The sequence below is a fragment of the Hyperolius riggenbachi genome, chromosome 11, assembly GCF_040937935.1.
Source record: "Hyperolius riggenbachi isolate aHypRig1 chromosome 11, aHypRig1.pri, whole genome shotgun sequence".
In the NCBI taxonomy this organism is placed as follows: Eukaryota; Metazoa; Chordata; class Amphibia; order Anura; family Hyperoliidae; genus Hyperolius; species Hyperolius riggenbachi.
Window position 1 is genome coordinate 98,185,249 of NC_090656.1, and position 1,044,107 is coordinate 99,229,355.

The window sequence follows — 1,044,107 nt, forward strand, 5'->3', positions numbered from 1 at the left end:
GTCTGAAGTATAAAACAATAATAACACAGTAGTAATCTGGCTCAGTGTGAATTCCCAGGTCCTCCTGGTTCAAACACACTGTTGGATCTGACTAAGGTCTGAGTGCTTCCACGTAGTGTTCGCAACGGCAGACAACTTGTGACTGTCCAGCCGTAACTATATATAGAGTAGCGCTCTCTGGCGCCACCCCTACGTGATAGACCAATAGCCACTTGCTCTGAGGTCAGCTGACCAGCCTGGTCAGCTGATCCCTCCTTGGCCATCATAAAGGTTCTGCCTCTCAGCGCGCACGTGCGTATTCCTGAATCTGTGTGAACTAACAGACCCAGCCACACCAGACGCATGCTGCTGCGTGCACACCGTCACACTGGACGCGGAACCAGCCGCCTTGCTATCAGTACACGCGGCGGCTTTTCCGCGTTCTCTCACAGTACCAGACGCATGCTTCTGCGTGCAAACCGCCGCGCTGGACGCGGAATTAGCCGCCTTGCTGTCAGCACACGCGGCGGCTTTTCCGCGTTCTCTCACATCCTGCCTTTGTATATGTTGTATATAATTCCTATGTGTATATATTAGTCAGGTTCGGGGTTCAGTGTGCACACTATTGTTATGCTCGGGATTCCCTTGCCTATTCTCCTATATGCAGGGGGTTCATAGCATATGCAATCCCTGATAGTCTTCTGCTACTGTGTTGGTTTTTGTTTCCAGTTGCACTACTGCTTATACTGATTGCCTGACTATTGCATGACTTCTCTGCATAAACTTAATGCCAATTGTTTATGTGTTCTGATTGTAGGATTCTATGCATAAACTTAATGCCAATTGTTTATGCGTTCTGATTGTATGATTCTATGCATAAACTTAAGGCCAATTGTTTATGCGTTCTGATGGTATGATTCTATGCATAAACTTAATCCCAATTGTTTATGCGTTCTGATTGTATGATTCTATGCATAAACTTAATGCCAATTGCTTGTGTATTCTGTTTGACAGTTTATTTGCATAACTCTGTCCATGAGCTTTAATGTACAACATGTATGCTGTTTATCTCTTGAGTCTGTTTGCAATAAATCTTTATATTTATTCCTTTAATTCCAGTCTCAGGGTTTCTTGGATAGTGACAAAACAATCTTCCTTGCGATTCCCTTGCATTGCATACCAATGCATTAGAATCATGACACCCGCAATTTAAGAGCACGAATAGCCGAACATTATTGCGGTACACACTAGGGGTGCTCGGAAAATTCCGCGGAATTATTAATTCCGCGATTCCGGCCGGAAATGGATTAATTCTGATTCCGGTAGTCAAAACAGAATTTCTATACCTCTCAAACGGAATTCTCTATCTCCTCCATCCAGATCGGAATTGCAGATTTTCAAAACAGCTTATATACCATAGCTGGGATTTGAACCCAGGACTCAGTGTGTAGTAGGTATCTGTCTTACCCTCTAGACCATGAACCACACTACATGCTAAAGCTGGCCTAGCATAAAGCATACTACCATTATAATCAATTCGATAGTAAAAGTAGCATGATTAAGGATTTGTACTTTTTGAAAAGCATGCTTATATACCATAGCTAGGATTTGAACCCAGGACTCAGTGTGTAGTAGGTATCTGTCTTACCCTCTAGACCATGAACCACACTACATGCTAAAGCTGGCCTAGCATAAAGCATACTACCATTATGATCAATTCGATAGTAAAAGTAGCATGATTAAGGTTTAGTACTTTTTGAAAAGCATGCTTATATACCATACCTCTAGAGTCTAGGGGGTAAGACAGGTACCTACTACACACTGAGTCCTGGGTTCAAATCCCAGCTATGGTATATAAGCTGTTTTGAAAATCTGCAATTCCGTACTGGAAGGATGAAAAAGAGAGAGAGATTTTAAAATTTTTCCGACGGAGTTCCGAATACCGCGGAATTCCGCGGAAGTGGTCCAGAATACCGCCGGAATTAAATGGAAGCGGAATTTGGGATCGGCGGTGTGCGGAATTACCGCGAAACGGAAAAATTGCAATTCCGAGCATCCCTAGTACACACTGGAAAACTTTTCAAAAGTCAACGGTCTCTAAACATTTTGAGACTGTACATAAAGGTGATTTAAAATCGTTTAGTTTTCAAGGAGTTGAACGAGTTAGTTTTCCTACCAGAGGAGGTGATATACAGAGGCTTTTACTGAAACGCGATGCCTACTGGATTCATAGGCTAGGCACTCGTACACCCTCTGCTCTAAACAAATGCTGGGATTTAAATCTGGTGTATATTCACTGACTTGTGTAGATAGTTTGGCTGTCTTTAATCTATTTTCTCCTTTTTGTATTTGCCTCTCTTTAAATATGCTTTTGTAGCAATACCGTTGTCCAAGTGGTTATCTTTTTTACATTACTTTTATCTTTTTATACATTTTGTAACATCTTGCAAATTGTAGTTTGCTTTTATTATTTGTATGTAATGTTTCCTTTAAGGACCTGACTGTTAGGTGTGAGGGGTGGGGTCATATCCGCTCCCAACCACTTATAAGCTGCCTCCTTAACAGGCTCACCTTAACTATGATTAAGGGCAGATTATAGGCCCGACACGCGTTAGTTGATCCTGTAACTTTATTACACCATTTATTGTCATGTGGAATTTTCTAATAAAGAACAGATATTTTTCATCAAGCCAAGTCTGGTTTTTGGATCCTTTCCTCATAATAAGGCATGTAGTGGTGTGACAACCAGCGGTGGCATTGCATTGTGTGGGTGCTGTGGCTTAGTTGGTTAAAGCGCCTGGTCAGTAAACAGGAGATCCTGAGTTTGACTCTCAGCAGTGCCTTTGCTCATCTTATTATCACCAAGTCATTGCCTGCTGTTTCCTCTGCTGGAAGCCGGAAAGGCTTTACATCCCAGTTTTTCGGGATCACGTCTTTGAGCTTCACCCATATTTGCTCACAGGAAAGACATTTTCTTATCAGTTTGGTTTGACGTACTACCTTCCATCTCTGACAATAGGTAAAGGTCACTAACAAGTCTTTTGGGATGCTATGCTCAACATGGATGGGGCTTAACCCGCACTTGCCTAGCCAAGACTTCTTCAAGTAAAATTGCTGCTTCTACAATAAGAAACATTGTATAAAACTTAATTACTAAGCCACAGCACCTACATGAAATATAATAATGACTGGCTTCTGTACCACAAAATTCATCGGTTTTGCCACAGCTTTGACTATCATATTTTGGAAGTTGCACAGCATTCTTTTCAACAATTTTGTCCTAAAAGTTTTCCATTTCCTTTTAGGTGGACTATGTGTATACTCTTAGGCAGAGAAAAGTAGGTCTGAAAAACTATTAAAAAAAAAAAGTTAAAAAACTGAGAATGGTAATGCAAAGAAAAAAGAGTGCTGTGGCACGATAACCAATAACTGCATCTCAGGAATGTTCCTGATCTGCTTTCTGGCTTCCAGCACCTTGCTTAAGGTATCAGAGGTAGAGCGGGTTTTCTCTATTGTATTTCAATAACTGCATCTCAATAACTGCATCTCAGTGTAAGGGTGCTGTGGCTTAGTTGGTCAAAGCGCCTGTCTAGTAAACAGCAGATCCTGAGTTCAACTATCAGCAGTGCCTTTGCCAGAGCCAGATTAAGGCTAAATGGGGCCCTAAGCAAAGTAACTGATTTGGGCCCCCCATCATGTCTTAATAGAATCAGAAGATGCAGCTGCACAGCAACATGCCGCACTCACTGGGGAAGCCGAGCTACTGGTTGCTATGGGCAACAGCCTGCTTTCCTCTGTGGGTGCACAATGCAGGGAATAGCAGTGGCAAAATGCAGAGTGAGAGATGAATGGCTGGGTCATTTGCACTCAGGGGCTGGGGCACTTCTGTAAAGAGGGTGCCAGATATCACAGCAGCAGCACTTTCCCCCTGCATCTCCAGCCTGGCAATAGCAGAAAGCTCTGGACACCGCCAAAGCGGAAGCCGTTCCCCAGACAGAATTACATAACCACCCCCACCACCGAACAACCGATTTCCTCCCAAACTAGACAGCCACCATGCAGCCTCCATCCCAGTGAATACGATAGTCCAGCAGAGAAGGCAGCCGCAGCGGGGGAAAATGACAGCACCAGATGACTCACATTCATCTATTGCAATCCAAGCAATAGAGGTCCCGTCATCCGGAGCCCATCTGTCTCCTCTAGAGTGCTGCTGCTCTATTATTACTACTTCCTACTTCCTGTCTGATCTGAGAATCGGGAAGTTCAGAGCGAGCGGCTGCACTGAAGAAGAGAAAGATGGGTTTCAGATGACGGGATCTCTATCGCTTGGATCATGGATAGGTGAGTGAGCGTTTGCCATCTGCTGCTATCATTCTTGCTGCAGCTGTGGTTCTCTGTGGGAAGGGAGGGAGGAGTGGGCAGTGACAGAGCGCACAGTAGCAGGAGCTGGCTCTGAAGACAATCAGCAGTGCACGGCATCATTTGATGAGACAAGACAAATAACATTTATATCGCGCTTTTCTCCTGGCGGACTCAAAGCGCCAGAGCTGCAGCCACTAGGACGCGCCCTATAGGCAGTAGCAGTGTTAGAGAGATTTGCCTAAGGTCTCCTACTGAATAGGTGCTGGCTTACTGAACAGGCAGAGCCGAGATTCGAACCCTGGTCTCCTGTGTCAGAAGCAGAGCCCTTAAAGGGACTCCAAGCAGTGCCTGTGGGTATGCCTTTAAGCATACCCACAACTAATTAATTACATCCTCACACCTACCAGCATGATGTTTGTAATTATATCCCCCTGGGTTCCTTATATTTCATTGCATTGTGCTAAATCGAGCTGCCAACTTTGGAGTAAAGTCGTCCTGTGTAATACAATGTAACTATGGAAAGATGAATATCATTTTGAAGCTCTCTTTCTCCTCTTTCCAATGATAGATAAACTGCCACCCTACGCCTTTTAGTTTTGCAGTGGCCGCGATTTCGATTACGAAAATAGCGAAAACTAAAAGGCATAGGGCGGTGGTTTGTACATCATTGGAAAGAGGAGAAAGAGAGCTTTAAAATGATATGCATCTTTCCATAGTTACTGCACTGCTCAGAGTCCCTTTAACCAATATACCATCCAGCCACCGCTGACAGGATGGCGAGGGCTAGTTTATGTGCTGATGGGGCCCCTTTGGCTCTGAACGGGGCCCCAAGCGACTGCTTTTGTTGCCTGGTTGGTAATCCGGCCCTGGCCTTTGCTCATCTTATTATCACCAATTCATTGCCTGCTGTTTCATTGCTGCAAGCAGGAAGGCTTTACATCCCAGATTTTTGGTATCACGTTTTTGAGCTTCACCCATATTTGCTCACAGGAAACTTGCATTCACTATGCCCACTGTTTCCACCACATCTGAACAAAGACATTTTCTTATCAGTTTTTTTTGATGTACTACCTTCCATCTCTGACAATAGGTAAAGTTCACTAACAGGTCTTTTGGGATGCTATGCTCAACATGGATGGGAGATTAAACCGCACTTGCCTAGCCAAAACTTCTTCAAGTGAAATTGCTGCTTCTACAATAAGAAACATTGTATAAAACTTAATCACTAAGCCACAGCAGCTACATGAAATATAATAGTGACTGGCTTCTGTGCCACAAAACTCATCGGTTTTGCCACAGCTTTAATTATCATATTTTGGAAGTTGCACAACATTCTTTTCAACAATTTTGGCCTAAAAGTTTTCCATTCCCTTTTAGGTGGATTATGTGTATACTCTTAGGCAGGGAAAAGTAGGCCTCAAAAACTATTGAAAAAAAAATGTTAAAAAACTGAGAATGCTAATACAAAGAAAAAAGAGTGCTGTGGTATGATAATCAATAACTGCATTTTAGCTTATGGGCGCTGTGGCTTAGTTGGTTAAAGCGCCTGTCTCGTAAACAGGAGATCCTGAGTTCAACTCTCAGCAGTGCCTTTGCTCAACTTATTTTCACCAAGTTATTGCCTGCTTTTTCCTCTGCTGCAAGCCGGAAGGCTTTACATCACAGATTTTCGGGATCACGTCTTTGAGCTTTACCCATATTTGCTCACAGAAAACTTGCATTCACTATGCCCACTGTTTCCACCACATCTGAACAAAGACATTTTCTTATCAGTTTGGTTTGATGTACTACTTCCATCTCTGACAATAGGTAAAGGTCACTAACAAGTCTTTTGGGATGCTATGCTCAACATGGATGGGAGCTTAACCCGCACTTGCCTAGCCAAAACTTCTTCAAGTAAAATGTCTGCTTCTACAATAAGAAACATTGTATAAAACTTAATTACTAAGCCACAGCACCTACATGAAATATAATAGTGACTGGCTTCTGTGCCACAAAACTCATCGGTTTTGCCACAGCTTTTATTATCATATTTTGGAGGTTGCATAACATTATTTTCAACAATTTGGTCCTAAAAGTTTTCCATTCCCTTTTAGGTGGACTATGTGTATACTCTTAGGCAGGGAAAAGTAGGCCTGAAAAACTATTGAAAAAAAAAATGTTAAAAAACTGAGAATGCTAATGCAAAGAAAAAAGAGTGCTGTGGAATGATAACCAATAACTGCTTCTCAGCATATGGGTGCTGTGGCTTAGTTGGTTAAAGCGCCTGTCTAGTAAACTCTAGAGTTAAACTCTCAGCAGTGCCTTTGCTCATCTTATTATCACCAAGTCATTGCCTGCTGTTTACATCCCAGATTTTCGGGATCACGTCTTTGAGCTTCACCCATATTTGCTCACAGGAAACTTGCATTCACTATGCCCACTGTTTCCACCACATCTGAACAAAGACATTTTCTTATCATTTTGGTTTGATGTACTACCTTCCATCTCTGGCAATAGGCAAAGGTCACTAACAAGTCTCTTGGGATGCTATGCTCAACATGGATGGGAGCTTAACCCGCACTTGCCTAGCCAAAACTTCCTCAAGTAAAATTCCTGCTTCTACAATAAAAAAACATTGCATAAAACTTAATTACCAAGCCACAGCACCTACGTGAAATATAATAGTGACTGGCTTCTGTGCCACAAAACTCATTAGTTTTGCCACAGCTTTCATTATCATATTTTGGAATTTGCACAACATTCTTTTCAACAATTTTGTCCTAAAAGTTATCCATTCGCTTTTAGGTGGACTATGTGTATGCTCTTAGGCAGGGAAAAGTAGGCATGAAAAACTATTGACAACAAAATATTAAAAAACTGAGAATGCTAATACAAAGAAAAAATAGTGCTGTGGCACGATAACCAATAAAGGCATTACAGATTATGGGTGCCGTGGCTTAGTTGGTGATAGTGCCTGTCTAGTAGACAGGAGATCCTGAGTTCAACTCTCAGCAGGGCCTTTGCTCATCTTATTATCACCAAGTCATTGCCTGCTGTTTACATCCCAGATTTTTGGGATCACGTGTCCACCACATCTGAACAAAGACATTTTCTTATCAGTTTGGTTTGATGTACTACCTTCCATCTCTGGCAATAGGCAAAGGTCACTAACAAGTCTCTTGGGATGCTATGCTCAACATGGATGGGAGCTTAACCCGCACTTGCCTAGCCAAAACTTCTTCAAGCAAAATTCCTGCTTCTACAATAAAAAAACATTGCATAAAACTTAATTACTAAGCCACAGCACCTATGTGAAATATAATAGTGACTGGCTTCTGTGCCACAAAACTCATCGGTTTTGCCACAGCTTTCATTATCATATTTTGGAATTTGCATAACATTCTTTTCAATGTCCTAAAAGTTATCCATTCCCTTTTAGGTGGACTATCTGTATACTCTTAGGCAGGGAAAAGTAGGCATGAAAAACTATTGACAAAAAAATATTAAACTGAGAATGCTAATACAAAGAAAAAAGAGTGCTGTGGCACGATAACCAATAAAGGTATTATAACTTACGGGTGCTGTGGCTTAGTTGGTTAAAGCGCCTGTCTAGAAAATAGGAGATCCTGAGTTCAACTCTCAGCAGTGCCTTTGCTCATCTTATTATCACCAAGTCATTGCCTGCTGTTTACATCCCATATTTTCGGGATCACGTCTTTGAGCTTCACCCATATTTGCTCACAGGAAACTTGCATTCACTATGCCCACTGTTTCCACCACATCTGAACAAAGACATTTTCTTATCAGGTTGGTTTGATGTACTACCTTCCATCTCTGACAATAGGTAAAGGTCACTAACAAGTCTCTTGGGATGCTATGCTCAACAGGGATGGGAGCTTAACCCGCACTTGCCTAGCCAAAACTTCTTCAAGTAAAATTCTTGCTTCTACAATAAGAAACATTGTATAAAACTTAATTACTAAGCCACAGCACCTACGTGAAATATAATAGTGACTGGCTTCTGTGCCACAAAACTCATCGGTTTTGCCACAGCTTTCATTATCATATTTTGGAACTTGCACAACATTCTTTTCAACAATTTTGTCCTAAAAGTTTTCCATTCCCTTTTAGGTGGACTATGTGTATACTCTTAGGCAGGGAAAAGTAGGCCTGAAAAACTATTGACAAAAAAATATTAAAAAACTGAGAATGCTAACACAAAGAAAAAAGAGTGCTGTGGCACGATAACCAATAAAGGCATTACAGTTTACGGGTGCCGTGGCTTAGTTGGTGAAAGCGCCTGTCTAGTAAACAGGAGATGCTGAGTTCAACTCTCAGCAGTGCCTTTGCTCATCTCATTATCACCAAGTAATTGCCTGCTGTTTACATCCCAGATTTTTGGGATCACGTCTTTGAGCTTCACCCATATTTGCTCACAGGAAACTTGCATTCACTATGCCCACTGTTTCCACCACATCTGAACAAAGACATTTTCTTATCAGTTTGGTTTGATGTACTACCTTCCATCTCTGGCAATAGGCAAAGGTCACTAACAAGTCTCTTGGGATGCTATGCTCAACATGGATGGGAGCTTAACCCGCACTTGCCTAGCCAAAACTTCCTTAAGTAAAATTCCTGCTTCTACAATAAAAAAACATTGCATAAAACTTAATTACTAAGCCACAGCACCTACGTGAAATATAATAGTGACTGGCTTCTGTGCCACAAAACTCATCAGTTTTGCCACAGCTTTCATTATCATATTTTGGAAGTTGCACAACATTCTTTTCAACAATTTTGTCCTAAAAGTTATCCATTCTCTTTTAGGTGGACTATGTGTATACTCTTAGGCAGGGAAAAGTAGGCCTGAAAAACTATTGACAAAAAAAATGTTAAACTGAGAATGCTAATGCAAAGAAAAAAGAGTGCTGTGGCACGATAACCAATAGCTGTTTTGCAGCATATGGATTCTGTGGCTTAGTTGGTTAAAGTGCCTGTTTAGTAAGCAGAAGGTCCTGAGTTCAACTCTCAGCAGTGCCTTTGCTCATCTTTTTATCACCAAGTCATTGCCTGCTGTTTACATCCCAGATTATCGGGATCACGTCTTTGAGCTTCACCCATATTTGCTCACAGTAAACTTGCATTCGCTATGCCCACTGTTTCCACCACAACTGAACAAAGACATTTTCTTATCAGTTTGGTTTGATGTACTACCTTCCATCTCTGACAATAGGTAAAGGTCACTAACAAGTCTTTTGGGATGCTATGCTCAACATGGATGGGAGCTTAACCCGCACTTGCCTAGCCAAGACTTCTTCAAGTAAAATTGCTGCTTCTACAAGAAGAAACATTGTATAAAACTTAATTACTAAGCCACAGCACCTACATGAAATATATTAGTGACTGGCTTCTGTGGCACAAAACTCATTGGTTTTGCCACAGCTTTCATTATCATATTTTGGAAGTTGCACAACATTCTTTTCAACAATTTTGTCCTAAAAGTTTTCCATTCCCTTTTAGGTGGACTATGTGTATGCTCTTAGGAAGGGAAAAGTAGGCCTGAAAAACTATTGAAAAAAAAATGTTAAACTGAGAATGCTAATGCAAAAAAAAAAAGAGTGCTGTGACACGATAACCAATAACTGTATTGCAGCATATAGGCGCTGTGGTGTAGTTGGTTAAAGAGCCTATCTAGTAAACAGGAGATCCTGAGTTCAACTCTTAGCAGTGCCTTTGCTCATCTTATTATCACCAAGTCATTGCCTGCTGTTTACATCCCAGATTTTCGGTATCACGTCTTTGAGCTTCACCCATATTTGCTCACAGTAAACTTGCATTCGCTATGCCCACTGTTTCCACCACATCTGAACAAAGACATTTTCTTATCAGTTTGGTTTGATGTACTACCTTCCATCTCTGACAATAGGTAAAGGTCACTAACAAGTCTTTTGGGATGCTATGCTCAACATGGATGGGAGCTTAACCCGCACTTGCCTAGCCAAGACTTCTTCAAGTAAAATTGATCCTTCTACAAGAAAAAAAATTGTATAAAACTTAATTACTAAGCCACAGCACCTACATGAAATATAATAGTGACTGGCTTCTGTGGCACAAAACTTATCAGTTTTGCCACAGCTTTCATTATCATATTTTGGAAGTTGCACAACATTCTTTTCAACAATTTTGTCCTAAAAGTTTTCCATTCCCTTTTAGGTGGACTATGTGTATACTCTTAGGCAGGGAAAAGTAGGCCTGAAAAACTATTGAAAAAAAATGTTAAACTGAGAATGCTAATGCAAAGAAAAAAGAGTGCTGTGGCACGATAACCAATTGCTTTGTTGCAGCATATGGGTGCTGTGGCTTAGTTGGTTAAAGAGAATCTGTATTGTTAAAATCGCACAAAAGTAAACATACCAGTGTGTTAGGGGACATCTCCTATTACCCTCTGACACAATTTTGCCGCCCCTCGCCGCATTAAAAGTGGTTAAAAACAGTTTTAAAAAGTTTGTTTATAAACAAACAAAATGGCCACCAAAACAGGAAGTAGGTTGATGTACAGTATGTCCACACATAGAAAATACATCCATACACAAGCAGGCTGTATACAGCCTTTGTAAGGCTTGGTGGTGTATTCTCCACAGTCAGCATGCAACGCATGAGCTGACGTGGAGGAGGTACACACACTAGCACAAGGAAACAGGCTATCCCTAGTATAGTGGAGGGGAGGACTGACTCCAATAGGAGATTGTGGCGCACAGAGCCGGTGCAGATCTGACAGCCACAAACAATGCTTTCGTTATAACGTCTCAGCGCAAAGTAGCGCTGAGCGCATAAACCAGAACTGAGGAGATCAGGACAGGTAAACAGAATGAACACTTGCTTAACTAGCCACTACTTAGTGACAGCAAGCGTCCACAATAACACAGACTGGAATGAGGCAGCCAATGCGTTGCGGCGATGGCGTGCCTCACAAAGACAGGACAGGATAGTCAGGAAATAGCAGGATCAAGATAGGTGAACGTAACACAGACAAATATACAATAAGTATGTTTTCCTAGCGTATTACAATTACAGCTATCAATGAAACTATTTGTAACGTCTGACTAACATATGTATATATCGGCAATGAACCGATATATGACATAAGCAGGAACGCTGACTAGGACTGGAGTAATACAGGGAACAGGACTCAGAAGGATTCGCTATCTCTTCGCAGAGATGAACGCAATCCACAAACGGTAACAGAACAGGATTCAGAAGAATTCGTTATCTCTTCGCAGAGATGAACGCAATCCACAAACAGTAACAGAACAGGATTCAGAAGGATTCTGTGAGAAAGCGCGGAGGAGCCGCCGCCATGAGCCGGCGGCGGGCGGCTCCTTCCGCACTCAGCCTTGTCTCGCACGGAGAGGCAGCCGCCTCCTCGCATCATGAGGCGGCTGCCTCCGTGCATGAGGCCGCAGAACGCGGCGAAACCGCCGCGTTGGGTGCGGCGAGTAGCCCGCAGGTCCCCGCTGCGGAGTCACCGCTGAGCGGGGCTGCGCTGGCTGGGACTCGTAGTCCCTCTAGTTTTAGAGTGACGCGCGCGCGCGCACTCAGGCAGGGGATATATGGCAGCAAGGAAGGGGTCAGCTGACCAGGCTGGTCAGCTGATCCTGGCTCCACACCTCATTGGTCCAGCACTTAGGGAGGTGCTGGAGAGAGGAGATGTATATATACTGCTAGCTGTTCATTTGTTCCTTGTCTGGCGTTGCGTTCACATACGTGGGAGCACCCAGATCCGTTAGTCAGATCCGTTAGTGTGCCGGGACCAGCTGGAGCTGTAATCCTACACTAAGCTAGATTTGTTGATAGCTTAAAGTACTAGTTTGATTGTGATTATTTGTTATGACCTTTGCCTGCCTCGACTATCCTTCTGAACCTTGACCTTGTACCTCGTTATCTCTGATACTCCGTTGCTGAACCCAGCCTGTACCTTGACTCCGCCTCTGCCTCCTGATTTTGTACTCCGATATTTCTGATACCCCTGTTGCCGAACCCTGCCTGTACTTTGACTCCGCCTCTGCCTCTCGATCTTGTACTTTATCTGTCTGTGTGTGTACGACCTGGCTTGTCCGACCTCGAGAACCGACCTCACCATTGGAGGAGGTTCCTCGTTCTGTTAGTAACCCTTCCGCCTGAGGGTGACTTTCAGAAGATACTTCCTGCTAGCAGTCTGACTCCTCCCGTCTTGGAGAGCTCAGGGTTGCGGAAGTAATCTGTACAGTACGTCTTACTGTACTGAGGCCTAGTCCTCTAAGTGTTACTGTTACACCTAAACACTACACTCTACTCCGGTGAACAGAGGTTAGCTAGTATATTGGATTATCGGTGATACTGCAGATCACATATAATCTAGTATACGTCTGTATTCCCCGTGACGCTGCAGGTCACCGGTAATCAGACCTCTCTGCGCCCACCGATCGTTACAGATTCGTTATCTCTTCGCAGAGATGAACGCAATCCACAAACGGTAACAGGACAGGATTCAGAAGGATTCGTTATCTCCTCGCAGAGATGAACGCAATCCACAAACGGTAACAGAACAGGATTCAGAAGGATTCGTTATCTCTTCGCAGAGATGAACGCAATCCACAAACAGAACCAGGAGCAGGGTAACTACCTCAGCACGGGTGGTCACGGTATGCGCAACCTACCAAAACGTGCTGGAAAGCTGACTAACTGAACACAGGAAATAAACAGTTCATGTACGTATATATCAGCGACACTGATGTATCAACATAACACGAATACAAGGAAAATAATAAACGTGCTGGTATGCATATATATTGGCAATGAACCAATATATGATGCAAAGACCAGCAAAGTATCTTTAGAACAAGAAACACGATCGGGGGCTGAAGCGACAGCAAGACTAGCTTAAACTGAAGCTATGAAAACCCAAGGAAACCCTGCAGGAAGCAGATCTTTATACTGAGGTCATCCAATGGGAGCAGACATGCAGATTCCCACACAGGTGAATGATAATCAGTCACAAGCTGACAGCAGGGAAAGACAGACAAAGCTATGCAGCTTGCATGGAAAGACATCAGAACTGCCTGAGCTGCAGCACTACTACTTCCAGCAACACCTGCTGCAGCAGCGATCATTACAGTACCCCCGCCCTTAAAAACGGATTCCAGACGCTTTTCAAAACTGAAATTCCCAACAAAATAGTCTGACTGATAATTCATGATGACCGGGACAGCCCGGCAAGACCGAATTCCAGAATCAGTCCCCACAAGACTGGACCCATCAGAACCAGAACCTACAGAACCATGCCCATCAGTACTACAAGCCCCAGTGTGACACCCATCAGAACCATGATTTCCAGAAGAAAGCCCTCCGAAACTCCCTGAGCGATACCCACCGCCTTCCAGGAACCGTTCAAAAACGCCAACGCCTTTGCAATGCCCACCGGGACTGTCTTTACCAACACAAAACCCACTGTTGAACCAGTCCAAGGCACCAGGACAAGTTTTCTCAGAGACCTCCCAGAACACCTTGAAGCTCCAAAGAGATCCCCATAGGTCAGAACGCCCCTTAGGCTCACATGGAGAACTATCAAGAACCCCTATGGAACCTAGGGCAATTCCCGAGTCAGGGCCACAAGGACAAACATCAAGATCAGGGCTTTCAGGGACCAGAACCATCTCTGGGCATGCAGGCAGACTGGCAACATCAGAACATGTTCCCACTAAGGAAGCATCAGAGCACGCTAACACCATAGACACACTTGGGCATTCTGGCACACAAAGAACATCTGGGCACACTGGCACAAGAGAAACCTCTGGGCATGTCAAGGAACTGTGAGCCTCAGGGTCAGCCAAGACAGGACCAAAACCAGGACTGGCCAAAAAAAAATCATCATGACTAGACTTCGCAACTACTGGACTTTTACACGAGAATGCAGGATCAGACTTAGATGTCGCTGATTCCAGCAAAGTCAGTAACAAATCAGATTCAGGGGCACTAACAAGACAGGACAAATCTTCTGATGTATGCACTGAACCAGATAGGGACTCCACAACTACCTCTGGACTGGACAGAGACTCATCTAATACACTGGATTGGAGCTCATGAGGCGCTGCAGAACAAGTCAGTATTGCAGCAGCCCCCACTGGACTAGGCAAAACTGAGGAATTCCCTGGACAGGAAGGGGACTCTGGAACCTCTGCCACAGCGGCCAGAGAACCAGAATCTTTCAGGATACAGGGCTGGGTTTCAGGAACACTCATCAGACCGGACTGAAATTCTGAGATTTCTATTATTTTGACCAGAGAATCAGAATTATCCATGTTACAGGGCAAGACTTCTGAAACATTCAGAGGACAGGGCTGGAGTTCCTCGGCTGTTACAACACTGGAAAGGGACTCAACAACATTGGTTAAATCAGACTGTGTACAGGGCAAGGTATCTAACACACTTGCTGACGAGGACAATATTTCAATGGCTTCTGCTTTGCTGGGCAGAAATTCATCAAGTTTTATTAGAGCAGACTGTAATTCCAAAACAGCTGCTAGACAAGTGAATATTACTGCAACACCAACTGAGGTAAGCAGTGCCTCAGACTCCTCTGCTAGAGGGTTTGAAGTATCCAAAGTACTGGGTGAAGCATAAGACTCTGCGACCACAGCTTCACTGGACAGGATTACTGAACAGTCCATATTGCAGGGCAAAACCATGGAAGCACCTGCTGGACAGCATAATGATTCTGTGACCTGAGTTTCATTTGAGAGATCTACTGCACAATTCATGGTACAGGGCAAATTTACTGGAACATTTTCTGAACAAGGTAATAATTCTGCGATTTCAGGTTCACATAGCAGATGCTCTGAGCTATTCACAAAACTAGAGCGAGGTGTAGAAACAGGAAGATCAAGACACAATGTTTGCGCATCTGAATCACCATTCATTTGTAAAATTGGAAAATTCAGATGCTGGGGTTCTGAGGTTTCTAGACAGGATTGCTGGGACTCGGAAATTGATGTAGTGCATCTATTGGCATCTGCTGGATCAGACAGGAGTTGAACTTTATTAACACAGGTAATTTCTGCAGAAGTGTTTGCAGAGGCAGGCAAGATTTTTCTGGTGTCTGTTTCACTGAACAAAGAGTCATGAGTACTGGCTAGGCTGGACTCGGAAGTCAGCAGGACCTCTGGATTCTCTGCTGAGAAATTTGTGCAGGGCAAGGTTAAGAATGTATCAGTGGCTTCTGTTTTACTGGTAAGTAACACTGAGTTATCCATGGTACAGGGTGGAATTGCAGGAACTTCAATTTCACACAAAAAGAGCTCCGAATCACCTGCTGAATCAGCCAAAGGTGCTGAAGCAGGCGGGTCAGAACGCCAAATTTGCGAATTCGGAGTCACATAAAAATCATCCAAAATCAGTTCCCACACATCAATCAATGGAGCCACAAAGTCATACTCACACACACCAGTTTTTATTAGGTTATAGGCAGACTTAATGCATGCATTCAATACTAATTCACTTTTTGCACTGTAAAATTGACAAAATGAACTTGAATCATTCTTCCATTCATTGACCAGAGCTTCCAGCTCTCCTTTCTCAAATGGAGGATTCCAAGCATACTTAACAGGCAGATCATGGTTTGCAGATATGATTGTAGCAGGGACATATATTGGGTTAATTAGCAGGTGATTGGCAGATTCCTTATTCCTAAGAATCTCCAGTACCTGTAGCAAGTGCTGAACTGTAGTGTATGCAAACTTACCTTTCTTCACAAATAAGTTGATTTGTTCAATACTCTGTAATATCTCCTCATAATCATACTCAGATAATTCTTTTAAACAAAAATCTTTATTTTCCCTAGCCAGGGAGGAAAGTTCATTAGTAGTTTCATAAGTCCATTTAACTCCCCTGAAAGACAATAGCATTTCATTATCTGTTAATGGCAGAATCTCATTATAGGTCTCAGTCGCTAAGGATAACGACTCTGCAGATCGGACACGTTTCTTAGAACGTTTGCGTTTTGCCTTAGACCCTGCTGTTTTTGGTGATTTATTCAAGGCTGCAGAAAAATTATCAGTAACACTTTCTGCTTGCTGAACATTTTTGCAAGCAATTGAAGGAGAAGCTGATTGGCCTGCTGCCAGGAGTTCATTAAGGGGAAAAGGCAATGGATCTATGCGCAACCAGTTATGGATCACAAACGCTAGAAATTCCAGCGGTCTCTCTTTCAAATCGGAATGATTGAGAACATCAAATGCCCACTGGAATAATTCCCCTTTAAACAAAATATAACTTAGTTGGAGTGCCCAGGTTGAAACAGGAGTCGCTTGGAGATCGGGATTGGCCAGGAACCTGGCACATTCAGAGGAAAACTCATTTTCTGTTTCAGAGTTAAGTTCTTCAAATTTCCTAAAGGAACAGGAACCATAATTAACAGTGTCATACTTTCTGGGAATCCCCCCCACAATGGGGATTGGTAATGGGGTTTTCATAATGTAAGGCTTGGTGGTGTATTCTCCACAGTCAGCATGCAACGCATGAGCTGACGTGGAGGAGGTACACACACTAGCGCAAGGAAACAGGCTATCTGTGAGAAAGCGCGGAGGAGCCGCCGCCATGAGCCGGCGGCGGGCGGCTCCTTCCGCACTCAGCCTTGTCTCGCACGGAGAGGCAGCCGCCTCCTCGCATCATGAGGCGGCTGCCTCCGTGCATGAGGCCGCAGAACGCGGCGAAACCGCCGCGTTGGGTGCGGCGAGTAGCCCGCCGGTCCCCGCTGCGGAGTCACCGCTGAGCGGGGCTGCGCTGGCTGGGACTCGTAGTCCCTCAGTATTCAGAGTGACGCGCGCGCGCGCACTCAAGGGAGATTTATGACAGGTAGAGGGGAGTCAGCTGACCAGGCTGGTCAGCTGACCCGGATTCTGCACCTCATTGGCTCATCACTGAGGGAGGTGCTGGGGGAACATTTGAGTATATATACTGCCGGCTGTTCACTTCTCTGGTGTCTGGCGTTGCGTTCACATATGTGGGAGCACCCAGATCCGTAGTTAGATCCGTTAGTGTGCCGGGACCAGCTGGAGCTGTAATCCTACACTAAGCTAGATTCTGTTGATAGCTAAAGTACTAGTTTGATTGTGATTATCTGTTATGACTTTTGCCTGCCTCGACTATCCTCCTGAACTCTGATCCTGTACCTCGTTATTTCTGATACGCTGTTGCCGAACCCCGGCTCGCTCCTAGACTCTGTTTCTGCCTCCTGATTCTGTACCCCGATATATCTGATACCCCGTTGCCGAACCCTGCCTGCACTTTGACTCTGCCTTTTGTCTGCTGATCTTGTACCTTATCTGTCTGTGTGTTTACGACTTGGCTTGCCCGACCTCGAGAACCGACCTCACGATTGGAGGCGGTTCCTTGTCCTGTGAGTGGCACTTGCGCCTGAGTGTCACTTTCGGACTTTCCTTCCCACTGTCAGTCTGACTCCTCCCGTCTTGGAGAGCTCAGACCTGTGGAAGGAATCTGTGCAGTTTTCCTTGCTGCACTGAGGCTTGTCCTCTGTATTACTGTTGCACCAATCACAACACTCTACTCAGGTGACCAGAGGTTAGCTAGTATTTTGGATTATCGGTGATACTGCAGATCACATATAATCCGATATACGTCTGTATTTCCCGTGATACTGCAGATCACCGGTAATCAGACCTCTCTGCGCCCACCGATCGTTACAGAACGCCAGACCACATAAACGATGGAATCACGCACTGATCCTCTGACTGTGCTTGCCACTTCGGTGGATAACATTCATCAAGCACTAGGCCAGCACAAAGCCTTAATTGATGCCTTATCAGGCTCTGTGAAAACCCTACAGACGTCAGTTGATTCAGTGCGATCCCCTCCTAGTGATGACATACGTATGCCTGTACCTGATAAGTTTTCCGGCCACAAGTCTGACTTCCGGAATTTCAGGAGTAGAGTGCTGTCATATTTCGAGTTGAGACCCCGATCCTCGGGGACTGAGGCTCAACGGGTCATCTTCATTAAAACCCTGCTGACTGGCGACTCCCAGTCCTGGGCATATAACCTGCCCTCTACCGATACAGCTCTAACCTCGGTAGAGGAATTCTTTAAGGCTATGGCCGTAATTTACGACGACCCTGACCTTGCTGCATCCTCTGAGCGGAAGCTCAAACTTTTGCGGCAAGGCAGAGGTTCGGTTGAGGATTATGCGGCAGAATTCCGTAGGTGGTCAGTCACTACTAGGTTTGACAACTTTGCCTTAATGGATTACTTCTTGTCTGGGTTGTCGGAGGAGGTCTCCGACTTAATGTTAACCGTGCCTGAGCCCAAGACGGTTGATGAGGCCATATCATCGGCCATTCGAGTGGATCGCAGGTTGCGCCACCAGAGGCAGGCTAGGGGCAGTCACCGTGTCAGGGTGACATCGTACGCGGCACCATCCGCTACACCCCTAGTGACACCTTCTCCGCCTGTCTCACCCTCCCCGGCCTTACCGCCGCCCGAACCAATGCAGATTGGTCGGTCAAGGCTGACCCAGGTGGAACGAAGGCGGAGAATGACAGAACAGCTGTGCCTGTATTGTGCAGCAGCAGGGCATAGAGTGCGAAACTGCCCTAACAAGTCGGGAAACGAGTTTGCCTAGGAGTAGTGGGGGGTGACACCCTGGGCACGCAAATTGCACCCCTTAAAGAGAAGAAATTACTTCTCCCTTGTACGGTTACATGGGAGGATAAATCTGTATCCACTGAAGCCTTTATTGATTCTGGCTCAGCGGCTAATTTTATGAACTTCGAATTTGCTCAGGAGTTGGGCCTCCCACTCACTCCTGTGAGACCCCCCATTCAGGTTACGGCAGTGGACGATTCCCCTCTGCAACGGAATCGTCCCCTGTCACAGACTCCGATGGTGAGACTTACCATAGGGGTTCTGCATGGGGAAGAATTACAATTTTTTGTGCTGCACATGTCAACCTCCACTATTATCTTGGGCATACCGTGGTTGCAAGTCCATTCACCGCACATCGACTGGGCCACGGGTCAGTTAACTTCCTGGTCTCCCCATTGTTTTCGTCAGTGTTTGGGGAAGCTAACATTGGGGCAAACCAGAATTCAGGTGGAGGGGGTACCAGACCAGTATGCTGAATATTCGGATGTTTTTTGCCCTAAAGCTGCCGATAAATTGCCTCCACATCGCCCTTTCGACTGTCCCATTGATCTCCGTTCTGGTTGTGTACCCCCCCGGGGTCGTTTGTACAATTTGTCGGGGCCCGAAAAATTGGCGATGCAGGAGTACATTAGGGAGAATCTGGCCAAAGGTTTTATTCGGCCGTCCCGGTCGCCTGCTGGGGCAGGCTTCTTCTTTGTAAAAAAAAAAGACGGAGGTCTGCGGCCTTGCATTGACTACCGCGGTCTCAACAAGATTACAGTAAAGAATCGCTATCCGCTACCCTTGATAGACGATCTTTTTACACAAATCACTGGCGCCCAGATCTTTTCTAAGCTGGATTTGCGGGGTGCGTACAACCTGGTACGCATAAGAAAGGGCGATGAATGGAAGACGGCCTTTAATACACCAGACGGGCATTATGAGTATCTGGTAATGCCCTTCGGGTTATGTAATGCCCCGGCCGTCTTCCAGGAACTCATCAACGAGGTCTTCAGAGAGGTGTTGGGAAGATTTGTTCTAGTTTATCTAGACGATATTCTTATCTTCTCCAACAGTCTCTCTGAACATAGAACCCATGTGAGGTTCGTTTTGAACAGACTAAGGCAGAATCTATTGTATGCAAAATTAGAAAAATGTATCTTCGAGGTAACATCTGTCGCTTTCCTGGGATACATAATATCTACTACAGGCCTGTCCATGGATCCGGCCAAGGTCTCCGCTGTGTTGGAATGGCCTCAGCCGGTAGGCTTGAAATCGCTTCAGCGGTTTCTTGGCTTTGCCAACTACTATAGGAGGTTCATAAAGGGGTACTCTACGGTGATTTCTCCACTTACCAGCCTCACTAAGAAGGGTGCAGATACTACTCACTGGTCTCCCGAGGCGTTACAGGCTTTTGCCACCCTGAAGGGCTTATTTTGTTCTGCACCCATCCTCAGACATGTGGATACGTCTTTTCCTTTTATTGTTGAGGTGGATGCCTCAGAGGTCGGGGTGGGGGCTGTGCTGTCTCAGCGATCTGGCTTGCAGGGTAGAATGCACCCGTGTGCCTACTTCTCCCGTAGATTCTCCCCTGCGGAAAAAAACTACGATATTGGCAACAGAGAGCTTTTAGCCATTAAGTTAGCCTTCGAGGAATGGCGACACTGGTTAGAGGGAGCGGAGCATACGGTCACGGTTTACACTGACCATAAAAATCTAGAATACATCGAGGGAGCTAAGAGGTTGAGCCCTCGCCAGGCTCGTTGGTCATTATTTTTTTCTCGATTCTCTTTCATTATTACGTATACACCGGGTAGCAAGAACACTATGGCGGATGCCTTGTCCAGGTGCTTTGAGTCAGAGACAGCACAGCCCTCCATTCCAGAGACTATTATTCCCCAGAGGTTGGTACTGGCCGCAACAGAGACTTGGGAGGATTGGAAGGGAACTTTAATTCCCTTCCAACAAGACATTCCAGAAGGAAAGCCCGCAGGGGTGCTGTTCATTCCGCTACCGTTCCGTCTCCAGGTTCTAGAGATGTTCCATACGCATAAAAATGCTGGGCATCCTGGAGCATCTAGAACACAGGATCTGGTAGCTAGATGTGCTTGGTGGCCTTCCTTGGCAGCTGATTGCAAGGAATTCGTGAGGGAATGTGCGGTTTGTGCCAAGAGTAAACCCTCCCGGCTGGCACCTGTGGGTACCTTGCAGCCTTTACCCACCCCGAGTGAGCCATGGACCCATTTGTCCATGGATTTTGTAGGTGAACTTCCCAAGTCAGAAGGCATGTCGGTCATTTGGGTGGTAGTCGACCGCTTCAGTAAAATGGCCCATTTCGTGCCCTTGAAAGGACTCCCCTCGGCCCAGGAATTGGCTGACCTGTTTATCACACATGTGTTCCGGCTGCACGGTATTCCGGAAAACATAGTGTCGGATCGGGGAGTCCAGTTCATTTCTAAATTCTGGAGGGCATTCTGCCAACAAATGGGCATGAAGTTGTCATTTTCATCGGGCTACCACCCACAGACCAATGGGCAAACGGAGAGAATCAACCAGTCTTTGGAGCAATTCTTGAGGTGCTATGTTGCGGAAACACAGAACGACTGGGTCAAATTTCTGCCTTTCGCGGAGTTCGCACAAAACAATTTAAAAAGCTCCTCCACCGGATTCTCTCCGTTCCAGGTGGTGTCTGGAAGATTGCCCAAGTTCTCACCATTGCCAGTGGTCTCCTCTCCGTTTCCAGCTTTGGAGGCCTGGCAGAGATCTTTCAAAGATATTTGGTGCACAGTGAGAGATAATTTACGAAAAGCTTTTGTTAATCAAAAGGGTCAAGCTGATAAGAGACGTTCAGTAGAGTGGAACTTCAAACCTGGAGACTTGGTTTGGGTGTCTACACGTCATTTGGCTCTGAAACAACCCTCTGACAAACTCGGTCCCAGGTTCGTGGGTCCATTCCCTGTGACTAGGAAGATCAACGATGTCACATATACCGTTGATCTTCCCACCAGCATGCGGGGAGTGAGGTCTTTCCATGTATCACTTCTCAAACCCGCAGTCCAGCTGGGTCCCACTCCTCCTCCTCCTGTCTTAGTCAATGCCCAACCCGAATACGAGGTGGAGAAGATAATTGATTCACGTACTGTACAGAACTCGGTGCAATATCTCGTACATTGGAAGGGGTACGGCATTGAGGAGAGGCAATGGGTGCCTGGGAACCGCATGCATGCGGACGAGTTGGTGAGAGAGTTCCATGCTGCACATCCAGGGAAACCTGGAAGGAGCTGTCCGGAGTCCACTCCTCGGGGGGGGGGGGGTACTGTGAGAAAGCGCGGAGGAGCCGCCGCCATGAGCCGGCGGCGGGCGGCTCCTTCCGCACTCAGCCTTGTCTCGCACGGAGAGGCAGCCGCCTCCTCGCATCATGAGGCGGCTGCCTCCGTGCATGAGGCCGCAGAACGCGGCGAAACCGCCGCGTTGGGTGCGGCGAGTAGCCCGCCGGTCCCCGCTGCGGAGTCACCGCTGAGCGGGGCTGCGCTGGCTGGGACTCGTAGTCCCTCAGTATTCAGAGTGACGCGCGCGCGCGCACTCAAGGGAGATTTATGACAGGTAGAGGGGAGTCAGCTGACCAGGCTGGTCAGCTGACCCGGATTCTGCACCTCATTGGCTCATCACTGAGGGAGGTGCTGGGGGAACATTTGAGTATATATACTGCCGGCTGTTCACTTCTCTGGTGTCTGGCGTTGCGTTCACATATGTGGGAGCACCCAGATCCGTAGTTAGATCCGTTAGTGTGCCGGGACCAGCTGGAGCTGTAATCCTACACTAAGCTAGATTCTGTTGATAGCTAAAGTACTAGTTTGATTGTGATTATCTGTTATGACTTTTGCCTGCCTCGACTATCCTCCTGAACTCTGATCCTGTACCTCGTTATTTCTGATACGCTGTTGCCGAACCCCGGCTCGCTCCTAGACTCTGTTTCTGCCTCCTGATTCTGTACCCCGATATATCTGATACCCCGTTGCCGAACCCTGCCTGCACTTTGACTCTGCCTTTTGTCTGCTGATCTTGTACCTTATCTGTCTGTGTGTTTACGACTTGGCTTGCCCGACCTCGAGAACCGACCTCACGATTGGAGGCGGTTCCTTGTCCTGTGAGTGGCACTTGCGCCTGAGTGTCACTTTCGGACTTTCCTTCCCACTGTCAGTCTGACTCCTCCCGTCTTGGAGAGCTCAGACCTGTGGAAGGAATCTGTGCAGTTTTCCTTGCTGCACTGAGGCTTGTCCTCTGTATTACTGTTGCACCAATCACAACACTCTACTCAGGTGACCAGAGGTTAGCTAGTATTTTGGATTATCGGTGATACTGCAGATCACATATAATCCGATATACGTCTGTATTTCCCGTGATACTGCAGATCACCGGTAATCAGACCTCTCTGCGCCCACCGATCGTTACACTATCCCTAGTATAGTGGAGGGGAGGACTGACTCCAATAGGAGATTGTGGCGCACAGAGCCGGTGCAGATCTGACAGCCACAAACAATGCTTTCGTTATAACGTCTCAGCGCAAAGTAGCGCTGAGTGCATAAACCAGAACTGAGGAGATCAGGACAGGTAAACAGAATGAACACTTGCTTAACTAGCCACTACTTAGTGACAGCAAGCGTCCACAATAACACAGACTGGAATGAGGCAGCCAATGCGTTGCGGCGATGGCGTGCCTCACAAAGACAGGACAGGATAGTCAGGAAATAGCAGGATCAAGATAGGTGAACGTAACACAGACAAATATACAATAAGTATGTTTTCCTAGCGTATTACAATTACAGCTATCAATGAAACTATTTGTAACGTCTGACTAACATATGTATATATCGGCAATGAACCGATATATGACATAAGCAGGAACGCTGACTAGGACTGGAGTAATACAGGAACCAGGACTCAGAAGGATTCGCTATCTCTTCGCAGAGATGAACGCAATCCACAAACGGTAACAGAACAGGATTCAGAAGGATTCGTTATCTCTTCGCAGAGATGAACGCAATCCACAAACAGTAACAGAACAGGATTCAGAAGGATTCGTTATCTCTTCGCAGAGATGAACGCAATCCACAAACGGTAACAGGACAGGATTCAGAAGGATTCGTTATCTCCTCGCAGAGATGAACGCAATCCACAAACGGTAACAGAACAGGATTCAGAAGGATTCGTTATCTCTTCGCAGAGATGAACGCAATCCACAAACAGAACCAGGAGCAGGGTAACTACCTCAGCACGGGTGGTCACGGTACGCGCAACCTACCAAAACGTGCTGGAAAACTGACTAACTGAACACAGGAAATAAACAGTTCATGTACGTATATATCAGCGACACTGATGTATCAACGTAACACGAATACAAGGAAAATAATAAACGTGCTGGTATGCATATATATTGGCAATGAACCAATATATGATGCAAAGACCAGCAAAGTATCTTTAGAACAAGAAACACGATCGGGGGCTGAAGCGACAGCAAGACTAGCTTAAACTGAAGCTATGAAAACCCAAGGAAACCCTGCAGGAAGCAGATCTTTATACTGAGGTCATCCAATGGGAGCAGACATGCAGATTCCCACACAGGTGAATGATAATCAGTCACAAGCTGACAGCAGGGAAAGACAGACAAAGCTATGCAGCTTGCATGGAAAGACATCAGAACTGCCTGAGCTGCAGCACTACTACTTCCAGCAACACCTGCTGCAGCAGCGATCATTACAGCCTTCCTTTTGAATCTCAAGAGATTATTTGTGTGTTTCTTTCCCCCTGTTCTCATGCACTGAAGTTTCAGGCTGCTTGTTTCTTCCTGCAAACAGCTTTGCCCTTGTCTGTAATTCTTCAGTATGTGAAAGCCCAGCCAGCTCAGAGGACGATTTATCCAGCTTGTAAAAGATAAGAGAGAAGAGAGAAGCTGCTCTAATCCTAAATAACACACAGGCAGTGTGCAGAGAGGGGCCTGAAAGGGGGAGTTCATAGCAGAACCACAACACTGAAGAACTTGGCAGCCTTCCAGACACAGGCTGACAAGTCTGACAAGAGAGAGATAAGTTCATTTATTACAGAGATGGTGATAGTAGAACGTGCTGCAGTAAGCCAGAACACATTAGAATAGCTTTTTGAACTTGTAGGATGATAAAAAACAGGATGCAATTTTTGTTACGGAGTCTCTTTAAAGTGCCTGTCTAGTAAGCAGGAGATCCTGAGTTCAACTCTCAGCAGTGCCTTTGCTCATCTTATTATTACCAAGTCATTGCCTGCTGTTTACATCCCAGATTTTCGGGATCACGTCTTTGAGCTTCACCCATATTTGCTCACAGGAAACTTGCATTCCCTATGCCCACTGTTTCCACCACATCTGAACAAAGACATTTTCTTATCAGTTTGGTTTGATGTACTACCTTCCATCTCTGACAATAGGTAAAGGTCACTAACAAGTCTTTTGGGATGCTATGCTTAACATGGATGGGAGCTTAACCCGCACTTGCCTAGCCAAGACTTCTTCAAGTAAAATTGCTCCTTCTACAAGAAGAAACATTGTATAAAACTTAATTGCTAAGCCACAGCACCTACATGAAATATAATAGTGGCTGGCTTCTGTGGCACAAAACTCATCGGTTATGCCACAGCTTTCATTATCATATTTTGGAAGTTGCACAACATTCTTTTCAACTATTTTGTCCTAAAAGTTTTCCATTCCCTTTTAGGTTGACTATGTGTATGCTCTTAGGAAGGGAAAAGTAGGCCTGACAAACTCTTGAAAAAAAAATGTTAAACTGAGAATGCTAATGCAAAGAAAAAAGAGTGCTGTGCCACAATAACCAATAACTGTATTGCAGCATATGGGTGCTGTGGCTTAGTTGGTTAAAGCGCCTGTCTAGTAAATGCGAGATCCTGAGCTCAACTCTCAGCAGTGCCTTTGCTCACCTTATTATCACCAAGTCATTGCCTGCTGTTTACATCCCAGATTTTCGGGATCACGTCTTTGAGCGTCACCCATATTTGCTCACAGGAAACTTGCATCCCCTATGTCCACTGTTTCCACCACATCTGAACAAAGACATTTTCTTATCAGTTTGGTTTGATGTACTACCTTCCATCTCCGACAATAGGTAAAGGTCACTAACAAGTCTTTTGGGATACTATGCTCAACATGGATGGGAGCTTAACCCGCACTTGCCTAGCCAAGACTTCTTCAAGTAAAATTGCTGCTTCTACAAGAAGAAACATTGTTGAAAACTTAATTACTAAGCCACAGCACCTACATGAAATATAATAGTGACTGGCTTCTGTGGCACAAAACTCATCGGTTTTGCCACAGCTTTCATTATCATAATTTGAAAGTTGCACAACATTCTTTTCAACAATTTTGTCCTAAAAGTTTTCCATTCCCTTTTAGGTGGACTATTTGTATACTCTTAGGCAGGGAAAAGTAGGCCTGAAAAACTATTGAAAAAAAAATGTTAAAAAACTGAGAATGCAAATGCAAAGAAAAAAGAGTGCTGTGCCACAATAACCAATAACTGCTAATCAGCGTATGGGTGCTGTGGCGTAGTTGGTTAAAGCACCTGTCTCGTAAACAGGAGATCCTGACTTCAACTCTCAGCCGTGCCTTTGCTCATCTTATTATCACCAAGTCATTGCCTGCTGTTTACATCCCAGATTTTCGGGATCACGTCTTTGAGCTTCACCCATATTTGCTCACAGGAAACTTGCATCCCCTATGCCCACTGTTTCCACCACATCTGAACAAAGACATTTTCTTATCAGTTTGGTTTGACGTACTACCTTCCATCTCTGACAATAGGTAAAGGTCACTAACAAGTCTTTTGGGATGCTATACTCAACATGGATGGGAGCTTAACCCGCACTTGCCTAGCCAAGACTTCTTCAAGTAAAATTTCTGCTTCTACAAGAAGAAACATTGTATAAAACTTAATTACTAAGCCACAGCACCTACATGAAATATAATAGTGACTGGCTTCTGTGGCACAAAACTCATCGGTTTTGCCACAGCTTTCATTATCATAATTTGGAAGTTGCACAACATTCTTTTCAACAATTTTGTCCTAAAAGTTTTCCATTCCCTTTTAGGTGGACTATGTGTATACTCTTAGGCAGGGAAAAGTAGGCCTGAAAAACTATTGAAAAAAAAATGTTAAAAAATTGAGAATGCAAATGCAAAGAAAAAAGAGTGCTGTGCCACAATAATCAATAACTGCTAATCATCGTATGGGTGCTGTGGCTTAGTTGGTTAAAGCGCCTGTCTCGTAAACAGGAGATCCTGAGTTCAACTCTCAGCAGTGCCTTTGCTCATCTTATTATCACCAAGTCATTGCCTGCTGTTTACATCCCAGATTTTCGGGATCACATCTTTGAGCTTCACCCATATTTGCTCACAGGAATCTTGCATTCGCTATGCCCACTGTTTCCACCACATCTGAACTAAGACATTTTCTTATCAGTTTGGTTTGACGTACTACCTTCCATCTCTGACAATAGGTAAAGGTCACTAACAAGTCTTTTGGGATGCTATACTCAACATGGATGGGAGCTTAACCCGCACTTGCCTAGCCAAGACTTCTTCAAGTAAAATTTCTGCTTCTACAAGAAGAAACATTGTATGAAACTTAATTACTAAGCCACAGCACCTACATGAAATATAATAGTGACTGGCTTCTGTGGCACAAAACTCATCGGTTTTGCCACAGCTTTCATTATCATATTTTGGAAGTTGCACAACATTCTTTTCAACAATTTTGTCCTAAAAGTTTTCCATTCCCTTTTAGGTGGACTATGTGTATACTCTTAGGCAGGGAAAAGTAGGCCTGAAAAACTATTGAAAAAAAAATGTTACAAAACTGAGAATGCAAATGCAAAGAAAAAAGAGTGATGTGAAACAATAACCAATAACTGCTAAGCAGCATATGGGTGCTGTGGCTTAGTTAGTTAAAGCACCTGTCTCGTAAACAGGAGATCCTGAGTTCAACTCTCAGCAGTGCCTTTGCTCATCTTATTATCACCAAGTCATTGCCTGCTGTTTACATCCCAGATTTTCGGGATCACGTCTTTGAGCTTCACCCATATTTGCTCACAGGAAACTTGCATCCCCTATGCCCACTGTTTCCACCACATCTGAACAAAGACATTTTCTTATCAGTTTGGTTTGACATACTACCTTCCATCTCTGACAATAGGTAAAGGTCACTAACAAGTCTTTTGGGATGCTATACTCAACATGGATGGGAGCTTAACCCGCACTTGCCTAGCCAAGACTTCTTCAAGTAAAATTTCTGCTTCTACAAGAAGAAACATTGTATAAAACTTAATTACTAAGCCACAGCACCTACATGAAATATAATAGTGACTGGCTTCTGTGGCACAAAACTCATCGGTTTTGCCACAGCTTTCATTATCATATTTTGGAAGTTGCACAACATTCTTTTCAACAATTTTGTCCTAAAAGTTTTCCATTCCCTTTTAGGTGGACTATGTGTATACTCTTAGGCAGGGAAAAGTAGGCCTGAAAAAACTATTGAAAAAAAAATGTTACAAAACTGAGAATGCAAATGCAAAGAAAAAAGAGTGCTGTGCCACAATAACCAATAACTGCTAATCAGCGTATGGGTGCTGTGGCTTAGTTGGTTAAAGCGCCTGTCTCGTAAACAGGAGATCCTGAGTTCAACTCTCTGCAGTGCCTTAGCTCATCTTATTATCACCAAGTCATTGCCTGCTGTTTACATCCCAGATTTTCGGGATCACGTCTTTGAGCTTCACCCATATTTGCTCACAGGAAACTTGCATCCCCTATGCCCACTGTTTCCACCACATCTGAACAAAGACATTTTCTTATCAGTTTGGTTTGACATACTACCTTCCATCTCTGACAATAGGTAAAGGTCACTAACAAGTCTTTTGGGATGCTATACTCAACATGGATGGGAGCTTAACCCGCACTTGCCTAGCCAAGACTTCTTCAAGTAAAATTTCTGCTTCTACAATAAGAAACATTGTATAAAACTTAATTACTAAGCCACAGCACCTACATGAAATATAATAGTGACTGGCTTCTGTGGCACAAAACTCATCGGTTTTGCCACAGCTTTCATTATCATATTTTGGAAGTTGCACAACATTCTTTTCAACAATTTTGTCCTAAAAGTTTTCCATTCCCTTTTAGGTGGACTATGTGTATACTCTTAGGCAGGGAAAAGTAGGCCTGAAAAACTATTGAAAAAAAAAATGTTAAAAAACTGAGAATGCAAATGCAAAGAAAAAAGAGTGCTGTGCCACAATGACCAATAACTGCTAATCAGCATATGGGTGCTGTGGCTTAGTTGGTTAAAGTGCCTGTCTCGTAAACAGGAGATCCTGAGTTCAACTCTCAGCAGTGCCTTTGCTCATCTTATTATCACCAAGTCATTGCCTGCTGTTTACATCCCAGATTTTCGGGATCACATCTTTGAGCTTCACCCATATTTGCTCACAGGAAACTTGCATTCGCTATGCCCACTGTTTCCACCACATCTGAACAAAGACATTTTCTTATCAGTTTGGTTTGATGTACTACCTTCCATCTCTGACAATAGGTAAAGGTCACTAACAAGTCTTTTGGGATGCTATACTCAACATGGATGGGAGCTTAACCCGCACTTGCCTAGCCAAGACTTCTTCAAGTAAAATTTCTGCTTCTACAAGAAGAAACATTGTATAAAACTTAATTACTAAGCCGCAGCACCTACATGAAATGTAATAGTGACTGGCTTCTGTGGCACAAAACTCATCGGTTTTGCCACAGCTTTCATTATCATATTTTGGAAGTTGCACAACATTCTTTTCAACAATTTTGTCCTAAAAGTTTTCCATTCCCTTTTAGGTGGACTATGTGTATACTCTTAGGCAGGGAAAAGTAGGCCTGAAAAACTATTGAAAAAAAAAATGTTAAAAAACTGAGAATGCAAATGCAAAGAAAAAAGAGTGCTGTGCCACAATAACCAATAACTGCTAATCAGCGTATGGGTGCTGTGGCTTAGTTGGTTAAATCGCCTGTCTCGTAAACAGGAGATCCTGAGTTCAACTCTCAGCAGTGCCTTTGCTCATCTTATTATCACCAAGTCATTGCCTGCTGTTTACATCCCAGATTTTCGGGATCACATCTTTGAGCTTCACCCATATTTGCTCACAGGAAACTTGCATTCGCTATGCCCACTGTTTCCACCACATCTGAACAAAGACATTTTCTTATCAGTTTGGTTTGATGTACTACCTTCCATCTCTGACAATAGGTAAAGGTCACTAACAAGTCTTTTGGGATGCTATACTCAACATGGATGGGAGCTTAACCCGCACTTGCCTAGCCAAGACTTCTTCAAGTAAAATTTCTGCTTCTACAAGAAGAAACATTGTATAAAACTTAATTACTAAGCCACAGCACCTACATGAAATATAATAGTGACTGGCTTCTGTGGCACAAAACTCATCGGTTTTGCCACAGCTTTCATTATCATAATTTGGAAGTTGCACAACATTCTTTTCAACAATTTTGTCCTAAAAGTTTTCCATTCCCTTTTAGGTGGACTATGTGTATACTCTTAGGCAGGGAAAAGTAGGCCTGAAAAACTATTGAAAAAAAAATGTTAAAAAACTGAGAATGCAAATGCAAAGAAAAAAGAGTGCTGTGTCACAATAACCAATAACTGCTAATCAGCGTATGGGTGCTGTGGCTTAGTTGGTTAAAGCGCCTGTCTCGTAAACAGGAGATCCTGAGTTCAACTCTCAGCAGTGCCTTTGCTCATCTTATTATCACCAAGTCATTGCCTGCTGTTTACATCCCAGATTTTCGGGATCACATCTTTGAGCTTCACCCATATTTGCTCACAGGAAACTTGCATTCGCTATGCCCACTGTTTCCACCACATCTGAACAAAGACATTTTCTTATCAGTTTGGTTTGATGTACTACCTTCCATCTCTGACAATAGGTAAAGGTCACTAACAAGTCTTTTGGGATGCTATACTCAACATGGATGGGAGCTTAACCCGCACTTGCCTAGCCAAGACTTCTTCAAGTAAAATTTCTGCTTCTACAATAAGAAACATTGTATAAAACTTAATTACTAAGCCACAGCACCTACATGAAATATAATAGTGACTGGCTTCTGTGGCACAAAACTCATCGGTTTTGCCACAGCTTTCATTATCATATTTTGGAAGTTGCACAACATTCTTTTCAACAATTTTGTCCTAAAAGTTTTCCATTCCCTTTTAGGTGGACTATGTGTATACTCTTAGGCAGGGAAAAGTAGGCCTGAAAAACTATTGAAAAAAAAAATGTTAAAAAACTGAGAATGCAAATGCAAAGAAAAAAGAGTGCTGTGCCACAATAACCAATAACTGCTAATCAGCATATGGGTGCTGTGGCTTAGTTGGTTAAAGCGCCTGTCTCGTAAACAGGAGATCCTGAGTTCAACTCTCAGCAGTGCCTTTGCTCATCTTATTATCACCAAGTCATTGCCTGCTGTTTACATCCCAGATTTTCGGGATCACATCTTTGAGCTTCACCCATATTTGCTCACAGGAAACTTGCATTCGCTATGCCCACTGTTTCCACCACATCTGAACAAAGACATTTTCTTATCAGTTTGGTTTGACGTACTACCTTCCATCTCTGACAATAGGTAAAGGTCACTAACAAGTCTTTTGGGATGCTATACTCAACATGGATGGGAGCTTAACCCGCACTTGCCTAGCCAAGACTTCTTCAAGTAAAATTTCTGCTTCTACAAGAAGAAACATTGTATAAAACTTAATTACTAAGCCACAGCACCTACATGAAATATAATAGTGACTGGCTTCTGTGGCACAAAACTCATCGGTTTTGCCACAGCTTTCATTATCATAATTTGGAAGTTGCACAACATTCTTTTCAACAATTTTGTCCTAAAAGTTTTCCATTCCCTTTTAGGTGGACTATGTGTATACTCTTAGGCAGGGAAAAGTAGGCCTGAAAAACTATTGAAAAAAAAATGTTAAAAAACTGAGAATGCAAATGCAAAGAAAAAAGAGTGCTGTGTCACAATAACCAATGACTGCTAATCAGCGTATGGGTGCTGTGGCTTAGTTGGTTAAAGCACCTGTCTTGTAAACAGGAGATCCTGAGTTCAACCCTCAGCAGTGCCTTTGCTCATCTTATTATCACCAAGTCATTGCCTGCTGTTTACATCCCAGATTTTCGGGATCACATCTTTGAGCTTCACCCATATTTGCTCACAGGAAACTTGCATTCGCTATGCCCACTGTTTCCACCACATCTGAACTAAACATTTTCTTATCAGTTTGGTTTGACGTACTACCTTCCATCTCTGACAATAGGTAAAGGTCACTAACAAGTCTTTTGGGATGCTATACTCAACATGGATGGGAGCTTAACCCGCACTTGCCTAGCCAAGACTTCTTCAAGTAAAATTTCTGCTTCTACAATAAGAAACATTGTATAAAACTTAATTACTAAGCCACAGCACCTACATGAAATATAATAGTGACTGGCTTCTGTGGCACAAAACTCATCGGTTTTGCCACAGCTTTCATTATCATATTTTGGAAGTTGCACAACATTCTTTTCAACAATTTTGTCCTAAAAGTTTTCCATTCCCTTTTAGGTGGACTATGTGTATACTCTTAGGCAGGGAAAAGTAGGCCTGAAAAACTATTGAAAAAAAAAATGTTAAAAAACTGAGAATGCAAATGCAAAGAAAAAAGAGTGCTGTGCCACAATAACCAATAACTGCTAATCAGCATATGGGTGCTGTGGCTTAGTTGGTTAAAGCGCCTGTCTCGTAAACAGGAGATCCTGAGTTCAACTCTCAGCAGTGCCTTTTCTCATCTTATTATCACCAAGTCATTGCCTGCTGTTTACATCCCAGATTTTCGGGATCACATCTTTGAGCTTCACCCATATTTGCTCACAGGAAACTTGCATTCGCTATGCCCACTGTTTCCACCACATCTGAACAAAGACATTTTCTTATCAGTTTGGTTTGACGTACTACCTTCCATCTCTGACAATAGGTAAAGGTCACTAACAAGTCTTTTGGGATGCTATACTCAACATGGATGGGAGCTTAACCCGCACTTGCCTAGCCAAGACTTCTTCAAGTAAAATTTCTGCTTCTACAAGAAGAAACATTGTATAAAACTTAATTACTAAGCCACAGCACCTACATGAAATATAATAGTGACTGGCTTCTGTGGCACAAAACTCATCGGTTTTGCCACAGCTTTCATTATCATAATTTGGAAGTTGCACAACATTCTTTTCAACAATTTTGTCCTAAAAGTTTTCCATTCCCTTTTAGGTGGACTATGTGTATACTCTTAGGCAGGGAAAAGTAGGCCTGAAAAACTATTGAAAAAAAAATGTTAAAAAACTGAGAATGCAAATGCAAAGAAAAAAGAGTGCTGTGTCACAATAACCAATAACTGCTAATCAGCGTATGGGTGCTGTGGCTTAGTTGGTTAAAGCACCTGTCTCGTAAACAGGAGATCCTGAGTTCAACCCTCAGCAGTGCCTTTGCTCATCTTATTATCACCAAGTCATTGCCTGCTGTTTACATCCCAGATTTTCGGGATCACATCTTTGAGCTTCACCCATATTTGCTCACAGGAAACTTGCATTCGCTATGCCCACTGTTTCCACCACATCTGAACTAAACATTTTCTTATCAGTTTGGTTTGACGTACTACCTTCCATCTCTGACAATAGGTAAAGGTCACTAACAAGTCTTTTGGGATGCTATACTCAACATGGATGGGAGCTTAACCCGCACTTGCCTAGCCAAGACTTCTTCAAGTAAAATTTCTGCTTCTACAATAAGAAACATTGTATAAAACTTAATTACTAAGCCACAGCACCTACATGAAATATAATAGTGACTGGCTTCTGTGGCACAAAACTCATCGGTTTTGCCACAGCTTTCATTATCATATTTTGGAAGTTGCACAACATTCTTTTCAACAATTTTGTCCTAAAAGTTTTCCATTCCCTTTTAGGTGGACTATGTGTATACTATTAGGCAGGGAAAAGTAGGCCTGAAAAACTATTGAAAAAAAAAATGTTAAAAAACTGAGAATGCAAATGCAAAGAAAAAAGAGTGCTGTGCCACAATAACCAATAACTGCTAATCAGCGTATGGGTGCTGTGGCTTAGTTGGTTAAAGCGCCTGTCTCGTAAACAGGAGATCCTGAGTTCAACTCTCAGCAGTGCCTTTGCTCATCTTATTATCACCGAGTCATTGCCTGCTGTTTACATCCCAGATTTTCGGGATCACATCTTTGAGCTTCACCCATATTTGCTCACAGGAAACTTGCATTCGCTATGCCCACTGTTTCCACCACATCTGAACAAAGACATTTTCTTATCAGTTTGGTTTGACGTACTACCTTCCATCTCTGACAATAGGTAAAGGTCACTAACAAGTCTTTTGGGATGCTATACTCAACATGGATGGGAGCTTAACCCGCACTTGCCTAGCCAAGACTTCTTCAAGTAAAATTTCTGCTTCTACAAGAAGAAACATTGTATAAAACTTAATTACTAAGCCACAGCACCTACATGAAATATAATAGTGACTGGCTTCTGTGGCACAAAACTCATCGGTTTTGCCACAGCTTTCATTATCATAATTTGGAAGTTGCACAACATTCTTTTCAACAATTTTGTCCTAAAAGTTTTCCATTCCCTTTTAGGTGGACTATGTGTATACTCTTAGGCAGGGAAAAGTAGGCCTGAAAAACTATTGAAAAAAAAATGTTACAAAACTGAGAATGCAAATGCAAAGAAAAAAGAGTGCTGTGAAACAATAACCAATAACTGCTAAGCAGCATATGGGTGCTGTGGCTTAGTTAGTTAAAGCGCCTGTCTCGTAAACAGGAGATCCTGAGTTCAACTCTCAGCAGTGCCTTTGCTCATCTTATTATCACCAAGTCATTGCCTGCTGTTTACATCCCAGATTTTCGGGATCACGTCTTTGAGCTTCACCCATATTTGCTCACAGGAAACTTGCATCCCCTATGCCCACTGTTTCCACCACATCTGAACAAAGACATTTTCTTATCAGTTTGGTTTGACATACTACCTTCCATCTCTGACAATAGGTAAAGGTCACTAACAAGTCTTTTGGGATGCTATACTCAACATGGATGGGAGCTTAACCCGCACTTGCCTAGCCAAGACTTCTTCAAGTAAAATTTCTGCTTCTACAAGAAGAAACATTGTATAAAACTTAATTACTAAGCCACAGCACCTACATGAAATATAATAGTGACTGGCTTCTGTGGCACAAAACTCATCGGTTTTGCCACAGCTTTCATTATCATAATTTGGAAGTTGCACAACATTCTTTTCAACAATTTTGTCCTAAAAGTTTTCCATTCCCTTTTAGGTGGACTATGTGTATACTCTTAGGCAGGGAAAAGTAGGCCTGAAAAACTATTGAAAAAAAAAATGTTAAAAAACTGAGAATGCAAATGCAAAGAAAAAAGAGTGCTGTGTCACAATAACCAATAATTGCTAATCAGCGTATGGGTGCTGTGGCTTAGTTGGTTAAAGCACCTGTCTCGCAAACAGGAGATCCTGAGTTCAACTCTCAGCAGTGCCTTTGCTCATCTTATTATCACCAAGTCATTGCCTGCTGTTTACATCCCAGATTTTCGGGATCACATCTTTGAGCTTCACCCATATTTGCTCACAGGAAACTTGCATTCGCTATGCCCACTGTTTCCACCACATCTGAACTAAGACATTTTCTTATCAGTTTGGTTTGACGTACTACCTTCCATCTCTGACAATAGGTAAAGGTCACTAACAAGTCTTTTGGGATGCTATACTCAACATGGATGGGAGCTTAACCCGCACTTGCCTAGCCAAGACTTCTTCAAGTAAAATTTCTGCTTCTACAAGAAGAAACATTGTATAAAACTTAATTACTAAGCCACAGCACCTACATGAAATATAATAGTGACTGGCTTCTGTGGCACAAAACTCATCGGTTTTGCCACAGCTTTCATTATCATATTTTGGAAGTTGCACAACATTCTTTTCAACAATTTTGTCCTAAAAGTTTTCCATTCCCTTTTAGGTGGACTCTGTGTATTTTCTTAGGCAGGGAAAAGTAGGCCTGAAAAACTATTGAAAAAAAAATGTTACAAAACTGAGAATGCAAATGCAAAGAAAAAAGAGTGCTGTGCCACAATAACCAATAACTGCTAAGCAGTGTATGGGTGTTGTGGCTTAGTTGGTTAAAGCGCCTGTCTCGTAAACAGGAGATCCTGAGTTCAACTCTCAGCAGTGCCTTTGCTCATCTTATTATCACCAAGTCATTGCCTGCTGTTTACATCCCAGAGTTTCGGAATCACGTCTTTGAGCTTCACCCATATTTGCTCACAGGAAACTTGCATCCCCTATGCCCACTGTTTCCACCACATCTTAACAAAGACATTTTCTTATCAGTTTGGTTTGACGTACTACCTTCCATCTCTGACAATAGGTAAAGGTCACTAACAAGTCTTTTGGGATGCTATACTCAACATGGATGGGAGCTTAACCCGCACTTGCCTAGCCAAGACTTCTTCAAGTAAAATTTCTGCTTCTACAAGAAGAAACATTGTATAAAACGTAATTACTAAGCCACAGCACCTACATGAAATATAATAGTGACTGGCTTCTGTGGCACAAAGCTCATCGGTTTTGCCACAGCTTTCATTATCATATTTTGGAAGTTGCACAACATTCTTTTCAACAATTTTGTCCTAAAAGTTTTCCATTCCCTTTTAGGTGGACTATGTGTATACTCTTAGGCAGGGAAAAGTAGGCCTGAAAAAACTATTGAAAAAAAAATGTTACAAAACTGAGAATGCAAATGCAAAGAAAAAAGAGTGCTGTGCCACAATAACCAATAACTGCTAATCAGCGTATGGGTGCTGTGGCTTAGTTGGTTAAAGCGCCTGTCTCGTAAACAGGAGATCCTGAGTTCAACTCTCTGCAGTGCCTTAGCTCATCTTATTATCACCAAGTCATTGCCTGCTGTTTACATCCCAGATTTTCGGGATCACGTCTTTGAGCTTCACCCATATTTGCTCACAGGAAACTTGCATCCCCTATGCCCACTGTTTCCACCACATCTGAACAAAGACATTTTCTTATCAGTTTGGTTTGACGTACTACCTTCCATCTCTGACAATAGGTAAAGGTCACTAACAAGTCTTTTGTTATGCTATACTCAACATGGATGGGAGCTTAACCCGCACTTGCCTAGCCAAGACTTCTTCAAGTAAAATTTCTGCTTCTACAATAAGAAACATTGTATAAAACTTAATTACTAAGCCACAGCACCTACATGAAATATATTAGTGACTGGCTTCTGTGGCACAAAACTCATTGGTTTTGCCACAGCTTTCATTATCATATTTTGGAAGTTGCACAACATTCTTTTCAACAATTTTGTCCTAAAAGTTTTCCATTCCCTTTTAGGTGGACTATGTGTATACTCTTAGGCAGGGAAAAGTAGGCCTGAAAAACTATTGAAAAAAAAAATATTAAAAAACTGAGAATGCAAATGCAAAGAAAAAAGAGTGCTGTGCCACAATAACCAATAACTGCTAATCAGCATATGGGTGCTGTGGCTTAGTTGGTTAAAGCGCCTGTCTCGTAAACAGGAGATCCTGAGTTCAACTCTCAGCAGTGCCTTTGCTCATCTTATTATCACCGAGTCATTGCCTGCTGTTTACATCCCAGATTTTCGGGATCACATCTTTGAGCTTCACCCATATTTGCTCACAGGAAACTTGCATTCGCTATGCCCACTGTTTCCACCACATCTGAACAAAGACATTTTCTTATCAGTTTGGTTTGATGTACTACCTTCCATCTCTGACAATAGGTAAAGGTCACTAACAAGTCTTTTGGGATGCTATACTCAACATGGATGGGAGCTTAACCCGCACTTGCCTAGCCAAGACTTCTTCAAGTAAAATTTCTGCTTCTACAATAAGAAACATTGTATAAAACTTAATTACTAAGCCACAGCACCTACATGAAATATAATAGTGACTGGCTTCTGTGGCACAAAACTCATCGGTTTTGCCACAGCTTTCATTATCATAATTTGGAAGTTGCACAACATTCTTTTCAACAATTTTGTCCTAAAAGTTTTCCATTCCCTTTTAGGTGGACTATGTGTATACTCTTAGGCAGGGAAAAGTAGGCCTGAAAAACTATTGAAAAAAAAATGTTAAAAAACTGAGAATGCAAATGCAAAGAAAAAAGAGTGCTGTGTCACAATAACCAATAACTGCTAATCAGCGTATGGGTGCTGTGGCTTAGTTGGTTAAAGCGCCTGTCTCGTAAACAGGAGATCCTGAGTTCAACCCTCAGCAGTGCCTTTGCTCATCTTATTATCACCAAGTCATTGCCTGCTGTTTACATCCCAGATTTTCGGGATCACATCTTTGAGCTTCACCCATATTTGCTCACAGGAAACTTGCATTCGCTATGCCCACTGTTTCCACCACATCTGAACTAAACATTTTCTTATCAGTTTGGTTTGACGTACTACCTTCCATCTCTGACAATAGGTAAAGGTCACTAACAAGTCTTTTGTTATGCTATACTCAACATGGATGGGAGCTTAACCCGCACTTGCCTAGCCAAGACTTCTTCAAGTAAAATTTCTGCTTCTACAATAAGAAACATTGTATAAAACTTAATTACTAAGCCACAGCACCTACATGAAATATAATAGTGACTGGCTTCTGTGGCACAAAACTCATCGGTTTTGCCACAGCTTTCATTATCATATTTTGGAAGTTGCACAACATTCTTTTCAACAATTTTGTCCTAAAAGTTTTCCATTCCCTTTTAGGTGGACTATGTGTATACTCTTAGGCAGGGAAAAGTAGGCCTGAAAAACTATTGAAAAAAAAAATGTTAAAAAACTGAGAATGCAAATGCAAAGAAAAAAGAGTGCTGTGCCACAATAACCAATAACTGCTAATCAGCGTATGGGTGCTGTGGCTTAGTTGGTTAAAGCGCCTGTCTCGTAAACAGGAGATCCTGAGTTCAACTCTCAGCAGTGCCTTTGCTCATCTTATTATCACCGAGTCATTGCCTGCTGTTTACATCCCAGATTTTCGGGATCACATCTTTGAGCTTCACCCATATTTGCTCACAGGAAACTTGCATTCGCTATGCCCACTGTTTCCACCACATCTGAACAAAGACATTTTCTTATCAGTTTGGTTTGATGTACTACCTTCCATCTCTGACAATAGGTAAAGGTCACTAACAAGTCTTTTGGGATGCTATACTCAACATGGATGGGAGCTTAACCCGCACTTGCCTAGCCAAGACTTCTTCAAGTAAAATTTCTGCTTCTACAATAAGAAACATTGTATAAAACTTAATTACTAAGCCACAGCACCTACATGAAATATAATAGTGACTGGCTTCTGTGGCACAAAACTCATCGGTTTTGCCACAGCTTTCATTATCATAATTTGGAAGTTGCACAACATTCTTTTCAACAATTTTGTCCTAAAAGTTTTCTATTCCCTTTTAGGTGGACTATGTGTATACTCTTAGGCAGGGAAAAGTAGGCCTGAAAACATGAAATATAATAGTGACTGGCTTCTGTGGCACAAAACTCATCGGTTTTGCCACAGCTTTCATTATCATAATTTGGAAGTTGCACAACATTCTTTTCAACAATTTTGTCCTAAAAGTTTTCCATTCCCTTTTAGGTGGACTATGTGTATACTCTTAGGCAGGGAAAAGTAGGCCTGAAAAACTATTGAAAAAAAAATGTTAAAAAACTGAGAATGCAAATGCAAAGAAAAAAGAGTGCTGTGCCACAATAACCAATAACTGCTAATCAGCGTATGGGTGCTGTGGCTTAGTTGGTTAAAGCGCCTGTCTCGTAAACAGGAGATCCTGAGTTCAACTCTCAGCAGTGCCTTTGCTCATCTTATTATCACCGAGTCATTGCCTGCTGTTTACATCCCAGATTTTCGGGATCACATCTTTGAGCTTCACCCATATTTGCTCACAGGAAACTTGCATTCGCTATGCCCACTGTTTCCACCACATCTGAACAAAGACATTTTCTTATCAGTTTGGTTTGATGTACTACCTTCCATCTCTGACAATAGGTAAAGGTCACTAACAAGTCTTTTGGGATGCTATACTCAACATGGATGGGAGCTTAACCCGCACTTGCCTAGCCAAGACTTCTTCAAGTAAAATTTCTGCTTCTACAATAAGAAACATTGTATAAAACTTAATTACTAAGCCACAGCACCTACATGAAATATAATAGTGACTGGCTTCTGTGGCACAAAACTCATCGGTTTTGCCACAGCTTTCATTATCATAATTTGGAAGTTGCACAACATTCTTTTCAACAATTTTGTCCTAAAAGTTTTCTATTCCCTTTTAGGTGGACTATGTGTATACTCTTAGGCAGGGAAAAGTAGGCCTGAAAACATGAAATATAATAGTGACTGGCTTCTGTGGCACAAAACTCATCGGTTTTGCCACAGCTTTCATTATCATAATTTGGAAGTTGCACAACATTCTTTTCAACAATTTTGTCCTAAAAGTTTTCCATTCCCTTTTAGGTGGACTATGTGTATACTCTTAGGCAGGGAAAAGTAGGCCTGAAAAACTATTGAAAAAAAAATGTTAAAAAACTGAGAATGCAAATGCAAAGAAAAAAGAGTGCTGTGTCACAATAACCAATAACTGCTAATCAGCGTATGGGTGCTGTGGCTTAGTTGGTTAAAGCACCTGTCTCGTAAACAGGAGATCCTGAGTTCAACCCTCAGCAGTGCCTTTGCTCATCTTATTATCACCAAGTCATTGCTTGCTGTTTACATCCCAGATTTTCGGGATCACATCTTTGAGCTTCACCCATATTTGCTCACAGGAAACTTGCATTCGCTATGCCCACTGTTTCCACCACATCTGAACAAAGACATTTTCTTATCAGTTTGGTTTGATGTACTACCTTCCATCTCTGACAATAGGTAAAGGTCACTAACAAGTCTTTTGGGATGCTATACTCAACATGGATGGGAGCTTAACCCGCACTTGCCTAGCCAAGACTTCTTCAAGTAAAATTTCTGCTTCTACAAGAAGAAACATTGTATAAAACTTAATTACTAAGCCACAGCACCTACATGAAATGTAATAGTGACTGGCTTCTGTGGCACAAAACTCATCGGTTTTGCCACAGCTTTCATTATCATATTTTGGAAGTTGCACAACATTCTTTTCAACAATTTTGTCCTAAAAGTTTTCCATTCCCTTTTAGGTGGACTATGTGTATACTCTTAGGCAGGGAAAAGTAGGCCTGAAAAACTATTGAAAAAAAAAATGTTAAAAAACTGAGAATGCAAATGCAAAGAAAAAAGAGTGCTGTGCCACAATAACCAATAACTGCTAATCAGCGTATGGGTGCTGTGGCTTAGTTGGTTAAAGCGCCTGTCTCGTAAACAGGAGATCCTGAGTTCAACTCTCAGCAGTGCCTTTGCTCATCTTATTATCACCAAGTCATTGCCTGCTGTTTACATCCCAGATTTTCGGGATCACATCTTTGAGCTTCACCCATATTTGCTCACAGGAAACTTGCATTCGCTATGCCCACTGTTTCCACCACATCTGAACAAAGACATTTTCTTATCAGTTTGGTTTGATGTACTACCTTCCATCTCTGACAATAGGTAAAGGTCACTAACAAGTCTTTTGGGATGCTATACTCAACATGGATGGGAGCTTAACCCGCACTTGCCTAGCCAAGACTTCTTCAAGTAAAATTTCTGCTTCTACAATAAGAAACATTGTATAAAACTTAATTACTAAGCCACAGCACCTACATGAAATATAATAGTGACTGGCTTCTGTGGCACAAAACTCATCGGTTTTGCCACAGCTTTCATTATCATATTTTGGAAGTTGCACAACATTCTTTTCAACAATTTTGTCCTAAAAGTTTTCCATTCCCTTTTAGGTGGACTATGTGTATACTCTTAGGCAGGGAAAAGTAGGCCTGAAAAACTATTGAAAAAAAAAATGTTAAAAAACTGAGAATGCAAATGCAAAGAAAAAAGAGTGCTGTACCACAATAACCAATAACTGCTAATCAGCATATGGGTGCTGTGGCTTAGTTGGTTAAAGCGCCTGTCTCGTAAACAGGAGATCCTGAGTTCAACTCTCAGCAGTGCCTTTGCTCATCTTATTATCACCAAGTCATTGCCTGCTGTTTACATCCCAGATTTTCGGGATCACATCTTTGAGCTTCACCCATATTTGCTCACAGGAAACTTGCATTCGCTATGCCCACTGTTTCCACCACATCTGAACAAAGACATTTTCTTATCAGTTTGGTTTGATGTACTACCTTCCATCTCTGACAATAGGTAAAGGTCACTAACAAGTCTTTTGGGATGCTATACTCAACATGGATGGGAGCTTAACCCGCACTTGCCTAGCCAAGACTTCTTCAAGTAAAATTTCTGCTTCTACAAGAAGAAACATTGTATAAAACTTAATTACTAAGCCACAGCACCTACATGAAATATAATAGTGACTGGCTTCTGTGGCACAAAACTCATCGGTTTTGCCACAGCTTTCATTATCATAATTTGGAAGTTGCACAACATTCTTTTCAACAATTTTGTCCTAAAAGTTTTCCATTCCCTTTTAGGTGGACTATGTGTATACTCTTAGGCAGGGAAAAGTAGGCCTGAAAAACTATTGAAAAAAAAATGTTAAAAAACTGAGAATGCAAATGCAAAGAAAAAAGAGTGCTGTGTCACAATAACCAATAACTGCTAATCAGCGTATGGGTGCTGTGGCTTAGTTGGTTAAAGCACCTGTCTCGTAAACAGGAGATCCTGAGTTCAACCCTCAGCAGTGCCTTTGCTCATCTTATTATCACCAAGTCATTGCCTGCTGTTTACATCCCAGATTTTCGGGATCACATCTTTGAGCTTCACCCATATTTGCTCACAGGAAACTTGCATTCGCTATGCCCACTGTTTCCACCACATCTGAACAAAGACATTTTCTTATCAGTTTGGTTTGATGTACTACCTTCCATCTCTGACAATAGGTAAAGGTCACTAACAAGTCTTTTGGGATGCTATACTCAACATGGATGGGAGCTTAACCCGCACTTGCCTAGCCAAGACTTCTTCAAGTAAAATTTCTGCTTCTACAAGAAGAAACATTGTATAAAACTGAATTACTAAGCCACAGCACCTACATGAAATGTAATAGTGACTGGCTTCTGTGGCACAAAACTCATCGGTTTTGCCACAGCTTTCATTATCATATTTTGGAAGTTGCACAACATTCTTTTCAACAATTTTGTCCTAAAAGTTTTCCATTCCCTTTTAGGTGGACTATGTGTATACTCTTAGGCAGGGAAAAGTAGGCCTGAAAAACTATTGAAAAAAAAAATGTTAAAAAACTGAGAATGCAAATGCAAAGAAAAAAGAGTGCTGTGCCACAATAACCAATAACTGCTAATCAGCGTATGGGTGCTGTGGCTTAGTTGGTTAAAGCGCCTGTCTCGTAAACAGGAGATCCTGAGTTCAACTCTCAGCAGTGCCTTTGCTCATCTTATTATCACCAAGTCATTGCCTGCTGTTTACATCCCAGATTTTCGGGATCACATCTTTGAGCTTCACCCATATTTGCTCACAGGAAACTTGCATTCGCTATGCCCACTGTTTCCACCACATCTGAACAAAGACATTTTCTTATCAGTTTGGTTTGATGTACTACCTTCCATCTCTGACAATAGGTAAAGGTCACTAACAAGTCTTTTGGGATGCTATACTCAACATGGATGGGAGCTTAACCCGCACTTGCCTAGCCAAGACTTCTTCAAGTAAAATTTCTGCTTCTACAATAAGAAACATTGTATAAAACTTAATTACTAAGCCACAGCACCTACATGAAATATAATAGTGACTGGCTTCTGTGGCACAAAACTCATCGGTTTTGCCACAGCTTTCATTATCATATTTTGGAAGTTGCACAACATTCTTTTCAACAATTTTGTCCTAAAAGTTTTCCATTCCCTTTTAGGTGGACTATGTGTATACTCTTAGGCAGGGAAAAGTAGGCCTGAAAAACTATTGAAAAAAAAAATGTTAAAAAACTGAGAATGCAAATGCAAAGAAAAAAGAGTGCTGTGCCACAATAACCAATAACTGCTAATCAGCATATGGGTGCTGTGGCTTAGTTGGTTAAAGCGCCTGTCTCGTAAACAGGAGATCCTGAGTTCAACTCTCAGCAGTGCCTTTGCTCATCTTATTATCACCAAGTCATTGCCTGCTGTTTACATCCCAGATTTTCGGGATCACATCTTTGAGCTTCACCCATATTTGCTCACAGGAAACTTGCATTCGCTATGCCCACTGTTTCCACCACATCTGAACAAAGACATTTTCTTATCAGTTTGGTTTGATGTACTACCTTCCATCTCTGACAATAGGTAAAGGTCACTAACAAGTCTTTTGGGATGCTATACTCAACATGGATGGGAGCTTAACCCGCACTTGCCTAGCCAAGACTTCTTCAAGTAAAATTTCTGCTTCTACAAGAAGAAACATTGTATAAAACTTAATTACTAAGCCACAGCACCTACATGAAATATAATAGTGACTGGCTTCTGTGGCACAAAACTCATCGGTTTTGCCACAGCTTTCATTATCATAATTTGGAAGTTGCACAACATTCTTTTCAACAATTTTGTCCTAAAAGTTTTCCATTCCCTTTTAGGTGGACTATGTGTATACTCTTAGGCAGGGAAAAGTAGGCCTGAAAAACTATTGAAAAAAAAATGTTAAAAAACTGAGAATGCAAATGCAAAGAAAAAAGAGTGCTGTGTCACAATAACCAATAACTGCTAATCAGCGTATGGGTGCTGTGGCTTAGTTGGTTAAAGCACCTGTCTCGTAAACAGGAGATCCTGAGTTCAACCCTCAGCAGTGCCTTTGCTCATCTTATTATCACCAAGTCATTGCCTGCTGTTTACATCCCAGATTTTCGGGATCACATCTTTGAGCTTCACCCATATTTGCTCACAGGAAACTTGCATTCGCTATGCCCACTGTTTCCACCACATCTGAACAAAGACATTTTCTTATCAGTTTGGTTTGATGTACTACCTTCCATCTCTGACAATAGGTAAAGGTCACTAACAAGTCTTTTGGGATGCTATACTCAACATGGATGGGAGCTTAACCCGCACTTGCCTAGCCAAGACTTCTTCAAGTAAAATTTCTGCTTCTACAAGAAGAAACATTGTATAAAACTGAATTACTAAGCCACAGCACCTACATGAAATGTAATAGTGACTGGCTTCTGTGGCACAAAACTCATCGGTTTTGCCACAGCTTTCATTATCATATTTTGGAAGTTGCACAACATTCTTTTCAACAATTTTGTCCTAAAAGTTTTCCATTCCCTTTTAGGTGGACTATGTGTATACTCTTAGGCAGGGAAAAGTAGGCCTGAAAAACTATTGAAAAAAAAAATGTTAAAAAACTGAGAATGCAAATGCAAAGAAAAAAGAGTGCTGTGCCACAATAACCAATAACTGCTAATCAGCGTATGGGTGCTGTGGCTTAGTTGGTTAAAGCGCCTGTCTCGTAAACAGGAGATCCTGAGTTCAACTCTCAGCAGTGCCTTTGCTCATCTTATTATCACCAAGTCATTGCCTGCTGTTTACATCCCAGATTTTCGGGATCACATCTTTGAGCTTCACCCATATTTGCTCACAGGAAACTTGCATTCGCTATGCCCACTGTTTCCACCACATCTGAACAAAGACATTTTCTTATCAGTTTGGTTTGATGTACTACCTTCCATCTCTGACAATAGGTAAAGGTCACTAACAAGTCTTTTGGGATGCTATACTCAACATGGATGGGAGCTTAACCCGCACTTGCCTAGCCAAGACTTCTTCAAGTAAAATTTCTGCTTCTACAATAAGAAACATTGTATAAAACTTAATTACTAAGCCACAGCACCTACATGAAATATAATAGTGACTGGCTTCTGTGGCACAAAACTCATCGGTTTTGCCACAGCTTTCATTATCATATTTTGGAAGTTGCACAACATTCTTTTCAACAATTTTGTCCTAAAAGTTTTCCATTCCCTTTTAGGTGGACTATGTGTATACTCTTAGGCAGGGAAAAGTAGGCCTGAAAAACTATTGAAAAAAAAAATGTTAAAAAACTGAGAATGCAAATGCAAAGAAAAAAGAGTGCTGTGCCACAATAACCAATAACTGCTAATCAGCGTATGGGTGCTGTGGCTTAGTTGGGTAAAGCGCCTGTCTCGTAAACAGGAGATCCTGAGTTCAACTCTCAGCAGTGCCTTTGCTCATCTTATTATCACCAAGTCATTGCCTGCTGTTTACATCCCAGATTTTCGGGATCACATCTTTGAGCTTCACCCATATTTGCTCACAGGAAACTTGCATTCGCTATGCTCACTGTTTCCACCACATCTGAACAAAGACATTTTCTTATCAGTTTGGTTTGACGTACTACCTTCCATCTCTGACAATAGGTAAAGGTCACTAACAAGTCTTTTGGGATGCTATACTCAACATGGATGGGAGCTTAACCCGCACTTGCCTAGCCAAGACTTCTTCAAGTAAAATTTCTGCTTCTACAAGAAGAAACATTGTATAAAACTTAATTACTAAGCCACAGCACCTACATGAAATATAATAGTGACTGGCTTCTGTGGCACAAAACTCATCGGTTTTGCCACAGCTTTCATTATCATAATTTGGAAGTTGCACAACATTCTTTTCAACAATTTTGTCCTAAAAGTTTTCCATTCCCTTTTAGGTGGACTATGTGTATACTCTTAGGCAGGGAAAAGTAGGCCTGAAAAACTATTGAAAAAAAATGTTAAAAAACTGAGAATGCAAATGCAAAGAAAAAAGAGTGCTGTGCCACAATAACCAATAACTGAATAGCAGCATGTGGGCGCTGTGGCTTAGTTGGTTAAAGCACCTGTCTAGTAAACAGGAGATCCTGAGTTCAACTCTCAGCAGTGCCTTTGCTCATCTTATTATCACCAAGTCATTGCCTGCTGTTTACATCCCAGATTTTCGGGATCACATCTTTGAGCTTCACCCATATTTGCTCACAGGAAACTTGCATTCGCTATGCCCACTGTTTCCACCACATCTGAACAAAGACATTTTCTTATCAGTTTGGTTTGATGTACTACCTTCCATCTCTGACAATAGGTAAAGGTCACTAACAAGTCTTTTGGGATGCTATACTCAACATGGATGGGAGCTTAACCCGCACTTGCCTAGCCAAGACTTCTTCAAGTAAAATTTCTGCTTCTACAATAAGAAACATTGTATAAAACTTAATTACTAAGCCACAGCACCTACATGAAATATAATAGTGACTGGCTTCTGTGGCACAAAACTCATCGGTTTTGCCACAGCTTTCATTATCATATTTTGGAAGTTGCACAACATTCTTTTCAACAATTTTGTCCTAAAAGTTTTCCATTCCCTTTTAGGTGGACTATGTGTATACTCTTAGGCAGGGAAAAGTAGGCCTGAAAAACTATTGAAAAAAAAAATGTTAAAAAACTGAGAATGCAAATGCAAAGAAAAAAGAGTGCTGTGCCACAATAACCAATAACTGCTAATCAGCATATGGGTGCTGTGGCTTAGTTGGTTAAAGCGCCTGTCTCGTAAACAGGAGATCCTGAGTTCAACTCTCAGCAGTGCCTTTGCTCATCTTATTATCACCAAGTCATTGCCTGCTGTTTACATCCCAGATTTTCGGGATCACATCTTTGAGCTTCACCCATATTTGCTCACAGGAAACTTGCATTCGCTATGCCCACTGTTTCCACCACATCTGAACAAAGACATTTTCTTATCAGTTTGGTTTGATGTACTACCTTCCATCTCTGACAATAGGTAAAGGTCACTAACAAGTCTTTTGGGATGCTATACTCAACATGGATGGGAGCTTAACCCGCACTTGCCTAGCCAAGACTTCTTCAAGTAAAATTTCTGCTTCTACAAGAAGAAACATTGTATAAAACTTAATTACTAAGCCACAGCACCTACATGAAATATAATAGTGACTGGCTTCTGTGGCACAAAACTCATCGGTTTTGCCACAGCTTTCATTATCATAATTTGGAAGTTGCACAACATTCTTTTCAACAATTTTGTCCTAAAAGTTTTCCATTCCCTTTTAGGTGGACTATGTGTATACTCTTAGGCAGGGAAAAGTAGGCCTGAAAAACTATTGAAAAAAAAAATGTTAAAAAACTGAGAATGCAAATGCAAAGAAAAAAGAGTGCTGTGTCACAATAACCAATAACTGCTAATCAGCGTATGGGTGCTGTGGCTTAGTTGGTTAAAGCACCTGTCTCGTAAACAGGAGATCCTGAGTTCAACCCTCAGCAGTGCCTTTGCTCATCTTATTATCACCAAGTCATTGCTTGCTGTTTACATCCCAGATTTTCGGGATCACATCTTTGAGCTTCACCCATATTTGCTCACAGGAAACTTGCATTCGCTATGCTCACTGTTTCCACCACATCTGAACAAAGACATTTTCTTATCAGTTTGGTTTGATGTACTACCTTCCATCTCTGACAATAGGTAAAGGTCACTAACAAGTCTTTTGGGATGCTATACTCAACATGGATGGGAGCTTAACCCGCACTTGCCTAGCCAAGACTTCTTCAAGTAAAATTTCTGCTTCTACAAGAAGAAACATTGTATAAAACTTAATTACTAAGCCACAGCACCTACATGAAATGTAATAGTGACTGGCTTCTGTGGCACAAAACTCATCGGTTTTGCCACAGCTTTCATTATCATATTTTGGAAGTTGCACAACATTCTTTTCAACAATTTTGTCCTAAAAGTTTTCCATTCCCTTTTAGGTGGACTATGTGTATACTCTTAGGCAGGGAAAAGTAGGCCTGAAAAACTATTGAAAAAAAAAATGTTAAAAAACTGAGAATGCAAATGCAAAGAAAAAAGAGTGCTGTGCCACAATAACCAATAACTGCTAATCAGCGTATGGGTGCTGTGGCTTAGTTGGTTAAAGCGCCTGTCTCGTAAACAGGAGATCCTGAGTTCAACTCTCAGCAGTGCCTTTGCTCATCTTATTATCACCAAGTCATTGCCTGCTGTTTACATCCCAGATTTTCGGGATCACATCTTTGAGCTTCACCCATATTTGCTCACAGGAAACTTGCATTCGCTATGCCCACTGTTTCCACCACATCTGAACAAAGACATTTTCTTATCAGTTTGGTTTGATGTACTACCTTCCATCTCTGACAATAGGTAAAGGTCACTAACAAGTCTTTTGGGATGCTATACTCAACATGGATGGGAGCTTAACCCGCACTTGCCTAGCCAAGACTTCTTCAAGTAAAATTTCTGCTTCTACAATAAGAAACATTGTATAAAACTTAATTACTAAGCCACAGCACCTACATGAAATATAATAGTGACTGGCTTCTGTGGCACAAAACTCATCGGTTTTGCCACAGCTTTCATTATCATATTTTGGAAGTTGCACAACATTCTTTTCAACAATTTTGTCCTAAAAGTTTTCCATTCCCTTTTAGGTGGACTATGTGTATACTCTTAGGCAGGGAAAAGTAGGCCTGAAAAACTATTGAAAAAAAAAAATGTTAAAAAACTGAGAATGCAAATGCAAAGAAAAAAGAGTGCTGTGCCACAATAACCAATAACTGCTAATCAGCATATGGGTGCTGTGGCTTAGTTGGTTAAAGCGCCTGTCTCGTAAACAGGAGATCCTGAGTTCAACTCTCAGCAGTGCCTTTGCTCATCTTATTATCACCAAGTCATTGCCTGCTGTTTACATCCCAGATTTTCGGGATCACATCTTTGAGCTTCACCCATATTTGCTCACAGGAAACTTGCATTCGCTATGCTCACTGTTTCCACCACATCTGAACAAAGACATTTTCTTATCAGTTTGGTTTGATGTACTACCTTCCATCTCTGACAATAGGTAAAGGTCACTAACAAGTCTTTTGGGATGCTATACTCAACATGGATGGGAGCTTAACCCGCACTTGCCTAGCCAAGACTTCTTCAAGTAAAATTTCTGCTTCTACAAGAAGAAACATTGTATAAAACTTAATTACTAAGCCACAGCACCTACATGAAATATAATAGTGACTGGCTTCTGTGGCACAAAACTCATCGGTTTTGCCACAGCTTTCATTATCATAATTTGGAAGTTGCACAACATTCTTTTCAACAATTTTGTCCTAAAAGTTTTCCATTCCCTTTTAGGTGGACTATGTGTATACTCTTAGGCAGGGAAAAGTAGGCCTGAAAAACTATTGAAAAAAAAATGTTAAAAAACTGAGAATGCAAATGCAAAGAAAAAAGAGTGCTGTGTCACAATAACCAATAACTGCTAATCAGCGTATGGGTGCTGTGGCTTAGTTGGTTAAAGCACCTGTCTCGTAAACAGGAGATCCTGAGTTCAACCCTCAGCAGTGCCTTTGCTCATCTTATTATCACCAAGTCATTGCCTGCTGTTTACATCCCAGATTTTCGGGATCACATCTTTGAGCTTCACCCATATTTGCTCACAGGAAACTTGCATTCGCTATGCCCACTGTTTCCACCACATCTGAACAAAGACATTTTCTTATCAGTTTGGTTTGATGTACTACCTTCCATCTCTGACAATAGGTAAAGGTCACTAACAAGTCTTTTGGGATGCTATACTCAACATGGATGGGAGCTTAACCCGCACTTGCCTAGCCAAGACTTCTTCAAGTAAAATTTCTGCTTCTACAAGAAGAAACATTGTATAAAACTGAATTACTAAGCCACAGCACCTACATGAAATGTAATAGTGACTGGCTTCTGTGGCACAAAACTCATCGGTTTTGCCACAGCTTTCATTATCATATTTTGGAAGTTGCACAACATTCTTTTCAACAATTTTGTCCTAAAAGTTTTCCATTCCCTTTTAGGTGGACTATGTGTATACTCTTAGGCAGGGAAAAGTAGGCCTGAAAAACTATTGAAAAAAAAAATGTTAAAAAACTGAGAATGCAAATGCAAAGAAAAAAGAGTGCTGTGCCACAATAACCAATAACTGCTAATCAGCGTATGGGTGCTGTGGCTTAGTTGGTTAAAGCGCCTGTCTCGTAAACAGGAGATCCTGAGTTCAACTCTCAGCAGTGCCTTTGCTCATCTTATTATCACCAAGTCATTGCCTGCTGTTTACATCCCAGATTTTCGGGATCACATCTTTGAGCTTCACCCATATTTGCTCACAGGAAACTTGCATTCGCTATGCCCACTGTTTCCACCACATCTGAACAAAGACATTTTCTTATCAGTTTGGTTTGATGTACTACCTTCCATCTCTGACAATAGGTAAAGGTCACTAACAAGTCTTTTGGGATGCTATACTCAACATGGATGGGAGCTTAACCCGCACTTGCCTAGCCAAGACTTCTTCAAGTAAAATTTCTGCTTCTACAATAAGAAACATTGTATAAAACTTAATTACTAAGCCACAGCACCTACATGAAATATAATAGTGACTGGCTTCTGTGGCACAAAACTCATCGGTTTTGCCACAGCTTTCATTATCATATTTTGGAAGTTGCACAACATTCTTTTCAACAATTTTGTCCTAAAAGTTTTCCATTCCCTTTTAGGTGGACTATGTGTATACTCTTAGGCAGGGAAAAGTAGGCCTGAAAAACTATTGAAAAAAAAAATGTTAAAAAACTGAGAATGCAAATGCAAAGAAAAAAGAGTGCTGTGCCACAATAACCAATAACTGCTAATCAGCGTATGGGTGCTGTGGCTTAGTTGGTTAAAGCACCTGTCTCGTAAACAGGAGATCCTGAGTTCAACCCTCAGCAGTGCCTTTGCTCATCTTATTATCACCAAGTCATTGCCTGCTGTTTACATCCCAGATTTTCGGGATCACATCTTTGAGCTTCACCCATATTTGCTCACAGGAAACTTGCATTCGCTATGCCCACTGTTTCCACCACATCTGAACAAAGACATTTTCTTATCAGTTTGGTTTGATGTACTACCTTCCATCTCTGACAATAGGTAAAGGTCACTAACAAGTCTTTTGGGATGCTATACTCAACATGGATGGGAGCTTAACCCGCACTTGCCTAGCCAAGACTTCTTCAAGTAAAATTTCTGCTTCTACAAGAAGAAACATTGTATAAAACTGAATTACTAAGCCACAGCACCTACATGAAATGTAATAGTGACTGGCTTCTGTGGCACAAAACTCATCGGTTTTGCCACAGCTTTCATTATCATATTTTGGAAGTTGCACAACATTCTTTTCAACAATTTTGTCCTAAAAGTTTTCCATTCCCTTTTAGGTGGACTATGTGTATACTCTTAGGCAGGGAAAAGTAGGCCTGAAAAACTATTGAAAAAAAAAATGTTAAAAAACTGAGAATGCAAATGCAAAGAAAAAAGAGTGCTGTGCCACAATAACCAATAACTGCTAATCAGCGTATGGGTGCTGTGGCTTAGTTGGTTAAAGCGCCTGTCTCGTAAACAGGAGATCCTGAGTTCAACTCTCAGCAGTGCCTTTGCTCATCTCATTATCACCAAGTCATTGCCTGCTGTTTACATCCCAGATTTTCGGGATCACATCTTTGAGCTTCACCCATATTTGCTCACAGGAAACTTGCATTCGCTATGCCCACTGTTTCCACCACATCTGAACAAAGACATTTTCTTATCAGTTTGGTTTGATGTACTACCTTCCATCTCTGACAATAGGTAAAGGTCACTAACAAGTCTTTTGGGATGCTATACTCAACATGGATGGGAGCTTAACCCGCACTTGCCTAGCCAAGACTTCTTCAAGTAAAATTTCTGCTTCTACAATAAGAAACATTGTATAAAACTTAATTACTAAGCCACAGCACCTACATGAAATATAATAGTGACTGGCTTCTGTGGCACAAAACTCATCGGTTTTGCCACAGCTTTCATTATCATATTTTGGAAGTTGCACAACATTCTTTTCAACAATTTTGTCCTAAAAGTTTTCCATTCCCTTTTAGGTGGACTATGTGTATACTCTTAGGCAGGGAAAAGTAGGCCTGAAAAACTATTGAAAAAAAAAATGTTAAAAAACTGAGAATGCAAATGCAAAGAAAAAAGAGTGCTGTGCCACAATAACCAATAACTGCTAATCAGCGTATGGGTGCTGTGGCTTAGTTGGTTAAAGCACCTGTCTCGTAAACAGGAGATCCTGAGTTCAACCCTCAGCAGTGCCTTTGCTCATCTTATTATCACCAAGTCATTGCCTGCTGTTTACATCCCAGATTTTCGGGATCACATCTTTGAGCTTCACCCATATTTGCTCACAGGAAACTTGCATTCGCTATGCCCACTGTTTCCACCACATCTGAACAAAGACATTTTCTTATCAGTTTGGTTTGATGTACTACCTTCCATCTCTGACAATAGGTAAAGGTCACTAACAAGTCTTTTGGGATGCTATACTCAACATGGATGGGAGCTTAACCCGCACTTGCCTAGCCAAGACTTCTTCAAGTAAAATTTCTGCTTCTACAAGAAGAAACATTGTATAAAACTGAATTACTAAGCCACAGCACCTACATGAAATGTAATAGTGACTGGCTTCTGTGGCACAAAACTCATCGGTTTTGCCACAGCTTTCATTATCATATTTTGGAAGTTGCACAACATTCTTTTCAACAATTTTGTCCTAAAAGTTTTCCATTCCCTTTTAGGTGGACTATGTGTATACTCTTAGGCAGGGAAAAGTAGGCCTGAAAAACTATTGAAAAAAAAAATGTTAAAAAACTGAGAATGCAAATGCAAAGAAAAAAGAGTGCTGTGCCACAATAACCAATAACTGCTAATCAGCGTATGGGTGCTGTGGCTTAGTTGGTTAAAGCGCCTGTCTCGTAAACAGGAGATCCTGAGTTCAACTCTCAGCAGTGCCTTTGCTCATCTCATTATCACCAAGTCATTGCCTGCTGTTTACATCCCAGATTTTCGGGATCACATCTTTGAGCTTCACCCATATTTGCTCACAGGAAACTTGCATTCGCTATGCCCACTGTTTCCACCACATCTGAACAAAGACATTTTCTTATCAGTTTGGTTTGATGTACTACCTTCCATCTCTGACAATAGGTAAAGGTCACTAACAAGTCTTTTGGGATGCTATACTCAACATGGATGGGAGCTTAACCCGCACTTGCCTAGCCAAGACTTCTTCAAGTAAAATTTCTGCTTCTACAATAAGAAACATTGTATAAAACTTAATTACTAAGCCACAGCACCTACATGAAATATAATAGTGACTGGCTTCTGTGGCACAAAACTCATCGGTTTTGCCACAGCTTTCATTATCATATTTTGGAAGTTGCACAACATTCTTTTCAACAATTTTGTCCTAAAAGTTTTCCATTCCCTTTTAGGTGGACTATGTGTATACTCTTAGGCAGGGAAAAGTAGGCCTGAAAAACTATTGAAAAAAAAAATGTTAAAAAACTGAGAATGCAAATGCAAAGAAAAAAGAGTGCTGTGCCACAATAACCAATAACTGCTAATCAGCGTATGGGTGCTGTGGCTTAGTTGGGTAAAGCGCCTGTCTCGTAAACAGGAGATCCTGAGTTCAACTCTCAGCAGTGCCTTTGCTCATCTTATTATCACCAAGTCATTGCCTGCTGTTTACATCCCAGATTTTCGGGATCACATCTTTGAGCTTCACCCATATTTGCTCACAGGAAACTTGCATTCGCTATGCCCACTGTTTCCACCACATCTGAACAAAGACATTTTCTTATCAGTTTGGTTTGACGTACTACCTTCCATCTCTGACAATAGGTAAAGGTCACTAACAAGTCTTTTGGGATGCTATACTCAACATGGATGGGAGCTTAACCCGCACTTGCCTAGCCAAGACTTCTTCAAGTAAAATTTCTGCTTCTACAAGAAGAAACATTGTATAAAACTTAATTACTAAGCCACAGCACCTACATGAAATATAATAGTGACTGGCTTCTGTGGCACAAAACTCATCGGTTTTGCCACAGCTTTCATTATCATAATTTGGAAGTTGCACAACATTCTTTTCAACAATTTTGTCCTAAAAGTTTTCCATTCCCTTTTAGGTGGACTATGTGTATACTCTTAGGCAGGGAAAAGTAGGCCTGAAAAACTATTGAAAAAAAATGTTAAAAAACTGAGAATGCAAATGCAAAGAAAAAAGAGTGCTGTGTCACAATAACCAATAACTGCTAATCAGCGTATGGGTGCTGTGGCTTAGTTGGTTAAAGCGCCTGTCTCGTAAACAGGAGATCCTGAGTTCAACTCTCAGCAGTGCCTTTGCTCATCTTATTATCACCAAGTCATTGCCTGCTGTTTACATCCCAGATTTTCGGGATCACATCTTTGAGCTTCACCCATATTTGCTCACAGGAAACTTGCATTCGCTATGCCCACTGTTTCCACCACATCTGAACAAAGACATTTTCTTATCAGTTTGGTTTGATGTACTACCTTCCATCTCTGACAATAGGTAAAGGTCACTAACAAGTCTTTTGGGATGCTATACTCAACATGGATGGGAGCTTAACCCGCACTTGCCTAGCCAAGACTTCTTCAAGTAAAATTTCTGCTTCTACAATAAGAAACATTGTATAAAACTTAATTACTAAGCCACAGCACCTACATGAAATATAATAGTGACTGGCTTCTGTGGCACAAAACTCATCGGTTTTGCCACAGCTTTCATTATCATATTTTGGAAGTTGCACAACATTCTTTTCAACAATTTTGTCCTAAAAGTTTTCCATTCCCTTTTAGGTGGACTATGTGTATACTCTTAGGCAGGGAAAAGTAGGCCTGAAAAACTATTGAAAAAAAAATGTTAAAAAACTGAGAATGCAATTGCAAAGAAAAAAGAGTGCTGTGTCACAATAACCAATAACTGCTAATCAGCGTATGGGTGCTGTGGCTTAGTTGGTTAAAGCACCTGTCTTGTAAACAGGAGATCCTGAGTTCAACCCTCAGCAGTGCCTTTGCTCATCTTATTATCACCAAGTCATTGCCTGCTGTTTACGTCCCAGATTTTCGGGATCACATCTTTGAGCTTCACCCATATTTGCTCACAGGAAACTTGCATTCGCTATGCCCACTGTTTCCACCACATCTGAACTAAGACATTTTCTTATCAGTTTGGTTTGACGTACTACCTTCCATCTCTGACAATAGGTAGAGGTCACTAACAAGTCTTTTGGGATGCTATACTCAACATGGATGGGAGCTTAACCCACACTTGCCTAGCCAAGACTTCTTCAAGTAAAATTTCTGCTTCTACAATAAGAAACATTGTATAAAACGTAATTACTAAGCCACAGCACCTACATGAAATATAATAGTGACTGGCTTCTGTGGCACAAAACTCATCGGTTTTGCCACAGCTTTCATTATCATATTTTGGAAGTTGCACAACATTCTTTTCAACAATTTTGTCCTAAAAGTTTTCCATTCCCTTTTAGGTGGACTATGTGTATACTCTTAGGCAGGGAAAAGTAGGCCTGAAAAACTATTGAAAAAAAAAATGTTAAAAAACTGAGAATGCAAATGCAAAGAAAAAAGAGTGCTGTGCCACAATAACCAATAACTGCTAATCAGCGTATGGGTGCTGTGGCTTAGTTGGTTAAAGCGCCTGTCTCGTAAACAGGAGATCCTGAGTTCAACTCTCAGCAGTGCCTTTTCTCATCTTATTATCACCAAGTCATTGCCTGCTGTTTACATCCCAGATTTTCGGGATCACATCTTTGAGCTTCACCCATATTTGCTCACAGGAAACTTGCATTCGCTATGCCCACTGTTTCCACCACATCTGAACAAAGACATTTTCTTATCAGTTTGGTTTGATGTACTACCTTCCATCTCTGACAATAGGTAAAGGTCACTAACAAGTCTTTTGGGATGCTATACTCAACATGGATGGGAGCTTAACCCGCACTTGCCTAGCCAAGACTTCTTCAAGTAAAATTTCTGCTTCTACAAGAAGAAACATTGTATAAAACTTAATTACTAAGCCACAGCACCTACATGAAATATAATAGTGACTGGCTTCTGTGGCACAAAACTCATCGGTTTTGCCACAGCTTTCATTATCATAATTTGGAAGTTGCACAACATTCTTTTCAACAATTTTGTCCTAAAAGTTTTCCATTCCCTTTTAGGTGGACTATGTGTATACTCTTAGGCAGGGAAAAGTAGGCCTGAAAAACTATTGAAAAAAAAATGTTAAAAAACTGAGAATGCAAATGCAAAGAAAAAAGAGTGCTGTGTCACAATAACCAATAACTGCTAATCAGCGTATGGGTGCTGTGGCTTAGTTGGTTAAAGCACCTGTCTCGTAAACAGGAGATCCTGAGTTCAACCCTCAGCAGTGCCTTTGCTCATCTTATTATCACCAAGTCATTGCCTGCTGTTTACATCCCAGATTTTCGGGATCACATCTTTGAGCTTCACCCATATTTGCTCACAGGAAACTTGCATTCGCTATGCCCACTGTTTCCACCACATCTGAACAAAGACATTTTCTTATCAGTTTGGTTTGATGTACTACCTTCCATCTCTGACAATAGGTAAAGGTCACTAACAAGTCTTTTGGGATGCTATACTCAACATGGATGGGAGCTTAACCCGCACTTGCCTAGCCAAGACTTCTTCAAGTAAAATTTCTGCTTCTACAAGAAGAAACATTGTATAAAACTTAATTACTAAGCCACAGCACCTACATGAAATGTAATAGTGACTGGCTTCTGTGGCACAAAACTCATCGGTTTTGCCACAGCTTTCATTATCATATTTTGGAAGTTGCACAACATTCTTTTCAACAATTTTGTCCTAAAAGTTTTCCATTCCCTTTTAGGTGGACTATGTGTATACTCTTAGGCAGGGAAAAGTAGGCCTGAAAAACTATTGAAAAAAAAATGTTAAAAAACTGAGAATGCAAATGCAAAGAAAAAAGAGTGCTGTGCCACAATAACCAATAACTGCTAATCAGCGTATGGGTGCTGTGGCTTAGTTGGTTAAAGCGCCTGTCTCGTAAACAGGAGATCCTGAGTTCAACTCTCAGCAGTGCCTTTGCTCATCTTATTATCACCAAGTCATTGCCTGCTGTTTACATCCCAGATTTTCGGGATCACATCTTTGAGCTTCACCCATATTTGCTCACAGGAAACTTGCATTCGCTATGCCCACTGTTTCCACCACATCTGAACAAAGACATTTTCTTATCAGTTTGGTTTGACGTACTACCTTCCATCTCTGACAATAGGTAAAGGTCACTAACAAGTCTTTTGGGATGCTATACTCAACATGGATGGGAGCTTAACCCGCACTTGCCTAGCCAAGACTTCTTCAAGTAAAATTTCTGCTTCTACAATAAGAAACATTGTATAAAACTTAATTACTAAGCCACAGCACCTACATGAAATTTAATAGTGACTGGCTTCTGTGGCACAAAACTCATCGGTTTTGCCACAGCTTTCATTATCATAATTTGGAAGTTGCACAACATTCTTTTCAACAATTTTGTCCTAAAAGTTTTCCATTCCCTTTTAGGTGGACTATGTGTATACTCTTAGGCAGGGAAAAATAGGCCTGAAAAACTATTGAAAAAAAAATGTTAAAAAACTGAGAATGCAAATGCAAAGAAAAAAGAGTGCTGTGTCACAATAACCAATAACTGCTAATCAGCGTATGGGTGCTGTGGCTTAGTTGGTTAAAGCACCTGTCTTGTAAACAGGAGATCCTGAGTTCAACCCTCAGCAGTGCCTTTGCTCATCTTATTATCACCAAGTCATTGCCTGCTGTTTACATCCCAGATTTTCGGGATCACATCTTTGAGCTTCACCCATATTTGCTCACAGGAAACTTGCATTCGCTATGCCCACTGTTTCCACCACATCTGAACAAAGACATTTTCTTATCAGTTTGGTTTGATGTACTACCTTCCATCTCTGACAATAGGTAAAGGTCACTAACAAGTCTTTTGGGATGCTATACTCAACATGGATGGGAGCTTAACCCGCACTTGCCTAGCCAAGACTTCTTCAAGTAAAATTTCTGCTTCTACAAGAAGAAACATTGTATAAAACTTAATTACTAAGCCACAGCACCTACATGAAATGTAATAGTGACTGGCTTCTGTGGCACAAAACTCATCGGTTTTGCCACAGCTTTCATTATCATAATTTGGAAGTTGCACAACATTCTTTTCAACAATTTTGTCCTAAAAGTTTTCCATTCCCTTTTAGGTGGACTATGTGTATACTCTTAGGCAGGGAAAAGTAGGCCTGAAAAACTATTGAAAAAAAAAATGTTGAAAAACTGAGAATGCAAATGCAAAGAAAAAAGAGTGCTGTGCCACAATAACCAAAAACTGCTAATCAGCATATGGGTGCTGTGGCTTAGTTGGTTAAAGCGCCTGTCTCGTAAACAGGAGATCCTGAGTTCAACTCTCAGCAGTGCCTTTGCTCATCTTATTATCACCAAGTCATTGCCTGCTGTTTACATCCCAGATTTTCGGGATCACATCTTTGAGCTTCACCCATATTTGCTCACAGGAAACTTGCATTCGCTATGCCCACTGTTTCCACCACATCTGAACAAAGACATTTTCTTATCAGTTTGGTTTGATGTACTACCTTCCATCTCTGACAATAGGTAAAGGTCACTAACAAGTCTTTTGGGATGCTATACTCAACATGGATGGGAGCTTAACCCGCACTTGCCTAGCCAAGACTTCTTCAAGTAAAATTTCTGCTTCTACAAGAAGAAACATTGTATAAAACTTAATTACTAAGCCACAGCACCTACATGAAATATAATAGTGACTGGCTTCTGTGGCACAAAACTCATCGGTTTTGCCACAGCTTTCATTATCATAATTTGGAAGTTGCACAACATTCTTTTCAACAATTTTGTCCTAAAAGTTTTCCATTCCCTTTTAGGTGGACTATGTGTATACTCTTAGGCAGGGAAAAGTAGGCCTGAAAAACTATTGAAAAAAAAATGTTAAAAAACTGAGAATGCAAATGCAAAGAAAAAAGAGTGCTGTGTCACAATAACCAATAACTGCTAATCAGCGTATGGGTGCTGTGGCTTAGTTGGTTAAAGCACCTGTCTCGTAAACAGGAGATCCTGAGTTCAACCCTCAGCAGTGCCTTTGCTCATCTTATTATCACCAAGTCATTGCCTGCTGTTTACATCCCAGATTTTCGGGATCACATCTTTGAGCTTCACCCATATTTGCTCACAGGAAACTTGCATTCGCTATGCCCACTGTTTCCACCACATCTGAACAAAGACATTTTCTTATCAGTTTGGTTTGATGTACTACCTTCCATCTCTGACAATAGGTAAAGGTCACTAACAAGTCTTTTGGGATGCTATACTCAACATGGATGGGAGCTTAACCCGCACTTGCCTAGCCAAGACTTCTTCAAGTAAAATTTCTGCTTCTACAAGAAGAAACATTGTATAAAACTGAATTACTAAGCCACAGCACCTACATGAAATGTAATAGTGACTGGCTTCTGTGGCACAAAACTCATCGGTTTTGCCACAGCTTTCATTATCATATTTTGGAAGTTGCACAACATTCTTTTCAACAATTTTGTCCTAAAAGTTTTCCATTCCCTTTTAGGTGGACTATGTGTATACTCTTAGGCAGGGAAAAGTAGGCCTGAAAAACTATTGAAAAAAAAAATGTTAAAAAACTGAGAATGCAAATGCAAAGAAAAAAGAGTGCTGTGCCACAATAACCAATAACTGCTAATCAGCGTATGGGTGCTGTGGCTTAGTTGGTTAAAGCGCCTGTCTCGTAAACAGGAGATCCTGAGTTCAACTCTCAGCAGTGCCTTTGCTCATCTTATTATCACCAAGTCATTGCCTGCTGTTTACATCCCAGATTTTCGGGATCACATCTTTGAGCTTCACCCATATTTGCTCACAGGAAACTTGCATTCGCTATGCCCACTGTTTCCACCACATCTGAACAAAGACATTTTCTTATCAGTTTGGTTTGATGTACTACCTTCCATCTCTGACAATAGGTAAAGGTCACTAACAAGTCTTTTGGGATGCTATACTCAACATGGATGGGAGCTTAACCCGCACTTGCCTAGCCAAGACTTCTTCAAGTAAAATTTCTGCTTCTACAATAAGAAACATTGTATAAAACTTAATTACTAAGCCACAGCACCTACATGAAATATAATAGTGACTGGCTTCTGTGGCACAAAACTCATCGGTTTTGCCACAGCTTTCATTATCATATTTTGGAAGTTGCACAACATTCTTTTCAACAATTTTGTCCTAAAAGTTTTCCATTCCCTTTTAGGTGGACTATGTGTATACTCTTAGGCAGGGAAAAGTAGGCCTGAAAAACTATTGAAAAAAAAAATGTTAAAAAACTGAGAATGCAAATGCAAAGAAAAAAGAGTGCTGTGCCACAATAACCAATAACTGCTAATCAGCGTATGGGTGCTGTGGCTTAGTTGGTTAAAGCACCTGTCTCGTAAACAGGAGATCCTGAGTTCAACCCTCAGCAGTGCCTTTGCTCATCTTATTATCACCAAGTCATTGCCTGCTGTTTACATCCCAGATTTTCGGGATCACATCTTTGAGCTTCACCCATATTTGCTCACAGGAAACTTGCATTCGCTATGCCCACTGTTTCCACCACATCTGAACAAAGACATTTTCTTATCAGTTTGGTTTGATGTACTACCTTCCATCTCTGACAATAGGTAAAGGTCACTAACAAGTCTTTTGGGATGCTATACTCAACATGGATGGGAGCTTAACCCGCACTTGCCTAGCCAAGACTTCTTCAAGTAAAATTTCTGCTTCTACAAGAAGAAACATTGTATAAAACTGAATTACTAAGCCACAGCACCTACATGAAATGTAATAGTGACTGGCTTCTGTGGCACAAAACTCATCGGTTTTGCCACAGCTTTCATTATCATATTTTGGAAGTTGCACAACATTCTTTTCAACAATTTTGTCCTAAAAGTTTTCCATTCCCTTTTAGGTGGACTATGTGTATACTCTTAGGCAGGGAAAAGTAGGCCTGAAAAACTATTGAAAAAAAAAATGTTAAAAAACTGAGAATGCAAATGCAAAGAAAAAAGAGTGCTGTGCCACAATAACCAATAACTGCTAATCAGCGTATGGGTGCTGTGGCTTAGTTGGTTAAAGCGCCTGTCTCGTAAACAGGAGATCCTGAGTTCAACTCTCAGCAGTGCCTTTGCTCATCTTATTATCACCAAGTCATTGCCTGCTGTTTACATCCCAGATTTTCGGGATCACATCTTTGAGCTTCACCCATATTTGCTCACAGGAAACTTGCATTCGCTATGCCCACTGTTTCCACCACATCTGAACAAAGACATTTTCTTATCAGTTTGGTTTGATGTACTACCTTCCATCTCTGACAATAGGTAAAGGTCACTAACAAGTCTTTTGGGATGCTATACTCAACATGGATGGGAGCTTAACCCGCACTTGCCTAGCCAAGACTTCTTCAAGTAAAATTTCTGCTTCTACAATAAGAAACATTGTATAAAACTTAATTACTAAGCCACAGCACCTACATGAAATATAATAGTGACTGGCTTCTGTGGCACAAAACTCATCGGTTTTGCCACAGCTTTCATTATCATATTTTGGAAGTTGCACAACATTCTTTTCAACAATTTTGTCCTAAAAGTTTTCCATTCCCTTTTAGGTGGACTATGTGTATACTCTTAGGCAGGGAAAAGTAGGCCTGAAAAACTATTGAAAAAAAAAATGTTAAAAAACTGAGAATGCAAATGCAAAGAAAAAAGAGTGCTGTGCCACAATAACCAATAACTGCTAATCAGCGTATGGGTGCTGTGGCTTAGTTGGGTAAAGCGCCTGTCTCGTAAACAGGAGATCCTGAGTTCAACTCTCAGCAGTGCCTTTGCTCATCTTATTATCACCAAGTCATTGCCTGCTGTTTACATCCCAGATTTTCGGGATCACATCTTTGAGCTTCACCCATATTTGCTCACAGGAAACTTGCATTCGCTATGCCCACTGTTTCCACCACATCTGAACAAAGACATTTTCTTATCAGTTTGGTTTGACGTACTACCTTCCATCTCTGACAATAGGTAAAGGTCACTAACAAGTCTTTTGGGATGCTATACTCAACATGGATGGGAGCTTAACCCGCACTTGCCTAGCCAAGACTTCTTCAAGTAAAATTTCTGCTTCTACAAGAAGAAACATTGTATAAAACTTAATTACTAAGCCACAGCACCTACATGAAATATAATAGTGACTGGCTTCTGTGGCACAAAACTCATCGGTTTTGCCACAGCTTTCATTATCATAATTTGGAAGTTGCACAACATTCTTTTCAACAATTTTGTCCTAAAAGTTTTCCATTCCCTTTTAGGTGGACTATGTGTATACTCTTAGGCAGGGAAAAGTAGGCCTGAAAAACTATTGAAAAAAAATGTTAAAAAACTGAGAATGCAAATGCAAAGAAAAAAGAGTGCTGTGTCACAATAACCAATAACTGCTAATCAGCGTATGGGTGCTGTGGCTTAGTTGGTTAAAGCGCCTGTCTCGTAAACAGGAGATCCTGAGTTCAACTCTCAGCAGTGCCTTTGCTCATCTTATTATCACCAAGTCATTGCCTGCTGTTTACATCCCAGATTTTCGGGATCACATCTTTGAGCTTCACCCATATTTGCTCACAGGAAACTTGCATTCGCTATGCCCACTGTTTCCACCACATCTGAACAAAGACATTTTCTTATCAGTTTGGTTTGATGTACTACCTTCCATCTCTGACAATAGGTAAAGGTCACTAACAAGTCTTTTGGGATGCTATACTCAACATGGATGGGAGCTTAACCCGCACTTGCCTAGCCAAGACTTCTTCAAGTAAAATTTCTGCTTCTACAATAAGAAACATTGTATAAAACTTAATTACTAAGCCACAGCACCTACATGAAATATAATAGTGACTGGCTTCTGTGGCACAAAACTCATCGGTTTTGCCACAGCTTTCATTATCATATTTTGGAAGTTGCACAACATTCTTTTCAACAATTTTGTCCTAAAAGTTTTCCATTCCCTTTTAGGTGGACTATGTGTATACTCTTAGGCAGGGAAAAGTAGGCCTGAAAAACTATTGAAAAAAAAAATGTTAAAAAACTGAGAATGCAAATGCAAAGAAAAAAGAGTGCTGTGCCACAATAACCAATAACTGCTAATCAGCGTATGGGTGCTGTGGCTTAGTTGGGTAAAGCGCCTGTCTCGTAAACAGGAGATCCTGAGTTCAACTCTCAGCAGTGCCTTTGCTCATCTTATTATCACCAAGTCATTGCCTGCTGTTTACATCCCAGATTTTCGGGATCACATCTTTGAGCTTCACCCATATTTGCTCACAGGAAACTTGCATTCGCTATGCCCACTGTTTCCACCACATCTGAACAAAGACATTTTCTTATCAGTTTGGTTTGACGTACTACCTTCCATCTCTGACAATAGGTAAAGGTCACTAACAAGTCTTTTGGGATGCTATACTCAACATGGATGGGAGCTTAACCCGCACTTGCCTAGCCAAGACTTCTTCAAGTAAAATTTCTGCTTCTACAAGAAGAAACATTGTATAAAACTTAATTACTAAGCCACAGCACCTACATGAAATATAATAGTGACTGGCTTCTGTGGCACAAAACTCATCGGTTTTGCCACAGCTTTCATTATCATAATTTGGAAGTTGCACAACATTCTTTTCAACAATTTTGTCCTAAAAGTTTTCCATTCCCTTTTAGGTGGACTATGTGTATACTCTTAGGCAGGGAAAAGTAGGCCTGAAAAACTATTGAAAAAAAATGTTAAAAAACTGAGAATGCAAATGCAAAGAAAAAAGAGTGCTGTGTCACAATAACCAATAACTGCTAATCAGCGTATGGGTGCTGTGGCTTAGTTGGTTAAAGCGCCTGTCTCGTAAACAGGAGATCCTGAGTTCAACTCTCAGCAGTGCCTTTGCTCATCTTATTATCACCAAGTCATTGCCTGCTGTTTACATCCCAGATTTTCGGGATCACATCTTTGAGCTTCACCCATATTTGCTCACAGGAAACTTGCATTCGCTATGCCCACTGTTTCCACCACATCTGAACAAAGACATTTTCTTATCAGTTTGGTTTGATGTACTACCTTCCATCTCTGACAATAGGTAAAGGTCACTAACAAGTCTTTTGGGATGCTATACTCAACATGGATGGGAGCTTAACCCGCACTTGCCTAGCCAAGACTTCTTCAAGTAAAATTTCTGCTTCTACAATAAGAAACATTGTATAAAACTTAATTACTAAGCCACAGCACCTACATGAAATATAATAGTGACTGGCTTCTGTGGCACAAAACTCATCGGTTTTGCCACAGCTTTCATTATCATATTTTGGAAGTTGCACAACATTCTTTTCAACAATTTTGTCCTAAAAGTTTTCCATTCCCTTTTAGGTGGACTATGTGTATACTCTTAGGCAGGGAAAAGTAGGCCTGAAAAACTATTGAAAAAAAAAATGTTAAAAAACTGAGAATGCAAATGCAAAGAAAAAAGAGTGCTGTGCCACAATAACCAATAACTGCTAATCAGCGTATGGGTGCTGTGGCTTAGTTGGGTAAAGCGCCTGTCTCGTAAACAGGAGATCCTGAGTTCAACTCTCAGCAGTGCCTTTGCTCATCTTATTATCACCAAGTCATTGCCTGCTGTTTACATCCCAGATTTTCGGGATCACATCTTTGAGCTTCACCCATATTTGCTCACAGGAAACTTGCATTCGCTATGCCCACTGTTTCCACCACATCTGAACAAAGACATTTTCTTATCAGTTTGGTTTGACGTACTACCTTCCATCTCTGACAATAGGTAAAGGTCACTAACAAGTCTTTTGGGATGCTATACTCAACATGGATGGGAGCTTAACCCGCACTTGCCTAGCCAAGACTTCTTCAAGTAAAATTTCTGCTTCTACAAGAAGAAACATTGTATAAAACTTAATTACTAAGCCACAGCACCTACATGAAATATAATAGTGACTGGCTTCTGTGGCACAAAACTCATCGGTTTTGCCACAGCTTTCATTATCATAATTTGGAAGTTGCACAACATTCTTTTCAACAATTTTGTCCTAAAAGTTTTCCATTCCCTTTTAGGTGGACTATGTGTATACTCTTAGGCAGGGAAAAGTAGGCCTGAAAAACTATTGAAAAAAAATGTTAAAAAACTGAGAATGCAAATGCAAAGAAAAAAGAGTGCTGTGTCACAATAACCAATAACTGCTAATCAGCGTATGGGTGCTGTGGCTTAGTTGGTTAAAGCGCCTGTCTCGTAAACAGGAGATCCTGAGTTCAACTCTCAGCAGTGCCTTTGCTCATCTTATTATCACCAAGTCATTGCCTGCTGTTTACATCCCAGATTTTCGGGATCACATCTTTGAGCTTCACCCATATTTGCTCACAGGAAACTTGCATTCGCTATGCCCACTGTTTCCACCACATCTGAACAAAGACATTTTCTTATCAGTTTGGTTTGATGTACTACCTTCCATCTCTGACAATAGGTAAAGGTCACTAACAAGTCTTTTGGGATGCTATACTCAACATGGATGGGAGCTTAACCCGCACTTGCCTAGCCAAGACTTCTTCAAGTAAAATTTCTGCTTCTACAATAAGAAACATTGTATAAAACTTAATTACTAAGCCACAGCACCTACATGAAATATAATAGTGACTGGCTTCTGTGGCACAAAACTCATCGGTTTTGCCACAGCTTTCATTATCATATTTTGGAAGTTGCACAACATTCTTTTCAACAATTTTGTCCTAAAAGTTTTCCATTCCCTTTTAGGTGGACTATGTGTATACTCTTAGGCAGGGAAAAGTAGGCCTGAAAAACTATTGAAAAAAAAAATGTTAAAAAACTGAGAATGCAAATGCAAAGAAAAAAGAGTGCTGTGCCACAATAACCAATAACTGCTAATCAGCGTATGGGTGCTGTGGCTTAGTTGGGTAAAGCGCCTGTCTCGTAAACAGGAGATCCTGAGTTCAACTCTCAGCAGTGCCTTTGCTCATCTTATTATCACCAAGTCATTGCCTGCTGTTTACATCCCAGATTTTCGGGATCACATCTTTGAGCTTCACCCATATTTGCTCACAGGAAACTTGCATTCGCTATGCCCACTGTTTCCACCACATCTGAACAAAGACATTTTCTTATCAGTTTGGTTTGACGTACTACCTTCCATCTCTGACAATAGGTAAAGGTCACTAACAAGTCTTTTGGGATGCTATACTCAACATGGATGGGAGCTTAACCCGCACTTGCCTAGCCAAGACTTCTTCAAGTAAAATTTCTGCTTCTACAAGAAGAAACATTGTATAAAACTTAATTACTAAGCCACAGCACCTACATGAAATATAATAGTGACTGGCTTCTGTGGCACAAAACTCATCGGTTTTGCCACAGCTTTCATTATCATAATTTGGAAGTTGCACAACATTCTTTTCAACAATTTTGTCCTAAAAGTTTTCCATTCCCTTTTAGGTGGACTATGTGTATACTCTTAGGCAGGGAAAAGTAGGCCTGAAAAACTATTGAAAAAAAATGTTAAAAAACTGAGAATGCAAATGCAAAGAAAAAAGAGTGCTGTGTCACAATAACCAATAACTGCTAATCAGCGTATGGGTGCTGTGGCTTAGTTGGTTAAAGCGCCTGTCTCGTAAACAGGAGATCCTGAGTTCAACTCTCAGCAGTGCCTTTGCTCATCTTATTATCACCAAGTCATTGCCTGCTGTTTACATCCCAGATTTTCGGGATCACATCTTTGAGCTTCACCCATATTTGCTCACAGGAAACTTGCATTCGCTATGCCCACTGTTTCCACCACATCTGAACAAAGACATTTTCTTATCAGTTTGGTTTGATGTACTACCTTCCATCTCTGACAATAGGTAAAGGTCACTAACAAGTCTTTTGGGATGCTATACTCAACATGGATGGGAGCTTAACCCGCACTTGCCTAGCCAAGACTTCTTCAAGTAAAATTTCTGCTTCTACAATAAGAAACATTGTATAAAACTTAATTACTAAGCCACAGCACCTACATGAAATATAATAGTGACTGGCTTCTGTGGCACAAAACTCATCGGTTTTGCCACAGCTTTCATTATCATATTTTGGAAGTTGCACAACATTCTTTTCAACAATTTTGTCCTAAAAGTTTTCCATTCCCTTTTAGGTGGACTATGTGTATACTCTTAGGCAGGGAAAAGTAGGCCTGAAAAACTATTGAAAAAAAAAATGTTAAAAAACTGAGAATGCAAATGCAAAGAAAAAAGAGTGCTGTGCCACAATAACCAATAACTGCTAATCAGCGTATGGGTGCTGTGGCTTAGTTGGGTAAAGCGCCTGTCTCGTAAACAGGAGATCCTGAGTTCAACTCTCAGCAGTGCCTTTGCTCATCTTATTATCACCAAGTCATTGCCTGCTGTTTACATCCCAGATTTTCGGGATCACATCTTTGAGCTTCACCCATATTTGCTCACAGGAAACTTGCATTCGCTATGCCCACTGTTTCCACCACATCTGAACAAAGACATTTTCTTATCAGTTTGGTTTGACGTACTACCTTCCATCTCTGACAATAGGTAAAGGTCACTAACAAGTCTTTTGGGATGCTATACTCAACATGGATGGGAGCTTAACCCGCACTTGCCTAGCCAAGACTTCTTCAAGTAAAATTTCTGCTTCTACAAGAAGAAACATTGTATAAAACTTAATTACTAAGCCACAGCACCTACATGAAATATAATAGTGACTGGCTTCTGTGGCACAAAACTCATCGGTTTTGCCACAGCTTTCATTATCATAATTTGGAAGTTGCACAACATTCTTTTCAACAATTTTGTCCTAAAAGTTTTCCATTCCCTTTTAGGTGGACTATGTGTATACTCTTAGGCAGGGAAAAGTAGGCCTGAAAAACTATTGAAAAAAAATGTTAAAAAACTGAGAATGCAAATGCAAAGAAAAAAGAGTGCTGTGTCACAATAACCAATAACTGCTAATCAGCGTATGGGTGCTGTGGCTTAGTTGGTTAAAGCGCCTGTCTCGTAAACAGGAGATCCTGAGTTCAACTCTCAGCAGTGCCTTTGCTCATCTTATTATCACCAAGTCATTGCCTGCTGTTTACATCCCAGATTTTCGGGATCACATCTTTGAGCTTCACCCATATTTGCTCACAGGAAACTTGCATTCGCTATGCCCACTGTTTCCACCACATCTGAACAAAGACATTTTCTTATCAGTTTGGTTTGATGTACTACCTTCCATCTCTGACAATAGGTAAAGGTCACTAACAAGTCTTTTGGGATGCTATACTCAACATGGATGGGAGCTTAACCCACACTTGCCTAGCCAAGACTTCTTCAAGTAAAATTTCTGCTTCTACAATAAGAAACATTGTATAAAACTTAATTACTAAGCCACAGCACCTACATGAAATATAATAGTGACTGGCTTCTGTGGCACAAAACTCATCGGTTTTGCCACAGCTTTCATTATCATATTTTGGAAGTTGCACAACATTCTTTTCAACAATTTTGTCCTAAAAGTTTTCCATTCCCTTTTAGGTGGACTATGTGTATACTCTTAGGCAGGGAAAAGTAGGCCTGAAAAACTATTGAAAAAAAAATGTTAAAAAACTGAGAATGCAATTGCAAAGAAAAAAGAGTGCTGTGTCACAATAACCAATAACTGCTAATCAGCGTATGGGTGCTGTGGCTTAGTTGGTTAAAGCACCTGTCTTGTAAACAGGAGATCCTGAGTTCAACCCTCAGCAGTGCCTTTGCTCATCTTATTATCACCAAGTCATTGCCTGCTGTTTACATCCCAGATTTTCGGGATCACATCTTTGAGCTTCACCCATATTTGCTCACAGGAAACTTGCATTCGCTATGCCCACTGTTTCCACCACATCTGAACTAAGACATTTTCTTATCAGTTTGGTTTGACGTACTACCTTCCATCTCTGACAATAGGTAAAGGTCACTAACAAGTCTTTTGGGATGCTATACTCAACATGGATGGGAGCTTAACCCACACTTGCCTAGCCAAGACTTCTTCAAGTAAAATTTCTGCTTCTACAATAAGAAACATTGTATAAAACGTAATTACTAAGCCACAGCACCTACATGAAATATAATAGTGACTGGCTTCTGTGGCACAAAACTCATCGGTTTTGCCACAGCTTTCATTATCATATTTTGGAAGTTGCACAACATTCTTTTCAACAATTTTGTCCTAAAAGTTTTCCATTCCCTTTTAGGTGGACTATGTGTATACTCTTAGGCAGGGAAAAGTAGGCCTGAAAAACTATTGAAAAAAAAAATGTTAAAAAACTGAGAATGCAAATGCAAAGAAAAAAGAGTGCTGTGCCACAATAACCAATAACTGCTAATCAGCGTATGGGTGCTGTGGCTTAGTTGGTTAAAGCGCCTGTCTAGTAAACAGGAGATCCTGAGTTCAACCCTCAGCAGTGCCTTTGCTCATCTTATTATCACCAAGTCATTGCCTGCTGTTTACATCCCAGATTTTCGGGATCACATCTTTGAGCTTCACCCATATTTGCTCACAGGAAACTTGCATTCGCTATGCCCACTGTTTCCACCACATCTGAACAAAGACATTTTCTTATCAGTTTGGTTTGACGTACTACCTTCCATCTCTGACAATAGGTAAAGGTCACTAACAAGTCTTTTGGGATGCTATACTCAACATGGATGGGAGCTTAACCCGCACTTGCCTAGCCAAGACTTCTTCAAGTAAAATTTCTGCTTCTACAAGAAGAAACATTGTATAAAACTTAATTACTAAGCCACAGCACCTACATGAAATATAATAGTGACTGGCTTCTGTGGCACAAAACTCATCGGTTTTGCCACAGCTTTCATTATCATAATTTGGAAGTTGCACAACATTCTTTTCAACAATTTTGTCCTAAAAGTTTTCCATTCCCTTTTAGGTGGACTATGTGTATACTCTTAGGCAGGGAAAAGTAGGCCTGAAAAACTATTGAAAAAAAAATGTTAAAAAACTGAGAATGCAAATGCAAAGAAAACAGAGTGCTGTGTCACAATAACCAATAACTGCTAATCAGCGTATGGGTGCTGTGGCTTAGTTGGTTAAAGCACCTGTCTTGTAAACAGGAGATCCTGAGTTCAACTCTCAGCAGTGCCTTTTCTCATCTACAACATTCTTTTCAACAATTTTGTCCTAAAAGTTTTCCATTCCCTTTTAGGTGGACTATGTGTATACTCTTAGGCAGGGAAAAGTAGGCCTGAAAAACTATTGAAAAAAAAATGTTAAAAAACTGAGAATGCAAATGCAAAGAAAAAAGAGTGCTGTGTCACAATAACCAATAACTGCTAATCAGCATATGGGTGCTGTGGCTTAGTTGGTTAAAGCACCTGTCTCGTAAACAGGAGATCCTGAGTTCAACCCTCAGCAGTGCCTTTGCTCATCTTATTATCACCAAGTCATTGCCTGCTGTTTACATCCCAGATTTTCGGGATCACATCTTTGAGCTTCACCCATATTTGCTCACAGGAAACTTGCATTCGCTATGCCCACTGTTTCCACCACATCTGAACAAAGACATTTTCTTATCAGTTTGGTTTGATGTACTACCTTCCATCTCTGACAATAGGTAAAGGTCACTAACAAGTCTTTTGGGATGCTATACTCAACATGGATGGGAGCTTAACCCGCACTTGCCTAGCCAAGACTTCTTCAAGTAAAATTTCTGCTTCTACAAGAAGAAACATTGTATAAAACTTAATTACTAAGCCACAGCACCTACATGAAATGTAATAGTGACTGGCTTCTGTGGCACAAAACTCATCGGTTTTGCCACAGCTTTCATTATCATAATTTGGAAGTTGCACAACATTCTTTTCAACAATTTTGTCCTAAAAGTTTTCCATTCCCTTTTAGGTGGACTATGTGTATACTCTTAGGCAGGGAAAAGTAGGCCTGAAAAACTATTGAAAAAAAAAATGTTAAAAAACTGAGAATGCAAATGCAAAGAAAAAAGAGTGCTGTGCCACAATAACCAATAACTGCTAATCAGCGTATGGGTGCTGTGGCTCAGTTGGTTAAAGCGCCTGTCTTGTGAACAGGAGATCCTGAGTTCAACTCTCAGCAGTGCCTTTGCTCATCTTATTATCACCAAGTCATTGCCTGCTGTTTACATCCCAGATTTTCGGGATCACATCTTTGAGCTTCACCCATATTTGCTCACAGGAAACTTGCATTCGCTATGCCCACTGTTTCCACCACATCTGAACAAAGACATTTTCTTATCAGTTTGGTTTGATGTACTACCTTCCATCTCTGACAATAGGTAAAGGTCACTAACAAGTCTTTTGGGATGCTATACTCAACATGGATGGGAGCTTAACCCGCACTTGCCTAGCCAAGACTTCTTCAAGTAAAATTTCTGCTTCTACAAGAAGAAACATTGTATAAAACTTAATTACTAAGCCACAGCACCTACATGAAATATAATAGTGACTGGCTTCTGTGGCACAAAACTCATCGGTTTTGCCACAGCTTTCATTATCATATTTTGGAAGTTGCACAACATTCTTTTCAACAATTTTGTCCTAAAAGTTTTCCATTCCCTTTTAGGTGGACTATGTGTATACTCTTAGGCAGGGAAAAGTAGGCCTGAAAAACTATTGAAAAAAAAAATGTTAAAAAACTGAGAATGCAAATGCAAAGAAAAAAGAGTGCTGTGCCACAATAACCAAAAACTGCTAATCAGCATATGGGTGCTGTGGCTTAGTTGGTTAAAGCGCCTGTCTCGTAAACAGGAGATCCTGAGTTCAACTCTCAGCAGTGCCTTTGCTCATCTTATTATCACCAAGTCATTGCCTGCTGTTTACATCCCAGATTTTCGGGATCACATCTTTGAGCTTCACCCATATTTGCTCACAGGAAACTTGCATTCGCTATGCCCACTGTTTCCACCACATCTGAACAAAGACATTTTCTTATCAGTTTGGTTTGACGTACTACCTTCCATCTCTGACAATAGGTAAAGGTCACTAACAAGTCTTTTGGGATGCTATACTCAACATGGATGGGAGCTTAACCCGCACTTGCCTAGCCAAGACTTCTTCAAGTAAAATTTCTGCTTCTACAAGAAGAAACATTGTATAAAACTTAATTACTAAGCCACAGCACCTACATGAAATATAATAGTGACTGGCTTCTGTGGCACAAAACTCATCGGTTTTGCCACAGCTTTCATTATCATAATTTGGAAGTTGCACAACATTCTTTTCAACAATTTTGTCCTAAAAGTTTTCCATTCCCTTTTAGGTGGACTATGTGTATACTCTTAGGCAGGGAAAAGTAGGCCTGAAAAACTATTGAAAAAAAAATGTTAAAAAACTGAGAATGCAAATGCAAAGAAAACAGAGTGCTGTGTCACAATAACCAATAACTGCTAATCAGCGTATGGGTGCTGTGGCTTAGTTGGTTAAAGCACCTGTCTTGTAAACAGGAGATCCTGAGTTCAACTCTCAGCAGTGCCTTTTCTCATCTACAACATTCTTTTCAACAATTTTGTCCTAAAAGTTTTCCATTCCCTTTTAGGTGGACTATGTGTATACTCTTAGGCAGGGAAAAGTAGGCCTGAAAAACTATTGAAAAAAAAATGTTAAAAAACTGAGAATGCAAATGCAAAGAAAAAAGAGTGCTGTGTCACAATAACCAATAACTGCTAATCAGCATATGGGTGCTGTGGCTTAGTTGGTTAAAGCACCTGTCTCGTAAACAGGAGATCCTGAGTTCAACCCTCAGCAGTGCCTTTGCTCATCTTATTATCACCAAGTCATTGCCTGCTGTTTACATCCCAGATTTTCGGGATCACATCTTTGAGCTTCACCCATATTTGCTCACAGGAAACTTGCATTCGCTATGCCCACTGTTTCCACCACATCTGAACAAAGACATTTTCTTATCAGTTTGGTTTGATGTACTACCTTCCATCTCTGACAATAGGTAAAGGTCACTAACAAGTCTTTTGGGATGCTATACTCAACATGGATGGGAGCTTAACCCGCACTTGCCTAGCCAAGACTTCTTCAAGTAAAATTTCTGCTTCTACAAGAAGAAACATTGTATAAAACTTAATTACTAAGCCACAGCACCTACATGAAATGTAATAGTGACTGGCTTCTGTGGCACAAAACTCATCGGTTTTGCCACAGCTTTCATTATCATAATTTGGAAGTTGCACAACATTCTTTTCAACAATTTTGTCCTAAAAGTTTTCCATTCCCTTTTAGGTGGACTATGTGTATACTCTTAGGCAGGGAAAAGTAGGCCTGAAAAACTATTGAAAAAAAAAATGTTAAAAAACTGAGAATGCAAATGCAAAGAAAAAAGAGTGCTGTGCCACAATAACCAATAACTGCTAATCAGCGTATGGGTGCTGTGGCTCAGTTGGTTAAAGCGCCTGTCTTGTGAACAGGAGATCCTGAGTTCAACTCTCAGCAGTGCCTTTGCTCATCTTATTATCACCAAGTCATTGCCTGCTGTTTACATCCCAGATTTTCGGGATCACATCTTTGAGCTTCACCCATATTTGCTCACAGGAAACTTGCATTCGCTATGCCCACTGTTTCCACCACATCTGAACAAAGACATTTTCTTATCAGTTTGGTTTGATGTACTACCTTCCATCTCTGACAATAGGTAAAGGTCACTAACAAGTCTTTTGGGATGCTATACTCAACATGGATGGGAGCTTAACCCGCACTTGCCTAGCCAAGACTTCTTCAAGTAAAATTTCTGCTTCTACAAGAAGAAACATTGTATAAAACTTAATTACTAAGCCACAGCACCTACATGAAATATAATAGTGACTGGCTTCTGTGGCACAAAACTCATCGGTTTTGCCACAGCTTTCATTATCATATTTTGGAAGTTGCACAACATTCTTTTCAACAATTTTGTCCTAAAAGTTTTCCATTCCCTTTTAGGTGGACTATGTGTATACTCTTAGGCAGGGAAAAGTAGGCCTGAAAAACTATTGAAAAAAAAAATGTTAAAAAACTGAGAATGCAAATGCAAAGAAAAAAGAGTGCTGTGCCACAATAACCAAAAACTGCTAATCAGCATATGGGTGCTGTGGCTTAGTTGGTTAAAGCGCCTGTCTCGTAAACAGGAGATCCTGAGTTCAACTCTCAGCAGTGCCTTTGCTCATCTTATTATCACCAAGTCATTGCCTGCTGTTTACATCCCAGATTTTCGGGATCACATCTTTGAGCTTCACCCATATTTGCTCACAGGAAACTTGCATTCGCTATGCCCACTGTTTCCACCACATCTGAACAAAGACATTTTCTTATCAGTTTGGTTTGATGTACTACCTTCCATCTCTGACAATAGGTAAAGGTCACTAACAAGTCTTTTGGGATGCTATACTCAACATGGATGGGAGCTTAACCCGCACTTGCCTAGCCAAGACTTCTTCAAGTAAAATTTCTGCTTCTACAAGAAGAAACATTGTATAAAACTTAATTACTAAGCCACAGCACCTACATGAAATATAATAGTGACTGGCTTCTGTGGCACAAAACTCATCGGTTTTGCCACAGCTTTCATTATCATAATTTGGAAGTTGCACAACATTCTTTTCAACAATTTTGTCCTAAAAGTTTTCCATTCCCTTTTAGGTGGACTATGTGTATACTCTTAGGCAGGGAAAAGTAGGCCTGAAAAACTATTGAAAAAAAAATGTTAAAAAACTGAGAATGCAAATGCAAAGAAAAAAGAGTGCTGTGTCACAATAACCAATAACTGCTAATCAGCGTATGGGTGCTGTGGCTTAGTTGGTTAAAGCACCTGTCTCGTAAACAGGAGATCCTGAGTTCAACCCTCAGCAGTGCCTTTGCTCATCTTATTATCACCAAGTCATTGCCTGCTGTTTACATCCCAGATTTTCGGGATCACATCTTTGAGCTTCACCCATATTTGCTCACAGGAAACTTGCATTCGCTATGCCCACTGTTTCCACCACATCTGAACAAAGACATTTTCTTATCAGTTTGGTTTGATGTACTACCTTCCATCTCTGACAATAGGTAAAGGTCACTAACAAGTCTTTTGGGATGCTATACTCAACATGGATGGGAGCTTAACCCGCACTTGCCTAGCCAAGACTTCTTCAAGTAAAATTTCTGCTTCTACAAGAAGAAACATTGTATAAAACTTAATTACTAAGCCACAGCACCTACATGAAATGTAATAGTGACTGGCTTCTGTGGCACAAAACTCATCGGTTTTGCCACAGCTTTCATTATCATATTTTGGAAGTTGCACAACATTCTTTTCAACAATTTTGTCCTAAAAGTTTTCCATTCCCTTTTAGGTGGACTATGTGTATACTCTTAGGCAGGGAAAAGTAGGCCTGAAAAACTATTGAAAAAAAAATGTTAAAAAACTGAGAATGCAAATGCAAAGAAAAAAGAGTGCTGTGCCACAATAACCAATAACTGCTAATCAGCGTATGGGTGCTGTGGCTTAGTTGGTTAAAGCGCCTGTCTCGTAAACAGGAGATCCTGAGTTCAACTCTCAGCAGTGCCTTTGCTCATCTTATTATCACCAAGTCATTGCCTGCTGTTTACATCCCAGATTTTCGGGATCACATCTTTGAGCTTCACCCATATTTGCTCACAGGAAACTTGCATTCGCTATGCCCACTGTTTCCACCACATCTGAACAAAGACATTTTCTTATCAGTTTGGTTTGACGTACTACCTTCCATCTCTGACAATAGGTAAAGGTCACTAACAAGTCTTTTGGGATGCTATACTCAACATGGATGGGAGCTTAACCCGCACTTGCCTAGCCAAGACTTCTTCAAGTAAAATTTCTGCTTCTACAATAAGAAACATTGTATAAAACTTAATTACTAAGCCACAGCACCTACATGAAATTTAATAGTGACTGGCTTCTGTGGCACAAAACTCATCGGTTTTGCCACAGCTTTCATTATCATAATTTGGAAGTTGCACAACATTCTTTTCAACAATTTTGTCCTAAAAGTTTTCCATTCCCTTTTAGGTGGACTATGTGTATACTCTTAGGCAGGGAAAAATAGGCCTGAAAAACTATTGAAAAAAAAATGTTAAAAAACTGAGAATGCAAATGCAAAGAAAAAAGAGTGCTGTGTCACAATAACCAATAACTGCTAATCAGCGTATGGGTGCTGTGGCTTAGTTGGTTAAAGCACCTGTCTTGTAAACAGGAGATCCTGAGTTCAACCCTCAGCAGTGCCTTTGCTCATCTTATTATCACCAAGTCATTGCCTGCTGTTTACATCCCAGATTTTCGGGATCACATCTTTGAGCTTCACCCATATTTGCTCACAGGAAACTTGCATTCGCTATGCCCACTGTTTCCACCACATCTGAACAAAGACATTTTCTTATCAGTTTGGTTTGATGTACTACCTTCCATCTCTGACAATAGGTAAAGGTCACTAACAAGTCTTTTGGGATGCTATACTCAACATGGATGGGAGCTTAACCCGCACTTGCCTAGCCAAGACTTCTTCAAGTAAAATTTCTGCTTCTACAAGAAGAAACATTGTATAAAACTTAATTACTAAGCCACAGCACCTACATGAAATGTAATAGTGACTGGCTTCTGTGGCACAAAACTCATCGGTTTTGCCACAGCTTTCATTATCATAATTTGGAAGTTGCACAACATTCTTTTCAACAATTTTGTCCTAAAAGTTTTCCATTCCCTTTTAGGTGGACTATGTGTATACTCTTAGGCAGGGAAAAGTAGGCCTGAAAAACTATTGAAAAAAAAAATGTTGAAAAACTGAGAATGCAAATGCAAAGAAAAAAGAGTGCTGTGCCACAATAACCAAAAACTGCTAATCAGCATATGGGTGCTGTGGCTTAGTTGGTTAAAGCGCCTGTCTCGTAAACAGGAGATCCTGAGTTCAACTCTCAGCAGTGCCTTTGCTCATCTTATTATCACCAAGTCATTGCCTGCTGTTTACATCCCAGATTTTCGGGATCACATCTTTGAGCTTCACCCATATTTGCTCACAGGAAACTTGCATTCGCTATGCCCACTGTTTCCACCACATCTGAACAAAGACATTTTCTTATCAGTTTGGTTTGATGTACTACCTTCCATCTCTGACAATAGGTAAAGGTCACTAACAAGTCTTTTGGGATGCTATACTCAACATGGATGGGAGCTTAACCCGCACTTGCCTAGCCAAGACTTCTTCAAGTAAAATTTCTGCTTCTACAAGAAGAAACATTGTATAAAACTTAATTACTAAGCCACAGCACCTACATGAAATATAATAGTGACTGGCTTCTGTGGCACAAAACTCATCGGTTTTGCCACAGCTTTCATTATCATAATTTGGAAGTTGCACAACATTCTTTTCAACAATTTTGTCCTAAAAGTTTTCCATTCCCTTTTAGGTGGACTATGTGTATACTCTTAGGCAGGGAAAAGTAGGCCTGAAAAACTATTGAAAAAAAAATGTTAAAAAACTGAGAATGCAAATGCAAAGAAAAAAGAGTGCTGTGTCACAATAACCAATAACTGCTAATCAGCGTATGGGTGCTGTGGCTTAGTTGGTTAAAGCACCTGTCTCGTAAACAGGAGATCCTGAGTTCAACCCTCAGCAGTGCCTTTGCTCATCTTATTATCACCAAGTCATTGCCTGCTGTTTACATCCCAGATTTTCGGGATCACATCTTTGAGCTTCACCCATATTTGCTCACAGGAAACTTGCATTCGCTATGCCCACTGTTTCCACCACATCTGAACAAAGACATTTTCTTATCAGTTTGGTTTGATGTACTACCTTCCATCTCTGACAATAGGTAAAGGTCACTAACAAGTCTTTTGGGATGCTATACTCAACATGGATGGGAGCTTAACCCGCACTTGCCTAGCCAAGACTTCTTCAAGTAAAATTTCTGCTTCTACAAGAAGAAACATTGTATAAAACTTAATTACTAAGCCACAGCACCTACATGAAATGTAATAGTGACTGGCTTCTGTGGCACAAAACTCATCGGTTTTGCCACAGCTTTCATTATCATATTTTGGAAGTTGCACAACATTCTTTTCAACAATTTTGTCCTAAAAGTTTTCCATTCCCTTTTAGGTGGACTATGTGTATACTCTTAGGCAGGGAAAAGTAGGCCTGAAAAACTATTGAAAAAAAAATGTTAAAAAACTGAGAATGCAAATGCAAAGAAAAAAGAGTGCTGTGCCACAATAACCAATAACTGCTAATCAGCGTATGGGTGCTGTGGCTTAGTTGGTTAAAGCGCCTGTCTCGTAAACAGGAGATCCTGAGTTCAACTCTCAGCAGTGCCTTTGCTCATCTTATTATCACCAAGTCATTGCCTGCTGTTTACATCCCAGATTTTCGGGATCACATCTTTGAGCTTCACCCATATTTGCTCACAGGAAACTTGCATTCGCTATGCCCACTGTTTCCACCACATCTGAACAAAGACATTTTCTTATCAGTTTGGTTTGACGTACTACCTTCCATCTCTGACAATAGGTAAAGGTCACTAACAAGTCTTTTGGGATGCTATACTCAACATGGATGGGAGCTTAACCCGCACTTGCCTAGCCAAGACTTCTTCAAGTAAAATTTCTGCTTCTACAATAAGAAACATTGTATAAAACTTAATTACTAAGCCACAGCACCTACATGAAATTTAATAGTGACTGGCTTCTGTGGCACAAAACTCATCGGTTTTGCCACAGCTTTCATTATCATAATTTGGAAGTTGCACAACATTCTTTTCAACAATTTTGTCCTAAAAGTTTTCCATTCCCTTTTAGGTGGACTATGTGTATACTCTTAGGCAGGGAAAAATAGGCCTGAAAAACTATTGAAAAAAAAATGTTAAAAAACTGAGAATGCAAATGCAAAGAAAAAAGAGTGCTGTGTCACAATAACCAATAACTGCTAATCAGCGTATGGGTGCTGTGGCTTAGTTGGTTAAAGCACCTGTCTTGTAAACAGGAGATCCTGAGTTCAACCCTCAGCAGTGCCTTTGCTCATCTTATTATCACCAAGTCATTGCCTGCTGTTTACATCCCAGATTTTCGGGATCACATCTTTGAGCTTCACCCATATTTGCTCACAGGAAACTTGCATTCGCTATGCCCACTGTTTCCACCACATCTGAACAAAGACATTTTCTTATCAGTTTGGTTTGATGTACTACCTTCCATCTCTGACAATAGGTAAAGGTCACTAACAAGTCTTTTGGGATGCTATACTCAACATGGATGGGAGCTTAACCCGCACTTGCCTAGCCAAGACTTCTTCAAGTAAAATTTCTGCTTCTACAAGAAGAAACATTGTATAAAACTTAATTACTAAGCCACAGCACCTACATGAAATGTAATAGTGACTGGCTTCTGTGGCACAAAACTCATCGGTTTTGCCACAGCTTTCATTATCATAATTTGGAAGTTGCACAACATTCTTTTCAACAATTTTGTCCTAAAAGTTTTCCATTCCCTTTTAGGTGGACTATGTGTATACTCTTAGGCAGGGAAAAGTAGGCCTGAAAAACTATTGAAAAAAAAAATGTTAAAAAACTGAGAATGCAAATGCAAAGAAAAAAGAGTGCTGTGCCACAATAACCAATAACTGCTAATCAGCGTATGGGTGCTGTGGCTCAGTTGGTTAAAGCGCCTGTCTTGTAAACAGGAGATCCTGAGTTCAACTCTCAGCAGTGCCTTTGCTCATCTTATTATCACCAAGTCATTGCCTGCTGTTTACATCCCAGATTTTCGGGATCACATCTTTGAGCTTCACCCATATTTGCTCACAGGAAACTTGCATTCGCTATGCCCACTGTTTCCACCACATCTGAACAAAGACATTTTCTTATCAGTTTGGTTTGACGTACTACCTTCCATCTCTGACAATAGGTAAAGGTCACTAACAAGTCTTTTGGGATGCTATACTCAACATGGATGGGAGCTTAACCCGCACTTGCCTAGCCAAGACTTCTTCAAGTAAAATTTCTGCTTCTACAATAAGAAACATTGTATAAAACTTAATTACTAAGCCACAGCACCTACATGAAATTTAATAGTGACTGGCTTCTGTGGCACAAAACTCATCGGTTTTGCCACAGCTTTCATTATCATAATTTGGAAGTTGCACAACATTCTTTTCAACAATTTTGTCCTAAAAGTTTTCCATTCCCTTTTAGGTGGACTATGTGTATACTCTTAGGCAGGGAAAAATAGGCCTGAAAAACTATTGAAAAAAAAATGTTAAAAAACTGAGAATGCAAATGCAAAGAAAAAAGAGTGCTGTGTCACAATAACCAATAACTGCTAATCAGCGTATGGGTGCTGTGGCTTAGTTGGTTAAAGCACCTGTCTTGTAAACAGGAGATCCTGAGTTCAACCCTCAGCAGTGCCTTTGCTCATCTTATTATCACCAAGTCATTGCCTGCTGTTTACATCCCAGATTTTCGGGATCACATCTTTGAGCTTCACCCATATTTGCTCACAGGAAACTTGCATTCGCTATGCCCACTGTTTCCACCACATCTGAACAAAGACATTTTCTTATCAGTTTGGTTTGATGTACTACCTTCCATCTCTGACAATAGGTAAAGGTCACTAACAAGTCTTTTGGGATGCTATACTCAACATGGATGGGAGCTTAACCCGCACTTGCCTAGCCAAGACTTCTTCAAGTAAAATTTCTGCTTCTACAAGAAGAAACATTGTATAAAACTTAATTACTAAGCCACAGCACCTACATGAAATGTAATAGTGACTGGCTTCTGTGGCACAAAACTCATCGGTTTTGCCACAGCTTTCATTATCATAATTTGGAAGTTGCACAACATTCTTTTCAACAATTTTGTCCTAAAAGTTTTCCATTCCCTTTTAGGTGGACTATGTGTATACTCTTAGGCAGGGAAAAGTAGGCCTGAAAAACTATTGAAAAAAAAAATGTTAAAAAACTGAGAATGCAAATGCAAAGAAAAAAGAGTGCTGTGCCACAATAACCAATAACTGCTAATCAGCGTATGGGTGCTGTGGCTCAGTTGGTTAAAGCGCCTGTCTTGTAAACAGGAGATCCTGAGTTCAACTCTCAGCAGTGCCTTTGCTCATCTTATTATCACCAAGTCATTGCCTGCTGTTTACATCCCAGATTTTCGGGATCACATCTTTGAGCTTCACCCATATTTGCTCACAGGAAACTTGCATTCGCTATGCCCACTGTTTCCACCACATCTGAACAAAGACATTTTCTTATCAGTTTGGTTTGATGTACTACCTTCCATCTCTGACAATAGGTAAAGGTCACTAACAAGTCTTTTGGGATGCTATACTCAACATGGATGGGAGCTTAACCCGCACTTGCCTAGCCAAGACTTCTTCAAGTAAAATTTCTGCTTCTACAAGAAGAAACATTGTATAAAACTTAATTACTAAGCCACAGCACCTACATGAAATATAATAGTGACTGGCTTCTGTGGCACAAAACTCATCGGTTTTGCCACAGCTTTCATTATCATAATTTGGAAGTTGCACAACATTCTTTTCAACAATTTTGTCCTAAAAGTTTTCCATTCCCTTTTAGGTGGACTATGTGTATACTCTTAGGCAGGGAAAAGTAGGCCTGAAAAACTATTGAAAAAAAAATGTTAAAAAACTGAGAATGCAAATGCAAAGAAAAAAGAGTGCTGTGTCACAATAACCAATAACTGCTAATCAGCGTATGGGTGCTGTGGCTTAGTTGGTTAAAGCACCTGTCTCGTAAACAGGAGATCCTGAGTTCAACCCTCAGCAGTGCCTTTGCTCATCTTATTATCACCAAGTCATTGCCTGCTGTTTACATCCCAGATTTTCGGGATCACATCTTTGAGCTTCACCCATATTTGCTCACAGGAAACTTGCATTCGCTATGCCCACTGTTTCCACCACATCTGAACAAAGACATTTTCTTATCAGTTTGGTTTGATGTACTACCTTCCATCTCTGACAATAGGTAAAGGTCACTAACAAGTCTTTTGGGATGCTATACTCAACATGGATGGGAGCTTAACCCGCACTTGCCTAGCCAAGACTTCTTCAAGTAAAATTTCTGCTTCTACAAGAAGAAACATTGTATAAAACTTAATTACTAAGCCACAGCACCTACATGAAATGTAATAGTGACTGGCTTCTGTGGCACAAAACTCATCGGTTTTGCCACAGCTTTCATTATCATATTTTGGAAGTTGCACAACATTCTTTTCAACAATTTTGTCCTAAAAGTTTTCCATTCCCTTTTAGGTGGACTATGTGTATACTCTTAGGCAGGGAAAAGTAGGCCTGAAAAACTATTGAAAAAAAAATGTTAAAAAACTGAGAATGCAAATGCAAAGAAAAAAGAGTGCTGTGCCACAATAACCAATAACTGCTAATCAGCGTATGGGTGCTGTGGCTTAGTTGGTTAAAGCGCCTGTCTCGTAAACAGGAGATCCTGAGTTCAACTCTCAGCAGTGCCTTTGCTCATCTTATTATCACCAAGTCATTGCCTGCTGTTTACATCCCAGATTTTCGGGATCACATCTTTGAGCTTCACCCATATTTGCTCACAGGAAACTTGCATTCGCTATGCCCACTGTTTCCACCACATCTGAACAAAGACATTTTCTTATCAGTTTGGTTTGACGTACTACCTTCCATCTCTGACAATAGGTAAAGGTCACTAACAAGTCTTTTGGGATGCTATACTCAACATGGATGGGAGCTTAACCCGCACTTGCCTAGCCAAGACTTCTTCAAGTAAAATTTCTGCTTCTACAATAAGAAACATTGTATAAAACTTAATTACTAAGCCACAGCACCTACATGAAATTTAATAGTGACTGGCTTCTGTGGCACAAAACTCATCGGTTTTGCCACAGCTTTCATTATCATAATTTGGAAGTTGCACAACATTCTTTTCAACAATTTTGTCCTAAAAGTTTTCCATTCCCTTTTAGGTGGACTATGTGTATACTCTTAGGCAGGGAAAAATAGGCCTGAAAAACTATTGAAAAAAAAATGTTAAAAAACTGAGAATGCAAATGCAAAGAAAAAAGAGTGCTGTGTCACAATAACCAATAACTGCTAATCAGCGTATGGGTGCTGTGGCTTAGTTGGTTAAAGCACCTGTCTTGTAAACAGGAGATCCTGAGTTCAACCCTCAGCAGTGCCTTTGCTCATCTTATTATCACCAAGTCATTGCCTGCTGTTTACATCCCAGATTTTCCGGATCACATCTTTGAGCTTCACCCATATTTGCTCACAGGAAACTTGCATTCGCTATGCCCACTGTTTCCACCACATCTGAACTAAACATTTTCTTATCAGTTTGGTTTGACGTACTACCTTCCGTCTCTGACAATAGGTAAAGGTCACTAACAAGTCTTTTGGGATGCTATACTCAACATGGATGGGAGCTTAACCCACACTTGCCTAGCCAAGACTTCTTCAAGTAAAATTTCTGCTTCTACAATAAGAAACATTGTATAAAACTTAATTACTAAGCCACAGCACCTACATGAAATATAATAGTGACTGGCTTCTGTGGCACAAAACTCATCGGTTTTGCCACAGCTTTCATTATCATATTTTGGAAGTTGCACACCATTCTTTTCAACAATTTTGTCCTAAAAGTTTTCCATTCCCTTTTAGGTGGACTATGTGTATACTCTTAGGCAGGGAAAAGTAGGCCTGAAAAACTATTGAAAAAAAAAATGTTAAAAAACTGAGAATGCAAATGCAAAGAAAAAAGAGTGCTGTGCCACAATAACCAATAACTGCTAATCAGCGTATGGGTGCTGTGGCTTAGTTGGTTAAAGCGCCTGTCTCGTAAACAGGAGATCCTGAGTTCAACTCTCAGCAGTGCCTTTTCTCATCTTATTATCACCAAGTCATTGCCTGCTGTTTACATCCCAGATTTTCGGGATCACATCTTTGAGCTTCACCCATATTTGCTCACAGGAAACTTGCATTCGCTATGCCCACTGTTTCCACCACATCTGAACAAAGACATTTTCTTATCAGTTTGGTTTGACGTACTACCTTCCATCTCTGACAATAGGTAAAGGTCACTAACAAGTCTTTTGGGATGCTATACTCAACATGGATGGGAGCTTAACCCGCACTTGCCTAGCCAAGACTTCTTCAAGTAAAATTTCTGCTTCTACAATAAGAAACATTGTATAAAACTTAATTACTAAGCCACAGCACCTACATGAAATATAATAGTGACTGGCTTCTGTGGCACAAAACTCATCGGTTTTGCCACAGCTTTCATTATCATATTTTGGAAGTTGCACAACATTCTTTTCAACAATTTTGTCCTAAAAGTTTTCCATTCCCTTTTAGGTGGACTATGTGTATACTCTTAGGCAGGGAAAAGTAGGCCTGAAAAACTATTGAAAAAAAAAATGTTAAAAAACTGAGAATGCAAATGCAAAGAAAAAAGAGTGCTGTGCCACAATAACCAATAACTGCTAATCAGCGTATGGGTGCTGTGGCTTAGTTGGTTAAAGCGCCTGTCTCGTAAACAGGAGATCCTGAGTTCAACTCTCAGCAGTGCCTTTGCTCATCTTATTATCACCAGATTTTCGGGATCACATCTTTGAGCTTCACCCATATTTGCTCACAGGAAACTTGCATTCGCTATGCCCACTGTTTCCACCACATCTGAACAAAGACATTTTCTTATCAGTTTGGTTTGACGTACTACCTTCCATCTCTGACAATAGGTAAAGGTCACTAACAAGTCTTTTGGGATGCTATACTCAACATGGATGGGAGCTTAACCCGCACTTGCCTAGCCAAGACTTCTTCAAGTAAAATTTCTGCTTCTACAAGAAGAAACATTGTATAAAACTTAATTACTAAGCCACAGCACCTACATGAAATATAATAGTGACTGGCTTCTGTGGCACAAAACTCATCGGTTTTGCCACAGCTTTCATTTTCATAATTTGGAAGTTGCACAACATTCTTTTCAACAATTTTGTCCTAAAAGTTTTCCATTCCCTTTTAGGTGGACTATGTGTATACTCTTAGGCAGGGAAAAGTAGGCCTGAAAAACTATTGAAAAAAAAATGTTAAAAAACTGAGAATGCAAATGCAAAGAAAAAAAGAGTGCTGTGTCACAATAACCAATAACTGCTAATCAGCGTATGGGTGCTGTGGCTTAGTTGGTTAAAGCACCTGTCTCGTAAACAGGAGATCCTGAGTTCCACCCTCAGCAGTGCCTTTGCTCATCTTATTATCACCAAGTCATTGCCTGCTGTTTACATCCCAGATTTTCGGGATCACATCTTTGAGCTTCACCCATATTTGCTCACAGGAAACTTGCATTCGCTATGCCCACTGTTTCCACCACATCTGAACTAAACATTTTCTTATCAGTTTGGTTTGACGTACTACCTTCCATCTCTGACAATAGGTAAAGGTCACTAACAAGTCTTTTGGGATGCTATACTCAACATGGATGGGAGCTTAACCCGCACTTGCCTAGCCAAGACTTCTTCAAGTAAAATTTCTGCTTCTACAAGAAGAAACATTGTATAAAACTTAATTACTAAGCCACAGCACCTACATGAAATATAATAGTGACTGGCTTCTGTGGCACAAAACTCATCGGTTTTGCCACAGCTTTCATTATCATAATTTGGAAGTTGCACAACATTCTTTTCAACAATTTTGTCCTAAAAGTTTTCCATTCCCTTTTAGGTGGACTATGTGTATACTCTTAGGCAGGGAAAAGTAGGCCTGAAAAACTATTGAAAAAAAAATGTTAAAAAACTGAGAATGCAAATGCAAAGAAAACAGAGTGCTGTGTCACAATAACCAATAACTGCTAATCAGCGTATGGGTGCTGTGGCTTAGTTGGTTAAAGCACCTGTATTGTAAACAGGAGATCCTGAGTTCAACTCTCAGCAGTGCCTTTTCTCATCTACAACATTCTTTTCAACAATTTTGTCCTAAAAGTTTTCCATTCCCTTTTAGGTGGACTATGTGTATACTCTTAGGCAGGGAAAAGTAGGCCTGAAAAACTATTGAAAAAAAAATGTTAAAAAACTGAGAATGCAAATGCAAAGAAAAAAGAGTGCTGTGTCACAATAACCAATAACTGCTAATCAGCATATGGGTGCTGTGGCTTAGTTGGTTAAAGCACCTGTCTCGTAAACAGGAGATCCTGAGTTCAACCCTCAGCAGTGCCTTTGCTCATCTTATTATCACCAAGTCATTGCCTGCTGTTTACATCCCAGATTTTCGGGATCACATCTTTGAGCTTCACCCATATTTGCTCACAGGAAACTTGCATTCGCTATGCCCACTGTTTCCACCACATCTGAACAAAGACATTTTCTTATCAGTTTGGTTTGATGTACTACCTTCCATCTCTGACAATAGGTAAAGGTCACTAACAAGTCTTTTGGGATGCTATACTCAACATGGATGGGAGCTTAACCCGCACTTGCCTAGCCAAGACTTCTTCAAGTAAAATTTCTGCTTCTACAAGAAGAAACATTGTATAAAACTTAATTACTAAGCCACAGCACCTACATGAAATGTAATAGTGACTGGCTTCTGTGGCACAAAACTCATCGGTTTTGCCACAGCTTTCATTATCATAATTTGGAAGTTGCACAACATTCTTTTCAACAATTTTGTCCTAAAAGTTTTCCATTCCCTTTTAGGTGGACTATGTGTATACTCTTAGGCAGGGAAAAGTAGGCCTGAAAAACTATTGAAAAAAAAAAATGTTAAAAAACTGAGAATGCAAATGCAAAGAAAAAAGAGTGCTGTGCCACAATAACCAATAACTGCTAATCAGCGTATGGGTGCTGTGGCTCAGTTGGTTAAAGCGCCTGTCTCGTAAACAGGAGATCCTGAGTTCAACTCTCAGCAGTGCCTTTGCTCATCTTATTATCACCAAGTCATTGCCTGCTGTTTACATCCCAGATTTTCGGGATCACATCTTTGAGCTTCACCCATATTTGCTCACAGGAAACTTGCATTCGCTATGCCCACTGTTTCCACCACATCTGAACAAAGACATTTTCTTATCAGTTTGGTTTGACGTACTACCTTCCATCTCTGACAATAGGTAAAGGTCACTAACAAGTCTTTTGGGATGCTATACTCAACATGGATGGGAGCTTAACCCGCACTTGCCTAGCCAAGACTTCTTCAAGTAAAATTTCTGCTTCTACAAGAAGAAACATTGTATAAAACTTAATTACTAAGCCACAGCACCTACATGAAATATAATAGTGACTGGCTTCTGTGGCACAAAACTCATCGGTTTTGCCACAGCTTTCATTTTCATAATTTGGAAGTTGCACAACATTCTTTTCAACAATTTTGTCCTAAAAGTTTTCCATTCCCTTTTAGGTGGACTATGTGTATACTCTTAGGCAGGGAAAAGTAGGCCTGAAAAACTATTGAAAAAAAAATGTTAAAAAACTGAGAATGCAAATGCAAAGAAAAAAAGAGTGCTGTGTCACAATAACCAATAACTGCTAATCAGCGTATGGGTGCTGTGGCTTAGTTGGTTAAAGCACCTGTCTCGTAAACAGGAGATCCTGAGTTCCACCCTCAGCAGTGCCTTTGCTCATCTTATTATCACCAAGTCATTGCCTGCTGTTTACATCCCAGATTTTCGGGATCACATCTTTGAGCTTCACCCATATTTGCTCACAGGAAACTTGCATTCGCTATGCCCACTGTTTCCACCACATCTGAACTAAACATTTTCTTATCAGTTTGGTTTGACGTACTACCTTCCATCTCTGACAATAGGTAAAGGTCACTAACAAGTCTTTTGGGATGCTATACTCAACATGGATGGGAGCTTAACCCGCACTTGCCTAGCCAAGACTTCTTCAAGTAAAATTTCTGCTTCTACAAGAAGAAACATTGTATAAAACTTAATTACTAAGCCACAGCACCTACATGAAATATAATAGTGACTGGCTTCTGTGGCACAAAACTCATCGGTTTTGCCACAGCTTTCATTATCATAATTTGGAAGTTGCACAACATTCTTTTCAACAATTTTGTCCTAAAAGTTTTCCATTCCCTTTTAGGTGGACTATGTGTATACTCTTAGGCAGGGAAAAGTAGGCCTGAAAAACTATTGAAAAAAAAATGTTAAAAAACTGAGAATGCAAATGCAAAGAAAACAGAGTGCTGTGTCACAATAACCAATAACTGCTAATCAGCGTATGGGTGCTGTGGCTTAGTTGGTTAAAGCACCTGTATTGTAAACAGGAGATCCTGAGTTCAACTCTCAGCAGTGCCTTTTCTCATCTACAACATTCTTTTCAACAATTTTGTCCTAAAAGTTTTCCATTCCCTTTTAGGTGGACTATGTGTATACTCTTAGGCAGGGAAAAGTAGGCCTGAAAAACTATTGAAAAAAAAATGTTAAAAAACTGAGAATGCAAATGCAAAGAAAAAAGAGTGCTGTGTCACAATAACCAATAACTGCTAATCAGCATATGGGTGCTGTGGCTTAGTTGGTTAAAGCACCTGTCTCGTAAACAGGAGATCCTGAGTTCAACCCTCAGCAGTGCCTTTGCTCATCTTATTATCACCAAGTCATTGCCTGCTGTTTACATCCCAGATTTTCGGGATCACATCTTTGAGCTTCACCCATATTTGCTCACAGGAAACTTGCATTCGCTATGCCCACTGTTTCCACCACATCTGAACAAAGACATTTTCTTATCAGTTTGGTTTGATGTACTACCTTCCATCTCTGACAATAGGTAAAGGTCACTAACAAGTCTTTTGGGATGCTATACTCAACATGGATGGGAGCTTAACCCGCACTTGCCTAGCCAAGACTTCTTCAAGTAAAATTTCTGCTTCTACAAGAAGAAACATTGTATAAAACTTAATTACTAAGCCACAGCACCTACATGAAATGTAATAGTGACTGGCTTCTGTGGCACAAAACTCATCGGTTTTGCCACAGCTTTCATTATCATAATTTGGAAGTTGCACAACATTCTTTTCAACAATTTTGTCCTAAAAGTTTTCCATTCCCTTTTAGGTGGACTATGTGTATACTCTTAGGCAGGGAAAAGTAGGCCTGAAAAACTATTGAAAAAAAAAAATGTTAAAAAACTGAGAATGCAAATGCAAAGAAAAAAGAGTGCTGTGCCACAATAACCAATAACTGCTAATCAGCGTATGGGTGCTGTGGCTCAGTTGGTTAAAGCGCCTGTCTCGTAAACAGGAGATCCTGAGTTCAACTCTCAGCAGTGCCTTTGCTCATCTTATTATCACCAAGTCATTGCCTGCTGTTTACATCCCAGATTTTCGGGATCACATCTTTGAGCTTCACCCATATTTGCTCACAGGAAACTTGCATTCGCTATGCCCACTGTTTCCACCACATCTGAACAAAGACATTTTCTTATCAGTTTGGTTTGATGTACTACCTTCCATCTCTGACAATAGGTAAAGGTCACTAACAAGTCTTTTGGGATGCTATACTCAACATGGATGGGAGCTTAACCCGCACTTGCCTAGCCAAGACTTCTTCAAGTAAAATTTCTGCTTCTACAATAAGAAACATTGTATAAAACTTAATTACTAAGCCACAGCACCTACATGAAATATAATAGTGACTGGCTTCTGTGGCACAAAACTCATCGGTTTTGCCACAGCTTTCATTATCATATTTTGGAAGTTGCACAACATTCTTTTCAACAATTTTGTCCTAAAAGTTTTCCATTCCCTTTTAGGTGGACTATGTGTATACTCTTAGGCAGGGAAAAGTAGGCCTGAAAAACTATTGAAAAAAAAAATGTTAAAAAACTGAGAATGCAAATGCAAAGAAAAAAGAGTGCTGTGTCACAATAACCAATAACTGCTAATCAGCGTATGGGTGCTGTGGCTTAGTTGGTTAAAGCACCTGTCTCGTAAACAGGAGATCCTGAGTTCAACCCTCAGCAGTGCCTTTGCTCATCTTATTATCACCAAGTCATTGCCTGCTGTTTACATCCCAGATTTTCGGGATCACATCTTTGAGCTTCACCCATATTTGCTCACAGGAAACTTGCATTCGCTATGCCCACTGTTTCCACCACATCTGAACTAAACATTTTCTTATCAGTTTGGTTTGACGTACTACCTTCCATCTCTGACAATAGGTAAAGGTCACTAACAAGTCTTTTGGGATGCTATACTCAACATGGATGGGAGCTTAACCCGCACTTGCCTAGCCAAGACTTCTTCAAGTAAAATTTCTGCTTCTACAATAAGAAACATTGTATAAAACTTAATTACTAAGCCACAGCACCTACATGAAATATAATAGTGACTGGCTTCTGTGGCACAAAACTCATCGGTTTTGCCACAGCTTTCATTATCATATTTTGGAAGTTGCACAACATTCTTTTCAACAATTTTGTCCTAAAAGTTTTCCATTCCCTTTTAGGTGGACTATGTGTATACTCTTAGGCAGGGAAAAGTAGGCCTGAAAAACTATTGAAAAAAAAAATGTTAAAAAACTGAGAATGCAAATGCAAAGAAAAAAGAGTGCTGTGCCACAATAACCAATAACTGCTAATCAGCGTATGGGTGCTGTGGCTTAGTTGGTTAAAGCGCCTGTCTCGTAAACAGGAGATCCTGAGTTCAACTCTCAGCAGTGCCTTTGCTCATCTTATTATCACCAGATTTTCGGGATCACATCTTTGAGCTTCACCCATATTTGCTCACAGGAAACTTGCATTCGCTATGCCCACTGTTTCCACCACATCTGAACAAAGACATTTTCTTATCAGTTTGGTTTGACGTACTACCTTCCATCTCTGACAATAGGTAAAGGTCACTAACAAGTCTTTTGGGATGCTATACTCAACATGGATGGGAGCTTAACCCGCACTTGCCTAGCCAAGACTTCTTCAAGTAAAATTTCTGCTTCTACAAGAAGAAACATTGTATAAAACTTAATTACTAAGCCACAGCACCTACATGAAATATAATAGTGACTGGCTTCTGTGGCACAAAACTCATCGGTTTTGCCACAGCTTTCATTTTCATAATTTGGAAGTTGCACAACATTCTTTTCAACAATTTTGTCCTAAAAGTTTTCCATTCCCTTTTAGGTGGACTATGTGTATACTCTTAGGCAGGGAAAAGTAGGCCTGAAAAACTATTGAAAAAAAAATGTTAAAAAACTGAGAATGCAAATGCAAAGAAAAAAAGAGTGCTGTGTCACAATAACCAATAACTGCTAATCAGCGTATGGGTGCTGTGGCTTAGTTGGTTAAAGCACCTGTCTCGTCAACAGGAGATCCTGAGTTCCACCCTCAGCAGTGCCTTTGCTCATCTTATTATCACCAAGTCATTGCCTGCTGTTTACATCCCAGATTTTCGGGATCACATCTTTGAGCTTCACCCATATTTGCTCACAGGAAACTTGCATTCGCTATGCCCACTGTTTCCACCACATCTGAACTAAACATTTTCTTATCAGTTTGGTTTGACGTACTACCTTCCATCTCTGACAATAGGTAAAGGTCACTAACAAGTCTTTTGGGATGCTATACTCAACATGGATGGGAGCTTAACCCGCACTTGCCTAGCCAAGACTTCTTCAAGTAAAATTTCTGCTTCTACAAGAAGAAACATTGTATAAAACTTAATTACTAAGCCACAGCACCTACATGAAATATAATAGTGACTGGCTTCTGTGGCACAAAACTCATCGGTTTTGCCACAGCTTTCATTATCATAATTTGGAAGTTGCACAACATTCTTTTCAACAATTTTGTCCTAAAAGTTTTCCATTCCCTTTTAGGTGGACTATGTGTATACTCTTAGGCAGGGAAAAGTAGGCCTGAAAAACTATTGAAAAAAAAATGTTAAAAAACTGAGAATGCAAATGCAAAGAAAAAAGAGTGCTGTGTCACAATAACCAATAACTGCTAATCAGCATATGGGTGCTGTGGCTTAGTTGGTTAAAGCACCTGTCTCGTAAACAGGAGATCCTGAGTTCAACCCTCAGCAGTGCCTTTGCTCATCTTATTATCACCAAGTCATTGCCTGCTGTTTACATCCCAGATTTTCGGGATCACATCTTTGAGCTTCACCCATATTTGCTCACAGGAAACTTGCATTCGCTATGCCCACTGTTTCCACCACATCTGAACTAAACATTTTCTTATCAGTTTGGTTTGATGTACTACCTTCCATCTCTGACAATAGGTAAAGGTCACTAACAAGTCTTTTGGGATGCTATACTCAACATGGATGGGAGCTTAACCCGCACTTGCCTAGCCAAGACTTCTTCAAGTAAAATTTCTGCTTCTACAAGAAGAAACATTGTATAAAACTTAATTACTAAGCCACAGCACCTACATGAAATATAATAGTGACTGGCTTCTGTGGCACAAAACTCATCGGTTTTGCCACAGCTTTCATTATCATAATTTGGAAGTTGCACAACATTCTTTTCAACAATTTTGTCCTAAAAGTTTTCCATTCCCTTTTAGGTGGACTATGTGTATACTCTTAGGCAGGGAAAAGTAGGCCTGAAAAACTATTGAAAAAAAAATGTTAAAAAACTGAGAATGCAAATGCAAAGAAAAAAGAGTGCTGTGTCACAATAACCAATAACTGCTAATCAGCATATGGGTGCTGTGGCTTAGTTGGTTAAAGCACCTGTCTCGTAAACAGGAGATCCTGAGTTCAACCCTCAGCAGTGCCTTTGCTCATCTTATTATCACCAAGTCATTGCCTGCTGTTTACATCCCAGATTTTCGGGATCACATCTTTGAGCTTCACCCATATTTGCTCACAGGAAACTTGCATTCGCTATGCCCACTGTTTCCACCACATCTGAACAAAGACATTTTCTTATCAGTTTGGTTTGATGTACTACCTTCCATCTCTGACAATAGGTAAAGGTCACTAACAAGTCTTTTGGGATGCTATACTCAACATGGATGGGAGCTTAACCCGCACTTGCCTAGCCAAGACTTCTTCAAGTAAAATTTCTGCTTCTACAAGAAGAAACATTGTATAAAACTTAATTACTAAGCCACAGCACCTACATGAAATGTAATAGTGACTGGCTTCTGTGGCACAAAACTCATCGGTTTTGCCACAGCTTTCATTATCATAATTTGGAAGTTGCACAACATTCTTTTCAACAATTTTGTCCTAAAAGTTTTCCATTCCCTTTTAGGTGGACTATGTGTATACTCTTAGGCAGGGAAAAGTAGGCCTGAAAAACTATTGAAAAAAAAAATGTTAAAAAACTGAGAATGCAAATGCAAAGAAAAAAGAGTGCTGTGCCACAATAACCAATAACTGCTAATCAGCGTATGGGTGCTGTGGCTCAGTTGGTTAAAGCGCCTGTCTCGTAAACAGGAGATCCTGAGTTCAACTCTCAGCAGTGCCTTTGCTCATCTTATTATCACCAAGTCATTGCCTGCTGTTTACATCCCAGATTTTCGGGATCACATCTTTGAGCTTCACCCATATTTGCTCACAGGAAACTTGCATTCGCTATGCCCACTGTTTCCACCACATCTGAACAAAGACATTTTCTTATCAGTTTGGTTTGATGTACTACCTTCCATCTCTGACAATAGGTAAAGGTCACTAACAAGTCTTTTGGGATGCTATACTCAACATGGATGGGAGCTTAACCCGCACTTGCCTAGCCAAGACTTCTTCAAGTAAAATTTCTGCTTCTACAATAAGAAACATTGTATAAAACTTAATTACTAAGCCACAGCACCTACATGAAATATAATAGTGACTGGCTTCTGTGGCACAAAACTCATCGGTTTTGCCACAGCTTTCATTATCATATTTTGGAAGTTGCACAACATTCTTTTCAACAATTTTGTCCTAAAAGTTTTCCATTCCCTTTTAGGTGGACTATGTGTATACTCTTAGGCAGGGAAAAGTAGGCCTGAAAAACTATTGAAAAAAAAAATGTTAAAAAACTGAGAATGCAAATGCAAAGAAAAAAGAGTGCTGTGCCACAATAACCAATAACTGCTAATCAGCATATGGGTGCTGTGGCTTAGTTGGTTAAAGCGCCTGTCTCGTAAACAGGAGATCCTGAGTTCAACTCTCAGCAGTGCCTTTGCTCATCTTATTATCACCAAGTCATTGCCTGCTGTTTACATCCCAGATTTTCGGGATCACATCTTTGAGCTTCACCCATATTTGCTCACAGGAAACTTGCATTCGCTATGCCCACTGTTTCCACCACATCTGAACAAAGACATTTTCTTATCAGTTTGGTTTGATGTACTACCTTCCATCTCTGACAATAGGTAAAGGTCACTAACAAGTCTTTTGGGATGCTATACTCAACATGGATGGGAGCTTAACCCGCACTTGCCTAGCCAAGACTTCTTCAAGTAAAATTTCTGCTTCTACAAGAAGAAACATTGTATAAAACTTAATTACTAAGCCACAGCACCTACATGAAATGTAATAGTGACTGGCTTCTGTGGCACAAAACTCATCGGTTTTGCCACAGCTTTCATTATCATATTTTGGAAGTTGCACAACATTCTTTTCAACAATTTTGTCCTAAAAGTTTTCCATTCCCTTTTAGGTGGACTATGTGTATACTCTTAGGCAGGGAAAAGTAGGCCTGAAAAACTATTGAAAAAAAAATGTTAAAAAACTGAGAATGCAAATGCAAAGAAAAAAGAGTGCTGTGCCACAATAACCAATAACTGCTAATCAGCGTATGGGTGCTGTGGCTTAGTTGGTTAAAGCGCCTGTCTCGTAAACAGGAGATCCTGAGTTCAACTCTCAGCAGTGCCTTTGCTCATCTTATTATCACCAAGTCATTGCCTGCTGTTTACATCCCAGATTTTCGGGATCACATCTTTGAGCTTCACCCATATTTGCTCACAGGAAACTTGCATTCGCTATGCCCACTGTTTCCACCACATCTGAAAAAAGACATTTTCTTATCAGTTTGGTTTGACGTACTACCTTCCATCTCTGACAATAGGTAAAGGTCACTAACAAGTCTTTTGGGATGCTATACTCAACATGGATGGGAGCTTAACCCGCACTTGCCTAGCCAAGACTTCTTCAAGTAAAATTTCTGCTTCTACAATAAGAAACATTGTATAAAACTTAATTACTAAGCCACAGCACCTACATGAAATATAATAGTGACTGGCTTCTGTGGCACAAAACTCATCGGTTTTGCCACAGCTTTCATTATCATATTTTGGAAGTTGCACAACATTCTTTTCAACAATTTTGTCCTAAAAGTTTTCCATTCCCTTTTAGGTGGACTATGTGTATACTCTTAGGCAGGGAAAAGTAGGCCTGAAAAACTATTGAAAAAAAAAATGTTAAAAAACTGAGAATGCAAATGCAAAGAAAAAAGAGTGCTGTGCCACAATAACCAATAACTGCTAATCAGCGTATGGGTGCTGTGGCTTAGTTGGTTAAAGCGCCTGTCTCGTAAACAGGAGATCCTGAGTTCAACTCTCAGCAGTGCCTTTGCTCATCTTATTATCACCAAGTCATTGCCTGCTGTTTACATCCCAGATTTTCGGGATCACATCTTTGAGCTTCACCCATATTTGCTCACAGGAAACTTGCATTCGCTATGCCCACTGTTTCCACCACATCTGAACTAAACATTTTCTTATCAGTTTGGTTTGACGTACTACCTTCCGTCTCTGACAATAGGTAAAGGTCACTAACAAGTCTTTTGGGATGCTATACTCAACATGGATGGGAGCTTAACCCACACTTGCCTAGCCAAGACTTCTTCAAGTAAAATTTCTGCTTCTACAATAAGAAACATTGTATAAAACTTAATTACTAAGCCACAGCACCTACATGAAATATAATAGTGACTGGCTTCTGTGGCACAAAACTCATCGGTTTTGCCACAGCTTTCATTATCATATTTTGGAAGTTGCACAACATTCTTTTCAACAATTTTGTCCTAAAAGTTTTCCATTCCCTTTTAGGTGGACTATGTGTATACTCTTAGGCAGGGAAAAGTAGGCCTGAAAAACTATTGAAAAAAAAAATGTTAAAAAACTGAGAATGCAAATGCAAAGAAAAAAGAGTGCTGTGCCACAATAACCAATAACTGCTAATCAGCGTATGGGTGCTGTGGCTTAGTTGGTTAAAGCGCCTGTCTCGTAAACAGGAGATCCTGAGTTCAACTCTCAGCAGTGCCTTTTCTCATCTTATTATCACCAAGTCATTGCCTGCTGTTTACATCCCAGATTTTCGGGATCACATCTTTGAGCTTCACCCATATTTGCTCACAGGAAACTTGCATTCGCTATGCCCACTGTTTCCACCACATCTGAACAAAGACATTTTCTTATCAGTTTGGTTTGACGTACTACCTTCCATCTCTGACAATAGGTAAAGGTCACTAACAAGTCTTTTGGGATGCTATACTCAACATGGATGGGAGCTTAACCCGCACTTGCCTAGCCAAGACTTCTTCAAGTAAAATTTCTGCTTCTACAATAAGAAACATTGTATAAAACTTAATTACTAAGCCACAGCACCTACATGAAATATAATAGTGACTGGCTTCTGTGGCACAAAACTCATCGGTTTTGCCACAGCTTTCATTATCATATTTTGGAAGTTGCACAACATTCTTTTCAACAATTTTGTCCTAAAAGTTTTCCATTCCCTTTTAGGTGGACTATGTGTATACTCTTAGGCAGGGAAAAGTAGGCCTGAAAAACTATTGAAAAAAAAAATGTTAAAAAACTGAGAATGCAAATGCAAAGAAAAAAGAGTGCTGTGCCACAATAACCAATAACTGCTAATCAGCGTATGGGTGCTGTGGCTTAGTTGGTTAAAGCGCCTGTCTCGTAAACAGGAGATCCTGAGTTCAACTCTCAGCAGTGCCTTTTCTCATCTTATTATCACCAAGTCATTGCCTGCTGTTTACATCCCAGATTTTCGGGATCACATCTTTGAGCTTCACCCATATTTGCTCACAGGAAACTTGCATTCGCTATGCCCACTGTTTCCACCACATCTGAACAAAGACATTTTCTTATCAGTTTGGTTTGACGTACTACCTTCCATCTCTGACAATAGGTAAAGGTCACTAACAAGTCTTTTGGGATGCTATACTCAACATGGATGGGAGCTTAACCCGCACTTGCCTAGCCAAGACTTCTTCAAGTAAAATTTCTGCTTCTACAATAAGAAACATTGTATAAAACTTAATTACTAAGCCACAGCACCTACATGAAATGTAATAGTGACTGGCTTCTGTGGCACAAAACTCATCGGTTTTGCCACAGCTTTCATTATCATATTTTGGAAGTTGCACAACATTCTTTTCAACAATTTTGTCCTAAAAGTTTTCCATTCCCTTTTAGGTGGACTATGTGTATACTCTTAGGCAGGGAAAAGTAGGCCTGAAAAACTATTGAAAAAAAAATGTTAAAAAACTGAGAATGCAAATGCAAAGAAAAAAGAGTGCTGTGCCACAATAACCAATAACTGCTAATCAGCGTATGGGTGCTGTGGCTTAGTTGGTTAAAGCGCCTGTCTCGTAAACAGGAGATCCTGAGTTCAACTCTCAGCAGTGCCTTTGCTCATCTTATTATCACCAAGTCATTGCCTGCTGTTTACATCCCAGATTTTCGGGATCACATCTTTGAGCTTCACCCATATTTGCTCACAGGAAACTTGCATTCGCTATGCCCACTGTTTCCACCACATCTGAACAAAGACATTTTCTTATCAGTTTGGTTTGACGTACTACCTTCCATCTCTGACAATAGGTAAAGGTCACTAACAAGTCTTTTGGGATGCTATACTCAACATGGATGGGAGCTTAACCCGCACTTGCCTAGCCAAGACTTCTTCAAGTAAAATTTCTGCTTCTACAATAAGAAACATTGTATAAAACTTAATTACTAAGCCACAGCACCTACATGAAATATAATAGTGACTGGCTTCTGTGGCACAAAACTCATCGGTTTTGCCACAGCTTTCATTATCATATTTTGGAAGTTGCACAACATTCTTTTCAACAATTTTGTCCTAAAAGTTTTCCATTCCCTTTTAGGTGGACTATGTGTATACTCTTAGGCAGGGAAAAGTAGGCCTGAAAAACTATTGAAAAAAAAAATGTTAAAAAACTGAGAATGCAAATGCAAAGAAAAAAGAGTGCTGTGCCACAATAACCAATAACTGCTAATCAGCGTATGGGTGCTGTGGCTTAGTTGGTTAAAGCGCCTGTCTCGTAAACAGGAGATCCTGAGTTCAACTCTCAGCAGTGCCTTTGCTCATCTTATTATCACCAAGTCATTGCCTGCTGTTTACATCCCAGATTTTCGGGATCACATCTTTGAGCTTCACCCATATTTGCTCACAGGAAACTTGCATTCGCTATGCCCACTGTTTCCACCACATCTGAACAAAGACATTTTCTTATCAGTTTGGTTTGACGTACTACCTTCCATCTCTGACAATAGGTAAAGGTCACTAACAAGTCTTTTGGGATGCTATACTCAACATGGATGGGAGCTTAACCCGCACTTGCCTAGCCAAGACTTCTTCAAGTAAAATTTCTGCTTCTACAAGAAGAAACATTGTATAAAACTTAATTACTAAGCCACAGCACCTACATGAAATATAATAGTGACTGGCTTCTGTGGCACAAAACTCATCGGTTTTGCCACAGCTTTCATTTTCATAATTTGGAAGTTGCACAACATTCTTTTCAACAATTTTGTCCTAAAAGTTTTCCATTCCCTTTTAGGTGGACTATGTGTATACTCTTAGGCAGGGAAAAGTAGGCCTGAAAAACTATTGAAAAAAAAATGTTAAAAAACTGAGAATGCAAATGCAAAGAAAAAAGAGTGCTGTGTCACAATAACCAATAACTGCTAATCAGCGTATGGGTGCTGTGGCTTAGTTGGTTAAAGCACCTGTCTCGTAAACAGGAGATCCTGAGTTCAACCCTCAGCAGTGCCTTTGCTCATCTTATTATCACCAAGTCATTGCCTGCTGTTTACATCCCAGATTTTCGGGATCACATCTTTGAGCTTCACCCATATTTGCTCACAGGAAACTTGCATTCGCTATGCCCACTGTTTCCACCACATCTGAACAAAGACATTTTCTTATCAGTTTGGTTTGATGTACTACCTTCCATCTCTGACAATAGGTAAAGGTCACTAACAAGTCTTTTGGGATGCTATACTCAACATGGATGGGAGCTTAACCCGCACTTGCCTAGCCAAGACTTCTTCAAGTAAAATTTCTGCTTCTACAAGAAGAAACATTGTATAAAACTTAATTACTAAGCCACAGCACCTACATGAAATGTAATAGTGACTGGCTTCTGTGGCACAAAACTCATCGGTTTTGCCACAGCTTTCATTATCATATTTTGGAAGTTGCACAACATTCTTTTCAACAATTTTGTCCTAAAAGTTTTCCATTCCCTTTTAGGTGGACTATGTGTATACTCTTAGGCAGGGAAAAGTAGGCCTGAAAAACTATTGAAAAAAAAATGTTAAAAAACTGAGAATGCAAATGCAAAGAAAAAAGAGTGCTGTGCCACAATAACCAATAACTGCTAATCAGCGTATGGGTGCTGTGGCTTAGTTGGTTAAAGCGCCTGTCTCGTAAACAGGAGATCCTGAGTTCAACTCTCAGCAGTGCCTTTGCTCATCTTATTATCACCAAGTCATTGCCTGCTGTTTACATCCCAGATTTTCGGGATCACATCTTTGAGCTTCACCCATATTTGCTCACAGGAAACTTGCATTCGCTATGCCCACTGTTTCCACCACATCTGAAAAAAGACATTTTCTTATCAGTTTGGTTTGACGTACTACCTTCCATCTCTGACAATAGGTAAAGGTCACTAACAAGTCTTTTGGGATGCTATACTCAACATGGATGGGAGCTTAACCCGCACTTGCCTAGCCAAGACTTCTTCAAGTAAAATTTCTGCTTCTACAATAAGAAACATTGTATAAAACTTAATTACTAAGCCACAGCACCTACATGAAATATAATAGTGACTGGCTTCTGTGGCACAAAACTCATCGGTTTTGCCACAGCTTTCATTATCATATTTTGGAAGTTGCACAACATTCTTTTCAACAATTTTGTCCTAAAAGTTTTCCATTCCCTTTTAGGTGGACTATGTGTATACTCTTAGGCAGGGAAAAGTAGGCCTGAAAAACTATTGAAAAAAAAAATGTTAAAAAACTGAGAATGCAAATGCAAAGAAAAAAGAGTGCTGTGCCACAATAACCAATAACTGCTAATCAGCGTATGGGTGCTGTGGCTTAGTTGGTTAAAGCGCCTGTCTCGTAAACAGGAGATCCTGAGTTCAACTCTCAGCAGTGCCTTTGCTCATCTTATTATCACCAAGTCATTGCCTGCTGTTTACATCCCAGATTTTCGGGATCACATCTTTGAGCTTCACCCATATTTGCTCACAGGAAACTTGCATTCGCTATGCCCACTGTTTCCACCACATCTGAACTAAACATTTTCTTATCAGTTTGGTTTGACGTACTACCTTCCGTCTCTGACAATAGGTAAAGGTCACTAACAAGTCTTTTGGGATGCTATACTCAACATGGATGGGAGCTTAACCCACACTTGCCTAGCCAAGACTTCTTCAAGTAAAATTTCTGCTTCTACAATAAGAAACATTGTATAAAACTTAATTACTAAGCCACAGCACCTACATGAAATATAATAGTGACTGGCTTCTGTGGCACAAAACTCATCGGTTTTGCCACAGCTTTCATTATCATATTTTGGAAGTTGCACAACATTCTTTTCAACAATTTTGTCCTAAAAGTTTTCCATTCCCTTTTAGGTGGACTATGTGTATACTCTTAGGCAGGGAAAAGTAGGCCTGAAAAACTATTGAAAAAAAAAATGTTAAAAAACTGAGAATGCAAATGCAAAGAAAAAAGAGTGCTGTGCCACAATAACCAATAACTGCTAATCAGCGTATGGGTGCTGTGGCTTAGTTGGTTAAAGCGCCTGTCTCGTAAACAGGAGATCCTGAGTTCAACTCTCAGCAGTGCCTTTTCTCATCTTATTATCACCAAGTCATTGCCTGCTGTTTACATCCCAGATTTTCGGGATCACATCTTTGAGCTTCACCCATATTTGCTCACAGGAAACTTGCATTCGCTATGCCCACTGTTTCCACCACATCTGAACAAAGACATTTTCTTATCAGTTTGGTTTGACGTACTACCTTCCATCTCTGACAATAGGTAAAGGTCACTAACAAGTCTTTTGGGATGCTATACTCAACATGGATGGGAGCTTAACCCGCACTTGCCTAGCCAAGACTTCTTCAAGTAAAATTTCTGCTTCTACAATAAGAAACATTGTATAAAACTTAATTACTAAGCCACAGCACCTACATGAAATATAATAGTGACTGGCTTCTGTGGCACAAAACTCATCGGTTTTGCCACAGCTTTCATTATCATATTTTGGAAGTTGCACAACATTCTTTTCAACAATTTTGTCCTAAAAGTTTTCCATTCCCTTTTAGGTGGACTATGTGTATACTCTTAGGCAGGGAAAAGTAGGCCTGAAAAACTATTGAAAAAAAAAATGTTAAAAAACTGAGAATGCAAATGCAAAGAAAAAAGAGTGCTGTGCCACAATAACCAATAACTGCTAATCAGCATATGGGTGCTGTGGCTTAGTTGGTTAAAGCGCCTGTCTCGTAAACAGGAGATCCTGAGTTCAACTCTCAGCAGTGCCTTTTCTCATCTTATTATCACCAAGTCATTGCCTGCTGTTTACATCCCAGATTTTCGGGATCACATCTTTGAGCTTCACCCATATTTGCTCACAGGAAACTTGCATTCGCTATGCCCACTGTTTCCACCACATCTGAACAAAGACATTTTCTTATCAGTTTGGTTTGACGTACTACCTTCCATCTCTGACAATAGGTAAAGGTCACTAACAAGTCTTTTGGGATGCTATACTCAACATGGATGGGAGCTTAACCCGCACTTGCCTAGCCAAGACTTCTTCAAGTAAAATTTCTGCTTCTACAATAAGAAACATTGTATAAAACTTAATTACTAAGCCACAGCACCTACATGAAATGTAATAGTGACTGGCTTCTGTGGCACAAAACTCATCGGTTTTGCCACAGCTTTCATTATCATATTTTGGAAGTTGCACAACATTCTTTTCAACAATTTTGTCCTAAAAGTTTTCCATTCCCTTTTAGGTGGACTATGTGTATACTCTTAGGCAGGGAAAAGTAGGCCTGAAAAACTATTGAAAAAAAAATGTTAAAAAACTGAGAATGCAAATGCAAAGAAAAAAGAGTGCTGTGCCACAATAACCAATAACTGCTAATCAGCGTATGGGTGCTGTGGCTTAGTTGGTTAAAGCGCCTGTCTCGTAAACAGGAGATCCTGAGTTCAACTCTCAGCAGTGCCTTTGCTCATCTTATTATCACCAAGTCATTGCCTGCTGTTTACATCCCAGATTTTCGGGATCACATCTTTGAGCTTCACCCATATTTGCTCACAGGAAACTTGCATTCGCTATGCCCACTGTTTCCACCACATCTGAACAAAGACATTTTCTTATCAGTTTGGTTTGACGTACTACCTTCCATCTCTGACAATAGGTAAAGGTCACTAACAAGTCTTTTGGGATGCTATACTCAACATGGATGGGAGCTTAACCCGCACTTGCCTAGCCAAGACTTCTTCAAGTAAAATTTCTGCTTCTACAATAAGAAACATTGTATAAAACTTAATTACTAAGCCACAGCACCTACATGAAATATAATAGTGACTGGCTTCTGTGGCACAAAACTCATCGGTTTTGCCACAGCTTTCATTATCATATTTTGGAAGTTGCACAACATTCTTTTCAACAATTTTGTCCTAAAAGTTTTCCATTCCCTTTTAGGTGGACTATGTGTATACTCTTAGGCAGGGAAAAGTAGGCCTGAAAAACTATTGAAAAAAAAAATGTTAAAAAACTGAGAATGCAAATGCAAAGAAAAAAGAGTGCTGTGCCACAATAACCAATAACTGCTAATCAGCGTATGGGTGCTGTGGCTTAGTTGGTTAAAGCGCCTGTCTCGTAAACAGGAGATCCTGAGTTCAACTCTCAGCAGTGCCTTTGCTCATCTTATTATCACCAAGTCATTGCCTGCTGTTTACATCCCAGATTTTCGGGATCACATCTTTGAGCTTCACCCATATTTGCTCACAGGAAACTTGCATTCGCTATGCCCACTGTTTCCACCACATCTGAACTAAACATTTTCTTATCAGTTTGGTTTGACGTACTACCTTCCGTCTCTGACAATAGGTAAAGGTCACTAACAAGTCTTTTGGGATGCTATACTCAACATGGATGGGAGCTTAACCCACACTTGCCTAGCCAAGACTTCTTCAAGTAAAATTTCTGCTTCTACAATAAGAAACATTGTATAAAACTTAATTACTAAGCCACAGCACCTACATGAAATATAATAGTGACTGGCTTCTGTGGCACAAAACTCATCGGTTTTGCCACAGCTTTCATTATCATATTTTGGAAGTTGCACAACATTCTTTTCAACAATTTTGTCCTAAAAGTTTTCCATTCCCTTTTAGGTGGACTATGTGTATACTCTTAGGCAGGGAAAAGTAGGCCTGAAAAACTATTGAAAAAAAAAATGTTAAAAAACTGAGAATGCAAATGCAAAGAAAAAAGAGTGCTGTGCCACAATAACCAATAACTGCTAATCAGCGTATGGGTGCTGTGGCTTAGTTGGTTAAAGCGCCTGTCTCGTAAACAGGAGATCCTGAGTTCAACTCTCAGCAGTGCCTTTTCTCATCTTATTATCACCAAGTCATTGCCTGCTGTTTACATCCCAGATTTTCGGGATCACATCTTTGAGCTTCACCCATATTTGCTCACAGGAAACTTGCATTCGCTATGCCCACTGTTTCCACCACATCTGAACAAAGACATTTTCTTATCAGTTTGGTTTGACGTACTACCTTCCATCTCTGACAATAGGTAAAGGTCACTAACAAGTCTTTTGGGATGCTATACTCAACATGGATGGGAGCTTAACCCGCACTTGCCTAGCCAAGACTTCTTCAAGTAAAATTTCTGCTTCTACAATAAGAAACATTGTATAAAACTTAATTACTAAGCCACAGCACCTACATGAAATATAATAGTGACTGGCTTCTGTGGCACAAAACTCATCGGTTTTGCCACAGCTTTCATTATCATATTTTGGAAGTTGCACAACATTCTTTTCAACAATTTTGTCCTAAAAGTTTTCCATTCCCTTTTAGGTGGACTATGTGTATACTCTTAGGCAGGGAAAAGTAGGCCTGAAAAACTATTGAAAAAAAAAATGTTAAAAAACTGAGAATGCAAATGCAAAGAAAAAAGAGTGCTGTGCCACAATAACCAATAACTGCTAATCAGCGTATGGGTGCTGTGGCTTAGTTGGTTAAAGCGCCTGTCTCGTAAACAGGAGATCCTGAGTTCAACTCTCAGCAGTGCCTTTTCTCATCTTATTATCACCAAGTCATTGCCTGCTGTTTACATCCCAGATTTTCGGGATCACATCTTTGAGCTTCACCCATATTTGCTCACAGGAAACTTGCATTCGCTATGCCCACTGTTTCCACCACATCTGAAAAAAGACATTTTCTTATCAGTTTGGTTTGACGTACTACCTTCCATCTCTGACAATAGGTAAAGGTCACTAACAAGTCTTTTGGGATGCTATACTCAACATGGATGGGAGCTTAACCCGCACTTGCCTAGCCAAGACTTCTTCAAGTAAAATTTCTGCTTCTACAAGAAGAAACATTGTATAAAACTTAATTACTAAGCCACAGCACCTACATGAAATATAATAGTGACTGGCTTCTGTGGCACAAAACTCATCGGTTTTGCCACAGCTTTCATTTTCATAATTTGGAAGTTGCACAACATTCTTTTCAACAATTTTGTCCTAAAAGTTTTCCATTCCCTTTTAGGTGGACTATGTGTATACTCTTAGGCAGGGAAAAGTAGGCCTGAAAAACTATTGAAAAAAAAATGTTAAAAAACTGAGAATGCAAATGCAAAGAAAAAAGAGTGCTGTGCCACAATAACCAATAACTGCTAATCAGCGTATGGGTGCTGTGGCTTAGTTGGTTAAAGCGCCTGTCTCGTAAACAGGAGATCCTGAGTTCAACTCTCAGCAGTGCCTTTTCTCATCTTATTATCACCAAGTCATTGCCTGCTGTTTACATCCCAGATTTTCGGGATCACATCTTTGAGCTTCACCCATATTTGCTCACAGGAAACTTGCATTCGCTATGCCCACTGTTTCCACCACATCTGAAAAAAGACATTTTCTTATCAGTTTGGTTTGACGTACTACCTTCCATCTCTGACAATAGGTAAAGGTCACTAACAAGTCTTTTGGGATGCTATACTCAACATGGATGGGAGCTTAACCCGCACTTGCCTAGCCAAGACTTCTTCAAGTAAAATTTCTGCTTCTACAAGAAGAAACATTGTATAAAACTTAATTACTAAGCCACAGCACCTACATGAAATATAATAGTGACTGGCTTCTGTGGCACAAAACTCATCGGTTTTGCCACAGCTTTCATTTTCATAATTTGGAAGTTGCACAACATTCTTTTCAACAATTTTGTCCTAAAAGTTTTCCATTCCCTTTTAGGTGGACTATGTGTATACTCTTAGGCAGGGAAAAGTAGGCCTGAAAAACTATTGAAAAAAAAATGTTAAAAAACTGAGAATGCAAATGCAAAGAAAAAAGAGTGCTGTGTCACAATAACCAATAACTGCTAATCAGCGTATGGGTGCTGTGGCTTAGTTGGTTAAAGCACCTGTCTCGTAAACAGGAGATCCTGAGTTCAACCCTCAGCAGTGCCTTTGCTCATCTTATTATCACCAAGTCATTGCCTGCTGTTTACATCCCAGATTTTCGGGATCACATCTTTGAGCTTCACCCATATTTGCTCACAGGAAACTTGCATTCGCTATGCCCACTGTTTCCACCACATCTGAACAAAGACATTTTCTTATCAGTTTGGTTTGACGTACTACCTTCCATCTCTGACAATAGGTAAAGGTCACTAACAAGTCTTTTGGGATGCTATACTCAACATGGATGGGAGCTTAACCCGCACTTGCCTAGCCAAGACTTCTTCAAGTAAAATTTCTGCTTCTACAATAAGAAACATTGTATAAAACTTAATTACTAAGCCACAGCACCTACATGAAATATAATAGTGACTGGCTTCTGTGGCACAAAACTCATCGGTTTTGCCACAGCTTTCATTTTCATAATTTGGAAGTTGCACAACATTCTTTTCAACAATTTTGTCCTAAAAGTTTTCCATTCCCTTTTAGGTGGACTATGTGTATACTCTTAGGCAGGGAAAAGTAGGCCTGAAAAACTATTGAAAAAAAAATGTTAAAAAACTGAGAATGCAAATGCAAAGAAAAAAGAGTGCTGTGTCACAATAACCAATAACTGCTAATCAGCGTATGGGTGCTGTGGCTTAGTTGGTTAAAGCACCTGTCTCGTAAACAGGAGATCCTGAGTTCAACCCTCAGCAGTGCCTTTGCTCATCTTATTATCACCAAGTCATTGCCTGCTGTTTACATCCCAGATTTTCGGGATCACATCTTTGAGCTTCACCCATATTTGCTCACAGGAAACTTGCATTCGCTATGCCCACTGTTTCCACCACATCTGAACTAAACATTTTCTTATCAGTTTGGTTTGACGTACTACCTTCCATCTCTGACAATAGGTAAAGGTCACTAACAAGTCTTTTGGGATGCTATACTCAACATGGATGGGAGCTTAACCCGCACTTGCCTAGCCAAGACTTCTTCAAGTAAAATTTCTGCTTCTACAAGAAGAAACATTGTATAAAACTTAATTACTAAGCCACAGCACCTACATGAAATATAATAGTGACTGGCTTCTGTGGCACAAAACTCATCGGTTTTGCCACAGCTTTCATTTTCATAATTTGGAAGTTGCACAACATTCTTTTCAACAATTTTGTCCTAAAAGTTTTCCATTCCCTTTTAGGTGGACTATGTGTATACTCTTAGGCAGGGAAAAGTAGGCCTGAAAAACTATTGAAAAAAAAATGTTAAAAAACTGAGAATGCAAATGCAAAGAAAAAAGAGTGCTGTGTCACAATAACCAATAACTGCTAATCAGCGTATGGGTGCTGTGGCTTAGTTGGTTAAAGCACCTGTCTTGGAAACAGGAGATCCTGAGTTCAACCCTCAGCAGTGCCTTTGCTCATCTTATTATCACCAAGTCATTGCCTGCTGTTTACATCCCAGATTTTCGGGATCACATCTTTGAGCTTCACCCATATTTGCTCACAGGAAACTTGCATTCGCTATGCCCACTGTTTCCACCACATCTGAACTAAACATTTTCTTATCAGTTTGGTTTGACGTACTACCTTCCATCTCTGACAATAGGTAAAGGTCACTAACAAGTCTTTTGGGATGCTATACTCAACATGGATGGGAGCTTAACCCGCACTTGCCTAGCCAAGACTTCTTCAAGTAAAATTTCTGCTTCTACAATAAGAAACATTGTATAAAACTTAATTACTAAGCCACAGCACCTACATGAAATATAATAGTGACTGGCTTCTGTGGCACAAAACTCATCGGTTTTGCCACAGCTTTCATTATCATATTTTGGAAGTTGCACAACATTCTTTTCAACAATTTTGTCCTAAAAGTTTTCCATTCCCTTTTAGGTGGACTATGTGTATACTCTTAGGCAGGGAAAAGTAGGCCTGAAAAACTATTGAAAAAAAAAATGTTAAAAAACTGAGAATGCAAATGCAAAGAAAAAAGAGTGCTGTGCCACAATAACCAATAACTGCTAATCAGCGTATGGGTGCTGTGGCTTAGTTGGTTAAAGCGCCTGTCTCGTAAACAGGAGATCCTGAGTTCAACTCTCAGCAGTGCCTTTTCTCATCTTATTATCACCAAGTCATTGCCTGCTGTTTACATCCCAGATTTTCGGGATCACATCTTTGAGCTTCACCCATATTTGCTCACAGGAAACTTGCATTCGCTATGCCCACTGTTTCCACCACATCTGAACAAAGACATTTTCTTATCAGTTTGGTTTGACGTACTACCTTCCATCTCTGACAATAGGTAAAGGTCACTAACAAGTCTTTTGGGATGCTATACTCAACATGGATGGGAGCTTAACCCGCACTTGCCTAGCCAAGACTTCTTCAAGTAAAATTTCTGCTTCTACAATAAGAAACATTGTATAAAACTTAATTACTAAGCCACAGCACCTACATGAAATGTAATAGTGACTGGCTTCTGTGGCACAAAACTCATCGGTTTTGCCACAGCTTTCATTATCATATTTTGGAAGTTGCACAACATTCTTTTCAACAATTTTGTCCTAAAAGTTTTCCATTCCCTTTTAGGTGGACTATGTGTATACTCTTAGGCAGGGAAAAGTAGGCCTGAAAAACTATTGAAAAAAAAATGTTAAAAAACTGAGAATGCAAATGCAAAGAAAAAAGAGTGCTGTGCCACAATAACCAATAACTGCTAATCAGCGTATGGGTGCTGTGGCTTAGTTGGTTAAAGCGCCTGTCTCGTAAACAGGAGATCCTGAGTTCAACTCTCAGCAGTGCCTTTGCTCATCTTATTATCACCAAGTCATTGCCTGCTGTTTACATCCCAGATTTTCGGGATCACATCTTTGAGCTTCACCCATATTTGCTCACAGGAAACTTGCATTCGCTATGCCCACTGTTTCCACCACATCTGAACAAAGACATTTTCTTATCAGTTTGGTTTGACGTACTACCTTCCATCTCTGACAATAGGTAAAGGTCACTAACAAGTCTTTTGGGATGCTATACTCAACATGGATGGGAGCTTAACCCGCACTTGCCTAGCCAAGACTTCTTCAAGTAAAATTTCTGCTTCTACAATAAGAAACATTGTATAAAACTTAATTACTAAGCCACAGCACCTACATGAAATATAATAGTGACTGGCTTCTGTGGCACAAAACTCATCGGTTTTGCCACAGCTTTCATTATCATATTTTGGAAGTTGCACAACATTCTTTTCAACAATTTTGTCCTAAAAGTTTTCCATTCCCTTTTAGGTGGACTATGTGTATACTCTTAGGCAGGGAAAAGTAGGCCTGAAAAACTATTGAAAAAAAAAATGTTAAAAAACTGAGAATGCAAATGCAAAGAAAAAAGAGTGCTGTGCCACAATAACCAATAACTGCTAATCAGCGTATGGGTGCTGTGGCTTAGTTGGTTAAAGCGCCTGTCTCGTAAACAGGAGATCCTGAGTTCAACTCTCAGCAGTGCCTTTGCTCATCTTATTATCACCAAGTCATTGCCTGCTGTTTACATCCCAGATTTTCGGGATCACATCTTTGAGCTTCACCCATATTTGCTCACAGGAAACTTGCATTCGCTATGCCCACTGTTTCCACCACATCTGAACTAAACATTTTCTTATCAGTTTGGTTTGACGTACTACCTTCCGTCTCTGACAATAGGTAAAGGTCACTAACAAGTCTTTTGGGATGCTATACTCAACATGGATGGGAGCTTAACCCACACTTGCCTAGCCAAGACTTCTTCAAGTAAAATTTCTGCTTCTACAATAAGAAACATTGTATAAAACTTAATTACTAAGCCACAGCACCTACATGAAATATAATAGTGACTGGCTTCTGTGGCACAAAACTCATCGGTTTTGCCACAGCTTTCATTATCATATTTTGGAAGTTGCACAACATTCTTTTCAACAATTTTGTCCTAAAAGTTTTCCATTCCCTTTTAGGTGGACTATGTGTATACTCTTAGGCAGGGAAAAGTAGGCCTGAAAAACTATTGAAAAAAAAAATGTTAAAAAACTGAGAATGCAAATGCAAAGAAAAAAGAGTGCTGTGCCACAATAACCAATAACTGCTAATCAGCGTATGGGTGCTGTGGCTTAGTTGGTTAAAGCGCCTGTCTCGTAAACAGGAGATCCTGAGTTCAACTCTCAGCAGTGCCTTTTCTCATCTTATTATCACCAAGTCATTGCCTGCTGTTTACATCCCAGATTTTCGGGATCACATCTTTGAGCTTCACCCATATTTGCTCACAGGAAACTTGCATTCGCTATGCCCACTGTTTCCACCACATCTGAACAAAGACATTTTCTTATCAGTTTGGTTTGACGTACTACCTTCCATCTCTGACAATAGGTAAAGGTCACTAACAAGTCTTTTGGGATGCTATACTCAACATGGATGGGAGCTTAACCCGCACTTGCCTAGCCAAGACTTCTTCAAGTAAAATTTCTGCTTCTACAATAAGAAACATTGTATAAAACTTAATTACTAAGCCACAGCACCTACATGAAATATAATAGTGACTGGCTTCTGTGGCACAAAACTCATCGGTTTTGCCACAGCTTTCATTATCATATTTTGGAAGTTGCACAACATTCTTTTCAACAATTTTGTCCTAAAAGTTTTCCATTCCCTTTTAGGTGGACTATGTGTATACTCTTAGGCAGGGAAAAGTAGGCCTGAAAAACTATTGAAAAAAAAAATGTTAAAAAACTGAGAATGCAAATGCAAAGAAAAAAGAGTGCTGTGCCACAATAACCAATAACTGCTAATCAGCGTATGGGTGCTGTGGCTTAGTTGGTTAAAGCGCCTGTCTCGTAAACAGGAGATCCTGAGTTCAACTCTCAGCAGTGCCTTTTCTCATCTTATTATCACCAAGTCATTGCCTGCTGTTTACATCCCAGATTTTCGGGATCACATCTTTGAGCTTCACCCATATTTGCTCACAGGAAACTTGCATTCGCTATGCCCACTGTTTCCACCACATCTGAAAAAAGACATTTTCTTATCAGTTTGGTTTGACGTACTACCTTCCATCTCTGACAATAGGTAAAGGTCACTAACAAGTCTTTTGGGATGCTATACTCAACATGGATGGGAGCTTAACCCGCACTTGCCTAGCCAAGACTTCTTCAAGTAAAATTTCTGCTTCTACAAGAAGAAACATTGTATAAAACTTAATTACTAAGCCACAGCACCTACATGAAATATAATAGTGACTGGCTTCTGTGGCACAAAACTCATCGGTTTTGCCACAGCTTTCATTTTCATAATTTGGAAGTTGCACAACATTCTTTTCAACAATTTTGTCCTAAAAGTTTTCCATTCCCTTTTAGGTGGACTATGTGTATACTCTTAGGCAGGGAAAAGTAGGCCTGAAAAACTATTGAAAAAAAAATGTTAAAAAACTGAGAATGCAAATGCAAAGAAAAAAGAGTGCTGTGCCACAATAACCAATAACTGCTAATCAGCGTATGGGTGCTGTGGCTTAGTTGGTTAAAGCGCCTGTCTCGTAAACAGGAGATCCTGAGTTCAACTCTCAGCAGTGCCTTTTCTCATCTTATTATCACCAAGTCATTGCCTGCTGTTTACATCCCAGATTTTCGGGATCACATCTTTGAGCTTCACCCATATTTGCTCACAGGAAACTTGCATTCGCTATGCCCACTGTTTCCACCACATCTGAAAAAAGACATTTTCTTATCAGTTTGGTTTGACGTACTACCTTCCATCTCTGACAATAGGTAAAGGTCACTAACAAGTCTTTTGGGATGCTATACTCAACATGGATGGGAGCTTAACCCGCACTTGCCTAGCCAAGACTTCTTCAAGTAAAATTTCTGCTTCTACAAGAAGAAACATTGTATAAAACTTAATTACTAAGCCACAGCACCTACATGAAATATAATAGTGACTGGCTTCTGTGGCACAAAACTCATCGGTTTTGCCACAGCTTTCATTTTCATAATTTGGAAGTTGCACAACATTCTTTTCAACAATTTTGTCCTAAAAGTTTTCCATTCCCTTTTAGGTGGACTATGTGTATACTCTTAGGCAGGGAAAAGTAGGCCTGAAAAACTATTGAAAAAAAAATGTTAAAAAACTGAGAATGCAAATGCAAAGAAAAAAGAGTGCTGTGTCACAATAACCAATAACTGCTAATCAGCGTATGGGTGCTGTGGCTTAGTTGGTTAAAGCACCTGTCTCGTAAACAGGAGATCCTGAGTTCAACCCTCAGCAGTGCCTTTGCTCATCTTATTATCACCAAGTCATTGCCTGCTGTTTACATCCCAGATTTTCGGGATCACATCTTTGAGCTTCACCCATATTTGCTCACAGGAAACTTGCATTCGCTATGCCCACTGTTTCCACCACATCTGAACAAAGACATTTTCTTATCAGTTTGGTTTGACGTACTACCTTCCATCTCTGACAATAGGTAAAGGTCACTAACAAGTCTTTTGGGATGCTATACTCAACATGGATGGGAGCTTAACCCGCACTTGCCTAGCCAAGACTTCTTCAAGTAAAATTTCTGCTTCTACAATAAGAAACATTGTATAAAACTTAATTACTAAGCCACAGCACCTACATGAAATATAATAGTGACTGGCTTCTGTGGCACAAAACTCATCGGTTTTGCCACAGCTTTCATTTTCATAATTTGGAAGTTGCACAACATTCTTTTCAACAATTTTGTCCTAAAAGTTTTCCATTCCCTTTTAGGTGGACTATGTGTATACTCTTAGGCAGGGAAAAGTAGGCCTGAAAAACTATTGAAAAAAAAATGTTAAAAAACTGAGAATGCAAATGCAAAGAAAAAAGAGTGCTGTGTCACAATAACCAATAACTGCTAATCAGCGTATGGGTGCTGTGGCTTAGTTGGTTAAAGCACCTGTCTCGTAAACAGGAGATCCTGAGTTCAACCCTCAGCAGTGCCTTTGCTCATCTTATTATCACCAAGTCATTGCCTGCTGTTTACATCCCAGATTTTCGGGATCACATCTTTGAGCTTCACCCATATTTGCTCACAGGAAACTTGCATTCGCTATGCCCACTGTTTCCACCACATCTGAACTAAACATTTTCTTATCAGTTTGGTTTGACGTACTACCTTCCATCTCTGACAATAGGTAAAGGTCACTAACAAGTCTTTTGGGATGCTATACTCAACATGGATGGGAGCTTAACCCGCACTTGCCTAGCCAAGACTTCTTCAAGTAAAATTTCTGCTTCTACAAGAAGAAACATTGTATAAAACTTAATTACTAAGCCACAGCACCTACATGAAATATAATAGTGACTGGCTTCTGTGGCACAAAACTCATCGGTTTTGCCACAGCTTTCATTTTCATAATTTGGAAGTTGCACAACATTCTTTTCAACAATTTTGTCCTAAAAGTTTTCCATTCCCTTTTAGGTGGACTATGTGTATACTCTTAGGCAGGGAAAAGTAGGCCTGAAAAACTATTGAAAAAAAAATGTTAAAAAACTGAGAATGCAAATGCAAAGAAAAAAGAGTGCTGTGTCACAATAACCAATAACTGCTAATCAGCGTATGGGTGCTGTGGCTTAGTTGGTTAAAGCACCTGTCTTGGAAACAGGAGATCCTGAGTTCAACCCTCAGCAGTGCCTTTGCTCATCTTATTATCACCAAGTCATTGCCTGCTGTTTACATCCCAGATTTTCGGGATCACATCTTTGAGCTTCACCCATATTTGCTCACAGGAAACTTGCATTCGCTATGCCCACTGTTTCCACCACATCTGAACTAAACATTTTCTTATCAGTTTGGTTTGACGTACTACCTTCCATCTCTGACAATAGGTAAAGGTCACTAACAAGTCTTTTGGGATGCTATACTCAACATGGATGGGAGCTTAACCCGCACTTGCCTAGCCAAGACTTCTTCAAGTAAAATTTCTGCTTCTACAATAAGAAACATTGTATAAAACTTAATTACTAAGCCACAGCACCTACATGAAATATAATAGTGACTGGCTTCTGTGGCACAAAACTCATCGGTTTTGCCACAGCTTTCATTATCATATTTTGGAAGTTGCACAACATTCTTTTCAACAATTTTGTCCTAAAAGTTTTCCATTCCCTTTTAGGTGGACTATGTGTATACTCTTAGGCAGGGAAAAGTAGGCCTGAAAAACTATTGAAAAAAAAAATGTTAAAAAACTGAGACTGCAAATGCAAAGAAAAAAGAGTGCTGTGCCACAATAACCAATAACTGCTAATCAGCGTATGGGTGCTGTGGCTTAGTTGGTTAAAGCGCCTGTCTCGTAAACAGGAGATCCTGAGTTCAACTCTCAGCAGTGCCTTTGCTCATCTTATTATCACCAAGTCATTGCCTGCTGTTTACATCCCAGATTTTCGGGATCACATCTTTGAGCTTCACCCATATTTGCTCACAGGAAACTTGCATTCGCTATGCCCACTGTTTCCACCACATCTGAACTAAACATTTTCTTATCAGTTTGGTTTGACGTACTACCTTCCGTCTCTGACAATAGGTAAAGGTCACTAACAAGTCTTTTGGGATGCTATACTCAACATGGATGGGAGCTTAACCCACACTTGCCTAGCCAAGACTTCTTCAAGTAAAATTTCTGCTTCTACAATAAGAAACATTGTATAAAACTTAATTACTAAGCCACAGCACCTACATGAAATATAATAGTGACTGGCTTCTGTGGCACAAAACTCATCGGTTTTGCCACAGCTTTCATTATCATATTTTGGAAGTTGCACAACATTCTTTTCAACAATTTTGTCCTAAAAGTTTTCCATTCCCTTTTAGGTGGACTATGTGTATACTCTTAGGCAGGGAAAAGTAGGCCTGAAAAACTATTGAAAAAAAAAATGTTAAAAAACTGAGAATGCAAATGCAAAGAAAAAAGAGTGCTGTGCCACAATAACCAATAACTGCTAATCAGCGTATGGGTGCTGTGGCTTAGTTGGTTAAAGCGCCTGTCTCGTAAACAGGAGATCCTGAGTTCAACTCTCAGCAGTGCCTTTTCTCATCTTATTATCACCAAGTCATTGCCTGCTGTTTACATCCCAGATTTTCGGGATCACATCTTTGAGCTTCACCCATATTTGCTCACAGGAAACTTGCATTCGCTATGCCCACTGTTTCCACCACATCTGAACAAAGACATTTTCTTATCAGTTTGGTTTGACGTACTACCTTCCATCTCTGACAATAGGTAAAGGTCACTAACAAGTCTTTTGGGATGCTATACTCAACATGGATGGGAGCTTAACCCGCACTTGCCTAGCCAAGACTTCTTCAAGTAAAATTTCTGCTTCTACAATAAGAAACATTGTATAAAACTTAATTACTAAGCCACAGCACCTACATGAAATATAATAGTGACTGGCTTCTGTGGCACAAAACTCATCGGTTTTGCCACAGCTTTCATTATCATATTTTGGAAGTTGCACAACATTCTTTTCAACAATTTTGTCCTAAAAGTTTTCCATTCCCTTTTAGGTGGACTATGTGTATACTCTTAGGCAGGGAAAAGTAGGCCTGAAAAACTATTGAAAAAAAAAATGTTAAAAAACTGAGAATGCAAATGCAAAGAAAAAAGAGTGCTGTGCCACAATAACCAATAACTGCTAATCAGCGTATGGGTGCTGTGGCTTAGTTGGTTAAAGCGCCTGTCTCGTAAACAGGAGATCCTGAGTTCAACTCTCAGCAGTGCCTTTTCTCATCTTATTATCACCAAGTCATTGCCTGCTGTTTACATCCCAGATTTTCGGGATCACATCTTTGAGCTTCACCCATATTTGCTCACAGGAAACTTGCATTCGCTATGCCCACTGTTTCCACCACATCTGAAAAAAGACATTTTCTTATCAGTTTGGTTTGACGTACTACCTTCCATCTCTGACAATAGGTAAAGGTCACTAACAAGTCTTTTGGGATGCTATACTCAACATGGATGGGAGCTTAACCCGCACTTGCCTAGCCAAGACTTCTTCAAGTAAAATTTCTGCTTCTACAAGAAGAAACATTGTATAAAACTTAATTACTAAGCCACAGCACCTACATGAAATATAATAGTGACTGGCTTCTGTGGCACAAAACTCATCGGTTTTGCCACAGCTTTCATTTTCATAATTTGGAAGTTGCACAACATTCTTTTCAACAATTTTGTCCTAAAAGTTTTCCATTCCCTTTTAGGTGGACTATGTGTATACTCTTAGGCAGGGAAAAGTAGGCCTGAAAAACTATTGAAAAAAAAATGTTAAAAAACTGAGAATGCAAATGCAAAGAAAAAAGAGTGCTGTGTCACAATAACCAATAACTGCTAATCAGCGTATGGGTGCTGTGGCTTAGTTGGTTAAAGCACCTGTCTCGTAAACAGGAGATCCTGAGTTCAACCCTCAGCAGTGCCTTTGCTCATCTTATTATCACCAAGTCATTGCCTGCTGTTTACATCCCAGATTTTCGGGATCACATCTTTGAGCTTCACCCATATTTGCTCACAGGAAACTTGCATTCGCTATGCCCACTGTTTCCACCACATCTGAACAAAGACATTTTCTTATCAGTTTGGTTTGACGTACTACCTTCCATCTCTGACAATAGGTAAAGGTCACTAACAAGTCTTTTGGGATGCTATACTCAACATGGATGGGAGCTTAACCCGCACTTGCCTAGCCAAGACTTCTTCAAGTAAAATTTCTGCTTCTACAATAAGAAACATTGTATAAAACTTAATTACTAAGCCACAGCACCTACATGAAATATAATAGTGACTGGCTTCTGTGGCACAAAACTCATCGGTTTTGCCACAGCTTTCATTATCATATTTTGGAAGTTGCACAACATTCTTTTCAACAATTTTGTCCTAAAAGTTTTCCATTCCCTTTTAGGTGGACTATGTGTATACTCTTAGGCAGGGAAAAGTAGGCCTGAAAAACTATTGAAAAAAAAAATGTTAAAAAACTGAGAATGCAAATGCAAAGAAAAAAGAGTGCTGTGCCACAATAACCAATAACTGCTAATCAGCGTATGGGTGCTGTGGCTTAGTTGGTTAAAGCGCCTGTCTCGTAAACAGGAGATCCTGAGTTCAACTCTCAGCAGTGCCTTTTCTCATCTTATTATCACCAAGTCATTGCCTGCTGTTTACATCCCAGATTTTCGGGATCACATCTTTGAGCTTCACCCATATTTGCTCACAGGAAACTTGCATTCGCTATGCCCACTGTTTCCACCACATCTGAACAAAGACATTTTCTTATCAGTTTGGTTTGACGTACTACCTTCCATCTCTGACAATAGGTAAAGGTCACTAACAAGTCTTTTGGGATGCTATACTCAACATGGATGGGAGCTTAACCCGCACTTGCCTAGCCAAGACTTCTTCAAGTAAAATTTCTGCTTCTACAATAAGAAACATTGTATAAAACTTAATTACTAAGCCACAGCACCTACATGAAATGTAATAGTGACTGGCTTCTGTGGCACAAAACTCATCGGTTTTGCCACAGCTTTCATTATCATATTTTGGAAGTTGCACAACATTCTTTTCAACAATTTTGTCCTAAAAGTTTTCCATTCCCTTTTAGGTGGACTATGTGTATACTCTTAGGCAGGGAAAAGTAGGCCTGAAAAACTATTGAAAAAAAAATGTTAAAAAACTGAGAATGCAAATGCAAAGAAAAAAGAGTGCTGTGCCACAATAACCAATAACTGCTAATCAGCGTATGGGTGCTGTGGCTTAGTTGGTTAAAGCGCCTGTCTCGTAAACAGGAGATCCTGAGTTCAACTCTCAGCAGTGCCTTTGCTCATCTTATTATCACCAAGTCATTGCCTGCTGTTTACATCCCAGATTTTCGGGATCACATCTTTGAGCTTCACCCATATTTGCTCACAGGAAACTTGCATTCGCTATGCCCACTGTTTCCACCACATCTGAACAAAGACATTTTCTTATCAGTTTGGTTTGACGTACTACCTTCCATCTCTGACAATAGGTAAAGGTCACTAACAAGTCTTTTGGGATGCTATACTCAACATGGATGGGAGCTTAACCCGCACTTGCCTAGCCAAGACTTCTTCAAGTAAAATTTCTGCTTCTACAATAAGAAACATTGTATAAAACTTAATTACTAAGCCACAGCACCTACATGAAATATAATAGTGACTGGCTTCTGTGGCACAAAACTCATCGGTTTTGCCACAGCTTTCATTATCATATTTTGGAAGTTGCACAACATTCTTTTCAACAATTTTGTCCTAAAAGTTTTCCATTCCCTTTTAGGTGGACTATGTGTATACTCTTAGGCAGGGAAAAGTAGGCCTGAAAAACTATTGAAAAAAAAAATGTTAAAAAACTGAGAATGCAAATGCAAAGAAAAAAGAGTGCTGTGCCACAATAACCAATAACTGCTAATCAGCGTATGGGTGCTGTGGCTTAGTTGGTTAAAGCGCCTGTCTCGTAAACAGGAGATCCTGAGTTCAACTCTCAGCAGTGCCTTTGCTCATCTTATTATCACCAAGTCATTGCCTGCTGTTTACATCCCAGATTTTCGGGATCACATCTTTGAGCTTCACCCATATTTGCTCACAGGAAACTTGCATTCGCTATGCCCACTGTTTCCACCACATCTGAACTAAACATTTTCTTATCAGTTTGGTTTGACGTACTACCTTCCGTCTCTGACAATAGGTAAAGGTCACTAACAAGTCTTTTGGGATGCTATACTCAACATGGATGGGAGCTTAACCCACACTTGCCTAGCCAAGACTTCTTCAAGTAAAATTTCTGCTTCTACAATAAGAAACATTGTATAAAACTTAATTACTAAGCCACAGCACCTACATGAAATATAATAGTGACTGGCTTCTGTGGCACAAAACTCATCGGTTTTGCCACAGCTTTCATTATCATATTTTGGAAGTTGCACAACATTCTTTTCAACAATTTTGTCCTAAAAGTTTTCCATTCCCTTTTAGGTGGACTATGTGTATACTCTTAGGCAGGGAAAAGTAGGCCTGAAAAACTATTGAAAAAAAAAATGTTAAAAAACTGAGAATGCAAATGCAAAGAAAAAAGAGTGCTGTGCCACAATAACCAATAACTGCTAATCAGCGTATGGGTGCTGTGGCTTAGTTGGTTAAAGCGCCTGTCTCGTAAACAGGAGATCCTGAGTTCAACTCTCAGCAGTGCCTTTTCTCATCTTATTATCACCAAGTCATTGCCTGCTGTTTACATCCCAGATTTTCGGGATCACATCTTTGAGCTTCACCCATATTTGCTCACAGGAAACTTGCATTCGCTATGCCCACTGTTTCCACCACATCTGAACAAAGACATTTTCTTATCAGTTTGGTTTGACGTACTACCTTCCATCTCTGACAATAGGTAAAGGTCACTAACAAGTCTTTTGGGATGCTATACTCAACATGGATGGGAGCTTAACCCGCACTTGCCTAGCCAAGACTTCTTCAAGTAAAATTTCTGCTTCTACAATAAGAAACATTGTATAAAACTTAATTACTAAGCCACAGCACCTACATGAAATATAATAGTGACTGGCTTCTGTGGCACAAAACTCATCGGTTTTGCCACAGCTTTCATTATCATATTTTGGAAGTTGCACAACATTCTTTTCAACAATTTTGTCCTAAAAGTTTTCCATTCCCTTTTAGGTGGACTATGTGTATACTCTTAGGCAGGGAAAAGTAGGCCTGAAAAACTATTGAAAAAAAAAATGTTAAAAAACTGAGAATGCAAATGCAAAGAAAAAAGAGTGCTGTGCCACAATAACCAATAACTGCTAATCAGCGTATGGGTGCTGTGGCTTAGTTGGTTAAAGCGCCTGTCTCGTAAACAGGAGATCCTGAGTTCAACTCTCAGCAGTGCCTTTTCTCATCTTATTATCACCAAGTCATTGCCTGCTGTTTACATCCCAGATTTTCGGGATCACATCTTTGAGCTTCACCCATATTTGCTCACAGGAAACTTGCATTCGCTATGCCCACTGTTTCCACCACATCTGAAAAAAGACATTTTCTTATCAGTTTGGTTTGACGTACTACCTTCCATCTCTGACAATAGGTAAAGGTCACTAACAAGTCTTTTGGGATGCTATACTCAACATGGATGGGAGCTTAACCCGCACTTGCCTAGCCAAGACTTCTTCAAGTAAAATTTCTGCTTCTACAAGAAGAAACATTGTATAAAACTTAATTACTAAGCCACAGCACCTACATGAAATATAATAGTGACTGGCTTCTGTGGCACAAAACTCATCGGTTTTGCCACAGCTTTCATTTTCATAATTTGGAAGTTGCACAACATTCTTTTCAACAATTTTGTCCTAAAAGTTTTCCATTCCCTTTTAGGTGGACTATGTGTATACTCTTAGGCAGGGAAAAGTAGGCCTGAAAAACTATTGAAAAAAAAATGTTAAAAAACTGAGAATGCAAATGCAAAGAAAAAAGAGTGCTGTGCCACAATAACCAATAACTGCTAATCAGCGTATGGGTGCTGTGGCTTAGTTGGTTAAAGCGCCTGTCTCGTAAACAGGAGATCCTGAGTTCAACTCTCAGCAGTGCCTTTTCTCATCTTATTATCACCAAGTCATTGCCTGCTGTTTACATCCCAGATTTTCGGGATCACATCTTTGAGCTTCACCCATATTTGCTCACAGGAAACTTGCATTCGCTATGCCCACTGTTTCCACCACATCTGAAAAAAGACATTTTCTTATCAGTTTGGTTTGACGTACTACCTTCCATCTCTGACAATAGGTAAAGGTCACTAACAAGTCTTTTGGGATGCTATACTCAACATGGATGGGAGCTTAACCCGCACTTGCCTAGCCAAGACTTCTTCAAGTAAAATTTCTGCTTCTACAAGAAGAAACATTGTATAAAACTTAATTACTAAGCCACAGCACCTACATGAAATATAATAGTGACTGGCTTCTGTGGCACAAAACTCATCGGTTTTGCCACAGCTTTCATTTTCATAATTTGGAAGTTGCACAACATTCTTTTCAACAATTTTGTCCTAAAAGTTTTCCATTCCCTTTTAGGTGGACTATGTGTATACTCTTAGGCAGGGAAAAGTAGGCCTGAAAAACTATTGAAAAAAAAATGTTAAAAAACTGAGAATGCAAATGCAAAGAAAAAAGAGTGCTGTGTCACAATAACCAATAACTGCTAATCAGCGTATGGGTGCTGTGGCTTAGTTGGTTAAAGCACCTGTCTCGTAAACAGGAGATCCTGAGTTCAACCCTCAGCAGTGCCTTTGCTCATCTTATTATCACCAAGTCATTGCCTGCTGTTTACATCCCAGATTTTCGGGATCACATCTTTGAGCTTCACCCATATTTGCTCACAGGAAACTTGCATTCGCTATGCCCACTGTTTCCACCACATCTGAACAAAGACATTTTCTTATCAGTTTGGTTTGACGTACTACCTTCCATCTCTGACAATAGGTAAAGGTCACTAACAAGTCTTTTGGGATGCTATACTCAACATGGATGGGAGCTTAACCCGCACTTGCCTAGCCAAGACTTCTTCAAGTAAAATTTCTGCTTCTACAATAAGAAACATTGTATAAAACTTAATTACTAAGCCACAGCACCTACATGAAATATAATAGTGACTGGCTTCTGTGGCACAAAACTCATCGGTTTTGCCACAGCTTTCATTTTCATAATTTGGAAGTTGCACAACATTCTTTTCAACAATTTTGTCCTAAAAGTTTTCCATTCCCTTTTAGGTGGACTATGTGTATACTCTTAGGCAGGGAAAAGTAGGCCTGAAAAACTATTGAAAAAAAAATGTTAAAAAACTGAGAATGCAAATGCAAAGAAAAAAGAGTGCTGTGTCACAATAACCAATAACTGCTAATCAGCGTATGGGTGCTGTGGCTTAGTTGGTTAAAGCACCTGTCTCGTAAACAGGAGATCCTGAGTTCAACCCTCAGCAGTGCCTTTGCTCATCTTATTATCACCAAGTCATTGCCTGCTGTTTACATCCCAGATTTTCGGGATCACATCTTTGAGCTTCACCCATATTTGCTCACAGGAAACTTGCATTCGCTATGCCCACTGTTTCCACCACATCTGAACTAAACATTTTCTTATCAGTTTGGTTTGACGTACTACCTTCCATCTCTGACAATAGGTAAAGGTCACTAACAAGTCTTTTGGGATGCTATACTCAACATGGATGGGAGCTTAACCCGCACTTGCCTAGCCAAGACTTCTTCAAGTAAAATTTCTGCTTCTACAAGAAGAAACATTGTATAAAACTTAATTACTAAGCCACAGCACCTACATGAAATATAATAGTGACTGGCTTCTGTGGCACAAAACTCATCGGTTTTGCCACAGCTTTCATTTTCATAATTTGGAAGTTGCACAACATTCTTTTCAACAATTTTGTCCTAAAAGTTTTCCATTCCCTTTTAGGTGGACTATGTGTATACTCTTAGGCAGGGAAAAGTAGGCCTGAAAAACTATTGAAAAAAAAATGTTAAAAAACTGAGAATGCAAATGCAAAGAAAAAAGAGTGCTGTGTCACAATAACCAATAACTGCTAATCAGCGTATGGGTGCTGTGGCTTAGTTGGTTAAAGCACCTGTCTTGGAAACAGGAGATCCTGAGTTCAACCCTCAGCAGTGCCTTTGCTCATCTTATTATCACCAAGTCATTGCCTGCTGTTTACATCCCAGATTTTCGGGATCACATCTTTGAGCTTCACCCATATTTGCTCACAGGAAACTTGCATTCGCTATGCCCACTGTTTCCACCACATCTGAACTAAACATTTTCTTATCAGTTTGGTTTGACGTACTACCTTCCATCTCTGACAATAGGTAAAGGTCACTAACAAGTCTTTTGGGATGCTATACTCAACATGGATGGGAGCTTAACCCGCACTTGCCTAGCCAAGACTTCTTCAAGTAAAATTTCTGCTTCTACAATAAGAAACATTGTATAAAACTTAATTACTAAGCCACAGCACCTACATGAAATATAATAGTGACTGGCTTCTGTGGCACAAAACTCATCGGTTTTGCCACAGCTTTCATTATCATATTTTGGAAGTTGCACAACATTCTTTTCAACAATTTTGTCCTAAAAGTTTTCCATTCCCTTTTAGGTGGACTATGTGTATACTCTTAGGCAGGGAAAAGTAGGCCTGAAAAACTATTGAAAAAAAAAATGTTAAAAAACTGAGAATGCAAATGCAAAGAAAAAAGAGTGCTGTGCCACAATAACCAATAACTGCTAATCAGCGTATGGGTGCTGTGGCTTAGTTGGTTAAAGCGCCTGTCTCGTAAACAGGAGATCCTGAGTTCAACTCTCAGCAGTGCCTTTGCTCATCTTATTATCACCAAGTCATTGCCTGCTGTTTACATCCCAGATTTTCGGGATCACATCTTTGAGCTTCACCCATATTTGCTCACAGGAAACTTGCATTCGCTATGCCCACTGTTTCCACCACATCTGAACTAAACATTTTCTTATCAGTTTGGTTTGACGTACTACCTTCCGTCTCTGACAATAGGTAAAGGTCACTAACAAGTCTTTTGGGATGCTATACTCAACATGGATGGGAGCTTAACCCACACTTGCCTAGCCAAGACTTCTTCAAGTAAAATTTCTGCTTCTACAATAAGAAACATTGTATAAAACTTAATTACTAAGCCACAGCACCTACATGAAATATAATAGTGACTGGCTTCTGTGGCACAAAACTCATCGGTTTTGCCACAGCTTTCATTATCATATTTTGGAAGTTGCACAACATTCTTTTCAACAATTTTGTCCTAAAAGTTTTCCATTCCCTTTTAGGTGGACTATGTGTATACTCTTAGGCAGGGAAAAGTAGGCCTGAAAAACTATTGAAAAAAAAAATGTTAAAAAACTGAGAATGCAAATGCAAAGAAAAAAGAGTGCTGTGCCACAATAACCAATAACTGCTAATCAGCGTATGGGTGCTGTGGCTTAGTTGGTTAAAGCGCCTGTCTCGTAAACAGGAGATCCTGAGTTCAACTCTCAGCAGTGCCTTTTCTCATCTTATTATCACCAAGTCATTGCCTGCTGTTTACATCCCAGATTTTCGGGATCACATCTTTGAGCTTCACCCATATTTGCTCACAGGAAACTTGCATTCGCTATGCCCACTGTTTCCACCACATCTGAACAAAGACATTTTCTTATCAGTTTGGTTTGACGTACTACCTTCCATCTCTGACAATAGGTAAAGGTCACTAACAAGTCTTTTGGGATGCTATACTCAACATGGATGGGAGCTTAACCCGCACTTGCCTAGCCAAGACTTCTTCAAGTAAAATTTCTGCTTCTACAATAAGAAACATTGTATAAAACTTAATTACTAAGCCACAGCACCTACATGAAATATAATAGTGACTGGCTTCTGTGGCACAAAACTCATCGGTTTTGCCACAGCTTTCATTATCATATTTTGGAAGTTGCACAACATTCTTTTCAACAATTTTGTCCTAAAAGTTTTCCATTCCCTTTTAGGTGGACTATGTGTATACTCTTAGGCAGGGAAAAGTAGGCCTGAAAAACTATTGAAAAAAAAAATGTTAAAAAACTGAGAATGCAAATGCAAAGAAAAAAGAGTGCTGTGCCACAATAACCAATAACTGCTAATCAGCGTATGGGTGCTGTGGCTTAGTTGGTTAAAGCGCCTGTCTCGTAAACAGGAGATCCTGAGTTCAACTCTCAGCAGTGCCTTTTCTCATCTTATTATCACCAAGTCATTGCCTGCTGTTTACATCCCAGATTTTCGGGATCACATCTTTGAGCTTCACCCATATTTGCTCACAGGAAACTTGCATTCGCTATGCCCACTGTTTCCACCACATCTGAAAAAAGACATTTTCTTATCAGTTTGGTTTGACGTACTACCTTCCATCTCTGACAATAGGTAAAGGTCACTAACAAGTCTTTTGGGATGCTATACTCAACATGGATGGGAGCTTAACCCGCACTTGCCTAGCCAAGACTTCTTCAAGTAAAATTTCTGCTTCTACAAGAAGAAACATTGTATAAAACTTAATTACTAAGCCACAGCACCTACATGAAATATAATAGTGACTGGCTTCTGTGGCACAAAACTCATCGGTTTTGCCACAGCTTTCATTTTCATAATTTGGAAGTTGCACAACATTCTTTTCAACAATTTTGTCCTAAAAGTTTTCCATTCCCTTTTAGGTGGACTATGTGTATACTCTTAGGCAGGGAAAAGTAGGCCTGAAAAACTATTGAAAAAAAAATGTTAAAAAACTGAGAATGCAAATGCAAAGAAAAAAGAGTGCTGTGTCACAATAACCAATAACTGCTAATCAGCGTATGGGTGCTGTGGCTTAGTTGGTTAAAGCACCTGTCTCGTAAACAGGAGATCCTGAGTTCAACCCTCAGCAGTGCCTTTGCTCATCTTATTATCACCAAGTCATTGCCTGCTGTTTACATCCCAGATTTTCGGGATCACATCTTTGAGCTTCACCCATATTTGCTCACAGGAAACTTGCATTCGCTATGCCCACTGTTTCCACCACATCTGAACAAAGACATTTTCTTATCAGTTTGGTTTGACGTACTACCTTCCATCTCTGACAATAGGTAAAGGTCACTAACAAGTCTTTTGGGATGCTATACTCAACATGGATGGGAGCTTAACCCGCACTTGCCTAGCCAAGACTTCTTCAAGTAAAATTTCTGCTTCTACAATAAGAAACATTGTATAAAACTTAATTACTAAGCCACAGCACCTACATGAAATATAATAGTGACTGGCTTCTGTGGCACAAAACTCATCGGTTTTGCCACAGCTTTCATTATCATATTTTGGAAGTTGCACAACATTCTTTTCAACAATTTTGTCCTAAAAGTTTTCCATTCCCTTTTAGGTGGACTATGTGTATACTCTTAGGCAGGGAAAAGTAGGCCTGAAAAACTATTGAAAAAAAAAATGTTAAAAAACTGAGAATGCAAATGCAAAGAAAAAAGAGTGCTGTGCCACAATAACCAATAACTGCTAATCAGCGTATGGGTGCTGTGGCTTAGTTGGTTAAAGCGCCTGTCTCGTAAACAGGAGATCCTGAGTTCAACTCTCAGCAGTGCCTTTTCTCATCTTATTATCACCAAGTCATTGCCTGCTGTTTACATCCCAGATTTTCGGGATCACATCTTTGAGCTTCACCCATATTTGCTCACAGGAAACTTGCATTCGCTATGCCCACTGTTTCCACCACATCTGAAAAAAGACATTTTCTTATCAGTTTGGTTTGACGTACTACCTTCCATCTCTGACAATAGGTAAAGGTCACTAACAAGTCTTTTGGGATGCTATACTCAACATGGATGGGAGCTTAACCCGCACTTGCCTAGCCAAGACTTCTTCAAGTAAAATTTCTGCTTCTACAAGAAGAAACATTGTATAAAACTTAATTACTAAGCCACAGCACCTACATGAAATATAATAGTGACTGGCTTCTGTGGCACAAAACTCATCGGTTTTGCCACAGCTTTCATTTTCATAATTTGGAAGTTGCACAACATTCTTTTCAACAATTTTGTCCTAAAAGTTTTCCATTCCCTTTTAGGTGGACTATGTGTATACTCTTAGGCAGGGAAAAGTAGGCCTGAAAAACTATTGAAAAAAAAATGTTAAAAAACTGAGAATGCAAATGCAAAGAAAAAAGAGTGCTGTGTCACAATAACCAATAACTGCTAATCAGCGTATGGGTGCTGTGGCTTAGTTGGTTAAAGCACCTGTCTCGTAAACAGGAGATCCTGAGTTCAACCCTCAGCAGTGCCTTTGCTCATCTTATTATCACCAAGTCATTGCCTGCTGTTTACATCCCAGATTTTCGGGATCACATCTTTGAGCTTCACCCATATTTGCTCACAGGAAACTTGCATTCGCTATGCCCACTGTTTCCACCACATCTGAACTAAACATTTTCTTATCAGTTTGGTTTGACGTACTACCTTCCATCTCTGACAATAGGTAAAGGTCACTAACAAGTCTTTTGGGATGCTATACTCAACATGGATGGGAGCTTAACCCGCACTTGCCTAGCCAAGACTTCTTCAAGTAAAATTTCTGCTTCTACAATAAGAAACATTGTATAAAACTTAATTACTAAGCCACAGCACCTACATGAAATATAATAGTGACTGGCTTCTGTGGCACAAAACTCATCGGTTTTGCCACAGCTTTCATTATCATATTTTGGAAGTTGCACAACATTCTTTTCAACAATTTTGTCCTAAAAGTTTTCCATTCCCTTTTAGGTGGACTATGTGTATACTCTTAGGCAGGGAAAAGTAGGCCTGAAAAACTATTGAAAAAAAAAATGTTAAAAAACTGAGAATGCAAATGCAAAGAAAAAAGAGTGCTGTGCCACAATAACCAATAACTGCTAATCAGCGTATGGGTGCTGTGGCTTAGTTGGTTAAAGCGCCTGTCTCGTAAACAGGAGATCCTGAGTTCAACTCTCAGCAGTGCCTTTGCTCATCTTATTATCACCAGATTTTCGGGATCACATCTTTGAGCTTCACCCATATTTGCTCACAGGAAACTTGCATTCGCTATGCCCACTGTTTCCACCACATCTGAACAAAGACATTTTCTTATCAGTTTGGTTTGACGTACTACCTTCCATCTCTGACAATAGGTAAAGGTCACTAACAAGTCTTTTGGGATGCTATACTCAACATGGATGGGAGCTTAACCCGCACTTGCCTAGCCAAGACTTCTTCAAGTAAAATTTCTGCTTCTACAAGAAGAAACATTGTATAAAACTTAATTACTAAGCCACAGCACCTACATGAAATATAATAGTGACTGGCTTCTGTGGCACAAAACTCATCGGTTTTGCCACAGCTTTCATTTTCATAATTTGGAAGTTGCACAACATTCTTTTCAACAATTTTGTCCTAAAAGTTTTCCATTCCCTTTTAGGTGGACTATGTGTATACTCTTAGGCAGGGAAAAGTAGGCCTGAAAAACTATTGAAAAAAAAATGTTAAAAAACTGAGAATGCAAATGCAAAGAAAAAAGAGTGCTGTGTCACAATAACCAATAACTGCTAATCAGCGTATGGGTGCTGTGGCTTAGTTGGTTAAAGCACCTGTCTTGGAAACAGGAGATCCTGAGTTCAACCCTCAGCAGTGCCTTTGCTCATCTTATTATCACCAAGTCATTGCCTGCTGTTTACATCCCAGATTTTCGGGATCACATCTTTGAGCTTCACCCATATTTGCTCACAGGAAACTTGCATTCGCTATGCCCACTGTTTCCACCACATCTGAACTAAACATTTTCTTATCAGTTTGGTTTGACGTACTACCTTCCATCTCTGACAATAGGTAAAGGTCACTAACAAGTCTTTTGGGATGCTATACTCAACATGGATGGGAGCTTAACCCGCACTTGCCTAGCCAAGACTTCTTCAAGTAAAATTTCTGCTTCTACAATAAGAAACATTGTATAAAACTTAATTACTAAGCCACAGCACCTACATGAAATATAATAGTGACTGGCTTCTGTGGCACAAAACTCATCGGTTTTGCCACAGCTTTCATTATCATATTTTGGAAGTTGCACAACATTCTTTTCAACAATTTTGTCCTAAAAGTTTTCCATTCCCTTTTAGGTGGACTATGTGTATACTCTTAGGCAGGGAAAAGTAGGCCTGAAAAACTATTGAAAAAAAAAATGTTAAAAAACTGAGAATGCAAATGCAAAGAAAAAAGAGTGCTGTGCCACAATAACCAATAACTGCTAATCAGCGTATGGGTGCTGTGGCTTAGTTGGTTAAAGCGCCTGTCTCGTAAACAGGAGATCCTGAGTTCAACTCTCAGCAGTGCCTTTTCTCATCTTATTATCACCAAGTCATTGCCTGCTGTTTACATCCCAGATTTTCGGGATCACATCTTTGAGCTTCACCCATATTTGCTCACAGGAAACTTGCATTCGCTATGCCCACTGTTTCCACCACATCTGAACAAAGACATTTTCTTATCAGTTTGGTTTGACGTACTACCTTCCATCTCTGACAATAGGTAAAGGTCACTAACAAGTCTTTTGGGATGCTATACTCAACATGGATGGGAGCTTAACCCGCACTTGCCTAGCCAAGACTTCTTCAAGTAAAATTTCTGCTTCTACAATAAGAAACATTGTATAAAACTTAATTACTAAGCCACAGCACCTACATGAAATGTAATAGTGACTGGCTTCTGTGGCACAAAACTCATCGGTTTTGCCACAGCTTTCATTATCATATTTTGGAAGTTGCACAACATTCTTTTCAACAATTTTGTCCTAAAAGTTTTCCATTCCCTTTTAGGTGGACTATGTGTATACTCTTAGGCAGGGAAAAGTAGGCCTGAAAAACTATTGAAAAAAAAATGTTAAAAAACTGAGAATGCAAATGCAAAGAAAAAAGAGTGCTGTGCCACAATAACCAATAACTGCTAATCAGCGTATGGGTGCTGTGGCTTAGTTGGTTAAAGCGCCTGTCTCGTAAACAGGAGATCCTGAGTTCAACTCTCAGCAGTGCCTTTGCTCATCTTATTATCACCAAGTCATTGCCTGCTGTTTACATCCCAGATTTTCGGGATCACATCTTTGAGCTTCACCCATATTTGCTCACAGGAAACTTGCATTCGCTATGCCCACTGTTTCCACCACATCTGAACAAAGACATTTTCTTATCAGTTTGGTTTGACGTACTACCTTCCATCTCTGACAATAGGTAAAGGTCACTAACAAGTCTTTTGGGATGCTATACTCAACATGGATGGGAGCTTAACCCGCACTTGCCTAGCCAAGACTTCTTCAAGTAAAATTTCTGCTTCTACAATAAGAAACATTGTATAAAACTTAATTACTAAGCCACAGCACCTACATGAAATATAATAGTGACTGGCTTCTGTGGCACAAAACTCATCGGTTTTGCCACAGCTTTCATTATCATATTTTGGAAGTTGCACAACATTCTTTTCAACAATTTTGTCCTAAAAGTTTTCCATTCCCTTTTAGGTGGACTATGTGTATACTCTTAGGCAGGGAAAAGTAGGCCTGAAAAACTATTGAAAAAAAAAATGTTAAAAAACTGAGAATGCAAATGCAAAGAAAAAAGAGTGCTGTGCCACAATAACCAATAACTGCTAATCAGCGTATGGGTGCTGTGGCTTAGTTGGTTAAAGCGCCTGTCTCGTAAACAGGAGATCCTGAGTTCAACTCTCAGCAGTGCCTTTGCTCATCTTATTATCACCAAGTCATTGCCTGCTGTTTACATCCCAGATTTTCGGGATCACATCTTTGAGCTTCACCCATATTTGCTCACAGGAAACTTGCATTCGCTATGCCCACTGTTTCCACCACATCTGAACTAAACATTTTCTTATCAGTTTGGTTTGACGTACTACCTTCCGTCTCTGACAATAGGTAAAGGTCACTAACAAGTCTTTTGGGATGCTATACTCAACATGGATGGGAGCTTAACCCACACTTGCCTAGCCAAGACTTCTTCAAGTAAAATTTCTGCTTCTACAATAAGAAACATTGTATAAAACTTAATTACTAAGCCACAGCACCTACATGAAATATAATAGTGACTGGCTTCTGTGGCACAAAACTCATCGGTTTTGCCACAGCTTTCATTATCATATTTTGGAAGTTGCACAACATTCTTTTCAACAATTTTGTCCTAAAAGTTTTCCATTCCCTTTTAGGTGGACTATGTGTATACTCTTAGGCAGGGAAAAGTAGGCCTGAAAAACTATTGAAAAAAAAAATGTTAAAAAACTGAGAATGCAAATGCAAAGAAAAAAGAGTGCTGTGCCACAATAACCAATAACTGCTAATCAGCGTATGGGTGCTGTGGCTTAGTTGGTTAAAGCGCCTGTCTCGTAAACAGGAGATCCTGAGTTCAACTCTCAGCAGTGCCTTTTCTCATCTTATTATCACCAAGTCATTGCCTGCTGTTTACATCCCAGATTTTCGGGATCACATCTTTGAGCTTCACCCATATTTGCTCACAGGAAACTTGCATTCGCTATGCCCACTGTTTCCACCACATCTGAACAAAGACATTTTCTTATCAGTTTGGTTTGACGTACTACCTTCCATCTCTGACAATAGGTAAAGGTCACTAACAAGTCTTTTGGGATGCTATACTCAACATGGATGGGAGCTTAACCCGCACTTGCCTAGCCAAGACTTCTTCAAGTAAAATTTCTGCTTCTACAATAAGAAACATTGTATAAAACTTAATTACTAAGCCACAGCACCTACATGAAATATAATAGTGACTGGCTTCTGTGGCACAAAACTCATCGGTTTTGCCACAGCTTTCATTATCATATTTTGGAAGTTGCACAACATTCTTTTCAACAATTTTGTCCTAAAAGTTTTCCATTCCCTTTTAGGTGGACTATGTGTATACTCTTAGGCAGGGAAAAGTAGGCCTGAAAAACTATTGAAAAAAAAAATGTTAAAAAACTGAGAATGCAAATGCAAAGAAAAAAGAGTGCTGTGCCACAATAACCAATAACTGCTAATCAGCGTATGGGTGCTGTGGCTTAGTTGGTTAAAGCGCCTGTCTCGTAAACAGGAGATCCTGAGTTCAACTCTCAGCAGTGCCTTTTCTCATCTTATTATCACCAAGTCATTGCCTGCTGTTTACATCCCAGATTTTCGGGATCACATCTTTGAGCTTCACCCATATTTGCTCACAGGAAACTTGCATTCGCTATGCCCACTGTTTCCACCACATCTGAAAAAAGACATTTTCTTATCAGTTTGGTTTGACGTACTACCTTCCATCTCTGACAATAGGTAAAGGTCACTAACAAGTCTTTTGGGATGCTATACTCAACATGGATGGGAGCTTAACCCGCACTTGCCTAGCCAAGACTTCTTCAAGTAAAATTTCTGCTTCTACAAGAAGAAACATTGTATAAAACTTAATTACTAAGCCACAGCACCTACATGAAATATAATAGTGACTGGCTTCTGTGGCACAAAACTCATCGGTTTTGCCACAGCTTTCATTTTCATAATTTGGAAGTTGCACAACATTCTTTTCAACAATTTTGTCCTAAAAGTTTTCCATTCCCTTTTAGGTGGACTATGTGTATACTCTTAGGCAGGGAAAAGTAGGCCTGAAAAACTATTGAAAAAAAAATGTTAAAAAACTGAGAATGCAAATGCAAAGAAAAAAGAGTGCTGTGCCACAATAACCAATAACTGCTAATCAGCGTATGGGTGCTGTGGCTTAGTTGGTTAAAGCGCCTGTCTCGTAAACAGGAGATCCTGAGTTCAACTCTCAGCAGTGCCTTTTCTCATCTTATTATCACCAAGTCATTGCCTGCTGTTTACATCCCAGATTTTCGGGATCACATCTTTGAGCTTCACCCATATTTGCTCACAGGAAACTTGCATTCGCTATGCCCACTGTTTCCACCACATCTGAAAAAAGACATTTTCTTATCAGTTTGGTTTGACGTACTACCTTCCATCTCTGACAATAGGTAAAGGTCACTAACAAGTCTTTTGGGATGCTATACTCAACATGGATGGGAGCTTAACCCGCACTTGCCTAGCCAAGACTTCTTCAAGTAAAATTTCTGCTTCTACAAGAAGAAACATTGTATAAAACTTAATTACTAAGCCACAGCACCTACATGAAATATAATAGTGACTGGCTTCTGTGGCACAAAACTCATCGGTTTTGCCACAGCTTTCATTTTCATAATTTGGAAGTTGCACAACATTCTTTTCAACAATTTTGTCCTAAAAGTTTTCCATTCCCTTTTAGGTGGACTATGTGTATACTCTTAGGCAGGGAAAAGTAGGCCTGAAAAACTATTGAAAAAAAAATGTTAAAAAACTGAGAATGCAAATGCAAAGAAAAAAGAGTGCTGTGTCACAATAACCAATAACTGCTAATCAGCGTATGGGTGCTGTGGCTTAGTTGGTTAAAGCACCTGTCTCGTAAACAGGAGATCCTGAGTTCAACCCTCAGCAGTGCCTTTGCTCATCTTATTATCACCAAGTCATTGCCTGCTGTTTACATCCCAGATTTTCGGGATCACATCTTTGAGCTTCACCCATATTTGCTCACAGGAAACTTGCATTCGCTATGCCCACTGTTTCCACCACATCTGAACAAAGACATTTTCTTATCAGTTTGGTTTGACGTACTACCTTCCATCTCTGACAATAGGTAAAGGTCACTAACAAGTCTTTTGGGATGCTATACTCAACATGGATGGGAGCTTAACCCGCACTTGCCTAGCCAAGACTTCTTCAAGTAAAATTTCTGCTTCTACAATAAGAAACATTGTATAAAACTTAATTACTAAGCCACAGCACCTACATGAAATATAATAGTGACTGGCTTCTGTGGCACAAAACTCATCGGTTTTGCCACAGCTTTCATTTTCATAATTTGGAAGTTGCACAACATTCTTTTCAACAATTTTGTCCTAAAAGTTTTCCATTCCCTTTTAGGTGGACTATGTGTATACTCTTAGGCAGGGAAAAGTAGGCCTGAAAAACTATTGAAAAAAAAATGTTAAAAAACTGAGAATGCAAATGCAAAGAAAAAAGAGTGCTGTGTCACAATAACCAATAACTGCTAATCAGCGTATGGGTGCTGTGGCTTAGTTGGTTAAAGCACCTGTCTCGTAAACAGGAGATCCTGAGTTCAACCCTCAGCAGTGCCTTTGCTCATCTTATTATCACCAAGTCATTGCCTGCTGTTTACATCCCAGATTTTCGGGATCACATCTTTGAGCTTCACCCATATTTGCTCACAGGAAACTTGCATTCGCTATGCCCACTGTTTCCACCACATCTGAACTAAACATTTTCTTATCAGTTTGGTTTGACGTACTACCTTCCATCTCTGACAATAGGTAAAGGTCACTAACAAGTCTTTTGGGATGCTATACTCAACATGGATGGGAGCTTAACCCGCACTTGCCTAGCCAAGACTTCTTCAAGTAAAATTTCTGCTTCTACAAGAAGAAACATTGTATAAAACTTAATTACTAAGCCACAGCACCTACATGAAATATAATAGTGACTGGCTTCTGTGGCACAAAACTCATCGGTTTTGCCACAGCTTTCATTTTCATAATTTGGAAGTTGCACAACATTCTTTTCAACAATTTTGTCCTAAAAGTTTTCCATTCCCTTTTAGGTGGACTATGTGTATACTCTTAGGCAGGGAAAAGTAGGCCTGAAAAACTATTGAAAAAAAAATGTTAAAAAACTGAGAATGCAAATGCAAAGAAAAAAGAGTGCTGTGTCACAATAACCAATAACTGCTAATCAGCGTATGGGTGCTGTGGCTTAGTTGGTTAAAGCACCTGTCTTGGAAACAGGAGATCCTGAGTTCAACCCTCAGCAGTGCCTTTGCTCATCTTATTATCACCAAGTCATTGCCTGCTGTTTACATCCCAGATTTTCGGGATCACATCTTTGAGCTTCACCCATATTTGCTCACAGGAAACTTGCATTCGCTATGCCCACTGTTTCCACCACATCTGAACTAAACATTTTCTTATCAGTTTGGTTTGACGTACTACCTTCCATCTCTGACAATAGGTAAAGGTCACTAACAAGTCTTTTGGGATGCTATACTCAACATGGATGGGAGCTTAACCCGCACTTGCCTAGCCAAGACTTCTTCAAGTAAAATTTCTGCTTCTACAATAAGAAACATTGTATAAAACTTAATTACTAAGCCACAGCACCTACATGAAATATAATAGTGACTGGCTTCTGTGGCACAAAACTCATCGGTTTTGCCACAGCTTTCATTATCATATTTTGGAAGTTGCACAACATTCTTTTCAACAATTTTGTCCTAAAAGTTTTCCATTCCCTTTTAGGTGGACTATGTGTATACTCTTAGGCAGGGAAAAGTAGGCCTGAAAAACTATTGAAAAAAAAAATGTTAAAAAACTGAGAATGCAAATGCAAAGAAAAAAGAGTGCTGTGCCACAATAACCAATAACTGCTAATCAGCGTATGGGTGCTGTGGCTTAGTTGGTTAAAGCGCCTGTCTCGTAAACAGGAGATCCTGAGTTCAACTCTCAGCAGTGCCTTTGCTCATCTTATTATCACCAAGTCATTGCCTGCTGTTTACATCCCAGATTTTCGGGATCACATCTTTGAGCTTCACCCATATTTGCTCACAGGAAACTTGCATTCGCTATGCCCACTGTTTCCACCACATCTGAACTAAACATTTTCTTATCAGTTTGGTTTGACGTACTACCTTCCGTCTCTGACAATAGGTAAAGGTCACTAACAAGTCTTTTGGGATGCTATACTCAACATGGATGGGAGCTTAACCCACACTTGCCTAGCCAAGACTTCTTCAAGTAAAATTTCTGCTTCTACAATAAGAAACATTGTATAAAACTTAATTACTAAGCCACAGCACCTACATGAAATATAATAGTGACTGGCTTCTGTGGCACAAAACTCATCGGTTTTGCCACAGCTTTCATTATCATATTTTGGAAGTTGCACAACATTCTTTTCAACAATTTTGTCCTAAAAGTTTTCCATTCCCTTTTAGGTGGACTATGTGTATACTCTTAGGCAGGGAAAAGTAGGCCTGAAAAACTATTGAAAAAAAAAATGTTAAAAAACTGAGAATGCAAATGCAAAGAAAAAAGAGTGCTGTGCCACAATAACCAATAACTGCTAATCAGCGTATGGGTGCTGTGGCTTAGTTGGTTAAAGCGCCTGTCTCGTAAACAGGAGATCCTGAGTTCAACTCTCAGCAGTGCCTTTTCTCATCTTATTATCACCAAGTCATTGCCTGCTGTTTACATCCCAGATTTTCGGGATCACATCTTTGAGCTTCACCCATATTTGCTCACAGGAAACTTGCATTCGCTATGCCCACTGTTTCCACCACATCTGAACAAAGACATTTTCTTATCAGTTTGGTTTGACGTACTACCTTCCATCTCTGACAATAGGTAAAGGTCACTAACAAGTCTTTTGGGATGCTATACTCAACATGGATGGGAGCTTAACCCGCACTTGCCTAGCCAAGACTTCTTCAAGTAAAATTTCTGCTTCTACAATAAGAAACATTGTATAAAACTTAATTACTAAGCCACAGCACCTACATGAAATATAATAGTGACTGGCTTCTGTGGCACAAAACTCATCGGTTTTGCCACAGCTTTCATTATCATATTTTGGAAGTTGCACAACATTCTTTTCAACAATTTTGTCCTAAAAGTTTTCCATTCCCTTTTAGGTGGACTATGTGTATACTCTTAGGCAGGGAAAAGTAGGCCTGAAAAACTATTGAAAAAAAAAATGTTAAAAAACTGAGAATGCAAATGCAAAGAAAAAAGAGTGCTGTGCCACAATAACCAATAACTGCTAATCAGCGTATGGGTGCTGTGGCTTAGTTGGTTAAAGCGCCTGTCTCGTAAACAGGAGATCCTGAGTTCAACTCTCAGCAGTGCCTTTTCTCATCTTATTATCACCAAGTCATTGCCTGCTGTTTACATCCCAGATTTTCGGGATCACATCTTTGAGCTTCACCCATATTTGCTCACAGGAAACTTGCATTCGCTATGCCCACTGTTTCCACCACATCTGAAAAAAGACATTTTCTTATCAGTTTGGTTTGACGTACTACCTTCCATCTCTGACAATAGGTAAAGGTCACTAACAAGTCTTTTGGGATGCTATACTCAACATGGATGGGAGCTTAACCCGCACTTGCCTAGCCAAGACTTCTTCAAGTAAAATTTCTGCTTCTACAAGAAGAAACATTGTATAAAACTTAATTACTAAGCCACAGCACCTACATGAAATATAATAGTGACTGGCTTCTGTGGCACAAAACTCATCGGTTTTGCCACAGCTTTCATTTTCATAATTTGGAAGTTGCACAACATTCTTTTCAACAATTTTGTCCTAAAAGTTTTCCATTCCCTTTTAGGTGGACTATGTGTATACTCTTAGGCAGGGAAAAGTAGGCCTGAAAAACTATTGAAAAAAAAATGTTAAAAAACTGAGAATGCAAATGCAAAGAAAAAAGAGTGCTGTGTCACAATAACCAATAACTGCTAATCAGCGTATGGGTGCTGTGGCTTAGTTGGTTAAAGCACCTGTCTCGTAAACAGGAGATCCTGAGTTCAACCCTCAGCAGTGCCTTTGCTCATCTTATTATCACCAAGTCATTGCCTGCTGTTTACATCCCAGATTTTCGGGATCACATCTTTGAGCTTCACCCATATTTGCTCACAGGAAACTTGCATTCGCTATGCCCACTGTTTCCACCACATCTGAACAAAGACATTTTCTTATCAGTTTGGTTTGACGTACTACCTTCCATCTCTGACAATAGGTAAAGGTCACTAACAAGTCTTTTGGGATGCTATACTCAACATGGATGGGAGCTTAACCCGCACTTGCCTAGCCAAGACTTCTTCAAGTAAAATTTCTGCTTCTACAATAAGAAACATTGTATAAAACTTAATTACTAAGCCACAGCACCTACATGAAATATAATAGTGACTGGCTTCTGTGGCACAAAACTCATCGGTTTTGCCACAGCTTTCATTATCATATTTTGGAAGTTGCACAACATTCTTTTCAACAATTTTGTCCTAAAAGTTTTCCATTCCCTTTTAGGTGGACTATGTGTATACTCTTAGGCAGGGAAAAGTAGGCCTGAAAAACTATTGAAAAAAAAAATGTTAAAAAACTGAGAATGCAAATGCAAAGAAAAAAGAGTGCTGTGCCACAATAACCAATAACTGCTAATCAGCGTATGGGTGCTGTGGCTTAGTTGGTTAAAGCGCCTGTCTCGTAAACAGGAGATCCTGAGTTCAACTCTCAGCAGTGCCTTTTCTCATCTTATTATCACCAAGTCATTGCCTGCTGTTTACATCCCAGATTTTCGGGATCACATCTTTGAGCTTCACCCATATTTGCTCACAGGAAACTTGCATTCGCTATGCCCACTGTTTCCACCACATCTGAAAAAAGACATTTTCTTATCAGTTTGGTTTGACGTACTACCTTCCATCTCTGACAATAGGTAAAGGTCACTAACAAGTCTTTTGGGATGCTATACTCAACATGGATGGGAGCTTAACCCGCACTTGCCTAGCCAAGACTTCTTCAAGTAAAATTTCTGCTTCTACAAGAAGAAACATTGTATAAAACTTAATTACTAAGCCACAGCACCTACATGAAATATAATAGTGACTGGCTTCTGTGGCACAAAACTCATCGGTTTTGCCACAGCTTTCATTTTCATAATTTGGAAGTTGCACAACATTCTTTTCAACAATTTTGTCCTAAAAGTTTTCCATTCCCTTTTAGGTGGACTATGTGTATACTCTTAGGCAGGGAAAAGTAGGCCTGAAAAACTATTGAAAAAAAAATGTTAAAAAACTGAGAATGCAAATGCAAAGAAAAAAGAGTGCTGTGTCACAATAACCAATAACTGCTAATCAGCGTATGGGTGCTGTGGCTTAGTTGGTTAAAGCACCTGTCTCGTAAACAGGAGATCCTGAGTTCAACCCTCAGCAGTGCCTTTGCTCATCTTATTATCACCAAGTCATTGCCTGCTGTTTACATCCCAGATTTTCGGGATCACATCTTTGAGCTTCACCCATATTTGCTCACAGGAAACTTGCATTCGCTATGCCCACTGTTTCCACCACATCTGAACTAAACATTTTCTTATCAGTTTGGTTTGACGTACTACCTTCCATCTCTGACAATAGGTAAAGGTCACTAACAAGTCTTTTGGGATGCTATACTCAACATGGATGGGAGCTTAACCCGCACTTGCCTAGCCAAGACTTCTTCAAGTAAAATTTCTGCTTCTACAATAAGAAACATTGTATAAAACTTAATTACTAAGCCACAGCACCTACATGAAATATAATAGTGACTGGCTTCTGTGGCACAAAACTCATCGGTTTTGCCACAGCTTTCATTATCATATTTTGGAAGTTGCACAACATTCTTTTCAACAATTTTGTCCTAAAAGTTTTCCATTCCCTTTTAGGTGGACTATGTGTATACTCTTAGGCAGGGAAAAGTAGGCCTGAAAAACTATTGAAAAAAAAAATGTTAAAAAACTGAGAATGCAAATGCAAAGAAAAAAGAGTGCTGTGCCACAATAACCAATAACTGCTAATCAGCGTATGGGTGCTGTGGCTTAGTTGGTTAAAGCGCCTGTCTCGTAAACAGGAGATCCTGAGTTCAACTCTCAGCAGTGCCTTTGCTCATCTTATTATCACCAGATTTTCGGGATCACATCTTTGAGCTTCACCCATATTTGCTCACAGGAAACTTGCATTCGCTATGCCCACTGTTTCCACCACATCTGAACAAAGACATTTTCTTATCAGTTTGGTTTGACGTACTACCTTCCATCTCTGACAATAGGTAAAGGTCACTAACAAGTCTTTTGGGATGCTATACTCAACATGGATGGGAGCTTAACCCGCACTTGCCTAGCCAAGACTTCTTCAAGTAAAATTTCTGCTTCTACAAGAAGAAACATTGTATAAAACTTAATTACTAAGCCACAGCACCTACATGAAATATAATAGTGACTGGCTTCTGTGGCACAAAACTCATCGGTTTTGCCACAGCTTTCATTTTCATAATTTGGAAGTTGCACAACATTCTTTTCAACAATTTTGTCCTAAAAGTTTTCCATTCCCTTTTAGGTGGACTATGTGTATACTCTTAGGCAGGGAAAAGTAGGCCTGAAAAACTATTGAAAAAAAAATGTTAAAAAACTGAGAATGCAAATGCAAAGAAAAAAGAGTGCTGTGTCACAATAACCAATAACTGCTAATCAGCGTATGGGTGCTGTGGCTTAGTTGGTTAAAGCACCTGTCTCGTAAACAGGAGATCCTGAGTTCAACCCTCAGCAGTGCCTTTGCTCATCTTATTATCACCAAGTCATTGCCTGCTGTTTACATCCCAGATTTTCGGGATCACATCTTTGAGCTTCACCCATATTTGCTCACAGGAAACTTGCATTCGCTATGCCCACTGTTTCCACCACATCTGAACTAAACATTTTCTTATCAGTTTGGTTTGACGTACTACCTTCCATCTCTGACAATAGGTAAAGGTCACTAACAAGTCTTTTGGGATGCTATACTCAACATGGATGGGAGCTTAACCCGCACTTGCCTAGCCAAGACTTCTTCAAGTAAAATTTCTGCTTCTACAAGAAGAAACATTGTATAAAACTTAATTACTAAGCCACAGCACCTACATGAAATATAATAGTGACTGGCTTCTGTGGCACAAAACTCATCGGTTTTGCCACAGCTTTCATTTTCATAATTTGGAAGTTGCACAACATTCTTTTCAACAATTTTGTCCTAAAAGTTTTCCATTCCCTTTTAGGTGGACTATGTGTATACTCTTAGGCAGGGAAAAGTAGGCCTGAAAAACTATTGAAAAAAAAATGTTAAAAAACTGAGAATGCAAATGCAAAGAAAAAAGAGTGCTGTGTCACAATAACCAATAACTGCTAATCAGCGTATGGGTGCTGTGGCTTAGTTGGTTAAAGCACCTGTCTTGGAAACAGGAGATCCTGAGTTCAACCCTCAGCAGTGCCTTTGCTCATCTTATTATCACCAAGTCATTGCCTGCTGTTTACATCCCAGATTTTCGGGATCACATCTTTGAGCTTCACCCATATTTGCTCACAGGAAACTTGCATTCGCTATGCCCACTGTTTCCACCACATCTGAACTAAACATTTTCTTATCAGTTTGGTTTGACGTACTACCTTCCATCTCTGACAATAGGTAAAGGTCACTAACAAGTCTTTTGGGATGCTATACTCAACATGGATGGGAGCTTAACCCGCACTTGCCTAGCCAAGACTTCTTCAAGTAAAATTTCTGCTTCTACAATAAGAAACATTGTATAAAACTTAATTACTAAGCCACAGCACCTACATGAAATATAATAGTGACTGGCTTCTGTGGCACAAAACTCATCGGTTTTGCCACAGCTTTCATTATCATATTTTGGAAGTTGCACAACATTCTTTTCAACAATTTTGTCCTAAAAGTTTTCCATTCCCTTTTAGGTGGACTATGTGTATACTCTTAGGCAGGGAAAAGTAGGCCTGAAAAACTATTGAAAAAAAAAATGTTAAAAAACTGAGAATGCAAATGCAAAGAAAAAAGAGTGCTGTGCCACAATAACCAATAACTGCTAGTCAGCGTATGGGTGCTGTGGCTTAGTTGGTTAAAGCACCTGTCTTGTAAACAGGAGATCCTGAGTTCAACTCTCAGCAGTGCCTTTTCTCATCTACAACATTCTTTTCAACAATTTTGTCCTAAAAGTTTTCCATTCCCTTTTAGGTGGACTATGTGTATACTCTTAGGCAGGGAAAAGTAGGCCTGAAAAACTATTGAAAAAAAAAATGTTAAAAAACTGAGAATGCAAATGCAAAGAAAAAAGAGTGCTGTGCCACAATAACCAATAACTGCTAATCAGCGTATGGGTGCTGTGGCTCAGTTGGTTAAAGCGCCTGTCTCGTAAACAGGAGATCCTGAGTTCAACTCTCAGCAGTGCATTTGCTCATCTTATTATCACCAAGTCATTGCCTGCTGTTTACATCCCAGATTTTCGGGATCACATCTTTGAGCTTCACCCATATTTGCTCACAGGAAACTTGCATTCGCTATGCCCACTGTTTCCACCACATCTGAACAAAGACATTTTCTTATCAGTTTGGTTTGATGTACTACCTTCCATCTCTTACAATAGGTAAAGGTCACTAACAAGTCTTTTGGGATGCTATACTCAACATGGATGGGAGCTTAACCCGCACTTGCCTAGCCAAGACTTCTTCAAGTAAAATTTCTGCTTCTACAATAAGAAACATTGTATAAAACTTAATTACTAAGCCACAGCACCTACATGAAATATAATAGTGACTGGCTTCTGTGGCACAAAACTCATCGGTTTTGCCACAGCTTTCATTATCATATTTTGGAAGTTGCACAACATTCTTTTCAACAATTTTGTCCTAAAAGTTTTCCATTCCCTTTTAGGTGGACTATGTGTATACTCTTAGGCAGGGAAAAGTAGGCCTGAAAAACTATTGAAAAAAAAAATGTTAAAAAACTGAGAATGCAAATGCAAAGAAAAAAGAGTGCTGTGCCACAATAACCAATAACTGCTAATCAGCATATGGGTGCTGTGGCTTAGTTGGTTAAAGCGCCTGTCTCGTAAACAGGAGATCCTGAGTTCAACTCTCAGCAGTGCCTTTGCTCATCTTATTATCACCAAGTCATTGCCTGCTGTTTACATCCCAGATTTTCGGGATCACATCTTTGAGCTTCACCCATATTTGCTCACAGGAAACTTGCATTCGCTATGCCCACTGTTTCCACCACATCTGAACAAAGACATTTTCTTATCAGTTTGGTTTGATGTACTACCTTCCATCTCTGACAATAGGTAAAGGTCACTAACAAGTCTTTTGGGATGCTATACTCAACATGGATGGGAGCTTAACCCGCACTTGCCTAGCCAAGACTTCTTCAAGTAAAATTTCTGCTTCTACAAGAAGAAACATTGTATAAAACTTAATTACTAAGCCACAGCACCTACATGAAATATAATAGTGACTGGCTTCTGTGGCACAAAACTCATCGGTTTTGCCACAGCTTTCATTATCATAATTTGGAAGTTGCACAACATTCTTTTCAACAATTTTGTCCTAAAAGTTTTCCATTCCCTTTTAGGTGGACTATGTGTATACTCTTAGGCAGGGAAAAGTAGGCCTGAAAAACTATTGAAAAAAAAATGTTAAAAAACTGAGAATGCAAATGCAAAGAAAAAAGAGTGCTGTGTCACAATAACCAATAACTGCTAATCAGCGTATGGGTGCTGTGGCTTAGTTGGTTAAAGCACCTGTCTCGTAAACAGGAGATCCTGAGTTCAACCCTCAGCAGTGCCTTTGCTCATCTTATTATCACCAAGTCATTGCCTGCTGTTTACATCCCAGATTTTCGGGATCACATCTTTGAGCTTCACCCATATTTGCTCACAGGAAACTTGCATTCGCTATGCCCACTGTTTCCACCACATCTGAACAAAGACATTTTCTTATCAGTTTGGTTTGATGTACTACCTTCCATCTCTGACAATAGGTAAAGGTCACTAACAAGTCTTTTGGGATGCTATACTCAACATGGATGGGAGCTTAACCCGCACTTGCCTAGCCAAGACTTCTTCAAGTAAAATTTCTGCTTCTACAAGAAGAAACATTGTATAAAACTTAATTACTAAGCCACAGCACCTACATGAAATGTAATAGTGACTGGCTTCTGTGGCACAAAACTCATCGGTTTTGCCACAGCTTTCATTATCATATTTTGGAAGTTGCACAACATTCTTTTCAACAATTTTGTCCTAAAAGTTTTCCATTCCCTTTTAGGTGGACTATGTGTATACTCTTAGGCAGGGAAAAGTAGGCCTGAAAAACTATTGAAAAAAAAATGTTAAAAAACTGAGAATGCAAATGCAAAGAAAAAAGAGTGCTGTGCCACAATAACCAATAACTGCTAATCAGCGTATGGGTGCTGTGGCTTAGTTGGTTAAAGCGCCTGTCTCGTAAACAGGAGATCCTGAGTTCAACTCTCAGCAGTGCCTTTGCTCATCTTATTATCACCAAGTCATTGCCTGCTGTTTACATCCCAGATTTTCGGGATCACATCTTTGAGCTTCACCCATATTTGCTCACAGGAAACTTGCATTCGCTATGCCCACTGTTTCCACCACATCTGAACAAAGACATTTTCTTATCAGTTTGGTTTGACGTACTACCTTCCATCTCTGACAATAGGTAAAGGTCACTAACAAGTCTTTTGGGATGCTATACTCAACATGGATGGGAGCTTAACCCGCACTTGCCTAGCCAAGACTTCTTCAAGTAAAATTTCTGCTTCTACAATAAGAAACATTGTATAAAACTTAATTACTAAGCCACAGCACCTACATGAAATATAATAGTGACTGGCTTCTGTGGCACAAAACTCATCGGTTTTGCCACAGCTTTCATTATCATATTTTGGAAGTTGCACAACATTCTTTTCAACAATTTTGTCCTAAAAGTTTTCCATTCCCTTTTAGGTGGACTATGTGTATACTCTTAGGCAGGGAAAAGTAGGCCTGAAAAACTATTGAAAAAAAAAATGTTAAAAAACTGAGAATGCAAATGCAAAGAAAAAAGAGTGCTGTGCCACAATAACCAATAACTGCTAATCAGCGTATGGGTGCTGTGGCTTAGTTGGTTAAAGCGCCTGTCTCGTAAACAGGAGATCCTGAGTTCAACTCTCAGCAGTGCCTTTGCTCATCTTATTATCACCAAGTCATTGCCTGCTGTTTACATCCCAGATTTTCGGGATCACATCTTTGAGCTTCACCCATATTTGCTCACAGGAAACTTGCATTCGCTATGCCCACTGTTTCCACCACATCTGAACAAAGACATTTTCTTATCAGTTTGGTTTGATGTACTACCTTCCATCTCTGACAATAGGTAAAGGTCACTAACAAGTCTTTTGGGATGCTATACTCAACATGGATGGGAGCTTAACCCGCACTTGCCTAGCCAAGACTTCTTCAAGTAAAATTTCTGCTTCTACAATAAGAAACATTGTATAAAACTTAATTACTAAGCCACAGCACCTACATGAAATTTAATAGTGACTGGCTTCTGTGGCACAAAACTCATCGGTTTTGCCACAGCTTTCATTATCATAATTTGGAAGTTGCACAACATTCTTTTCAACAATTTTGTCCTAAAAGTTTTCCATTCCCTTTTAGGTGGACTATGTGTATACTCTTAGGCAGGGAAAAATAGGCCTGAAAAACTATTGAAAAAAAAATGTTAAAAAACTGAGAATGCAAATGCAAAGAAAAAAGAGTGCTGTGCCACAATAACCAATAACTGCTAATCAGCGTATGGGTGCTGTGGCTTAGTTGGTTAAAGCGCCTGTCTCGTAAACAGGAGATCCTGAGTTCAACTCTCAGCAGTGCCTTTGCTCATCTTATTATCACCAAGTCATTGCCTGCTGTTTACATCCCAGATTTTCGGGATCACATCTTTGAGCTTCACCCATATTTGCTCACAGGAAACTTGCATTCGCTATGCCCACTGTTTCCACCACATCTGAACAAAGACATTTTCTTATCAGTTTGGTTTGACGTACTACCTTCCATCTCTGACAATAGGTAAAGGTCACTAACAAGTCTTTTGGGATGCTATACTCAACATGGATGGGAGCTTAACCCGCACTTGCCTAGCCAAGACTTCTTCAAGTAAAATTTCTGCTTCTACAATAAGAAACATTGTATAAAACTTAATTACTAAGCCACAGCACCTACATGAAATATAATAGTGACTGGCTTCTGTGGCACAAAACTCATCGGTTTTGCCACAGCTTTCATTATCATATTTTGGAAGTTGCACAACATTCTTTTCAACAATTTTGTCCTAAAAGTTTTCCATTCCCTTTTAGGTGGACTATGTGTATACTCTTAGGCAGGGAAAAGTAGGCCTGAAAAACTATTGAAAAAAAAAATGTTAAAAAACTGAGAATGCAAATGCAAAGAAAAAAGAGTGCTGTGCCACAATAACCAATAACTGCTAATCAGCGTATGGGTGCTGTGGCTTAGTTGGTTAAAGCGCCTGTCTCGTAAACAGGAGATCCTGAGTTCAACTCTCAGCAGTGCCTTTGCTCATCTTATTATCACCAAGTCATTGCCTGCTGTTTACATCCCAGATTTTCGGGATCACATCTTTGAGCTTCACCCATATTTGCTCACAGGAAACTTGCATTCGCTATGCCCACTGTTTCCACCACATCTGAACAAAGACATTTTCTTATCAGTTTGGTTTGATGTACTACCTTCCATCTCTGACAATAGGTAAAGGTCACTAACAAGTCTTTTGGGATGCTATACTCAACATGGATGGGAGCTTAACCCGCACTTGCCTAGCCAAGACTTCTTCAAGTAAAATTTCTGCTTCTACAATAAGAAACATTGTATAAAACTTAATTACTAAGCCACAGCACCTACATGAAATTTAATAGTGACTGGCTTCTGTGGCACAAAACTCATCGGTTTTGCCACAGCTTTCATTATCATAATTTGGAAGTTGCACAACATTCTTTTCAACAATTTTGTCCTAAAAGTTTTCCATTCCCTTTTAGGTGGACTATGTGTATACTCTTAGGCAGGGAAAAATAGGCCTGAAAAACTATTGAAAAAAAAATGTTAAAAAACTGAGAATGCAAATGCAAAGAAAAAAGAGTGCTGTGCCACAATAACCAATAACTGCTAATCAGCGTATGGGTGCTGTGGCTTAGTTGGTTAAAGCGCCTGTCTCGTAAACAGGAGATCTTGAGTTCAACTCTCAGCAGTGCCTTTTCTCATCTTATTATCACCAAGTCATTGCCTGCTGTTTACATCCCAGATTTTCGGGATCACATCTTTGAGCTTCACCCATATTTGCTCACAGGAAACTTGCATTCGCTATGCCCACTGTTTCCACCACATCTGAACAAAGACATTTTCTTATCAGTTTGGTTTGACGTACTACCTTCCATCTCTGACAATAGGTAAAGGTCACTAACAAGTCTTTTGGGATGCTATACTCAACATGGATGGGAGCTTAACCCGCACTTGCCTAGCCAAGACTTCTTCAAGTAAAATTTCTGCTTCTACAATAAGAAACATTGTATAAAACTTAATTACTAAGCCACAGCACCTACATGAAATATAATAGTGACTGGCTTCTGTGGCACAAAACTCATCGGTTTTGCCACAGCTTTCATTATCATATTTTGGAAGTTGCACAACATTCTTTTCAACAATTTTGTCCTAAAAGTTTTCCATTCCCTTTTAGGTGGACTATGTGTATACTCTTAGGCAGGGAAAAGTAGGCCTGAAAAACTATTGAAAAAAAAATGTTAAAAAACTGAGAATGCAAATGCAAAGAAAAAAGAGTGCTGTGCCACAAAAACCAATAACTGCTAATCAGCGTATGGGTGCTGTGGCTTAGTTGGTTAAAGCGCCTGTCTCGTAAACAGGAGATCCTGAGTTCAACTCTCAGCAGTGCCTTTTCTCATCTTATTATCACCAAGTCATTGCCTGCTGTTTACATCCCAGATTTTCGGGATCACATCTTTGAGCTTCACCCATATTTGCTCACAGGAAACTTGCATTCGCTATGCCCACTGTTTCCACCACATCTGAACAAAGACATTTTCTTATCAGTTTGGTTTGACGTACTACCTTCCATCTCTGACAATAGGTAAAGGTCACTAACAAGTCTTTTGGGATGCTATACTCAACATGGATGGGAGCTTAACCCGCACTTGCCTAGCCAAGACTTCTTCAAGTAAAATTTCTGCTTCTACAAGAAGAAACATTGTATAAAACTTAATTACTAAGCCACAGCACCTACATGAAATATAATAGTGACTGGCTTCTGTGGCACAAAACTCATCGGTTTTGCCACAGCTTTCATTTTCATAATTTGGAAGTTGCACAACATTCTTTTCAACAATTTTGTCCTAAAAGTTTTCCATTCCCTTTTAGGTGGACTATGTGTATACTCTTAGGCAGGGAAAAGTAGGCCTGAAAAACTATTGAAAAAAAAATGTTAAAAAACTGAGAATGCAAATGCAAAGAAAAAAGAGTGCTGTGTCACAATAACCAATAACTGCTAATCAGCGTATGGGTGCTGTGGCTTAGTTGGTTAAAGCACCTGTCTCGTAAACAGGAGATCCTGAGTTCAACCCTCAGCAGTGCCTTTGCTCATCTTATTATCACCAAGTCATTGCCTGCTGTTTACATCCCAGATTTTCGGGATCACATCTTTGAGCTTCACCCATATTTGCTCACAGGAAACTTGCATTCGCTATGCCCACTGTTTCCACCACATCTGAACTAAACATTTTCTTATCAGTTTGGATTGACGTACTACCTTCCATCTCTGACAATAGGTAAAGGTCACTAACAAGTCTTTTGGGATGCTATACTCAACATGGATGGGAGCTTAACCCGCACTTGCCTAGCCAAGACTTCTTCAAGTAAAATTTCTGCTTCTACAATAAGAAACATTGTATAAAACTTAATTACTAAGCCACAGCACCTACATGAAATATAATAGTGACTGGCTTCTGTGGCACAAAACTCATCGGTTTTGCCACAGCTTTCATTATCATATTTTGGAAGTTGCACAACATTCTTTTCAACAATTTTGTCCTAAAAGTTTTCCATTCCCTTTTAGGTGGACTATGTGTATACTCTTAGGCAGGGAAAAGTAGGCCTGAAAAACTATTGAAAAAAAAAATGTTAAAAAACTGAGAATGCAAATGCAAAGAAAAAAGAGTGCTGTGCCACAATAACCAATAACTGCTAATCAGCGTATGGGTGCTGTGGCTTAGTTGGTTAAAGCGCCTGTCTCTTAAACAGGAGATCCTGAGTTCAACTCTCAGCAGTGCCTTTGCTCATCTTATTATCACCAGATTTTCGGGATCACATCTTTGAGCTTCACCCATATTTGCTCACAGGAAACTTGCATTCGCTATGCCCACTGTTTCCACCACATCTGAACAAAGACATTTTCTTATCAGTTTGGTTTGACGTACTACCTTCCATCTCTGACAATAGGTAAAGGTCACTAACAAGTCTTTTGGGATGCTATACTCAACATGGATGGGAGCTTAACCCGCACTTGCCTAGCCAAGACTTCTTCAAGTAAAATTTCTGCTTCTACAAGAAGAAACATTGTATAAAACTTAATTACTAAGCCACAGCACCTACATGAAATATAATAGTGACTGGCTTCTGTGGCACAAAACTCATCGGTTTTGCCACAGCTTTCATTTTCATAATTTGGAAGTTGCACAACATTCTTTTCAACAATTTTGTCCTAAAAGTTTTCCATTCCCTTTTAGGTGGACTATGTGTATACTCTTAGGCAGGGAAAAGTAGGCCTGAAAAACTATTGAAAAAAAAATGTTAAAAAACTGAGAATGCAAATGCAAAGAAAAAAAGAGTGCTGTGTCACAATAACCAATAACTGCTAATCAGCGTATGGGTGCTGTGGCTTAGTTGGTTAAAGCACCTGTCTCGTAAACAGGAGATCCTGAGTTCAACCCTCAGCAGTGCCTTTGCTCATCTTATTATCACCAAGTCATTGCCTGCTGTTTACATCCCAGATTTTCGGGATCACATCTTTGAGCTTCACCCATATTTGCTCACAGGAAACTTGCATTCGCTATGCCCACTGTTTCCACCACATCTGAACTAAACATTTTCTTATCAGTTTGGTTTGACGTACTACCTTCCATCTCTGACAATAGGTAAAGGTCACTAACAAGTCTTTTGGGATGCTATACTCAACATGGATGGGAGCTTAACCCGCACTTGCCTAGCCAAGACTTCTTCAAGTAAAATTTCTGCTTCTACAAGAAGAAACATTGTATAAAACTTAATTACTAAGCCACAGCACCTACATGAAATATAATAGTGACTGGCTTCTGTGGCACAAAACTCATCGGTTTTGCCACAGCTTTCATTTTCATAATTTGGAAGTTGCACAACATTCTTTTCAACAATTTTGTCCTAAAAGTTTTCCATTCCCTTTTAGGTGGACTATGTGTATACTCTTAGGCAGGGAAAAGTAGGCCTGAAAAACTATTGAAAAAAAAATGTTAAAAAACTGAGAATGCAAATGCAAAGAAAAAAGAGTGCTGTGTCACAATAACCAATAACTGCTAATCAGCGTATGGGTGCTGTGGCTTAGTTGGTTAAAGCACCTGTCTCGTGAACAGGAGATCCTGAGTTCAACCCTCAGCAGTGCCTTTGCTCATCTTATTATCACCAAGTCATTGCCTGCTGTTTACATCCCAGATTTTCGGGATCACATCTTTGAGCTTCACCCATATTTGCTCACAGGAAACTTGCATTCGCTATGCCCACTGTTTCCACCACATCTGAACTAAACATTTTCTTATCAGTTTGGTTTGACGTACTACCTTCCATCTCTGACAATAGGTAAAGGTCACTAACAAGTCTTTTGGGATGCTATACTCAACATGGATGGGAGCTTAACCCGCACTTGCCTAGCCAAGACTTCTTCAAGTAAAATTTCTGCTTCTACAAGAAGAAACATTGTATAAAACTGAATTACTAAGCCACAGCACCTACATGAAATGTAATAGTGACTGGCTTCTGTGGCACAAAACTCATCGGTTTTGCCACAGCTTTCATTATCATATTTTGGAAGTTGCACAACATTCTTTTCAACAATTTTGTCCTAAAAGTTTTCCATTCCCTTTTAGGTGGACTATGTGTATACTCTTAGGCAGGGAAAAGTAGGCCTGAAAAACTATTGAAAAAAAAAATGTTAAAAAACTGAGAATGCAAATGCAAAGAAAAAAGAGTGCTGTGCCACAATAACCAATAACTGCTAATCAGCGTATGGGTGCTGTGGCTTAGTTGGTTAAAGCGCCTGTCTCGTAAACAGGAGATCCTGAGTTCAACTCTCAGCAGTGCCTTTGCTCATCTTATTATCACCAAGTCATTGCCTGCTGTTTACATCCCAGATTTTCGGGATCACATCTTTGAGCTTCACCCATATTTGCTCACAGGAAACTTGCATTCGCTATGCCCACTGTTTCCACCACATCTGAACAAAGACATTTTCTTATCAGTTTGGTTTGACGTACTACCTTCCATCTCTGACAATAGGTAAAGGTCACTAACAAGTCTTTTGGGATGCTATACTCAACATGGATGGGAGCTTAACCCGCACTTGCCTAGCCAAGACTTCTTCAAGTAAAATTTCTGCTTCTACAAGAAGAAACATTGTATAAAACTGAATTACTAAGCCACAGCACCTACATGAAATGTAATAGTGACTGGCTTCTGTGGCACAAAACTCATCGGTTTTGCCACAGCTTTCATTATCATATTTTGGAAGTTGCACAACATTCTTTTCAACAATTTTGTCCTAAAAGTTTTCCATTCCCTTTTAGGTGGACTATGTGTATACTCTTAGGCAGGGAAAAGTAGGCCTGAAAAACTATTGAAAAAAAAAATGTTAAAAAACTGAGAATGCAAATGCAAAGAAAAAAGAGTGCTGTGCCACAATAACCAATAACTGCTAATCAGCGTATGGGTGCTGTGGCTTAGTTGGGTAAAGCGCCTGTCTCGTCAACAGGAGATCCTGAGTTCAACTCTCAGCAGTGCCTTTGCTCATCTTATTATCACCAAGTCATTGCCTGCTGTTTACATCCCAGATTTTCGGGATCACATCTTTGAGCTTCACCCATATTTGCTCACAGGAAACTTGCATTCGCTATGCCCACTGTTTCCACCACATCTGAACAAAGACATTTTCTTATCAGTTTGGTTTGACGTACTACCTTCCATCTCTGACAATAGGTAAAGGTCACTAACAAGTCTTTTGGGATGCTATACTCAACATGGATGGGAGCTTAACCCACACTTGCCTAGCCAAGACTTCTTCAAGTAAAATTTCTGCTTCTACAAGAAGAAACATTGTATAAAACTGAATTACTAAGCCACAGCACCTACATGAAATATAATAGTGACTGGCTTCTGTGGCACAAAACTCATCGGTTTTGCCACAGCTTTCATTATCATAATTTGGAAGTTGCACAACATTCTTTTCAACAATTTTGTCCTAAAAGTTTTCCATTCCCTTTTAGGTGGACTATGTGTATACTCTTAGGCAGGGAAAAGTAGGCCTGAAAAACTATTGAAAAAAAATGTTAAAAAACTGAGAATGCAAATGCAAAGAAAAAAGAGTGCTGTGTCACAATAACCAATAACTGCTAATTAGCGTATGGGTGCTGTGGCTTAGTTGGGTAAAGCGCCTGTCTCGTCAACAGGAGATCCTGAGTTCAACTCTCAGCAGTGCCTTTGCTCATCTTATTATCACCAAGTCATTGCCTGCTGTTTACATCCCAGATTTTCGGGATCACATCTTTGAGCTTCACCCATATTTGCTCACAGGAAACTTGCATTCGCTATGCCCACTGTTTCCACCACATCTGAACAAAGACATTTTCTTATCAGTTTGGTTTGACGTACTACCTTCCATCTCTGACAATAGGTAAAGGTCACTAACAAGTCTTTTGGGATGCTATACTCAACATGGATGGGAGCTTAACCCACACTTGCCTAGCCAAGACTTCTTCAAGTAAAATTTCTGCTTCTACAAGAAGAAACATTGTATAAAACTTAATTACTAAGCCACAGCACCTACATGAAATATAATAGTGACTGGCTTCTGTGGCACAAAACTCATCGGTTTTGCCACAGCTTTCATTATCATAATTTGGAAGTTGCACAACATTCTTTTCAACAATTTTGTCCTAAAAGTTTTCCATTCCCTTTTAGGTGGACTATGTGTATACTCTTAGGCAGGGAAAAGTAGGCCTGAAAAACTATTGAAAAAAAATGTTAAAAAACTGAGAATGCAAATGCAAAGAAAAAAGAGTGCTGTGTCACAATAACCAATAACTGCTAATTAGCGTATGGGTGCTGTGGCTTAGTTGGTTAAAGCGCCTGTCTCGTAAACAGGAGATCCTGAGTTCAACTCTCAGCAGTGCCTTTGCTCATCTTATTATCACCAAGTCATTGCCTGCTGTTTACATCCCAGATTTTCGGGATCACATCTTTGAGCTTCACCCATATTTGCTCACAGGAAACTTGCATTCGCTATGCCCACTGTTTCCACCACATCTGAACAAAGACATTTTCTTATCAGTTTGGTTTGATGTACTACCTTCCATCTCTGACAATAGGTAAAGGTCACTAACAAGTCTTTTGGGATGCTATACTCAACATGGATGGGAGCTTAACCCGCACTTGCCTAGCCAAGACTTCTTCAAGTAAAATTTCTGCTTCTACAATAAGAAACATTGTATAAAACTTAATTACTAAGCCACAGCACCTACATGAAATATAATAGTGACTGGCTTCTGTGGCACAAAACTCATCGGTTTTGCCACAGCTTTCATTATCATATTTTGGAAGTTGCACAACATTCTTTTCAACAATTTTGTCCTAAAAGTTTTCCATTCCCTTTTAGGTGGACTATGTGTATACTCTTAGGCAGGGAAAAGTAGGCCTGAAAAACTATTGAAAAAAAAAATGTTAAAAAACTGAGAATGCAAATGCAAAGAAAAAAGAGTGCTGTGCCACAATAACCAATAACTGCTAATCAGCGTATGGGTGCTGTGGCTTAGTTGGTTAAAGCGCCTGTCTCGTAAACAGGAGATCCTGAGTTCAACTCTCAGCAGTGCCTTTGCTCATCTTATTATCACCAGATTTTCGGGATCACATCTTTGAGCTTCACCCATATTTGCTCACAGGAAACTTGCATTCGCTATGCCCACTGTTTCCACCACATCTGAACAAAGACATTTTCTTATCAGTTTGGTTTGATGTACTACCTTCCATCTCTGACAATAGGTAAAGGTCACTAACAAGTCTTTTGGGATGCTATACTCAACATGGATGGGAGCTTAACCCGCACTTGCCTAGCCAAGACTTCTTCAAGTAAAATTTCTGCTTCTACAATAAGAAACATTGTATAAAACTTAATTACTAAGCCACAGCACCTACATGAAATATAATAGTGACTGGCTTCTGTGGCACAAAACTCATCGGTTTTGCCACAGCTTTCATTATCATATTTTGGAAGTTGCACAACATTCTTTTCAACAATTTTGTCCTAAAAGTTTTCCATTCCCTTTTAGGTGGACTATGTGTATACTCTTAGGCAGGGAAAAGTAGGCCTGAAAAACTATTGAAAAAAAAAATGTTAAAAAACTGAGAATGCAAATGCAAAGAAAAAAGAGTGCTGTGCCACAATAACCAATAACTGCTAATCAGCATATGGGTGCTGTGGCTTAGTTGGTTAAAGCGCCTGTCTCGTAAACAGGAGATCCTGAGTTCAACTCTCAGCAGTGCCTTTGCTCATCTTATTATCACCAAGTCATTGCCTGCTGTTTACATCCCAGATTTTCGGGATCACATCTTTGAGCTTCACCCATATTTGCTCACAGGAAACTTGCATTCGCTATGCCCACTGTTTCCACCACATCTGAACAAAGACATTTTCTTATCAGTTTGGTTTGATGTACTACCTTCCATCTCTGACAATAGGTAAAGGTCACTAACAAGTCTTTTGGGATGCTATACTCAACATGGATGGGAGCTTAACCCGCACTTGCCTAGCCAAGACTTCTTCAAGTAAAATTTCTGCTTCTACAATAAGAAACATTGTATAAAACTTAATTACTAAGCCACAGCACCTACATGAAATATAATAGTGACTGGCTTCTGTGGCACAAAACTCATCGGTTTTGCCACAGCTTTCATTATCATATTTTGGAAGTTGCACAACATTCTTTTCAACAATTTTGTCCTAAAAGTTTTCCATTCCCTTTTAGGTGGACTATGTGTATACTCTTAGGCAGGGAAAAGTAGGCCTGAAAAACTATTGAAAAAAAAAATGTTAAAAAACTGAGAATGCAAATGCAAAGAAAAAAGAGTGCTGTGCCACAATAACCAATAACTGCTAATCAGCGTATGGGTGCTGTGGCTTAGTTGGGTAAAGCGCCTGTCTCGTCAACAGGAGATCCTGAGTTCAACTCTCAGCAGTGCCTTTGCTCATCTTATTATCACCAAGTCATTGCCTGCTGTTTACATCCCAGATTTTCGGGATCACATCTTTGAGCTTCACCCATATTTGCTCACAGGAAACTTGCATTCGCTATGCCCACTGTTTCCACCACATCTGAACAAAGACATTTTCTTATCAGTTTGGTTTGACGTACTACCTTCCATCTCTGACAATAGGTAAAGGTCACTAACAAGTCTTTTGGGATGCTATACTCAACATGGATGGGAGCTTAACCCACACTTGCCTAGCCAAGACTTCTTCAAGTAAAATTTCTGCTTCTACAAGAAGAAACATTGTATAAAACTTAATTACTAAGCCACAGCACCTACATGAAATATAATAGTGACTGGCTTCTGTGGCACAAAACTCATCGGTTTTGCCACAGCTTTCATTATCATAATTTGGAAGTTGCACAACATTCTTTTCAACAATTTTGTCCTAAAAGTTTTCCATTCCCTTTTAGGTGGACTATGTGTATACTCTTAGGCAGGGAAAAGTAGGCCTGAAAAACTATTGAAAAAAAATGTTAAAAAACTGAGAATGCAAATGCAAAGAAAAAAGAGTGCTGTGTCACAATAACCAATAACTGCTAATTAGCGTATGGGTGCTGTGGCTTAGTTGGTTAAAGCGCCTGTCTCGTAAACAGGAGATCCTGAGTTCAACTCTCAGCAGTGCCTTTGCTCATCTTATTATCACCAAGTCATTGCCTGCTGTTTACATCCCAGATTTTCGGGATCACATCTTTGAGCTTCACCCATATTTGCTCACAGGAAACTTGCATTCGCTATGCCCACTGTTTCCACCACATCTGAACAAAGACATTTTCTTATCAGTTTGGTTTGATGTACTACCTTCCATCTCTGACAATAGGTAAAGGTCACTAACAAGTCTTTTGGGATGCTATACTCAACATGGATGGGAGCTTAACCCGCACTTGCCTAGCCAAGACTTCTTCAAGTAAAATTTCTGCTTCTACAATAAGAAACATTGTATAAAACTTAATTACTAAGCCACAGCACCTACATGAAATATAATAGTGACTGGCTTCTGTGGCACAAAACTCATCGGTTTTGCCACAGCTTTCATTATCATATTTTGGAAGTTGCACAACATTCTTTTCAACAATTTTGTCCTAAAAGTTTTCCATTCCCTTTTAGGTGGACTATGTGTATACTCTTAGGCAGGGAAAAGTAGGCCTGAAAAACTATTGAAAAAAAAAATGTTAAAAAACTGAGAATGCAAATGCAAAGAAAAAAGAGTGCTGTGCCACAATAACCAATAACTGCTAATCAGCGTATGGGTGCTGTGGCTTAGTTGGTTAAAGCGCCTGTCTCGTAAACAGGAGATCCTGAGTTCAACTCTCAGCAGTGCCTTTGCTCATCTTATTATCACCAGATTTTCGGGATCACATCTTTGAGCTTCACCCATATTTGCTCACAGGAAACTTGCATTCGCTATGCCCACTGTTTCCACCACATCTGAACAAAGACATTTTCTTATCAGTTTGGTTTGATGTACTACCTTCCATCTCTGACAATAGGTAAAGGTCACTAACAAGTCTTTTGGGATGCTATACTCAACATGGATGGGAGCTTAACCCGCACTTGCCTAGCCAAGACTTCTTCAAGTAAAATTTCTGCTTCTACAATAAGAAACATTGTATAAAACTTAATTACTAAGCCACAGCACCTACATGAAATATAATAGTGACTGGCTTCTGTGGCACAAAACTCATCGGTTTTGCCACAGCTTTCATTATCATATTTTGGAAGTTGCACAACATTCTTTTCAACAATTTTGTCCTAAAAGTTTTCCATTCCCTTTTAGGTGGACTATGTGTATACTCTTAGGCAGGGAAAAGTAGGCCTGAAAAACTATTGAAAAAAAAAATGTTAAAAAACTGAGAATGCAAATGCAAAGAAAAAAGAGTGCTGTGCCACAATAACCAATAACTGCTAATCAGCATATGGGTGCTGTGGCTTAGTTGGTTAAAGCGCCTGTCTCGTAAACAGGAGATCCTGAGTTCAACTCTCAGCAGTGCCTTTGCTCATCTTATTATCACCAAGTCATTGCCTGCTGTTTACATCCCAGATTTTCGGGGTCACATCTTTGAGCTTCACCCATATTTGCTCACAGGAAACTTGCATTCGCTATGCCCACTGTTTCCACCACATCTGAACAAAGACATTTTCTTATCAGTTTGGTTTGATGTACTACCTTCCATCTCTGACAATAGGTAAAGGTCACTAACAAGTCTTTTGGGATGCTATACTCAACATGGATGGGAGCTTAACCCGCACTTGCCTAGCCAAGACTTCTTCAAGTAAAATTTCTGCTTCTACAATAAGAAACATTGTATAAAACTTAATTACTAAGCCACAGCACCTACATGAAATATAATAGTGACTGGCTTCTGTGGCACAAAACTCATCGGTTTTGCCACAGCTTTCATTATCATATTTTGGAAGTTGCACAACATTCTTTTCAACAATTTTGTCCTAAAAGTTTTCCATTCCCTTTTAGGTGGACTATGTGTATACTCTTAGGCAGGGAAAAGTAGGCCTGAAAAACTATTGAAAAAAAAAATGTTAAAAAACTGAGAATGCAAATGCAAAGAAAAAAGAGTGCTGTGCCACAATAACCAATAACTGCTAATCAGCGTATGGGTGCTGTGGCTTAGTTGGGTAAAGCGCCTGTCTCGTCAACAGGAGATCCTGAGTTCAACTCTCAGCAGTGCCTTTGCTCATCTTATTATCACCAAGTCATTGCCTGCTGTTTACATCCCAGATTTTCGGGATCACATCTTTGAGCTTCACCCATATTTGCTCACAGGAAACTTGCATTCGCTATGCCCACTGTTTCCACCACATCTGAACAAAGACATTTTCTTATCAGTTTGGTTTGACGTACTACCTTCCATCTCTGACAATAGGTAAAGGTCACTAACAAGTCTTTTGGGATGCTATACTCAACATGGATGGGAGCTTAACCCGCACTTGCCTAGCCAAGACTTCTTCAAGTAAAATTTCTGCTTCTACAAGAAGAAACATTGTATAAAACTTAATTACTAAGCCACAGCACCTACATGAAATATAATAGTGACTGGCTTCTGTGGCACAAAACTCATCGGTTTTGCCACAGCTTTCATTATCATATTTTGGAAGTTGCACAACATTCTTTTCAACAATTTTGTCCTAAAAGTTTTCCATTCCCTTTTAGGTGGACTATGTGTATACTCTTAGGCAGGGAAAAGTAGGCCTGAAAAACTATTGAAAAAAAAAATGTTAAAAAACTGAGAATGCAAATGCAAAGAAAAAAGAGTGCTGTGCCACAATAACCAATAACTGCTAATCAGCGTATGGGTGCTTAGGCTTAGTTGGTTAAAGCGCCTGTCTCGTAAACAGGAGATCCTGAGTTCAACTCTCAGCAGTGCCTTTGCTCATCTTATTATCACCAGATTTTCGGGATCACATCTTTGAGCTTCACCCATATTTGCTCACAGGAAACTTGCATTCGCTATGCCCACTGTTTCCACCACATCTGAACAAAGACATTTTCTTATCAGTTTGGTTTGATGTACTACCTTCCATCTCTGACAATAGGTAAAGGTCACTAACAAGTCTTTTGGGATGCTATACTCAACATGGATGGGAGCTTAACCCGCACTTGCCTAGCCAAGACTTCTTCAAGTAAAATTTCTGCTTCTACAATAAGAAACATTGTATAAAACTTAATTACTAAGCCACAGCACCTACATGAAATATAATAGTGACTGGCTTCTGTGGCACAAAACTCATCGGTTTTGCCACAGCTTTCATTATCATATTTTGGAAGTTGCACAACATTCTTTTCAACAATTTTGTCCTAAAAGTTTTCCATTCCCTTTTAGGTGGACTATGTGTATACTCTTAGGCAGGGAAAAGTAGGCCTGAAAAACTATTGAAAAAAAAAATGTTAAAAAACTGAGAATGCAAATGCAAAGAAAAAAGAGTGCTGTGCCACAATAACCAATAACTGCTAATCAGCATATGGGTGCTGTGGCTTAGTTGGTTAAAGCGCCTGTCTCGTAAACAGGAGATCCTGAGTTCAACTCTCAGCAGTGCCTTTGCTCATCTTATTATCACCAAGTCATTGCCTGCTGTTTACATCCCAGATTTTCGGGATCACATCTTTGAGCTTCACCCATATTTGCTCACAGGAAACTTGCATTCGCTATGCCCACTGTTTCCACCACATCTGAACAAAGACATTTTCTTATCAGTTTGGTTTGACGTACTACCTTCCATCTCTGACAATAGGTAAAGGTCACTAACAAGTCTTTTGGGATGCTATACTCAACATGGATGGGAGCTTAACCCGCACTTGCCTAGCCAAGACTTCTTCAAGTAAAATTTCTGCTTCTACAAGAAGAAACATTGTATAAAACTTAATTACTAAGCCACAGCACCTACATGAAATATAATAGTGACTGGCTTCTGTGGCACAAAACTCATCGGTTTTGCCACAGCTTTCATTATCATAATTTGGAAGTTGCACAACATTCTTTTCAACAATTTTGTCCTAAAAGTTTTCCATTCCCTTTTAGGTGGACTATGTGTATACTCTTAGGCAGGGAAAAGTAGGCCTGAAAAACTATTGAAAAAAAAATGTTAAAAAACTGAGAATGCAAATGCAAAGAAAAAAGAGTGCTGTGTCACAATAACCAATAACTGCTAATCAGCGTATGGGTGATGTGGCTTAGTTGGTTAAAGCGCCTGTCTTGTAAACAGGAGATCCTGAGTTCAACCCTCAGCAGTGCCTTTGCTCATCTTATTATCACCAAGTCATTGCCTGCTGTTTACATCCCAGATTTTCGGGATCACATCTTTGAGCTTCACCCATATTTGCTCACAGGAAACTTGCATTCGCTATGCCCACTGTTTCCACCACATCTGAACTAAACATTTTCTTATCAGTTTGGTTTGACGTACTACCTTCCATCTCTGACAATAGGTAAAGGTCACTAACAAGTCTTTTGGGATGCTATACTCAACATGGATGGGAGCTTAACCCGCACTTGCCTAGCCAAGACTTCTTCAAGTAAAATTTCTGCTTCTACAATAAGAAACATTGTATAAAACTTAATTACTAAGCCACAGCACCTACATGAAATATAATAGTGACTGGCTTCTGTGGCACAAAACTCATCGGTTTTGCCACAGCTTTCATTATCATATTTTGGAAGTTGCACAACATTCTTTTCAACAATTTTGTCCTAAAAGTTTTCCATTCCCTTTTAGGTGGACTATGTGTATACTCTTAGGCAGGGAAAAGTAGGCCTGAAAAACTTTTGAAAGAAAAAATGTTAAAAAACTGAGAATGCAAATGCAAAGAAAAAAGAGTGCTGTGCCACAATAACCAATAACTGCTAATCAGCGTATGGGTGCTGTGGCTTAGTTGGTTAACCTTCCTGGCGGTAAGCCCGAACTGAGTTCGGGCTATGCCGCCGGAAGGCACCGCTCAGGCCCCGCTGGGCCGATTTGCATAATTTTTTTTTTGCTGCACGCAGCTAGCACTTTGCTAGCTGCGTGCAGTGCCCGATCGCCGCCGCTACCCGCCGATCCGCCGCAATTCCTCTCGCCGCGGCCGCCCCCCCCCCAGACCCCGTGCGCTGCCTGGCCAATCAGTGCCAGGCAGCGCTATGGGGCAGATCGGAGTCCCCTCTGACGTCACGACGTCGATGACGTCGGTGACGTCATCCCGCCCGTCGCCATAGCGACGGGGGAAGCCCTCCAGGAGATCCCGTTCTTTGAACGGGATCTCCGGATCTCCGATCGCCGGCGGCGATCGGAGGGGCTGGGGGGATGCCGCTGAGCAGCGGCTATCATGTAGCGAGACTTTGTCTCGCTACATGAAAAAAAAAAAAAAAAAATTTAAAAAAAAGATTTGCTGCCCCCTGGCGATTTTTTTGCAAACCGCCAGGAGGGTTAAAGCGCCTGTCTCGTAAACAGGAGATCCTGAGTTCAACTCTCAGCAGTGCCTTTTCTCATCTTATTATCACCAAGTCATTGCCTACTGTTTACATCCCAGATTTTCGGGATCACATCTTTGAGCTTCACCCATATTTGCTCACAGGAAACTTGCATTCGCTATGCCCACTGTTTCCACCACATCTGAACAAAGACATTTTCTTATCAGTTTGGTTTGACGTACTACCTTCCATCTCTGACAATAGGTAAAGGTCACTAACAAGTCTTTTGGGATGCTATACTCAACATGGATGGGAGCTTAACCTGCACTTGCCTAGCCAAGACTTCTTCAAGTAAAATTTCTGCTTCTACAAGAAGAAACATTGTATAAAACTTAATTACTAAGCCACAGCACCTACATGAAATATAATAGTGACTGGCTTCTGTGGCACAAAACTCATCGGTTTTGCCACAGCTTTCATTATCATATTTTGGAAGTTGCACAACATTCTTTTCAACAATTTTGTCCTAAAAGTTTTCCATTCCCTTTTAGGTGGACTATGTGTATACTCTTAGGCAGGGAAAAGTAGGCCTGAAAAACTATTGAAAAAAAAATGTTACAAAACTGAGAATGCAAATGCAAAGAAAAAAGAGTGCTGTGAAACAATAACCAATAACTGCTAAGCAGCATATGGGTGCTGTGGCTTAGTTGGTTAAAGCGCCTGTCTCGTAAACAGGAGATCCTGAGTTCAACTCTCAGCAGTGCCTTTGCTCATCTTATTATCACCAAGTCATTGCCTGCTGTTTACATCCCAGATTTTCGGGATCACGTCTTTGAGCTTCACTCATATTTGCTCACAGGAAACTTGCATCCCCTATGCCCACTGTTTCCACCACATCTGAACAAAGACATTTTCTTATCAGTTTGGTTTGACGTACTACCTTCCATCTCTGACAATAGGTAAAGGTCACTAACAAGTCTTTTGGGATGCTATACTCAACATGGATGGGAGCTTAACCCGCACTTGCCTAGCCAAGACTTCTTCAAGTAAAATTTCTGCTTCTACAAGAAGAAACATTGTATAAAACTTAATTACTAAGCCACAGCACCTACATGAAATATAATAGTGACTGGCTTCTGTGGCACAAAACTCATCGGTTTTGCCACAGCTTTCATTATCATAATTTGGAAGTTGCACAACATTCTTTTCAACAATTTTGTCCTAAAAGTTTTCCATTCCCTTTTAGGTGGACTATGTGTATACTCTTAGGCAGGGAAAAGTAGGCCTGAAAAACTATTGAAAAAAAAATGTTAAAAAACTGAGAATGCAAATGCAAAGAAAAAAGAGTGCTGTGCCACAATAACCAATAACTGCTAATCAGCGTATGGGTGCTGTGGCTTAGTTGGTTAAAGCTCCTGTCTCGTAAACAGGAGATCCTGAGTTCAACTCTCAGCAGTGCCTTTGCTCATCTTATTATCACCAAGTCATTGCCTGCTGTTTACATCCCAGATTTTCGGGATCACATCTTTGAGCTTCACCCATATTTGCTCACAGGAATCTTGCATTCGCTATGCCCACTGTTTCCACCACATCTGAACTAAGACATTTTCTTATCAGTTTGGTTTGACGTACTACCTTCCATCTCTGACAATAGGTAAAGGTCACTAACAAGTCTTTTGGGATGCTATACTCAACATGGATGGGAGCTTAACCCGCACTTGCCTAGCCAAGACTTCTTCAAGTAAAATTTCTGCTTCTACAAGAAGAAACATTGTATAAAACTTAATTACTAAGCCACAGCACCTACATGAAATATAATAGTGACTGGCTTCTGTGGCACAAAACTCATCGGTTTTGCCACAGCTTTCATTATCATAATTTGGAAGTTGCACAACATTCTTTTCAACAATTTTATCCTAAAAGTTTTCCATTCCCTTTTAGGTGGACTATGTGTATACTCTTAGGCAGGGAAAAGTAGGCCTGAAAAACTATTGAAAAAAAAATGTTACAAAACTGAGAATGCAAATGCAAAGAAAAAAGAGTGCTGTGCCACAATAACCAATAACTGCTAATCAGCGTATGGGTGCTGTGGCTTAGTTGGTTAAAGCGCCTGTCTCGTAAACAGGAGGTCCTGAGTTCACCTCTCAGCAGTGCCTTTGCTCATCTTATTATCACCAAGTCATTGCCTGCTGTTTACATCCCAGATTTTCGGGATCACATCTTTGAGCTTCACCCATATTTGCTCACAGGAATCTTGCATTCGCTATGCCCACTGTTTCCACCACATCTGAACTAAGACATTTTCTTATCAGTTTGGTTTGACGTACTACCTTCCATCTCTGACAATAGGTAAAGGTCACTAACAAGTCTTTTGGGATGCTATACTCAACATGGATGGGAGCTTAACCCGCACTTGCCTAGCCAAGACTTCTTCAAGTAAAATTTCTGCTTCTACAAGAAGAAACATTGTATAAAACTTAATTACTAAGCCACAGCACCTACATGAAATATAATAGTGACTGGCTTCTGTGGCACAAAACTCATCGGTTTTGCCACAGCTTTCATTATCATATTTTGGAAGTTGCACAACATTCTTTTCAACAATTTTGTCCTAAAAGTTTTCCATTCCCTTTTAGGTGGACTATGTGTATACTCTTAGGCAGGGAAAAGTAGGCCTGAAAAACTATTGAAAAAAAAATGTTACAAAACTGAGAATGCAAATGCAAAGAAAAAGAGTGCTGTGAAACAATAACCAATAACTGCTAAGCAGCATATGGGTGCTGTGGCTTAGTTGGTTAAAGCGCCTGTCTCGTAAACAGGAGATCCTGAGTTCAACTCTCAGCAGTGCCTTTGCTCATCTTATTATCACCAAGTCATTGCCTGCTGTTTACATCCCAGATTTTCGGGATCACATCTTTGAGCTTCACCCATATTTGCTCACAGGAATCTTGCATTCGCTATGCCCACTGTTTCCACCACATCTGAACTAAGACATTTTCTTATCAGTTTGGTTTGACGTACTACCTTCCATCTCTGACAATAGGTAAAGGTCACTAACAAGTCTTTTGGGATGCTATACTCAACATGGATGGGAGCTTAACCCGCACTTGCCTAGCCAAGACTTCTTCAAGTAAAATTTCTGCTTCTACAAGAAGAAACATTGTATAAAACTTAATTACTAAGCCACAGCACCTACATGAAATATAATAGTGACTGGCTTCTGTGGCACAAAACTCATCGGTTTTGCCACAGCTTTCATTATCATATTTTGGAAGTTGCACAACATTCTTTTCAACAATTTTGTCCTAAAAGTTTTCCATTCCCTTTTAGGTGGACTATGTGTATACTCTTAGGCAGGGAAAAGTAGGCCTGAAAAACTATTGAAAAAAAAATGTTACAAAACTGAGAATGCAAATGCAAAGAAAAAAGAGTGCTGTGAAACAATAACCAATAACTGCTAAGCAGCATATGGGTGCTGTGGCTTAGTTGGTTAAAGCGCCTGTCTCGTAAACAGGAGATCCTGAGTTCAACTCTCAGCAGTGCCTTTGCTCATCTTATTATCACCAAGTCATTGCCTGCTGTTTACATCCCAGATTTTCGGGATCACGTCTTTGAGCTTCACTCATATTTGCTCACAGGAAACTTGCATCCCCTATGCCCACTGTTTCCACCACATCTGAACAAAGACATTTTCTTATCAGTTTGGTTTGACGTACTACCTTCCATCTCTGACAATAGGTAAAGGTCACTAACAAGTCTTTTGGGATGCTATACTCAACATGGATGGGAGCTTAACCCGCACTTGCCTAGCCAAGACTTCTTCAAGTAAAATTTCTGCTTCTACAAGAAGAAACATTGTATAAAACTTAATTACTAAGCCACAGCACCTACATGAAATATAATAGTGACTGGCTTCTGTGGCACAAAACTCATCGGTTTTGCCACAGCTTTCATTATCATAATTTGGAAGTTGCACAACATTCTTTTCAACAATTTTGTCCTAAAAGTTTTCCATTCCCTTTTAGGTGGACTATGTGTATACTCTTAGGCAGGGAAAAGTAGGCCTGAAAAACTATTGAAAAAAAAATGTTAAAAAACTGAGAATGCAAATGCAAAGAAAAAAGAGTGCTGTGCCACAATAACCAATAACTGCTAATCAGCGTATGGGTGCTGTGGCTTAGTTGGTTAAAGCTCCTGTCTCGTAAATAGGAGATCCTGAGTTCAACTCTCAGCAGTGCCTTTGCTCATCTTATTATCACCAAGTCATTGCCTGCTGTTTACATCCCAGATTTTCAGGATCACGTCTTTGAGCTTCACTCATATTTGCTCACAGGAAACTTGCATCCCCTATGCCCACTGTTTCCACCACATCTGAACAAAGACATTTTCTTATCAGTTTGGTTTGACGTACTACCTTCCATCTCTGACAATAGGTAAAGGTCACTAACAAGTCTTTTGGGATGCTATACTCAACATGGATGGGAGCTTAACCCGCACTTGCCTAGCCAAGACTTCTTCAAGTAAAATTTCTGCTTCTACAAGAAGAAACATTGTATAAAACTTAATTACTAAGCCACAGCACCTACATGAAATATAATAGTGACTGGCTTCTGTGGCACAAAACTCATCGGTTTTGCCACAGCTTTCATTATCATATTTTGGAAGTTGCACAACATTCTTTTCAACAATTTTGTCCTAAAAGTTTTCCATTCCCTTTTAGGTGGACTATGTGTATACTCTTAGGCAGGGAAAAGTAGGCCTGAAAAACTATTGAAAAAAAAATGTTACAAAACTGAGAATGCAAATGCAAAGAAAAAAGAGTGCTGTGAAACAATAACCAATAAGTGCTAAGCAGTGTATGGGTGCTGTGGCTTAGTTGGTTAAAGCGCCTGTCTCGTAAACAGGAGATCCTGAGTTCAACTCTCAGCAGTGCCTTTGCTCATCTTATTATCACCAAGTCATTGCCTGCTGTTTACATCCCAGATTTTCGGGATCACATCTTTGAGCTTCACCCATATTTGCTCACAGGAATCTTGCATTCGCTATGCCCACTGTTTCCACCACATCTGAACTAAGACATTTTCTTATCAGTTTGGTTTGACGTACTACCTTTCATCTCTGACAATAGGTAAAGGTCACTAACAAGTCTTTTGGGATGCTATACTCAACATGGATGGGAGCTTAACCCGCACTTGCCTAGCCAAGACTTCTTCAAGTAAAATTTCTGCTTCTACAAGAAGAAACATTGTATAAAACTTAATTACTAAGCCACAGCACCTACATGAAATATAATAGTGACTGGCTTCTGTGGCACAAAACTCATCGGTTTTGCCACAGCTTTCATTATCATATTTTGGAAGTTGCACAACATTCTTTTCAACAATTTTGTCCTAAAAGTTTTCCATTCCCTTTTAGGTGGACTATGTGTATACTCTTAGGCAGGGAAAAGTAGGCCTGAAAAACTATTGAAAAAAAAATGTTACAAAACTGAGAATGCAAATGCAAAGAAAAAAGAGTGCTGTGAAACAATAACCAATAAGTGCTAAGCAGCGTATGGGTGCTGTGGCTTAGTTGGTTAAAGCGCCTGTCTCGTAAACAGGAGATCCTGAGTTCAACTCTCAGCAGTGCCTTTGCTCATCTTATTATTACCAAGTCATTGCCTGCTGTTTACATCCCAGATTTTCGGGATCACGTCTTTGAGCTTCACTCATATTTGCTCACAGGAAACTTGCATCCCCTATGCCCACTGTTTCCACCACATCTGAACAAAGACATTTTCTTATCAGTTTGGTTTGACGTACTACCTTCCATCTCTGACAATAGGTAAAGGTCACTAACAAGTCTTTTGGGATGCTATACTCAACATGGATGGGAGCTTAACCCGCACTTGCCTAGCCAAGACTTCTTCAAGTAAAATTTCTGCTTCTACAAGAAGAAACATTGTATAAAACTTAATTACTAAGCCACAGCACCTACATGAAATATAATAGTGACTGGCTTCTGTGGCACAAAACTCATCGGTTTTGCCACAGCTTTCATTATCATATTTTGGAAGTTGCACAACATTCTTTTCAACAATTTTGTCCTAAAAGTTTTCCATTCCCTTTTAGGTGGACTATGTGTATACTCTTAGGCAGGGAAAAGTAGGCCTGAAAAACTATTGAAAAAAAAATGTTAAAAAACTGAGAATGCAAATGCAAAGAAAAAAGAGTGCTGTGAAACAATAACCAATAAGTGCTAAGCAGCGTATGGGTGCTGTGGCTTAGTTGGTTAAAGCGCCTGTCTCGTAAACAGGAGGTCCTGAGTTCAACTCTCAGCAGTGCCTTTGCTCATCTTATTATCACCAAGTCATTGCCTGCTGTTTACATCCCAGATTTTCGGGATCACATCTTTGAGCTTCACCCATATTTGCTCACAGGAATCTTGCATTCGCTATGCCCACTGTTTCCACCACATCTGAACTAAGACATTTTCTTATCAGTTTGGTTTGACGTACTACCTTCCATCTCTGACAATAGGTAAAGGTCACTAACAAGTCTTTTGGGATGCTATACTCAACATGGATGGGAGCTTAACCCGCACTTGCCTAGCCAAGACTTCTTCAAGTAAAATTTCTGCTTCTACAAGAAGAAACATTGTATAAAACTTAATTACTAAGCCACAGCACCTACATGAAATATAATAGTGACTGGCTTCTGTGGCACAAAACTCATCGGTTTTGCCACAGCTTTCATTATCATATTTTGGAAGTTGCACAACATTCTTTTCAACAATTTTGTCCTAAAAGTTTTCCATTCCCTTTTAGGTGGACTATGTGTATACTCTTAGGCAGGGAAAAGTAGGCCTGAAAAACTATTGAAAAAAAAATGTTACAAAACTGAGAATGCAAATGCAAAGAAAAAAGAGTGCTGTGAAACAATAACCAATAACTGCTAAGCAGCATATGGGTGCTGTGGCTTAGTTGGTTAAAGCGCCTGTCTCGTAAACAGGAGATCCTGAGTTCAACTCTCAGCAGTGCCTTTGCTCATCTTATTATCACCAAGTCATTGCCTGCTGTTTACATCCCAGATTTTCGGGATCACATCTTTGAGCTTCACCCATATTTGCTCACAGGAATCTTGCATTCGCTATGCCCACTGTTTCCACCACATCTGAACTAAGACATTTTCTTATCAGTTTGGTTTGACGTACTACCTTCCATCTCTGACAATAGGTAAAGGTCACTAACAAGTCTTTTGGGATGCTATACTCAACATGGATGGGAGCTTAACCCGCACTTGCCTAGCCAAGACTTCTTCAAGTAAAATTTCTGCTTCTACAAGAAGAAACATTGTATAAAACTTAATTACTAAGCCACAGCACCTACATGAAATATAATAGTGACTGGCTTCTGTGGCACAAAACTCATCGGTTTTGCCACAGCTTTCATTATCATATTTTGGAAGTTGCACAACATTCTTTTCAACAATTTTGTCCTAAAAGTTTTCCATTCCCTTTTAGGTGGACTATGTGTATACTCTTAGGCAGGGAAAAGTAGGCCTGAAAAACTATTGAAAAAAAAATGTTACAAAACTGAGAATGCAAATGCAAAGAAAAAAGAGTGCTGTGAAACAATAACCAATAAGTGCTAAGCAGCGTATGGGTGCTGTGGCTTAGTTGGTTAAAGCGCCTGTCTCGTAAACAGGAGATCCTGAGTTCAACTCTCAGCAGTGCCTTTGCTCATCTTATTATCACCAAGTCATTGCCTGCTGTTTACATCCCAGATTTTCGGGATCACATCTTTGAGCTTCACCCATATTTGCTCACAGGAATCTTGCATTCGCTATGCCCACTGTTTCCACCACATCTGAACTGAGACATTTTCTTATCAGTTTGGTTTGACGTACTACCTTCCATCTCTGACAATAGGTAAAGGTCACTAACAAGTCTTTTGGGATGCTATACTCAACATGGATGGGAGCTTAACCCGCACTTGCCTAGCCAAGACTTCTTCAAGTAAAATTTCTGCTTCTACAAGAAGAAACATTGTATAAAACTTAATTACTAAGCCACAGCACCTACATGAAATATAATAGTGACTGGCTTCTGTGGCACAAAACTCATCGGTTTTGCCACAGCTTTCATTATCATAATTTGGAAGTTGCACAACATTCTTTTCAACAATTTTATCCTAAAAGTTTTCCATTCCCTTTTAGGTGGACTATGTGTATACTCTTAGGCAGGGAAAAGTAGGCCTGAAAAACTATTGAAAAAAAAATGTTACAAAACTGAGAATGCAAATGCAAAGAAAAAAGAGTGCTGTGCCACAATAACCAATAACTGCTAATCAGCGTATGGGTGCTGTGGCTTAGTTGGTTAAAGCGCCTGTCTCGTAAACAGGAGGTCCTGAGTTCAACTCTCAGCAGTGCCTTTGCTCATCTTATTATCACCAAGTCATTGCCTGCTGTTTACATCCCAGATTTTCGGGATCACATCTTTGAGCTTCACCCATATTTGCTCACAGGAATCTTGCATTCGCTATGCCCACTGTTTCCACCACATCTGAACTAAGACATTTTCTTATCAGTTTGGTTTGACGTACTACCTTCCATCTCTGACAATAGGTAAAGGTCACTAACAAGTCTTTTGGGATGCTATACTCAACATGGATGGGAGCTTAACCCGCACTTGCCTAGCCAAGACTTCTTCAAGTAAAATTTCTGCTTCTACAAGAAGAAACATTGTATAAAACTTAATTACTAAGCCACAGCACCTACATGAAATATAATAGTGACTGGCTTCTGTGGCACAAAACTCATCGGTTTTGCCACAGCTTTCATTATCATATTTTGGAAGTTGCACAACATTCTTTTCAACAATTTTGTCCTAAAAGTTTTCCATTCCCTTTTAGGTGGACTATGTGTATACTCTTAGGCAGGGAAAAGTAGGCCTGAAAAACTATTGAAAAAAAAATGTTACAAAACTGAGAATGCAAATGCAAAGAAAAAAGAGTGCTGTGAAACAATAACCAATAAGTGCTAAGCAGCGTATGGGTGCTGTGGCTTAGTTGGTTAAAGCGCCTGTCTCGTAAACAGGAGATCCTGAGTTCAACTCTCAGCAGTGCCTTTGCTCATCTTATTATCACCAAGTCATTGCCTGCTGTTTACATCCCAGATTTTCGGGATCACGTCTTTGAGCTTCACTCATATTTGCTCACAGGAAACTTGCATCCCCTATGCCCACTGTTTCCACCACATCTGAACAAAGACATTTTCTTATCAGTTTGGTTTGACGTACTACCTTCCATCTCTGACAATAGGTAAAGGTCACTAACAAGTCTTTTGGGATGCTATACTCAACATGGATGGGAGCTTAACCCGCACTTGCCTAGCCAAGACTTCTTCAAGTAAAATTTCTGCTTCTACAAGAAGAAACATTGTATAAAACTTAATTACTAAGCCACAGCACCTACATGAAATATAATAGTGACTGGCTTCTGTGGCACAAAACTCATCGGTTTTGCCACAGCTTTCATTATCATATTTTGGAAGTTGCACAACATTCTTTTCAACAATTTTGTCCTAAAAGTTTTCCATTCCCTTTTAGGTGGACTATGTGTATACTCTTAGGCAGGGAAAAGTAGGCCTGAAAAACTATTGAAAAAAAAATGTTACAAAACTGAGAATGCAAATGCAAAGAAAAAAGAGTGCTGTGAAACAATAACCAATAAGTGCTAAGCAGCGTATGGGTGCTGTGGCTTAGTTGGTTAAAGCGCCTGTCTCGTAAACAGGAGATCCTGAGTTCAACTCTCAGCAGTGCCTTTGCTCATCTTATTATCACCAAGTCATTGCCTGCTGTTTACATCCCAGATTTTCGGGATCACATCTTTGAGCTTCACCCATATTTGCTCACAGGAATCTTGCATTCGCTATGCCCACTGTTTCCACCACATCTGAACTAAGACATTTTCTTATCAGTTTGGTTTGACGTACTACCTTCCATCTCTGACAATAGGTAAAGGTCACTAACAAGTCTTTTGGGATGCTATACTCAACATGGATGGGAGCTTAACCCGCACTTGCCTAGCCAAGACTTCTTCAAGTAAAATTTCTGCTTCTACAAGAAGAAACATTGTATAAAACTTAATTACTAAGCCACAGCACCTACATGAAATATAATAGTGACTGGCTTCTGTGGCACAAAACTCATCGGTTTTGCCACAGCTTTCATTATCATATTTTGGAAGTTGCACAACATTCTTTTCAACAATTTTGTCCTAAAAGTTTTCCATTCCCTTTTAGGTGGACTATGTGTATACTCTTAGGCAGGGAAAAGTAGGCCTGAAAAACTATTGAAAAAAAAATGTTACAAAACTGAGAATGCAAATGCAAAGAAAAAAGAGTGCTGTGAAACAATAACCAATAAGTGCTAAGCAGCGTATGGGTGCTGTGGCTTAGTTGGTTAAAGCGCCTGTCTCGTAAACAGGAGATCCTGAGTTCAACTCTCAGCAGTGCCTTTGCTCATCTTATTATCACCAAGTCATTGCCTGCTGTTTACATCCCAGATTTTCGGGATCACGTCTTTGAGCTTCACTCATATTTGCTCACAGGAAACTTGCATCCCCTATGCCCACTGTTTCCACCACATCTGAACAAAGACATTTTCTTATCAGTTTGGTTTGACGTACTACCTTCCATCTCTGACAATAGGTAAAGGTCACTAACAAGTCTTTTGGGATGCTATACTCAACATGGATGGGAGCTTAACCCGCACTTGCCTAGCCAAGACTTCTTCAAGTAAAATTTCTGCTTCTACAAGAAGAAACATTGTATAAAACTTAATTACTAAGCCACAGCACCTACATGAAATATAATAGTGACTGGCTTCTGTGGCACAAAACTCATCGGTTTTGCCACAGCTTTCATTATCATATTTTGGAAGTTGCACAACATTCTTTTCAACAATTTTGTCCTAAAAGTTTTCCATTCCCTTTTAGGTGGACTATGTGTATACTCTTAGGCAGGGAAAAGTAGGCCTGAAAAACTATTGAAAAAAAAATGTTACAAAACTGAGAATGCAAATGCAAAGAAAAAAGAGTGCTGTGAAACAATAACCAATAAGTGCTAAGCAGCGTATGGGTGCTGTGGCTTAGTTGGTTAAAGCGCCTGTCTCGTAAACAGGAGATCCTGAGTTCAACTCTCAGCAGTGCCTTTGCTCATCTTATTATCACCAAGTCATTGCCTGCTGTTTACATCCCAGATTTTCGGGATCACATCTTTGAGCTTCACCCATACTTGCTCACAGGAATCTTGCATTCGCTATGCCCACTGTTTCCACCACATCTGAACTAAGACATTTTCTTATCAGTTTGGTTTGACGTACTACCTTCCATCTCTGACAATAGGTAAAGGTCACTAACAAGTCTTTTGGGATGCTATACTCAACATGGATGGGAGCTTAACCCGCACTTGCCTAGCCAAGACTTCTTCAAGTAAAATTTCTGCTTCTACAAGAAGAAACATTGTATAAAACTTAATTACTAAGCCACAGCACCTACATGAAATATAATAGTGACTGGCTTCTGTGGCACAAAACTCATCGGTTTTGCCACAGCTTTCATTATCATATTTTGGAAGTTGCACAACATTCTTTTCAACAATTTTGTCCTAAAAGTTTTCCATTCCCTTTTAGGTGGACTATGTGTATACTCTTAGGCAGGGAAAAGTAGGCCTGAAAAACTATTGAAAAAAAAATGTTACAAAACTGAGAATGCAAATGCAAAGAAAAAAGAGTGCTGTGAAACAATAAGCAATAACTGCTAAGCAGCATATGGGTGCTGTGGCTTAGTTGGTTAAAGCGCCTGTCTCGTAAACAGGAGATCCTGAGTTCAACTCTCAGCAGTGCATTTGGTCATCTTATTATCACCAAGTCATTGCCTGCTGTTTGCGTCCCAGATTTTCGGGATCACGTCTTTGAGCTTCACTCATATTTGCTCACAGGAAACTTGCATCCCCTATGCCCACTGTTTCCAGCACATCTGAACAAAGACATTTTCTTATCAGTTTGGTTTGACGTACTACCTTCCATCTCCGACAATAGGTAAAGGTCACTAACAAGTCTTTTGGGATGCTATACTCAACATGGATGGGAGCTTAACCCGCACTTGCCTAGCCAAGACTTCTTCAAGTAAAATTTCTGCTTCTACAAGAAGAAACATTGTATAAAACTTAATTACTAAGCCACAGCACCTACATGAAATATAATAGTGACTGGCTTCTGTGGCACAAAGCTCATCGGTTTTGCCACAGCTTTCATTATCATATTTTGGAAGTTGCACAACATTCTTTTCAACAATTTTGTCCTAAAAGTTTTCCATTCCCTTTTAGGTGGACTATGTGTATACTCTTAGGCAGGGAAAAGTAGGCCTGAAAAACTATTGAAAAAAAAATGTTACAAAACTGAGAATGCAAATGCAAAGAAAAAAGAGTGCTGTGCCACAATAACCAATAACTGCTAATCAGCGTATGGGTGCTGTGGCTTAGTTGGTTCAAGCGCCTGTCTCGTAAACAGGAGATCCTGAGTTCAACTCTCAGCAGTGCCTTTGCTCATCTTATTATCACCAAGTCATTGCCTGCTGTTTACATCCCAGATTTTCGGGATCACATCTTTGAGCTTCACCCATATTTGCTCACAGGAAACTTGCATTCGCTATGCCCACTGTTTCCACCACATCTGAACAAAGACATTTTCTTATCAGTTTGGTTTGATGTACTACCTTCCATCTCTGACAATAGGTAAAGGTCACTAACAAGTCTTTTGGGATGCTATACTCAACATGGATGGGAGCTTAACCCGCACTTGCCTAGCCAAGACTTCTTCAAGTAAAATTTCTGCTTCTACAAGAAGAAACATTGTATAAAACTTAATTACTAAGCCACAGCACCTACATGAAATATAATAGTGACTGGCTTCTGTGGCACAAAACTCATCGGTTTTGCCACAGCTTTCATTATCATAATTTGGAAGTTGCACAACATTCTTTTCAACAATTTTGTCCTAAAAGTTTTCCATTCCCTTTTAGGTGGACTATGTGTATACTCTTAGGCAGGGAAAAGTAGGCCTGAAAAACTATTGAAAAAAAAATGTTAAAAAACTGAGAATGCAAATGCAAAGAAAAAAGAGTGCTGTGCCACAATAACCAATAACTGCTAATCATCGAATGGGTGCTGTGGCTTAGTTGGTTAAAGCGCCTGTCTCGTAAACAGGAGATCCTGAGTTCAACTCTTAGCAGTGCCTTTGCTCATCTTATTATCACCAAGTCATTGCCTGCTGTTTACATCCCAGATTTTCGGGATCACATCTTTGAGCTTCACCCATATTTGCTCACAGGAATCTTGCATTCGCTATGCCCACTGTTTCCACCACATCTGAACTAAGACATTTTCTTATCAGTTTGGTTTGACGTACTACCTTCCATCTCTGACAATAGGTAAAGGTCACTAACAAGTCTTTTGGGATGCTATACTCAACATGGATGGGAGCTTAACCCGCACTTGCCTAGCCAAGACTTCTTCAAGTAAAATTTCTGCTTCTACAAGAAGAAACATTGTATAAAACTTAATTACTAAGCCACAGCACCTACATGAAATATAATAGTGACTGGCTTCTGTGGCACAAAACTCATCGGTTTTGCCACAGCTTTCATTATCATAATTTGGAAGTTGCACAACATTCTTTTCAACAATTTTGTCCTAAAAGTTTTCCATTCCCTTTTAGGTGGACTATGTGTATACTCTTAGGCAGGGAAAAGTAGGCCTGAAAAACTATTGAAAAAAAAATGTTACAAAACTGAGAATGCAAATGCAAAGAAAAAAGAGTGCTGTGCCACAATAACCAATAACTGCTAATCAGCGTATGGGTGCTGTGGCTTAGTTGGTTAAAGCGCCTGTCTCGTAAACAGGAGATCCTGAGTTCAACTCTCAGCAGTGCCTTTGCTCATCTTATTATCACCAAGTCATTGCCTGCTGTTTACATCCCAGATTTTCGGGATCACATCTTTGAGCTTCACCCATATTTGCTCACAGGAAACTTGCATTCGCTATGCCCACTGTTTCCACCACATCTGAACAAAGACATTTTCTTATCAGTTTGGTTTGATGTACTACCTTCCATCTCTGACAATAGGTAAAGGTCACTAACAAGTCTTTTGGGATGCTATACTCAACATGGATGGGAGCTTAACCCGCACTTGCCTAGCCAAGACTTCTTCAAGTAAAATTTCTGCTTCTACAAGAAGAAACATTGTATAAAACTTAATTACTAAGCCACAGCACCTACATGAAATATAATAGTGACTGGCTTCTGTGGCACAAAACTCATCGGTTTTGCCACAGCTTTCATTATCATAATTTGGAAGTTGCACAACATTCTTTTCAACAATTTTGTCCTAAAAGTTTTCCATTCCCTTTTAGGTGGACTATGTGTATACTCTTAGGCAGGGAAAAGTAGGCCTGAAAAACTATTGAAAAAAAAATGTTAAAAAACTGAGAATGCAAATGCAAAGAAAAAAGAGTGCTGTGCCACAATAACCAATAACTGCTAATCATCGAATGGGTGCTGTGGCTTAGTTGGTTAAAGCGCCTGTCTCGTAAACAGGAGATCCTGAGTTCAACTCTTAGCAGTGCCTTTGCTCATCTTATTATCACCAAGTCATTGCCTGCTGTTTACATCCCAGATTTTCGGGATCACATCTTTGAGCTTCACCCATATTTGCTCACAGGAATCTTGCATTCGCTATGCCCACTGTTTCCACCACATCTGAACTAAGACATTTTCTTATCAGTTTGGTTTGACGTACTACCTTCCATCTCTGACAATAGGTAAAGGTCACTAACAAGTCTTTTGGGATGCTATACTCAACATGGATGGGAGCTTAACCCGCACTTGCCTAGCCAAGACTTCTTCAAGTAAAATTTCTGCTTCTACAAGAAGAAACATTGTATAAAACTTAATTACTAAGCCACAGCACCTACATGAAATATAATAGTGACTGGCTTCTGTGGCACAAAACTCATCGGTTTTGCCACAGCTTTCATTATCATAATTTGGAAGTTGCACAACATTCTTTTCAACAATTTTGTCCTAAAAGTTTTCCATTCCCTTTTAGGTGGACTATGTGTATACTCTTAGGCAGGGAAAAGTAGGCCTGAAAAACTATTGAAAAAAAAAATGTTACAAAACTGAGAATGCAAATGCAAAGAAAAAAGAGTGCTGTGCCACAATAACCAATAACTGCTAATCAGCGTATGGGTGCTGTGGCTTAGTTGGTTAAAACTCCTGTCTCGTAAACAGGAGATCCTGAGTTCAACTCTCAGCAGTGCCTTTGCTCATCTTATTATCACCAAGTCATTGCCTGCTGTTTACATCCCAGATTTTCGGGATCACATCTTTGAGCTTCACCCATATTTGCTCACAGGAATCTTGCATTCGCTATGCCCACTGTTTCCACCACATCTGAACTAAGACATTTTCTTATCAGTTTGGTTTGACGTACTACCTTCCATCTCTGACAATAGGTAAAGGTCACTAACAAGTCTTTTGGGATGCTATACTCAACATGGATGGGAGCTTAACCCGCACTTGCCTAGCCAAGACTTCTTCAAGTAAAATTTCTGCTTCTACAAGAAGAAACATTGTATAAAACTTAATTACTAAGCCACAGCACCTACATGAAATATAATAGTGACTGGCTTCTGTGGCACAAAACTCATCGGTTTTGCCACAGCTTTCATTATCATAATTTGGAAGTTGCACAACATTCTTTTCAACAATTTTGTCCTAAAAGTTTTCCATTCCCTTTTAGGTGGACTATGTGTATACTCTTAGGCAGGGAAAAGTAGGCCTGAAAAACTATTGAAAAAAAAATGTTAAAAAACTGAGAATGCAAATGCAAAGAAAAAAGAGTGCTGTGCCACAATAACCAATAACTGCTAATCAGCGTATGGGTGCTGTGGCTTAGTTGGTTAAAGCGCCTGTCTCGTAAACAGGAGATCCTGAGTTCAACTCTCAGCAGTGCCTTTGCTCATCTTATTATCACCAAGTCATTGCCTGCTGTTTACATCCCAGATTTTCGGGATCACATCTTTGAGCTTCACCCATATTTGCTCACAGGAATCTTGCATTCGCTATGCCCACTGTTTCCACCACATCTGAACTAAGACATTTTCTTATCAGTTTGGTTTGACGTACTACCTTCCATCTCTGACAATAGGTAAAGGTCACTAACAAGTCTTTTGGGATGCTATACTCAACATGGATGGGAGCTTAACCCGCACTTGCCTAGCCAAGACTTCTTCAAGTAAAATTTCTGCTTCTACAAGAAGAAACATTGTATAAAACTTAATTACTAAGCCACAGCACCTACATGAAATATAATAGTGACTGGCTTCTGTGGCACAAAACTCATCGGTTTTGCCACAGCTTTCATTATCATATTTTGGAAGTTGCACAACATTCTTTTCAACAATTTTGTCCTAAAAGTTTTCCATTCCCTTTTAGGTGGACTATGTGTATACTCTTAGGCAGGGAAAAGTAGGCCTGAAAAACTATTGAAAAAAAAATGTTACATAACTGAGAATGCAAATGCAAAGAAAAAAGAGTGCTGTGAAACAATAACCAATAAGTGCTAAGCAGCGTATGGGTGCTGTGGCTTAGTTGGTTAAAGCGCCTGTCTCGTAAACAGGAGATCCTGAGTTCAACTCTCAGCAGTGCCTTTGCTCATCTTATTATCACCAAGTCATTGCCTGCTGTTTACATCCCAGATTTTCGGGATCACGTCTTTGAGCTTCACTCATATTTGCTCACAGGAAACTTGCATCCCCTATGCCCACTGTTTCCACCACATCTGAACAAAGACATTTTCTTATCAGTTTGGTTTGACGTACTACCTTCCATCTCTGACAATAGGTAAAGGTCACTAACAAGTCTTTTGGGATGCTATACTCAACATGGATGGGAGCTTAACCCGCACTTGCCTAGCCAAGACTTCTTCAAGTAAAATTTCTGCTTCTACAAGAAGAAACATTGTATAAAACTTAATTACTAAGCCACAGCACCTACATGAAATATAATAGTGACTGGCTTCTGTGGCACAAAACTCATCGGTTTTGCCACAGCTTTCATTATCATATTTTGGAAGTTGCACAACATTCTTTTCAACAATTTTGTCCTAAAAGTTTTCCATTCCCTTTTAGGTGGACTATGTGTATACTCTTAGGCAGGGAAAAGTAGGCCTGAAAAACTATTGAAAAAAAAATGTTACAAAACTGAGAATGCAAATGCAAAGAAAAAAGAGTGCTGTGAAACAATAACCAATAAGTGCTAAGCAGCGTATGGGTGCTGTGGCTTAGTTGGTTAAAGCGCCTGTCTCGTAAACAGGAGATCCTGAGTTCAACTCTCAGCAGTGCCTTTGCTCATCTTATTATCACCAAGTCATTGCCTGCTGTTTACATCCCAGATTTTCGGGATCACGTCTTTGAGCTTCACTCATATTTGCTCACAGGAAACTTGCATCCCCTATGCCCACTGTTTCCACCACATCTGAACAAAGACATTTTCTTATCAGTTTGGTTTGACGTACTACCTTCCATCTCTGACAATAGGTAAAGGTCACTAACAAGTCTTTTGGGATGCTATACTCAACATGGATGGGAGCTTAACCCGCACTTGCCTAGCCAAGACTTCTTCAAGTAAAATTTCTGCTTCTACAAGAAGAAACATTGTATAAAACTTAATTACTAAGCCACAGCACCTACATGAAATATAATAGTGACTGGCTTCTGTGGCACAAAACTCATCGGTTTTGCCACAGCTTTCATTATCATAATTTGGAAGTTGCACAACATTCTTTTCAACAATTTTGTCCTAAAAGTTTTCCATTCCCTTTTAGGTGGACTATGTGTATACTCTTAGGCAGGGAAAAGTAGGCCTGAAAAACTATTGAAAAAAAAATGTTAAAAAACTGAGAATGCAAATGCAAAGAAAAAAGAGTGCTGTGCCACAATAACCAATAACTGCTAATCAGCGTATGGGTGCTGTGGCTTAGTTGGTTAAAGCTCCTGTCTCGTAAATAGGAGATCCTGAGTTCAACTCTCAGCAGTGCCTTTGCTCATCTTATTATCACCAAGTCATTGCCTGCTGTTTACATCCCAGATTTTCAGGATCACGTCTTTGAGCTTCACTCATATTTGCTCACAGGAAACTTGCATCCCCTATGCCCACTGTTTCCACCACATCTGAACAAAGACATTTTCTTATCAGTTTGGTTTGACGTACTACCTTCCATCTCTGACAATAGGTAAAGGTCACTAACAAGTCTTTTGGGATGCTATACTCAACATGGATGGGAGCTTAACCCGCACTTGCCTAGCCAAGACTTCTTCAAGTAAAATTTCTGCTTCTACAAGAAGAAACATTGTATAAAACTTAATTACTAAGCCACAGCACCTACATGAAATATAATAGTGACTGGCTTCTGTGGCACAAAACTCATCGGTTTTGCCACAGCTTTCATTATCATATTTTGGAAGTTGCACAACATTCTTTTCAACAATTTTGTCCTAAAAGTTTTCCATTCCCTTTTAGGTGGACTATGTGTATACTCTTAGGCAGGGAAAAGTAGGCCTGAAAAACTATTGAAAAAAAAATGTTACAAAACTGAGAATGCAAATGCAAAGAAAAAAGAGTGCTGTGAAACAATAACCAATAAGTGCTAAGCAGTGTATGGGTGCTGTGGCTTAGTTGGTTAAAGCGCCTGTCTCGTAAACAGGAGATCCTGAGTTCAACTCTCAGCAGTGCCTTTGCTCATCTTATTATCACCAAGTCATTGCCTGCTGTTTACATCCCAGATTTTCGGGATCACATCTTTGAGCTTCACCCATATTTGCTCACAGGAATCTTGCATTCGCTATGCCCACTGTTTCCACCACATCTGAACTAAGACATTTTCTTATCAGTTTGGTTTGACGTACTACCTTTCATCTCTGACAATAGGTAAAGGTCACTAACAAGTCTTTTGGGATGCTATACTCAACATGGATGGGAGCTTAACCCGCACTTGCCTAGCCAAGACTTCTTCAAGTAAAATTTCTGCTTCTACAAGAAGAAACATTGTATAAAACTTAATTACTAAGCCACAGCACCTACATGAAATATAATAGTGACTGGCTTCTGTGGCACAAAACTCATCGGTTTTGCCACAGCTTTCATTATCATATTTTGGAAGTTGCACAACATTCTTTTCAACAATTTTGTCCTAAAAGTTTTCCATTCCCTTTTAGGTGGACTATGTGTATACTCTTAGGCAGGGAAAAGTAGGCCTGAAAAACTATTGAAAAAAAAATGTTACAAAACTGAGAATGCAAATGCAAAGAAAAAAGAGTGCTGTGAAACAATAACCAATAAGTGCTAAGCAGCGTATGGGTGCTGTGGCTTAGTTGGTTAAAGCGCCTGTCTCGTAAACAGGAGATCCTGAGTTCAACTCTCAGCAGTGCCTTTGCTCATCTTATTATTACCAAGTCATTGCCTGCTGTTTACATCCCAGATTTTCGGGATCACGTCTTTGAGCTTCACTCATATTTGCTCACAGGAAACTTGCATCCCCTATGCCCACTGTTTCCACCACATCTGAACAAAGACATTTTCTTATCAGTTTGGTTTGACGTACTACCTTCCATCTCTGACAATAGGTAAAGGTCACTAACAAGTCTTTTGGGATGCTATACTCAACATGGATGGGAGCTTAACCCGCACTTGCCTAGCCAAGACTTCTTCAAGTAAAATTTCTGCTTCTACAAGAAGAAACATTGTATAAAACTTAATTACTAAGCCACAGCACCTACATGAAATATAATAGTGACTGGCTTCTGTGGCACAAAACTCATCGGTTTTGCCACAGCTTTCATTATCATATTTTGGAAGTTGCACAACATTCTTTTCAACAATTTTGTCCTAAAAGTTTTCCATTCCCTTTTAGGTGGACTATGTGTATACTCTTAGGCAGGGAAAAGTAGGCCTGAAAAACTATTGAAAAAAAAATGTTAAAAAACTGAGAATGCAAATGCAAAGAAAAAAGAGTGCTGTGAAACAATAACCAATAAGTGCTAAGCAGCGTATGGGTGCTGTGGCTTAGTTGGTTAAAGCGCCTGTCTCGTAAACAGGAGGTCCTGAGTTCAACTCTCAGCAGTGCCTTTGCTCATCTTATTATCACCAAGTCATTGCCTGCTGTTTACATCCCAGATTTTCGGGATCACATCTTTGAGCTTCACCCATATTTGCTCACAGGAATCTTGCATTCGCTATGCCCACTGTTTCCACCACATCTGAACTAAGACATTTTCTTATCAGTTTGGTTTGACGTACTACCTTCCATCTCTGACAATAGGTAAAGGTCACTAACAAGTCTTTTGGGATGCTATACTCAACATGGATGGGAGCTTAACCCGCACTTGCCTAGCCAAGACTTCTTCAAGTAAAATTTCTGCTTCTACAAGAAGAAACATTGTATAAAACTTAATTACTAAGCCACAGCACCTACATGAAATATAATAGTGACTGGCTTCTGTGGCACAAAACTCATCGGTTTTGCCACAGCTTTCATTATCATATTTTGGAAGTTGCACAACATTCTTTTCAACAATTTTGTCCTAAAAGTTTTCCATTCCCTTTTAGGTGGACTATGTGTATACTCTTAGGCAGGGAAAAGTAGGCCTGAAAAACTATTGAAAAAAAAATGTTACAAAACTGAGAATGCAAATGCAAAGAAAAAAGAGTGCTGTGAAACAATAACCAATAACTGCTAAGCAGCATATGGGTGCTGTGGCTTAGTTGGTTAAAGCGCCTGTCTCGTAAACAGGAGATCCTGAGTTCAACTCTCAGCAGTGCCTTTGCTCATCTTATTATCACCAAGTCATTGCCTGCTGTTTACATCCCAGATTTTCGGGATCACATCTTTGAGCTTCACCCATATTTGCTCACAGGAATCTTGCATTCGCTATGCCCACTGTTTCCACCACATCTGAACTAAGACATTTTCTTATCAGTTTGGTTTGACGTACTACCTTCCATCTCTGACAATAGGTAAAGGTCACTAACAAGTCTTTTGGGATGCTATACTCAACATGGATGGGAGCTTAACCCGCACTTGCCTAGCCAAGACTTCTTCAAGTAAAATTTCTGCTTCTACAAGAAGAAACATTGTATAAAACTTAATTACTAAGCCACAGCACCTACATGAAATATAATAGTGACTGGCTTCTGTGGCACAAAACTCATCGGTTTTGCCACAGCTTTCATTATCATATTTTGGAAGTTGCACAACATTCTTTTCAACAATTTTGTCCTAAAAGTTTTCCATTCCCTTTTAGGTGGACTATGTGTATACTCTTAGGCAGGGAAAAGTAGGCCTGAAAAACTATTGAAAAAAAAATGTTACAAAACTGAGAATGCAAATGCAAAGAAAAAAGAGTGCTGTGAAACAATAACCAATAAGTGCTAAGCAGCGTATGGGTGCTGTGGCTTAGTTGGTTAAAGCGCCTGTCTCGTAAACAGGAGATCCTGAGTTCAACTCTCAGCAGTGCCTTTGCTCATCTTATTATCACCAAGTCATTGCCTGCTGTTTACATCCCAGATTTTCGGGATCACATCTTTGAGCTTCACCCATATTTGCTCACAGGAATCTTGCATTCGCTATGCCCACTGTTTCCACCACATCTGAACTGAGACATTTTCTTATCAGTTTGGTTTGACGTACTACCTTCCATCTCTGACAATAGGTAAAGGTCACTAACAAGTCTTTTGGGATGCTATACTCAACATGGATGGGAGCTTAACCCGCACTTGCCTAGCCAAGACTTCTTCAAGTAAAATTTCTGCTTCTACAAGAAGAAACATTGTATAAAACTTAATTACTAAGCCACAGCACCTACATGAAATATAATAGTGACTGGCTTCTGTGGCACAAAACTCATCGGTTTTGCCACAGCTTTCATTATCATAATTTGGAAGTTGCACAACATTCTTTTCAACAATTTTATCCTAAAAGTTTTCCATTCCCTTTTAGGTGGACTATGTGTATACTCTTAGGCAGGGAAAAGTAGGCCTGAAAAACTATTGAAAAAAAAATGTTACAAAACTGAGAATGCAAATGCAAAGAAAAAAGAGTGCTGTGCCACAATAACCAATAACTGCTAATCAGCGTATGGGTGCTGTGGCTTAGTTGGTTAAAGCGCCTGTCTCGTAAACAGGAGGTCCTGAGTTCAACTCTCAGCAGTGCCTTTGCTCATCTTATTATCACCAAGTCATTGCCTGCTGTTTACATCCCAGATTTTCGGGATCACATCTTTGAGCTTCACCCATATTTGCTCACAGGAATCTTGCATTCGCTATGCCCACTGTTTCCACCACATCTGAACTAAGACATTTTCTTATCAGTTTGGTTTGACGTACTACCTTCCATCTCTGACAATAGGTAAAGGTCACTAACAAGTCTTTTGGGATGCTATACTCAACATGGATGGGAGCTTAACCCGCACTTGCCTAGCCAAGACTTCTTCAAGTAAAATTTCTGCTTCTACAAGAAGAAACATTGTATAAAACTTAATTACTAAGCCACAGCACCTACATGAAATATAATAGTGACTGGCTTCTGTGGCACAAAACTCATCGGTTTTGCCACAGCTTTCATTATCATATTTTGGAAGTTGCACAACATTCTTTTCAACAATTTTGTCCTAAAAGTTTTCCATTCCCTTTTAGGTGGACTATGTGTATACTCTTAGGCAGGGAAAAGTAGGCCTGAAAAACTATTGAAAAAAAAATGTTACAAAACTGAGAATGCAAATGCAAAGAAAAAAGAGTGCTGTGAAACAATAACCAATAAGTGCTAAGCAGCGTATGGGTGCTGTGGCTTAGTTGGTTAAAGCGCCTGTCTCGTAAACAGGAGATCCTGAGTTCAACTCTCAGCAGTGCCTTTGCTCATCTTATTATCACCAAGTCATTGCCTGCTGTTTACATCCCAGATTTTCGGGATCACGTCTTTGAGCTTCACTCATATTTGCTCACAGGAAACTTGCATCCCCTATGCCCACTGTTTCCACCACATCTGAACAAAGACATTTTCTTATCAGTTTGGTTTGACGTACTACCTTCCATCTCTGACAATAGGTAAAGGTCACTAACAAGTCTTTTGGGATGCTATACTCAACATGGATGGGAGCTTAACCCGCACTTGCCTAGCCAAGACTTCTTCAAGTAAAATTTCTGCTTCTACAAGAAGAAACATTGTATAAAACTTAATTACTAAGCCACAGCACCTACATGAAATATAATAGTGACTGGCTTCTGTGGCACAAAACTCATCGGTTTTGCCACAGCTTTCATTATCATATTTTGGAAGTTGCACAACATTCTTTTCAACAATTTTGTCCTAAAAGTTTTCCATTCCCTTTTAGGTGGACTATGTGTATACTCTTAGGCAGGGAAAAGTAGGCCTGAAAAACTATTGAAAAAAAAATGTTACAAAACTGAGAATGCAAATGCAAAGAAAAAAGAGTGCTGTGAAACAATAACCAATAAGTGCTAAGCAGCGTATGGGTGCTGTGGCTTAGTTGGTTAAAGCGCCTGTCTCGTAAACAGGAGATCCTGAGTTCAACTCTCAGCAGTGCCTTTGCTCATCTTATTATCACCAAGTCATTGCCTGCTGTTTACATCCCAGATTTTCGGGATCACATCTTTGAGCTTCACCCATATTTGCTCACAGGAATCTTGCATTCGCTATGCCCACTGTTTCCACCACATCTGAACTAAGACATTTTCTTATCAGTTTGGTTTGACGTACTACCTTCCATCTCTGACAATAGGTAAAGGTCACTAACAAGTCTTTTGGGATGCTATACTCAACATGGATGGGAGCTTAACCCGCACTTGCCTAGCCAAGACTTCTTCAAGTAAAATTTCTGCTTCTACAAGAAGAAACATTGTATAAAACTTAATTACTAAGCCACAGCACCTACATGAAATATAATAGTGACTGGCTTCTGTGGCACAAAACTCATCGGTTTTGCCACAGCTTTCATTATCATATTTTGGAAGTTGCACAACATTCTTTTCAACAATTTTGTCCTAAAAGTTTTCCATTCCCTTTTAGGTGGACTATGTGTATACTCTTAGGCAGGGAAAAGTAGGCCTGAAAAACTATTGAAAAAAAAATGTTACAAAACTGAGAATGCAAATGCAAAGAAAAAAGAGTGCTGTGAAACAATAACCAATAAGTGCTAAGCAGCGTATGGGTGCTGTGGCTTAGTTGGTTAAAGCGCCTGTCTCGTAAACAGGAGATCCTGAGTTCAACTCTCAGCAGTGCCTTTGCTCATCTTATTATCACCAAGTCATTGCCTGCTGTTTACATCCCAGATTTTCGGGATCACGTCTTTGAGCTTCACTCATATTTGCTCACAGGAAACTTGCATCCCCTATGCCCACTGTTTCCACCACATCTGAACAAAGACATTTTCTTATCAGTTTGGTTTGACGTACTACCTTCCATCTCTGACAATAGGTAAAGGTCACTAACAAGTCTTTTGGGATGCTATACTCAACATGGATGGGAGCTTAACCCGCACTTGCCTAGCCAAGACTTCTTCAAGTAAAATTTCTGCTTCTACAAGAAGAAACATTGTATAAAACTTAATTACTAAGCCACAGCACCTACATGAAATATAATAGTGACTGGCTTCTGTGGCACAAAACTCATCGGTTTTGCCACAGCTTTCATTATCATATTTTGGAAGTTGCACAACATTCTTTTCAACAATTTTGTCCTAAAAGTTTTCCATTCCCTTTTAGGTGGACTATGTGTATACTCTTAGGCAGGGAAAAGTAGGCCTGAAAAACTATTGAAAAAAAAATGTTACAAAACTGAGAATGCAAATGCAAAGAAAAAAGAGTGCTGTGAAACAATAACCAATAAGTGCTAAGCAGCGTATGGGTGCTGTGGCTTAGTTGGTTAAAGCGCCTGTCTCGTAAACAGGAGATCCTGAGTTCAACTCTCAGCAGTGCCTTTGCTCATCTTATTATCACCAAGTCATTGCCTGCTGTTTACATCCCAGATTTTCGGGATCACATCTTTGAGCTTCACCCATACTTGCTCACAGGAATCTTGCATTCGCTATGCCCACTGTTTCCACCACATCTGAACTAAGACATTTTCTTATCAGTTTGGTTTGACGTACTACCTTCCATCTCTGACAATAGGTAAAGGTCACTAACAAGTCTTTTGGGATGCTATACTCAACATGGATGGGAGCTTAACCCGCACTTGCCTAGCCAAGACTTCTTCAAGTAAAATTTCTGCTTCTACAAGAAGAAACATTGTATAAAACTTAATTACTAAGCCACAGCACCTACATGAAATATAATAGTGACTGGCTTCTGTGGCACAAAACTCATCGGTTTTGCCACAGCTTTCATTATCATATTTTGGAAGTTGCACAACATTCTTTTCAACAATTTTGTCCTAAAAGTTTTCCATTCCCTTTTAGGTGGACTATGTGTATACTCTTAGGCAGGGAAAAGTAGGCCTGAAAAACTATTGAAAAAAAAATGTTACAAAACTGAGAATGCAAATGCAAAGAAAAAAGAGTGCTGTGAAACAATAAGCAATAACTGCTAAGCAGCATATGGGTGCTGTGGCTTAGTTGGTTAAAGCGCCTGTCTCGTAAACAGGAGATCCTGAGTTCAACTCTCAGCAGTGCATTTGGTCATCTTATTATCACCAAGTCATTGCCTGCTGTTTGCGTCCCAGATTTTCGGGATCACGTCTTTGAGCTTCACTCATATTTGCTCACAGGAAACTTGCATCCCCTATGCCCACTGTTTCCAGCACATCTGAACAAAGACATTTTCTTATCAGTTTGGTTTGACGTACTACCTTCCATCTCCGACAATAGGTAAAGGTCACTAACAAGTCTTTTGGGATGCTATACTCAACATGGATGGGAGCTTAACCCGCACTTGCCTAGCCAAGACTTCTTCAAGTAAAATTTCTGCTTCTACAAGAAGAAACATTGTATAAAACTTAATTACTAAGCCACAGCACCTACATGAAATATAATAGTGACTGGCTTCTGTGGCACAAAGCTCATCGGTTTTGCCACAGCTTTCATTATCATATTTTGGAAGTTGCACAACATTCTTTTCAACAATTTTGTCCTAAAAGTTTTCCATTCCCTTTTAGGTGGACTATGTGTATACTCTTAGGCAGGGAAAAGTAGGCCTGAAAAACTATTGAAAAAAAAATGTTACAAAACTGAGAATGCAAATGCAAAGAAAAAAGAGTGCTGTGCCACAATAACCAATAACTGCTAATCAGCGTATGGGTGCTGTGGCTTAGTTGGTTCAAGCGCCTGTCTCGTAAACAGGAGATCCTGAGTTCAACTCTCAGCAGTGCCTTTGCTCATCTTATTATCACCAAGTCATTGCCTGCTGTTTACATCCCAGATTTTCGGGATCACATCTTTGAGCTTCACCCATATTTGCTCACAGGAAACTTGCATTCGCTATGCCCACTGTTTCCACCACATCTGAACAAAGACATTTTCTTATCAGTTTGGTTTGATGTACTACCTTCCATCTCTGACAATAGGTAAAGGTCACTAACAAGTCTTTTGGGATGCTATACTCAACATGGATGGGAGCTTAACCCGCACTTGCCTAGCCAAGACTTCTTCAAGTAAAATTTCTGCTTCTACAAGAAGAAACATTGTATAAAACTTAATTACTAAGCCACAGCACCTACATGAAATATAATAGTGACTGGCTTCTGTGGCACAAAACTCATCGGTTTTGCCACAGCTTTCATTATCATAATTTGGAAGTTGCACAACATTCTTTTCAACAATTTTGTCCTAAAAGTTTTCCATTCCCTTTTAGGTGGACTATGTGTATACTCTTAGGCAGGGAAAAGTAGGCCTGAAAAACTATTGAAAAAAAAATGTTAAAAAACTGAGAATGCAAATGCAAAGAAAAAAGAGTGCTGTGCCACAATAACCAATAACTGCTAATCATCGAATGGGTGCTGTGGCTTAGTTGGTTAAAGCGCCTGTCTCGTAAACAGGAGATCCTGAGTTCAACTCTTAGCAGTGCCTTTGCTCATCTTATTATCACCAAGTCATTGCCTGCTGTTTACATCCCAGATTTTCGGGATCACATCTTTGAGCTTCACCCATATTTGCTCACAGGAATCTTGCATTCGCTATGCCCACTGTTTCCACCACATCTGAACTAAGACATTTTCTTATCAGTTTGGTTTGACGTACTACCTTCCATCTCTGACAATAGGTAAAGGTCACTAACAAGTCTTTTGGGATGCTATACTCAACATGGATGGGAGCTTAACCCGCACTTGCCTAGCCAAGACTTCTTCAAGTAAAATTTCTGCTTCTACAAGAAGAAACATTGTATAAAACTTAATTACTAAGCCACAGCACCTACATGAAATATAATAGTGACTGGCTTCTGTGGCACAAAACTCATCGGTTTTGCCACAGCTTTCATTATCATAATTTGGAAGTTGCACAACATTCTTTTCAACAATTTTGTCCTAAAAGTTTTCCATTCCCTTTTAGGTGGACTATGTGTATACTCTTAGGCAGGGAAAAGTAGGCCTGAAAAACTATTGAAAAAAAAATGTTACAAAACTGAGAATGCAAATGCAAAGAAAAAAGAGTGCTGTGCCACAATAACCAATAACTGCTAATCAGCGTATGGGTGCTGTGGCTTAGTTGGTTAAAGCGCCTGTCTCGTAAACAGGAGATCCTGAGTTCAACTCTCAGCAGTGCCTTTGCTCATCTTATTATCACCAAGTCATTGCCTGCTGTTTACATCCCAGATTTTCGGGATCACATCTTTGAGCTTCACCCATATTTGCTCACAGGAAACTTGCATTCGCTATGCCCACTGTTTCCACCACATCTGAACAAAGACATTTTCTTATCAGTTTGGTTTGATGTACTACCTTCCATCTCTGACAATAGGTAAAGGTCACTAACAAGTCTTTTGGGATGCTATACTCAACATGGATGGGAGCTTAACCCGCACTTGCCTAGCCAAGACTTCTTCAAGTAAAATTTCTGCTTCTACAAGAAGAAACATTGTATAAAACTTAATTACTAAGCCACAGCACCTACATGAAATATAATAGTGACTGGCTTCTGTGGCACAAAACTCATCGGTTTTGCCACAGCTTTCATTATCATAATTTGGAAGTTGCACAACATTCTTTTCAACAATTTTGTCCTAAAAGTTTTCCATTCCCTTTTAGGTGGACTATGTGTATACTCTTAGGCAGGGAAAAGTAGGCCTGAAAAACTATTGAAAAAAAAATGTTAAAAAACTGAGAATGCAAATGCAAAGAAAAAAGAGTGCTGTGCCACAATAACCAATAACTGCTAATCATCGAATGGGTGCTGTGGCTTAGTTGGTTAAAGCGCCTGTCTCGTAAACAGGAGATCCTGAGTTCAACTCTTAGCAGTGCCTTTGCTCATCTTATTATCACCAAGTCATTGCCTGCTGTTTACATCCCAGATTTTCGGGATCACATCTTTGAGCTTCACCCATATTTGCTCACAGGAATCTTGCATTCGCTATGCCCACTGTTTCCACCACATCTGAACTAAGACATTTTCTTATCAGTTTGGTTTGACGTACTACCTTCCATCTCTGACAATAGGTAAAGGTCACTAACAAGTCTTTTGGGATGCTATACTCAACATGGATGGGAGCTTAACCCGCACTTGCCTAGCCAAGACTTCTTCAAGTAAAATTTCTGCTTCTACAAGAAGAAACATTGTATAAAACTTAATTACTAAGCCACAGCACCTACATGAAATATAATAGTGACTGGCTTCTGTGGCACAAAACTCATCGGTTTTGCCACAGCTTTCATTATCATAATTTGGAAGTTGCACAACATTCTTTTCAACAATTTTGTCCTAAAAGTTTTCCATTCCCTTTTAGGTGGACTATGTGTATACTCTTAGGCAGGGAAAAGTAGGCCTGAAAAACTATTGAAAAAAAAAATGTTACAAAACTGAGAATGCAAATGCAAAGAAAAAAGAGTGCTGTGCCACAATAACCAATAACTGCTAATCAGCGTATGGGTGCTGTGGCTTAGTTGGTTAAAACTCCTGTCTCGTAAACAGGAGATCCTGAGTTCAACTCTCAGCAGTGCCTTTGCTCATCTTATTATCACCAAGTCATTGCCTGCTGTTTACATCCCAGATTTTCGGGATCACATCTTTGAGCTTCACCCATATTTGCTCACAGGAATCTTGCATTCGCTATGCCCACTGTTTCCACCACATCTGAACTAAGACATTTTCTTATCAGTTTGGTTTGACGTACTACCTTCCATCTCTGACAATAGGTAAAGGTCACTAACAAGTCTTTTGGGATGCTATACTCAACATGGATGGGAGCTTAACCCGCACTTGCCTAGCCAAGACTTCTTCAAGTAAAATTTCTGCTTCTACAAGAAGAAACATTGTATAAAACTTAATTACTAAGCCACAGCACCTACATGAAATATAATAGTGACTGGCTTCTGTGGCACAAAACTCATCGGTTTTGCCACAGCTTTCATTATCATAATTTGGAAGTTGCACAACATTCTTTTCAACAATTTTGTCCTAAAAGTTTTCCATTCCCTTTTAGGTGGACTATGTGTATACTCTTAGGCAGGGAAAAGTAGGCCTGAAAAACTATTGAAAAAAAAATGTTAAAAAACTGAGAATGCAAATGCAAAGAAAAAAGAGTGCTGTGCCACAATAACCAATAACTGCTAATCAGCGTATGGGTGCTGTGGCTTAGTTGGTTAAAGCGCCTGTCTCGTAAACAGGAGATCCTGAGTTCAACTCTCAGCAGTGCCTTTGCTCATCTTATTATCACCAAGTCATTGCCTGCTGTTTACATCCCAGATTTTCGGGATCACATCTTTGAGCTTCACCCATATTTGCTCACAGGAATCTTGCATTCGCTATGCCCACTGTTTCCACCACATCTGAACTAAGACATTTTCTTATCAGTTTGGTTTGACGTACTACCTTCCATCTCTGACAATAGGTAAAGGTCACTAACAAGTCTTTTGGGATGCTATACTCAACATGGATGGGAGCTTAACCCGCACTTGCCTAGCCAAGACTTCTTCAAGTAAAATTTCTGCTTCTACAAGAAGAAACATTGTATAAAACTTAATTACTAAGCCACAGCACCTACATGAAATATAATAGTGACTGGCTTCTGTGGCACAAAACTCATCGGTTTTGCCACAGCTTTCATTATCATATTTTGGAAGTTGCACAACATTCTTTTCAACAATTTTGTCCTAAAAGTTTTCCATTCCCTTTTAGGTGGACTATGTGTATACTCTTAGGCAGGGAAAAGTAGGCCTGAAAAACTATTGAAAAAAAAATGTTACATAACTGAGAATGCAAATGCAAAGAAAAAAGAGTGCTGTGAAACAATAACCAATAAGTGCTAAGCAGCGTATGGGTGCTGTGGCTTAGTTGGTTAAAGCGCCTGTCTCGTAAACAGGAGATCCTGAGTTCAACTCTCAGCAGTGCCTTTGCTCATCTTATTATCACCAAGTCATTGCCTGCTGTTTACATCCCAGATTTTCGGGATCACGTCTTTGAGCTTCACTCATATTTGCTCACAGGAAACTTGCATCCCCTATGCCCACTGTTTCCACCACATCTGAACAAAGACATTTTCTTATCAGTTTGGTTTGACGTACTACCTTCCATCTCTGACAATAGGTAAAGGTCACTAACAAGTCTTTTGGGATGCTATACTCAACATGGATGGGAGCTTAACCCGCACTTGCCTAGCCAAGACTTCTTCAAGTAAAATTTCTGCTTCTACAAGAAGAAACATTGTATAAAACTTAATTACTAAGCCACAGCACCTACATGAAATATAATAGTGACTGGCTTCTGTGGCACAAAACTCATCGGTTTTGCCACAGCTTTCATTATCATATTTTGGAAGTTGCACAACATTCTTTTCAACAATTTTGTCCTAAAAGTTTTCCATTCCCTTTTAGGTGGACTATGTGTATACTCTTAGGCAGGGAAAAGTAGGCCTGAAAAACTATTGAAAAAAAAATGTTACAAAACTGAGAATGCAAATGCAAAGAAAAAAGAGTGCTGTGAAACAATAACCAATAAGTGCTAAGCAGCGTATGGGTGCTGTGGCTTAGTTGGTTAAAGCGCCTGTCTCGTAAACAGGAGATCCTGAGTTCAACTCTCAGCAGTGCCTTTGCTCATCTTATTATCACCAAGTCATTGCCTGCTGTTTACATCCCAGATTTTCGGGATCACGTCTTTGAGCTTCACTCATATTTGCTCACAGGAAACTTGCATCCCCTATGCCCACTGTTTCCACCACATCTGAACAAAGACATTTTCTTATCAGTTTGGTTTGACGTACTACCTTCCATCTCTGACAATAGGTAAAGGTCACTAACAAGTCTTTTGGGATGCTATACTCAACATGGATGGGAGCTTAACCCGCACTTGCCTAGCCAAGACTTCTTCAAGTAAAATTTCTGCTTCTACAAGAAGAAACATTGTATAAAACTTAATTACTAAGCCACAGCACCTACATGAAATATAATAGTGACTGGCTTCTGTGGCACAAAACTCATCGGTTTTGCCACAGCTTTCATTATCATATTTTGGAAGTTGCACAACATTCTTTTCAACAATTTTGTCCTAAAAGTTTTCCATTCCCTTTTAGGTGGACTATGTGTATACTCTTAGGCAGGGAAAAGTAGGCCTGAAAAACTATTGAAAAAAAAATGTTACAAAACTGAGAATGCAAATGCAAAGAAAAAAGAGTGCTGTGAAACAATAACCAATAACTGCTAAGCAGCATATGGGTGCTGTGGCTTAGTTGGTTAAAGCGCCTGTCTCGTAAACAGGAGATCCTGAGTTCAACTCTCAGCAGTGCATTTGGTCATCTTATTATCACCAAGTCATTGCCTGCTGTTTGCGTCCCAGATTTTCGGGATCACGTCTTTGAGCTTCACTCATATTTGCTCACAGGAAACTTGCATCCCCTATGCCCACTGTTTCCACCACATCTGAACAAAGACATTTTCTTATCAGTTTGGTTTGACGTACTACCTTCCATCTCCGACAATAGGTAAAGGTCACTAACAAGTCTTTTGGGATGCTATACTCAACATGGATGGGAGCTTAACCCGCACTTGCCTAGCCAAGACTTCTTCAAGTAAAATTTCTGCTTCTACAAGAAGAAACATTGTATAAAACTTAATTACTAAGCCACAGCACCTACATGAAATATAATAGTGACTGGCTTCTGTGGCACAAAGCTCATCGGTTTTGCCACAGCTTTCATTATCATATTTTGGAAGTTGCACAACATTCTTTTCAACAATTTTGTCCTAAAAGTTTTCCATTCCCTTTTAGGTGGACTATGTGTATACTCTTAGGCAGGGAAAAGTAGGCCTGAAAAACTATTGAAAAAAAAATGTTACAAAACTGAGAATGCAAATGCAAAGAAAAAAGAGTGCTGTGCCACAATAACCAATAACTGCTAATCAGCGTATGGGTGCTGTGGCTTAGTTGATTAAAGCGCCTGTCTCGTAAACAGGAGATCCTGAGTTCAACTCTCAGCAGTGCCTTTGCTCATCTTATTATCACCAAGTCATTGCCTGCTGTTTACATCCCAGATTTTCGGGATCACATCTTTGAGCTTCACCCATATTTGCTCACAGGAAACTTGCATTCGCTATGCCCACTGTTTCCACCACATCTGAACAAAGACATTTTCTTATCAGTTTGGTTTGATGTACTACCTTCCATCTCTGACAATAGGTAAAGGTCACTAACAAGTCTTTTGGGATGCTATACTCAACATGGATGGGAGCTTAACCCGCACTTGCCTAGCCAAGACTTCTTCAAGTAAAATTTCTGCTTCTACAAGAAGAAACATTGTATAAAACTTAATTACTAAGCCACAGCACCTACATGAAATATAATAGTGACTGGCTTCTGTGGCACAAAACTCATCGGTTTTGCCACAGCTTTCATTATCATAATTTGGAAGTTGCACAACATTCTTTTCAACAATTTTGTCCTAAAAGTTTTCCATTCCCTTTTAGGTGGACTATGTGTATACTCTTAGGCAGGGAAAAGTAGGCCTGAAAAACTATTGAAAAAAAAATGTTAAAAAACTGAGAATGCAAATGCAAAGAAAAAAGAGTGCTGTGCCACAATAACCAATAACTGCTAATCATCAAATGGGTGCTGTGGCTTAGTTGGTTAAAGCGCCTGTCTCGTAAACAGGAGATCCTGAGTTCAACTCTTAGCAGTGCCTTTGCTCATCTTATTATCACCAAGTCATTGCCTGCTGTTTACATCCCAGATTTTCGGGATCACATCTTTGAGCTTCACCCATATTTGCTCACAGGAATCTTGCATTCGCTATGCCCACTGTTTCCACCACATCTGAACTAAGACATTTTCTTATCAGTTTGGTTTGACGTACTACCTTCCATCTCTGACAATAGGTAAAGGTCACTAACAAGTCTTTTGGGATGCTATACTCAACATGGATGGGAGCTTAACCCGCACTTGCCTAGCCAAGACTTCTTCAAGTAAAATTTCTGCTTCTACAAGAAGAAACATTGTATAAAACTTAATTACTAAGCCACAGCACCTACATGAAATATAATAGTGACTGGCTTCTGTGGCACAAAACTCATCGGTTTTGCCACAGCTTTCATTATCATAATTTGGAAGTTGCACAACATTCTTTTCAACAATTTTGTCCTAAAAGTTTTCCATTCCCTTTTAGGTGGACTATGTGTATACTCTTAGGCAGGGAAAAGTAGGCCTGAAAAACTATTGAAAAAAAAATGTTACAAAACTGAGAATGCAAATGCAAAGAAAAAAGAGTGCTGTGCCACAATAACCAATAACTGCTAATCAGCAAATGGGTGCTGTGGCTTAGTTGGTTAAAGCGCCTGTCTCATAAACAGGAGATCCTGAGTTCAACTCTTAGCAGTGCCTTTGCTCATCTTATTATCACCAAGTCATTGCCTGCTGTTTACATCCCAGATTTTCGGGATCACATCTTTGAGCTTCACCCATATTTGCTCACAGGAATCTTGCATTCGCTATGCCCACTGTTTCCACCACATCTGAACTAAGACATTTTCTTATCAGTTTGGTTTTACGTACTACCTTCCATCTCTGACAATAGGTAAAGGTCACTAACAAGTCTTTTGGGATGCTATACTCAACATGGATGGGAGCTTAACCCGCACTTGCCTAGCCAAGACTTCTTGAAGTAAAATTTCTGCTTCTACAAGAAGAAACATTGTATAAAACTTAATTACTAAGCCACAGCACCTACATGAAATATAATAGTGACTGGCTTCAGTGGCACAAAACTCATCGGTTTTGCCACAGCTTTCATTATCATATTTTGGAAGTTGCACAACATTCTTTTCAACAATTTTGTCCTAAAGTTTTCCATTCCCTTTTAGGTGGACTATGTGTATACTCTTAGGCAGGGAAAAGTAGGCCTGAAAAACTATTGAAAAAAAAATGTTACAAAACTGAGAATGCAAATGCAAAGAAAAAAGAGTGCTGTGAAACAATAACCAATAACTGCTAAGCAGCGTATGGGTGCTGTGGCTTAGTTGGTTAAAGCGCCTGTCTCGTCAACAGGAGATCCTGAGTTCAACTCTCAGCAGTGCCTTTGCTCATCTTATTATCACCAAGTCATTGCCTGCTGTTTACATCCCAGATTTTCGGGATCACGTCTTTGAGCTTCACCCATATTTGCTCACAGGAAACTTGCATTCGCTATGCCCACTGTTTCCACCACATCTGAACTAAGACATTTTCTTATCAGTTTGGTTTGACGTACTACCTTCCATCTCTGACAATAGGTAAAGGTCACTAACAAGTCTTTTGGGATGCTATACTCAACATGGATGGGAGCTTAACCCGCACTTGCCTAGCCAAGACTTCTTCAAGTAAAATTTCTGCTTCTACAAGAAGAAACATTGTATAAAACTTAATTACTAAGCCACAGCACCTACATGAAATATAATAGTGACTGGCTTCTGTGGCACAAAACTCATCGGTTTTGCCACAGCTTTCATTATCATATTTTGGAAGTTGCACAACATTCTTTTCAACAATTTTGTCCTAAAAGTTTTCCATTCCCTTTTAGGTGGACTATGTGTATACTCTTAGGCAGGGAAAAGTAGGCCTGAAAAACTATTGAAAAAAAAATGTTACAAAACTGAGAATGCAAATGCAAAGAAAAAAGAGTGCTGTGAAACAATAACCAATAACTGCTAAGCAGCGTATGGGTGCTGTGGCTTAGTTGGTTAAAGCGCCTGTCTCGTAAACAGGAGATCCTGAGTTCAACTCTCAGCAGTGCCTTTGCTCATCTTATTATCACCAAGTCATTGCCTGCTGTTTACATCCCAGATTTTCGGGATCACGTCTTTGAGCTTCACTCATATTTGCTCACAGGAAACTTGCATCCCCTATGCCCACTGTTTCCACCACATCTGAACAAAGACATTTTCTTATCAGTTTGGTTTGACGTACTACCTTCCATCTCTGACAATAGGTAAAGGTCACTAACAAGTCTTTTGGGATGCTATACTCAACATGGATGGGAGCTTAACCCGCACTTGCCTAGCCAAGACTTCTTCAAGTAAAATTTCTGCTTCTACAAGAAGAAACATTGTATAAAACTTAATTACTAAGCCACAGCACCTACATGAAATATAATAGTGACTGGCTTCTGTGGCACAAAACTCATCGGTTTTGCCACAGCTTTCATTATCATATTTTGGAAGTTGCACAACATTCTTTTCAACAATTTTGTCCTAAAAGTTTTCCATTCCCTTTTAGGTGGACTATGTGTATACTCTTAGGCAGGGAAAAGTAGGCCTGAAAAACTATTGAAAAAAAAATGTTACAAAACTGAGAATGCAAATGCAAAGAAAAAAGAGTGCTGTGAAACAATAACCAATAACTGCTAAGCAGCATATGGGTGCTGTGGCTTAGTTGGTTAAAGCGCCTGTCTCGTAAACAGGAGATCCTGAGTTCAACTCTCAGCAGTGCATTTGGTCATCTTATTATCACCAAGTCATTGCCTGCTGTTTGCGTCCCAGATTTTCGGGATCACGTCTTTGAGCTTCACTCATATTTGCTCACAGGAAACTTGCATCCCCTATGCCCACTGTTTCCACCACATCTGAACAAAGACATTTTCTTATCAGTTTGGTTTGACGTACTACCTTCCATCTCCGACAATAGGTAAAGGTCACTAACAAGTCTTTTGGGATGCTATACTCAACATGGATGGGAGCTTAACCCGCACTTGCCTAGCCAAGACTTCTTCAAGTAAAATTTCTGCTTCTACAAGAAGAAACATTGTATAAAACTTAATTACTAAGCCACAGCACCTACATGAAATATAATAGTGACTGGCTTCTGTGGCACAAAGCTCATCGGTTTTGCCACAGCTTTCATTATCATATTTTGGAAGTTGCACAACATTCTTTTCAACAATTTTGTCCTAAAAGTTTTCCATTCCCTTTTAGGTGGACTATGTGTATACTCTTAGGCAGGGAAAAGTAGGCCTGAAAAACTATTGAAAAAAAAATGTTACAAAACTGAGAATGCAAATGCAAAGAAAAAAGAGTGCTGTGCCACAATAACCAATAACTGCTAATCAGCGTATGGGTGCTGTGGCTTAGTTGGTTAAAGCGCCTGTCTCGTAAACAGGAGATCCTGAGTTCAACTCTCAGCAGTGCCTTTGCTCATCTTATTATCACCAAGTCATTGCCTGCTGTTTACATCCCAGATTTTCGGGATCACATCTTTGAGCTTCACCCATATTTGCTCACAGGAAACTTGCATTCGCTATGCCCACTGTTTCCACCACATCTGAACAAAGACATTTTCTTATCAGTTTGGTTTGATGTACTACCTTCCATCTCTGACAATAGGTAAAGGTCACTAACAAGTCTTTTGGGATGCTATACTCAACATGGATGGGAGCTTAACCCGCACTTGCCTAGCCAAGACTTCTTCAAGTAAAATTTCTGCTTCTACAAGAAGAAACATTGTATAAAACTTAATTACTAAGCCACAGCACCTACATGAAATATATTAGTGACTGGCTTCTGTGGCACAAAACTCATCGGTTTTGCCACAGCTTTCATTATCATAATTTGGAAGTTGCACAACATTCTTTTCAACAATTTTGTCCTAAAAGTTTTCCATTCCCTTTTAGGTGGACTATGTGTATACTCTTAGGCAGGGAAAAGTAGGCCTGAAAAACTATTGAAAAAAAAATGTTAAAAAACTGAGAATGCAAATGCAAAGAAATAAGAGTGCTGTGCCACAATAACCAATAACTGCTAATCATCAAATGGGTGCTGTGGCTTAGTTGGTTAAAGCGCCTGTCTCGTAAACAGGAGATCCTGAGTTCAACTCTTAGCAGTGCCTTTGCTCATCTTATTATCACCAAGTCATTGCCTGCTGTTTACATCCCAGATTTTCGGGATCACATCTTTGAGCTTCACCCATATTTGCTCACAGGAATCTTGCATTCGCTATGCCCACTGTTTCCACCACATCTGAACTAAGACATTTTCTTATCAGTTTGGTTTGACGTACTACCTTCCATCTCTGACAATAGGTAAAGGTCACTAACAAGTCTTTTGGGATGCTATACTCAACATGGATGGGAGCTTAACCCGCACTTGCCTAGCCAAGACTTCTTCAAGTAAAATTTCTGCTTCTACAAGAAGAAACATTGTATAAAACTTAATTACTAAGCCACAGCACCTACATGAAATATAATAGTGACTGGCTTCTGTGGCACAAAACTCATCGGTTTTGCCACAGCTTTCATTATCATAATTTGGAAGTTGCACAACATTCTTTTCAACAATTTTGTCCTAAAAGTTTTCCATTCCCTTTTAGGTGGACTATGTGTATACTCTTAGGCAGGGAAAAGTAGGCCTGAAAAACTATTGAAAAAAAAATGTTACAAAACTGAGAATGCAAATGCAAAGAAAAAAGAGTGCTGTGCCACAATAACCAATAACTGCTAATCAGCAAATGGGTGCTGTGGCTTAGTTGGTTAAAGCGCCTGTCTCATAAACAGGAGATCCTGAGTTCAACTCTTAGCAGTGCCTTTGCTCATCTTATTATCACCAAGTCATTGCCTGCTGTTTACATCCCAGATTTTCGGGATCACATCTTTGAGCTTCACCCATATTTGCTCACAGGAATCTTGCATTCGCTATGCCCACTGTTTCCACCACATCTGAACTAAGACATTTTCTTATCAGTTTGGTTTTACGTACTACCTTCCATCTCTGACAATAGGTAAAGGTCACTAACAAGTCTTTTGGGATGCTATACTCAACATGGATGGGAGCTTAACCCGCACTTGCCTAGCCAAGACTTCTTGAAGTAAAATTTCTGCTTCTACAAGAAGAAACATTGTATAAAACTTAATTACTAAGCCACAGCACCTACATGAAATATAATAGTGACTGGCTTCAGTGGCACAAAACTCATCGGTTTTGCCACAGCTTTCATTATCATATTTTGGAAGTTGCACAACATTCTTTTCAACAATTTTGTCCTAAAGTTTTCCATTCCCTTTTAGGTGGACTATGTGTATACTCTTAGGCAGGGAAAAGTAGGCCTGAAAAACTATTGAAAAAAAAATGTTACAAAACTGAGAATGCAAATGCAAAGAAAAAAGAGTGCTGTGAAACAATAACCAATAACTGCTAAGCAGCGTATGGGTGCTGTGGCTTAGTTGGTTAAAGCGCCTGTCTCGTCAACAGGAGATCCTGAGTTCAACTCTCAGCAGTGCCTTTGCTCATCTTATTATCACCAAGTCATTGCCTGCTGTTTACATCCCAGATTTTCGGGATCACGTCTTTGAGCTTCACCCATATTTGCTCACAGGAAACTTGCATTCGCTATGCCCACTGTTTCCACCACATCTGAACTAAGACATTTTCTTATCAGTTTGGTTTGACGTACTACCTTCCATCTCTGACAATAGGTAAAGGTCACTAACAAGTCTTTTGGGATGCTATACTCAACATGGATGGGAGCTTAACCCGCACTTGCCTAGCCAAGACTTCTTCAAGTAAAATTTCTGCTTCTACAAGAAGAAACATTGTATAAAACTTAATTACTAAGCCACAGCACCTACATGAAATATAATAGTGACTGGCTTCTGTGGCACAAAACTCATCGGTTTTGCCACAGCTTTCATTATCATAATTTGGAAGTTGCACAACATTCTTTTCAACAATTTTGTCCTAAAAGTTTTCCATTCCCTTTTAGGTGGACTATGTGTATACTCTTAGGCAGGGAAAAGTAGGCCTGAAAAACTATTGAAAAAAAAATGTTAAAAAACTGAGAATGCAAATGCAAAGAAAAAAGAGTGCTGTGTCACAATAACCAATAACTGCTAATCAGCGTATGGGTGCTGTGGCTTAGTTGGTTAAAGCGCCTGTCTCGTAAACAGGAGATCCTGAGTTCAACTCTCAGCAGTGCCTTTGCTCATCTTATTATCACCAAGTCATTGCCTGCTGTTTACATCCCAGATTTTCGGGATCACATCTTTGAGCTTCACCCATATTTGCTCACAGGAATCTTGCATTCGCTATGCCCACTGTTTCCACCACATCTGAACTAAGACATTTTCTTATCAGTTTGGTTTGACGTACTACCTTCCATCTCTGACAATAGGTAAAGGTCACTAACAAGTCTTTTGGGATGCTATACTCAACATGGATGGGAGCTTAACCCGCACTTGCCTAGCCAAGACTTCTTCAAGTAAAATTTCTGCTTCTACAAGAAGAAACATTGTATAAAACTTAATTACTAAGCCACAGCACCTACATGAAATATAATAGTGACTGGCTTCTGTGGCACAAAACTCATCGGTTTTGCCACAGCTTTCATTATCATATTTTGGAAGTTGCACAACATTCTTTTCAACAATTTTGTCCTAAAAGTTTTCCATTCCCTTTTAGGTGGACTATGTGTATACTCTTAGGCAGGGAAAAGTAGGCCTGAAAAACTATTGAAAAAAAAATGTTACAAAACTGAGAATGCAAATGCAAAGAAAAAAGAGTGCTGTGAAACAATAACCAATAACTGCTAAGCAGCGTATTGGTGCTGTGGCTTAGTTGGTTAAAGCGCCTGTCTCGTAAACAGGAGATCCTGAGTTCAACTCTCAGCAGTGCCTTTGCTCATCTTATTATCACCAAGTCATTTCCTGCTGTTTACATCCCAGATTTTCGGGATCACGTCTTTGAGCTTCACTCATATTTGCTCACAGGAAACTTGCATCCCCTATGCCCACTGTTTCCACCACATCTGAACAAAGACATTTTCTTATCAGTTTGGTTTGACGTACTACCTTCCATCTCTGACAATAGGTAAAGGTCACTAACAAGTCTTTTGGGATGCTATACTCAACATGGATGGGAGCTTAACCCGCACTTGCCTAGCCAAGACTTCTTGAAGTAAAATTTCTGCTTCTACAAGAAGAAACATTGTATAAAACTTAATTACTAAGCCACAGCACCTACATGAAATATAATGGTGACTGGCTTCTGTGGCACAAAACTCATCGGTTTTGCCACAGCTTTCATTATCATAATTTGGAAGTTGCACAACATTCTTTTCAACAATTTTGTCCTAAAAGTTTTCCATTCCCTTTTAGGTGGACTATGTGTATACTCTTAGGCAGGGAAAAGTAGGCCTGAAAAACTATTGAAAAAAAAAAAAAAATGTTCTAAAGCATATTGGAGGAGAATATGGGATAAGTTAGAATTAATAATAGGTAAATCCGTACCATTTGATCCCACGATCGTACTTTTAGGCAACAAACCCACGGGCTTACCTTACGCCACCCACAAATTCATCCAATTTATAATGGCTCAGGCCAAAAGACATCTAGCCTCGAAACGGAGGTCCTCAACCCTACAAGTAAATGCTGTATTCCAGTCTCTAAATGATACGATGCAGTCAGAACACATCCTCGCCAAACTGTATGATAGGATGGATAATTTCTTTAAGATCTGGGACAACTGGATTACATGGCAAGAAAACCAAGGTCTGACTTATACTCTACATTCATTCTAGGTCTCAGGTTGTAGACACCACTTATATGGATTTTACTAAGGTCATCAGGGTACTCAGTATTCAGGACAAGAATTATTAATATGTTCAAACTAGCATTATTTGTTCTCCCCTGTTCCCCTACCCTACTCTTCCTAATCTTTTCTCCTTCTGGTCCCCAAGGCCTGCTCAGTTCAGGGTCGGCCGGAATGATGTGGAACCCCCACCCTCGGCCCTGACTGTCCAGACAATACTCTTCCTTCCCCCTCTTTCCTCTACCTCCCTTCCCCCCCTATATACACTAAGGAAGATTCACATGTTTTTTCAAGACACAACATGTTAGGATATGTTATTTGTTTATATAAGACTTATACTTTACCTGATTGCTAGTACTGCATTCTCCCCTATGTGGGGCTCATGATGTTTATGACTGTTATAACACTTTGTACTGTGCATTTTCCTTTCAATAAACACCCTTGAAACGAAAAAAAAATGTTAAAAAACTGAGAATGCAAATGCAAAGAAAAAAGAGTGCTGTGTCACAATAACCAATAACTGCTAATCAGCGTATGGGTGCTGTGGCTTAGTTGGTTAAAGCGCCTGTCTTGTAAACAGGAGATCCTGAGTTCAACTCTCAGCAGTGCCTTTGCTCATCTTATTATCACCAAGTCATTGCCTGCTGTTTACTTCCCAGATTTTCGGGATCACGTCTTTGAGCTTCACTCATATTTGCTCACAGGAAACTTGCATCCCCTATGCCCACTGTTTCCACCACATCTGAACAAAGACATTTTCTTATCAGTTTGGTTTGACCTACTACCTTCCATCTCTGACAATAGGTAAAGGTCACTAACAAGTCTTTTGGGATGCTATACTCAACATGGATGGGAGCTTAACCCGCACTTGCCTAGCCAAGACTTCTTCAAGTAAAATTTCTGCTTCTACAAGAAGAAACATTGTATAAAACTTAATTACTAAGCCACAGCACCTACATGAAATATAATAGTGACTGGCTTCTGTGGCACAAAACTCATCGGTTTTGCCACAGCTTTCATTATCATAATTTGGAAGTTGCACAACATTCTTTTCAACAATTTTGTCCTAAAAGTTTTCCATTCCCTTTTAGGTGGACTATGTGTATACTCTTAGGCAGGGAAAAGTAGGCCTGAAAAACTATTGAAAAAAAAATGTTACAAAACTGAGAATGCAAATGCAAAGAAAAAAGAGTGCTGTGAAACAATAACCAATAACTGCTAATCAGCGTATGGGTGCTGTGGCTTAGTTGGTTAAAGCGCCTGTCTCGTAAACAGGAGATCCTGAGTTCAACTCTCAGCAGTGCCTTTGCTCATCTTATTATCACCAAGTCATTGCCTGCTGTTTACATCCCAGATTTTCGGGATCACGTCTTTGAGCTTCACCCATATTTGCTCACAGGAAACTTGCATTCGCTATGCCCACTGTTTCCACCACATCTGAACTAAGACATTTTCTTATCAGTTTGGTTTGACGTACTACCTTCCATCTCTGACAATAGGTAAAGGTCACTAACAAGTCTTTTGGGATGCTATACTCAACATGGATGGGAGCTTAACCCGCACTTGCCTAGCCAAGACTTCTTCAAGTAAAATTTCTGCTTCTACAAGAAGAAACATTGTATAAAACTTAATTACTAAGCCACAGCACCTACATGAAATATAATAGTGACTGGCTTCTGTGGCACAAAGCTCATCGGTTTTGCCACAGCTTTCATTATCATATTTTGGAAGTTGCACAACATTCTTTTCAACAATTTTGTCCTAAAAGTTTTCCATTCCCTTTTAGGTGGACTATGTGTATACTCTTAGGCAGGGAAAAGTAGGCCTGAAAAACTATTGAAAAAAAAATGTTACAAAACTGAGAATGCAAATGCAAAGAAAAAAGAGTGCTGTGCCACAATAACCAATAACTGCTAAGCAGTGTATGGGTGCTGTGGCTTAGTTGGTTAAAGCGCCTGTCTTGTAAACAGGAGATCCTGAGTTCAACTCTCAGCAGTGCCTTTGCTCATCTTATTATCACCAAGTCATTGCCTGCTGTTTACATCCCAGATTTTCGGGATCACATCTTTGAGCTTCACCCATATTTGCTCACAGGAAACTTGCATTCGCTATGCCCACTGTTTCCACCACATCTGAACAAAGACATTTTCTTATCAGTTTGGTTTGATGTACTACCTTCCATCTCTGACAATAGGTAAAGGTCACTAACAAGTCTTTTGGGATGCTATACTCAACATGGATGGGAGCTTAACCCGCACTTGCCTAGCCAAGACTTCTTCAAGTAAAATTTCTGCTTCTACAAGAAGAAACATTGTATAAAACTTAATTACTAAGCCACAGCACCTACATGAAATATAATAGTGACTGGCTTCTGTGGCACAAAACTCATCGGTTTTGCCACAGCTTTCATTATCATAATTTGGAAGTTGCACAACATTCTTTTCAACAATTTTGTCCTAAAAGTTTTCCATTCCCTTTTAGGTGGACTATGTGTATACTCTTAGGCAGGGAAAAGTAGGCCTGAAAAACTATTGAAAAAAAAATGTTAAAAAACTGAGAATGCAAATGCAAAGAAAAAAGAGTGCTGTGCCACAATAACCAATAACTGCTAATCAGCGTATGGGTGCTGCGGCTTAGTTGGTTAAAGCGCCTGTCTCGTAAACAGGAGATCCTGATTTCAACTCTTAGCTGTGAGAAAGCGCGGAGGAGCCGCCGCCATGAGCCAGCGGCGGGCGGCTCCTTCCGCACACGGCAGCTACTCGCACGGAGAGGCAGCCGCCTCCTCACATCATGCGGCTGCTACCTCCGTGCATCAGCCGGCAGAGAGCGGCGAAACCACCGCGCTGGATGCGGCGGTTAGCCGGCAGGTCCCCGCTGCGGAGACACCGCAGAGCGGGGCTGTGCTGGCTGGGACTCGTGGTCCCTCAAGATTCAGAGTGACGCGCGCGCGCACTCAGACAAGATTTATGACACCAGGGGAGAGTCAGCTGACCAGGCAGGTCAGCTGACCATAGCTCCACTTCCCATTGGTCCAGCAATCAGGGAGGTGCTGGGGGACACCTAATGTATATATACTGCTGGCTGTTCATTCATCTGGTGTCTGGCGTTGCGATCACATACGTGGGAGCACCCAGATCCGTAGTCAGATCCTTAAGTGTGCCGGGACCAGCTGGAGCTGTAATCCTACACTTAGATAGATTTTGATAGCTAAAGTACTAGTTTGATTGTGATTATTTGTTATGACTTCTGCCTGCCTCGACTATCCGCCTGAACTCTGATCTTGTACTTCGATATTTTCTGATACCCTGTTGCCGAACCTCGGCTCGTTCCTAGACTCTGTTTCTGCCTCCCGATTTTGTACCCCGATATATCTGATACCCCGTTGCCGAATCCTGCCTGTACTTTGACTCCGCCTTTGCCTACCGTATTTGTACTTTATCTGTCCGTGTGTTACGATCTGGCTTGTCCGACCTCGAGAACCGACCTCACGATTGGAGGCGGTTCCCAGTCCTCATAGTGATACTTCCTTCTGAGGGTCACTCGTGGACTTTCCTTCCTACTGTCAGTCTGACTCCTCCCGTCTTGGAGAGCTCAGGTCTGCGGAAGGAATCCGTGCAGTTCTCCTTGCTGCACTAAGGCCTCGGCCTCTTAGTGTTACTGTTACACCAAACACTACACTCTACTCAGGTGAACAGAGGTTAGCCAGTATATTGGATTATCGGTGATACTGCAGATCACATATAATCTGGTATACGTCTGTATTCCCCGTGACGCTGCAGGTCACCGGTAATCAGACCTCTCTGTACTTCACCGATCGTTACAGAACGCCAGACCAAAATACTGATGGAACGCACTGATCCTCTGACTGTGCTTGCCACTTCGGTGGATAGCATTCATCAATCACTAAGCCAGCACAAAGCCTTAATTGATGCCTTATCAGGCTCTGTGAGAACCCTCCAGACATCAGTTGATTCAGTGCGATCCCCTCATAGTGATGACATTCGTATGCCTGTCCCAGATAAGTTTTCCGGCCACAAATCTGACTTCCGGAATTTCAGGAGTAGAGTGTTGTCATATTTTGAGTTAAGGCCCCGATCCTCGGGGACTGAGACCCAACGGGTCATTTTCATTAAAACTTTGTTGACTGGAGACTCCCAGTCATGGGCATATAACCTGCCGGCTACCGATACTGCCTTGACCTCAGTGGAGGAATTCTTTAAGGCCATGGCCATAATCTACGACGACCCTGACCTTGCTGCATCCTCAGAGCGGAAGCTCAAACTCTTACGACAAGGCAGAGGGTCGGTCGAGGATTATGCGGCAGAGTTCCGTAGGTGGTCGGTCACCTTGAGATTTGATAATTTTGCCCTCATGGACTACTTCCTGTCTGGGTTGTCGGAAGAGGTTTCCGACCTAATGTTAACGGTACCCGAACCCAAGACAGTTGATGAGGCCATATCATCGGCCATTCGAGTGGATCGCAGGTTGCGCCATCAGAGGCAGGTTAGGGGCAGTCACCGTGTAAGGGTGACATCGTACGCGGCACCGTCTGCTACACCCCTAGTAACACCTTCTCCGCCTGTCTCACCCTCCCCGGCCTTACCACCGCCCGAGCCAATGCAGATTGGTCGGTCGAGACTGACTCAGGTGGAGCGAAGGCGGAGAATGACAGAACAGCTGTGCCTGTACTGTGCAGCAGCAGGGCATAGAGTGCGAAACTGTCCTAACAGGTCGGGAAACGAGTTTGCCTAGGAGTAGTGGGGGGTGACACCCTAGGCACACAAACTGCACCCTTTAAGGAAAAGAAATTACTGCTCCCTTGTACGGTTACATGGGAGAATAAGTCTATGGCCACTGAGGCATTTATTGATTCAGGCTCAGCGGCCAATTTTATGAATTTTGAGTTCGCGCAGGAGTTGGGTATCCCCCTCACTCCTGTGAGACCCCCCATTCAGGTCACGGCAGTAGATGATTCCCCTCTACAACGGAATCATGCACTGTCTCAGACTCCGGAGGTGAAGATCACCATAGGGGTACTACATGGGGAACAATTATCATTTTTTGTTTTACACATGTCCACCTCCACTATTATCCTAGGCATGCCTTGGTTGCAGGTTCATTCCCCACAAATAGACTGGGCCACAGGACAGTTGACAGCATGGTCTCCTCATTGTTTCCAGCAGTGTTTGGGAAAACTGACATTGGGCCTAACTAAGGTACAGGTGGAGGGTGTACCAGAACAATACGCAGATTATGCCGATGTGTTTTGTCCCAAGGCCGCGGATAAGTTACCCCCTCATCGTCCATTTGACTGTCCCATTGACCTTCGTTCCGGTTGTATGCCTCCTCGAGGCCATTTATATAACTTATCCGGCCCCGAGAAACTTGCCATGCAGGAATACATTCGTGAGAACTTGGCTAAGGGCTTCATTAGGCCGTCTCGGTCGCCCGCTGGGGCAGGCTTCTTTTTTGTTAAAAAGAAAGATGGGGGTTTACGGCCTTGCATCGATTACCGAGGCCTCAATAAAATCACTGTGAAAAATCGCTACCCGTTACCACTTATAGACGATTTGTTCACACAGGTCACAGAGGCCAGCATATTTTCAAAACTGGACTTACGGGGGGCATACAACCTGGTGCGTATAAGGAAGGGCGATGAATGGAAGACGGCCTTCAATACCCCGGATGGGCACTACGAGTATAGAGTAATGCCCTTCGGGTTGTGTAATGCCCCGGCCGTCTTCCAAGAACTCATCAATGAGGTTTTTCGGGAGGTCTTGGGAAAATTCGTTTTAGTCTATCTAGACGACATTCTCATTTTTTCTAGCAACCTCCCAGAGCACAGAACCCATGTCAGGATGGTATTAGACAAACTGAGGCAGAATCTCTTATATGCCAAACTCGAAAAATGTATTTTTGAGGTCACATCGGTTGCCTTTCTGGGGTATATAATCTCCACCTCAGGGTTGTCTATGGACCCTGCCAAAGTCTCCGCGGTCCTGGAGTGGCCGCAGCCGGTGGGGTTAAAATCATTGCAACGATTCCTGGGGTTTGCGAACTATTATAGAAGGTTTATAAAGGGGTACTCCACAGTAGTCGCCCCGCTCACTAACCTTACTAAAAAGGGGGCAGACACCACTCATTGGTCTCCCGAGGCAGTACAAGCGTTTTCTAAGTTAAAAAGGTTGTTCTGTTCAGCACCCATTCTCAGACACGTGGACACTTCTGTTCCATTTATTGTTGAGGTAGACGCCTCAGAGATCGGGGTGGGGGCTGTGCTGTCCCAACGTTCTGGTCTACAGGGTAGACTTCACCCATGTGCCTATTTTTCCCGAAGGTTCTCTCCGGCAGAGAGAAACTATGACATAGGCAACAGGGAGCTCCTAGCCATCAAATTGGCCTTTGAAGAGTGGCGCCATTGGCTAGAGGGAGCTGAGCACTCTATCACAGTTTATACCGACCACAAAAACCTAGAATACATCGAGGGGGCTAAAAGGTTAAGCCCAAGGCAGGCTCGATGGTCTCTATTTTTCTCGAGATTTTCATTCTTGATCACGTATACGCCAGGGAGTAAGAATACCAAGGCAGACGCACTTTCTAGGTGTTTTGAGCCAGAGACAGCACAGCCCCCTGTTCCTGAGACCATTGTCCCACGTAGTATGGTGTTGGCCGCCACCGAGACTTGGGAGGACTGGAAAGAGACTTTAAGTCCTTTTCAGCAGGATATCCCAGAAGGGAAACCGGACGGGGTATTATTTGTTCCGTTATCATTCCGTCTCCAGATCTTGGAGATGTTTCACTCCCATAAGAACGCGGGGCATCCGGGAGCGGCTAGGACGCAGGATCTCGTGGCCAGATGTGCATGGTGGCCTTCGCTAGCCGCTGACTGTAGAGAGTTTGTCAGGGAATGTGCGGTGTGCGCTAAAAGCAAGCCCTCCCGGCTGGCATCTGTAGGTACTTTGCAGCCTTTACCCACCCCGAGTGAACCATGGACCCATTTGTCCATGGATTTTGTGGGAGAGCTTCCTAGATCTGAAGGCATGTCAGTTATTTGGGTGGTGGTTGACCGTTTTAGTAAAATGGCCCACTTCGTGCCTTTGAAAGGACTCCCTTCGGCCCAGGAACTGGCCGATTTATTTATTATCCATGTCTTCAGGTTACATGGCATTCCAGAAGACATTGTATCTGATCGGGGAGTTCAGTTTATTTCGAAATTTTGGAGGGCATTTTGTCACCAAATGGGCATGAAATTGTCGTTTTCCTCGGGGTACCATCCACAGACTAATGGCCAGACAGAAAGGGTCAATCAGTCGTTAGAACAATTTCTGAGATGCTACGTTGCTGAGGCACAGAGTGATTGGGTTAAGTATTTACCTTATGCAGAATTTGCCCACAATAACTTAAAGAGTTCGTCCTCAGGTTTCTGCCCATTTCAGATTGTGACAGGTAAACTGCCCAAATTCTCCCCATTACCAGTTGCGGCCACTCCGTTCCCAGCCTTGGAGACGTGGCTAAGGTCATTTAAGGATATGTGGTGGATCATCAAGAATAATCTTGTAAAAGCATTCCAGAGCCAGAAAAGTCAGGCTGACAAGAGATGCTCGTTCGAGTGGAAATTCCAACCAGGAGATTTGGTTTGGGTGTCAACCCGTCACCTGACCCTGAAACAACCCTCTGACAAACTTGGTCCCAGGTTCGTGGGTCCTTTTCCGGTTACTAGGAAGATTAACAATGTCACATACTCCGTTAATCTTCCCACCAGCATGCGTGGAGTAAGGTCTTTCCACGTATCACTTCTCAAACCCGCAGCCCAGGGGGGTCCCACCCCTCCTCCTCCTGTCTTAGTCGATGCCCAACCCGAGTATGAAGTGGAAAAGATCATAGATTCACGTATGGTACAGAACTCGGTGCAGTATCTCGTACATTGGAAGGGGTACGGCATTGAGGAGAGACAATGGGTACCTGGGAATCGCATGCATGCGGACGAGTTAGTGAAAGAATTTCATACTGTACATCCAGGTAAACCTGGAAGGAGCTGTCCGGAGTCCACTCCTCGGGGGGGGGGGGGGGGGGTACTGTGAGAAAGCGCGGAGGAGCCGCCGCCATGAGCCAGCGGCGGGCGGCTCCTTCCGCACACGGCAGCTACTCGCACGGAGAGGCAGCCGCCTCCTCACATCATGAGGCGGCTACCTCCGTGCATCAGCCGGCAGAGAGCGGCGAAACCACCGCGCTGGATGCGGCGGTTAGCCGGCAGGTCCCCGCTGCGGAGACACCGCAGAGCGGGGCTGTGCTGGCTGGGACTCGTGGTCCCTCAAGATTCAGAGTGACGCGCGCGCGCACTCAGACAAGATTTATGACACCAGGGGAGAGTCAGCTGACCAGGCAGGTCAGCTGACCATAGCTCCACTTCCCATTGGTCCAGCAATCAGGGAGGTGCTGGGGGACACCTAATGTATATATACTGCTGGCTGTTCATTCATCTGGTGTCTGGCGTTGCGATCACATATGTGGGAGCACCCAGATCCGTAGTCAGATCCTTAAGTGTGCCGGGACCAGCTGGAGCTGTAATCCTACACTTAGATAGATTTTGATAGCTAAAGTACTAGTTTGATTGTGATTATTTGTTATGACTTCTGCCTGCCTCGACTATCCGCCTGAACTCTGATCTTGTACTTCGATATTTTCTGATACCCTGTTGCCGAACCTCGGCTCGTTCCTAGACTCTGTTTCTGCCTCCCGATTTTGTACCCCGATATATCTGATACCCCGTTGCCGAATCCTGCCTGTACTTTGACTCCGCCTTTGCCTACCGTATTTGTACTTTATCTGTCCGTGTGTTACGATCTGGCTTGTCCGACCTCGAGAACCGACCTCACGATTGGAGGCGGTTCCCAGTCCTCATAGTGATACTTCCTTCTGAGGGTCACTCGTGGACTTTCCTTCCTACTGTCAGTCTGACTCCTCCCGTCTTGGAGAGCTCAGGTCTGCGGAAGGAATCCGTGCAGTTCTCCTTGCTGCACTAAGGCCTCGGCCTCTTAGTGTTACTGTTACACCAAACACTACACTCTACTCAGGTGAACAGAGGTTAGCCAGTATATTGGATTATCGGTGATACTGCAGATCACATATAATCTGGTATACGTCTGTATTCCCCGTGACGCTGCAGGTCACCGGTAATCAGACCTCTCTGTACTTCACCGATCGTTACATTAGCAGTGCCTTTGCTCATCTTATTATCACCAAGTCATTGCCTGCTGTTTACATCCCAGATTTTCGGGATCACGTCTTTGAGCTTCACCCATATTTGCTCACAGGAATCTTGCATTCGCTATGCCCACTGTTTCCACCACATCTGAACTAAGACATTTTCTTATCAGTTTGGTTTGACGTACTACCTTCCATCTCTGACAATAGGTAAAGGTCACTAACAAGTCTTTTGGGATGCTATACTCAACATGGATGGGAGCTTAACCCGCACTTGCCTAGCCAAGACTTCTTCAAGTAAAATTTCAGCTTCTACAAGAAGAAACATTGTATAAAACTTAATTATTAAGCCACAGCACCTACATGAAATATAATAGTGACTGGCTTCTGTGGCACAAAACTCATCGGTTTTGCCACAGCTTTCATTATCATATTTTGGAAGTTGCACAACATTCTTTTCAACAATTTTGTCCTAAAGTTTTCCATTCCCTTTTAGGTGGACTATGTGTATACTCTTAGGCAGGGAAAACTAGGCCTGAAAAACTATTGAAAAAAAAATGTTACAAAACTGAGAATGCAAATGCAAAGAAAAAAGAGTGCTGTGAAACAATAACCAATAACTGCTAAGCAGCGTATGGGTGCTGTGGCTTAGTTGGTTAAAGCGCCTGTCTCGTAAACAGGAGATCCTGAGTTCAACTCTCAGCAGTGCCTTTTCTCATCTTATTATCACCAAGTCATTGCCTGCTGTTTACATCCCAGATTTTCGGGATCACGTCTTTGAGCTTCACCCATATTTGCTCACAGGAAAATTGCATTCGCTATGCCCACTGTTTCCACCACATCTGAACTAAGACATTTTCTTATCAGTTTGGTTTGACGTACTACCTTCCATCTCTGACAATAGGTAAAGGTCACTAACAAGTCTTTTGGGATGCTATACTCAACATGGATGGGAGCTTAACCCGCACTTGCCTAGCCAAGACTTCTTCAAGTAAAATTTCTGCTTCTACAAGAAGAAACATTGTATAAAACTTAATTACTAAGCCACAGCACCTACATGAAATATAATAGTGACTGGCTTCTGTGGCACAAAACTCATCGGTTTTGCCACAGCTTTCATTATCATAATTTGGAAGTTGCACAACATTCTTTTCAACAATTTTGTCCTAAAAGTTTTCCATTCCCTTTTAGGTGGACTATGTGTATACTCTTAGGCAGGGAAAAGTAGGCCTGAAAAACTATTGAAAAAAAAATGTTACAAAACTGAGAATGCAAATGCAAAGAAAAAAGAGTGCTGTGCCACAATAACCAATAACTGCTAATCAGCGTATGGGTGCTGCGGCTTAGTTGGTTAAAGCGCCTGTCTCGTAAACAGGAGATCCTGAGTTCAACTCTTAGCAGTGCCTTTGCTCATCTTATTATCACCAAGTCATTGCCTGCTGTTTACATCCCAGATTTTCGGGATCACGTCTTTGAGCTTCACCCATATTTGCTCACAGGAATCTTGCATTCGCTATGCCCACTGTTTCCACCACATCTGAACTAAGACATTTTCTTATCAGTTTGGTTTGACGTACTACCTTCCATCTCTGACAATAGGTAAAGGTCACTAACAAGTCTTTTGGGATGCTATACTCAACATGGATGGGAGCTTAACCCGCACTTGCCTAGCCAAGACTTCTTCAAGTAAAATTTCTGCTTCTACAAGAAGAAACATTGTATAAAACGTAATTACTAAGCCACAGCACCTACATGAAATATAATAGTGACTGGCTTCTGTGGCACAAAACTCATCGGTTTTGCCACAGCTTTCATTATCATATTTTGGAAGTTGCACAACATTCTTTTCAACAATTTTGTCCTAAAGTTTTCCATTCCCTTTTAGGTGGACTATGTGTATACTCTTAGGCAGGGAAAAGTAGGCCTGAAAAACTATTGAAAAAAAAATGTTACAAAACTGAGAATGCAAATGCAAAGAAAAAAGAGTGCTGTGAAACAATAACCAATAACTGCTAAGCAGCATATGGGTGCTGTGGCTTAGTTGGTTAAAGCGCCTGTCTCGTAAACAGGAGATCCTGAGTTCAACTCTCAGCAGTGCCTTTGCTCATCTTATTATCACCAAGTCATTGCCTGCTGTTTACATCCCAGATTTTCGGGATCACGTCTTTGAGCTTCACCCATATTTGCTCACAGTAAAATTGCATTCGCTATGCCCACTGTTTCCACCACATCTGAACTAAGACATTTTCTTATCAGTTTGGTTTGACGTACTACCTTCCATCTCTGACAATAGGTAAAGGTCACTAACAAGTCTTTTGGGATGCTATACTCAACATGGATGGGAGCTTAACCCGCACTTGCCTAGCCAAGACTTCTTCAAGTAAAATTTCTGCTTCTACAAGAAGAAACATTGTATAAAACTTAATTACTAAGCCACAGCACCTACATGAAATATAATAGTGACTGGCTTCTGTGGCACAAAGCTCATCGGTTTTGCCACAGCTTTCATTATCATATTTTGGAAGTTGCACAACATTCTTTTCAACAATTTTGTCCTAAAAGTTTTCCATTCCCTTTTAGGTGGACTATGTGTATACTCTTAGGCAGGGAAAAGTAGGCCTGAAAAACTATTGAAAAAAAAATGTTAAAAAACTGAGAATGCAAATGCAAAGAAAAAAGAGTGCTGTGCCACAATAACCAATAGCTGCTAATCAGCGTATGGGTGCTGTGGCTTAGTTGGTTAAAGCGCCTGTCTCGTAAACAGGAGATCCTGAGTTCAACTCTCAGCAGTGCCTTTGCTCATCTTATTATCACCAAGTCATTGCCTGCTGTTTACATCCCAGATTTTCGGGATCACATCTTTGAGCTTCACCCATATTTGCTCACAGGAATCTTGCATTCGCTATGCCCACTGTTTCCACCACATCTGAACTAAGACATTTTCTTATCAGTTTGGTTTGACGTACTACCTTCCATCTCTGACAATAGGTAAAGGTCACTAACAAGTCTTTTGGGATGCTATACTCAACATGGATGGGAGCTTAACCCGCACTTGCCTAGCCAAGACTTCTTCAAGTAAAATTTCTGCTTCTACAAGAAGAAACATTGTATAAAACTTAATTACTAAGCCACAGCACCTACATGAAATATAATAGTGACTGGCTTCTGTGGCACAAAACTCATCGGTTTTGCCACAGCTTTCATTATCATATTTTGGAAGTTGCACAACATTCTTTTCAACAATTTTGTCCTAAAAGTTTTCCATTCCCTTTTAGGTGGACTATGTGTATACTCTTAGGCAGGGAAAAGTAGGCCTGAAAAACTATTGAAAAAAAAATGTTACAAAACTGAGAATGCAAATGCAAAGAAAAAAGAGTGCTGTGAAACAATAACCAATAACTGCTAAGCAGCGTATGGGTGCTGTGGCTTATTTGGTTAAAGCGCCTGTCTCGTAAACAGGAGATCCTGAGTTCAACTCTCAGCAGTGCCTTTGCTCATCTTATTATCACCAAGTCATTGCCTGCTGTTTACATCCCAGATTTTCGGGATCACGTCTTTGAGCTTCACTCATATTTGCTCACAGGAAACTTGCATCCCCTATGCCCACTGTTTCCACCACATCTGAACAAAGACATTTTCTTATCAGTTTGGTTTGACGTACTACCTTCCATCTCTGACAATAGGTAAAGGTCACTAACAAGTCTTTTGGGATGCTATACTCAACATGGATGGGAGCTTAACCCGCACTTGCCTAGCCAAGACTTCTTCAAGTAAAATTTCTGCTTCTACAAGAAGAAACATTGTATAAAACTTAATTACTAAGCCACAGCACCTACATGAAATATAATAGTGACTGGCTTCTGTGGCACAAAACTCATCGGTTTTGCCACAGCTTTCATTATCATATTTTGGAAGTTGCACAACATTCTTTTCAACAATTTTGTCCTAAAAGTTTTCCATTCCCTTTTAGGTGGACTATGTGTATACTCTTAGGCAGGGAAAAGTAGGCCTGAAAAACTATTGAAAAAAAAATGTTACAAAACTGAGAATGCAAATGCAAAGAAAAAAGAGTGCTGTGAAACAATAACCAATAACTGCTAAGCAGCGTATGGGTGCTGTGGCTTATTTGGTTAAAGCGCCTGTCTCGTAAACAGGAGATCCTGAGTTCAACTCTCAGCAGTGCCTTTGCTCATCTTATTATCACCAAGTCATTGCCTGCTGTTTACATCCCAGATTTTCGGGATCACGTCTTTGAGCTTCACTCATATTTGCTCACAGGAAACTTGCATCCCCTATGCCCACTGTTTCCACCACATCTGAACAAAGACATTTTCTTATCAGTTTGGTTTGACGTACTACCTTCCATCTCTGACAATAGGTAAAGGTCACTAACAAGTCTTTTGGGATGCTATACTCAACATGGATGGGAGCTTAACCCGCACTTGCCTAGCCAAGACTTCTTCAAGTAAAATTTCTGCTTCTACAAGAAGAAACATTGTATAAAACTTAATTACTAAGCCACAGCACCTACATGAAATATAATAGTGACTGGCTTCTGTGGCACAAAACTCATCGGTTTTGCCACAGCTTTCATTATCATAATTTGGAAGTTGCACAACATTCTTTTCAACAATTTTGTCCTAAAAGTTTTCCATTCCCTTTTAGGTGGACTATGTGTATACTCTTAGGCAGGGAAAAGTAGGCCTGAAAAACTATTGAAAAAAAAATGTTAAAAAACTGAGAATGCAAATGCAAAGAAAAAAGAGTGCTGTGAAACAATAACCAATAACTGCTAATCAGCGTATGGGTGCTGTGGCTTAGTTGGTTAAAGCGCCTGTCTCGTAAACAGGAGATCCTGAGTTCAACTCTCAGCAGTGCCTTTGCTCATCTTATTATCACCAAGTCATTGCCTGCTGTTTACATCCCAGATTTTCGGGATCACGTCTTTGAGCTTCACCCATATTTGCTCACAGGAAACTTGCATTCGCTATGCCCACTGTTTCCACCACATCTGAACTAAGACATTTTCTTATCAGTTTGGTTTGACGTACTACCTTCCATCTCTGACAATAGGTAAAGGTCACTAACAAGTCTTTTGGGATGCTATACTCAACATGGATGGGAGCTTAACCCGCACTTGCCTAGCCAAGACTTCTTCAAGTAAAATTTCTGCTTCTACAAGAAGAAACATTGTATAAAACTTAATTACTAAGCCACAGCACCTACATGAAATATAATAGTGACTGGCTTCTGTGGCACAAAACTCATCGGTTTTGCCACAGCTTTCATTATCATATTTTGGAAGTTGCACAACATTCTTTTCAACAATTTTGTCCTAAAAGTTTTCCATTCCCTTTTAGGTGGACTATGTGTATACTCTTAGGCAGGGAAAAGTAGGCCTGAAAAACTATTGAAAAAAAAATGTTACAAAACTGAGAATGCAAATGCAAAGAAAAAAGAGTGCTGTGAAACAATAACCAATAACTGCTAAGCAGCGTATGGGTGCTGTGGCTTATTTGGTTAAAGCGCCTGTCTCGTAAACAGGAGATCCTGAGTTCAACTCTCAGCAGTGCCTTTGCTCATCTTATTATCACCAAGTCATTGCCTGCTGTTTACATCCCAGATTTTCAGGATCACGTCTTTGAGCTTCACTCATATTTGCTCACAGGAAACTTGCATCCCCTATGCCCACTGTTTCCACCACATCTGAACAAAGACATTTTCTTATCAGTTTGGTTTGACGTACTACCTTCCATCTCTGACAATAGGTAAAGGTCACTAACAAGTCTTTTGGGATGCTATACTCAACATGGATGGGAGCTTAACCCGCACTTGCCTAGCCAAGACTTCTTCAAGTAAAATTTCTGCTTCTACAAGAAGAAACATTGTATAAAACTTAATTACTAAGCCACAGCACCTACATGAAATATAATAGTGACTGGCTTCTGTGGCACAAAACTCATCGGTTTTGCCACAGCTTTCATTATCATATTTTGGAAGTTGCACAACATTCTTTTCAACAATTTTGTCCTAAAAGTTTTCCATTCCCTTTTAGGTGGACTATGTGTATACTCTTAGGCAGGGAAAATTAGGCCTGAAAAACTATTGAAAAAAAAATGTTACAAAACTGAGAATGCAAATGCAAAGAAAAAAGAGTGCTGTGAAACAATAACCAATAACTGCTAAGCAGCGTATGGGTGCTGTGGCTTATTTGGTTAAAGCGCCTGTCTCGTAAACAGGAGATCCTGAGTTCAACTCTCAGCAGTGCCTTTGCTCATCTTATTATCACCAAGTCATTGCCTGCTGTTTACATCCCAGATTTTCGGGATCACGTCTTTGAGCTTCACTCATATTTGCTCACAGGAAACTTGCATCCCCTATGCCCACTGTTTCCACCACATCTGAACAAAGACATTTTCTTATCAGTTTGGTTTGACGTACTACCTTCCATCTCTGACAATAGGTAAAGGTCACTAACAAGTCTTTTGGGATGCTATACTCAACATGGATGGGAGCTTAACCCGCACTTGCCTAGCCAAGACTTCTTCAAGTAAAATTTCTGCTTCTACAAGAAGAAACATTGTATAAAACTTAATTACTAAGCCACAGCACCTACATGAAATATAATAGTGACTGGCTTCTGTGGCACAAAACTCATCGGTTTTGCCACAGCTTTCATTATCATAATTTGGAAGTTGCACAACATTCTTTTCAACAATTTTGTCCTAAAAGTTTTCCATTCCCTTTTAGGTGGACTATGTGTATACTCTTAGGCAGGGAAAAGTAGGCCTGAAAAACTATTGAAAAAAAAATGTTAAAAAACTGAGAATGCAAATGCAAAGAAAAAAGAGTGCTGTGAAACAATAACCTATAACTGCTAATCAGCGTATGGGTGCTGTGGCTTAGTTGGTTAAAGCGCCTGTCTCGTAAACAGGAGATCCTGAGTTCAACTCTCAGCAGTGCCTTTGCTCATCTTATTATCACCAAGTCATTGCCTGCTGTTTACATCCCAGATTTTCGGGATCACGTCTTTGAGCTTCACCCATATTTGCTCACAGGAAACTTGCATTCGCTATGCCCACTGTTTCCACCACATCTGAACTAAGACATTTTCTTATCAGTTTGGTTTGACGTACTACCTTCCATCTCTGACAATAGGTAAAGGTCACTAACAAGTCTTTTGGGATGCTATACTCAACATGGATGGGAGCTTAACCCGCACTTGCCTAGCCAAGACTTCTTCAAGTAAAATTTCTGCTTCTACAAGAAGAAACATTGTATAAAACTTAATTACTAAGCCACAGCACCTACATGAAATATAATAGTGACTGGCTTCTGTGGCACAAAGCTCATCGGTTTTGCCACAGCTTTCATTATCATATTTTGGAAGTTGCACAACATTCTTTTCAACAATTTTGTCCTAAAAGTTTTCCATTCCCTTTTAGGTGGACTATGTGTATACTCTTAGGCAGGGAAAAGTAGGCCTGAAAAACTATTGAAAAAAAAATGTTAAAAAACTGAGAATGCAAATGCAAAGAAAAAAGAGTGCTGTGCCACAATAACCAATAACTGCTAATCAGAGTATGGGTGCTGCGGCTTAGTTGGTTAAAGCGCCTGTCTCATAAACAGGAGATCCTGAGTTCAACTCTTAGCAGTGCCTTTGCTCATCTTATTATCACCAAGTCATTGCCTGCTGTTTACATCCCAGATTTTCGGGATCACGTCTTTGAGCTTCACCCATATTTGCTCACAGGAATCTTGCATTCGCTATGCCCACTGTTTCCACCACATCTGAACTAAGACATTTTCTTATCAGTTTGGTTTGACGTACTACCTTCCATCTCTGACAATAGGTAAAGGTCACTAACAAGTCTTTTGGGATGCTATACTCAACATGGATGGGAGCTTAACCCGCACTTGCCTAGCCAAGACTTCTTCAAGTAAAATTTCTGCTTCTACAAGAAGAAACATTGTATAAAACTTAATTACTAAGCCACAGCACCTACATGAAATATAATAGTGACTGGCTTCTGTGGCACAAAACTCATTGGTTTTGCCACAGCTTTCATTATCATATTTTGGAAGTTGCACAACATTCTTTTCAACAATTTTGTCCTAAAGTTTTCCATTCCCTTTTAGGTGGACTATGTGTATACTCTTAGGCAGGGAAAACTAGGCCTGAAAAACTATTGAAAAAAAAATGTTACAAAACTGAGAATGCAAATGCAAAGAAAAAAGAGTGCTGTGAAACAATAACCAATAAGTGCTAAGCAGCGTATGGGTGCTGTGGCTTAGTTGGTTAAAGCACCTGTCTCGTAAACAGGAGATCCTGAGTTCAACTCTCAGCAGTGCCTTTGCTCATCTTATTATCACCAAGTCATTGCCTGCTGTTTACATCCCAGATTTTCGGGATCACGTCTTTGAGCTTCACTCATATTTGCTCACAGGAAACTTGCATCCCCTATGCCCACTGTTTCCACCACATCTGAACAAAGACATTTTCTTATCAGTTTGGTTTGACGTACTACCTTCCATCTCTGACAATAGGTAAAGGTCACTAACAAGTCTTTTGGGATGCTATACTCAACATGGATGGGAGCTTAACCCGCACTTGCCTAGCCAAGACTTCTTCAAGTAAAATTTCTGCTTCTACAAGAAGAAACATTGTATAAAACTTAATTACTAAGCCACAGCACCTACATGAAATATAATAGTGACTGGCTTCTGTGGCACAAAACTCATCGGTTTTGCCACAGCTTTCATTATCATAATTTGGAAGTTGCACAACATTCTTTTCAACAATTTTGTCCTAAAAGTTTTCCATTCCCTTTTAGGTGGACTATGTGTATACTCTTAGGCAGGGAAAAGTAGGCCTGAAAAACTATTGAAAAGAAAATGTTACAAAACTGAGAATGCAAATGCAAAGAAAAAAGAGTGCTGTGAAACAATAACCAATAACTGCTAAGCAGCGTATGGGTGCTGTGGCTTAGTTGGTTAAAGCGCCTGTCTCGTAAACAGGAGATCCTGAGTTCAACTCTCAGCAGTGCCTTTGCTCATCTTATTATCACCAAGTCATTGCCTGCTGTTTACATCCCAGATTTTCGGGATCACGTCTTTGAGCTTCACCCATATTTGCTCACAGGAAACTTGCATTCGCTATGCCCACTGTTTCCACCACATCTGAACTAAGACATTTTCTTATCAGTTTGGTTTGACGTACTACCTTCCATCTCTGACAATAGGTAAAGGTCACTAACAAGTCTTTTGGGATGCTATACTCAACATGGATGGGAGCTTAACCCGCACTTGCCTAGCCAAGACTTCTTCAAGTAAAATTTCTGCTTCTACAAGAAGAAACATTGTATAAAACTTAATTACTAAGCCACAGCACCTACATGAAATATAATAGTGACTGGCTTCTGTGGCACAAAACTCATCGGTTTTGCCACAGCTTTCATTATCATATTTTGGAAGTTGCACAACATTCTTTTCAACAATTTTGTCCTAAAAGTTTTCCATTCCCTTTTAGGTGGACTATGTGTATACTCTTAGGCAGGGAAAAGTAGGCCTGAAAAACTATTGAAAAAAAAATGTTACAAAACTGAGAATGCAAATGCAAAGAAAAAAGAGTGCTGTGAAACAATAACCAATAACTGCTAAGCAGCGTATGGGTGCTGTGGCTTATTTGGTTAAAGCGCCTGTCTCGTAAACAGGAGATCCTGAGTTCAACTCTCAGCAGTGCCTTTGCTCATCTTATTATCACCAAGTCATTGCCTGCTGTTTACATCCCAGATTTTCGGGATCACGTCTTTGAGCTTCACTCATATTTGCTCACAGGAAACTTGCATCCCCTATGCCCACTGTTTCCACCACATCTGAACAAAGACATTTTCTTATCAGTTTGGTTTGACGTACTACCTTCCATCTCTGACAATAGGTAAAGGTCACTAACAAGTCTTTTGGGATGCTATACTCAACATGGATGGGAGCTTAACCCGCACTTGCCTAGCCAAGACTTCTTCAAGTAAAATTTCTGCTTCTACAAGAAGAAACATTGTATAAAACTTAATTACTAAGCCACAGCACCTACATGAAATATAATAGTGACTGGCTTCTGTGGCACAAAACTCATCGGTTTTGCCACAGCTTTCATTATCATAATTTGGAAGTTGCACAACATTCTTTTCAACAATTTTGTCCTAAAAGTTTTCCATTCCCTTTTAGGTGGACTATGTGTATACTCTTAGGCAGGGAAAAGTAGGCCTGAAAAACTATTGAAAAAAAAATGTTAAAAAACTGAGAATGCAAATGCAAAGAAAAAAGAGTGCTGTGAAACAATAACCAATAACTGCTAATCAGCGTATGGGTGCTGTGGCTTAGTTGGTTAAAGCGCCTGTCTCGTAAACAGGAGATCCTGAGTTCAACTCTCAGCAGTGCCTTTGCTCATCTTATTATCACCAAGTCATTGCCTGCTGTTTACATCCCAGATTTTCGGGATCACGTCTTTGAGCTTCACCCATATTTGCTCACAGGAAACTTGCATTCGCTATGCCCACTGTTTCCACCACATCTGAACTAAGACATTTTCTTATCAGTTTGGTTTGACGTACTACCTTCCATCTCTGACAATAGGTAAAGGTCACTAACAAGTCTTTTGGGATGCTATACTCAACATGGATGGGAGCTTAACCCGCACTTGCCTAGCCAAGACTTCTTCAAGTAAAATTTCTGCTTCTACAAGAAGAAACATTGTATAAAACTTAATTACTAAGCCACAGCACCTACATGAAATATAATAGTGACTGGCTTCTGTGGCACAAAGCTCATCGGTTTTGCCACAGCTTTCATTATCATATTTTGGAAGTTGCACAACATTCTTTTCAACAATTTTGTCCTAAAAGTTTTCCATTCCCTTTTAGGTGGACTATGTGTATACTCTTAGGCAGGGAAAAGTAGGCCTGAAAAACTATTGAAAAAAAAATGTTAAAAAACTGAGAATGCAAATGCAAAGAAAAAAGAGTGCTGTGCCACAATAACCAATAACTGCTAATCAGAGTATGGGTGCTGCGGCTTAGTTGGTTAAAGCGCCTGTCTCATAAACAGGAGATCCTGAGTTCAACTCTTAGCAGTGCCTTTGCTCATCTTATTATCACCAAGTCATTGCCTGCTGTTTACATCCCAGATTTTCGGGATCACGTCTTTGAGCTTCACCCATATTTGCTCACAGGAATCTTGCATTCGCTATGCCCACTGTTTCCACCACATCTGAACTAAGACATTTTCTTATCAGTTTGGTTTGACGTACTACCTTCCATCTCTGACAATAGGTAAAGGTCACTAACAAGTCTTTTGGGATGCTATACTCAACATGGATGGGAGCTTAACCCGCACTTGCCTAGCCAAGACTTCTTCAAGTAAAATTTCTGCTTCTACAAGAAGAAACATTGTATAAAACTTAATTACTAAGCCACAGCACCTACATGAAATATAATAGTGACTGGCTTCTGTGGCACAAAACTCATTGGTTTTGCCACAGCTTTCATTATCATATTTTGGAAGTTGCACAACATTCTTTTCAACAATTTTGTCCTAAAGTTTTCCATTCCCTTTTAGGTGGACTATGTGTATACTCTTAGGCAGGGAAAACTAGGCCTGAAAAACTATTGAAAAAAAAATGTTACAAAACTGAGAATGCAAATGCAAAGAAAAAAGAGTGCTGTGAAACAATAACCAATAAGTGCTAAGCAGCGTATGGGTGCTGTGGCTTAGTTGGTTAAAGCACCTGTCTCGTAAACAGGAGATCCTGAGTTCAACTCTCAGCAGTGCCTTTGCTCATCTTATTATCACCAAGTCATTGCCTGCTGTTTACATCCCAGATTTTCGGGATCACGTCTTTGAGCTTCACTCATATTTGCTCACAGGAAACTTGCATCCCCTATGCCCACTGTTTCCACCACATCTGAACAAAGACATTTTCTTATCAGTTTGGTTTGACGTACTACCTTCCATCTCTGACAATAGGTAAAGGTCACTAACAAGTCTTTTGGGATGCTATACTCAACATGGATGGGAGCTTAACCCGCACTTGCCTAGCCAAGACTTCTTCAAGTAAAATTTCTGCTTCTACAAGAAGAAACATTGTATAAAACTTAATTACTAAGCCACAGCACCTACATGAAATATAATAGTGACTGGCTTCTGTGGCACAAAACTCATCGGTTTTGCCACAGCTTTCATTATCATAATTTGGAAGTTGCACAACATTCTTTTCAACAATTTTGTCCTAAAAGTTTTCCATTCCCTTTTAGGTGGACTATGTGTATACTCTTAGGCAGGGAAAAGTAGGCCTGAAAAACTATTGAAAAGAAAATGTTACAAAACTGAGAATGCAAATGCAAAGAAAAAAGAGTGCTGTGAAACAATAACCAATAACTGCTAAGCAGCGTATGGGTGCTGTGGCTTAGTTGGTTAAAGCGCCTGTCTCGTAAACAGGAGATCCTGAGTTCAACTCTCAGCAGTGCCTTTGCTCATCTTATTATCACCAAGTCATTGCCTGCTGTTTACATCCCAGATTTTCGGGATCACGTCTTTGAGCTTCACCCATATTTGCTCACAGGAAACTTGCATTCGCTATGCCCACTGTTTCCACCACATCTGAACTAAGACATTTTCTTATCAGTTTGGTTTGACGTACTACCTTCCATCTCTGACAATAGGTAAAGGTCACTAACAAGTCTTTTGGGATGCTATACTCAACATGGATGGGAGCTTAACCCGCACTTGCCTAGCCAAGACTTCTTCAAGTAAAATTTCTGCTTCTACAAGAAGAAACATTGTATAAAACTTAATTACTAAGCCACAGCACCTACATGAAATATAATAGTGACTGGCTTCTGTGGCACAAAACTCATCGGTTTTGCCACAGCTTTCATTATCATATTTTGGAAGTTGCACAACATTCTTTTCAACAATTTTGTCCTAAAAGTTTTCCATTCCCTTTTAGGTGGACTATGTGTATACTCTTAGGCAGGGAAAAGTAGGCCTGAAAAACTATTGAAAAAAAAATGTTACAAAACTGAGAATGCAAATGCAAAGAAAAAAGAGTGCTGTGAAACAATAACCAATAACTGCTAAGCAGCGTATGGGTGCTGTGGCTTATTTGGTTAAAGCGCCTGTCTCGTAAACAGGAGATCCTGAGTTCAACTCTCAGCAGTGCCTTTGCTCATCTTATTATCACCAAGTCATTGCCTGCTGTTTACATCCCAGATTTTCGGGATCACGTCTTTGAGCTTCACTCATATTTGCTCACAGGAAACTTGCATCCCCTATGCCCACTGTTTCCACCACATCTGAACAAAGACATTTTCTTATCAGTTTGGTTTGACGTACTACCTTCCATCTCTGACAATAGGTAAAGGTCACTAACAAGTCTTTTGGGATGCTATACTCAACATGGATGGGAGCTTAACCCGCACTTGCCTAGCCAAGACTTCTTCAAGTAAAATTTCTGCTTCTACAAGAAGAAACATTGTATAAAACTTAATTACTAAGCCACAGCACCTACATGAAATATAATAGTGACTGGCTTCTGTGGCACAAAACTCGTCGGTTTTGCCACAGCTTTCATTATCATATTTTGGAAGTTGCACAACATTCTTTTCAACAATTTTGTCCTAAAAGTTTTCCATTCCCTTTTAGGTGGACTATGTGTATACTCTTAGGCAGGGAAAAGTAGGCCTGAAAAACTATTGAAAAAAAAATGTTACAAAACTGAGAATGCAAATGCAAAGAAAAAAGAGTGCTGTGAAACAATAACCAATAACTGCTAAGCAGCGTATGGGTGCTGTGGCTTATTTGGTTAAAGCGCCTGTCTCGTAAACAGGAGATCCTGAGTTCAACTCTCAGCAGTGCCTTTGCTCATCTTATTATCACCAAGTCATTGCCTGCTGTTTACATCCCAGATTTTCGGGATCACGTCTTTGAGCTTCACTCATATTTGCTCACAGGAAACTTGCATCCCCTATGCCCACTGTTTCCACCACATCTGAACAAAGACATTTTCTTATCAGTTTGGTTTGACGTACTACCTTCCATCTCTGACAATAGGTAAAGGTCACTAACAAGTCTTTTGGGATGCTATACTCAACATGGATGGGAGCTTAACCCGCACTTGCCTAGCCAAGACTTCTTCAAGTAAAATTTCTGCTTCTACAAGAAGAAACATTGTATAAAACTTAATTACTAAGCCACAGCACCTACATGAAATATAATAGTGACTGGCTTCTGTGGCACAAAACTCATCGGTTTTGCCACAGCTTTCATTATCATAATTTGGAAGTTGCACAACATTCTTTTCAACAATTTTGTCCTAAAAGTTTTCCATTCCCTTTTAGGTGGACTATGTGTATACTCTTAGGCAGGGAAAAGTAGGCCTGAAAAACTATTGAAAAAAAAATGTTAAAAAACTGAGAATGCAAATGCAAAGAAAAAAGAGTGCTGTGAAACAATAACCTATAACTGCTAATCAGCGTATGGGTGCTGTGGCTTAGTTGGTTAAAGCGCCTGTCTCGTAAACAGGAGATCCTGAGTTCAACTCTCAGCAGTGCCTTTGCTCATCTTATTATCACCAAGTCATTGCCTGCTGTTTACATCCCAGATTTTCGGGATCACGTCTTTGAGCTTCACCCATATTTGCTCACAGGAAACTTGCATTCGCTATGCCCACTGTTTCCACCACATCTGAACTAAGACATTTTCTTATCAGTTTGGTTTGACGTACTACCTTCCATCTCTGACAATAGGTAAAGGTCACTAACAAGTCTTTTGGGATGCTATACTCAACATGGATGGGAGCTTAACCCGCACTTGCCTAGCCAAGACTTCTTCAAGTAAAATTTCTGCTTCTACAAGAAGAAACATTGTATAAAACTTAATTACTAAGCCACAGCACCTACATGAAATATAATAGTGACTGGCTTCTGTGGCACAAAGCTCATCGGTTTTGCCACAGCTTTCATTATCATATTTTGGAAGTTGCACAACATTCTTTTCAACAATTTTGTCCTAAAAGTTTTCCATTCCCTTTTAGGTGGACTATGTGTATACTCTTAGGCAGGGAAAAGTAGGCCTGAAAAACTATTGAAAAAAAAATGTTAAAAAACTGAGAATGCAAATGCAAAGAAAAAAGAGTGCTGTGCCACAATAACCAATAACTGCTAATCAGAGTATGGGTGCTGCGGCTTAGTTGGTTAAAGCGCCTGTCTCATAAACAGGAGATCCTGAGTTCAACTCTTAGCAGTGCCTTTGCTCATCTTATTATCACCAAGTCATTGCCTGCTGTTTACATCCCAGATTTTCGGGATCACGTCTTTGAGCTTCACCCATATTTGCTCACAGGAATCTTGCATTCGCTATGCCCACTGTTTCCACCACATCTGAACTAAGACATTTTCTTATCAGTTTGGTTTGACGTACTACCTTCCATCTCTGACAATAGGTAAAGGTCACTAACAAGTCTTTTGGGATGCTATACTCAACATGGATGGGAGCTTAACCCGCACTTGCCTAGCCAAGACTTCTTCAAGTAAAATTTCTGCTTCTACAAGAAGAAACATTGTATAAAACTTAATTACTAAGCCACAGCACCTACATGAAATATAATAGTGACTGGCTTCTGTGGCACAAAACTCATTGGTTTTGCCACAGCTTTCATTATCATATTTTGGAAGTTGCACAACATTCTTTTCAACAATTTTGTCCTAAAGTTTTCCATTCCCTTTTAGGTGGACTATGTGTATACTCTTAGGCAGGGAAAACTAGGCCTGAAAAACTATTGAAAAAAAAATGTTACAAAACTGAGAATGCAAATGCAAAGAAAAAAGAGTGCTGTGAAACAATAACCAATAAGTGCTAAGCAGCGTATGGGTGCTGTGGCTTAGTTGGTTAAAGCACCTGTCTCGTAAACAGGAGATCCTGAGTTCAACTCTCAGCAGTGCCTTTGCTCATCTTATTATCACCAAGTCATTGCCTGCTGTTTACATCCCAGATTTTCGGGATCACGTCTTTGAGCTTCACTCATATTTGCTCACAGGAAACTTGCATCCCCTATGCCCACTGTTTCCACCACATCTGAACAAAGACATTTTCTTATCAGTTTGGTTTGACGTACTACCTTCCATCTCTGACAATAGGTAAAGGTCACTAACAAGTCTTTTGGGATGCTATACTCAACATGGATGGGAGCTTAACCCGCACTTGCCTAGCCAAGACTTCTTCAAGTAAAATTTCTGCTTCTACAAGAAGAAACATTGTATAAAACTTAATTACTAAGCCACAGCACCTACATGAAATATAATAGTGACTGGCTTCTGTGGCACAAAACTCATCGGTTTTGCCACAGCTTTCATTATCATAATTTGGAAGTTGCACAACATTCTTTTCAACAATTTTGTCCTAAAAGTTTTCCATTCCCTTTTAGGTGGACTATGTGTATACTCTTAGGCAGGGAAAAGTAGGCCTGAAAAACTATTGAAAAAAAAATGTTACAAAACTGAGAATGCAAATGCAAAGAAAAAAGAGTGCTGTGAAACAATAACCAATAACTGCTAAGCAGCGTATGGGTGCTGTGGCTTAGTTGGTTAAAGCGCCTGTCTCGTAAACAGGAGATCCTGAGTTCAACTCTCAGCAGTGCCTTTGCTCATCTTATTATCACCAAGTCATTGCCTGCTGTTTACATCCCAGATTTTCGGGATCACGTCTTTGAGCTTCACCCATATTTGCTCACAGGAAACTTGCATTCGCTATGCCCACTGTTTCCACCACATCTGAACTAAGACATTTTCTTATCAGTTTGGTTTGACGTACTACCTTCCATCTCTGACAATAGGTAAAGGTCACTAACAAGTCTTTTGGGATGCTATACTCAACATGGATGGGAGCTTAACCCGCACTTGCCTAGCCAAGACTTCTTCAAGTAAAATTTCTGCTTCTACAAGAAGAAACATTGTATAAAACTTAATTACTAAGCCACAGCACCTACATGAAATATAATAGTGACTGGCTTCTGTGGCACAAAACTCATCAGTTTTGCCACAGCTTTCATTATCATAATTTGGAAGTTGCACAACATTCTTTTCAACAATTTTGTCCTAAAAGTTTTCCATTCCCTTTTAGGTGGACTATGTGTATACTCTTAGGCAGGGAAAAGTAGGCCTGAAAAACTATTGAAAAAAAAAATGTTAAAAAACTGAGAATGCAAATGCAAAGAAAAAAGAGTGCTGTGCCACAATAACCAATAACTGCTAATCAGCGTATGGGTGCTGCAGCTTAGTTGGTTAAAGCGCCTGTCTCGTAAACAGGAGATCCTGAGTTCAACTCTTAGCAGTGCCTTTGCTCATCTTATTATCACCAAGTCATTGCCTGCTGTTTACATCCCAGATTTTCGGGATCACATCTTTGAGCTTCACCCATATTTGCTCACAGGAATCTTGCATTCGCTATGCCCACTGTTTCCACCACATCTGAACTAAGACATTTTCTTATCAGTTTGGTTTGACGTACTACCTTCCATCTCTGACAATAGGTAAAGGTCACTAACAAGTCTTTTGGGATGCTATACTCAACATGGATGGGAGCTTAACCCGCACTTGCCTAGCCAAGACTTCTTCAAGTAAAATTTCTGCTTCTACAAGAAGAAACATTGTATAAAACTTAATTACTAAGCCACAGCACCTACATGAAATATAATAGTGACTGGCTTCTGTGGCACAAAACTCATCGGTTTTGCCACAGCTTTCATTATCATATTTTGGAAGTTGCACAACATTCTTTTCAACAATTTTGTCCTAAAGTTTTCCATTCCCTTTTAGGTGGACTATGTGTATACTCTTAGGCAGGGAAAAGTAGGCCTGAAAAACTATTGAAAAAAAAATGTTACAAAACTGAGAATGCAAATGCAAAGAAAAAAGAGTGCTGTGAAACAATAACCAATAACTGCTAAGCAGCGTATGGGTGCTGTGGCTTAGTTGGTTAAAGCGCCTGTCTTGTAAACAGGAGATCCTGAGTTCAACTCTCAGCAGTGCCTTTGCTCATCTTATTATCACCAAGTCATTGCCTGCTGTTTACATCCCAGATTTTCGGGATCACGTCTTTGAGCTTCACCCATATTTGCTCACAGGAAACTTGCATTCGCTATGCCCACTGTTTCCACCACATCTGAACTAAGACATTTTCTTATCAGTTTGGTTTGACGTACTACCTTCCATCTCTGACAATAGGTAAAGGTCACTAACAAGTCTTTTGGGATGCTATACTCAACATGGATGGGAGCTTAACCCGCACTTGCCTAGCCAAGACTTCTTCAAGTAAAATTTCTGCTTCTACAAGAAGAAACATTGTATAAAACTTAATTACTAAGCCACAGCACCTACATGAAATATAATAGTGACTGGCTTCTGTGGCACAAAACTCATCGGTTTTGCCACAGCTTTCATTATCATAATTTGGAAGTTGCACAACATTCTTTTCAACAATTTTGTCCTAAAAGTTTTCCATTCCCTTTTAGGTGGACTATGTGTATACTTTTAGGCAGGGAAAAGTAGGCCTGAAAAACTATTGAAAAAAAAATGTTAAAAAACTGAGAATGCAAATGCAAAGAAAAAAGAGTGCTGTGCCACAATAACCAATAACTGCTAATCAGCATATGGGTGCTGTGGCTTAGTTGGTTAAAGCGCCTGTCTTGTAAACAGGAGATCCTGAGTTCAACTCTCAGCAGTGCCTTTGCTCATCTTATTATCACCAAGTCATTGCCTGCTGTTTACATCCCAGATTTTCGGGATCACATCTTTGAGCTTCACCCATATTTGCTCACAGGAATCTTGCATTCGCTATGCCCACTGTTTCCACCACATCTGAACTAAGACATTTTCTTATCAGTTTGGTTTGACGTACTACCTTCCATCTCTGACAATAGGTAAAGGTCACTAACAAGTCTTTTGGGATGCTATACTCAACATGGATGGGAGCTTAACCCGCACTTGCCTAGCCAAGACTTCTTCAAGTAAAATTTCTGCTTCTACAAGAAGAAACATTGTATAAAACTTAATTACTAAGCCACAGCACCTACATGAAATATAATAGTGACTGGCTTCTGTGGCACAAAACTCATCGGTTTTGCCACAGCTTTCATTATCATAATTTGGAAGTTGCACAACATTCTTTTCAACAATTTTGTCCTAAAAGTTTTCCATTCCCTTTTAGGTGGACTATGTGTATACTTTTAGGCAGGGAAAAGTAGGCCTGAAAAACTATTGAAAAAAAAATGTTAAAAAACTGAGAATGCAAATGCAAAGAAAAAAGAGTGCTGTGCCACAATAACCAATAACTGCTAATCAGCATATGGGTGCTGTGGCTTAGTTGGTTAAAGTGCCTGTCTCGTAAACAGGAGTTCCTGAGTTCAACTCTCAGCAGTGCCTTTGCTCATCTTATTATCACCAAGTCATTGCCTGCTGTTTACATCCCAGATTTTCGGGATCACGTCTTTGAGCTTCACTCATATTTGCTCACAGGAAACTTGCATCCCCTATGCCCACTGTTTTCACCACATCTGAACAAAGACATTTTCTTATCAGTTTGGTTTGACGTACTACCTTCCATCTCTGACAATAGGTAAAGGTCACTAACAAGTCTTTTGGGATGCTATACTCAACATGGATGGGAGCTTAACCCGCACTTGCCTAGCCAAGACTTCTTCAAGTAAAATTTCTGCTTCTACAAGAAGAAACATTGTATAAAACTTAATTACTAAGCCACAGCACCTACATGAAATATAATAGTGACTGGCTTCTGTGGCACAAAACTCATCGGTTTTGCCACAGCTTTCATTATCATATTTTGGAAGTTGCACAACATTCTTTTCAACAATTTTGTCCTAAAAGTTTTCCATTCCCTTTTAGGTGGACTATGTGTATACTCTTAGGCAGGGAAAAGTAGGCCTGAAAAACTATTGAAAAAAAAATGTTACAAAACTTAGAATGCAAATGCAAAGAAAAAAGAGTGCTGTGAAACAATAACCAATAACTGCTAAGCAGCGTATGGGTGCTGTGGCTTAGTTGGTTAAAGCGCCTGTCTCGTAAACAGGAGATCCTGAGTTCAACTCTCAGCAGTGCCTTTGCTCATCTTATTATCACCAAGTCATTGCCTGCTGTTTACATCCCAGATTTTCGGGATCACGTCTTTGAGCTTCACTCATATTTGCTCACAGGAAACTTGTATCCCCTATGCCCACTGTTTTCACCACATCTGAACAAAGACATTTTCTTATCAGTTTGGTTTGACGTACTACCTTCCATCTCTGACAATAGGTAAAGGTCACTAACAAGTCTTTTGGGATGCTATACTCAACATGGATGGGAGCTTAACCCGCACTTGCCTAGCCAAGACTTCTTCAAGTAAAATTTCTGCTTCTACAAGAAGAAACATTGTATAAAACTTAATTACTAAGCCACAGCACCTACATGAAATATAATAGTGACTGGCTTCTGTGGCACAAAACTCATCGGTTTTGCCACAGCTTTCATTATCATAATTTGGAAGTTGCACAACATTCTTTTCAACAATTTTGTCCTAAAAGTTTTCCATTCCCTTTTAGGTGGACTATGTGTATACTCTTAGGCAGGGAAAAGTAGGCCTGAAAAACTATTGAAAAAAAAATGTTAAAAAACTGAGAATGCAAATGCAAAGAAAAAAGAGTGCTGTGCCACAATAACCAATAACTGCTAATCAGCATATGGGTGCTGTGGCTTAGTTGGTTAAAGTGCCTGTCTCGTAAACAGGAGATCCTGAGTTCAACTCTCAGCAGTGCCTTTGCTCATCTTATTATCACCAAGTCATTGCCTGCTGTTTACATCCCAGATTTTCGGGATCACATCTTTGAGCTTCACCCATATTTGCTCACAGGAATCTTGCATTCGCTATGCCCACTGTTTCCACCACATCTGAACTAAGACATTTTCTTATCAGTTTGGTTTGACGTACTACCTTCCATCTCTGACAATAGGTAAAGGTCACTAACAAGTCTTTTGGGATGCTATACTCAACATGGATGGGAGCTTAACCCGCACTTGCCTAGCCAAGACTTCTTCAAGTAAAATTGCTGCTTCTACAAGAAGAAACATTGTATAAAACTTAATTACTAAGCCACAGCACCTACATGAAATATAATAGTGACTGGCTTCTGTGGCACAAAACTCATCTGTTTTGCCACAGCTTTCATTATCATATTTTGGAAGTTGCACAACATTCTTTTCAACAATTTTGTCCTAAAAGTTTTCCATTCCCTTTTAGGTGGACTATGTGTATACTCTTAGGCAGGGAAAAGTAGGCCTGAAAAACTATTGAAAAAAAAATGTTACAAAACTGAGAATGCAAATGCAAAGAAAAAAGAGTGCTGTGAAACAATAACCAATAACTGCTAAGCAGCGTATGGGTGCTGTGGCTTAGTTGGTTAAAGCGCCTGTCTCGTAAACAGGAGATCCTGAGTTCAACTCTCAGCAGTGCCTTTGCTCATCTTATTATCACCAAGTCATTGCCTGCTGTTTACATCCCAGATTTTCGGGATCACGACTTTGAGCTTCACACATATTTGCTCACAGGAAACTTGCATCCCCTATGCCCACTGTTTCCACCACATCTGAACAAAGACATTTTCTTATCAGTTTGGTTTGACGTACTACCTTCCATCTCTGACAATAGGTAAAGGTCACTAACACGTCTTTTGGGATGCTATACTCAACATGGATGGGAGCTTAACCCGCACTTGCCTAGCCAAGACTTCTTCAAGTAAAATTGCTGCTTCTACAAGAAGAAACATTGTATAAAACTTAATTACTAAGCCACAGCACCTACATGAAATATAATAGTGACTGGCTTCTGTGGCACAAAACTCATCTGTTTTGCCACAGCTTTCATTATCATATTTTGGAAGTTGCACAACATTCTTTTCAACAATTTTGTCCTAAAAGTTTTCCATTCCCTTTTAGGTGGACTATGTGTATACTCTTAGGCAGGGAAATGTAGGCCTGAAAAACTATTGAAAAAAAATGTTACAAAACTGAGAATGCAAATGCAAAGAAAAAAGAGTGCTGTGAAACAATAACCAATAACTGCTAAGCAGCGTATGGGTGCTGTGGCTTAGTTGGTTAAAGCGCCTGTCTTGTAAACAGGAGATCCTGAGTTCAACTCTCAGCAGTGCCTTTGCTCATCTTATTATCACCAAGTCATTGCCTGCTGTTTACATCCCAGATTTTCGGGATCACGTCTTTGAGCTTCACCCATATTTGCTCACAGGAAACTTGCATCCCCTATGCCCACTGTTTCCACCACATCTGAACAAAGACATTTTCTTATCAGTTTGGTTTGACGTACTACCTTCCATCTCTGACAATAGGTAAAGGTCACTAACAAGTCTTTTGGGATGCTATACTCAACATGGATGGGAGCTTAACCCGCACTTGCCTAGCCAAGACTTCTTCAAGTAAAATTTCTGCTTCTACAAGAAGAAACATTGTATAAAACTTAATTACTAAGCCACAGCACCTACATGAAATATAATAGTGACTGGCTTCTGTGGCACAAAACTCATCGGTTTTGCCACAGCTTTCATTATCATATTTTGGAAGTTGCACAACATTCTTTTCAACAATTTTGTCCTAAAAGTTTTCCATTCCCTTTTAGGTGGACTATGTGTATACTCTTAGGCAGGGAAAAGTAGGCCTGAAAAACTATTGAAAAAAAAATGTTACAAAACTGAGAATGCAAATGCAAAGAAAAAAGAGTGCTGTGAAACAATAACCAATAACTGCTAAGCAGCGTATGGGTGCTGTGGCTTAGTTGGTTAAAGCGCCTGTCTCGTAAACAGGAGATCCTGAGTTCAACTCTCAGCAGTGCCTTTGCTCATCTTATTATCACCAAGTCATTGCCTGCTGTTTACATCCCAGATTTTCGGGATCACGTCTTTGAGCTTCACTCATATTTGCTCACAGGAAACTTGCATCCCCTATGCCCACTGTTTCCACCACATCTGAACAAAGACATTTTCTTATCAGTTTGGTTTGACGTACTACCTTCCATCTCTGACAATAGGTAAAGGTCACTAACAAGTCTTTTGGGATGCTATACTCAACATGGATGGGAGCTTAACCCGCACTTGCCTAGCCAAGACTTCTTCAAGTAAAATTTCTGCTTCTACAAGAAGAAACATTGTATAAAACTTAATTACTAAGCCACAGCACCTACATGAAATATAATAGTGACTGGCTTCTGTGGCACAAAACTCATCGGTTTTGCCACAGCTTTCATTATCATAATTTGGAAGTTGCACAACATTCTTTTCAACAATTTTGTCCTAAAAGTTTTCCATTCCCTTTTAGGTGGACTATGTGTATACTCTTAGGCAGGGAAAAGTAGGCCTGAAAAACTATTGAAAAAAAAATGTTAAAAAACTGAGAATGCAAATGCAAAGAAAAAAGAGTGCTGTGTCACAATAACCAATAACTGCTAATCAGCGTATGGGTGCTGTGGCTTAGTTGGTTAAAGCGCCTGTCTCGTCAACAGGAGATCCTGAGTTCAACTCTCAGCAGTACCTTTGCTCATCTTATTATCACCAAGTCATTGCCTGCTGTTTACATCCCAGATTTTCAGGATCACATCTTTGAGCTTCACCCATATTTGCTCACAGGAAACTTGCATTTGCTATGTCCACTGTTTCCACCACATCTGAACAAAGACATTTTCTTATCAGTTTGGTTTGATGTACTACCTTCCATCTCCGACAATAGGTAAAGGTCACTAACAAGTCTTTTGGGATGCTATACTCAACATGGATGGGAGCTTAACCCGCACTTGCCTAGCCAAGACTTCTTCAAGTAAAATTTCTGCTTCTACAAGAAGGCACAAAACTCATCTGTTTTGCCACAGCTTTCATTATCATATTTTGGAAGTTGCACAACATTCTTTTCAACAATTTTGTCCTAAAAGTTTTCCATTCCCTTTTAGGTGGACTATGTGTATACTCTTAGGCAGGGAAAAGTAGGCCTGAAAAACTATTGAAAAAAAAATGTTAAAAAACTGAGAATGCAAATGCAAAGAAAAAAGAGTGCTGTGCCACAATAACCAATAACTGCTAATCAGCGTATGGGTGCTGTGGCTTAGTTGGTTAAAGCGCCTGTCTCGTAAACAGGAGATCCTGAGTTCAACTCTCAGCAGTGCCTTTGCTCATCTTATTATCACCAAGTCATTGCCTGCTGTTTACATCCCAGATTTTCGGGATCACGACTTTGAGCTTCACACATATTTGCTCACAGGAAACTTGCATCCCCTATGCCCACTGTTTCCACCACATCTGAACAAAGACATTTTCTTATCAGTTTGGTTTGACGTACTACCTTCCATCTCTGACAATAGGTAAAGGTCACTAACAAGTCTTTTGGGATGCTATACTCAACATGGATGGGAGCTTAACCCGCACTTGCCTAGCCAAGACTTCTTCAAGTAAAATTGCTGCTTCTACAAGAAGAAACATTGTATAAAACTTAATTACTAAGCCACAGCACCTACATGAAATATAATAGTGACTGGCTTCTGTGGCACAAAACTCATCTGTTTTGCCACAGCTTTCATTATCATATTTTGGAAGTTGCACAACATTCTTTTCAACAATTTTGTCCTAAAAGTTTTCCATTCCCTTTTAGGTGGACTATGTGTATACTCTTAGGCAGGGAAAAGTAGGCCTGAAAAACTATTGAAAAAAAATGTTACAACACTGAGAATGCAAATGCAAAGAAAAAAGAGTGCTGTGAAACAATAACCAATAACTGCTAAGCAGCGTATGGGTGCTGTGGCTTAGTTGGTTAAAGCGCCTGTCTTGTAAACAGGAGATCCTGAGTTCAACTCTCAGCAGTGCCTTTGCTCATCTTATTATCACCAAGTCATTGCCTGCTGTTTACATCCCAGATTTTCGGGATCACGTCTTTGAGCTTCACCCATATTTGCTCACAGGAAACTTGCATCCCCTATGCCCACTGTTTCCACCACATCTGAACAAAGACATTTTCTTATCAGTTTGGTTTGACGTACTACCTTCCATCTCTGACAATAGGTAAAGGTCACTAACAAGTCTTTTGGGATGCTATACTCAACATGGATGGGAGCTTAACCCGCACTTGCCTAGCCAAGACTTCTTCAAGTAAAATTTCTGCTTCTACAAGAAGAAACATTGTATAAAACTTAATTACTAAGCCACAGCACCTACATGAAATATAATAGTGACTGGCTTCTGTGGCACAAAACTCATCGGTTTTGCCACAGCTTTCATTATCATATTTTGGAAGTTGCACAACATTCTTTTCAACAATTTTGTCCTAAAAGTTTTCCATTCCCTTTTAGGTGGACTATGTGTATACTCTTAGGCAGGGAAAAGTAGGCCTGAAAAACTATTGAAAAAAAAATGTTACAAAACTGAGAATGCAAATGCAAAGAAAAAAGAGTGCTGTGAAACAATAACCAATAACTGCTAAGCAGCGTATGGGTGCTGTGGCTTAGTTGGTTAAAGCGCCTGTCTCGTAAACAGGAGATCCTGAGTTCAACTCTCAGCAGTGCCTTTGCTCATCTTATTATCACCAAGTCATTGCCTGCTGTTTACATCCCAGATTTTCGGGATCACGTCTTTGAGCTTCACTCATATTTGCTCACAGGAAACTTGCATCCCCTATGCCCACTGTTTCCACCACATCTGAACAAAGACATTTTCTTATCAGTTTGGTTTGACGTACTACCTTCCATCTCTGACAATAGGTAAAGGTCACTAACAAGTCTTTTGGGATGCTATACTCAACATGGATGGGAGCTTAACCCGCACTTGCCTAGCCAAGACTTCTTCAAGTAAAATTTCTGCTTCTACAAGAAGAAACATTGTATAAAACTTAATTACTAAGCCACAGCACCTACATGAAATATAATAGTGACTGGCTTCTGTGGCACAAAACTCATCGGTTTTGCCACAGCTTTCATTATCATATTTTGGAAGTTGCACAACATTCTTTTCAACAATTTTGTCCTAAAAGTTTTCCATTCCCTTTTAGGTGGACTATGTGTATACTCTTAGGCAGGGAAAAGTAGGCCTGAAAAACTATTGAAAAAAAAATGTTACAAAACTGAGAATGCAAATGCAAAGAAAAAAGAGTGCTGTGAAACAATAACCAATAACTGCTAAGCAGCGTATGGGTGCTGTGGCTTAGTTGGTTAAAGCGCCTGTCTCGTAAACAGGAGATCCTGAGTTCAACTCTCAGCAGTGCCTTTGCTCATCTTATTATCACCAAGTCATTGCCTGCTGTTTACATCCCAGATTTTCGGGATCACGTCTTTGAGCTTCACTCATATTTGCTCACAGGAAACTTGCATCCCCTATGCCCACTGTTTTCACCACATCTGAACAAAGACATTTTCTTATCAGTTTGGTTTGACGTACTACCTTCCATCTCTGACAATAGGTAAAGGTCACTAACAAGTCTTTTGGGATGCTATACTCAACATGGATGGGAGCTTAACCCGCACTTGCCTAGCCAAGACTTCTTCAAGTAAAATTTCTGCTTCTACAAGAAGAAACATTGTATAAAACTTAATTACTAAGCCACAGCACCTACATGAAATATAATAGTGACTGGCTTCTGTGGCACAAAACTCATCGGTTTTGCCACAGCTTTCATTATCATATTTTGGAAGTTGCACAACATTCTTTTCAACAATTTTGTCCTAAAAGTTTTCCATTCCCTTTTAGGTGGACTATGTGTATACTCTTAGGCAGGGAAAAGTAGGCCTGAAAAACTATTGAAAAAAAAATGTTACAAAACTGAGAATGCAAATGCAAAGAAAAAAGAGTGCTGTGAAACAATAACCAATAACTGCTAAGCAGCGTATGGGTGCTGTGGCTTAGTTGGTTAAAGCGCCTGTCTCGTAAACAGGAGATCCTGAGTTCAACTCTCAGCAGTGCCTGTGCTCATCTTATTATCACCAAGTCATTGCCTGCTGTTTACATCCCAGATTTTCGGGATCACGTCTTTGAGCTTCACTCATATTTGCTCACAGGAAACTTGCATCCCCTATGCCCACTGTTTTCACCACATCTGAACAAAGACATTTTCTTATCAGTTTGGTTTGACGTACTACCTTCCATCTCTGACAATAGGTAAAGGTCACTAACAAGTCTTTTGGGATGCTATACTCAACATGGATGGGAGCTTAACCCGCACTTGCCTAGCCAAGACTTCTTCAAGTAAAATTTCTGCTTCTACAAGAAGAAACATTGTATAAAACTTAATTACTAAGCCACAGCACCTACATGAAATATAATAGTGACTGGCTTCTGTGGCACAAAACTCATCGGTTTTGCCACAGCTTTCATTATCATATTTTGGAAGTTGCACAACATTCTTTTCAACAATTTTGTCCTAAAAGTTTTCCATTCCCTTTTAGGTGGACTATGTGTATACTCTTAGGCAGGGAAAAGTAGGCCTGAAAAACTATTGAAAAAAAAATGTTACAAAACTGAGAATGCAAATGCAAAGAAAAAAGAGTGCTGTGAAACAATAACCAATAACTGCTAAGCAGCGTATGGGTGCTGTGGCTTAGTTGGTTAAAGCGCCTGTCTCGTAAACAGGAGATCCTGAGTTCAACTCTCAGCAGTGCCTTTGCTCATCTTATTATCACCAAGTCATTGCCTGCTGTTTACATCCCAGATTTTCGGGATCACGTCTTTGAGCTTCACTCATATTTGCTCACAGGAAACTTGCATCCCCTATGCCCACTGTTTTCACCACATCTGAACAAAGACATTTTCTTATCAGTTTGGTTTGACGTACTACCTTCCATCTCTGACAATAGGTAAAGGTCACTAACAAGTCTTTTGGGATGCTATACTCAACATGGATGGGAGCTTAACCCGCACTTGCCTAGCCAAGACTTCTTCAAGTAAAATTTCTGCTTCTACAAGAAGAAACATTGTATAAAACTTAATTACTAAGCCACAGCACCTACATGAAATATAATAGTGACTGGCTTCTGTGGCACAAAACTCATCGGTTTTGCCACAGCTTTCATTATCATATTTTGGAAGTTGCACAACATTCTTTTCAACAATTTTGTCCTAAAAGTTTTCCATTCCCTTTTAGGTGGACTATGTGTATACTCTTAGGCAGGGAAAAGTAGGCCTGAAAAACTATTGAAAAAAAAATGTTAAAAAACTGAGAATGCAAATGCAAAGAAAAAAGAGTGCTGTGAAACAATAACCAATAACTGCTAAGCAGCGTATGGGTGCTGTGGCTTAGTTGGTTAAAGCGCCTGTCTCGTAAACAGGAGATCCTGAGTTCAACTCTCAGCAGTGCCTTTGCTCATCTTATTATCACCAAGTCATTGCCTGCTGTTTACATCCCAGATTTTCGGGATCACGTCTTTGAGCTTCACTCATATTTGCTCACAGGAAACTTGCATCCCCTATGCCCACTGTTTTCACCACATCTGAACAAAGACATTTTCTTATCAGTTTGGTTTGACGTACTACCTTCCATCTCTGACAATAGGTAAAGGTCACTAACAAGTCTTTTGGGATGCTATACTCAACATGGATGGGAGCTTAACCCGCACTTGCCTAGCCAAGACTTCTTCAAGTAAAATTTCTGCTTCTACAAGAAGAAACATTGTATAAAACTTAATTACTAAGCCACAGCACCTACATGAAATATAATAGTGACTGGCTTCTGTGGCACAAAACTCATCGGTTTTGCCACAGCTTTCATTATCATAATTTGGAAGTTGCACAACATTCTTTTCAACAATTTTGTCCTAAAAGTTTTCCATTCCCTTTTAGGTGGACTATGTGTATACTCTTAGGCAGGGAAAAGTAGGCCTGAAAAACTATTGAAAAAAAAATGTTAAAAAACTGAGAATGCAAATGCAAAGAAAAAAGAGTGCTGTGTCACAATAACCAATAACTGCTAATCAGCGTATGGGTGCTGTGGCTTAGTTGGTTAAAGCGCCTGTCTCGTAAACAGGAGATCCTGAGTTCAACTCTCAGCAGTGCCTTTGCTCATCTTATTATCACCAAGTCATTGCCTGCTGTTTACATCCCAGATTTTCAGGATCACATCTTTGAGCTTCACCCATATTTGCTCACAGGAAACTTGCATTCGCTATGTCCACTGTTTCCACCACATCTGAACAAAGACATTTTCTTATCAGTTTGGTTTGATGTACTACCTTCCATCTCCGACAATAGGTAAAGGTCACTAACAAGTCTTTTGGGATGCTATACTCAACATGGATGGGAGCTTAACCCGCACTTGCCTAGCCAAGACTTCTTCAAGTAAAATTTCTGCTTCTACAAGAAGGCACAAAACTCATCTGTTTTGCCACAGCTTTCATTATCATATTTTGGAAGTTGCACAACATTCTTTTCAACAATTTTGTCCTAAAAGTTTTCCATTCCCTTTTAGGTGGACTATGTGTATACTCTTAGGCAGGGAAAAGTAGGCCTGAAAAACTATTGAAAAAAAAATGTTAAAAAACTGAGAATGCAAATGCAAAGAAAAAAGAGTGCTGTGCCACAATAACCAATAACTGCTAATCAGCGTATGGGTGCTGTGGCTTAGTTGGTTAAAGCGCCTGTCTCGTAAACAGGAGATCCTGAGTTCAACTCTCAGCAGTGCCTTTGCTCATCTTATTATCACCAAGTCATTGCCTGCTGTTTACATCCCAGATTTTCGGGATCACGACTTTGAGCTTCACACATATTTGCTCACAGGAAACTTGCATCCCCTATGCCCACTGTTTCCACCACATCTGAACAAAGACATTTTCTTATCAGTTTGGTTTGACGTACTACCTTCCATCTCTGACAATAGGTAAAGGTCACTAACAAGTCTTTTGGGATGCTATACTCAACATGGATGGGAGCTTAACCCGCACTTGCCTAGCCAAGACTTCTTCAAGTAAAATTGCTGCTTCTACAAGAAGAAACATTGTATAAAACTTAATTACTAAGCCACAGCACCTACATGAAATATAATAGTGACTGGCTTCTGTGGCACAAAACTCATCTGTTTTGCCACAGCTTTCATTATCATATTTTGGAAGTTGCACAACATTCTTTTCAACAATTTTGTCCTAAAAGTTTTCCATTCCCTTTTAGGTGGACTATGTGTATACTCTTAGGCAGGGAAAAGTAGGCCTGAAAAACTATTGAAAAAAAAATGTTACAAAACTGAGAATGCAAATGCAAAGAAAAAAGAGTGCTGTGAAACAATAACCAATAACTGCTAAGCAGCATATGGGTGCTGTGGCTTAGTTGGTTAAAGCGCCTGTCTCGTAAACAGGAGATCCTGAGTTCAACTCTCAGCAGTGCCTTTGCTCATCTTATTATCACCAAGTCATTGCCTGCTGTTTACATCCCAGATTTTCGGGATCACGACTTTGAGCTTCACACATATTTGCTCACAGGAAACTTGCATCCCCTATGCCCACTGTTTCCACCACATCTGAACAAAGACATTTTCTTATCAGTTTGGTTTGACGTACTACCTTCCATCTCTGACAATAGGTAAAGGTCACTAACACGTCTTTTGGGATGCTATACTCAACATGGATGGGAGCTTAACCCGCACTTGCCTAGCCAAGACTTCTTCAAGTAAAATTGCTGCTTCTACAAGAAGAAACATTGTATAAAACTTAATTACTAAGCCACAGCACCTACATGAAATATAATAGTGACTGGCTTCTGTGGCACAAAACTCATCTGTTTTGCCACAGCTTTCATTATCATATTTTGGAAGTTGCACAACATTCTTTTCAACAATTTTGTCCTAAAAGTTTTCCATTCCCTTTTAGGTGGACTATGTGTATACTCTTAGGCAGGGAAATGTAGGCCTGAAAAACTATTGAAAAAAAATGTTACAAAACTGAGAATGCAAATGCAAAGAAAAAAGAGTGCTGTGAAACAATAACCAATAACTGCTAAGCAGCGTATGGGTGCTGTGGCTTAGTTGGTTAAAGCGCCTGTCTTGTAAACAGGAGATCCTGAGTTCAACTCTCAGCAGATCCTTTGCTCATCTTATTATCACCAAGTCATTGCCTGCTGTTTACATCCCAGATTTTCGGGATCACGTCTTTGAGCTTCACCCATATTTGCTCACAGGAAACTTGCATCCCCTATGCCCACTGTTTCCACCACATCTGAACAAAGACATTTTCTTATCAGTTTGGTTTGACGTACTACCTTCCATCTCTGACAATAGGTAAAGGTCACTAACAAGTCTTTTGGGATGCTATACTCAACATGGATGGGAGCTTAACCCGCACTTGCCTAGCCAAGACTTCTTCAAGTAAAATTTCTGCTTCTACAAGAAGAAACATTGTATAAAACTTAATTACTAAGCCACAGCACCTACATGAAATATAATAGTGACTGGCTTCTGTGGCACAAAACTCATCGGTTTTGCCACAGCTTTCATTATCATATTTTGGAAGTTGCACAACATTCTTTTCAACAATTTTGTCCTAAAAGTTTTCCATTCCCTTTTAGGTGGACTATGTGTATACTCTTAGGCAGGGAAAAGTAGGCCTGAAAAACTATTGAAAAAAAAATGTTACAAAACTGAGAATGCAAATGCAAAGAAAAAAGAGTGCTGTGTCACAATAACCAATAACTGCTAATCAGCGTATGGGTGCTGTGGCTTAGTTGGTTAAAGCGCCTGTCTCGTAAACAGGAGATCCTGAGTTCAACTCTCAGCAGTACCTTTGCTCATCTTATTATCACCAAGTCATTGCCTGCTGTTTACATCCCAGATTTTCAGGATCACATCTTTGAGCTTCACCCATATTTGCTCACAGGAAACTTGCATTCGCTATGTCCACTGTTTCCACCACATCTGAACAAAGACATTTTCTTATCAGTTTGGTTTGATGTGCTACCTTCCATCTCCGACAATAGGTAAAGGTCACTAACAAGTCTTTTGGGATGCTATACTCAACATGGATGGGAGCTTAACCCGCACTTGCCTAGCCAAGACTTCTTCAAGTAAAATTTCTGCTTCTACAAGAAGGCACAAAACTCATCTGTTTTGCCACAGCTTTCATTATCATATTTTGGAAGTTGCACAACATTCTTTTCAACAATTTTGTCCTAAAAGTTTTCCATTCCCTTTTAGGTGGACTATGTGTATACTCTTAGGCAGGGAAAAGTAGGCCTGAAAAACTATTGAAAAAAAAATGTTAAAAAACTGAGAATGCAAATGCAAAGAAAAAAGAGTGCTGTGCCACAATAACCAATAACTGCTAATCAGCGTATGGGTGCTGTGGCTTAGTTGGTTAAAGCGCCTGTCTCGTAAACAGGAGATCCTGAGTTCAACTCTCAGCAGTGCCTTTGCTCATCTTATTATCACCAAGTCATTGCCTGCTGTTTACATCCCAGATTTTCGGGATCACGACTTTGAGCTTCACACATATTTGCTCACAGGAAACTTGCATCCCCTATGCCCACTGTTTCCACCACATCTGAACAAAGACATTTTCTTATCAGTTTGGTTTGACGTACTACCTTCCATCTCTGACAATAGGTAAAGGTCACTAACAAGTCTTTTGGGATGCTATACTCAACATGGATGGGAGCTTAACCCGCACTTGCCTAGCCAAGACTTCTTCAAGTAAAATTGCTGCTTCTACAAGAAGAAACATTGTATAAAACTTAATTACTAAGCCACAGCACCTACATGAAATATAATAGTGACTGGCTTCTGTGGCACAAAACTCATCTGTTTTGCCACAGCTTTCATTATCATATTTTGGAAGTTGCACAACATTCTTTTCAACAATTTTGTCCTAAAAGTTTTCCATTCCCTTTTAGGTGGACTATGTGTATACTCTTAGGCAGGGAAAAGTAGGCCTGAAAAACTATTGAAAAAAAATGTTACAACACTGAGAATGCAAATGCAAAGAAAAAAGAGTGCTGTGAAACAATAACCAATAACTGCTAAGCAGCGTATGGGTGCTGTGGCTTAGTTGGTTAAAGTGCCTGTCTTGTAAACAGGAGATCCTGAGTTCAACTTTCAGCAGTGCCTTTGCTCATCTTATTATCATCAAGTCATTGCCTGCTGTTTACATCCCAGATTTTCGGGATCACGTCTTTGAGCTTCACCCATATTTGCTCACAGGAAACTTGCATCCCCTATGCCCACTGTTTCCACCACATCTGAACAAAGACATTTTCTTATCAGTTTGGTTTGACGTACTACCTTCCATCTCTGACAATAGGTAAAGGTCACTAACAAGTCTTTTGGGATGCTATACTCAACATGGATGGGAGCTTAACCCGCACTTGCCTAGCCAAGACTTCTTCAAGTAAAATTTCTGCTTCTACAAGAAGAAACATTGTATAAAACTTAATTACTAAGCCACAGCACCTACATGAAATATAATAGTGACTGGCTTCTGTGGCACAAAACTCATCGGTTTTGCCACAGCTTTCATTATCATATTTTGGAAGTTGCACAACATTCTTTTCAACAATTTTGTCCTAAAAGTTTTCCATTCCCTTTTAGGTGGACTATGTGTATACTCTTAGGCAGGGAAAAGTAGGCCTGAAAAACTATTGAAAAAAAAATGTTACAAAACTGAGAATGCAAATGCAAAGAAAAAAGAGTGCTGTGAAACAATAACCAATAACTGCTAAGCAGCGTATGGGTGCTGTGGCTTAGTTGGTTAAAGCGCCTGTCTCGTAAACAGGAGATCCTGAGTTCAACTCTCAGCAGTGCCTTTGCTCATCTTATTATCACCAAGTCATTGCCTGCTGTTTACATCCCAGATTTTCGGGATCACGTCTTTGAGCTTCACTCATATTTGCTCACAGGAAACTTGCATCCCCTATGCCCACTGTTTCCACCACATCTGAACAAAGACATTTTCTTATCAGTTTGGTTTGACGTACTACCTTCCATCTCTGACAATAGGTAAAGGTCACTAACAAGTCTTTTGGGATGCTATACTCAACATGGATGGGAGCTTAACCCGCACTTGCCTAGCCAAGACTTCTTCAAGTAAAATTTCTGCTTCTACAAGAAGAAACATTGTATAAAACTTAATTACTAAGCCACAGCACCTACATGAAATATAATAGTGACTGGCTTCTGTGGCACAAAACTCATCGGTTTTGCCACAGCTTTCATTATCATAATTTGGAAGTTGCACAACATTCTTTTCAACAATTTTGTCCTAAAAGTTTTCCATTCCCTTTTAGGTGGACTATGTGTATACTCTTAGGCAGGGAAAAGTAGGCCTGAAAAACTATTGAAAAAAAAATGTTAAAAAACTGAGAATGCAAATGCAAAGAAAAAAGAGTGCTGTGTCACAATAACCAATAACTGCTAATCAGCGTATGGGTGCTGTGGCTTAGTTGGTTAAAGCGCCTGTCTCGTAAACAGGAGATCCTGAGTTCAACTCTCAGCAGTGCCTTTGCTCATCTTATTATCACCAAGTCATTGCCTGCTGTTTACATCCCAGATTTTCGGGATCACATCTTTGAGCTTCACCCATATTTGCTCACAGGAAACTTGCATTCGCTATGTCCACTGTTTCCACCACATCTGAACAAAGACATTTTCTTATCAGTTTGGTTTGATGTACTACCTTCCATCTCCGACAATAGGTAAAGGTCACTAACAAGTCTTTTGGGATGCTATACTCAACATGGATGGGAGCTTAACCCGCACTTGCCTAGCCAAGACTTCTTCAAGTAAAATTTCTGCTTCTACAAGAAGGCACAAAACTCATCTGTTTTGCCACAGCTTTCATTATCATATTTTGGAAGTTGCACAACATTCTTTTCAACAATTTTGTCCTAAAAGTTTTCCATTCCCTTTTAGGTGGACTATGTGTATACTCTTAGGCAGGGAAAAGTAGGCCTGAAAAACTATTGAAAAAAAAATGTTAAAAAACTGAGAATGCAAATGCAAAGAAAAAAGAGTGCTGTGCCACAATAACCAATAACTGCTAATCAGCGTATGGGTGCTGTGGCTTAGTTGGTTAAAGCGCCTGTCTCGTAAACAGGAGATCCTGAGTTCAAGTCTCAGCAGTGCCTTTGCTCATCTTATTATCACCAAGTCATTGCCTGCTGTTTACATCCCAGATTTTCGGGATCACGACTTTGAGCTTCACACATATTTGCTCACAGGAAACTTGCATCCCCTATGCCCACTGTTTCCACCACATCTGAACAAAGACATTTTCTTATCAGTTTGGTTTGACGTACTACCTTCCATCTCTGACAATAGGTAAAGGTCACTAACAAGTCTTTTGGGATGCTATACTCAACATGGATGGGAGCTTAACCCGCACTTGCCTAGCCAAGACTTCTTCAAGTAAAATTGCTGCTTCTACAAGAAGAAACATTGTATAAAACTTAATTACTAAGCCACAGCACCTACATGAAATATAATAGTGACTGGCTTCTGTGGCACAAAACTCATCTGTTTTGCCACAGCTTTCATTATCATATTTTGGAAGTTGCACAACATTCTTTTCAACAATTTTGTCCTAAAAGTTTTCCATTCCCTTTTAGGTGGACTATGTGTATACTCTTAGGCAGGGAAAAGTAGGCCTGAAAAACTATTGAAAAAAAAATGTTACAAAACTGAGAATGCAAATGCAAAGAAAAAAGAGTGCTGTGAAACAATAACCAATAACTGCTAAGCAGCGTATGGGTGCTGTGGCTTAGTTGGTTAAAGCGCCTGTCTCGTAAACAGGAGATCCTGAGTTCAACTCTTAGCAGTGCCTTTGCTCATCTTATTATCACCAAGTCATTGCCTGCTGTTTACATCCCAGATTTTCGGGATCACGTCTTTGAGCTTCACCCATATTTGCTCACAGGAAACTTGCATCCCCTATGCCCACTGTTTCCACCACATCTGAACAAAGACATTTTCTTATCAGTTTGGTTTGACGTACTACCTTCCATCTCTGACAATAGGTAAAGGTCACTAACAAGTCTTTTGGGATGCTATACTCAACATGGATGGGAGCTTAACCCGCACTTGCCTAGCCAAGACTTCTTCAAGTAAAATTTCTGCTTCTACAAGAAGAAACATTGTATAAAACTTAATTACTAAGCCACAGCACCTACATGAAATATAATAGTGACTGGCTTCTGTGGCACAAAGCTCATCGGTTTTGCCACAGCTTTCATTATCATATTTTGGAAGTTGCACAACATTCTTTTCAACAATTTTGTCCTAAAAGTTTTCCATTCCCTTTTAGGTGGACTATGTGTATACTCTTAGGCAGGGAAAAGTAGGCCTGAAAAACTATTGAAAAAAAAATGTTACAAAACTGAGAATGCAAATGCAAAGAAAAAAGAGTGCTGTGCCACAATAACCAATAACTGCTAAGCAGCGTTTGGGTGCTGTGGCTTATTTGGGTAAAGCGCCTGTCTCGTAAACAGGAGATCCTGAGTTCAACTCTCAGCAGTGCCTTTGCTCATCTTATTATCACCAAGTCATTGCCTGCTGTTTACATCCCAGATTTTCAGGGTTCACGTCTTTGAGCTTCACTCATATTTGCTCACAGGAAACTTGCATCCCCTATGCCCACTGTTTCCACCACATCTGAACAAAGACATTTTCTTATCAGTTTGGTTTGACGTACTACCTTCCATCTCTGACAATAGGTAAAGGTCACTAACAAGTCTTTTGGGATGCTATACTCAACATGGATGGGAGCTTAACCCGCACTTGCCTAGCCAAGACTTCTTCAAGTAAAATTTCTGCTTCTACAAGAAGAAACATTGTATAAAACTTAATTACTAAGCCACAGCACCTACATGAAATATAATAGTGACTGGCTTCTGTGGCACAAAACTCATCGGTTTTGCCACAGCTTTCATTATCATAATTTGGAAGTTGCACAACATTCTTTTCAACAATTTTGTCCTAAAAGTTTTCCATTCCCTTTTAGGTGGACTATGTGTATACTCTTAGGCAGGGAAAAGTAGGCCTGAAAAACTATTGAAAAAAAATGTTAAAAAACTGAGAATGCAAATGCAAAGAAAAAAGAGTGCTGTGTCACAATAACCAATAACTGCTAATCAGCGTATGGGTGCTGTGGCTTAGTTGGTTAAAGCGCCTGTCTCGTAAACAGGAGATCCTGAGTTCAACTCTCAGCAGTGCCTTTGCTCATCTTATTATCACCAAGTCATTGCCTGCTGTTTACATCCCAGATTTTCGGGATCACATCTTTGAGCTTCACCCATATTTGCTCACAGGAAACTTGCATTCGCTATGTCCACTGTTTCCACCACATCTGAACAAAGACATTTTCTTATCAGTTTGGTTTGATGTACTACCTTCCATCTCCGACAATAGGTAAAGGTCACTAACAAGTCTTTTGGGATGCTATACTCAACATGGATGGGAGCTTAACCCGCACTTGCCTAGCCAAGACTTCTTCAAGTAAAATTTCTGCTTCTACAAGAAGGCACAAAACTCATCTGTTTTGCCACAGCTTTCATTATCATATTTTGGAAGTTGCACAACATTCTTTTCAACAATTTTGTCCTAAAAGTTTTCCATTCCCTTTTAGGTGGACTATGTGTATACTCTTAGGCAGGGAAAAGTAGGCCTGAAAAACTATTGAAAAAAAAATGTTAAAAAACTGAGAATGCAAATGCAAAGAAAAAAGAGTGCTGTGCCACAATAACCAATAACTGCTAATCAGCGTATGGGTGCTGTGGCTTAGTTGGTTAAAGCGCCTGTCTCGTAAACAGGAGATCCTGAGTTCAAGTCTCAGCCGTGCCTTTGCTCATCTTATTATCACCAAGTCATTGCCTGCTGTTTACATCCCAGATTTTCGGGATCACGTCTTTGAGCTTCACCCATATTTGCTCACAGGAAACTTGCATCCCCTATGCCCACTGTTTCCACCACATCTGAACAAAGACATTTTCTTATCAGTTTGGTTTGACGTACTACCTTCCATCTCTGACAATAGGTAAAGGTCACTAACAAGTCTTTTGGGATGCTATACTCAACATGGATGGGAGCTTAACCCGCACTTGCCTAGCCAAGACTTCTTCAAGTAAAATTTCTGCTTCTACAAGAAGAAACATTGTATAAAACTTAATTACTAAGCCACAGCACCTACATGAAATATAATAGTGACTGGCTTCTGTGGCACAAAGCTCATCGGTTTTGCCACAGCTTTCATTATCATATTTTGGAAGTTGCACAACATTCTTTTCAACAATTTTGTCCTAAAAGTTTTCCATTCCCTTTTAGGTGGACTATGTGTATACTCTTAGGCAGGGAAAAGTAGGCCTGAAAAACTATTGAAAAAAAATGTTACAAAACTGAGAATGCAAATGCAAAGAAAAAAGAGTGCTGTGCCACAATAACCAATAACTGCTAAGCAGCGTATGGGTGCTGTGGCTTATTTGGGTAAAGCGCCTGTCTCGTAAACAGGAGATCCTGAGTTCAACTCTCAGCAGTGCCTTTGCTCATCTTATTATCACCAAGTCATTGCCTGCTGTTTACATCCCAGATTTTCGGGATCACGTCTTTGAGCTTCACTCATATTTGCTCACAGGAAACTTGCATCCCCTATGCCCACTGTTTCCACCACATCTGAACAAAGACATTTTCTTATCAGTTTGGTTTGACGTACTACCTTCCATCTCTGACAATAGGTAAAGGTCACTAACAAGTCTTTTGGGATGCTATACTCAACATGGATGGGAGCTTAACCCGCACTTGCCTAGCCAAGACTTCTTCAAGTAAAATTTCTGCTTCTACAAGAAGAAACATTGTATAAAACTTAATTACTAAGCCACAGCACCTACATGAAATATAATAGTGACTGGCTTCTGTGGCACAAAACTCATCGGTTTTGCCACAGCTTTCATTATCATAATTTGGAAGTTGCACAACATTCTTTTCAACAATTTTGTCCTAAAAGTTTTCCATTCCCTTTTAGGTGGACTATGTGTATACTCTTAGGCAGGGAAAAGTAGGCCTGAAAAACTATTGAAAAAAAAATGTTAAAAAACTGAGAATGCAAATGCAAAGAAAAAAGAGTGCTGTGTCACAATAACCAATAACTGCTAATCAGCGTATGGGTGCTGTGGCTTAGTTGGTTAAAGCGCCTGTCTCGTAAACAGGAGATCCTGAGTTCAAGTCTCAGCCGTGCCTTTGCTCATCTTATTATCACCAAGTCATTGCCTGCTGTTTACATCCCAGATTTTCGGGATCACGACTTTGAGCTTCACACATATTTGCTCACAGGAAACTTGCATCCCCTATGCCCACTGTTTCCACCACATCTGAACAAAGACATTTTCTTATCAGTTTAGTTTGACGTACTACCTTCCATCTCTGACAATAGGTAAAGGTCACTAACAAGTCTTTTGGGATGCTATACTCAACATGGATGGGAGCTTAACCCGCACTTGCCTAGCCAAGACTTCTTCAAGTAAAATTGCTGCTTCTACAAGAAGAAACATTGTATAAAACTTAATTACTAAGCCACAGCACCTACATGAAATATAATAGTGACTGGCTTCTGTGGCACAAAACTCATCTGTTTTGCCACAGCTTTCATTATCATATTTTGGAAGTTGCACAACATTCTTTTCAACAATTTTGTCCTAAAAGTTTTCCATTCCCTTTTAGGTGGACTATGTGTATACTCTTAGGCAGGGAAAAGTAGGCCTGAAAAACTATTGAAAAAAAAATGTTACAAAACTGAGAATGCAAATGCAAAGAAAAAAGAGTGCTGTGAAACAATAACCAATAACTGCTAAGCAGCGTATGGGTGCTGTGGCTTAGTTGGTTAAAGCGCCTGTCTCGTAAACAGGAGATCCTGAGTTCAACTCTCAGCAGTGCCTTTGCTCATCTTATTATCACCAAGTCATTGCCTGCTGTTTACATCCCAGATTTTCGGGATCACGTCTTTGAGCTTCACCCATATTTGCTCACAGGAAACTTGCATCCCCTATGCCCACTGTTTCCACCACATCTGAACAAAGACATTTTCTTATCAGTTTGGTTTGACGTACTACCTTCCATCTCTGACAATAGGTAAAGGTCACTAACAAGTCTTTTGGGATGCTATACTCAACATGGATGGGAGCTTAACCCGCACTTGCCTAGCCAAGACTTCTTCAAGTAAAATTTCTGCTTCTACAAGAAGAAACATTGTATAAAACTTAATTACTAAGCCACAGCACCTACATGAAATATAATAGTGACTGGCTTCTGTGGCACAAAGCTCATCGGTTTTGCCACAGCTTTCATTATCATATTTTGGAAGTTGCACAACATTCTTTTCAACAATTTTGTCCTAAAAGTTTTCCATTCCCTTTTAGGTGGACTATGTGTATACTCTTAGGCAGGGAAAAGTAGGCCTGAAAAACTATTGAAAAAAAATGTTACAAAACTGAGAATGCAAATGCAAAGAAAAAAGAGTGCTGTGCCACAATAACCAATAACTGCTAAGCAGCGTATGGGTGCTGTGGCTTATTTGGGTAAAGCGCCTGTCTCGTAAACAGGAGATCCTGAGTTCAACTCTCAGCAGTGCCTTTGCTCATCTTATTATCACCAAGTCATTGCCTGCTGTTTACATCCCAGATTTTCGGGATCACGTCTTTGAGCTTCACTCATATTTGCTCACAGGAAACTTGCATCCCCTATGCCCACTGTTTCCACCACATCTGAACAAAGACATTTTCTTATCAGTTTGGTTTGACGTACTACCTTCCATCTCTGACAATAGGTAAAGGTCACTAACAAGTCTTTTGGGATGCTATACTCAACATGGATGGGAGCTTAACCCGCACTTGCCTAGCCAAGACTTCTTCAAGTAAAATTTCTGCTTCTACAAGAAGAAACATTGTATAAAACTTAATTACTAAGCCACAGCACCTACATGAAATATAATAGTGACTGGCTTCTGTGGCACAAAACTCATCGGTTTTGCCACAGCTTTCATTATCATAATTTGGAAGTTGCACAACATTCTTTTCAACAATTTTGTCCTAAAAGTTTTCCATTCCCTTTTAGGTGGACTATGTGTATACTCTTAGGCAGGGAAAAGTAGGCCTGAAAAACTATTGAAAAAAAAATGTTAAAAAACTGAGAATGCAAATGCAAAGAAAAAAGAGTGCTGTGTCACAATAACCAATAACTGCTAATCAGCGTATGGGGGCTGTGGCTTAGTTGGTTAAAGCGCCTGTCTCGTAAACAGGAGATCCTGAGTTCAACTCTCAGCAGTGCCTTTGCTCATCTTATTATCACCAAGTCATTGCCTGCTGTTTACATCCCAGATTTTCGGGATCACATCTTTGAGCTTCACCCATATTTGCTCACAGGAAACTTGCATTCGCTATGTCCACTGTTTCCACCACATCTGAACAAAGACATTTTCTTATCAGTTTGGTTTGATGTACTACCTTCCATCTCCGACAATAGGTAAAGGTCACTAACAAGTCTTTTGGGATGCTATACTCAACATGGATGGGAGCTTAACCCGCACTTGCCTAGCCAAGACTTCTTCAAGTAAAATTTCTGCTTCTACAAGAAGGCACAAAACTCATCTGTTTTGCCACAGCTTTCATTATCATATTTTGGAAGTTGCACAACATTCTTTTCAACAATTTTGTCCTAAAAGTTTTCCATTCCCTTTTAGGTGGACTATGTGTATACTCTTAGGCAGGGAAAAGTAGGCCTGAAAAACTATTGAAAAAAAAATGTTAAAAAACTGAGAATGCAAATGCAAAGAAAAAAGAGTGCTGTGCCACAATAACCAATAACTGCTAATCAGCGTATGGGTGCTTTGGCTTAGTTGGTTAAAGCGCCTGTCTCGTAAACAGGAGATCCTGAGTTCAACTCTCAGCAGTGCCTTTGCTCATCTTATTATCACCAAGTCATTGCCTGCTGTTTACATCCCAGATTTTCGGGATCACGACTTTGAGCTTCACACATATTTGCTCACAGGAAACTTGCATCCCCTATGCCCACTGTTTCCACCACATCTGAACAAAGACATTTTCTTATCAGTTTGGTTTGACGTACTACCTTCCATCTCTGACAATAGGTAAAGGTCACTAACAAGTCTTTTGGGATGCTATACTCAACATGGATGGGAGCTTAACCCGCACTTGCCTAGCCAAGACTTCTTCAAGTAAAATTGCTGCTTCTACAAGAAGAAACATTGTATAAAACTTAATTACTAAGCCACAGCACCTACATGAAATATAATAGTGACTGGCTTCTGTGGCACAAAACTCATCTGTTTTGCCACAGCTTTCATTATCATATTTTGGAAGTTGCACAACATTCTTTTCAACAATTTTGTCCTAAAAGTTTTCCATTCCCTTTTAGGTGGACTATGTGTATACTCTTAGGCAGGGAAAAGTAGGCCTGAAAAACTATTGAAAAAAAAATGTTACAAAACTGAGAATGCAAATGCAAAGAAAAAAGAGTGCTGTGAAACAATAACCAATAACTGCTAAGCAGCGTATGGGTGCTGTGGCTTAGTTGGTTAAAGCGCCTGTCTCGTAAACAGGAGATCCTGAGTTCAACTCTCAGCAGTGCCTTTGCTCATCTTATTATCACCAAGTCATTGCCTGCTGTTTACATCCCAGATTTTCGGGATCACGACTTTGAGCTTCACACATATTTGCTCACAGGAAACTTGCATCCCCTATGCCCACTGTTTCCACCACATCTGAACAAAGACATTTTCTTATCAGTTTGGTTTGACGTACTACCTTCCATCTCTGACAATAGGTAAAGGTCACTAACAAGTCTTTTGGGATGCTATACTCAACATGGATGGGAGCTTAACCCGCACTTGCCTAGCCAAGACTTCTTCAAGTAAAATTGCTGCTTCTACAAGAAGAAACATTGTATAAAACTTAATTACTAAGCCACAGCACCTACATGAAATATAATAGTGACTGGCTTCTGTGGCACAAAACTCATCTGTTTTGCCACAGCTTTCATTATCATATTTTGGAAGTTGCACAACATTCTTTTCAACAATTTTGTCCTAAAAGTTTTCCATTCCCTTTTAGGTGGACTATGTGTATACTCTTAGGCAGGGAAAAGTAGGCCTGAAAAACTATTGAAAAAAAAATGTTACAAAACTGAGAATGCAAATGCAAAGAAAAAAGAGTGCTGTGAAACAATAACCAATAACTGCTAAGCAGCGTATGGGTGCTGTGGCTTAGTTGGTTAAAGCGCCTGTCTCGTAAACAGGAGATCCTGAGTTCAACTCTCAGCAGTGCCTTTGCTCATCTTATTATCACCAAGTCATTGCCTGCTGTTTACATCCCAGATTTTCGGGATCACGTCTTTGAGCTTCACCCATATTTGCTCACAGGAAACTTGCATCCCCTATGCCCACTGTTTCCACCACATCTGAACAAAGACATTTTCTTATCAGTTTGGTTTGACGTACTACCTTCCATCTCTGACAATAGGTAAAGGTCACTAACAAGTCTTTTGGGATGCTATACTCAACATGGATGGGAGCTTAACCCGCACTTGCCTAGCCAAGACTTCTTCAAGTAAAATTTCTGCTTCTACAAGAAGAAACATTGTATAAAACTTAATTACTAAGCCACAGCACCTACATGAAATATAATAGTGACTGGCTTCTGTGGCACAAAGCTCATCGGTTTTGCCACAGCTTTCATTATCATATTTTGGAAGTTGCACAACATTCTTTTCAACAATTTTGTCCTAAAAGTTTTCCATTCCCTTTTAGGTGGACTATGTGTATACTCTTAGGCAGGGAAAAGTAGGCCTGAAAAACTATTGAAAAAAAAATGTTACAAAACTGAGAATGCAAATGCAAAGAAAAAAGAGTGCTGTGCCACAATAACCAATTACTGCTAAGCAGCGTATGGGTGCTGTGGCTTAGTTGGTTAAAGCGCCTGTCTCGTAAACAGGAGATCCTGAGTTCAACTCTCAGCAGTGCCTTTGCTCATCTTATTATCACCAAGTCATTGCTTGCTGTTTACATCCCAGATTTTCGGGATCACGTCTTTGAGCTTCACTCATATTTGCTCACAGGAAACTTGCATCCCCTATGCCCACTGTTTCCACCACATCTGAACTAAGACATTTTCTTATCAGTTTGGTTTGACGTACTACCTTCCATCTCTGACAATAGGTAAAGGTCACTAACAAGTCTTTTGGGATGCTATACTCAACATGGATGGGAGCTTAACCCGCACTTGCCTAGCCAAGACTTCTTCAAGTAAAATTTCTGCTTCTACAAGAAGAAACATTGTATAAAACTTAATTACTAAGCCACAGCACCTACATGAAATATAATAGTGACTGGCTTCTGTGACACAAAACTCATCGGTTTTGCCACAGCTTTCATTATCATATTTTGGAAGTTGCACAACATTCTTTTCAACAATTTTGTCCTAAAAGTTTTCCATTCCCTTTTAGGTGGACTATGTGTATACTCTTAGGCAGGGAAAAGTAGGCCTGAAAAACTATTGAAAAAAAAATGTTACAAAACTGAGAATGCAAATGCAAAGAAAAAAGAGTGCTGTGAAACAATAACCAATAACTGCTAAGCAGCGTATGGGTGCTGTGGCTTATTTGGTTAAAGCGCCTGTCTCGTAAACAGGAGATCCTGAGTTCAACTCTCTGCAGTGCCTTTGCTCATCTTATTATCACCAAGTCATTGCCTGCTGTTTACATCCCAGATTTTCGGGATCACGTCTTTGAGCTTCACTCATATTTGCTCACAGGAAACTTGCATCCCCTATGCCCACTGTTTCCACCACATCTGAACAAAGACATTTTCTTATCAGTTTGGTTTGACGTACTACCTTCCATCTCTGACAATAGGTAAAGGTCACTAACAAGTCTTTTGGGATGCTATACTCAACATGGATGGGAGCTTAACCCGCACTTGCCTAGCCAAGACTTCTTCAAGTAAAATTTCTGCTTCTACAAGAAGAAACATTGTATAAAACTTAATTACTAAGCCACAGCACCTACATGAAATATAATAGTGACTGGCTTCTGTGGCACAAAACTCATCGGTTTTGCCACAGCTTTCATTATCATAATTTGGAAGTTGCACAACATTCTTTTCAACAATTTTGTCCTAAAAGTTTTCCATTCCCTTTTAGGTGGACTATGTGTATACTCTTAGGCAGGGAAAAGTAGGCCTGAAAAACTATTGAAAAAAAAATGTTACAAAACTGAGAATGCAAATGCAAAGAAAAAAGAGTGCTGTGAAACAATAACCAATAACTGCTAAGCAGCGTATGGGTGCTGTGGCTTAGTTGGTTAAAGCGCCTGTCTCGTAAACAGGAGATCCTGAGTTCAACTCTCAGCAGTGCCTTTGCTCATCTTATTATCACCAAGTCATTGCCTGCTGTTTACATCCCAGATTTTCGGGATCACGTCTTTGAGCTTCACCCATATTTGCTCACAGGAAACTTGCATCCCCTATGCCCACTGTTTCCACCACATCTGAACAAAGACATTTTCTTATCAGTTTGGTTTGACGTACTACCTTCCATCTCTGACAATAGGTAAAGGTCACTAACAAGTCTTTTGGGATGCTATACTCAACATGGATGGGAGCTTAACCCGCACTTGCCTAGCCAAGACTTCTTCAAGTAAAATTTCTGCTTCTACAAGAAGAAACATTGTATAAAACTTAATTACTAAGCCACAGCACCTACATGAAATATAATAGTGACTGGCTTCTGTGGCACAAAGCTCATCGGTTTTGCCACAGCTTTCATTATCATATTTTGGAAGTTGCACAACATTCTTTTCAACAATTTTGTCCTAAAAGTTTTCCATTCCCTTTTAGGTGGACTATGTGTATACTCTTAGGCAGGGAAAAGTAGGCCTGAAAAACTATTGAAAAAAAATGTTACAAAACTGAGAATGCAAATGCAAAGAAAAAAGAGTGCTGTGCCACAATAACCAATAACTGCTAAGCAGCGTATGGGTGCTGTGGCTTAGTTGGTTAAAGCGCCTGTCTCGTAAACAGGAGATCCTGAGTTCAACTCTCAGCAGTGCCTTTGCTCATCTTATTATCACCAAGTCATTGCCTGCTGTTTACATCCCAGATTTTCGGGATCACATCTTTGAGCTTCACCCATATTTGCTCACAGGAAACTTGCATTCGCTATGTCCACTGTTTCCACCACATCTGAACAAAGACATTTTCTTATCAGTTTGGTTTGATGTACTACCTTCCATCTCCGACAATAGGTAAAGGTCACTAACAAGTCTTTTGGGATGCTATACTCAACATGGATGGGAGCTTAACCCGCACTTGCCTAGCCAAGACTTCTTCAAGTAAAATTTCTGCTTCTACAAGAAGGCACAAAACTCATCTGTTTTGCCACAGCTTTCATTATCATATTTTGGAAGTTGCACAACATTCTTTTCAACAATTTTGTCCTAAAAGTTTTCCATTCCCTTTTAGGTGGACTATGTGTATACTCTTAGGCAGGGAAAAGTAGGCCTGAAAAACTATTGAAAAAAAAATGTTAAAAAACTGAGAATGCAAATGCAAAGAAAAAAGAGTGCTGTGCCACAATAACCAATAACTGCTAATCAGCGTATGGGTGCTGTGGCTTAGTTGGTTAAAGCGCCTGTCTCGTAAACAGGAGATCCTGAGTTCAACTCTCAGCAGTGCCTTTGCTCATCTTATTATCACCAAGTCATTGCCTGCTGTTTACATCCCAGATTTTCGGGATCACGACTTTGAGCATCACACATATTTGCTCACAGGAAACTTGCATCCCCTATGCCCACTGTTTCCACCACATCTGAACAAAGACATTTTCTTATCAGTTTGGTTTGACGTACTACCTTCCATCTCTGACAATAGGTAAAGGTCACTAACAAGTCTTTTGGGATGCTATACTCAACATGGATGGGAGCTTAACCTGCACTTGCCTAGCCAAGACTTCTTCAAGTAAAATTGCTGCTTCTACAAGAAGAAACATTGTATAAAACTTAATTACTAAGCCACAGCACCTACATGAAATATAATAGTGACTGGCTTCTGTGGCACAAAACTCATCTGTTTTGCCACAGCTTTCATTATCATATTTTGGAAGTTGCACAACATTCTTTTCAACAATTTTGTCCTAAAAGTTTTCCATTCCCTTTTAGGTGGACTATGTGTATACTCTTAGGCAGGGAAAAGTAGGCCTGAAAAACTATTGAAAAAAAAATGTTACAAAACTGAGAATGCAAATGCAAAGAAAAAAGAGTGCTGTGAAACAATAACCAATAACTACTAAGCAGCATATGGGTGCTGTGGCTTAGTTGGTTAAAGCGCCTGTCTCGTAAACAGGAGATCCTGAGTTCAACTCTCAGCAGTGCCTTTGCTCATCTTATTATCACCAAGTCATTGCCTGCTGTTTACATCCCAGATTTTCGGGATCACGTCTTTGAGCTTCACCCATATTTGCTCACAGGAAACTTGCATCCCCTATGCCCACTGTTTCCACCACATCTGAACAAAGACATTTTCTTATCAGTTTGGTTTGACGTACTACCTTCCATCTCTGACAATAGGTAAAGGTCACTAACAAGTCTTTTGGGATGCTATACTCAACATGGATGGGAGCTTAACCCGCACTTGCCTAGCCAAGACTTCTTCAAGTAAAATTTCTGCTTCTACAAGAAGAAACATTGTATAAAACTTAATTACTAAGCCACAGCACCTACATGAAATATAATAGTGACTGGCTTCTGTGGCACAAAGCTCATCGGTTTTGCCACAGCTTTCATTATCATATTTTGGAAGTTGCACAACATTCTTTTCAACAATTTTGTCCTAAAAGTTTTCCATTCCCTTTTAGGTGGACTATGTGTATACTCTTAGGCAGGGAAAAGTAGGCCTGAAAAACTATTGAAAAAAAAATGTTACAAAACTGAGAATGCAAATGCAAAGAAAAAAGAGTGCTGTGCCACAATAACCAATAACTGCTAAGCAGCGTATGGGTGCTGTGGCTTATTTGGGTAAAGCGCCTGTCTCGTAAACAGGAGATCCTGAGTTCAACTCTCAGCAGTGCCTTTGCTCATCTTATTATCACCAAGTCATTGCCTGCTGTTTACATCCCAGATTTTCGGGATCACGTCTTTGAGCTTCACTCATATTTGCTCACAGGAAACTTGCATCCCCTATGCCCACTGTTTCCACCACATCTGAACAAAGACATTTTCTTATCAGTTTGGTTTGACGTACTACCTTCCATCTCTGACAATAGGTAAAGGTCACTAACAAGTCTTTTGGGATGCTATACTCAACATGGATGGGAGCTTAACCCGCACTTGCCTAGCCAAGACTTCTTCAAGTAAAATTTCTGCTTCTACAAGAAGAAACATTGTATAAAACTTAATTACTAAGCCACAGCACCTACATGAAATATAATAGTGACTGGCTTCTGTGGCACAAAACTCATCGGTTTTGCCACAGCTTTCATTATCATAATTTGGAAGTTGCACAACATTCTTTTCAACAATTTTGTCCTAAAAGTTTTCCATTCCCTTTTAGGTGGACTATGTGTATACTCTTAGGCAGGGAAAAGTAGGCCTGAAAAACTATTGAAAAAAAAATGTTAAAAAACTGAGAATGCAAATGCAAAGAAAAAAGAGTGCTGTGTCACAATAACCAATAACTGCTAATCAGCGTATGGGTGCTGTGGCTTAGTTGGTTAAAGCGCCTGTCTCGTAAACAGGAGATCTTGAGTTCAACTCTCAGCAGTGCCTTTGCTCATCTTATTATCACCAAGTCATTGCCTGCTGTTTACATCCCAGATTTTCGGGATCACATCTTTGAGCTTCACCCATATTTGCTCACAGGAAACTTGCATTCGCTATGTCCACTGTTTCCACCACATCTGAACAAAGACATTTTCTTATCAGTTTGGTTTGATGTACTACCTTCCATCTCCGACAATAGGTAAAGGTCACTAACAAGTCTTTTGGGATGCTATACTCAACATGGATGGGAGCTTAACCCGCACTTGCCTAGCCAAGACTTCTTCAAGTAAAATTTCTGCTTCTACAAGAAGGCACAAAACTCATCTGTTTTGCCACAGCTTTCATTATCATATTTTGGAAGTTGCACAACATTCTTTTCAACAATTTTGTCCTAAAAGTTTTCCATTCCCTTTTAGGTGGACTATGTGTATACTCTTAGGCAGGGAAAAGTAGGCCTGAAAAACTATTGAAAAAAAAAATGTTAAAAAACTGAGAATGCAAATGCAAAGAAAAAAGAGTGCTGTGCCACAATAACCAATAACTGCTAATCAGCGTATGGGTGCTGTGGCTTAGTTGGTTAAAGCGCCTGTCTCGTAAACAGGAGATCCTGAGTTCAACTCTCAGCAGTGCCTTTGCTCATCTTATTATCACCAAGTCATTGCCTGCTGTTTACATCCCAGATTTTCGGGATCACGACTTTGAGCTTCACACATATTTGCTCACAGGAAACTTGCATCCCCTATGCCCACTGTTTCCACCACATCTTAACAAAGACATTTTCTTATCAGTTTGGTTTGACGTACTACCTTCCATCTCTGACAATAGGTAAAGGTCACTAACAAGTCTTTTGGGATGCTATACTCAACATGGATGGGAGCTTAACCCGCACTTGCCTAGCCAAGACTTCTTCAAGTAAAATTTCTGCTTCTACAAGAAGAAACATTGTATAAAACTTAATTACTAAGCCACAGCACCTACATGAAATATAATAGTGACTGGCTTCTGTGGCACAAAACTCATCGGTTTTGCCACAGCTTTCATTATCATATTTTGGAAGTTGCACAACATTCTTTTCAACAATTTTGTCCTAAAAGTTTTCCATTCCCTTTTAGGTGGACTATGTGTATACTCTTAGGCAGGGAAAAGTAGGCCTGAAAAACTATTGAAAAAAAATGTTACAAAACTGAGAATGCAAATGCAAAGAAAAAAGAGTGCTGTGCCACAATAACCAATAACTGCTAAGCAGCGTATGGGTGCTGTGGCTTAGTTGGTTAAAGCGCCTGTCTCGTAAACAGGAGATCCTGAGTTCAACTCTCAGCAGTGCCTTTGCTCATCTTATTATCACCAAGTCATTGCCTGCTGTTTACATCCCAGATTTTCGGGATCACATCTTTGAGCTTCACCCATATTTGCTCACAGGAAACTTGCATTCGCTATGTCCACTGTTTCCACCACATCTGAACAAAGACATTTTCTTATCAGTTTGGTTTGATGTACTACCTTCCATCTCCGACAATAGGTAAAGGTCACTAACAAGTCTTTTGGGATGCTATACTCAACATGGATGGGAGCTTAACCCGCACTTGCCTAGCCAAGACTTCTTCAAGTAAAATTTCTGCTTCTACAAGAAGGCACAAAACTCATCTGTTTTGCCACAGCTTTCATTATCATATTTTGGAAGTTGCACAACATTCTTTTCAACAATTTTGTCCTAAAAGTTTTCCATTCCCTTTTAGGTGGACTATGTGTATACTCTTAGGCAGGGAAAAGTAGGCCTGAAAAACTATTGAAAAAAAAATGTTAAAAAACTGAGAATGCAAATGCAAAGAAAAAAGAGTGCTGTGCCACAATAACCAATAACTGCTAATCAGCGTATGGGTGCTGTGGCTTAGTTGGTTAAAGCGCCTGTCTCGTAAACAGGAGATCCTGAGTTCAACTCTCAGCAGTGCCTTTGCTCATCTTATTATCACCAAGTCATTGCCTGCTGTTTACATCCCAGATTTTCGGGATCACGACTTTGAGCATCACACATATTTGCTCACAGGAAACTTGCATCCCCTATGCCCACTGTTTCCACCACATCTGAACAAAGACATTTTCTTATCAGTTTGGTTTGACGTACTACCTTCCATCTCTGACAATAGGTAAAGGTCACTAACAAGTCTTTTGGGATGCTATACTCAACATGGATGGGAGCTTAACCTGCACTTGCCTAGCCAAGACTTCTTCAAGTAAAATTGCTGCTTCTACAAGAAGAAACATTGTATAAAACTTAATTACTAAGCCACAGCACCTACATGAAATATAATAGTGACTGGCTTCTGTGGCACAAAACTCATCTGTTTTGCCACAGCTTTCATTATCATATTTTGGAAGTTGCACAACATTCTTTTCAACAATTTTGTCCTAAAAGTTTTCCATTCCCTTTTAGGTGGACTATGTGTATACTCTTAGGCAGGGAAAAGTAGGCCTGAAAAACTATTGAAAAAAAAATGTTACAAAACTGAGAATGCAAATGCAAAGAAAAAAGAGTGCTGTGAAACAATAACCAATAACTACTAAGCAGCATATGGGTGCTGTGGCTTAGTTGGTTAAAGCGCCTGTCTCGTAAACAGGAGATCCTGAGTTCAACTCTCAGCAGTGCCTTTGCTCATCTTATTATCACCAAGTCATTGCCTGCTGTTTACATCCCAGATTTTCGGGATCACGTCTTTGAGCTTCACCCATATTTGCTCACAGGAAACTTGCATCCCCTATGCCCACTGTTTCCACCACATCTGAACAAAGACATTTTCTTATCAGTTTGGTTTGACGTACTACCTTCCATCTCTGACAATAGGTAAAGGTCACTAACAAGTCTTTTGGGATGCTATACTCAACATGGATGGGAGCTTAACCCGCACTTGCCTAGCCAAGACTTCTTCAAGTAAAATTTCTGCTTCTACAAGAAGAAACATTGTATAAAACTTAATTACTAAGCCACAGCACCTACATGAAATATAATAGTGACTGGCTTCTGTGGCACAAAGCTCATCGGTTTTGCCACAGCTTTCATTATCATATTTTGGAAGTTGCACAACATTCTTTTCAACAATTTTGTCCTAAAAGTTTTCCATTCCCTTTTAGGTGGACTATGTGTATACTCTTAGGCAGGGAAAAGTAGGCCTGAAAAACTATTGAAAAAAAAATGTTACAAAACTGAGAATGCAAATGCAAAGAAAAAAGAGTGCTGTGCCACAATAACCAATAACTGCTAAGCAGCGTATGGGTGCTGTGGCTTATTTGGGTAAAGCGCCTGTCTCGTAAACAGGAGATCCTGAGTTCAACTCTCAGCAGTGCCTTTGCTCATCTTATTATCACCAAGTCATTGCCTGCTGTTTACATCCCAGATTTTCGGGATCACGTCTTTGAGCTTCACTCATATTTGCTCACAGGAAACTTGCATCCCCTATGCCCACTGTTTCCACCACATCTGAACAAAGACATTTTCTTATCAGTTTGGTTTGACGTACTACCTTCCATCTCTGACAATAGGTAAAGGTCACTAACAAGTCTTTTGGGATGCTATACTCAACATGGATGGGAGCTTAACCCGCACTTGCCTAGCCAAGACTTCTTCAAGTAAAATTTCTGCTTCTACAAGAAGAAACATTGTATAAAACTTAATTACTAAGCCACAGCACCTACATGAAATATAATAGTGACTGGCTTCTGTGGCACAAAACTCATCGGTTTTGCCACAGCTTTCATTATCATAATTTGGAAGTTGCACAACATTCTTTTCAACAATTTTGTCCTAAAAGTTTTCCATTCCCTTTTAGGTGGACTATGTGTATACTCTTAGGCAGGGAAAAGTAGGCCTGAAAAACTATTGAAAAAAAAATGTTAAAAAACTGAGAATGCAAATGCAAAGAAAAAAGAGTGCTGTGTCACAATAACCAATAACTGCTAATCAGCGTATGGGTGCTGTGGCTTAGTTGGTTAAAGCGCCTGTCTCGTAAACAGGAGATCCTGAGTTCAACTCTCAGCAGTGCCTTTGCTCATCTTATTATCACCAAGTCATTGCCTGCTGTTTACATCCCAGATTTTCGGGATCACATCTTTGAGCTTCACCCATATTTGCTCACAGGAAACTTGCATTCGCTATGTCCACTGTTTCCACCACATCTGAACAAAGACATTTTCTTATCAGTTTGGTTTGATGTACTACCTTCCATCTCCGACAATAGGTAAAGGTCACTAACAAGTCTTTTGGGATGCTATACTCAACATGGATGGGAGCTTAACCCGCACTTGCCTAGCCAAGACTTCTTCAAGTAAAATTTCTGCTTCTACAAGAAGGCACAAAACTCATCTGTTTTGCCACAGCTTTCATTATCATATTTTGGAAGTTGCACAACATTCTTTTCAACAATTTTGTCCTAAAAGTTTTCCATTCCCTTTTAGGTGGACTATGTGTATACTCTTAGGCAGGGAAAAGTAGGCCTGAAAAACTATTGAAAAAAAAAATGTTAAAAAACTGAGAATGCAAATGCAAAGAAAAAAGAGTGCTGTGCCACAATAACCAATAACTGCTAATCAGCGTATGGGTGCTGTGGCTTAGTTGGTTAAAGCGCCTGTCTCGTAAACAGGAGATCCTGAGTTCAACTCTCAGCAGTGCCTTTGCTCATCTTATTATCACCAAGTCATTGCCTGCTGTTTACATCCCAGATTTTCGGGATCACGACTTTGAGCTTCACACATATTTGCTCACAGGAAACTTGCATCCCCTATGCCCACTGTTTCCACCACATCTGAACAAAGACATTTTCTTATCAGTTTGGTTTGACGTACTACCTTCCATCTCTGACAATAGGTAAAGGTCACTAACAAGTCTTTTGGGATGCTATACTCAACATGGATGGGAGCTTAACCCGCACTTGCCTAGCCAAGACTTCTTCAAGTAAAATTGCTGCTTCTACAAGAAGAAACATTGTATAAAACTTAATTACTAAGCCACAGCACCTACATGAAATATAATAGTGACTGGCTTCTGTGGCACAAAACTCATCTGTTTTGCCACAGCTTTCATTATCATATTTTGGAAGTTGCACAACATTCTTTTCAACAATTTTGTCCTAAAAGTTTTCCATTCCCTTTTAGGTGGACTATGTGTATACTCTTAGGCAGGGAAAAGTAGGCCTGAAAAACTATTGAAAAAAAAATGTTACAAAACTGAGAATGCAAATGCAAAGAAAAAAGAGTGCTGTGAAACAATAACCAATAACTACTAAGCAGCATATGGGTGCTGTGGCTTAGTTGGTTAAAGCGCCTGTCTCGTAAACAGGAGATCCTGAGTTCAACTCTCAGCAGTGCCTTTGCTCATCTTATTATCACCAAGTCATTGCCTGCTGTTTACATCCCAGATTTTCGGGATCACGTCTTTGAGCTTCACCCATATTTGCTCACAGGAAACTTGCATCCCCTATGCCCACTGTTTCCACCACATCTGAACAAAGACATTTTCTTATCAGTTTGGTTTGACGTACTACCTTCCATCTCTGACAATAGGTAAAGGTCACTAACAAGTCTTTTGGGATGCTATACTCAACATGGATGGGAGCTTAACCCGCACTTGCCTAGCCAAGACTTCTTCAAGTAAAATTTCTGCTTCTACAAGAAGAAACATTGTATAAAACTTAATTACTAAGCCACAGCACCTACATGAAATATAATAGTGACTGGCTTCTGTGGCACAAAGCTCATCGGTTTTGCCACAGCTTTCATTATCATATTTTGGAAGTTGCACAACATTCTTTTCAACAATTTTGTCCTAAAAGTTTTCCATTCCCTTTTAGGTGGACTATGTGTATACTCTTAGGCAGGGAAAAGTAGGCCTGAAAAACTATTGAAAAAAAAATGTTACAAAACTGAGAATGCAAATGCAAAGAAAAAAGAGTGCTGTGCCACAATAACCAATAACTGCTAAGCAGCGTATGGGTGCTGTGGCTTATTTGGGTAAAGCGCCTGTCTCGTAAACAGGAGATCCTGAGTTCAACTCTCAGCAGTGCCTTTGCTCATCTTATTATCACCAAGTCATTGCCTGCTGTTTACATCCCAGATTTTCGGGATCACGTCTTTGAGCTTCACTCATATTTGCTCACAGGAAACTTGCATCCCCTATGCCCACTGTTTCCACCACATCTGAACAAAGACATTTTCTTATCAGTTTGGTTTGACGTACTACCTTCCATCTCTGACAATAGGTAAAGGTCACTAACAAGTCTTTTGGGATGCTATACTCAACATGGATGGGAGCTTAACCCGCACTTGCCTAGCCAAGACTTCTTCAAGTAAAATTTCTGCTTCTACAAGAAGAAACATTGTATAAAACTTAATTACTAAGCCACAGCACCTACATGAAATATAATAGTGACTGGCTTCTGTGGCACAAAACTCATCGGTTTTGCCACAGCTTTCATTATCATAATTTGGAAGTTGCACAACATTCTTTTCAACAATTTTGTCCTAAAAGTTTTCCATTCCCTTTTAGGTGGACTATGTGTATACTCTTAGGCAGGGAAAAGTAGGCCTGAAAAACTATTGAAAAAAAAATGTTAAAAAACTGAGAATGCAAATGCAAAGAAAAAAGAGTGCTGTGTCACAATAACCAATAACTGCTAATCAGCGTATGGGTGCTGTGGCTTAGTTGGTTAAAGCGCCTGTCTCGTAAACAGGAGATCCTGAGTTCAACTCTCAGCAGTGCCTTTGCTCATCTTATTATCACCAAGTCATTGCCTGCTGTTTACATCCCAGATTTTCGGGGTCACATCTTTGAGCTTCACCCATATTTGCTCACAGGAAACTTGCATTCGCTATGTCCACTGTTTCCACCACATCTGAACAAAGACATTTTCTTATCAGTTTGGTTTGATGTACTACCTTCCATCTCCGACAATAGGTAAAGGTCACTAACAAGTCTTTTGGGATGCTATACTCAACATGGATGGGAGCTTAACCCGCACTTGCCTAGCCAAGACTTCTTCAAGTAAAATTTCTGCTTCTACAAGAAGGCACAAAACTCATCTGTTTTGCCACAGCTTTCATTATCATATTTTGGAAGTTGCACAACATTCTTTTCAACAATTTTGTCCTAAAAGTTTTCCATTCCCTTTTAGGTGGACTATGTGTATACTCTTAGGCAGGGAAAAGTAGGCCTGAAAAACTATTGAAAAAAAAAATGTTAAAAAACTGAGAATGCAAATGCAAAGAAAAAAGAGTGCTGTGCCACAATAACCAATAACTGCTAATCAGCGTATGGGTGCTGTGGCTTAGTTGGTTAAAGCGCCTGTCTCGTAAACAGGAGATCCTGAGTTCAACTCTCAGCAGTGCCTTTGCTCATCTTATTATCACCAAGTCATTGCCTGCTGTTTACATCCCAGATTTTCGGGATCACGACTTTGAGCTTCACACATATTTGCTCACAGGAAACTTGCATCCCCTATGCCCACTGTTTCCACCACATCTGAACAAAGACATTTTCTTATCAGTTTGGTTTGACGTACTACCTTCCATCTCTGACAATAGGTAAAGGTCACTAACAAGTCTTTTGGGATGCTATACTCAACATGGATGGGAGCTTAACCCGCACTTGCCTAGCCAAGACTTCTTCAAGTAAAATTGCTGCTTCTACAAGAAGAAACATTGTATAAAACTTAATTACTAAGCCACAGCACCTACATGAAATATAATAGTGACTGGCTTCTGTGGCACAAAACTCATCTGTTTTGCCACAGCTTTCATTATCATATTTTGGAAGTTGCACAACATTCTTTTCAACAATTTTGTCCTAAAAGTTTTCCATTCCCTTTTAGGTGGACTATGTGTATACTCTTAGGCAGGGAAAAGTAGGCCTGAAAAACTATTGAAAAAAAAATGTTACAAAACTGAGAATGCAAATGCAAAGAAAAAAGAGTGCTGTGAAACAATAACCAATAACTGCTAAGCAGCGTATGGGTGCTGTGGCTTAGTTGGTTAAAGCGCCTGTCTCGTAAACAGGAGATCCTGAGTTCAACTCTCAGCAGTGCCTTTGCTCATCTTATTATCACCAAGTCATTGCCTGCTGTTTACATCCCAGATTTTCGGGATCACGACTTTGAGCTTCACACATATTTGCTCACAGGAAACTTGCATCCCCTATGCCCACTGTTTCCACCACATCTGAACAAAGACATTTTCTTATCAGTTTGGTTTGACGTACTACCTTCCATCTCTGACAATAGGTAAAGGTCACTAACAAGTCTTTTGGGATGCTATACTCAACATGGATGGGAGCTTAACCCGCACTTGCCTAGCCAAGACTTCTTCAAGTAAAATTGCTGCTTCTACAAGAAGAAACATTGTATAAAACTTAATTACTAAGCCACAGCACCTACATGAAATATAATAGTGACTGGCTTCTGTGGCACAAAACTCATCTGTTTTGCCACAGCTTTCATTATCATATTTTGGAAGTTGCACAACATTCTTTTCAACAATTTTGTCCTAAAAGTTTTCCATTCCCTTTTAGGTGGACTACGTGTATACTCTTAGGCAGGGAAAAGTAGGCCTGAAAAACTATTGAAAAAAAAATGTTACAAAACTGAGAATGCAAATGCAAAGAAAAAAGAGTGCTGTGAAACAATAACCAATAATTGCTAAGCAGCGTATGGGTGCTGTGGCTTAGTTGGTTAAAGCGCCTGTCTCGTAAACAGGAGATCCTGAGTTCAACTCTCAGCAGTGCCTTTGCTCATCTTATTATCACCAAGTCATTGCCTGCTGTTTACATCCCAGATTTTCGGGATCACGTCTTTGAGCTTCACCCATATTTGCTCACAGGAAACTTGCATCCCCTATGCCCACTGTTTCCACCACATCTGAACAAAGACATTTTCTTATCAGTTTGGTTTGACGTACTACCTTCCATCTCTGACAATAGGTAAAGGTCACTAACAAGTCTTTTGGGATGCTATACTCAACATGGATGGGAGCTTAACCCGCACTTGCCTAGCCAAGACTTCTTCAAGTAAAATTTCTGCTTCTACAAGAAGAAACATTGTATAAAACTTAATTACTAAGCCACAGCACCTACATGAAATATAATAGTGACTGGCTTCTGTGGCACAAAGCTCATCGGTTTTGCCACAGCTTTCATTATCATATTTTGGAAGTTGCACAACATTCTTTTCAACAATTTTGTCCTAAAAGTTTTCCATTCCCTTTTAGGTGGACTATGTGTATACTCTTAGGCAGGGAAAAGTAGGCCTGAAAAACTATTGAAAAAAAAATGTTACAAAACTGAGAATGCAAATGCAAAGAAAAAAGAGTGCTGTGAAACAATAACCAATAACTGCTAAGCAGCGTATGGGTGCTGTGGCTTATTTGGTTAAAGCGCCTGTCTCGTAAACAGGAGATCCTGAGTTCAACTCTCTGCAGTGCCTTTGCTCATCTTATTATCACCAAGTCATTGCCTGCTGTTTACATCCCAGATTTTCGGGATCACGTCTTTGAGCTTCACTCATATTTGCTCACAGGAAACTTGCATCCCCTATGCCCACTGTTTCCACCACATCTGAACAAAGACATTTTCTTATCAGTTTGGTTTGACGTACTACCTTCCATCTCTGACAATAGGTAAAGGTCACTAACAAGTCTTTTGGGATGCTATACTCAACATGGATGGGAGCTTAACCCGCACTTGCCTAGCCAAGACTTCTTCAAGTAAAATTTCTGCTTCTACAAGAAGAAACATTGTATAAAACTTAATTACTAAGCCACAGCACCTACATGAAATATAATAGTGACTGGCTTCTGTGGCACAAAACTCATCGGTTTTGCCACAGCTTTCATTATCATAATTTGGAAGTTGCACAACATTCTTTTCAACAATTTTGTCCTAAAAGTTTTCCATTCCCTTTTAGGTGGACTATGTGTATACTCTTAGGCAGGGAAAAGTAGGCCTGAAAAACTATTGAAAAAAAAATGTTAAAAAACTGAGAATGCAAATGCAAAGAAAAAAGAGTGCTGTGTCACAATAACCAATAACTGCTAATCAGCGTATGGGTGCTGTGGCTTAGTTGGTTAAAGCGCCTGTCTTGTAAACAGGAGATCCTGAGTTCAACTCTCAGCAGTGCCTTTGCTCATCTTATTATCACCAAGTCATTGCCTGCTGTTTACATCCCAGATTTTCGGGATCACGTCTTTGAGCTTCACTCATATTTGCTCACAGGAAACTTGCATCCCCTATGCCCACTGTTTCCACCACATCTGAACAAAGACATTTTCTTATCAGTTTGGTTTGACGTACTACCTTCCATCTCTGACAATAGGTAAAGGTCACTAACAAGTCTTTTGGGATGCTATACTCAACATGGATGGGAGCTTAACCCGCACTTGCCTAGCCAAGACTTCTTCAAGTAAAATTTCTGCTTCTACAAGAAGAAACATTGTATAAAACTTAATTACTAAGCCACAGCACCTACATGAAATATAATAGTGACTGGCTTCTGTGGCACAAAACTCATCGGTTTTGCCACAGCTTTCATTATCATAATTTGGAAGTTGCACAACATTCTTTTCAACAATTTTGTCCTAAAAGTTTTCCATTCCCTTTTAGGTGGACTATGTGTATACTCTTAGGCAGGGAAAAGTAGGCCTGAAAAACTATTGAAAAAAAAATGTTAAAAAACTGAGAATGCAAATGCAAAGAAAAAAGAGTGCTGTGTCACAATAACCAATAACTGCTAATCAGCGTATGGGTGCTGGGGCTTAGTTGGTTAAAGCGCCTGTCTCGTAAACAGGAGATCCTGAGTTCAACTCTCAGCAGTGCCTTTGCTCATCTTATTATCACCAAGTCATTGCCTGCTGTTTACATCCCAGATTTTCGGGATCACGTCTTTGAGCTTCACTCATATTTGCTCACAGGAAACTTGCATCCCCTATGCCCACTGTTTCCACCACATCTGAACAAAGACATTTTCTTATCAGTTTGGTTTGACGTACTACCTTCCATCTCTGACAATAGGTAAAGGTCACTAACAAGTCTTTTGGGATGCTATACTCAACATGGATGGGAGCTTAACCCGCACTTGCCTAGCCAAGACTTCTTCAAGTAAAATTTCTGCTTCTACAAGAAGAAACATTGTATAAAACTTAATTACTAAGCCACAGCACCTACATGAAATATAATAGTGACTGGCTTCTGTGGCACAAAACTCATCGGTTTTGCCACAGCTTTCATTATCATAATTTGGAAGTTGCACAACATTCTTTTCAACAATTTTGTCCTAAAAGTTTTCCATTCCCTTTTAGGTGGACTATGTGTATACTCTTAGGCAGGGAAAAGTAGGCCTGAAAAACTATTGAAAAAAAAATGTTACAAAACTGAGAATGCAAATGCAAAGAAAAAAGAGTGCTGTGCCACAATAACCAATAACTGCTAAGCAGCGTATGGGTGCTGTGGCTTAGTTGGTTAAAGCGCCTGTCTCGTAAACAGGAGATACTGAGTTCAACTCTCAGCAGTGCCTTTGCTCATCTTATTATCACCAAGTCATTGCCTGCTGTTTACATCCCAGATTTTCGGGATCACATCTTTGAGCTTCACCCATATTTTCTCACAGGAAACTTGCATTCGCTATGCCCACTGTTTCCACCACATCTGAACAAAGACATTTTCTTATCAGTTTGGTTTGATGTACTACCTTCCATCTCTGACAATAGGTAAAGGTCACTAACAAGTCTTTTGGGATGCTATACTCAACATGGATGGGAGCTTAACCCGCACTTGCCTAGCCAAGACTTCTTCAAGTAAAATTTCTGCTTCTACAAGAAGAAACATTGTATAAAACTTAATTACTAAGCCACAGCACCTACATGAAATATAATAGTGACTGGCTTCTGTGGCACAAAACTCATCAGTTTTGCCACAGCTTTCATTATCATAATTTGGAAGTTGCACAACATTCTTTTCAACAATTTTGTCCTAAAAGTTTTCCATTCCCTTTTAGGTGGACTATGTGTATACTCTTAGGCAGGGAAAAGTAGGCCTGAAAAACTATTGAAAAAAAAATGTTAAAAAACTGAGAATGCAAATGCAAAGAAAAAAGAGTGCTGTGCCACAATAACCAATAACTGCTAATCAGCGTATGGGTGCTGCGGCTTAGTTGGTTAAAGCGCCTGTCTCGTAAACAGGAGATCCTGAGTTCAACTCTTAGCAGTGCCTTTGCTCATCTTATTATCACCAAGTCATTGCCTGCTGTTTACATCCCAGATTTTCGGGATCACATCTTTGAGCTTCACCCATATTTGCTCACAGGAATCTTGCATTCGCTATGCCCACTGTTTCCACCACATCTGAACTAAGACATTTTCTTATCAGTTTGGTTTGACGTACTACCTTCCATCTCTGACAATAGGTAAAGGTCACTAACAAGTCTTTTGGGATGCTATACTCAACATGGATGGGAGCTTAACCCGCACTTGCCTAGCCAAGACTTCTTCAAGTAAAATTTCTGCTTCTACAAGAAGAAACATTGTATAAAACTTAATTACTAAGCCACAGCACCTACATGAAATATAATAGTGACTGGCTTCTGTGGCACAAAACTCATCGGTTTTGCCACAGCTTTCATTATCATATTTTGGAAGTTGCACAACATTCTTTTCAACAATTTTGTCCTAAAGTTTTCCATTCCCTTTTAGGTGGACTATGTGTATACTCTTAGGCAGGGAAAAGTAGGCCTGAAAAACTATTGAAAAAAAAATGTTACAAAACTGAGAATGCAAATGCAAAGAAAAAAGAGTGCTGTGAAGCAATAACCAATAACTGCTAAGCAGCGTATGGGTGCTGTGGCTTAGTTGGTTAAAGCGCCTGTCTCGTAAACAGGAGATCCTGAATTCAACTCTCAGCAGTGCCTTTGCTCATCTTATTATCACCAAGTCATTGCCTGCTGTTTACATCCCAGATTTTCGGGATCACGTCTTTGAGCTTCACCCATATTTGCTCACAGGAAACTTGCATTCGCTATGCCCACTGTTTCCACCACATCTGAACTAAGACATTTTCTTATCAGTTTGGTTTGACGTACTACCTTCCATCTCTGACAATAGGTAAAGGTCACTAACAAGTCTTTTGGGATGCTATACTCAACATGGATGGGAGCTTAACCCGCACTTGCCTAGCCAAGACTTCTTCAAGTAAAATTTCTGCTTCTACAAGAAGAAACATTGTATAAAACTTAATTACTAAGCCACAGCACCTACATGAAATATAATAGTGACTGGCTTCTGTGGCACAAAACTCATCGGTTTTGCCACAGCTTTCATTATCATATTTTGGAAGTTGCACAACATTCTTTTCAACAATTTTGTCCTAAAAGTTTTCCATTCCCTTTTAGGTGGACTATGTGTATACTCTTAGGCAGGGAAAAGTAGGCCTGAAAAACTATTGAAAAAAAAATGTTACAAAACTGAGAATGCAAATGCAAAGAAAAAAGAGTGCTGTGAAACAATAACCAATAACTGCTAAGCAGCGTATGGGTGCTGTGGCTTAGTTGGTTAAAGCGCCTGTCTCGTAAACAGGAGATCCTGAGTTCAACTCTCAGCAGTGCCTTTGCTCATCTTATTATCACCAAGTCATTGCCTGCTGTTTACATCCCAGATTTTCGGGATCACGTCTTTGAGCTTCACCCATATTTGCTCACAGGAAACTTGCATTCGCTATGCCCACTGTTTCCACCACATCTGAACTAAGACATTTTCTTATCAGTTTGGTTTGACGTACTACCTTCCATCTCTGACAATAGGTAAAGGTCACTAACAAGTCTTTTGGGATGCTATACTCAACATGGATGGGAGCTTAACCCGCACTTGCCTAGCCAAGACTTCTTCAAGTAAAATTTCTGCTTCTACAAGAAGAAACATTGTATAAAACTTAATTACTAAGCCACAGCACCTACATGAAATATAATAGTGACTGGCTTCTGTGGCACAAAACTCATCGGTTTTGCCACAGCTTTCATTATCATATTTTGGAAGTTGCACAACATTCTTTTCAACAATTTTGTCCTAAAAGTTTTCCATTCCCTTTTAGGTGGACTATGTGTATACTCTTAGGCAGGGAAAAGTAGGCCTGAAAAACTATTGAAAAAAAAATGTTACAAAACTGAGAATGCAAATGCAAAGAAAAAAGAGTGCTGTGAAACAATAACCAATAACTGCTAAGCAGCGTATGGGTGCTGTGGCTTAGTTGGTTAAAGCGCCTGTCTCGTAAACAGGAGATCCTGAGTTCAACTCTCAGCAGTGCCTTTGCTCATCTTATTATCACCAAGTCATTGCCTGCTGTTTACATCCCAGATTTTCGGGATCACGTCTTTGAGCTTCACTCATATTTGCTCACAGGAAACTTGCATCCCCTATGCCCACTGTTTCCACCACATCTGAACAAAGACATTTTCTTATCAGTTTGGTTTGACGTACTACCTTCCATCTCTGACAATAGGTAAAGGTCACTAACAAGTCTTTTGGGATGCTATACTCAACATGGATGGGAGCTTAACCCGCACTTGCCTAGCCAAGACTTCTTCAAGTAAAATTTCTGTTTCTACAAGAAGAAACATTGTATAAAACTTAATTACTAAGCCACAGCACCTACATGAAATATAATAGTGACTGGCTTCTGTGGCACAAAACTCATCGGTTTTGCCACAGCTTTCATTATCATATTTTGGAAGTTGCACAACATTCTTTTCAACAATTTTGTACTAAAAGTTTTCCATTCCCTTTTAGGTGGACTATGTGTATACTCTTAGGCAGGGAAAAGTAGGCCTGAAAAACTATTGAAAAAAAAATGTTAAAAAACTGAGAATGCAAATGCAAAGAAAAAAGAGTGCTGTGTCACAATAACCAATAACTGCTAAGCAGCGTATGGGTGCTGTGGCTTAGTTGGTTAAAGCGCCTGTCTTGTAAACAGGAGATCCTGAGTTCAACTCTCAGCAGTGCCTTTGCTCATCTTATTATCACCAAGTCATTGCCTGCTGTTTACATCCCAGATTTTCGGGATCACGTCTTTGAGCTTCACCCATATTTGCTCACAGGAAACTTGCATTCGCTATGCCCACTGTTTCCACCACATCTGAACTAAGACATTTTCTTATCAGTTTGGTTTGACGTACTACCTTCTATCTCTGACAATAGGTAAAGGTCACTAACAAGTCTTTTGGGATGCTATACTCAACATGGATGGGAGCTTAACCCGCACTTGCCTAGCCAAGACTTCTTCAAGTAAAATTTCTGCTTCTACAAGAAGAAACATTGTATAAAACTTAATTACTAAGCCACAGCACCTACATGAAATATAATAGTGACTGGCTTCTGTGGCACAAAACTCATCGGTTTTGCCACAGCTTTCATTATCATAATTTGGAAGTTGCACAACATTCTTTTCAACAATTTTGTCCTAAAAGTTTTCCATTCCCTTTTAGGTGGACTATGTGTATACTCTTAGGCAGGGAAAAGTAGGCCTGAAAAACTATTGAAAAAAAAATGTTACAAAACTGAGAATGCAAATGCAAAGAAAAAAGAGTGCTGTGAAACAATAACCAATAACTGCTAAGCAGCGTATGGGTGCTGCGGCTTAGTTGGTTAAAGCGCCTGTCTCGTAAACAGGAGATCCTGAGTTCAACTCTCAGCAGTGCCTTTGCTCATCTTATTATCACCAAGTCATTGCCTGCTGTTTACATCCCAGATTTTCGGGATCACATCTTTGAGCTTCACCCATATTTGCTCACAGGAATCTTGCATTCGCTATGCCCACTGTTTCCACCACATCTGAACTAAGACATTTTCTTATCAGTTTGGTTTGACGTACTACCTTCCATCTCTGACAATAGGTAAAGGTCACTAACAAGTCTTTTGGGATGCTATACTCAACATGGTTGGGAGCTTAACCCGCACTTGCCTAGCCAAGACTTCTTCAAGTAAAATTTCTGCTTCTACAAGAAGAAACATTGTATAAAACTTAATTACTAAGCCACAGCACCTACATGAAATATAATAGTGACTGGCTTCTGTGGCACAAAACTCATCGGTTTTGCCACAGCTTTCATTATCATATTTTGGAAGTTGCACAACATTCTTTTCAACAATTTTGTCCTAAAAGTTTTCCATTCCCTTTTAGGTGGACTATGTGTATACTCTTAGGCAGGGAAAAGTAGGCCTGAAAAACTATTGAAAAAAAAATGTTACAAAACTGAGAATGCAAATGCAAAGAAAAAAGAGTGCTGTGAAACAATAACCAATAACTGCTAAGCAGCGTATGGGTGCTGTGGCTTATTTGGTTAAAGCGCCTGTCTAGTAAACAGGAGATCCTGAGTTCAACTCTCAGCAGTGCCTTTGCTCATCTTATTATCACCAAGTCATTGCCTGCTGTTTACATCCCAGATTTTCGGGATCACGTCTTTGAGCTTCACTCATATTTGCTCACAGGAAACTTGCATCCCCTATGCCCACTGTTTCCACCACATCTGAACAAAGACATTTTCTTATCAGTTTGGTTTGACGTACTACCTTCCATCTCTGACAATAGGTAAAGGTCACTAACAAGTCTTTTGGGATGCTATACTCAACATGGATGGGAGCTTAACCCGCACTTGCCTAGCCAAGACTTCTTCAAGTAAAATTTCTGCTTCTACAAGAAGAAACATTGTATAAAACTTAATTACTAAGCCACAGCACCTACATGAAATATAATAGTGACTGGCTTCTGTGGCACAAAACTCATCGGTTTTGCCACAGCTTTCATTATCATAATTTGGAAGTTGCACAACATTCTTTTCAACAATTTTGTCCTAAAAGTTTTCCATTCCCTTTTAGGTGGACTATGTGTATACTCTTAGGCAGGGAAAAGTAGGCCTGAAAAACTATTGAAAAAAAAATGTTAAAAAACTGAGAATGCAAATGCAAAGAAAAAAGAGTGCTGTGTCACAATAACCAATAACTGCTAATCAGCGTATGGGTGCTGTGGCTTAGTTGGTTAAAGCGCCTGTCTCGTAAACAGGAGATCCTGAGTTCAACTCTCAGCAGTGCCTTTGCTCATCTTATTATCACCAAGTCATTGCCTGCTGTTTACATCCCAGATTTTCGGGATCACGTCTTTGAGCTTCACTCATATTTGCTCACAGGAAACTTGCATCCCCTATGCCCACTGTTTCCACCACATCTGAACAAAGACATTTTCTTATCAGTTTGGTTTGACGTACTACCTTCCATCTCTGACAATAGGTAAAGGTCACTAACAAGTCTTTTGGGATGCTATACTCAACATGGATGGGAGCTTAACCCGCACTTGCCTAGCCAAGACTTCTTCAAGTAAAATTTCTGCTTCTACAAGAAGAAACATTGTATAAAACTTAATTACTAAGCCACAGCACCTACATGAAATATAATAGTGACTGGCTTCTGTGGCACAAAACTCATCGGTTTTGCCACAGCTTTCATTATCATATTTTGGAAGTTGCACAACATTCTTTTCAACAATTTTGTCCTAAAAGTTTTCCATTCCCTTTTAGGTGGACTATGTGTATACTCTTAGGCAGGGAAAAGTAGGCCTGAAAAACTATTGAAAAAAAAATGTTACAAAACTGAGAATGCAAATGCAAAGAAAAAAGAGTGCTGTGAAACAATAACCAATAACTGCTAAGCAGCGTATGGGTGCTGTGGCTTATTTGGTTAAAGCGCCTGTCTAGTAAACAGGAGATCCTGAGTTCAACTCTCAGCAGTGCCTTTGCTCATCTTATTATCACCAAGTCATTGCCTGCTGTTTACATCCCAGATTTTCGGGATCACGTCTTTGAGCTTCACTCATATTTGCTCACAGGAAACTTGCATCCCCTATGCCCACTGTTTCCACCACATCTGAACAAAGACATTTTCTTATCAGTTTGGTTTGACGTACTACCTTCCATCTCTGACAATAGGTAAAGGTCACTAACAAGTCTTTTGGGATGCTATACTCAACATGGATGGGAGCTTAACCCGCACTTGCCTAGCCAAGACTTCTTCAAGTAAAATTTCTGCTTCTACAAGAAGAAACATTGTATAAAACTTAATTACTAAGCCACAGCACCTACATGAAATATAATAGTGACTGGCTTCTGTGGCACAAAACTCATCGGTTTTGCCACAGCTTTCATTATCATATTTTGGAAGTTGCACAACATTCTTTTCAACAATTTTGTCCTAAAAGTTTTCCATTCCCTTTTAGGTGGACTATGTGTATACTCTTAGGCAGGGAAAAGTAGGCCTGAAAAACTATTGAAAAAAAAATGTTAAAAAACTGAGAATGCAAATGCAAAGAAAAAAGAGTGCTGTGCCACAATAACCAATAACTGCTAATCAGCGTATGGGTGCTGTGGCTTAGTTGGTTAAAGCGCCTGTCTCGTAAACAGGAGATCCTGAATTCAACTCTCAGCAGTGCCTTTGCTCATCTTATTATCACCAAGTCATTGCCTGCTGTTTACATCCCAGATTTTCGGGATCACGTCTTTGAGCTTCACTCATATTTGCTCACAGGAAACTTGCATCCCCTATGCCCACTGTTTCCACCACATCTGAACAAAGACATTTTCTTATCAGTTTGGTTTGACGTACTACCTTCCATCTCTGACAATAGGTAAAGGTCACTAACAAGTCTTTTGGGATGCTATACTCAACATGGATGGGAGCTTAACCCGCACTTGCCTAGCCAAGACTTCTTCAAGTAAAATTTCTGCTTCTACAAGAAGAAACATTGTATAAAACTTAATTACTAAGCCACAGCACCTACATGAAATATAATAGTGACTGGCTTCTGTGGCACAAAACTCATCGGTTTTGCCACAGCTTTCATTATCATATTTTGGAAGTTGCACAACATTCTTTTCAACAATTTTGTCCTAAAAGTTTTCCATTCCCTTTTAGGTGGACTATGTGTATACTCTTAGGCAGGGAAAAGTAGGCCTGAAAAACTATTGAAAAAAAAATGTTAAAAAACTGAGAATGCAAATGCAAAGAAAAAAGAGTGCTGTGCCACAATAACCAATAACTGCTAATCAGCGTATGGGTGCTGTGGCTTAGTTGGTTAAAGCGCCTGTCTCGTAAACAGGAGATCCTGAATTCAACTCTCAGCAGTGCCTTTGCTCATCTTATTATCACCAAGTCATTGCCTGCTGTTTACATCCCAGATTTTCGGGATCACGTCTTTGAGCTTCACCCATATTTGCTCACAGGAAACTTGCATTCGCTATGCCCACTGTTTCCACCACATCTGAACTAAGACATTTTCTTATCAGTTTGGTTTGACGTACTACCTTCCATCTCTGACAATAGGTAAAGGTCACTAACAAGTCTTTTGGGATGCTATACTCAACATGGATGGGAGCTTAACCCGCACTTGCCTAGCCAAGACTTCTTCAAGTAAAATTTCTGCTTCTACAAGAAGAAACATTGTATAAAACTTAATTACTAAGCCACAGCACCTACATGAAATATAATAGTGACTGGCTTCTGTGGCACAAAACTCATCGGTTTTGCCACAGCTTTCATTATCATAATTTGGAAGTTGCACAACATTCTTTTCAACAATTTTGTCCTAAAAGTTTTCCATTCCCTTTTAGGTGGACTATGTGTATACTCTTAGGCAGGGAAAAGTAGGCCTGAAAAACTATTGAAAAAAAAATGTTAAAAAACTGAGAATGCAAATGCAAAGAAAAAAGAGTGCTGTGCCACAATAACCAATAACTGCTAATCAGCGTATGGGTGCTGCGGCTTAGTTGGTTAAAGCGCCTGTCTCGTAAACAGGAGATCCTGAGTTTAACTCTTAGCAGTGCCTTTGCTCATCTTATTATCACCAAGTCATTGCCTGCTGTTTATATCCCAGATTTTCGGGATCACGTCTTTGAGCTTCACCCATATTTGCTCACAGGAATCTTGCATTCGCTATGCCCACTGTTTCCACCACATCTGAACTAAGACATTTTCTTATCAGTTTGGTTTGACGTACTACCTTCCATCTCTGACAATAGGTAAAGGTCACTAACAAGTCTTTTGGGATGCTATACTCAACATGGATGGGAGCTTAACCCGCACTTGCCTAGCCAAGACTTCTTCAAGTAAAATTTCTGCTTCTACAAGAAGAAACATTGTATAAAACTTAATTACTAAGCCACAGCACCTACATGAAATATAATAGTGACTGGCTTCTGTGGCACAAAACTCATTGGTTTTGCCACAGCTTTCATTATCATATTTTGGAAGTTGCACAACATTCTTTTCAACAATTTTGTCCTAAAGTTTTCCATTCCCTTTTAGGTGGACTATGTGTATACTCTTAGGCAGGGAAAAGTAGGCCTGAAAAACTATTGAAAAAAAAATGTTAAAAAACTGAGAATGCAAATGCAAAGAAAAAAGAGTGCTGTGAAACAATAACCAATAACTGCTAAGCAGCGTATGGGTGCTGTGGCTTAGTTGGTTAAAGCGCCTGTCTCGTAAACAGGAGGTCCTGAATTCAACTCTCAGCAGTGCCTTTGCTCATCTTATTATCACCAAGTCATTGCCTGCTGTTTACATCCCAGATTTTCGGGATCACGTCTTTGAGCTTCACCCATATTTGCTCACAGGAAACTTGCATTCGCTATGCCCACTGTTTCCACCACATCTGAACTAAGACATTTTCTTATCAGTTTGGTTTGACGTACTACCTTCCATCTCTGACAATAGGTAAAGGTCACTAACAAGTCTTTTGGGATGCTATACTCAACATGGATGGGAGCTTAACCCGCACTTGCCTAGCCAAGACTTCTTCAAGTAAAATTTCTGCTTCTACAAGAAGAAACATTGTATAAAACTTAATTACTAAGCCACAGCACCTACATGAAATATAATAGTGACTGGCTTCTGTGGCACAAAACTCATCGGTTTTGCCACAGCTTTCATTATCATATTTTGGAAGTTGCACAACATTCTTTTCAACAATTTTGTCCTAAAAGTTTTCCATTCCCTTTTAGGTGGACTATGTGTATACTCTTAGGCAGGGAAAAGTAGGCCTGAAAAACTATTGAAAAAAAAATGTTACAAAACTGAGAATGCAAATGCAAAGAAAAAAGAGTGCTGTGAAACAATAACCAATAACTGCTAAGCAGCGTATGGGTGCTGTGGCTTATTTGGTTAAAGCGCCTGTCTAGTAAACAGGAGATCCTGAGTTCAACTCTCAGCAGTGCCTTTGCTCATCTTATTATCACCAAGTCATTGCCTGCTGTTTACATCCCAGATTTTCGGGATCACGTCTTTGAGCTTCACTCATATTTGCTCACAGGAAACTTGCATCCCCTATGCCCACTGTTTCCACCACATCTGAACAAAGACATTTTCTTATCAGTTTGGTTTGACGTACTACCTTCCATCTCTGACAATAGGTAAAGGTCACTAACAAGTCTTTTGGGATGCTATACTCAACATGGATGGGAGCTTAACCCGCACTTGCCTAGCCAAGACTTCTTCAAGTAAAATTTCTGCTTCTACAAGAAGAAACATTGTATAAAACTTAATTACTAAGCCACAGCACCTACATGAAATATAATAGTGACTGGCTTCTGTGGCACAAAACTCATCGGTTTTGCCACAGCTTTCATTATCATATTTTGGAAGTTGCACAACATTCTTTTCAACAATTTTGTCCTAAAAGTTTTCCATTCCCTTTTAGGTGGACTATGTGTATACTCTTAGGCAGGGAAAAGTAGGCCTGAAAAACTATTGAAAAAAAAATGTTAAAAAACTGAGAATGCAAATGCAAAGAAAAAAGAGTGCTGTGCCACAATAACCAATAACTGCTAATCAGCGTATGGGTGCTGTGGCTTAGTTGGTTAAAGCGCCTGTCTCGTAAACAGGAGATCCTGAATTCAACTCTCAGCAGTGCCTTTGCTCATCTTATTATCACCAAGTCATTGCCTGCTGTTTACATCCCAGATTTTCGGGATCACGTCTTTGAGCTTCACTCATATTTGCTCACAGGAAACTTGCATCCCCTATGCCCACTGTTTCCACCACATCTGAACAAAGACATTTTCTTATCAGTTTGGTTTGACGTACTACCTTCCATCTCTGACAATAGGTAAAGGTCACTAACAAGTCTTTTGGGATGCTATACTCAACATGGATGGGAGCTTAACCCGCACTTGCCTAGCCAAGACTTCTTCAAGTAAAATTTCTGCTTCTACAAGAAGAAACATTGTATAAAACTTAATTACTAAGCCACAGCACCTACATGAAATATAATAGTGACTGGCTTCTGTGGCACAAAACTCATCGGTTTTGCCACAGCTTTCATTATCATATTTTGGAAGTTGCACAACATTCTTTTCAACAATTTTGTCCTAAAAGTTTTCCATTCCCTTTTAGGTGGACTATGTGTATACTCTTAGGCAGGGAAAAGTAGGCCTGAAAAACTATTGAAAAAAAAATGTTAAAAAACTGAGAATGCAAATGCAAAGAAAAAAGAGTGCTGTGCCACAATAACCAATAACTGCTAATCAGCGTATGGGTGCTGTGGCTTAGTTGGTTAAAGCGCCTGTCTCGTAAACAGGAGATCCTGAATTCAACTCTCAGCAGTGCCTTTGCTCATCTTATTATCACCAAGTCATTGCCTGCTGTTTACATCCCAGATTTTCGGGATCACGTCTTTGAGCTTCACCCATATTTGCTCACAGGAAACTTGCATTCGCTATGCCCACTGTTTCCACCACATCTGAACTAAGACATTTTCTTATCAGTTTGGTTTGACGTACTACCTTCCATCTCTGACAATAGGTAAAGGTCACTAACAAGTCTTTTGGGATGCTATACTCAACATGGATGGGAGCTTAACCCGCACTTGCCTAGCCAAGACTTCTTCAAGTAAAATTTCTGCTTCTACAAGAAGAAACATTGTATAAAACTTAATTACTAAGCCACAGCACCTACATGAAATATAATAGTGACTGGCTTCTGTGGCACAAAACTCATCGGTTTTGCCACAGCTTTCATTATCATAATTTGGAAGTTGCACAACATTCTTTTCAACAATTTTGTCCTAAAAGTTTTCCATTCCCTTTTAGGTGGACTATGTGTATACTCTTAGGCAGGGAAAAGTAGGCCTGAAAAACTATTGAAAAAAAAATGTTAAAAAACTGAGAATGCAAATGCAAAGAAAAAAGAGTGCTGTGCCACAATAACCAATAACTGCTAATCAGCGTATGGGTGCTGCGGCTTAGTTGGTTAAAGCGCCTGTCTCGTAAACAGGAGATCCTGAGTTTAACTCTTAGCAGTGCCTTTGCTCATCTTATTATCACCAAGTCATTGCCTGCTGTTTATATCCCAGATTTTCGGGATCACGTCTTTGAGCTTCACCCATATTTGCTCACAGGAATCTTGCATTCGCTATGCCCACTGTTTCCACCACATCTGAACTAAGACATTTTCTTATCAGTTTGGTTTGACGTACTACCTTCCATCTCTGACAATAGGTAAAGGTCACTAACAAGTCTTTTGGGATGCTATACTCAACATGGATGGGAGCTTAACCCGCACTTGCCTAGCCAAGACTTCTTCAAGTAAAATTTCTGCTTCTACAAGAAGAAACATTGTATAAAACTTAATTACTAAGCCACAGCACCTACATGAAATATAATAGTGACTGGCTTCTGTGGCACAAAACTCATTGGTTTTGCCACAGCTTTCATTATCATATTTTGGAAGTTGCACAACATTCTTTTCAACAATTTTGTCCTAAAGTTTTCCATTCCCTTTTAGGTGGACTATGTGTATACTCTTAGGCAGGGAAAAGTAGGCCTGAAAAACTATTGAAAAAAAAATGTTAAAAAACTGAGAATGCAAATGCAAAGAAAAAAGAGTGCTGTGAAACAATAACCAATAACTGCTAAGCAGCGTATGGGTGCTGTGGCTTAGTTGGTTAAAGCGCCTGTCTCGTAAACAGGAGGTCCTGAATTCAACTCTCAGCAGTGCCTTTGCTCATCTTATTATCACCAAGTCATTGCCTGCTGTTTACATCCCAGATTTTCGGGATCACGTCTTTGAGCTTCACCCATATTTGCTCACAGGAAACTTGCATTCGCTATGCCCACTGTTTCCACCACATCTGAACTAAGACATTTTCTTATCAGTTTGGTTTGACGTACTACCTTCCATCTCTGACAATAGGTAAAGGTCACTAACAAGTCTTTTGGGATGCTATACTCAACATGGATGGGAGCTTAACCCGCACTTGCCTAGCCAAGACTTCTTCAAGTAAAATTTCTGCTTCTACAAGAAGAAACATTGTATAAAACTTAATTACTAAGCCACAGCACCTACATGAAATATAATAGTGACTGGCTTCTGTGGCACAAAACTCATCGGTTTTGCCACAGCTTTCATTATCATATTTTGGAAGTTGCACAACATTCTTTTCAACAATTTTGTCCTAAAAGTTTTCCATTCCCTTTTAGGTGGACTATGTGTATACTCTTAGGCAGGGAAAAGTAGGCCTGAAAAACTATTGGAAAAAAAAATGTTACAAAACTGAGAATGCAAATGCAAAGAAAAAAGAGTGCTGTGAAACAATAACCAATAACTGCTAAGCAGCGTATGGGTGCTGTGGCTTAGTTGGTTAAAGCGCCTGTCTCGTAAACAGGAGATCCTGAGTTCAACTCTCAGCAGTGCCTTTGCTCATCTTATCATCACCAAGTCATTGCCTGCTGTTTACATCCCAGATTTTCGGGATCACGTCTTTGAGCTTCACTCATATTTGCTCACAGGAAACTTGCATCCCCTATGCCCACTGTTTCCACCACATCTGAACAAAGACATTTTCTTATCAGTTTGGTTTGACGTACTACCTTCCATCTCTGACAATAGGTAAAGGTCACTAACAAGTCTTTTGGGATGCTATACTCAACATGGATGGGAGCTTAACCCGCACTTGCCTAGCCAAGACTTCTTCAAGTAAAATTTCTGCTTCTACAAGAAGAAACATTGTATAAAACTTAATTACTAAGCCACAGCACCTACATGAAATATAATAGTGACTGGCTTCTGTGGCACAAAACTCATCGGTTTTGCCACAGCTTTCATTATCATAATTTGGAAGTTGCACAACATTCTTTTCAACAATTTTGTCCTAAAAGTTTTCCATTCCCTTTTAGGTGGACTATGTGTATACTCTTAGGCAGGGAAAAGTAGGCCTGAAAAACTATTGAAAAAAAAATGTTAAAAAACTGAGAATGCAAATGCAAAGAAAAAAGAGTGCTGTGTCACAATAACCAATAACTGCTAATCAGCGTATGGGTGCTGTGGCTTAGTTGGTTAAAGCGCCTGTCTTGTACACAGGAGATCCTGAGTTCAACTCTCAGCAGTGCCTTTGCTCATCTTATTATCACCAAGTCATTGCCTGCTGTTTACATCCCAGATTTTCGGGATCATGTCTTTGAGCTTCACCCATATTTGCTCACAGGAAACTTGCATTCGCTATGTCCACTGTTTCCACCACATCTGAACAAAGACATTTTCTTATCAGTTTGGTTTGATGTACTACCTTCCATCTCCGACAATAGGTAAAGGTCACTAACAAGTCTTTTGGGATGCTATACTCAACATGGATGGGAGCTTAACCCGCACTTGCCTAGCCAAGACTTCTTCAAGTAAAATTTCTGCTTCTACAAGAAGGCACAAAACTCATCTGTTTTGCCACAGCTTTCATTATCATATTTTGGAAGTTGCACAACATTCTTTTCAACAATTTTGTCCTAAAAGTTTTCCATTCCCTTTTAGGTGGACTATGTGTATACTCTTAGGCAGGGAAAAGTAGGCCTGAAAAACTATTGAAAAAAAAATGTTAAAAAACTGAGAATGCAAATGCAAAGAAAAAAGAGTGCTGTGTCACAATAACCAATAACTGCTAATCAGCGTATGGGTGCTGTGGCTTAGTTGGTTAAAACGCCTGTCTCGTAAACAGGAGATCCTGAGTTCAACTCTCAGCAGTGCCTTTGCTCACCTTATTATCACCAAGTCATTGCCTGCTGTTTACATCCCAGATTTTCGGGATCACGACTTTGAGCTTCACTCATATTTGCTCACAGGAAACTTACATCCCCTATGCCCACTGTTTCCACCACATCTGAAACAAAGACATTTTCTTATCAGTTTGGTTTGACGTACTACCTTCCATCTCTGACAATAGGTAAAGGTCACTAACAAGTCTTTTGGGATGCTATACTCAACATGGATGGGAGCTTAACCCGCACTTGCCTAGCCAAGACTTCTTCAAGTAAAATTGCTGCTTCTACAAGAAGAAACATTGTATAAAACTTAATTACTAAGCCACAGCACCTACATGAAATATAATAGTGACTGGCTTCTGTGGCACAAAACTCATCTGTTTTGCCACAGCTTTCATTATCATATTTTGGAAGTTGCACAACATTCTTTTCAACAATTTTGTCCTAAAAGTTTTCCATTCCCTTTTAGGTGGACTATGTGTATACTCTTAGGCAGGGAAAAGTAGGCCTGAAAAACTATTGAAAAAAAAATGTTACAAAACTGAGAATGCAAATGCAAAGAAAAAAGAGTGCTGTGAAACAATAACCAATAACTGCTAATCAGCGTATGGGTGCTGTGGCTTAGTTGGTTAAAGCGCCTGTCTCGTAAACAGGAGATCCTGAGTTCAACTCTCAGCAGTGCCTTTGCTCATCTTATTATCACTAAGTCATTGCCTGCTGTTTACATCCCAGATTTTCGGGATCACGTCTTTGAGCTTCACCCATATTTGCTCACAGGAAACTTGCATCCCCTATGCCCACTGTTTCCACCACATCTGAACAAAGACATTTTCTTATCAGTTTGGTTTGACGTACTACCTTCCATCTCTGACAATAGGTAAAGTTCACTAACAAGTCTTTTGGGATGCTATACTCAACATGGATGGGAGCTTAACCCGCACTTGCCTAGCCAAGACTTCTTCAAGTAAAATTTCTGCTTCTACAAGAAGAAACATTGTATAAAACTTAATTACTAAGCCACAGCACCTACATGAAATATAATAGTGACTGGCTTCTGTGGCACAAAACTCATCGGTTTTGCCACAGCTTTCATTATCATAATTTGGAAGTTGCACAACATTCTTTTCAACAATTTTGTCCTAAAAGTTTTCCATTCCCTTTTAGGTGGACTATGTGTATACTCTTAGGCAGGGAAAAGTAGGCCTGAAAAACTATTGAAAAAAAAATGTTAAAAAACTGAGAATGCAAATGCAAAGAAAAAAGAGTGCTGTGCCACAATAACCAATAACTGCTAATCAGCGTATGGGTGCTGTGGCTTAGTTGGTTAAAGCGCCTGTCTCGTAAACAGGAGATCCTGAGTTCAACTCTCAGCAGTGCCTTTGCTCATCTTATTATCACCAAGTCATTGCCTGCTGTTTACATCCCAGATTTTCGGGATCACATCTTTGAGCTTCACCCATATTTGCTCACAGGAATCTTGCATTCGCTATGCCCACTGTTTCCACCACATCTGAACTAAGACATTTTCTTATCAGTTTGGTTTGACGTACTACCTTCCATCTCTGACAATAGGTAAAGGTCACTAACAAGTCTTTTGGGATGCTATACTCAACATGGATGGGAGCTTAACCCGCACTTGCCTAGCCAAGACTTCTTCAAGTAAAATTTCTGCTTCTACAAGAAGAAACATTGTATAAAACTTAATTACTAAGCCACAGCACCTACATGAAATATAATAGTGACTGGCTTCTGTGGCACAAAACTCATCGGTTTTGCCACAGCTTTCATTATCATATTTTGGAAGTTGCACAACATTCTTTTCAACAATTTTGTCCTAAAAGTTTTCCATTCCCTTTTAGGTGGACTATGTGTATACTCTTAGGCAGGGAAAAGTAGGCCTGAAAAACTATTGAAAAAAAAATGTTAAAAAACTGAGAATGCAAATGCAAAGAAAAAAGAGTGCTGTGCCACAATAACCAATAACTGTATTGCAGCATGTGTGCGCTGTGGCTTAGTTGGTTAAAGCGCCTGTCTAGTAAACAGGAGAACCTGAGTTCAACTCTCAGCAGTGCCTTTGCTCATCTTATTATCACCAAGTCATTGCCTGCTGTTTACATCCCAGATTTTCGGGATCACGTCTTTGAGCTTCACCCATATTTGCTCACAGGAAACTTGCATTCCCTATGCCCACTGTTTCCACCACATCTGAACAAAGACATTTTCTTATCAGTTTGGTTTGATGTACTACCTTCCATCTCTGACAATAGGTAAAGGTCACTAACAAGTCTTTTGGGATGCTATGCTCAACATGGATGGGAGCTTAACCCACACTTGCCTAGCCAAAACTTCTTCAAGTAAAATTGCTGCTTCTACAATAGGAAACATTGTATAAAGCTTAATCACTAAGCCACAGCACCTACATGAAATATAAGAGTGACTGGCTTCTGTGGCACAATACTCATCGGTTTTGCCACAGCTTTTATTATCATATTTTGGAAGTTGCACAACATTCTTTTCAACAATTTTGTCCTAAAAGTTTTCCATTCCCTTTTAGGTGGACTATGTGTATACTCTTAGGCAGGGAAAAGTAGGCCTGAAAAACTATTGAAAAAAAAATGTTAAAAAACTGAGAATGCAAATGCAAAGAAAAAAGAGTGCTGTGCCACAATAACCAATAACTGTATTGCAGCATGTGTGCGCTGTGGCTTAGTTGGTTAAAGCGCCTGTCTAGTAAACAGGAGATCCTGAGTTCAACTCTCAGCAGTGCCTTTGCTCATCTTATTATCACCAAGTCATTGCCTGCTGTTTACATCCCAGATTTTCGGGATCACGTCTTTGAGCTTCACCCATATTTGCTCACAGGAAACTTGCATTCCCTATGCCCACTGTTTCCACCACATCTGAACAAAGACATTTTCTTATCAGTTTGGTTTGATGTACTACCTTCCATCTCTGACAATAGGTAAAGGTCACTAACAAGTCTTTTGGGATGCTATGCTCAACATGGATGGGAGCTTAACCCACACTTGCCTAGCCAAAACTTCTTCAAGTAAAATTGCTGCTTCTACAATAAGAAACATTGTATAAAACTTAATTACTAAGCCACAGCACCTACATGAAATATAATAGTGACTGGCTTCTGTGGCACAAAACTCATTGGTTTTGCCACAGCTTTCATTATCATATTTTGGAAGTTGCACAACATTCTTTTCAACAATTTTGTCCTAAAAGTTTTCCATTCCCTTTTAGGTGGACTATGTGTATACTCTTAGGCAGGGAAAAGTAGGCCTGAAAAACTATTGAAAAAAAAATGTTAAAAAACTGAGAATGCAAATGCAAAGAAAAAAGAGTGCTGTGCCACAATAACCAATAACTGTATTGCAGCATGTGGGCGCTGTGGCTTAGTTGGTTAAAGCGCCTGTCTAGTAAACAGGAGATCCTGAGTTCAACTCTAAGCAGTGCCTTTGCTCATCTTATTATCACCAAGTCATTGCCTGCTGTTTACATCCCAGATTTTCGGGATCACGTCTTTGAGCTTCACCCATATTTGCTCACAGGAAACTTGCATTCACTATGCCCACTGTTTCCACCACATCTGAACAAAGACATTTTCTTAGCAGTTTGGTTTGATGTACTACCTTCCATCTCTGACAATAGGTAAAGGTCACTAACAAGTCTTTTGGGATGCTATGCTCAACATGGATGGGAGCTTAACCCGCACTTGCCTAGCCAAAACTTCTTCAAGTAAAATTGCTGCTTCTACAATAAGAAACATTGTATAAAACTTAATTACTAAGCCACAGCACCTACATGAAATATAATAGTGACTGGCTTCTGTGGCACAAAACTCATTGGTTTTGCCACAGCTTTCATTATCATATTTTGGAAGTTGCACAACATTCTTTTCAACAATTTTGTCCTAAAAGTTTTCCATTCCCTTTTAGGTGGACTATGTGTATACTCTTAGGCAGGGAAAAGTAGGCCTGAAAAACTATTGAAAAAAAAATGTTAAAAAACTGAGAATGCAAATGCAAAGAAAAAAGAGTGCTGTGCCACAATAACCAATAACTGTATTTGCATGCATGTGGGCGTTGTGGCTTAGTTGGTTAAAGCGCCTGTCTAGTAAACAGGAGATCCTGAGTTCAACTCTCAGCAGTGCCTTTGCTCATCTTATTATCACCAAGTCATTGCCTGCTGTTTACATCCCAGATTTTCGGGATCACGTCTTTGAGCTTCACCCATATTTGCTCACAGGAAACTTGCATTCGCTATGCCCACTGTTTCCACCACATCTGAACAAAGACATTTTCTTATCAGTTTGGTTTGATGTACTACCTTCCATCTCTGACAATAGGTAAAGGTCACTAACAAGTCTTTTGGGATGCTATGCTCAACATGGATGGGAGCTTAACCCGCACTTGCCTAGCCAAAACTTCTTCAAGTAAAATTGCTGCTTCTACAATAAGAAACATTGTATAAAACTTAATTACTAAGCCACAGCACCTACATGAAATATAATAGTGACTGGCTTCTGTGGCACAAAACTCATTGGTTTTGCCACAGCTTTCATTATCATATTTTGGAAGTTGCACAACATTCTTTTCAACAATTTTGTCCTAAAAGTTTTCCATTCCCTTTTAGGTGGACTATGTGTATACTCTTAGGCAGGGAAAAGTAGGCCTGAAAACTATTGAAAAAAAAATGTTAAAAAACTGAGAATGCAAATGCAAAGAAAAAAGAGTGCTGTGCCTCAATAACCAATAACTGTATAGCAGCAAGTGGGCGCTGTGGCTTAGTTGGTTAAAGCGCCTGTCTAGTAAACAGGAGATCCTGAGTTCAACTCTCATCAGTGCCTTTGCTCATCTTATTATCACCAAGTCATTGCCTGCTGTTTACATCCCAGATTTTCGGAATCACGTCTTAGAGCTTCACCCATATTTGCTCACAGGAAACTTGCATTCGCTATGCCCACTGTTTTCCACCACATCTGAACAAAGACATTTTCTTATCAGTTTGGTTTGATGTACTACCTTCCATCTCTGACAATAGGTAAAGGTCACTAACAAGTCTTTTGGGATGCTATGCTCAACATGGATGGGAGCTTAACCCGCACTTGCCTAGCCAAAACTTCTTCAAGTAAAATTGCTGCTTCTACAATAAGAAACATTGTATAAAACTTAATTACTAAGCCACAGCACCTACATGAAATATAATAGTGACTGGCTTCTGTGGCGCAAAACTCATTGGTTTTGCCACAGCTTTCATTATCATATTTTGGAAGTTGCACAACATTCTTTTCAACAATTTTGTCCTAAAAGTTTTCCATTCCCTTTTAGGTGGACTATGTGTATACTCTTAGGCAGGGAAAAGTAGGCCTGAAAAACTATTGAAAAAAAAATGTTAAAAAACTGAGAATGCAAATGCAAAGAAAAAAGAGTGCTGTGCCACAATAACCAATAACTGTATTGCAGCATGTGGGTGCTGTGGCTTAGTTGGTTAAAGCGCCTGTCTAGTAAACAGGAGATCCTGAGTTAAACTCTCAGCAGTGCCTTTGCTCATCTTATTATCACCAAGTCATTGCCTGCTGTTTACATCCCAGATTTTCGGGATCACGTCTTTGAGCTTCACCCATATTTGCTCACAGGAAACTTGCATTCGCTATGCCCACTGTTTCCACCACATCTGAACAAAGACATTTTCTTATCAGTTTGGTTTGATGTACTACCTTCCATCTCTGACAATAGGTAAAGGTCACTAACAAGTCTTTTGGGATGCTATGCTCAACATGGATGGGAGCTTAACCCGCACTTGCCTAGCCAAAACTTCTTCAAGTAAAATTGCTGCTTCTACAATAAGAAACATTGTATAAAACTTAATTACTAAGCCACAGCACCTACATGAAATATAATAGTGACTGGCTTCTGTGGCACAAAACTCATTGGTTTTGCCACAGCTTTCATTATCATATTTTGGAAGTTGCACAACATTCTTTTCAACAATTTTGTCCTAAAAGTTTTCCATTCCCTTTTAGGTGGACTATGTGTATACTCTTAGGCAGGGAAAAGTAGGCCTGCAAAAACTATTGAAAAAAAAATGTTAAAAAACTGAGAATGCAAATGCAAAGAAAAAAGAGTGCTGTGCCACAATAACCAATAACTGTATTTGCATGCATGTGGGCGCTGTGGCTTAGTTGGTTAAAGTGCCTGTCTAGTAAACAGGAGATCTTGAGTTCAACTCTCAGCAGTGCCTTTGCTCATCTTATTATCACCAAGTCATTGCCTGCTGTTTACATCCCAGATTTTCGGGATCACGTCTTTGAGCTTCACCCATATTTGCTCACAGGAAACTTGCATTCGCTATGCCCACTGTTTCCACCACATCTGAACAAAGACATTTTCTTATCAGTTTGGTTTGATGTACTACCTTCCATCTCTGACAATAGGTAAAGGTCACTAACAAGTCTTTTGGGATGCTATGCTCAACATGGATGGGAGCTTAACCCGCACTTGCCTAGCCAAAACTTCTTCAAGTAAAATTGCTGCTTCTACAATAAGAAACATTGTATAAATCTTAATTACTAAGCCACAGCACCTACATGAAATATAATAGTGACTGGCTTCTGTGGCACAAAACTCATTGGTTTTGCCACAGCTTTCATTATCATATTTTGGAAGTTGCACAACATTCTTTTCAACAATTTTGTCCTAAAAGTTTTCCATTCCCTTTTAGGTGGACTATGTGTATACTCTTAGGCAGGGAAAAGTAGGCCTGAAAACTATTGAAAAAAAAATGTTAAAAAACTGAGAATGCAAATGCAAAGAAAAAAGAGTGCTGTGCCTCAATAACCAATAACTGTATAGCAGCATGTGGGCGCTGTGGCTTAGTTGGTTAAAGCGCCTGTCTAGTAAACAGGAGATCCTGAGTTCACCTCTCAGCAGTGCCTTTGCTCATCTTATTATCACCAAGTCATTGCCTGCTGTTTACATCCCAGATTTTCGGAATCACGTCTTAGAGCTTCACCCATATTTGCTCACAGGAAACTTGCATTCGCTATGCCCACTGTTTCCACCACATCTGAACAAAGACATTTTCTTATCAGTTTGGTTTGATGTACTACCTTCCATCTCTGACAATAGGTAAAGGTCACTAACAAGTCTTTTGGGATGCTATGCTCAACATGGATGGGAGCTTAACCCGCACTTGCCTAGCCAAAACTTCTTCAAGTAAAATTGCTGCTTCTACAATAAGAAACATTGTATAAAACTTAATTACTAAGCCACAGCACCTACATGAAATATAATAGTGACTGGCTTCTGTGGCACAAAACTCATTGGTTTTGCCACAGCTTTCATTATCATATTTTGGAAGTTGCACAACATTCTTTTCAACAATTTTGTCCTAAAAGTTTTCCATTCCCTTTTAGGTGGACTATGTGTATACTCTTAGGCAGGGAAAAGTAGGCCTGAAAAACTATTGAAAAAAAAATGTTACAAAACTGAGAATGCAAATGCAAAGAAAAAAGAGTGCTGTGAAACAATAACCAATAACTGCTAAGCAGCGTATGGGTGCTGTGGCTTAGTTGGTTAAAGCGCCTGTCTAGTAAACAGGAGATCCTGAGTTAAACTCTCAGCAGTGCCTTTGCTCATCTTATTATCACCAAGTCATTGCCTGCTGTTTACATCCCAGATTTTCGGAATCACGTCTTAGAGCTTCACCCATATTTGCTCACAGGAAACTTGCATTCGCTATGCCCACTGTTTCCACCACATCTGAACAAAGACATTTTCTTATCAGTTTGGTTTGATGTACTACCTTCCATCTCTGACAATAGGTAAAGGTCACTAACAAGTCTTTTGGGATGCTATGCTCAACATGGATGGGAGCTTAACCCGCACTTGCCTAGCCAAAACTTCTTCAAGTAAAATTGCTGCTTCTACAATAAGAAACATTGTATAAAACTTAATTACTAAGCCACAGCACCTACATGAAATATAATAGTGACTGGCTTCTGTGGCACAAAACTCATTGGTTTTGCCACAGCTTTCATTATCATATTTTGGAAGTTGCACAACATTCTTTTCAACAATTTTGTCCTAAAAGTTTTCCATTCCCTTTTAGGTGGACTATGTGTATACTCTTAGGCAGGGAAAAGTAGGCCTGCAAAAACTATTGAAAAAAAAATGTTAAAAAACTGAGAATGCAAATGCAAAGAAAAAAGAGTGCTGTGCCACAATAACCAATAACTGTATTTGCATGCATGTGGGCGCTGTGGCTTAGTTGGTTAAAGTGCCTGTCTAGTAAACAGGAGATCTTGAGTTCAACTCTCAGCAGTGCCTTTGCTCATCTTATTATCACCAAGTCATTGCCTGCTGTTTACATCCCAGATTTTCGGGATCACGTCTTTGAGCTTCACCCATATTTGCTCACAGGAAACTTGCATTCGCTATGCCCACTGTTTCCACCACATCTGAACAAAGACATTTTCTTATCAGTTTGGTTTGATGTACTACCTTCCATCTCTGACAATAGGTAAAGGTCACTAACAAGTCTTTTGGGATGCTATGCTCAACATGGATGGGAGCTTAACCCGCACTTGCCTAGCCAAAACTTCTTCAAGTAAAATTGCTGCTTCTACAATAAGAAACATTGTATAAATCTTAATTACTAAGCCACAGCACCTACATGAAATATAATAGTGACTGGCTTCTGTGGCACAAAACTCATTGGTTTTGCCACAGCTTTCATTATCATATTTTGGAAGTTGCACAACATTCTTTTCAACAATTTTGTCCTAAAAGTTTTCCATTCCCTTTTAGGTGGACTATGTGTATACTCTTAGGCAGGGAAAAGTAGGCCTGAAAACTATTGAAAAAAAAATGTTAAAAAACTGAGAATGCAAATGCAAAGAAAAAAGAGTGCTGTGCCTCAATAACCAATAACTGTATAGCAGCATGTGGGCGCTGTGGCTTAGTTGGTTAAAGCGCCTGTCTAGTAAACAGGAGATCCTGAGTTCACCTCTCAGCAGTGCCTTTGCTCATCTTATTATCACCAAGTCATTGCCTGCTGTTTACATCCCAGATTTTCGGAATCACGTCTTAGAGCTTCACCCATATTTGCTCACAGGAAACTTGCATTCGCTATGCCCACTGTTTCCACCACATCTGAACAAAGACATTTTCTTATCAGTTTGGTTTGATGTACTACCTTCCATCTCTGACAATAGGTAAAGGTCACTAACAAGTCTTTTGGGATGCTATGCTCAACATGGATGGGAGCTTAACCCGCACTTGCCTAGCCAAAACTTCTTCAAGTAAAATTGCTGCTTCTACAATAAGAAACATTGTATAAAACTTAATTACTAAGCCACAGCACCTACATGAAATATAATAGTGACTGGCTTCTGTGGCACAAAACTCATTGGTTTTGCCACAGCTTTCATTATCATATTTTGGAAGTTGCACAACATTCTTTTCAACAATTTTGTCCTAAAAGTTTTCCATTCCCTTTTAGGTGGACTATGTGTATACTCTTAGGCAGGGAAAAGTAGGCCTGAAAAACTATTGAAAAAAAAAATGTTAAAAAACTGAGAATGCAAATGCAAAGAAAAAAGAGTGCTGTGCCACAATAACCAATAACTGTATTTGCATGCATGTGGATGCTGTGGCTTAGTTGGTTAAAGCTCCTGTCTAGTAAACAGGAGATCCTGAGTTCAACTCTCAGCAGTGCCTTTGCTCATCTTATTATCACCAAGTCATTGCCTGCTGTTTACATCCCAGATTTTCGGGATCACGTCTTTGAGCTTCACCCATATTTGCTCACAGGAAACTTGCATTCCCTATGCCCACTGTTTCCACCACATCTGAACAAAGACATTTTCTTATCAGTTTGGTTTGATGTACTACCCAGAGGCGTAGCTAGGGTTTTCAGCGCCCGGGGACAAAGACTATTAATGCGCCCCCTAAGGTGAAGGGGCATGGCCAAATATGGGCGTGGTTATGGGTGGAGCCAAATGTACATGGAGGTTAGCAGGCTCACACTCACCCACCCTCCCTCAGTAGGTACCTTCCAGCATGTTCCAAGACAAATTCAGCAATCATGAGCCCCCCCCCCCCATCAAGACAAATTCCGCAATCATGAGCAAACATGACCAACTCAGCAATCATGAGGCCCCTAACAAGACAAATTTAGCAATCATGAGGCCCCCAACAAGACAAATTCAGCAATCATGAGGCCCCTAACAAGACAAATTCAGCGATCTTGAGGCCCCCAACAAATCATGAGACCCCCAACAAGACAAATTCAGTAACCATGAGGCCCCCAACAAGACAAATTCAGCAGTCATGAGGCACATAAATAGACAGCATTTCACATAAATAGGCAGAATGCCCCCTTAATATGGTAGACACCTCTCACCTGGCAGCAGTTCCCCAAAATACACTCAATCTGACAGCAGTGGTTCCCCAAAAATAGGTAGCCCCAGAATAGGTGGCCAGCAGTATAGATGTCCCCAGAACAGGTAGCCAGGAGTAGAGATGTCCACAGAACAGGTAGTCAGGGGTATATGTGCCCAGTATATGTAGGCAGGGGTATGTGTCCCCAGTATATGTAGCCAGAGGTATATGTGCCCAGTATATATAGTCAGGGGTATATGTGCCCAGTATATATAGTCAGGGGTATATGTGCCCAGTATATGTAGCCAGGGGTATATGCCCAGTATATGTAGTTAGGGGTATATGTGCCCAATATATGTAGGCAGGGGTATATGTGCCCAGAGTAGGTAGCCAGGGGTATATGTGCCCAGAGTAGGTAGCCAGGGGTATATATGTGCCCAGAGTAGGTAGCCAGGGGTATATGTGCCCAGAGTAGGTAGCCAGGGGTATATGTGCCCAGAGTAGGTAGCCAGGGGTATAGGTGCCCAGAGTAGGTAGCCAGGGGTATATATGTGCCCAGAGTAGGTAGCCAGGGGTATAGGTGCCCAGAGTAGGTAGCCAGGGGTATAGGTGCCCAGAGTAGGTAGCCAGGGGTATAGGTGCCCAGAGTAGGTAGCCAGGGGTATATGTGCCCAGAGTAGGTAGCCAGGGGTATAGGTGCCCAGAGTAGGTAGCCAGGGGTATATATGTTCCCAGAGTAGGTAGCCAGGGGTATAGGTGCCCAGAGTAGGTAGCCAGGGGTATAGGTGCCCAGAGTAGGTAGCCAGGGGTATATATGTGCCCAGAGTAGGTAGCCAGGGGTATAGGTGCCCAGAGTAGGTAGCCAGGGGTATATATGTGCCCAGAGTAGGTAGCCAGGGGTATAGGTGCCCAGAGTAGGTAGCCAGGGGTATATATGTGCCCAGAGTAGGTAGCCAGGGGTATATATGTGCCCAGAGTAGGTAGCCAGGGGTATAGGTGCCCAGAGTAGGTAGCCAGGGGTATATATGTGCCCAGAGTAGGTAGCCAGGGGTATATATGTGCCCAGAGTAGGTAGCCAGGGGTATATATGTGCCCAGAGTAGGTAGCCAGGGGTATATATGTGCCCAGAGTAGGTAGCCAGGGGTATATATGTGCCCAGAGTAGGTAGCCAGGGGTATATATGTGCCCAGAGTAGGTAGCCAGGGGTATAGGTGCCCAGAGTAGGTAGCCAGGGGTATATATGTGCCCAGAGTAGGTAGCCAGGGGTATATATGTGCCCAGAGTAGGTAGCCAGGGGTATATATGTGCCCAGGCCAGAGTAGGTAGCCAGGGGTATATATGTGCCCAGAGTAGGTAGCCAGGGGTATATATGTGCCCAGAGTAGGTAGCCAGGGGTATATATGTGCCCAGAGTAGGTAGCCAGGGGTATATATGTGCCCAGAGTAGGTAGCCAGGTCAGGTGTCCCCCTCCCCAGCAGGAGGGGAGCAGCGCAGAGAAGAGGAAGAGCTGCTCTCTCTCCCTCGCTGTCCCCTCCAATGTCTGTCCGGGACGGTGCTGGCAGCCGCGGGCGGAACTTACCTCCGTCTCTCGCAGCGCAGGATGGATCTGCCGCTACTCTGGTCTGGTCCAGACCAGAGCAGCGGCTGCGCACCCGAACTTCCGGCCGGCGCTGGAGCGAGACGGAGGTGAGTTCCGCCCGCCGCTGCCAGCACCGTCCCGGACAGACATTGGAGGGGACAGCGAGGGAGAGAGAGCACCTAAGGTGAGGGAAGGAGGGGGGATATGGCCCCCCTTCCCCACCGTCCGCACAGCTCTCTCTCTTCTCTGCGCTGCTCTCCTCACGTCTCCGCAAAAAAAAAAAAAAACCCAGAAGCTCAGCTGGGCGCCCTTGGGGACCCGGCGCCCCGGGGCACTTGTCCTACCCCGACCCCCCCTAGCTCCGCGCCTGGTACTACCTTCCATCTCTGACAATAGGTAAAGGTCACTAACAAGTCTTTTGGGATGCTATGCTCAACATGGATGGGAGCTTAACCCACACTTGTCTAGCCAAAACTTCTTCAAGTAAAATTGCTGCTTCTACAATAAGAAACATTGTATAAAACTTAATTACTAAGCCACAGCACCTACATGAAATATAATAGTGACTGGCTTCTGTGGCACAAAACTCATTGGTTTTGCCACAGCTTTCATTATCATATTTTGGAAGTTGCACAACATTCTTTTCAACAATTTTGTCCTAAAAGTTTTCCATTCCCTTTTAGGTGGACTATGTGTATACTCTTAGGCAGGGAAAAGTAGGCCTGAAAAACTATTGAAAAAAAAATGTTAAAAAACTAGGAATGCAAATGCAAAGAAAAAAGAGTGCTGTGCCACAATAACCAATAACTGTGTTGCAGCATGTGGGCGCTGTGGCTTAGTTGGTTAAAGCGCCTGTCTAGTAAACAGGAGATCCTGAGTTCAACTCTCAGCAGTGCCTTTGCTCATCTTATTATCACCAAGTCATTGCCTGCTGTTTACATCCCAGATTTTCGGGATCACGTCTTTGAGCTTCACCCGTATTTGCTCACAGGAAACTTGCATTCCCTATGCCCACTGTTTCCACCACATCTGAACAAAGACATTTTCTTATCAGTTTGGTTTGATGTACTACCTTCCATCTCTGACAATAGGTAAAGGTCACTAACAAGTCTTTTGGGATGCTATGCTCAACATGGATGGGAGCTTAACCCGCACTTGCCTAGCCAAAACTTCTTCAAGTAAAATTGCTGCTTCTACAATAAGAAACATTGTATAAAACTTAATTACTAAGCCACAGCACCTACATGAAATATAATAGTGACTGGCTTCTGTGGCACAAAACTCATTGGTTTTGCCACAGCTTTCATTATCATATTTTGGAAGTTGCACAACATTCTTTTCAACAATTTTGTCCTAAAAGTTTTCCATTCCCTTTTAGGTGGACTATGTGTATACTCTTAGGCAGGGAAAAGTAGGCCTGAAAAACTATTGAAAAAAAAATGTTAAAAAACTGAGAATGCAAATGCAAAGAAAAAAGAGTGCTGTGCCACAATAACCAATTTGCATGCATGTGGGTGCTGTGGCTTAGTTGGTTAAAGCGCCTGTCTAGTAAACAGGAGATCCTGAGTTCAACTCTCAGCAGTGCCTTTGCTCATCTTATTATCACCTAGTCATTGCCTGCTGTTTACATCCCAGATTTTCGGGATCACGTCTTTGAGCCTCACCCATATTTGCTCACAGGAAACTTGCATTCACTATGCGAACTGTTTCCACCACATCTGAACAAAGACATTTTCTTATCAGTTTGGTTTGATGTACTACCTTCCATCTCTGACAATAGGTAAAGGTCACTAACAAGTCTTTTGGGATGCTATGCTCAACATGGATGGGAGCTTAACCCGCACTTGCCTAGCCAAAACTTCTTCAAGTAAAATTGCTGCTTCTACAATAAGAAACATTGTATAAAACTTAATTACTAAGCCACAGCACCTACATGAAATATAATAGTGACTGGCTTCTGTGGCACAAAACTCATTGGTTTTGCCACAGCTTTCATTATCATATTTTGGAAGTTGCACAACATTCTTTTCAACAATTTTGTCCTAAAAGTTTTCCATTCCCTTTTAGGTGGACTATGTGTATACTCTTAGGCAGGGAAAAGTAGGCCTGAAAAACTATTGAAAAAAAATGTTAAAAAACTGAGAATGCAAATGCAAAGAAAAAAGAGTGCTGTGCCACAATAAACAATTTGCATGCATGTGGGCGCTGTGGCTTAGTTGGTTAAAGCGCCTGTCTAGTAAACAGGAGATCCTGAGTTCAACTCTCAGCAGTGCCTTTGCTCATCTTATTATCACCAAGTCATTGCCTGCTGTTTACATCCCAGATTTTCGGGATCACGTCTTTGAGCTTCACCCATATTTGCTCACAGGAAACTTGCATTCACTATGCCCACTGTTTCCACCACATCTGAACAAAGACATTTTCTTATCAGTTTGGTTTGATGTACTACCTTCCATCTCTGACAATAGGTAAAGGTCACTAACAAGTCTTTTGGGATGCTATGCTCAACATGGATGGGAGCTTAACCCGCACTTGCCTAGCCAAAACTTCTTCAAGTAAAATTGCTGCTTCTACAATAAGAAACATTGTATAAAACTTAATTACTAAGCCACAGCACCTACATGAAATATAATAGTGACTGGCTTCTGTGGCACAAAACTCATTGGTTTTGCCACAGCTTTCATTATCATATTTTGGAAGTTGCACAACATTCTTTTCAACAATTTTGTCCTAAAAGTTTTCCATTCCCTTTTAGGTGGACTATGTGTATACTCTTAGGCAGGGAAAAGTAGGCCTGAAAACTATTGAAAAAAAAATGTTAAAAAACTGAGAATGCAAATGCAAAGAAAAAAGAGTGCTGTGCCTCAATAACCAATAACTGTATAGCAGCAAGTGGGCGCTGTGGCTTAGTTGGTTAAAGCGCCTGTCTAGTAAACAGGAGATCCTGAGTTCAACTCTCATCAGTGCCTTTGCTCATCTTATTATCACCAAGTCATTGCCTGCTGTTTACATCCCAGATTTTCGGAATCACGTCTTAGAGCTTCACCCATATTTGCTCACAGGAAACTTGCATTCGCTATGCCCACTGTTTCCACCACATCTGAACAAAGACATTTTCTTATCAGTTTGGTTTGATGTACTACCTTCCATCTCTGACAATAGGTAAAGGTCACTAACAAGTCTTTTGGGATGCTATGCTCAACATGGATGGGAGCTTAACCCGCACTTGCCTAGCCAAAACTTCTTCAAGTAAAATTGCTGCTTCTACAATAAGAAACATTGTATAAAACTTAATTACTAAGCCACAGCACCTACATGAAATATAATAGTGACTGGCTTCTGTGGCGCAAAACTCATTGGTTTTGCCACAGCTTTCATTATCATATTTTGGAAGTTGCACAACATTCTTTTCAACAATTTTGTCCTAAAAGTTTTCCATTCCCTTTTAGGTGGACTATGTGTATACTCTTAGGCAGGGAAAAGTAGGCCTGAAAAACTATTGAAAAAAAAATGTTAAAAAACTGAGAATGCAAATGCAAAGAAAAAAGAGTGCTGTGCCACAATAACCAATAACTGTATTGCAGCATGTGGGTGGTGTGGCTTAGTTGGTTAAAGCGCCTGTCTAGTAAACAGGAGATCCTGAGTTAAACTCTCAGCAGTGCCTTTGCTCATCTTATTATCACCAAGTCATTGCCTGCTGTTTACATCCCAGATTTTCGGAATCACGTCTTAGAGCTTCACCCATATTTGCTCACAGGAAACTTGCATTCGCTATGCCCACTGTTTCCACCACATCTGAACAAAGACATTTTCTTATCAGTTTGGTTTGATGTACTACCTTCCATCTCTGACAATAGGTAAAGGTCACTAACAAGTCTTTTGGGATGCTATGCTCAACATGGATGGGAGCTTAACCCGCACTTGCCTAGCCAAAACTTCTTCAAGTAAAATTGCTGCTTCTACAATAAGAAACATTGTATAAAACTTAATTACTAAGCCACAGCACCTACATGAAATATAATAGTGACTGGCTTCTGTGGCACAAAACTCATTGGTTTTGCCACAGCTTTCATTATCATATTTTGGAAGTTGCACAACATTCTTTTCAACAATTTTGTCCTAAAAGTTTTCCATTCCCTTTTAGGTGGACTATGTGTATACTCTTAGGCAGGGAAAAGTAGGCCTGCAAAAACTATTGAAAAAAAAATGTTAAAAAACTGAGAATGCAAATGCAAAGAAAAAAGAGTGCTGTGCCACAATAACCAATAACTGTATTTGCATGCATGTGGGCGCTGTGGCTTAGTTGGTTAAAGTGCCTGTCTAGTAAACAGGAGATCTTGAGTTCAACTCTCAGCAGTGCCTTTGCTCATCTTATTATCACCAAGTCATTGCCTGCTGTTTACATCCCAGATTTTCGGGATCACGTCTTTGAGCTTCACCCATATTTGCTCACAGGAAACTTGCATTCGCTATGCCCACTGTTTCCACCACATCTGAACAAAGACATTTTCTTATCAGTTTGGTTTGATGTACTACCTTCCATCTCTGACAATAGGTAAAGGTCACTAACAAGTCTTTTGGGATGCTATGCTCAACATGGATGGGAGCTTAACACGCACTTGCCTAGCCAAAACTTCTTCAAGTAAAATTGCTGCTTCTACAATAAGAAACATTGTATAAATCTTAATTACTAAGCCACAGCACCTACATGAAATATAATAGTGACTGGCTTCTGTGGCACAAAACTCATTGGTTTTGCCACAGCTTTCATTATCATATTTTGGAAGTTGCACAACATTCTTTTCAACAATTTTGTCCTAAAAGTTTTCCATTCCCTTTTAGGTGGACTATGTGTATACTCTTAGGCAGGGAAAAGTAGGCCTGAAAAACTATTGAAAAAAAAATGTTAAAAAACTGAGAATGCAAATGCAAAGAAAAAAGAGTGCTGTGCCACAATAACCAATAACTGTATTTGCATGCATGTGGGCGCTGTGGCTTAGTTGGTTAAAGCGCCTGTCTAGTAAACAGGAGATCCTGAGTTCAACTCTCAGCAGTGCCTTTGCTCATCTTATTATCACCAAGTCATTGCCTGCTGTTTACATCCCAGATTTTCGGGATCACGTCTTTGAGCTTCACCCATATTTGCTCACAGGAAACTTGCATTCGCTATGCCCACTGTTTCCACCACATCTGAACAAAGACATTTTCTTATCAGTTTGGTTTGATGTACTACCTTCCATCTCTGACAATAGGTAAAGGTCACTAACAAGTCTTTTGGGATGCTATGCTCAACATGGATGGGAGCTTAACCCGCACTTGCCTAGCCAAAACTTCTTCAAGTAAAATTGCTGCTTCTACAATAAGAAATATTGTATAAAACTTAATTACTAAGCCACAGCACCTACATGAAATATAATAGTGACTGGCTTCTGTGGCACAAAACTCATTGGTTTTGCCACAGCTTTCATTATCATATTTTGGAAGTTGCACAACATTCTTTTCAACAATTTTGTCCTAAAAGTTTTCCATTCCCTTTTAGGTGGACTATGTGTATACTCTTAGGCAGGGAAAAGTAGGCCTGAAAAACTATTGAAAAAAAAATGTTAAAAAACTGAGAATGCAAATGCAAAGAAAAAAGAGTGCTGTGCCACAATAACCAATAACTGTATTGCAGCATGTGGGCGCTGTGGCTTAGTTGGTTAAAGCGCCTGTCTAGTAAACAGGAGATCCTGAGTTCAACTCTCAGCAGTGCCTTTGCTCATCTTATTATCACCAAGTCATTGCCTGCTGTTTACATCCCAGATTTTCGGGATCACGTCTTTGAGCTTCACCCATATTTGCTCACAGGAAACTTGCATTCCCTATGCCCACTGTTTCCACCACATCTGAACAAAGACATTTTCTTATCAGTTTGGTTTGATGTACTACCTTCCATCTCTGACAATAGGTAAAGGTCACTAACAAGTCTTTTGGGATGCTATGCTTAAAATGGATGGGAGCTTAACCCACACTTGCCTAGCCAAAACTTCTTCAAGTAAAATTGCTGCTTCTACAATAAGAAACATTGTATAAAACTTAATTACTAAGCCACAGCACCTACATGAAATATAATAGTGACTGGCTTCTGTGGCACAAAACTCATTGGTTTTGCCACAGCTTTCATTATCATATTTTGGAAGTTGCACAACATTCTTTTCAACAATTTTGTCCTAAAAGTTTTCCATTCCCTTTTAGGTGGACTATGTGTATACTCTTAGGCAGGGAAAAGTAGGCCTGAAAAACTATTGAAAAAAAAATGTTAAAAAACTGAGAATGCAAATGCAAAGAAAAAAGAGTGCTGTGCCACAATAACCAATAACTGTATTTGCATGCATGTGGGCGCTGTGGCTTAGTTGGTTAAAGCGCCTGTCTAGTAAGCAGGAGATCCTGAGTTCAACTCTCAGCAGTGCCTTTGCTCATCTTATTATCACCAAGTCATTGCCTGCTGTTTACATCCCAGATTTTCGGGATCACGTCTTTGAGCTTCACCCATATTTGCTCACAGGAAACTTGCATTCCTTATGCCCACTGTTTCCACCACATCTGAACAAAGACATTTTCTTATCAGTTTGGTTTGATGTACTACCTTCCATCTCTGACAATAGGTAAAGGTCACTAACAAGTCTTTTGGGATGCTATGCTCAACATGGATGGGAGCTTAACCCACACTTGCCTAGCCAAAACTTCTTCAAGTAAAATTGCTGCTTCTACAATAAGAAACATTGTATAAAACTTAATTACTAAGCCACAGCACCTACATGAAATATAATAGTGACTGGCTTCTGTGGCACAAAACTCATTGGTTTTGCCACAGCTTTCATTATCATATTTTGGAAGTTGCACAACATTCTTTTCAACAATTTTGTCCTAAAAGTTTTCCATTCCCTTTTAGGTGGACTATGTGTATACTCTTAGGCAGGGAAAAGTAGGCCTGAAAAACTATTAAAAAAAAAAAATGTTAAAAAACTGAGAATGCAAATGCAAAGAAAAAAGAGTGCTGTGCCACAATAACCAATAACTGTATTGCAGCATGTGGGCGCTGTGGCTTAGTTGGTTAAAGCGCCTGTCTAGTAAACAGGAGATCCTGAGTTCAAATCTAAGCAGTGCCTTTGCTCATCTTATTATCACCAAGTCATTGCCTGCTGTTTACATCCCAGATTTTCGGGATCACGTCTTTGAGCTTCACCCATATTTGCTCACAGGAAACTTGCATTCACTATGCCCACTGTTTCCACCACATCTGAACAAAGACATTTTCTTATCAGTTTGGTTTGATGTACTACCTTCCATCTCTGACAATAGGTAAAGGTCACTAACAAGTCTTTTGGGATGCTATGCTCAACATGGATGGGAGCTTAACCCGCACTTGCCTAGCCAAAACTTCTTCAAGTAAAATTGCTGCTTCTACAATAAGAAACATTGTATAAAACTTAATTACTAAGCCACAGCACCTACATGAAATATAATAGTGACTGGCTTCTGTGGCACAAAACTCATTGGTTTTGCCACAGCTTTCATTATCATATTTTGGAAGTTGCACAACATTCTTTTCAACAATTTTGTCCTAAAAGTTTTCCATTCCCTTTTAGGTGGACTATGTGTATACTCTTAGGCAGGGAAAAGTAGGCCTGAAAAACTATTGAAAAAAAAATGTTAAAAAACTGAGAATGCAAATGCAAAGAAAAAAGAGTGCTGTGCCACAATAACCAATAACTGTATTGCAGCATGTGGGCGCTGTGGCTTAGTTGGTTAAAGCGCCTGTCTAGTAAACAGGAGATCCTGAGTTCAACTCTAAGCAGTGCCTTTGCTCATCTTATTATCACCAAGTCATTGCCTGCTGTTTACATCCCAGATTTTCGGGATCACGTCTTTGAGCTTCACCCATATTTGCTCACAGGAAACTTGCATTCACTATGCCCACTGTTTCCACCACATCTGAACAAAGACATTTTCTTATCAGTTTGGTTTGATGTACTACCTTCCATCTCTGACAATAGGTAAAGGTCACTAACAAGTCTTTTGGGATGCTATGCTCAACATGGATGGGAGCTTAACCCGCACTTGCCTAGCCAAAACTTCTTCAAGTAAAATTGCTGCTTCTACAATAAGAAACATTGTATAAAACTTAATTACTAAGCCACAGCACCTACATGAAATATAATAGTGACTGGCTTCTGTGGCACAAAACTCATTGGTTTTGCCACAGCTTTCATTATCATATTTTGGAAGTTGCACAACATTCTTTTCAACAATTTTGTCCTAAAAGTTTTCCATTCCCTTTTAGGTGGACTATGTGTATACTCTTAGGCAGGGAAAAGTAGGCCTGAAAAACTATTGAAAAAAAAATGTTAAAAAACTGAGAATGCAAATGCAAAGAAAAAAGAGTGCTGTGCCACAATAACCAATAACTGTATTTGTATGCATGTGGGCGCTGTGGCTTAGTTGGTTAAAGCGCCTGTCTAGTAAACAGGAGATCCTGAGTTCAACTCTCAGCAGTGCCTTTGCTCATCTTATTATCACCAAGTCATTGCCTGCTGTTTACATCCCAGATTTTCGGGATCACGTCTTTGAGCTTCACCCATATTTGCTCACAGGAAACTTGCATTCCTTATGCCCACTGTTTCCACCACATCTGAACAAAGACATTTTCTTATCAGTTTGGTTTGATGTACTACCTTCCATCTCTGACAATAGGTAAAGGTCACTAACAAGTCTTTTGGGATGCTATGCTCAACATGGATGGGAGCTTAACCCACACTTGCCTAGCCAAAACTTCTTCAAGTAAAATTGCTGCTTCTACAATAAGAAACATTGTATAAAACTTAATTACTAAGCCACAGCACCTACATGAAATATAATAGTGACTGGCTTCTGTGGCACAAAACTCATTGGTTTTGCCACAGCTTTCATTATCATATTTTGGAAGTTGCACAACATTCTTTTCAACAATTTTGTCCTAAAAGTTTTCCATTCCCTTTTAGGTGGACTATGTGTATACTCTTAGGCAGGGAAAAGTAGGCCTGAAAAACTATTGAAAAAAAAATGTTAAAAAACTGAGAATGCAAATGCAAAGAAAAAAGAGTGCTGTGCCACAATAACCAATAACTGTATTTGCATGCATGTGGGCGCTGTGGCTTAGTTGGTTAAAGCGCCTGTCTAGTAAGCAGGAGATCCTGAGTTCAACTCTCAGCAGTGCCTTTGCTCATCTTATTATCACCAAGTCATTGCCTGCTGTTTACATCCCAGATTTTCGGGATCACGTCTTTGAGCTTCACCCATATTTGCTCACAGGAAACTTGCATTCCTTATGCCCACTGTTTCCACCACATCTGAACAAAGACATTTTCTTATCAGTTTGGTTTGATGTACTACCTTCCATCTCTGACAATAGGTAAAGGTCACTAACAAGTCTTTTGGGATGCTATGCTCAACATGGATGGGAGCTTAACCCACACTTGCCTAGCCAAAACTTCTTCAAGTAAAATTGCTGCTTCTACAATAAGAAACATTGTATAAAACTTAATTACTAAGCCACAGCACCTACATGAAATATAATAGTGACTGGCTTCTGTGGCACAAAACTCATTGGTTTTGCCACAGCTTTCATTATCATATTTTGGAAGTTGCACAACATTCTTTTCAACAATTTTGTCCTAAAAGTTTTCCATTCCCTTTTAGGTGGACTATGTGTATACTCTTAGGCAGGGAAAAGTAGGCCTGAAAAACTATTGAAAAAAAAATGTTAAAAAACTGAGAATGCAAATGCAAAGAAAAAAGAGTGCTGTGCCACAATAACCAATAACTGTATTGCAGCATGTGGGCGCTGTGGCTTAGTTGGTTAAAGCGCCTGTCTAGTAAACAGGAGATCCTGAGTTCAAATCTAAGCAGTGCCTTTGCTCATCTTATTATCACCAAGTCATTGCCTGCTGTTTACATCCCAGATTTTCGGGATCACGTCTTTGAGCTTCACCCATATTTGCTCACAGGAAACTTGCATTCACTATGCCCACTGTTTCCACCACATCTGAACAAAGACATTTTCTTATCAGTTTGGTTTGATGTACTACCTTCCATCTCTGACAATAGGTAAAGGTCACTAACAAGTCTTTTGGGATGCTATGCTCAACATGGATGGGAGCTTAACCCGCACTTGCCTAGCCAAAACTTCTTCAAGTAAAATTGCTGCTTCTACAATAAGAAACATTGTATAAAACTTAATTACTAAGCCACAGCACCTACATGAAATATAATAGTGACTGGCTTCTGTGGCACAAAACTCATTGGTTTTGCCACAGCTTTCATTATCATATTTTGGAAGTTGCACAACATTCTTTTCAACAATTTTGTCCTAAAAGTTTTCCATTCCCTTTTAGGTGGACTATGTGTATACTCTTAGGCAGGGAAAAGTAGGCCTGAAAAACTATTGAAAAAAAAAAGTTAAAAAACTGAGAATGCAAATGCAAAGAAAAAAGAGTGCTGTGCCACAATAACCAATAACTGTATTTGCATGCATGTGGGCGCTGTGGCTTAGTTGGTTAAAGCGCCTGTCTAGTAAACAGGAGATCCTGAGTTCAACTCTCAGCAGTGCCTTTGCTCATCTTATTATCACCAAGTCATTGCCTGCTGTTTACATCCCAGATTTTCGGGATCACGTCTTTGAGCTTCACCCATATTTGCTCACAGGAAACTTGCATTCCTTATGCCCACTGTTTCCACCACATCTGAACAAAGACATTTTCTTATCAGTTTGGTTTGATGTACTACCTTCCATCTCTGACAATAGGTAAAGGTCACTAACAAGTCTTTTGGGATGCTATGCTCAACATGGATGGGAGCTTAACCCACACTTGCCTAGCCAAAACTTCTTCAAGTAAAATTGCTGCTTCTACAATAAGAAACATTGTATAAAACTTAATTACTAAGCCACAGCACCTACATGAAATATAATAGTGACTGGCTTCTGTGGCACAAAACTCATTGGTTTTGCCACAGCTTTCATTATCATATTTTGGAAGTTGCACAACATTCTTTTCAACAATTTTGTCCTAAAAGTTTTCCATTCCCTTTTAGGTGGACTATGTGTATACTCTTAGGCAGGGAAAAGTAGGCCTGAAAAACTATTGAAAAAAAAATGTTAAAAAACTGAGAATGCAAATGCAAAGAAAAAAGAGTGCTGTGCCACAATAACCAATAACTGTATTTGCATGCATGTGGGCGCTGTGGCTTAGTTGGTTAAAGCGCCTGTCTAGTAAACAGGAGATCCTGAGTTCAACTCTCAGCAGTGCCTTTGCTCATCTTATTATCACCAAGTCATTGCCTGCTGTTTACATCCCAGATTTTCGGGATCACGTCTTTGAGCTTCACCCATATTTGCTCACAGGAAACTTGCATTCCTTATGCCCACTGTTTCCACCACATCTGAACAAAGACATTTTCTTATCAGTTTGGTTTGATGTACTACCTTCCATCTCTGACAATAGGTAAAGGTCACTAACAAGTCTTTTGGGATGCTATGCTCAACATGGATGGGAGCTTAACCCACACTTGCCTAGCCAAAACTTCTTCAAGTAAAATTGCTGCTTCTACAATAAGAAACATTGTATAAAACTTAATTACTAAGCCACAGCACCTACATGAAATATAATAGTGACTGGCTTCTGTGGCACAAAACTCATTGGTTTTGCCACAGCTTTCATTATCATATTTTGGAAGTTGCACAACATTCTTTTCAACAATTTTGTCCTAAAAGTTTTCCATTCCCTTTTAGGTGGACTATGTGTATACTCTTAGGCAGGGAAAAGTAGGCCTGAAAAACTATTGAAAAAAAAATGTTAAAAAACTGAGAATGCAAATGCAAAGAAAAAAGAGTGCTGTGCCACAATAACCAATAACTGTATTTGCATGCATGTGGGTGCTGTGGCTTAGTTGGTTAAAGCGCCTGTCTAGTAAACAGGAGATCCTGAGTTCAACTCTCAGCAGTGCCTTTGCTCATCTTATTATCACCAAGTCATTGCCTGCTGTTTACATCCCAGATTTTCGGGATCACGTCTTTGAGCTTCACCCATATTTGCTCAACGGAAACTTGCATTCGCTATGCCCACTGTTTCCACCACATCTGAACAAAGACATTTTCTTATCAGTTTGGTTTGATGTACTACCTTCCATCTCTGACAATAGGTAAAGGTCACTAACAAGTCTTTTGGGATGCTATGCTCAACATGGATGGGAGCTTAACCCGCACTTGCCTAGCCAAAACTTCTTCAAGTAAAATTGCTGCTTCTACAATAAGAAACATTGTATAAAACTTAATTACTAAGCCACAGCACCTACATGAAATATAATAGTGACTGGCTTCTGTGGCACAAAACTCATTGGTTTTGCCACAGCTTTCATTATCATATTTTGGAAGTTGCACAACATTCTTTTCAACAATTTTGTCCTAAAAGTTTTCCAATCCCTTTTAGGTGGACTATGTGTATACTCTTAGGCAGGGAAAAGTAGGCCTGAAAAACTATTGAAAAAAAAATGTTAAAAAACTGAGAATGCAAATGCAAAGAAAAAAGAGTGCTGTGCCACAATAACCAATAACTGTATAGCAGCATGTGGGCGCTGTGGCTTAGTTGGTTAAAGCGCCTGTCTAGTAAACAGGAGATCCTGAGTTCAACTCTCAGCAGTGCCTTTGCTCATCTTATTATCACCAAGTCATTGCCTGCTGTTTACATCCCAGATTTTCGGGATCACGTCTTTGAGCTTCACCCATATTTGCTCACAGGAAACTTGCATTCCTTATGCCCACTGTTTCCACCACATCTGAACAAAGACATTTTCTTATCAGTTTGGTTTGATGTACTACCTTCCATCTCTGACAATAGGTAAAGGTCACTAACAAGTCTTTTGGGATGCTATGCTCAACATGGATGGGAGCTTAACCCGCACTTGCCTAGCCAAAACTTCTTCAAGTAAAATTGCTGCTTCTACAATAAGAAACATTGTATAAAACTTAATTACTAAGCCACAGCACCTACATGAAATATAATAGTGACTGGCTTCTGTGGCACAAAACTCATTGGTTTTGCCACAGCTTTCATTATCATATTTTGGAAGTTGCACAACATTCTTTTCAACAATTTTGTCCTAAAAGTTTTCCATTCCCTTTTAGGTGGACTATGTGTATACTCTTAGGCAGGGAAAAGTAGGCCTGAAAAACTATTGAAAAAAAAATGTTAAAAAACTGAGAATGCAAATGCAAAGAAAAAAGAGTGCTGTGCCACAATAACCAATAACTGTATTTGCATGCAAGTGGGTGCTGTGGCTTAGTTGGTTAAAGCGCCTGTCTAGTAAACAGGAGATCCTGAGTTCAACTCTCAGCAGTGCCTTTGCTCATCTTATTATCACCAAGTCATTGCCTGCTGTTTACATCCCAGATTTTCGGGATCACGTCTTTGAGCTTCACCCATATTTGCTCACAGGAAACTTGCATTCCTTATGCCCACTGTTTCCACCACATCTGAACAAAGACATTTTCTTATCAGTTTGGTTTGATGTACTACCTTCCATCTCTGACAATAGGTAAAGGTCACTAACAAGTCTTTTGGGATGCTATGCTCAACATGGATGGGAGCTTAACCCACACTTGCCTAGCCAAAACTTCTTCAAGTAAAATTGCTGCTTCTACAATAAGAAACATTGTATAAAACTTAATTACTAAGCCACAGCACCTACATGAAATATAATAGTGACTGGCTTCTGTGGCACAAAACTCATTGGTTTTGCCACAGCTTTCATTATCATATTTTGGAAGTTGCACAACATTCTTTTCAACAATTTTGTCCTAAAAGTTTTCCATTCCCTTTTAGGTGGACTATGTGTATACTCTTAGGCAGGGAAAAGTAGGCCTGAAAAACTATTGAAAAAAAAATGTTAAAAAACTGAGAATGCAAATGCAAAGAAAAAAGAGTGCTGTGCCACAATAACCAATAACTGTATAGCAGCATGTGGGCGCTGTGGCTTAGTTGGTTAAAGCGCCTGTCTAGTAAACAGGAGATCCTGAGTTCAACTCTCAGCAGTGCCTTTGCTCATCTTATTATCACCAAGTCATTGCCTGCTGTTTACATCCCAGATTTTCGGGATCACGTCTTTGAGCTTCACCCATATTTGCTCACAGGAAACTTGCATTCCCTATGCCCACTGTTTCCACCACATCTGAACAAAGACATTTTCTTATCAGTTTGGTTTGATGTACTACCTTCCATCTCTGACAATAGGTAAAGGTCACTAACAAGTCTTTTGGGATGCCATGCTCAACATGGATGGGAGCTTAACCCGCACTTGCCTAGCCAAAACTTCTTCAAGTAAAATTGCTGCTTCTACAATAAGAAACATTGTATAAAACTTAATTACTAAGCCACAGCACCTACATGAAATATAATAGTGACTGGCTTCTGTGGCACAAAACTCATTGGTTTTGCCACAGCTTTCATTATCATATTTTGGAAGTTGCACAACATTCTTTTCAACAATTTTGTCCTAAAAGTTTTCCATTCCCTTTTAGGTGGACTATGTGTATACTCTTAGGCAGGGAAAAGTAGGCCTGAAAAACTATTGAACAAAAAAATGTTAAAAAACTGAGAATGCAAATGCAAAGAAAAAAGAGTGCTGTGCCAAAATAACCAATAACTGTATTGCAGCATGTGGGTGCTGTGGCTTAGTTGGTTAAAGCGCCTGTCTAGTAAACAGGAGATCCTGAGTTAAACTCTCAGCAGCGCCTTTGCTCATCTTATTATCACCAAGTCATTGCCTGCTGTTTACATCCCAGATTTTCGGAATCACGTCTTAGAGCTTCACCCATATTTGCTCACAGGAAACTTGCATTCCCTATGCCCACTGTTTCCACCACATCTGAACAAAGACATTTTCTTATCAGTTTGGTTTGATGTACTACCTTCCATCTCTGACAATAGGTAAAGGTCACTAACAAGTCTTTTGGGATGCTATGCTCAACATGGATGGGAGCTTAACCCGCACTTGCCTAGCCAAAACTTCTTCAAGTAAAATTGCTGCTTCTACAATAAGAAACATTGTATAAAACTTAATTACTAAGCCACAGCACCTACATGAAATATAATAGTGACTGGCTTCTGTGGCACAAAACTCATTGGTTTTGCCACAGCTTTCATTATCATATTTTGGAAGTTGCACAACATTCTTTTCAACAATTTTGTCCTAAAAGTTTTCCATTCCCTTTTAGGTGGACTATGTGTATACTCTTAGGCAGGGAAAAGTAGGCCTGAAAAACTATTGAAAAAAAAATGTTAAAAAACTGAGAATGCAAATGCAAAGAAAAAAGAGTGCTGTGCCAAAATAACCAATAACTGTATTGCAGCATGTGGGTGCTGTGGCTTAGTTGGTTAAAGCGCCTGTCTAGTAAACAGGAGATCCTGAGTTAAACTCTCAGCAGCGCCTTTGCTCATCTTATTATCACCAAGTCATTGCCTGCTGTTTACATCCCAGATTTTCGGAATCACGTCTTAGAGCTTCACCCATATTTGCTCACAGGAAACTTGCATTCCCTATGCCCACTGTTTCCACCACATCTGAACAAAGACATTTTCTTATCAGTTTGGTTTGATGTACTACCTTCCATCTCTGACAATAGGTAAAGGTCACTAACAAGTCTTTTGGGATGCTATGCTCAACATGGATGGGAGCTTAACCCGCACTTGCCTAGCCAAAACTTCTTCAAGTAAAATTGCTGCTTCTACAATAAGAAACATTGTATAAAACTTAATTACTAAGCCACAGCACCTACATGAAATATAATAGTGACTGGCTTCTGTGGCACAAAACTCATTGGTTTTGCCACAGCTTTCATTATCATATTTTGGAAGTTGCACAACATTCTTTTCAACAATTTTGTCCTAAAAGTTTTCCATTCCCTTTTAGGTGGACTATGTGTATACTCTTAGGCAGGGAAAAGTAGGCCTGAAAAACTATTGAAAAAAAAATGTTAAAAAACTGAGAATGCAAATGCAAAGAAAAAAGAGTGCTGTGCCACAATAACCAATAACTGTATTTGCATGCATGTGGGCGCTGTGGCTTAGTTGGTTAAAGCGCCTGTCTAGTAAACAGGAGATCCTGAGTTCAACTCTCAGCAGTGCCTTTGCTCATCTTATTATCACCAAGTCATTGCCTGCTGTTTACATCCCAGATTTTCGGGATCACGTCTTTGAGCTTCACCCATATTTGCTCACAGGAAACTTGCATTCCTTATGCCCACTGTTTCCACCACATCTGAACAAAGACATTTTCTTATCAGTTTGGTTTGATGTACTACCTTCCATCTCTGACAATAGGTAAAGGTCACTAACAAGTCTTTTGGGATGCTATGCTCAACATGGATGGGAGCTTAACCCACACTTGCCTAGCCAAAACTTCTTCAAGTAAAATTGCTGCTTCTACAATAAGAAACATTGTATAAAACTTAATTACTAAGCCACAGCACCTACATGAAATATAATAGTGACTGGCTTCTGTGGCACAAAACTCATTGGTTTTGCCACAGCTTTCATTATCATATTTTGGAAGTTGCACAACATTCTTTTCAACAATTTTGTCCTAAAAGTTTTCCATTCCCTTTTAGGTGGACTATGTGTATACTCTTAGGCAGGGAAAAGTAGGCCTGAAAAACTATTGAAAAAAAAATGTTAAAAAACTGAGAATGCAAATGCAAAGAAAAAAGAGTGCTGTGCCACAATAACCAATAACTGTATTTGCATGCATGTGGGCGCTGTGGCTTAGTTGGTTAAAGCGCCTGTCTAGTAAGCAGGAGATCCTGAGTTCAACTCTCAGCAGTGCCTTTGCTCATCTTATTATCACCAAGTCATTGCCTGCTGTTTACATCCCAGATTTTCGGGATCACGTCTTTGAGCTTCACCCATATTTGCTCACAGGAAACTTGCATTCCTTATGCCCACTGTTTCCACCACATCTGAACAAAGACATTTTCTTATCAGTTTGGTTTGATGTACTACCTTCCATCTCTGACAATAGGTAAAGGTCACTAACAAGTCTTTTGGGATGCTATGCTCAACATGGATGGGAGCTTAACCCACACTTGCCTAGCCAAAACTTCTTCAAGTAAAATTGCTGCTTCTACAATAAGAAACATTGTATAAAACTTAATTACTAAGCCACAGCACCTACATGAAATATAATAGTGACTGGCTTCTGTGGCACAAAACTCATTGGTTTTGCCACAGCTTTCATTATCATATTTTGGAAGTTGCACAACATTCTTTTCAACAATTTTGTCCTAAAAGTTTTCCATTCCCTTTTAGGTGGACTATGTGTATACTCTTAGGCAGGGAAAAGTAGGCCTGAAAAACTATTGAAAAAAAAATGTTAAAAAACTGAGAATGCAAATGCAAAGAAAAAAGAGTGCTGTGCCACAATAACCAATAACTGTATTGCAGCATGTGGGCGCTGTGGCTTAGTTGGTTAAAGCGCCTGTCTAGTAAACAGGAGATCCTGATTTCAAATCTAAGCAGTGCCTTTGCTCATCTTATTATCACCAAGTCATTGCCTGCTGTTTACATCCCAGATTTTCGGGATCACGTCTTTGAGCTTCACCCATATTTGCTCACAGGAAACTTGCATTCACTATGCCCACTGTTTCCACCACATCTGAACAAAGACATTTTCTTATCAGTTTGGTTTGATGTACTACCTTCCATCTCTGACAATAGGTAAAGGTCACTAACAAGTCTTTTGGGATGCTATGCTCAACATGGATGGGAGCTTAACCCGCACTTGCCTAGCCAAAACTTCTTCAAGTAAAATTGCTGCTTCTACAATAAGAAACATTGTATAAAACTTAATTACTAAGCCACAGCACCTACATGAAATATAATAGTGACTGGCTTCTGTGGCACAAAACTCATTGGTTTTGCCACAGCTTTCATTATCATATTTTGGAAGTTGCACAACATTCTTTTCAACAATTTTGTCCTAAAAGTTTTCCATTCCCTTTTAGGTGGACTATGTGTATACTCTTAGGCAGGGAAAAGTAGGCCTGAAAAACTATTGAAAAAAAAATGTTAAAAAACTGAGAATGCAAATGCAAAGAAAAAAGAGTGCTGTGCCACAATAACCAATAACTGTATTTGCATGCATGTGGGCGCTGTGGCTTAGTTGGTTAAAGCGCCTGTCTAGTAAACAGGAGATCCTGAGTTCAACTCTCAGCAGTGCCTTTGCTCATCTTATTATCACCAAGTCATTGCCTGCTGTTTACATCCCAGATTTTCGGGATCACGTCTTTGAGCTTCACCCATATTTGCTCACAGGAAACTTGCATTCCTTATGCCCACTGTTTCCACCACATCTGAACAAAGACATTTTCTTATCAGTTTGGTTTGATGTACTACCTTCCATCTCTGACAATAGGTAAAGGTCACTAACAAGTCTTTTGGGATGCTATGCTCAACATGGATGGGAGCTTAACCCACACTTGCCTAGCCAAAACTTCTTCAAGTAAAATTGCTGCTTCTACAATAAGAAACATTGTATAAAACTTAATTACTAAGCCACAGCACCTACATGAAATATAATAGTGACTGGCTTCTGTGGCACAAAACTCATTGGTTTTGCCACAGCTTTCATTATCATATTTTGGAAGTTGCACAACATTCTTTTCAACAATTTTGTCCTAAAAGTTTTCCATTCCCTTTTAGGTGGACTATGTGTATACTCTTAGGCAGGGAAAAGTAGGCCTGAAAAACTATTGAAAAAAAAATGTTAAAAAACTGAGAATGCAAATGCAAAGAAAAAAGAGTGCTGTGCCACAATAACCAATAACTGTATTTGCATGCATGTGGGCGCTGTGGCTTAGTTGGTTAAAGCGCCTGTCTAGTAAACAGGAGATCCTGAGTTCAACTCTCAGCAGTGCCTTTGCTCATCTTATTATCACCAAGTCATTGCCTGCTGTTTACATCCCAGATTTTCGGGATCACGTCTTTGAGCTTCACCCATATTTGCTCACAGGAAACTTGCATTCCTTATGCCCACTGTTTCCACCACATCTGAACAAAGACATTTTCTTATCAGTTTGGTTTGATGTACTACCTTCCATCTCTGACAATAGGTAAAGGTCACTAACAAGTCTTTTGGGATGCTATGCTCAACATGGATGGGAGCTTAACCCACACTTGCCTAGCCAAAACTTCTTCAAGTAAAATTGCTGCTTCTACAATAAGAAACATTGTATAAAACTTAATTACTAAGCCACAGCACCTACATGAAATATAATAGTGACTGGCTTCTGTGGCACAAAACTCATTGGTTTTGCCACAGCTTTCATTATCATATTTTGGAAGTTGCACAACATTCTTTTCAACAATTTTGTCCTAAAAGTTTTCCATTCCCTTTTAGGTGGACTATGTGTATACTCTTAGGCAGGGAAAAGTAGGCCTGAAAAACTATTGAAAAAAAAATGTTAAAAAACTGAGAATGCAAATGCAAAGAAAAAAGAGTGCTGTGCCACAATAACCAATAACTGTATTTGCATGCATGTGGGTGCTGTGGCTTAGTTGGTTAAAGCGCCTGTCTAGTAAACAGGAGATCCTGAGTTCAACTCTCAGCAGTGCCTTTGCTCATCTTATTATCACCAAGTCATTGCCTGCTGTTTACATCCCAGATTTTCGGGATCACGTCTTTGAGCTTCACCCATATTTGCTCAACGGAAACTTGCATTCGCTATGCCCACTGTTTCCACCACATCTGAACAAAGACATTTTCTTATCAGTTTGGTTTGATGTACTACCTTCCATCTCTGACAATAGGTAAAGGTCACTAACAAGTCTTTTGGGATGCTATGCTCAACATGGATGGGAGCTTAACCCGCACTTGCCTAGCCAAAACTTCTTCAAGTAAAATTGCTGCTTCTACAATAAGAAACATTGTATAAAACTTAATTACTAAGCCACAGCACCTACATGAAATATAATAGTGACTGGCTTCTGTGGCACAAAACTCATTGGTTTTGCCACAGCTTTCATTATCATATTTTGGAAGTTGCACAACATTCTTTTCAACAATTTTGTCCTAAAAGTTTTCCAATCCCTTTTAGGTGGACTATGTGTATACTCTTAGGCAGGGAAAAGTAGGCCTGAAAAACTATTGAAAAAAAAATGTTAAAAAACTGAGAATGCAAATGCAAAGAAAAAAGAGTGCTGTGCCACAATAACCAATAACTGTATAGCAGCATGTGGGCGCTGTGGCTTAGTTGGTTAAAGCGCCTGTCTAGTAAACAGGAGATCCTGAGTTCAACTCTCAGCAGTGCCTTTGCTCATCTTATTATCACCAAGTCATTGCCTGCTGTTTACATCCCAGATTTTCGGGATCACGTCTTTGAGCTTCACCCATATTTGCTCACAGGAAACTTGCATTCCTTATGCCCACTGTTTCCACCACATCTGAACAAAGACATTTTCTTATCAGTTTGGTTTGATGTACTACCTTCCATCTCTGACAATAGGTAAAGGTCACTAACAAGTCTTTTGGGATGCTATGCTCAACATGGATGGGAGCTTAACCCGCACTTGCCTAGCCAAAACTTCTTCAAGTAAAATTGCTGCTTCTACAATAAGAAACATTGTATAAAACTTAATTACTAAGCCACAGCACCTACATGAAATATAATAGTGACTGGCTTCTGTGGCACAAAACTCATTGGTTTTGCCACAGCTTTCATTATCATATTTTGGAAGTTGCACAACATTCTTTTCAACAATTTTGTCCTAAAAGTTTTCCATTCCCTTTTAGGTGGACTATGTGTATACTCTTAGGCAGGGAAAAGTAGGCCTGAAAAACTATTGAAAAAAAAATGTTAAAAAACTGAGAATGCAAATGCAAAGAAAAAAGAGTGCTGTGCCACAATAACCAATAACTGTATTTGCATGCAAGTGGGCGCTGTGGCTTAGTTGGTTAAAGCGCCTGTCTAGTAAACAGGAGATCCTGAGTTCAACTCTCAGCAGTGCCTTTGCTCATCTTATTATCACCAAGTCATTGCCTGCTGTTTACATCCCAGATTTTCGGGATCACGTCTTTGAGCTTCACCCATATTTGCTCACAGGAAACTTGCATTCCTTATGCCCACTGTTTCCACCACATCTGAACAAAGACATTTTCTTATCAGTTTGGTTTGATGTACTACCTTCCATCTCTGACAATAGGTAAAGGTCACTAACAAGTCTTTTGGGATGCTATGCTCAACATGGATGGGAGCTTAACCCACACTTGCCTAGCCAAAACTTCTTCAAGTAAAATTGCTGCTTCTACAATAAGAAACATTGTATAAAACTTAATTACTAAGCCACAGCACCTACATGAAATATAATAGTGACTGGCTTCTGTGGCACAAAACTCATTGGTTTTGCCACAGCTTTCATTATCATATTTTGGAAGTTGCACAACATTCTTTTCAACAATTTTGTCCTAAAAGTTTTCCATTCCCTTTTAGGTGGACTATGTGTATACTCTTAGGCAGGGAAAAGTAGGCCTGAAAAACTATTGAAAAAAAAATGTTAAAAAACTGAGAATGCAAATGCAAAGAAAAAAGAGTGCTGTGCCACAATAACCAATAACTGTATAGCAGCATGTGGGCGCTGTGGCTTAGTTGGTTAAAGCGCCTGTCTAGTAAACAGGAGATCCTGAGTTCAACTCTCAGCAGTGCCTTTGCTCATCTTATTATCACCAAGTCATTGCCTGCTGTTTACATTCCAGATTTTCGGGATCACGTCTTTGAGCTTCACCCATATTTGCTCACAGGAAACTTGCATTCCCTATGCCCACTGTTTCCACCACATCTGAACAAAGACATTTTCTTATCAGTTTGGTTTGATGTACTACCTTCCATCTCTGACAATAGGTAAAGGTCACTAACAAGTCTTTTGGGATGCCATGCTCAACATGGATGGGAGCTTAACCCGCACTTGCCTAGCCAAAACTTCTTCAAGTAAAATTGCTGCTTCTACAATAAGAAACATTGTATAAAACTTAATTACTAAGCCACAGCACCTACATGAAATATAATAGTGACTGGCTTCTGTGGCACAAAACTCATTGGTTTTGCCACAGCTTTCATTATCATATTTTGGAAGTTGCACAACATTCTTTTCAACAATTTTGTCCTAAAAGTTTTCCATTCCCTTTTAGGTGGACTATGTGTATACTCTTAGGCAGGGAAAAGTAGGCCTGAAAAACTATTGAACAAAAAAATGTTAAAAAACTGAGAATGCAAATGCAAAGAAAAAAGAGTGCTGTGCCAAAATAACCAATAACTGTATTGCAGCATGTGGGTGCTGTGGCTTAGTTGGTTAAAGCGCCTGTCTAGTAAACAGGAGATCCTGAGTTAAACTCTCAGCAGCGCCTTTGCTCATCTTATTATCACCAAGTCATTGCCTGCTGTTTACATCCCAGATTTTCGGAATCACGTCTTAGAGCTTCACCCATATTTGCTCACAGGAAACTTGCATTCCCTATGCCCACTGTTTCCACCACATCTGAACAAAGACATTTTCTTATCAGTTTGGTTTGATGTACTACCTTCCATCTCTGACAATAGGTAAAGGTCACTAACAAGTCTTTTGGGATGCTATGCTCAACATGGATGGGAGCTTAACCCGCACTTGCCTAGCCAAAACTTCTTCAAGTAAAATTGCTGCTTCTACAATAAGAAACATTGTATAAAACTTAATTACTAAGCCACAGCACCTACATGAAATATAATAGTGACTGGCTTCTGTGGCACAAAACTCATTGGTTTTGCCACAGCTTTCATTATCATATTTTGGAAGTTGCACAACATTCTTTTCAACAATTTTGTCCTAAAAGTTTTCCATTCCCTTTTAGGTGGACTATGTGTATACTCTTAGGCAGGGAAAAGTAGGCCTGAAAAACTATTGAAAAAAAAATGTTAAAAAACTGAGAATGCAAATGCAAAGAAAAAAGAGTGCTGTGCCAAAATAACCAATAACTGTATTGCAGCATGTGGGTGCTGTGGCTTAGTTGGTTAAAGCGCCTGTCTAGTAAACAGGAGATCCTGAGTTAAACTCTCAGCAGCGCCTTTGCTCATCTTATTATCACCAAGTCATTGCCTGCTGTTTACATCCCAGATTTTCGGAATCACGTCTTAGAGCTTCACCCATATTTGCTCACAGGAAACTTGCATTCCCTATGCCCACTGTTTCCACCACATCTGAACAAAGACATTTTCTTATCAGTTTGGTTTGATGTACTACCTTCCATCTCTGACAATAGGTAAAGGTCACTAACAAGTCTTTTGGGATGCTATGCTCAACATGGATGGGAGCTTAACCCGCACTTGCCTAGCCAAAACTTCTTCAAGTAAAATTGCTGCTTCTACAATAAGAAACATTGTATAAAACTTAATTACTAAGCCACAGCACCTACATGAAATATAATAGTGACTGGCTTCTGTGGCACAAAACTCATTGGTTTTGCCACAGCTTTCATTATCATATTTTGGAAGTTGCACAACATTCTTTTCAACAATTTTGTCCTAAAAGTTTTCCATTCCCTTTTAGGTGGACTATGTGTATACTCTTAGGCAGGGAAAAGTAGGCCTGAAAAACTATTGAAAAAAAAATGTTAAAAAACTGAGAATGCAAATGCAAAGAAAAAAGAGTGCTGTGCCACAATAACCAATAACTGTATTTGCATGCTTGTGGGCGCTGTGGCTTAGTTGGTTAAAGCGCCTGTCTAGTAAACAGGAGATCCTGAGTTCAACTCTCAGCAGTGCCTTTGCTCATCTTATTATCACCAAGTCATTGCCTGCTGTTTACATCCCAGATTTTCGGGATCACGTCTTTGAGCTTCACCCATATTTGCTCACAGGAAACTTGCATTCCTTATGCCCACTGTTTCCACCACATCTGAACAAAGACATTTTCTTATCAGTTTGGTTTGATGTACTACCTTCCATCTCTGACAATAGGTAAAGGTCACTAACAAGTCTTTTGGGATGCTATGCTCAACATGGATGGGAGCTTAACCCACACTTGCCTAGCCAAAACTTCTTCAAGTAAAATTGCTGCTTCTACAATAAGAAACATTGTATAAAACTTAATTACTAAGCCACAGCACCTACATGAAATATAATAGTGACTGGCTTATGTGGCACAAAACTCATTGGTTTTGCCACAGCTTTCATTATCATATTTTGGAAGTTGCACAACATTCTTTTCAACAATTTTGTCCTAAAAGTTTTCCATTCCCTTTTAGGTGGACTATGTGTATACTCTTAGGCAGGGAAAAGTAGGCCTGAAAAACTATTGAAAAAAAAATGTTAAAAAACTGAGAATGCAAATGCAAAGAAAAAAGAGTGCTGTGCCACAATAACCAATAACTGAATTGCAGCATGTGGGCGCTGTGGCTTAGTTGGTTAAAGCGCCTGTCTAGTAAACAGGAGATCCTGAGTTCAACTCTCAGCAGTGCCTTTGCTCATCTTATTATCACCAAGTCATTGCCTGCTGTTTACATCCCAGATTTTCGGGATCACGTCTTTGAGCTTCACCCATATTTGCTCACAGGAAACTTGCATTCCTTATGCCCACTGTTTCCACCACATCTGAACAAAGACATTTTCTTATCAGTTTGGTTTGATGTACTACCTTCCATCTCTGACAATAGGTAAAGGTCACTAACAAGTCTTTTGGGATGCTATGCTCAACATGGATGGGAGCTTAACCCACACTTGCCTAGCCAAAACTTCTTCAAGTAAAATTGCTGCTTCTACAATAAGAAACATTGTATAAAACTTAATTACTAAGCCACAGCACCTACATGAAATATAATAGTGACTGGCTTCTGTGGCACAAAACTCATTGGTTTTGCCACAGCTTTCATTATCATATTTTGGAAGTTGCACAACATTCTTTTCAACAATTTTGTCCTAAAAGTTTTCCATTCCCTTTTAGGTGGACTATGTGTATACTCTTAGGCAGGGAAAAGTAGGCCTGAAAAACTATTGAAAAAAAAATGTTAAAAAACTGAGAATGCAAATGCAAAGAAAAAAGAGTGCTGTGCCACAATAACCAATAACTGTATAGCAGCATGTGGGCGCTGTGGCTTAGTTGGTTAAAGCGCCTGTCTAGTAAACAGGAGATCCTGAGTTCAACTCTCAGCAGTGCCTTTGCTCATCTTATTATCACCAAGTCATTGCCTGCTGTTTACATTCCAGATTTTCGGGATCACGTCTTTGAGCTTCACCCATATTTGCTCACAGGAAACTTGCATTCCCTATGCCCACTGTTTCCACCACATCTGAACAAAGACATTTTCTTATCAGTTTGGTTTGATGTACTACCTTCCATCTCTGACAATAGGTAAAGGTCACTAACAAGTCTTTTGGGATGCCATGCTCAACATGGATGGGAGCTTAACCCGCACTTGCCTAGCCAAAACTTCTTCAAGTAAAATTGCTGCTTCTACAATAAGAAACATTGTATAAAACTTAATTACTAAGCCACAGCACCTACATGAAATATAATAGTGACTGGCTTCTGTGGCACAAAACTCATTGGTTTTGCCACAGCTTTCATTATCATATTTTGGAAGTTGCACAACATTCTTTTCAACAATTTTGTCCTAAAAGTTTTCCATTCCCTTTTAGGTGGACTATGTGTATACTCTTAGGCAGGGAAAAGTAGGCCTGAAAAACTATTGAACAAAAAAATGTTAAAAAACTGAGAATGCAAATGCAAAGAAAAAAGAGTGCTGTGCCAAAATAACCAATAACTGTATTGCAGCATGTGGGTGCTGTGGCTTAGTTGGTTAAAGCGCCTGTCTAGTAAACAGGAGATCCTGAGTTAAACTCTCAGCAGCGCCTTTGCTCATCTTATTATCACCAAGTCATTGCCTGCTGTTTACATCCCAGATTTTCGGAATCACGTCTTAGAGCTTCACCCATATTTGCTCACAGGAAACTTGCATTCCCTATGCCCACTGTTTCCACCACATCTGAACAAAGACATTTTCTTATCAGTTTGGTTTGATGTACTACCTTCCATCTCTGACAATAGGTAAAGGTCACTAACAAGTCTTTTGGGATGCTATGCTCAACATGGATGGGAGCTTAACCCGCACTTGCCTAGCCAAAACTTCTTCAAGTAAAATTGCTGCTTCTACAATAAGAAACATTGTATAAAACTTAATTACTAAGCCACAGCACCTACATGAAATATAATAGTGACTGGCTTCTGTGGCACAAAACTCATTGGTTTTGCCACAGCTTTCATTATCATATTTTGGAAGTTGCACAACATTCTTTTCAACAATTTTGTCCTAAAAGTTTTCCATTCCCTTTTAGGTGGACTATGTGTATACTCTTAGGCAGGGAAAAGTAGGCCTGAAAAACTATTGAAAAAAAAATGTTAAAAAACTGAGAATGCAAATGCAAAGAAAAAAGAGTGCTGTGCCAAAATAACCAATAACTGTATTGCAGCATGTGGGTGCTGTGGCTTAGTTGGTTAAAGCGCCTGTCTAGTAAACAGGAGATCCTGAGTTAAACTCTCAGCAGCGCCTTTGCTCATCTTATTATCACCAAGTCATTGCCTGCTGTTTACATCCCAGATTTTCGGAATCACGTCTTAGAGCTTCACCCATATTTGCTCACAGGAAACTTGCATTCCCTATGCCCACTGTTTCCACCACATCTGAACAAAGACATTTTCTTATCAGTTTGGTTTGATGTACTACCTTCCATCTCTGACAATAGGTAAAGGTCACTAACAAGTCTTTTGGGATGCTATGCTCAACATGGATGGGAGCTTAACCCGCACTTGCCTAGCCAAAACTTCTTCAAGTAAAATTGCTGCTTCTACAATAAGAAACATTGTATAAAACTTAATTACTAAGCCACAGCACCTACATGAAATATAATAGTGACTGGCTTCTGTGGCACAAAACTCATTGGTTTTGCCACAGCTTTCATTATCATATTTTGGAAGTTGCACAACATTCTTTTCAACAATTTTGTCCTAAAAGTTTTCCATTCCCTTTTAGGTGGACTATGTGTATACTCTTAGGCAGGGAAAAGTAGGCCTGAAAAACTATTGAAAAAAAAATGTTAAAAAACTGAGAATGCAAATGCAAAGAAAAAAGAGTGCTGTGCCACAATAACCAATAACTGTATTTGCATGCTTGTGGGCGCTGTGGCTTAGTTGGTTAAAGCGCCTGTCTAGTAAACAGGAGATCCTGAGTTCAACTCTCAGCAGTGCCTTTGCTCATCTTATTATCACCAAGTCATTGCCTGCTGTTTACATCCCAGATTTTCGGGATCACGTCTTTGAGCTTCACCCATATTTGCTCACAGGAAACTTGCATTCCTTATGCCCACTGTTTCCACCACATCTGAACAAAGACATTTTCTTATCAGTTTGGTTTGATGTACTACCTTCCATCTCTGACAATAGGTAAAGGTCACTAACAAGTCTTTTGGGATGCTATGCTCAACATGGATGGGAGCTTAACCCACACTTGCCTAGCCAAAACTTCTTCAAGTAAAATTGCTGCTTCTACAATAAGAAACATTGTATAAAACTTAATTACTAAGCCACAGCACCTACATGAAATATAATAGTGACTGGCTTATGTGGCACAAAACTCATTGGTTTTGCCACAGCTTTCATTATCATATTTTGGAAGTTGCACAACATTCTTTTCAACAATTTTGTCCTAAAAGTTTTCCATTCCCTTTTAGGTGGACTATGTGTATACTCTTAGGCAGGGAAAAGTAGGCCTGAAAAACTATTGAAAAAAAAATGTTAAAAAACTGAGAATGCAAATGCAAAGAAAAAAGAGTGCTGTGCCACAATAACCAATAACTGAATTGCAGCATGTGGGCGCTGTGGCTTAGTTGGTTAAAGCGCCTGTCTAGTAAACAGGAGATCCTGAGTTCAACTCTCAGCAGTGCCTTTGCTCATCTTATTATCACCAAGTCATTGCCTGCTGTTTACATCCCAGATTTTCGGGATCACGTCTTTGAGCTTCACCCATATTTGCTCAACGGAAACTTGCATTCGCTATGTCCACTGTTTCCACCACATCTGAACAAAGACAGTTTCTTATCAGTTTGGTTTGATGTACTACCTTCCATCTCTGACAATAGGTAAAGGTCACTAACAAGTCTTTTGGGATGCTATGCTCAACATGGATGGGAGCTTAACCCGCACTTGCCTAGCCAAAACTTCTTCAAGTAAAATTGCTGCTTCTACAATAAGAAACATTGTATAAAACTTAATTACTAAGCCACAGCACCTACATGAAATATAATAGTGACTGGCTTCTGTGGCACAAAACTCATTGGTTTTGCCACAGCTTTCATTATCATATTTTGGAAGTTGCACAACATTCTTTTCAACAATTTTGTCCTAAAAGTTTTCCATTCCCTTTTAGGTGGACTATGTGTATACTCTTAGGCAGGGAAAAGTAGGCCTGAAAAACTATTGAAAAAAAAATGTTAAAAAACTGAGAATGCAAATGCAAAGAAAAAAGAGTGCTGTGCCACAATAACCAATAACTGTATAGCAGCATGTGGGCGCTGTGGCTTAGTTGGTTAAAGCGCCTGTCTCGTAAACAGGAGATCCTGAGTTCAACTCTCAGCAGTGCCTTTGCTCATCTTATTATCACCAAGTCATTGCCTGCTGTTTACATCCCAGATTTTCGGGATCACGTCTTTGAGCTTCACCCATATTTGCTCACAGGAAACTTGCATTCCCTATGCCCACTGTTTCCACCACATCTGAACAAAGACATTTTCTTATCAGTTTGGTTTGATGTACTACCTTCCATCTCTGACAATAGGTAAAGGTCACTAACAAGTCTTTTGGGATGCTATGCTCAACATGGATGGGAGCTTAACCCGCACTTGCCTAGCCAAAACTTCTTCAAGTAAAATTGCTGCTTCTACAATAAGAAACATTGTATAAAACTTAATTACTAAGCCACAGCACCTACATGAAATATAATAGTGACTGGCTTCTGTGGCACAAAACTCATTGGTTTTGCCACAGCTTTCATTATCATATTTTGGAAGTTGCACAACATTCTTTTCAACAATTTTGTCCTAAAAGTTTTCCATTCCCTTTTAGGTGGACTATGTGTATACTCTTAGGCAGGGAAAAGTAGGCCTGAAAAACTATTGAAAAAAAAATGTTAAAAAACTGAGAATGCAAATGCAAAGAAAAAAGAGTGCTGTGCCACAATAACCAATAACTGTATTTGCATGCAAGTGGGCGCTGTGGCTTAGTTGGTTAAAGCGCCTGTCTAGTAAACAGGAGATCCTGAGTTCAACTCTCAGCAGTGCCTTTGCTCATCTTATTATCACCAAGTCATTGCCTGCTGTTTACATCCCAGATTTTCGGGATCACGTCTTTGAGCTTCACCCATATTTGCTCACAGGAAACTTGCATTCCTTATGCCCACTGTTTCCACCACATCTGAACAAAGACATTTACTTATCAGTTTGGTTTGATGTACTACCTTCCATCTCTGACAATAGGTAAAGGTCACTAACAAGTCTTTTGGGATGCTATGCTCAACATGGATGGGAGCTTAACCCACACTTGCCTAGCCAAAACTTCTTCAAGTAAAATTGCTGCTTCTACAATAAGAAACATTGTATAAAACTTAATTACTAAGCCACAGCACCTACATGAAATATAATAGTGACTGGCTTCTGTGGCACAAAACTCATTGGTTTTGCCACAGCTTTCATTATCATATTTTGGAAGTTGCACAACATTCTTTTCAACAATTTTGTCCTAAAAGTTTTCCATTCCCTTTTAGGTGGACTATGTGTATACTCTTAGGCAGGGAAAAGTAGGCCTGAAAAACTATTGAAAAAAAAATGTTAAAAAACTGAGAATGCAAATGCAAAGAAAAAAGAGTGCTGTGCCACAATAACCAATAACTGTATAGCAGCATGTGGGCGCTGTGGCTTAGTTGGTTAAAGCGCCTGTCTAGTAAACAGGAGATCCTGAGTTCAACTCTCAGCAGTGCCTTTGCTCATCTTATTATCACCAAGTCATTGCCTGCTGTTTACATTCCAGATTTTCGGGATCACGTCTTTGAGCTTCACCCATATTTGCTCACAGGAAACTTGCATTCCCTATGCCCACTGTTTCCACCACATCTGAACAAAGACATTTTCTTATCAGTTTGGTTTGATGTACTACCTTCCATCTCTGACAATAGGTAAAGGTCACTAACAAGTCTTTTGGGATGCCATGCTCAACATGGATGGGAGCTTAACCCGCACTTGCCTAGCCAAAACTTCTTCAAGTAAAATTGCTGCTTCTACAATAAGAAACATTGTATAAAACTTAATTACTAAGCCACAGCACCTACATGAAATATAATAGTGACTGGCTTCTGTGGCACAAAACTCATTGGTTTTGCCACAGCTTTCATTATCATATTTTGGAAGTTGCACAACATTCTTTTCAACAATTTTGTCCTAAAAGTTTTCCATTCCCTTTTAGGTGGACTATGTGTATACTCTTAGGCAGGGAAAAGTAGGCCTGAAAAACTATTGAAAAAAAAATGTTAAAAAACTGAGAATGCAAATGCAAAGAAAAAAGAGTGCTGAGCCACAATAACCAATAACTGTATTTGCATGCATGTGGGCGCTGTGGCTTAGTTGGTTAAAGCGCCTGTCTGGTAAACAGGAGATCCTGAGTTCAACTCTCAGCAGTGCCTTTGCTCATCTTATTATCACCAAGTCATTGCCTGCTGTTTACATCCCAGATTTTCGGGATCACGTCTTTGAGCTTCACCCATATTTGCTCACAGGAAACTTGCATTCCTTATGCCCACTGTTTCCACCACATCTGAACAAAGACATTTTCTTATCAGTTTGGTTTGATGTACTACCTTCCATCTCTGACAATAGGTAAAGGTCACTAACAAGTCTTTTGGGATGCTATGCTCAACATGGATGGGAGCTTAACCCACACTTGCCTAGCCAAAACTTCTTCAAGTAAAATTGCTGCTTCTACAATAAGAAACATTGTATAAAACTTAATTACTAAGCCACAGCACCTACATGAAATATAATAGTGACTGGCTTATGTGGCACAAAACTCATTGGTTTTGCCACAGCTTTCATTATCATATTTTGGAAGTTGCACAACATTCTTTTCAACAATTTTGTCCTAAAAGTTTTCCATTCCCTTTTAGGTGGACTATGTGTATACTCTTAGGCAGGGAAAAGTAGGCCTGAAAAACTATTGAAAAAAAAATGTTAAAAAACTGAGAATGCAAATGCAAAGAAAAAAGAGTGCTGTGCCACAATAACCAATAACTGAATTGCAGCATGTGGGCGCTGTGGCTTAGTTGGTTAAAGCGCCTGTCTAGTAAACAGGAGATCCTGAGTTCAACTCTCAGCAGTGCCTTTGCTCATCTTATTATCACCAAGTCATTGCCTGCTGTTTACATCCCAGATTTTCGGGATCACGTCTTTGAGCTTCACCCATATTTGCTCAACGGAAACTTGCATTCGCTATGCCCACTGTTTCCACCACATCTGAACAAAGACAGTTTCTTATCAGTTTGGTTTGATGTACTACCTTCCATCTCTGACAATAGGTAAAGGTCACTAACAAGTCTTTTGGGATGCTATGCTCAACATGGATGGGAGCTTAACCCGCACTTGCCTAGCCAAAACTTCTTCAAGTAAAATTGCTGCTTCTACAATAAGAAACATTGTATAAAACTTAATTACTAAGCCACAGCACCTACATGAAATATAATAGTGACTGGCTTCTGTGGCACAAAACTCATTGGTTTTGCCACAGCTTTCATTATCATATTTTGGAAGTTGCACAACATTCTTTTCAACAATTTTGTCCTAAAAGTTTTCCATTCCCTTTTAGGTGGACTATGTGTATACTCTTAGGCAGGGAAAAGTAGGCCTGAAAAACTATTGAAAAAAAAATGTTAAAAAACTGAGAATGCAAATGCAAAGAAAAAAGAGTGCTGTGCCACAATAACCAATAACTGTATAGCAGCATGTGGGCGCTGTGGCTTAGTTGGTTAAAGCGCCTGTCTCGTAAACAGGAGATCCTGAGTTCAACTCTCAGCAGTGCCTTTGCTCATCTTATTATCACCAAGTCATTGCCTGCTGTTTACATCCCAGATTTTCGGGATCACGTCTTTGAGCTTCACCCATATTTGCTCACAGGAAACTTGCATTCCCTATGCCCACTGTTTCCACCACATCTGAACAAAGACATTTTCTTATCAGTTTGGTTTGATGTACTACCTTCCATCTCTGACAATAGGTAAAGGTCACTAACAAGTCTTTTGGGATGCTATGCTCAACATGGATGGGAGCTTAACCCGCACTTGCCTAGCCAAAACTTCTTCAAGTAAAATTGCTGCTTCTACAATAAGAAACATTGTATAAAACTTAATTACTAAGCCACAGCACCTACATGAAATATAATAGTGACTGGCTTCTGTGGCACAAAACTCATTGGTTTTGCCACAGCTTTCATTATCATATTTTGGAAGTTGCACAACATTCTTTTCAACAATTTTGTCCTAAAAGTTTTCCATTCCCTTTTAGGTGGACTATGTGTATACTCTTAGGCAGGGAAAAGTAGGCCTGAAAAACTATTGAAAAAAAAATGTTAAAAAACTGAGAATGCAAATGCAAAGAAAAAAGAGTGCTGTGCCACAATAACCAATAACTGTATTTGCATGCAAGTGGGCGCTGTGGCTTAGTTGGTTAAAGCGCCTGTCTAGTAAACAGGAGATCCTGAGTTCAACTCTCAGCAGTGCCTTTGCTCATCTTATTATCACCAAGTCATTGCCTGCTGTTTACATTCCAGATTTTCGGGATCACGTCTTTGAGCTTCACCCATATTTGCTCACAGGAAACTTGCATTCCCTATGCCCACTGTTTCCACCACATCTGAACAAAGACATTTTCTTATCAGTTTGGTTTGATGTACTACCTTCCATCTCTGACAATAGGTAAAGGTCACTAACAAGTCTTTTGGGATGCCATGCTCAACATGGATGGGAGCTTAACCCGCACTTGCCTAGCCAAAACTTCTTCAAGTAAAATTGCTGCTTCTACAATAAGAAACATTGTATAAAACTTAATTACTAAGCCACAGCACCTACATGAAATATAATAGTGACTGGCTTCTGTGGCGCAAAACTCATTGGTTTTGCCACAGCTTTCATTATCATATTTTGGAAGTTGCACAACATTCTTTTCAACAATTTTGTCCTAAAAGTTTTCCATTCCCTTTTAGGTGGACTATGTGTATACTCTTAGGCAGGGAAAAGTAGGCCTGAAAAACTATTGAAAAAAAAATGTTAAAAAACTGAGAATGCAAATGCAAAGAAAAAAGAGTGCTGTGCCACAATAACCAATAACTGTATTGCAGCATGTGGGTGCTGTGGCTTAGTTGGTTAAAGCGCCTGTCTAGTAAACAGGAGATCCTGAGTTAAACTCTCAGCAGCGCCTTTGCTCATCTTATTATCACCAAGTCATTGCCTGCTGTTTACATCCCAGATTTTCGGAATCACGTCTTAGAGCTTCACCCATATTTGCTCACAGGAAACTTGCATTCCCTATGCCCACTGTTTCCACCACATCTGAACAAAGACATTTTCTTATCAGTTTGGTTTGATGTACTACCTTCCATCTCTGACAATAGGTAAAGGTCACTAACAAGTCTTTTGGGATGCTATGCTCAACATGGATGGGAGCTTAACCCGCACTTGCCTAGCCAAAACTTCTTCAAGTAAAATTGCTGCTTCTACAATAAGAAACATTGTATAAAACTTAATTACTAAGCCACAGCACCTACATGAAATATAATAGTGACTGGCTTCTGTGGCACAAAACTCATTGGTTTTGCCACAGCTTTCATTATCATATTTTGGAAGTTGCACAACATTCTTTTCAACAATTTTGTCCTAAAAGTTTTCCATTCCCTTTTAGGTGGACTATGTGTATACTCTTAGGCAGGGAAAAGTAGGCCTGAAAAACTATTGAAAAAAAAATGTTAAAAAACTGAGAATGCAAATGCAAAGAAAAAAGAGTGCTGTGCCACAATAACCAATAACTGTATAGCAGCATGTGGGCGCTGTGGCTTAGTTGGTTAAAGCGCCTGTCTAGTAAACAGGAGATCCTGAGTTCAACTCTCAGCAGTGCCTTTGCTCATCTTATTATCACCAAGTCATTGCCTGCTGTTTACATCCCAGATTTTCGGGATCACGTCTTTGAGCTTCACCCATATTTGCTCACAGGAAACTTGCATTCCTTATGCCCACTGTTTCCACCACATCTGAACAAAGACATTTTCTTATCAGTTTGGTTTGATGTACTACCTTCCATCTCTGACAATAGGTAAAGGTCACTAACAAGTCTTTTGGGATGCTATGCTCAACATGGATGGGAGCTTAACCCGCACTTGCCTAGCCAAAACTTCTTCAAGTAAAATTGCTGCTTCTACAATAAGAAACATTGTATAAAACTTAATTACTAAGCCACAGCACCTACATGAAATATAATAGTGACTGGCTTCTGTGGCACAAAACTCATTGGTTTTGCCACAGCTTTCATTATCATATTTTGGAAGTTGCACAACATTCTTTTCAACAATTTTGTCCTAAAAGTTTTCCATTCCCTTTTAGGTGGACTATGTGTATACTCTTAGGCAGGGAAAAGTAGGCCTGAAAAACTATTGAAAAAAAAATGTTAAAAAACTGAGAATGCAAATGCAAAGAAAAAAGAGTGCTGTGCCACAATAACCAATAACTGTATTTGCATGCAAGTGGGCGCTGTGGCTTAGTTGGTTAAAGCGCCTGTCTAGTAAACAGGAGATCCTGAGTTCAACTCTCAGCAGTGCCTTTGCTCATCTTATTATCACCAAGTCATTGCCTGCTGTTTACATCCCAGATTTTCGGGATCACGTCTTTGAGCTTCACCCATATTTGCTCACAGGAAACTTGCATTCCTTATGCCCACTGTTTCCACCACATCTGAACAAAGACATTTTCTTATCAGTTTGGTTTGATGTACTACCTTCCATCTCTGACAATAGGTAAAGGTCACTAACAAGTCTTTTGGGATGCTATGCTCAACATGGATGGGAGCTTAACCCACACTTGCCTAGCCAAAACTTCTTCAAGTAAAATTGCTGCTTCTCCAATAAGAAACATTGTATAAAACTTAATTACTAAGCCACAGCACCTACATGAAATATAATAGTGACTGGCTTCTGTGGCACAAAACTCATTGGTTTTGCCACAGCTTTCATTATCATATTTTGGAAGTTGCACAACATTCTTTTCAACAATTTTGTCCTAAAAGTTTTCCATTCCCTTTTAGGTGGACTATGTGTATACTCTTAGGCAGGGAAAAGTAGGCCTGAAAAACTATTGAAAAAAAAATGTTAAAAAACTGAGAATGCAAATGCAAAGAAAAAAGAGTGCTGTGCCACAATAACCAATAACTGCATAGCAGCATGTGGGCGCTGTGGCTTAGTTGGTTAAAGCGCCTGTCTAGTAAACAGGAGATCCTGAGTTCAACTCTCAGCAGTGCCTTTGCTCATCTTATTATCACCAAGTCATTGCCTGCTGTTTACATTCCAGATTTTCGGGATCACGTCTTTGAGCTTCACCCATATTTGCTCACAGGAAACTTGCATTCCCTATGCCCACTGTTTCCACCACATCTGAACAAAGACATTTTCTTATCAGTTTGGTTTGATGTACTACCTTCCATCTCTGACAATAGGTAAAGGTCACTAACAAGTCTTTTGGGATGCCATGCTCAACATGGATGGGAGCTTAACCCGCACTTGCCTAGCCAAAACTTCTTCAAGTAAAATTGCTGCTTCTACAATAAGAAACATTGTATAAAACTTAATTACTAAGCCACAGCACCTACATGAAATATAATAGTGACTGGCTTCTGTGGCGCAAAACTCATTGGTTTTGCCACAGCTTTCATTATCATATTTTGGAAGTTGCACAACATTCTTTTCAACAATTTTGTCCTAAAAGTTTTCCATTCCCTTTTAGGTGGACTATGTGTATACTCTTAGGCAGGGAAAAGTAGGCCTGAAAAACTATTGAAAAAAAAATGTTAAAAAACTGAGAATGCAAATGCAAAGAAAAAAGAGTGCTGTGCCACAATAACCAATAACTGTATTGCAGCATGTGGGTGCTGTGGCTTAGTTGGTTAAAGCGCCTGTCTAGTAAACAGGAGATCCTGAGTTAAACTCTCAGCAGCGCCTTTGCTCATCTTATTATCACCAAGTCATTGCCTGCTGTTTACATCCCAGATTTTCGGAATCACGTCTTAGAGCTTCACCCATATTTGCTCACAGGAAACTTGCATTCCCTATGCCCACTGTTTCCACCACATCTGAACAAAGACATTTTCTTATCAGTTTGGTTTGATGTACTACCTTCCATCTCTGACAATAGGTAAAGGTCACTAACAAGTCTTTTGGGATGCTATGCTCAACATGGATGGGAGCTTAACCCGCACTTGCCTAGCCAAAACTTCTTCAAGTAAAATTGCTGCTTCTACAATAAGAAACATTGTATAAAACTTAATTACTAAGCCACAGCACCTACATGAAATATAATAGTGACTGGCTTCTGTGGCACAAAACTCATTGGTTTTGCCACAGCTTTCATTATCATATTTTGGAAGTTGCACAACATTCTTTTCAACAATTTTGTCCTAAAAGTTTTCCATTCTCTTTTAGGTGGACTATGTGTATACTCTTAGGCAGGGAAAAGTAGGCCTGAAAAACTATTGAAAAAAAAATGTTAAAAAACTGAGAATGCAAATGCAAAGAAAAAAGAGTGCTGTGCCACAATAACCAATAACTGTATTTGCATGCATGTGGGCGCTGTGGCTTAGTTGGTTAAAGCGCCTGTCTAGTAAACAGGAGATCCTGAGTTCAACTCTCAGCAGTGCCTTTGCTCATCTTATTATCACCAAGTCATTGCCTGCTGTTTACATCCCAGATTTTCGGGATCACGTCTTTGAGCTTCACCCATATTTGCTCACAGGAAACTTGCATTCGCTATGCCCACTGTTTCCACCACATCTGAACAAAGACATTTTCTTAGCAGTTTGGTTTGATGTACTACCTTCCATCTCTGACAATAGGTAAAGGTCACTAACAAGTCTTTTGGGATGCTATGCTCAACATGGATGGGAGCTTAACCCGCACTTGCCTAGCCAAAACTTCTTCAAGTAAAATTGCTGCTTCTACAATAAGAAATATTGTATAAAACTTAATTACTAAGCCACAGCACCTACATGAAATATAATAGTGACTGGCTTCTGTGGCACAAAACTCATTGGTTTTGCCACAGCTTTCATTATCATATTTTGGAAGTTGCACAACATTCTTTTCAACAATTTTGTCCTAAAAGTTTTCCAATCCCTTTTAGGTGGACTATGTGTATACTCTTAGGCAGGGAAAAGTAGGCCTGAAAAACTATTGAAAAAAAAATGTTAAAAAACTGAGAATGCAAATGCAAAGAAAAAAGAGTGCTGTGCCACAATAACCAATAACTGTATTGAAGCATGTGGGCGCTGTGGCTTAGTTGGTTAAAGCACCTGTTTAGTAAACAGGAGATCCTGAGTTCAACTCTCAGCAGTGCCTTTGCTCATCTTATTATCACCAAGTCATTGCCTGCTGTTTACATCCCAGATTTTCGGGATCACGTCTTTGAGCTTCACCCATATTTGCTCACAGGAAACTTGCATTCCCTATGCCCACTGTTTCCACCACATCTGAACAAAGACATTTTCTTATCAGTTTGGTTTGATGTACTACCTTCCATCTCTGACAATAGGTAAAGGTCACTAACAAGTCTTTTGGGATGCTATGCTCAACATGGATGGGAGATTAACCCACACTTGCCTAGCCAAAACTTCTTCAAGTAAAATTGCTGCTTCTACAATAAGAAACATTGTATAAAACTTAATTACTAAGCCACAGCACCTACATGAAATATAATAGTGACTGGCTTCTGTGGCACAAAACTCATTGGTTTTGCCACAGCTTTCATTATCATATTTTGGAAGTTGCACAACATTCTTTTCAACAATTTTGTCCTAAAAGTTTTCCATTCCCTTTTAGGTGGACTATGTGTATACTCTTAGGCAGGGAAAAGTAGGCCTGAAAAACTATTGAAAAAAAAATGTTAAAAAACTGAGAATGCAAATGCAAAGAAAAAAGAGTGCTGTGCCACAATAACCAATAACTGGATTGCAGCATGTGGGCGCTGTGGCTTAGTTGGTTAAAGCGCCTGTCTAGTAAACAGGAGATCCTGAGTTCAACTCTCAGCAGTGCCTTTGCTCATCTTATTATCACCAAGTCATTGCCTGCTGTTTACATCCCAGATTTTCGTGATCACGTCTTTGAGCTTCACCCATAATTGCTCAACGGAAACTTGCATTCGCTATGCCCACTGTTTCCACCACATCTGAACAAATACATTTTCTTATCAGTTTGGTTTGATGTACTACCTTCCATCTCTGACAATAGGTAAAGGTCACTAACAAGTCTTTTGGGATGCTATGCTCAACATGGATGGGAGCTTAACCCGCACTTGCCTAGCCAAAACTTCTTCAAGTAAAATTGCTGCTTCTACAATAAGAAACATTGTATGAATCTTAATTACTAAGCCACAGCACCTACATGAAATATAATAGTGACTGGCTTCTGTGGCACAAAACTCATTGGTTTTGCCACAGCTTTCATTATCATATTTTGGAAGTTGCACAACATTCTTTTCAACAATTTTGTCCTAAAAGTTTTCCATTCCCTTTTAGGTGGACTATGTGTATACTCTTAGGCAGGGAAAAGTAGGCCTGAAAAACTATTGAAAAAAAAATGTTAAAAAACTGAGAATGCAAATGCAAAGAAAAAAGAGTGCTGTGCCACAATAACCAATAACTGAATTGCAGCATGTGGGCGCTGTGGATTAGTTGGTTAAAGCGCCTGTCTAGTAAACAGGAGATCCTGAGTTCAACTCTCAGCAGTGCCTTTGCTCATCTTATTATCACCAAGTCATTGCCTGCTGTTTACATCCCAGATTTTCGGGATCACGTCTTTGAGCTTCACCCATATTTGCTCAACGGAAACTTGCATTCGCTATGCCCACTGTTTCCACCACATCTGAACAAAGACATTTTCTTATCAGTTTGGTTTGATGTACTACCTTCCATCTCTGACAATAGGTAAAGGTCACTAACAAGTCTTTTGGGATGCTATGCTCAACATGGATGGGAGCTTAACCCGCACTTGCCTAGCCAAAACTTCTTCAAGTAAAATTGCTGCTTCTACAATAAGAAACATTGTATAAAACTTAATTACTAAGCCACAGCACCTACATGAAATATAATAGTGACTGGCTTCTGTGGCACAAAACTCATTGGTTTTGCCACAGCTTTCATTATCATATTTTGGAAGTTGCACAACATTCTTTTCAACAATTTTGTCCTAAAAGTTTTCCATTCCCTTTTAGGTGGACTATGTGTATACTCTTAGGCAGGGAAAAGTAGGCCTGAAAAACTATTGAAAAAAAAATGTTAAAAAACTGAGAATGCAAATGCAAAGAAAAAAGAGTGCTGTGCCACAATATCCAATAACTGTATAGCAGCATGTGGGCGCTGTGGCTTAGTTGGTTAAAGCGCCTGTCTAGTAAACAGGAGATCCTGAGTTCAACTTTCAGCAGTGCCTTTGCTCATCTTATTATCACCAAGTCATTGCCTGCTGTTTACATCCCAGATTTTCGGGATCACGTCTTTGAGCTTCACCCATATTTGCTCACAGGAAACTTGCATTCCCTATGCCCACTGTTTCCACCACATTTGAACAAAGACATTTTCTTATCAGTTTGGTTTGATGTACTACCTTCCATCTCTGACAATAGGTAAAGGTCACTAACAAGTCTTTTGGGATGCTATGCTCAATATGGATGGGAGCTTAACCCGCACTTGCCTAGCCAAAACTTCTTCAAGTAAAATTGCTGCTTCTACAATAAGAAACATTGTATAAAACTTAATTACTAAGCCACAGCACCTACATGAAATATAATAGTGACTGGCTTCTGTGGCGCAAAACTCATTGGTTTTGCCACAGCTTTCATTATCATATTTTGGAAGTTGCACAACATTCTTTTCAACAATTTTGTCCTAAAAGTTTTCCATTCCCTTTTAGGTGGACTATGTGTATACTCTTAGGCAGGGAAAAGTAGGCCTGAAAAACTATTGAAAAAAAAATGTTAAAAAACTGAGAATGCAAATGCAAAGAAAAAAGAGTGCTGTGCCACAATAACCAATAACTGTATAGCAGCATGTGGGCGCTGTGGCTTAGTTGGTTAAAGCGCCTGTCTAGTAAACAGGAGATCCTGAGTTCAACTCTCAGCAGTGCCTTTGCTCATCTTATTATCACCAAGTCATTGCCTGCTGTTTACATCCCAGATTTTCGGAATCACGTCTTAGAGCTTCACCCATATTTGCTCACAGGAAACTTGCATTCGCTATGCCCACTGTTTCCACCACATCTGAACAAAGACATTTTCTTATCAGTTTGGTTTGATGTACTACCTTCCATCTCTGACAATAGGTAAAGGTCACTAACAAATCGTTTGGGATGCTATGCTCAACATGGATGGGAGCTTAACCCGCACTTGCCTAGCCAAAACTTCTTCAAGTAAAATTGCTGCTTCTACAATAAGAAACATTGTATAAAACTTAATTACTAAGCCACAGCACCTACATGAAATATAATAGTGACTGGCTTCTGTGGCACAAAACTCATTGGTTTTGCCACAGCTTTCATTATCATATTTTGGAAGTTGCACAACATTCTTTTCAACAATTTTGTCCTAAAAGTTTTCCATTCCCTTTTAGGTGGACTATGTGTATACTCTTAGGCAGGGAAAAGTAGGCCTGAAAAACTATTGAAAAAAAAATGTTAAAAAACTGAGAATGCAAATGCAAAGAAAAAAGAGTGCTGTGCCACAATAACCAATAACTGTATAGCAGCATGTGGGCGCTGTGGCTTAGTTGGTTAAAGCGCCTGTCTAGTAAACAGGAGATCCTGAGTTCAACTCTCAGCAGTGCCTTTGCTCATCTTATTATCACCAAGTCATTGCCTGCTGTTTACATCCCAGATTTTCGGAATCACGTCTTAGAGCTTCACCCATATTTGCTCACAGGAAACTTGCATTCGCTATGCCCACTGTTTCCACCACATCTGAACAAAGACATTTTCTTATCAGTTTGGTTTGATGTACTACCTTCCATCTCTGACAATAGGTAAAGGTCACTAACAAATCTTTTGGGATGCTATGCTCAACATGGATGGGAGCTTAACCCGCACTTGCCTAGCCAAAACTTCTTCAAGTAAAATTGCTGCTTCTACAATAAGAAACATTGTATAAAACTTAATTACTAAGCCACAGCACCTACATGAAATATAATAGTGACTGGCTTCTGTGGCACAAAACTCATTGGTTTTGCCACAGCTTTCATTATCATATTTTGGAAGTTGCACAACATTCTTTTCAACAATTTTGTCCTAAAAGTTTTCCATTCCCTTTTAGGTGGACTATGTGTATACTCTTAGGCAGGGAAAAGTAGGCCTGAAAAACTATTGAAAAAAAAAATGTTAAAAAACTGAGAATGCAAATGCAAAGAAAAAAGAGTGCTGTGCCACAATAACCAATAACTGTATTGCAGCATGTGGGTGCTGTGGCTTAGTTGGTTAAAGCACCTGTCTAGTAAACAGGAGATCCTGAGTTCAACTCTCAGCAGTGCCTTTGCTCATCTTATTATCACCAAGTCATTGCCTGCTGTTTACATCCCAGATTTTCGGAATCACGTCTTAGAGCTTCACCCATATTTGCTCACAGGAAACTTGCATTCGCTATGCCCACTGTTTCCACCACATCTGAACAAAGACATTTTCTTATCAGTTTGGTTTGATGTACTACCTTCCATCTCTGACAATAGGTAAAGGTCACTAACAAGTCTTTTGGGATGCTATGCTCAACATGGATGGGAGCTTAACCCACACTTGCCTAGCCAAAACTTCTTCAAGTAAAATTGCTGCTTCTACAATAAGAAACATTGTATAAAACTTAATTACTAAGCCACAGCACCTACATGAAATATAATAGTGACTGGCTTCTGTGGCACAAAACTCATTGGTTTTGCCACAGCTTTCATTATCATATTTTGGAAGTTGCACAACATTCTTTTCAACAATTTTGTCCTAAAAGTTTTCCATTCCCTTTTAGGTGGACTATGTGTATACTCTTAGGCAGGGAAAAGTAGGCCTGAAAAACTATTGAAAAAAAATGTTAAAAACTGAGAATGCAAATGCAAAGAAAAAAGAGTGCTGTGCCACAATAACCAATAACTGAATTGCAGCATGTGGGCGCTGTGGCTTAGTTGGTTAAAACGCCTGTCTAGTAAACAGGAGATCCTGAGTTCAACTCTCAGCAGTGCCTTTGCTCATCTTATTATCACCAAGTCATTGCCTGCTGTTTACATCCCAGATTTTCGGAATCACGTCTTAGAGCTTCACCCATATTTGCTCACAGGAAACTTGCATTCGCTATGCCCACTGTTTCCACCACATCTGAACAAAGACATTTTCTTATCAGTTTGGTTTGATGTACTACCTTCCATCTCTGACAATAGGTAAAGGTCACTAACAAGTCTTTTGGGATGCTATGCTCAACATGGATGGGAGCTTAACCCGCACTTGCCTAGCCAAAACTTCTTCAAGTAAAATTGCTGCTTCTACAATAAGAAACATTGTATAAAACTTAATTACTAAGCCACAGCACCTACATGAAATATAATAGTGACTGGCTTCTGTGGCACAAAACTCATTGGTTTTGCCACAGCTTTCATTATCATATTTTGGAAGTTGCACAACATTCTTTTCAACAATTTTGTCCTAAAAGTTTTCCATTCCCTTTTAGGTGGACTATGTGTATACTCTTAGGCAGGGAAAAGTAGGCCTGAAAAACTATTGAAAAAAAAATGTTAAAAAACTGAGAATGCAAATGCAAAGAAAAAAGAGTGCTGTGCCACAATAACCAATAACTGTATTTGCATGCATGTGGGCGCTGTGGCTTAGTTGGTTAACGCGCCTGTCTAGTAAACAAGAGATCCTGAGTTTAAGTCTCAGCAGTGCCTTTGCTCATCTTATTATCACCAAGTCATTGCCTGCTGTTTACATCCCAGATTTTCGGGATCACGTCTTTGAGCTTCACCCATATTTGCTCACAGGAAACTTGCATTCCTTATGCCCACTGTTTCCACCACATCTGAACAAAGACATTTTCTTAGCAGTTTGGTTTGATGTACTACCTTCCATCTCTGACAATAGGTAAAGGTCACTAACAAGTCTTTTGGGATGCTATGCTCAACATGGATGGGAGCTTAACCCACACTTGCCTAGCCAAAACTTCTTCAAGTAAAATTGCTGCTTCTACAATAAGAAACATTGTATAAAACTTAATTACTAAGCCACAGCACCTACATGAAATATAATAGTGACTGGCTTCTGTGGCACAAAACTCATTGGTTTTGCCACAGCTTTCATTATCATATTTTGGAAGTTGCACAACATTCTTTTCAACAATTTTGTCCTAAAAGTTTTCCATTCCCTTTTAGGTGGACTATGTGTATACTCTTAGGCAGGGAAAAGTAGGCCTGAAAAACTATTGAAAAAAAATGTTAAAAACTGAGAATGCAAATGCAAAGAAAAAAGAGTGCTGTGCCACAATAACCAATAACTGAATTGCAGCATGTGGGCGCTGTGGCTTAGTTGGTTAAAACGCCTGTCTAGTAAACAGGAGATCCTGAGTTCAACTCTCAGCAGTGCCTTTGCTCATCTTATTATCACCAAGTCATTGCCTGCTGTTTACATCCCAGATTTTCGGGATCACGTCTTTGAGCTTCACCCATATTTGCTCACAGGAAACTTGCATTCGCTATGCCCACTGTTTCCACCACATCTGAACAAAGACATTTTCTTATCAGTTTGGTTTGATGTACTACCTTCCATCTCTGACAATAGGTAAAGGTCACTAACAAGTCTTTTGGGATGCTATGCTCAATATGGATGGGAGCTTAACCCGCACTTGCCTAGCCAAAACTTCTTCAAGTAAAATTGCTGCTTCTACAATAAGAAACATTGTATAAAACTTAATTACTAAGCCACAGCACCTACATGAAATATAATAGTGACTGGCTTCTGTGGCGCAAAACTCATTGGTTTTGCCACAGCTTTCATTATCATATTTTGGAAGTTGCACAACATTCTTTTCAACAATTTTGTCCTAAAAGTTTTCCATTCCCTTTTAGGTGGACTATGTGTATACTCTTAGGCAGGGAAAAGTAGGCCTGAAAAACTATTGAAAATTTTTTTAAAAAACTGAGAATGCAAATGCAAAGAAAAAAGAGTGCTGTGCCACAATAACCAATAACTGTATAGCAGCATGTGGGCGCTGTGGCTTAGTTGGTTAAAGTGCCTGTCTAGTACACAGGAGATTCTGAGTTCAACTCTCAGCAGTGCCTTTGCTCATCTTATTATCACCAAGTCATTGCCTGCTGTTTACATCCCAGATTTTCGGAATCACGTCTTAGAGCTTCACCCATATTTGCTCACAGGAAACTTGCATTCGCTATGCCCACTGTTTCCACTACATCTGAACAAAGACATTTTCTTATCAGTTTGGTTTGATGTACTACCTTCCATCTCTGACAATAGGTAAAGGTCACTAACAAGTCTTTTGGGATGCTATGCTCAACATGGATGGGAGCTTAACCCGCACTTGCCTAGCCAAAACTTCTTCAAGTAAAATTGCTGCTTCTACAATAAGAAACATTGTATAAAACTTAATTACTAAGCCACAGCACCTACATGAAATATAATATTGACTGGCTTCTGTGGCACAAAACTCATTGGTTTTGCCACAGCTTTCATTATCATATTTTGGAAGTTGCACAACATTCTTTTCAACAATTTTGTCCTAAAAGTTTTCCATTCCCTTTTAGGTAGACTATGTGTATACTCTTAGGCAGGGAAAAGTAGGCCTGAAAAACTATTGAAAAAAAAATGTTAAAAAACTGAGAATGCAAATGCAAAGAAAAAAGAGTGCTGTGCCACAATAACCAATAACTGTATAGCAGCATGTGGGCGCTGTGGCTTAGTTGGTTAAAGCGCCTGTCTAGTAAACAGGAGATCCTGAGTTCAACTCTCAGCAGTGCCTTTGCTCATCTTATTATCACCAAGTCATTGCCTGCTGTTTACATCCCAGGTTTTCGGAATCACGTCTTAGAGCTTCACCCATATTTGCTCACAGGAAACTTGCATTCGCTATGCCCACTGTTTCCACCACATCTGAACAAAGACATTTTCTTATCAGTTTGGTTTGATGTACTACCTTCCATCTCTGACAATAGGTAAAGGTCACTAACAAGTCTTTTGGGATGCTATGCTCAACATGGATGGGAGCTTAACCCGCACTTGCCTAGCCAAAACTTCTTCAAGTAAAATTGCTGCTTCTACAATAAGAAACATTGTATAAAACTTAATTACTAAGCCACAGCACCTACATAAAATATAATAGTGACTGGCTTCTGTGGCGCAAAACTCATTGGTTTTGCCACAGCTTTCATTATCATATTTTGGAAGTTGCACAACATTCTTTTCAACAATTTTGTCCTAAAAGTTTTCCATTCCCTTTTAGGTGGACTATGTGTATACTCTTAGGCAGGGAAAAGTAGGCCTGAAAAACTATTGAAAAAAAATGTTAAAAAACTGAGAATGCAAATGCAAAGAAAAAAGAGTGCTGTGCCACAATAACCAATAACTGTATTGCAGCATGTGGTGCTGTGGCTTAGTTGGTTAAAGCGCCTGTCTAGTAAACAGGAGATCCTGAGTTCAGCTCTCAGCAGTGCCTTTGCTCATCTTATTATCACCAAGTCATTGCCTGCTGTTTACATCCCAGATTTTCGGGATCACGTCTTTGAGCTTCACCCATATTTGCTCACAGGAAACTTGCATTCCCTATGCCCACTGTTTCCACCACATCTGAACAAAGACATTTTCTTATCAGTTTGGTTTGATGTACTACCTTCCATCTCTGACAATAGGTAAAGGTCACTAACAAGTCTTTTGGGATGCTATGCTCAACATGGATGGGAGCTTAACCCACACTTGCCTAGCCAAAACTTCTTCAAGTAAAATTGCTGCTTCTACAATAAGAAACATTGTATAAAACTTAATTACTAAGCCACAGCACCTACATGAAATATAATAGTGACTGGCTTCTGTGGCACAAAACTCATTGGTTTTGCCACAGCTTTCATTATCATATTTTGGAAGTTGCACAACATTCTTTTCAACAATTTTGTCCTAAAAGTTTTCCATTCCCTTTTAGGTGGACTATGTGTATACTCTTAGGCAGGGAAAAGTAGGCCTGAAAAACTATTGAAAAAAAAATGTTAAAAAACTGAGACTGCAAATGCAAAGAAAAAAGAGTGCTGTGCCACAATAACCAATAACTGGATTGCAGCATGTGGGCGCTGTGGCTTAGTTGGTTAAAGCGCCTGTCTAGTAAACAGGAGATCCTGAGTTCAACTCTCAGCAGTGCTTTTGCTCATCTTATTATCACCAAGTCATTGCCTGCTGTTTACATCCCAGATTTTCGGGATTACGTCTTTGAGCTTCACCCATATTTGCTCAACGGAAACTTGCATTCGCTATGCCCACTGTTTCCACCACATCTGAACAAAGACATTTTCTTATCAGTTTGGTTTGATGTACTACCTTCCATCTCTGACAATAGGTAAAGGTCACTAACAAATCTTTTGGGATGCTATGCTCAACATGGATGGGAGCTTAACCCGCACTTGCCTAGCCAAAACTTCTTCAAGTAAAATTGCTGCTTCTACAATAAGAAACATTGTATAAAACTTAATTACTAAGCCACAGCACCTACATGAAATATAATAGTGACTGGCTTCTGTGGCACAAAACTCATTGGTTTTGCCACAGCTTTCATTATCATATTTTGGAAGTTGCACAACATTCTTTTCAACAATTTTGTCCTAAAAGTTTTCCATTCCCTTTTAGGTGGACTATGTGTATACTCTTAGGCAGGGAAAAGTAGGCCTGAAAAACTATTGAAAAAAAAATGTTAAAAAACTGAGAATGCAAATGCAAAGAAAAAAGAGTGCTGTGCCACAATAACCAATAACTGTATAGCAGCATGTGGGCGCTGTGGCTTAGTTGGTAAAAGCGCCTGTCTAGTAAACAGGAGGTCCTGAGTTCAACTCTCAGCAGTGCCTTTGCTCATCTTATTATCACCAAGTCATTGCCTGCTGTTTACATCTCAGATTTTCGGGATTACGTCTTTGAGCTTCACCCATATTTGCTCAACGGAAACTTGCATTCGCTATGCCCACTGTTTCCACCACATCTGAACAAAGACATTTTCTTATCAGTTTGGTTTGATGTACTACCTTCCATCTCTGACAATAGGTAAAGGTCACTAACAAGTCTTTTGGGATGCTATGCTCAATATGGATGGGAGCTTAACCCGCACTTGCCTAGCCAAAACTTCTTCAAGTAAAATTGCTGCTTCTACAATAAGAAACATTGTATAAAACTTAATTACTAAGCCACAGCACCTACATGAAATATAATAGTGACTGGCTTCTGTGGCGCAAAACTCATTGGTTTTGCCACAGCTTTCATTATCATATTTTGGAAGTTGCACAACATTCTTTTCAACAATTTTGTCCTAAAAGTTTTCCATTCCCTTTTAGGTGGACTATGTGTATACTCTTAGGCAGGGAAAAGTAGGCCTGAAAAACTATTGAAAAAAAATGTTAAAAAACTGAGAATGCAAATGCAAAGAAAAAAGAGTGCTGTGCCACAATAACCAATAACTGTATTGCAGCATGTGGGCGCTGTGGCTTAGTTGGTTAAAGCGCCTGTCTAGTAAACAGGAGATCCTGAGTTCAACTCTCAGCAGTGCCTTTGCTCATCTTATTATCACCAAGTCATTGCCTGCTGTTTACATCTCAGATTTTCGGAATCACGTCTTAGAGCTTCACCCATATTTGCTCACAGGAAACTTGCATTCGCTATGCCCACTGTTTCCACCACATCTGAACAAAGACATTTTCTTATCAGTTTGGTTTGATGTACTACCTTCCATCTCTGACAATAGGTAAAGGTCACTAACAAATCTTTTGGGATGCTATGCTCAACATGGATGGGAGCTTAACCCGCACTTGCCTAGCCAAAACTTCTTCAAGTAAAATTGCTGCTTCTACAATAAGAAACATTGTATAAAACTTAATTACTAAGCCACAGCACCTACATGAAATATAATAGTGACTGGCTTCTGTGGCACAAAACTCATTGGTTTTGCCACAGCTTTCATTATCATATTTTGGAAGTTGCACAAGATTCTTTTCAACAATTTTGTCCTAAAAGTTTTCCATTCCCTTTTAGGTGGACTATGTGTATACTCTTAGGCAGGGAAAAGTAGGCCTGAAAAACTATTGAAAAAAAAATGTTAAAAAACTGAGAATGCAAATGCAAAGAAAAAAGAGTGCTGTGCCACAATAACCAATAACTGTATAGCAGCATGTGGGCGCTGTGGCTTAGTTGGTTAAAGCGCCTGTCTAGTAAACAGGAGATCCTGAGTTCAACTCTCAGCAGTGCCTTTGCTCATCTTATTATCACCAAGTCATTGCCTGCTGTTTACATCCCAGATTTTCGGAATCACGTCTTAGAGCTTCACCCATATTTGCTCACAGGAAACTTGCATTCGCTATGCCCACTGTTTCCACCACATCTGAACAAAGACATTTTCTTATCAGTTTGGTTTGATGTACTACCTTCCATCTCTGACAATAGGTAAAGGTCACTAACAAATCTTTTGGGATGCTATGCTCAACATGGATGGGAGCTTAACCCGCACTTGCCTAGCCAAAACTTCTTCAAGTAAAATTGCTGCTTCTACAATAAGAAACATTGTATAAAACTTAATTACTAAGCCACAGCACCTACATGAAATATAATAGTGACTGGCTTCTGTGGCACAAAACTCATTGGTTTTGCCACAGCTTTCATTATCATATTTTGGAAGTTGCACAACATTCTTTTCAACAATTTTGTCCTAAAAGTTTTCCATTCCCTTTTAGGTGGACTATGTGTATACTCTTAGGCAGGGAAAAGTAGGCCTGAAAAACTATTGAAAAAAAAATGTTAAAAAACTGAGAATGCAAATGCAAAGAAAAAAGAGTGCTGTGCCACAATAACCAATAACTGTATTGCAGCATGTGGGCGCTGTGGCTTAGTTGGTTAAAGCGCCTGTCTAGTAAACAGGAGATCCTGAGTTCAACTCTCAGCAGTGCCTTTGCTCATCTTATTATCACCAAGTCATTGCCTGCTGTTTACATCCCAGATTTTCGGAATCACGTCTTAGAGCTTCACCCATATTTGCTCACAGGAAACTTGCATTCGCTATGCCCACTGTTTCCACCACATCTGAACAAAGACATTTTCTTATCAGTTTGGTTTGATGTACTACCTTCCATCTCTGACAATAGGTAAAGGTCACTAACAAATCGTTTGGGATGCTATGCTCAACATGGATGGGAGCTTAACCCGCACTTGCCTAGCCAAAACTTCTTCAAGTAAAATTGCTGCTTCTACAATAAGAAACATTGTATAAAACTTAATTACTAAGCCACAGCACCTACATGAAATATAATAGTGACTGGCTTCTGTGGCACAAAACTCATTGGTTTTGCCACAGCTTTCATTATCATATTTTGGAAGTTGCACAACATTCTTTTCAACAATTTTGTCCTAAAAGTTTTCCATTCCCTTTTAGGTGGACTATGTGTATACTCTTAGGCAGGGAAAAGTAGGCCTGAAAAACTATTGAAAAAAAAATGTTAAAAAACTGAGAATGCAAATGCAAAGAAAAAAGAGTGCTGTGCCACAATAACCAATAACTGTATAGCAGCATGTGGGCGCTGTGGCTTAGTTGGTTAAAGCGCCTGTCTAGTAAACAGGAGATCCTGAGTTCAACTCTCAGCAGTGCCTTTGCTCATCTTATTATCACCAAGTCATTGCCTGCTGTTTACATCCCAGATTTTCGGAATCACGTCTTAGAGCTTCACCCATATTTGCTCACAGGAAACTTGCATTCGCTATGCCCACTGTTTCCACCACATCTGAACAAAGACATTTTCTTATCAGTTTGGTTTGATGTACTACCTTCCATCTCTGACAATAGGTAAAGGTCACTAACAAATCGTTTGGGATGCTATGCTCAACATGGATGGGAGCTTAACCCGCACTTGCCTAGCCAAAACTTCTTCAAGTAAAATTGCTGCTTCTACAATAAGAAACATTGTATAAAACTTAATTACTAAGCCACAGCACCTACATGAAATATAATAGTGACTGGCTTCTGTGGCACAAAACTCATTGGTTTTGCCACAGCTTTCATTATCATATTTTGGAAGTTGCACAACATTCTTTTCAACAATTTTGTCCTAAAAGTTTTCCATTCCCTTTTAGGTGGACTATGTGTATACTCTTAGGCAGGGAAAAGTAGGCCTGAAAAACTATTGAAAAAAAAAATGTTAAAAAACTGAGAATGCAAATGCAAAGAAAAAAGAGTGCTGTGCCACAATAACCAATAACTGTATTGCAGCATGTGGGCGCTGTGGCTTAGTTGGTTAAAGCGCCTGTCTAGTAAACAGGAGATCCTGAGTTCAACTCTCAGCAGTGCCTTTGCTCATCTTATTATCACCAAGTCATTGCCTGCTGTTTACATCCCAGATTTTCGGAATCACGTCTTAGAGCTTCACCCATATTTGCTCACAGGAAACTTGCATTCGCTATGCCCACTGTTTCCACCACATCTGAACAAAGACATTTTCTTATCAGTTTGGTTTGATGTACTACCTTCCATCTCTGACAATAGGTAAAGGTCACTAACAAATCGTTTGGGATGCTATGCTCAACATGGATGGGAGCTTAACCCGCACTTGCCTAGCCAAAACTTCTTCAAGTAAAATTGCTGCTTCTACAATAAGAAACATTGTATAAAACTTAATTACTAAGCCACAGCACCTACATGAAATATAATAGTGACTGGCTTCTGTGGCACAAAACTCATTGGTTTTGCCACAGCTTTCATTATCATATTTTGGAAGTTGCACAACATTCTTTTCAACAATTTTGTCCTAAAAGTTTTCCATTCCCTTTTAGGTGGACTATGTGTATACTCTTAGGCAGGGAAAAGTAGGCCTGAAAAACTATTGAAAAAAAAATGTTAAAAAACTGAGAATGCAAATGCAAAGAAAAAAGAGTGCTGTGCCACAATAACCAATAACTGTATAGCAGCATGTGGGCGCTGTGGCTTAGTTGGTTAAAGCGCCTGTCTAGTAAACAGGAGATCCTGAGTTCAACTCTCAGCAGTGCCTTTGCTCATCTTATTATCACCAAGTCATTGCCTGCTGTTTACATCCCAGATTTTCGGAATCACGTCTTAGAGCTTCACCCATATTTGCTCACAGGAAACTTGCATTCGCTATGCCCACTGTTTCCACCACATCTGAACAAAGACATTTTCTTATCAGTTTGGTTTGATGTACTACCTTCCATCTCTGACAATAGGTAAAGGTCACTAACAAATCTTTTGGGATGCTATGCTCAACATGGATGGGAGCTTAACCCGCACTTGCCTAGCCAAAACTTCTTCAAGTAAAATTGCTGCTTCTACAATAAGAAACATTGTATAAAACTTAATTACTAAGCCACAGCACCTACATGAAATATAATAGTGACTGGCTTCTGTGGCACAAAACTCATTGGTTTTGCCACAGCTTTCATTATCATATTTTGGAAGTTGCACAACATTCTTTTCAACAATTTTGTCCTAAAAGTTTTCCATTCCCTTTTAGGTGGACTATGTGTATACTCTTAGGCAGGGAAAAGTAGGCCTGAAAAACTATTGAAAAAAAAAATGTTAAAAAACTGAGAATGCAAATGCAAAGAAAAAAGAGTGCTGTGCCACAATAACCAATAACTGTATTGCAGCATGTGGGCGCTGTGGCTTAGTTGGTTAAAGCACCTGTCTAGTAAACAGGAGATCCTGAGTTCAACTCTCAGCAGTGCCTTTGCTCATCTTATTATCACCAAGTCATTGCCTGCTGTTTACATCCCAGATTTTCGGAATCACGTCTTAGAGCTTCACCCATATTTGCTCACAGGAAACTTGCATTCGCTATGCCCACTGTTTCCACCACATCTGAACAAAGACATTTTCTTATCAGTTTGGTTTGATGTACTACCTTCCATCTCTGACAATAGGTAAAGGTCACTAACAAGTCTTTTGGGATGCTATGCTCAACATGGATGGGAGCTTAACCCGCACTTGCCTAGCCAAAACTTCTTCAAGTAAAATTGCTGCTTCTACAATAAGAAACATTGTATAAAACTTAATTACTAAGCCACAGCACCTACATGAAATATAATAGTGACTGGCTTCTGTGGCACAAAACTCATTGGTTTTGCCACAGCTTTCATTATCATATTTTGGAAGTTGCACAACATTCTTTTCAACAATTTTGTCCTAAAAGTTTTCCATTCCCTTTTAGGTGGACTATGTGTATACTCTTAGGCAGGGAAAAGTAGGCCTGAAAAACTATTGAAAAAAAAATGTTAAAAAACTGAGAATGCAAATGCAAAGAAAAAAGAGTGCTGTGCCACAATAACCAATAACTGTATTTGCATGCATGTGGGCGCTGTGGCTTAGTTGGTTAACGCGCCTGTCTAGTAAACAAGAGATCCTGAGTTTAAGTCTCAGCAGTGCCTTTGCTCATCTTATTATCACCAAGTCATTGCCTGCTGTTTACATCCCAGATTTTCGGGATCACGTCTTTGAGCTTCACCCATATTTGCTCACAGGAAACTTGCATTCCTTATGCCCACTGTTTCCACCACATCTGAACAAAGACATTTTCTTAGCAGTTTGGTTTGATGTACTACCTTCCATCTCTGACAATAGGTAAAGGTCACTAACAAGTCTTTTGGGATGCTATGCTCAACATGGATGGGAGCTTAACCCACACTTGCCTAGCCAAAACTTCTTCAAGTAAAATTGCTGCTTCTACAATAAGAAACATTGTATAAAACTTAATTACTAAGCCACAGCACCTACATGAAATATAATAGTGACTGGCTTCTGTGGCACAAAACTCATTGGTTTTGCCACAGCTTTCATTATCATATTTTGGAAGTTGCACAACATTCTTTTCAACAATTTTGTCCTAAAAGTTTTCCATTCCCTTTTAGGTGGACTATGTGTATACTCTTAGGCAGGGAAAAGTAGGCCTGAAAAACTATTGAAAAAAAATGTTAAAAACTGAGAATGCAAATGCAAAGAAAAAAGAGTGCTGTGCCACAATAACCAATAACTGAATTGCAGCATGTGGGCGCTGTGGCTTAGTTGGTTAAAACGCCTGTCCAGTAAACAGGAGATCCTGAGTTCAACTCTCAGCAGTGCCTTTGCTCATCTTATTATCACCAAGTCATTGCCTGCTGTTTACATCCCAGATTTTCGGAATCACGTCTTAGAGCTTCACCCATATTTGCTCACAGGAAACTTGCATTCGCTATGCCCACTGTTTCCACCACATCTGAACAAAGACATTTTCTTATCAGTTTGGTTTGATGTACTACCTTCCATCTCTGACAATAGGTAAAGGTCACTAACAAGTCTTTTGGGATGCTATGCTCAACATGGATGGGAGCTTAACCCGCACTTGCCTAGCCAAAACTTCTTCAAGTAAAATTGCTGCTTCTACAATAAGAAACATTGTATAAAACTTAATTACTAAGCCACAGCACCTACATGAAATATAATAGTGACTGGCTTCTGTGGCACAAAACTCATTGGTTTTGCCACAGCTTTCATTATCATATTTTGGAAGTTGCACAACATTCTTTTCAACAATTTTGTCCTAAAAGTTTTCCATTCCCTTTTAGGTGGACTATGTGTATACTCTTAGGCAGGGAAAAGTAGGCCTGAAAAACTATTGAAAAAAAAATGTTAAAAAACTGAGAATGCAAATGCAAAGAAAAAAGAGTGCTGTGCCACAATAACCAATAACTGTATTTGCATGCATGTGGGCGCTGTGGCTTAGTTGGTTAACGCGCCTGTCTAGTAAACAAGAGATCCTGAGTTTAAGTCTCAGCAGTGCCTTTGCTCATCTTATTATCACCAAGTCATTGCCTGCTGTTTACATCCCAGATTTTCGGGATCACGTCTTTGAGCTTCACCCATATTTGCTCACAGGAAACTTGCATTCCTTATGCCCACTGTTTCCACCACATCTGAACAAAGACATTTTCTTAGCAGTTTGGTTTGATGTACTACCTTCCATCTCTGACAATAGGTAAAGGTCACTAACAAGTCTTTTGGGATGCTATGCTCAACATGGATGGGAGCTTAACCCACACTTGCCTAGCCAAAACTTCTTCAAGTAAAATTGCTGCTTCTACAATAAGAAACATTGTATAAAACTTAATTACTAAGCCACAGCACCTACATGAAATATAATAGTGACTGGCTTCTGTGGCACAAAACTCATTGGTTTTGCCACAGCTTTCATTATCATATTTTGGAAGTTGCACAACATTCTTTTCAACAATTTTGTCCTAAAAGTTTTCCATTCCCTTTTAGGTGGACTATGTGTATACTCTTAGGCAGGGAAAAGTAGGCCTGAAAAACTATTGAAAAAAAATGTTAAAAACTGAGAATGCAAATGCAAAGAAAAAAGAGTGCTGTGCCACAATAACCAATAACTGAATTGCAGCATGTGGGCGCTGTGGCTTAGTTGGTCAAAACGCCTGTCTAGTAAACAGGAGATCCTGAGTTCAACTCTCAGCAGTGCCTTTGCTCATCTTATTATCACCAAGTCATTGCCTGCTGTTTACATCCCAGATTTTCGGGATCACGTCTTTGAGCTTCACCCATATTTGCTCACAGGAAACTTGCATTCCCTATGCCCACTGTTTCCACCACATCTGAACAAAGACATTTTCTTATCAGTTTGGTTTGATGTACTACCTTCCATCTCTGACAATAGGTAAAGGTCACTAACAAGTCTTTTGGGATGCTATGCTCAATATGGATGGGAGCTTAACCCGCACTTGCCTAGCCAAAACTTCTTCAAGTAAAATTGCTGCTTCTACAATAAGAAACATTGTATAAAACTTAATTACTAAGCCACAGCACCTACATGAAATATAATAGTGACTGGCTTCTGTGGCGCAAAACTCATTGGTTTTGCCACAGCTTTCATTATCATATTTTGGAAGTTGCACAACATTCTTTTCAACAATTTTGTCCTAAAAGTTTTCCATTCCCTTTTAGGTGGACTATGTGTATACTCTTAGGCAGGGAAAAGTAGGCCTGAAAAACTATTGAAAAAAAATGTTAAAAAACTGAGAATGCAAATGCAAAGAAAAAAGAGTGCTGTGCCACAATAACCAATAACTGTATAGCAGCATGTGGGCGCTGTGGCTTAGTTGGTTAAAGCGCCTGTCTAGTACACAGGAGATCCTGAGTTCAACTCTCAGCAGTGCCTTTGCTCATCTTATTATCACCAAGTCATTGCCTGCTGTTTACATCCCAGATTTTCGGAATCCCGTCTTAGAGCTTCACCCATATTTGCTCACAGGAAACTTGCATTCGCTATGCCCACTGTTTCCACCACATCTGAACAAAGACATTTTCTTATCAGTTTGGTTTCATGTACTACCTTCCATCTCTGACAATAGGTAAAGGTCACTAACAAGTCTTTTGGGATGCTATGCTCAACATGGATGGGAGCTTAACCCGCACTTGCCTAGCCAAAACTTCTTCAAGTAAAATTGCTGCTTCTACAATAAGAAACATTGTATAAAACTTAATTACTAAGCCACAGCACCTACATGAAATATAATATTGACTGGCTTCTGTGGCACAAAACTCATTGGTTTTGCCACAGCTTTCATTATCATATTTTGGAAGTTGCACAACATTCTTTTCAACAATTTTGTCCTAAAAGTTTTCCATTCCCTTTTAGGTAGACTATGTGTATACTCTTAGGCAGGGAAAAGTAGGCCTGAAAAACTATTGAAAAAAAAATGTTAAAAAACTGAGAATGCAAATGCAAAGAAAAAAGAGTGCTGTGCCACAATAACCAATAACTGTATAGCAGCATGTGGGCGCTGTGGCTTAGTTGGTTAAAGCGCCTGTCTAGTAAACAGGAGATCCTGAGTTCAACTCTCAGCAGTGCCTTTGCTCATCTTATTATCACCAAGTCATTGCCTGCTGTTTACATCCCAGGTTTTCGGAATCACGTCTTAGAGCTTCACCCATATTTGCTCACAGGAAACTTGCATTCGCTATGCCCACTGTTTCCACCACATCTGAACAAAGACATTTTCTTATCAGTTTGGTTTGATGTACTACCTTCCATCTCTGACAATAGGTAAAGGTCACTAACAAGTCTTTTGGGATGCTATGCTCAACATGGATGGGAGCTTAACCCGCACTTGCCTAGCCAAAACTTCTTCAAGTAAAATTGCTGCTTCTACAATAAGAAACATTGTATAAAACTTAATTACTAAGCCACAGCACCTACATGAAATATAATAGTGACTGGCTTCTGTGGCGCAAAACTCATTGGTTTTGCCACAGCTTTCATTATCATATTTTGGAAGTTGCACAACATTCTTTTCAACAATTTTGTCCTAAAAGTTTTCCATTCCCTTTTAGGTGGACTATGTGTATACTCTTAGGCAGGGAAAAGTAGGCCTGAAAAACTATTGAAAAAAAATGTTAAAAAACTGAGAATGCAAATGCAAAGAAAAAAGAGTGCTGTGCCACAATAACCAATAACTGTATTGCAGCATGTGGTGCTGTGGCTTAGTTGGTTAAAGCGCCTGTCTAGTAAACAGTAGATCCTGAGTTCAGCTCTCAGCAGTGCCTTTGCTCATCTTATTATCACCAAGTCATTGCCTGCTGTTTACATCCCAGATTTTCGGGATCACGTCTTTGAGCTTCACCCATATTTGCTCACAGGAAACTTGCATTCCCTATGCCCACTGTTTCCACCACATCTGAACAAAGACATTTTCTTATCAGTTTGGTTTGATGTACTACCTTCCATCTCTGACAATAGGTAAAGGTCACTAACAAGTCTTTTGGGATGCTATGCTCAACATGGATGGGAGCTTAACCCACACTTGCCTAGCCAAAACTTCTTCAAGTAAAATTGCTGCTTCTACAATAAGAAACATTGTATAAAACTTAATTACTAAGCCACAGCACCTACATGAAATATAATAGTGACTGGCTTCTGTGGCACAAAACTCATTGGTTTTGCCACAGCTTTCATTATCATATTTTGGAAGTTGCACAACATTCTTTTCAACAATTTTGTCCTAAAAGTTTTCCATTCCCTTTTAGGTGGACTATGTGTATACTCTTAGGCAGGGAAAAGTAGGCCTGAAAAACTATTGAAAAAAAAATGTTAAAAAACTGAGACTGCAAATGCAAAGAAAAAAGAGTGCTGTGCCACAATAACCAATAACTGGATTGCAGCATGTGGGCGCTGTGGCTTAGTTGGTTAAAGCGCCTGTCTAGTAAACAGGAGATCCTGAGTTCAACTCTCAGCAGTGCCTTTGCTCATCTTATTATCACCAAGTCATTGCCTGCTGTTTACATCCCAGATTTTCGGAATCACGTCTTAGAGCTTCACCCATATTTGTTCACAGGAAACTTGCATTCGCTATGCCCACTGTTTCCACCACATCTGAACAAAGACATTTTCTTATCAGTTTGGTTTGATGTACTACCTTCCATCTCTGACAATAGGTAAAGGTCACTAACAAATCTTTTGGGATGCTATGCTCAACATGGATGGGAGCTTAACCCGCACTTGCCTAGCCAAAACTTCTTCAAGTAAAATTGCTGCTTCTACAATAAGAAACATTGTATAAAACTTAATTACTAAGCCACAGCACCTACATGAAATATAATAGTGACTGGCTTCTGTGGCACAAAACTCATTGGTTTTGCCACAGCTTTCATTATCATATTTTGGAAGTTGCACAACATTCTTTTCAACAATTTTGTCCTAAAAGTTTTCCATTCCCTTTTAGGTGGACTATGTGTATACTCTTAGGCAGGGAAAAGTAGGCCTGAAAAACTATTGAAAAAAAAATGTTAAAAAACTGAGAATGCAAATGCAAAGAAAAAAGAGTGCTGTGCCACAATAACCAATAACTGTATTGCAGCATGTGGGCGCTGTGGTTTAGTTGGTTAAAGCGCCTGTCTAATAAACAGGAGATCCTGAGTTCAACTCTCAGCAGTGCCTTTGCTCATCTTATTATCACCAAGTCATTGATATACTACCTTCCATCTCTGACAATAGGTAAAGGTCACTAACAAGTCTTTTGGGATGCTATGCTCAACATGGATGGGAGCTTAACCCACACTTGCCTAGCCAAAACTTCTTCAAGTAAAATTGCTGCTTCTACAATAAGAAACATTGTATAAAACTTAATTACTAAGCTACAGCACCTACATGAAATATAATAGTGACTGGCTTCTGTGGCACAAAACTCATTGGTTTTGCCACAGCTTTCATTATCATATTTTGGAAGTTGCACAACATTCTTTTCAACAATTTTGTCCTAAAAGTTTTCCATTCCCTTTTAGGTGGACTATGTGTATACTCTTAGGCAGGGAAAAGTAGGCCTGAAAAACTATTGAAAAAAAAATGTTAAAAAACTGAGAATGCAAATGCAAAGAAAAAAGAGTGCTGTGCCACAATAACCAATAACTGTATTGCAGCATGTGGGCGCTGTGGCTTAGTTGGTTAAAGCGCCTGTCTAGTAAACAGGAGATCCTGAGTTCAACTCTCAGCAGTGCCTTTGCTCATCTTATTATCACCAAGTCATTGCCTGCTGTTTACATCCCAGATTTTCGGAATCACGTCTTAGAGCTTCACCCATATTTGCTCACAGGAAACTTGCATTCGCTATGCCCACTGTTTCCACCACATCTGAACAAAGACATTTTCTTATCAGTTTGGTTTGATGTACTACCTTCCATCTCTGACAATAGGTAAAGGTCACTAACAAATCGTTTGGGATGCTATGCTCAACATGGATGGGAGCTTAACCCGCACTTGCCTAGCCAAAACTTCTTCAAGTAAAATTGCTGCTTCTACAATAAGAAACATTGTATAAAACTTAATTACTAAGCCACAGCACCTACATGAAATATAATAGTGACTGGCTTCTGTGGCACAAAACTCATTGGTTTTGCCACAGCTTTCATTATCATATTTTGGAAGTTGCACAACATTCTTTTCAACAATTTTGTCCTAAAAGTTTTCCATTCCCTTTTAGGTGGACTATGTGTATACTCTTAGGCAGGGAAAAGTAGGCCTGAAAAACTATTGAAAAAAAAAATGTTAAAAAACTGAGAATGCAAATGCAAAGAAAAAAGAGTGCTGTGCCACAATAACCAATAACTGTATTGCAGCATGTGGGCGCTGTGGCTTAGTTGGTTAAAGCACCTGTCTAGTAAACAGGAGATCCTGAGTTCAACTCTCAGCAGTGCCTTTGCTCATCTTATTATCACCAAGTCATTGCCTGCTGTTTACATCCCAGATTTTCGGAATCACGTCTTAGAGCTTCACCCATATTTGCTCACAGGAAACTTGCATTCGCTATGCCCACTGTTTCCACCACATCTGAACAAAGACATTTTCTTATCAGTTTGGTTTGATGTACTACCTTCCATCTCTGACAATAGGTAAAGGTCACTAACAAGTCTTTTGGGATGCTATGCTCAACATGGATGGGAGCTTAACCCGCACTTGCCTAGCCAAAACTTCTTCAAGTAAAATTGCTGCTTCTACAATAAGAAACATTGTATAAAACTTAATTACTAAGCCACAGCACCTACATGAAATATAATAGTGACTGGCTTCTGTGGCACAAAACTCATTGGTTTTGCCACAGCTTTCATTATCATATTTTGGAAGTTGCACAACATTCTTTTCAACAATTTTGTCCTAAAAGTTTTCCATTCCCTTTTAGGTGGACTATGTGTATACTCTTAGGCAGGGAAAAGTAGGCCTGAAAAACTATTGAAAAAAAAATGTTAAAAAACTGAGAATGCAAATGCAAAGAAAAAAGAGTGCTGTGCCACAATAACCAATAACTGTATAGCAGCATGTGGGCGCTGTGGCTTAGTTGGTTAAAGCGCCTGTCTAGTAAACAGGAGATCTTGAGTTCAACTCTCAGCAGTGCCTTTGCTCATCTTATTATCACCAAGTCATTGCCTGCTGTTTACATCCCAGATTTTCGGAATCACGTCTTAGAGCTTCACCCATATTTGTTCACAGGAAACTTGCATTCGCTATGCCCACTGTTTCCACCACATCTGAACAAAGACATTTTCTTATCAGTTTGGTTTGATGTACTACCTTCCATCTCTGACAATAGGTAAAGGTCACTAACAAATCTTTTGGGATGCTATGCTCAACATGGATGGGAGCTTAACCCGCACTTGCCTAGCCAAAACTTCTTCAAGTAAAATTGCTGCTTCTACAATAAGAAACATTGTATAAAACTTAATTACTAAGCCACAGCACCTACATGAAATATAATAGTGACTGGCTTCTGTGGCACAAAACTCATTGGTTTTGCCACAGCTTTCATTATCATATTTTGGAAGTTGCACAACATTCTTTTCAACAATTTTGTCCTAAAAGTTTTCCATTCCCTTTTAGGTGGACTATGTGTATACTCTTAGGCAGGGAAAAGTAGGCCTGAAAAACTATTGAAAAAAAAATGTTAAAAAACTGAGAATGCAAATGCAAAGAAAAAAGAGTGCTGTGCCACAATAACCAATAACTGTATTGCAGCATGTGGGCGCTGTGGCTTAGTTGGTTAAAGCGCCTGTCTAATAAACAGGAGATCCTGAGTTCAACTCTCAGCAGTGCCTTTGCTCATCTTATTATCACCAAGTCATTGATATACTACCTTCCATCTCTGACAATAGGTAAAGGTCACTAACAAGTCTTTTGGGATGCTATGCTCAACATGGATGGGAGCTTAACCCACACTTGCCTAGCCAAAACTTCTTCAAGTAAAATTGCTGCTTCTACAATAAGAAACATTGTATAAAACTTAATTACTAAGCCACAGCACCTACATGAAATATAATAGTGACTGGCTTCTGTGGCACAAAACTCATTGGTTTTGCCACAGCTTTCATTATCATATTTTGGAAGTTGCACAACATTCTTTTCAACAATTTTGTCCTAAAAGTTTTCCATTCCCTTTTAGGTGGACTATGTGTATACTCTTAGGCAGGGAAAAGTAGGCCTGAAAAACTATTGAAAAAAAATGTTAAAAACTGAGAATGCAAATGCAAAGAAAAAAGAGTGCTGTGCCACAATAACCAATAACTGAATTGCAGCATGTGGGCGCTGTGGCTTAGTTGGTTAAAACGCCTGTCTAGTAAACAGGAGATCCTGAGTTCAACTCTCAGCAGTGCCTTTGCTCATCTTATTATCACCAAGTCATTGCCTGCTGTTTACATCCCAGATTTTCGGAATCACGTCTTAGAGCTTCACCCATATTTGTTCACAGGAAACTTGCATTCGCTATGCCCACTGTTTCCACCACATCTGAACAAAGACATTTTCTTATCAGTTTGGTTTGATGTACTACCTTCCATCTCTGACAATAGGTAAAGGTCACTAACAAATCTTTTGGGATGCTATGCTCAACATGGATGGGAGCTTAACCCGCACTTGCCTAGCCAAAACTTCTTCAAGTAAAATTGCTGCTTCTACAATAAGAAACATTGTATAAAACTTAATTACTAAGCCACAGCACCTACATGAAATATAATAGTGACTGGCTTCTGTGGCACAAAACTCATTGGTTTTGCCACAGCTTTCATTATCATATTTTGGAAGTTGCACAACATTCTTTTCAACAATTTTGTCCTAAAAGTTTTCCATTCCCTTTTAGGTGGACTATGTGTATACTCTTAGGCAGGGAAAAGTAGGCCTGAAAAACTATTGAAAAAAAAATGTTAAAAAACTGAGAATGCAAATGCAAAGAAAAAAGAGTGCTGTGCCACAATAACCAATAACTGTATTGCAGCATGTGGGCGCTGTGGCTTAGTTGGTTAAAGCGCCTGTCTAATAAACAGGAGATCCTGAGTTCAACTCTCAGCAGTGCCTTTGCTCATCTTATTATCACCAAGTCATTGATATACTACCTTCCATCTCTGACAATAGGTAAAGGTCACTAACAAGTCTTTTGGGATGCTATGCTCAACATGGATGGGAGCTTAACCCACACTTGCCTAGCCAAAACTTCTTCAAGTAAAATTGCTGCTTCTACAATAAGAAACATTGTATAAAACTTAATTACTAAGCTACAGCACCTACATGAAATATAATAGTGACTGGCTTCTGTGGCACAAAACTCATTGGTTTTGCCACAGCTTTCATTATCATATTTTGGAAGTTGCACAACATTCTTTTCAACAATTTTGTCCTAAAAGTTTTCCATTCCCTTTTAGGTGGACTATGTGTATACTCTTAGGCAGGGAAAAGTAGGCCTGAAAAACTATTGAAAAAAAAATGTTAAAAAACTGAGAATGCAAATGCAAAGAAAAAAGAGTGCTGTGCCACAATAACCAATAACTGTATTGCAGCATGTGGGCGCTGTGGCTTAGTTGGTTAAAGCGCCTGTCTAGTAAACAGGAGATCCTGAGTTCAACTCTCAGCAGTGCCTTTGCTCATCTTATTATCACCAAGTCATTGCCTGCTGTTTACATCCCAGATTTTCGGAATCACGTCTTAGAGCTTCACCCATATTTGCTCACAGGAAACTTGCATTCGCTATGCCCACTGTTTCCACCACATCTGAACAAAGACATTTTCTTATCAGTTTGGTTTGATGTACTACCTTCCATCTCTGACAATAGGTAAAGGTCACTAACAAATCGTTTGGGATGCTATGCTCAACATGGATGGGAGCTTAACCCGCACTTGCCTAGCCAAAACTTCTTCAAGTAAAATTGCTGCTTCTACAATAAGAAACATTGTATAAAACTTAATTACTAAGCCACAGCACCTACATGAAATATAATAGTGACTGGCTTCTGTGGCACAAAACTCATTGGTTTTGCCACAGCTTTCATTATCATATTTTGGAAGTTGCACAACATTCTTTTCAACAATTTTGTCCTAAAAGTTTTCCATTCCCTTTTAGGTGGACTATGTGTATACTCTTAGGCAGGGAAAAGTAGGCCTGAAAAACTATTGAAAAAAAAATGTTAAAAAACTGAGAATGCAAATGCAAAGAAAAAAGAGTGCTGTGCCACAATAACCAATAACTGTATAGCAGCATGTGGGCGCTGTGGCTAAGTTGGTTAAAGCGCCTGTCTTGTAAACAGGAGATCCTGAGTTCAACTCTCAGCAGTGCCTTTGCTCATCTTATTATCACCAAGTCATTGCCTGCTGTGTACATCTCAGATTTTCGGAATCACGTCTTAGAGCTTCACCCATATTTGCTCACAGGAAACTTGCATTCGCTATGCCCACTGTTTCCACCACATCTGAACAAAGACATTTTCTTATCAGTTTGGTTTGATGTACTACCTTCCATCTCTGACAATAGGTAAAGGTCACTAACAAATCTTTTGGGATGCTATGCTCAACATGGATGGGAGCTTAACCCGCACTTGCCTAGCCAAAACTTCTTCAAGTAAAATTGCTGCTTCTACAATAAGAAACATTGTATAAAACTTAATTACTAAGCCACAGCACCTACATGAAATATAATAGTGACTGGCTTCTGTGGCACAAAACTCATTGGTTTTGCCACAGCTTTCATTATCATATTTTGGAAGTTGCACAACATTCTTTTCAACAATTTTGTCCTAAAAGTTTTCCATTCCCTTTTAGGTGGACTATGTGTATACTCTTAGGCAGGGAAAAGTAGGCCTGAAAAACTATTGAAAAAAAAAATGTTAAAAAACTGAGAATGCAAATGCAAAGAAAAAAGAGTGCTGTGCCACAATAACCAATAACTGTATTGCAGCATGTGGGCGCTGTGGCTTAGTTGGTTAAAGCGCCTGTCTAGTAAACAGGAGATCCTGAGTTCAACTCTCAGCAGTGCCTTTGCTCATCTTATTATCACCAAGTCATTGCCTGCTGTTTACATCCCAGATTTTCGGAATCAGGTCTTAGAGCTTCACCCATATTTGCTCACAGGAAACTTGCATTCGCTATGCCCACTGTTTCCACCACATCTGAACAAAGACATTTTCTTATCAGTTTGGTTTGATGTACTACCTTCCATCTCTGACAATAGGTAAAGGTCACTAACAAATCGTTTGGGATGCTATGCTCAACATGGATGGGAGCTTAACCCGCACTTGCCTAGCCAAAACTTCTTCAAGTAAAATTGCTGCTTCTACAATAAGAAACATTGTATAAAACTTAATTACTAAGCCACAGCACCTACATGAAATATAATAGTGACTGGCTTCTGTGGCACAAAACTCATTGGTTTTGCCACAGCTTTCATTATCATATTTTGGAAGTTGCACAACATTCTTTTCAACAATTTTGTCCTAAAAGTTTTCCATTCCCTTTTAGGTGGACTATGTGTATACTCTTAGGCAGGGAAAAGTAGGCCTGAAAAACTATTGAAAAAAAAATGTTAAAAAACTGAGAATGCAAATGCAAAGAAAAAAGAGTGCTGTGCCACAATAACCAATAACTGTATAGCAGCATGTGGGCGCTGTGGCTTAGTTGGTTAAAGCGCCTGTCTAGTAAACAGGAGATCCTGAGTTCAACTCTCAGCAGTGCCTTTGCTCATCTTATTATCACCAAGTCATTGCCTGCTGTTTACATCCCAGATTTTCGGAATCACGTCTTAGAGCTTCACCCATATTTGCTCACAGGAAACTTGCATTCGCTATGCCCACTGTTTCCACCACATCTGAACAAAGACATTTTCTTATCAGTTTGGTTTGATGTACTACCTTCCATCTCTGACAATAGGTAAAGGTCACTAACAAATCTTTTGGGATGCTATGCTCAACATGGATGGGAGCTTAACCCGCACTTGCCTAGCCAAAACTTCTTCAAGTAAAATTGCTGCTTCTACAATAAGAAACATTGTATAAAACTTAATTACTAAGCCACAGCACCTACATGAAATATAATAGTGACTGGCTTCTGTGGCACAAAACTCATTGGTTTTGCCACAGCTTTCATTATCATATTTTGGAAGTTGCACAACATTCTTTTCAACAATTTTGTCCTAAAAGTTTTCCATTCCCTTTTAGGTGGACTATGTGTATACTCTTAGGCAGGGAAAAGTAGGCCTGAAAAACTATTGAAAAAAAAAATGTTAAAAAACTGAGAATGCAAATGCAAAGAAAAAAGAGTGCTGTGCCACAATAACCAATAACTGTATTGCAGCATGTGGGCGCTGTGGCTTAGTTGGTTAAAGCACCTGTCTAGTAAACAGGAGATCCTGAGTTCAACTCTCAGCAGTGCCTTTGCTCATCTTATTATCACCAAGTCATTGCCTGCTGTTTACATCCCAGATTTTCGGAATCACGTCTTAGAGCTTCACCCATATTTGCTCACAGGAAACTTGCATTCGCTATGCCCACTGTTTCCACCACATCTGAACAAAGACATTTTCTTATCAGTTTGGTCTGATGTACTACCTTCCATCTCTGACAATAGGTAAAGGTCACTAACAAGTCTTTTGGGATGCTATGCTCAACATGGATGGGAGCTTAACCCGCACTTGCCTAGCCAAAACTTCTTCAAGTAAAATTGCTGCTTCTACAATAAGAAACATTGTATAAAACTTAATTACTAAGCCACAGCACCTACATGAAATATAATAGTGACTGGCTTCTGTGGCACAAAACTCATTGGTTTTGCCACAGCTTTCATTATCATATTTTGGAAGTTGCACAACATTCTTTTCAACAATTTTGTCCTAAAAGTTTTCCATTCCCTTTTAGGTGGACTATGTGTATACTCTTAGGCAGGGAAAAGTAGGCCTGAAAAACTATTGAAAAAAAAATGTTAAAAAACTGAGAATGCAAATGCAAAGAAAAAAGAGTGCTGTGCCACAATAACCAATAACTGTATTTGCATGCATGTGGGCGCTGTGGCTTAGTTGGTTAACGCGCCTGTCTAGTAAACAAGAGATCCTGAGTTTAAGTCTCAGCAGTGCCTTTGCTCATCTTATTATCACCAAGTCATTGCCTGCTGTTTACATCCCAGATTTTCGGGATCACGTCTTTGAGCTTCACCCATATTTGCTCACAGGAAACTTGCATTCCTTATGCCCACTGTTTCCACCACATCTGAACAAAGACATTTTCTTAGCAGTTTGGTTTGATGTACTACCTTCCATCTCTGACAATAGGTAAAGGTCACTAACAAGTCTTTTGGGATGCTATGCTCAACATGGATGGGAGCTTAACCCACACTTGCCTAGCCAAAACTTCTTCAAGTAAAATTGCTGCTTCTACAATAAGAAACATTGTATAAAACTTAATTACTAAGCCACAGCACCTACATGAAATATAATAGTGACTGGCTTCTGTGGCACAAAACTCATTGGTTTTGCCACAGCTTTCATTATCATATTTTGGAAGTTGCACAACATTCTTTTCAACAATTTTGTCCTAAAAGTTTTCCATTCCCTTTTAGGTGGACTATGTGTATACTCTTAGGCAGGGAAAAGTAGGCCTGAAAAACTATTGAAAAAAAATGTTAAAAACTGAGAATGCAAATGCAAAGAAAAAAGAGTGCTGTGCCACAATAACCAATAAATGAATTGCAGCATGTGGGCGCTGTGGCTTAGTTGGTTAAAACGCCTGTCTAGTAAACAGGAGATCCTGAGTTCAACTCTCAGCAGTGCCTTTGCTCATCTTATTATCACCAAGTCATTGCCTGCTGTTTACATCCCAGATTTTCGGAATCACGTCTTAGAGCTTCACCCATATTTGCTCACAGGAAACTTGCATTCGCTATGCCCACTGTTTCCACCACATCTGAACAAAGACATTTTCTTATCAGTTTGGTTTGATGTACTACCTTCCATCTCTGACAATAGGTAAAGGTCACTAACAAGTCTTTTGGGATGCTATGCTCAACATGGATGGGAGCTTAACCCGCACTTGCCTAGCCAAAACTTCTTCAAGTAAAATTGCTGCTTCTACAATAAGAAACATTGTATAAAACTTAATTACTAAGCCACAGCACCTACATGAAATATAATAGTGACTGGCTTCTGTGGCACAAAACTCATTGGTTTTGCCACAGCTTTCATTATCATATTTTGGAAGTTGCACAACATTCTTTTCAACAATTTTGTCCTAAAAGTTTTCCATTCCCTTTTAGGTGGACTATGTGTATACTCTTAGGCAGGGAAAAGTAGGCCTGAAAAACTATTGAAAAAAAAATGTTAAAAAACTGAGAATGCAAATGCAAAGAAAAAAGAGTGCTGTGCCACAATAACCAATAACTGTATTTGCATGCATGTGGGCGCTGTGGCTTAGTTGGTTATCGCGCCTGTCTAGTAAACAAGAGATCCTGAGTTTAAGTCTCAGCAGTGCCTTTGCTCATCTTATTATCACCAAGTCATTGCCTGCTGTTTACATCCCAGATTTTCGGGATCACGTCTTTGAGCTTCACCCATATTTGCTCACAGGAAACTTGCATTCCTTATGCCCACTGTTTCCACCACATCTGAACAAAGACATTTTCTTAGCAGTTTGGTTTGATGTACTACCTTCCATCTCTGACAATAGGTAAAGGTCACTAACAAGTCTTTTGGGATGCTATGCTCAACATGGATGGGAGCTTAACCCACACTTGCCTAGCCAAAACTTCTTCAAGTAAAATTGCTGCTTCTACAATAAGAAACATTGTATAAAACTTAATTACTAAGCCACAGCACCTACATGAAATATAATAGTGACTGGCTTCTGTGGCACAAAACTCATTGGTTTTGCCACAGCTTTCATTATCATATTTTGGAAGTTGCACAACATTCTTTTCAACAATTTTGTCCTAAAAGTTTTCCATTCCCTTTTAGGTGGACTATGTGTATACTCTTAGGCAAGGAAAAGTAGGCCTGAAAAACTATTGAAAAAAAATGTTAAAAACTGAGAATGCAAATGCAAAGAAAAAAGAGTGCTGTGCCACAATAACCAATAACTGAATTGCAGCATGTGGGCGCTGTGGCTTAGTTGGTTAAAACGCCTGTCTAGTAAACAGGAGATCCTGAGTTCAACTCTCAGCAGTGCCTTTGCTCATCTTATTATCACCAAGTCATTGCCTGCTGTTTACATCCCAGATTTTCGGGATCACGTCTTTGAGCTTCACCCATATTTGCTCACAGGAAACTTGCATTCCCTATGCCCACTGTTTCCACCACATCTGAACAAAGACATTTTCTTATCAGTTTGGTTTGATGTACTACCTTCCATCTCTGACAATAGGTAAAGGTCACTAACAAGTCTTTTGGGATGCTATGCTCAATATGGATGGGAGCTTAACCCGCACTTGCCTAGCCAAAACTTCTTCAAGTAAAATTGCTGCTTCTACAATAAGAAACATTGTATAAAACTTAATTACTAAGCCACAGCACCTACATGAAATATAATAGTGACTGGCTTCTGTGGCGCAAAACTCATTGGTTTTGCCACAGCTTTCATTATCATATTTTGGAAGTTGCACAACATTCTTTTCAACAATTTTGTCCTAAAAGTTTTCCATTCCCTTTTAGGTGGACTATGTGTATACTCTTAGGCAGGGAAAAGTAGGCCTGAAAAACTATTGAAAAAAAATGTTAAAAAACTGAGAATGCAAATGCAAAGAAAAAAGAGTGCTGTGCCACAATAACCAATAACTGTATAGCAGCATGTGGGCGCTGTGGCTTAGTTGGTTAAAGCGCCTGTCTAGTACACAGGAGATCCTGAGTTCAACTCTCAGCAGTGCCTTTGCTCATCTTATTATCACCAAGTCATTGCCTGCTGTTTACATCCCAGATTTTCGGAATCACGTCTTAGAGCTTCACCCATATTTGCTCACAGGAAACTTGCATTCGCTATGCCCACTGTTTCCACCACATCTGAACAAAGACATTTTCTTATCAGTTTGGTTTGATGTACTACCTTCCATCTCTGACAATAGGTAAAGGTCACTAACAAGTCTTTTGGGATGCTATGCTCAACATGGATGGGAGCTTAACCCGCACTTGCCTAGCCAAAACTTCTTCAAGTAAAATTGCTGCTTCTACAATAAGAAACATTGTATAAAACTTAATTACTAAGCCACAGCACCTACATGAAATATAATAGTGACTGGCTTCTGTGGCACAAAACTCATTGGTTTTGCCACAGCTTTCATTATCATATTTTGGAAGTTGCACAACATTCTTTTCAACAATTTTGTCCTAAAAGTTTTCCATTCCCTTTTAGGTGGACTATGTGTATACTCTTAGGCAGGGAAAAGTAGGCCTGAAAAACTATTGAAAAAAAAAATGTTAAAAAACTGAGAATGCAAATGCAAAGAAAAAAGAGTGCTGTGCCACAATAACCAATAACTGTATTGCAGCATGTGGGCGCTGTGGCTTAGTTGGTTAAAGCGCCTGTCTAGTAAACAGGAGATCCTGAGTTCAACTCTCAGCAGTGCCTTTGCTCATCTTATTATCACCAAGTCATTGCCTGCTGTTTACATCCCAGATTTTCGGAATCACGTCTTAGAGCTTCACCCATATTTGCTCACAGGAAACTTGCATTCGCTATGCCCACTGTTTCCACCACATCTGAACAAAGACATTTTCTTATCAGTTTGGTTTGATGTACTACCTTCCATCTCTGACAATAGGTAAAGGTCACTAACAAATCGTTTGGGATGCTATGCTCAACATGGATGGGAGCTTAACCCGCACTTGCCTAGCCAAAACTTCTTCAAGTAAAATTGCTGCTTCTACAATAAGAAACATTGTATAAAACTTAATTACTAAGCCACAGCACCTACATGAAATATAATAGTGACTGGCTTCTGTGGCACAAAACTCATTGGTTTTGCCACAGCTTTCATTATCATATTTTGGAAGTTGCACAACATTCTTTTCAACAATTTTGTCCTAAAAGTTTTCCATTCCCTTTTAGGTGGACTATGTGTATACTCTTAGGCAGGGAAAAGTAGGCCTGAAAAACTATTGAAAAAAAAATGTTAAAAAACTGAGAATGCAAATGCAAAGAAAAAAGAGTGCTGTGCCACAATAACCAATAACTGTATAGCAGCATGTGGGCGCTGTGGCTTAGTTGGTTAAAGCGCCTGTCTAGTAAACAGGAGATCCTGAGTTCAACTCTCAGCAGTGCCTTTGCTCATCTTATTATCACCAAGTCATTGCCTGCTGTTTACATCCCAGATTTTCGGAGTCACGTCTTAGAGCTTCACCCATATTTGCTCACAGGAAACTTGCATTCGCTATGCCCACTGTTTCCACCACATCTGAACAAAGACATTTTCTTATCAGTTTGGTTTGATGTACTACCTTCCATCTCTGACAATAGGTAAAGGTCACTAACAAATCTTTTGGGATGCTATGCTCAACATGGATGGGAGCTTAACCCGCACTTGCCTAGCCAAAACTTCTTCAAGTAAAATTGCTGCTTCTACAATAAGAAACATTGTATAAAACTTAATTACTAAGCCACAGCACCTACATGAAATATAATAGTGACTGGCTTCTGTGGCACAAAACTCATTGGTTTTGCCACAGCTTTCATTATCATATTTTGGAAGTTGCACAACATTCTTTTCAACAATTTTGTCCTAAAAGTTTTCCATTCCCTTTTAGGTGGACTATGTGTATACTCTTAGGCAGGGAAAAGTAGGCCTGAAAAACTATTGAAAAAAAAAATGTTAAAAAACTGAGAATGCAAATGCAAAGAAAAAAGAGTGCTGTGCCACAATAACCAATAACTGTATTGCAGCATGTGGGCGCTGTGGCTTAGTTGGTTAAAGCACCTGTCTAGTAAACAGGAGATCCTGAGTTCAACTCTCAGCAGTGCCTTTGCTCATCTTATTATCACCAAGTCATTGCCTGCTGTTTACATCCCAGATTTTCGGAATCACGTCTTAGAGCTTCACCCATATTTGCTCACAGGAAACTTGCATTCCTTATGCCCACTGTTTCCACCACATCTGAACAAAGACATTTTCTTAGCAGTTTGGTTTGATGTACTACCTTCCATCTCTGACAATAGGTAAAGGTCACTAACAAGTCTTTTGGGATGCTATGCTCAACATGGATGGGAGCTTAACCCACACTTGCCTAGCCAAAACTTCTTCAAGTAAAATTGCTGCTTCTACAATAAGAAACATTGTATAAAACTTAATTACTAAGCCACAGCACCTACATGAAATATAATAGTGACTGGCTTCTGTGGCACAAAACTCATTGGTTTTGCCACAGCTTTCATTATCATATTTTGGAAGTTGCACAACATTCTTTTCAACAATTTTGTCCTAAAAGTTTTCCATTCCCTTTTAGGTGGACTATGTGTATACTCTTAGGCAGGGAAAAGTAGGCCTGAAAAACTATTGAAAAAAAATGTTAAAAACTGAGAATGCAAATGCAAAGAAAAAAGAGTGCTGTGCCACAATAACCAATAACTGAATTGCAGCATGTGGGCGCTGTGGCTTAGTTGGTTAAAACGCCTGTCTAGTAAACAGGAGATCCTGAGTTCAACTCTCAGCAGTGCCTTTGCTCATCTTATTATCACCAAGTCATTGCCTGCTGTTTACATCCCAGATTTTCGGAATCACGTCTTAGAGCTTCACCCATATTTGCTCACAGGAAACTTGCATTCGCTATGCCCACTGTTTCCACCACATCTGAACAAAGACATTTTCTTATCAGTTTGGTTTGATGTACTACCTTCCATCTCTGACAATAGGTAAAGGTCACTAACAAGTCTTTTGGGATGCTATGCTCAACATGGATGGGAGCTTAACCCGCACTTGCCTAGCCAAAACTTCTTCAAGTAAAATTGCTGCTTCTACAATAAGAAACATTGTATAAAACTTAATTACTAAGCCACAGCACCTACATGAAATATAATAGTGACTGGCTTCTGTGGCACAAAACTCATTGGTTTTGCCACAGCTTTCATTATCATATTTTGGAAGTTGCACAACATTCTTTTCAACAATTTTGTCCTAAAAGTTTTCCATTCCCTTTTAGGTGGACTATGTGTATACTCTTAGGCAGGGAAAAGTAGGCCTGAAAAACTATTGAAAAAAAAATGTTAAAAAACTGAGAATGCAAATGCAAAGAAAAAAGAGTGCTGTGCCACAATAACCAATAACTGTATTTGCATGCATGTGGGCGCTGTGGCTTAGTTGGTTAACGCGCCTGTCTAGTAAACAAGAGATCCTGAGTTTAAGTCTCAGCAGTGCCTTTGCTCATCTTATTATCACCAAGTCATTGCCTGCTGTTTACATCCCAGATTTTCGGGATCACGTCTTTGAGCTTCACCCATATTTGCTCACAGGAAACTTGCATTCCTTATGCCCACTGTTTCCACCACATCTGAACAAAGACATTTTCTTAGCAGTTTGGTTTGATGTACTACCTTCCATCTCTGACAATAGGTAAAGGTCACTAACAAGTCTTTTGGGATGCTATGCTCAACATGGATGGGAGCTTAACCCACACTTGCCTAGCCAAAACTTCTTCAAGTAAAATTGCTGCTTCTACAATAAGAAACATTGTATAAAACTTAATTACTAAGCCACAGCACCTACATGAAATATAATAGTGACTGGCTTCTGTGGCACAAAACTCATTGGTTTTGCCACAGCTTTCATTATCATATTTTGGAAGTTGCACAACATTCTTTTCAACAATTTTGTCCTAAAAGTTTTCCATTCCCTTTTAGGTGGACTATGTGTATACTCTTAGGCAGGGAAAAGTAGGCCTGAAAAACTATTGAAAAAAAAATGTTAAAAAACTGAGAATGCAAATGCAAAGAAAAAAGAGTGCTGTGCCACAATAACCAATAACTGTATTTGCATGCATGTGGGCGCTGTGGCTTAGTTGGTTAACGCGCCTGTCTAGTAAACAAGAGATCCTGAGTTTAAGTCTCAGCAGTGCCTTTGCTCATCTTATTATCACCAAGTCATTGCCTGCTGTTTACATCCCAGATTTTCGGGATCACGTCTTTGAGCTTCACCCATATTTGCTCACAGGAAACTTGCATTCCTTATGCCCACTGTTTCCACCACATCTGAACAAAGACATTTTCTTAGCAGTTTGGTTTGATGTACTACCTTCCATCTCTGACAATAGGTAAAGGTCACTAACAAGTCTTTTGGGATGCTATGCTCAACATGGATGGGAGCTTAACCCACACTTGCCTAGCCAAAACTTCTTCAAGTAAAATTGCTGCTTCTACAATAAGAAACATTGTATAAAACTTAATTACTAAGCCACAGCACCTACATGAAATATAATAGTGACTGGCTTCTGTGGCACAAAACTCATTGGTTTTGCCACAGCTTTCATTATCATATTTTGGAAGTTGCACAACATTCTTTTCAACAATTTTGTCCTAAAAGTTTTCCATTCCCTTTTAGGTGGACTATGTGTATACTCTTAGGCAGGGAAAAGTAGGCCTGAAAAACTATTGAAAAAAAATGTTAAAAACTGAGAATGCAAATGCAAAGAAAAAAGAGTGCTGTGCCACAATAACCAATAACTGAATTGCAGCATGTGGGCGCTGTGGCTTAGTTGGTTAAAACGCCTGTCTAGTAAACAGGAGATCCTGAGTTCAACTCTCAGCAGTGCCTTTGCTCATCTTATTATCACCAAGTCATTGCCTGCTGTTTACATCCCAGATTTTCGGGATCACGTCTTTGAGCTTCACCCATATTTGCTCACAGGAAACTTGCATTCCCTATGCCCACTGTTTCCACCACATCTGAACAAAGACATTTTCTTATCAGTTTGGTTTGATGTACTACCTTCCATCTCTGACAATAGGTAAAGGTCACTAACAAGTCTTTTGGGATGCTATGCTCAATATGGATGGGAGCTTAACCCGCACTTGCCTAGCCAAAACTTCTTCAAGTAAAATTGCTGCTTCTACAATAAGAAACATTGTATAAAACTTAATTACTAAGCCACAGCACCTACATGAAATATAATAGTGACTGGCTTCTGTGGCGCAAAACTCATTGGTTTTGCCACAGCTTTCATTATCATATTTTGGAAGTTGCACAACATTCTTTTCAACAATTTTGTCCTAAAAGTTTTCCATTCCCTTTTAGGTGGACTATGTGTATACTCTTAGGCAGGGAAAAGTAGGCCTGAAAAACTATTGAAAAAAAATGTTAAAAAACTGAGAATGCAAATGCAAAGAAAAAAGAGTGCTGTGCCACAATAACCAATAACTGTATAGCAGCATGTGGGTGCTGTGGCTTAGTTGGTTAAAGCGCCTGTCTAATACACAGGAGATCCTGAGTTCAACTCTCAGCAGTGCCTTTGCTCATCTTATTATCACCAAGTCATTGCCTGCTGTTTATATCCCAGATTTTCGGAATCACGTCTTAGAGCTTCACCCATATTTGCTCACAGGAAACTTGCATTCGCTATGCCCACTGTTTCCACCACATCTGAACAAAGACATTTTCTTATCAGTTTGGTTTGATGTACTACCTTCCATCTCTGACAATAGGTAAAGGTCACTAACAAGTCTTTTGGGATGCTATGCTCAACATGGATGGGAGCTTAACCCGCACTTGCCTAGCCAAAACTTCTTCAAGTAAAATTGCTGCTTCTACAATAAGAAACATTGTATAAAACTTAATTACTAAGCCACAGCACCTACATGAAATATAATAGTGACTGGCTTCTGTGGCACAAAACTCATTGGTTTTGCCACAGCTTTCATTATCATATTTTGGAAGTTGCACAACATTCTTTTCAACAATTTTGTCCTAAAAGTTTTCCATTCCCTTTTAGGTGGACTATGTGTATACTCTTAGGCAGGGAAAAGTAGGCCTGAAAAACTATTGAAAAAAAAATGTTAAAAAACTGAGAATGCAAATGCAAAGAAAAAAGAGTGCTGTGCCACAATAACCAATAACTGTATTTGCATGCATGTGGGCGCTGTGGCTTAGTTGGTTAACGCGCCTGTCTAGTAAACAAGAGATCCTGAGTTTAAGTCTCAGCAGTGCCTTTGCTCATCTTATTATCACCAAGTCATTGCCTGCTGTTTACATCCCAGATTTTCGGGATCACGTCTTTGAGCTTCACCCATATTTGCTCACAGGAAACTTGCATTCCTTATGCCCACTGTTTCCACCACATCTGAACAAAGACATTTTCTTAGCAGTTTGGTTTGATGTACTACCTTCCATCTCTGACAATAGGTAAAGGTCACTAACAAGTCTTTTGGGATGCTATGCTCAACATGGATGGGAGCTTAACCCACACTTGCCTAGCCAAAACTTCTTCAAGTAAAATTGCTGCTTCTACAATAAGAAACATTGTATAAAACTTAATTACTAAGCCACAGCACCTACATGAAATATAATAGTGACTGGCTTCTGTGGCACAAAACTCATTGGTTTTGCCACAGCTTTCATTATCATATTTTGGAAGTTGCACAACATTCTTTTCAACAATTTTGTCCTAAAAGTTTTCCATTCCCTTTTAGGTGGACTATGTGTATACTCTTAGGCAGGGAAAAGTAGGCCTGAAAAACTATTGAAAAAAAATGTTAAAAACTGAGAATGCAAATGCAAAGAAAAAAGAGTGCTGTGCCACAATAACCAATAACTGAATTGCAGCATGTGGGCGCTGTGGCTTAGTTGGTTAAAACGCCTGTCTAGTAAACAGGAGATCCTGAGTTCAACTCTCAGCAGTGCCTTTGCTCGTCTTATTATCACCAAGTCATTGCCTGCTGTTTACATCCCAGATTTTCGGAATCACGTCTTAGAGCTTCACCCATATTTGCTCACAGGAAACTTGCATTCGCTATGCCCACTGTTTCCACCACATCTGAACAAAGACATTTTCTTATCAGTTTGGTTTGATGTACTACCTTCCATCTCTGACAATAGGTAAAGGTCACTAACAAGTCTTTTGGGATGCTATGCTCAACATGGATGGGAGCTTAACCCGCACTTGCCTAGCCAAAACTTCTTCAAGTAAAATTGCTGCTTCTACAATAAGAAACATTGTATAAAACTTAATTACTAAGCCACAGCACCTACATGAAATATAATAGTGACTGGCTTCTGTGGCACAAAACTCATTGGTTTTGCCACAGCTTTCATTATCATATTTTGGAAGTTGCACAACATTCTTTTCAACAATTTTGTCCTAAAAGTTTTCCATTCCCTTTTAGGTGGACTATGTGTATACTCTTAGGCAGGGAAAAGTAGGCCTGAAAAACTATTGAAAAAAAAATGTTAAAAAACTGAGAATGCAAATGCAAAGAAAAAAGAGTGCTGTGCCACAATAACCAATAACTGTATTTGCATGCATGTGGGCGCTGTGGCTTAGTTGGTTAACGCGCCTGTCTAGTAAACAAGAGATCCTGAGTTTAAGTCTCAGCAGTGCCTTTGCTCATCTTATTATCACCAAGTCATTGCCTGCTGTTTACATCCCAGATTTTCGGGATCACGTCTTTGAGCTTCACCCATATTTGCTCACAGGAAACTTGCATTCCTTATGCCCACTGTTTCCACCACATCTGAACAAAGACATTTTCTTAGCAGTTTGGTTTGATGTACTACCTTCCATCTCTGACAATAGGTAAAGGTCACTAACAAGTCTTTTGGGATGCTATGCTCAACATGGATGGGAGCTTAACCCACACTTGCCTAGCCAAAACTTCTTCAAGTAAAATTGCTGCTTCTACAATAAGAAACATTGTATAAAACTTAATTACTAAGCCACAGCACCTACATGAAATATAATAGTGACTGGCTTCTGTGGCACAAAACTCATTGGTTTTGCCACAGCTTTCATTATCATATTTTGGAAGTTGCACAACATTCTTTTCAACAATTTTGTCCTAAAAGTTTTCCATTCCCTTTTAGGTGGACTATGTGTATACTCTTAGGCAGGGAAAAGTAGGCCTGAAAAACTATTGAAAAAAAATGTTAAAAACTGAGAATGCAAATGCAAAGAAAAAAGAGTGCTGTGCCACAATAACCAATAACTGAATTGCAGCATGTGGGCGCTGTGGCTTAGTTGGTTAAAACGCCTGTCTAGTAAACAGGAGATCCTGAGTTCAACTCTCAGCAGTGCCTTTGCTCATCTTATTATCACCAAGTCATTGCCTGCTGTTTACATCCCAGATTTTCGGGATCACGTCTTTGAGCTTCACCCATATTTGCTCACAGGAAACTTGCATTCCCTATGCCCACTGTTTCCACCACATCTGAACAAAGACATTTTCTTATCAGTTTGGTTTGATGTACTACCTTCCATCTCTGACAATAGGTAAAGGTCACTAACAAGTCTTTTGGGATGCTATGCTCAATATGGATGGGAGCTTAACCCGCACTTGCCTAGCCAAAACTTCTTCAAGTAAAATTGCTGCTTCTACAATAAGAAACATTGTATAAAACTTAATTACTAAGCCACAGCACCTACATGAAATATAATAGTGACTGGCTTCTGTGGCGCAAAACTCATTGGTTTTGCCACAGCTTTCATTATCATATTTTGGAAGTTGCACAACATTCTTTTCAACAATTTTGTCCTAAAAGTTTTCCATTCCCTTTTAGGTGGACTATGTGTATACTCTTAGGCAGGGAAAAGTAGGCCTGAAAAACTATTGAAAAAAAATGTTAAAAAACTGAGAATGCAAATGCAAAGAAAAAAGAGTGCTGTGCCACAATAACCAATAACTGTATAGCAGCATGTGGGCGCTGTGGCTTAGTTGGTTAAAGCGCCTGTCTAATACACAGGAGATCCTGAGTTCAACTCTCAGCAGTGCCTTTGCTCATCTTATTATCACCAAGTCATTGCCTGCTGTTTACATCCCAGATTTTCGGAATCACGTCTTAGAGCTTCACCCATATTTGCTCACAGGAAACTTGCATTCGCTATGCCCACTGTTTCCACCACATCTGAACAAAGACATTTTCTTATCAGTTTGGTTTGATGTACTACCTTCCATCTCTGACAATAGGTAAAGGTCACTAACAAGTCTTTTGGGATGCTATGCTCAACATGGATGGGAGCTTAACCCGCACTTGCCTAGCCAAAACTTCTTCAAGTAAAATTGCTGCTTCTACAATAAGAAACATTGTATAAAACTTAATTACTAAGCCACAGCACCTACATGAAATATAATATTGACTGGCTTCTGTGGCACAAAACTCATTGGTTTTGCCACAGCTTTCATTATCATATTTTGGAAGTTGCACAACATTCTTTTCAACAATTTTGTCCTAAAAGTTTTCCATTCCCTTTTAGGTAGACTATGTGTATACTCTTAGGCAGGGAAAAGTAGGCCTGAAAAACTATTGAAAAAAAATGTTAAAAAACTGAGAATGCAAATGCAAAGAAAAAAGAGTGCTGTGCCACAATAACCAATAACTGTATTGCAGCATGTGGTGCTGTGGCTTAGTTGGTTAAAGCGCCTGTCTAGTAAACAGGAGATCCTGAGTTCAGCTCTCAGCAGTGCCTTTGCTCATCTTATTATCACCAAGTCATTGCCTGCTGTTTACATCCCAGATTTTCGGGATCACGTCTTTGAGCTTCACCCATATTTGCTCACAGGAAACTTGCATTCCCTATGCCCACTGTTTCCACCACATCTGAACAAAGACATTTTCTTATCAGTTTGGTTTGATGTACTACCTTCCATCTCTGACAATAGGTAAAGGTCACTAACAAGTCTTTTGGGATGCTATGCTCAACATGGATGGGAGCTTAACCCGCACTTGCCTAGCCAAAACTTCTTCAAGTAAAATTGCTGCTTCTACAATAAGAAACATTGTATAAAACTTAATTACTAAGCCACAGCACCTACATGAAATATAATAGTGACTGGCTTCTGTGGCACAAAACTCATTGGTTTTGCCACAGCTTTCATTATCATATTTTGGAAGTTGCACAACATTCTTTTCAACAATTTTGTCCTAAAAGTTTTCCATTCCCTTTTAGGTGGACTATGTGTATACTCTTAGGCAGGGAAAAGTAGGCCTGAAAAACTATTGAAAAAAAAATGTTAAAAAACTGAGAATGCAAATGCAAAGAAAAAAGAGTGCTGTGCCACAATAACCAATAACTGTATAGCAGCATGTGGGCGCTGTGGCTTAGTTGGTTAAAGCGCCTGTCTAGTAAACAGGAGATCCTGAGTTCAACTCTCAGCAGTGCCTTTGCTCATCTTATTATCACCAAGTCATTGCCTGCTGTTTACATCCCAGATTTTCGGAATCACGTCTTAGAGCTTCACCCATATTTGTTCACAGGAAACTTGCATTCGCTATGCCCACTGTTTCCACCACATCTGAACAAAGACATTTTCTTATCAGTTTGGTTTGATGTACTACCTTCCATCTCTGACAATAGGTAAAGGTCACTAACAAATCTTTTGGGATGCTATGCTCAACATGGATGGGAGCTTAACCCGCACTTGCCTAGCCAAAACTTCTTCAAGTAAAATTGCTGCTTCTACAATAAGAAACATTGTATAAAACTTAATTACTAAGCCACAGCACCTACATGAAATATAATAGTGACTGGCTTCTGTGGCACAAAACTCATTGGTTTTGCCACAGCTTTCATTATCATATTTTGGAAGTTGCACAACATTCTTTTCAACAATTTTGTCCTAAAAGTTTTCCATTCCCTTTTAGGTGGACTATGTGTATACTCTTAGGCAGGGAAAAGTAGGCCTGAAAAACTATTGAAAAAAAAATGTTAAAAAACTGAGAATGCAAATGCAAAGAAAAAAGAGTGCTGTGCCACAATAACCAATAACTGTATTGCAGCATGTGGGCGCTGTGGCTTAGTTGGTTAAAGCGCCTGTCTAATAAACAGGAGATCCTGAGTTCAACTCTCAGCAGTGCCTTTGCTCATCTTATTATCACCAAGTCATTGATATACTACCTTCCATCTCTGACAATAGGTAAAGGTCACTAACAAGTCTTTTGGGATGCTATGCTCAACATGGATGGGAGCTTAACCCACACTTGCCTAGCCAAAACTTCTTCAAGTAAAATTGCTGCTTCTACAATAAGAAACATTGTATAAAACTTAATTACTAAGCTACAGCACCTACATGAAATATAATAGTGACTGGCTTCTGTGGCACAAAACTCATTGGTTTTGCCACAGCTTTCATTATCATATTTTGGAAGTTGCACAACATTCTTTTCAACAATTTTGTCCTAAAAGTTTTCCTTTCCTTTTTAGGTGGACTATGTGTATACTCTTAGGCAGGGAAAAGTAGGCCTGAAAAACTATTGAAAAAAAAATGTTAAAAAACTGAGAATGCAAATGCAAAGAAAAAAGAGTGCTGTGCCACAATAACCAATAACTGTATAGCAGCATGTGGGCGCTGTGGCTTAGTTGGTTAAAGCGCCTGTCTAGTAAACAGGAGATCCTGAGTTCAACTCTCAGCAGTGCCTTTGCTCATCTTATTATCACCAAGTCATTGCCTGCTGTTTACATTCCAGATTTTCGGGATCACGTCTTTGAGCTTCACCCATATTTGCTCACAGGAAACTTGCAATCCCTATGCCCACTGTTTCCACCACATCTGAACAAAGACATTTTCTTATCAGTTTGGTTTGATGTACTACCTTCCATCTCTGACAATAGGTAAAGGTCACTAACAAGTCTTTTGGGATGCCATGCTCAACATGGATGGGAGCTTAACCCGCACTTGCCTAGCCAAAACTTCTTCAAGTAAAATTGCTGCTTCTACAATAAGAAACATTGTATAAAACTTAATTACTAAGCCACAGCACCTACATGAAATATAATAGTGACTGGCTTCTGTGGCGCAAAACTCATTGGTTTTGCCACAGCTTTCATTATCATATTTTGGAAGTTGCACAATATTCTTTTCAACAATTTTGTCCTAAAACTTTTCCATTCCCTTTTAGGTGGACTATGTGTATACTCTTAGGCAGGGAAAAGTAGGCCTGAAAAACTATTGAAAAAAAAATGTTAAAAAACTGAGAATGCAAATGCAAAGAAAAAAGAGTGCTGTGCCACAATAACCAATAACTGTATTTGCATGCACGTGGGCGCTGTGGCTTAGTTGGTTAAAGCGCCTGTCTAGTAAACAGGAGATCCTGAGTTCAACTCTCAGCAGTGCCTTTGCTCATCTTATTATCACCAAGTCATTGCCTGCTGTTTACATCCCAGATTTTCGGGATCACGTCTTTGAGCTTCACCCATATTTGCTCACAGGAAACTTGCATTCCCTATGCCCACTGTTTCCACCACATCTGAACAAAGACATTTTCTTATCAGTTTGGTTTGATGTACTACCTTCCATCTCTGACAATAGGTAAAGGTCACTAACAAGTCTTTTGGGATGCTATGCTCAACATGGATGGGAGCTTAACCCACACTTGCCTAGCCAAAACTTCTTCAAGTAAAATTGCTGCTTCTACAATAAGAAACATTGTATAAAACTTAATTACTAAGCCACAGCACCTACATGAAATATAATAGTGACTGGCTTCTGTGGCACAAAACTCATTGGTTTTGCCACAGCTTTCATTATCATATTTTGGAAGTTGCACAACATTCTTTTCAACAATTTTGTCCTAAAAGTTTTCCATTCCCTTTTAGGTGGACTATGTGTATACTCTTAGGCAGGGAAAAGTAGGCCTGAAAAACTATTGAAAAAAAATGTTAAAAAACTGAGAATGCAAATGCAAAGAAAAAAGAGTGCTGTGCCACAATAACCAATTTGCATGCATGTGGGTGCTGTGGCTTAGTTGGTTAAAGCGCCTGTCTAGTAAACAGGAGATCCTGAGTTCAACTCTCAGCAGTGCCTTTGCTCATCTTATTATCACCAAGTCATTGCCTGCTGTTTACATCCCAGATTTTCGGGATCACGTCTTTGAGCTTCACCCATATTTGCTCACAGGAAACTTGCATTCGCTATGCCCACTGTTTCCACCACATCTGAACAAAGACATTTTCTTATCAGTTTGGTTTCATGTACTACCTTCCATCTCTGACAATAGGTAAAGGTCACTAACAAGTCTTTTGGGATGCTATGCTCAACATGGATGGGAGCTTAACCCGCACTTGCCTAGCCAAAACTTCTTCAAGTAAAATTGCTGCTTCTACAATAAGAAACATTGTATAAAACTTAATTACTAAGTCACAGCACCTACATGAAATATAATAGTGACTGGCTTCTGTGGCACAAAACTCATTGGTTTTGCCACAGCTTTCATTATCATATTTTGGAAGTTGCACAACATTTTTTTCAACAATTTTGTCCTAAAAGTTTTCCATTCCCTTTTAGGTGGACTATGTGTATACTCTTAGGCAGGGAAAAGTAGGCCTGAAAAACTATTGAAAAAAAAATGTTAAAAAACTGAGAATGCAAATGCAAAGAAAAAAGAGTGCTGTGCCACAATAACCAATAACTGTATTGCAGCATGTGGGCGCTGTGGCTTAGTTGGTTAAAGCGCCTGTCTAGTAAACAGGAGATCTTGAGTTGAACTCTCAGCAGTGCCTTTGCTCATCTTATTATCACCAAGTCATTGCCTGCTGTTTACATCCCAGATTTTCGGGATCACGTCTTTGAGCTTCACCCATATTTGCTCACAGGAAACTTGCATTCGCTATGCCCACTCTTTCCACCACATCTGAACAAAGACATTTTCTTATCAGTTTGGTTTCATGTACTACCTTCCATCTCTGACAATAGGTAAAGGTCACTAACAAGTCTTTTGGGATGCTATGCTCAACATGGATGGGAGCTTAACCCGCACTTGCCTAGCCAAAACTTCTTCAAGTAAAATTGCTGCTTCTACAATAAGAAACATTGTATAAAACTTAATTACTAAGCCACAGCACCTACATGAAATATAATAGTGACTGGCTTCTGTGGCACAAAACTCATTGGTTTTGCCACAGCTTTCATTATCATATTTTGGAAGTTGCACAACATTCTTTTCAACAATTTTGTCCTAAAAGTTTTCCATTCCCTTTTAGATGGACTATGTGTATACTCTTAGGCAGGGAAAAGTAGGCCTGAAAAACTATTGAAAAAAAAATGTTAAAAAACTGAGAATGCAAATGCAAAGAAAAAAGAGTGCTGTGCCACAATAACCAATAACTGTACTGCAGCATGTGGGCGCTGTGGCTTAGTTGGTTAAAGCACCTGTCTAGTAAACAGGAGATCCTGAGTTCAACTCTCAGCAGTGCCTTTGCTCATCTTATTATCACCAAGTCATTGCCTGCTGTTTACATCCCAGGTTTTCGGAATCACGTCTTAGAGCTTCACCCATATTTGCTCACAGGAAACTTGCATTCGCTATGCCCACTGTTTCCACCACATCTGAACAAAGACATTTTCTTATCAGTTTGGTTTGATGTACTACCTTCCATCTCTGACAATTGGTAAAGGTCACTAACAAGTCTTTTGGGATGCTATGCTCAACATGGATGGGAGCTTAACCCGCACTTGCCTAGCCAAAACTTCTTCAAGTAAAATTGCTGCTTCTACAATAAGAAACATTGTATAAAACTTAATTACTAAGCCACAGCACCTACATGAAATATAATAGTGACTGGCTTCTGTGGCACAAAACTCATTGGTTTTGCCACAGCTTTCATTATCATATTTTGGAAGTTGCACAACATTCTTTTCAACAATTTTGTCCTAAAAGTTTTCCATTCCCTTTTAGGTGGACTATGTGTATACTCTTAGGCTAGAAACCCACTAGGAGAGCTTTTCTGAGCGCTTTGTGATTTGAAAAGCTCTAGCTAATGTAATGCTATGGGTGTGATCCCACTTGAGTGATGTGATTTTATAAAAATCCCCCATAGGATTGCATTACCAAGAGCTTTTTCAAATCACTCACGCTTACAAAGCGCTCCCAGTGGGTTTCTGGCCTTAGGCAGGGAAAAGTAGGCCTGAAAAACTATTGAAAAAAAAATGTTAAAAAACTGAGAATGCAAATGCAAAGAAAAAAGAGTGCTGTGCCACAATAACCAATTTGCATGCATGTGGGCGCTGTGGCTTAGTTGGTTAAAGCGCCTGTCTAGTAAACAGGAGATCCTGAGTTCAACTCTCAGCAGTGCCTTTGCTCATCATATTATCACCAAGTCATTGCCTGCTGTTTACATCCCAGATTTTCGGGATCACGTCTTTGAGCTTCACCCATATTTGCTCACAGGAAACTTGCATTCACTATGCGAACTGTTTCCACCACATCTGAACAAAGACATTTTCTTATCAGTTTGGTTTGATGTACTACCTTCCATCTCTGACAATAGGTAAAGGTCACTAACAAGTCTTTTGGGATGCTATGCTCAACATGGATGGGAGCTTAACCCGCACTTGCCTAGCCAAAACTTCTTCAAGTAAAATTGCTGCTTCTACAATAAGAAACATTGTATAAAACTTAATTACTAAGCCACAGCACCTACATGAAATATAATAGTGACTGGCTTCTGTGGCACAAAACTCATTGGTTTTGCCACAGCTTTCATTATCATATTTTGGAAGTTGCACAACATTCTTTTCAACAATTTTGTCCTAAAAGTTTTCCATTCCCTTTTAGGTGGACTATGTGTATACTCTTAGGCAGGAAAAAGTAGGCCTGAAAAACTATTGAAAAAAAAATGTTAAAAAACTGAGAATGCAAATGCAAAGAAAAAAGAGTGCTGTGCCACAATAACCAATAACTGTATTGCAGCATGTGGGCGCTGTGGCTTAGTTGGTTAAAGCACCTGTCTAGTAAACAGGAGATCCTGAGTTCAACTCTCAGCAGTGCCTTTGCTCATCTTATTATCACCAAGTCATTGCCTGCTGTTTACATCCCAGGTTTTCGGAATCACGTCTTAGAGCTTCACCCATATTTGCTCACAGGAAACTTGCATTCGCTATGCCCACTGTTTCCACCACATCTGAACAAAGACATTTTCTTATCAGTTTGGTTTGATGTACTACCTTCCATCTCTGACAATAGGTAAAGGTCACTAACAAGTCTTTTGGGATGCTATGCTCAACATGGATGGGAGCTTAACCCGCACTTGCCTAGCCAAAACTTCTTCAAGTAAAATTGCTGCTTCTACAATAAGAAACATTGTATAAAACTTAATTACTAAGCCACAGCACCTACATGAAATATAATAGTGACTGGCTTCTGTGGCACAAAACTCATTGGTTTTGCCACAGCTTTCATTATCATATTTTGGAAGTTGCACAACATTCTTTTCAACAATTTTGTCCTAAAAGTTTTCCATTCCCTTTTAGGTGGACTATGTGTATACTCTTAGGCTAGAAACCCACTAGGAGAGCTTTTCTGAGCGCTTTGTGATTTGAAAAGCTCTAGCTAATGTAATGCTATGGGTGTGATCCCACTTGAGTGATGTGATTTTATAAAAATCCCCCATAGGATTGCATTACCAAGAGCTTTTTCGAATCACTCACGCTTACAAAGCGCTCCCAGTGGGTTTCTGGCCTTAGGCAGGGAAAAGTAGGCCTGAAAAACTATTGAAAAAAAAATGTTAAAAAACTGAGAATGCAAATGCAAAGAAAAAAGAGTGCTGTGCCACAATAACCAATTTGCATGCATGTGGGCGCTGTGGCTTAGTTGGTTAAAGCGCCTGTCTAGTAAACAGGAGATCCTGAGTTCAACTCTCAGCAGTGCTTTTGCTCATCATATTATCACCAAGTCATTGCCTGCTGTTTACATCCCAGATTTTCGGGATCACGTCTTTGAGCTTCACCCATATTTGCTCACAGGAAACTTGCATTCACTATGCGAACTGTTTCCACCACATCTGAACAAAGACATTTTCTTATCAGTTTGGTTTGATGTACTACCTTCCATCTCTGACAATAGGTAAAGGTCACTAACAAGTCTTTTGGGATGCTATGCTCAACATGGATGGGAGCTTAACCCGCACTTGCCTAGCCAAAACTTCTTCAAGTAAAATTGCTGCTTCTACAATAAGAAACATTGTATAAAACTTAATTACTAAGCCACAGCACCTACATGAAATATAATAGTGACTGGCTTCTGTGGCACAAAACTCATTGGTTTTGCCACAGCTTTCATTATCATATTTTGGAAGTTGCACAACATTCTTTTCAACAATTTTGTCCTAAAAGTTTTCCATTCCCTTTTAGGTGGACTATGTGTATACTCTTAGGCAGGGAAAAGTAGGCCTGAAAAACTATTGAAAAAAAAATGTTAAAAAACTGAGAATGCAAATGCAAAGAAAAAAGAGTGCTGTGCCACAATAACCAGTTTGCATGCATGTGGGCGCTGTGGCTTAGTTGGTTAATGCGCCTGTCTAGTAAACAGGGGATCCTGAGTTCAACTCTCAGCAGTGCCTTTGCTCATCTTATTATCACCAAGTCATTGCCTGCTGTTTACATCCCAGATTTTCGGGATCACGTCTTTGAGCTTCACCCATATTTGCTCACAGGAAACTTGCATTCCCTATGCCCACTGTTTCCACCACATCTGAACAAAGACATTTTCTTATCAGTTTGGTTTGATGTACTACCTTCCATCTCTGACAATAGGTAAAGGTCACTAACAAGTCTTTTGGGATGCTATGCTCAATATGGATGGGAGCTTAACCCGCACTTGCCTAGCCAAAACTTCTTCAAGTAAAATTGCTGCTTCTACAATAAGAAACATTGTATAAAACTTAATTACTAAGCCACAGCACCTACATGAAATATAATAGTGACTGGCTTCTGTGGCGCAAAACTCATTGGTTTTGCCACAGCTTTCATTATCATATTTTGGAAGTTGCACAACATTCTTTTCAACAATTTTGTCCTAAAAGTTTTCCATTCCCTTTTAGGTGGACTATGTGTATACTCATAGGCAGGGAAAAGTAGGCCTGAAAAACTATTGAAAAAAAAATGTTAAAAAACTGAGAATGCAAATGCAAAGAAAAAAGAGTGCTGTGCCACAATAACCAATAACTGTAGTGCAGCATGTGGGTGCTGTGGCTTAGTTGGTTAAAGCGCCTGTCTAGTAAACAGGAGATCCTGAGTTCAACTCTCAGCAGTGCCTTTGCTCATCTTATTATCACCAAGTCATTGCCTGCTGTTTACATCCCAGGTTTTCGGAATCACGTCTTAGAGCTTCACCCATATTTGCTCACAGGAAACTTGCATTCGCTATGCCCACTGTTTCCACCACATCTGAACAAAGACATTTTCTTATCAGTTTGGTTTGATGTACTACCTTCCATCTCTGACAATAGGTAAAGGTCACTAACAAGTCTTTTGGGATGCTATGCTCAACATGGATGGGAGCTTAACCCGCACTTGCCTAGCCAAAACTTCTTCAAGTAAAATTGCTGCTTCTACAATAAGAAACATTGTATAAAACTTAATTACTAAGCCACAGCACCTACATGAAATATAATAGTGACTGGCTTCTGTGGCACAAAACTCATTGGTTTTGCCACAGCTTTCATTATCATATTTTGGAAGTTGCACAACATTCTTTTCAACAATTTTGTCCTAAAAGTTTTCCATTCCCTTTTAGGTGGACTATGTGTATACTCTTAGGCAGGGAAAAGTAGGCCTGAAAAACTATTGAAAAAAAAATGTTAAAAAACTGAGAATGCAAATGCAAAGAAAAAAGAGTGCTGTGCCACAATAACCAGTTTGCATGCATGTGGGCGCTGTGGCTTAGTTGGTTAAAGTGCCTGTATAGTAAACAGGATATCCTGAGTTCAACTCTCAGCAGTGCCTTTGCTCATCTTATTATCACCAAGTCATTGCCTGCTGTTTACATCCCAGATTTTCGGGATCACGTCTTTGAGCTTCACCCATATTTGCTCACAGGAAACTTGCATTCACTATGCCCACTGTTTCCACCACATCTGAACAAAGACATTTTCTTATCAGTTTGGTTTGATGTACTACCTTCCATCTCTGACAATAGGTAAAGGTCACTAACAAGTCTTTTGGGATGCTATGCTCAACATGGATGGGAGCTTAACCCGCACTTGCCTAGCCAAAACTTCTTCAAGTAAAATTGCTGCTTCTACAATAAGAAACATTGTATAAAACTTAATTACTAAGCCACAGCACCTACATGAAATATAATAGTGACTGGCTTCTGTGGCACAAAACTCATTGGTTTTGCCACAGCTTTCATTATCATATTTTGGAAGTTGCACAACATTCTTTTCAACAATTTTGTCCTAAAAGTTTTCCATTCCCTTTTAGGTGGACTATGTGTATACTCTTAGGCAGGGAAAAGTAGGCCTGAAAAACTATTGAAAAAAAAATGTTAAAAAACTGAGAATGCAAATGCAAAGAAAAAAGAGTGCTGTGCCACAATAACCAATAACTGTATTGCAGCATGTGGGCGCTGTGGCTTAGTTGGTTAAAGCGCCTGTCTAGTAAACAGGAGATCCTGAGTTCAACTCTCAGCAGTGCCTTTGCTCATCTTATTATTGCCTGCTGTTTACATCCCAGATTTTCGGGATCACGTCTTTGAGCTTCACCCATATTTGCTCACAGGAAACTTGCATTCGCTATGCCCACTGTTTCCACCACAACTGAACAAAGACATTTCTTATCAGTTTGGTTTGATGTACTACCTTCCATCTCTGACAATAGGTAAAGGTCACTAACAAGTCTTTTGGGATGCAATGCTCAACATGGATGGGAGCTTAACCCGCACTTGCCTAGCCAAAACTTCTTCAAGTAAAATTGCTGCTTCTACAATAAGAAACATTGTATAAATCTTAATTACTAAGTCACAGCACCTACATGAAATATAATAGTGACTGGCTTCTGTGGCACAAAACTCATTGGTTTTGCCACAGCTTTCATTATCATATTTTGGAAGTTGCACAACATTCTTTTCAACAATTTTGTCCTAAAAGTTTTCCATTCCCTTTTAGGTGGACTATGTGTATACTCTTAGGCAGGGAAAAGTAGGCCTGAAAAACTATTGAAAAAAAAATGTTAAAAAACTGAGAATGCAAATGCAAAGAAAAAAGAGTGCTGTGCCACAATAACCAATAACTGGATTGCAGCATGTGGGCGCTGTGGCTTAGTTGGTTAAAGCGCCTGTCTAGTAAACAGGAAATCCTGAGTTCAACTCTCAGCAGTCCCTTTGCTCATCTTATTATCCCCAAGTCATTGCCTGCTGTTTACATCCCAGATTTTCGGGATCACGTCTTTGAGCTTCACCCATATTTGCTCACAGGAAACTTGCATTCGCTATGCCCACTGTTTCCACCACATCTGAACAAAGACATTTTCTTATCAGTTTGGTTTCATGTACTACCTTCCATCTCTGACAATAGGTAAAGGTCACTAACAAGTCTTTTGGGATGCTATGCTCAACATGGATGGGAGCTTAACCCGCACTTGCCTAGCCAAAACTTCTTCAAGTAAAATTGCTGCTTCTACAATAAGAAACATTGTATAAAACTTAATTACTAAGCCACAGCACCTACATGAAATATAATAGTGACTGGCTTCTGTGGCACAAAACTCATTGGTTTTGCCACAGCTTTCATTATCATATTTTGGAAGTTGCACAACATTCTTTTCAACAATTTTGTCCTAAAAGTTTTCCATTCCCTTTTAGGTGGACTATGTGTATACTCTTAGGCAGGGAAAAGTAGGCCTGAAAAACTATTGAAAAAAAAATGTTAAAAAACTGAGAATGCAAATGCAAAGAAAAAAGAGTGCTGTGCCACAATAACCAATAACTGTATTTGCAAGCACGTGGGTACTGTGGCTTAGTTGGTTAAAGTGCCTGTCTAGTAAACAGGAGATCCTGAGTTCAACTCTCAGCAGTGCTTTTGCTCATCTTATTATCACCAAGTCATTGCCTGCTGTTTACATCCCAGATTTTCGGGATCACGTCTTTGAGCTTCACCCATATTTGCTCACAGGAAACTTGCATTCCCTATGCCCACTGTTTCCACCACATCTGAACAAAGACATTTTCTTATCAGTTTGGTTTGATGTACTACCTTCCATCTCTGACAATAGGTAAAGGTCACTAACAAGTCTTTTGGGATGCTATGCTCAACATGGATGGGAGCTTAACCCGCACTTGCCTAGCCAAAACTTCTTCAAGTAAAATTGCTGCTTCTACAATAAGAAACATTGTATAAAACTTAATTACTAAGCCACAGCACCTACATGAAATATAATAGTGACTGGCTTCTGTGGCACAAAACTCATTGGTTTTGCCACAGCTTTCATTATCATATTTTGGAAGTTGCACAACATTCTTTTCAACAATTTTGTCCTAAAAGTTTTCCATTCCCTTTTAGGTGGACTATGTGTATACTCTTAGGCAGGGAAAAGTAGGCCTGAAAGACTATTGAAAAAAAAATGTTAAAAAACTGAGAATGCAAATGCAAAGAAAAAAGAGTGCTGTGCCACAATAGACAATAACTGTATTGCATCATGTGGGTGCTGTGGCTTAGTTGGTTAAAGCGCCTGTCTAGTAAACAGGAGATCCTGAGTTCAACTCTCAGCAGTGCCTTTGCTCATCCTATTATCACCAAGTCATTGCCTGCTGTTTACATCCCAGATTTTCGGGATCACGTCTTTGAGCTTCACCCATATTTGCTCACAGGAAACTTGCATTCGCTATGCCCACTGTTTCCACCACATCTGAACAAAGACATTTTCTTATCAGTTTGGTTTGATGTACTACCTTCCATCTCTGACAATAGGTAAAGGTCACTAACAAGTCTTTTGGGATGCTATGCTCAACATGGATGGGAGCTTAACCCGCACTTGCCTAGCCAAAACTTCTTCAAGTAAAATTGCTGCTTCTACAATAAGAAATATTGTATAAAACTTAATTACTAAGCCACAGCACCTACATGAAATATAATAGTGACTGGCTTCTGTGGCACAAAACTCATTGGTTTTGCCACAGCTTTCATTATCATATTTTGGAAGTTGCACAACATTCTTTTCAACAATTTTGTCCTAAAAGTTTTCCATTCCCTTTTAGGTGGACTATGTGTATACTCTTAGGCAGGGAAAAGTAGGCCTGAAAGACTATTGAAAAAAAAATGTTAAAAAACTGAGAATGCAAATGCAAAGAAAAAAGAGTGCTGTGCCACAATAGACAATAACTGTATTGCATCATGTGGGTGCTGTGGCTTAGTTGGTTAAAGCGCCTGTCTAGTAAACAGGAGATCCTGAGTTCAACTCTCAGCAGTGCCTTTGCTCATCCTATTATCACCAAGTCATTGCCTGCTGTTTACATCCCAGATTTTCGGGATCACGTCTTTGAGCTTCACCCATATTTGCTCACAGGAAACTTGCATTCGCTATGCCCACTGTTTCCACCACATCTGAACAAAGACATTTTCTTATCAGTTTGGTTTGATGTACTACCTTCCATCTCTGACAATAGGTAAAGGTCACTAACAAGTCTTTTGGGATGCTATGCTCAACATGGATGGGAGCTTAACCCGCACTTGCCTAGCCAAAACTTCTTCAAGTAAAATTGCTGCTTCTACAATAAGAAATATTGTATAAAACTTAATTACTAAGCCACAGCACCTACATCAAATATAATAGTGACTGGCTTCTGTGGCACAAAACTCATTGGTTTTGTCACAGCTTTAATTATCATATTTTGGAAGTTGCACAACATTCTTTTCAACAATTTTGTCCTAAAAGTTTTCCATTCCCTTTTAGGTGGACTATGTGTATACTCTTAGGCAGGGAAAAGTAGGCCTGAAAAACTATTGAAAAAAAAATGTTAAAAAACTGAGAATGCAAATGCAAAGAAAAAAGAGTGCTGTGCCACAATAACCAATAACTGTATTGCAGCATGTGGGCGCTGTGGCTTAGTTGGTTAAAGCGCCTGTCTAGTAAACAAGAGTTCCTGAGTTCAACTCTAAGCAGTGCCTTTGCTCATCTTATTATCACCAAGTCATTGCCTGCTGTTTACATCCCAGATTTTCGGGATCACGTCTTTGAGCTTCACCCATATTTGCTCACAGGAAACTTGCATTCACTATGCCCACTGTTTCCACCACATCTGAACAAAGACATTTTCTTATCAGTTTGGTTTGATGTACTACCTTCCATCTCTGACAATAGGTAAAGGTCACTAACAAGTCTTTTGGGATGCTATGCTCAACATGGAAGGGAGCTTAACCCGCACTTGCCTAGCCAAAACTTCTTCAAGTAAAATTGCTGCTTCTACAATAAGAAACATTGTATAAAACTTAATTACTAAGCCACAGCACCTACATGAAATATAATAGTGACTGGCTTCTGTGGCACAAAACTCATTGGTTTTGCCACAGCTTTCATTATCATATTTTGGAAGTTGCACAACATTCTTTTCAACAATTTTGTCCTAAAAGTTTTCCATTCCCTTTTAGGTGGACTATGTGTATACTCTTAGGCAGGGAAAAGTAGGCCTGAAAAACTATTGAAAAAAAAATGTTAAAAAACTGAGAATGCAAATGCAAAGAAAAAAGAGTGCTGTGCCACAATAGACAATAACTGTATTTGCATGCATGTGGGTGCTGTGGCTTAGTTGGTTAAAGCGCCTGTCTAGTAAACAGGAGATCCTGAGTTCAACTCTCAGCAGTGCCTTTGCTGATCTTATTATCACCAAGTCATTGCCTGCTGTTTACATCCCAGATTTTCGGGATCACGTCTTTGAGCTTCACCCATATTTGCTCACAGGAAACTTGCATTCCTTATGCCCACTGTTTCCACCACATCTGAACAAAGACATTTTCTTATCAGTTTGGTTTGATGTACTACCTTCCATCTCTGACAATAGGTAAAGGTCACTAACAAGTCTTTTGGGATGCTATGCTCAACATGGATGGGAGCTTAACCCGCACTTGCCTAGCCAAAACTTCTTCAAGTAAAATTGCTGCTTCTACAATAAGAAACATTGTATAAAACTTAATTACTAAGTCACAGCACCTACATGAAATATAATAGTGACTGGCTTCTGTGGCACAAAACTCATTGGTTTTGCCACAGCTTTCATTATCATATTTTGGAAGTTGCACAACATTCTTTTCAACAATTTTGTCCTAAAAGTTTTCCATTCCCTTTTAGGTGGACTATGTGTATACTCTTAGGCAGGGAAAAGTAGGCCTGAAAAACTATTGAAAAAAAAATGTTAAAAAACTGAGAATGCAAATGCAAAGAAAAAAGAGTGCTGTGCCACAATAACCAATAACTGAATTGCAGCATGTTGGCGCTGTGGCTTAGTTGGTTAAAGCGCCTGTCTAGTAAACAGGAAATCCTGAGTTCAACTCTCAGCAGTCCCTTTGCTCATCTTATTATCCCCAAGTCATTGCCTGCTGTTTACATCCCAGATTTTCGGGATCACGTCTTTGAGCTTCACCCATATTTGCTCACAGGAAACTTGCATTCGCTATGCCCACTGTTTCCACCACATCTGAACAAAGACATTTTCTTATCAGTTTGGTTTCATGTACTACCTTCCATCTCTGACAATAGGTAAAGGTCACTAACAAGTCTTTTGGGATGCTATGCTCAACATGGATGGGAGCTTAACCCGCACTTGCCTAGCCAAAACTTCTTCAAGTAAAATTGCTGCTTCTACAATAAGAAACATTGTATAAAACTTAATTACTAAGCCACAGCACCTACATGAAATATAATAGTGACTGGCTTCTGTGGCACAAAACTCATTGGTTTTGCCACAGCTTTCATTATCATATTTTGGAAGTTGCACAACATTCTTTTCAACAATTTTGTCCTAAAAGTTTTCCATTCCCTTTTAGGTGGACTATGTGTATACTCTTAGGCAGGGAAAAGTAGGCCTGAAAAACTATTGAAAAAAAAATGTTAAAAAACTGAGAATGCAAATGCAAAGAAAAAAGAGTGCTGTGCCACAATAACCAATAACTGTATTTGCATGCACGTGGGTGCTGTGGCTTAGTTGGTTAAAGTGCCTTTCTAGTAAGCAGGAGATCCTGAGTTCAACTCTCAGCAGTGCTTTTGCTCATCTTATTATCACCAAGTCATTGCCTGCTGTTTACATCCCAGATTTTCGGGATCACGTCTTTGAGCTTCACCCATATTTGCTCATAGGAAACTTGCATTCCCTATGCCCACTGTTTCCACCACATCTGAACAAAGACATTTTCTTATCAGTTTGGTTTGATGTACTACCTTCCATCTCTGACAATAGGTAAAGGTCACTAACAAGTCTTTTGGGATGCTATGCTCAACATGGATGGGAGCTTAACCCACACTTGCCTAGCCAAAACTTCTTCAAGTAAAATTGCTGCTTCTACAATAAGAAACATTGTATAAAACTTAATTACTAAGTCACAGCACCTACATGAAATATAATAGTGACTGGCTTCTGAGGCACAAAACTCATTGGTTTTGCCACAGCTTTCATTATCATATTTTGGAAGTTGCACAACATTCTTTTCAACAATTTTGTCCTAAAAGTTTTCCATTCCCTTTTAGGTGGACTATGTGTATACTCTTAGGCAGGGAAAAGTAGGCCTGAAAAACTATTGAAAAAAAAATGTTAAAAAACTGAGAATGCAAATGCAAAGAAAAAAGAGTGCTGTGCCACAATAACCAATAACTGAATTGCAGCATGTGGGCGCTGTGGCTTAGTTGGTTAAAGCGCCTGTCTAGTGAACAGGAAATCCTGAGTTCAACTCTCAGCAGTCCCTTTGCTCATCTTATTATCCCCAAGTCATTGCCTGCTGTTTACATCCCAGATTTTCGGGATCACGTCTTTGAGCTTCACCCATATTTGCTCACAGGAAACTTGCATTCGCTATGCCCACTGTTTCCACCACATCTGAACAAAGACATTTTCTTATCAGTTTGGTTTCATGTACTACCTTCCATCTCTGACAATAGGTAAAGGTCACTAACAAGTCTTTTGGGATGCTATGCTCAACATGGATGGGAGCTTAACCCGCACTTGCCTAGCCAAAACTTCTTCAAGTAAAATTGCTGCTTCTACAATAAGAAACATTGTATAAAACTTAATTACTAAGCCACAGCACCTACATGAAATATAATAGTGACTGGCTTCTGTGGCACAAAACTCATTGGTTTTGCCACAGCTTTCATTATCATATTTTGGAAGTTGCACAACATTCTTTTCAACAATTTTGTCCTAAAAGTTTTCCATTCCCTTTTAGGTGGACTATGTGTATACTCTTAGGCAGGGAAAAGTAGGCCTGAAAAACTATTGAAAAAAAAATGTTAAAAAACTGAGAATGCAAATGCAAAGAAAAAAGAGTGCTGTGCCACAATAACCAATAACTGTATTTGCATGCACGTGGGTGCTGTGGCTTAGTTGGTTAAAGTGCCTTTCTAGTAAGCAGGAGATCCTGAGTTCAACTCTCAGCAGTGCTTTTGCTCATCTTATTATCACCAAGTCATTGCCTGCTGTTTACATCCCAGATTTTCGGGATCACGTCTTTGAGCTTCACCCATATTTGCTCATAGGAAACTTGCATTCCCTATGCCCACTGTTTCCACCACATCTGAACAAAGACATTTTCTTATCAGTTTGGTTTGATGTACTACCTTCCATCTCTGACAATAGGTAAAGGTCACTAACAAGTCTTTTGGGATGCTATGCTCAACATGGATGGGAGCTTAACCCGCACTTGCCTAGCCAAAACTTCTTCAAGTAAAATTGCTGCTTCTACAATAAGAAACATTGTATAAAACTTAATTACTAAGCCACAGCACCTACATGAAATATAATAGTGACTGGCTTATGTGGCACAAAACTCATTGGTTTTGCCACAGCTTTCATTATCATATTTTGGAAGTTGCACAACATTCTTTTCAACAATTTTGTCCTAAAAGTTTTCCATTCCCTTTTAGGTGGACTATGTGTATACTCTTAGGCAGGGAAAAGTAGGCCTGAAAGACTATTGAAAAAAAAATGTTAAAAAACTGAGAATGCAAATGCAAAGAAAAAAGAGTGCTGTGCCACAATAGACAATAACTGTATTGCATCATGTGGGTGCTGTGGCTTAGTTGGTTAAAGCGCCTGTCCAGTGAACAGGAGATCCTGAGTTCAACTCTCAGCAGTGCCTTTGCTCATCTTATTATCACCAAGTCATTGCCTGCTGTATACATCCCAGATTTTCGGGATCACGTCTTTGAGCTTCACCCATATTTGCTCACAGGAAACTTGCATTCGCTATGCCCACTGTTTCCACCACATCTGAACAAAGACATTTTCTTATCAGTTTGGTTTGATGTACTACCTTCCATCTCTGACAATAGGTAAAGGTCACTAACAAGTCTTTTGGGATGCTATGCTCAACATGGATGGGAGCTTAACCCGCACTTGCCTAGCCAAAACTTCTTCAAGTAAAATTGCTGCTTCTACAATAAGAAATATTGTATAAAACTTAATTACTAAGCCACAGCACCTACATGAAATATAATAGTGACTGGCTTCTGTGGCACAAAACTCATTGGTTTTGTCACAGCTTTCATTATCATATTTTGGAAGTTGCACAACATTCTTTTCAACAATTTTGTCCTAAAAGTTTTCCATTCCCTTTTAGGTGGACTATGTGTATACTCTTAGGCAGGGAAAAGTAGGCCTGAAAAACTATTGAAAAAAAAAAGTTAAAAAACTGAGAATGCAAATGCAAAGAAAAAAGAGTGCTGTGCCACAATAACCAATAACTGTATTGCAGCATGTGGGTGCTGTGGCTTAGTTGGTTAAAGCGCCTGTCTAGTAAACAAGAGATCCTGAGTTCAACTCTAAGCAGTGCATTTGCTCTTCTTATTATCACCAAGTCATTGCCTGCTGTTTACATCCCAGATTTTCGGGATCACGTCTTTGAGCTTCACCCATATTTGCTCACAGGAAACTTGCATTCACTATGCCCACTGTTTCCACCACATCTGAACAAAGACATTTTCTTATCAGTTTGGTTTGATGTACTACCTTCCATCTCTGACAATAGGTAAAGGTCACTAACAAGTCTTTTGGGATGCTATGCTCAACATGGATGGGAGCTTAACCCGCACTTGCCTAGCCAAAACTTCTTCAAGTAAAATTGCTGCTTCTACAATAAGAAACATTGTATAAAACTTAATTACTAAGCCACAGCACCTACATGAAATATAATAGTGACTGGCTTCTGTGGCACAAAACTCATTGGTTTTGCCACAGCTTTCATTATCATATTTTGGAAGTTGCACAACATTCTTTTCAACAATTTTGTCCTAAAAGTTTTCCATTCCCTTTTAGGTGGACTATGTGTATACTCTTAGGCAGGGAAAAGTAGGCCTGAAAAACTATTGAAAAAAAAATGTTAAAAAACTGAGAATGCAAATGCAAAGAAAAAAGAGTGCTGTGCCACAATAACCAATAACTGTATTTGCATGCATGTGGGTGCTGTGGCTTAGTTGGTTAAAGCGCCTGTCTAGTAAACAGGAGATCCTGAGTTCAACTCTCAGCAGTGCCTTTGCTCATCTTATTATCACCAAGTCATTGCCTGCTGTTTACATCCCAGATTTTCGGGATCACGTCTTTGAGCTTCACCCATATTTGCTCATAGGAAACTTGCATTCCCTATGCCCACTGTTTCCACCACATCTGAACAAAGACATTTTCTTATCAGTTTGGTTTGATGTACTACCTTCCATCTCTGACAATAGGTAAAGGTCACTAACAAGTCTTTTGGGATGCTATGCTCAACATGGATGGGAGCTTAACCCGCACTTGCCTAGCCAAAACTTCTTCAAGTAAAATTGCTGCTTCTACAATAAGAAACATTGTATAAAACTTAATTACTAAGCCACAGCACCTACATGAAATATAATAGTGACTGGCTTATGTGGCACAAAACTCATTGGTTTTGCCACAGCTTTCATTATCATATTTTGGAAGTTGCACAACATTCTTTTCAACAATTTTGTCCTAAAAGTTTTCCATTCCCTTTTAGGTGGACTATGTGTATACTCTTAGGCAGGGAAAAGTAGGCCTGAAAGACTATTGAAAAAAAAATGTTAAAAAACTGAGAATGCAAATGCAAAGAAAAAAGAGTGCTGTGCCACAATAGACAATAACTGTATTGCATCATGTGGGTGCTGTGGCTTAGTTGGTTAAAGCGCCTGTCCAGTGAACAGGAGATCCTGAGTTCAACTCTCAGCAGTGCCTTTGCTCATCTTATTATCACCAAGTCATTGCCTGCTGTTTACATCCCAGATTTTCGGGATCACGTCTTTGAGCTTCACCCATATTTGCTCACAGGAAACTTGCATTCGCTATGCCCACTGTTTCCACCACATCTGAACAAAGACATTTTCTTATCAGTTTGGTTTGATGTACTACCTTCCATCTCTGACAATAGGTAAAGGTCACTAACAAGTCTTTTGGGATGCTATGCTCAACATGGATGGGAGCTTAACCCGCACTTGCCTAGCCAAAACTTCTTCAAGTAAAATTGCTGCTTCTACAATAAGAAACATTGTATAAAACTTAATTACTAAGCCACAGCACCTACATGAAATATAATAGTGACTGGCTTCTGTGGCGCAAAACTCATTGGTTTTGCCACAGCTTTCATTATCATATTTTGGAAGTTGCACAACATTCTTTTCAACAATTTTGTCCTAAAAGTTTTCCATTCCCTTTTAGGTGGACTATGTGTATACTCTTAGGCAGGGAAAAGTAGGCCTGAAAAACTATTGAAAAAAAAATGTTAAAAAACTGAGAATGCAAATGCAAAGAAAAAAGAGTGCTGTGCCACAATAACCAATAACTGTATTTGCATGCATGTGGGCACTGTGGTTTAGTTGGTTAAAGCGCCTGTCTAGTAAACAGGAGATCCTGAGTTCAACTCTCAGCAGTGCCTTTGCTCATCTTATTATCACCAAGTCATTGCCTGCTGTTTACATCCCAGATTTTCGGGATCACGTCTTTGAGCTTCACCCATATTTGCTCACAGGAAACTTGCATTCCCTATGCCCACTGTTTCCACCACATCTGAACAAAGACATTTTCTTATCAGTTTGGTTTGATGTACTACCTTCCATCTCTGACAATAGGTAAAGGTCACTAACAAGTCTTTTGGGATGCTATGCTCAACATGGATGGGAGCTTAACCCACACTTGCCTAGCCAAAACTTCTTCAAGTAAAATTGCTGCTTCTACAATAAGAAACATTGTATAAAACTTAATTACTAAGCCACAGCACCTACATGAAATATAATAGTGACTGGCTTCTGTGGCACAAAACTCATTGGTTTTGCCACAGCTTTCATTATCATATTTTGGAAGTTGCACAACATTCTTTTCAACAATTTTGTCCTAAAAGTTTTCCATTCCCTTTTAGGTGGACTATGTGTATACTCTTAGGCAGGGAAAAGTAGGCCTGAAAAACTATTGAAAAAAAAATGTTAAAAAACTGAGAATGCAAATGCAAAGAAAAAAGAGTGCTGTGCCACAATAACCAATAACTGGATTGCAGCATGTGGGCGCTGTGGCTTAGTTGGTTAAAGCGCCTGTCTAGTAAACAGGAGATCCTGAGTTCAACTCTCAGCAGTGCCTTTGCTCATCTTATTATCACCAAGTCATTGCCTGCTGTTTACATCCCAGATTTTCGGGATCACGTCTTTGAGCTTCACCCATATTTGCTCAACGGAAACTTGCATTCGCTATGCCCACTGTTTCCACCACATCTGATCAAAGACATTTTCTTATCAGTTTGGTTTGATGTACTACCTTCCATCTCTGACAATAGGTAAAGGTCACTAACAAGTCTTTTGGGATGCTATGCTCAACATGGATGGGAGCTTAACCCGCACTTGCCTAGCCAAAACTTCTTCAAGTAAAATTGCTGCTTCTACAATAAGAAACATTGTATAAAACTTAATTACTAAGCCACAGCACCTACATGAAATATAATAGTGACTGGCTTCTGTGGCACAAAACTCATTGGTTTTGCCACAGCTTTCATTATCATATTTTGGAAGTTGCACAACATTCTTTTCAACAATTTTGTCCTAAAAGTTTTCCATTCCCTTTTAGGTGGACTATGTGTATACTCTTAGGCAGGGAAAAGTAGGCCTGAAAAACTATTGAAAAAAAAATGTTAAAAAACTGAGAATGCAAATGCAAAGAAAAAAGAGTGCTGTGCCACAATAACCAATAACTGTATTTGCATGCACGTGGGTGCTGTGGCTTAGTTGGTTAAAGTGCCTTTCTAGCAAGCAGGAGATCCTGAGTTCAACTCTCAGCAGTGCTTTTGCTCATCTTATTATCACCAAGTCATTGCCTGCTGTTTACATCCCAGATTTTCGGGATCACGTCTTTGAGCTTCACCCATATTTGCTCATAGGAAACTTGCATTCCCTATGCCCACTGTTTCCACCACATCTGAACAAAGACATTTTCTTATCAGTTTGGTTTGATGTACTACCTTCCATCTCTGACAATAGGTAAAGGTCACTAACAAGTCTTTTGGGATGCTATGCTCAACATGGATGGGAGCTTAACCCGCACTTGCCTAGCCAAAACTTCTTCAAGTAAAATTGCTGCTTCTACAATAAGAAACATTGTATAAAACTTAATTACTAAGCCACAGCACCTACATGAAATATAATAGTGACTGGCTTATGTGGCACAAAACTCATTGGTTTTGCCACAGCTTTCATTATCATATTTTGGAAGTTGCACAACATTCTTTTCAACAATTTTGTCCTAAAAGTTTTCCATTCCCTTTTAGGTGGACTATGTGTATACTCTTAGGCAGGGAAAAGTAGGCCTGAAAGACTATTGAAAAAAAAATGTTAAAAAACTGAGAATGCAAATGCAAAGAAAAAAGAGTGCTGTGCCACAATAGACAATAACTGTATTGCATCATGTGGGTGCTGTGGCTTAGTTGGTTAAAGCGCCTGTCCAGTGAACAGGAGATCCTGAGTTCAACTCTCAGCAGTGCCTTTGCTCATCTTATTATCACCAAGTCATTGCCTGCTGTTTACATCCCAGATTTTCGGGATCACGTCTTTGAGCTTCACCCATATTTGCTCACAGGAAACTTGCATTCGCTATGCCCACTGTTTCCACCACATCTGAACAAAGACATTTTCTTATCAGTTTGGTTTCATGTACTACCTTCAATCTCTGACAATAGGTAAAGGTCACTAACAAGTCTTTTGGGATGCTATGCTCAACATGGATGGGAGCTTAACCCGCACTTGCCTAGCCAAAACTTCTTCAAGTAAAATTGCTGCTTCTACAATAAGAAACATTGTATAAAACTTAATTACTAAGCCACAGCACCTACATGAAATATAATAGTGACTGGCTTCTGTGGCGCAAAACTCATTGGTTTTGCCACAGCTTTCATTATCATATTTTGGAAGTTGCACAACATTCTTTTCAACAATTTTGTCCTAAAAGTTTTCCATTCCCTTTTAGGTGGACTATGTGTATACTCTTAGGCAGGGAAAAGTAGGCCTGAAAAACTATCGAAAAAAAAATGTTAAAAAACTGAGAATGCAAATGCAAAGAAAAAAGAGTGCTGTGCCACAATAACCAATAACTGTATTTGCATGCATGTGGGCGCTGTGGTTTAGTTGGTTAAAGCGCCTGTCTAGTAAACAGGAGATCCTGAGTTCAACTCTCAGCAGTGCCTTTGCTCATCTTATTATCACCAAGTCATTGCCTGCTGTTTACATCCCAGATTTTCGGGATCACGTCTTTGAGCTTCACCCATATTTGCTCACAGGAAACTTGCATTCCCTATGCCCACTGTTTCCACCACATCTGAACAAAGACATTTTCTTATCAGTTTGGTTTGATGTACTACCTTCCATCTCTGACAATAGGTAAAGGTCACTAACAAGTCTTTTGGGATGCTATGCTCAACATGGATGGGAGCTTAACCCACACTTGCCTAGCCAAAACTTCTTCAAGTAAAATTGCTGCTTCTACAATAAGAAACATTGTATAAAACTTAATTACTAAGCCACAGCACCTACATGAAATATAATAGTGACTGGCTTCTGTGGCACAAAACTCATTGGTTTTGCCACAGCTTTCATTATCATATTTTGGAAGTTGCACGACATTCTTTTCAACAATTTTGTCCTAAAAGTTTTCCATTCCCTTTTAGGTGGACTATGTGTATACTCTTAGGCAGGGAAAAGTAGGCCTGAAAAACTATTGAAAAAAAAATGTTAAAAAACTGAGAATGCAAATGCAAAGAAAAAAGAGTGCTGTGCCACAATAACCAATAACTGGATTGCAGCATGTGGGCGCTGTGGCTTAGTTGGTTAAAGCGCCTGTCTAGTAAACAGGAGATCCTGAGTTCAACTCTCAGCAGTGCCTTTGCTCATCTTATTATCACCAAGTCATTGCCTGCTGTTTACATCCCAGATTTTCGGGATCACGTCTTTGAGCTTCACCCATATTTGCTCAACGGAAACTTGCATTCGCTATGCCCACTGTTTCCACCACATCTGATCAAAGACATTTTCTTATCAGTTTGGTTTGATGTACTACCTTCCATCTCTGACAATAGGTAAAGGTCACTAACAAGTCTTTTGGGATGCTATGCTCAACATGGATGGGAGCTTAACCCGCACTTGCCTAGCCAAAACTTCTTCAAGTAAAATTGCTGCTTCTACAATAAGAAACATTGTATAAAACTTAATTACTAAGCCACAGCACCTACATGAAATATAATAGTGACTGGCTTCTGTGGCACAAAACTCATTGGTTTTGCCACAGCTTTCATTATCATATTTTGGAAGTTGCACATTCTTTTCAACAATTTTGTCCTAAAAGTTTTCCATTCCCTTTTAGGTGGACTATGTGTATACTCTTAGGCAGGGAAAAGTAGGCCTGAAAAACTATTGAAAAAAAAATGTTAAAAAACTGAGAATGCAAATGCAAAGAAAAAAGAGTGCTGTGCCACAATAACCAATAACTGTATTGCAGCATGTGGGCGCTGTGGCTTAGTTGGTTAAAGCGCCTGTCTAGTAAACAGGAGATCCTGAGTTCAACTCTCAGCAGTGCCTTTGCTCATCTTATTATCACCAAGTCATTGCCTGCTGTTTACATCCCAGATTTTCGGGATCACGTCTTTGAGCTTCACCCATATTTGCTCACAGGAAACTTGCATTCCCTATGCCCACTGTTTCCACCACATCTGAACAAAGACATTTTCTTATCAGTTTGGTTTGATGTACTACCTTCCATCTCTGACAATAGGTAAAGGTCACTAACAAGTCTTTTGGGATGCTATGCTCAACATGGATGGGAGCTTAACCCACACTTGCCTAGCCAAAACTTCTTCAAGTAAAATTGCTGCTTCTACAATAAGAAACATTGTATAAAACTTAATTACTAAGCCACAGCACCTACATGAAATATAATAGTGACTGGCTTCTGTGGCACAAAACTCATTGGTTTTGCCACAGCTTTCATTATCATATTTTGGAAGTTGCACAACATTCTTTTCAACAATTTTGTCCTAAAAGTTTTCCATTCCCTTTTAGGTGGACTATGTGTATACTCTTAGGCAGGGAAAAGTAGGCCTGAAAAACTATTGAAAAAAAAATGTTAAAAAACTGAGAATGCAAATGCAAAGAAAAAAGAGTGCTGTGCCACAATAACCAATAACTGTATTGCAGCATGTGGGCGCTGTGGCTTAGTTGGTTAAAGCGCCTGTCTAGTCAACAGGAGATCTTGAGTTGAACTCTCAGCAGTGCCTTTGCTCATCTTATTATCACCAAGTCATTGCCTGCTGTTTACATCCCAGATTTTCGGGATCACGTCTTTGAGCTTCACCCATATTTGCTCACAGGAAACTTGCATTCCCTATGCCCACTGTTTCCACCACATCTGAACAAAGACATTTTCTTATCAGTTTGGTTTGATGTACTACCTTCCATCTCTGACAATAGGTAAAGGTCACTAACAAGTCTTTTGGGATGCTATGCTCAACATGGATGGGAGCTTAACCCGCACTTGCCTAGCCAAAACTTCTTCAAGTAAAATTGCTGCTTCTACAATAAGAAACATTGTATAAAACTTAATTACTAAGCCACAGCACCTACATGAAATATAATAGTGACTGGCTTCTGTGGCACAAAACTCATTGGTTTTGCCACAGCTTTCATTATCATATTTTGGAAGTTGCACAACATTCTTTTCAACAATTTTGTCCTAAAAGTTTTCCATTCCCTTTTAGGTGGACTATGTGTATACTCTTAGGCAGGGAAAAGTAGGCCTGAAAGACTATTGAAAAAAAAATGTTAAAAAACTGAGAATGCAAATGCAAAGAAAAAAGAGTGCTGTGCCACAATAACCAATAACTGTATTGCAGCATGTGGGCGCTGTGGCTTAGTTGGTTAAAGCGCCTGTCTAGTAAACAGGAGATCCTGAGTTCAACTCTCAGCAGTGCCTTTGCTCATCTTATTATCACCAAGTCATTGCCTGCTGTTTACATCCCAGATTTTCGGGATCACGTCTTTGAGCTTCACCCATATTTGCTCACAGGAAACTTGCATTCCCTATGCCCACTGTTTCCACCACATCTGAACAAAGACATTTTCTTATCAGTTTGGTTTGATGTACTACCTTCCATCTCTGACAATAGGTAAAGGTCACTAACAAGTCTTTTGGGATGCTATGCTCAACATGGATGGGAGCTTAACCCACACTTGCCTAGCCAAAACTTCTTCAAGTAAAATTGCTGCTTCTACAATAAGAAACATTGTATAAAACTTAATTACTAAGCCACAGCACCTACATGAAATATAATAGTGACTGGCTTCTGTGGCACAAAACTCATTGGTTTTGCCACAGCTTTCATTATCATATTTTGGAAGTTGCACGACATTCTTTTCAACAATTTTGTCCTAAAAGTTTTCCATTCCCTTTTAGGTGGACTATGTGTATACTCTTAGGCAGGGAAAAGTAGGCCTGAAAAACTATTGAAAAAAAAATGTTAAAAAACTGAGAATGCAAATGCAAAGAAAAAAGAGTGCTGTGCCACAATAACCAATAACTGGATTGCAGCATGTGGGCGCTGTGGCTTAGTTGGTTAAAGCGCCTGTCTAGTAAACAGGAGATCCTGAGTTCAACTCTCAGCAGTGCCTTTGCTCATCTTATTATCACCAAGTCATTGCCTGCTGTTTACATCCCAGATTTTCGGGATCACGTCTTTGAGCTTCACCCATATTTGCTCAACGGAAACTTGCATTCGCTATGCCCACTGTTTCCACCACATCTGATCAAAGACATTTTCTTATCAGTTTGGTTTGATGTACTACCTTCCATCTCTGACAATAGGTAAAGGTCACTAACAAGTCTTTTGGGATGCTATGCTCAACATGGATGGGAGCTTAACCCGCACTTGCCTAGCCAAAACTTCTTCAAGTAAAATTGCTGCTTCTACAATAAGAAACATTGTATAAAACTTAATTACTAAGCCACAGCACCTACATGAAATATAATAGTGACTGGCTTCTGTGGCACAAAACTCATTGGTTTTGCCACAGCTTTCATTATCATATTTTGGAAGTTGCACATTCTTTTCAACAATTTTGTCCTAAAAGTTTTCCATTCCCTTTTAGGTGGACTATGTGTATACTCTTAGGCAGGGAAAAGTAGGCCTGAAAAACTATTGAAAAAAAAATGTTAAAAAACTGAGAATGCAAATGCAAAGAAAAAAGAGTGCTGTGCCACAATAACCAATAACTGTATTGCAGCATGTGGGCGCTGTGGCTTAGTTGGTTAAAGCGCCTGTCTAGTAAACAGGAGATCCTGAGTTCAACTCTCAGCAGTGCCTTTGCTCATCTTATTATCACCAAGTCATTGCCTGCTGTTTACATCCCAGATTTTCGGGATCACGTCTTTGAGCTTCACCCATATTTGCTCACAGGAAACTTGCATTCCCTATGCCCACTGTTTCCACCACATCTGAACAAAGACATTTTCTTATCAGTTTGGTTTGATGTACTACCTTCCATCTCTGACAATAGGTAAAGGTCACTAACAAGTCTTTTGGGATGCTATGCTCAACATGGATGGGAGCTTAACCCACACTTGCCTAGCCAAAACTTCTTCAAGTAAAATTGCTGCTTCTACAATAAGAAACATTGTATAAAACTTAATTACTAAGCCACAGCACCTACATGAAATATAATAGTGACTGGCTTCTGTGGCACAAAACTCATTGGTTTTGCCACAGCTTTCATTATCATATTTTGGAAGTTGCACAACATTCTTTTCAACAATTTTGTCCTAAAAGTTTTCCATTCCCTTTTAGGTGGACTATGTGTATACTCTTAGGCAGGGAAAAGTAGGCCTGAAAAACTATTGAAAAAAAAATGTTAAAAAACTGAGAATGCAAATGCAAAGAAAAAAGAGTGCTGTGCCACAATAACCAATAACTGTATTGCAGCATGTGGGCGCTGTGGCTTAGTTGGTTAAAGCGCCTGTCTAGTCAACAGGAGATCTTGAGTTGAACTCTCAGCAGTGCCTTTGCTCATCTTATTATCACCAAGTCATTGCCTGCTGTTTACATCCCAGATTTTCGGGATCACGTCTTTGAGCTTCACCCATATTTGCTCACAGGAAACTTGCATTCCCTATGCCCACTGTTTCCACCACATCTGAACAAAGACATTTTCTTATCAGTTTGGTTTGATGTACTACCTTCCATCTCTGACAATAGGTAAAGGTCACTAACAAGTCTTTTGGGATGCTATGCTCAACATGGATGGGAGCTTAACCCGCACTTGCCTAGCCAAAACTTCTTCAAGTAAAATTGCTGCTTCTACAATAAGAAACATTGTATAAAACTTAATTACTAAGCCACAGCACCTACATGAAATATAATAGTGACTGGCTTCTGTGGCACAAAACTCATTGGTTTTGCCACAGCTTTCATTATCATATTTTGGAAGTTGCACAACATTCTTTTCAACAATTTTGTCCTAAAAGTTTTCCATTCCCTTTTAGGTGGACTATGTGTATACTCTTAGGCAGGGAAAAGTAGGCCTGAAAGACTATTGAAAAAAAAATGTTAAAAAACTGAGAATGCAAATGCAAAGAAAAAAGAGTGCTGTGCCACAATAGACAATAACTGTATTGCATCATGTGGGTGCTGTGGCTTAGTTGGTTAAAGCGCCTGTCTAGTGAACAGGAGATCCTGAGTTCAACTCTCAGCAGTGCCTTTGCTCATCTTATTATCACCAAGTCATTGCCTGCTGTTTACATCCCAGATTTTCGGGATCACGTCTTTGAGCTTCACCCATATTTGCTCACAGGAAACTTGCATTCGCTATGCCCACTGTTTCCACCACATCTGAACAAAGACATTTTCTTATCAGTTTGGTTTGATGTACTACCTTCCATCTCTGACAATAGGTAAAGGTCACTAACAAGTCTTTTGGGATGCTATGCTCAACATGGATGGGAGCTTAACCCGCACTTGCCTAGCCAAAACTTCTTCAAGTAAAATTGCTGCTTCTACAATAAGAAATATTGTATAAAACTTAATTACTAAGCCACAGCACCTACATGAAATATAATAGTGACTGGCTTCTGTGGCACAAAACTCATTGGTTTTGTCACAGCTTTCATTATCATATTTTGGAAGTTGCACAACATTCTTTTCAACAATTTTGTCCTAAAAGTTTTCCATTCCCTTTTAGGTGGACTATGTGTATACTCTTAGGCAGGGAAAAGTAGGCCTGAAAAACTATTGAAAAAAAAATGTTAAAAAACTGAGAATGCAAATGCAAAGAAAAAAGAGTGCTGTGCCACAATAACCAATAACTGTATTGCAGCATGTGGGCGCTGTGGCTTAGTTGGTTAAAGCGCCTGTCTAGTAAACAAGAGATCTTGAGTTCAACTCTAAGCAGTGCCTTTGCTCTTCTTATTATCACCAAGTCATTGCCTGCTGTTTACATCCCAGATTTTCGGGATCACGTCTTTGAGCTTCACCCATATTTGCTCACAGGAAACTTGCATTCACTATGCCCACTGTTTCCACCACATCTGAACAAAGACATTTTCTTATCAGTTTGGTTTGATGTACTACCTTCCATCTCTGACAATAGGTAAAGGTCACTAACAAGTCTTTTGGGATGCTATGCTCAACATGGATGGGAGCTTAACCCGCACTTGCCTAGCCAAAACTTCTTCAAGTAAAATTGCTGCTTCTACAATAAGAAACATTGTATAAAACTTAATTACTAAGCCACAGCACCTACATGAAATATAATAGTGACTGGCTTCTGTGGCACAAAACTCATTGGTTTTGCCACAGCTTTCATTATCATATTTTGGAAGTTGCACAACATTCTTTTCAACAATTTTGTCCTAAAAGTTTTCCATTCCCTTTTAGGTGGACTATGTGTATACTCTTAGGCAGGGAAAAGTAGGCCTGAAAAACTATTGAAAAAAAAATGTTAAAAAACTGAGAATGCAAATGCAAAGAAAAAAGAGTGCTGTGCCACAATAACCAATAACTGTATTTGCATGCATGTGGGCGCTGTGGCTTAGTTGGTTAAAGCGCCTGTCTAGTAAACAGGAGATCCTGAGTTCAACTCTCAGCAGTGCCTTTGCTCATCTTATTATCACCAAGTCATTGCCTGCTGTTTACATCCCAGATTTTCGGGATCACGTCTTTGAGCTTCACCCATATTTGCTCATAGGAAACTTGCATTCCCTATGCCCACTGTTTCCACCACATCTGAACAAAGACATTTTCTTATCAGTTTGGTTTGATGTACTACCTTCCATCTCTGACAATAGGTAAAGGTCACTAACAAGTCTTTTGGGATGCTATGCTCAACATGGATGGGAGCTTAACCCGCACTTGCCTAGCCAAAACTTCTTCAAGTAAAATTGCTGCTTCTACAATAAGAAACATTGTATAAAACTTAATTACTAAGCCACAGCACCTACATGAAATATAATAGTGACTGGCTTATGTGGCACAAAACTCATTGGTTTTGCCACAGCTTTCATTATCATATTTTGGAAGTTGCACAACATTCTTTTCAACAATTTTGTCCTAAAAGTTTTCCATTCCCTTTTAGGTGGACTATGTGTATACTCTTAGGCAGGGAAAAGTAGGCCTGAAAGACTATTGAAAAAAAAATGTTAAAAAACTGAGAATGCAAATGCAAAGAAAAAAGAGTGCTGTGCCACAATAGACAATAACTGTATTGCATCATGTGGGTGCTGTGGCTTAGTTGGTTAAAGCGCCTGTCCAGTGAACAGGAGATCCTGAGTTCAACTCTCAGCAGTGCCTTTGCTCATCTTATTATCACCAAGTCATTGCCTGCTGTTTACATCCCAGATTTTCGGGATCACGTCTTTGAGCTTCACCCATATTTGCTCACAGGAAACTTGCATTCGCTATGCCCACTGTTTCCACCACATCTGAACAAAGACATTTTCTTATCAGTTTGGTTTGATGTACTACCTTCCATCTCTGACAATAGGTAAAGGTCACTAACAAGTCTTTTGGGATGCTATGCTCAACATGGATGGGAGCTTAACCCGCACTTGCCTAGCCAAAACTTCTTCAAGTAAAATTGCTGCTTCTACAATAAGAAACATTGTATAAAACTTAATTACTAAGCTACAGCACCTACATGAAATATAATAGTGACTGGCTTCTGTGGCGCAAAACTCATTGGTTTTGCCACAGCTTTCATTATCATATTTTGGAAGTTGCACAACATTCTTTTCAACAATTTTGTCCTAAAAGTTTTCCATTCCCTTTTAGGTGGACTATGTGTATACTCTTAGGCAGGGAAAAGTAGGCCTGAAAAACTATTGAAAAAAAAATGTTAAAAAACTGAGAATGCAAATGCAAAGAAAAAAGAGTGCTGTGCCACAATAACCAATAACTGTATTTGCATGCATGTGGGCGCTGTGGTTTAGTTGGTTAAAGCGCCTGTCTAGTAAACAGGAGATCCTGAGTTCAACTCTCAGCAGTGCCTTTGCTCATCTTATTATCACCAAGTCATTGCCTGCTGTTTACATCCCAGATTTTCGGGATCACGTCTTTGAGCTTCACCCATATTTGCTCACAGGAAACTTGCATTCCCTATGCCCACTGTTTCCACCACATCTGAACAAAGACATTTTCTTATCAGTTTGGTTTGATGTACTACCTTCCATCTCTGACAATAGGTAAAGGTCACTAACAAGTCTTTTGGGATGCTATGCTCAACATGGATGGGAGCTTAACCCACACTTGCCTAGCCAAAACTTCTTCAAGTAAAATTGCTGCTTCTACAATAAGAAACATTGTATAAAACTTAATTACTAAGCCACAGCACCTACATGAAATATAATAGTGACTGGCTTCTGTGGCACAAAACTCATTGGTTTTGCCACAGCTTTCATTATCATATTTTGGAAGTTGCACAACATTCTTTTCAACAATTTTGTCCTAAAAGTTTTCCATTCCCTTTTAGGTGGACTATGTGTATACTCTTAGGCAGGGAAAAGTAGGCCTGAAAAACTATTGAAAAAAAAATGTTAAAAAACTGAGAATGCAAATGCAAAGAAAAAAGAGTGCTGTGCCACAATAACCAATAACTGTATTGCAGCATGTGGGCGCTGTGGCTTAGTTGGTTAAAGCGCCTGTCTAGTAAACAGGAGATCCTGAGTTCAACTCTCAGCAGTGCCTTTGCTCATCTTATTATCACCAAGTCATTGCCTGCTGTTTACATCCCAGATTTTCGGGATCACGTCTTTGAGCTTCACCCATATTTGCTCACAGGAAACTTGCATTCCCTATGCCCACTGTTTCCACCACATCTGAACAAAGACATTTTCTTATCAGTTTGGTTTGATGTACTACCTTCCATCTCTGACAATAGGTAAAGGTCACTAACAAGTCTTTTGGGATGCTATGCTCAACATGGATGGGAGCTTAACCCACACTTGCCTAGCCAAAACTTCTTCAAGTAAAATTGCTGCTTCTACAATAAGAAACATTGTATAAAACTTAATTACTAAGCCACAGCACCTACATGAAATATAATAGTGACTGGCTTCTGTGGCACAAAACTCATTGGTTTTGCCACAGCTTTCATTATCATATTTTGGAAGTTGCACAACATTCTTTTCAACAATTTTGTCCTAAAAGTTTTCCATTCCCTTTTAGGTGGACTATGTGTATACTCTTAGGCAGGGAAAAGTAGGCCTGAAAAACTATTGAAAAAAAAATGTTAAAAAACTGAGAATGCAAATGCAAAGAAAAAAGAGTGCTGTGCCACAATAACCAATAACTGTATTTGCATGCACGTGGGTGCTGTGGCTTAGTTGGTTAAAGTGCCTTTCTAGTAAGCAGGAGATCCTGAGTTCAACTCTCAGCAGTGCTTTTGCTCATCTTATTATCACCAAGTCATTGCCTGCTGTTTACATCCCAGATTTTCGGGATCACGTCTTTGAGCTTCACCCATATTTGCTCATAGGAAACTTGCATTCCCTATGCCCACTGTTTCCACCACATCTGAACAAAGACATTTTCTTATCAGTTTGGTTTGATGTACTACCTTCCATCTCTGACAATAGGTAAAGGTCACTAACAAGTCTTTTGGGATGCTATGCTCAACATGGATGGGAGCTTAACCCGCACTTGCCTAGCCAAAACTTCTTCAAGTAAAATTGCTGCTTCTACAATAAGAAACATTGTATAAAACTTAATTACTAAGCCACAGCACCTACATGAAATATAATAGTGACTGGCTTATGTGGCACAAAACTCATTGGTTTTGCCACAGCTTTCATTATCATATTTTGGAAGTTGCACAACATTCTTTTCAACAATTTTGTCCTAAAAGTTTTCCATTCCCTTTTAGGTGGACTATGTGTATACTCTTAGGCAGGGAAAAGTAGGCCTGAAAGACTATTGAAAAAAAAATGTTAAAAAACTGAGAATGCAAATGCAAAGAAAAAAGAGTGCTGTGCCACAATAGACAATAACTGTATTGCATCATGTGGGTGCTGTGGCTTAGTTGGTTAAAGCGCCTGTCCAGTGAACAGGAGATCCTGAGTTCAACTCTCAGCAGTGCCTTTGCTCATCTTATTATCACCAAGTCATTGCCTGCTGTTTACATCCCAGATTTTCGGGATCACGTCTTTGAGCTTCACCCATATTTGCTCACAGGAAACTTGCATTCGCTATGCCCACTGTTTCCACCACATCTGAACAAAGACATTTTCTTATCAGTTTGGTTTGATGTACTACCTTCCATCTCTGACAATAGGTAAAGGTCACTAACAAGTCTTTTGGGATGCTATGCTCAACATGGATGGGAGCTTAACCCGCACTTGCCTAGCCAAAACTTCTTCAAGTAAAATTGCTGCTTCTACAATAAGAAACATTGTATAAAACTTAATTACTAAGCCACAGCACCTACATGAAATATAATAGTGACTGGCTTCTGTGGCGCAAAACTCATTGGTTTTGCCACAGCTTTCATTATCATATTTTGGAAGTTGCACAACATTCTTTTCAACAATTTTGTCCTAAAAGTTTTCCATTCCCTTTTAGGTGGACTATGTGTATACTCTTAGGCAGGGAAAAGTAGGCCTGAAAAACTATTGAAAAAAAAATGTTAAAAAACTGAGAATGCAAATGCAAAGAAAAAAGAGTGCTGTGCCACAATAACCAATAACTGTATTTGCATGCATGTGGGCGCTGTGGTTTAGTTGGTTAAAGCGCCTGTCTAGTAAACAGGAGATCCTGAGTTCAACTCTCAGCAGTGCCTTTGCTCATCTTATTATCACCAAGTCATTGCCTGCTGTTTACATCCCAGATTTTCGGGATCACGTCTTTGAGCTTCACCCATATTTGCTCACAGGAAACTTGCATTCCCTATGCCCACTGTTTCCACCACATCTGAACAAAGACATTTTCTTATCAGTTTGGTTTGATGTACTACCTTCCATCTCTGACAATAGGTAAAGGTCACTAACAAGTCTTTTGGGATGCTATGCTCAACATGGATGGGAGCTTAACCCACACTTGCCTAGCCAAAACTTCTTCAAGTAAAATTGCTGCTTCTACAATAAGAAACATTGTATAAAACTTAATTACTAAGCCACAGCACCTACATGAAATATAATAGTGACTGGCTTCTGTGGCACAAAACTCATTGGTTTTGCCACAGCTTTCATTATCATATTTTGGAAGTTGCACATTCTTTTCAACAATTTTGTCCTAAAAGTTTTCCATTCCCTTTTAGGTGGACTATGTGTATACTCTTAGGCAGGGAAAAGTAGGCCTGAAAAACTATTGAAAAAAAAATGTTAAAAAACTGAGAATGCAAATGCAAAGAAAAAAGAGTGCTGTGCCACAATAACCAATAACTGTATTGCAGCATGTGGGCGCTGTGGCTTAGTTGGTTAAAGCGCCTGTCTAGTCAACAGGAGATCTTGAGTTGAACTCTCAGCAGTGCCTTTGCTCATCTTATTATCACCAAGTCATTGCCTGCTGTTTACATCCCAGATTTTCGGGATCACGTCTTTGAGCTTCACCCATATTTGCTCACAGGAAACTTGCATTCCCTATGCCCACTGTTTCCACCACATCTGAACAAAGACATTTTCTTATCAGTTTGGTTTGATGTACTACCTTCCATCTCTGACAATAGGTAAAGGTCACTAACAAGTCTTTTGGGATGCTATGCTCAACATGGATGGGAGCTTAACCCGCACTTGCCTAGCCAAAACTTCTTCAAGTAAAATTGCTGCTTCTACAATAAGAAACATTGTATAAAACTTAATTACTAAGCCACAGCACCTACATGAAATATAATAGTGACTGGCTTCTGTGGCACAAAACTCATTGGTTTTGCCACAGCTTTCATTATCATATTTTGGAAGTTGCACAACATTCTTTTCAACAATTTTGTCCTAAAAGTTTTCCATTCCCTTTTAGGTGGACTATGTGTATACTCTTAGGCAGGGAAAAGTAGGCCTGAAAGACTATTGAAAAAAAAATGTTAAAAAACTGAGAATGCAAATGCAAAGAAAAAAGAGTGCTGTGCCACAATAGACAATAACTGTATTGCATCATGTGGGTGCTGTGGCTTAGTTGGTTAAAGCGCCTGTCTAGTGAACAGGAGATCCTGAGTTCAACTCTCAGCAGTGCCTTTGCTCATCTTATTATCACCAAGTCATTGCCTGCTGTTTACATCCCAGATTTTCGGGATCACGTCTTTGAGCTTCACCCATATTTGCTCACAGGAAACTTGCATTCGCTATGCCCACTGTTTCCACCACATCTGAACAAAGACATTTTCTTATCAGTTTGGTTTGATGTACTACCTTCCATCTCTGACAATAGGTAAAGGTCACTAACAAGTCTTTTGGGATGCTATGCTCAACATGGATGGGAGCTTAACCCGCACTTGCCTAGCCAAAACTTCTTCAAGTAAAATTGCTGCTTCTACAATAAGAAATATTGTATAAAACTTAATTACTAAGCCACAGCACCTACATGAAATATAATAGTGACTGGCTTCTGTGGCACAAAACTCATTGGTTTTGTCACAGCTTTCATTATCATATTTTGGAAGTTGCACAACATTCTTTTCAACAATTTTGTCCTAAAAGTTTTCCATTCCCTTTTAGGTGGACTATGTGTATACTCTTAGGCAGGGAAAAGTAGGCCTGAAAAACTATTGAAAAAAAAATGTTAAAAAACTGAGAATGCAAATGCAAAGAAAAAAGAGTGCTGTGCCACAATAACCAATAACTGTATTGCAGCATGTGGGCGCTGTGGCTTAGTTGGCTAAAGCGCCTGTCTAGTAAACAAGAGATCTTGAGTTCAACTCTAAGCAGTGCCTTTGCTCTTCTTATTATCACCAAGTCATTGCCTGCTGTTTACATCCCAGATTTTCGGGATCACGTCTTTGAGCTTCACCCATATTTGCTCACAGGAAACTTGCATTCACTATGCCCACTGTTTCCACCACATCTGAACAAAGACATTTTCTTATCAGTTTGGTTTGATGTACTACCTTCCATCTCTGACAATAGGTAAAGGTCACTAACAAGTCTTTTGGGATGCTATGCTCAACATGGATGGGAGCTTAACCCGCACTTGCCTAGCCAAAACTTCTTCAAGTAAAATTGCTGCTTCTACAATAAGAAACATTGTATAAAACTTAATTACTAAGCCACAGCACCTACATGAAATATAATAGTGACTGGCTTCTGTGGCACAAAACTCATTGGTTTTGCCACAGCTTTCATTATCATATTTTGGAAGTTGCACAACATTCTTTTCAACAATTTTGTCCTAAAAGTTTTCCATTCCCTTTTAGGTGGACTATGTGTATACTCTTAGGCAGGGAAAAGTAGGCCTGAAAAACTATTGAAAAAAAAATGTTAAAAAACTGAGAATGCAAATGCAAAGAAAAAAGAGTGCTGTGCCACAATAACCAATAACTGTATTTGCATGCATGTGGGCGCTGTGGCTTAGTTGGTTAAAGCACCTGTCTAGTAAACAGGAGATCCTGAGTTCAACTCTCAGCAGTGCCTTTGCTCATCTTATTATCACCAAGTCATTGCCTGCTGTTTACATCCCAGATTTTCGGGATCACGTCTTTGAGCTTCACCCATATTTGCTCACAGGAAACTTGCATTCCTTATGCCCACTGTTTCCACCACATCTGAACAAAGACATTTTCTTATCAGTTTGGTTTGATGTACTACCTTCCATCTCTGACAATAGGTAAAGGTCACTAACAAGTCTTTTGGGATGCTATGCTCAACATGGATGGGAGCTTAACCCACACTTGCCTAGCCAAAACTTCTTCAAGTAAAATTGCTGCTTCTACAATAAGAAACATTGTATAAAACTTAATTACTAAGCCACAGCACCTACATGAAATATAATAGTGACTGGCTTCTGTGGCACAAAACTCATTGGTTTTGCCACAGCTTTCATTATCATATTTTGGAAGTTGCACAACATTCTTTTCAACAATTTTGTCCTAAAAGTTTTCCATTCCCTTTTAGGTGGACTATGTGTATACTCTTAGGCAGGGAAAAGTAGGCCTGAAAGACTATTGAAAAAAAAATGTTAAAAAACTGAGAATGCAAATGCAAAGAAAAAAGAGTGCTGTGCCACAATAGACAATAACTGTATTGCATCATGTGGGTGCTGTGGCTTAGTTGGTTAAAGCGCCTGTCTAGTGAACAGGAGATCCTGAGTTCAACTCTCAGCAGTGCCTTTGCTCATCTTATTATCACCAAGTCATTGCCTGCTGTTTACATCCCAGATTTTCGGGATCACGTCTTTGAGCTTCACCCATATTTGCTCACAGGAAACTTGCATTCGCTATGCCCACTGTTTCCACCACATCTGAACAAAGACATTTTCTTATCAGTTTGGTTTGATGTACTACCTTCCATCTCTGACAATAGGTAAAGGTCACTAACAAGTCTTTTGGGATGCTATGCTCAACATGGATGGGAGCTTAACCCGCACTTGCCTAGCCAAAACTTCTTCAAGTAAAATTGCTGCTTCTACAATAAGAAATATTGTATAAAACTTAATTACTAAGCCACAGCACCTACATGAAATATAATAGTGACTGGCTTCTGTGGCACAAAACTCATTGGTTTTGTCACAGCTTTCATTATCATATTTTGGAAGTTGCACAACATTCTTTTCAACAATTTTGTCCTAAAAGTTTTCCATTCCCTTTTAGGTGGACTATGTGTATACTCTTAGGCAGGGAAAAGTAGGCCTGAAAAACTATTGAAAAAAAAATGTTAAAAAACTGAGAATGCAAATGCAAAGAAAAAAGAGTGCTGTGCCACAATAACCAATAACTGTATTGCAGCATGTGGGCGCTGTGGCTTAGTTGGTTAAAGCGCCTGTCTAGTAAACAAGAGATCTTGAGTTCAACTCTAAGCAGTGCCTTTGCTCTTCTTATTATCACCAAGTCATTGCCTGCTGTTTACATCCCAGATTTTCGGGATCACGTCTTTGAGCTTCACCCATATTTGCTCACAGGAAACTTGCATTCACTATGCCCACTGTTTCCACCACATCTGAACAAAGACATTTTCTTATCAGTTTGGTTTGATGTACTACCTTCCATCTCTGACAATAGGTAAAGGTCACTAACAAGTCTTTTGGGATGCTATGCTCAACATGGATGGGAGCTTAACCCGCACTTGCCTAGCCAAAACTTCTTCAAGTAAAATTGCTGCTTCTACAATAAGAAACATTGTATAAAACTTAATTACTAAGCCACAGCACCTACATGAAATATAATAGTGACTGGCTTCTGTGGCACAAAACTCATTGGTTTTGCCACAGCTTTCATTATCATATTTTGGAAGTTGCACAACATTCTTTTCAACAATTTTGTCCTAAAAGTTTTCCATTCCCTTTTAGGTGGACTATGTGTATACTCTTAGGCAGGGAAAAGTAGGCCTGAAAAACTATTGAAAAAAAAATGTTAAAAAACTGAGAATGCAAATGCAAAGAAAAAAGAGTGCTGTGCCACAATAACCAATAACTGTATTTGCATGCATGTGGGCGCTGTGGCTTAGTTGGTTAAAGCACCTGTCTAGTAAACAGGAGATCCTGAGTTCAACTCTCAGCAGTGCCTTTGCTCATCTTATTATCACCAAGTCATTGCCTGCTGTTTACATCCCAGATTTTCGGGATCACGTCTTTGAGCTTCACCCATATTTGCTCACAGGAAACTTGCATTCCTTATGCCCACTGTTTCCACCACATCTGAACAAAGACATTTTCTTATCAGTTTGGTTTGATGTACTACCTTCCATCTCTGACAATAGGTAAAGGTCACTAACAAGTCTTTTGGGATGCTATGCTCAACATGGATGGGAGCTTAACCCACACTTGCCTAGCCAAAACTTCTTCAAGTAAAATTGCTGCTTCTACAATAAGAAACATTGTATAAAACTTAATTACTAAGCCACAGCACCTACATGAAATATAATAGTGACTGGCTTCTGTGGCACAAAACTCATTGGTTTTGCCACAGCTTTCATTATCATATTTTGGAAGTTGCACAACATTCTTTTCAACAATTTTGTCCTAAAAGTTTTCCATTCCCTTTTAGGTGGACTATGTGTATACTCTTAGGCAGGGAAAAGTAGGCCTGAAAGACTATTGAAAAAAAAATGTTAAAAAACTGAGAATGCAAATGCAAAGAAAAAAGAGTGCTGTGCCACAATAGACAATAACTGTATTGCATCATGTGGGTGCTGTGGCTTAGTTGGTTAAAGCGCCTGTCTAGTAAACAGGAGATCCTGAGTTCAACGCTCAGCAGTGCCTTTGCTCATCTTATTATCACCAAGTCATTGCCTGCTGTTTACATCCCAGATTTTCGGGATCACGTCTTTGAGCTTCACCCATATTTGCTCACAGGAAACTTGCATTCGCTATGCCCACTGTTTCCACCACATCTGAACAAAGACATTTTCTTATCAGTTTGGTTTGATGTACTACCTTCCATCTCTGACAATAGGTAAAGGTCACTAACAAGTCTTTTGGGATGCTATGCTCAACATGGATGGGAGCTTAACCCGCACTTGCCTAGCCAAAACTTCTTCAAGTAAAATTGCTGCTTCTACAATAAGAAATATTGTATAAAACTTAATTACTAAGCCACAGCACCTACATGAAATATAATAGTGACTGGCTTCTGTGGCACAAAACTCATTGGTTTTGTCACAGCTTTCATTATCATATTTTGGAAGTTGCACAACATTCTTTTCAACAATTTTGTCCTAAAAGTTTTCCATTCCCTTTTAGGTGGACTATGTGTATACTCTTAGGCAGGGAAAAGTAGGCCTGAAAAACTATTGAAAAAAAAAATGTTAAAAAACTGAGAATGCAAATGCAAAGAAAAAAGAGTGCTGTGCCACAATAACCAATAACTGTATTGCAGCATGTGGGCGCTGTGGCTTAGTTGGTTAAAGCGCCTGTCTAGTAAACAAGAGATCCTGAGTTCAACTCTAAGCAGTGCCTTTGCTCTTCTTATTATCACCAAGTCATTGCCTGCTGTTTACATCCCAGATTTTCGGGATCACGTCTTTGAGCTTCACCCATATTTGCTCACAGGAAACTTGCATTCACTATGCCCACTGTTTCCACCACATCTGAACAAAGACATTTTCTTATCAGTTTGGTTTGATGTACTACCTTCCATCTCTGACAATAGGTAAAGGTCACTAACAAGTCTTTTGGGATGCTATGCTCAACATGGATGGGAGCTTAACCCGCACTTGCCTAGCCAAAACTTCTTCAAGTAAAATTGCTGCTTCTACAATAAGAAACATTGTATAAAACTTAATTACTAAGCCACAGCACCTACATGAAATATAATAGTGACTGGCTTCTGTGGCACAAAACTCATTGGTTTTGCCACAGCTTTCATTATCATATTTTGGAAGTTGCACAACATTCTTTTCAACAATTTTGTCCTAAAAGTTTTCCATTCCCTTTTAGGTGGACTATGTGTATACTCTTAGGCAGGGAAAAGTAGGCCTGAAAAACTATTGAAAAAAAAAATGTTAAAAAACTGAGAATGCAAATGCAAAGAAAAAAGAGTGCTGTGCCACAATAACCAATAACTGTATTTGCATGCATGTGGGCGCTGTGGCTTAGTTGGTTAAAGCACCTGTCTAGTAAACAGGAGATCCTGAGTTCAACTCTCAGCAGTGCCTTTGCTCATCTTATTATCACCAAGTCATTGCCTGCTGTTTACATCCCAGATTTTCGGGATCACGTCTTTGAGCTTCACCCATATTTGCTCACAGGAAACTTGCATTCCTTATGCCCACTGTTTCCACCACATCTGAACAAAGACATTTTCTTATCAGTTTGGTTTGATGTACTAGCTTCCATCTCTGACAATAGGTAAAGGTCACTAACAAGTCTTTTGGGATGCTATGCTCAACATGGATGGGAGCTTAACCCACACTTGCCTAGCCAAAACTTCTTCAAGTAAAATTGCTGCTTCTACAATAAGAAATATTGTATAAAACTTAATTACTAAGCCACAGCACCTACATGAAATATAATAGTGACTGGCTTCTGTGGCACAAAACTCATTGGTTTTGTCACAGCTTTCATTATCATATTTTGGAAGTTGCACAACATTCTTTTCAACAATTTTGTCCTAAAAGTTTTCCATTCCCTTTTAGGTGGACTATGTGTATACTCTTAGGCAGGGAAAAGTAGGACTGAAAAACTATTGAAAAAAAAATGTTAAAAAACTGAGAATGCAAATGCAAAGAAAAAAGAGTGCTGTGCCACAATAACCAATAACTGTATTGCAGCATGTGGGCGCTGTGGCTTAGTTGGTTAAAGCGCCTGTCTAGTAAACAAGAGATCCTGAGTTCAACTCTAAGCAGTGCCTTTGCTCTTCTTATTATCACCAAGTCATTGCCTGCTGTTTACATCCCAGATTTTCGGGATCACGTCTTTGAGCTTCACCCATATTTGCTCACAGGAAACTTGCATTCACTATGCCCACTGTTTCCACCACATCTGAACAAAGACATTTTCTTATCAGTTTGGTTTGATGTACTACCTTCCATCTCTGACAATAGGTAAAGGTCACTAACAAGTCTTTTGGGATGCTATGCTCAACATGGATGGGAGCTTAACCCGCACTTGCCTAGCCAAAACTTCTTCAAGTAAAATTGCTGCTTCTACAATAAGAAACATTGTATAAAACTTAATTACTAAGCCACAGCACCTACATGAAATATAATAGTGACTGGCTTCTGTGGCGCAAAACTCATTGGTTTTGCCACAGCTTTCATTATCATATTTTGGAAGTTGCACAACATTCTTTTCAACAATTTTGTCCTAAAAGTTTTCCATTCCCTTTTAGGTGGACTATGTGTATACTCTTAGGCAGGGAAAAGTAGGCCTGAAAAACTATTGAAAAAAAAATGTTAAAAAACTGAGAATGCAAATGCAAAGAAAAAAGAGTGCTGTGCCACAATAACCAATAACTGTATTTGCATGCATGTGGGCGCTGTGGTTTAGTTGGTTAAAGCGCCTGTCTAGTAAACAGGAGATCCTGAGTTCAACTCTCAGCAGTGCCTTTGCTCATCTTATTATCACCAAGTCATTGCCTGCTGTTTACATCCCAGATTTTTGGGATCACGTCTTTGAGCTTCACCCATATTTGCTCACAGGAAACTTGCATTCCCTATGCCCACTGTTTCCACCACATCTGAACAAAGACATTTTCTTATCAGTTTGGTTTGATGTACTACCTTCCATCTCTGACAATAGGTAAAGGTCACTAACAAGTCTTTTGGGATGCTATGCTCAACATGGATGGGAGCTTAACCCACACTTGCCTAGCCAAAACTTCTTCAAGTAAAATTGCTGCTTCTACAATAAGAAACATTGTATAAAACTTAATTACTAAGCCACAGCACCTACATGAAATATAATAGTGACTGGCTTCTGTGGCACAAAACTCATTGGTTTTGCCACAGCTTTCATTATCATATTTTGGAAGTTGCACATTCTTTTCAACAATTTTGTCCTAAAAGTTTTCCATTCCCTTTTAGGTGGACTATGTGTATACTCTTAGGCAGGGAAAAGTAGGCCTGAAAAACTATTGAAAAAAAAATGTTAAAAAACTGAGAATGCAAATGCAAAGAAAAAAGAGTGCTGTGCCACAATAACCAATAACTGTATTGCAGCATGTGGGCGCTGTGGCTTAGTTGGTTAAAGCGCCTGTCTAGTAAACAGGAGATCCTGAGTTCAACTCTCAGCAGTGCCTTTGCTCATCTTATTATCACCAAGTCATTGCCTGCTGTTTACATCCCAGATTTTCGGGATCACGTCTTTGAGCTTCACCCATATTTGCTCACAGGAAACTTGCATTCCCTATGCCCACTGTTTCCACCACATCTGAACAAAGACATTTTCTTATCAGTTTGGTTTGATGTACTACCTTCCATCTCTGACAATAGGTAAAGGTCACTAACAAGTCTTTTGGGATGCTATGCTCAACATGGATGGGAGCTTAACCCACACTTGCCTAGCCAAAACTTCTTCAAGTAAAATTGCTGCTTCTACAATAAGAAACATTGTATAAAACTTAATTACTAAGCCACAGCACCTACATGAAATATAATAGTGACTGGCTTCTGTGGCACAAAACTCATTGGTTTTGCCACAGCTTTCATTATCATATTTTGGAAGTTGCACAACATTCTTTTCAACAATTTTGTCCTAAAAGTTTTCCATTCCCTTTTAGGTGGACTATGTGTATACTCTTAGGCAGGGAAAAGTAGGCCTGAAAAACTATTGAAAAAAAAATGTTAAAAAACTGAGAATGCAAATGCAAAGAAAAAAGAGTGCTGTGCCACAATAACCAATAACTGTATTGCAGCATGTGGGCGCTGTGGCTTAGTTGGTTAAAGCGCCTGTCTAGTCAACAGGAGATCTTGAGTTGAACTCTCAGCAGTGCCTTTGCTCATCTTATTATCACCAAGTCATTGCCTGCTGTTTACATCCCAGATTTTCGGGATCACGTCTTTGAGCTTCACCCATATTTGCTCACAGGAAACTTGCATTCCCTATGCCCACTGTTTCCACCACATCTGAACAAAGACATTTTCTTATCAGTTTGGTTTGATGTACTACCTTCCATCTCTGACAATAGGTAAAGGTCACTAACAAGTCTTTTGGGATGCTATGCTCAACATGGATGGGAGCTTAACCCACACTTGCCTAGCCAAAACTTCTTCAAGTAAAATTGCTGCTTCTACAATAAGAAACATTGTATAAAACTTAATTACTAAGCCACAGCACCTACATGAAATATAATAGTGACTGGCTTCTGTGGCACAAAACTCATTGGTTTTGCCACAGCTTTCATTATCATATTTTGGAAGTTGCACAACATTCTTTTCAACAATTTTGTCCTAAAAGTTTTCCATTCCCTTTTAGGTGGACTATGTGTATACTCTTAGGCAGGGAAAAGTAGGCCTGAAAAACTATTGAAAAAAAAATGTTAAAAAACTGAGAATGCAAATGCAAAGAAAAAAGAGTGCTGTGCCACAATAACCAATAACTGGATTGCAGCATGTGGGCGCTGTGGCTTAGTTGGTTAAAGCGCCTGTCTAGTAAACAGGAGATCCTGAGTTCAACTCTCAGCAGTGCCTTTGCTCTTCTTATTATCACCAAGTCATTGCCTGCTGTTTACATCCCAGATTTTCGGGATCACGTCTTTGAGCTTCACCTATATTTGCTCACAGGAAACTTGCATTCCCTATGCCCACTGTTTCCACCACATCTGAACAAAGACATTTTCTTATCAGTTTGGTTTGATGTACTACCTTCCATCTCTGACAATAGGTAAAGGTCACTAACAAGTCTTTTGGGATGCTATGCTCAACATGGATGGGAGCTTAACCCACACTTGCCTAGCCAAAACTTCTTCAAGTAAAATTGCTGCTTCTACAATAAGAAACATTGTATAAAACTTAATTACTAAGCCACAGCACCTACATGAAATATAATAGTGACTGGCTTCTGTGGCACAAAACTCATTGGTTTTGCCACAGCTTTCATTATCATATTTTGGAAGTTGCACAACATTCTTTTCAACAATTTTGTCCTAAAAGTTTTCCATTCCCTTTTAGGTGGACTATGTGTATACTCTTAGGCAGGGAAAAGTAGGCCTGAAAAACTATTGAAAAAAAAATGTTAAAAAACTGAGAATGCAAATGCAAAGAAAAAAGAGTGCTGTGCCACAATAACCAATAACTGTATTTGCATGCACGTGGGTGCTGTGGCTTAGTTGGTTAAAGTGCCTGTCTAGTAAACAGGAGATCCTGAGTTCAACTCTCAGCAGTGCTTTTGCTCATCTTATTATCACCAAGTCATTGCCTGCTGTTTACATCCCAGATTTTCGGGATCACGTCTTTGAGCTTCACCCATATTTGCTCATAGGAAACTTGCATTCCCTATGCCCACTGTTTCCACCACATCTGAACAAAGACATTTTCTTATCAGTTTGGTTTGATGTACTACCTTCCATCTCTGACAATAGGTAAAGGTCACTAACAAGTCTTTTGGGATGCTATGCTCAACATGGATGGGAGCTTAACCCGCACTTGCCTAGCCAAAACTTCTTCAAGTAAAATTGCTGCTTCTACAATAAGAAACATTGTATAAAACTTAATTACTAAGCCACAGCACCTACATGAAATATAATAGTGACTGGCTTCTGTGGCACAAAACTCATTGGTTTTGCCACAGCTTTCATTATCATGTTTTGGAAGTTGCACAACATTCTTTTCAACAATTTTGTCCTAAAAGTTTTCCATTCCCTTTTAGGTGGACTATGTGTATACTCTTAGGCAGGGAAAAGTAGGCCTGAAAAACTATTGAAAAAAAAATGTTAAAAAACTGAGAATGCAAATGCAAAGAAAAAAGAGTGCTGTGCCACAATAACCAATAACTGTATTGCAGCATGTGGGCGCTGTGGCTTAGTTGGTTAAAGCGCCTGTCTAGTAAACAAGAGATCCTGAGTTCAACTCTAAGCAGTGCCTTTGCTCTTCTTATTATCACCAAGTCATTGCCTGCTGTTTACATCCCAGATTTTCGGGATCACGTCTTTGAGCTTCACCCATATTTGCTCACAGGAAACTTGCATTCACTATGCCCACTGTTTCCACCACATCTGAACAAAGACATTTTCTTATCAGTTTGGTTTGATGTACTACCTTCCATCTCTGACAATAGGTAAAGGTCACTAACAAGTCTTTTGGGATGCTATGCTCAACATGGATGGGAGCTTAACCCGCACTTGCCTAGCCAAAACTTCTTCAAGTAAAATTGCTGCTTCTACAATAAGAAACATTGTATAAAACTTAATTACTAAGCCACAGCACCTACATGAAATATAATAGTGACTGGCTTCTGTGGCACAAAACTCATTGGTTTTGCCACAGCTTTCATTATCATATTTTGGAAGTTGCACAACATTCTTTTCAACAATTTTGTCCTAAAAGTTTTCCATTCCCTTTTAGGTGGACTATGTGTATACTCTTAGGCAGGGAAAAGTAGGCCTGAAAAACTATTGAAAAAAAAATGTTAAAAAACTGAGAATGCAAATGCAAAGAAAAAAGAGTGCTGTGCCACAATAACCAATAACTGTATTAGCATGCATGTGGGCGCTGTGGCTTAGTTGGTTAAAGCACCTGTCTAGTAAACAGGAGATCCTGAGTTCAACTCTCAGCAGTGCCTTTGCTCATGTTATTATCACCAAGTCATTGCCTGCTGTTTACATCCCAGATTTTCGGGATCACGTCTTTGAGCTTCACCCATATTTGCTCACAGGAAACTTGCATTCCTTATGCCCACTGTTTCCACCACATCTGAACAAAGACATTTTCTTATCAGTTTGGTTTGATGTACTACCTTCCATCTCTGACAATAGGTAAAGGTCACTAACAAGTCTTTTGGGATGCTATGCTCAACATGGATGGGAGCTTAACCCACACTTGCCTAGCCAAAACTTCTTCAAGTAAAATTGCTGCTTCTACAATAAGAAACATTGTATAAAACTTAATTACTAAGCCACAGCACCTACATGAAATATAATAGTGACTGGCTTCTGTGGCACAAAACTCATTGGTTTTGCCACAGCTTTCATTATCATATTTTGGAAGTTGCACAACATTCTTTTCAACAATTTTGTCCTAAAAGTTTTCCATTCCCTTTTAGGTGGACTATGTGTATACTCTTAGGCAGGGAAAAGTAGGCCTGAAAGACTATTGAAAAAAAAATGTTAAAAAACTGAGAATGCAAATGCAAAGAAAAAAGAGTGCTGTGCCACAATAGACAATAAATGTATTGCATCATGTGGGTGCTGTGGCTTAGTTGGTTAAAGCGCCTGTCTAGTAAACAGGAGATCCTGAGTTCAACTCTCAGCAGTGCCTTTGCTCATCTTATTATCACCAAGTCATTGCCTGCTGTTTACATCCCAGATTTTCGGGATCACGTCTTTGAGCTTCACCCATATTTGCTCACAGGAAATTTGCATTCGCTATGCCCACTGTTTCCACCACATCTGAACAAAGACATTTTCTTATCAGTTTGGTTTGATGTACTACCTTCCATCTCTGACAATAGGTAAAGGTCACTAACAAGTCTTTTGGGATGCTATGCTCAACATGGATGGGAGCTTAACCCGCACTTGCCTAGCCAAAACTTCTTCAAGTAAAATTGCTGCTTCTACAATAAGAAATATTGTATAAAACTTAATTACTAAGCCACAGCACCTACATGAAATATAATAGTGACTGGCTTCTGTGGCACAAAACTCATTGGTTTTGTCACAGCTTTCATTATCATATTTTGGAAGTTGCACAACATTCTTTTCAACAATTTTGTCCTAAAAGTTTTCCATTCCCTTTTAGGTGGACTATGTGTATACTCTTAGGCAGGGAAAAGTAGGCCTGAAAAACTATTGAAAAAAAAAATGTTAAAAAACTGAGAATGCAAATGCAAAAAAAAAAAGAGTGCTGTGCCACAATAACCAATAACTGTATTGCAGCATGTGGGCGCTGTGGCTTAGTTGGTTAAAGCGCCTGTCTAGTAAACAAGAGATCCTGAGTTCAACTCTAAGCAGTGCCTTTGCTCATCTTATTATCACCAAGTCATTGCCTGCTGTTTACATCCCAGATTTTCGGGATCACGTCTTTGAGCTTCACCCATATTTGCTCACAGGAAACTTGCATTCACTATGCCCACTGTTTCCACCACATCTGAACAAAGACATTTTCTTATCAGTTTGGTTTGATGTACTACCTTCCATCTCTGACAATAGGTAAAGGTCACTAACAAGTCTTTTGGGATGCTATGCTCAACATGGATGGGAGCTTAACCCGCACTTGCCTAGCCAAAACTTCTTCAAGTAAAATTGCTGCTTCTACAATAAGAAACATTGTATAAAACTTAATTACTAAGCCACAGCACCTACATGAAATATAATAGTGACTGGCTTCTGTGGCACAAAACTCATTGGTTTTGCCACAGCTTTCATTATCATATTTTGGAAGTTGCACAACATTCTTTTCAACAATTTTGTCCTAAAAGTTTTCCATTCCCTTTTAGGTGGACTATGTGTATACTCTTAGGCAGGGAAAAGTAGGCCTGAAAAACTATTGAAAAAAAAATGTTAAAAAACTGAGAATGCAAATGCAAAGAAAAAAGAGTGCTGTGCCACAATAACCAATAACTGTATGTGTATGCATGTGGGCGCTGTGGCTTAGTTGGTTAAAGCACCTGTCTAGTAAACAGGAGATCCTGAGTTCAACTCTCAGCAGTGCCTTTGCTCATCTTATTATCACCAAGTCATTGCCTGCTGTTTACATCCCAGATTTTCGGGATCACGTCTTTGAGCTTCACCCATATTTGCTCACAGGAAACTTGCATTCCTTATGCCCACTGTTTCCACCACATCTGAACAAAGACATTTTCTTATCAGTTTGGTTTGATGTACTACCTTCCATCTCTGACAATAGGTAAAGGTCACTAACAAGGCTCTTGGGATGCTATGCTCAACATGGATGGGAGCTTAACCCGCACTTGCCTAGCCAAAACTTCTTCAAGTAAAATTGCTGCTTCTACAATAAGAAACATTGTATAAAACTTAATTACTAAGCCACAGCACCTACATGAAATATAATAGTGACTGGCTTCTGTGGCACAAAACTCATTGGTTTTGCCACAGCTTTCCTTATCATATTTTGGAAGTTGCACAACATTCTTTTCAACAATTTTGTCCTAAAAGTTTTCCATTCCCTTTTAGGTGGACTATGTGTATACTCTTAGGCAGGGAAAAGTAGGCCTGAAAAACTATTGAAAAAAAAAATGTTAAAAAACTGAGAATGCAAATGCAAAGAAAAAAGAGTGCTGTGCCACAATAACCAATTTGCATGCATGTGGGCGCTGTGGCTTAGTTGGTTAATGCGCCTGTCTAGTAAACAGGGGATCCTGAGTTCAACTCTCAGCAGTGCCTTTGCTCATCTTATTATCACCAAGTCATTGCCTGCTGTTTACATCCCAGATTTTCGGGATCACGTCTTTGAGCTTCACCCATATTTGCTCACAGGAAACTTGCATTCCCTATGCCCACTGTTTCCACCACATCTGAACAAAGACATTTTCTTATCAGTTTGGTTTGATGTACTACCTTCCATCTCTGACAATAGGTAAAGGTCACTAACAAGTCTTTTGGGATGCTATGCTCAATATGGATGGGAGCTTAACCCGCACTTGCCTAGCCAAAACTTCTTCAAGTAAAATTGCTGCTTCTACAATAAGAAACATTGTATAAAACTTAATTACTAAGCCACAGCACCTACATGAAATATAATAGTGACTGGCTTCTGTGGCGCAAAACTCATTGGTTTTGCCACAGCTTTCATTATCATATTTTGGAAGTTGCACAACATTCTTTTCAACAATTTTGTCCTAAAAGTTTTCCATTCCCTTTTAGGTGGACTATGTGTATACTCTTAGGCAGGGAAAAGTAGGCCTGAAAAACTATTGAAAAAAAAATGTTAAAAAACTGAGAATGCAAATGCAAAGAAAAAAGAGTGCTGTGCCACAATAACCAATAACTGTAGTGCAGCATGTGGGTGCTGTGGCTTAGTTGGTTAAAGCGCCTGTCTAGTAAACAGGAGATCCTGAGTTCAACTCTTTTAGCAGTGCCTTTGCTCATCTTATTATCACCAAGTCATTGCCTGCTGTTTACATCCCAGGTTTTCGGAATCACGTCTTAGAGCTTCACCCATATTTGCTCACAGGAAACTTGCATTCGCTATGCCCACTGTTTCCACCACATCTGAACAAAGACATTTTCTTATCAGTTTGGTTTGATGTACTACCTTCCATCTCTGACAATAGGTAAAGGTCACTAACAAGTCTTTTGGGATGCTATGCTCAACATGGATGGGAGCTTAACCCGCACTTGCCTAGCCAAAACTTCTTCAAGTAAAATTGCTGCTTCTACAATAAGAAACATTGTATAAAACTTAATTACTAAGCCACAGCACCTACATGAAATATAATAGTGACTGGCTTCTGTGGCACAAAACTCATTGGTTTTGCCACAGCTTTCATTATCATATTTTGGAAGTTGCACAACATTCTTTTCAACAATTTTGTCCTAAAAGTTTTCCATTCCCTTTTAGGTGGACTATGTGTATACTCTTAGGCAGGGAAAAGTAGGCCTGAAAAACTATTGAAAAAAAAATGTTAAAAAACTGAGAATGCAAATGCAAAGAAAAAAGAGTGCTGTGCCACAATAACCAATAACTGTATTTGTATGCATGTGGGCGCTGTGGCTTAGTTGGTTAAAGCACCTGTCTAGTAAACAGGAGATCCTGAGTTCAACTCTCAGCAGTGCCTTTGCTCATCTTATTATCACCAAGTCATTGCCTGCTGTTTACATCCCAGATTTTCGGGATCACGTCTTTGAGCTTCACCCATATTTGCTCACAGGAAACTTGCATTCCTTATGCCCACTGTTTCCACCACATCTGAACAAAGACATTTTCTTATCAGTTTGGTTTGATGTACTACCTTCCATCTCTGACAATAGGTAAAGGTCACTAACAAGGCTCTTGGGATGCTATGCTCAACATGGATGGGAGCTTAACCCGCACTTGCCTAGCCAAAACTTCTTCAAGTAAAATTGCTGCTTCTACAATAAGAAACATTGTATAAAACTTAATTACTAAGCCACAGCACCTACATGAAATATAATAGTGACTGGCTTCTGTGGCACAAAACTCATTGGTTTTGCCACAGCTTTCCTTATCATATTTTGGAAGTTGCACAACATTCTTTTCAACAATTTTGTCCTAAAAGTTTTCCATTCCCTTTTAGGTGGACTATGTGTATACTCTTAGGCAGGGAAAAGTAGGCCTGAAAAACTATTGAAAAAAAAATGTTAAAAAACTGAGAATGCAAATGCAAAGAAAAAAGAGTGCTGTGCCACAATAACCAGTTTGCATGCATGTGGGCGCTGTGGCTTAGTTGGTTAATGCGCCTGTCTAGTAAACAGGGGATCCTGAGTTCAACTCTCAGCAGTGCCTTTGCTCATCTTATTATCACCAAGTCATTGCCTGCTGTTTACATCCCAGATTTTCGGGATCACGTCTTTGAGCTTCACCCATATTTGCTCACAGGAAACTTGCATTCCCTATGCCCACTGTTTCCACCACATCTGAACAAAGACATTTTCTTATCAGTTTGGTTTGATGTACTACCTTCCATCTCTGACAATAGGTAAAGGTCACTAACAAGTCTTTTGGGATGCTATGCTCAATATGGATGGGAGCTTAACCCGCACTTGCCTAGCCAAAACTTCTTCAAGTAAAATTGCTGCTTCTACAATAAGAAACATTGTATAAAACTTAATTACTAAGCCACAGCACCTACATGAAATATAATAGTGACTGGCTTCTGTGGCGCAAAACTCATTGGTTTTGCCACAGCTTTCATTATCATATTTTGGAAGTTGCACAACATTCTTTTCAACAATTTTGTCCTAAAAGTTTTCCATTCCCTTTTAGGTGGACTATGTGTATACTCTTAGGCAGGGAAAAGTAGGCCTGAAAAACTATTGAAAAAAAAATGTTAAAAAACTGAGAATGCAAATGCAAAGAAAAAAGAGTGCTGTGCCACAATAACCAATAACTGTAGTGCAGCATGTGGGTGCTGTGGCTTAGTTGGTTAAAGCGCCTGTCTAGTAAACAGGAGATCCTGAGTTCAACTCTCAGCAGTGCCTTTGCTCATCTTATTATCACCAAGTCATTGCCTGCTGTTTACATCCCAGGTTTTCGGAATCACGTCTTAGAGCTTCACCCATATTTGCTCACAGGAAACTTGCATTCGCTATGCCCACTGTTTCCACCACATCTGAACAAAGACATTTTCTTATCAGTTTGGTTTGATGTACTACCTTCCATCTCTGACAATAGGTAAAGGTCACTAACAAGTCTTTTGGGATGCTATGCTCAACATGGATGGGAGCTTAACCCGCACTTGCCTAGCCAAAACTTCTTCAAGTAAAATTGCTGCTTCTACAATAAGAAACATTGTATAAAACTTAATTACTAAGCCACAGCACCTACATGAAATATAATAGTGACTGGCTTCTGTGGCACAAAACTCATTGCTTTTGCCACAGCTTTCATTATCATATTTTGGAAGTTGCACAACATTCTTTTTAACAATTTTGTCCTAAAAGTTTTCCATTCCCTTTTAGGTGGACTATGTGTATACTCTTAGGCAGGGAAAAGTAGGCCTGAAAAACTATTGAAAAAAAAATGTTAAAAAACTGAGAATGCAAATGCAAAGAAAAAAGAGTGCTGTGCCACAATAACCAATTTGCATGCATGTGGGCGCTGTGGCTTAGTTGGTTAAAGTGCCTGTATAGTAAACAGGATATCCTGAGTTCAACTCTCAGCAGTGCCTTTGCTCATCTTATTATCACCAAGTCATTGCCTGCTGTTTACATCCCAGATTTTCGGGATCACGTCTTTGAGCTTCACCCATATTTGCTCACAGGAAACTTGCATTCACTATGCCCACTGTTTCCACCACATCTGAACAAAGACATTTTCTTATCAGTTTGGTTTGATGTACTACCTTCCATCTCTGACAATAGGTAAAGGTCACTAACAAGTCTTTTGGGATGCTATGCTCAACATGGATGGGAGCTTAACCCGCACTTGCCTAGCCAAAACTTCTTCAAGTAAAATTGCTGCTTCTACAATAAGAAACATTGTATAAAACTTAATTACTAAGCCACAGCTAGAGTTGGGCCGAACCTCCGATTTTAGGTTCGCGAACCGGGTTCGCGAACTTTCGCGGAAGGTTCGGTTCGCGTTAAAGTTCGCGAACCGCAATAGACTTCAATGGGGATGCGAACTTTGAAAAAAAAAAAAAATTATGCTGGCCACAAAAGTGATGGAAAAGATGTTTCAAGGGGTCTAACACCTGGAGGGGGGCATGGCGGAGTGGGATACACGCCAAAAGTCACCGGGAAAAATCTGGATTTGACGCAAAGCAGCGTTTTAAGGGCAGAAATCACATTGAATGCTAAATGACAGGCCTAAAGTGCTTTAAAACATCTTGCATGTGTATACATCAATCAGGGAGTGTAATTAAGGTACTGCTTCACACTGACACACCAAACTCCACTGAACAGAACAGGTATGCAGTGGCGGGTTCACTGAACAGAACAGGTATGCAGTGGCGGGTCCACTGAACAGGTATACAGTGGCGGGTCCACTGAACAGAACAGGTATGCAGTGGCGGGTTCACTAAACAGGTATACAGTGGCGGGTCCACTGAACAGAACAGGTATGCAGTGGTGGGTTCACAGAACAGGTATGCAGTGGCAGGATCAATGAACAGGTATGCAGTGGCAGGATCACTGAACAGGTATGCAGTGGCAGGATCAATGAACAGGTATGCAGTGGCAGGATCAATGAACAGGTATGCAGTGGCAGGATCACTGAACAGGTATGCAGTGGCAGGATCAATGAACAGGTATGCAGTGGCAGGATCAATGAACAGGTATGCAGTGGCAGGATCAATGAACAGGTATGCAGTGGCAGGATCAATGAACAGGTATGCAGTGGCAGGATCAATGAACAGGTATGCAGTGGCAGGATTAATGAACAGGTATGCAGTGGCAGGATCACTGAACAGGTATGCAGTGGCAGGATCAATGAACAGGTATGCAGTGGCAGGATCAATGAACAGGTATGCAGTGGCAGGATCAATGAACAGGTATGCAGTGGCAGGATCAATGAACAGGTATGCAGCCAGGGACAAGCTAAGGCTAACTAATCTTTCCCTATGAGAGACTGCAGTAGCTCGCCCTACTCTAACTAATGCAGGCACACGAGTGGCCACGGCCGCCGCTGCCTGCCTATATAAGGGGGGGTGGGGCTCCAGGGGCTAGTGTAGCCTAATTGGCTACACTGGGCCTGCTGACTGTGATGTAGAGGGTCAAAGTTGACCCTCAGTGCATTATGGGGCGAACCGCAATGGGGCGAACTTTTCCGCAATAAAGTTCGCGTGCGGTACCCGCACGCGAACCACCTAGGTTCGCGCGAACCAGGTTCGCCGGCGAACCGTTCGGCCCAACTCTAGCCACAGCACCTACATGAAATATAATAGTGACTGGCTTCTGTGGCACAAAACTCATTGGTTTTGCCACAGCTTTCATTATCATATTTTGGAAGTTGCACAACATTCTTTTCAACAATTTTGTCCTAAAAGTTTTCCATTCCCTTTTAGGTGGACTATGTGTATACTCTTAGGCAGGGAAAAGTAGGCCTGAAAGACTATTGAAAAAAAAATGTTAAAAAACTGAGAATGCAAATGCAAAGAAAAAAGAGTGCTGTGCCACAATAGACAATAACTGTATTGCATCATGTGGGTGCTGTGGCTTAGTTGGTTAAAGCGCCTGTCTAGTAAACAGGAGATCCTGAGTTCAACTCTCAGCAGTGCCTTTGCTCATCCTATTATCACCAAGTCATTGCCTGCTGTTTACATCCCAGATTTTCGGGATCACGTCTTTGAGCTTCACCCATATTTGCTCACAGGAAACTTGCATTCGCTATGCCCACTGTTTCCACCACATCTGAACAAAGACATTTTCTTATCAGTTTGGTTTGATGTACTACCTTCCATCTCTGACAATAGGTAAAGGTCACTAACAAGTCTTTTGGGATGCTATGCTCAACATGGATGGGAGCTTAACCCGCACTTGCCTAGCCAAAACTTCTTCAAGTAAAATTGCTGCTTCTACAATAAGAAATATTGTATAAAACTTAATTACTAAGCCACAGCACCTACATGAAATATAATAGTGACTGGCTTCTGTGGCACAAAACTCATTGGTTTTGTCACAGCTTTAATTATCATATTTTGGAAGTTGCACAACATTCTTTTCAACAATTTTGTCCTAAAAGTTTTCCATTCCCTCTTAGGTGGACTATGTGTATACTCTTAGGCAGGGAAAAGTAGGCCTGAAAAACTATTGAAAAAAAAATGTTAAAAAACTGAGAATGCAAATGCAAAGAAAAAAGAGTGCTGTGCCACAATAACCAATAACTGTATTGCAGCATGTGGGCGCTGTGGCTTAGTTGGTTAAAGCGCCTGTCTAGTAAACAAGAGATCCTGAGTTCAACTCTAAGCAGTGCCTTTGCTCATCTTATTATCACCAAGTCATTGCCTGCTGTTTACATCCCAGATTTTCGGGATCACGTCTTTGAGCTTCACCCATATTTGCTCACAGGAAACTTGCATTCACTATGCCCACTGTTTCCACCACATCTGAACAAAGACATTTTCTTATCAGTTTGGTTTGATGTACTACCTTCCATCTCTGACAATAGGTAAAGGTCACTAACAAGTCTTTTGGGATGCTATGCTCAACATGGATGGGAGCTTAACCCGCACTTGCCTAGCCAAAACTTCTTCAAGTAAAATTGCTGCTTCTACAATAAGAAACATTGTATAAAACTTAATTACTAAGCCACAGCACCTACATGAAATATAATAGTGACTGGCTTCTGTGGCACAAAACTCATTGGTTTTGCCACAGCTTTCATTATCATATTTTGGAAGTTGCACAACATTCTTTTCAACAATTTTGTCCTAAAAGTTTTCCATTCCCTTTTAGGTGGACTATGTGTATACTCTTAGGCAGGGAAAAGTAGGCCTGAAAAACTATTGAAAAAAAAATGTTAAAAAACCGAGAATGCAAATGCAAAGAAAAAAGAGTGCTGTGCCACAATAACCAATAACTGTATTTGCATGCATGTGGGTGCTGTGGCTTAGTTGGTTAAAGCACCTGTCTAGTAAACAGGAGATCCTGAGTTCAACTCTCAGCAGTGCCTTTGCTCATCTTATTATCACCAAGTCATTGCCTGCTGTTTACATCCCAGATTTTCGGGATCACGTCTTTGAGCTTCACCCATATTTGCTCACAGGAAACTTGCATTCCTTATGCCCACTGTTTCCACCACATCTGAACAAAGACATTTTCTTATCAGTTTGGTTTCATGTACTACCTTCCATCTCTGACAATAGGTAAAGGTCACTAACAAGTCTTTTGGGATGCTATGCTCAACATGGATGGGAGCTTAACCCGCACTTGCCTAGCCAAAACTTCTTCAAGTAAAATTGCTGCTTCTACAATAAGAAACATTGTATAAAACTTAATTACTAAGCCACAGCACCTACATGAAATATAATAGTGACTGGCTTCTGTGGCACAAAACTCATTGGTTTTGCCACAGCTTTCATTATCATATTTTGGAAGTTGCACAACATTCTTTTCAACAATTTTGTCCTAAAAGTTTTCCATTCCCTTTTAGGTGGACTATGTGTATACTCTTAGGCAGGGAAAAGTAGGCCTGAAAAACTATTGAAAAAAAAATGTTAAAAAACTGATAATGCAAATGCAAAGAAAAAAGAGTGCTGTGCCACAATAACCAATAACTGTATTGCAGCATGTGGGCGCTGTGGCTTAGTTGGTTAAAGCGCCTGTCTAGTAAACAGGAGATCCTGAGTTCAACTCTCAGCAGTGCCTTTGCTCATCTTATTATTGCCTGCTGTTTACATCCCAGATTTTCGGGATCACGTCTTTGAGCTTCACCCATATTTGCTCACAGGAAACTTGCATTCGCTATGCCCACTGTTTCCACCACATCTGAACAAAGACATTTTCTTATCAGTTTGGTTTCATGTACTACCTTCCATCTCTGACAATAGGTAAAGGTCACAAACAAGTCTTTTGGGATGCTATGCTCAACATGGATGGGAGCTTAACCCGCACTTGCCTAGCCAAAACTTCTTCAAGTAAAATTGCTGCTTCTACAATAAGAAACATTGTATAAAACTTAATTACTAAGTCACAGCACCTACATGAAATATAATAGTGACTGGCTTCTGTGGCACAAAACTCATTGGTTTTGCCACAGCTTTCATTATCATATTTTGGAAGTTGCACAACATTCTTTTCAACAATTTTGTCCTAAAAGTTTTCCATTCCCTTTTAGGTGGACTATGTGTATACTCTTAGGCAGGGAAAAGTAGGCCTGAAAAACTATTGAAAAAAAAATGTTAAAAAACTGAGAATGCAAATGCAAAGAAAAAAGAGTGCTGTGCCACAATAACCAATAACTGTATTGCAGCATGTGGGTGCTGTGGCTTAGTTGGTTAAAGCGCCTGTCTAGTAAACAGGAGATCCTGAGTTCAACTCTCAGCAGTGCCTTTGCTCATCTTATTATCACCAAGTCATTGCCTGCTGTTTACATCCCAGATTTTCGGGATCACGTCTTTGAGCTTCACCCATATTTGCTCACAGGAAACTTGCATTCGCTATGCCCACTGTTTCCACCACATCTGAACAAAGACATTTTCTTATCAGTTTGGTTTGATGTACTACCTTCCATCTCTGACAATAGGTAAAGGTCACTAACAAGTCTTTTGGGATGCTATGCTCAACATGGATGGGAGCTTAACCCACACTTGCCTAGCCAAAACTTCTTCAAGTAAAATTGCTGCTTCTACAATAAGAAACATTGTATAAAACTTAATTACTAAGCCACAGCACCTACATGAAATATAATAGTGACTGGCTTCTGTGGCACAAAACTCATTGGTTTTGCCACAGCTTTCATTATCATATTTTGGAAGTTGCACAACATTCTTTTCAACAATTTTGTCCTAAAAGTTTTCCATTCCCTTTTAGGTGGACTATGTGTATACTCTTAGGCAGGGAAAGTAGGCCTGAAAGACTATTGAAAAAAAAATGTTAAAAAACTGAGAATGCAAATGCAAAGAAAAAAGAGTGCTGTGCCACAATAACCAATAACTGTATTGCAGCATGTGGGCGCTGTGGCTTAGTTGGTTAAAGCGCCTGTCTAGTAAACAAGAGATCTTGAGTTCAACTCTAAGCAGTGCCTTTGCTCTTCTTATTATCACCAAGTCATTGCCTGCTGTTTACATCCCAGATTTTCGGGATCACGTCTTTGAGCTTCACCCATATTTGCTCACAGGAAACTTGCATTCACTATGCCCACTGTTTCCACCACATCTGAACAAAGACATTTTCTTATCAGTTTGGTTTGATGTACTACCTTCCATCTCTGACAATAGGTAAAGGTCACTAACAAGTCTTTTGGGATGCTATGCTCAACATGGATGGGAGCTTAACCCGCACTTGCCTAGCCAAAACTTCTTCAAGTAAAATTGCTGCTTCTACAATAAGAAACATTGTATAAAACTTAATTACTAAGCCACAGCACCTACATGAAATATAATAGTGACTGGCTTCTGTGGCACAAAACTCATTGGTTTTGCCACAGCTTTCATTATCATATTTTGGAAGTTGCACAACATTCTTTTCAACAATTTTGTCCTAAAAGTTTTCCATTCCCTTTTAGGTGGACTATGTGTATACTCTTAGGCAGGGAAAAGTAGGCCTGAAAAACTATTGAAAAAAAAAATGTTAAAAAACTGAGAATGCAAATGCAAAGAAAAAAGAGTGCTGTGCCACAATAACCAATAACTGTATTTGCATGCATGTGGGCGCTGTGGCTTAGTTGGTTAAAGCACCTGTCTACTAAACAGGAGATCCTGAGTTCAACTCTCAGCAGTGCCTTTGCTCATCTTATTATCACCAAGTCATTGCCTGCTGTTTACATCCCAGATTTTCGGGATCACGTCTTTGAGCTTCACCCATATTTGCTCACAGGAAACTTGCATTCCTTATGCCCACTGTTTCCACCACATCTGAACAAAGACATTTTCTTATCAGTTTGGTTTGATGTACTAGCTTCCATCTCTGACAATAGGTAAAGGTCACTAACAAGTCTTTTGGGATGCTATGCTCAACATGGATGGGAGCTTAACCCACACTTGCCTAGCCAAAACTTCTTCAAGTAAAATTGCTGCTTCTACAATAAGAAATATTGTATAAAACTTAATTACTAAGCCACAGCACCTACATGAAATATAATAGTGACTGGCTTCTGTGGCACAAAACTCATTGGTTTTGTCACAGCTTTCATTATCATATTTTGGAAGTTGCACAACATTCTTTTCAACAATTTTGTCCTAAAAGTTTTCCATTCCCTTTTAGGTGGACTATGTGTATACTCTTAGGCAGGGAAAAGTAGGCCTGAAAAACTATTGAAAAAAAAATGTTAAAAAACTGAGAATGCAAATGCAAAGAAAAAAGAGTGCTGTGCCACAATAACCAATAACTGTATTGCAGCATGTGGGCGCTGTGGCTTAGTTGGTTAAAGCGCCTGTCTAGTAAACAAGAGATCCTGAGTTCAACTCTAAGCAGTGCCTTTGCTCTTCTTATTATCACCAAGTCATTGCCTGCTGTTTACATCCCAGATTTTCGGGATCACGTCTTTGAGCTTCACCCATATTTGCTCACAGGAAACTTGCATTCACTATGCCCACTGTTTCCACCACATCTGAACAAAGACATTTTCTTATCAGTTTGGTTTGATGTACTACCTTCCATCTCTGACAATAGGTAAAGGTCACTAACAAGTCTTTTGGGATGCTATGCTCAACATGGATGGGAGCTTAACCCGCACTTGCCTAGCCAAAACTTCTTCAAGTAAAATTGCTGCTTCTACAATAAGAAACATTGTATAAAACTTAATTACTAAGCCACAGCACCTACATGAAATATAATAGTGACTGGCTTCTGTGGCGCAAAACTCATTGGTTTTGCCACAGCTTTCATTATCATATTTTGGAAGTTGCACAACATTCTTTTCAACAATTTTGTCCTAAAAGTTTTCCATTCCCTTTTAGGTGGACTATGTGTATACTCTTAGGCAGGGAAAAGTAGGCCTGAAAAACTATTGAAAAAAAAATGTTAAAAAACTGAGAATGCAAATGCAAAGAAAAAAGAGTGCTGTGCCACAATAACCAATAACTGTATTTGCATGCATGTGGGCGCTGTGGTTTAGTTGGTTAAAGCGCCTGTCTAGTAAACAGGAGATCCTGAGTTCAACTCTCAGCAGTGCCTTTGCTCATCTTATTATCACCAAGTCATTGCCTGCTGTTTACATCCCAGATTTTTGGGATCACGTCTTTGAGCTTCACCCATATTTGCTCACAGGAAACTTGCATTCCCTATGCCCACTGTTTCCACCACATCTGAACAAAGACATTTTCTTATCAGTTTGGTTTGATGTACTACCTTCCATCTCTGACAATAGGTAAAGGTCACTAACAAGTCTTTTGGGATGCTATGCTCAACATGGATGGGAGCTTAACCCACACTTGCCTAGCCAAAACTTCTTCAAGTAAAATTGCTGCTTCTACAATAAGAAACATTGTATAAAACTTAATTACTAAGCCACAGCACCTACATGAAATATAATAGTGACTGGCTTCTGTGGCACAAAACTCATTGGTTTTGCCACAGCTTTCATTATCATATTTTGGAAGTTGCACATTCTTTTCAACAATTTTGTCCTAAAAGTTTTCCATTCCCTTTTAGGTGGACTATGTGTATACTCTTAGGCAGGGAAAAGTAGGCCTGAAAAACTATTGAAAAAAAAATGTTAAAAAACTGAGAATGCAAATGCAAAGAAAAAAGAGTGCTGTGCCACAATAACCAATAACTGTATTGCAGCATGTGGGCGCTGTGGCTTAGTTGGTTAAAGCGCCTGTCTAGTAAACAGGAGATCCTGAGTTCAACTCTCAGCAGTGCCTTTGCTCATCTTATTATCACCAAGTCATTGCCTGCTGTTTACATCCCAGATTTTCGGGATCACGTCTTTGAGCTTCACCCATATTTGCTCACAGGAAACTTGCATTCCCTATGCCCACTGTTTCCACCACATCTGAACAAAGACATTTTCTTATCAGTTTGGTTTGATGTACTACCTTCCATCTCTGACAATAGGTAAAGGTCACTAACAAGTCTTTTGGGATGCTATGCTCAACATGGATGGGAGCTTAACCCACACTTGCCTAGCCAAAACTTCTTCAAGTAAAATTGCTGCTTCTACAATAAGAAACATTGTATAAAACTTAATTACTAAGCCACAGCACCTACATGAAATATAATAGTGACTGGCTTCTGTGGCACAAAACTCATTGGTTTTGCCACAGCTTTCATTATCATATTTTGGAAGTTGCACAACATTCTTTTCAACAATTTTGTCCTAAAAGTTTTCCATTCCCTTTTAGGTGGACTATGTGTATACTCTTAGGCAGGGAAAAGTAGGCCTGAAAAACTATTGAAAAAAAAAATGTTAAAAAACTGAGAATGCAAATGCAAAGAAAAAAGAGTGCTGTGCCACAATAACCAATAACTGTATTGCAGCATGTGGGCGCTGTGGCTTAGTTGGTTAAAGCGCCTGTCTAGTCAACAGGAGATCTTGAGTTGAACTCTCAGCAGTGCCTTTGCTCATCTTATTATCACCAAGTCATTGCCTGCTGTTTACATCCCAGATTTTCGGGATCACGTCTTTGAGCTTCACCCATATTTGCTCACAGGAAACTTGCATTCCCTATGCCCACTGTTTCCACCACATCTGAACAAAGACATTTTCTTATCAGTTTGGTTTGATGTACTACCTTCCATCTCTGACAATAGGTAAAGGTCACTAACAAGTCTTTTGGGATGCTATGCTCAACATGGATGGGAGCTTAACCCACACTTGCCTAGCCAAAACTTCTTCAAGTAAAATTGCTGCTTCTACAATAAGAAACATTGTATAAAACTTAATTACTAAGCCACAGCACCTACATGAAATATAATAGTGACTGGCTTCTGTGGCACAAAACTCATTGCTTTTGCCACAGCTTTCATTATCATATTTTGGAAGTTGCACAACATTCTTTTCAACAATTTTGTCCTAAAAGTTTTCCATTCCCTTTTAGGTGGACTATGTGTATACTCTTAGGCAGGGAAAAGTAGGCCTGAAAAACTATTGAAAAAAAAATGTTAAAAAACTGAGAATGCAAATGCAAAGAAAAAAGAGTGCTGTGCCACAATAACCAATAACTGGATTGCAGCATGTGGGCGCTGTGGCTTAGTTGGTTAAAGCGCCTGTCTAGTAAACAGGAGATCCTGAGTTCAACTCTCAGCAGTGCCTTTGCTCATCTTATTATCACCAAGTCATTGCCTGCTGTTTACATCCCAGATTTTCGGGATCACGTCTTTGAGCTTCACCTATATTTGCTCACAGGAAACTTGCATTCCCTATGCCCACTGTTTCCACCACATCTGAACAAAGACATTTTCTTATCAGTTTGGTTTGATGTACTACCTTCCATCTCTGACAATAGGTAAAGGTCACTAACAAGTCTTTTGGGATGCTATGCTCAACATGGATGGGAGCTTAACCCACACTTGCCTAGCCAAAACTTCTTCAAGTAAAATTGCTGCTTCTACAATAAGAAACATTGTATAAAACTTAATTACTAAGCCACAGCACCTACATGAAATATAATAGTGACTGGCTTCTGTGGCACAAAACTCATTGGTTTTGCCACAGCTTTCATTATCATATTTTGGAAGTTGCACAACATTCTTTTCAACAATTTTGTCCTAAAAGTTTTCCATTCCCTTTTAGGTGGACTATGTGTATACTCTTAGGCAGGGAAAAGTAGGCCTGAAAAACTATTGAAAAAAAAATGTTAAAAAACTGAGAATGCAAATGCAAAGAAAAAAGAGTGCTGTGCCACAATAACCAATAACTGTATTTGCATGCACGTGGGTGCTGTGGCTTAGTTGGTTAAAGTGCCTGTCTAGTAAACAGGAGATCCTGAGTTCAACTCTCAGCAGTGCTTTTGCTCATCTTATTATCACCAAGTCATTGCCTGCTGTTTACATCCCAGATTTTCGGGATCACGTCTTTGAGCTTCACCCATATTTGCTCATAGGAAACTTGCATTCCCTATGCCCACTGTTTCCACCACATCTGAACAAAGACATTTTCTTATCAGTTTGGTTTGATGTACTACCTTCCATCTCTGACAATAGGTAAAGGTCACTAACAAGTCTTTTGGGATGCTATGCTCAACATGGATGGGAGCTTAACCCGCACTTGCCTAGCCAAAACTTCTTCAAGTAAAATTGCTGCTTCTACAATAAGAAACATTGTATAAAACTTAATTACTAAGCCACAGCACCTACATGAAATATAATAGTGACTGGCTTCTGTGGCACAAAACTCATTGGTTTTGCCACAGCTTTCATTATCATGTTTTGGAAGTTGCACAACATTCTTTTCAACAATTTTGTCCTAAAAGTTTTCCATTCCCTTTTAGGTGGACTATGTGTATACTCTTAGGCAGGGAAAAGTAGGCCTGAAAAACTATTGAAAAAAAAAATGTTAAAAAACTGAGAATGCAAATGCAAAGAAAAAAGAGTGCTGTGCCACAATAACCAATAACTGTATTGCAGCATGTGGGCGCTGTGGCTTAGTTGGTTAAAGCGCCTGTCTAGTAAACAAGAGATCCTGAGTTCAACTCTAAGCAGTGCCTTTGCTCTTCTTATTATCACCAAGTCATTGCCTGCTGTTTACATCCCAGATTTTCGGGATCACGTCTTTGAGCTTCACCCATATTTGCTCACAGGAAACTTGCATTCACTATGCCCACTGTTTCCACCACATCTGAACAAAGACATTTTCTTATCAGTTTGGTTTGATGTACTACCTTCCATCTCTGACAATAGGTAAAGGTCACTAACAAGTCTTTTGGGATGCTATGCTCAACATGGATGGGAGCTTAACCCGCACTTGCCTAGCCAAAACTTCTTCAAGTAAAATTGCTGCTTCTACAATAAGAAACATTGTATAAAACTTAATTACTAAGCCACATCACCTACATGAAATATAATAGTGACTGGCTTCTGTGGCGCAAAACTCATTGGTTTTGCCACAGCTTTCATTATCATATTTTGGAAGTTGCACAACATTCTTTTCAACAATTTTGTCCTAAAAGTTTTCCATTCCCTTTTAGGTGGACTATGTGTATACTCTTAGGCAGGGAAAAGTAGGCCTGAAAAACTATTGAAAAAAAAATGTTAAAAAACTGAGAATGCAAATGCAAAGAAAAAAGAGAGCTGTGCCACAATAACCAATAACTGTATTTGCATGCATGTGGGCGCTGTGGTTTAGTTGGTTAAAGCGCCTGTCTAGTAAACAGGAGATCCTGAGTTCAACTCTCAGCAGTGCCTTTGCTCATCTTATTATCACCAAGTCATTGCCTGCTGTTTACATCCCAGATTTTTGGGATCACGTCTTTGAGCTTCACCCATATTTGCTCACAGGAAACTTGCATTCCCTATGCCCACTGTTTCCACCACATCTGAACAAAGACATTTTCTTATCAGTTTGGTTTGATGTACTACCTTCCATCTCTGACAATAGGTAAAGGTCACTAACAAGTCTTTTGGGATGCTATGCTCAACATGGATGGGAGCTTAACCCACACTTGCCTAGCCAAAACTTCTTCAAGTAAAATTGCTGCTTCTACAATAAGAAACATTGTATAAAACTTAATTACTAAGCCACAGCACCTACATGAAATATAATAGTGACTGGCTTCTGTGGCACAAAACTCATTGGTTTTGCCACAGCTTTCATTATCATATTTTGGAAGTTGCACAACATTCTTTTCAACAATTTTGTCCTAAAAGTTTTCCATTCCCTTTTAGGTGGACTATGTGTATACTCTTAGGCAGGGAAAAGTAGGCCTGAAAAACTATTGAAAAAAAAATGTTAAAAAACTGAGAATGCAAATGCAAAGAAAAAAGAGTGCTGTGCCACAATAACCAATAACTGTATTGCAGCATGTGGGCGCTGTGGCTTAGTTGGTTAAAGCGCCTGTCTAGTCAACAGGAGATCTTGAGTTGAACTCTCAGCAGTGCCTTTGCTCATCTTATTATCACCAAGTCATTGCCTGCTGTTTACATCCCAGATTTTCGGGATCACGTCTTTGAGCTTCACCCATATTTGCTCACAGGAAACTTGCATTCCCTATGCCCACTGTTTCCACCACATCTGAACAAAGACATTTTCTTATCAGTTTGGTTTGATGTACTACCTTCCATCTCTGACAATAGGTAAAGGTCACTAACAAGTCTTTTGGGATGCTATGCTCAACATGGATGGGAGCTTAACCCACACTTGCCTAGCCAAAACTTCTTCAAGTAAAATTGCTGCTTCTACAATAAGAAACATTGTATAAAACTTAATTACTAAGCCACAGCACCTACATGAAATATAATAGTGACTGGCTTCTGTGGCACAAAACTCATTGGTTTTGCCACAGCTTTCATTATCATATTTTGGAAGTTGCACAACATTCTTTTCAACAATTTTGTCCTAAAAGTTTTCCATTCCCTTTTAGGTGGACTATGTGTATACTCTTAGGCAGGGAAAAGTAGGCCTGAAAAACTATTGAAAAAAAAATGTTAAAAAACTGAGAATGCAAATGCAAAGAAAAAAGAGTGCTGTGCCACAATAACCAATAACTGGATTGCAGCATGTGGGCGCTGTGGCTTAGTTGGTTAAAGCGCCTGTCTAGTAAACAGGAGATCCTGAGTTCAACTCTCAGCAGTGCCTTTGCTCATCTTATTATCACCAAGTCATTGCCTGCTGTTTACATCCCAGATTTTCGGGATCACGTCTTTGAGCTTCACCTATATTTGCTCACAGGAAACTTGCATTCCCTATGCCCACTGTTTCCACCACATCTGAACAAAGACATTTTCTTATCAGTTTGGTTTGATGTACTACCTTCCATCTCTGACAATAGGTAAAGGTCACTAACAAGTCTTTTGGGATGCTATGCTCAACATGGATGGGAGCTTAACCCACACTTGCCTAGCCAAAACTTCTTCAAGTAAAATTGCTGCTTCTACAATAAGAAACATTGTATAAAACTTAATTACTAAGCCACAGCACCTACATGAAATATAATAGTGACTGGCTTCTGTGGCACAAAACTCATTGGTTTTGCCACAGCTTTCATTATCATATTTTGGAAGTTGCACAACATTCTTTTCAACAATTTTGTCCTAAAAGTTTTCCATTCCCTTTTAGGTGGACTATGTGTATACTCTTAGGCAGGGAAAAGTAGTCCTGAAAAACTATTGAAAAAAAAATGTTAAAAAACTGAGAATGCAAATGCAAAGAAAAAAGAGTGCTGTGCCACAATAACCAATAACTGTAGTTGCATGCACGTGGGTGCTGTGGCTTAGTTGGTTAAAGTGCCTGTCTAGTAAACAGGAGATCCTGAGTTCAACTCTCAGCAGTGCTTTTGCTCATCTTATTATCACCAAGTCATTGCCTGCTGTTTACATCCCAGATTTTCGGGATCACGTCTTTGAGCTTCACCCATATTTGCTCATAGGAAACTTGCATTCCCTATGCCCACTGTTTCCACCACATCTGAACAAAGACATTTTCTTATCAGTTTGGTTTGATGTACTACCTTCCATCTCTGACAATAGGTAAAGGTCACTAACAAGTCTTTTGGGATGCTATGCTCAACATGGATGGGAGCTTAACCCGCACTTGCCTAGCCAAAACTTCTTCAAGTAAAATTGCTGCTTCTACAATAAGAAACATTGTATAAAACTTAATTACTAAGCCACAGCACCTACATGAAATATAATAGTGACTGGCTTCTGTGGCACAAAACTCATTGGTTTTGCCACAGCTTTCATTATCATGTTTTGGAAGTTGCACAACATTCTTTTCAACAATTTTGTCCTAAAAGTTTTCCATTCCCTTTTAGGTGGACTATGTGTATACTCTTAGGCAGGGAAAAGTAGGCCTGAAAAACTATTGAAAAAAAAATGTTAAAAAAATGAGAATGCAAATGCAAAGAAAAAAGAGTGCTGTGCCACAATAACCAATAACTGTATTGCAGCATGTGGGCGCTGTGGCTTAGTTGGTTAAAGCGCCTGTCTAGTAAACAAGAGATCCTGAGGTCAACTCTAAGCAGTGCCTTTGCTCTTCTTATTATCACCAAGTCATTGCCTGCTGTTTACATCCCAGATTTTCGGGATCACGTCTTTGAGCTTCACCCATATTTGCTCACAGGAAACTTGCATTCACTATGCCCACTGTTTCCACCACATCTGAACAAAGACATTTTCTTATCAGTTTGGTTTGATGTACTACCTTCCATCTCTGACAATAGGTAAAGGTCACTAACAAGTCTTTTGGGATGCTATGCTCAACATGGATGGGAGCTTAACCCGCACTTGCCTAGACAAAACTTCTTCAAGTAAAATTGCTGCTTCTACAATAAGAAACATTGTATAAAACTTAATTACTAAGCCACAGCACCTACATGAAATATAATAGTGACTGGCTTCTGTGGCACAAAACTCATTGGTTTTGCCACAGCTTTCATTATCATATTTTGGAAGTTGCACAACATTCTTTTCAACAATTTTGTCCTAAAAGTTTTCCATTCCCTTTTAGGTGGACTATGTGTATACTCTTAGGCAGGGAAAAGTAGGCCTGAAAAACTATTGAAAAAAAAATGTTAAAAAACTGAGAATGCAAATGCAAAGAAAAAAGAGTGCTGTGCCACAATAACCAATAACTGTATTTGCATGCATGTGGGCGCTGTGGCTTAGTTGGTTAAAGCACCTGTCTAGTAAACAGGAGATCCTGAGTTCAACTCTCAGCAGTGCCTTTGCTCATGTTATTATCACCAAGTCATTGCCTGCTGTTTACATCCCAGATTTTCGGGATCACGTCTTTGAGCTTCACCCATATTTGCTCACAGGAAACTTGCATTCCTTATGCCCACTGTTTCCACCACATCTGAACAAAGACATTTTCTTATCAGTTTGGTTTGATGTACTACCTTCCATCTCTGACAATAGGTAAAGGTCACTAACAAGTCTTTTGGGATGCTATGCTCAACATGGATGGGAGCTTAACCCACACTTGCCTAGCCAAAACTTCTTCAAGTAAAATTGCTGCTTCTACAATAAGAAACATTGTATAAAACTTAATTACTAAGCCACAGCACCTACATGAAATATAATAGTGACTGGCTTCTGTGGCACAAAACTCATTGGTTTTGCCACAGCTTTCATTATCATATTTTGGAAGTTGCACAACATTCTTTTCAACAATTTTGTCCTAAAAGTTTTCCATTCCCTTTTAGGTGGACTATGTGTATACTCTTAGGCAGGGAAAAGTAGGCCTGAAAGACTATTGAAAAAAAAATGTTAAAAAACTGAGAATGCAAATGCAAAGACAAAAGAGTGCTGTGCCACAATAGACAATAACTGTATTGCATCATGTGGGTGCTGTGGCTTAGTTGGTTAAAGCGCCTGTCTAGTAAACAGGAGATCCTGAGTTCAACTCTCAGCAGTGCCTTTGCTCATCTTATTATCACCAAGTCATTGCCTGCTGTTTACATCCCAGATTTTCGGGATCACGTCTTTGAGCTTCACCCATATTTGCTCACAGGAAACTTGCATTCGCTATGCCCACTGTTTCCACCACATCTGAACAAAGACATTTTCTTATCAGTTTGGTTTGATGTACTACCTTCCATCTCTGACAATAGGTAAAGGTCACTAACAAGTCTTTTGGGATGCTATGCTCAACATGGATGGGAGCTTAACCCGCACTTGCCTAGCCAAAACTTCTTTAAGTAAAATTGCTGCTTCTACAATAAGAAACATTGTATAAAACTTAATTACTAAGCCACAGCACCTACATGAAATATAATAGTGACTGGCTTCTGTGGCGCAAAACTCATTGGTTTTGCCACAGCTTTCATTATCATATTTTGGAAGTTGCACAACATTCTTTTCAACAATTTTGTCCTAAAAGTTTTCCATTCCCTTTTAGGTGGACTATGTGTATACTCTTAGGCAGGGAAAAGTAGGCCTGAAAAACTATTGAAAAAAAAATGTTAAAAAACTGAGAATGCAAATGCAAAGAAAAAAGAGTGCTGTGCCACAATAACCAATAACTGTATTGCAGCATGTGGGTGCTGTGGCTTAGTTGGTTAAAGTGCCTGTCTAGTAAACAGGAGATCCTGAGTTCAACTCTCAGCAGTGCCTTTGCTCATCTTATTATCACCAAGTCATTGCCTGCTGTTTACATCCCAGATTTTCGGAATCACGTCTTAGAGCTTCACCCATATTTGCTCACAGGAAACTTGCATTCGCTATGCCCACTGTTTCCACCACATCTGAACAAAGACATTTTCTTATCAGTTTGGTTTGATGTACTACCTTCCATCTCTGACAATAGGTAAAGGTCACTAACAAGTCTTTTGGGATGCTATGCTCAACATGGATGGGACCTTAACCCGCACTTGACTAGCCAAAACTTCTTCAAGTAAAATTGCTGCTTCTACAATAAGAAACATTGTATAAAACTTAATTACTAAGCCACAGCACCTACATGAAATATAATAGTGACTGGCTTCTGTGGCACAAAACTCATTGGTTTTGCCACAGCTTTCATTATCATATTTTGGAAGTTGCACAACATTCTTTTCAACAATTTTGTCCTAAAAGTTTTCCATTCCCTTTTAGGTGGACTATGTGTATACTCTTAGGCAGGGAAAAGTAGGCCTGAAAAACTATTGAAAAAAAAATGTGAAAAAACTGAGAATGCAAATGCAAAGAAAAAAGAGTGCTGTGCCACAATAACCAATAACTGTATTTGCATGCATGTGGGCGCTGTGGCTTAGTTGGTTAAAGTGCCTGTCTAGTAAACAGGAGATCCTGAGTTCAACTCTCAGCAGTGCCTTTGCTCATCTTATTATCACCAAGTCATTGCCTGCTGTTTACATCCCAGATTTTCGGGATCACGTCTTTGAGCTTCACCCATATTTGCTCACAGGAAACTTGCATTCCCTATGCCCACTGTTTCCACCACATCTGAACAAAGACATTTTCTTATCAGTTTGGTTTGATGTACTACCTTCCATCTCTGACAATAGGTAAAGGTCACTAACAAGTCTTTTGGGATGCTATGCTCAACATGGATGGGAGCTTAACCCGCACTTGCCTAGCCAAAACTTCTTCAAGTAAAATTGCTGCTTCTACAATAAGAAACATTGTATAAAACTTAATTACTAAGCCACAGCACCTACATGAAATATAATAGTGACTGGCTTCTGTGGCACAAAACTCATTGGTTTTGCCACAGCTTTCCTTATCATATTTTGGAAGTTGCACAACATTCTTTTCAACAATTTTGTCCTAAAAGTTTTCCATTCCCTTTTAGGTGGACTATGTGTATACTCTTAGGCAGGGAAAAGTAGGCCTGAAAAACTATTGAAAAAAAAATGTTAAAAAACTGAGAATGCAAATGCAAAGAAAAAAGAGTGCTGTGCCACAATAACCAATAACTGTATAGCAGCATGTGGGCGCTGTGGCTTAGTTGGTTAAAGCGCCTGTCTAGTAAACAGGAGATCCTGAGTTCAACTCTCAGCAGTGCCTTTGCTCATCTTATTATCACCAAGTCATTGCCTGCTGTTTACATTCCAGATTTTCGGGATCACGTCTTTGAGCTTCACCCATATTTGCTCACAGGAAACTTGCATTCCCTATGCCCACTGTTTCCACCACATCTGAACAAAGACATTTACTTATCAGTTTGGTTTGATGTACTACCTTCCATCTCTGACAATAGGTAAAGGTCACTAACAAGTCTTTTGGGATGCCATGCTCAACATGGATGGGAGCTTAACCCGCACTTGCCTAGCCAAAACTTCTTCAAGTAAAATTGCTGCTTCTACAATAAGAAACATTGTATAAAACTTAATTACTAAGCCACAGCACCTACATGAAATATAATAGTGACTGGCTTCTGTGGCGCAAAACTCATTGGTTTTGCCACAGCTTTCATTATCATATTTTGGAAGTTGCACAACGTTCTTTTCAACAATTTTGTCCTAAAAGTTTTCCATTCCCTTTTAGGTGGACTATGTGTATACTCTTAGGCAGGGAAAAGTAGGCCTGAAAAACTATTGAAAAAAAAATGTTAAAAAACTGAGAATGCAAATGCAAAGAAAAAAGAGTGCTGTGCCACAATAACCAATAACTAATAACTGTATAGCAGCATGTGGGCGCTGTGGCTTAGTTGGTTAAAGCGCCTGTCTAGTAAACAGGAGATCCTGAGTTCAACTCTCAGCAGTGCCTTTGCTCATCTTATTATCACCAAGTCATTGCCTGCTGTTTACATTCCAGATTTTCGGGATCACGTCTTTGAGCTTCACCCATATTTGCTCACAGGAAACTTGCATTCCCTATGCCCACTGTTTCCACCACATCTGAACAAAGACATTTACTTATCAGTTTGGTTTGATGTACTACCTTCCATCTCTGACAATAGGTAAAGGTCACTAACAAGTCTTTTGGGATGCCATGCTCAACATGGATGGGAGCTTAACCCGCACTTGCCTAGCCAAAACTTCTTCAAGTAAAATTGCTGCTTCTACAATAAGAAACATTGTATAAAACTTAATTACTAAGCCACAGCACCTACATGAAATATAATAGTGACTGGCTTCTGTGGCACAAAACTCATTGGTTTTGCCACAGCTTTCATTATCATATTTTGGAAGTTGCACAACATTCTTTTCAACAATTTTGTCCTAAAAGTTTTCCATTCCCTTTTAGGTGGACTATGTGTATACTCTTAGGCTGGGAAAAGTAGGCCTGAAAAGCTATTGAAAAAAAAATGTTAAAAAACTGAGAATGCAAATGCAAAGAAAAAAGAGTGCTGTGCCACAATAACCAATAACTGTATAGCAGCATGTGGGCGCTGTGGCTTAGTTGGTTAAAGTGCCTGTCTAGTAAACAGGAGATCCTGAGTTCAACTCTCAGCAGTGCCTTTGCTCATCTTATTATCACCAAGTCATTGCCTGCTGTTTACATCCCAGATTTTCGGGATCACGTCTTTGAGCTTAACCCATATTTGCTTACAGGAAACTTGCATTCCCTATGCCCACTGTTTCCACCACATCTGAACAAAGACATTTTCTTATCAGTTTGGTTTGATGTACTACCTTCCATCTCTGACAATAGGTAAAGGTCACTAACAAGTCTTTTGGGATGCTATGCTCAACATGGATGGGAGCTTAACCCACACTTGCCTAGCCAAAACTTCTTCAAGTAAAATTGCTGCTTCTACAATAAGAAACATTGTATAAAACTTAATTACTAAGCCACAGCACCTACATGAAATATAATAGTGACTGGCTTCTGTGGCACAAAACTCATTGGTTTTGCCACAGCTTTCATTATCATATTTTGGAAGTTGCACAACATTCTTTTCAACAATTTTGTCCTAAAAGTTTTCCATTCCCTTTTAGGTGGACTATGTGTATACTCTTAGGCAGGGAAAAGTAGGCCTGAAAAACTATTGAAAAAAAAATGTTAAAAAACTGAGAATGCAAATGCAAAGAAAAAAGAGTGCTGTGCCACAATAACCAATAACTGTATTGCAGCATGTGGGCGCTGTGGCTTAGTTGGTTAAAGCGCCTGTCTAGTAAACAGGAGATCCTGAGTTCAACTCTCAGCAGTGCCTTTGCTCATCTTATTATCACCAAGTCATTGCCTGCTGTTTACATCCCAGATTTTCGGGATCACGTCTTTGAGCTTCACCCATATTTGCTCAACGGAAACTTGCATTCGCTATGCCCACTGTTTCCACCACATCTGAACAAAGACATTTTCTTATCAGTTTGGTTTGATGTACTACCTTCCATCTCTGACAATAGGTAAAGGTCACTAACAAGTCTTTTGGGATGCTATGCTCAACATGGATGGGAGCTTAACCCGCACTTGCCTAGCCAAAACTTCTTCAAGTAAAATTGCTGCTTCTACAATAAGAAACATTGTATAAAACTTAATTACTAAGCCACAGCACCTACATGAAATATAATAGTGACTGGCTTCTGTGGCACAAAACTCATTGATTTTGCCACAGCTTTCATTATCATATTTTGGAAGTTGCACAACATTCTTTTCAACAATTTTGTCCTAAAAGTTTTCCATTCCCTTTTAGGTGGACTATGTGTATACTCTTAGGCAGGGAAAAGTAGGCCTGAAAAACTATTGAAAAAAAAATGTTAAAAAACTGAGAATGCAAATGCAAAGAAAAAAGAGTGCTGTGCCACAATAACCAATAACTGTATTTGCATGCATGTGGGCGCTGTGGCTTAGTTGGTTAAAGCGCCTGTCTAGTAAACAGGAGATACTGAGTTCAACTTTCAGCAGTGCCTTTGCTCATCTTATTATCACCAAGTCATTGCCTGCTGTTTACATCCCAGATTTTCGGGATCACGTCTTTGAGCTTCACCCATATTTGCTCACAGGAAACTTGCATTCCCTATGCCCACTGTTTCCACCACATCTGAACAAAGACATTTTCTTATCAGTTTGGTTTGTTGTACTACCTTCCATCTCTGACAATAGGTAAAGGTCACTAACAAGTCTTTTGGGATGCTATGCTCAACATGGATGGGAGCTTAACCCACACTTGCCTAGCCAAAACTTCTTCAAGTAAAATTGCTGCTTCTACAATAAGAAACATTGTATAAAACTTAATTACTAAGCCACAGCACCTACATGAAATATAATAGTGACTGGCTTCTGTGGCACAAAACTCATTGGTTTTGCCACAGCTTTCATTATCATATTTTGGAAGTTGCACAACATTCTTTTCAACAATTTTGTCCTAAAAGTTTTCCATTCCCTTTTAGGTGGACTATGTGTATACTCTTAGGCAGGGAAAAGTAGGCCTGAAAAACTATTGAAAAAAAAAATGTTAAAAAACTGAGAATGCAAATGCAAAGAAAAAAGAGTGCTGTGCCACAATAACCAATAACTGTATTGCAGCATGTGGGCGCTGTGGCTTAGTTGGTTAAAGCGCCTGTCTAGTAAACAGGAGATCCTGAGTTTAACTCTCAGCAGTGCCTTTGCTCATCTTATTATCACCAAGTCATTGCCTGCTGTTTACATCCCAGATTTTCGGGATCACGTCTTTGAGCTTCACCCATATTTGCTCACAGGAAACTTGCATTCCCTATGCCCACTGTTTCCACCACATCTGAACAAAGACATTTTCTTATCAGTTTGGTTTGATGTACTACCTTCCATCTCTGACAATAGGTAAAGGTCACTAACAAGTCTTTTGGGATGCTATGCTCAACATGGATGGGAGCTTAACCCGCACTTGCCTAGCCAAAACTTCTTCAAGTAAAATTGCTGCTTCTACAATAAGAAACATTGTATAAAACTTAATTACTAAGCCACAGCACCTACATGAAATATAATAGTGACTGGCTTCTGTGGCACAAAACTCATTTGTTTTGCCACAGCTTTCATTATCATATTTTGGAAGTTGCACAACATTCTTTTCAACAATTTTGTCCTAAAAGTTTTCCATTCCCTTTTAGGTGGACTATGTGTATACTCTTAGGCAGGGAAAAGTAGGCCTGAAAAACTATTGAAAAAAAAATGTTAAAAAACTGAGAATGCAAATGCAAAGAAAAAAGAGTGCTGTGCCACAATAACCAATAACTGTATTGCAGCATGTGGGCGCTGTGGCTTAGTTGGTTAAAGCGCCTGTCTAGTAAACAGGAGATCCTGAGTTCAGCTCTCAGCAGTGCCTTTGCTCATCTTATTATCACCAAGTCATTGCCTGCTGTTTACATCCCAGATTTTCGGGATCACGTCTTTGAGCTTCACCCATATTTGCTCACAGGAAACTTGCATTCACTATGCCCACTGTTTCCACCACATCTGAACAAAGACATTTTCTTATCAGTTTGGTTTGATGTACTACCTTCCATCTCTGACAATAGGTAAAGGTCACTAACAAGTCTTTTGGGATGCTATGCTCAACATGGATGGGAGCTTAACCCACACTTGCCTAGCCAAAACTTCTTCAAGTAAAATTGCTGCTTCTACAATAAGAAACATTGTATAAAACTTAATTACTAAGCCACAGCACCTACATGAAATATAATAGTGACTGGCTTCTGTGGCACAAAACTCATTGGTTTTGCCACAGCTTTCATTATCATATTTTGGAAGTTGCACAACATTCTTTTCAACAATTTTGTCCTAAAAGTTTTCCATTCCCTTTTAGGTGGACTATGTGTATACTCTTAGGCAGGGAAAAGTAGGCCTGAAAAACTATTGAAAAAAAAATGTTAAAAAACTGATAATGCAAATGCAAACAAAAAAGAGTGCTGTGCAACAATAACCAATAACTGTATTGCAGCATGTGGGTGCTGTGGCTTAGTTGGTTAAAGCGCCTGTCTAGTAAACAGGAGATCCTGAGTTCAACTCTCAGCAGTGCCTTTGCTCATCTTATTATCACCAAGTCATTGCCTGCTGTTTACATCCCAGATTTTCGGGATCACGTCTTTGAGCTTCACCCATATTTGCTCAACGGAAACTTGCATTCGCTATGCCCACTGTTTCCACCACATCTGAACAAAGACATTTTCTTATCAGTTTGGTTTGATGTACTACCTTCCATCTCTGACAATAGGTAAAGGTCACTAACAAGTCTTTTGGGATGCTATGCTCAACATGGATGGGAGCTTAACCCGCACTTGCCTAGCCAAAACTTCTTCAAGTAAAATTGCTGCTTCTACAATAAGAAACATTGTATAAAACTTAATTACTAAGCCACAGCACCTACATGAAATATAATAGTGACTGGCTTCTGTGGCACAAAACTCATTGGTTTTGCCACAGCTTTCATTATCATATTTTGGAAGTTGCACAACATTCTTTTCAACAATTTTGTCCTAAAAGTTTTCCATTCCCTTTTAGGTGGACTATGTGTATACTCTTAGGCAGGGAAAAGTAGGCCTGAAAAACTATTGAAAAAAAAATGTTAAAAAACTAAGAATGCAAATGCAAAGAAAAAAGAGTGCTGTGCCACAATAACCAATAACTGTATTTGCATGCATGTGGGCTTTGTGGCTTAGTTGGTTAAAGCGCCTGTCTAGTAAACAGGAGATCCTGAGTTTAACTTTCAGCAGTGCCTTTGCTCATCTTATTATCACCAAGTCATTGCCTGCTGTTTACATCCCAGATTTTCGGGATCACGTCTTTGAGCTTCACCCATATTTGCTCACAGGAAAGTTGCATTCACTATGCCCACTGTTTCCACCACATCTGAACAAAGACATTTTCTTATCAGTTTGGTTTGATGTACTACCTTCCATCTCTGACAATAGGTAAAGGTCACTAACAAGTCTTTTGGGATGCTATGCTCAACATGGATGGGAGCTTAACCCGCACTTGCCTAGCCAAAACTTCTTCAAGTAAAATTGCTGCTTCTACAATAAGAAACATTGTATAAAACTTAATTACTAAGCCACAGCACCTACATGAAATATAATAGTGACTGGCTTCTGTGGCACAAAACTCATTGGTTTTGCCACAGCTTTCATTATCATATTTTGGAAGTTGCACAACATTCTTTTCAACAATTTTGTCCTAAAAGTTTTCCATTCCCTTTTAGGTGGACTATGTGTATACTCTTAGGCAGGGAAAAGTAGGCCTGAAAAACTATTGAAAAAAAAATGTTAAAAAACTGATAATGCAAATGCAAAGAAAAAAGAGTGCTGTGCCACAATAACCAATAACTGTATTGCAGCATGTGGGCGCTGTGGCTTAGTTGGTTAAAGCGCCTGTCTAGTAAACAGGAGATCCTGAGTTCAACTCTCAGCAGTGCCTTTGCTCATCTTATTATCACCAAGTCATTGCCTGCTGTTTACATCCCAGATTTTCGGGATCACGTCTTTGAGCTTCACCCATATTTGCTCAACGGAAACTTGCATTCGCTATGCCCACTGTTTCCACCACATCTGAACAAAGACATTTTCTTATCAGTTTGGTTTGATGTACTACCTTCCATCTCTGACAATAGGTAAAGGTCACTAACAAGTCTTTTGGGATGCTATGCTCAACATGGATGGGAGCTTAACCCGCACTTGCCTAGCCAAAACTTCTTCAAGTAAAATTGCTGCTTCTACAATAAGAAACATTGTATAAAACTTAATTACTAAGCCACAGCACCTACATGAAATATAATAGTGACTGGCTTCTGTGGCACAAAACTCATTGGTTTTGCCACAGCTTTCATTATCATATTTTGGAAGTTGCACAACATTCTTTTCAACAATTTTGTCCTAAAAGTTTTCCATTCCCTTTTAGGTGGACTATGTGTATACTCTTAGGCAGGGAAAAGTAGGCCTGAAAAACTATTGAAAAAAAAATGTTAAAAAACTGAGAATGCAAATGCAAAGAAAAAAGAGTGCTGTGCCACAATAACCAATAACTGTATTTGCATGCATGTGGGCGCTGTGGCTTAGTTGGTTAAAGCGCCTGTCTAGTAAACAGGAGATCCTGAGTTCAACTTTTAGCAGTGCCTTTGCTCATCTTATTATCACCAAGTCATTGCCTGCTGTTTACATCCCAGATTTTCGGGATCACGTCTTTGAGCTTCACCCATATTTGCTCACAGGAAACTTGCATTCCCTATGCCCACTGTTTCCACCACATCTGAACAAAGACATTTTCTTATCAGTTTGGTTTGATGTACTACCTTCCATCTCTGACAATAGGTAAAGGTCACTAACAAGTCTTTTGGGATGCTATGCTCAACATGGATGGGAGCTTAACCCACACTTGCCTAGCCAAAACTTCTTCAAGTAAAATTGCTGCTTCTACAATAAGAAACATTGTATAAAACTTAATTACTAAGCCACAGCACCTACATGAAATATAATAGTGACTGGCTTCTGTGGCACAAAACTCATTGGTTTTGCCACAGCTTTCATTATCATATTTTGGAAGTTGCACAACATTCTTTTCAACAATTTTGTCCTAAAAGTTTTCCATTCCCTTTTAGGTGGACTATGTGTATACTCTTAGGCAGGGAAAAGTAGGCCTGAAAAACTATTGAAAAAAAAATGTGAAAAAACTGAGAATGCAAATGCAAAGAAAAAAGAGTGCTGTGCCACAATAACCAATAACTATATAGCAGCATGTGGGCGCTGTGGCTTAGTTGGTTAAAGCGCCTGTCTAGTAAACAGGAGATCCTGAGTTTAACTTTCAGCAGTGCCTTTGCTCATCTTATTATCACCAAGTCATTGCCTGCTGTTTACATCCCAGATTTTCGGGATCACGTCTTTGAGCTTCACCCAAATTTGCTCACAGGAAACTTGCATTCGCTATGCCCACTGTTTCCACCACATCTGAACAAAGACATTTTCTTATCAGTTTGGTTTGATGTACTACCTTCCATCTCTGACAATAGGTAAAGGTCACTAACAAGTCTTTTGGGATGCTATGCTCAATATGGATGGGAGCTTAACCCGCACTTGCCTAGCCAAAACTTCTTCAAGTAAAATTGCTGCTTCTACAATAAGAAACATTGTATAAAACTTAATTACTAAGCCACAGCACCTACATGAAATATAATAGTGACTGGCTTCTGTGGCGCAAAACTCATTGGTTTTGCCACAGCTTTCATTATCATATTTTGGAAGTTGCACAACATTCTTTTCAACAATTTTGTCCTAAAAGTTTTCCATTCCCTTTTAGGTGGACTATGTGTATACTCGTAGGCAGGGAAAAGTAGGCCTGAAAAACTATTGAAAAAAAATGTTAAAAAACTGAGAATGCAAATGCAAAGAAAAAAGAGTGCTGTGCCACAATAACCAATAACTGTATTGCAGCATGTGGGCGCTGTGGCTTAGTTGGTTAAAGCGCCTGTTTAGTAAACAGGAGATCCTGAGTTCAACTCTCAGCAGTGCCTTTGCTCATCTTATTATCACCAAGTCATTGCCTGCTGTTTACATCCCAGATTTTCGGAATCACGTCTTAGAGCTTCACCCATATTTGCTCACAGGAAACTTGCACTCGCTATGCCCACTGTTTTCACCACATCTGAACAAAGACATTTTCTTATCAGTTTGGTTTGATGTACTACCTTCCATCTCTGACAATAGGTAAAGGTCACTAACAAGTCTTTTGGGATGCTATGCTCAACATGGATGGGAGCTTAACCCGCACTTGCCTAGCCAAAACTTCTTCAAGTAAAATTGCTGCTTCTACAATAAGAAACATTGTATAAAACTTAATTACTAAGCCACAGCACCTACATGAAATATAATAGTGACTGGCTTCTGTGGCACAAAACTCATTGGTTTTGCCACAGCTTTCATTATCATATTTTGGAAGTTGCACAACATTCTTTTCAACAATTTTGTCCTAAAAGTTTTCCATTCCCTTTTAGGTGGACTATGTGTATACTCTTAGGCAGGGAAAAGTAGGCCTGAAAAACTATTGAAAAAAAAATGTTAAAAAACTGAGAATGCAAATGCAAAGAAAAAAGAGTGCTGTGCCACAATAACCAATGACTGTATTGCAGCATGTGGGTGCTGTGGCTTAGTTGGTTAAAGCGCCTGTCTAGTAAACAGGAGATCCTGAGTTCAACTCTCAGCAGTGCCTTTGCTCATCTTATTATCACCAAGTCATTGCCTGCTGTTTACATCCCAGGTTTTCGGAATCACGTCTTAGAGCTTCACCCATATTTGCTCACAGGAAACTTGCATTCACTATGCCCACTGTTTCCACCACATCTGAACAAAGACATTTTCTTATCAGTTTGGTTTGATGTACTACCTTCCATCTCTGACAATAGGTAAAGGTCACTAACAAGTCTTTTGGGATGCTATGCTCAACATGGATGGGAGCTTAACCCGCACTTGCCTAGCCAAAACTTCTTCAAGTAAAATTGCTGCTTCTACAATAAGAAACATTGTATAAAACTTAATTACTAAGCCACAGCACCTACATGAAATATAATAGTGACTGGCTTCTGTGGCACAAAACTCATTGGTTTTGCCACAGCTTTCATTATCATATTTTGGAAGTTGCACAACATTCTTTTCAACAATTTTGTCCTAAAAGTTTTCCATTCCCTTTTAGGTGGACTATGTGTATACTCTTAGGCAGGGAAAAGTAGGCCTGAAAAACTATTGAAAAAAAAATGTTAAAAAACTGAGAATGCAAATGCAAAGAAAAAAGAGTGCTGTGCCACAATAACCAATAACTGGATTGCAGCATGTGGGCGCTGTGGCTTAGTTGGTTAAAGCGCCTGTCTAGTAAACAGGAGATCCTGAGTTCAACTCTCAGCAGTGCCTTTGCTCATCTTATTATTGCCTGCTGTTTACATCCCAGATTTTCGGGATCACGTCTTTGAGCTTCACCCATATTTGCTCACAGGAAATTTGCATTCGCTATGCCCACTGTTTCCACCACAACTGAACAAAGACATTTTCTTATCAGTTTGGTTTGATGTACTACCTTCCATCTCTGACAATAGGTAAAGGTCACTAACAAGTCTTTTGGGATGCTATGCTCAACATGGATGGGAGCTTAACCCGCACTTGCCTAGCCAAAACTTCTTCAAGTAAAATTGCTGCTTCTACAATAGGAAACATTGTATAAAACTTAATTACTAAGTCACAGCACCTACATGAAATATAATAGTGACTGGCTTCTGTGGCACAAAACTTATTGGTTTTGCCACAGCTTTCATTATCATATTTTGGAAGTTGCACAACATTCTTTTCAACAATTTTGTCCTAAAAGTTTTCCATTCCCTTTTAGGTGGACTATGTGTATACTCTTAGGCAGGGAAAAGTAGGCCTGAAAAACTATTGAAAAAAAAATGTTAAAAAACTGAGAATGCAAATGCAAAGAAAAAAGAGTGCTGTGCCACAATAACCAATAACTGTATTGCAGCATGTGGGTGCTGTGGCTTAGTTGGTTAAAGCGCCTGTCTAGTAAACAGGAGATCCTGAGTTCAACTCTCAGCAGTGCCTTTGCTCATCTTATTATCACCAAGTCATTGCCTGCTGTTTACATCCCAGATTTTCGGGATCACGTCTTTGAGCTTCACCCATATTTGCTCACAGGAAACTTGCATTCGCTATGCCCACTGTTTCCACCACATCTGAACAAAGACATTTTCTTATCAGTTTGGTTTGATGTACTACCTTCCATCTCTGACAATAGGTAAAGGTCACTAACAAGTCTTTTGGGATGCTATGCTCAACATGGATGGGAGCTTAACCCGCACTTGCCTAGCCAAAACTTCTTCAAGTAAAATTGCTGCTTCTACAATAAGAAACATTGTATAAAACTTAATTACTAAGCCACAGCACCTACATGAAATATAATAGTGACTGGCTTCTGTGGCACAAAACTCATTGGTTTTGCCACAGCTTTCATTATCATATTTTGGAAGTTGCACAACATTCTTTTCAACAATTTTGTCCTAAAAGTTTTCCATTCCCTTTTAGGTGGACTATGTGTATACTCTTAGGCAGGGAAAAGTAGGCCTGAAAAACTATTGAAAAAAAAATGTTAAAAAACTGAGAATGCAAATGCAAAGAAAAAAGAGTGCTGTGCCACAATAACCAATAACTGGATTGCAGCATGTGGGCGCTGTGGCTTAGTTGGTTAAAGCGCCTGTCTAGTAAACAGGAGATCCTGAGTTCAACTCTCAGCAGTGCCTTTGCTCATCTTATTATTGCCTGCTGTTTACATCCCAGATTTTCGGGATCACGTCTTTGAGCTTCACCCATATTTGCTCACAGGAAATTTGCATTCGCTATGCCCACTGTTTCCACCACAACTGAACAAAGACATTTTCTTATCAGTTTGGTTTGATGTACTACCTTCCATCTCTGACAATAGGTAAAGGTCACTAACAAGTCTTTTGGGATGCTATGCTCAACATGGATGGGAGCTTAACCCGCACTTGCCTAGCCAAAACTTCTTCAAGTAAAATTGCTGCTTCTACAATAGGAAACATTGTATAAAACTTAATTACTAAGTCACAGCACCTACATGAAATATAATAGTGACTGGCTTCTGTGGCACAAAACTTATTGGTTTTGCCACAGCTTTCATTATCATATTTTGGAAGTTGCACAACATTCTTTTCAACAATTTTGTTCTAAAAGTTTTCCATTCCCTTTTAGGTGGACTATGTGTATACTCTTAGGCAGGGAAAAGTAGGCCTGAAAAACTATTGAAAAAAAAATGTTAAAAAACTGAGAATGCAAATGCAAAGAAAAAAGAGTGCTGTGCCACAATAACCAATAACTGTATTGCAGCATGTGGGTGCTGTGGCTTAGTTGGTTAAAGCGCCTGTCTAGTAAGCAGGAGATCCTGAGTTCAACTCTCAGCAGTGCCTTTGCTCATCTTATTATCACCAAGTCATTGCCTGCTGTTTACATCCCAGATTTTCGGGATCACGTCTTTGAGCTTCACCCATATTTGCTCACAGGAAACTTGCATTCGCTATGCCCACTGTTTCCACCACATCTGAACAAAGACATTTTCTTATCAGTTTGGTTTGATGTACTACCTTCCATCTCTGACAATAGGTAAAGGTCACTAACAAGTCTTTTGGGATGCTATGCTCAACATGGATGGGAGCTTAACCCGCACTTGCCTAGCCAAAACTTCTTCAAGTAAAATTGCTGCTTCTACAATAAGAAACATTGTATAAAACTTAATTACTAAGCCACAGCACCTACATGAAATATAATAGTGACTGGCTTCTGTGGCACAAAACTCATTGGTTTTGCCACAGCTTTCATTATCATATTTTGGAAGTTGCACAACATTCTTTTCAACAATTTTGTCCTAAAAGTTTTCCATTCCCTTTTAGGTGGACTATGTGTATACTCTTAGGCAGGGAAAAGTAGGCCTGAAAAACTATTGAAAAAAAAATGTTAAAAAACTGAGAATGCAAATGCAAAGAAAAAAGAGTGCTGTGCCACAATAACCAATAACTACATAGCAGCATGTGGGTGCTGTGGCTTAGTTGGTTAAAGCGCCTGTCTAGTAAACAGGAGATCCTGAGTTCAACTTTCAGCAGTGCCTTTGCTCATCTTATTATCACCAAGTCATTGCCTGCTGTTTACATCCCAGATTTTCGGGATCACGTCTTTGAGCTTCACCCATATTTGCTCACAGGAAACTTGCATTCGCTATGCCCACTGTTTCCACCACATCTGAACAAAGACATTTTCTTATCAGTTTGGTTTGATGTACTACCTTCCATCTCTGACAATAGGTAAAGGTCACTAACAAGTCTTTTGGGATGCTATGCTCAATATGGATGGGAGCTTAACCCGCACTTGCCTAGCCAAAACTTCTTCAAGTAAAATTGCTGCTTCTACAATAAGAAACATTGTATAAAACTTAATTACTAAGCCACAGCACCTACATGAAATATAATAGTGACTGGCTTCTGTGGCGCAAAACTCATTGGTTTTGCCACAGCTTTCATTATCATATTTTGGAAGTTGCACAACATTCTTTTCAACAATTTTGTCCTAAAAGTTTTCCATTCCCTTTTAGGTGGACTATGTGTATACTCGTAGGCAGGGAAAAGTAGGCCTGAAAAACTATTGAAAAAAAATGTTAAAAAACTGAGAATGCAAATGCAAAGAAAAAAGAGTGCTGTGCCACAATAACCAATAACTGTATTGCAGCATGTGGGCGCTGTGGCTTAGTTGGTTAAAGCGCCTGTTTAGTAAACAGGAGATCCTGAGTTCAACTCTCAGCAGTGCCTTTGCTCATCTTATTATCACCAAGTCATTGCCTGCTGTTTACATCCCAGATTTTCGGAATCACGTCTTAGAGCTTCACCCATATTTGCTCACAGGAAACTTGCATTCGCTATGCCCACTGTTTCCACCACATCTGAACAAAGACATTTTCTTATCAGTTTGGTTTGATGTACTACCTTCCATCTCTGACAATAGGTAAAGGTCACTAACAAGTCTTTTGGGATGCTATGCTCAACATGGATGGGAGCTTAACCCGCACTTGCCTAGCCAAAACTTCTTCAAGTAAAATTGCTGCTTCTACAATAAGAAACATTGTATAAAACTTAATTACTAAGCCACAGCACCTACATGAAATATAATAGTGACTGGCTTCTGTGGCACAAAACTCATTGGTTTTGCCACAGCTTTCATTATCATATTTTGGAAGTTGCACAACATTCTTTTCAACAATTTTGTCCTAAAAGTTTTCCATTCCCTTTTAGGTGGACTATGTGTATACTCTTAGGCAGGGAAAAGTAGGCCTGAAAAACTATTGAAAAAAAAATGTGAAAAAACTGAGAATGCAAATGCAAAGAAAAAAGAGTGCTGTGCCACAATAACCAATAACTATATAGCAGCATGTGGGCGCTGTGGCTTAGTTGGTTAAAGCGCCTGTCTAGTAAACAGGAGATCCTGAGTTTAACTTTCAGCAGTGCCTTTGCTCATCTTATTATCACCAAGTCATTGCCTGCTGTTTACATCCCAGATTTTCGGGATCACGTCTTTGAGCTTCACCCAAATTTGCTCACAGGAAACTTGCATTCGCTATGCCCACTGTTTCCACCACATCTGAACAAAGACATTTTCTTATCAGTTTGGTTTGATGTACTACCTTCCATCTCTGACAATAGGTAAAGGTCACTAACAAGTCTTTTGGGATGCTATGCTCAATATGGATGGGAGCTTAACCCGCACTTGCCTAGCCAAAACTTCTTCAAGTAAAATTGCTGCTTCTACAATAAGAAACATTGTATAAAACTTAATTACTAAGCCACAGCACCTACATGAAATATAATAGTGACTGGCTTCTGTGGCGCAAAACTCATTGGTTTTGCCACAGCTTTCATTATCATATTTTGGAAGTTGCACAACATTCTTTTCAACAATTTTGTCCTAAAAGTTTTCCATTCCCTTTTAGGTGGACTATGTGTATACTCGTAGGCAGGGAAGAGTAGGCCTGAAAAACTATTGAAAAAAAATGTTAAAAAACTGAGAATGGAAATGCAAAGAAAAAAGAGTGTTGTGCCACAATAACCAATAACTGTATTGCAGCATGTGGGCGCTGTGGCTTAGTTGGTTAAAGCGCCTGTTTAGTAAACAGGAGATCCTGAGTTCAACTCTCAGCAGTGCCTTTGCTCATCTTATTATCACCAAGTCATTGCCTGCTGTTTACATCCCAGATTTTCGGAATCACGTCTTAGAGCTTCACCCATATTTGCTCACAGGAAACTTGCATTCGCTATGCCCACTGTTTCCACCACATCTGAACAAAGACATTTTCTTATCAGTTTGGTTTGATGTACTACCTTCCATCTCTGACAATAGGTAAAGGTCACTAACAAGTCTTTTGGGATGCTATGCTCAACATGGATGGGAGCTTAACCCGCACTTGCCTAGCCGAAACTTCTTCAAGTAAAATTGCTGCTTCTACAATAAGAAACATTGTATAAAACTTAATTACTAAGCCACAGCACCTACATGAAATATAATAGTGACTGGCTTCTGTGGCACAAAACTCATTGCTTTTGCCACAGCTTTCATTATCATATTTTGGAAGTTGCACAACATTCTTTTCAACAATTTTGTCCTAAAAGTTTTCCATTCCCTTTTAGGTGGACTATGTGTATACTCTTAGGCAGGGAAAAGTAGGCCTGAAAAACTATTGAAAAAAAAATGTTAAAAAACTGAGAATGCAAATGCAAAGAAAAAAGAGTGCTGTGCCACAATAACCAATGACTGTATTGCAGCATGTGGGCGCTGTGGCTTAGTTGGTTAAAGCGCCTGTCTAGTAAACAGGAGATCCTGAGTTCAACTCTCAGCAGTGCCTTTGCTCATCTTATTATCACCAAGTCATTGCCTGCTGTTTACATCCCAGGTTTTCGGAATCACGTCTTAGAGCTTCACCCATATTTGCTCACAGGAAACTTGCATTCACTATGCCCACTGTTTCCACCACATCTGAACAAAGACATTTTCTTATCAGTTTGGTTTGATGTACTACCTTCCATCTCTGACAATAGGTAAAGGTCACTAACAAGTCTTTTGGGATGCTATGCTCAACATGGATGGGAGCTTAACCCGCACTTGCCTAGCCAAAACTTCTTCAAGTAAAATTGCTGCTTCTACAATAAGAAACATTGTATAAAACTTAATTACTAAGCCACAGCACCTACATGAAATATAATAGTGACTGGCTTCTGTGGCACAAAACTCATTGGTTTTGCCACAGCTTTCATTATCATATTTTGGAAGTTGCACAACATTCTTTTCAACAATTTTGTCCTAAAAGTTTTCCATTCCCTTTTAGGTGGACTATGTGTATACTCTTAGGCAGGGAAAAGTAGGCCTGAAAAACTATTGAAAAAAAAATGTTAAAAAACTGAGAATGCAAATGCAAAGAAAAAAGAGTGCTGTGCCACAATAACCAATAACTATATAGCAGCATGTGGGCGCTGTGGCTTAGTTGGTTAAAGCGCCTGTCTAGTAAACAGGAGATCCTGAGTTCAACTTTCAGCAGTGCCTTTGCTCATCTTATTATCACCAAGTCATTGCCTGCTGTTTACATCCCAGATTTTCGGGATCACGTCTTTGAACTTCACCCATATTTGCTCACAGGAAACTTGCATTCGCTATGCCCACTGTTTCCACCACATCTGAACAAAGACATTTTCTTATCAGTTTGGTTTGATGTACTACCTTCCATCTCTGACAATAGGTAAAGGTCACTAACAAGTCTTTTGGGATGCTATGCTCAATATGGATGGGAGCTTAACCCGCACTTGCCTAGCCAAAACTTCTTCAAGTAAAATTGCTGCTTCTACAATAAGAAACATTGTATAAAACTTAATTACTAAGCCACAGCACCTACATGAAATATAATAGTGACTGGCTTCTGTGGCGCAAAACTCATTGGTTTTGCCACAGCTTTCATTATCATATTTTGGAAGTTGCACAACATTCTTTTCAACAATTTTGTCCTAAAAGTTTTCCATTCCCTTTTAGGTGGACTATGTGTATACTCGTAGGCAGGGAAAAGTAGGCCTGAAAAACTATTGAAAAAAAATGTTAAAAAACTGAGAATGCAAATGCAAAGAAAAAAGAGTGCTGTGCCACAATAACCAATAACTGTATTGCAGCATGTGGGCGCTGTGGCTTAGTTGGTTAAAGCGCCTGTTTAGTAAACAGGAGATCCTGAGTTCAACTCTCAGCAGTGCCTTTGCTCATCTTATTATCACCAAGTCATTGCCTGCTGTTTACATCCCAGATTTTCGGAATCACGTCTTAGAGCTTCACCCATATTTGCTCACAGGAAACTTGCACTCGCTATGCCCACTGTTTTCACCACATCTGAACAAAGACATTTTCTTATCAGTTTGGTTTGATGTACTACCTTCCATCTCTGACAATAGGTAAAGGTCACTAACAAGTCTTTTGGGATGCTATGCTCAACATGGATGGGAGCTTAACCCGCACTTGCCTAGCCAAAACTTCTTCAAGTAAAATTGCTGCTTCTACAATAAGAAACATTGTATAAAACTTAATTACTAAGCCACAGCACCTACATGAAATATAATAGTGACTGGCTTCTGTGGCACAAAACTCATTGGTTTTGCCACAGCTTTCATTATCATATTTTGGAAGTTGCACAACATTCTTTTCAACAATTTTGTCCTAAAAGTTTTCCATTCCCTTTTAGGTGGACTATGTGTATACTCTTAGGCAGGGAAAAGTAGGCCTGAAAAACTATTGAAAAAAAAATGTTAAAAAACTGAGAATGCAAATGCAAAGAAAAAAGAGTGCTGTGCCACAATAACCAATGACTGTATTGCAGCATGTGGGTGCTGTGGCTTAGTTGGTTAAAGCGCCTGTCTAGTAAACAGGAGATCCTGAGTTCAACTCTCAGCAGTGCCTTTGCTCATCTTATTATCACCAAGTCATTGCCTGCTGTTTACATCCCAGGTTTTCGGAATCACGTCTTAGAGCTTCACCCATATTTGCTCACAGGAAACTTGCATTCACTATGCCCACTGTTTCCACCACATCTGAACAAAGACATTTTCTTATCAGTTTGGTTTGATGTACTACCTTCCATCTCTGACAATAGGTAAAGGTCACTAACAAGTCTTTTGGGATGCTATGCTCAACATGGATGGGAGCTTAACCCGCACTTGCCTAGCCAAAACTTCTTCAAGTAAAATTGCTGCTTCTACAATAAGAAACATTGTATAAAACTTAATTACTAAGCCACAGCACCTACATGAAATATAATAGTGACTGGCTTCTGTGGCACAAAACTCATTGGTTTTGCCACAGCTTTCATTATCATATTTTGGAAGTTGCACAACATTCTTTTCAACAATTTTGTCCTAAAAGTTTTCCATTCCCTTTTAGGTGGACTATGTGTATACTCTTAGGCAGGGAAAAGTAGGCCTGAAAAACTATTGAAAAAAAAATGTTAAAAAACTGAGAATGCAAATGCAAAGAAAAAAGAGTGCTGTGCCACAATAACCAATAACTGGATTGCAGCATGTGGGCGCTGTGGCTTAGTTGGTTAAAGCGCCTGTCTAGTAAACAGGAGATCCTGAGTTCAACTCTCAGCAGTGCCTTTGCTCATCTTATTATTGCCTGCTGTTTACATCCCAGATTTTCGGGATCACGTCTTTGAGCTTCACCCATATTTGCTCACAGGAAATTTGCATTCGCTATGCCCACTGTTTCCACCACAACTGAACAAAGACATTTTCTTATCAGTTTGGTTTGATGTACTACCTTCCATCTCTGACAATAGGTAAAGGTCACTAACAAGTCTTTTGGGATGCTATGCTCAACATGGATGGGAGCTTAACCCGCACTTGCCTAGCCAAAACTTCTTCAAGTAAAATTGCTGCTTCTACAATAGGAAACATTGTATAAAACTTAATTACTAAGTCACAGCACCTACATGAAATATAATAGTGACTGGCTTCTGTGGCACAAAACTTATTGGTTTTGCCACAGCTTTCATTATCATATTTTGGAAGTTGCACAACATTCTTTTCAACAATTTTGTCCTAAAAGTTTTCCATTCCCTTTTAGGTGGACTATGTGTATACTCTTAGGCAGGGAAAAGTAGGCCTGAAAAACTATTGAAAAAAAAATGTTAAAAAACTGAGAATGCAAATGCAAAGAAAAAAGAGTGCTGTGCCACAATAACCAATAACTGTATTGCAGCATGTGGGTGCTGTGGCTTAGTTGGTTAAAGCGCCTGTCTAGTAAACAGGAGATCCTGAGTTCAACTCTCAGCAGTGCCTTTGCTCATCTTATTATCACCAAGTCATTGCCTGCTGTTTACATCCCAGATTTTCGGGATCACGTCTTTGAGCTTCACCCATATTTGCTCACAGGAAACTTGCATTCGCTATGCCCACTGTTTCCACCACATCTGAACAAAGACATTTTCTTATCAGTTTGGTTTGATGTACTACCTTCCATCTCTGACAATAGGTAAAGGTCACTAACAAGTCTTTTGGGATGCTATGCTCAACATGGATGGGAGCTTAACCCGCACTTGCCTAGCCAAAACTTCTTCAAGTAAAATTGCTGCTTCTACAATAAGAAACATTGTATAAAACTTAATTACTAAGCCACAGCACCTACATGAAATATAATAGTGACTGGCTTCTGTGGCACAAAACTCATTGGTTTTGCCACAGCTTTCATTATCATATTTTGGAAGTTGCACAACATTCTTTTCAACAATTTTGTCCTAAAAGTTTTCCATTCCCTTTTAGGTGGACTATGTGTATACTCTTAGGCAGGGAAAAGTAGGCCTGAAAAACTATTGAAAAAAAAATGTTAAAAAACTGAGAATGCAAATGCAAAGAAAAAAGAGTGCTGTGCCACAATAACCAATAACTGGATTGCAGCATGTGGGCGCTGTGGCTTAGTTGGTTAAAGCGCCTGTCTAGTAAACAGGAGATCCTGAGTTCAACTCTCAGCAGTGCCTTTGCTCATCTTATTATTGCCTGCTGTTTACATCCCAGATTTTCGGGATCACGTCTTTGAGCTTCACCCATATTTGCTCACAGGAAATTTGCATTCGCTATGCCCACTGTTTCCACCACAACTGAACAAAGACATTTTCTTATCAGTTTGGTTTGATGTACTACCTTCCATCTCTGACAATAGGTAAAGGTCACTAACAAGTCTTTTGGGATGCTATGCTCAACATGGATGGGAGCTTAACCCGCACTTGCCTAGCCAAAACTTCTTCAAGTAAAATTGCTGCTTCTACAATAGGAAACATTGTATAAAACTTAATTACTAAGTCACAGCACCTACATGAAATATAATAGTGACTGGCTTCTGTGGCACAAAACTTATTGGTTTTGCCACAGCTTTCATTATCATATTTTGGAAGTTGCACAACATTCTTTTCAACAATTTTGTTCTAAAAGTTTTCCATTCCCTTTTAGGTGGACTATGTGTATACTCTTAGGCAGGGAAAAGTAGGCCTGAAAAACTATTGAAAAAAAAATGTTAAAAAACTGAGAATGCAAATGCAAAGAAAAAAGAGTGCTGTGCCACAATAACCAATAACTGTATTGCAGCATGTGGGTGCTGTGGCTTAGTTGGTTAAAGCGCCTGTCTAGTAAGCAGGAGATCCTGAGTTCAACTCTCAGCAGTGCCTTTGCTCATCTTATTATCACCAAGTCATTGCCTGCTGTTTACATCCCAGATTTTCGGGATCACGTCTTTGAGCTTCACCCATATTTGCTCACAGGAAACTTGCATTCGCTATGCCCACTGTTTCCACCACATCTGAACAAAGACATTTTCTTATCAGTTTGGTTTGATGTACTACCTTCCATCTCTGACAATAGGTAAAGGTCACTAACAAGTCTTTTGGGATGCTATGCTCAACATGGATGGGAGCTTAACCCGCACTTGCCTAGCCAAAACTTCTTCAAGTAAAATTGCTGCTTCTACAATAAGAAACATTGTATAAAACTTAATTACTAAGCCACAGCACCTACATGAAATATAATAGTGACTGGCTTCTGTGGCACAAAACTCATTGGTTTTGCCACAGCTTTCATTATCATATTTTGGAAGTTGCACAACATTCTTTTCAACAATTTTGTCCTAAAAGTTTTCCATTCCCTTTTAGGTGGACTATGTGTATACTCTTAGGCAGGGAAAAGTAGGCCTGAAAAACTATTGAAAAAAAAATGTTAAAAAACTGAGAATGCAAATGCAAAGAAAAAAGAGTGCTGTGCCACAATAACCAATAACTACATAGCAGCATGTGGGTGCTGTGGCTTAGTTGGTTAAAGCGCCTGTCTAGTAAACAGGAGATCCTGAGTTCAACTTTCAGCAGTGCCTTTGCTCATCTTATTATCACCAAGTCATTGCCTGCTGTTTACATCCCAGATTTTCGGGATCACGTCTTTGAGCTTCACCCATATTTGCTCACAGGAAACTTGCATTCGCTATGCCCACTGTTTCCACCACATCTGAACAAAGACATTTTCTTATCAGTTTGGTTTGATGTACTACCTTCCATCTCTGACAATAGGTAAAGGTCACTAACAAGTCTTTTGGGATGCTATGCTCAATATGGATGGGAGCTTAACCCGCACTTGCCTAGCCAAAACTTCTTCAAGTAAAATTGCTGCTTCTACAATAAGAAACATTGTATAAAACTTAATTACTAAGCCACAGCACCTACATGAAATATAATAGTGACTGGCTTCTGTGGCGCAAAACTCATTGGTTTTGCCACAGCTTTCATTATCATATTTTGGAAGTTGCACAACATTCTTTTCAACAATTTTGTCCTAAAAGTTTTCCATTCCCTTTTAGGTGGACTATGTGTATACTCGTAGGCAGGGAAAAGTAGGCCTGAAAAACTATTGAAAAAAAATGTTAAAAAACTGAGAATGCAAATGCAAAGAAAAAAGAGTGCTGTGCCACAATAACCAATAACTGTATTGCAGCATGTGGGCGCTGTGGCTTAGTTGGTTAAAGCGCCTGTTTAGTAAACAGGAGATCCTGAGTTCAACTCTCAGCAGTGCCTTTGCTCATCTTATTATCACCAAGTCATTGCCTGCTGTTTACATCCCAGATTTTCGGAATCACGTCTTAGAGCTTCACCCATATTTGCTCACAGGAAACTTGCATTCGCTATGCCCACTGTTTCCACCACATCTGAACAAAGACATTTTCTTATCAGTTTGGTTTGATGTACTACCTTCCATCTCTGACAATAGGTAAAGGTCACTAACAAGTCTTTTGGGATGCTATGCTCAACATGGATGGGAGCTTAACCCGCACTTGCCTAGCCAAAACTTCTTCAAGTAAAATTGCTGCTTCTACAATAAGAAACATTGTATAAAACTTAATTACTAAGCCACAGCACCTACATGAAATATAATAGTGACTGGCTTCTGTGGCACAAAACTCATTGGTTTTGCCACAGCTTTCATTATCATATTTTGGAAGTTGCACAACATTCTTTTCAACAATTTTGTCCTAAAAGTTTTCCATTCCCTTTTAGGTGGACTATGTGTATACTCTTAGGCAGGGAAAAGTAGGCCTGAAAAACTATTGAAAAAAAAATGTTAAAAAACTGAGAATGCAAATGCAAAGAAAAAAGAGTGCTGTGCCACAATAACCAATGACTGTATTGCAGCATGTGGGCGCTGTGGCTTACTTGGTTAAAGCGCCTGTCTAGTAAACAGGAGATCCTGAGTTCAACTCTCAGCAGTGCCTTTGCTCATCTTATTATCACCAAGTCATTGCCTGCTGTTTACATCCCAGGTTTTCGGAATCACGTCTTAGAGCTTCACCCATATTTGCTCACAGGAAACTTGCATTCACTATGCCCACTGTTTCCACCACATCTGAACAAAGACATTTTCTTATCAGTTTGGTTTGATGTACTACCTTCCATCTCTGACAATAGGTAAAGGTCACTAACAAGTCTTTTGGGATGCTATGCTCAACATGGATGGGAGCTTAACCCGCACTTGCCTAGCCAAAACTTCTTCAAGTAAAATTGCTGCTTCTACAATAAGAAACATTGTATAAAACTTAATTACTAAGCCACAGCACCTACATGAAATATAATAGTGACTGGCTTCTGTGGCACAAAACTCATTGGTTTTGCCACAACTTTCATTATCATATTTTGGAAGTTGCACAACATTCTTTTCAACAATTTTGTCCTAAAAGTTTTCCATTCCCTTTTAGGTGGACTATGTGTATACTCTTAGGCAGGGAAAAGTAGGCCTGAAAAACTATTGAAAAAAAAATGTTAAAAAACTGAGAATGCAAATGCAAAGAAAAAAGAGTGCTGTGCCACAATAACCAATAACTGGATTGCAGCATGTGGGCGCTGTGGCTTAGTTGGTTAAAGCACCTGTCTAGTAAACAGGAGATCCTCAGTTCAACTCTCAGCAGTGCCTTTGCTCATCTTATTATTGCCTGCTGTTTACATCCCAGATTTTCGGGATCACGTCTTTGAGCTTCACCCATATTTGCTCACAGGAAATTTGCATTCGCTATGCCCACTGTTTCCACCACAACTGAACAAAGACATTTTCTTATCAGTTTGGTTTGATGTACTACCTTCCATCTCTGACAATAGGTAAAGGTCACTAACAAGTCTTTTGGGATGCTATGCTCAACATGGATGGGAGCTTAACCCGCACTTGCCTAGCCAAAACTTCTTCAAGTAAAATTGCTGCTTCTACAATAGGAAACATTGTATAAAACTTAATTACTAAGTCACAGCACCTACATGAAATATAATAGTGACTGGCTTCTGTGGCACAAAACTTATTGGTTTTGCCACAGCTTTCATTATCAGATTTTGGAAGTTGCACAACATTCTTTTCAACAATTTTGTCCTAAAAGTTTTCCATTCCCTTTTAGGTGGACTATGTGTATACTCTTAGGCAGGGAAAAGTAGGCCTGAAAAACTATTGAAAAAAAAATGTTAAAAAACTGAGAATGCAAATGCAAAGAAAAAAGAGTGCTGTGCCACAATAACCAATAACTGTATTGCAGCATGTGGGTGCTGTGGCTTAGTTGGTTAAAGCGCCTGTCTAGTAAGCAGGAGATCCTGAGTTCAACTCTCAGCAGTGCCTTTGCTCATCTTATTATCACCAAGTCATTGCCTGCTGTTTACATCCCAGATTTTCGGGATCACGTCTTTGAGCTTCACCCATATTTGCTCACAGGAAACTTGCATTCGCTATGCCCACTGTTTCCACCACATCTGAACAAAGACATTTTCTTATCAGTTTGGTTTGATGTACTACCTTCCATCTCTGACAATAGGTAAAGGTCACTAACAAGTCTTTTGGGATGCTATGCTCAACATGGATGGGAGCTTAACCCGCACTTGCCTAGCCAAAACTTCTTCAAGTAAAATTGCTGCTTCTACAATAAGAAACATTGTATAAAACTTAATTACTAAGCCACAGCACCTACATGAAATATAATAGTGACTGGCTTCTGTGGCACAAAACTCATTGGTTTTGCCACAGCTTTCATTATCATATTTTGGAAGTTGCACAACATTCTTTTCAACAATTTTGTCCTAAAAGTTTTCCATTCCCTTTTAGGTGGACTATGTGTATACTCTTAGGCAGGGAAAAGTAGGCCTGAAAAACTATTGAAAAAAAAATGTTAAAAAACTGAGAATGCAAATGCAAAGAAAAAAGAGTGCTGTGCCACAATAACCAATGACTGTATTGCAGCATGTGGGCGCTGTGGCTTAGTTGGTTAAAGCGCCTGTCTAGTAAACAGGAGATCCTGAGTTCAACTCTCAGCAGTGCCTTTGCTCATCTTATTATCACCAAGTCATTGCCTGCTGTTTACATCCCAGGTTTTCGGAATCACGTCTTAGAGCTTCACCCATATTTGCTCACAGGAAACTTGCATTCACTATGCCCACTGTTTCCACCACATCTAATCAAAGACATTTTCTTATCAGTTTGGTTTGATGTACTACCTTCCATCTCTGACAATAGGTAAAGGTCACTAACAAGTCTTTTGGGATGCTATGCTCAACATGGATGGGAGCTTAACCCGCACTTGCCTAGCCAAAACTTCTTCAAGTAAAATTGCTGCTTCTACAATAAGAAACATTGTATAAAACTTAATTACTAAGCCACAGCACCTACATGAAATATAATAGTGACTGGCTTCTGTGGCACAAAACTCATTGGTTTTGCCACAGCTTTCATTATCATATTTTGGAAGTTGCACAACATTCTTTTCAACAATTTTGTCCTAAAAGTTTTCCATTCCCTTTTAGGTGGACTATGTGTATACTCTTAGGCAGGGAAAAGTAGGCCTGAAAAACTATTGAAAAAAAAATGTTAAAAAACTGAGAATGCAAATGCAAAGAAAAAAGAGTGCTGTGCTACAATAACCAATAACTGGATTGCAGCATGTGGGCGCTGTGGCTTAGTTGGTTAAAGCGCCTGTCTAGTAAACAGGAGATCCTGAGTTCAACTCTCAGCAGTGCCTTTGCTCATCTTATTATTGCCTGCTGTTTACATCCCAGATTTTCGGGATCACGTCTTTGAGCTTCACCCATATTTGCTCACAGGAAACTTGCATTCGCTATGCCCACTGTTTCCACCACAACTGAACAAAGACATTTTCTTATCAGTTTGGTTTGATGTACTACCTTCCATCTCTGACAATAGGTAAAGGTCACTAACAAGTCTTTTGGGATGCTATGCTCAACATGGATGGGAGCTTAACCCGCACTTGCCTAGCCAAAACTTCTTCAAGTAAAATTGCTGCTTCTACAATAGGAAACATTGTATAAAACTTAATTACTAAGTCACAGCACCTACATGAAATATAATAGTGACTGGCTTCTGTGGCACAAAACTTATTGGTTTTGCCACAGCTTTCATTATCATATTTTGGAAGTTGCACAACATTCTTTTCAACAATTTTGTCCTAAAAGTTTTCCATTCCCTTTTAGGTGGACTATGTGTATACTCTTAGGCAGGGAAAAGTAGGCCTGAAAAACTATTGAAAAAAAAATGTTAAAAAACTGAGAATGCAAATGCAAAGAAAAAAGAGTGCTGTGCCACAATAACCAATAACTGTATAGCAGCATGTGGGTGCTGTGGCTTAGTTGGTTAAAGCGCCTGTCTAGTAAACAGGAGATCCTGAGTTCAACTCTCAGCAGTGCCTTTGCTCATCTTATTATCACCAAGTCATTGCCTGCTGTTTACATCCCAGATTTTCGGGATCACGTCTTTGAGCTTCACCCATATTTGCTCACAGGAAACTTGCATTCGCTATGCCCACTGTTTCCACCACAACTGAACAAAGACATTTTCTTATCAGTTTGGTTTGATGTACTACCTTCCATCTCTGACAATAGGTAAAGGTCACTAACAAGTCTTTTGGGATGCTATGCTCAACATGGATGGGAGCTTAACCCGCACTTGCCTAGCCAAAACTTCTTCAAGTAAAATTGCTGCTTCTACAATAAGAAACATTGTATAAAACTTAATTACTAAGTCACAGCACCTACATGAAATATAATAGTGACTGGCTTCTGTGGCACAAAACTCATTGGTTTTGCCACAGCTTTCATTATCATATTTTGGAAGTTGCACAACATTCTTTTCAACAATTTTGTCCTAAAAGTTTTCCATTCCCTTTTAGGTGGACTATGTGTATACTCTTAGGCAGGGAAAAGTAGGCCTGAAAAACTATTGAAAAAAAAATGTTAAAAAACTGAGAATGCAAATGCAAAGAAAAAAGAGTGCTGTGCCACAATAACCAATAACTGGATTGCAGCATGTGGGCGCTGTGGCTTAGTTGGTTAAAGCGCCTGTCTAGTAAACAGGAGATCCTGAGTTCAACTCTCAGCAGTGCCTTTGCTCATCTTATTATCACCAAGTCATTGCCTGCTGTTTACATCCCAGATTTTCGGGATCACGTCTTTGAGCTTCACCCATATTTGCTCACAGGAAACTTGCATTCGCTATGCCCACTGTTTCCACCACATCTGAACAAAGACATTTTCTTATCAGTTTGGTTTCATGTACTACCTTCCATCTCTGACAATAGGTAAAGGTCACAAACAAGTCTTTTGGGATGCTATGCTCAACATGGATGGGAGCTTAACCCGCACTTGCCTAGCCAAAACTTCTTCAAGTAAAATTGCTGCTTCTACAATAAGAAACATTGTATAAAACTTAATTACTAAGTCACAGCACCTACATGAAATATAATAGTGACTGGCTTCTGTGGCACAAAACTCATTGGTTTTGCCACAGCTTTCATTATCATATTTTGGAAGTTGCACAACATTCTTTTCAACAATTTTGTCCTAAAAGTTTTCCATTCCCTTTTAGGTGGACTATGTGTATACTCTTAGGCAGGGAAAAGTAGGCCTGAAAAACTATTGAAAAAAAAATGTTAAAAAACTGAGAATGCAAATGCAAAGAAAAAAGAGTGCTGTGCCACAATAACCAATAACTGGATTGCAGCATGTGGGCGCTGTGGCTTAGTTGGTTAAAGCGCCTGTCTAGTAAACAGGAGATCCTGAGTTCAACTCTCAGCAGTGCCTTTGCTCATCTTATTATCACCAAGTCATTGCCTGCTGTTTACATCCCAGATTTTCGGGATCACGTCTTTGAGCTTCACCCATATTTGCTCACAGGAAACTTGCATTCGCTATGCCCACTGTTTCCACCACATCTGAACAAAGACATTTTCTTATCAGTTTGGTTTCATGTACTACCTTCCATCTCTGACAATAGGTAAAGGTCACAAACAAGTCTTTTGGGATGCTATGCTCAACATGGATGGGAGCTTAACCCGCACTTGCCTAGCCAAAACTTCTTCAAGTAAAATTGCTGCTTCTACAATAAGAAACATTGTATAAAACTTAATTACTAAGTCACAGCACCTACATGAAATATAATAGTGACTGGCTTCTGTGGCACAAAACTCATTGGTTTTGCCACAGCTTTCATTATCATATTTTGGAAGTTGCACAACATTCTTTTCAACAATTTTGTCCTAAAAGTTTTCCATTCCCTTTTAGGTGGACTATGTGTATACTCTTAGGCAGGGAAAAGTAGGCCTGAAAAACTATTGAAAAAAAAATGTTAAAAAACTGAGAATGCAAATGCAAAGAAAAAAGAGTGCTGTGCCACAATAACCAATGACTGAATTGCATCATGTGGGTGCTGTGGCTTAGTTGGTTAAAGCGCCTGTCTAGTAAACAGGAGATCCTGAGTTCAACTCTCAGCAGTGCCTTTGCTCATCTTATTATCACCAAGTCATTGCCTGCTGTTTACATCCCAGATTTTCGGAATCACGTCTTTGAGCTTCACCCATATTTGCTCACAGGAAACTTGCATTCGCTATGCCCACTGTTTCCACCACATCTGAACAAAGACATTTTCTTATCAGTTTGGTTTCATGTACTACCTTCCATCTCTGACAATAGGTAAAGGTCACTAACAAGTCTTTTGGGATGCTATGCTCAACATGGATGGGAGCTTAACCCGCACTTGCCTAGCCAAAACTTCTTCAAGTAAAATTGCTGCTTCTACAATAAGAAACATTGTATAAAACTTAATTACTAAGCCACAGCACCTACATGAAATATAATAGTGACTGGCTTCTGTGGCACAAAACTCATTGGTTTTGCCACAGCTTTCATTATCATATTTTGGAAGTTGCACAACATTCTTTTCAACAATTTTGTCCTAAAAGTTTTCCATTCCCTTTTAGGTGGACTATGTGTATACTCTTAGGCAGGGAAAAGTAGGCCTGAAAAACTATTGAAAAAAAAAATGTTAAAAAACTGATAATGCAAATGCAAAGAAAAAAGAGTGCTGTGCCACAATAACCAATAACTGTATTGCAGCATGTGGGCGCTGTGGCTTAGTTGGTTAAAGCGCCTGTCTAGTAAACAGGAGATCCTGAGTTCAACTCTCAGCAGTGCCTTTGCTCATCTTATTATTGCCTGCTGTTTACATCCCAGATTTTCGGGATCACGTCTTTGAGCTTCACCCATATTTGCTCACAGGAAACTTGCATTCGCTATGCCCACTGTTTCCACCACATCTGAACAAAGACATTTTCTTATCAGTTTGGTTTCATGTACTACCTTCCATCTCTGACAATAGGTAAAGGTCACAAACAAGTCTTTTGGGATGCTATGCTCAACATGGATGGGAGCTTAACCCGCACTTGCCTAGCCAAAACTTCTTCAAGTAAAATTGCTGCTTCTACAATAAGAAACATTGTATAAAACTTAATTACTAAGTCACAGCACCTACATGAAATATAATAGTGACTGGCTTCTGTGGCACAAAACTCATTGGTTTTGCCACAGCTTTCATTATCATATTTTGGAAGTTGCACAACATTCTTTTCAACAATTTTGTCCTAAAAGTTTTCCATTCCCTTTTAGGTGGACTATGTGTATACTCTTAGGCAGGGAAAAGTAGGCCTGAAAAACTATTGAAAAAAAAATGTTAAAAAACTGAGAATGCAAATGCAAAGAAAAAAGAGTGCTGTGCCACAATAACCAATAACTGTAATGCAGCATGTGGGTGCTGTGGCTTAGTTGGTTAAAGCGCCTGTCTAGTAAACAGGAGATCCTGAGTTCAACTCTCAGCAGTGCCTTTGCTCATCTTATTATCACCAAGTCATTGCCTGCTGTTTACATCCCAGATTTTCGGGATCACGTCTTTGAGCTTCACCCATATTTGCTCACAGGAAACTTGCATTCGCTATGCCCACTGTTTCCACCACATCTGAACAAAGACATTTTCTTATCAGTTTGGTTTGATGTACTACCTTCCATCTCTGACAATAGGTAAAGGTCACTAACAAGTCTTTTGGGATGCTATGCTCAACATGGATGGGAGCTTAACCCGCACTTGCCTAGCCAAAACTTCTTCAAGTAAAATTGCTGCTTCTACAATAAGAAACATTGTATAAAACTTAATTACTAAGCCACAGCACCTACATGAAATATAATAGTGACTGGCTTCTGTGGCACAAAACTCATTGGTTTTGCCACAGCTTTCATTATCATATTTTGGAAGTTGCACAACATTCTTTTCAACAATTTTGTCCTAAAAGTTTTCCATTCCCTTTTAGGTGGACTATGTGTATACTCTTAGGCAGGGAAAAGTAGGCCTGAAAAACTATTGAAAAAAAAATGTTAAAAAACTGAGAATGCAAATGCAAAGAAAAAAGAGTGCTGTGCCACAATAACCAATAACTGGATTGCAGCATGTGGGCGCTGTGGCTTAGTTGGTTAAAGCGCCTGTCTAGTAAACAGGAGATCCTGAGTTCAACTCTCAGCAGTGCCTTTGCTCATCTTATTATTGCCTGCTGTTTACATCCCAGATTTTCGGGATCACGTCTTTGAGCTTCACCCATATTTGCTCACAGGAAACTTGCATTCGCTATGCCCACTGTTTCCACCACAACTGAACAAAGACATTTTCTTATCAGTTTGGTTTGATGTACTACCTTCCATCTCTGACAATAGGTAAAGGTCACTAACAAGTCTTTTGGGATGCTATGCTCAACATGGATGGGAGCTTAACCCGCACTTGCCTAGCCAAAACTTCTTCAAGTAAAATTGCTGCTTCTACAATAAGAAACATTGTATAAAACTTAATTACTAAGTCACAGCACCTACATGAAATATAATAGTGACTGGCTTCTGTGGCACAAAACTCATTGGTTTTGCCACAGCTTTCATTATCATATTTTGGAAGTTGCACAACATTCTTTTCAACAATTTTGTCCTAAAAGTTTTCCATTCCCTTTTAGGTGGACTATGTGTATACTCTTAGGCAGGGAAAAGTAGGCCTGAAAAACTATTGAAAAAAAAATGTTAAAAAACTGAGAATGCAAATGCAAAGAAAAAAGAGTGCTGTGCCACAATAACCAATAACTGGATTGCAGCATGTGGGCGCTGTGGCTTAGTTGGTTAAAGCGCCTGTCTAGTAAACAGGAGATCCTGAGTTCAACTCTCAGCAGTGCCTTTGCTCATCTTATTATCACCAAGTCATTGCCTGCTGTTTACATCCCAGATTTTCGGGATCACGTCTTTGAGCTTCACCCATATTTGCTCACAGGAAACTTGCATTCGCTATGCCCACTGTTTCCACCACATCTGAACAAAGACATTTTCTTATCAGTTTGGTTTCATGTACTACCTTCCATCTCTGACAATAGGTAAAGGTCACAAACAAGTCTTTTGGGATGCTATGCTCAACATGGATGGGAGCTTAACCCGCACTTGCCTAGCCAAAACTTCTTCAAGTAAAATTGCTGCTTCTACAATAAGAAACATTGTATAAAACTTAATTACTAAGTCACAGCACCTACATGAAATATAATAGTGACTGGCTTCTGTGGCACAAAACTCATTGGTTTTGCCACAGCTTTCATTATCATATTTTGGAAGTTGCACAACATTCTTTTCAACAATTTTGTCCTAAAAGTTTTCCATTCCCTTTTAGGTGGACTATGTGTATACTCTTAGGCAGGGAAAAGTAGGCCTGAAAAACTATTGAAAAAAAAATGTTAAAAAACTGAGAATGCAAATGCAAAGAAAAAAGAGTGCTGTGCCACAATAACCAATAACTGTATTGCAGCATGTGGGTGCTGTGGCTTAGTTGGTTAAAGCGCCTGTCTAGTAAACAGGAGATCCTGAGTTCAACTCTCAGCAGTGCCTTTGCTCATCTTATTATCACCAAGTCATTGCCTGCTGTTTACATCCCAGATTTTCGGGATCACGTCTTTGAGCTTCACCCATATTTGCTCACAGGAAACTTGCATTCGCTATGCCCACTGTTTCCACCACATCTGAACAAAGACATTTTCTTATCAGTTTGGTTTCATGTACTACCTTCCATCTCTGACAATAGGTAAAGGTCACTAACAAGTCTTTTGGGATGCTATGCTCAACATGGATGGGAGCTTAACCCGCACTTGCCTAGCCAAAACTTCTTCAAGTAAAATTGCTGCTTCTACAATAAGAAACATTGTATAAAACTTAATTACTAAGTCACAGCACCTACATGAAATATAATAGTGACTGGCTTCTGTGGCACAAAACTCATTGGTTTTGCCACAGCTTTCATTATCATATTTTGGAAGTTGCACAACATTTTTTTCAACAATTTTGTCCTAAAAGTTTTCCATTCCCTTTTAGGTGGACTATGTGTATACTCTTAGGCAGGGAAAAGTAGGCCTGAAAAACTATTGAAAAAAAAATGTTAAAAAACTGAGAATGCAAATGCAAAGAAAAAAGAGTGCTGTGCCACAATAACCAATAACTGTATTGCAGCATGTGGGCGCTGTGGCTTAGTTGGTTAAAGCGCCTGTCTAGTAAACAGGAGATCTTGAGTTGAACTCTCAGCAGTGCCTTTGCTCATCTTATTATCACCAAGTCATTGCCTGCTGTTTACATCCCAGATTTTCGGGATCACGTCTTTGAGCTTCACCCATATTTGCTCACAGGAAACTTGCATTCGCTATGCCCACTCTTTCCACCACATCTGAACAAAGACATTTTCTTATCAGTTTGGTTTCATGTACTACCTTCCATCTCTGACAATAGGTAAAGGTCACTAACAAGTCTTTTGGGATGCTATGCTCAACATGGATGGGAGCTTAACCCGCACTTGCCTAGCCAAAACTTCTTCAAGTAAAATTGCTGCTTCTACAATAAGAAACATTGTATAAAACTTAATTACTAAGCCACAGCACCTACATGAAATATAATAGTGACTGGCTTCTGTGGCACAAAACTCATTGGTTTTGCCACAGCTTTCATTATCATATTTTGGAAGTTGCACAACATTCTTTTCAACAATTTTGTCCTAAAAGTTTTCCATTCCCTTTTAGATGGACTATGTGTATACTCTTAGGCAGGGAAAAGTAGGCCTGAAAAACTATTGAAAAAAAAAATGTTAAAAAACTGAGAATGCAAATGCAAAGAAAAAAGAGTGCTGTGCCACAATAACCAGTAACTGTATTGCAGCATGTGGGCGCTGTGGCTTAGTTGGTTAAAGCGCCTGTCTAGTAAACAGGAGATCCTGAGTTCAACTCTCAGCAGTGCCTTTGCTCATCTTATTATCACCAAGTCATTGCCTGCTGTTTACATCCCAGATTTTCGGGATCACGTCTTTGAGCTTCACCCATATTTGCTCACAGGAAACTTGCATTCGCTATGCCCACTGTTTCCACCACATCTGAACAAAGACATTTTCTTATCAGTTTGGTTTCATGTACTACCTTCCATCTCTGACAATAGGTAAAGGTCACTAACAAGTCTTTTGGGATGCTATGCTCAACATGGATGGGAGCTTAACCCGCACTTGCCTAGCCAAAACTTCTTCAAGTAAAATTGCTGCTTCTACAATAAGAAACATTGTATAAAACTTAATTACTAAGTCACAGCACCTACATGAAATATAATAGTGACTGGCTTCTGTGGCACAAAACTCATTGGTTTTGCCACAGCTTTCATTATCATATTTTGGAAGTTGCACAACATTCTTTTCAACAATTTTGTCCTAAAAGTTTTCCATTCCCTTTTAGGTGGACTATGTGTATACTCTTAGGCAGGGAAAAGTAGGCCTGAAAAACTATTGAAAAAAAAATGTTAAAAAACTGAGAATGCAACTGCAAAGAAAAAAGAGTGCTGTGCCACAATAACCAATAACTGTATTGTAGCATGTGGGTGCTGTGGCTTAGTTGGTTAAAGCGCCTGTCTAGTAAACAGGAGATCCTGAGTTCAACTCTCAGCAGTGCCTTTGCTCATCTTATTATCACCAAGTCATTGCCTGCTGTTTACATCCCAGATTTTCGGGATCACGTCTTTGAGCTTCACCCATATTTGCTCACAGGAAACTTGCATTCGCTATGCCCACTGTTTCCACCACATCTGAACAAAGACATTTTCTTATCAGTTTGGTTTCATGTACTACCTTCCATCTCTGACAATAGGTAAAGGTCACTAACAAGTCTTTTGGGATGCTATGCTCAACATGGATGGGAGCTTAACCCGCACTTGCCTAGCCAAAACTTCTTCAAGTAAAATTGCTGCTTCTACAATAAGAAACATTGTATAAAACTTAATTACTAAGCCACAGCACCTACATGAAATATAATAGTGACTGGCTTCTGTGGCACAAAACTCATTGGTTTTGCCACAGCTTTCATTATCATATTTTGGAAGTTGCACAACATTCTTTTCAACAATTTTGTCCTAAAAGTTTTCCATTCCCTTTTAGGTGGACTATGTGTATACTCTTAGGCAGGGAAAAGTAGGCCTGAAAAACTATTGAAAAAAAAATGTTAAAAAACTGATAATGCAAATGCAAAGAAAAAAGAGTGCTGTGCCACAATAACCAATAACTGTATTGCAGCATGTGGGCGCTGTGGCTTAGTTGGTTAAAGCGCCTGTCTAGTAAACAGGAGATCCTGAGTTCAACTCTCAGCAGTGCCTTTGCTCATCTTATTATTGCCTGCTGTTTACATCCCAGATTTTCGGGATCACGTCTTTGAGCTTCACCCATATTTGCTCACAGGAAACTTGCATTCGCTATGCCCACTGTTTCCACCACATCTGAACAAAGACATTTTCTTATCAGTTTGGTTTCATGTACTACCTTCCATCTCTGACAATAGGTAAAGGTCACAAACAAGTCTTTTGGGATGCTATGCTCAACATGGATGGGAGCTTAACCCGCACTTGCCTAGCCAAAACTTCTTCAAGTAAAATTGCTGCTTCTACAATAAGAAACATTGTATAAAACTTAATTACTAAGTCACAGCACCTACATGAAATATAATAGTGACTGGCTTCTGTGGCACAAAACTCATTGGTTTTGCCACAGCTTTCATTATCATATTTTGGAAGTTGCACAACATTCTTTTCAACAATTTTGTCCTAAAAGTTTTCCATTCCCTTTTAGGTGGACTATGTGTATACTCTTAGGCAGGGAAAAGTAGGCCTGAAAAACTATTGAAAAAAAAATGTTAAAAAACTGAGAATGCAAATGCAAAGAAAAAAGAGTGCTGTGCCACAATAACCAATAACTGTATTGCAGCATGTGGGTGCTGTGGCTTAGTTGGTTAAAGCGCCTGTCTAGTAAACAGGAGATCCTGAGTTCAACTCTCAGCAGTGCCTTTGCTCATCTTATTATCACCAAGTCATTGCCTGCTGTTTACATCCCAGATTTTCGGGATCACGTCTTTGAGCTTCACCCATATTTGCTCACAGGAAACTTGCATTCGCTATGCCCACTGTTTCCACCACATCTGAACAAAGACATTTTCTTATCAGTTTGGTTTGATGTACTACCTTCCATCTCTGACAATAGGTAAAGGTCACTAACAAGTCTTTTGGGATGCTATGCTCAACATGGATGGGAGCTTAACCCGCACTTGCCTAGCCAAAACTTCTTCAAGTAAAATTGCTGCTTCTACAATAAGAAACATTGTATAAAACTTAATTACTAAGTCACAGCACCTACATGAAATATAATAGTGACTGGCTTCTGTGGCACAAAACTCATTGGTTTTGCCACAGCTTTCATTATCATATTTTGGAAGTTGCACAACATTTTTTTCAACAATTTTGTCCTAAAAGTTTTCCATTCCCTTTTAGGTGGACTATGTGTATACTCTTAGGCAGGGAAAAGTAGGCCTGAAAAACTATTGAAAAAAAAATGTTAAAAAACTGAGAATGCAAATGCAAAGAAAAAAGAGTGCTGTGCCACAATAACCAATAACTGTATTGCAGCATGTGGGCGCTGTGGCTTAGTTGGTTAAAGCGCCTGTCTAGTAAACAGGAGATCTTGAGTTGAACTCTCAGCAGTGCCTTTGCTCATCTTATTATCACCAAGTCATTGCCTGCTGTTTACATCCCAGATTTTCGGGATCACGTCTTTGAGCTTCACCCATATTTGCTCACAGGAAACTTGCATTCGCTATGCCCACTCTTTCCACCACATCTGAACAAAGACATTTTCTTATCAGTTTGGTTTCATGTACTACCTTCCATCTCTGACAATAGGTAAAGGTCACTAACAAGTCTTTTGGGATGCTATGCTCAACATGGATGGGAGCTTAACCCGCACTTGCCTAGCCAAAACTTCTTCAAGTAAAATTGCTGCTTCTACAATAAGAAACATTGTATAAAACTTAATTACTAAGCCACAGCACCTACATGAAATATAATAGTGACTGGCTTCTGTGGCACAAAACTCATTGGTTTTGCCACAGCTTTCATTATCATATTTTGGAAGTTGCACAACATTCTTTTCAACAATTTTGTCCTAAAAGTTTTCCATTCCCTTTTAGATGGACTATGTGTATACTCTTAGGCAGGGAAAAGTAGGCCTGAAAAACTATTGAAAAAAAAAATGTTAAAAAACTGAGAATGCAAATGCAAAGAAAAAAGAGTGCTGTGCCACAATAACCAGTAACTGTATTGCAGCATGTGGGCGCTGTGGCTTAGTTGGTTAAAGCGCCTGTCTAGTAAACAGGAGATCCTGAGTTCAACTCTCAGCAGTGCCTTTGCTCATCTTATTATCACCAAGTCATTGCCTGCTGTTTACATCCCAGATTTTCGGGATCACGTCTTTGAGCTTCACCCATATTTGCTCACAGGAAACTTGCATTCGCTATGCCCACTGTTTCCACCACATCTGAACAAAGACATTTTCTTATCAGTTTGGTTTCATGTACTACCTTCCATCTCTGACAATAGGTAAAGGTCACTAACAAGTCTTTTGGGATGCTATGCTCAACATGGATGGGAGCTTAACCCGCACTTGCCTAGCCAAAACTTCTTCAAGTAAAATTGCTGCTTCTACAATAAGAAACATTGTATAAAACTTAATTACTAAGCCACAGCACCTACATGAAATATAATAGTGACTGGCTTCTGTGGCACAAAACTCATTGGTTTTGCCACAGCTTTCATTATCATATTTTGGAAGTTGCACAACATTCTTTTCAACAATTTTGTCCTAAAAGTTTTCCATTCCCTTTTAGGTGGACTATGTGTATACTCTTAGGCAGGGAAAAGTAGGCCTGAAAAACTATTGAAAAAAAAAATGTTAAAAAACTGATAATGCAAATGCAAAGAAAAAAGAGTGCTGTGCCACAATAACCAATAACTGTATTGCAGCATGTGGGCGCTGTGGCTTAGTTGGTTAAAGCGCCTGTCTAGTAAACAGGAGATCCTGAGTTCAACTCTCAGCAGTGCCTTTGCTCATCTTATTATTGCCTGCTGTTTACATCCCAGATTTTCGGGATCACGTCTTTGAGCTTCACCCATATTTGCTCACAGGAAACTTGCATTCGCTATGCCCACTGTTTCCACCACATCTGAACAAAGACATTTTCTTATCAGTTTGGTTTCATGTACTACCTTCCATCTCTGACAATAGGTAAAGGTCACAAACAAGTCTTTTGGGATGCTATGCTCAACATGGATGGGAGCTTAACCCGCACTTGCCTAGCCAAAACTTCTTCAAGTAAAATTGCTGCTTCTACAATAAGAAACATTGTATAAAACTTAATTACTAAGTCACAGCACCTACATGAAATATAATAGTGACTGGCTTCTGTGGCACAAAACTCATTGGTTTTGCCACAGCTTTCATTATCATATTTTGGAAGTTGCACAACATTCTTTTCAACAATTTTGTCCTAAAAGTTTTCCATTCCCTTTTAGGTGGACTATGTGTATACTCTTAGGCAGGGAAAAGTAGGCCTGAAAAACTATTGAAAAAAAAATGTTAAAAAACTGAGAATGCAAATGCAAAGAAAAAAGAGTGCTGTGCCACAATAACCAATAACTGTATTGCAGCATGTGGGTGCTGTGGCTTAGTTGGTTAAAGCGCCTGTCTAGTAAACAGGAGATCCTGAGTTCAACTCTCAGCAGTGCCTTTGCTCATCTTATTATCACCAAGTCATTGCCTGCTGTTTACATCCCAGATTTTCGGGATCACGTCTTTGAGCTTCACCCATATTTGCTCACAGGAAACTTGCATTCGCTATGCCCACTGTTTCCACCACATCTGAACAAAGACATTTTCTTATCAGTTTGGTTTGATGTACTACCTTCCATCTCTGACAATAGGTAAAGGTCACTAACAAGTCTTTTGGGATGCTATGCTCAACATGGATGGGAGCTTAACCCGCACTTGCCTAGCCAAAACTTCTTCAAGTAAAATTGCTGCTTCTACAATAAGAAACATTGTATAAAACTTAATTACTAAGCCACAGCACCTACATGAAATATAATAGTGACTGGCTTCTGTGGCACAAAACTCATTGGTTTTGCCACAGCTTTCATTATCATATTTTGGAAGTTGCACAACATTCTTTTCAACAATTTTGTCCTAAAAGTTTTCCATTCCCTTTTAGGTGGACTATGTGTATACTCTTAGGCAGGGAAAAGTAGGCCTGAAAAACTATTGAAAAAAAAATGTTAAAAAACTGAGAATGCAAATGCAAAGAAAAAAGAGTGCTGTGCCACAATAACCAATGACTGTATTGCAGCATGTGGGCGCTGTGGCTTAGTTGGTTAAAGCGCCTGTCTAGTAAACAGGAGATCCTGAGTTCAACTCTCAGCAGTGCCTTTGCTCATCTTATTATCACCAAGTCATTGCCTGCTGTTTACATCCCAGGTTTTCGGAATCACGTCTTAGAGCTTCACCCATATTTGCTCACAGGAAACTTGCATTCACTATGCCCACTGTTTCCACCACATCTGAACAAAGACATTTTCTTATCAGTTTGGTTTGATGTACTACCTTCCATCTCTGACAATAGGCAAAGGTCACTAACAAGTCTTTTGGGATGCTATGCTCAACATGGATGGGAGCTTAACCCGCACTTGCCTAGCCAAAACTTCTTCAAGTAAAATTGCTGCTTCTACAATAAGAAACATTGTATAAAACTTAATTACTAAGCCACAGCACCTACATGAAATATAATAGTGACTGGCTTCTGTGGCACAAAACTCATTGGTTTTGCCACAGCTTTCATTATCATATTTTGGAAGTTGCACAACATTCTTTTCAACAATTTTGTCCTAAAAGTTTTCCATTCCCTTTTAGGTGGACTATGTGTATACTCTTAGGCAGGGAAAAGTAGGCCTGAAAAACTATTGAAAAAAAAATGTTAAAAAACTGAGAATGCAAATGCAAAGAAAAAAGAGTGCTGTGCCACAATAACCAATAACTGGATTGCAGCATGTGGGCGCTGTGGCTTAGTTGGTTAAAGCGCCTGTCTAGTAAACAGGAGATCCTGAGTTCAACTCTCAGCAGTGCCTTTGCTCATCTTATTATTGCCTGCTGTTTACATCCCAGATTTTCGGGATCACGTCTTTGAGCTTCACCCATATTTGCTCACAGGAAACTTGCATTCGCTATGCCCACTGTTTCCACCACAACTGAACAAAGACATTTTCTTATCAGTTTGGTTTGATGTACTACCTTCCATCTCTGACAATAGGTAAAGGTCACTAACAAGTCTTTTGGGATGCTATGCTCAACATGGATGGGAGCTTAACCCGCACTTGCCTAGCCAAAACTTCTTCAAGTAAAATTGCTGCTTCTACAATAAGAAACATTGTATAAAACTTAATTACTAAGTCACAGCACCTACATGAAATATAATAGTGACTGGCTTCTGTGGCACAAAACTCATTGGTTTTGCCACAGCTTTCATTATCATATTTTGGAAGTTGCACAACATTCTTTTCAACAATTTTGTCCTAAAAGTTTTCCATTCCCTTTTAGGTGGACTATGTGTATACTCTTAGGCAGGGAAAAGTAGGCCTGAAAAACTATTGAAAAAAAAATGTTAAAAAACTGAGAATGCAAATGCAAAGAAAAAAGAGTGCTGTGCCACAATAACCAATAACTGGATTGCAGCATGTGGGCGCTGTGGCTTAGTTGGTTAAAGCGCCTGTCTAGTAAACAGGAGATCCTGAGTTCAACTCTCAGCAGTGCCTTTGCTCATCTTATTATCACCAAGTCATTGCCTGCTGTTTACATCCCAGATTTTCGGGATCACGTCTTTGAGCTTCACCCATATTTGCTCACAGGAAACTTGCATTCGCTATGCCCACTGTTTCCACCACATCTGAACAAAGACATTTTCTTATCAGTTTGGTTTCATGTACTACCTTCCATCTCTGACAATAGGTAAAGGTCACAAACAAGTCTTTTGGGATGCTATGCTCAACATGGATGGGAGCTTAACCCGCACTTGCCTAGCCAAAACTTCTTCAAGTAAAATTGCTGCTTCTACAATAAGAAACATTGTATAAAACTTAATTACTAAGTCACAGCACCTACATGAAATATAATAGTGACTGGCTTCTGTGGCACAAAACTCATTGGTTTTGCCACAGCTTTCATTATCATATTTTGGAAGTTGCACAACATTCTTTTCAACAATTTTGTCCTAAAAGTTTTCCATTCCCTTTTAGATGGACTATGTGTATACTCTTAGGCAGGGAAAAGTAGGCCTGAAAAACTATTGAAAAAAAAAATGTTAAAAAACTGAGAATGCAAATGCAAAGAAAAAAGAGTGCTGTGCCACAATAACCAGTAACTGTATTGCAGCATGTGGGCGCTGTGGCTTAGTTGGTTAAAGCGCCTGTCTAGTAAACAGGAGATCCTGAGTTCAACTCTCAGCAGTGCCTTTGCTCATCTTATTATCACCAAGTCATTGCCTGCTGTTTACATCCCAGATTTTCGGGATCACGTCTTTGAGCTTCACCCATATTTGCTCACAGGAAACTTGCATTCGCTATGCCCACTGTTTCCACCACATCTGAACAAAGACATTTTCTTATCAGTTTGGTTTCATGTACTACCTTCCATCTCTGACAATAGGTAAAGGTCACTAACAAGTCTTTTGGGATGCTATGCTCAACATGGATGGGAGCTTAACCCGCACTTGCCTAGCCAAAACTTCTTCAAGTAAAATTGCTGCTTCTACAATAAGAAACATTGTATAAAACTTAATTACTAAGTCACAGCACCTACATGAAATATAATAGTGACTGGCTTCTGTGGCACAAAACTCATTGGTTTTGCCACAGCTTTCATTATCATATTTTGGAAGTTGCACAACATTCTTTTCAACAATTTTGTCCTAAAAGTTTTCCATTCCCTTTTAGGTGGACTATGTGTATACTCTTAGGCAGGGAAAAGTAGGCCTGAAAAACTATTGAAAAAAAAATGTTAAAAAACTGAGAATGCAACTGCAAAGAAAAAAGAGTGCTGTGCCACAATAACCAATAACTGTATTGTAGCATGTGGGTGCTGTGGCTTAGTTGGTTAAAGCGCCTGTCTAGTAAACAGGAGATCCTGAGTTCAACTCTCAGCAGTGCCTTTGCTCATCTTATTATCACCAAGTCATTGCCTGCTGTTTACATCCCAGATTTTCGGGATCACGTCTTTGAGCTTCACCCATATTTGCTCACAGGAAACTTGCATTCGCTATGCCCACTGTTTCCACCACATCTGAACAAAGACATTTTCTTATCAGTTTGGTTTCATGTACTACCTTCCATCTCTGACAATAGGTAAAGGTCACTAACAAGTCTTTTGGGATGCTATGCTCAACATGGATGGGAGCTTAACCCGCACTTGCCTAGCCAAAACTTCTTCAAGTAAAATTGCTGCTTCTACAATAAGAAACATTGTATAAAACTTAATTACTAAGCCACAGCACCTACATGAAATATAATAGTGACTGGCTTCTGTGGCACAAAACTCATTGGTTTTGCCACAGCTTTCATTATCATATTTTGGAAGTTGCACAACATTCTTTTCAACAATTTTGTCCTAAAAGTTTTCCATTCCCTTTTAGGTGGACTATGTGTATACTCTTAGGCAGGGAAAAGTAGGCCTGAAAAACTATTGAAAAAAAAATGTTAAAAAACTGATAATGCAAATGCAAAGAAAAAAGAGTGCTGTGCCACAATAACCAATAACTGTATTGCAGCATGTGGGCGCTGTGGCTTAGTTGGTTAAAGCGCCTGTCTAGTAAACAGGAGATCCTGAGTTCAACTCTCAGCAGTGCCTTTGCTCATCTTATTATTGCCTGCTGTTTACATCCCAGATTTTCGGGATCACGTCTTTGAGCTTCACCCATATTTGCTCACAGGAAACTTGCATTCGCTATGCCCACTGTTTCCACCACATCTGAACAAAGACATTTTCTTATCAGTTTGGTTTCATGTACTACCTTCCATCTCTGACAATAGGTAAAGGTCACAAACAAGTCTTTTGGGATGCTATGCTCAACATGGATGGGAGCTTAACCCGCACTTGCCTAGCCAAAACTTCTTCAAGTAAAATTGCTGCTTCTACAATAAGAAACATTGTATAAAACTTAATTACTAAGTCACAGCACCTACATGAAATATAATAGTGACTGGCTTCTGTGGCACAAAACTCATTGGTTTTGCCACAGCTTTCATTATCATATTTTGGAAGTTGCACAACATTCTTTTCAACAATTTTGTCCTAAAAGTTTTCCATTCCCTTTTAGGTGGACTATGTGTATACTCTTAGGCAGGGAAAAGTAGGCCTGAAAAACTATTGAAAAAAAAATGTTAAAAAACTGAGAATGCAAATGCAAAGAAAAAAGAGTGCTGTGCCACAATAACCAATAACTGTATTGCAGCATGTGGGTGCTGTGGCTTAGTTGGTTAAAGCGCCTGTCTAGTAAACAGGAGATCCTGAGTTCAACTCTCAGCAGTGCCTTTGCTCATCTTATTATCACCAAGTCATTGCCTGCTGTTTACATCCCAGATTTTCGGGATCACGTCTTTGAGCTTCACCCATATTTGCTCACAGGAAACTTGCATTCGCTATGCCCACTGTTTCCACCACATCTGAACAAAGACATTTTCTTATCAGTTTGGTTTGATGTACTACCTTCCATCTCTGACAATAGGTAAAGGTCACTAACAAGTCTTTTGGGATGCTATGCTCAACATGGATGGGAGCTTAACCCGCACTTGCCTAGCCAAAACTTCTTCAAGTAAAATTGCTGCTTCTACAATAAGAAACATTGTATAAAACTTAATTACTAAGTCACAGCACCTACATGAAATATAATAGTGACTGGCTTCTGTGGCACAAAACTCATTGGTTTTGCCACAGCTTTCATTATCATATTTTGGAAGTTGCACAACATTTTTTTCAACAATTTTGTCCTAAAAGTTTTCCATTCCCTTTTAGGTGGACTATGTGTATACTCTTAGGCAGGGAAAAGTAGGCCTGAAAAACTATTGAAAAAAAAATGTTAAAAAACTGAGAATGCAAATGCAAAGAAAAAAGAGTGCTGTGCCACAATAACCAATAACTGTATTGCAGCATGTGGGCGCTGTGGCTTAGTTGGTTAAAGCGCCTGTCTAGTAAACAGGAGATCTTGAGTTGAACTCTCAGCAGTGCCTTTGCTCATCTTATTATCACCAAGTCATTGCCTGCTGTTTACATCCCAGATTTTCGGGATCACGTCTTTGAGCTTCACCCATATTTGCTCACAGGAAACTTGCATTCGCTATGCCCACTCTTTCCACCACATCTGAACAAAGACATTTTCTTATCAGTTTGGTTTCATGTACTACCTTCCATCTCTGACAATAGGTAAAGGTCACTAACAAGTCTTTTGGGATGCTATGCTCAACATGGATGGGAGCTTAACCCGCACTTGCCTAGCCAAAACTTCTTCAAGTAAAATTGCTGCTTCTACAATAAGAAACATTGTATAAAACTTAATTACTAAGCCACAGCACCTACATGAAATATAATAGTGACTGGCTTCTGTGGCACAAAACTCATTGGTTTTGCCACAGCTTTCATTATCATATTTTGGAAGTTGCACAACATTCTTTTCAACAATTTTGTCCTAAAAGTTTTCCATTCCCTTTTAGATGGACTATGTGTATACTCTTAGGCAGGGAAAAGTAGGCCTGAAAAACTATTGAAAAAAAAAATGTTAAAAAACTGAGAATGCAAATGCAAAGAAAAAAGAGTGCTGTGCCACAATAACCAGTAACTGTATTGCAGCATGTGGGCGCTGTGGCTTAGTTGGTTAAAGCGCCTGTCTAGTAAACAGGAGATCCTGAGTTCAACTCTCAGCAGTGCCTTTGCTCATCTTATTATCACCAAGTCATTGCCTGCTGTTTACATCCCAGATTTTCGGGATCACGTCTTTGAGCTTCACCCATATTTGCTCACAGGAAACTTGCATTCGCTATGCCCACTGTTTCCACCACATCTGAACAAAGACATTTTCTTATCAGTTTGGTTTCATGTACTACCTTCCATCTCTGACAATAGGTAAAGGTCACTAACAAGTCTTTTGGGATGCTATGCTCAACATGGATGGGAGCTTAACCCGCACTTGCCTAGCCAAAACTTCTTCAAGTAAAATTGCTGCTTCTACAATAAGAAACATTGTATAAAACTTAATTACTAAGTCACAGCACCTACATGAAATATAATAGTGACTGGCTTCTGTGGCACAAAACTCATTGGTTTTGCCACAGCTTTCATTATCATATTTTGGAAGTTGCACAACATTCTTTTCAACAATTTTGTCCTAAAAGTTTTCCATTCCCTTTTAGGTGGACTATGTGTATACTCTTAGGCAGGGAAAAGTAGGCCTGAAAAACTATTGAAAAAAAAATGTTAAAAAACTGAGAATGCAACTGCAAAGAAAAAAGAGTGCTGTGCCACAATAACCAATAACTGTATTGTAGCATGTGGGTGCTGTGGCTTAGTTGGTTAAAGCGCCTGTCTAGTAAACAGGAGATCCTGAGTTCAACTCTCAGCAGTGCCTTTGCTCATCTTATTATCACCAAGTCATTGCCTGCTGTTTACATCCCAGATTTTCGGGATCACGTCTTTGAGCTTCACCCATATTTGCTCACAGGAAACTTGCATTCGCTATGCCCACTGTTTCCACCACATCTGAACAAAGACATTTTCTTATCAGTTTGGTTTCATGTACTACCTTCCATCTCTGACAATAGGTAAAGGTCACTAACAAGTCTTTTGGGATGCTATGCTCAACATGGATGGGAGCTTAACCCGCACTTGCCTAGCCAAAACTTCTTCAAGTAAAATTGCTGCTTCTACAATAAGAAACATTGTATAAAACTTAATTACTAAGCCACAGCACCTACATGAAATATAATAGTGACTGGCTTCTGTGGCACAAAACTCATTGGTTTTGCCACAGCTTTCATTATCATATTTTGGAAGTTGCACAACATTCTTTTCAACAATTTTGTCCTAAAAGTTTTCCATTCCCTTTTAGGTGGACTATGTGTATACTCTTAGGCAGGGAAAAGTAGGCCTGAAAAACTATTGAAAAAAAAAATGTTAAAAAACTGATAATGCAAATGCAAAGAAAAAAGAGTGCTGTGCCACAATAACCAATAACTGTATTGCAGCATGTGGGCGCTGTGGCTTAGTTGGTTAAAGCGCCTGTCTAGTAAACAGGAGATCCTGAGTTCAACTCTCAGCAGTGCCTTTGCTCATCTTATTATTGCCTGCTGTTTACATCCCAGATTTTCGGGATCACGTCTTTGAGCTTCACCCATATTTGCTCACAGGAAACTTGCATTCGCTATGCCCACTGTTTCCACCACATCTGAACAAAGACATTTTCTTATCAGTTTGGTTTCATGTACTACCTTCCATCTCTGACAATAGGTAAAGGTCACAAACAAGTCTTTTGGGATGCTATGCTCAACATGGATGGGAGCTTAACCCGCACTTGCCTAGCCAAAACTTCTTCAAGTAAAATTGCTGCTTCTACAATAAGAAACATTGTATAAAACTTAATTACTAAGTCACAGCACCTACATGAAATATAATAGTGACTGGCTTCTGTGGCACAAAACTCATTGGTTTTGCCACAGCTTTCATTATCATATTTTGGAAGTTGCACAACATTCTTTTCAACAATTTTGTCCTAAAAGTTTTCCATTCCCTTTTAGGTGGACTATGTGTATACTCTTAGGCAGGGAAAAGTAGGCCTGAAAAACTATTGAAAAAAAAATGTTAAAAAACTGAGAATGCAAATGCAAAGAAAAAAGAGTGCTGTGCCACAATAACCAATAACTGTATTGCAGCATGTGGGTGCTGTGGCTTAGTTGGTTAAAGCGCCTGTCTAGTAAACAGGAGATCCTGAGTTCAACTCTCAGCAGTGCCTTTGCTCATCTTATTATCACCAAGTCATTGCCTGCTGTTTACATCCCAGATTTTCGGGATCACGTCTTTGAGCTTCACCCATATTTGCTCACAGGAAACTTGCATTCGCTATGCCCACTGTTTCCACCACATCTGAACAAAGACATTTTCTTATCAGTTTGGTTTGATGTACTACCTTCCATCTCTGACAATAGGTAAAGGTCACTAACAAGTCTTTTGGGATGCTATGCTCAACATGGATGGGAGCTTAACCCGCACTTGCCTAGCCAAAACTTCTTCAAGTAAAATTGCTGCTTCTACAATAAGAAACATTGTATAAAACTTAATTACTAAGCCACAGCACCTACATGAAATATAATAGTGACTGGCTTCTGTGGCACAAAACTCATTGGTTTTGCCACAGCTTTCATTATCATATTTTGGAAGTTGCACAACATTCTTTTCAACAATTTTGTCCTAAAAGTTTTCCATTCCCTTTTAGGTGGACTATGTGTATACTCTTAGGCAGGGAAAAGTAGGCCTGAAAAACTATTGAAAAAAAAATGTTAAAAAACTGAGAATGCAAATGCAAAGAAAAAAGAGTGCTGTGCCACAATAACCAATGACTGTATTGCAGCATGTGGGCGCTGTGGCTTAGTTGGTTAAAGCGCCTGTCTAGTAAACAGGAGATCCTGAGTTCAACTCTCAGCAGTGCCTTTGCTCATCTTATTATCACCAAGTCATTGCCTGCTGTTTACATCCCAGGTTTTCGGAATCACGTCTTAGAGCTTCACCCATATTTGCTCACAGGAAACTTGCATTCACTATGCCCACTGTTTCCACCACATCTGAACAAAGACATTTTCTTATCAGTTTGGTTTGATGTACTACCTTCCATCTCTGACAATAGGTAAAGGTCACTAACAAGTCTTTTGGGATGCTATGCTCAACATGGATGGGAGCTTAACCCGCACTTGCCTAGCCAAAACTTCTTCAAGTAAAATTGCTGCTTCTACAATAAGAAACATTGTATAAAACTTAATTACTAAGCCACAGCACCTACATGAAATATAATAGTGACTGGCTTCTGTGGCACAAAACTCATTGGTTTTGCCACAGCTTTCATTATCATATTTTGGAAGTTGCACAACATTCTTTTCAACAATTTTGTCCTAAAAGTTTTCCATTCCCTTTTAGGTGGACTATGTGTATACTCTTAGGCAGGGAAAAGTAGGCCTGAAAAACTATTGAAAAAAAAATGTTAAAAAACTGAGAATGCAAATGCAAAGAAAAAAGAGTGCTGTGCCACAATAACCAATAACTGGATTGCAGCATGTGGGCGCTGTGGCTTAGTTGGTTAAAGCGCCTGTCTAGTAAACAGGAGATCCTGAGTTCAACTCTCAGCAGTGCCTTTGCTCATCTTATTATTGCCTGCTGTTTACATCCCAGATTTTCGGGATCACGTCTTTGAGCTTCACCCATATTTGCTCACAGGAAACTTGCATTCGCTATGCCCACTGTTTCCACCACAACTGAACAAAGACATTTTCTTATCAGTTTGGTTTGATGTACTACCTTCCATCTCTGACAATAGGTAAAGGTCACTAACAAGTCTTTTGGGATGCTATGCTCAACATGGATGGGAGCTTAACCCGCACTTGCCTAGCCAAAACTTCTTCAAGTAAAATTGCTGCTTCTACAATAAGAAACATTGTATAAAACTTAATTACTAAGTCACAGCACCTACATGAAATATAATAGTGACTGGCTTCTGTGGCACAAAACTCATTGGTTTTGCCACAGCTTTCATTATCATATTTTGGAAGTTGCACAACATTCTTTTCAACAATTTTGTCCTAAAAGTTTTCCATTCCCTTTTAGGTGGACTATGTGTATACTCTTAGGCAGGGAAAAGTAGGCCTGAAAAACTATTGAAAAAAAAATGTTAAAAAACTGAGAATGCAAATGCAAAGAAAAAAGAGTGCTGTGCCACAATAACCAATAACTGGATTGCAGCATGTGGGCGCTGTGGCTTAGTTGGTTAAAGCGCCTGTCTAGTAAACAGGAGATCCTGAGTTCAACTCTCAGCAGTGCCTTTGCTCATCTTATTATCACCAAGTCATTGCCTGCTGTTTACATCCCAGATTTTCGGGATCACGTCTTTGAGCTTCACCCATATTTGCTCACAGGAAACTTGCATTCGCTATGCCCACTGTTTCCACCACATCTGAACAAAGACATTTTCTTATCAGTTTGGTTTCATGTACTACCTTCCATCTCTGACAATAGGTAAAGGTCACAAACAAGTCTTTTGGGATGCTATGCTCAACATGGATGGGAGCTTAACCCGCACTTGCCTAGCCAAAACTTCTTCAAGTAAAATTGCTGCTTCTACAATAAGAAACATTGTATAAAACTTAATTACTAAGTCACAGCACCTACATGAAATATAATAGTGACTGGCTTCTGTGGCACAAAACTCATTGGTTTTGCCACAGCTTTCATTATCATATTTTGGAAGTTGCACAACATTCTTTTCAACAATTTTGTCCTAAAAGTTTTCCATTCCCTTTTAGATGGACTATGTGTATACTCTTAGGCAGGGAAAAGTAGGCCTGAAAAACTATTGAAAAAAAAAATGTTAAAAAACTGAGAATGCAAATGCAAAGAAAAAAGAGTGCTGTGCCACAATAACCAGTAACTGTATTGCAGCATGTGGGCGCTGTGGCTTAGTTGGTTAAAGCGCCTGTCTAGTAAACAGGAGATCCTGAGTTCAACTCTCAGCAGTGCCTTTGCTCATCTTATTATCACCAAGTCATTGCCTGCTGTTTACATCCCAGATTTTCGGGATCACGTCTTTGAGCTTCACCCATATTTGCTCACAGGAAACTTGCATTCGCTATGCCCACTGTTTCCACCACATCTGAACAAAGACATTTTCTTATCAGTTTGGTTTCATGTACTACCTTCCATCTCTGACAATAGGTAAAGGTCACTAACAAGTCTTTTGGGATGCTATGCTCAACATGGATGGGAGCTTAACCCGCACTTGCCTAGCCAAAACTTCTTCAAGTAAAATTGCTGCTTCTACAATAAGAAACATTGTATAAAACTTAATTACTAAGTCACAGCACCTACATGAAATATAATAGTGACTGGCTTCTGTGGCACAAAACTCATTGGTTTTGCCACAGCTTTCATTATCATATTTTGGAAGTTGCACAACATTCTTTTCAACAATTTTGTCCTAAAAGTTTTCCATTCCCTTTTAGGTGGACTATGTGTATACTCTTAGGCAGGGAAAAGTAGGCCTGAAAAACTATTGAAAAAAAAATGTTAAAAAACTGAGAATGCAACTGCAAAGAAAAAAGAGTGCTGTGCCACAATAACCAATAACTGTATTGTAGCATGTGGGTGCTGTGGCTTAGTTGGTTAAAGCGCCTGTCTAGTAAACAGGAGATCCTGAGTTCAACTCTCAGCAGTGCCTTTGCTCATCTTATTATCACCAAGTCATTGCCTGCTGTTTACATCCCAGATTTTCGGGATCACGTCTTTGAGCTTCACCCATATTTGCTCACAGGAAACTTGCATTCGCTATGCCCACTGTTTCCACCACATCTGAACAAAGACATTTTCTTATCAGTTTGGTTTCATGTACTACCTTCCATCTCTGACAATAGGTAAAGGTCACTAACAAGTCTTTTGGGATGCTATGCTCAACATGGATGGGAGCTTAACCCGCACTTGCCTAGCCAAAACTTCTTCAAGTAAAATTGCTGCTTCTACAATAAGAAACATTGTATAAAACTTAATTACTAAGCCACAGCACCTACATGAAATATAATAGTGACTGGCTTCTGTGGCACAAAACTCATTGGTTTTGCCACAGCTTTCATTATCATATTTTGGAAGTTGCACAACATTCTTTTCAACAATTTTGTCCTAAAAGTTTTCCATTCCCTTTTAGGTGGACTATGTGTATACTCTTAGGCAGGGAAAAGTAGGCCTGAAAAACTATTGAAAAAAAAAATGTTAAAAAACTGATAATGCAAATGCAAAGAAAAAAGAGTGCTGTGCCACAATAACCAATAACTGTATTGCAGCATGTGGGCGCTGTGGCTTAGTTGGTTAAAGCGCCTGTCTAGTAAACAGGAGATCCTGAGTTCAACTCTCAGCAGTGCCTTTGCTCATCTTATTATTGCCTGCTGTTTACATCCCAGATTTTCGGGATCACGTCTTTGAGCTTCACCCATATTTGCTCACAGGAAACTTGCATTCGCTATGCCCACTGTTTCCACCACATCTGAACAAAGACATTTTCTTATCAGTTTGGTTTCATGTACTACCTTCCATCTCTGACAATAGGTAAAGGTCACAAACAAGTCTTTTGGGATGCTATGCTCAACATGGATGGGAGCTTAACCCGCACTTGCCTAGCCAAAACTTCTTCAAGTAAAATTGCTGCTTCTACAATAAGAAACATTGTATAAAACTTAATTACTAAGTCACAGCACCTACATGAAATATAATAGTGACTGGCTTCTGTGGCACAAAACTCATTGGTTTTGCCACAGCTTTCATTATCATATTTTGGAAGTTGCACAACATTCTTTTCAACAATTTTGTCCTAAAAGTTTTCCATTCCCTTTTAGGTGGACTATGTGTATACTCTTAGGCAGGGAAAAGTAGGCCTGAAAAACTATTGAAAAAAAAATGTTAAAAAACTGAGAATGCAAATGCAAAGAAAAAAGAGTGCTGTGCCACAATAACCAATAACTGTATTGCAGCATGTGGGTGCTGTGGCTTAGTTGGTTAAAGCGCCTGTCTAGTAAACAGGAGATCCTGAGTTCAACTCTCAGCAGTGCCTTTGCTCATCTTATTATCACCAAGTCATTGCCTGCTGTTTACATCCCAGATTTTCGGGATCACGTCTTTGAGCTTCACCCATATTTGCTCACAGGAAACTTGCATTCGCTATGCCCACTGTTTCCACCACATCTGAACAAAGACATTTTCTTATCAGTTTGGTTTGATGTACTACCTTCCATCTCTGACAATAGGTAAAGGTCACTAACAAGTCTTTTGGGATGCTATGCTCAACATGGATGGGAGCTTAACCCGCACTTGCCTAGCCAAAACTTCTTCAAGTAAAATTGCTGCTTCTACAATAAGAAACATTGTATAAAACTTAATTACTAAGCCACAGCACCTACATGAAATATAATAGTGACTGGCTTCTGTGGCACAAAACTCATTGGTTTTGCCACAGCTTTCATTATCATATTTTGGAAGTTGCACAACATTCTTTTCAACAATTTTGTCCTAAAAGTTTTCCATTCCCTTTTAGGTGGACTATGTGTATACTCTTAGGCAGGGAAAAGTAGGCCTGAAAAACTATTGAAAAAAAAATGTTAAAAAACTGAGAATGCAAATGCAAAGAAAAAAGAGTGCTGTGCCACAATAACCAATAACTGGATTGCAGCATGTGGGCGCTGTGGCTTAGTTGGTTAAAGCGCCTGTCTAGTAAACAGGAGATCCTGAGTTCAACTCTCAGCAGTGCCTTTGCTCATCTTATTATTGCCTGCTGTTTACATCCCAGATTTTCGGGATCACGTCTTTGAGCTTCACCCTTATTTGCTCACAGGAAATTTGCATTCGCTATGCCCACTGTTTCCACCACAACTGAACAAAGACATTTTCTTATCAGTTTGGTTTGATGTACTACCTTCCATCTCTGACAATAGGTAAAGGTCACTAACAAGTCTTTTGGGATGCTATGCTCAACATGGATGGGAGCTTAACCCGCACTTGCCTAGCCAAAACTTCTTCAAGTAAAATTGCTGCTTCTACAATAGGAAACATTGTATAAAACTTAATTACTAAGTCACAGCACCTACATGAAATATAATAGTGACTGGCTTCTGTGGCACAAAACTTATTGGTTTTGCCACAGCTTTCATTATCATATTTTGGAAGTTGCACAACATTCTTTTCAACAATTTTGTCCTAAAAGTTTTCCATTCCCTTTTAGGTGGACTATGTGTATACTCTTAGGCAGGGAAAAGTAGGCCTGAAAAACTATTGAAAAAAAAATGTTAAAAAACTGAGAATGCAAATGCAAAGAAAAAAGAGTGCTGTGCCACAATAACCAATAACTGTATAGCAGCATGTGGGTGCTGTGGCTTAGTTGGTTAAAGCGCCTGTCTAGTAAACAGGAGATCCTGAGTTCAACTCTCAGCAGTGCCTTTGCTCATCTTATTATCACCAAGTCATTGCCTGCTGTTTACATCCCAGATTTTCGGGATCACGTCTTTGAGCTTCACCCATATTTGCTCACAGGAAACTTGCATTCGCTATGCCCACTGTTTCCACCACAACTGAACAAAGACATTTTCTTATCAGTTTGGTTTGATGTACTACCTTCCATCTCTGACAATAGGTAAAGGTCACTAACAAGTCTTTTGGGATGCTATGCTCAACATGGATGGGAGCTTAACCCGCACTTGCCTAGCCAAAACTTCTTCAAGTAAAATTGCTGCTTCTACAATAAGAAACATTGTATAAAACTTAATTACTAAGTCACAGCACCTACATGAAATATAATAGTGACTGGCTTCTGTGGCACAAAACTCATTGGTTTTGCCACAGCTTTCATTATCATATTTTGGAAGTTGCACAACATTCTTTTCAACAATTTTGTCCTAAAAGTTTTCCATTCCCTTTTAGGTGGACTATGTGTATACTCTTAGGCAGGGAAAAGTAGGCCTGAAAAACTATTGAAAAAAAAATGTTAAAAAACTGAGAATGCAAATGCAAAGAAAAAAGAGTGCTGTGCCACAATAACCAATAACTGGATTGCAGCATGTGGGCGCTGTGGCTTAGTTGGTTAAAGCGCCTGTCTAGTAAACAGGAGATCCTGAGTTCAACTCTCAGCAGTGCCTTTGCTCATCTTATTATCACCAAGTCATTGCCTGCTGTTTACATCCCAGATTTTCGGGATCACGTCTTTGAGCTTCACCCATATTTGCTCACAGGAAACTTGCATTCGCTATGCCCACTGTTTCCACCACATCTGAACAAAGACATTTTCTTATCAGTTTGGTTTCATGTACTACCTTCCATCTCTGACAATAGGTAAAGGTCACAAACAAGTCTTTTGGGATGCTATGCTCAACATGGATGGGAGCTTAACCCGCACTTGCCTAGCCAAAACTTCTTCAAGTAAAATTGCTGCTTCTACAATAAGAAACATTGTATAAAACTTAATTACTAAGTCACAGCACCTACATGAAATATAATAGTGACTGGCTTCTGTGGCACAAAACTCATTGGTTTTGCCACAGCTTTCATTATCATATTTTGGAAGTTGCACAACATTCTTTTCAACAATTTTGTCCTAAAAGTTTTCCATTCCCTTTTAGGTGGACTATGTGTATACTCTTAGGCAGGGAAAAGTAGGCCTGAAAAACTATTGAAAAAAAAATGTTAAAAAACTGAGAATGCAAATGCAAAGAAAAAAGAGTGCTGTGCCACAATAACCAATAACTGTATTGCAGCATGTGGGTGCTGTGGCTTAGTTGGTTAAAGCGCCTGTCTAGTAAACAGGAGATCCTGAGTTCAACTCTCAGCAGTGCCTTTGCTCATCTTATTATCACCAAGTCATTGCCTGCTGTTTACATCCCAGATTTTCGGGATCACGTCTTTGAGCTTCACCCATATTTGCTCACAGGAAACTTGCATTCGCTATGCCCACTGTTTCCACCACATCTGAACAAAGACATTTTCTTATCAGTTTGGTTTCATGTACTACCTTCCATCTCTGACAATAGGTAAAGGTCACTAACAAGTCTTTTGGGATGCTATGCTCAACATGGATGGGAGCTTAACCCGCACTTGCCTAGCCAAAACTTCTTCAAGTAAAATTGCTGCTTCTACAATAAGAAACATTGTATAAAACTTAATTACTAAGTCACAGCACCTACATGAAATATAATAGTGACTGGCTTCTGTGGCACAAAACTCATTGATTTTGCCACAGCTTTCATTATCATATTTTGGAAGTTGCACAACATTTTTTTCAACAATTTTGTCCTAAAAGTTTTCCATTCCCTTTTAGGTGGACTATGTGTATACTCTTAGGCAGGGAAAAGTAGGCCTGAAAAACTATTGAAAAAAAAATGTTAAAAAACTGAGAATGCAAATGCAAAGAAAAAAGAGTGCTGTGCCACAATAACCAATAACTGTATTGCAGCATGTGGGCGCTGTGGCTTAGTTGGTTAAAGCGCCTTTCCCTGGTGTCTCCATGTCAGCATACTAATGGGCAAAGACCCGCCTCCTTTGCCCCAGTAGGATGTCCAAAGATGTTAAAAGACTATCCCTCCCCCATACTGCCATTCTTCTTTTTTTCGTCCTCGCCTCCAGTAGTGGATTCCATGGATGTTGTTCTACTTGTCCCTTACCTCCGCTCTTTTTTTGCGGCACCAGCAGGTTCAGGCTCTCCTGCTGTAGTCTGCTACTTAGGTTGCTAAAGGCTCCTAAAAGTAGTAGAGCCCTAGCCATTGATTATGGCTCCCCCTGGGGCATTTATACAAACTCCTGCGGCCACGCTATGTATCTAAAGGATGCAGTGGGTCCCTGGCATGCTGTGGTTGCTGTAGCTCAGGTGTGTATATAGTCTGTGCAGCGTGTTACCTTAGGGTGCTTCTCGTCTGGCATGGCCGCCCGCTTCGGCTGTCGGTCTGATACCGGGACACACGTCGGTTGTTTGCCTCCTGTGGGCTCCTGCTGGTGTCGGAGGACGCTGATGCGGAGCTCTCCGGGTGATTGGGCGGTGTTCTCGCGCGCGCGCGCGAGATTTCGGCTGCCTTTGTGGGCCCGGGGCGGAAGTTGTAATTCCGCCATCTTTGTTATGGGCAAATTCCGGATCTCAGAGGAGGAGGCAGGAATTCAGCCGACTCTTCTATAAGAGAGTCAGTAGGAGCGGGCAGCGCTGCTGGAAGGTCGTTTCTCCAGTGCGCTCCGGACTAGGCTGTTGGCTCCTGCTAGCCTGCTAGGTAAATAAGGGGATATATATTAGAAGTGGGTTTTATGTAGGTTGACACTAAAAAAAAAAAAAAAAAAATATAATAAAAGTTTTTGTTTTTTATGATGATAGGTACAGCATAGATTTTTCACTAAAGCAACCTTTTGATTTTATTCCAGCTGCCATGGGAAAGCATAAAGGGGGTGAATCAAAATCTAAAAGGTAAGGGTGGTAAGTAATTATTTTTTTGAAAAGAGCATCAAATTGGTCTGAGATTAAGGGGATTACCCTCTTTTTTCAGACGCGACAAGGAGGATCGTCAGGTGGAGCAGCAGAAAGAGGAAGCCTCCCATAGATCCTCGTTTGGGACTACGGATCAGTCAGTTGCATCTTCCCAACGACGTCAGGATCCGGAGCTTCAGCATTCTCGGCAGGATCATCCTACGGATATTAAATCGTCCAATTTAGCATCATCAAAATCCTCGTCAAGTTCCTCGGCTCTTAAGCAATTACAACAATATGATAATAGAAGATCGCAGTCGTCAACAGAAGATTCGGACCATCGAGTGATTCCTTCTACCTCCTTTGGACCAGTCATGGAAAAGAATCAATGTTGGATTTGTGGTAGACCTGCTTTACCCCACAAGAAGGTTTGCGAGTTGTGCCACCTGGACATTGCTAGGGAGGATAGGGAAGTGTCCACGCTAATAAAGCAGGTGGTAAAGGATACGGTGGCAGAGATGTCGCACAGTCAAAGCCGTCACTCTCCAGACACTCGTTCCTCCAGAAACTCATCACAAGATGATAGCTCAGATGAGGATTCGAATATAGAAATGGAATGTTTTGATTTCTCCCTCGTTCCTTCATTTATTTCAAGTGTAAGATCAGCAATAGAGTGGCAGGATGAAGCGGCATCGCCAAAAAACAAGAGAAGACGATATTACAAACATCTGACTAAAACTAAAGTTTCGTTTCCTTTGATGGAGGAGATTAAGGAAGTGATATTGGAAGAATGGGAGAAGACAGTCAAGAAACCTTCTCTCAAGAATAAATTTCAAAAAATGTATCCTTTGGAGGATCGGGATGAAGCACTTATTCAGACATGCCCTGTTGTAGACGCATCATTAATGAGAATAGTGAAGAACGTTACCCTGCCGATAGAAGATGCTGTGGCCTTTAAAGATGTATTAGATCGGCAAATAGATCAGGACCTGAAGAGATCCTACTTAGCTTCAGGGGAAACGTCTCGGGCCGCTATTGCATTAACCTCAGTAGCAAAGGCTAACAGAGTTTGGATAGACAAGGTTCAAAGAGATATAGCAAGGGGTGCATCGATGAATGAAGTTACGTTTGGCTTAAATGAGTTAAGATTATCGGCAGACTTCTTGGGTGAGGCCAGTGTGGACATAGTCCGCTCTGCCAGTCGTTCAATGTTATATGCCGTCATGGCGAAAAGAAATTTATGGCTGAAACCCTGGTCAGCAGATCCTACATCGAAACAGGCCTGGTCGAAAATACCTTTTGATGGAAAGAATTTATTCGGGCCCAAGATGGATGCGGCCATCTCAAGAGTTACAGGGGGCAAATCGGGTCTGTTGCCCCAGGACAGAAGATTCAGTAGACAAAAATTCTCTCAATACAGAAAGCAGTTAGCAAGCAAGTTTACCGAGTCAAAGTCTTATCGCCCTGGAAGGGAGTACCGTAAAAACTGGCAACGCCCCCAAAATACCTTTCAAAGGTCTACAAAAGCCAGAACATCTTCAGCCACAAGTAATGCAGTTAAGCCTTTTTGATGGGACGCCCGTCCTAGATTTTCCGGTTGGTGCCAGGCTTTTGAATTTCGGGAAAATCTGGACGGGGACTTGTCAGGACCCATGGGTCTTAAGTACAGTGCTAGAAGGTCACAAGTGGTCCTTCAAAAGAAGTCCGCCTCTAAATCGATTTATCTCGACAAGGATACCAAACAATCGAGAAAAGTTGTTAATTCTAATAGACTATGTGACAGAGCTAATGCGGCAGAAAGCAGTCGTGCAGGTGCCAACTTCCGAAAGAGGTACAGGATACTATTCCCCTCTATTTTTAATAAAGAAAAAGACTGGGAAGCTGAGGCCGGTATTAGATTTAAAAAGCCTAAACAGATTCATCTTCACCCCGAGATTCAAAATGGAGAGTCTTCAAACTATACTCCTATCAATTCAACCGGGCGACTGGATGTGTTCAGTGGACCTGAGGGACGCGTATTTCCATGTACCCATACATCACAATTTTCACAAATTTCTTCGATTTGCAGTAGGAGAGTTGCACCTTCAGTTTGTTTGCCTGCCGTTCGGCCTATCGACGTCTCCGAGAACTTTTTCCAAGGTTCTGTTATCGGTAATTGCTGTTGTAAGGGTACAGGGAATACGCGTCCTTCATTATTTAGACGATATTCTCCTGTTGGCCTCTTCGAAGGAAGCCTTACTTCGAGACAGGTCTGTGCTGATAGATACTCTGCAGGCTTTCGGTTGGGTGATAAATTTTCCCAAGAGTCAGCTTCAACCAACTCGTCGGATGATATTTCTGGGGGCTCAATTGGACACAGTCAAAGGGACAGTATCACTTCCAGCAGACAAACTTTACAAAATTCAACGAGCTGTTCTAAATCTGGAACTAGCAGCTTGGATTCCAGCCAGGAAATGTATGCAGATCCTAGGGCTCATGTCTTCAGTGATACCGATGGTGAAGTGGGCTCATTGGCATCTCCGTCCTCTTCAGTGGTCATTTCTAAGACAGTGGAACAAAGAATCGTTAACACAGCACATCCTACTTTCCTCGAAAGTCAGGTCTTCCCTTTCATGGTGGAGGAACATGGCAAACCTCAAAAATTGTCGTCCACTCTTTCCACAGAATTGGAATATTCTGACAACGGATGCCAGTTCTTTAGGTTGGGGGGCAGTATTTCAAGACCAAGTCGCTCAAGGCTGTTGGGAGTTTCCAACACAAGGGATAGTTTCAAACGTCCTAGAGCTAAGAGCTGTCCTCCAAGCCTTGATACATTTTCTTCCAGTCTTACAGAATACATCAGTGATGGTGAGGATCGACAATGTCTCAGCAGTATCCTATATAAAGAATCAAGGGGGAACGCACAGCAGGACATTGATGAAGGAAACTGGCCCGATAATGCAGATGGCGCAGGAGAGTCTGGGGGATCTCTCGGCTCTTTATATTCCGGGAATATTAAATACGACAGCAGATTATCTGTCAAGGAATCTACTCAACAACAACGAGTGGTCGCTACATCCATTGGTGTTTCAAACAATTTCCGAAACATGGGGTTGTCCGGAGATCGATCTCTTTGCCTCTCATTCCAACCACAAAGTGAAGAAATATTTCTCGAGGTACAGAGACCCCAATGCTCTAGCGACAGATGCTCTCTCCCAGTCTTGGAGCTTCAATCTCGCATATGCTTTTCCACCGATCCCGTTAATCTTCAGATTTCTCAGGAAATTAATGACTCAGAAAATGACAGTACTGGCAGTGTTGCCATATTGGCCCAGGAGACCGTGGTTTCCCCTACTGCTTCAGTTGAGCACTCAACATCCTCTAGCTCTTCCAGATTTGCCGGATCTACTCTCACAGGGAACGATGTGCCATCAAAATCCTCAAAGACTCCGATTGATGGCATGGAATTTGAGAGGCTTAGGTTGTTAGACATAGGTTGTTCTGCAGAGGTGGCGGAAACCTTAGCTAAAGCAAGAAAGCCAACCACAACACTCTCCTACAACAGAGTTTGGAAGACCTTTTCAGACTTTGCTGCTAAGTCAGGATTTCCTACATCAGAGTTTACAGTAGTTAATTTGTTATCTTTTCTTCAGGAAGGTCTTCATATGGGCTTAGCCTATTCCACACTGAAGAGGCAGGTCTCGGCCATTTCATCAATATCTGGAATATCCTGGTCCTCCAATACTCTGGTAAAGCAATTCTTTAAAGCAACAATTAAACTCCGGCCTCCGTTAAAACCAAAGTTCCCTAAATGGGAACTTCCGTTAGTCCTGGACTACATTGAGAAAGCCCTATCTAAACAAACGGAGTTAAGCCTTTATGATCGAACTTTGATCACAGTATTTCTGGTGGCAATCACATCTGGTAGAAGGGTGTCAGAGTTGCAGGCTTTGGGGCATTCAGAGCCTTACTTGATCTTTTATGAGGATAGACTAGTACTCCATCCCGTCCAAGCTTTTTTGCCAAAAGTAACGTCAGTTTTTCATCTTAATCAGGAATGGACACTACCAAGTTTCAGATTACAGGATGATGTCTCAAAACTGCATCCATTGGACATTCCTTCTACAGTCAAGGCTTATTTAGAAGCAACTAACTCGATTCGAGACTCAGATAGATTGTTTGTAATTCCTAACGGTTATAGGAAAGGAAAACCCGCTACTACAAGAACCATAGCGAGGTGGATTGTCACTCTAATCCAAAAGGCTTACAAAACCAATGGTCTTGAGCCTCCGCAGGAAATATTGGCCCATTCAACGAGAAGTCTGTCTTCCTCGTGGGCAACGTTAGGTAAGGTCGAGTTGACCACAGTATGCAGAGCAGCTAACTGGGCCTCTGGGCACACCTTTTTGAAACATTATAGTGTAGACCCTGCACTATTGTCTACTGTGGAATTTGGAAAGAAAGTTATTTCCTCCACTGTCAGCTCTGCAATATGATTTATGTAATGTTGACATTCTGTTAATTAAATTTTGTTGTTGTTATTGCATCTCCCACCCTTGTTATTGTCTAGTTATTGGCCCATTAGTATGCTGACATGGAGACACCAGGGAATTAGGAAAATTGAATACTCACCTTACAGGTAATTTTCCTTTCCTGGTGCTCTCCATGTCAGCATACGTTCCCACCCTATACTGTCGGCTCGTACTTGTTAACTAGAATGGCAGTATGGGGGAGGGATAGTCTTTTAACATCTTTGGACATCCTACTGGGGCAAAGGAGGCGGGTCTTTGCCCATTAGTATGCTGACATGGAGAGCACCAGGAAAGGAAAATTACCTGTAAGGTGAGTATTCAATTTTCCTAAGTCTAGTAAACAGGAGATCTTGAGTTGAACTCTCAGCAGTGCCTTTGCTCATCTTATTATCACCAAGTCATTGCCTGCTGTTTACATCCCAGATTTTCGGGATCACGTCTTTGAGCTTCACCCATATTTGCTCACAGGAAACTTGCATTCGCTATGCCCACTGTTTCCACCACATCTGAACAAAGACATTTTCTTATCAGTTTGGTTTCATGTACTACCTTCCATCTCTGACAATAGGTAAAGGTCACTAACAAGTCTTTTGGGATGCTATGCTCAACATGGATGGGAGCTTAACCCGCACTTGCCTAGCCAAAACTTCTTCAAGTAAAATTGCTGCTTCTACAATAAGAAACATTGTATAAAACTTAATTACTAAGTCACAGCACCTACATGAAATATAATAGTGACTGGCTTCTGTGGCACAAAACTCATTGGTTTTGCCACAGCTTTCATTATCATATTTTGGAAGTTGCACAACATTCTTTTCAACAATTTTGTCCTAAAAGTTTTCCATTCCCTTTTAGGTGGACTATGTGTATACTCTTAGGCAGGGAAAAGTAGGCCTGAAAAACTATTGAAAAAAAAATGTTAAAAAACTGAGAATGCAAATGCAAAGAAAAAAGAGTGCTGTGCCACAATAACCAATAACTGGATTGCAGCATGTGGGCGCTGTGGCTTAGTTGGTTAAAGCGCCTGTCTAGTAAACAGGAGATCCTGAGTTCAACTCTCAGCAGTGCCTTTGCTCATCTTATTATCACCAAGTCATTGCCTGCTGTTTACATCCCAGATTTTCGGGATCACGTCTTTGAGCTTCACCCATATTTGCTCACAGGAAACTTGCATTCGCTATGCCCACTGTTTCCACCACATCTGAACAAAGACATTTTCTTATCAGTTTGGTTTCATGTACTACCTTCCATCTCTGACAATAGGTAAAGGTCACTAACAAGTCTTTTGGGATGCTATGCTCAACATGGATGGGAGCTTAACCCGCACTTGCCTAGCCAAAACTTCTTCAAGTAAAATTGCTGCTTCTACAATAAGAAACATTGTATAAAACTTAATTACTAAGTCACAGCACCTACATGAAATATAATAGTGACTGGCTTCTGTGGCACAAAACTCATTGGTTTTGCCACAGCTTTCATTATCATATTTTGGAAGTTGCACAACATTCTTTTCAACAATTTTGTCCTAAAAGTTTTCCATTCCCTTTTAGGTGGACTATGTGTATACTCTTAGGCAGGGAAAAGTAGGCCTGAAAAACTATTGAAAAAAAAATGTTAAAAAACTGAGAATGCAACTGCAAAGAAAAAAGAGTGCTGTGCCACAATAACCAATAACTGTATTGTAGCATGTGGGTGCTGTGGCTTAGTTGGTTAAAGCGCCTGTCTAGTAAACAGGAGATCCTGAGTTCAACTCTCAGCAGTGCCTTTGCTCATCTTATTATCACCAAGTCATTGCCTGCTGTTTACATCCCAGATTTTCGGGATCACGTCTTTGAGCTTCACCCATATTTGCTCACAGGAAACTTGCATTCGCTATGCCCACTGTTTCCACCACATCTGAACAAAGACATTTTCTTATCAGTTTGGTTTCATGTACTACCTTCCATCTCTGACAATAGGTAAAGGTCACTAACAAGTCTTTTGGGATGCTATGCTCAACATGGATGGGAGCTTAACCCGCACTTGCCTAGCCAAAACTTCTTCAAGTAAAATTGCTGCTTCTACAATAAGAAACATTGTATAAAACTTAATTACTAAGTCACAGCACCTACATGAAATATAATAGTGACTGGCTTCTGTGGCACAAAACTCATTGGTTTTGCCACAGCTTTCATTATCATATTTTGGAAGTTGCACAACATTCTTTTCAACAATTTTGTCCTAAAAGTTTTCCATTCCCTTTTAGGTGGACTATGTGTATACTCTTAGGCAGGGAAAAGTAGGCCTGAAAAACTATTGAAAAAAAAATGTTAAAAAACTGAGAATGCAAATGCAAAGAAAAAAGAGTGCTGTGCCACAATAACCAATAACTGGATTGCAGCATGTGGGCGCTGTGGCTTAGTTGGTTAAAGCGCCTGTCTAGTAAACAGGAGATCCTGAGTTCAACTCTCAGCAGTGCCTTTGCTCATCTTATTATCACCAAGTCATTGCCTGCTGTTTACATCCCAGATTTTCGGGATCACGTCTTTGAGCTTCACCCATATTTGCTCACAGGAAACTTGCATTCGCTATGCCCACTGTTTCCACCACATCTGAACAAAGACATTTTCTTATCAGTTTGGTTTCATGTACTACCTTCCATCTCTGACAATAGGTAAAGGTCACTAACAAGTCTTTTGGGATGCTATGCTCAACATGGATGGGAGCTTAACCCGCACTTGCCTAGCCAAAACTTCTTCAAGTAAAATTGCTGCTTCTACAATAAGAAACATTGTATAAAACTTAATTACTAAGTCACAGCACCTACATGAAATATAATAGTGACTGGCTTCTGTGGCACAAAACTCATTGGTTTTGCCACAGCTTTCATTATCATATTTTGGAAGTTGCACAACATTCTTTTCAAAAATTTTGTCCTAAAAGTTTTCCATTCCCTTTTAGGTGGACTATGTGTATACTCTTAGGCAGGGAAAAGTAGGCCTGAAAAACTATTGAAAAAAAAATGTTAAAAAACTGAGAATGCAACTGCAAAGAAAAAAGAGTGCTGTGCCACAATAACCAATAACTGTATTGCAGCATGTGGGTGCTGTGGCTTAGTTGGTTAAAGCGCCTGTCTAGTAAACAGGAGATCCTGAGTTCAACTCTCAGCAGTGCCTTTGCTCATCTTATTATCACCAAGTCATTGCCTGCTGTTTACATCCCAGATTTTCGGGATCACGTCTTTGAGCTTCACCCATATTTGCTCACAGGAAACTTGCATTCGCTATGCCCACTGTTTCCACCACATCTGAACAAAGACATTTTCTTATCAGTTTGGTTTCATGTACTACCTTCCATCTCTGACAATAGGTAAAGGTCACTAACAAGTCTTTTGGGATGCTATGCTCAACATGGATGGGAGCTTAACCCGCACTTGCCTAGCCAAAACTTCTTCAAGTAAAATTGCTGCTTCTACAATAAGAAACATTGTATAAAACTTAATTACTAAGTCACAGCACCTACATGAAATATAATAGTGACTGGCTTCTGTGGCACAAAACTCATTGGTTTTGCCACAGCTTTCATTATCATATTTTGGAAGTTGCACAACATTCTTTTCAACAATTTTGTCCTAAAAGTTTTCCATTCCCTTTTAGGTGGACTATGTGTATACTCTTAGGCAGGGAAAAGTAGGCCTGAAAAACTATTGAAAAAAAAATGTTAAAAAACTGAGAATGCAAATGCAAAGAAAAAAGAGTGCTGTGCCACAATAACCAATAACTGTATTGCAGCATGTGGGCGCTGTGGCTTAGTTGGTTAAAGCGCCTGTCTAGTAAACAGGAGATCCTGAGTTCAACTCTCAGCAGTGCCTTTGCTCATCTTATTATCACCAAGTCATTGCCTGCTGTTTACATCCCAGATTTTCGGGATCACGTCTTTGAGCTTCACCCATATTTGCTCACAGGAAACTTGCATTCCCTATGCCCACTGTTTCCACCACATCTGAACAAAGACATTTTCTTATCAGTTTGGTTTCATGTACTATCTTCCATCTCTGACAATAGGTAAAGGTCACTAACAAGTCTTTTGGGATGCTATGCTCAACATGGATGGGAGCTTAACCCGCACTTGCCTAGCCAAAACTTCTTCAAGTAAAATTGCTGCTTCTACAATAAGAAACATTGTATAAAACTTAATTACTAAGCCACAGCACCTACATGAAATATAATAGTGACTGGCTTCTGTGGCACAAAACTCATTGGTTTTGCCACAGCTTTCATTATCATATTTTGGAAGTTGCACAACATTCTTTTCAACAATTTTGTCCTAAAAGTTTTCCATTCCCTTTTAGGTGGACTATGTGTATACTCTTAGGCAGGGAAAAGTAGGCCTGAAAAAATTTGAAAAAAAAATGTTAAAAAACTGAGAATGCAAATGCAAAGAAAAAAGAGTGCTGTGCCACAATAACCAATAACTGTATTGCAGCATGTGGGCGCTGTGGCTTAGTTGGTTAAAGCGCCTGTTTAGTAAACAGGAGATCAGTACCTTTGCTCATCTTATTATCACCAAGTCATTGCCTGCTGTTTACATCCCAGATTTTCGGGATCACGTCTTTGAGCTTCACCCATATTTGCTCACAGGAAACTTGCATTCGCTATGCCCACTGTTTCCACCACATCTGAACAAAGACATTTTCTTATCAGTTTGGTTTCATGTACTATCTTCCATCTCTGACAATAGGTAAAGGTCACTAACAAGTCTTTTGGGATGCTATGCTCAACATGGATGGGAGCTTAACCCGCACTTGCCTAGCCAAAACTTCTTCAAGTAAAATTGCTGCTTCTACAATAAGAAACATTGTATAAAACTTAATTACTAAGCCACAGCACCTACATGAAATATAATAGTGACTGGCTTCTGTGGCACAAAACTCATTGGTTTTGCCACAGCTTTCATTATCATATTTTGGAAGTTGCACAACATTCTTTTCAACAATTTTGTCCTAAAAGTTTTCCATTCCCTTTTAGGTGGACTATGTGTATACTCTTAGGCAGGGAAAAGTAGGCCTGAAAAACTATTGAAAAAAAAATGTTAAAAAACTGAGAATGCAAATGCAAAGAAAAAAGAGTGCTGTGCCACAATAACCAATAACTGTATTGCAGCATGTGGGCGCTGTGGCTTAGTTGGTTAAAGCGCCTGTCTAGTAAACAGGAGATCCTGAGTTCAACTCTCAGCAGTGCCTTTGCTCATCTTATTATCACCAAGTCATTGCCTGCTGTTTCCATCCCAGATTTTCGGGATCACGTCTTTGAGCTTCACCCATATTTGCTCACAGGAAACTTGCATTCGCTATGCCCACTGTTTCCACCACATCTGAACAAAGACATTTTCTTATCAGTTTGGTTTCATGTACTACCTTCCATCTCTGACAATAGGTAAAGGTCACTAACAAGTCTTTTGGGATGCTATGCTCAACATGGATGGGAGCTTAACCCGCACTTGCCTAGCCAAAACTTCTTCAAGTAAAATTGCTGCTTCTACAATAAGAAACATTGTATAAAACTTAATTACTAAGCCACAGCACCTACATGAAATATAATAGTGACTGGCTTCTGTGGCACAAAACTCATTGGTTTTGCCACAGCTTTCATTATCATATTTTGGAAGTTGCACAACATTCTTTTCAACAATTTTGTCCTAAAAGTTTTCCATTCCCTTTTAGGTGGACTATGAGTATACTCTTAGGCAGGGAAAAGTAGGCCTGAAAAACTATTGAAAAAAAAATGTTAAAAAACTGAGAATGCAAATGCAAAGAAAAAAGAGTGCTGTGCCACAATAACCAATAACTGCATTGCAGCATGTGGGCGCTGTGGCGTAGTTGGTTAAAGCGCCTGTCTAGTAAACAGGAGATCCTGAGTTCAACTCTCAGCAGTGCCTTTGCTCATCTTATTATTGCCTGCTGTTTACATCCCAGATTTTCGGGATCACGCCTTTGAGCTTCACCCATATTTGCTCACAGGAAACTTGCATTCGCTATGCCCACTGTTTCCACCACAACTGAACAAAGACATTTTCTTATCAGTTTGGTTTGATGTACTACCTTCCATCTCTGACAATAGGTAAAGGTCACTAACAAGTCTTTTGGGATGCTATGCTCAACATGGATGGGAGCTTAACCCGCACTTGCCTAGCCAAAACTTCTTCAAGTAAAATTGCTGCTTCTACAATAGGAAACATTGTATAAAACTTAATTACTAAGTCACAGCACCTACATGAAATATAATAGTGACTGGCTTCTGTGGCACAAAACTTATTGGTTTTGCCACAGCTTTCATTATCATATTTTGGAAGTTGCACAACATTCTTTTCAACAATTTTGTCCTAAAAGTTTTCCATTCCCTTTTAGGTGGACTATGTGTATACTCTTAGGCAGGGAAAAGTAGGCCTGAAAAACTATTGAAAAAAAAATGTTAAAAAACTGAGAATGCAAATGCAAAGAAAAAAGAGTGCTGTGCCACAATAACCAATAACTGTATTGCGGCATGTGAGTGCTGTGGCTTAGTTGGTTAAAGCGCCTGTCTAGTAAACAGGAGATCCTGAGTTCAACTCTCAGCAGTGCCTTTGCTCATCTTATTATCACCAAGTCATTGCCTGCTGTTTACATCCCAGATTTTCGGGATCACGTCTTTGAGCTTCACCCATATTTGCTCACAGGAAACTTGCATTCGCTATGCCCACTGTTTCCACCACATCTGAACAAAGACATTTTCTTATCAGTTTGGTTTCATGTACTACCTTCCATCTCTGACAATAGGTAAAGGTCACTAACAAGTCTTTTGGGATGCTATGCTCAACATGGATGGGAGCTTAACCCGCACTTGCCTAGCCAAAACTTCTTCAAGTAAAATTGCTGCTTCTACAATAAGAAACATTGTATAAAACTTAATTACTAAGCCACAGCACCTACATGAAATATAATAGTGACTGGCTTCTGTGGCACAAAACTCATTGGTTTTGCCACAGCTTTCATTATCATATTTTGGAAGTTGCACAACATTCTTTTCAACAATTTTGTCCTAAAAGTTTTCCATTCCCTTTTAGGTGGACTATGTGTATACTCTTAGGCAGGGAAAAGTAGGCCTGAAAAACTATTGAAAAAAAAATGTTAAAAAACTGAGAATGCAAATGCAAAGAAAAAAGAGTGCTGTGCCACAATAACCAATAAGTGTATTGCAGCATGTGGGCGCTGTGGCTTAGTTGGTTAAAGCGCCTGTTTAGTAAACAGGAGATCCTGAGTTCAACTCTCAGCAGTGCCTTTGCGCATCTTATTATCACCAAGTCATTGCCTGCTGTTTACATCCCAGATTTTCGGGATCACGTCTTTGAGCTTCACCCATATTTGCTCACAGGAAACTTGCATTCGCTATGCCCACTGTTTCCACCACATCTGAACAAAGACATTTTCTTATCAGTTTGGTTTCATGTACTATCTTCCATCTCTGACAATAGGTAAAGGTCACTAACAAGTCTTTTGGGATGCTATGCTCAACATGGATGGGAGCTTAACCCGCACTTGCCTAGCCAAAACTTCTTCAAGTAAAATTGCTGCTTCTACAATAAGAAACATTGTATAAAACTTAATTACTAAGTCACAGCACCTACATGAAATATAATAGTGACTGGCTTCTGTGGCACAAAACTCATTGGTTTTGCCACAGCTTTCATTATCATATTTTGGAAGTTGCACAACATTCTTTTCAACAATTTTGTCCTAAAAGTTTTCCATTCCCTTTTAGGTGGACTATGTGTATACTCTTAGGCAGGGAAAAGTAGGCCTGAAAAACTATTGAAAAAAAAATGTTAAAAAACTGAGAATGCAAATGCAAAGAAAAAAGAGTGCTGTGCCACAATAACCAATAACTGTATTGCAGCATGTGGGCGCTAGAGTTGGGCCGAACGGTTCGCCGGCGAACGCGGTTCGCGCGAACTTAGGTGGTTCGCGTGCGGGTACCGCACGCGAACCTTTTGCGGAAGAAGTTCGGTTCGCCCCATAATGCACCTGAGGGTCAACTTTGACCCTCTACATCACAGTCAGCAGGCCCAGTGTAGCCAATTAGGCTACACTAGCCCCTGGAGCCCCACCCCCCCTTATATAAGGCAGGCAGCGGCGGCCATTACGGCCACTCGTGTGCCTGCATTAGTCAGAGTAGGGCGAGCTGCTGCAGACTGTCTCTCAGGGAAAGATTAGTTAGGCTTAACTTCTTCCTGGCTGCATACCTGTTCTGTTCAGTGAGCCCTCAGCCCACTGCATACCTGTACTGTGATCCTGCCACTGCATAGCTGTTCAGTGATCCTGCCACAGCATACCTGTTCTGTTCAGTGAGCCCTCAGCCCACTGCATACCTGTACTGTGATCCTGCCACTGCATAGCTGTTCAGTGATCCTGCCACAGCATACCTGTTCTGTTCAGTGAGCCCTCAGCCCACTGCATACCTGTACTGTGATCCTGCCACTGCATACCTGTTCAGTGATCCTGCCACAGCATACCTGTTCTGTTCAGTGAGCCCTCAGCCCACTGCATACCTGTACTGTGATCCTGCCACTGCATAGCTGTTCAGTGATCCTGCCACAGCATACCTGTTCTGTTCAGTGAGCCCCCAGCCCACTGCATACCTGTACTGTGATCCTGCCACTGCATACCTGTTCAGTGATCCTGCCACAGCATACCTGTTCTGTTCAGTGAGCCCTCAGCCCACTGCATACCTGTACTGTGATCCTGCCACTGCATACCTGTTCAGTGATCCTGCCACAGCATACCTGTTCTGTTCAGTGAGCCCTCAGCCCACTGCATACCTGTACTGTGATCCTGCCACTGCATAGCTGTTCAGTGATCCTGCCACAGCATACCTGTTCTGTTCAGTGAGCCCTCAGCCCACTGCATACCTGTACTGTGATCCTGCCACTGCATACCTGTTCAGTGATCCTGCCACAGCATACCTGTTCTGTTCAGTGAGCCCTCAGCCCACTGCATACCTGTACTGTGATACTGCCACTGCATACCTGTTCAGTGATCCTGCCACAGCATACCTGTTCTGTTCAGTGAGCCCTCAGCCCACTGCATACCTGTACTGTGATCCTGCCACTGCATACCTGTTCAGTGATCCTGCCACAGCATACCTGTTCTGTTCAGTGAGCCCTCAGCCCACTGCATACCTGTACTGTGATCCTGCCACTGCATAGCTGTTCAGTGATCCTGCCACAGCATACCTGTTCTGTTCAGTGAGCCCCCAGCCCACTGCATACCTGTACTGTGATCCTGCCACTGCATACCTGTTCAGTGATCCTGCCACAGCATACCTGTTCTGTTCAGTGAGCCCTCAGCCCACTGCATACCTGTACTGTGATCCTGCCACTGCATAGCTGTTCAGTGATCCTGCCACAGCATACCTGTTCTGTTCAGTGAGCCCCCAGCCCACTGCATACCTGTACTGTGATCCTGCCACTGCATACCTGTTCAGTGATCCTGCCACAGCATACCTGTTCTGTTCAGTGAGCCCTCAGCCCACTGCATACCTGTACTGTGATCCTGCCACTGCATAGCTGTTCAGTGATCCTGCCACAGCATACCTGTTCTGTTCAGTGAGCCCCCAGCCCACTGCATACCTGTACTGTGATCCTGCCACTGCATACCTGTTCAGTGATCCTGCCACAGCATACCTGTTCTGTTCAGTGAGCCCTCAGCCCACTGCATACCTGTACTGTGATCCTGCCACTGCATACCTGTTCAGTGATCCTGCCACAGCATACCTGTTCTGTTCAGTGAGCCCTCAGCCCACTGCATACCTGTACTGTGATCCTGCCACTGCATAGCTGTTCAGTGATCCTGCCACAGCATACCTGTTCTGTTCAGTGAGCCCTCAGCCCACTGCATACCTGTACTGTGATCCTGCCACTGCATACCTGTTCAGTGATCCTGCCACTGTATACCTGTTCTGTGAACCCGCCACTGTATACCTGTTCTGTTCAGTGGACCCGCCACTGTATACCTGTTCTGTGAACCCGCCACTGTATACCTGTTCTGTTCAGTGGACCCGCCACTGTATACCTGTTCTGTGAACCCGCCACTGTATACCTGTTCTGTTCAGTGGACCCGCCACTGTATACCTGTTCTGTGAACCCGCCACTGTATACCTGTTCTGTTCAGTGGACCTGCCACTGTATACCTGTTTAGTGAACACGCCACTGCATACCTGTTATGTTCAGTGAACCTGCCACTGCATACCTGTTCTGTGAACCCGCCACTGTATACCTGTTCTGTTCAGTGGACCCGCCACTGTATACCTGTTCTGTTCAGTGGACCTGCCACTGTATACCTGTTTAGTGAACACGCCACTGCATACCTGTTGTGTTCAGTGAACCCGCCACTGTATACCTGTACTGTTCAGTGAACCCACCGCATCAGTGCGCATACCTGTGCAGTTAAGTGAACCCACCTACCTACGTGAGTGCACGCAGTGTGATATACCACTCCGTGCATACCCGATATGGACAAAACAGGTAGAGGAAGAGGTAGTGGCAGAGGCAGAGGAAGGCCACCCGGCAGGTCTGCGCGAGGTCGTGTAAATGTAATTTCGTGTGGACCTGGCCCACAGTACAGTGCTCGGAAGAAGGCACGTCCCATCACCTCCCAAGATTGTCAGGACGTGGTTGAGTATTTAGCGACACAGAACACCTCATCTTGCTCAGCCACCAGCGCTACTACTAGCACCACTTCCGCTGCATTTGACACTTCGCAAGAATTATTTAGTGGTGGTGAAATCACTGATGCACAGCCATTGTTACAGCCAGATGAATTTTCACCAGCTCATATGTCTGCGTTACGCGACAACACTATGGATGTAACGTGTAAGGAGGATGAAGGACCTACACATTTGGATTTTTCTGAGGCAAGCGAAGCTGGGCAGGATGATTACGATGATGACGATGATAGGGATCCTCTGTATGTTCCCAATAGAGGAGATGAAGAGGGGGACAGTTCAGAGGGGGAGTCAGAGAGTAGTAGGAGGATAGAAGTTGCTGAAAGAAGCTGGGGCAGCTCTTCGTCAGAAACAGCTGGTGGCAGAGTCCGGCACCATGTATCGCCAGATTCGCCACCTATGTACAGCCAGCCAACTTGCCCTTCAGCATCAGCTGCTGAGGTGCCCACATCACAGGGTGGCTCAGCGGTGTGGAAATTTTTTAATGTGTGTGCCTCAGATCGGACCAAAGCCATCTGTTCGCTCTGCCAACAAAAATTGAGCCGTGGAAAGGCCAACACTCACGTAGGGACAAGTGCCTTACGAAGGCACCTGCAGAAAAGGCACAAACAGCAATGGGATGGCCACCTGAGCAAAAGCAGCAGCAGCACACAAAAGCAAAGTCACCCTCCTTCTCCTCTTCCTCCTTCAGGTGCATCATCTGCTTATGCCGCTCTCTCCCTTGCACCTTCACAGGCACCCTCCTCCACTCCGCCTCTGCCCTTGAGCGGTTCCTGCTCCTCTGCCCACAGCAGCAGTCAGGTGTCCGTGAAGGAAATGTTTGAGCGGAAGAAGCCACTTTTGGCCAGTCACCCCCTTGCCCGGCGTCTGACAGCTGGCGTGGCGGAACTGTTAGCTCGCCAGCTGTTACCATACCGGCTGGTGGACTCTGAGGCCTTCCGTAAATTTGTGGCCATCGGAACACCGCAGTGGAAGATGCCAGGCCGCACTTATTTTTCCAGAAAGGCCATACCCCAACTGCACCGTGAAGTTGAGAGGCAAGTGGTGTCATCTCTTGCGAAGAGCGTTGGGTCAAGGGTACACCTGACCACGGATGCCTGGTCTGCCAAGCACGGGCAGGGCCGCTACATTACCTACACAGCCCATTGGGTGAACCTGGTGGTGAACGATGGCAAGCAGAAAGCGGCGGACCAAATTGTGACACCTCCACGGCTTGCAGGCAGGCCTCCTGCCACCTCCTCTCCTCCTGCTACATGCTCTTCGCTGTCCTCCTCCTCCTCCTTGGCTGAGTGGCAGTTCTCCTCTCCAGCTACACAGCCCCAGCTCCGCAGGGCCTATGCTGCATGCCAGGTACGACGGTGTCACGCCATCTTAGACATGGCTTGTCTCAAAGCGGAGAGTCACACTGGAGCAGCTCTCCTGGCTGCTCTTAAGAAACAGGTGGATGAGTGGCTGACCCCGCACCACCTGGAGATAGGCAACGTGGTGTGCGACAACGGCAGCAATCTGCTTGCCGCTTTGCATATGGGGAAGCTGACACACATACCCTGCATGGCACATGTCATGAATCTGGTGGTTCAAAGATTTGTGGCAAAGTACCCTGGCTTAGCGGATGTCCTGAAGCAGGCCAGGAAGTTCTGTGGGCATTTGAGGCGCTCTTACACAGCCATGGCACGATTTGCAGAAATTCAGCGTAAAAACAACATGCCGGTGAGACGCCTCATTTGCGATAGCCCCACTCGCTGGAACTCGACCCTCCTCATGTTCTCCCGCCTGCTAGAACAGAAGAAAGCCGTCACCCAGTACCTCTACAACTGGAGTAGAACGAAACAGTCTGGGAAGATGGGGATGTTCTGGCCCGACAACTGGACAATGATGAAAAATGCATGCAGGCTCATGCGGCCGTTTGAGGAGGTGACCAACCTGGTGAGCCGCAGTGAGGGCACCATCAGCGACTTAATTCCCTACGCGTACTTCTTGGAGCGTGCTGTGCGTAGAGTGGCGGATGAAGCTGCGAATGAGCGTGACCAGGAACCGTTACGGCAGGAACAGGCATGGGACCAATTTTCATCAGACCCAGCTGTTTCCTCAACACCTGCGGCAGCACAGAGGGGGGAGGAGGAGGAAGAAGAGAGGTCATGTGCAGAAGATGAGTCAGACTCAGAGGATGATGAGCAAGGTGTTTCTTTGGGGGAGGAGGAGGAGGAGGAGGGGACAGCGGCAGGAGAACAACCGCAGCAGGCGTCGCAGGGGGCTTGTGCTGCGCAACCTTCCCGTGGTATTGTTCGCGGCTGGGGGGAGGAGGTTGACTTACCTGACGTCACTGAGGAAGAGCAAGAGGAGATGGAGGGTACTGGATCCGACTTTGTGCAGATGTCGTCTTTTATGCTGTCCTGCCTGTTGAGGGACCCCCGTATAAAAAACCTCAAGGGGAATGAGCTGTACTGGGTGGCCACACTACTAGACCCTCGGTACAGGCACAAAGTGGCGGACCTGTTACCAACTCACCGGAAGGTGGAAAGGATGCAGCACATGCAGAACCAGCTGTCAACTATGCTTTACAATGCCTTTAAGGGTGATGTGACGGCACAACGCCAGCAAGGTACCACTGCCACTAATCCTCCTCCCGTGTCCACGCAGTCAAAGACAGGACGCTCCAGCGATCTCATGGTGATGTCGGACATGCGGACGTTCTTTAGTCCAACGCCTCGCCGTAGCCCTTCCGGATCCACCCTCCACCAACGCCTGGAACGGCAGGTAGCCGACTACCTGGCCTTAAGTGTGGATGTAGACACTGCTGTGAACAGCGATGAGGAACCCTTGAACTACTGGGTGCGCAGGCTTGACCTGTGGCCAGAGCTGTCCCAATTTGCCATCCAACTTCTCTCCTGCCCTGCCGCAAGCGTCCTCTCAGAAAGGACCTTCAGCGCAGCTGGAGGCATTGTCACAGAGAAGAGAAGTCGCCTAAGTCACAAAAGTGTTAAGTACCTCACCTTTATAAAAATGAATGAGGCATGGATCCCGGAGGGCTGCTGCCCGCCCCAAGACTAAGTCAGTCCCCGCACATACAGCATCTCTGCCTGCACGCCGTGTGACTGGCTGCCTGGCCTGCCCCAAGAAGACTAAGTCGCTCCCAGTCCCTCCACACAGCATGTCTGCCTGCAGGCCGCTTCACTACCTTCTCCGCCACCACCAACAGGGTCCGGGACTCCAGGCGGATTGCTGAATTTTTTAGGCCGCTGCTAGCAGCGGCCGCTGTAATAATTTTTCGGGTGCGTGTACATGACTGCCTAATTTTTCTGGCTGCACTGCGGGCAGCTGCAACAACAAAAGAAAAGGCATGAACATGCGCCCATTCCCCTTCGTGATCATTACCTTGCCGTGGTGAAGGGGCTTGCGTATCACAATGGAGCAATGACCGGCGCCTAGATGAGTGTCTCGGGGGGCACACCCACGATAATAAGGTCGTTGCCTCATTGTGGTCAGACCAAATTTGATCAGCTGGACAGTCACTGTTCTGTCATTCAGCTACATCAGCCAGGTGACTGACCATATGGGCTGTAAAGCCACCAAAACCTGCACTCTCGCCATGGTGCGCACCAGTCCAGCACGGCCGTCACTACACAAACAGCTGTTTGCGGTGCGTTACACGATGAGTTTGGTGCGTCAGTGTGAAGCAGTACCTTAATTACACTACCTGATTGATGTATACACATGCAAGATGTTTGAAAGCACTTTAGGCCTGTCATTTAACATTCAATGTGATTTCTGCCCTTAAAACGCTGCTTTGCGTCAAATCCAGATTTTTCCCGGGGACTTTTGGCATGTATCCCACTCCGCCATCCCCCCCTCCAGGTGTTAGACCCCTTGAAACATCTTTTCCATCACTTTTGTGGCCAGCATAATTAATTTTTTTTTTCAAAGTTCGCATCCCCATTGAAGTCTATTGCGGTTCGCGAACTTTAACGCGAACCGAACCTTTCGCGAAAGTTCGCGAACCCGGTTCGCGAACCGAAAATCGGAGGTTCGGCCCAACTCTAGTGGGCGCTGTGGCTTAGTTGGTTAAAGCGCCTGTCTAGTAAACAGGAGATCCTGAGTTCAACTCTCAGCAGTGCCTTTGCTCATCTTATTATCACCAAGTCATTGCCTGCTGTTTACATCCCAGATTTTCGGGATCACGTCTTTGAGCTTCACCCATATTTGCTCACAGGAAACTTGCATTCGCTATGCCCACTGTTTCCACCACATCTGAACAAAGACATTTTCTTATCAGTTTGGTTTCATGTACTACCTTCCATCTCTGACAATAGGTAAAGGTCACTAACAAGTCTTTTGGGATGCTATGCTCAACATGGATGGGAGCTTAACCCGCACTTGCCTAGCCAAAACTTCTTCAAGTAAAATTGCTGCTTCTACAATAAGAAACATTGTATAAAACTTAATTACTAAGCCACAGCACCTACATGAAATATAATAGTGACTGGCTTCTGTGGCACAAAACTCATTGGTTTTGCCACAGCTTTCATTATCATATTTTGGAAGTTGCACAACATTCTTTTCAACAATTTTGTCCTAAAAGTTTTCCATTCCCTTTTAGGTGGACTATGAGTATACTCTTAGGCAGGGAAAAGTAGGCCTGAAAAACTATTGAAAAAAAAATGTTAAAAAACTGAGAATGCAAATGCAAAGAAAAAAGAGTGCTGTGCCACAATAACCAATAACTGCATTGCAGCATGTGGGCGCTGTGGCGTAGTTGGTTAAAGCGCCTGTCTAGTAAACAGGAGATCCTGAGTTCAACTCTCAGCAGTGCCTTTGCTCATCTTATTATTGCCTGCTGTTTACATCCCAGATTTTCGGGATCACGCCTTTGAGCTTCACCCATATTTGCTCACAGGAAACTTGCATTCGCTATGCCCACTGTTTCCACCACAACTGAACAAAGACATTTTCTTATCAGTTTGGTTTGATGTACTACCTTCCATCTCTGACAATAGGTAAAGGTCACTAACAAGTCTTTTGGGATGCTATGCTCAACATGGATGGGAGCTTAACCCGCACTTGCCTAGCCAAAACTTCTTCAAGTAAAATTGCTGCTTCTACAATAGGAAACATTGTATAAAACTTAATTACTAAGTCACAGCACCTACATGAAATATAATAGTGACTGGCTTCTGTGGCACAAAACTTATTGGTTTTGCCACAGCTTTCATTATCATATTTTGGAAGTTGCACAACATTCTTTTCAACAATTTTGTCCTAAAAGTTTTCCATTCCCTTTTAGGTGGACTATGTGTATACTCTTAGGCAGGGAAAAGTAGGCCTGAAAAACTATTGAAAAAAAAATGTTAAAAAACTGAGAATGCAAATGCAAAGAAAAAAGAGTGCTGTGCCACAATAACCAATAACTGTATTGCGGCATGTGAGTGCTGTGGCTTAGTTGGTTAAAGCGCCTGTCTAGTAAACAGGAGATCCTGAGTTCAACTCTCAGCAGTGCCTTTGCTCATCTTATTATCACCAAGTCATTGCCTGCTGTTTACATCCCAGATTTTCGGGATCACGTCTTTGAGCTTCACCCATATTTGCTCACAGGAAACTTGCATTCGCTATGCCCACTGTTTCCACCACATCTGAACAAAGACATTTTCTTATCAGTTTGGTTTCATGTACTACCTTCCATCTCTGACAATAGGTAAAGGTCACTAACAAGTCTTTTGGGATGCTATGCTCAACATGGATGGGAGCTTAACCCGCACTTGCCTAGCCAAAACTTCTTCAAGTAAAATTGCTGCTTCTACAATAAGAAACATTGTATAAAACTTAATTACTAAGCCACAGCACCTACATTAAATATAATAGTGACTGGCTTCTGTGGCACAAAACTCATTGGTTTTGCCACAGCTTTCATTATCATATTTTGGAAGTTGCACAACATTCTTTTCAACAATTTTGTCCTAAAAGTTTTCCATTCCCTTTTAGGTGGACTATGTGTATACTCTTAGGCAGGGAAAAGTAGGCCTGAAAAACTATTGAAAAAAAAATGTTAAAAAACTGAGAATGCAAATGCAAAGAAAAAAGAGTGCTGTGCCACAATAACCAATAAGTGTATTGCAGCATGTGGGCGCTGTGGCTTAGTTGGTTAAAGCGCCTGTTTAGTAAACAGGAGATCCTGAGTTCAACTCTCAGCAGTGCCTTTGCGCATCTTATTATCACCAAGTCATTGCCTGCTGTTTACATCCCAGATTTTCGGGATCACGTCTTTGAGCTTCACCCATATTTGCTCACAGGAAACTTGCATTCGCTATGCCCACTGTTTCCACCACATCTGAACAAAGACATTTTCTTATCAGTTTGGTTTCATGTACTATCTTCCATCTCTGACAATAGGTAAAGGTCACTAACAAGTCTTTTGGGATGCTATGCTCAACATGGATGGGAGCTTAACCCGCACTTGCCTAGCCAAAACTTCTTCAAGTAAAATTGCTGCTTCTACAATAAGAAACATTGTATAAAACTTAATTACTAAGTCACAGCACCTACATGAAATATAATAGTGACTGGCTTCTGTGGCACAAAACTCATTGGTTTTGCCACAGCTTTCATTATCATATTTTGGAAGTTGCACAACATTCTTTTCAACAATTTTGTCCTAAAAGTTTTCCATTCCCTTTTAGGTGGACTATGTGTATACTCTTAGGCAGGGAAAAGTAGGCCTGAAAAACTATTGAAAAAAAAATGTTAAAAAACTGAGAATGCAAATGCAAAGAAAAAAGAGTGCTGTGCCACAATAACCAATAACTGTATTGCAGCATGTGGGCGCTGTGGCTTAGTTGGTTAAAGCGCCTGTCTAGTAAACAGGAGATCCTGAGTTCAACTCTCAGCAGTGCCTTTGCTCATCTTATTATCACCAAGTCATTGCCTGCTGTTTACATCCCAGATTTTCGGGATCACGTCTTTGAGCTTCACCCATATTTGCTCACAGGAAACTTGCATTCGCTATGCCCACTGTTTCCACCACATCTGAACAAAGACATTTTCTTATCAGTTTGGTTTCATGTACTACCTTCCATCTCTGACAATAGGTAAAGGTCACTAACAAGTCTTTTGGGATGCTATGCTCAACATGGATGGGAGCTTAACCCGCACTTGCCTAGCCAAAACTTCTTCAAGTAAAATTGCTGCTTCTACAATAAGAAACATTGTATAAAACTTAATTACTAAGTCACAGCACCTACATGAAATATAATAGTGACTGGCTTATGTGGCACAAAACTCATTGGTTTTGCCACAGCTTTCATTATCATATTTTGGAAGTTGCACAACATTCTTTTCAACAATTTTGTCCTAAAAGTTTTCCATTCCCTTTTAGGTGGACTATGTGTATACTCTTAGGCAGGGAAAAGTAGGCCTGAAAAACTATTGAAAAAAAAATGTTAAAAAACTGAGAATGCAAATGCAAAGAAAAAAGAGTGCTGTGCCACAATAACCAATAACTGTGTTGCAGCATGTGGGCGCTGTGGCTTAGTTGGTTAAAGCGCCTGTCTAGTAAACAGGAGATCCTGAGTTCAACTCTCAGCAGTGCCTTTGCTCAAATTATTATCACCAAGTCATTGCCTGCTGTTTACATCCCAGATTTTCGGAATCACGTCTTAGAGCTTCACCCATATTTGCTCACAGGAAACTTGCATTCGCTATGCCCACTGTTTCCACCACATCTGAACAAAGACATTTTCTTATCAGTTTGGTTTGATGTACTACCTTCCATCTCTGACAATAGGTAAAGGTCACTAACAAGTCTTTTGGGATGCTATGCTCAACATGGATGGGAGCTTAACCCGCACTTGCCTAGCCAAAACTTCTTCAAGTAAAATTGCTGCTTCTACAATAAGAAACATTGTATAAAACTTAATTACTAAGCCACAGCACCTACATGAAATATAATAGTGACTGCTTCTGTGGCACAAAACTCATTGGTTTTGCCACAGCTTTCATTATCATATTTTGGAAGTTGCACAACATTCTTTTCAACAATTTTGTCCTAAAAGTTTTCCATTCCCTTTTAGGTGGACTATGTGTATACTCTTAGGCAGGGAAAAGTAGGCCTGAAAAACTATTGAAAAAAAAATGTTAAAAAACTGAGAATGCAAATGCAAAGAAAAAAGAGTGCTGTGCCACAATAACCAATAACTGTATTGCAGCATGTGGGTGCTGTGGCTTAGTTGGTTAAAGCGCCTGTCTACTAAACAGGAGGTCCTGAGTTCAACTCTCAGCAGTGCCTTTGCTCATCTTATTATCACCAAGTCATTGCCTGCTGTTTACATCCCAGGTTTTCGGAATCACGTCTTAGAGCTTCACCCATATTTGCTCACAGGAAACTTGCATTCACTATGCCCACTGTTTCCACCACATCTGAACAAAGACATTTTCTTATCAGTTTGGTTTGATGTACTACCTTCCATCTCTGACAATAGGTAAAGGTCACTAACAAGTCTTTTGGGATGCTATGCTCAACATGGATGGGAGCTTAACCCGCACTTGCCTAGCCAAAACTTCTTCAAGTAAAATTGCTGCTTCTACAATAAGAAACATTGTATAAAACTTAATTACTAAGCCACAGCACCTACATGAAATATAATAGTGACTGGCTTCTGTGGCACAAAACTCATTGGTTTTGCCACAGCTTTCATTATCATATTTTGGAAGTTGCACAACATTCTTTTCAACAATTTTGTCCTAAAAGTTTTCCATTCCCTTTTAGGTGGACTATGTGTATACTCTTAGGCAGGGAAAAGTAGGCCTGAAAAACTATTGAAAAAAAAATGTTAAAAAACTGAGAATGCAAATGCAAAGAAAAAAGAGTGCTGTGCCACAATAACCAATAACTGTATTGCAGCATGTGGGCGCTGTGGCTTAGTTGGTTAAAGCGCCTGTCTAGTAAACAGGAGATCCTGAGTTCAGCTCTCAGCAGTGCCTTTGCTCATCTTATTATCACCAAGTCATTGCCTGCTGTTTACATCCCAGATTTTCAGGATCACGTCTTTGAGCTTCACCCATATTTGCTCACAGGAAACTTGCATTCACTATGCCCACTGTTTCCACCACATCTGAACAAAGACATTTTCTTATCAGTTTGGTTTGATGTACTACCTTCCATCTCTGACAATAGGTAAAGGTCACTAACAAGTCTTTTGGGATGCTATGCTCAACATGGATGGGAGCTTAACCCGCACTTGCCTAGCCAAAACTTCTTCAAGTAAAATTGCTGCTTCTACAATAAGAAACATTGTATAAAACTTAATTACTAAGCCACAGCACCTACATGAAATATAATAGTGACTGGCTTCTGTGGCACAAAACTCATTGGTTTTGCCACAGCTTTCATTATCATATTTTGGAAGTTGCACAACATTCTTTTCAACAATTTTGTCCTAAAAGTTTTCCATTCCCTTTTAGGTGGACTATGTGTATACTCTTAGGCAGGGAAAAGTAGGCCTGAAAAACTATTGAAAAAAAAATGTTAAAAAACTGAGAATGCAAATGCAAAGAAAAAAGAGTGCTGTGCCACAATAACCAATAACTGTATTGCAGCATGTGGGCGCTGTGGCTTAGTTGGTTAAAGCGCCTGTCTAGTAAACAGGAGATCCTGAGTTCAGCTCTCAGCAGTGCCTTTGCTCATCTTATTATCACCAAGTCATTGCCTGCTGTTTACATCCCAGATTTTCAGGATCACGTCTTTGAGCTTCACCCATATTTGCTCACAGGAAACTTGCATTCACTATGCCCACTGTTTCCACCACATCTGAACAAAGACATTTTCTTATCAGTTTGGTTTGATGTACTACCTTCCATCTCTGACAATAGGTAAAGGTCACTAACAAGTCTTTTGGGATGCTATGCTCAACATGGATGGGAGCTTAACCCGCACTTGCCTAGCCAAAACTTCTTCAAGTAAAATTGCTGCTTCTACAATAAGAAACATTGTATAAAACTTAATTACTAAGCCACAGCACCTACATGAAATATAATAGTGACTGGCTTCTGTGGCACAAAACTCATTGGTTTTGCCACAGCTTTCATTATCATATTTTGGAAGTTGCACAACATTCTTTTCAACAATTTTGTCCTAAAAGTTTTCCATTCCCTTTTAGGTGGACTATGTGTATACTCTTAGGCAGGGAAAAGTAGGCCTGAAAAACTATTGAAAAAAAAATGTTAAAAAACTGAGAATGCAAATGCAAAGAAAAAAGAGTGCTGTGCCACAATAACCAATAACTGTATTGCAGCATGTGGGCGCTGTGGCTTAGTTGGTTAAAGCGCCTGTCTAGTAAACAGGAGATCCTGAGTTCAACTCTCAGCAGTGCCTTTGCTCATCTTATTATTGCCTGCTGTTTACATCCCAGATTTTCGGGATCACGTCTTTGAGCTTCACCCATATTTGCTCACAGGAAATTTGCATTCGCTATGCCCACTGTTTCCACCACAACTGAACAAAGACATTTTCTTATCAGTTTGGTTTGATGTACTACCTTCCATCTCTGACAATAGGTAAAGGTCACTAACAAGTCTTTTGGGATGCTATGCTCAACATGGATGGGAGCTTAACCCGCACTTGCCTAGCCAAAACTTCTTCAAGTAAAATTGCTGGGTACTTATCCGTTAGCCGGGCGCATCCGGCAGGTGGCGCTAATTAGTATTCCCCCCTCCAGGCCGACATGGATAGTAGGGAAAGATGTAACTCTGGTGGAGTTTTGTCGCCACCTGCCGGATGCGCCCGGCTAACGGATAAGTACCAATTGCTGCTTCTACAATAGGAAACATTGTATAAAACTTAATTACTAAGTCACAGCACCTACATGAAATATAATAGTGACTGGCTTCTGTGGCACAAAACTTATTGGTTTTGCCACAGCTTTCATTATCATATTTTGGAAGTTGCACAACATTCTTTTCAACAATTTTGTCCTAAAAGTTTTCCATTCCCTTTTAGGTGGACTATGTGTATACTCTTAGGCAGGGAAAAGTAGGCCTGAAAAACTATTGAAAAAAAAAATGTTAAAAAACTGAGAATGCAAATGCAAAGAAAAAAGAGTGCTGTGCCACAATAACCAATAACTGTATTGCAGCATGTGGGCGCTGTGGCTTAGTTGGTTAAAGCGCCTGTCTAGTAAACAGGAGATCCTGAGTTCAACTCTCAGCAGTGCCTTTGCTCATCTTATTATCACCAAGTCATTGCCTGCTGTTTACATCCCAGATTTTCGGGATCACGTCTTTGAGCTTCACCCATATTTGCTCACAGGAAACTTGCATTCGCTATGCCCACTGTTTCCACCACATCTGAACAAAGACATTTTCTTATCAGTTTGGTTTCATGTACTACCTTCCATCTCTGACAATAGGTAAAGGTCACTAACAAGTCTTTTGGGATGCTATGCTCAACATGGATGGGAGCTTAACCCGCACTTGCCTAGCCAAAACTTCTTCAAGTAAAATTGCTGCTTCTACAATAAGAAACATTGTATAAAACTTAATTACTAAGTCACAGCACCTACATGAAATATAATAGTGACTGGCTTCTGTGGCACAAAACTCATTGGTTTTGCCACAGCTTTCATTATCATATTTTGGAAGTTGCACAACATTCTTTTCAACAATTTTGTCCTAAAAGTTTTCCATTCCCTTTTAGGTGGACTATGTGTATACTCTTAGGCAGGGAAAAGTAGGCCTGAAAAACTATTGAAAAAAAAATGTTAAAAAACTGAGAATGCAAATGCAAAGAAAAAAGAGTGCTGTGCCACAATAACCAATAACTGTATTGCAGCATGTGGGCGCTGTGGCTTAGTTGGTTAAAGCGCCTGTCTAGTAAACAGGAGATCCTGAGTTCAACTCTCAGCAGTGCCTTTGCTCATCTTATTATCACCAAGTCATTGCCTGCTGTTTACATCCCAGATTTTCGGGATCACGTCTTTGAGCTTCACCCATATTTGCTCACAGGAAACTTGCATTCGCTATGCCCACTGTTTCCACCACATCTGAACAAAGACATTTTCTTATCAGTTTGGTTTCATGTACTACCTTCCATCTCTGACAATAGGTAAAGGTCACTAACAAGTCTTTTGGGATGCTATGCTCAACATGGATGGGAGCTTAACCCGCACTTGCCTAGCCAAAACTTCTTCAAGTAAAATTGCTGCTTCTACAATAAGAAACATTGTATAAAACTTAATTACTAAGTCACAGCACCTACATGAAATATAATAGTGACTGGCTTCTGTGGCACAAAACTCATTGGTTTTGCCACAGCTTTCATTATCATATTTTGGAAGTTGCACAACATTCTTTTCAACAATTTTGTCCTAAAAGTTTTCCATTCCCTTTTAGGTGGACTATGTGTATACTCTTAGGCAGGGAAAAGTAGGCCTGAAAAACTATTGAAAAAAAAATGTTAAAAAACTGAGAATGCAAATGCAAAGAAAAAAGAGTGCTGTGCCACAATAACCAATAACTGTATTGCAGCATGTGGGCGCTGTGGCTTAGTTGGTTAAAGCGCCTGTCTAGTAAACAGGAGATCCTGAGTTCAACTCTCAGCAGTGCCTTTGCTCATCTTATTATCACCAAGTCATTGCCTGCTGTTTACATCCCAGATTTTCGGAATCACGTCTTAGAGCTTCACCCATATTTGCTCACAGGAAACTTGCATTCGCTATGCCCACTGTTTCCACCACATCTGAACAAAGACATTTTCTTATCAGTTTGGTTTGATGTACTACCTTCCATCTCTGACAATAGGTAAAGGTCACTAACAAGTCTTTTGGGATGCTATGCTCAACATGGATGGGAGCTTAACCCGCACTTGCCTAGCCAAAACTTCTTCAAGTAAAATTGCTGCTTCTACAATAAGAAACATTGTATAAAACTTAATTACTAAGCCACAGCACCTACATGAAATATAATAGTGACTGCTTCTGTGGCACAAAACTCATTGGTTTTGCCACAGCTTTCATTATCATATTTTGGAAGTTGCACAACATTCTTTTCAACAATTTTGTCCTAAAAGTTTTCCATTCCCTTTTAGGTGGACTATGTGTATACTCTTAGGCAGGGAAAAGTAGGCCTGAAAAACTATTGAAAAAAAAATGTTAAAAAACTGAGAATGCAAATGCAAAGAAAAAAGAGTGCTGTGCCACAATAACCAATAACTGTATTGCAGCATGTGGGTGCTGTGGCTTAGTTGGTTAAAGCGCCTGTCTTCTAAACAGGAGGTCCTGAGTTCAACTCTCAGCAGTGCCTTTGCTCATCTTATTATCACCAAGTCATTGCCTGCTGTTTACATCCCAGGTTTTCGGAATCACGTCTTAGAGCTTCACCCATATTTGCTCACAGGAAACTTGCATTCACTATGCCCACTGTTTCCACCACATCTGAACAAAGACATTTTCTTATCAGTTTGGTTTGATGTACTACCTTCCATCTCTGACAATAGGTAAAGGTCACTAACAAGTCTTTTGGGATGCTATGCTCAACATGGATGGGAGCTTAACCCGCACTTGCCTAGCCAAAACTTCTTCAAGTAAAATTGCTGCTTCTACAATAAGAAACATTGTATAAAACTTAATTACTAAGCCACAGCACCTACATGAAATATAATAGTGACTGGCTTCTGTGGCACAAAACTCATTGGTTTTGCCACAGCTTTCATTATCATATTTTGGAAGTTGCACAACATTCTTTTCAACAATTTTGTCCTAAAAGTTTTCCATTCCCTTTTAGGTGGACTATGTGTATACTCTTAGGCAGGGAAAAGTAGGCCTGAAAAACTATTGAAAAAAAAATGTTAAAAAACTGAGAATGCAAATGCAAAGAAAAAAGAGTGCTGTGCCACAATAACCAATAACTGTATTGCAGCATGTGGGCGCTGTGGCTTAGTTGGTTAAAGCGCCTGTCTAGTAAACAGGAGATCCTGAGTTCAGCTCTCAGCAGTGCCTTTGCTCATCTTATTATCACCAAGTCATTGCCTGCTGTTTACATCCCAGATTTTCAGGATCACGTCTTTGAGCTTCACCCATATTTGCTCACAGGAAACTTGCATTCACTATGCCCACTGTTTCCACCACATCTGAACAAAGACATTTTCTTATCAGTTTGGTTTGATGTACTACCTTCCATCTCTGACAATAGGTAAAGGTCACTAACAAGTCTTTTGGGATGCTATGCTCAACATGGATGGGAGCTTAACCCGCACTTGCCTAGCCAAAACTTCTTCAAGTAAAATTGCTGCTTCTACAATAAGAAACATTGTATAAAACTTAATTACTAAGCCACAGCACCTACATGAAATATAATAGTGACTGGCTTCTGTGGCACAAAACTCATTGGTTTTGCCACAGCTTTCATTATCATATTTTGGAAGTTGCACAACATTCTTTTCAACAATTTTGTCCTAAAAGTTTTCCATTCCCTTTTAGGTGGACTATGTGTATACTCTTAGGCAGGGAAAAGTAGGCCTGAAAAACTATTGAAAAAAAAATGTTAAAAAACTGAGAATGCAAATGCAAAGAAAAAAGAGTGCTGTGCCACAATAACCAATAACTGTATTGCAGCATGTGGGCGCTGTGGCTTAGTTGGTTAAAGCGCCTGTCTAGTAAACAGGAGATCCTGAGTTCAGCTCTCAGCAGTGCCTTTGCTCATCTTATTATCACCAAGTCATTGCCTGCTGTTTACATCCCAGATTTTCAGGATCACGTCTTTGAGCTTCACCCATATTTGCTCACAGGAAACTTGCATTCACTATGCCCACTGTTTCCACCACATCTGAACAAAGACATTTTCTTATCAGTTTGGTTTGATGTACTACCTTCCATCTCTGACAATAGGTAAAGGTCACTAACAAGTCTTTTGGGATGCTATGCTCAACATGGATGGGAGCTTAACCCGCACTTGCCTAGCCAAAACTTCTTCAAGTAAAATTGCTGCTTCTACAATAAGAAACATTGTATAAAACTTAATTACTAAGCCACAGCACCTACATGAAATATAATAGTGACTGGCTTCTGTGGCACAAAACTCATTGGTTTTGCCACAGCTTTCATTATCATATTTTGGAAGTTGCACAACATTCTTTTCAACAATTTTGTCCTAAAAGTTTTCCATTCCCTTTTAGGTGGACTATGTGTATACTCTTAGGCAGGGAAAAGTAGGCCTGAAAAACTATTGAAAAAAAAATGTTAAAAAACTGAGAATGCAAATGCAAAGAAAAAAGAGTGCTGTGCCACAATAACCAATAACTGTATTGCAGCATGTGGGCGCTGTGGCTTAGTTAATTAAAGCGCCTGTCTAGTAAACAGGAGATCCTGAGTTCAACTCTCAGCAGTGCCTTTGCTCATCTTATTATTGCCTGCTGTTTACATCCCAGATTTTCGGGATCACGTCTTTGAGCTTCACCCATATTTGCTCACAGGAAATTTGCATTCGCTATGCCCACTGTTTCCACCACAACTGAACAAAGACATTTTCTTATCAGTTTGGTTTGATGTACTACCTTCCATCTCTGACAATAGGTAAAGGTCACTAACAAGTCTTTTGGGATGCTATGCTCAACATGGATGGGAGCTTAACCCGCACTTGCCTAGCCAAAACTTCTTCAAGTAAAATTGCTGGGTACTTATCCGTTAGCCGGGCGCATCCGGCAGGTGGCGCTAATTAGTATTCCCCCCTCCAGGCCGACATGGATAGTAGGGAAAGATGTAACTCTGGTGGAGTTTTGTCGCCACCTGCCGGATGCGCCCGGCTAACGGATAAGTACCAATTGCTGCTTCTACAATAGGAAACATTGTATAAAACTTAATTACTAAGTCACAGCACCTACATGAAATATAATAGTGACTGGCTTCTGTGGCACAAAACTTATTGGTTTTGCCACAGCTTTCATTATCATATTTTGGAAGTTGCACAACATTCTTTTCAACAATTTTGTCCTAAAAGTTTTCCATTCCCTTTTAGGTGGACTATGTGTATACTCTTAGGCAGGGAAAAGTAGGCCTGAAAAACTATTGAAAAAAAAAATGTTAAAAAACTGAGAATGCAAATGCAAAGAAAAAAGAGTGCTGTGCCACAATAACCAATAACTGTATTGCAGCATGTGGGCGCTGTGGCTTAGTTGGTTAAAGCGCCTGTCTAGTAAACAGGAGATCCTGAGTTCAACTCTCAGCAGTGCCTTTGCTCATCTTATTATCACCAAGTCATTGCCTGCTGTTTACATCCCAGATTTTCGGGATCACGTCTTTGAGCTTCACCCATATTTGCTCACAGGAAACTTGCATTCGCTATGCCCACTGTTTCCACCACATCTGAACAAAGACATTTTCTTATCAGTTTGGTTTCATGTACTACCTTCCATCTCTGACAATAGGTAAAGGTCACTAACAAGTCTTTTGGGATGCTATGCTCAACATGGATGGGAGCTTAACCCGCACTTGCCTAGCCAAAACTTCTTCAAGTAAAATTGCTGCTTCTACAATAAGAAACATTGTATAAAACTTAATTACTAAGCCACAGCACCTACATGAAATATAATAGTGACTGGCTTCTGTGGCACAAAACTCATTGGTTTTGCCACAGCTTTCATTATCATATTTTGGAAGTTGCACAACATTCTTTTCAACAATTTTGTCCTAAAAGTTTTCCATTCCCTTTTAGGTGGACTATGTGTATACTCTTAGGCAGGGAAAAGTAGGCCTGAAAAACTATTGAAAAAAAAATGTTAAAAAACTGAGAATGCAAATGCAAAGAAAAAAGAGTGCTGTGCCACAATAACCAACAACTGTATTCCAGCATGTGGGCGCTGTGGCGTAGTTGGTTAAAGCGCCTGTCTAGTAAACAGGAGATCCTGAGTTCAACCCTCAGCAGTGCCTTTGCTCATCTTATTATTGCCTGCTGTTTACATCCCAGATTTTCGGGATCACGCCTTTGAGCTTCACCCATATTTGCTCACAGGAAACTTGCATTCGCTATGCCCACTGTTTCCACCACAACTGAACAAAGACATTTTCTTATCAGTTTGGTTTGATGTACTACCTTCCATCTCTGACAATAGGTAAAGGTCACTAACAAGTCTTTTGGGATGCTATGCTCAACATGGATGGGAGCTTAACCCGCACTTGCCTAGCCAAAACTTCTTCAAGTAAAATTGCTGCTTCTACAATAGGAAACATTGTATAAAACTTAATTACTAAGTCACAGCACCTACATGAAATATAATAGTGACTGGCTTCTGTGGCACAAAACTTATTGGTTTTGCCACAGCTTTCATTATCATATTTTGGAAGTTGCACAACATTCTTTTCAACAATTTTGTCCTAAAAGTTTTCCATTCCCTTTTAGGTGGACTATGTGTATACTCATAGGCAGGGAAAAGTAGGCCTGAAAAACTATTGAAAAAAAAATGTTAAAAAACTGAGAATGCAAATGCAAAGAAAAAAGAGTGCTGTGCCACAATAACCAATAACTGTATTGCAGCATGTGGGCGCTGTGGCTTAGTTGGTTAAAGCGCCTGTCTAGTAAACAGGAGATCCTGAGTTCAACTCTCAGCAGTGCCTTTGCTCATCTTATTATCACCAAGTCATTGCCTGCTGTTTACATCCCAGATTTTCGGGATCACGTCTTTGAGCTTCACCCATATTTGCTTACAGGAAACTTGCATTCGCTATGCCCACTGTTTCCACCACATCTGAACAAAGACATTTTCTTATCAGTTTGGTTTCATGTACTACCTTCCATCTCTGACAATAGGTAAAGGTCACTAACAAGTCTTTTGGGATGCTATGCTCAACATGGATGGGAGCTTAACCCGCACTTGCCTAGCCAAAACTTCTTCAAGTAAAATTGCTGCTTCTACAATAAGAAACATTGTATAAAACTTAATTACTAAGCCACAGCACCTACATGAAATATAAAAGTGACTGGCTTCTGTGGCACAAAACTCATTGGTTTTGCCACAGCTTTCATTATCATATTTTGGAAGTTGCACAACATTCTTTTCAACAATTTTGTCCTAAAAGTTTTCCATTCCCTTTTAGGTGGACTATGTGTATACTCTTAGGCAGGGAAAAGTAGGCCTGAAAAACTATTGAAAAAAAAATGTTAAAAAACTGATAATGCAAATGCAAAGAAAAAAGAGTGCTGTGCCACAATAACCAATAACTGAATTGCAGCATGTGGGCGCTGTGGCTTAGTTGGTTAAAGCGCCTGTCTAGTGAACAGGAGATCCTGAGTTCAACTCTCAGCAGTGCCTTTGCTCATCTTATTATTGCCTGCTGTTTACATCCCAGATTTTCGGGATCACGTCTTTGAGCTTCACCCATATTTGCTCACAGGAAACTTGCATTCGCTATGCCCACTGTTTCCACCACAACTGAACAAAGACATTTTCTTATCAGTTTGGTTTGATGTACTACCTTCCATCTCTGACAATAGGTAAAGGTCACTGACAAGTCTTTTGGGATGCTATGCTCAACATGGATGGGAGCTTAACCCGCACTTGCCTAGCCAAAACTTCTTCAAGTAAAATTGCTGCTTCTACAATAAGAAACATTGTATAAAACTTAATTACTAAGTCACAGCACCTACATGAAATATAATAGTGACTGGCTTCTGTGGCACAAAACTCATTGGTTTTGCCACAGCTTTCATTATCATATTTTGGAAGTTGCACAACATTCTTTTCAACAATTTTGTCCTAAAAGTTTTCCATTCCCTTTTAGGTGGACTATGTGTATACTCTTAGGCAGGGAAAAGTAGGCCTGAAAAACTATTGAAAAAAAAATGTTAAAAAACTGAGAATGCAAATGCAAAGAAAAAAGAGTGCTGTGCCACAATAACCAATAACTGTATTGCAGCATGTGGGCGCTGTGGCTTAGTTGGTTAAAGCGCCTGTCTAGTAAACAGGAGATCTTGAGTTCAACTCTCAGCAGTGCCTTTGCTCATCTTATTATCACCAAGTCATTGCCTGCTGTTTACATCCCAGATTTTCGGGATCACGTCTTTGAGCTTCACCCATATTTGCTCACAGGAAACTTGCATTCGCTATGCCCACTGTTTCCACCACATCTGAACAAACACATTTTCTTATCAGTTTGGTTTCATGTACTACCTTCCATCTCTGACAATAGGTAAAGGTCACTAACAAGTCTTTTGGGATGCTATGCTCAACATGGATGGGAGCTTAACCCGCACTTGCCTAGCCAAAACTTCTTCAAGTAAAATTGCTGCTTCTACAATAAGAAACATTGTATAAAACTTAATTACTAAGCCACAGCACCTACATGAAATATATTAGTGACTGGCTTCTGTGGCACAAAACTCATTGGTTTTGCCACAGCTTTCATTATCATATTTTGGAAGTTGCACAACATTCTTTTCAACAATTTTGTCCTAAAAGTTTTCCATTCCCTTTTAGGTGGACTATGTGTATACTCTTAGGCAGGGAAAAGTAGGCCTGAAAAACTATTGAAAAAAAAATGTTAAAAAACTGAGAATGCAAATGCAAAGAAAAAAGAGTGCTGTGCCACAATAACCAGTAACTGTATTGCAGCATGTGGGTGCTGTGGCTTAGTTGGTTAAAGCGCCTGTCTAGTAAACAGGAGATCCTGAGTTCAACTCTCAGCAGTGCCTTTGCTCATCTTATTATCACCAAGTCATTGCCTGCTGTTTACATCCCAGATTTTCGGGATCACGTCTTTGAGCTTCACCCATATTTGCTCACAGGAAACTTGCATTCGCTATGCCCACTGTTTCCACCACATCTGAACAAAGACATTTTCTTATCAGTTTGGTTTCATGTACTACCTTCCATCTCTGACAATAGGTAAAGGTCACTAACAAGTCTTTTGGGATGCTATGCTCAACATGGATGGGAGCTTAACCCGCACTTGCCTAGCCAAAACTTCTTCAAGTAAAATTGCTGCTTCTACAATAAGAAACATTGTATAAAACTTAATTACTAAGCCACAGCACCTACATGAAATATAAAAGTGACTGGCTTCTGTGGCACAAAACTCATTGGTTTTGCCACAGCTTTCATTATCATATTTTGGAAGTTGCACAACATTCTTTTCAACAATTTTGTCCTAAAAGTTTTCCATTCCCTTTTAGGTGGACTATGTGTATACTCTTAGGCAGGGAAAAGTAGGCCTGAAAAACTATTGAAAAAAAAATGTTAAAAAACTGATAATGCAAATGCAAAGAAAAAAGAGTGCTGTGCCACAATAACCAATAACTGTATTGCAGCATGTGGGCGCTGTGGCTTAGTTGGTTAAAGCGCCTGTCTAGTAAACAGGAGATCCTGAGTTCAACTCTCAGCAGTGCCTTTGCTCATCTTATTATTGCCTGCTGTTTACATCCCAGATTTTCGGGATCACGTCTTTGAGCTTCACCCATATTTGCTCACAGGAAACTTGCATTCGCTATGCCCACTGTTTCCACCACAACTGAACAAAGACATTTTCTTATCAGTTTGGTTTGATGTACTACCTTCCATCTCTGACAATAGGTAAAGGTCACTGACAAGTCTTTTGGGATGCTATGCTCAACATGGATGGGAGCTTAACCCGCACTTGCCTAGCCAAAACTTCTTCAAGTAAAATTGCTGCTTCTACAATAAGAAACATTGTATAAAACTTAATTACTAAGTCACAGCACCTACATGAAATATAATAGTGACTGGCTTCTGTGGCACAAAACTCATTGGTTTTGCCACAGCTTTCATTATCATATTTTGGAAGTTGCACAACATTCTTTTCAACAATTTTGTCCTAAAAGTTTTCCATTCCCTTTTAGGTGGACTATGTGTATACTCTTAGGCAGGGAAAAGTAGGCCTGAAAAACTATTGAAAAAAAAATGTTAAAAAACTGAGAATGCAAATGCAAAGAAAAAAGAGTGCTGTGCCACAATAACCAATAACTGTATTGCAGCATGTGGGCGCTGTGGCTTAGTTGGTTAAAGCGCCTGTCTAGTAAACAGGAGATCTTGAGTTCAACTCTCAGCAGTGCCTTTGCTCATCTTATTATCACCAAGTCATTGCCTGCTGTTTACATCCCAGATTTTCGGGATCACGTCTTTGAGCTTCACCCATATTTGCTCACAGGAAACTTGCATTCGCTATGCCCACTGTTTCCACCACATCTGAACAAAGACATTTTCTTATCAGTTTGGTTTCATGTACTACCTTCCATCTCTGACAATAGGTAAAGGTCACTAACAAGTCTTTTGGGATGCTATGCTCAACATGGATGGGAGCTTAACCCGCACTTGCCTAGCCAAAACTTCTTCAAGTAAAATTGCTGCTTCTACAATAAGAAACATTGTATAAAACTTAATTACTAAGCCACAGCACCTACATGAAATATATTAGTGACTGGCTTCTGTGGCACAAAACTCATTGGTTTTGCCACAGCTTTCATTATCATATTTTGGAAGTTGCACAACATTCTTTTCAACAATTTTGTCCTAAAAGTTTTCCATTCCCTTTTAGGTGGACTATGTGTATACTCTTAGGCAGGGAAAAGTAGGCCTGAAAAACTATTGAAAAAAAAATGTTAAAAAACTGAGAATGCAAATGCAAAGAAAAAAGAGTGCTGTGCCACAATAACCAGTAACTGTATTGCAGCATGTGGGTGCTGTGGCTTAGTTGGTTAAAGCGCCTGTCTAGTAAACAGGAGATCCTGAGTTCAACTCTCAGCAGTGCCTTTGCTCATCTTATTATCACCAAGTCATTGCCTGCTGTTTACATCCCAGATTTTCGGGATCACGTCTTTGAGCTTCACCCATATTTGCTCACAGGAAACTTGCATTCGCTATGCCCACTGTTTCCACCACATCTGAACAAAGACATTTTCTTATCAGTTTGGTTTCATGTACTACCTTCCATCTCTGACAATAGGTAAAGGTCACTAACAAGTCTTTTGGGATGCTATGCTCAACATGGATGGGAGCTTAACCCGCACTTGCCTAGCCAAAACTTCTTCAAGTAAAATTGCTGCTTCTACAATAAGAAACATTGTATAAAACTTAATTACTAAGCCACAGCACCTACATGAAATATAAAAGTGACTGGCTTCTGTGGCACAAAACTCATTGGTTTTGCCACAGCTTTCATTATCATATTTTGGAAGTTGCACAACATTCTTTTCAACAATTTTGTCCTAAAAGTTTTCCATTCCCTTTTAGGTGGACTATGTGTATACTCTTAGGCAGGGAAAAGTAGGCCTGAAAAACTATTGAAAAAAAAATGTTAAAAAACTGATAATGCAAATGCAAAGAAAAAAGAGTGCTGTGCCACAATAACCAATAACTGTATTGCAGCATGTGGGCGCTGTGGCTTAGTTGGTTAAAGCGCCTGTCTAGTAAACAGGAGATCCTGAGTTCAACTCTCAGCAGTGCCTTTGCTCATCTTATTATTGCCTGCTGTTTACATCCCAGATTTTCGGGATCACGTCTTTGAGCTTCACCCATATTTGCTCACAGGAAACTTGCATTCGCTATGCCCACTGTTTCCACCACAACTGAACAAAGACATTTTCTTATCAGTTTGGTTTGATGTACTACCTTCCATCTCTGACAATAGGTAAAGGTCACTGACAAGTCTTTTGGGATGCTATGCTCAACATGGATGGGAGCTTAACCCGCACTTGCCTAGCCAAAACTTCTTCAAGTAAAATTGCTGCTTCTACAATAAGAAACATTGTATAAAACTTAATTACTAAGTCACAGCACCTACATGAAATATAATAGTGACTGGCTTCTGTGGCACAAAACTCATTGGTTTTGCCACAGCTTTCATTATCATATTTTGGAAGTTGCACAACATTCTTTTCAACAATTTTGTCCTAAAAGTTTTCCATTCCCTTTTAGGTGGACTATGTGTATACTCTTAGGCAGGGAAAAGTAGGCCTGAAAAACTATTGAAAAAAAAATGTTAAAAAACTGAGAATGCAAATGCAAAGAAAAAAGAGTGCTGTGCCACAATAACCAATAACTGTATTGCAGCATGTGGGCGCTGTGGCTTAGTTGGTTAAAGCGCTTGTCTAGTAAACAGGAGATCTTGAGTTCAACTCTCAGCAGTGCCTTTGCTCATCTTATTATCACCAAGTCATTGCCTGCTGTTTACATCCCAGATTTTCGGGATCACGTCTTTGAGCTTCACCCATATTTGCTCACAGGAAACTTGCATTCGCTATGCCCACTGTTTCCACCACATCTGAACAAAGACATTTTCTTATCAGTTTGGTTTCATGTACTACCTTCCATCTCTGACAATAGGTAAAGGTCACTAACAAGTCTTTTGGGATGCTATGCTCAACATGGATGGGAGCTTAACCCGCACTTGCCTAGCCAAAACTTCTTCAAGTAAAATTGCTGCTTCTACAATAAGAAACATTGTATAAAACTTAATTACTAAGCCACAGCACCTACATGAAATATATTAGTGACTGGCTTCTGTGGCACAAAACTCATTGGTTTTGCCACAGCTTTCATTATCATATTTTGGAAGTTGCACAACATTCTTTTCAACAATTTTGTCCTAAAAGTTTTCCATTCCCTTTTAGGTGGACTATGTGTATACTCTTAGGCAGGGAAAAGTAGGCCTGAAAAACTATTGAAAAAAAAATGTTAAAAAACTGAGAATGCAAATGCAAAGAAAAAAGAGTGCTGTGCCACAATAACCAGTAACTGTATTGCAGCATGTGGGTGCTGTGGCTTAGTTGGTTAAAGCGCCTGTCTAGTAAACAGGAGATCCTGAGTTCAACTCTCAGCAGTGCCTTTGCTTATCTTATTATCACCAAGTCATTGCCTGCTGTTTACATCCCAGATTTTCGGGATCACGTCTTTGAGCTTCACCCATATTTGCTCACAGGAAACTTGCATTCGCTATGCCCACTGTTTCCACCACATCTGAACAAAGACATTTTCTTATCAGTTTGGTTTCATGTACTACCTTCCATCTCTGACAATAGGTAAAGGTCACTAACAAGTCTTTTGGGATGCTATGCTCAACATGGATGGGAGCTTAACCCGCACTTGCCTAGCCAAAACTTCTTCAAGTAAAATTGCTGCTTCTACAATAAGAAACATTGTATAAAACTTAATTACTAAGCCACAGCACCTACATGAAATATAAAAGTGACTGGCTTCTGTGGCACAAAACTCATTGGTTTTGCCACAGCTTTCATTATCATATTTTGGAAGTTGCACAACATTCTTTTCAACAATTTTGTCCTAAAAGTTTTCCATTCCCTTTTAGGTGGACTATGTGTATACTCTTAGGCAGGGAAAAGTAGGCCTGAAAAACTATTGAAAAAAAAATGTTAAAAAACTGATAATGCAAATGCAAAGAAAAAAGAGTGCTGTGCCACAATAACCAATAACTGTATTGCAGCATGTGGGCGCTGTGGCTTAGTTGGTTAAAGCGCCTGTCTAGTAAACAGGAGATCCTGAGTTCAACTCTCAGCAGTGCCTTTGCTCATCTTATTATTGCCTGCTGTTTACATCCCAGATTTTCGGGATCACGTCTTTGAGCTTCACCCATATTTGCTCACAGGAAACTTGCATTCGCTATGCCCACTGTTTCCACCACAACTGAACAAAGACATTTTCTTATCAGTTTGGTTTGATGTACTACCTTCCATCTCTGACAATAGGTAAAGGTCACTGACAAGTCTTTTGGGATGCTATGCTCAACATGGATGGGAGCTTAACCCGCACTTGCCTAGCCAAAACTTCTTCAAGTAAAATTGCTGCTTCTACAATAAGAAACATTGTATAAAACTTAATTACTAAGTCACAGCACCTACATGAAATATAATAGTGACTGGCTTCTGTGGCACAAAACTCATTGGTTTTGCCACAGCTTTCATTATCATATTTTGGAAGTTGCACAACATTCTTTTCAACAATTTTGTCCTAAAAGTTTTCCATTCCCTTTTAGGTGGACTATGTGTATACTCTTAGGCAGGGAAAAGTAGGCCTGAAAAACTATTGAAAAAAAAATGTTAATAAACTGAGAATGCAAATGCAAAGAAAAAAGAGTGCTGTGCCACAATAACCAATAACTGTATTGCAGCATGTGGGCGCTGTGGCTTAGTTGGTTAAAGCGCCTGTCTAGTAAACAGGAGATCTTGAGTTCAACTCTCAGCAGTGCCTTTGCTCATCTTATTATCACCAAGTCATTGCCTGCTGTTTACATCCCAGATTTTCGGGATCACGTCTTTGAGCTTCACCCATATTTGCTCACAGGAAACTTGCATTCGCTATGCCCACTGTTTCCACCACATCTGAACAAACACATTTTCTTATCAGTTTGGTTTCATGTACTACCTTCCATCTCTGACAATAGGTAAAGGTCACTAACAAGTCTTTTGGGATGCTATGCTCAACATGGATGGGAGCTTAACCCGCACTTGCCTAGCCAAAACTTCTTCAAGTAAAATTGCTGCTTCTACAATAAGAAACATTGTATAAAACTTAATTACTAAGCCACAGCACCTACATGAAATATATTAGTGACTGGCTTCTGTGGCACAAAACTCATTGGTTTTGCCACAGCTTTCATTATCATATTTTGGAAGTTGCACAACATTCTTTTCAACAATTTTGTCCTAAAAGTTTTCCATTCCCTTTTAGGTGGACTATGTGTATACTCTTAGGCAGGGAAAAGTAGGCCTGAAAAACTATTGAAAAAAAAATGTTAAAAAACTGAGAATGCAAATGCAAAGAAAAAAGAGTGCTGTGCCACAATAACCAGTAACTGTATTGCAGCATGTGGGTGCTGTGGCTTAGTTGGTTAAAGCGCCTGTCTAGTAAACAGGAGATCCTGAGTTCAACTCTCAGCAGTGCCTTTGCTCATCTTATTATCACCAAGTCATTGCCTGCTGTTTACATCCCAGATTTTCGGGATCACGTCTTTGAGCTTCACCCATATTTGCTCACAGGAAACTTGCATTCGCTATGCCCACTGTTTCCACCACATCTGAACAAAGACATTTTCTTATCAGTTTGGTTTCATGTACTACCTTCCATCTCTGACAATAGGTAAAGGTCACTAACAAGTCTTTTGGGATGCTATGCTCAACATGGATGGGAGCTTAACCCGCACTTGCCTAGCCAAAACTTCTTCAAGTAAAATTGCTGCTTCTACAATAAGAAACATTGTATAAAACTTAATTACTAAGTCACAGCACCTACATGAAATATAATAGTGACTGGCTTCTGTGGCACAAAACTCATTGGTTTTGCCACAGCTTTCATTATCATATTTTGGAAGTTGCACAACATTCTTTTCAACAATTTTGTCCTAAAAGTTTTCCATTCCCTTTTAGGTGGACTATGTGTATACTCTTAGGCAGGGAAAAGTAGGCCTGAAAAACTATTGAAAAAAAAATGTTAAAAAACTGAGAATGCAAATGCAAAGAAAAAAGAGTGCTGTGCCACAATAACCAATAACTGGATTGCAGCATGTGGGCGCTGTGGCTTAGTTGGTTAAAGCGCCTGTCTAGTAAACAGGAGATCCTGAGTTCAACTCTCAGCGGTGCCTTTGCTCATCTTATTATCACCAAGTCATTGCCTGCTGTTTACATCCCAGATTTTCGGGATCACGTCTTTGAGCTTCACCCATATTTGCTCACAGGAAACTTGCATTCGCTATGCCCACTGTTTCCACCACATCTGAACAAAGACATTTTCTTATCAGTTTGGTTTCATGTACTATCTTCCATCTCTGACAATAGGTAAAGGTCACTAACAAGTCTTTTGGGATGCTATGCTCAACATGGATGGGAGCTTAACCCGCACTTGCCTAGCCAAAACTTCTTCAAGTAAAATTGCTGCTTCTACAATAAGAAACATTGTATAAAACTTAATTACTAAGCCACAGCACCTACATGAAATATAATAGTGACTGGCTTCTGTGGCACAAAACTCATTGGTTTTGCCACAGCTTTCATTATCATATTTTGGAAGTTGCACAACATTCTTTTCAACAATTTTGTCCTAAAAGTTTTCCATTCCCTTTTAGGTGGACTATGTGTATACTCTTAGGCAGGGAAAAGTAGGCCTGAAAAACTATTGAAAAAAAAATGTTAAAAAACTGAGAATGCAAATGCAAAGAAAAAAGAGTGCTGTGCCACAATAACCAATAACTGTATTGCAGCATGTGGGCGCTGTGGCTTAGTTGGTTAAAGCGCCTGTCTAGTAAACAGGAGATCCTGAGTTCAACTCTCAGCAGTGCCTTTGCTCATCTTATTATCACCAAGTCATTGCCTGCTGTTTACATCCCAGATTTTCGGAATCACGTCTTAGAGCTTCACCCATATTTGCTCACAGGAAACTTGCATTCGCTATGCCCACTGTTTCCACCACATCTGAACAAAGACATTTTCTTATCAGTTTGGTTTGATGTACTACCTTCCATCTCTGACAATAGGTAAAGGTCACTAACAAGTCTTTTGGGATGCTATGCTCAACATGGATGGGAGCTTAACCCGCACTTGCCTAGCCAAAACTTCTTCAAGTAAAATTGCTGCTTCTACAATAAGAAACATTGTATAAAACTTAATTACTAAGCCACAGCACCTACATGAAATATAATAGTGACTGGCTTCTGTGGCACAAAACTCATTGGTTTTGCCACAGCTTTCATTATCATATTTTGGAAGTTGCACAACATTCTTTTCAACAATTTTGTTCTAAAAGTTTTCCATTCCCTTTTAGGTGGACTATGTGTATACTCTTAGGCAGGGAAAAGTAGGCCTGAAAAACTATTGAAAAAAAAATGTTAAAAAACTGAGAATGCAAATGCAAAGAAAAAAGAGTGCTGTGCCACAATAACCAATAACTGTATTGCAGCATGTGGGCGCTGTGGCTTAGTTGGTTAAAGCGCCTGTCTAGTAAACAGGAGATCCTGAGTTCAACTCTCAGCAGTGCCTTTGCTCATCTTATTATCACCAAGTCATTGCCTGCTGTTTACATCCCAGATTTTCGGGATCACGTCTTTGAGCTTCACCCATATTTGCTCACAGGAAACTTGCATTCGCTATGCCCACTGTTTCCACCACATCTGAACAAAGACATTTTCTTATCAGTTTGGTTTCATGTACTATCTTCCATCTCTGACAATAGGTAAAGGTCACTAACAAGTCTTTTGGGATGCTATGCTCAACATGGATGGGAGCTTAACCCGCACTTGCCTAGCCAAAACTTCTTCAAGTAAAATTGCTGCTTCTACAATAAGAAACATTGTATAAAACTTAATTACTAAGCCACAGCACCTACATGAAATATAATAGTGACTGGCTTCTGTGGCACAAAACTCATTGGTTTTGCCACAGCTTTCATTATCATATTTTGGAAGTTGCACAACATTCTTTTCAACAATTTTGTCCTAAAAGTTTTCCATTCCCTTTTAGGTGGACTATGTGTATACTCTTAGGCAGGGAAAAGTAGGCCTGAAAAACTATTGAAAAAAAAATGTTAAAAAACTGAGAATGCAAATGCAAAGAAAAAAGAGTGCTGTGCCACAATAACCAGTAACTGTATTGCAGCATGTGGGTGCTGTGGCTTAGTTGGTTAAAGCGCCTGTCTAGTAAACAGGAGATCCTGAGTTCAACTCTCAGCAGTGACTTTGCTCATCTTATTATCACCAAGTCATTGCCTGCTGTTTACATCCCAGATTTTCGGGATCACGTCTTTGAGCTTCACCCATATTTGCTCACAGGAAACTTGCATTCGCTATGCCCACTGTTTCCACCACATCTGAACAAACACATTTTCTTATCAGTTTGGTTTCATGTACTACCTTCCATCTCTGACAATAGGTAAAGGTCACTAACAAGTCTTTTGGGATGCTATGCTCAACATGGATGGGAGCTTAACCCGCACTTGCCTAGCCAAAACTTCTTCAAGTAAAATTGCTGCTTCTACAATAAGAAACATTGTATAAAACTTAATTACTAAGTCACAGCACCTACATGAAATATAATAGTGACTGGCTTCTGTGGCACAAAACTCATTGGTTTTGCCACAGCTTTCATTATCATATTTTGGAAGTTGCACAACATTCTTTTCAACAATTTTGTCCTAAAAGTTTTCCATTCCCTTTTAGGTGGACTATGTGTATACTCTTAGGCAGGGAAAAGTAGGCCTGAAAAACTATTGAAAAAAAAATGTTAAAAAACTGAGAATGCAAATGCAAAGAAAAAAGAGTGCTGTGCCACAATAACCAATAACTGTATTGCAGCATGTGGGCGCTGTGGCTTAGTTGGTTAAAGTGCCTGTTTAGTAAACAGGAGATCCTGAGTTCAACTCTCAGCAGTGCCTTTGCTCATCTTATTATCACCAAGTCATTGCCTGCTGTTACATCCCAGATTTTCGGGATCACGTCTTTGAGCTTCACCCATATTTGCTCACAGGAAACTTGCATTCGCTATGCCCACTGTTTCCACCACATCTGAACAAAGACATTTTCTTATCAGTTTGGTTTCATGTACTATCTTCCATCTCTGACAATAGGTAAAGGTCACTAACAAGTCTTTTGGGATGCTATGCTCAACATGGATGGGAGCTTAACCCGCACTTGCCTAGCCAAAACTTCTTCAAGTAAAATTGCTGCTTCTACAATAAGAAACATTGTATAAAACTTAATTACTAAGCCACAGCACCTACATGAAATATATTAGTGACTGGCTTCTGTGGCACAAAACTCATTGGTTTTGCCACAGCTTTCATTATCATATTTTGGAAGTTGCACAACATTCTTTTCAACAATTTTGTCCTAAAAGTTTTCCATTCCCTTTTAGGTGGACTATGTGTATACTCTTAGGCAGGGAAAAGTAGGCCTGAAAAACTATTGAAAAAAAAATGTTAAAAAACTGAGAATGCAAATGCAAAGAAAAAAGAGTGCTGTGCCACAATAACCAATAACTGTATTGCAGCATGTGGGCGCTGTGGCTTAGTTGGTTAAAGCGCCTGTCTAGTAAACAGGAGATCCTGAGTTCAACTCTCAGCAGTGCCTTTGCTCATCTTATTATCACCAAGTCATTGCCTGCTGTTTACATTCCAGATTTTCGGAATCACGTCTTAGAGCTTCACCCATATTTGCTCACAGGAAACTTGCATTCGCTATGCCCACTGTTTCCACCACATCTGAACAAAGACATTTTCTTATCAGTTTGGTTTCATGTACTACCTTCCATCTCTGACAATAGGTAAAGGTCACTAACAAGTCTTTTGGGATGCTATGCTCAACATGGATGGGAGCTTAACCCGCACTTGCCTAGCCAAAACTTCTTCAAGTAAAATTGCTGCTTCTACAATAAGAAACATTGTATAAAACTTAATTACTAAGCCACAGCACCTACATGAAATATAATAGTGACTGGCTTCTGTGGCACAAAACTCATTGGTTTTGCCACAGCTTTCATTATCATATTTTGGAAGTTGCACAACATTCTTTTCAACAATTTTGTCCTAAAAGTTTTCCATTCCCTTTTAGGTGGACTATGTGTATACTCTTAGGCAGGGAAAAGTAGGCCTGAAAAACTATTGAAAAAAAAATGTTAAAAAACTGAGAATGCAAATGCAAAGAAAAAAGAGTGCTGTGCCACAATAACCAGTAACTGTATTGCGGCATGTGGGTGCTGTGGCTTAGTTGGTTAAAGCGCCTGTCTAGTAAACAGGAGATCCTGAGTTCAACTCTCAGCAGTGCCTTTGCTCATCTTATTATCACCAAGTCATTGCCTGCTGTTTACATTCCAGATTTTCGGGATCACGTCTTTGAGCTTCACCCATATTTGCTCACAGGAAACTTGCATTCGCTATGCCCACTGTTTCCACCACATCTGAACAAAGACATTTTCTTATCAGTTTGGTTTCATGTACTACCTTCCATCTCTGACAATAGGTAAAGGTCACTAACAAGTCTTTTGGGATGCTATGCTCAACATGGATGGGAGCTTAACCCGCACTTGCCTAGCCAAAACTTCTTCAAGTAAAATTGCTGCTTCTACAATAAGAAACATTGTATAAAACTTAATTACTAAGTCACAGCACCTACATGAAATATAATAGTGACTGGCTTCTGTGGCACAAAACTCATTGGTTTCGCCACAGCTTTCATTATCATATTTTGGAAGTTGCACAACATTCTTTTCAACAATTTTGTCCTAAAAGTTTTCCATTCCCTTTTAGGTGGACTATGTGTATACTCTTAGGCAGGGAAAAGTAGGCCTGAAAAACTATTGAAAAAAAAATGTTAAAAAACTGAGAATGCAAATGCAAAGAAAAAAGAGTGCTGTGCCACAATAACCAATAACTGGATTGCAGCATGTGGGCGCTGTGGCTTAGTTGGTTAAAGCGTCTGTCTAGTAAACAGGAGATCCTGAGTTCAACTCTCAGCAGTGCCTTTGCTCATCTTATTATCACCAAGTCATTGCCTGCTGTTTACATCCCAGATTTTCGGGATCACGTCTTTGAGCTTCACCCATATTTGCTCACAGGAAACTTGCATTCGCTATGCCCACTGTTTCCACCACATCTGAACAAAGACATTTTCTTATCAGTTTGGTTTCATGTACTACCTTCCATCTCTGACAATAGGTAAAGGTCACTAACAAGTCTTTTGGGATGCTATGCTCAACATGGATGGGAGCTTAACCCGCACTTGCCTAGCCAAAACTTCTTCAAGTAAAATTGCTGCTTCTACAATAAGAAACATTGTATAAAACTTAAAGTGAACCTCCGGACTAAAAATCGACTCAGCAGCACTGAAAAGGCTTTGTGTTTCTTTAACAGTTTCACAGCATCAGAACTTTGTTTCTCTTATACAAACCTCATTTTTAGCTGCACAGAAGAAAACTGCCCGGGCTTTTTCCCCCTGATGCTGTGCAAAGCATGATGGGATTTCTGATTTTGTTGTTCTCGTTCTGCTGTTTTGGTGTTTTTTTTTTACATTTTGAATTTGACATTTGAAGCCTAGCGTGTGCAGCTGGAAGGGGTTATCAGGACACAGGACAGTTGGAACTGTGTCTTATGCTCCTTGTCCAAAAAGATGGCTTCCCCCATGACAAAGATGGCAGCCCCCATGAATCACAAACATTTGCCTGTTCTTTTAAAACAAGGTGGGTAAGAGATTATATTACCTATCTATTCTAATTAACATAACTAATGTAACTTGATGACAGTATGTTTGTTTAGGCTGAAGTTCCTCTTTAATTACTAAGTCACAGCACCTACATGAAATATAATAGTGACTGGCTTCTGTGGCACAAAACTCATTGGTTTTGCCACAGCTTTCATTATCATATTTTGGAAGTTGCACAACATTCTTTTCAACAATTTTGTCCTAAAAGTTTTCCATTCCCTTTTAGGTGGACTATGTGTATACTCTTAGGCAGGGAAAAGTAGGCCTGAAAAACTATTGAAAAAAAAATGTTAAAAAACTGAGAATGCAAATGCAAAGAAAAAAGAGTGCTGTGCCACAATAACCAATAACTGTATTGCAGCATGTGGGTGCTGTGGCTTAGTTGGTTAAAGCGCCTGTCTAGTAAACAGGAGATCCTGAGTTCAACTCTCAGCAGTGCCTTTGCTCATCTTATTATCACCAAGTCATTGCCTGCTGTTTACATCCCAGATTTTCGGGATCACGTCTTTGAGCTTCACCCATATTTGCTCACAGGAAACTTGCATTCCCTATGCCCACTGTTTCCACCACATCTGAACAAAGACATTTTCTTATCAGTTTGGTTTGATGTACTACCTTCCATCTCTGACAATAGGTAAAGGTCACTAACAAGTCTTTTGGGATGCTATGCTCAATATGGATGGGAGCTTAACCCGCACTTGCCTAGCCAAAACTTCTTCAAGTAAAATTGCTGCTTCTACAATAAGAAACATTGTATAAAACTTAATTACTAAGCCACAGCACCTACATGAAATATAATAGTGACTGGCTTCTGTGGCGCAAAACTCATTGGTTTTGCCACAGCTTTCATTATCATATTTTGGAAGTTGCACAACATTCTTTTCAACAATTTTGTCCTAAAAGTTTTCCATTCCCTTTTAGGTGGACTATGTGTATACTCTTAGGCAGGGAAAAGTAGGCCTGAAAAACTATTGAAAAAAAATGTTAAAAAACTGAGAATGCAAATGCAAAGAAAAAAGAGTGCTGTGCCACAATAACCAATAACTGTATTGCAGCATGTGGGCACTGTGGCATAGTTGGTTAAAGCGCCTGTCTAGTAAACAGGAGATCCTGAGTTCAACTCTCAGCAGTGCCTTTGCTCATCTTATTATCACCAAGTCATTGCCTGCTGTTTACATCCCAGATTTTCGGAATCACGTCTTAGAGCTTCACCCATATTTGCTCACAGGAAACTTGCATTCGCTATGCCCACTGTTTCCACCACATCTGAACAAAGACATTTTCTTATCAGTTTGGTTTGATGTACTACCTTCCATCTCTGACAATAGGTAAAGGTCACTAACAAGTCTTTTGGGATGCTATGCTCAACATGGATGGGAGCTTAACCCGCACTTGCCTAGCCAAAACTTCTTCAAGTAAAATTGCTGCTTCTACAATAAGAAACATTGTATAAAACTTAATTACTAAGCCACAGCACCTACATGAAATATAATAGTGACTGGCTTCTGTGGCACAAAACTCATTGGTTTTGCCACAGCTTTCATTATCATATTTTGGAAGTTGCACAACATTCTTTTCAACAATTTTGTCCTAAAAGTTTTCCATTCCCTTTTAGGTGGACTATGTGTATACTCTTAGGCAGGGAAAAGTAGGCCTGAAAAACTATTGAAAAAAAAATGTTAAAAAACTGAGAATGCAAATGCAAAGAAAAAAGAGTGCTGTGCCACAATAACCAGTAACTGTATTGCAGCATGTGGGTGCTGTGGCTTAGTTGGTTAAAGCGCCTGTCTAGTAAACAGGAGATTCTGAGTTCAACTCTCAGCAGTGCCTTTGCTCATCTTATTATCACCAAGTCATTGCCTGCTCTTTACATCCCAGATTTTCGGGATCACGTCTTTGAGCTTCACCCATATTTGCTCACAGGAAACTTGCATTCGCTATGCCCACTGTTTCCACCACATCTGAACAAAGACATTTTCTTATCAGTTTGGTTTCATGTACTACCTTCCATCTCTGACAATAGGTAAAGGTCACTAACAAGTCTTTTGGGATGCTATGCTCAACATGGATGGGAGCTTAACCCGCACTTGCCTAGCCAAAACTTCTTCAAGTAAAATTGCTGCTTCTACAATAAGAAACATTGTATAAAACTTAATTACTAAGTCACAGCACCTACATGAAATATAATAGTGACTGGCTTCTGTGGCACAAAACTCATTGGTTTTGCCACAGCTTTCATTATCATATTTTGGAAGTTGCACAACATTCTTTTCAACAATTTTGTCCTAAAAGTTTTCCATTCCCTTTTAGGTGGACTATGTGTATACTCTTAGGCAGGGAAAAGTAGGCCTGAAAAACTATTGAAAAAAAAATGTTAAAAAACTGAGAATGCAAATGCAAAGAAAAAAGAGTGCTGTGCCACAATAACCAATAACTGGATTGCAGCATGTGGGCGCTGTGGCTTAGTTGGTTAAAGCGCCTGTCTAGTAAACAGGAGATCCTGAGTTCAACTCTCAGCAGTGCCTTTGCTCATTTTATTATCACCAAGTCATTGCCTGCTGTTTACATCCCAGATTTTCGGGATCACGTCTTTGAGCTTCACCCATATTTGCTCACAGGAAACTTGCATTCGCTATGCCCACTGTTTCCACCACATCTGAACAAAGACATTTTCTTATCAGTTTGGTTTCATGTACTACCTTCCATCTCTGACAATAGGTAAAGGTCACTAACAAGTCTTTTGGGATGCTATGCTCAACATGGATGGGAGCTTAACCCGCACTTGCCTAGCCAAAACTTCTTCAAGTAAAATTGCTGCTTCTACAATAAGAAACATTGTATAAAACTTAAAGTGAACCTCCGGACTAAAAATCGACTCAGCAGCACTGAAAAGGCTTTGTGTTTCTTTAACAGTTTCACAGCATCAGAACTTTGTTTCTCTTATACAAACCTCATTTTTAGCTGCACAGAAGAAAACTGCCCGGGCTTTTTCCCCCTGATGCTGTGCAAAGCATGATGGGATTTCTGATTTTGTTGTTCTCGTTCTGCTGTTTTGGTGTTTTTTTTTTACATTTTGAATTTGACATTTGAAGCCTAGCGTGTGCAGCTGGAAGGGGTTATCAGGACACAGGACAGTTGGAACTGTGTCTTATGCTCCTTGTCCAAAAAGATGGCTTCCCCCATGACAAAGATGGCAGCCCCCATGAATCACAAACATTTGCCTGTTCTTTTAAAACAAGGTGGGTAAGAGATTATATTACCTATCTATTCTAATTAACATAACTAATGTAACTTGATGACAGTATGTTTGTTTAGGCTGAAGTTCCTCTTTAATTACTAAGTCACAGCACCTACATGAAATATAATAGTGACTGGCTTCTGTGGCACAAAACTCATTGGTTTTGCCACAGCTTTCATTATCATATTTTGGAAGTTGCACAACATTCTTTTCAACAATTTTGTCCTAAAAGTTTTCCATTCCCTTTTAGGTGGACTATGTGTATACTCTTAGGCAGGGAAAAGTAGGCCTGAAAAACTATTGAAAAAAAAATGTTAAAAAACTGAGAATGCAAATGCAAAGAAAAAAGAGTGCTGTGCCACAATAACCAATAACTGTATTGCAGCATGTGGGTGCTGTGGCTTAGTTGGTTAAAGCGCCTGTCTAGTAAACAGGAGATCCTGAGTTCAACTCTCAGCAGTGCCTTTGCTCATCTTATTATCACCAAGTCATTGCCTGCTGTTTACATCCCAGATTTTCGGGATCACGTCTTTGAGCTTCACCCATATTTGCTCACAGGAAACTTGCATTCCCTATGCCCACTGTTTCCACCACATCTGAACAAAGACATTTTCTTATCAGTTTGGTTTGATGTACTACCTTCCATCTCTGACAATAGGTAAAGGTCACTAACAAGTCTTTTGGGATGCTATGCTCAATATGGATGGGAGCTTAATCCGCACTTGCCTAGCCAAAACTTCTTCAAGTAAAATTGCTGCTTCTACAATAAGAAACATTGTATAAAACTTAATTACTAAGCCACAGCACCTACATGAAATATAATAGTGACTGGCTTCTGTGGCGCAAAACTCATTGGTTTTGCCACAGCTTTCATTATCATATTTTGGAAGTTGCACAACATTCTTTTCAACAATTTTGTCCTAAAAGTTTTCCATTCCCTTTTAGGTGGACTATGTGTATACTCTTAGGCAGGGAAAAGTAGGCCTGAAAAACTATTGAAAAAAAATGTTAAAAAACTGAGAATGCAAATGCAAAGAAAAAAGAGTGCTGTGCCACAATAACCAATAACTGTATTGCAGCATGTGGGCGCTGTGGCTTAGTTGGTTAAAGCGCCTGTCTAGTAAACAGGAGATCCTGAGTTCAACTCTCAGCAGTGCCTTTGCTCATCTTATTATCACCAAGTCATTGCCTGCTGTTTACATCCCAGATTTTCGGAATCACGTCTTAGAGCTTCACCCATATTTGCTCACAGGAAACTTGCATTCGCTATGCCCACTGTTTCCACCACATCTGAACAAAGACATTTTCTTATCAGTTTGGTTTGATGTACTACCTTCCATCTCTGACAATAGGTAAAGGTCACTAACAAGTCTTTTGGGATGCTATGCTCAACATGGATGGGAGCTTAACCCGCACTTGCCTAGCCAAAACTTCTTCAAGTAAAATTGCTGCTTCTACAATAAGAAACATTGTATAAAACTTAATTACTAAGCCACAGCACCTACATGAAATATAATAGTGACTGGCTTCTGTGGCACAAAACTCATTGGTTTTGCCACAGCTTTCATTATCATATTTTGGAAGTTGCACAACATTCTTTTCAACAATTTTGTCCTAAAAGTTTTCCATTCCCTTTTAGGTGGACTATGTGTATACTCTTAGGCAGGGAAAAGTAGGCCTGAAAAACTATTGAAAAAAAAAATGTTAAAAAACTGAGAATGCAAATGCAAAGAAAAAAGAGTGCTGTGCCACAATAACCAATAACTGTATTGCAGCATGTGGGTGCTGTGGCTTAGTTGGTTAAAGCGCCTGTCTAGTAAACAGGAGATCCTGAGTTCAACTCTCAGCAGTGCCTTTGCTCATTTTATTATTATTGCCTGCTGTTTACATCCCAGATTTTCGGGATCACGTCTTTGAGCTTCACCCATATTTGCTCACAGGAAACTTGCATTCGCTATGCCCACTGTTTCCACCACAACTGAACAAAGACATTTTCTTATCAGTTTGGTTTGATGTACTACCTTCCATCTCTGACAATAGGTAAAGGTCACTGACAAGTCTTTTGGGATGCTATGCTCAACATGGATGGGAGCTTAACCCGCACTTGCCTAGCCAAAACTTCTTCAAGTAAAATTGCTGCTTCTACAATAAGAAACATTGTATAAAACTTAATTACTAAGTCACAGCACCTACATGAAATATAATAGTGACTGGCTTCTGTGGCACAAAACTCATTGGTTTTGCCACAGCTTTCATTATCATATTTTGGAAGTTGCACAACATTCTTTTCAACAATTTTGTCCTGAAAGTTTTCCATTCCCTTTTAGGTGGACTATGTGTATACTCTTAGGCAGGGAAAAGTAGGCCTGAAAAACTATTGAAAAAAAAATGTTAAAAAACTGAGAATGCAAATGCAAAGAAAAAAGAGTGCTGTGCCACAATAACCAGTAACTGTATTGCAGCATGTGGGTGCTGTGGCTTAGTTGGTTAAAGCGCCTGTCTAGTAAACAGGAGATCCTGAGTTCAACTCTCAGCAGTGCCTTTGCTCATCTTATTATCACCAAGTCATTGCCTGCTGTTTACATCCCAGATTTTCGGGATCACGTCTTTGAGCTTCACCCATATTTGCTCACAGGAAACTTGCATTCGCTATGCCCACTGTTTCCACCACATCTGAACAAAGACATTTTCTTATCAGTTTGGTTTCATGTACTACCTTCCATCTCTGACAATAGGTAAAGGTCACTAACAAGTCTTTTGGGATGCTATGCTCAACATGGATGGGAGCTTAACCCGCACTTGCCTAGCCAAAACTTCTTCAAGTAAAATTGCTGCTTCTACAATAAGAAACATTGTATAAAACTTAATTACTAAGTCACATCACCTACATGAAATATAATAGTGACTGGCTTCTGTGGCACAAAACTCATTGGTTTTGCCACAGCTTTCATTATCATATTTTGGAAGTTGCACAACATTCTTTTCAACAATTTTGTCCTGAAAGTTTTCCATTCCCTTTTAGGTGGACTATGTGTATACTCTTAGGCAGGGAAAAGTAGGCCTGAAAAACTATTGAAAAAAAAATGTTAAAAAACTGAGAATGCAAATGCAAAGAAAAAAGAGTGCTGTGCCACAATAACCAATAACTGGATTGCAGCATGTGGGCGCTGTGGCTTAGTTGGTTAAAGCGCCTGTCTAGTAAACAGGAGATCCTGAGTTCAACTCCCAGCAGTGCCTTTGCTCATCTTATTATCACCAAGTCATTGCCTGCTGTTTACATCTCAGATTTTCGGGATCACGTCTTTGAGCTTCACCCATATTTGCTCACAGGAAACTTGCATTCGCTATGCCCACTGTTTCCACCACATCTGAACAAAGACATTTTCTTATCAGTTTGGTTTCATGTACTATCTTCCATCTCTGACAATAGGTAAAGGTCACTAACAAGTCTTTTGGGATGCTATGCTCAACATGGATGGGAGCTTAACCCGCACTTGCCTAGCCAAAACTTCTTCAAGTAAAATTGCTGCTTCTACAATAAGAAACATTGTATAAAACTTAATTACTAAGCCACAGCACCTACATGAAATATATTAGTGACTGGCTTCTGTGGCACAAAACTCATTGGTTTTGCCACAGCTTTCATTATCATATTTTGGAAGTTGCACAACATTCTTTTCAACAATTTTGTCCTAAAAGTTTTCCATTCCCTTTTAGGTGGACTATGTGTATACTCTTAGGCAGGGAAAAGTAGGCCTGAAAAACTATTGAAAAAAAATGTTAAAAAACTGAGAATGCAAATGCAAAGAAAAAAGAGTGCTGTGCCACAATAACCAATAACTGTATTGCAGCATGTGGGCGCTGTGGCTTAGTTGGTTAAAGCGCCTGTCTAGTAAACAGGAGATCCTGAGTTCAACTCTCAGCAGTGCCTTTGCTCATCTTATTATCACCAAGTCATTGCCTGCTGTTTACATCCCAGATTTTCGGAATCACGTCTTAGAGCTTCACCCATATTTGCTCACAGGAAACTTGCATTCGCTATGCCCACTGTTTCCACCACATCTGAACAAAGACATTTTCTTATCAGTTTGGTTTGATGTACTACCTTCCATCTCTGACAATAGGTAAAGGTCACTAACAAGTCTTTTGGGATGCTATGCTCAACATGGATGGGAGCTTAACCCGCACTTGCCTAGCCAAAACTTCTTCAAGTAAAATTGCTGCTTCTACAATAAGAAACATTGTATAAAACTTAATTACTAAGCCACAGCACCTACATGAAATATAATAGTGACTGGCTTCTGTGGCACAAAACTCATTGGTTTTGCCACAGCTTTCATTATCATATTTTGGAAGTTGCACAACATTCTTTTCAACAATTTTGTCCTAAAAGTTTCCCATTCCCTTTTAGGTGGACTATGTGTATACTCTTAGGCAGGGAAAAGTAGGCCTGAAAAACTATTGAAAAAAAAATGTTAAAAAACTGAGAATGCAAATGCAAAGAAAAAAGAGTGCTGTGCCACAATAACCAGTAACTGTATTGCAGCATGTGGGTGCTGTGGCTTAGTTGGTTAAAGCGCCTGTCTAGTAAACAGGAGATCCTGAGTTCAACTCTCAGCAGTGCCTTTGCTCATCTTATTATCACCAAGTCATTGCCTGCTGTTTACATCCCAGATTTTCGGGATCACGTCTTTGAGCTTCACCCATATTTGCTCACAGGAAACTTGCATTCGCTATGCCCACTGTTTCCACCACATCTGAACAAAGACATTTTCTTATCAGTTTGGTTTCATGTACTACCTTCCATCTCTGACAATAGGTAAAGGTCACTAACAAGTCTTTTGGGATGCTATGCTCAACATGGATGGGAGCTTAACCCGCACTTGCCTAGCCAAAACTTCTTCAAGTAAAATTGCTGCTTCTACAATAAGAAACATTGTATAAAACTTAATTACTAAGTCACAGCACCTACATGAAATATAATAGTGACTGGCTTCTGTGGCACAAAACTCATTGGTTTTGCCACAGCTTTCATTATCATATTTTGGAAGTTGCACAACATTCTTTTCAACAATTTTGTCCTGAAAGTTTTCCATTCCCTTTTAGGTGGACTATGTGTATACTCTTAGGCAGGGAAAAGTAGGCCTGAAAAACTATTGAAAAAAAAATGTTAAAAAACTGAGAATGCAAATGCAAAGAAAAAAGAGTGCTGTGCCACAATAACCAATAACTGGATTGCAGCATGTGGGCGCTGTGGCTTAGTTGGTTAAAGCGCCTGTCTAGTAAACAGGAGATCCTGAGTTCAACTCCCAGCAGTGCCTTTGCTCATCTTATTATCACCAAGTCATTGCCTGCTGTTTACATCTCAGATTTTCGGGATCACGTCTTTGAGCTTCACCCATATTTGCTCACAGGAAACTTGCATTCGCTATGCCCACTGTTTCCACCACATCTGAACAAAGACATTTTCTTATCAGTTTGGTTTCATGTACTACCTTCCATCTCTGACAATAGGTAAAGGTCACTAACAAGTCTTTTGGGATGCTATGCTCAACATGGATGGGAGCTTAACCCGCACTTGCCTAGCCAAAACTTATTCAAGTAAAATTGCTGCTTCTACAATAAGAAACATTGTATAAAACTTAATTACTAAGTCACAGCACCTACATGAAATATAATAGTGACTGGCTTCTGTGGCACAAAACTCATTGGTTTTGCCACAGCTTTCATTATCATATTTTGGAAGTTGCACAACATTCTTTTCAACAATTTTGTCCTAAAAGTTTTCCATTCCCTTTTAGGTGGACTATGTGTATACTCTTAGGCAGGGAAAAGTAGGCCTGAAAAACTATTGAAAAAAAAATGTTAAAAAACTGAGAATGCAAATGCAAAGAAAAAAGAGTGCTGTGCCACAATAACCAGTAACTGTATTGCAGCATGTGGGTGCTGTGGCTTAGTTGGTTAAAGCGCCTGTCTAGTAAACAGGAGATCCTGAGTTCAACTCTCAGCAGTGCCTTTGCTCATCTTATTATCACCAAGTCATTGCCTGCTGTTTACATCCCAGATTTTCGGGATCACGTCTTTGAGCTTCACCCATATTTGCTCACAGGAAACTTGCATTCCCTATGCCCACTGTTTCCACCACATCTGAACAAAGACATTTTCTTATCAGTTTGGTTTGATGTACTACCTTCCATCTCTGACAATAGGTAAAGGTCACTAACAAGTCTTTTGGGATGCTATGCTCAATATGGATGGGAGCTTAACCCGCACTTGCCTAGCCAAAACTTCTTCAAGTAAAATTGCTGCTTCTACAATAAGAAACATTGTATAAAACTTAATTACTAAGCCACAGCACCTACATGAAATATAATAGTGACTGGCTTCTGTGGCGCAAAACTCATTGGTTTTGCCACAGCTTTCATTATCATATTTTGGAAGTTGCACAACATTCTTTTCAACAATTTTGTCCTAAAAGTTTTCCATTCCCTTTTAGGTGGACTATGTGTATACTCTTAGGCAGGGAAAAGTAGGCCTGAAAAACTATTGAAAAAAAATGTTAAAAAACTGAGAATGCAAATGCAAAGAAAAAAGAGTGCTGTGCCACAATAACCAATAACTGCATTGCAGCATGTGGGCGCTGTGGCTTAGTTGGTTAAAGCGCCTGTCTAGTAAACAGGAGATCCTGAGTTCAACTCTCAGCAGTGCCTTTGCTCATCTTATTATCACCAAGTCATTGCCTGCTGTTTACATCCCAGATTTTCGGAATCACGTCTTAGAGCTTCACCCCTATTTGCTCACAGGAAACTTGCATTCGCTATGCCCACTGTTTCCACCACATCTGAACAAAGACATTTTCTTATCAGTTTGGTTTGATGTACTACCTTCCATCTCTGACAATAGGTAAAGGTCACTAACAAGTCTTTTGGGATGCTATGCTCAACATGGATGGGAGCTTAACCCGCACTTGCCTAGCCAAAACTTCTTCAAGTAAAATTGCTGCTTCTACAATAAGAAACATTGTATAAAACTTAATTACTAAGCCACAGCACCTACATGAAATATAATAGTGACTGGCTTCTGTGGCACAAAACTCATTGGTTTTGCCACAGCTTTCATTATCATATTTTGGAAGTTGCACAACATTCTTTTCAACAATTTTGTCCTAAAAGTTTTCCATTCCCTTTTAGGTGGACTATGTGTATACTCTTAGGCAGGGAAAAGTAGGCCTGAAAAACTATTGAAAAAAAAATGTTAAAAAACTGAGAATGCAAATGCAAAGAAAAAAGAGTGCTGTGCCACAATAACCAATAACTGTATTGCAGCATGTGGGCGCTGTGGCTTAGTTGGTTAAAGCGCCTGTCTAGTAAACAGGAGATCCTGAGTTCAACTCTCAGCAGTGCCTTTGCTCATCTTATTATCACCAAGTCATTGCCTGCTGTTTACATCCCAGGTTTTCGGAATCACGTCTTAGAGCTTCACCCATATTTGCTCACAGGAAACTTGCATTCGCTATGCCCACTGTTTCCACCACATCTGAACAAAGACATTTTCTTATCAGTTTGGTTTGATGTACTACCTTCCATCTCTGACAATAGGTAAAGGTCACTAACAAGTCTTTTGGGATGCTATGCTCAACATGGATGGGAGCTTAACCCACACTTGCCTAGCCAAAACTTCTTCAAGTAAAATTGCTGCTTCTACAATAAGAAACATTGTATAAAACTTAATTACTAAGTCACAGCACCTACATGAAATATAATAGTGACTGGCTTCTGTGGCACAAAACTCATTGGTTTTGCCACAGCTTTCATTATCATATTTTGGAAGTTGCACAACATTCTTTTCAACAATTTTGTCCTAAAAGTTTTCCATTCCCTTTTAGGTGGACTATGTGTATACTCTTAGGCAGGGAAAAGTAGGCCTGAAAAACTATTGAAAAAAAAATGTTAAAAAACTGAGAATGCAAATGCAAAGAAAAAAGAGTGCTGTGCCACAATAACCAATAACTGCATTGCAGCATGTGGGTGCTGTGGCTTAGTTGGTTAAAGCGCCTGTCTAGTAAACAGGAGATCCTGAGTTCAACTCTCAGCAGTGCCTTTGCTCATTTTATTATTATTGCCTGCTGTTTACATCCCAGATTTTCGGGATCACGTCTTTGAGCTTCACCCATATTTGCTCACAGGAAACTTGCATTCGCTATGCCCACTGTTTCCACCACAACTGAACAAAGACATTTTCTTATCAGTTTGGTTTGATGTACTACCTTCCATCTCTGACAATAGGTAAAGGTCACTGACAAGTCTTTTGGGATGCTATGCTCAACATGGATGGGAGCTTAACCCGCACTTGCCTAGCCAAAACTTCTTCAAGTAAAATTGCTGCTTCTACAATAAGAAACATTGTATAAAACTTAATTACTAAGTCACAGCACCTACATGAAATATAATAGTGACTGGCTTCTGTGGCACAAAACTCATTGGTTTTGCCACAGCTTTCATTATCATATTTTGGAAGTTGCACAACATTCTTTTCAACAATTTTGTCCTAAAAGTTTTCCATTCCCTTTTAGGTGGACTATGTGTATACTCTTAGGCAGGGAAAAGTAGGCCTGAAAAACTATTGAAAAAAAAATGTTAAAAAACTGAGAATGCAAATGCAAAGAAAAAAGAGTGCTGTGCCACAATAACCAATAACTGTATTGCAGCATGTGGGCGCTGTGGCTTAGTTGGTTAAAGCGCCTGTCTAGTAAACAGGAGATCCTGAGTTGAACTCTCAGCAGTGCCTTTGCTCATCTTATTATCACCAAGTCATTGCCTACTGTTTACATCCCAGATTTTCGGGATCACGTCTTTGAGCTTCACCCATATTTGCTCACAGGAAACTTGCATTCGCTATGCCCACTGTTTCCACCACATCTGAACAAAGACATTTTCTTATCAGTTTGGTTTGATGTACTACCTTCCATCTCTGACAATAGGTAAAGGTCACTAACAAGTCTTTTGGGATGCTATGCTCAACATGGATGGGAGCTTAACCCGCACTTGCCTAGCCAAAACTTCTTCAAGTAAAATTGCTGCTTCTACAATAAGAAACATTGTATAAAACTTAATTACTAAGCCACAGCACCTACATGAAATATATTAGTGACTGGCTTCTGTGGCACAAAACTCATTGGTTTTGCCACAGCTTTCATTATCATATTTTGGAAGTTGCACAACATTCTTTTCAACAATTTTGTCCTAAAAGTTTTCCATTCCCTTTTAGGTGGACTATGTGTATACTCTTAGGCAGGGAAAAGTAGGCCTGAAAAACTATTGAAAAAAAAATGTTAAAAAACTGAGAATGCAAATGCAAAGAAAAAAGAGTGCTGTGCCACAATAACCAGTAACTGTATTGCAGCATGGGGGCGCTGTGGCTTAGTTGGTTAAAGCGCTTGTCTAGTCAACAGGAGATCCTGAGTTGAACTCTCAGCAGTGCCTTTGCTCATCTTATTATCACCAAGTCATTGCCTACTGTTTACATCCCAGATTTTCGGGATCACGTCTTTGAGCTTCACCCATATTTGCTCACAGGAAACTTGCATTCGCTATGCCCACTGTTTCCACCACATCTGAACAAAGACATTTTCTTATCAGTTTGGTTTCATGTACTACCTTCCATCTCTGACAATAGGTAAAGGTCACTAACAAGTCTTTTGGGATGCTATGCTCAACATGGATGGGAGCTTAACCCGCACTTGCCTAGCCAAAACTTCTTCAAGTAAAATTGCTGCTTCTACAATAAGAAACATTGTATAAAACTTAATTACTAAGCCACAGCACCTACATGAAATATATTAGTGACTGGCTTCTGTGGCACAAAACTCATTGGTTTTGCCACAGCTTTCATTATCATATTTTGGAAGTTGCACAACATTCTTTTCAACAATTTTGTCCTAAAAGTTTTCCATTCCCTTTTAGGTGGACTATGTGTATACTCTTAGGCAGGGAAAAGTAGGCCTGAAAAACTATTGAAAAAAAAATGTTAAAAAAACTGATAATGCAAATGCAAAGAAAAAAGAGTGCTGTGCCACAATAACCAATAACTGTATTGCAGCATGTGGGCGCTGTGGCTTAGTTGGTTAAAGCGCCTGTCTAGTAAACAGGAGATCCTGAGTTCAACTCTCAGCAGTGCCTTTGCTCATCTTATTATTGCCTGCTGTTTACATCCCAGATTTTCGGGATCACGTCTTTGAGCTTCACCCATATTTGCTCACAGGAAACTTGCATTCGCTATGCCCACTGTTTCCACCACAACTGAACAAAGACATTTTCTTATCAGTTTGGTTTGATGTACTACCTTCCATCTCTGACAATAGGTAAAGGTCACTGACAAGTCTTTTGGGATGCTATGCTCAACATGGATGGGAGCTTAACCCGCACTTGCCTAGCCAAAACTTCTTCAAGTAAAATTGCTGCTTCTACAATAAGAAACATTGTATAAAACTTAATTACTAAGTCACAGCACCTACATGAAATATAATAGTGACTGGCTTCTGTGGCACAAAACTCATTGGTTTTGCCACAGCTTTCATTATCATATTTTGGAAGTTGCACAACATTCTTTTCAACAATTTTGTCCTAAAAGTTTTCCATTCCCTTTTAGGTGGACTATGTGTATACTCTTAGGCAGGGAAAAGTAGGCCTGAAAAACTATTGAAAAAAAAATGTTAAAAAACTGAGAATGCAAATGCAAAGAAAAAAGAGTGCTGTGCCACAATAACCAATAACTGTATTGCAGCATGTGGGCGCTGTGGCTTAGTTGGTTAAAGCGCCTGTCTAGTAAACAGGAGATCCTGAGTTCAACTCTCAGCAGTGCCTTTGCTCATCTTATTATCACCAAGTCATTGCCTGCTGTTTACATCCCAGATTTTCGGGATCACGTCTTTGAGCTTCACCCATATTTGCTCACAGGAAACTTGCATTCCCTATGCCCACTGTTTCCACCACATCTGAACAAAGACATTTTCTTATCAGTTTGGTTTCATGTACTACCTTCCATCTCTGACAATAGGTAAAGGTCACTAACAAGTCTTTTGGGATGCTATGCTCAACATGGATGGGAGCTTAACCCGCACTTGCCTAGCCAAAACTTCTTCAAGTAAAATTGCTGCTTCTACAATAAGAAACATTGTATAAAACTTAATTACTAAGCCACAGCACCTACATGAAATATAATAGTGACTGGCTTCTGTGGCACAAAACTCATTGGTTTTGCCACAGCTTTCATTATCATATTTTGGAAGTTGCACAACATTCTTTTCAACAATTTTGTCCTAAAAGTTTTCCATTCCCTTTTAGGTGGACTATGTGTATACTCTTAGGCAGGGAAAAGTAGGCCTGAAAAACTATTGAAAAAAAAATGTTAAAAAACTGAGAATGCAAATGCAAAGAAAAAAGAGTGCTGTGCCACAATAACCAATAACTGTATTGCAGCATGTGGGCGCTGTGGCTTAGTTGGTTAAAGCGCCTGTTTAGTAAACAGGAGATCAGTACCTTTGCTCATCTTATTATCACCAAGTCATTGCCTGCTGTTTACATCCCAGATTTTCGGGATCACGTCTTTGAGCTTCACCCATATTTGCTCACAGGAAACTTGCATTCGCTATGCCCACTGTTTCCACCACATCTGAACAAAGACATTTTCTTATCAGTTTGGTTTCATGTACTATCTTCCATCTCTGACAATAGGTAAAGGTCACTAACAAGTCTTTTGGGATGCTATGCTCAACATGGATGGGAGCTTAACCCGCACTTGCCTAGCCAAAACTTCTTCAAGTAAAATTGCTGCTTCTACAATAAGAAACATTGTATAAAACTTAATTACTAAGCCACAGCACCTACATGAAATATAATAGTGACTGGCTTCTGTGGCACAAAACTCATTGGTTTTGCCACAGCTTTCATTATCATATTTTGGAAGTTGCACAACATTCTTTTCAACAATTTTGTCCTAAAAGTTTTCCATTCCCTTTTAGGTGGACTATGTGTATACTCTTAGGCAGGGAAAAGTAGGCCTGAAAAACTATTGAAAAAAAAATGTTAAAAAACTGAGAATGCAAATGCAAAGAAAAAAGAGTGCTGTGCCACAATAACCAATAACTGTATTGCAGCATGTGGGCGCTGTGGCTTAGTTGGTTAAAGCGCCTATTTAGTAAACAGGAGATCCTGAGTTCAACTCTCAGCAGTGCCTTTGCTCATCTTATTATCACCAAGTCATTGCCTGCTGTTTACATCCCAGATTTTCGGGATCACATCTTTGAGCTTCACCCATATTTGCTCACAGGAAACTTGCATTCGCTATGCCCACTGTTTCCACCACATCTGAACAAAGACATTTTCTTATCAGTTTGGTTTCATGTACTATCTTCCATCTCTGACAATAGGTAAAGGTCACTAACAAGTCTTTTGGGATGCTATGCTCAACATGGATGGGAGCTTAACCCGCACTTGCCTAGCCAAAACTTCTTCAAGTAAAATTGCTGCTTCTACAATAAGAAACATTGTATAAAACTTAATTACTAAGCCACAGCACCTACATGAAATATATTAGTGACTGGCTTCTGTGGCACAAAACTCATTGGTTTTGCCACAGCTTTCATTATCATATTTTGGAAGTTGCACAACATTCTTTTCAACAATTTTGTCCTAAAAGTTTTCCATTCCCTTTTAGGTGGACTATGTGTATACTCTTAGGCAGGGAAAAGTAGGCCTGAAAAACTATTGAAAAAAAAATGTTAAAAAACTGAGAATGCAAATGCAAAGAAAAAAGAGTGCTGTGCCACAATAACCAATAACTGTATTGCAGCATGTGGGCGCTGTGGCGTAGTTGGTTAAAGCGCCTGTCTAGTAAACAGGAGATCCTGAGTTCAACTCTCAGCAGTGCCTTTGCTCATCTTATTATTGCCTGCTGTTTACATCCCAGATTTTCGGGATCACGCCTTTGAGCTTCACCCATATTTGCTCACAGGAAACTTGCATTCGCTATGCCCACTGTTTCCACCACAACTGAACAAAGACATTTTCTTATCAGTTTGGTTTGATGTACTACCTTCCATCTCTGACAATAGGTAAAGGTCACTAACAAGTCTTTTGGGATGCTATGCTCAACATGGATGGGAGCTTAACCCGCACTTGCCTAGCCAAAACTTCTTCAAATAAAATTGCTGCTTCTACAATAGGAAACATTGTATAAAACTTAATTACTAAGTCACAGCACCTACATGAAATATAATAGTGACTGGCTTCTGTGGCACAAAACTTATTGGTTTTGCCACAGCTTTCATTATCATATTTTGGAAGTTGCACAACATTCTTTTCAACAATTTTGTCCTAAAAGTTTTCCATTCCCTTTTAGGTGGACTATGTGTATACTCTTAGGCAGGGAAAAGTAGGCCTGAAAAACTATTGAAAAAAAAATGTTAAAAAACTGAGAATGCAAATGCAAAGAAAAAAGAGTGCTGTGCCACAATAACCAATAACTGTATTGCGGCATGTGAGTGCTGTGGCTTAGTTGGTTAAAGCGCCTGTCTAGTAAACAGGAGATCCTGAGTTCAACTCTCAGCAGTGCCTTTGCTCATCTTATTATCACCAAGTCGTTGCCTGCTGTTTACATCCCAGATTTTCGGGATCACGTCTTTGAGCTTCACCCATATTTGCTCACAGGAAACTTGCATTCGCTATGCCCACTGTTTCCACCACATCTGAACAAAGACATTTTCTTATCAGTTTGGTTTCATGTACTACCTTCCATCTCTGACAATAGGTAAAGGTCACTAACAAGTCTTTTGGGATGCTATGCTCAACATGGATGGGAGCTTAACCCGCACTTGACTAGCCAAAACTTCTTCAAGTAAAATTGCTGCTTCTACAATAAGAAACATTGTATAAAACTTAATTACTAAGCCACAGCACCTACATGAAATATAATAGTGACTGGCTTCTGTGGCACAAAACTCATTGGTTTTGCCACAGCTTTCATTATCATATTTTGGAAGTTGCACAACATTCTTTTCAACAATTTTGTCCTAAAAGTTTTCCATTCCCTTTTAGGTGGACTATGTGTATACTCTTAGGCAGGGAAAAGTAGGCCTGAAAAACTATTGAAAAAAAAATGTTAAAAAACTGAGAATGCAAATGCAAAGAAAAAAGAGTGCTGTGCCACAATAACCAATAACTGTATTGCAGCATGTGGGCGCTGTGGCTTAGTTGGTTAAAGCGCCTGTTTAGTAAACAGGAGATCCTGAGTTCAACTCTCAGCAGTGCCTTTGTGCATCTTATTATCACCAAGTCATTGCCTGCTGTTTACATCCCAGATTTTCGGGATCACGTCTTTGAGCTTCACCCATATTTGCTCACAGGAAACTTGCATTCGCTATGCCCACTGTTTCCACCACATCTGAACAAAGACATTTTCTTATCAGTTTGGTTTCATGTACTATCTTCCATCTCTGACAATAGGTAAAGATCACTAACAAGTCTTTTGGGATGCTATGCTCAACATGGATGGGAGCTTAACCCGCACTTGCCTAGCCAAAACTTCTTCAAGTAAAATTGCTGCTTCTACAATAAGAAACATTGTATAAAACTTAATTACTAAGTCACAGCACCTACATGAAATATAATAGTGACTGGCTTCTGTGGCACAAAACTCATTGGTTTTGCCACAGCTTTCATTATCATATTTTGGAAGTTGCACAACATTCTTTTCAACAATTTTGTCCTAAAAGTTTTCCATTCCCTTTTAGGTGGACTATGTGTATACTCTTAGGCAGGGAAAAGTAGGCCTGAAAAACTATTGAAAAAAAAATGTTAAAAAACTGAGAATGCAAATGCAAAGAAAAAAGAGTGCTGTGCCACAATAACCAATAACTGTATTGCAGCATGTGGGCGCTGTGGCTTAGTTGGTTAAAGCGCCTGTCTAGTAAACAGGAGATCCTGAGTTCAACTCTCAGCAGTGCCTTTGCTCATCTTATTATCACCAAGTCATTGCCTGCTGTTTACATCCCAGATTTTCGGGATCACGTCTTTGAGCTTCACCCATATTTGCTCACAGGAAACTTGCATTCGCTATGCCCACTGTTTCCACCACATCTGAACAAAGACATTTTCTTATCAGTTTGGTTTCATGTACTACCTTCCATCTCTGACAATAGGTAAAGGTCACTAACAAGTCTTTTGGGATGCTATGCTCAACATGGATGGGAGCTTAACCCGCACTTGCCTAGCCAAAACTTCTTCAAGTAAAATTGCTGCTTCTACAATAAGAAACATTGTATAAAACTTAATTACTAAGTCACAGCACCTACATGAAATATAATAGTGACTGGCTTCTGTGGCACAAAACTCATTGGTTTTGCCACAGCTTTCATTATCATATTTTGGAAGTTGCACAACATTCTTTTCAACAATTTTGTCCTAAAAGTTTTCCATTCCCTTTTAGGTGGACTATGTGTATACTCTTAGGCAGGGAAAAGTAGGCCTGAAAAACTATTGAAAAAAAAATGTTAAAAAACTGAGAATGCAAATGCAAAGAAAAAAGAGTGCTGTGCCACAATAACCAATAACTGTATTGCAGCATGTGGGCGCTGTGGCTTAGTTGGTTAAAGCGCCTGTCTAGTAAACAGGAGATCCTGAGTTCAACTCTCAGCAGTGCCTTTGCTCATCTTATTATCACCAAGTCATTGCCTGCTGTTTACATCCCAGATTTTCGGAATCACGTCTTAGAGCTTCACCCATATTTGCTCACAGGAAACTTGCATTCGCTATGCCCACTGTTTCCACCACATCTGAACAAAGACATTTTCTTATCAGTTTGGTTTGATGTACTACCTTCCATCTCTGACAATAGGTAAAGGTCACTAACAAGTCTTTTGGGATGCTATGCTCAACATGGATGGGAGCTTAACCCGCACTTGCCTAGCCAAAACTTCTTCAAGTAAAATTGCTGCTTCTACAATAAGAAACATTGTATAAAACTTAATTACTAAGCCACAGCACCTACATGAAATATAATAGTGACTGCTTCTGTGGCACAAAACTCATTGGTTTTGCCACAGCTTTCATTATCATATTTTGGAAGTTGCACAACATTCTTTTCAACAATTTTGTCCTAAAAGTTTTCCATTCCCTTTTAGGTGGACTATGTGTATACTCTTAGGCAGGGAAAAGTAGGCCTGAAAAACTATTGAAAAAAAAATGTTAAAAAACTGAGAATGCAAATGCAAAGAAAAAAGAGTGCTGTGCCACAATAACCAATAACTGTATTGCAGCATGTGAGTGCTGTGGCTTAGTTGGTTAAAGCGCCTGTCTACTAAACAGGAGGTCCTGAGTTCAACTCTCAGCAGTGCCTTTGCTCATCTTATTATCACCAAGTCATTGCCTGCTGTTTACATCCCAGGTTTTCGGAATCACGTCTTAGAGCTTCACCCATATTTGCTCACAGGAAACTTGCATTCGCTATGCCCACTGTTTCCACCACATCTGAACAAAGACATTTTCTTATCAGTTTGGTTTGATGTACTACCTTCCATCTCTGACAATAGGTAAAGGTCACTAACAAGTCTTTTGGGATGCTATGCTCAACATGGATGGGAGCTTAACCCGCACTTGCCTAGCCAAAACTTCTTCAAGTAAAATTGCTGCTTCTACAATAAGAAACATTGTATAAAACTTAATTACTAAGCCACAGCACCTACATGAAATATAATAGTGACTGGCTTCTGTGGCACAAAACTCATTGGTTTTGCCACAGCTTTCATTATCATATTTTGGAAGTTGCACAACATTCTTTTCAACAATTTTGTCCTAAAAGTTTTCCATTCCCTTTTAGGTGGACTATGTGTATACTCTTAGGCAGGGAAAAGTAGGCCTGAAAAACTATTGAAAAAAAAATGTTAAAAAACTGAGAATGCAAATGCAAAGAAAAAAGAGTGCTGTGCCACAATAACCAATAACTGTATTGCAGCATGTGGGCGCTGTGGCTTAGTTGGTTAAAGCGCCTGTCTAGTAAACAGGAGATCCTGAGTTGAACTCTCAGCAGTGCCTTTGCTCATCTTATTATTGCCTGCTGTTTACATCCCAGATTTTCGGGATCACGTCTTTGAGCTTCACCCATATTTGCTCACAGGAAATTTGCATTCGCTATGCCCACTGTTTCCACCACAACTGAACAAAGACATTTTCTTATCAGTTTGGTTTGATGTACTACCTTCCATCTCTGACAATAGGTAAAGGTCACTAACAAGTCTTTTGGGATGCTATGCTCAACATGGATGGGAGCTTAACCCGCACTTGCCTAGCCAAAACTTCTTCAAGTAAAATTGCTGGGTACTTATCCGTTAGCCGGGCGCATCCGGCAGGTGGCGCTAATTAGTATTCCCCCCTCCAGGCCGACATGGATAGTAGGGAAAGATGTAACTCTGGTGGAGTTTTGTCGCCACCTGCCGGATGCGCCCGGCTAACGGATAAGTACCAATTGCTGCTTCTACAATAGGAAACATTGTATAAAACTTAATTACTAAGTCACAGCACCTACATGAAATATAATAGTGACTGGCTTCTGTGGCACAAAACTTATTGGTTTTGCCACAGCTTTCATTATCATATTTTGGAAGTTGCACAACATTCTTTTCAACAATTTTGTCCTAAAAGTTTTCCATTCCCTTTTAGGTGGACTATGTGTATACTCTTAGGCAGGGAAAAGTAGGCCTGAAAAACTATTGAAAAAAAATGTTAAAAAACTGAGAATGCAAATGCAAAGAAAAAAGAGTGCTGTGCCACAATAACCAATAACTGTATTGCAGCATGTGGGCGCTGTGGCTTAGTTGGTTAAAGCGCCTGTCTAGTAAACAGGAGATCCTGAGTTCAACTCTCAGAAGTGCCTTTGCTCATCTTATTATCACCAAGTCATTGCCTGCTGTTTACATCCCAGATTTTCGGAATCACGTCTTAGAGCTTCACCCATATTTGCTCACAGGAAACTTGCATTCGCTATGCCCACTGTTTCCACCACATCTGAACAAAGACATTTTCTTATCAGTTTGGTTTGATGTACTACCTTCCATCTCTGACAATAGGTAAAGGTCACTAACAAGTCTTTTGGGATGCTATGCTCAACATGGATGGGAGCTTAACCCGCACTTGCCTAGCCAAAACTTCTTCAAGTAAAATTGCTGCTTCTACAATAAGAAACATTGTATAAAACTTAATTACTAAGCCACAGCACCTACATCGAATATATTAGTGACTGCTTCTGTGGCACAAAACTCATTGGTTTTGCCACAGCTTTCATTATCATATTTTGGAAGTTGCACAACATTCTTTTCAACAATTTTGTCCTAAAAGTTTTCCATTCCCTTTTAGGTGGACTATGTGTATACTCTTAGGCAGGGAAAAGTAGGCCTGAAAAACTATTGAAAAAAAAATGTTAAAAAACTGAGAATGCAAATGCAAAGAAAAAAGAGTGCTGTGCCACAATAACCAATAACTGTATTGCAGCATGTGGGTGCTGTGGCTTAGTTGGTTAAAGCGCCTGTCTACTAAACAGGAGGTCCTGAGTTCAACTCTCAGCAGTGCCTTTGCTCATCTTATTATCACCAAGTCATTGCCTGCTGTTTACATCCCAGGTTTTCGGAATCACGTCTTAGAGCTTCACCCATATTTGCTCACAGGAAACTTGCATTCGCTATGCCCACTGTTTCCACCACATCTGAACAAAGACATTTTCTTATCAGTTTGGTTTGATGTACTACCTTCCATCTCTGACAATAGGTAAAGGTCACTAACAAGTCTTTTGGGATGCTATGCTCAACATGGATGGGAGCTTAACCCGCACTTGCCTAGCCAAAACTTCTTCAAGTAAAATTGCTGCTTCTACAATAAGAAACATTGTATAAAACTTAATTACTAAGCCACAGCACCTACATGAAATATAATAGTGACTGGCTTCTGTGGCACAAAACTCATTGGTTTTGCCACAGCTTTCATTATCATATTTTGGAAGTTGCACAACATTCTTTTCAACAATTTTGTCCTAAAAGTTTTCCATTCCCTTTTAGGTGGACTATGTGTATACTCTTAGGCAGGGAAAAGTAGGCCTGAAAAACTATTGAAAAAAAAATGTTAAAAAACTGAGAATGCAAATGCAAAGAAAAAAGAGTGCTGTGCCACAATAACCAATAACTGTATTGCAGCATGTGGGCGCTGTGGCTTAGTTGGTTAAAGCGCCTGTCTAGTAAACAGGAGATCCTGAGTTCAGCTCTCAGCAGTGCCTTTGCTCATCTTATTATCACCAAGTCATTGCCTGCTGTTTACATCCCAGATTTTCAGGATCACGTCTTTGAGCTTCACCCATATTTGCTCACAGGAAACTTGCATTCACTATGCCCACTGTTTCCACCACATCTGAACAAAGACATTTTCTTATCAGTTTGGTTTGATGTACTACCTTCCATCTCTGACAATAGGTAAAGGTCACTAACAAGTCTTTTGGGATGCTATGCTCAACATGGATGGGAGCTTAACCCGCACTTGCCTAGCCAAAACTTCTTCAAGTAAAATTGCTGCTTCTACAATAAGAAACATTGTATAAAACTTAATTACTAAGCCACAGCACCTACATGAAATATAATAGTGACTGGCTTCTGTGGCACAAAACTCATTGGTTTTGCCACAGCTTTCATTATCATATTTTGGAAGTTGCACAACATTCTTTTCAACAATTTTGTCCTAAAAGTTTTCCATTCCCTTTTAGGTGGACTATGTGTATACTCTTAGGCAGGGAAAAGTAGGCCTGAAAAACTATTGAAAAAAAAATGTTAAAAAACTGAGAATGCAAATGCAAAGAAAAAAGAGTGCTGTGCCACAATAACCAATAACTGTATTGCAGCATGTGGGCGCTGTGGCTTAGTTGGTTAAAGCGCCTGTCTAGTAAACAGGAGATCCTGAGTTCAACTCTCAGCAGTGCCTTTGCTCATCTTATTATTGCCTGCTGTTTACATCCCAGATTTTCGGGATCACGTCTTTGAGCTTCACCCATATTTGCTCACAGGAAATTTGCATTCGCTATGCCCACTGTTTCCACCACAACTGAACAAAGACATTTTCTTATCAGTTTGGTTTGATGTACTACCTTCCATCTCTGACAATAGGTAAAGGTCACTAACAAGTCTTTTGGGATGCTATGCTCAACATGGATGGGAGCTTAACCCGCACTTGCCTAGCCAAAACTTCTTCAAGTAAAATTGCTGGGTACTTATCCGTTAGCCGGGCGCATCCGGCAGGTGGCGCTAATTAGTATTCCCCCCTCCAGGCCGACATGGATAGTAGGGAAAGATGTAACTCTGGTGGAGTTTTGTCGCCACCTGCCGGATGCGCCCGGCTAACGGATAAGTACCAATTGCTGCTTCTACAATAGGAAACATTGTATAAAACTTAATTACTAAGTCACAGCACCTACATGAAATATAATAGTGACTGGCTTCTGTGGCACAAAACTTATTGGTTTTGCCACAGCTTTCATTATCATATTTTGGAAGTTGCACAACATTCTTTTCAACAATTTTGTCCTAAAAGTTTTCCATTCCCTTTTAGGTGGACTATGTGTATACTCTTAGGCAGGGAAAAGTAGGCCTGAAAAACTATTGAAAAAAAATGTTAAAAAACTGAGAATGCAAATGCAAAGAAAAAAGAGTGCTGTGCCACAATAACCAATAACTGTATTGCAGCATGTGGGCGCTGTGGCTTAGTTGGTTAAAGCGCCTGTCTAGTAAACAGGAGATCCTGAGTTCAACTCTCAGCAGTGCCTTTGCTCATCTTATTATCACCAAGTCATTGCCTGCTGTTTACATCCCAGATTTTCGGAATCACGTCTTAGAGCTTCACCCATATTTGCTCACAGGAAACTTGCATTCGCTATGCCCACTGTTTCCACCACATCTGAACAAAGACATTTTCTTATCAGTTTGGTTTGATGTACTACCTTCCATCTCTGACAATAGGTAAAGGTCACTAACAAGTCTTTTGGGATGCTATGCTCAACATGGATGGGAGCTTAACCCGCACTTGCCTAGCCAAAACTTCTTCAAGTAAAATTGCTGCTTCTACAATAAGAAACATTGTATAAAACTTAATTACTAAGCCACAGCACCTACATGAAATATAATAGTGACTGGCTTCTGTGGCACAAAACTCATTGGTTTTGCCACAGCTTTCATTATCATATTTTGGAAGTTGCACAACATTCTTTTCAACAATTTTGTCCTAAAAGTTTTCCATTCCCTTTTAGGTGGACTATGTGTATACTCTTAGGCAGGGAAAAGTAGGCCTGAAAAACTATTGAAAAAAAAATGTTAAAAAACTGAGAATGCAAATGCAAAGAAAAAAGAGTGCTGTGCCACAATAACCAGTAACTGTATTGCAGCATGTGGGTGCTGTGGCTTAGTTGGTTAAAGCGCCTGTCTAGTAAACAGGAGATCCTGAGTTCAACTCTCAGCAGTGCCTTTGCTCATCTTATTATCACCAAGTCATTGCCTGCTGTTTACATCCCAGATTTTCGGGATCACGTCTTTGAGCTTCACCCATATTTGCTCACAGGAAACTTGCATTCCCTATGCCCACTGTTTCCACCACATCTGAACAAAGACATTTTCTTATCAGTTTGGTTTGATGTACTACCTTCCATCTCTGACAATAGGTAAAGGTCACTAACAAGTCTTTTGGGATGCTATGCTCAATATGGATGGGAGCTTAACCCGCACTTGCCTAGCCAAAACTTCTTCAAGTAAAATTGCTGCTTCTACAATAAGAAACATTGTATAAAACTTAATTACTAAGCCACAGCACCTACATGAAATATAATAGTGACTGGCTTCTGTGGCGCAAAACTCATTGGTTTTGCCACAGCTTTCATTATCATATTTTGGAAGTTGCACAACATTCTTTTCAACAATTTTGTCCTAAAAGTTTTCCATTCCCTTTTAGGTGGACTATGTGTATACTCTTAGGCAGGGAAAAGTAGGCCTGAAAAACTATTGAAAAAAAATGTTAAAAAACTGAGAATGCAAATGCAAAGAAAAAAGAGTGCTGTGCCACAATAACCAATAACTGCATTGCAGCATGTGGGCGCTGTGGCTTAGTTTGTTAAAGCGCCTGTCTAGTAAACAGGAGATCCTGAGTTCAACTCTCAGCAGTGCCTTTGCTCATCTTATTATCACCAAGTCATTGCCTGCTGTTTACATCCCAGATTTTCGGAATCACGTCTTAGAGCTTCACCCCTATTTGCTCACAGGAAACTTGCATTCGCTATGCCCACTGTTTCCACCACATCTGAACAAAGACATTTTCTTATCAGTTTGGTTTGATGTACTACCTTCCATCTCTGACAATAGGTAAAGGTCACTAACAAGTCTTTTGGGATGCTATGCTCAACATGGATGGGAGCTTAACCCGCACTTGCCTAGCCAAAACTTCTTCAAGTAAAATTGCTGCTTCTACAATAAGAAACATTGTATAAAACTTAATTACTAAGCCACAGCACCTACATGAAATATAATAGTGACTGGCTTCTGTGGCACAAAACTCATTGGTTTTGCCACAGCTTTCATTATCATATTTTGGAAGTTGCACAACATTCTTTTCAACAATTTTGTCCTAAAAGTTTTCCATTCCCTTTTAGGTGGACTATGTGTATACTCTTAGGCAGGGAAAAGTAGGCCTGAAAAACTATTGAAAAAAAAATGTTAAAAAACTGAGAATGCAAATGCAAAGAAAAAAGAGTGCTGTGCCACAATAACCAATAACTGTATTGCAGCACGTGGGCGCTGTGGCTTAGTTGGTTAAAGCGCCTGTCTAGTAAACAGGAGATCCTGAGTTCAACTCTCAGCAGTGCCTTTGCTCATCTTATTATCACCAAGTCATTGCCTGCTGTTTACATCCCAGGTTTTCGGAATCACGTCTTAGAGCTTCACCCATATTTGCTCACAGGAAACTTGCATTCGCTATGCCCACTGTTTCCACCACATCTGAACAAAGACATTTTCTTATCAGTTTGGTTTGATGTACTACCTTCCATCTCTGACAATAGGTAAAGGTCACTAACAAGTCTTTTGGGATGCTATGCTCAACATGGATGGGAGCTTAACCCACACTTGCCTAGCCAAAACTTCTTCAAGTAAAATTGCTGCTTCTACAATAAGAAACATTGTATAAAACTTAATTACTAAGTCACAGCACCTACATGAAATATAATAGTGACTGGCTTCTGTGGCACAAAACTCATTGGTTTTGCCACAGCTTTCATTATCATATTTTGGAAGTTGCACAACATTCTTTTCAACAATTTTGTCCTAAAAGTTTTCCATTCCCTTTTAGGTGGACTATGTGTATACTCTTAGGCAGGGAAAAGTAGGCCTGAAAAACTATTGAAAAAAAAATGTTAAAAAACTGACAATGCAAATGCAAAGAAAAAAGAGTGCTGTGCCACAATAACCAATAACTGCATTGCAGCATGTGGGTGCTGTGGCTTAGTTGCTTAAAGCGCCTGTCTAGTAAACAGGAGATCCTGAGTTCAACTCTCAGCAGTGCCTTTGCTCATTTTATTATTATTGCCTGCTGTTTACATCCCAGATTTTCGGGATCACGTCTTTGAGCTTCACCCATATTTGCTCACAGGAAACTTGCATTCGCTATGCCCACTGTTTCCACCACAACTGAACAAAGACATTTTCTTATCAGTTTGGTTTGATGTACTACCTTCCATCTCTGACAATAGGTAAAGGTCACTGACAAGTCTTTTGGGATGCTATGCTCAACATGGATGGGAGCTTAACCCGCACTTGCCTAGCCAAAACTTCTTCAAGTAAAATTGCTGCTTCTACAATAAGAAACATTGTATAAAACTTAATTACTAAGTCACAGCACCTACATGAAATATAATAGTGACTGGCTTCTGTGGCACAAAACTCATTGGTTTTGCCACAGCTTTCATTATCATATTTTGGAAGTTGCACAACATTCTTTTCAACAATTTTGTCCTAAAAGTTTTCCATTCCCTTTTAGGTGGACTATGTGTATACTCTTAGGCAGGGAAAAGTAGGCCTGAAAAACTATTGAAAAAAAAATGTTAAAAAACTGAGAATGCAAATGCAAAGAAAAAAGAGTGCTGTGCCACAATAACCAATAACTGTATTGCAGCATGTGGGCGCTGTGGCTTAGTTGGTTAAAGCGCCTGTCTAGTAAACAGGAGATCCTGAGTTGAACTCTCAGCAGTGCCTTTGCTCATCTTATTATCACCAAGTCATTGCCTACTGTTTACATCCCAGATTTTCGGGATCACGTCTTTGAGCTTCACCCATATTTGCTCACAGGAAACTTGCATTCGCTATGCCCACTGTTTCCACCACATCTGAACAAAGACATTTTCTTATCAGTTTGGTTTGATGTACTACCTTCCATCTCTGACAATAGGTAAAGGTCACTAACAAGTCTTTTGGGATGCTATGCTCAACATGGATGGGAGCTTAACCCGCACTTGCCTAGCCAAAACTTCTTCAAGTAAAATTGCTGCTTCTACAATAAGAAACATTGTATAAAACTTAATTACTAAGCCACAGCACCTACATGAAATATATTAGTGACTGGCTTCTGTGGCACAAAACTCATTGGTTTTGCCACAGCTTTCATTATCATATTTTGGAAGTTGCACAACATTCTTTTCAACAATTTTGTCCTAAAAGTTTTCCATTCCCTTTTAGGTGGACTATGTGTATACTCTTAGGCAGGGAAAAGTAGGCCTGAAAAACTATTGAAAAAAAAATGTTAAAAAACTGAGAATGCAAATGCAAAGAAAAAAGAGTGCTGTGCCACAATAACCAGTAACTGTATTGCAGCATGGGGGCGCTGTGGCTTAGTTGGTTAAAGCGCTTGTCTAGTCAACAGGAGATCCTGAGTTGAACTCTCAGCACTGCCTTTGCTCATCTTATTATCACCAAGTCATTGCCTACTGTTTACATCCCAGATTTTCGGGATCACGTCTTTGAGCTTCACCCATATTTGCTCACAGGAAACTTGCATTCGCTATGCCCACTGTTTCCACCACATCTGAACAAAGACATTTTCTTATCAGTTTGGTTTCATGTACTACCTTCCATCTCTGACAATAGGTAAAGGTCACTAACAAGTCTTTTGGGATGCTATGCTCAACATGGATGGGAGCTTAACCCGCACTTGCCTAGCCAAAACTTCTTCAAGTAAAATTGCTGCTTCTACAATAAGAAACATTGTATAAAACTTAATTACTAAGCCACAGCACCTACATGAAATATATTAGTGACTGGCTTCTGTGGCACAAAACTCATTGGTTTTGCCACAGCTTTCATTATCATATTTTGGAAGTTGCACAACATTCTTTTCAACAATTTTGTCCTAAAAGTTTTCCATTCCCTTTTAGGTGGACTATGTGTATACTCTTAGGCAGGGAAAAGTAGGCCTGAAAAACTATTGAAAAAAAAATGTTAAAAAAACTGATAATGCAAATGCAAAGAAAAAAGAGTGCTGTGCCACAATAACCAATAACTGTATTGCAGCATGTGGGCGCTGTGGCTTAGTTGGTTAAAGCGCCTGTCTAGTAAACAGGAGATCCTGAGTTCAACTCTCAGCAGTGCCTTTGCTCATCTTATTATTGCCTGCTGTTTACATCCCAGATTTTCGGGATCACGTCTTTGAGCTTCACCCATATTTGCTCACAGGAAACTTGCATTCGCTATGCCCACTGTTTCCACCACAACTGAACAAAGACATTTTCTTATCAGTTTGGTTTGATGTACTACCTTCCATCTCTGACAATAGGTAAAGGTCACTGACAAGTCTTTTGGGATGCTATGCTCAACATGGATGGGAGCTTAACCCGCACTTGCCTAGCCAAAACTTCTTCAAGTAAAATTGCTGCTTCTACAATAAGAAACATTGTATAAAACTTAATTACTAAGTCACAGCACCTACATGAAATATAATAGTGACTGGCTTCTGTGGCACAAAACTCATTGGTTTTGCCACAGCTTTCATTATCATATTTTGGAAGTTGCACAACATTCTTTTCAACAATTTTGTCCTAAAAGTTTTCCATTCCCTTTTAGGTGGACTATGTGTATACTCTTAGGCAGGGAAAAGTAGGCCTGAAAAACTATTGAAAAAAAAATGTTAAAAAACTGAGAATGCAAATGCAAAGAAAAAAGAGTGCTGTGCCACAATAACCAATAACTGTATTGCAGCATGTGGGCGCTGTGGCTTAGTTGGTTAAAGCGCCTGTCTAGTAAACAGGAGATCCTGAGTTCAACTCTCAGCAGTGCCTTTGCTCATCTTATTATCACCAAGTCATTGCCTGCTGTTTACATCCCAGATTTTCGGGATCACGTCTTTGAGCTTCACCCATATTTGCTCACAGGAAACTTGCATTCCCTATGCCCACTGTTTCCACCACATCTGAACAAAGACATTTTCTTATCAGTTTGGTTTCATGTACTACCTTCCATCTCTGACAATAGGTAAAGGTCACTAACAAGTCTTTTGGGATGCTATGCTCAACATGGATGGGAGCTTAACCCGCACTTGCCTAGCCAAAACTTCTTCAAGTAAAATTGCTGCTTCTACAATAAGAAACATTGTATAAAACTTAATTACTAAGCCACAGCACCTACATGAAATATAATAGTGACTGGCTTCTGTGGCACAAAACTCATTGGTTTTGCCACAGCTTTCATTATCATATTTTGGAAGTTGCACAACATTCTTTTCAACAATTTTGTCCTAAAAGTTTTCCATTCCCTTTTAGGTGGACTATGTGTATACTCTTAGGCAGGGAAAAGTAGGCCTGAAAAACTATTGAAAAAAAAATGTTAAAAAACTGAGAATGCAAATGCAAAGAAAAAAGAGTGCTGTGCCACAATAACCAATAACTGTATTGCAGCATGTGGGCGCTGTGGCTTAGTTGGTTAAAGCGCCTGTCTAGTAAACAGGAGATCCTGAGTTCAGCTCTCAGCAGTGCCTTTGCTCATCTTATTATCACCAAGTCATTGCCTGCTGTTTACATCCCAGATTTTCAGGATCACGTCTTTGAGCTTCACCCATATTTGCTCACAGGAAACTTGCATTCACTATGCCCACTGTTTCCACCACATCTGAACAAAGACATTTTCTTATCAGTTTGGTTTGATGTACTACCTTCCATCTCTGACAATAGGTAAAGGTCACTAACAAGTCTTTTGGGATGCTATGCTCAACATGGATGGGAGCTTAACCCGCACTTGCCTAGCCAAAACTTCTTCAAGTAAAATTGCTGCTTCTACAATAAGAAACATTGTATAAAACTTAATTACTAAGCCACAGCACCTACATGAAATATAATAGTGACTGGCTTCTGTGGCACAAAACTCATTGGTTTTGCCACAGCTTTCATTATCATATTTTGGAAGTTGCACAACATTCTTTTCAACAATTTTGTCCTAAAAGTTTTCCATTCCCTTTTAGGTGGACTATGTGTATACTCTTAGGCAGGGAAAAGTAGGCCTGAAAAACTATTGAAAAAAAAATGTTAAAAAACTGAGAATGCAAATGCAAAGAAAAAAGAGTGCTGTGCCACAATAACCAATAACTGTATTGCAGCATGTGGGCGCTGTGGCTTAGTTGGTTAAAGCGCCTGTCTAGTAAACAGGAGATCCTGAGTTCAGCTCTCAGCAGTGCCTTTGCTCATCTTATTATCACCAAGTCATTGCCTGCTGTTTACATCCCAGATTTTCAGGATCACGTCTTTGAGCTTCACCCATATTTGCTCACAGGAAACTTGCATTCACTATGCCCACTGTTTCCACCACATCTGAACAAAGACATTTTCTTATCAGTTTGGTTTGATGTACTACCTTCCATCTCTGACAATAGGTAAAGGTCACTAACAAGTCTTTTGGGATGCTATGCTCAACATGGATGGGAGCTTAACCCGCACTTGCCTAGCCAAAACTTCTTCAAGTAAAATTGCTGCTTCTACAATAAGAAACATTGTATAAAACTTAATTACTAAGCCACAGCACCTACATGAAATATAATAGTGACTGGCTTCTGTGGCACAAAACTCATTGGTTTTGCCACAGCTTTCATTATCATATTTTGGAAGTTGCACAACATTCTTTTCAACAATTTTGTCCTAAAAGTTTTCCATTCCCTTTTAGGTGGACTATGTGTATACTCTTAGGCAGGGAAAAGTAGGCCTGAAAAACTATTGAAAAAAAAATGTTAAAAAACTGAGAATGCAAATGCAAAGAAAAAAGAGTGCTGTGCCACAATAACCAATAACTGTATTGCAGCATGTGGGCGCTGTGGCTTAGTTGGTTAAAGCGCCTGTCTAGTAAACAGGAGATCCTGAGTTCAACTCTCAGCAGTGCCTTTGCTCATCTTATTATTGCCTGCTGTTTACATCCCAGATTTTCGGGATCACGTCTTTGAGCTTCACCCATATTTGCTCACAGGAAATTTGCATTCGCTATGCCCACTGTTTCCACCACAACTGAACAAAGACATTTTCTTATCAGTTTGGTTTGATGTACTACCTTCCATCTCTGACAATAGGTAAAGGTCACTAACAAGTCTTTTGGGATGCTATGCTCAACATGGATGGGAGCTTAACCCGCACTTGCCTAGCCAAAACTTCTTCAAGTAAAATTGCTGGGTACTTATCCGTTAGCCGGGCGCATCCGGCAGGTGGCGCTAATTAGTATTCCCCCCTCCAGGCCGACATGGATAGTAGGGAAAGATGTAACTCTGGTGGAGTTTTGTCGCCACCTGCCGGATGCGCCCGGCTAACGGATAAGTACCAATTGCTGCTTCTACAATAGGAAACATTGTATAAAACTTAATTACTAAGTCACAGCACCTACATGAAATATAATAGTGACTGGCTTCTGTGGCACAAAACTTATTGGTTTTGCCACAGCTTTCATTATCATATTTTGGAAGTTGCACAACATTCTTTTCAACAATTTTGTCCTAAAAGTTTTCCATTCCCTTTTAGGTGGACTATGTGTATACTCTTAGGCAGGGAAAAGTAGGCCTGAAAAACTATTGAAAAAAAATGTTAAAAAACTGAGAATGCAAATGCAAAGAAAAAAGAGTGCTGTGCCACAATAACCAATAACTGTATTGCAGCATGTGGGTGCTGTGGCTTAGTTGGTTAAAGCGCCTGTCTAGTAAACAGGAGATCCTGAGTTCAACTCTCAGCAGTGCCTTTGCTCATCTTATTATCACCAAGTCATTGCCTGCTGTTTACATCCCAGATTTTCGGAATCACGTCTTAGAGCTTCACCCATATTTGCTCACAGGAAACTTGCATTCGCTATGCCCACTGTTTCCACCACATCTGAACAAAGACATTTTCTTATCAGTTTGGTTTGATGTACTACCTTCCATCTCTGACAATAGGTAAAGGTCACTAACAAGTCTTTTGGGATGCTATGCTCAACATGGATGGGAGCTTAACCCGCACTTGCCTAGCCAAAACTTCTTCAAGTAAAATTGCTGCTTCTACAATAAGAAACATTGTATAAAACTTAATTACTAAGCCACAGCACCTACATGAAATATAATAGTGACTGGCTTCTGTGGCACAAAACTCATTGGTTTTGCCACAGCTTTCATTATCATATTTTGGAAGTTGCACAACATTCTTTTCAACAATTTTGTCCTAAAAGTTTTCCATTCCCTTTTAGGTGGACTATGTGTATACTCTTAGGCAGGGAAAAGTAGGCCTGAAAAACTATTGAAAAAAAAATGTTAAAAAACTGAGAATGCAAATGCAAAGAAAAAAGAGTGCTGTGCCACAATAACCAGTAACTGTATTGCAGCATGTGGGTGCTGTGGCTTAGTTGGTTAAAGCGCCTGTCTAGTAAACAGGACATCCTGAGTTCAACTCTCAGCAGTGCCTTTGCTCATCTTATTATCACCAAGTCATTGCCTGCTGTTTACATCCCAGATTTTCGGGATCACGTCTTTGAGCTTCACCCATATTTGCTCACAGGAAACTTGCATTCCCTATGCCCACTGTTTCCACCACATCTGAACAAAGACATTTTCTTATCAGTTTGGTTTGATGTACTACCTTCCATCTCTGACAATAGGTAAAGGTCACTAACAAGTCTTTTGGGATGCTATGCTCAATATGGATGGGAGCTTAACCCGCACTTGCCTAGCCAAAACTTCTTCAAGTAAAATTGCTGCTTCTACAATAAGAAACATTGTATAAAACTTAATTACTAAGCCACAGCACCTACATGAAATATAATAGTGACTGGCTTCTGTGGCGCAAAACTCATTGGTTTTGCCACAGCTTTCATTATCATATTTTGGAAGTTGCACAACATTCTTTTCAACAATTTTGTCCTAAAAGTTTTCCATTCCCTTTTAGGTGGACTATGTGTATACTCTTAGGCAGGGAAAAGTAGGCCTGAAAAACTATTGAAAAAAAATGTTAAAAAACTGAGAATGCAAATGCAAAGAAAAAAGAGTGCTGTGCCACAATAACCAATAACTGCATTGCAGCATGTGGGCGCTGTGGCTTAGTTGGTTAAAGCGCCTGTCTAGTAAACAGGAGATCCTGAGTTCAACTCTCAGCAGTGCCTTTGCTCATCTTATTATCACCAAGTCATTGCCTGCTGTTTACATCCCAGATTTTCGGAATCACGTCTTAGAGCTTCACCCTTATTTGCTCACAGGAAACTTGCATTCGCTATGCCCACTGTTTCCACCACATCTGAACAAAGACATTTTCTTATCAGTTTGGTTTGATGTACTACCTTCCATCTCTGACAATAGGTAAAGGTCACTAACAAGTCTTTTGGGATGCTATGCTCAACATGGATGGGAGCTTAACCCGCACTTGCCTAGCCAAAACTTCTTCAAGTAAAATTGCTGCTTCTACAATAAGAAACATTGTATAAAACTTAATTACTAAGCCACAGCACCTACATGAAATATAATAGTGACTGGCTTCTGTGGCACAAAACTCATTGGTTTTGCCACAGCTTTCATTATCATATTTTGGAAGTTGCACAACATTATTTTCAACAATTTTGTCCTAAAAGTTTTCCATTCCCTTTTAGGTGGACTATGTGTATACTCTTAGGCAGGGAAAAGTAGGCCTGAAAAACTATTGAAAAAAAAAATGTTAAAAAACTGAGAATGCAAATGCAAAGAAAAAAGAGTGCTGTGCCACAATAACCAATAACTGTATTGCAGCATGTGGGCGCTGTGGCTTAGTTGGTTAAAGCGCCTGTCTAGTAAACAGGAGATCCTGAGTTCAACTCTCAGCAGTGCCTTTGCTCATCTTATTATCACCAAGTCATTGCCTGCTGTTTACATCCCAGATTTTCGGGATCACGTCTTTGAGCTTCACCCATATTTGCTCACAGGAAACTTGCATTCGCTATGCCCACTGTTTCCACCACATCTGAACAAAGACATTTTCTTATCAGTTTGGTTTCATGTACTACCTTCCATCTCTGACAATAGGTAAAGGTCACTAACAAGTCTTTTGGGATGCTATGCTCAACATGGATGGGAGCTTAACCCGCACTTGCCTAGCCAAAACTTCTTCAAGTAAAATTGCTGCTTCTACAATAAGAAACATTGTATAAAACTTAATTACTAAGTCACAGCACCTACATGAAATATAATAGTGACTGGCTTCTGTGGCACAAAACTCATTGGTTTTGCCACAGCTTTCATTATCATATTTTGGAAGTTGCACAACATTCTTTTCAACAATTTTGTCCTAAAAGTTTTCCATTCCCTTTTAGGTGGACTATGTGTATACTCTTAGGCAGGGAAAAGTAGGCCTGAAAAACTATTGAAAAAAAAATGTTAAAAAACTGAGAATGCAAATGCAAAGAAAAAAGAGTGCTGTGCCACAATAACCAATAACTGTATTGCAGCATGTGGGCGCTGTGGCTTAGTTGGTTAAAGCGCCTGTCTAGTAAACAGGAGATCCTGAGTTCAACTCTCAGCAGTGCCTTTGCTCATCTTATTATCACCAAGTCATTGCCTGCTGTTTACATCCCAGATTTTCGGGATCACGTCTTTGAGCTTCACCCATATTTGCTCACAGGAAACTTGCATTCGCTATGCCCACTGTTTCCACCACATCTGAACAAAGACATTTTCTTATCAGTTTGGTTTCATGTACTACCTTCCATCTCTGACAATAGGTAAAGGTCACTAACAAGTCTTTTGGGATGCTATGCTCAACATGGATGGGAGCTTAACCCGCACTTGCCTAGCCAAAACTTCTTCAAGTAAAATTGCTGCTTCTACAATAAGAAACATTGTATAAAACTTAATTACTAAGTCACAGCACCTACATGAAATATAATAGTGACTGGCTTCTGTGGCACAAAACTCATTGGTTTTGCCACAGCTTTCATTATCATATTTTGGAAGTTGCACAACATTCTTTTCAACAATTTTGTCCTAAAAGTTTTCCATTCCCTTTTAGGTGGACTATGTGTATACTCTTAGGCAGGGAAAAGTAGGCCTGAAAAACTATTGAAAAAAAAATGTTAAAAAACTGAGAATGCAAATGCAAAGAAAAAAGAGTGCTGTGCCACAATAACCAATAACTGTATTGCAGCATGTGGGCGCTGTGGCTTAGTTGGTTAAAGCGCCTGTCTAGTAAACAGGAGATCCTGAGTTCAACTCTCAGCAGTGCCTTTGCTCATCTTATTATCACCAAGTCATTGCCTGCTGTTTACATCCCAGATTTTCGGAATCACGTCTTAGAGCTTCACCCATATTTGCTCACAGGAAACTTGCATTCGCTATGCCCACTGTTTCCACCACATCTGAACAAAGACATTTTCTTATCAGTTTGGTTTGATGTACTACCTTCCATCTCTGACAATAGGTAAAGGTCACTAACAAGTCTTTTGGGATGCTATGCTCAACATGGATGGGAGCTTAACCCGCACTTGCCTAGCCAAAACTTCTTCAAGTAAAATTGCTGCTTCTACAATAAGAAACATTGTATAAAACTTAATTACTAAGCCACAGCACCTACATGAAATATAATAGTGACTGCTTCTGTGGCACAAAACTCATTGGTTTTGCCACAGCTTTCATTATCATATTTTGGAAGTTGCACAACATTCTTTTCAACAATTTTGTCCTAAAAGTTTTCCATTCCCTTTTAGGTGGACTATGTGTATACTCTTAGGCAGGGAAAAGTAGGCCTGAAAAACTATTGAAAAAAAAATGTTAAAAAACTGAGAATGCAAATGCAAAGAAAAAAGAGTGCTGTGCCACAATAACCAATAACTGTATTGCAGCATGTGGGTGCTGTGGCTTAGTTGGTTAAAGCGCCTGTCTACTAAACAGGAGGTCCTGAGTTCAACTCTCAGCAGTGCCTTTGCTCATCTTATTATCACCAAGTCATTGCCTGCTGTTTACATCCCAGGTTTTCGGAATCACGTCTTAGAGCTTCACCCATATTTGCTCACAGGAAACTTGCATTCACTATGCCCACTGTTTCCACCACATCTGAACATAGACATTTTCTTATCAGTTTGGTTTGATGTACTACCTTCCATCTCTGACAATAGGTAAAGGTCACTAACAAGTCTTTTGGGATGCTATGCTCAACATGGATGGGAGCTTAACCCGCACTTGCCTAGCCAAAACTTCTTCAAGTAAAATTGCTGCTTCTACAATAAGAAACATTGTATAAAACTTAATTACTAAGCCACAGCACCTACATGAAATATAATAGTGACTGGCTTCTGTGGCACAAAACTCATTGGTTTTGCCACAGCTTTCATTATCATATTTTGGAAGTTGCACAACATTCTTTTCAACAATTTTGTCCTAAAAGTTTTCCATTCCCTTTTAGGTGGACTATGTGTATACTCTTAGGCAGGGAAAAGTAGGCCTGAAAAACTATTGAAAAAAAAATGTTAAAAAACTGAGAATGCAAATGCAAAGAAAAAAGAGTGCTGTGCCACAATAACCAATAACTGTATTGCAGCATGTGGGCGCTGTGGCTTAGTTGGTTAAAGCGCCTGTCTAGTAAACAGGAGATCCTGAGTTCAACTCTCAGCAGTGCCTTTGCTCATCTTATTATTGCCTGCTGTTTACATCCCAGATTTTCGGGATCACGTCTTTGAGCTTCACCCATATTTGCTCACAGGAAATTTGCATTCGCTATGCCCACTGTTTCCACCACAACTGAACAAAGACATTTTCTTATCAGTTTGGTTTGATGTACTACCTTCCATCTCTGACAATAGGTAAAGGTCACTAACAAGTCTTTTGGGATGCTATGCTCAACATGGATGGGAGCTTAACCCGCACTTGCCTAGCCAAAACTTCTTCAAGTAAAATTGCTGGGTACTTATCCGTTAGCCGGGCGCATCCGGCAGGTGGCGCTAATTAGTATTCCCCCCTCCAGGCCGACATGGATAGTAGGGAAAGATGTAACTCTGGTGGAGTTTTGTCGCCACCTGCCGGATGCGCCCGGCTAACGGATAAGTACCAATTGCTGCTTCTACAATAGGAAACATTGTATAAAACTTAATTACTAAGTCACAGCACCTACATGAAATATAATAGTGACTGGCTTCTGTGGCACAAAACTTATTGGTTTTGCCACAGCTTTCATTATCATATTTTGGAAGTTGCACAACATTCTTTTCAACAATTTTGTCCTAAAAGTTTTCCATTCCCTTTTAGGTGGACTATGTGTATACTCTTAGGCAGGGAAAAGTAGGCCTGAAAAACTATTGAAAAAAAATGTTAAAAAACTGAGAATGCAAATGCAAAGAAAAAAGAGTGCTGTGCCACAATAACCAATAACTGTATTGCAGCATGTGGGTGCTGTGGCTTAGTTGGTTAAAGCGCCTGTCTAGTAAACAGGAGATCCTGAGTTCAACTCTCAGCAGTGCCTTTGCTCATCTTATTATCACCAAGTCATTGCCTGCTGTTTACATCCCAGATTTTCGGAATCACGTCTTAGAGCTTCACCCATATTTGCTCACAGGAAACTTGCATTCGCTATGCCCACTGTTTCCACCACATCTGAACAAAGACATTTTCTTATCAGTTTGGTTTGATGTACTACCTTCCATCTCTGACAATAGGTAAAGGTCACTAACAAGTCTTTTGGGATGCTATGCTCAACATGGATGGGAGCTTAACCCGCACTTGCCTAGCCAAAACTTCTTCAAGTAAAATTGCTGCTTCTACAATAAGAAACATTGTATAAAACTTAATTACTAAGCCACAGCACCTACATGAAATATAATAGTGACTGGCTTCTGTGGCACAAAACTCATTGGTTTTGCCACAGCTTTCATTATCATATTTTGGAAGTTGCACAACATTCTTTTCAACAATTTTGTCCTAAAAGTTTTCCATTCCCTTTTAGGTGGACTATGTGTATACTCTTAGGCAGGGAAAAGTAGGCCTGAAAAACTATTGAAAAAAAAATGTTAAAAAACTGAGAATGCAAATGCAAAGAAAAAAGAGTGCTGTGCCACAATAACCAGTAACTGTATTGCAGCATGTGGGTGCTGTGGCTTAGTTGGTTAAAGCGCCTGTCTAGTAAACAGGAGATCCTGAGTTCAACTCTCAGCAGTGCCTTTGCTCATCTTATTATCACCAAGTCATTGCCTGCTGTTTACATCCCAGATTTTCGGGATCACGTCTTTGAGCTTCACCCATATTTGCTCACAGGAAACTTGCATTCCCTATGCCCACTGTTTCCACCACATCTGAACAAAGACATTTTCTTATCAGTTTGGTTTGATGTACTACCTTCCATCTCTGACAATAGGTAAAGGTCACTAACAAGTCTTTTGGGATGCTATGCTCAATATGGATGGGAGCTTAACCCGCACTTGCCTAGCCAAAACTTCTTCAAGTAAAATTGCTGCTTCTACAATAAGAAACATTGTATAAAACTTAATTACTAAGCCACAGCACCTACATGAAATATAATAGTGACTGGCTTCTGTGGCGCAAAACTCATTGGTTTTGCCACAGCTTTCATTATCATATTTTGGAAGTTGCACAACATTCTTTTCAACAATTTTGTCCTAAAAGTTTTCCATTCCCTTTTAGGTGGACTATGTGTATACTCTTAGGCAGGGAAAAGTAGGCCTGAAAAACTATTGAAAAAAAATGTTAAAAAACTGAGAATGCAAATGCAAAGAAAAAAGAGTGCTGTGCCACAATAACCAATAACTGCATTGCAGCATGTGGGCGCTGTGGCTTAGTTGGTTAAAGCGCCTGTCTAGTAAACAGGAGATCCTGAGTTCAACTCTCAGCAGTGCCTTTGCTCATCTTATTATCACCAAGTCATTGCCTGCTGTTTACATCCCAGATTTTCGGAATCACGTCTTAGAGCTTCACCCTTATTTGCTCACAGGAAACTTGCATTCGCTATGCCCACTGTTTCCACCACATCTGAACAAAGACATTTTCTTATCAGTTTGGTTTGATGTACTACCTTCCATCTCTGACAATAGCTAAAGGTCACTAACAAGTCTTTTGGGATGCTATGCTCAACATGGATGGGAGCTTAACCCGCACTTGCCTAGCCAAAACTTCTTCAAGTAAAATTGCTGCTTCTACAATAAGAAACATTGTATAAAACTTAATTACTAAGCCACAGCACCTACATGAAATATAATAGTGACTGGCTTCTGTGGCACAAAACTCATTGGTTTTGCCACAGCTTTCATTATCATATTTTGGAAGTTGCACAACATTCTTTTCAACAATTTTGTCCTAAAAGTTTTCCATTCCCTTTTAGGTGGACTATGTGTATACTCTTAGGCAGGGAAAAGTAGGCCTGAAAAACTATTGAAAAAAAAATGTTAAAAAACTGAGAATGCAAATGCAAAGAAAAAAGAGTGCTGTGCCACAATAACCAATAACTGTATTGCAGCATGTGGGCGCTGTGGCTTAGTTGGTTAAAGCGCCTGTCTAGTAAACAGGAGATCCTGAGTTCAACTCTCAGCAGTGCCTTTGCTCATCTTATTATCACCAAGTCATTGCCTGCTGTTTACATCCCAGGTTTTCGGAATCACGTCTTAGAGCTTCACCCATATTTGCTCACAGGAAACTTGCATTCGCTATGCCCACTGTTTCCACCACATCTGAACAAAGACATTTTCTTATCAGTTTGGTTTGATGTACTACCTTCCATCTCTGACAATAGGTAAAGGTCACTAACAAGTCTTTTGGGATGCTATGCTCAACATGGATGGGAGCTTAACCCACACTTGCCTAGCCAAAACTTCTTCAAGTAAAATTGCTGCTTCTACAATAAGAAACATTGTATAAAACTTAATTACTAAGTCACAGCACCTACATGAAATATAATAGTGACTGGCTTCTGTGGCACAAAACTCATTGGTTTTGCCACAGCTTTCATTATCATATTTTGGAAGTTGCACAACATTCTTTTCAACAATTTTGTCCTAAAAGTTTTCCATTCCCTTTTAGGTGGACTATGTGTATACTCTTAGGCAGGGAAAAGTAGGCCTGAAAAACTATTGAAAAAAAAATGTTAAAAAACTGAGAATGCAAATGCAAAGAAAAAAGAGTGCTGTGCCACAATAACCAATAACTGCATTGCAGCATGTGGGTGCTGTGGCTTAGTTGGTTAAAGCGCCTGTCTAGTAAACAGGAGATCCTGAGTTCAACTCTCAGCAGTGCCTTTGCTCATTTTATTATTATTGCCTGCTGTTTACATCCCAGATTTTCGGGATCACGTCTTTGAGCTTCACCCATATTTGCTCACAGGAAACTTGCATTCGCTATGCCCACTGTTTCCACCACAACTGAACAAAGACATTTTCTTATCAGTTTGGTTTGATGTACTACCTTCCATCTCTGACAATAGGTAAAGGTCACTGACAAGTCTTTTGGGATGCTATGCTCAACATGGATGGGAGCTTAACCCGCACTTGCCTAGCCAAAACTTCTTCAAGTAAAATTGCTGCTTCTACAATAAGAAACATTGTATAAAACTTAATTACTAAGTCACAGCACCTACATGAAATATAATAGTGACTGGCTTCTGTGGCACAAAACTCATTGGTTTTGCCACAGCTTTCATTATCATATTTTGGAAGTTGCACAACATTCTTTTCAACAATTTTGTCCTAAAAGTTTTCCATTCCCTTTTAGGTGGACTATGTGTATACTCTTAGGCAGGGAAAAGTAGGCCTGAAAAACTATTGAAAAAAAAATGTTAAAAAACTGAGAATGCAAATGCAAAGAAAAAAGAGTGCTGTGCCACAATAACCAATAACTGTATTGCAGCATGTGGGCGCTGTGGCTTAGTTGGTTAAAGCGCCTGTCTAGTAAACAGGAGATCCTGAGTTGAACTCTCAGCAGTGCCTTTGCTCATCTTATTATCACCAAGTCATTGCCTACTGTTTACATCCCAGATTTTCGGGATCACGTCTTTGAGCTTCACCCATATTTGCTCACAGGAAACTTGCATTCGCTATGCCCACTGTTTCCACCACATCTGAACAAAGACATTTTCTTATCAGTTTGGTTTGATGTACTACCTTCCATCTCTGACAATAGGTAAAGGTCACTAACAAGTCTTTTGGGATGCTATGCTCAACATGGATGGGAGCTTAACCCGCACTTGCCTAGCCAAAACTTCTTCAAGTAAAATTGCTGCTTCTACAATAAGAAACATTGTATAAAACTTAATTACTAAGCCACAGCACCTACATGAAATATATTAGTGACTGGCTTCTGTGGCACAAAACTCATTGGTTTTGCCACAGCTTTCATTATCATATTTTGGAAGTTGCACAACATTCTTTTCAACAATTTTGTCCTAAAAGTTTTCCATTCCCTTTTAGGTGGACTATGTGTATACTCTTAGGCAGGGAAAAGTAGGCCTGAAAAACTATTGAAAAAAAAATGTTAAAAAACTGAGAATGCAAATGCAAAGAAAAAAGAGTGCTGTGCCACAATAACCAGTAACTGTATTGCAGCATGGGGGCGCTGTGGCTTAGTTGGTTAAAGCGCTTGTCTAGTCAACAGGAGATCCTGAGTTGAACTCTCAGCACTGCCTTTGCTCATCTTATTATCACCAAGTCATTGCCTACTGTTTACATCCCAGATTTTCGGGATCACGTCTTTGAGCTTCACCCATATTTGCTCACAGGAAACTTGCATTCGCTATGCCCACTGTTTCCACCACATCTGAACAAAGACATTTTCTTATCAGTTTGGTTTCATGTACTACCTTCCATCTCTGACAATAGGTAAAGGTCACTAACAAGTCTTTTGGGATGCTATGCTCAACATGGATGGGAGCTTAACCCGCACTTGCCTAGCCAAAACTTCTTCAAGTAAAATTGCTGCTTCTACAATAAGAAACATTGTATAAAACTTAATTACTAAGCCACAGCACCTACATGAAATATATTAGTGACTGGCTTCTGTAGCACAAAACTCATTGGTTTTGCCACAGCTTTCATTATCATATTTTGGAAGTTGCACAACATTCTTTTCAACAATTTTGTCCTAAAAGTTTTCCATTCCCTTTTAGGTGGACTATGTGTATACTCTTAGGCAGGGAAAAGTAGGCCTGAAAAACTATTGAAAAAAAAATGTTAAAAAAACTGATAATGCAAATGCAAAGAAAAAAGAGTGCTGTGCCACAATAACCAATAACTGTATTGCAGCATATGGGCGCTGTGGCTTAGTTGGTTAAAGCGCCTGTCTAGTAAACAGGAGATCCTGAGTTCAACTCTCAGCAGTGCCTTTGCTCATCTTATTATTGCCTGCTGTTTACATCCCAGATTTTCGGGATCACGTCTTTGAGCTTCACCCATATTTGCTCACAGGAAACTTGCATTCGCTATGCCCACTGTTTCCACCACAACTGAACAAAGACATTTTCTTATCAGTTTGGTTTGATGTACTACCTTCCATCTCTGACAATAGGTAAAGGTCACTGACAAGTCTTTTGGGATGCTATGCTCAACATGGATGGGAGCTTAACCCGCACTTGCCTAGCCAAAACTTCTTCAAGTAAAATTGCTGCTTCTACAATAAGAAACATTGTATAAAACTTAATTACTAAGTCACAGCACCTACATGAAATATAATAGTGACTGGCTTCTGTGGCACAAAACTCATTGGTTTTGCCACAGCTTTCATTATCATATTTTGGAAGTTGCACAACATTCTTTTCAACAATTTTGTCCTAAAAGTTTTCCATTCCCTTTTAGGTGGACTATGTGTATACTCTTAGGCAGGGAAAAGTAGGCCTGAAAAACTATTGAAAAAAAAATGTTAAAAAACTGAGAATGCAAATGCAAAGAAAAAAGAGTGCTGTGCCACAATAACCAATAACTGTAGTGCAGCATGTGGGCGCTGTGGCTTAGTTGGTTAAAGCGCCTGTCTAGTAAACAGGAGATCCTGAGTTCAACTCTCAGCAGTGCCTTTGCTCATCTTATTATCACCAAGTCATTGCCTGCTGTTTACATCCCAGATTTTCGGGATCACGTCTTTGAGCTTCACCCATATTTGCTCACAGGAAACTTGCATTCCCTATGCCCACTGTTTCCACCACATCTGAACAAAGACATTTTCTTATCAGTTTGGTTTCATGTACTACCTTCCATCTCTGACAATAGGTAAAGGTCACTAACAAGTCTTTTGGGATGCTATGCTCAACATGGATGGGAGCTTAACCCGCACTTGCCTAGCCAAAACTTCTTCAAGTAAAATTGCTGCTTCTACAATAAGAAACATTGTATAAAACTTAATTACTAAGCCACAGCACCTACATGAAATATAATAGTGACTGGCTTCTGTGGCACAAAACTCATTGGTTTTGCCACAGCTTTCATTATCATATTTTGGAAGTTGCACAACATTCTTTTCAACAATTTTGTCCTAAAAGTTTTCCATTCCCTTTTAGGTGGACTATGTGTATACTCTTAGGCAGGGAAAAGTAGGCCTGAAAAACTATTGAAAAAAAAATGTTAAAAAACTGAGAATGCAAATGCAAAGAAAAAAGAGTGCTGTGCCACAATAACCAATAACTGTATTGCAGCATGTGGGCGCTGTGGCTTAGTTGGTTAAAGCGCCTGTCTAGTAAACAGGAGATCCTGAGTTCAGCTCTCAGCAGTGCCTTTGCTCATCTTATTATCACCAAGTCATTGCCTGCTGTTTACATCCCAGATTTTCAGGATCACGTCTTTGAGCTTCACCCATATTTGCTCACAGGAAACTTGCATTCACTATGCCCACTGTTTCCACCACATCTGAACAAAGACATTTTCTTATCAGTTTGGTTTGATGTACTACCTTCCATCTCTGACAATAGGTAAAGGTCACTAACAAGTCTTTTGGGATGCTATGCTCAACATGGATGGGAGCTTAACCCGCACTTGCCTAGCCAAAACTTCTTCAAGTAAAATTGCTGCTTCTACAATAAGAAACATTGTATAAAACTTAATTACTAAGCCACAGCACCTACATGAAATATAATAGTGACTGGCTTCTGTGGCACAAAACTCATTGGTTTTGCCACAGCTTTCATTATCATATTTTGGAAGTTGCACAACATTCTTTTCAACAATTTTGTCCTAAAAGTTTTCCATTCCCTTTTAGGTGGACTATGTGTATACTCTTAGGCAGGGAAAAGTAGGCCTGAAAAACTATTGAAAAAAAAATGTTAAAAAACTGAGAATGCAAATGCAAAGAAAAAAGAGTGCTGTGCCACAATAACCAATAACTGTATTGCAGCATGTGGGCGCTGTGGCTTAGTTGGTTAAAGCGCCTGTCTAGTAAACAGGAGATCCTGAGTTCAGCTCTCAGCAGTGCCTTTGCTCATCTTATTATCACCAAGTCATTGCCTGCTGTTTACATCCCAGATTTTCAGGATCACGTCTTTAAGCTTCACCCATATTTGCTCACAGGAAACTTGCATTCACTATGCCCACTGTTTCCACCACATCTGAACAAAGACATTTTCTTATCAGTTTGGTTTGATGTACTACCTTCCATCTCTGACAATAGGTAAAGGTCACTAACAAGTCTTTTGGGATGCTATGCTCAACATGGATGGGAGCTTAACCCGCACTTGCCTAGCCAAAACTTCTTCAAGTAAAATTGCTGCTTCTACAATAAGAAACATTGTATAAAACTTAATTACTAAGCCACAGCACCTACATGAAATATAATAGTGACTGGCTTCTGTGGCACAAAACTCATTGGTTTTGCCACAGCTTTCATTATCATATTTTGGAAGTTGCACAACATTCTTTTCAACAATTTTGTCCTAAAAGTTTTCCATTCCCTTTTAGGTGGACTATGTGTATACTCTTAGGCAGGGAAAAGTAGGCCTGAAAAACTATTGAAAAAAAAATGTTAAAAAACTGAGAATGCAAATGCAAAGAAAAAAGAGTGCTGTGCCACAATAACCAATAACTGTATTGCAGCATGTGGGCGCTGTGGCTTAGTTGGTTAAAGCGCCTGTCTAGTAAACAGGAGATCCTGAGTTCAGCTCTCAGCAGTGCCTTTGCTCATCTTATTATCACCAAGTCATTGCCTGCTGTTTACATCCCAGATTTTCAGGATCACGTCTTTAAGCTTCACCCATATTTGCTCACAGGAAACTTGCATTCACTATGCCCACTGTTTCCACCACATCTGAACAAAGACATTTTCTTATCAGTTTGGTTTGATGTACTACCTTCCATCTCTGACAATAGGTAAAGGTCACTAACAAGTCTTTTGGGATGCTATGCTCAACATGGATGGGAGCTTAACCCGCACTTGCCTAGCCAAAACTTCTTCAAGTAAAATTGCTGCTTCTACAATAAGAAACATTGTATAAAACTTAATTACTAAGCCACAGCACCTACATGAAATATAATAGTGACTGGCTTCTGTGGCACAAAACTCATTGGTTTTGCCACAGCTTTCATTATCATATTTTGGAAGTTGCACAACATTCTTTTCAACAATTTTGTCCTAAAAGTTTTCCATTCCCTTTTAGGTGGACTATGTGTATACTCTTAGGCAGGGAAAAGTAGGCCTGAAAAACTATTGAAAAAAAAATGTTAAAAAACTGAGAATGCAAATGCAAAGAAAAAAGAGTGCTGTGCCACAATAACCAATAACTGTATTGCAGCATGTGGGCGCTGTGGCTTAGTTGGTTAAAGCGCCTGTCTAGTAAACAGGAGATCCTGAGTTCAACTCTCAGCAGTGCCTTTGCTCATCTTATTATTGCCTGCTGTTTACATCCCAGATTTTCGGGATCACGTCTTTGAGCTTCACCCATATTTGCTCACAGGAAATTTGCATTCGCTATGCCCACTGTTTCCACCACAACTGAACAAAGACATTTTCTTATCAGTTTGGTTTGATGTACTACCTTCCATCTCTGACAATAGGTAAAGGTCACTAACAAGTCTTTTGGGATGCTATGCTCAACATGGATGGGAGCTTAACCCGCACTTGCCTAGCCAAAACTTCTTCAAGTAAAATTGCTGGGTACTTATCCGTTAGCCGGGCGCATCCGGCAGGTGGCGCTAATTAGTATTCCCCCCTCCAGGCCGACATGGATAGTAGGGAAAGATGTAACTCTGGTGGAGTTTTGTCGCCACCTGCCGGATACGCCCGGCTAACGGATAAGTACCAATTGCTGCTTCTACAATAGGAAACATTGTATAAAACTTAATTACTAAGTCACAGCACCTACATGAAATATAATAGTGACTGGCTTCTGTGGCACAAAACTTATTGGTTTTGCCACAGCTTTCATTATCATATTTTGGAAGTTGCACAACATTCTTTTCAACAATTTTGTCCTAAAAGTTTTCCATTCCCTTTTAGGTGGACTATGTGTATACTCTTAGGCAGGGAAAAGTAGGCCTGAAAAACTATTGAAAAAAAATGTTAAAAAACTGAGAATGCAAATGCAAAGAAAAAAGAGTGCTGTGCCACAATAACCAATAACTGTATTGCAGCATGTGGGCGCTGTGGCTTAGTTGGTTAAAGCGCCTGTCTAGTAAACAGGAGATCCTGAGTTCAACTCTCAGCAGTGCCTTTGCTCATCTTATTATCACCAAGTCATTGCCTGCTGTTTACATCCCAGATTTTCGGAATCACGTCTTAGAGCTTCACCTATATTTGCTCACAGGAAACTTGCATTCGCTATGCCCACTGTTTCCACCACATCTGAACAAAGACATTTTCTTATCAGTTTGGTTTGATGTACTACCTTCCATCTCTGACAATAGGTAAAGGTCACTAACAAGTCTTTTGGGATGCTATGCTCAACATGGATGGGAGCTTAACCCGCACTTGCCTAGCCAAAACTTCTTCAAGTAAAATTGCTGCTTCTACAATAAGAAACATTGTATAAAACTTAATTACTAAGCCACAGCACCTACATGAAATATAATAGTGACTGGCTTCTGTGGCACAAAACTCATTGGTTTTGCCACAGCTTTCATTATCATATTTTGGAAGTTGCACAACATTCTTTTCAACAATTTTGTCCTAAAAGTTTTCCATTCCCTTTTAGGTGGACTATGTGTATACTCTTAGGCAGGGAAAAGTAGGCCTGAAAAACTATTGAAAAAAAAATGTTAAAAAACTGAGAATGCAAATGCAAAGAAAAAAGAGTGCTGTGCCACAATTACCAGTAACTGTATTGCAGCATGTGGGTGCTGTGGCTTAGTTGGTTAAAGCGCCTGTCTAGTAAACAGGAGATCCTGAGTTCAACTCTCAGCAGTGCCTTTGCTCATCTTATTATCACCAAGTCATTGCCTGCTGTTTACATCCCAGATTTTCGGGATCACGTCTTTGAGCTTCACCCATATTTGCTCACAGGAAACTTGCATTCCCTATGCCCACTGTTTCCACCACATCTGAACAAAGACATTTTCTTATCAGTTTGGTTTGATGTACTACCTTCCATCTCTGACAATAGGTAAAGGTCACTAACAAGTCTTTTGGGATGCTATGCTCAATATGGATGGGAGCTTAACCCGCACTTGCCTAGCCAAAACTTCTTCAAGTAAAATTGCTGCTTCTACAATAAGAAACATTGTATAAAACTTAATTACTAAGCCACAGCACCTACATGAAATATAATAGTGACTGGCTTCTGTGGCGCAAAACTCATTGGTTTTGCCACAGCTTTCATTATCATATTTTGGAAGTTGCACAACATTCTTTTCAACAATTTTGTCCTAAAAGTTTTCCATTCCCTTTTAGGTGGACTATGTGTATACTCTTAGGCAGGGAAAAGTAGGCCTGAAAAACTATTGAAAAAAAATGTTAAAAAACTGAGAATGCAAATGCAAAGAAAAAAGAGTGCTGTGCCACAATAACCAATAACTGCATTGCAGCATGTGGGCGCTGTGGCTTAGTTGGTTAAAGCGCCTGTCTAGTAAACAGGAGATCCTGAGTTCAACTCTCAGCAGTGCCTTTGCTCATCTTATTATCACCAAGTCATTGCCTGCTGTTTACATCCCAGATTTTCGGAATCACGTCTTAGAGCTTCACCCCTATTTGCTCACAGGAAACTTGCATTCGCTATGCCCACTGTTTCCACCACATCTGAACAAAGACATTTTCTTATCAGTTTGGTTTGATGTACTACCTTCCATCTCTGACAATAGGTAAAGGTCACTAACAAGTCTTTTGGGATGCTATGCTCAACATGGATGGGAGCTTAACCCGCACTTGCCTAGCCAAAACTTCTTCAAGTAAAATTGCTGCTTCTACAATAAGAAACATTGTATAAAACTTAATTACTAAGCCACAGCACCTACATGAAATATAATAGTGACTGGCTTCTGTGGCACAAAACTCATTGGTTTTGCCACAGCTTTCATTATCATATTTTGGAAGTTGCACAACATTCTTTTCAACAATTTTGTCCTAAAAGTTTTCCATTCCCTTTTAGGTGGACTATGTGTATACTCTTAGGCAGGGAAAAGTAGGCCTGAAAAACTATTGAAAAAAAAATGTTAAAAAACTGAGAATGCAAATGCAAAGAAAAAAGAGTGCTGTGCCACAATAACCAATAACTGTATTGCAGCATGTGGGCGCTGTGGCTTAGTTGGTTAAAGCGCCTGTCTAGTAAACAGGAGATCCTGAGTTCAACTCTCAGCAGTGCCTTTGCTCATCTTATTATCACCAAGTCATTGCCTGCTGTTTACATCCCAGGTTTTCGGAATCACGTCTTAGAGCTTCACCCATATTTGCCCACAGGAAACTTGCATTCGCTATGCCCACTGTTTCCACCACATCTGAACAAAGACATTTTCTTATCAGTTTGGTTTGATGTACTACCTTCCATCTCTGACAATAGGTAAAGGTCACTAACAAGTCTTTTGGGATGCTATGCTCAACATGGATGGGAGCTTAACCCACACTTGCCTAGCCAAAACTTCTTCAAGTAAAATTGCTGCTTCTACAATAAGAAACATTGTATAAAACTTAATTACTAAGTCACAGCACCTACATGAAATATAATAGTGACTGGCTTCTGTGGCACAAAACTCATTGGTTTTGCCACAGCTTTCATTATCATATTTTGGAAGTTGCACAACATTCTTTTCAACAATTTTGTCCTAAAAGTTTTCCATTCCCTTTTAGGTGGACTATGTGTATACTCTTAGGCAGGGAAAAGTAGGCCTGAAAAACTATTGAAAAAAAAATGTTAAAAAACTGAGAATGCAAATGCAAAGAAAAAAGAGTGCTGTGCCACAATAACCAATAACTGCATTGCAGCATGTGGGTGCTGTGGCTTAGTTGGTTAAAGCGCCTGTCTAGTAAACAGGAGATCCTGAGTTCAACTCTCAGCAGTGCCTTTGCTCATTTTATTATTATTGCCTGCTGTTTACATCCCAGATTTTCGGGATCACGTCTTTGAGCTTCACCCATATTTGCTCACAGGAAACTTGCATTCGCTATGCCCACTGTTTCCACCACAACTGAACAAAGACATTTTCTTATCAGTTTGGTTTGATGTACTACCTTCCATCTCTGACAATAGGTAAAGGTCACTGACAAGTCTTTTGGGATGCTATGCTCAACATGGATGGGAGCTTAACCCGCACTTGCCTAGCCAAAACTTCTTCAAGTAAAATTGCTGCTTCTACAATAAGAAACATTGTATAAAACTTAATTACTAAGTCACAGCACCTACATGAAATATAATAGTGACTGGCTTCTGTGGCACAAAACTCATTGGTTTTGCCACAGCTTTCATTATCATATTTTGGAAGTTGCACAACATTCTTTTCAACAATTTTGTCCTAAAAGTTTTCCATTCCCTTTTAGGTGGACTATGTGTATACTCTTAGGCAGGGAAAAGTAGGCCTGAAAAACTATTGAAAAAAAAATGTTAAAAAACTGAGAATGCAAATGCAAAGAAAAAAGAGTGCTGTGCCACAATAACCAGTAACTGTATTGCAGCATGGGGGCGCTGTGGCTTAGTTGGTTAAAGCGCTTGTCTAGTCAACAGGAGATCCTGAGTTGAACTCTCAGCAGTGCCTTTGCTCATCTTATTATCACCAAGTCATTGCCTACTGTTTACATCCCAGATTTTCGGGATCACGTCTTTGAGCTTCACCCATATTTGCTCACAGGAAACTTGCATTCGCTATGCCCACTGTTTCCACCACATCTGAACAAAGACATTTTCTTATCAGTTTGGTTTCATGTACTACCTTCCATCTCTGACAATAGGTAAAGGTCACTAACAAGTCTTTTGGGATGCTATGCTCAACATGGATGGGAGCTTAACCCGCACTTGCCTAGCCAAAACTTCTTCAAGTAAAATTGCTGCTTCTACAATAAGAAACATTGTATAAAACTTAATTACTAAGCCACAGCACCTACATGAAATATATTAGTGACTGGCTTCTGTGGCACAAAACTCATTGGTTTTGCCACAGCTTTCATTATCATATTTTGGAAGTTGCACAACATTCTTTTCAACAATTTTGTCCTAAAAGTTTTCCATTCCCTTTTAGGTGGACTATGTGTATACTCTTAGGCAGGGAAAAGTAGGCCTGAAAAACTATTGAAAAAAAAATGTTAAAAAAACTGATAATGCAAATGCAAAGAAAAAAGAGTGCTGTGCCACAATAACCAATAACTGTATTGCAGCATGTGGGCGCTGTGGCTTAGTTGGTTAAAGCGCCTGTCTAGTAAACAGGAGATCCTGAGTTCAACTCTCAGCAGTGCCTTTGCTCATCTTATTATTGCCTGCTGTTTACATCCCAGATTTTCGGGATCACGTCTTTGAGCTTCACCCATATTTGCTCACAGGAAACTTGCATTCGCTATGCCCACTGTTTCCACCACAACTGAACAAAGACATTTTCTTATCAGTTTGGTTTGATGTACTACCTTCCATCTCTGACAATAGGTAAAGGTCACTGACAAGTCTTTTGGGATGCTATGCTCAACATGGATGGGAGCTTAACCCGCACTTGCCTAGCCAAAACTTCTTCAAGTAAAATTGCTGCTTCTACAATAAGAAACATTGTATAAAACTTAATTACTAAGTCACAGCACCTACATGAAATATAATAGTGACTGGCTTCTGTGGCACAAAACTCATTGGTTTTGCCACAGCTTTCATTATCATATTTTGGAAGTTGCACAACATTCTTTTCAACAATTTTGTCCTAAAAGTTTTCCATTCCCTTTTAGGTGGACTATGTGTATACTCTTAGGCAGGGAAAAGTAGGCCTGAAAAACTATTGAAAAAAAAATGTTAAAAAACTGAGAATGCAAATGCAAAGAAAAAAGAGTGCTGTGCCACAATAACCAATAACTGTATTGCAGCATGTGGGCGCTGTGGCTTAGTTGGTTAAAGCGCCTGTCTAGTAAACAGGAGATCCTGAGTTCAACTCTCAGCAGTGCCTTTGCTCATCTTATTATCACCAAGTCATTGCCTGCTGTTTACATCCCAGATTTTCGGGATCACGTCTTTGAGCTTCACCCATATTTGCTCACAGGAAACTTGCATTCCCTATGCCCACTGTTTCCACCACATCTGAACAAAGACATTTTCTTATCAGTTTGGTTTCATGTACTACCTTCCATCTCTGACAATAGGTAAAGGTCACTAACAAGTCTTTTGGGATGCTATGCTCAACATGGATGGGAGCTTAACCCGCACTTGCCTAGCCAAAACTTCTTCAAGTAAAATTGCTGCTTCTACAATAAGAAACATTGTATAAAACTTAATTACTAAGCCACAGCACCTACATGAAATATAATAGTGACTGGCTTCTGTGGCACAAAACTCATTGGTTTTGCCACAGCTTTCATTATCATATTTTGGAAGTTGCACAACATTCTTTTCAACAATTTTGTCCTAAAAGTTTTCCATTCCCTTTTAGGTGGACTATGTGTATACTCTTAGGCAGGGAAAAGTAGGCCTGAAAAACTATTGAAAAAAAAATGTTAAAAAACTGAGAATGCAAATGCAAAGAAAAAAGAGTGCTGTGCCACAATAACCAATAACTGTATTGCAGCATGTGGGCGCTGTGGCTTAGTTGGTTAAAGCGCCTGTCTAGTAAACAGGAGATCCTGAGTTCAGCTCTCAGCAGTGCCTTTGCTCATCTTATTATCACCAAGTCATTGCCTGCTGTTTACATCCCAGATTTTCAGGATCACGTCTTTGAGCTTCACCCATATTTGCTCACAGGAAACTTGCATTCACTATGCCCACTGTTTCCACCACATCTGAACAAAGACATTTTCTTATCAGTTTGGTTTGATGTACTACCTTCCATCTCTGACAATAGGTAAAGGTCACTAACAAGTCTTTTGGGATGCTATGCTCAACATGGATGGGAGCTTAACCCGCACTTGCCTAGCCAAAACTTCTTCAAGTAAAATTGCTGCTTCTACAATAAGAAACATTGTATAAAACTTAATTACTAAGCCACAGCACCTACATGAAATATAATAGTGACTGGCTTCTGTGGCACAAAACTCATTGGTTTTGCCACAGCTTTCATTATCATATTTTGGAAGTTGCACAACATTCTTTTCAACAATTTTGTCCTAAAAGTTTTCCATTCCCTTTTAGGTGGACTATGTGTATACTCTTAGGCAGGGAAAAGTAGGCCTGAAAAACTATTGAAAAAAAAATGTTAAAAAACTGAGAATGCAAATGCAAAGAAAAAAGAGTGCTGTGCCACAATAACCAATAACTGTATTGCAGCATGTGGGCGCTGTGGCTTAGTTGGTTAAAGCGCCTGTCTAGTAAACAGGAGATCCTGAGTTCAGCTCTCAGCAGTGCCTTTGCTCATCTTATTATCACCAAGTCATTGCCTGCTGTTTACATCCCAGATTTTCAGGATCACGTCTTTGAGCTTCACCCATATTTGCTCACAGGAAACTTGCATTCACTATGCCCACTGTTTCCACCACATCTGAACAAAGACATTTTCTTATCAGTTTGGTTTGATGTACTACCTTCCATCTCTGACAATAGGTAAAGGTCACTAACAAGTCTTTTGGGATGCTATGCTCAACATGGATGGGAGCTTAACCCGCACTTGCCTAGCCAAAACTTCTTCAAGTAAAATTGCTGCTTCTACAATAAGAAACATTGTATAAAACTTAATTACTAAGCCACAGCACCTACATGAAATATAATAGTGACTGGCTTCTGTGGCACAAAACTCATTGGTTTTGCCACAGCTTTCATTATCATATTTTGGAAGTTGCACAACATTCTTTTCAACAATTTTGTCCTAAAAGTTTTCCATTCCCTTTTAGGTGGACTATGTGTATACTCTTAGGCAGGGAAAAGTAGGCCTGAAAAACTATTGAAAAAAAAATGTTAAAAAACTGAGAATGCAAATGCAAAGAAAAAAGAGTGCTGTGCCACAATAACCAATAACTGTATTGCAGCATGTGGGCGCTGTGGCTTAGTTGGTTAAAGCGCCTGTCTAGTAAACAGGAGATCCTGAGTTCAACTCTCAGCAGTGCCTTTGCTCATCTTATTATTGCCTGCTGTTTACATCCCAGATTTTCGGGATCACGTCTTTGAGCTTCACCCATATTTGCTCACAGGAAATTTGCATTCGCTATGCCCACTGTTTCCACCACAACTGAACAAAGACATTTTCTTATCAGTTTGGTTTGATGTACTACCTTCCATCTCTGACAATAGGTAAAGGTCACTAACAAGTCTTTTGGGATGCTATGCTCAACATGGATGGGAGCTTAACCCGCACTTGCCTAGCCAAAACTTCTTCAAGTAAAATTGCTGGGTACTTATCCGTTAGCCGGGCGCATCCGGCAGGTGGCGCTAATTAGTATTCCCCCCTCCAGGCCGACATGGATAGTAGGGAAAGATGTAACTCTGGTGGAGTTTTGTCGCCACCTGCCGGATGCGCCCGGCTAACGGATAAGTACCAATTGCTGCTTCTACAATAGGAAACATTGTATAAAACTTAATTACTAAGTCACAGCACCTACATGAAATATAATAGTGACTGGCTTCTGTGGCACAAAACTTATTGGTTTTGCCACAGCTTTCATTATCATATTTTGGAAGTTGCACAACATTCTTTTCAACAATTTTGTCCTAAAAGTTTTCCATTCCCTTTTAGGTGGACTATGTGTATACTCTTAGGCAGGGAAAAGTAGGCCTGAAAAACTATTGAAAAAAAATGTTAAAAAACTGAGAATGCAAATGCAAAGAAAAAAGAGTGCTGTGCCACAATAACCAATAACTGTATTGCAGCATGTGGGCGCTGTGGCTTAGTTGGTTAAAGCGCCTGTCTAGTAAACAGGAGATCCTGAGTTCAACTCTCAGCAGTGCCTTTGCTCATCTTATTATCACCAAGTCATTGCCTGCTGTTTACATCCCAGATTTTCGAAATCACGTCTTAGAGCTTCACCCATATTTGCTCACAGGAAACTTGCATTCGCTATGCCCACTGTTTCCACCACATCTGAACAAAGACATTTTCTTATCAGTTTGGTTTGATGTACTACCTTCCATCTCTGACAATAGGTAAAGGTCACTAACAAGTCTTTTGGGATGCTATGCTCAACATGGATGGGAGCTTAACCCGCACTTGCCTAGCCAAAACTTCTTCAAGTAAAATTGCTGCTTCTACAATAAGAAACATTGTATAAAACTTAATTACTAAGCCACAGCACCTACATGAAATATAATAGTGACTGGCTTCTGTGGCACAAAACTCATTGGTTTTGCCACAGCTTTCATTATCATATTTTGGAAGTTGCACAACATTCTTTTCAACAATTTTGTCCTAAAAGTTTTCCATTCCCTTTTAGGTGGACTATGTGTATACTCTTAGGCAGGGAAAAGTAGGCCTGAAAAACTATTGAAAAAAAAATGTTAAAAAACTGAGAATGCAAATGCAAAGAAAAAAGAGTGCTGTGCCACAATAACCAGTAACTGTATTGCAGCATGTGGGCGCTGTGGCTTAGTTGGTTAAAGCGCCTGTCTAGTAAACAGGAGATCCTGAGTTCAACTCTCAGCAGTGCCTTTGCTCATCTTATTATCACCAAGTCATTGCCTGCTGTTTACATCCCAGATTTTCGGGATCACGTCTTTGAGCTTCACCCATATTTGCTCACAGGAAACTTGCATTCCCTATGCCCACTGTTTCCACCACATCTGAACAAAGACATTTTCTTATCAGTTTGGTTTGATGTACTACCTTCCATCTCTGACAATAGGTAAAGGTCACTAACAAGTCTTTTGGGATGCTATGCTCAATATGGATGGGAGCTTAACCCGCACTTGCCTAGCCAAAACTTCTTCAAGTAAAATTGCTGCTTCTACAATAAGAAACATTGTATAAAACTTAATTACTAAGCCACAGCACCTACATGAAATATAATAGTGACTGGCTTCTGTGGCGCAAAACTCATTGGTTTTGCCACAGCTTTCATTATCATATTTTGGAAGTTGCACAACATTCTTTTCAACAATTTTGTCCTAAAAGTTTTCCATTCCCTTTTAGGTGGACTATGTGTATACTCTTAGGCAGGGAAAAGTAGGCCTGAAAAACTATTGAAAAAAAATGTTAAAAAACTGAGAATGCAAATGCAAAGAAAAAAGAGTGCTGTGCCACAATAACCAATAACTGCATTGCAGCATGTGGGCGCTGTGGCTTAGTTGGTTAAAGCGCCTGTCTAGTAAACAGGAGATCCTGAGTTCAACTCTCAGCAGTGCCTTTGCTCATCTTATTATCACCAAGTCATTGCCTGCTGTTTACATCCCAGATTTTCGGAATCACGTCTTAGAGCTTCACCCCTATTTGCTCACAGGAAACTTGCATTCGCTATGCCCACTGTTTCCACCACATCTGAACAAAGACATTTTCTTATCAGTTTGGTTTGATGTACTACCTTCCATCTCTGACAATAGGTAAAGGTCACTAACAAGTCTTTTGGGATGCTATGCTCAACATGGATGGGAGCTTAACCCGCACTTGCCTAGCCAAAACTTCTTCAAGTAAAATTGCTGCTTCTACAATAAGAAACATTGTATAAAACTTAATTACTAAGCCACAGCACCTACATGAAATATAATAGTGACTGGCTTCTGTGGCACAAAACTCATTGGTTTTGCCACAGCTTTCATTATCATATTTTGGAAGTTGCACAACATTCTTTTCAACAATTTTGTCCTAAAAGTTTTCCATTCCCTTTTAGGTGGACTATGTGTATACTCTTAGGCAGGGAAAAGTAGGCCTGAAAAACTATTGAAAAAAAAATGTTAAAAAACTGAGAATGCAAATGCAAAGAAAAAAGAGTGCTGTGCCACAATAACCAATAACTGTATTGCAGCATGTGGGCGCTGTGGCTTAGTTGGTTAAAGCGCCTGTCTAGTAAACAGGAGATCCTGAGTTCAACTCTCAGCAGTGCCTTTGCTCATCTTATGATCACCAAGTCATTGCCTGCTGTTTACATCCCAGGTTTTCGGAATCACGTCTTAGAGCTTCACCCATATTTGCTCACAGGAAACTTGCATTCGCTATGCCCACTGTTTCCACCACATCTGAACAAAGACATTTTCTTATCAGTTTGGTTTGATGTACTACCTTCCATCTCTGACAATAGGTAAAGGTCACTAACAAGTCTTTTGGGATGCTATGCTCAACATGGATGGGAGCTTAACCCACACTTGCCTAGCCAAAACTTCTTCAAGTAAAATTGCTGCTTCTACAATAAGAAACATTGTATAAAACTTAATTACTAAGTCACAGCACCTACATGAAATATAATAGTGACTGGCTTCTGTGGCACAAAACTCATTGGTTTTGCCACAGCTTTCATTATCATATTTTGGAAGTTGCACAACATTCTTTTCAACAATTTTGTCCTAAAAGTTTTCCATTCCCTTTTAGGTGGACTATGTGTATACTCTTAGGCAGGGAAAAGTAGGCCTGAAAAACTATTGAAAAAAAAATGTTAAAAAACTGAGAATGCAAATGCAAAGAAAAAAGAGTGCTGTGCCACAATAACCAATAACTGCATTGCAGCATGTGGGTGCTGTGGCTTAGTTGGTTAAAGCGCCTGTCTAGTAAACAGGAGATCCTGAGTTCAACTCTCAGCAGTGCCTTTGCTCATTTTATTATTATTGCCTGCTGTTTACATCCCAGATTTTCGGGATCACGTCTTTGAGCTTCACCCATATTTGCTCACAGGAAACTTGCATTCGCTATGCCCACTGTTTCCACCACAACTGAACAAAGACATTTTCTTATCAGTTTGGTTTGATGTACTACCTTCCATCTCTGACAATAGGTAAAGGTCACTGACAAGTCTTTTGGGATGCTATGCTCAACATGGATGGGAGCTTAACCCGCACTTGCCTAGCCAAAACTTCTTCAAGTAAAATTGCTGCTTCTACAATAAGAAACATTGTATAAAACTTAATTACTAAGTCACAGCACCTACATGAAATATAATAGTGACTGGCTTCTGTGGCACAAAACTCATTGGTTTTGCCACAGCTTTCATTATCATATTTTGGAAGTTGCACAACATTCTTTTCAACAATTTTGTCCTAAAAGTTTTCCATTCCCTTTTAGGTGGACTATGTGTATACTCTTAGGCAGGGAAAAGTAGGCCTGAAAAACTATTGAAAAAAAAATGTTAAAAAACTGAGAATGCAAATGCAAAGAAAAAAGAGTGCTGTGCCACAATAACCAATAACTGTATTGCAGCATGTGGGCGCTGTGGCTTAGTTGGTTAAAGCGCCTGTCTAGAAAACAGGAGATCCTGAGTTGAACTCTCAGCAGTGCCTTTGCTCATCTTATTATCACCAAGTCATTGCCTACTGTTTACATCCCAGATTTTCGGGATCACGTCTTTGAGCTTCACCCATATTTGCTCACAGGAAACTTGCATTCGCTATGCCCACTGTTTCCACCACATCTGAACAAAGACATTTTCTTATCAGTTTGGTTTGATGTACTACCTTCCATCTCTGACAATAGGTAAAGGTCACTAACAAGTCTTTTGGGATGCTATGCTCAACATGGATGGGAGCTTAACCCGCACTTGCCTAGCCAAAACTTCTTCAAGTAAAATTGCTGCTTCTACAATAAGAAACATTGTATAAAACTTAATTACTAAGCCACAGCACCTACATGAAATATATTAGTGACTGGCTTCTGTGGCACAAAACTCATTGGTTTTGCCACAGCTTTCATTATCATATTTTGGAAGTTGCACAACATTCTTTTCAACAATTTTGTCCTAAAAGTTTTCCATTCCCTTTTAGGTGGACTATGTGTATACTCTTAGGCAGGGAAAAGTAGGCCTGAAAAACTATTGAAAAAAAAATGTTAAAAAACTGAGAATGCAAATGCAAAGAAAAAAGAGTGCTGTGCCACAATAACCAGTAACTGTATTGCAGCATGGGGGCGCTGTGGCTTAGTTGGTTAAAGCGCTTGTCTAGTCAACAGGAGATCCTGAGTTGAACTCTCAGCAGTGCCTTTGCTCATCTTATTATCACCAAGTCATTGCCTACTGTTTACATCCCAGATTTTCGGGATCACGTCTTTGAGCTTCACCCATATTTGCTCACAGGAAACTTGCATTCGCTATGCCCACTGTTTCCACCACATCTGAACAAAGACATTTTCTTATCAGTTTGGTTTCATGTACTACCTTCCATCTCTGACAATAGGTAAAGGTCACTAACAAGTCTTTTGGGATGCTATGCTCAACATGGATGGGAGCTTCACCCGCACTTGCCTAGCCAAAACTTCTTCAAGTAAAATTGCTGCTTCTACAATAAGAAACATTGTATAAAACTTAATTACTAAGCCACAGCACCTACATGAAATATATTAGTGACTGGCTTCTGTGGCACAAAACTCATTGGTTTTGCCACAGCTTTCATTATCATATTTTGGAAGTTGCACAACATTCTTTTCAACAATTTTGTCCTAAAAGTTTTCCATTCCCTTTTAGGTGGACTATGTGTATACTCTTAGGCAGGGAAAAGTAGGCCTGAAAAACTATTGAAAAAAAAATGTTAAAAAAACTGATAATGCAAATGCAAAGAAAAAAGAGTGCTGTGCCACAATAACCAATAACTGTATTGCAGCATGTGGGCGCTGTGGCTTAGTTGGTTAAAGCGCCTGTCTAGTAAACAGGAGATCCTGAGTTCAACTCTCAGCAGTGCCTTTGCTCATCTTATTATTGCCTGCTGTTTACATCCCAGATTTTCGGGATCACGTCTTTGAGCTTCACCCATATTTGCTCACAGGAAACTTGCATTCGCTATGCCCACTGTTTCCACCACAACTGAACAAAGACATTTTCTTATCAGTTTGGTTTGATGTACTACCTTCCATCTCTGACAATAGGTAAAGGTCACTGACAAGTCTTTTGGGATGCTATGCTCAACATGGATGGGAGCTTAACCCGCACTTGCCTAGCCAAAACTTCTTCAAGTAAAATTGCTGCTTCTACAATAAGAAACATTGTATAAAACTTAATTACTAAGTCACAGCACCTACATGAAATATAATAGTGACTGGCTTCTGTGGCACAAAACTCATTGGTTTTGCCACAGCTTTCATTATCATATTTTGGAAGTTGCACAACATTCTTTTCAACAATTTTGTCCTAAAAGTTTTCCATTCCCTTTTAGGTGGACTATGTGTATACTCTTAGGCAGGGAAAAGTAGGCCTGAAAAACTATTGAAAAAAAAATGTTAAAAAACTGAGAATGCAAATGCAAAGAAAAAAGAGTGCTGTGCCACAATAACCAATAACTGTATTGCAGCATGTGGGCGCTGTGGCTTAGTTGGTTAAAGCGCCTGTCTAGTAAACAGGAGATCCTGAGTTCAACTCTCAGCAGTGCCTTTGCTCATCTTATTATCACCAAGTCATTGCCTGCTGTTTACATCCCAGATTTTCGGGATCACGTCTTTGAGCTTCACCCATATTTGCTCACAGGAAACTTGCATTCCCTATGCCCACTGTTTCCACCACATCTGAACAAAGACATTTTCTTATCAGTTTGGTTTCATGTACTACCTTCCATCTCTGACAATAGGTAAAGGTCACTAACAAGTCTTTTGGGATGCTATGCTCAACATGGATGGGAGCTTAACCCGCACTTGCCTAGCCAAAACTTCTTCAAGTAAAATTGCTGCTTCTACAATAAGAAACATTGTATAAAACTTAATTACTAAGCCACAGCACCTACATGAAATATAATAGTGACTGGCTTCTGTGGCACAAAACTCATTGGTTTTGCCACAGCTTTCATTATCATATTTTGGAAGTTGCACAACATTCTTTTCAACAATTTTGTCCTAAAAGTTTTCCATTCCCTTTTAGGTGGACTATGTGTATACTCTTAGGCAGGGAAAAGTAGGCCTGAAAAACTATTGAAAAAAAAATGTTAAAAAACTGAGAATGCAAATGCAAAGAAAAAAGAGTGCTGTGCCACAATAACCAATAACTGTATTGCAGCATGTGGGCGCTGTGGCTTAGTTGGTTAAAGCGCCTGTTTAGTAAACAGGAGATCAGTACCTTTGCTCATCTTATTATCACCAAGTCATTGCCTGCTGTTTACATCCCAGATTTTCGGGATCACGTCTTTGAGCTTCACCCATATTTGCTCACAGGAAACTTGCATTCGCTATGCCCACTGTTTCCACCACATCTGAACAAAGACATTTTCTTATCAGTTTGGTTTCATGTACTATCTTCCATCTCTGACAATAGGTAAAGGTCACTAACAAGTCTTTTGGGATGCTATGCTCAACATGGATGGGAGCTTAACCCGCACTTGCCTAGCCAAAACTTCTTCAAGTAAAATTGCTGCTTCTACAATAAGAAACATTGTATAAAACTTAATTACTAAGCCACAGCACCTACATGAAATATAATAGTGACTGGCTTCTGTGGCACAAAACTCATTGGTTTTGCCACAGCTTTCATTATCATATTTTGGAAGTTGCACAACATTCTTTTCAACAATTTTGTCCTAAAAGTTTTCCATTCCCTTTTAGGTGGACTATGTGTATACTCTTAGGCAGGGAAAAGTAGGCCTGAAAAACTATTGAAAAAAAAATGTTAAAAAACTGAGAATGCAAATGCAAAGAAAAAAGAGTGCTGTGCCACAATAACCAATAACTGTATTGCAGCATGTGGGCGCTGTGGCTTAGTTGGTTAAAGCGCCTATTTAGTAAACAGGAGATCCTGAGTTCAACTCTCAGCAGTGCCTTTGCTCATCTTATTATCACCAAGTCATTGCCTGCTGTTTACATCCCAGATTTTCGGGATCACATCTTTGAGCTTCACCCATATTTGCTCACAGGAAACTTGCATTCGCTATGCCCACTGTTTCCACCACATCTGAACAAAGACATTTTCTTATCAGTTTGGTTTCATGTACTATCTTCCATCTCTGACAATAGGTAAAGGTCACTAACAAGTCTTTTTGGATGCTATGCTCAACATGGATGGGAGCTTAACCCGCACTTGCCTAGCCAAAACTTCTTCAAGTAAAATTGCTGCTTCTACAATAAGAAACATTGTATAAAACTTAATTACTAAGCCACAGCACCTACATGAAATATATTAGTGACTGGCTTCTGTGGCACAAAACTCATTGGTTTTGCCACAGCTTTCATTATCATATTTTGGAAGTTGCACAACATTCTTTTCAACAATTTTGTCCTAAAAGTTTTCCATTCCCTTTTAGGTGGACTATGTGTATACTCTTAGGCAGGGAAAAGTAGGCCTGAAAAACTATTGAAAAAAAAATGTTAAAAAACTGAGAATGCAAATGCAAAGAAAAAAGAGTGCTGTGCCACAATAACCAATAACTGTATTGCAGCATGTGGGCGCTGTGGCTTAGTTGGTTAAAGCGCCTGTCTAGTAAACAGGAGATCCTGAGTTCAACTCTCAGCAGTGCCTTTGCTCATCTTATTATCACCAAGTCATTGCCTGCTGTTTCCATCCCAGATTTTCGGGATCACGTCTTTGAGCTTCACCCATATTTGCTCACAGGAAACTTGCATTCGCTATGCCCACTGTTTCCACCACATCTGAACAAAGACATTTTCTTATCAGTTTGGTTTCATGTACTACCTTCCATCTCTGACAATAGGTAAAGGTCACTAACAAGTCTTTTGGGATGCTATGCTCAACATGGATGGGAGCTTAACCCGCACTTGCCTAGCCAAAACTTCTTCAAGTAAAATTGCTGCTTCTACAATAAGAAACATTGTATAAAACTTAATTACTAAGCCACAGCACCTACATGAAATATAATAGTGACTGGCTTCTGTGGCACAAAACTCATTGGTTTTGCCACAGCTTTCATTATCATATTTTGGAAGTTGCACAACATTCTTTTCAACAATTTTGTCCTAAAAGTTTTCCATTCCCTTTTAGGTGGACTATGAGTATACTCTTAGGCAGGGAAAAGTAGGCCTGAAAAACTATTGAAAAAAAAATGTTAAAAAACTGAGAATGCAAATGCAAAGAAAAAAGAGTGCTGTGCCACAATAACCAATAACTGCATTGCAGCATGTGGGCGCTGTGGCGTAGTTGGTTAAAGCGCCTGTCTAGTAAACAGGAGATCCTGAGTTCAACTCTCAGCAGTGCCTTTGCTCATCTTATTATTGCCTGCTGTTTACATCCCAGATTTTCGGGATCACGCCTTTGAGCTTCACCCATATTTGCTCACAGGAAACTTGCATTCGCTATGCCCACTGTTTCCACCACAACTGAACAAAGACATTTTCTTATCAGTTTGGTTTGATGTACTACCTTCCATCTCTGACAATAGGTAAAGGTCACTAACAAGTCTTTTGGGATGCTATGCTCAACATGGATGGGAGCTTAACCCGCACTTGCCTAGCCAAAACTTCTTCAAATAAAATTGCTGCTTCTACAATAGGAAACATTGTATAAAACTTAATTACTAAGTCACAGCACCTACATGAAATATAATAGTGACTGGCTTCTGTGGCACAAAACTTATTGGTTTTGCCACAGCTTTCATTATCATATTTTGGAAGTTGCACAACATTCTTTTCAACAATTTTGTCCTAAAAGTTTTCCATTCCCTTTTAGGTGGACTATGTGTATACTCTTAGGCAGGGAAAAGTAGGCCTGAAAAACTATTGAAAAAAAAATGTTAAAAAACTGAGAATGCAAATGCAAAGAAAAAAGAGTGCTGTGCCACAATAACCAATAACTGTATTGCAGCATGTGGGCGCTGTGGCTTAGTTGGTTAAAGCGCCTATTTAGTAAACAGGAGATCCTGAGTTCAACTCTCAGCAGTGCCTTTGCTCATCTTATTATCACCAAGTCATTGCCTGCTGTTTACATCCCAGATTTTCGGGATCACATCTTTGAGCTTCACCCATATTTGCTCACAGGAAACTTGCATTCGCTATGCCCACTGTTTCCACCACATCTGAACAAAGACATTTTCTTATCAGTTTGGTTTCATGTACTACCTTCCATCTCTGACAATAGGTAAAGGTCACTAACAAGTCTTTTGGGATGCTATGCTCAACATGGATGGGAGCTTAACCCGCACTTGACTAGCCAAAACTTCTTCAAGTAAAATTGCTGCTTCTACAATAAGAAACATTGTATAAAACTTAATTACTAAGCCACAGCACCTACATGAAATATAATAGTGACTGGCTTCTGTGGCACAAAACTCATTGGTTTTGCCACAGCTTTCATTATCATATTTTGGAAGTTGCACAACATTCTTTTCAACAATTTTGTCCTAAAAGTTTTCCATTCCCTTTTAGGTGGACTATGTGTATACTCTTAGGCAGGGAAAAGTAGGCCTGAAAAACTATTGAAAAAAAAATGTTAAAAAACTGAGAATGCAAATGCAAAGAAAAAAGAGTGCTGTGCCACAATAACCAATAAGTGTATTGCAGCATGTGGGCGCTGTGGCTTAGTTGGTTAAAGCGCCTGTTTAGTAAACAGGAGATCCTGAGTTCAACTCTCAGCAGTGCCTTTTCGCATCTTATTATCACCAAGTCGTTGCCTGCTGTTTACGTCCCAGATTTTCGGGATCACGTCTTTGAGCTTCACCCATATTTGCTCACAGGAAACTTGCATTCGCTATGCCCACTGTTTCCACCACATCTGAACAAAGACATTTTCTTATCAGTTTGGTTTCATGTACTATCTTCCATCTCTGACAATAGGTAAAGGTCACTAACAAGTCTTTTGGGATGCTATGCTCAACATGGATGGGAGCTTAACCCGCACTTGCCTAGCCAAAACTTCTTCAAGTAAAATTGCTGCTTCTACAATAAGAAACATTGTATAAAACTTAATTACTAAGTCACAGCACCTACATGAAATATAATAGTGACTGGCTTCTGTGGCACAAAACTCATTGGTTTTGCCACAGCTTTCATTATCATATTTTGGAAGTTGCACAACATTCTTTTCAACAATTTTGTCCTAAAAGTTTTCCATTCCCTTTTAGGTGGACTATGTGTATACTCTTAGGCAGGGAAAAGTAGGCCTGAAAAACTATTGAAAAAAAAATGTTAAAAAACTGAGAATGCAAATGCAAAGAAAAAAGAGTGCTGTGCCACAAGAACCAATAACTGTATTGCAGCATGTGGGCGCTGTGGCTTAGTTGGTTAAAGCGCCTGTCTAGTAAACAGGAGATCCTGAGTTCAACTCTCAGCAGTGCCTTTGCTCATCTTATTATCACCAAGTCATTGCCTGCTGTTTACATCCCAGATTTTCGGGATCACGTCTTTGAGCTTCACCCATATTTGCTCACAGGAAACTTGCATTCGCTATGCCCACTGTTTCCACCACATCTGAACAAAGACATTTTCTTATCAGTTTGGTTTCATGTACTACCTTCCATCTCTGACAATAGGTAAAGGTCACTAACAAGTCTTTTGGGATGCTATGCTCAACATGGATGGGAGCTTAACCCGCACTTGCCTAGCCAAAACTTCTTCAAGTAAAATTGCTGCTTCTACAATAAGAAACATTGTATAAAACTTAATTACTAAGTCACAGCACCTACATGAAATATAATAGTGACTGGCTTCTGTGGCACAAAACTCATTGGTTTTGCCACAGCTTTCATTATCATATTTTGGAAGTTGCACAACATTCTTTTCAACAATTTTGTCCTAAAAGTTTTCCATTCCCTTTTAGGTGGACTATGTGTATACTCTTAGGCAGGGAAAAGTAGGCCTGAAAAACTATTGAAAAAAAAATGTTAAAAAACTGAGAATGCAAATGCAAAGAAAAAAGAGTGCTGTGCCACAATAACCAATAACTGTATTGCAGCATGTGGGCGCTGTGGCTTAGTTGGTTAAAGCGCCTGTCTAGTAAACAGGAGATCCTGAGTTCAACTCTCAGCAGTGCCTTTGCTCATCTTATTATCACCAAGTCATTGCCTGCTGTTTACATCCCAGATTTTCGGAATCACGTCTTAGAGCTTCACCCATATTTGCTCACAGGAAACTTGCATTCGCTATGCCCACTGTTTCCACCACATCTGAACAAAGACATTTTCTTATCAGTTTGGTTTGATGTACTACCTTCCATCTCTGACAATAGGTAAAGGTCACTAACAAGTCTTTTGGGATGCTATGCTCAACATGGATGGGAGCTTAACCCGCACTTGCCTAGCCAAAACTTCTTCAAGTAAAATTGCTGCTTCTACAATAAGAAACATTGTATAAAACTTAATTACTAAGCCACAGCACCTACATGAAATATAATAGTGACTGGCTTCTGTGGCACAAAACTCATTGGTTTTGCCACAGCTTTCATTATCATATTTTGGAAGTTGCACAACATTCTTTTCAACAATTTTGTCCTAAAAGTTTTCCATTCCCTTTTAGGTGGACTATGTGTATACTCTTAGGCAGGGAAAAGTAGGCCTGAAAAACTATTGAAAAAAAAATGTTAAAAAACTGAGAATGCAAATGCAAAGAAAAAAGAGTGCTGTGCCACAATAACCAATAACTGTATTGCAGCATGTGGGCGCTGTGGCTTAGTTGGTTAAAGCACCTGTCTAGTAAACAGGAGATCCTGAGTTCAGCTCTCAGCAGTGCCTTTGCTCATCTTATTATCACCAAGTCATTGCCTGCTGTTTACATCCCAGATTTTCAGGATCACGTCTTTGAGCTTCACCCATATTTGCTCACAGGAAACTTGCATTCACTATGCCCACTGTTTCCACCACATCTGAACAAAGACATTTTCTTATCAGTTTGGTTTGATGTACTACCTTCCATCTCTGACAATAGGTAAAGGTCACTAACAAGTCTTTTGGGATGCTATGCTCAACATGGATGGGAGCTTAACCCGCACTTGCCTAGCCAAAACTTCTTCAAGTAAAATTGCTGCTTCTACAATAAGAAACATTGTATAAAACTTAATTACTAAGCCACAGCACCTACATGAAATATAATAGTGACTGGCTTCTGTGGCACAAAACTCATTGGTTTTGCCACAGCTTTCATTATCATATTTTGGAAGTTGCACAACATTCTTTTCAACAATTTTGTCCTAAAAGTTTTCCATTCCCTTTTAGGTGGACTATGTGTATACTCTTAGGCAGGGAAAAGTAGGCCTGAAAAACTATTGAAAAAAAAATGTTAAAAAACTGAGAATGCAAATGCAAAGAAAAAAGAGTGCTGTGCCACAATAACCAATAACTGTATTGCAGCATGTGGGCACTGTGGCTTAGTTGGTTAAAGCGCCTGTCTAGTAAACAGGAGATCCTGAGTTCAACTCTCAGCAGTGCCTTTGCTCATCTTATTATTGCCTGCTGTTTACATCCCAGATTTTCGGGATCACGTCTTTGAGCTTCACCCATATTTGCTCACAGGAAATTTGCATTCGCTATGCCCACTGTTTCCACCACAACTGAACAAAGACATTTTCTTATCAGTTTGGTTTGATGTACTACCTTCCATCTCTGACAATAGGTAAAGGTCACTAACAAGTCTTTTGGGATGCTATGCTCAACATGGATGGGAGCTTAACCCGCACTTGCCTAGCCAAAACTTCTTCAAGTAAAATTGCTGGGTACTTATCCGTTAGCCGGGCGCATCCGGCAGGTGGCGCTAATTAGTATTCCCCCCTCCAGGCCGACATGGATAGTAGGGAAAGATGTAACTCTGGTGGAGTTTTGTCGCCACCTGCCGGATGCGCCCGGCTAACGGATAAGTACCAATTGCTGCTTCTACAATAGGAAACATTGTATTAAACTTAATTACTAAGTCACAGCACCTACATGAAATATAATAGTGACTGGCTTCTGTGGCACAAAACTTATTGGTTTTGCCACAGCTTTCATTATCATATTTTGGAAGTTGCACAACATTCTTTTCAACAATTTTGTCCTAAAAGTTTTCCATTCCCTTTTAGGTGGACTATGTGTATACTCTTAGGCAGGGAAAAGTAGGCCTGAAAAACTATTGAAAAAAAAATGTTAAAAACTGAGAATGCAAATGCAAAGAAAAAAGAGTGCTGTGCCACAATAACCAATAACTGTATTGCAGCATGTGGGCGCTGTGGCTTAGTTGGTTAAAGCACCTGTCTAGTAAACAGGAGATCCTGAGTTCAGCTCTCAGCAGTGCCTTTGCTCATCTTATTATCACCAAGTCATTGCCTGCTGTTTACATCCCAGATTTTCAGGATCACGTCTTTGAGCTTCACCCATATTTGCTCACAGGAAACTTGCATTCACTATGCCCACTGTTTCCACCACATCTGAACAAAGACATTTTCTTATCAGTTTGGTTTGATGTACTACCTTCCATCTCTGACAATAGGTAAAGGTCACTAACAAGTCTTTTGGGATGCTATGCTCAACATGGATGGGAGCTTAACCCGCACTTGCCTAGCCAAAACTTCTTCAAGTAAAATTGCTGCTTCTACAATAAGAAACATTGTATAAAACTTAATTACTAAGCCACAGCACCTACATGAAATATAATAGTGACTGGCTTCTGTGGCACAAAACTCATTGGTTTTGCCACAGCTTTCATTATCATATTTTGGAAGTTGCACAACATTCTTTTCAACAATTTTGTCCTAAAAGTTTTCCATTCCCTTTTAGGTGGACTATGTGTATACTCTTAGGCAGGGAAAAGTAGGCCTGAAAAACTATTGAAAAAAAAATGTTAAAAAACTGAGAATGCAAATGCAAAGAAAAAAGAGTGCTGTGCCACAATAACCAATAACTGTATTGCAGCATGTGGGCACTGTGGCTTAGTTGGTTAAAGCGCCTGTCTAGTAAACAGGAGATCCTGAGTTCAACTCTCAGCAGTGCCTTTGCTCATCTTATTATTGCCTGCTGTTTACATCCCAGATTTTCGGGATCACGTCTTTGAGCTTCACCCATATTTGCTCACAGGAAATTTGCATTCGCTATGCCCACTGTTTCCACCACAACTGAACAAAGACATTTTCTTATCAGTTTGGTTTGATGTACTACCTTCCATCTCTGACAATAGGTAAAGGTCACTAACAAGTCTTTTGGGATGCTATGCTCAACATGGATGGGAGCTTAACCCGCACTTGCCTAGCCAAAACTTCTTCAAGTAAAATTGCTGGGTACTTATCCGTTAGCCGGGCGCATCCGGCAGGTGGCGCTAATTAGTATTCCCCCCTCCAGGCCGACATGGATAGTAGGGAAAGATGTAACTCTGGTGGAGTTTTGTCGCCACCTGCCGGATGCGCCCGGCTAACGGATAAGTACCAATTGCTGCTTCTACAATAGGAAACATTGTATTAAACTTAATTACTAAGTCACAGCACCTACATGAAATATAATAGTGACTGGCTTCTGTGGCACAAAACTTATTGGTTTTGCCACAGCTTTCATTATCATATTTTGGAAGTTGCACAACATTCTTTTCAACAATTTTGTCCTAAAAGTTTTCCATTCCCTTTTAGGTGGACTATGTGTATACTCTTAGGCAGGGAAAAGTAGGCCTGAAAAACTATTGAAAAAAAAATGTTAAAAAACTGAGAATGCAAATGCAAAGAAAAAAGAGTGCTGTGCCACAATAACCAATAACTGTATTGCAGCATGTGGGCGCTGTGGCTTAGTTGGTTAAAGCGCCTGTCTAGTAAACAGGAGATCCTGAGTTCAACTCTCAGCAGTGCCTTTGCTCATCTTATTATCACCAAGTCATTGCCTGCTGTTTACATCCCAGATTTTCGGGATCACGTCTTTGAGCTTCACCCATATTTTCTCACAGGAAACTTGCATTCGCTATGCCCACTGTTTCCACCACATCTGAACAAAGACATTTTCTTATCAGTTTGGTTTCATGTACTACCTTCCATCTCTGACAATAGGTAAAGGTCACTAACAAGTCTTTTGGGATGCTATGCTCAACATGGATGGGAGCTTAACCCGCACTTGCCTAGCCAAAACTTCTTCAAGTAAAATTGCTGCTTCTACAATAAGAAACATTGTATAAAACTTAATTACTAAGCCACAGCACCTACATGAAATATAATAGTGACTGGCTTCTGTGGCACAAAACTCATTGGTTTTGCCACAGCTTTCATTATCATATTTTGGAAGTTGCACAACATTCTTTTCAACAATTTTGTCCTAAAAGTTTTCCATTCCCTTTTAGGTGGACTATGTGTATACTCTTAGGCAGGGAAAAGTAGGCCTGAAAAACTATTGAAAAAAAAATGTTAAAAAACTGAGAATGCAAATGCAAAGAAAAAAGAGTGCTGTGCCACAATAACCAATAACTGTATTCCAGCATGTGGGCGCTGTGGCGTAGTTGGTTAAAGCGCCTGTCTAGTAAACAGGAGATCCTGAGTTCAACTCTCAGCAGTGCCTTTGCTCATCTTATTATTGCCTGCTGTTTACATCCCAGATTTTCGGGATCACGCCTTTGAGCTTCACCCATATTTGCTCACAGGAAACTTGCATTCGCTATGCCCACTGTTTCCACCACAACTGAACAAAGACATTTTCTTATCAGTTTGGTTTGATGTACTACCTTCCATCTCTGACAATAGGTAAAGGTCACTAACAAGTCTTTTGGGATGCTATGCTCAACATGGATGGGAGCTTAACCCGCACTTGCCTAGCCAAAACTTCTTCAAGTAAAATTGCTGCTTCTACAATAGGAAACATTGTATAAAACTTAATTACTAAGTCACAGCACCTACATGAAATATAATAGTGACTGGCTTCTGTGGCACAAAACTTATTGGTTTTGCCACAGCTTTCATTATCATATTTTGGAAGTTGCACAACATTCTTTTCAACAATTTTGTCCTAAAAGTTTTCCATTCCCTTTTAGGTGGACTATGTGTATACTCATAGGCAGGGAAAAGTAGGCCTGAAAAACTATTGAAAAAAAAATGTTAAAAAACTGAGAATGCAAATGCAAAGAAAAAAGAGTGCTGTGCCACAATAACCAATAACTGTATTGCAGCATGTGGGTGCTGTGGCTTAGTTGGTTAAAGCGCCTGTCTAGTAAACAGGAGATCCTGAGTTCAACTCTCAGCAGTGCCTTTGCTCATCTTATTATCACCAAGTCATTGCCTGCTGTTTACATCCCAGATTTTCGGGATCACGTCTTTGAGCTTCACCCATATTTGCTTACAGGAAACTTGCATTCGCTATGCCCACTGTTTCCACCACATCTGAACAAAGACATTTTCTTATCAGTTTGGTTTCATGTACTACCTTCCATCTCTGACAATAGGTAAAGGTCACTAACAAGTCTTTTGGGATGCTATGCTCAACATGGATGGGAGCTTAACCCGCACTTGCCTAGCCAAAACTTCTTCAAGTAAAATTGCTGCTTCTACAATAAGAAACATTGTATAAAACTTAATTACTAAGCCACAGCACCTACATGAAATATAAAAGTGACTGGCTTCTGTGGCACAAAACTCATTGGTTTTGCCACAGCTTTCATTATCATATTTTGGAAGTTGCACAACATTCTTTTCAACAATTTTGTCCTAAAAGTTTTCCATTCCCTTTTAGGTGGACTATGTGTATACTCTTAGGCAGGGAAAAGTAGGCCTGAAAAACTATTGAAAAAAAAATGTTAAAAAACTGATAATGCAAATGCAAAGAAAAAAGAGTGCTGTGCCACAATAACCAATAACTGAATTGCAGCATGTGGGCGCTGTGGCTTAGTTGGTTAAAGCGCCTGTCTAGTGAACAGGAGATCCTGAGTTCAACTCTCAGCAGTGCCTTTGCTCATCTTATTATTGCCTGCTGTTTACATCCCAGATTTTCGGGATCACGTCTTTGAGCTTCACCCATATTTGCTCACAGGAAACTTGCATTCGCTATGCCCACTGTTTCCACCACAACTGAACAAAGACATTTTCTTATCAGTTTGGTTTGATGTACTACCTTCCATCTCTGACAATAGGTAAAGGTCACTGACAAGTCTTTTGGGATGCTATGCTCAACATGGATGGGAGCTTAACCCGCACTTGCCTAGCCAAAACTTCTTCAAGTAAAATTGCTGCTTCTACAATAAGAAACATTGTATAAAACTTAATTACTAAGTCACAGCACCTACATGAAATATAATAGTGACTGGCTTCTGTGGCACAAAACTCATTGGTTTTGCCACAGCTTTCATTATCATATTTTGGAAGTTGCACAACATTCTTTTCAACAATTTTGTCCTAAAAGTTTTCCATTCCCTTTTAGGTGGACTATGTGTATACTCTTAGGCAGGGAAAAGTAGGCCTGAAAAACTATTGAAAAAAAAATGTTAAAAAACTGAGAATGCAAATGCAAAGAAAAAAGAGTGCTGTGCCACAATAACCAATAACTGTATTGCAGCATGTGGGCGCTGTGGCTTAGTTGGTTAAAGCGCCTGTCTAGTAAACAGGAGATCTTGAGTTCAACTCTCAGCAGTGCCTTTGCTCATCTTATTATCACCAAGTCATTGCCTGCTGTTTACATCCCAGATTTTCGGGATCACGTCTTTGAGCTTCACCCATATTTGCTCACAGGAAACTTGCATTCGCTATGCCCACTGTTTCCACCACATCTGAACAAACACATTTTCTTATCAGTTTGGTTTCATGTACTACCTTCCATCTCTGACAATAGGTAAAGGTCACTAACAAGTCTTTTGGGATGCTATGCTCAACATGGATGGGAGCTTAACCCGCACTTGCCTAGCCAAAACTTCTTCAAGTAAAATTGCTGCTTCTACAATAAGAAACATTGTATAAAACTTAATTACTAAGCCACAGCACCTACATGAAATATATTAGTGACTGGCTTCTGTGGCACAAAACTCATTGGTTTTGCCACAGCTTTCATTATCATATTTTGGAAGTTGCACAACATTCTTTTCAACAATTTTGTCCTAAAAGTTTTCCATTCCCTTTTAGGTGGACTATGTGTATACTCTTAGGCAGGGAAAAGTAGGCCTGAAAAACTATTGAAAAAAAAATGTTAAAAAACTGAGAATGCAAATGCAAAGAAAAAAGAGTGCTGTGCCACAATAACCAGTAATTGTATTGCAGCATGTGGGTGCTGTGGCTTAGTTGGTTAAAGCGCCTGTCTAGTAAACAGGAGATCCTGAGTTCAACTCTCAGCAGTGCCTTTGCTCATCTTATTATCACCAAGTCATTGCCTGCTGTTTACATCCCAGATTTTCGGGATCACGTCTTTGAGCTTCACCCATATTTGCTCACAGGAAACTTGCATTCGCTATGCCCACTGTTTCCACCACATCTGAACAAAGACATTTTCTTATCAGTTTGGTTTCATGTACTACCTTCCATCTCTGACAATAGGTAAAGGTCACTAACAAGTCTTTTGGGATGCTATGCTCAACATGGATGGGAGCTTAACCCGCACTTGCCTAGCCAAAACTTCTTCAAGTAAAATTGCTGCTTCTACAATAAGAAACATTGTATAAAACTTAATTACTAAGCCACAGCACCTACATGAAATATAAAAGTGACTGGCTTCTGTGGCACAAAACTCATTGGTTTTGCCACAGCTTTCATTATCATATTTTGGAAGTTGCACAACATTCTTTTCAACAATTTTGTCCTAAAAGTTTTCCATTCCCTTTTAGGTGGACTATGTGTATACTCTTAGGCAGGGAAAAGTAGGCCTGAAAAACTATTGAAAAAAAAATGTTAAAAAACTGATAATGCAAATGCAAAGAAAAAAGAGTGCTGTGCCACAATAACCAATAACTGTATTGCAGCATGTGGGCGCTGTGGCTTAGTTGGTTAAAGCGCCTGTCTAGTAAACAGGAGATCCTGAGTTCAACTCTCAGCAGTGCCTTTGCTCATCTTATTATTGCCTGCTGTTTACATCCCAGATTTTCGGGATCACGTCTTTGAGCTTCACCCATATTTGCTCACAGGAAACTTGCATTCGCTATGCCCACTGTTTCCACCACAACTGAACAAAGACATTTTCTTATCAGTTTGGTTTGATGTACTACCTTCCATCTCTGACAATAGGTAAAGGTCACTGACAAGTCTTTTGGGATGCTATGCTCAACATGGATGGGAGCTTAACCCGCACTTGCCTAGCCAAAACTTCTTCAAGTAAAATTGCTGCTTCTACAATAAGAAACATTGTATAAAACTTAATTACTAAGCCACAGCACCTACATGAAATATATTAGTGACTGGCTTCTGTGGCACAAAACTCATTGGTTTTGCCACAGCTTTCATTATCATATTTTGGAAGTTGCACAACATTCTTTTCAACAATTTTGTCCTAAAAGTTTTCCATTCCCTTTTAGGTGGACTATGTGTATACTCTTAGGCAGGGAAAAGTAGGCCTGAAAAACTATTGAAAAAAAAATGTTAAAAAACTGAGAATGCAAATGCAAAGAAAAAAGAGTGCTGTGCCACAATAACCAATAACTGGATTGCAGCATGTGGGCGCTGTGGCTTAGTTGGTTAAAGCGCCTGTCTAGCAAACAGGAGATCCTGAGTTCAACTCTCAGCAGTGCCTTTGCTCATCTTATTATCACCAAGTCATTGCCTGCTGTTTACATCCCAGATTTTCGGGATCACGTCTTTGAGCTTCACCCATATTTGCTCACAGGAAACTTGCATTCGCTATGCCCACTGTTTCCACCACATCTGAACAAAGACATTTTCTTATCAGTTTGGTTTCATGTACTACCTTCCATCTCTGACAATAGGTAAAGGTCACTAACAAGTCTTTTGGGATGCTATGCTCAACATGGATGGGAGCTTAACCCGCACTTGCCTAGCCAAAACTTCTTCAAGTAAAATTGCTGCTTCTACAATAAGAAACATTGTATAAAACTTAATTACTAAGCCACAGCACCTACATGAAATATAATAGTGACTGGCTTCTGTGGCACAAAACTCATTGGTTTTGCCACAGCTTTCATTATCATATTTTGGAAGTTGCACAACATTCTTTTCAACAATTTTGTCCTAAAAGTTTTCCATTCCCTTTTAGGTGGACTATGTGTATACTCTTAGGCAGGGAAAAGTAGGCCTGAAAAACTATTGAAAAAAAATGTTAAAAAACTGAGAATGCAAATGCAAAGAAAAAAGAGTGCTGTGCCACAATAACCAATAACTGTATTGCAGCATGTGGGCGCTGTGGCTTAGTTGGTTAAAGCGCCTGTCTAGTAAACAGGAGATCCTGAGTTCAACTCTCAGCAGTGCCTTTGCTCATCTTATTATCACCAAGTCATTGCCTGCTGTTTACATCCCAGATTTTCGGAATCACGTCTTAGAGCTTCACCCATATTTGCTCACAGGAAACTTGCATTCGCTATGCCCACTGTTTCCACCACATCTGAACAAAGACATTTTCTTATCAGTTTGGTTTGATGTACTACCTTCCATCTCTGACAATAGGTAAAGGTCACTAACAAGTCTTTTGGGATGCTATGCTCAACATGGATGGGAGCTTAACCCGCACTTGCCTAGCCAAAACTTCTTCAAGTAAAATTGCTGCTTCTACAATAAGAAACATTGTATAAAACTTAATTACTAAGCCACAGCACCTACATGAAATATAATAGTGACTGGCTTCTGTGGCACAAAACTCATTGGTTTTGCCACAGCTTTCATTATCATATTTTGGAAGTTGCACAACATTCTTTTCAACAATTTTGTCCTAAAAGTTTTCCATTCCCTTTTAGGTGGACTATGTGTATACTCTTAGGCAGGGAAAAGTAGGCCTGAAAAACTATTGAAAAAAAAATGTTAAAAAACTGAGAATGCAAATGCAAAGAAAAAAGAGTGCTGTGCCACAATAACCAATAACTGTATTGCAGCATGTGGGCGCTGTGGCTTAGTTGGTTAAAGGGCCTGTCTAGTAAACAGGAGATCCTGAGTTCAACTCTCAGCAGTGCCTTTGCTCATCTTATTATCACCAAGTCATTGCCTGCTGTTTACATCCCAGATTTTCGGGATCACGTCTTTGAGCTTCACCCATATTTGCTCACAGGAAACTTGCATTCGCTATGCCCACTGTTTCCACCACATCTGAACAAAGACATTTTCTTATCAGTTTGGTTTCATGTACTATCTTCCATCTCTGACAATAGGTAAAGGTCACTAACAAGTCTTTTGGGATGCTATGCTCAACATGGATGGGAGCTTAACCCGCACTTGCCTAGCCAAAACTTCTTCAAGTAAAATTGCTGCTTCTACAATAAGAAACATTGTATAAAACTTAATTACTAAGCCACAGCACCTACATGAAATATAATAGTGACTGGCTTCTGTGGCACAAAACTCATTGGTTTTGCCACAGCTTTCATTATCATATTTTGGAAGTTGCACAACATTCTTTTCAACAATTTTGTCCTAAAAGTTTTCCATTCCCTTTTAGGTGGACTATGTGTATACTCTTAGGCAGGGAAAAGTAGGCCTGAAAAACTATTGAAAAAAAAATGTTAAAAAACTGAGAATGCAAATGCAAAGAAAAAAGAGTGCTGTGCCACAATAACCAGTAACTGTATTGCAGCATGTGGGTGCTGTGGCTTAGTTGGTTAAAGCGCCTGTCTAGTAAACAGGAGATCTTGAGTTCAACTCTCAGCAGTGACTTTGCTCATCTTATTATCACCAAGTCATTGCCTGCTGTTTACATCCCAGATTTTCGGGATCACGTCTTTGAGCTTCACCCATATTTGCTCACAGGAAACTTGCATTCGCTATGCCCACTGTTTCCACCACATCTGAACAAAGACATTTTTTTATCAGTTTGGTTTCATGTACTACCTTCCATCTCTGACAATAGGTAAAGGTCACTAACAAGTCTTTTGGGATGCTATGCTCAACATGGATGGGAGCTTAACCCGCACTTGCCTAGCCAAAACTTCTTCAAGTAAAATTGCTGCTTCTACAATAAGAAACATTGTATAAAACTTAATTACTAAGTCACAGCACCTACATGAAATATAATAGTGACTGGCTTCTGTGGCACAAAACTCATTGGTTTTGCCACAGCTTTCATTATCATATTTTGGAAGTTGCACAACATTCTTTTCAACAATTTTGTCCTAAAAGTTTTCCATTCCCTTTTAGGTGGACTATGTGTATACTCTTAGGCAGGGAAAAGTAGGCCTGAAAAACTATTGAAAAAAAAATGTTAAAAAACTGAGAATGCAAATGCAAAGAAAAAAGAGTGCTGTGCCACAATAACCAATAACCAATAACTATATTGCAGCATGTGGGCGCTGTGGCTAAGTTGGTTAAAGTGCCTGTTTAGTAAACAGGAGATCCTGAGTTCAACTCTCGGCAGTGCCTTTGCTCATCTTATTATCACCAAGTCATTGCCTGCTGTTACATCCCAGATTTTCGGGATCACGTCTTTGAGCTTCACCCATATTTGCTCACAGGAAACTTGCATTCGCTATGCCCACTGTTTCCACCACATCTGAACAAAGACATTTTCTTATCAGTTTGGTTTCATGTACTATCTTCCATCTCTGACAATGGGTAAAGGTCACTAACAAGTCTTTTGGGATGCTATGCTCAACATGGATGGGAGCTTAACCCGCACTTGCCTAGCCAAAACTTCTTCAAGTAAAATTGCTGCTTCTACAATAAGAAACATTGTATAAAACTTAATTACTAAGCCACAGCACCTACATGAAATATATTAGTGACTGGCTTCTGTGGCACAAAACTCATTGGTTTTGCCACAGCTTTCATTATCATATTTTGGAAGTTGCACAACATTCTTTTCAACAATTTTGTCCTAAAAGTTTTCCATTCCCTTTTAGGTGGACTATGTGTATACTCTTAGGCAGGGAAAAGTAGGCCTGAAAAACTATTGAAAAAAAAATGTTAAAAAACTGAGAATGCAAATGCAAAGAAAAAAGAGTGCTGTGCCACAATAACCAATAACTGTATTGCAGCATGTGGGCGCTGTGGCTTAGTTGGTTAAAGCGCCTGTCTAGTAAACAGGAGATCCTGAGTTCAACTCTCAGCAGTGCCTTTGCTCATCTTATTATCACCAAGTCATTGCCTGCTGTTTACATCCCAGATTTTCGGAATCACGTCTTAGAGCTTCACCCATATTTGCTCACAGGAAACTTGCATTCGCTATGCCCACTGTTTCCACCACATCTGAACAAAGACATTTTCTTATCAGTTTGGTTTCATGTACTATCTTCCATCTCTGACAATGGGTAAAGGTCACTAACAAGTCTTTTGGGATGCTATGCTCAACATGGATGGGAGCTTAACCCGCACTTGCCTAGCCAAAACTTCTTCAAGTAAAATTGCTGCTTCTACAATAAGAAACATTGTATAAAACTTAATTACTAAGCCACAGCACCTACATGAAATATATTAGTGACTGGCTTCTGTGGCACAAAACTCATTGGTTTTGCCACAGCTTTCATTATCATATTTTGGAAGTTGCACAACATTCTTTTCAACAATTTTGTCCTAAAAGTTTTCCATTCCCTTTTAGGTGGACTATGTGTATACTCTTAGGCAGGGAAAAGTAGGCCTGAAAAACTATTGAAAAAAAAATGTTAAAAAACTGAGAATGCAAATGCAAAGAAAAAAGAGTGCTGTGCCACAATAACCAATAACTGTATTGCAGCATGTGGGCGCTGTGGCTTAGTTGGTTAAAGCGCCTGTCTAGTAAACAGGAGATCCTGAGTTCAACTCTCAGCAGTGCCTTTGCTCATCTTATTATCACCAAGTCATTGCCTGCTGTTTACATCCCAGATTTTCGGAATCACGTCTTAGAGCTTCACCCATATTTGCTCACAGGAAACTTGCATTCGCTATGCCCACTGTTTCCACCACATCTGAACAAAGACATTTTCTTATCAGTTTGGTTTCATGTACTACCTTCCATCTCTGACAATAGGTAAAGGTCACTAACAAGTCTTTTGGGATGCTATGCTCAACATGGATGGGAGCTTAACCCGCACTTGCCTAGCCAAAACTTCTTCAAGTAAAATTGCTGCTTCTACAATAAGAAACATTGTATAAAACTTAATTACTAAGCCACAGCACCTACATGAAATATAATAGTGACTGGCTTCTGTGGCACAAAACTCATTGGTTTTGCCACAGCTTTCATTATCATATTTTGGAAGTTGCACAACATTCTTTTCAACAATTTTGTCCTAAAAGTTTTCCATTCCCTTTTAGGTGGACTATGTGTATACTCTTAGGCAGGGAAAAGTAGGCCTGAAAAACTATTGAAAAAAAAATGTTAAAAAACTGAGAATGCAAATGCAAAGAAAAAAGAGTGCTGTGCCACAATAACCAGTAACTGTATTGCGGCATGTGGGTGCTGTGGCTTAGTTGGTTAAAGCGCCTGTCTAGTAAACAGGAGATCCTGAGTTCAACTCTCAGCAGTGCCTTTGCTCATCTTATTATCACCAAGTCATTGCCTGCTGTTTACATTCCAGATTTTCGGGATCACGTCTTTGAGCTTCACCCATATTTGCTCACAGGAAACTTGCATTCGCTATGCCCACTGTTTCCACCACATCTGAACAAAGACATTTTCTTATCAGTTTGGTTTCATGTACTACCTTCCATCTCTGACAATAGGTAAAGGTCACTAACAAGTCTTTTGGGATGCTATGCTCAACATGGATGGGAGCTTAACCCGCACTTGCCTAGCCAAAACTTCTTCAAGTAAAATTGCTGCTTCTACAATAAGAAACATTGTATAAAACTTAATTACTAAGTCACAGCACCTACATGAAATATAATAGTGACTGGCTTCTGTGGCACAAAACTCATTGGTTTTGCCACAGCTTTCATTATCATATTTTGGAAGTTGCACAACATTCTTTTCAACAATTTTGTCCTAAAAGTTTTCCATTCCCTTTTAGGTGGACTATGTGTATACTCTTAGGCAGGGAAAAGTAGGCCTGAAAAACTATTGAAAAAAAAATGTTAAAAAACTGAGAATGCAAATGCAAAGAAAAAAGAGTGCTGTGCCACAATAACCAATAACTGGATTGCAGCATGTGGGCGCTGTGGCTTAGTTGGTTAAAGCGCCTGTCTAGTAAACAGGAGATCCTGAGTTCAACTCTCAGCAGTGCCTTTGCTCATCTTATTATCACCAAGTCATTGCCTGCTGTTTACATCCCAGATTTTCGGGATCACGTCTTTGAGCTTCACCCATATTTGCTCACAGGAAACTTGCATTCGCTATGCCCACTGTTTCCACCACATCTGAACAAAGACATTTTCTTATCAGTTTGGTTTCATGTACTATCTTCCATCTCTGACAATAGGTAAAGGTCACTAACAAGTCTTTTGGGATGCTATGCTCAACATGGATGGGAGCTTAACCCGCACTTGCCTAGCCAAAACTTCTTCAAGTAAAATTGCTGCTTCTACAATAAGAAACATTGTATAAAACTTAATTACTAAGCCACAGCACCTACATGAAATATAATAGTGACTGGCTTCTGTGGCACAAAACTCATTGGTTTTGCCACAGCTTTCATTATCATATTTTGGAAGTTGCACAACATTCTTTTCAACAATTTTGTCCTAAAAGTTTTCCATTCCCTTTTAGGTGGACTATGTGTATACTCTTAGGCAGGGAAAAGTAGGCCTGAAAAACTATTGAAAAAAAAAGTTAAAAAACTGAGAATGCAAATGCAAAGAAAAAAGAGTGCTGTGCCACAATAACCAATAACTGTATTGCAGCATGTGGGCGCTGTGGCTTAGTTGGTTAAAGCGCCTGTCTAGTAAACAGGAGATCCTGAGTTCAACTCTCAGCAGTGCCTTTGCTCATCTTATTATCACCAAGTCATTGCCTGCTGTTTACATCCCAGATTTTCGGAATCACGTCTTAGAGCTTCACCCATATTTGCTCACAGGAAACTTGCATTCGCTATGCCCACTGTTTCCACCACATCTGAACAAAGACATTTTCTTATCGGTTTGGTTTGATGTACTACCTTCCATCTCTGACAATAGGTAAAGGTCACTAACAAGTCTTTTGGGATGCTATGCTCAACATGGATGGGAGCTTAACCCGCACTTGCCTAGCCAAAACTTCTTCAAGTAAAATTGCTGCTTCTACAATAAGAAACATTGTATAAAACTTAATTACTAAGCCACAGCACCTACATGAAATATAATAGTGACTGGCTTCTGTGGCACAAAACTCATTGGTTTTGCCACAGCTTTCATTATCATATTTTGGAAGTTGCACAACATTCTTTTCAACAATTTTGTCCTAAAAGTTTTCCATTCCCTTTTAGGTGGACTATGTGTATACTCTTAGGCAGGGAAAAGTAGGCCTGAAAAACTATTGAAAAAAAAATGTTAAAAAACTGAGAATGCAAATGCAAAGAAAAAAGAGTGCTGTGCCACAATAACCAGTAACTGTATTGCAGCATGTGGGTGCTGTGGCTTAGTTGGTTAAAGCGCCTGTCTAGTAAACAGGAGATCCTGAGTTCAACTCTCAGCAGTGACTTTGCTCATCTTATTATCACCAAGTCATTGCCTGCTGTTTACATCCCAGATTTTCGGGATCACGTCTTTGAGCTTCACCCATATTTGCTCACAGGAAACTTGCATTCGCTATGCCCACTGTTTCCACCACATCTGAACAAAGACATTTTCTTATCAGTTTGGTTTCATGTACTACCTTCCATCTCTGACAATAGGTAAAGGTCACTAACAAGTCTTTTGGGATGCTATGCTCAACATGGATGGGAGCTTAACCCGCACTTGCCTAGCCAAAACTTCTTCAAGTAAAATTGCTGCTTCTACAATAAGAAACATTGTATAAAACTTAATTACTAAGTCACAGCACCTACATGAAATATAATAGTGACTGGCTTCTGTGGCACAAAACTCATTGGTTTTGCCACAGCTTTCATTATCATATTTTGGAAGTTGCACAACATTCTTTTCAACAATTTTGTCCTAAAAGTTTTCCATTCCCTTTTAGGTGGACTATGTGTATACTCTTAGGCAGGGAAAAGTAGGCCTGAAAAACTATTGAAAAAAAAATGTTAAAAAACTGAGAATGCAAATGCAAAGAAAAAAGAGTGCTGTGCCACAATAACCAATAACCAATAACTGTATTGCAGCATGTGGGCGCTGTGGCTTAGTTGGTTAAAGTGCCTGTTTAGTAAACAGGAGATCCTGAGTTCAACTCTCAGCAGTGCCTTTGCTCATCTTATTATCACCAAGTCATTGCCTGCTGTTACATCCCAGATTTTCGGGATCACGTCTTTGAGCTTCACCCATATTTGCTCACAGGAAACTTGCATTCGCTATGCCCACTGTTTCCACCACATCTGAACAAAGACATTTTCTTATCAGTTTGGTTTCATGTACTATCTTCCATCTCTGACAATAGGTAAAGGTCACTAACAAGTCTTTTGGGATGCTATGCTCAACATGGATGGGAGCTTAACCCGCACTTGCCTAGCCAAAACTTCTTCAAGTAAAATTGCTGCTTCTACAATAAGAAACATTGTATAAAACTTAATTACTAAGCCACAGCACCTACATGAAATATAATAGTGACTGGCTTCTGTGGCACAAAACTCATTGGTTTTGCCACAGCTTTCATTATCATATTTTGGAAGTTGCACAACATTCTTTTCAACAATTTTGTCCTAAAAGTTTTCCATTCCCTTTTAGGTGGACTATGTGTATACTCTTAGGCAGGGAAAAGTAGGCCTGAAAAACTATTGAAAAAAAAATGTTAAAAAACTGAGAATGCAAATGCAAAGAAAAAAGAGTGCTGTGCCACAATAACCAGTAACTGTATTGCAGCATGTGGGTGCTGTGGCTTAGTTGGTTAAAGCGCCTGTCTAGTAAACAGGAGATCCTGAGTTCAACTCTCAGCAGTGACTTTGCTCATCTTATTATCACCAAGTCATTGCCTGCTGTTTACATCCCAGATTTTCGGGATCACGTCTTTGAGCTTCACCCATATTTGCTCACAGGAAACTTGCATTCGCTATGCCCACTGTTTCCACCACATCTGAACAAAGACATTTTCTTATCAGTTTGGTTTCATGTACTACCTTCCATCTCTGACAATAGGTAAAGGTCACTAACAAGTCTTTTGGGATGCTATGCTCAACATGGATGGGAGCTTAACCCGCACTTGCCTAGCCAAAACTTCTTCAAGTAAAATTGCTGCTTCTACAATAAGAAACATTGTATAAAACTTAATTACTAAGTCACAGCACCTACATGAAATATAATAGTGACTGGCTTCTGTGGCACAAAACTCATTGGTTTTGCCACAGCTTTCATTATCATATTTTGGAAGTTGCACAACATTCTTTTCAACAATTTTGTCCTAAAAGTTTTCCATTCCCTTTTAGGTGGACTATGTGTATACTCTTAGGCAGGGAAAAGTAGGCCTGAAAAACTATTGAAAAAAAAATGTTAAAAAACTGAGAATGCAAATGCAAAGAAAAAAGAGTGCTGTGCCACAATAACCAATAACTGTATTGCAGCATGTGGGCGCTGTGGCTTAGTTGGTTAAAGGGCCTGTCTAGTAAACAGGAGATCCTGAGTTCAACTCTCAGCAGTGCCTTTGCTCATCTTATTATCACCAAGTCATTGCCTGCTGTTTACATCCCAGATTTTCGGGATCACGTCTTTGAGCTTCACCCATATTTGCTCACAGGAAACTTGCATTCGCTATGCCCACTGTTTCCACCACATCTGAACAAAGACATTTTCTTATCAGTTTGGTTTCATGTACTATCTTCCATCTCTGACAATAGGTAAAGGTCACTAACAAGTCTTTTGGGATGCTATGCTCAACATGGATGGGAGCTTAACCCGCACTTGCCTAGCCAAAACTTCTTCAAGTAAAATTGCTGCTTCTACAATAAGAAACATTGTATAAAACTTAATTACTAAGCCACAGCACCTACATGAAATATAATAGTGACTGGCTTCTGTGGCACAAAACTCATTGGTTTTGCCACAGCTTTCATTATCATATTTTGGAAGTTGCACAACATTCTTTTCAACAATTTTGTCCTAAAAGTTTTCCATTCCCTTTTAGGTGGACTATGTGTATACTCTTAGGCAGGGAAAAGTAGGCCTGAAAAACTATTGAAAAAAAAATGTTAAAAAACTGAGAATGCAAATGCAAAGAAAAAAGAGTGCTGTGCCACAATAACCAGTAACTGTATTGCAGCATGTGGGTGCTGTGGCTTAGTTGGTTAAAGCGCCTGTCTAGTAAACAGGAGATCCTGAGTTCAACTCTCAGCAGTGACTTTGCTCATCTTATTATCACCAAGTCATTGCCTGCTGTTTACATCCCAGATTTTCGGGATCACGTCTTTGAGCTTCACCCATATTTGCTCACAGGAAACTTGCATTCGCTATGCCCACTGTTTCCACCACATCTGAACAAAGACATTTTTTTATCAGTTTGGTTTCATGTACTACCTTCCATCTCTGACAATAGGTAAAGGTCACTAACAAGTCTTTTGGGATGCTATGCTCAACATGGATGGGAGCTTAACCCGCACTTGCCTAGCCAAAACTTCTTCAAGTAAAATTGCTGCTTCTACAATAAGAAACATTGTATAAAACTTAATTACTAAGTCACAGCACCTACATGAAATATAATAGTGACTGGCTTCTGTGGCACAAAACTCATTGGTTTTGCCACAGCTTTCATTATCATATTTTGGAAGTTGCACAACATTCTTTTCAACAATTTTGTCCTAAAAGTTTTCCATTCCCTTTTAGGTGGACTATGTGTATACTCTTAGGCAGGGAAAAGTAGGCCTGAAAAACTATTGAAAAAAAAATGTTAAAAAACTGAGAATGCAAATGCAAAGAAAAAAGAGTGCTGTGCCACAATAACCAATAACCAATAACTATATTGCAGCATGTGGGCGCTGTGGCTAAGTTGGTTAAAGTGCCTGTTTAGTAAACAGGAGATCCTGAGTTCAACTCTCGGCAGTGCCTTTGCTCATCTTATTATCACCAAGTCATTGCCTGCTGTTACATCCCAGATTTTCGGGATCACGTCTTTGAGCTTCACCCATATTTGCTCACAGGAAACTTGCATTCGCTATGCCCACTGTTTCCACCACATCTGAACAAAGACATTTTCTTATCAGTTTGGTTTCATGTACTATCTTCCATCTCTGACAATAGGTAAAGGTCACTAACAAGTCTTTTGGGATGCTATGCTCAACATGGATGGGAGCTTAACCCGCACTTGCCTAGCCAAAACTTCTTCAAGTAAAATTGCTGCTTCTACAATAAGAAACATTGTATAAAACTTAATTACTAAGCCACAGCACCTACATGAAATATATTAGTGACTGGCTTCTGTGGCACAAAACTCATTGGTTTTGCCACAGCTTTCATTATCATATTTTGGAAGTTGCACAACATTCTTTTCAACAATTTTGTCCTAAAAGTTTTCCATTCCCTTTTAGGTGGACTATGTGTATACTCTTAGGCAGGGAAAAGTAGGCCTGAAAAACTATTGAAAAAAAAATGTTAAAAAACTGAGAATGCAAATGCAAAGAAAAAAGAGTGCTGTGCCACAATAACCAATAACTGTATTGCAGCATGTGGGCGCTGTGGCTTAGTTGGTTAAAGCGCCTGTCTAGTAAACAGGAGATCCTGAGTTCAACTCTCAGCAGTGCCTTTGCTCATCTTATTATCACCAAGTCATTGCCTGCTGTTTACATCCCAGATTTTCGGAATCACGTCTTAGAGCTTCACCCATATTTGCTCACAGGAAACTTGCATTCGCTATGCCCACTGTTTCCACCACATCTGAACAAAGACATTTTCTTATCAGTTTGGTTTCATGTACTACCTTCCATCTCTGACAATAGGTAAAGGTCACTAACAAGTCTTTTGGGATGCTATGCTCAACATGGATGGGAGCTTAACCCGCACTTGCCTAGCCAAAACTTCTTCAAGTAAAATTGCTGCTTCTACAATAAGAAACATTGTATAAAACTTAATTACTAAGCCACAGCACCTACATGAAATATAATAGTGACTGGCTTCTGTGGCACAAAACTCATTGGTTTTGCCACAGCTTTCATTATCATATTTTGGAAGTTGCACAACATTCTTTTCAACAATTTTGTCCTAAAAGTTTTCCATTCCCTTTTAGGTGGACTATGTGTATACTCTTAGGCAGGGAAAAGTAGGCCTGAAAAACTATTGAAAAAAAAATGTTAAAAAACTGAGAATGCAAATGCAAAGAAAAAAGAGTGCTGTGCCACAATAACCAGTAACTGTATTGCGGCATGTGGGTGCTGTGGCTTAGTTGGTTAAAGCGCCTGTCTAGTAAACAGGAGATCCTGAGTTCAACTCTCAGCAGTGCCTTTGCTCATCTTATTATCACCAAGTCATTGCCTGCTGTTTACATTCCAGATTTTCGGGATCACGTCTTTGAGCTTCACCCATATTTGCTCACAGGAAACTTGCATTCGCTATGCCCACTGTTTCCACCACATCTGAACAAAGACATTTTCTTATCAGTTTGGTTTCATGTACTACCTTCCATCTCTGACAATAGGTAAAGGTCACTAACAAGTCTTTTGGGATGCTATGCTCAACATGGATGGGAGCTTAACCCGCACTTGCCTAGCCAAAACTTCTTCAAGTAAAATTGCTGCTTCTACAATAAGAAACATTGTATAAAACTTAATTACTAAGTCACAGCACCTACATGAAATATAATAGTGACTGGCTTCTGTGGCACAAAACTCATTGGTTTTGCCACAGCTTTCATTATCATATTTTGGAAGTTGCACAACATTCTTTTCAACAATTTTGTCCTAAAAGTTTTCCATTCCCTTTTAGGTGGACTATGTGTATACTCTTAGGCAGGGAAAAGTAGGCCTGAAAAACTATTGAAAAAAAAATGTTAAAAAACTGAGAATGCAAATGCAAAGAAAAAAGAGTGCTGTGCCACAATAACCAATAACTGGATTGCAGCATGTGGGCGCTGTGGCTTAGTTGGTTAAAGCGCCTGTCTAGTAAACAGGAGATCCTGAGTTCAACTCTCAGCAGTGCCTTTGCTCATCTTATTATCACCAAGTCATTGCCTGCTGTTTACATCCCAGATTTTCGGGATCACGTCTTTGAGCTTCACCCATATTTGCTCACAGGAAACTTGCATTCGCTATGCCCACTGTTTCCACCACATCTGAACAAAGACATTTTCTTATCAGTTTGGTTTCATGTACTATCTTCCATCTCTGACAATAGGTAAAGGTCACTAACAAGTCTTTTGGGATGCTATGCTCAACATGGATGGGAGCTTAACCCGCACTTGCCTAGCCAAAACTTCTTCAAGTAAAATTGCTGCTTCTACAATAAGAAACATTGTATAAAACTTAATTACTAAGCCACAGCACCTACATGAAATATAATAGTGACTGGCTTCTGTGGCACAAAACTCATTGGTTTTGCCACAGCTTTCATTATCATATTTTGGAAGTTGCACAACATTCTTTTCAACAATTTTGTCCTAAAAGTTTTCCATTCCCTTTTAGGTGGACTATGTGTATACTCTTAGGCAGGGAAAAGTAGGCCTGAAAAACTATTGAAAAAAAAAGTTAAAAAACTGAGAATGCAAATGCAAAGAAAAAAGAGTGCTGTGCCACAATAACCAATAACTGTATTGCAGCATGTGGGCGCTGTGGCTTAGTTGGTTAAAGCGCCTGTCTAGTAAACAGGAGATCCTGAGTTCAACTCTCAGCAGTGCCTTTGCTCATCTTATTATCACCAAGTCATTGCCTGCTGTTTACATCCCAGATTTTCGGAATCACGTCTTAGAGCTTCACCCATATTTGCTCACAGGAAACTTGCATTCGCTATGCCCACTGTTTCCACCACATCTGAACAAAGACATTTTCTTATCGGTTTGGTTTGATGTACTACCTTCCATCTCTGACAATAGGTAAAGGTCACTAACAAGTCTTTTGGGATGCTATGCTCAACATGGATGGGAGCTTAACCCGCACTTGCCTAGCCAAAACTTCTTCAAGTAAAATTGCTGCTTCTACAATAAGAAACATTGTATAAAACTTAATTACTAAGCCACAGCACCTACATGAAATATAATAGTGACTGGCTTCTGTGGCACAAAACTCATTGGTTTTGCCACAGCTTTCATTATCATATTTTGGAAGTTGCACAACATTCTTTTCAACAATTTTGTCCTAAAAGTTTTCCATTCCCTTTTAGGTGGACTATGTGTATACTCTTAGGCAGGGAAAAGTAGGCCTGAAAAACTATTGAAAAAAAAATGTTAAAAAACTGAGAATGCAAATGCAAAGAAAAAAGAGTGCTGTGCCACAATAACCAGTAACTGTATTGCAGCATGTGGGTGCTGTGGCTTAGTTGGTTAAAGCGCCTGTCTAGTAAACAGGAGATCCTGAGTTCAACTCTCAGCAGTGACTTTGCTCATCTTATTATCACCAAGTCATTGCCTGCTGTTTACATCCCAGATTTTCGGGATCACGTCTTTGAGCTTCACCCATATTTGCTCACAGGAAACTTGCATTCGCTATGCCCACTGTTTCCACCACATCTGAACAAAGACATTTTCTTATCAGTTTGGTTTCATGTACTACCTTCCATCTCTGACAATAGGTAAAGGTCACTAACAAGTCTTTTGGGATGCTATGCTCAACATGGATGGGAGCTTAACCCGCACTTGCCTAGCCAAAACTTCTTCAAGTAAAATTGCTGCTTCTACAATAAGAAACATTGTATAAAACTTAATTACTAAGTCACAGCACCTACATGAAATATAATAGTGACTGGCTTCTGTGGCACAAAACTCATTGGTTTTGCCACAGCTTTCATTATCATATTTTGGAAGTTGCACAACATTCTTTTCAACAATTTTGTCCTAAAAGTTTTCCATTCCCTTTTAGGTGGACTATGTGTATACTCTTAGGCAGGGAAAAGTAGGCCTGAAAAACTATTGAAAAAAAAATGTTAAAAAACTGAGAATGCAAATGCAAAGAAAAAAGAGTGCTGTGCCACAATAACCAATAACCAATAACTGTATTGCAGCATGTGGGCGCTGTGGCTTAGTTGGTTAAAGTGCCTGTTTAGTAAACAGGAGATCCTGAGTTCAACTCTCAGCAGTGCCTTTGCTCATCTTATTATCACCAAGTCATTGCCTGCTGTTACATCCCAGATTTTCGGGATCACGTCTTTGAGCTTCACCCATATTTGCTCACAGGAAACTTGCATTCGCTATGCCCACTGTTTCCACCACATCTGAACAAAGACATTTTCTTATCAGTTTGGTTTCATGTACTATCTTCCATCTCTGACAATAGGTAAAGGTCACTAACAAGTCTTTTGGGATGCTATGCTCAACATGGATGGGAGCTTAACCCGCACTTGCCTAGCCAAAACTTCTTCAAGTAAAATTGCTGCTTCTACAATAAGAAACATTGTATAAAACTTAATTACTAAGCCACAGCACCTACATGAAATATAATAGTGACTGGCTTCTGTGGCACAAAACTCATTGGTTTTGCCACAGCTTTCATTATCATATTTTGGAAGTTGCACAACATTCTTTTCAACAATTTTGTCCTAAAAGTTTTCCATTCCCTTTTAGGTGGACTATGTGTATACTCTTAGGCAGGGAAAAGTAGGCCTGAAAAACTATTGAAAAAAAAATGTTAAAAAACTGAGAATGCAAATGCAAAGAAAAAAGAGTGCTGTGCCACAATAACCAGTAACTGTATTGCAGCATGTGGGTGCTGTGGCTTAGTTGGTTGAAGCGCCTGTCTAGTAAACAGGAGATCCTGAGTTCAACTCTCAGCAGTGACTTTGCTCATCTTATTATCACCAAGTCATTGCCTGCTGTTTACATCCCAGATTTTCGGGATCACGTCTTTGAGCTTCACCCATATTTGCTCACAGGAAACTTGCATTCGCTATGCCCACTGTTTCCACCACATCTGAACAAAGACATTTTCTTATCAGTTTGGTTTCATGTACTACCTTCCATCTCTGACAATAGGTAAAGGTCACTAACAAGTCTTTTGGGATGCTATGCTCAACATGGATGGGAGCTTAACCCGCACTTGCCTAGCCAAAACTTCTTCAAGTAAAATTGCTGCTTCTACAATAAGAAACATTGTATAAAACTTAATTACTAAGTCACAGCACCTACATGAAATATAATAGTGACTGGCTTCTGTGGCACAAAACTCATTGGTTTTGCCACAGCTTTCATTATCATATTTTGGAAGTTGCACAACATTCTTTTCAACAATTTTGTCCTAAAAGTTTTCCATTCCCTTTTAGGTGGACTATGTGTATACTCTTAGGCAGGGAAAAGTAGGCCTGAAAAACTATTGAAAAAAAAATGTTAAAAAACTGAGAATGCAAATGCAAAGAAAAAAGAGTGCTGTGCCACAATAACCAATAACCAATAACTGTATTGCAGCATGTGGGCGCTGTGGCTTAGTTGGTTAAAGTGCCTGTTTAGTAAACAGGAGATCCTGAGTTCAACTCTCAGCAGTGCCTTTGCTCATCTTATTATCACCAAGTCATTGCCTGCTGTTACATCCCAGATTTTCGGGATCACGTCTTTGAGCTTCACCCATATTTGCTCACAGGAAACTTGCATTCGCTATGCCCACTGTTTCCACCACATCTGAACAAAGACATTTTCTTATCAGTTTGGTTTCATGTACTATCTTCCATCTCTGACAATAGGTAAAGGTCACTAACAAGTCTTTTGGGATGCTATGCTCAACATGGATGGGAGCTTAACCCGCACTTGCCTAGCCAAAACTTCTTCAAGTAAAATTGCTGCTTCTACAATAAGAAACATTGTATAAAACTTAATTACTAAGCCACAGCACCTACATGAAATATAATAGTGACTGGCTTCTGTGGCACAAAACTCATTGGTTTTGCCACAGCTTTCATTATCATATTTTGGAAGTTGCACAACATTCTTTTCAACAATTTTGTCCTAAAAGTTTTCCATTCCCTTTTAGGTGGACTATGTGTATACTCTTAGGCAGGGAAAAGTAGGCCTGAAAAACTATTGAAAAAAAAAGTTAAAAAACTGAGAATGCAAATGCAAAGAAAAAAGAGTGCTGTGCCACAATAACCAATAACTGTATTGCAGCATGTGGGCGCTGTGGCTTAGTTGGTTAAAGCGCCTGTCTAGTAAACAGGAGATCCTGAGTTCAACTCTCAGCAGTGCCTTTGCTCATCTTATTATCACCAAGTCATTGCCTGCTGTTTACATCCCAGATTTTCGGAATCACGTCTTAGAGCTTCACCCATATTTGCTCACAGGAAACTTGCATTCGCTATGCCCACTGTTTCCACCACATCTGAACAAAGACATTTTCTTATCGGTTTGGTTTGATGTACTACCTTCCATCTCTGACAATAGGTAAAGGTCACTAACAAGTCTTTTGGGATGCTATGCTCAACATGGATGGGAGCTTAACCCGCACTTGCCTAGCCAAAACTTCTTCAAGTAAAATTGCTGCTTCTACAATAAGAAACATTGTATAAAACTTAATTACTAAGCCACAGCACCTACATGAAATATAATAGTGACTGGCTTCTGTGGCACAAAACTCATTGGTTTTGCCACAGCTTTCATTATCATATTTTGGAAGTTGCACAACATTCTTTTCAACAATTTTGTCCTAAAAGTTTTCCATTCCCTTTTAGGTGGACTATGTGTATACTCTTAGGCAGGGAAAAGTAGGCCTGAAAAACTATTGAAAAAAAAATGTTAAAAAACTGAGAATGCAAATGCAAAGAAAAAAGAGTGCTGTGCCACAATAACCAGTAACTGTATTGCAGCATGTGGGTGCTGTGGCTTAGTTGGTTAAAGCGCCTGTCTAGTAAACAGGAGATCCTGAGTTCAACTCTCAGCAGTGACTTTGCTCATCTTATTATCACCAAGTCATTGCCTGCTGTTTACATCCCAGATTTTCGGGATCACGTCTTTGAGCTTCACCCATATTTGCTCACAGGAAACTTGCATTCGCTATGCCCACTGTTTCCACCACATCTGAACAAAGACATTTTCTTATCAGTTTGGTTTCATGTACTACCTTCCATCTCTGACAATAGGTAAAGGTCACTAACAAGTCTTTTGGGATGCTATGCTCAACATGGATGGGAGCTTAACCCGCACTTGCCTAGCCAAAACTTCTTCAAGTAAAATTGCTGCTTCTACAATAAGAAACATTGTATAAAACTTAATTACTAAGTCACAGCACCTACATGAAATATAATAGTGACTGGCTTCTGTGGCACAAAACTCATTGGTTTTGCCACAGCTTTCATTATCATATTTTGGAAGTTGCACAACATTCTTTTCAACAATTTTGTCCTAAAAGTTTTCCATTCCCTTTTAGGTGGACTATGTGTATACTCTTAGGCAGGGAAAAGTAGGCCTGAAAAACTATTGAAAAAAAAATGTTAAAAAACTGAGAATGCAAATGCAAAGAAAAAAGAGTGCTGTGCCACAATAACCAATAACCAATAACTGTATTGCAGCATGTGGGCGCTGTGGCTTAGTTGGTTAAAGTGCCTGTTTAGTAAACAGGAGATCCTGAGTTCAACTCTCAGCAGTGCCTTTGCTCATCTTATTATCACCAAGTCATTGCCTGCTGTTACATCCCAGATTTTCGGGATCACGTCTTTGAGCTTCACCCATATTTGCTCACAGGAAACTTGCATTCGCTATGCCCACTGTTTCCACCACATCTGAACAAAGACATTTTCTTATCAGTTTGGTTTCATGTACTATCTTCCATCTCTGACAATAGGTAAAGGTCACTAACAAGTCTTTTGGGATGCTATGCTCAACATGGATGGGAGCTTAACCCGCACTTGCCTAGCCAAAACTTCTTCAAGTAAAATTGCTGCTTCTACAATAAGAAACATTGTATAAAACTTAATTACTAAGCCACAGCACCTACATGAAATATATTAGTGACTGGCTTCTGTGGCACAAAACTCATTGGTTTTGCCACAGCTTTCATTATCATATTTTGGAAGTTGCACAACATTCTTTTCAACAATTTTGTCCTAAAAGTTTTCCATTCCCTTTTAGGTGGACTATGTGTATACTCTTAGGCAGGGAAAAGTAGGCCTGAAAAACTATTGAAAAAAAAATGTTAAAAAACTGAGAATGCAAATGCAAAGAAAAAAGAGTGCTGTGCCACAATAACCAATAACTGTATTGCAGCATGTGGGCGCTGTGGCTTAGTTGGTTAAAGCGCCTGTCTAGTAAACAGGAGATCCTGAGTTCAACTCTCAGCAGTGCCTTTGCTCATCTTATTATCACCAAGTCATTGCCTGCTGTTTACATCCCAGATTTTCGGAATCACGTCTTAGAGCTTCACCCATATTTGCTCACAGGAAACTTGCATTCGCTATGCCCACTGTTTCCACCACATCTGAACAAAGACATTTTCTTATCAGTTTGGTTTCATGTACTACCTTCCATCTCTGACAATAGGTAAAGGTCACTAACAAGTCTTTTGGGATGCTATGCTCAACATGGATGGGAGCTTAACCCGCACTTGCCTAGCCAAAACTTCTTCAAGTAAAATTGCTGCTTCTACAATAAGAAACATTGTATAAAACTTAATTACTAAGCCACAGCACCTACATGAAATATAATAGTGACTGGCTTCTGTGGCACAAAACTCATTGGTTTTGCCACAGCTTTCATTATCATATTTTGGAAGTTGCACAACATTCTTTTCAACAATTTTGTCCTAAAAGTTTTCCATTCCCTTTTAGGTGGACTATGTGTATACTCTTAGGCAGGGAAAAGTAGGCCTGAAAAACTATTGAAAAAAAAATGTTAAAAAACTGAGAATGCAAATGCAAAGAAAAAAGAGTGCTGTGCCACAATAACCAGTAACTGTATTGCGGCATGTGGGTGCTGTGGCTTAGTTGGTTAAAGTGCCTGTCTAGTAAACAGGAGATCCTGAGTTCAACTCTCAGCAGTGCCTTTGCTCATCTTATTATCACCAAGTCATTGCCTGCTGTTTACATTCCAGATTTTCGGGATCACGTCTTTGAGCTTCACCCATATTTGCTCACAGGAAACTTGCATTCGCTATGCCCACTGTTTCCACCACATCTGAACAAAGACATTTTCTTATCAGTTTGGTTTCATGTACTACCTTCCATCTCTGACAATAGGTAAAGGTCACTAACAAGTCTTTTGGGATGCTATGCTCAACATGGATGGGAGCTTAACCCGCACTTGCCTAGCCAAAACTTCTTCAAGTAAAATTGCTGCTTCTACAATAAGAAACATTGTATAAAACTTAATTACTAAGTCACAGCACCTACATGAAATATAATAGTGACTGGCTTCTGTGGCACAAAACTCATTGGTTTTGCCACAGCTTTCATTATCATATTTTGGAAGTTGCACAACATTCTTTTCAACAATTTTGTCCTAAAAGTTTTCCATTCCCTTTTAGGTGGACTATGTGTATACTCTTAGGCAGGGAAAAGTAGGCCTGAAAAACTATTGAAAAAAAAATGTTAAAAAACTGAGAATGCAAATGCAAAGAAAAAAGAGTGCTGTGCCACAATAACCAATAACTGGATTGCAGCATGTGGGCGCTGTGGCTTAGTTGGTTAAAGCGCCTGTCTAGTAAACAGGAGATCCTGAGTTCAACTCTCAGCAGTGCCTTTGCTCATCTTATTATCACCAAGTCATTGCCTGCTGTTTACATCCCAGATTTTCGGGATCACGTCTTTGAGCTTCACCCATATTTGCTCACAGGAAACTTGCATTCGCTATGCCCACTGTTTCCACCACATCTGAACAAAGACATTTTCTTATCAGTTTGGTTTCATGTACTACCTTCCATCTCTGACAATAGGTAAAGGTCACTAACAAGTCTTTTGGGATGCTATGCTCAACATGGATGGGAGCTTAACCCGCACTTGCCTAGCCAAAACTTCTTCAAGTAAAATTGCTGCTTCTACAATAAGAAACATTGTATAAAACTTAATTACTAAGTCACAGCACCTACATGAAATATAATAGTGACTGGCTTCTGTGGCACAAAACTCATTGGTTTTGCCACAGCTTTCATTATCATATTTTGGAAGTTGCACAACATTCTTTTCAACAATTTTGTCCTAAAAGTTTTCCATTCCCTTTTAGGTGGACTATGTGTATACTCTTAGGCAGGGAAAAGTAGGCCTGAAAAACTATTGAAAAAAAAATGTTAAAAAACTGAGAATGCAAATGCAAAGAAAAAAGAGTGCTGTGCCACAATAACCAATAACCAATAACTGTATTGCAGCATGTGGGCGCTGTGGCTTAGTTGGTTAAAGTGCCTGTTTAGTAAACAGGAGATCCTGAGTTCAACTCTCAGCAGTGCCTTTGCTCATCTTATTATCACCAAGTCATTGCCTGCTGTTACATCCCAGATTTTCGGGATCACGTCTTTGAGCTTCACCCATATTTGCTCACAGGAAACTTGCATTCGCTATGCCCACTGTTTCCACCACATCTGAACAAAGACATTTTCTTATCAGTTTGGTTTCATGTACTATCTTCCATCTCTGACAATAGGTAAAGGTCACTAACAAGTCTTTTGGGATGCTATGCTCAACATGGATGGGAGCTTAACCCGCACTTGCCTAGCCAAAACTTCTTCAAGTAAAATTGCTGCTTCTACAATAAGAAACATTGTATAAAACTTAATTACTAAGTCACAGCACCTACATGAAATATAATAGTGACTGGCTTCTGTGGCACAAAACTCATTGGTTTTGCCACAGCTTTCATTATCATATTTTGGAAGTTGCACAACATTCTTTTCAACAATTTTGTCCTAAAAGTTTTCCATTCCCTTTTAGGTGGACTATGTGTATACTCTTAGGCAGGGAAAAGTAGGCCTGAAAAACTATTGAAAAAAAAATGTTAAAAAACTGAGAATGCAAATGCAAAGAAAAAAGAGTGCTGTGCCACAATAACCAATAACCAATAACTGTATTGCAGCATGTGGGCGCTGTGGCTTAGTTGGTTAAAGTGCCTGTTTAGTAAACAGGAGATCCTGAGTTCAACTCTCAGCAGTGCCTTTGCTCATCTTATTATCACCAAGTCATTGCCTGCTGTTACATCCCAGATTTTCGGGATCACGTCTTTGAGCTTCACCCATATTTGCTCACAGGAAACTTGCATTCGCTATGCCCACTGTTTCCACCACATCTGAACAAAGACATTTTCTTATCAGTTTGGTTTCATGTACTATCTTCCATCTCTGACAATAGGTAAAGGTCACTAACAAGTCTTTTGGGATGCTATGCTCAACATGGATGGGAGCTTAACCCGCACTTGCCTAGCCAAAACTTCTTCAAGTAAAATTGCTGCTTCTACAATAAGAAACATTGTATAAAACTTAATTACTAAGCCACAGCACCTACATGAAATATATTAGTGACTGGCTTCTGTGGCACAAAACTCATTGGTTTTGCCACAGCTTTCATTATCATATTTTGGAAGTTGCACAACATTCTTTTCAACAATTTTGTCCTAAAAGTTTTCCATTCCCTTTTAGGTGGACTATGTGTATACTCTTAGGCAGGGAAAAGTAGGCCTGAAAAACTATTGAAAAAAAAATGTTAAAAAACTGAGAATGCAAATGCAAAGAAAAAAGAGTGCTGTGCCACAATAACCAATAACTGTATTGCAGCATGTGGGCGCTGTGGCTTAGTTGGTTAAAGCGCCTGTCTAGTAAACAGGAGATCCTGAGTTCAACTCTCAGCAGTGCCTTTGCTCATCTTATTATCACCAAGTCATTGCCTGCTGTTTACATCCCAGATTTTCGGAATCACGTCTTAGAGCTTCACCCATATTTGCTCACAGGAAACTTGCATTCGCTATGCCCACTGTTTCCACCACATCTGAACAAAGACATTTTCTTATCAGTTTGGTTTCATGTACTACCTTCCATCTCTGACAATAGGTAAAGGTCACTAACAAGTCTTTTGGGATGCTATGCTCAACATGGATGGGAGCTTAACCCGCACTTGCCTAGCCAAAACTTCTTCAAGTAAAATTGCTGCTTCTACAATAAGAAACATTGTATAAAACTTAATTACTAAGCCACAGCACCTACATGAAATATAATAGTGACTGGCTTCTGTGGCACAAAACTCATTGGTTTTGCCACAGCTTTCATTATCATATTTTGGAAGTTGCACAACATTCTTTTCAACAATTTTGTCCTAAAAGTTTTCCATTCCCTTTTAGGTGGACTATGTGTATACTCTTAGGCAGGGAAAAGTAGGCCTGAAAAACTATTGAAAAAAAAATGTTAAAAAACTGAGAATGCAAATGCAAAGAAAAAAGAGTGCTGTGCCACAATAACCAGTAACTGTATTGCGGCATGTGGGTGCTGTGGCTTAGTTGGTTAAAGTGCCTGTCTAGTAAACAGGAGATCCTGAGTTCAACTCTCAGCAGTGCCTTTGCTCATCTTATTATCACCAAGTCATTGCCTGCTGTTTACATTCCAGATTTTCGGGATCACGTCTTTGAGCTTCACCCATATTTGCTCACAGGAAACTTGCATTCGCTATGCCCACTGTTTCCACCACATCTGAACAAAGACATTTTCTTATCAGTTTGGTTTCATGTACTACCTTCCATCTCTGACAATAGGTAAAGGTCACTAACAAGTCTTTTGGGATGCTATGCTCAACATGGATGGGAGCTTAACCCGCACTTGCCTAGCCAAAACTTCTTCAAGTAAAATTGCTGCTTCTACAATAAGAAACATTGTATAAAACTTAATTACTAAGTCACAGCACCTACATGAAATATAATAGTGACTGGCTTCTGTGGCACAAAACTCATTGGTTTTGCCACAGCTTTCATTATCATATTTTGGAAGTTGCACAACATTCTTTTCAACAATTTTGTCCTAAAAGTTTTCCATTCCCTTTTAGGTGGACTATGTGTATACTCTTAGGCAGGGAAAAGTAGGCCTGAAAAACTATTGAAAAAAAAATGTTAAAAAACTGAGAATGCAAATGCAAAGAAAAAAGAGTGCTGTGCCACAATAACCAATAACTGGATTGCAGCATGTGGGCGCTGTGGCTTAGTTGGTTAAAGCGCCTGTCTAGTAAACAGGAGATCCTGAGTTCAACTCTCAGCAGTGCCTTTGCTCATCTTATTATCACCAAGTCATTGCCTGCTGTTTACATCCCAGATTTTCGGGATCACGTCTTTGAGCTTCACCCATATTTGCTCACAGGAAACTTGCATTCGCTATGCCCACTGTTTCCACCACATCTGAACAAAGACATTTTCTTATCAGTTTGGTTTCATGTACTACCTTCCATCTCTGACAATAGGTAAAGGTCACTAACAAGTCTTTTGGGATGCTATGCTCAACATGGATGGGAGCTTAACCCGCACTTGCCTAGCCAAAACTTCTTCAAGTAAAATTGCTGCTTCTACAATAAGAAACATTGTATAAAACTTAATTACTAAGTCACAGCACCTACATGAAATATAATAGTGACTGGCTTCTGTGGCACAAAACTCATTGGTTTTGCCACAGCTTTCATTATCATATTTTGGAAGTTGCACAACATTCTTTTCAACAATTTTGTCCTAAAAGTTTTCCATTCCCTTTTAGGTGGACTATGTGTATACTCTTAGGCAGGGAAAAGTAGGCCTGAAAAACTATTGAAAAAAAAATGTTAAAAAACTGAGAATGCAAATGCAAAGAAAAAAGAGTGCTGTGCCACAATAACCAATAACCAATAACTGTATTGCAGCATGTGGGCGCTGTGGCTTAGTTGGTTAAAGTGCCTGTTTAGTAAACAGGAGATCCTGAGTTCAACTCTCAGCAGTGCCTTTGCTCATCTTATTATCACCAAGTCATTGCCTGCTGTTACATCCCAGATTTTCGGGATCACGTCTTTGAGCTTCACCCATATTTGCTCACAGGAAACTTGCATTCGCTATGCCCACTGTTTCCACCACATCTGAACAAAGACATTTTCTTATCAGTTTGGTTTCATGTACTATCTTCCATCTCTGACAATAGGTAAAGGTCACTAACAAGTCTTTTGGGATGCTATGCTCAACATGGATGGGAGCTTAACCCGCACTTGCCTAGCCAAAACTTCTTCAAGTAAAATTGCTGCTTCTACAATAAGAAACATTGTATAAAACTTAATTACTAAGCCACAGCACCTACATGAAATATAATAGTGACTGGCTTCTGTGGCACAAAACTCATTGGTTTTGCCACAGCTTTCATTATCATATTTTGGAAGTTGCACAACATTCTTTTCAACAATTTTGTCCTAAAAGTTTTCCATTCCCTTTTAGGTGGACTATGTGTATACTCTTAGGCAGGGAAAAGTAGGCCTGAAAAACTATTGAAAAAAAAAGTTAAAAAACTGAGAATGCAAATGCAAAGAAAAAAGAGTGCTGTGCCACAATAACCAATAACTGTATTGCAGCATGTGGGCGCTGTGGCTTAGTTGGTTAAAGCGCCTGTCTAGTAAACAGGAGATCCTGAGTTCAACTCTCAGCAGTGCCTTTGCTCATCTTATTATCACCAAGTCATTGCCTGCTGTTTACATCCCAGATTTTCGGAATCACGTCTTAGAGCTTCACCCATATTTGCTCACAGGAAACTTGCATTCGCTATGCCCACTGTTTCCACCACATCTGAACAAAGACATTTTCTTATCGGTTTGGTTTGATGTACTACCTTCCATCTCTGACAATAGGTAAAGGTCACTAACAAGTCTTTTGGGATGCTATGCTCAACATGGATGGGAGCTTAACCCGCACTTGCCTAGCCAAAACTTCTTCAAGTAAAATTGCTGCTTCTACAATAAGAAACATTGTATAAAACTTAATTACTAAGCCACAGCACCTACATGAAATATAATAGTGACTGGCTTCTGTGGCACAAAACTCATTGGTTTTGCCACAGCTTTCATTATCATATTTTGGAAGTTGCACAACATTCTTTTCAACAATTTTGTCCTAAAAGTTTTCCATTCCCTTTTAGGTGGACTATGTGTATACTCTTAGGCAGGGAAAAGTAGGCCTGAAAAACTATTGAAAAAAAAATGTTAAAAAACTGAGAATGCAAATGCAAAGAAAAAAGAGTGCTGTGCCACAATAACCAGTAACTGTATTGCAGCATGTGGGTGCTGTGGCTTAGTTGGTTAAAGCGCCTGTCTAGTAAACAGGAGATCCTGAGTTCAACTCTCAGCAGTGACTTTGCTCATCTTATTATCACCAAGTCATTGCCTGCTGTTTACATCCCAGATTTTCGGGATCACGTCTTTGAGCTTCACCCATATTTGCTCACAGGAAACTTGCATTCGCTATGCCCACTGTTTCCACCACATCTGAACAAAGACATTTTCTTATCAGTTTGGTTTCATGTACTACCTTCCATCTCTGACAATAGGTAAAGGTCACTAACAAGTCTTTTGGGATGCTATGCTCAACATGGATGGGAGCTTAACCCGCACTTGCCTAGCCAAAACTTCTTCAAGTAAAATTGCTGCTTCTACAATAAGAAACATTGTATAAAACTTAATTACTAAGTCACAGCACCTACATGAAATATAATAGTGACTGGCTTCTGTGGCACAAAACTCATTGGTTTTGCCACAGCTTTCATTATCATATTTTGGAAGTTGCACAACATTCTTTTCAACAATTTTGTCCTAAAAGTTTTCCATTCCCTTTTAGGTGGACTATGTGTATACTCTTAGGCAGGGAAAAGTAGGCCTGAAAAACTATTGAAAAAAAAATGTTAAAAAACTGAGAATGCAAATGCAAAGAAAAAAGAGTGCTGTGCCACAATAACCAATAACCAATAACTGTATTGCAGCATGTGGGCGCTGTGGCTTAGTTGGTTAAAGTGCCTGTTTAGTAAACAGGAGATCCTGAGTTCAACTCTCAGCAGTGCCTTTGCTCATCTTATTATCACCAAGTCATTGCCTGCTGTTACATCCCAGATTTTCGGGATCACGTCTTTGAGCTTCACCCATATTTGCTCACAGGAAACTTGCATTCGCTATGCCCACTGTTTCCACCACATCTGAACAAAGACATTTTCTTATCAGTTTGGTTTCATGTACTATCTTCCATCTCTGACAATAGGTAAAGGTCACTAACAAGTCTTTTGGGATGCTATGCTCAACATGGATGGGAGCTTAACCCGCACTTGCCTAGCCAAAACTTCTTCAAGTAAAATTGCTGCTTCTACAATAAGAAACATTGTATAAAACTTAATTACTAAGCCACAGCACCTACATGAAATATATTAGTGACTGGCTTCTGTGGCACAAAACTCATTGGTTTTGCCACAGCTTTCATTATCATATTTTGGAAGTTGCACAACATTCTTTTCAACAATTTTGTCCTAAAAGTTTTCCATTCCCTTTTAGGTGGACTATGTGTATACTCTTAGGCAGGGAAAAGTAGGCCTGAAAAACTATTGAAAAAAAAATGTTAAAAAACTGAGAATGCAAATGCAAAGAAAAAAGAGTGCTGTGCCACAATAACCAATAACTGTATTGCAGCATGTGGGCGCTGTGGCTTAGTTGGTTAAAGCGCCTGTCTAGTAAACAGGAGATCCTGAGTTCAACTCTCAGCAGTGCCTTTGCTCATCTTATTATCACCAAGTCATTGCCTGCTGTTTACATCCCAGATTTTCGGAATCACGTCTTAGAGCTTCACCCATATTTGCTCACAGGAAACTTGCATTCGCTATGCCCACTGTTTCCACCACATCTGAACAAAGACATTTTCTTATCAGTTTGGTTTCATGTACTACCTTCCATCTCTGACAATAGGTAAAGGTCACTAACAAGTCTTTTGGGATGCTATGCTCAACATGGATGGGAGCTTAACCCGCACTTGCCTAGCCAAAACTTCTTCAAGTAAAATTGCTGCTTCTACAATAAGAAACATTGTATAAAACTTAATTACTAAGCCACAGCACCTACATGAAATATAATAGTGACTGGCTTCTGTGGCACAAAACTCATTGGTTTTGCCACAGCTTTCATTATCATATTTTGGAAGTTGCACAACATTCTTTTCAACAATTTTGTCCTAAAAGTTTTCCATTCCCTTTTAGGTGGACTATGTGTATACTCTTAGGCAGGGAAAAGTAGGCCTGAAAAACTATTGAAAAAAAAATGTTAAAAAACTGAGAATGCAAATGCAAAGAAAAAAGAGTGCTGTGCCACAATAACCAGTAACTGTATTGCGGCATGTGGGTGCTGTGGCTTAGTTGGTTAAAGCGCCTGTCTAGTAAACAGGAGATCCTGAGTTCAACTCTCAGCAGTGCCTTTGCTCATCTTATTATCACCAAGTCATTGCCTGCTGTTTACATTCCAGATTTTCGGGATCACGTCTTTGAGCTTCACCCATATTTGCTCACAGGAAACTTGCATTCGCTATGCCCACTGTTTCCACCACATCTGAACAAAGACATTTTCTTATCAGTTTGGTTTCATGTACTACCTTCCATCTCTGACAATAGGTAAAGGTCACTAACAAGTCTTTTGGGATGCTATGCTCAACATGGATGGGAGCTTAACCCGCACTTGCCTAGCCAAAACTTCTTCAAGTAAAATTGCTGCTTCTACAATAAGAAACATTGTATAAAACTTAATTACTAAGTCACAGCACCTACATGAAATATAATAGTGACTGGCTTCTGTGGCACAAAACTCATTGGTTTTGCCACAGCTTTCATTATCATATTTTGGAAGTTGCACAACATTCTTTTCAACAATTTTGTCCTAAAAGTTTTCCATTCCCTTTTAGGTGGACTATGTGTATACTCTTAGGCAGGGAAAAGTAGGCCTGAAAAACTATTGAAAAAAAAATGTTAAAAAACTGAGAATGCAAATGCAAAGAAAAAAGAGTGCTGTGCCACAATAACCAATAACTGGATTGCAGCATGTGGGTGCTGTGGCTTAGTTGGTTAAAGCGCCTGTCTAGTAAACAGGAGATCCTGAGTTCAACTCTCAGCAGTGCCTTTGCTCATCTTATTATCACCAAGTCATTGCCTGCTGTTTACATCCCAGATTTTCGGGATCACGTCTTTGAGCTTCACCCATATTTGCTCACAGGAAACTTGCATTCGCTATGCCCACTGTTTCCACCACATCTGAACAAAGACATTTTCTTATCAGTTTGGTTTCATGTACTATCTTCCATCTCTGACAATAGGTAAAGGTCACTAACAAGTCTTTTGGGATGCTATGCTCAACATGGATGGGAGCTTAACCCGCACTTGCCTAGCCAAAACTTCTTCAAGTAAAATTGCTGCTTCTACAATAAGAAACATTGTATAAAACTTAATTACTAAGCCACAGCACCTACATGAAATATAATAGTGACTGGCTTCTGTGGCACAAAACTCATTGGTTTTGCCACAGCTTTCATTATCATATTTTGGAAGTTGCACAACATTCTTTTCAACAATTTTGTCCTAAAAGTTTTCCATTCCCTTTTAGGTGGACTATGTGTATACTCTTAGGCAGGGAAAAGTAGGCCTGAAAAACTATTGAAAAAAAATGTTAAAAAACTGAGAATGCAAATGCAAAGAAAAAAGAGTGCTGTGCCACAATAACCAATAACTGTATTGCAGCATGTGGGCGCTGTGGCTTAGTTGGTTAAAGCGCCTGTCTAGTAAACAGGAGATCCTGAGTTCAACTCTCAGCAGTGCCTTTGCTCATCTTATTATCACCAAGTCATTGCCTGCTGTTTACATCCCAGATTTTCGGAATCACGTCTTAGAGCTTCACCCATATTTGCTCACAGGAAACTTGCATTCGCTATGCCCACTGTTTCCACCACATCTGAACAAAGACATTTTCTTATCAGTTTGGTTTCATGTACTACCTTCCATCTCTGACAATAGGTAAAGGTCACTAACAAGTCTTTTGGGATGCTATGCTCAACATGGATGGGAGCTTAACCCGCACTTGCCTAGCCAAAACTTCTTCAAGTAAAATTGCTGCTTCTACAATAAGAAACATTGTATAAAACTTAATTACTAAGTCACAGCACCTACATGAAATATAATAGTGACTGGCTTCTGTGGCACAAAACTCATTGGTTTTGCCACAGCTTTCATTATCATATTTTGGAAGTTGCACAACATTCTTTTCAACAATTTTGTCCTAAAAGTTTTCCATTCCCTTTTAGGTGGACTATGTGTATACTCTTAGGCAGGGAAAAGTAGGCCTGAAAAACTATTGAAAAAAAAATGTTAAAAAACTGAGAATGCAAATGCAAAGAAAAAAGAGTGCTGTGCCACAATAACCAATAACCAATAACTGTATTGCAGCATGTGGGCGCTGTGGCTTAGTTGGTTAAAGTGCCTGTTTAGTAAACAGGAGATCCTGAGTTCAACTCTCAGCAGTGCCTTTGCTCATCTTATTATCACCAAGTCATTGCCTGCTGTTACATCCCAGATTTTCGGGATCACGTCTTTGAGCTTCACCCATATTTGCTCACAGGAAACTTGCATTCGCTATGCCCACTGTTTCCACCACATCTGAACAAAGACATTTTCTTATCAGTTTGGTTTCATGTACTATCTTCCATCTCTGACAATAGGTAAAGGTCACTAACAAGTCTTTTGGGATGCTATGCTCAACATGGATGGGAGCTTAACCCGCACTTGCCTAGCCAAAACTTCTTCAAGTAAAATTGCTGCTTCTACAATAAGAAACATTGTATAAAACTTAATTACTAAGCCACAGCACCTACATGAAATATATTAGTGACTGGCTTCTGTGGCACAAAACTCATTGGTTTTGCCACAGCTTTCATTATCATTTTTTGGAAGTTGCACAACATTCTTTTCAACAATTTTGTCCTAAAAGTTTTCCATTCCCTTTTAGGTGGACTATGTGTATACTCTTAGGCAGGGAAAAGTAGGCCTGAAAAACTATTGAAAAAAAAATGTTAAAAAACTGAGAATGCAAATGCAAAGAAAAAAGAGTGCTGTGCCACAATAACCAATAACTGGATTGCAGCATGTGGGCGCTGTGGCTTAGTTGGTTAAAGCGCCTGTCTAGTAAACAGGAGATCCTGAGTTCAACTCTCAGCAGTGCCTTTGCTCATCTTATTATCACCAAGTCATTGCCTGCTGTTTACATCCCAGATTTTCGGGATCACGTCTTTGAGCTTCACCCATATTTGCTCACAGGAAACTTGCATTCGCTATGCCCACTGTTTCCACCACATCTGAACAAAGACATTTTCTTATCAGTTTGGTTTCATGTACTATCTTCCATCTCTGACAATAGGTAAAGGTCACTAACAAGTCTTTTGGGATGCTATGCTCAACATGGATGGGAGCTTAACCCGCACTTGCCTAGCCAAAACTTCTTCAAGTAAAATTGCTGCTTCTACAATAAGAAACATTGTATAAAACTTAATTACTAAGCCACAGCACCTACATGAAATATAATAGTGACTGGCTTCTGTGGCACAAAACTCATTGGTTTTGCCACAGCTTTCATTATCATATTTTGGAAGTTGCACAACATTCTTTTCAACAATTTTGTCCTAAAAGTTTTCCATTCCCTTTTAGGTGGACTATGTGTATACTCTTAGGCAGGGAAAAGTAGGCCTGAAAAACTATTGAAAAAAAATGTTAAAAAACTGAGAATGCAAATGCAAAGAAAAAAGAGTGCTGTGCCACAATAACCAATAACTGTATTGCAGCATGTGGGCGCTGTGGCTTAGTTGGTTAAAGCGCCTGTCTAGTAAACAGGAGATCCTGAGTTCAACTCTCAGCAGTGCCTTTGCTCATCTTATTATCACCAAGTCATTGCCTGCTGTTTACATCCCAGATTTTCGGAATCACGTCTTAGAGCTTCACCCATATTTGCTCACAGGAAACTTGCATTCGCTATGCCCACTGTTTCCACCACATCTGAACAAAGACATTTTCTTATCAGTTTGGTTTCATGTACTACCTTCCATCTCTGACAATAGGTAAAGGTCACTAACAAGTCTTTTGGGATGCTATGCTCAACATGGATGGGAGCTTAACCCGCACTTGCCTAGCCAAAACTTCTTCAAGTAAAATTGCTGCTTCTACAATAAGAAACATTGTATAAAACTTAATTACTAAGTCACAGCACCTACATGAAATATAATAGTGACTGGCTTCTGTGGCACAAAACTCATTGGTTTTGCCACAGCTTTCATTATCATATTTTGGAAGTTGCACAACATTCTTTTCAACAATTTTGTCCTAAAAGTTTTCCATTCCCTTTTAGGTGGACTATGTGTATACTCTTAGGCAGGGAAAAGTAGGCCTGAAAAACTATTGAAAAAAAAATGTTAAAAAACTGAGAATGCAAATGCAAAGAAAAAAGAGTGCTGTGCCACAATAACCAATAACCAATAACTGTATTGCAGCATGTGGGCGCTGTGGCTTAGTTGGTTAAAGTGCCTGTTTAGTAAACAGGAGATCCTGAGTTCAACTCTCAGCAGTGCCTTTGCTCATCTTATTATCACCAAGTCATTGCCTGCTGTTACATCCCAGATTTTCGGGATCACGTCTTTGAGCTTCACCCATATTTGCTCACAGGAAACTTGCATTCGCTATGCCCACTGTTTCCACCACATCTGAACAAAGACATTTTCTTATCAGTTTGGTTTCATGTACTATCTTCCATCTCTGACAATAGGTAAAGGTCACTAACAAGTCTTTTGGGATGCTATGCTCAACATGGATGGGAGCTTAACCCGCACTTGCCTAGCCAAAACTTCTTCAAGTAAAATTGCTGCTTCTACAATAAGAAACATTGTATAAAACTTAATTACTAAGCCACAGCACCTACATGAAATATATTAGTGACTGGCTTCTGTGGCACAAAACTCATTGGTTTTGCCACAGCTTTCATTATCATATTTTGGAAGTTGCACAACATTCTTTTCAACAATTTTGTCCTAAAAGTTTTCCATTCCCTTTTAGGTGGACTATGTGTATACTCTTAGGCAGGGAAAAGTAGGCCTGAAAAACTATTGAAAAAAAAATGTTAAAAAACTGAGAATGCAAATGCAAAGAAAAAAGAGTGCTGTGCCACAATAACCAATAACTGTATTGCAGCATGTGGGCGCTGTGGCTTAGTTGGTTAAAGCGCCTGTCTAGTAAACAGGAGATCCTGAGTTCAACTCTCAGCAGTGCCTTTGCTCATCTTATTATCACCAAGTCATTGCCTGCTGTTTACATCCCAGATTTTCGGAATCACGTCTTAGAGCTTCACCCATATTTGCTCACAGGAAACTTGCATTCGCTATGCCCACTGTTTCCACCACATCTGAACAAAGACATTTTCTTATCAGTTTGGTTTCATGTACTACCTTCCATCTCTGACAATAGGTAAAGGTCACTAACAAGTCTTTTGGGATGCTATGCTCAACATGGATGGGAGCTTAACCCGCACTTGCCTAGCCAAAACTTCTTCAAGTAAAATTGCTGCTTCTACAATAAGAAACATTGTATAAAACTTAATTACTAAGCCACAGCACCTACATGAAATATAATAGTGACTGGCTTCTGTGGCACAAAACTCATTGGTTTTGCCACAGCTTTCATTATCATATTTTGGAAGTTGCACAACATTCTTTTCAACAATTTTGTCCTAAAAGTTTTCCATTCCCTTTTAGGTGGACTATGTGTATACTCTTAGGCAGGGAAAAGTAGGCCTGAAAAACTATTGAAAAAAAAATGTTAAAAAACTGAGAATGCAAATGCAAAGAAAAAAGAGTGCTGTGCCACAATAACCAGTAACTGTATTGCGGCATGTGGGTGCTGTGGCTTAGTTGGTTAAAGCGCCTGTCTAGTAAACAGGAGATCCTGAGTTCAACTCTCAGCAGTGCCTTTGCTCATCTTATTATCACCAAGTCATTGCCTGCTGTTTACATTCCAGATTTTCGGGATCACGTCTTTGAGCTTCACCCATATTTGCTCACAGGAAACTTGCATTCGCTATGCCCACTGTTTCCACCACATCTGAACAAAGACATTTTCTTATCAGTTTGGTTTCATGTACTACCTTCCATCTCTGACAATAGGTAAAGGTCACTAACAAGTCTTTTGGGATGCTATGCTCAACATGGATGGGAGCTTAACCCGCACTTGCCTAGCCAAAACTTCTTCAAGTAAAATTGCTGCTTCTACAATAAGAAACATTGTATAAAACTTAATTACTAAGTCACAGCACCTACATGAAATATAATAGTGACTGGCTTCTGTGGCACAAAACTCATTGGTTTTGCCACAGCTTTCATTATCATATTTTGGAAGTTGCACAACATTCTTTTCAACAATTTTGTCCTAAAAGTTTTCCATTCCCTTTTAGGTGGACTATGTGTATACTCTTAGGCAGGGAAAAGTAGGCCTGAAAAACTATTGAAAAAAAAATGTTAAAAAACTGAGAATGCAAATGCAAAGAAAAAAGAGTGCTGTGCCACAATAACCAATAACTGGATTGCAGCATGTGGGTGCTGTGGCTTAGTTGGTTAAAGCGCCTGTCTAGTAAACAGGAGATCCTGAGTTCAACTCTCAGCAGTGCCTTTGCTCATCTTATTATCACCAAGTCATTGCCTGCTGTTTACATCCCAGATTTTCGGGATCACGTCTTTGAGCTTCACCCATATTTGCTCACAGGAAACTTGCATTCGCTATGCCCACTGTTTCCACCACATCTGAACAAAGACATTTTCTTATCAGTTTGGTTTCATGTACTATCTTCCATCTCTGACAATAGGTAAAGGTCACTAACAAGTCTTTTGGGATGCTATGCTCAACATGGATGGGAGCTTAACCCGCACTTGCCTAGCCAAAACTTCTTCAAGTAAAATTGCTGCTTCTACAATAAGAAACATTGTATAAAACTTAATTACTAAGCCACAGCACCTACATGAAATATAATAGTGACTGGCTTCTGTGGCACAAAACTCATTGGTTTTGCCACAGCTTTCATTATCATATTTTGGAAGTTGCACAACATTCTTTTCAACAATTTTGTCCTAAAAGTTTTCCATTCCCTTTTAGGTGGACTATGTGTATACTCTTAGGCAGGGAAAAGTAGGCCTGAAAAACTATTGAAAAAAAATGTTAAAAAACTGAGAATGCAAATGCAAAGAAAAAAGAGTGCTGTGCCACAATAACCAATAACTGTATTGCAGCATGTGGGCGCTGTGGCTTAGTTGGTTAAAGCGCCTGTCTAGTAAACAGGAGATCCTGAGTTCAACTCTCAGCAGTGCCTTTGCTCAGCTTATTATCACCAAGTCATTGCCTGCTGTTTACATCCCAGATTTTCGGAATCACGTCTTAGAGCTTCACCCATATTTGCTCACAGGAAACTTGCATTCGCTATGCCCACTGTTTCCACCACATCTGAACAAAGACATTTTCTTATCAGTTTGGTTTGATGTACTACCTTCCATCTCTGACAATAGGTAAAGGTCACTAACAAGTCTTTTGGGATGCTATGCTCAACATGGATGGGAGCTTAACCCGCACTTGCCTAGCCAAAACTTCTTCAAGCAAAATTGCTGCTTCTACAATAAGAAACATTGTATAAAACTTAATTACTAAGCCACAGCACCTACATGAAATATAATAGTGACTGGCTTCTGTGGCACAAAACTCATTGGTTTTGCCACAGCTTTCATTATCATATTTTGGAAGTTGCACAACATTCTTTTCAACAATTTTGTCCTAAAAGTTTTCCATTCCCTTTTAGGTGGACTATGTGTATACTCTTAGGCAGGGAAAAGTAGGCCTGAAAAACTATTGAAAAAAAAATGTTAAAAAACTGAGAATGCAAATGCAAAGAAAAAAGAGTGCTGTGCCACAATAACCAATAACTGTATTGCAGCATGTGGGCGCTGTGGCTTAGTTGGTTAAAGGGCCTGTCTAGTAAACAGGAGATCCTGAGTTCAACTCTCAGCAGTGCCTTTGCTCATCTTATTATCACCAAGTCATTGCCTGCTGTTTACATCCCAGATTTTCGGGATCACGTCTTTGAGCTTCACCCATATTTGCTCACAGGAAACTTGCATTCGCTATGCCCACTGTTTCCACCACATCTGAACAAAGACATTTTCTTATCAGTTTGGTTTCATGTACTATCTTCCATCTCTGACAATAGGTAAAGGTCACTAACAAGTCTTTTGGGATGCTATGCTCAACATGGATGGGAGCTTAACCCGCACTTGCCTAGCCAAAACTTCTTCAAGTAAAATTGCTGCTTCTACAATAAGAAACATTGTATAAAACTTAATTACTAAGCCACAGCACCTACATGAAATATAATAGTGACTGGCTTCTGTGGCACAAAACTCATTGGTTTTGCCACAGCTTTCATTATCATATTTTGGAAGTTGCACAACATTCTTTTCAACAATTTTGTCCTAAAAGTTTTCCATTCCCTTTTAGGTGGACTATGTGTATACTCTTAGGCAGGGAAAAGTAGGCCTGAAAAACTATTGAAAAAAAAATGTTAAAAAACTGAGAATGCAAATGCAAAGAAAAAAGAGTGCTGTGCCACAATAACCAGTAACTGTATTGCAGCATGTGGGTGCTGTGGCTTAGTTGGTTAAAGCGCCTGTCTAGTAAACAGGAGATCCTGAGTTCAACTCTCAGCAGTGACTTTGCTCATCTTATTATCACCAAGTCATTGCCTGCTGTTTACATCCCAGATTTTCGGGATCACGTCTTTGAGCTTCACCCATATTTGCTCACAGGAAACTTGCATTCGCTATGCCCACTGTTTCCACCACATCTGAACAAAGACATTTTCTTATCAGTTTGGTTTCATGTACTACCTTCCATCTCTGACAATAGGTAAAGGTCACTAACAAGTCTTTTGGGATGCTATGCTCAACATGGATGGGAGCTTAACCCGCACTTGCCTAGCCAAAACTTCTTCAAGTAAAATTGCTGCTTCTACAATAAGAAACATTGTATAAAACTTAATTACTAAGTCACAGCACCTACATGAAATATAATAGTGACTGGCTTCTGTGGCACAAAACTCATTGGTTTTGCCACAGCTTTCATTATCATATTTTGGAAGTTGCACAACATTCTTTTCAACAATTTTGTCCTAAAAGTTTTCCATTCCCTTTTAGGTGGACTATGTGTATACTCTTAGGCAGGGAAAAGTAGGCCTGAAAAACTATTGAAAAAAAAATGTTAAAAAACTGAGAATGCAAATGCAAAGAAAAAAGAGTGCTGTGCCACAATAACCAATAACCAATAACTGTATTGCAGCATGTGGGCGCTGTGGCTTAGTTGGTTAAAGTGCCTGTTTAGTAAACAGGAGATCCTGAGTTCAACTCTCAGCAGTGCCTTTGCTCATCTTATTATCACCAAGTCATTGCCTGCTGTTACATCCCAGATTTTCGGGATCACGTCTTTGAGCTTCACCCATATTTGCTCACAGGAAACTTGCATTCGCTATGCCCACTGTTTCCACCACATCTGAACAAAGACATTTTCTTATCAGTTTGGTTTCATGTACTATCTTCCATCTCTGACAATAGGTAAAGGTCACTAACAAGTCTTTTGGGATGCTATGCTCAACATGGATGGGAGCTTAACCCGCACTTGCCTAGCCAAAACTTCTTCAAGTAAAATTGCTGCTTCTACAATAAGAAACATTGTATAAAACTTAATTACTAAGCCACAGCACCTACATGAAATATATTAGTGACTGGCTTCTGTGGCACAAAACTCATTGGTTTTGCCACAGCTTTCATTATCATATTTTGGAAGTTGCACAACATTCTTTTCAACAATTTTGTCCTAAAAGTTTTCCATTCCCTTTTAGGTGGACTATGTGTATACTCTTAGGCAGGGAAAAGTAGGCCTGAAAAACTATTGAAAAAAAAATGTTAAAAAACTGAGAATGCAAATGCAAAGAAAAAAGAGTGCTGTGCCACAATAACCAATAACTGTATTGCAGCATGTGGGCGCTGTGGCTTAGTTGGTTAAAGCGCCTGTCTAGTAAACAGGAGATCCTGAGTTCAACTCTCAGCAGTGCCTTTGCTCATCTTATTATCACCAAGTCATTGCCTGCTGTTTACATCCCAGATTTTCGGAATCACGTCTTAGAGCTTCACCCATATTTGCTCACAGGAAACTTGCATTCGCTATGCCCACTGTTTCCACCACATCTGAACAAAGACATTTTCTTATCAGTTTGGTTTCATGTACTACCTTCCATCTCTGACAATAGGTAAAGGTCACTAACAAGTCTTTTGGGATGCTATGCTCAACATGGATGGGAGCTTAACCCGCACTTGCCTAGCCAAAACTTCTTCAAGTAAAATTGCTGCTTCTACAATAAGAAACATTGTATAAAACTTAATTACTAAGCCACAGCACCTACATGAAATATAATAGTGACTGGCTTCTGTGGCACAAAACTCATTGGTTTTGCCACAGCTTTCATTATCATATTTTGGAAGTTGCACAACATTCTTTTCAACAATTTTGTCCTAAAAGTTTTCCATTCCCTTTTAGGTGGACTATGTGTATACTCTTAGGCAGGGAAAAGTAGGCCTGAAAAACTATTGAAAAAAAAATGTTAAAAAACTGAGAATGCAAATGCAAAGAAAAAAGAGTGCTGTGCCACAATAACCAGTAACTGTATTGCGGCATGTGGGTGCTGTGGCTTAGTTGGTTAAAGCGCCTGTCTAGTAAACAGGAGATCCTGAGTTCAACTCTCAGCAGTGCCTTTGCTCATCTTATTATCACCAAGTCATTGCCTGCTGTTTACATTCCAGATTTTCGGGATCACGTCTTTGAGCTTCACCCATATTTGCTCACAGGAAACTTGCATTCGCTATGCCCACTGTTTCCACCACATCTGAACAAAGACATTTTCTTATCAGTTTGGTTTCATGTACTACCTTCCATCTCTGACAATAGGTAAAGGTCACTAACAAGTCTTTTGGGATGCTATGCTCAACATGGATGGGAGCTTAACCCGCACTTGCCTAGCCAAAACTTCTTCAAGTAAAATTGCTGCTTCTACAATAAGAAACATTGTATAAAACTTAATTACTAAGTCACAGCACCTACATGAAATATAATAGTGACTGGCTTCTGTGGCACAAAACTCATTGGTTTTGCCACAGCTTTCATTATCATATTTTGGAAGTTGCACAACATTCTTTTCAACAATTTTGTCCTAAAAGTTTTCCATTCCCTTTTAGGTGGACTATGTGTATACTCTTAGGCAGGGAAAAGTAGGCCTGAAAAACTATTGAAAAAAAAATGTTAAAAAACTGAGAATGCAAATGCAAAGAAAAAAGAGTGCTGTGCCACAATAACCAATAACTGGATTGCAGCATGTGGGTGCTGTGGCTTAGTTGGTTAAAGCGCCTGTCTAGTAAACAGGAGATCCTGAGTTCAACTCTCAGCAGTGCCTTTGCTCATCTTATTATCACCAAGTCATTGCCTGCTGTTTACATTCCAGATTTTCGGGATCACGTCTTTGAGCTTCACCCATATTTGCTCACAGGAAACTTGCATTCGCTATGCCCACTGTTTCCACCACATCTGAACAAAGACATTTTCTTATCAGTTTGGTTTCATGTACTACCTTCCATCTCTGACAATAGGTAAAGGTCACTAACAAGTCTTTTGGGATGCTATGCTCAACATGGATGGGAGCTTAACCCGCACTTGCCTAGCCAAAACTTCTTCAAGTAAAATTGCTGCTTCTACAATAAGAAACATTGTATAAAACTTAATTACTAAGTCACAGCACCTACATGAAATATAATAGTGACTGGCTTCTGTGGCACAAAACTCATTGGTTTTGCCACAGCTTTCATTATCATATTTTGGAAGTTGCACAACATTCTTTTCAACAATTTTGTCCTAAAAGTTTTCCATTCCCTTTTAGGTGGACTATGTGTATACTCTTAGGCAGGGAAAAGTAGGCCTGAAAAACTATTGAAAAAAAAATGTTAAAAAACTGAGAATGCAAATGCAAAGAAAAAAGAGTGCTGTGCCACAATAACCAATAACTGGATTGCAGCATGTGGGTGCTGTGGCTTAGTTGGTTAAAGCGCCTGTCTAGTAAACAGGAGATCCAGAGTTCAACTCTCAGCAGTGACTTTGCTCATCTTATTATCACCAAGTCATTGCCTGCTGTTTACATCCCAGATTTTCGGGATCACGTCTTTGAGCTTCACCCATATTTGCTCACAGGAAACTTGCATTCGCTATGCCCACTGTTTCCACCACATCTGAACAAAGACATTTTCTTATCAGTTTGGTTTCATGTACTACCTTCCATCTCTGACAATAGGTAAAGGTCACTAACAAGTCTTTTGGGATGCTATGCTCAACATGGATGGGAGCTTAACCCGCACTTGCCTAGCCAAAACTTCTTCAAGTAAAATTGCTGCTTCTACAATAAGAAACATTGTATAAAACTTTATTACTAAGTCACAGCACCTACATGAAATATAATAGTGACTGGCTTCTGTGGCACAAAACTCATTGGTTTTGCCACAGCTTTCATTATCATATTTTGGAAGTTGCACAACATTCTTTTCAACAATTTTGTCCTAAAAGTTTTCCATTCCCTTTTAGGTGGACTATGTGTATACTCTTAGGCAGGGAAAAGTAGGCCTGAAAAACTATTGAAAAAAAAATGTTAAAAAACTGAGAATGCAAATGCAAAGAAAAAAGAGTGCTGTGCCACAATAACCAATAACCAATAACTGTATTGCAGCATGTGGGCGCTGTGGCTTAGTTGGTTAAAGTGCCTGTTTAGTAAACAGGAGATCCTGAGTTCAACTCTCAGCAGTGCCTTTGCTCATCTTATTATCACCAAGTCATTGCCTGCTGTTACATCCCAGATTTTCGGGATCACGTCTTTGAGCTTCACCCATATTTGCTCACAGGAAACTTGCATTCGCTATGCCCACTGTTTCCACCACATCTGAACAAAGACATTTTCTTATCAGTTTGGTTTCATGTACTATCTTCCATCTCTGACAATAGGTAAAGGTCACTAACAAGTCTTTTGGGATGCTATGCTCAACATGGATGGGAGCTTAACCCGCACTTGCCTAGCCAAAACTTCTTCAAGTAAAATTGCTGCTTCTACAATAAGAAACATTGTATAAAACTTAATTACTAAGCCACAGCACCTACATGAAATATATTAGTGACTGGCTTCTGTGGCACAAAACTCATTGGTTTTGCCACAGCTTTCATTATCATATTTTGGAAGTTGCACAACATTCTTTTCAACAATTTTGTCCTAAAAGTTTTCCATTCCCTTTTAGGTGGACTATGTGTATACTCTTAGGCAGGGAAAAGTAGGCCTGAAAAACTATTGAAAAAAAAATGTTAAAAAACTGAGAATGCAAATGCAAAGAAAAAAGAGTGCTGTGCCACAATAACCAATAACTGTATTGCAGCATGTGGGCGCTGTGGCTTAGTTGGTTAAAGCGCCTGTCTAGTAAACAGGAGATCCTGAGTTCAACTCTCAGCAGTGCCTTTGCTCATCTTATTATCACCAAGTCATTGCCTGCTGTTTACATCCCAGATTTTCGGAATCACGTCTTAGAGCTTCACCCATATTTGCTCACAGGAAACTTGCATTCGCTATGCCCACTGTTTCCACCACATCTGAACAAAGACATTTTCTTATCAGTTTGGTTTCATGTACTACCTTCCATCTCTGACAATAGGTAAAGGTCACTAACAAGTCTTTTGGGATGCTATGCTCAACATGGATGGGAGCTTAACCCGCACTTGCCTAGCCAAAACTTCTTCAAGTAAAATTGCTGCTTCTACAATAAGAAACATTGTATAAAACTTAATTACTAAGCCACAGCACCTACATGAAATATAATAGTGACTGGCTTCTGTGGCACAAAACTCATTGGTTTTGCCACAGCTTTCATTATCATATTTTGGAAGTTGCACAACATTCTTTTCAACAATTTTGTCCTAAAAGTTTTCCATTCCCTTTTAGGTGGACTATGTGTATACTCTTAGGCAGGGAAAAGTAGGCCTGAAAAACTATTGAAAAAAAAATGTTAAAAAACTGAGAATGCAAATGCAAAGAAAAAAGAGTGCTGTGCCACAATAACCAGTAACTGTATTGCGGCATGTGGGTGCTGTGGCTTAGTTGGTTAAAGCGCCTGTCTAGTAAACAGGAGATCCTGAGTTCAACTCTCAGCAGTGCCTTTGCTCATCTTATTATCACCAAGTCATTGCCTGCTGTTTACATTCCAGATTTTCGGGATCACGTCTTTGAGCTTCACCCATATTTGCTCACAGGAAACTTGCATTCGCTATGCCCACTGTTTCCACCACATCTGAACAAAGACATTTTCTTATCAGTTTGGTTTCATGTACTACCTTCCATCTCTGACAATAGGTAAAGGTCACTAACAAGTCTTTTGGGATGCTATGCTCAACATGGATGGGAGCTTAACCCGCACTTGCCTAGCCAAAACTTCTTCAAGTAAAATTGCTGCTTCTACAATAAGAAACATTGTATAAAACTTAATTACTAAGTCACAGCACCTACATGAAATATAATAGTGACTGGCTTCTGTGGCACAAAACTCATTGGTTTTGCCACAGCTTTCATTATCATATTTTGGAAGTTGCACAACATTCTTTTCAACAATTTTGTCCTAAAAGTTTTCCATTCCCTTTTAGGTGGACTATGTGTATACTCTTAGGCAGGGAAAAGTAGGCCTGAAAAACTATTGAAAAAAAAATGTTAAAAAACTGAGAATGCAAATGCAAAGAAAAAAGAGTGCTGTGCCACAATAACCAATAACTGGATTGCAGCATGTGGGTGCTGTGGCTTAGTTGGTTAAAGCGCCTGTCTAGTAAACAGGAGATCCTGAGTTCAACTCTCAGCAGTGCCTTTGCTCATCTTATTATCACCAAGTCATTGCCTGCTGTTTACATCCCAGATTTTCGGGATCACGTCTTTGAGCTTCACCCATATTTGCTCACAGGAAACTTGCATTCGCTATGCCCACTGTTTCCACCACATCTGAACAAAGACATTTTCTTATCAGTTTGGTTTCATGTACTATCTTCCATCTCTGACAATAGGTAAAGGTCACTAACAAGTCTTTTGGGATGCTATGCTCAACATGGATGGGAGCTTAACCCGCACTTGCCTAGCCAAAACTTCTTCAAGTAAAATTGCTGCTTCTACAATAAGAAACATTGTATAAAACTTAATTACTAAGCCACAGCACCTACATGAAATATAATAGTGACTGGCTTCTGTGGCACAAAACTCATTGGTTTTGCCACAGCTTTCATTATCATATTTTGGAAGTTGCACAACATTCTTTTCAACAATTTTGTCCTAAAAGTTTTCCATTCCCTTTTAGGTGGACTATGTGTATACTCTTAGGCAGGGAAAAGTAGGCCTGAAAAACTATTGAAAAAAAATGTTAAAAAACTGAGAATGCAAATGCAAAGAAAAAAGAGTGCTGTGCCACAATAACCAATAACTGTATTGCAGCATGTGGGCGCTGTGGCTTAGTTGGTTAAAGCGCCTGTCTAGTAAACAGGAGATCCTGAGTTCAACTCTCAGCAGTGCCTTTGCTCATCTTATTATCACCAAGTCATTGCCTGCTGTTTACATCCCAGATTTTCGGAATCACGTCTTAGAGCTTCACCCATATTTGCTCACAGGAAACTTGCATTCGCTATGCCCACTGTTTCCACCACATCTGAACAAAGACATTTTCTTATCAGTTTGGTTTGATGTACTACCTTCCATCTCTGACAATAGGTAAAGGTCACTAACAAGTCTTTTGGGATGCTATGCTCAACATGGATGGGAGCTTAACCCGCACTTGCCTAGCCAAAACTTCTTCAAGTAAAATTGCTGCTTCTACAATAAGAAACATTGTATAAAACTTAATTACTAAGCCACAGCACCTACATGAAATATAATAGTGACTGGCTTCTGTGGCACAAAACTCATTGGTTTTGCCACAGCTTTCATTATCATATTTTGGAAGTTGCACAACATTCTTTTCAACAATTTTGTCCTAAAAGTTTTCCATTCCCTTTTAGGTGGACTATGTGTATACTCTTAGGCAGGGAAAAGTAGGCCTGAAAAACTATTGAAAAAAAAATGTTAAAAAACTGAGAATGCAAATGCAAAGAAAAAAGAGTGCTGTGCCACAATAACCAATAACTGTATTGCAGCATGTGGGCGCTGTGGCTTAGTTGGTTAAAGGGCCTGTCTAGTAAACAGGAGATCCTGAGTTCAACTCTCAGCAGTGCCTTTGCTCATCTTATTATCACCAAGTCATTGCCTGCTGTTTACATCCCAGATTTTCGGGATCACGTCTTTGAGCTTCACCCATATTTGCTCACAGGAAACTTGCATTCGCTATGCCCACTGTTTCCACCACATCTGAACAAAGACATTTTCTTATCAGTTTGGTTTCATGTACTATCTTCCATCTCTGACAATAGGTAAAGGTCACTAACAAGTCTTTTGGGATGCTATGCTCAACATGGATGGGAGCTTAACCCGCACTTGCCTAGCCAAAACTTCTTCAAGTAAAATTGCTGCTTCTACAATAAGAAACATTGTATAAAACTTAATTACTAAGCCACAGCACCTACATGAAATATAATAGTGACTGGCTTCTGTGGCACAAAACTCATTGGTTTTGCCACAGCTTTCATTATCATATTTTGGAAGTTGCACAACATTCTTTTCAACAATTTTGTCCTAAAAGTTTTCCATTCCCTTTTAGGTGGACTATGTGTATACTCTTAGGCAGGGAAAAGTAGGCCTGAAAAACTATTGAAAAAAAAATGTTAAAAAACTGAGAATGCAAATGCAAAGAAAAAAGAGTGCTGTGCCACAATAACCAGTAACTGTATTGCAGCATGTGGGTGCTGTGGCTTAGTTGGTTAAAGCGCCTGTCTAGTAAACAGGAGATCCTGAGTTCAACTCTCAGCAGTGACTTTGCTCATCTTATTATCACCAAGTCATTGCCTGCTGTTTACATCCCAGATTTTCGGGATCACGTCTTTGAGCTTCACCCATATTTGCTCACAGGAAACTTGCATTCGCTATGCCCACTGTTTCCACCACATCTGAACAAAGACATTTTCTTATCAGTTTGGTTTCATGTACTACCTTCCATCTCTGACAATAGGTAAAGGTCACTAACAAGTCTTTTGGGATGCTATGCTCAACATGGATGGGAGCTTAACCCGCACTTGCCTAGCCAAAACTTCTTCAAGTAAAATTGCTGCTTCTACAATAAGAAACATTGTATAAAACTTAATTACTAAGTCACAGCACCTACATGAAATATAATAGTGACTGGCTTCTGTGGCACAAAACTCATTGGTTTTGCCACAGCTTTCATTATCATATTTTGGAAGTTGCACAACATTCTTTTCAACAATTTTGTCCTAAAAGTTTTCCATTCCCTTTTAGGTGGACTATGTGTATACTCTTAGGCAGGGAAAAGTAGGCCTGAAAAACTATTGAAAAAAAAATGTTAAAAAACTGAGAATGCAAATGCAAAGAAAAAAGAGTGCTGTGCCACAATAACCAATAACCAATAACTGTATTGCAGCATGTGGGCGCTGTGGCTTAGTTGGTTAAAGTGCCTGTTTAGTAAACAGGAGATCCTGAGTTCAACTCTCAGCAGTGCCTTTGCTCATCTTATTATCACCAAGTCATTGCCTGCTGTTACATCCCAGATTTTCGGGATCACGTCTTTGAGCTTCACCCATATTTGCTCACAGGAAACTTGCATTCGCTATGCCCACTGTTTCCACCACATCTGAACAAAGACATTTTCTTATCAGTTTGGTTTCATGTACTATCTTCCATCTCTGACAATAGGTAAAGGTCACTAACAAGTCTTTTGGGATGCTATGCTCAACATGGATGGGAGCTTAACCCGCACTTGCCTAGCCAAAACTTCTTCAAGTAAAATTGCTGCTTCTACAATAAGAAACATTGTATAAAACTTAATTACTAAGCCACAGCACCTACATGAAATATATTAGTGACTGGCTTCTGTGGCACAAAACTCATTGGTTTTGCCACAGCTTTCATTATCATATTTTGGAAGTTGCACAACATTCTTTTCAACAATTTTGTCCTAAAAGTTTTCCATTCCCTTTTAGGTGGACTATGTGTATACTCTTAGGCAGGGAAAAGTAGGCCTGAAAAACTATTGAAAAAAAAATGTTAAAAAACTGAGAATGCAAATGCAAAGAAAAAAGAGTGCTGTGCCACAATAACCAATAACTGTATTGCAGCATGTGGGCGCTGTGGCTTAGTTGGTTAAAGCGCCTGTCTAGTAAACAGGAGATCCTGAGTTCAACTCTCAGCAGTGCCTTTGCTCATCTTATTATCACCAAGTCATTGCCTGCTGTTTACATCCCAGATTTTCGGAATCACGTCTTAGAGCTTCACCCATATTTGCTCACAGGAAACTTGCATTCGCTATGCCCACTGTTTCCACCACATCTGAACAAAGACATTTTCTTATCAGTTTGGTTTCATGTACTATCTTCCATCTCTGACAATAGGTAAAGGTCACTAACAAGTCTTTTGGGATGCTATGCTCAACATGGATGGGAGCTTAACCCGCACTTGCCTAGCCAAAACTTCTTCAAGTAAAATTGCTGCTTCTACAATAAGAAACATTGTATAAAACTTAATTACTAAGCCACAGCACCTACATGAAATATAATAGTGACTGGCTTCTGTGGCACAAAACTCATTGGTTTTGCCACAGCTTTCATTATCATATTTTGGAAGTTGCACAACATTCTTTTCAACAATTTTGTCCTAAAAGTTTTCCATTCCCTTTTAGGTGGACTATGTGTATACTCTTAGGCAGGGAAAAGTAGGCCTGAAAAACTATTGAAAAAAAAATGTTAAAAAACTGAGAATGCAAATGCAAAGAAAAAAGAGTGCTGTGCCACAATAACCAGTAACTGTATTGCGGCATGTGGGTGCTGTGGCTTAGTTGGTTAAAGCGCCTGTCTAGTAAACAGGAGATCCTGAGTTCAACTCTCAGCAGTGCCTTTGCTCATCTTATTATCACCAAGTCATTGCCTGCTGTTTACATTCCAGATTTTCGGGATCACGTCTTTGAGCTTCACCCATATTTGCTCACAGGAAACTTGCATTCGCTATGCCCACTGTTTCCACCACATCTGAACAAAGACATTTTCTTATCAGTTTGGTTTCATGTACTACCTTCCATCTCTGACAATAGGTAAAGGTCACTAACAAGTCTTTTGGGATGCTATGCTCAACATGGATGGGAGCTTAACCCGCACTTGCCTAGCCAAAACTTCTTCAAGTAAAATTGCTGCTTCTACAATAAGAAACATTGTATAAAACTTAATTACTAAGTCACAGCACCTACATGAAATATAATAGTGACTGGCTTCTGTGGCACAAAACTCATTGGTTTTGCCACAGCTTTCATTATCATATTTTGGAAGTTGCACAACATTCTTTTCAACAATTTTGTCCTAAAAGTTTTCCATTCCCTTTTAGGTGGACTATGTGTATACTCTTAGGCAGGGAAAAGTAGGCCTGAAAAACTATTGAAAAAAAAATGTTAAAAAACTGAGAATGCAAATGCAAAGAAAAAAGAGTGCTGTGCCACAATAACCAATAACTGGATTGCAGCATGTGGGTGCTGTGGCTTAGTTGGTTAAAGCGCCTGTCTAGTAAACAGGAGATCCTGAGTTCAACTCTCAGCAGTGCCTTTGCTCATCTTATTATCACCAAGTCATTGCCTGCTGTTTACATCCCAGATTTTCGGGATCACGTCTTTGAGCTTCACCCATATTTGCTCACAGGAAACTTGCATTCGCTATGCCCACTGTTTCCACCACATCTGAACAAAGACATTTTCTTATCAGTTTGGTTTCATGTACTACCTTCCATCTCTGACAATAGGTAAAGGTCACTAACAAGTCTTTTGGGATGCTATGCTCAACATGGATGGGAGCTTAACCCGCACTTGCCTAGCCAAAACTTCTTCAAGTAAAATTGCTGCTTCTACAATAAGAAACATTGTATAAAACTTAAAGTGAACCTCCGGACTAAAAATCGACTCAGCAGCACTGAAAAGGCTTTGTGTTTCTTTAACAGTTTCACAGCATCAGAACTTTGTTTCTCTTATACAAACCTCATTTTTAGCTGCACAGAAGAAAACTGCCCGGGCTTTTTCCCCCTGATGCTGTGCAAAGCATGATGGGATTTCTGATTTTGTTGTTCTCGTTCTGCTGTTTTGGTGTTTTTTTTTTACATTTTGAATTTGACATTTGAAGCCTAGCGTGTGCAGCTGGAAGGGGTTATCAGGACACAGGACAGTTGGAACTGTGTCTTATGCTCCTTGTCCAAAAAGATGGCTTCCCCCATGACAAAGATGGCAGCCCCCATGAATCACAAACATTTGCCTGTTCTTTTAAAACAAGGTGGGTAAGAGATTATATTACCTATCTATTCTAATTAACATAACTAATGTAACTTGATGACAGTATGTTTGTTTAGGCTGAAGTTCCTCTTTAATTACTAAGTCACAGCACCTACATGAAATATAATAGTGACTGGCTTCTGTGGCACAAAACTCATTGGTTTTGCCACAGCTTTCATTATCATATTTTGGAAGTTGCACAACATTCTTTTCAACAATTTTGTCCTAAAAGTTTTCCATTCCCTTTTAGGTGGACTATGTGTATACTCTTAGGCAGGGAAAAGTAGGCCTGAAAAACTATTGAAAAAAAAATGTTAAAAAACTGAGAATGCAAATGCAAAGAAAAAAGAGTGCTGTGCCACAATAACCAATAACTGTATTGCAGCATGTGGGTGCTGTGGCTTAGTTGGTTAAAGCGCCTGTCTAGTAAACAGGAGATCCTGAGTTCAACTCTCAGCAGTGCCTTTGCTCATCTTATTATCACCAAGTCATTGCCTGCTGTTTACATCCCAGATTTTCGGGATCACGTCTTTGAGCTTCACCCATATTTGCTCACAGGAAACTTGCATTCCCTATGCCCACTGTTTCCACCACATCTGAACAAAGACATTTTCTTATCAGTTTGGTTTGATGTACTACCTTCCATCTCTGACAATAGGTAAAGGTCACTAACAAGTCTTTTGGGATGCTATGCTCAACATGGATGGGAGCTTAACCCGCACTTGCCTAGCCAAAACTTCTTCAAGTAAAATTGCTGCTTCTACAATAAGAAACATTGTATAAAACTTAATTACTAAGCCACAGCACCTACATGAAATATAATAGTGACTGGCTTCTGTGGCACAAAACTCATTGGTTTTGCCACAGCTTTCATTATCATATTTTGGAAGTTGCACAACATTCTTTTCAACAATTTTGTCCTAAAAGTTTTCCATTCCCTTTTAGGTGGACTATGTGTATACTCTTAGGCAGGGAAAAGTAGGCCTGAAAAACTATTGAAAAAAAAATGTTAAAAAACTGAGAATGCAAATGCAAAGAAAAAAGAGTGCTGTGCCACAATAACCAGTAACTGTATTGCAGCATGTGGGTGCTGTGGCTTAGTTGGTTAAAGCGCCTGTCTAGTAAACAGGAGATTCTGAGTTCAACTCTCAGCAGTGCCTTTGCTCATCTTATTATCACCAAGTCATTGCCTGCTGTTTACATCCCAGATTTTCGGGATCACGTCTTTGAGCTTCACCCATATTTGCTCACAGGAAACTTGCATTCGCTATGCCCACTGTTTCCACCACATCTGAACAAAGACATTTTCTTATCAGTTTGGTTTCATGTACTACCTTCCATCTCTGACAATAGGTAAAGGTCACTAACAAGTCTTTTGGGATGCTATGCTCAACATGGATGGGAGCTTAACCCGCACTTGCCTAGCCAAAACTTCTTCAAGTAAAATTGCTGCTTCTACAATAAGAAACATTGTATAAAACTTAATTACTAAGTCACAGCACCTACATGAAATATAATAGTGACTGGCTTCTGTGGCACAAAACTCATTGGTTTTGCCACAGCTTTCATTATCATATTTTGGAAGTTGCACAACATTCTTTTCAACAATTTTGTCCTAAAAGTTTTCCATTCCCTTTTAGGTGGACTATGTGTATACTCTTAGGCAGGGAAAAATAGGCCTGAAAAACTATTGAAAAAAAAATGTTAAAAAACTGAGAATGCAAATGCAAAGAAAAAAGAGTGCTGTGCCACAATAACCAATAACTGGATTGCAGCATGTGGGCGCTGTGGCTTAGTTGGTTAAAGCGCCTGTCTAGTAAACAGGAGATCCTGAGTTCAACTCTCAGCAGTGCCTTTGCTCATCTTATTATCACCAAGTCATTGCCTGCTGTTTACATCCCAGATTTTCGGGATCACGTCTTTGAGCTTCACCCATATTTGCTCACAGGAAACTTGCATTCGCTATGCCCACTGTTTCCACCACATCTGAACAAAGACATTTTCTTATCAGTTTGGTTTCATGTACTACCTTCCATCTCTGACAATAGGTAAAGGTCACTAACAAGTCTTTTGGGATGCTATGCTCAACATGGATGGGAGCTTAACCCGCACTTGCCTAGCCAAAACTTCTTCAAGTAAAATTGCTGCTTCTACAATAAGAAACATTGTATAAAACTTAATTACTAAGCCACAGCACCTACATGAAATATAATAGTGACTGGCTTCTGTGGCGCAAAACTCATTGGTTTTGCCACAGCTTTCATTATCATATTTTGGAAGTTGCACAACATTCTTTTCAACAATTTTGTCCTAAAAGTTTTCCATTCCCTTTTAGGTGGACTATGTGTATACTCTTAGGCAGGGAAAAGTAGGCCTGAAAAACTATTGAAAAAAAATGTTAAAAAACTGAGAATGCAAATGCAAAGAAAAAAGAGTGCTGTGCCACAATAACCAATAACTGTATTGCAGCATGTGGGCGCTGTGGCTTAGTTGGTTAAAGCGCCTGTCTAGTAAACAGGAGATCCTGAGTTCAACTCTCAGCAGTGCCTTTGCTCATCTTATTATCACCAAGTCATTGCCTGCTGTTTACATCCCAGATTTTCGGAATCACGTCTTAGAGCTTCACCCATATTTGCTCACAGGAAACTTGCATTCGCTATGCCCACTGTTTCCACCACATCTGAACAAAGACATTTTCTTATCAGTTTGGTTTGATGTACTACCTTCCATCTCTGACAATAGGTAAAGGTCACTAACAAGTCTTTTGGGATGCTATGCTCAACATGGATGGGAGCTTAACCCGCACTTGCCTAGCCAAAACTTCTTCAAGTAAAATTGCTGCTTCTACAATAAGAAACATTGTATAAAACTTAATTACTAAGCCACAGCACCTACATGAAATATAATAGTGACTGGCTTCTGTGGCACAAAACTCATTGGTTTTGCCACAGCTTTCATTATCATATTTTGGAAGTTGCACAACATTCTTTTCAACAATTTTGTCCTAAAAGTTTTCCATTCCCTTTTAGGTGGACTATGTGTATACTCTTAGGCAGGGAAAAGTAGGCCTGAAAAACTATTGAAAAAAAAAATGTTAAAAAACTGAGAATGCAAATGCAAAGAAAAAAGAGTGCTGTGCCACAATAACCAATAACTGTATTGCAGCATGTGGGTGCTGTGGCTTAGTTGGTTAAAGCGCCTGTCTAGTAAACAGGAGATCCTGAGTTCAACTCTCAGCAGTGCCTTTGCTCATCTTATTATCACCAAGTCATTGCCTGCTGTTTACATCCCAGGTTTTCGGAATCACGTCTTAGAGCTTCACCCATATTTGCTCACAGGAAACTTGCATTCGCTATGCCCACTGTTTCCACCACATCTGAACAAAGACATTTTCTTATCAGTTTGGTTTGATGTACTACCTTCCATCTCTGACAATAGGTAAAGGTCACTAACAAGTCTTTTGGGATGCTATGCTCAACATGGATGGGAGCTTAACCCGCACTTGCCTAGCCAAAACTTCTTCAAGTAAAATTGCTGCTTCTACAATAAGAAACATTGTATAAAACTTAATTACTAAGTCACAGCACCTACATGAAATATAATAGTGACTGGCTTCTGTGGCACAAAACTCATTGGTTTTGCCACAGCTTTCATTATCATATTTTGGAAGTTGCACAACATTCTTTTCAACAATTTTGTCCTAAAAGTTTTCCATTCCCTTTTAGGTGGACTATGTGTATACTCTTAGGCAGGGAAAAGTAGGCCTGAAAAACTATTGAAAAAAAAATGTTAAAAAACTGAGAATGCAAATGCAAAGAAAAAAGAGTGCTGTGCCACAATAACCAATAACTGCATTGCAGCATGTGGGTGCTGTGGCTTAGTTGGTTAAAGCGCCTGTCTAGTAAACAGGAGATCCTGAGTTCAACTCTCAGCAGTGCCTTTGCTCATTTTATTATTATTGCCTGCTGTTTACATCCCAGATTTTCGGGATCACGTCTTTGAGCTTCACCCATATTTGCTCACAGGAAACTTGCATTCGCTATGCCCACTGTTTCCACCACAACTGAACAAAGACATTTTCTTATCAGTTTGGTTTGATGTACTACCTTCCATCTCTGACAATAGGTAAAGGTCACTGACAAGTCTTTTGGGATGCTATGCTCAACATGGATGGGAGCTTAACCCGCACTTGCCTAGCCAAAACTTCTTCAAGTAAAATTGCTGCTTCTACAATAAGAAACATTGTATAAAACTTAATTACTAAGTCACAGCACCTACATGAAATATAATAGTGACTGGCTTCTGTGGCACAAAACTCATTGGTTTTGCCACAGCTTTCATTATCATATTTTGGAAGTTGCACAACATTCTTTTCAACAATTTTGTCCTAAAAGTTTTCCATTCCCTTTTAGGTGGACTATGTGTATACTCTTAGGCAGGGAAAAGTAGGCCTGAAAAACTATTGAAAAAAAAATGTTAAAAAACTGAGAATGCAAATGCAAAGAAAAAAGAGTGCTGTGCCACAATAACCAATAACTGGATTGCAGCATGTGGGCGCTGTGGCTTAGTTGGTTAAAGCGCCTGTCTAGTAAACAGGAGATCCTGAGTTCAACTCTCAGCAGTGCCTTTGCTCATCTTATTATCACCAAGTCATTGCCTGCTGTTTACATCCCAGATTTTCGGGATCACGTCTTTGAGCTTCACCCATATTTGCTCACAGGAAACTTGCATTCGCTATGCCCACTGTTTCCACCACATCTGAACAAAGACATTTTCTTATCAGTTTGGTTTCATGTACTACCTTCCATCTCTGACAATAGGTAAAGGTCACTAACAAGTCTTTTGGGATGCTATGCTCAACATGGATGGGAGCTGAACCCGCACTTGCCTAGCCAAAACTTCTTCAAGTAAAATTGCTGCTTCTACAATAAGAAACATTGTATAAAACTTAAAGTGAACCTCCGGACTAAAAATCGACTCAGCAGCACTGAAAAGGCTTTGTGTTTCTTTAACAGTTTCACAGCATCAGAACTTTGTTTCTCTTATACAAACCTCATTTTTAGCTGCACAGAAGAAAACTGCCCGGGCTTTTTCCCCCTGATGCTGTGCAAAGCATGATGGGATTTCTGATTTTGTTGTTCTCGTTCTGCTGTTTTGGTGTTTTTTTTTTACATTTTGAATTTGACATTTGAAGCCTAGCGTGTGCAGCTGGAAGGGGTTATCAGGACACAGGACAGTTGGAACTGTGTCTTATGCTCCTTGTCCAAAAAGATGGCTTCCCCCATGACAAAGATGGCAGCCCCCATGAATCACAAACATTTGCCTGTTCTTTTAAAACAAGGTGGGTAAGAGATTATATTACCTATCTATTCTAATTAACATAACTAATGTAACTTGATGACAGTATGTTTGTTTAGGCTGAAGTTCCTCTTTAATTACTAAGTCACAGCACCTACATGAAATATAATAGTGACTGGCTTCTGTGGCACAAAACTCATTGGTTTTGCCACAGCTTTCATTATCATATTTTGGAAGTTGCACAACATTCTTTTCAACAATTTTGTCCTAAAAGTTTTCCATTCCCTTTTAGGTGGACTATGTGTATACTCTTAGGCAGGGAAAAGTAGGCCTGAAAAACTATTGAAAAAAAAAATGTTAAAAAACTGAGAATGCAAATGCAAAGAAAAAAGAGTGCTGTGCCACAATAACCAATAACTGGATTGCAGCATGTGGGTGCTGTGGCTTAGTTGGTTAAAGCGCCTGTCTAGTAAACAGGAGATCCTGAGTTCAACTCTCAGCAGTGCCTTTGCTCATCTTATTATCACCAAGTCATTGCCTGCTGTTTACATCCCAGGTTTTCGGAATCACGTCTTAGAGCTTCACCCATATTTGCTCACAGGAAACTTGCATTCGCTATGCCCACTGTTTCCACCACATCTGAACAAAGACATTTTCTTATCAGTTTGGTTTGATGTACTACCTTCCATCTCTGACAATAGGTAAAGGTCACTAACAAGTCTTTTGGGATGCTATGCTCAACATGGATGGGAGCTTAACCCGCACTTGCCTAGCCAAAACTTCTTCAAGTAAAATTGCTGCTTCTACAATAAGAAACATTGTATAAAACTTAATTACTAAGTCACAGCACCTACATGAAATATAATAGTGACTGGCTTCTGTGGCACAAAACTCATTGGTTTTGCCACAGCTTTCATTATCATATTTTGGAAGTTGCACAACATTCTTTTCAACAATTTTGTCCTAAAAGTTTTCCATTCCCTTTTAGGTGGACTATGTGTATACTCTTAGGCAGGGAAAAGTAGGCCTGAAAAACTATTGAAAAAAAAATGTTAAAAAACTGAGAATGCAAATGCAAAGAAAAAAGAGTGCTGTGCCACAATAACCAATAACTGCATTGCAGCATGTGGGTGCTGTGGCTTAGTTGGTTAAAGCGCCTGTCTAGTAAACAGGAGATCCTGAGTTCAACTCTCAGCAGTGCCTTTGCTCATTTTATTATTATTGCCTGCTGTTTACATCCCAGATTTTCGGGATCACGTCTTTGAGCTTCACCCATATTTGCTCACAGGAAACTTGCATTCGCTATGCCCACTGTTTCCACCACAACTGAACAAAGACATTTTCTTATCAGTTTGGTTTGATGTACTACCTTCCATCTCTGACAATAGGTAAAGGTCACTGACAAGTCTTTTGGGATGCTATGCTCAACATGGATGGGAGCTTAACCCGCACTTGCCTAGCCAAAACTTCTTCAAGTAAAATTGCTGCTTCTACAATAAGAAACATTGTATAAAACTTAATTACTAAGTCACAGCACCTACATGAAATATAATAGTGACTGGCTTCTGTGGCACAAAACTCATTGGTTTTGCCACAGCTTTCATTATCATATTTTGGAAGTTGCACAACATTCTTTTCAACAATTTTGTCCTAAAAGTTTTCCATTCCCTTTTAGGTGGACTATGTGTATACTCTTAGGCAGGGAAAAGTAGGCCTGAAAAACTATTGAAAAAAAAATGTTAAAAAACTGAGAATGCAAATGCAAAGAAAAAAGAGTGCTGTGCCACAATAACCAATAACTGGATTGCAGCATGTGGGCGCTGTGGCTTAGTTGGTTAAAGCGCCTGTCTAGTAAACAGGAGATCCTGAGTTCAACTCTCAGCAGTGCCTTTGCTCATCTTATTATCACCAAGTCATTGCCTGCTGTTTACATCCCAGATTTTCGGGATCACGTCTTTGAGCTTCACCCATATTTGCTCACAGGAAACTTGCATTCGCTATGCCCACTGTTTCCACCACATCTGAACAAAGACATTTTCTTATCAGTTTGGTTTCATGTACTACCTTCCATCTCTGACAATAGGTAAAGGTCACTAACAAGTCTTTTGGGATGCTATGCTCAACATGGATGGGAGCTGAACCCGCACTTGCCTAGCCAAAACTTCTTCAAGTAAAATTGCTGCTTCTACAATAAGAAACATTGTATAAAACTTAAAGTGAACCTCCGGACTAAAAATCGACTCAGCAGCACTGAAAAGGCTTTGTGTTTCTTTAACAGTTTCACAGCATCAGAACTTTGTTTCTCTTATACAAACCTCATTTTTAGCTGCACAGAAGAAAACTGCCCGGGCTTTTTCCCCCTGATGCTGTGCAAAGCATGATGGGATTTCTGATTTTGTTGTTCTCGTTCTGCTGTTTTGGTGTTTTTTTTTTACATTTTGAATTTGACATTTGAAGCCTAGCGTGTGCAGCTGGAAGGGGTTATCAGGACACAGGACAGTTGGAACTGTGTCTTATGCTCCTTGTCCAAAAAGATGGCTTCCCCCATGACAAAGATGGCAGCCCCCATGAATCACAAACATTTGCCTGTTCTTTTAAAACAAGGTGGGTAAGAGATTATATTACCTATCTATTCTAATTAACATAACTAATGTAACTTGATGACAGTATGTTTGTTTAGGCTGAAGTTCCTCTTTAATTACTAAGTCACAGCACCTACATGAAATATAATAGTGACTGGCTTCTGTGGCACAAAACTCATTGGTTTTGCCACAGCTTTCATTATCATATTTTGGAAGTTGCACAACATTCTTTTCAACAATTTTGTCCTAAAAGTTTTCCATTCCCTTTTAGGTGGACTATGTGTATACTCTTAGGCAGGGAAAAGTAGGCCTGAAAAACTATTGAAAAAAAAATGTTAAAAAACTGAGAATGCAAATGCAAAGAAAAAAGAGTGCTGTGCCACAATAACCAGTAACTGTATTGCAGCATGTGGGTGCTGTGGCTTAGTTGGTTAAAGCGCCTGTCTAGTAAACAGGAGATTCTGAGTTCAACTCTCAGCAGTGCCTTTGCTCATCTTATTATCACCAAGTCATTGCCTGCTGTTTACATCCCAGATTTTCGGGATCACGTCTTTGAGCTTCACCCATATTTGCTCACAGGAAACTTGCATTCGCTATGCCCACTGTTTCCACCACATCTGAACAAAGACATTTTCTTATCAGTTTGGTTTCATGTACTACCTTCCATCTCTGACAATAGGTAAAGGTCACTAACAAGTCTTTTGGGATGCTATGCTCAACATGGATGGGAGCTTAACCCGCACTTGCCTAGCCAAAACTTCTTCAAGTAAAATTGCTGCTTCTACAATAAGAAACATTGTATAAAACTTAATTACTAAGTCACAGCACCTACATGAAATATAATAGTGACTGGCTTCTGTGGCACAAAACTCATTGGTTTTGCCACAGCTTTCATTATCATATTTTGGAAGTTGCACAACATTCTTTTCAACAATTTTGTCCTAAAAGTTTTCCATTCCCTTTTAGGTGGACTATGTGTATACTCTTAGGCAGGGAAAAATAGGCCTGAAAAACTATTGAAAAAAAAATGTTAAAAAACTGAGAATGCAAATGCAAAGAAAAAAGAGTGCTGTGCCACAATAACCAATAACTGGATTGCAGCATGTGGGCGCTGTGGCTTAGTTGGTTAAAGCGCCTGTCTAGTAAACAGGAGATCCTGAGTTCAACTCTCAGCAGTGCCTTTGCTCATCTTATTATCACCAAGTCATTGCCTGCTGTTTACATCCCAGATTTTCGGGATCACGTCTTTGAGCTTCACCCATATTTGCTCACAGGAAACTTGCATTCGCTATGCCCACTGTTTCCACCACATCTGAACAAAGACATTTTCTTATCAGTTTGGTTTCATGTACTACCTTCCATCTCTGACAATAGGTAAAGGTCACTAACAAGTCTTTTGGGATGCTATGCTCAACATGGATGGGAGCTTAACCCGCACTTGCCTAGCCAAAACTTCTTCAAGTAAAATTGCTGCTTCTACAATAAGAAACATTGTATAAAACTTAATTACTAAGCCACAGCACCTACATGAAATATAATAGTGACTGGCTTCTGTGGCGCAAAACTCATTGGTTTTGCCACAGCTTTCATTATCATATTTTGGAAGTTGCACAACATTCTTTTCAACAATTTTGTCCTAAAAGTTTTCCATTCCCTTTTAGGTGGACTATGTGTATACTCTTAGGCAGGGAAAAGTAGGCCTGAAAAACTATTGAAAAAAAATGTTAAAAAACTGAGAATGCAAATGCAAAGAAAAAAGAGTGCTGTGCCACAATAACCAATAACTGTATTGCAGCATGTGGGCGCTGTGGCTTAGTTGGTTAAAGCGCCTGTCTAGTAAACAGGAGATCCTGAGTTCAACTCTCAGCAGTGCCTTTGCTCATCTTATTATCACCAAGTCATTGCCTGCTGTTTACATCCCAGATTTTCGGAATCACGTCTTAGAGCTTCACCCATATTTGCTCACAGGAAACTTGCATTCGCTATGCCCACTGTTTCCACCACATCTGAACAAAGACATTTTCTTATCAGTTTGGTTTGATGTACTACCTTCCATCTCTGACAATAGGTAAAGGTCACTAACAAGTCTTTTGGGATGCTATGCTCAACATGGATGGGAGCTTAACCCGCACTTGCCTAGCCAAAACTTCTTCAAGTAAAATTGCTGCTTCTACAATAAGAAACATTGTATAAAACTTAATTACTAAGCCACAGCACCTACATGAAATATAATAGTGACTGGCTTCTGTGGCACAAAACTCATTGGTTTTGCCACAGCTTTCATTATCATATTTTGGAAGTTGCACAACATTCTTTTCAACAATTTTGTCCTAAAAGTTTTCCATTCCCTTTTAGGTGGACTATGTGTATACTCTTAGGCAGGGAAAAGTAGGCCTGAAAAACTATTGAAAAAAAAAATGTTAAAAAACTGAGAATGCAAATGCAAAGAAAAAAGAGTGCTGTGCCACAATAACCAATAACTGTATTGCAGCATGTGGGTGCTGTGGCTTAGTTGGTTAAAGCGCCTGTCTAGTAAACAGGAGATCCTGAGTTCAACTCTCAGCAGTGCCTTTGCTCATCTTATTATCACCAAGTCATTGCCTGCTGTTTACATCCCAGGTTTTCGGAATCACGTCTTAGAGCTTCACCCATATTTGCTCACAGGAAACTTGCATTCGCTATGCCCACTGTTTCCACCACATCTGAACAAAGACATTTTCTTATCAGTTTGGTTTGATGTACTACCTTCCATCTCTGACAATAGGTAAAGGTCACTAACAAGTCTTTTGGGATGCTATGCTCAACATGGATGGGAGCTTAACCCGCACTTGCCTAGCCAAAACTTCTTCAAGTAAAATTGCTGCTTCTACAATAAGAAACATTGTATAAAACTTAATTACTAAGTCACAGCACCTACATGAAATATAATAGTGACTGGCTTCTGTGGCACAAAACTCATTGGTTTTGCCACAGCTTTCATTATCATATTTTGGAAGTTGCACAACATTCTTTTCAACAATTTTGTCCTAAAAGTTTTCCATTCCCTTTTAGGTGGACTATGTGTATACTCTTAGGCAGGGAAAAGTAGGCCTGAAAAACTATTGAAAAAAAAATGTTAAAAAACTGAGAATGCAAATGCAAAGAAAAAAGAGTGCTGTGCCACAATAACCAATAACTGCATTGCAGCATGTGGGTGCTGTGGCTTAGTTGGTTAAAGCGCCTGTCTAGTAAACAGGAGATCCTGAGTTCAACTCTCAGCAGTGCCTTTGCTCATTTTATTATTATTGCCTGCTGTTTACATCCCAGATTTTCGGGATCACGTCTTTGAGCTTCACCCATATTTGCTCACAGGAAACTTGCATTCGCTATGCCCACTGTTTCCACCACAACTGAACAAAGACATTTTCTTATCAGTTTGGTTTGATGTACTACCTTCCATCTCTGACAATAGGTAAAGGTCACTGACAAGTCTTTTGGGATGCTATGCTCAACATGGATGGGAGCTTAACCCGCACTTGCCTAGCCAAAACTTCTTCAAGTAAAATTGCTGCTTCTACAATAAGAAACATTGTATAAAACTTAATTACTAAGTCACAGCACCTACATGAAATATAATAGTGACTGGCTTCTGTGGCACAAAACTCATTGGTTTTGCCACAGCTTTCATTATCATATTTTGGAAGTTGCACAACATTCTTTTCAACAATTTTGTCCTAAAAGTTTTCCATTCCCTTTTAGGTGGACTATGTGTATACTCTTAGGCAGGGAAAAGTAGGCCTGAAAAACTATTGAAAAAAAAATGTTAAAAAACTGAGAATGCAAATGCAAAGAAAAAAGAGTGCTGTGCCACAATAACCAATAACTGGATTGCAGCATGTGGGCGCTGTGGCTTAGTTGGTTAAAGCGCCTGTCTAGTAAACAGGAGATCCTGAGTTCAACTCTCAGCAGTGCCTTTGCTCATCTTATTATCACCAAGTCATTGCCTGCTGTTTACATCCCAGATTTTCGGGATCACGTCTTTGAGCTTCACCCATATTTGCTCACAGGAAACTTGCATTCGCTATGCCCACTGTTTCCACCACATCTGAACAAAGACATTTTCTTATCAGTTTGGTTTCATGTACTACCTTCCATCTCTGACAATAGGTAAAGGTCACTAACAAGTCTTTTGGGATGCTATGCTCAACATGGATGGGAGCTGAACCCGCACTTGCCTAGCCAAAACTTCTTCAAGTAAAATTGCTGCTTCTACAATAAGAAACATTGTATAAAACTTAAAGTGAACCTCCGGACTAAAAATCGACTCAGCAGCACTGAAAAGGCTTTGTGTTTCTTTAACAGTTTCACAGCATCAGAACTTTGTTTCTCTTATACAAACCTCATTTTTAGCTGCACAGAAGAAAACTGCCCGGGCTTTTTCCCCCTGATGCTGTGCAAAGCATGATGGGATTTCTGATTTTGTTGTTCTCGTTCTGCTGTTTTGGTGTTTTTTTTTTACATTTTGAATTTGACATTTGAAGCCTAGCGTGTGCAGCTGGAAGGGGTTATCAGGACACAGGACAGTTGGAACTGTGTCTTATGCTCCTTGTCCAAAAAGATGGCTTCCCCCATGACAAAGATGGCAGCCCCCATGAATCACAAACATTTGCCTGTTCTTTTAAAACAAGGTGGGTAAGAGATTATATTACCTATCTATTCTAATTAACATAACTAATGTAACTTGATGACAGTATGTTTGTTTAGGCTGAAGTTCCTCTTTAATTACTAAGTCACAGCACCTACATGAAATATAATAGTGACTGGCTTCTGTGGCACAAAACTCATTGGTTTTGCCACAGCTTTCATTATCATATTTTGGAAGTTGCACAACATTCTTTTCAACAATTTTGTCCTAAAAGTTTTCCATTCCCTTTTAGGTGGACTATGTGTATACTCTTAGGCAGGGAAAAGTAGGCCTGAAAAACTATTGAAAAAAAAAATGTTAAAAAACTGAGAATGCAAATGCAAAGAAAAAAGAGTGCTGTGCCACAATAACCAATAACTGGATTGCAGCATGTGGGTGCTGTGGCTTAGTTGGTTAAAGCGCCTGTCTAGTAAACAGGAGATCCTGAGTTCAACTCTCAGCAGTGCCTTTGCTCATCTTATTATCACCAAGTCATTGCCTGCTGTTTACATCCCAGGTTTTCGGAATCACGTCTTAGAGCTTCACCCATATTTGCTCACAGGAAACTTGCATTCGCTATGCCCACTGTTTCCACCACATCTGAACAAAGACATTTTCTTATCAGTTTGGTTTGATGTACTACCTTCCATCTCTGACAATAGGTAAAGGTCACTAACAAGTCTTTTGGGATGCTATGCTCAACATGGATGGGAGCTTAACCCGCACTTGCCTAGCCAAAACTTCTTCAAGTAAAATTGCTGCTTCTACAATAAGAAACATTGTATAAAACTTAATTACTAAGTCACAGCACCTACATGAAATATAATAGTGACTGGCTTCTGTGGCACAAAACTCATTGGTTTTGCCACAGCTTTCATTATCATATTTTGGAAGTTGCACAACATTCTTTTCAACAATTTTGTCCTAAAAGTTTTCCATTCCCTTTTAGGTGGACTATGTGTATACTCTTAGGCAGGGAAAAGTAGGCCTGAAAAACTATTGAAAAAAAAATGTTAAAAAACTGAGAATGCAAATGCAAAGAAAAAAGAGTGCTGTGCCACAATAACCAATAACTGCATTGCAGCATGTGGGTGCTGTGGCTTAGTTGGTTAAAGCGCCTGTCTAGTAAACAGGAGATCCTGAGTTCAACTCTCAGCAGTGCCTTTGCTCATTTTATTATTATTGCCTGCTGTTTACATCCCAGATTTTCGGGATCACGTCTTTGAGCTTCACCCATATTTGCTCACAGGAAACTTGCATTCGCTATGCCCACTGTTTCCACCACAACTGAACAAAGACATTTTCTTATCAGTTTGGTTTGATGTACTACCTTCCATCTCTGACAATAGGTAAAGGTCACTGACAAGTCTTTTGGGATGCTATGCTCAACATGGATGGGAGCTTAACCCGCACTTGCCTAGCCAAAACTTCTTCAAGTAAAATTGCTGCTTCTACAATAAGAAACATTGTATAAAACTTAATTACTAAGTCACAGCACCTACATGAAATATAATAGTGACTGGCTTCTGTGGCACAAAACTCATTGGTTTTGCCACAGCTTTCATTATCATATTTTGGAAGTTGCACAACATTCTTTTCAACAATTTTGTCCTAAAAGTTTTCCATTCCCTTTTAGGTGGACTATGTGTATACTCTTAGGCAGGGAAAAGTAGGCCTGAAAAACTATTGAAAAAAAAATGTTAAAAAACTGAGAATGCAAATGCAAAGAAAAAAGAGTGCTGTGCCACAATAACCAATAACTGGATTGCAGCATGTGGGCGCTGTGGCTTAGTTGGTTAAAGCGCCTGTCTAGTAAACAGGAGATCCTGAGTTCAACTCTCAGCAGTGCCTTTGCTCATCTTATTATCACCAAGTCATTGCCTGCTGTTTACATCCCAGATTTTCGGGATCACGTCTTTGAGCTTCACCCATATTTGCTCACAGGAAACTTGCATTCGCTATGCCCACTGTTTCCACCACATCTGAACAAAGACATTTTCTTATCAGTTTGGTTTCATGTACTACCTTCCATCTCTGACAATAGGTAAAGGTCACTAACAAGTCTTTTGGGATGCTATGCTCAACATGGATGGGAGCTGAACCCGCACTTGCCTAGCCAAAACTTCTTCAAGTAAAATTGCTGCTTCTACAATAAGAAACATTGTATAAAACTTAAAGTGAACCTCCGGACTAAAAATCGACTCAGCAGCACTGAAAAGGCTTTGTGTTTCTTTAACAGTTTCACAGCATCAGAACTTTGTTTCTCTTATACAAACCTCATTTTTAGCTGCACAGAAGAAAACTGCCCGGGCTTTTTCCCCCTGATGCTGTGCAAAGCATGATGGGATTTCTGATTTTGTTGTTCTCGTTCTGCTGTTTTGGTGTTTTTTTTTTACATTTTGAATTTGACATTTGAAGCCTAGCGTGTGCAGCTGGAAGGGGTTATCAGGACACAGGACAGTTGGAACTGTGTCTTATGCTCCTTGTCCAAAAAGATGGCTTCCCCCATGACAAAGATGGCAGCCCCCATGAATCACAAACATTTGCCTGTTCTTTTAAAACAAGGTGGGTAAGAGATTATATTACCTATCTATTCTAATTAACATAACTAATGTAACTTGATGACAGTATGTTTGTTTAGGCTGAAGTTCCTCTTTAATTACTAAGTCACAGCACCTACATGAAATATAATAGTGACTGGCTTCTGTGGCACAAAACTCATTGGTTTTGCCACAGCTTTCATTATCATATTTTGGAAGTTGCACAACATTCTTTTCAACAATTTTGTCCTAAAAGTTTTCCATTCCCTTTTAGGTGGACTATGTGTATACTCTTAGGCAGGGAAAAGTAGGCCTGAAAAACTATTGAAAAAAAAATGTTAAAAAACTGAGAATGCAAATGCAAAGAAAAAAGAGTGCTGTGCCACAATAACCAATAACTGTATTGCAGCATGTGGGTGCTGTGGCTTAGTTGGTTAAAGCGCCTGTCTAGTAAACAGGAGATCCTGAGTTCAACTCTCAGCAGTGCCTTTGCTCATCTTATTATCACCAAGTCATTGCCTGCTGTTTACATCCCAGATTTTCGGGATCACGTCTTTGAGCTTCACCCATATTTGCTCACAGGAAACTTGCATTCCCTATGCCCACTGTTTCCACCACATCTGAACAAAGACATTTTCTTATCAGTTTGGTTTGATGTACTACCTTCCATCTCTGACAATAGGTAAAGGTCACTAACAAGTCTTTTGGGATGCTATGCTCAATATGGATGGGAGCTTAACCCGCACTTGCCTAGCCAAAACTTCTTCAAGTAAAATTGCTGCTTCTACAATAAGAAACATTGTATAAAACTTAATTACTAAGCCACAGCACCTACATGAAATATAATAGTGACTGGCTTCTGTGGCGCAAAACTCATTGGTTTTGCCACAGCTTTCATTATCATATTTTGGAAGTTGCACAACATTCTTTTCAACAATTTTGTCCTAAAAGTTTTCCATTCCCTTTTAGGTGGACTATGTGTATACTCTTAGGCAGGGAAAAGTAGGCCTGAAAAACTATTGAAAAAAAATGTTAAAAAACTGAGAATGCAAATGCAAAGAAAAAAGAGTGCTGTGCCACAATAACCAATAACTGTATTGCAGCATGTGGGCGCTGTGGCTTAGTTGGTTAAAGCGCCTGTCTAGTAAACAGGAGATCCTGAGTTCAACTCTCAGCAGTGCCTTTGCTCATCTTATTATCACCAAGTCATTGCCTGCTGTTTACATCCCAGATTTTCGGGATCACGTCTTTGAGCTTCACCCATATTTGCTCACAGGAAACTTGCATTCGCTATGCCCACTGTTTCCACCACATCTGAACAAAGACATTTTCTTATCAGTTTGGTTTCATGTACTACCTTCCATCTCTGACAATAGGTAAAGGTCACTAACAAGTCTTTTGGGATGCTATGCTCAACATGGATGGGAGCTTAACCCGCACTTGCCTAGCCAAAACTTCTTCAAGTAAAATTGCTGCTTCTACAATAAGAAACATTGTATAAAACTTAATTACTAAGTCACAGCACCTACATGAAATATAATAGTGACTGGCTTCTGTGGCACAAAACTCATTGGTTTTGCCACAGCTTTCATTATCATATTTTGGAAGTTGCACAACATTCTTTTCAACAATTTTGTCCTAAAAGTTTTCCATTCCCTTTTAGGTGGACTATGTGTATACTCTTAGGCAGGGAAAAGTAGGCCTGAAAAACTATTGAAAAAAAAATGTTAAAAAACTGAGAATGCAAATGCAAAGAAAAAAGAGTGCTGTGCCACAATAACCAATAACTGGATTGCAGCATGTGGGCGCTGTGGCTTAGTTGGTTAAAGCGCCTGTCTAGTAAACAGGAGATCCTGAGTTCAACTCTCAGCAGTGCCTTTGCTCATCTTATTATCACCAAGTCATTGCCTGCTGTTTACATCCCAGATTTTCGGGATCACGTCTTTGAGCTTCACCCATATTTGCTCACAGGAAACTTGCATTCGCTATGCCCACTGTTTCCACCACATCTGAACAAAGACATTTTCTTATCAGTTTGGTTTCATGTACTACCTTCCATCTCTGACAATAGGTAAAGGTCACTAACAAGTCTTTTGGGATGCTATGCTCAACATGGATGGGAGCTTAACCCGCACTTGCCTAGCCAAAACTTCTTCAAGTAAAATTGCTGCTTCTACAATAAGAAACATTGTATAAAACTTAAAGTGAACCTCCGGACTAAAAATCGACTCAGCAGCACTGAAAAGGCTTTGTGTTTCTTTAACAGTTTCACAGCATCAGAACTTTGTTTCTCTTATACAAACCTCATTTTTAGCTGCACAGAAGAAAACTGCCCGGGCTTTTTCCCCCTGATGCTGTGCAAAGCATGATGGGATTTCTGATTTTGTTGTTCTCGTTCTGCTGTTTTGGTGGTTTTTTTTTACATTTTGAATTTGACATTTGAAGCCTAGCGTGTGCAGCTGGAAGGGGTTATCAGGACACAGGACAGTTGGAACTGTGTCTTATGCTCCTTGTCCAAAAAGATGGCTTCCCCCATGACAAAGATGGCAGCCCCCATGAATCACAAACATTTGCCTGTTCTTTTAAAACAAGGTGGGTAAGAGATGATATTACCTATCTATTCTAATTAACATAACTAATGTAACTTGATGACAGTATGTTTGTTTAGGCTGAAGTTCCTCTTTAATTACTAAGTCACAGCACCTACATGAAATATAATAGTGACTGGCTTCTGTGGCACAAAACTCATTGGTTTTGCCACAGCTTTCATTATCATATTTTGGAAGTTGCACAACATTCTTTTCAACAATTTTGTCCTAAAAGTTTTCCATTCCCTTTTAGGTGGACTATGTGTATACTCTTAGGCAGGGAAAAGTAGGCCTGAAAAACTATTGAAAAAAAAATGTTAAAAAACTGAGAATGCAAATGCAAAGAAAAAAGAGTGCTGTGCCACAATAACCAATAACTGTCACACCAAGTCATTGCCTGCTGTTTACATCCCAGATTTTCGGAATCACGTCTTAGAGCTTCACCCATATTTGCTCACAGGAAACTTGCATTCGCTATGCCCACTGTTTCCACCACATCTGAACAAAGACATTTTCTTATCAGTTTGGTTTGATGTACTACCTTCCATCTCTGACAATAGGTAAAGGTCACTAACAAGTCTTTTGGGATGCTATGCTCAACATGGATGGGAGCTTAACCCGCACTTGCCTAGCCAAAACTTCTTCAAGTAAAATTGCTGCTTCTACAATAAGAAACATTGTATAAAACTTAATTACTAAGTCACAGCACCTACATGAAATATAATAGTGACTGGCTTCTGTGGCACAAAACTCATTGGTTTTGCCACAGCTTTCATTATCATATTTTGGAAGTTGCACAACATTCTTTTCAACAATTTTGTCCTAAAAGTTTTCCATTCCCTTTTAGGTGGACTATGTGTATACTCTTAGGCAGGGAAAAGTAGGCCTGAAAAACTATTGAAAAAAAAATGTTAAAAAACTGAGAATGCAAATGCAAAGAAAAAAGAGTGCTGTGCCACAATAACCAATAACTGCATTGCAGCATGTGGGTGCTGTGGCTTAGTTGGTTAAAGCGCCTGTCTAGTAAACAGGAGATCCTGAGTTCAACTCTCAGCAGTGCCTTTGCTCATCTTATTATCACCAAGTCATTGCCTGCTGTTTACATCCCAGGTTTTCGGAATCACGTCTTAGAGCTTCACCCATATTTGCTCACAGGAAACTTGCATTCGCTATGCCCACTGTTTCCACCACATCTGAACAAAGACATTTTCTTATCAGTTTGGTTTGATGTACTACCTTCCATCTCTGACAATAGGTAAAGGTCACTAACAAGTCTTTTGGGATGCTATGCTCAACATGGATGGGAGCTTAACCCGCACTTGCCTAGCCAAAACTTCTTCAAGTAAAATTGCTGCTTCTACAATAAGAAACATTGTATAAAACTTAATTACTAAGTCACAGCACCTACATGAAATATAATAGTGACTGGCTTCTGTGGCACAAAACTCATTGGTTTTGCCACAGCTTTCATTATCATATTTTGGAAGTTGCACAACATTCTTTTCAACAATTTTGTCCTAAAAGTTTTCCATTCCCTTTTAGGTGGACTATGTGTATACTCTTAGGCAGGGAAAAGTAGGCCTGAAAAACTATTGAAAAAAAAATGTTAAAAAACTGAGAATGCAAATGCAAAGAAAAAAGAGTGCTGTGCCACAATAACCAATAACTGCATTGCAGCATGTGGGTGCTGTGGCTTAGTTGGTTAAAGCGCCTGTCTAGTAAACAGGAGATCCTGAGTTCAACTCTCAGCAGTGCCTTTGCTCATTTTATTATTATTGCCTGCTGTTTACATCCCAGATTTTCGGGATCACGTCTTTGAGCTTCACCCATATTTGCTCACAGGAAACTTGCATTCGCTATGCCCACTGTTTCCACCACAACTGAACAAAGACATTTTCTTATCAGTTTGGTTTGATGTACTACCTTCCATCTCTGACAATAGGTAAAGGTCACTGACAAGTCTTTTGGGATGCTATGCTCAACATGGATGGGAGCTTAACCCGCACTTGCCTAGCCAAAACTTCTTCAAGTAAAATTGCTGCTTCTACAATAAGAAACATTGTATAAAACTTAATTACTAAGTCACAGCACCTACATGAAATATAATAGTGACTGGCTTCTGTGGCACAAAACTCATTGGTTTTGCCACAGCTTTCATTATCATATTTTGGAAGTTGCACAACATTCTTTTCAACAATTTTGTCCTAAAAGTTTTCCATTCCCTTTTAGGTGGACTATGTGTATACTCTTAGGCAGGGAAAAGTAGGCCTGAAAAACTATTGAAAAAAAAATGTTAAAAAACTGAGAATGCAAATGCAAAGAAAAAAGAGTGCTGTGACACAATAACCAATAACTGTATTGCAGCATGCGGGCGCTGTGGCTTAGTTGGTTAAAGCGCCTGTCTAGTAAACAGGAGATCCTGAGTTGAACTCTCAGCAGTGCCTTTGCTCATCTTATTATCACCAAGTCATTGCCTACTGTTTACATCCCAGATTTTCGGGATCACGTCTTTGAGCTTCACCCATATTTGCTCACAGGAAACTTGCATTCGCTATGCCCACTGTTTCCACCACATCTGAACAAAGACATTTTCTTATCAGTTTGGTTTCATGTACTACCTTCCATCTCTGACAATAGGTAAAGGTCACTAACAAGTATTTTGGGATGCTATGCTCAACATGGATGGGAGCTTAACCCGCACTTGCCTAGCCACAACTTCTTCAAGTAAAATTGCTGCTTCTACAATAAGAAACATTGTATAAAACTTAATTACTAAGCCACAGCACCTACATGAAATATATTAGTGACTGGCTTCTGTGGCACAAAACTCATTGGTTTTGCCACAGCTTTCATTATCATATTTTGGAAGTTGCACAACATTCTTTTCAAAAATTTTGTCCTAAAAGTTTTCCATTCCCTTTTAGGTGGACTATGTGTATACTCTTAGGCAGGGAAAAGTAGGCCTGAAAAACTATTGAAAAAAAAATGTTAAAAAACTGAGAATGCAAATGCAAAGAAAAAAGAGTGCTGTGCCACAATAACCAATAACTGTATTGCAGCATGTGGGCGCTGTGGCTTAGTTGGTTAAAGCGCCTGTCTAGTAAACAGGATATCCTGAGTTCAACTCTCAGCAGTGCCTTTGCTCATCTTATTATCACCAAGTCATTGCCTGCTGTTTACATCCTAGATTTTCGGGATCACGTCTTTGAGCTTCACCCATATTTGCTCACAGGAAACTTGCATTCACTATGCCCACTGTTTCCACCATATCTGAACAAAGACATTTTCTTATCAGTTTGGTTTGATGTACTACCTTCCATCTCTGACAATAGGTAAAGGTCACTAACAAGTCTTTTGGGATGCTATGCTCAACATGGATGGGAGCTTAACCCGCACTTGCCTAGCCAAAACTTCTTCAAGTAAAATTGCTGCTTCTACAATAAGAAACATTGTATAAAACTTAATTACTAAGCCACAGCACCTACATGAAATATAATAGTGACTGGCTTCTGTGGCACAAAACTCATTGGTTTTGCCACAGCTTTCATTATCATATTTTGGAAGTTGCACAACATTCTTTTCAACAATTTTGTCCTAAAAGTTTTCCATTCCCTTTTAGGTGGACTATGTGTATACTCTTAGGCAGGGAAAAGCAGGCCTGAAAAACTATTGAAAAAAAAATGTTAAAAAACTGAGAATGCAAATGCAAAGAAAAAAGAGTGCTGTGCCACAATAACCAATAACTGTATTGCAGCATGTGGGCGCTGTGGCTTAGTTGGTTAAAGCGCCTGTCTAGTAAACAGGAGATCCTGAGTTCAACTCTCAGCAGTGCCTTTGCTCATCTTATTATTGCCTGCTGATTACATCCCAGATTTTCGGGATCACGTCTTTGAGCTTCACCCATATTTGCTCACAGGAAACTTGCATTCGCTATGCCCACTGTTTCCACCACAACTGAACAAAGACATTTTCTTATCAGTTTGGTTTGATGTACTACCTTCCATCTCTGACAATAGGTAAAGGTCACTAACAAGTCTTTTGGGATGCTATGCTCAACATGGATGGGAGCTTAACCCGCACTTGCCTAGCCAAAACTTCTTCAAGTAAAATTGCTGCTTCTACAATAAGAAACATTGTATAAAACTTAATTACTAAGTCACAGCACCTACATGAAATATAATAGTGACTGGCTTCTGTGGCACAAAACTCATTGGTTTTGCCACAGCTTTCATTATCATATTTTGGAAGTTGCACAACATTCTTTTCAACAATTTTGTCCTAAAAGTTTTCCATTCCCTTTTAGGTGGACTATGTGTATACTCTTAGGCAGGGAAAAGTAGGCCTGAAAAACTATTGAAAAAAAATGTTAAAAAACTGAGAATGCAAATGCAAAGAAAAAAGAGTGCTGTGCCACAATAACCAATAACTGGATTGCAGCATGTGGGCGCTGTGGCTTAGTTGGTTAAAGCGCCTGTCTAGTAAACAGGAGATCCTGAGTTCAACTCTCAGCAGTGCCTTTGCTCATCTTATTATCACCAAGTCATTGCCTGCTGTTTACATCCCAGATTTTCGGGATCACGTCTTTGAGCTTCACCCATATTTGCTTACAGGAAACTTGCATTCGCTATGCCCACTGTTTCCACCACATCGGAACAAAGACATTTTCTTAGCAGTTTGGTTTGATGTACTACCTTCCATCTCTGACAATAGGTAAAGGTCACTAACAAGTCTTTTGGGATGCTATGCTCAATATGGATGGGAGCTTAACCCGCACTTGCCTAGCCAAAACTTCTTCAAGTAAAATTGCTGCTTCTACAATAGGAAACATTGTATAAAGCTTAATCACTAAGCCACAGCACCTACATGAAATATAATAGTGACTGGCTTCTGTGGCACAATACTCATCGGTTTTGCCACAGCTTTCATTATCATATTTTGGAAGTTGCACAACATTCTTTTCAACAATTTTGTCCTAAAAGTTTTCCATTCCCTTTTAGGTGGACTATGTGTATACTCTTAGGCAGGGAAAAGTAGGCCTGAAAAACTATTGAAAAAAAAATGTTAAAAAACTGAGAATGCAAATGCAAAGAAAAAAGAGTGCTGTGCCACAATAACCAATAACCAATAACTGTATTGCAGCGTTTGGGCGCTGTGGCTTAGTTGGTTAAAGTGCCTGTCTAGTAATCCGGAGATTCTGAGTTCAACTCTCAGCAGTGCCTTTGCTCATCTTATTATCACCAAGTCATTGCCTGCTGTTTACATCCCAGATTTTCGGGATCACGTCTTTGAGCTTCACCCATATTTGCTCACAGGAAACTTGCATTCCCTATGCCCACTGTTTCCACCACATCTGAACAAAGACATTTTCTTATCAGTTTGGTTTGATGTACTACCTTCCATCTCTGACAATAGGTAAAGTTCACTAACAAGTCTTTTGGGATGCTATGCTCAACATGGATGGGAGCTTAACCCGCACTTGCCTAGCCAAAACTTCTTCAAGTAAAATTGCTGCTTCTACAATAAGAAACATTGTATAAAACTTAATTACTAAGCCACAGCACCTACATGAAATATAATAGTGACTGGCTTCTGTGGCACAAAACTCATTGGTTTTGCCACAGCTTTCATTATCATATTTTGGAAGTTGCACAACATTCTTTTCAACAATTTTGTCCTAAAAGTTTTCCATTCCCTTTTAGGTGGACTATGTGTATACTCTTAGGCAGGGAAAAGCAGGCCTGAAAAACTATTGAAAAAAAAATGTTAAAAAACTGAGAATGCAAATGCAAAGAAAAAAGAGTGCTGTGCCACAATAACCAATAACTGTATTGCAGCATGTGGGCGCTGTGGCTTAGTTGGTTAAAGCGCCTGTCTAGTAAACAGGAGATCCTGAGTTCAACTCTCAGCAGTGCCTTTGCTCATCTTATTATTGCCTGCTGATTACATCCCAGATTTTCGGGATCACGTCTTTGAGCTTCACCCATATTTGCTCACAGGAAACTTGCATTCGCTATGCCCACTGTTTCCACCACAACTGAACAAAGACATTTTCTTATCAGTTTGGTTTGATGTACTACCTTCCATCTCTGACAATAGGTAAAGGTCACTAACAAGTCTTTTGGGATGCTATGCTCAACATGGATGGGAGCTTAACCCGCACTTGCCTAGCCAAAACTTCTTCAAGTAAAATTGCTGCTTCTACAATAAGAAACATTGTATAAAACTTAATTACTAAGTCACAGCACCTACATGAAATATAATAGTGACTGGCTTCTGTGGCACAAAACTCATTGGTTTTGCCACAGCTTTCATTATCATATTTTGGAAGTTGCACAACATTCTTTTCAACAATTTTGTCCTAAAAGTTTTCCATTCCCTTTTAGGTGGACTATGTGTATACTTTTAGGCAGGGAAAAGTAGGCCTGAAAAACTATTGAAAAAAAAATGTTAAAAAACTGAGAATGCAAATGCAAAGAAAAAAGAGTGCTGTGCCACAATAACCAATAACTGTGTTGCAGCATTGTGGCGCTGTGGCTTAGTTGGTTAAAGTGCCTGTCTAGTAAACAGGAGATCCTGAGTTCAACTCTCAGCAGTGCCTTTGCTCATCTTATTATCACCAAGTCATTGCCTGCTGTTTACATCCCAGATTTTCGGGATCACGTCTTTGAGCTTCACCCATATTTGCTCACAGGAAACTTGCATTCACTATGCCCACTGTTTCCACCACATCTGAACAAAGACATTTTCTTATCAGTTTGGTTTGATGTACTACCTTCCATCTCTGATAATAGGTAAAGGTCACTAACAAGTCTTTTGGGATGCTATGCTCAACATGGATGGGAGCTTAACCCGCACTTGCCTAGCCAAAACTTCTTCAAGTAAAATTGCTGCTTCTACAATAAGAAACATTGTATAAAACTTAATTACTAAGCCACAGCACCTACATGAAATATAATAGTGACTGGCTTCTGTGGCACAAAACTCATTGGTTTTGCCACAGCTTTCATTATCATATTTTGGAAGTTGCACAACATTCTTTTCAACAATTTTGTCCTAAAAGTTTTCCATTCCCTTTTAGGTGGACTATGTGTATACTCTTAGGCAGGGAAAAGTAGGCCTGAAAAACTATTGAAAAAAAAATGTTAAAAAACTGAGAATGCAAATGCAAAGAAAAAAGAGTGCTGTGCCACAATAACCAATAACTGTATTGTAGCATGTGGGCGCTGTGGCTTAGTTGGTTAAAGCGCCTGTCTAGTAAACAGGAGATCCTGAGTTCAACTCTCAGCAGTGCCTTTGCTCATCTTATTATCACCAAGTCATTGCCTGCTGTTTACATCCCAGATTTTCGGGATCACGTCTTTGAGCTTCACCCATATTTGCTCACAGGAAACTTGCATTCGCTATGCCCACTGTTTCCACCACATCTGTACAAAGACATTTTCTTATCAGTTTGGTTTGATGTACTACCTTCCATCTCTGACAATAGGTAAAGGTCACTAACAAGTCTTTTGGGATGCTATGCTCAACATGGATGGGAGCTTAACCCGCACTTGCCTAGCCAAAACTTCTTCAAGTAAAATTGCTGCTTCTACAATAAGAAACATTGTATAAAACTTAATTACTAAGCCACAGCACCTACATGAAATATAATAGTGACTGGCTTCTGTGGCACAAAACTCATTGGTTTTGCCACAGCTTTCATTATCATATTTTGGAAGTTGCACAACATTCTTTTCAACAATTTTGTCCTAAAAGTTTCCCATTCCCTTTTAGGTGGACTATGTGTATACTCTTAGGCAGGGAAAAGTAGGCCTGAAAAACTATTGAAAAAAATGTTAAACTGAGAATGCTAATGCAAATAAAAAAAGAGTGCTGTGGCACGATAACCAATATCTGTATTGCAGTATGTGGGTGCTGTGGCTTAGCTGGTTAAAGCGCCTGTCTAGTAAACAGGAGATCCTGAGTTCAACTCTCAGCAGTGCCTTTGCTCATCTTATTATCACCAAGTCATTGCCTGCTGTTTACGTCCTAGATTTTCGGGATCACGTCTTTGAGCTTCACCCATATTTGCTTACAGGAAACTTGCATTCGCTATGCCCACTGTTTCCACCACATCGGAACAAAGACATTTTCTTAGCAGTTTGGTTTGATGTACTACCTTCCATCTCTGACAATAGGTAAAGGTCACTAACAAGTCTTTTGGGATGCTATGCTCAATATGGATGGGAGCTTAACCCGCACTTGCCTAGCCAAAACTTCTTCAAGTAAAATTGCTGCTTCTACAATAGGAAACATTGTATAAAGCTTAATCACTAAGCCACAGCACCTACATGAAATATAATAGTGACTGGCTTCTGTGGCACAATACTCATCGGTTTTGCCACAGCTTTCATTATCATATTTTGGAAGTTGCACAACATTCTTTTCAACAATTTTGTCCTAAAAGTTTTCCATTCCCTTTTAGGTGGACTATGTGTATACTCTTAGGCAGGGAAAAGTAGGCCTGAAAAACTATTGAAAAAAAAATGTTAAAAAACTGAGAATGCAAATGCAAAGAAAAAAGAGTGCTGTGCCACAATAACCAATAACCAATAACTGTATTGCAGCGTTTGGGCGCTGTGGCTTAGTTGGTTAAAGTGCCTGTCTAGTAAACCGGAGATTCTGAGTTCAACTCTCAGCAGTGCCTTTGCTCATCTTATTATCACCAAGTCATTGCCTGCTGTTTACATCCCAGATTTTCGGGATCACGTCTTTGAGCTTCACCCATATTTGCTCACAGGAAACTTGCATTCCCTATGCCCACTGTTTCCACCACATCTGAACAAAGACATTTTCTTATCAGTTTGGTTTGATGTACTACCTTCCATCTCTGACAATAGGTAAAGGTCACTAACAAGTCTTTTGGGATGCTATGCTCAACATGGATGGGAGCTTAACCCGCACTTGCCTAGCCAAAACTTCTTCAAGTAAAATTGCTGCTTCTACAATAAGAAACATTGTATAAAACTTAATTACTAAGCCACAGCACCTACATGAAATATAATAGTGACTGGCTTCTGTGGCACAAAACTCATTGGTTTTGCCACAGCTTTCATTATCATATTTTGGAAGTTGCACAACATTCTTTTCAACAATTTTGTCCTAAAAGTTTTCCATTCCCTTTTAGGTGGACTATGTGTATACTCTTAGGCAGGGAAAAGCAGGCCTGAAAAACTATTGAAAAAAAAATGTTAAAAAACTGAGAATGCAAATGCAAAGAAAAAAGAGTGCTGTGCCACAATAACCAATAACTGTATTGCAGCATGTGGGCGCTGTGGCTTAGTTGGTTAAAGCGCCTGTCTAGTAAACAGGAGATCCTGAGTTCAACTCTCAGCAGTGCCTTTGCTCATCTTATTATTGCCTGCTGATTACATCCCAGATTTTCGGGATCACGTCTTTGAGCTTCACCCATATTTGCTCACAGGAAACTTGCATTCGCTATGCCCACTGTTTCCACCACAACTGAACAAAGACATTTTCTTATCAGTTTGGTTTGATGTACTACCTTCCATCTCTGACAATAGGTAAAGGTCACTAACAAGTCTTTTGGGATGCTATGCTCAACATGGATGGGAGCTTAACCCGCACTTGCCTAGCCAAAACTTCTTCAAGTAAAATTGCTGCTTCTACAATAAGAAACATTGTATAAAACTTAATTACTAAGTCACAGCACCTACATGAAATATAATAGTGACTGGCTTCTGTGGCACAAAACTCATTGGTTTTGCCACAGCTTTCATTATCATATTTTGGAAGTTGCACAACATTCTTTTCAACAATTTTGTCCTAAAAGTTTTCCATTCCCTTTTAGGTGGACTATGTGTATACTCTTAGGCAGGGAAAAGTAGGCCTGAAAAACTATTGAAAAAAAATGTTAAAAAACTGAGAATGCAAATGCAAAGAAAAAAGAGTGCTGTGCCACAATAACCAATAACTGGATTGCAGCATGTGGGCGCTGTGGCTTAGTTGGTTAAAGCGCCTGTCTAGTAAACAGGAGATCCTGAGTTCAACTCTCAGCAGTGCCTTTGCTCATCTTATTATCACCAAGTCATTGCCTGCTGTTTACATCCCAGATTTTCGGGATCACGTCTTTGAGCTTCACCCATATTTGCTTACAGGAAACTTGCATTCGCTATGCCCACTGTTTCCACCACATCGGAACAAAGACATTTTCTTAGCAGTTTGGTTTCATGTACTACCTTCCATCTCTGACAATAGGTAAAGGTCACTAACAAGTCTTTTGGGATGCTATGCTCAATATGGATGGGAGCTTAACCCGCACTTGCCTAGCCAAAACTTCTTCAAGTAAAATTGCTGCTTCTACAATAGGAAACATTGTATAAAGCTTAATCACTAAGCCACAGCACCTACATGAAATATAATAGTGACTGGCTTCTGTGGCACAATACTCATCGGTTTTGCCACAGCTTTCATTATCATATTTTGGAAGTTGCACAACATTCTTTTCAACAATTTTGTCCTAAAAGTTTTCCATTCCCTTTTAGGTGGACTATGTGTATACTCTTAGGCAGGGAAAAGTAGGCCTGAAAAACTATTGAAAAAAAAATGTTAAAAAACTGAGAATGCAAATGCAAAGAAAAAAGAGTGCTGTGCCACAATAACCAATAACCAATAACCAATAACTGTATTGCAGCGTTTGGGCGCTGTGGCTTAGTTGGTTAAAGTGCCTGTCTAGTAAACCGGAGATTCTGAGTTCAACTCTCAGCAGTGCCTTTGCTCATCTTATTATCACCAAGTCATTGCCTGCTGTTTACATCCCAGATTTTCGGGATCACGTCTTTGAGCTTCACCCATATTTGCTCACAGGAAACTTGCATTCCCTATGCCCACTGTTTCCACCACATCTGAACAAAGACATTTTCTTATCAGTTTGGTTTGATGTACTACCTTCCATCTCTGACAATAGGTAAAGGTCACTAACAAGTCTTTTGGGATGCTATGCTCAACATGGATGGGAGCTTAACCCGCACTTGCCTAGCCAAAACTTCTTCAAGTAAAATTGCTGCTTCTACAATAAGAAACATTGTATAAAACTTAATTACTAAGCCACAGCACCTACATGAAATATAATAGTGACTGGCTTCTGTGGCGCAAAACTCATTGGTTTTGCCACAGCTTTCATTATCATATTTTGGAAGTTGCACAACATTCTTTTCAACAATTTTGTCCTAAAAGTTTTCCATTCCCTTTTAGGTGGACTATGTGTATACTTTTAGGCAGGGAAAAGTAGGCCTGAAAAACTATTGAAAAAAAAATGTTAAAAAACTGAGAATGCAAATGCAAAGAAAAAAGAGTGCTGTGCCACAATAACCAATAACTGTGTTGCAGCATGTGGGCGCTGTGGCTTAGTTGGTTAAAGTGCCTGTCTAGTAAACAGGAGATCCTGAGTTCAACTCTCAGCAGTGCCTTTGCTCATCTTATTATCACCAAGTCATTGCCTGCTGTTTACATCCCAGATTTTCGGGATCACGTCTTTGAGCTTCACCCATATTTGCTCACAGGAAACTTCCAGTCACTATGCCCACTGTTTCCACCACATCTGAACAAAGACATTTTCTTATCAGTTTGGTTTGATGTACTACCTTCCATCTCTGATAATAGGTAAAGGTCACTAACAAGTCTTTTGGGATGCTATGCTCAACATGGATGGGAGCTTAACCCGCACTTGCCTAGCCAAAACTTCTTCAAGTAAAATTGCTGCTTCTACAATAAGAAACATTGTATAAAACTTAATTACTAAGCCACAGCACCTACATGAAATATAATAGTGACTGGCTTCTGTGGCACAAAACTCATTGGTTTTGCCACAGCTTTCATTATCATATTTTGGAAGTTGCACAACATTCTTTTCAACAATTTTGTCCTAAAAGTTTTCCATTCCCTTTTAGGTGGACTATGTGTATACTCTTAGGCAGGGAAAAGTAGGCCTGAAAAACTATTGAAAAAAAAATGTTAAAAAACTGAGAATGCAAATGCAAAGAAAAAAGAGTGCTGTGCCACAATAACCAATAACTGTATTGTAGCATGTGGGCGCTGTGGCTTAGTTGGTTAAAGCGCCTGTCTAGTAAACAGGAGATCCTGAGTTCAACTCTCAGCAGTGCCTTTGCTCATCTTATTATCACCAAGTCATTGCCTGCTGTTTACATCCCAGATTTTCGGGATCACGTCTTTGAGCTTCACCCATATTTGCTCACAGGAAACTTGCATTCGCTATGCCCACTGTTTCCACCACATCTGTACAAAGACATTTTCTTATCAGTTTGGTTTGATGTACTACCTTCCATCTCTGACAATAGGTAAAGGTCACTAACAAGTCTTTTGGGATGCTATGCTCAACATGGATGGGAGCTTAACCCGCACTTGCCTAGCCAAAACTTCTTCAAGTAAAATTGCTGCTTCTACAATAAGAAACATTGTATAAAACTTAATTACTAAGCCACAGCACCTACATGAAATATAATAGTGACTGGCTTCTGTGGCACAAAACTCATTGGTTTTGCCACAGCTTTCATTATCATATTTTGGAAGTTGCACAACATTCTTTTCAACAATTTTGTCCTAAAAGTTTCCCATTCCCTTTTAGGTGGACTATGTGTATACTCTTAGGCAGGGAAAAGTAGGCCTGAAAAACTATTGAAAAAAATGTTAAACTGAGAATGCTAATGCAAATAAAAAAAGAGTGCTGTGGCACGATAACCAATATCTGTATTGCAGTATGTGGGTGCTGTGGCTTAGCTGGTTAAAGCGCCTGTCTAGTAAACAGGAGATCCTGAGTTCAACTCTCAGCAGTGCCTTTGCTCATCTTATTATCACCAAGTCATTGCCTGCTGTTTACATCCTAGATTTTCGGGATCACGTCTTTGAGCTTCACCCATATTTGCTTACAGGAAACTTGCATTCGCTATGCCCACTGTTTCCACCACATCGGAACAAAGACATTTTCTTAGCAGTTTGGTTTGATGTACTACCTTCCATCTCTGACAATAGGTAAAGGTCACTAACAAGTCTTTTGGGATGCTATGCTCAATATGGATGGGAGCTTAACCCGCACTTGCCTAGCCAAAACTTCTTCAAGTAAAATTGCTGCTTCTACAATAGGAAACATTGTATAAAGCTTAATCACTAAGCCACAGCACCTACATGAAATATAATAGTGACTGGCTTCTGTGGCACAATACTCATCGGTTTTGCCGCAGCTTTCATTATCATATTTTGGAAGTTGCACAACATTCTTTTCAACAATTTTGTCCTAAAAGTTTTCCATTCCCTTTTAGGTGGACTATGTGTATACTCTTAGGCAGGGAAAAGTAGGCCTGAAAAACTATTGAAAAAAAAATGTTAAAAAACTGAGAATGCAAATGCAAAGAAAAGAGAGTGCTGTGCCACAATAACCAATAACCAATAACTGTATTGCAGCGTTTGGGCGCTGTGGCTTAGTTGGTTAAAGTGCCTGTCTAGTAAACCGGAGATTCTGAGTTCAACTCTCAGCAGTGCCTTTGCTCATCTTATTATCACCAAGTCATTGCCTGCTGTTTACATCCCAGATTTTCGGGATCACGTCTTTGAGCTTCACCCATATTTGCTCACAGGAAACTTGCATTCCCTATGCCCACTGTTTCCACCACATCTGAACAAAGACATTTTCTTATCAGTTTGGTTTGATGTACTACCTTCCATCTCTGACAATAGGTAAAGGTCACTAACAAGTCTTTTGGGATGCTATGCTCAACATGGATGGGAGCTTAACCCGCACTTGCCTAGCCAAAACTTCTTCAAGTAAAATTGCTGCTTCTACAATAAGAAACATTGTATAAAACTTAATTACTAAGCCACAGCACCTACATGAAATATAATAGTGACTGGCTTCTGTGGCACAAAACTCATTGGTTTTGCCACAGCTTTCATTATCATATTTTGGAAGTTGCACAACATTCTTTTCAACAATTTTGTCCTAAAAGTTTTCCATTCCCTTTTAGGTGGACTATGTGTATACTCTTAGGCAGGGAAAAGCAGGCCTGAAAAACTATTGAAAAAAAAATGTTAAAAAACTGAGAATGCAAATGCAAAGAAAAAAGAGTGCTGTGCCACAATAACCAATAACTGTATTGCAGCATGTGGGCGCTGTGGCTTAGTTGGTTAAAGCGCCTGTCTAGTAAACAGGAGATCCTGAGTTCAACTCTCAGCAGTGCCTTTGCTCATCTTATTATTGCCTGCTGATTACATCACAGATTTTCGGGATCACGTCTTTGAGCTTCACCCATATTTGCTCACAGGAAACTTGCATTCGCTATGCCCACTGTTTCCACCACAACTGAACAAAGACATTTTCTTATCAGTTTGGTTTGATGTACTACCTTCCATCTCTGACAATAGGTAAAGGTCACTAACAAGTCTTTTGGGATGCTATGCTCAACATGGATGGGAGCTTAACCCGCACTTGCCTAGCCAAAACTTCTTCAAGTAAAATTGCTGCTTCTACAATAAGAAACATTGTATAAAACTTAATTACTAAGTCACAGCACCTACATGAAATATAATAGTGACTGGCTTCTGTGGCACAAAACTCATTGGTTTTGCCACAGCTTTCATTATCATATTTTGGAAGTTGCACAACATTCTTTTCAACAATTTTGTCCTAAAAGTTTTCCATTCCCTTTTAGGTGGACTATGTGTATACTCTTAGGCAGGGAAAAGTAGGCCTGAAAAACTATTGAAAAAAAATGTTAAAAAACTGAGAATGCAAATGCAAAGAAAAAAGAGTGCTGTGCCACAATAACCAATAACTGGATTGCAGCATGTGGGCGCTGTGGCTTAGTTGGTTAAAGCGCCTGTCTAGTAAACAGGAGATCCTGAGTTCAACTCTCAGCAGTGCCTTTGCTCATCTTATTATCACCAAGTCATTGCCTGCTGTTTACATCCCAGATTTTCGGGATCACGTCTTTGAGCTTCACCCATATTTGCTTACAGGAAACTTGCATTCGCTATGCCCACTGTTTCCACCACATCGGAACAAAGACATTTTCTTAGCAGTTTGGTTTGATGTACTACCTTCCATCTCTGACAATAGGTAAAGGTCACTAACAAGTCTTTTGGGATGCTATGCTCAATATGGATGGGAGCTTAACCCGCACTTGCCTAGCCAAAACTTCTTCAAGTAAAATTGCTGCTTCTACAATAGGAAACATTGTATAAAGCTTAATCACTAAGCCACAGCACCTACATGAAATATAATAGTGACTGGCTTCTGTGGCACAATACTCATCGGTTTTGCCACAGCTTTTATTATCATATTTTGGAAGTTGCACAACATTCTTTTCAACAATTTTGTCCTAAAAGTTTTCCATTCCCTTTTAGGTGGACTATGTGTATACTCTTAGGCAGGGAAAAGTAGGCCTGAAAAACTATTGAAAAAAAAATGTTAAAAAACTGAGAATGCAAATGCAAAGAAAAAAGAGTGCTGTGCCACAATAACCAATAACCAATAACTGTATTGCAGCGTTTGGGCGCTGTGGCTTAGTTGGTTAAAGTGCCTGTCTAGTAAACCGGAGATTCTGAGTTCAACTCTCAGCAGTGCCTTTGCTCATCTTATTATCACCAAGTCATTGCCTGCTGTTTACATCCCAGATTTTCGGGATCACGTCTTTGAGCTTCACCCATATTTGCTCACAGGAAACTTGCATTCCCTATGCCCACTGTTTCCACCACATCTGAACAAAGACATTTTCTTATCAGTTTGGTTTGATGTACTACCTTCCATCTCTGACAATAGGTAAAGGTCACTAACAAGTCTTTTGGGATGCTATGCTCAACATGGATGGGAGCTTAACCCGCACTTGCCTAGCCAAAACTTCTTCAAGTAAAATTGCTGCTTCTACAATAAGAAACATTGTATAAAACTTAATTACTAAGCCACAGCACCTACATGAAATATAATAGTGACTGGCTTCTGTGGCGCAAAACTCATTGGTTTTGCCACAGCTTTCATTATCATATTTTGGAAGTTGCACAACATTCTTTTCAACAATTTTGTCCTAAAAGTTTTCCATTCCCTTTTAGGTGGACTATGTGTATACTTTTAGGCAGGGAAAAGTAGGCCTGAAAAACTATTGAAAAAAAAATGTTAAAAAACTGAGAATGCAAATGCAAAGAAAAAAGAGTGCTGTGCCACAATAACCAATAACTGTGTTGCAGCATGTGGGCGCTGTGGCTTAGTTGGTTAAAGTGCCTGTCTAGTAAACAGGAGATCCTGAGTTCAACTCTCAGCAGTGCCTTTGCTCATCTTATTATCACCAAGTCATTGCCTGCTGTTTACATCCCAGATTTTCGGGATCACGTCTTTGAGCTTCACCCATATTTGCTCACAGGAAACTTGCATTTACTATGCCCACTGTTTCCACCACATCTGAACAAAGACATTTTCTTATCAGTTTGGTTTGATGTACTACCTTCCATCTCTGACAATAGGTAAAGGTCACTAACAAGTCTTTTGGGATGCTATGCTCAACATGGATGGGAGCTTAACCCGCACTTGCCTAGCCAAAACTTCTTCAAGTAAAATTGCTGCTTCTACAATAAGAAACATTGTATAAAACTTAATTACTAAGCCACAGCACCTACATGAAATATAATAGTGACTGGCTTCTGTGGCACAAAACTCATTGGTTTTGCCACAGCTTTCATTATCATATTTTGGAAGTTGCACAACATTCTTTTCAACAATTTTGTCCTAAAAGTTTCCCATTCCCTTTTAGGTGGACTATGTGTATACTCTTAGGCAGGGAAAAGTAGGCCTGAAAAACTATTGAAAAAAATGTTAAACTGAGAATGCTAATGCAAATAAAAAAAGAGTGCTGTGGCACGATAACCAATATCTGTATTGCAGTATGTGGGTGCTGTGGCTTAGCTGGTTAAAGCGCCTGTCTAGTAAACAGGAGATCCTGAGTTCAACTCTCAGCAGTGCCTTTGCTCATCTTATTATCACCAAGTCATTGCCTGCTGTTTACATCCTAGATTTTCGGGATCACGTCTTTGAGCTTCACCCATATTTGCTTACAGGAAACTTGCATTCGCTATGCCCACTGTTTCCACCACATCGGAACAAAGACATTTTCTTAGCATTTTGGTTTGATGTACTACCTTCCATCTCTGACAATAGGTAAAGGTCACTAACAAGTCTTTTGGGATGCTATGCTCAACATGGATGGGAGCTTAACCCGCACTTGCCTAGCCAAAACTTCTTCAAGTAAAATTGCTGCATCTACAATAAGAAACATTGTATAAAACTTAATTACTAAGCCACAGCACCTACATGAAATATAATAGTGACTGGCTTCTGTGGCGCAAAACTCATTGGTTTTGCCACAGCTTTCATTATCATATTTTGGAAGTTGCACAACATTCCTTTCAACAATTTTGTCCTAAAAGTTTTCCATTCCCTTTTAGGTGGACTATGTGTATACTCTTAGGCAGGGAAAAGTAGGCCTGAAAAACTATTGAAAAAAAAATGTTAAAAAACTGAGAATGCAAATGCAAAGAAAAAAGAGTGCTGTGCCACAATAACCAATAACCAATAATTGTATTGCAGTGTTCGGGCGCTGTGGCTTAGTTGGTTAAAGCGCCTGTCTAATAAACAGGAGATCCTGAGTTCAACTCTCAGCAGTGCCTTTGCTCATCTTATTATCACCAAGTCATTGCCTGCTGTTTACATCCCAGATTTTCGGGATCACGTCTTTGAGCTTCACCCATATTTGCTCACAGGAAACTTGCATTCCCTATGCCCACTGTTTCCACCACATCTGAACAAAGACATTTTCTTATCAGTTTGGTTTGATGTACTACCTTCCATCTCTGACAATAGGTAAAGGTCACTAACAAGTCTTTTGGGATGCTATGCTCAACATGGATGGGAGCTTAACCCGCACTTGCCTAGCCAAAACTTCTTCAAGTAAAATTGCTGCTTCTACAATAAGAAACATTGTATAAAACTTAATTACTAAGCCACAGCACCTACATGAAATATAATAGTGACTGGCTTCTGTGGCACAAAACTCATTGGTTTTGCCACAGCTTTCATTATCATATTTTGGAAGTTGCACAACATTCTTTTCAACAATTTTGTCCTAAAAGTTTTCCATTCCCTTTTAGGTGGACTATGTGTATACTCTTAGGCAGGGAAAAGTAGGCCTGAAAAACTATTAAAAAAAAATGTTAAAAAACTGAGAATGCAAATGCAAAGAAAAAAGAGTGCTGTGCCACAATAACCAATAACTGGATTGCAGCATGTGGGCGCTGTGGCTTAGTTGGTTAAAGCGCCTGTCTAGTAAACAGGAGATCCTGAGTTCAACTCTCAGCAGTGCCTTTGCTCATCTTATTATCACCAAGTCATTGCCTGCTGTTTACATCCCAGATTTTCGGGATCACGTCTTTGAGCTTCACCCATATTTGCTCACAGGAAACTTGCATTCGCTATGCCCACTGTTTCCACCACATCTGAACAAAGACATTTTCTTATCAGTTTGGTTTCATGTACTATCTTCCATCTCTGACAATAGGTAAAGGTCACTAACAAGTCTTTTGGGATGCTATGCTCAACATGGATGGGAGCTTAACCCGCACTTGCCTAGCCAAAACTTCTTCAAGTAAAATTGCTGCTTCTACAATAAGAAACATTGTATAAAACTTAATTACTAAGCCACAGCACCTACATGAAATATAATAGTGACTGGCTTCTGTGGCACAAAACTCATTGGTTTTGCCACAGCTTTCATTATCATATTTTGGAAGTTGCACAACATTCTTTTCAACAATTTTGTCCTAAAAGTTTCCCATTCCCTTTTAGGTGGACTATGTGTATACTCTTAGGCAGGGAAAAGTAGGCCTGAAAAACTATTGAAAAAAATGTTAAACTGAGAATGCTAATGCAAATAAAAAAAGAGTGCTGTGGCACGATAACCAATATCTGTATTGCAGTATGTGGGTGCTGTGGCTTAGCTGGTTAAAGCGCCTGTCTAGTAAACAGGAGATCCTGAGTTCAACTCTCAGCAGTGCCTTTGCTCATCTTATTATCACCAAGTCATTGCCTGCTGTTTACATCCTAGATTTTCGGGATCACGTCTTTGAGCTTCACCCATATTTGCTTACAGGAAACTTGCATTCGCTATGCCCACTGTTTCCACCACATCGGAACAAAGACATTTTCTTAGCAGTTTGGTTTGATGTACTACCTTCCATCTCTGACAATAGGTAAAGGTCACTAACAAGTCTTTTGGGATGCTATGCTCAATATGGATGGGAGCTTAACCCGCACTTGCCTAGCCAAAACTTCTTCAAGTAAAATTGCTGCTTCTACAATAGGAAACATTGTATAAAGCTTAATCACTAAGCCACAGCACCTACATGAAATATAATAGTGACTGGCTTCTGTGGCACAATACTCATCGGTTTTGCCACAGCTTTCATTATCATATTTTGGAAGTTGCACAACATTCTTTTCAACAATTTTGTCCTAAAAGTTTTCCATTCCCTTTTAGGTGGACTATGTGTATACTCTTAGGCAGGGAAAAGTAGGCCTGAAAAACTATTGAAAAAAAAATGTTAAAAAACTGAGAATGCAAATGCAAAGAAAAAAGAGTGCTGTGCCACAATAACCAATAACGGTATTGCAGCATGTGGGCGCTGTGGCTTAGTAGGTTAAAGTGCCTGTTTAGTAAACAGGAGATCCTGAGTTCAACTCTCAGCAGTGCCTTTGCTCATCTTATTATCACCAAGTCATTGCCTGCTGTTACATCCCAGATTTTCGGGATCACGTCTTTGAGCTTCACCCATATTTGCTCACAGGAAACTTGCATTCGCTATGCCCACTGTTTCCACCACATCTGAACAAAGACATTTTCTTATCAGTTTGGTTTCATGTACTATCTTCCATCTCTGACAATAGGTAAAGGTCACTAACAAGTCTTTTGGGATGCTATGCTCAACATGGATGGGAGCTTAACCCGCACTTGCCTAGCCAAAACTTCTTCAAGTAAAATTGCTGCTTCTACAATAAGAAACATTGTATAAAACTTAATTACTAAGCCACAGCACCTACATGAAATATATTAGTGACTGGCTTCTGTGGCACAAAACTCATTGGTTTTGCCACAGCTTTCATTATCATATTTTGGAAGTTGCACAACATTCTTTTCAACAATTTTGTCCTAAAAGTTTTCCATTCCCTTTTAGGTGGACTATGTGTATACTCTTAGGCAGGGAAAAGTAGGCCTGAAAAACTATTAAAAAAAATGTTAAAAAACTGAGAATGCAAATGCAAAGAAAAAAGAGTGCTGTGCCACAATAACCAATAACTGTATTGCAGCATGTGGGCGCTGTGGCTTAGTTGGTTAAAGCGCCTGTCTAGTAAACAGGAGATCCTGAGTTCAACTCTCAGCAGTGCCTTTGCTCATCTTATTATCACCAAGTCATTGCCTGCTGTTTACATCCCAGATTTTCGGAATCACGTCTTAGAGCTTCACCCATATTTGCTCACAGGAAACTTGCATTCGCTATGCCCACTGTTTCCACCACATCTGAACAAAGACATTTTCTTATCAGTTTGGTTTGATGTACTACCTTCCATCTCTGACAATAGGTAAAGGTCACTAACAAGTCTTTTGGGATGCTATGCTCAACATGGATGGGAGCTTAACCCGCACTTGCCTAGCCAAAACTTCTTCAAGTAAAATTGCTGCTTCTACAATAAGAAACATTGTATAAAACTTAATTACTAAGCCACAGCACCTACATGAAATATAATAGTGACTGGCTTCTGTGGCACAAAACTCATTGGTTTTGCCACAGCTTTCATTATCATATTTTGGAAGTTGCACAACATTCTTTTCAACAATTTTGTCCTAAAAGTTTTCCATTCCCTTTTAGGTGGACTATGTGTATACTCTTAGGCAGGGAAAAGTAGGCCTGAAAAACTATTGAAAAAAAAAATGTTAAAAAACTGAGAATGCAAATGCAAAGAAAAAAGAGTGCTGTGCCACAATAACCAGTAACTGTATTGCAGCATGTGGGTGCTGTGGCTTAGTTGGTTAAAGCGCCTGTCTAGTAAACAGGAGATCCTGAGTTCAACTCTCAGCAGTGCCTTTGCTCATCTTATTATCACCAAGTCATTGCCTGCTGTTTACATCCCAGATTTTCGGGATCACGTCTTTGAGCTTCACCCATATTTGCTCACAGGAAACTTGCATTCGCTATGCCCACTGTTTCCACCACATCTGAACAAAGACATTTTCTTATCAGTTTGGTTTCATGTACTACCTTCCATCTCTGACAATAGGTAAAGGTCACTAACAAGTCTTTTGGGATGCTATGCTCAACATGGATGGGAGCTTAACCCGCACTTGCCTAGCCAAAACTTCTTCAAGTAAAATTGCTGCTTCTACAATAAGAAACATTGTATAAAACTTAATTACTAAGTCACAGCACCTACATGAAATATAATAGTGACTGGCTTCTGTGGCACAAAACTCATTGGTTTTGCCACAGCTTTCATTATCATATTTTGGAAGTTGCACAACATTCTTTTCAACAATTTTGTCCTAAAAGTTTTCCATTCCCTTTTAGGTGGACTATGTGTATACTCTTAGGCAGGGAAAAGTAGGCCTGAAAAACTATTGAAAAAAAAATGTTAAAAAACTGAGAATGCAAATGCAAAGAAAAAAGAGTGCTGTGCCACAATAACCAATAACTGGATTGCAGCATGTGGGCGCTGTGGCTTAGTTGGTTAAAGCGCCTGTCTAGTAAACAGGAGATCCTGAGTTCAACTCCCAGCAGTGCCTTTGCTCATCTTATTATCACCAAGTCATTGCCTGCTGTTTACATCCCAGATTTTCGGGATCACGTCTTTGAGCTTCACCCATATTTGCTCACAGGAAACTTGCATTCGCTATGCCCACTGTTTCCACCACATCTGAACAAAGACATTTTCTTATCAGTTTGGTTTCATGTACTACCTTCCATCTCTGACAATAGGTAAAGGTCACTAACAAGTCTTTTGGGATGCTATGCTCAACATGGATGGGAGCTTAACCCGCACTTGCCTAGCCAAAACTTATTCAAGTAAAATTGCTGCTTCTACAATAAGAAACATTGTATAAAACTTAATTACTAAGTCACAGCACCTACATGAAATATAATAGTGACTGGCTTCTGTGGCACAAAACTCATTGGTTTTGCCACAGCTTTCATTATCATATTTTGGAAGTTGCACAACATTCTTTTCAACAATTTTGTCCTAAAAGTTTTCCATTCCCTTTTAGGTGGACTATGTGTATACTCTTAGGCAGGGAAAAGTAGGCCTGAAAAACTATTGAAAAAAAATGTTAAAAAACTGAGAATGCAAATGCAAAGAAAAAAGAGTGCTGTGCCACAATAACCAATAACTGTATTGCAGCATGTGGGCGCTGTGGCTTAGTTGGTTAAAGCGCCTGTCTAGTAAACAGGAGATCCTGAGTTCAACTCTCAGCAGTGCCTTTGCTCATCTTATTATCACCAAGTCATTGCCTGCTGTTTACATCCCAGATTTTCGGAATCACGTCTTAGAGCTTCACCCATATTTGCTCACAGGAAACTTGCATTCGCTATGCCCACTGTTTCCACCACATCTGAACAAAGACATTTTCTTATCAGTTTGGTTTGATGTACTACCTTCCATCTCTGACAATAGGTAAAGGTCACTAACAAGTCTTTTGGGATGCTATGCTCAACATGGATGGGAGCTTAACCCGCACTTGCCTAGCCAAAACTTCTTCAAGTAAAATTGCTGCTTCTACAATAAGAAACATTGTATAAAACTTAATTACTAAGCCACAGCACCTACATGAAATATAATAGTGACTGGCTTCTGTGGCACAAAACTCATTGGTTTTGCCACAGCTTTCATTATCATATTTTGGAAGTTGCACAACATTCTTTTCAACAATTTTGTCCTAAAAGTTTTCCATTCCCTTTTAGGTGGACTATGTGTATACTCTTAGGCAGGGAAAAGTAGGCCTGAAAAACTATTGAAAAAAAAATGTTAAAAAACTGAGAATGCAAATGCAAAGAAAAAAGAGTGCTGTGCCACAATAACCAATAACTGTATTGCAGCATGTGGGCGCTGTGGCTTAGTTGGTTAAAGGGCCTGTCTAGTAAACAGGAGATCCTGAGTTCAACTCTCAGCAGTGCCTTTGCTCATCTTATTATCACCAAGTCATTGCCTGCTGTTTACATCCCAGATTTTCGGGATCACGTCTTTGAGCTTCACCCATATTTGCTCACAGGAAACTTGCATTCGCTATGCCCACTGTTTCCACCACATCTGAACAAAGACATTTTCTTATCAGTTTGGTTTCATGTACTATCTTCCATCTCTGACAATAGGTAAAGGTCACTAACAAGTCTTTTGGGATGCTATGCTCAACATGGATGGGAGCTTAACCCGCACTTGCCTAGCCAAAACTTCTTCAAGTAAAATTGCTGCTTCTACAATAAGAAACATTGTATAAAACTTAATTACTAAGCCACAGCACCTACATGAAATATAATAGTGACTGGCTTCTGTGGCGCAAAACTCATTGGTTTTGCCACAGCTTTCATTATCATATTTTGGAAGTTGCACAACATTCTTTTCAACAATTTTGTCCTAAAAGTTTTCCATTCCCTTTTAGGTGGACTATGTGTATACTTTTAGGCAGGGAAAAGTAGGCCTGAAAAACTATTGAAAAAAAAATGTTAAAAAACTGAGAATGCAAATGCAAAGAAAAAAGAGTGCTGTGCCACAATAACCAATAACTGTGTTGCAGCATGTGGGCGCTGTGGCTTAGTTGGTTAAAGTGCCTGTCTAGTAAACAGGAGATCCTGAGTTCAACTCTCAGCAGTGCCTTTGCTCATCTTATTATCACCAAGTCATTGCCTGCTGTTTACATCCCAGATTTTCGGGATCACGTCTTTGAGCTTCACCCATATTTGCTCACAGGAAACTTGCATTTACTATGCCCACTGTTTCCACCACATCTGAACAAAGACATTTTCTTATCAGTTTGGTTTGATGTACTACCTTCCATCTCTGATAATAGGTAAAGGTCACTAACAAGTCTTTTGGGATGCTATGCTCAACATGGATGGGAGCTTAACCCGCACTTGCCTAGCCAAAACTTCTTCAAGTAAAATTGCTGCTTCTACAATAAGAAACATTGTATAAAACTTAATTACTAAGCCACAGCACCTACATGAAATATAATAGTGACTGGCTTCTGTGGCACAAAACTCATTGGTTTTGCCACAGCTTTCATTATCATATTTTGGAAGTTGCACAACATTCTTTTCAACAATTTTGTCCTAAAAGTTTTCCATTCCCTTTTAGGTGGACTATGTGTATACTCTTAGGCAGGGAAAAGTAGGCCTGAAAAACTATTGAAAAAAAAATGTTAAAAAACTGAGAATGCAAATGCAAAGAAAAAAGAGTGCTGTGCCACAATAACCAATAACTGTATTGTAGCATGTGGGCGCTGTGGCTTAGTTGGTTAAAGCGCCTGTCTAGTAAACAGGAGATCCTGAGTTCAACTCTCAGCAGTGCCTTTGCTCATCTTATTATCACCAAGTCATTGCCTGCTGTTTACATCCCAGATTTTCGGGATCACGTCTTTGAGCTTCACCCATATTTGCTCACAGGAAACTTGCATTCGCTATGCCCACTGTTTCCACCACATCTGTACAAAGACATTTTCTTATCAGTTTGGTTTGATGTACTACCTTCCATCTCTGACAATAGGTAAAGGTCACTAACAAGTCTTTTGGGATGCTATGCTCAACATGGATGGGAGCTTAACCCGCACTTGCCTAGCCAAAACTTCTTCAAGTAAAATTGCTGCTTCTACAATAAGAAACATTGTATAAAACTTAATTACTAAGCCACAGCACCTACATGAAATATAATAGTGACTGGCTTCTGTGGCACAAAACTCATTGGTTTTGCCACAGCTTTCATTATCATATTTTGGAAGTTGCACAACATTCTTTTCAACAATTTTGTCCTAAAAGTTTCCCATTCCCTTTTAGGTGGACTATGTGTATACTCTTAGGCAGGGAAAAGTAGGCCTGAAAAACTATTGAAAAAAATGTTAAACTGAGAATGCTAATGCAAATAAAAAAAGAGTGCTGTGGCACGATAACCAATATCTGTATTGCAGTATGTGGGTGCTGTGGCTTAGCTGGTTAAAGCGCCTGTCTAGTAAACAGGAGATCCTGAGTTCAACTCTCAGCAGTGCCTTTGCTCATCTTATTATCACCAAGTCATTGCCTGCTGTTTACATCCTAGATTTTCGGGATCACGTCTTTGAGCTTCACCCATATTTGCTTACAGGAAACTTGCATTCGCTATGCCCACTGTTTCCACCACATCGGAACAAAGACATTTTCTTAGCATTTTGGTTTGATGTACTACCTTCCATCTCTGACAATAGGTAAAGGTCACTAACAAGTCTTTTGGGATGCTATGCTCAACATGGATGGGAGCTTAACCCGCACTTGCCTAGCCAAAACTTCTTCAAGTAAAATTGCTGCATCTACAATAAGAAACATTGTATAAAACTTAATTACTAAGCCACAGCACCTACATGAAATATAATAGTGACTGGCTTCTGTGGCGCAAAACTCATTGGTTTTGCCACAGCTTTCATTATCATATTTTGGAAGTTGCACAACATTCCTTTCAACAATTTTGTCCTAAAAGTTTTCCATTCCCTTTTAGGTGGACTATGTGTATACTCTTAGGCAGGGAAAAGTAGGCCTGAAAAACTATTGAAAAAAAAATGTTAAAAAACTGAGAATGCAAATGGAAAGAAAAAAGAGTGCTGTGCCACAATAACCAATAACCAATAATTGTATTGCAGCGTTCGGGCGCTGTGGCTTAGTTGGTTAAAGCGCCTGTCTAATAAACAGGAGATCCTGAGTTCAACTCTCAGCAGTGCCTTTGCTCATCTTATTATCACCAAGTCATTGCCTGCTGTTTACATCCCAGATTTTCGGGATCACGTCTTTGAGCTTCACCCATATTTGCTCACAGGAAACTTGCATTCCCTATGCCCACTGTTTCCACCACATCTGAACAAAGACATTTTCTTATCAGTTTGGTTTGATGTACTACCTTCCATCTCTGACAATAGGTAAAGGTCACTAACAAGTCTTTTGGGATGCTATGCTCAACATGGATGGGAGCTTAACCCGCACTTGCCTAGCCAAAACTTCTTCAAGTAAAATTGCTGCTTCTACAATAAGAAACATTGTATAAAACTTAATTACTAAGCCACAGCACCTACATGAAATATAATAGTGACTGGCTTCTGTGGCACAAAACTCATTGGTTTTGCCACAGCTTTCATTATCATATTTTGGAAGTTGCACAACATTCTTTTCAACAATTTTGTCCTAAAAGTTTTCCATTCCCTTTTAGGTGGACTATGTGTATACTCTTAGGCAGGGAAAAGTAGGCCTGAAAAACTATTAAAAAAAAATGTTAAAAAACTGAGAATGCAAATGCAAAGAAAAAAGAGTGCTGTGCCACAATAACCAATAACTGGATTGCAGCATGTGGGCGCTGTGGCTTAGTTGGTTAAAGCGCCTGTCTAGTAAACAGGAGATCCTGAGTTCAACTCTCAGCAGTGCCTTTGCTCATCTTATTATCACCAAGTCATTGCCTGCTGTTTACATCCCAGATTTTCGGGATCACGTCTTTGAGCTTCACCCATATTTGCTCACAGGAAACTTGCATTCGCTATGCCCACTGTTTCCACCACATCTGAACAAAGACATTTTCTTATCAGTTTGGTTTCATGTACTATCTTCCATCTCTGACAATAGGTAAAGGTCACTAACAAGTCTTTTGGGATGCTATGCTCAACATGGATGGGAGCTTAACCCGCACTTGCCTAGCCAAAACTTCTTCAAGTAAAATTGCTGCTTCTACAATAAGAAACATTGTATAAAACTTAATTACTAAGCCACAGCACCTACATGAAATATAATAGTGACTGGCTTCTGTGGCACAAAACTCATTGGTTTTGCCACAGCTTTCATTATCATATTTTGGAAGTTGCACAACATTCTTTTCAACAATTTTGTCCTAAAAGTTTTCCATTCCCTTTTAGGTGGACTATGTGTATACTCTTAGGCAGGGAAAAGTAGGCCTGAAAAACTATTGAAAAAAAAATGTTAAAAAACTGAGAATGCAAATGCAAAGAAAAAAGAGTGCTGTGCCACAATAACCAATAACGGTATTGCAGCATGTGGGCGCTGTGGCTTAGTAGGTTAAAGTGCCTGTTTAGTAAACAGGAGATCCTGAGTTCAACTCTCAGCAGTGCCTTTGCTCATCTTATTATCACCAAGTCATTGCCTGCTGTTACATCCCAGATTTTCGGGATCACGTCTTTGAGCTTCACCCATATTTGCTCACAGGAAACTTGCATTCGCTATGCCCACTGTTTCCACCACATCTGAACAAAGACATTTTCTTATCAGTTTGGTTTCATGTACTATCTTCCATCTCTGACAATAGGTAAAGGTCACTAACAAGTCTTTTGGGATGCTATGCTCAACATGGATGGGAGCTTAACCCGCACTTGCCTAGCCAAAACTTCTTCAAGTAAAATTGCTGCTTCTACAATAAGAAACATTGTATAAAACTTAATTACTAAGCCACAGCACCTACATGAAATATATTAGTGACTGGCTTCTGTGGCACAAAACTCATTGGTTTTGCCACAGCTTTCATTATCATATTTTGGAAGTTGCACAACATTCTTTTCAACAATTTTGTCCTAAAAGTTTTCCATTCCCTTTTAGGTGGACTATGTGTATACTCTTAGGCAGGGAAAAGTAGGCCTGAAAAACTATTAAAAAAAATGTTAAAAAACTGAGAATGCAAATGCAAAGAAAAAAGAGTGCTGTGCCACAATAACCAATAACTGTATTGCAGCATGTGGGCGCTGTGGCTTAGTTGGTTAAAGTGCCTGTCTAGTAAACAGGAGATCCTGAGTTCAACTCTCAGCAGTGCCTTTGCTCATCTTATTATCACCAAGTCATTGCCTGCTGTTTACATCCCAGATTTTCGGAATCACGTCTTAGAGCTTCACCCATATTTGCTCACAGGAAACTTGCATTCGCTATGCCCACTGTTTCCACCACATCTGAACAAAGACATTTTCTTATCAGTTTGGTTTGATGTACTACCTTCCATCTCTGACAATAGGTAAAGGTCACTAACAAGTCTTTTGGGATGCTATGCTCAACATGGATGGGAGCTTAACCCGCACTTGCCTAGCCAAAACTTCTTCAAGTAAAATTGCTGCTTCTACAATAAGAAACATTGTATAAAACTTAATTACTAAGCCACAGCACCTACATGAAATATAATAGTGACTGGCTTCTGTGGCACAAAACTCATTGGTTTTGCCACAGCTTTCATTATCATATTTTGGAAGTTGCACAACATTCTTTTCAACAATTTTGTCCTAAAAGTTTTCCATTCCCTTTTAGGTGGACTATGTGTATACTCTTAGGCAGGGAAAAGTAGGCCTGAAAAACTATTGAAAAAAAAAATGTTAAAAAACTGAGAATGCAAATGCAAAGAAAAAAGAGTGCTGTGCCACAATAACCAGTAACTGTATTGCAGCATGTGGGTGCTGTGGCTTAGTTGGTTAAAGCGCCTGTCTAGTAAACAGGAGATCCTGAGTTCAACTCTCAGCAGTGCCGTTGCTCATCTTATTATCACCAAGTCATTGCCTGCTGTTTACATCCCAGATTTTCGGGATCACGTCTTTGAGCTTCACCCATATTTGCTCACAGGAAACTTGCATTCGCTATGCCCACTGTTTCCACCACATCTGAACAAAGACATTTTCTTATCAGTTTGGTTTCATGTACTACCTTCCATCTCTGACAATAGGTAAAGGTCACTAACAAGTCTTTTGGGATGCTATGCTCAACATGGATGGGAGCTTAACCCGCACTTGCCTAGCCAAAACTTCTTCAAGTAAAATTGCTGCTTCTACAATAAGAAACATTGTATAAAACTTAATTACTAAGTCACAGCACCTACATGAAATATAATAGTGACTGGCTTCTGTGGCACAAAACTCATTGGTTTTGCCACAGCTTTCATTATCATATTTTGGAAGTTGCACAACATTCTTTTCAACAATTTTGTCCTAAAAGTTTTCCATTCCCTTTTAGGTGGACTATGTGTATACTCTTAGGCAGGGAAAAGTAGGCCTGAAAAACTATTGAAAAAAAAATGTTAAAAAACTGAGAATGCAAATGCAAAGAAAAAAGAGTGCTGTGCCACAATAACCAATAACTGGATTGCAGCATGTGGGCGCTGTGGCTTAGTTGGTTAAAGCGCCTGTCTAGTAAACAGGAGATCCTGAGTTCAACTCCCAGCAGTGCCTTTGCTCATCTTATTATCACCAAGTCATTGCCTGCTGTTTACATCCCAGATTTTCGGGATCACGTCTTTGAGCTTCACCCATATTTGCTCACAGGAAACTTGCATTCGCTATGCCCACTGTTTCCACCACATCTGAACAAAGACATTTTCTTATCAGTTTGGTTTCATGTACTACCTTCCATCTCTGACAATAGGTAAAGGTCACTAACAAGTCTTTTGGGATGCTATGCTCAACATGGATGGGAGCTTAACCCGCACTTGCCTAGCCAAAACTTATTCAAGTAAAATTGCTGTTTCTACAATAAGAAACATTGTATAAAACTTAATTACTAAGTCACAGCACCTACATGAAATATAATAGTGACTGGCTTCTGTGGCACAAAACTCATTGGTTTTGCCACAGCTTTCATTATCATATTTTGGAAGTTGCACAACATTCTTTTCAACAATTTTGTCCTAAAAGTTTTCCATTCCCTTTTAGGTGGACTATGTGTATACTCTTAGGCAGGGAAAAGTAGGCCTGAAAAACTATTGAAAAAAAATGTTAAAAAACTGAGAATGCAAATGCAAAGAAAAAAGAGTGCTGTGCCACAATAACCAATAACTGTATTGCAGCATGTGGGCGCTGTGGCTTAGTTGGTTAAAGCGCCTGTCTAGTAAACAGGAGATCCTGAGTTCAACTCTCAGCAGTGCCTTTGCTCATCTTATTATCACCAAGTCATTGCCTGCTGTTTACATCCCAGATTTTCGGAATCACGTCTTAGAGCTTCACCCATATTTGCTCACAGGAAACTTGCATTCGCTATGCCCACTGTTTCCACCACATCTGAACAAAGACATTTTCTTATCAGTTTGGTTTGATGTACTACCTTCCATCTCTGACAATAGGTAAAGGTCACTAACAAGTCTTTTGGGATGCTATGCTCAACATGGATGGGAGCTTAACCCGCACTTGCCTAGCCAAAACTTCTTCAAGTAAAATTGCTGCTTCTACAATAAGAAACATTGTATAAAACTTAATTACTAAGCCACAGCACCTACATGAAATATAATAGTGACTGGCTTCTGTGGCACAAAACTCATTGGTTTTGCCACAGCTTTCATTATCATATTTTGGAAGTTGCACAACATTCTTTTCAACAATTTTGTCCTAAAAGTTTTCCATTCCCTTTTAGGTGGACTATGTGTATACTCTTAGGCAGGGAAAAGTAGGCCTGAAAAACTATTGAAAAAAAAATGTTAAAAAACTGAGAATGCAAATGCAAAGAAAAAAGAGTGCTGTGCCACAATAACCAATAACTGTATTGCAGCATGTGGGCGCTGTGGCTTAGTTGGTTAAAGGGCCTGTCTAGTAAACAGGAGATCCTGAGTTCAACTCTCAGCAGTGCCTTTGCTCATCTTATTATCACCAAGTCATTGCCTGCTGTTTACATCCCAGATTTTCGGGATCACGTCTTTGAGCTTCACCCATATTTGCTCACAGGAAACTTGCATTCGCTATGCCCACTGTTTCCACCACATCTGAACAAAGACATTTTCTTATCAGTTTGGTTTCATGTACTATCTTCCATCTCTGACAATAGGTAAAGGTCACTAACAAGTCTTTTGGGATGCTATGCTCAACATGGATGGGAGCTTAACCCGCACTTGCCTAGCCAAAACTTCTTCAAGTAAAATTGCTGCTTCTACAATAAGAAACATTGTATAAAACTTAATTACTAAGCCACAGCACCTACATGAAATATAATAGTGACTGGCTTCTGTGGCACAAAACTCATTGGTTTTGCCACAGCTTTCATTATCATATTTTGGAAGTTGCACAACATTCTTTTCAACAATTTTGTCCTAAAAGTTTTCCATTCCCTTTTAGGTGGACTATGTGTATACTCTTAGGCAGGGAAAAGTAGGCCTGAAAAACTATTGAAAAAAAAAATGTTAAAAAACTGAGAATGCAAATGCAAAGAAAAAAGAGTGCTGTGCCACAATAACCAGTAACTGTATTGCAGCATGTGGGTGCTGTGGCTTAGTTGGTTAAAGCGCCTGTCTAGTAAACAGGAGATCCTGAGTTCAACTCTCAGCAGTGACTTTGCTCATCTTATTATCACCAAGTCATTGCCTGCTGTTTACATCCCAGATTTTCGGGATCACGTCTTTGAGCTTCACCCATATTTGCTCACAGGAAACTTGCATTCGCTATGCCCACTGTTTCCACCACATCTGAACAAAGACATTTTCTTATCAGTTTGGTTTCATGTACTACCTTCCATCTCTGACAATAGGTAAAGGTCACTAACAAGTCTTTTGGGATGCTATGCTCAACATGGATGGGAGCTTAACCCGCACTTGCCTAGCCAAAACTTCTTCAAGTAAAATTGCTGCTTCTACAATAAGAAACATTGTATAAAACTTAATTACTAAGTCACAGCACCTACATGAAATATAATAGTGACTGGCTTCTGTGGCACAAAACTCATTGGTTTTGCCACAGCTTTCATTATCATATTTTGGAAGTTGCACAACATTCTTTTCAACAATTTTGTCCTAAAAGTTTTCCATTCCCTTTTAGGTGGACTATGTGTATACTCTTAGGCAGGGAAAAGTAGGCCTGAAAAACTATTGAAAAAAAAATGTTAAAAAACTGAGAATGCAAATGCAAAGAAAAAAGAGTGCTGTGCCACAATAACCAATAACCAATAACTGTATTGCAGCATGTGGGCGCTGTGGCTTAGTTGGTTAAAGTGCCTGTTTAGTAAACAGGAGATCCTGAGTTCAACTCTCAGCAGTGCCTTTGCTCATCTTATTATCACCAAGTCATTGCCTGCTGTTACATCCCAGATTTTCGGGATCACGTCTTTGAGCTTCACCCATATTTGCTCACAGGAAACTTGCATTCGCTATGCCCACTGTTTCCACCACATCTGAACAAAGACATTTTCTTATCAGTTTGGTTTCATGTACTATCTTCCATCTCTGACAATAGGTAAAGGTCACTAACAAGTCTTTTGGGATGCTATGCTCAACATGGATGGGAGCTTAACCCGCACTTGCCTAGCCAAAACTTCTTCAAGTAAAATTGCTGCTTCTACAATAAGAAACATTGTATAAAACTTAATTACTAAGCCACAGCACCTACATGAAATATATTAGTGACTGGCTTCTGTGGCACAAAACTCATTGGTTTTGCCACAGCTTTCATTATCATATTTTGGAAGTTGCACAACATTCTTTTCAACAATTTTGTCCTAAAAGTTTTCCATTCCCTTTTAGGTGGACTATGTGTATACTCTTAGGCAGGGAAAAGTAGGCCTGAAAAACTATTGAAAAAAAAATGTTAAAAAACTGAGAATGCAAATGCAAAGAAAAAAGAGTGCTGTGCCACAATTACCAATAACTGTATTGCAGCATGTGGGCGCTGTGGCTTAGTTGGTTAAAGCGCCTGTCTAGTAAACAGGAGATCCTGAGTTCAACTCTCAGCAGTGCCTTTGCTCATCTTATTATCACCAAGTCATTGCCTGCTGTTTACATCCCAGATTTTCGGAATCACGTCTTAGAGCTTCACCCATATTTGCTCACAGGAAACTTGCATTCGCTATGCCCACTGTTTCCACCACATCTGAACAAAGACATTTTCTTATCAGTTTGGTTTCATGTACTACCTTCCATCTCTGACAATAGGTAAAGGTCACTAACAAGTCTTTTGGGATGCTATGCTCAACATGGATGGGAGCTTAACCCGCACTTGCCTAGCCAAAACTTCTTCAAGTAAAATTGCTGCTTCTACAATAAGAAACATTGTATAAAACTTAATTACTAAGCCACAGCACCTACATGAAATATAATAGTGACTGGCTTCTGTGGCACAAAACTCATTGGTTTTGCCACAGCTTTCATTATCATATTTTGGAAGTTGCACAACATTCTTTTCAACAATTTTGTCCTAAAAGTTTTCCATTCCCTTTTAGGTGGACTATGTGTATACTCTTAGGCAGGGAAAAGTAGGCCTGAAAAACTATTGAAAAAAAAATGTTAAAAAACTGAGAATGCAAATGCAAAGAAAAAAGAGTGCTGTGCCACAATAACCAGTAACTGTATTGCGGCATGTGGGTGCTGTGGCTTAGTTGGTTAAAGCGCCTGTCTAGTAAACAGGAGATCCTGAGTTCAACTCTCAGCAGTGCCTTTGCTCATCTTATTATCACCAAGTCATTGCCTGCTGTTTACATTCCAGATTTTCGGGATCACGTCTTTGAGCTTCACCCATATTTGCTCACAGGAAACTTGCATTCGCTATGCCCACTGTTTCCACCACATCTGAACAAAGACATTTTCTTATCAGTTTGGTTTCATGTACTACCTTCCATCTCTGACAATAGGTAAAGGTCACTAACAAGTCTTTTGGGATGCTATGCTCAACATGGATGGGAGCTTAACCCGCACTTGCCTAGCCAAAACTTCTTCAAGTAAAATTGCTGCTTCTACAATAAGAAACATTGTATAAAACTTAATTACTAAGTCACAGCACCTACATGAAATATAATAGTGACTGGCTTCTGTGGCACAAAACTCATTGGTTTTGCCACAGCTTTCATTATCATATTTTGGAAGTTGCACAACATTCTTTTCAACAATTTTGTCCTAAAAGTTTTCCATTCCCTTTTAGGTGGACTATGTGTATACTCTTAGGCAGGGAAAAGTAGGCCTGAAAAACTATTGAAAAAAAAATGTTAAAAAACTGAGAATGCAAATGCAAAGAAAAAAGAGTGCTGTGCCACAATAACCAATAACTGGATTGCAGCATGTGGGCGCTGTGGCTTAGTTGGTTAAAGCGCCTGTCTAGTAAACAGGAGATCCTGAGTTCAACTCTCAGCAGTGCCTTTGCTCATCTTATTATCACCAAGTCATTGCCTGCTGTTTACATCCCAGATTTTCGGGATCACGTCTTTGAGCTTCACCCATATTTGCTCACAGGAAACTTGCATTCGCTATGCCCACTGTTTCCACCACATCTGAACAAAGACATTTTCTTATCAGTTTGGTTTCATGTACTATCTTCCATCTCTGACAATAGGTAAAGGTCACTAACAAGTCTTTTGGGATGCTATGCTCAACATGGATGGGAGCTTAACCCGCACTTGCCTAGCCAAAACTTCTTCAAGTAAAATTGCTGCTTCTACAATAAGAAACATTGTATAAAACTTAATTACTAAGCCACAGCACCTACATGAAATATAATAGTGACTGGCTTCTGTGGCACAAAACTCATTGGTTTTGCCACAGCTTTCATTATCATATTTTGGAAGTTGCACAACATTCTTTTCAACAATTTTGTCCTAAAAGTTTTCCATTCCCTTTTAGGTGGACTATGTGTATACTCTTAGGCAGGGAAAAGTAGGCCTGAAAAACTATTGAAAAAAAATGTTAAAAAACTGAGAATGCAAATGCAAAGAAAAAAGAGTGCTGTGCCACAATAACCAATAACTGTATTGCAGCATGTGGGCGCTGTGGCTTAGTTGGTTAAAGCGCCTGTCTAGTAAACAGGAGATCCTGAGTTCAACTCTCAGCAGTGCCTTTGCTCATCTTATTATCACCAAGTCATTGCCTGCTGTTTACATCCCAGATTTTCGGAATCACGTCTTAGAGCTTCACCCATATTTGCTCACAGGAAACTTGCATTCGCTATGCCCACTGTTTCCACCACATCTGAACAAAGACATTTTCTTATCAGTTTGGTTTGATGTACTACCTTCCATCTCTGACAATAGGTAAAGGTCACTAACAAGTCTTTTGGGATGCTATGCTCAACATGGATGGGAGCTTAACCCGCACTTGCCTAGCCAAAACTTCTTCAAGTAAAATTGCTGCTTCTACAATAAGAAACATTGTATAAAACTTAATTACTAAGCCACAGCACCTACATGAAATATAATAGTGACTGGCTTCTGTGGCACAAAACTCATTGGTTTTGCCACAGCTTTCATTATCATATTTTGGAAGTTGCACAACATTCTTTTCAACAATTTTGTCCTAAAAGTTTTCCATTCCCTTTTAGGTGGACTATGTGTATACTCTTAGGCAGGGAAAAGTAGGCCTGAAAAACTATTGAAAAAAAAATGTTAAAAAACTGAGAATGCAAATGCAAAGAAAAAAGAGTGCTGTGCCACAATAACCAATAACTGTATTGCAGCATGTGGGCGCTGTGGCTTAGTTGGTTAAAGGGCCTGTCTAGTAAACAGGAGATCCTGAGTTCAACTCTCAGCAGTGCCTTTGCTCATCTTATTATCACCAAGTCATTGCCTGCTGTTTACATCCCAGATTTTCGGGATCACGTCTTTGAGCTTCACCCATATTTGCTCACAGGAAACTTGCATTCGCTATGCCCACTGTTTCCACCACATCTGAACAAAGACATTTTCTTATCAGTTTGGTTTCATGTACTATCTTCCATCTCTGACAATAGGTAAAGGTCACTAACAAGTCTTTTGGGATGCTATGCTCAACATGGATGGGAGCTTAACCCGCACTTGCCTAGCCAAAACTTCTTCAAGTAAAATTGCTGCTTCTACAATAAGAAACATTGTATAAAACTTAATTACTAAGCCACAGCACCTACATGAAATATAATAGTGACTGGCTTCTGTGGCACAAAACTCATTGGTTTTGCCACAGCTTTCATTATCATATTTTGGAAGTTGCACAACATTCTTTTCAACAATTTTGTCCTAAAAGTTTTCCATTCCCTTTTAGGTGGACTATGTGTATACTCTTAGGCAGGGAAAAGTAGGCCTGAAAAACTATTGAAAAAAAAATGTTAAAAAACTGAGAATGCAAATGCAAAGAAAAAAGAGTGCTGTGCCACAATAACCAGTAACTGTATTGCAGCATGTGGGTGCTGTGGCTTAGTTGGTTAAAGCGCCTGTCTAGTAAACAGGAGATCCTGAGTTCAACTCTCAGCAGTGACTTTGCTCATCTTATTATCACCAAGTCATTGCCTGCTGTTTACATCCCAGATTTTCGGGATCACGTCTTTGAGCTTCACCCATATTTGCTCACAGGAAACTTGCATTCGCTATGCCCACTGTTTCCACCACATCTGAACAAAGACATTTTCTTATCAGTTTGGTTTCATGTACTACCTTCCATCTCTGACAATAGGTAAAGGTCACTAACAAGTCTTTTGGGATGCTATGCTCAACATGGATGGGAGCTTAACCCGCACTTGCCTAGCCAAAACTTCTTCAAGTAAAATTGCTGCTTCTACAATAAGAAACATTGTATAAAACTTAATTACTAAGTCACAGCACCTACATGAAATATAATAGTGACTGGCTTCTGTGGCACAAAACTCATTGGTTTTGCCACAGCTTTCATTATCATATTTTGGAAGTTGCACAACATTCTTTTCAACAATTTTGTCCTAAAAGTTTTCCATTCCCTTTTAGGTGGACTATGTGTATACTCTTAGGCAGGGAAAAGTAGGCCTGAAAAACTATTGAAAAAAAAATGTTAAAAAACTGAGAATGCAACTGCAAAGAAAAAAGAGTGCTGTGCCACAATAACCAATAACCAATAACTGTATTGCAGCATGTGGGCGCTGTGGCTTAGTTGGTTAAAGTGCCTGTTTAGTAAACAGGAGATCCTGAGTTCAACTCTCAGCAGTGCCTTTGCTCATCTTATTATCACCAAGTCATTGCCTGCTGTTACATCCCAGATTTTCGGGATCACGTCTTTGAGCTTCACCCATATTTGCTCACAGGAAACTTGCATTCGCTATGCCCACTGTTTCCACCACATCTGAACAAAGACATTTTCTTATCAGTTTGGTTTCATGTACTATCTTCCATCTCTGACAATAGGTAAAGGTCACTAACAAGTCTTTTGGGATGCTATGCTCAACATGGATGGGAGCTTAACCCGCACTTGCCTAGCCAAAACTTCTTCAAGTAAAATTGCTGCTTCTACAATAAGAAACATTGTATAAAACTTAATTACTAAGCCACAGCACCTACATGAAATATAATAGTGACTGGCTTCTGTGGCACAAAACTCATTGGTTTTGCCACAGCTTTCATTATCATATTTTGGAAGTTGCACAACATTCTTTTCAACAATTTTGTCCTAAAAGTTTTCCATTCCCTTTTAGGTGGACTATGTGTATACTCTTAGGCAGGGAAAAGTAGGCCTGAAAAACTATTGAAAAAAAATGTTAAAAAACTGAGAATGCAAATGCAAAGAAAAAAGAGTGCTGTGCCACAATAACCAATAACTGTATTGCAGCATGTGGGCGCTGTGGCTTAGTTGGTTAAAGCGCCTGTCTAGTAAACAGGAGATCCTGAGTTCAACTCTCAGCAGTGCCTTTGCTCATCTTATTATCACCAAGTCATTGCCTGCTGTTTACATCCCAGATTTTCGGAATCACGTCTTAGAGCTTCACCCATATTTGCTCACAGGAAACTTGCATTCGCTATGCCCACTGTTTCCACCACATCTGAACAAAGACATTTTCTTATCAGTTTGGTTTGATGTACTACCTTCCATCTCTGACAATAGGTAAAGGTCACTAACAAGTCTTTTGGGATGCTATGCTCAACATGGATGGGAGCTTAACCCGCACTTGCCTAGCCAAAACTTCTTCAAGTAAAATTGCTGCTTCTACAATAAGAAACATTGTATAAAACTTAATTACTAAGCCACAGCACCTACATGAAATATAATAGTGACTGGCTTCTGTGGCACAAAACTCATTGGTTTTGCCACAGCTTTCATTATCATATTTTGGAAGTTGCACAACATTCTTTTCAACAATTTTGTCCTAAAAGTTTTCCATTCCCTTTTAGGTGGACTATGTGTATACTCTTAGGCAGGGAAAAGTAGGCCTGAAAAACTATTGAAAAAAAAATGTTAAAAAACTGAGAATGCAAATGCAAAGAAAAAAGAGTGCTGTGCCACAATAACCAATAACTGTATTGCAGCATGTGGGCGCTGTGGCTTAGTTGGTTAAAGGGCCTGTCTAGTAAACAGGAGATCCTGAGTTCAACTCTCAGCAGTGCCTTTGCTCATCTTATTATCACCAAGTCATTGCCTGCTGTTTACATCCCAGATTTTCGGGATCACGTCTTTGAGCTTCACCCATATTTGCTCACAGGAAACTTGCATTCGCTATGCCCACTGTTTCCACCACATCTGAACAAAGACATTTTCTTATCAGTTTGGTTTCATGTACTATCTTCCATCTCTGACAATAGGTAAAGGTCACTAACAAGTCTTTTGGGATGCTATGCTCAACATGGATGGGAGCTTAACCCGCACTTGCCTAGCCAAAACTTCTTCAAGTAAAATTGCTGCTTCTACAATAAGAAACATTGTATAAAACTTAATTACTAAGCCACAGCACCTACATGAAATATAATAGTGACTGGCTTCTGTGGCACAAAACTCATTGGTTTTGCCACAGCTTTCATTATCATATTTTGGAAGTTGCACAACATTCTTTTCAACAATTTTGTCCTAAAAGTTTTCCATTCCCTTTTAGGTGGACTATGTGTATACTCTTAGGCAGGGAAAAGTAGGCCTGAAAAACTATTGAAAAAAAAATGTTAAAAAACTGAGAATGCAAATGCAAAGAAAAAAGAGTGCTGTGCCACAATAACCAGTAACTGTATTGCAGCATGTGGGTGCTGTGGCTTAGTTGGTTAAAGCGCCTGTCTAGTAAACAGGAGATCCTGAGTTCAACTCTCAGCAGTGACTTTGCTCATCTTATTATCACCAAGTCATTGCCTGCTGTTTACATCCCAGATTTTCGGGATCACGTCTTTGAGCTTCACCCATATTTGCTCACAGGAAACTTGCATTCGCTATGCCCACTGTTTCCACCACATCTGAACAAAGACATTTTCTTATCAGTTTGGTTTCATGTACTACCTTCCATCTCTGACAATAGGTAAAGGTCACTAACAAGTCTTTTGGGATGCTATGCTCAACATGGATGGGAGCTTAACCCGCACTTGCCTAGCCAAAACTTCTTCAAGTAAAATTGCTGCTTCTACAATAAGAAACATTGTATAAAACTTAATTACTAAGTCACAGCACCTACATGAAATATAATAGTGACTGGCTTCTGTGGCACAAAACTCATTGGTTTTGCCACAGCTTTCATTATCATATTTTGGAAGTTGCACAACATTCTTTTCAACAATTTTGTCCTAAAAGTTTTCCATTCCCTTTTAGGTGGACTATGTGTATACTCTTAGGCAGGGAAAAGTAGGCCTGAAAAACTATTGAAAAAAAAATGTTAAAAAACTGAGAATGCAAATGCAAAGAAAAAAGAGTGCTGTGCCACAATAACCAATAACCAATAACTGTATTGCAGCATGTGGGCGCTGTGGCTTAGTTGGTTAAAGTGCCTGTTTAGTAAACAGGAGATCCTGAGTTCAACTCTCAGCAGTGCCTTTGCTCATCTTATTATCACCAAGTCATTGCCTGCTGTTACATCCCAGATTTTCGGGATCACGTCTTTGAGCTTCACCCATATTTGCTCACAGGAAACTTGCATTCGCTATGCCCACTGTTTCCACCACATCTGAACAAAGACATTTTCTTATCAGTTTGGTTTCATGTACTATCTTCCATCTCTGACAATAGGTAAAGGTCACTAACAAGTCTTTTGGGATGCTATGCTCAACATGGATGGGAGCTTAACCCGCACTTGCCTAGCCAAAACTTCTTCAAGTAAAATTGCTGCTTCTACAATAAGAAACATTGTATAAAACTTAATTACTAAGCCACAGCACCTACATGAAATATATTAGTGACTGGCTTCTGTGGCACAAAACTCATTGGTTTTGCCACAGCTTTCATTATCATATTTTGGAAGTTGCACAACATTCTTTTCAACAATTTTGTCCTAAAAGTTTTCCATTCCCTTTTAGGTGGACTATGTGTATACTCTTAGGCAGGGAAAAGTAGGCCTGAAAAACTATTGAAAAAAAAATGTTAAAAAACTGAGAATGCAAATGCAAAGAAAAAAGAGTGCTGTGCCACAATAACCAATAACTGTATTGCAGCATGTGGGCGCTGTGGCTTAGTTGGTTAAAGCGCCTGTCTAGTAAACAGGAGATCCTGAGTTCAACTCTCAGCAGTGCCTTTGCTCATCTTATTATCACCAAGTCATTGCCTGCTGTTTACATCCCAGATTTTCGGAATCACGTCTTAGAGCTTCACCCATATTTGCTCACAGGAAACTTGCATTCGCTATGCCCACTGTTTCCACCACATCTGAACAAAGACATTTTCTTATCAGTTTGGTTTCATGTACTATCTTCCATCTCTGACAATAGGTAAAGGTCACTAACAAGTCTTTTGGGATGCTATGCTCAACATGGATGGGAGCTTAACCCGCACTTGCCTAGCCAAAACTTCTTCAAGTAAAATTGCTGCTTCTACAATAAGAAACATTGTATAAAACTTAATTACTAAGCCACAGCACCTACATGAAATATAATAGTGACTGGCTTCTGTGGCACAAAACTCATTGGTTTTGCCACAGCTTTCATTATCATATTTTGGAAGTTGCACAACATTCTTTTCAACAATTTTGTCCTAAAAGTTTTCCATTCCCTTTTAGGTGGACTATGTGTATACTCTTAGGCAGGGAAAAGTAGGCCTGAAAAACTATTGAAAAAAAAATGTTAAAAAACTGAGAATGCAAATGCAAAGAAAAAAGAGTGCTGTGCCACAATAACCAGTAACTGTATTGCGGCATGTGGGTGCTGTGGCTTAGTTGGTTAAAGCGCCTGTCTAGTAAACAGGAGATCCTGAGTTCAACTCTCAGCAGTGCCTTTGCTCATCTTATTATCACCAAGTCATTGCCTGCTGTTTACATTCCAGATTTTCGGGATCACGTCTTTGAGCTTCACCCATATTTGCTCACAGGAAACTTGCATTCGCTATGCCCACTGTTTCCACCACATCTGAACAAAGACATTTTCTTATCAGTTTGGTTTCATGTACTACCTTCCATCTCTGACAATAGGTAAAGGTCACTAACAAGTCTTTTGGGATGCTATGCTCAACATGGATGGGAGCTTAACCCGCACTTGCCTAGCCAAAACTTCTTCAAGTAAAATTGCTGCTTCTACAATAAGAAACATTGTATAAAACTTAATTACTAAGTCACAGCACCTACATGAAATATAATAGTGACTGGCTTCTGTGGCACAAAACTCATTGGTTTTGCCACAGCTTTCATTATCATATTTTGGAAGTTGCACAACATTCTTTTCAACAATTTTGTCCTAAAAGTTTTCCATTCCCTTTTAGGTGGACTATGTGTATACTCTTAGGCAGGGAAAAGTAGGCCTGAAAAACTATTGAAAAAAAAATGTTAAAAAACTGAGAATGCAAATGCAAAGAAAAAAGAGTACTGTGCCACAATAACCAATAACCAATAACTGGATTGCAGCATGTGGGCGCTGTGGCTTAGTTGGTTAAAGCGCCTGTCTAGTAAACAGGAGATCCTGAGTTCAACTCTCAGCAGTGCCTTTGCTCATCTTATTATCACCAAGTCATTGCCTGCTGTTTACATCCCAGATTTTCGGGATCACGTCTTTGAGCTTCACCCATATTTGCTCACAGGAAACTTGCATTCGCTATGCCCACTGTTTCCACCACATCTGAACAAAGACATTTTCTTATCAGTTTGGTTTCATGTACTACCTTCCATCTCTGACAATAGGTAAAGGTCACTAACAAGTCTTTTGGGATGCTATGCTCAACATGGATGGGAGCTTAACCCGCACTTGCCTAGCCAAAACTTCTTCAAGTAAAATTGCTGCTTCTACAATAAGAAACATTGTATAAAACTTAAAGTGAACCTCCGGACTAAAAATCGACTCAGCAGCACTGAAAAGGCTTTGTGTTTCTTTAACAGTTTCACAGCATCAGAACTTTGTTTCTCTTATACAAACCTCATTTTTAGCTGCACAGAAGAAAACTGCCCGGGCTTTTTCCCCCTGATGCTGTGCAAAGCATGATGGGATTTCTGATTTTGTTGTTCTCGTTCTGCTGTTTTGGTGTTTTTTTTTTACATTTTGAATTTGACATTTGAAGCCTAGCGTGTGCAGCTGGAAGGGGTTATCAGGACACAGGACAGTTGGAACTGTGTCTTATGCTCCTTGTCCAAAAAGATGGCTTCCCCCATGACAAAGATGGCAGCCCCCATGAATCACAAACATTTGCCTGTTCTTTTAAAACAAGGTGGGTAAGAGATTATATTACCTATCTATTCTAATTAACATAACTAATGTAACTTGATGACAGTATGTTTGTTTAGGCTGAAGTTCCTCTTTAATTACTAAGTCACAGCACCTACATGAAATATAATAGTGACTGGCTTCTGTGGCACAAAACTCATTGGTTTTGCCACAGCTTTCATTATCATATTTTGGAAGTTGCACAACATTCTTTTCAACAATTTTGTCCTAAAAGTTTTCCATTCCCTTTTAGGTGGACTATGTGTATACTCTTAGGCAGGGAAAAGTAGGCCTGAAAAACTATTGAAAAAAAAATGTTAAAAAACTGAGAATGCAAATGCAAAGAAAAAAGAGTGCTGTGCCACAATAACCAATAACTGTATTGCAGCATGTGGGTGCTGTGGCTTAGTTGGTTAAAGCGCCTGTCTAGTAAACAGGAGATCCTGAGTTCAACTCTCAGCAGTGCCTTTGCTCATCTTATTATCACCAAGTCATTGCCTGCTGTTTACATCCCAGATTTTCGGGATCACGTCTTTGAGCTTCACCCATATTTGCTCACAGGAAACTTGCATTCCCTATGCCCACTGTTTCCACCACATCTGAACAAAGACATTTTCTTATTAGTTTGGTTTGATGTACTACCTTCCATCTCTGACAATAGGTAAAGGTCACTAACAAGTCTTTTGGGATGCTATGCTCAACATGGATGGGAGCTTAACCCGCACTTGCCTAGCCAAAACTTCTTCAAGTAAAATTGCTGCTTCTACAATAAGAAACATTGTATAAAACTTAATTACTAAGCCACAGCACCTACATGAAATATAATAGTGACTGGCTTCTGTGGCACAAAACTCATTGGTTTTGCCACAGCTTTCATTATCATATTTTGGAAGTTGCACAACATTCTTTTCAACAATTTTGTCCTAAAAGTTTTCCATTCCCTTTTAGGTGGACTATGTGTATACTCTTAGGCAGGGAAAAGTAGGCCTGAAAAACTATTGAAAAAAAAATGTTAAAAAACTGAGAATGCAAATGCAAAGAAAAAAGAGTGCTGTGCCACAATAACCAGTAACTGTATTGCAGCATGTGGGTGCTGTGGCTTAGTTGGTTAAAGCGCCTGTCTAGTAAACAGGAGATTCTGAGTTCAACTCTCAGCAGTGCCTTTGCTCATCTTATTATCACCAAGTCATTGCCTGCTGTTTACATCCCAGATTTTCGGGATCACGTCTTTGAGCTTCACCCATATTTGCTCACAGGAAACTTGCATTCGCTATGCCCACTGTTTCCACCACATCTGAACAAAGACATTTTCTTATCAGTTTGGTTTCATGTACTACCTTCCATCTCTGACAATAGGTAAAGGTCACTAACAAGTCTTTTGGGATGCTATGCTCAACATGGATGGGAGCTTAACCCGCACTTGCCTAGCCAAAACTTCTTCAAGTAAAATTGCTGCTTCTACAATAAGAAACATTGTATAAAACTTAATTACTAAGTCACAGCACCTACATGAAATATAATAGTGACTGGCTTCTGTGGCACAAAACTCATTGGTTTTGCCACAGCTTTCATTATCATATTTTGGAAGTTGCACAACATTCTTTTCAACAATTTTGTCCTAAAAGTTTTCCATTCCCTTTTAGGTGGACTATGTGTATACTCTTAGGCAGGGAAAAATAGGCCTGAAAAACTATTGAAAAAAAAATGTTAAAAAACTGAGAATGCAAATGCAAAGAAAAAAGAGTGCTGTGCCACAATAACCAATAACTGGATTGCAGCATGTGGGCGCTGTGGCTTAGTTGGTTAAAGCGCCTGTCTAGTAAACAGGAGATCCTGAGTTCAACTCTCAGCAGTGCCTTTGCTCATCTTATTATCACCAAGTCATTGCCTGCTGTTTACATCCCAGATTTTCGGGATCACGTCTTTGAGCTTCACCCATATTTGCTCACAGGAAACTTGCATTCGCTATGCCCACTTTTTCCACCACATCTGAACAAAGACATTTTCTTATCAGTTTGGTTTCATGTACTACCTTCCATCTCTGACAATAGGTAAAGGTCACTAACAAGTCTTTTGGGATGCTATGCTCAACATGGATGGGAGCTTAACCCGCACTTGCCTAGCCAAAACTTCTTCAAGTAAAATTGCTGCTTCTACAATAAGAAACATTGTATAAAACTTAATTACTAAGCCACAGCACCTACATGAAATATAATAGTGACTGGCTTCTGTGGCGCAAAACTCATTGGTTTTGCCACAGCTTTCATTATCATATTTTGGAAGTTGCACAACATTCTTTTCAACAATTTTGTCCTAAAAGTTTTCCATTCCCTTTTAGGTGGACTATGTGTATACTCTTAGGCAGGGAAAAGTAGGCCTGAAAAACTATTGAAAAAAAATGTTAAAAAACTGAGAATGCAAATGCAAAGAAAAAAGAGTGCTGTGCCACAATAACCAATAACTGTATTGCAGCATGTGGGCGCTGTGGCTTAGTTGGTTAAAGCGCCTGTCTAGTAAACAGGAGATCCTGAGTTCAACTCTCAGCAGTGCCTTTGCTCATCTTATTATCACCAAGTCATTGCCTGCTGTTTACATCCCAGATTTTCGGAATCACGTCTTAGAGCTTCACCCATATTTGCTCACAGGAAACTTGCATTCGCTATGCCCACTGTTTCCACCACATCTGAACAAAGACATTTTCTTATCAGTTTGGTTTCATGTACTACCTTCCATCTCTGACAATAGGTAAAGGTCACTAACAAGTCTTTTGGGATGCTATGCTCAACATGGATGGGAGCTTAACCCGCACTTGCCTAGCCAAAACTTCTTCAAGTAAAATTGCTGCTTCTACAATAAGAAACATTGTATAAAACTTAATTACTAAGCCACAGCACCTACATGAAATATAATAGTGACTGGCTTCTGTGGCACAAAACTCATTGGTTTTGCCACAGCTTTCATTATCATATTTTGGAAGTTGCACAACATTCTTTTCAACAATTTTGTCCTAAAAGTTTTCCATTCCCTTTTAGGTGGACTATGTGTATACTCTTAGGCAGGGAAAAGTAGGCCTGAAAAACTATTAAAAAAAAAAATGTTAAAAAACTGAGAATGCAAATGCAAAGAAAAAAGAGTGCTGTGCCACAATAACCAATAACTGTATTGCAGCATGTGGGTGCTGTGGCTTAGTTGGTTAAAGCGCCTGTCTAGTAAACAGGAGATCCTGAGTTCAACTCTCAGCAGTGCCTTTGCTCATCTTATTATCACCAAGTCATTGCCTGCTGTTTACATCCCAGGTTTTCGGAATCACGTCTTAGAGCTTCACCCATATTTGCTCACAGGAAACTTGCATTCGCTATGCCCACTGTTTCCACCACATCTGAACAAAGACATTTTCTTATCAGTTTGGTTTGATGTACTACCTTCCATCTCTGACAATAGGTAAAGGTCACTAACAAGTCTTTTGGGATGCTATGCTCAACATGGATGGGAGCTTAACCCGCACTTGCCTAGCCAAAACTTCTTCAAGTAAAATTGCTGCTTCTACAATAAGAAACATTGTATAAAACTTAATTACTAAGTCACAGCACCTACATGAAATATAATAGTGACTGGCTTCTGTGGCACAAAACTCATTGGTTTTGCCACAGCTTTCATTATCATATTTTGGAAGTTGCACAACATTCTTTTCAACAATTTTGTCCTAAAAGTTTTCCATTCCCTTTTAGGTGGACTATGTGTATACTCTTAGGCAGGGAAAAGTAGGCCTGAAAACTATTGAAAAAAAAATGTTAAAAAACTGAGAATGCAAATGCAAAGAAAAAAGAGTGCTGTGCCACAATAACCAATAACTGCATTGCAGCATGTGGGTGCTGTGGCTTAGTTGGTTAAAGCGCCTGTCTAGTAAACAGGAGATCCTGAGTTCCACTCTCAGCAGTGCCTTTGCTCATTTTATTATTATTGCCTGCTGTTTACATCCCAGATTTTCGGGATCACGTCTTTGAGCTTCACCCATATTTGCTCACAGGAAACTTGCATTCGCTATGCCCACTGTTTCCACCACAACTGAACAAAGACATTTTCTTATCAGTTTGGTTTGATGTACTACCTTCCATCTCTCACAATAGGTAAAGGTCACTGACAAGTCTTTTGGGATGCTATGCTCAACATGGATGGGAGCTTAACCCGCACTTGCCTAGCCAAAACTTCTTCAAGTAAAATTGCTGCTTCTACAATAAGAAACATTGTATAAAACTTAATTACTAAGTCACAGCACCTACATGAAATATAATAGTGACTGGCTTCTGTGGCACAAAACTCATTGGTTTTGCCACAGCTTTCATTATCATATTTTGGAAGTTGCACAACATTCTTTTCAACAATTTTGTCCTAAAAGTTTTCCATTCCCTTTTAGGTGGACTATGTGTATACTCTTAGGCAGGGAAAAGTAGGCCTGAAAAACTATTGAAAAAAAAATGTTAAAAAACTGAGAATGCAAATGCAAAGAAAAAAGAGTGCTGTGCCACAATAACCAATAACTGGATTGCAGCATGTGGGCGCTGTGGCTTAGTTGGTTAAAGCGCCTGTCTAGTAAACAGGAGATCCTGAGTTCAACTCTCAGCAGTGCCTTTGCTCATCTTATTATCACCAAGTCATTGCCTGCTGTTTACATCCCAGATTTTCGGGATCACGTCTTTGAGCTTCACCCATATTTGCTCACAGGAAACTTGCATTCGCTATGCCCACTGTTTCCACCACATCTGAACAAAGACATTTTCTTATCAGTTTGGTTTCATGTACTACCTTCCATCTCTGACAATAGGTAAAGGTCACTAACAAGTCTTTTGGGATGCTATGCTCAACATGGATGGGAGCTGAACCCGCACTTGCCTAGCCAAAACTTCTTCAAGTAAAATTGCTGCTTCTACAATAAGAAACATTGTATAAAACTTAAAGTGAACCTCCGGACTAAAAATCGACTCAGCAGCACTGAAAAGGCTTTGTGTTTCTTTAACAGTTTCACAGCATCAGAACTTTGTTTCTCTTATACAAACCTCATTTTTAGCTGCACAGAAGAAAACTGCCCGGGCTTTTTCCCCCTGATGCTGTGCAAAGCATGATGGGATTTCTGATTTTGTTGTTCTCGTTCTGCTGTTTTGGTGTTTTTTTTTTACATTTTGAATTTGACATTTGAAGCCTAGCGTGTGCAGCTGGAAGGGGTTATCAGGACACAGGACAGTTGGAACTGTGTCTTATGCTCCTTGTCCAAAAAGATGGCTTCCCCCATGACAAAGATGGCAGCCCCCATGAATCACAAACATTTGCCTGTTCTTTTAAAACAAGGTGGGTAAGAGATTATATTACCTATCTATTCTAATTAACATAACTAATGTAACTTGATGACAGTATGTTTGTTTAGGCTGAAGTTCCTCTTTAATTACTAAGTCACAGCACCTACATGAAATATAATAGTGACTGGCTTCTGTGGCACAAAACTCATTGGTTTTGCCACAGCTTTCATTATCATATTTTGGAAGTTGCACAACATTCTTTTCAACAATTTTGTCCTAAAAGTTTTCCATTCCCTTTTAGGTGGACTATGTGTATACTCTTAGGCAGGGAAAAGTAGGCCTGAAAAACTATTGAAAAAAAAATGTTAAAAAACTGAGAATGCAAATGCAAAGAAAAAAGAGTGCTGTGCCACAATAACCAATAACTGTATTGCAGCATGTGGGTGCTGTGGCTTAGTTGGTTAAAGCGCCTGTCTAGTAAACAGGAGATCCTGAGTTCAACTCTCAGCAGTGCCTTTGCTCATCTTATTATCACCAAGTCATTGCCTGCTGTTTACATCCCAGATTTTCGGGATCACGTCTTTGAGCTTCACCCATATTTGCTCACAGGAAACTTGCATTCCCTATGCCCACTGTTTCCACCACATCTGAACAAAGACATTTTCTTATCAGTTTGGTTTGATGTACTACCTTCCATCTCTGACAATAGGTAAAGGTCACTAACAAGTCTTTTGGGATGCTATGCTCAATATGGATGGGAGCTTAACCCGCACTTGCCTAGCCAAAACTTCTTCAAGTAAAATTGCTGCTTCTACAATAAGAAACATTGTATAAAACTTAATTACTAAGCCACAGCACCTACATGAAATATAATAGTGACTGGCTTCTGTGGCGCAAAACTCATTGGTTTTGCCACAGCTTTCATTATCATATTTTGGAAGTTGCACAACATTCTTTTCAACAATTTTGTCCTAAAAGTTTTCCATTCCCTTTTAGGTGGACTATGTGTATACTCTTAGGCAGGGAAAAGTAGGCCTGAAAAACTATTGAAAAAAAATGTTAAAAAACTGAGAATGCAAATGCAAAGAAAAAAGAGTGCTGTGCCACAATAACCAATAACTGTATTGCAGCATGTGGGCGCTGTGGCTTAGTTGGTTAAAGCGCCTGTCTAGTAAACAGGAGATCCTGAGTTCAACTCTCAGCAGTGCCTTTGCTCATCTTATTATCACCAAGTCATTGCCTGCTGTTTACATCCCAGATTTTCGGAATCACGTCTTAGAGCTTCACCCATATTTGCTCACAGGAAACTTGCATTCGCTATGCCCACTGTTTCCACCACATCTGAACAAAGACATTTTCTTATCAGTTTGGTTTGATGTACTACCTTCCATCTCTGACAATAGGTAAAGGTCACTAACAAGTCTTTTGGGATGCTATGCTCAACATGGATGGGAGCTTAACCCGCACTTGCCTAGCCAAAACTTCTTCAAGTAAAATTGCTGCTTCTACAATAAGAAACATTGTATAAAACTTAATTACTAAGCCACAGCACCTACATGAAATATAATAGTGACTGGCTTCTGTGGCACAAAACTCATTGGTTTTGCCACAGCTTTCATTATCATATTTTGGAAGTTGCACAACATTCTTTTCAACAATTTTGTCCTAAAAGTTTTCCATTCCCTTTTAGGTGGACTATGTGTATACTCTTAGGCAGGGAAAAGTAGGCCTGAAAAACTATTGAAAAAAAAATGTTAAAAAACTGAGAATGCAAATGCAAAGAAAAAAGAGTGCTGTGCCACAATAACCAGTAACTGTATTGCAGCATGTGGGTGCTGTGGCTTAGTTGGTTAAAGCGCCTGTCTAGTAAACAGGAGATTCTGAGTTCAACTCTCAGCAGTGCCTTTGCTCATCTTATTATCACCAAGTCATTGCCTGCTGTTTACATCCCAGATTTTCGGGATCACGTCTTTGAGCTTCACCCATATTTGCTCACAGGAAACTTGCATTCGCTATGCCCACTGTTTCCACCACATCTGAACAAAGACATTTTCTTATCAGTTTGGTTTCATGTACTACCTTCCATCTCTGACAATAGGTAAAGGTCACTAACAAGTCTTTTGGGATGCTATGCTCAACATGGATGGGAGCTTAACCCGCACTTGCCTAGCCAAAACTTCTTCAAGTAAAATTGCTGCTTCTACAATAAGAAACATTGTATAAAACTTAATTACTAAGTCACAGCACCTACATGAAATATAATAGTGACTGGCTTCTGTGGCACAAAACTCATTGGTTTTGCCACAGCTTTCATTATCATATTTTGGAAGTTGCACAACATTCTTTTCAACAATTTTGTCCTAAAAGTTTTCCATTCCCTTTTAGGTGGACTATGTGTATACTCTTAGGCAGGGAAAAGTAGGCCTGAAAAACTATTGAAAAAAAAATGTTAAAAAACTGAGAATGCAAATGCAAAGAAAAAAGAGTGCTGTGCCACAATAACCAATAACTGGATTGCAGCATGTGGGCGCTGTGGCTTAGTTGGTTAAAGCGCCTGTCTAGTAAACAGGAGATCCTGAGTTCAACTCTCAGCAGTGCCTTTGCTCATCTTATTATCACCAAGTCATTGCCTGCTGTTTACATCCCAGATTTTCGGGATCACGTCTTTGAGCTTCACCCATATTTGCTCACAGGAAACTTGCATTCGCTATGCCCACTGTTTCCACCACATCTGAACAAAGACATTTTCTTATCAGTTTGGTTTCATGTACTACCTTCCATCTCTGACAATAGGTAAAGGTCACTAACAAGTCTTTTGGGATGCTATGCTCAACATGGATGGGAGCTTAACCCGCACTTGCCTAGCCAAAACTTCTTCAAGTAAAATTGCTGCTTCTACAATAAGAAACATTGTATAAAACTTAAAGTGAACCTCCGGACTAAAAATCGACTCAGCAGCACTGAAAAGGCTTTGTGTTTCTTTAACAGTTTCACAGCATCAGAACTTTGTTTCTCTTATACAAACCTCATTTTTAGCTGCACAGAAGAAAACTGCCCGGGCTTTTTCCCCCTGATGCTGTGCAAAGCATGATGAGATTTCTGATTTTGTTGTTCTCGTTCTGCTGTTTTGGTGGTTTTTTTTTACATTTTGAATTTGACATTTGAAGCCTAGCGTGTGCAGCTGGAAGGGGTTATCAGGACACAGGACAGTTGGAACTGTGTCTTATGCTCCTTGTCCAAAAAGATGGCTTCCCCCATGACAAAGATGGCAGCCCCCATGAATCACAAACATTTGCCTGTTCTTTTAAAACAAGGTGGGTAAGAGATTATATTACCTATCTATTCTAATTAACATAACTAATGTAACTTGATGACAGTATGTTTGTTTAGGCTGAAGTTCCTCTTTAATTACTAAGTCACAGCACCTACATGAAATATAATAGTGACTGGCTTCTGTGGCACAAAACTCATTGGTTTTGCCACAGCTTTCATTATCATATTTTGGAAGTTGCACAATATTCTTTTCAACAATTTTGTCCTAAAAGTTTTCCATTCCCTTTTAGGTGGACTATGTGTATACTCTTAGGCAGGGAAAAGTAGGCCTGAAAAACTATTGAAAAAAAAATGTTAAAAAACTGAGAATGCAAATGCAAAGAAAAAAGAGTGCTGTGCCACAATAACCAATAACTGTCACACCAAGTCATTGCCTGCTGTTTACATCCCAGATTTTCGGAATCACGTCTTAGAGCTTCACCCATATTTGCTCACAGGAAACTTGCATTCGCTATGCCCACTGTTTCCACCACATCTGAACAAAGACATTTTCTTATCAGTTTGGTTTGATGTACTACCTTCCATCTCTGACAATAGGTAAAGGTCACTAACAAGTCTTTTGGGATGCTATGCTCAACATGGATGGGAGCTTAACCCGCACTTGCCTAGCCAAAACTTCTTCAAGTAAAATTGCTGCTTCTACAATAAGAAACATTGTATAAAACTTAATTACTAAGTCACAGCACCTACATGAAATATAATAGTGACTGGCTTCTGTGGCACAAAACTCATTGGTTTTGCCACAGCTTTCATTATCATATTTTGGAAGTTGCACAACATTCTTTTCAACAATTTTGTCCTAAAAGTTTTCCATTCCCTTTTAGGTGGACTATGTGTATACTCTTAGGCAGGGAAAAGTAGGCCTGAAAAACTATTGAAAAAAAAATGTTAAAAAACTGAGAATGCAAATGCAAAGAAAAAAGAGTGCTGTGCCACAATAACCAATAACTGCATTGCAGCATGTGGGTGCTGTGGCTTAGTTGGTTAAAGCGCCTGTCTAGTAAACAGGAGATCCTGAGTTCAACTCTCAGCAGTGCCTTTGCTCATCTTATTATCACCAAGTCATTGCCTGCTGTTTACATCCCAGATTTTCGGAATCACGTCTTAGAGCTTCACCCATATTTGCTCACAGGAAACTTGCATTCGCTATGCCCACTGTTTCCACCACATCTGAACAAAGACATTTTCTTATCAGTTTGGTTTGATGTACTACCTTCCATCTCTGACAATAGGTAAAGGTCACTAACAAGTCTTTTGGGATGCTATGCTCAACATGGATGGGAGCCTAACCCGCACTTGCCTAGCCAAAACTTCTTCAAGTAAAATTGCTGCTTCTACAATAAGAAACATTGTATAAAACTTAATTACTAAGCCACAGCACCTACATGAAATATAATAGTGACTGGCTTCTGTGGCACAAAACTCATTGGTTTTGCCACAGCTTTCATTATCATATTTTGGAAGTTGCACAACATTCTTTTCAACAATTTTGTCCTAAAAGTTTTCCATTCCCTTTTAGGTGGACTATGTGTATACTCTTAGGCAGGGAAAAGTAGGCCTGAAAAACTATTGAAAAAAAAATGTTAAAAAACTGAGAATGCAAATGCAAAGAAAAAAGAGTGCTGTGCCACAATAACCAGTAACTGTATTGCAGCATGTGGGTGCTGTGGCTTAGTTGGTTAAAGCGCCTGTCTAGTAAACAGGAGATCCTGAGTTCAACTCTCAGCAGTGCCTTTGCTCATCTTATTATCACCAAGTCATTGCCTGCTGTTTACATCCCAGATTTTCGGGATCACGTCTTTGAGCTTCACCCATATTTGCTCACAGGAAACTTGCATTCCCTATGCCCACTGTTTCCACCACATCTGAACAAAGACATTTTCTTATCAGTTTGGTTTGATGTACTACCTTCCATCTCTGACAATAGGTAAAGGTCACTAACAAGTCTTTTGGGATGCTATGCTCAATATGGATGGGAGCTTAACCCGCACTTGCCTAGCCAAAACTTCTTCAAGTAAAATTGCTGCTTCTACAATAAGAAACATTGTATAAAACTTAATTACTAAGCCACAGCACCTACATGAAATATAATAGTGACTGGCTTCTGTGGCGCAAAACTCATTGGTTTTGCCACAGCTTTCATTATCATATTTTGGAAGTTGCACAACATTCTTTTCAACAATTTTGTCCTAAAAGTTTTCCATTCCCTTTTAGGTGGACTATGTGTATACTCTTAGGCAGGGAAAAGTAGGCCTGAAAAACTATTGAAAAAAAATGTTAAAAAACTGAGAATGCAAATGCAAAGAAAAAAGAGTGCTGTGCCACAATAACCAATAACTGTATTGCAGCATGTGGGCGCTGTGGCTTAGTTGGTTAAAGCGCCTGTCTAGTAAACAGGAGATCCTGAGTTCAACTCTCAGCAGTGCCTTTGCTCATCTTATTATCACCAAGTCATTGCCTGCTGTTTACATCCCAGATTTTCGGAATCACGTCTTAGAGCTTCACCCCTATTTGCTCACAGGAAACTTGCATTCGCTATGCCCACTGTTTCCACCACATCTGAACAAAGACATTTTCTTATCAGTTTGGTTTGATGTACTACCTTCCATCTCTGACAATAGGTAAAGGTCACTAACAAGTCTTTTGGGATGCTATGCTCAACATGGATGGGAGCTTAACCCGCACTTGCCTAGCCAAAACTTCTTCAAGTAAAATTGCTGCTTCTACAATAAGAAACATTGTATAAAACTTAATTACTAAGTCACAGCACCTACATGAAATATAATAGTGACTGGCTTCTGTGGCACAAAACTCATTGGTTTTGCCACAGCTTTCATTATCATATTTTGGAAGTTGCACAACATTCTTTTCAACAATTTTGTCCTAAAAGTTTTCCATTCCCTTTTAGGTGGACTATGTGTATACTCTTAGGCAGGGAAAAGTAGGCCTGAAAAACTATTGAAAAAAAAATGTTAAAAAACTGAGAATGCAAATGCAAAGAAAAAAGAGTGCTGTGCCACAATAACCAATAACTGCATTGCAGCATGTGGGTGCTGTGGCTTAGTTGGTTAAAGCGCCTGTCTAGTAAACAGGAGATCCTGAGTTCAACTCTCAGCAGTGCCTTTGCTCATTTTATTATTATTGCCTGCTGTTTACATCCCAGATTTTCGGGATCACGTCTTTGAGCTTCACCCATATTTGCTCACAGGAAACTTGCATTCGCTATGCCCACTGTTTCCACCACAACTGAACAAAGACATTTTCTTATCAGTTTGGTTTGATGTACTACCTTCCATCTCTGACAATAGGTAAAGGTCACTGACAAGTCTTTTGGGATGCTATGCTCAACATGGATGGGAGCTTAACCCGCACTTGCCTAGCCAAAACTTCTTCAAGTAAAATTGCTGCTTCTACAATAAGAAACATTGTATAAAACTTAATTACTAAGTCACAGCACCTACATGAAATATAATAGTGACTGGCTTCTGTGGCACAAAACTCATTGGTTTTGCCACAGCTTTCATTATCATATTTTGGAAGTTGCACAACATTCTTTTCAACAATTTTGTCCTAAAAGTTTTCCATTCCCTTTTAGGTGGACTATGTGTATACTCTTAGGCAGGGAAAAGTAGGCCTGAAAAACTATTGAAAAAAAAATGTTAAAAAACTGAGAATGCAAATGCAAAGAAAAAAGAGTGCTGTGCCACAATAACCAATAACTGTATTGCAGCATGTGGGCGCTGTGGCTTAGTTGGTTAAAGCGCCTGTCTAGTAAACAGGAGATCCTGAGTTGAACTCTCAGCAGTGCCTTTGCTCATCTTATTATCACCAAGTCATTGCCTACTGTTTACATCCCAGATTTTCGGGATCACGTCTTTGAGCTTCACCCATATTTGCTCACAGGAAACTTGCATTCGCTATGCCCACTGTTTCCACCACATCTGAACAAAGACATTTTCTTATCAGTTTGGTTTGATGTACTACCTTCCATCTCTGACAATAGGTAAAGGTCACTAACAAGTCTTTTGGGATGCTATGCTCAACATGGATGGGAGCTTAACCCGCACTTGCCTAGCCAAAACTTCTTCAAGTAAAATTGCTGCTTCTACAATAAGAAACATTGTATAAAACTTAATTACTAAGCCACAGCACCTACATGAAATATATTAGTGACTGGCTTCTGTGGCACAAAACTCATTGGTTTTGCCACAGCTTTCATTATCATATTTTGGAAGTTGCACAACATTCTTTTCAACAATTTTGTCCTAAAAGTTTTCCATTCCCTTTTAGGTGGACTATGTGTATACTCTTAGGCAGGGAAAAGTAGGCCTGAAAAACTATTGAAAAAAAAATGTTAAAAAACTGAGAATGCAAATGCAAAGAAAAAAGAGTGCTGTGCCACAATAACCAGTAACTGTATTGCAGCATGGGGGCGCTGTGGCTTAGTTGGTTAAAGCGCTTGTCTAGTCAACAGGAGATCCTGAGTTGAACTCTCAGCAGTGCCTTTGCTCATCTTATTATCACCAAGTCATTGCCTACTGTTTACATCCCAGATTTTCGGGATCACGTCTTTGAGCTTCACCCATATTTGCTCACAGGAAACTTGCATTCGCTATGCCCACTGTTTCCACCACATCTGAACAAAGACATTTTCTTATCAGTTTGGTTTCATGTACTACCTTCCATCTCTGACAATAGGTAAAGGTCACTAACAAGTCTTTTGGGATGCTATGCTCAACATGGATGGGAGCTTAACCCGCACTTGCCTAGCCAAAACTTCTTCAAGTAAAATTGCTGCTTCTACAATAAGAAACATTGTATAAAACTTAATTACTAAGCCACAGCACCTACATGAAATATATTAGTGACTGGCTTCTGTGGCACAAAACTCATTGGTTTTGCCACAGCTTTCATTATCATATTTTGGAAGTTGCACAACATTCTTTTCAACAATTTTGTCCTAAAAGTTTTCCATTCCCTTTTAGGTGGACTATGTGTATACTCTTAGGCAGGGAAAAGTAGGCCTGAAAAACTATTGAAAAAAAAATGTTAAAAAACTGAGAATGCAAATGCAAAGAAAAAAGAGTGCTGTGCCACAATAACCAGTAACTGTATTGCAGCATGGGGGCGCTGTGGCTTAGTTGGTTAAAGCGCCTGTCTAGTAAACAGGAGATCCTGAGTTCAACTCTCAGCAGTGCCTTTGCTCATTTTATTATTATTGCCTGCTGTTTACATCCCAGATTTTCGGGATCACGTCTTTGAGCTTCACCCATATTTGCTCACAGGAAACTTGCATTCGCTATGCCCACTGTTTCCACCACAACTGAACAAAGACATTTTCTTATCAGTTTGGTTTGATGTACTACCTTCCATCTCTGACAATAGGTAAAGGTCACTGACAAGTCTTTTGGGATGCTATGCTCAACATGGATGGGAGCTTAACCCGCACTTGCCTAGCCAAAACTTCTTCAAGTAAAATTGCTGCTTCTACAATAAGAAACATTGTATAAAACTTAATTACTAAGTCACAGCACCTACATGAAATATAATAGTGACTGGCTTCTGTGGCACAAAACTCATTGGTTTTGCCACAGCTTTCATTATCATATTTTGGAAGTTGCACAACATTCTTTTCAACAATTTTGTCCTAAAAGTTTTCCATTCCCTTTTAGGTGGACTATGTGTATACTCTTAGGCAGGGAAAAGTAGGCCTGAAAAACTATTGAAAAAAAAAATGTTAAAAAACTGAGAATGCAAATGCAAAGAAAAAAGAGTGCTGTGCCACAATAACCAATAACTGTATTGCAGCATGTGGGCGCTGTGGCTTAGTTGGTTAAAGCGCCTGTCTAGTAAACAGGAGATCCTGAGTTGAACTCTCAGCAGTGCATTTGCTCATCTTATTATCACCAAGTCATTGCCTACTGTTTACATCCCAGATTTTCGGGATCACGTCTTTGAGCTTCACCCATATTTGCTCACAGGAAACTTGCATTCGCTATGCCCACTGTTTCCACCACATCTGAACAAAGACATTTTCTTATCAGTTTGGTTTCATGTACTACCTTCCATCTCTGACAATAGGTAAAGGTCACTAACAAGTCTTTTGGGATGCTATGCTCAACATGGATGGGAGCTTAACCCGCACTTGCCTAGCCAAAACTTCTTCAAGTAAAATTGCTGCTTCTACAATAAGAAACATTGTATAAAACTTAATTACTAAGCCACAGCACCTACATGAAATATATTAGTGACTGGCTTCTGTGGCACAAAACTCATTGGTTTTGCCACAGCTTTCATTATCATATTTTGGAAGTTGCACAACATTCTTTTCAACAATTTTGTCCTAAAAGTTTTCCATTCCCTTTTAGGTGGACTATGTGTATACTCTTAGGCAGGGAAAAGTAGGCCTGAAAAACTATTGAAAAAAAAATGTTAAAAAACTGAGAATGCAAATGCAAAGAAAAAAGAGTGCTGTGCCACAATAACCAATAACTGTATTGCAGCATGTGGGCGCTGTGGCTTAGTTGGTTAAAGCGCCTGTCTAGTAAACAGGAGATCCTGAGTTGAACTCTCAGCAGTGCCTTTGCTCATCTTATTATCACCAAGTCATTGCCTACTGTTTACATCCCAGATTTTCGGGATCACGTCTTTGAGCTTCACCCATATTTGCTCACAGGAAACTTGCATTCGCTATGCCCACTGTTTCCACCACATCTGAACAAAGACATTTTCTTATCAGTTTGGTTTCATGTACTACCTTCCATCTCTGACAATAGGTAAAGGTCACTAACAAGTCTTTTGGGATGCTATGCTCAACATGGATGGGAGCTTAACCCGCACTTGCCTAGCCAAAACTTCTTCAAGTAAAAATGCTGCTTCTACAATAAGAAACATTGTATAAAACTTAATTACTAAGCCACAGCACCTACATGAAATATATTAGTGACTGGCTTCTGTGGCACAAAACTCATTGGTTTTGCCACAGCTTTCATTATCATATTTTGGAAGTTGCACAACATTCTTTTCAACAATTTTGTCCTAAAAGTTTTCCATTCCCTTTTAGGTGGACTATGTGTATACTCTTAGGCAGGGAAAAGTAGGCCTGAAAAACTATTGAAAAAAAAATGTTAAAAAACTGAGAATGCAAATGCAAAGAAAAAAGAGTGCTGTGCCACAATAACTAGTAACTGTATTGCAGCATGGGGGCGCTGTGGCTTAGTTGGTTAAAGTGCCTGTATAGTAAACAGGAGATCCTGAGTTCAACTCTCAGCAGTGCCTTTGCTCATCTTATTATCACCAAGTCATTGCCTGCTGTTTACATCCCAGATTTTCGGGATCACGTCTTTGAGCTTCACCCATATTTGCTCACAGGAAACTTGCATTCGCTATGCCCACTGTTTCCACCACATCTGAACAAAGACATTTTCTTATCAGTTTGGTTTGATGTACTACCTTCCATCTCTGACAATAGGTAAAGGTCACTAACAAGTCTTTTGAGATGCTATGCTCAACATGGATGGGAGCTTAACCCGCACTTGCCTAGCCACAACTTCTTTAAGTAAAATTGCTGTTTCTACAATAAGAAACATTGTATAAAACTTAATTACTAAGCCACAGCACCTACATGAAATATATTAGTGACTGGCTTCTGTGGCACAAAACTCATTGGTTTTGCCACAGCTTTCATTATCATATTTTGGAAGTTGCACAACATTCTTTTCAAAAATTTTGTCCTAAAAGTTTTCCATTCCCTTTTAGGTGGACTATGTGTATACTCTTAGGCAGGGAAAAGTAGGCCTGAAAAACTATTGAAAAAAAAATGTTAAAAAACTGAGAATGCAAATGCAAAGAAAAAAGAGTGCTGTGCCACAATAACCAATAACTGTATTGCAGCATGTGGGCGCTGTGGCTTAGTTGGTTAAAGCGCCTGTCTAGTAAACAGGATATCCTGAGTTCAACTCTCAGCAGTGCCTTTGCTCATCTTATTATCACCAAGTCATTGCCTGCTGTTTACATCCCAGATTTTCGGGATCACGTCTTTGAGCTTCACCCATATTTGCTCACAGGAAACTTGCATTCGCTATGCCCACTGTTTCCACCACATCTGAACAAAGACATTTTCTTATCAGTTTGGTTTCATGTACTACCTTCCATCTCTGACAATAGGTAAAGGTCACTAACAAGTCTTTTGGGATGCTATGCTCAACATGGATGGGAGCTTAACCCGCACTTGCCGAGCCAAAACTTCTTCAAGTAAAATTGCTGCTTCTACAATAAGAAACATTGTATAAAACTTAATTACTAAGCCACAGCACCTACATGAAATATAATAGTGACTGGCTTCTGTGGCACAAAACTCATTGGTTTTGCCACAGCTTTCATTATCATATTTTGGAAGTTGCACAACATTCTTTTCAACAATTTTGTCCTAAAAGTTTTCCATTCCCTTTTAGGTGGACTATGTGTATACTCTTAGGCAGGGAAAAGTAGGCCTGAAAAACTATTGAAAAAAAAATGTTAAAAAACTGAGAATGCAAATGCAAAGAAAAAAGAGTGCTGTGCCACAATAACCAATAACTGTATTGCAGCATGTGGGCGCTGTGGCTTAGTTGGTTAATGCGCCTGTCTAGTAAACAGGAGATCCTGAGTTCAACTCTCAGCAGTGCCTTTGCTCATCTTATTGTTGCCTGCTGATTACATCCCAGATTTTCGGGATCACGTCTTTGAGCTTCACCCATATTTGCTCACAGGAAACTTGCATTCGCTATGCCCACTGTTTCCACCACAACTGAACAAAGACATTTTCTTATCAGTTTGGTTTGATGTACTACCTTCCATCTCTGACAATAGGTAAAGGTCACTAACAAGTCTTTTGGGATGCTATGCTCAACATGGATGGGAGCTTAACCCGCACTTGCCTAGCCAAAACTTCTTCAAGTAAAATTGCTGCTTCTACAATAAGAAACATTGTATAAAACTTAATTACTAAGTCACAGCACCTACATGAAATATAATAGTGACTGGCTTCTGTGGCACAAAACTCATTGGTTTTGCCACAGCTTTCATTATCATATTTTGGAAGTTGCACAACATTCTTTTCAACAATTTTGTCCTAAAAGTTTTCCATTCCCTTTTAGGTGGACTATGTGTATACTCTTAGGCAGGGAAAAGTAGGCCTGAAAAACTATTGAAAAAAAAATGTTAAAAAACTGAGAATGCAAATGCAAAGAAAAAAGAGTGCTGTGCCACAATAACCAATAACTGTATTGCAGCATGTGGGCGCTGTGGCTTAGTTGGTTAAAGCGCCTGTCTAGTAAACAGGAGATCCTGAGTTGAACTCTCAGCAGTGCCTTTGCTCATCTTATTATCACCAAGTCATTGCCTACTGTTTACATCCCAGATTTTCGGGATCACGTCTTTGAGCTTCACCCATATTTGCTCACAGGAAACTTGCATTCGCTATGCCCACTGTTTCCACCACATCTGAACAAAGACATTTTCTTATCAGTTTGGTTTCATGTACTACCTTCCATCTCTGACAATAGGTAAAGGTCACTAACAAGTCTTTTGGGATGCTATGCTCAACATGGATGGGAGCTTAACCCGCACTTGCCTAGCCAAAACTTCTTCAAGTAAAAATGCTGCTTCTACAATAAGAAACATTGTATAAAACTTAATTACTAAGCCACAGCACCTACATGAAATATATTAGTGACTGGCTTCTGTGGCACAAAACTCATTGGTTTTGCCACAGCTTTCATTATCATATTTTGGAAGTTGCACAACATTCTTTTCAACAATATTGTCCTAAAAGTTTTCCATTCCCTTTTAGGTGGACTATGTGTATACTCTTAGGCAGGGAAAAGTAGGCCTGAAAAACTATTGAAAAAAAAATGTTAAAAAACTGAGAATGCAAATGCAAAGAAAAAAGAGTGCTGTGCCACAATAACTAGTAACTGTATTGCAGCATGGGGGCGTTGTGGCTTAGTTGGTTAAAGCGCCTGTATAGTAAACAGGAGATCCTGAGTTCAACTCTCAGCAGTGCCTTTGCTCATCTTATTATCACCAAGTCATTGCCTGCTGTTTACATCCCAGATTTTCGGGATCACGTCTTTGAGCTTCACCCATATTTGCTCACAGGAAACTTGCATTCGCTATGCCCACTGTTTCCACCACATCTGAACAAAGACATTTTCTTATCAGTTTGGTTTGATGTACTACCTTCCATCTCTGACAATAGGTAAAGGTCACTAACAAGTCTTTTGAGATGCTATGCTCAACATGGATGGGAGCTTAACCCGCACTTGCCTAGCCACAACTTCTTTAAGTAAAATTGCTGCTTCTACAATAAGAAACATTGTATAAAACTTAATTACTAAGCCACAGCACCTACATGAAATATATTAGTGACTGGCTTCTGTGGCACAAAACTCATTGGTTTTGCCACAGCTTTCATTATCATATTTTGGAAGTTGCACAACATTCTTTTCAAAAATTTTGTCCTAAAAGTTTTCCATTCCCTTTTAGGTGGACTATGTGTATACTCTAAGGCAGGGAAAAGTAGGCCTGAAAAACTATTGAAAAAAAAATGTTAAAAAACTGAGAATGCAAATGCAAAGAAAAAAGAGTGCTGTGCCACAATAACCAATAACTGTATTGCAGCATGTGGGCGCTGTGGCTTAGTTGGTTAAAGCGCCTGTCTAGTAAACAGGAGATCCTGAGTTCAACTCTCAGCAGTGCCTTTGCTCATCTTATTATCACCAAGTCATTGCCTGCTGTTTACATCCCAGATTTTCGGGATCACGTCTTTGAGCTTCACCCATATTTGCTCACAGGAAACTTGCATTCACTATGCCCACTGTTTCCACCATATCTGAACAAAGACATTTTCTTATCAGTTTGGTTTGATGTACTACCTTCCATCTCTGACAATAGGTAAAGGTCACTAACAAGTCTTTTGGGATGCTATGCTCAACATGGATGGGAGCTTAACCCGCACTTGCCTAGCCAAAACTTCTTCAAGTAAAATTGCTGCTTCTACAATAAGAAACATTGTATAAAACTTAATTACTAAGCCACAGCACCTACATGAAATATAATAGTGACTGGCTTCTGTGGCACAAAACTCATTGGTTTTGCCACAGCTTTCATTATCATATTTTGGAAGTTGCACAACATTCTTTTCAACAATTTTGTCCTAAAAGTTTTCCATTCCCTTTTAGGTGGACTATGTGTATACTCTTAAGGTGGCCATACACTGGTCGATGTGCCATTAGATCGACCAGCTGACAGATCCCTATCTGATCGAATCTGATCAGAGAGGGATCGTATGGCTGCCTTTACTGCAAACAGATTGTGAACCGATTTCAGCCTGAAACCGATTCACCATCTGCTGAGCTGCTCCTGCCGCCTGTGCTCCCCCCCCGTATACATTACCTGAGGCTGGCTCCCGGGCATCTTCTCCGCACTGCACCGCACCGCTGTTCTTGCTCCATCCCGGCGCTTCCTGTGTTACTCCGTGACCAGGAAGTTCAAATAGAGCGCCCTCTATTTCAACTTCCTGGTCACCGGAGTGACACAGGAAGTATAAGCGTACACTGGGACATGCGGAAATGCGGTGCAGCGAGGAGAAGAGGACCCCGGAGCCAGCTTCAGGTAATGTATACATGCTCGGATCGGGCCCGAATCGTACGCCGCAAGCGACGCGCTCCTACCGCCGGGCGATCGAGGGTAATTTCCCGCACGGCGCGATCGACGGTCCGATCCGATTTCGGGAGGGAATCGGATCGGCGGGTGCGTTTAGCGCAAGCGATTGGCAGCAGATCCGATCCCAGGATCGGATCTGCTGTCGAAACGGCCGTGAATCGAGCCAGTGTATGGCCTGCTTTAGGCAGGGAAAAGTAGGCCTGAAAAACTATTGAAAAAAAAATGTTAAAAAACTGATAATGCAAATGCAAAGAAAAAAGAGTGCTGTGCCACAATAACCAATAACTGTATTGCAGCATGTGGGCGCTGTGGCTTAGTTGGTTAAAGCGCCTGTCTAGTAAACAGGAGATCCTGAGTTCAACTCTCAGCAGTGCCTTTGCTCATCTTATTATCACCAAGTCATTGCCTGCTGTTTACATCCCAGATTTTCGGGATCACGTCTTTGAGCTTCACCCATATTTGCTCACAGGAAACTTGCATTCGCTATGCCCACTGTTTCCACCACATCTGAAAAAAGACATTTTCTTATCAGTTTGGTTTCATGTACTACCTTCCATCTCTGACAATAGGTAAAGGTCACTAACAAGTCTTTTGTGATGCTATGCTCAACATGGATGGGAGCTTAACCCGCACTTGCCTAGCAAAAACTTCTTCAAGTAAAATTGCTGCTTCTACAATAAGAAACATTGTATAAAACTTAATTACTAAGTCACAGCACCTACATGAAATATAATAGTGACTGGCTTCTGTGGCACAAAACTCATTGGTTTTGCCACAGCTTTCATTATCATATTTTGGAAGTTGCACAACATTCTTTTCAACAATTTTGTCCTAAAAGTTTTCCATTCCCTTTTAGGTGGACTATGTGTATACTCTTAGGCAGGGAAAAGTAGGCCTGAAAAACTATTGAAAAAAAAATGTTAAAAAACTGAGAATGCAAATGCAAAGAAAAAAGAGTGCTGTGCCACAATAACCAATAACTGGATTGCAGCATGTGGGCGCTGTGGCTTAGTTGGTTAAAGCGCCTGTCTAGTAAACAGGAGATCCTGAGTTCAACTCTCAGCAGTGCCTTTGCTCATCTTATTATCACCAAGTCATTGCCTGCTGTTTACATCCCAGATTTTCGGGATCACGTCTTTGAGCTTCACCCATATTTGCTCACAGGAAACTTGCATTCGCTATGCCCACTGTTTCCACCACATCTGAACAAAGACATTTTCTTATCAGTTTGGTTTGATGTACTACCTTCCATCTCTGACAATAGGTAAAGGTCACTAACAAGTCTTTTGGGATGCTATGCTCAACATGGATGGGAGCTTAACCCGCACTTGCCTAGCCAAAACTTCTTCAAGTAAAATTGCTGCTTCTACAATAAGAAAAATTGTATAAAACTTAATTACTAAGCCACAGCACCTACATGAATTATAATAGTGACTGGCTTCTGTGGCACAATACTCATCGGTTTTGCCACAGCTTTTATTATCATATTTTGGAAATTGCACAACATTCTTTTCAACAATTTTGTCCTAAATTTTTCCATTCCCTTTTAGGTCGACTATGTGTATACTCATAGGCAGGGAAAAGTAGGCCTGAAAAACTATTGAAAAAAAAAGTTAAAAGACTGAGAATGCAAATGCAAAGAAAAAAGAGTGCTGTGCCACAATAACCAATAACTGCTAATAAGCGTATGGGTGCTGTGGCTTAGTTGGTTAAAGCGCCTGTCTAATAAACCGGAGATCCTGAGTTCAACTCTCAGCAGTGCCTTTGCTCATCTTATTATCACCAAGTCATTGCCTGCTGTTTACATCCCAGATTTTCGGGATCACGTCTTTGAGCTTCACCCATATTTGCTCACAGGAAACTTGCATTCGCTATGCCCACTGTTTCCACCACATCTGAACAAAGACATTTTCTTATCAGTTTGGTTTCATGTACTACCTTCCATCTCTGACAATAGGTAAAGGTCACTAACAAGTCTTTTGGGATGCTATGCTCAACATGGATGGGAGCTTAACCCGCACTTGCCGAGCCAAAACTTCTTCAAGTAAAATTGCTGCTTCTACAATAAGAAACATTGTATAAAACTTAATTACTAAGCCACAGCACCTACATGAAATATAATAGTGACTGGCTTCTGTGGCACAAAACTCATTGGTTTTGCCACAGCTTTCATTATCATATTTTGGAAGTTGCACAACATTCTTTTCAACAATTTTGTCCTAAAAGTTTTCCATTCCCTTTTAGGTGGACTATGTGTATACTCTTAGGCAGGGAAAAGTAGGCCTGAAAAACTATTGAAAAAAAAATGTTAAAAAACTGAGAATGCAAATGCAAAGAAAAAAGAGTGCTGTGCCACAATAACCAATAACTGTATTGCAGCATGTGGGCGCTGTGGCTTAGTTGGTTAAAGCGCCTGTCTAGTAAACAGGAGATCCTGAGTTCAACTCTCAGCAGTGCCTTTGCTCATCTTATTATTGCCTGCTGATTACATCCCAGATTTTCGGGATCACGTCTTTGAGCTTCACCCATATTTGCTCACAGGAAACTTGCATTCGCTATGCCCACTGTTTCCACCACAACTGAACAAAGACATTTTCTTATCAGTTTGGTTTGATGTACTACCTTCCATCTCTGACAATAGGTAAAGGTCACTAACAAGTCTTTTGGGATGCTATGCTCAACATGGATGGGAGCTTAACCCGCACTTGCCTAGCCAATACTTCTTCAAGTAAAATTGCTGCTTCTACAATAAGAAACATTGTATAAAACTTAATTACTAAGTCACAGCACCTACATGAAATATAATAGTGACTGGCTTCTGTGGCACAAAACTCATTGGTTTTGCCACAGCTTTCATTATCATATTTTGGAAGTTGCACAACATTCTTTTCAACAATTTTGTCCTAAAAGTTTTCCATTCCCTTTTAGGTGGACTATGTGTATACTCTTAGGCAGGGAAAAGTAGGCCTGAAAAACTATTGAAAAAAAAATGTTAAAAAACTGAGAATGCAAATGCAAAGAAAAAAGAGTGCTGTGCCACAATAACCAATAACTGGATTGCAGCATGTGGGCGCTGTGGCTTAGTTGGTTAAAGCGCCTGTCTAGTAAACAGGAGATCCTGAGTTCAACTCTCAGCAGTGCCTTTGCTCATCTTATTATCACCAAGTCATTGCCTGCTGTTTACATCCCAGATTTTCGGGATCACGTCTTTGAGCTTCACCCATATTTGCTTACAGGAAACTTGCATTCGCTATGCCCACTGTTTCCACCACATCGGAACAAAGACATTTTCTTAGCAGTTTGGTTTGATGTACTACCTTCCATCTCTGACAATAGGTAAAGGTCACTAACAAGTCTTTTGGGATGCTATGCTCAATATGGATGGGAGCTTAACCCGCACTTGCCTAGCCAAAACTTCTTCAAGTAAAATTGCTGCTTCTACAATAGGAAACATTGTATAAAGCTTAATCACTAAGCCACAGCACCTACATGAAATATAATAGTGACTGGCTTCTGTGGCACAATACTCATCGGTTTTGCCACAGCTTTCATTATCATATTTTGGAAGTTGCACAACATTCTTTTCAACAATTTTGTCCTAAAAGTTTTCCATTCCCTTTTAGGTGGACTATGTGTATACTCTTAGGCAGGGAAAAGTAGGCCTGAAAAACTATTGAAAAAAAAATGTTAAAAAACTGAGAATGCAAATGCAAAGAAAAAAGAGTGCTGTGCCACAATAACCAATAACCAATAACTGTATTGCAGCGTTTGGGCGCTGTGGCTTAGTTGGTTAAAGTGCCTGTCTAGTAAACCGGAGATCCTGAGTTCAACTCTCAGCAGTGCCTTTGCTCATCTTATTATCACCAAGTCATTGCCTGCTGTTTACATCCCAGATTTTCGGGATCACGTCTTTGAGCTTCACCCATATTTGCTCACAGGAAACTTGCATTCCCTATGCCCACTGTTTCCACCACATCTGAACAAAGACATTTTCTTATCAGTTTGGTTTGATGTACTACCTTCCATCTCTGACAATAGGTAAAGGTCACTAACAAGTCTTTTGGGATGCTATGCTCAACATGGATGGGAGCTTAACCCGCACTTGCCTAGCCAAAACTTCTTCAAGTAAAATTGCTACTTCTACAATAAGAAACATTGTATAAAACTTAATTACTAAGCCACAGCACCTACATGAAATTTAATAGTGACTGGCTTCTGTGGCGCAAAACTCATTGGTTTTGCCACAGCTTTCATTATCATATTTTGGAAGTTGCACAACATTCTTTTCAACAATTTTGTCCTAAAAGTTTTCCATTCCCTTTTAGGTGGACTATGTGTATACTCTTAGGCAGGGAAAAGTAGGCCTGAAAAACTATTGAAAAAAAAATGTTAAAAAACTGAGAATGCAAATGCAAAGAAAAAAGAGTGCTGTGCCACAATAACCAATAACTGTATTGCAGCATGTGTGCGCTGTGGCTTAGTTGGTTAAAGTGCCTGTCTAGTAAACAGGAGATTCTGAGTTCAACTCTCAGCAGTGCCTTTGCTCATCTTATTATCACCAAGTCATTGCCTGCTGTTTACATCCCAGATTTTCGGGATCACGTCTTTGAGCTTCACCCATATTTGCTCACAGGAAACTTGCATTCACTATGCCCACTGTTTCCACCACATCTGAACAAAGACATTTTCTTATCAGTTTGGTTTGATGTACTACCTTCCATCTCTGACAATAGGTAAAGGTCACTAACAAGTCTTTTGGGATGCTATGCTCAACATGGATGGGAGCTTAACCCGCACTTGCCTAGCCAAAACTTCTTCAAGTAAAATTGCTGCTTCTACAATAAGAAACATTGTATAAAACTTAATTACTAAGCCACAGCACCTACATGAGATATAATAGTGACTGGCTTCTGTGGCACAAAACTCATTGGTTTTGCCACAGCGTTCATTATCATATTTTGGAAGTTGCACAACATTCTTTTCAACAATTTTGTCCTAAAAGTTTTCCATTCCCTTTTAGGTGGACTATGTGTATACTCTTAGGCAGGGAAAAGTAGGCCTGAAAAACTATTGAAAAAAAATGTTAAAAAACTGAGAATGCAAATGCAAAGAAAAAAGAGTGCTGTGCCACAATAACCAATAACTGTATTGCAGCATGTGGGTGCTGTGGGTTAGTTGGTTAAAGCGCCTGTTTAGTAAACAGGAGATCCTGAGTTCAACTCTCAGCAGTGCCTTTGCTCATCTTATTATTGCCTGCTGTTTACATCCCAGATTTTCGGGATCACGTCTTTGAGCTTCACTCATATTTGCTCACAGGAAACTTGCATTCGCTATGCCCACTGTTTCCACCACAACTGACCAAAGACATTTTCTTATCAGTTTGGTTTGATGTACTACCTTCCATCTCTGACAATAGGTAAAGGTCACTAACAAGTCTTTTGGGATGCTATGCTCAACATGGATGGGAGCTTAACCCGCACTTGCCTAGCCAAAACTTCTTCAAGTAAAATTGCTGCTTCTACAATAAGAAACATTGTATAAAACTTAATTACTAAGTCACAGCACCTACATGAAATATAATAGTGACTGGCTTCTGTGGCACAAAACTCATTGGTTTTGCCACAGCTTTCATTATCATATTTTGGAAGTTGCACAACATTATTTTCAACAATTTTGTCCTAAAAGTTTTCCATTCCCTTTTAGGTGGACTATGTGTATACTCTTAGGCAGGGAAAAGTAGGCCTGAAAAACTATTGAAAAAAAAATGTAAAAAAACTGAGAATGCAAATGCAAAGAAAAAAGAGTGCTGTGCCACAATAACCAATAACTGTATTTGCATGCACGTGGGCGCTGTGGCTTAGTTGGTTAAAGTGCCTGTCTAGTAAACAGGAGATCCTGAGTTCAACTCTCAGCAGTGCCTTTGCTCATCTTATTATCACCAAGTCATTGTCTGCTGTTTACATCCCAGATTTTCGGGATCACGTCTTTGAGCTTCACCCATATTTGCTCACAGGAAACTTGCATTCGCTATGCCCACTGTTTCCACCACATCAGAACAAAGACATTTTCTTATCAGTTTGGTTTGATGTACTACCTTCCATCTCTGACAATAGGTAAAGGTCACTAACAAGTCTTTTGGGATGCTATGCTCAACATGGATGGGAGCTTAACCCGCACTTGCCTAGCCAAAACTTCTTCAAGTAAAATTGCTGCTTCCACAATAAGAAACATTGTATAAAACTTAATTACTAAGCCACAGCACCTACATGAAATATAATAGTGACTGGCTTCTGTGGCGCAAAACTCATTGGTTTTGCCACAGCTTTCATTATCATATTTTGGAAGTTGCACAACATTCTTTTCAACAATTTTGTCCTAAAAGTTTTCCATTCCCTTTTAGGTGGACTATGTGTATACTCTTAGGCAGGGAAAAGTAGGCCTGAAAAACTATTGAAAAAAAAATGTTAAAAAACTGAGAATGCAAATGCAAAGAAAAAAGAGTGCTGTGCCACAATAACCAATAACTGTATTGCAGCATGCGGGTGCTGTGGCTTAGTTGGTTAAAGCGCCTGTCTAGTAAACAGGAGATCCTGAGTTCAACTCTCAGCAGTGCCTTTGCTCATCTTATTATCACCAAGTCATTGCCTGCTGTTTACATCCCAGATTTTCGGGATCACGTCTTTGAGCTTCACCCATATTTGCTCAACGGAAACTTGCATTCGCTATGCCCACTGTTTCCACCACATCTGAACAAAGACATTTTCTTATCAGTTTGGTTTGATGTACTACCTTCCATCTCTGACAATAGGTAAAGGTCACTAACAAGTCTTTTGGGATACTATGCTCAACATGGATGGGAGCTTAACCCGCACTTGCCTAGTCAAAACTTCTTCAAGTAAAATTGCTGCTTCTACAATAAGAAACATTGTATAAAACTTAATTACTAAGCCACAGCACCTACATGAAATATAATAGTGACTGGCTTCTGTGGCACAAAACTCATTGGTTTTGCCACAGCTTTCATTATCATATTTTGGAAGTTGCACAACATTCTTTTCAACAATTTTGTCCTAAAAGTTTTCCATTCCCTTTTAGGTGGACTATGTGTATACTCTTAGGCAGGGAAAAGTAGGCCTGAAAAACTATTGAAAAAAAAATGTTAAAAAACTGAGAATGCAAATGCAAAGAAAAAAGAGTGCTGTGCCACAATAACCAATAACTGTATTTGCATGCATGTGGGCGCTGTGGCTTAGTTGGTTAAAGCGCCTGTCTAGTAAACAGGAGATCCTGAGTTCAACTTTCAGCAGTGCCTTTGCTCATCTTATTATCACCAAGTCATTGCCTGCTGTTTACATCCCAGATTTTCGGGATCACGTCTTTGAGCTTCACCCATATTTGCTCACAGGAAACTTGCATTCCCTATGCCCACTGTTTCCACCACATCTGAACAAAGACATTTTCTTATCAGTTTGGTTTGATGTACTACCTTCCATCTCTGACAATAGGTAAAGGTCACTAACAAGTCTTTTGGGATGCTATGCTCAACATGGATGGGAGCTTAACCCACACTTGCCTAGCCAAAACTTCTTCAAGTAAAATTGCTGCTTCTACAATAAGAAACATTGTATAAAACTTAATTACTAAGCCACAGCACCTACATGAAATATAATAGTGACTGGCTTCTGTGGCACAAAACTCATTGGTTTTGCCACAGCTTTCATTATCATATTTTGGAAATTGCACAACATTCTTTTCAACAATTTTGTCCTAAAAGTTTTCCATTCCCTTTTAGGTGGACTATGTGTATACTCTTAGGCAGGGAAAAGTAGGCCTGAAAAACTATTGAAAAAAAAATGTTAAAAAACTGAGAATGCAAATGCAAAGAAAAAAGAGTGCTGTGCCACAATAACCAATAACTGTATTGCAGCATGTGGGCGCTGTGGCTTAGTTGGTTAAAGCGCCTGTCTAGTAAACAGGAGATCCTGAGTTCAACTCTCAGCAGTGCCTTTGCTCATCTTATTATCACCAAGTCATTGCCTGCTGTTTACATCCCAGATTTTCGGGATCACGTCTTTGAGCTTCACCCATATTTGCTCACAGGAAACTTGCATTCCCTATGCCCACTGTTTCCACCACATCTGAACAAAGACATTTTCTTATCAGTTTGGTTTGATGTACTACCTTCCATCTCTGACAATAGGTAAAGGTCACTAACAAGTCTTTTGGGATGCTATGCTCAACATGGATGGGAGCTTAACCCACACTTGCCTAGCCAAAACTTCTTCAAGTAAAATTGCTGCTTCTACAATAAGAAACATTGTATAAAACTTAATTACTAAGCCACAGCACCTACATGAAATATAATAGTGACTGGCTTCTGTGGCACAAAACTCATTGGTTTTGCCACAGCTTTCATTATCATATTTTGGAAGTTGCACAACATTCTTTTCAACAATTTTGTCCTAAAAGTTTTCCATTCCCTTTTAGGTGGACTATGTGTATACTCTTAGGCAGGGAAAAGTAGGCCTGAAAAACTATTGAAAAAAAATGTTAAAAAACTGAGAATGCAAATGCAAAGAAAAAAGAGTGCTGTGCCACAATAACCAATAACTGGATTGCAGCATGTGGGCGCTGTGGCTTAGTTGGTTAAAGCGCCTGTCTAGTAAACAGGAGATCCTGAGTTCAACTCTCAGCAGTGCCTTTGCTCATCTTATTATCACCAAGTCATTGCCTGCTGTTTACATCCCAGATTTTCGTGATCACGTCTTTGAGATTCACCCATATTTGCTCAACGGAAACTTGCATTCGCTATGCCCACTGTTTCCACCACATCTGAACAAATACATTTTCTTATCAGTTTGGTTTGATGTACTACCTTCCATCTCTGACAATAGGTAAAGGTCACTAACAAGTCTTTTGGGATGCTATGCTCAACATGGATGGGAGCTTAACCCGCACTTGCCTAGCCAAAACTTCTTCAAGTAAAATTGCTGCTTCTACAATAAGAAACATTGTATAAAACTTAATTACTAAGCCACAGCACCTACATGAAATATAATAGTGACTGGCTTCTGTGGCACAAAACTCATTGGTTTTGCCACAGCCTTCATTATTATATTTTGGAAGTTGCACAACATTCTTTTCAACAATTTTGTCCTAAAAGTTTTCCATTCCCTTTTAGGTGGACTATGTGTATACTCTTAGGCAGGGAAAAGTAGGCCTGAAAAACTATTGAAAAAAAATGTTAAAAAACTGAGAATGCAAATGCAAAGAAAAAAGAGTGCTGTGCCACAATAACCAATAACTGTATTGCAGCATGTGGGCGCTGTGGCTTAGTTGGTTAAAGCGCCTGTCTAGTAAACAGGAGATCCTGAGTTCAACTCTCAGCAGTGCCTTTGTTCATCTTATTATCACCAAGTCATTGCCTGCTGTTTACATCCCAGATTTTCGGAATCACGTCTTAGAGCTTCACCCATATTTGCTCACAGGAAACTTGCATTCGCTATGCCCACTGTTTCCACCACATCTGAACAAAGACATTTTCTTATCAGTTTGGTTTGATGTACTACCTTCCATCTCTGACAATAGGTAAAGGTCACTAACAAGTCTTTTGGGATGCTATGCTCAACATGGATGGGAGCTTAACCCGCACTTGCCTAGCCAAAACTTCTTCAAGTAAAATTGCTGCTTCTACAATAAGAAACATTGTATAAAACTTAATTACTAAGCCACAGCACCTACATGAAATATAATAGTGACTGGCTTCTGTGGCACAAAACTCATTGGTTTTGCCACAGCTTTCATTATCATATTTTGGAAGTTGCACAACATTCTTTTCAACAATTTTGTCCTAAAAGTTTTCCATTCCCTTTTAGGTGGACTATGTGTATACTCTTAGGCAGGGAAAAGTAGGCCTGAAAAACTATTGAAAAAAAAATGTTAAAAAACTGAGAATGCAAATGCAAAGAAAAAAGAGTGCTGTGCCACAATAACCAATAACTGTATTTGCATGCATGTGGGCGCTGTGGCTTAGTTGGTTAAAGTGCCTGTCTAGTAAACAGGAGATCCTGAGTTCAACTCTCAGCAGTGCCTTTGCTCATCTTATTATCACCAAGTCATTGCCTGCTGTTTACATCCCAGATTTTCGGGATCACGTCTTTGAGCTTCACCCATATTTGCTCACAGGAAACTTGCATTCCCTATGCCCACTGTTTCCACCACATCTGAACAAAGACATTTTCTTATCAGTTTGGTTTGATGTACTACCTTCCATCTCTGACAATAGGTAAAGGTCACTAACAAGTCTTTTGGGATGCTATGCTCAACATGGATGGGAGCTTAACCCGCACTTGCCTAGCCAAAACTTCTTCAAGTAAAATTGCTGCTTCTACAATAAGAAACATTGTATAAAACTTAATTACTAAGCCACAGCACCTACATGAAATATAATAGTGACTGGCTTCTGTGGCGCAAAACTCATTGGTTTTGCCACAGCTTTCATTATCATATTTTGGAAGTTGCACAACATTCTTTTCAACAATTTTGTCCTAAAAGTTTTCCATTCCCTTTTAGGTGGACTATGTGTATACTCTTAGGCAGGGAAAAGTAGGCCTGAAAAACTATTGAAAAAAAATGTTAAAAAACTGAGAATGCAAATGCAAAGAAAAAAGAGTGCTGTGCCACAATAACCAATAACTGTATTGCAGCATGTGGGCGCTGTGGCTTAGTTGGTTAAAGCGCCTGTCTAGTAAACAGGAGATCCTGAGTTCAACTCTCAGCAGTGCCTTTGCTCATCTTATTATCACCAAGTCATTGCCTGCTGTTTACATCCCAGATTTTCGGAATCACGTCTTAGAGCTTCACCCATATTTGCTCACAGGAAACTTGCATTCGCTATGCCCACTGTTTCCACCACATCTGAACAAAGACATTTTCTTATCAGTTTGGTTTGATGTACTACCTTCCATCTCTGACAATAGGTAAAGGTCACTAACAAGTCTTTTGGGATGCTATGCTCAACATGGATGGGAGCTTAACCCGCACTTGCCTAGCCAAAACTTCTTCAAGTAAAATTGCTGCTTCTACAATAAGAAACATTGTATAAAACTTAATTACTAAGCCACAGCACCTACATGAAATATAATAGTGACTGGCTTCTGTGGCACAAAACTCATTGGTTTTGCCACAGCTTTCATTATCATATTTTGGAAGTTGCACAACATTCTTTTCAACAATTTTGTCCTAAAAGTTTTCCATTCCCTTTTAGGTGGACTATGTGTATACTCTTAGGCAGGGAAAAGTAGGCCTGAAAAACTATTGAAAAAAAAATGTTAAAAAACTGAGAATGCAAATGCAAAGAAAAAAGAGTGCTGTGCCACAATAACCAATAACTGTATTTGCATGGATGTGGGCGCTGTGGCTTAGTTGGTTAAAGTGCCTGTCTAGTAAACAGGAGATCCTGAGTTCAACTCTCAGCAGTGCCTTTGCTCATCTTATTATCACCAAGTCATTGCCTGCTGTTTACATCCCAGATTTTCGGGATCACGTCTTTGAGCTTCACCCATATTTGCTCACAGGAAACTTGCATTCCCTATGCCCACTGTTTCCACCACATCTGAACAAAGACATTTTCTTATCAGTTTGGTTTGATGTACTACCTTCCATCTCTGACAATAGGTAAAGGTCACTAACAAGTCTTTTGGGATGCTATGCTCAACATGGATGGGAGCTTAACCCGCACTTGCCTAGCCAAAACTTCTTCAAGTAAAATTGCTGCTTCTACAATAAGAAACATTGTATAAAACTTAATTACTAAGCCACAGCACCTACATGAAATATAATAGTGACTGGCTTCTGTGGCGCAAAACTCATTGGTTTTGCCACAGCTTTCATTATCATATTTTGGAAGTTGCACAACATTCTTTTCAACAATTTTGTCCTAAAAGTTTTCCATTCCCTTTTAGGTGGACTATGTGTATACTCTTAGGCAGGGAAAAGTAGGCCTGAAAAACTATTGAAAAAAAAATGTTAAAAAACTGAGAATGCAAATGCAAAGAAAAAAGAGGGCTGTGCCACAATAACCAATAACTGTATTTGCATGCATGTTGGCGCTGTGGCTTAGTTGGTTAAAGCGCCTGTCTAGTAAACAGGAGATCCTGAGTTCAACTCTCAGCAGTGCCTTTGCTCATCTTATTATCACCAAGTCATTGCCTGCTGTTTACATCCCAGATTTTCGGGATCACGTCTTTGAGCTTCACCCATATTTGCTCACAGGAAACTTGCATTCCCTATGCCCACTGTTTCCACCACATCTGAACAAAGACATTTTCTTATCAGTTTGGTTTGATGTACTACCTTCCATCTCTGACAATAGGTAAAGGTCACTAACAAGTCTTTTGGGATGCTATGCTCAACATGGATGGGAGCTTAACCCACACTTGCCTAGCCAAAACTTCTTCAAGTAAAATTGCTGCTTCTACAATAAGAAACATTGTATAAAACTTAATTACTAAACCACAGCACCTACATGAAATATAATAGTGACTGGCTTCTGTGGCACAAAACTCATTGGTTTTGCCACAGCTTTCATTATCATATTTTGGAAGTTGCACATTCTTTTCAACAATTTTGTCCTAAAAGTTTTCCATTCCCTTTTAGGTGGACTATGTGTATACTCTTAGGCAGGGAAAAGTAGGCCTGAAAAACTATTGAAAAAAAAATGTTAAAAAACTGATAATGCAAATGCAAAGAAAAAAGAGTGCTGTGCCACAATAACCAATAACTGGATTGCAGCATGTGGGCGCTGTGGCTTAGTTGGTTAAAGCGCCTGTCTAGTAAACAGGAGATCCTGAGTTCAACTCTCAGCAGTGCCTTTGCTCATCTTATTATCACCAAGTCATTGCCTGCTGTTTACATCCCAGATTTTCGGGATCACGTCTTAGAGCTTCACCCATATTTGCTCACAGGAAACTTGCATTCCCTATGCCCACTGTTTCCACCACATCTGAACAAAGACATTTTCTTATCAGTTTGGTTTGATGTACTGCCTTCCATCTCTGACAATAGGTAAAGGTCACTAACAAGTCTTTTGGGATGCTATGCTCAACATGGATGGGAGCTTAACCCGCACTTGCCTAGCCAAAACTTCTTCAAGTAAAATTGCTGCTTCTACAATAAGAAACATTGTATAAAACTTAATTACTAAGCCACAGCACCTACATGAAATATAATAGTGACTGGCTTCTGTGGCACAAAACTCATTGGTTTTGCCACAGCTTTCATTATCATATTTTGGAAGTTGCACAACATTATTTTCAACAATTTTGTCCTAAAAGTTTTCCATTCCCTTTTAGGTGGACTATGTGTATACTCTTAGGCAGGGAAAAGTAGGCCTGAAAAACTATTGAAAAAAAAATGTTAAAAAACTGAGAATGCAAATGCAAAGAAAAAAGAGTGCTGTGCCACAATAACCAATAACTGTATTTGCATGGATGTGGGCGCTGTGGCTTAGTTGGTTAAAGTGCCTGTCTAGTAAACAGGAGATCCTGAGTTCAACTCTCAGCAGTGCCTTTGCTCATCTTATTATCACCAAGTCATTGCCTGCTGTTTACATCCCAGATTTTCGGGATCACGTCTTTGAGCTTCACCCATATTTGCTCACAGGAAACTTGCATTCTCTATGCCCACTGTTTCCACCACATCTGTACAAAGACATTTTCTTATCAGTTTGGTTTGATGTACTACCTTCCATCTCTGACAATAGGTAAAGGTCACTAACAAGTCTTTTGGGATGCTATGCTCAACATGGATGGGAGCTTAACCCGCACTTGCCTAGCCAAAACTTCTTCAAGTAAAATTGCTGCTTCTACAATAAGAAACATTGTATAAAACTTAATTACTAAGCCACAGCACCTACATGAAATATAATAGTGACTGGCTTCTGTGGCACAAAACTCATTGGTTTTGCCACAGCTTTCATTATCATATTTTGGAAGTTGCACAACATTCTTTTCAACAATTTTGTCCTAAAAGTTTTCCATTCCCTTTTAGGTGGACTATGTGTATACTCTTAGGCAGGGAAAAGTAGGCCTGAAAAACTATTGAAAAAAAATGTTAAAAAACTGAGAATGCAAATGCAAAGAAAAAAGAGTGCTGTGCCACAATAACCAATAACTGTATTGCAGCATGTGGGTGCTGTGGCTTAGTTGGTTAAAGCGCCTGTCTAGTAAACAGGAGATCCTGAGTTCAACTCTCAGCAGTGCCTTTGCTCATCTTATTATCACCAAGTCATTGCCTGCTGTTTACATCCCAGATTTTCGGAATCACGTCTTAGAGCTTCACCCATATTTGCTCACAGGAAACTTGCATTCGCTATGCCCACTGTTTCCACCACATCTGAACAAAGACATTTTCTTATCAGTTTGGTTTGATGTACTACCTTCCATCTCTGACAATAGGTAAAGGTCACTAACAAGTCTTTTGGGATGCTATGCTCAACATGGATGGGAGCTTAACCCGCACTTGCCTAGCCAAAACTTCTTCAAGTAAAATTGCTGCTTCTACAATAAGAAACATTGTATAAAACTTAATTACTAAGCCACAGCACCTACATGAAATAGAATAGTGACTGGCTTCTGTGGCACAAAACTCATTGGTTTTGCCACAGCTTTCATTATCATATTTTGGAAGTTGCACAACATTCTTTTCAACAATTTTGTCCTAAAAGTTTTCCATTCCCTTTTAGGTGGACTATGTGTATACTCTTAGGCAGGGAAAAGTAGGCCTGAAAAACTATTGAAAAAAAAATGTTAAAAAACTGAGAATGCAAATGCAAAGAAAAAAGAGTGCTGTGCCACAATAACCAATAACTGTATTTGCATACATGTGGACGCTGTGGCTTAGTTGGTTAAAGTGCCTGTCTAGTAAACAGGAGATCCTGAGTTCAACTCTCAGCAGTGCCTTTGCTCATCTTATTATCACCAAGTCATTGCCTGCTGTTTACATCCCAGATTTTCGGGATCACGTCTTTGAGCTTCACCCATATTTGCTCACAGGAAACTTGCATTCCCTATGCCCACTGTTTCCACCACATCTGAACAAAGACATTTTCTTATCAGTTTGGTTTGATGTACTACCTTCCATCTCTGACAATAGGTAAAGGTCACTAACAAGTCTTTTGGGATGCTATGCTCAACATGGATGGGAGCTTAACCCGCACTTGCCTAGCCAAAACTTCTTCAAGTAAAATTGCTGCTTCTACAATAAGAAACATTGTATAAAACTTAATTACTAAGCCACAGCACCTACATGAAATATAATAGTGACTGGCTTCTGTGGCGCAAAACTCATTGGTTTTGCCACAGCTTTCATTATCATATTTTGGAAGTTGCACAACATTCTTTTCAACAATTTTGTCCTAAAAGTTTTCCATTCCCTTTTAGGTGGACTATGTGTATACTCTTAGGCAGGGAAAAGTAGGCCTGAAAAACTATTGAAAAAAAAATGTTAAAAAACTGAGAATGCAAATGCAAAGAAAAAAGAGGGCTGTGCCACAATAACCAATAACTGTATTTGCATTCATGTTGGCGCTGTGGCTTAGTTGGTTAAAGCGCCTGTCTAGTAAACAGGAGATCTTGAGTTCAACTCTCAGCAGTGCCTTTGCTCATCTTATTATCACCAAGTCATTGCCTGCTGTTTACATCCCAGATTTTCGGGATCACGTCTTTGAGCTTCACCCATATTTGCTCACAGGAAACTTGCATTCCCTATGCCCACTGTTTCCACCACATCTGAACAAAGACATTTTCTTATCAGTTTGGTTTGATGTACTACCTTCCATCTCTGACAATAGGTAAAGGTCACTAACAAGTCTTTTGGGATGCTATGCTCAACATGGATGGGAGCTTAACCCACACTTGCCTAGCCAAAACTTCTTCAAGTAAAATTGCTGCTTCTACAATAAGAAACATTGTATAAAACTTAATTACTAAGCCACAGCACCTACATGAAATATAATAGTGACTGGCTTCTGTGGCACAAAACTCATTGGTTTTGCCACAGCTTTCATTATCATATTTTGGAAGTTGCACATTCTTTTCAACAATTTTGTCCTAAAAGTTTTCCATTCCCTTTTAGGTGGACTATGTGTATACTCTTAGGCAGGGAAAAGTAGGCCTGAAAAACTATTGAAAAAAAAATGTTAAAAAACTGAGAATGCAAATGCAAAGAAAAAAGAGTGCTGTGCCACAATAACCAATAACTGTATTGCAGCATGTGGGCGCTGTGGCTTAGTTGGTTAAAGCGCCTGTCTAGTAAACAGGAGATCCTGAGTTCAACTCTCAGCAGTGCCTTTGCTCATCTTATTATCACCAAGTCATTGCCTGCTGTTTACATCCCAGATTTTCGGGATCACGTCTTAGAGCTTCACCCATATTTGCTCACAGGAAACTTGCATTCGCTATGCCCACTGTTTCCACCACATCTGAACAAAGACATTTTCTTATCAGTTTGGTTTCATGTACTACCTTCCATCTCTGACAATAGGTAAAGGTCACTAACAAGTCTTTTGGGATGCTATGCTCAACATGGATGGGAGCTTAACCCGCACTTGCCGAGCCAAAACTTCTTCAAGTAAAATTGCTGCTTCTACAATAAGAAACATTGTATAAAACTTAATTACTAAGCCACAGCACCTACATGAAATATAATAGTGACTGGCTTCTGTGGCACAAAACTCATTGGTTTTGCCACAGCTTTCATTATCATATTTTGGAAGTTGCACAACATTCTTTTCAACAATTTTGTCCTAAAAGTTTTCCATTCCCTTTTAGGTGGACTATGTGTATACTCTTAGGCAGGGAAAAGTAGGCCTGAAAAACTATTGAAAAAAAATGTTCAACTGAGAATGCTAATGCAAACAAAAAAGAGTGCTGTTGCACGATAACCAATATCTGTGTTGCAGTATGTGGGTGCTGTGGCTTAGCTGGTTAAAGCGCCTGTCTAGTTAACAGGAGATCCTGAGTTCAACTCTCATCAGTGCCTTTGCTCATCTTATTATCACCAAGTCATTGCCTGCTGTTTACATCCCAGATTTTCGGGATCACGTCTTTGAGCTTCACCCATATTTGCTTACAGGAAACTTGCATTCGCTATGCCCACTGTTTCCACCACATCGGAACAAAGACATTTTCTTAGCAGTTTGGTTTGATGTACTACCTTCCATCTCTGACAATAGGTAAAGGTCACTAACAAGTCTTTTGGGATGCTATGCTCAATATGGATGGGAGCTTAACCCGCACTTGCCTAGCCAAAACTTCTTCAAGTAAAATTGCTGCTTCTACAATAGGAAACATTGTATAAAACTTCATCACTAAGCCACAGCACCTACATGAAATATAATAGTGACTGGCTTCTGTGGCACAATACTCATCGGTTTTGCCACAGCTTTTATTATCATATTTTGGAAGTTGCACAACATTTTTTTCAACAATTTTGTCCTAAATTTTTCGATTCCCTTTTAGGTCGACTATGTGTATACTCATAGGCAGGGAGAAGTAGGCCTGAAAAACTATTGAAAAAAAAAGTTAAAAGACTGAGAATGCAAATGCAAAGAAAAAAGAGAGCTGTGCCACAATAACCAATAACTGCTAATAATCGTATGGGTGCTGTGGCTTAGTTGGTTAAAGCGCCTGTCTAATTAACCGGAGATCCTGAGTTCAACTCTCAGCAGTGCCTTTGCTCATCTTATTATCACCAAGTCATTGCCTGCTGTTTACATCCCAGATTTTCGGGATCACGTCTTTGAGCTTCACCCATATTTGCTCACAGGAAACTTGCATTCCCTATGCTCACTGTTTCCACCACATCTGAACAAAGACATTTTCTTATCAGTTTGGTTTGATGTACTACCTTCCATCTCTGACAATAGGTAAAGGTCACTAACAAGTCTTTTGGGATGCTATGCTCAACATGGATGGGAGCTTAACCCGCACTTGCCTAGCCAAAACTTCTTCAAGTAAAATTGCTGCTTCTACAATAAGAAACATTGTATAAAACTTAATTACTAAGCCACAGCACCTACATGAAATATAATAGTGACTGGCTTCTGTGGCACAAAACTCATTGGTTTTGCCACAGCTTTCATTATCATATTTTGGAAGTTGCACAACATTCTTTTCAACAATTTTGTCCTAAAAGTTTTCCATTCCCTTTTAGGTGGACTATGTGTATACTCTTAGGCAGGGAAAAGTAGGCCTGAAAAACTATTGAAAAAAAAAATGTTAAAAAACTGAGAATGCAAATGCAAAGAAAAAAGAGTGCTGTGCCACAATAACCAATAACTGGATTGCAGCATGTGGGCGCTGTGGCTTAGTTGGTTAAAGCGCCTGTCTAGTAAACAGGAGATCCTGAGTTCAACTCTCAGCAGTGCCTTCGCTCATCTTATTATTGCCTGCTGATTACATCCCAGATTTTCGGGATCACGTCTTTGAGCTTCACCCATATTTGCTCACAGGAAACTTGCATTCGCTATGCCCACTGTTTCCACCACAACTGAACAAAGACATTTTCTTATCAGTTTGGTTTGATGTACTACCTTCCATCTCTGACAATAGGTAAAGGTCACTAACAAGTCTTTTGGGATGCTATGCTCAACATGGATGGGAGCTTAACCCGCACTTGCCTAGCCAAAACTTCTTCAAGTAAAATTGCTGCTTCTACAATAAGAAACATTGTATAAAACTTAATTACAAAGTCACAGCACCTACATGAAATATAATAGTGACTGGCTTCTGTGGCACAAAACTCATTGGTTTTGCCACAGCTTTCATTATCATATTTTGGAAGTTGCACAACATTCTTTTCAACAATTTTGTCCTAAAAGTTTTCCATTCCCTTTTAGGTGGACTATGTGTATACTCTTAGGCAGGGAAAAGTAGGCCTGAAAAACTATTGAAAAAAAAATGTTAAAAAACTGAGAATGCAAATGCAAAGAAAAAAGAGTGCTGTGCCACAATAACCAATAACTGGATTGCAGCATGTGGGCGCTGTGGCTTAGTTGGTTAAAGCGCCTGTCTAGTAAACAGGAGATCCTGAGTTCAACTCTCAGCAGTGCCTTTGCTCATCTTATTATCACCAAGTCATTGCCTGCTGTTTACATCCCAGATTTTCGGGATCACGTCTTTGAGCTTCACCCATATTTGCTTACAGGAAACTTGCATTCGCTATGCCCACTGTTTCCACCACATCGGAACAAAGACATTTTCTTAGCAGTTTGGTTTGATGTACTACCTTCCATCTCTGACAATAGGTAAAGGTCACTAACAAGTCTTTTGGGATGCTATGCTCAATATGGATGGGAGCTTAACCCGCACTTGCCTAGCCAAAACTTCTTCAAGTAAAATTGCTGCTTCTACAATAGGAAACATTGTATAAAGCTTAATCACTAAGCCACAGCACCTACATGAAATATAATAGTGACTGGCTTTTGTGGCACAATACTCATCGGTTTTGCCACAGTTTTATTATCATATTTTGGAAGTTGCACAACATTCTTTTCAACAATTTTGTCCTAAAAGTTTTCCATTCCCTTTTAGGTGGACTATGTGTATACTCTTAGGCAGGGAAAAGTAGGCCTGAAAAACTATTGAAAAAAAAATGTTAAAAAACTGAGAATGCAAATGCAAAGAAAAAAGAGTGCTGTGCCACAATAACCAATAACTGTATTGCAGCATGTGGGCGCTGTGGCTTAGTTGGTTAAAGTGCCTGTCTAGTAAACAGGAGATCCTGAGTTCAACTCTCAGCAGTGCCTTTGCTCATCTTATTATCACCAAGTCATTGCCTGCTGTTTACATCCCAGATTTTCGGGATCACGTCTTTGAGCTTCACCCATATTTGCTCACAGGAAACTTGCATTCCCTATGCCCACTGTTTCCACCACATCTTAACAAAGACATTTTCTTATCAGTTTGGTTTGATGTACTACCTTCCATCTCTGACAATAGGTAAAGGTCACTAACAAGTCTTTTGGGATGCTATGCTCAACATGGATGGGAGCTTAACCCGCACTTGCCTAGTCAAAACTTCTTCAAGTAAAATTGCTGCTTCTACAATAAGAAACATTGTATAAAACTTAATTACTAAGCCACAGCACCTACATGAAATATAATAGTGACTGGCTTCTGTGGCACAAAACTCATTGGTTTTGCCACAGCTTTCATTATCATATTTTGGAAGTTGCACAACATTCTTTTCAACAATTTTGTCCTAAAAGTTTTCCATTCCCTTTTAGGTGGACTATGTGTATACTCTTAGGCAGGGAAAAGTAGGCCTGAAAAACTATTGAAAAAAAAATGTTAAAAAACTGAGAATGCAAATGCAAAGAAAAAAGAGTGCTGTGCCACAATAACCAATAACTGTATTTGCATGCATGTGGTTGCTGTGGCTTAGTTGGTTAAAGCACCTGTCTAGTAAACAGGAGATCCTGAGTTCAACTCTCAGCAGTGCCTTTGCTCATCTTATTATCACCAAGTCATTGCCTGCTGTTTACATCCCAGATTTTCGGGATCACGTCTTTGAGCTTCACCCATATTTGCTCACAGGAAACTTGCATTCCCTATGCCCACTGTTTCCACCACATCTGAACAAAGACATTTTCTTATCAGTTTGGTTTGATGTACTACCTTCCATCTCTGACAATAGGTAAAGGTCACTAACAAGTCTTTTGGGATGCTATGCTCAACATGGATGGGAGCTTAACCCGCACTTGCCTAGCCAAAACTTCTTCAAGTAAAATTGCTGCTTCTACAATAAGAAACATTGTATAAAACTTAATTACTAAGCCACAGCACCTACATGAAATATAATAGTGACTGGCTTCTGTGGCGCAAAACTCATTGGTTTTGCCACAGCTTTCATTATCATATTTTGGAAGTTGCACAACATTCTTTTCAACAATTTTGTCCTAAAAGTTTTCCATTCCCTTTTAGGTGGACTATGTGTATACTCTTAGGCAGGGAAAAGTAGGCCTGAAAAACTATTGAAAAAAAATGTTAAAAAACTGAGAATGCAAATGCAAAGAAAAAAGAGTGCTGTGCCACAATAACCAATAACTGTATTGCAGCATGTGGGCGCTGTGGCTTAGTTGGTTAAAGCGCCTGTCTAGTAAACAGGAGATCCTGAGTTCAACTCTCAGCAGTGCCTTTGCTCATCTTATTATCACCAAGTCATTGCCTGCTGTTTACATCCCAGATTTTCGGAATCACGTCTTAGAGCTTCACCCATATTTGCTCACAGGAAACTTGCATTCGCTATGCCCACTGTTTCCACCACATCTGAACAAAGACATTTTCTTATCAGTTTGGTTTGATGTACTACCTTCCATCTCTGACAATAGGTAAAGGTCACTAACAAGTCTTTTGGGATGCTATGCTCAACATGGATGGGAGCTTAACCCGCACTTGCCTAGCCAAAACTTCTTCAAGTAAAATTGCTGCTTCTACAATAAGAAACATTGTATAAAACTTAATTACTAAGCCACAGCACCTACATGAAATATAATAGTGACTGGCTTCTGTGGCACAAAACTCATTGGTTTTGCCACAGCTTTCATTATCATATTTTGGAAGTTGCACAACATTCTTTTCAACAATTTTGTCCTAAAAGTTTTCCATTCCCTTTTAGGTGGACTATGTGTATACTCTTAGGCAGGGAAAAGTAGGCCTGAAAAACTATTGAAAAAAAAATGTTAAAAAACTGAGAATGCAAATGCAAAGAAAAAAGAGTGCTGTGCCACAATAACCAATAACTGTATTTGCATGGATGTGGGCGCTGTGGCTTAGTTGGTTAAAGTGCCTGTCTAGTAAACAGGAGATCCTGAGTTCAACTCTCAGCAGTGCCTTTGCTCATCTTATTATCACCAAGTCATTGCCTGCTGTTTACATCCCAGATTTTCGGGATCACGTCTTTGAGCTTCACCCATATTTGCTCACAGGAAACTTGCATTCCCTATGCCCACTGTTTCCACCACATCTGAACAAAGACATTTTCTTATCAGTTTGGTTTGATGTACTACCTTCCATCTCTGACAATAGGTAAAGGTCACTAACAAGTCTTTTGGGATGCTATGCTCAACATGGATGGGAGCTTAACCCGCACTTGCCTAGCCAAAACTTCTTCAAGTAAAATTGCTGCTTCTACAATAAGAAACATTGTATAAAACTTAATTACTAAGCCACAGCACCTACATGAAATATAATAGTGACTGGCTTCTGTGGCGCAAAACTCATTGGTTTTGCCACAGCTTTCATTATCATATTTTGGAAGTTGCACAACATTCTTTTCAACAATTTTGTCCTAAAAGTTTTCCATTCCCTTTTAGGTGGACTATGTGTATACTCTTAGGCAGGGAAAAGTAGGCCTGAAAAACTATTGAAAAAAAAATGTTAAAAAACTGAGAATGCAAATGCAAAGAAAAAAGAGGGCTGTGCCACAATAACCAATAACTGTATTTGCATGCATGTTGGCGCTGTGGCTTAGTTGGTTAAAGCGCCTGTCTAGTAAACAGGAGATCCTGAGTTCAACTCTCAGCAGTGCCTTTGCTCATCTTATTATCACCAAGTCATTGCCTGCTGTTTACATCCCAGATTTTCGGGATCACGTCTTTGAGCTTCACCCATATTTGCTCACAGGAAACTTGCATTCCCTATGCCCACTGTTTCCACCACATCTGAACAAAGACATTTTCTTATCAGTTTGGTTTGATGTACTACCTTCCATCTCTGACAATAGGTAAAGGTCACTAACAAGTCTTTTGGGATGCTATGCTCAACATGGATGGGAGCTTAACCCACACTTGCCTAGCCAAAACTTCTTCAAGTAAAATTGCTGCTTCTACAATAAGAAACATTGTATAAAACTTAATTACTAAACCACAGCACCTACATGAAATATAATAGTGACTGGCTTCTGTGGCACAAAACTCATTGGTTTTGCCACAGCTTTCATTATCATATTTTGGAAGTTGCACATTCTTTTCAACAATTTTGTCCTAAAAGTTTTCCATTCCCTTTTAGGTGGACTATGTGTATACTCTTAGGCAGGGAAAAGTAGGCCTGAAAAACTATTGAAAAAAAAATGTTAAAAAACTGATAATGCAAATGCAAAGAAAAAAGAGTGCTGTGCCACAATAACCAATAACTGGATTGCAGCATGTGGGCGCTGTGGCTTAGTTGGTTAAAGCGCCTGTCTAGTAAACAGGAGATCCTGAGTTCAACTCTCAGCAGTGCCTTTGCTCATCTTATTATCACCAAGTCATTGCCTGCTGTTTACATCCCAGATTTTCGGGATCACGTCTTAGAGCTTCACCCATATTTGCTCACAGGAAACTTGCATTCCCTATGCCCACTGTTTCCACCACATCTGAACAAAGACATTTTCTTATCAGTTTGGTTTGATGTACTGCCTTCCATCTCTGACAATAGGTAAAGGTCACTAACAAGTCTTTTGGGATGCTATGCTCAACATGGATGGGAGCTTAACCCGCACTTGCCTAGCCAAAACTTCTTCAAGTAAAATTGCTGCTTCTACAATAAGAAACATTGTATAAAACTTAATTACTAAGCCACAGCACCTACATGAAATATAATAGTGACTGGCTTCTGTGGCACAAAACTCATTGGTTTTGCCACAGCTTTCATTATCATATTTTGGAAGTTGCACAACATTATTTTCAACAATTTTGTCCTAAAAGTTTTCCATTCCCTTTTAGGTGGACTATGTGTATACTCTTAGGCAGGGAAAAGTAGGCCTGAAAAACTATTGAAAAAAAAATGTTAAAAAACTGAGAATGCAAATGCAAAGAAAAAAGAGTGCTGTGCCACAATAACCAATAACTGTATTTGCATGGATGTGGGCGCTGTGGCTTAGTTGGTTAAAGTGCCTGTCTAGTAAACAGGAGATCCTGAGTTCAACTCTCAGCAGTGCCTTTGCTCATCTTATTATCACCAAGTCATTGCCTGCTGTTTACATCCCAGATTTTCGGGATCACGTCTTTGAGCTTCACCCATATTTGCTCACAGGAAACTTGCATTCTCTATGCCCACTGTTTCCACCACATCTGTACAAAGACATTTTCTTATCAGTTTGGTTTGATGTACTACCTTCCATCTCTGACAATAGGTAAAGGTCACTAACAAGTCTTTTGGGATGCTATGCTCAACATGGATGGGAGCTTAACCCGCACTTGCCTAGCCAAAACTTCTTCAAGTAAAATTGCTGCTTCTACAATAAGAAACATTGTATAAAACTTAATTACTAAGCCACAGCACCTACATGAAATATAATAGTGACTGGCTTCTGTGGCACAAAACTCATTGGTTTTGCCACAGCTTTCATTATCATATTTTGGAAGTTGCACAACATTCTTTTCAACAATTTTGTCCTAAAAGTTTTCCATTCCCTTTTAGGTGGACTATGTGTATACTCTTAGGCAGGGAAAAGTAGGCCTGAAAAACTATTGAAAAAAAATGTTAAAAAACTGAGAATGCAAATGCAAAGAAAAAAGAGTGCTGTGCCACAATAACCAATAACTGTATTGCAGCATGTGGGTGCTGTGGCTTAGTTGGTTAAAGTGCCTGTCTAGTAAACAGGAGATCCTGAGTTCAACTCTCAGCAGTGCCTTTGCTCATCTTATTATCACCAAGTCATTGCCTGCTGTTTACATCCCAGATTTTCGGAATCACGTCTTAGAGCTTCACCCATATTTGCTCACAGGAAACTTGCATTCGCTATGCCCACTGTTTCCACCACATCTGAACAAAGACATTTTCTTATCAGTTTGGTTTGATGTACTACCTTCCATCTCTGACAATAGGTAAAGGTCACTAACAAGTCTTTTGGGATGCTATGCTCAACATGGATGGGAGCTTAACCCGCACTTGCCTAGCCAAAACTTCTTCAAGTAAAATTGCTGCTTCTACAATAAGAAACATTGTATAAAACTTAATTACTAAGCCACAGCACCTACATGAAATAGAATAGTGACTGGCTTCTGTGGCACAAAACTCATTGGTTTTGCCACAGCTTTCATTATCATATTTTGGAAGTTGCACAACATTCTTTTCAACAATTTTGTCCTAAAAGTTTTCCATTCCCTTTTAGGTGGACTATGTGTATACTCTTAGGCAGGGAAAAGTAGGCCTGAAAAACTATTGAAAAAAAAATGTTAAAAAACTGAGAATGCAAATGCAAAGAAAAAAGAGTGCTGTGCCACAATAACCAATAACTGTATTTGCATACATGTGGACGCTGTGGCTTAGTTGGTTAAAGTGCCTGTCTAGTAAACAGGAGATCCTGAGTTCAACTCTCAGCAGTGCCTTTGCTCATCTTATTATCACCAAGTCATTGCCTGCTGTTTACATCCCAGATTTTCGGGATCACGTCTTTGAGCTTCACCCATATTTGCTCACAGGAAACTTGCATTCCCTATGCCCACTGTTTCCACCACATCTGAACAAAGACATTTTCTTATCAGTTTGGTTTGATGTACTACCTTCCATCTCTGACAATAGGTAAAGGTCACTAACAAGTCTTTTGGGATGCTATGCTCAACATGGATGGGAGCTTAACCCGCACTTGCCTAGCCAAAACTTCTTCAAGTAAAATTGCTGCTTCTACAATAAGAAACATTGTATAAAACTTAATTACTAAGCCACAGCACCTACATGAAATATAATAGTGACTGGCTTCTGTGGCGCAAAACTCATTGGTTTTGCCACAGCTTTCATTATCATATTTTGGAAGTTGCACAACATTCTTTTCAACAATTTTGTCCTAAAAGTTTTCCATTCCCTTTTAGGTGGACTATGTGTATACTCTTAGGCAGGGAAAAGTAGGCCTGAAAAACTATTGAAAAAAAAATGTTAAAAAACTGAGAATGCAAATGCAAAGAAAAAAGAGGGCTGTGCCACAATAACCAATAACTGTATTTGCATGCATGTTGGCGCTGTGGCTTAGTTGGTTAAAGCGCCTGTCTAGTAAACAGGAGATCTTGAGTTCAACTCTCAGCAGTGCCTTTGCTCATCTTATTATCACCAAGTCATTGCCTGCTGTTTACATCCCAGATTTTCGGGATCACGTCTTTGAGCTTCACCCATATTTGCTCACAGGAAACTTGCATTCCCTATGCCCACTGTTTCCACCACATCTGAACAAAGACATTTTCTTATCAGTTTGGTTTGATGTACTACCTTCCATCTCTGACAATAGGTAAAGGTCACTAACAAGTCTTTTGGGATGCTATGCTCAACATGGATGGGAGCTTAACCCACACTTGCCTAGCCAAAACTTCTTCAAGTAAAATTGCTGCTTCTACAATAAGAAACATTGTATAAAACTTAATTACTAAGCCACAGCACCTACATGAAATATAATAGTGACTGGCTTCTGTGGCACAAAACTCATTGGTTTTGCCACAGCTTTCATTATCATATTTTGGAAGTTGCACATTCTTTTCAACAATTTTGTCCTAAAAGTTTTCCATTCCCTTTTAGGTGGACTATGTGTATACTCTTAGGCAGGGAAAAGTAGGCCTGAAAAACTATTGAAAAAAAAATGTTAAAAAACTGAGAATGCAAATGCAAAGAAAAAAGAGTGCTGTGCCACAATAACCAATAACTGTATTGCAGCATGTGGGCGCTGTGGCTTAGTTGGTTAAAGCGCCTGTCTAGTAAACAGGAGATCCTGAGTTCAACTCTCAGCAGTGCCTTTGCTCATCTTATTATCACCAAGTCATTGCCTGCTGTTTACATCCCAGATTTTCGGGATCACGTCTTAGAGCTTCACCCATATTTGCTCACAGGAAACTTGCATTCGCTATGCCCACTGTTTCCACCACATCTGAACAAAGACATTTTCTTATCAGTTTGGTTTCATGTACTACCTTCCATCTCTGACAATAGGTAAAGGTCACTAACAAGTCTTTTGGGATGCTATGCTCAACATGGATGGGAGCTTAACCCGCACTTGCCGAGCCAAAACTTCTTCAAGTAAAATTGCTGCTTCTACAATAAGAAACATTGTATAAAACTTAATTACTAAGCCACAGCACCTACATGAAATATAATAGTGACTGGCTTCTGTGGCACAAAACTCATTGGTTTTGCCACAGCTTTCATTATCATATTTTGGAAGTTGCACAACATTCTTTTCAACAATTTTGTCCTAAAAGTTTTCCATTCCCTTTTAGGTGGACTATGTGTATACTCTTAGGCAGGGAAAAGTAGGCCTGAAAAACTATTGAAAAAAAATGTTCAACTGAGAATGCTAATGCAAACAAAAAAGAGTGCTGTTGCACGATAACCAATATCTGTGTTGCAGTATGTGGGTGCTGTGGCTTAGCTGGTTAAAGCGCCTGTCTAGTTAACAGGAGATCCTGAGTTCAACTCTCATCAGTGCCTTTGCTCATCTTATTATCACCAAGTCATTGCCTGCTGTTTACATCCCAGATTTTCGGGATCACGTCTTTGAGCTTCACCCATATTTGCTTACAGGAAACTTGCATTCGCTATGCCCACTGTTTCCACCACATCGGAACAAAGACATTTTCTTAGCAGTTTGGTTTGATGTACTACCTTCCATCTCTGACAATAGGTAAAGGTCACTAACAAGTCTTTTGGGATGCTATGCTCAATATGGATGGGAGCTTAACCCGCACTTGCCTAGCCAAAACTTCTTCAAGTAAAATTGCTGCTTCTACAATAGGAAACATTGTATAAAACTTCATCACTAAGCCACAGCACCTACATGAAATATAATAGTGACTGGCTTCTGTGGCACAATACTCATCGGTTTTGCCACAGCTTTTATTATCATATTTTGGAAGTTGCACAACATTTTTTTCAACAATTTTGTCCTAAATTTTTCGATTCCCTTTTAGGTCGACTATGTGTATACTCATAGGCAGGGAGAAGTAGGCCTGAAAAACTATTGAAAAAAAAAGTTAAAAGACTGAGAATGCAAATGCAAAGAAAAAAGAGAGCTGTGCCACAATAACCAATAACTGCTAATAATCGTATGGGTGCTGTGGCTTAGTTGGTTAAAGCGCCTGTCTAATTAACCGGAGATCCTGAGTTCAACTCTCAGCAGTGCCTTTGCTCATCTTATTATCACCAAGTCATTGCCTGCTGTTTACATCCCAGATTTTCGGGATCACGTCTTTGAGCTTCACCCATATTTGCTCACAGGAAACTTGCATTCCCTATGCTCACTGTTTCCACCACATCTGAACAAAGACATTTTCTTATCAGTTTGGTTTGATGTACTACCTTCCATCTCTGACAATAGGTAAAGGTCACTAACAAGTCTTTTGGGATGCTATGCTCAACATGGATGGGAGCTTAACCCGCACTTGCCTAGCCAAAACTTCTTCAAGTAAAATTGCTGCTTCTACAATAAGAAACATTGTATAAAACTTAATTACTAAGCCACAGCACCTACATGAAATATAATAGTGACTGGCTTCTGTGGCACAAAACTCATTGGTTTTGCCACAGCTTTCATTATCATATTTTGGAAGTTGCACAACATTCTTTTCAACAATTTTGTCCTAAAAGTTTTCCATTCCCTTTTAGGTGGACTATGTGTATACTCTTAGGCAGGGAAAAGTAGGCCTGAAAAACTATTGAAAAAAAAAATGTTAAAAAACTGAGAATGCAAATGCAAAGAAAAAAGAGTGCTGTGCCACAATAACCAATAACTGGATTGCAGCATGTGGGCGCTGTGGCTTAGTTGGTTAAAGCGCCTGTCTAGTAAACAGGAGATCCTGAGTTCAACTCTCAGCAGTGCCTTCGCTCATCTTATTATTGCCTGCTGATTACATCCCAGATTTTCGGGATCACGTCTTTGAGCTTCACCCATATTTGCTCACAGGAAACTTGCATTCGCTATGCCCACTGTTTCCACCACAACTGAACAAAGACATTTTCTTATCAGTTTGGTTTGATGTACTACCTTCCATCTCTGACAATAGGTAAAGGTCACTAACAAGTCTTTTGGGATGCTATGCTCAACATGGATGGGAGCTTAACCCGCACTTGCCTAGCCAAAACTTCTTCAAGTAAAATTGCTGCTTCTACAATAAGAAACATTGTATAAAACTTAATTACAAAGTCACAGCACCTACATGAAATATAATAGTGACTGGCTTCTGTGGCACAAAACTCATTGGTTTTGCCACAGCTTTCATTATCATATTTTGGAAGTTGCACAACATTCTTTTCAACAATTTTGTCCTAAAAGTTTTCCATTCCCTTTTAGGTGGACTATGTGTATACTCTTAGGCAGGGAAAAGTAGGCCTGAAAAACTATTGAAAAAAAAATGTTAAAAAACTGAGAATGCAAATGCAAAGAAAAAAGAGTGCTGTGCCACAATAACCAATAACTGGATTGCAGCATGTGGGCGCTGTGGCTTAGTTGGTTAAAGCGCCTGTCTAGTAAACAGGAGATCCTGAGTTCAACTCTCAGCAGTGCCTTTGCTCATCTTATTATCACCAAGTCATTGCCTGCTGTTTACATCCCAGATTTTCGGGATCACGTCTTTGAGCTTCACCCATATTTGCTTACAGGAAACTTGCATTCGCTATGCCCACTGTTTCCACCACATCGGAACAAAGACATTTTCTTAGCAGTTTGGTTTGATGTACTACCTTCCATCTCTGACAATAGGTAAAGGTCACTAACAAGTCTTTTGGGATGCTATGCTCAATATGGATGGGAGCTTAACCCGCACTTGCCTAGCCAAAACTTCTTCAAGTAAAATTGCTGCTTCTACAATAGGAAACATTGTATAAAGCTTAATCACTAAGCCACAGCACCTACATGAAATATAATAGTGACTGGCTTTTGTGGCACAATACTCATCGGTTTTGCCACAGTTTTATTATCATATTTTGGAAGTTGCACAACATTCTTTTCAACAATTTTGTCCTAAAAGTTTTCCATTCCCTTTTAGGTGGACTATGTGTATACTCTTAGGCAGGGAAAAGTAGGCCTGAAAAACTATTGAAAAAAAAATGTTAAAAAACTGAGAATGCAAATGCAAAGAAAAAAGAGTGCTGTGCCACAATAACCAATAACTGTATTGCAGCATGTGGGCGCTGTGGCTTAGTTGGTTAAAGTGCCTGTCTAGTAAACAGGAGATCCTGAGTTCAACTCTCAGCAGTGCCTTTGCTCATCTTATTATCACCAAGTCATTGCCTGCTGTTTACATCCCAGATTTTCGGGATCACGTCTTTGAGCTTCACCCATATTTGCTCACAGGAAACTTGCATTCCCTATGCCCACTGTTTCCACCACATCTTAACAAAGACATTTTCTTATCAGTTTGGTTTGATGTACTACCTTCCATCTCTGACAATAGGTAAAGGTCACTAACAAGTCTTTTGGGATGCTATGCTCAACATGGATGGGAGCTTAACCCGCACTTGCCTAGTCAAAACTTCTTCAAGTAAAATTGCTGCTTCTACAATAAGAAACATTGTATAAAACTTAATTACTAAGCCACAGCACCTACATGAAATATAATAGTGACTGGCTTCTGTGGCACAAAACTCATTGGTTTTGCCACAGCTTTCATTATCATATTTTGGAAGTTGCACAACATTCTTTTCAACAATTTTGTCCTAAAAGTTTTCCATTCCCTTTTAGGTGGACTATGTGTATACTCTTAGGCAGGGAAAAGTAGGCCTGAAAAACTATTGAAAAAAAAATGTTAAAAAACTGAGAATGCAAATGCAAAGAAAAAAGAGTGCTGTGCCACAATAACCAATAACTGTATTTGCATGCATGTGGTTGCTGTGGCTTAGTTGGTTAAAGCACCTGTCTAGTAAACAGGAGATCCTGAGTTCAACTCTCAGCAGTGCCTTTGCTCATCTTATTATCACCAAGTCATTGCCTGCTGTTTACATCCCAGATTTTCGGGATCACGTCTTTGAGCTTCACCCATATTTGCTCACAGGAAACTTGCATTCCCTATGCCCACTGTTTCCACCACATCTGAACAAAGACATTTTCTTATCAGTTTGGTTTGATGTACTACCTTCCATCTCTGACAATAGGTAAAGGTCACTAACAAGTCTTTTGGGATGCTATGCTCAACATGGATGGGAGCTTAACCCGCACTTGCCTAGTCAAAACTTCTTCAAGTAAAATTGCTGCTTCTACAATAAGAAACATTGTATAAAACTTAATTACTAAGCCACAGCACCTACATGAAATATAATAGTGACTGGCTTCTGTGGCACAAAACTCATTGGTTTTGCCACAGCTTTCATTATCATATTTTGGAAGTTGCACAACATTCTTTTCAACAATTTTGTCCTAAACGTTTTCCATTCCCTTTTAGGTGGACTATGTGTATACTCTTAGGCAGGGAAAAGTAGGCCTGAAAAACTATTGAAAAAAAAATGTTAAAAAACTGAGAATGCAAATGCAAAGAAAAAAGAGTGCTGTGCCACAATAACCAATAACTGTATTTGCATGCACGTGGTTGCTGTGGCTTAGTTGGTTAAAGCACCTGTCTAGTAAACAGGAGATCCTGAGTTCAACTCTCAGCAGTGCCTTTGCTCATCTTATTATCACCAAGTCATTGCCTGCTGTTTACATCCCAGATTTTCGGGATCACGTCTTTGAGCTTCACCCATATTTGCTTACAGGAAACTTGCATTCCCTATGCCCACTGTTTCCACCACATCTTAACAAAGACATTTTCTTATCAGTTTGGTTTGATGTACTACCTTCCATCTCTGACAATAGGTAAAGGTCACTAACAAGTCTTTTGGGATGCTATGCTCAACATGGATGGGAGCTTAACCCACACTTGCCTAGCCAAAACTTCTTCAAGTAAAATTGCTGCTTCTACAATAAGAAACATTGTATAAAACTTAATTACTAAGCCACAGCACCTACATGAAATATAATAGTGACTGGCTTCTGTGGCACAAAACTCATTGGTTTTGCCACAGCTTTCATTATCATATTTTGGAAGTTGCACAACATTCTTTTCAACAATTTTGTCCTAAAAGTTTTCCATTCCCTTTTAGGTGGACTATGTGTATACTCTTAGGCAGGGAAAAGTAGGCCTGAAAAACTATTAAAAAAAAAATGTTAAAAAACTGAGAATGCAAATGCAAAGAAAAAAGAGTGCTGTGCCACAATAGACAATAACTGTATTGCATCATGTGGGCGCTGTGGCTTAGTTGGTTAAAGAGCCTGTCTAGTAAACAGGAGATCCTGAGTTCAACTCTCAGCAGTGCCTTTGCTCATCTTATTATCACCAAGTCATTGCCTGCTGTTTACATCCCAGATTTTCGGGATCACGTCTTTGAGCTTCACCCATATTTGCTTACAGGAAACTTGCATTCGCTATGCCCACTGTTTCCACCACATCGGAACAAAGACATTTTCTTAGCAGTTTGGTTTGATGTACTACCTTCCATCTCTGACAATAGGTAAAGGTCACTAACAAGTCTTTTGGGATGCTATGCTCAATATGGATGGGAGCTTAACCCGCACTTGCCTAGCCAAAACTTCTTCAAGTAAAATTGCTGCTTCTACAATAGGAAACATTGTATAAAGCTTAATCACTAAGCCACAGCACCTACATGAAATATAATAGTGACTGGCTTCTGTGGCACAATACTCATCGGTTTTGCCACAGCTTTTATTATCATATTTTGGAAGTTGCACAACATTCTTTTCAACAATTTTGTCCTAAAAGTTTTCCATTCCCTTTTAGGTGGACTATGTGTATACTCTTAGGCAGGGAAAAGTAGGCCTGAAAAACTATTGAAAAAAAAATGTTAAAAAACTGAGAATGCAAATGCAAAGAAAAAAGAGTGCTGTGCCACAATAACCAATAACTGTATTGCAGCATGTGGGCGCTGTGGCTTAGTTGGTTAAAGTGCCTGTCTAGTAAACAGGAGATCCTGAGTTTAACTCTCAGCAGTGCCTTTGCTCATCTTATTATCACCAAGTCATTGCCTGCTGTTTACATCCCAGATTTTCGGGATCACGTCTTTGAGCTTCACCCATATTTGCTCACAGGAAACTTGCATTCCCTATGCCCACTGTTTCCACCACATCTGAACAAAGACATTTTCTTATCAGTTTGGTTTGATGTACTACCTTCCATCTCTGACAATAGGTAAAGGTCACTAACAAGTCTTTTGGGATGCTATGCTCAACATGGATGGGAGCTTAACCCACACTTGCCTAGCCAAAACTTCTTCAAGTAAAATTGCTGCTTCTACAATAAGAAACATTGTATAAAACTTAATTACTAAGCCACAGCACCTACATGAAATATAATAGTGACTGGCTTCTGTGGCACAAAACTCATTGGTTTTGCCACAGCTTTCATTATCATATTTTGGAAGTTGCACAACATTCTTTTCAACAATTTTGTCCTAAAAGTTTTCCATTCCCTTTTAGGTGGACTATGTGTATACTCTTAGGCAGGGAAAAGTAGGCCTGAAAAACTATTGAAAAAAAAAATGTTAAAAAACTGAGAATGCAAATGCAAAGAAAAAAGAGTGCTGTGCCACAATAGACAATAACTGTATTGCATCATGTGGGCGCTGTGGCTTAGTTGGTTAAAGAGCCTGTCTAGTAAACAGGAGATCCTGAGTTCAACTCTCAGCAGTGCCTTTGCTCATCTTATTATCACCAAGTCATTGCCTGCTGTTTACATCCCAGATTTTCGGGATCACGTCTTTGAGCTTCACCCATATTTGCTCACAGGAAACTTGCATTCGCTATGCCCACTGTTTCCACCACATCTGAACAAAGACATTTTCTTATCAGTTTGGTTTGATGTACTACCTTCCATCTCTGACAATAGGTAAAGGTCACTAACAAGTCTTTTGGGATGCTATGCTCAACATGGATGGGAGCTTAACCCGCACTTGCCTAGCCAAAACTTCTTCAAGTAAAATTGCTGCTTCTACAATAAGAAACATTGTATAAAACTTAATTACTAAGCCACAGCACCTACATGAAATATAATAGTGACTGGCTTCTGTGGCACAAAACTCATTGGTTTTGCCACAGCTTTCATTATCATATTTTGGAAGTTGCACAACATTCTTTTCAACAATTTTGTCCTAAAAGTTTCCCATTCCCTTTTAGGTGGACTATGTGTATACTCTTAGGCAGGGAAAAGTAGGCCTGAAAAACTATTGAAAAAAAATGTTAAACTGAGAATGCTAATGCAAACAAAAAAGAGTGCTGTGGCACGATAACCAATATCTGTAGTGCAGTATGTGGGTGCTGTGGCTTAGCTGGTTAAAGCGCCTGTCTAGTAAACAGGAGATCCTGAGTTCAACTCTCAGCAGTGCCTTTGCTCATCTTATTATCACCAAGTCATTGCCTGCTGTTTACATCCCAGATTTTCGGGATCACGTCTTTGAGCTTCACCCATATTTGCTCACAGGAAACTTGCATTCCCTATGCCCACTGTTTCCACCACATCTGAACAAAGACATTTTCTTATCAGTTTGGTTTGATGTACTACCTTCCATCTCTGACAATAGGTAAAGGTCACTAACAAGTCTTTTGGGATGCTATGCTCAACATGGATGGGAGCTTAACGCGCACTTGCCTAGCCAAAACTTCTTCAAGTAAAACTGCTGCTTCTACAATAAGAAACATTGTATAAAACTTAATTACTAAGCCACAGCACCTACATGAAATATAATAGTGACTGGCTTCTGTGGCGCAAAACTCATTGGTTTTGCCACAGCTTTCATTATCATATTTTGGAAGTTGCACAACATTCTTTTCAACAATTTTGTCCTAAACGTTTTCCATTCCCTTTTAGGTGGACTATGTGTATACTCTTAGGCAGGGAAAAGTAGGCCTGAAAAACTATTGAAAAAAAAATGTTAAAAAACTGAGAATGCAAATGCAAAGAAAAAAGAGTGCTGTGCCACAATAACCAATAACCAATAACTGTATTGCAGCGTTTGGGCGCTGTGGCTTAGTTGGTTAAAGCGCCTGTCTAGTAAATAGGAGATCCTCAGTTCAACTCTCAGCAGTGCCTTTGCTCATCTTATTATCACCAAGTCATTGCCTGCTGTTTACATCCCAGATTTTCGGGATCACGTCTTTGAGCTTCACCCATATTTGCTCACAGGAAACTTGCATTCCCTATGCCCACTGTTTCCACCACATCTGAACAAAGACATTTTCTTATCAGTTTGGTTTGATGTACTACCTTCCATCTCTGACAATAGGTAAAGGTCACTAACAAGTCTTTTGGGATGCTATGCTCAACATGGATGGGAGCTTAACCCGCACTTGCCGAGCCAAAACTTCTTCAAGTAAAATTGCTGCTTCTACAATAAGAAACATTGTATAAAACTTAATTACTAAGCCACAGCACCTACATGAAATATAATAGTGACTGGCTTCTGTGGCGCAAAACTCATTGGTTTTGCCACAGCTTTCATTATCATATTTTGGAAGTTGCACAACATTCTTTTCAACAATTTTGTCCTAAAAGTTTTCCATTCCCTTTTAGGTGGACTATGTGTATACTCTTAGGCAGGGAAAAGTAGGCCTGAAAAACTATTGAAAAAAAAATGTTAAAAAACTGAGAATGCAAATGCAAAGAAAAAAGAGTGCTGTGCCACAATAACCAATAACCAATAACTGTATTGCAGCGTTTGGGCGCTGTGGCTTAGTTGGTAAAAGCGCCTGTCTAGTAAATAGGAGATCCTCAGTTCAACTCTCAGCAGTGCCTTTGCTCATCTTATTATCACCAAGTCATTGCCTGCTGTTTACATCCCAGATTTTCGGGATCACGTCTTTGAGCTTCACCCATATTTGCTCACAGGAAACTTGCATTCCCTATGCCCACTGTTTCCACCACATCTGAACAAAGACATTTTCTTATCAGTTTGGTTTGATGTACTACCTTCCATCTCTGACAATAGGTAAAGGTCACTAACAAGTCTTTTGGGATGCTATGCTCAACATGGATGGGAGCTTAACCCGCACTTGCCGAGCCAAAACTTCTTCAAGTAAAATTGCTGCTTCTACAATAAGAAACATTGTATAAAACTTAATTACTAAGCCACAGCACCTACATGAAATATAATAGTGACTGGCTTCTGTGGCGCAAAACTCATTGGTTTTGCCACAGCTTTCATTATCATATTTTGGAAGTTGCACAACATTCTTTTCAACAATTTTGTCCTAAAAGTTTTCCATTCCCTTTTAGGTGGACTATGTGTATACTCTTAGGCAGGGAAAAGTAGGCCTGAAAAACTATTGAAAAAAAAATGTTAAAAAACTGAGAATGCAAATGCAAAGAAAAAAGAGTGCTGTGCCACAATAACCAATAACTGTATAGCAGCATGTGGGCGCTGTGGCTTAGTTGGTTAAAGTGACTGTCTAGTAAACAGGAGATCCTGAGTTCAACTCTCAGCAGTGCCTTTGCTCATCTTATTATCACCAAGTCATTGCCTGCTGTTTACATCCCAGATTTTCGGGATCACGTCTTTGAGCTTCACCCATATTTGCTCACAGGAAACTTGCATTCCCTATGCCCACTGTTTCCACCACATCTGAACAAAGACATTTTCTTATCAGTTTGGTTTGATGTACTACCTTCCATCTCTGACAATAGGTAAAGGTCACTAACAAGTCTTTTGGGATGCTATGCTCAACATGGATGGGAGCTTAACCCGCACTTGCCTAGCCAAAACTTCTTCAAGTAAAATTGCTGCTTCTACAATAAGAAACATTGTATAAAACTTAATTACTAAGCCACAGCACCTACATGAAATATAATAGTGACTGGCTTCTGTGGCACAAAACTCATTGGTTTTGCCACAGCGCTCATTATCATATTTTGGAAGTTGCACAACATTCTTTTCAACAATTTTGTCCTAAAAGTTTTCCATTCCCTTTTAGGTGGACTATGTGTATACTCTTAGGCAGGGAAAAGTAGGCCTGAAAAACTATTGAAAAAAAAATGTTAAAAAACTGAGAATGCAAATGCAAAGAAAAAAGAGTGCTGTGCCACAATAACCAATAACTGTATTGCAGCATGTGGGCGCTGTGGCTTAGTTGGTTAAAGCGCCTGTCTAGTAAACAGGAGATCCTGAGTTCAACTCTCAGCAGTGCCTTTGCTCATCCTATTATCACCAAGTCATTGCCTGCTGTTTACATCCCAGATTTTCGGAATCACGTCTTAGAGCTTCACCCATATTTGCTCACAGGAAACTTGCATTCGCTATGCCCACTGTTTCCACCACATCTGAACAAAGACATTTTCTTATCAGTTTGGTTTGATGTACTACCTTCCATCTCTGACAATAGGTAAAGGTCACTAACAAGTCTTTTGGGATGCTATGCTCAACATGGATGGGAGCTTAACCCGCACTTGCCTAGCCAAAACTTCTTCAAGTAAAATTGCTGCTTCTACAATAAGAAACATTGTATAAAACTTAATTACTAAGCCACAGCACCTACATAAAATATAATAGTGACTGGCTTCTGTGGCACAAAACTCATTGGTTTTGCCACAGCTTTCATTATCATATTTTGGAAGTTGCACAACATTCTTTTCAACAATTTTGTCCTAAAAGTTTTCCATTCCCTTTTAGGTGGACTATGTGTATACTCTTAGGCAGGGAAAAGTAGGCCTGAAAAACTATTGAAAAAAAATGTTAAACTGAGAATGCTAATGCAAACAAAAAAGAGTGCTGTGGCACGATAACCAATATCTGTATTGCAGTATGTGGGTGCTGTGGCTTAGCTGGTTAAAGCGCCTGTCTAGTAAACGGGAGATCCTGAGTTCAACTCTCAGCAGTGCCTTTGCTCATCTTATTATCACCAAGTCATTGCCTGCTGTTTACATCCTAGATTTTCGGGATCACGTCTTTGAGCTTCACCCATATTTGCTTACAGGAAACTTGCATTCGCTATGCCCACTGTTTCGACCACATCTGAACAAAGACATTTTCTTATCAGTTTGGTTTGATGTACTACCTTCCATCTCTGACAATAGGTAAAGGTCACTAACAAGTCTTTTGAGATGCTATGCTCAACATGGATGGGAGCTTAACCCGCACTTGCCTAGCCAAAACTTCTTCAAGTAAAATTGCTGCTTCTACAATAAGAAACATTGTATAAAACTTAATTACTAAGCCACAGCACCTACATGAAATATAATAGTGACTGGCTTCTGTGGCACAAAACTCATTGGTTTTGCCACAGCTTTCATTATCATATTTTGGAAGTTGCACAACATTCTTTTCAACAATTTTGTCCTAAAAGTTTTCCATTCCCTTTTAGGTGGACTATGTGTATACTCTTAGGCAGGGAAAAGTAGGCCTGAAAAACTATTGAAAAAAAAATGTTAAAAAACTGAGAATGCAAATGCAAAGAAAAAAGAGTGCTATGCCACAATAACCAATAACTGTATTGCAGCATGTGGGCGCTGTGGCTTAGTTGGTTAAAGCGCCTGTCTAGTAAGCAGGAGATCCTGAGTTCAACTCTCAGCAGTGCCTTTGCTCATCTTATTATTGCCTGCTGTTTACATCCCAGATTGTCGGGATCACGTCTTTGAGCTTCACCCATATTTGCTCACAGGAAACTTGCATTCGCTATGCCCACTGTTTCCACCACATCTGAACAAAGACATTTTCTTATCAGTTTGGTGTGATGTACTACCTTCCATCTCTGACAATAGGTAAAGGTCACTAACAAGTCTTTTGGGATGCTATGCTCAACATGGATGGGAGCTTAACCCGCACTTGCCTAGCCAAAACTTCTTCAAGTAAAATTGCTGCTTTTACAATAAGAAACATTGTATAAAACTTAATTACTAAGCCACAGCACCTACATGAAATATAATAGTGACTGGCTTCTGTGGCACAAAACTCATTGGTTTTGCCACAGCTTTCATTATCATATTTTGGAAGTTGCACAACATTCTTTTCAACAATTTTGTCCTAAAAGTTTCCCATTCCCTTTTAGGTGGACTATGTGTATACTCTTAGGCAGGGAAAAGTAGGCCTGAAAAACTATTGAAAAAAAAATGTTAAAAAACTGAGAATGCAAATGCAAAGAAAAAAGAGTGCTGTGCCACAATAACCAATAACTGTATTGCAGCATGTGGGCGCTGTGGCTTAGTTGGTTAAAGCGCCTGTCTAGTAAACAGGATATCCTGAGTTCAACTCTCAGCAGTGCCTTTGCTCATCTTATTATCACCAAGTCATTGCCTGCTGTTTACATCCCAGATTTTCGGGATCACGTCTTTGAGCTTCACCCATATTTGCTCACAGGAAACTTGCATTCCCTATGCCCACTGTTTCCACCACATCTGAACAAAGACATTTTCTTATCAGTTTGGTTTGATGTACTACCTTCCATCTCTGACAATAGGTAAAGGTCACTAACAAGTCTTTTGGGATGCTATGCTCAACATGGATGGGAGCTTAACCCACACTTGCCTAGCCAAAACTTCTTCAAGTAAAATTGCTGCTTCTACAATAAGAAACATTGTATAAAACTTAATTACTAAGCCACAGCACCTACATGAAATATAATAGTGACTGGCTTCTGTGGCACAAAACTCATTGGTTTTGCCACAGCTTTCATTATCATATTTTGGAAGTTGCACAACATTCTTTTCAACAATTTTGTCCTAAAAGTTTCCCATTCCCTTTTAGGTGGACTATGTGTATACTCTTAGGCAGGGAAAAGTAGGCCTGAAAAACTATTGAAAAAAAATGTTAAACTGAGAATGCTAATGCAAACAAAAAAGAGTGCTGTGGCACGATAACCAATATCTGTAGTGCAGTATGTGGGTGCTGTGGCTTAGCTGGTTAAAGCGCCTGTCTAGTAAACAGGAGATCCTGAGTTCAACTCTCAGCAGTGCCTTTGCTCATCTTATTATCACCAAGTCATTGCCTGCTGTTTACATCCCAGATTTTCGGGATCACGTCTTTGAGCTTCACCCATATTTGCTCACAGGAAACTTGCATTCCCTATGCCCACTGTTTCCACCACATCTGAACAAAGACATTTTCTTATCAGTTTGGTTTGATGTACTACCTTCCATCTCTGACAATAGGTAAAGGTCACTAACAAGTCTTTTGGGATGCTATGCTCAACATGGATGGGAGCTTAACGCGCACTTGCCTAGCCAAAACTTCTTCAAGTAAAACTGCTGCTTCTACAATAAGAAACATTGTATAAAACTTAATTACTAAGCCACAGCACCTACATGAAATATAATAGTGACTGGCTTCTGTGGCGCAAAACTCATTGGTTTTGCCACAGCTTTCATTATCATATTTTGGAAGTTGCACAACATTCTTTTCAACAATTTTGTCCTAAACGTTTTCCATTCCCTTTTAGGTGGACTATGTGTATACTCTTAGGCAGGGAAAAGTAGGCCTGAAAAACTATTGAAAAAAAAATGTTAAAAAACTGAGAATGCAAATGCAAAGAAAAAAGAGTGCTGTGCCACAATAACCAATAACCAATAACTGTATTGCAGCGTTTGGGCGCTGTGGCTTAGTTGGTTAAAGCGCCTGTCTAGTAAATAGGAGATCCTCAGTTCAACTCTCAGCAGTGCCTTTGCTCATCTTATTATCACCAAGTCATTGCCTGCTGTTTACATCCCAGATTTTCGGGATCACGTCTTTGAGCTTCACCCATATTTGCTCACAGGAAACTTGCATTCCCTATGCCCACTGTTTCCACCACATCTGAACAAAGACATTTTCTTATCAGTTTGGTTTGATGTACTACCTTCCATCTCTGACAATAGGTAAAGGTCACTAACAAGTCTTTTGGGATGCTATGCTCAACATGGATGGGAGCTTAACCCGCACTTGCCGAGCCAAAACTTCTTCAAGTAAAATTGCTGCTTCTACAATAAGAAACATTGTATAAAACTTAATTACTAAGCCACAGCACCTACATGAAATATAATAGTGACTGGCTTCTGTGGCGCAAAACTCATTGGTTTTGCCACAGCTTTCATTATCATATTTTGGAAGTTGCACAACATTCTTTACAACAATTTTGTCCTAAAAGTTTTCCATTCCCTTTTAGGTGGACTATGTGTATACTCTTAGGCAGGGAAAAGTAGGCCTGAAAAACTATTGAAAAAAAAATGTTAAAAAACTGAGAATGCAAATGCAAAGAAAAAAGAGTGCTGTGCCACAATAACCAATAACCAATAACTGTATTGCAGCGTTTGGGCGCTGTGGCTTAGTTGGTTAAAGCGCCTGTCTAGTAAATAGGAGATCCTCAGTTCAACTCTCAGCAGGGCCTTTGCTCATCTTATTATCACCAAGTCATTGCCTGCTGTTTACATCCCAGATTTTCGGGATCACGTCTTTGAGCTTCACCCATATTTGCTCACAGGAAACTTGCATTCCCTATGCCCACTGTTTCCACCACATCTGAACAAAGACATTTTCTTATCAGTTTGGTTTGATGTACTACCTTCCATCTCTGACAATAGGTAAAGGTCACTAACAAGTCTTTTGGGATGCTATGCTCAACATGGATGGGAGCTTAACCCGCACTTGCCTAGCCAAAACTTCTTCAAGTAAAATTGCTGCTTCTACAATAAGAAACATTGTATAAAACTTAATTACTAAGCCACAGCACCTACATGAAATATAATAGTGACTGGCTTCTGTGGCACAAAACTCATTGGTTTTGCCACAGCGCTCATTATCATATTTTGGAAGTTGCACAACATTCTTTTCAACAATTTTGTCCTAAAAGTTTTCCATTCCCTTTTAGGTGGACTATGTGTATACTCTTAGGCAGGGAAAAGTAGGCCTGAAAAACTATTGAAAAAAAAATGTTAAAAAACTGAGAATGCAAATGCAAAGAAAAAAGAGTGCTGTGCCACAATAACCAATAACTGTATTGCAGCATGTGGGCGCTGTGGCTTAGTTGGTTAAAGCGCCTGTCTAGTAAACAGGAGATCCTGAGTTCAACTCTCAGCAGTGCCTTTGCTCATCCTATTATCACCAAGTCATTGCCTGCTGTTTACATCCCAGATTTTCGGAATCACGTCTTAGAGCTTCACCCATATTTGCTCACAGGAAACTTGCATTCGCTATGCCCACTGTTTCCACCACATCTGAACAAAGACATTTTCTTATCAGTTTGGTTTGATGTACTACCTTCCATCTCTGACAATAGGTAAAGGTCACTAACAAGTCTTTTGGGATGCTATGCTCAACATGGATGGGAGCTTAACCCGCACTTGCCTAGCCAAAACTTCTTCAAGTAAAATTGCTGCTTCTACAATAAGAAACATTGTATAAAACTTAATTACTAAGCCACAGCACCTACATGAAATATAATAGTGACTGGCTTCTGTGGCACAAAACTCATTGGTTTTGCCACAGCTTTCATTATCATATTTTGGAAGTTGCACAACATTCTTTTCAACAATTTTGTCCTAAAAGTTTTCCATTCCCTTTTAGGTGGACTATGTGTATACTCTTAGGCAGGGAAAAGTAGGCCTGAAAAACTATTGAAAAAAAAATGTTAAAAAACTGAGAATGCAAATGCAAAGAAAAAAGAGTGCTGTGCCACAATAACCAATAACTGTATTTGCATGCACGTGGGCGCTGTGGCTTAGTTGGTTAAAGCGCCTGTCTAGTAAACAGGAGATCCTGAGTTCAACTCTCAGCAGTGCCTTTGCTCATCTTATTATCACCAAGTCATTGCCTGCTGTTTACATCCCAGATTTTCGGGATCACGTCTTTGAGCTTCACCCATATTTGCTCACAGGAGACTTGCATTCGCTATGCCCACTGTTTCCACCACATCTGAACAAAGACATTTTCTTATCAGTTTGGTTTGATGTAATACCTTCCATCTCTGACAATAGGTAAAGGTCACTAACAAGTCTTTTGGGATGCTATGCTCAACATGGATGGGAGCTTAACCCGCACTTGCCTAGCCAAGACTTCTTCAAGTAAAATTGCTGCTTCTACAATAAGAAACATTGTATAAAACTTAATTACTAAGCCACAGCACCTACATGAAATATAATAGTGACTGGCTTCTGTGGCACAAAACTCATTGGTTTTGCCACAGCTTTCATTATCATATTTTGGAAGTTGCACAACATTCTTTTCAACAATTTTGTCCTAAAAGTTTTCCATTCCCTTTTAGGTGGACTATGTGTATACTCTTAGGCAGGGAAAAGTAGGCCTGAAAAACTATTGAAAAAAAAATGTTAAACTGAGAATGCTAATGCAAACAAACAAGAGTGCTGTGCCACAATAACCAATAACTGTATTGCAGTATGTGGGTGCTGTGGCTTAGCTGGTTAAAGCGCCTGTTTAGTAAACAGGAGATCCTGAGTTCAACTCTCAGCAGTGCCTTTGCTCATCTTATTATCACCAAGTCATTGCCTGCTGTTTACATCCCAGATTTTCGGGATCACGTCTTTGAGCTTCACCCATATTTGCTTACAGGAAACTTGCATTCGCTATGCCCACTGTTTCCACCACATCGGAACAAAGACATTTTCTTAGCAGTTTGGTTTGATGTACTACCTTCCATCTCTGACAATAGGTAAAGGTCACTAACAAGTCTTTTGGGATGCTATGCTCAACATGAATGGGAGCTTAACCCGCACTTGCCTAGCCAAAACTTCTTCAAGTAAAATTGCTGCTTCTACAATAAGAAACATTGTATAAAACTTAATTACTAAGCCACAGCACCTACATGAAATATAATAGGGACTGGCTTCTGTGGCACAAAACTCATTGGTTTTGCCACAGCTTTCATTATCATATTTTGGAAGTTGCACAACATTCTTTTCAACAATTTTGTCCTAAAAGTTTTCCATTCCCTTTTAGGTGGACTATGTGTATACTCTTAGGCAGGGAAAAGTAGGCCTGAAAAACTTCTTCAAGTAAAATTGCTGCTTCTACAATAAGAAACATTGTATAAAACTTAATTATTAAGCCACAGCACCTACATGAAATATAATAGGGACTGGCTTCTGTGGCACAAAACTCATTGGTTTTGCCACAGCTTTCATTATCATATTTTGGAAGTTGCACAACATTCTTTTCAACAATTTTGTCCTAAAAGTTTTCCATTCCCTTTTAGGTGGACTATGTGTATACTCTTAGGCAGGGAAAAGTAGGCCTGAAAAACTATTGAAAAAAAAATGTTAAACTGAGAATGCTAATGCAAATAAACAAGAGTGCTGTGCCACAATAACCAATAACTTTATTGCAGTATGTGGGTGCTGTGGCTTAGCTGGTTAAAGCGCCTGTTTAGTAAACAGGAGATCCTGAGTTCAACTCTCAGCAGTGCCTTTGCTCATCTTATTATCACCAAGTCATTGCCTGCTGTTTACATCCCAGATTTTCGGGATCACGTCTTTGAGCTTCACCCATATTTGCTTACAGGAAACTTGCATTCGCTATGCCCACTGTTTCCACCACATCGGAACAAAGACATTTTCTTAGCAGTTTGGTTTGATGTACTACCTTCCATCTCTGACAATAGGTAAAGGTCACTAACAAGTCTTTTGGGATGCTATGCTCAATATGGATGGGAGCTTAACCCGCACTTGCCTAGCCAAAAATTCTTCAAGTAAAATTGCTGCTTCTACAATAGGAAACATTGTATAAAACTTAATCACTAAGCCACAGCACCTACATGAAATATAATAGTGACTGGCTTCTGTGGCACAATACTCATCGGTTTTGCCACAGCTTTTATTATCATATTTTGGAAGTTGCACAACATTCTTTTCAACAATTTTGTCCTAAATTTTTCCATTCCCTTTTAGGTCGACTATGTGTATACTCATAGGCAGGGAAAAAGTAGGCCTGAAAAACTATTGAAAAAAAAAGTTAAAAGACTGAGAATGCAAATGCAAAGAAAAAAGAGTGCTGTGCCACAATAACCAATAACTGCTAATAAGCGTATGGGTGCTGTGGCTTAGTTGGTTAAAGCGCCTGTCTAGTAAACCGGAGATCCTGAGTTCAACTCTCAGCAGTACCTTTGCTCATCTTATTATCACCAAGTCATTGCCTGCTGTTTACATCCCAGATTTTCGGGATCACGTCTTTGAGCTTTACCCATATTCGCTCACAGGAAACTTGCATTCGCTATGCCCACTGTTTCCACCACATCTGAACAAAGACATTTTCTTATCAGTTTGGTTTGATGTACTACCTTCCATCTCTGACAATAGGTAAAGGTCACTAACAAGTCTTTTGGGATGCTATGCTCAACATGGATGGGAGCTTAACCCGCACTTGCCTAGCCAAAACTTCTTCAAGTAAAATTGCTGCTTCTACAATAAGAAACATTGTATAAAACTTAATTACTAAGCCACAGCACCTACATGAAATATAATAGTGACTGGCTTCTGTGGCACAAAACTCATTGGTTTTGCCACAGCTTTCATTATCATATTTTGGAAGTATCACAACATTCTTTTCAACAATTTTGTCCTAAAAGTTTTCCATTCCCTTTTAGGTGGACTATGTGTATACTCTTAGGCAGGGAAAAGTAGGCCTGAAAAACTATTGAAAAAAAAATGTTAAAAAACTGAGAATGCAAATGCAAAGAAAAAAGAGTGCTGTGCCACAATAACCAATAACTGTATTTGCATGCACGTAGGTGCTGTGGCTTAGTTGGTTAAAGCGCCTGTCTAGTAAACAGGAGATCCTGAGTTCAACTCTCAGCAGTGCCTTTGCTCATCTTATTATCACCAAGTCATTGCCTGCTGTTTACATCCCAGATTTTCGGGATCACGTCTTTGAGCTTCACCCATATTTGCTCACAGGAAACTTGCATTCACTATGCCCACTGTTTCCACCACATCTGAACAAAGACATTTTCTTATCAGTTTGGTTTGATGTACTACCTTCCATCTCTGACAATAGGTAAAGGTCACTAACAAGTCTTTTGGGATGCTATGCTCAACATGGATGGGAGCTTAACCCGCACTTGCCTAGCCAAAACTTCTTCAAGTAAAATTGCTGCTTCTACAATAAGAAACATTGTATAAAACTTAATTACTAAGCCACAGCACCTACATGAAATATAATAGTGACTGGCTTCTGTGGCACAAAACTCATTGGTTTTACCACAGCTTTCATTATCATATTTTGGAGGTTGCACAACATTCTTTTCAACAATTTTGTCCTAAAAGTTTTCCATTCCCTTTTAGGTGGACTATGTGTATACTCTTAGGCAGGGAAAAGTAGGCCTGAAAAACTATTGAAAAAAAATGTTAAAAAACTGAGAATGCAAATGCAAAGAAAAAAGAGTGCTGTGCCACAATAACCAATAACTGTATTTGCATGCATGTGGGTGCTGTGGCTTAGTTGGTTAAAGCGCCTGTCTAGTAAACAGGAGATCCTGAGTTCAACTCTCAGCAGTGCCTTTGCTCATCTTATTATCACCAAGTCATTGCCTGCTGTTTACATCCCAGATTTTCGGGATCACGTCTTTGAGCTTCACCCATATTCGCTCACAGGAAACTTGCATTCGCTATGCCCACTGTTTCCACCACATCTGAACAAAGACATTTTCTTATCAGTTTGGTTTGATGTACTACCTTCCATCTCTGACAATAGGTAAAGGTCACTAACAAGTCTTTTGGGATGCTATGCTCAACATGGATGGGAGCTTAACCCGCACTTGCCTAGCCAAAACTTCTTCAAGTAAAATTGCTGCTTCTACAATAAGAAACATTGTATAAAACTTAATTACTAAGCCACAGCACCTACATGAAATATAATAGGGACTGGCTTCTGTGGCACAAAACTCATTGGTTTTGCCACAGCTTTCATTATCATATTTTGGAAGTTGCACAACATTCTTTTCAACAATTTTGTCCTAAAAGTTTTCCATTCCCTTTTAGGTGGACTATGTGTATACTCTTAGGCAGGGAAAAGTAGGCCTGAAAAACTATTGAAAAAAAAATGTTAAACTGAGAATGCTAATGCAAACAAACAAGAGTGCTGTGTCACAATAACCAATAACTGTATTGCAGTATGTGGGTGCTGTGGCTTAGCTGGTTAAAGCGCCTGTTTAGTAAACAGGAGATCCTGAGTTCAACTCTCAGCAGTGCCTTTGCTCATCTTATTATCACCAAGTCATTGCCTGCTGTTTACATCCCAGATTTTCGGGATCACGTCTTTGAGCTTCACCCATATTTGCTTACAGGAAACTTGCATTCGCTATGCCCACTGTTTCCACCACATCGGAACAAAGACATTTTCTTAGCAGTTTGGTTTGATGTACTACCTTCCATCTCTGACAATAGGTAAAGGTCACTAACAAGTCTTTTGGGATGCTATGCTCAATATGGATGGGAGCTTAACCCGCCCTTGCCTAGCCAAAAATTCTTCAAGTAAAATTGCTGCTTCTACAATAGGAAACATTGTATAAAACTTAATCACTAAGCCACAGCACCTACATGAAATATAATAGTGACTGGCTTCTGTGGCACAAAACTCATTGGTTTTGCCACAGCTTTCATTATCATATTTTGGAAGTATCACAACATTCTTTTCAACAATTTTGTCCTAAAAGTTTTCCATTCCCTTTTAGGTGGACTATGTGTATACTCTTAGGCAGGGAAAAGTAGGCCTGAAAAACTATTGAAAAAAAAATGTTAAAAAACTGAGAATGCAAATGCAAAGAAAAAAGAGTGCTGTGCCACAATAACCAATAACTGTATTTGCATGCACGTGGGCGCTGTGGCTTAGTTGGTTAAAGCGCCTGTCTAGTAAACAGGAGATCCTGAGTTCAACTCTCAGCAGTGCCTTTGCTCATCTTATTATCACCAAGTCATTGCCTGCTGTTTACATCCCAGATTTTCGGGATCACGTCTTTGAGCTTCACCCATATTTGCTCACAGGAAACTTGCATTCACTATGCCCACTGTTTCCACCACATCTGAACAAAGACATTTTCTTATCAGTTTGGTTTGATGTACTACCTTCCATCTCTGACAATAGGTAAAGGTCACTAACAAGTCTTTTGGGATGCTATGCTCAACATGGATGGGAGCTTAACCCGCACTTGCCTAGCCAAAACTTCTTCAAGTAAAATTGCTGCTTCTACAATAAGAAACATTGTATAAAACTTAATTACTAAGCCACAGCACCTACATGAAATATAATAGTGACTGGCTTCTGTGGCACAAAAATCATTGGTTTTACCACAGCTTTCATTATCATATTTTGGAAGTTGCACAACATTCTTTTCAACAATTTTGTCCTAAAAGTTTTCCATTCCCTTTTAGGTGGACTATGTGTATACTCTTAGGCAGGGAAAAGTAGGCCTGAAAAACTATTGAAAAAAAATGTTAAAAAACTGAGAATGCAAATGCAAAGAAAAAAGAGTGCTGTGCCACAATAACCAATAACTGTATTTGCATGCACGTGGGCGCTGTGGCTTAGTTGGTTAAAGCGCCTGTCTAGTAAACAGGAGATCCTGAGTTCAACTCTCAGCAGTGCCTTTGCTCATCTTATTATCACCAAGTCATTGCCTGCTGTTTACATCCCAGATTTTCGGGATCACGTCTTTGAGCTTTACCCATATTCGCTCACAGGAAACTTGCATTCGCTATGCCCACTGTTTCCACCACATCTGAACAAAGACATTTTCTTATCAGTTTGGTTTGATGTACTACCTTCCATCTCTGACAATAGGTAAAGGTCACTAACAAGTCTTTTGGGATGCTATGCTCAACATGGATGGGAGCTTAACCCGCACTTGCCTAGCCAAAACTTCTTCAAGTAAAATTGCTGCTTCTACAATAAGAAACATTGTATAAAACTTAATTACTAAGCCACAGCACCTACATGAAATATAATAGTGACTGGCTTCTGTGGCACAAAACTCATTGGTTTTGCCACAGCTTTCATTATCATATTTTGGAAGTTGCACAACATTCTTTTCAACAATTTTGTCCTAAAAGTTTTCCATTCCCTTTTAGGTGGACTATGTGTATACTCTTAGGCAGGGAAAAGTAGGCCTGAAAAACTATTGAAAAAAAAATGTTAAAAAACTGAGAATGCAAATGCAAAGAAAAAAGAGTGCTGTGCCACAATAACCAATAACTGTATTTGCATGCACGTGGGTGCTGTGGCTTAGTTGGTTAAAGCGCCTGTCTAGTAAACAGGAGATCCTGAGTTCAACTCTCAGCAGTGCCTTTGCTCATCTTATTATCACCAAGTCATTGCCTGCTGTTTACATCCCAGATTTTCGGGATCACGTCTTTGAGCTTCACCCATATTTGCTCACAGGAAACTTGCATTCGCTATGCCCACTGTTTCCACCACATCTGAACAAAGACATTTTCTTATCAGTTTGGTTTGATGTACTACCTTCCATCTCTGACAATAGGTAAAGGTCACTAACAAGTCTTTTGGGATGCTATGCTCAACATGGATGGGAGCTTAACCCGCACTTGCCTAGCCAAAACTTCTTCAAGTAAAATTGCTGCTTCTACAATAAGAAACATTGTATAAAACTTAATTACTAAGCCACAGCACCTACATGAAATATAATAGTGACTGGCTTCTGTGGCACAAAACTCATTGGTTTTGCCACAGCTTTCATTATCATATTTTGGAAGTTGCACAACATTCTTTTCAACAATTTTGTCCTAAAAGTTTTCCATTCCCTTTTAGGTGGACTATGTGTATACTCTTAGGCAGGGAAAAGTAGGCCTGAAAAACTATTGAAAAAAAAATGTTAAAAAACTGAGAATGCAAATGCAAAGAAAAAAGAGTGCTGTGCCACAATAACCAATAACTGTATTGCAGCATGTGGGCGCTGTGGCTTAGTTGGTTAGAGCACCTGTCTAGTAAACAGGAGATACTGAGTTCAACTCTCAGCAGTGCCTTTGCTCATCTTATTATCACCAAGTCATTGCCTGCTGTTTACATCCCAGATTTTCGGGATCACGTCTTTGAGCTTCACCCATATTTGCTCACAGGAAACTTGCATTCGCTATGCCCACTGTTTCCACCACATCTGAACAAAGACATTTTCTTATCAGTTTGGTTTGATGTACTACCTTCCATCTCTGACAATAGGTAAAGGTCACTAACAAGTCTTTTGGGATGCTATGCTCAACATGGATGGGAGCTTAACCCGCACTTGCCTAGTCAAAACTTCTTCAAGTAAAATTGCTGCTTCTACAATAAGAAACATTGTATAAAACTTAATTACTAAGCCACAGCACCTACATGAAATATAATAGTGACTGGCTTCTGTGGCACAAAACTCATTGGTTTTGCCACAGCTTTCATTATCATATTTTGGAAGTTGCACAACATTCTTTTCAACAATTTTGTCCTAAAAGTTTTCCATTCCCTTTTAGGTGGACTATGTGTATACTCTTAGGCAGGGAAAAGTAGGCCTGAAAAACTATTGAAAAAAAAATGTTAAAAAACTGAGAATGCAAATGCAAAGAAAAAAGAGTGCTGTGCCACAATAACCAATAACTGTATTGCAGCATGTGGGCGCTGTGGCTTAGTTGGTTAAAGCGCCTGTCTAGTAAAAAGGAGATCCTGAGTTCAACTCTCAGCAGTGACTTTGCTCATCTTATTATTGCCTGCTGTTTACATCCCAGATTTTCGGGATCACGTCTTTGAGCTTCACCCATATTTGCTCACAGGAAACTTGCATTCGCTATGCCCACTGTTTCCACCACAACTGAACAAAGACATTTTCTTATCAGTTTGGTTTGATGTACTACCTTCCATCTCTGACAATAGGTAAAGGTCACTAACAAGTCTTTTGGGATGCTATGCTCAACATGGATGGGAGCTTAACCCGCACTTGCCTAGCCAAAACTTCTTCAAGTAAAATTGCTGCTTCTACAATAAGAAACATTGTATAAAACTTAATTACTAAGTCACAGCACCTACATGAAATATAATAGTGACTGGCTTCTGTGGCACAAAACTCATTGGTTTTGCCACAGCTTTTATTGTCATATTTTGGAAGTTGCACAACATTCTTTTCAACAATTTTGTCCTAAAAGTTTTCCATTCCCTTTTAGGTGGACTATGTGTATACTCTTAGGCAGGGAAAAGTAGGCCTGAAAAACTATTGAAAAAAAAATGTTAAAAAACTGAGAATGCAAATGCAAAGAAAAAAGAGTGCTGTGCCACAATAACCAATAACTGGATTGCAGCATGTGGGTGCTGTGGCTTAGTTGGTTAAAGCGCCTGTCTAGTAAACAGGAGATCCTGAGTTCAACTCTCAGCAGTGCCTTTGCTCATCTTATTATCACCAAGTCATTGCCTGCTGTTTACATCCCAGATTTTCGGGATCACGTCTTTGAGCTTCACCCATATTTGCTCACAGGAAACTTGCATTCGCTATGCCCACTGTTTCCACCACATCTGAACAAAGACATTTTCTTATCAGTTTGGTTTGATGTACTACCTTCCATCTCTGACAATAGGTAAAGGTCACTAACAAGTCTTTTGGGATGCTATGCTCAACATGGATGGGAGCTTAACCCGCACTTGCCTAGCCAAAACTTCTTCAAGTAAAATTGCTGCTTCTACAATAAGAAACATTTTTATAAAACTTAATTACTAAGCCACAGCACCTACATGAAATATAATAGTGACTGGCTTCTGTGGCACAAAACTCATTGGTTTTGCCACAGCTTTCATTATCATATTTTGGAAGTTGCACAACATTCTTTTCAACAATTTTGTCCTAAAAGTTTTCCATTCCCTTTTAGGTGGACTATGTGTATACTCTTAGGCAGGGAAAAGTAGGCCTGAAAAACTATTGAAAAAAAAATGTTAAAAAACTGAGAATGCAAATGCAAAGAAAAAAGAGTGCTGTGCCACAATAACCAATAACTGTATTGCAGCATGTGGGTGCTGTGGCTTAGTTGAGTAAAGCGCCTGTCTAGTAAACAGGAGATCCTGAGTTCAACTCTCAGCCGTGCCTTTGCTCATCTTATTATCACCAAGTCATTGCCTGCTGTTTACATCCCAGATTTTCGGGATCACGTCTTTGAGCTTCACCCATATTTGCTCACAGGAAACTTGCATTTGCTATGCCCACTGTTTCCACCACATCTAAACAAAGACAGTTTCTTATCAGTTTGGTTTGATGTACTACCTTTCATCTCTGACAATAGGTAAAGGTCACTAACAAGTCTTTTGGGATGCTATGCTCAACATGGATGGGAGCTTAACCCGCACTTCCCTAGCCAAAACTTCTTCAAGTAAAATTGCTGCTTCTACAATAAGAAACATTGTATAAAACTTAATTACTAAGCCACAGCACCTACATGAAATATAATAGTGACTGGCTTCTGTGGCACAAAACTCATTGGTTTTGCCACAGCTTTCATTATCATATTTTGGAAGTTGCACAACATTCTTTTCAACAATTTTGTCCTAAAAGTTTCCCATTCCCTTTTAGGTGGACTATGTGTATACTCTTAGGCAGGGAAAAGTAGGCCTGAAAAACTATTGAAAAAAAAATGTTAAAAAACTGAGAATGCAAATGCAAAGAAAAAAGAGTGCTGTGCCACAATAACCAATAACGGTATTGCAGCATGTGGGCGCTGTGGCTTAGTTGGTTAAAGTGCCTGTCTAGTAAACAGGAGATACTGAGTTCAACTCTCAGCAGTGCCTTTGCTCATCTTATTATCACCAAGTCATTGCCTGCTGTTTACATCCCAGATTTTCGGGATCACGTCTTTGAGCTTCACCCATATTTGCTCACAGGAAACTTGCATTCGCTATGCCCACTGTTTCCACCACATCTGAACAAAGACATTTTCTTATCAGTTTGGTTTGATGTACTACCTTCCATCTCTGACAATAGGTAAAGGTCACTAACAAGTCTTTTGGGATGCTATGCTCAACATGGATGGGAGCTTAACCCGCACTTGCCTAGTCAAAACTTCTTCAAGTAAAATTGCTGCTTCTACAATAAGAAACATTGTATAAAACTTAATTACTAAGCCACAGCACCTACATAAAAATATAATAGTGACTGGATTCTGTGGCACAAAACTCATTGGTTTTGCCACAGCTTTCATTATCATATTTTGGAAGTTGCACAACATTCTTTTCAACAATTTTGTCCTAAAAGTTTTCCATTCCCTTTTAGGTGGACTATGTGTATACTCTTAGGCAGGGAAAAGTAGGCCTGAAAAACTATTGAAAAAAAAATGTTAAAAAACTGAGAATGCAAATGCAAAGAAAAAAGAGTGCTGTGCCACAATAGACAATAACTGTATTGCACCATGTGGGCGCTGTGGCTTAGTTGGTTAAAGCGCCTGTCTAGTAAACAGGAGATCCTGAGTTCAACTCTCAGCAGTGCCTTTGCTCATCTTATTATCACCAAGTCATTGCCTGCTGTTTACATCCCAGATTTTCGGGATCACGTCTTTGAGCTTCACCCATATTTGCTCACAGGAAACTTGCATTCGCTATGCCCACTGTTTCCACCACATCTGAACAAAGACATTTTCTTATCAGTTTGGTTTGATGTACTACCTTCCATCTCTGACAATAGGTAAAGGTCACTAACAAGTCTTTTGGGATGCTATGCTCAACATGGATGGGAGCTTAACCCGCACTTGCCTAGCCAAAACTTCTTCAAGTAAAATTGCTGCTTCTACAATAAGAAACATTGTATAAAACTTAATTACTAAGCCACAGCACCTACATAAAAATATAATAGTGACTGGATTCTGTGGCACAAAACTCATTGGTTTTGCCACAGCTTTCATTATCATATTTTGGAAGTTGCACAACATTCTTTTCAACAATTTTGTCCTAAAAGTTTTCCATTCCCTTTTAGGTGGACTATGTGTATACTCTTAGGCAGGGAAAAGTAGGCCTGAAAAACTATTGGAAAAAAAATGTTAAAAAACTGAGAATGCAAATGCAAAGAAAAAAAGAGTGCTGTGCCACAATAACCAATAACCAATAACTGTATTGCAGCATGTGGGCGCTGTGGCTTAGTTGGTTAAAGCGCCTGTCTAGTAAACAGGAGATCCTGAGTTCAACTCTCAGCAGTGCCTTTGCTCATCTTATTATCACCAAGTCATTGCCTGCTGTTTACATCCCAGATTTTCGGGATCACGTCTTAGAGCTTCACCCATATTTGCTCACAGGAAACTTGCATTCGCTATGCCCACTGTTTCCACCACATCTGAACAAAGACATTTTCTTATCAGTTTGGTTTGATGTACTACCTTCCATCTCTGACAATAGGTAAAGGTCACTAACAAGTCTTTTGGGATGCTATGCTCAACATGGATGGGAGCTTAACCCGCACTTGCCTAGCCAAAACTTCTTCAAGTAAAATTGCTGCTTCTACAATAAGAAACATTGTATAAAACTTAATTACTAAGTCACAGCACCTACATGAAATATAATAGTGACTGGCTTCTGTGGCACAAAACTCATTGGTTTTGCCACAGCTTTCATTGTCATATTTTGGAAGTTGCACAACATTCTTTTCAACAATTTTGTCCTAAAAGTTTTCCATTCCCTTTTAGGTGGACTATGTGTATACTCTTAGGCAGGGAAAAGTAGGCCTGAAAAACTATTGAAAAAAAAATGTTAAAAAACTGAGAATGCAAATGCAAAGAAAAAAGAGTGCTGTGCCACAATAACCAATAACAGGATTGCAGCATGTGGGTGCTGTGGCTTAGTTGGTTAAAGCGCCTGTCTAGTAAACAGGAGATCCTGAGTTCAACTCTCAGCAGTGCCTTTGCTCATCTTATTATCACCAAGTCATTGCCTGCTGTTTACATCCCAGATTTTCGGGATCACGTCTTTGAGCTTCACCCATATTTGCTCACAGGAAACTTGCATTCGCTATGCCCACTGTTTCCACCACATCTGAACAAAGACATTTTCTTATCAGTTTGGTTTGATGTACTACCTTCCATCTCTGACAATAGGTAAAGGTCACTAACAAGTCTTTTGGGATGCTATGCTCAACATGGATGGGAGCTTAACCCGCACTTGCCTAGCCAAAACTTCTTCAAGTAAAATTGCTGCTTCTACAATAAGAAACATTTTTATAAAACTTAATTACTAAGCCACAGCACCTACATGAAATATAATAGTGACTGGCTTCTGTGGCACAAAACTCATTGGTTTTGCCACAGCTTTCATTATCATATTTTGGAAGTTGCACAACATTCTTTTCAACAATTTTGTCCTAAAAGTTTTCCATTCCCTTTTAGGTGGACTATGTGTATACTCTTAGGCAGGGAAAAGTAGGCCTGAAAAACTATTGAAAAAGAAATGTTAAAAAACTGAGAATGCAAATGCAAAGAAAAAAGAGTGCTGTGCCACAATAACCAATAACTGTATTGCAGCATGTGGGCGCTGTGGCTTAGTTGGTTAAAGTGCCTGTCTAGTAAACAGGAGATACTGAGTTCAACTCTCAGCAGTGCCTTTGCTCATCTTATTATCACCAAGTCATTGCCTGCTGTTTACATCCCAGATTTTCGGGATCACGTCTTTGAGCTTCACCCATATTTGCTCACAGGAAACTTGCATTCGCTATGCCCACTGTTTCCACCACATCTGAACAAAGACATTTTCTTATCAGTTTGGTTTGATGTACTACCTTCCATCTCTGACAATAGGTAAAGGTCACTAACAAGTCTTTTGGGATGCTATGCTCAACATGGATGGGAGCTTAACCCGCACTTGCCTAGTCAAAACTTCTTCAAGTAAAATTGCTGCTTCTACAATAAGAAACATTGTATAAAACTTAATTACTAAGCCACAGCACCTACATAAAAATATAATAGTGACTGGATTCTGTGGCACAAAACTCATTGGTTTTGCCACAGCTTTCATTATCATATTTTGGAAGTTGCACAACATTCTTTTCAACAATTTTGTCCTAAAAGTTTTCCATTCCCTTTTAGGTGGACTATGTGTATACTCTTAGGCAGGGAAAAGTAGGCCTGAAAAACTATTGAAAAAAAAATGTTAAAAAACTGAGAATGCAAATGCAAAGAAAAAAGAGTGCTGTGCCACAATAGACAATAACTGTATTGCACCATGTGGGCGCTGTGGCTTAGTTGGTTAAAGCGCCTGTCTAGTAAACAGGAGATCCTGAGTTCAACTCTCAGCAGTGCCTTTGCTCATCTTATTATCACCAAGTCATTGCCTGCTGTTTACATCCCAGATTTTCGGGATCACGTCTTTGAGCTTCACCCATATTTGCTCACAGGAAACTTGCATTCGCTATGCCCACTGTTTCCACCACATCTGAACAAAGACATTTTCTTATCAGTTTGGTTTGATGTACTACCTTCCATCTCTGACAATAGGTAAAGGTCACTAACAAGTCTTTTGGGATGCTATGCTCAACATGGATGGGAGCTTAACCCGCACTTGCCTAGCCAAAACTTCTTCAAGTAAAATTGCTGCTTCTACAATAAGAAACATTGTATAAAACTTAATTACTAAGCCACAGCACCTACATAAAAATATAATAGTGACTGGATTCTGTGGCACAAAACTCATTGGTTTTGCCACAGCTTTCATTATCATATTTTGGAAGTTGCACAACATTCTTTTCAACAATTTTGTCCTAAAAGTTTTCCATTCCCTTTTAGGTGGACTATGTGTATACTCTTAGGCAGGGAAAAGTAGGCCTGAAAAACTATTGGAAAAAAAATGTTAAAAAACTGAGAATGCAAATGCAAAGAAAAAAAGAGTGCTGTGCCACAATAACCAATAACCAATAACTGTATTGCAGCATGTGGGCGCTGTGGCTTAGTTGGTTAAAGCGCCTGTCTAGTAAACAGGAGATCCTGAGTTCAACTCTCAGCAGTGCCTTTGCTCATCTTATTATCACCAAGTCATTGCCTGCTGTTTACATCCCAGATTTTCGGGATCACGTCTTAGAGCTTCACCCATATTTGCTCACAGGAAACTTGCATTCGCTATGCCCACTGTTTCCACCACATCTGAACAAAGACATTTTCTTATCAGTTTGGTTTGATGTACTACCTTCCATCTCTGACAATAGGTAAAGGTCACTAACAAGTCTTTTGGGATGCTATGCTCAACATGGATGGGAGCTTAACCCGCACTTGCCTAGCCAAAACTTCTTCAAGTAAAATTGCTGCTTCTACAATAAGAAACATTGTATAAAACTTAATTACTAAGTCACAGCACCTACATGAAATATAATAGTGACTGGCTTCTGTGGCACAAAACTCATTGGTTTTGCCACAGCTTTCATTGTCATATTTTGGAAGTTGCACAACATTCTTTTCAACAATTTTGTCCTAAAAGTTTTCCATTCCCTTTTAGGTGGACTATGTGTATACTCTTAGGCAGGGAAAAGTAGGCCTGAAAAACTATTGAAAAAAAAATGTTAAAAAACTGAGAATGCAAATGCAAAGAAAAAAGAGTGCTGTGCCACAATAACCAATAACAGGATTGCAGCATGTGGGTGCTGTGGCTTAGTTGGTTAAAGCGCCTGTCTAGTAAACAGGAGATCCTGAGTTCAACTCTCAGCAGTGCCTTTGCTCATCTTATTATCACCAAGTCATTGCCTGCTGTTTACATCCCAGATTTTCGGGATCACGTCTTTGAGCTTCACCCATATTTGCTCACAGGAAACTTGCATTCGCTATGCCCACTGTTTCCACCACATCTGAACAAAGACATTTTCTTATCAGTTTGGTTTGATGTACTACCTTCCATCTCTGACAATAGGTAAAGGTCACTAACAAGTCTTTTGGGATGCTATGCTCAACATGGATGGGAGCTTAACCCGCACTTGCCTAGCCAAAACTTCTTCAAGTAAAATTGCTGCTTCTACAATAAGAAACATTTTTATAAAACTTAATTACTAAGCCACAGCACCTACATGAAATATAATAGTGACTGGCTTCTGTGGCACAAAACTCATTGGTTTTGCCACAGCTTTCATTATCATATTTTGGAAGTTGCACAACATTCTTTTCAACAATTTTGTCCTAAAAGTTTTCCATTCCCTTTTAGGTGGACTATGTGTATACTCTTAGGCAGGGAAAAGTAGGCCTGAAAAACTATTGAAAAAGAAATGTTAAAAAACTGAGAATGCAAATGCAAAGAAAAAAGAGTGCTGTGCCACAATAACCAATAACTGTATTGCAGCATGTGGGCGCTGTGGCTTAGTTGGTTAAAGTGCCTGTCTAGTAAACAGGAGATACTGAGTTCAACTCTCAGCAGTGCCTTTGCTCATCTTATTATCACCAAGTCATTGCCTGCTGTTTACATCCCAGATTTTCGGGATCACGTCTTTGAGCTTCACCCATATTTGCTCACAGGAAACTTGCATTCGCTATGCCCACTGTTTCCACCACATCTGAACAAAGACATTTTCTTATCAGTTTGGTTTGATGTACTACCTTCCATCTCTGACAATAGGTAAAGGTCACTAACAAGTCTTTTGGGATGCTATGCTCAACATGGATGGGAGCTTAACCCGCACTTGCCTAGTCAAAACTTCTTCAAGTAAAATTGCTGCTTCTACAATAAGAAACATTGTATAAAACTTAATTACTAAGCCACAGCACCTACATAAAAATATAATAGTGACTGGATTCTGTGGCACAAAACTCATTGGTTTTGCCACAGCTTTCATTATCATATTTTGGAAGTTGCACAACATTCTTTTCAACAATTTTGTCCTAAAAGTTTTCCATTCCCTTTTAGGTGGACTATGTGTATACTCTTAGGCAGGGAAAAGTAGGCCTGAAAAACTATTGAAAAAAAAATGTTAAAAAACTGAGAATGCAAATGCAAAGAAAAAAGAGTGCTGTGCCACAATAGACAATAACTGTATTGCATCATGTGGGCGCTGTGGCTTAGTTGGTTAAAGCGCCTGTCTAGTAAACAGGAGATCCTGAGTTCAACTCTCAGCAGTGCCTTTGCTCATCTTATTATCACCAAGTCATTGCCTGCTGTTTACATCCCAGATTTTCGGGATCACGTCTTTGAGCTTCACCCATATTTGCTCACAGGAAACTTGCATTCGCTATGCCCACTGTTTCCACCACATCTGAACAAAGACATTTTCTTATCAGTTTGGTTTGATGTACTACCTTCCATCTCTGACAATAGGTAAAGGTCACTAACAAGTCTTTTGGGATGCTATGCTCAACATGGATGGGAGCTTAACCCGCACTTGCCTAGCCAAAACTTCTTCAAGTAAAATTGCTGCTTCTACAATAAGAAACATTGTATAAAACTTAATTACTAAGCCACAGCACCTACATAAAAATATAATAGTGACTGGATTCTGTGGCACAAAACTCATTGGTTTTGCCACAGCTTTCATTATCATATTTTGGAAGTTGCACAACATTCTTTTCAACAATTTTGTCCTAAAAGTTTTCCATTCCCTTTTAGGTGGACTATGTGTATACTCTTAGGCAGGGAAAAGTAGGCCTGAAAAACTATTGGAAAAAAAATGTTAAAAAACTGAGAATGCAAATGCAAAGAAAAAAGAGTGCTGTGCCACAATAACCAATAACCAATAACTGTATTGCAGCATGTGGGCGCTGTGGCTTAGTTGGTTAAAGCGCCTGCCTAGTAAACAGGAGATCCTGAGTTCAACTCTCAGCAGTGCCTTTGCTCATCTTATTATCACCAAGTCATTGCCTGCTGTTTACATCCCAGATTTTCGGGATCACGTCTTTGAGCTTCACCCATATTTGCTCACAGGAAACTTGCATTCCCTATGCCCACTGTTTCCACCACATCTGAACAAAGACATTTTCTTATCAGTTTGGTTTGATGTACTACCTTCCATCTCTGACAATAGGTAAAGGTCACTAACAAGTCTTTTGGGATGCTATGCTCAACATGGATGGGAGCTTAACCTGCACTTGCCTAGCCAAAACTTCTTCAAGTAAAATTGCTGCTTCTACAATAAGAAACATTGTATAAAACTTAATTACTAAGCCACAGCACCTACATGAAATATAATAGTGACTGGCTTCTGTGGCACAAAACTCATTGGTTTTGCCACAGCTTTCATTATCATATTTTGGAAGTTGCACAACATTCTTTTCAACAATTTTGTCCTAAAAGTTTTCCATTCCCTTTTAGGTGGACTATGTGTATACTCTTAGGCAGGGAAAAGTAGGCCTGAAAAACTATTGAAAAAAAAATGTTAAAAAACTGAGAATGCAAATGCAAAGAAAAAAGAGTGCTGTGCCACAATAGACAATAACTGTATTGCATCATGTGGGCGCTGTGGCTTAGTTGGTTAAAGCGCCTGTCTAGTAAACAGGAGATCCTGAGTTCAACTCTCAGCAGTGCCTTTGCTCATCTTATTATCACCAAGTCATTGCCTGCTGTTTACATCCCAGATTTTCGGGATCACGTCTTTGAGCTTCACCCATATTTGCTCACAGGAAACTTGCATTCGCTATGCCCACTGTTTCCACCACATCTGAACAAAGACATTTTCTTATCAGTTTGGTTTGATGTACTACCTTCCATCTCTGACAATAGGTAAAGGTCACTAACAAGTCTTTTGGGATGCTATGCTCAACATGGATGGGAGCTTAACCCGCACTTGCCTAGCCAAAACTTCTTCAAGTAAAATTGCTGCTTCTACAATAAGAAACATTGTATAAAACTTAATTACTAAGCCACAGCACCTACATAAAAATATAATAGTGACTGGATTCTGTGGCACAAAACTCATTGGTTTTGCCACAGCTTTCATTATCATATTTTGGAAGTTGCACAGCATTCTTTTCAACAATTTTGTCCTAAAAGTTTTCCATTCCCTTTTAGGTGGACTATGTGTATACTCTTAGGCAGGGAAAAGTAGGCCTGAAAAACTATTGGAAAAAAAATGTTAAAAAACTGAGAATGCAAATGCAAAGAAAAAAAGAGTGCTGTGCCACAATAACCAATAACCAATAACTGTATTGCAGCATGTGGGCGCTGTGGCTTAGTTGGTTAAAGCGCCTGTCTAGTAAACAGGAGATCCTGAGTTCAACTCTCAGCAGTGCCTTTGCTCATCTTATTATCACCAAGTCATTGCCTGCTGTTTACATCCCAGATTTTCGGGATCACGTCTTTGAGCTTCACCCATATTTGCTCACAGGAAACTTGCATTCGCTATGCCCACTGTTTCCACCACATCTGAACAAAGACATTTTCTTATCAGTTTGGTTTGATGTACTACCTTCCATCTCTGACAATAGGTAAAGGTCACTAACAAGTCTTTTGGGATGCTATGCTCAACATGGATGGGAGCTTAACCCGCACTTGCCTAGCCAAAACTTCTTCAAGTAAAATTGCTGCTTCTACCATAAGAAACATTGTATAAAACTTAATTACTAAGCCACAGCACCTACATGAAATATAATAGTGACTGGCTTCTGTGGCACAAAACTCATTGGTTTTGCCACAGCTTTCATTATCATATTTTGGAAGTTGCACAACATTCTTTTCAACAATTTTGTCCTAAAAGTTTTCCATTCCCTTTTAGGTGGACTATGTGTATACTCTTAGGCAGGGAAAAGTAGCCCTGAAAAACTATTGGAAAAAAAATGTTAAAAAACTGAGAATGCAAATGCAAAGAAAAAAGAGTGCTGTGCCACAATAACCAATAACCAATAACCAATAACTGTATTGCATGCACGTGGGTGCTGTGGCTTAGTTGGTTAAAGCGCCTGTCTAGTAAACAGGAGATCCTGAGTTCAACTCTTAGCAGTGCCTTTGCTCATCTTATTATCACCAAGTCATTGCCTGCTGTTTACATCCCAGATTTTCGGGATCACGTCTTTGAGCTTCACCCATATTTGCTCTCAGGAAACTTGCATTCCCTATGCCCACTGTTTCCACCACATCTGAACAAAGACATTTTCTTATCAGTTTGGTTTGATGTACTACCTTCCATCTCTGACAATAGGTAAAGGTCACTAACAAGTCTTTTGGGATGCTATGCTCAACATGGATGGGAGCTTAACCCGCACTTGCCTAGCCAAAACGTCTTCAAGTAAAATTGCTGCTTCTACAATAAGAAACATTGTATAAAACTTAATTACTAAGCCACAGCACCTACATAAAAATATAATAGTGACTGGCTTCTGTGGCACAAAACTCATTGGTTTTGCCACAGCTTTCATTATCATATTTTGGAAGTTGCACAACATTCTTTTCAACAATTTTGTCCTAAAAGTTTTCCATTCCCTTTTAGGTGGACTATGTGTTTACCTTAGGCAGGGAAAAGTAGGCCTGAAAAACTATTGAAAAAAAAATGTTAAAAAACTGAGAATGCAAATGCAAAGAAAAAAGAGTGCTGTGCCACAATAGACAATAACTGTATTGCATCATGTGGGCGCTGTGGCTTAGTTGGTTAAAGCGCCTGTCTAGTAATCAGGAGATCCTGAGTTCAACTCCCAGCAGTGCTTTTGCTCATCTTATTATCACCAAGTCATTGCCTGCTGTTTACATCCCAGATTTTCGGGATCACGTCTTTGAGCTTCACCCATATTTGCTCACAGGAAACTTGCATTCGCTATGCCCACTGTTTCCACCACATCTGAACAAAGACATTTTCTTATCAGTTTGGTTTGATGTACTACCTTCCATCTCTGACAATAGGTAAAGGTCACTAACAAGTCTTTTGGGATGCTATGCTCAACATGGATGGGAGCTTAACCCGCACTTGCCTAGCCAAAACTTCTTCAAGTAAAATTGCTGCTTCTACAATAAGAAACATTGTATAAAACTTAATTACTAAGCCACAGCACCTACATAAAAATATAATAGTGACTGGCTTCTGTGGCACAAAACTCATTGGTTTTGCCACAGCTTTCATTATCATATTTTGGAAGTTGCACAACATTCTTTTCATTAATTTTGTCCTAAAAGTTTTCCATTCCCTTTTAGGTGGACTATGTGTATACTCTTAGGCAGGGAAAAGTAGGCCTGTAAAACTATTGGAAAAAAAATGTTAAAAAACTGAGAATGCAAATGCAAAGAAAAAAGAGTGCTGTGCCACAATAACCAATAACTAATAACTGTATTGCAGCGTGTGGGCGCTGTGGCTTAGTTGGTTAGAGCGCCTGTCTAGTAAACAGGAGATCCTGAGTTCAACTCTCAGCAGTGCCTTTGCTCATCTTATTATCACCAAGTCATTGCCTGCTGTTTCCATCCCAGATTTTCGGGATCACGTCTTTGAGCTTCACCCATATTTGCTCACAGGAAACTTGCATTCCCTATGCCCACTGTTTCCACCACATCTGAACAAAGACATTTTCTTATCAGTTTGGTTTGATGTACTACCTTCCATCTCTGACAATAGGTAAAGGTCACTAACAAGTCTTTTGGGATGCTATGCTCAACATGGATGGGAGGTTAACCCGCACTTGCCTAGCCAAAACGTCTTCAAGTAAAATTGCTGCTTCTACAATAAGAAACATTGTATAAAACTTAATTACTAAGCCACAGCACCTACATGAAATATAATAGTGACTGGCTTCTGTGGCGCAAAACTCATTGGTTTTGCCACAGCTTTCATTATCATATTTTGGAAGTTGCACAACATTCTTTTCAACAATTTTGTCCTAAAAGTTTTCCATTCCCTTTTAGGTGGACTATGTGTATACTCTTAGGCAGGGAAAAGTAGGCCTGAAAAACTATTGAAAAAAAATGTTAAAAAACTGAGAATGCAAATGCAAAGAAAAAAGAGTGCTGTGCCACAATAACCAATAACTATCTAGCAGCATGTGAGTGCTGTGGCTTAGTTGGTTAAAGTGCCTGTCTAGTAAAAAGGAGATCCTGAGTTCAACTCTCAGCAGTGCTTTTGCTCATCTTATTATCACCAAGTCATTGCCTGCTGTTTACATCCCAGATTTTCGGGATCACGTCTTTGAGCTTCACCCATATTTGCTCACAGGAAACTTGCATTCCCTATGCCCACTGTTTCCACCACATCTGAACAAAGACATTTTCTTATCAGTTTGGTTTGATGTACTATCTTCCATCTCTGACAATAGGTAAAGGTCTGTCAGGCATGGACTCACCCCCACCGCCAGCGGTAGTGCGAACGCCGCGCTCGCGGCTGACGTCATCGGGACCCCGAACTTCCGGTCTGTCCCGGCGGCATCCTCCTCCGCTCAGCGTACCACCAGGAGCATGTCTCAGCAGGGCAGGGCAACGCGCGCACGCACGGAGCGTCACGCCCTTTATGCCCTGAGGAGGAAAATCACATGAGCAGGCTGCCGGGACAGTTGCCGCCTCCTTCCTGACATCATCGGGGGGGGGTGGAGTTTGCTGAAGTGACAGTCTGCATTTAAGCAGCAGACTGTCAGTATTCTGTGTCCGCTGTAGCGATCACACCTGTGTTAGCTCTCGGATCCACAGTATACTTATATATTGGTACTGCCAATATATAAGTACTGGAAGAAACATACCATTGTATTTATCTGTGCCTTTGACCTTTTTGCTCGTTCTTAACCTTGCTCTTGCCTAATCCTCTTGTACTTTTGCCAATCTGATCTCCTGTTGCCGACCTTGCTGTACCTCTCGTTTTCGACTCTGATCTGTGATACTGTACCTTGATATTCCGATCTCCTGTTGCCGAACCCCGGCTCGTTATTAGACTCCGTCCTAGCCTCCTGATTCTGTACCTTGCTTTATTGATACTATGTTGCCGAATTTTGCTTGTTTCACTATCCTCCTCCAGCGGGCCCTTGCCGCTGGACGGAAGTTGCCGCTAGCAGTGTGTCTCGCCACTGCGTAGTGCCTATTACTGTTGCACCAATCACTATACACCTTGAGTGGGCAGGGGTTAGTTCATATATCGGATTATCGGTGAGACTGCAGCTCACCCATAATCAGATATACGTCTGTGTGCCGGTGATACTGCAGATTACCGGTAATCAGACACTCTCTGCGTCCACCTATCGTCACAGATCGTGACAGTACAGCGGACCTAAAAATGGATGCTCTGGTCCAGCAGGTTAACACTTTGACGACAGTCGTCGCTCAATTAAACCAGACCGTTAAAGATCAGCAGGTCCAGCTTAACCGACTAGCTGAGGTTGTGCAAAACCTGCAAGCACCAGTTAATCCCGCTCCTGTATTACCGGTTGAACCCAAAATGCCGTTACCCAAATTGTTTTCAGGAGAACGCTCCGATTTCCGTAATTTCCGGGATCGGTGTCAATCATATTTTCAAATGCGTCCCATTTCCTCTGGTTCTGAGTTGCAAAGGGTCACGCTCATAAAAACCCTTTTACAAGGAGACTCACAGACATGGGCCTATAGCCTACCCTTGGGTCATGAGGCTCTTACCTCTGTAGAAAATTTTTTCGAAGCCATGGCGGTCGTGTATGACGATCCAGATACTTCCGCCACAGCTGAGAGGAAACTAAAAAGACTCAAACAGGGTCAGAATTCAGTGGAAACCTATGCTGCGGAATTCCGCAAATGGTCATTTTCTACCAGGTGGGAGGGGCAGTCTCTTTTGGATCGCTTCCTAACGGGGTTGTCTGATTCTGTGTCAGAATTAATGCTAAGTCATCCTGAACCTAGAACTTTAGATGAGGCCATAAGTCTTGCCATCAAAATAGACCGCAGAGTACGTTTTCACAGGTCTACCAGGCAGCGACCCTTCATGCGCTCACAACCTTCCACAAGTGTTACCACTTCCTCTTCTACTGAGGAGCCCATGCAGCTGGGTCACTCTAAATTATCCGAGACAGAGAAATTGAGAAGGAGAAAAGAGGGTCTGTGCTTATATTGTGGGGACAAGGGTCATATTGCCTCTGTTTGTTCCAAGAAGCCGGAAAACTTCTCCGCCTAGGGTTAGTCGGGGGTACTACCCTGGGCGAGAATTCCGTACCTCCAAAAGATAAAATCTTATTTCCCATTTCCATTTCTTGGGGCAAACAAGACATTGCACTGCAGGCTTTTATTGATACGGGCGCTGCAGCCAATTTTATGGATTATAATTTAGCACTTAAATTAGGCATACCGGTGGTTCCTCTTGAGAAACGTATCATAGTCACTGCAATCGACGATTCCCCATTACAAGATAGTCAACCTGTCTCTATCACTCCTGAATTAATCTGCACCGTTGGGGTTTTACATTGTGAAAAATTACGATTTTACCTTATCAGAATGCCTTCTTGCTCGATTATATTGGGCCTTCCCTGGTTACGGTTACATTCTCCACAGATTGATTGGTCTTCTGGTCAGTTGCTGTCTTGGTCAACCTACTGTCAGAAGCACTGCATATCAAAATGCCCTCTTCGTTCCACTCAATTAACCCCTCAAGGTTTACCTCAGCCTTATAGCTCCTTCGCTGATGTGTTTTGTCCACGATCGGCCGACTCACTACCACCTCATAGGCCTTATGACTGTCCAATCGAGCTTAGACCAGGAACCATGCCCCCTAGAGGTCATCTTTATAATCTCACGGGACCCGAAAAGGTGGCCATGAGGGAGTACATTCAGGAAAACTTAGATAAGGGGTTCATTAGACCCTCTAGATCACCCGCAGGGGCAGGATTTTTCTTCGTAAAGAAAAAAGATGGGGGGCTGCGTCCCTGCATCGACTATCGAGCTCTTAATGCCATAACGATAAAGAACCGATACCCACTCCCCCTGATTGATGATCTTTTTTCTCAGGTCACAGGTGCCCAGATCTTTACTAAACTAGATCTCAGGGGAGCTTACAATCTGGTCAGAATTAGACAGGGTGACGAATGGAAGACGGCATTTAATACTCAGGATGGGCATTACGAGTACCTAGTCATGCCCTTTGGTCTGTGTAATGCCCCCGCTGTTTTCCAAGAATTAGTTAATGACATTTTTAGGGAGGTGGTAGGGAAATTTGTGGTCGTTTATTTGGACGACATTCTGATTTTTTCTCGCAATATCAGGGAACATAGATCTCAGGTCCAGTATGTATTACAAAAGTTACGGGAGAATTCATTATATGCCAAGTTGGAGAAATGTTTGTTTGAAGTCAATGAAGTCCCATTTCTTGGCTATATCATTTCCAGATCTGGGTTAGCTATGGATAGCAGTAAAGTTGCGGCAGTTTTAGACTGGCCGCAACCAGTTGATCTAAAGGCCTTACAACGTTTTCTGGGGTTTGCTAACTATTACAGGAAATTTATAAAGGGGTACTCCGCTCTGGTAGCTCCCCTCACTGACATGACTAAGAAAGGGGCTAATGTTAGCAGTTGGTCTCCCGAAGCCATTTCTGCTTTTACGAGTCTTAAAACTGCCTTTTGTTCGGCCCCCATTTTGCACCATGTCGATTCGTCCAGGCCATTCATAGTGGAGGTAGACGCATCAGAGATCGGGGTTGGGGCAGTCTTGTCACAGTACTCCGGATCACAAGGGAGACTTCACCCTTGCGCGTTTTTTTCGAAAAAAAATTCTGAGGCAGAGAGGAATTACGATATCGGGAACAGGGAGCTATTAGCCGTGAAGTTGGCTTTTGAGGAGTGGCGACACTGGCTGGAGGGGGCGGAACATGTGATTACGGTCTATACGGATCATAAGAACCTGGAATATCTGAAGGGGGCTAAGAGGTTAAATCCCAGGCAGGCACGGTGGTCTTTATTCTTTTCTAGGTTTGATTTCATCATCACGTTTAAACCTGGAAGCAAAAATATCAAGGCTGATGCTCTTTCACGATGTTTTGACATTGAATCAGTACTGCCCTCCGAACCAGATCCAATTTTATCTGAGAAAATTGTCGTAGCCAGTATAGACTCTATGAGGGATATTGCCTCTGTCCTGCTTCCCTACCAACAGGATAGTCCAGTAGGGAAACCGTCTGACCTCATGTTTGTACCGTTACAGTTCAGATTACAAATACTTCAATTCTTTCATGCTCATAAGCTAGCTGGTCACCCTGGAGTGGCTCGAACTAGAGAATTATTGTCCAGGAGCGTCTGGTGGCCTTCGTGGAGGAGTGATGTTGAGGATTTTGTTGTGTCTTGTTCAGTGTGCTCACGGAGTAAACCCTCACGTGTATCTCCGATGGGTACCCTCCAGCCGCTGCCTATACCCTCCGAGCCCTGGACTCATGTATCCATGGATTTTGTGGGGGAATTACCACCCTCGGACGGTAATACGGTGATTTGGGTCATTGTGGACCGATTCTCTAAGATGGTTCATTTTGTACCTTTGAAGAAACTTCCTTCCGCTAAAGAACTTGCAGATCTTTTCGTAATCCACATTCTTCGTCTTCACGGGGTTCCTGAGAACATAGTATCTGACAGGGGGGTGCAGTTCATTTCAGAATTCTGGAGAGAATTTTGCAAGGCATTAGGGATCACCCTCTCCTTTTCATCTGGGTTTCATCCCCAAACTAATGGGCAAACGGAGAGAATGAATCAGTCCTTGGAACAATACCTCCGATGTTATGTGGCAGACAATCAAACAGAGTGGGTTCAGTACTTACCATATTCTGAATTTGCCCATAATAATCTTCGGAGTTCTTCCTCTGGGTTTTCACCTTTTCAAATTGTCAATGGAAGGTCACCAAGGTTTTCATCACTCCCTGTCAGGTCCTCACCTTTTCCTGCCCTAGAGGTCTGGCAAGAGACGCTAAGAACTCTTTGGAGGGAGGTTAATAATAATTTAAGGAAAACAGTCTCGGCCCAGAAACAACAGGCTGACCGAAGGCGTTCTCCTGAGTGGGAGTTCTCTCCCGGAGATCTTGTCTGGATCTCCACTCGGCATATCGCCTTACGACAGCCATCAGCTAAACTTGGACCTAAATTTATAGGTCCATATCCTGTAGCCAAAAGGATCAATAGGGTATCTTATCAAGTGACATTACCTCAGTCAATGCGGGGAGTAAGAACATTTCATGTGTCATTGCTGAAACCCGCAGTACAGGTGGACTCTGGTCCCCCTCCTGTGCTTGTTGACGGTGAACCTGAGTATGAGGTTGAGAGAATTCTGGATTCCCGGTTTGTTCAGAATTCTCTTCAGTATCTGGTTCATTGGTGTTAGGCTTGGTGGTGTATTCTCCACAGTCAGCATGCAACGCATGAGCTGGCGTGGAGGAGGTACACACACTAGCACCAGGAAACAGGCTATCCCTAGTATAGTGGAGGGGAGGACTGACTCCAATAGGAGATTGTGGCGCACAGAGCCGGTGCAGATCTGACAGCCACAAACAATGCTTTCGTTATAACGTCTCAGCGCAAAGTAGCGCTGAGCGCACAAACCAGAACTGAGGAGATCAGGACAGGTAGACAGAATGAACGCTTGCTAGCTAGCGGCTACTTAGCGACAGCAAGCGTCCAAAACCAGACAGACTGGAATGAGGCAGCCAATGCGATGCGGCGATGGCGTGCCTCACAAAGACAGGACAGGATAGTCAGAAAATAGCAGGACCAAGATAGATGAACGTAACACAGATAAATATACAATAAGTATGTTTTCCTAGCGTATTACAATTACAGCTATCAATGAAACTATTTGTAACGTCTGACTAACATATGTATATATCGGCAATGAACCGATATATGACATAAGCAGGAACGCTGACTAGGAATGGAGTAACACAGGGAACAGGACTCAGAAGGATTCGCTATCTCTTCGCAGAGATGAACGCAATCCACAAACGGTAACAGAACAGGATTCAGAAGGATTCGTTATCTCTTCGCAGAGATGAACGCAATCCACAAACGGTAACAGAACAGGATTCAGAAGGATTCGTTATCTCTTCGCAGAGATGAACGCAATCCACAAACAGAACCAGGAGCAGGGTAACTACCTCAGCACGGGTGGTCACGGTACGCGCAACCTACCAAAACGTGCTGGAAAGCTGACTAACTGCACACAGGATATAAACAGTTCGCAGAGATCCCCATAGGTCAGAACGCCCCTTAGGCTCACATGGAGAACTATCAAGAACCCCTATGGAACCTAGGGCAATTCCCGAGTTCGTGTACGTATACATCAGCGACACTGATGTATTAACATAACACAAATACAAGGAAAATAATAAACGTGCTGGTATGCATATATATTGGCAATGAACCAATATATGATGCAAAGACCAGCAACGTATCTTTATAACCAGAAACACGATCGGGGGCTAAAGCGACAGCAAGACAGGCTTAAGCTGAAGCTATGAAAACCCAAGGAAACCCTGCAGGAAGCAGATCTTTATACTGAGGTCATCCAATGGGAGCAGACATGCAGATTCCCACACAGGTGAATGATAATCAGTCACAAGCTGACAGCAGGGAAATACAGACAAAGCTATGCAACTTGCATGGAAATAGATCAGAACTGCCTGAGCTGCAGCACTAATACTTCCAGTAATAGCTGCTGCAGCAGCGATCATTACAGTACCCCCGCCTTTAAAAGCGGATTCCAGACGCTTTTCAAAACCGAAATTCCCAACAAAACAGTCTGACTGATAATTCATGATGACCGGGACAGCCCGGCAAGACCGAATTCCAGAATCAGTCCCCACAAGACTGGACCCATCAGAACCAGAACCTACAGAACCACGCCCATCAGTACCACAAGCCCCAGTGTGACACCCATCAGAACCATGATTTCCAGAAGAAAGCCCTCCGAAATTCCCTGAGCGATACCCACCGCCTTCCAGGAACCGTTCAGAAACGCCAAAGCCTTTGCAATGCCCACCGGTACTGTCTTTACCAACACAAAACCCACTGTTGAACCAGTCCAAGGTACCAGGACAGGTTTTCTCAGAGACCTCCCAGAACACCTTGAAGCTCCAAAGAGATCCCCATAGGTCAGAACGCCCCTTAGGCTCACATGGAGAACTATCAAGAACCCCTATGGAACCTAGGGCAATTCCCGAGTCAGGGCCACAAGGACAAACATCAATATCAGGGCTTTCAGGGACCAGAACCATCTCTGGGCATGCAGGCAGACTGGCAACATCAGAACGTGTTCCCACTAAGGAAGCATCAGAGCACGCTAACACCTTAGACACACTTGGGCATTCTGGCACACAAAGAACATCTGGGCACACCGGCACAAGAGAAACCTCTGGGCATGTCAAGGAACTGTGAGCCTCAGGGTCAGCCAAGACAGGACCAAAACCAGGACTGGCCAAAAAAAAATCATCATGACTAAACTTCGCAACCACTGGACTTTTACACGAGAATGCTGGATCAGACTTAGATGTCGCTGATTCCAGCAAAGTCAGTAACAAATCAGATTCAGGGGCACCAACAAAACAGGACAAATCTTCTGATGTATGCACTGAACCAGATAGGGACTCCACAACTACCTCTGGACTGGACAGAGACTCGTTTAATACACTGGATTGGAGCTCATGAGGCGCTGCAGAACAAGTCAGTATTGCAGCAGCCCCCACTGGACTAGGCAAAACTGAGGAATTCCCTGGACAGGAAGGGGACTCTGGAACCTCTGCCACAGCGGCCAGAGAACTAGAATCTTTCAGGATACAGGGCTGGGTTTCAGAAACACTCATCAGACCGGACTGAAATTCTGAGATTTCTATTATTTTGACCAGAGAATCAGAATTATCCATGTTACAGGGCAAGACTTCTGAAACATTCAGAGGACAGGGCTGGAGTTCCTCGGCTGTTACAACACTGGAGAGGGACTCAACATTGGTTAAATCAGACTGTGTACAGGGCAAGGTATCTAACACACTTGCTGACGAGGACAATATTTCAATGGCTTCTGCTTTGCTGGGCAGAAATTCATCAAGTTTTATTAGAGCAGACTGTAATTCCAAAACAGCTGCTAGACAAGTGAATATTACTGCAACACCAACTGAGGTAAGCAGTGCCTCAGACCCTTCTGCTAGAGGGTTTGAAATATCCAAAGTACTGGGTGAAGCATAAGACTCTGCGACCACAGCTTCACTGGACAGGATCACGGAACAGTCCATATTGCAGGGCAAAACCATGGAAGCACCTGCTGGACCGCATAATGATTCTGTGACCTGAGTTTCATTGGAGAGATCTACTGCACAATTCATGGTACAGGGCAAATTTATTGGAAAATTTTCTGAACAAGGTAATAATTCTGCGATTTCAGGTTCACATAGCAGATGCTCTGAGCTATTCACGAAACTAGAGCGAGGTGTAGAAACAGGAAGATCAAGACACAATGTTTGCGCATCTGCTGGATCAGACAGGAGTTGAACTTTATTAACACAGGTAATTTCTGCAGAAGTGTTTGCAGAGACAGGCAAGATTTTTCTGGTGTCTGTTTCACTAAACAAAGAGTCATGAGTACTGGCTAGGCTGGACTCGGAAGTCAGCAGGACCTCTGGATTCTCCGCTGAGAAATTTGCGCAGGGCAAGGTTAAGAATGTATCAGTGGCTTCTGTTTTACTGGGAAGTAACACTGAGTTATCCATGGTACAGGGTGGAATTGCAGGAACTTCAATTTCACACAAAAAGAGCTCCGAATCACCTGCTGAATCAGCCAAAGGTGCTGAAGCAGGCGGGTCAGAACGCCAAATTTGCGAATTTGGAGTCACAAAAAAATCATCCAAAATCAGTTCCCACACATCAATCAATGGAGCCACAAAGTCATACTCACACACACCAGTTTTTATTAGGTTATAGGCAGACTTAATGCATGCATTCAATACCAATTCACTTTTTGCACTGTAAAATTGACAAAATGAACTTGAATCATTCTTCCATTCATTGACCAGAGCTTCCATCTCTCCTTTCTCAAATGGAGGATTCCAAGCATACTTAACAGGCAGATCATGGTTTGCAGATATGATTGTGGCAGGCACATGTATAGGGTTAATTAGCAGGTGATTGGCAGATTCCTTATTCTTAAGAATCTCCAATACCTGTAGCAAGTATTGAACTGTAGTGTATGCAAACTTCCCTTGGTTCACAAATAAGTTGATTTGTTCAATACTCTGTAATATCTCATCATAATCATACTCAGATAATTCTTTTAAACAAAAATCTTTATTTTCCCTAGCCAGGGAGGAAAGTTCATTAGTAGTTTCATAAGTCCATTTAACTCCCCTGAAAGACAATTGCATTTCATTATCTGTTAATGGCAGAATCTCATTATAGGTCTCAGTCGCTAAGGATAACGATTCTGCAGATTGGACACGTTTCTTAGAACGTTTGCGTTTTGCCTTTGACCTTGCGGTTTTTGGTGATTTATTCAAAGCTGCAGGAAAATTATCAGTAACACTTTCTGCTTGCTGCTCATTCTTGCAAGCAATTGAAGGAGCAGCTGATTGGCCTGCTGCCAGGAGTTCATTTAGAGGAAAAGGCAATGGATCTATGCGCAACCAGTTATGGATCACAAACGCTAGAAATTCCAGTGGTCTCTCTTTCAAATCGGAATGATTGAGAACATCAAATGCCCACTGGAATAATTCCCCTTTAAACAAAATATAACTTAGTTGGAGTGCCCAGGTTGAAACAGGAGTCGCTTGGAGATCAGGATTGGTCAGGAACCTGGCACATTCAGAGAAAAACTCATTTTCTGTTTCAGAGCTAAGTTCTTCAAATTTCTTAAAGGAACAGGAACCATAATTAACAGTGTCATACTTTCTGGGAATCCCCCCCACAATGGGGATTGGTAATGGGGTTTTCATAATGTTAGGCTTGGTGGTGTATTCTCCACAGTCAGCATGCAACGCATGAGCTGGCGTGGAGGAGGTACACACACTAGCACCAGGAAACAGGCTATCCCTAGTATAGTGGAGGGGAGGACTGACTCCAATAGGAGATTGTGGCGCATAGAGCCGGTGCAGATCTGACAGCCACAAACAATGCTTTCGTTATAACGTCTCAGCGCAAAGTAGCGCTGAGCGCACAAACCAGAACTGAGGAGATCAGGACAGGTAGACAGAATGAACGCTTGCTAGCTAGCGGCTACTTAGCGACAGCAAGCGTCCAAAACCAGACAGACTGGAATGAGGCAGCCAATGCGATGCGGCGATGGCGTGCCTCACAAAGACAGGACAGGATAGTCAGAAAATAGCAGGACCAAGATAGATGAACGTAACACAGATAAATATACAATAAGTATGTTTTCCTAGCGTATTACAATTACAGCTATCAATGAAACTATTTGTAACGTCTGACTAACATATGTATATATCGGCAATGAACCGATATATGACATAAGCAGGAACGCTGACTAGGAATGGAGTAACACAGGGAACAGGACTCAGAAGGATTCGCTATCTCTTCGCAGAGATGAACGCAATCCACAAACGGTAACAGAACAGGATTCAGAAGGATTCGTTATCTCTTCGCAGAGATGAACGCAATCCACAAACGGTAACAGAACAGGATTCAGAAGGATTCGTTATCTCTTCGCAGAGATGAACGCAATCCACAAACAGAACCAGGAGCAGGGTAACTACCTCAGCACGGGTGGTCACGGTACGCGCAACCTACCAAAACGTGCTGGAAAGCTGACTAACTGCACACAGGATATAAACAGTTCGTGTACATATACATCAGCGACACTGATGTATTAACATAACACAAATACAAGGAAAATAATAAACGTGCTGGTATGCATATATATTGGCAATGAACCAATATATGATGCAAAGACCAGCAACGTATCTTTATAACCAGAAACACGATCGGGGGCTAAAGCGACAGCAAGACAGGCTTAAGCTGAAGCTATGAAAACCCAAGGAAACCCTGCAGGAAGCAGATCTTTATACTGAGGTCATCCAATGGGAGCAGACATGCAGATTCCCACACAGGTGAATGATAATCAGTCACAAGCTGACAGCAGGGAAAGACAGACAAAGCTATGCAACTTGCATGGAAATAGATCAGAACTGCCTGAGCTGCAGCACTAATACTTCCAGTAATAGCTGCTGCAGCAGCGATCATTACAATTGGAAGGGTTATGGTCCGGAGGAGAGATCCTGGGTACCAGCACGTCAATTTCATGCACAGGAACTCATACGGGAATTTCATGATACAAACCCTGATAGACCTTCATTGGCGCGTTCGGAGACCACGCCTCAGGGGAGGGGTAATGTCAGGCATGGACTCACCCCCACCGCCAGCGGTAGTGCGAACGCCGCGCTCGCGGCTGACGTCATCGGGACCCCGAACTTCCGGTCTGTCCCGGCGGCATCCTCCTCCGCTCAGCGTACCACCAGGAGCATGTCTCAGCAGGGCAGGGCAACGCGCGCACGCACGGAGCGTCACGCCCTTTATGCCCTGAGGAGGAAAATCACATGAGCAGGCTGCCGGGACAGTTGCCGCCTCCTTCCTGACATCATCGGGGGGGGTGGAGTTTGCTGAAGTGACAGTCTGCATTTAAGCAGCAGACTGTCAGTATTCTGTGTCCGCTGTAGCGATCACACCTGTGTTAGCTCTCGGATCCACAGTATACTTATATATTGGTACTGCCAATATATAAGTACTGGAAGAAACATACCATTGTATTTATCTGTGCCTTTGACCTTTTTGCTCGTTCTTAACCTTGCTCTTGCCTAATCCTCTTGTACTTTTGCCAATCTGATCTCCTGTTGCCGACCTTGCTGTACCTCTCGTTTTCGACTCTGATCTGTGATACTGTACCTTGATATTCCGATCTCCTGTTGCCGAACCCCGGCTCGTTATTAGACTCCGTCCTAGCCTCCTGATTCTGTTCCTTGCTTTATTGATACTCTGTTGCCGAATTTTGCTTGTTTCACTATCCTCCTCCAGCGGGCCCTTGCCGCTGGACGGAAGTTGCCGCTAGCAGTGTGTCTCACCACTGCGTAGTGCCTATTACTGTTGCACCAATCACTATACACCTTCAGTGGGCAGGGGTTAGTTCATATATCGGATTATCGGTGAGACTGCAGCTCACCCATAATCAGATATACGTCTGTGTGCCGGTGATACTGCAGATTACCGGTAATCAGACACTCTCTGCGTCCACCTATCGTCACAGATCGTGACAAGGTCACTAACAAGTCTTTTGGGATGCTATGCTCAACATGGATGGGAGCTTAACCCGCACTTGCCTAGCCAAAACTTCTTCAAGAAAAATTGCTGCTTCTACAATAAGAAACATTGTATAAAACTTAATTACTAAGCCACAGCACCTACATAAAAATATAATAGTGACTGGCTTCTGTGGCACAAAACTCATTGGTTTTGCCACAGCTTTCATTATCATATTTTGGAAGTTGCACAACATTCTTTTCAACAATTTTGTCCTAAAAGTTTTCCATTCCCTTTTAGGTGGACTATGTGTATACTCTTAGGCAGGGAAAAGTAGGCCTGAAAAACTATTGGAAAAAAAATGTTAAAAAACTGAGAATGCAAATGCAAAGCAAAAAGAGTGCTGTGCCACAATAACCAATAACCAATAACTGTATTGCAGCATGTGGGCGCTGTGGCTTAGTTGGTTAAAGCGCCTGTCTAGTAAACAGGAGATCCTGAGTTCAACTCTCAGCAGTGCCTTTGCTCATCTTATTATCACCAAGTCATTGCCTGCTGTTTACATCCCAGATTTTCGGGATCACGTCTTTGAGCTTCACTCATATTTGCTCACAGGAAACTTGCATTCCCTATGCCCACTGTTTCCACCACATCTGAACAAAGACATTTTCTTATCAGTTTGGTTTGATGTACTACCTTCCATCTCTGACAATAGGTAAAGGTCACTAACAAGTCTTTTGGGATGCTATGCTCAACATGGATGGGAGGTTAACCCGCACTTGCCTAGCCAAAACGTCTTCAAGTAAAATTGCTGCTTCTACAATAAGAAACATTGTATAAAACTTAATTACTAAGCCACAGCACCTACATGAAATATAATAGTGACTGGCTTCTGTGGCACAAAACTCATTGGTTTTGCCACAGCTTTCATTATCATATTTTGGAAGTTGCACAACATTCTTTTCAACAATTTTGTCCTAAAAGTTTTCCATTCCCTTTTAGGTGGACTATGTGTATACTCTTAGGCAGGGAAAAGTAGGCCTGAAAAACTATTGAAAAAAAATGTTAAAAAACTGAGAATGCAAATGCAAAGAAAAAAGAGTGCTGTGCCACAATAACCAATAACTATATAGCAGCATGTGGGCGCTGTGGCTTAGTTGGTTAAAGTGCCTGTCTAGTAAACAGGAGATCCTGAGTTCAACTCTCAGCAGTGCCTTTGCTCATCTTATTATCACCAAGTCATTGCCTGCTGTTTACATCCCAGATTTTCGGGATCACGTCTTTGAGCTTCACCCATATTTGCTCACAGGAAACTTGCATTCGCTATGCCCACTGTTTCCACCACATCTGAACAAAGACATTTTCTTATCAGTTTGGTTTGATGTACTACCTTCCATCTCTGACAATAGGTAAAGGTCACTAACAAGTCTTTTGGGATGCTATGCTCAACATGGATGGGAGCTTAACCCGCACTTGCCTAGCCAAAACTTCTTCAAGTAAAATTGCTGCTTCTACAATAAGAAACATTGTATAAAACTTAAAGGGACTCCGAGCAGTGCAGAAACTATGGGAAGATGCATATCATTTTAAAGCTCTCTTTCTCCTCTTTCCAATGATATATAAACCACCACCCTACGCCTTTTAGTTTTCGCTATTTTCGCGATTGAATTTGCCGCGTCCGCGATTTCGATCGCGAAAATAGAGAAAACTAAAAGGCGTAGGGCAACGATTTAGGTGTCGTCAGAAAGAAGAGAAAGAGAGCTTTAAAATGATATCCATCTTTCCATAGTTATATTGTATTACACAGGGCGACTTTTTGTCAAAGTCAGCAGCTGCATTCAGCAGAATGGAGCTGCTGACACTGGGGAAAGTGTCGTCCTCTGTAATACAATATAACTATGGCTTGATGGATATCATTTTAAAGCTCTCTTTCTCCTCTTTCGGACGACACCTAAATCGTTGCCCTACACCTTTTAGTTTTCTCTATTTTCGTGATCGAAATCGCGGCCGCGGCAATTTCAATCGCGAAAATTGCGAAAACTAAAAGACGTAGGGTGGTGGTTTATATATCATTGGAAAGAGGAGAAAGAGAGCTTTAAAATGATATTCATCTTTCCATAGTTTCTGCACTGCTCGGAGTCCCTTTCATTACTAAGCCACAGCACCTACATAAAAATATAATAGTGACTGGCTTCTGTGGCACAAAACTCATTGGTTTTGCCACAGCTTTCATTATCATATTTTGGAAGTTGCACAACATTCTTTTCAACAATTTTGTCCTAAAAGTTTTCCATTCCCTTTTAGGTGGACTATGTGTATACTCTTAGGCAGGGAAAAGTAGGCCTGTAAAACTATTGGAAAAAAAATGTTAAAAGACTGAGAATGCAAATGCAAAGAAAAAAGAGTGCTGTGCCACAATAACCAATAACCAATAACTGTATTGCAGCATGTGGGCGCTGTGGCTTAGTTGGTTAAAGCGCCTGTCTAGTAAACAGGAGATCCTGAGTTCAACTCTCAGCAGTGCCTTTGCTCATCTTATTATCACCAAGTCATTGCCTGCTGTTTCCATCCCAGATTTTCGGGATCACGTCTTTGAGCTTCACCCATATTTGCTCACAGGAAACTTGCATTCCCTATGCCCACTGTTTCCACCACATCTGAACAAAGACATTTTCTTATCAGTTTGGTTTGATGTACTACCTTCCATCTCTGACAATAGGTAAAGGTCACTAACAAGTCTTTTGGGATGCTATGCTCAACATGGATGGGAGGTTAACCCGCACTTGCCTAACCAAAACGTCTTCAAGTAAAATTGCTGCTTCTACAATAAGAAACATTGTATAAAACTCAATTACTAAGCCACAGCACCTACATGAAATATAATAGTGACTGGCTTCTGTGGCGCAAAACTCATTGGTTTTGCCACAGCTTTCATTATCATATTTTGGAAGTTGCACAACATTCTTTTCAACAATTTTGTCCTAAAAGTTTTCCATTCCCTTTTAGGTGGACTATGTGTATACTCTTAGGCAGGGAAAAGTAGGCCTGAAAAACTATTGAAAAAAAATGTTAAAAAACTGAGAATGCAAATGCAAAGAAAAAAGAGTGCTGTGCCACAATAACCAATAACTATATAGCAGCATGTGAGCGCTGTGGCTTAGTTGGTTAAAGTGCCTGTCTAGTAAAAAGGAGATCCTGAGTTCAACTCTCAGCAGTGCCTTTGCTCATCTTATTATCACCAAGTCATTGCCTGCTGTTTACATCCCAGATTTTCGGGATCACGTCTTTGAGCTTCACCCATATTTGCTTACAGGAAACTTGCATTCGCTATGCCCACTGTTTCCACCACATCGGAACAAAGACATTTTCTTAGCAGTTTGGTTTGATGTACTACCTTCCATCTCTGACAATAGGTAAAGGTCACTAACAAGTCTTTTGGGATGCTATGCTCAACATGGATGGGAGCTTAACCCGCACTTGCCTAGCCAAAACTTCTTCAAGTAAAATTGCTGCTTCTACAATAAGAAACATTGTATAAAACTTAATTACTAAGCCACAGCACCTACATGAAATATAATAGTGACTGGCTTCTGTGGCACAAAACTCATTGGTTTTGCCACAGCTTTCATTATCATATTTTGGAAGTTGCACAACATTCTTTTCAACAATTTTGTCCTAAAAGTTTTCCATTCCCTTTTAGGTGGACTATGTGTATACTCTTAGGCAGGGAAAAGTAGGCCTGAAAAACTATTGAAAAAAAAATGTTAAAAAACTGAGAATGCAAATGCAAAGAAAAAAGAGTGCTGTGCCACAATAACCAATAACTGCTAATAAGCGTATGGGTGCTGTGGCTTAGTTAGTTAAAGCGCCTGTCTAGTAAACCGGAGATCCTGAGTTCAACTCTCAGCAGTGCCTTTGCTCATCTTATTATCACCAAGTCATTGCCTGCTGTTTACATCCCAGATTTTCGGGATCACGTCTTTGAGCTTCACCCATATTTGCTCACAGGAAACTTGCATTCGCTATGCCCACTGTTTCCACCACATCTGAACAAAGACATTTTCTTATCAGTTTGGTTTGATGTACTACCTTCCATCTCTGACAATAGGTAAAGGTCACTAACAAGTCTTTTGGGATGCTATGCTCAACATGGATGGGAGCTTAACCCGCACTTGCCTAGCCAAAACTTCTTCAAGTAAAATTGCTGCTTCTACAATAAGAAACATTGTATAAAACTTAATTACTAAGCCACAGCACCTACATGAAATATAATAGTGACTGGCTTCTGTGGCACAAAACTCATTGGTTTTGCCACAGCTTTCATTATCATATTTTGGAAGTTGCACAACATTCTTTTCATTAATTTTGTCCTAAAAGTTTTCCATTCCCTTTTAGGTGGACTATGTGTATACTCTTATGCAGGGAAAAGTAGGCCTGAAAAACTATTGAAAAAAAATGTTAAAAAACTGAGAATGCAAATGCAAAGAAAAAAAAGTGCTGTGCCACAATAACCAATAACTAATAACTGTATTGCATGCACGTGGGCGCTGTGGCTTAGTTGGTTAAAGCGCCTGTTTAGTAAACAGGAGATCCTGAGTTCAACTCTCAGCAGTGCCTTTGCTCATCTTATTATCACCAAGTCATTGCCTGCTGTTTACATCCCAGATTTTCGGGATCACGTCTTTGAGCTTCACCCATATTTGCTCTCAGGAAACTTGCATTCCCTATGCCCACTGTTTCCACCACATCTGAACAAAGACATTTTCTTATCAGTTTGGTTTGATGTACTACCTTCCATCTCTGACAATAGGTAAAGGTTACTAACAAGTCTTTTGGGATGCTATGCTCAACATGGATGGGAGCTTAACCCGCACTTGCCTAGCCAAAACTTCTTCAAGTAAAATTGCTGCTTCTACAATAAGAAACATTGTATAAAACTTAATTACTAAGCCACAGCACCTACATGAAATATAATAGTGACTGGCTTCTGTGGCACAAAACTCATTGGTTTTGCCACAGCTTTCATTATCATATTTTGGAAGTTGCACAACATTCTTTTCAACAATTTTGTCCTAAAAGTTTTCTATTCCCTTTTAGGTGGACTATGTGTATGCTCTTAGGCAGGGAAAAGTAGGCCTGAAAAACTATTGAAAAAAAAATGTTAAACTGAGAATGCTAATGCAAACAAAAAAGAGTGCTGTAGCACGATAACCAATATCTGTATTGCAGCATGTGGGTCCTGTGGCTTAGCTGGTTAAAGCGCCTGTCTAGTAAACAGGAGATCCTGAGTTCAACTATCAGCAGTGCCTTTGCTCATCTTATTATCACCAAGTCATTGCCTGCTGTTTACATCCCAGATTTTCGGGATCACGTCTTTGAGCTTCACCCATATTTGCTTACAGGAAACTTGCATTCGCTATGCCCACTGTTTCCACCACATCGGAACAAAGACATTTTCTTAGCAGTTTGGTTTGATGTACTACCTTCCATCTCTGACAATAGGTAAAGGTCACTAACAAGTCTTTTGGGATGCTATGCTCAATATGGATGGGAGCTTAACCCGCACTTGCCTAGCCAAAACTTCTTCAAGTAAAATTGCTGCTTCTACAATAGGAAACATTGTATAAAACTTAATCACTAAGCCACAGCACCTACATGAAATATAATAGTGACTGGCTTCTGTGGCACAATACTCATCGGTTTTGCCACAGCTTTTATTATCATATTTTGGAAGTTGCACAACATTCTTTTCAACAATTTTGTCCTAAATGTTTCCATTCCCTTTTAGGTCGACTATGTGTATACTCATAGGCAGGGAAAAGTAGGCCTGAAAAACTATTGAAAAAAAAAGTTAAAAGACTGAGAATGCAAATGCAAAGAAAAAAGAGTGCTTTGCCACAATAACCAATAACGGCTAATAAGCGTATGGGTGCTGTGGCTTAGTTAGTTAAAGCGCCTGTCTAGTAAACCGGAGATCCTGAGTTCAACTCTCAGCAGTGCCTTTGCTCATCTTATTATCACCAAGTCATTGCCTGCTGTTTACATCCCAGATTTTCGGGATCACGTCTTTGAGCTTCACCCATATTTGCTCACAGGAAACTTGCATTCGCTATGTCCACTGTTTCCACCACATCTGAACAAAGACATTTTCTTATCAGTTTGGTTTGATGTACTACCTTCCATCTCTGACAATAGGTAAAGGTCACTAACAAGTCTTTTGGGATGCTATGCTCAACATGGATGGGAGCTTAACCCGCACTTGCCTAGCCAAAACTTCTTCAAGTAAAATTGCTGCTTCTACAATAAGAAACATTGTATAAAACTTAATTACTAAGCCACAGCACCTACATGAAATATAATAGTGACTGGCTTCTGTGGCACAAAACTCATTGGTTTTGCCACAGCTTTCATTATCATATTTTGGAAGTTGCACAACATTCTTTTCAACAATTTTGTCCTAAAAGTTTTCCATTCCCTTTTAGGTGGACTATGTGTATACTCTTAGGCAGGGAAAAGTAGGCCTGAAAAACTATTGAAAAAAAATGTTAAAAAACTGAGAATGCAAATGCAAAGAAAAAAAAGTGCTGTGCCACAATAACCAATAACTGTATTGCATGCACGTGGGTGCTGTGGCTTAGTTGGTTAAAGCACCTGTCTAGTAAACCGGAGATCCTGAGTTCAACTCTCAGCAGTGCCTTTGCTCATCTTATTATCACCAAGTCATTGCCTGCTGTTTACATCCCAGATTTTCGGGATCACGTCTTTGAGCTTCACCCATATTTGCTCACAGGAAACTTGCATTCGCTATGCCCACTGTTTCCACCACATCTGAACAAAGACATTTTCTTATCAGTTTGGTTTGATGTACTACCTTCCATCTCTGACAATAGGTAAAGGTTACTAACAAGTCTTTTGGGATGCTATGCTCAACATGGATGGGAGCTTAACCACTTGAGGACCTAGGGCTTTCTACCCCTTAAGGACCGGCCACTTTTTTTCCATTCAGACCACTGCAGCTTTCACGGTTTATTGCTCGCTCATACAACCTACCACCTAAATGAATTTTGGCTCCTTTTCTTGTCACTAATAAAGCTTTCTTTTAGTGCTATTTGATTGCTCCTGCGATTTTTACTTTTTATTATATTCAGCAAAAAAGACATGAATTTTGGCAAAAAAATGATTTTTTTAACTTTCTGTGCTGACAGTTTTCAAATAAAGTAAAATTTCTGTATACATGCAGCGCGAAAAATGTGGACAAACATGTTTTTGATACAAAAAAACCCATTCAGTGTATATTTATTGGTTTGGGTAAAAGTTATAGCGTTTACAAACTATGGTGCAAAAAGTGAATTTTCCCATTTTCAAGCATCTCTGACTTTTCTGACCCTCTGTCATGTTTCATGAGGGGCTAGAATTCCAGGATAGTATAAATACCCCCCAAATGACCCCATTTTGGAAAGAAGACATCCCAAAGTATTCACTGAGAGGCATAGTGAGTTCATAGAAGATATTATTTTTTGTCACAAGTAAGCGGAAAATGACACTTTGTGAAAAAAAAAAAAAAAAAAAGTTTCCATTTCTTCTAACTTGCGACAAAAAAAAATGAAATCTGCCACGGACTCACCATGCTCCTCTCTGAATACCTTGAAGTGTCTACTTTCCAAAATGGGGTCATTTGTGGGGTGTGTTTACTGTCCTGACATTTTGGGGGGTGCTAAATTGTAAGCACCCCTGTAAAGCCTGAAGGTGCTCATTGGACTTTGGACCCCTTAGCGCAGTTAGGGTGCAAAAAAGTGCCACACATGTGGTATTGCCGTACTCAGGAGAAGTAGTATAATGTGTTTTGGGGTGTATTTTTACACATACCCATGCTGGGTGGGAGAAATATCTCTGTAAATGACAATTTGTTAATTTTTTTTACACACAATTGTCCATTTACAGAGATCTTTCTCCCACTCAGCATGGGTATGTGTAAAAATACACCACAAAACACATTATACTACTTCTCCTGAGTACGGCGATACCACATGTGTGGCACTTTTTTGCACCCTAACTGCGCTAAAGGGCCCAAAGTCCAATGAGTACCTTTAGAATTTCACAGGTCATTTTGAGAAATTTCGTTTCAAGACTACTCCTCACGGTTTAGGGCCCCTAAAATGCCAGGGCAGTATAGGAACCCCACAAATGACCCCATTTTAGAAAGAAGACACCCCAAGGTATTCCGTTAGGAGTATAGTGAGTTCATAGAAGATTTTATTTTTTTGTCAAAAGTTAGCGGAAATTGATTTTAATTGTGTTTTTTCACAAAGTGTCATTTTCCACTAACTTTTGACAAAAAATAAAATCTTCTATGAACTCACCATACTCCTAACGGAATACCTTGGGGTGTCTTCTTTCTAAAATGGGGTCATTTGTGGGGTTCCTATACTGCCCTGGCATTTTAGGGGCCCTAAACCGTGAGGAGTAGTCTTGGAACGAAATTTCTCAAAATGACCTGTGAAATTCTAAAGGTACTCATTGGACTTTGGGCCCTTTAGCGCAGTTAGGGTGCAAAAAAGTGCCACACATGTGGTATCGCCGTACTCAGGAGAAGTAGTACAATGTGTTTTGGGGTGTATTTTTACACATACCCATGCTGGGTGGGAGAAATACCTCTGTAAATGGACAATTGTGTGTAAAAAAATCAAAAGATTGTCATTTACAGAGGTATTTCTCCCACCCAGCATGGGTATGTGTAAAAATACACCCCAAAACACATTATACTACTTCTCCCGAGTACGGCGATACCACATGTGTGGCACTTTTTTGCACCCTAACTGCACTAAGGGGCCCAAAGTGCAATGAGTACCTTTAGGATTTCACAGGTCATTTTTGTTTCAAGACTACTCCTCACGGTTTAGGGCCCCTAAAATGCCAGGGCAGTATAGGAACCCCACTAATGACCCCATTTTAGAAAGAAGACACCCCAAGGTATTCCGTTAGGAGTATGGTGAGTTCATAGAAGTTTTTATTTTTTTGTCACAAGTTAGCGGAAATTGATTTTAATAGTTTTTTTTCACAAAGTGTCATTTTCCGCTAACTTGTGACAAAAAATAAAATCTTCTATGAACTCACCATACTCCGTACGGAATACCTTTGGGTGTCTTCTTTCTAGAATGGGGTCATTTGTGGGGTTCCTATACTGCCCTGGCATTTTAGGGGCCCTAAACCGTGAGGAGTAGTCTTGAAACCAAATGTCGCAAAATGACCTGTGAAATCCTAAAGGTACTCATTGGACTTTGGGCCCCTTAGCGTACTTAGGGTGTAAAAAAGTGTCACACATGTGGTACCGCCGTACTCAGGAGAAGTAGTATAATGCGTTTTGGGGTGTATTTTTACACATACCCATGCTAAGTGGGAGAAATATCTCTGTAAATGACAATTGTTTGATTTTTTTACACACAATTGTCCATTTACATAGAAATTTCTCCCATCCAGCATGGGTATGTGTAAAAATACACCCCAAAACACATTATACTACTTTTCCTGAGTACAGCGGTACCACATGTGTGACAATTTTTTGCAGCCTAGGTGCGCTAAGGGGCCCAACGTCCTATTCACAGGTCATTTTGAAGCATTTGTTTTCTAGACTACTCCTCGCGGTTTAGGGCCCCTAAAATGCCAGGGCAGTATAGGAACCCCACAAGTGACCCCATTTTAGAAAGAAGACACCCCAAGGTATTCCGTTAGGTGTATGGCGAGTTCATAGAAGATTTTATTTTTTGTCACAAGTTAGTGAAAAATGACACTTTGTGAAAAAAAAACCAATAAAAATTAATTTCCGCTAACTTTTGACAAAAATAAAATCTTCTATGAACTCGTCATACACCTAACAGAATACCTTGGGGTGTCTTTTTTTCTAAAATAGGGTCACTTGTGGGGTTCCTATACCGCCCTGGCATTTTACAGGCCCAAAACCGTGAGTAGTCTGGAAACCAAATGTCTCAAAATGACTGTTCAGGGGTATAAGCATCTGCAAATTTTGATGACAGGTGGTCTATGAGGGGGCGAATTTTGTGGAACCGGTCATAAGCAGGGTGGCCTTTTAGATGACAGGTTGTATTGGGCCTGATCTGATGGATAGGAGTGCTAGGGGGGTGACAGGAGGTGATTGATGGGTGTCTCAGGGGGTGGTTAGAGGGGAAAATAGATGCAATCAATGCACTGGGGAGGTGATCGGAAGGGGGTCTGAGGGGGATCTGAGGGATTGGCCGAGTGATCAGGAGCCCACACGGGGCAAATTGGGGCCTGATCTGATGGGTAGGTGTGCTAGGGGGTGACAGGAGGTGATTGATGGGTGTCTCAAGGTGTGATTAGAGGGGGGAATAGATGCAAGCAATGCACTGGCGAGGTGATCAGGGCTGGGGTCTGAGGGCATTCTGAGGGTGTGGGCGGGTGATTGAGTGCCCTAGGGGCAGATAGGGGTCTAATCTGATAGGTAGCAGTGACAGGGGGTGATTGATGGGTAATTAGTGGGTGTTTAGGGTAGAGAATAGATGGAAACACTGCGCTTGGGTGGTGATCTGATGTCGGATCTGCGGGCGATCTATTGGTGTGGGTGGGTGATCAGTTTGCCCGCAAGGGGCAGGTTAGGGGCTGATTGATGGGTGGCAGTGACAGCGGGTGATTGATGGGTGGAAGTGACAGGGGGTGATTGATGGGTGGCAGTGACAGGGGGTGATTGATGGGTGATTGATAGGTGATTGACAGGTAATCAGTGGGTTATTACAGGGGAGAACAGATGTAAATATTGCACTGGCGAATTGATAAGGGGGGGTCTGAGGGCAATCTGAGCGTGTAGGCGGGCGATTGGGTGCCCGCAAGGGGCAGATTAGGGTCTGATCTGATGGGTAACAGTGACAGGTGGTGATAGGGGGTGATTGATGGGTAATTAGTGGGTGTTTAGAGGAGAGAATAGATGTAAACGCTGCGCTTGGGTGGTGATCTGATGTCGGATCTGCGGGCGATCTATTGGTGTGGGTGGGTGATCAGATTGCCCGCAAGGGGCAGGTTAGGGGCTGATTGTTGGGTGGCAGTGACGGGGTGATTGATGGGTGATAGGTGATTGGCAGGTGATTGACAGGTGGTCAGTGGGTTATTACAGGGAAGGACAGATGTAATTAATGCACTGGCGAATTGATAAGGGGGGGGTCTGAGGGCAATCTGAGCGTGTGGGCGGGTGATTGGGTGCCCGCAAGGGGCAGATTAGGGTCTGATCTGATAGGTAACAGTGACAGGTGGTGATAGGGGGTGATTGATGGGTGATTGATGGGTAATTAGTGGGTGTTTAGAGAAGATAACAGATGTAAACAATACATTTGGGAGGTAATCTGACGGCGGGTTTGCGGGCGATCTAATGGTGTGGGTGGGTGATCAGATTGCCCGCAAGGGGCAGGTTAGGGGCTGATTGATGGGTGGCAGTGACAGGGGGTGATTGATGGGTGATAGGTGATTGGCAGGTGATTGACAGGTGATCAGTGGGTTATTACAGGGAAGAACAGATGTAATTAATGCACTGGTGAATTGATAAGGGGGGGTCAGAGGGCAATCTGAGCGTGTGGGCGGGTGATTGGGTGCCCGCAAGGGGCAGATTAGGGTCTGATCTGATAGGTAAAAGTGACAGGTGGTGATAGGGGGTGATTGATGGGTGATTGATGGGTAATTAGTGTGTGTTTAGAGGAGAGAATAGATGTAAACAATGGATTTGGGAGGTGATCTGATGTCGGATCTGCGGGCGATCTATTGGTGTGGGGGGGTGATCAGATTGCCCGCAAGGGGCAGGTTAGGGGCTGGCTGATGGGTGGCAGTGACAGGGGGTGATTGACGGGTGATTGATGGGTGATTGACAGGTGATTGACAGGTGATTGACAGGTGATTGACAGGTGATCAGGGGGATAGATGCATACAGTAAACAGGGGGGGTGGTCTGGGGGGGGGGTCTGGGGAGAATCTGAGGGGTGGGGGGTGATCAGGAGGGGGCAGGGAGCAGGGTGGGGGATAAAAAAAAAAATAGCGTTGACAGATAGTGACAGGGAGTGATTGATGGGTGATTAGGGGGGTGATTGGGTGCAAACAGGGGTCTGGGGGGTGGGCAGGGGGGGGTCTGATGGGTGCTGTGGGCGATCTGGGGCAGGGGGGGGGAAAAATCAGTGTGCTTGGTGCAGACTAGGGTGGCTGCAGCCTGCCCTGGTGGTCCCTCGGACACTGGGACCACCAGGGCAGGAGGCAGCCTGTATAATACACTTTGTAAACATTACAAAGTGTATTATACACTTTGTATGCGGCGATCGCGGGGTTAACATCCCGCCGGCGCTTCCGTATGGCCGGCGGGATGTTGCGGCGGGTGAGCGGCGCCAGGCGGAGGCGGAGGATCGCGTCACTGATGACGCGATCGCTCCGCCCATGCCCCTACAAGGACCGCCGCCAATTGTCAATACGGCGGTCCTTGCGGGGTGCACTTCCCGGCCGCCAATTGTACATACGGCGGTCGGGAAGTGGTTAACCCGCACTTGCCTAGCCAAAACTTCTTCAAGTAAAATTGCTGCTTCTACAATAAGAAACATTGTATAAAACTTAATTACTAAGCCACAGCACCTACATGAAATATAATAGTGACTGGCTTCTGTGGCACAAAACTCATTGGTTTTGCCACAGCTTTCATTATCATATTTTGGAAGTTGCACAACATTCTTTTCAACAATTTTGTCCTAAAAGTTTTCTATTCCCTTTTAGGTGGACTATGTGTATGCTCTTAGGCAGGGAAAAGTAGGCCTGAAAAACTATTAAAAAAAAAAATGTTAAACTGAGAATGCTAATGCAAACAAAAAAGAGTGCTGTAGCACGATAACCAATATCTGTATTGCAGCATGTGGGTCCTGTGGCTTAGCTGGTTAAAGCGCCTGTCTAGTAAACAGGAGATCCTGAGTTCAACTATCAGCAGTGCCTTTGCTCATCTTATTATCACCAAGTCATTGCCTGCTGTTTACATCCCAGATTTTCGGGATCACGTCTTTGAGCTTCACCCATATTTGCTTACAGGAAACTTGCATTCGCTATGCCCACTGTTTCCACCACATCGGAACAAAGACATTTTCTTAGCAGTTTGGTTTGATGTACTACCTTCCATCTCTGACAATAGGTAAAGGTCACTAACAAGTCTTTTGGGATGCTATGCTCAATATGGATGGGAGCTTAACCCGCACTTGCCTAGCCAAAACTTCTTCAAGTAAAATTGCTGCTTCTACAATAAGAAACATTGTATAAAACTTAATCACTAAGCCACAGCACCTACATGAAATATAATAGTGACTGGCTTCTGTGGCACAATACTCATCGGTTTTGCCACAGCTTTTATTATCATATTTTGGAAGTTGCACAACATTCTTTTCAACAATTTTGTCCTAAATGTTTCCATTCCCTTTTAGGTCGACTATGTGTATACTCATAGGCAGGGAAAAGTAGGCCTGAAAAACTATTGAAAAAAAAAGTTAAAAGACTGAGAATGCAAATGCAAAGAAAAAAGAGTGCTGTGCCACAATAACCAATAACGGCTAATAAGCGTATGGGTGCTGTGGCTTAGTTAGTTAAAGCGCCTGTCTAGTAAACCGGAGATCCTGAGTTCAACTCTCAGCAGTGCCTTTGCTCATCTTATTATCACCAAGTCATTGCCTGCTGTTTACATCCCAGATTTTCGGGATCACGTCTTTGAGCTTCACCCATATTTGCTCACAGGAAACTTGCATTCGCTATGCCCACTGTTTCCACCACATCTGAACAAAGACATTTTCTTATCAGTTTGGTTTGATGTACTACCTTCCACCTCTGACAATAGGTAAAGGTCACTAACAAGTCTTTTGGGATGCTATGCTCAACATGGATGGGAGCTTAACCCGCACTTGCCTAGCCAAAACTTCTTCAAGTAAAATTGCTGCTTCTACAATAAGAAACATTGTATAAAACTTAATTACTAAGCCACAGCACCTACATGAAATATAATAGTGACTGGCTTCTGTGGCACAAAACTCATTGGTTTTGCCACAGCTTTCATTATCATATTTTGGAAGTTGCACAACATTCTTTTCAACAATTTTGTCCTAAAAGTTTTCCATTCCCTTTTAGGTGGACTATGTGTATACTCTTAGGCAGGGAAAAGTAGGCCTGAAAAACTATTGAAAAAAAATGTTAAAAAACTGAGAATGCAAATGCAAAGAAAAAAAAGTGCTGTGCCACAATAACCAATAACTGTATTGCATGCACGTGGGTGCTGTGGCTTAGTTGGTTAAAGCACCTGTCTAGTAAACTGGAGATCCTGAGTTCAACTCTCAGCAGTGCCTTTGCTCATCTTATTATCACCAAGTCATTGCCTGCTGTTTACATCCCAGATTTTCGGGATCACGTCTTTGAGCTTCACCCATATTTGCTCACAGGAAACTTGCATTCGCTATGCCCACTGTTTCCACCACATCTGAACAAAGACATTTTCTTATCAGTTTGGTTTGATGTAATACCTTCCATGTCTGACAATAGGTAAAGGTCACTAACAAGTCTTTTGGGATGCTATGCTCAACATGGATGGGAGCTTAACCCGCACTTGCCTAGCCAAAACTTCTTCAAGTAAAATTGCTGCTTCTACAATAAGAAACATTGTATAAAACTTAATTACTAAGCCACAGCACCTACATGAAATATAATAGTGACTGGCTTCTGTGGCACAAAACTCATTGGTTTTGCCACAGCTTTCATTATCATATTTTGGAAGTTGCACAACATTCTTTTCAACAATTTTGTCCTAAAAGTTTTCCATTCCCTTTTAGGTGGACTATGTGTATACTCTTAGGCAGGGAAAAGTAGGCCTGAAAAACTATTGAAAAAAAAATGTTAAAAAACTGAGAATGCAAATGCAAAGAAAAAAAAGTGCTGTGCCATAATAACCAATAACTGTATTGCACGCATGTGGGCGCTGTGGCTTAGTTGGTTAAAGCGCCTGTCTAGTAAACAGGAGATCCTAAGTTCAACTCTCAGCAGTGCCTTTGCTCATCTTATTATCACCAAGTCATTGCCTGCTGTTTACATCCCAGATTTTCGGGATCACGTCTTTGAGCTTCACCCATATTTGCTCACAGGAAACTTGCATTCCCTATGCCCACTGTTTCCACCACATCTGAACAAAGACATTTTCTTATCAGTTTGGTTTGATGTACTACCTTCCATCTCTGACAATAGGTAAAGGTCACTAACAAGTCTTTTGGGATGCTATGCTCAACATGGATGGGAGCTTAACCTGCACTTGCCTAGCCAAAACTTCTTCAAGTAAAATTGCTGCTTCTACAATAAGAAACATTGTATAAAACTTAATTACTAAGCCACAGCACCTACATGAAATATAATAGTGACTGGCTTCTGTGGCGCAAAACTCATTGGTTTTGCCACAGCTTTCATTATCATATTTTGGAAGTTGCACAACATTCTTTTCAACAATTTTGTCCTAAAAGTTTTCCATTCCCTTTTAGGTGGACTATGTGTATACTCTTAGGCAGGGAAAAGTAGGCCTGAAAAACTATTGAAAAAAAAAATGTTAAAAAACTGAGAATGCAAATGCAAAGAAAAAAGAGTGCTGTGCCACAATAACCAATAACTGTATTGCAGCATGTGGGCGCTGTGGCTTAGTTGGTTAAAGCGCCTGTCTAGTAAACAGGAGATCCTAAGTTCAACTCTCAGCAGTGCCTTTGCTCATCTTATTATCACCAAGTCATTGCCTGCTGTTTACATCCCAGATTTTCGGGATCACGTCTTTGAGCTTCACCCATATTTGCTCACAGGAAACTTGCATTCCCTATGCCCGCTGTTTCCACCACATCTGAACAAAGACATTTTCTTATCAGTTTGGTTTGATGTACTACCTTCCATCTCTGACAATAGGTAAAGGTCACTAACAAGTCTTTTGGGATGCTATGCTCAACATGGATGGGAGCTTAACCTGCACTTGCCTAGCCAAAACTTCTTCAAGTAAAATTGCTGCTTCTACAATAAGAAACATTGTATAAAACTTAATTACTAAGCCACAGCACCTACATGAAATATAATAGTGACTGGCTTCTGTGGCGCAAAACTCATTGGTTTTGCCACAGCTTTCATTATCATATTTTGGAAGTTGCACAACATTCTTTTCAACAATTTTGTCCTAAAAGTTTTCCATTCCCTTTTAAGTGGACTATGTGTATACTCTTAGGCAGGGAAAAGTAGGCCTGAAAAACTATTGAAAAAAAATGTTAAAAAACTGAGAATGCAAATGCAAAGAAAAAAGAGTGCTGTGCCACAATAACCAATAACTGCTAATAAGCGTATGGGTGCTGTGGCTTAGTTGGTTAAAGCGCCTGTCTAGTAAACCGTAGATCCTGAGTTCAACTCTCAGCAGTGCCTTTGCTCATCTTATTATCACCAAGTCATTGCCTGCTGTTTACATCCCAGATTTTCGGGATCACGTCTTTGAGCTTCACCCATAACACTGTTTCCACCACATCTGAACAAAGACATTTTCTTATCAGTTTGGTTTGATGTAATACCTTCCATCTCTGACAATAGGTAAAGGTCACTAACAAGTCTTTTGGGATGCTATGCTCAACATGGATGGGAGCTTAACCCGCACTTGCCTAGCCAAAACTTCTTCAAGCAAAATTGCTGCTTCTACAATAAGAAACATTGTATAAAACTTAATTACTAAGCCACAGCACCTACATGAAATATAATAGTGACTGGCTTCTGTGGCACAAAACTCATTGGTTTTGCCACAGCTTTCATTATCATATTTTGGAAGTTGCACAACATTCTTTTCAACAATTTTGTCCTAAAAGTTTTCCATTCCCTTTTAGGTGGACTATGTGTATACTCTTAGGCAGGGAAAAGTAGGCCTGAAAAACTATTGAAAAAAAAATGTTAAAAAACTGAGAATGCAAATGCAAAGAAAAAAAAGTGCTGTGCCATAATAACCAATAACTGTATTGCAGCATGTGGGCGCTGTGGCTTAGTTGGTTAAAGCGCCTGTCTAGTTAACAGGAGATCCTGAGTTCAACTCTCAGCAGTGCCTTTGCTCATCTTATTATCACCAAGTCATTGCCTGCTGTTTACATCCCAGATTTTCGGGATCACGTCTTTGAGCTTCACCCATATTTGCTCACAGGAAACTTGCATTCCCTATGCCCACTGTTTCCACCACATCTGAACAAAGACATTTTCTTATCAGTTTGGTTTGATGTACTACCTTCCATCTCTGACAATAGGTAAAGGTTACTAACAAGTCTTTTGGGATGCTATGCTCAACATGGATGGGAGCTTAACCTGCACTTGCCTAGCCAAAACTTCTTCAAGTAAAATTGCTGCTTCTACAATAAGAAACATTGTATAAAACTTAATTACTAAGCCACAGCACCTACATGAAATATAATAGTGACTGGCTTCTGTGGCACAAAACTCATTGGTTTTGCCACAGCTTTCATTATCATATTTTGGAAGTTGCACAACATTCTTTTCAACAATTTTGTCCTAAAAGTTTTCTATTCCCTTTTAGGTGGACTATGTGTATGCTCTTAGGCAGGGAAAAGTAGGCCTGAAAAACTATTGAAAAAAAATGTTAAACTGAGAATGCTAATGCAAACAAAAAAGAGTGCTGTAGCACGATAACCAATATCTGTAATGCAGCATGTGGGTCCTGTGGCTTAGCTGGTTAAAGCGCCTGTCTAGTAAACAGGAGATCCTGAGTTCAACTCTCAGCAGTGCCTTTGCTCATCTTATTATCACCAAGTCATTGCCTGCTGTTTACATCCCAGATTTTCGGGATCACGTCTTTGAGCTTCACCCATATTTGCTTACAGGAAACTTGCATTCGCTATGCCCACTGTTTCCACCACATCGGAACAAAGACATTTTCTTAGCAGTTTGGTTTGATGTACTACCTTCCATCTCTGACAATAGGTAAAGGTCACTAACAAGTCTTTTGGGATGCTATGCTCAACATGGATGGGAGCTTAACCCGCACTTGCCTAGCCAAAACTTCTTCAAGTAAAATTGCTGCTTCTACAATAAGAAACATTGTATAAAACTTAATTACTAAGCCACAGCACCTACATGAAATATAATAGTGACTGGCTTCTGTGGCACAAAACTCATTGGTTTTGCCACAGCTTTCATTATCATATTTTGGAAGTTGCACAACATTCTTTTCAACAATTTTGTCCTAAAAGTTTTCCATTCCCTTTTAGGTGGACTATGTGTATACTCTTAGGCAGGGAAAAGTAGGCCTGAAAAACTATTGAAAAAAAAATGTTAAAAAACTGAGAATGCAAATGCAAAGAAAAAAGAGTGCTGTGCCACAATAATCAATAACTGTATTGCAGCATGTGGGCGCTGTGGCTTAGTTGGTTAAAGCGCTTGTCTAGTAAACAGGAGATCCTGAGTTCAACTCTCAGCAGTGCCTTTGCTCATCTTATTATCACCAAGTCATTGCCTGCTGTTTACATCCCAGATTTTCGGGATCACGTCTTTGAGCTTCACCCATATTTGCTCACAGGAAACTTGCATTCCCTATGCCCACTGTTTCCACCACATCTGAACAAAGACATTTTCTTATTAGTTTGGTTTGATGTACTACCTTCCATCTCTGACAATAGGTAAAGGTCACTAACAAGTCTTTTGGGATGCTATGCTCAACATGGATGGGAGCTTAAAGGGACTCCGAGCAGTGCAAAAACTATGGAAAGATGCATATCATTTTAAAGCTCTCTTTCTCCTCTTTCCAATGATATATAAATCGCCGTCCTACGGCTTTTAGTTTTCGCTATTTTCGCGATTGAAATTGCCGTGGCAGCGATTTCGATCGTGAAAATAGAGAAAACTAAAAGGTGTAGGGCAACGATTTAGGGGTCGTCAGAAAGAGGAGAAAGAGAGCTTTAAAATGATATCCATCTTTCCATAGTTACATTGTATTACACAGGGCGACATTTTCTCAGAGTCAGCAGCTCTATTCAGCAGAAAAAGTCGCCCTGTGTAATACAATGTAACTATGTAAAGATGGATATCATTTAAAGCTCTCTTTCTCCTCTTTCTGACGACCCCTAAATCGTCACCCTACGCCTTTTAGTTTTCTGTATTTTCGTGATCGAAATTGCAGCCATGTCAATTTCAATCGCGAAAATAGCGAAAACTAAAAGGCGTAGTGCGGCGATTTATATATCATTGGAAAGAGGAGAAAGAGAGCTTTAAAATGATATGCATCTTTCCATAGTTTCTGCACTGCTCGGAGTCCCTTTAACCCGCACTTGCCTAGCCAAAACTTCTTCAAGTAAAATTGCTGCTTCTACAATAAGAAACATTGTATAAAACTTAATTACTATGCCACAGCACCTACATGAAATATAATAGTGACTGGCTTCTGTGGCACAAAACTCATTGGTTTTGCCACAGCTTTCATTATCATATTTTGGAAGTTGCACAACATTCTTTTCAACAATTTTGTCCTAAAAGTTTTCCATTCCCTTTTAGGTGGACTATGTGTATACTCTTAGGCAGGGAAAAGTAGGCCTGAACAACTATTGAAAAAAAAATGTTAAAAAACTGAGAATGCAAATGCAAAGAAAAAAGAGTGCTGTGCCACAATAGACAATAACTGTATTGCATCATTTGGGTGATGTGGCTTAGTTGGTTAAAGCGCCTGTCTAGTAAACAGAAGATCCGGAGTTCAACTCTCAGCACTGCCTTTGCTCATCTTATTATCACCAAGTCATTGCCTGCTGTTTACATCCCAGATTTTCGGGATCACGTCTTTGAGCTTCACCCATATTTGCTCACAGGAAACTTGCATTCGCTATGCCCACTGTTTCCACCACATCTGAACAAAGACATTTTCTTATCAGTTTGGTTTGATGTACTACCTTCCATCTCTGACAATAGGTAAAGGTCACTAACAAGTCTTTTGGGATGCTATGCTCAACATGGATGGGAGCTTAACCCGCACTTGCCTAGCCAAAACTTCTTCAAGTAAAATTGCTGCTTCTACAATAAGAAACATTGTATAAAACTTCATTACTAAGCCACAGCACCTACATAAAAATATAATAGTGACTGGCTTCTGTGGCACAAAACTCATTGGTTTTGCCACAGCTTTCATTATCATATTTTGGAAGTTGCACAACATTCTTTTCAACAATTTTGTCCTAAAAGTTTTCCATTCCCTTTTAGGTGGACTATGTGTATACTCTTAGGCAGGGAAAAGTAGGCCTGAAAAACTATTGAAAAAAAAATGTTAAAAAACTGAGAATGCAAATGCAAAGAAAAAAAGAGTGCTGTGCCACAATAACCAATAACCAATAACTATGTTGCAGCATGTGGGCGCTGTGGCTTTGTTGGTTAAAGCGCCTGTCTAGTAAACAGGAGATCCTGAGTTCAACTCTCAGCAGTGCCTTTGCTCATCTTATTATCACCAAGTCATTGCCTGCTGTTTACATCCCAGATTTTCGGGATCACGTCTTTCAGCTTCACCCATATTTGCTCACAGGAAACTTGCATTCCCTATGCCCACTGTTTCCACCACATCTGAACAAAGACATTTTCTTATCATTTTGGTTTGATGTACTACCTTCCATCTCTGACAATAGGTAAAGGTCACTAACAAGTCTTTTGGGATGCTATGCTCAACATGGATGGGAGCTTAAAGGGACTCCGAGCAGTGCAAAAACTATGGAAAGATGCATATCATTTTAAAGCTCTCTTTCTCCTCTTTCCAATGATATATAAATCGCCACCCTACGCCTTTTAGTTTTCGCTATTTTCGCGATTGAAATTGCCGCGGCTGCGATTTCGATCGTGAAAATAGAGAAAACTAAAAGGTGTAGGGCAACGATTTAGGGGTCGTCAGAAAGAGGAGAAAGAGAGCTTTAAAATGATATCCATCTTTTCATAGTTACATTGTATTACACAGGGCGACATTTTCTCAGAGTCAGCAGCTCTATTCAGCAGAAAAAGTCGCCCTGTGTAATACAATGTAACTATGGAAAGATGGATATCATTTTAAAGCTCTCTTTCTCCTCTTTCTGACGACCCCTAAATCGTCACCCTACGCCTTTTAGTTTTCTGTATTTTCGTGATCGAAATCGCAGCCATGTCAATTTCAATCGCGAAAATAGCGAAAACTAAAAGGCGTAGTGCGGCGATTTATATATCATTGGAAAGAGGAGAAAGAGAGCTTTAAAATGATATGCATCTTTCCATAGTTTCTGCACTGCTCGGAGTCCCTTTAACCCGCACTTGCCTAGCCAAAACTTCTTCAAGTAAAATTGCTGCTTCTACAATAAGAAACATTGTATAAAACTTAATTACTATGCCACAGCACCTACATGAAATATAATAGTGACTGGCTTCTGTGGCACAAAACTCATTGGTTTTGCCACAGCTTTCATTATCATATTTTGGAAGTTGCACAACATTCTTTTCAACAATTTTGTCCTAAAAGTTTTCCATTCCCTTTTAGGTGGACTACGTGTATACTCTTAGGCAGGGAAAAGTAGGCCTGAAAAACTATTGAAAAAAAAATGTTAAAAAACTGAGAATGCAAATGCAAGAAAAAAGAGTGCTGTGCCACAATAGACAATAACTGTATTGCATCATGTGGGCGCTGTGGCTTAGTTGGTTAAAGCGCCTGTCTAGTAAACAGGAGATCCTGAGTTCAACTCTCAGCAGTGCCTTTGCTCATCTTATTATCACCAAGTCATTGCCTGCTGTTTACATCCCAGATTTTCGGGATCACGTCTTTGAGCTTCACCCATATTTGCTCACAGGAAACTTGCATTCGCTATGCCCACTGTTTCCACCACATCTGAACAAAGACATTTTCTTATCAGTTTGGTTTGATGTACTACCTTCCATCTCTGACAATAGGTAAAGGTCACTAACAAGTCTTTTGGGATGCTATGCTCAACATGGATGGGAGCTTAACCCGCACTTGCCTAGCCAAAACTTCTTCAAGTAAAATTGCTGCTTCTACAATAAGAAACATTGTATAAAACTTAATTACTAAGCCACAGCACCTACATAAAAATATAATAGTGACTGGCTTCTGTGGCACAAAACTCATTGGTTTTGCCACAGCTTTCATTATCATATTTTGGAAGTTGCACAACATTCTTTTCAACAATTTTGTCCTAAAAGTTTTCCATTCCCTTTTAGGTGGACTATGTGTATACTCTTAGGCAGGGAAAAGTAGGCCTGAAAAACTATTGAAAAAAAAATGTTAAAAAACTGAGAATGCAAATGCAAAGAAAAAAGAGTGCTGTGCCACAATAACCAATAGCTGTATTGCAGCATGTGGGTGCTGTGGCTTAGTTGGTTAAAGCGCCTGTCTAGTAAACAGGAGATCCTGAGTTCAACTCTCAACAGTGCCTTTGCTCATCTTATTATCACCAAGTCATTGCCTGCTGTTTACATCCCAGATTTTCGGGATCACGTCTTTGAGCTTCACCCATATTTGCTCACAGGAAACTTGCATTCCCTATGCCCACTGTTTCCACCACATCTGAACAAAGACATTTTCTTATCAGTTTGGTTTGATGTACTACCTTCCATCTCTGACAATAGGTAAAGGTCACTAACAAGTCTTTTGGGATGCTATGCTCAACATGGATGGGAGCTTAACCCGCACTTGCCTAGCCAAAACTTCTTCAAGTAAAATTGCTGCTTCTACAATAAGAAACATTGTATAAAACTTAATTACTAAGCCACAGCACCTACTTGAAATATAATAGTGACTGGCTTCTGTGGAACAAAACTCATTGGTTTTGCCACAGCTTTCATTATCATATTTTGGAAGTTGCACAACATTCTTTTCAACAATTTTGTCCTAAAAGTTTTCCATTCCCTTTTAGGTGGACTATGTGTATACTCTTAGGCAGGGAAAAGTAGGCCTGAAAAACTATTGAAAAAAAAATGTTAAAAAACTGAGAATGCAAATGCAAAGAAAAAAGAGTGCTGTGCCACAATAACCAATAACTGTATTGCAGCATGTGGGTGCTGTGGCTTAGTTGGTTAAAGCGCCTGTCTAGTAAACAGGAGATCCTGAGTTCAACTCTCAACAGTGCCTTTGCTCATCTTATTATCACCAAGTCATTGCCTGCTGTTTACATCCCAGATTTTCGAATCACGTCTTAGAGCTTCACCCATATTTGCTCACAGGAAACTTGCATTCGCTATGCCCACTGTTTCTACCACATCTGAACAAAGACATTTTCTTATCAGTTTGGTTTGATGTACTACCTTCCATCTCTGACAATAGGTAAAGGTCACTAACAAGTCTTTTGGGATGCTATGCTCAACATGGATGGGAGCTTAACCCGCACTTGCCTAGCCAAAACTTCTTCAAGTAAAATTGCTGCTTCTACAATAAGAAACATTGTATAAAACTTAATTACTAAGCCACAGCACCTACATGAAATATAATAGTGACTGGCTTCTGTGGCACAAAACTCATTGGTTTTGCCACAGCTTTCATTATCATATTTTGGAAGTTGCACAACATTCTTTTCAACAATTTTGTCCTAAAAGTTTTCCATTCCCTTTTAGGTGGACTATGTGTATACTCTTAGGCAGGGAAAAGTAGGCCTGAAAAACTATTGAAAAAAAAATGTTAAAAAACTGAGAATGCAAATGCAAAGAAAAAAGAGTGCTGTGCCACAATAACCAATAACTGTATTGCAGCATGTGGGTGCTGTGGCTTAGTTGGTTAAAGCGCCTGTCTAGTAAACAGGAGATCCTGAGTTCAACTCTCAGCAGTGCCTTTGCTCATCTTATTATCACCAAGTCATTGCCTGCTGTTTACATCCCAGATTTTCGGGATCACGTCTTTGAGCTTCACCCATATTTGCTCACAGGAAACTTGCATTCCCTATGCCCACTGTTTCCACCACATCTGAACAAAGACATTTTCTTATCAGTTTGGTTTGATGTACTACCTTCCATCTCTGACAATAGGTAAAGGTCACTAACAAGTCTTTTGGGATGCTATGCTCAACATGGATGGGAGCTTAAAGGGACTCCGAGCAGTGCAAAAACTATGGAAAGATGCATATCATTTTAAAGCTCTCTTTCTCCTCTTTCCAATGATATATAAATCGCCGCCCTACGCCTTTTAGTTTTCGCTATTTTCGCGATTGAAATTGCCGCGGCTGCGATTTCAATCGTGAAAATAGAGAAAACTAAAAGGTGTAGGGCAACGATTTAGGGGTCGTCAGAAAGAGGAGAAAGAGAGCTTTAAAATGATATCCATCTTTCTATAGTTACATTGTATTACACAGGGCGACATTTTCTCAGAGTCAGCAGCTCTATTCAGCAGAAAAAGTCGCCCTGTGTAATACAATGTAACTATGGAAAGATGGATATCATTTTAAAGCTCTCTTTCTCCTCTTTCTGACGACCCCTAAATCGTCACCCTACGCCTTTTAGTTTTCTGTATTTTCGTGATCGAAATCGCAGCCATGTCAATTTCAATCGCGAAAATAGCGAAAACTAAAAGGCGTAGTGCGGCGATTTATATATCATTGGAAAGAGGAGAAAGAGAGCTTTAAAATGATATGCATCTTTCCATAGTTTCTGCACTGCTCGGAGTCCCTTTAACCCGCACTTGCCTAGCCAAAACTTCTTCAAGTAAAATTGCTGCTTCTACAATAAGAAACATTGTATAAAACTTAATTACTATGCCACAGCACCTACATGAAATATAATAGTGACTGGCTTCTGTGGCACAAAACTCATTGGTTTTGCCACAGCTTTCATTATCATATTTTGGAAGTTGCACAACATTCTTTTCAACAATTTTGTCCTAAAAGTTTTCCATTCCCTTTTAGGTGGACTATGTGTATACTCTTAGGCAGGGAAAAGTAGGCCTGAAAAACTATTGAAAAAAAAATGTTAAAAAACTGAGAATGCAAATGCAAGAAAAAAGAGTGCTGTGCCACAATAGACAATAACTGTATTGCATCATGTGGGCGCTGTGGCTTAGTTGGTTAAAGCGCCTGTTTAGTAAACAGGAGATCCTGAGTTCAACTCTCAGCAGTGCCTTTGCTCATCTTATTATCACCAAGTCATTGCCTGCTGTTTACATCCCAGATTTTCGGGATCACGTCTTTGAGCTTCACCCATATTTGCTCACAGGAAACTTGCATTCGCTATGCCCACTGTTTCCACCACATCTGAACAAAGACATTTTCTTATCAGTTTGGTTTGATGTACTACCTTCCATCTCTGACAATAGGTAAAGGTCACTAACAAGTCTTTTGGGATGCTATGCTCAACATGGATGGGAGCTTAACCCGCACTTGCCTTTCCAAAACTTCTTCAAGTAAAATTGCTGCTTCTACAATAAGAAACATTGTATAAAACTTAATTACTAAGCCACAGCACCTACATAAAAATATAATAGTGACTGGCTTCTGTGGCACAAAACTCATTGGTTTTGCCACAGCTTTCATTATCATATTTTGGAAGTTGCACAACATTCTTTTCAACAATTTTGTCCTAAAAGTTTTCCATTCCCTTTTAGGTGGACTATGTGTATACTCTTAGGCAGGGAAAAGTAGGCCTGAAAAACTATTGAAAAAAAAATGTTAAAAAACTGAGAATGCAAATGCAAAGAAAAAAGAGTGCTGTGCCACAATAACCAATAATTGTATTGCAGCATGTGGGTGCTGTGGCTTAGTTGGTTAAAGCGCCTGTCTAGTAAACAGGAGATCCTGAGTTCAACTCTCAACAGTGCCTTTGCTCATCTTATTATCACCAAGTCATTGCCTGCTGTTTACATCCCAGATTTTCGGGATCACGTCTTTGAGCTTCACCCATATTTGCTCACAGGAAACTTGCATTCCCTATGCCCACTGTTTCCACCACATCTGAACAAAGACATTTTCTTATCAGTTTGGTTTGATGTACTACCTTCCATCTCTGACAATAGGTAAAGGTCACTAACAAGTCTTTTGGGATGCTATGCTCAACATGGATGGGAGCTTAACCCGCACTTGCCTAGTCAAAACTTCTTCAAGTAAAATTGCTGCTTCTACAATAAGAAACATTGTATAAAACTTAATTACTAAGCCACAGCACCTACATGAAATATAATAGTGACTGGCTTCTGTGGCACAAAACTCATTGGTTTTGCCACAGCTTTCATTATCATATTTTGGAAGTTGCACAACATTCTTTTCAACAATTTTGTCCTAAAAGTTTTCCATTCCCTTTTAGGTGGACTATGTGTATACTCTTAGGCAGGGAAAAGTAGGCCTGAAAAACTATTGAAAAAAAAATGTTAAAAAACTGAGAATGCAAATGCAAAGAAAAAAAGAGTGCTGTGCCACAATAACCAATAACCAATAACTATGTTGCAGCATGTGGGCGCTGTGGCTTTGTTGGTTAAAGCGCCTGTCTAGTAAACAGGAGATCCTGAGTTCAACTCTCAGCAGTGCCTTTGCTCATCTTATTATCACCAAGTCATTGCCTGCTGTTTACATCCCAGATTTTCGGGATCACGTCTTTCAGCTTCACCCATATTTGCTCACAGGAAACTTGCATTCCCTATGCCCACTGTTTCCACCACATCTGAACAAAGACATTTTCTTATCATTTTGGTTTGATGTACTACCTTCCATCTCTGACAATAGGTAAAGGTCACTAACAAGTCTTTTGGGATGCTATGCTCAACATGGATGGGAGCTTAAAGGGACTCCGAGCAGTGCAAAAACTATGGAAAGATGCATATCATTTTAAAGCTCTCTTTCTCCTCTTTCCAATGATATATAAATCGCCACCCTACGCCTTTTAGTTTTCGCTATTTTCGCGATTGAAATTGCCGCGGCTGCGATTTCGATCGTGAAAATAGAGAAAACTAAAAGGTGTAGGGCAACGATTTAGGGGTCGTCAGAAAGAGGAGAAAGAGAGCTTTAAAATGATATCCATCTTTTCATAGTTACATTGTATTACACAGGGCGACATTTTCTCAGAGTCAGCAGCTCTATTCAGCAGAAAAAGTCGCCCTGTGTAATACAATGTAACTATGGAAAGATGGATATCATTTTAAAGCTCTCTTTCTCCTCTTTCTGACGACCCCTAAATCGTCACCCTACGCCTTTTAGTTTTCTGTATTTTCGTGATCGAAATCGCAGCCATGTCAATTTCAATCGCGAAAATAGCGAAAACTAAAAGGCGTAGTGCGGCGATTTATATATCATTGGAAAGAGGAGAAAGAGAGCTTTAAAATGATATGCATCTTTCCATAGTTTCTGCACTGCTCGGAGTCCCTTTAACCCGCACTTGCCTAGCCAAAACTTCTTCAAGTAAAATTGCTGCTTCTACAATAAGAAACATTGTATAAAACTTAATTACTATGCCACAGCACCTACATGAAATATAATAGTGACTGGCTTCTGTGGCACAAAACTCATTGGTTTTGCCACAGCTTTCATTATCATATTTTGGAAGTTGCACAACATTCTTTTCAACAATTTTGTCCTAAAAGTTTTCCATTCCCTTTTAGGTGGACTACGTGTATACTCTTAGGCAGGGAAAAGTAGGCCTGAAAAACTATTGAAAAAAAAATGTTAAAAAACTGAGAATGCAAATGCAAGAAAAAAGAGTGCTGTGCCACAATAGACAATAACTGTATTGCATCATGTGGGCGCTGTGGCTTAGTTGGTTAAAGCGCCTGTCTAGTAAACAGGAGATCCTGAGTTCAACTCTCAGCAGTGCCTTTGCTCATCTTATTATCACCAAGTCATTGCCTGCTGTTTACATCCCAGATTTTCGGGATCACGTCTTTGAGCTTCACCCATATTTGCTCACAGGAAACTTGCATTCGCTATGCCCACTGTTTCCACCACATCTGAACAAAGACATTTTCTTATCAGTTTGGTTTGATGTACTACCTTCCATCTCTGACAATAGGTAAAGGTCACTAACAAGTCTTTTGGGATGCTATGCTCAACATGGATGGGAGCTTAACCCGCACTTGCCTTTCCAAAACTTCTTCAAGTAAAATTGCTGCTTCTACAATAAGAAACATTGTATAAAACTTAATTACTAAGCCACAGCACCTACATAAAAATATAATAGTGACTGGCTTCTGTGGCACAAAACTCATTGGTTTTGCCACAGCTTTCATTATCATATTTTGGAAGTTGCACAACATTCTTTTCAACAATTTTGTCCTAAAAGTTTTCCATTCCCTTTTAGGTGGACTATGTGTATACTCTTAGGCAGGGAAAAGTAGGCCTGAAAAACTATTGAAAAAAAAATGTTAAAAAACTGAGAATGCAAATGCAAAGAAAAAAGAGTGCTGTGCCACAATAACCAATAATTGTATTGCAGCATGTGGGTGCTGTGGCTTAGTTGGTTAAAGCGCCTGTCTAGTAAACAGGAGATCCTGAGTTCAACTCTCAACAGTGCCTTTGCTCATCTTATTATCACCAAGTCATTGCCTGCTGTTTACATCCCAGATTTTCGGGATCACGTCTTTGAGCTTCACCCATATTTGCTCACAGGAAACTTGCATTCCCTATGCCCACTGTTTCCACCACATCTGAACAAAGACATTTTCTTATCAGTTTGGTTTGATGTACTACCTTCCATCTCTGACAATAGGTAAAGGTCACTAACAAGTCTTTTGGGATGCTATGCTCAACATGGATGGGAGCTTAACCCGCACTTGCCTAGTCAAAACTTCTTCAAGTAAAATTGCTGCTTCTACAATAAGAAACATTGTATAAAACTTAATTACTAAGCCACAGCACCTACATGAAATATAATAGTGACTGGCTTCTGTGGCACAAAACTCATTGGTTTTGCCACAGCTTTCATTATCATATTTTGGAAGTTGCACAACATTCTTTTCAACAATTTTGTCCTAAAAGTTTTCCATTCCCTTTTAGGTGGACTATGTGTATACTCTTAGGCAGGGAAAAGTAGGCCTGAAAAACTATTGAAAAAAAAATGTTAAAAAACTGAGAATGCAAATGCAAAGAAAAAAAGAGTGCTGTGCCACAATAACCAATAACCAATAACTATGTTGCAGCATGTGGGCGCTGTGGCTTTGTTGGTTAAAGCGCCTGTCTAGTAAACAGGAGATCCTGAGTTCAACTCTCAGCAGTGCCTTTGCTCATCTTATTATCACCAAGTCATTGCCTGCTGTTTACATCCCAGATTTTCGGGATCACGTCTTTCAGCTTCACCCATATTTGCTCACAGGAAACTTGCATTCCCTATGCCCACTGTTTCCACCACATCTGAACAAAGACATTTTCTTATCATTTTGGTTTGATGTACTACCTTCCATCTCTGACAATAGGTAAAGGTCACTAACAAGTCTTTTGGGATGCTATGCTCAACATGGATGGGAGCTTAAAGGGACTCCGAGCAGTGCAAAAACTATGGAAAGATGCATATCATTTTAAAGCTCTCTTTCTCCTCTTTCCAATGATATATAAATCGCCACCCTACGCCTTTTAGTTTTCGCTATTTTCGCGATTGAAATTGCCGCGGCTGCGATTTCGATCGTGAAAATAGAGAAAACTAAAAGGTGTAGGGCAACGATTTAGGGGTCGTCAGAAAGAGGAGAAAGAGAGCTTTAAAATGATATCCATCTTTTCATAGTTACATTGTATTACACAGGGCGACATTTTCTCAGAGTCAGCAGCTCTATTCAGCAGAAAAAGTCGCCCTGTGTAATACAATGTAACTATGGAAAGATGGATATCATTTTAAAGCTCTCTTTCTCCTCTTTCTGACGACCCCTAAATCGTCACCCTACGCCTTTTAGTTTTCTGTATTTTCGTGATCGAAATCGCAGCCATGTCAATTTCAATCGCGAAAATAGCGAAAACTAAAAGGCGTAGTGCGGCGATTTATATATCATTGGAAAGAGGAGAAAGAGAGCTTTAAAATGATATGCATCTTTCCATAGTTTCTGCACTGCTCGGAGTCCCTTTAACCCGCACTTGCCTAGCCAAAACTTCTTCAAGTAAAATTGCTGCTTCTACAATAAGAAACATTGTATAAAACTTAATTACTATGCCACAGCACCTACATGAAATATAATAGTGACTGGCTTCTGTGGCACAAAACTCATTGGTTTTGCCACAGCTTTCATTATCATATTTTGGAAGTTGCACAACATTCTTTTCAACAATTTTGTCCTAAAAGTTTTCCATTCCCTTTTAGGTGGACTACGTGTATACTCTTAGGCAGGGAAAAGTAGGCCTGAAAAACTATTGAAAAAAAAATGTTAAAAAACTGAGAATGCAAATGCAAGAAAAAAGAGTGCTGTGCCACAATAGACAATAACTGTATTGCATCATGTGGGCGCTGTGGCTTAGTTGGTTAAAGCGCCTGTCTAGTAAACAGGAGATCCTGAGTTCAACTCTCAGCAGTGCCTTTGCTCATCTTATTATCACCAAGTCATTGCCTGCTGTTTACATCCCAGATTTTCGGGATCACGTCTTTGAGCTTCACCCATATTTGCTCACAGGAAACTTGCATTCGCTATGCCCACTGTTTCCACCACATCTGAACAAAGAAATTTTCTTATCAGTTTGGTTTGATGTACTACCTTCCATCTCTGACAATAGGTAAAGGTCACTAACAAGTCTTTTGGGATGCTATGCTCAACATGGATGGGAGCTTAACCCGCACTTGCCTAGCCAAAACTTCTTCAAGTAAAATTGCTGCTTCTACAATAAGAAACATTGTATAAAACTTAATTACTAAGCCACAGCACCTACATAAAAATATAATAGTGACTGGCTTCTGTGGCACAAAACTCATTGGTTTTGCCACAGCTTTCATTATCATATTTTGGAAGTTGCACAACATTCTTTTCAACAATTTTGTCCTAAAAGTTTTCCATTCCCTTTTAGGTGGACTATGTGTATACTCTTAGGCAGGGAAAAGTAGGCCTGAAAAACTATTGAAAAAAAAATGTTAAAAAACTGAGAATGCAAATGCAAAGAAAAAAGAGTGCTGTGCCACAATAACCAATAGCTGTATTGCAGCATGTGGGTGCTGTGGCTTAGTTGGTTAAAGCGCCTGTCTAGTAAACAGGAGATCCTGAGTTCAACTCTCAACAGTGCCTTTGCTCATCTTATTATCACCAAGTCATTGCCTGCTGTTTACATCCCAGATTTTCGGGATCACGTCTTTGAGCTTCACCCATATTTGCTCACAGGAAACTTGCATTCCCTATGCCCACTGTTTCCACCACATCTGAACAAAGACATTTTCTTATCAGTTTGGTTTGATGTACTACCTTCCATCTCTGACAATAGGTAAAGGTCACTAACAAGTCTTTTGGGATGCTATGCTCAACATGGATGGGAGCTTAACCCGCACTTGCCTAGCCAAAACTTCTTCAAGTAAAATTGCTGCTTCTACAATAAGAAACATTGTATAAAACTTAATTACTAAGCCACAGCACCTACTTGAAATATAATAGTGACTGGCTTCTGTGGAACAAAACTCATTGGTTTTGCCACAGCTTTCATTATCATATTTTGGAAGTTGCACAACATTCTTTTCAACAATTTTGTCCTAAAAGTTTTCCATTCCCTTTTAGGTGGACTATGTGTATACTCTTAGGCAGGGAAAAGTAGGCCTGAAAAACTATTGAAAAAAAAATGTTAAAAAACTGAGAATGCAAATGCAAAGAAAAAAGAGTGCTGTGCCACAATAACCAATAACTGTATTGCAGCATGTGGGTGCTGTGGCTTAGTTGGTTAAAGCGCCTGTCTAGTAAACAGGAGATCCTGAGTTCAACTCTCAACAGTGCCTTTGCTCATCATATTATCACCAAGTCATTGCCTGCTGTTTACATCCCAGATTTTCGAATCACGTCTTAGAGCTTCACCCATATTTGCTCACAGGAAACTTGCATTCGCTATGCCCACTGTTTCTACCACATCTGAACAAAGACATTTTCTTATCAGTTTGGTTTGATGTACTACCTTCCATCTCTGACAATAGGTAAAGGTCACTAACAAGTCTTTTGGGATGCTATGCTCAACATGGATGGGAGCTTAACCCGCACTTGCCTAGCCAAAACTTCTTCAAGTAAAATTGCTGCTTCTACAATAAGAAACATTGTATAAAACTTAATTACTAAGCCACAGCACCTACATGAAATATAATAGTGACTGGCTTCTGTGGCACAAAACTCATTGGTTTTGCCACAGCTTTCATTATCATATTTTGGAAGTTGCACAACATTCTTTTCAACAATTTTGTCCTAAAAGTTTTCCATTCCCTTTTAGGTGGACTATGTGTATACTCTTAGGCAGGGAAAAGTAGGCCTGAAAAACTATTGAAAAAAAAATGTTAAAAAACTGAGAATGCAAATGCAAAGAAAAAAGAGTGCTGTGCCACAATAACCAATAACTGTGTTGCAGCATGTGGGTGCTGTTGCTTAGTTGGTTAAAGCGCCTGTCTAGTAAACAGGAGATCCTGAGTTCAACTCTCAGCAGTGCCTTTGCTCATCTTATTATCACCAAGTCATTGCCTGCTGTTTACATCCCAGATTTTCGGGATCACGTCTTTGAGCTTCACCCATATTTGCTCACAGGAAACTTGCATTCCCTATGCCCACTGTTTCCACCACATCTGAACAAAGACATTTTCTTATCAGTTTGGTTTGATGTACTACCTTCCATCTCTGACAATAGGTAAAGGTCACTAACAAGTCTTTTGGGATGCTATGCTCAACATGGATGGGAGCTTAAAGGGACTCCGAGCAGTGCAAAAACTATGGAAAGATGCATATCATTTTAAAGCTCTCTTTCTCCTCTTTCCAATGATATATAAATCGCCGCCCTACGCCTTTTAGTTTTCGCTATTTTCGCGATTGAAATTGCCGCGGCTGCGATTTCAATCGTGAAAATAGAGAAAACTAAAAGGTGTAGGGCAACGATTTAGGGGTCGTCAGAAAGAGGAGAAAGAGAGCTTTAAAATGATATCCATCTTTCTATAGTTACCTTGTATTACACAGGGCGACATTTTCTCAGAGTCAGCAGCTCTATTCAGCAGAAAAAGTCGCCCTGTGTAATACAATGTAACTATGGAAAGATGGATATCATTTTAAAGCTCTCTTTCTCCTCTTTCTGACGACCCCTAAATCATCACCCTACGCCTTTTAGTTTTCTGTATTTTCGTGATCGAAATCGCAGCCATGTCAATTTCAATCGCGAAAATAGCGAAAACTAAAAGGCGTAGTGCGGCGATTTATATATCATTGGAAAGAGGAGAAAGAGAGCTTTAAAATGATATGCATCTTTCCATAGTTTCTGCACTGCTCGGAGTCCCTTTAACCCGCACTTGCCTAGCCAAAACTTCTTCAAGTAAAATTGCTGCTTCTACAATAAGAAACATTGTATAAAACTTAATTACTATGCCACAGCACCTACATGAAATATAATAGTGACTGGCTTCTGTGGCACAAAACTCATTGGTTTTGCCACAGCTTTCATTATCATATTTTGGAAGTTGCACAACATTCTTTTCAACAATTTTGTCCTAAAAGTTTTCCATTCCCTTTTAGGTGGACTATGTGTATACTCTTAGGCAGGGAAAAGTAGGCCTGAAAAACTATTGAAAAAAAAATGTTAAAAAACTGAGAATGCAAATGCAAGAAAAAAGAGTGCTGTGCCACAATAGACAATAACTGTATTGCATCATGTGGGCGCTGTGGCTTAGTTGGTTAAAGCGCCTGTCTAGTAAACAGGAGATCCTGAGTTCAACTCTCAGCAGTGCCTTTGCTCATCTTATTATCACCAAGTCATTGCCTGCTGTTTACATCCCAGATTTTCGGGATCACGTCTTTGAGCTTCACCCATATTTGCTCACAGGAAACTTGCATTCGCTATGCCCACTGTTTCCACCACATCTGAACAAAGACATTTTCTTATCAGTTTGGTTTGATGTACTACCTTCCATCTCTGACAATAGGTAAAGGTCACTAACAAGTCTTTTGGGATGCTATGCTCAACATGGATGGGAGCTTAACCCGCACTTGCCTTTCCAAAACTTCTTCAAGTAAAATTGCTGCTTCTACAATAAGAAACATTGTATAAAACTTAATTACTAAGCCACAGCACCTACATAAAAATATAATAGTGACTGGCTTCTGTGGCACAAAACTCATTGGTTTTGCCACAGCTTTCATTATCATATTTTGGAAGTTGCACAACATTCTTTTCAACAATTTTGTCCTAAAAGTTTTCCATTCCCTTTTAGGTGGACTATGTGTATACTCTTAGGCAGGGAAAAGTAGGCCTGAAAAACTATTGAAAAAAAAATGTTAAAAAACTGAGAATGCAAATGCAAAGAAAAAAGAGTGCTGTGCCACAATAACCAATAATTGTATTGCAGCATGTGGGTGCTGTGGCTTAGTTGGTTAAAGCGCCTGTCTAGTAAACAGGAGATCCTGAGTTCAACTCTCAACAGTGCCTTTGCTCATCTTATTATCACCAAGTCATTGCCTGCTGTTTACATCCCAGATTTTCGGGATCACGTCTTTGAGCTTCACCCATATTTGCTCACAGGAAACTTGCATTCCCTATGCCCACTGTTTCCACCACATCTGAACAAAGACATTTTCTTATCAGTTTGGTTTGATGTACTACCTTCCATCTCTGACAATAGGTAAAGGTCACTAACAAGTCTTTTGGGATGCTATGCTCAACATGGATGGGAGCTTAAAGGGACTCCGAGCAGTGCAAAAACTATGGAAAGATGCATATCATTTTAAAGCTCTCTTTCTCCTCTTTCCAATGATATATAAATCGCCGCCCTACGCCTTTTAGTTTTCGCTATTTTCGCGATTGAAATTGCCGCGGCTGCGATTTCGATCGTGAAAATAGAGAAAACTAAAAGGTGTAGGGCAACGATTTAGGGGTCGTCAGAAAGAGGAGAAAGAGAGCTTTAAAATGATATCCATCTTTCTATAGTTACATTGTATTACACAGGGCGACATTTTCTCAGAGTCAGCAGCTCTATTCAGCAGAAAAAGTCGCCCTGTGTAATACAATGTAACTATGGAAAGATGGATATCATTTTAAAGCACTCTTTCTCCTCTTTCTGACGACCCCTAAATCGTCACCCTACGCCTTTTAGTTTTCTGTAATTTCGTGATCGAAATCGCAGCCATGTCAATTTCAATCGCGAAAATAGCGAAAACTAAAAGGCGTAGTGCGGCGATTTATATATCATTGGAAAGAGGAGAAAGAGAGCTTTAAAATGATATGCATCTTTCCATAGTTTCTGCACTGCTCGGAGTCCCTTTAACCCGCACTTGCCTAGCCAAAACTTCTTCAAGTAAAATTGCTGCTTCTACAATAAGAAACATTGTATAAAACTTAATTACTATGCCACAGCACCTACATGAAATATAATAGTGACTGGCTTCTGTGGCACAAAACTCATTGGTTTTGCCACAGCTTTCATTATCATATTTTGGAAGTTGCACAACATTCTTTTCAACAATTTTGTCCTAAAAGTTTTCCATTCCCTTTTAGGTGGACTATGTGTATACTCTTAGGCAGGGAAAAGTAGGCCTGAAAAACTATTGAAAAAAAAATGTTAAAAAACTGAGAATGCAAATGCAAGAAAAAAGAGTGCTGTGCCACAATAGACAATAACTGTATTGCATCATGTGGGCGCTGTGGCTTAGTTGGTTAAAGCGCCTGTCTAGTAAACAGGAGATCCTGAGTTCAACTCTCAGCAGTGCCTTTGCTCATCTTATTATCACCAAGTCATTGCCTGCTGTTTACATCCCAGATTTTCGGGATCACGTCTTTGAGCTTCACCCATATTTGCTCACAGGAAACTTGCATTCGCTATGCCCACTGTTTCCACCACATCTGAACAAAGACATTTTCTTATCAGTTTGGTTTGATGTACTACCTTCCATCTCTGACAATAGGTAAAGGTCACTAACAAGTCTTTTGGGATGCTATGCTCAACATGGATGGGAGCTTAACCCGAACTTGCCTAGCCAAAACTTCTTCAAGTAAAATTGCTGCTTCTACAATAAGAAACATTGTATAAAACTTAATTACTAAGCCACAGCACCTACATAAAAATATAATAGTGACTGGCTTCTGTGGCACAAAACTCATTGGTTTTGCCACAGCTTTCATTATCATATTTTGGAAGTTGCACAACATTCTTTTCAACAATTTTGTCCTAAAAGTTTTCCATTCCCTTTTAGGTGGACTATGTGTATACTCTTAGGCAGGGAAAAGTAGGCCTGAAAAACTATTGAAAAAAAAATGTTAAAAAACTGAGAATGCAAATGCAAAGAAAAAAGAGTGCTGTGCCACAATAACCAATAACTGTATTGCAGCATGTGGGTGCTGTGGCTTAGTTGGTTAAAGCGCCTGTCTAGTAAACAGGAGATCCTGAGTTCAACTCTCAACAGTGCCTTTGCTCATCTTATTATCACCAAGTCATTGCCTGCTGTTTACATCCCAGATTTTCGGGATCACGTCTTTGAGCTTCACCCATATTTGCTCACAGGAAACTTGCATTCCCTATGCCCACTGTTTCCACCACATCTGAACAAAGACATTTTCTTATCAGTTTGGTTTGATGTACTACCTTCCATCTCTGACAATAGGTAAAGGTCACTAACAAGTCTTTTGGGATGCTATGCTCAACATGGATGGGAGCTTAACCTGCACTTGCCTAGCCAAAACTTCTTCAATTAAAATTGCTGCTTCTACAATAAGAAACATTGAATAAAACTTAATTACTAAGCCACAGCACCTACATGAAATATAATAGTGACTGGCTTCTGTGGCACAAAACTCATTGGTTTTGCCACAGCTTTCATTATCATATTTTGGAAGTTGCACAACATTCTTTTCAACAATTTTGTCCTAAAAGTTTTCCATTCCCTTTTAGGTGGACTATGTGTATACTCTTAGGCAGGGAAAAGTAGGCCTGAAAAACTATTGAAAAAAAAATGTTAAAAAACTGAGAATGCAAATGCAAAGAAAAAAGAGTGCTGTGCCACAATAACCAATAACTGTATTGCAGCATGTGGGTGCTGTGGCTTAGTTGGTTAAAGTGCCTGTCTAGTAAACAGGAGATCCTGAGTTCAACTCTCAGCAGTGCCTTTGCTCATCTTATTATCACCAAGTCATTGCCTGCTGTTTACATCCCAGATCTTCGGGATCACGTCTTTGAGCTTCACCCATATTTGCTCACAGGAAACTTGCATTCCCTATGCCCACTGTTTCCACCACATCTGAACAAAGACATTTTCTTATCAGTTTGGTTTGATTTACTACCTTCCATCTCTGACAATAGGTAAAGGTCACTAACAAGTCTTTTGGGATGCTATGCTCAACATGGATGGAAGCTTAACCCACACTTGCCTAGCCAAAACTTCTTTAAGTAAAATTGCTGCTTCTACAATAAGAAACATTGTATAAAACTTAATTACTAAGCCACAGCACCTACATGAAATATAATAGTGACTGGCTTCTGTGGCACAAAACTCATTGGTTTTGCCACAGCTTTCATTATCATATTTTGGAAGTTGCACAACATTCTTTTCAACAATTTTGTCCTAAAAGTTTTCCATTCCCTTTTAGGTTGACTATGTGTATGCTCTTAGGCAGGGAAAAGTAGGCCTGAAAAACTATTGAAAAAAAAATGTTAAACTGAGAATGCTAATGCAAACAAAAAAGAGTGCTGTGCCACAATAACCAATAACTGTATTGCAGCATGTGGGCGCTGTGGCTTAGCTGGTTAAAGCGCCTGTCAAGTAAACAGGAGATCCTGAGTTCAACTCTCAGCAGTGCCTTTGCTCATCTTATTATCACCAAGTCATTGCCTGCTGTTTACATCCCAGATTTTCGGGATCACGTCTTTGAGCTTCACCCATATTTGCTTACAGGAAACTTGCATTCGCTATGCCCACTGTTTCCACCACATCGGAACAAAGACATTTTCTTAACAGTTTGGTTTGATGTACTACCTTCCATCTCTGACAATAGGTAAAGGTCACTAACAAGTCTTTTGGGATGCTATGCTCAATATGGATGGGAGCTTAACCCGCACTTGCCTAGCCAAAACTTCTTCAAGTAAAATTGCTGCTTCTACAATAAGAAACATTGAATAAAACTTAATTACTAAGCCACAGCACCTACATGAAATATAATAGTGACTGGCTTCTGTGGCACAAAACTCATTGGTTTTGCCACAGCTTTCATTATCATATTTTGGAAGTTGCACAACATTCTTTTCAACAATTTTGTCCTAAAAGTTTTCCATTCCCTTTTAGGTGGACTATGTGTATACTCTTAGGCAGGGAAAAGTAGGCCTGAAAAACTATTGAAAAAAAAATGTTAAAAAACTGAGAATGCAAATGCAAAGAAAAAAGAGTGCTGTGCCACAATAACCAATAACTGTATTGCAGCATGTGGGTGCTGTGGCTTAGTTGGTTAAAGTGCCTGTCTAGTAAACAGGAGATCCTGAGTTCAACTCTCAGCAGTGCCTTTGCTCATCTTATTATCACCAAGTCATTGCCTGCTGTTTACATCCCAGATCTTCGGGATCACGTCTTTGAGCTTCACCCATATTTGCTCACAGGAAACTTGCATTCCCTATGCCCACTGTTTCCACCACATCTGAACAAAGACATTTTCTTATCAGTTTGGTTTGATTTACTACCTTCCATCTCTGACAATAGGTAAAGGTCACTAACAAGTCTTTTGGGATGCTATGCTCAACATGGATGGGAGCTTAACCCACACTTGCCTAGCCAAAACTTCTTTAAGTAAAATTGCTGCTTCTACAATAAGAAACATTGTATAAAACTTAATTACTAAGCCACAGCACCTACATAAAAATATAATAGTGACTGGCTTCTGTGGCACAAAACTCATTGGTTTTGCCACAGCTTTCATTATCATATTTTGGAAGTTGCACAACATTCTTTTCAACAATTTTGTCCTAAAAGTTTTCCATTCCCTTTTAGGTGGACTATGTGTATACTCTTAGGCAGGGAAAAGTAGGCCTGAAAAACTATTGAAAAAAAAATGTTAAAAAACTGAGAATGCAAATGCAAAGAAAAAAGAGTGCTGTGCCACAATAACCAATAATTGTATTGCAGCATGTGGGTGCTGTGGCTTAGTTGGTTAAAGCGCCTGTCTAGTAAACAGGAGATCCTGAGTTCAACTCTCAACAGTGCCTTTGCTCATCTTATTATCACCAAGTCATTGCCTGCTGTTTACATCCCAGATTTTCGGGATCACGTCTTTGAGCTTCACCCATATTTGCTCACAGGAAACTTGCATTCCCTATGCCCACTGTTTCCACCACATCTGAACAAAGACATTTTCTTATCAGTTTGGTTTGATGTACTACCTTCCATCTCTGACAATAGGTAAAGGTCACTAACAAGTCTTTTGGGATGCTATGCTCAACATGGATGGGAGCTTAAAGGGACTCCGAGCAGTGCAAAAACTATGGAAAGATGCATATCATTTTAAAGCTCTCTTTCTCCTCTTTCCAATGATATATAAATCGCCGCCCTACGCCTTTTAGTTTTCGCTATTTTCGCGATTGAAATTGCCGCGGCTGCGATTTCGATCGTGAAAATAGAGAAAACTAAAAGGTGTAGGGCAACGATTTAGGGGTCGTCAGAAAGAGGAGAAAGAGAGCTTTAAAATGATATCCATCTTTCTATAGTTACATTGTATTACACAGGGCGACATTTTCTCAGAGTCAGCAGCTCTATTCAGCAGAAAAAGTCGCCCTGTGTAATACAATGTAACTATGGAAAGATGGATATCATTTTAAAGCACTCTTTCTCCTCTTTCTGACGACCCCTAAATCGTCACCCTACGCCTTTTAGTTTTCTGTAATTTCGTGATCGAAATCGCAGCCATGTCAATTTCAATCGCGAAAATAGCGAAAACTAAAAGGCGTAGTGCGGCGATTTATATATCATTGGAAAGAGGAGAAAGAGAGCTTTAAAATGATATGCATCTTTCCATAGTTTCTGCACTGCTCGGAGTCCCTTTAACCCGCACTTGCCTAGCCAAAACTTCTTCAAGTAAAATTGCTGCTTCTACAATAAGAAACATTGTATAAAACTTAATTACTATGCCACAGCACCTACATGAAATATAATAGTGACTGGCTTCTGTGGCACAAAACTCATTGGTTTTGCCACAGCTTTCATTATCATATTTTGGAAGTTGCACAACATTCTTTTCAACAATTTTGTCCTAAAAGTTTTCCATTCCCTTTTAGGTGGACTATGTGTATACTCTTAGGCAGGGAAAAGTAGGCCTGAAAAACTATTGAAAAAAAAATGTTAAAAAACTGAGAATGCAAATGCAAAGAAAAAAGAGTGCTGTGCCACAATAACCAATAATTGTATTGCAGCATGTGGGTGCTGTGGCTTAGTTGGTTAAAGCGCCTGTCTAGTAAACAGGAGATCCTGAGTTCAACTCTCAACAGTGCCTTTGCTCATCTTATTATCACCAAGTCATTGCCTGCTGTTTACATCCCAGATTTTCGGGATCACGTCTTTGAGCTTCACCCATATTTGCTCACAGGAAACTTGCATTCCCTATGCCCACTGTTTCCACCACATCTGAACAAAGACATTTTCTTATCAGTTTGGTTTGATGTACTACCTTCCATCTCTGACAATAGGTAAAGGTCACTAACAAGTCTTTTGGGATGCTATGCTCAACATGGATGGGAGCTTAAAGGGACTCCGAGCAGTGCAAAAACTATGGAAAGATGCATATCATTTTAAAGCTCTCTTTCTCCTCTTTCCAATGATATATAAATCGCCGCCCTACGCCTTTTAGTTTTCGCTATTTTCGCGATTGAAATTGCCGCGGCTGCGATTTCGATCGTGAAAATAGAGAAAACTAAAAGGTGTAGGGCAACGATTTAGGGGTCGTCAGAAAGAGGAGAAAGAGAGCTTTAAAATGATATCCATCTTTCTATAGTTACATTGTATTACACAGGGCGACATTTTCTCAGAGTCAGCAGCTCTATTCAGCAGAAAAAGTCGCCCTGTGTAATACAATGTAACTATGGAAAGATGGATATCATTTTAAAGCACTCTTTCTCCTCTTTCTGACGACCCCTAAATCGTCACCCTACGCCTTTTAGTTTTCTGTAATTTCGTGATCGAAATCGCAGCCATGTCAATTTCAATCGCGAAAATAGCGAAAACTAAAAGGCGTAGTGCGGCGATTTATATATCATTGGAAAGAGGAGAAAGAGAGCTTTAAAATGATATGCATCTTTCCATAGTTTCTGCACTGCTCGGAGTCCCTTTAACCCGCACTTGCCTAGCCAAAACTTCTTCAAGTAAAATTGCTGCTTCTACAATAAGAAACATTGTATAAAACTTAATTACTATGCCACAGCACCTACATGAAATATAATAGTGACTGGCTTCTGTGGCACAAAACTCATTGGTTTTGCCACAGCTTTCATTATCATATTTTGGAAGTTGCACAACATTCTTTTCAACAATTTTGTCCTAAAAGTTTTCCATTCCCTTTTAGGTGGACTATGTGTATACTCTTAGGCAGGGAAAAGTAGGCCTGAAAAACTATTGAAAAAAAAATGTTAAAAAACTGAGAATGCAAATGCAAGAAAAAAGAGTGCTGTGCCACAATAGACAATAACTGTATTGCATCATGTGGGCGCTGTGGCTTAGTTGGTTAAAGCGCCTGTCTAGTAAACAGGAGATCCTGAGTTCAACTCTCAGCAGTGCCTTTGCTCATCTTATTATCACCAAGTCATTGCCTGCTGTTTACATCCCAGATTTTCGGGATCACGTCTTTGAGCTTCACCCATATTTGCTCACAGGAAACTTGCATTCGCTATGCCCACTGTTTCCACCACATCGGAACAAAGACATTTTCTTAACAGTTTGGTTTGATGTACTACCTTCCATCTCTGACAATAGGTAAAGGTCACTAACAAGTCTTTTGGGATGCTATGCTCAACATGGATGGGAGCTTAACCCACACTTGCCTAGCCAAAACTTCTTCAAGTAAAATTGCTGCTTCTACAATAAGAAACATTGAATAAAACTTAATTACTAAGCCACAGCACCTACATGAAATATAATAGTGACTGGCTTCTGTGGCACAAAACTCATTGGTTTTGCCACAGCTTTCATTATCATATTTTGGAAGTTGCACAACATTCTTTTCAACAATTTTGTCCTAAAAGTTTTCCATTCCCTTTTAGGTTGACTATGTGTATGCTCTTAGGCAGGGAAAAGTAGGCCTGAAAAACTATTGAAAAAAAAATGTTAAACTGAGAATGCTAATGCAAACAAAAAAGAGTGCTGTGCCACAATAACCAATAACTGTATTGCAGCATGTGGGCGCTGTGGCTTAGCTGGTTAAAGCGCCTGTCAAGTAAACAGGAGATCCTGAGTTCAACTCTCAGCAGTGCCTTTGCTCATCTTATTATCACCAAGTCATTGCCTGCTGTTTACATCCCAGATTTTCGGGATCACGTCTTTGAGCTTCACCCATATTTGCTTACAGGAAACTTGCATTCGCTATGCCCACTGTTTCCACCACATCGGAACAAAGACATTTTCTTAACAGTTTGGTTTGATGTACTACCTTCCATCTCTGACAATAGGTAAAGGTCACTAACAAGTCTTTTGGGATGCTATGCTCAATATGGATGGGAGCTTAACCCGCACTTGCCTAGCCAAAACTTCTTCAAGTAAAATTGCTGCTTCTACAATAAGAAACATTGAATAAAACTTAATTACTAAGCCACAGCACCTACATGAAATATAATAGTGACTGGCTTCTGTGGCACAAAACTCATTGGTTTTGCCACAGCTTTCATTATCATATTTTGGAAGTTGCACAACATTCTTTTCAACAATTTTGTCCTAAAAGTTTTCCATTCCCTTTTAGGTGGACTATGTGTATACTCTTAGGCAGGGAAAAGTAGGCCTGAAAAACTATTGAAAAAAAAATGTTAAAAAACTGAGAATGCAAATGCAAAGAAAAAAGAGTGCTGTGCCACAATAACCAATAACTGTATTGCAGCATGTGGGTGCTGTGGCTTAGTTGGTTAAAGTGCCTGTCTAGTAAACAGGAGATCCTGAGTTCAACTCTCAGCAGTGCCTTTGCTCATCTTATTATCACCAAGTCATTGCCTGCTGTTTACATCCCAGATCTTCGGGATCACGTCTTTGAGCTTCACCCATATTTGCTCACAGGAAACTTGCATTCCCTATGCCCACTGTTTCCACCACATCTGAACAAAGACATTTTCTTATCAGTTTGGTTTGATTTACTACCTTCCATCTCTGACAATAGGTAAAGGTCACTAACAAGTCTTTTGGGATGCTATGCTCAACATGGATGGGAGCTTAACCCACACTTGCCTAGCCAAAACTTCTTTAAGTAAAATTGCTGCTTCTACAATAAGAAACATTGTATAAAACTTAATTACTAAGCCACAGCACCTACATAAAAATATAATAGTGACTGGCTTCTGTGGCACAAAACTCATTGGTTTTGCCACAGCTTTCATTATCATATTTTGGAAGTTGCACAACATTCTTTTCAACAATTTTGTCCTAAAAGTTTTCCATTCCCTTTTAGGTGGACTATGTGTATACTCTTAGGCAGGGAAAAGTAGGCCTGAAAAACTATTGAAAAAAAAATGTTAAAAAACTGAGAATGCAAATGCAAAGAAAAAAGAGTGCTGTGCCACAATAACCAATAATTGTATTGCAGCATGTGGGTGCTGTGGCTTAGTTGGTTAAAGCGCCTGTCTAGTAAACAGGAGATCCTGAGTTCAACTCTCAACAGTGCCTTTGCTCATCTTATTATCACCAAGTCATTGCCTGCTGTTTACATCCCAGATTTTCGGGATCACGTCTTTGAGCTTCACCCATATTTGCTCACAGGAAACTTGCATTCCCTATGCCCACTGTTTCCACCACATCTGAACAAAGACATTTTCTTATCAGTTTGGTTTGATGTACTACCTTCCATCTCTGACAATAGGTAAAGGTCACTAACAAGTCTTTTGGGATGCTATGCTCAACATGGATGGGAGCTTAAAGGGACTCCGAGCAGTGCAAAAACTATGGAAAGATGCATATCATTTTAAAGCTCTCTTTCTCCTCTTTCCAATGATATATAAATCGCCGCCCTACGCCTTTTAGTTTTCGCTATTTTCGCGATTGAAATTGCCGCGGCTGCGATTTCGATCGTGAAAATAGAGAAAACTAAAAGGTGTAGGGCAACGATTTAGGGGTCGTCAGAAAGAGGAGAAAGAGAGCTTTAAAATGATATCCATCTTTCTATAGTTACATTGTATTACACAGGGCGACATTTTCTCAGAGTCAGCAGCTCTATTCAGCAGAAAAAGTCGCCCTGTGTAATACAATGTAACTATGGAAAGATGGATATCATTTTAAAGCACTCTTTCTCCTCTTTCTGACGACCCCTAAATCGTCACCCTACGCCTTTTAGTTTTCTGTAATTTCGTGATCGAAATCGCAGCCATGTCAATTTCAATCGCGAAAATAGCGAAAACTAAAAGGCGTAGTGCGGCGATTTATATATCATTGGAAAGAGGAGAAAGAGAGCTTTAAAATGATATGCATCTTTCCATAGTTTCTGCACTGCTCGGAGTCCCTTTAACCCGCACTTGCCTAGCCAAAACTTCTTCAAGTAAAATTGCTGCTTCTACAATAAGAAACATTGTATAAAACTTAATTACTATGCCACAGCACCTACATGAAATATAATAGTGACTGGCTTCTGTGGCACAAAACTCATTGGTTTTGCCACAGCTTTCATTATCATATTTTGGAAGTTGCACAACATTCTTTTCAACAATTTTGTCCTAAAAGTTTTCCATTCCCTTTTAGGTGGACTATGTGTATACTCTTAGGCAGGGAAAAGTAGGCCTGAAAAACTATTGAAAAAAAAATGTTAAAAAACTGAGAATGCAAATGCAAAGAAAAAAGAGTGCTGTGCCACAATAACCAATAATTGTATTGCAGCATGTGGGTGCTGTGGCTTAGTTGGTTAAAGCGCCTGTCTAGTAAACAGGAGATCCTGAGTTCAACTCTCAACAGTGCCTTTGCTCATCTTATTATCACCAAGTCATTGCCTGCTGTTTACATCCCAGATTTTCGGGATCACGTCTTTGAGCTTCACCCATATTTGCTCACAGGAAACTTGCATTCCCTATGCCCACTGTTTCCACCACATCTGAACAAAGACATTTTCTTATCAGTTTGGTTTGATGTACTACCTTCCATCTCTGACAATAGGTAAAGGTCACTAACAAGTCTTTTGGGATGCTATGCTCAACATGGATGGGAGCTTAAAGGGACTCCGAGCAGTGCAAAAACTATGGAAAGATGCATATCATTTTAAAGCTCTCTTTCTCCTCTTTCCAATGATATATAAATCGCCGCCCTACGCCTTTTAGTTTTCGCTATTTTCGCGATTGAAATTGCCGCGGCTGCGATTTCGATCGTGAAAATAGAGAAAACTAAAAGGTGTAGGGCAACGATTTAGGGGTCGTCAGAAAGAGGAGAAAGAGAGCTTTAAAATGATATCCATCTTTCTATAGTTACATTGTATTACACAGGGCGACATTTTCTCAGAGTCAGCAGCTCTATTCAGCAGAAAAAGTCGCCCTGTGTAATACAATGTAACTATGGAAAGATGGATATCATTTTAAAGCACTCTTTCTCCTCTTTCTGACGACCCCTAAATCGTCACCCTACGCCTTTTAGTTTTCTGTAATTTCGTGATCGAAATCGCAGCCATGTCAATTTCAATCGCGAAAATAGCGAAAACTAAAAGGCGTAGTGCGGCGATTTATATATCATTGGAAAGAGGAGAAAGAGAGCTTTAAAATGATATGCATCTTTCCATAGTTTCTGCACTGCTCGGAGTCCCTTTAACCCGCACTTGCCTAGCCAAAACTTCTTCAAGTAAAATTGCTGCTTCTACAATAAGAAACATTGTATAAAACTTAATTACTATGCCACAGCACCTACATGAAATATAATAGTGACTGGCTTCTGTGGCACAAAACTCATTGGTTTTGCCACAGCTTTCATTATCATATTTTGGAAGTTGCACAACATTCTTTTCAACAATTTTGTCCTAAAAGTTTTCCATTCCCTTTTAGGTGGACTATGTGTATACTCTTAGGCAGGGAAAAGTAGGCCTGAAAAACTATTGAAAAAAAAATGTTAAAAAACTGAGAATGCAAATGCAAGAAAAAAGAGTGCTGTGCCACAATAGACAATAACTGTATTGCATCATGTGGGCGCTGTGGCTTAGTTGGTTAAAGCGCCTGTCTAGTAAACAGGAGATCCTGAGTTCAACTCTCAGCAGTGCCTTTGCTCATCTTATTATCACCAAGTCATTGCCTGCTGTTTACATCCCAGATTTTCGGGATCACGTCTTTGAGCTTCACCCATATTTGCTCACAGGAAACTTGCATTCGCTATGCCCACTGTTTCCACCACATCTGAACAAAGACATTTTCTTATCAGTTTGGTTTGATGTACTACCTTCCATCTCTGACAATAGGTAAAGGTCACTAACAAGTCTTTTGGGATGCTATGCTCAACATGGATGGGAGCTTAACCCGAACTTGCCTAGCCAAAACTTCTTCAAGTAAAATTGCTGCTTCTACAATAAGAAACATTGTATAAAACTTAATTACTAAGCCACAGCACCTACATAAAAATATAATAGTGACTGGCTTCTGTGGCACAAAACTCATTGGTTTTGCCACAGCTTTCATTATCATATTTTGGAAGTTGCACAACATTCTTTTCAACAATTTTGTCCTAAAAGTTTTCCATTCCCTTTTAGGTGGACTATGTGTATACTCTTAGGCAGGGAAAAGTAGGCCTGAAAAACTATTGAAAAAAAAATGTTAAAAAACTGAGAATGCAAATGCAAGAAAAAAGAGTGCTGTGCCACAATAGACAATAACTGTATTGCATCATGTGGGCGCTGTGGCTTAGTTGGTTAAAGCGCCTGTCTAGTAAACAGGAGATCCTGAGTTCAACTCTCAGCAGTGCCTTTGCTCATCTTATTATCACCAAGTCATTGCCTGCTGTTTACATCCCAGATTTTCGGGATCACGTCTTTGAGCTTCACCCATATTTGCTCACAGGAAACTTGCATTCGCTATGCCCACTGTTTCCACCACATCTGAACAAAGACATTTTCTTATCAGTTTGGTTTGATGTACTACCTTCCATCTCTGACAATAGGTAAAGGTCACTAACAAGTCTTTTGGGATGCTATGCTCAACATGGATGGGAGCTTAACCCGAACTTGCCTAGCCAAAACTTCTTCAAGTAAAATTGCTGCTTCTACAATAAGAAACATTGTATAAAACTTAATTACTAAGCCACAGCACCTACATAAAAATATAATAGTGACTGGCTTCTGTGGCACAAAACTCATTGGTTTTGCCACAGCTTTCATTATCATATTTTGGAAGTTGCACAACATTCTTTTCAACAATTTTGTCCTAAAAGTTTTCCATTCCCTTTTAGGTGGACTATGTGTATACTCTTAGGCAGGGAAAAGTAGGCCTGAAAAACTATTGAAAAAAAAATGTTAAAAAACTGAGAATGCAAATGCAAAGAAAAAAGAGTGCTGTGCCACAATAATCAATAACTGTATTGCAGCATGTGGGTGCTGTGGCTTAGTTGGTTAAAGCGCCTGTCTAGTAAACAGGAGATCCTGAGTTCAACTCTCAACAGTGCCTTTGCTCATCTTATTATCACCAAGTCATTGCCTGCTGTTTACATCCCAGATTTTCGGGATCACGTCTTTGAGCTTCACCCATATTTGCTCACAGGAAACTTGCATTCCCTATGCCCACTGTTTCCACCACATCTGAACAAAGACATTTTCTTATCAGTTTGGTTTGATGTACTACCTTCCATCTCTGACAATAGGTAAAGGTCACTAACAAGTCTTTTGGGATGCTATGCTCAACATGGATGGGAGCTTAACCTGCACTTGCCTAGCCAAAACTTCTTCAATTAAAATTGCTGCTTCTACAATAAGAAACATTGAATAAAACTTAATTACTAAGCCACAGCACCTACATGAAATATAATAGTGACTGGCTTCTGTGGCACAAAACTCATTGGTTTTGCCACAGCTTTCATTATCATATTTTGGAAGTTGCACAACATTCTTTTCAACAATTTTGTCCTAAAAGTTTTCCATTCCCTTTTAGGTGGACTATGTGTATACTCTTAGGCAGGGAAAAGTAGGCCTGAAAAACTATTGAAAAAAAAATGTTAAAAAACTGAGAATGCAAATGCAAAGAAAAAAGAGTGCTGTGCCACAATAACCAATAACTGTATTGCAGCATGTGGGTGCTGTGGCTTAGTTGGTTAAAGTGCCTGTCTAGTAAACAGGAGATCCTGAGTTCAACTCTCAGCAGTGCCTTTGCTCATCTTATTATCACCAAGTCATTGCCTGCTGTTTACATCCCAGATCTTCGGGATCACGTCTTTGAGCTTCACCCATATTTGCTCACAGGAAACTTGCATTCCCTATGCCCACTGTTTCCACCACATCTGAACAAAGACATTTTCTTATCAGTTTGGTTTGATTTACTACCTTCCATCTCTGACAATAGGTAAAGGTCACTAACAAGTCTTTTGGGATGCTATGCTCAACATGGATGGGAGCTTAACCCACACTTGCCTAGCCAAAACTTCTTTAAGTAAAATTGCTGCTTCTACAATAAGAAACATTGTATAAAACTTAATTACTAAGCCACAGCACCTACATGAAATATAATAGTGACTGGCTTCTGTGGCACAAAACTCATTGGTTTTGCCACAGCTTTCATTATCATATTTTGGAAGTTGCACAACATTCTTTTCAACAATTTTGTCCTAAAAGTTTTCCATTCCCTTTTAGGTTGACTATGTGTATGCTCTTAGGCAGGGAAAAGTAGGCCTGAAAAACTATTGAAAAAAAAATGTTAAACTGAGAATGCTAATGCAAACAAAAAAGAGTGCTGTGCCACAATAACCAATAACTGTATTGCAGCATGTGGGCGCTGTGGCTTAGCTTGTTAAAGCGCCTGTCAAGTAAACAGGAGATCCTGAGTTCAACTCTCAGCAGTGCCTTTGCTCATCTTATTATCACCAAGTCATTGCCTGCTGTTTACATCCCAGATTTTCGGGATCACGTCTTTGAGCTTCACCCATATTTGCTTACAGGAAACTTGCATTCGCTATGCCCACTGTTTCCACCACATCGGAACAAAGACATTTTCTTAACAGTTTGGTTTGATGTACTACCTTCCATCTCTGACAATAGGTAAAGGTCACTAACAAGTCTTTTGGGATGCTATGCTCAATATGGATGGGAGCTTAACCCGCACTTGCCTAGCCAAAACTTCTTCAAGTAAAATTGCTGCTTCTACAATAGGAAACATTGTATAAAACTTAATCACTAAGCCACAGCACCTACATGAAATATAATAGTGACTGGCTTCTGTGGCACAATACTCATCGGTTTTGCCACAGCTTTTATTATCATATTTTGGAAGTTGCACAACATTCTTTTCAACAATTTTGTCCTAAATTTTTCCATTCCCTTTTAGGTCGACTATGTGTATACTCATAGGCAGGGAAAAGTAGGCCTGAAAAACTATTGAAAAAAAAAGTTAAAAGACTGAGAATGCAAATGCAAAGAAAAAAGAGTGCTGTGCCACAATAACCAATAACTGCTAATAAGCATATGGGTGCTGTGGCTTAGTTGGTTAAAGCGCCTGTCTAGTAAACCGGAGTTCTTGAGTTCAACTCTCAGCAGTGCCTTTGCTCATCTTATTATCACCAAGTCATTGCCTGCTTTTTACATCCCAGATTTTCGGGATCACGTCTTTGAGCTTCACCCATATTTGCTCACAGGAAACTTGCATTCCCTATGCCCACTGTTTCCACCACATCTGAACAAAGACATTTTCTTATCAGTTTGGTTTGATGTACTACCTTCCATCTCTGACAATAGGTAAAGGTCACTAACAAGTCTTTTGGGATGCTATGCTCAACATGGATGGGAGCTTAACCCGCACTTGCCTAGCCAAAACTTCTTCAAGTAAAATTGCTGCTTCTACAATAAGAAACATTGTATAAAACTTAATTACTAAGCCACAGCACCTACATGAAATATAATAGTGACTGGCTTCTGTGGCACAAAACTCATTGGTTTTGCCACAGCTTTCATTATCATATTTTGGAAGTTGCACAACATTCTTTTCAACAATTTTGTCCTAAAAGTTTTCCATTCCCTTTTAGGTGGACTATGTGTATACTCTTAGGCAGGGAAAAGTAGGCCTGAAAAACTATTGAAAAAAAAATGTTAAAAAACTGAGAATGCAAATGCAAAGAAAAAAGAGTGCTGTGCCACAATAACCAATAACTGTATTGCAGCATGTGGGCGCTGTGGCTTAGTTGGTTAAAGCGCCTGTCTAGTAAACAGGAGATCCTGAGTTCAACTCTCAGCAGTGCCTTTGCTCATCTTATTATCACCAAGTCATTGCCTGCTGTTTACATCCCAGATTTTCGGGATCACGTCTTTGAGCTTCACCCATATTTGCTCACAGGAAACTTGCATTACCTATGCCCACTGTTTCCACCACATCTGAACAAAGACATTTTCTTATCAGTTTGGTTTGATGTACTACCTTCCATCTCTGACAATAGGTAAAGGTCACTAACAAGTCTTTTGGGATGCTATGCTCAACATGGATGGGAGCTTAAAGGGACTCCGAGCAGTGCAAAAACTATGGAAAGATGCATATCATTTTAAAGCTCTCTTTCTCCTCTTTCCAATGATATATAAATCGCCGCCCTACGCCTTTTAGTTTTTGCTATTTTCGCGATTGAAATTGCCGCGGCTGCGATTTCGATCGTGAAAATAGAGAAAACTAAAAGGTGTAGGGCAACGATTTAGGGGTCGTCAGAAAGAGGAGAAAGAGAGCTTTAAAATGATATCCATCTTTCTATAGTTACATTGTATTACACAGGGCGACATTTTCTCAGAGTCAGCAGCTCTATTCAGCAGAAAAAGTCGCCCTGTGTAATACAATGTAACTATGGAAAGATGGATATCATTTTAAAGCTCTCTTTCTCCTCTTTCTGACGACCCCTAAATCGTCACCCTACGCCTTTTAGTTTTCTGTATTTTCGTGATCGAAATCGCAGCCATGTCAATTTCAATCGCGAAAATAGCGAAAACTAAAAGGCGTAGTGCGGCGATTTATATATCATTGGAAAGAGGAGAAAGAGAGCTTTAAAATGATATGCACCTTTCCATAGTTTCTGCACTGCTCGGAGTCCCTTTAACCCGCACTTGCCTAGCCAAAACTTCTTCAAGTAAAATTGCTGCTTCTACAATAAGAAACATTGTATAAAACTTAATTACTAAGCCACAGCACCTACATGAAATATAATAGTGACTGGCTTCTGTGGCACAAAACTCATTGGTTTTGCCACAGCTTTCATTATCATATTTTGGAAGTTGCACAACATTCTTTTCAACAATTTTGTCCTAAAAGTTTTCCATTCCCTTTTAGGTGGACTATGTGTATACTCTTAGGCAGGGAAAAGTAGGCCTGAAAAACTATTGAAAAAAAAATGTTAAAAAACTGAGAATGCAAATGCAAAGAAAAAAGAGTGCTGTGCCACAATAACCAATAACAGTATAGCAATATGTGGGCGCTGTGGCTTAGTTGGTTAAAGCGCCTGTCTAGTAAACAGGAGATCCTGAGTTCAACTCTCAGCAGTGCCTTTGCTCATCTTATTATCACCAAGTCATTGCCTGCTGTTTACATTCCAGATTTTCGGGATCACGTCTTTGAGCTTCACCCATATTTGCTCACAGGAAACTTGCATTCCCTATGCCCACTGTTTCCACCACATCTGAACAAAGACATTTTCTTATCAGTTTGGTTTGATGTACTACCTTCCATCTCTGACAATAGGTAAAGGTCACTAACAAGTCTTTTGGGATGCTATGCTCAACATGGATGGGAGCTTAACCCGCACTTGCCTAGCCAAAACTTCTTCAAGTAAAATTGCTGCTTCTACAATAAGAAACATTGTATAAAACTTAATTACTAAGCCACAGCACCTACATGAAATATAATAGTGACTGGCTTCTGTGGCACAAAACTCATTGGTTTTGCCACAGCTTTCATTATCATATTTTGGAAGTTGCACAACATTCTTTTCAACAATTTTGTCCTAAAAGTTTTCCATTCCCTTTTAGGTGGACTATGTGTATACTCTTAGGCAGGGAAAAGTAGGCCTGAAAAACTATTGAAAAAAAAATGTTAAAAAACTGAGAATGCAAATGCAAAGAAAAAAGAGTGCTGTGCCACAATAACCAATAACAGTATAGCAATATGTGGGCGCTGTGGCTTTGTTGGTTAAAGCGCCTGTCTAGTAAACAGGAGATCCTGAGTTCAACTCTCAGCAGTGCCTTTGCTCATCTTATTATCACCAAGTCATTGCCTGCTGTTTACATTCCAGATTTTCGGGATCACGTCTTTGAGCTTCACCCATATTTGCTCACAGGAAACTTGCATTCCCTATGCCCACTGTTTCCACCACATCTGAACAAAGACATTTTCTTATCAGTTTGGTTTGATGTACTACCTTCCATCTCTGACAATAGGTAAAGGTCACTAACAAGTCTTTTGGGATGCCATGCTCAACATGGATGGGAGCTTAACCCGCACTTGCCTAGCCAAAACTTCTTCAAGTAAAATTGCTGCTTCTACAATAAGAAACATTGTATAAAACTTAATTACTAAGCCACAGCACCTACATGAAATATAATAGTGACTGGCTTCTGTGGCGCAAAACTCATTGGTTTTGCCACAGCTTACATTATCATATTTTGGAAGTTGCACAACATTCTTTTCAACAATTTTGTCCTAAAAGTTTTCCATTCCCTTTTAGGTGGACTATGTGTATACTCTTAGGCAGGGAAAAGTAGGCCTGAAAAACTATTGAAAAAAAAATGTTAAAAAACTGAGAATGCAAATGCAAAGAAAAAAAAGTGCTGTGCCATAATAACCAATAACTGTATTGCAGCATGTGGGCGCTGTGGCTTAGTTGGTTAAAGCGCCTGTCTAGTTAACAGGAGATCCTGAGTTCAACTCTCAGCAGTGCCTTTGCTCATCTTATTATCACCAAGTCATTGCCTGCTGTTTACATCCCAGATTTTCGGGATCACGTCTTTGAGCTTCACCCATATTTGCTCACAGGAAACTTGCATTCCCTATGCCCACTGTTTCCACCACATCTGAACAAAGACATTTTCTTATCAGTTTGGTTTGATGTACTACCTTCCATCTCTGACAATAGGTAAAGGTTACTAACAAGTCTTTTGGGATGCTATGCTCAACATGGATGGGAGCTTAACCTGCACTTGCCTAGCCAAAACTTCTTCAAGTAAAATTGCTGCTTCTACAATAAGAAACATTGTATAAAACTTAATTACTAAGCCACAGCACCTACATGAAATATAATAGTGACTGGCTTCTGTGGCACAAAACTCATTGGTTTTGCCACAGCTTTCATTATCATATTTTGGAAGTTGCACAACATTCTTTTCAACAATTTTGTCCTAAAAGTTTTCTATTCCCTTTTAGGTGGACTATGTGTATGCTCTTAGGCAGGGAAAAGTAGGCCTGAAAAACTATTGAAAAAAAATGTTAAACTGAGAATGCTAATGCAAACAAAAAAGAGTGCTGTAGCACGATAACCAATATCTGTAATGCAGCATGTGGGTCCTGTGGCTTAGCTGGTTAAAGCGCCTGTCTAGTAAACAGGAGATCCTGAGTTCAACTCTCAGCAGTGCCTTTGCTCATCTTATTATCACCAAGTCATTGCCTGCTGTTTACATCCCAGATTTTCGGGATCACGTCTTTGAGCTTCACCCATATTTGCTCACAGGAAACTTGCATTCCCTATGCCCACTGTTTCCACCACATCTGAACAAAGACATTTTCTTATTAGTTTGGTTTGATGTACTACCTTCCATCTCTGACAATAGGTAAAGGTCACTAACAAGTCTTTTGGGATGCTATGCTCAACATGGATGGGAGCTTAAAGGGACTCCGAGCAGTGCAAAAACTATGGAAAGATGCATATCATTTTAAAGCTCTCTTTCTCCTCTTTCCAATGATATATAAATCGCCGTCCTACGGCTTTTAGTTTTCGCTATTTTCGCGATTGAAATTGCCGTGGCAGCGATTTCGATCGTGAAAATAGAGAAAACTAAAAGGTGTAGGGCAACGATTTAGGGGTCGTCAGAAAGAGGAGAAAGAGAGCTTTAAAATGATATCCATCTTTCCATAGTTACATTGTATTACACAGGGCGACATTTTCTCAGAGTCTGCAGCTCTATTCAGCAGAAAAAGTCGCCCTGTGTAATACAATGTAACTATGTAAAGATGGATATCATTTTAAAGCTCTCTTTCTCCTCTTTCTGACGACCCCTAAATCGTCACCCTACGCCTTTTAGTTTTCTGTATTTTCGTGATCGAAATTGCAGCCATGTCAAATTCAATCGCGAAAATAGCGAAAACTAAAAGGCGTAGTGCGGCGATTTATATATCATTGGAAAGAGGAGAAAGAGAGCTTTAAAATGATATGCATCTTTCCATAGTTTCTGCACTGCTCGGAGTCCCTTTAACCCGCACTTGCCTAGCCAAAACTTCTTCAAGTAAAATTGCTGCTTCTACAATAAGAAACATTGTATAAAACTTAATTACTATGCCACAGCACCTACATGAAATATAATAGTGACTGGCTTCTGTGGCACAAAACTCATTGGTTTTGCCACAGCTTTCATTATCATATTTTGGAAGTTGCACAACATTCTTTTCAACAATTTTGTCCTAAAAGTTTTCCATTCCCTTTTAGGTGGACTATGTGTATACTCTTAGGCAGGGAAAAGTAGGCCTGAACAACTATTGAAAAAAAAATGTTAAAAAACTGAGAATGCAAATGCAAAGAAAAAAGAGTGCTGTGCCACAATAGACAATAACTGTATTGCATCATTTGGGCGATGTGGCTTAGTTGGTTAAAGCGCCTGTCTAGTAAACAGAAGATCCGGAGTTCAACTCTCAGCACTGCCTTTGCTCATCTTATTATCACCAAGTCATTGCCTGCTGTTTACATCCCAGATTTTCGGGATCACGTCTTTGAGCTTCACCCATATTTGCTCACAGGAAACTTGCATTCGCTATGCCCACTGTTTCCACCACATCTGAACAAAGACATTTTCTTATCAGTTTGGTTTGATGTACTACCTTCCATCTCTGACAATAGGTAAAGGTCACTAACAAGTCTTTTGGGATGCTATGCTCAACATGGATGGGAGCTTAACCCGCACTTGCCTAGCCAAAACTTCTTCAAGTAAAATTGCTGCTTCTACAATAAGAAACATTGTATAAAACTTCATTACTAAGCCACAGCACCTACATAAAAATATAATAGTGACTGGCTTCTGTGGCACAAAACTCATTGGTTTTGCCACAGCTTTCATTATCATATTTTGGAAGTTGCACAACATTCTTTTCAACAATTTTGTCCTAAAAGTTTTCCATTCCCTTTTAGGTGGACTATGTGTATACTCTTAGGCAGGGAAAAGTAGGCCTGAAAAACTATTGAAAAAAAAATGTTAAAAAACTGAGAATGCAAATGCAAAGAAAAAAAGAGTGCTGTGCCACAATAACCAATAACCAATAACTATGTTGCAGCATGTGGGCGCTGTGGCTTTGTTGGTTAAAGCGCCTGTCTAGTAAACAGGAGATCCTGAGTTCAACTCTCAGCAGTGCCTTTGCTCATCTTATTATCACCAAGTCATTGCCTGCTGTTTACATCCCAGATTTTCGGGATCACGTCTTTCAGCTTCACCCATATTTGCTCACAGGAAACTTGCATTCCCTATGCCCACTGTTTCCACCACATCTGAACAAAGACATTTTCTTATCATTTTGGTTTGATGTACTACCTTCCATCTCTGACAATAGGTAAAGGTCACTAACAAGTCTTTTGGGATGCTATGCTCAACATGGATGGGAGCTTAAAGGGACTCCGAGCAGTGCAAAAACTATGGAAAGATGCATATCATTTTAAAGCTCTCTTTCTCCTCTTTCCAATGATATATAAATCGCCACCCTACGCCTTTTAGTTTTCGCTATTTTCGCGATTGAAATTGCCGCGGCTGCGATTTCGATCGTGAAAATAGAGAAAACTAAAAGGTGTAGGGCAACGATTTAGGGGTCGTCAGAAAGAGGAGAAAGAGAGCTTTAAAATGATATCCATCTTTTCATAGTTACATTGTATTACACAGGGCGACATTTTCTCAGAGTCAGCAGCTCTATTCAGCAGAAAAAGTCGCCCTGTGTAATACAATGTAACTATGGAAAGATGGATATCATTTTAAAGCTCTCTTTCTCCTCTTTCTGACGACCCCTAAATCGTCACCCTACGCCTTTTAGTTTTCTGTATTTTCGTGATCGAAATCGCAGCCATGTCAATTTCAATCGCGAAAATAGCGAAAACTAAAAGGCGTAGTGCGGCGATTTATATATCATTGGAAAGAGGAGAAAGAGAGCTTTAAAATGATATGCATCTTTCCATAGTTTCTGCACTGCTCGGAGTCCCTTTAACCCGCACTTGCCTAGCCAAAACTTCTTCAAGTAAAATTGCTGCTTCTACAATAAGAAACATTGTATAAAACTTAATTACTATGCCACAGCACCTACATGAAATATAATAGTGACTGGCTTCTGTGGCACAAAACTCATTGGTTTTGCCACAGCTTTCATTATCATATTTTGGAAGTTGCACAACATTCTTTTCAACAATTTTGTCCTAAAAGTTTTCCATTCCCTTTTAGGTGGACTACGTGTATACTCTTAGGCAGGGAAAAGTAGGCCTGAAAAACTATTGAAAAAAAAATGTTAAAAAACTGAGAATGCAAATGCAAGAAAAAAGAGTGCTGTGCCACAATAGACAATAACTGTATTGCATCATGTGGGCGCTGTGGCTTAGTTGGTTAAAGCGCCTGTCTAGTAAACAGGAGATCCTGAGTTCAACTCTCAGCAGTGCCTTTGCTCATCTTATTATCACCAAGTCATTGCCTGCTGTTTACATCCCAGATTTTCGGGATCACGTCTTTGAGCTTCACCCATATTTGCTCACAGGAAACTTGCATTCGCTATGCCCACTGTTTCCACCACATCTGAACAAAGACATTTTCTTATCAGTTTGGTTTGATGTACTACCTTCCATCTCTGACAATAGGTAAAGGTCACTAACAAGTCTTTTGGGATGCTATGCTCAACATGGATGGGAGCTTAACCCGCACTTGCCTAGCCAAAACTTCTTCAAGTAAAATTGCTGCTTCTACAATAAGAAACATTGTATAAAACTTAATTACTAAGCCACAGCACCTACATGAAATATAATAGTGACTGGCTTCTGTGGCACAAAACTCATTGGTTTTGCCACAGCTTTCATTATCATATTTTGGAAGTTGCACAACATTCTTTTCAACAATTTTGTCCTAAAAGTTTTCCATTCCCTTTTAGGTGGACTATGTGTATACTCTTAGGCAGGGAAAAGTAGGCCTGAAAAACTATTGAAAAAAAAATGTTAAAAAACTGAGAATGCAAATGCAAAGAAAAAAGAGTGCTGTGCCACAATAACCAATAACAGTATAGCAATATGTGGGCGCTGTGGCTTAGTTGGTTAAAGCGCCTGTCTAGTAAACAGGAGATCCTGAGTTCAACTCTCAGCAGTGCCTTTGCTCATCTTATTATCACCAAGTCATTGCCTGCTGTTTACATTCCAGATTTTCGGGATCACGTCTTTGAGCTTCACCCATATTTGCTCACAGGAAACTTGCATTCCCTATGCCCACTGTTTCCACCACATCTGAACAAAGACATTTTCTTATCAGTTTGGTTTGATGTACTACCTTCCATCTCTGACAATAGGTAAAGGTCACTAACAAGTCTTTTGGGATGCTATGCTCAACATGGATGGGAGCTTAACCCGCACTTGCCTAGCCAAAACTTCTTCAAGTAAAATTGCTGCTTCTACAATAAGAAACATTGTATAAAACTTAATTACTAAGCCACAGCACCTACATGAAATATAATAGTGACTGGCTTCTGTGGCACAAAACTCATTGGTTTTGCCACAGCTTTCATTATCATATTTTGGAAGTTGCACAACATTCTTTTCAACAATTTTGTCCTAAAAGTTTTCCATTCCCTTTTAGGTGGACTATGTGTATACTCTTAGGCAGGGAAAAGTAGGCCTGAAAAACTATTGAAAAAAAAATGTTAAAAAACTGAGAATGCAAATGCAAAGAAAAAAGAGTGCTGTGCCACAATAACCAATAACAGTATAGCAATATGTGGGCGCTGTGGCTTTGTTGGTTAAAGCGCCTGTCTAGTAAACAGGAGATCCTGAGTTCAACTCTCAGCAGTGCCTTTGCTCATCTTATTATCACCAAGTCATTGCCTGCTGTTTACATTCCAGATTTTCGGGATCACGTCTTTGAGCTTCACCCATATTTGCTCACAGGAAACTTGCATTCCCTATGCCCACTGTTTCCACCACATCTGAACAAAGACATTTTCTTATCAGTTTGGTTTGATGTACTACCTTCCATCTCTGACAATAGGTAAAGGTCACTAACAAGTCTTTTGGGATGCCATGCTCAACATGGATGGGAGCTTAACCCGCACTTGCCTAGCCAAAACTTCTTCAAGTAAAATTGCTGCTTCTACAATAAGAAACATTGTATAAAACTTAATTACTAAGCCACAGCACCTACATGAAATATAATAGTGACTGGCTTCTGTGGCGCAAAACTCATTGGTTTTGCCACAGCTTTCATTATCATATTTTGGAAGTTGCACAACATTCTTTTCAACAATTTTGTCCTAAAAGTTTTCCATTCCCTTTTAGGTGGACTATGTGTATACTCTTAGGCAGGGAAAAGTAGGCCTGAAAAACTATTGAAAAAAAAATGTTACAAAACTGAGAATGCAAATGCACAGAAAAAAAAGTGCTGTGCCATAATAACCAATAACTGTATTGCAGCATGTGGGCGCTGTGGCTTAGTTGGTTAAAGCGCCTGTCTAGTTAACAGGAGATCCTGAGTTCAACTCTCAGCAGTGCCTTTGCTCATCTTATTATCACCAAGTCATTGCCTGCTGTTTACATCCCAGATTTTCGGGATCACGTCTTTGAGCTTCACCCATATTTGCTCACAGGAAACTTGCATTCCCTATGCCCACTGTTTCCACCACATCTGAACAAAGACATTTTCTTATCAGTTTGGTTTGATGTACTACCTTCCATCTCTGACAATAGGTAAAGGTTACTAACAAGTCTTTTGGGATGCTATGCTCAACATGGATGGGAGCTTAACCTGCACTTGCCTAGCCAAAACTTCTTCAAGTAAAATTGCTGCTTCTACAATAAGAAACATTGTATAAAACTTAATTACTAAGCCACAGCACCTACATGAAATATAATAGTGACTGGCTTCTGTGGCACAAAACTCATTGGTTTTGCCACAGATTTCATTATCATATTTTGGAAGTTGCACAACATTCTTTTCAACAATTTTGTCCTAAAAGTTTTCCATTCCCTTTTAGGTGGACTATGTGTATACTCTTAGGCAGGGAAAAGTAGGCCTGAAAAACTATTGAAAAAAAAATGTTAAAAAACTGAGAATGCAAATACAAGAAAAAAGAGTGCTGTGCCACAATAGACAATAACTGTATTGCATCATGTGGGCGCTGTGGCTTAGTTGGTTAAAGCGCCTGTCTAGTAAACAGGAGATCCTGAGTTCAACTCTCAGCAGTGCCTTTGCTCATCTTATTATCACCAAGTCATTGCCTGCTGTTTACATCCCAGATTTTCGGGATCACGTCTTTGAGCTTCACCCATATTTGCTCACAGGAAACTTGCATTCGCTATGCCCACTGTTTCCACCACATCTGAACAAAGACGTTTTCTTATCAGTTTGGTTTGATGTACTACCTTCCATCTCTGACAATAGGTAAAGGTCACTAACAAGTCTTTTGGGATGCTATGCTCAACATGGATGGGAGCTTAAAGGGACTCCGAGCAGTGCAAAAACTATGGAAAGATGCATATCATTTTAAAGCTCTCTTTCTCCTCTTTCCAATGATATATAAATCGCCGCCCTACGCCTTTTAGTTTTTGCTATTTTCGCGATTGAAATTGCCGCGGCTGCGATTTCGATCGTGAAAATAGAGAAAACTAAAAGGTGTAGGGCAACGATTTAGGGGTCGTCAGAAAGAGGAGAAAGAGAGCTTTAAAATGATATCCATCTTTCTATAGTTACATTGTATTACACAGGGCGACATTTTCTCAGAGTCAGCAGCTCTATTCAGCAGAAAAAGTCGCCCTGTGTAATACAATGTAACTATGGAAAGATGGATATCATTTTAAAGCTCTCTTTCTCCTCTTTCTGACGACCCCTAAATCGTCACCCTACGCCTTTTAGTTTTCTGTATTTTCGTGATCGAAATCGCAGCCATGTCAATTTCAATCGCGAAAATAGCGAAAACTAAAAGGCGTAGTGCGGCGATTTATATATCATTGGAAAGAGGAGAAAGAGAGCTTTAAAATGATATGCACCTTTCCATAGTTTCTGCACTGCTCGGAGTCCCTTTAACCCGCACTTGCCTAGCCAAAACTTCTTCAAGTAAAATTGCTGCTTCTACAATAAGAAACATTGTATAAAACTTAATTACTAAGCCACAGCACCTACATGAAATATAATAGTGACTGGCTTCTGTGGCACAAAACTCATTGGTTTTGCCACAGCTTTCATTATCATATTTTGGAAGTTGCACAACATTCTTTTCAACAATTTTGTCCTAAAAGTTTTCCATTCCCTTTTAGGTGGACTATGTGTATACTCTTAGGCAGGGAAAAGTAGGCCTGAAAAACTATTGAAAAAAAAATGTTAAAAAACTGAGAATGCAAATGCAAAGAAAAAAGAGTGCTGTGCCACAATAACCAATAACAGTATAGCAATATGTGGGCGCTGTGGCTTAGTTGGTTAAAGCGCCTGTCTAGTAAACAGGAGATCCTGAGTTCAACTCTCAGCAGTGCCTTTGCTCATCTTATTATCACCAAGTCATTGCCTGCTGTTTACATTCCAGATTTTCGGGATCACGTCTTTGAGCTTCACCCATATTTGCTCACAGGAAACTTGCATTCCCTATGCCCACTGTTTCCACCACATCTGAACAAAGACATTTTCTTATCAGTTTGGTTTGATGTACTACCTTCCATCTCTGACAATAGGTAAAGGTCACTAACAAGTCTTTTGGGATGCTATGCTCAACATGGATGGGAGCTTAACCCGCACTTGCCTAGCCAAAACTTCTTCAAGTAAAATTGCTGCTTCTACAATAAGAAACATTGTATAAAACTTAATTACTAAGCCACAGCACCTACATGAAATATAATAGTGACTGGCTTCTGTGGCACAAAACTCATTGGTTTTGCCACAGCTTTCATTATCATATTTTAGAAGTTGCACAACATTCTTTTCAACAATTTTGTCCTAAAAGTTTTCCATTCCCTTTTAGGTGGACTATGTGTATACTCTTAGGCAGGGAAAAGTAGGCCTGAAAAACTATTGAAAAAAAAATGTTAAAAAACTGAGAATGCAAATGCAAAGAAAAAAGAGTGCTGTGCCACAATAACCAATAACAGTATAGCAATATGTGGGCGCTGTGGCTTTGTTGGTTAAAGCGCCTGTCTAGTAAACAGGAGATCCTGAGTTCAACTCTCAGCAGTGCCTTTGCTCATCTTATTATCACCAAGTCATTGCCTGCTGTTTACATTCCAGATTTTCGGGATCACGTCTTTGAGCTTCACCCATATTTGCTCACAGGAAACTTGCATTCCCTATGCCCACTGTTTCCACCACATCTGAACAAAGACATTTTCTTATCAGTTTGGTTTGATGTACTACCTTCCATCTCTGACAATAGGTAAAGGTCACTAACAAGTCTTTTGGGATGCCATGCTCAACATGGATGGGAGCTTAACCCGCACTTGCCTAGCCAAAACTTCTTCAAGTAAAATTGCTGCTTCTACAATAAGAAACATTGTATAAAACTTAATTACTAAGCCACAGCACCTACATGAAATATAATAGTGACTGGCTTCTGTGGCGCAAAACTCATTGGTTTTGCCACAGCTTTCATTATCATATTTTGGAAGTTGCACAACATTCTTTTCAACAATTTTGTCCTAAAAGTTTTCCATTCCCTTTTAGGTGGACTATGTGTATACTCTTAGGCAGGGAAAAGTAGGCCTGAAAAACTATTGAAAAAAAAATGTTAAAAAACTGAGAATGCAAATGCAAAGAAAAAAAAGTGCTGTGCCATAATAACCAATAACTGTATTGCAGCATGTGGGCGCTGTGGCTTAGTTGGTTAAAGCGCCTGTCTAGTTAACAGGAGATCCTGAGTTCAACTCTCAGCAGTGCCTTTGCTCATCTTATTATCACCAAGTCATTGCCTGCTGTTTACATCCCAGATTTTCGGGATCACGTCTTTGAGCTTCACCCATATTTGCTCACAGGAAACTTGCATTCCCTATGCCCACTGTTTCCACCACATCTGAACAAAGACATTTTCTTATCAGTTTGGTTTGATGTACTACCTTCCATCTCTGACAATAGGTAAAGGTTACTAACAAGTCTTTTGGGATGCTATGCTCAACATGGATGGGAGCTTAACCTGCACTTGCCTAGCCAAAACTTCTTCAAGTAAAATTGCTGCTTCTACAATAAGAAACATTGTATAAAACTTAATTACTAAGCCACAGCACCTACATGAAATATAATAGTGACTGGCTTCTGTGGCACAAAACTCATTGGTTTTGCCACAGCTTTCATTATCATATTTTGGAAGTTGCACAACATTCTTTTCAACAATTTTGTCCTAAAAGTTTTCTATTCCCTTTTAGGTGGACTATGTGTATGCTCTTAGGCAGGGAAAAGTAGGCCTGAAAAACTATTGAAAAAAAATGTTAAACTGAGAATGCTAATGCAAACAAAAAAGAGTGCTGTAGCACGATAACCAATATCTGTAATGCAGCATGTGGGTCCTGTGGCTTAGCTGGTTAAAGCGCCTGTCTAGTAAACAGGAGATCCTGAGTTCAACTCTCAGCAGTGCCTTTGCTCATCTTATTATCACCAAGTCATTGCCTGCTGTTTACATCCCAGATTTTCGGGATCACGTCTTTGAGCTTCACCCATATTTGCTTACAGGAAACTTGCATTCGCTATGCCCACTGTTTCCACCACATCGGAACAAAGACATTTTCTTAGCAGTTTGGTTTGATGTACTACCTTCCATCTCTGACAATAGGTAAAGGTCACTAACAAGTCTTTTGGGATGCTATGCTCAACATGGATGGGAGCTTAACCCGCACTTGCCTAGCCAAAACTTCTTCAAGTAAAATTGCTGCTTCTACAATAAGAAACATTGTATAAAACTTAATTACTAAGCCACAGCACCTACATGAAATATAATAGTGACTGGCTTCTGTGGCACAAAACTCATTGGTTTTGCCACAGCTTTCATTATCATATTTTGGAAGTTGCACAACATTCTTTTCAACAATTTTGTCCTAAAAGTTTTCCATTCCCTTTTAGGTGGACTATGTGTATACTCTTAGGCAGGGAAAAGTAGGCCTGAAAAACTATTGAAAAAAAAATGTTAAAAAACTGAGAATGCAAATGCAAAGAAAAAAGAGTGCTGTGCCACAATAATCAATAACTGTATTGCAGCATGTGGGCGCTGTGGCTTAGTTGGTTAAAGCGCTTGTCTAGTAAACAGGAGATCCTGAGTTCAACTCTCAGCAGTGCCTTTGCTCATCTTATTATCACCAAGTCATTGCCTGCTGTTTACATCCCAGATTTTCGGGATCACGTCTTTGAGCTTCACCCATATTTGCTCACAGGAAACTTGCATTCCCTATGCCCACTGTTTCCACCACATCTGAACAAAGACATTTTCTTATTAGTTTGGTTTGATGTACTACCTTCCATCTCTGACAATAGGTAAAGGTCACTAACAAGTCTTTTGGGATGCTATGCTCAACATGGATGGGAGCTTAAAGGGACTCCGAGCAGTGCAAAAACTATGGAAAGATGCATATCATTTTAAAGCTCTCTTTCTCCTCTTTCCAATGATATATAAATCGCCGTCCTACGGCTTTTAGTTTTCGCTATTTTCGCGATTGAAATTGCCGTGGCAGCGATTTCGATCGTGAAAATAGAGAAAACTAAAAGGTGTAGGGCAACGATTTAGGGGTCGTCAGAAAGAGGAGAAAGAGAGCTTTAAAATGATATCCATCTTTCCATAGTTACATTGTATTACACAGGGCGACATTTTCTCAGAGTCAGCAGCTCTATTCAGCAGAAAAAGTCGCCCTGTGTAATACAATGTAACTATGTAAAGATGGATATCATTTTAAAGCTCTCTTTCTCCTCTTTCTGACGACCCCTAAATCGTCACCCTACGCCTTTTAGTTTTCTGTATTTTCGTGATCGAAATTGCAGCCATGTCAATTTCAATCGCGAAAATAGCGAAAACTAAAAGGCGTAGTGCGGCGATTTATATATCATTGGAAAGAGGAGAAAGAGAGCTTTAAAATGATATGCATCTTTCCATAGTTTCTGCACTGCTCGGAGTCCCTTTAACCCGCACTTGCCTAGCCAAAACTTCTTCAAGTAAAATTGCTGCTTCTACAATAAGAAACATTGTATAAAACTTAATTACTATGCCACAGCACCTACATGAAATATAATAGTGACTGGCTTCTGTGGCACAAAACTCATTGGTTTTGCCACAGCTTTCATTATCATATTTTGGAAGTTGCACAACATTCTTTTCAACAATTTTGTCCTAAAAGTTTTCCATTCCCTTTTAGGTGGACTATGTGTATACTCTTAGGCAGGGAAAAGTAGGCCTGAACAACTATTGAAAAAAAAATGTTAAAAAACTGAGAATGCAAATGCAAAGAAAAAAGAGTGCTGTGCCACAATAGACAATAACTGTATTGCATCATTTGGGCGATGTGGCTTAGTTGGTTAAAGCGCCTGTCTAGTAAACAGAAGATCCGGAGTTCAACTCTCAGCACTGCCTTTGCTCATCTTATTATCACCAAGTCATTGCCTGCTGTTTACATCCCAGATTTTCGGGATCACGTCTTTGAGCTTCACCCATATTTGCTCACAGGAAACTTGCATTCGCTATGCCCACTGTTTCCACCACATCTGAACAAAGACATTTTCTTATCAGTTTGGTTTGATGTACTACCTTCCATCTCTGACAATAGGTAAAGGTCACTAACAAGTCTTTTGGGATGCTATGCTCAACATGGATGGGAGCTTAACCCGCACTTGCCTAGCCAAAACTTCTTCAAGTAAAATTGCTGCTTCTACAATAAGAAACATTGTATAAAACTTCATTACTAAGCCACAGCACCTACATAAAAATATAATAGTGACTGGCTTCTGTGGCACAAAACTCATTGGTTTTGCCACAGCTTTCATTATCATATTTTGGAAGTTGCACAACATTCTTTTCAACAATTTTGTCCTAAAAGTTTTCCATTCCCTTTTAGGTGGACTATGTGTATACTCTTAGGCAGGGAAAAGTAGGCCTGAAAAACTATTGAAAAAAAAATGTTAAAAAACTGAGAATGCAAATGCAAAGAAAAAAAGAGTGCTGTGCCACAATAACCAATAACCAATAACTATGTTGCAGCATGTGGGCGCTGTGGCTTTGTTGGTTAAAGCGCCTGTCTAGTAAACAGGAGATCCTGAGTTCAACTCTCAGCAGTGCCTTTGCTCATCTTATTATCACCAAGTCATTGCCTGCTGTTTACATCCCAGATTTTCGGGATCACGTCTTTCAGCTTCACCCATATTTGCTCACAGGAAACTTGCATTCCCTATGCCCACTGTTTCCACCACATCTGAACAAAGACATTTTCTTATCATTTTGGTTTGATGTACTACCTTCCATCTCTGACAATAGGTAAAGGTCACTAACAAGTCTTTTGGGATGCTATGCTCAACATGGATGGGAGCTTAAAGGGACTCCGAGCAGTGCAAAAACTATGGAAAGATGCATATCATTTTAAAGCTCTCTTTCTCCTCTTTCCAATGATATATAAATCGCCACCCTACGCCTTTTAGTTTTCGCTATTTTCGCGATTGAAATTGCCGCGGCTGCGATTTCGATCGTGAAAATAGAGAAAACTAAAAGGTGTAGGGCAACGATTTAGGGGTCGTCAGAAAGAGGAGAAAGAGAGCTTTAAAATGATATCCATCTTTTCATAGTTACATTGTATTACACAGGGCGACATTTTCTCAGAGTCAGCAGCTCTATTCAGCAGAAAAAGTCGCCCTGTGTAATACAATGTAACTATGGAAAGATGGATATCATTTTAAAGCTCTCTTTCTCCTCTTTCTGACGACCCCTAAATCGTCACCCTACGCCTTTTAGTTTTCTGTATTTTCGTGATCGAAATCGCAGCCATGTCAATTTCAATCGCGAAAATAGCGAAAACTAAAAGGCGTAGTGCGGCGATTTATATATCATTGGAAAGAGGAGAAAGAGAGCTTTAAAATGATATGCATCTTTCCATAGTTTCTGCACTGCTCGGAGTCCCTTTAACCCGCACTTGCCTAGCCAAAACTTCTTCAAGTAAAATTGCTGCTTCTACAATAAGAAACATTGTATAAAACTTAATTACTATGCCACAGCACCTACATGAAATATAATAGTGACTGGCTTCTGTGGCACAAAACTCATTGGTTTTGCCACAGCTTTCATTATCATATTTTGGAAGTTGCACAACATTCTTTTCAACAATTTTGTCCTAAAAGTTTTCCATTCCCTTTTAGGTGGACTACGTGTATACTCTTAGGCAGGGAAAAGTAGGCCTGAAAAACTATTGAAAAAAAAATGTTAAAAAACTGAGAATGCAAATGCAAGAAAAAAGAGTGCTGTGCCACAATAGACAATAACTGAATTGCATCATGTGGGCGCTGTGGCTTAGTTGGTTAAAGCGCCTGTCTAGTAAACAGGAGATCCTGAGTTCAACTCTCAGCAGTGCCTTTGCTCATCTTATTATCACCAAGTCATTGCCTGCTGTTTACATCCCAGATTTTCGGGATCACGTCTTTGAGCTTCACCCATATTTGCTCACAGGAAACTTGCATTCGCTATGCCCACTGTTTCCACCACATCTGAACAAAGACATTTTCTTATCAGTTTGGTTTGATGTACTACCTTCCATCTCTGACAATAGGTAAAGGTCACTAACAAGTCTTTTGGGATGCTATGCTCAACATGGATGGGAGCTTAACCCGCACTTGCCTAGCCAAAACTTCTTCAAGTAAAATTGCTGCTTCTACAATAAGAAACATTGTATAAAACTTAATTACTAAGCCACAGCACCTACATAAAAATATAATAGTGACTGGCTTCTGTGGCACAAAACTCATTGGTTTTGCCACAGCTTTCATTATCATATTTTGGAAGTTGCACAACATTCTTTTCAACAATTTTGTCCTAAAAGTTTTCCATTCCCTTTTAGGTGGACTATGTGTATACTCTTAGGCAGGGAAAAGTAGGCCTGAAAAACTATTGAAAAAAAAATGTTAAAAAACTGAGAATGCAAATGCAAAGAAAAAAGAGTGCTGTGCCACAATAACCAATAGCTGTATTGCAGCATGTGGGTGCTGTGGCTTAGTTGGTTAAAGCGCCTGTCTAGTAAACAGGAGATCCTGAGTTCAACTCTCAACAGTGCCTTTGCTCATCTTATTATCACCAAGTCATTGCCTGCTGTTTACATCCCAGATTTTCGGGATCACGTCTTTGAGCTTCACCCATATTTGCTCACAGGAAACTTGCATTCCCTATGCCCACTGTTTCCACCACATCTGAACAAAGACATTTTCTTATCAGTTTGGTTTGATGTACTACCTTCCATCTCTGACAATAGGTAAAGGTCACTAACAAGTCTTTTGGGATGCTATGCTCAACATGGATGGGAGCTTAACCCGCACTTGCCTAGCCAAAACTTCTTCAATTAAAATTGCTGCTTCTACAATAAGAAACATTGAATAAAACTTAATTACTAAGCCACAGCACCTACATGAAATATAATAGTGACTGGCTTCTGTGGAACAAAACTCATTGGTTTTGCCACAGCTTTCATTATCATATTTTGGAAGTTGCACAACATTCTTTTCAACAATTTTGTCCTAAAAGTTTTCCATTCCCTTTTAGGTGGACTATGTGTATACTCTTAGGCAGGGAAAAGTAGGCCTGAAAAACTATTAAAAAAAAAAAATGTTAAAAAACTGAGAATGCAAATGCAAAGAAAAAAGAGTGCTGTGCCACAATAACTAATAACTGTATTGCAGCATGTGGGCGCTGTGGCTTAGTTGGTTAAAGCGCCTGTCTAGTAAACAGGAGATCCTGAGTTCAACTCTCAGCAGTGCCTTTGCTCATCTTATTATCACCAAGTCATTGCCTGCTGTTTACATCCCAGATTTTCGGGATCACGTCTTTGAGCTTCACCCATATTTGCTCACAGGAAACTTGCATTCCCTATGCCCACTGTTTCCACCACATCTGAACAAAGACATTTTCTTATCAGTTTGGTTTGATTTACTACCTTCCATCTCTGACAATAGGTAAAGGTCACTAACAAGTCTTTTGGGATGCTATGCTCAACATGGATGGGAGCTTAACCCACACTTGCCTAGCCAAAACTTCTTTAAGTAAAATTGCTGCTTCTACAATAAGAAACATTGTATAAAACTTAATTACTAAGCCACAGCACCTACATGAAATATAATAGTGACTGGCTTCTGTGGCACAAAACTCATTGGTTTTGCCACAGCTTTCATTATCATATTTTGGAAGTTGCACAACATTCTTTTCAACAATTTTGTCCTAAAAGCTTTCCATTCCCTTTTAGGTTGACTATGTGTATGCTCTTAGGCAGGGAAAAGTAGGCCTGAAAAACTATTGAAAAAAAAATGTTAAACTGAGAATGCTAATGCAAACAAAAAAGAGTGCTGTGCCACAATAACCAATAACTGTATTGCAGCATGTGGGCGCTGTGGCTTAGCTGGTTAAAGCGCCTGTCTAGTAAACAGGAGATCCTGAGTTCAACTCTCAGCAGTGCCTTTGCTCATCTTATTATCACCAAGTCATTGCCTGCTGTTTACATCCCAGATTTTCGGGATCACGTCTTTGAGCTTCACCCATATTTGCTTACAGGAAACTTGCATTCGTTATGCCCACTGTGTCCACCACATCGGAACAAAGACATTTTCTTAGCAGTTTGGTTTGATGTACTACCTTCCATCTCTGACAATAGGTAAAGGTCACTAACAAGTCTTTTGGGATGCTATGCTCAATATGGATGGGAGCTTAACCCGCACTTGCCTAGCCAAAACTTCCTCAAGTAAAATTGCTGCTTCTACAATAGGAAACATTGTATAAAACTTAATCACTAAGCCACAGCACCTACATGAAATATAATAGTGACTGGCTTCTGTGGCACAATACTCATCGGTTTTGCCACAGCTTTTATTATCATATTTTGGAAGTTGCACAACATTCTTTTCAACAATTTTGTCCTAAATTTTTCCATTCCCTTTTAGGTCGACTATGTGTATACTCATAGGCAGGGAAAAGTAGGCCTGAAAAACTATTGAAAAAAAAAGTTAAAAGACTGAGAATGCAAATGCAAAGAAAAAAGAGTGCTGTGCCACAATAACCAATAACTGCTAATAAGCGTATGGGTGCTGTGGCTTAGTTGGTTAAAGCGCCTGTCTAGTAAACCAGAGTTCTAGAGTTCAACTCTCAGCAGTGCCTTTGCTCATCTTATTATCACCAAGTCATTGCCTGCTTTTTACATCCCAGATTTTCGGGATCACGTCTTTGAGCTTCACCCATATTTGCTCACAGGAAACTTGCATTCCCTATGCCCACTGTTTCCACCACATCTGAACAAAGACATTTTCTTATCAGTTTGGTTTGATGTACTACCTTCCATCTCTGACAATAGGTAAAGGTCACTAACAAGTCTTTTGGGATGCTATGCTCAACATGGATGGGAGCTTAACCCGCACTTGCCTAGCCAAAACTTCTTCAAGTAAAATTGCTGCTGTTACAATAAGAAACATTGTATAAAACTTAATTACTAAGCCACAGCACCTACATGAAATATAATAGTGACTGGCTTCTGTGGCACAAAACTCATTGGTTTTGCCACAGCTTTCATTATCATATTTTGGAAGTTGCACAACATTCTTTTCAACAATTTTGTCCTAAAAGTTTTCCATTCCCTTTTAGGTGGACTATGTGTATACTCTTAGGCAGGGAAAAGTAGGCCTGAAAAACTATTGAAAAAAAAATGTTAAAAAACTGAGAATGCAAATGCAAAGAAAAAAGAGTGCTGTGCCACAATAACCAATAACTGTATTGCAGCATGTGGGTGCTGTGGCTTAGTTGGTTAAAGTGCCTGTCTAGTAAACAGGAGATCCTGAGTTCAACTCTCAGCAGTGCCTTTGCTCATCTTATTATCACCAAGTCATTGCCTGCTGTTTACATCCCAGATCTTCGGGATCACGTCTTTGAGCTTCACCCATATTTGCTCACAGGAAACTTGCATTCCCTATGCCCACTGTTTCCACCACATCTGAACAAAGACATTTTCTTATCAGTTTGGTTTGATTTACTACCTTCCATCTCTGACAATAGGTAAAGGTCACTAACAAGTCTTTTGGGATGCTATGCTCAACATGGATGGGAGCTTAACCCACACTTGCCTAGCCAAAACTTCTTTAAGTAAAATTGCTGCTTCTACAATAAGAAACATTGTATAAAACTTAATTACTAAGCCACAGCACCTACATGAAATATAATAGTGACTGGCTTCTGTGGCACAAAACTCATTGGTTTTGCCACAGCTTTCATTATCATATTTTGGAAGTTGCACAACATTCTTTTCAACAATTTTGTCCTAAAAGTTTTCCATTCCCTTTTAGGTTGACTATGTGTATGCTCTTAGGCAGGGAAAAGTAGGCCTGAAAAACTATTAAAAAAAAAAATGTTAAACTGAGAATGCTAATGCAAACAAAAAAGAGTGCTGTGCCACAATAACCAATAACTGTATTGCAGCATGTGGGCGCTGTGGCTTAGCTGGTTAAAGCGCCTGTCAAGTAAACAGGAGATCCTGAGTTCAACTCTCAGCAGTGCCTTTGCTCATCTTATTATCACCAAGTCATTGCCTGCTGTTTACATCCCAGATTTTCGGGATCACGTCTTTGAGCTTCACCCATATTTGCTTACAGGAAACTTGCATTCGCTATGCCCACTGTTTCCACCACATCGGAACAAAGACATTTTCTTAACAGTTTGGTTTGATGTACTACCTTCCATCTCTGACAATAGGTAAAGGTCACTAACAAGTCTTTTGGGATGCTATGCTCAATATGGATGGGAGCTTAACCCGCACTTGCCTAGCCAAAACTTCTTCAAGTAAAATTGCTGCTTCTACAATAGGAAACATTGTATAAAACTTAATCACTAAGCCACAGCACCTACATGAAATATAATTGTGACTGGCTTCTGTGGCACAATACTCATCGGTTTTGCCACAGCTTTTATTATCATATTTTGGAAGTTGCACAACATTCTTTTCAACAATTTTGTCCTAAATTTTTCCATTCCCTTTTAGGTCGACTATGTGTATACTCATAGGCAGGGAAAAGTAGGCCTGAAAAACTATTGAAAAAAAAAGTTAAAAGACTGAGAATGCAAATGCAAAGAAAAAAGAGTGCTGTGCCACAATAACCAATAACTGCTAATAAGCGTATGGGTGCTGTGGCTTAGTTGGTTAAAGCGCCTGTCTAGTAAACCGGAGTTCTTGAGTTCAACTCTCAGCAGTGCCTTTGGTTGGTTAAAGCGCCTGTCTAGTAAACAGGAGATCCTGAGTTCAACTCTCAGCAGTGCCTTTGCTCATCTTATTATCACCAAGTCATTGCCTGCTGTTTACATCCCAGATTTTCGGGATCACGTCTTTGAGCTTCACCCATATTTGCTCACAGGAAACTTGCATTCCCTATGCCCACTGTTTCCACCACATCTGAACAAAGACATTTTCTTATCAGTTTGGTTTGATGTACTACCTTCCATCTCTGACAATAGGTAAAGGTCACTAACAAGTCTTTTGGGATGCTATGCTCAACATGGATGGGAGCTTAAAGGGACTCCGAGCAGTGCAAAAACTATGGAAAGATGCATATCATTTTAAAGCTCTCTTTCTCCTCTTTCCAATGATATAGTTCTTGAGTTCAACTCTCAGCAGTGCCTTTGCTCATCTTATTATCACCAAGTCATTGCCTGCTGTTTACATCCCAGATTTTCGGGATCACGTCTTTGAGCTTCACCCATATTTGCTCACAGGAAACTTGCATTCCCTATGCCCACTGTTTCCACCACATCTGAACAAAGACATTTTCTTATCAGTTTGGTTTGATGTACTACCTTCCATCTCTGACAATAGGTAAAGGTCACTAACAAGTCTTTTGGGATGCTATGCTCAACATGGATGGGAGCTTAAAGGGACTCCGAGCAGTGCAAAAACTATGGAAAGATGCATATCATTTTAAAGCTCTCTTTCTCCTCTTTCCAATGATATATAAATCGCCGCCCTACGCCTTTTAGTTTTTGCTATTTTCGCGATTGAAATTGCCGCGGCTGCGATTTCGATCGTGAAAATAGAGAAAACTAAAAGGTGTAGGGCAACGATTTAGGGGTCGTCAGAAAGAGGAGAAAGAGAGCTTTAAAATGATATCCATCTTTCTATAGTTACATTGTATTACACAGGGCGACATTTTCTCAAAGTCAGCAGCTCTATTCAGCAGAAAAAGTCGCCCTGTGTAATACAATGTAACTATGGAAAGATGGATATCATTTTAAAGCTCTCTTTCTCCTCTTTCTGACGACCCCTAAATCGTCACCCTACGCCTTTTAGTTTTCTGTATTTTCGTGATCGAAATCGCAGCCATGTCAATTTCAATCGCGAAAATAGCGAAAACTAAAAGGCGTAGTGCGGCGATTTATATATCATTGGAAAGAGGAGAAAGAGAGCTTTAAAATGATATGCACCTTTCCATAGTTTCTGCACTGCTCGGAGTCCCTTTAACCCGCACTTGCCTAGCCAAAACTTCTTCAAGTAAAATTGCTGCTTCTACAATAAGAAACATTGTATAAAACTTAATTACTAAGCCACAGCACCTACATGAAATATAATAGTGACTGGCTTCTGTGGCACAAAACTCATTGGTTTTGCCACAGCTTTCATTATCATATTTTGGAAGTTGCACAACATTCTTTTCAACAATTTTGTCCTAAAAGTTTTCCATTCCCTTTTAGGTGGACTATGTGTATACTCTTAGGCAGGGAAAAGTAGGCCTGAAAAACTATTGAAAAAAAAATGTTAAAAAACTGAGAATGCAAATGCAAAGAAAAAAGAGTGCTGTGCCACAATAACCAATAACAGTATAGCAATATGTGGGCGCTGTGGCTTAGTTGGTTAAAGCGCCTGTCTAGTAAACAGGAGATCCTGAGTTCAACTCTCAGCAGTGCCTTTGCTCATCTTATTATCACCAAGTCATTGCCTGCTGTTTACATTCCAGATTTTCGGGATCACGTCTTTGAGCTTCACCCATATTTGCTCACAGGAAACTTGCATTCCCTATGCCCACTGTTTCCACCACATCTGAACAAAGACATTTTCTTATCAGTTTGGTTTGATGTACTACCTTCCATCTCTGACAATAGGTAAAGGTCACTAACAAGTCTTTTGGGATGCTATGCTCAACATGGATGGGAGCTTAACCCGCACTTGCCTAGCCAAAACTTCTTCAAGTAAAATTGCTGCTTCTACAATAAAAAACATTGTATAAAACTTAATTACTAAGCCACAGCACCTACATGAAATATAATAGTGACTGGCTTCTGTGGCACAAAACTCATTGGTTTTGCCACAGCTTTCATTATCATATTTTGGAAGTTGCACAACATTCTTTTCAACAATTTTGTCCTAAAAGTTTTCCATTCCCTTTTAGGTGGACTATGTGTATACTCTTAGGCAGGGAAAAGTAGGCCTGAAAAACTATTGAAAAAAAAATGTTAAAAAACTGAGAATGCAAATGCAAAGAAAAAAGAGTGCTGTGCCACAATAACCAATAACAGTATAGCAATATGTGGGCGCTGTGGCTTTGTTGGTTAAAGCGCCTGTCTAGTAAACAGGAGATCCTGAGTTCAACTCTCAGCAGTGCCTTTGCTCATCTTATTATCACCAAGTCATTGCCTGCTGTTTACATTCCAGATTTTCGGGATCACGTCTTTGAGCTTCACCCATATTTGCTCACAGGAAACTTGCATTCCCTATGCCCACTGTTTCCACCACATCTGAACAAAGACATTTTCTTATCAGTTTGGTTTGATGTACTACCTTCCATCTCTGACAATAGGTAAAGGTCACTAACAAGTCTTTTGGGATGCCATGCTCAACATGGATGGGAGCTTAACCCGCACTTGCCTAGCCAAAACTTCTTCAAGTAAAATTGCTGCTTCTACAATAAGAAACATTGTATAAAACTTAATTACTAAGCCACAGCACCTACATGAAATATAATAGTGACTGGCTTCTGTGGCGCAAAACTCATTGGTTTTGCCACAGCTTTCATTATCATATTTTGGAAGTTGCACAACATTCTTTTCAACAATTTTGTCCTAAAAGTTTTCCATTCCCTTTTAGGTGGACTATGTGTATACTCTTAGGCAGGGAAAAGTAGGCCTGAAAAACTATTGAAAAAAAAATGTTAAAAAACTGAGAATGCAAATGCAAAGAAAAAAGAGTGCAGTGCCACAATAACCAATAACTGTATTGCAGCATGTGGGCGCTGTGGCTTAGTTGGTTAAAGCGCCTGTCTAGTAAACAGGAGTTCCTGAGTTCAACTCTCAGCAGTGCCTTTGCTCATCTTATTATCACCAAGTCATTGCCTGCTGTTTACATCCCAGATTTTCGAATCACGTCTTAGAGCTTCACCCATATTTGCTCACAGAAAACTTGCATTCGCTATGCCCACTGTTTCTACCACATCTGAACAAAGACATTTTCTTATCAGTTTGGTTTGATGTACTACCTTCCATCTCTGACAATAGGTAAAGGTCACTAACAAGTCTTTTGGGATGCTATGCTCAACATGGATGGCAGCTTAACCCGCACTTGCCTAGCCAAAACTTCTTCAAGTAAAATTGCTGCTTCTACAATAAGAAACATTGTATAAAACTTAATTACTAAGCCACAGCACCTACATGAAATATAATAGTGACTGGCTTCTGTGGCACAAAACTCATTGGTTTTGCCACAGCTTTCATTATCATATTTTGGAAGTTGCACAACATTCTTTTCAACAATTTTGTCCTAAAAGTTTTCCATTCCCTTTTAGGTGGACTATGTGTATACTCTTAGGCAGGGAAAAGTAGGCCTGAAAAACTATTGAAAAAAAAATGTTAAAAAACTGAGAATGCAAATGCAAAGAAAAAAGAGTGCTGTGCCACAATAACCAATAACAGTATAGCAGCATGTGGACACTGTGGCTTAGTTAGTTAAAGCGCCTGTCTAGTAAACAGGAGATCCTGAGTTCAACTCTCAGCAGTGCCTTTGCTCATCTTATTATCACCAAGTCATTGCCTGCTGTTTACATCCCAGATTTTCGGGATCACGTCTTTGAGCTTCACCCATATTTGCTCACAGGAAACTTGCATTCCCTATGCCCACTGTTTCCACCACATCTGAACAAAGACATTTTCTTATCAGTTTGGTTTGATGTACTACCTTCCATCTCTGACAATAGGTAAAGGTCACTAACAAGTCTTTTGGGATGCTATGCTCAACATGGATGGGAGCTTAACCCGCACTTGCCTAGCCAAAACTTCTTCAAGTAAAATTGCTGCTTCTACAATAAGAAACATTGTATAAAACTTAATTACTAAGCCACAGCACCTACATGAAATATAATAGTGACTGGCTTCTGTGGCACAAAACTCATTGGTTTTGCCACAGCTTTCATTATCATATTTTGGAAGTTGCACAACATTCTTTTCAACAATTTTGTCCTAAAAGTTTTCCATTCCCTTTTAGGTGGACTATGTGTATACTCTTAGGCAGGGAAAAGTAGGCCTGAAAAACTATTGAAAAAAAAATGTTAAAAAACTGAGAATGCAAATGCAAAGAAAAAAGAGTGCTGTGCCACAATAACCAATAACTGTATTGCAGCATGTGGGCGCTGTGGCGTAGTTGGTTAAAGTGCCTGTCTAGTAAACAGGAGATCCTGAGTTCAACTCTCAGCAGTGCCTTTGCTCATCTTATTATCACCAAGTCATTGCCTGCTGTTTACATCCCAGATTTTCGGGATCACGTCTTTGAGCTTCACCCATATTTGCTCACAGGAAACTTGCATTCCCTATGCCCACTGTTTCCACCACATCTGAACAAAGACATTTTCTTATCAGTTTGGTTTGATGTACTACCTTCCATCTCTGACAATAGGTAAAGGTCTGTAATGCTATGTTTTTGGCGTTGCTAAGGCCTCACACTCGACTCACACTAGCACACAGACTAGGTAAATACATAGCTTACGACTTCACACTGTATTAGGATATTTATTCAATTATTTACATTATTTACAGGTATAGCAGTGAATCATGGATAAGTAATAGAGTAAAGAATCAATACATTACCGGATATTGCATCATCACTCCGTATCGGGGGACCAGCGATCGTCAGGAGGCAGCGCATACACAACATCACACAACTCGTCAGTAGTGGAGAGTCCCATCAGAGCAAGGGAAATCTCTCTTTCTTATACTCATAGCTCCACCCATTTTCCCTATTGCATCCTGGGGATGCACAGGCATGAGCTTCACTATGGTTGGATGACTTATAGTCAATATTTTCATAAATAGAACTAGTTCTAGTTAAGTTGCGCATTCCCTGAAACAGTTAATTCAGGGTTACGCGCTTATTGCAACACAATGTTATATAACCATATCACGTGCCACGCATGCTCAGTACTTGTTGTGACTGGGTGGGTTCGTCCTTCAGCCTATCCACAACGTGGAAGTATGATTCATCCCTCGTGATAACCGCGTGAACACAGCGCACAGCCGTATGTTTTTATAACTTGCAGTAACCTTTTGTTCTTCTGTCAATGGTTTTCTTATGGAGAATGGTGCATCACTACTAAAAGATCAAAATATGTCCTATCTGCCTACAGACTAGCTTGCTAATGTGTTTCTTACCTAACAGCCAGTCATTCACACAGACTCTTCAGACTTGTATCACATTCGGTCCTTAGTGATGACCATTAACATATGAAACCATGACAACTTTTTTCCTCTTACAACAGATCCCATATGCCACATACCAGTTCCATCTGGATAGGATAACTATAACAATCATTACAATCAAAAAATAGGATGAACTATACACTTCATCATTGTTTCTGCTGATGGCGAATAACCCATAAATACATCCCACCAATGGTGAGAGGTGGCATCTGCTATGGCAGAGCCCACTTTAACAATTTTGTTTGCAATCATGGCAGTACTGAGCTGGTGTACGATTATACTTCTATTCAACTTTTTAATAGCACTTTTTCACTTCCGTTAGATTTTTCAACAATCCGCTTTAGTTTAGTCAGGTTTAGATCCCAATTGGGAACTTCCAAACCTTGGCCTTGCCAGGAAACCTTTGTAGTTAACGCTATATCAGGCATCAACATAAAAGTTTCATTTTCCCATTGGAATACAGTGATATTGTGTATACATCCTGCAAAAGGCACCCTCATTTTAGGGACCACCTGACGATCTGTCACTACACATACCACTTGAGGTGTTATTTCCACCATCCAGCGGTATGTTATAGGCATTATGGTCCGCCCACATTTGTTTACAGTGTTCTGTAACAAACAAGGTTCATATGCAGTAGACTGTAACTTACATATTTTACTGTTTAAAGTATTATCACAAAAAGTCAAATCATCTGTTCTGTTGCTGTCATCAATAACCTGTCCATAAAACGTAGGTACCCAGAAGTGCTGATCACCTTCTGGCCCAATTAATAATGGCAAAATAACATTCTTACACATTATACTACTTTTAGTAACATTGTAAAGTGTCAATTGTCCCATGCAAAATGTATCATTGCACATCACTTTAGGTGCTTTGATATCTATCCAGTGATCAGTTCTTATCATGGAACTGAACACGGTCCTCCAAACCTCCTCATTTCCAGTCAACAACATAGTTTGAAATAACTCTCTGTTGTTGCTGTTGTAAGGTTTGCATGGAACAGATAGTCCAGTTTACAATTCTAGTTATATTAACATCTGTTTCATACATAACAGAGGCACTTGCGTTAATTAAGCCAAGCAAATCATCATCTATTTTAGCTTGTAATTTTAAATGGCGCCCATATAGTTGGCATCCATTTAGCTTGTAATTTTAAAACATCATTTATTTTACTTCCAACGTTATGCAATCTATTTGCTAATGTTTCAATATCAAAACTATTAAGAGTTCCAGTCAATGTCCCATATCCATCTAACAAAGTGTCATACCACTCTCTCCGTATTTGGTGTGGTTTAGAACAGTTTATGGCAGCTGGAAACGTGATTTTAGCATGAATCACAGTCTTTTAGGCATGTTGCCCACCTTTACACAAGTGGAAGGTAGTCTCTTTATATGCCCAGGGTCCACTTTAGCATCCATCATATCCACAAATATCAAAGTAGGCCCCACCGAGACATGGTCCATTGAAAGTAACATTGAGAACGTCACATGCTTGCCTAGCATTACCGGTAAAGTTTCTCTGTAGACAACTCTTGGTTTTATTTCCCCACACGAAAGTCACCGTGGATCCCCTGTATCGGTTACTCGAATACCTGAAGTCCTTGCATTAACGCAACAGCTTTCCAACCACACGATACCAAGGATTCCAAGGACAATGCCATAGACATGGAGATCAATCTGCAAAAAACCCAAACAAGTGTGACTTATTCTTGCAAATAACATTTTTCCTGTGGGATATATTCCCACTTTTCCTGTTCTGGCCTCATTACCAGCAGAGTTCGGTCCTTGCCTACTGCAATCACACCTGCTGGAGGAGGCGGTCCTTGGGGATTCTGACCCACATTTTAGCTCCAACATTTACTGTATTAGTAGAACCAAAATATTCATCACCCTTTACTGATGGGCTTCCCTCTCTACAAATAAAGGAATTAGGGTCCCTTTACACTTAATCAGCTGCTGTTAACTGTAATCAAAAAATAACAACTGATGTACAGTCCAGCGTCCGTGTCCCCCTATGGCCTCTTTCACACCATACACTGAAAAAACATTGAAATCTTTTCACAGTGCATTGCCATTGGGGAAAAAACAACAACAACAAAAAACAAGAAAAAACAAACAACAACAAAATTGTATGCGTACTACTACTAATGCATACCAGCGCATTAAGTGTAAAAGGGCCCTCAGGAGAACCTGGGCTATACAACTCTTTGGCCTGTGTATACACAGTGTCCTCCCCTAAAAACTTTAACCCATCCTCTCTCCTCTTCCAATAATTAACTCACTATTTCCCAGGTTAATCATGATCACTTTAATTTATTCTTGATAGTCGGAGTCAATTACTCCTCCTATTACTATAGCTCCTTTCTGAGCAAAACTGAATTGGGTAGCTATTTGCCCATAATGTTAGTCAGGTATTTTACATCCTATACCTGTGGGAATGGTTGTAACCTGTGAGGGGTTAATGATAACAACTTCTAAAGCATGCAAATCCAACCCAGCTGATACAGGTTTTCCCCTATATGGAGCTACCGCATCCTTATGCATTTTTCAATAAGAAATCGTTTCTACTTTAACCACCCCACCAGCTAGTTTCTGGTATAAACAAAAATCTGTCATCTTCACAGTTTGTTTGTATTATTCTAAACTAGCATATGCATACATTCTAGCATCTTTAACAGAGGTATTCTTAAACATATAATACACTATATCAGTAAGGTCTCAAAGCAAACTTCATACAATTCATTAGAAACAACTCAATTCACACTTCATCATCAACACATTCTGCCACTTCACGCCATTCAGCTAATCAGTACAACATTCAACCCTAGAGAAACCAGACATTTCTCTGCAAGACAAACAAATCTCATTTAGTAACTAATGACCTTAGCCCGTTTAAAAAAAAAACAAGCTAGGCCTTTCGCTGCGCATGCATGTGCCCGCTGTGCACATGCACCCGCCACGCGCGTGCCCTCATACACCGTTGCGCACACGCTAGCCGCCTCTGGCCCTATCCTCCCTCAACTTTTCCCCTGTGTTTCTGCGCCCCTCCCTGCACATGTGCAGTGCTAAAAAAAAAAAAAAAAAAACTCTGAATAGACGCAGAGACACTGGCATATTATATAAAAAGGTTTTCCAGTCTAATTACGCAATATTTTCATTCTACATTGCCATAATAGACTTCACAATTCTATTTCTTTCACACGGTCTCATCTAATCTAGCTTTCTTAGCTCAACAGGTAAACAATTTCACTCCTGCACAATTATAGCTAGAAACCAGGGGAAAAATTGCTGGCAGAGATGTCACCGTGACACCATAATCACATTTAACCCTGTAACCAAAAAAAAAATAAAAAAAAAAAATGAGCATTTGCAGGGATTTGGAAGTTCTAGCAAAACCCAGCACAACACACAGTGCTGCACCAAACACACAACGCACGCACACAAGAAAGTTGCTTTACTATTTCTCACCCCTTTAACCATTTATTTTATCAAACAAGATGCATGTCCCATGAAGTAAGAGGTCAATTTTTTTTTTTTACAGCATGTACTCCTGAATGAAAAATAATGCTTGCCAAGCACCCCCAGCTGAGGAGAGCAGCATCTCAAACACTCACTGGCTCACACACATTCCCTAGGAGCACTCACCTCCCGTGCACAAATGCATTTTTTTTTAAAAACATTCCTCTATGCATTCAATTAAACAAAAACCAGACATATGAATACACGATTAATCAGGACTCGCTATAACGGATTCACCATATAAAACATTCACTAGAAACAACAATGTTAACCCACCTGTCTTGTCCAGATTATATTACCATTTCAATTCTGCCAGTGCAGTCAGATACTGTCACTTTAAGGAATTTGCTTTACAAGTTTAAACACAGCACTCCAAGATTATACTCCGAAATCTACCAACAAAGACACAGACTGTATTAAAAACCGTAGTAGTAAAAGCTGAGATTCACTGTCAGGTTACTCTCTGCCCCTTTTTCCCATCCATATTTTATCATTAAAAATATGGGGTTTTCCTTAAGAGGGACAAAAACAGCAGTAACAACCTAAAGAAAGTTCCCAGCTATTCCTAATCTTTTCAAATGGAACAAAATACATTTGTGCTAAACACTTCCAATTCCAGTTCAATGCACATTGTCCTATTTCTTGTGCAATGATCAGTGGCAGAGTTTGGCTTCCTTTTATTCACAGAAGCTCCCTGCTCCACTGATAACAATCCAAAATGTGTCATCACAGGAGCCTCTTCCCCAGCTACTTCCTCCAGTACATTTATTTTACCAGCTGCAGATTCTGTTACATGTTGGTATTTATCTGCAGCTGCCTGTGATGACACTTGTGCAACTATCACTCTGTCATCCTACTCTAGTTCCTTTTTCTAACAGGACTAGCCTTTTTCCAACAGGAATACCCTCAAGTAAAGTAACAACATTGAGGGATTCTGATTCTTTCAACCTACACAATCTTTGTTGAAGCTTTCTATAAGCTGTCAACAACATCCCACTATGCCGCCTGAGAGCGACATCATGCCCCGCCTTAACAGGGCCCCCCTCTAGAGTCTTATCTACATCTAGAGAGAGCAACAACATCACCCGCTTTAACGGGGAACCACTATATTCCAGCATCAGGCAGCGTCCCTCAACCTCAAGTTGAGCCTGTTCCGCCTTTTCTTGATCCTGGAACGCCTTCTGCAATCGCTTGTGCACACCACGATATGCAGAGGCCAACACCCAGCTCCTTCTAGCTAGGGTAACTGCATCACCTACCTTGGCAGGGAGTTTTTCAAGTACTTGAACTAAATCAACCGGTTCTGATTCTTTTAACTGCTTATCCCATGATTCTGCCAACCCATGGCTAGCTAATTCCACTGCTATAATATTATACGGAGACTCGGTCCAGCCGGGGATCTCCGCAGGTTCTTTTAGGCATTTGGCCTTTTTCTTAAACATATTGCCTTACTTTTGGCACACTGCCAACTGGGCGTGGCTTTGACCAGAGGTGCCCCTCAACTTCTAGACACCAATGGTCAAACTTCCCACAGGTAAATTTTGCTTAGTTCAAAAGATATCTTGACTTGAAACTAAGTGGGAGGAGCTACTGACTCCAAACTTTGCCCACACCTGTAATCTGTCCTAAGATATATACATGTCAAGTATCAAGTCAATATACCATACAGGGGCAATTTTACAAAGATTTATATTAATTGCCCCACTAACTGGCAAAATGCCAAATTTTGCAAAATTACACCCAGAGACCCACAGAATCATAGGCAATATATTTCAGAGGTCAAAAGTCATCCTCGTCGCCATTTATGTAATGCTATGTTTTTGGCGTTGCTAAGGCCTCACACTCGACTCACACTAGCACACAGACTAGGTAAATACATAGCTTACGACTTCACACTGTATTAGGATATTTATTCAATTATTTACATTATTTACAGGTATAGCAGTGAATCATGGATAAGTAATAGAGTAAAGAATCAATACATTACCGGATATTGCATCATCACTCCGTATCGGGGGACCAGCGATCGTCAGGAGGCAGCGCATACACAACATCACACAACTCGTCAGTAGTGGAGAGTCCCATCAGAGCAAGGGAAATCTCTCTTTCTTATACTCATAGCTCCACCCATTTTCCCTATTGCATCCTGGGGATGCACAGGCATGAGCTTCACTATGGTTGGATGACTTATAGTCAATATTTTCATAAATAGAACTAGTTCTAGTTAAGTTGCGCATTCCCTGAAACAGTTAATTCAGGGTTACGCGCTTATTGCAACACAATGTTATATAACCATATCACGTGCCACGCATGCTCAGTACTTGTTGTGACTGGGTGGGTTCGTCCTTCAGCCTATCCACAACGTGGAAGTATGATTCATCCCTCGTGATAACCGCGTGAACACAGCGCACAGCCGTATGTTTTTATAACTTGCAGTAACCTTTTGTTCTTCTGTCAATGGTTTTCTTATGGAGAATGGTGCATCACTACTAAAAGATCAAAATATGTCCTATCTGCCTACAGACTAGCTTGCTAATGTGTTTCTTACCTAACAGCCAGTCATTCACACAGACTCTTCAGACTTGTATCACAAGGTCACTAACAAGTCTTTTGGGATGCTATGCTCAACATGGATGGGAGCTTAAAGGGACTCCGAGCAGTGCAAAAACTATGGAAAGATGCATATCATTTTAAAGCTCTCTTTCTCCTCTTTCCAATGATATATAAATCGCCGCCCTACGCCTTTTAGTTTTTGCTATTTTCGCGATTGAAATTGCCGCGGCTGCGATGTCGATCGTGAAAATAGAGAAAACTAAAAGGTGTAGGGCAACGATTTAGGGGTCGTCAGAAAGAGGAGAAAGAGAGCTTTAAAATGATATCCATCTTTCTATAGTTACATTGTATTACACAGGGCGACATTTTCTCAGAGTCAGCAGCTCTATTCAGCAGAAAAAGTCGCCCTGTGTAATACAATGTAACTATGGAAAGATGGATATCATTTTAAAGCTCTCTTTCTCCTCTTTCTGACGACCCCTAAATCGTCACCCTACGCCTTTTAGTTTTCTGTATTTTCGTGATCGAAATCGCAGCCATGTCAATTTCAATCGCGAAAATAGCGAAAACTAAAAGGCGTAGTGCGGCGATTTATATATCATTGGAAAGAGGAGAAAGAGAGCTTTAAAATGATATGCACCTTTCCATAGTTTCTGCACTGCTCGGAGTCCCTTTAACCCGCACTTGCCTAGCCAAAACTTCTTCAAGTAAAATTGCTGCTTCTACAATAAGAAACATTGTATAAAACTTAATTACTAAGCCACAGCACCTACATGAAATATAATAGTGACTGGCTTCTGTGGCACAAAACTCATTGGTTTTGCCACAGCTTTCATTATCATATTTTGGAAGTTGCACAACATTCTTTTCAACAATTTTGTCCTAAAAGTTTTCCATTCCCTTTTAGGTGGACTATGTGTATACTCTTAGGCAGGGAAAAGTAGGCCTGAAAAACTATTGAAAAAAAAATGTTAAAAAACTGAGAATGCAAATGCAAAGAAAAAAGAGTGCTGTGCCACAATAACCAATAACAGTATAGCAATATGTGGGCGCTGTGGCTTAGTTGGTTAAAGCGCCTGTCTAGTAAACAGGAGATCCTGAGTTCAACTCTCAGCAGTGCCTTTGCTCATCTTATTATCACCAAGTCATTGCCTGCTGTTTACATTCCAGATTTTCGGGATCACGTCTTTGAGCTTCACCCATATTTGCTCACAGGAAACTTGCATTCCCTATGCCCACTGTTTCCACCACATCTGAACAAAGACATTTTCTTATCAGTTTGGTTTGATGTACTACCTTCCATCTCTGACAATAGGTAAAGGTCACTAACAAGTCTTTTGGGATGCCATGCTCAACATGGATGGGAGCTTAACCCGCACTTGCCTAGCCAAAACTTCTTCAAGTAAAATTGCTGCTTCTACAATAAGAAACATTGTATAAAACTTAATTACTAAGCCACAGCACCTACATGAAATATAATAGTGACTGGCTTCTGTGGCGCAAAACTCATTGGTTTTGCCACAGCTTTCATTATCATATTTTGGAAGTTGCACAACATTCTTTTCAACAATTTTGTCCTAAAAGTTTTCCATTCCCTTTTAGGTGGACTATGTGTATACTCTTAGGCAGGGAAAAGTAGGCCTGAAAAACTATTGAAAAAAAAATGTTAAAAAACTGAGAATGCAAATGCAAAGAAAAAAGAGTGCTGTGCCACAATAACCAATAACCAATAACTGTATTGCAGCATGTGGGTGCTGTGGCTTAGTTGGTTAAAGCGCCTGTCTAGTAAACAGGAGTTCCTGAGTTCAACTCTCAGCAGTGCCTTTGCTCATCTTATTATCACCAAGTCATTGCCTGCTGTTTACATCCCAGATTTTCGAATCACGTCTTAGAGCTTCACCCATATTTGCTCACAGGAAACTTGCATTCGCTATGCCCACTGTTTCTACCACATCTGAACAAAGACATTTTCTTATCAGTTTGGTTTGATGTACTACCTTCCATCTCTGACAATAGGTAAAGGTCACTAACAAGTCTTTTGGGATGCTATGCTCAACATGGATGGGAGCTTAACCCGCACTTGCCTAGCCAAAACTTCTTCAAGTAAAATTGCTGCTTCTACAATAAGAAACATTGTATAAAACTTAATTACTAAGCCACAGCACCTACATGAAATATAATAGTGACTGGCTTCTGTGGCACAAAACTCATTGGTTTTGCCACAGCTTTCATTATCATATTTTGGAAGTTGCACAACATTCTTTTCAACAATTTTGTCCTAAAAGTTTTCCATTCCCTTTTAGGTGGACTATGTGTATACTCTTAGGCAGGGAAAAGTAGGCCTGAAAAACTATTGAAAAAAAAATGTTAAAAAACTGAGAATGCAAATGCAAAGAAAAAAGAGTGCTGTGCCACAATAACCAATAACAGTATAGCAATATGTGGGTGCTGTGGCTTAGTTGGTTAAAGCGCCTGTCTAGTAAACAGGAGATCCTGAGTTCAACTCTCAGCAGTGCCTTTGCTCATCTTATTATCACCAAGTCATTGCCTGCTGTTTACATTCCAGATTTTCGGGATCACGTCTTTGAGCTTCACCCATATTTGCTCACAGGAAACTTGCATTCCCTATGCCCACTGTTTCCACCACATCTGAACAAAGACATTTTCTTATCAGTTTGGTTTGATGTACTACCTTCCATCTCTGACAATAGGTAAAGGTCACTAACAAGTCTTTTGGGATGCCATGCTCAACATGGATGGGAGCTTAACCCGCACTTGCCTAGCCAAAACTTCTTCAAGTAAAATTGCTGCTTCTACAATAAGAAACATTGTATAAAACTTAATTACTAAGCCACAGCACCTACATGAAATATAATAGTGACTGGCTTCTGTGGCGCAAAACTCATTGGTTTTGCCACAGCTTTCATTATCATATTTTGGAAGTTGCACAACATTCTTTTCAACAATTTTGTCCTAAAAGTTTTCCATTCCCTTTTAGGTGGACTATGTGTATACTCTTAGGCAGGGAAAAGTAGGCCTGAAAAACTATTGAAAAAAAAATGTTAAAAAACTGAGAATGCAAATGCAAAGAAAAAAGAGTGCTGTGCCACAATAACCAATAACCAATAACTGTATTGCAGCATGTGGGCGCTGTGGCTTAGTTGGTTAAAGCGCCTGTCTAGTAAACAGGAGTTCCTGAGTTCAACTCTCAGCAGTGCCTTTGCTCATCTTATTATCACCAAGTCATTGCCTGCTGTTTACATCCCAGATTTTCGAATCACGTCTTAGAGCTTCACCCATATTTGCTCACAGGAAACTTGCATTCGCTATGCCCACTGTTTCTACCACATCTGAACAAAGACATTTTCTTATCAGTTTGGTTTGATGTACTACCTTCCATCTCTGACAATAGGTAAAGGTCACTAACAAGTCTTTTGGGATGCTATGCTCAACATGGATGGGAGCTTAACCCGCACTTGCCTAGCCAAAACTTCTTCAAGTAAAATTGCTGCTTCTACAATAAGAAACATTGTATAAAACTTAATTACTAAGCCACAGCACCTACATGAAATATAATAGTGACTGGCTTCTGTGGCACAAAACTCATTGGTTTTGCCACAGCTTTCATTATCATATTTTGGAAGTTGCACAACATTCTTTTCAACAATTTTGTCCTAAAAGTTTTCGATTCCCTTTTAGGTGGACTATGTGTATACTCTTAGGCAGGGAAAAGTAGGCCTGAAAAACTATTGAAAAAAAAATGTTAAAAAACTGAGAATGCAAATGCAAAGAAAAAAGAGTGCTGTGCCACAATAACCAATAACAATATAGCAATATGTGGGCGCTGTGGCTTAGTTGGTTAAAGCGCCTGTCTAGTAAACAGGAGATCCTGAGTTCAACTCTCAGCAGTGCCTTTGCTCATCTTATTATCACCAAGTCATTGCCTGCTGTTTACATTCCAGATTTTCGGGATCACGTCTTTGAGCTTCACCCATATTTGCTCACAGGAAACTTGCATTCCCTATGCCCACTGTTTCCACCACATCTGAACAAAGACATTTTCTTATCAGTTTGGTTTGATGTACTACCTTCCATCTCTGACAATAGGTAAAGGTCACTAACAAGTCTTTTGGGATGCCATGCTCAACATGGATGGGAGCTTAACCCGCACTTGCCTAGCCAAAACTTCTTCAAGTAAAATTGCTGCTTCTACAATAAGAAACATTGTATAAAACTTAATTACTAAGCCACAGCACCTACATGAAATATAATAGTGACTGGCTTCTGTGGCGCAAAACTCATTGGTTTTGCCACAGCTTTCATTATCATATTTTGGAAGTTGCACAACATTCTTTTCAACAATTTTGTCCTAAAAGTTTTCCATTCCCTTTTAGGTGGACTATGTGTATACTCTTAGGCAGGGAAAAGTAGGCCTGAAAAACTATTGAAAAAAAAATGTTAAAAAACTGAGAATGCAAATGCAAAGAAAAAAGAGTGCTGTGCCACAATAACCAATAACAGTATAGCAGCATGTGGACACTGTGGCTTAGTTAGTTAAAGCGCCTGTCTAGTAAACAGGAGATCCTGAGTTCAACTCTCAGCAGTGCCTTTGCTCATCTTATTATCACCAAGTCATTGCCTGCTGTTTACATCCCAGATTTTCGGGATCACGTCTTTGAGCTTCACCCATATTTGCTCACAGGAAACTTGCATTCCCTATGCCCACTGTTTCCACCACATCTGAACAAAGACATTTTCTTATCAGTTTGGTTTGATGTACTACCTTCCATCTCTGACAATAGGTAAAGGTCACTAACAAGTCTTTTGGGATGCTATGCTCAACATGGATGGGAGCTTAACCCGCACTTGCCTAGCCAAAACTTCTTCAAGTAAAATTGCTGCTTCTACAATAAGAAACATTGTATAAAACTTAATTACTAAGCCACAGCACCTACATGAAATATAATAGTGACTGGCTTCTGTGGCACAAAACTCATTGGTTTTGCCACAGCTTTCATTATCATATTTTGGAAGTTGCACAACATTCTTTTCAACAATTTTGTCCTAAAAGTTTTCGATTCCCTTTTAGGTGGACTATGTGTATACTCTTAGGCAGGGAAAAGTAGGCCTGAAAAACTATTGAAAAAAAAATGTTAAAAAACTGAGAATGCAAATGCAAAGAAAAAAGAGTGCTGTGCCACAATAACCAATAACAATATAGCAATATGTGGGCGCTGTGGCTTAGTTGGTTAAAGCGCCTGTCTAGTAAACAGGAGATCCTGAGTTCAACTCTCAGCAGTGCCTTTGCTCATCTTATTATCACCAAGTCATTGCCTGCTGTTTACATTCCAGATTTTCGGGATCACGTCTTTGAGCTTCACCCATATTTGCTCACAGGAAACTTGCATTCCCTATGCCCACTGTTTCCACCACATCTGAACAAAGACATTTTCTTATCAGTTTGGTTTGATGTACTACCTTCCATCTCTGACAATAGGTAAAGGTCACTAACAAGTCTTTTGGGATGCCATGCTCAACATGGATGGGAGCTTAACCCGCACTTGCCTAGCCAAAACTTCTTCAAGTAAAATTGCTGCTTCTACAATAAGAAACATTGTATAAAACTTAATTACTAAGCCACAGCACCTACATGAAATATAATAGTGACTGGCTTCTGTGGCGCAAAACTCATTGGTTTTGCCACAGCTTTCATTATCATATTTTGGAAGTTGCACAACATTCTTTTCAACAATTTTGTCCTAAAAGTTTTCCATTCCCTTTTAGGTGGACTATGTGTATACTCTTAGGCAGGGAAAAGTAGGCCTGAAAAACTATTGAAAAAAAAATGTTAAAAAACTGAGAATGCAAATGCAAAGAAAAAAGAGTGCTGTGCCACAATAACCAATAACAGTATAGCAGCATGTGGACACTGTGGCTTAGTTAGTTAAAGCGCCTGTCTAGTAAACAGGAGATCCTGAGTTCAACTCTCAGCAGTGCCTTTGCTCATCTTATTATCACCAAGTCATTGCCTGCTGTTTACATCCCAGATTTTCGGGATCACGTCTTTGAGCTTCACCCATATTTGCTCACAGGAAACTTGCATTCCCTATGCCCACTGTTTCCACCACATCTGAACAAAGACATTTTCTTATCAGTTTGGTTTGATGTACTACCTTCCATCTCTGACAATAGGTAAAGGTCACTAACAAGTCTTTTGGGATGCTATGCTCAACATGGATGGGAGCTTAACCCGCACTTGCCTAGCCAAAACTTCTTCAAGTAAAATTGCTGCTTCTACAATAAGAAACATTGTATAAAACTTAATTACTAAGCCACAGCACCTACATGAAATATAATAGTGACTGGCTTCTGTGGCACAAAACTCATTGGTTTTGCCACAGCTTTCATTATCATATTTTGGAAGTTGCACAACATTCTTTTCAACAATTTTGTCCTAAAAGTTTTCCATTCCCTTTTAGGTGGACTATGTGTATACTCTTAGGCAGGGAAAAGTAGGCCTGAAAAACTATTGAAAAAAAAATGTTAAAAAACTGAGAATGCAAATGCAAAGAAAAAAGAGTGCTGTGCCACAATAACCAATAACTGTATTGCAGCATGTGGGCGCTGTGGCGTAGTTGGTTAAAGTGCCTGTCTAGTAAACAGGAGATCCTGAGTTCAACTCTCAGCAGTGCCTTTGCTCATCTTATTATCACCAAGTCATTGCCTGCTGTTTACATCCCAGATTTTCGGGATCACGTCTTTGAGCTTCACCCATATTTGCTCACAGGAAACTTGCATTCCCTATGCCCACTGTTTCCACCACATCTGAACAAAGACATTTTCTTATCAGTTTGGTTTGATGTACTACCTTCCATCTCTGACAATAGGTAAAGGTCACTAACAAGTCTTTTGGGATGCTATGCTCAACATGGATGGGAGCTTAAAGGGACTCCGAGCAGTGCAAAAACTATGGAAAGATGCATATCATTTTAAAGCTCTCTTTCTCCTCTTTCCAATGATATATAAATCGCCGCCCTACGCCTTTTAGTTTTTGCTATTTTCGCGATTGAAATTGCCGCGGCTGCGATGTCGATCGTGAAAATAGAGAAAACTAAAAGGTGTAGGGCAACGATTTAGGGGTCGTCAGAAAGAGGAGAAAGAGAGCTTTAAAATGATATCCATCTTTCTATAGTTACATTGTATTACACAGGGCGACATTTTCTCAGAGTCAGCAGCTCTATTCAGCAGAAAAAGTCGCCCTGTGTAATACAATGTAACTATGGAAAGATGGATATCATTTTAAAGCTCTCTTTCTCCTCTTTCTGACGACCCCTAAATCGTCACCCTACGCCTTTTAGTTTTCTGTATTTTCGTGATCGAAATCGCAGCCATGTCAATTTCAATCGCGAAAATAGCGAAAACTAAAAGGCGTAGTGCGGCGATTTATATATCATTGGAAAGAGGAGAAAGAGAGCTTTAAAATGATATGCACCTTTCCATAGTTTCTGCACTGCTCGGAGTCCCTTTAACCCGCAATTGCCTAGCCAAAACTTCTTCAAGTAAAATTGCTGCTTCTACAATAAGAAACATTGTATAAAACTTAATTACTAAGCCACAGCACCTACATGAAATATAATAGTGACTGGCTTCTGTGGCACAAAACTCATTGGTTTTGCCACAGCTTTCATTATCATATTTTGGAAGTTGCACAACATTCTTTTCAACAATTTTGTCCTAAAAGTTTTCCATTCCCTTTTAGGTGGACTATGTGTATACTCTTAGGCAGGGAAAAGTAGGCCTGAAAAACTATTGAAAAAAAAATGTTAAAAAACTGAGAATGCAAATGCAAAGAAAAAAGAGTGCTGTGCCACAATAACCAATAACTGTATTGCAGCATGTGGGCGCTGTGGCGTAGTTGGTTAAAGTGCCTGTCTAGTAAACAGGAGATCCTGAGTTCAACTCTCAGCAGTGCCTTTGCTCATCTTATTATCACCAAGTCATTGCCTGCTGTTTACATCCCAGATTTTCGGGATCACGTCTTTGAGCTTCACCCATATTTGCTCACAGGAAACTTGCATTCCCTATGCCCACTGTTTCCACCACATCTGAACAAAGACATTTTCTTATCAGTTTGGTTTGATGTACTACCTTCCATCTCTGACAATAGGTAAAGGTCACTAACAAGTCTTTTGGGATGCTATGCTCAACATGGATGGGAGCTTAAAGGGACTCCGAGCAGTGCAAAAACTATGGAAAGATGCATATCATTTTAAAGCTCTCTTTCTCCTCTTTCCAATGATATATAAATCGCCGCCCTACGCCTTTTAGTTTTTGCTATTTTCGCGATTGAAATTGCCGCGGCTGCGATGTCGATCGTGAAAATAGAGAAAACTAAAAGGTGTAGGGCAACGATTTAGGGGTCGTCAGAAAGAGGAGAAAGAGAGCTTTAAAATGATATCCATCTTTCTATAGTTACATTGTATTACACAGGGCGACATTTTCTCAGAGTCAGCAGCTCTATTCAGCAGAAAAAGTCGCCCTGTGTAATACAATGTAACTATGGAAAGATGGATATCATTTTAAAGCTCTCTTTCTCCTCTTTCTGACGACCCCTAAATCGTCACCCTACGCCTTTTAGTTTTCTGTATTTTCGTGATCGAAATCGCAGCCATGTCAATTTCAATCGCGAAAATAGCGAAAACTAAAAGGCGTAGTGCGGCGATTTATATATCATTGGAAAGAGGAGAAAGAGAGCTTTAAAATGATATGCACCTTTCCATAGTTTCTGCACTGCTCGGAGTCCCTTTAACCCGCAATTGCCTAGCCAAAACTTCTTTAAGTAAAATTGCTGCTTCTACAATAAGAAACATTGTATAAAACTTAATTACTAAGCCACAGCACCTACATGAAATATAATAGTGACTGGCTTCTGTGGCACAAAACTCATTGGTTTTGCCACAGCTTTCATTATCATATTTTGGAAGTTGCACAACATTCTTTTCAACAATTTTGTCCTAAAAGTTTTCCATTCCCTTTTAGGTGGACTATGTGTATACTCTTAGGCAGGGAAAAGTAGGCCTGAAAAACTATTGAAAAAAAAATGTTAAAAAACTGAGAATGCAAATGCAAAGAAAAAAGAGTGCTGTGCCACAATAACCAATAACAGTATAGCAATATGTGGGCGCTGTGGCTTAGTTGGTTAAAGCGCCTGTCTAGTAAACAGGAGATCCTGAGTTCAACTCTCAGCAGTGCCTTTGCTCATCTTATTATCACCAAGTCATTGCCTGCTGTTTACATTCCAGATTTTCGGGATCACGTCTTTGAGCTTCACCCATATTTGCTCACAGGAAACTTGCATTCCCTATGCCCACTGTTTCCACCACATCTGAACAAAGACATTTTCTTATCAGTTTGGTTTGATGTACTACCTTCCATCTCTGACAATAGGTAAAGGTCACTAACAAGTCTTTTGGGATGCCATGCTCAACATGGATGGGAGCTTAACCCGCACTTGCCTAGCCAAAACTTCTTCAAGTAAAATTGCTGCTTCTACAATAAGAAACATTGTATAAAACTTAATTACTAAGCCACAGCACCTACATGAAATATAATAGTGACTGGCTTCTGTGGCGCAAAACTCATTGGTTTTGCCACAGCTTTCATTATCATATTTTGGAAGTTGCACAACATTCTTTTCAACAATTTTGTCCTAAAAGTTTTCCATTCCCTTTTAGGTGGACTATGTGTATACTCTTAGGCAGGGAAAAGTAGGCCTGAAAAACTATTGAAAAAAAAATGTTAAAAAACTGAGAATGCAAATGCAAAGAAAAAAGAGTGCTGTGCCACAATAACCAATAACCAATAACTGTATTGCAGCATGTGGGCGCTGTGGCTTAGTTGGTTAAAGCGCCTGTCTAGTAAACAGGAGTTCCTGAGTTCAACTCTCAGCAGTGCCTTTGCTCATCTTATTATCACCAAGTCATTGCCTGCTGTTTACATCCCAGATTTTCGAATCACGTCTTAGAGCTTCACCCATATTTGCTCACAGGAAACTTGCATTCGCTATGCCCACTGTTTCTACCACATCTGAACAAAGACATTTTCTTATCAGTTTGGTTTGATGTACTACCTTCCATCTCTGACAATAGGTAAAGGTCACTAACAAGTCTTTTGGGATGCTATGCTCAACATGGATGGGAGCTTAACCCGCACTTGCCTAGCCAAAACTTCTTCAAGTAAAATTGCTGCTTCTACAATAAGAAACATTGTATAAAACTTAATTACTAAGCCACAGCACCTACATGAAATATAATAGTGACTGGCTTCTGTGGCACAAAACTCATTGGTTTTGCCACAGCTTTCATTATCATATTTTGGAAGTTGCACAACATTCTTTTCAACAATTTTGTCCTAAAAGTTTTCCATTCCCTTTTAGGTGGACTATGTGTATACTCTTAGGCAGGGAAAAGTAGGCCTGAAAAACTATTGAAAAAAAAAATGTTAAAAAACTGAGAATGCAAATGCAAAGAAAAAAGAGTGCTGTGCCACAATAACCAATAACAGTATAGCAATATGTGGGCGCTGTGGCTTAGTTGGTTAAAGCGCCTGTCTAGTAAACAGGAGATCCTGAGTTCAACTCTCAGCAGTGCCTTTGCTCATCTTATTATCACCAAGTCATTGCCTGCTGTTTACATTCCAGATTTTCGGGATCACGTCTTTGAGCTTCACCCATATTTGCTCACAGGAAACTTGCATTCCCTATGCCCACTGTTTCCACCACAGCTGAACAAAGACATTTTCTTATCAGTTTGGTTTGATGTACTACCTTCCATCTCTGACAATAGGTAAAGGTCACTAACAAGTCTTTTGGGATGCTATGCTCAACATGGATGGGAGCTTAACCCGCACTTGCCTAGCCAAAACTTCTTCAAGTAAAATTGCTGCTTCTACAATAAGAAACATTGTATAAAACTTAATTACTAAGCCACAGCACCTACATGAAATATAATAGTGACTGGCTTCTGTGGCGCAAAACTCATTGGTTTTGCCACAGCTTTCATTATCATATTTTGGAAGTTGCACAACATTCTTTTCAACAATTTTGTCCTAAAAGTTTTCCATTCCCTTTTAGGTGGACTATGTGTATACTCTTAGGCAGGGAAAAGTAGGCCTGAAAAACTATTGAAAAAAAAATGTTAAAAAACTGAGAATGCAAATGCAAAGAAAAAAGAGTGCTGTGCCACAATAACCAATAACCAATAAATGCATTGCAGCATGTGGGCGCTGTGGCTTAGTTGGTTAAAGCGCCTGTCTAGTAAACAGGAGTTCCTGAGTTCAACTCTCAGCAGTGCCTTTGCTCATCTTATTATCACCAAGTCATTGCCTGCTGTTTACATCCCAGATTTTCGAATCACGTCTTAGAGCTTCACCCATATTTGCTCACAGGAAACTTGCATTCGCTATGCCCACTGTTTCTACCACATCTGAACAAAGACATTTTCTTATCAGTTTGGTTTGATGTACTACCTTCCATCTCTGACAATAGGTAAAGGTCACTAACAAGTCTTTTGGGATGCTATGCTCAACATGGATGGGAGCTTAACCCGCACTTGCCTAGCCAAAACTTCTTCAAGTAAAATTGCTGCTTCTACAATAAGAAACATTGTATAAAACTTAATTACTAAGCCACAGCACCTACATGAAATATAATAGTGACTGGCTTCTGTGGCACAAAACTCATTGGTTTTGCCACAGCTTTCATTATCATATTTTGGAAGTTGCACAACATTCTTTTCAACAATTTTGTCCTAAAAGTTTTCCATTCCCTTTTAGGTGGACTATGTGTATACTCTTAGGCAGGGAAAAGTAGGCCTGAAAAACTATTGAAAAAAAAATGTTAAAAAACTGAGAATGCAAATGCAAAGAAAAAAGAGTGCTGTGCCACAATAACCAATAACTGTATTGCAGCATGTGGGCGCTGTGGCTTAGTTGGTTAAAGTGCCTGTCTAGTAAACAGGAGATCCTGAGTTCAACTCTCAGCAGTGCCTTTGCTCATCTTATTATCACCAAGTCATTGCCTGCTGTTTACATCCCAGATTTTCGGGATCACGTCTTTGAGCTTCACCCATATTTGCTCACAGGAAACTTGCATTCCCTATGCCCACTGTTTCCACCACATCTGAACAAAGACATTTTCTTATCAGTTTGGTTTGATGTACTACCTTCCATCTCTGACAATAGGTAAAGGTCACTAACAAGTCTTTTGGGATGCTATGCTCAACATGGATGGGAGCTTAAAGGGACTCCGAGCAGTGCAAAAACTATGGAAAGATGCATATCATTTTAAAGCTCTCATTCTCCTCTTTCCAATGATATATAAATTGCCGCCCTACGCCTTTTAGTTTTCGCTATTTTCGCGATTGAAATTGCCGCGGCTGCGATTTCGATCGTGAAAATAGAGAAAACTAAAAGGTGTAGGGCAACGATTTAGGGGTCGTCAGAAAGAGGAGAAAGAGAGCTTTAAAATGATATCCATCTTTCTATAGTTACATTGTATTACACAGGGCGACATTTTCTCAGAGTCAGCAGCTCTATTCAGCAGAAAAAGTCGCCCTGTGTAATACAATGTAACTATGGAAAGATGGATATCATTTTAAAGCTCTCTTTCTCCTCTTTCTGACGACCCCTAAATCGTCACCCTACGCCTTTTAGTTTTCTGTATTTTCGTGATCGAAATCGCAGCCATGTCAATTTCAATCGCGAAAATAGCGAAAACTAAAAGGCGTAGTGCGGCGATTTATATATCATTGGAAAGAGGAGAAAGAGAGCTTTAAAATGATATGCATCTTTCCATAGTTTCTGCACTGCTCGGAGTCCCTTTAACCCGCACTTGCCTAGCCAAAACTTCTTCAAGTAAAATTGCTGCTTCTACAATAAGAAACATTGTATAAAACTTAATTACTAAGCCACAGCACCTACATGAAATATAATAGTGACTGGCTTCTGTGGCACAAAACTCATTGGTTTTGCCACAGCTTTCATTATCATATTTTGGAAGTTGCACAACATTCTTTTCAACAATTTTGTCCTAAAAGTTTTCCATTCCCTTTTAGGTGGACTATGTGTATACTCTTAGGCAGGGAAAAGTAGGCCTGAAAAACTATTGAAAAAAAAATGTTAAAAAACTGAGAATGCAAATGCAAGAAAAAAGAGTGCTGTGCCACAATAGACAATAACTGTATTGCATCATGTGGGCGCTGTGGCTTAGTTGGTTAAAGCGCCTGTCTAGTAAACAGGAGATCCTGAGTTCAACTCTCAGCAGTGCCTTTGCTCATCTTATTATCACCAAGTCATTGCCTGCTGTTTACATCCCAGATTTTCGAATCACGTCTTAGAGCTTCACCCATATTTGCTCACAGGAAACTTGCATTCGCTATGCCCACTGTTTCTACCACATCTGAACAAAGACATTTTCTTATCAGTTTGGTTTGATGTACTACCTTCCATCTCTGACAATAGGTAAAGGTCACTAACAAGTCTTTTGGGATGCTATGCTCAACATGGATGGGAGCTTAACCCGCACTTGCCTAGCCAAAACTTCTTCAAGTAAAATTGCTGCTTCTACAATAAGAAACATTGTATAAAACTTAATTACTAAGCCACAGCACCTACATGAAATATAATAGTGACTGGCTTCTGTGGCACAAAACTCATTGGTTTTGCCACAGCTTTCATTATCATATTTTGGAAGTTGCACAACATTCTTTTCAACAATTTTGTCCTAAAAGTTTTCCATTCCCTTTTAGGTGGACTATGTGTATACTCTTAGGCAGGGAAAAGTAGGCCTGAAAAACTATTGAAAAAAAAAATGTTAAAAAACTGAGAATGCAAATGCAAAGAAAAAAGAGTGCTGTGCCACAATAACCAATAACTGTATTGCAGCATGTGGGCGCTGTGGCTTAGTTGGTTAAAGTGCCTGTCTAGTAAACAGGAGATCCTAAGTTCAACTCTCAGCAGTGCCTTTGCTCATCTTATTATCACCAAGTCATTGCCTGCTGTTTACATCCCAGATTTTCGGGATCACGTCTTTGAGCTTCACCCATATTTGCTCACAGGAAACTTGCATTCCCTATGCCCACTGTTTCCACCACATCTGAACAAAGACATTTTCTTATCAGTTTGGTTTGATGTACTACCTTCCATCTCTGACAATAGGTAAAGGTCACTAACAAGTCTTTTGGGATGCTATGCTCAACATGGATGGGAGCTTAAAGGGACTCCGAGCAGTGCAAAAACTATGGAAAGATGCATATCATTTTAAAGCTCTCATTCTCCTCTTTCCAATGATATATAAATTGCCGCCCTACGCCTTTTAGTTTTCGCTATTTTCGCGATTGAAATTGCCGCGGCTGCGATTTCGATCGTGAAAATAGAGAAAACTAAAAGGTGTAGGGCAACGATTTAGGGGTCGTCAGAAAGAGGAGAAAGAGAGCTTTAAAATGATATCCATCTTTCTATAGTTACATTGTATTACACAGGGCGACATTTTCTCAGAGTCAGCAGCTCTATTCAGCAGAAAAAGTCGCCCTGTGTAATACAATGTAACTATGGAAAGATGGATATCATTTTAAAGCTCTCTTTCTCCTCTTTCTGACGACCCCTAAATCGTCACCCTACGCCTTTTAGTTTTCTGTATTTTTGTGATCGAAATCGCAGCCATGTCAATTTCAATCGCGAAAATAGCGAAAACTAAAAGGCGTAGTGCGGCGATTTATATATCATTGGAAAGAGGAGAAAGAGAGCTTTAAAATGATATGCATCTTTCCATAGTTTCTGCACTGCTCGGAGTCCCTTTAACCCGCACTTGCCTAGCCAAAACTTCTTCAAGTAAAATTGCTGCTTCTACAATAAGAAACATTGTATAAAACTTAATTACTAAGCCACAGCACCTACATGAAATATAATAGTGACTGGCTTCTGTGGCACAAAACTCATTGGTTTTGCCACAGCTTTCATTATCATATTTTGGAAGTTGCACAACATTCTTTTCAACAATTTTGTCCTAAAAGTTTTCCATTCCCTTTTAGGTGGACTATGTGTATACTCTTAGGCAGGGAAAAGTAGGCCTGAAAAACTATTGAAAAAAAATGTTAAAAAACTGAGAATGCAAATGCAAGAAAAAAGAGTGCTGTGCCACAATAGACAATAACTGTATTGCATCATGTGGGCGCTGTGGCTTAGTTGGTTAAAGCGCCTGTCTAGTAAACAGGAGATCCTGAGTTCAACTCTCAGCAGTGCCTTTGCTCATCTTATTATCACCAAGTCATTGCCTGCTGTTTACATCCCAGAATTTCGGGATCACGTCTTTGAGCTTCACCCATATTTGCTCACAGGAAACTTGCATTCGCTATGCCCACTGTTTCCACCACATCTGAACAAAGACATTTTCTTATCAGTTTGGTTTGATGTACTACCTTCCATCTCTGACAATAGGTAAAGGTCACTAACAAGTCTTTTGGGATGCTATGCTCAACATGGATGGGAGCTTAACCCGCACTTGCCTAGCCAAAACTTCTTCAAGTAAAATTGCTGCTTCTACAATAAGAAACATTGTATAAAACTTAATTACTAAGCCACAGCACCTACATGAAATATAATAGTGACTGGCTTCTGTGGCACAAAACTCATTGGTTTTGCCACAGCTTTCATTATCATATTTTGGAAGATGCACAACATTCTTTTCAACAATTTTGTCCTAAAAGTTTTCCATTCCCTTTTAGGTGGACTATGTGTATACTCTTAGGCAGGGAAAAGTAGGCCTGAAAAACTATTGAAAAAAAAATGTTAAAAAACTGAGAATGCAAATGCAAAGAAAAAAGAGTGCTGTGCCACAATAACCAAGAACTGTATTGCAGCATGTGGGTGCTGTGGCTTAGTTGGTTAAAGTGCCTGTCTAGTAAACAGGAGATCCTGAGTTCAACTCTCAGCAGTGCCTTTGCTCATCTTATTATCACCAAGTCATTGCCTGCTGTTTACATCCCAGATTTTCGGGATCACGTCTTTGAGCTTCACCCATATTTGCTCACAGGAAACTTGCATTCCCTATGCCCACTGTTTCCACCACATCTGAACAAAGACATTTTCTTATCAGTTTGGTTTGATGTACTACCTTCCATCTCTGACAATAGGTAAAGGTCACTAACAAGTCTTTTGGGATGCTATGCTCAACATGGATGGGAGCTTAAAGGGACTCCGAGCAGTGCAAAAACTATGGAAAGATGCATATCATTTTAAAGCTCTCATTCTCCTCTTTCCAATGATATATAAATCGCCGCCCTACGCCTTTTAGTTTTCGCTATTTTCGCGATTGAAATTGCAGCGGCTGCGATTTCGATCGTGAAAATAGAGAAAACTAAAAGGTGTAGGGCAACGATTTAGGGGTCGTCAGAAAGAGGAGAAAGAGAGCTTTAAAATGATATCCATCTTTCTATAGTTACATTGTATTACACAGGGCGACATTTTCTCAGAGTCAGCAGCTCTATTCAGCAGAAAAAGTCGCCCTGTGTAATACAATGTAACTATGGAAAGATGGATATCATTTTAAAGCTCTCTTTCTCCTCTTTCTGACGACCCCTAAACCGTCACCCTACGCCTTTTAGTTTTCTGTATTTTCGTGATCGAAATCGCAGCCATGTCAATTTCAATCGCGAAAATAGCGAAAACTAAAAGGCGTGGTGCGGCGATTTATATATCATTGGAAAGAGGAGAAAGAGAGCTTTAAAATGATATGCATCTTTCCATAGTTTCTGCACTGCTCGGAGTCCCTTTAACCCGCACTTGCCTAGCCAAAACTTCTTCAAGTAAAATTGCTGCTTCTACAATAAGAAACATTGTATAAAACTTAATTACTAAGCCACAGCACCTACATGAAATATAATAGTGACTGGCTTCTGTGGCACAAAACTCATTGGTTTTGCCACAGCTTTCATTATCATATTTTGGAAGTTGCACAACATTCTTTTCAACAATTTTGTCCTAAAAGTTTTCCATTCCCTTTTAGGTGGACTATGTGTATACTCTTAGGCAGGGAAAAGTAGGCCTGAAAAACTATTGAAAAAAAAATGTTAAAAAACTGAGAATGCAAATGCAAAGAAAAAAGAGTGCTGTGCCACAATAACCAATAACCAATAACTGTATTGCAGCATGTGGGCGCTGTGGCTTAGTTGGTAAAAGCGCCTGTCTAGTAAACAGGAGTTCCTGAGTTCAACTCTCAGCAGTGCCTTTGCTCATCTTATTATCACCAAGTCATTGCCTGCTGTTTACATCCCAGATTTTCGGGATCACGTCTTTGAGCTTCACCCATATTTGCTCACAGGAAACTTGCATTCCCTATGCCCACTGTTTCCACCACATCTGAACAAAGACATTTTCTTATCAGTTTGGTTTGATGTACTACCTTCCATCTCTGACAATAGGTAAAGGTCACTAACAAGTCTTTTGGGATGCTATGCTCAACATGGATGGGAGCTTAACCCGCACTTGCCTAGCCAAAACTTCTTCAAGTAAAATTGCTGCTTCTACAATAAGAAACATTGTATAAAACTTAATTACTAAGCCACAGCACCTACATGAAATATAATAGTGACTGGCTTCTGTGGCACAAAACTCATTGGTTTTGCCACAGCTTTCATTATCATATTTTGGAAGTTGCACAACATTCTTTTCAACAATTTTGTCCTAAAAAATTTCCATTCCCTTTTAGGTGGACTATGTGTATGCTCTTAGGCAGGGAAAAGTAGGCCTGAAAAACTATTGAAAAAAAAATGTTAAAAAACTGAGAATGCAAATGCAAAGAAAAAAGAGTGCTGTGCCACAATAACCAATAACTGTATAGCAGCATGTGGGCGCTGTGGCTTAGTTGGTTAAAGCGCCTGTCTAGTAAACAGGAGATCCTGAGTTCAACTCTCAGCAGTGCCTTTGCTCATCTTATTATCACCAAGTCATTGCCTGCTGTTTACATCCCAGATTTTCGGGATCACGTCTTTGAGCTTCACCCATATTTGCTCACAGGAAACTTGCATTCCCTATGCCCACTGTTTCCACCACATCTGAACAAAGACATTTTCTTATCAGTTTGGTTTGATGTACTACCTTCCATCTCTGACAATAGGTAAAGGTCACTAACAAGTCTTTTGGGATGCTATGCTCAACATGGATGGGAGCTTAACCCGCACTAGCCTAGCCAAAACTTCTTCAAGTAAAATTGCTGCTTCTACAATAAGAAACATTGTATAAAACTTAATTACTAAGCCACAGCACCTACATGAAATATAATAGTGACTGGCTTCTGTGGCCCAAAACTCATTGGTTTTGCCACAGCTTTCATTATCATATTTTGGAAGTTGCACAACATTCTTTTCAACAATTTTGTCCTAAAAGTTTTCCATTCCCTTTTAGGTGGACTATGTGTATACTCTTAGGCAGGGAAAAGTAGGCCTGAAAAACTATTGAAAAAAAAATGTTAAAAAACTGAGAATGCAAATGCAAAGAAAAAAGAGTGCTGTGCCACAATAACCAATAACTGTATTGCAGCATGTGGGCGCTGTGGCTTAGTTGGTTAAAGCGCCTGTCTAGTAAACAGGAGATCCTGAGTTCAACTCTCAACAGTGCCTTTGCTCATCTTATTATCACCAAGTCATTGCCTGCTGTTTACATCCCAGATTTTCGAATCACGTCTTAGAGCTTCACCCATATTTGCTCACAGGAAACTTGCATTCGCTATGCCCACTGTTTCTACCACATCTGAACAAAGACATTTTCTTATCAGTTTGGTTTGATGTACTACCTTCCATCTCTGACAATAGGTAAAGGTCACTAACAAGTCTTTTGGGATGCTATGCTCAACATGGATGGGAGCTTAACCCGCACTTGCCTAGCCAAAACTTCTTCAAGTAAAATTGCTGCTTCTACAATAAGAAACATTGTATAAAACTTAATTACTAAGCCACAGCACCTACATGAAATATAATAGTGACTGGCTTCTGTGGCACAAAACTCATTGGTTTTGCCACAGCTTTCATTATCATATTTTGGAAGTTGCACAACATTCTTTTTAACAATTTTGTCCTAAAAGTTTTCCATTCCCTTTTAGGTGGACTATGTGTATACTCTTAGGCAGGGAAAAGTAGGCCTGAAAAACTATTGAAAAAAAAATGTTAAAAAACTGAGAATGCAAATGCAAAGAAAAAAGAGTGCTGTGTCACAATAACCAATAACCAATAACTGTATTGCAGCATGTGGGCGCTGTGGCTTAGTTGGTTAAAGCGCCTGTCTAGTAAACAGGAGATCCTGAGTTCAACTCTCAGCAGTGCCTTTGCTCATCTTATTATCACCAAGTCATTGCCTGCTGTTTACATCCCAGATTTTCGGGATCACGTCTTTGAGCTTCACCCATATTTGCTCACAGGAAACTTGCATTCCCTATGCCCACTGTTTCCACCACATCTGAACAAAAACATTTTCTTATCAGTTTGGTTTGATGTACTACCTTCCATCTCTGACAATAGGTAAAGGTCACTAACAAGTCTTTTGGGATGCTATGCTCAACATGGATGGGAGCTTAACCCGCACTTGCCTAGCCAAAACTTCTTCAAGTAAAATTGCTGCTTCTACAATAAGAAACATTGTATAAAACTTAATTACTAAGCCACAGCACCTACATGAAATATAATAGTGACTGGCTTCTGTGGCCCAAAACTCATTGGTTTTGCCACAGCTTTCATTATCATATTTTGGAAGTTGCACAACATTCTTTTCAACAATTTTGTCCTAAAAGTTTTCCATTCCCTTTTAGGTGGACTATGTGTATACTCTTAGGCAGGGAAAAGTAGGCCTGAAAAACTATTGAAAAAAAAATGTTAAAAAACTGAGAATGCAAATGCAAAGAAAAAAGAGTGCTGTGCCACAATAACCAATAACTGTATTGCAGCATGTGGGCGCTGTGGCTTAGTTGGTTAAAGCGCCTGTCTAGTAAACAGGAGATCCTGAGTTCAACTCTCAACAGTGCCTTTGCTCATCTTATTATCACCAAGTCATTGCCTGCTGTTTACATCCCAGATTTTCGGGATCACGTCTTTGAGCTTCACCCATATTTGCTCACAGGAAACTTGCATTCCCTATGCCCACTGTTTCCACCACATCTGAACAAAGACATTTTCTTATCAGTTTGGTTTGATGTACTACCTTCCATCTCTGACAATAGGTAAAGGTCACTAACAAGTCTTTTGGGATGCTATGCTCAACATGGATGGGAGCTTAACCCGCACTTGCCTAGCCAAAACTTCTTCAAGTAAAATTGCTGCTTCTACAATAAGAAACATTGTATAAAACTTAATTACTAAGCCACAGCACCTACATGAAATATAATAGTGACTGGCTTCTGTGGCACAAAACTCATTGGTTTTGCCACAGCTTTCATTATCATATTTTGGAAGTTGCACAACATTCTTTTCAACAATTTTGTCCTAAAAAATTTCCATTCCCTTTTAGGTGGACTATGTGTATGCTCTTAGGCAGGGAAAAGTAGGCCTGAAAAACTATTGAAAAAAAAATGTTAAAAAACTGAGAATGCAAATGCAAAGAAAAAAGAGTGCTGTGCCACAATAACCAATAACTGTATAGCAGCATGTGGGCGCTGTGGCTTAGTTGGTTAAAGCGCCTGTCTAGTAAACAGGAGATCCTGAGTTCAACTCTCAGCAGTGCCTTTGCTCATCTTATTATCACCAAGTCATTGCCTGCTGTTTACATCCCAGATTTTCGGGATCACGTCTTTGAGCTTCACCCATATTTGCTCACAGGAAACTTGCATTCCCTATGCCCACTGTTTCCACCACATCTGAACAAAGACATTTTCTTATCAGTTTGGTTTGATGTACTACCTTCCATCTCTGACAATAGGTAAAGGTCACTAACAAGTCTTTTGGGATGCTATGCTCAACATGGATGGGAGCTTAACCCGCACTAGCCTAGCCAAAACTTCTTCAAGTAAAATTGCTGCTTCTACAATAAGAAACATTGTATAAAACTTAATTACTAAGCCACAGCACCTACATGAAATATAATAGTGACTGGCTTCTGTGGCCCAAAACTCATTGGTTTTGCCACAGCTTTCATTATCATATTTTGGAAGTTGCACAACATTCTTTTCAACAATTTTGTCCTAAAAGTTTTCCATTCCCTTTTAGGTGGACTATGTGTATACTCTTAGGCAGGGAAAAGTAGGCCTGAAAAACTATTGAAAAAAAAATGTTAAAAAACTGAGAATGCAAATGCAAAGAAAAAAGAGTGCTGTGCCACAATAACCAATAACTGTATTGCAGCATGTGGGCGCTGTGGCTTAGTTGGTTAAAGCGCCTGTCTAGTAAACAGGAGATCCTGAGTTCAACTCTCAACAGTGCCTTTGCTCATCTTATTATCACCAAGTCATTGCCTGCTGTTTACATCCCAGATTTTCGAATCACGTCTTAGAGCTTCACCCATATTTGCTCACAGGAAACTTGCATTCGCTATGCCCACTGTTTCTACCACATCTGAACAAAGACATTTTCTTATCAGTTTGGTTTGATGTACTACCTTCCATCTCTGACAATAGGTAAAGGTCACTAACAAGTCTTTTGGGATGCTATGCTCAACATGGATGGGAGCTTAACCCGCACTTGCCTAGCCAAAACTTCTTCAAGTAAAATTGCTGCTTCTACAATAAGAAACATTGTATAAAACTTAATTACTAAGCCACAGCACCTACATGAAATATAATAGTGACTGGCTTCTGTGGCACAAAACTCATTGGTTTTGCCACAGCTTTCATTATCATATTTTGGAAGTTGCACAACATTCTTTTTAACAATTTTGTCCTAAAAGTTTTCCATTCCCTTTTAGGTGGACTATGTGTATACTCTTAGGCAGGGAAAAGTAGGCCTGAAAAACTATTGAAAAAAAAATGTTAAAAAACTGAGAATGCAAATGCAAAGAAAAAAGAGTGCTGTGTCACAATAACCAATAACCAATAACTGTATTGCAGCATGTGGGCGCTGTGGCTTAGTTGGTTAAAGCGCCTGTCTAGTAAACAGGAGATCCTGAGTTCAACTCTCAGCAGTGCCTTTGCTCATCTTATTATCACCAAGTCATTGCCTGCTGTTTACATCCCAGATTTTCGGGATCACGTCTTTGAGCTTCACCCATATTTGCTCACAGGAAACTTGCATTCCCTATGCCCACTGTTTCCACCACATCTGAACAAAAACATTTTCTTATCAGTTTGGTTTGATGTACTACCTTCCATCTCTGACAATAGGTAAAGGTCACTAACAAGTCTTTTGGGATGCTATGCTCAACATGGATGGGAGCTTAACCCGCACTTGCCTAGCCAAAACTTCTTCAAGTAAAATTGCTGCTTCTACAATAAGAAACATTGTATAAAACTTAATTACTAAGCCACAGCACCTACATGAAATATAATAGTGACTGGCTTCTGTGGCCCAAAACTCATTGGTTTTGCCACAGCTTTCATTATCATATTTTGGAAGTTGCACAACATTCTTTTCAACAATTTTGTCCTAAAAGTTTTCCATTCCCTTTTAGGTGGACTATGTGTATACTCTTAGGCAGGGAAAAGTAGGCCTGAAAAACTATTGAAAAAAAAATGTTAAAAAACTGAGAATGCAAATGCAAAGAAAAAAGAGTGCTGTGCCACAATAACCAATAACTGTATTGCAGCATGTGGGCGCTGTGGCTTAGTTGGTTAAAGCGCCTGTCTAGTAAACAGGAGATCCTGAGTTCAACTCTCAACAGTGCCTTTGCTCATCTTATTATCACCAAGTCATTGCCTGCTGTTTACATCCCAGATTTTCGAATCACGTCTTAGAGCTTCACCCATATTTGCTCACAGGAAACTTGCATTCGCTATGCCCACTGTTTCTACCACATCTGAACAAAGACATTTTCTTATCAGTTTGGTTTGATGTACTACCTTCCATCTCTGACAATAGGTAAAGGTCACTAACAAGTCTTTTGGGATGCTATGCTCAACATGGATGGGAGCTTAACCCGCACTTGCCTAGCCAAAACTTCTTCAAGTAAAATTGCTGCTTCTACAATAAGAAACATTGTATAAAACTTAATTACTAAGCCACAGCACCTACATGAAATATAATAGTGACTGGCTTCTGTGGCACAAAACTCATTGGTTTTGCCACAGCTTTCATTATCATATTTTGGAAGTTGCACAACATTCTTTTTAACAATTTTGTCCTAAAAGTTTTCCATTCCCTTTTAGGTGGACTATGTGTATACTCTTCGGCAGGGAAAAGTAGGCCTGAAAAACTATTGAAAAAAAAATGTTAAAAAACTGAGAATGCAAATGCAAAGAAAAAAGAGTGCTGTGTCACAATAACCAATAACCAATAACTGTATTGCAGCATGTGGGCGCTGTGGCTTAGTTGGTTAAAGCGCCTGTCTAGTAAACAGGAGATCCTGAGTTCAACTCTCAGCAGTGCCTTTGCTCATCTTATTATCACCAAGTCATTGCCTGCTGTTTACATCCCAGATTTTCGGGATCACGTCTTTGAGCTTCACCCATATTTGCTCACAGGAAACTTGCATTCCCTATGCCCACTGTTTCCACCACATCTGAACAAAAACATTTTCTTATCAGTTTGGTTTGATGTACTACCTTCCATCTCTGACAATAGGTAAAGGTCACTAACAAGTCTTTTGGGATGCTATGCTCAACATGGATGGGAGCTTAACCCGCACTTGCCTAGCCAAAACCTCTTCAAGTAAAATTGCTGCTTCTACAATAAGAAATATTGTATAAAACTTAATTACTAAGCCACAGCACCTACATGAAATATAATAGTGACTGGCTTCTGTGGCACAAAACTCATTGGTTTTGCCACAGCTTTCATTATCATATTTTGGAAGTTGCACAACATTCTTTTCAACAATTTTGTCCTAAAAGTTTTCCATTCCCTTTTAGGTGGACTATGTGTATACTCTTAGGCAGGGAAAAGTAGGCCTGAAAAACTATTGAAAAAAAAATGTTAAAAAACTGAGAATGCAAATGCAAAGAAAAAAGAGTGCTGTGCCACAATAACCAATAACTGTATTGCAGCATGTGGGCGCTGTGGCTTAGTTGGTTAAAGTGCCTGTCTAGTAAACAGGAGATCCTGAGTTCAACTCTCAGCAGTGCCTTTGCTCATCTTATTATCACCAAGTCATTGCCTGCTGTTTACATCCCAGATTTTCGGAATCACGTCTTAGAGCTTCACCCATATTTGCTCACAGGAAACTTGCATTCGCTATGCCCACTGTTTCCACCACATCTGAACAAAGACATTTTCTTATCAGTTTGGTTTGATGTACTACCTTCCATCTCTGACAATAGGTAAAGGTCACTAACAAGTCTTTTGGGATGCTATGCTCAACATGGATGGGAGCTTAACCCGCACTTGCCTAGCCAAAACTTCTTCAAGTAAAATTGCTGCTTCTACAATAAGAAACATTGTATAAAACTTAATTACTAAGCCACAGCACCTACATGAAATATAATAGTGACTGGCTTCTGTGGCACAAAACTCATTGGTTTTGCCACAGCTTTCATTATCATATTTTGGAAGTTGCACAACATTCTTTTCAACAATTTTGTCCTAAAAGTTTTCCATTCCCTTTTAGGTGGACTATGTGTATACTCTTAGGCAGGGAAAAGTAGGCCTGAAAAACTATTGAAAAAAAAATGTTAAAAAACTGAGAATGCAAATGCAAAGAAAAAAGAGTGCTGTGCCACAATAACTAATAACTGTATTGCAGCATGTGGGCGCTGTGGCTTAGTTGGTTAAAGTGCCTGTCTAGTAAACAGGAGATCCTGAGTTCAACTCTCAGCAGTGCCTTTGCTCATCTTATTATCACCAAGTCATTGCCTGCTGTTTACATCCCAGATTTTCGGGTTCACGTCTTTGAGCTTCACCCATATTTGCTCACAGGAAACTTGCATTCCCTATGCCCACTGTTTCCACCACATCTGAACAAAGACATTTTCTTATCAGTTTGGTTTGATGTACTACCTTCCATCTCTGACAATAGGTAAAGGTCACTAACAAGTCTTTTGGGATGCTATGCTCAACATGGATGGCAGCTTAACCCGCACTTGCCTAGCCAAAACTTCTTCAAGTAAAATTGCTGCTTCTACAATAAGAAACATTGTATAAAACTTAATTACTAAGCCACAGCACCTACATGAAATATAATAGTGACTGGCTTCTGTGGCACAAAACTCATTGGTTTTGCCACAGCTTTCATTATCATATTTTGGAAGTTGCACAACATTCTTTTCAACAATTTTGTCCTAAAAGTTTTCCATTCCCTTTTAGGTGGACTATGTGTATACTCTTAGGCAGGGAAAAGTAGGCCTGAAAAACTATTGAAAAAAAAATGTTAAACTGAGAATGCTAATGCAAACAAAAAAGAGTGCTGTGGCACGATAACCAATATCTGTATTGCAGTATATGGGTGCTGTGGCTTAGCTGGTTAAAGCGCCAGTCTAGTAAACAGGAGATCCTGAGTTCAACTCTCAGCAGTGCCTTTGCTCATCTTATTATCACCAAGTCATTGCCTGCTGTTTACATCCCAGATTTTCGGGATCACGTCTTTGAGCTTCACCCATATTTGCTTACAGGAAACTTGCATTCGCTATGCCCACTGTTTCCACCACATCTGAACAAAGACATTTTCTTAGCAGTTTGGTTTAATGTACTACCTTCCATCTCTGACAATAGGTAAAGGTCACTAACAAGTCTTTTGGGATGCTATGCTCAATATGGATGGGAGCTTAACCCGCACTTGCCTAGCCAAAACTTCTTCAAGTAAAATTGCTGCTTCTACAATAGGAAACATTGTATAAAACTTAATCACTAAGCCACAGCACCTACATGAAATATAATAGTGACTGGCTTCTGTGGCACAATACTCATCGGTTTTGCAACAGCTTTTATTATCATATTTTGGAAGTTGCACAACATTCTTTTCAACAATTTTGTCCTAAATTTCTCCATTCTCTTTTAGGTCGACTATGTGTATACTCATAGGCAGGGAAAAGTAGGTCTGAAAAACTATTGAAAAAAAAAGTTAAAAGACTGAGAATGCAAATGCAAAGAAAAAAGAGTGCTGTGCCACAATAACCAATAACTGCTAATAAGTGTATGGGTGCTGTGGCTTAGTTGGTTAAAGTGCCTGTCTAGTAAACAGGAGATCCTGAGTTCAACTCTCAGCAGTGCCTTTGCTCATCTTATTATCACCAAGTCATTGCCTGCTTTTTACATCCCAGATTTTCGGGATCACGTCTTTGAGCTTCACCCATATTTGCTCACAGGAAACTTGCATTCCCTATGCCCACTGTTTCCACCACATCTGAACAAAGACATTTTCTTATCAGTTTGGTTTGATGTACTACCTTCCATCTCTGACAATAGGTAAAGGTCACTAACAAGTCTTTTGGGATGCTATGCTCAACATGGATGGGAGCTTAACCCGCACTTGCCTAGCCAAAACTTCTTCAAGTAAAATTGCTGCTTCTACAATAAGAAACATTGTATAAAACTTAATTACTAAGCCACAGCACCTACATGAAATATAATAGTGACTGGCTTCTGTGGCACAAAACTCATTGGTTTTGCCACAGCTTTCATTATCATATTTTGGAAGTTGCACAACATTCTTTTCAACAATTTTGTCCTAAAAGTTTTCCATTCCCTTTTAGGTGGACTATGTGTATACTCTTAGGCAGGGAAAAGTAGGCCTGAAAAACTATTGAAAAAAAAATGTTAAACTGAGAATGCTAATGCAAACAAAAAAGAGTGCTGTGGCACGATAACCAGTATCTGTATTGCAGTATATGGGTGCTGTGGCTTAGCTGGTTAAAGCGCCTGTCTAGTAAACAGGAGATCCTGAGTTCAACTCTCAGCAGTGCCTTTGCTCATCTTAGTATCACCAAGTCATTGCCTGCTCTTTACATCCCAGATTTTCGGGATCACGTCTTTGAGCTTCACCCATATTTGCTTACAGGAAACTTGCATTCGCTATGCCCACTGTTTCCACCACATCTGAATAAAGACATTTTCTTAGCAGTTTGGTTTGATGTACTACCTTCCATCTCTGACAATAGGTAAAGGTCACTAACAAGTCTTTTGGGATGCTATGCTCAACATGGATGGGAGCTTAACCCGCACTTGCCTAGCCAAAACTTCTTCAAGTAAAATTGCTGCTTCTACAATAAGAAACATTGTATAAAACTTAATTACTAAGCCACAGCACCTACATGAAATATAATAGTGACTGGCTTCTGTGGCACAAAACTCATTGGTTTTGCCACAGCTTTCATTATCATATTTTGGAAGATGCACAACATTCTTTTCAACAATTTTGTCCTAAATGTTTTCCATTCCCTTTTAGGTGGACTATGTGTATACTCTTAGGCAGGGAAAAGTAGGCCTGAAAAACTATTGAAAAAAAAATGTTAAAAAACTGAGAATGCAAATGCAAAGAAAAAAGAGTGCTGTGCCACAATAACCAATAACTGTATTGCAGCATGTGGGCGCTGTGGCTTAGTTGGTTAAAGTGCCTGTCTAGTAAACAGGAGATCCTGAGTTCAACTCTCAGCAGTGCCTTTGCTCATCTTATTATTACCAAGTCATTGCCTGCTGTTTACATCCCAGATTTTCGGGATCACGTCTTTGAGCTTCACCCATATTTGCTCACAGGAAACTTGCATTCCCTATGCCCACTGTTTCCACCACATCTGAACAAAGACATTTTCTTATCAGTTTGGTTTGATGTACTACCTTCAAACTCTGACAATAGGTAAAGGTCACTAACAAGTCTTTTGGGATGCTATGCTCAACATGGATGGGAGCTTAAAGGGACTCCGAGCAGTGCAAAAACTATGGAAAGAGGCATATCATTTTAAAGCTCTCATTCTCCTCTTTCCAATGATATATAAATCGCCGCCCTACGCCTTTTAGTTTTCGCTATTTTCGCGATTGAAATTGCCGCGGCTGCGATTTCGATCGTGAAAATAGAGAAAACTAAAAGGTGTAGGGCAACGATTTAGGGGTCGTCAGAAAGAGGAGAAAGAGAGCTTTAAAATGATATCCATCTTTCTATAGTTACATTGTATTATACAGGGCGACATTTTCTCAGAGTCAGCAGCTCTATTCAGCAGAAAAAGTCGCCCTGTGTAATACAATGTAACTATGGAAAGATGGATATCATTTTAAAGCTCTCTTTCTCCTCTTTCTGACGACCCCTAAATCGTCACCCTACGCCTTTTAGTTTTCTGTATTTTCGTGATCGAAATCGCAGCCATGTCAATTTCAATCGCGAAAATAGCGAAAACTAAAAGGCGTAGTGCGGCGATTTATATATCATTGGAAAGAGGAGAAAGAGAGCTTTAAAATGATATGCATCTTTCCATAGTTTCTGCACTGCTCGGAGTCCCTTTAACCTGCACTTGCCTAGCCAAAACTTCTTCAAGTAAAATTGCTGCTTCTACAATAAGAAACATTGTATAAAACTTAATTACTAAGCCACAGCACCTACATGAAATATAATAGTGACTGGCTTCTGTGGCACAAAACTCATTGGTTTTGCCACAGCTTTCATTATCATATTTTGGAAGTTGCACAACATTCTTTTCAACAATTTTGTCCTAAAAGTTTTCCATTCCCTTTTAGGTGGACTATGTGTATACTCTTAGGCAGGGAAAAGTAGGCCTGAAAAACTATTGAAAAAAAAATGTTAAAAAACTGAGAATGCAAATGCAAAGAAAAAAGAGTGCTGTGCCACAATAACCAATAACCAATAACCAATAACTGTATTGCAGCATGTGGGCGCTGTGGCTTAGTTGGTTAAAGCGCCTGTCTAGTAAACAGGAGTTCCTGAGTTCAACTCTCAGCAGTGCCTTTGCTCATCTTATTATCACCAAGTCATTGCCTGCTGTTTACATCCCAGATTTTCGGGATCACGTCTTTGAGCTTCACCCATATTTGCTCACAGGAAACTTGCATTCCCTATGCCCACTGTTTCCACCACATCTGAACAAAGACATTTTCTTATCAGTTTGGTTTGATGTACTACCTTCCATCTCTGACAATAGGTAAAGGTCACTAACAAGTCTTTTGGGATGCTATGCTCAACATGGATGGGAGCTTAACCCACACTTGCCTAGCCAAAACTTCTTCAAGTAAAATTGCTGCTTCTACAATAAGAAACATTGTATAAAACTTAATTACTAAGCCACAGCACCTACATGAAATATAATAGTGACTGGCTTCTGTGGCACAAAACTCATTGGTTTTGCCACAGCTTTCATTATCATATTTTGGAAGTTGCACAACATTCTTTTCAACAATTTTGTCCTAAAAAATTTCCATTCCCTTTTAGGTGGACTATGTGTATGCTCTTAGGCAGGGAAAAGTAGGCCTGAAAAACTATTGAAAAAAAAATGTTAAAAAACTGAGAATGCAAATGCAAAGAAAAAAGAGTGCTGTGCCACAATAACCAATAACTGTATAGCAGCATGTGGGCGCTGTGGCTTAGTTGGTTAAAGCGCCTGTCTAGTTAACAGGAGATCCTGAGTTCAACTCTCAGCAGTGCCTTTGCTCATCTTATTATCACCAAGTCATTGCCTGCTGTTTACATCCCAGATTTTCGGGATCACGTCTTTGAGCTTCACCCATATTTGCTCACAGGAAACTTGCATTCCCTATGCCCACTGTTTCCACCACATCTGAACAAAGACATTTTCTTATCAGTTTGGTTTGATGTACTACCTTCCATCTCTGACAATAGGTAAAGGTCACTAACAAGTCTTTTGGGATGCTATGCTCAACATGGATGGGAGCTTAACCCGCACTTGCCTAGCCAAAACTTCTTCAAGTAAAATTGCTGCTTCTACAATAAGAAACATTGTATAAAACTTAATTACTAAGCCACAGCACCTACATGAAATATAATAGTGACTGGCTTCTGTGGCCCAAAACTCATTGGTTTTGCCACAGCTTTCATTATCATATTTTGGAAGTTGCACAACATTCTTTTCAACAATTTTGTCCTAAAAGTTTTCCATTCCCTTTTAGGTGGACTATGTGTATACTCTTAGGCAGGGAAAAGTAGGCCTGAAAAACTATTGAAAAAAAAATGTTAAAAAACTGAGAATGCAAATGCAAAGAAAAAAGAGTGCTGTGCCACAATAACCAATAACTGTATTGCAGCATGTGGGCGCTGTGGCTTAGTTGGTTAAAGCGCCTGTCTAGTAAACAGGAGATCCTGAGTTCAACTCTCAACAGTGCCTTTGCTCATCTTATTATCACCAAGTCATTGCCTGCTGTTTACATCCCAGATTTTCGAATCACGTCTTAGAGCTTCACCCATATTTGCTCACAGGAAACTTGCATTCGCTATGCCCACTGTTTCTACCACATCTGAACAAAGACATTTTCTTATCAGTTTGGTTTGATGTACTACCTTCCATCTCTGACAATAGGTAAAGGTCACTAACAAGTCTTTTGGGATGCTATGCTCAACATGGATGGGAGCTTAACCCGCACTTGCCTAGCCAAAACTTCTTCAAGTAAAATTGCTGCTTCTACAATAAGAAACATTGTATAAAACTTAATTACTAAGCCACAGCACCTACATGAAATATAATAGTGACTGGCTTCTGTGGCACAAAACTCATTGGTTTTGCCACAGCTTACATTATCATATTTTGGAAGTTGCACAACATTCTTTTTAACAATTTTGTCCTAAAAGTTTTCCATTCCCTTTTAGGTGGACTATGTGTATACTCTTAGGCAGGGAAAAGTAGGCCTGAAAAACTATTGAAAAAAAAATGTTAAAAAACTGAGAATGCAAATGCAAAGAAAAAAGAGTGCTGTGTCACAATAACCAATAACCAATAACTGTATTGCAGCATGTGGGCGCTGTGGCTTAGTTGGTTAAAGCGCCTGTCTAGTAAACAGGAGATCCTGAGTTCAACTCTCAGCAGTGCCTTTGCTCATCTTATTATCACCAAGTCATTGCCTGCTGTTTACATCCCAGATTTTCGGGATCACGTCTTTGAGCTTCACCCATATTTGCTCACAGGAAACTTGCATTCCCTATGCCCACTGTTTCCACCACATCTGAACAAAAACATTTTCTTATCAGTTTGGTTTGATGTACTACCTTCCATCTCTGACAATAGGTAAAGGTCACTAACAAGTCTTTTGGGATGCTATGCTCAACATGGATGGGAGCTTAACCCGCACTTGCCTAGCCAAAACCTCTTCAAGTAAAATTGCTGCTTCTACAATAAGAAACATTGTATAAAACTTAATTACTAAGCCACAGCACCTACATGAAATATAATAGTGACTGGCTTCTGTGGCACAAAACTCATTGGTTTTGCCACAGCTTTCATTATCATATTTTGGAAGTTGCACAACATTCTTTTCAACAATTTTGTCCTAAAAGTTTTCCATTCCCTTTTAGGTGGACTATGTGTATACTCTTAGGCAGGGAAAAGTAGGCCTAAAAAACTATTGAAAAAAAAATGTTAAAAAACTGAGAATGCAAATGCAAAGAAAAAAGAGTGCTGTGCCACAATAACCAATAACTGTATTGCAGCATGTGGGCGCTGTGGCTTAGTTGGTTAAAGTGCCTGTCTAGTAAACAGGAGATCCTGAGTTCAACTCTCAGCAGTGCCTTTGCTCATCTTATTATCACCAAGTCATTGCCTGCTGTTTACATCCCAGATTTTCCGGATCACGTCTTAGAGCTTCACCCATATTTGCTCACAGGAAACTTGCATTCGCTATGCCCACTGTTTCCACCACATCTGAACAAAGACATTTTCTTATCAGTTTCGTTTGATGTACTACCTTCCATCTCTGACAATAGGTAAAGGTCACTAACAAGTCTTTTGGGATGCTATGCTCAACATGGATGGGAGCTTAACCCGCACTTGCCTAGCCAAAACTTCTTCAAGTAAAATTGCTGCTTCTACAATAAGAAACATTGTATAAAACTTAATTACTAAGCCACAGCACCTACATGAAATATAATAGTGACTGGCTTCTGTGGCACAAAACTCATTGGTTTTGCCACAGCTTTCATTATCATATTTTGGAAGTTGCACAACATTCTTTTCAACAATTTTGTCCTAAAAGTTTTCCATTCCCTTTTAGGTGGACTATGTGTATACTCTTAGGCAGGGAAAAGTAGGCCTGAAAAACTATTGAAAAAAAAATGTTAAAAAACTGAGAATGCAAATGCAAAGAAAAAAGAGTGCTGTGCCACAATAACCAATAACTGTATAGCAGCATGTGGGCGCTGTGGCTTAGTTGGTTAAAGCGCCTGTCTAGTAAACAGGAGATCCTGAGTTCAACTCTCAGCAGTGCCTTTGCTCATCTTATTATCACCAAGTCATTGCCTGCTGTTTACATCCCAGATTTTCGGGATCACGTCTTTGAGCTTCACCCATATTTGCTCACAGGAAACTTGCATTCCCTATGCCCACTGTTTCCACCACATCTGAACAAAGACATTTTCTTATCAGTTTGGTTTGATGTACTACCTTCCATCTCTGACAATAGGTAAAGGTCACTAACAAGTCTTTTGGGATGCTATGCTCAACATGGATGGGAGCTTAACCCGCACTTGCCTAGCCAAAACTTCTTCAAGTAAAATTGCTGCTTCTACAATAAGAAACATTGTATAAAACTTAATTACTAAGCCACAGCACCTACATGAAATATAATAGTGACTGGCTTCTGTGGCCCAAAACTCATTGGTTTTGCCACAGCTTTCATTATCATATTTTGGAAGTTGCACAACATTCTTTTCAACAATTTTGTCCTAAAAGTTTTCCATTCCCTTTTAGGTGGACTATGTGTATACTCTTAGGCAGGGAAAAGTAGGCCTGAAAAACTATTGAAAAAAAAATGTTAAAAAACTGAGAATGCAAATGCAAAGAAAAAAGAGTGCTGTGCCACAATAACCAATAACTGTTTTGCAGCATGTGGGCGCTGTGGCTTAGTTGGTTAAAGCGCCTGTCTAGTAAACAGGAGATCCTGAGTTCAACTCTCAACAGTGCCTTTGCTCATCTTATTATCACCAAGTCATTGCCTGCTGTTTACATCCCAGATTTTCGAATCACGTCTTAGAGCTTCACCCATATTTGCTCACAGGAAACTTGCATTCGCTATGCCCACTGTTTCTACCACATCTGAACAAAGACATTTTCTTATCAGTTTGGTTTGATGTACTACCTTCCATCTCTGACAATAGGTAAAGGTCACTAACAAGTCTTTTGGGATGCTATGCTCAACATGGATGGGAGCTTAACCCGCACTTGCCTAGCCAAAACTTCTTCAAGTAAAATTGCTGCTTCTACAATAAGAAACATTGTATAAAACTTAATTACTAAGCCACAGCACCTACATGAAATATAATAGTGACTGGCTTCTGTGGCACAAAACTCATTGGTTTTGCCACAGCTTTCATTATCATATTTTGGAAGTTGCACAACATTCTTTTCAACAATTTTGTCCTAAAAGTTTTCCATTCCCTTTTAGGTGGACTATGTGTATACTCTTAGGCAGGGAAAAGTAGGCCTGAAAAACTATTGAAAAAAAAATGTTAAAAAACTGAGAATGCAAATGCAAAGAAAAAAGAGTGCTGTGCCACAATAACTAATAACTGTATTGCAGCATGTGGGCGCTGTGGCTTAGTTGGTTAAAGCGCCTGTCTAGTAAACAGGAGATCCTGAGTTCAACTCTCAGCAGTGCCTTTGCTCATCTTATTATCACCAAGTCATTGCCTGCTGTTTACATCCCAGATTTTCGGGATCACGTCTTTGAGCTTCACCCATATTTGCTCACAGGAAACTTGCATTCCCTATGCCCACTGTTTCCACCACATCTGAACAAAGACATTTTCTTATCAGTTTGGTTTGATGTACTACCTTCCATCTCTGACAATAGGTAAAGGTCACTAACAAGTCTTTTGGGATGCTATGCTCAACATGGATGGGAGCTTAACCCGCACTTGCCTAGCCAAAACTTCTTCAAGTAAAATTGCTGCTTCTACAATAAGAAACATTGTATAAAACTTAATTACTAAGCCACAGCACCTACATGAAATATAATAGTGACTGGCTTCTGTGGCACAAAACTCATTGGTTTTGCCACAGCTTTCATTATCATATTTTGGAAGTTGCACAACATTCTTTTCAACAATTTTGTCCTAAAAGTTTTCCATTCCCTTTTAGGTGGACTATGTGTATACTCTTAGGCAGGGAAAAGTAGGCCTGAAAAACTATTGAAAAAAAAATGTTAAACTGAGAATGCTAATGCAAACAAAAAAGAGTGCTGTGGCACGATAACCAGTATCTGTATTGCAGTATATGGGTGCTGTGGCTTAGCTGGTTAAAGCGCCTGTCTAGTAAACAGGAGATCCTGAGTTCAACTCTCAGCAGTGCCTTTGCTCATCTTAGTATCACCAAGTCATTGCCTGCTGTTTACATCCCAGATTTTCGAATCACGTCTTAGAGCTTCACCCATATTTGCTCACAGGAAACTTGCATTCGCTATGCCCACTGTTTCTACCACATCTGAACAAAGACATTTTCTTATCAGTTTGGTTTGATGTACTACCTTCCATCTCTGACAATAGGTAAAGGTCACTAACAAGTCTTTTGGGATGCTATGCTCAACATGGATGGGAGCTTAACCCGCACTTGCCTAGCCAAAACTTCTTCAAGTAAAATTGCTGCTTCTACAATAAGAAACATTGTATAAAACTTAATTACTAAGCCACAGCACCTACATGAAATATAATAGTGACTGGCTTCTGTGGCACAAAACTCATTGGTTTTGCCACAGCTTTCATTATCATATTTTGGAAGTTGCACAACATTCTTTTCAACAATTTTGTCCTAAAAGTTTTCCATTCCCTTTTAGGTGGACTATGTGTATACTCTTAGGCAGGGAAAAGTAGGCCTGAAAAACTATTGAAAAAAAAATGTTAAAAAACTGAGAATGCAAATGCAAAGAAAAAAGAGTGCTGTGCCACAATAACTAATAACTGTATTGCAGCATGTGGGCGCTGTGGCTTAGTTGGTTAAAGCGCCTGTCTAGTAAACAGGAGATCCTGAGTTCAACTCTCAGCAGTGCCTTTGCTCATCTTATTATCACCAAGTCATTGCCTGCTGTTTACATCCCAGATTTTCGGGATCACGTCTTTGAGCTTCACCCATATTTGCTCACAGGAAACTTGCATTCCCTATGCCCACTGTTTCCACCACATCTGAACAAAGACATTTTCTTATCAGTTTGGTTTGATGTACTACCTTCCATCTCTGACAATAGGTAAAGGTCACTAACAAGTCTTTTGGGATGCTATGCTCAACATGGATGGGAGCTTAACCCGCACTTGCCTAGCCAAAACTTCTTCAAGTAAAATTGCTGCTTCTACAATAAGAAACATTGTATAAAACTTAATTACTAAGCCACAGCACCTACATGAAATATAATAGTGACTGGCTTCTGTGGCACAAAACTCATTGGTTTTGCCACAGCTTTCATTATCATATTTTGGAAGTTGCACAACATTCTTTTCAACAATTTTGTCCTAAAAGTTTTCCATTCCCTTTTAGGTGGACTATGTGTATACTCTTAGGCAGGGAAAAGTAGGCCTGAAAAACTATTGAAAAAAAAATGTTAAACTGAGAATGCTAATGCAAACAAAAAAGAGTGCTGTGGCACGATAACCAGTATCTGTATTGCAGTATATGGGTGCTGTGGCTTAGCTGGTTAAAGCGCCTGTCTAGTAAACAGGAGATCCTGAGTTCAACTCTCAGCAGTGCCTTTGCTCATCTTAGTATCACCAAGTCATTGCCTGCTCTTTACATCCCAGATTTTCGGGATCACGTCTTTGAGCTTCACCCATATTTGCTTACAGGAAACTTGCATTCGCTATGCCCACTGTTTCCACCACATCTGAATAAAGACATTTTCTTAGCAGTTTGGTTTGATGTACTACCTTCCATCTCTGACAATAGGTAAAGGTCACTAACAAGTCTTTTGGGATGCTATGCTCAACATGGATGGGAGCTTAACCCGCACTTGCCTAGCCAAAACTTCTTCAAGTAAAATTGCTGCTTCTACAATAAGAAACATTGTATAAAACTTAATTACTAAGCCACAGCACCTACATGAAATATAATAGTGACTGGCTTCTGTGGCACAAAACTCATTGGTTTTGCCACAGCTTTCATTATCATATTTTGGAAGATGCACAACATTCTTTTCAACAATTTTGTCCTAAAAGTTTTCCATTCCCTTTTAGGTGGACTATGTGTATACTCTTAGGCAGGGAAAAGTAGGCCTGAAAAACTATTGAAAAAAAAATGTTAAAAAACTGAGAATGCAAATGCAAAGAAAAAAGAGTGCTGTGCCACAATAACCAAGAACTGTATTGCAGCATGTGGGCGCTGTGGCTTAGTTGGTTAAAGTGCCTGTCTAGTAAACAGGAGATCCTGAGTTCAACTCTCAGCAGTGCCTTTGCTCATCTTATTATTACCAAGTCATTGCCTGCTGTTTACATCCCAGATTTTCGGGATCACGTCTTTGAGCTTCACCCATATTTGCTCACAGGAAACTTGCATTCCCTATGCCCACTGTTTCCACCACATCTGAACAAAGACATTTTCTTATCAGTTTGGTTTGATGTACTACCTTCAAACTCTGACAATAGGTAAAGGTCACTAACAAGTCTTTTGGGATGCTATGCTCAACATGGATGGGAGCTTAAAGGGACTCCGAGCAGTGCAAAAACTATGGAAAGAGGCATATCATTTTAAAGCTCTCATTCTCCTCTTTCCAATGATATATAAATCGCCGCCCTACGCCTTTTAGTTTTCGCTATTTTCGCGATTGAAATTGCCGCGGCTGCGATTTCGATCGTGAAAATAGAGAAAACTAAAAGGTGTAGGGCAACGATTTAGGGGTCGTCAGAAAGAGGAGAAAGAGAGCTTTAAAATGATATCCATCTTTCTATAGTTACATTGTATTATACAGGGCGACATTTTCTCAGAGTCAGCAGCTCTATTCAGCAGAAAAAGTCGCCCTGTGTAATACAATGTAACTATGGAAAGATGGATATCATTTTAAAGCTCTCTTTCTCCTCTTTCTGACGACCCCTAAATCGTCACCCTACGCCTTTTAGTTTTCTGTATTTTCGTGATCGAAATCGCAGCCATGTCAATTTCAATCGCGAAAATAGCGAAAACTAAAAGGCGTAGTGCGGCGATTTATATATCATTGGAAAGAGGAGAAAGAGAGCTTTAAAATGATATGCATCTTTCCATAGTTTCTGCACTGCTCGGAGTCCCTTTAACCTGCACTTGCCTAGCCAAAACTTCTTCAAGTAAAATTGCTGCTTCTACAATAAGAAACATTGTATAAAACTTAATTACTAAGCCACAGCACCTACATGAAATATAATAGTGACTGGCTTCTGTGGCACAAAACTCATTGGTTTTGCCACAGCTTTCATTATCATATTTTGGAAGTTGCACAACATTCTTTTCAACAATTTTGTCCTAAAAGTTTTCCATTCCCTTTTAGGTGGACTATGTGTATACTCTTAGGCAGGGAAAAGTAGGCCTGAAAAACTATTGAAAAAAAAATGTTAAAAAACTGAGAATGCAAATGCAAAGAAAAAAGAGTGCTGTGCCACAATAACCAATAACCAATAACCAATAACTGTATTGCAGCATGTGGGCGCTGTGGCTTAGTTGGTTAAAGCGCCTGTCTAGTAAACAGGAGTTCCAGAGTTCAACTCTCAGCAGTGCCTTTGCTCATCTTATTATCACCAAGTCATTGCCTGCTGTTTACATCCCAGATTTTCGGGATCACGTCTTTGAGCTTCACCCATATTTGCTCACAGGAAACTTGCATTCCCTATGCCTACTGTTTCCACCACATCTGAACAAAGACATTTTCTTATCAGTTTGGTTTGATGTACTACCTTCCATCTCTGACAATAGGTAAAGGTCACTAACAAGTCTTTTGGGATGCTATGCTCAACATGGATGGGAGCTTAACCCACACTTGCCTAGCCAAAACTTCTTCAAGTAAAATTGCTGCTTCTACAATAAGAAACATTGTATAAAACTTAATTACTAAGCCACAGCACCTACATGAAATATAATAGTGACTGGCTTCTGTGGCACAAAACTCATTGGTTTTGCCACAGCTTTCATTATCATATTTTGGAAGTTGCACAACATTCTTTTCAACAATTTTGTCCTAAAAAATTTCCATTCCCTTTTAGGTGGACTATGTGTATGCTCTTAGGCAGGGAAAAGTAGGCCTGAAAAACTATTGAAAAAAAAATGTTAAAAAACTGAGAATGCAAATGCAAAGAAAAAAGAGTGCTGTGCCACAATAACCAATAACTGTATAGCAGCATGTGGGCGCTGTGGCTTAGTTGGTTAAAGCGCCTGTCTAGTTAACAGGAGATCCTGAGTTCAACTCTCAGCAGTGCCTTTGCTCATCTTATTATCACCAAGTCATTGCCTGCTGTTTACATCCCAGATTTTCGGGATCACGTCTTTGAGCTTCACCCATATTTGCTCACAGGAAACTTGCATTCCCTATGCCCACTGTTTCCACCACATCTGAACAAAGACATTTTCTTATCAGTTTGGTTTGATGTACTACCTTCCATCTCTGACAATAGGTAAAGGTCACTAACAAGTCTTTTGGGATGCTATGCTCAACATGGATGGGAGCTTAACCCGCACTTGCCTAGCCAAAACTTCTTCAAGTAAAATTGCTGCTTCTACAATAAGAAACATTGTATAAAACTTAATTACTAAGCCACAGCACCTACATGAAATATAATAGTGACTGGCTTCTGTGGCCCAAAACTCATTGGTTTTGCCACAGCTTTCATTATCATATTTTGGAAGTTGCACAACATTCTTTTCAACAATTTTGTCCTAAAAGTTTTCCATTCCCTTTTAGGTGGACTATGTGTATACTCTTAGGCAGGGAAAAGTAGGCCTGAAAAACTATTGAAAAAAAAATGTTAAAAAACTGAGAATGCAAATGCAAAGAAAAAAGAGTGCTGTGCCACAATAACCAATAACTGTATTGCAGCATGTGGGCGCTGTGGCTTAGTTGGTTAAAGCGCCTGTCTAGTAAACAGGAGATCCTGAGTTCAACTCTCAACAGTGCCTTTGCTCATCTTATTATCACCAAGTCATTGCCTGCTGTTTACATCCCAGATTTTCGAATCACGTCTTAGAGCTTCACCCATATTTGCTCACAGGAAACTTGCATTCGCTATGCCCACTGTTTCTACCACATCTGAACAAAGACATTTTCTTATCAGTTTGGTTTGATGTACTACCTTCCATCTCTGACAATAGGTAAAGGTCACTAACAAGTCTTTTGGGATGCTATGCTCAACATGGATGGGAGCTTAACCCGCACTTGCCTAGCCAAAACTTCTTCAAGTAAAATTGCTGCTTCTACAATAAGAAACATTGTATAAAACTTAATTACTAAGCCACAGCACCTACATGAAATATAATAGTGACTGGCTTCTGTGGCACAAAACTCATTGGTTTTGCCACAGCTTACATTATCATATTTTGGAAGTTGCACAACATTCTTTTTAACAATTTTGTCCTAAAAGTTTTCCATTCCCTTTTAGGTGGACTATGTGTATACTCTTAGGCAGGGAAAAGTAGGCCTGAAAAACTATTGAAAAAAAAATGTTAAAAAACTGAGAATGCAAATGCAAAGAAAAAAGAGTGCTGTGTCACAATAACCAATAACCAATAACTGTATTGCAGCATGTGGGCGCTGTGGCTTAGTTGGTTAAAGCGCCTGTCTAGTAAACAGGAGATCCTGAGTTCAACTCTCAGCAGTGCCTTTGCTCATCTTATTATCACCAAGTCATTGCCTGCTGTTTACATCCCAGATTTTCGGGATCACGTCTTTGAGCTTCACCCATATTTGCTCACAGGAAACTTGCATTCCCTATGCCCACTGTTTCCACCACATCTGAACAAAAACATTTTCTTATCAGTTTGGTTTGATGTACTACCTTCCATCTCTGACAATAGGTAAAGGTCACTAACAAGTCTTTTGGGATGCTATGCTCAACATGGATGGGAGCTTAACCCGCACTTGCCTAGCCAAAACCTCTTCAAGTAAAATTGCTGCTTCTACAATAAGAAACATTGTATAAAACTTAATTACTAAGCCACAGCACCTACATGAAATATAATAGTGACTGGCTTCTGTGGCACAAAACTCATTGGTTTTGCCACAGCTTTCATTATCATATTTTGGAAGTTGCACAACATTCTTTTCAACAATTTTGTCCTAAAAGTTTTCCATTCCCTTTTAGGTGGACTATGTGTATACTCTTAGGCAGGGAAAAGTAGGCCTGAAAAACTATTGAAAAAAAAATGTTAAAAAACTGAGAATGCAAATGCAAAGAAAAAAGAGTGCTGTGCCACAATAACCAATAACTGTATTGCAGCATGTGGGCGCTGTGGCTTAGTTGGTTAAAGTGCCTGTCTAGTAAACAGGAGATCCTGAGTTCAACTCTCAGCAGTGCCTTTGCTCATCTTATTATCACCAAGTCATTGCCTGCTGTTTACATCCCAGATTTTCCGGATCACGTCTTAGAGCTTCACCCATATTTGCTCACAGGAAACTTGCATTCGCTATGCCCACTGTTTCCACCACATCTGAACAAAGACATTTTCTTATCAGTTTCGTTTGATGTACTACCTTCCATCTCTGACAATAGGTAAAGGTCACTAACAAGTCTTTTGGGATGCTATGCTCAACATGGATGGGAGCTTAACCCGCACTTGCCTAGCCAAAACTTCTTCAAGTAAAATTGCTGCTTCTACAATAAGAAACATTGTATAAAACTTAATTACTAAGCCACAGCACCTACATGAAATATAATAGTGACTGGCTTCTGTGGCACAAAACTCATTGGTTTTGCCACAGCTTTCATTATCATATTTTGGAAGTTGCACAACATTCTTTTCAACAATTTTGTCCTAAAAGTTTTCCATTCCCTTTTAGGTGGACTATGTGTATACTCTTAGGCAGGGAAAAGTAGGCCTGAAAAACTATTGAAAAAAAAATGTTAAAAAACTGAGAATGCAAATGCAAAGAAAAAAGAGTGCTGTGCCACAATAACCAATAACTGTATAGCAGCATGTGGGCGCTGTGGCTTAGTTGGTTAAAGCGCCTGTCTAGTAAACAGGAGATCCTGAGTTCAACTCTCAGCAGTGCCTTTGCTCATCTTATTATCACCAAGTCATTGCCTGCTGTTTACATCCCAGATTTTCGGGATCACGTCTTTGAGCTTCACCCATATTTGCTCACAGGAAACTTGCATTCCCTATGCCCACTGTTTCCACCACATCTGAACAAAGACATTTTCTTATCAGTTTGGTTTGATGTACTACCTTCCATCTCTGACAATAGGTAAAGGTCACTAACAAGTCTTTTGGGATGCTATGCTCAACATGGATGGGAGCTTAACCCGCACTTGCCTAGCCAAAACTTCTTCAAGTAAAATTGCTGCTTCTACAATAAGAAACATTGTATAAAACTTAATTACTAAGCCACAGCACCTACATGAAATATAATAGTGACTGGCTTCTGTGGCCCAAAACTCATTGGTTTTGCCACAGCTTTCATTATCATATTTTGGAAGTTGCACAACATTCTTTTCAACAATTTTGTCCTAAAAGTTTTCCATTCCCTTTTAGGTGGACTATGTGTATACTCTTAGGCAGGGAAAAGTAGGCCTGAAAAACTATTGAAAAAAAAATGTTAAAAAACTGAGAATGCAAATGCAAAGAAAAAAGAGTGCTGTGCCACAATAACCAATAACTGTTTTGCAGCATGTGGGCGCTGTGGCTTAGTTGGTTAAAGCGCCTGTCTAGTAAACAGGAGATCCTGAGTTCAACTCTCAACAGTGCCTTTGCTCATCTTATTATCACCAAGTCATTGCCTGCTGTTTACATCCCAGATTTTCGAATCACGTCTTAGAGCTTCACCCATATTTGCTCACAGGAAACTTGCATTCGCTATGCCCACTGTTTCTACCACATCTGAACAAAGACATTTTCTTATCAGTTTGGTTTGATGTACTACCTTCCATCTCTGACAATAGGTAAAGGTCACTAACAAGTCTTTTGGGATGCTATGCTCAACATGGATGGGAGCTTAACCCGCACTTGCCTAGCCAAAACTTCTTCAAGTAAAATTGCTGCTTCTACAATAAGAAACATTGTATAAAACTTAATTACTAAGCCACAGCACCTACATGAAATATAATAGTGACTGGCTTCTGTGGCACAAAACTCATTGGTTTTGCCACAGCTTTCATTATCATATTTTGGAAGTTGCACAACATTCTTTTCAACAATTTTGTCCTAAAAGTTTTCCATTCCCTTTTAGGTGGACTATGTGTATACTCTTAGGCAGGGAAAAGTAGGCCTGAAAAACTATTGAAAAAAAAATGTTAAAAAACTGAGAATGCAAATGCAAAGAAAAAAGAGTGCTGTGCCACAATAACTAATAACTGTATTGCAGCATGTGGGCGCTGTGGCTTAGTTGGTTAAAGCGCCTGTCTAGTAAACAGGAGATCCTGAGTTCAACTCTCAGCAGTGCCTTTGCTCATCTTATTATCACCAAGTCATTGCCTGCTGTTTACATCCCAGATTTTCGGGTTCACGTCTTTGAGCTTCACCCATATTTGCTCACAGGAAACTTGCATTCCCTATGCCCACTGTTTCCACCACATCTGAACAAAGACATTTTCTTATCAGTTTGGTTTGATGTACTACCTTCCATCTCTGACAATAGGTAAAGGTCACTAACAAGTCTTTTGGGATGCTATGCTCAACATGGATGGCAGCTTAACCCGCACTTGCCTAGCCAAAACTTCTTCAAGTAAAATTGCTGCTTCTACAATAAGAAACATTGTATAAAACTTAATTACTAAGCCACAGCACCTACATGAAATATAATAGTGACTGGCTTCTGTGGCACAAAACTCATTGGTTTTGCCACAGCTTTCATTATCATATTTTTTAAGTTGCACAACATTCTTTTCAACAATTTTGTCCTAAAAGTTTTCCATTCCCTTTTAGGTGGACTATGTGTATACTCTTAGGCAGGGAAAAGTAGGCCTGAAAAACTATTGAAAAAAAAATGTTAAACTGAGAATGCTAATGCAAACAAAAAAGAGTGCTGTGGCACGATAACCAATATCTGTATTGCAGTATATGGGTGCTGTGGCTTAGCTGGTTAAAGCGCCTGTCTGGTACACAGGAGATCCTGAGTTCAACTCTCAGCAGTGCCTTTGCTCATCTTATTATCACCAAGTCATTGCCTGCTGTTTACATCCCAGATTTTCGGGATCACGTCTTTGAGCTTCACCCATATTTGCTTACAGGAAACTTGCATTCGCTATGCCCACTGTTTCCACCACATCTGAACAAAGACATTTTCTTAGCAGTTTGGTTTAATGTACTACCTTCCATCTCTGACAATAGGTAAAGGTCACTAACAAGTCTTTTGGGATGCTATGCTCAATATGGATGGGAGCTTAACCCGCACTTGCCTAGCCAAAACTTCTTCAAGTAAAATTGCTGCTTCTACAATAGGAAACATTGTATAAAACTTAATCACTAAGCCACAGCACCTACATGAAATATAATAGTGACTGGCTTCTGTGGCACAATACTCATCGGTTTTGCAACAGCTTTTATTATCATATTTTGGAAGTTGCACAACATTCTTTTCAACAATTTTGTCCTAAATTTCTCCATTCTCTTTTAGGTCGACTATGTGTATACTCATAGGCAGGGAAAAGTAGGTCTGAAAAACTATTGAAAAAAAAAGTTAAAAGACTGAGAATGCAAATGCAAAGAAAAAAGAGTGCTGTGCCACAATAACCAATAACTGCTAATAAGTGTATGGGTGCTGTGGCTTAGTTGGTTAAAGTGCCTGTCTAGTAAACAGGAGATCCTGAGTTCAACTCTCAGCAGTGCCTTTGCTCATCTTATTATCACCAAGTCATTGCCTGCTTTTTACATCCCAGATTTTCGGGATCACGTCTTTGAGCTTCACCCATATTTGCTCACAGGAAACTTGCATTCCCTATGCCCACTGTTTCCACCACATCTGAACAAAGACATTTTCTTATCAGTTTGGTTTGATGTACTACCTTCCATCTCTGACAATAGGTAAAGGTCACTAACAAGTCTTTTGGGATGCTATGCTCAACATGGATGGGAGCTTAACCCGCACTTGCCTAGCCAAAACTTCTTCAAGTAAAATTGCTGCTTCTACAATAAGAAACATTGTATAAAACTTAATTACTAAGCCACAGCACCTACATGAAATATAATAGTGACTGGCTTCTGTGGCACAAAACTCATTGGTTTTGCCACAGCTTTCATTATCATATTTTGGAAGTTGCACAACATTCTTTTCAACAATTTTGTCCTAAAAGTTTTCCATTCCCTTTTAGGTGGACTATGTGTATACTCTTAGGCAGGGAAAAGTAGGCCTGAAAAACTATTGAAAAAAAAATGTTAAACTGAGAATGCTAATGCAAACAAAAAAGAGTGCTGTGGCACGATAACCAGTATCTGTATTGCAGTATATGGGTGCTGTGGCTTAGCTGGTTAAAGCGCCTGTCTAGTAAACAGGAGATCCTGAGTTCAACTCTCAGCAGTGCCTTTGCTCATCTTAGTATCACCAAGTCATTGCCTGCTCTTTACATCCCAGATTTTCGGGATCACGTCTTTGAGCTTCACCCATATTTGCTTACAGGAAACTTGCATTCGCTATGCCCACTGTTTCCACCACATCTGAATAAAGACATTTTCTTAGCAGTTTGGTTTGATGTACTACCTTCCATCTCTGACAATAGGTAAAGGTCACTAACAAGTCTTTTGGGATGCTATGCTCAACATGGATGGGAGCTTAACCCGCACTTGCCTAGCCAAAACTTCTTCAAGTAAAATTGCTGCTTCTACAATAAGAAACATTGTATAAAACTTAATTACTAAGCCACAGCACCTACATGAAATATAATAGTGACTGGCTTCTGTGGCACAAAACTCATTGGTTTTGCCACAGCTTTCATTATCATATTTTGGAAGATGCACAACATTCTTTTCAACAATTTTGTCCTAAAAGTTTTCCATTCCCTTTTAGGTGGACTATGTGTATACTCTTAGGCAGGGAAAAGTAGGCCTGAAAAACTATTGAAAAAAAAATGTTAAAAAACTGAGAATGCAAATGCAAAGAAAAAAGAGTGCTGTGCCACAATAACCAAGAACTGTATTGCAGCATGTGGGCGCTGTGGCTTAGTTGGTTAAAGTGCCTGTCTAGTAAACAGGAGATCCTGAGTTCAACTCTCAGCAGTGCCTTTGCTCATCTTATTATCACCAAGTCATTGCCTGCTGTTTACATCCCAGATTTTCGGGATCACGTCTTTGAGCTTCACCCATATTTGCTCACAGGAAACTTGCATTCCCTATGCCCACTGTTTCCACCACATCTGAACAAAGACATTTTCTTATCAGTTTGGTTTGATGTACTACCTTCCATCTCTGACAATAGGTAAAGGTCACTAACAAGTCTTTTGGGATGCTATGCTCAACATGGATGGGAGCTTAAAGGGACTCCGAGCAGTGCAAAAACTATGGAAAGAGGCATATCATTTTAAAGCTCTCATTCTCCTCTTTCCAATGATATATAAATCGCCGCCCTACGCCTTTTAGTTTTCGCTATTTTCGCGATTGAAATTGCCGCGGCTGCGATTTCGATCGTGAAAATAGAGAAAACTAAAAGGTGTAGGGCAACGATTTAGGGGTCGTCAAAAAGAGGAGAAAGAGAGCTTTAAAATGATATCCATCTTTCTATAGTTACATTGTATTATACAGGGCGACATTTTCTCAGAGTCAGCAGCTCTATTCAGCAGAAAAAGTCGCCCTGTGTAATACAATGTAACTATGGAAAGATGGATATCATTTTAAAGCTCTCTTTCTCCTCTTTCTGACGACCCCTAAATCGTCACCCTACGCCTTTTAGTTTTCTGTATTTTCGTGATCGAAATCGCAGCCATGTCAATTTCAATCGCGAAAATAGCGAAAACTAAAAGGCGTAGTGCGGCGATTTATATATCATTGGAAAGAGGAGAAAGAGAGCTTTAAAATGATATGCATCTTTCCATAGTTTCTGCACTGCTCGGAGTCCCTTTAACCTGCACTTGCCTAGCCAAAACTTCTTCAAGTAAAATTGCTGCTTCTACAATAAGAAACATTGTATAAAACTTAATTACTAAGCCACAGCACCTACATGAAATATAATAGTGACTGGCTTCTGTGGCACAAAACTCATTGGTTTTGCCACAGCTTTCATTATCATATTTTGGAAGTTGCACAACATTCTTTTCAACAATTTTGTCCTAAAAGTTTTCCATTCCCTTTTAGGTGGACTATGTGTATACTCTTAGGCAGGGAAAAGTAGGCCTGAAAAACTATTGAAAAAAAAATGTTAAAAAACTGAGAATGCAAATGCAAAGAAAAAAGAGTGCTGTGCCACAATAACCAATAACCAATAACCAATAACTGTATTGCAGCATGTGGGCGCTGTGGCTTAGTTGGTTAAAGCGCCTGTCTAGTAAACAGGAGTTCCTGAGTTCAACTCTCAGCAGTGCCTTTGCTCATCTTATTATCACCAAGTCATTGCCTGCTGTTTACATCCCAGATTTTCGGGATCACGTCTTTGAGCTTCACCCATATTTGCTCACAGGAAACTTGCATTCCCTATGCCCACTGTTTCCACCACATCTGAACAAAGACATTTTCTTATCAGTTTGGTTTGATGTACTACCTTCCATCTCTGACAATAGGTAAAGGTCACTAACAAGTCTTTTGGGATGCTATGCTCAACATGGATGGGAGCTTAACCCACACTTGCCTAGCCAAAACTTCTTCAAGTAAAATTGCTGCTTCTACAATAAGAAACATTGTATAAAACTTAATTACTAAGCCACAGCACCTACATGAAATATAATAGTGACTGGCTTCTGTGGCACAAAACTCATTGGTTTTGCCACAGCTTTCATTATCATATTTTGGAAGTTGCACAACATTCTTTTCAACAATTTTGTCCTAAAAAATTTCCATTCCCTTTTAGGTGGACTATGTGTATGCTCTTAGGCAGGGAAAAGTAGGCCTGAAAAACTATTGAAAAAAAAATGTTAAAAAACTGAGAATGCAAATGCAAAGAAAAAAGAGTGCTGTGCCACAATAACCAATAACTGTATAGCAGCATGTGGGCGCTGTGGCTTAGTTGGTTAAAGCGCCTGTCTAGTTAACAGGAGATCCTGAGTTCAACTCTCAGCAGTGCCTTTGCTCATCTTATTATCACTAAGTCATTGCCTGCTGTTTACATCCCAGATTTTCGGGATCACGTCTTAGAGCTTCACCCATATTTGCTCACAGGAAACTTGCATTCGCTATGCCCACTGTTTCTACCACATCTGAACAAAGACATTTTCTTATCAGTTTGGTTTGATGTACTACCTTCCATCTCTGACAATAGGTAAAGGTCACTAACAAGTCTTTTGGGATGCTATGCTCAACATGGATGGGAGCTTAACCCGCACTTGCCTAGCCAAAACTTCTTCAAGTAAAATTGCTGCTTCTACAATAAGAAACATTGTATAAAACTTAATTACTAAGCCACAGCACCTACATGAAATATAATAGTGACTGGCTTCTGTGGCACAAAACTCATTGGTTTTGCCACAGCTTACATTATCATATTTTGGAAGTTGCACAACATTCTTTTTAACAATTTTGTCCTAAAAGTTTTCCATTCCCTTTTAGGTGGACTATGTGTATACTCTTAGGCAGGGAAAAGTAGGCCTGAAAAACTATTGAAAAAAAAATGTTAAAAAACTGAGAATGCAAATGCAAAGAAAAAAGAGTGCTGTGTCACAATAACCAATAACCAATAACTGTATTGCAGCATGTGGGCGCTGTGGCTTAGTTGGTTAAAGCGCCTGTCTAGTAAACAGGAGATCCTGAGTTCAACTCTCAGCAGTGCCTTTGCTCATCTTATTATCACCAAGTCATTGCCTGCTGTTTACATCCCAGATTTTCGGGATCACGTCTTTGAGCTTCACCCATATTTGCTCACAGGAAACTTGCATTCCCTATGCCCACTGTTTCCACCACATCTGAACAAAAACATTTTCTTATCAGTTTGGTTTGATGTACTACCTTCCATCTCTGACAATAGGTAAAGGTCACTAACAAGTCTTTTGGGATGCTATGCTCAACATGGATGGGAGCTTAACCCGCACTTGCCTAGCCAAAACCTCTTCAAGTAAAATTGCTGCTTCTACAATAAGAAACATTGTATAAAACTTAATTACTAAGCCACAGCACCTACATGAAATATAATAGTGACTGGCTTCTGTGGCACAAAACTCATTGGTTTTGCCACAGCTTTCATTATCATATTTTGGAAGTTGCACAACATTCTTTTCAACAATTTTGTCCTAAAAGTTTCCATTCCCTTTTAGGTGGACTATGTGTATACTCTTAGGCAGGGAAAAGTAGGCCTGAAAAACTATTGAAAAAAAAATGTTAAAAAACTGAGAATGCAAATGCAAAGAAAAAAGAGTGCTGTGCCACAATAACCAATAACTGTATTGCAGCATGTGGGCGCTGTGGCTTAGTTGGTTAAAGTGCCTGTCTAGTAAACAGGAGATTCTGAGTTCAACTCTCAGCAGTGCCTTTGCTCATCTTATTATCACCAAGTCATTGCCTGCTGTTTACATCCCAGATTTTCGGGATCACGTCTTAGAGCTTCACCCATATTTGCTCACAGGAAACTTGCATTCGCTATGCCCACTGTTTCCACCACATCTGAACAAAGACATTTTCTTATCAGTTTGGTTTGATGTACTACCTTCCATCTCTGACAATAGGTAAAGGTCACTAACAAGTCTTTTGGGATGCTATGCTCAACATGGATGGGAGCTTAACCCGCACTTGCCTAGCCAAAACTTCTTCAAGTAAAATTGCTGCTTCTACAATAAGAAACATTGTATAAAACTTAATTACTAAGCCACAGCACCTACATGAAATATAATAGTGACTGGCTTCTGTGGCACAAAACTCATTGGTTTTGCCACAGCTTTCATTATCATATTTTGGAAGTTGCACAACATTCTTTTCAACAATTTTGTCCTAAAAGTTTTCCATTCCCTTTTAGGTGGACTATGTGTATACTCTTAGGCAGGGAAAAGTAGGCCTGAAAAACTATTGAAAAAAAAATGTTAAAAAACTGAGAATGCAAATGCAAAGAAAAAAGAGTGCTGTGCCACAATAACCAATAACTGTATAGCAGCATGTGGGCGCTGTGGCTTAGTTGGTTAAAGCGCCTGTCTAGTAAACAGGAGATCCTGAGTTCAACTCTCAGCAGTGCCTTTGCTCATCTTATTATCACCAAGTCATTGCCTGCTGTTTACATCCCAAATTTTCGGGATCACGTCTTTGAGCTTCACCCATATTTGCTCACAGGAAACTTGCATTCCCTATGCCCACTGTTTCCACCACATCTGAACAAAGACATTTTCTTATCAGTTTGGTTTGATGTACTACCTTCCATCTCTGACAATAGGTAAAGGTCACTAACAAGTCTTTTGGGATGCTATGCTCAACATGGATGGGAGCTTAACCCGCACTTGCCTAGCCAAAACTTCTTCAAGTAAAATTGCTGCTTCTACAATAAGAAACATTGTATAAAACTTAATTACTAAGCCACAGCACCTACATGAAATATAATAGTGACTGGCTTCTGTGGCCCAAAACTCATTGGTTTTGCCACAGCTTTCATTATCATATTTTGGAAGTTGCACAACATTCTTTTCAACAATTTTGTCCTAAAAGTTTTCCATTCCCTTTTAGGTGGACTATGTGTATACTCTTAGGCAGGGAAAAGTAGGCCTGAAAAACTATTGAAAAAAAAATGTTAAAAAACTGAGAATGCAAATGCAAAGAAAAAAGAGTGCTGTGCCACAATAACCAATAACTGTATTGCAGCATGTGGGCGCTGTGGCTTAGTTGGTTAAAGCGCCTGTCTAGTAAACAGGAGATCCTGAGTTCAACTCTCAACAGTGCCTTTGCTCATCTTATTATCACCAAGTCATTGCCTGCTGTTTACATCCCAGATTTTCGAATCACGTCTTAGAGCTTCACCCATATTTGCTCACAGGAAACTTGCATTCGCTATGCCCACTGTTTCTACCACATCTGAACAAAGACATTTTCTTATCAGTTTGGTTTGATGTACTACCTTCTATCTCTGACAATAGGTAAAGGTCACTAACAAGTCTTTTGGGATGCTATGCTCAACATGGATGGGAGCTTAACCCGCACTTGCCTAGCCAAAACTTCTTCAAGTAAAATTGCTGCTTCTACAATAAGAAACATTGTATAAAACTTAATTACTAAGCCACAGCACCTACATGAAATATAATAGTGACTGGCTTCTGTGGCACAAAACTCATTGGTTTTGCCACAGCTTACATTATCATATTTTGGAAGTTGCACAACATTCTTTTTAACAATTTTGTCCTAAAAGTTTTCCATTCCCTTTTAGGTGGACTATGTGTATACTCTTAGGCAGGGAAAAGTAGGCCTGAAAAACTATTGAAAAAAAAATGTTAAAAAACTGAGAATGCAAATGCAAAGAAAAAAGAGTGCTGTGTCACAATAACCAATAACCAATAACTGTATTGCAGCATGTGGGCGCTGTGGCTTAGTTGGTTAAAGCGCCTGTCTAGTAAACAGGAGATCCTGAGTTCAACTCTCAGCAGTGCCTTTGCTCATCTTATTATCACCAAGTCATTGCCTGCTGTTTACATCCCAGATTTTCGGGATCACGTCTTTGAGCTTCACCCATATTTGCTCACAGGAAACTTGCATTCCCTATGCCCACTGTTTCCACCACATCTGAACAAAAACATTTTCTTATCAGTTTGGTTTGATGTACTACCTTCCATCTCTGACAATAGGTAAAGGTCACTAACAAGTCTTTTGGGATGCTATGCTCAACATGGATGGGAGCTTAACCCGCACTTGCCTAGCCAAAACCTCTTCAAGTAAAATTGCTGCTTCTACAATAAGAAACATTGTATAAAACTTAATTACTAAGCCACAGCACCTACATGAAATATAATAGTGACTGGCTTCTGTGGCACAAAACTCATTGGTTTTGCCACAGCTTTCATTATCATATTTTGGAAGTTGCACAACATTCTTTTCAACAATTTTGTCCTAAAAGTTTTCCATTCCCTTTTAGGTGGACTATGTGTATACTCTTAGGCAGGGAAAAGTAGGCCTGAAAAACTATTGAAAAAAAAATGTTAAAAAACTGAGAATGCAAATGCAAAGAAAAAAGAGTGCTGTGCCACAATAACCAATAACTGTATTGCAGCATGTGGGCGCTGTGGCTTAGTTGGTTAAAGTGCCTGTCTAGTAAACAGGAGATCCTGAGTTCAACTCTCAGCAGTGCCTTTGCTCATCTTATTATCACCAAGTCATTGCCTGCTGTTTACATCCCAGATTTTCGGGATCACGTCTTAGAGCTTCACCCATATTTGCTCACAGGAAACTTGCATTCGCTATGCCCACTGTTTCCACCACATCTGAACAAAGACATTTTCTTATCAGTTTGGTTTGATGTACTACCTTCCATCTCTGACAATAGGTAAAGGTCACTAACAAGTCTTTTGGGATGCTATGCTCAACATGGATGGGAGCTTAACCCGCACTTGCCTAGCCAAAACTTCTTCAAGTAAAATTGCTCCTTCTACAATAAGAAACATTGTATAAAACTTAATTACTAAGCCACAGCACCTACATGAAATATAATAGTGACTGGCTTCTGTGGCACAAAACTCATTGGTTTTGCCACAGCTTTCATTATCATATTTTGGAAGTTGCACAACATTCTTTTCAACAATTTTGTCCTAAAAGTTTTCCATTCCCTTTTAGGTGGACTATGTGTATACTCTTAGGCAGGGAAAAGTAGGCCTGAAAAACTATTGAAAAAAAAATGTTAAAAAACTGAGAATGCAAATGCAAAGAAAAAAGAGTGCTGTGCCACAATAACCAATAGCTGTATAGCAGCATGTGGGCGCTGTGGCTTAGTTGGTTAAAGCGCCTGTCTAGTAAACAGGAGATCCTGAGTTCAACTCTCAGCAGTGCCTTTGCTCATCTTATTATCACCAAGTCATTGCCTGCTGTTTACATCCCAAATTTTCGGGATCACGTCTTTGAGCTTCACCCATATTTGCTCACAGGAAACTTGCATTCCCTATGCCCACTGTTTCCACCACATCTGAACAAAGACATTTTCTTATCAGTTTGGTTTGATGTACTACCTTCCATCTCTGACAATAGGTAAAGGTCACTAACAAGTCTTTTGGGATGCTATGCTCAACATGGATGGGAGCTTAACCCGCACTTGCCTAGCCAAAACTTCTTCAAGTAAAATTGCTGCTTCTACAATAAGAAACATTGTATAAAACTTAATTACTAAGCCACAGCACCTACATGAAATATAATAGTGACTGGCTTCTGTGGCCCAAAACTCATTGGTTTTGCCACAGCTTTCATTATCATATTTTGGAAGTTGCACAACATTCTTTTCAACAATTTTGTCCTAAAAGTTTTCCATTCCCTTTTAGGTGGACTATGTGTATACTCTTAGGCAGGGAAAAGTAGGCCTGAAAAACTATTGAAAAAAAAATGTTAAAAAACTGAGAATGCAAATGCAAAGAAAAAAGAGTGCTGTGCCACAATAACCAATAACTGTTTTGCAGCATGTGGGTGCTGTGGCTTAGTTGGTTAAAGCGCCTGTCTAGTAAACAGGAGATCCTGAGTTCAACTCTTAACAGTGCCTTTGCTCATCTTATTATCACCAAGTCATTGCCTGCTGTTTACATCCCAGATTTTCGAATCACGTCTTAGAGCTTCACCCATATTTGCTCACAGGAAACTTGCATTCGCTATGCCCACTGTTTCTACCACATCTGAACAAAGACATTTTCTTATCAGTTTGGTTTGATGTACTACCTTCCATCTCTGACAATAGGTAAAGGTCACTAACAAGTCTTTTGGGATGCTATGCTCAACATGGATGGGAGCTTAACCCGCACTTGCCTAGCCAAAACTTCTTCAAGTAAAATTGCTGCTTCTACAATAAGAAACATTGTATAAAACTTAATTACTAAGCCACAGCACCTACATGAAATATAATAGTGACTGGCTTCTGTGGCACAAAACTCATTGGTTTTGCCACAGCTTACATTATCATATTTTGGAAGTTGCACAACATTCTTTTTAACAATTTTGTCCTAAAAGTTTTCCATTCCCTTTTAGGTGGACTATGTGTATACTCTTAGGCAGGGAAAAGTAGGCCTGAAAAACTATTGAAAAAAAAATGTTAAAAAACTGAGAATGCAAATGCAAAGAAAAAAGAGTGCTGTGTCACAATAACCAATAACCAATAACTGTATTGCAGCATGTGGGCGCTGTGGCTTAGTTGGTTAAAGCGCCTGTCTAGTAAACAGGAGATCCTGAGTTCAACTCTCAGCAGTGCCTTTGCTCATCTTATTATCACCAAGTCATTGCCTGCTGTTTACATCCCAGATTTTCGGGATCACGTCTTTGAGCTTCACCCATATTTGCTCACAGGAAACTTGCATTCCCTATGCCCACTGTTTCCACCACATCTGAACAAAAACATTTTCTTATCAGTTTGGTTTGATGTACTACCTTCCATCTCTGACAATAGGTAAAGGTCACTAACAAGTCTTTTGGGATGCTATGCTCAACATGGATGGGAGCTTAACCCGCACTTGCCTAGCCAAAACCTCTTCAAGTAAAATTGCTGCTTCTACAATAAGAAACATTGTATAAAACTTAATTACTAAGCCACAGCACCTACATGAAATATAATAGTGACTGGCTTCTGTGGCACAAAACTCATTGGTTTTGCCACAGCTTTTATTATCATATTTTGGAAGTTGCACAACATTCTTTTCAACAATTTTGTCCTAAAAGTTTTCCATTCCCTTTTAGGTGGACTATGTGTATACTCTTAGGCAGGGAAAAGTAGGCCTGAAAAACTATTGAAAAAAAAATGTTAAAAAACTGAGAATGCAAATGCAAAGAAAAAAGAGTGCTGTGCCACAATAACCAATAACTGTATTGCAGCATGTGGGCGCTGTGGCTTAGTTGGTTAAAGTGCCTGTCTAGTAAACAGGAGATCCTGAGTTCAACTCTCAGCAGTGCCTTTGCTCATCTTATTATCACCAAGTCATTGCCTGCTGTTTACATCCCAGATTTTCGGAATCACGTCTTAGAGCTTCACCCATATTTGCTCACAGGAAACTTGCATTCGCTATGCCCACTGTTTCCACCACATCTGAACAAAGACATTTTCTTATCAGTTTGGTTTGATGTACTACCTTCCATCTCTGACAATAGGTAAAGGTCACTAACAAGTCTTTTGGGATGCTATGCTCAACATGGATGGGAGCTTAACCCGCACTTGCCTAGCCAAAACTTCTTCAAGTAAAATTGCTGCTTCTACAATAAGAAACATTGTATAAAACTTAATTACTAAGCCACAGCACCTACATGAAATATAATAGTGACTGGCTTCTGTGGCACAAAACTCATTGGTTTTGCCACAGCTTTCATTATCATATTTTGGAAGTTGCACAACATTCTTTTCAACAATTTTGTCCTAAAAGTTTTCCATTCCCTTTTAGGTGGACTATGTGTATACTCTTAGGCAGGGAAAAGTAGGCCTGAAAAACTATTGAAAAAAAAATGTTAAAAAACTGAGAATGCAAATGCAAAGAAAAAAGAGTGCTGTGCCACAATAACTAATAACTGTATTGCAGCATGTGGGCGCTGTGGCTTAGTTGGTTAAAGCGCCTGTCTAGTAAACAGGAGATCCTGAGTTCAACTCTCAGCAGTGCCTTTGCTCATCTTATTATCACCAAGTCATTGCCTGCTGTTTACATCCCAGATTTTCGGGATCACGTCTTTGAGCTTCACCCATATTTGCTCACAGGAAACTTGCATTCCCTATGCCCACTGTTTCCACCACATCTGAACAAAGACATTTTCTTATCAGTTTGGTTTGATGTACTACCTTCCATCTCTGACAATAGGTAAAGGTCACTAACAAGTCTTTTGGGATGCTATGCTCAACATGGATGGCAGCTTAACCCGCACTTGCCTAGCCAAAACTTCTTCAAGTAAAATTGCTGCTTCTACAATAAGAAACATTGTATGAAACTTAATTACTAAGCCACAGCACCTACATGAAATATAATAGTGACTGGCTTCTGTGGCACAAAACTCATTGGTTTTGCCACAGCTTTCATTATCATATTTTGGAAGTTGCACAACATTCTTTTCAACAATTTTGTCCTAAAAGTTTTCCATTCCCTTTTAGGTGGACTATGTGTATACTCTTAGGCAGGGAAAAGTAGGCCTGAAAAACTATTGAAAAAAAAATGTTAAACTGAGAATGCTAATGCAAACAAAAAAGAGTGCTGTGGGACGATAACCAATATCTGTATTGCAGTATATGGGTGCTGTGGCTTAGCTGGTTAAAGCGCCTGTCTAGTAAACAGGAGATCCTGAGTTCAACTCTCAGCAGTGCCTTTGCTCATCTTATTATCACCAAGTCATTGCCTGCTGTTTACATCCCAGATTTTCGGGATCACGTCTTTGAGCTTCACCCATATTTGCTTACAGGAAACTTGCATTCGCTATGCCCACTGTTTCCACCACATCTGAACAAAGACATTTTCTTAGCAGTTTGGTTTGATGTACTACCTTCCATCTCTGACAATAGGTAAAGGTCACTAACAACTCTTTTGGGATGCTATGCTCAATATGGATGGGAGCTTAACCCGCACTTGCCTAGCCAAAACTTCTTCAAGTAAAATTGCTGCTTCTACAATAAGAAACATTGTATAAAACTTAATCACTAAGCCACAGCACCTACATGAAATATAATAGTGACTGTTTTCTGTGGCACAATACTCATCGGTTTTGCCACAGCTTTTATTATCATATTTTGGAAGTTGCACAACATTCTTTTCAACAATTTTGTCCTAAATTTCTCCATTCTCTTTTAGGTCGACTATGTGTATACTCATAGGCAGGGAAAAGTAGGTCTGAAAAACTATTGAAAAAAAAAGTTAAAAGACTGAGAATGCAAATGCAAAGAAAAAAGAGTGCTGTGCCACAATAACCAATAACTGCTAATAAGCGTATGGGTGCTGTGGCTTTGTTGGTTAAAGTGCCTGTCTAGTAAACAGGAGATCCTGAGTTCAACTCTCAGCAGTGCCTTTGCTCATCTTATTATCACCAAGTCATTGCCTGCTTTTTACATCCCAAATTTTCGGGATCACGTCTTTGAGCTTCACCCATATTTGCTCACAGGAAACTTGCATTCCCTATGCCCACTGTTTCCACCACATCTGAACAAAGACATTTTCTTATCAGTTTGGTTTGATGTACTACCTTCCATCTCTGACAATAGGTAAAGGTCACTAACAAGTCTTTTGGGATGCTATGCTCAACATGGATGGGAGCTTAACCCGCACTTGCCTAGCCAAAACTTCTTCAAGTAAAATTGCTGCTTCTACAATAAGAAACATTGTATAAAACTTAATTACTAAGCCACAGCACCTACATGAAATATAATAGTGACTGGCTTCTGTGGCACAAAACTCATTGGTTTTGCCACAGCTTTCATTATCATATTTTGGAAGTTGCACAACATTCTTTTCAACAATTTTGTCCTAAAAGTTTTCCATTCCCTTTTAGGTGGACTATGTGTATACTCTTAGGCAGGGAAAAGTAGGCCTGAAAAACTATTGAAAAAAAAATGTTAAACTGAGAATGCTAATGCAAACAAAAAAGAGTGCTGTGGCACGATAACCAGTATCTGTATTGCAGTATATGGGTGCTGTGGCTTAGCTGGTTAAAGCGCCTGTCTAGTAAACAGGAGATCCTGAGTTCAACTCTCAGCAGTGCCTTTGCTCATCTTATTATCACCAAGTCATTGCCTGCTCTTTACATCCCAGATTTTCGGGATCACGTCTTTGAGCTTCACCCATATTTGCTTACAGGAAACTTGCATTCGCTATGCCCACTGTTTCCACCACATCTGAATAAAGACATTTTCTTAGCAGTTTGGTTTGATGTACTACCTTCCATCTCTGACAATAGGTAAAGGTCACTAACAAGTCTTTTGGGATGCTATGCTCAATATGGATGGGAGCTTAACCCGCACTTGCCTAGCCAAAACTTCTTCAAGTAAAATTGCTACTTCTACAATAGGAAACATTGTATAAAACTTAATCACTAAGCCACAGCACCTACATGAAATATAATAGTGACTGGCTTCTGTGGCACAATACTCATCGGTTTTGCCACAGCTTTTATTATCATATTTTGGAAGTTGCACAACATTCTTTTCAACAATTTTGTCCTAAATTTTTCCATTCTCTTTTAGGTCGACTATGTGTATACTCATAGGCAGGGAAAAGTAGGCCTGAAAAACTATTGAAAAAAAAAGTTAAAAGACTGAGAATGCAAATGCAAAGAAAAAAGAGTGCTGTGCCACAATAACCAATAACTGCTAATAAGTGTATGGGTGCTGTGGCTTAGTTGGTTAAAGCGCCTGTCTAGTAAACAGGAGATCCTGAGTTCAACTCTCAGCAGTGCCTTTGCTCATCTTATTATCACCAAGTCATTGCCTGCTGTTTACATCCCAGATTTTCGGAATCACGTCTTAGAGCTTCACCCATATTTGCTCACAGGAAACTTGCATTTGCTATGCCCACTGTTTCCACCACATCTGAACAAAGACATTTTCTTATCAGTTTGGTTTGATGTACTACCTTCCATCTCTGACAATAGGTAAAGGTCACTAACAAGTCTTTTGGGATGCTATGCTCAACATGGATGGGAGCTTAACCCGCACTTGCCTAGCAAAAACTTCTTCAAGTAAAATTGCTGCTTCTACAATAAGAAACATTGTATAAAACTTAATTACTAAGCCACAGCACCTACATGAAATATAATAGTGACTGGCTTCTGTGGCACAAAACTCATTGGTTTTGCCACAGCTTTCATTATCATATTTTGGAAGTTGCACAACATTCTTTTCAACAATTTTGTCCTAAAAGTTTTCCATTCTCTTTTAGGTCGACTATGTGTATACTCATAGGCAGGGAAAAGTAGGCCTGAAAAACTATTGAAAAAAAAATGTTAAACTGAGAATGCTAATGCAAACAAAAAAGAGTGCTGTGGCACGATAACCAATATCTGTATTGCAGTATATGGGTGCTGTGGCTTAGCTGGTTAAAGCGCCTGTCTAGTAAACAGGAGATCCTGAGTTCAACTCTCAGCAGTGCCTTTGCTCATCTTATTATCACCAAGTCATTGCCTGCTGTTTACATCCCAGATTTTCGGAATCACGTCGTAGAGCTTCACCCATATTTGCTCACAGGAAACTTGCATTCGCTATGCCCACTGTTTCCACCACATCTAAACAAAGACATTTTCTTATCAGTTTGGTTTGATGTACTACCTTCCATCTCTGACAATAGGTAAAGGTCACTAACAAGTCTTTTGGGATGCTATGCTCAACATGGATGGGAGCTTAACCCGCACTTGCCTAGCCAAAACTTCTTCAAGTAAAATTGCTGCTTCTACAATAAGAAACATTGTATAAAACTTAATTACTAAGCCACAGCACCTACATGAAATATAATAGTGACTGGCTTCTGTGGCACAAAACTCATTGGTTTTGTCACAGCTTTCATTATCATATATTGGAAGTTGCACAACATTCTTTTCAACAATTTTGTCCTAAAAGTTTTCCATTCCCTTTTAAGTGGACTATGTGTATACTCTTAGGCAGGGAAAAGTAGGCCTGAAAAACTATTGAAAATAAAATGTTAAAAAACTGAGAATGCAAATGCAAAGAAAAAAGAGTGCTGTGCCACAATAACCAATAACTGTATTGCAGCATGTGGGCGCTGTGGCTTAGTTGGTTAAAGCGCCTGTCTAGTAAACAGGAGATCCTGAGTTCAACTCTCAACAGTGCCTTTGCTCATCTTATTATCACCAAGTCATTGCCTGCTGTTTACATCCCAGATTTTCGAATCACGTCTTAGAGCTTCACCCATATTTGCTCACAGGAAACTTGCATTCGCTATGCCCACTGTTACTACCACATCTGAACAAAGACATTTTCTTATCAGTTTGGTTTGATGTACTACCTTCCATCTCTGACAATAGGTAAAGGTCACTAACAAGTCTTTTGGGATGCTATGCTCAACATGGATGGGAGCTTAACCCGCACTTGCCTAGCCAAAACTTCTTCAAGTAAAATTGCTGCTTCTACAATAAGAAACATTGTATAAAACTTAATTACTAAGCCACAGCACCTACATGAAATATAATAGTGACTGGCTTCTGTGGCACAAAACTCATTGGTTTTGCCACAGCTTTCATTATCATATTTTGGAAGTTGCACAACATTCTTTTTAACAATTTTGTCCTAAAAGTTTTCCATTCCCTTTTAGGTGGACTATGTGTATACTCTTAGGCAGGGAAAAGTAGGCCTGAAAAACTATTGAAAAAAAAATGTTAAAAAACTGAGAATGCAAATGCAAAGAAAAAAGAGTGCTGTGTCAAAATAACCAATAACCAATAACTGTATTGCAGCATGTGGGCGCTGTGGCTTAGTTGGTTAAAGCGCCTGTCTAGTAAACAGGAGATCCTGAGTTCAACTCTCAGCAGTGCCTTTGCTCATCATATTATCACCAAGTCATTGCCTGCTGTTTACATCCCAGATTTTCGGGATCACGTCTTTGAGCTTCACCCATATTTGCTCACAGGAAACTTGCATTCCCTATGCCCACTGTTTCCACCACATCTGAACAAAAACATTTTCTTATCAGTTTGGTTTGATGTACTACCTTCCATCTCTGACAATAGGTAAAGGTCACTAACAAGTCTTTTGGGATGCTATGCTCAACATGGATGGGAGCTTAACCCGCACTTGCCTAGCCAAAACCTCTTCAAGTAAAATTGCTGCTTCTACAATAAGAAACATTGTATAAAACTTAATTACTAAGCCAAAGCACCTACATGAAATATAATAGTGACTGGCTTCTGTGGCACAAAACTCATTGGTTTTGCCACAGCTTTCATTATCATATTTTGGAAGTTGCACAACATTCTTTTCAACAATTTTGTCCTAAAAGTTTTCCATTCCCTTTTAGGTGGACTATGTGTATACTCTTAGGCAGGGAAAAGTAGGCCTGAAAAACTATTGAAAAAAAATGTTAAAAAACTGAGAATGCAAATGCAAAGAAAAAAGAGTGCTGTGCCACAATAACCAATAACTGTGTTGTAGCATGTGGGTGCTGTGGCTTAGTTGGTTAAAGCGCCTGTCTAGTAAACAGGAGATCCTGAGTTCAACTCTCAGCAGTGCCTTTGCTCATCTTATTATCACCAACTCATTGCCTGCTGTTTACATCCCAGATTTTCAGAATCACGTCTTAGAGCTTCACCCATATTTGCTCACAGGAAACTTGCATTCGCTATGCCCACTGTTTCCACCACATCTGAACAAAGACATTTTCTTATCAGTTTGGTTTGATGTACTACCTTCCATCTCTGACAATAGGTAAAGGTCACTAACAAGTCTTTTGGGATGCTATGCTCAACATGGATGGGAGCTTAACCCGCACTTGCCTAGCCAAAACTTCTTCAAGTAAAATTGCTGCTTCTACAATAAGAAACATTGTATAAAACTTAATTACTAAGCCACAGCACCTACATGAAATATAATAGTGACTGGCTTCTGTGGCACAAAACTCATTGGTTTTGCCACAGCTTTCATTATCATATTTTGGAAGTTGCACAACATTCTTTTCAACAATTTTGTCCTAAAAGTTTTCCATTCCCTTTTAGGTGGACTATGTGTATACTCTTAGGCAGGGAAAAGTAGGCCTGAAAAACCATTGAAAAAAAAATGTTAAAAAACTGAGAATGCAAATGCAAAGAAAAAAGAGTGCTGTGCCACAATAACCAATAACTGTATTGCAGCATGTGGGCGCTGTGGCTTAGTTGGTTAAAGCGCCTGTCTAGTATACAGGAGATCCTGAGTTCAACTCTCAGCAGTGCCTTTGCTCATCTTATTATCACCAAGTCATTGCCTGCTGTTTACATCCCAGATTTTCGGGATCACGTCTTTGAGCTTCACCCATATTTGCTCACAGGAAACTTGCATTCGCTATGCCCACTGTTTCCACCACATCTGAACAAAGACATTTTCTTATCAGTTTGGTTTGATGTACTACCTTCCATCTCTGACAATAGGTAAAGGTCACTAACAAGTCTTTTGGGATGCTATGCTCAACATGGATGGGAGCTTAACCCGCACTTGCCTAGCCAAAACTTCTTCAAGTAAAATTGCTGCTTCTACAATAAGAAACATTGTATAAAACTTAATTACTAAGCCACAGCACCTACATGAAATATAATAGTGACTGGCTTCTGTGGCAAAAAACTCATTGGTTTTGCCACAGCTTTCATTATCATATTTTGGAAGTTGCACAACATTCTTTTCAACAATTTTGTCCTAAAAGTTTTCCATTCCCTTTTAGGTGGACTATGGCCTCGATTCATAAAGCATTCCCGCATTCGGAAATGCAAAAAAACGCTCACTTTACCGACCACACACCAAAATATGCATTCATAAAGGCTTTTTCCGCATGAAAAGCCGACATTTGCGAGCAGAGTGATCAATCACCGCCTTGCGCGGTGATTATCACAGCAACAGTAACAAATGTCAATTCATAAAGATTAGAGGTAGCGGTATGCGGACGGGTATTACCGCTACCTCTGATGTGGCGAGAAGCGTGCGGAATCCGTTGCAGTGAATGGGACAGACCTCCCAAGCAGCTGCAGAGAGAACACCGCACGGAGGGATTCCGCCTGCTTCCCCTGTTTCCGCACGTCTCCCGACAGCCTAACGCCTGCCTACAGCGGAGTATCTCCGCACGTATATCACAAGTAGCTAAATTTTTATGAATTACCACCCTGAAGGCGGAAATACCGACAGCGGTGTTTCCCCGCTCGACTTTCCCCGCTCGCAGGCAGTTTTATGAATTGAGGCCTATGTGTATACTCTTAGGCAGGGAAAAGTAGGCCTGAAAAACTATTGAAAAAAAATTGTTAAACTGAGAATGCTAATGCACACAAAAAAGAGTGCTGTGCCACAATAATCAATAACTGTATTGCAGCATGTGGGCGCTGTGGCTTAGTTGGTTAAAGCGCCTGTCTAGTAAACAGGAGATCCTGAGTTCAACTCTCAGCAGTGCCTTTGCTCATCTTATTATCACCAAGTCATTGCCTGCTGTTTACATCCCAGATTTTCGGGATCACGTCTTTGAGCTTCACCCATATTTGCTCACAGGAAACTTGCATTCCCTATGCCCACTGTTTCCACCACATCTGAACAAAGACATTTTCTTATCAGTTTGGTTTGATGTACTACCTTCCATCTCTGACAATAGGTAAAGGTCACTAACAAGTCTTTTGGGATGCTATGCTCAACATGGATGGGAGCTTAACCCGCACTTGCCTAGCCAAAACTTCTTCAAGTAAAATTGCTGCTTCTACAATAAGAAACATTGTATAAAACTTAATTACTAAGCCACAGCACCTACATGAAATATAATAGTGACTGGCTTCTGTGGCACAAAACTCATTGGTTTTGCCACAGCTTTCATTATCATATTTTGGAAGTTGCACAACATTCTTTTCAACAATTTTGTCCTAAAAGTTTTCCATTCCCTTTTAGGTGGACTATGTGTATACTCTTAGGCAGGGAAAAGTAGGCCTGAAAAACTATTGAAAAAAAAGTGTTAAACTGAGAATGCTAATGCAAACAAAAAAGAGTGCTGTGGCACGATAACCAATATCTGTATTGCAGTATATGGGTGCTGTGGCTTAGCTGGTTAAAGTGCCTGTCTAGTAAACAGGAGATCCTGAGTTCAACTCTCAGCAGTGCCTTTGCTCATCTTATTATTACCAAGTCATTGCCTGCTGTTTACATCCCAGATTTTCGGGATCACGTCTTTGAGCTTCACCCATATTTGCTTACAGAAAACTTGCATTCGCTATGCCCACTGTTTCCACCACATCTGAACAAAGACATTTTCTTAGCAGTTTGGTTTGATGTACTACCTTCCATCTCTGACAATAGGTAAAGGTCACTAACAAGTCTTTTGGGATGCTATGCTCAATATGGATGGGAGCTTAACCCGCACTTGCCTAGCCAAAACTTCTTCAAGTAAAATTGCTGCTTCTACAATAGGAAACATTGTATAAAACTTAATCACTAAGCCACAGCACCTACATGAAATATAATAGTGACTGGCTTCTGTGGCACAATACTCATCGGTTTTGCCACAGCTTTTATTATCATATTTTGGAAGTTGCACAACATTCTTTTCAACAATTTTGTCCTAAATTTCTCCATTCTCTTTTAGGTCGACTATGTGTATACTCATAGGCAGGGAAAAGTAGGTCTGAAAAACTATTGAAAAAAAAAGTTAAAAGACTGAGAATGCAAATGCAAAGAAAAAAGAGTGCTGTGCCACAATAACCAATAACTGTATTGCAGCATGTGGGCGCTGTGGCTTAGTTGGTAAAAGCGCCTGTCTAGTAAACAGGAGATCCTGAGTTCAACTCTCAGCAGTGCCTTTGCTCATCTTATTATCACAAAGTCATTGCCTGCTTTTTACATCCCAGATTTTCGGGATCACGTCTTTGAGCTTCACCCATATTTGCTCACAGGAAACTTGCATTCCCTATGCCCACTGTTTCCACCACATCTGAACAAAGACATTTTCTTATCAGTTTGGTTTGATGTACTACCTTCCATCTCTGACAATAGGTAAAGGTCACTAAGAAGTCTTTTGGGATGCTATGCTCAACATGGATGGGAGCTTAACCCGCACTTGCCTAGCCAAAACTTCTTCAAGTAAAATTGCTGCTTCTACAATAAGAAACATTGTATAAAACTTAATTACTAAGCCACAGCACCTACATGAAATATAATAGTGACTGGCTTCTGTGGCACAAAACTCATTGGTTTTGCCACAGCTTTCATTATCATATTTTGGAAGTTGCACAACATTCTTTTCAACAATTTTGTCCTAAAAGTTTTCCATTCCCTTTTAGGTGGACTATGTGTATACTCTTAGGCAGGGAAAAGTAGGCCTGAAAAACTATTGAAAAAAAAATGTTAAAAAACTGAGAATGCAAATGCAAAGAAAAAAGAGTGCTGTGCCACAATAACCAATAACTGTATTGCAGCATGTTGGCGCTGTGGCTTAGTTGGTTAAAGCGCCTGTCTAGTAAACAGGAGATCCTGAGTTCAACTCTCAGCAGTGCCTTTGCTCATCTTATTATCACCAAGTCATTGCCTGCTGTTTACATCCCAGATTTTCGGAATCACGTCTTAGAGCTTCACCCATATTTGCTCACAGGAAACTTGCATTCCCTATGCCCACTGTTTCCACCACATCTGAACAAAGACATTTTCTTATCAGTTTGGTTTGATGTACTACCTTCCATCTCTGACAATAGGTAAAGGTCACTAACAAGTCTTTTGGGATGCTATGCTCAACATGGATGGGAGCTTAACCCGCACTTGCCTAGCCAAAACTTCTTCAAGTAAAATTGCTGCTTCTACAATAAGAAACATTGTATAAAACTTAATTACTAAGCCACAGCACCTACATGAAATATAATAGTGACTGGCTTCTGTGGCACAAAACTCATTGGTTTTGCCACAGCTTTCATTATCATATTTTGGAAGTTGCACAACATTCTTTTCAACAATTTTGTCCTAAAAGTTTTCCATTCCCTTTTAGGTGGACTATGTGTATACTCTTAGGCAGGGAAAAGTAGGCCTGAAAAACTATTGAAAAAAAAATGTTAAAAAACTGAGAATGCAAATGCAAAGAAAATAGAGTGTTGTGCCACAATAACCAATAACTGTATTGCAGCATTTGGGCGCTGTGGCTTAGTTGGTTAAAGTGCCTGTCTAGTAAACAGGAGATCCTGAGTTCAACTCTCAGCAGTGCCTTTGCTCATCTTATTATCACCAAGTCATTGCCTGCTGTTTACATCCCAGATTTTCGGAATCACGTCTTAGAGCTTCACCCATATTTGCTCACAGGAAACTTGCATTCGCTATGCCCACTGTTTCCACCACATCTGAACAAAGACATTTTCTTATCAGTTTGGTTTGATGTACTACCTTCCATCTCTGACAATAGGTAAAGGTCACTAACAAGTCTTTTGGGATGCTATGCTCAACATGGATGGGAGCTTAACCCGCACTTGCCTAGCCAAAACTTCTTCAAGTAAAATTGCTGCTTCTACAATAAGAAACATTGTATAAAACTTAATTACTAAGCCACAGCACCTACATGAAATATAATAGTGACTGGCTTCTGTGGCACAAAACTCATTGGTTTTGCCACAGCTTTCATTATCATATTTTGGAAGTTGCACAACATTCTTTTCAACAATTTTGTCCTAAAAGTTTTCCATTCCCTTTTAGGTGGACTATGTGTATACTCTTAGGCAGGGAAAAGTAGGCCTGAAAAACTATTGAAAAAAAAATGTTAAACTGAGAATGCTAATGCAAACAAAAAAGAGTGCTGTGGCACGATAACCAATATCTGTATTGCAGTATATGGGTGCTGTGGCTTAGCTGGTTAAAGCGCCTGTCTAGTAAACAGGAGATCCTGAGTTCAACTCTCAGCAGTGCCTTTGCTCATCTTATTATCACCAAGTCATTGCCTGCTGTTTACATCCCAGATTTTCGGGATCACGTCTTTGAGCTTCACCCATATTTACTCACAGGAAACTTGCATTCGCTATGCCCACTGTTTCCACCACATCTGAACAAAGACATTTTCTTATCAGTTTGGTTTGATGTACTACCTTCCATCTCTGACAATAGGTAAAGGTCACTAACAAGTCTTTTGGGATGCTATGCTCAATATGGATGGGAGCTTAACCCGCACTTGCCTAGCCAAAACTTCTTCAAGTAAAATTGCTGCTTCTACAATAGGAAACATTGTATAAAACTTAATCACTAAGCCACAGCACCTACATGAAATATAATAGTGACTGGCTTCTGTGGCACAATACTCATCGGTTTTGCCACAGCTTTTATTATCATATTTTGGAAGTTGCACAACATTCTTTTCAACAATTTTGTCCTAAATTTTTCCATTCTCTTTTAGGTCGACTATGTGTATACTCATAGGCAGGGAAAAGTAGGCCTGAAAAACTATTGAAAAAAAAGTTAAAAGACTGAGAATGCAAATGCAAAGAAAAAAGAGTGCTGTGCCACAATAACCAATAACTGCTAATAAGTGTATGGGTGCTGTGGCTTAGTTGGTTAAAGCGCCTGTCTAGTAAACTGGAGATCCTGAGTTCAACTCTCAGCAGTGCCTTTGCTCATCTTATTATCACCAAGTCATTGCCTGCTGTTTACATCCCAGATTTTCGGGATCACGTCTTTGAGCTTCACCCATATTTGCTCACAGGAAACTTGCATTCCCTATGCCCACTGTTTCCACCACATCTGAACAAAGACATTTTCTTATCAGTTTGGTTTGATGTACTACCTTCCATCTCTGACAATAGGTAAAGGTCACTAACAAGTCTTTTGGGATGCTATGCTCAACATGGATGGGAGCTTAACCCGCACTTGCCTAGCCAAAACTTCTTCAAGTAAAATTGCTGCTTCTACAATAAGAAACATTGTATAAAACTTAATTACTAAGCCACAGCACCTACATGAAATATAATAGTGACTGGCTTCTGTGGCACAAAACTCATTGGTTTTGCCACAGCTTTCATTATCATATTTTGGAAGTTGCACAACATTCTTTTCAACAATTTTGTCCTAAAAGTTTTCCATTCCCTTTTAGGTGGACTATGTGTATACTCTTAGGCAGGGAAAAGTAGGCCTGAAAAACTATTGAAAAAAAAATGTTAAAAAACTGAGAATGCAAATGCAAAGAAAATAGAGTGCTGTGCCACAATAACCAATAACTGTATTGCAGCATTTGGGCGCTGTGGCTTAGTTGGTTAAAGTGCCTGTCTAGTAAACAGGAGATCCTGAGTTCAACTCTCAGCAGTGCCTTTGCTCATCTTATTATCACCAAGTCATTGCCTGCTGTTTACATCCCAGATTTTCGGAATCACGTCTTAGAGCTTCACCCATATTTGCTCACAGGAAACTTTCATTCGCTATGCCCACTGTTTCCACCACATCTGAACAAAGACATTTTCTTATCAGTTTGGTTTGATGTACTACCTTCCATCTCTGACAATAGGTAAAGGTCACTAACAAGTCTTTTGGGATGCTATGCTCAACATGGATGGGAGCTTAACCTGCACTTGCCTAGCCAAAACTTCTTCAAGTAAAATTGCTGCTTCTACAATAAGAAACATTGTATAAAACTTAATTACTAAGCCACAGCACCTACATGAAATATAATAGTGACTGGCTTCTGTGGCACAAAACTCATTGGTTTTGCCACAGCTTTCATTATCATATTTTGGAAGTTGCACAACATTCTTTTCAACAATTTTGTCCTAAAAGTTTTCCATTCCCTTTTAGGTGGACTATGTGTATACTCTTAGGCAGGGAAAAGTAGGCCTGAAAAACTATTGAAAAAATAATGTTAAAAAACTGAGAATGCAAATGCAAAGAAAAAAGAGTGCTGTGCCACAATAACCAATAACTGTATTGCAGCATGTGGGTGCTGTGGCTTAGTTGGTTAAAGCGCCTGTCTAGTAAACAGGAGATCCTGAGTTCAACTCTCAGCAGTGCCTTTGCTCATCTTATTATCACCAAGTCATTGCCTGCTGTTTACATCCCAGATTTTCGGGATCACGTCTTTGAGCTTCACCCATATTTGCTCACAGGAAACTTGCATTCCCTATGCCCACTGTTTCCACCACATCTGAACAAAGACATTTTCTTATCAGTTTGGTTTGATGTACTACCTTCCATCTCTGACAATAGGTAAAGGTCACTAACAAGTCTTTTGGGATGCTATGCTCAACATGGATGGGAGCTTAACCCGCACTTGCCTAGCCAAAACTTCTTCAAGTAAAATTGCTGCTTCTACAATAAGAAACATTGTATAAAACTTAATTACTAAGCCACAGCACCTACATGAAATATAATAGTGACTGGCTTCTGTGGCACAAAACTCATTGGTTTTGCCACAGCTTTCATTATCATATTTTGGAAGTTGCACAACATTCTTTTCAACAATTTTGTCCTAAAAGTTTTCCATTCCCTTTTAGGTGGACTATGTGTATACTCTTAGGCAGGGAAAAGTAGGCCTGAAAAACTATTGAAAAAAAAATGTTAAAAAACTGAGAATGCAAATGCAAAGAAAATAGAGTGCTGTGCCACAATAACCAATAACTGTATTGCAGCATTTGGGCGCTGTGGCTTAGTTGGTTAAAGTGCCTGTCTAGTAAACAGGAGATCCTGAGTTCAACTCTCAGCAGTGCCTTTGCTCATCTTATTATCACCAAGTCATTGCCTGCTGTTTACATCCCAGATTTTCGGAATCACGTCTTAGAGCTTCACCCATATTTGCTCACAGGAAACTTTCATTCGCTATGCCCACTGTTTCCACCACATCTGAACAAAGACATTTTCTTATCAGTTTGGTTTGATGTACTACCTTCCATCTCTGACAATAGGTAAAGGTCACTAACAAGTCTTTTGGGATGCTATGCTCAACATGGATGGGAGCTTAACCCGCACTTGCCTAGCCAAAACTTCTTCAAGTAAAATTGCTGCTTCTACAATAAGAAACATTGTATAAAACTTAATTACTAAGCCACAGCACCTACATGAAATATAATAGTGACTGGCTTCTGTGGCACAAAACTCATTGGTTTTGCCACAGCTTTCATTATCATATTTTGGAAGTTGCACAACATTCTTTTCAACAATTTTGTCCTAAAAGTTTTCCATTCCCTTTTAGGTGGACTATGTGTATACTCTTAGGCAGGGAAAAGTAGGCCTGAAAAACTATTGAAAAAATAATGTTAAAAAACTGAGAATGCAAATGCAAAGAAAAAAGAGTGCTGTGCCACAATAACCAATAACTGTATTGCAGCATGTGGGCGCTGTGGCTTAGTTGGTTAAAGCGCCTGTCTAGTAAACAGGAGATCCTGAGTTCAACTCTCAGCAGTGCCTTTGCTCATCTTATTATCACCAAGTCATTGCCTGCTGTTTACATCCCAGATTTTCGGGATCACGTCTTTGAGCTTCACCCATATTTGCTCACAGGAAACTTGCATTTCCTATGCCCACTGTTTCCACCACATCTGAACAAAGACATTTTCTTATCAGTTTGGTTTGATGTACTACCTTCCATCTCTGACAATAGGTAAAGGTCACTAACAAGTCTTTTGGGATGCTATGCTCAACATGGATGGGAGCTTAACCCGCACTTGCCTAGCCAAAACTTCTTCAAGTAAAATTGCTGCTTCTACAATAAGAAACATTGTATAAAACTTAATTACTAAGCCACAGCACCTACATGAAATATAATAGTGACTGGCTTCTGTGGCACAAAACTCATTGGTTTTGCCACAGCTTTCATTATCATATTTTGGAAGTTGCACAACATTCTTTTCAACAATTTTGTCCTAAAAGTTTTCCATTCCCTTTTAGGTGGACTATGTGTATACTCTTAGGCAGGGAAAAGTAGGCCTGAAAAACTATTGAAAAAAAAATGTTAAAAAACTGAGAATGCAAATGCAAAGAAAATAGAGTGCTGTGCCACAATAACCAATAACTGTATTGCAGCATTTGGGCGCTGTGGCTTAGTTGGTTAAAGTGCCTGTCTAGTAAACAGGAGATCCTGAGTTCAACTCTCAGCAGTGCCTTTGCTCATCTTATTATCACCAAGTCATTGCCTGCTGTTTACATCCCAGATTTTCGGAATCACGTCTTAGAGCTTCACCCATATTTGCTCACAGGAAACTTGCATTCGCTATGCCCACTGTTTCCACCACATCTGAACAAAGACATTTTCTTATCAGTTTGGTTTGATGTACTACCTTCCATCTCTGACAATAGGTAAAGGTCACTAACAAGTCTTTTGGGATGCTATGCTCAACATGGATGGGAGCTTAACCCGCACTTGCCTAGCCAAAACTTCTTCAAGTAAAATTGCTGCTTCTACAATAAGAAACATTGTATAAAACTTAATTACTAAGCCACAGCACCTACATGAAATATAATAGTGACTGGCTTCTGTGGCACAAAACTCATTGGTTTTGCCACAGCTTTCATTATCATATTTTGGAAGTTGCACAACATTCTTTTCAACAATTTTGTCCTAAAAGTTTTCCATTCCCTTTTAGGTGGACTATGTGTATACTCTTAGGCAGGGAAAAGTAGGCCTGAAAAACTATTGAAAAAATAATGTTAAAAAACTGAGAATGCAAATGCAAAGAAAAAAGAGTGCTGTGCCACAATAACCAATAACTGTATTGCAGCATGTGGGCGCTGTGGCTTAGTTGGTTAAAGCGCCTGTCTAGTAAACAGGAGATCCTGAGTTCAACTCTCAGCAGTGCCTTTGCTCATCTTATTATCACCAAGTCATTGCCTGCTGTTTACATCCCAGATTTTCGGGATCACGTCTTTGAGCTTCACCCATATTTGCTCACAGGAAACTTGCATTTCCTATGCCCACTGTTTCCACCACATCTGAACAAAGACATTTTCTTATCAGTTTGGTTTGATGTACTACCTTCCATCTCTGACAATAGGTAAAGGTCACTAACAAGTCTTTTGGGATGCTATGCTCAACATGGATGGGAGCTTAACCCGCACTTGCCTAGCCAAAACTTCTTCAAGTAAAATTGCTGCTTCTACAATAAGAAACATTGTATAAAACTTAATTACTAAGCCACAGCACCTACATGAAATATAATAGTGACTGGCTTCTGTGGCACAAAACTCATTGGTTTTGCCACAGCTTTCATTATCATATTTTGGAAGTTGCACAACATTCTTTTCAACAATTTTGTCCTAAAAGTTTTCCATTCCCTTTTAGGTGGACTATGTGTATACTCTTAGGCAGGGAAAAGTAGGCCTGAAAAACTATTGAAAAAAAAATGTTAAAAAACTGAGAATGCAAATGCAAAGAAAATAGAGTGCTGTGCCACAATAACCAATAACTGTATTGCAGCATTTGGGCGCTGTGGCTTAGTTGGTTAAAGTGCCTGTCTAGTAAACAGGAGATCCTGAGTTCAACTCTCAGCAGTGCCTTTGCTCATCTTATTATCACCAAGTCATTGCCTGCTGTTTACATCCCAGATTTTCGGAATCACGTCTTAGAGCTTCACCCATATTTGCTCACAGGAAACTTGCATTCGCTATGCCCACTGTTTCCACCACATCTGAACAAAGACATTTTCTTATCAGTTTGGTTTGATGTACTACCTTCCATCTCTGACAATAGGTAAAGGTCACTAACAAGTCTTTTGGGATGCTATGCTCAACATGGATGGGAGCTTAACCCGCACTTGCCTAGCCAAAACTTCTTCAAGTAAAATTGCTGCTTCTACAATAAGAAACATTGTATAAAACTTAATTACTAAGCCACAGCACCTACATGAAATATAATAGTGACTGGCTTCTGTGGCACAAAACTCATTGGTTTTGCCACAGCTTTCATTATCATATTTTGGAAGTTGCACAACATTCTTTTCAACAATTTTGTCCTAAAAGTTTTCCATTCCCTTTTAGGTGGACTATGTGTATACTCTTAGGCAGGGAAAAGTAGGCCTGAAAAACTATTGAAAAAAAAATGTTAAACTGAGAATGCTAATGCAAACAAAAAAGAGTGCTGTGGCACGATAACCAATATCTGTATTGCAGTATATGGGTGCTGTGGCTTAGCTGGTTAAAGCGCCTGTCTAGTAAACAGGAGATCCTGAGTTCAACTCTCAGCAGTGCCTTTGCTCATCTTATTATCACCAAGTCATTGCCTGCTGTTTACATCCCAGATTTTCGGGATCACGTCTTTGAGCTTCACCCATATTTGCTTACAGAAAACTTGCATTCGCTATGCCCACTGTTTCCACCACATCTGAACAAAGACATTTTCTTATCAGTTTGGTTTGATGTACTACCTTCCATCTCTGACAATAGGTAAAGGTCACTAACAAGTCTTTTGGGATGCTATGCTCAATATGGATGGGAGCTTAACCCGCACTTGCCTAGCCAAAACTTCTTCAAGTAAAATTGCTGCTTCTACAATAGGAAACATTGTATAAAACTTAATCACTAAGCCACAGCACCTACATGAAATATAATATTATATCAATAGCTCAAATGTTTTTGGGAGAGGGATGGTCAGGACAATAAATGATATAAAAACAGACCACAATGAATAGTAATATCAAATCTCATGCCTCCTGCCAACGAAGTGAAAATACTAAATAAAAATTGAAGAGAGTTGGCTCTTGGGTGCATGAAAAATTACAAAAACTTTATTAATGAAATCACACAACACTATCATATGGAACACTATCATATAGAAAACCTTCCATCTCTGACAATAGGTAAAGGTCACTAAGAAGTCTTTTGGGATGCTATGCTCAACATGGATGGGAGCTTAACCCGCACTTGCCTAGCCAAAACTTCTTCAAGTAAAATTGCTGCTTCTACAATAAGAAGCATTGTATAAAACTTAATTACTAAGCCACAGCACCTACATGAAATATAATAGTGACTGGCTTCTGTGGCGCAAAACTCATTGGTTTTGCCACAGCTTTCATTATTATATTTTGGAAGTTGCACAACATTCTTTTCAACAATTTTGTCCTAAAAGTTTTCCATTCCCTTTTAGGTGGACTATGTGTATACTCTTAGGCAGGGAAAAGTAGGCCTGAAAAACTATTGAAAAAAAAAATGTTAAAAAACTGAGAATGCAAATGCAAAGAAAAAAGAGTGCTGTGCCACAATAACCAATAACTGTATTGCAGCATGTTGGCGCTGTGGCTTAGTTGGTTAAAGCGCCTGTCTAGAAAACAGGAGATTCTGAGTTCAACTCTCAGCAGTGCCTTTGCTCATCTTATTATCACCAAGTCATTGCCTGCTGTTTACATCCCAGATTTTCGGAATCACGTCGTAGAGCTTCACCCATATTTGCTCACAGGAAACTTGCATTCGCTATGCCCACTGTTTCCACCGCATCTGAACAAAGACATTTTCTTATCAGTTTGGTTTGATGTACTACCTTCCATCTCTGACAATAGGTAAAGGTCACTAACAAGTCTTTTGGGATGCTATGCTCAACATGGATGGGAGCTTAACCCGCACTTGCCTAGCCAAAACTTCTTCAAGTAAAATTGCTGCTTCTACAATAAGAAACATTGTATAAAACTTAATTACTAAGCCACAGCACCTACATGAAATATAATAGTGACTGGCTTCTGTGGCACAAAACTCATTGGTTTTGCCACAGCTTTTATTATCATATTTTGGAAGTTGCACAACATTCTTTTCAACAATTTTGTCCTAAATTTTTCCATTCTCTTTTAGGTCGACTATGTGTATACTCATAGGCAGGGAAAAGTAGGCCTGAAAAACTATTGAAAAAAAAAGTTAAAAGACTGAGAATGCAAATGCAAAGAAAAAAGAGTGCTGTGCCACAATAACCAATAACTGCTAATAAGTGTATGGGTGCTGTGGCTTAGTTGGTTAAAGCGCCTGTCTAGTAAACAGGAGATCCTGAGTTCAACTCTCAGCAGTGCCTTTGCTCATCTTATTATCACCAAGTCATTGCCTGCTGTTTACATCCCAGATTTTCGGGATCACGTCTTTGAGCTTCACCCATATTTGCTCACAGGAAACTTGCATTCGCTATGCCCACTGTTTCCACCACATCGGAACAAAGACATTTTCTTATCAGTTTGGTTTGACGTACTACCTTCCATCTCTGACAATAGGTAAAGGTCACTAACAAGTCTTTTGGGATGCTATGCTCAACATGGATGGGAGCTTAACCCGCACTTGCCTAGCCAAAACTTCTTCAAGTAAAATTGCTGCTTCTACAATAAGAAACATTGTATAAAACTTAATTACTAAGCCACAGCACCTACATAAAAATATAATAGTGACTGGCTTCTGTGGCACAAAACTCATTGGTTTTGCCACAGCTTTCATTATCATATTTTGGAAGTTGCACAACATTCTTTTCAACAATTTTGTCCTAAAAGTTTTCCATTCCCTTTTAGGTGGACTATGTGTATACTCTTAGGCAGGGAAAAGTAGGCCTGAAAAACTATTGAAAAAAAAATGTTAAACTGAGAATGCTAATGCAAACAAAAAAGAGTGCTGTGGCACGATAACCAATATCTGTATTGCAGTATATGGGTGCTGTGGCTTAGCTGGTTAAAGCGCCTGTCTAGTAAACAGGAGATCCTGAGTTCAACTCTCAGCACTGCCTTTACTCATCTTATTATCAACAAGTCATTGCCTGCTGTTTACATCCCAGATTTTCGGGATCACGTCTTTGAGCTTCACCCATATTTGCTCACAGGAAACTTGCATTCCCTATGCCCACTGTTTCCACCACATCTGAACAAAGACATTTTCTTATCAGTTTGGTTTGATGTACTACCTTCCATCTCTGACAATAGGTAAAGGTCACTAACAAGTCTTTTGGGATGCTATGCTCAACATGGATGGGAGCTTAACCCGCACTTGCCTAGCCAAAACTTCTTCAAGTAAAATTGCTGCTTCTACAATAAGAAACATTGTATAAAACTTAATTACTAAGCCACAGCACCTACATGAAATATAATAGTGACTGGCTTCTGTGGCACAAAACTCATTGGTTTTGCCACAGCTTTCATTATCATATTTTGGAAGTTGCACAACATTCTTTTCAACAATTTTGTCCTAAAAGTTTTCCATTCCCTTTTAGGTGGACTATGTGTATACTCTTAGGCAGGGAAAAGTAGGCCTGAAAAACTATTGAAAATAAAATGTTAAACTGAGAATGCTAATGCAAACAAAAAAGCGTGCTGTGGCACGATAACCAATATCTGCATTGCAGTATATGGGTGCTGTGGCTTAGCTGGTTAAAGCACCTGTCTAGTAAACAGGAGATCCTGAGTTCAACTCTCAGCACTGCCTTTGCTCATCTTATTATCAACAAGTCATTGCCTGCTGTTTACATCCCAGATTTTCGGAATCACGTCGTAGAGCTTCACCCATATTTGCTCACAGGAAACTTGCATTCGCTATGCCCACTGTTTCCACCACATCTGAACAAAGACATTTTCTTATCAGTTTGGTTTGATGTACTACCTTCCATCTCTGACAATAGGTAAAGGTCACTAACAAGTCTTTTGGGATGCTATGCTCAACATGGATGGGAGCTTAACCCGCACTTGCCTAGCCAAAACTTCTTCAAGTGAAATTGCTGCTTCTACAATAAGAAACATTGTATAAAACTTAATTACTAAGCCACAGCACCTACATGAAATATAATAGTGACTGGCTTCTGTGGCACAAAACTCATTGGTTTTGCCACAGCTTTCATTATCATATTTTGGAAGTTGCACAACATTCTTTTCAACAATTTTGTCCTAAAAGTTTTCCATTCCCTTTTAGGTGGACTATGTGTATACTCTTAGGCAGGGAAAAGTAGGCCTGAAAAACCATTGAAAAAAAAATGTTAAAAAACTGAGAATGCAAATGCAAAGAAAAAAGAGTGCTGTGCCACAATAACCAATAACTGCATTGCAGCATGTGGGCGCTGTGGCTTAGTTGGTTAAAGCGCCTGTCTAGTAAACAGGAGATCCTGAGTTCAACTCTCAGCAGTGCCTTTGCTCATCTTATTATCACCAAGTCATTGCCTGCTGTTTACATCCCAGATTTTCGGGATCACGTCTTTGAGCTTCACCCATATTTGCTCACAGGAAACTTGCATTCGCTATGCCCACTGTTTCCACCACATCTGAACAAAGACATTTTCTTATCAGTTTGGTTTGATGTACTACCTTCCATCTCTGACAATAGGTAAAGGTCACTAAGAAGTCTTTTGGGATGCTATGCTCAACATGGATGGGAGCTTAACCCGCACTTGCCTAGCCAAAACTTCTTCAAGTAAAATTGCTGCTTCTACAATAAGAAACATTGTATAAAACTTAATTACTAAGCCACAGCACCTACATGAAATATAATAGTGACTGGCTTCTGTGGCCCAAAACTCATTGGTTTTGCCACAGCTTTCATTATCATATTTTGGAAGTTGCACAACATTCTTTTCAACAATTTTGTCCTAAAAGTTTTCCATTCCCTTTTAGGTGGACTATGTGTATACTCTTAGGCAGGGAAAAGTAGGCCTGAAAAACTATTGAAAAAAAAATGTTAAAAAACTGAGAATGCAAATGCAAAGAAAAAAGAGTGCTGTGCCACAATAACCAATAACTGTATTGCAGCATGTGGGCGCTGTGGCTTAGTTGGTTAAAGTGCCTGTCTAGTAAACAGGAGATCCTGAGTTCAACTCTCAACAGTGCCTTTGCTCATCTTATTATCACCAAGTCATTGCCTGCTGTTTACATCCCAGATTTTCGAATCACGTCTTAGAGCTTCACCCATATTTGCTCACAGGAAACTTGCATTCGCTATGCCCACTGTTTCTACCACATCTGAACAAAGACATTTTCTTATCAGTTTGGTTTGATGTACTACCTTCCATCTCTGACAATAGGTAAAGGTCACTAACAAGTCTTTTGGGATGCTATGCTCAACATGGATGGGAGCTTAACCCGCACTTGCCTAGCCAAAACTTCTTCAAGTAAAATTGCTGCTTCTACAATAAGAAACATTGTATAAAACTTAATTACTAAGCCACAGCACCTACATGAAATATAATAGTGACTGGCTTCTGTGGCACAAAACTCATTGGTTTTGCCACAGCTTTCATTATCATATTTTGGAAGTTGCACAACATTCTTTTTAACAATTTTGTCCTAAAAGTTTTCCATTCCCTTTTAGGTGGACTATGTGTATACTCTTAGGCAGGGAAAAGTAGGCCTGAAAAACTATTGAAAAAAAAATGTTAAAAAACTGAGAATGCAAATGCAAAGAAAAAAGAGTGCTGTGTCACAATAACCAATAACCAATAACTGTATTGCAGCATGTGGGCGCTGTGGCTTAGTTGGTTAAAGTGCCTATCTAGTAAACAGGAGATCCTGAGTTCAACTCTCAGCAGTGCCTTTGCTCATCATATTATCACCAAGTCATTGCCTGCTGTTTACATCCCAGATTTTCGGGATCACGTCTTTGAGCTTCACCCATATTTGCTCACAGGAAACTTGCATTCCCTATGCCCACGGTTTCCACCACATCTGAACAAAAACATTTTCTTATCAGTTTGGTTTGATGTACTACCTTCCATCTCTGACAATAGGTAAAGGTCACTAACAAGTCTTTTGGGATGCTATGCTCAACATGGATGGGAGCTTAACCCGCACTTGCCTAGCCAAAACCTCTTCAAGTAAAATTGCTGCTTCTACAATAAGAAACATTGTATAAAACTTAATTACTAAGCCACAGCACCTACATGAAATATAATAGTGACTGGCTTCTGTGGCACAAAACTCATTGGTTTTGCCACAGCTTTCATTATCATATTTTGGAAGTTGCACAACATTCTTTTCAACAATTTTGTCCTAAAAGTTTTCCATTCCCTTTTAGGTGGACTATGTGTATACTCTTAGGCAGGGAAAAGTAGGCCTGAAAAACTATTGAAAAAAAATGTTAAAAAACTGAGAATGCAAATGCAAAGAAAAAAGAGTGCTGTGCCACAATAACCAATAACTGTGTTGCAGCATGTGGGTGCTGTGGCTTAGTTGGTTAAAGCGCCTGTCTAGTAAACAGGACATCCAGAGTTCAACTCTCAGCAGTGCCTTTGCTCATCTTATTATCACCAAGTCATTGCCTGCTGTTTACATCCCAGATTTTCAGAATCACGTCTTAGAGCTTCACCCATATTTGCTCACAGGAAACTTGCATTCGCTATGCCCACTGTTTCCACCACATCTGAACAAAGACATTTTCTTATCAGTTTGGTTTGATGTACTACCTTCCATCTCTGACAATAGGTAAAGGTCACTAACAAGTCTTTTAGGATGCTATGCTCAACATGGATGGGAGCTTAACCCGCACTTGCCTAGCCAAAACTTCTTCAAGTAAAATTGCTGCTTCTACAATAAGAAACATTGTATAAAACTTAATTACTAAGCCACAGCACCTACATGAAATATAATAGTGACTGGCTTCTGTGGCACAAAACTCATTGGTTTTGCCACAGCTTTCATTATCATATTTTGGAAGTTGCACAACATTCTTTTCAACAATTTTGTCCTAAAAGTTTTCCATTCCCTTGTAGGTGGACTATGTGTATACTCTTAGGCAGGGAAAAGTAGGCCTGAAAAACCATTGAAAAAAAAATGTTAAAAAACTGAGAATGCAAATGCAAAGAAAAAAGAGTGCTGTGCCACAATAACCAATAACTGTATTGCAGCATGTGGGTGCTGTGGCTTAGTTGGTTAAAGCGCCTGTCTAGTATACAGGAGATCCTGAGTTCAACTCTCAGCAGTGCCTTTGCTCATCTTATTATCACCAAGTCATTGCCTGCTGTTTACATCCCAGATTTTCGGGATCACGTCTTTGAGCTTCACCCATATTTGCTCACAGGAAACTTGCATTCGCTATGCCCACTGTTTCCACCACATCTGAACAAAGACATTTTCTTATCAGTTTGGTTTGATGTACTACCTTCCATCTCTGACAATAGGTAAAGGTCACTAACAAGTCTTTTGGGATGCTATGCTCAACATGGATGGGAGCTTAACCCGCACTTGCCTAGCCAAAACTTCTTCAAGTAAAATTGCTGCTTCTACAATAAGAAACATTGTATAAAACTTAATTACTAAGCCACAGCACCTACATGAAATATAATAGTGACTGGCTTCTGTGGCACAAAACTCATTGGTTTTGCCACAGCTTTCATTATCATATTTTGGAAGTTGCACAACATTCTTTTTAACAATTTTGTCCTAAAAGTTTTCCATTCCCTTTTAGGTGGACTATGTGTATACTCTTAGGCAGGGAAAAGTAGGCCTGAAAAACTATTGAAAAAAAAATGTTAAAAAACTGAGAATGCAAATGCAAAGAAAAAAGAGTGCTGTGCCACAATAACCAATAACTGTATTACAGCATGTGGGCGCTGTGGCTTAGTTGGTTAAAGCGCCTGTCTAGTAAACAGGAGATCCTGAGTTCAACTCTCAGCAGTGCCTTTGCTCATCTTATTATCACCAAGTCATTGCCTGCTGTTTACATCCCAGATTTTCGGGATCACGTCTTTGAGCTTCACCCATATTTGCTCACAGGAAACTTGCATCCCCTATGCCCACTGTTTCCACCACATCTGAACAAAGACATTTTCTTATCAGTTTGGTTTGATGTACTACCTTCCATCTCTGACAATAGGTAAAGGTCACTAACAAGTCTTTTGGGATGCTATGCTCAACATGGATGGGAGCTTAACCCGCACTTGCCTAGCCAAAACTTCTTCAAGTAAAATTGCTGCTTCTACAATAAGAAACATTGTGTAAAACTTAATTACTAAGCCACAGCACCTACATGAAATATAATAGTGACTGGCTTCTGTGGCACAAAACTCATTGGTTTTGCCACAGCTTTCATTATCATATTTTGGAAGTTGCACAACATTCTTTTCAACAATTTTGTCCTAAAAGTTTTCCATTCCCTTTTAGGTGGACTATGTGTACACTCTTAGGCAGGGAAAAGTAGGCCTGAAAAACCATTGAAAAAAAATGTTAAAAAACTGAGAATGCAAATGCAAAGAAAAAAGAGTGCTGTGCCACAATAACCAATAACTGTATTACAGCATGTGGGCGCTGTGGCTTAGTTGGTTAAAGCGCCTGTCTAGTATACAGGAGATCCTGAGTTCAACTCTCAGCAGTGCCTTTGCTCATCTTATTATCACCAAGTCATTGCCTGCTGTTTACATTCCAGATTTTCGGGATCACGTCTTTGAGCTTCACCCATATTTGCTCACAGGAAACTTGCATTCGCTATGCCCACTGTTTCCACCACATCTGAACAAAGACATTTTCTTATCAGTTTGGTTTGATGTACTACCTTCCATCTCTGACAATAGGTAAAGGTCACTAACAAGTCTTTTGGGATGCTATGCTCAACATGGATGGGAGCTTAACCCGCACTTGCCTAGCCAAAACTTCTTCAAGTAAAATTGCTGCTTCTACAATAAGAAACATTGTATAAAACTTAATTACTAAGCCACAGCACCTACATGAAATATAATAGTGACTGGCTTCTGTGGCCCAAAACTCATTGGTTTTGCCACAGCTTTCATTATCATATTTTGGAAGTTGCACAACATTCTTTTCAACAATTTTGTCCTAAAAGTTTTCCATTCCCTTTTAGGTGGACTATGTGTATACTCTTAGGCAGGAAAAAGTAGGCCTGAAAAACTATTGAAAAAAAAATGTTAAAAAACTGAGAATGCAAATGCAAAGAAAAAAGAGTGCTGTGCCACAATAACCAATAACTGTATTGCAGCATGTGGGCGCTGTGGCTTAGTTGGTTAAAGCGCCTGTCTAGTATACAGGAGATCCTGAGTTCAACTCTCAGCAGTGCCTTTGCTCATCTTATTATCACCAAGTCATTGCCTGCTGTTTACATTCCAGATTTTCGGGATCACGTCTTTGAGCTTCACCCATATTTGCTCACAGGAAACTTGCATTCGCTATGCCCACTGTTTCCACCACATCTGAACAAAGACATTTTCTTATCAGTTTGGTTTGATGTACTACCTTCCATCTCTGACAATAGGTAAAGGTCACTAACAAGTCTTTTGGGATGCTATGCTCAACATGGATGGGAGCTTAACCCGCACTTGCCTAGCCAAAACTTCTTCAAGTAAAATTGCTGCTTCTACAATAAGAAACATTGTATAAAACTTAATTACTAAGCCACAGCACCTACATGAAATATAATAGTGACTGGCTTCTGTGGCCCAAAACTCATTGGTTTTGCCACAGCTTTCATTATCATATTTTGGAAGTTGCACAACATTCTTTTCAACAATTTTGTCCTAAAAGTTTTCCATTCCCTTTTAGGTGGACTATGTGTATACTCTTAGGCAGGGAAAAGTAGGCCTGAAAAACTATTGAAAAAAAAATGTTAAAAAACTGAGAATGCAAATGCAAAGAAAAAAGAGTGCTGTGCCACAATAACCAATAACGTTATTGCAGCATGTGGGCGCTGTGGCTTAGTTGGTTAAAGCGCCTGTCTAGTAAACAGGAGATCCTGAGTTCAACTCTCAACAGTGCCTTTGCTCATCTTATTATCACCAAGTCATTGCCTGCTGTTTACATCCCAGATTTTCGAATCACGTCTTAGAGCTTCACCCATATTTGCTCACAGGAAACTTGCATTCGCTATGCCCACTGTTTCTACCACATCTGAACAAAGACATTTTCTTATCAGTTTGGTTTGATGTACTACCTTCCATCTCTGACAATAGGTAAAGGTCACTATCAAGTCTTTTGGGATGCTATGCTCAACATGGATGGGAGCTTAACCCGCACTTGCCTAGCCAAAACTTCTTCAAGTAAAATTGCTGCTTCTACAATAAGAAACATTGTATAAAACTTAATTACTAAGCCACAGCACCTACATGAAATATAATAGTGACTGGCTTCTGTGGCACAAAACTCATTGGTTTTGCCACAGCTTTCATTATCATATTTTGGAAGTTGCACAACATTCTTTTTAACAATTTTGTCCTAAAAGTTTTCCATTCCCTTTTAGGTGGACTATGTGTATACTCTTAGGCAGGGAAAAGTAGGCCTGAAAAACTATTGAAAAAAAAATGTTAAAAAACTGAGAATGCAAATGCAAAGAAAAAAGAGTGCTGTGTCACAATAACCAATAACCAATAACTGTATTGCAGCATGTGGGTGCTGTGGCTTAGTTGGTTAAAGCGCCTATCTAGTAAACAGGAGATCCTGAGTTCAACTCTCAGCAGTGCCTTTGCTCATCATATTATCACCAAGTCATTGCCTGCTGTTTACATCCCAGATTTTCGGGATCACGTCTTTGAGCTTCACCCATATTTGCTCACAGGAAACTTGCATTCCCTATGCCCACTGTTTCCACCACATCTGAACAAAAACATTTTCTTATCAGTTTGGTTTGATGTACTACCTTCCATCTCTGACAATAGGTAAAGGTCACTAACAAGTCTTTTGGGATGCTATGCTCAACATGGATGGGAGCTTAACCCGCACTTGCCTAGCCAAAACCTCTTCAAGTAAAATTGCTGCTTCTACAATAAGAAACATTGTATAAAACTTAATTACTAAGCCACAGCACCTACATGAAATATAATAGTGACTGGCTTCTGTGGCACAAAACTCATTGGTTTTGCCACAGCTTTCATTATCATATTTTGGAAGTTGCACAACATTCTTTTCAACAATTTTGTCCTAAAAGTTTTCCATTCCCTTTTAGGTGGACTATGTGTATACTCTTAGGCAGGGAAAAGTAGGCCTGAAAAACTATTGAAAAAAAATGTTAAAAAACTGAGAATGCAAATGCAAAGAAAAAAGAGTGCTGTGCCACAATAACCAATAACTGTGTTGTAGCATGTGGGTGCTGTGGCTTAGTTGGGTAAAGCGCCTGTCTAGTAAACAGGACATCCTGAGTTCAACTCTCAGCAGTGCCTTTGCTCATCTTATTATCACCAAGTCATTGCCTGCTGTTTACATCCCAGATTTTCAGAATCACGTCTTAGAGCTTCACCCATATTTGCTCACAGGAAACTTGCATTCGCTATGCCCACTGTTTCCACCACATCTGAACAAAGACATTTTCTTATCAGTTTGGTTTGATGTACTACCTTCCATCTCTGACAATAGGTAAAGGTCACTAACAAGTCTTTTGGGATGCTATGCTCAACATGGATGGGAGCTTAACCCGCACTTGCCTAGCCAAAACTTCTTCAAGTAAAATTGCTGCTTCTACAATAAGAAACATTGTATAAAACTTAATTACTAAGCCACAGCACCTACATGAAATATAATAGTGACTGGCTTCTGTGGCACAAAACTCATTGGTTTTGCCACAGCTTTCATTATCATATTTTGGAAGTTGCACAACATTCTTTTCAACAATTTTGTCCTAAAAGTTTTCCATTCCCTTTTAGGTGGACTATGTGTATACTCTTAGGCAGGGAAAAGTAGGCCTGAAAAACTATTGAAAAAAAAATGTTAAAAAACTTAGAATGCAAATGCAAAGAAAAAAGAGTGCTGTGCCACAATAACCAATAACTGTATTGCAGCATGTGGGCGCTGTGGCTTAGTTGGTTAAAGCGCCTGTCTAGTAAACAGGAGATCCTGAGTTCAACTCTCAGCAGTGCCTTTGCTCATCTTATTATCACCAAGTCATTGCCTGCTGTTTACATCCCAGATTTTCGGGATCACGTCTTTGAGCTTCACCCATATTTGCTCACAGGAAACTTGCATTCGCTATGCCCACTGTTTCCGCCACATCTGAACAAAGACATTTTCTTATCAGTTTGGTTTGATGTACTACCTTCCATCTCTGACAATAGGTAAAGGTCACTAACAAGTTTTTTGGGATGCTATGCTCAACATGGATGGGAGCTTAACCCGCACTTGCCTAGCCAAAACTTCTTCAAGTAAAATTGCTGCTTCTACAATAAGAAACATTGTATAAAACTTAATTACTAAGCCACAGCACCTACATGAAATATAATAGTGACTGGCTTCTGTGGCACAAAACTCATTGGTTTTGCCACAGCTTTCATTATCATATTTTGGAAGTTGCACAACATTCTTTTCAACAATTTTGTCCTAAAAGTTTTCCATTCCCTTTTAGGTGGACTATGTGTATACTCTTAGGCAGGGAAAAGTAGGCCTGAAAAACTATTGAAAAAAAAATGTTAAACTGAGAATGCTAATGCAAACAAAAAAGAGTGCTGTGGCACGATAACCAATATCTGTATTGCAGTATATGGGTGCTGTGGCTTAGCTGGTTAAAGCGCCTGTCTAGTGAACAGGAGATCCTGAGTTCAACTCTCAGCAGTGCCTTTGCTCATCTTATTATCACCAAGTCATTGCCTGCTGTTTACATCCCAGATTTTCGGGATCACGTCTTTGAGCTTCACCCATATTTGCTTACAGAAAACTTGCATTCGCTATGCCCACTGTTTCCACCACATCTGAACAAAGACATTTTCTTAGCAGTTTGGTTTGATGTACTACCTTCCATCTCTGACAATAGGTAAAGGTCACTAACAAGTCTTTTGGGATGCTATGCTCAATATGGATGGGAGCTTAACCCGCACTTGCCTAGCCAAAACTTCTTCAAGTAAAATTGCTGCTTCTACAATAGGAAACATTGTGTAAAACTTAATCACTAAGCCACAGCACCTACATGAAATATAATAGTGACTGGCTTCTGTGGCACAAAACTCATTGGTTTTGCCACAGCTTTTATTATCATATTTTGGAAGTTGCACAACATTCTTTTCAACAATTTTGTCCTAAATTTCTCCATTCTCTTTTAGGTCGACTATGTGTATACTCATAGGCAGGGAAAAGTAGGTCTGAAAAACTATTGAAAAAAAAGTTAAAAGACTGAGAATGCAAATGCAAAGAAAAAAGAGTGCTTTGCCACAATAACCAATAACTGCTAATAAGTGTATGGGTGCTGTGGTTTAGTTGGTTAAAGTTCCTGTCTAGTAAACAGGAGATCCTGAGTTCAACTCTCAGCAGTGCCATTGCTCATCTTATTATCACCAAGTCATTGCCTGCTTTTTACATCCCAGATTTTCGGGATCACGTCTTTGAGCTTCACCCATATTTGCTCACAGGAAACTTGCATTCCCTATGCCCACTGTTTCCACCACATCTGAACAAAGACATTTTCTTATCAGTTTGGTTTGATGTACTACCTTCCATCTCTGACAATAGGTAAAGGTCACTAAGAAGTCTTTTGGGATGCTATGCTCAACATGGATGGGAGCTTAACCCGCACTTGCCTAGCCAAAACTTCTTCAAGTAAAATTGCTGCTTCTACAATAAGAAACATTGTATGAAACTTAATTACTAAGCCACAGCACCTACATGAAATATAATAGTGACTGGCTTCTGTGGCACAAAACTCATTGGTTTTGCCACAGCTTTCATTATCATATTTTGGAAGTTGCACAACATTCTTTTCAACAATTTTGTCCTAAAAGTTTTCCATTCCCTTTTAGGTGGACTATGTGTATACTCTTAGGCAGGGAAAAGTAGGCCTGAAAAACTATTGAAAAAAAAATGTTAAAAAACTGAGAATGCAAATGCAAAGAAAAAAGAGTGCTGTGCCACAATAACCAATAACTGTATTGCAGCATGTTGGCGCTGTGGCTTGGTTGGTTAAAGCGCCTGTCTAGTATACAGGAGATCCTGAGTTCAACTCTCAGCAGTGCCTTTGCTCATCTTATTATCACCAAGTCATTGCCTGCTGTTTACATTCCAGATTTTCGGGATCACGTCTTTGAGCTTCACCCATATTTGCTCACAGGAAACTTGCATTCGCTATGCCCACTGTTTCCACCACATCTGAACAAAGACATTTTCTTATCAGTTTGGTTTGATGTACTACCTTCCATCTCTGACAATAGGTAAAGGTCACTAACAAGTCTTTTGGGATGCTATGCTCAACATGGATGGGAGCTTAACCCGCACTTGCCTAGCCAAAACTTCAAGTAAAATTGCTGCTTCTACAATAAGAAACATTGTATAAAACTTAATTACTAAGCCACAGCACCTACATGAAATATAATAGTGACTGGCTTCTGTGGCCCAAAACTCATTGGTTTTGCCACAGCTTTCATTATCATATTTTGGAAGTTGCACAACATTCTTTTCAACAATTTTGTCCTAAAAGTTTTCCATTCCCTTTTAGGTGGACTATGTGTATACTCTTAGGCAGGGAAAAGTAGGCCTGAAAAACTATTGAAAAAAAAATGTTAAAAAACTGAGAATGCAAATGCAAAGAAAAAAGAGTGCTGTGCCACAATAACCAATAACTGTATTGCAGCATGTGGGCGCTGTGGCTTAGTTGGTTAAAGTGCCTGTCTAGTAAACAGGAGATCCTGAGTTCAACTCTCAACAGTGCCTTTGCTCATCTTATTATCACCAAGTCATTGCCTGCTGTTTACATCCCAGATTTTCGAATCACGTCTTAGAGCTTCACCCATATTTGCTCACAGGAAACTTGCATTCGCTATGCCCACTGTTTCTACCACATCTGAACAAAGACATTTTCTTATCAGTTTGGTTTGATGTACTACCTTCCATCTCTGACAATAGGTAAAGGTCACTAACAAGTCTTTTGGGATGCTATGCTCAACATGGATGGGAGCTTAACCCGCACTTGCCTAGCCAAAACTTCTTCAAGTAAAATTGCTGCTTCTACAATAAGAAACATTGTATAAAACTTAATTACTAAGCCACAGCACCTACATGAAATATAATAGTGACTGGCTTCTGTGGCACAAAACTCATTGGTTTTGCCACAGCTTTCATTATCATATTTTGGAAGTTGCACAACATTCTTTTTAACAATTTTGTCCTAAAAGTTTTCCATTCCCTTTTAGGTGGACTATGTGTATACTCTTAGGCAGGGAAAAGTAGGCCTGAAAAACTATTGAAAAAAAAATGTTAAAAAACTGAGAATGTAAATGCAAAGAAAAAAGAGTGCTGTGTCACAATAACCAATAACCAATAACAGTATTGCAGCATGTGGGCGCTGTGGCTTAGTTGGTTAAAGCGCCTATCTAGTAAACAGGAGATCCTGAGTTCAACTCTCAGCAGTGCCTTTGCTCATCATATTATCACCAAGTCATTGCCTGCTGTTTACATCCCAGATTTTCGGGATCACGTCTTTGAGCTTCACCCATATTTGCTCACAGGAAACTTGCATTCCCTATGCCCACGGTTTCCACCACATCTGAACAAAAACATTTTCTTATCAGTTTGGTTTGATGTACTACCTTCCATCTCTGACAATAGGTAAAGGTCACTAACAAGTCTTTTGGGATGCTATGCTCAACATGGATGGGAGCTTAACCCGCACTTGCCTAGCCAAAACTTCTTCAAGTAAAATTGCTGCTTCTACAATAAGAAACATTGTATAAAACTTAATTACTAAGCCACAGCACCTACATGAAATATAATAGTGACTGGCTTCTGTGGCACAAAACTCATTGGTTTTGCCACAGCTTTCATTATCATATTTTGGAAGTTGCACAACATTCTTTTCAACAATTTTGTCCTAAAAGTTTTCCATTCCCTTGTAGGTGGACTATGTGTATACTCTTAGGCAGGGAAAAGTAGGCCTGAAAAACCATTGAAAAAAAAATGTTAAAAAACTGAGAATGCAAATGCAAAGAAAAAAGAGTGCTGTGCCACAATAACCAATAACTGTATTGCAGCATGTGGGTGCTGTGGCTTAGTTGGTTAAAGCGCCTGTCTAGTATACAGGAGATCCTGAGTTCAACTCTCAGCAGTGCCTTTGCTCATCTTATTATCACCAAGTCATTGCCTGCTGTTTACATCCCAGATTTTCGGGATCACGTCTTTGAGCTTCACCCATATTTGCTCACAGGAAACTTGCATTCGCTATGCCCACTGTTTCCACCACATCTGAACAAAGACATTTTCTTATCAGTTTGGTTTGATGTACTACCTTCCATCTCTGACAATAGGTAAAGGTCACTAACAAGTCTTTTGGGATGCTATGCTCAACATGGATGGGAGCTTAACCCGCACTTGCCTAGCCAAAACCTCTTCAAGTAAAATTGCTGCTTCTACAATAAGAAACATTGTATAAAACTTAATTACTAAGCCACAGCACCTACATGAAATATAATAGTGACTGGCTTCTGTGGCACAAAACTCATTGGTTTTGCCACAGCTTTCATTATCATATTTTGGAAGTTGCACAACATTCTTTTTAACAATTTTGTCCTAAAAGTTTTCCATTCCCTTTTAGGTGGACTATGTGTATACTCTTAGGCAGGGAAAAGTAGGCCTGAAAAACTATTGAAAAAAAAATGTTAAAAAACTGAGAATGCAAATGCAAAGAAAAAAGAGTGCTGTGCCACAATAACCAATAACCAATAACTGTATTGCAGCATGTGGGCGCTGTGGCTTAGTTGGTTAAAGCGCCTGTCTAGTAAACAGGAGTTCCTGAGTTCAACTCTCAGCAGTGCCTTTGCTCATCTTATTATCACCAAGTCATTGCCTGCTGTTTACATCCCAGATTTTCGGGATCACGTCTTTGAGCTTCACTCATATTTGCTCACAGGAAACTTGCATTCCCTATGCACACTGTTTCCACCACATCTGAACAAAGACATTTTCTTATCAGTTTGGTTTGATGTACTACCTTCCATCTCTGACAATAGGTAAAGGTCACTAACAAGTCTTTTGGGATGCTATGCTCAACATGGATGGGAGCTTAACCCGCACTTGCCTAGCCAAAACTTCTTCAAGTAAAATTGCTGCTTCTACAATAAGAAACATTGTATAAAACTTAATTACTAAGCCACAGCACCTACATGAAATATAATAGTGACTGGCTTCTGTGGCACAAAACTCATTGGTTTTGCCACAGCTTTCATTATCATATTTTGGAAGTTGCACAACATTCTTTTCAACAATTTTGTCCTAAAAGTTTTCCATTCCCTTTTAGGTGGACTATGTGTATACTCTTAGGCAGGGAAAAGTAGGCCTGAAAAACTATTGAAAAAAAATTGTTAAACTGAGAATGCTAATGCACACAAAAAAGAGTGCTGTGGCACGATAACCAATATCTGTATTGCAGTATATGGGTGCTGTGGCTTAGCTGGTTAAAGCGCCTGTCTAGTAAACAGGAGATCCTGAGTTCAACTCTCAGCAGTGCCTTTGCTCATCTTATTATCACCAAGTCATTGCCTGCTGTTTACATCCCATATTTTCGGGATCACGTCTTTGAGCTTCACCCATATTTGCTCACAGGAAACTTGCATTCCCTATGCCCACTGTTTCAACCACATCTGAACAAAGACATTTTCTTATCAGTTTGGTTTGATGTACTACCTTCCATCTCTGACAATAGGTAAAGGTCACTAAGAAGTCTTTTGGGATGCTATGCTCAACATGGATGGGAGCTTAACCCGCACTTGCCTAGCCAAAACTTCTTCAAGTAAAATTGCTGCTTCTACAATAAGAAACATTGTATAAAACTTAATTACTAAGCCACAGCACCTACATGAAATATAATAGTGACTGGCTTCTGTGGCACAAAACTCATTGGTTTTGCCACAGCTTTCATTATCATATTTTGGAAGTTGCACAACATTCTTTTCAACAATTTTGTCCTAAAAGTTTTCCATTCCCTTTTAGGTGGACTATGTGTATACTCTTAGGCAGGGAAAAGTAGGCCTGAAAAACTATTGAAAAAAAAATGTTAAAAAACTGAGAATGCAAATGCAAAGAAAAAAGAGTGCTGTGCCACAATAACCAATAACTGTATTGCAGCATGTGGGCGCTGTGGCTTAGTTGGTTAAAGCGCCTGTCTAGTAAACAGGAGATCCTGAGTTCAACTCTCAGCAGTGCCTTTGCTCATCTTATTATCACCAAGTCATTGCCTGCTGTTTACATCCCAGATTTTCGGGATCATGTCTTTGAGCTTCACCCATATTTGCTCACAGGAAACTTGCATTCCCTATGCCCACTGTTTCCACCACATCTGAACAAAGACATTTTCTTATCAGTTTGGTTTGATGTACTACCTTCCATCTCTGACAATAGGTAAAGGTCACTAACAAGTCTTTTGGGATGCTATGCTCAACATGGATGGGAGCTTAAAGGGACTCCGAGCAGTGCAAAAACTATGGAAAGATGCATATCATTTTAAAGCTCTCTTTCTCCTCTTTCCAATGATATATAAATCGCCGCCCTACGCCTTTTAGTTTTCGCTATTTTCGCGATTGAAATTGCTGCGGCTGCGATTTCGATCGTGAAAATAGAGAAAACTAAAAGGTGTAGGGCAACGATTTAGGGGTCGTCAGAAAGAGGAGAAAGAGAGCTTTAAAATGATATCCATCTTTCTATAGTTACATTGTATTACACAGGGCGACATTTTCTCAGAGTCAGCAGCTCTATTCAGCAGAAAAAGTCGCCCTGTGTAATACAATGTAACTATGGAAAGATGGATATCATTTTAAAGCTCTCTTTCTCCTCTTTCTGACGACCCCTAAATCGTCACCCTACGCCTTTTAGTTTTCTGTATTTTCGTGATCGAAATCGCAGCCATGTCAATTTCAATCGCGAAAATAGCGAAAACTAAAAGGCGTAGTGCGGCGATTTACATATCATTGGAAAGAGGAGAAAGAGAGCTTTAAAATGATATGCATCTTTCCATAGTTTCTGCACTGCTCGGAGTCCCTTTAACCCGCACTTGCCTAGCCAAAACTTCTTCAAGTAAAATTGCTGCTTCTACAATAAGAAACATTGTATAAAACTTAATTACTAAGCCACAGCACCTACATGAAATATAATAGTGACTGGCTTCTGTGGCACAAAACTCATTGGTTTTGCCACAGCTTTCATTATCATATTTTGGAAGTTGCACAACATTCTTTTCAACAATTTTGTCCTAAAAGTTTTCCATTCCCTTTTAGGTGGACTATGTGTATACTCTTAGGCAGGGAAAAGTAGGCCTGAAAAACTATTGAAAAAAAAATGTTAAAAAACTGAGAATGCAAATGCAAGAAAAAAGAGTGCTGTGCCACAATAGACAATAACTGTATTGCATCATGTGGGCGCTGTGGCTTAGTTGGTTGAAGTGCCTGTCTAGTAAACAGGAGATCCTGAGTTCAACTCTCAGCAGTGCCTTTGCTCATCTTATTATCACCAAGTCATTGCCTGCTGTTTACATCCCAGATTTTCGGGATCACGTCTTTGCGGAGCAGTGCTTTTCAGCGCTGCTAGATTTGGGCGCAGCCGGCGCCTCCATAGACTTCACTAGGAATCATCCCTATTGAAGCGCTCAGTAAATAACGTCGGCTCCGTCAGAAGACGGAGCCGAAGTTGCTTAAAAACATAATAATTCGGCCTCCAGCAATCGCTGGAAGCCGAATTATTTCATTCCCCCACTATCCATGTCGGCCTGGAGGGGGAATAGTAATTAAATCGGCCCGGACTTGTGCAGAAGCAGGATCAGCTATATACCGCTGTATCCTGCGCCCAAGTCTACCGGCGCCAATTTCAAATGTACGCCGTCTTTGAGCTTCACCCATATTTGCTCACAGGAAACTTGCATTCGCTATGCCCACTGTTTCCACCACATCTGAACAAAGACATTTTCTTATCAGTTTGGTTTGATGTACTACCTTCCATCTCTGACAATAGGTAAAGGTCACTAACAAGTCTTTTGGGATGCTATGCTCAACATGGATGGGAGCTTAACCCGCACTTGCCTAGCCAAAACTTCTTCAAGTAAAATTGCTGCTTCTACAATAAGAAACATTGTATAAAACTTAATTACTAAGCCACAGCACCTACATAAAAATATAATAGTGACTGGCTTCTGTGGCACAAAACTCATTGGTTTTGCCACAGCTTTCATTATCATATTTTGGAAGTTGCACAACATTCTTTTCAACAATTTTGTCCTAAAAGTTTTCCATTCCCTTTTAGGTGGACTATGTGTATACTCTTAGGCAGGGAAAAGTAGGCCTGAAAAACTATTGAAAAAAAAATGTTAAAAAACTGAGAATGCAAATGCAAAGAAAAAAGAGTGCTGTGCCACAATAACCAATAACTGTATTGCAGCATGTGGGCGCTGTAGCTTAGTTGGTTAAAGCGCCTGTCTAGTAAACAGGAGATCCTGAGTTCAACTCTCAACAGTGCCTTTGCTCATCTTATTATCACCAAGTCATTGCCTGCTGTTTACATCCCAGATTTTCGAATCACGTCTTAGAGCTTCACCCATATTTGCTCACAGGAAACTTGCATTCGCTATGCCCACTGTTTCTACCACATCTGAACAAAGACATTTTCTTATCAGTTTGGTTTGATGTACTACCTTCCATCTCTGACAATAGGTAAAGGTCACTAACAAGTCTTTTGGGATGCTATGCTCAACATGGATGGGAGCTTAACCCGCACTTGCCTAGCCAAAACTTCTTCAAGTAAAATTGCTGCTTCTACAATAAGAAACATTGTATAAAACTTAATTACTAAGCCACAGCACCTACATGAAATATAATAGTGACTGGCTTCTGTGGCACAAAACTCATTGGTTTTGCCACAGCTTTCATTATCATATTTTGGAAGTTGCACAACATTCTTTTTAACAATTTTGTCCTAAAAGTTTTCCATTCCCTTTTAGGTGGACTATGTGTATACTCTTAGGCAGGGAAAAGTAGGCCTGAAAAACTATTGAAAAAAAAATGTTAAAAAACTGAGAATGCAAATGCAAAGAAAAAAGAGTGCTGTGCCACAATAACCAATAACCAATAACTGTATTGCAGCATGGGGGCGCTGTGGCTTAGTTGGTTAAAGCGCCTGTCTAGTAAACAGGAGATCCTGAGTTCAACTCTCAGCAGTGCCTTTGCTCATCATATTATCACCAAGTCATTGCCTGCTGTTTACATCCCAGATTTTCGGGATCACGTCTTTGAGCTTCACCCATATTTGCTCACAGGAAACTTGCATTCGCTATGCCCACTGTTTCCACCACATCTGAACAAAGACATTTTCTTATCAGTTTGGTTGGATGTACTACCTTCCATCTCTGACAATAGGTAAAGGTCACTAACAAGTCTTTTGGGATGCTATGCTCAACATGGATGGGAGCTTAACCCGCACTTGCCTAGCCAAAACTTCTTCAAGTAAAATTGCTGCTTCTACAATAAGAAACATTGTATAAAACTTAATTACTAAGCCACAGCACCTACATGAAATATAATAGTGACTGGCTTCTGTGGCACAAAACTCATTGGTTTTGCCACAGCTTTCATTATCATATTTTGGAAGTTGCACAACATTCTTTTCAACAATTTTGTCCTAAAAGTTTTCCATTCCCTTTTAGGTGGACTATGTGTATACTCTTAGGCAGGGAAAAGTAGGCCTGAAAAACTATTGAAAAAAAAATGTTAAAAAACTGAGAATGCAAATGCAAAGAAAAAAGAGTGCTGTGCCACAATAACCAATAACTGTATTGCAGCATGTGGGCGCTGTGGCTTAGTTGGTTAAAGCGCCTGTCTAGTAAACAGGAGATCCTGAGTTCAACTCTCAACAGTGCCTTTGCTCATCTTATTATCACCAAGTCATTGCCTGCTGTTTACATCCCAGATTTTCGAATCACGTCTTAGAGCTTCACCCATATTTGCTCACAGGAAACTTGCATTCGCTATGCCCACTGTTACTACCACATCTGAACAAAGACATTTTCTTATCAGTTTGGTTTGATGTACTACCTTCCATCTCTGACAATAGGTAAAGGTCACTAACAAGTCTTTTGGGATGCTATGCTCAACATGGATGGGAGCTTAACCCGCACTTGCCTAGCCAAAACTTCTTCAAGTAAAATTGCTGCTTCTACAATAAGAAACATTGTATAAAACTTAATTACTAAGCCACAGCACCTACATGAAATATAATAGTGACTGGCTTCTGTGGCACAAAACTCATTGGTTTTGCCACAGCTTTCATTATCATATTTTGGAAGTTGCACAACATTCTTTTTAACAATTTTGTCCTAAAAGTTTTCCATTCCCTTTTAGGTGGACTATGTGTATACTCTTAGGCAGGGAAAAGTAGGCCTGAAAAACTATTGAAAAAAAAATGTTAAAAAACTGAGAATGCAAATGCAAAGAAAAAAGAGTGCTGTGTCAAAATAACCAATAACCAATAACTGTATTGCAGCATGTGGGCGCTGTGGCTTAGTTGGTTAAAGCGCCTGTCTAGTAAACAGGAGATCCTGAGTTCAACTCTCAGCAGTGCCTTTGCTCATCATATTATCACCAAGTCATTGCCTGCTGTTTACATCCCAGATTTTCGGGATCACGTCTTTGAGCTTCACCCATATTTGCTCACAGGAAACTTGCATTCCCTATGCCCACTGTTTCCACCACATCTGAACAAAAACATTTTCTTATCAGTTTGGTTTGATGTACTACCTTCCATCTCTGACAATAGGTAAAGGTCACTAACAAGTCTTTTGGGATGCTATGCTCAACATGGATGGGAGCTTAACCCGCACTTGCCTAGCCAAAACTTCTTCAAGTAAAATTGCTGCTTCTACAATAAGAAACATTGTGTAAAACTTAATTACTAAGCCACAGCACCTACATGAAATATAATAGTGACTGGCTTCTGTGGCACAAAACTCATTGGTTTTGCCACAGCTTTCATTATCATATTTTGGAAGTTGCACAACATTCTTTTCAACAATTTTGTCCTAAAAGTTTTCCATTCCCTTTTAGGTGGACTATGTGTACACTCTGAGGCTAGAAACCCACTAGGAGAGCTTTGTAAGCGTGAGTGATTTGAAAAAGCTCTTGGTAATGCAATGCTATGGGGGATTTTTATGAAATCACATCACTCAAGTGGGATCACACCCATAGCATTACATTAGCTAGAGCTTTTCAAATCACAAAGCGCTCAGAAAAGCTCTCCTAGTGGGTTTCTAGCCTTAGGCAGGGAAAAGTAGGCCTGAAAAACCATTGAAAAAAAATGTTAAAAAACTGAGAATGCAAATGCAAAGAAAAAACAGTGCTGTGCCACAATAACCAATAACTGTATTGCAGCATGTGGGCGCTGTGGCTTAGTTGGTTAAAGCGCCTGTCTAGTATACAGGAGATCCTGAGTTCAACTCTCAGCAGTGCCTTTGCTCATCTTATTATCACCAAGTCATTGCCTGCTGTTTACATTCCAGATTTTCGGGATCACGTCTTTGAGCTTCACCCATATTTGCTCACAGGAAACTTGCATTCGCTATGCCCACTGTTTCCACCACATCTGAACAAAGACATTTTCTTATCAGTTTGGTTGGATGTACTACCTTCCATCTCTGACAATAGGTAAAGGTCACTAACAAGTCTTTTGGGATGCTATGCTCAACATGGATGGGAGCTTAACCCGCACTTGCCTAGCCAAAACTTCAAGTAAAATTGCTGCTTCTACAATAAGAAACATTGTATAAAACTTAATTACTAAGCCACAGCACCTACATGAAATATAATAGTGACTGGCTTCTGTGGCACAAAACTCATTGGTTTTGCCACAGCTTTCATTATCATATTTTGGAAGTTGCACAACATTCTTTTTAACAATTTTGTCCTAAAAGTTTTCCATTCCCTTTTAGGTGGACTATGTGTATACTCTTAGGCAGGGAAAAGTAGGCCTGAAAAACTATTGAAAAAAAAATGTTAAAAAACTGAGAATGCAAATGCAAAGAAAAAAGAGTGCTGTGTCAAAATAACCAATAACCAATAACTGTATTGCAGCATGTGGGCGCTGTGGCTTAGTTGGTTAAAGTGCCTGTCTAGTAAACAGGAGATCCTGAGTTCAACTCTCAACAGTGCCTTTGCTCATCTTATTATCACCAAGTCATTGCCTGCTGTTTACATCCCAGATTTTCGAATCACGTCTTAGAGCTTCACCCATATTTGCTCACAGGAAACTTGCATTCGCTATGCCCACTGTTTCTACCACATCTGAACAAAGACATTTTCTTATCAGTTTGGTTTGATGTACTACCTTCCATCTCTGACAATAGGTAAAGGTCACTAACAAGTCTTTTGGGATGCTATGCTCAACATGGATGGGAGCTTAACCCGCACTTGCCTAGCCAAAACTTCTTCAAGTAAAATTGCTGCTTCTACAATAAGAAACATTGTATAAAACTTAATTACTAAGCCACAGCACCTACATGAAATATAATAGTGACTGGCTTCTGTGGCACAAAACTCATTGGTTTTGCCACAGCTTTCATTATCATATTTTGGAAGTTGCACAACATTCTTTTTAACAATTTTGTCCTAAAAGTTTTCCATTCCCTTTTAGGTGGACTATGTGTATACTCTTAGGCAGGGAAAAGTAGGCCTGAAAAACTATTGAAAAAAAAATGTTAAAAAACTGAGAATGTAAATGCAAAGAAAAAAGAGTGCTGTGTCACAATAACCAATAACCAATAACTGTATTGCAGCATGTGGGCGCTGTGGCTTAGTTGGTTAAAGCGCCTATCTAGTAAACAGGAGATCCTGAGTTCAACTCTCAGCAGTGCCTTTACTCATCATATTATCACCAAGTCATTGCCTGCTGTTTACATCCCAGATTTTCGGGATCACGTCTTTGAGCTTCACCCATATTTGCTCACAGGAAACTTGCATTCCCTATGCCCACGGTTTCCACCACATCTGAACAAAAACATTTTCTTATCAGTTTGGTTTGATGTACTACCTTTTATCTCTGACAATAGGTAAAGGTCACTAACAAGTCTTTTGGGATGCTATGCTCAACATGGATGGGAGCTTAACCCGCACTTGCCTAGCCAAAACCTCTTCAAGTAAAATTGCTGCTTCTACAATAAGAAACATTGTATAAAACTTAATTACTAAGCCACAGCACCTACATGAAATATAATAGTGACTGGCTTCTGTGGCACAAAACTCATTGGTTTTGCCACAGCTTTCATTATCATATTTTGGAAGTTGCACAACATTCTTTTCAACAATTTTGTCCTAAAAGTTTTCCATTCCCTTTTAGGTGGACTATGTGTATACTCTTAGGCAGGGAAAAGTAGGCCTGAAAAACTATTGAAAAAAAATGTTAAAAAACTGAGAATGCAAATGCAAAGAAAAAAGAGTGCTGTGCCACAATAACCAATAACTGTGTTGCAGCGTGTGGGTGCTGTGGCTTAGTTGGTTAAAGCGCCTGTCTAGTAAACAGGACATCCTGAGTTCAACTCTCAGCAGTGCCTTTGCTCATCTTATTATCACCAAGTCATTGCCTGCTGTTTACATCCCAGATTTTCAGAATCACGTCTTAGAGCTTCACCCATATTTGCTCACAGGAAACTTGCATTCGCTATGCCCACTGTTTCCACCACATCTGAACAAAGACATTTTCTTATCAGTTTGGTTTGATGTACTACCTTCCATCTCTGACAATAGGTAAAGGTCACTAACAAGTCTTTTAGGATGCTATGCTCAACATGGATGGGAGCTTAACCCGCACTTGCCTAGCCAAAACTTCTTCAAGTAAAATTGCTGCTTCTACAATAAGAAACATTGTATAAAACTTAATTACTAAGCCACAGCACCTACATGAAATATAATAGTGACTGGCTTCTGTGGCACAAAACTCATTGGTTTTGCCACAGCTTTCATTATCATATTTTGGAAGTTGCACAACATTCTTTTCAACAATTTTGTCCTAAAAGTTTTCCATTCCCTTGTAGGTGGACTATGTGTATACTCTTAGGCAGGGAAAAGTAGGCCTGAAAAACCATTGAAAAAAAAATGTTAAAAAACTGAGAATGCAAATGCAAAGAAAAAAGAGTGCTGTGCCACAATAACCAATAACTGTATTGCAGCATGTGGGTGCTGTGGCTTAGTTGGTTAAAGCGCCTGTCTAGTATACAGGAGATCCTGAGTTCAACTCTCAGCAGTGCCTTTGCTCATCTTATTATCACCAAGTCATTGCCTGCTGTTTACATCCCAGATTTTCGGGATCACGTCTTTGAGCTTCACCCATATTTGCTCACAGGAAACTTGCATTCGCTATGCCCACTGTTTCCACCACATCTGAACAAAGACATTTTCTTATCAGTTTGGTTTGATGTACTACCTTCCATCTCTGACAATAGGTAAAGGTCACTAACAAGTCTTTTGGGATGCTATGCTCAACATGGATGGGAGCTTAACCCGCACTTGCCTAGCCAAAACCTCTTCAAGTAAAATTGCTGCTTCTACAATAAGAAACATTGTATAAAACTTAATTACTAAGCCACAGCACCTACATGAAATATAATAGTGACTGGCTTCTGTGGCACAAAACTCATTGGTTTTGCCACAGCTTTCATTATCATATTTTGGAAGTTGCACAACATTCTTTTTAACAATTTTGTCCTAAAAGTTTTCCATTCCCTTTTAGGTGGACTATGTGTATACTCTTAGGCAGGGAAAAGTAGGCCTGAAAAACTATTGAAAAAAAAATGTTAAAAAACTGAGAATGCAAATGCAAAGAAAAAAGAGTGCTGTGCCACAATAACCAATAACCAATAACTGTATTGCAGCATGTGGGCGCTGTGGCTTAGTTGGTTAAAGCGCCTGTCTAGTAAACAGGAGTTCCTGAGTTCAACTCTCAGCAGTGCCTTTGCTCATCTTATTATCACCAAGTCATTGCCTGCTGTTTACATCCCAGATTTTCGGGATCACGTCTTTGAGCTTCACTCATATTTGCTCACAGGAAACTTGCATTCCCTATGCACACTGTTTCCACCACATCTGAACAAAGACATTTTCTTATCAGTTTGGTTTGATGTACTACCTTCCATCTCTGACAATAGGTAAAGGTCACTAACAAGTCTTTTGGGATGCTATGCTCAACATGGATGGGAGCTTAACCCGCACTTGCCTAGCCAAAACTTCTTCAAGTAAAATTGCTGCTTCTACAATAAGAAACATTGTATAAAACTTAATTACTAAGCCACAGCACCTACATGAAATATAATAGTGACTGGCTTCTGTGGCACAAAACTCATTGGTTTTGCCACAGCTTTCATTATCATATTTTGGAAGTTGCACAACATTCTTTTCAACAATTTTGTCCTAAAAGTTTTCCATTCCCTTTTAGGTGGACTATGTGTATACTCTTAGGCAGGGAAAAGTAGGCCTGAAAAACTATTGAAAAAAAATTGTTAAACTGAGAATGCTAATGCACACAAAAAAGAGTGCTGTGGCACGATAACCAATATCTGTATTGCAGTATATGGGTGCTGTGGCTTAGCTGGTTAAAGCGCCTGTCTAGTAAACAGGAGATCCTGAGTTCAACTCTCAGCAGTGCCTTTGCTCATCTTATTATCACCAAGTCATTGCCTGCTGTTTACATCCCATATTTTCGGGATCACGTCTTTGAGCTTCACCCATATTTGCTCACAGGAAACTTGCATTCCCTATGCCCACTGTTTCAACCACATCTGAACAAAGACATTTTCTTATCAGTTTGGTTTGATGTACTACCTTCCATCTCTGACAATAGGTAAAGGTCACTAAGAAGTCTTTTGGGATGCTATGCTCAACATGGATGGGAGCTTAACCCGCACTTGCCTAGCCAAAACTTCTTCAAGTAAAATTGCTGCTTCTACAATAAGAAACATTGTATAAAACTTAATTACTAAGCCACAGCACCTACATGAAATATAATAGTGACTGGCTTCTGTGGCACAAAACTCATTGGTTTTGCCACAGCTTTCATTATCATATTTTGGAAGTTGCACAACATTCTTTTCAACAATTTTGTCCTAAAAGTTTTCCATTCCCTTTTAGGTGGACTATGTGTATACTCTTAGGCAGGGAAAAGTAGGCCTGAAAAACTATTGAAAAAAAAATGTTAAAAAACTGAGAATGCAAATGCAAAGAAAAAAGAGTGCTGTGCCACAATAACCAATAACAGTATTGCAGCATGTGGGCGCTGTGGCTTAGTTGGTTAAAGCGCCTGTCTAGTAAACAGGAGATCCTGAGTTCAACTCTCAGCAGTGCCTTTGCTCATCTTATTATCACCAAGTCATTGCCTGCTGTTTACATCCCAGATTTTCGGGATCATGTCTTTGAGCTTCACCCATATTTGCTCACAGGAAACTTGCATTCCCTATGCCCACTGTTTCCACCACATCTGAACAAAGACATTTTCTTATCAGTTTGGTTTGATGTACTACCTTCCATCTCTGACAATAGGTAAAGGTCACTAACAAGTCTTTTGGGATGCTATGCTCAACATGGATGGGAGCTTAAAGGGACTCCGAGCAGTGCAAAAACTATGGAAAGATGCATATCATTTTAAAGCTCTCTTTCTCCTCTTTCCAATGATATATAAATCGCCGCCCTACGCCTTTTAGTTTTCGCTATTTTCGCGATTGAAATTGCTGCGGCTGCGATTTCGATCGTGAAAATAGAGAAAACTAAAAGGTGTAGGGCAACGATTTAGGGGTCGTCAGAAAGAGGAGAAAGAGAGCTTTAAAATGATATCCATCTTTCTATAGTTACATTGTATTACACAGGGCGACATTTTCTCAGAGTCAGCAGCTCTATTCAGCAGAAAAAGTCGCCCTGTGTAATACAATGTAACTATGGAAAGATGGATATCATTTTAAAGCTCTCTTTCTCCTCTTTCTGACGACCCCTAAATCGTCACCCTACGCCTTTTAGTTTTCTGTATTTTCGTGATCGAAATCGCAGCCATGTCAATTTCAATCGCGAAAATAGCGAAAACTAAAAGGCGTAGTGCGGCGATTTACATATCATTGGAAAGAGGAGAAAGAGAGCTTTAAAATGATATGCATCTTTCCATAGTTTCTGCACTGCTCGGAGTCCCTTTAACCCGCACTTGCCTAGCCAAAACTTCTTCAAGTAAAATTGCTGCTTCTACAATAAGAAACATTGTATAAAACTTAATTACTAAGCCACAGCACCTACATGAAATATAATAGTGACTGGCTTCTGTGGCACAAAACTCATTGGTTTTGCCACAGCTTTCATTATCATATTTTGGAAGTTGCACAACATTCTTTTCAACAATTTTGTCCTAAAAGTTTTCCATTCCCTTTTAGGTGGACTATGTGTATACTCTTAGGCAGGGAAAAGTAGGCCTGAAAAACTATTGAAAAAAAAATGTTAAAAAACTGAGAATGCAAATGCAAGAAAAAAGAGTGCTGTGCCACAATAGACAATAACTGTATTGCATCATGTGGGCGCTGTGGCTTAGTTGGTTGAAGTGCCTGTCTAGTAAACAGGAGATCCTGAGTTCAACTCTCAGCAGTGCCTTTGCTCATCTTATTATCACCAAGTCATTGCCTGCTGTTTACATCCCAGATTTTCGGGATCACGTCTTTGCGGAGCAGTGCTTTTCAGCGCTGCTAGATTTGGGCGCAGCCGGCGCCTCCATAGACTTCACTAGGAATCATTCCTATTGAAGCGCTCAGTAAATAACGTCGGCTCCGTCAGAAGACGGAGCCGAAGTTGCTTAAAAACATAATAATTCGGCCTCCAGCAATCGCTGGAAGCCGAATTATTTCATTCCCCCACTATCCATGTCGGCCTGGAGGGGGAATAGTAATTAAATCGGCCCGGACTTGTGCAGAAGCAGGATCAGCTATATACCGCTGTATCCTGCGCCCAAGTCTACCGGCGCCAATTTCAAATGTACGCCGTCTTTGAGCTTCACCCATATTTGCTCACAGGAAACTTGCATTCGCTATGCCCACTGTTTCCACCACATCTGAACAAAGACATTTTCTTATCAGTTTGGTTTGATGTACTACCTTCCATCTCTGACAATAGGTAAAGGTCACTAACAAGTCTTTTGGGATGCTATGCTCAACATGGATGGGAGCTTAACCCGCACTTGCCTAGCCAAAACTTCTTCAAGTAAAATTGCTGCTTCTACAATAAGAAACATTGTATAAAACTTAATTACTAAGCCACAGCACCTACATAAAAATATAATAGTGACTGGCTTCTGTGGCACAAAACTCATTGGTTTTGCCACACCTTTCATTATCATATTTTGGAAGTTGCACAACATTCTTTTCAACAATTTTGTCCTAAAAGTTTTCCATTCCCTTTTAGGTGGACTATGTGTATACTCTTAGGCAGGGAAAAGTAGGCCTGAAAAACTATTGAAAAAAAAATGTTAAAAAACTGAGAATGCAAATGCAAAGAAAAAAGAGTGCTGTGCCACAATAACCAATAACTGTATTGCAGCATGTGGGCGCTGTAGCTTAGTTGGTTAAAGCGCCTGTCTAGTAAACAGGAGATCCTGAGTTCAACTCTCAACAGTGCCTTTGCTCATCTTATTATCACCAAGTCATTGCCTGCTGTTTACATCCCAGATTTTCGAATCACGTCTTAGAGCTTCACCCATATTTGCTCACAGGAAACTTGCATTCGCTATGCCCACTGTTTCTACCACATCTGAACAAAGACATTTTCTTATCAGTTTGGTTTGATGTACTACCTTCCATCTCTGACAATAGGTAAAGGTCACTAACAAGTCTTTTGGGATGCTATGCTCAACATGGATGGGAGCTTAACCCGCACTTGCCTAGCCAAAACTTCTTCAAGTAAAATTGCTGCTTCTACAATAAGAAACATTGTATAAAACTTAATTACTAAGCCACAGCACCTACATGAAATATAATAGTGACTGGCTTCTGTGGCACAAAACTCATTGGTTTTGCCACAGCTTTCATTATCATATTTTGGAAGTTGCACAACATTCTTTTTAACAATTTTGTCCTAAAAGTTTTCCATTCCCTTTTAGGTGGACTATGTGTATACTCTTAGGCAGGGAAAAGTAGGCCTGAAAAACTATTGAAAAAAAAATGTTAAAAAACTGAGAATGCAAATGCAAAGAAAAAAGAGTGCTGTGCCACAATAACCAATAACCAATAACTGTATTGCAGCATGGGGGCGCTGTGGCTTAGTTGGTTAAAGCGCCTGTCTAGTAAACAGGAGATCCTGAGTTCAACTCTCAGCAGTGCCTTTGCTCATCATATTATCACCAAGTCATTGCCTGCTGTTTACATCCCAGATTTTCGGGATCACGTCTTTGAGCTTCACCCATATTTGCTCACAGGAAACTTGCATTCGCTATGCCCACTGTTTCCACCACATCTGAACAAAGACATTTTCTTATCAGTTTGGTTGGATGTACTACCTTCCATCTCTGACAATAGGTAAAGGTCACTAACAAGTCTTTTGGGATGCTATGCTCAACATGGATGGGAGCTTAACCCGCACTTGCCTAGCCAAAACTTCTTCAAGTAAAATTGCTGCTTCTACAATAAGAAACATTGTATAAAACTTAATTACTAAGCCACAGCACCTACATAAAAATATAATAGTGACTGGCTTCTGTGGCACAAAACTCATTGGTTTTACCACAGCTTTCATTATCATATTTTGGAGGTTGCACAACATTCTTTTCAACAATTTTGTCCTAAAAGTTTTCCATTCCCTTTTAGGTGGACTATGTGTATACTCTTAGGCAGGGAAAAGTAGGCCTGAAAAACTATTGAAAAAAAAATGTTAAAAAACTGAGAATGCAAATGCAAAGAAAAAAGAGTGCTGTGCCACAATAACCAATAACTGTATTGCAGCATGTGGGCGCTGTGGCTTAGTTGGTTAAAGCGCCTGTCTAGTAAACAGGAGATCCTGAGTTCAACTCTCAACAGTGCCTTTGCTCATCTTATTATCACCAAGTCATTGCCTGCTGTTTACATCCCAGATTTTCGAATCACGTCTTAGAGCTTCACCCATATTTGCTCACAGGAAACTTGCATTCGCTATGCCCACTGTTACTACCACATCTGAACAAAGACATTTTCTTATCAGTTTGGTTTGATGTACTACCTTCCATCTCTGACAATAGGTAAAGGTCACTAACAAGTCTTTTGGGATGCTATGCTCAACATGGATGGGAGCTTAACCCGCACTTGCCTAGCCAAAACTTCTTCAAGTAAAATTGCTGCTTCTACAATAAGAAACATTGTATAAAACTTAATTACTAAGCCACAGCACCTACATGAAATATAATAGTGACTGGCTTCTGTGGCACAAAACTCATTGGTTTTGCCACAGCTTTCATTATCATATTTTGGAAGTTGCACAACATTCTTTTTAACAATTTTGTCCTAAAAGTTTTCCATTCCCTTTTAGGTGGACTATGTGTATACTCTTAGGCAGGGAAAAGTAGGCCTGAAAAACTATTGAAAAAAAAATGTTAAAAAACTGAGAATGCAAATGCAAAGAAAAAAGAGTGCTGTGTCAAAATAACCAATAACCAATAACTGTATTGCAGCATGTGGGCGCTGTGGCTTAGTTGGTTAAAGCGCCTGTCTAGTAAACAGGAGATCCTGAGTTCAACTCTCAGCAGTGTCTTTGCTCATCATATTATCACCAAGTCATTGCCTGCTGTTTACATCCCAGATTTTCGGGATCACGTCTTTGAGCTTCACCCATATTTGCTCACAGGAAACTTGCATTCCCTATGCCCACTGTTTCCACCACATCTGAACAAAAACATTTTCTTATCAGTTTGGTTTGATGTACTACCTTCCATCTCTGACAATAGGTAAAGGTCACTAACAAGTCTTTTGGGATGCTATGCTCAACATGGATGGGAGCTTAACCCGCACTTGCCTAGCCAAAACTTCTTCAAGTAAAATTGCTGCTTCTACAATAAGAAACATTGTGTAAAACTTAATTACTAAGCCACAGCACCTACATGAAATATAATAGTGACTGGCTTCTGTGGCACAAAACTCATTGGTTTTGCCACAGCTTTCATTATCATATTTTGGAAGTTGCACAACATTCTTTTCAACAATTTTGTCCTAAAAGTTTTCCATTCCCTTTTAGGTGGACTATGTGTACACTCTGAGGCTAGAAACCCACTAGGAGAGCTTTGTAAGCGTGAGTGATTTGAAAAAGCTCTTGGTAATGCAATGCTATGGGGGATTTTTATGAAATCACATCACTCAAGTGGGATCACACCCATAGCATTACATTAGCTAGAGCTTTTCAAATCACAAAGCGCTCAGAAAAGCTCTCCTAGTGGGTTTCTAGCCTTAGGCAGGGAAAAGTAGGCCTGAAAAACCATTGAAAAAAAATGTTAAAAAACTGAGAATGCAAATGCAAAGAAAAAACAGTGCTGTGCCACAATAACCAATAACTGTATTGCAGCATGTGGGCGCTGTGGCTTAGTTGGTTAAAGCGCCTGTCTAGTATACAGGAGATCCTGAGTTCAACTCTCAGCAGTGCCTTTGCTCATCTTATTATCACCAAGTCATTGCCTGCTGTTTACATTCCAGATTTTCGGGATCACGTCTTTGAGCTTCACCCATATTTGCTCACAGGAAACTTGCATTCGCTATGCCCACTGTTTCCACCACATCTGAACAAAGACATTTTCTTATCAGTTTGGTTGGATGTACTACCTTCCATCTCTGACAATAGGTAAAGGTCACTAACAAGTCTTTTGGGATGCTATGCTCAACATGGATGGGAGCTTAACCCGCACTTGCCTAGCCAAAACTTCAAGTAAAATTGCTGCTTCTACAATAAGAAACATTGTATAAAACTTAATTACTAAGCCACAGCACCTACATGAAATATAATAGTGACTGGCTTCTGTGGCCCAAAACTCATTGGTTTTGCCACAGCTTTCATTATCATATTTTGGAAGTTGCACAACATTCTTTTCAACAATTTTGTCCTAAAAGTTTTCCATTCCCTTTTAGGTGGACTATGTGTATACTCTTAGGCAGGGAAAAGTAGGCCTGAAAAACTATTGAAAAAAAAATGTTAAAAAACTGAGAATGCAAATGCAAAGAAAAAAGAGTGCTGTGCCACAATAACCAATAACTGTATTGCAGCATGTGGGCGCTGTGGCTTAGTTGGTTAAAGTGCCTGTCTAGTAAACAGGAGATCCTGAGTTCAACGCTCAACAGTGCCTTTGCTCATCTTATTATCACCAAGTCATTGCCTGCTGTTTACATCCCAGATTTTCGAATCACGTCTTAGAGCTTCACCCATATTTGCTCACAGGAAACTTGCATTCGCTATGCCCACTGTTTCTACCACATCTGAACAAAGACATTTTCTTATCAGTTTGGTTTGATGTACTACCTTCCATCTCTGACAATAGGTAAAGGTCACTAACAAGTCTTTTGGGATGCTATGCTCAACATGGATGGGAGCTTAACCCGCACTTGCCTAGCCAAAACTTCTTCAAGTAAAATTGCTGCTTCTACAATAAGAAACATTGTATAAAACTTAATTACTAAGCCACAGCACCTACATGAAATATAATAGTGACTGGCTTCTGTGGCACAAAACTCATTGGTTTTGCCACAGCTTTCATTATCATATTTTGGAAGTTGCACAACATTCTTTTTAACAATTTTGTCCTAAAAGTTTTCCATTCCCTTTTAGGTGGACTATGTGTATACTCTTAGGCAGGGAAAAGTAGGCCTGAAAAACTATTGAAAAAAAAATGTTAAAAAACTGAGAATGCAAATGCAAAGAAAAAAGAGTGCTGTGTCACAATAACCAATAACCAATAACTGTATTGCAGCATGTGGGCGCTGTGGCTTAGTTGGTTAAAGCGCCTATCTAGTAAACAGGAGATCCTGAGTTCAACTCTCAGCAGTGCCTTTGCTCATCATATTATCACCAAGTCATTGCCTGCTGTTTACATCCCAGATTTTCGGGATCACGTCTTTGAGCTTCACCCATATTTGCTCACAGGAAACTTGCATTCCCTATGCCCACGGTTTCCACCACATCTGAACAAAAACATTTTCTTATCAGTTTGGTTTGATGTACTACCTTCCATCTCTGACAATAGGTAAAGGTCACTAACAAGTCTTTTGGGATGCTATGCTCAACATGGATGGGAGCTTAACCCGCACTTGCCTAGCCAAAACCTCTTCAAGTAAAATTGCTGCTTCTACAATAAGAAACATTGTATAAAACTTAATTACTAAGCCACAGCACCTACATGAAATATAATAGTGACTGGCTTCTGTGGCACAAAACTCATTGGTTTTGCCACAGCTTTCATTATCATATTTTGGAAGTTGCACAACATTCTTTTCAACAATTTTGTCCTAAAAGTTTTCCATTCCCTTTTAGGTGGACTATGTGTATACTCTTAGGCAGGGAAAAGTAGGCCTGAAAAACCATTGAAAAAAAAATGTTAAAAAACTGAGAATGCAAATGCAAAGAAAAAAGAGTGCTGTGCCACAATAACCAATAACTGTATTGCAGCATGTGGGTGCTGTGGCTTAGTTGGTTAAAGCGCCTGTCTAGTATACAGGAGATCCTGAGTTCAACTCTCAGCAGTGCCTTTGCTCATCTTATTATCACCAAGTCATTGCCTGCTGTTTACATCCCAGATTTTCGGGATCACGTCTTTGAGCTTCACCCATATTTGCTCACAGGAAACTTGCATTCGCTATGCCCACTGTTTCCACCACATCTGAACAAAGACATTTTCTTATCAGTTTGGTTTGATGTACTACCTTCCATCTCTGACAATAGGTAAAGGTCACTAACAAGTCTTTTGGGATGCTATGCTCAACATGGATGGGAGCTTAACCCGCACTTGCCTAGCCAAAACTTCTTCAAGTAAAATTGCTGCTTCTACAATAAGAAACATTGTATAAAACTTAATTACTAAGCCACAGCACCTACATGAAATATAATAGTGACTGGCTTCTGTGGCACAAAACTCATTGGTTTTGCCACAGCTTTCATTATCATATTTTGGAAGTTGCACAACATTCTTTTTAACAATTTTGTCCTAAAAGTTTTCCATTCCCTTTTAGGTGGACTATGTGTATACTCTTAGGCAGGGAAAAGTAGGCCTGAAAAACTATTGAAAAAAAAATGTTAAAAAACTGAGAATGCAAATGCAAAGAAAAAAGAGTGCTGTGCCACAATAACCAATAACCAATAACTGAATTGCAGCATGTGGGCGCTGTGGCTTAGTTGGTTAAAGCGCCTGTCTAGTAAACAGGAGTTCCTGAGTTCAACTCTCAGCAGTGCCTTTGCTCATCTTATTATCACCAAGTCATTGCCTGCTGTTTACATCCCAGATTTTCGGGATCACGTCTTTGAGCTTCACCCATATTTGCTCACAGGAAACTTGCATTCCCTATGCACACTGTTTCCACCACATCTGAACAAAGACATTTTCTTATCAGTTTGGTTTGATGTACTACCTTCCATCTCTGACAATAGGTAAAGGTCACTAACAAGTCTTTTGGGATGCTATGCTCAACATGGATGGGAGCTTAACCCGCACTTGCCTAGCCAAAACTTCTTCAAGTAAAATTGCTGCTTCTACAATAAGAAACATTGTAAAAAACTTAATTACTAAGCCACAGCACCTACATGAAATATAATAGTGACTGGCTTCTGTGGCACAAAACTCATTGGTTTTGCCACAGCTTTCATTATCATATTTTGGAAGTTGCACAACATTCTTTTCAACAATTTTGTCCTAAAAGTTTTCCATTCCCTTTTAGGTGGACTATGTGTATACTCTTAGGCAGGGAAAAGTAGGCCTGAAAAACTATTGAAAAAAAAATGTTAAAAAACTGAGAATGCAAATGCAAAGAAAAAAGAGTGCTGTGCCACAATAACCAATAACTGTATTACAGCATGTGGGCGCTGTGGCTTAGTTGGTTAAAGCGCCTGTCTAGTAAACAGGAGATCCTGAGTTCAACTCTCAGCAGTGCCTTTGCTCATCTTATTATCACCAAGTCATTGCCTGCTGTTTACATCCCAGATTTTCGGGATCACGTCTTTGAGCTTCACCCATATTTGCTCACAGGAAACTTGCATCCCCTATGCCCACTGTTTCCACCACATCTGAACAAAGACATTTTCTTATCAGTTTGGTTTGATGTACTACCTTCCATCTCTGACAATAGGTAAAGGTCACTAACAAGTCTTTTGGGATGCTATGCTCAACATGGATGGGAGCTTAACCCGCACTTGCCTAGCCAAAACTTCTTCAAGTAAAATTGCTGCTTCTACAATAAGAAACATTGTGTAAAACTTAATTACTAAGCCACAGCACCTACATGAAATATAATAGTGACTGGCTTCTGTGGCACAAAACTCATTGGTTTTGCCACAGCTTTCATTATCATATTTTGGAAGTTGCACAACATTCTTTTCAACAATTTTGTCCTAAAAGTTTTCCATTCCCTTTTAGGTGGACTATGTGTACACTCTTAGGCAGGGAAAAGTAGGCCTGAAAAACCATTGAAAAAAAATGTTAAAAAACTGAGAATGCAAATGCAAAGAAAAAAGAGTGCTGTGCCACAATAACCAATAACTGTATTGCAGCATGTGGGCGCTGTGGCTTAGTTGGTTAAAGCGCCTGTCTAGTATACAGGAGATCCTGAGTTCAACTCTCAGCAGTGCCTTTGCTCATCTTATTATCACCAAGTCATTGCCTGCTGTTTACATTCCTGATTTTCGGGATCACGTCTTTGAGCTTCACCCATATTTGCTCACAGGAAACTTGCATTCGCTATGCCCACTGTTTCCACCACATCTGAACAAAGACATTTTCTTATCAGTTTGGTTTGATGTACTACCTTCCATCTCTGACAATAGGTAAAGGTCACTAACAAGTCTTTTGGGATGCTATGCTCAACATGGATGGGAGCTTAACCCGCACTTGCCTAGCCAAAACTTCTTCAAGTAAAATTGCTGCTTCTACAATAAGAAACATTGTATAAAACTTAATTACTAAGCCACAGCACCTACATGAAATATAATAGTGACTGGCTTCTGTGGCCCAAAACTCATTGGTTTTGCCACAGCTTTCATTATCATATTTTGGAAGTTGCACAACATTCTTTTCAACAATTTTGTCCTAAAAGTTTTCCATTCCCTTTTAGGTGGACTATGTGTATACTCTTAGGCAGGAAAAAGTAGGCCTGAAAAACTATTGAAAAAAAAATGTTAAAAAACTGAGAATGCAAATGCAAAGAAAAAAGAGTGCTGTGCCACAATAACCAATAACTGTATTGCAGCATGTGGGCGCTGTGGCTTAGTTGGTTAAAGCGCCTGTCTAGTATACAGGAGATCCTGAGTTCAACTCTCAGCAGTGCCTTTGCTCATCTTATTATCACCAAGTCATTGCCTGCTGTTTACATTCCAGATTTTCGGGATCACGTCTTTGAGCTTCACCCATATTTGCTCACAGGAAACTTGCATTCGCTATGCCCACTGTTTCCACCACATCTGAACAAAGACATTTTCTTATCAGTTTGTTTGATGTACTACCTTCCATCTCTGACAATAGGTAAAGGTCACTAACAAGTCTTTTGGGATGCTATGCTCAACATGGATGGGAGCTTAACCCGCACTTGCCTAGCCAAAACTTCTTCAAGTAAAATTGCTGCTTCTACAATAAGAAACATTGTATAAAACTTAATAACTAAGCCACAGCACCTACATGAAATATAATAGTGACTGGCTTCTGTGGCCCAAAACTCATTGGTTTTGCCACAGCTTTCATTATCATATTTTGGAAGTTGCACAACATTCTTTTCAACAATTTTGTCCTAAAAGTTTTCCATTCCCTTTTAGGTGGACTATGTGTATACTCTTAGGCAGGGAAAAGTAGGCCTGAAAAACTATTGAAAAAAAAATGTTAAAAAACTGAGAATGCAAATGCAAAGAAAAAAGAGTGCTGTGCCACAATAACCAATAACTGTATTGCAGCATGTGGGCGCTGTGGCTTAGTTGGTTAAAGCGCCTGTCTAGTAAACAGGAGATCCTGAGTTCAACTCTCAACAGTGCCTTTGCTCATCTTATTATCACCAAGTCATTGCCTGCTGTTTACATCCCAGATTTTCGAATCACGTCTTAGAGCTTCACCCATATTTGCTCACAGGAAACTTGCATTCGCTATGCCCACTGTTTCTACCACATCTGAACAAAGACATTTTCTTATCAGTTTGGTTTGATGTACTACCTTCCATCTCTGACAATAGGTAAAGGTCACTAACAAGTCTTTTGGGATGCTATGCTCAACATGGATGGGAGCTTAACCCGCACTTGCCTAGCCAAAACTTCTTCAAGTAAAATTGCTGCTTCTACAATAAGAAACATTGTATAAAACTTAATTACTAAGCCACAGCACCTACATGAAATATAATAGTGACTGGCTTCTGTGGCACAAAACTCATTGGTTTTGCCACAGCTTTCATTATCATATTTTGGAAGTTGCACAACATTCTTTTCAACAATTTTGTCCTAAAAGTTTTCCATTCCCTTTTAGGTGGACTATGTGTATACTCTTAGGCAGGGAAAAGTAGGCCTGAAAAACTATTGAAAAAAAAATGTTAAAAAACTGAGAATGTAAATGCAAAGAAAAAAGAGTGCTGTGTCACAATAACCAATAACCAATAACTGTATTGCAGCATGTGGGCGCTGTGGCTTAGTTGGTTAAAGCGCCTATCTAGTAAACAGGAGATCCTGAGTTCAACTCTCAGCAGTGCCTTTGCTCATCATATTATCACCAAGTCATTGCCTGCTGTTTACATCCCAGATTTTCGGGATCACGTCTTTGAGCTTCACCCATATTTGCTCACAGGAAACTTGCATTCCCTATGCCCACGGTTTCCACCACATCTGAACAAAAACATTTTCTTATCAGTTTGGTTTGATGTACTACCTTCCATCTCTGACAATAGGTAAAGGTCACTAACAAGTCTTTTGGGATGCTATGCTCAACATGGATGGGAGCTTAACCCGCACTTGCCTAGCCAAAACCTCTTCAAGTAAAATTGCTGCTTCTACAATAAGAAACATTGTATAAAACTTAATTACTAAGCCACAGCACCTACATGAAATATAATAGTGACTGGCTTCTGTGGCACAAAACTCATTGGTTTTGCCACAGCTTTCATTATCATATTTTGGAAGTTGCACAACATTCTTTTCAACAATTTTGTCCTAAAAGTTTTCCATTCCCTTTTAGGTGGACTATGTGTATACTCTTAGGCAGGGAAAAGTAGGCCTGAAAAACTATTGAAAAAAAATGTTAAAAAACTGAGAATGCAAATGCAAAGAAAAAAGAGTGCTGTGCCACAATAACCAATAACTGTGTTGTAGCATGTGGGTGCTGTGGCTTAGTTGGGTAAAGTGCCTGTCTAGTAAACAGGACATCCTGAGTTCAACTCTCAGCAGTGCCTTTGCTCATCTTATTATCACCAAGTCATTGCCTGCTGTTTACATCCCAGATTTTCAGAATCACGTCTTAGAGCTTCACCCATATTTGCTCACAGGAAACTTGCATTCGCTATGCCCACTGTTTCCACCACATCTGAACAAAGACATTTTCTTATCAGTTTGGTTTGATGTACTACCTTCCATCTCTGACAATAGGTAAAGGTCACTAACAAGTCTTTTGGGATGCTATGCTCAACATGGATGGGAGCTTAACCCGCACTTGCCTAGCCAAAACTTCTTCAAGTAAAATTGCTGCTTCTACAATAAGAAACATTGTATAAAACTTAATTACTAAGCCACAGCACCTACATGAAATATAATAGTGACTGGCTTCTGTGGCACAAAACTCATTGGTTTTGCCACAGCTTTCATTATCATATTTTGGAAGTTGCACAACATTCTTTTCAACAATTTTGTCCTAAAAGTTTTCCATTCCCTTTTAGGTGGACTATGTGTATACTCTTAGGCAGGGAAAAGTAGGCCTGAAAAACCATTGAAAAAAAAATGTTAAAAAACTGAGAATGCAAATGCAAAGAAAAAAGAGTGCTGTGCCACAATAACCAATAACTGTATTGCAGCATGTGGGTGCTGTGACTTAGTTGGTTAAAGCGCCTGTCTAGTATACAGGAGATCCTGAGTTCAACTCTCAGCAGTGCCTTTGCTCATCTTATTATCACCAAGTCATTGCCTGCTGTTTACATCCCAGATTTTCGGGATCACGTCTTTGAGCTTCACCCATATTTGCTCTGCTCACAGGAAACTTGCATTCGCTATGCCCACTGTTTCCACCACATCTGAACAAAGACATTTTCTTATCAGTTTGGTTTGATGTACTACCTTCCATCTCTGACAATAGGTAAAGGTCACTAACAAGTCTTTTGGGATGCTATGCTCAACATGGATGGGAGCTTAACCCGCACTTGCCTAGCCAAAACTTCTTCAAGTAAAATTGCTGCTTCTACAATAAGAAACATTGTATAAAACTTAATTACTAAGCCACAGCACCTACATGAAATATAATAGTGACTGGCTTCTGTGGCACAAAACTCATTGGTTTTGCCACAGCTTTCATTATCATATTTTGGAAGTTGCACAACATTCTTTTCAACAATTTTGTCCTAAAAGTTTTCCATTCCCTTTTAGGTGGACTATGTGTATACTCTTAGGCAGGGAAAAGTAGGCCTGAAAAACTATTGAAAAAAGAATGTTAAAAAACTTAGAATGCAAATGCAAAGAAAAAAGAGTGCTGTGCCACAATAACCAATAACTGTATTGCAGCATGTGGGCGCTGTGGCTTAGTTGGTTAAAGCGCCTGTCTAGTAAACAGGAGATCCTGAGTTCAACTCTCAGCAGTGCCTTTGCTCATCTTATTATCACCAAGTCATTGCCTGCTGTTTACATCCCAGATTTTCGGGATCACGTCTTTGAGCTTCACCCATATTTGCTCACAGGAAACTTGCATTCGCTATGCCCACTGTTTCCGCCACATCTGAACAAAGACATTTTCTTATCAGTTTGGTTTGATGTACTACCTTCCATCTCTGACAATAGGTAAAGGTCACTAACAAGTTTTTTGGGATGCTATGCTCAACATGGATGGGAGCTTAACCCGCACTTGCCTAGCCAAAACTTCTTCAAGTAAAATTGCTGCTTCTACAATAAGAAACATTGTATAAAACTTAATTACTAAGCCACAGCACCTACATGAAATATAATAGTGACTGGCTTCTGTGGCACAAAACTCATTGGTTTTGCCACAGCTTTCATTATCATATTTTGGAAGTTGCACAACATTCTTTTCAACAATTTTGTCCTAAAAGTTTTCCATTCCCTTTTAGGTGGACTATGTGTATACTCTTAGGCAGGGAAAAGTAGGCCTGAAAAACTATTGAAAAAAAAATGTTAAACTGAGAATGCTAATGCAAACAAAAAAGAGTGCTGTGGCACGATAACCAATATCTGTATTGCAGTATATGGGTGCTGTGGCTTAGCTGGTTAAAGCGCCTGTCTAGTGAACAGGAGATCCTGAGTTCAACTCTCAGCAGTGCCTTTGCTCATCTTATTATCACCAAGTCATTGCCTGCTGTTTACATCCCAGATTTTCGGGATCACGTCTTTGAGCTTCACCCATATTTGCTTACAGAAAACTTGCATTCGCTATGCCCACTGTTTCCACCACATCTGAACAAAGACATTTTCTTAGCAGTTTGGTTTGATGTACTACCTTCCATCTCTGACAATAGGTAAAGGTCACTAACAAGTCTTTTGGGATGCTATGCTCAATATGGATGGGAGCTTAACCCGCACTTGCCTAGCCAAAACTTCTTCAAGTAAAATTGCTGCTTCTACAATAGGAAACATTGTATAAAACTTAATCACTAAGCCACAGCACCTACATGAAATATAATAGTGACTGGCTTCTGTGGCACAATACTCATCGGTTTTGCCACAGCTTTTATTATCATATTTTGGAAGTTGCACAACATTCTTTTCAACAATTTTGTCCTAAATTTCTCCATTCTCTTTTAGGTCGACTATGTGTATACTCATAGGCAGGGAAAAGTAGGTCTGAAAAACTATTGAAAAAAAAGTTAAAAGACTGAGAATGCAAATGCAAAGAAAAAAGAGTGCTTTGCCACAATAACCAATAACTGCTAATAAGTGTATGGGTGCTGTGGCTTAGTTGGTTAAAGTTCCTGTCTAGTAAACAGGAGATCCTGAGTTCAACTCTCAGCAGTGCCATTGCTCATCTTATTATCACCAAGTCATTGCCTGCTTTTTACATCCCAGATTTTCGGGATCACGTCTTTGAGCTTCACCCATATTTGCTCACAGGAAACTTGCATTCCCTATGCCCACTGTTTCCACCACATCTGAACAAAGACATTTTCTTATCAGTTTGGTTTGATGTACTACCTTCCATCTCTGACAATAGGTAAAGGTCACTAAGAAGTCTTTTGGGATGCTATGCTCAACATGGATGGGAGCTTAACCCGCACTTGCCTAGCCAAAACTTCTTCAAGTAAAATTGCTGCTTCTACAATAAGAAACATTGTATAAAACTTAATTACTAAGCCACAGCACCTACATGAAATATAATAGTGACTGGCTTCTGTGGCACAAAACTCATTGGTTTTGCCACAGCTTTCATTATCATATTTTGGAAGTTGCACAACATTCTTTTCAACAATTTTGTCCTAAAAGTTTTCCATTCCCTTTTAGGTGGACTATGTGTATACTCTTAGGCAGGGAAAAGTAGGCCTGAAAAACTATTGAAAAAAAAATGTTAAAAAACTGAGAATGCAAATGCAAAGAAAAAAGAGTGCTGTGCCACAATAACCAATAACTGTATTGCAGAATGTTGGCGCTGTGGCTTGGTTGGTTAAAGCGCCTGTCTAGTATACAGGAGATCCTGAGTTCAACTCTCAGCAGTGCCTTTGCTCATCTTATTATCACCAAGTCATTGCCTGCTGTTTACATTCCAGATTTTCGGGATCACGTCTTTGAGCTTCACCCATATTTGCTCACAGGAAACTTGCATTCGCTATGCCCACTGTTTCCACCACATCTGAACAAAGACATTTTCTTATCAGTTTGGTTTGATGTACTACCTTCCATCTCTGACAATAGGTAAAGGTCACTAACAAGTCTTTTGGGATGCTATGCTCAACATGGATGGGAGCTTAACCCGCACTTGCCTAGCCAAAACTTCAAGTAAAATTGCTGCTTCTACAATAAGAAACATTGTATAAAACTTAATTACTAAGCCACAGCACCTACATGAAATATAATAGTGACTGGCTTCTGTGGCCCAAAACTCATTGGTTTTGCCACAGCTTTCATTATCATATTTTGGAAGTTGCACAACATTCTTTTCAACAATTTTGTCCTAAAAGTTTTCCATTCCCTTTTAGGTGGACTATGTGTATACTCTTAGGCAGGGAAAAGTAGGCCTGAAAAACTATTGAAAAAAAAATGTTAAAAAACTGAGAATGCAAATGCAAAGAAAAAAGAGTGCTGTGCCACAATAACCAATAACTGTATTGCAGCATGTGGGCGCTGTGGCTTAGTTGGTTAAAGTGCCTGTCTAGTAAACAGGAGATCCTGAGTTCAACTCTCAACAGTGCCTTTGCTCATCTTATTATCACCAAGTCATTGCCTGCTGTTTACATCCCAGATTTTCGAATCACGTCTTAGAGCTTCACCCATATTTGCTCACAGGAAACTTGCATTCGCTATGCCCACTGTTTCTACCACATCTGAACAAAGACATTTTCTTATCAGTTTGGTTTGATGTACTACCTTCCATCTCTGACAATAAGTAAAGGTCACTAACAAGTCTTTTGGGATGCTATGCTCAACATGGATGGGAGCTTAACCCGCACTTGCCTAGCCAAAACTTCTTCAAGTAAAATTGCTGCTTCTACAATAAGAAACATTGTATAAAACTTAATTACTAAGCCACAGCACCTACATGAAATATAATAGTGACTGGCTTCTGTGGCACAAAACTCATTGGTTTTGCCACAGCTTTCATTATCATATTTTGGAAGTTGCACAACATTCTTTTTAACAATTTTGTCCTAAAAGTTTTCCATTCCCTTTTAGGTGGACTATGTGTATACTCTTAGGCAGGGAAAAGTAGGCCTGAAAAACTATTGAAAAAAAAATGTTAAAAAACTGAGAATGTAAATGCAAAGAAAAAAGAGTGCTGTGTCACAATAACCAATAACCAATAACTGTATTGCAGCATGTGGGCGCTGTGGCTTAGTTGGTTAAAGCGCCTATCTAGTAAACAGGAGATCCTGAGTTCAACTCTCAGCAGTGCCTTTGCTCATCATATTATCACCAAGTCATTGCCTGCTGTTTACATCCCAGATTTTCGGGATCACGTCTTTGAGCTTCACCCATATTTGCTCACAGGAAACTTGCATTCCCTATGCCCACGGTTTCCACCACATCTGAACAAAAACATTTTCTTATCAGTTTGGTTTGATGTACTACCTTCCATCTCTGACAATAGGTAAAGGTCACTAACAAGTCTTTTGGGATGCTATGCTCAACATGGATGGGAGCTTAACCCGCACTTGCCTAGCCAAAACCTCTTCAAGTAAAATTGCTGCTTCTACAATAAGAAACATTGTATAAAACTTAATTACTAAGCCACAGCACCTACATGAAATATAATAGTGACTGGCTTCTGTGGCACAAAACTCATTGGTTTTGCCACAGCTTTCATTATCATATTTTGGAAGTTGCACAACATTCTTTTCAACAATTTTGTCCTAAAAGTTTTCCATTCCCTTTTAGGTGGACTATGTGTATACTCTTAGGCAGGGAAAAGTAGGCCTGAAAAACTATTGAAAAAAAATGTTAAAAAACTGAGAATGCAAATGCAAAGAAAAAAGAGTGCTGTGCCACAATAACCAATAACTGTGTTGCAGCATGTGGGTGCTGTGGCTTAGTTGGTTAAAGCGCCTGTCTAGTAAACAGGACATCCTGAGTTCAACTCTCAGCAGTGCCTTTGCTCATCTTATTATCACCAAGTCATTGCCTGCTGTTTACATCCCAGATTTTCAGAATCACGTCTTAGAGCTTCACCCATATTTGCTCACAGGAAACTTGCATTCGCTATGCCCACTGTTTCCACCACATCTGAACAAAGACATTTTCTTATCAGTTTGGTTTGATGTACTACCTTCCATCTCTGACAATAGGTAAAGGTCACTAACAAGTCTTTTAGGATGCTATGCTCAACATGGATGGGAGCTTAACCCGCACTTGCCTAGCCAAAACTTCTTCAAGTAAAATTGCTGCTTCTACAATAAGAAACATTGTATAAAACTTAATTACTAAGCCACAGCACCTACATGAAATATAATAGTGACTGGCTTCTGTGGCACAAAACTCATTGGTTTTGCCACAGCTTTCATTATCATATTTTGGAAGTTGCACAACATTCTTTTCAACAATTTTGTCCTAAAAGTTTTCCATTCCCTTGTAGGTGGACTATGTGTATACTCTTAGGCAGGGAAAAGTAGGCCTGAAAAACCATTGAAAAAAAAATGTTAAAAAACTGAGAATGCAAATGCAAAGAAAAAAGAGTGCTGTGCCACAATAACCAATAACTGTATTGCAGCATGTGGGTGCTGTGGCTTAGTTGGTTAAAGCGCCTGTCTAGTATACAGGAGATCCTGAGTTCAACTCTCAGCAGTGCCTTTGCTCATCTTATTATCACCAAGTCATTGCCTGCTGTTTACATCCCAGATTTTCGGGATCACGTCTTTGAGCTTCACCCATATTTGCTCACAGGAAACTTGCATTCGCTATGCCCACTGTTTCCACCACATCTGAACAAAGACATTTTCTTATCAGTTTGGTTTGATGTACTACCTTCCATCTCTGACAATAGGTAAAGGTCACTAACAAGTCTTTTGGGATGCTATGCTCAACATGGATGGGAGCTTAACCCGCACTTGCCTAGCCAAAACCTCTTCAAGTAAAATTGCTGCTTCTACAATAAGAAACATTGTATAAAACTTAATTACTAAGCCACAGCACCTACATGAAATATAATAGTGACTGGCTTCTGTGGCACAAAACTCATTGGTTTTGCCACAGCTTTCATTATCATATTTTGGAAGTTGCACAACATTCTTTTTAACAATTTTGTCCTAAAAGTTTTCCATTCCCTTTTAGGTGGACTATGTGTATACTCTTAGGCAGGGAAAAGTAGGCCTGAAAAACTATTGAAAAAAAAATGTTAAAAAACTGAGAATGCAAATGCAAAGAAAAAAGAGTGCTGTGCCACAATAACCAATAACCAATAACTGTATTGCAGCATGTGGGCGCTGTGGCTTAGTTGGTTAAAGCGCCTGTCTAGTAAACAGGAGTTCCTGAGTTCAACTCTCAGCAGTGCCTTTGCTCATCTTATTATCACCAAGTCATTGCCTGCTGTTTACATCCCAGATTTTCGGGATCACGTCTTTGAGCTTCACCCATATTTGCTCACAGGAAACTTGCATTCCCTATGCACACTGTTTCCACCACATCTGAACAAAGACATTTTCTTATCAGTTTGGTTTGATGTACTACCTTCCATCTCTGACAATAGGTAAAGGTCACTAACAAGTCTTTTGGGATGCTATGCTCAACATGGATGGGAGCTTAACCCGCACTTGCCTAGCCAAAACTTCTTCAAGTAAAATTGCTGCTTCTACAATAAGAAACATTGTATAAAACTTAATTACTAAGCCACAGCACCTACATGAAATATAATAGTGACTGGCTTCTGTGGCACAAAACTCATTGGTTTTGCCACAGCTTTCATTATCATATTTTGGAAGTTGCACAACATTCTTTTCAACAATTTTGTCCTAAAAGTTTTCCATTCCCTTTTAGGTGGACTATGTGTATACTCTTAGGCAGGGAAAAGTAGGCCTGAAAAACTATTGAAAAAAAAATGTTAAAAAACTGAGAATGCAAATGCAAAGAAAAAAGAGTGCTGTGCCACAATAACCAATAACTGTATTACAGCATGTGGGCGCTGTGGCTTAGTTGGTTAAAGCGCCTGTCTAGTAAACAGGAGATCCTGAGTTCAACTCTCAGCAGTGCCTTTGCTCATCTTATTATCACCAAGTCATTGCCTGCTGTTTACATCCCAGATTTTCGGGATCACGTCTTTGAGCTTCACCCATATTTGCTCACAGGAAACTTGCATCCCCTATGCCCACTGTTTCCACCACATCTGAACAAAGACATTTTCTTATCAGTTTGGTTTGATGTACTACCTTCCATCTCTGACAATAGGTAAAGGTCACTAACAAGTCTTTTGGGATGCTATGCTCAACATGGATGGGAGCTTAACCCGCACTTGCCTAGCCAAAACTTCTTCAAGTAAAATTGCTGCTTCTACAATAAGAAACATTGTGTAAAACTTAATTACTAAGCCACAGCACCTACATGAAATATAATAGTGACTGGCTTCTGTGGCACAAAACTCATTGGTTTTGCCACAGCTTTCATTATCATATTTTGGAAGTTGCACAACATTCTTTTCAACAATTTTGTCCTAAAAGTTTTCCATTCCCTTTTAGGTGGACTATGTGTACACTCTTAGGCAGGGAAAAGTAGGCCTGAAAAACCATTGAAAAAAAATGTTAAAAAACTGAGAATGCAAATGCAAAGAAAAAAGAGTGCTGTGCCACAATAACCAATAACTGTATTGCAGCATGTGGGCGCTGTGGCTTAGTTGGTTAAAGCGCCTGTCTAGTATACAGGAGATCCTGAGTTCAACTCTCAGCAGTGCCTTTGCTCATCTTATTATCACCAAGTCATTGCCTGCTGTTTACATTCCAGATTTTCGGGATCACGTCTTTGAGCTTCACCCATATTTGCTCACAGGAAACTTGCATTCGCTATGCCCACTGTTTCCACCACATCTGAACAAAGACATTTTCTTATCAGTTTGGTTTGATGTACTACCTTCCATCTCTGACAATAGGTAAAGGTCACTAACAAGTCTTTTGGGATGCTATGCTCAACATGGATGGGAGCTTAACCCGCACTTGCCTAGCCAAAACTTCTTCAAGTAAAATTGCTGCTTCTACAATAAGAAACATTGTATAAAACTTAATTACTAAGCCACAGCACCTACATGAAATATAATAGTGACTGGCTTCTGTGGCCCAAAACTCATTGGTTTTGCCACAGCTTTCATTATCATATTTTGGAAGTTGCACAACATTCTTTTCAACAATTTTGTCCTAAAAGTTTTCCATTCCCTTTTAGGTGGACTATGTGTATACTCTTAGGCAGGGAAAAGTAGGCCTGAAAAACTATTGAAAAAAAAATGTTAAAAAACTGAGAATGCAAATGCAAAGAAAAAAGAGTGCTGTGCCACAATAACCAATAACTGTATTGCAGCATGTGGGCGCTGTGGCTTAGTTGGTTAAAGCGCCTGTCTAGTAAACAGGAGATCCTGAGTTCAACTCTCAACAGTGCCTTTGCTCATCTTATTATCACCAAGTCATTGCCTGCTGTTTACATCCCAGATTTTCGGGATCACGTCTTTGAGCTTCACCCATATTTGCTCACAGGAAACTTGCATCCCCTATGCCCACTGTTTCCACCACATCTGAACAAAGACATTTTCTTATCAGTTTGGTTTGATGTACTACCTTCCATCTCTGACGATAGGTAAAGGTCAATAACAAGTCTTTTGGGATGCTATGCTCAACATGGATGGGAGCTTAACCCGCACTTGCCTAGCCAAAACTTCTTCAAGTAAAATTGCTGCTTCTACAATAAGAAACATTGTATAAAACTTAATTACTAAGCCACAGCACCTACATGAAATATAATAGTGACTGGCTTCTGTGGCACAAAACTCATTGGTTTTGCCACAGCTTTCATTATCATATTTTGGAAGTTGCACAACATTCTTTTCAACAATTTTGTCCTAAAAGTTTTCCATTCCCTTGTAGGTGGACTATGTGTATACTCTTAGGCAGGGAAAAGTAGGCCTGAAAAACCATTGAAAAAAAAATGTTAAAAAACTGAGAATGCAAATGCAAAGAAAAAAGAGTGCTGTGCCACAATAACCAATAACCAATAACTGTATTGCAGCATGTGGGCGCTGTGGCTTAGTTGGTTAAAGCGCCTATCTAGTAAACAGGAGATCCTGAGTTCAACTCTCAGCAGTGCCTTTGCTCATCATATTATCACCAAGTCATTGCCTGCTGTTTACATCCCAGATTTTCGGGATCACGTCTTTGAGCTTCACCCATATTTGCTCACAGGAAACTTGCATTCCCTATGCCCACGGTTTCCACCACATCTGAACAAAAACATTTTCTTATCAGTTTGGTTTGATGTACTACCTTCCATCTCTGACAATAGGTAAAGGTCACTAACAAGTCTTTTGGGATGCTATGCTCAACATGGATGGGAGCTTAACCCGCACTTGCCTAGCCAAAACCTCTTCAAGTAAAATTGCTGCTTCTACAATAAGAAACATTGTATAAAACTTAATTACTAAGCCACAGCACCTACATGAAATATAATAGTGACTGGCTTCTGTGGCACAAAACTCATTGGTTTTGCCACAGCTTTCATTATCATATTTTGGAAGTTGCACAACATTCTTTTCAACAATTTTGTCCTAAAAGTTTTCCATTCCCTTTTAGGTGGACTATGTGTATACTCTTAGGCAGGGAAAAGTAGGCCTGAAAAACTATTGAAAAAAAATGTTAAAAAACTGAGAATGCAAATGCAAAGAAAAAAGAGTGCTGTGCCACAATAACCAATAACTGTGTTGCAGCATGTGGGTGCTGTGGCTTAGTTGGTTAAAGCGCCTGTCTAGTAAACAGGACATCCTGAGTTCAACTCTCAGCAGTGCCTTTGCTCATCTTATTATCACCAAGTCATTGCCTGCTGTTTACATCCCAGATTTTCAGAATCACGTCTTAGAGCTTCACCCATATTTGCTCACAGGAAACTTGCATTCGCTATGCCCACTGTTTCCACCACATCTGAACAAAGACATTTTCTTATCAGTTTGGTTTGATGTACTACCTTCCATCTCTGACAATAGGTAAAGGTCACTAACAAGTCTTTTAGGATGCTATGCTCAACATGGATGGGAGCTTAACCCGCACTTGCCTAGCCAAAACTTCTTCAAGTAAAATTGCTGCTTCTACAATAAGAAACATTGTATAAAACTTAATTACTAAGCCACAGCACCTACATGAAATATAATAGTGACTGGCTTCTGTGGCACAAAACTCATTGGTTTTGCCACAGCTTTCATTATCATATTTTGGAAGTTGCACAACATTCTTTTCAACAATTTTGTCCTAAAAGTTTTCCATTCCCTTGTAGGTGGACTATGTGTATACTCTTAGGCAGGGAAAAGTAGGCCTGAAAAACCATTGAAAAAAAAATGTTAAAAAACTGAGAATGCAAATGCAAAGAAAAAAGAGTGCTGTGCCACAATAACCAATAACTGTATTGCAGCATGTGGGTGCTGTGGCTTAGTTGGTTAAAGCGCCTGTCTAGTATACAGGAGATCCTGAGTTCAACTCTCAGCAGTGCCTTTGCTCATCTTATTATCACCAAGTCATTGCCTGCTGTTTACATCCCAGATTTTCGGGATCACGTCTTTGAGCTTCACCCATATTTGCTCACAGGAAACTTGCATTCGCTATGCCCACTGTTTCCACCACATCTGAACAAAGACATTTTCTTATCAGTTTGGTTTGATGTACTACCTTCCATCTCTGACAATAGGTAAAGGTCACTAACAAGTCTTTTGGGATGCTATGCTCAACATGGATGGGAGCTTAACCCGCACTTGCCTAGCCAAAACCTCTTCAAGTAAAATTGCTGCTTCTACAATAAGAAACATTGTATAAAACTTAATTACTAAGCCACAGCACCTACATGAAATATAATAGTGACTGGCTTCTGTGGCACAAAACTCATTGGTTTTGCCACAGCTTTCATTATCATATTTTGGAAGTTGCACAACATTCTTTTTAACAATTTTGTCCTAAAAGTTTTCCATTCCCTTTTAGGTGGACTATGTGTATACTCTTAGGCAGGGAAAAGTAGGCCTGAAAAACTATTGAAAAAAAAATGTTAAAAAACTGAGAATGCAAATGCAAAGAAAAAAGAGTGCTGTGCCACAATAACCAATAACTGTATTACAGCATGTGGGCGCTGTGGCTTAGTTGGTTAAAGCGCCTGTCTAGTAAACAGGAAATCCTGAGTTCAACTCTCAGCAGTGCCTTTGCTCATCTTATTATCACCAAGTCATTGCCTGCTGTTTACATCCCAGATTTTCGGGATCACGTCTTTGAGCTTCACCCATATTTGCTCACAGGAAACTTGCATCCCCTATGCCCACTGTTTCCACCACATCTGAACAAAGACATTTTCTTATCAGTTTGGTTTGATGTACTACCTTCCATCTCTGACAATAGGTAAAGGTCACTAACAAGTCTTTTGGGATGCTATGCTCAACATGGATGGGAGCTTAACCCGCACTTGCCTAGCCAAAACTTCTTCAAGTAAAATTGCTGCTTCTACAATAAGAAACATTGTGTAAAACTTAATTACTAAGCCACAGCACCTACATGAAATATAATAGTGACTGGCTTCTGTGGCACAAAACTCATTGGTTTTGCCACAGCTTTCATTATCATATTTTGGAAGTTGCACAACATTCTTTTCAACAATTTTGTCCTAAAAGTTTTCCATTCCCTTTTAGGTGGACTATGTGTACACTCTTAGGCAGGGAAAAGTAGGCCTGAAAAACCATTGAAAAAAAATGTTAAAAAACTGAGAATGCAAATGCAAAGAAAAAAGAGTGCTGTGCCACAATAACCAATAACTGTAATGCAGCATGTGGGCGCTGTGGCTTAGTTGGTTAAAGCGCCTGTCTAGTATACAGGAGATCCTGAGTTCAACTCTCAGCAGTGCCTTTGCTCATCTTATTATCACCAAGTCATTGCCTGCTGTTTACATTCCAGATTTTCGGGATCACGTCTTTGAGCTTCACCCATATTTGCTCACAGGAAACTTGCATTCGCTATGCCCACTGTTTCCACCACATCTGAACAAAGACATTTTCTTATCAGTTTGGTTTGATGTACTACCTTCCATCTCTGACAATAGGTAAAGGTCACTAACAAGTCTTTTGGGATGCTATGCTCAACATGGATGGGAGCTTAACCCGCACTTGCCTAGCCAAAACTTCTTCAAGTAAAATTGCTGCTTCTACAATAAGAAACATTGTATAAAACTTAATTACTAAGCCACAGCACCTACATGAAATATAATAGTGACTGGCTTCTGTGGCCCAAAACTCATTGGTTTTGCCACAGCTTTCATTATCATATTTTGGAAGTTGCACAACATTCTTTTCAACAATTTTGTCCTAAAAGTTTTCCATTCCCTTTTAGGTGGACTATGTGTATACTCTTAGGCAGGGAAAAGTAGGCCTGAAAAACTATTGAAAAAAAAATGTTAAAAAACTGAGAATGCAAATGCAAAGAAAAAAGAGTGCTGTGCCACAATAACCAATAACTGTATTGCAGCATGTGGGCGCTGTGGCTTAGTTGGTTAAAGCGCCTGTCTAGTAAACAGGAGATCCTGAGTTCAACTCTCAACAGTGCCTTTGCTCATCTTATTATCACCAAGTCATTGCCTGCTGTTTACATCCCAGATTTTCGGGATCACGTCTTTGAGCTTCACCCATATTTGCTCACAGGAAACTTGCATCCCCTATGCCCACTGTTTCCACCACATCTGAACAAAGACATTTTCTTATCAGTTTGGTTTGATGTACTACCTTCCATCTCTGACAATAGGTAAAGGTCACTAACAAGTCTTTTGGGATGCTATGCTCAACATGGATGGGAGCTTAACCCGCACTTGCCTAGCCAAAACTTCTTCAAGTAAAATTGCTGCTTCTACAATAAGAAACATTGTGTAAAACTTAATTACTAAGCCACAGCACCTACATGAAATATAATAGTGACTGGCTTCTGTGGCACAAAACTCATTGGTTTTGCCACAGCTTTCATTATCATATTTTGGAAGTTGCACAACATTCTTTTCAACAATTTTGTCCTAAAAGTTTTCCATTCCCTTTTAGGTGGACTATGTGTACACTCTTAGGCAGGGAAAAGTAGGCCTGAAAAACCATTGAAAAAAAATGTTAAAAAACTGAGAATGCAAATGCAAAGAAAAAAGAGTGCTGTGCCACAATAACCAATAACTGTATTGCAGCATGTGGGCGCTGTGGCTTAGTTGGTTAAAGCGCCTGTCTAGTATACAGGAGATCCTGAGTTCAACTCTCAGCAGTGCCTTTGCTCATCTTATTATCACCAAGTCATTGCCTGCTGTTTACATTCCAGATTTTCGGGATCACGTCTTTGAGCTTCACCCATATTTGCTCACAGGAAACTTGCATTCGCTATGCCCACTGTTTCCACCACATCTGAACAAAGACATTTTCTTATCAGTTTGGTTTGATGTACTACCTTCCATCTCTGACAATAGGTAAAGGTCACTAACAAGTCTTTTGGGATGCTATGCTCAACATGGATGGGAGCTTAACCCGCACTTGCCTAGCCAAAACTTCTTCAAGTAAAATTGCTGCTTCTACAATAAGAAACATTGTATAAAACTTAATTACTAAGCCACAGCACCTACATGAAATATAATAGTGACTGGCTTCTGTGGCCCAAAACTCATTGGTTTTGCCACAGCTTTCATTATCATATTTTGGAAGTTGCACAACATTCTTTTCAACAATTTTGTCCTAAAAGTTTTCCATTCCCTTGTAGGTGGACTATGTGTATACTCTTAGGCAGGGAAAAGTAGGCCTGAAAAACCATTGAAAAAAAAATGTTAAAAAACTGAGAATGCAAATGCAAAGAAAAAAGAGTGCTGTGCCACAATAACCAATAACTGTATTGCAGCATGTGGGTGCTGTGGCTTAGTTGGTTAAAGCGCCTGTCTAGTATACAGGAGATCCTGAGTTCAACTCTCAGCAGTGCCTTTGCTCATCTTATTATCACCAAGTCATTGCCTGCTGTTTACATCCCAGATTTTCGGGATCACGTCTTTGAGCTTCACCCATATTTGCTCACAGGAAACTTGCATTCGCTATGCCCACTGTTTCCACCACATCTGAACAAAGACATTTTCTTATCAGTTTGGTTTGATGTACTACCTTCCATCTCTGACAATAGGTAAAGGTCACTAACAAGTCTTTTGGGATGCTATGCTCAACATGGATGGGAGCTTAACCCGCACTTGCCTAGCCAAAACTTCTTCAAGTAAAATTGCTGCTTCTACAATAAGAAACATTGTATAATACTTAATTACTAAGCCACAGCACCTACATGAAATATAATAGTGACTGGCTTCTGTGGCACAAAACTCATTGGTTTTGCCACAGCTTTCATTATCATATTTTGGAAGTTGCACAACATTCTTTTTAACAATTTTGTCCTAAAAGTTTTCCATTCCCTTTTAGGTGGACTATGTGTATACTCTTAGGCAGGGAAAAGTAGGCCTGAAAAACTATTGAAAAAAAAATGTTAAAAAACTGAGAATGCAAATGCAAAGAAAAAAGAGTGCTGTGCCACAATAACCAATAACCAATAACTGTATTGCAGCATGTGGGCGCTGTGGCTTAGTTGGTTAAAGCGCCTGTCTAGTAAACCGGAGATCCTGAGTTCAACTCTCAGCAGTGCCTTTGCTCATCTTATTATCACCAAGTCATTGCCTGCTGTTTACATCCCAGATTTTCGGGATCACGTCTTTGAGCTTCACCCATATTTGCTCACAGGAAACTTGCATCCCCTATGCCCACTGTTTCCACCACATCTGAACAAAGACATTTTCTTATCAGTTTGGTTTGATGTACTACCTTCCATCTCTGACAATAGGTAAAGGTCACTAACAAGTCTTTTGGGATGCTATGCTCAACATGGATGCGAGCTTAACCCGCACTTGCCTAGCCAAAACTTCTTCAAGTAAAATTGCTGCTTCTACAATAAGAAACATTGTGTAAAACTTAATTACTAAGCCACAGCACCTACATGAAATATAATAGTGACTGGCTTCTGTGGCACAAAACTCATTGGTTTTGCCACAGCTTTCATTATCATATTTTGGAAGTTGCACAACATTCTTTTCAACAATTTTGTCCTAAAAGTTTTCCATTCCCTTTTAGGTGGACTATGTGTACACTCTTAGGCAGGGAAAAGTAGGCCTGAAAAACCATTGAAAAAAAATGTTAAAAAACTGAGAATGCAAATGCAAAGAAAAAAGAGTGCTGTGCCACAATAACCAATAACTGTATTGCAGCATGTGGGCGCTGTGGCTTAGTTGTTTAAAGCGCCTGTCTAGTATACAGGAGATCCTGAGTTCAACTCTCAG

General features: G+C 39.8%; 1 protein-coding gene, 1 long non-coding RNA gene and 1033 other non-coding genes across 1035 annotated transcripts; 1034 read left to right on the plus strand and 1 right to left on the minus strand.

Annotated features, from left to right (window-relative positions):
* Positions 1 to 5,859: 5,859 nt before the first annotated feature.
* Positions 5,860 to 5,933, plus strand: TRNAT-CGU (transfer RNA threonine (anticodon CGU)). The gene has a single exon. It is a non-coding gene; the product is annotated as a tRNA-Thr (tRNA).
* A 1,967-nt stretch (positions 5,934 to 7,900) lies between these two features.
* On the plus strand, positions 7,901 to 7,974 carry TRNAS-AGA (transfer RNA serine (anticodon AGA)). Its single transcript has one exon. It is a non-coding gene; the product is annotated as a tRNA-Ser (tRNA).
* Positions 7,975 to 27,267: 19,293 nt separating this feature from the next.
* On the plus strand, positions 27,268 to 27,341 carry TRNAT-CGU (transfer RNA threonine (anticodon CGU)). Its single transcript has one exon. It is a non-coding gene; the product is annotated as a tRNA-Thr (tRNA).
* A 621-nt stretch (positions 27,342 to 27,962) lies between these two features.
* Positions 27,963 to 28,036, plus strand: TRNAT-CGU (transfer RNA threonine (anticodon CGU)). Its single transcript has one exon. It is a non-coding gene; the product is annotated as a tRNA-Thr (tRNA).
* Positions 28,037 to 28,658: 622 nt separating this feature from the next.
* Positions 28,659 to 28,732, plus strand: TRNAT-CGU (transfer RNA threonine (anticodon CGU)). The gene has a single exon. It is a non-coding gene; the product is annotated as a tRNA-Thr (tRNA).
* Positions 28,733 to 29,354: 622 nt separating this feature from the next.
* TRNAT-CGU (transfer RNA threonine (anticodon CGU)) lies at positions 29,355 to 29,428 on the plus strand. The gene has a single exon. It is a non-coding gene; the product is annotated as a tRNA-Thr (tRNA).
* A 622-nt stretch (positions 29,429 to 30,050) lies between these two features.
* Positions 30,051 to 30,124, plus strand: TRNAT-CGU (transfer RNA threonine (anticodon CGU)). The gene has a single exon. It is a non-coding gene; the product is annotated as a tRNA-Thr (tRNA).
* Positions 30,125 to 30,745: 621 nt separating this feature from the next.
* TRNAT-CGU (transfer RNA threonine (anticodon CGU)) lies at positions 30,746 to 30,819 on the plus strand. Its single transcript has one exon. It is a non-coding gene; the product is annotated as a tRNA-Thr (tRNA).
* Positions 30,820 to 31,441: 622 nt separating this feature from the next.
* Positions 31,442 to 31,515, plus strand: TRNAT-CGU (transfer RNA threonine (anticodon CGU)). Its single transcript has one exon. It is a non-coding gene; the product is annotated as a tRNA-Thr (tRNA).
* Positions 31,516 to 32,831: 1,316 nt separating this feature from the next.
* Positions 32,832 to 32,905, plus strand: TRNAT-CGU (transfer RNA threonine (anticodon CGU)). Its single transcript has one exon. It is a non-coding gene; the product is annotated as a tRNA-Thr (tRNA).
* Positions 32,906 to 33,526: 621 nt separating this feature from the next.
* Positions 33,527 to 33,600, plus strand: TRNAT-CGU (transfer RNA threonine (anticodon CGU)). The gene has a single exon. It is a non-coding gene; the product is annotated as a tRNA-Thr (tRNA).
* A 621-nt stretch (positions 33,601 to 34,221) lies between these two features.
* TRNAT-CGU (transfer RNA threonine (anticodon CGU)) lies at positions 34,222 to 34,295 on the plus strand. The gene has a single exon. It is a non-coding gene; the product is annotated as a tRNA-Thr (tRNA).
* Positions 34,296 to 34,916: 621 nt separating this feature from the next.
* Positions 34,917 to 34,990, plus strand: TRNAT-CGU (transfer RNA threonine (anticodon CGU)). The gene has a single exon. It is a non-coding gene; the product is annotated as a tRNA-Thr (tRNA).
* A 622-nt stretch (positions 34,991 to 35,612) lies between these two features.
* Positions 35,613 to 35,686, plus strand: TRNAA-CGC (transfer RNA alanine (anticodon CGC)). The gene has a single exon. It is a non-coding gene; the product is annotated as a tRNA-Ala (tRNA).
* A 621-nt stretch (positions 35,687 to 36,307) lies between these two features.
* On the plus strand, positions 36,308 to 36,381 carry TRNAT-CGU (transfer RNA threonine (anticodon CGU)). The gene has a single exon. It is a non-coding gene; the product is annotated as a tRNA-Thr (tRNA).
* A 622-nt stretch (positions 36,382 to 37,003) lies between these two features.
* TRNAT-CGU (transfer RNA threonine (anticodon CGU)) lies at positions 37,004 to 37,077 on the plus strand. Its single transcript has one exon. It is a non-coding gene; the product is annotated as a tRNA-Thr (tRNA).
* A 622-nt stretch (positions 37,078 to 37,699) lies between these two features.
* Positions 37,700 to 37,773, plus strand: TRNAT-CGU (transfer RNA threonine (anticodon CGU)). Its single transcript has one exon. It is a non-coding gene; the product is annotated as a tRNA-Thr (tRNA).
* A 621-nt stretch (positions 37,774 to 38,394) lies between these two features.
* Positions 38,395 to 38,468, plus strand: TRNAT-CGU (transfer RNA threonine (anticodon CGU)). Its single transcript has one exon. It is a non-coding gene; the product is annotated as a tRNA-Thr (tRNA).
* A 621-nt stretch (positions 38,469 to 39,089) lies between these two features.
* TRNAT-CGU (transfer RNA threonine (anticodon CGU)) lies at positions 39,090 to 39,163 on the plus strand. The gene has a single exon. It is a non-coding gene; the product is annotated as a tRNA-Thr (tRNA).
* An 802-nt stretch (positions 39,164 to 39,965) lies between these two features.
* On the plus strand, positions 39,966 to 40,039 carry TRNAT-CGU (transfer RNA threonine (anticodon CGU)). Its single transcript has one exon. It is a non-coding gene; the product is annotated as a tRNA-Thr (tRNA).
* Positions 40,040 to 40,841: 802 nt separating this feature from the next.
* TRNAT-CGU (transfer RNA threonine (anticodon CGU)) lies at positions 40,842 to 40,915 on the plus strand. The gene has a single exon. It is a non-coding gene; the product is annotated as a tRNA-Thr (tRNA).
* Positions 40,916 to 41,537: 622 nt separating this feature from the next.
* On the plus strand, positions 41,538 to 41,611 carry TRNAT-CGU (transfer RNA threonine (anticodon CGU)). The gene has a single exon. It is a non-coding gene; the product is annotated as a tRNA-Thr (tRNA).
* A 622-nt stretch (positions 41,612 to 42,233) lies between these two features.
* On the plus strand, positions 42,234 to 42,307 carry TRNAT-CGU (transfer RNA threonine (anticodon CGU)). The gene has a single exon. It is a non-coding gene; the product is annotated as a tRNA-Thr (tRNA).
* Positions 42,308 to 42,928: 621 nt separating this feature from the next.
* Positions 42,929 to 43,002, plus strand: TRNAT-CGU (transfer RNA threonine (anticodon CGU)). Its single transcript has one exon. It is a non-coding gene; the product is annotated as a tRNA-Thr (tRNA).
* Positions 43,003 to 43,624: 622 nt separating this feature from the next.
* On the plus strand, positions 43,625 to 43,698 carry TRNAT-CGU (transfer RNA threonine (anticodon CGU)). Its single transcript has one exon. It is a non-coding gene; the product is annotated as a tRNA-Thr (tRNA).
* A 622-nt stretch (positions 43,699 to 44,320) lies between these two features.
* TRNAT-CGU (transfer RNA threonine (anticodon CGU)) lies at positions 44,321 to 44,394 on the plus strand. The gene has a single exon. It is a non-coding gene; the product is annotated as a tRNA-Thr (tRNA).
* A 621-nt stretch (positions 44,395 to 45,015) lies between these two features.
* On the plus strand, positions 45,016 to 45,089 carry TRNAT-CGU (transfer RNA threonine (anticodon CGU)). Its single transcript has one exon. It is a non-coding gene; the product is annotated as a tRNA-Thr (tRNA).
* A 622-nt stretch (positions 45,090 to 45,711) lies between these two features.
* Positions 45,712 to 45,785, plus strand: TRNAT-CGU (transfer RNA threonine (anticodon CGU)). Its single transcript has one exon. It is a non-coding gene; the product is annotated as a tRNA-Thr (tRNA).
* Positions 45,786 to 46,407: 622 nt separating this feature from the next.
* TRNAT-CGU (transfer RNA threonine (anticodon CGU)) lies at positions 46,408 to 46,481 on the plus strand. The gene has a single exon. It is a non-coding gene; the product is annotated as a tRNA-Thr (tRNA).
* A 620-nt stretch (positions 46,482 to 47,101) lies between these two features.
* TRNAT-AGU (transfer RNA threonine (anticodon AGU)) lies at positions 47,102 to 47,175 on the plus strand. Its single transcript has one exon. It is a non-coding gene; the product is annotated as a tRNA-Thr (tRNA).
* Positions 47,176 to 47,797: 622 nt separating this feature from the next.
* Positions 47,798 to 47,871, plus strand: TRNAT-CGU (transfer RNA threonine (anticodon CGU)). The gene has a single exon. It is a non-coding gene; the product is annotated as a tRNA-Thr (tRNA).
* Positions 47,872 to 48,493: 622 nt separating this feature from the next.
* Positions 48,494 to 48,567, plus strand: TRNAT-CGU (transfer RNA threonine (anticodon CGU)). Its single transcript has one exon. It is a non-coding gene; the product is annotated as a tRNA-Thr (tRNA).
* Positions 48,568 to 49,189: 622 nt separating this feature from the next.
* TRNAT-CGU (transfer RNA threonine (anticodon CGU)) lies at positions 49,190 to 49,263 on the plus strand. Its single transcript has one exon. It is a non-coding gene; the product is annotated as a tRNA-Thr (tRNA).
* Positions 49,264 to 49,886: 623 nt separating this feature from the next.
* Positions 49,887 to 49,960, plus strand: TRNAT-CGU (transfer RNA threonine (anticodon CGU)). Its single transcript has one exon. It is a non-coding gene; the product is annotated as a tRNA-Thr (tRNA).
* Positions 49,961 to 50,581: 621 nt separating this feature from the next.
* TRNAT-CGU (transfer RNA threonine (anticodon CGU)) lies at positions 50,582 to 50,655 on the plus strand. Its single transcript has one exon. It is a non-coding gene; the product is annotated as a tRNA-Thr (tRNA).
* Positions 50,656 to 51,277: 622 nt separating this feature from the next.
* On the plus strand, positions 51,278 to 51,351 carry TRNAT-CGU (transfer RNA threonine (anticodon CGU)). The gene has a single exon. It is a non-coding gene; the product is annotated as a tRNA-Thr (tRNA).
* Positions 51,352 to 51,973: 622 nt separating this feature from the next.
* TRNAT-CGU (transfer RNA threonine (anticodon CGU)) lies at positions 51,974 to 52,047 on the plus strand. Its single transcript has one exon. It is a non-coding gene; the product is annotated as a tRNA-Thr (tRNA).
* A 622-nt stretch (positions 52,048 to 52,669) lies between these two features.
* On the plus strand, positions 52,670 to 52,743 carry TRNAT-CGU (transfer RNA threonine (anticodon CGU)). The gene has a single exon. It is a non-coding gene; the product is annotated as a tRNA-Thr (tRNA).
* A 622-nt stretch (positions 52,744 to 53,365) lies between these two features.
* Positions 53,366 to 53,439, plus strand: TRNAT-CGU (transfer RNA threonine (anticodon CGU)). The gene has a single exon. It is a non-coding gene; the product is annotated as a tRNA-Thr (tRNA).
* Positions 53,440 to 54,061: 622 nt separating this feature from the next.
* Positions 54,062 to 54,135, plus strand: TRNAT-CGU (transfer RNA threonine (anticodon CGU)). The gene has a single exon. It is a non-coding gene; the product is annotated as a tRNA-Thr (tRNA).
* Positions 54,136 to 54,757: 622 nt separating this feature from the next.
* On the plus strand, positions 54,758 to 54,831 carry TRNAT-CGU (transfer RNA threonine (anticodon CGU)). The gene has a single exon. It is a non-coding gene; the product is annotated as a tRNA-Thr (tRNA).
* Positions 54,832 to 55,451: 620 nt separating this feature from the next.
* On the plus strand, positions 55,452 to 55,525 carry TRNAT-CGU (transfer RNA threonine (anticodon CGU)). Its single transcript has one exon. It is a non-coding gene; the product is annotated as a tRNA-Thr (tRNA).
* Positions 55,526 to 56,842: 1,317 nt separating this feature from the next.
* Positions 56,843 to 56,916, plus strand: TRNAT-CGU (transfer RNA threonine (anticodon CGU)). The gene has a single exon. It is a non-coding gene; the product is annotated as a tRNA-Thr (tRNA).
* A 621-nt stretch (positions 56,917 to 57,537) lies between these two features.
* On the plus strand, positions 57,538 to 57,611 carry TRNAT-CGU (transfer RNA threonine (anticodon CGU)). Its single transcript has one exon. It is a non-coding gene; the product is annotated as a tRNA-Thr (tRNA).
* Positions 57,612 to 58,232: 621 nt separating this feature from the next.
* Positions 58,233 to 58,306, plus strand: TRNAT-CGU (transfer RNA threonine (anticodon CGU)). Its single transcript has one exon. It is a non-coding gene; the product is annotated as a tRNA-Thr (tRNA).
* A 1,317-nt stretch (positions 58,307 to 59,623) lies between these two features.
* On the plus strand, positions 59,624 to 59,697 carry TRNAT-CGU (transfer RNA threonine (anticodon CGU)). Its single transcript has one exon. It is a non-coding gene; the product is annotated as a tRNA-Thr (tRNA).
* Positions 59,698 to 60,318: 621 nt separating this feature from the next.
* Positions 60,319 to 60,392, plus strand: TRNAT-CGU (transfer RNA threonine (anticodon CGU)). The gene has a single exon. It is a non-coding gene; the product is annotated as a tRNA-Thr (tRNA).
* Positions 60,393 to 61,014: 622 nt separating this feature from the next.
* On the plus strand, positions 61,015 to 61,088 carry TRNAT-CGU (transfer RNA threonine (anticodon CGU)). The gene has a single exon. It is a non-coding gene; the product is annotated as a tRNA-Thr (tRNA).
* Positions 61,089 to 61,710: 622 nt separating this feature from the next.
* Positions 61,711 to 61,784, plus strand: TRNAT-CGU (transfer RNA threonine (anticodon CGU)). The gene has a single exon. It is a non-coding gene; the product is annotated as a tRNA-Thr (tRNA).
* A 622-nt stretch (positions 61,785 to 62,406) lies between these two features.
* TRNAT-CGU (transfer RNA threonine (anticodon CGU)) lies at positions 62,407 to 62,480 on the plus strand. Its single transcript has one exon. It is a non-coding gene; the product is annotated as a tRNA-Thr (tRNA).
* Positions 62,481 to 63,102: 622 nt separating this feature from the next.
* Positions 63,103 to 63,176, plus strand: TRNAT-CGU (transfer RNA threonine (anticodon CGU)). Its single transcript has one exon. It is a non-coding gene; the product is annotated as a tRNA-Thr (tRNA).
* A 620-nt stretch (positions 63,177 to 63,796) lies between these two features.
* Positions 63,797 to 63,870, plus strand: TRNAT-CGU (transfer RNA threonine (anticodon CGU)). Its single transcript has one exon. It is a non-coding gene; the product is annotated as a tRNA-Thr (tRNA).
* Positions 63,871 to 64,492: 622 nt separating this feature from the next.
* Positions 64,493 to 64,566, plus strand: TRNAT-CGU (transfer RNA threonine (anticodon CGU)). The gene has a single exon. It is a non-coding gene; the product is annotated as a tRNA-Thr (tRNA).
* A 620-nt stretch (positions 64,567 to 65,186) lies between these two features.
* Positions 65,187 to 65,260, plus strand: TRNAT-CGU (transfer RNA threonine (anticodon CGU)). Its single transcript has one exon. It is a non-coding gene; the product is annotated as a tRNA-Thr (tRNA).
* Positions 65,261 to 65,882: 622 nt separating this feature from the next.
* On the plus strand, positions 65,883 to 65,956 carry TRNAT-CGU (transfer RNA threonine (anticodon CGU)). Its single transcript has one exon. It is a non-coding gene; the product is annotated as a tRNA-Thr (tRNA).
* A 620-nt stretch (positions 65,957 to 66,576) lies between these two features.
* On the plus strand, positions 66,577 to 66,650 carry TRNAT-CGU (transfer RNA threonine (anticodon CGU)). Its single transcript has one exon. It is a non-coding gene; the product is annotated as a tRNA-Thr (tRNA).
* A 622-nt stretch (positions 66,651 to 67,272) lies between these two features.
* Positions 67,273 to 67,346, plus strand: TRNAT-CGU (transfer RNA threonine (anticodon CGU)). The gene has a single exon. It is a non-coding gene; the product is annotated as a tRNA-Thr (tRNA).
* A 620-nt stretch (positions 67,347 to 67,966) lies between these two features.
* Positions 67,967 to 68,040, plus strand: TRNAT-CGU (transfer RNA threonine (anticodon CGU)). Its single transcript has one exon. It is a non-coding gene; the product is annotated as a tRNA-Thr (tRNA).
* A 622-nt stretch (positions 68,041 to 68,662) lies between these two features.
* TRNAT-CGU (transfer RNA threonine (anticodon CGU)) lies at positions 68,663 to 68,736 on the plus strand. Its single transcript has one exon. It is a non-coding gene; the product is annotated as a tRNA-Thr (tRNA).
* Positions 68,737 to 69,356: 620 nt separating this feature from the next.
* On the plus strand, positions 69,357 to 69,430 carry TRNAT-CGU (transfer RNA threonine (anticodon CGU)). Its single transcript has one exon. It is a non-coding gene; the product is annotated as a tRNA-Thr (tRNA).
* A 1,317-nt stretch (positions 69,431 to 70,747) lies between these two features.
* Positions 70,748 to 70,821, plus strand: TRNAT-AGU (transfer RNA threonine (anticodon AGU)). The gene has a single exon. It is a non-coding gene; the product is annotated as a tRNA-Thr (tRNA).
* An 897-nt stretch (positions 70,822 to 71,718) lies between these two features.
* Positions 71,719 to 71,792, plus strand: TRNAT-CGU (transfer RNA threonine (anticodon CGU)). The gene has a single exon. It is a non-coding gene; the product is annotated as a tRNA-Thr (tRNA).
* Positions 71,793 to 73,110: 1,318 nt separating this feature from the next.
* TRNAT-CGU (transfer RNA threonine (anticodon CGU)) lies at positions 73,111 to 73,184 on the plus strand. Its single transcript has one exon. It is a non-coding gene; the product is annotated as a tRNA-Thr (tRNA).
* Positions 73,185 to 74,081: 897 nt separating this feature from the next.
* TRNAT-CGU (transfer RNA threonine (anticodon CGU)) lies at positions 74,082 to 74,155 on the plus strand. The gene has a single exon. It is a non-coding gene; the product is annotated as a tRNA-Thr (tRNA).
* A 1,318-nt stretch (positions 74,156 to 75,473) lies between these two features.
* Positions 75,474 to 75,547, plus strand: TRNAT-CGU (transfer RNA threonine (anticodon CGU)). The gene has a single exon. It is a non-coding gene; the product is annotated as a tRNA-Thr (tRNA).
* A 621-nt stretch (positions 75,548 to 76,168) lies between these two features.
* TRNAT-CGU (transfer RNA threonine (anticodon CGU)) lies at positions 76,169 to 76,242 on the plus strand. Its single transcript has one exon. It is a non-coding gene; the product is annotated as a tRNA-Thr (tRNA).
* Positions 76,243 to 76,863: 621 nt separating this feature from the next.
* Positions 76,864 to 76,937, plus strand: TRNAT-CGU (transfer RNA threonine (anticodon CGU)). The gene has a single exon. It is a non-coding gene; the product is annotated as a tRNA-Thr (tRNA).
* A 1,317-nt stretch (positions 76,938 to 78,254) lies between these two features.
* TRNAT-CGU (transfer RNA threonine (anticodon CGU)) lies at positions 78,255 to 78,328 on the plus strand. Its single transcript has one exon. It is a non-coding gene; the product is annotated as a tRNA-Thr (tRNA).
* A 621-nt stretch (positions 78,329 to 78,949) lies between these two features.
* TRNAT-CGU (transfer RNA threonine (anticodon CGU)) lies at positions 78,950 to 79,023 on the plus strand. Its single transcript has one exon. It is a non-coding gene; the product is annotated as a tRNA-Thr (tRNA).
* Positions 79,024 to 79,644: 621 nt separating this feature from the next.
* Positions 79,645 to 79,718, plus strand: TRNAT-CGU (transfer RNA threonine (anticodon CGU)). Its single transcript has one exon. It is a non-coding gene; the product is annotated as a tRNA-Thr (tRNA).
* Positions 79,719 to 83,121: 3,403 nt separating this feature from the next.
* On the plus strand, positions 83,122 to 83,195 carry TRNAT-CGU (transfer RNA threonine (anticodon CGU)). Its single transcript has one exon. It is a non-coding gene; the product is annotated as a tRNA-Thr (tRNA).
* Positions 83,196 to 83,816: 621 nt separating this feature from the next.
* TRNAT-CGU (transfer RNA threonine (anticodon CGU)) lies at positions 83,817 to 83,890 on the plus strand. The gene has a single exon. It is a non-coding gene; the product is annotated as a tRNA-Thr (tRNA).
* A 1,316-nt stretch (positions 83,891 to 85,206) lies between these two features.
* TRNAT-CGU (transfer RNA threonine (anticodon CGU)) lies at positions 85,207 to 85,280 on the plus strand. Its single transcript has one exon. It is a non-coding gene; the product is annotated as a tRNA-Thr (tRNA).
* Positions 85,281 to 85,902: 622 nt separating this feature from the next.
* Positions 85,903 to 85,976, plus strand: TRNAT-CGU (transfer RNA threonine (anticodon CGU)). Its single transcript has one exon. It is a non-coding gene; the product is annotated as a tRNA-Thr (tRNA).
* A 596-nt stretch (positions 85,977 to 86,572) lies between these two features.
* On the plus strand, positions 86,573 to 86,646 carry TRNAT-CGU (transfer RNA threonine (anticodon CGU)). The gene has a single exon. It is a non-coding gene; the product is annotated as a tRNA-Thr (tRNA).
* Positions 86,647 to 87,542: 896 nt separating this feature from the next.
* TRNAT-CGU (transfer RNA threonine (anticodon CGU)) lies at positions 87,543 to 87,616 on the plus strand. The gene has a single exon. It is a non-coding gene; the product is annotated as a tRNA-Thr (tRNA).
* Positions 87,617 to 88,239: 623 nt separating this feature from the next.
* On the plus strand, positions 88,240 to 88,313 carry TRNAT-CGU (transfer RNA threonine (anticodon CGU)). Its single transcript has one exon. It is a non-coding gene; the product is annotated as a tRNA-Thr (tRNA).
* A 622-nt stretch (positions 88,314 to 88,935) lies between these two features.
* Positions 88,936 to 89,009, plus strand: TRNAT-CGU (transfer RNA threonine (anticodon CGU)). Its single transcript has one exon. It is a non-coding gene; the product is annotated as a tRNA-Thr (tRNA).
* Positions 89,010 to 89,905: 896 nt separating this feature from the next.
* TRNAT-CGU (transfer RNA threonine (anticodon CGU)) lies at positions 89,906 to 89,979 on the plus strand. The gene has a single exon. It is a non-coding gene; the product is annotated as a tRNA-Thr (tRNA).
* A 623-nt stretch (positions 89,980 to 90,602) lies between these two features.
* On the plus strand, positions 90,603 to 90,676 carry TRNAT-CGU (transfer RNA threonine (anticodon CGU)). Its single transcript has one exon. It is a non-coding gene; the product is annotated as a tRNA-Thr (tRNA).
* Positions 90,677 to 91,298: 622 nt separating this feature from the next.
* Positions 91,299 to 91,372, plus strand: TRNAT-CGU (transfer RNA threonine (anticodon CGU)). Its single transcript has one exon. It is a non-coding gene; the product is annotated as a tRNA-Thr (tRNA).
* Positions 91,373 to 91,993: 621 nt separating this feature from the next.
* Positions 91,994 to 92,067, plus strand: TRNAT-CGU (transfer RNA threonine (anticodon CGU)). The gene has a single exon. It is a non-coding gene; the product is annotated as a tRNA-Thr (tRNA).
* A 596-nt stretch (positions 92,068 to 92,663) lies between these two features.
* Positions 92,664 to 92,737, plus strand: TRNAT-CGU (transfer RNA threonine (anticodon CGU)). The gene has a single exon. It is a non-coding gene; the product is annotated as a tRNA-Thr (tRNA).
* A 620-nt stretch (positions 92,738 to 93,357) lies between these two features.
* On the plus strand, positions 93,358 to 93,431 carry TRNAT-CGU (transfer RNA threonine (anticodon CGU)). The gene has a single exon. It is a non-coding gene; the product is annotated as a tRNA-Thr (tRNA).
* A 620-nt stretch (positions 93,432 to 94,051) lies between these two features.
* On the plus strand, positions 94,052 to 94,125 carry TRNAT-CGU (transfer RNA threonine (anticodon CGU)). Its single transcript has one exon. It is a non-coding gene; the product is annotated as a tRNA-Thr (tRNA).
* Positions 94,126 to 94,747: 622 nt separating this feature from the next.
* TRNAT-CGU (transfer RNA threonine (anticodon CGU)) lies at positions 94,748 to 94,821 on the plus strand. The gene has a single exon. It is a non-coding gene; the product is annotated as a tRNA-Thr (tRNA).
* A 622-nt stretch (positions 94,822 to 95,443) lies between these two features.
* TRNAT-CGU (transfer RNA threonine (anticodon CGU)) lies at positions 95,444 to 95,517 on the plus strand. The gene has a single exon. It is a non-coding gene; the product is annotated as a tRNA-Thr (tRNA).
* Positions 95,518 to 96,138: 621 nt separating this feature from the next.
* TRNAT-CGU (transfer RNA threonine (anticodon CGU)) lies at positions 96,139 to 96,212 on the plus strand. Its single transcript has one exon. It is a non-coding gene; the product is annotated as a tRNA-Thr (tRNA).
* Positions 96,213 to 96,834: 622 nt separating this feature from the next.
* Positions 96,835 to 96,908, plus strand: TRNAT-CGU (transfer RNA threonine (anticodon CGU)). Its single transcript has one exon. It is a non-coding gene; the product is annotated as a tRNA-Thr (tRNA).
* A 621-nt stretch (positions 96,909 to 97,529) lies between these two features.
* On the plus strand, positions 97,530 to 97,603 carry TRNAT-CGU (transfer RNA threonine (anticodon CGU)). Its single transcript has one exon. It is a non-coding gene; the product is annotated as a tRNA-Thr (tRNA).
* Positions 97,604 to 98,225: 622 nt separating this feature from the next.
* On the plus strand, positions 98,226 to 98,299 carry TRNAT-CGU (transfer RNA threonine (anticodon CGU)). The gene has a single exon. It is a non-coding gene; the product is annotated as a tRNA-Thr (tRNA).
* Positions 98,300 to 98,920: 621 nt separating this feature from the next.
* Positions 98,921 to 98,994, plus strand: TRNAT-CGU (transfer RNA threonine (anticodon CGU)). The gene has a single exon. It is a non-coding gene; the product is annotated as a tRNA-Thr (tRNA).
* Positions 98,995 to 99,616: 622 nt separating this feature from the next.
* On the plus strand, positions 99,617 to 99,690 carry TRNAT-CGU (transfer RNA threonine (anticodon CGU)). The gene has a single exon. It is a non-coding gene; the product is annotated as a tRNA-Thr (tRNA).
* A 621-nt stretch (positions 99,691 to 100,311) lies between these two features.
* Positions 100,312 to 100,385, plus strand: TRNAT-CGU (transfer RNA threonine (anticodon CGU)). Its single transcript has one exon. It is a non-coding gene; the product is annotated as a tRNA-Thr (tRNA).
* A 621-nt stretch (positions 100,386 to 101,006) lies between these two features.
* Positions 101,007 to 101,080, plus strand: TRNAT-CGU (transfer RNA threonine (anticodon CGU)). Its single transcript has one exon. It is a non-coding gene; the product is annotated as a tRNA-Thr (tRNA).
* Positions 101,081 to 101,702: 622 nt separating this feature from the next.
* TRNAT-CGU (transfer RNA threonine (anticodon CGU)) lies at positions 101,703 to 101,776 on the plus strand. Its single transcript has one exon. It is a non-coding gene; the product is annotated as a tRNA-Thr (tRNA).
* A 621-nt stretch (positions 101,777 to 102,397) lies between these two features.
* Positions 102,398 to 102,471, plus strand: TRNAT-CGU (transfer RNA threonine (anticodon CGU)). Its single transcript has one exon. It is a non-coding gene; the product is annotated as a tRNA-Thr (tRNA).
* Positions 102,472 to 103,093: 622 nt separating this feature from the next.
* On the plus strand, positions 103,094 to 103,167 carry TRNAT-CGU (transfer RNA threonine (anticodon CGU)). Its single transcript has one exon. It is a non-coding gene; the product is annotated as a tRNA-Thr (tRNA).
* A 621-nt stretch (positions 103,168 to 103,788) lies between these two features.
* Positions 103,789 to 103,862, plus strand: TRNAT-CGU (transfer RNA threonine (anticodon CGU)). Its single transcript has one exon. It is a non-coding gene; the product is annotated as a tRNA-Thr (tRNA).
* Positions 103,863 to 104,484: 622 nt separating this feature from the next.
* Positions 104,485 to 104,558, plus strand: TRNAT-CGU (transfer RNA threonine (anticodon CGU)). Its single transcript has one exon. It is a non-coding gene; the product is annotated as a tRNA-Thr (tRNA).
* Positions 104,559 to 105,179: 621 nt separating this feature from the next.
* On the plus strand, positions 105,180 to 105,253 carry TRNAT-CGU (transfer RNA threonine (anticodon CGU)). The gene has a single exon. It is a non-coding gene; the product is annotated as a tRNA-Thr (tRNA).
* Positions 105,254 to 105,875: 622 nt separating this feature from the next.
* On the plus strand, positions 105,876 to 105,949 carry TRNAT-CGU (transfer RNA threonine (anticodon CGU)). Its single transcript has one exon. It is a non-coding gene; the product is annotated as a tRNA-Thr (tRNA).
* Positions 105,950 to 106,570: 621 nt separating this feature from the next.
* TRNAT-CGU (transfer RNA threonine (anticodon CGU)) lies at positions 106,571 to 106,644 on the plus strand. The gene has a single exon. It is a non-coding gene; the product is annotated as a tRNA-Thr (tRNA).
* Positions 106,645 to 107,265: 621 nt separating this feature from the next.
* On the plus strand, positions 107,266 to 107,339 carry TRNAT-CGU (transfer RNA threonine (anticodon CGU)). The gene has a single exon. It is a non-coding gene; the product is annotated as a tRNA-Thr (tRNA).
* Positions 107,340 to 107,960: 621 nt separating this feature from the next.
* On the plus strand, positions 107,961 to 108,034 carry TRNAT-CGU (transfer RNA threonine (anticodon CGU)). Its single transcript has one exon. It is a non-coding gene; the product is annotated as a tRNA-Thr (tRNA).
* Positions 108,035 to 108,654: 620 nt separating this feature from the next.
* Positions 108,655 to 108,728, plus strand: TRNAP-UGG (transfer RNA proline (anticodon UGG)). The gene has a single exon. It is a non-coding gene; the product is annotated as a tRNA-Pro (tRNA).
* Positions 108,729 to 109,349: 621 nt separating this feature from the next.
* On the plus strand, positions 109,350 to 109,423 carry TRNAT-CGU (transfer RNA threonine (anticodon CGU)). Its single transcript has one exon. It is a non-coding gene; the product is annotated as a tRNA-Thr (tRNA).
* Positions 109,424 to 110,044: 621 nt separating this feature from the next.
* TRNAT-CGU (transfer RNA threonine (anticodon CGU)) lies at positions 110,045 to 110,118 on the plus strand. Its single transcript has one exon. It is a non-coding gene; the product is annotated as a tRNA-Thr (tRNA).
* Positions 110,119 to 110,740: 622 nt separating this feature from the next.
* TRNAT-CGU (transfer RNA threonine (anticodon CGU)) lies at positions 110,741 to 110,814 on the plus strand. The gene has a single exon. It is a non-coding gene; the product is annotated as a tRNA-Thr (tRNA).
* Positions 110,815 to 111,435: 621 nt separating this feature from the next.
* Positions 111,436 to 111,509, plus strand: TRNAT-CGU (transfer RNA threonine (anticodon CGU)). The gene has a single exon. It is a non-coding gene; the product is annotated as a tRNA-Thr (tRNA).
* A 622-nt stretch (positions 111,510 to 112,131) lies between these two features.
* On the plus strand, positions 112,132 to 112,205 carry TRNAT-CGU (transfer RNA threonine (anticodon CGU)). The gene has a single exon. It is a non-coding gene; the product is annotated as a tRNA-Thr (tRNA).
* Positions 112,206 to 112,826: 621 nt separating this feature from the next.
* On the plus strand, positions 112,827 to 112,900 carry TRNAT-CGU (transfer RNA threonine (anticodon CGU)). The gene has a single exon. It is a non-coding gene; the product is annotated as a tRNA-Thr (tRNA).
* A 621-nt stretch (positions 112,901 to 113,521) lies between these two features.
* On the plus strand, positions 113,522 to 113,595 carry TRNAT-CGU (transfer RNA threonine (anticodon CGU)). Its single transcript has one exon. It is a non-coding gene; the product is annotated as a tRNA-Thr (tRNA).
* A 621-nt stretch (positions 113,596 to 114,216) lies between these two features.
* On the plus strand, positions 114,217 to 114,290 carry TRNAT-CGU (transfer RNA threonine (anticodon CGU)). Its single transcript has one exon. It is a non-coding gene; the product is annotated as a tRNA-Thr (tRNA).
* Positions 114,291 to 114,910: 620 nt separating this feature from the next.
* On the plus strand, positions 114,911 to 114,984 carry TRNAP-UGG (transfer RNA proline (anticodon UGG)). The gene has a single exon. It is a non-coding gene; the product is annotated as a tRNA-Pro (tRNA).
* Positions 114,985 to 115,605: 621 nt separating this feature from the next.
* On the plus strand, positions 115,606 to 115,679 carry TRNAT-CGU (transfer RNA threonine (anticodon CGU)). Its single transcript has one exon. It is a non-coding gene; the product is annotated as a tRNA-Thr (tRNA).
* Positions 115,680 to 116,300: 621 nt separating this feature from the next.
* On the plus strand, positions 116,301 to 116,374 carry TRNAT-CGU (transfer RNA threonine (anticodon CGU)). The gene has a single exon. It is a non-coding gene; the product is annotated as a tRNA-Thr (tRNA).
* Positions 116,375 to 116,996: 622 nt separating this feature from the next.
* On the plus strand, positions 116,997 to 117,070 carry TRNAT-CGU (transfer RNA threonine (anticodon CGU)). The gene has a single exon. It is a non-coding gene; the product is annotated as a tRNA-Thr (tRNA).
* Positions 117,071 to 117,691: 621 nt separating this feature from the next.
* Positions 117,692 to 117,765, plus strand: TRNAT-CGU (transfer RNA threonine (anticodon CGU)). Its single transcript has one exon. It is a non-coding gene; the product is annotated as a tRNA-Thr (tRNA).
* Positions 117,766 to 118,387: 622 nt separating this feature from the next.
* On the plus strand, positions 118,388 to 118,461 carry TRNAT-CGU (transfer RNA threonine (anticodon CGU)). The gene has a single exon. It is a non-coding gene; the product is annotated as a tRNA-Thr (tRNA).
* Positions 118,462 to 119,082: 621 nt separating this feature from the next.
* TRNAT-CGU (transfer RNA threonine (anticodon CGU)) lies at positions 119,083 to 119,156 on the plus strand. Its single transcript has one exon. It is a non-coding gene; the product is annotated as a tRNA-Thr (tRNA).
* Positions 119,157 to 119,778: 622 nt separating this feature from the next.
* Positions 119,779 to 119,852, plus strand: TRNAT-CGU (transfer RNA threonine (anticodon CGU)). Its single transcript has one exon. It is a non-coding gene; the product is annotated as a tRNA-Thr (tRNA).
* A 621-nt stretch (positions 119,853 to 120,473) lies between these two features.
* TRNAT-CGU (transfer RNA threonine (anticodon CGU)) lies at positions 120,474 to 120,547 on the plus strand. The gene has a single exon. It is a non-coding gene; the product is annotated as a tRNA-Thr (tRNA).
* A 622-nt stretch (positions 120,548 to 121,169) lies between these two features.
* Positions 121,170 to 121,243, plus strand: TRNAT-CGU (transfer RNA threonine (anticodon CGU)). Its single transcript has one exon. It is a non-coding gene; the product is annotated as a tRNA-Thr (tRNA).
* Positions 121,244 to 121,864: 621 nt separating this feature from the next.
* Positions 121,865 to 121,938, plus strand: TRNAT-CGU (transfer RNA threonine (anticodon CGU)). Its single transcript has one exon. It is a non-coding gene; the product is annotated as a tRNA-Thr (tRNA).
* A 621-nt stretch (positions 121,939 to 122,559) lies between these two features.
* TRNAT-CGU (transfer RNA threonine (anticodon CGU)) lies at positions 122,560 to 122,633 on the plus strand. The gene has a single exon. It is a non-coding gene; the product is annotated as a tRNA-Thr (tRNA).
* Positions 122,634 to 123,254: 621 nt separating this feature from the next.
* TRNAT-CGU (transfer RNA threonine (anticodon CGU)) lies at positions 123,255 to 123,328 on the plus strand. The gene has a single exon. It is a non-coding gene; the product is annotated as a tRNA-Thr (tRNA).
* A 620-nt stretch (positions 123,329 to 123,948) lies between these two features.
* TRNAP-UGG (transfer RNA proline (anticodon UGG)) lies at positions 123,949 to 124,022 on the plus strand. The gene has a single exon. It is a non-coding gene; the product is annotated as a tRNA-Pro (tRNA).
* A 621-nt stretch (positions 124,023 to 124,643) lies between these two features.
* TRNAT-CGU (transfer RNA threonine (anticodon CGU)) lies at positions 124,644 to 124,717 on the plus strand. The gene has a single exon. It is a non-coding gene; the product is annotated as a tRNA-Thr (tRNA).
* A 621-nt stretch (positions 124,718 to 125,338) lies between these two features.
* On the plus strand, positions 125,339 to 125,412 carry TRNAT-CGU (transfer RNA threonine (anticodon CGU)). The gene has a single exon. It is a non-coding gene; the product is annotated as a tRNA-Thr (tRNA).
* A 622-nt stretch (positions 125,413 to 126,034) lies between these two features.
* On the plus strand, positions 126,035 to 126,108 carry TRNAT-CGU (transfer RNA threonine (anticodon CGU)). The gene has a single exon. It is a non-coding gene; the product is annotated as a tRNA-Thr (tRNA).
* A 621-nt stretch (positions 126,109 to 126,729) lies between these two features.
* TRNAT-CGU (transfer RNA threonine (anticodon CGU)) lies at positions 126,730 to 126,803 on the plus strand. Its single transcript has one exon. It is a non-coding gene; the product is annotated as a tRNA-Thr (tRNA).
* A 622-nt stretch (positions 126,804 to 127,425) lies between these two features.
* Positions 127,426 to 127,499, plus strand: TRNAT-CGU (transfer RNA threonine (anticodon CGU)). Its single transcript has one exon. It is a non-coding gene; the product is annotated as a tRNA-Thr (tRNA).
* Positions 127,500 to 128,120: 621 nt separating this feature from the next.
* Positions 128,121 to 128,194, plus strand: TRNAT-CGU (transfer RNA threonine (anticodon CGU)). Its single transcript has one exon. It is a non-coding gene; the product is annotated as a tRNA-Thr (tRNA).
* Positions 128,195 to 128,815: 621 nt separating this feature from the next.
* On the plus strand, positions 128,816 to 128,889 carry TRNAT-CGU (transfer RNA threonine (anticodon CGU)). Its single transcript has one exon. It is a non-coding gene; the product is annotated as a tRNA-Thr (tRNA).
* Positions 128,890 to 129,484: 595 nt separating this feature from the next.
* On the plus strand, positions 129,485 to 129,558 carry TRNAP-UGG (transfer RNA proline (anticodon UGG)). Its single transcript has one exon. It is a non-coding gene; the product is annotated as a tRNA-Pro (tRNA).
* Positions 129,559 to 130,179: 621 nt separating this feature from the next.
* Positions 130,180 to 130,253, plus strand: TRNAT-CGU (transfer RNA threonine (anticodon CGU)). The gene has a single exon. It is a non-coding gene; the product is annotated as a tRNA-Thr (tRNA).
* Positions 130,254 to 130,874: 621 nt separating this feature from the next.
* TRNAT-CGU (transfer RNA threonine (anticodon CGU)) lies at positions 130,875 to 130,948 on the plus strand. The gene has a single exon. It is a non-coding gene; the product is annotated as a tRNA-Thr (tRNA).
* A 622-nt stretch (positions 130,949 to 131,570) lies between these two features.
* Positions 131,571 to 131,644, plus strand: TRNAT-CGU (transfer RNA threonine (anticodon CGU)). The gene has a single exon. It is a non-coding gene; the product is annotated as a tRNA-Thr (tRNA).
* Positions 131,645 to 132,265: 621 nt separating this feature from the next.
* Positions 132,266 to 132,339, plus strand: TRNAT-CGU (transfer RNA threonine (anticodon CGU)). The gene has a single exon. It is a non-coding gene; the product is annotated as a tRNA-Thr (tRNA).
* Positions 132,340 to 132,961: 622 nt separating this feature from the next.
* TRNAT-CGU (transfer RNA threonine (anticodon CGU)) lies at positions 132,962 to 133,035 on the plus strand. The gene has a single exon. It is a non-coding gene; the product is annotated as a tRNA-Thr (tRNA).
* A 621-nt stretch (positions 133,036 to 133,656) lies between these two features.
* On the plus strand, positions 133,657 to 133,730 carry TRNAT-CGU (transfer RNA threonine (anticodon CGU)). The gene has a single exon. It is a non-coding gene; the product is annotated as a tRNA-Thr (tRNA).
* A 621-nt stretch (positions 133,731 to 134,351) lies between these two features.
* On the plus strand, positions 134,352 to 134,425 carry TRNAT-CGU (transfer RNA threonine (anticodon CGU)). The gene has a single exon. It is a non-coding gene; the product is annotated as a tRNA-Thr (tRNA).
* Positions 134,426 to 135,046: 621 nt separating this feature from the next.
* Positions 135,047 to 135,120, plus strand: TRNAT-CGU (transfer RNA threonine (anticodon CGU)). Its single transcript has one exon. It is a non-coding gene; the product is annotated as a tRNA-Thr (tRNA).
* A 620-nt stretch (positions 135,121 to 135,740) lies between these two features.
* TRNAP-UGG (transfer RNA proline (anticodon UGG)) lies at positions 135,741 to 135,814 on the plus strand. The gene has a single exon. It is a non-coding gene; the product is annotated as a tRNA-Pro (tRNA).
* Positions 135,815 to 136,435: 621 nt separating this feature from the next.
* Positions 136,436 to 136,509, plus strand: TRNAT-CGU (transfer RNA threonine (anticodon CGU)). The gene has a single exon. It is a non-coding gene; the product is annotated as a tRNA-Thr (tRNA).
* Positions 136,510 to 137,130: 621 nt separating this feature from the next.
* Positions 137,131 to 137,204, plus strand: TRNAT-CGU (transfer RNA threonine (anticodon CGU)). The gene has a single exon. It is a non-coding gene; the product is annotated as a tRNA-Thr (tRNA).
* Positions 137,205 to 137,826: 622 nt separating this feature from the next.
* Positions 137,827 to 137,900, plus strand: TRNAT-CGU (transfer RNA threonine (anticodon CGU)). The gene has a single exon. It is a non-coding gene; the product is annotated as a tRNA-Thr (tRNA).
* Positions 137,901 to 138,521: 621 nt separating this feature from the next.
* Positions 138,522 to 138,595, plus strand: TRNAT-CGU (transfer RNA threonine (anticodon CGU)). The gene has a single exon. It is a non-coding gene; the product is annotated as a tRNA-Thr (tRNA).
* A 622-nt stretch (positions 138,596 to 139,217) lies between these two features.
* TRNAT-CGU (transfer RNA threonine (anticodon CGU)) lies at positions 139,218 to 139,291 on the plus strand. Its single transcript has one exon. It is a non-coding gene; the product is annotated as a tRNA-Thr (tRNA).
* A 621-nt stretch (positions 139,292 to 139,912) lies between these two features.
* On the plus strand, positions 139,913 to 139,986 carry TRNAT-CGU (transfer RNA threonine (anticodon CGU)). The gene has a single exon. It is a non-coding gene; the product is annotated as a tRNA-Thr (tRNA).
* A 621-nt stretch (positions 139,987 to 140,607) lies between these two features.
* TRNAT-CGU (transfer RNA threonine (anticodon CGU)) lies at positions 140,608 to 140,681 on the plus strand. Its single transcript has one exon. It is a non-coding gene; the product is annotated as a tRNA-Thr (tRNA).
* A 595-nt stretch (positions 140,682 to 141,276) lies between these two features.
* TRNAT-CGU (transfer RNA threonine (anticodon CGU)) lies at positions 141,277 to 141,350 on the plus strand. The gene has a single exon. It is a non-coding gene; the product is annotated as a tRNA-Thr (tRNA).
* A 620-nt stretch (positions 141,351 to 141,970) lies between these two features.
* TRNAP-UGG (transfer RNA proline (anticodon UGG)) lies at positions 141,971 to 142,044 on the plus strand. Its single transcript has one exon. It is a non-coding gene; the product is annotated as a tRNA-Pro (tRNA).
* An 898-nt stretch (positions 142,045 to 142,942) lies between these two features.
* TRNAT-CGU (transfer RNA threonine (anticodon CGU)) lies at positions 142,943 to 143,016 on the plus strand. Its single transcript has one exon. It is a non-coding gene; the product is annotated as a tRNA-Thr (tRNA).
* A 622-nt stretch (positions 143,017 to 143,638) lies between these two features.
* TRNAT-CGU (transfer RNA threonine (anticodon CGU)) lies at positions 143,639 to 143,712 on the plus strand. Its single transcript has one exon. It is a non-coding gene; the product is annotated as a tRNA-Thr (tRNA).
* Positions 143,713 to 144,333: 621 nt separating this feature from the next.
* On the plus strand, positions 144,334 to 144,407 carry TRNAT-CGU (transfer RNA threonine (anticodon CGU)). The gene has a single exon. It is a non-coding gene; the product is annotated as a tRNA-Thr (tRNA).
* Positions 144,408 to 145,028: 621 nt separating this feature from the next.
* TRNAT-CGU (transfer RNA threonine (anticodon CGU)) lies at positions 145,029 to 145,102 on the plus strand. The gene has a single exon. It is a non-coding gene; the product is annotated as a tRNA-Thr (tRNA).
* Positions 145,103 to 145,724: 622 nt separating this feature from the next.
* Positions 145,725 to 145,798, plus strand: TRNAT-CGU (transfer RNA threonine (anticodon CGU)). The gene has a single exon. It is a non-coding gene; the product is annotated as a tRNA-Thr (tRNA).
* A 621-nt stretch (positions 145,799 to 146,419) lies between these two features.
* On the plus strand, positions 146,420 to 146,493 carry TRNAT-CGU (transfer RNA threonine (anticodon CGU)). Its single transcript has one exon. It is a non-coding gene; the product is annotated as a tRNA-Thr (tRNA).
* Positions 146,494 to 147,115: 622 nt separating this feature from the next.
* Positions 147,116 to 147,189, plus strand: TRNAT-CGU (transfer RNA threonine (anticodon CGU)). Its single transcript has one exon. It is a non-coding gene; the product is annotated as a tRNA-Thr (tRNA).
* A 621-nt stretch (positions 147,190 to 147,810) lies between these two features.
* TRNAT-CGU (transfer RNA threonine (anticodon CGU)) lies at positions 147,811 to 147,884 on the plus strand. Its single transcript has one exon. It is a non-coding gene; the product is annotated as a tRNA-Thr (tRNA).
* A 621-nt stretch (positions 147,885 to 148,505) lies between these two features.
* On the plus strand, positions 148,506 to 148,579 carry TRNAT-CGU (transfer RNA threonine (anticodon CGU)). Its single transcript has one exon. It is a non-coding gene; the product is annotated as a tRNA-Thr (tRNA).
* Positions 148,580 to 149,200: 621 nt separating this feature from the next.
* TRNAT-CGU (transfer RNA threonine (anticodon CGU)) lies at positions 149,201 to 149,274 on the plus strand. Its single transcript has one exon. It is a non-coding gene; the product is annotated as a tRNA-Thr (tRNA).
* Positions 149,275 to 150,565: 1,291 nt separating this feature from the next.
* On the plus strand, positions 150,566 to 150,639 carry TRNAT-CGU (transfer RNA threonine (anticodon CGU)). The gene has a single exon. It is a non-coding gene; the product is annotated as a tRNA-Thr (tRNA).
* A 620-nt stretch (positions 150,640 to 151,259) lies between these two features.
* On the plus strand, positions 151,260 to 151,333 carry TRNAT-CGU (transfer RNA threonine (anticodon CGU)). Its single transcript has one exon. It is a non-coding gene; the product is annotated as a tRNA-Thr (tRNA).
* Positions 151,334 to 151,954: 621 nt separating this feature from the next.
* TRNAT-CGU (transfer RNA threonine (anticodon CGU)) lies at positions 151,955 to 152,028 on the plus strand. Its single transcript has one exon. It is a non-coding gene; the product is annotated as a tRNA-Thr (tRNA).
* Positions 152,029 to 152,650: 622 nt separating this feature from the next.
* Positions 152,651 to 152,724, plus strand: TRNAT-CGU (transfer RNA threonine (anticodon CGU)). The gene has a single exon. It is a non-coding gene; the product is annotated as a tRNA-Thr (tRNA).
* Positions 152,725 to 153,344: 620 nt separating this feature from the next.
* Positions 153,345 to 153,418, plus strand: TRNAT-CGU (transfer RNA threonine (anticodon CGU)). Its single transcript has one exon. It is a non-coding gene; the product is annotated as a tRNA-Thr (tRNA).
* A 620-nt stretch (positions 153,419 to 154,038) lies between these two features.
* Positions 154,039 to 154,112, plus strand: TRNAT-CGU (transfer RNA threonine (anticodon CGU)). Its single transcript has one exon. It is a non-coding gene; the product is annotated as a tRNA-Thr (tRNA).
* Positions 154,113 to 154,734: 622 nt separating this feature from the next.
* TRNAT-CGU (transfer RNA threonine (anticodon CGU)) lies at positions 154,735 to 154,808 on the plus strand. The gene has a single exon. It is a non-coding gene; the product is annotated as a tRNA-Thr (tRNA).
* A 596-nt stretch (positions 154,809 to 155,404) lies between these two features.
* Positions 155,405 to 155,478, plus strand: TRNAT-CGU (transfer RNA threonine (anticodon CGU)). The gene has a single exon. It is a non-coding gene; the product is annotated as a tRNA-Thr (tRNA).
* A 622-nt stretch (positions 155,479 to 156,100) lies between these two features.
* TRNAT-CGU (transfer RNA threonine (anticodon CGU)) lies at positions 156,101 to 156,174 on the plus strand. The gene has a single exon. It is a non-coding gene; the product is annotated as a tRNA-Thr (tRNA).
* Positions 156,175 to 156,794: 620 nt separating this feature from the next.
* TRNAT-CGU (transfer RNA threonine (anticodon CGU)) lies at positions 156,795 to 156,868 on the plus strand. Its single transcript has one exon. It is a non-coding gene; the product is annotated as a tRNA-Thr (tRNA).
* A 622-nt stretch (positions 156,869 to 157,490) lies between these two features.
* On the plus strand, positions 157,491 to 157,564 carry TRNAT-CGU (transfer RNA threonine (anticodon CGU)). The gene has a single exon. It is a non-coding gene; the product is annotated as a tRNA-Thr (tRNA).
* A 596-nt stretch (positions 157,565 to 158,160) lies between these two features.
* TRNAT-CGU (transfer RNA threonine (anticodon CGU)) lies at positions 158,161 to 158,234 on the plus strand. Its single transcript has one exon. It is a non-coding gene; the product is annotated as a tRNA-Thr (tRNA).
* A 622-nt stretch (positions 158,235 to 158,856) lies between these two features.
* TRNAT-CGU (transfer RNA threonine (anticodon CGU)) lies at positions 158,857 to 158,930 on the plus strand. Its single transcript has one exon. It is a non-coding gene; the product is annotated as a tRNA-Thr (tRNA).
* A 1,292-nt stretch (positions 158,931 to 160,222) lies between these two features.
* TRNAT-CGU (transfer RNA threonine (anticodon CGU)) lies at positions 160,223 to 160,296 on the plus strand. The gene has a single exon. It is a non-coding gene; the product is annotated as a tRNA-Thr (tRNA).
* Positions 160,297 to 162,833: 2,537 nt separating this feature from the next.
* Positions 162,834 to 162,907, plus strand: TRNAT-CGU (transfer RNA threonine (anticodon CGU)). The gene has a single exon. It is a non-coding gene; the product is annotated as a tRNA-Thr (tRNA).
* Positions 162,908 to 163,528: 621 nt separating this feature from the next.
* TRNAT-CGU (transfer RNA threonine (anticodon CGU)) lies at positions 163,529 to 163,602 on the plus strand. The gene has a single exon. It is a non-coding gene; the product is annotated as a tRNA-Thr (tRNA).
* A 621-nt stretch (positions 163,603 to 164,223) lies between these two features.
* Positions 164,224 to 164,297, plus strand: TRNAT-CGU (transfer RNA threonine (anticodon CGU)). Its single transcript has one exon. It is a non-coding gene; the product is annotated as a tRNA-Thr (tRNA).
* A 620-nt stretch (positions 164,298 to 164,917) lies between these two features.
* Positions 164,918 to 164,991, plus strand: TRNAT-CGU (transfer RNA threonine (anticodon CGU)). Its single transcript has one exon. It is a non-coding gene; the product is annotated as a tRNA-Thr (tRNA).
* A 621-nt stretch (positions 164,992 to 165,612) lies between these two features.
* On the plus strand, positions 165,613 to 165,686 carry TRNAT-CGU (transfer RNA threonine (anticodon CGU)). Its single transcript has one exon. It is a non-coding gene; the product is annotated as a tRNA-Thr (tRNA).
* A 621-nt stretch (positions 165,687 to 166,307) lies between these two features.
* On the plus strand, positions 166,308 to 166,381 carry TRNAT-CGU (transfer RNA threonine (anticodon CGU)). Its single transcript has one exon. It is a non-coding gene; the product is annotated as a tRNA-Thr (tRNA).
* Positions 166,382 to 167,002: 621 nt separating this feature from the next.
* Positions 167,003 to 167,076, plus strand: TRNAT-CGU (transfer RNA threonine (anticodon CGU)). The gene has a single exon. It is a non-coding gene; the product is annotated as a tRNA-Thr (tRNA).
* A 621-nt stretch (positions 167,077 to 167,697) lies between these two features.
* TRNAT-CGU (transfer RNA threonine (anticodon CGU)) lies at positions 167,698 to 167,771 on the plus strand. Its single transcript has one exon. It is a non-coding gene; the product is annotated as a tRNA-Thr (tRNA).
* A 621-nt stretch (positions 167,772 to 168,392) lies between these two features.
* Positions 168,393 to 168,466, plus strand: TRNAT-CGU (transfer RNA threonine (anticodon CGU)). The gene has a single exon. It is a non-coding gene; the product is annotated as a tRNA-Thr (tRNA).
* A 621-nt stretch (positions 168,467 to 169,087) lies between these two features.
* Positions 169,088 to 169,161, plus strand: TRNAT-CGU (transfer RNA threonine (anticodon CGU)). Its single transcript has one exon. It is a non-coding gene; the product is annotated as a tRNA-Thr (tRNA).
* A 621-nt stretch (positions 169,162 to 169,782) lies between these two features.
* Positions 169,783 to 169,856, plus strand: TRNAT-CGU (transfer RNA threonine (anticodon CGU)). Its single transcript has one exon. It is a non-coding gene; the product is annotated as a tRNA-Thr (tRNA).
* Positions 169,857 to 170,477: 621 nt separating this feature from the next.
* On the plus strand, positions 170,478 to 170,551 carry TRNAT-CGU (transfer RNA threonine (anticodon CGU)). The gene has a single exon. It is a non-coding gene; the product is annotated as a tRNA-Thr (tRNA).
* A 621-nt stretch (positions 170,552 to 171,172) lies between these two features.
* Positions 171,173 to 171,246, plus strand: TRNAT-CGU (transfer RNA threonine (anticodon CGU)). Its single transcript has one exon. It is a non-coding gene; the product is annotated as a tRNA-Thr (tRNA).
* A 621-nt stretch (positions 171,247 to 171,867) lies between these two features.
* On the plus strand, positions 171,868 to 171,941 carry TRNAT-CGU (transfer RNA threonine (anticodon CGU)). The gene has a single exon. It is a non-coding gene; the product is annotated as a tRNA-Thr (tRNA).
* Positions 171,942 to 172,562: 621 nt separating this feature from the next.
* On the plus strand, positions 172,563 to 172,636 carry TRNAT-CGU (transfer RNA threonine (anticodon CGU)). Its single transcript has one exon. It is a non-coding gene; the product is annotated as a tRNA-Thr (tRNA).
* A 621-nt stretch (positions 172,637 to 173,257) lies between these two features.
* TRNAT-CGU (transfer RNA threonine (anticodon CGU)) lies at positions 173,258 to 173,331 on the plus strand. Its single transcript has one exon. It is a non-coding gene; the product is annotated as a tRNA-Thr (tRNA).
* A 621-nt stretch (positions 173,332 to 173,952) lies between these two features.
* Positions 173,953 to 174,026, plus strand: TRNAT-CGU (transfer RNA threonine (anticodon CGU)). The gene has a single exon. It is a non-coding gene; the product is annotated as a tRNA-Thr (tRNA).
* A 621-nt stretch (positions 174,027 to 174,647) lies between these two features.
* Positions 174,648 to 174,721, plus strand: TRNAT-CGU (transfer RNA threonine (anticodon CGU)). Its single transcript has one exon. It is a non-coding gene; the product is annotated as a tRNA-Thr (tRNA).
* A 621-nt stretch (positions 174,722 to 175,342) lies between these two features.
* Positions 175,343 to 175,416, plus strand: TRNAT-CGU (transfer RNA threonine (anticodon CGU)). The gene has a single exon. It is a non-coding gene; the product is annotated as a tRNA-Thr (tRNA).
* A 621-nt stretch (positions 175,417 to 176,037) lies between these two features.
* TRNAT-CGU (transfer RNA threonine (anticodon CGU)) lies at positions 176,038 to 176,111 on the plus strand. The gene has a single exon. It is a non-coding gene; the product is annotated as a tRNA-Thr (tRNA).
* Positions 176,112 to 176,732: 621 nt separating this feature from the next.
* Positions 176,733 to 176,806, plus strand: TRNAT-CGU (transfer RNA threonine (anticodon CGU)). The gene has a single exon. It is a non-coding gene; the product is annotated as a tRNA-Thr (tRNA).
* A 622-nt stretch (positions 176,807 to 177,428) lies between these two features.
* TRNAT-CGU (transfer RNA threonine (anticodon CGU)) lies at positions 177,429 to 177,502 on the plus strand. The gene has a single exon. It is a non-coding gene; the product is annotated as a tRNA-Thr (tRNA).
* Positions 177,503 to 178,123: 621 nt separating this feature from the next.
* TRNAT-CGU (transfer RNA threonine (anticodon CGU)) lies at positions 178,124 to 178,197 on the plus strand. The gene has a single exon. It is a non-coding gene; the product is annotated as a tRNA-Thr (tRNA).
* Positions 178,198 to 178,818: 621 nt separating this feature from the next.
* Positions 178,819 to 178,892, plus strand: TRNAT-CGU (transfer RNA threonine (anticodon CGU)). The gene has a single exon. It is a non-coding gene; the product is annotated as a tRNA-Thr (tRNA).
* A 621-nt stretch (positions 178,893 to 179,513) lies between these two features.
* Positions 179,514 to 179,587, plus strand: TRNAT-CGU (transfer RNA threonine (anticodon CGU)). The gene has a single exon. It is a non-coding gene; the product is annotated as a tRNA-Thr (tRNA).
* A 621-nt stretch (positions 179,588 to 180,208) lies between these two features.
* TRNAT-CGU (transfer RNA threonine (anticodon CGU)) lies at positions 180,209 to 180,282 on the plus strand. The gene has a single exon. It is a non-coding gene; the product is annotated as a tRNA-Thr (tRNA).
* A 621-nt stretch (positions 180,283 to 180,903) lies between these two features.
* TRNAT-CGU (transfer RNA threonine (anticodon CGU)) lies at positions 180,904 to 180,977 on the plus strand. Its single transcript has one exon. It is a non-coding gene; the product is annotated as a tRNA-Thr (tRNA).
* A 621-nt stretch (positions 180,978 to 181,598) lies between these two features.
* TRNAT-CGU (transfer RNA threonine (anticodon CGU)) lies at positions 181,599 to 181,672 on the plus strand. Its single transcript has one exon. It is a non-coding gene; the product is annotated as a tRNA-Thr (tRNA).
* A 621-nt stretch (positions 181,673 to 182,293) lies between these two features.
* On the plus strand, positions 182,294 to 182,367 carry TRNAT-CGU (transfer RNA threonine (anticodon CGU)). Its single transcript has one exon. It is a non-coding gene; the product is annotated as a tRNA-Thr (tRNA).
* A 621-nt stretch (positions 182,368 to 182,988) lies between these two features.
* TRNAT-CGU (transfer RNA threonine (anticodon CGU)) lies at positions 182,989 to 183,062 on the plus strand. Its single transcript has one exon. It is a non-coding gene; the product is annotated as a tRNA-Thr (tRNA).
* A 621-nt stretch (positions 183,063 to 183,683) lies between these two features.
* TRNAT-CGU (transfer RNA threonine (anticodon CGU)) lies at positions 183,684 to 183,757 on the plus strand. Its single transcript has one exon. It is a non-coding gene; the product is annotated as a tRNA-Thr (tRNA).
* A 621-nt stretch (positions 183,758 to 184,378) lies between these two features.
* TRNAT-CGU (transfer RNA threonine (anticodon CGU)) lies at positions 184,379 to 184,452 on the plus strand. The gene has a single exon. It is a non-coding gene; the product is annotated as a tRNA-Thr (tRNA).
* A 621-nt stretch (positions 184,453 to 185,073) lies between these two features.
* TRNAT-CGU (transfer RNA threonine (anticodon CGU)) lies at positions 185,074 to 185,147 on the plus strand. The gene has a single exon. It is a non-coding gene; the product is annotated as a tRNA-Thr (tRNA).
* Positions 185,148 to 185,768: 621 nt separating this feature from the next.
* On the plus strand, positions 185,769 to 185,842 carry TRNAT-CGU (transfer RNA threonine (anticodon CGU)). The gene has a single exon. It is a non-coding gene; the product is annotated as a tRNA-Thr (tRNA).
* A 621-nt stretch (positions 185,843 to 186,463) lies between these two features.
* Positions 186,464 to 186,537, plus strand: TRNAT-CGU (transfer RNA threonine (anticodon CGU)). The gene has a single exon. It is a non-coding gene; the product is annotated as a tRNA-Thr (tRNA).
* Positions 186,538 to 187,158: 621 nt separating this feature from the next.
* TRNAT-CGU (transfer RNA threonine (anticodon CGU)) lies at positions 187,159 to 187,232 on the plus strand. The gene has a single exon. It is a non-coding gene; the product is annotated as a tRNA-Thr (tRNA).
* Positions 187,233 to 187,853: 621 nt separating this feature from the next.
* On the plus strand, positions 187,854 to 187,927 carry TRNAT-CGU (transfer RNA threonine (anticodon CGU)). Its single transcript has one exon. It is a non-coding gene; the product is annotated as a tRNA-Thr (tRNA).
* Positions 187,928 to 188,548: 621 nt separating this feature from the next.
* Positions 188,549 to 188,622, plus strand: TRNAT-CGU (transfer RNA threonine (anticodon CGU)). The gene has a single exon. It is a non-coding gene; the product is annotated as a tRNA-Thr (tRNA).
* Positions 188,623 to 189,243: 621 nt separating this feature from the next.
* On the plus strand, positions 189,244 to 189,317 carry TRNAT-CGU (transfer RNA threonine (anticodon CGU)). The gene has a single exon. It is a non-coding gene; the product is annotated as a tRNA-Thr (tRNA).
* A 621-nt stretch (positions 189,318 to 189,938) lies between these two features.
* Positions 189,939 to 190,012, plus strand: TRNAT-CGU (transfer RNA threonine (anticodon CGU)). The gene has a single exon. It is a non-coding gene; the product is annotated as a tRNA-Thr (tRNA).
* Positions 190,013 to 190,633: 621 nt separating this feature from the next.
* Positions 190,634 to 190,707, plus strand: TRNAT-CGU (transfer RNA threonine (anticodon CGU)). The gene has a single exon. It is a non-coding gene; the product is annotated as a tRNA-Thr (tRNA).
* A 622-nt stretch (positions 190,708 to 191,329) lies between these two features.
* TRNAT-CGU (transfer RNA threonine (anticodon CGU)) lies at positions 191,330 to 191,403 on the plus strand. Its single transcript has one exon. It is a non-coding gene; the product is annotated as a tRNA-Thr (tRNA).
* Positions 191,404 to 192,024: 621 nt separating this feature from the next.
* On the plus strand, positions 192,025 to 192,098 carry TRNAT-CGU (transfer RNA threonine (anticodon CGU)). The gene has a single exon. It is a non-coding gene; the product is annotated as a tRNA-Thr (tRNA).
* Positions 192,099 to 192,719: 621 nt separating this feature from the next.
* Positions 192,720 to 192,793, plus strand: TRNAT-CGU (transfer RNA threonine (anticodon CGU)). The gene has a single exon. It is a non-coding gene; the product is annotated as a tRNA-Thr (tRNA).
* A 621-nt stretch (positions 192,794 to 193,414) lies between these two features.
* TRNAT-CGU (transfer RNA threonine (anticodon CGU)) lies at positions 193,415 to 193,488 on the plus strand. The gene has a single exon. It is a non-coding gene; the product is annotated as a tRNA-Thr (tRNA).
* Positions 193,489 to 194,109: 621 nt separating this feature from the next.
* Positions 194,110 to 194,183, plus strand: TRNAT-CGU (transfer RNA threonine (anticodon CGU)). The gene has a single exon. It is a non-coding gene; the product is annotated as a tRNA-Thr (tRNA).
* Positions 194,184 to 194,804: 621 nt separating this feature from the next.
* On the plus strand, positions 194,805 to 194,878 carry TRNAT-CGU (transfer RNA threonine (anticodon CGU)). Its single transcript has one exon. It is a non-coding gene; the product is annotated as a tRNA-Thr (tRNA).
* Positions 194,879 to 195,499: 621 nt separating this feature from the next.
* TRNAT-CGU (transfer RNA threonine (anticodon CGU)) lies at positions 195,500 to 195,573 on the plus strand. Its single transcript has one exon. It is a non-coding gene; the product is annotated as a tRNA-Thr (tRNA).
* A 621-nt stretch (positions 195,574 to 196,194) lies between these two features.
* TRNAM-CAU (transfer RNA methionine (anticodon CAU)) lies at positions 196,195 to 196,268 on the plus strand. The gene has a single exon. It is a non-coding gene; the product is annotated as a tRNA-Met (tRNA).
* Positions 196,269 to 196,888: 620 nt separating this feature from the next.
* TRNAT-CGU (transfer RNA threonine (anticodon CGU)) lies at positions 196,889 to 196,962 on the plus strand. Its single transcript has one exon. It is a non-coding gene; the product is annotated as a tRNA-Thr (tRNA).
* Positions 196,963 to 197,583: 621 nt separating this feature from the next.
* Positions 197,584 to 197,657, plus strand: TRNAT-CGU (transfer RNA threonine (anticodon CGU)). The gene has a single exon. It is a non-coding gene; the product is annotated as a tRNA-Thr (tRNA).
* Positions 197,658 to 198,278: 621 nt separating this feature from the next.
* Positions 198,279 to 198,352, plus strand: TRNAT-CGU (transfer RNA threonine (anticodon CGU)). Its single transcript has one exon. It is a non-coding gene; the product is annotated as a tRNA-Thr (tRNA).
* Positions 198,353 to 198,973: 621 nt separating this feature from the next.
* On the plus strand, positions 198,974 to 199,047 carry TRNAT-CGU (transfer RNA threonine (anticodon CGU)). Its single transcript has one exon. It is a non-coding gene; the product is annotated as a tRNA-Thr (tRNA).
* Positions 199,048 to 199,668: 621 nt separating this feature from the next.
* Positions 199,669 to 199,742, plus strand: TRNAT-CGU (transfer RNA threonine (anticodon CGU)). Its single transcript has one exon. It is a non-coding gene; the product is annotated as a tRNA-Thr (tRNA).
* Positions 199,743 to 200,363: 621 nt separating this feature from the next.
* Positions 200,364 to 200,437, plus strand: TRNAM-CAU (transfer RNA methionine (anticodon CAU)). The gene has a single exon. It is a non-coding gene; the product is annotated as a tRNA-Met (tRNA).
* A 620-nt stretch (positions 200,438 to 201,057) lies between these two features.
* TRNAT-CGU (transfer RNA threonine (anticodon CGU)) lies at positions 201,058 to 201,131 on the plus strand. The gene has a single exon. It is a non-coding gene; the product is annotated as a tRNA-Thr (tRNA).
* A 621-nt stretch (positions 201,132 to 201,752) lies between these two features.
* TRNAT-CGU (transfer RNA threonine (anticodon CGU)) lies at positions 201,753 to 201,826 on the plus strand. Its single transcript has one exon. It is a non-coding gene; the product is annotated as a tRNA-Thr (tRNA).
* Positions 201,827 to 202,447: 621 nt separating this feature from the next.
* TRNAT-CGU (transfer RNA threonine (anticodon CGU)) lies at positions 202,448 to 202,521 on the plus strand. The gene has a single exon. It is a non-coding gene; the product is annotated as a tRNA-Thr (tRNA).
* A 2,145-nt stretch (positions 202,522 to 204,666) lies between these two features.
* On the plus strand, positions 204,667 to 204,740 carry TRNAT-CGU (transfer RNA threonine (anticodon CGU)). Its single transcript has one exon. It is a non-coding gene; the product is annotated as a tRNA-Thr (tRNA).
* Positions 204,741 to 213,275: 8,535 nt separating this feature from the next.
* On the plus strand, positions 213,276 to 213,349 carry TRNAT-CGU (transfer RNA threonine (anticodon CGU)). The gene has a single exon. It is a non-coding gene; the product is annotated as a tRNA-Thr (tRNA).
* A 621-nt stretch (positions 213,350 to 213,970) lies between these two features.
* On the plus strand, positions 213,971 to 214,044 carry TRNAT-CGU (transfer RNA threonine (anticodon CGU)). Its single transcript has one exon. It is a non-coding gene; the product is annotated as a tRNA-Thr (tRNA).
* A 620-nt stretch (positions 214,045 to 214,664) lies between these two features.
* On the plus strand, positions 214,665 to 214,738 carry TRNAT-CGU (transfer RNA threonine (anticodon CGU)). Its single transcript has one exon. It is a non-coding gene; the product is annotated as a tRNA-Thr (tRNA).
* A 621-nt stretch (positions 214,739 to 215,359) lies between these two features.
* TRNAT-CGU (transfer RNA threonine (anticodon CGU)) lies at positions 215,360 to 215,433 on the plus strand. The gene has a single exon. It is a non-coding gene; the product is annotated as a tRNA-Thr (tRNA).
* Positions 215,434 to 216,054: 621 nt separating this feature from the next.
* Positions 216,055 to 216,128, plus strand: TRNAT-CGU (transfer RNA threonine (anticodon CGU)). Its single transcript has one exon. It is a non-coding gene; the product is annotated as a tRNA-Thr (tRNA).
* A 621-nt stretch (positions 216,129 to 216,749) lies between these two features.
* Positions 216,750 to 216,823, plus strand: TRNAT-CGU (transfer RNA threonine (anticodon CGU)). The gene has a single exon. It is a non-coding gene; the product is annotated as a tRNA-Thr (tRNA).
* A 621-nt stretch (positions 216,824 to 217,444) lies between these two features.
* Positions 217,445 to 217,518, plus strand: TRNAT-CGU (transfer RNA threonine (anticodon CGU)). The gene has a single exon. It is a non-coding gene; the product is annotated as a tRNA-Thr (tRNA).
* A 621-nt stretch (positions 217,519 to 218,139) lies between these two features.
* Positions 218,140 to 218,213, plus strand: TRNAT-CGU (transfer RNA threonine (anticodon CGU)). Its single transcript has one exon. It is a non-coding gene; the product is annotated as a tRNA-Thr (tRNA).
* A 621-nt stretch (positions 218,214 to 218,834) lies between these two features.
* On the plus strand, positions 218,835 to 218,908 carry TRNAT-CGU (transfer RNA threonine (anticodon CGU)). Its single transcript has one exon. It is a non-coding gene; the product is annotated as a tRNA-Thr (tRNA).
* A 621-nt stretch (positions 218,909 to 219,529) lies between these two features.
* On the plus strand, positions 219,530 to 219,603 carry TRNAT-CGU (transfer RNA threonine (anticodon CGU)). The gene has a single exon. It is a non-coding gene; the product is annotated as a tRNA-Thr (tRNA).
* A 1,315-nt stretch (positions 219,604 to 220,918) lies between these two features.
* TRNAT-CGU (transfer RNA threonine (anticodon CGU)) lies at positions 220,919 to 220,992 on the plus strand. The gene has a single exon. It is a non-coding gene; the product is annotated as a tRNA-Thr (tRNA).
* A 621-nt stretch (positions 220,993 to 221,613) lies between these two features.
* On the plus strand, positions 221,614 to 221,687 carry TRNAT-CGU (transfer RNA threonine (anticodon CGU)). Its single transcript has one exon. It is a non-coding gene; the product is annotated as a tRNA-Thr (tRNA).
* A 621-nt stretch (positions 221,688 to 222,308) lies between these two features.
* Positions 222,309 to 222,382, plus strand: TRNAT-CGU (transfer RNA threonine (anticodon CGU)). The gene has a single exon. It is a non-coding gene; the product is annotated as a tRNA-Thr (tRNA).
* A 621-nt stretch (positions 222,383 to 223,003) lies between these two features.
* Positions 223,004 to 223,077, plus strand: TRNAT-CGU (transfer RNA threonine (anticodon CGU)). Its single transcript has one exon. It is a non-coding gene; the product is annotated as a tRNA-Thr (tRNA).
* A 1,315-nt stretch (positions 223,078 to 224,392) lies between these two features.
* TRNAT-CGU (transfer RNA threonine (anticodon CGU)) lies at positions 224,393 to 224,466 on the plus strand. Its single transcript has one exon. It is a non-coding gene; the product is annotated as a tRNA-Thr (tRNA).
* A 621-nt stretch (positions 224,467 to 225,087) lies between these two features.
* TRNAT-CGU (transfer RNA threonine (anticodon CGU)) lies at positions 225,088 to 225,161 on the plus strand. Its single transcript has one exon. It is a non-coding gene; the product is annotated as a tRNA-Thr (tRNA).
* Positions 225,162 to 225,782: 621 nt separating this feature from the next.
* Positions 225,783 to 225,856, plus strand: TRNAT-CGU (transfer RNA threonine (anticodon CGU)). Its single transcript has one exon. It is a non-coding gene; the product is annotated as a tRNA-Thr (tRNA).
* A 621-nt stretch (positions 225,857 to 226,477) lies between these two features.
* Positions 226,478 to 226,551, plus strand: TRNAT-CGU (transfer RNA threonine (anticodon CGU)). The gene has a single exon. It is a non-coding gene; the product is annotated as a tRNA-Thr (tRNA).
* A 621-nt stretch (positions 226,552 to 227,172) lies between these two features.
* TRNAT-CGU (transfer RNA threonine (anticodon CGU)) lies at positions 227,173 to 227,246 on the plus strand. The gene has a single exon. It is a non-coding gene; the product is annotated as a tRNA-Thr (tRNA).
* Positions 227,247 to 228,561: 1,315 nt separating this feature from the next.
* Positions 228,562 to 228,635, plus strand: TRNAT-CGU (transfer RNA threonine (anticodon CGU)). Its single transcript has one exon. It is a non-coding gene; the product is annotated as a tRNA-Thr (tRNA).
* A 621-nt stretch (positions 228,636 to 229,256) lies between these two features.
* On the plus strand, positions 229,257 to 229,330 carry TRNAT-CGU (transfer RNA threonine (anticodon CGU)). Its single transcript has one exon. It is a non-coding gene; the product is annotated as a tRNA-Thr (tRNA).
* A 2,706-nt stretch (positions 229,331 to 232,036) lies between these two features.
* Positions 232,037 to 232,110, plus strand: TRNAT-CGU (transfer RNA threonine (anticodon CGU)). The gene has a single exon. It is a non-coding gene; the product is annotated as a tRNA-Thr (tRNA).
* Positions 232,111 to 232,731: 621 nt separating this feature from the next.
* Positions 232,732 to 232,805, plus strand: TRNAT-CGU (transfer RNA threonine (anticodon CGU)). Its single transcript has one exon. It is a non-coding gene; the product is annotated as a tRNA-Thr (tRNA).
* A 621-nt stretch (positions 232,806 to 233,426) lies between these two features.
* On the plus strand, positions 233,427 to 233,500 carry TRNAT-CGU (transfer RNA threonine (anticodon CGU)). Its single transcript has one exon. It is a non-coding gene; the product is annotated as a tRNA-Thr (tRNA).
* A 621-nt stretch (positions 233,501 to 234,121) lies between these two features.
* On the plus strand, positions 234,122 to 234,195 carry TRNAT-CGU (transfer RNA threonine (anticodon CGU)). The gene has a single exon. It is a non-coding gene; the product is annotated as a tRNA-Thr (tRNA).
* Positions 234,196 to 235,510: 1,315 nt separating this feature from the next.
* TRNAT-CGU (transfer RNA threonine (anticodon CGU)) lies at positions 235,511 to 235,584 on the plus strand. The gene has a single exon. It is a non-coding gene; the product is annotated as a tRNA-Thr (tRNA).
* A 621-nt stretch (positions 235,585 to 236,205) lies between these two features.
* Positions 236,206 to 236,279, plus strand: TRNAT-CGU (transfer RNA threonine (anticodon CGU)). The gene has a single exon. It is a non-coding gene; the product is annotated as a tRNA-Thr (tRNA).
* Positions 236,280 to 236,830: 551 nt separating this feature from the next.
* Positions 236,831 to 236,904, plus strand: TRNAT-CGU (transfer RNA threonine (anticodon CGU)). The gene has a single exon. It is a non-coding gene; the product is annotated as a tRNA-Thr (tRNA).
* Positions 236,905 to 238,219: 1,315 nt separating this feature from the next.
* On the plus strand, positions 238,220 to 238,293 carry TRNAT-CGU (transfer RNA threonine (anticodon CGU)). Its single transcript has one exon. It is a non-coding gene; the product is annotated as a tRNA-Thr (tRNA).
* Positions 238,294 to 238,914: 621 nt separating this feature from the next.
* TRNAT-CGU (transfer RNA threonine (anticodon CGU)) lies at positions 238,915 to 238,988 on the plus strand. Its single transcript has one exon. It is a non-coding gene; the product is annotated as a tRNA-Thr (tRNA).
* A 621-nt stretch (positions 238,989 to 239,609) lies between these two features.
* TRNAT-CGU (transfer RNA threonine (anticodon CGU)) lies at positions 239,610 to 239,683 on the plus strand. Its single transcript has one exon. It is a non-coding gene; the product is annotated as a tRNA-Thr (tRNA).
* A 621-nt stretch (positions 239,684 to 240,304) lies between these two features.
* TRNAT-CGU (transfer RNA threonine (anticodon CGU)) lies at positions 240,305 to 240,378 on the plus strand. The gene has a single exon. It is a non-coding gene; the product is annotated as a tRNA-Thr (tRNA).
* Positions 240,379 to 240,999: 621 nt separating this feature from the next.
* Positions 241,000 to 241,073, plus strand: TRNAT-CGU (transfer RNA threonine (anticodon CGU)). Its single transcript has one exon. It is a non-coding gene; the product is annotated as a tRNA-Thr (tRNA).
* A 621-nt stretch (positions 241,074 to 241,694) lies between these two features.
* TRNAT-CGU (transfer RNA threonine (anticodon CGU)) lies at positions 241,695 to 241,768 on the plus strand. Its single transcript has one exon. It is a non-coding gene; the product is annotated as a tRNA-Thr (tRNA).
* A 551-nt stretch (positions 241,769 to 242,319) lies between these two features.
* Positions 242,320 to 242,393, plus strand: TRNAT-CGU (transfer RNA threonine (anticodon CGU)). Its single transcript has one exon. It is a non-coding gene; the product is annotated as a tRNA-Thr (tRNA).
* Positions 242,394 to 243,014: 621 nt separating this feature from the next.
* Positions 243,015 to 243,088, plus strand: TRNAT-CGU (transfer RNA threonine (anticodon CGU)). The gene has a single exon. It is a non-coding gene; the product is annotated as a tRNA-Thr (tRNA).
* A 1,315-nt stretch (positions 243,089 to 244,403) lies between these two features.
* On the plus strand, positions 244,404 to 244,477 carry TRNAT-CGU (transfer RNA threonine (anticodon CGU)). The gene has a single exon. It is a non-coding gene; the product is annotated as a tRNA-Thr (tRNA).
* A 551-nt stretch (positions 244,478 to 245,028) lies between these two features.
* TRNAT-CGU (transfer RNA threonine (anticodon CGU)) lies at positions 245,029 to 245,102 on the plus strand. Its single transcript has one exon. It is a non-coding gene; the product is annotated as a tRNA-Thr (tRNA).
* A 1,315-nt stretch (positions 245,103 to 246,417) lies between these two features.
* On the plus strand, positions 246,418 to 246,491 carry TRNAT-CGU (transfer RNA threonine (anticodon CGU)). Its single transcript has one exon. It is a non-coding gene; the product is annotated as a tRNA-Thr (tRNA).
* Positions 246,492 to 247,112: 621 nt separating this feature from the next.
* Positions 247,113 to 247,186, plus strand: TRNAT-CGU (transfer RNA threonine (anticodon CGU)). Its single transcript has one exon. It is a non-coding gene; the product is annotated as a tRNA-Thr (tRNA).
* A 551-nt stretch (positions 247,187 to 247,737) lies between these two features.
* TRNAT-CGU (transfer RNA threonine (anticodon CGU)) lies at positions 247,738 to 247,811 on the plus strand. Its single transcript has one exon. It is a non-coding gene; the product is annotated as a tRNA-Thr (tRNA).
* Positions 247,812 to 248,432: 621 nt separating this feature from the next.
* Positions 248,433 to 248,506, plus strand: TRNAT-CGU (transfer RNA threonine (anticodon CGU)). The gene has a single exon. It is a non-coding gene; the product is annotated as a tRNA-Thr (tRNA).
* Positions 248,507 to 249,127: 621 nt separating this feature from the next.
* Positions 249,128 to 249,201, plus strand: TRNAT-CGU (transfer RNA threonine (anticodon CGU)). Its single transcript has one exon. It is a non-coding gene; the product is annotated as a tRNA-Thr (tRNA).
* Positions 249,202 to 249,822: 621 nt separating this feature from the next.
* Positions 249,823 to 249,896, plus strand: TRNAT-CGU (transfer RNA threonine (anticodon CGU)). The gene has a single exon. It is a non-coding gene; the product is annotated as a tRNA-Thr (tRNA).
* Positions 249,897 to 250,447: 551 nt separating this feature from the next.
* On the plus strand, positions 250,448 to 250,521 carry TRNAT-CGU (transfer RNA threonine (anticodon CGU)). The gene has a single exon. It is a non-coding gene; the product is annotated as a tRNA-Thr (tRNA).
* Positions 250,522 to 251,141: 620 nt separating this feature from the next.
* Positions 251,142 to 251,215, plus strand: TRNAT-CGU (transfer RNA threonine (anticodon CGU)). The gene has a single exon. It is a non-coding gene; the product is annotated as a tRNA-Thr (tRNA).
* A 621-nt stretch (positions 251,216 to 251,836) lies between these two features.
* On the plus strand, positions 251,837 to 251,910 carry TRNAT-CGU (transfer RNA threonine (anticodon CGU)). Its single transcript has one exon. It is a non-coding gene; the product is annotated as a tRNA-Thr (tRNA).
* A 621-nt stretch (positions 251,911 to 252,531) lies between these two features.
* TRNAT-CGU (transfer RNA threonine (anticodon CGU)) lies at positions 252,532 to 252,605 on the plus strand. The gene has a single exon. It is a non-coding gene; the product is annotated as a tRNA-Thr (tRNA).
* Positions 252,606 to 253,225: 620 nt separating this feature from the next.
* Positions 253,226 to 253,299, plus strand: TRNAT-CGU (transfer RNA threonine (anticodon CGU)). Its single transcript has one exon. It is a non-coding gene; the product is annotated as a tRNA-Thr (tRNA).
* Positions 253,300 to 253,920: 621 nt separating this feature from the next.
* On the plus strand, positions 253,921 to 253,994 carry TRNAT-CGU (transfer RNA threonine (anticodon CGU)). The gene has a single exon. It is a non-coding gene; the product is annotated as a tRNA-Thr (tRNA).
* Positions 253,995 to 254,545: 551 nt separating this feature from the next.
* On the plus strand, positions 254,546 to 254,619 carry TRNAT-CGU (transfer RNA threonine (anticodon CGU)). Its single transcript has one exon. It is a non-coding gene; the product is annotated as a tRNA-Thr (tRNA).
* Positions 254,620 to 255,240: 621 nt separating this feature from the next.
* Positions 255,241 to 255,314, plus strand: TRNAT-CGU (transfer RNA threonine (anticodon CGU)). Its single transcript has one exon. It is a non-coding gene; the product is annotated as a tRNA-Thr (tRNA).
* A 621-nt stretch (positions 255,315 to 255,935) lies between these two features.
* TRNAT-CGU (transfer RNA threonine (anticodon CGU)) lies at positions 255,936 to 256,009 on the plus strand. The gene has a single exon. It is a non-coding gene; the product is annotated as a tRNA-Thr (tRNA).
* A 621-nt stretch (positions 256,010 to 256,630) lies between these two features.
* TRNAT-CGU (transfer RNA threonine (anticodon CGU)) lies at positions 256,631 to 256,704 on the plus strand. The gene has a single exon. It is a non-coding gene; the product is annotated as a tRNA-Thr (tRNA).
* A 1,316-nt stretch (positions 256,705 to 258,020) lies between these two features.
* On the plus strand, positions 258,021 to 258,094 carry TRNAT-CGU (transfer RNA threonine (anticodon CGU)). Its single transcript has one exon. It is a non-coding gene; the product is annotated as a tRNA-Thr (tRNA).
* Positions 258,095 to 258,714: 620 nt separating this feature from the next.
* On the plus strand, positions 258,715 to 258,788 carry TRNAT-CGU (transfer RNA threonine (anticodon CGU)). The gene has a single exon. It is a non-coding gene; the product is annotated as a tRNA-Thr (tRNA).
* Positions 258,789 to 259,339: 551 nt separating this feature from the next.
* TRNAT-CGU (transfer RNA threonine (anticodon CGU)) lies at positions 259,340 to 259,413 on the plus strand. The gene has a single exon. It is a non-coding gene; the product is annotated as a tRNA-Thr (tRNA).
* A 621-nt stretch (positions 259,414 to 260,034) lies between these two features.
* Positions 260,035 to 260,108, plus strand: TRNAT-CGU (transfer RNA threonine (anticodon CGU)). The gene has a single exon. It is a non-coding gene; the product is annotated as a tRNA-Thr (tRNA).
* Positions 260,109 to 260,729: 621 nt separating this feature from the next.
* On the plus strand, positions 260,730 to 260,803 carry TRNAT-CGU (transfer RNA threonine (anticodon CGU)). The gene has a single exon. It is a non-coding gene; the product is annotated as a tRNA-Thr (tRNA).
* A 621-nt stretch (positions 260,804 to 261,424) lies between these two features.
* On the plus strand, positions 261,425 to 261,498 carry TRNAT-CGU (transfer RNA threonine (anticodon CGU)). The gene has a single exon. It is a non-coding gene; the product is annotated as a tRNA-Thr (tRNA).
* Positions 261,499 to 262,050: 552 nt separating this feature from the next.
* TRNAT-CGU (transfer RNA threonine (anticodon CGU)) lies at positions 262,051 to 262,124 on the plus strand. Its single transcript has one exon. It is a non-coding gene; the product is annotated as a tRNA-Thr (tRNA).
* Positions 262,125 to 262,744: 620 nt separating this feature from the next.
* TRNAT-CGU (transfer RNA threonine (anticodon CGU)) lies at positions 262,745 to 262,818 on the plus strand. Its single transcript has one exon. It is a non-coding gene; the product is annotated as a tRNA-Thr (tRNA).
* Positions 262,819 to 263,369: 551 nt separating this feature from the next.
* TRNAT-CGU (transfer RNA threonine (anticodon CGU)) lies at positions 263,370 to 263,443 on the plus strand. The gene has a single exon. It is a non-coding gene; the product is annotated as a tRNA-Thr (tRNA).
* A 621-nt stretch (positions 263,444 to 264,064) lies between these two features.
* Positions 264,065 to 264,138, plus strand: TRNAT-CGU (transfer RNA threonine (anticodon CGU)). The gene has a single exon. It is a non-coding gene; the product is annotated as a tRNA-Thr (tRNA).
* A 621-nt stretch (positions 264,139 to 264,759) lies between these two features.
* TRNAT-CGU (transfer RNA threonine (anticodon CGU)) lies at positions 264,760 to 264,833 on the plus strand. The gene has a single exon. It is a non-coding gene; the product is annotated as a tRNA-Thr (tRNA).
* Positions 264,834 to 265,454: 621 nt separating this feature from the next.
* TRNAT-CGU (transfer RNA threonine (anticodon CGU)) lies at positions 265,455 to 265,528 on the plus strand. Its single transcript has one exon. It is a non-coding gene; the product is annotated as a tRNA-Thr (tRNA).
* Positions 265,529 to 266,080: 552 nt separating this feature from the next.
* On the plus strand, positions 266,081 to 266,154 carry TRNAT-CGU (transfer RNA threonine (anticodon CGU)). Its single transcript has one exon. It is a non-coding gene; the product is annotated as a tRNA-Thr (tRNA).
* Positions 266,155 to 266,775: 621 nt separating this feature from the next.
* TRNAT-CGU (transfer RNA threonine (anticodon CGU)) lies at positions 266,776 to 266,849 on the plus strand. Its single transcript has one exon. It is a non-coding gene; the product is annotated as a tRNA-Thr (tRNA).
* Positions 266,850 to 267,470: 621 nt separating this feature from the next.
* TRNAT-CGU (transfer RNA threonine (anticodon CGU)) lies at positions 267,471 to 267,544 on the plus strand. Its single transcript has one exon. It is a non-coding gene; the product is annotated as a tRNA-Thr (tRNA).
* Positions 267,545 to 268,165: 621 nt separating this feature from the next.
* TRNAT-CGU (transfer RNA threonine (anticodon CGU)) lies at positions 268,166 to 268,239 on the plus strand. Its single transcript has one exon. It is a non-coding gene; the product is annotated as a tRNA-Thr (tRNA).
* Positions 268,240 to 268,791: 552 nt separating this feature from the next.
* Positions 268,792 to 268,865, plus strand: TRNAT-CGU (transfer RNA threonine (anticodon CGU)). Its single transcript has one exon. It is a non-coding gene; the product is annotated as a tRNA-Thr (tRNA).
* A 621-nt stretch (positions 268,866 to 269,486) lies between these two features.
* On the plus strand, positions 269,487 to 269,560 carry TRNAT-CGU (transfer RNA threonine (anticodon CGU)). Its single transcript has one exon. It is a non-coding gene; the product is annotated as a tRNA-Thr (tRNA).
* Positions 269,561 to 270,181: 621 nt separating this feature from the next.
* On the plus strand, positions 270,182 to 270,255 carry TRNAT-CGU (transfer RNA threonine (anticodon CGU)). Its single transcript has one exon. It is a non-coding gene; the product is annotated as a tRNA-Thr (tRNA).
* A 2,011-nt stretch (positions 270,256 to 272,266) lies between these two features.
* Positions 272,267 to 272,340, plus strand: TRNAT-CGU (transfer RNA threonine (anticodon CGU)). The gene has a single exon. It is a non-coding gene; the product is annotated as a tRNA-Thr (tRNA).
* Positions 272,341 to 272,961: 621 nt separating this feature from the next.
* On the plus strand, positions 272,962 to 273,035 carry TRNAT-CGU (transfer RNA threonine (anticodon CGU)). Its single transcript has one exon. It is a non-coding gene; the product is annotated as a tRNA-Thr (tRNA).
* Positions 273,036 to 273,656: 621 nt separating this feature from the next.
* On the plus strand, positions 273,657 to 273,730 carry TRNAT-CGU (transfer RNA threonine (anticodon CGU)). The gene has a single exon. It is a non-coding gene; the product is annotated as a tRNA-Thr (tRNA).
* Positions 273,731 to 274,350: 620 nt separating this feature from the next.
* Positions 274,351 to 274,424, plus strand: TRNAT-CGU (transfer RNA threonine (anticodon CGU)). Its single transcript has one exon. It is a non-coding gene; the product is annotated as a tRNA-Thr (tRNA).
* A 621-nt stretch (positions 274,425 to 275,045) lies between these two features.
* On the plus strand, positions 275,046 to 275,119 carry TRNAT-CGU (transfer RNA threonine (anticodon CGU)). The gene has a single exon. It is a non-coding gene; the product is annotated as a tRNA-Thr (tRNA).
* A 621-nt stretch (positions 275,120 to 275,740) lies between these two features.
* On the plus strand, positions 275,741 to 275,814 carry TRNAT-CGU (transfer RNA threonine (anticodon CGU)). Its single transcript has one exon. It is a non-coding gene; the product is annotated as a tRNA-Thr (tRNA).
* A 1,316-nt stretch (positions 275,815 to 277,130) lies between these two features.
* Positions 277,131 to 277,204, plus strand: TRNAT-CGU (transfer RNA threonine (anticodon CGU)). The gene has a single exon. It is a non-coding gene; the product is annotated as a tRNA-Thr (tRNA).
* A 1,316-nt stretch (positions 277,205 to 278,520) lies between these two features.
* Positions 278,521 to 278,594, plus strand: TRNAT-CGU (transfer RNA threonine (anticodon CGU)). The gene has a single exon. It is a non-coding gene; the product is annotated as a tRNA-Thr (tRNA).
* Positions 278,595 to 279,910: 1,316 nt separating this feature from the next.
* TRNAT-CGU (transfer RNA threonine (anticodon CGU)) lies at positions 279,911 to 279,984 on the plus strand. The gene has a single exon. It is a non-coding gene; the product is annotated as a tRNA-Thr (tRNA).
* A 621-nt stretch (positions 279,985 to 280,605) lies between these two features.
* Positions 280,606 to 280,679, plus strand: TRNAT-CGU (transfer RNA threonine (anticodon CGU)). Its single transcript has one exon. It is a non-coding gene; the product is annotated as a tRNA-Thr (tRNA).
* Positions 280,680 to 281,994: 1,315 nt separating this feature from the next.
* On the plus strand, positions 281,995 to 282,068 carry TRNAT-CGU (transfer RNA threonine (anticodon CGU)). Its single transcript has one exon. It is a non-coding gene; the product is annotated as a tRNA-Thr (tRNA).
* A 1,316-nt stretch (positions 282,069 to 283,384) lies between these two features.
* On the plus strand, positions 283,385 to 283,458 carry TRNAT-CGU (transfer RNA threonine (anticodon CGU)). The gene has a single exon. It is a non-coding gene; the product is annotated as a tRNA-Thr (tRNA).
* A 621-nt stretch (positions 283,459 to 284,079) lies between these two features.
* Positions 284,080 to 284,153, plus strand: TRNAT-CGU (transfer RNA threonine (anticodon CGU)). The gene has a single exon. It is a non-coding gene; the product is annotated as a tRNA-Thr (tRNA).
* A 1,315-nt stretch (positions 284,154 to 285,468) lies between these two features.
* TRNAT-CGU (transfer RNA threonine (anticodon CGU)) lies at positions 285,469 to 285,542 on the plus strand. Its single transcript has one exon. It is a non-coding gene; the product is annotated as a tRNA-Thr (tRNA).
* Positions 285,543 to 286,164: 622 nt separating this feature from the next.
* Positions 286,165 to 286,238, plus strand: TRNAT-CGU (transfer RNA threonine (anticodon CGU)). The gene has a single exon. It is a non-coding gene; the product is annotated as a tRNA-Thr (tRNA).
* Positions 286,239 to 287,484: 1,246 nt separating this feature from the next.
* TRNAT-CGU (transfer RNA threonine (anticodon CGU)) lies at positions 287,485 to 287,558 on the plus strand. The gene has a single exon. It is a non-coding gene; the product is annotated as a tRNA-Thr (tRNA).
* A 622-nt stretch (positions 287,559 to 288,180) lies between these two features.
* TRNAT-CGU (transfer RNA threonine (anticodon CGU)) lies at positions 288,181 to 288,254 on the plus strand. The gene has a single exon. It is a non-coding gene; the product is annotated as a tRNA-Thr (tRNA).
* Positions 288,255 to 288,875: 621 nt separating this feature from the next.
* On the plus strand, positions 288,876 to 288,949 carry TRNAT-CGU (transfer RNA threonine (anticodon CGU)). Its single transcript has one exon. It is a non-coding gene; the product is annotated as a tRNA-Thr (tRNA).
* A 2,708-nt stretch (positions 288,950 to 291,657) lies between these two features.
* On the plus strand, positions 291,658 to 291,731 carry TRNAT-AGU (transfer RNA threonine (anticodon AGU)). The gene has a single exon. It is a non-coding gene; the product is annotated as a tRNA-Thr (tRNA).
* Positions 291,732 to 292,351: 620 nt separating this feature from the next.
* Positions 292,352 to 292,425, plus strand: TRNAT-AGU (transfer RNA threonine (anticodon AGU)). The gene has a single exon. It is a non-coding gene; the product is annotated as a tRNA-Thr (tRNA).
* Positions 292,426 to 300,364: 7,939 nt separating this feature from the next.
* Positions 300,365 to 300,438, plus strand: TRNAT-AGU (transfer RNA threonine (anticodon AGU)). The gene has a single exon. It is a non-coding gene; the product is annotated as a tRNA-Thr (tRNA).
* Positions 300,439 to 301,053: 615 nt separating this feature from the next.
* Positions 301,054 to 301,127, plus strand: TRNAT-AGU (transfer RNA threonine (anticodon AGU)). Its single transcript has one exon. It is a non-coding gene; the product is annotated as a tRNA-Thr (tRNA).
* Positions 301,128 to 301,741: 614 nt separating this feature from the next.
* On the plus strand, positions 301,742 to 301,815 carry TRNAT-AGU (transfer RNA threonine (anticodon AGU)). Its single transcript has one exon. It is a non-coding gene; the product is annotated as a tRNA-Thr (tRNA).
* Positions 301,816 to 302,435: 620 nt separating this feature from the next.
* Positions 302,436 to 302,509, plus strand: TRNAT-AGU (transfer RNA threonine (anticodon AGU)). Its single transcript has one exon. It is a non-coding gene; the product is annotated as a tRNA-Thr (tRNA).
* Positions 302,510 to 304,525: 2,016 nt separating this feature from the next.
* On the plus strand, positions 304,526 to 304,599 carry TRNAT-AGU (transfer RNA threonine (anticodon AGU)). The gene has a single exon. It is a non-coding gene; the product is annotated as a tRNA-Thr (tRNA).
* Positions 304,600 to 305,220: 621 nt separating this feature from the next.
* Positions 305,221 to 305,294, plus strand: TRNAT-AGU (transfer RNA threonine (anticodon AGU)). Its single transcript has one exon. It is a non-coding gene; the product is annotated as a tRNA-Thr (tRNA).
* A 623-nt stretch (positions 305,295 to 305,917) lies between these two features.
* On the plus strand, positions 305,918 to 305,991 carry TRNAT-AGU (transfer RNA threonine (anticodon AGU)). The gene has a single exon. It is a non-coding gene; the product is annotated as a tRNA-Thr (tRNA).
* A 623-nt stretch (positions 305,992 to 306,614) lies between these two features.
* Positions 306,615 to 306,688, plus strand: TRNAT-AGU (transfer RNA threonine (anticodon AGU)). Its single transcript has one exon. It is a non-coding gene; the product is annotated as a tRNA-Thr (tRNA).
* A 1,318-nt stretch (positions 306,689 to 308,006) lies between these two features.
* Positions 308,007 to 308,080, plus strand: TRNAT-AGU (transfer RNA threonine (anticodon AGU)). The gene has a single exon. It is a non-coding gene; the product is annotated as a tRNA-Thr (tRNA).
* Positions 308,081 to 308,703: 623 nt separating this feature from the next.
* Positions 308,704 to 308,777, plus strand: TRNAT-AGU (transfer RNA threonine (anticodon AGU)). The gene has a single exon. It is a non-coding gene; the product is annotated as a tRNA-Thr (tRNA).
* Positions 308,778 to 309,398: 621 nt separating this feature from the next.
* TRNAT-AGU (transfer RNA threonine (anticodon AGU)) lies at positions 309,399 to 309,472 on the plus strand. Its single transcript has one exon. It is a non-coding gene; the product is annotated as a tRNA-Thr (tRNA).
* Positions 309,473 to 310,095: 623 nt separating this feature from the next.
* Positions 310,096 to 310,169, plus strand: TRNAT-AGU (transfer RNA threonine (anticodon AGU)). Its single transcript has one exon. It is a non-coding gene; the product is annotated as a tRNA-Thr (tRNA).
* Positions 310,170 to 310,792: 623 nt separating this feature from the next.
* Positions 310,793 to 310,866, plus strand: TRNAT-AGU (transfer RNA threonine (anticodon AGU)). Its single transcript has one exon. It is a non-coding gene; the product is annotated as a tRNA-Thr (tRNA).
* A 623-nt stretch (positions 310,867 to 311,489) lies between these two features.
* TRNAT-AGU (transfer RNA threonine (anticodon AGU)) lies at positions 311,490 to 311,563 on the plus strand. Its single transcript has one exon. It is a non-coding gene; the product is annotated as a tRNA-Thr (tRNA).
* A 621-nt stretch (positions 311,564 to 312,184) lies between these two features.
* TRNAT-AGU (transfer RNA threonine (anticodon AGU)) lies at positions 312,185 to 312,258 on the plus strand. The gene has a single exon. It is a non-coding gene; the product is annotated as a tRNA-Thr (tRNA).
* Positions 312,259 to 312,881: 623 nt separating this feature from the next.
* Positions 312,882 to 312,955, plus strand: TRNAT-AGU (transfer RNA threonine (anticodon AGU)). Its single transcript has one exon. It is a non-coding gene; the product is annotated as a tRNA-Thr (tRNA).
* A 621-nt stretch (positions 312,956 to 313,576) lies between these two features.
* Positions 313,577 to 313,650, plus strand: TRNAT-AGU (transfer RNA threonine (anticodon AGU)). The gene has a single exon. It is a non-coding gene; the product is annotated as a tRNA-Thr (tRNA).
* Positions 313,651 to 314,272: 622 nt separating this feature from the next.
* TRNAT-AGU (transfer RNA threonine (anticodon AGU)) lies at positions 314,273 to 314,346 on the plus strand. Its single transcript has one exon. It is a non-coding gene; the product is annotated as a tRNA-Thr (tRNA).
* Positions 314,347 to 314,967: 621 nt separating this feature from the next.
* Positions 314,968 to 315,041, plus strand: TRNAT-AGU (transfer RNA threonine (anticodon AGU)). Its single transcript has one exon. It is a non-coding gene; the product is annotated as a tRNA-Thr (tRNA).
* A 623-nt stretch (positions 315,042 to 315,664) lies between these two features.
* On the plus strand, positions 315,665 to 315,738 carry TRNAT-AGU (transfer RNA threonine (anticodon AGU)). Its single transcript has one exon. It is a non-coding gene; the product is annotated as a tRNA-Thr (tRNA).
* A 623-nt stretch (positions 315,739 to 316,361) lies between these two features.
* Positions 316,362 to 316,435, plus strand: TRNAT-AGU (transfer RNA threonine (anticodon AGU)). The gene has a single exon. It is a non-coding gene; the product is annotated as a tRNA-Thr (tRNA).
* A 1,318-nt stretch (positions 316,436 to 317,753) lies between these two features.
* Positions 317,754 to 317,827, plus strand: TRNAT-AGU (transfer RNA threonine (anticodon AGU)). The gene has a single exon. It is a non-coding gene; the product is annotated as a tRNA-Thr (tRNA).
* A 623-nt stretch (positions 317,828 to 318,450) lies between these two features.
* TRNAT-AGU (transfer RNA threonine (anticodon AGU)) lies at positions 318,451 to 318,524 on the plus strand. Its single transcript has one exon. It is a non-coding gene; the product is annotated as a tRNA-Thr (tRNA).
* Positions 318,525 to 319,147: 623 nt separating this feature from the next.
* TRNAT-AGU (transfer RNA threonine (anticodon AGU)) lies at positions 319,148 to 319,221 on the plus strand. Its single transcript has one exon. It is a non-coding gene; the product is annotated as a tRNA-Thr (tRNA).
* Positions 319,222 to 319,842: 621 nt separating this feature from the next.
* TRNAT-AGU (transfer RNA threonine (anticodon AGU)) lies at positions 319,843 to 319,916 on the plus strand. The gene has a single exon. It is a non-coding gene; the product is annotated as a tRNA-Thr (tRNA).
* A 623-nt stretch (positions 319,917 to 320,539) lies between these two features.
* On the plus strand, positions 320,540 to 320,613 carry TRNAT-AGU (transfer RNA threonine (anticodon AGU)). The gene has a single exon. It is a non-coding gene; the product is annotated as a tRNA-Thr (tRNA).
* A 621-nt stretch (positions 320,614 to 321,234) lies between these two features.
* TRNAT-AGU (transfer RNA threonine (anticodon AGU)) lies at positions 321,235 to 321,308 on the plus strand. The gene has a single exon. It is a non-coding gene; the product is annotated as a tRNA-Thr (tRNA).
* Positions 321,309 to 321,930: 622 nt separating this feature from the next.
* On the plus strand, positions 321,931 to 322,004 carry TRNAT-AGU (transfer RNA threonine (anticodon AGU)). The gene has a single exon. It is a non-coding gene; the product is annotated as a tRNA-Thr (tRNA).
* Positions 322,005 to 322,625: 621 nt separating this feature from the next.
* On the plus strand, positions 322,626 to 322,699 carry TRNAT-AGU (transfer RNA threonine (anticodon AGU)). Its single transcript has one exon. It is a non-coding gene; the product is annotated as a tRNA-Thr (tRNA).
* A 623-nt stretch (positions 322,700 to 323,322) lies between these two features.
* TRNAT-AGU (transfer RNA threonine (anticodon AGU)) lies at positions 323,323 to 323,396 on the plus strand. The gene has a single exon. It is a non-coding gene; the product is annotated as a tRNA-Thr (tRNA).
* Positions 323,397 to 324,017: 621 nt separating this feature from the next.
* On the plus strand, positions 324,018 to 324,091 carry TRNAT-AGU (transfer RNA threonine (anticodon AGU)). Its single transcript has one exon. It is a non-coding gene; the product is annotated as a tRNA-Thr (tRNA).
* A 621-nt stretch (positions 324,092 to 324,712) lies between these two features.
* Positions 324,713 to 324,786, plus strand: TRNAT-AGU (transfer RNA threonine (anticodon AGU)). The gene has a single exon. It is a non-coding gene; the product is annotated as a tRNA-Thr (tRNA).
* A 622-nt stretch (positions 324,787 to 325,408) lies between these two features.
* On the plus strand, positions 325,409 to 325,482 carry TRNAT-AGU (transfer RNA threonine (anticodon AGU)). The gene has a single exon. It is a non-coding gene; the product is annotated as a tRNA-Thr (tRNA).
* Positions 325,483 to 326,103: 621 nt separating this feature from the next.
* TRNAT-AGU (transfer RNA threonine (anticodon AGU)) lies at positions 326,104 to 326,177 on the plus strand. The gene has a single exon. It is a non-coding gene; the product is annotated as a tRNA-Thr (tRNA).
* Positions 326,178 to 326,800: 623 nt separating this feature from the next.
* On the plus strand, positions 326,801 to 326,874 carry TRNAT-AGU (transfer RNA threonine (anticodon AGU)). Its single transcript has one exon. It is a non-coding gene; the product is annotated as a tRNA-Thr (tRNA).
* A 621-nt stretch (positions 326,875 to 327,495) lies between these two features.
* On the plus strand, positions 327,496 to 327,569 carry TRNAT-AGU (transfer RNA threonine (anticodon AGU)). Its single transcript has one exon. It is a non-coding gene; the product is annotated as a tRNA-Thr (tRNA).
* Positions 327,570 to 328,190: 621 nt separating this feature from the next.
* On the plus strand, positions 328,191 to 328,264 carry TRNAT-CGU (transfer RNA threonine (anticodon CGU)). The gene has a single exon. It is a non-coding gene; the product is annotated as a tRNA-Thr (tRNA).
* Positions 328,265 to 328,887: 623 nt separating this feature from the next.
* TRNAT-AGU (transfer RNA threonine (anticodon AGU)) lies at positions 328,888 to 328,961 on the plus strand. Its single transcript has one exon. It is a non-coding gene; the product is annotated as a tRNA-Thr (tRNA).
* Positions 328,962 to 329,582: 621 nt separating this feature from the next.
* On the plus strand, positions 329,583 to 329,656 carry TRNAT-AGU (transfer RNA threonine (anticodon AGU)). Its single transcript has one exon. It is a non-coding gene; the product is annotated as a tRNA-Thr (tRNA).
* A 623-nt stretch (positions 329,657 to 330,279) lies between these two features.
* Positions 330,280 to 330,353, plus strand: TRNAT-GGU (transfer RNA threonine (anticodon GGU)). The gene has a single exon. It is a non-coding gene; the product is annotated as a tRNA-Thr (tRNA).
* Positions 330,354 to 330,974: 621 nt separating this feature from the next.
* On the plus strand, positions 330,975 to 331,048 carry TRNAT-AGU (transfer RNA threonine (anticodon AGU)). The gene has a single exon. It is a non-coding gene; the product is annotated as a tRNA-Thr (tRNA).
* Positions 331,049 to 331,669: 621 nt separating this feature from the next.
* On the plus strand, positions 331,670 to 331,743 carry TRNAT-CGU (transfer RNA threonine (anticodon CGU)). The gene has a single exon. It is a non-coding gene; the product is annotated as a tRNA-Thr (tRNA).
* A 623-nt stretch (positions 331,744 to 332,366) lies between these two features.
* On the plus strand, positions 332,367 to 332,440 carry TRNAT-AGU (transfer RNA threonine (anticodon AGU)). The gene has a single exon. It is a non-coding gene; the product is annotated as a tRNA-Thr (tRNA).
* A 621-nt stretch (positions 332,441 to 333,061) lies between these two features.
* On the plus strand, positions 333,062 to 333,135 carry TRNAT-AGU (transfer RNA threonine (anticodon AGU)). The gene has a single exon. It is a non-coding gene; the product is annotated as a tRNA-Thr (tRNA).
* Positions 333,136 to 333,756: 621 nt separating this feature from the next.
* Positions 333,757 to 333,830, plus strand: TRNAT-AGU (transfer RNA threonine (anticodon AGU)). The gene has a single exon. It is a non-coding gene; the product is annotated as a tRNA-Thr (tRNA).
* Positions 333,831 to 334,453: 623 nt separating this feature from the next.
* TRNAT-AGU (transfer RNA threonine (anticodon AGU)) lies at positions 334,454 to 334,527 on the plus strand. Its single transcript has one exon. It is a non-coding gene; the product is annotated as a tRNA-Thr (tRNA).
* A 621-nt stretch (positions 334,528 to 335,148) lies between these two features.
* TRNAT-AGU (transfer RNA threonine (anticodon AGU)) lies at positions 335,149 to 335,222 on the plus strand. Its single transcript has one exon. It is a non-coding gene; the product is annotated as a tRNA-Thr (tRNA).
* A 621-nt stretch (positions 335,223 to 335,843) lies between these two features.
* TRNAT-AGU (transfer RNA threonine (anticodon AGU)) lies at positions 335,844 to 335,917 on the plus strand. Its single transcript has one exon. It is a non-coding gene; the product is annotated as a tRNA-Thr (tRNA).
* A 623-nt stretch (positions 335,918 to 336,540) lies between these two features.
* TRNAT-AGU (transfer RNA threonine (anticodon AGU)) lies at positions 336,541 to 336,614 on the plus strand. Its single transcript has one exon. It is a non-coding gene; the product is annotated as a tRNA-Thr (tRNA).
* A 621-nt stretch (positions 336,615 to 337,235) lies between these two features.
* Positions 337,236 to 337,309, plus strand: TRNAT-AGU (transfer RNA threonine (anticodon AGU)). The gene has a single exon. It is a non-coding gene; the product is annotated as a tRNA-Thr (tRNA).
* Positions 337,310 to 337,930: 621 nt separating this feature from the next.
* Positions 337,931 to 338,004, plus strand: TRNAT-AGU (transfer RNA threonine (anticodon AGU)). The gene has a single exon. It is a non-coding gene; the product is annotated as a tRNA-Thr (tRNA).
* A 1,316-nt stretch (positions 338,005 to 339,320) lies between these two features.
* Positions 339,321 to 339,394, plus strand: TRNAT-AGU (transfer RNA threonine (anticodon AGU)). The gene has a single exon. It is a non-coding gene; the product is annotated as a tRNA-Thr (tRNA).
* A 621-nt stretch (positions 339,395 to 340,015) lies between these two features.
* TRNAT-AGU (transfer RNA threonine (anticodon AGU)) lies at positions 340,016 to 340,089 on the plus strand. The gene has a single exon. It is a non-coding gene; the product is annotated as a tRNA-Thr (tRNA).
* Positions 340,090 to 340,710: 621 nt separating this feature from the next.
* Positions 340,711 to 340,784, plus strand: TRNAT-AGU (transfer RNA threonine (anticodon AGU)). The gene has a single exon. It is a non-coding gene; the product is annotated as a tRNA-Thr (tRNA).
* Positions 340,785 to 341,406: 622 nt separating this feature from the next.
* TRNAT-AGU (transfer RNA threonine (anticodon AGU)) lies at positions 341,407 to 341,480 on the plus strand. Its single transcript has one exon. It is a non-coding gene; the product is annotated as a tRNA-Thr (tRNA).
* Positions 341,481 to 342,099: 619 nt separating this feature from the next.
* On the plus strand, positions 342,100 to 342,173 carry TRNAT-AGU (transfer RNA threonine (anticodon AGU)). The gene has a single exon. It is a non-coding gene; the product is annotated as a tRNA-Thr (tRNA).
* A 1,316-nt stretch (positions 342,174 to 343,489) lies between these two features.
* On the plus strand, positions 343,490 to 343,563 carry TRNAT-AGU (transfer RNA threonine (anticodon AGU)). The gene has a single exon. It is a non-coding gene; the product is annotated as a tRNA-Thr (tRNA).
* A 619-nt stretch (positions 343,564 to 344,182) lies between these two features.
* On the plus strand, positions 344,183 to 344,256 carry TRNAT-AGU (transfer RNA threonine (anticodon AGU)). Its single transcript has one exon. It is a non-coding gene; the product is annotated as a tRNA-Thr (tRNA).
* A 621-nt stretch (positions 344,257 to 344,877) lies between these two features.
* TRNAT-AGU (transfer RNA threonine (anticodon AGU)) lies at positions 344,878 to 344,951 on the plus strand. The gene has a single exon. It is a non-coding gene; the product is annotated as a tRNA-Thr (tRNA).
* A 1,314-nt stretch (positions 344,952 to 346,265) lies between these two features.
* Positions 346,266 to 346,339, plus strand: TRNAT-AGU (transfer RNA threonine (anticodon AGU)). Its single transcript has one exon. It is a non-coding gene; the product is annotated as a tRNA-Thr (tRNA).
* A 621-nt stretch (positions 346,340 to 346,960) lies between these two features.
* Positions 346,961 to 347,034, plus strand: TRNAT-AGU (transfer RNA threonine (anticodon AGU)). The gene has a single exon. It is a non-coding gene; the product is annotated as a tRNA-Thr (tRNA).
* A 620-nt stretch (positions 347,035 to 347,654) lies between these two features.
* TRNAT-AGU (transfer RNA threonine (anticodon AGU)) lies at positions 347,655 to 347,728 on the plus strand. The gene has a single exon. It is a non-coding gene; the product is annotated as a tRNA-Thr (tRNA).
* A 621-nt stretch (positions 347,729 to 348,349) lies between these two features.
* TRNAT-AGU (transfer RNA threonine (anticodon AGU)) lies at positions 348,350 to 348,423 on the plus strand. Its single transcript has one exon. It is a non-coding gene; the product is annotated as a tRNA-Thr (tRNA).
* Positions 348,424 to 349,044: 621 nt separating this feature from the next.
* Positions 349,045 to 349,118, plus strand: TRNAT-AGU (transfer RNA threonine (anticodon AGU)). Its single transcript has one exon. It is a non-coding gene; the product is annotated as a tRNA-Thr (tRNA).
* Positions 349,119 to 349,739: 621 nt separating this feature from the next.
* TRNAT-AGU (transfer RNA threonine (anticodon AGU)) lies at positions 349,740 to 349,813 on the plus strand. Its single transcript has one exon. It is a non-coding gene; the product is annotated as a tRNA-Thr (tRNA).
* Positions 349,814 to 350,435: 622 nt separating this feature from the next.
* Positions 350,436 to 350,509, plus strand: TRNAT-AGU (transfer RNA threonine (anticodon AGU)). The gene has a single exon. It is a non-coding gene; the product is annotated as a tRNA-Thr (tRNA).
* A 621-nt stretch (positions 350,510 to 351,130) lies between these two features.
* On the plus strand, positions 351,131 to 351,204 carry TRNAT-AGU (transfer RNA threonine (anticodon AGU)). The gene has a single exon. It is a non-coding gene; the product is annotated as a tRNA-Thr (tRNA).
* A 622-nt stretch (positions 351,205 to 351,826) lies between these two features.
* Positions 351,827 to 351,900, plus strand: TRNAT-AGU (transfer RNA threonine (anticodon AGU)). Its single transcript has one exon. It is a non-coding gene; the product is annotated as a tRNA-Thr (tRNA).
* A 2,706-nt stretch (positions 351,901 to 354,606) lies between these two features.
* On the plus strand, positions 354,607 to 354,680 carry TRNAT-AGU (transfer RNA threonine (anticodon AGU)). Its single transcript has one exon. It is a non-coding gene; the product is annotated as a tRNA-Thr (tRNA).
* Positions 354,681 to 355,300: 620 nt separating this feature from the next.
* TRNAT-AGU (transfer RNA threonine (anticodon AGU)) lies at positions 355,301 to 355,374 on the plus strand. Its single transcript has one exon. It is a non-coding gene; the product is annotated as a tRNA-Thr (tRNA).
* A 621-nt stretch (positions 355,375 to 355,995) lies between these two features.
* TRNAT-AGU (transfer RNA threonine (anticodon AGU)) lies at positions 355,996 to 356,069 on the plus strand. The gene has a single exon. It is a non-coding gene; the product is annotated as a tRNA-Thr (tRNA).
* A 1,314-nt stretch (positions 356,070 to 357,383) lies between these two features.
* On the plus strand, positions 357,384 to 357,457 carry TRNAT-AGU (transfer RNA threonine (anticodon AGU)). The gene has a single exon. It is a non-coding gene; the product is annotated as a tRNA-Thr (tRNA).
* A 621-nt stretch (positions 357,458 to 358,078) lies between these two features.
* Positions 358,079 to 358,152, plus strand: TRNAI-AAU (transfer RNA isoleucine (anticodon AAU)). Its single transcript has one exon. It is a non-coding gene; the product is annotated as a tRNA-Ile (tRNA).
* A 485-nt stretch (positions 358,153 to 358,637) lies between these two features.
* TRNAT-AGU (transfer RNA threonine (anticodon AGU)) lies at positions 358,638 to 358,711 on the plus strand. Its single transcript has one exon. It is a non-coding gene; the product is annotated as a tRNA-Thr (tRNA).
* A 622-nt stretch (positions 358,712 to 359,333) lies between these two features.
* Positions 359,334 to 359,407, plus strand: TRNAT-AGU (transfer RNA threonine (anticodon AGU)). The gene has a single exon. It is a non-coding gene; the product is annotated as a tRNA-Thr (tRNA).
* A 621-nt stretch (positions 359,408 to 360,028) lies between these two features.
* TRNAT-AGU (transfer RNA threonine (anticodon AGU)) lies at positions 360,029 to 360,102 on the plus strand. The gene has a single exon. It is a non-coding gene; the product is annotated as a tRNA-Thr (tRNA).
* Positions 360,103 to 360,723: 621 nt separating this feature from the next.
* TRNAI-AAU (transfer RNA isoleucine (anticodon AAU)) lies at positions 360,724 to 360,797 on the plus strand. The gene has a single exon. It is a non-coding gene; the product is annotated as a tRNA-Ile (tRNA).
* A 483-nt stretch (positions 360,798 to 361,280) lies between these two features.
* Positions 361,281 to 361,354, plus strand: TRNAT-AGU (transfer RNA threonine (anticodon AGU)). The gene has a single exon. It is a non-coding gene; the product is annotated as a tRNA-Thr (tRNA).
* Positions 361,355 to 361,975: 621 nt separating this feature from the next.
* Positions 361,976 to 362,049, plus strand: TRNAI-AAU (transfer RNA isoleucine (anticodon AAU)). Its single transcript has one exon. It is a non-coding gene; the product is annotated as a tRNA-Ile (tRNA).
* Positions 362,050 to 362,534: 485 nt separating this feature from the next.
* On the plus strand, positions 362,535 to 362,608 carry TRNAT-AGU (transfer RNA threonine (anticodon AGU)). Its single transcript has one exon. It is a non-coding gene; the product is annotated as a tRNA-Thr (tRNA).
* A 1,317-nt stretch (positions 362,609 to 363,925) lies between these two features.
* Positions 363,926 to 363,999, plus strand: TRNAT-AGU (transfer RNA threonine (anticodon AGU)). The gene has a single exon. It is a non-coding gene; the product is annotated as a tRNA-Thr (tRNA).
* Positions 364,000 to 364,620: 621 nt separating this feature from the next.
* Positions 364,621 to 364,694, plus strand: TRNAT-AGU (transfer RNA threonine (anticodon AGU)). The gene has a single exon. It is a non-coding gene; the product is annotated as a tRNA-Thr (tRNA).
* A 622-nt stretch (positions 364,695 to 365,316) lies between these two features.
* TRNAT-AGU (transfer RNA threonine (anticodon AGU)) lies at positions 365,317 to 365,390 on the plus strand. The gene has a single exon. It is a non-coding gene; the product is annotated as a tRNA-Thr (tRNA).
* A 1,316-nt stretch (positions 365,391 to 366,706) lies between these two features.
* Positions 366,707 to 366,780, plus strand: TRNAT-AGU (transfer RNA threonine (anticodon AGU)). The gene has a single exon. It is a non-coding gene; the product is annotated as a tRNA-Thr (tRNA).
* A 1,316-nt stretch (positions 366,781 to 368,096) lies between these two features.
* On the plus strand, positions 368,097 to 368,170 carry TRNAT-AGU (transfer RNA threonine (anticodon AGU)). The gene has a single exon. It is a non-coding gene; the product is annotated as a tRNA-Thr (tRNA).
* A 620-nt stretch (positions 368,171 to 368,790) lies between these two features.
* Positions 368,791 to 368,864, plus strand: TRNAT-AGU (transfer RNA threonine (anticodon AGU)). Its single transcript has one exon. It is a non-coding gene; the product is annotated as a tRNA-Thr (tRNA).
* Positions 368,865 to 369,486: 622 nt separating this feature from the next.
* On the plus strand, positions 369,487 to 369,560 carry TRNAT-AGU (transfer RNA threonine (anticodon AGU)). Its single transcript has one exon. It is a non-coding gene; the product is annotated as a tRNA-Thr (tRNA).
* A 621-nt stretch (positions 369,561 to 370,181) lies between these two features.
* Positions 370,182 to 370,255, plus strand: TRNAT-AGU (transfer RNA threonine (anticodon AGU)). The gene has a single exon. It is a non-coding gene; the product is annotated as a tRNA-Thr (tRNA).
* A 622-nt stretch (positions 370,256 to 370,877) lies between these two features.
* On the plus strand, positions 370,878 to 370,951 carry TRNAT-AGU (transfer RNA threonine (anticodon AGU)). Its single transcript has one exon. It is a non-coding gene; the product is annotated as a tRNA-Thr (tRNA).
* Positions 370,952 to 371,570: 619 nt separating this feature from the next.
* On the plus strand, positions 371,571 to 371,644 carry TRNAT-AGU (transfer RNA threonine (anticodon AGU)). The gene has a single exon. It is a non-coding gene; the product is annotated as a tRNA-Thr (tRNA).
* A 2,013-nt stretch (positions 371,645 to 373,657) lies between these two features.
* Positions 373,658 to 373,731, plus strand: TRNAT-AGU (transfer RNA threonine (anticodon AGU)). The gene has a single exon. It is a non-coding gene; the product is annotated as a tRNA-Thr (tRNA).
* A 620-nt stretch (positions 373,732 to 374,351) lies between these two features.
* TRNAI-AAU (transfer RNA isoleucine (anticodon AAU)) lies at positions 374,352 to 374,425 on the plus strand. The gene has a single exon. It is a non-coding gene; the product is annotated as a tRNA-Ile (tRNA).
* Positions 374,426 to 375,741: 1,316 nt separating this feature from the next.
* On the plus strand, positions 375,742 to 375,815 carry TRNAT-AGU (transfer RNA threonine (anticodon AGU)). Its single transcript has one exon. It is a non-coding gene; the product is annotated as a tRNA-Thr (tRNA).
* Positions 375,816 to 377,131: 1,316 nt separating this feature from the next.
* Positions 377,132 to 377,205, plus strand: TRNAT-AGU (transfer RNA threonine (anticodon AGU)). Its single transcript has one exon. It is a non-coding gene; the product is annotated as a tRNA-Thr (tRNA).
* A 620-nt stretch (positions 377,206 to 377,825) lies between these two features.
* On the plus strand, positions 377,826 to 377,899 carry TRNAI-AAU (transfer RNA isoleucine (anticodon AAU)). Its single transcript has one exon. It is a non-coding gene; the product is annotated as a tRNA-Ile (tRNA).
* Positions 377,900 to 379,213: 1,314 nt separating this feature from the next.
* Positions 379,214 to 379,287, plus strand: TRNAT-AGU (transfer RNA threonine (anticodon AGU)). The gene has a single exon. It is a non-coding gene; the product is annotated as a tRNA-Thr (tRNA).
* A 621-nt stretch (positions 379,288 to 379,908) lies between these two features.
* On the plus strand, positions 379,909 to 379,982 carry TRNAI-AAU (transfer RNA isoleucine (anticodon AAU)). Its single transcript has one exon. It is a non-coding gene; the product is annotated as a tRNA-Ile (tRNA).
* Positions 379,983 to 380,467: 485 nt separating this feature from the next.
* Positions 380,468 to 380,541, plus strand: TRNAT-AGU (transfer RNA threonine (anticodon AGU)). The gene has a single exon. It is a non-coding gene; the product is annotated as a tRNA-Thr (tRNA).
* Positions 380,542 to 381,164: 623 nt separating this feature from the next.
* On the plus strand, positions 381,165 to 381,238 carry TRNAT-AGU (transfer RNA threonine (anticodon AGU)). Its single transcript has one exon. It is a non-coding gene; the product is annotated as a tRNA-Thr (tRNA).
* Positions 381,239 to 381,852: 614 nt separating this feature from the next.
* Positions 381,853 to 381,926, plus strand: TRNAT-AGU (transfer RNA threonine (anticodon AGU)). Its single transcript has one exon. It is a non-coding gene; the product is annotated as a tRNA-Thr (tRNA).
* A 1,316-nt stretch (positions 381,927 to 383,242) lies between these two features.
* On the plus strand, positions 383,243 to 383,316 carry TRNAT-AGU (transfer RNA threonine (anticodon AGU)). The gene has a single exon. It is a non-coding gene; the product is annotated as a tRNA-Thr (tRNA).
* Positions 383,317 to 384,121: 805 nt separating this feature from the next.
* On the plus strand, positions 384,122 to 384,195 carry TRNAT-AGU (transfer RNA threonine (anticodon AGU)). The gene has a single exon. It is a non-coding gene; the product is annotated as a tRNA-Thr (tRNA).
* Positions 384,196 to 384,816: 621 nt separating this feature from the next.
* On the plus strand, positions 384,817 to 384,890 carry TRNAT-AGU (transfer RNA threonine (anticodon AGU)). The gene has a single exon. It is a non-coding gene; the product is annotated as a tRNA-Thr (tRNA).
* Positions 384,891 to 385,695: 805 nt separating this feature from the next.
* TRNAT-AGU (transfer RNA threonine (anticodon AGU)) lies at positions 385,696 to 385,769 on the plus strand. The gene has a single exon. It is a non-coding gene; the product is annotated as a tRNA-Thr (tRNA).
* A 1,310-nt stretch (positions 385,770 to 387,079) lies between these two features.
* On the plus strand, positions 387,080 to 387,153 carry TRNAT-AGU (transfer RNA threonine (anticodon AGU)). Its single transcript has one exon. It is a non-coding gene; the product is annotated as a tRNA-Thr (tRNA).
* Positions 387,154 to 388,463: 1,310 nt separating this feature from the next.
* Positions 388,464 to 388,537, plus strand: TRNAT-AGU (transfer RNA threonine (anticodon AGU)). Its single transcript has one exon. It is a non-coding gene; the product is annotated as a tRNA-Thr (tRNA).
* Positions 388,538 to 390,538: 2,001 nt separating this feature from the next.
* Positions 390,539 to 390,612, plus strand: TRNAT-AGU (transfer RNA threonine (anticodon AGU)). Its single transcript has one exon. It is a non-coding gene; the product is annotated as a tRNA-Thr (tRNA).
* Positions 390,613 to 391,233: 621 nt separating this feature from the next.
* TRNAT-AGU (transfer RNA threonine (anticodon AGU)) lies at positions 391,234 to 391,307 on the plus strand. The gene has a single exon. It is a non-coding gene; the product is annotated as a tRNA-Thr (tRNA).
* A 1,318-nt stretch (positions 391,308 to 392,625) lies between these two features.
* TRNAT-AGU (transfer RNA threonine (anticodon AGU)) lies at positions 392,626 to 392,699 on the plus strand. The gene has a single exon. It is a non-coding gene; the product is annotated as a tRNA-Thr (tRNA).
* A 4,797-nt stretch (positions 392,700 to 397,496) lies between these two features.
* On the plus strand, positions 397,497 to 397,570 carry TRNAT-AGU (transfer RNA threonine (anticodon AGU)). Its single transcript has one exon. It is a non-coding gene; the product is annotated as a tRNA-Thr (tRNA).
* A 1,318-nt stretch (positions 397,571 to 398,888) lies between these two features.
* On the plus strand, positions 398,889 to 398,962 carry TRNAT-AGU (transfer RNA threonine (anticodon AGU)). Its single transcript has one exon. It is a non-coding gene; the product is annotated as a tRNA-Thr (tRNA).
* Positions 398,963 to 399,583: 621 nt separating this feature from the next.
* Positions 399,584 to 399,657, plus strand: TRNAT-AGU (transfer RNA threonine (anticodon AGU)). The gene has a single exon. It is a non-coding gene; the product is annotated as a tRNA-Thr (tRNA).
* A 2,015-nt stretch (positions 399,658 to 401,672) lies between these two features.
* On the plus strand, positions 401,673 to 401,746 carry TRNAT-AGU (transfer RNA threonine (anticodon AGU)). Its single transcript has one exon. It is a non-coding gene; the product is annotated as a tRNA-Thr (tRNA).
* A 621-nt stretch (positions 401,747 to 402,367) lies between these two features.
* TRNAT-AGU (transfer RNA threonine (anticodon AGU)) lies at positions 402,368 to 402,441 on the plus strand. Its single transcript has one exon. It is a non-coding gene; the product is annotated as a tRNA-Thr (tRNA).
* Positions 402,442 to 403,059: 618 nt separating this feature from the next.
* Positions 403,060 to 403,133, plus strand: TRNAT-AGU (transfer RNA threonine (anticodon AGU)). The gene has a single exon. It is a non-coding gene; the product is annotated as a tRNA-Thr (tRNA).
* A 1,316-nt stretch (positions 403,134 to 404,449) lies between these two features.
* Positions 404,450 to 404,523, plus strand: TRNAT-AGU (transfer RNA threonine (anticodon AGU)). The gene has a single exon. It is a non-coding gene; the product is annotated as a tRNA-Thr (tRNA).
* Positions 404,524 to 405,144: 621 nt separating this feature from the next.
* TRNAT-AGU (transfer RNA threonine (anticodon AGU)) lies at positions 405,145 to 405,218 on the plus strand. Its single transcript has one exon. It is a non-coding gene; the product is annotated as a tRNA-Thr (tRNA).
* A 618-nt stretch (positions 405,219 to 405,836) lies between these two features.
* TRNAT-AGU (transfer RNA threonine (anticodon AGU)) lies at positions 405,837 to 405,910 on the plus strand. The gene has a single exon. It is a non-coding gene; the product is annotated as a tRNA-Thr (tRNA).
* Positions 405,911 to 407,226: 1,316 nt separating this feature from the next.
* On the plus strand, positions 407,227 to 407,300 carry TRNAT-AGU (transfer RNA threonine (anticodon AGU)). The gene has a single exon. It is a non-coding gene; the product is annotated as a tRNA-Thr (tRNA).
* Positions 407,301 to 408,618: 1,318 nt separating this feature from the next.
* On the plus strand, positions 408,619 to 408,692 carry TRNAT-AGU (transfer RNA threonine (anticodon AGU)). Its single transcript has one exon. It is a non-coding gene; the product is annotated as a tRNA-Thr (tRNA).
* Positions 408,693 to 410,010: 1,318 nt separating this feature from the next.
* On the plus strand, positions 410,011 to 410,084 carry TRNAT-AGU (transfer RNA threonine (anticodon AGU)). The gene has a single exon. It is a non-coding gene; the product is annotated as a tRNA-Thr (tRNA).
* Positions 410,085 to 410,705: 621 nt separating this feature from the next.
* TRNAT-AGU (transfer RNA threonine (anticodon AGU)) lies at positions 410,706 to 410,779 on the plus strand. Its single transcript has one exon. It is a non-coding gene; the product is annotated as a tRNA-Thr (tRNA).
* Positions 410,780 to 412,794: 2,015 nt separating this feature from the next.
* On the plus strand, positions 412,795 to 412,868 carry TRNAT-AGU (transfer RNA threonine (anticodon AGU)). The gene has a single exon. It is a non-coding gene; the product is annotated as a tRNA-Thr (tRNA).
* A 1,313-nt stretch (positions 412,869 to 414,181) lies between these two features.
* On the plus strand, positions 414,182 to 414,255 carry TRNAT-AGU (transfer RNA threonine (anticodon AGU)). The gene has a single exon. It is a non-coding gene; the product is annotated as a tRNA-Thr (tRNA).
* Positions 414,256 to 415,573: 1,318 nt separating this feature from the next.
* TRNAT-AGU (transfer RNA threonine (anticodon AGU)) lies at positions 415,574 to 415,647 on the plus strand. The gene has a single exon. It is a non-coding gene; the product is annotated as a tRNA-Thr (tRNA).
* Positions 415,648 to 416,268: 621 nt separating this feature from the next.
* Positions 416,269 to 416,342, plus strand: TRNAT-AGU (transfer RNA threonine (anticodon AGU)). The gene has a single exon. It is a non-coding gene; the product is annotated as a tRNA-Thr (tRNA).
* Positions 416,343 to 417,660: 1,318 nt separating this feature from the next.
* On the plus strand, positions 417,661 to 417,734 carry TRNAT-AGU (transfer RNA threonine (anticodon AGU)). The gene has a single exon. It is a non-coding gene; the product is annotated as a tRNA-Thr (tRNA).
* A 2,015-nt stretch (positions 417,735 to 419,749) lies between these two features.
* On the plus strand, positions 419,750 to 419,823 carry TRNAT-AGU (transfer RNA threonine (anticodon AGU)). The gene has a single exon. It is a non-coding gene; the product is annotated as a tRNA-Thr (tRNA).
* Positions 419,824 to 421,141: 1,318 nt separating this feature from the next.
* Positions 421,142 to 421,215, plus strand: TRNAT-AGU (transfer RNA threonine (anticodon AGU)). The gene has a single exon. It is a non-coding gene; the product is annotated as a tRNA-Thr (tRNA).
* Positions 421,216 to 421,833: 618 nt separating this feature from the next.
* Positions 421,834 to 421,907, plus strand: TRNAT-AGU (transfer RNA threonine (anticodon AGU)). Its single transcript has one exon. It is a non-coding gene; the product is annotated as a tRNA-Thr (tRNA).
* A 1,316-nt stretch (positions 421,908 to 423,223) lies between these two features.
* TRNAT-AGU (transfer RNA threonine (anticodon AGU)) lies at positions 423,224 to 423,297 on the plus strand. The gene has a single exon. It is a non-coding gene; the product is annotated as a tRNA-Thr (tRNA).
* A 2,015-nt stretch (positions 423,298 to 425,312) lies between these two features.
* On the plus strand, positions 425,313 to 425,386 carry TRNAT-AGU (transfer RNA threonine (anticodon AGU)). Its single transcript has one exon. It is a non-coding gene; the product is annotated as a tRNA-Thr (tRNA).
* A 621-nt stretch (positions 425,387 to 426,007) lies between these two features.
* Positions 426,008 to 426,081, plus strand: TRNAT-AGU (transfer RNA threonine (anticodon AGU)). The gene has a single exon. It is a non-coding gene; the product is annotated as a tRNA-Thr (tRNA).
* A 1,320-nt stretch (positions 426,082 to 427,401) lies between these two features.
* On the plus strand, positions 427,402 to 427,475 carry TRNAT-AGU (transfer RNA threonine (anticodon AGU)). The gene has a single exon. It is a non-coding gene; the product is annotated as a tRNA-Thr (tRNA).
* A 2,010-nt stretch (positions 427,476 to 429,485) lies between these two features.
* TRNAT-AGU (transfer RNA threonine (anticodon AGU)) lies at positions 429,486 to 429,559 on the plus strand. Its single transcript has one exon. It is a non-coding gene; the product is annotated as a tRNA-Thr (tRNA).
* Positions 429,560 to 430,869: 1,310 nt separating this feature from the next.
* TRNAT-AGU (transfer RNA threonine (anticodon AGU)) lies at positions 430,870 to 430,943 on the plus strand. The gene has a single exon. It is a non-coding gene; the product is annotated as a tRNA-Thr (tRNA).
* Positions 430,944 to 433,609: 2,666 nt separating this feature from the next.
* TRNAT-AGU (transfer RNA threonine (anticodon AGU)) lies at positions 433,610 to 433,683 on the plus strand. Its single transcript has one exon. It is a non-coding gene; the product is annotated as a tRNA-Thr (tRNA).
* Positions 433,684 to 435,001: 1,318 nt separating this feature from the next.
* On the plus strand, positions 435,002 to 435,075 carry TRNAT-AGU (transfer RNA threonine (anticodon AGU)). The gene has a single exon. It is a non-coding gene; the product is annotated as a tRNA-Thr (tRNA).
* Positions 435,076 to 435,696: 621 nt separating this feature from the next.
* On the plus strand, positions 435,697 to 435,770 carry TRNAT-AGU (transfer RNA threonine (anticodon AGU)). Its single transcript has one exon. It is a non-coding gene; the product is annotated as a tRNA-Thr (tRNA).
* Positions 435,771 to 436,380: 610 nt separating this feature from the next.
* TRNAT-AGU (transfer RNA threonine (anticodon AGU)) lies at positions 436,381 to 436,454 on the plus strand. Its single transcript has one exon. It is a non-coding gene; the product is annotated as a tRNA-Thr (tRNA).
* A 1,318-nt stretch (positions 436,455 to 437,772) lies between these two features.
* TRNAS-ACU (transfer RNA serine (anticodon ACU)) lies at positions 437,773 to 437,846 on the plus strand. The gene has a single exon. It is a non-coding gene; the product is annotated as a tRNA-Ser (tRNA).
* A 1,318-nt stretch (positions 437,847 to 439,164) lies between these two features.
* Positions 439,165 to 439,238, plus strand: TRNAT-AGU (transfer RNA threonine (anticodon AGU)). Its single transcript has one exon. It is a non-coding gene; the product is annotated as a tRNA-Thr (tRNA).
* Positions 439,239 to 439,856: 618 nt separating this feature from the next.
* On the plus strand, positions 439,857 to 439,930 carry TRNAT-AGU (transfer RNA threonine (anticodon AGU)). Its single transcript has one exon. It is a non-coding gene; the product is annotated as a tRNA-Thr (tRNA).
* A 1,317-nt stretch (positions 439,931 to 441,247) lies between these two features.
* On the plus strand, positions 441,248 to 441,321 carry TRNAT-AGU (transfer RNA threonine (anticodon AGU)). Its single transcript has one exon. It is a non-coding gene; the product is annotated as a tRNA-Thr (tRNA).
* Positions 441,322 to 443,337: 2,016 nt separating this feature from the next.
* TRNAT-AGU (transfer RNA threonine (anticodon AGU)) lies at positions 443,338 to 443,411 on the plus strand. Its single transcript has one exon. It is a non-coding gene; the product is annotated as a tRNA-Thr (tRNA).
* Positions 443,412 to 444,727: 1,316 nt separating this feature from the next.
* Positions 444,728 to 444,801, plus strand: TRNAT-AGU (transfer RNA threonine (anticodon AGU)). The gene has a single exon. It is a non-coding gene; the product is annotated as a tRNA-Thr (tRNA).
* A 2,015-nt stretch (positions 444,802 to 446,816) lies between these two features.
* On the plus strand, positions 446,817 to 446,890 carry TRNAT-AGU (transfer RNA threonine (anticodon AGU)). The gene has a single exon. It is a non-coding gene; the product is annotated as a tRNA-Thr (tRNA).
* Positions 446,891 to 447,511: 621 nt separating this feature from the next.
* TRNAT-AGU (transfer RNA threonine (anticodon AGU)) lies at positions 447,512 to 447,585 on the plus strand. Its single transcript has one exon. It is a non-coding gene; the product is annotated as a tRNA-Thr (tRNA).
* Positions 447,586 to 448,206: 621 nt separating this feature from the next.
* TRNAT-AGU (transfer RNA threonine (anticodon AGU)) lies at positions 448,207 to 448,280 on the plus strand. Its single transcript has one exon. It is a non-coding gene; the product is annotated as a tRNA-Thr (tRNA).
* Positions 448,281 to 448,903: 623 nt separating this feature from the next.
* TRNAT-AGU (transfer RNA threonine (anticodon AGU)) lies at positions 448,904 to 448,977 on the plus strand. The gene has a single exon. It is a non-coding gene; the product is annotated as a tRNA-Thr (tRNA).
* Positions 448,978 to 449,598: 621 nt separating this feature from the next.
* Positions 449,599 to 449,672, plus strand: TRNAT-AGU (transfer RNA threonine (anticodon AGU)). The gene has a single exon. It is a non-coding gene; the product is annotated as a tRNA-Thr (tRNA).
* A 628-nt stretch (positions 449,673 to 450,300) lies between these two features.
* TRNAT-AGU (transfer RNA threonine (anticodon AGU)) lies at positions 450,301 to 450,374 on the plus strand. Its single transcript has one exon. It is a non-coding gene; the product is annotated as a tRNA-Thr (tRNA).
* Positions 450,375 to 450,995: 621 nt separating this feature from the next.
* TRNAT-AGU (transfer RNA threonine (anticodon AGU)) lies at positions 450,996 to 451,069 on the plus strand. The gene has a single exon. It is a non-coding gene; the product is annotated as a tRNA-Thr (tRNA).
* A 621-nt stretch (positions 451,070 to 451,690) lies between these two features.
* Positions 451,691 to 451,764, plus strand: TRNAT-AGU (transfer RNA threonine (anticodon AGU)). The gene has a single exon. It is a non-coding gene; the product is annotated as a tRNA-Thr (tRNA).
* Positions 451,765 to 453,083: 1,319 nt separating this feature from the next.
* Positions 453,084 to 453,157, plus strand: TRNAT-AGU (transfer RNA threonine (anticodon AGU)). Its single transcript has one exon. It is a non-coding gene; the product is annotated as a tRNA-Thr (tRNA).
* Positions 453,158 to 454,473: 1,316 nt separating this feature from the next.
* On the plus strand, positions 454,474 to 454,547 carry TRNAT-AGU (transfer RNA threonine (anticodon AGU)). The gene has a single exon. It is a non-coding gene; the product is annotated as a tRNA-Thr (tRNA).
* Positions 454,548 to 455,865: 1,318 nt separating this feature from the next.
* Positions 455,866 to 455,939, plus strand: TRNAT-AGU (transfer RNA threonine (anticodon AGU)). The gene has a single exon. It is a non-coding gene; the product is annotated as a tRNA-Thr (tRNA).
* Positions 455,940 to 457,951: 2,012 nt separating this feature from the next.
* On the plus strand, positions 457,952 to 458,025 carry TRNAT-AGU (transfer RNA threonine (anticodon AGU)). The gene has a single exon. It is a non-coding gene; the product is annotated as a tRNA-Thr (tRNA).
* Positions 458,026 to 458,646: 621 nt separating this feature from the next.
* Positions 458,647 to 458,720, plus strand: TRNAT-AGU (transfer RNA threonine (anticodon AGU)). Its single transcript has one exon. It is a non-coding gene; the product is annotated as a tRNA-Thr (tRNA).
* A 621-nt stretch (positions 458,721 to 459,341) lies between these two features.
* On the plus strand, positions 459,342 to 459,415 carry TRNAT-AGU (transfer RNA threonine (anticodon AGU)). The gene has a single exon. It is a non-coding gene; the product is annotated as a tRNA-Thr (tRNA).
* A 610-nt stretch (positions 459,416 to 460,025) lies between these two features.
* TRNAT-AGU (transfer RNA threonine (anticodon AGU)) lies at positions 460,026 to 460,099 on the plus strand. Its single transcript has one exon. It is a non-coding gene; the product is annotated as a tRNA-Thr (tRNA).
* Positions 460,100 to 460,720: 621 nt separating this feature from the next.
* TRNAT-AGU (transfer RNA threonine (anticodon AGU)) lies at positions 460,721 to 460,794 on the plus strand. Its single transcript has one exon. It is a non-coding gene; the product is annotated as a tRNA-Thr (tRNA).
* A 610-nt stretch (positions 460,795 to 461,404) lies between these two features.
* On the plus strand, positions 461,405 to 461,478 carry TRNAT-AGU (transfer RNA threonine (anticodon AGU)). The gene has a single exon. It is a non-coding gene; the product is annotated as a tRNA-Thr (tRNA).
* Positions 461,479 to 462,793: 1,315 nt separating this feature from the next.
* On the plus strand, positions 462,794 to 462,867 carry TRNAT-AGU (transfer RNA threonine (anticodon AGU)). The gene has a single exon. It is a non-coding gene; the product is annotated as a tRNA-Thr (tRNA).
* Positions 462,868 to 464,182: 1,315 nt separating this feature from the next.
* TRNAT-AGU (transfer RNA threonine (anticodon AGU)) lies at positions 464,183 to 464,256 on the plus strand. The gene has a single exon. It is a non-coding gene; the product is annotated as a tRNA-Thr (tRNA).
* A 621-nt stretch (positions 464,257 to 464,877) lies between these two features.
* TRNAT-AGU (transfer RNA threonine (anticodon AGU)) lies at positions 464,878 to 464,951 on the plus strand. The gene has a single exon. It is a non-coding gene; the product is annotated as a tRNA-Thr (tRNA).
* A 621-nt stretch (positions 464,952 to 465,572) lies between these two features.
* TRNAT-AGU (transfer RNA threonine (anticodon AGU)) lies at positions 465,573 to 465,646 on the plus strand. Its single transcript has one exon. It is a non-coding gene; the product is annotated as a tRNA-Thr (tRNA).
* A 620-nt stretch (positions 465,647 to 466,266) lies between these two features.
* Positions 466,267 to 466,340, plus strand: TRNAT-AGU (transfer RNA threonine (anticodon AGU)). The gene has a single exon. It is a non-coding gene; the product is annotated as a tRNA-Thr (tRNA).
* Positions 466,341 to 466,961: 621 nt separating this feature from the next.
* TRNAT-AGU (transfer RNA threonine (anticodon AGU)) lies at positions 466,962 to 467,035 on the plus strand. The gene has a single exon. It is a non-coding gene; the product is annotated as a tRNA-Thr (tRNA).
* A 621-nt stretch (positions 467,036 to 467,656) lies between these two features.
* Positions 467,657 to 467,730, plus strand: TRNAT-AGU (transfer RNA threonine (anticodon AGU)). Its single transcript has one exon. It is a non-coding gene; the product is annotated as a tRNA-Thr (tRNA).
* Positions 467,731 to 468,340: 610 nt separating this feature from the next.
* TRNAT-AGU (transfer RNA threonine (anticodon AGU)) lies at positions 468,341 to 468,414 on the plus strand. Its single transcript has one exon. It is a non-coding gene; the product is annotated as a tRNA-Thr (tRNA).
* A 621-nt stretch (positions 468,415 to 469,035) lies between these two features.
* Positions 469,036 to 469,109, plus strand: TRNAT-AGU (transfer RNA threonine (anticodon AGU)). Its single transcript has one exon. It is a non-coding gene; the product is annotated as a tRNA-Thr (tRNA).
* Positions 469,110 to 469,719: 610 nt separating this feature from the next.
* Positions 469,720 to 469,793, plus strand: TRNAT-AGU (transfer RNA threonine (anticodon AGU)). The gene has a single exon. It is a non-coding gene; the product is annotated as a tRNA-Thr (tRNA).
* A 1,315-nt stretch (positions 469,794 to 471,108) lies between these two features.
* On the plus strand, positions 471,109 to 471,182 carry TRNAT-AGU (transfer RNA threonine (anticodon AGU)). The gene has a single exon. It is a non-coding gene; the product is annotated as a tRNA-Thr (tRNA).
* Positions 471,183 to 473,182: 2,000 nt separating this feature from the next.
* Positions 473,183 to 473,256, plus strand: TRNAT-AGU (transfer RNA threonine (anticodon AGU)). Its single transcript has one exon. It is a non-coding gene; the product is annotated as a tRNA-Thr (tRNA).
* Positions 473,257 to 473,877: 621 nt separating this feature from the next.
* Positions 473,878 to 473,951, plus strand: TRNAT-AGU (transfer RNA threonine (anticodon AGU)). Its single transcript has one exon. It is a non-coding gene; the product is annotated as a tRNA-Thr (tRNA).
* A 621-nt stretch (positions 473,952 to 474,572) lies between these two features.
* Positions 474,573 to 474,646, plus strand: TRNAT-AGU (transfer RNA threonine (anticodon AGU)). The gene has a single exon. It is a non-coding gene; the product is annotated as a tRNA-Thr (tRNA).
* Positions 474,647 to 475,256: 610 nt separating this feature from the next.
* On the plus strand, positions 475,257 to 475,330 carry TRNAT-AGU (transfer RNA threonine (anticodon AGU)). Its single transcript has one exon. It is a non-coding gene; the product is annotated as a tRNA-Thr (tRNA).
* A 621-nt stretch (positions 475,331 to 475,951) lies between these two features.
* Positions 475,952 to 476,025, plus strand: TRNAT-AGU (transfer RNA threonine (anticodon AGU)). The gene has a single exon. It is a non-coding gene; the product is annotated as a tRNA-Thr (tRNA).
* Positions 476,026 to 476,646: 621 nt separating this feature from the next.
* On the plus strand, positions 476,647 to 476,720 carry TRNAT-AGU (transfer RNA threonine (anticodon AGU)). Its single transcript has one exon. It is a non-coding gene; the product is annotated as a tRNA-Thr (tRNA).
* Positions 476,721 to 477,341: 621 nt separating this feature from the next.
* Positions 477,342 to 477,415, plus strand: TRNAT-AGU (transfer RNA threonine (anticodon AGU)). The gene has a single exon. It is a non-coding gene; the product is annotated as a tRNA-Thr (tRNA).
* A 622-nt stretch (positions 477,416 to 478,037) lies between these two features.
* On the plus strand, positions 478,038 to 478,111 carry TRNAT-AGU (transfer RNA threonine (anticodon AGU)). Its single transcript has one exon. It is a non-coding gene; the product is annotated as a tRNA-Thr (tRNA).
* Positions 478,112 to 478,721: 610 nt separating this feature from the next.
* Positions 478,722 to 478,795, plus strand: TRNAT-AGU (transfer RNA threonine (anticodon AGU)). The gene has a single exon. It is a non-coding gene; the product is annotated as a tRNA-Thr (tRNA).
* Positions 478,796 to 479,416: 621 nt separating this feature from the next.
* On the plus strand, positions 479,417 to 479,490 carry TRNAT-AGU (transfer RNA threonine (anticodon AGU)). The gene has a single exon. It is a non-coding gene; the product is annotated as a tRNA-Thr (tRNA).
* A 610-nt stretch (positions 479,491 to 480,100) lies between these two features.
* On the plus strand, positions 480,101 to 480,174 carry TRNAT-AGU (transfer RNA threonine (anticodon AGU)). Its single transcript has one exon. It is a non-coding gene; the product is annotated as a tRNA-Thr (tRNA).
* A 621-nt stretch (positions 480,175 to 480,795) lies between these two features.
* TRNAT-AGU (transfer RNA threonine (anticodon AGU)) lies at positions 480,796 to 480,869 on the plus strand. Its single transcript has one exon. It is a non-coding gene; the product is annotated as a tRNA-Thr (tRNA).
* A 1,317-nt stretch (positions 480,870 to 482,186) lies between these two features.
* Positions 482,187 to 482,260, plus strand: TRNAT-AGU (transfer RNA threonine (anticodon AGU)). Its single transcript has one exon. It is a non-coding gene; the product is annotated as a tRNA-Thr (tRNA).
* A 621-nt stretch (positions 482,261 to 482,881) lies between these two features.
* Positions 482,882 to 482,955, plus strand: TRNAT-AGU (transfer RNA threonine (anticodon AGU)). Its single transcript has one exon. It is a non-coding gene; the product is annotated as a tRNA-Thr (tRNA).
* Positions 482,956 to 483,576: 621 nt separating this feature from the next.
* Positions 483,577 to 483,650, plus strand: TRNAT-AGU (transfer RNA threonine (anticodon AGU)). The gene has a single exon. It is a non-coding gene; the product is annotated as a tRNA-Thr (tRNA).
* Positions 483,651 to 484,260: 610 nt separating this feature from the next.
* TRNAT-AGU (transfer RNA threonine (anticodon AGU)) lies at positions 484,261 to 484,334 on the plus strand. Its single transcript has one exon. It is a non-coding gene; the product is annotated as a tRNA-Thr (tRNA).
* A 1,317-nt stretch (positions 484,335 to 485,651) lies between these two features.
* TRNAT-AGU (transfer RNA threonine (anticodon AGU)) lies at positions 485,652 to 485,725 on the plus strand. Its single transcript has one exon. It is a non-coding gene; the product is annotated as a tRNA-Thr (tRNA).
* A 622-nt stretch (positions 485,726 to 486,347) lies between these two features.
* On the plus strand, positions 486,348 to 486,421 carry TRNAT-AGU (transfer RNA threonine (anticodon AGU)). The gene has a single exon. It is a non-coding gene; the product is annotated as a tRNA-Thr (tRNA).
* A 610-nt stretch (positions 486,422 to 487,031) lies between these two features.
* On the plus strand, positions 487,032 to 487,105 carry TRNAT-AGU (transfer RNA threonine (anticodon AGU)). The gene has a single exon. It is a non-coding gene; the product is annotated as a tRNA-Thr (tRNA).
* A 621-nt stretch (positions 487,106 to 487,726) lies between these two features.
* On the plus strand, positions 487,727 to 487,800 carry TRNAT-AGU (transfer RNA threonine (anticodon AGU)). Its single transcript has one exon. It is a non-coding gene; the product is annotated as a tRNA-Thr (tRNA).
* A 621-nt stretch (positions 487,801 to 488,421) lies between these two features.
* TRNAT-AGU (transfer RNA threonine (anticodon AGU)) lies at positions 488,422 to 488,495 on the plus strand. The gene has a single exon. It is a non-coding gene; the product is annotated as a tRNA-Thr (tRNA).
* A 610-nt stretch (positions 488,496 to 489,105) lies between these two features.
* On the plus strand, positions 489,106 to 489,179 carry TRNAT-AGU (transfer RNA threonine (anticodon AGU)). The gene has a single exon. It is a non-coding gene; the product is annotated as a tRNA-Thr (tRNA).
* Positions 489,180 to 489,801: 622 nt separating this feature from the next.
* Positions 489,802 to 489,875, plus strand: TRNAT-AGU (transfer RNA threonine (anticodon AGU)). Its single transcript has one exon. It is a non-coding gene; the product is annotated as a tRNA-Thr (tRNA).
* Positions 489,876 to 490,496: 621 nt separating this feature from the next.
* TRNAT-AGU (transfer RNA threonine (anticodon AGU)) lies at positions 490,497 to 490,570 on the plus strand. The gene has a single exon. It is a non-coding gene; the product is annotated as a tRNA-Thr (tRNA).
* A 621-nt stretch (positions 490,571 to 491,191) lies between these two features.
* TRNAT-AGU (transfer RNA threonine (anticodon AGU)) lies at positions 491,192 to 491,265 on the plus strand. The gene has a single exon. It is a non-coding gene; the product is annotated as a tRNA-Thr (tRNA).
* Positions 491,266 to 491,875: 610 nt separating this feature from the next.
* TRNAT-AGU (transfer RNA threonine (anticodon AGU)) lies at positions 491,876 to 491,949 on the plus strand. The gene has a single exon. It is a non-coding gene; the product is annotated as a tRNA-Thr (tRNA).
* Positions 491,950 to 493,266: 1,317 nt separating this feature from the next.
* Positions 493,267 to 493,340, plus strand: TRNAT-AGU (transfer RNA threonine (anticodon AGU)). The gene has a single exon. It is a non-coding gene; the product is annotated as a tRNA-Thr (tRNA).
* A 621-nt stretch (positions 493,341 to 493,961) lies between these two features.
* TRNAT-AGU (transfer RNA threonine (anticodon AGU)) lies at positions 493,962 to 494,035 on the plus strand. The gene has a single exon. It is a non-coding gene; the product is annotated as a tRNA-Thr (tRNA).
* Positions 494,036 to 494,657: 622 nt separating this feature from the next.
* On the plus strand, positions 494,658 to 494,731 carry TRNAT-AGU (transfer RNA threonine (anticodon AGU)). Its single transcript has one exon. It is a non-coding gene; the product is annotated as a tRNA-Thr (tRNA).
* A 610-nt stretch (positions 494,732 to 495,341) lies between these two features.
* TRNAT-AGU (transfer RNA threonine (anticodon AGU)) lies at positions 495,342 to 495,415 on the plus strand. The gene has a single exon. It is a non-coding gene; the product is annotated as a tRNA-Thr (tRNA).
* A 621-nt stretch (positions 495,416 to 496,036) lies between these two features.
* On the plus strand, positions 496,037 to 496,110 carry TRNAT-AGU (transfer RNA threonine (anticodon AGU)). The gene has a single exon. It is a non-coding gene; the product is annotated as a tRNA-Thr (tRNA).
* A 621-nt stretch (positions 496,111 to 496,731) lies between these two features.
* Positions 496,732 to 496,805, plus strand: TRNAT-AGU (transfer RNA threonine (anticodon AGU)). The gene has a single exon. It is a non-coding gene; the product is annotated as a tRNA-Thr (tRNA).
* A 610-nt stretch (positions 496,806 to 497,415) lies between these two features.
* Positions 497,416 to 497,489, plus strand: TRNAT-AGU (transfer RNA threonine (anticodon AGU)). Its single transcript has one exon. It is a non-coding gene; the product is annotated as a tRNA-Thr (tRNA).
* A 622-nt stretch (positions 497,490 to 498,111) lies between these two features.
* Positions 498,112 to 498,185, plus strand: TRNAT-AGU (transfer RNA threonine (anticodon AGU)). Its single transcript has one exon. It is a non-coding gene; the product is annotated as a tRNA-Thr (tRNA).
* A 621-nt stretch (positions 498,186 to 498,806) lies between these two features.
* On the plus strand, positions 498,807 to 498,880 carry TRNAT-AGU (transfer RNA threonine (anticodon AGU)). The gene has a single exon. It is a non-coding gene; the product is annotated as a tRNA-Thr (tRNA).
* Positions 498,881 to 499,502: 622 nt separating this feature from the next.
* TRNAT-AGU (transfer RNA threonine (anticodon AGU)) lies at positions 499,503 to 499,576 on the plus strand. Its single transcript has one exon. It is a non-coding gene; the product is annotated as a tRNA-Thr (tRNA).
* A 610-nt stretch (positions 499,577 to 500,186) lies between these two features.
* On the plus strand, positions 500,187 to 500,260 carry TRNAT-AGU (transfer RNA threonine (anticodon AGU)). Its single transcript has one exon. It is a non-coding gene; the product is annotated as a tRNA-Thr (tRNA).
* A 621-nt stretch (positions 500,261 to 500,881) lies between these two features.
* Positions 500,882 to 500,955, plus strand: TRNAT-AGU (transfer RNA threonine (anticodon AGU)). The gene has a single exon. It is a non-coding gene; the product is annotated as a tRNA-Thr (tRNA).
* Positions 500,956 to 501,565: 610 nt separating this feature from the next.
* On the plus strand, positions 501,566 to 501,639 carry TRNAT-AGU (transfer RNA threonine (anticodon AGU)). Its single transcript has one exon. It is a non-coding gene; the product is annotated as a tRNA-Thr (tRNA).
* A 621-nt stretch (positions 501,640 to 502,260) lies between these two features.
* Positions 502,261 to 502,334, plus strand: TRNAT-AGU (transfer RNA threonine (anticodon AGU)). The gene has a single exon. It is a non-coding gene; the product is annotated as a tRNA-Thr (tRNA).
* A 621-nt stretch (positions 502,335 to 502,955) lies between these two features.
* On the plus strand, positions 502,956 to 503,029 carry TRNAT-AGU (transfer RNA threonine (anticodon AGU)). The gene has a single exon. It is a non-coding gene; the product is annotated as a tRNA-Thr (tRNA).
* A 1,570-nt stretch (positions 503,030 to 504,599) lies between these two features.
* LOC137537833 (uncharacterized) lies at positions 504,600 to 506,208 on the plus strand. The gene is made up of 2 exons (XM_068259787.1): positions 504,600 to 504,637; positions 504,717 to 506,208. Exons 1-2 carry the CDS (start codon positions 504,600 to 504,602, stop codon positions 506,206 to 506,208), a joined length of 1,530 nt encoding a protein of 509 aa, XP_068115888.1.
* Positions 506,209 to 510,144: 3,936 nt separating this feature from the next.
* On the plus strand, positions 510,145 to 510,218 carry TRNAT-AGU (transfer RNA threonine (anticodon AGU)). The gene has a single exon. It is a non-coding gene; the product is annotated as a tRNA-Thr (tRNA).
* Positions 510,219 to 510,839: 621 nt separating this feature from the next.
* Positions 510,840 to 510,913, plus strand: TRNAT-AGU (transfer RNA threonine (anticodon AGU)). The gene has a single exon. It is a non-coding gene; the product is annotated as a tRNA-Thr (tRNA).
* A 621-nt stretch (positions 510,914 to 511,534) lies between these two features.
* Positions 511,535 to 511,608, plus strand: TRNAT-AGU (transfer RNA threonine (anticodon AGU)). The gene has a single exon. It is a non-coding gene; the product is annotated as a tRNA-Thr (tRNA).
* Positions 511,609 to 512,229: 621 nt separating this feature from the next.
* TRNAT-AGU (transfer RNA threonine (anticodon AGU)) lies at positions 512,230 to 512,303 on the plus strand. Its single transcript has one exon. It is a non-coding gene; the product is annotated as a tRNA-Thr (tRNA).
* Positions 512,304 to 512,924: 621 nt separating this feature from the next.
* Positions 512,925 to 512,998, plus strand: TRNAT-AGU (transfer RNA threonine (anticodon AGU)). Its single transcript has one exon. It is a non-coding gene; the product is annotated as a tRNA-Thr (tRNA).
* Positions 512,999 to 514,295: 1,297 nt separating this feature from the next.
* TRNAT-AGU (transfer RNA threonine (anticodon AGU)) lies at positions 514,296 to 514,369 on the plus strand. Its single transcript has one exon. It is a non-coding gene; the product is annotated as a tRNA-Thr (tRNA).
* A 2,000-nt stretch (positions 514,370 to 516,369) lies between these two features.
* Positions 516,370 to 516,443, plus strand: TRNAT-AGU (transfer RNA threonine (anticodon AGU)). Its single transcript has one exon. It is a non-coding gene; the product is annotated as a tRNA-Thr (tRNA).
* Positions 516,444 to 523,927: 7,484 nt separating this feature from the next.
* On the plus strand, positions 523,928 to 524,001 carry TRNAT-AGU (transfer RNA threonine (anticodon AGU)). The gene has a single exon. It is a non-coding gene; the product is annotated as a tRNA-Thr (tRNA).
* A 2,000-nt stretch (positions 524,002 to 526,001) lies between these two features.
* On the plus strand, positions 526,002 to 526,075 carry TRNAT-AGU (transfer RNA threonine (anticodon AGU)). Its single transcript has one exon. It is a non-coding gene; the product is annotated as a tRNA-Thr (tRNA).
* A 621-nt stretch (positions 526,076 to 526,696) lies between these two features.
* On the plus strand, positions 526,697 to 526,770 carry TRNAT-AGU (transfer RNA threonine (anticodon AGU)). The gene has a single exon. It is a non-coding gene; the product is annotated as a tRNA-Thr (tRNA).
* A 621-nt stretch (positions 526,771 to 527,391) lies between these two features.
* Positions 527,392 to 527,465, plus strand: TRNAT-AGU (transfer RNA threonine (anticodon AGU)). The gene has a single exon. It is a non-coding gene; the product is annotated as a tRNA-Thr (tRNA).
* Positions 527,466 to 528,085: 620 nt separating this feature from the next.
* TRNAS-ACU (transfer RNA serine (anticodon ACU)) lies at positions 528,086 to 528,159 on the plus strand. The gene has a single exon. It is a non-coding gene; the product is annotated as a tRNA-Ser (tRNA).
* A 2,011-nt stretch (positions 528,160 to 530,170) lies between these two features.
* Positions 530,171 to 530,244, plus strand: TRNAT-AGU (transfer RNA threonine (anticodon AGU)). Its single transcript has one exon. It is a non-coding gene; the product is annotated as a tRNA-Thr (tRNA).
* A 766-nt stretch (positions 530,245 to 531,010) lies between these two features.
* TRNAT-AGU (transfer RNA threonine (anticodon AGU)) lies at positions 531,011 to 531,084 on the plus strand. Its single transcript has one exon. It is a non-coding gene; the product is annotated as a tRNA-Thr (tRNA).
* A 621-nt stretch (positions 531,085 to 531,705) lies between these two features.
* On the plus strand, positions 531,706 to 531,779 carry TRNAT-AGU (transfer RNA threonine (anticodon AGU)). Its single transcript has one exon. It is a non-coding gene; the product is annotated as a tRNA-Thr (tRNA).
* Positions 531,780 to 532,400: 621 nt separating this feature from the next.
* TRNAT-AGU (transfer RNA threonine (anticodon AGU)) lies at positions 532,401 to 532,474 on the plus strand. Its single transcript has one exon. It is a non-coding gene; the product is annotated as a tRNA-Thr (tRNA).
* A 620-nt stretch (positions 532,475 to 533,094) lies between these two features.
* On the plus strand, positions 533,095 to 533,168 carry TRNAR-UCU (transfer RNA arginine (anticodon UCU)). The gene has a single exon. It is a non-coding gene; the product is annotated as a tRNA-Arg (tRNA).
* Positions 533,169 to 536,019: 2,851 nt separating this feature from the next.
* TRNAT-AGU (transfer RNA threonine (anticodon AGU)) lies at positions 536,020 to 536,093 on the plus strand. The gene has a single exon. It is a non-coding gene; the product is annotated as a tRNA-Thr (tRNA).
* A 1,305-nt stretch (positions 536,094 to 537,398) lies between these two features.
* TRNAT-AGU (transfer RNA threonine (anticodon AGU)) lies at positions 537,399 to 537,472 on the plus strand. The gene has a single exon. It is a non-coding gene; the product is annotated as a tRNA-Thr (tRNA).
* Positions 537,473 to 538,093: 621 nt separating this feature from the next.
* Positions 538,094 to 538,167, plus strand: TRNAT-AGU (transfer RNA threonine (anticodon AGU)). The gene has a single exon. It is a non-coding gene; the product is annotated as a tRNA-Thr (tRNA).
* A 610-nt stretch (positions 538,168 to 538,777) lies between these two features.
* Positions 538,778 to 538,851, plus strand: TRNAT-AGU (transfer RNA threonine (anticodon AGU)). The gene has a single exon. It is a non-coding gene; the product is annotated as a tRNA-Thr (tRNA).
* Positions 538,852 to 539,472: 621 nt separating this feature from the next.
* Positions 539,473 to 539,546, plus strand: TRNAT-AGU (transfer RNA threonine (anticodon AGU)). The gene has a single exon. It is a non-coding gene; the product is annotated as a tRNA-Thr (tRNA).
* Positions 539,547 to 540,167: 621 nt separating this feature from the next.
* Positions 540,168 to 540,241, plus strand: TRNAT-AGU (transfer RNA threonine (anticodon AGU)). Its single transcript has one exon. It is a non-coding gene; the product is annotated as a tRNA-Thr (tRNA).
* Positions 540,242 to 540,851: 610 nt separating this feature from the next.
* Positions 540,852 to 540,925, plus strand: TRNAT-AGU (transfer RNA threonine (anticodon AGU)). The gene has a single exon. It is a non-coding gene; the product is annotated as a tRNA-Thr (tRNA).
* A 621-nt stretch (positions 540,926 to 541,546) lies between these two features.
* On the plus strand, positions 541,547 to 541,620 carry TRNAT-AGU (transfer RNA threonine (anticodon AGU)). Its single transcript has one exon. It is a non-coding gene; the product is annotated as a tRNA-Thr (tRNA).
* A 621-nt stretch (positions 541,621 to 542,241) lies between these two features.
* TRNAT-AGU (transfer RNA threonine (anticodon AGU)) lies at positions 542,242 to 542,315 on the plus strand. Its single transcript has one exon. It is a non-coding gene; the product is annotated as a tRNA-Thr (tRNA).
* Positions 542,316 to 543,620: 1,305 nt separating this feature from the next.
* TRNAT-AGU (transfer RNA threonine (anticodon AGU)) lies at positions 543,621 to 543,694 on the plus strand. Its single transcript has one exon. It is a non-coding gene; the product is annotated as a tRNA-Thr (tRNA).
* A 621-nt stretch (positions 543,695 to 544,315) lies between these two features.
* Positions 544,316 to 544,389, plus strand: TRNAT-AGU (transfer RNA threonine (anticodon AGU)). Its single transcript has one exon. It is a non-coding gene; the product is annotated as a tRNA-Thr (tRNA).
* Positions 544,390 to 544,999: 610 nt separating this feature from the next.
* On the plus strand, positions 545,000 to 545,073 carry TRNAT-AGU (transfer RNA threonine (anticodon AGU)). Its single transcript has one exon. It is a non-coding gene; the product is annotated as a tRNA-Thr (tRNA).
* Positions 545,074 to 545,694: 621 nt separating this feature from the next.
* TRNAT-AGU (transfer RNA threonine (anticodon AGU)) lies at positions 545,695 to 545,768 on the plus strand. Its single transcript has one exon. It is a non-coding gene; the product is annotated as a tRNA-Thr (tRNA).
* Positions 545,769 to 546,389: 621 nt separating this feature from the next.
* On the plus strand, positions 546,390 to 546,463 carry TRNAT-AGU (transfer RNA threonine (anticodon AGU)). The gene has a single exon. It is a non-coding gene; the product is annotated as a tRNA-Thr (tRNA).
* Positions 546,464 to 547,084: 621 nt separating this feature from the next.
* TRNAT-AGU (transfer RNA threonine (anticodon AGU)) lies at positions 547,085 to 547,158 on the plus strand. Its single transcript has one exon. It is a non-coding gene; the product is annotated as a tRNA-Thr (tRNA).
* Positions 547,159 to 547,779: 621 nt separating this feature from the next.
* Positions 547,780 to 547,853, plus strand: TRNAT-AGU (transfer RNA threonine (anticodon AGU)). Its single transcript has one exon. It is a non-coding gene; the product is annotated as a tRNA-Thr (tRNA).
* A 1,316-nt stretch (positions 547,854 to 549,169) lies between these two features.
* Positions 549,170 to 549,243, plus strand: TRNAT-AGU (transfer RNA threonine (anticodon AGU)). Its single transcript has one exon. It is a non-coding gene; the product is annotated as a tRNA-Thr (tRNA).
* A 620-nt stretch (positions 549,244 to 549,863) lies between these two features.
* Positions 549,864 to 549,937, plus strand: TRNAT-AGU (transfer RNA threonine (anticodon AGU)). The gene has a single exon. It is a non-coding gene; the product is annotated as a tRNA-Thr (tRNA).
* Positions 549,938 to 550,558: 621 nt separating this feature from the next.
* TRNAT-AGU (transfer RNA threonine (anticodon AGU)) lies at positions 550,559 to 550,632 on the plus strand. The gene has a single exon. It is a non-coding gene; the product is annotated as a tRNA-Thr (tRNA).
* Positions 550,633 to 551,253: 621 nt separating this feature from the next.
* Positions 551,254 to 551,327, plus strand: TRNAT-AGU (transfer RNA threonine (anticodon AGU)). Its single transcript has one exon. It is a non-coding gene; the product is annotated as a tRNA-Thr (tRNA).
* Positions 551,328 to 552,431: 1,104 nt separating this feature from the next.
* On the plus strand, positions 552,432 to 552,505 carry TRNAT-AGU (transfer RNA threonine (anticodon AGU)). The gene has a single exon. It is a non-coding gene; the product is annotated as a tRNA-Thr (tRNA).
* A 1,315-nt stretch (positions 552,506 to 553,820) lies between these two features.
* TRNAT-AGU (transfer RNA threonine (anticodon AGU)) lies at positions 553,821 to 553,894 on the plus strand. Its single transcript has one exon. It is a non-coding gene; the product is annotated as a tRNA-Thr (tRNA).
* Positions 553,895 to 554,515: 621 nt separating this feature from the next.
* On the plus strand, positions 554,516 to 554,589 carry TRNAT-AGU (transfer RNA threonine (anticodon AGU)). The gene has a single exon. It is a non-coding gene; the product is annotated as a tRNA-Thr (tRNA).
* Positions 554,590 to 555,693: 1,104 nt separating this feature from the next.
* On the plus strand, positions 555,694 to 555,767 carry TRNAT-AGU (transfer RNA threonine (anticodon AGU)). The gene has a single exon. It is a non-coding gene; the product is annotated as a tRNA-Thr (tRNA).
* Positions 555,768 to 556,387: 620 nt separating this feature from the next.
* Positions 556,388 to 556,461, plus strand: TRNAT-AGU (transfer RNA threonine (anticodon AGU)). The gene has a single exon. It is a non-coding gene; the product is annotated as a tRNA-Thr (tRNA).
* Positions 556,462 to 557,083: 622 nt separating this feature from the next.
* On the plus strand, positions 557,084 to 557,157 carry TRNAT-AGU (transfer RNA threonine (anticodon AGU)). The gene has a single exon. It is a non-coding gene; the product is annotated as a tRNA-Thr (tRNA).
* A 613-nt stretch (positions 557,158 to 557,770) lies between these two features.
* TRNAT-AGU (transfer RNA threonine (anticodon AGU)) lies at positions 557,771 to 557,844 on the plus strand. Its single transcript has one exon. It is a non-coding gene; the product is annotated as a tRNA-Thr (tRNA).
* A 621-nt stretch (positions 557,845 to 558,465) lies between these two features.
* On the plus strand, positions 558,466 to 558,539 carry TRNAT-AGU (transfer RNA threonine (anticodon AGU)). Its single transcript has one exon. It is a non-coding gene; the product is annotated as a tRNA-Thr (tRNA).
* A 620-nt stretch (positions 558,540 to 559,159) lies between these two features.
* On the plus strand, positions 559,160 to 559,233 carry TRNAT-AGU (transfer RNA threonine (anticodon AGU)). Its single transcript has one exon. It is a non-coding gene; the product is annotated as a tRNA-Thr (tRNA).
* Positions 559,234 to 559,854: 621 nt separating this feature from the next.
* Positions 559,855 to 559,928, plus strand: TRNAT-AGU (transfer RNA threonine (anticodon AGU)). The gene has a single exon. It is a non-coding gene; the product is annotated as a tRNA-Thr (tRNA).
* Positions 559,929 to 560,549: 621 nt separating this feature from the next.
* Positions 560,550 to 560,623, plus strand: TRNAT-AGU (transfer RNA threonine (anticodon AGU)). Its single transcript has one exon. It is a non-coding gene; the product is annotated as a tRNA-Thr (tRNA).
* Positions 560,624 to 561,244: 621 nt separating this feature from the next.
* On the plus strand, positions 561,245 to 561,318 carry TRNAT-AGU (transfer RNA threonine (anticodon AGU)). The gene has a single exon. It is a non-coding gene; the product is annotated as a tRNA-Thr (tRNA).
* A 620-nt stretch (positions 561,319 to 561,938) lies between these two features.
* TRNAT-AGU (transfer RNA threonine (anticodon AGU)) lies at positions 561,939 to 562,012 on the plus strand. Its single transcript has one exon. It is a non-coding gene; the product is annotated as a tRNA-Thr (tRNA).
* Positions 562,013 to 562,633: 621 nt separating this feature from the next.
* Positions 562,634 to 562,707, plus strand: TRNAT-AGU (transfer RNA threonine (anticodon AGU)). The gene has a single exon. It is a non-coding gene; the product is annotated as a tRNA-Thr (tRNA).
* A 621-nt stretch (positions 562,708 to 563,328) lies between these two features.
* TRNAT-AGU (transfer RNA threonine (anticodon AGU)) lies at positions 563,329 to 563,402 on the plus strand. Its single transcript has one exon. It is a non-coding gene; the product is annotated as a tRNA-Thr (tRNA).
* A 2,004-nt stretch (positions 563,403 to 565,406) lies between these two features.
* TRNAT-AGU (transfer RNA threonine (anticodon AGU)) lies at positions 565,407 to 565,480 on the plus strand. The gene has a single exon. It is a non-coding gene; the product is annotated as a tRNA-Thr (tRNA).
* A 610-nt stretch (positions 565,481 to 566,090) lies between these two features.
* TRNAT-AGU (transfer RNA threonine (anticodon AGU)) lies at positions 566,091 to 566,164 on the plus strand. Its single transcript has one exon. It is a non-coding gene; the product is annotated as a tRNA-Thr (tRNA).
* Positions 566,165 to 569,536: 3,372 nt separating this feature from the next.
* Positions 569,537 to 569,610, plus strand: TRNAT-AGU (transfer RNA threonine (anticodon AGU)). The gene has a single exon. It is a non-coding gene; the product is annotated as a tRNA-Thr (tRNA).
* A 621-nt stretch (positions 569,611 to 570,231) lies between these two features.
* Positions 570,232 to 570,305, plus strand: TRNAT-AGU (transfer RNA threonine (anticodon AGU)). Its single transcript has one exon. It is a non-coding gene; the product is annotated as a tRNA-Thr (tRNA).
* A 621-nt stretch (positions 570,306 to 570,926) lies between these two features.
* TRNAT-AGU (transfer RNA threonine (anticodon AGU)) lies at positions 570,927 to 571,000 on the plus strand. The gene has a single exon. It is a non-coding gene; the product is annotated as a tRNA-Thr (tRNA).
* Positions 571,001 to 571,620: 620 nt separating this feature from the next.
* TRNAS-ACU (transfer RNA serine (anticodon ACU)) lies at positions 571,621 to 571,694 on the plus strand. The gene has a single exon. It is a non-coding gene; the product is annotated as a tRNA-Ser (tRNA).
* A 1,459-nt stretch (positions 571,695 to 573,153) lies between these two features.
* TRNAT-AGU (transfer RNA threonine (anticodon AGU)) lies at positions 573,154 to 573,227 on the plus strand. Its single transcript has one exon. It is a non-coding gene; the product is annotated as a tRNA-Thr (tRNA).
* Positions 573,228 to 573,847: 620 nt separating this feature from the next.
* Positions 573,848 to 573,921, plus strand: TRNAS-ACU (transfer RNA serine (anticodon ACU)). The gene has a single exon. It is a non-coding gene; the product is annotated as a tRNA-Ser (tRNA).
* A 1,316-nt stretch (positions 573,922 to 575,237) lies between these two features.
* On the plus strand, positions 575,238 to 575,311 carry TRNAT-AGU (transfer RNA threonine (anticodon AGU)). The gene has a single exon. It is a non-coding gene; the product is annotated as a tRNA-Thr (tRNA).
* Positions 575,312 to 576,075: 764 nt separating this feature from the next.
* Positions 576,076 to 576,149, plus strand: TRNAT-AGU (transfer RNA threonine (anticodon AGU)). Its single transcript has one exon. It is a non-coding gene; the product is annotated as a tRNA-Thr (tRNA).
* Positions 576,150 to 576,770: 621 nt separating this feature from the next.
* Positions 576,771 to 576,844, plus strand: TRNAT-AGU (transfer RNA threonine (anticodon AGU)). Its single transcript has one exon. It is a non-coding gene; the product is annotated as a tRNA-Thr (tRNA).
* Positions 576,845 to 578,159: 1,315 nt separating this feature from the next.
* Positions 578,160 to 578,233, plus strand: TRNAT-AGU (transfer RNA threonine (anticodon AGU)). The gene has a single exon. It is a non-coding gene; the product is annotated as a tRNA-Thr (tRNA).
* Positions 578,234 to 580,932: 2,699 nt separating this feature from the next.
* TRNAT-AGU (transfer RNA threonine (anticodon AGU)) lies at positions 580,933 to 581,006 on the plus strand. Its single transcript has one exon. It is a non-coding gene; the product is annotated as a tRNA-Thr (tRNA).
* Positions 581,007 to 581,616: 610 nt separating this feature from the next.
* TRNAT-AGU (transfer RNA threonine (anticodon AGU)) lies at positions 581,617 to 581,690 on the plus strand. Its single transcript has one exon. It is a non-coding gene; the product is annotated as a tRNA-Thr (tRNA).
* Positions 581,691 to 583,006: 1,316 nt separating this feature from the next.
* Positions 583,007 to 583,080, plus strand: TRNAT-AGU (transfer RNA threonine (anticodon AGU)). The gene has a single exon. It is a non-coding gene; the product is annotated as a tRNA-Thr (tRNA).
* Positions 583,081 to 583,701: 621 nt separating this feature from the next.
* On the plus strand, positions 583,702 to 583,775 carry TRNAT-AGU (transfer RNA threonine (anticodon AGU)). The gene has a single exon. It is a non-coding gene; the product is annotated as a tRNA-Thr (tRNA).
* A 764-nt stretch (positions 583,776 to 584,539) lies between these two features.
* On the plus strand, positions 584,540 to 584,613 carry TRNAT-AGU (transfer RNA threonine (anticodon AGU)). The gene has a single exon. It is a non-coding gene; the product is annotated as a tRNA-Thr (tRNA).
* Positions 584,614 to 585,928: 1,315 nt separating this feature from the next.
* TRNAT-AGU (transfer RNA threonine (anticodon AGU)) lies at positions 585,929 to 586,002 on the plus strand. Its single transcript has one exon. It is a non-coding gene; the product is annotated as a tRNA-Thr (tRNA).
* A 622-nt stretch (positions 586,003 to 586,624) lies between these two features.
* On the plus strand, positions 586,625 to 586,698 carry TRNAT-AGU (transfer RNA threonine (anticodon AGU)). Its single transcript has one exon. It is a non-coding gene; the product is annotated as a tRNA-Thr (tRNA).
* A 621-nt stretch (positions 586,699 to 587,319) lies between these two features.
* Positions 587,320 to 587,393, plus strand: TRNAT-AGU (transfer RNA threonine (anticodon AGU)). Its single transcript has one exon. It is a non-coding gene; the product is annotated as a tRNA-Thr (tRNA).
* A 621-nt stretch (positions 587,394 to 588,014) lies between these two features.
* Positions 588,015 to 588,088, plus strand: TRNAT-AGU (transfer RNA threonine (anticodon AGU)). Its single transcript has one exon. It is a non-coding gene; the product is annotated as a tRNA-Thr (tRNA).
* Positions 588,089 to 588,708: 620 nt separating this feature from the next.
* Positions 588,709 to 588,782, plus strand: TRNAS-ACU (transfer RNA serine (anticodon ACU)). Its single transcript has one exon. It is a non-coding gene; the product is annotated as a tRNA-Ser (tRNA).
* A 621-nt stretch (positions 588,783 to 589,403) lies between these two features.
* On the plus strand, positions 589,404 to 589,477 carry TRNAT-AGU (transfer RNA threonine (anticodon AGU)). Its single transcript has one exon. It is a non-coding gene; the product is annotated as a tRNA-Thr (tRNA).
* Positions 589,478 to 590,241: 764 nt separating this feature from the next.
* Positions 590,242 to 590,315, plus strand: TRNAT-AGU (transfer RNA threonine (anticodon AGU)). The gene has a single exon. It is a non-coding gene; the product is annotated as a tRNA-Thr (tRNA).
* A 621-nt stretch (positions 590,316 to 590,936) lies between these two features.
* On the plus strand, positions 590,937 to 591,010 carry TRNAT-AGU (transfer RNA threonine (anticodon AGU)). Its single transcript has one exon. It is a non-coding gene; the product is annotated as a tRNA-Thr (tRNA).
* A 620-nt stretch (positions 591,011 to 591,630) lies between these two features.
* Positions 591,631 to 591,704, plus strand: TRNAT-AGU (transfer RNA threonine (anticodon AGU)). The gene has a single exon. It is a non-coding gene; the product is annotated as a tRNA-Thr (tRNA).
* A 621-nt stretch (positions 591,705 to 592,325) lies between these two features.
* TRNAT-AGU (transfer RNA threonine (anticodon AGU)) lies at positions 592,326 to 592,399 on the plus strand. The gene has a single exon. It is a non-coding gene; the product is annotated as a tRNA-Thr (tRNA).
* A 621-nt stretch (positions 592,400 to 593,020) lies between these two features.
* TRNAT-AGU (transfer RNA threonine (anticodon AGU)) lies at positions 593,021 to 593,094 on the plus strand. The gene has a single exon. It is a non-coding gene; the product is annotated as a tRNA-Thr (tRNA).
* A 2,004-nt stretch (positions 593,095 to 595,098) lies between these two features.
* On the plus strand, positions 595,099 to 595,172 carry TRNAT-AGU (transfer RNA threonine (anticodon AGU)). The gene has a single exon. It is a non-coding gene; the product is annotated as a tRNA-Thr (tRNA).
* A 610-nt stretch (positions 595,173 to 595,782) lies between these two features.
* TRNAT-AGU (transfer RNA threonine (anticodon AGU)) lies at positions 595,783 to 595,856 on the plus strand. Its single transcript has one exon. It is a non-coding gene; the product is annotated as a tRNA-Thr (tRNA).
* Positions 595,857 to 596,477: 621 nt separating this feature from the next.
* Positions 596,478 to 596,551, plus strand: TRNAT-AGU (transfer RNA threonine (anticodon AGU)). The gene has a single exon. It is a non-coding gene; the product is annotated as a tRNA-Thr (tRNA).
* A 621-nt stretch (positions 596,552 to 597,172) lies between these two features.
* On the plus strand, positions 597,173 to 597,246 carry TRNAT-AGU (transfer RNA threonine (anticodon AGU)). Its single transcript has one exon. It is a non-coding gene; the product is annotated as a tRNA-Thr (tRNA).
* A 621-nt stretch (positions 597,247 to 597,867) lies between these two features.
* TRNAT-AGU (transfer RNA threonine (anticodon AGU)) lies at positions 597,868 to 597,941 on the plus strand. Its single transcript has one exon. It is a non-coding gene; the product is annotated as a tRNA-Thr (tRNA).
* Positions 597,942 to 598,562: 621 nt separating this feature from the next.
* On the plus strand, positions 598,563 to 598,636 carry TRNAT-AGU (transfer RNA threonine (anticodon AGU)). Its single transcript has one exon. It is a non-coding gene; the product is annotated as a tRNA-Thr (tRNA).
* Positions 598,637 to 599,400: 764 nt separating this feature from the next.
* On the plus strand, positions 599,401 to 599,474 carry TRNAT-AGU (transfer RNA threonine (anticodon AGU)). The gene has a single exon. It is a non-coding gene; the product is annotated as a tRNA-Thr (tRNA).
* Positions 599,475 to 600,095: 621 nt separating this feature from the next.
* Positions 600,096 to 600,169, plus strand: TRNAT-AGU (transfer RNA threonine (anticodon AGU)). Its single transcript has one exon. It is a non-coding gene; the product is annotated as a tRNA-Thr (tRNA).
* A 620-nt stretch (positions 600,170 to 600,789) lies between these two features.
* Positions 600,790 to 600,863, plus strand: TRNAT-AGU (transfer RNA threonine (anticodon AGU)). Its single transcript has one exon. It is a non-coding gene; the product is annotated as a tRNA-Thr (tRNA).
* Positions 600,864 to 601,484: 621 nt separating this feature from the next.
* Positions 601,485 to 601,558, plus strand: TRNAT-AGU (transfer RNA threonine (anticodon AGU)). The gene has a single exon. It is a non-coding gene; the product is annotated as a tRNA-Thr (tRNA).
* A 621-nt stretch (positions 601,559 to 602,179) lies between these two features.
* Positions 602,180 to 602,253, plus strand: TRNAT-AGU (transfer RNA threonine (anticodon AGU)). Its single transcript has one exon. It is a non-coding gene; the product is annotated as a tRNA-Thr (tRNA).
* A 1,309-nt stretch (positions 602,254 to 603,562) lies between these two features.
* Positions 603,563 to 603,636, plus strand: TRNAT-AGU (transfer RNA threonine (anticodon AGU)). Its single transcript has one exon. It is a non-coding gene; the product is annotated as a tRNA-Thr (tRNA).
* A 610-nt stretch (positions 603,637 to 604,246) lies between these two features.
* Positions 604,247 to 604,320, plus strand: TRNAT-AGU (transfer RNA threonine (anticodon AGU)). The gene has a single exon. It is a non-coding gene; the product is annotated as a tRNA-Thr (tRNA).
* Positions 604,321 to 604,941: 621 nt separating this feature from the next.
* On the plus strand, positions 604,942 to 605,015 carry TRNAT-AGU (transfer RNA threonine (anticodon AGU)). The gene has a single exon. It is a non-coding gene; the product is annotated as a tRNA-Thr (tRNA).
* Positions 605,016 to 605,636: 621 nt separating this feature from the next.
* TRNAT-AGU (transfer RNA threonine (anticodon AGU)) lies at positions 605,637 to 605,710 on the plus strand. Its single transcript has one exon. It is a non-coding gene; the product is annotated as a tRNA-Thr (tRNA).
* Positions 605,711 to 606,331: 621 nt separating this feature from the next.
* Positions 606,332 to 606,405, plus strand: TRNAT-AGU (transfer RNA threonine (anticodon AGU)). Its single transcript has one exon. It is a non-coding gene; the product is annotated as a tRNA-Thr (tRNA).
* A 764-nt stretch (positions 606,406 to 607,169) lies between these two features.
* Positions 607,170 to 607,243, plus strand: TRNAT-AGU (transfer RNA threonine (anticodon AGU)). Its single transcript has one exon. It is a non-coding gene; the product is annotated as a tRNA-Thr (tRNA).
* A 621-nt stretch (positions 607,244 to 607,864) lies between these two features.
* On the plus strand, positions 607,865 to 607,938 carry TRNAT-AGU (transfer RNA threonine (anticodon AGU)). The gene has a single exon. It is a non-coding gene; the product is annotated as a tRNA-Thr (tRNA).
* Positions 607,939 to 608,558: 620 nt separating this feature from the next.
* On the plus strand, positions 608,559 to 608,632 carry TRNAT-AGU (transfer RNA threonine (anticodon AGU)). Its single transcript has one exon. It is a non-coding gene; the product is annotated as a tRNA-Thr (tRNA).
* A 621-nt stretch (positions 608,633 to 609,253) lies between these two features.
* Positions 609,254 to 609,327, plus strand: TRNAT-AGU (transfer RNA threonine (anticodon AGU)). Its single transcript has one exon. It is a non-coding gene; the product is annotated as a tRNA-Thr (tRNA).
* Positions 609,328 to 609,948: 621 nt separating this feature from the next.
* TRNAT-AGU (transfer RNA threonine (anticodon AGU)) lies at positions 609,949 to 610,022 on the plus strand. Its single transcript has one exon. It is a non-coding gene; the product is annotated as a tRNA-Thr (tRNA).
* A 613-nt stretch (positions 610,023 to 610,635) lies between these two features.
* On the plus strand, positions 610,636 to 610,709 carry TRNAS-AGA (transfer RNA serine (anticodon AGA)). The gene has a single exon. It is a non-coding gene; the product is annotated as a tRNA-Ser (tRNA).
* A 1,317-nt stretch (positions 610,710 to 612,026) lies between these two features.
* On the plus strand, positions 612,027 to 612,100 carry TRNAT-AGU (transfer RNA threonine (anticodon AGU)). Its single transcript has one exon. It is a non-coding gene; the product is annotated as a tRNA-Thr (tRNA).
* Positions 612,101 to 612,710: 610 nt separating this feature from the next.
* TRNAT-AGU (transfer RNA threonine (anticodon AGU)) lies at positions 612,711 to 612,784 on the plus strand. Its single transcript has one exon. It is a non-coding gene; the product is annotated as a tRNA-Thr (tRNA).
* Positions 612,785 to 614,777: 1,993 nt separating this feature from the next.
* TRNAT-AGU (transfer RNA threonine (anticodon AGU)) lies at positions 614,778 to 614,851 on the plus strand. The gene has a single exon. It is a non-coding gene; the product is annotated as a tRNA-Thr (tRNA).
* A 2,000-nt stretch (positions 614,852 to 616,851) lies between these two features.
* Positions 616,852 to 616,925, plus strand: TRNAT-AGU (transfer RNA threonine (anticodon AGU)). The gene has a single exon. It is a non-coding gene; the product is annotated as a tRNA-Thr (tRNA).
* Positions 616,926 to 617,546: 621 nt separating this feature from the next.
* TRNAT-AGU (transfer RNA threonine (anticodon AGU)) lies at positions 617,547 to 617,620 on the plus strand. The gene has a single exon. It is a non-coding gene; the product is annotated as a tRNA-Thr (tRNA).
* A 621-nt stretch (positions 617,621 to 618,241) lies between these two features.
* Positions 618,242 to 618,315, plus strand: TRNAT-AGU (transfer RNA threonine (anticodon AGU)). Its single transcript has one exon. It is a non-coding gene; the product is annotated as a tRNA-Thr (tRNA).
* Positions 618,316 to 619,631: 1,316 nt separating this feature from the next.
* TRNAT-AGU (transfer RNA threonine (anticodon AGU)) lies at positions 619,632 to 619,705 on the plus strand. The gene has a single exon. It is a non-coding gene; the product is annotated as a tRNA-Thr (tRNA).
* A 1,459-nt stretch (positions 619,706 to 621,164) lies between these two features.
* Positions 621,165 to 621,238, plus strand: TRNAT-AGU (transfer RNA threonine (anticodon AGU)). The gene has a single exon. It is a non-coding gene; the product is annotated as a tRNA-Thr (tRNA).
* A 765-nt stretch (positions 621,239 to 622,003) lies between these two features.
* Positions 622,004 to 622,077, plus strand: TRNAT-AGU (transfer RNA threonine (anticodon AGU)). Its single transcript has one exon. It is a non-coding gene; the product is annotated as a tRNA-Thr (tRNA).
* Positions 622,078 to 623,382: 1,305 nt separating this feature from the next.
* TRNAT-AGU (transfer RNA threonine (anticodon AGU)) lies at positions 623,383 to 623,456 on the plus strand. The gene has a single exon. It is a non-coding gene; the product is annotated as a tRNA-Thr (tRNA).
* Positions 623,457 to 624,077: 621 nt separating this feature from the next.
* Positions 624,078 to 624,151, plus strand: TRNAT-AGU (transfer RNA threonine (anticodon AGU)). The gene has a single exon. It is a non-coding gene; the product is annotated as a tRNA-Thr (tRNA).
* Positions 624,152 to 624,761: 610 nt separating this feature from the next.
* Positions 624,762 to 624,835, plus strand: TRNAT-AGU (transfer RNA threonine (anticodon AGU)). The gene has a single exon. It is a non-coding gene; the product is annotated as a tRNA-Thr (tRNA).
* Positions 624,836 to 625,456: 621 nt separating this feature from the next.
* Positions 625,457 to 625,530, plus strand: TRNAT-AGU (transfer RNA threonine (anticodon AGU)). The gene has a single exon. It is a non-coding gene; the product is annotated as a tRNA-Thr (tRNA).
* A 621-nt stretch (positions 625,531 to 626,151) lies between these two features.
* TRNAT-AGU (transfer RNA threonine (anticodon AGU)) lies at positions 626,152 to 626,225 on the plus strand. The gene has a single exon. It is a non-coding gene; the product is annotated as a tRNA-Thr (tRNA).
* A 610-nt stretch (positions 626,226 to 626,835) lies between these two features.
* TRNAA-AGC (transfer RNA alanine (anticodon AGC)) lies at positions 626,836 to 626,909 on the plus strand. Its single transcript has one exon. It is a non-coding gene; the product is annotated as a tRNA-Ala (tRNA).
* Positions 626,910 to 627,529: 620 nt separating this feature from the next.
* Positions 627,530 to 627,603, plus strand: TRNAT-AGU (transfer RNA threonine (anticodon AGU)). The gene has a single exon. It is a non-coding gene; the product is annotated as a tRNA-Thr (tRNA).
* Positions 627,604 to 630,315: 2,712 nt separating this feature from the next.
* Positions 630,316 to 630,389, plus strand: TRNAT-AGU (transfer RNA threonine (anticodon AGU)). Its single transcript has one exon. It is a non-coding gene; the product is annotated as a tRNA-Thr (tRNA).
* Positions 630,390 to 631,010: 621 nt separating this feature from the next.
* Positions 631,011 to 631,084, plus strand: TRNAT-AGU (transfer RNA threonine (anticodon AGU)). Its single transcript has one exon. It is a non-coding gene; the product is annotated as a tRNA-Thr (tRNA).
* A 621-nt stretch (positions 631,085 to 631,705) lies between these two features.
* On the plus strand, positions 631,706 to 631,779 carry TRNAT-AGU (transfer RNA threonine (anticodon AGU)). The gene has a single exon. It is a non-coding gene; the product is annotated as a tRNA-Thr (tRNA).
* Positions 631,780 to 632,400: 621 nt separating this feature from the next.
* Positions 632,401 to 632,474, plus strand: TRNAT-AGU (transfer RNA threonine (anticodon AGU)). The gene has a single exon. It is a non-coding gene; the product is annotated as a tRNA-Thr (tRNA).
* Positions 632,475 to 633,094: 620 nt separating this feature from the next.
* On the plus strand, positions 633,095 to 633,168 carry TRNAT-AGU (transfer RNA threonine (anticodon AGU)). Its single transcript has one exon. It is a non-coding gene; the product is annotated as a tRNA-Thr (tRNA).
* A 1,323-nt stretch (positions 633,169 to 634,491) lies between these two features.
* TRNAT-AGU (transfer RNA threonine (anticodon AGU)) lies at positions 634,492 to 634,565 on the plus strand. The gene has a single exon. It is a non-coding gene; the product is annotated as a tRNA-Thr (tRNA).
* Positions 634,566 to 637,971: 3,406 nt separating this feature from the next.
* On the plus strand, positions 637,972 to 638,045 carry TRNAT-AGU (transfer RNA threonine (anticodon AGU)). The gene has a single exon. It is a non-coding gene; the product is annotated as a tRNA-Thr (tRNA).
* Positions 638,046 to 638,666: 621 nt separating this feature from the next.
* On the plus strand, positions 638,667 to 638,740 carry TRNAT-AGU (transfer RNA threonine (anticodon AGU)). Its single transcript has one exon. It is a non-coding gene; the product is annotated as a tRNA-Thr (tRNA).
* Positions 638,741 to 639,361: 621 nt separating this feature from the next.
* TRNAT-AGU (transfer RNA threonine (anticodon AGU)) lies at positions 639,362 to 639,435 on the plus strand. The gene has a single exon. It is a non-coding gene; the product is annotated as a tRNA-Thr (tRNA).
* Positions 639,436 to 640,055: 620 nt separating this feature from the next.
* Positions 640,056 to 640,129, plus strand: TRNAT-AGU (transfer RNA threonine (anticodon AGU)). Its single transcript has one exon. It is a non-coding gene; the product is annotated as a tRNA-Thr (tRNA).
* A 1,323-nt stretch (positions 640,130 to 641,452) lies between these two features.
* On the plus strand, positions 641,453 to 641,526 carry TRNAT-AGU (transfer RNA threonine (anticodon AGU)). Its single transcript has one exon. It is a non-coding gene; the product is annotated as a tRNA-Thr (tRNA).
* Positions 641,527 to 642,848: 1,322 nt separating this feature from the next.
* On the plus strand, positions 642,849 to 642,922 carry TRNAT-AGU (transfer RNA threonine (anticodon AGU)). The gene has a single exon. It is a non-coding gene; the product is annotated as a tRNA-Thr (tRNA).
* A 619-nt stretch (positions 642,923 to 643,541) lies between these two features.
* TRNAT-AGU (transfer RNA threonine (anticodon AGU)) lies at positions 643,542 to 643,615 on the plus strand. Its single transcript has one exon. It is a non-coding gene; the product is annotated as a tRNA-Thr (tRNA).
* A 1,323-nt stretch (positions 643,616 to 644,938) lies between these two features.
* On the plus strand, positions 644,939 to 645,012 carry TRNAT-AGU (transfer RNA threonine (anticodon AGU)). The gene has a single exon. It is a non-coding gene; the product is annotated as a tRNA-Thr (tRNA).
* Positions 645,013 to 645,632: 620 nt separating this feature from the next.
* Positions 645,633 to 645,706, plus strand: TRNAT-AGU (transfer RNA threonine (anticodon AGU)). Its single transcript has one exon. It is a non-coding gene; the product is annotated as a tRNA-Thr (tRNA).
* A 621-nt stretch (positions 645,707 to 646,327) lies between these two features.
* On the plus strand, positions 646,328 to 646,401 carry TRNAT-AGU (transfer RNA threonine (anticodon AGU)). The gene has a single exon. It is a non-coding gene; the product is annotated as a tRNA-Thr (tRNA).
* A 621-nt stretch (positions 646,402 to 647,022) lies between these two features.
* TRNAT-AGU (transfer RNA threonine (anticodon AGU)) lies at positions 647,023 to 647,096 on the plus strand. The gene has a single exon. It is a non-coding gene; the product is annotated as a tRNA-Thr (tRNA).
* A 628-nt stretch (positions 647,097 to 647,724) lies between these two features.
* TRNAT-AGU (transfer RNA threonine (anticodon AGU)) lies at positions 647,725 to 647,798 on the plus strand. Its single transcript has one exon. It is a non-coding gene; the product is annotated as a tRNA-Thr (tRNA).
* A 627-nt stretch (positions 647,799 to 648,425) lies between these two features.
* TRNAT-AGU (transfer RNA threonine (anticodon AGU)) lies at positions 648,426 to 648,499 on the plus strand. Its single transcript has one exon. It is a non-coding gene; the product is annotated as a tRNA-Thr (tRNA).
* A 620-nt stretch (positions 648,500 to 649,119) lies between these two features.
* TRNAT-AGU (transfer RNA threonine (anticodon AGU)) lies at positions 649,120 to 649,193 on the plus strand. The gene has a single exon. It is a non-coding gene; the product is annotated as a tRNA-Thr (tRNA).
* Positions 649,194 to 649,814: 621 nt separating this feature from the next.
* On the plus strand, positions 649,815 to 649,888 carry TRNAT-AGU (transfer RNA threonine (anticodon AGU)). The gene has a single exon. It is a non-coding gene; the product is annotated as a tRNA-Thr (tRNA).
* A 621-nt stretch (positions 649,889 to 650,509) lies between these two features.
* Positions 650,510 to 650,583, plus strand: TRNAT-AGU (transfer RNA threonine (anticodon AGU)). The gene has a single exon. It is a non-coding gene; the product is annotated as a tRNA-Thr (tRNA).
* Positions 650,584 to 651,211: 628 nt separating this feature from the next.
* TRNAT-AGU (transfer RNA threonine (anticodon AGU)) lies at positions 651,212 to 651,285 on the plus strand. The gene has a single exon. It is a non-coding gene; the product is annotated as a tRNA-Thr (tRNA).
* Positions 651,286 to 651,904: 619 nt separating this feature from the next.
* Positions 651,905 to 651,978, plus strand: TRNAT-AGU (transfer RNA threonine (anticodon AGU)). The gene has a single exon. It is a non-coding gene; the product is annotated as a tRNA-Thr (tRNA).
* Positions 651,979 to 653,301: 1,323 nt separating this feature from the next.
* Positions 653,302 to 653,375, plus strand: TRNAT-AGU (transfer RNA threonine (anticodon AGU)). Its single transcript has one exon. It is a non-coding gene; the product is annotated as a tRNA-Thr (tRNA).
* A 620-nt stretch (positions 653,376 to 653,995) lies between these two features.
* TRNAT-AGU (transfer RNA threonine (anticodon AGU)) lies at positions 653,996 to 654,069 on the plus strand. Its single transcript has one exon. It is a non-coding gene; the product is annotated as a tRNA-Thr (tRNA).
* Positions 654,070 to 654,690: 621 nt separating this feature from the next.
* On the plus strand, positions 654,691 to 654,764 carry TRNAT-AGU (transfer RNA threonine (anticodon AGU)). Its single transcript has one exon. It is a non-coding gene; the product is annotated as a tRNA-Thr (tRNA).
* A 621-nt stretch (positions 654,765 to 655,385) lies between these two features.
* Positions 655,386 to 655,459, plus strand: TRNAT-AGU (transfer RNA threonine (anticodon AGU)). Its single transcript has one exon. It is a non-coding gene; the product is annotated as a tRNA-Thr (tRNA).
* Positions 655,460 to 656,079: 620 nt separating this feature from the next.
* TRNAT-AGU (transfer RNA threonine (anticodon AGU)) lies at positions 656,080 to 656,153 on the plus strand. Its single transcript has one exon. It is a non-coding gene; the product is annotated as a tRNA-Thr (tRNA).
* A 628-nt stretch (positions 656,154 to 656,781) lies between these two features.
* TRNAT-AGU (transfer RNA threonine (anticodon AGU)) lies at positions 656,782 to 656,855 on the plus strand. Its single transcript has one exon. It is a non-coding gene; the product is annotated as a tRNA-Thr (tRNA).
* A 620-nt stretch (positions 656,856 to 657,475) lies between these two features.
* On the plus strand, positions 657,476 to 657,549 carry TRNAT-AGU (transfer RNA threonine (anticodon AGU)). Its single transcript has one exon. It is a non-coding gene; the product is annotated as a tRNA-Thr (tRNA).
* A 620-nt stretch (positions 657,550 to 658,169) lies between these two features.
* On the plus strand, positions 658,170 to 658,243 carry TRNAT-AGU (transfer RNA threonine (anticodon AGU)). The gene has a single exon. It is a non-coding gene; the product is annotated as a tRNA-Thr (tRNA).
* Positions 658,244 to 658,871: 628 nt separating this feature from the next.
* On the plus strand, positions 658,872 to 658,945 carry TRNAT-AGU (transfer RNA threonine (anticodon AGU)). The gene has a single exon. It is a non-coding gene; the product is annotated as a tRNA-Thr (tRNA).
* Positions 658,946 to 659,565: 620 nt separating this feature from the next.
* On the plus strand, positions 659,566 to 659,639 carry TRNAT-AGU (transfer RNA threonine (anticodon AGU)). The gene has a single exon. It is a non-coding gene; the product is annotated as a tRNA-Thr (tRNA).
* A 621-nt stretch (positions 659,640 to 660,260) lies between these two features.
* On the plus strand, positions 660,261 to 660,334 carry TRNAT-AGU (transfer RNA threonine (anticodon AGU)). Its single transcript has one exon. It is a non-coding gene; the product is annotated as a tRNA-Thr (tRNA).
* Positions 660,335 to 660,955: 621 nt separating this feature from the next.
* TRNAT-AGU (transfer RNA threonine (anticodon AGU)) lies at positions 660,956 to 661,029 on the plus strand. Its single transcript has one exon. It is a non-coding gene; the product is annotated as a tRNA-Thr (tRNA).
* Positions 661,030 to 661,649: 620 nt separating this feature from the next.
* TRNAT-AGU (transfer RNA threonine (anticodon AGU)) lies at positions 661,650 to 661,723 on the plus strand. The gene has a single exon. It is a non-coding gene; the product is annotated as a tRNA-Thr (tRNA).
* A 2,018-nt stretch (positions 661,724 to 663,741) lies between these two features.
* TRNAT-AGU (transfer RNA threonine (anticodon AGU)) lies at positions 663,742 to 663,815 on the plus strand. Its single transcript has one exon. It is a non-coding gene; the product is annotated as a tRNA-Thr (tRNA).
* Positions 663,816 to 664,435: 620 nt separating this feature from the next.
* Positions 664,436 to 664,509, plus strand: TRNAT-AGU (transfer RNA threonine (anticodon AGU)). The gene has a single exon. It is a non-coding gene; the product is annotated as a tRNA-Thr (tRNA).
* A 621-nt stretch (positions 664,510 to 665,130) lies between these two features.
* On the plus strand, positions 665,131 to 665,204 carry TRNAT-AGU (transfer RNA threonine (anticodon AGU)). The gene has a single exon. It is a non-coding gene; the product is annotated as a tRNA-Thr (tRNA).
* A 621-nt stretch (positions 665,205 to 665,825) lies between these two features.
* TRNAT-AGU (transfer RNA threonine (anticodon AGU)) lies at positions 665,826 to 665,899 on the plus strand. Its single transcript has one exon. It is a non-coding gene; the product is annotated as a tRNA-Thr (tRNA).
* Positions 665,900 to 667,222: 1,323 nt separating this feature from the next.
* On the plus strand, positions 667,223 to 667,296 carry TRNAT-AGU (transfer RNA threonine (anticodon AGU)). The gene has a single exon. It is a non-coding gene; the product is annotated as a tRNA-Thr (tRNA).
* Positions 667,297 to 667,916: 620 nt separating this feature from the next.
* On the plus strand, positions 667,917 to 667,990 carry TRNAT-AGU (transfer RNA threonine (anticodon AGU)). Its single transcript has one exon. It is a non-coding gene; the product is annotated as a tRNA-Thr (tRNA).
* Positions 667,991 to 668,611: 621 nt separating this feature from the next.
* Positions 668,612 to 668,685, plus strand: TRNAT-AGU (transfer RNA threonine (anticodon AGU)). The gene has a single exon. It is a non-coding gene; the product is annotated as a tRNA-Thr (tRNA).
* Positions 668,686 to 669,306: 621 nt separating this feature from the next.
* Positions 669,307 to 669,380, plus strand: TRNAT-AGU (transfer RNA threonine (anticodon AGU)). The gene has a single exon. It is a non-coding gene; the product is annotated as a tRNA-Thr (tRNA).
* Positions 669,381 to 670,000: 620 nt separating this feature from the next.
* TRNAT-AGU (transfer RNA threonine (anticodon AGU)) lies at positions 670,001 to 670,074 on the plus strand. Its single transcript has one exon. It is a non-coding gene; the product is annotated as a tRNA-Thr (tRNA).
* A 2,018-nt stretch (positions 670,075 to 672,092) lies between these two features.
* TRNAT-AGU (transfer RNA threonine (anticodon AGU)) lies at positions 672,093 to 672,166 on the plus strand. Its single transcript has one exon. It is a non-coding gene; the product is annotated as a tRNA-Thr (tRNA).
* A 620-nt stretch (positions 672,167 to 672,786) lies between these two features.
* Positions 672,787 to 672,860, plus strand: TRNAT-AGU (transfer RNA threonine (anticodon AGU)). Its single transcript has one exon. It is a non-coding gene; the product is annotated as a tRNA-Thr (tRNA).
* A 621-nt stretch (positions 672,861 to 673,481) lies between these two features.
* On the plus strand, positions 673,482 to 673,555 carry TRNAT-AGU (transfer RNA threonine (anticodon AGU)). Its single transcript has one exon. It is a non-coding gene; the product is annotated as a tRNA-Thr (tRNA).
* Positions 673,556 to 674,176: 621 nt separating this feature from the next.
* On the plus strand, positions 674,177 to 674,250 carry TRNAT-AGU (transfer RNA threonine (anticodon AGU)). The gene has a single exon. It is a non-coding gene; the product is annotated as a tRNA-Thr (tRNA).
* Positions 674,251 to 675,354: 1,104 nt separating this feature from the next.
* Positions 675,355 to 675,428, plus strand: TRNAT-AGU (transfer RNA threonine (anticodon AGU)). Its single transcript has one exon. It is a non-coding gene; the product is annotated as a tRNA-Thr (tRNA).
* A 621-nt stretch (positions 675,429 to 676,049) lies between these two features.
* Positions 676,050 to 676,123, plus strand: TRNAT-AGU (transfer RNA threonine (anticodon AGU)). Its single transcript has one exon. It is a non-coding gene; the product is annotated as a tRNA-Thr (tRNA).
* A 621-nt stretch (positions 676,124 to 676,744) lies between these two features.
* Positions 676,745 to 676,818, plus strand: TRNAT-AGU (transfer RNA threonine (anticodon AGU)). Its single transcript has one exon. It is a non-coding gene; the product is annotated as a tRNA-Thr (tRNA).
* A 620-nt stretch (positions 676,819 to 677,438) lies between these two features.
* TRNAT-AGU (transfer RNA threonine (anticodon AGU)) lies at positions 677,439 to 677,512 on the plus strand. The gene has a single exon. It is a non-coding gene; the product is annotated as a tRNA-Thr (tRNA).
* A 622-nt stretch (positions 677,513 to 678,134) lies between these two features.
* Positions 678,135 to 678,208, plus strand: TRNAT-AGU (transfer RNA threonine (anticodon AGU)). The gene has a single exon. It is a non-coding gene; the product is annotated as a tRNA-Thr (tRNA).
* A 621-nt stretch (positions 678,209 to 678,829) lies between these two features.
* Positions 678,830 to 678,903, plus strand: TRNAT-AGU (transfer RNA threonine (anticodon AGU)). Its single transcript has one exon. It is a non-coding gene; the product is annotated as a tRNA-Thr (tRNA).
* A 613-nt stretch (positions 678,904 to 679,516) lies between these two features.
* Positions 679,517 to 679,590, plus strand: TRNAT-AGU (transfer RNA threonine (anticodon AGU)). Its single transcript has one exon. It is a non-coding gene; the product is annotated as a tRNA-Thr (tRNA).
* A 1,105-nt stretch (positions 679,591 to 680,695) lies between these two features.
* TRNAT-AGU (transfer RNA threonine (anticodon AGU)) lies at positions 680,696 to 680,769 on the plus strand. Its single transcript has one exon. It is a non-coding gene; the product is annotated as a tRNA-Thr (tRNA).
* Positions 680,770 to 681,390: 621 nt separating this feature from the next.
* Positions 681,391 to 681,464, plus strand: TRNAT-AGU (transfer RNA threonine (anticodon AGU)). The gene has a single exon. It is a non-coding gene; the product is annotated as a tRNA-Thr (tRNA).
* Positions 681,465 to 682,077: 613 nt separating this feature from the next.
* On the plus strand, positions 682,078 to 682,151 carry TRNAT-AGU (transfer RNA threonine (anticodon AGU)). Its single transcript has one exon. It is a non-coding gene; the product is annotated as a tRNA-Thr (tRNA).
* A 1,104-nt stretch (positions 682,152 to 683,255) lies between these two features.
* TRNAT-AGU (transfer RNA threonine (anticodon AGU)) lies at positions 683,256 to 683,329 on the plus strand. Its single transcript has one exon. It is a non-coding gene; the product is annotated as a tRNA-Thr (tRNA).
* A 621-nt stretch (positions 683,330 to 683,950) lies between these two features.
* TRNAT-AGU (transfer RNA threonine (anticodon AGU)) lies at positions 683,951 to 684,024 on the plus strand. Its single transcript has one exon. It is a non-coding gene; the product is annotated as a tRNA-Thr (tRNA).
* Positions 684,025 to 684,644: 620 nt separating this feature from the next.
* Positions 684,645 to 684,718, plus strand: TRNAT-AGU (transfer RNA threonine (anticodon AGU)). Its single transcript has one exon. It is a non-coding gene; the product is annotated as a tRNA-Thr (tRNA).
* A 622-nt stretch (positions 684,719 to 685,340) lies between these two features.
* On the plus strand, positions 685,341 to 685,414 carry TRNAT-AGU (transfer RNA threonine (anticodon AGU)). The gene has a single exon. It is a non-coding gene; the product is annotated as a tRNA-Thr (tRNA).
* Positions 685,415 to 686,035: 621 nt separating this feature from the next.
* Positions 686,036 to 686,109, plus strand: TRNAT-AGU (transfer RNA threonine (anticodon AGU)). Its single transcript has one exon. It is a non-coding gene; the product is annotated as a tRNA-Thr (tRNA).
* Positions 686,110 to 686,722: 613 nt separating this feature from the next.
* Positions 686,723 to 686,796, plus strand: TRNAT-AGU (transfer RNA threonine (anticodon AGU)). Its single transcript has one exon. It is a non-coding gene; the product is annotated as a tRNA-Thr (tRNA).
* A 1,105-nt stretch (positions 686,797 to 687,901) lies between these two features.
* TRNAT-AGU (transfer RNA threonine (anticodon AGU)) lies at positions 687,902 to 687,975 on the plus strand. The gene has a single exon. It is a non-coding gene; the product is annotated as a tRNA-Thr (tRNA).
* Positions 687,976 to 688,596: 621 nt separating this feature from the next.
* TRNAT-AGU (transfer RNA threonine (anticodon AGU)) lies at positions 688,597 to 688,670 on the plus strand. The gene has a single exon. It is a non-coding gene; the product is annotated as a tRNA-Thr (tRNA).
* A 613-nt stretch (positions 688,671 to 689,283) lies between these two features.
* Positions 689,284 to 689,357, plus strand: TRNAT-AGU (transfer RNA threonine (anticodon AGU)). Its single transcript has one exon. It is a non-coding gene; the product is annotated as a tRNA-Thr (tRNA).
* A 1,104-nt stretch (positions 689,358 to 690,461) lies between these two features.
* TRNAT-AGU (transfer RNA threonine (anticodon AGU)) lies at positions 690,462 to 690,535 on the plus strand. The gene has a single exon. It is a non-coding gene; the product is annotated as a tRNA-Thr (tRNA).
* Positions 690,536 to 691,155: 620 nt separating this feature from the next.
* On the plus strand, positions 691,156 to 691,229 carry TRNAT-AGU (transfer RNA threonine (anticodon AGU)). The gene has a single exon. It is a non-coding gene; the product is annotated as a tRNA-Thr (tRNA).
* Positions 691,230 to 691,850: 621 nt separating this feature from the next.
* Positions 691,851 to 691,924, plus strand: TRNAT-AGU (transfer RNA threonine (anticodon AGU)). Its single transcript has one exon. It is a non-coding gene; the product is annotated as a tRNA-Thr (tRNA).
* A 1,698-nt stretch (positions 691,925 to 693,622) lies between these two features.
* On the plus strand, positions 693,623 to 693,696 carry TRNAT-AGU (transfer RNA threonine (anticodon AGU)). The gene has a single exon. It is a non-coding gene; the product is annotated as a tRNA-Thr (tRNA).
* Positions 693,697 to 694,317: 621 nt separating this feature from the next.
* TRNAT-AGU (transfer RNA threonine (anticodon AGU)) lies at positions 694,318 to 694,391 on the plus strand. Its single transcript has one exon. It is a non-coding gene; the product is annotated as a tRNA-Thr (tRNA).
* A 1,308-nt stretch (positions 694,392 to 695,699) lies between these two features.
* On the plus strand, positions 695,700 to 695,773 carry TRNAT-AGU (transfer RNA threonine (anticodon AGU)). Its single transcript has one exon. It is a non-coding gene; the product is annotated as a tRNA-Thr (tRNA).
* Positions 695,774 to 696,394: 621 nt separating this feature from the next.
* TRNAT-AGU (transfer RNA threonine (anticodon AGU)) lies at positions 696,395 to 696,468 on the plus strand. The gene has a single exon. It is a non-coding gene; the product is annotated as a tRNA-Thr (tRNA).
* A 609-nt stretch (positions 696,469 to 697,077) lies between these two features.
* Positions 697,078 to 697,151, plus strand: TRNAT-AGU (transfer RNA threonine (anticodon AGU)). The gene has a single exon. It is a non-coding gene; the product is annotated as a tRNA-Thr (tRNA).
* Positions 697,152 to 698,474: 1,323 nt separating this feature from the next.
* TRNAT-AGU (transfer RNA threonine (anticodon AGU)) lies at positions 698,475 to 698,548 on the plus strand. The gene has a single exon. It is a non-coding gene; the product is annotated as a tRNA-Thr (tRNA).
* Positions 698,549 to 699,158: 610 nt separating this feature from the next.
* Positions 699,159 to 699,232, plus strand: TRNAT-AGU (transfer RNA threonine (anticodon AGU)). Its single transcript has one exon. It is a non-coding gene; the product is annotated as a tRNA-Thr (tRNA).
* Positions 699,233 to 699,853: 621 nt separating this feature from the next.
* TRNAT-AGU (transfer RNA threonine (anticodon AGU)) lies at positions 699,854 to 699,927 on the plus strand. Its single transcript has one exon. It is a non-coding gene; the product is annotated as a tRNA-Thr (tRNA).
* A 617-nt stretch (positions 699,928 to 700,544) lies between these two features.
* Positions 700,545 to 700,618, plus strand: TRNAT-AGU (transfer RNA threonine (anticodon AGU)). The gene has a single exon. It is a non-coding gene; the product is annotated as a tRNA-Thr (tRNA).
* A 1,323-nt stretch (positions 700,619 to 701,941) lies between these two features.
* On the plus strand, positions 701,942 to 702,015 carry TRNAT-AGU (transfer RNA threonine (anticodon AGU)). Its single transcript has one exon. It is a non-coding gene; the product is annotated as a tRNA-Thr (tRNA).
* Positions 702,016 to 702,624: 609 nt separating this feature from the next.
* TRNAT-AGU (transfer RNA threonine (anticodon AGU)) lies at positions 702,625 to 702,698 on the plus strand. The gene has a single exon. It is a non-coding gene; the product is annotated as a tRNA-Thr (tRNA).
* A 1,330-nt stretch (positions 702,699 to 704,028) lies between these two features.
* Positions 704,029 to 704,102, plus strand: TRNAT-AGU (transfer RNA threonine (anticodon AGU)). Its single transcript has one exon. It is a non-coding gene; the product is annotated as a tRNA-Thr (tRNA).
* Positions 704,103 to 704,723: 621 nt separating this feature from the next.
* On the plus strand, positions 704,724 to 704,797 carry TRNAT-AGU (transfer RNA threonine (anticodon AGU)). Its single transcript has one exon. It is a non-coding gene; the product is annotated as a tRNA-Thr (tRNA).
* A 617-nt stretch (positions 704,798 to 705,414) lies between these two features.
* TRNAT-AGU (transfer RNA threonine (anticodon AGU)) lies at positions 705,415 to 705,488 on the plus strand. Its single transcript has one exon. It is a non-coding gene; the product is annotated as a tRNA-Thr (tRNA).
* A 1,323-nt stretch (positions 705,489 to 706,811) lies between these two features.
* TRNAT-AGU (transfer RNA threonine (anticodon AGU)) lies at positions 706,812 to 706,885 on the plus strand. Its single transcript has one exon. It is a non-coding gene; the product is annotated as a tRNA-Thr (tRNA).
* Positions 706,886 to 707,494: 609 nt separating this feature from the next.
* TRNAT-AGU (transfer RNA threonine (anticodon AGU)) lies at positions 707,495 to 707,568 on the plus strand. Its single transcript has one exon. It is a non-coding gene; the product is annotated as a tRNA-Thr (tRNA).
* A 1,323-nt stretch (positions 707,569 to 708,891) lies between these two features.
* Positions 708,892 to 708,965, plus strand: TRNAT-AGU (transfer RNA threonine (anticodon AGU)). Its single transcript has one exon. It is a non-coding gene; the product is annotated as a tRNA-Thr (tRNA).
* Positions 708,966 to 709,582: 617 nt separating this feature from the next.
* TRNAT-AGU (transfer RNA threonine (anticodon AGU)) lies at positions 709,583 to 709,656 on the plus strand. Its single transcript has one exon. It is a non-coding gene; the product is annotated as a tRNA-Thr (tRNA).
* Positions 709,657 to 710,284: 628 nt separating this feature from the next.
* On the plus strand, positions 710,285 to 710,358 carry TRNAI-AAU (transfer RNA isoleucine (anticodon AAU)). Its single transcript has one exon. It is a non-coding gene; the product is annotated as a tRNA-Ile (tRNA).
* Positions 710,359 to 710,978: 620 nt separating this feature from the next.
* TRNAT-AGU (transfer RNA threonine (anticodon AGU)) lies at positions 710,979 to 711,052 on the plus strand. Its single transcript has one exon. It is a non-coding gene; the product is annotated as a tRNA-Thr (tRNA).
* A 617-nt stretch (positions 711,053 to 711,669) lies between these two features.
* TRNAT-AGU (transfer RNA threonine (anticodon AGU)) lies at positions 711,670 to 711,743 on the plus strand. Its single transcript has one exon. It is a non-coding gene; the product is annotated as a tRNA-Thr (tRNA).
* A 1,313-nt stretch (positions 711,744 to 713,056) lies between these two features.
* On the plus strand, positions 713,057 to 713,130 carry TRNAT-AGU (transfer RNA threonine (anticodon AGU)). The gene has a single exon. It is a non-coding gene; the product is annotated as a tRNA-Thr (tRNA).
* A 622-nt stretch (positions 713,131 to 713,752) lies between these two features.
* TRNAT-AGU (transfer RNA threonine (anticodon AGU)) lies at positions 713,753 to 713,826 on the plus strand. The gene has a single exon. It is a non-coding gene; the product is annotated as a tRNA-Thr (tRNA).
* A 621-nt stretch (positions 713,827 to 714,447) lies between these two features.
* TRNAT-AGU (transfer RNA threonine (anticodon AGU)) lies at positions 714,448 to 714,521 on the plus strand. The gene has a single exon. It is a non-coding gene; the product is annotated as a tRNA-Thr (tRNA).
* A 620-nt stretch (positions 714,522 to 715,141) lies between these two features.
* TRNAT-AGU (transfer RNA threonine (anticodon AGU)) lies at positions 715,142 to 715,215 on the plus strand. The gene has a single exon. It is a non-coding gene; the product is annotated as a tRNA-Thr (tRNA).
* Positions 715,216 to 716,531: 1,316 nt separating this feature from the next.
* Positions 716,532 to 716,605, plus strand: TRNAT-AGU (transfer RNA threonine (anticodon AGU)). Its single transcript has one exon. It is a non-coding gene; the product is annotated as a tRNA-Thr (tRNA).
* Positions 716,606 to 717,226: 621 nt separating this feature from the next.
* Positions 717,227 to 717,300, plus strand: TRNAT-AGU (transfer RNA threonine (anticodon AGU)). The gene has a single exon. It is a non-coding gene; the product is annotated as a tRNA-Thr (tRNA).
* A 617-nt stretch (positions 717,301 to 717,917) lies between these two features.
* On the plus strand, positions 717,918 to 717,991 carry TRNAT-AGU (transfer RNA threonine (anticodon AGU)). Its single transcript has one exon. It is a non-coding gene; the product is annotated as a tRNA-Thr (tRNA).
* A 628-nt stretch (positions 717,992 to 718,619) lies between these two features.
* Positions 718,620 to 718,693, plus strand: TRNAI-AAU (transfer RNA isoleucine (anticodon AAU)). Its single transcript has one exon. It is a non-coding gene; the product is annotated as a tRNA-Ile (tRNA).
* Positions 718,694 to 719,313: 620 nt separating this feature from the next.
* On the plus strand, positions 719,314 to 719,387 carry TRNAT-AGU (transfer RNA threonine (anticodon AGU)). The gene has a single exon. It is a non-coding gene; the product is annotated as a tRNA-Thr (tRNA).
* A 1,313-nt stretch (positions 719,388 to 720,700) lies between these two features.
* TRNAT-AGU (transfer RNA threonine (anticodon AGU)) lies at positions 720,701 to 720,774 on the plus strand. Its single transcript has one exon. It is a non-coding gene; the product is annotated as a tRNA-Thr (tRNA).
* A 622-nt stretch (positions 720,775 to 721,396) lies between these two features.
* TRNAT-AGU (transfer RNA threonine (anticodon AGU)) lies at positions 721,397 to 721,470 on the plus strand. Its single transcript has one exon. It is a non-coding gene; the product is annotated as a tRNA-Thr (tRNA).
* Positions 721,471 to 722,091: 621 nt separating this feature from the next.
* TRNAT-AGU (transfer RNA threonine (anticodon AGU)) lies at positions 722,092 to 722,165 on the plus strand. The gene has a single exon. It is a non-coding gene; the product is annotated as a tRNA-Thr (tRNA).
* Positions 722,166 to 722,785: 620 nt separating this feature from the next.
* Positions 722,786 to 722,859, plus strand: TRNAT-AGU (transfer RNA threonine (anticodon AGU)). Its single transcript has one exon. It is a non-coding gene; the product is annotated as a tRNA-Thr (tRNA).
* A 2,019-nt stretch (positions 722,860 to 724,878) lies between these two features.
* Positions 724,879 to 724,952, plus strand: TRNAT-AGU (transfer RNA threonine (anticodon AGU)). The gene has a single exon. It is a non-coding gene; the product is annotated as a tRNA-Thr (tRNA).
* A 620-nt stretch (positions 724,953 to 725,572) lies between these two features.
* Positions 725,573 to 725,646, plus strand: TRNAT-AGU (transfer RNA threonine (anticodon AGU)). The gene has a single exon. It is a non-coding gene; the product is annotated as a tRNA-Thr (tRNA).
* A 621-nt stretch (positions 725,647 to 726,267) lies between these two features.
* TRNAT-AGU (transfer RNA threonine (anticodon AGU)) lies at positions 726,268 to 726,341 on the plus strand. The gene has a single exon. It is a non-coding gene; the product is annotated as a tRNA-Thr (tRNA).
* Positions 726,342 to 726,962: 621 nt separating this feature from the next.
* Positions 726,963 to 727,036, plus strand: TRNAT-AGU (transfer RNA threonine (anticodon AGU)). Its single transcript has one exon. It is a non-coding gene; the product is annotated as a tRNA-Thr (tRNA).
* Positions 727,037 to 727,656: 620 nt separating this feature from the next.
* Positions 727,657 to 727,730, plus strand: TRNAT-AGU (transfer RNA threonine (anticodon AGU)). Its single transcript has one exon. It is a non-coding gene; the product is annotated as a tRNA-Thr (tRNA).
* Positions 727,731 to 729,748: 2,018 nt separating this feature from the next.
* TRNAT-AGU (transfer RNA threonine (anticodon AGU)) lies at positions 729,749 to 729,822 on the plus strand. The gene has a single exon. It is a non-coding gene; the product is annotated as a tRNA-Thr (tRNA).
* A 619-nt stretch (positions 729,823 to 730,441) lies between these two features.
* Positions 730,442 to 730,515, plus strand: TRNAT-AGU (transfer RNA threonine (anticodon AGU)). Its single transcript has one exon. It is a non-coding gene; the product is annotated as a tRNA-Thr (tRNA).
* Positions 730,516 to 732,533: 2,018 nt separating this feature from the next.
* Positions 732,534 to 732,607, plus strand: TRNAT-AGU (transfer RNA threonine (anticodon AGU)). Its single transcript has one exon. It is a non-coding gene; the product is annotated as a tRNA-Thr (tRNA).
* A 620-nt stretch (positions 732,608 to 733,227) lies between these two features.
* TRNAT-AGU (transfer RNA threonine (anticodon AGU)) lies at positions 733,228 to 733,301 on the plus strand. The gene has a single exon. It is a non-coding gene; the product is annotated as a tRNA-Thr (tRNA).
* Positions 733,302 to 733,922: 621 nt separating this feature from the next.
* TRNAT-AGU (transfer RNA threonine (anticodon AGU)) lies at positions 733,923 to 733,996 on the plus strand. The gene has a single exon. It is a non-coding gene; the product is annotated as a tRNA-Thr (tRNA).
* Positions 733,997 to 734,624: 628 nt separating this feature from the next.
* On the plus strand, positions 734,625 to 734,698 carry TRNAT-AGU (transfer RNA threonine (anticodon AGU)). The gene has a single exon. It is a non-coding gene; the product is annotated as a tRNA-Thr (tRNA).
* A 1,104-nt stretch (positions 734,699 to 735,802) lies between these two features.
* On the plus strand, positions 735,803 to 735,876 carry TRNAT-AGU (transfer RNA threonine (anticodon AGU)). Its single transcript has one exon. It is a non-coding gene; the product is annotated as a tRNA-Thr (tRNA).
* A 621-nt stretch (positions 735,877 to 736,497) lies between these two features.
* Positions 736,498 to 736,571, plus strand: TRNAT-AGU (transfer RNA threonine (anticodon AGU)). The gene has a single exon. It is a non-coding gene; the product is annotated as a tRNA-Thr (tRNA).
* Positions 736,572 to 737,192: 621 nt separating this feature from the next.
* Positions 737,193 to 737,266, plus strand: TRNAT-AGU (transfer RNA threonine (anticodon AGU)). The gene has a single exon. It is a non-coding gene; the product is annotated as a tRNA-Thr (tRNA).
* Positions 737,267 to 737,886: 620 nt separating this feature from the next.
* Positions 737,887 to 737,960, plus strand: TRNAT-AGU (transfer RNA threonine (anticodon AGU)). The gene has a single exon. It is a non-coding gene; the product is annotated as a tRNA-Thr (tRNA).
* Positions 737,961 to 738,582: 622 nt separating this feature from the next.
* Positions 738,583 to 738,656, plus strand: TRNAT-AGU (transfer RNA threonine (anticodon AGU)). The gene has a single exon. It is a non-coding gene; the product is annotated as a tRNA-Thr (tRNA).
* A 1,307-nt stretch (positions 738,657 to 739,963) lies between these two features.
* On the plus strand, positions 739,964 to 740,037 carry TRNAT-AGU (transfer RNA threonine (anticodon AGU)). Its single transcript has one exon. It is a non-coding gene; the product is annotated as a tRNA-Thr (tRNA).
* Positions 740,038 to 741,141: 1,104 nt separating this feature from the next.
* TRNAT-AGU (transfer RNA threonine (anticodon AGU)) lies at positions 741,142 to 741,215 on the plus strand. Its single transcript has one exon. It is a non-coding gene; the product is annotated as a tRNA-Thr (tRNA).
* Positions 741,216 to 741,835: 620 nt separating this feature from the next.
* TRNAT-AGU (transfer RNA threonine (anticodon AGU)) lies at positions 741,836 to 741,909 on the plus strand. The gene has a single exon. It is a non-coding gene; the product is annotated as a tRNA-Thr (tRNA).
* Positions 741,910 to 742,530: 621 nt separating this feature from the next.
* Positions 742,531 to 742,604, plus strand: TRNAT-AGU (transfer RNA threonine (anticodon AGU)). Its single transcript has one exon. It is a non-coding gene; the product is annotated as a tRNA-Thr (tRNA).
* Positions 742,605 to 743,225: 621 nt separating this feature from the next.
* TRNAT-AGU (transfer RNA threonine (anticodon AGU)) lies at positions 743,226 to 743,299 on the plus strand. The gene has a single exon. It is a non-coding gene; the product is annotated as a tRNA-Thr (tRNA).
* Positions 743,300 to 744,997: 1,698 nt separating this feature from the next.
* Positions 744,998 to 745,071, plus strand: TRNAT-AGU (transfer RNA threonine (anticodon AGU)). Its single transcript has one exon. It is a non-coding gene; the product is annotated as a tRNA-Thr (tRNA).
* A 621-nt stretch (positions 745,072 to 745,692) lies between these two features.
* On the plus strand, positions 745,693 to 745,766 carry TRNAT-AGU (transfer RNA threonine (anticodon AGU)). Its single transcript has one exon. It is a non-coding gene; the product is annotated as a tRNA-Thr (tRNA).
* A 620-nt stretch (positions 745,767 to 746,386) lies between these two features.
* On the plus strand, positions 746,387 to 746,460 carry TRNAT-AGU (transfer RNA threonine (anticodon AGU)). The gene has a single exon. It is a non-coding gene; the product is annotated as a tRNA-Thr (tRNA).
* Positions 746,461 to 747,081: 621 nt separating this feature from the next.
* TRNAT-AGU (transfer RNA threonine (anticodon AGU)) lies at positions 747,082 to 747,155 on the plus strand. Its single transcript has one exon. It is a non-coding gene; the product is annotated as a tRNA-Thr (tRNA).
* Positions 747,156 to 749,158: 2,003 nt separating this feature from the next.
* TRNAT-AGU (transfer RNA threonine (anticodon AGU)) lies at positions 749,159 to 749,232 on the plus strand. The gene has a single exon. It is a non-coding gene; the product is annotated as a tRNA-Thr (tRNA).
* Positions 749,233 to 751,931: 2,699 nt separating this feature from the next.
* TRNAT-AGU (transfer RNA threonine (anticodon AGU)) lies at positions 751,932 to 752,005 on the plus strand. Its single transcript has one exon. It is a non-coding gene; the product is annotated as a tRNA-Thr (tRNA).
* A 2,695-nt stretch (positions 752,006 to 754,700) lies between these two features.
* On the plus strand, positions 754,701 to 754,774 carry TRNAT-AGU (transfer RNA threonine (anticodon AGU)). Its single transcript has one exon. It is a non-coding gene; the product is annotated as a tRNA-Thr (tRNA).
* Positions 754,775 to 756,040: 1,266 nt separating this feature from the next.
* On the plus strand, positions 756,041 to 756,114 carry TRNAT-AGU (transfer RNA threonine (anticodon AGU)). Its single transcript has one exon. It is a non-coding gene; the product is annotated as a tRNA-Thr (tRNA).
* A 621-nt stretch (positions 756,115 to 756,735) lies between these two features.
* On the plus strand, positions 756,736 to 756,809 carry TRNAT-AGU (transfer RNA threonine (anticodon AGU)). The gene has a single exon. It is a non-coding gene; the product is annotated as a tRNA-Thr (tRNA).
* A 619-nt stretch (positions 756,810 to 757,428) lies between these two features.
* Positions 757,429 to 757,502, plus strand: TRNAI-AAU (transfer RNA isoleucine (anticodon AAU)). The gene has a single exon. It is a non-coding gene; the product is annotated as a tRNA-Ile (tRNA).
* Positions 757,503 to 758,123: 621 nt separating this feature from the next.
* Positions 758,124 to 758,197, plus strand: TRNAT-AGU (transfer RNA threonine (anticodon AGU)). Its single transcript has one exon. It is a non-coding gene; the product is annotated as a tRNA-Thr (tRNA).
* A 610-nt stretch (positions 758,198 to 758,807) lies between these two features.
* Positions 758,808 to 758,881, plus strand: TRNAT-AGU (transfer RNA threonine (anticodon AGU)). Its single transcript has one exon. It is a non-coding gene; the product is annotated as a tRNA-Thr (tRNA).
* A 2,703-nt stretch (positions 758,882 to 761,584) lies between these two features.
* On the plus strand, positions 761,585 to 761,658 carry TRNAT-AGU (transfer RNA threonine (anticodon AGU)). The gene has a single exon. It is a non-coding gene; the product is annotated as a tRNA-Thr (tRNA).
* Positions 761,659 to 762,279: 621 nt separating this feature from the next.
* TRNAT-AGU (transfer RNA threonine (anticodon AGU)) lies at positions 762,280 to 762,353 on the plus strand. The gene has a single exon. It is a non-coding gene; the product is annotated as a tRNA-Thr (tRNA).
* Positions 762,354 to 762,976: 623 nt separating this feature from the next.
* On the plus strand, positions 762,977 to 763,050 carry TRNAT-AGU (transfer RNA threonine (anticodon AGU)). Its single transcript has one exon. It is a non-coding gene; the product is annotated as a tRNA-Thr (tRNA).
* A 621-nt stretch (positions 763,051 to 763,671) lies between these two features.
* On the plus strand, positions 763,672 to 763,745 carry TRNAT-AGU (transfer RNA threonine (anticodon AGU)). The gene has a single exon. It is a non-coding gene; the product is annotated as a tRNA-Thr (tRNA).
* Positions 763,746 to 764,365: 620 nt separating this feature from the next.
* TRNAT-AGU (transfer RNA threonine (anticodon AGU)) lies at positions 764,366 to 764,439 on the plus strand. Its single transcript has one exon. It is a non-coding gene; the product is annotated as a tRNA-Thr (tRNA).
* Positions 764,440 to 765,059: 620 nt separating this feature from the next.
* Positions 765,060 to 765,133, plus strand: TRNAT-AGU (transfer RNA threonine (anticodon AGU)). Its single transcript has one exon. It is a non-coding gene; the product is annotated as a tRNA-Thr (tRNA).
* A 623-nt stretch (positions 765,134 to 765,756) lies between these two features.
* TRNAT-AGU (transfer RNA threonine (anticodon AGU)) lies at positions 765,757 to 765,830 on the plus strand. The gene has a single exon. It is a non-coding gene; the product is annotated as a tRNA-Thr (tRNA).
* A 620-nt stretch (positions 765,831 to 766,450) lies between these two features.
* On the plus strand, positions 766,451 to 766,524 carry TRNAT-AGU (transfer RNA threonine (anticodon AGU)). The gene has a single exon. It is a non-coding gene; the product is annotated as a tRNA-Thr (tRNA).
* Positions 766,525 to 767,147: 623 nt separating this feature from the next.
* On the plus strand, positions 767,148 to 767,221 carry TRNAT-AGU (transfer RNA threonine (anticodon AGU)). Its single transcript has one exon. It is a non-coding gene; the product is annotated as a tRNA-Thr (tRNA).
* Positions 767,222 to 767,844: 623 nt separating this feature from the next.
* On the plus strand, positions 767,845 to 767,918 carry TRNAT-AGU (transfer RNA threonine (anticodon AGU)). The gene has a single exon. It is a non-coding gene; the product is annotated as a tRNA-Thr (tRNA).
* Positions 767,919 to 768,536: 618 nt separating this feature from the next.
* Positions 768,537 to 768,610, plus strand: TRNAT-AGU (transfer RNA threonine (anticodon AGU)). The gene has a single exon. It is a non-coding gene; the product is annotated as a tRNA-Thr (tRNA).
* Positions 768,611 to 769,233: 623 nt separating this feature from the next.
* On the plus strand, positions 769,234 to 769,307 carry TRNAT-AGU (transfer RNA threonine (anticodon AGU)). The gene has a single exon. It is a non-coding gene; the product is annotated as a tRNA-Thr (tRNA).
* Positions 769,308 to 769,927: 620 nt separating this feature from the next.
* On the plus strand, positions 769,928 to 770,001 carry TRNAT-AGU (transfer RNA threonine (anticodon AGU)). Its single transcript has one exon. It is a non-coding gene; the product is annotated as a tRNA-Thr (tRNA).
* Positions 770,002 to 771,321: 1,320 nt separating this feature from the next.
* Positions 771,322 to 771,395, plus strand: TRNAT-AGU (transfer RNA threonine (anticodon AGU)). The gene has a single exon. It is a non-coding gene; the product is annotated as a tRNA-Thr (tRNA).
* A 618-nt stretch (positions 771,396 to 772,013) lies between these two features.
* TRNAT-AGU (transfer RNA threonine (anticodon AGU)) lies at positions 772,014 to 772,087 on the plus strand. Its single transcript has one exon. It is a non-coding gene; the product is annotated as a tRNA-Thr (tRNA).
* A 2,006-nt stretch (positions 772,088 to 774,093) lies between these two features.
* Positions 774,094 to 774,167, plus strand: TRNAT-AGU (transfer RNA threonine (anticodon AGU)). Its single transcript has one exon. It is a non-coding gene; the product is annotated as a tRNA-Thr (tRNA).
* Positions 774,168 to 774,777: 610 nt separating this feature from the next.
* Positions 774,778 to 774,851, plus strand: TRNAT-AGU (transfer RNA threonine (anticodon AGU)). The gene has a single exon. It is a non-coding gene; the product is annotated as a tRNA-Thr (tRNA).
* Positions 774,852 to 775,471: 620 nt separating this feature from the next.
* On the plus strand, positions 775,472 to 775,545 carry TRNAT-AGU (transfer RNA threonine (anticodon AGU)). Its single transcript has one exon. It is a non-coding gene; the product is annotated as a tRNA-Thr (tRNA).
* A 1,317-nt stretch (positions 775,546 to 776,862) lies between these two features.
* On the plus strand, positions 776,863 to 776,936 carry TRNAT-AGU (transfer RNA threonine (anticodon AGU)). The gene has a single exon. It is a non-coding gene; the product is annotated as a tRNA-Thr (tRNA).
* A 623-nt stretch (positions 776,937 to 777,559) lies between these two features.
* On the plus strand, positions 777,560 to 777,633 carry TRNAT-AGU (transfer RNA threonine (anticodon AGU)). Its single transcript has one exon. It is a non-coding gene; the product is annotated as a tRNA-Thr (tRNA).
* A 623-nt stretch (positions 777,634 to 778,256) lies between these two features.
* TRNAT-AGU (transfer RNA threonine (anticodon AGU)) lies at positions 778,257 to 778,330 on the plus strand. The gene has a single exon. It is a non-coding gene; the product is annotated as a tRNA-Thr (tRNA).
* A 618-nt stretch (positions 778,331 to 778,948) lies between these two features.
* On the plus strand, positions 778,949 to 779,022 carry TRNAT-AGU (transfer RNA threonine (anticodon AGU)). The gene has a single exon. It is a non-coding gene; the product is annotated as a tRNA-Thr (tRNA).
* A 623-nt stretch (positions 779,023 to 779,645) lies between these two features.
* Positions 779,646 to 779,719, plus strand: TRNAT-AGU (transfer RNA threonine (anticodon AGU)). The gene has a single exon. It is a non-coding gene; the product is annotated as a tRNA-Thr (tRNA).
* A 620-nt stretch (positions 779,720 to 780,339) lies between these two features.
* TRNAT-AGU (transfer RNA threonine (anticodon AGU)) lies at positions 780,340 to 780,413 on the plus strand. The gene has a single exon. It is a non-coding gene; the product is annotated as a tRNA-Thr (tRNA).
* Positions 780,414 to 781,733: 1,320 nt separating this feature from the next.
* On the plus strand, positions 781,734 to 781,807 carry TRNAT-AGU (transfer RNA threonine (anticodon AGU)). The gene has a single exon. It is a non-coding gene; the product is annotated as a tRNA-Thr (tRNA).
* Positions 781,808 to 782,425: 618 nt separating this feature from the next.
* Positions 782,426 to 782,499, plus strand: TRNAT-AGU (transfer RNA threonine (anticodon AGU)). Its single transcript has one exon. It is a non-coding gene; the product is annotated as a tRNA-Thr (tRNA).
* A 2,006-nt stretch (positions 782,500 to 784,505) lies between these two features.
* Positions 784,506 to 784,579, plus strand: TRNAT-AGU (transfer RNA threonine (anticodon AGU)). The gene has a single exon. It is a non-coding gene; the product is annotated as a tRNA-Thr (tRNA).
* A 610-nt stretch (positions 784,580 to 785,189) lies between these two features.
* Positions 785,190 to 785,263, plus strand: TRNAT-AGU (transfer RNA threonine (anticodon AGU)). Its single transcript has one exon. It is a non-coding gene; the product is annotated as a tRNA-Thr (tRNA).
* Positions 785,264 to 785,883: 620 nt separating this feature from the next.
* On the plus strand, positions 785,884 to 785,957 carry TRNAT-AGU (transfer RNA threonine (anticodon AGU)). The gene has a single exon. It is a non-coding gene; the product is annotated as a tRNA-Thr (tRNA).
* Positions 785,958 to 788,667: 2,710 nt separating this feature from the next.
* TRNAT-AGU (transfer RNA threonine (anticodon AGU)) lies at positions 788,668 to 788,741 on the plus strand. The gene has a single exon. It is a non-coding gene; the product is annotated as a tRNA-Thr (tRNA).
* A 1,313-nt stretch (positions 788,742 to 790,054) lies between these two features.
* On the plus strand, positions 790,055 to 790,128 carry TRNAT-AGU (transfer RNA threonine (anticodon AGU)). Its single transcript has one exon. It is a non-coding gene; the product is annotated as a tRNA-Thr (tRNA).
* Positions 790,129 to 792,153: 2,025 nt separating this feature from the next.
* TRNAT-AGU (transfer RNA threonine (anticodon AGU)) lies at positions 792,154 to 792,227 on the plus strand. Its single transcript has one exon. It is a non-coding gene; the product is annotated as a tRNA-Thr (tRNA).
* Positions 792,228 to 792,848: 621 nt separating this feature from the next.
* TRNAT-AGU (transfer RNA threonine (anticodon AGU)) lies at positions 792,849 to 792,922 on the plus strand. The gene has a single exon. It is a non-coding gene; the product is annotated as a tRNA-Thr (tRNA).
* Positions 792,923 to 794,234: 1,312 nt separating this feature from the next.
* Positions 794,235 to 794,308, plus strand: TRNAT-AGU (transfer RNA threonine (anticodon AGU)). The gene has a single exon. It is a non-coding gene; the product is annotated as a tRNA-Thr (tRNA).
* Positions 794,309 to 794,918: 610 nt separating this feature from the next.
* TRNAT-AGU (transfer RNA threonine (anticodon AGU)) lies at positions 794,919 to 794,992 on the plus strand. Its single transcript has one exon. It is a non-coding gene; the product is annotated as a tRNA-Thr (tRNA).
* Positions 794,993 to 795,609: 617 nt separating this feature from the next.
* Positions 795,610 to 795,683, plus strand: TRNAT-AGU (transfer RNA threonine (anticodon AGU)). The gene has a single exon. It is a non-coding gene; the product is annotated as a tRNA-Thr (tRNA).
* Positions 795,684 to 797,708: 2,025 nt separating this feature from the next.
* Positions 797,709 to 797,782, plus strand: TRNAT-AGU (transfer RNA threonine (anticodon AGU)). Its single transcript has one exon. It is a non-coding gene; the product is annotated as a tRNA-Thr (tRNA).
* Positions 797,783 to 798,405: 623 nt separating this feature from the next.
* Positions 798,406 to 798,479, plus strand: TRNAT-AGU (transfer RNA threonine (anticodon AGU)). Its single transcript has one exon. It is a non-coding gene; the product is annotated as a tRNA-Thr (tRNA).
* A 2,957-nt stretch (positions 798,480 to 801,436) lies between these two features.
* On the plus strand, positions 801,437 to 801,510 carry TRNAT-AGU (transfer RNA threonine (anticodon AGU)). Its single transcript has one exon. It is a non-coding gene; the product is annotated as a tRNA-Thr (tRNA).
* Positions 801,511 to 802,132: 622 nt separating this feature from the next.
* Positions 802,133 to 802,206, plus strand: TRNAT-AGU (transfer RNA threonine (anticodon AGU)). The gene has a single exon. It is a non-coding gene; the product is annotated as a tRNA-Thr (tRNA).
* Positions 802,207 to 803,521: 1,315 nt separating this feature from the next.
* Positions 803,522 to 803,595, plus strand: TRNAT-AGU (transfer RNA threonine (anticodon AGU)). The gene has a single exon. It is a non-coding gene; the product is annotated as a tRNA-Thr (tRNA).
* Positions 803,596 to 804,217: 622 nt separating this feature from the next.
* Positions 804,218 to 804,291, plus strand: TRNAT-AGU (transfer RNA threonine (anticodon AGU)). The gene has a single exon. It is a non-coding gene; the product is annotated as a tRNA-Thr (tRNA).
* Positions 804,292 to 804,914: 623 nt separating this feature from the next.
* On the plus strand, positions 804,915 to 804,988 carry TRNAT-AGU (transfer RNA threonine (anticodon AGU)). The gene has a single exon. It is a non-coding gene; the product is annotated as a tRNA-Thr (tRNA).
* A 621-nt stretch (positions 804,989 to 805,609) lies between these two features.
* On the plus strand, positions 805,610 to 805,683 carry TRNAT-AGU (transfer RNA threonine (anticodon AGU)). Its single transcript has one exon. It is a non-coding gene; the product is annotated as a tRNA-Thr (tRNA).
* A 1,305-nt stretch (positions 805,684 to 806,988) lies between these two features.
* On the plus strand, positions 806,989 to 807,062 carry TRNAT-AGU (transfer RNA threonine (anticodon AGU)). The gene has a single exon. It is a non-coding gene; the product is annotated as a tRNA-Thr (tRNA).
* A 2,013-nt stretch (positions 807,063 to 809,075) lies between these two features.
* TRNAT-AGU (transfer RNA threonine (anticodon AGU)) lies at positions 809,076 to 809,149 on the plus strand. The gene has a single exon. It is a non-coding gene; the product is annotated as a tRNA-Thr (tRNA).
* A 630-nt stretch (positions 809,150 to 809,779) lies between these two features.
* Positions 809,780 to 809,853, plus strand: TRNAT-AGU (transfer RNA threonine (anticodon AGU)). The gene has a single exon. It is a non-coding gene; the product is annotated as a tRNA-Thr (tRNA).
* Positions 809,854 to 810,474: 621 nt separating this feature from the next.
* Positions 810,475 to 810,548, plus strand: TRNAT-AGU (transfer RNA threonine (anticodon AGU)). Its single transcript has one exon. It is a non-coding gene; the product is annotated as a tRNA-Thr (tRNA).
* A 1,318-nt stretch (positions 810,549 to 811,866) lies between these two features.
* TRNAT-AGU (transfer RNA threonine (anticodon AGU)) lies at positions 811,867 to 811,940 on the plus strand. The gene has a single exon. It is a non-coding gene; the product is annotated as a tRNA-Thr (tRNA).
* A 630-nt stretch (positions 811,941 to 812,570) lies between these two features.
* Positions 812,571 to 812,644, plus strand: TRNAT-AGU (transfer RNA threonine (anticodon AGU)). The gene has a single exon. It is a non-coding gene; the product is annotated as a tRNA-Thr (tRNA).
* A 621-nt stretch (positions 812,645 to 813,265) lies between these two features.
* On the plus strand, positions 813,266 to 813,339 carry TRNAT-AGU (transfer RNA threonine (anticodon AGU)). The gene has a single exon. It is a non-coding gene; the product is annotated as a tRNA-Thr (tRNA).
* A 1,318-nt stretch (positions 813,340 to 814,657) lies between these two features.
* Positions 814,658 to 814,731, plus strand: TRNAT-AGU (transfer RNA threonine (anticodon AGU)). Its single transcript has one exon. It is a non-coding gene; the product is annotated as a tRNA-Thr (tRNA).
* A 629-nt stretch (positions 814,732 to 815,360) lies between these two features.
* TRNAT-AGU (transfer RNA threonine (anticodon AGU)) lies at positions 815,361 to 815,434 on the plus strand. The gene has a single exon. It is a non-coding gene; the product is annotated as a tRNA-Thr (tRNA).
* A 621-nt stretch (positions 815,435 to 816,055) lies between these two features.
* Positions 816,056 to 816,129, plus strand: TRNAT-AGU (transfer RNA threonine (anticodon AGU)). The gene has a single exon. It is a non-coding gene; the product is annotated as a tRNA-Thr (tRNA).
* A 630-nt stretch (positions 816,130 to 816,759) lies between these two features.
* Positions 816,760 to 816,833, plus strand: TRNAT-AGU (transfer RNA threonine (anticodon AGU)). The gene has a single exon. It is a non-coding gene; the product is annotated as a tRNA-Thr (tRNA).
* A 2,034-nt stretch (positions 816,834 to 818,867) lies between these two features.
* Positions 818,868 to 818,941, plus strand: TRNAT-AGU (transfer RNA threonine (anticodon AGU)). Its single transcript has one exon. It is a non-coding gene; the product is annotated as a tRNA-Thr (tRNA).
* Positions 818,942 to 832,168: 13,227 nt separating this feature from the next.
* On the plus strand, positions 832,169 to 832,242 carry TRNAT-AGU (transfer RNA threonine (anticodon AGU)). Its single transcript has one exon. It is a non-coding gene; the product is annotated as a tRNA-Thr (tRNA).
* Positions 832,243 to 832,862: 620 nt separating this feature from the next.
* Positions 832,863 to 832,936, plus strand: TRNAT-AGU (transfer RNA threonine (anticodon AGU)). Its single transcript has one exon. It is a non-coding gene; the product is annotated as a tRNA-Thr (tRNA).
* Positions 832,937 to 834,172: 1,236 nt separating this feature from the next.
* TRNAT-AGU (transfer RNA threonine (anticodon AGU)) lies at positions 834,173 to 834,246 on the plus strand. Its single transcript has one exon. It is a non-coding gene; the product is annotated as a tRNA-Thr (tRNA).
* Positions 834,247 to 836,263: 2,017 nt separating this feature from the next.
* On the plus strand, positions 836,264 to 836,337 carry TRNAT-AGU (transfer RNA threonine (anticodon AGU)). The gene has a single exon. It is a non-coding gene; the product is annotated as a tRNA-Thr (tRNA).
* Positions 836,338 to 848,767: 12,430 nt separating this feature from the next.
* Positions 848,768 to 848,841, plus strand: TRNAT-AGU (transfer RNA threonine (anticodon AGU)). The gene has a single exon. It is a non-coding gene; the product is annotated as a tRNA-Thr (tRNA).
* A 1,312-nt stretch (positions 848,842 to 850,153) lies between these two features.
* Positions 850,154 to 850,227, plus strand: TRNAT-AGU (transfer RNA threonine (anticodon AGU)). The gene has a single exon. It is a non-coding gene; the product is annotated as a tRNA-Thr (tRNA).
* A 3,188-nt stretch (positions 850,228 to 853,415) lies between these two features.
* TRNAT-AGU (transfer RNA threonine (anticodon AGU)) lies at positions 853,416 to 853,489 on the plus strand. Its single transcript has one exon. It is a non-coding gene; the product is annotated as a tRNA-Thr (tRNA).
* A 2,011-nt stretch (positions 853,490 to 855,500) lies between these two features.
* Positions 855,501 to 855,574, plus strand: TRNAT-AGU (transfer RNA threonine (anticodon AGU)). The gene has a single exon. It is a non-coding gene; the product is annotated as a tRNA-Thr (tRNA).
* Positions 855,575 to 856,779: 1,205 nt separating this feature from the next.
* TRNAT-AGU (transfer RNA threonine (anticodon AGU)) lies at positions 856,780 to 856,853 on the plus strand. The gene has a single exon. It is a non-coding gene; the product is annotated as a tRNA-Thr (tRNA).
* A 2,604-nt stretch (positions 856,854 to 859,457) lies between these two features.
* TRNAT-AGU (transfer RNA threonine (anticodon AGU)) lies at positions 859,458 to 859,531 on the plus strand. Its single transcript has one exon. It is a non-coding gene; the product is annotated as a tRNA-Thr (tRNA).
* Positions 859,532 to 862,135: 2,604 nt separating this feature from the next.
* Positions 862,136 to 862,209, plus strand: TRNAT-AGU (transfer RNA threonine (anticodon AGU)). Its single transcript has one exon. It is a non-coding gene; the product is annotated as a tRNA-Thr (tRNA).
* Positions 862,210 to 865,499: 3,290 nt separating this feature from the next.
* Positions 865,500 to 865,573, plus strand: TRNAT-AGU (transfer RNA threonine (anticodon AGU)). The gene has a single exon. It is a non-coding gene; the product is annotated as a tRNA-Thr (tRNA).
* A 1,901-nt stretch (positions 865,574 to 867,474) lies between these two features.
* TRNAT-AGU (transfer RNA threonine (anticodon AGU)) lies at positions 867,475 to 867,548 on the plus strand. The gene has a single exon. It is a non-coding gene; the product is annotated as a tRNA-Thr (tRNA).
* A 1,317-nt stretch (positions 867,549 to 868,865) lies between these two features.
* Positions 868,866 to 868,939, plus strand: TRNAT-AGU (transfer RNA threonine (anticodon AGU)). Its single transcript has one exon. It is a non-coding gene; the product is annotated as a tRNA-Thr (tRNA).
* A 1,313-nt stretch (positions 868,940 to 870,252) lies between these two features.
* TRNAT-AGU (transfer RNA threonine (anticodon AGU)) lies at positions 870,253 to 870,326 on the plus strand. Its single transcript has one exon. It is a non-coding gene; the product is annotated as a tRNA-Thr (tRNA).
* Positions 870,327 to 873,507: 3,181 nt separating this feature from the next.
* On the plus strand, positions 873,508 to 873,581 carry TRNAT-AGU (transfer RNA threonine (anticodon AGU)). Its single transcript has one exon. It is a non-coding gene; the product is annotated as a tRNA-Thr (tRNA).
* A 1,313-nt stretch (positions 873,582 to 874,894) lies between these two features.
* On the plus strand, positions 874,895 to 874,968 carry TRNAT-AGU (transfer RNA threonine (anticodon AGU)). The gene has a single exon. It is a non-coding gene; the product is annotated as a tRNA-Thr (tRNA).
* A 3,181-nt stretch (positions 874,969 to 878,149) lies between these two features.
* On the plus strand, positions 878,150 to 878,223 carry TRNAT-AGU (transfer RNA threonine (anticodon AGU)). Its single transcript has one exon. It is a non-coding gene; the product is annotated as a tRNA-Thr (tRNA).
* Positions 878,224 to 878,844: 621 nt separating this feature from the next.
* On the plus strand, positions 878,845 to 878,918 carry TRNAT-AGU (transfer RNA threonine (anticodon AGU)). The gene has a single exon. It is a non-coding gene; the product is annotated as a tRNA-Thr (tRNA).
* Positions 878,919 to 880,235: 1,317 nt separating this feature from the next.
* On the plus strand, positions 880,236 to 880,309 carry TRNAT-AGU (transfer RNA threonine (anticodon AGU)). The gene has a single exon. It is a non-coding gene; the product is annotated as a tRNA-Thr (tRNA).
* A 2,006-nt stretch (positions 880,310 to 882,315) lies between these two features.
* On the plus strand, positions 882,316 to 882,389 carry TRNAT-AGU (transfer RNA threonine (anticodon AGU)). Its single transcript has one exon. It is a non-coding gene; the product is annotated as a tRNA-Thr (tRNA).
* A 1,206-nt stretch (positions 882,390 to 883,595) lies between these two features.
* On the plus strand, positions 883,596 to 883,669 carry TRNAT-AGU (transfer RNA threonine (anticodon AGU)). The gene has a single exon. It is a non-coding gene; the product is annotated as a tRNA-Thr (tRNA).
* A 1,316-nt stretch (positions 883,670 to 884,985) lies between these two features.
* TRNAT-AGU (transfer RNA threonine (anticodon AGU)) lies at positions 884,986 to 885,059 on the plus strand. The gene has a single exon. It is a non-coding gene; the product is annotated as a tRNA-Thr (tRNA).
* A 3,880-nt stretch (positions 885,060 to 888,939) lies between these two features.
* On the plus strand, positions 888,940 to 889,013 carry TRNAT-AGU (transfer RNA threonine (anticodon AGU)). The gene has a single exon. It is a non-coding gene; the product is annotated as a tRNA-Thr (tRNA).
* A 621-nt stretch (positions 889,014 to 889,634) lies between these two features.
* TRNAT-AGU (transfer RNA threonine (anticodon AGU)) lies at positions 889,635 to 889,708 on the plus strand. Its single transcript has one exon. It is a non-coding gene; the product is annotated as a tRNA-Thr (tRNA).
* Positions 889,709 to 891,024: 1,316 nt separating this feature from the next.
* On the plus strand, positions 891,025 to 891,098 carry TRNAT-AGU (transfer RNA threonine (anticodon AGU)). Its single transcript has one exon. It is a non-coding gene; the product is annotated as a tRNA-Thr (tRNA).
* A 620-nt stretch (positions 891,099 to 891,718) lies between these two features.
* Positions 891,719 to 891,792, plus strand: TRNAT-AGU (transfer RNA threonine (anticodon AGU)). The gene has a single exon. It is a non-coding gene; the product is annotated as a tRNA-Thr (tRNA).
* Positions 891,793 to 892,998: 1,206 nt separating this feature from the next.
* Positions 892,999 to 893,072, plus strand: TRNAT-AGU (transfer RNA threonine (anticodon AGU)). The gene has a single exon. It is a non-coding gene; the product is annotated as a tRNA-Thr (tRNA).
* A 1,316-nt stretch (positions 893,073 to 894,388) lies between these two features.
* TRNAT-AGU (transfer RNA threonine (anticodon AGU)) lies at positions 894,389 to 894,462 on the plus strand. The gene has a single exon. It is a non-coding gene; the product is annotated as a tRNA-Thr (tRNA).
* A 1,312-nt stretch (positions 894,463 to 895,774) lies between these two features.
* TRNAT-AGU (transfer RNA threonine (anticodon AGU)) lies at positions 895,775 to 895,848 on the plus strand. Its single transcript has one exon. It is a non-coding gene; the product is annotated as a tRNA-Thr (tRNA).
* Positions 895,849 to 899,037: 3,189 nt separating this feature from the next.
* TRNAT-AGU (transfer RNA threonine (anticodon AGU)) lies at positions 899,038 to 899,111 on the plus strand. The gene has a single exon. It is a non-coding gene; the product is annotated as a tRNA-Thr (tRNA).
* A 1,319-nt stretch (positions 899,112 to 900,430) lies between these two features.
* On the plus strand, positions 900,431 to 900,504 carry TRNAT-AGU (transfer RNA threonine (anticodon AGU)). The gene has a single exon. It is a non-coding gene; the product is annotated as a tRNA-Thr (tRNA).
* Positions 900,505 to 901,122: 618 nt separating this feature from the next.
* Positions 901,123 to 901,196, plus strand: TRNAT-AGU (transfer RNA threonine (anticodon AGU)). Its single transcript has one exon. It is a non-coding gene; the product is annotated as a tRNA-Thr (tRNA).
* A 1,314-nt stretch (positions 901,197 to 902,510) lies between these two features.
* TRNAT-AGU (transfer RNA threonine (anticodon AGU)) lies at positions 902,511 to 902,584 on the plus strand. The gene has a single exon. It is a non-coding gene; the product is annotated as a tRNA-Thr (tRNA).
* A 3,013-nt stretch (positions 902,585 to 905,597) lies between these two features.
* TRNAT-AGU (transfer RNA threonine (anticodon AGU)) lies at positions 905,598 to 905,671 on the plus strand. The gene has a single exon. It is a non-coding gene; the product is annotated as a tRNA-Thr (tRNA).
* A 1,316-nt stretch (positions 905,672 to 906,987) lies between these two features.
* TRNAT-AGU (transfer RNA threonine (anticodon AGU)) lies at positions 906,988 to 907,061 on the plus strand. The gene has a single exon. It is a non-coding gene; the product is annotated as a tRNA-Thr (tRNA).
* A 1,679-nt stretch (positions 907,062 to 908,740) lies between these two features.
* On the minus strand, positions 908,741 to 914,943 carry LOC137539049 (uncharacterized). Its single transcript, XR_011024921.1, has 2 exons — positions 913,242 to 914,943; positions 908,741 to 911,123 (listed from the first exon to the last, which is right to left on the minus strand). It is a non-coding gene; the product is annotated as an uncharacterized lncRNA (long non-coding RNA).
* A 1,623-nt stretch (positions 914,944 to 916,566) lies between these two features.
* TRNAT-AGU (transfer RNA threonine (anticodon AGU)) lies at positions 916,567 to 916,640 on the plus strand. Its single transcript has one exon. It is a non-coding gene; the product is annotated as a tRNA-Thr (tRNA).
* Positions 916,641 to 917,268: 628 nt separating this feature from the next.
* On the plus strand, positions 917,269 to 917,342 carry TRNAT-AGU (transfer RNA threonine (anticodon AGU)). Its single transcript has one exon. It is a non-coding gene; the product is annotated as a tRNA-Thr (tRNA).
* A 620-nt stretch (positions 917,343 to 917,962) lies between these two features.
* On the plus strand, positions 917,963 to 918,036 carry TRNAT-AGU (transfer RNA threonine (anticodon AGU)). Its single transcript has one exon. It is a non-coding gene; the product is annotated as a tRNA-Thr (tRNA).
* A 628-nt stretch (positions 918,037 to 918,664) lies between these two features.
* On the plus strand, positions 918,665 to 918,738 carry TRNAT-AGU (transfer RNA threonine (anticodon AGU)). Its single transcript has one exon. It is a non-coding gene; the product is annotated as a tRNA-Thr (tRNA).
* Positions 918,739 to 919,358: 620 nt separating this feature from the next.
* TRNAT-AGU (transfer RNA threonine (anticodon AGU)) lies at positions 919,359 to 919,432 on the plus strand. The gene has a single exon. It is a non-coding gene; the product is annotated as a tRNA-Thr (tRNA).
* A 1,316-nt stretch (positions 919,433 to 920,748) lies between these two features.
* Positions 920,749 to 920,822, plus strand: TRNAT-AGU (transfer RNA threonine (anticodon AGU)). The gene has a single exon. It is a non-coding gene; the product is annotated as a tRNA-Thr (tRNA).
* A 3,876-nt stretch (positions 920,823 to 924,698) lies between these two features.
* Positions 924,699 to 924,772, plus strand: TRNAT-AGU (transfer RNA threonine (anticodon AGU)). The gene has a single exon. It is a non-coding gene; the product is annotated as a tRNA-Thr (tRNA).
* A 628-nt stretch (positions 924,773 to 925,400) lies between these two features.
* TRNAT-AGU (transfer RNA threonine (anticodon AGU)) lies at positions 925,401 to 925,474 on the plus strand. The gene has a single exon. It is a non-coding gene; the product is annotated as a tRNA-Thr (tRNA).
* Positions 925,475 to 926,095: 621 nt separating this feature from the next.
* TRNAT-AGU (transfer RNA threonine (anticodon AGU)) lies at positions 926,096 to 926,169 on the plus strand. Its single transcript has one exon. It is a non-coding gene; the product is annotated as a tRNA-Thr (tRNA).
* Positions 926,170 to 926,797: 628 nt separating this feature from the next.
* On the plus strand, positions 926,798 to 926,871 carry TRNAT-AGU (transfer RNA threonine (anticodon AGU)). Its single transcript has one exon. It is a non-coding gene; the product is annotated as a tRNA-Thr (tRNA).
* A 620-nt stretch (positions 926,872 to 927,491) lies between these two features.
* On the plus strand, positions 927,492 to 927,565 carry TRNAT-AGU (transfer RNA threonine (anticodon AGU)). The gene has a single exon. It is a non-coding gene; the product is annotated as a tRNA-Thr (tRNA).
* A 1,205-nt stretch (positions 927,566 to 928,770) lies between these two features.
* On the plus strand, positions 928,771 to 928,844 carry TRNAT-AGU (transfer RNA threonine (anticodon AGU)). The gene has a single exon. It is a non-coding gene; the product is annotated as a tRNA-Thr (tRNA).
* Positions 928,845 to 930,743: 1,899 nt separating this feature from the next.
* Positions 930,744 to 930,817, plus strand: TRNAT-AGU (transfer RNA threonine (anticodon AGU)). The gene has a single exon. It is a non-coding gene; the product is annotated as a tRNA-Thr (tRNA).
* A 621-nt stretch (positions 930,818 to 931,438) lies between these two features.
* On the plus strand, positions 931,439 to 931,512 carry TRNAT-AGU (transfer RNA threonine (anticodon AGU)). Its single transcript has one exon. It is a non-coding gene; the product is annotated as a tRNA-Thr (tRNA).
* A 1,213-nt stretch (positions 931,513 to 932,725) lies between these two features.
* TRNAT-AGU (transfer RNA threonine (anticodon AGU)) lies at positions 932,726 to 932,799 on the plus strand. The gene has a single exon. It is a non-coding gene; the product is annotated as a tRNA-Thr (tRNA).
* A 621-nt stretch (positions 932,800 to 933,420) lies between these two features.
* On the plus strand, positions 933,421 to 933,494 carry TRNAT-AGU (transfer RNA threonine (anticodon AGU)). Its single transcript has one exon. It is a non-coding gene; the product is annotated as a tRNA-Thr (tRNA).
* Positions 933,495 to 934,115: 621 nt separating this feature from the next.
* Positions 934,116 to 934,189, plus strand: TRNAT-AGU (transfer RNA threonine (anticodon AGU)). Its single transcript has one exon. It is a non-coding gene; the product is annotated as a tRNA-Thr (tRNA).
* A 627-nt stretch (positions 934,190 to 934,816) lies between these two features.
* TRNAT-AGU (transfer RNA threonine (anticodon AGU)) lies at positions 934,817 to 934,890 on the plus strand. The gene has a single exon. It is a non-coding gene; the product is annotated as a tRNA-Thr (tRNA).
* Positions 934,891 to 935,511: 621 nt separating this feature from the next.
* Positions 935,512 to 935,585, plus strand: TRNAT-AGU (transfer RNA threonine (anticodon AGU)). Its single transcript has one exon. It is a non-coding gene; the product is annotated as a tRNA-Thr (tRNA).
* Positions 935,586 to 936,206: 621 nt separating this feature from the next.
* Positions 936,207 to 936,280, plus strand: TRNAT-AGU (transfer RNA threonine (anticodon AGU)). The gene has a single exon. It is a non-coding gene; the product is annotated as a tRNA-Thr (tRNA).
* Positions 936,281 to 936,901: 621 nt separating this feature from the next.
* Positions 936,902 to 936,975, plus strand: TRNAT-AGU (transfer RNA threonine (anticodon AGU)). The gene has a single exon. It is a non-coding gene; the product is annotated as a tRNA-Thr (tRNA).
* A 627-nt stretch (positions 936,976 to 937,602) lies between these two features.
* On the plus strand, positions 937,603 to 937,676 carry TRNAT-AGU (transfer RNA threonine (anticodon AGU)). The gene has a single exon. It is a non-coding gene; the product is annotated as a tRNA-Thr (tRNA).
* A 621-nt stretch (positions 937,677 to 938,297) lies between these two features.
* Positions 938,298 to 938,371, plus strand: TRNAT-AGU (transfer RNA threonine (anticodon AGU)). The gene has a single exon. It is a non-coding gene; the product is annotated as a tRNA-Thr (tRNA).
* Positions 938,372 to 938,998: 627 nt separating this feature from the next.
* TRNAT-AGU (transfer RNA threonine (anticodon AGU)) lies at positions 938,999 to 939,072 on the plus strand. The gene has a single exon. It is a non-coding gene; the product is annotated as a tRNA-Thr (tRNA).
* A 621-nt stretch (positions 939,073 to 939,693) lies between these two features.
* TRNAT-AGU (transfer RNA threonine (anticodon AGU)) lies at positions 939,694 to 939,767 on the plus strand. The gene has a single exon. It is a non-coding gene; the product is annotated as a tRNA-Thr (tRNA).
* A 621-nt stretch (positions 939,768 to 940,388) lies between these two features.
* Positions 940,389 to 940,462, plus strand: TRNAT-AGU (transfer RNA threonine (anticodon AGU)). Its single transcript has one exon. It is a non-coding gene; the product is annotated as a tRNA-Thr (tRNA).
* Positions 940,463 to 941,773: 1,311 nt separating this feature from the next.
* TRNAT-AGU (transfer RNA threonine (anticodon AGU)) lies at positions 941,774 to 941,847 on the plus strand. Its single transcript has one exon. It is a non-coding gene; the product is annotated as a tRNA-Thr (tRNA).
* A 618-nt stretch (positions 941,848 to 942,465) lies between these two features.
* TRNAT-AGU (transfer RNA threonine (anticodon AGU)) lies at positions 942,466 to 942,539 on the plus strand. The gene has a single exon. It is a non-coding gene; the product is annotated as a tRNA-Thr (tRNA).
* A 621-nt stretch (positions 942,540 to 943,160) lies between these two features.
* On the plus strand, positions 943,161 to 943,234 carry TRNAT-AGU (transfer RNA threonine (anticodon AGU)). Its single transcript has one exon. It is a non-coding gene; the product is annotated as a tRNA-Thr (tRNA).
* A 1,220-nt stretch (positions 943,235 to 944,454) lies between these two features.
* Positions 944,455 to 944,528, plus strand: TRNAT-AGU (transfer RNA threonine (anticodon AGU)). The gene has a single exon. It is a non-coding gene; the product is annotated as a tRNA-Thr (tRNA).
* Positions 944,529 to 945,149: 621 nt separating this feature from the next.
* TRNAT-AGU (transfer RNA threonine (anticodon AGU)) lies at positions 945,150 to 945,223 on the plus strand. The gene has a single exon. It is a non-coding gene; the product is annotated as a tRNA-Thr (tRNA).
* Positions 945,224 to 945,844: 621 nt separating this feature from the next.
* On the plus strand, positions 945,845 to 945,918 carry TRNAT-AGU (transfer RNA threonine (anticodon AGU)). The gene has a single exon. It is a non-coding gene; the product is annotated as a tRNA-Thr (tRNA).
* A 627-nt stretch (positions 945,919 to 946,545) lies between these two features.
* On the plus strand, positions 946,546 to 946,619 carry TRNAT-AGU (transfer RNA threonine (anticodon AGU)). Its single transcript has one exon. It is a non-coding gene; the product is annotated as a tRNA-Thr (tRNA).
* A 621-nt stretch (positions 946,620 to 947,240) lies between these two features.
* TRNAT-AGU (transfer RNA threonine (anticodon AGU)) lies at positions 947,241 to 947,314 on the plus strand. The gene has a single exon. It is a non-coding gene; the product is annotated as a tRNA-Thr (tRNA).
* A 621-nt stretch (positions 947,315 to 947,935) lies between these two features.
* Positions 947,936 to 948,009, plus strand: TRNAT-AGU (transfer RNA threonine (anticodon AGU)). Its single transcript has one exon. It is a non-coding gene; the product is annotated as a tRNA-Thr (tRNA).
* A 621-nt stretch (positions 948,010 to 948,630) lies between these two features.
* TRNAT-AGU (transfer RNA threonine (anticodon AGU)) lies at positions 948,631 to 948,704 on the plus strand. Its single transcript has one exon. It is a non-coding gene; the product is annotated as a tRNA-Thr (tRNA).
* A 620-nt stretch (positions 948,705 to 949,324) lies between these two features.
* TRNAT-AGU (transfer RNA threonine (anticodon AGU)) lies at positions 949,325 to 949,398 on the plus strand. Its single transcript has one exon. It is a non-coding gene; the product is annotated as a tRNA-Thr (tRNA).
* Positions 949,399 to 950,016: 618 nt separating this feature from the next.
* Positions 950,017 to 950,090, plus strand: TRNAT-AGU (transfer RNA threonine (anticodon AGU)). Its single transcript has one exon. It is a non-coding gene; the product is annotated as a tRNA-Thr (tRNA).
* A 620-nt stretch (positions 950,091 to 950,710) lies between these two features.
* TRNAT-AGU (transfer RNA threonine (anticodon AGU)) lies at positions 950,711 to 950,784 on the plus strand. Its single transcript has one exon. It is a non-coding gene; the product is annotated as a tRNA-Thr (tRNA).
* Positions 950,785 to 951,402: 618 nt separating this feature from the next.
* On the plus strand, positions 951,403 to 951,476 carry TRNAT-AGU (transfer RNA threonine (anticodon AGU)). Its single transcript has one exon. It is a non-coding gene; the product is annotated as a tRNA-Thr (tRNA).
* Positions 951,477 to 952,097: 621 nt separating this feature from the next.
* TRNAT-AGU (transfer RNA threonine (anticodon AGU)) lies at positions 952,098 to 952,171 on the plus strand. Its single transcript has one exon. It is a non-coding gene; the product is annotated as a tRNA-Thr (tRNA).
* Positions 952,172 to 954,086: 1,915 nt separating this feature from the next.
* On the plus strand, positions 954,087 to 954,160 carry TRNAT-AGU (transfer RNA threonine (anticodon AGU)). The gene has a single exon. It is a non-coding gene; the product is annotated as a tRNA-Thr (tRNA).
* A 621-nt stretch (positions 954,161 to 954,781) lies between these two features.
* Positions 954,782 to 954,855, plus strand: TRNAT-AGU (transfer RNA threonine (anticodon AGU)). The gene has a single exon. It is a non-coding gene; the product is annotated as a tRNA-Thr (tRNA).
* Positions 954,856 to 955,482: 627 nt separating this feature from the next.
* TRNAT-AGU (transfer RNA threonine (anticodon AGU)) lies at positions 955,483 to 955,556 on the plus strand. Its single transcript has one exon. It is a non-coding gene; the product is annotated as a tRNA-Thr (tRNA).
* A 621-nt stretch (positions 955,557 to 956,177) lies between these two features.
* Positions 956,178 to 956,251, plus strand: TRNAT-AGU (transfer RNA threonine (anticodon AGU)). Its single transcript has one exon. It is a non-coding gene; the product is annotated as a tRNA-Thr (tRNA).
* A 621-nt stretch (positions 956,252 to 956,872) lies between these two features.
* TRNAT-AGU (transfer RNA threonine (anticodon AGU)) lies at positions 956,873 to 956,946 on the plus strand. Its single transcript has one exon. It is a non-coding gene; the product is annotated as a tRNA-Thr (tRNA).
* A 621-nt stretch (positions 956,947 to 957,567) lies between these two features.
* Positions 957,568 to 957,641, plus strand: TRNAT-AGU (transfer RNA threonine (anticodon AGU)). The gene has a single exon. It is a non-coding gene; the product is annotated as a tRNA-Thr (tRNA).
* A 620-nt stretch (positions 957,642 to 958,261) lies between these two features.
* Positions 958,262 to 958,335, plus strand: TRNAT-AGU (transfer RNA threonine (anticodon AGU)). Its single transcript has one exon. It is a non-coding gene; the product is annotated as a tRNA-Thr (tRNA).
* A 618-nt stretch (positions 958,336 to 958,953) lies between these two features.
* Positions 958,954 to 959,027, plus strand: TRNAT-GGU (transfer RNA threonine (anticodon GGU)). Its single transcript has one exon. It is a non-coding gene; the product is annotated as a tRNA-Thr (tRNA).
* Positions 959,028 to 959,646: 619 nt separating this feature from the next.
* Positions 959,647 to 959,720, plus strand: TRNAT-AGU (transfer RNA threonine (anticodon AGU)). The gene has a single exon. It is a non-coding gene; the product is annotated as a tRNA-Thr (tRNA).
* A 618-nt stretch (positions 959,721 to 960,338) lies between these two features.
* Positions 960,339 to 960,412, plus strand: TRNAT-AGU (transfer RNA threonine (anticodon AGU)). Its single transcript has one exon. It is a non-coding gene; the product is annotated as a tRNA-Thr (tRNA).
* A 621-nt stretch (positions 960,413 to 961,033) lies between these two features.
* TRNAT-AGU (transfer RNA threonine (anticodon AGU)) lies at positions 961,034 to 961,107 on the plus strand. Its single transcript has one exon. It is a non-coding gene; the product is annotated as a tRNA-Thr (tRNA).
* A 1,220-nt stretch (positions 961,108 to 962,327) lies between these two features.
* Positions 962,328 to 962,401, plus strand: TRNAT-AGU (transfer RNA threonine (anticodon AGU)). The gene has a single exon. It is a non-coding gene; the product is annotated as a tRNA-Thr (tRNA).
* Positions 962,402 to 963,022: 621 nt separating this feature from the next.
* TRNAT-AGU (transfer RNA threonine (anticodon AGU)) lies at positions 963,023 to 963,096 on the plus strand. Its single transcript has one exon. It is a non-coding gene; the product is annotated as a tRNA-Thr (tRNA).
* A 628-nt stretch (positions 963,097 to 963,724) lies between these two features.
* On the plus strand, positions 963,725 to 963,798 carry TRNAT-AGU (transfer RNA threonine (anticodon AGU)). Its single transcript has one exon. It is a non-coding gene; the product is annotated as a tRNA-Thr (tRNA).
* Positions 963,799 to 964,418: 620 nt separating this feature from the next.
* TRNAT-AGU (transfer RNA threonine (anticodon AGU)) lies at positions 964,419 to 964,492 on the plus strand. Its single transcript has one exon. It is a non-coding gene; the product is annotated as a tRNA-Thr (tRNA).
* A 621-nt stretch (positions 964,493 to 965,113) lies between these two features.
* TRNAT-AGU (transfer RNA threonine (anticodon AGU)) lies at positions 965,114 to 965,187 on the plus strand. Its single transcript has one exon. It is a non-coding gene; the product is annotated as a tRNA-Thr (tRNA).
* Positions 965,188 to 965,808: 621 nt separating this feature from the next.
* Positions 965,809 to 965,882, plus strand: TRNAT-AGU (transfer RNA threonine (anticodon AGU)). Its single transcript has one exon. It is a non-coding gene; the product is annotated as a tRNA-Thr (tRNA).
* Positions 965,883 to 966,509: 627 nt separating this feature from the next.
* On the plus strand, positions 966,510 to 966,583 carry TRNAT-AGU (transfer RNA threonine (anticodon AGU)). The gene has a single exon. It is a non-coding gene; the product is annotated as a tRNA-Thr (tRNA).
* Positions 966,584 to 967,204: 621 nt separating this feature from the next.
* On the plus strand, positions 967,205 to 967,278 carry TRNAT-AGU (transfer RNA threonine (anticodon AGU)). Its single transcript has one exon. It is a non-coding gene; the product is annotated as a tRNA-Thr (tRNA).
* Positions 967,279 to 967,899: 621 nt separating this feature from the next.
* TRNAT-AGU (transfer RNA threonine (anticodon AGU)) lies at positions 967,900 to 967,973 on the plus strand. The gene has a single exon. It is a non-coding gene; the product is annotated as a tRNA-Thr (tRNA).
* A 1,322-nt stretch (positions 967,974 to 969,295) lies between these two features.
* TRNAT-AGU (transfer RNA threonine (anticodon AGU)) lies at positions 969,296 to 969,369 on the plus strand. Its single transcript has one exon. It is a non-coding gene; the product is annotated as a tRNA-Thr (tRNA).
* Positions 969,370 to 969,990: 621 nt separating this feature from the next.
* Positions 969,991 to 970,064, plus strand: TRNAT-AGU (transfer RNA threonine (anticodon AGU)). Its single transcript has one exon. It is a non-coding gene; the product is annotated as a tRNA-Thr (tRNA).
* A 621-nt stretch (positions 970,065 to 970,685) lies between these two features.
* On the plus strand, positions 970,686 to 970,759 carry TRNAT-AGU (transfer RNA threonine (anticodon AGU)). Its single transcript has one exon. It is a non-coding gene; the product is annotated as a tRNA-Thr (tRNA).
* A 618-nt stretch (positions 970,760 to 971,377) lies between these two features.
* TRNAT-AGU (transfer RNA threonine (anticodon AGU)) lies at positions 971,378 to 971,451 on the plus strand. Its single transcript has one exon. It is a non-coding gene; the product is annotated as a tRNA-Thr (tRNA).
* Positions 971,452 to 972,762: 1,311 nt separating this feature from the next.
* On the plus strand, positions 972,763 to 972,836 carry TRNAT-AGU (transfer RNA threonine (anticodon AGU)). Its single transcript has one exon. It is a non-coding gene; the product is annotated as a tRNA-Thr (tRNA).
* Positions 972,837 to 973,455: 619 nt separating this feature from the next.
* TRNAT-AGU (transfer RNA threonine (anticodon AGU)) lies at positions 973,456 to 973,529 on the plus strand. The gene has a single exon. It is a non-coding gene; the product is annotated as a tRNA-Thr (tRNA).
* Positions 973,530 to 974,147: 618 nt separating this feature from the next.
* Positions 974,148 to 974,221, plus strand: TRNAT-AGU (transfer RNA threonine (anticodon AGU)). The gene has a single exon. It is a non-coding gene; the product is annotated as a tRNA-Thr (tRNA).
* Positions 974,222 to 974,842: 621 nt separating this feature from the next.
* Positions 974,843 to 974,916, plus strand: TRNAT-AGU (transfer RNA threonine (anticodon AGU)). Its single transcript has one exon. It is a non-coding gene; the product is annotated as a tRNA-Thr (tRNA).
* A 627-nt stretch (positions 974,917 to 975,543) lies between these two features.
* Positions 975,544 to 975,617, plus strand: TRNAT-AGU (transfer RNA threonine (anticodon AGU)). Its single transcript has one exon. It is a non-coding gene; the product is annotated as a tRNA-Thr (tRNA).
* A 620-nt stretch (positions 975,618 to 976,237) lies between these two features.
* Positions 976,238 to 976,311, plus strand: TRNAT-AGU (transfer RNA threonine (anticodon AGU)). The gene has a single exon. It is a non-coding gene; the product is annotated as a tRNA-Thr (tRNA).
* Positions 976,312 to 976,932: 621 nt separating this feature from the next.
* Positions 976,933 to 977,006, plus strand: TRNAT-AGU (transfer RNA threonine (anticodon AGU)). The gene has a single exon. It is a non-coding gene; the product is annotated as a tRNA-Thr (tRNA).
* Positions 977,007 to 978,131: 1,125 nt separating this feature from the next.
* Positions 978,132 to 978,205, plus strand: TRNAT-AGU (transfer RNA threonine (anticodon AGU)). Its single transcript has one exon. It is a non-coding gene; the product is annotated as a tRNA-Thr (tRNA).
* A 1,311-nt stretch (positions 978,206 to 979,516) lies between these two features.
* TRNAT-AGU (transfer RNA threonine (anticodon AGU)) lies at positions 979,517 to 979,590 on the plus strand. The gene has a single exon. It is a non-coding gene; the product is annotated as a tRNA-Thr (tRNA).
* A 621-nt stretch (positions 979,591 to 980,211) lies between these two features.
* On the plus strand, positions 980,212 to 980,285 carry TRNAT-AGU (transfer RNA threonine (anticodon AGU)). Its single transcript has one exon. It is a non-coding gene; the product is annotated as a tRNA-Thr (tRNA).
* A 621-nt stretch (positions 980,286 to 980,906) lies between these two features.
* TRNAT-AGU (transfer RNA threonine (anticodon AGU)) lies at positions 980,907 to 980,980 on the plus strand. The gene has a single exon. It is a non-coding gene; the product is annotated as a tRNA-Thr (tRNA).
* A 618-nt stretch (positions 980,981 to 981,598) lies between these two features.
* On the plus strand, positions 981,599 to 981,672 carry TRNAT-AGU (transfer RNA threonine (anticodon AGU)). The gene has a single exon. It is a non-coding gene; the product is annotated as a tRNA-Thr (tRNA).
* A 1,313-nt stretch (positions 981,673 to 982,985) lies between these two features.
* On the plus strand, positions 982,986 to 983,059 carry TRNAT-AGU (transfer RNA threonine (anticodon AGU)). Its single transcript has one exon. It is a non-coding gene; the product is annotated as a tRNA-Thr (tRNA).
* A 621-nt stretch (positions 983,060 to 983,680) lies between these two features.
* Positions 983,681 to 983,754, plus strand: TRNAT-AGU (transfer RNA threonine (anticodon AGU)). The gene has a single exon. It is a non-coding gene; the product is annotated as a tRNA-Thr (tRNA).
* A 621-nt stretch (positions 983,755 to 984,375) lies between these two features.
* On the plus strand, positions 984,376 to 984,449 carry TRNAT-AGU (transfer RNA threonine (anticodon AGU)). The gene has a single exon. It is a non-coding gene; the product is annotated as a tRNA-Thr (tRNA).
* Positions 984,450 to 985,070: 621 nt separating this feature from the next.
* TRNAT-AGU (transfer RNA threonine (anticodon AGU)) lies at positions 985,071 to 985,144 on the plus strand. The gene has a single exon. It is a non-coding gene; the product is annotated as a tRNA-Thr (tRNA).
* A 621-nt stretch (positions 985,145 to 985,765) lies between these two features.
* TRNAT-AGU (transfer RNA threonine (anticodon AGU)) lies at positions 985,766 to 985,839 on the plus strand. The gene has a single exon. It is a non-coding gene; the product is annotated as a tRNA-Thr (tRNA).
* A 621-nt stretch (positions 985,840 to 986,460) lies between these two features.
* TRNAT-AGU (transfer RNA threonine (anticodon AGU)) lies at positions 986,461 to 986,534 on the plus strand. Its single transcript has one exon. It is a non-coding gene; the product is annotated as a tRNA-Thr (tRNA).
* A 621-nt stretch (positions 986,535 to 987,155) lies between these two features.
* Positions 987,156 to 987,229, plus strand: TRNAT-AGU (transfer RNA threonine (anticodon AGU)). The gene has a single exon. It is a non-coding gene; the product is annotated as a tRNA-Thr (tRNA).
* Positions 987,230 to 987,847: 618 nt separating this feature from the next.
* TRNAT-AGU (transfer RNA threonine (anticodon AGU)) lies at positions 987,848 to 987,921 on the plus strand. Its single transcript has one exon. It is a non-coding gene; the product is annotated as a tRNA-Thr (tRNA).
* A 1,035-nt stretch (positions 987,922 to 988,956) lies between these two features.
* TRNAS-AGA (transfer RNA serine (anticodon AGA)) lies at positions 988,957 to 989,030 on the plus strand. Its single transcript has one exon. It is a non-coding gene; the product is annotated as a tRNA-Ser (tRNA).
* A 619-nt stretch (positions 989,031 to 989,649) lies between these two features.
* Positions 989,650 to 989,723, plus strand: TRNAT-AGU (transfer RNA threonine (anticodon AGU)). The gene has a single exon. It is a non-coding gene; the product is annotated as a tRNA-Thr (tRNA).
* A 2,006-nt stretch (positions 989,724 to 991,729) lies between these two features.
* Positions 991,730 to 991,803, plus strand: TRNAT-AGU (transfer RNA threonine (anticodon AGU)). The gene has a single exon. It is a non-coding gene; the product is annotated as a tRNA-Thr (tRNA).
* Positions 991,804 to 994,514: 2,711 nt separating this feature from the next.
* On the plus strand, positions 994,515 to 994,588 carry TRNAT-AGU (transfer RNA threonine (anticodon AGU)). Its single transcript has one exon. It is a non-coding gene; the product is annotated as a tRNA-Thr (tRNA).
* A 621-nt stretch (positions 994,589 to 995,209) lies between these two features.
* TRNAT-AGU (transfer RNA threonine (anticodon AGU)) lies at positions 995,210 to 995,283 on the plus strand. The gene has a single exon. It is a non-coding gene; the product is annotated as a tRNA-Thr (tRNA).
* Positions 995,284 to 995,903: 620 nt separating this feature from the next.
* On the plus strand, positions 995,904 to 995,977 carry TRNAT-AGU (transfer RNA threonine (anticodon AGU)). The gene has a single exon. It is a non-coding gene; the product is annotated as a tRNA-Thr (tRNA).
* A 621-nt stretch (positions 995,978 to 996,598) lies between these two features.
* TRNAT-AGU (transfer RNA threonine (anticodon AGU)) lies at positions 996,599 to 996,672 on the plus strand. The gene has a single exon. It is a non-coding gene; the product is annotated as a tRNA-Thr (tRNA).
* A 621-nt stretch (positions 996,673 to 997,293) lies between these two features.
* Positions 997,294 to 997,367, plus strand: TRNAT-AGU (transfer RNA threonine (anticodon AGU)). Its single transcript has one exon. It is a non-coding gene; the product is annotated as a tRNA-Thr (tRNA).
* A 2,016-nt stretch (positions 997,368 to 999,383) lies between these two features.
* Positions 999,384 to 999,457, plus strand: TRNAT-AGU (transfer RNA threonine (anticodon AGU)). Its single transcript has one exon. It is a non-coding gene; the product is annotated as a tRNA-Thr (tRNA).
* A 618-nt stretch (positions 999,458 to 1,000,075) lies between these two features.
* Positions 1,000,076 to 1,000,149, plus strand: TRNAT-AGU (transfer RNA threonine (anticodon AGU)). Its single transcript has one exon. It is a non-coding gene; the product is annotated as a tRNA-Thr (tRNA).
* Positions 1,000,150 to 1,002,855: 2,706 nt separating this feature from the next.
* On the plus strand, positions 1,002,856 to 1,002,929 carry TRNAT-AGU (transfer RNA threonine (anticodon AGU)). Its single transcript has one exon. It is a non-coding gene; the product is annotated as a tRNA-Thr (tRNA).
* Positions 1,002,930 to 1,003,550: 621 nt separating this feature from the next.
* TRNAT-AGU (transfer RNA threonine (anticodon AGU)) lies at positions 1,003,551 to 1,003,624 on the plus strand. The gene has a single exon. It is a non-coding gene; the product is annotated as a tRNA-Thr (tRNA).
* Positions 1,003,625 to 1,004,252: 628 nt separating this feature from the next.
* Positions 1,004,253 to 1,004,326, plus strand: TRNAT-AGU (transfer RNA threonine (anticodon AGU)). The gene has a single exon. It is a non-coding gene; the product is annotated as a tRNA-Thr (tRNA).
* A 618-nt stretch (positions 1,004,327 to 1,004,944) lies between these two features.
* Positions 1,004,945 to 1,005,018, plus strand: TRNAT-AGU (transfer RNA threonine (anticodon AGU)). Its single transcript has one exon. It is a non-coding gene; the product is annotated as a tRNA-Thr (tRNA).
* A 621-nt stretch (positions 1,005,019 to 1,005,639) lies between these two features.
* TRNAT-AGU (transfer RNA threonine (anticodon AGU)) lies at positions 1,005,640 to 1,005,713 on the plus strand. Its single transcript has one exon. It is a non-coding gene; the product is annotated as a tRNA-Thr (tRNA).
* A 2,224-nt stretch (positions 1,005,714 to 1,007,937) lies between these two features.
* On the plus strand, positions 1,007,938 to 1,008,011 carry TRNAT-AGU (transfer RNA threonine (anticodon AGU)). The gene has a single exon. It is a non-coding gene; the product is annotated as a tRNA-Thr (tRNA).
* A 627-nt stretch (positions 1,008,012 to 1,008,638) lies between these two features.
* Positions 1,008,639 to 1,008,712, plus strand: TRNAT-AGU (transfer RNA threonine (anticodon AGU)). The gene has a single exon. It is a non-coding gene; the product is annotated as a tRNA-Thr (tRNA).
* A 621-nt stretch (positions 1,008,713 to 1,009,333) lies between these two features.
* TRNAT-AGU (transfer RNA threonine (anticodon AGU)) lies at positions 1,009,334 to 1,009,407 on the plus strand. The gene has a single exon. It is a non-coding gene; the product is annotated as a tRNA-Thr (tRNA).
* A 627-nt stretch (positions 1,009,408 to 1,010,034) lies between these two features.
* On the plus strand, positions 1,010,035 to 1,010,108 carry TRNAT-AGU (transfer RNA threonine (anticodon AGU)). The gene has a single exon. It is a non-coding gene; the product is annotated as a tRNA-Thr (tRNA).
* An 810-nt stretch (positions 1,010,109 to 1,010,918) lies between these two features.
* Positions 1,010,919 to 1,010,992, plus strand: TRNAT-AGU (transfer RNA threonine (anticodon AGU)). The gene has a single exon. It is a non-coding gene; the product is annotated as a tRNA-Thr (tRNA).
* Positions 1,010,993 to 1,012,318: 1,326 nt separating this feature from the next.
* TRNAT-AGU (transfer RNA threonine (anticodon AGU)) lies at positions 1,012,319 to 1,012,392 on the plus strand. The gene has a single exon. It is a non-coding gene; the product is annotated as a tRNA-Thr (tRNA).
* A 1,315-nt stretch (positions 1,012,393 to 1,013,707) lies between these two features.
* TRNAT-AGU (transfer RNA threonine (anticodon AGU)) lies at positions 1,013,708 to 1,013,781 on the plus strand. Its single transcript has one exon. It is a non-coding gene; the product is annotated as a tRNA-Thr (tRNA).
* A 628-nt stretch (positions 1,013,782 to 1,014,409) lies between these two features.
* Positions 1,014,410 to 1,014,483, plus strand: TRNAT-AGU (transfer RNA threonine (anticodon AGU)). Its single transcript has one exon. It is a non-coding gene; the product is annotated as a tRNA-Thr (tRNA).
* Positions 1,014,484 to 1,015,101: 618 nt separating this feature from the next.
* TRNAT-AGU (transfer RNA threonine (anticodon AGU)) lies at positions 1,015,102 to 1,015,175 on the plus strand. The gene has a single exon. It is a non-coding gene; the product is annotated as a tRNA-Thr (tRNA).
* A 621-nt stretch (positions 1,015,176 to 1,015,796) lies between these two features.
* On the plus strand, positions 1,015,797 to 1,015,870 carry TRNAT-AGU (transfer RNA threonine (anticodon AGU)). The gene has a single exon. It is a non-coding gene; the product is annotated as a tRNA-Thr (tRNA).
* Positions 1,015,871 to 1,018,094: 2,224 nt separating this feature from the next.
* Positions 1,018,095 to 1,018,168, plus strand: TRNAT-AGU (transfer RNA threonine (anticodon AGU)). Its single transcript has one exon. It is a non-coding gene; the product is annotated as a tRNA-Thr (tRNA).
* A 627-nt stretch (positions 1,018,169 to 1,018,795) lies between these two features.
* On the plus strand, positions 1,018,796 to 1,018,869 carry TRNAT-AGU (transfer RNA threonine (anticodon AGU)). The gene has a single exon. It is a non-coding gene; the product is annotated as a tRNA-Thr (tRNA).
* Positions 1,018,870 to 1,019,491: 622 nt separating this feature from the next.
* On the plus strand, positions 1,019,492 to 1,019,565 carry TRNAT-AGU (transfer RNA threonine (anticodon AGU)). Its single transcript has one exon. It is a non-coding gene; the product is annotated as a tRNA-Thr (tRNA).
* A 627-nt stretch (positions 1,019,566 to 1,020,192) lies between these two features.
* On the plus strand, positions 1,020,193 to 1,020,266 carry TRNAT-AGU (transfer RNA threonine (anticodon AGU)). Its single transcript has one exon. It is a non-coding gene; the product is annotated as a tRNA-Thr (tRNA).
* An 810-nt stretch (positions 1,020,267 to 1,021,076) lies between these two features.
* On the plus strand, positions 1,021,077 to 1,021,150 carry TRNAT-AGU (transfer RNA threonine (anticodon AGU)). Its single transcript has one exon. It is a non-coding gene; the product is annotated as a tRNA-Thr (tRNA).
* A 1,319-nt stretch (positions 1,021,151 to 1,022,469) lies between these two features.
* On the plus strand, positions 1,022,470 to 1,022,543 carry TRNAT-AGU (transfer RNA threonine (anticodon AGU)). The gene has a single exon. It is a non-coding gene; the product is annotated as a tRNA-Thr (tRNA).
* Positions 1,022,544 to 1,023,164: 621 nt separating this feature from the next.
* TRNAT-AGU (transfer RNA threonine (anticodon AGU)) lies at positions 1,023,165 to 1,023,238 on the plus strand. The gene has a single exon. It is a non-coding gene; the product is annotated as a tRNA-Thr (tRNA).
* A 628-nt stretch (positions 1,023,239 to 1,023,866) lies between these two features.
* TRNAT-AGU (transfer RNA threonine (anticodon AGU)) lies at positions 1,023,867 to 1,023,940 on the plus strand. Its single transcript has one exon. It is a non-coding gene; the product is annotated as a tRNA-Thr (tRNA).
* A 621-nt stretch (positions 1,023,941 to 1,024,561) lies between these two features.
* Positions 1,024,562 to 1,024,635, plus strand: TRNAT-AGU (transfer RNA threonine (anticodon AGU)). The gene has a single exon. It is a non-coding gene; the product is annotated as a tRNA-Thr (tRNA).
* Positions 1,024,636 to 1,025,255: 620 nt separating this feature from the next.
* On the plus strand, positions 1,025,256 to 1,025,329 carry TRNAT-AGU (transfer RNA threonine (anticodon AGU)). Its single transcript has one exon. It is a non-coding gene; the product is annotated as a tRNA-Thr (tRNA).
* Positions 1,025,330 to 1,025,950: 621 nt separating this feature from the next.
* TRNAT-AGU (transfer RNA threonine (anticodon AGU)) lies at positions 1,025,951 to 1,026,024 on the plus strand. The gene has a single exon. It is a non-coding gene; the product is annotated as a tRNA-Thr (tRNA).
* Positions 1,026,025 to 1,026,644: 620 nt separating this feature from the next.
* TRNAT-AGU (transfer RNA threonine (anticodon AGU)) lies at positions 1,026,645 to 1,026,718 on the plus strand. The gene has a single exon. It is a non-coding gene; the product is annotated as a tRNA-Thr (tRNA).
* A 627-nt stretch (positions 1,026,719 to 1,027,345) lies between these two features.
* On the plus strand, positions 1,027,346 to 1,027,419 carry TRNAT-AGU (transfer RNA threonine (anticodon AGU)). Its single transcript has one exon. It is a non-coding gene; the product is annotated as a tRNA-Thr (tRNA).
* A 2,015-nt stretch (positions 1,027,420 to 1,029,434) lies between these two features.
* Positions 1,029,435 to 1,029,508, plus strand: TRNAT-AGU (transfer RNA threonine (anticodon AGU)). The gene has a single exon. It is a non-coding gene; the product is annotated as a tRNA-Thr (tRNA).
* Positions 1,029,509 to 1,030,126: 618 nt separating this feature from the next.
* TRNAT-AGU (transfer RNA threonine (anticodon AGU)) lies at positions 1,030,127 to 1,030,200 on the plus strand. Its single transcript has one exon. It is a non-coding gene; the product is annotated as a tRNA-Thr (tRNA).
* A 618-nt stretch (positions 1,030,201 to 1,030,818) lies between these two features.
* TRNAT-AGU (transfer RNA threonine (anticodon AGU)) lies at positions 1,030,819 to 1,030,892 on the plus strand. Its single transcript has one exon. It is a non-coding gene; the product is annotated as a tRNA-Thr (tRNA).
* Positions 1,030,893 to 1,032,906: 2,014 nt separating this feature from the next.
* Positions 1,032,907 to 1,032,980, plus strand: TRNAT-AGU (transfer RNA threonine (anticodon AGU)). The gene has a single exon. It is a non-coding gene; the product is annotated as a tRNA-Thr (tRNA).
* Positions 1,032,981 to 1,034,295: 1,315 nt separating this feature from the next.
* TRNAT-AGU (transfer RNA threonine (anticodon AGU)) lies at positions 1,034,296 to 1,034,369 on the plus strand. Its single transcript has one exon. It is a non-coding gene; the product is annotated as a tRNA-Thr (tRNA).
* Positions 1,034,370 to 1,034,997: 628 nt separating this feature from the next.
* Positions 1,034,998 to 1,035,071, plus strand: TRNAT-AGU (transfer RNA threonine (anticodon AGU)). Its single transcript has one exon. It is a non-coding gene; the product is annotated as a tRNA-Thr (tRNA).
* A 621-nt stretch (positions 1,035,072 to 1,035,692) lies between these two features.
* On the plus strand, positions 1,035,693 to 1,035,766 carry TRNAT-AGU (transfer RNA threonine (anticodon AGU)). The gene has a single exon. It is a non-coding gene; the product is annotated as a tRNA-Thr (tRNA).
* A 620-nt stretch (positions 1,035,767 to 1,036,386) lies between these two features.
* TRNAT-AGU (transfer RNA threonine (anticodon AGU)) lies at positions 1,036,387 to 1,036,460 on the plus strand. The gene has a single exon. It is a non-coding gene; the product is annotated as a tRNA-Thr (tRNA).
* Positions 1,036,461 to 1,037,081: 621 nt separating this feature from the next.
* On the plus strand, positions 1,037,082 to 1,037,155 carry TRNAT-AGU (transfer RNA threonine (anticodon AGU)). The gene has a single exon. It is a non-coding gene; the product is annotated as a tRNA-Thr (tRNA).
* Positions 1,037,156 to 1,037,783: 628 nt separating this feature from the next.
* On the plus strand, positions 1,037,784 to 1,037,857 carry TRNAT-AGU (transfer RNA threonine (anticodon AGU)). The gene has a single exon. It is a non-coding gene; the product is annotated as a tRNA-Thr (tRNA).
* Positions 1,037,858 to 1,039,172: 1,315 nt separating this feature from the next.
* TRNAT-AGU (transfer RNA threonine (anticodon AGU)) lies at positions 1,039,173 to 1,039,246 on the plus strand. The gene has a single exon. It is a non-coding gene; the product is annotated as a tRNA-Thr (tRNA).
* A 621-nt stretch (positions 1,039,247 to 1,039,867) lies between these two features.
* TRNAT-AGU (transfer RNA threonine (anticodon AGU)) lies at positions 1,039,868 to 1,039,941 on the plus strand. Its single transcript has one exon. It is a non-coding gene; the product is annotated as a tRNA-Thr (tRNA).
* Positions 1,039,942 to 1,040,561: 620 nt separating this feature from the next.
* Positions 1,040,562 to 1,040,635, plus strand: TRNAT-AGU (transfer RNA threonine (anticodon AGU)). The gene has a single exon. It is a non-coding gene; the product is annotated as a tRNA-Thr (tRNA).
* Positions 1,040,636 to 1,041,256: 621 nt separating this feature from the next.
* On the plus strand, positions 1,041,257 to 1,041,330 carry TRNAT-AGU (transfer RNA threonine (anticodon AGU)). The gene has a single exon. It is a non-coding gene; the product is annotated as a tRNA-Thr (tRNA).
* A 620-nt stretch (positions 1,041,331 to 1,041,950) lies between these two features.
* Positions 1,041,951 to 1,042,024, plus strand: TRNAT-AGU (transfer RNA threonine (anticodon AGU)). Its single transcript has one exon. It is a non-coding gene; the product is annotated as a tRNA-Thr (tRNA).
* Positions 1,042,025 to 1,042,645: 621 nt separating this feature from the next.
* Positions 1,042,646 to 1,042,719, plus strand: TRNAT-AGU (transfer RNA threonine (anticodon AGU)). The gene has a single exon. It is a non-coding gene; the product is annotated as a tRNA-Thr (tRNA).
* The last annotated feature ends 1,388 nt before the right edge of the window (positions 1,042,720 to 1,044,107 follow it).

Coding starts and splice junctions, on each gene's coding strand:
- LOC137537833 (XM_068259787.1), top strand. CDS start 504,600: ATGGGAAAGCATAAAGGGGGTGAATCAAAATCTAAAAG. Junction 504,638..504,716: donor GGTGAATCAAAATCTAAAAG/GTAAGGGTGGTA, acceptor CTCTTTTTTCAG/ACGCGACAAGGAGGATCGTC.